This window comes from Mesocricetus auratus, unplaced genomic scaffold (assembly GCF_017639785.1).
Source record: "Mesocricetus auratus isolate SY011 unplaced genomic scaffold, BCM_Maur_2.0 Super-Scaffold_100008, whole genome shotgun sequence".
NCBI classification, from domain to species: Eukaryota; Metazoa; Chordata; class Mammalia; order Rodentia; family Cricetidae; genus Mesocricetus; species Mesocricetus auratus.
In genome coordinates, this window is record NW_024429192.1 from 79,629,907 (window position 1) to 80,765,213 (window position 1,135,307).

The following is a 1,135,307-nucleotide window of genomic DNA, read 5'->3' on the forward strand; positions in this document are numbered from 1 at the left end:
TCTACACAGTCAGTTCCTCAGAGACTGCACACAAGCTCTTCATTGCTGTGGTCCATTCAGATTCCTTCTCCTCCTTCTATATGTGTGTGTGCTATGTATGTATGTCTATGTGTGTTCATATGTGTGGAGCTTAAGTGTGTATATGGTATGTGTGTACCTATGGAGGCCCGAAATTGATGCTGGGTGTTTTTCTTATACTTTTTTTATTTTTAGAAACACTTATTTACATATCCACCCCTCTATTCCCTCTCCCTCCCATGCTTCCCACCGGCAACCCAACCCACCCACCCCCCACTCCCCAGGGATAGTGAAACGCTCCACGTGGGATCATCTAAGTCCATCACACCCTTTGGGGGAGGTCCCAGACCCTCCTTTCTGTATCTGGGCTGCAATAGTATCCCTCCATAGGGAATGGGCTCCCAAAGTTCATTTGTGACCTAGGAATAACCCACTAGTTAGGGATCCATAGACTGCCTTGGCTTCCTAGCTATTACCCACATTCAGAGGGCTTGGTTCGGTACAATGCTGGTTTCCCCGCTTAACGACTAGGATGTACGTGCTCTCATTAGGTCAGGTCAACTGTTTCTGCGGGTATCTCCAGTTTTGTCTTGGTTCATTTGCTCATCTCTCCTCCCTCTCCACAACTGGATTCCAGGAGTGTGGCTCAGTGTTTAGTTGTGGGTGCCTGTTTCTGCTTCAATCAGCTACTGAGCCAAGGCTCTAGGAATGGTAACCAAGGTGGTCATCAATCTCATTATAGGAGAAGGGCATCAAAGGCAGACTCTCCACCACTGGCTAGATTCTTAGTTGGAGTTATCCCTGTGGATTCCCTACCATTTCCTCTGTGCCAGACCTCTCTCCAAACCTGTCCTGGCTTCCTTTATCAAGGCATCTCCTTTCTTACCTTCTTCTATTCCTTCCCTGTCTCAGTCCTCCTGTTCTCCTCCTCCCTTCTCCCCTTTCCATCCCCCCGCCCCATGCTTCCAATTTGCTAAGGGGTTCTTGTCCCCCTCCTCTTCTTCAGGGGACCATGAGGTTTTTTCTTGGTATCCTCCTTGTTTTCTAGCTCTTCTGGCAGTGTGGATTATAGGCTGGTAATCCTTTTCTTTATGCCTAAAACCCACCATGATCAAGTAGGCTTCATCACAGGGATGCAGGGATGGTCCAACATATGAAAATCCATCAATGTAATCCATCATATAAACAAACTGAAAGAGAAAAAACACATGATCATCTCACTAGATGCTGAAAAAGCCTTTGACAAAATCCAACTTTTTAAAGGATCATACTTAAACATGATAAAAGTAATATACAGAAAGCCAACATCAAACTAAATGGAGAGAAACTCAACACAATTCCTCTATAATATTGTACTTGAAGTCCTAGTTACAGCAATAATACAACAAAAGAAAATCAAGGGGATACAAATTAGAAAGGAAGAAGTCAAACTTTCACTATTTGCAGATGATATGATAGTTTACATAAGTGACCCAAAAAACTTTACCAGGGAACTCCTACAGCTGATAAACACCTTCAGCAAAGTGGCAGGACACAAAATTAACTGGATGTTTTTCTTGATCACTTTCCATTTTATTTACTAAAGCAGGATCTCTAGCTGAACCCAGATCTCATTGATTGGGCTAGTCTGGGTAGTCATCCATGCCTGGGGACCGCCTGTCTCTGCCTCACGAGTGCTGGGATGGCAAGCGGCACCTGAGCCTGTATGGCTTTTACATGTTCTCCAGATCCACCATTATCTTTCAAGTCTGACTACAGATTCTTTAACGAAACTTTCATCCTCTGGAAGTGTAATTGTAGCTACATTAGCAGATGACTTATGAGAAAGTGATATGGACAGCTTTTGAAACTGGCTCATGGCACTGTCTCCAGGTTCTTGAGCTACCACAATAATGGTCTGACATCATGAGACCACAATGCTTGAAAGGTCACATGTGTATCATGATGGTGGAGGTGATGCTGGTGATAGCAGCAGCGACAGTAGAAGGGGCAGAGGTGGTGATAACGGATGGCGATGGTAGAGGTGGGGTGGTAGTGATGGTGGTGGCGGTGGACATGATGGGTAGTAGAGGTGATGGTAGAGTGATGGAGGTGATAATGGTGGTGATGGCTGTGGAAGTGACGTAATGATGGAGGTGATGATGGTACTGGACATGGCAGTGGCACTATGCTTAAAAGTCCTTATTGACCATCTTCACCAATGAAGCTCCAACGACATAACAGAAGTCTTGTTGGACCTGGCAGACCTGTTTGTCTGTGAGCCAAGTTGTACACTGCACATCTCAGTCACATGGAGGCAGAAGAATTCAGCCAAGCATAACACAAATACAAGCCCATAACACCATGATACCAAACACACTGAAGGCTGCTAAGGATGGGGTGGCTTGTTAGGAGGCAATTGTTGGGACACCCGCTTTTCTAGATGTGTAAAAAGAACTAGAGTAGTGGCCCCTGCCTTCCCTCAGTGACTTCCTCCTTACCTGCTTCCACTGTGCACATAAGCAAGGGTGAGACACTGTGGTGCCATGGCACTAGCGAGGAACTTGATGGATGAGGCCCCTTCCTTTCATTGCATCTTATCCCTGACCCCACAAGGGTCAAGACTTCCCATAGTAGATGCTCTAAGTGACAGCCTGGTCCCCGAGGAGTACCATGATGCATTATGTAGCCTGGTCCCTGAGGGGTACCATGATGCATTATGTAGTTGCTGAGTTACTACTACGATTTGAACTGCCCAATTTGACCTGACTTCCTTCTAGAAGAGATTAAATCCTTTGTAACAGAAAGATGCATGAGAAGGAGGGACGGAAGTCTGCCAGTAGAACATCCTCCTCCAGCCTTGGGCCACTGGGACAACAGCTTTTCAGTTACTGCTTAGACAGGGGAAGCACATGCAACTTTAAGATGCAAGAAATGGGGGGATAAGGATCTGGAGAGATGACTCAGTGGGTAAGAACACTGCTCTTCCAGAGGACCTGGGTTCAGATTCCAGTACCCACATGGTAGTTCACAGTTGTCTTTAACTTTAGTTCCAGGAGATCTAACACTCTTTTCTGACCTCCAATGGCACCAGGAACATATGTGGTGCACAGACATATGTTCAGAGAAAACACACATGCCCACAAAATCCATTTTTTTAAATGAGGAAACTACATTGACCTCTCTGTGTCTGTCAACTCGTAGAAAGTGTTTGAACCAATTGTGTTGTTATTATTTTAGTTTTTAAGATTTACTTAACTATGTGTATATGTGAGTGTGTGCATACATGTGTGCATGGGTAAGTGTTCCTATGCATGCGCAAGGAGGCTAGAAAAGGGTGTCCAGTGTCCCGCTCTATCACCCCCTCCCATTCCTTTTGAGGCAGATTCTCCTGAACCTGGGCCTTGTCTTTTCTCGGCTATGCTAGAAGCCAGCAAGCCCCAGTGATCTTCGTGTCTTCATCCTCCATCCTATGAAGCTGGGAAGTCAGTTTCCACACACACACACAAAAAAAGGGTTAGGGTTAGTGTTTGTGTCAGAATGGGTGCTGGAATCTGGTCTTCATAATTGTACACCAGGTTCTGTTAACCATTGAGCCATCTCTCTAGCCATATTTTAGTCCTGTGCGCGAGTGTGCCTGAGTGCATGTGTGTGTGTGTGTGTGTCTATTCAAATTTCATTCCTCAGCCCAGCTGGCCTGTACTTAACTGTGTATCTCAAGCTAACCTCAAACTACTTTGGATCCTCTTGCCTCAGTCTCCCAAGTGCTAGGATTATAGTTGTAAACTAGCTCCCCAGCTCCCCAGCTCCCCAGCTCCCCAGCTCCCCAGCTCCCTCCCTCCCTCCCTCCCTCCTTCCCTCCCTCCCTCTCTCCCTCCCTTCTCTTCTCTTCTTTCTTTCTTTCTTTCTTTCTTTCTTTCTTTCTTTCTTTCTTTCTTTCTTTCTTTCTTTCTTTCTTTCTTTCTTAGATAGGATCCTATTTTGTAGCTGAGGCCCTCAACTTCACTATGTATTCCCAGTGGCCTTGACCTCACGGTCATTATTTCTGCCTCAGCCTCTCGAGTGCTGGGATTACAGGTGTCTGCTATAACACTGACTGGTTGTTATTCATGCTATTTTTCTTTTTTTTTAATCATAAAATGTCACTTCTTTCTGGAAAAGGGCTCTTTAAATGATGCTCTTCTTGAAACACATGTGCAAATTTTACAGTTCCAATTCTGTGTACATCAGAGCAAGGACTTACCCAGCTTGCATGAAGCACTAGACCTCAACGCCATGTATACCAGGCATAGTGTGGATATCACTAACTCAGGTACTCAGGGGGCAGAGGCAGGAGGATCATAAGTTTGAGGCTAGCCTGGGCTACATATTGAGATTCTGTGTTAACCACTTTGAAATAATTGAAGGTAGTCCACCAGTGGGGTCATGAGACTAGATGTGTTTGAAGAGAATAGAAATCATAAGATGGGACTAAGGGACTTAATATTGTATAGTGTCATTTCCTAGTCATTAACTGCTAAGTCATCGCTCCAGGTCATTCAATATATATATATGTCCATGTGTAGAAACATACATGCCCTGTGTGTGTAGGAGGTTCGAAGAGAGTGTTGTGGACCCTGGAACTGGAGTTATAGGTGATTGTGAGTCATCTGACATGGTGCTGGGAACTGAACTCTAGCCCTCTGCAAGAGCAGCAAGTGTTCTTAACTGTCAATTATTTAAAATAAAAAGAATGAAAAAATGGCTTTCAAAGGTTGTGCTGCTTCATCTGAGGGAGGATAGGGTACATGCTCAACTCAAAGTAAGCACCCCACTCCTGTAAGGAATGTATGAAGCACAATTTATCTCTGGGTAGTTGGAGAGAAAGCAATCATTCAGAAGATTCTGCAGTTGCTTGGGAAGGGAGGCTCCGAGACAGTTTTGATCCATTGACAAGGACTGCCTAATCTACTCCCCGAGGTACAGTTTCCCTAAATCTATTAGACTTTTACAGTCTTCCAGGATCTGCAGCCTGGAGATGCTCCATCATCCTGTATTAACTTGACAACGTAATGGACTGATATCTTTTATTTTCACAGGAAGCACTAGCTTTGACCTTGAAACTCTTAACCAGACTTTCTCATGCTCAGTCCATCCTGGCAAAGAGGGGTTCCTCTTAAGAAAGATGCCTCAGCTGGATTTAAGTCTGTAAAAGCTTGGGGTAGAGCAATTGAATTAGAAGAGGTTTGGAGACAGGGGTTGTTTGTCTAGAACTGGCCCCCTGCCCTGCAAGAGCCAAGAAGTTGAGACATGAATTAATTACATTAGAAACATGGTTTATAAAGCTCTTTAAGTTTTTAAGTTAAGGTTTATTTATTTGTGTGTGTGTGTGTGCCCTCACATGCCATGGTGCACATGTGGAGATTAGAAGACAACTTGGGAGAGTTGGTTCTTTGCTTCTGGCATGTGCAACTCAGGTCATCAGATTTGGTGGCAAGTGCCTTTACCCACTGAGCCATCTTTACATTTCCAGAGTTCTTATAAAATGGTAGGGCACTGTGCATTACATAGATAGTCATGCTTACTCCCCATGGGATGGAGGCTGTTGTTGATTTGTAGATGATAAAGTTGAGGTTCGGAGAATAAACAGCTCATCCAAAAGTCACTCAGCTAGTATATGACACAACCTGGGTTTAGAGTCTGAGTCCCACTCTCACCACCCCACACACTGTGTCTGTCTATCTGGTGTATGTGTGCATGTGCATGTGTAGGTTCATATATAAATACATGCGAATGAAGGTCAAAGGTTAACTTTAGTATCTTCCTCAGTCACTATTCGTCTTTCTTTTTTGAGACAGGGTCTTCATTTTTAGCTGTATCTTTCATATTTGGCTAGACTGACTGATCAGCGACCCTTAGGGATCCACCTGTTTCTGCTCCTCCCCCAGTACTGTGGCTATAAGTGTGTGCCACCACACTCAGCTCTTATGTAGGTTCTGGGGACTAGAATTCATGTCTTCATGTTTGCCTGGAAGGTGCTTTACCACCACCACCCAGCCATATTCCTAGCTCCTGTCCTTGTTTTGTAGATGACAAAACTAAGGGTTGGAGAGGTTAAATAACTTAGCTAAGATCATTCAACTAAGGTATGGCAGAACCTGGACTCAGAGACAGCTTTTAACCTTGTTATATTGGCTTTCTTCCAATATGCTCAACATACACATGTACTTGAAAGAAAACTTTAAAAAAATTAAAAATGCTAAGAATTCAAATGGTGTTCCTGAGATAAGGAAGTCAGCCAGGCTGTACTTGCCCACCATTCTCTTTGTGACCCTGCTAGTCACCTCTTCCCTGGTCAGAAGCCAGCAGCTGGGTGCTTTCTTCTTGGGGCCATTCCTAGAATACTGTTTCCTTCACTAGGGGGCAAGGGCAATGTGCCAGGCTTTCTTTCCTCCCCAGCCTATACCAATGGCCTCTAGAAAATAAAGTTTAGAAGAGCCTGGAATGTTCCCTCCAGACATGCTAATGCAGAAGAGAATCCTTCAAGCAAAGCGGCTGCTGTCTTCATCATATCAGTAGCACCAATCTGAGAGTCCATTACAGTTGAGTTTGCTGAGGATGTGGAACCTCATCTGAGAGTCCAGCGGTTCCTCGCAGCCCTTTACATGCCATTCTGCCTTAATCAAAAGTAGTTTTGGGACCTTGAAAGGTTCTAGAACAGAGAGACTGGGAGGTTGACTGAAAGGGATCCATCTATGCGTCTGTGGGACACCATAGTCCTCGCTGGATGAGAACCTTCCAGAGTGGGTACTTTAAAGGTCACACAAATTCATGCTGGAAATCCTTTAGACATACTCTGTAAATAAGACCAATATACTTCCTGGTCTCCGAAGGGGAACTTTGGTAGGATTGTACTTTGTTTTGCCCTTGGAAACTTGTAAGGAGGGCATAGAATCCTTAGGGAAGGAATTCTTACAACCATCCTTCAAGTAGCTGTTTCCATTTAGGAGTCAGCCTTGGGTATCTATAGACTGTTTGATGTGTTTCCTAGAGAACATCAAAGGGGAACCTTTGCAGGGTTGAACTGGGAGCCCCAGAGACCAAGGGCCAAGGCAAAAAAGTCACCAAAGTCAGCCAATGACAGATTCAGACTGAATGGGAAGCGATGGAGGAGCCCTTAGTGGGCACTCCCAGCTTTGCCTCCTCTACAAGCCATAAAGGCCTTTAATTATTGAAGAATGATTCTTGCATCTGGCCAATGTATCAGCCTCTGGCAAGAATAAAGAGTCCACTGGCCATGAATCCTGCCTGATTACTAATAAGAATGACATAAGGTGACACCATTGCTGAGCAATGCCCTCAGCTGGGCTCCAGCCAAAGCAGACCTTCACAGGACACACCGCAGAACACACCGACATCTTGCAGCTCATGCTTTCAAGGTGGATCTAAGTTGAGGGGCATCCTCCCTAAGGTCAGATGCTCTGTTAAGCAGGACGAAGTAGAATTCTTACTCCTTCCATCCTACCACACACTCCTTCCAAATCTCTGCCTGCAGTCCATGGTATTCTGCAGGAGAGGCTCCAAGTCAGGATGCCTGGGTTCAGATGCCTTTAGAAAAGCTTATCAAAATGTGGTCTTTCATATAATATAACAAAGCTCATGTGTAAGAGGACAGGGAGTTCCCCCAATGCTATAACATGATGGAACCTCAACAATATGTCACAGAGGAAGCCCAGAACAAAAGGTCACAGGCTGTGACTCATATATGATGGTTGTCAACTCGACAGGATCTAGAATCACTGAGGAAGCAAACTTCCGAGCATTTTGTGAAAGAATTATCTATACTGGGTTAATTGTGGTAGGAATGCCCACCCTAGCTGTGAGTAGTACCATCTCTTGGGCTGGGGTCCTGAACTGAGTAAAAGGGAGAAGGTGAGCTGAACTCCGACATTCATCTCTCCCTGCTTCCTGACTGCCAATACAGAGTGACAGCTGCCTCCACTACTATGATGGGCTCTATCCCTCTCAACTATAAGCTGAAATTAATTTGCTTCTTTTTAAAATGCACTTGTTTGTTTAATGTGTATGTTCCTGTACAAGTATGTTTATGTGTATCACATACTTGCAAGCACCCTTGGAGGCCAGGAATGGGTATAGGATCCCTGAAGCTGGAATTACAACTGGTTCTGGGCCACCATGTGGGTTCTGGGGATTGAATCTGAGTTCTCTTATCCACAGAACATCTCTCCAGATCCCTAACTTTCTCCTTGTTAGGCATTTTGCTTCAACAACAAGGAAAGTAATCGACAGAAGTCCATCTGTGTGAAATGTCCCAAATCAGAAAATTCATAGAGAAATAGAAAACAGATTGGTTATAGATCAAAAAAGAGTACTTGTTTAACATGAACAAAGCTGTGGGTTTGGTACAGGGGCTTGGCAGGGACAATGGAGAGAATTGTTCAGGGAGGATCTCCTGTAGGTGTGGTGACTAGAGTTAGGGGTGATGCCTGTATGACACTGTGAATGGGCTAAATGTCATTGAATTGTCTACTTCAAAATGGTGACTTTGGGGCTACTGAGATGGATCAGCAGGTCAAAGCATCTGTCATTGAGCCTGATGATCTAAGTTAGCTCCCTAGGTCCCACATGGTAAAAGGGTAGAAAAAACTCCTTCAAGTTGTTCCCTGACCTCCACACATGAACCACAGCACACGTGGGCCTAACCACATGCATATGTACTTACAGATAGAATGAATAAACAGCTATATTTTAAATAAAAAATAAAATGGTAATTCTTAGGAGGTCTGAGGAGATAGTTCAGAGGACCTAAGTTCAATCCTCAGAACCCACGTAAAAGAGGGGGCATGGTGTTATACTTGTAGTTCAAGAACTGGGAGGTAGAGATAAGGCCATCCCTGGACTCCCTGGCTGCCCAGCATAGGCTACTTGCTGAGTTCCAGGCAAATGAAATACCTTGTCTCAAACATAAGATGAATGGCATTCCTGAGAAACAACATTCAAGGTTGGCCTCTAGCCTTCATAAGCATGTGTGCAACTTGTGCAGGAAGTCACCACCTGTGCAGAAAGCCACCACCTGTGCAGAAAGCTATCTGTCGTGCAGGAAATCATCACCTGTGCAGGAAGCCATCACCTGTGTAGGAAATTACCAGCTATGCAGAAAATCATCACCTGTGCAGGAAACCATCACCTATTCAGAAAGCTCGTCATCTCTGTCGTACAGAAGCCTCATCAGCTTCCAGGGAACCCCACCAACTCTGCATGGGCCCCAACTCCTCCATAGGAAGCCTCTCACCTACGCATGACACTCTGAGTCATGAATGAACATGTTACCCCTTCAGGAACCACTTTTCTCTGTAGACACCTTCATCACGACTTCATTTTTTCTACCATACAGTGTACAAGGGGTTGACATTTTGGGGGTGTGTGTATATATGTTCACATTTAGGTGCATGTGTATGCATGTGAAGGTCAAAGGTCAACCTTGGGTGTCTTCTGTAGCCCTTGTTTGCCTTATATTTTGAGTCAGAGTCTCACACTGAACCCTGAACTTGCCAGTTCACTTAGGCTGGCTGTCCAGAAAACCTCTCCTGTCTCCATCTGTCCAATGCCAAGATTACAAGTGCATGTCACAGCATCTGAGATTACAAATTAAGCTGGGGTAGAGAGACAGCTCAGCAGGTACTTGATGGCAAACCTGATGACCTTAGTTCAATCCAAGGAACTCAAATGCTGAAAGAGGAGAACCAACTCTTAGAAGTTGTCCTCTGACCTTTACACACGTGCACACATGCACACACATACACAAAGATAAGTCTGGAATCCCACCACTTAGGAGGTAGACGTAGGAGGATCAGAGTTCAAGGCCAGCCTTGGCTGTGTGAAGGCTATGATGATAATCTGGATTACTTTGTCTCAAAAACCAAAAGAGAAACAAATAACAGAAAACTTAGACAAGGGTCAGATAATTGTCTTAGTTGGGGTTTCTATTGCTATCATAAAGCAACAGGACCAAAAGTAATTTGGGGAAGAAAGGGTTTGTTTTGCTTATACTTCCATGTCATAGTTCATCATCATCGGTGTCAAGGGAAGACCTCAGGCTGGGTACCTAGAGGCAGAAACTGAAGCAGAGGCTTGGAGGACTTGCTGCTTATTGGCTTGCTCTTTACAACTTGTTCAGTCTGCTTTTTATGTCATCTAGGACCATAGGCCCACGGGTGACACCAACCTCAGTGGACTAGGCCCTCATACATAAATCAGTATTCAAGAAAATGCTCACAGGCCAATCTAGTGGGGACATTTTCTCAACTGGGAGTCTCTCTCCTCAAAGGACTCTAACATGTGTCAAGTTGACAAAAACTAAGCAGGCCAACTGGGTTAAGTTGACTTAACACACCTCTCCCCAAAGAGGCGCATGTATGCACACCCTCAATGTTGTAACTCAGTTTATTATTCATTTACGTAAATGAACAACATCCAGCCTTGTAGAGAGGCAAAGAACCAGACTGAATCAGATGGCATGCTCTTGGGACTATTCCTAGAGGGGCTTCCAGGGGCCAGATGACATCCAGTGTGACCATCTCGAAGTATAAACAGGATTATAGGGGAAACATCTGTGCTCTGCAAAGCTGCTCTAACTCAACACAAACAAGCCATGCACACGCCTGAATGCTTAGTGACTTTTGCAAAGACGTCTGGTGACCATCTGGGCTGGGCATTGATTAGAAGGGGCCTAGATGTCCTGGAGTCTGAGTCCTCTGGGTGTCAGGAAGACATATATACAGTTTTCTAATGTCAGTGTGACTTGGCGATCATCCTGTGGTTTTTTTTTTTCCTTTTTCTTTCTTTTTTTTCTGAAGTTACTGAGTTGGTTGTCATGACGCCTGCCTCCTGGGAGGATGTCTCAGGTTGTAGATCAACTCCACATACACACCTCTGTTTTATTCAAAGGCCTTGAAACCCATACAGGGCTCTGAACTTCAAAGTTGGCCAGGATTTGATCCTCAAAGGAGAAGAGGCTATCCCATCAAGATGTGCATAGGCCTAAGCATTTGGTTTTACATGTTTTTTTTAATAGTCCAAAAAAGTTTCATCAGGGAAGCTTAATTAGCAGCAAATGAAAGAACTCTCAGAATGTATGACTTTGAAGTTTTGCTAAGATTGAAGGCCGACTTACCTTGTTATTATTGTTGTTGTTACTCTTTATTTGAAAGCCATAGGAAGCCCCTTGGTGGGTCCCTTTCCTGAGGACACCAAAGCTGTGGAGTGTCTGGAAAGCAAAACGAAACAGTGGATTCCTGATCAGAGGCACCACGTGAGTCACACAGCTGCAAGAACATTTTTGTCCTATATCGACATTAAAGGATGACTATACAGTAGGCTCCATAATGGCTTTCTTTTTCTTCTTCATATTTACATCTCAGCAAAGAATAGCACTCGTCTTTGTTTGGAAAACTGACTTTGATGCTTAAAAAGTAATTCACTCCTCTCTGTCTCTGCATTTGTTCTTGTCCTTCGGCAACTGTGTCCTGCCTGCGACTGAGCCAATATTTGAAAGGAATGTTTGCCTCTGTTTATGCTTCCGTGATTCAGAGGGGATGTGGTGGCTAAGGGAGATGCAATTTGCAAAGAGACCTGTTCTCTGAGTGCCAAGGAAAACATGTTTTTAAACTCTTGCTGACGTTTGCTTTGGATTTTGTGTAGCTTTGTGTGTGTGTGTGTGTGTGTGTGTGTGTGTGTGTGTGTGTGTGTGTGTTCATGCATGTGCTCCTGTGCATGTGGTGGAGGGTGCATGAGCATATGTGTACAAATGCACATGGAGCCCAGTTGTCATTTCTTACATGCTACTCCTCTTGTTTTTTGTTTGTTTGTTTGTTTGTTTTATTTTTTTTTGAGACAGAGGTCTCTCTCTTAGTTGCTTTTTTTTTCCAAGACAGGCTTTCTCTGTGTCGCTTTGGAGCCTGTCTTAGGACTCGCTCTGCAGACCAGGCTGGCCTTGAGTACACAGAGATCTGCCTGCCTCTGCCTCCCAAGTTCTGGGATCTTTTACTGGCTTGGAACTTGCCATGTTAAGCTAGGCTGTCTGGCTAGTCAATCCTAGAGATTTGTCTGTCTCCCCAGTGCTAGGATTACGAGCATGCACCCCCATGCCTAGATTTTCTTCAGTGTGTTTTCTGTACCTCTAACTCAGGTCATCATGATTGAAAGGTAAGCATTTAACAAACTGATCCGTCTTCACAGCTTTGTTGTGTATCTTTAACACTTTTTTTCCTTTTTGGTGTTGTGTGGTTAGTTCCTCCCTGATGGCACTGTTGGGGGAGCTGTATGGTATTGCAGGTAACCTGAGGTTTAGGTATGCCTGGAAGTCAATAGGCTGGCAAACGGTCCCAGCTACTACAGTATTTCTGAAGAAATCCAGTCCTGAAGGAGTTTTCTGAGCTGGATAGAGCACTCTGTAAATCTAAAACACTGGCCATGCCTGTTATCCCAACTACCTAGAAGAGTCAGACAGGGAGATTAAAAGTTCGATTCCTCCGTGGGCAACCAAGTAAGTTTAACTTAAACTTGAGTTTAAGTCTCAACTTAGTGAGACTATTTCTCAAAGTCAATAGTAAAAAGAAGGCTGGGGTATAGTTCAGTGGTAGAGCACCTGCCTAGAGTACCCAAGGGAGGGGCTAGGAGCATGGCTTAAGACCTGACCCTGGGTTTCATTCCCAGAACCCAGAAAATTGGGTTGGCAGAGGCACACAAGCCTTTAATCCCAGCCACATCAGAAATGGAAGCAGGAGGATCAGGATTCATCAGGTTCATTCTCAGCCTCAGCCAGGTCTCAGTTTACTCAGGATACACTACACCCTGTCTCAAACAAAACAAAACCATTAACAACAACAACAACAACAAGAGAAAAGTTATTTCCTTTTTCTTTAGGGGTCCTGGGCGATGGCTCAGCAGGTGAAAGTGGGTGACACCAATATGACTACAGGAGTTCAATTCCCAAGACTGTCTGGATAGGAAGAGAGAACTGATTCCTGTAAGGCTGTCTGCTCGTCTTCACACAGGTGCTGGGCCCATGCATATCTGCCCTTCCACACCAGACATATGCACACAGTAAATAAATAATCGGAATGTTTAAATTTTTTAAGAAAGAAAACAGACACATATACAAACCACAAGAACCGAACCTGCCCAATCTAGGATATGGATGGTGTCTAGTATCAGACCAGACCTAGAGTGCAGAGTGTTCCATTTGATCAGAGTGGGAAACACAGCATCTGCTATAAATGATGGTGTGGGCCTGGGGACTTTATCGATGGGCTTTTTACTTTCTTGACACTCAAGTGCCTGCTGTATCCACCAAATGGTTTGAACCAGTATCTTTCCTAAGCCCTAATAGTTCCTTCTACTTTATAAATGACCAATTTGAAACATACCCGTGCTCTCAGGGGCTAACCCTTTAAATGCCTACTGAAGGCTGGCCCTCAGGGGCCTCTGCCTTCTTTGTAAATGAGCCTTATGGCAAAATCCTGAAACTTTGCTTCCCACAGAGCCTCTGCCTGCCCTGCTGTTCCATGCCAGGTTGTGACAGGGCTGCTTCAAGACCACACCAGCCGCTGTGGTATATTTTATCATCAGTCATGCCTCTCCACAGAGCCCACATCTGGATGTCATCCTTCCTGTTGTCATACCCTGCTTCCTTAAAAGAGCCACCAACAATGAAGCCACATGGTCTATTTAGAAATGGGAACTCAGGGAGATGGCTCAGTCAATAACATTAGTATCAGAGTTCAATCACCAGGACACCTGGAAAAGGACAATGTGCTACTTTCACTGGCACCTGCATACATACACATATGCATACATGCACACATGCACACATACACACACACACACACACACACACACACAGAGACAGACAGACAGAGAGAGACAGAGAGAAAGAGAGAGACAGAGAGAGAAAGAGAGAGACAGAGAGAAAGAGAGAGATAGAGAGAGACAGAGAGACAGAGAGAGAGAGAGACTGGAAACAGTCTTTCTATGAACCAGTCTCTGAAAACTTGTGTGCATGGGAGGCACACTCTGAGGAGGGCTTTGCTCTCATGAAGGCGTCCAGCTCCCTTGCAGTCAACCCCAGGGGGAAAATTTTTAAAGATTATGTGAACTGAGAGGATGAGAGGATTGCCTTTCTAAAAGCACTGGTTCTAAATCCAACCTAAATCCAACTGTGTCAGCCCACACACATGATCCAGCACTTGCGGGAAGCCGAGGCAGGGTGACTGCCTCAAATTCAAGGGCAACCCAGACTTCAGAGCAAGAGAGAGAGAGAGAGAGAGAGAGAGAGAGAGAGAGAGAGAGAGAGAAAGAGTGTGTGTGGTGTGTGTGTGTGTGTGTGTAGTGTATGTATTTGGTGTGGTGTGTGTGTCTGTATGTCTCTGTATGTATTCAGGTAGAAGACAGATGTTAACTTCAGGTAGTGTCTTAGTGTTCTATTGCTGTGACACCATGACCAAGGTAACTCTTAGGAAAGAAAGTATTTAAGTGGGACTTGCTTACAGTTTTAGAGGCTAGTTGATTATCATCATGACAAAGAGCATAGTGGCATGCAGGCAGACATGGTGTTGGAGGAATAGCTGAGAGTTCTACACCCTGATCTACAGGCAGAGAGTGTGTGAAGCATGCCCAGTCTGCTGTGGGCTTTTGAAATCTCAAAGTCCATACTTAGTGACACACTTCCAAAACGGCCACACCTCCTAGTCCTCTGACTCCTTTTCAAATGGCACCACTCCCTGATGGCTAATATATGAGCCTATGGAGGCCATTCTTATTCAAACCACCACAGGTAGCTTCTCCAGCTGCACTCTACATCATTTTCTGGAGACAGGGTTGCTCACTGAACCTGCTCACTGGATCAGCTATGCGGGCTAACCACCAAGTCCCAGAGATCCTTATCTACCTGTGTTCATCTGCCCAGCACTGGGATTACAAACATACTACCACGTGCAGCTCTGTTCTTCATGTATGCATTGTGTCCATGTGTGCATGCATGCGTGCGTGTGTGTATATTTATGTGTTTGTGAGAACAACTAAGGGCATGTGTGTGTGTGTGCATGTGCGTGTGTGTTTGCATGTTTGTGAGCACACCGTAGGGCATGTCCTTGTGTGTGTGTGTGTGTGTGTGTGTGTGTGTGTCTGAGTGCCTGTGTGTTTCTGTGTGTGTGCATGTGGTGGCCGAAAGTTAACTTCATCTGCCTTTCCTGATCACTCTCCACTTTGTTAGCTGAGGCAGGGTTTCTCATTGAGCACAGAGCTTGGGGATTCCTACTAATCTTGTGAGCCAGCATGCTTCCAGGTTCCCCTGCTTCTGCTGAGATTCCAGATGACCATCATGTCTTCCCAACTTTTCTGTGGGGACTGGAGACCCAAACTCTAATCCTCCTACTTACAGAGCAAGCACTTTTATCTACTGAGTCATTTTCTCTGCCTCCCAACATCCAACATTTTGTAGTATGTCTATGTATTAAACTGAAGTCCTCACTCTTGCACCGCAAGCCCTTTATTGATGCAGCTGCCTCCTCAAACCTTTCTGCTGTTTTTTTAGAATTTAGATGAATGTCTTTATTCTTATAAGAAACATTTGGTTCTTGCACTGGGCATAGGGCAAGGTATTGTCACATTCAAGATGGTAGATGGTATTGTTTTCTCCAGTGAGGGATTCGTTCATCCACTCACTTGACATGTATTCATCAAGGGCTTAGCACATACTCTGTACTCTTTTAAGGATGTAACACAATGGGCAAAACAACCAAAAGTCACTCACTAATAGAAATAAGCCTTTTTTCAAGCAACTGTACCATATTCCTAATTATGAAATACCATGAGGCAAAAATTCTTTAAAATGACTTTCCTGTCTCTAAAGTCTTAGCCCCTCTCAAATGAGATACTGAGAGAGAGAGAGAGAGAGAGAGAGAGAGAGAGAGAGAGAGAGAGAGAGAGAGAGAGAGAGAGAGATTTATCTGGGACTCTATAGACATATATAATATATATGTGAACTATCGTTAAACTACAAAGATGCAAACAGCCATTTTAAACGAACAATAAAGATTTATTACTAGAAAAAAATCAAGCACAGAAGAAAGATATAAAAACAAGAAATAAGGAATAGCACAAAAGTTCATAAAATACACAGTATAATGAACTACTTCACTTAAGAACAATTTTTGTACAGGATCTCACTATGCAGCCCAGGCTGATCTCAAATTTGTGATCCTCCTGCCTCAGTCTCCCAGGTACTGAGACCACAAATATGAGACGACCTTTCTGACAATAATCTTTTAAAAATTGTATTTAATAATAATAATACTTATGGGTTTGAGCAGAAACCTAAAATTAAGGAAATAATAAGGCAAAATGCATGTTCAAAAAGGAATTTTTCAATTTATTTTATGTGTATACATGTTTTACCTGCATATACACCTGTGTACTACATACATACCTAGTTATTGAAGAGGCCAAGCTCGAGTTCTAATCCCCTAAAACAAGAGTTACAGGTGGCTGTGAGCTGTCAAGTGGATGCTGGGAACCAAACACGGATCTCCGAGGAGCAACCAGCAATCTTAACAGCCTAGCCATCTCTCCAGCCCCAAGAAGGAGTTTTTTTAAAGCCATCCATTTTACTTAAACAAATAAGCCTCCAGCAAGATTAGCTTTCAAAGGGAATAGAAAATAGGAAGGGGAGGGAGTAAATAAACAGAGATACAAAGTATTCTGGTTTCATTTCTGTTACTTTGGGGAAAAAAAAAACCCTGCCAAAAAGAAAAAAAGAACAAGCTATTTTAGCTCACAATTCCAGGTTACACTCCATCACAGCAGGGAGGTCAAGATGGCAGGAGCTTGAAGCACACAGTTACCTTACATCCGCAGTCAAGAGCAGAGAGAGAATGAATGTGGGCATGCTTAGCACTCGGCCAGGGTGCAAACTTAGGGAATAATGCTGCCCACAGTCCGGCTGGATATTCTCATATCAATTAATGTATTGAGACGCTCTTCCGCAGACATGGCCATCAGCTGACCTGATCTAGACAATCCCTCATAGAGATTTTTTTCCAGGTGATTCTAGATTCTGTCAAGTTGACCATTAAAACTGACATCCCATATGTTCACTTGCATAACCATTTACACCCACCTTCTTAAACTGTAGGTAACTGAATGTTTAGCAACAGTCAAAGGGTTCTGAGCCCACAATCACCAAAATCTGCTTAAGAACTCAAACTCAGAATGAATTCAAGGTGCTTGGGCAGCACTTGTCCATGTTGCATTGTGGGACATCACTGCAGCCTTGCTTTGAGACACAGGACACAAGCACTCTGCACCCTGTGATGCACCCTGGCTCAGAGCCAAGACTGCTGCATGTGGTGAGCTGCGGTGGTTCTATTGTACATACAAAGTGTCCTGCTTTTATAGAAATATAGTGGTTTTGTTATGGAAAACAAAAACAATAGTTTCCAATCATCATTCCACAGCATGTGAGTGACAAATGAGTAAATCTAGGGTTAGGGAAATGGCTCAGCAGATATAATGCTTGCTGCACAAGTATGAGGAATGGAGTGGTGTGGGCATGGCAGCCCACCTGTAATCCCAACATTTTATTATTGTCGGTAAATGTCTAGTTAGAGACATGTATTGATTTTATATACATAATGTCTTAGTTTCCTTTCCTGTTCCTATGATAAAATACTCTGACAAAAGCAACTGAAGGAAAAGAGGTTTGTTCTTGCTCACAGTTCAGGACAGTTCCTCATGGTGAAGCAGCTGGTCACAACCCATCCACAGTCAGGAAGCAGAGAGGTGAATGCACACTGCTGCTCAGACCTCCTCCTCCACCAAACAGTTCAGGATCCCAGCCAGGGAATGGTGCCACCCACAGTGGGCAGGTCTCACCTCAGCTAGCACAATCACAATATTCCCTCAGCAGCACGCCCTAAGGCTCATCTCTTGAGTTGAGAACCTGTCAAGCTGAAATTACTGTGTACCTGTGGTAAACACGTGTCAGGTGACAAGGCATCTCAAGTGGACAGAGTTGAAGAAGCATTGGTCTGAACTACACAGTACCCATCCATTCAACAGAGCTCTACACAGTAGTTAAAATGAATGAAATGGATCTTCACAGACTCATACGAAAAATCCTCTAAATGAAATCTCTCCCCTGAAAAGCAACAGTGATTTAAACTATAAGATACATTTTATATACGGTTTAAAAGTCAGCAAAGCAACACAGGGTGTTTTTCATGGCTGCAGAAAGTACATATATGGGAAAGGTCTGAAAACTGAAATGGGAAGGAAGAACGTTAAACCTGGATTGTGCCCACACCTGGAGAGGGAGTGAAGCAGTGAGCACAAGCAGACCCCCTGAAGAGTTGGTTCCACTTGTAAGGATGGATCTCATTCTTTATGTATTTCTGTAGAGTGAGCATTTTCAGAGAGAGAGGGAGGGAGGGAGGGAGGGAGAGATTAAATCATATAAAATGCCCACTTGCGGATTGAGGGAGACAGGAATGTGCCTGCCACACAAGCATGAAAACCCAAGTTCAGATTCCCAGCATGCACATTAAATACCCAGGTGTAGTGACACACTGGGAGGGGTGTACAAAGATGAGTTAAGTTCCAGAACTTGCTGACCAGTCAGTCTAGCCAGTCGGTGAGCTCTGGATTCAGTAAGAGGCCCTGTTTCAAAAACATATGGTGCTGGGTTCTGTAGAGATGGCTCTCTGTGGGTAAGAGTGCATGCATGCTCCACAGTCACAAGGACCTTAGTTCAAATGATCAGGACCTATGGGAAAAGCTGGGTGTGGTTGCATTTGTGCTGGAAACCCCAGCGCTGAGCAGAGTGAGGAGGTGATGGTTGCCAGGACTTGCTGACCACCAGGCTCATTCCAGGTTGTGTGACACACACTGTCTCAAGATAATAAGGCAGAGTGATAGAGTAGGTACCCATCATTCTTCTTTGTCCTCCAAATGTGCCTAACACACACACACACACACACACACACACGAACACACAGTTACTGGGATTACAGGTTTGTGCCACCACACATAACCCTGTGTGGCACAGGTTATTTAACCCAGGGTTTCAAGCATGCTAGACTAGCTGAGGTACACACCCAGCTAACTTGATGTATATTTACAAACCAAATACCTCCAGAACATAGTACGAAATCCAGACAATTCATCTCAATGATGCTTCACCAAAGGACACCAGTGTTGTGATAGCCATGATGCTTGATTGAGTTCGGTCACATTTCTCTGTGATGCCTGGCATTGTTTCCTCGATTTGATGTCTGTGAGAATCATTTAGAGAAGATTTTGATGACCTGTTTGTTAGAGACAAGGCCATTCTGTAGGCCAGACTGGCCTGGAACGCAATACATCTCAGCTTATAACTCAGGCTGGGCTCAAACATGGAGTAACCCTCTCACTTCAGCCTCCTGCTAAGTTCACAGGTATGAGCCACCATTCCCTGCCAGAAAAGCAGTCTACCAACCTTCAGTGTTGTTCCCATCAGAAGAGTGAAACCTTCAGCAAAACTTCACCTCCAATCCCCACCCCGTGGTGGTGGGAGACCCAAAACAGGGCTGTTTTTCTGTGACCACAGCTGTTTAGGGAGTGGGTGTCCTGCTGACAGCTGTAGGTGAATTTGACAACACTGCCAAATTCCCTCCAGGTCTTGAATTTCCCATTCCCTCCTCTGCCTCACACTTGCTTTAAATAAAGCAACAAACCAAGTGTCAGGGGCTTCAGGAGCGGCTGGGAGGAAGATTCCCGACTCAGCTTGCAGACAGCTCACCAGGGGTGTTAAAATAATTAAAACCGAGAAGGGAGAGTAGATGTTATTTTTAGACACACGTCCAAGGTTCACCTCTTTCTGAGCTTTTCCTTCCCATCCCTCATTTAGTGGCAGAGTCTCCACTGCCCTCCATTAAACAGATAAACATCCCGCTCCAATTTTATGACATTGATAATTATTTTATAATGCCCCCAGTTGACCCCACTTTATAAAGAATTTGTGAAGCTGGACATAGTGGTACAATCCAAGCACTCTGGGAAATAGAGGCAGGAGGATTGTTATGATTTTGAGGCCAGACTGGGTTTCAGAGTTAAGTTTCAAGCCAGCCTGGGCTATAAGCTGAGAGGCTGTCTGAACAGGCAAAACGAAACCAAAAACAAACGTAAAGAATTTTGTGCTGAGATAATTTTCAATAGATTTTTTTTTAAAGACAGGGTCTCATGTAGCTCAGGCTGGCCTTGATTTGAGCTTACTATGTGGACAAGGAAGACCTCAAATCTTCTGCATCCTGTTGTGCTAACCTTCCCATGCCGACATGCCCAGTTTTATGCAGTTCTGGGGTTCAAACCCAAAACTTTGTACACGCGATAAACACTCTACCAATAGAACTACATTCCTGGCTGCAAGAGTGCTTTTTAAAGAGACATGTTAGGTTCACAGAAAAATTGAGCAAAGGACACAGAGAGCTTGTATTTGCCTCTTGCCTCTCTGTATATCTTTCCCATGTCAAGATTCCCCACCAGAGTGACACATGTTTCAACTGCTAAGCCTGCATGCACAGCCCACAGCATAGGCTGGGGTTCACCCTTACTGTGTATTTTGTCTATGGGTTTTGACAAGTGTGTGACATGCAAGGTGGTCCCCATAATGGCATCATACAGAGCAGTCTCCTTGCATTAAAAATCCTCTGTGCAGGCTGGAGGGATGGCTTAGTGGTTTAGAACACATATTATTCTTGCAAAGGATTCAGTTCCCAGCACCCAGGCCAGGCAACTCACAGGAGTCTATAATTCCAGCTCTAAGAAGAACCAAAAATTTGGGCGGCACCTGCACACACACACACACACACACACACACACACACACACACACAGATGAACACACATGCATAATTTAAAATAATATAAAATCTAAAAAGAGGTGAAACTCAGTAGGTAAAAATGCATGCTGTGCAAGTGTGAGGACCTGAGTTCAGATTCCTAGCATCCACAAAAGAGTCTCTGATGGTCTACCTGTAATCCCATCACTCAGGAGGCAGAGACTGGGAATCCCTGGTGGTGAGTGGGGCAAGCTGGCTAAATGGACCACACAAATCATCAAGCTCCAGGTTCAAATGACAGTCCTTGCCTCAGTATATCAGGTGGAGAATGAACAAGGAAGATGCTTGACATCAGTCTCTGGCTTCCACATGCACACCCACACACAAGCATGCACATGTGCGCACACGTACCTGTGTATATTCTCTGTGTGTGCACATGTACCTCTGTATACTCTCTGTGTGACTCACCATTGTTTGGTTACATCTAGTCCTTTATGTTTTCTTTTCAAAAATGTAGATGTACAGAGCAACAGAGGAAAGGCCATTCAAGGACTAAGCAGGAGAGCGATCACTGCAAGCTCAGGACTCAGCTTTAGAAGAAAGCAGAACTGCCAGCTCCTGGATCTTGAATTCTCAGAAAATCAATGCCTGTTGTTTAAGTCCTCCTCCTCCTCCCAAAATCAAGTTATATTGTATTGTTATAGTTTGGATGCTTTGGGAAGTTTTGTTTTGAAACAAGGTCTCATTATGTAGCCTTGGCTAGCCCACCTCGGCCTCTCTTGTGGGCTCATGTATCCAAGGTCTTTATCCCCAGCTGGTGGTACTGTTGGGAGAGGTTGTGGAACGGTTAGAAGGCAGAGCTTCTCTTGAGGGAGTAGGCTGTTGTAGAGCAGGACATGCCCCTGTTTTCCACATATGATGTGAGGAGTTCCAGCATTGTGGTCCTGCTGCCCCATGTTCTCTGCCATGATGGATGTCTATCCTCTCAAACCATGAACCTAAATAAATGAGTCCTTTTCTTAAATTGCTTGCATCAGATGTGCTGTCATAGTAACAAGAACGATATACAGTTATTGTTATGTGGCTTTTCCTGGGGAGACATACAGAAATGTCAATTTACCCCAGATAGAGAGGACAAGGACAGACCAAACAAAGGAGTCTATCCAAGCCCAGTTTGGTGTAGTAGTGAGTTCACTGGAGTTATTTAGGGGAGTGTGGACCAGTCACAAGCCATCTACTTCACCAGGAAATCAGCCTGGGCAAGTTACTGCAGAAACTCCAAAACAAGAAGCCATAACTCTAGTCACTGGTTTCCCTCTTAGAGAGTGGTGATTAGACTCCCAGAGAGGGGAGGGGCTGTGAGGAGCTTGTGAGTGTTGTGACCCCTCCCCCTTCACTCTTCCTCAACTCCCCAGGGAATATTAATAGCTCCAATCTGGACTAGGTGGTTCAGTCTGTAAAGTGTGTTGAGGACTTGAAAGACAACATTAAAAAAAAAGATCCAGATGTGCTACAATCACTAGTAATAGCAGCACTTGGAAGGTGCAGGCAGTAGGATCCCTGGGGTACCTAGACTACTATGAATTCTGGAAGCAGGGAAGGAGGGAGGGAAGGAGGGAGGGAGGGAGCTGGGGATATAGAGCACATGGTTCCATAAGTAAATCGCCTACTGTAAAGGCATGAAGATCTGAGTTTAGATCCCCAGCACCCACAGAAAGGTCAGATGTGACAGTATACATCTATAACCCCAGAGACGGCGGAGCAGACATGGGTAATAGGTTTTCTTTAACATGATAATAGGTTTTTTTTGCTGATGCATTAAGCCAGATCAAGCCGAATTGAAAAGGCAAAAGAACAGGTTTATTTGAGCAAAGCAACACCCAGGAGATTGGGCAGAAGAAGTCACATGGCCAAAATAAAGCAGGGAACTTATATACCCTGTAGGTGAGGGGTGATGACTTGTCCTCCACAAGCTGTGTCTGTGCCCAAGTATGGTCAAAAGCTGAGTGCTTTAGGTGGGGTCTTGAGCTACTGGCAACAAAAGGGGAGGTGCTGCCTCAACCGCCAAGAATGCAGACCTGGACTTTTTGGTGTCTTTCCTTTGTTAGAGGTTCTCTGAGAGGGTGGGATTTGGAGAGAGGGGAATAGGGCTTTCCGGATCAAGCTAGAGCGAGCTGGAGATTCCAGTCAAACAATGGGCAATCAGTCTAGCTGAAACTAGGTTTAGTGAGGGACCCTGTTCCAAAAATAAGGTGGGGAGCAATGGAGGAAGACATCTGATGCTGACTTCCGGCTTTCATGCTCAGGTGCTTGAACACATGCACACACCACACACACCCTCACAAGAAATGAAACAAGTGTTTCACAAAACAGCACTTGTCTTGTGTGGGTCACCACAGTTGTTCTGTTTGAAGATGCCAGTGGCCCAGTCAAGGCCAAGGCAACAACTATGCTACAGTTTCTAAAAGGATTGATGTCACTGTAAAAGGTAGAAGCTCCAGACACATTCTGTCTCTCAGCTGGACCAAAAGGATGTAGAATTCAGTTCCCTGATGTGTGATGTTTCCTGTGTGTTTAGTGGTGTCAGATTATATTCTATCTGTTTGTTCCCACCTGTGCAAGAGCTGCAAATTGAGCCACTGTCCCTACCCAACCACATGTACCCACTGGCTGCTGACAATTCTCTTGAGTTTGGTGACATTGATAAATTGATAGCAACCTGATCCCAGTTATAAAAATAACGGTCTGGTCTGAAGCATCTTTGCACAGGCTACACTGAAGTTCAACAGAGTTCCATTTGAAACCCAGCACCAGTCACTTCTTGGTGCTCCCATCATTTCATGTGCCATGGCAGGAGTGGTTCTTGTTGCTGGGAGGTTAATCAGTCCTGCATATTCTCTGTGGTTTTCCTGGTAAGACAGATTGTGAAAGATAACCATCTCAACTGCCAGAATCTTGCCTACACTTCAGACTCCACTGCCCCATTCTGCCAAGGTGGTTCTGGGCTTTGCACTATAAAGGGAAAGACACTAATTACCCAAGGAATACAGAAGCTAGGAAGATACTGGGGGGGGGCAGAATTAATAGTTATATCTGTGTGGGCAGAACACAGATTTGCGATGCTGACCGCCAAGAAGCAAATGTGGTAGAGTTCATTCCCTATTCTGTTTGACTCAAGCTGCTCTCAGGGGTAGCATTTAGCTATCTGGTGATTCCCCTTCAACTTATAAGGAAGAAAGAAGAGAAGCAAGGGAGGGAGGGAGGGAGGGAGGGAAGAGAAACAGCAGGGTGCTGGTGAGATGCTATCTGAATTATGGAGTGTCCATCTAGTGAAGGGGGGGAGTTGCTGTACTTGAGGACTCAGCCAAGGAGAACAGTAGAAAACAATAAATTATGTTGGCTGCTGAGAATAAGGGTTTGTTGGTGGGAAAGGCTCAGAACAGAGTGCCTGAGAAGGCAGGGAAGGGAGTGCAGTAGGGTTTTGATTTGATGCCAGCCTCTCTAAAGTTTGTAAAAGACAGCTGGTGCTATGGTCACTGCTCCAGTCTTTCCTCTGCAGCTCCCTGGGGGCACACAGTGATGGCCAGCTTACATCTTTGCCACCTGGAGTTGGGGAGGGGCTTCCTGCTCTAACTTGAGCCATTTGTATATTTCTTAAATCTCAGATCTGTGAATGTGTTCTGGCTCAAGGGATTAACACGACACCAAATGTCACCAAGAGCATAGGAAAGAAAACACACACACACACTCAGACACACACTCCAGTTCTCTCAACTCTCCCAACTACTCCGTATTCTTTGTGGAGTTTTTGCTCAGCCAAAGTCCCTGGACGTTCAATCTTGTCGAAATCACTCCTAATTAATACCTTTCCGCTTCCCACAGAAAGGAAAACAATTTACAATTAAGTCAAGCCGCCTCCGTGTAATCAATGTAACACCTTCTATGTGTGTTTTGAAATGTACTCTCACATTTCATGATTCGTTTGTTTTACAAGATGAGTAAACTGCAGACAATTATGGTGATAATATGGCCAAGGTGTTTGGTTTTTATCTCTTTGCAGTAAATCGTGGTTGTTCAAGCCTTCTCAGTAACGGTCTCCATCGCTCTCTCTCAATTTCTCCCCATCAACTGGCAATAAATGTGATTTTCTTTTTGAAAAAAAAAGGGAATGTTAGCTTATTATAATTAGATCACCTATTCAACTGGCAATATAATTAAATAATTTCTTGGTAGGCATGACTCAATTAAATTAATTACATATAGATATTCTATGGTACATGCTTCAAAAATGTAATATTAAGTATATTAAGCCAGTTTTGTGTCATTTTTTTCTCTGTATAGGCAAAGAGTGCTGTCTGGATAATTAAGCAGGCAATTTTGCTTTTGAAAGATGCTATCAAAGAATGCAAGGATTTTGGTCCAGAGTTTTTATTACAAGACAGTGCAGGGCTAAGGATGTAGTCAGGTGATAGAGTCCTTGCTAGTGTCTATGAAACCCTGGGATCCATTCCCAGATGGGTATAATCCAGAAATGGTGGCAAATGTCTGTAATCTCAGCACTCAAGAGGCAAGAGGTTCAGGGTTTCAGATCATTCTCGGTTGCATTAGGAGTTTAAGTCTATCCTGGGCTACCTAAGATCCTATCTTTAATGACACCAGCAATACAATTTTAAAAGGAGAGGAGGCTACAGAGATTGCTCCATGATTAAGAGCACAGGCTGCTCTTCCAGAGGACTTGGATTTGATTCCCAGCATTCACACAGTGGCTCAACCACTGATAACTCCAGTTCTAGGGGATGATTCAATGTCCTCTTCTGAATTCCTCAGTATTATATACTGTTCATATGTGTTGTCCTGGCTTAATTTATGTCAACTCGACGTAAGCTCAAGCCATCAGGAAGGAGAAAACCTCAACTGAGAAAATACCTCCATAAGATCAGGTTGTAGACAATCCTGTGGGGCATTTTCTTAATTAATAATTGATGTGGGAGAGCCCAGCCCATTGTGGGTGGTACCATCCCTGGGCTGGTGGTCCTGGATTCTATAAGAAAGCAGACTGAGCAAGTTATGTGGAACAAATCAGTTACCCTCCAAGGCCCCTGCATCAGCTCCTGCATCCAGGTTCCTGCCCTCACTGCTTTTGATGATGAACTCTTATATGGAACTGTGAGCAAAATAAACCCTTTCCTTCCAGAGTTGCCATTGGTCACGGTGTTTCATCAAGGCCATATAAATCATAACTAAGGAACACGCACAGAGTGCATACTGGGATTAGACAACTGAAGCACAGCTGGGATGGTTGCCCTCACAGACCTGCTTAGCATCTGGGATCTGGTCCCTTTACTATTCATTTCTTGGGAGATGTCCTCAGGTCACCTTGTTGGGAAGAGCTCTTTGGCTTATGAAAGGGAGAGACAACCCTTGGTAGGCTGTTTGTTGAGGCCTAAAAAGATTAAAATTTCAAAGGAACATCTCTGTTAGGATAATCCACCCCCCACCTCTCTAAACTCTGAACATCCTTCTACTTTCTGCCTATTGGTTCCTCCCTGGAAGTTAAAAGGGGGGGGGACGCCTAGCAGTGGGATTTAAAGGTTCTTTCCCAAATTCTCACCTCTGCACCTCTGCAGGAAAATACGGTAACAGTGAGCACTCCTCTATAGTGATGTGAGTGGACTCTTAGTAACTTAGTTTAGGGACATGTACAACCTAATTGCTATTTAGGGAAAGTAAAATGAAATGGGCTTTTCTTTTTCTTATTGTCTCCTGGATTTTAAATTCCTTGAACAAAACCAAAACCACAGCAGAAGCCATCCCCTTCCGACATGCCAAGGGCGAAATACAGGGTTTGGCTTTTTTATTTAAAAATGTGTGTGTGTGCTATTCAGGTGTGTTCATCTGTGTATGCACATCTGGAGGGCAAGGCCATTGCTGGGTGTCCTTCTCTGTTGCTCTTAACCTCAGTAATTTGAGACAAGGCCTCTCGCTGAACCTGTCTTTGGTTAGGGAGTGGCCTTTGCTTCTGTGTTACGAACCTGCAATCACAGTACTTGATTTCTGGGGACTCCAACTCAGATCCTCATGGTTGAACATTGAGTGCTTTTACATCCTGGGCTATCTCCTAGACCTTCAACGCTTGTCTTTTTTTCTAAATCCTTTCTTTCCAAAGTGGCTTTGTAGATATTAGCGCATTTGTTTGTGAGCCTGGCATCCATGGTATTTGGTGAGGTGCTAGAGGATGAGTAGGGAGTACGTCTGGTTTGATTTAATCTTTTACAATCATAAGAGGGAGTTGGGGAGATGGATGGCTCAGTTGGTGAAGTGATTGCCTTGTGAGCATGGGAACTGTTGCTCAGATCCCAGAATCCTCAAAAAAGCTGGGCAGGCATGATGTCTGAGCCCCATCCTCAGAACCCATGATTGTTTTTAAAAAGGCCTAATGTTGTGATGTGTTCTTGTAGTCTCAGCCCTGGATGTTGGAGACAAACATATCCCTGGAGCTTTCTGGCCAGTCAGTCTAGCTTACTTGATGAGTTCCAGGCCTGTGAGAGATCCTGTCTCAAAAAGCAGGTGGCAGGCGCTGGGGAGATGATTGCATTGTGCAAATATGAGGACTGGAGTTCAGATCCCCAGAATCATGTAAAAGTCAAGCAAGCATGATACCAGCTATAATCCCAGCACTTGGAATATAGAGACAGGAAGTCTCAGTGATAGGGTTAGCAGGTTACTTAGACTAAATTGGCAAAATCTTGATTCTATTGAGAGACCCTGCCTCGATAAATAAAGTGGAGAGCTATTGAGGAAGACCTCTGATGTTATACACACACACACACACACACTTACATACACATACATATGCATGCACACATACACACATACATGTACACATACATACATGCACAATGAACCCACATAACCAAGCATATATACATACATGCATATACACCAAACAAAATATGTACAAAGAGGGTAGATGATGCCTAAGGAATCACAGCCAAAATTGACTATTGACCCCTACATGCATGCACACATATCTGCACACATATGTATACCTGCACACATGGGAGTACACACAATCCTAATACGAATCCAGGTAAAGGCAGAGGTGATCATGTGGCTTCATAGTAAGCTCTCTGGCCATCCTCTCTTCTCTCCCAGTTAAGTAGAAATCTGTACTGAGCTCCAGGGATCCTGGCAAGACTTTAGATGCTATTCTTTTTGGTCAGTGTGCTTTCCATAGTAGCTCAGAAGGACCAAACAAGACGCCAGAAGGTAACTACATCCTGCTTTGGGAATATGGCCCATTTTGAAATGTGATCTTGCTCCATTCTTCGATCCTTATTACTGATGGGAGAACAGGCTTATGATTCAGAGCCAGCCCAGCTGTTCTGTGACTCATGGGAATATCATATTTAGTGTGTTTTCCCTTGTGAGACGTATTTATTTAGATGACACATACTGCTGTTTAAAAGCCAACTTTGCTTTGCTCTTAAACTCAGCCTTGTGGAAGAGAACAGAGGAGACAAAAAGGCAGAAAGTACTTGCTTGAGAGAGCCAGCTGCTTGGAGCAGTCCTTACAGAACATTCTCCCAGTGAGTTCTCAGTGGAGATCAGAACAATGGGGAGATCAACCCTAGGTGATACAGGATGGGCCAGAAGAACAAGGAAGCAGCCTTATGGAGCCAGCCTGTCCCCAGCATTTGTGGCTCACAAATATTGTCACTGGGCATGGAGGACCACTGAAGAAGCATTCAGCAGAGAAAATGCCATTATTGACCACTTGAGTTGATGTAGCATCTTGGGAGTTGATAGTGGCATTATGGCTTTTATCCTTTCTGTAGGTCATCCTCTGGAAGGTAACGGACTATTAGCCCTTGAACAAGCCAGATGGCCCACTCAGATGATAGAGGCTTACCCCTTCATACCCCTCCCCCAACTTACTTATACTCAAACTTGGTATAGTACATGAGTTTCATGGAGCTAAGGCTCAGAACATTCCTTGAATATAGCAAATTGGAAGTGGGAGGTGTGCTACAATGAAACTCAATGTGTAAGAGATAAGCACATTTTAATATAATATATATATATATATATAATCTGTCGGTCTGTCTGTTCTTGCCCTGTGTGTGTGTGTGTGTGTGAGAGAGAGAGAGAGAGAGAGAGAGAGAGAGAGAGAGAGAGAGAGAGAGAGAGAGAGAGACTCTGTGTATGTGTGTACATATGTGTGAGTGAAAGCCATATGATGACATTTGACTATGTGCTTTGGGGCAGTCCCCATCCCTCGGGTACCATCCACCTTTTTACTGAGACAGGGTCTTGGAACTTACTAAGTAAACTACGCTGGCTGGTGTGAGCCCCAGAGACCTGCCTGCCCTGCGTCCATCTCACACGTGTATCACCACAGCCAGCTTTGTTTTTTCTCACCTGGGTTCTGAAGATGGAATTTAGGTCCCCATGCTTGCAAGGCAAGTACTTCACCAGCTGAGCTGTCTCTCTAGCCTCCATTTTGATTCCAACCTTCTTCTTTGTGAACCTCTTGACTTTGCTAAGGCAGTGTGCTTTTGGGGGCAGACTCCATGGCCCCTCATGAAGTGTATCCCTTGGAGTTTGCTCACATTTGCTCTCATTGTCCCCCCTCCTGCCCACTTGCACAGTCTGAGATCTTCCTGTTTTACAGGTGATGTCCTGCATCCCAATCCCGTCTTTTCATCTGTAACTCAGTACTCTCCCAGCTCCTTCCAAAGGCAACTTCTCCGGCTCCTTAAGAGAATGTTGAGTTGCCCAGTGCTGATCATCACGAGCCTTGCTCTTTATTTCTCCCCACAGATCCCCACAGGATCTGCCACTGTTCTTTGTGCCTTTGCTCCCTGTTTGTTAGCACCTTTACCCTCTGTCAAGTCACATCTACACACCTAGAAGAATGATGTTACAATTTGAGCATAAAGCATCCCCCACAAGCTCTTATGCTAGATGGTCAGTGTCCAGTTGGTGTTATTCTGGGTACTTCTGATAACTCTGGGAGGAAGGACCTAGCTGGGATAAATAGATCATTGTAAGTGAGTCCCTGACTGCTTCTTGACTGCCATGATGTGAGCTATCCTACTCCACCATGGTCCTCTCAACACATTGAACCTCTGAAATCCTGAGCCTAAATCAGTCCTTTCTTTTTTTAAGTTCTGTCATGTATATTGTCAAAGTGACACAAAAGTAACTGATAAGCAGGACATGTGCTTGATTGATAGGTTGTGGATTATGAATAGCAACAAGGAGAATGGAAAATGGGGACAATGGTCGTCTCTGCAGAAATGGCTTCAGATAAGACCTATCTTTCACATGTCACTCTTCACAGTCTCTTTTCTACCTGTTCATAGCCCAGGGTCCTGGTGCCTACTGCCCAGTTTCCTATGCAAATCATGTGGATTTTTTTATTAGCTTTCAGAATAACAGGTTTCCTCATGCATTTTTCATATATGCTTATTTAGTTTCAGTTTACCCATACACTTCTGACCCCACAGTTCTTCACAGATCTTCATGAGCTTTTCTATCCCTACTATACCTTACCACCCCTAATATTCTCACCGCCTCCACTCTCACAGGTATTCTATTGTCTTCTCCACCATCCTTCCCTTATAGCCTTTTCCCCCACCTCATGGGCTAGTTTCCTGACCTCTACCTATACTTTCTTATGCCTAAGTATACACACATTTAACAATTAGAAACTTGGGTCTACCTAGGATGAATCAGGGAAGTTTGTGTTCATGTTTGTTCCTCCCTGGACAGTAAGAGGGATTGGTACAGTTTTCTGTACCAATGTGATGGTGGTGGTTATGTGTCTGCTGATAATGATGCTGATAGTGATAATAAAGAGGGTGATGATATTATGGCAATGTTGATAATGGTGATGGTGATGATGGTATTGATGATAAATTGGCACAGTTTTCTTCAGGTGCAGTGATGGTGGTGGTTATGTGTCTGCTGATAATGATGCTGATAGCGATAATAAAGAGTGTGATGATATTATGGCAATGTTGATAATGGTGATGGTGATGGTGGTGATGGTGATGATGGTATTGATGATAATGGTTGTGATGACAACAACAGTAATGATGATGATGTTGATGATGGTGATAGATGAAGATGATGGTGATAGTGGTAGTGATGATGATGGTAGCATGATGATGACAGTGATGGGTAATGATGATGATGATGACATTGGCGATGAGACGATAATAATGATGGTTTTGATGGTGAAGATGGAGGTGGTGGGGAAGATGATAATAATAGTAGTGATGACAGCACAGTCAACATCGAAAGGCATACTCCCCAGTGGTTTGTTAGGTATTAATTCATTTAGTCTTCAGAATACCCTTATGGACCAAATATTATTTTTTAAATTACCAGGACATCCCTATGGTGCTGAGGACCTGGAATGGAATCCAGAGGCAATTGCCCTACCTCTGAACTACATCCCCAGCCCTCCATTCGCATTTGTTTTTCCAAACAAACTTGCTATGTATCCAGGCTAGCCTCAAACTCACAATCCTCCCCTGTCTACCTCCAAGTGGCAGGATGACAGCATGCACCTGTCATCCCTTAACATCATGCAGAGTGCCAAATGTTCTTATGATCCATTTATCAGATGAGGAAACTGAGGCACAGAACCTCTAGGTAACTTACTAAAGATAATGTTGCACAACTAGTAAAGGCAGAAATAAAGCCAGACTATGCTGTTCCAAGAGCCACCATGCTCAACCTCAGCACTAACCATGCGGGTGCTTGGTGGAACCCGGAGGAAAATCAACCTGTATCAGTAGGGACTATCACCATTAATTATGTTACATGATCCCTACTAGAAATGATGGTGAACTGGAAGGTAAGGAAAGAGAGACTCCCACTAGGCCATATATTTTCTAAAAAAGAATCTTGCTCTGGATAGAAGGCTAAATCCACAAGATCTTTCCATGCAAGTATCATAGCTTGAACTCAGTCCCCAGAAACTACATAAAAATGCTGGGCAAGTGGCAAGGCTTGTTAGCCCCAGGCCAGGGAGGCAGAATCAGGCGATTCTCTGGGTCTCATCAACCAACCAGCTTAGGCTCTCTAGTGGTTTGAAAGAGAATTACTCCCATGGGCTCTTATGTTTGAATGCTTGGTCCGCAGTCAGTGGAACTGTTTGGGAAGAATTAGGAAATATGGCTTTGTTGGAGGAGGTGTGACTTGTTGGAGGAGGTGTGATATGTCACTGGGAGGTTTCGAAAGTTCATGCAGTTTCCAGGTCTCCTGTCTCTGTCTCTGTCTCTCTGTCTCTGTCTCTGTCTCTGTCTCTCTCTCTCTCTCTCTCTCACACACACACACACACACAGAGTTTTAAAAAGTTATCTTGGGGGGCTGGTGGAGGGACAAGGGAGGAAGGTTGGGAGAGGGAGCTGAGATTGACATGTGAAGCTTCATGTTTCTAATTTAAATCAAAACATTACAAAAAAAGTTATCTTATACTGCCAGGCATAGTGGTACATGCCTTTAATCCAAGCACCTAGGTGGCAGAGGCAAGCAGATCTTTATGAGTTTGAGACAAGCCTGGTCTACATAGCAAGTTTCAGATCAACCAAGATAAGGTTTTTAAAAGTATTATGAAAAAAAATGTTATTGGCAAGACTATCTGAGAATTCAAGTGAAGGTGCCTTAAGCCTTATTTCTAAATATCTTCAAATCCCAGACACAGCGATCACACAGGCTCTGGTCTCAATCCTAAGGCTTCATAAAATTCTGCTGGGAAACTCACTGTCCCAGATGTACGTAGATAAAACTGGCCACCACCCACCCCACCAGGTACTTTTTTAAAAATCAGTTTTAATCCTCACGACTACCTTTGGAGGGATGTGTCATTATCTTCATTTTATGGTGGAGGAAATTGAGGCTCAGACAAGCTTTGCAGCCAAACCAAGTTCACATCATCTAAGCTGGTGGCAGAGCTGGGATTAGAGCCAGCACAGCGTGACTCAGAAACCCCTCTCTTCCCCAGATCTGTTGCCTGCTTTGTGCACATTGCCTGTGAAAGTGAGAGCCATTGGTTTGTCTGTGTTGGCAGCTCTGACTCATCCACCCTCTCAGATCCAGAGGGCTCTGGAGCAGCTCTCAGGTGTGCTCTCCTCGGGCAGCACCTGGGTGACTGTTCTTGTCCCCACTCCCTGTTCATTACCCCGCCCCTCTGGTTATTTTTAAATCCACCAGCCTTCTCTATTTCGACTGCTACCAGCTTGAAGCAGATGGAGGTCTGGAGCTGACTCACCTGCACTACAGCTCCCCAGGTACCACTGAGGCACTCTGACAGCCGGGGTCACAGCTGTAGAACGGCATCCTCTCTAGCACAGCGGCCTTTTGCATGGACAGGTCCTAGACTCCTGTCACCCAACTATCCCCACTTCATCTGCAAGGTCTCACTGGCCTCTCAAGTGTATGCCATCTGCTCCCAGTGATTTATCTGTGCCCCCTTCCTTCCCATCTGGCTTACAACATGCTGGGGTGGACCATGGTTTGATCTAGTACCTGTCTACTATAGAAGCTATTCACATAACTCTAGAGACTGGGGTCTAGTCTATCCATTAACCGTTTTCATTTCATCATTTTCCCATAGGGACTTTCTATGGGTCGTGCTGTCCTTTCCAAAGATGGAACGGCCACCAGACTGCTGGGCTGTGCTCTGCTAGTGGGGTGCTGACCTTATGCTGTGATCAGAAAAGTTTTGCTTTGTATTGAGAGAGGATCTGTATTAGAAGCTGATAAACCTGACCTGAGGCCCTGGCTCCACCACTCACTGCTTAGGATACTTGTATCTCTCTTCCCCTGCTCCATCAGTATGAGATGCTTGGGATTGCCAACCAGGTTACGCTGTTCCCTTGGCCCCAGAGAGTGGCTCAGGGTAGGCCAAAGAGTCCTCTCCTCAAAGTTCTCCTAAGGGATCCCGTGGCAAAAGCCCTTGCTACTCCTACTGACAATCCCAATTTCTAATGTCTCCCTTTCCCTTCTCCAACATAGAAATTGTGCTGGCTACTTTTATGTCAACTTGACACAAGCTAGAAGTGATCTCAACTGAGAGAATGTCTCACAAGAATGGCCGGTAGGCAAGCCTGGGTACATTTCCATGATTGATGATTGACTGACAGGGAGGGTCTAGCTCACTGTAGGTGGTGCTACTCCTGTCCTGGTGGCCCAGGTGTTGAAATAAAGCAGGCTGAGCATACTAGGAGGAGCAAGCCAGTAAGTGAAACTCCTCCATGGCTTCCACTCCAGTCCATGCCTCCAGGCTCTTGCCCTGAGTTCTTGTCCTGGCATATTGGATGATGGACATGAAAACAGCAAGATAAAATAAACTCTAGCCTCCCTGTGTTGCTTTTGGTGACAGTGTTTTATCATAGCATTAGAACCCCTAACTAAAAAAGAAGCTATGTTTGAAACTAGTAAATTATGGTAATGGTGACTAAGTCAGGTATGATGGCACATGCTTGTAATCCCGTGACTGGGAACAGATGGATCCCTGGAGCTTGCTGACCAGATAGCCTAGCTGTATTAGCAAATTCCAGGCCAATGAAATGCCCTGTCTCAGAAAAACAAGGTGAACAGCACTCTTAAGTAAAGACATCATGTCATTCACACACACACACACACACACACACACACACACACCTACACATACAAATGATGCTACTTAAATCCAGACTTGATGGTACATCCTCCTTGTACTTGGGAGAATGAGATGAGAGAATCATGAGTTCAATGTCAGCATAGGCTACACAGCAAGACCCTGTTCCTAATGAAGAATGATGCCAATAAGCATGGAGAGTGAAAAGCAAAGCAGAGAGAGTTCTTGGGATATATTTCAGTTGGTAGTGTGCTTGCCTTGATTACACAAAGCGTTATGTTCAATTCCCAGCACCACATAAACTGGGAGCACATAATTATAATCCTAGCATTTAGAAAGTGGAGGCAAGAAGATCAGAAGTTTAAAGCTATTCTCAGCTACATAATGGATTTGAGGCCAGCATAGGATACATGAAATCCTATCTCAAAAATAAGGGCATGCTAGGGCTGCAGAGATGGCTCAATGATTAAGAACACTTGCTGCTCTTGCAGAGGACCTGAGTTCAGTTCCAAGTACTTGCATGGCAGCTCACAACAGTCTGTAACTCTAGTTTTAGGGGACTTGCTTCTGTCTTCTGACCTCTGAGGGCACTGCACACATGTAGAAAGCATATACATGTGCATGCAAAACACTCTTATACATAAAGTACAAATTTTAAAAGTTTCAGAATATAGAGACATGGAGAAAAAGAGACAGAGATTAAGCTGAACAGTCGTCATCCCTCAGTGACACTCCTGTGTTCTACATACTTGCCTTTCCAGTTCCTAGAGTCAACGGTCATTTCTCTCAGTTTTGCTTCAGTTGGTGTGACTCAGGGTCCTGCTGATGGTCAGCATAGTCCAGGATCAATCTAGCCCCCAGAGGAGCTTCCTGCTGAGTTCCTGGAAGTCTTTCCCACTTTGATATCGTTGAAAGGTCTTTTCTCATGTGACTGGTTTGAGAGTCTCTTGCAAGCTACATGAAAAAGCCTTGGCAGCTCAATTGCATCTGACAGTGTTACACAGGAGTCTCTATTTCTGTCTGGATAAAATGTTTTGTTTTTTCCTCTTAGTGATCCACACTCTACAATTATGATCCTACTGTGTGTCTCCTTAAGTCAGCTGACAGCTATCTTTTGAAATGGAAGTCTGTTGAGGCAATCAATAGTCCTACTTGGTGCCAATATTCAGTGTTGGCACTAGGAGTATGCCATGAATAAGATGAGGCTCCCAGCTTTGTTTTCATTTCTGGCAGGACACAGATGAGTGAGCAAATGAGCAAGCACTTAGCACAACTTCAGGAGGCAGTCAGTCTCAGGCGACCCAACAAATAGTACATGGGAGGTTGGGTACTCCTGAAGACCCAGTGGTCATAGCTGACCCCCAAGACCTTTCCGTAAAGATGACCTTCTAGTAACCCCATGAACATTGTTTCTCTCTTCAGCTGGAATGCTGCAGGCATAGCAGGCATTTGTCATTATAGTTGGAGGGGGAGTCTGAGTGTGTGTGGAAATTAAACGTCAGTTTCAAAGGGTCGTTGTTTAGGATCTGTCCACCTCACCTTTTCAAGATTTATTTGTGGGTTTTTTTTGTTTATTTTATGTATTTTGAGTGTTTACTTGATGTATGTGACTATACCATGCGTATGCCTGGTACATAAGGAGGTCAGAAGCCAGCATCAACTCTCCTGGAACTGGAGTTACAGGTGGTCGTGAACCACCATGTGGGAAGCGAGACCAGGTCCTCTGCAATAGCAGTAAGTATTCCATCACTGAGTGTGTCCTCAGTTCCTCACTTGGGGGTTCTTGGCAGGTGTCCTATCAGTGTTGATTCTTGCAGGTGGGGGATTAGTGTCAAACCTATTGTCAATAAAGTAATACTCATGTAAGAAACACATACACATGTAATGACACATAAGAGGGCTGGAGATGTAGCTTAGTGGTAAAGCATTTACCTATCATGTGTGGGGTTCCAGATTTATTCTTTAGTACTGCAAACACACACACACACACACACACACACACACGAGGGGAGTTAGTAAAACACATTGTTGGTTTTTTTATATTAGCCTAAAACTCTAGATTTAAAAATCCTTAATAATATATAATAATCTTAATAATATAGAAAACATATCAGAATGCCCTTAATTTATTAGAGGCATGATGAAGTAATTAAGAGTAAAGTGATGAATGGTGAACTGGGCAAGAGGAAGAAAGAAAGGAAGGCAGGACTGAGGGGTACATGGGGGAGAACAGGGCAAGCCATCTCCTCTGTTAGGTTTAATGTGTTAGCACTAGGAAAAAGCATATATATTCTACTCACACTAATCTTTCAACTTTCTAGAAATTTGAAAACATACTTTTGTTTAAAAAGCCATTAGCTTTCAAAGTCACTTGGCTCCTACTTCCTGTTCCTTATGTGATTTAGCCTATTGCAAGAGCAACTGGCCATCTGGATATACTTAAAGAAATTATGAGCTAGGAGCCTAGCAGTGGACACTCCACCTCATGCAATAGAGATGGGTTGCTATACTCATTGCTCACACTGCCATGCTAGGCTGAGATGGCAGATGTGTTAACACCATAAAGGGCTAGGCAGTGTTCGCAAATTATTTCCATCAGTACCAAGACTGATGTGTCCACTTTGACAATGCCAGTTGTGATGACTAATATTGACTGTGAACTTGACAGGATCTAGAATAGCCTAGGAGACAAGCTCCTGGGCACTTCTGTGAAGAAGTTTCTAGGTTAGGTTAATTTAAATGCGATGACACACCAATTTCATGAGCTATATAAAAAGGAGAAAGCGAGCTGAGCCCCAGCATCCATCTCTCTCTCCTTCCTGACTGTGGATGTCATGTGACCAGCTGCCTCATGCTCCTGCTGCCATGCCTTCCCTGTCATGATGAGCTGTATTCAGCACTGTGAGCCTGTAGAAACCTTTCTACCTTAAGTTACTTTTGTAAGTATTTTTGCCACAGCAATGAGCAAAGTAGCCAACATTCCAACAAAAAAAAAGCCAATACTAATACTCCAACCAAAGTCTGCCATCTCAACGTAGCTTGGCAGTGTGAGCAATGAACACAACCTAGCTCGGCAGTGAGTGATGACTGTAGCAACAAGTTTTTATGGCATGAGCAGTGTCCACTGCTGCCTCCTAGTTCATTCTTTCTTTAAGTATATCCAGATGCCCAACTGCGCTTGACGTCCTTTCTTTCGCTCAGGCTTTCTGCATACACCTGTCTCTCTTCTCTTGTGCAACCTCTCCTCACATGCCTTGTTATCCAGTCTCTCAGGCTGGTTCACATAACATAGCTGATGCTAAATTGTTCACTCTGGTCGCCTGACACCTCCCTGGACAGGTCAAGTTCTGGCTATTCCAATCTCTTGTTTAAGTTTACAAGAACAAAATGGTTCTCAACCTTCCTAATGCTTCAACCCTTTAATACAATTCCTCATGATGTGGTGATCCCCATCCATAAAATACTTTGTTGCTACTTCATCACTGTAATTTTGCTGCTTTTATGAGTCATGATGTAAAAATCTGTGTTTTCTGATGGTCTTAAGGAACCCCATGAAAGGGTTGTTGTACCTCAAAGGGGTCACAATCCACAGGTTGAGAATCACAGCTCCAGACACTTGTACCCCTCTCTTCAGCTACTGGACAATTGAAGTGATGGATCCCTGGAACTCTCATGCTGGGAGAAGAACAGGCTGAAACCTGGAACAGGACAGAGGAGGGATTTATCTCCCAGGAAGACACTTCACACTCTTCTGACAACTTATCAGATCAACCTTGGCAGAGACTAGAAGCCAAGACAATGATGGATCAATGATGGCCAGGACCACACCCTGACCAGGACTGTTTACTGTGCATACTTCTTGCCCTCTATTTAAACCTAAGCCTCTTATCAAGATCTCAGAGATGGACTTGGGGATTGCTGGACCATTTTATTTGTCCCTGTTTCCAACGTTGACACATTGAATATATCTCTTTACATTATTACTTTTCTCTTTAATTGGTCTATTGACTACAGGTGACTGACCTATCTTGTCCAGGTTTCTGTGGCCTAGGCTTTGACACTAGAAGTTCTGATAACATACTGGATTCCTCTCATTTTCTTTTAAATTTGAAAATCTGTACTAAGTGAGGACTGGTTTTGAACTCTTTAATCACAGCATTTGAGAAGCTAAAACAAGAAGATGGCAAGGGTAGCCTGGGCTACTTAGTGAGTTCCAGATTGTGTCTCAAAAAAAAATTACTGTAGGGTTAGAGAGATGGCTCACTGGTTAAGAGAACCTGTTGTTCTTGCAGAAGGCCTGAGTTTGTTTGTCCCCAGTACCCACATGGTGACTTACAATCATCCCAACTCAGGTTCCAGGGGATCCAGTGCCTTCTTCTGATCTCTGCAAGTACCAACCATGAATGTGGTAAGTATACATACATGCATGAAAAACACTCATACGCATAAAGTAAATAAATTTTAAAAATCTTTTAATTAAAAAACTCTACACTCAATCATTTAAAAACTGTGATAACTGGTTGATTTTTGTGTGTATGTTTGTGCGTGTGCATGTATGTTTGTTTATGTGTGTGGAGGCCAGAAGTCAAGCTCGGGTGTAGTCTGTCACCATCTATTCTGTTTTGAGACAGAGTATCTCATTGGCTTGGGGCTCTCCAATTAGGCTAGGATGTCCAGGGACCCACCTGTCTCTATCTCTCCAGTGCAAATTTACAGTCCATTGTCTGACTTTTTTCCATGGGCACCAAGGGTTGAATTCAGGTCCCTCATGCTTGCAAGGCAAGCTCTTTACTTACTGAGCTATCTCCCTAGCCCATAAATGATAGATCTTTTAAAACTCTTACATGTAAGCTATATTGAGCTGAGACATGATTTGTGTTGGAATTCATTATTTCTGGTGTGTATACTCCCCTAAGTTGTAAGCTCTCTGAAGACAGGGATTTACTCTTTCTCTTTTTCTCTGACCCCTTAGCTGTATCTGACTCACAGTAGACCTACAATAAGTGTTCACTGAATAAAAGAAACATATCTGATGTTATAACCCTAGCCTCTTGTTAATTGGACCATCATTCAGAAGGAGCAAGCCATTTCCCAGGAGATATCAGATGGTTAACAATTCATAAAGACTTCCTTGGCCTCCTAAGCCTTCAATGTCATTGTTATGCACAGAAGTGTCTGCAGGACCTATCCTTGCTCAAAGCAGCAAGAGGAAGGGGGAAAATTCAATGACACCTTCATTCCTTGAGCTACTCTTGGTTAAGCCCTGTTCCTTTTACTAATCAACTGCTTTTTGAGAAAGTGTCTCACACAGTTCAGGTTGGCCTTGAACCCGGCCGCTGACCCCTGTAGCTGAAGATGGTCTTGAGCTACACATCCTTGTGCATCCGCCTCTATGGAACCAAACTCTCAGCCTCTTGGGGAAAGGATGGCCCATGTATAGTGACCATCCAGCAAAGCAGAGAAAGAAATAATATAGCAAAAAAAAAAGGTGAAAACATGACCCAGGGGCTCATTCCTGAAATGATCCAGAAAGTTCTTGGGTTGAGAAATTTGCAAGAGCAGCAATATTAGTGGAGTAATCACAAAATGTTTGGATCAAGATGTTCATTCATCCTCCAGATATACTGTATGTTCCATAGACAAGGAAACCAAGGCTTACTTAAAGATAGAGATGGAGTGTGGATTCCACAGCCAGGTGATTGCTGAACCCTGTCTGAAGCTTCTTCCCTATTGGGTACTCTGGTGCTCTTGAGGCAGGATAGCAAAGGACAATGGAGGAGGTTCTGCAGATTAACACATGAAAGGCCTCAGCAATGGAAAGACTGGCAGCCCTTAGTCTACCGAAACTACACTAAGCCAAGGGAGCATGCTCAGAAAAGTCCATGTTATCAGAACTTGTTACAGGTTCATAAAAGGTCACTGTACACCTCCTTCAACCCCTACTCCTTGTTTGAGCTCTTTGACCAAGCCACAGGTAAGTGACACAGCACATCTCTGGGCTCTCCTGCATGTCTTCCTAGTAAACTACCACCTCCTTCCCTGTAACTATCCTTGTATCTCCATACAATTCATTGCAAAGAACCATGAACCATTAGTGTTTGCCTTTCAGGTTCAGGTCTGCACTAGTGACAGTTGGGAGAGTTGGTGTGAGATACTGGCTCTCAGTATAGATGGCCATTAGATTCTTTCCATTTCCTCTCCAATTCTGACTCAACTGGCCAAGGGTAACTCTTCTTAAAGCTCCTGGGAGGATACCAACAATGACTACAGTGTGATAATCCTGTCCTCTCATTCTTTAGTTATAATGTTTTGACACCAGAAAGCATTGTTGATCCTGGAGGCTCTGTATTCCCATCCCCAAACTTGTTGAACTCCTAGAGAGATGTTCTGTGGCTATTTCCGTCAGAGTCCTCACAGGGACCTTCCTTGAGTAAGGGATTGTGGAATATTCCTCCACAGTTAAGGGAAGTCCCTTCATGAAGGCCTGGAGAAGTCATTGCACCAAGATATGAAAGTGGATCGTAGACTGTGTTGTTGGAGATGCCAAAGAGTGAGTGGAACCACCTCAAGAGACAGAAGTGTTCCACAGACAGCAAAGCTGGGAGGGTGGAGTCATCAAAGCCCTGTGATATCAGATACAGAGCTACAGGATTTGGAGTTTGCCTTGCTGCGTTTTGGTGTTGCTTTGGATCAGAATTTTCTCACTACACTCCCTTTCCTCCCTTTTGGGAGGGTAATATCTATGCTGGGCCATTGCATGTTGAAAGTAAATAATTTGCTGTTCGATTATATAGAAGCTACCATTAAGAGATTGTCTCGACTCTCAAAGGAGACTTTGTACTTTTAAGTGTTGTTGAGATAGTCATACACTTGGGGACTTTTGAAGTTGGACTGAATGCCTTTTGCATCATGAGGTTTGAATGAGAATGACTGCCATAGGATCACATGTTTGAATGCTTGGTCACAGGTTGGTAGAACTGTTCGGGAAGGTTTAGAAGGTATGTCACTAGAGGTAATCTTGAGTTTCAAAAGCCCATGCCATCCCAGTTAGTGCTCTCTCTCTCTCTCTCTCTCTCTCTCTCTCTCTCTCTCTCTCTCTCTCTCTCTCTCTCTCTCTCTCTCTCTGCCTGTTTCACTGTCCCCTGCTTGTGGAATAGATGTAAGTTCTTAGGTATAAGGCCTGCCTGCCTGTTGCCATGCTCCCTGCCTTAAAGACCGGGAATGTTAACCCTCTGGAGCTTCGAGCCTCCAAATTAAATACTTTCATTTATAAGTTGCCTTGGTCACGGTGCTTCGTCATGGCAATAGAAAAGTCACTAAGACAATACATTTCCATAGAACATTTTATACGGTGCAAGTGCTTTGCTAGAAGAGAGTTTATGGTATCCCAGAGAAGGTGGAATGAGGTAAGATCTCCTAAGCAGATTGAGAGCACAGGGTTGGGGAGGGGAAAGGGAGCCAGGACAAAGAGAGGGAGATAAGAGGAAGAGGAGGACATGGGGGAGCAGGAAAGTTGGGTTGGGGGAAGAATAGAGGAGAGCAGGATGAGCGATACCATAATAGAGGGAGCCATTCTAGGTTTGAGGGGAGATCTGGCATTGAGAACTCCAGAGATCTACAAGGATGACACCAACTGGCAAACTAAGCAGTAGTGGAGAGACTGCTTTAAATGCCCCTCCCTAATAATGACTTTCATGACTATCTTGCATACCATCCTAGAACATCCATCCAGTGACAGACAGAAGCAGAGGCAGACACCCACAGCTAAACACTGAACTGAACTCCTGGAACCCAGTGACAGAGAGGGAGGAGTGATGAGCAAATGTGTCAAGCTTGGACTGGTGAATCCCAGAGAAACAGCTGACCTGAACAAGGGGGGAGATCTTGGACCCCAGCCTGATGGCTGAGAGGCCAGCATGGGACTGATCCAGACTTCCTGAATATGGGTGTCAGTGAGGAGACTCAGGCAATCTATGGGGTTGTTTTGGGTAGTAGATCAGTATTTATCCCTGGCACACAAATGGACTTTGGGGATCCATCCCACAATGAGGGATGCTTTCTCAATTTGGACACTTTGGGGAGGGCCTGGGCCCTCCCCGGAACGAAATGACAGACTCTAGAGATCCCCCATGGAGGCCTTATCCTTCCTGGGGAATGGAGTGGGGATTGGGGGGGAGGGGCAGGGGAGCTGGGAGGAGGGAGTGGGCGTGGAGGGGAGGGAGAGGGAGCTGGGACTGACATGGGAAGCAAGCTTGTTTCTAATTTAAATATATAATAAAAATGTGTTAAAAAAAAAGAGAGACAGAAAAAATAACAAGTTTTTCTTAGGTCTCTTTGGTCATCTTTATACTGTTGAAGACATTGTGTGCCTTTAAGATATGCCATTTAAGAGTAAAGGACATTGGTGAAAATTAGCCTAGTAGGGACATTGTCTAGCCAGCAAAGACCCTGAGAACAGACAAGTAGATGTCGATTCTGTTCTAGGCAAGATGGTGACGCAGAATAAATAGCATAATCATTGGCCTCCAAGAGAAAGCATCATTATTTGGGAAGGAGAAAGTCAGGCCTAGTGAGAGCTCTTAGAGAGAGTAAACCAGCTCCTGGTCAAAAGGAAACACATGGAAATAATATGCTAGATGTTCAAAGATCTGCACCAAAATCTGCCTTTAGCCCTTTGGTTAGCATAGCAGGAGGAGGGCAGTGTGGGCTGAAGAAACGGGTAAGAAAATGAGGCTGAAACAGGGAGGAAAAAGGCTATTCTGCTGGGGCTGCAGGGAGCAGAGAGGAACACTGGAAATGGTCCCCACTGACACGTTTGCAGACAATCTGAAGTAAAGAGTGCACGGTGAAGTCTGTGTTGCAGAGCATGACCTTGGACCTTCCTGGGTGGTAGAAGGTCAGGCCAATGGAGATGGACGTCAGAGGTCTCAAGGGCTGAGTGACTGGGCAAGAAACTGGAAAATGAGCTGCTTCAGGCAAACCCTGACAATGCTTCGGGGGGGGATCAGCAGTGAACCAAGGACAGACTGAAGAAGAACGATGTGTTACAGTCAGAACACGTCAGCCCAGAAGGGCCATCAAATGACATAGCTCATTATCCCTCTGATTTCTGAAATGTCTTGTCTTCCACAGCCTTCTCAGTATCCTGTATCTTTTCCCCTGTATTTTCCTGGTCCTCATTTGTAACTTAGTTTGAATATTATCTTGCTCTCCACTGTGATCACCACTGTCTCATGAATTGCCTGTGTTGTTTAACTCCCGATTCAAAGGCCTCCTTCTTCAACCATGCTCCCACCTGTAGCTGCTCAGCATTAATCATGTAAGTTCTCTGCTCAGACCTCCATGGAGATCATGCCAGCTTGATCTGTTTGATGCTTGCACAGTGCACTGTGGGCTTCTTGAATGCAGTAGATGTTAAAGCTAGGGAGATGGCTTAGTGGGAAAGAGCAGTTAGAATATCAAGCCTGATGTGGATACATGTGCCTATAATCCCAGGATTGTGGGAGATGGAGAAAGGAGAATAGAGGCAGGGCAGCTCGCTGTTTGTCAGCCTATCTCCAGGTTCAGAGAGACCCTGTCTCAAGGAAATAAAGCAGAGAGTTACAGAACAGGAGACCCAAAATCTTCTTCTAGCCTCTGCATGGGCACAAGTGTGTGCACCTGCACACAGTGCACATCACACATACGCACTCATGCATGCACACATGCGCACACACATTCACACATGCACACACAAGAACAACCCCAGGCTCTGGTCTACATACCCTTTGTTCTGCCAGCCACACTAGACAAGGATCTTGCGCTTTGCAGTCAGTCTCTGAACACATGGCTACAGTGACAGTCAGGCTCATCTATTGCTGGCCAACCATGCCAGCTGTCCTAGATATCACATTTACCAGCTTTAGCCACGGACCACATTGTGGGTTCCTTAGAGCACAGAGGCAGGAAGAGAGAAGCCATGACGCTTTCTCCATATGCATTTCTATTAAACTCTGTCCTCCAGCTTGGGCCTCACACCAGGAGTCACAGATTTATGGAAATGGTTCAGGCTTGGAAATACAAATAGTTTCAAAAATGACTCAGGCAACTTCATGGGTGAGAGACCCATAATGGCTTATTCTGGCAAACCGGGATGTTCTGTTGTATGTTTCTTGCTTTTCTGTCTGACATCAGGATAAATAACTATGTTGGGAGGTTTTTCAAACCCCTTCCAGCTTTCAATTGTGCTTCACTGTGTTCCCACCAAATGTTCTGAGCCACCCAGGCCAGAGGCAGCCTTTGATGTGGTCACTGAGAGGAGGAGGAAAGGGAAAGTGTGGGGAAATGAGGGGCGGGAAGAAGCAACAGTACTGAAAATAGCATTGCCAAGAGCTCAACCTAATCGGAGGGGAATGGGTGCCAGCACCACCCCCACACTAAAGCATAGCCCTGAATATGATTTACTTCTTACACATTATAAAGTGAAATGTTGTCTTCTTGAAATTCTTAGAAGCTAAGAAATTTTATTATTTCATATTATTTGAAAGAGGATCTCACTACATAGCCTATGCTGGGGACTTGATCTTCCTGCCCCAGCCTCCTGGATTCTGGAATTGCAGGTGCACAACACCACATTCAGTTTCAGAAGTTTAAAGGAAAGAAAAAATCCTGTGCAGGAATAACCACCATTAATATTTTGGTGCTTCTTTTCTTCTCCATCCAAGTAGTACAATGCATGCATCTATCCATCCATAATACACTCATTCATTCATGAATGCTTTCATCCATTCTCATTATACAGCCTCCCATACATGCATTTACCTACCCATCCTCCTACTGATTCATCTGTCCATCTATCTATCCATCCATCGATCCACCCACCAGTCTGTCCAACCATTCATCTATTCACACATTCTCCCAACTATCGAAGTTCCTATCCAACTACTCATCATATCAGTCATTCTACCCACAACCCATCTTTTTACTTGTTCATCCATCCATCCATCCATCCTGCCATTCACCTGTCCATTCAGTGTATTCATCCATCCACCCACCTTCCCACCCACTCTCTCACTCACCCATCCATATGCATGTTTTACAAATAGAAGAGAAAATAACATAATCAGTTTTCCCACCTTATTATTGGATTTCCTTTGAAAAATATGAATTTGATTATTTCATATTATATATTATCATTATTGGATATTTTGGCTGCCTCTTATTTTTCCTTTCTTACTACAGTATAGAGACTCACACTTTTAGTACACATGAAGACTCTTCTTTTTAATTATTTAACTATGGATTTAGTGAGTATAATTTTGGGCCAAAGAATATGAACTACTTTAAGACTTGCTCACACACACACACACACACACACACACACACACACACACACCTAACCACTTTCTGTAGTCCTTATGTGACCCTTCAGTCACATACCTCATTTAGCTAGTGACTTTTCAGAGCAATGAGATAAATCAAATGAATATGACACGGAAGAACAAATGGTTAAAACGTGTACCTCAAACTCTAAATTTCTCTTCAAGGACACTAAGCCTCATAAGTGGAGGTGGAGGTGGGGTGTGGGAGATTGGAGGAGGGAGTGGGGGTGTCATGAGAAGTTAGAAAACTAACTGCATGTAAACTTGCCATAATTGAAAAATCCATATAAATGTCCCTACAGAAACCAAATGCCAAGGGTGCAGGTATATGAGAATGCTAAGATGGATGGATAGGTGGGAAGATGGATGGGGGGGATGAGTGAATGTATTGGTAGATTGATGGGAGGATGAATGGGTAGATGGATGGATTCATAGCACAGATAATGTAAGCAAAACTGGCAAGCCCTATGCTATTAATGGCTAAAAGTACCTATTACCACACTGTTTCTAGGTCCACTCAAGTGGGTTAAACAACAGACAATGATTTTTCTTACAGTAACATGTCGCGTCTGCTGCGCGGCCTGTGTCCGAGAACGTGCGGAGGGTGTCGGGGATTGACAACACAGAGACTTGTTCAAGGATGTAAAGAAAACTTTAAGCAGGCTCCAAAAAGGTTCAAGAAAACTTCCTAAGAAAGGCTCCCACCAGAGAAGCTTCTGCTCTCTCTTCTCCTCTGGCTGTATTGTTTTTAGCAAACATGTCTTTAGATTGTCTTACAGCTGCCAACTCCCAGGCAGAAGGGGAAGTGGGTCTCTGCTCAAGGTCTGGTGTTCCCACAGTAACAGAGGGCAGAAGTCCAAGTTCGGCCTGAAGGTGTGGGCAGGGCTGGCTTCCTGAGGCATCTCTTCTTTAGCTTGCAGACACTTCTCCCTGTGACTTTGTAGGTTCCGCTTGCATATGGGCAAACCAATGGCTTCTTCATGTAAAGACACCAGTCATAGGAGATTAGGATCCCTCCTCATGACTTTATTTTAACTTAATCACCTCTTTAAAGGCCCTGTCTCCAAGCATATTATCTGAATTATTGAGGAATGGGCTTCAACATACAATATCAAGGGGACTTAATGAACCTATCACCCTTACCTGGGGGGAACACTTGACTCCCTGTAACAGTTGGGTTATCACCAGCCTCCAATGCAGATCTTCAGACCTAGCCAAGTCTTCCACCAAGAACTTTTGAGAACTTTCAAGGAGTATCTACAGCAGATGGTATTTTCCAAAGCTGGCTGCATCTTAGTAAGCTTTTCTGTGACATGGCTTTGCCTTCCTCCATAAGCAAGGGCAGGTTCTAAGCAAGGCATGGTGGACCACACTTGGCAGGCTGATGAAGGAGGACTGCTGTGAGTTCGAGGCCAGTTCAGGCTACACATTCACTCCTTATGCTACAGAGTGAGACCCTGTCTGCAAAAAACAGGAGCTGGGGAGACAGCTCCATAAGTAAATTCATGAAAACCTGAATTTAATTCCCAGGTCCAATTGCACATGCTTGCAATCCCAGCACTGGGAGATGGCAATAAGCAGTTCCCTGGATAATTATTGGTCAGTCAGCCTAGCTGAATGGGCAAACTCAGGAAAAAGTGAGAGACACTGTCTCAAAAAGCAAGGTAGGCAGTACTTCTGAGGAATAGCAGCTGAGGTTGGCCTCTGGCCTCTGCATGCTCTCATGTGTACATTCACACACATGTACTAATATGCACACAAAACTAGGCACCCTTCCTCTTGCATATGAGCTGGCCTCACTGTCTGGACTGTAGCCACCAGAGTGCAATGGGTTATCGCTGCATGAGCTCCAGAGCAAGGTCATGCTGCTACCACATGGTATGTCAGCTATTCCCTCGTGGAATCCAGCCATAATGTCATGAGACCTTTCCTCCCTCTCCCATGAATAGAAACAGTTCAAGGGGAAAAGGATTCATTTTGGCTCATGGTTTTGCAGTTATCTATCTATCATGGTAGGGAGGTATGATGGCTGTGGTGGTTCTGTCTGTGCACCTTGTAGTACCTGCTTTTTGCATCATGACTGACCAGAGAAGAGGTCTTACGTAGGACACAGAAGAGGATGTCATCTCCCCAGCAACCACAAAGGGTCCTTTCCCCACTTATCTCAGAACTTCCCCAAATGGAGCCACCTGCTATGGGGCAAGTGTTCAAACACATGAGCATGTGGGGGTGTTATAGAATATTATTATAAGATGTGCTACATTCGTTATTGCTATGGAACATTTGTTTAATGATGCAAAGATGTATTGCATTCATTTATGTTGCTTTTGTTTAATTCTATGAAGCTGTGCTACTTTGCATGTCTAAAACACCCGATTGGTCTAATAAAGAGCTGAACAACCAATAGCCAGGCAGGAAAAAGGATAGGTGGGGCTGGTAGGCAGATAAAATGAATAGGAGGAGCAACCTGGGAAGAGAAGATTGAGGAGTGAGAAAAAGAAGAGGACATCAGGGACCAGCCATACAGCTACAGAGAAAGCCCTGGAGTAAGAAGGAAGGAAAGGTATACAAAAATAGAGAAAGATAAAAGTCCAGAGGCAAAATACAGATGACATAACATAAGTTAAGAAAAGTTGGCTAGAAATAAGTCAAGTTTAGACCAGACATTCATAAAAAAGAACAAGACTTCTTGTGATTTATCTGGAAGCTGAGTGGCACTCCGCCAAAAGGAGTAAAAAAATAACCAACAACATAGGAGGGGCTTCACTCTCAAAATGTACAAAAGCACAAGGCACAGGGAGCAGCCTCATATAAGCAGCTGGTTGACAGTCCCTGAGGAGTCTGCTAGTAACCAAACTGAAGTACCAGGCACATGTGTGAGGAAGTTGCAAGCAATTCCAGTTCCCAGACAGTTCCCCTTGTCACCCTGATATGCCCTTAGGACTGAGTATCATGATCATTTGACACCACACCCCAGGGTGACAAAAACTGAAGCCTGTAGAAGGACTTCAGCATATTCAAAATTGGCAAATAGTAGACTGGATTAAAAGTCAGTTTAGGAATGGAGAGATGGCTCAGCGCTTTAATCATGAGTGCAAGGATCTGAGTTTGCATGATAGTACATGTCTGTAATCCCAGGGCTCTGTGGTTAGACCAAGGTAGACAGGAGAATACTCAGATATACATGGACCAGCTGGACTAGCATATGAAGCAAAAAACAATAAGAGACCCTCTCTGTCTTAGTTACGTTTTTTGTTTGTTTTTTTTGTTGTTGTTGTTGTTGTTGTTGTTGTTTTTTCGAGACAGAGTTTCTCTGTATTGTTTTGGAGGCTGTACTGGAACTTACTCTGTAGGCCAGGCTGGCTTCGAACTCAGAGATTCGCCTGCCTCTGCCTCCTGAGTGCTGGGATTAAAGGCGTGCGCCACCAACGCCGGGCTTTAGTTAGGGTTTTTATTGCTGTGAAAAGATGCCACAACAACGACAACTTTGATAAGGAAAGCATTTGATTGAGGAAGCTTGCTTACAGTTTCAGAGGTTCAGTCCATTATCGTCATGGCAAGGAGCATAATGACTTGCAGGCAGATGTGTTGTGGAGGAATAGCTGAGAGTCCTATATCTTATAGGCAACAGGAAGTTGACTGAGACACGGGGCAGTATCCTGAGCACAGAAAACCTCAAAGCCCACCCCACAGTGACACACTTCCTCCAATAAAGTCATACTCACTCCAAACTCCTAATAGTGCCATTCCCTATGAGATTATGGGGACCAGTTACATTTCAACTACCTCGTGGACTCAACCTGGGTGGTTGTCCTATGACCTCTGAATCCACATGCTTTCATTCACACCCACCCAACCCCCAAATACCATGCACTCACACAGACAAAGACTTAAAAATATCTTCACTTACTTTGAAGCTGAGTTAAAACTAAAACGTAAATCTAATTAATCTTAATCAGTAAACCCTGGAGACATATATCAGGGTAAAAGCTGAAAGGTCAGAGAAACAGGGTAGTAACCACCAGAGACATCTTACCTCTATGAATTCTCAGACCAAAAGGCCGAGATCCTGTCTCTCCCAGATCCTGTCTCTGCCCCACCTGCCTTATCACTTCCTCTCTCTGCCCAACTTTATCACTTCCTGTCTCCTGTCTGTACAGACCTCCATACCTCTATGGTTAACTAGGAGCAAGCTTCACCCTCTGATCTCCAGGCAGGATTTGTGAGAACACACACACACAAAATCTGACACACATGAAACAGTCCTCTCAGGCTGAAGATGGAGTTCAGTGTGCAGAGTGCTGAAAAGCTGGAAACCTTGGGTTTCACACTGTAAGGATGTGAGTGTGGCAGTGCATGCCTTTAATACTATCCGTCACTTGGAAGGGAAAGGAAAAAGGGTCACAGGTTCAAGGGCACTCTTAGACACATGGCAAGAGGATAAGATCAGCTAAGGATACATGAGATTCTAACATAAACAACTGTGCTCTCACAATTATTGTTACTATTTAAAATATGTGTATGTGTCTCTGTATGTAGATGTGCACATGAGTGCAGCAGGTGTCTGCATTGAGCAGAAGAGGGAGTTGTAGCCCCTGAGCTGGAGTTGGGCACTAGGGAACCACCTGACATAGGTACCAGGAACTAAATTTAGGTCCTCTTCAAGAGAAGTATGTGCTTCTAACTGGTAAGCAATCTCTCCCATTTCTCACAGTTTGTCATGAGTAATCGTTTTAGTAATCTTTTTACTATTAACCCTGTCAGTGCATGTTTAGTGTCTATGGTACTGCATATGACATTTTGGGTACCAGGGGAGCATGGTATCACTTGAATGAAGCACCAGAGTCCAGAATGAAGACTGATGAGCGGATGCTGCAGAAAGGTCAGTATGAACAAGAACTCTCTACCAACAAACATTTACCTCCAGTAGAACGACCTTGAGTGATGGCACAGAGGAGCTCATTGTCTTGAATTTCATAAGTATTGGAGTCAGTCACAGGTATTATTTCCTTCCCTGGGAGGGAGCCCATCACTTCTGGACTTGTCCCAAAAGAACACAAAACATCTCTCATTCATGTACATTAAAAATGTCCTCTGTCAAACAATGTGCTCCTTCAGATCTCTTTACTATGTTTTCATAATGTATCTTTATTACCTTTGTCAGGCTTCTCCACCCCCCCCCCCAATCCCAGCAGAAGGCAGTACTGAGAGACACAGGCTTAAATTCATGCTCTAATCCTTCAGGGTGGGTGGTTATAGGTGATTGATTTAGAATATCAAAGGGCCTGGGGTGTGGTTCAGTGGTAGAGAACCTGCCTAGAATCCCCCAGTGAGGGGCTTAGGGAGGGGTGGCTCAGTGATAGAATACTTGCTTAGCATATGTGAAGTCTCTAGGTTGGATTTCCCTGCTATAGGAAAACAAATGCTTGGATTCCCAGAGTAATGAAAAAGCAAGTCGTCTCTTACACAGGAAATGTAGGGAGAGTTAAATTGATCATAATCAGAGGAAAATACATCTATTGAATCTGTTGCTCAGTGTTGCTCGTCTCTCCATAGTATCTCAAAACTTCTACATCCTGTTCTACTGTCAAGGCTGCCAAGTCCCTTTTCCTTGAATTCAATGGTATAGGAGAGAGAGAGAGAGAGAGGGAGAGAGGAGAGAGGGAGAGAGGGAAAGAGGGAGGGAGAGGGAGGGAGAGGGAGAAAGGGAGAGAGAGAGGGAGAGAGAGAGAGAGAGAGAGAGAGAGAGAGAGAGAGAGAGAGAGAGAGAGAGAGAGAGAGAGAGAGAGAGAGAGAGAGAGAGTCCAAGGCCAAGGTCAATGTTCAGTGTCTTATCACTTGACACCTTATTTTTTAAGACAGAGTGTCTCGATGGAACTGAAGCTCATTGACTTGGCTAGCCTGGTTGGTCAGCACTCCAAGGCTGGTTCTTTTTTATGGGGGTTGTTGTTTGGCATCTATTTGAACTCAGTTCTCTTCATGCTTCAATGGCAGGTGTTTTACTAATTGAGCCATCTCCCCAGGCTATCCACTGATACTTTTGCAATGTATCTGTACTCTTACCACTGTCCCTCTAGCTAAGTCAAACTTCCACAACACAGGCCATTCCCAGATGTTCAAGGCTAGAACCCTTCCTCTCAGTGCTCCTTTCTGTAGGACACTCACCTTGCGATCCTGTCTTCATGTCTCTTATGATGTCAGCCCTACCCCCTGATCATGTCTCCACCACCTGGGGGGGTTGGTGATGTCTCCTACTTGTTGGGGAAGTCCTGTTATTTGCCTGTGCATTTGTCAATAAAGTACTGTCTGGCCAATAGAAAACCTAGATAGGAGGGACTAGGAGTCGAGGAGGATTCTGGGAAGGGGAAACACAAGAGAGTCAACATGTGACGCCATGGGGGTAGGACGCCGGGAACTATTCTCCGGTAAGAAACATACTTAGATTAACAATTATGGGGTAATTACTTAAGGCAGAGCTAGCCAGTAAGAGACAAACAAGGCCAACAGCTTCATAATTAATATAGCCTCCTGTGTGTTTATTTGGGACTCATGCGGATCTAGAACCAGGCTGGCGCGGCAGAGCCCAGGCGACTGGCAGGGGATAAACCAAAGCGGCTAGCAAAAGAAAAAGCTTCTCTTAACACCTACTGATAATTGCCCTTCCAGGTACTGTGAGGACATCCTTGTCACTGTACCTAGAGGCCACTTTCCAGACTTAATTCTGGACACTGTTGTTTTGGCTGCACCAGACACTGAGCTTATCTTCCTGTTTCCTTCTCAGAAGCTGCATGCACTGTCATGCACGTGTCTAGTGATCCTATCTTGTGCAGATCTCCCATGGAAACACAAAGCTAAAAGACTCAGGGCTGAGGGAATAGCTCGGTTGGTAGAGTGCTTGCCATGCAAACGTGAGAATGTGAGCTTGGTCTCCAGCTTCCATATAAAAAACCAGGTGTGCTGGCTTATGCCTGGAATCCCTGCTGAGGAGACAAGAGACAAGGGCATCCCCGGAAATCACTGGCCAGCCAGTTTAGTGTAGTTGTTGAGTTCCATGTTCAGTGAGAGATTTTGTTTTGAAAATTAAGCAGGAGAGTGACTGAGGGAGATACCTGATGACCATGTGTATACATGGTCTCTGAGTACACACATGTATGCATATACCTGCATCTGCACATCCATCTTACACACGTGGACACAGGCAACATTTTAAAAGCTTAACAGGTTAAAAAAAATCAAATCTTCTGCTGTCTTCTGAATCCCTGTCCCTTCTCACCTGTCCCTGCCTTTCACAAGTGAAAGAGCCAGCCTCTGACTGAGATGACGGGGTGCTTTTAAGGTGAGAGACAGCGCATTATTCTGGACAATGGCCTCTCTTAGCTATGGATACTATTTCTTCAACATCTCCGGAAGATGCCCTGTCTTTTTCATCTCAGCTGCTAGTGTTCATTCCTAATTAACAGTGACAATGGTCTCCTGGCTTCCAGTCTGGTCCAACCCCAAGCCAGTCCATGGCCTGAGTGATTTTTCTAAAAATAATTCTGATTACGTCATTTAAAAACTTTAGGAGTGGAGGCATATGTAGCTCAAGGGTAAAATGCTTGCCTGGCAGTCTTGAAGCCCCAGGTTCTATCTCTAGTTCAGCCTGAAGGTCACTCTTTCTGGTTCTTCAGCTTCCTCACTGTAAGATTCAAACTCTGGGCTTTTGCATGTAATGCTGCTCCCACTGGGAGCCCCTTTTTGTAGTGATTCAGAAAAGCAAAGCAGCTGGCCACTGGCTTCTTACCTCTACCTCAGGCTGAATGGGCTGATCCTGTCTCCACGAGCTCTCACCAATCTTCAGACTGTAACCTCTCCTCAACACGGCCGGAGAATGAATGCCTGATACTGAATCCAGATACTGACTTATATACATCTCATGAGTCCTGGGATTAAAGGTGTGAGCTATAATTCTCTTTTAGACTGATTCAATCTTGTGTAGATCTGGATGGCCTTGGACTCGCAGAGATCTGTCTACCTCTTAATTCTGAGTCCTAGGATTAAAGCTGTGTACCTCTCAGCTTCTGGCTGCTGGGATTAAAGGTGTGTATTACTCCTGCCTGATCTCTACAGCTTGAAGCTGACTTTGCTTTTCTGGCTCCTCAGTCAAGCTTTAATAAATTATAAATTTTATATCACTATACCTTTGTTCTCTTTTTTACTTTAATTATTATTATTATTATTATTATTATTATTTTGAACTTTTGGGTATGTGTGATGTCTTAGTTAGGGTTGCTGTGAAGAAACACCATGTCCAAAAGCAAGGCAGGAAGGAAAGGGTCTGTCGGACTTCCACTTCCATTGCCTAGTCCATCACAGAAGGAAGTCAGGACGGGACTTCACTCAAGGCAGGCACCTGGATGTGGAGCTGGTGCAGAGGCCTTGGAGATGTTGCTGCTTACTGGCTTGCTCATCATGGCTTGCTCAGCTTGCTTTCTGATAGAACCAGGACCACCAGTCCACGGATGGCGTCACCCACAATAGGCTGGGTCCTCTTCCATCAAACACTAGTAAAGAAAATGTTCAGCAGATTTCCCACAGCCCGATCTTATAGAAGTACTTTCTCAACTAAGGCTCCTTCCTCTCTGATGACTCTAGCTTTTGATAAGTTTAGATAAAATTAGGTAGCACAACTGACTCCTTGTCAACTTGACACAAAAACACATCACAACTTTTCCTTTCTTGTTTATCCCCAAATCACACATTAATGTCAGCATTGCCGTATAAACATTATAAAGTCTTTAAAAATTAAAACACTTAAAAATTCAGTCTCTTTAAAATGTCTAGTCTCTTAAAATTCAAAGTCTCTTAAAATCTATTGTCTTTCAAACGTGAGCTGCCATAAAATCAAAAAATAAGTTAAATACTTTCTTACTTCAAGAAGGAAGAACCAGGCCACAGTCACAACCAAAGCAAAGCAAAATAACACTCCAACCATATAAGCAACTCAAAGTCCAATACCTGGGATTCACTTAGGATTGTCTGGGCAACTCCAAGCATCCTGGGTCACTTTTCTGGTTCTGTCCTCTGCAACATACACCGTTTGTCTCCGAGGCTCTGGCTGGCTCCACTACACTACTGCTGATGTGGTGGTCAACCGATGGTGCTGGCATCTCTGAGATGCCGGGGCTTCTGTTGCAGCTGGACCACACTTTCACCAATACTTATCCTGGGCTCTCCTCATGGTACCAAACCTCAGCTTCTCTGCATCACTCCTTCAGTCCTGGGGCTTCCACTGCTACTCCGGCTGCATCTTCACTAATGGCCTCTCACAGTGCCAAGCCTCAGCTGCTCTCCACGACCCTTTCATACCTTCAAAACCAGCACCACCTAGGTGACTCTTACACTAATAAGTTTAACTGCCAGCACTGGGTACAACCTTGACTGGACCACAGTTTCTCTCTCCTGACCCAGAGGAAATGCCTCCCAGAAGATTTCACCTCAGTGATGATGGTCTCTTCTTAATTGCTACTAATTTCTCAGCTCCAGCTGACTGGCATCAGTTGTCCCAATAAAGCAAAGGTTTCACTTCAATGGCGCTGGACTCTTGTTAAGTGTGGCTGACTCTTCAGCCCCAGCTGGCCAGAACCATAGAATCTTAATTCAAAGTAGCAGATATGCAATGGCCCAAACAGTCATTAAGTGACCCTCAAACTTCCCCCCCTGGAACTTCACAAGCCAGGCCTCCATCTGCATTTCTCTCAACACCCTTTTCTTCTAAGCTCCCACACAACAACCCACCAAGTTTTGAACTCTCAATGTCTTTTCTTACCCAAAGTTTGAAGTCCTTCCCCAGTCCTCCCCAAAATAACATGGTCAGGCCTGTCACAACAATACCCTACAGTCCTGCTGCCAATGTCTGCCTTAGTTAAGGTCACTATTGCTGTGATGAAACACCATGGCCAAATGCAAGTTGGGGAGGAAAGGGTGTATTTGGCTTACACTTGCACATTATAGCCTATCTATCACTGAAGGAAGTCAGGACAGGAATTCAAGCAGGGCAGGAGCTGATGCGGAGACCTTGGAGGAGTACTGCTTGCTGGCTTGCTTCTCCTGGCCTGCTCAGACTGCTTTCTTATAGAACCCAGGACCACCAGCACAAGCATGGCACCACCCACTATGGACTGAACCTTCCCATCAATCACTAATTAAGAAGATGTCTTAACAGGCTTTCCTTTAGCAGGATGTTATAGAGGCATTTTCTTCATAGAGATTCCTCTCTGATGACTCTAGCTGTGTCAAGCTGACATAAAACTAAACAGCACGCCAGGCATTGGTGGCGCACGCCTTTAATCCCAGCACTCGGGAGGCAGAGGCAGGTGGATCTCTGCGAGTTCGAGGCCAGCCTGGTCTACAAAGTGAGTTCCAGGACAGCCTCCAAAGCCACAGAGAAACCCTGTCTCGAAAAACCAAAAAAAAAAAACAAAAACAAAAACAAAACCCCAAAAAATAACTAGACAGCACATGTGTGCATACATATTCCTCTGTGTGCAGTGTCTGTATACATGTATGCTGATGTATGTGTATGTGTGGAGACCAGAGGTTAATCTTGGATCTTGGGTTTTTGGTCTTTCAATCATAGCATCTCTTCATTGCCTGGAGTTCACTGATTAAATTAGACTGACCAACCAGTGAGAACCAAGAATTTGCCTGTTGCCATCTCTCCAGTGCCAGGATTACAGATGCACACCTCCATCCACCAACTTTATGTGTCTTCATGCTGTCAAGTAAAGCACTTTACCAGTTATGCTATCTCAGCAGTTTTTCTTTCCCTTCTTTGAGAAAATGATCTCACTTCTTATCCCAGGCTAGCCGTCAACTCGGTATGTAGCTCAGGCTGCAAATTTGAGGGAATCCTTCTTCCTTAGCCTCCCAAGTGCTGGGATTACAGGCACGAGTCACCATGGCTGACTATTTCAGGTTTTTTTTTCACACTGAAGGTTTCAGCGTAGATATTGCTTCCCTGGAAACCCTTGTCTGGCTGGATTCCTCGAGGCTGTAACATGCCTCTTAGAACAACTCAGCATGCTTTTATTTACCATGCAATTACATCTTTTGTCCCTTGTGTGAACTGGGGTTAGTGCCAATCAGATGACTAACAAAAAACTGTCTGGTGGCACACGCCTTTTATTCCAGAACTCGGGAGGAAGAGGCAGGCGGATCTCTGTGAGTTTGAGGTCGGTTTGGTCTACAGAGCCAGTTCAAGGCCAGCCAGAGCTATATGATGAGATCCTGTCTCAAATCAATTGATCAATCAATCGACCAATCAACATGTCAACCAATCAGACAACAAAAAACATTTTTTGAGTGTGACAATGGAAGGAATAACTTTCCACTTACAGTGGTCACTACTGTTGTTAAAATGTCTAGGTTTATCCTAGAGTGGGACTACCTGGAGGCCTTGTCAAACTACAGGCTGTGTGCTCTGGGCCCCAGTTCAGGGTTCAGTAGTTTGGGCTGATAAGATTGGTGAAGGAAGCTGGCCATTAAGGAGCTATGCTTCTGAGACTTGGCATGGTGGTACAAGCCTGTCATCCCAGCATTTGGGGGGGTGGAGGCAGAAGGATCGAGAGCACAAGGGCAACTTCAACTACATGGGGAGTGTAAGACCTGGGTTGCATGAAACCCTGTCTCATAACAAATGAGTAAGAAGATCTGCATCCTCTTGTGTTAGGATGTCTTGGCACTGAGGGACATTTTTAAAGGGGGCTGATAGATATTTGGGGGTTCATGTATTTCCAGTACTTCTCCTTCTCAGGGAATCTCTCATAGAAAACTTTCATGAGGTTTCAGTTTAGAAAATGTTGGAAGCCAATGTGAGATGCGCTCTCACCCTGAACTCTTGGGGGAGGGTCTAGGCCCTGCCCTGGATGAAATGACAGACTATGGACACCCCCATGGAGGGCCTCACCCTCCCTGGGGAAATGAGGGGATGTTGAGGGGGTTGTGGGGAGGGCATGGGAGGAGGGGTGGGAAACGGAGAGGGACCTGGAACTGACTTGTGAAGCAACCTTGTTTCTAATCTAAATTTAAATTTAAAAATAAATTAAAAAAAAAAAAGAAAATGTTGGAAGCAAGCTGGGTGGGCTCTAAGGGAACCAAAGCACACACCCCACTGGGACTCAAAGGCAGCACCTGGAGCTGCTCCTCATTCATTAATAGGTTGCCTGGCAACTGAACAAAGGTGAGGCTGAGCTGGGATTAGCAATTGGCAGGCATCTGAGAGAGAGCCACCAAGGGAAGCCTACTCATCAGGAGAGGACTGCAGGGGCCAGGTGGGAGGAACCCTGGGATGTGACTGGGGCTTTGTTTTGCACATGGTGGGAGAGGCACAATGTGGAGGTGAAGACACATCCGGGTCCTAACTTGCCTTCTAATAGGATCGGGGATTATTTTTCTCAGAAGAACCATTGAGAACCCATTAGGGACATTTCTTAATATAGGTGAGAAATGACTTATTGGGCTCTTCACCAGCTGCCTCTTACAAACAGGCTTTATCAATTCATTGTGCAGTCATACACTCACACTTGAAAAACATTAAAAGTATAGAAAGAAAATTTCATGTGTCCTGGAGGAAACCTGATTGTGAGCTTGGTATTTATTCTTTCAGACAAAATTAGCAAGGTTGGGATTAGCCTACATTTTTTTTTTTAGAATGTTGTAAATAAAAGCCTCTGTCTATAGTGCATGTCACTTCATTGGCACTCTTAACCCTATTTAAAAAATAATTTATTTTTAACTGTTACTGCTTTACTTTTGAATTGTTTGATTATTTCATCCATACACATATACAACAAATTTTGGCATTTTCACCCTTCCTCACCTCCTTCCTCCACTGGAAACCTTCTTCCCAACCATTTCCTCTCCTACTTACATGGCTTCTTTCTGTATGTGGTGCTTTACTTGCTCCAATGTGTTTGGGAAGTTGTTTGGTAGAGCAAGGAGGACTCTTCAGTGGCTACACTATTGAAGAATGTAATACTCCTCCCACAGCAAGGCTAATTGCCAATAGTTCCTCTGGAAGGGGTGGGTCCACACATGCCCCTCCCCTTTTCTTGATGAAATGTTGGTGGCTCCTGCAAGTCTTCTGCAGATAACCACGGCTGCAGTGAGCTCAGAGTGAATGACTATGTTATCACCAGAGGACAGCTTCTTGTTCATCTTCCCATCATTGAACATTACATTCTCTCTGTCTCTTCTAGAATGTTTCTTGAGGCCTGGTGTGTGTGTGTGTGTGTGTGTGTGTGTGTGTGTGTGTGTGTGTGTGTGTGTGTGTGTGATAGCTGACTTAATTGGGGCCATAGACTCTATTCTTTAATACTTTTTAACTATCCCTTAACAGTCATTGAGATGTATTATGTGAATGTTAATATCGAATGTTTGGGGCTATTATTATCAATGTCACAATGAAAGGCCTTATATGTAGGTGAGGTGTAATGACAGGGGAATTCATTTTTAAAATTTAGCCACTGGGGTCTGGGGAGATGGCTCAGCATGGAAAGGGCTTGTTGTGTAAGATGGAGGACTGGAGTTCGGATCTCCAGCACTCATGAAACTGCTGGGTGGGAGTAGTGGCCTGCCTGTGATACCAATACTCAGGAGGTAGAGACAAGATGTACCCAGAACAAGCTGCTCTCTCTCTCTCTCTCTCTCTCTCTCTCTCTCTCTCTCTCTCTCTCTCTCTCTCTCTCTCTCTCTCTCTCTCTCTAGAGGAGAGAGAGAGAGAGAGAGATCGCAGAGAGACCAACAGGCACATGATATTTGGGGATAGGGGAGCAGAGGAGGATTAACAAAAAAAAAAAAGTATGAATCTATCAGAACAAAACCCTGTCTTTTTATATGCCAATTTAAAACAAAAGTAACAAAAGAAACAAAAGTAAGTTTCGCTATAAAGTCTAGGCTTCTCTCTAAAATGGACCTTTAATTTTTTATTTTACCAAAAACATATGAATGCCTGTTTTCATAGTGGCTCAGTCATTTGTCACTCCAAAGTCTTGGAATATTTGAGTTTTCATATTTTGGATCCATATTTTGTGGGTCTCTTGAAATGTTATTTTCACTTTTAATAAAGATTTTTATTTTCATTTCTAAGTATATGTATATGTGTGTGTATTTGTACAGGTAAGTGAAGTGCCCATAGAGAGCAGAGGGTATTGAGTGCCCGTAGCTGGAGCTATAGGCAGTTGTGGGCAACCTCAATTCAGGTCTTCAGCAAGAGCAGTGTTCTCAACCACTGAGCCGTCTCTACAGTCCCTCAGCTTCCTATAGCATCTGCTTATTTATTTTCCTCATTGAGGAAAAATATTTTGATAGACAGTAATCCTTCATCCAGTCCCCGTCTCACCATGATGATGCTTTAGGGTTTTAATTCATATACAGTCGTATCTATTGGTGGTTTAGGAAGTCGTGTATTTAAAAAAAAGTCCTAGCTCAAAAAAACTTTCTGTTCATGCCATGCCCTATAAGAGTTGGATAGAGCTGGTTGTGGTGGCACACACCTTTAATCCCAGCACTCAGAAGGCAGAGACAGGCGGGTCTCTGTGAGTTTGAGGCCAACCTGCTCTATAAAACAAATTCCAGGACAGTCAGGGCTGTTACACAGAGAAGCCCTATCTCAAAAAACCAAAGGGACAGGGGGTGAGGGAGAGGATGGAATAAAAGGAAAGAAGGGAACAATAGACAGTCCTGTTTATTGTCATATTTAATTCCTGAAGGCTGACTGGGTGTGTGGCTCTGTGGTAGAGCCCCTGCCTAGAATCCCCCAGTGAGGCTGGGGTGTGGCTAAGTGGTAGAGCACCTGCCTAGAATCCCCCAGTGAGGGGCTGGGGTGTGGCTCAGTGGTAGAGCACCTGCACAGAATAGTGAGGGTGTGGGGTGGCTCAGTGATAAATGTTGCCTAACATGCACAAGGTCCTGACTTCATTCTCAGGACCATTTTAAGAATAACAAAATCCCTAACTTCCAAAGAGATATGAAAGACATAATTAGTGACTTACAACAGAAATAGAAAACACTTGGAAATCTTGTTCAAGTTCATATTTGGATCCAGTAGCCCAAAGGTGGGGCTGAAGAATGTTTTCCATCTGTCCCCAAGTGAAGCTGATGGCCCAAGGGCTGTACCTATAATAGCCAGGCTTTAGATAGTAAGAAGGGTTAGCCAAGTGTGGCAGTATACAGCTGTAGTTTCAGCAAGCTAAAGCAGGAGAAACATTACAAGTTTGAGGCCAGGCTCTGCTACACAGATCACCCTGTCCTACAAAATGATACCTTGCCAATCAATCAATCAGTCAGTCAGTCAATCAATCAATCAATCATCAGTCAGTCAGACAAACCTAACAAGGGGAAAATGTTGATAGTCTTAGTGACCACTCTAACTTGGGGTGGGGTGGGGATTCTTCTCTATGAAGTAGAGATTGCTATTACCTTTTTTTTCCCCAGTGCTAGGGTTTGAACATAGGATCTGTATGCATGCTAGACACATGTTCTACTGTTGAGCTATATACTTGATCTTTTATTCTTTTTTATTTTGAGAAGGGTCACTAAGCTCTCAGAATAACCTTGAACTTGCCACCTTTGTGCCTCAGGCACTATAGCTGCTGGGGTAACTGGCTTGTGTCACCAGGTCTATCTTACAGTTCACTTTTGCAAAAAAAAAAATGAGTTATGGTTCTTGGTGTCACAGAATATGTAGCTAAAAGGTTTTAAAGGAGAATGTATACAAATAAAACATTCACTTCTTGAGGGCTGTTGACTGGGTAAAATTAAAGTGAAAGGTTAATTGGTGTTTGGGGAGAAATGTCACAGGCCTGCTTGACTAGTTGCTTCTCCCCAGTACTATAAACAGGTCCTTTTGTATTACTATTTAACGTTTTTTAAAAGAGATCTTATTTCACTGTGTGAGTTCATGTGTGATCTAGATGATGAGCCTGTAACCAGGCTGGCAGTCAACAAACACCAGCCATCTTGCCTCTAGTTACTACAACACTGGGGTTTTAGGCTCTCATGGCCAAACCTGGCTTTTTACTTTGGGGTAGGGGAATTCATGTCCTCATGCTTATGTAACATACCCTCTTCCCCACCCGGCTCTCTAGACTCTACTGTGGACTTCTGAGATAGCGTCTCTCCAGGCTCATTTTGAACCGGCGATCCTCTTGCCCAACCTCCCAAGTTTGGGGTTTATAGACATGGAACACCATGCCTGATTCTTTCAGTATTATTAAGTATTATTGTTTTGTTTTTGAGAAAGACTAGCTATTGTCCAAGCACATTCCTCCAGATAGTGACTAATGGGTCCTGTAAAAGGCACATAGGCTGGCGGGGGCGTCTGGTGCGGCGAGGAGGACTCAGGAGACCCAGATTCTAGCTCTGGTTTAAGCACGGTTGGTTTGCATATATTAAACCTTTCTGGCTTCATTTCTCCTCCTGCAGGATGGAGATCGTAATAGATCCTTACTTTCCAGGATGATACTGAAATAAAACATTTCCCCGAGGGGTCCCCAGACCTCTATAGCAGGGGCATCTTCCATCTTGATCTCCTATAGACCGACCACACCCTGACTCGGATTTTGCCTTTTGCAAGTAAATTTGCATAAAGGTTCCTGCTAACTGCAAGCTAAATCACAGCAAAAACGAAGCTGTGGACATTTCTGGAGTATGCAAAAGTCAAGAAGCTGCTGGAGTACCATCGGTATCCATACTAGAAGAGTACAATAGGCATTTGGAAAAGCTGAGCTGCAGGGCAGACCCCGGCCTGGCAGAGCAAGGGTGTTTGATAATAAGCCTTGGCACATGGGAACAGGAAATGGAGATGAGCATTTATTGAGTGAGGATTAGGTCATTTTCTTGCAACAGACTCCTGAGATGGGAATTATTTCCAACTTTTTTTTCCAACAACTCATCAGCAATTTGCCCAAATTTCACAACTTGGAAGAGCAGAGCCAAACCTGCTCCATGGGCACATACCCCGCCTCCCACCTCTGTCTCGGAGAAAAGCAGAGTTGCTTAAAGGTGAAGAGGGCAAGATTTTTACCCTTGACCTTGGGCAGGTCATGTGGCCTCTGTATCAGCGACAACAGTTTGGTGGGTGAGAAGGAGCTGCTGGCCAACCCTGAGCTGGAGCACAGTAGACCTTGCTAGTTTATCCATCCTCCTGGCTTTTACATAATCCTGGAAGTTTGTAAAAGCCTACACAGTTGGCAACAGAAATTGCAAATACCGCCCCCCCCCACTCCCAGTCAGCATCCACGTGTTCTCAAGGTCTAGGGCTGAGGGGACACTTCTTTTCTCTGGCAACCTTTTAGGAGTGAGCCCAGGCACCCGGAGAACAGGGTACATTTTGACTTTATTTTTATTCTTTTGCTTTTTTGTAGCTTTTGTAGGAAAGTGCAAAAAGCAAGACTGGGTTCTCAGATACAGTTCCTAACTCACTATCTCCATCTGCCACCACCCCTGGGCCTCAGTTTCCTTAACTGTTAACTTAATAGATAAGGGCCCATGTCTAGAGTCATGTTCAACACAGGCTCTCCAAACAGGAACCCTTGCCCGGGGCTGTCGTTGGCAGGGTCAATCAACACAGCAGTGCTTGTAAATTGACCCAGTGCTCTTTCTAGGGCTGCTGTGCTGATTGTCCCTGCACACTCCCTGTCTCCTTGGCCTTCAAGTCACTCATGACCTCACTCAAACTGGACTGTTACCTCCCGGCTCCCCTCCCAAAAAAATCCCAGCCTCTGGGCTCCAGCGTGCTGAGTTCACCCCATAAACTCGGCTAATGGTTACCATATGCTGCTGAGGGTCCGCGCCCAACTCCACCCCTCCATCCCTCCACCCCTTCAGGCTCCCCAGACCCTAGGATGTCTTCCTCGAGCAGGCCCTTTCTCCAGATCTTCCCATGGCACAGCGGGAAGCGCCCTATGCTGTGGTCCTGCTAGCCCCGCATGACCTTGGACGCCTCTCCAAAGCCATGTCCACTCCTCAGAACAGGCTGAGTGTTTGCGCCTCACGGGGCCTCCGGTTGCTGGTTGCTCGGAATTGCAAACTTGATCGCGCGCCTTTCTCCTTTGCAATGACAGCAACTTGGCTCATCACCCCAGTACCAGAGTCCCCGGTGTGGAAGCAGGGAGGCTCCCGGGACTCATGGAGGGGCGTGCCCACCGGCCCTCCGCTCGGGGATCCCTCTGGGCCTGCGACGTCGGGGGCTGCCACACCTGTCATCCCACCGGCAGGACTCGAGGCGCAGCCCCGGGGGTCCCCAGGTGAGGGAATAGGCACCGCCCCGCCTGAGCACATCCCGCAGACAAGCCCGCCAGGGAAGCGCGTGCCGAGACGGCGCGCCGGCTGCAGTCCCCGCTGCAGGTCCCTAGGGGGCGCAGCGGGCGCGGGAAGTCGCTCTGGGCTCCCGCACGAAATTGCAAGCGGGCGGGCGCGGCGAGTTTGAAAACAAGCGAGCACCGTGGGGGCGGGTCCCAGGCGCGAGAGCCTCCGGGCTCGGCCAATCAGAGGCCGGCGGCGGGCGCGGGCGGCGCGTGCGGCCGGGCTGTGAATGGGGCGCGGCGGTCGCGGCGGCCGAGGCGAGAGCCGGCGCGCGGGCGGGCGCACTTTCTCCTCAGCGCCGGGCGGGGGCGGCGGCGGCGGCAGAGGCGGCGGCAGAGGCGTTCGGCTCAGCTCCCCTCAGAGAGCGCTGCGGGCCCGGCGCTGCGCGGCTGCGAAGAGCGAGGGCGACGTGCCGGGCATTTCCCCGCTCGCTGACAACTTCTCCTCGGCCCGGCTCGCTGTTCATCGGAGCCCGGACGCCGCCCCTCCGCGCCCGCCGCTGCCTCAGCGGGGCTGCGCGCTCCCGCCCGCCTTGTCCGTCCCGCGGCGCCCGGGGGTGGCGGCTCCGCGGCATGGCCCGCGCCCGGCCCTCGGTGGCGGGCGGCGGTGGCGCGGCGTCCCCTGAGCGTGCGGGGCCCGGGCGGCCACGGAGGAGCCGGACCGGCCAGCGCTGCGACCCCGAGCGCCCCGGGCTGCGAGCGGCGCCCCAGACCCCCGGACCGGGCACGGGCCGGCGGGCGGCAAAGTTGAGGCCGAGCCGCGGGCGGTGGGCGCTGCTGTTGCTCCAGCTGCACTTGCTGCGGGCGCTGGCGCAAGGTAGGTGCGGGCCTGGCCGGGGTGACATCCCCGAGGTGGACTTTGTGGGCGCCGCCCGGGATGGGCTTTAGGGGTGCGCAATCCCTGGGTGGACTCTTGGAGCGCGCGCCGCCCGGGGTGACACCCCAGGGGTGAACTTTGTGGGTGCCACCTGGTCTGTATTAGGAATGGGTATTTCTGAGGTGACTTTGTAAGTGGACACCTATGGGCTGGACTTCAAGGGTGCACAATCTTGGGGTGACGCCCTGGGGTGTGCTTTGTGGGTACCACTTGGGATAGGCTATGTTGTGAGTAGACATCTCTGGACTGAGTTTCTGGACTGCACAATCTTAGGGTCACACCTTTGGGGTGTGCTAAAATCTGAGTGGACATCCCTGAGGTGACTTTGCAGGTGGGCACCTCTGGGGTGAGGTTTAGGGGTGCACAATCTTGGGTGACACCCCTGGGAGGACTTTGTGGGCTCCACCTGGTCTGTATTAGGAATGAGTATCTCTGAGGTGACTTTGCAAGTGGACATCTATGGGCTGGGCTTCAGAGCTGCACAATCTTGGGGTGATACCCTGTAGCGTACTTTGTGGATGTCATCTGGGATGGGCTATGTTATGAGTGGATACCTTTGAACTGAGTTTTAAGGCTGTACAATCTTGGGGTGACACCTTTGGGGTGAACTATATTATGGGTGGACATACCTGAGGTGACTTTGCAGGTGACTGCCTCAGGTCTGAGATTTAGTTTTAAGGCTGTACAATCTTGGGGTGACACCTTTGGGGTGAACTATATTATGGGTGGACATACCTGAGGTGACTTTGCAGGTGACTGCCTCAGGTCTGAGATTTAGGGTTGCACAGTCTTGGGGTGACACCCCCGGAGTGGAGTATGGCTGCACACCTCTCGGCTGGGCTGTGCACACACCCCTGGGATAGACCCTTGGAGTGGACGCCACCTGGCATGGGCTGTATTAGAAATGGGCATCCCCGGGGTGGACTTTAGATATGGATGCCTCTGGGCTAGGCCGTGGGGGTGTGAAATACTAGAGTGCACACCGCTGGATGGATTGTTTGCTTGCTCACCCCCCCCCCCCCCGGATTATAGGAGTACGCATCTCTGGTGTACTTTAAGAGTTGACACTCCCGGGTGGGGGTGGATCCTGTGGGGTGCGTTCAGCCTGGAGTAGGCTATGGATATATATCTTTGGGGTGTACTTTGGGGATGGACACTAATGGAGTATACGAACCTGACAAGGGCTTTGGGGGTGTTGGCACTTTGGATGGATTCTATAGATGGGCGCTGCTTGAGTGGACAGTTTTGGGGGTGAACTCTGGGGGTGTGCACCGCCTGGGGTGGATCCTCCAGGGTAGACTTTGTGAGTACGGCCTGGAGTAATCACGAAGTTGTGGGTGCCCCTCGGTGCAGCGCTGGGAACTTTGCGAGCCCTTAGGGCCTCCCACCGTCTGAATCACCGATCAGGTCACTAAGTCTGGAGGCAGCTAAAGGGTTAATACAGCGTGCCTCTAATCTGCGCAGCAATTCGGGAGTGCTCTGACACTGAGTAGCTGGAGAATGCGCCCTGTGTGTTGTGTGTTGCATTTTCTTTCTCTTTCTTCTTTTTTAAATCGGAGCCCTGGAAGAACCTTTAAAGTTGAGCCCTAGCCACCGAGGCTTCAAAGAACGCCCAGCGCGTCCTATTGCACTGATTATACATGAGCTGATTCGTATCTGAGTCTGCACCGCAGAGTCTTGTTAACGATGAGTGACATCCGCGGTGGACTTCAAACATCAAGTACCAGTCACCACCAGCCGCCCTTCCCCCTATCCCCCAGGCCTGACCCCCCCCCCGTCCTTGTATTTGGTGGAGCAAAACTTTGAGAGCCCACAGCTTTGCCTCCGGGCTTTGGTTCTCTTCCTGGGTTGGCTTCTGTTTGGAACGTGTAGGTGGTCTCTAAAATAAGGAAAGGGGATCTGTGGATTCCAGGTGACCTTTTGCAAACAGAGAAGGAATCTCTCCTGAAAGAGCTTTCCCTCCTAAATCTGGATTTCCCCCTGCTTAAACCCGAAGCCTACATGTGCCTGCCAGCTTCCTCTTGCCCGGGGAGGCTGCTGGTCTGAAAACATAAAACCCAGACATAATTGTGTTAACATGACTTTTGATGGAGTCTTTAAAACGGATTTGTGAACCTGGTTTGCTTTTGGTAGTTTAGAAAAATTAACTTCATTGCTTGTATCCTGGAAACTTACCCAAATAAGGCACTGAGTATTTGGAGATGGAAGGAAATAGGACTATTATAGTTAAAATACAAATATCTGTGTTCTGTGTTAATAAATGCCCATGAGTTATGGGTGGTAAAAGTGATTTAAATGTAACACTTAAAAGTCTGACTTCAAAATTACAATGAGATAGTTTAACAGGATCATAATAACTTAATATTCTTATTTGAGCTTAACTGATGTTATCTGAGTGGCATCAAATCACTGTATTTCTGGTTACTTTAACCCCTCCACACCTAACATACTCATTTCACTGTGTGTGTATGTATGTGTGTGTGTGTGTATATATATATATGTGTGCCACTTTTTACCTACGGATGCTATCCAGAAGAAAAAAAGTTTACTGATCGTGTACGATTTGTGGTTTGTCAGAGAAACCAGGTTCAAGTGAAGAAATCAAGATCACTTCGGATAACCTTCAGAGATGGAGTTCAGTTTCTCTTCTCAAAAATGAAAGTGACTTTCACTTGGCAGTCACCTATACGTTTACATTTGAAGATTGCCACACCACTTTGAACGGTGGGAAAGATTTGCTAGAGTCCTTATTTCGAGGTGTATCAGTTTATCAGCTGCACCTCGAAGGCCATGTAAAGCCTTGCCCTTTCACAGTTGCAATGTTAGTGAAAATCATTAATTTTATAAATACATGTACTAAGGCAACAGCCATACTTTTCAAAGAAAGGAATCTTTTATTACTTCTTGCCAATAAAAACACATGCACCAGTTTCACATTTATATGGTGCAAGAAAGTATGCAGACCTTTTAGTGTAAAATTTCAAATAGGTTGTCACAAATTTTAAAGTCATCGACAGGTTTCTGTTCTTTGTGCTATGTGAAATGTGTAATATATCCATCATTTTTTATATCATATTGAAAATTCATATTACAGAAGAGATGTCACCATTTGACAAAGCCTCATGTATCTTGAAAATGAAAATTCCGGTGCTGCTGTCGAGATTTCTGATGAGATGATGAGTTGGTCATATGCACAGGAATGCATTCTCTAGAATCTTATCAGATAAAATGTAACATTTTGCATGGAACAGTTACCACTAAGTTGAAACTGTCATAATGCCATATTGATACTGTGTATCTATCTAAGGCCATTCCTAATTTCTCTGTAGCCTTTACCTCTTAGGATACTTTCTATGGGTGGTCATGATTTCTACCAGACAAAGAGAGCATCATGTTTATATATCTAAAGTTACAAGCAGGGAATATATTTCTGACTGTGACATGAAGCACCAGGTTTGGATCTTACAAATGTAGCTTCAGTATGTACTGCAGTTTCTTTTCTGTACATGGAAATGGAAATTATTATGCTTTGCTTATTGGTGTGTGTTTAATTGTTCATGACTCCTCTGGATTCCTAAATGCCATGTTGTTAGTTCTGGAAGACAGGTGGCAATACGTGCTTTCTTTATGCTGTGCACCAAGAATGAGTGGTTCAGAAAGAGGGCTTCTGAGGCAAGGGATGCATCATAGGGATAGGGGTGTCTTGGGCTGGAGAATTCTGTTTCTCTGGACCTGGAGAGGTGGCTCTGTTGATAAAATGTTTGCTGGGCAAACATGAAGAACTGAGTGCAGATCCATAGCACTCACTTAAAAGTCCCAATGACCCTAGCACAGAGGGAGGGATAGGACAGAGTCAGGCAGATCCCTTGAAGCTTCTTGATCCATCAGGTTAGTAAAATTGCTAAGCTCTGACTCCAGTGAGAGACCCTGTCTCAAAAAATAAAATGTTTCCAATCTTGTGGATCTGTTCTTCTAAAACACTGGTGCCTATTAGAATTGGGTGGACATTTGCAGGTTTGCAGGACCAGCTTATTTCTGGTGAGCCACCAAGTGCTTTCCAGGTGACTCTCACATGCACTCTCATTAAAGAATCTGTGGATACCTTGCTTTGTTGTCTCAGTCAGTTACCAGCTGACTTTCTGGAAACTTCTCTAAGCCATTGTTTCACAGGTTGGCTCACTAGAATCCTTTGGGAGCTTTGAAGCAGAATTGGACTTCTCGGCTTGACCTCAGCATTAGGATATCAAGACTCCCCAGTTGGTTCTGATGATTAGTCAGGTTTGGGAACCATTGTTCTGTGAGACTCTATTCCCCCTTTAATCTTGTCCTAAGCCTTCAGATCCTAGTGGCTTTTGTGGGCCTGGTATCTGTGTTTAGTCAAACCCTGCATAGATCCTGAGCTCATTTTCTAATCAGCTCTTTTAGTTTGCCTTGTATTCCTTGCTAATGAAACTGTTCAGCACCTGACTTGTGCTACTCCTAGGATCGCATTAGAATCATTAATGACATTTATTTATATGACAGGGTTTCCTGTGACCCAGTCCTCACACACAAACTCACTGTGTAGCTAAGGATGACCTTGAACTTCCTCTGGATTCTATGTCCTGAGTTCTTGGATTCTGTCACTTGTACCACCATACCCACTTTATTGCTAGTGAAATTTAAAGAATACAGTTGTCTAGACTTCACCCTAGACTTGCTAGGTCTCAGAAGAATATATTTTAAATGTTTACTGTATGGCTCAATGGTTACGAGCACATATATGGCTGCTCAGGACCAACCATCTGTACCAGTTCCAGGGGATCTGATATCCTCTTCAGGCCTCAGAGGGCATTGCACACATGTGGTGCACAGGTATATGTTCAGGAAAGACACCCATACACATTTTAAGACAGGAGTTCTACATGTGAGATTATCATATTCTATTTTGTTCCTATCCTTGTTGCTGATCCCATAATCTCACTGAATTTGCTGGCACTCTTAGCTCTGTTTTCCTGTGGTCTGAGCCACTTTCCTCATGCCATTTCCCAGCTGTGGGTAAAGTCTGCTAATTATCCTTTCTGCCACTTGTTTGATGGAGAAATAACAAAGCAGTGTTAATTGAGGTCATTACAAGCATAGCCTCCCTTTGAGTTCCTATTGTTTTCCATTAATCCAGATGCTCTCTGTGTCCCCTCTTCCTCTTACCCTCTGAACCAATTCCTTAATTCTGTAGTTTTAATTTGGAGTGGAGTGTGGGCTCCAGACCACCTTGCTTCACTAGAGTCTTGTACTTAGTGTTCAGACACTGAATTGAATCTTCCCAGACCACTGCACATTTAGCAGAGGCCACTAGTCACTTGATTGGGTAAACCATTGTCCCTTTCTATGAGGACTTCATGTAATCACTTAAATGGTCCCTTATGAACCAAGCACCAAGGTTGAGTTTATTCTTCACACACCTCTCCTTCCCCCTTTTAAAAACATTTGTGTGTGAGTGTGCATGCACCAGTGGGGAGGACAGAGGGCAACTTGTGATTGGTTCTCTCCTTCCACCACGAGGATGCCAGGGATAGACCTCAGGTTGTCAGGTTGCTGACAAATTCCTTGCCCAAACTCTTGAGAGAAGGTAGTGCTTTGTTCTTTTATCTGTGAGGAATCTAGATGTCAAGAGGTGTTAATTGATTTGTTGGGCTCCAGGAGGAGTACTGGTAGAGCCTTAAAGAAAAGTCTGATTCAGGATCTGTTAACATAGCTTGGGGCTCGCTGTAGCCTGTGCCTTTGGAAGGAGAGAAGAAAATAGGAAGTACTCTGATCCATAATGCAGAAAGATGGTGGGTGAAACTCTAAGTAGTAATCTATGGATTGACCGGACTGTGACTTTCAGTTTACCTCACAGTCATGAACATGAGCCAATAGAAATCACATTAGAGAATTCTGAGGATAGAGAAGAGAAGTGTGTATACCACCTTCTATGTATCCAAACCCTGTCCCCTAATAGAATAGTTGTTGCCACTTTGGTATACTTTCCCCCACTCATTTTCCTTTTTACACTATAACTTAAACTCCAGTTAAGTGGGTAGTGTGCTGCCACTCCAGGGTGGACTCTTGGGAGTAAACATGCTGTTATTTGGAGACCATTTGAAAAATTACTTTTTCTACTTTAATGTACATTGAATTTAAGACTTACACAGGTGGAGCATGTTAGACACCAGTAGATCTTTTAGTTACTGCTTTGTTGTGCCATGTGCATTCTCTAACAACAAACAGTTAAATGTAGCCACATGCTGGGCCTGTACCCAGCTGGGATGTTCTGTGTTCCAAAGACAAAGGGGATACTGCAAATAAGGCTGGTATCTAAGTGATACAAGCTTTGCAGTTAACTAAATTTTATGATTCCATTCTAAGAGTCCTTGTGTCTTTGTTGCCACATGGGATTGCAGTTTCAGGTTGTATGGTACTTTTTTGCCTCCTTCTGACCTTGTTTAGGGGTTCTCAGAGGTCAGGTTAGTGATATTCACTCACTAAAATTATATCATGGAATGGGCACAGGGTAAGGAGGGGCAGTGAGATTTTTGTGTAGGCTCTGGCTTAGGATTTTCTAAACAAAAGTGATATTGAGAGAGAGAACACTGTGAGTCCCATGCTTGACTGTTAAGTGGATCTGAGGATGGTTTTGAAAATAGTTAGAAAAGTGTGCTATAGACAGACAGTGAATTATTTAAATACTTCTAGTACACAGAAATGCATATAAGCATTCTAAGTTCATATAGTTTCCTTTATTGTAATTAATTTGACCAGCATTTTCTATAAGACATTAGAAATTCTGCCTAAATTTTGCATCTGTTTTAATAAGAATGTATAAATATTTGTAGTCTTTTTTTCCTTTTTTGAATTTAAATTAGAAACAAGCTTGCTTCACATGTTGACCCCAGCTCCCTCTGCCTCCCCTCCATATTTGTAGTCTTAATCCTTGGGGAGGCACTTCCTTCCATTCATGGTAACAATATAAATCACTGTGATAAGCTTTTCAGTGGATCCCTGAAGTTCAGAAGTCTGTTCTTCAATAGATACCTTCCTGCTGGTTACAGGTTTTACACTTGAGACCTTCTGGAGAAATTATTAGTTTTACAGCTTTATGATGTTAACACTGTTTTCCTCTCCCAACTCTGTAGACATCAAACAACAATAAAACAAACAAACAAACAACTTGGGAGCATTGCTTAATGTGTATATATTTGTAATCTAGTAGGTACAAGGTTTGGCCCATGACAAACAGCTCCAAAGCCAGAGACTGTGGCATCAGCTTGTCCCCATTTCCTGTGAGCATTATGGGAATGAGAACAATTTCTCTGAGGCTTTCCTAGAAGCATGGCTGTGGCAGGTGGAAAAAGTGTTGGGCTAAGTGTCTGTAGCCCTGGCTTTTATCTCAATCTGAAACCACCTAGAGTCTGCTAACCTCTCCAGATTCCATTTTCCCACCTGTAAAAGGTGGTGGTGGTGGGAGCTTAGACTAGTGAGTAGATGTTCTGAATCGTTCTGCTCTAATTCTCTCTTCTTCCATGTTGATAGCCTTTCTCCGTGTCTCCAGACTCTGAGTGTGCCTGCTGTCTGGGGTTCTGTAACTCCATATGTCTTAGCGCCTAGGAACTGCTTCCTTTCATTTCACTATTGTCAGGGTATATATATAGTGTTGAAGACAACTGGTGCAATGTTATATTTCTCCTTAGGTGCTGCTGTCTAACATGTGATAGATTTACTACAGCCTGAAAATGGTTCATGCTCAAAATTTTAGGTTCTGTAAAACAAATTAGTGCCGTAATTTATCAGTGTAAGCCTGAAGTTTGGAGAAATAAATATTCTTAAAATAGGAGACATTTATTTATCTAAATGGCTGGAAGAAGAAAGAACATGACTAATCTAAATCTGGTGGCAATTAATGTAGTGAGAAATTTAAACAGAGATGGAATAATGAAGGTCATGAGGATGTTTAGATTTACTGAACACTGACCATCAGTAATTCAAAAATTATCTAAAATTAGCTCTAAAATAATTTTTCACTTTTAACAGGATTAGCTGCCATTCTGTTGACATAGTGTATAGAGAAGTTAATAGCTATCAATTAAATAATTCAAGTTCTGTACAACTAACTTGTCAGTCAAGTAAATTTATTAATTTATCTGTAGAAATTAGTTTATTGAACATTTGGTAAGACTATGGTTTCTTCATTATTTAAAAAAATAGTTGTGTTTGTATGTATGTGTATATATGTGTGAATGCCATGTGTGTGTAGGTGCCCTTGGAGGCTAGAAAAAGGCACTGGATTTCTTGAAATTGGAGGTAGAGGGTTATGTGTATCCTAACATGGGTACTAGGAACCAAATTCTGTTCCCCTGGAAGAGTAGCAAGCATCTCTAACCTCTGAGCTATTTCTCTGAATGCTACTGATTTTACTGTTTTTATTTAAAATTTATTATTATTGTGTATATGTGTGTGCTTGTGTGTATCAACACACACCTGTGAGAATGTGTGGTGGCATGTTTATGCCTAGCACGCCTGTTGGAGGGAAGTCAGAAAACTAATCTCAGGAGTAAGTTCTCTCTTACTATGGTTTCCAGGGATTAGTCTCAGGTTGTCAGCCTTATACATTACATGGTTTTACCTGCTGAGCTACCTCACCAGCTAGATTTCACTGTGCTTAAAAACAATTATTATTTTTAAATGGACAAGGCTGCTTACAGAGGATGTGGGGCTTTTACATGATGGGCTATAGAAAACTCTGGAACTAATTGTGATAAGGCAAAATTGTCCACAGGTACAATGTTTTGTTGCCTTTTCTCTCTTTTGGAACTTTATATATACTCTATGCCTTATTCTTTACCATGAGAAGTTTGGAAGCTTAATTTACAAAGATTAATGGCCTTTATAAAAGAAAAACAAAAATAGTAGTAACCACCAGAGAATGACTCTGGGAGGAATATGGCTATTTGGGGAACTTCAGCATATAGTTACTTTTGGGAGTAGATGGTGGTGGTCATTTAGCCACTGAACCTGGAAATACTTTTCAGGTTTGGGATAGGAAGGGGTTTTGCATGACACAGGTATAACTGATCATACTTAGGTGAGAATGACCTCTAGAGTTATTTTGTGTGTGTTGGTGGCTTCCTTGTGAAAAAGGCCTGTTTTCAAACTGAAGGGCAGTTCTAGCTTGACTCTCTCCAGGTGGTAGGTATGATGCAGGAGAGATTGAGATTATTCCTGACTACGCTATTCTATAAGGTGCATGGCAGCATTGAATTTACACATGAACCACCAGATGGCAACAGAAAAGGTGTTTGTATAGGATGCAGTTGTTTCTACAGCTTTGTTTATCGATTTCTCTGGTACACCATCTCTCAGTATACTTTTATATGCATTTTTGGACTGAAAAACACCAGGAATTGATAGTACCTGGCAATGTAAGATCACAATCAGGAAGTTGAATGGTGTTGCCTTGTCACTAGAAAAATATTTTATTTATTTTACATGAGCACATGTATTAACCATTCCCTAAGGAAATGAGCTTCCAGGGATGCAACTTGATCATTTCTATCATTGTGTAGTCCATGCTTCTGCTCTGTATTGTTATTCAGATTTCCTATAGCTCTCAGTGTAAGCAGAAATAATTTGCAGAACATTAAATAAACAAACAAACATAGCTCTTACCCCAAAGCATTTTCTGTAACACCTTTGAAAGGAGGCCATGAGCTTATAAACATTGAACATATTTATGTATTTGCTGGATGATGGTTCTTTTGCTTTAAGTAGGATATGTTTTGTTTTGTTTTTGCCTCACACTTATTCTCTCCCCCTCCCCCATTTAACTGTCATCTTGGCTCTTTTATAGTCTTTTTCTTAGGTATGTCTGTCTCCTGTGTACAGACTGGAAACTCAGCCCAAATTTCTTCAGGACAAAAATGAAAAAAGATTTTATTGCAAATATCCAAGGGAGTCACAATGTACCTAGCAAGATGCCACTTTGACAGACTTGGGCATGTTCAGGACTTATCTTTTCTTCAGGAATGAGGACCCAGGAATAATGCTAGGATGCATGAGGCCCTGGATTTGAGTCACAGTAACACACAGATATATCTGCCCACCCAGTCCAGTCCTTCTTTGCGTTTCTAGTTTCAGATCCTCAAACATGGATTGGCTGAAAGTTTTGGTCCTGATCCCAGGTTTTGTGAAATAATCAGTGGTTTTTTTTTTCCTTTTTGTATGTATCTGTGATAGGATCTTGCCATGTATCCAAAACTGGCCTAGGACTTGCAGTCCATCTGCTTTAACCTCCTGAGTTGGGGTTATTCACAAGCACTACTGTGCCAGGATCAGGTTTACATTTTGAATTATGATCTCAAGGAGATAAAGCATCCTATCTATTGCAAAAGTGAGATTGAATGGAAGAAACTAGAGTAAAGCCTGTAGAAGATTGAGAAGCAGCAACTGTAGAGGTGGGGGAAGCAGCAGATTGGGCCTGGAGTATTGAAGATATGGGTAGTTTAGTATTTAGGGGGCACAAAGTAGAGCTGGGAAGTACATTGTACTATGAATGAGGAAGGTCACAGGCCACATTCAGGCCTCTTTCTAGGAAGATCAGTTGATGAGTATGGTTGTCCCTGAGCCTGGACCTTTGTTTGGACAGCATGATAATGATCCAGGTTTTGAACCTGTTAGGTTCTCTGAAGCTTCCAGACAGCTGTTCAGAAGCTGAGCTCAGAATTAGAAGAGTGGCCTAAACTTTTGGTATAGCTATTTGTGGAGACACTAGCATATTGCTTAGGAGGATGGCCTTGGCAGAAACAAAAACTGACTCAGTTACTTGGGTGGGCTATTTAGTCGTGTGTGTGTGTGTGTGTGTGTGTGTGTTAGGGTTTCAATTTCTGTGACAAAACACCATGACCAAAGGCACCCAAGGATATCAGCCCAGGGGTGGCACCATCCACAATGGGCTGGACCCTCCCACATCAATCACTAATTAAGAAAATGTCCTATAGGCTGCCTACAGTCTGATCTTACAGAAACATTTTCTTACTTGAGGTTTCCTCCTCCCAGATGACTCTAGTTTGTGTCAAGTTGAAATAAAACTAGCCAGCACAATGTGTTTACTTGTGGAGGCCAGATGTCAATGGTGACCATGTTCTTCAATTACTTTCCATCTTAATTTTTTTGAAATGGTCACTCACTGAACCAACTGGAACTTACCAATTTGACTCGTTTTGTTGCCTGGAGGGATTATTTATTAATTTTACCTATTTCATACAGCTGTTGTAACAATAGGTGTTAAGGTGTTAAGACCTTACCCAGTACATAGCATTCAGCCAGTAAGTGTTAGGCATTGTTATTGCTATTTGTGCTTCAGTAGATAGGAATCACACTTTATTCACTCCCTGGCCCCATAGTATTGGGGATTAATGAGTTACTGTAGTACAGAGTGGCACTGTGAACAATTGAAATGACTAAAGAGCCATTATACTAATAGTAGTCTTGCTGTGGTTTACCAGATGAATTGCAAGGGGAAAGCGTGTGGTGATGGGAACTGATGTGATAATATAAAAATAATAAACAGTTGATAGGGTAGCGGTACTATCATAGAACATTCTGAATGGTGTTATGGTACAGATGTGACTGATAAGGACACCGAGAGATGGCTCCTGGCTTTGCTGAATTGTTGGGAAAAGGTGATCTTTTCTAGGACAGTATTGTCAGGTTCTAACAGCACAAAGCAGACCACAGAATGAATGTGCCAGGACCAAGTGGAGTTGAGAGTGTGAAAAATATCCAAGAAAAAATGTGAGGTGTTTGGAATGCATAGTAATGAGATGATCCTAAAGCACCTTTTGAATACATACTTTTTCTAATTTTGAAATACGTTCATCCTGTCCCTCATGAGCTGCAGCACTTGGGAGAGTGGCCCCTACACCTTGCCTGAGCAACACAATGGAGCTGGCCCTGAAGGTATAGGTGTGGGAGAACTGACCCAGAGGACATGAAAGCCTGAGAACTGGCCTTGCTCATTGCTGCAAAGGGTGAACTAGCCAGAACAATACTGGTGAGCTCACCCTGGTGGCAAGGAGAGGGGAGAGCTGGTAGGCTGGCCAACCCTGCAACTGCCCAAGCCCCAAACCAGGGTAATGTGTTGGCCCACCCCATCTGTGTGTGTGTGTATGTGTGTGTGTGTGTGTGTGTTGGTTCTGTGGACCCAGGGCCACAATGGGATGTCAGAAATAGTCCCAGTGAGAGTCCAGTGCCGATGGTGCAGCAAAAACTAGAGGCCTTGAACCAGACTGATGATTTTTTTTTTTTTTGCTATGAGCACCTACATGTAAAAATGTATGGATAAAGAGGTTTACTGTGTGACTCACTGTGCTACACTGCAACTTCTATGATGAGATTTCCCCCTTTTCCCTTTCCTCTTTTTTCTCTTAAATTTTATTTTATTTTTTATTTTGGGTGGGGTGAGATAGGTGGGGAGGCATGATGTGAAAGACACAAAGAATAAAGAAAAAGAAAATAAAAATAAAAGAAATATATTCTTGAGGCTGGGAATAAAATATGAGTTGTCATGACTAAATGAGAAGTATTATCATAATTTTGTAGCATTACTTTAGCTTTATATTTCATACATACCAACACCTGCAGAAAGATTGCTACCAGAGCTGACACAGAGAGCTCAAATCCTGCTGTAAATACAGAGAAGTGTGGGTAAAATACAACAAAAACAATCAAACGCAATCTTGACTTGAGATTTCCAGGTGCTGGAAGTGAGAAGAAAGCTTTGTACTAGGACTGTACCTGGGAAGGGGGCAGGGCTTGAGGTCTGAAGCCTCAAACCTGGGACAGCACCCAAGGGCTTGGGGTGGTGGAAGTGATGGAGTGTTTCCTAAAAGAGCAAAACACTTGGCCTGAGGTTTATATAATCTTGGAAAGTGGAGTTGAGGTCCTGGCATTATATCTTGAAGGGTTATGCTGTCTGTTAAGAAACTGGAAAAACCTGCCTTTTAGTTTGGGAAAGTATACAGAAACTTTCTGTCTTCTGGGGGTTGTGACAATTAGGAGGAAAAAGATATCTCAAAACCTGAAACTCACAGTTGGGGTGTGCATGTGTCAAATTTAGCATTTTTTTACAATGCAATTAATTCTTACACCAAGAAATTAGCACAAAATATGGTTCAAAACTATAGATAATAGTCAGATCCCAAAGTGAGAAACAGTCTTGTAGAGCAAATGAAAATCCAGACTCTTGCAGAAGGAAGCTCATGCTAAAGATGAGCTTGCAGTATAGGCATATCCCTGCCACATACTGAAAAGGGTCACTGTGAAGGAGAGCTAACAGATGTTACAAATAGAAGATGGCATTTCAGGAGGTAGGGATGGTAGGGCCCATGAAAGAGATGATTTTTTTAAAGCTTATTAGAGATAAAAACAGACCATGATGAAAGAACAGATTAGAAAGTGAACAACAGATTTGGGAAAGAACCAAGTAGGACTTGCAAAAATGAAAATTATGGCCATTAAATTTTAAAAAGTAACCTCAATGAATAGGTTATGCAGCCAAGTAGATATAATTGAAGAGAAAACTATTGATTTTTTAAAAAAGAGATTTGAGGAAATTAGTTGCAATATAGTAGTGAGAGATAGAGAGACAGAAAACGAGTGGTAAAGATTCCTGAACTTTAGAACAAGAAAGTCTGCTATCACCTCCCATGAGCTTCCAAAAAGGAAAATAGGAGATACTACTAGAAGTCATAATGGGCAGGATTTAAAAAATTATTATTGTAATTTTTGTTGCTTATGATGTATGTGGGTGGGTATATACATACCATGGCACTTGTGTAAAGGTTAGAGAACAACTTTTCTCTTTCTACCTGAAAGGTTCAGGCATTACGCTGGCCTGCCCTGTTTGTTACCTGGCAAGATGCACTCAGGCAGCACTTTGGCCAGCCTAGAGTTCTGTGAGAACCACACAGGTGCAAAGGACCCCTTTAAAGGACTGACCCCTGCCCACTTACGCCCTCTTTTACTCTCGTCTTCCTCTCCATCTCTTTTCTCTTACTCTCATCTCTCTCTCTCTTTTACTCTTTTTACTTTCTCTGTCCTACTCTCATCCTCTCTCTCTCATTGTATCTCTCTCTGTCAGCTCTGCACGGGTTGGTTACCTCTCACCCCCCTTTCTTTCCCTATCCACCAATAAAACTCCACGTGGGATCGTTGAATCACGCTCTGTGTCTTGTTACTGGATAAACCTAGACATTTTTAACAACACTACTATTTTGTGGGTTCTGGGATTGAACCCAGGTCATCAGGCTTGCACACAAGTGCGTTTTCTTGCTGAGCTACTTTACCAGGGCCCTAGGAAAATTTCATGAGTTCTTAGATTCCAGAAGCACACTGGGCCCCAAGAAAGATAAAAACAACACTGTAGATGAAACACTAGAAAAGAAGACAGAGCAATCTAAGGTAAACAGATGCCTAAAATGGCAGGTATTTATCATGGAAGATGATGAAATATCTTCCAAATGTTGAGGAATAAAAACAACTGATCTAGAGATCTATATCCATATAAATAATATCAAGTGAAAGAGTGAAATAAAGACAAAGTAGATAAAGTTTTGCTAGAGAAACTACTAAATGTTGTATTTCATGAAGAAAGAACTTGAAACCAGGACTATGAGATCCAAGTAGCTAAGCAATGTATCCACACCAACCTAAATTTACTCAGTCACCTTATCATTTACAAGAGTGAGTACCTTTGTTAATGAGTACCAATGTTAATGAGTACCACTGTTAATGGGCAGCCACATCCAAATCCATGAATTCTACCAACCACAACCACAGTTGGAAAGTTGGCAGATTTACCCAACACTCATGCATACTCCTCCTCCTTATTTCTTAAACAATATAATATTAAGAACTTGTTACATTGCATCTATACTGTATTAGGTCTCATAAGTAATGTAATTAAAAAGTCTTTTAAAAGAAACACAAACTGTATTCAGTATATTATTTTTTCTAAGGGCCTGGAATATCTGTAGATTTTGATATGTGGTGGTGAGTGGGGATAATCCTAGCAGTAGGGGGATGCTGCAAAAGACTGCTGTCTTTCTATCTAGTCCATCACATTTCTACTTCCAAGTGATGCTCCGAATCCTAAGGTTCTACTAGTTTCCCTGTGAAAGTCTTAACCTCCCTGGTTCCATGCACCACACAAGCCTTCCAGTCAACCACATATATGCCCAATAAACCATCAGCTCCATGAAATTACATCATACCTTCATCATCTCATGTTATCTTTCTTACAGTATAATGAACATATGAATTAACTACTACTCACAGTTACTAAATTGCAGTTTAGTTTAAGCAAATTATGTGTAATTGCCAGCTCTTGTGGTACACGCCTGTAATACTAGCTACTGGAGACTCAGGCAAGAGAATCCCAAGTTAGAGGCCTGCCTGTGCTACAGAGCAAGTTCAAGCCAGTCTGGAAAACTTAGACCATATCTAAAAATTAAAAGTAAAGAAAAGCCCTAGGGTATAACTTTTAAAAAAGAAAAAAACTATACAAAGTGAACTGGGGCACTTCTATTTCTACTGTAGTGAGCTTAAGAGTTGTGAGCATCTGCTCAAAACATTGTTTAAGGGTCAGCTGTATCATTTACTGTATATACATGTTTTAAAAGGATGCAGTATAGAATGAACAAAATTGAGCTAATTACCATATACATTTTTCATACTTTTTCATGGTAAAAATACAATCTGATATCCAATTTAAAAGTGTAAAATACATTGTTTTTTATAATTACTACAATGTAACAGTGTTGCAAGCTATAGCTACCACATTGCATGCAGCACAGTTGCTAGCTGTAGCCACCAGTTGTAAAATTGGTCTCTTTAATGTATTGCTCCTTTTAGATGAAATTGTGTATCTTTTGACCAACATATCTATGGCTCCACCTGCCCATTCAACTCCACTACCCCTCACACTCAGCCATTTTATGCTGTAGGAGTAGAAATGCTAATATAGTCATCCTTCAGTATCCATAGGGATTGGTGCCCAGACACACATGTGAACTTGCATACATACACATGTGCATACACATACACATCAGAAATATAAACTGAAGCTTTGAGGCTAAATTATAGCTTCAAAATTGCTATAAAGGAGCTAAGCAAGCTAAGCATAGTGGCATAAGTCTGTAACCTCAACACCTGAGCGACTAAGGGAGGAGAGTATAGATTTCAAGGCCAGCTTGAATTAATAGTGAGACCCTCTCTCAAAAAAAAATCTAGAACTTGCTATAAAGTATCTATGCATTGTTTCACAATCTTGATTCAGAGTCAGAAATGCATACTATCGGTGGTGTCCAACACATTATACTAGATTTCAACAAAGTTGATGGTCTCCCTTGGTTGCCATCCCCATTCACCATCCAGGGTCTCCTGCTGAATGTAGAGCTAGTACAGCAGCCAGCTTACCCACGGGATCTGTCTCTGTCCCCTGAGTGCTGGGACTGTAGGTGGACTGCCAGTCCACTTGGCTGTTAGGTTGTTGTTGGGGGACCCAAACTACAGTCTTTACACACACACATACACAGTAGGTGCTTTATCTATTGAGCCTTCTCATCGCTTCACTCTCTTGACTTTATTTTTAATTATAACTACTTTGCTTTGTTTGTTGCTACTACTTGGGTTTATAGGTGAATTACACCAGAGATACTATTGGCAGCTCCCACCCCCTTTAAAGCAAAATTCCACATGGCTTCTGGATTATGTCCTGGATTGTCACATACCAGTTAGAGAAGGCATATGGGGAGTGCTAGTCTATTCTGACTCCTTTCCCTCCTGATGGGGAGAAACTGGTTTTGCTGGAATCCTCTGTTCCTCTGTGGATTAGTCCACAGCAGGTCACCCTGACCAGGATAATGAGCTTTTATGTTTTTCTAGCTTCTTTCACAGTGGCTTTTGGAGCACATAAGAGGACTACTGTTCTATGTTGATATTAAAAAAGACAGAACATATAGAAATGGTTCTAATTGGTGAGAAGACAATTCAAACACTTGAGAAATGAGATTATGGGATACTTTATACAATATAGCACACAATGATACAATGTAATATGCTTTATTTAATATTCTTAATGCACTGGGCATTGTCCCTTTTCTGTATCGTGTGTGTGTGTGTGTGTGTGTGTGTGTGTGTGTATCATATGTCTGTAACCTCAACACCTGAGCGACTAAGGGAGGAGAGTCTAGATTTCAAGGCCAGCTTGAATTAATAGTGAGACCCTCTCTCTTATTTACATATTTTATGGATACATGCTTGTGCATATGTGTCTGCCAGAGACAAGCCATGAGGACCCTGAATTCCATATGATTATCATATTCTTGTTATTGTTATCATTTTTGAGACAGGATCTCCCACTGACCTGGAGCTTGCCTAGCTAGACACAGGGATGGTATGGAGGTCAGAGGACAACCTCAGTGTTGGTCCTTACCTTCTACCTTGTTTGAAACAGGCTCTCTTATGTTCATCAGTATGTGTGCCAAGATAATATCTGATGAAGAGCCAGCTTTCTCTAGACCCCTGCTCTAAGTTGTGTACTGTGCTGGCCCCAGTGAATAACCTGAGTTTTCTCCTATCTCTTGGAAAGTAGAGTCAGGTGGCTTATGTCCTACTACTCTGTTCTGTGTTTTCTGTATTAAGTTTATATCACTTTAAAAATAAGAATATTACATATAATAGAAAAAACGTGAAGGTTAGGAAAATAATGAGAATGTTATATTAGTGAAAAGTGGCTAAGAAGTTACTAGTTTATAAAACGATGGACTATGATTGAATCAATGGGTCAGCTTGCTTATGGTGTTTGCTTTTGCATTGGTAATTTTATGCGTTTTAAACAGAATCATTTAAAACTTTTAAATTGCAAAAACAATTAGAATTATTTACCATAATGTAAATATGTAGGTTTTGGGAAGAATATGGTTTACTAACAGAGAGTGGATGAATGTGAAACTTGGATTTTGGTATTTCAAAATTCTCACTATTTGATAGACTTTAACTAATGGATTTTGGCTTTATTTTGTTCATCTGCTTGAAAAAGGCTCAATCTTTCCAGATTCTTGTAAGAACAACACCAACAACAAAAACTCCTTTGAAAGATGGATTGATAAACACATTTGTACCATTGATTTCTGGTTAGGCCTGTGTAATCTTTCTGATTCTGGTGTCAAAGACTCCCAATAACAACACCGATATTGAACCCATTTAGTAATTCAAGTTTTTACATCAATGTGCACAAAAATTTGAAATATCATTGTGCATGAAAAAGGAGTGAACTTAAATTTGAATGTGTACATATAGTACTTAAAAGTTGAAGTGTAATAAATATAATGCAAATTAGAGCTTTAGGTGTGAATGCTGTACTAGGTGACAGTTTGATGGCCTTGGGTTTATTAAAACATCTCTTTTTATTTACTTATTTATTTGAGAACTGTGCTGCTAAGAGTGGAGATGCCACAGCCATTTCTGTCTTGGTATTTCTTAGCTTGTTCTTATGGAACCCTGCAGATTCCTCAAGCCTGGTGCTCCCCCCCTCCCCTTGCCTATTTGTTTTCTAGTGTTTTTCTCTTTATGTTTAGATGTGCCAGATTTGCTCTTTTTTGAGCAAATGATGTTCAAACCTTTTAAAGTGGGAGATACTTCCTGAGCATGGCAACAACTTTGAATAATATAAATGTGAAATTGTAATAAAACTTTTTGGGCCAGCATAGAACCCACAAACATATATTTTACACTTATTTACCTATTTTATGTGAGGGTGAGTTGTGTGTCATGTGTATGGGTAGTCAAAGGACAACTTGTGGAAGTCAGTTCTCTCCTTCTACCATGTGGATTCTGGGGGATTAAATTTAGCTTGGTAAGCCTGCTGTGCCTGTGTTTGCCTGCTGTATCTTGTTGGCCCTATTTGATTCTTAATGCTGATTTTATCCATTAATTCTTACAAATGAAATTAGTCATCATGTTTTTGATTTTTGCCATTGCCTTTCTCCTTCCTGGACTAACTTATAAAATAACACTTTACATGTATGTGTGAATGTGGTGTATGTGCATGTGACTATGTAAGTGGGCCAAGGGCAGAAGGGAACGTTTGTGTCCACTCTGCATTCTTAGCTTTATTTTCTGAATCCATGAGCTTAAATGCCCTTTGGCTTTATATGGTAAATGCTATATTGATGGGAAATGAACACTATTTTCTCTTTGTCTATCTCTAGCAAATTTTCTAGTTTCTCCTTTGTTCGCAAGAACTGTGTTTTCCCCATGTATGGCAATATATTTATTTCATGTTCAACAAATGAACAGTGTTACTTAGGCACATTCACAGATGAAACAACTTGATTGATGCTTGAAGGATGCTTGATTAAGATAGACATGCCTTGGGGCTGATGAGGTGACTCATGATTGCCGAACTCCAATTCTAGGCATTCTGACTTCCTCTACTGGTTCCCACATGTATCTGCATGCATGTGGACATACACATATATACCCATGTATGCCCATACATAAATAATAAATATTTTTTAAAAATAGGTATGCCTTTGTTCTTTATCCCCTCTTTCTTCAATACTAGAGATGGAACCTAGGGCTTCTCACATGCTAGATAAGTGCTCTTCCACTGAGCTACTTCCTCAGTTTAATTTCCACCTTGGTTGCTCTTAAGTCTTATTTGCTTTGGAACATAAGGAGCTGGGATTATCTTTTAATCATACAACTTGAAATTAAAAAAATATTAATATATACATGAGTGATTGCTCATATGGCACAGTGCTTGTGTAGAGGTCAGAGGATAACTTTGTGGAGTTGGTTCTCTTTTTCCACCTTATATGGTTCTGGGAATTGTACTCAGGTTGTCAGGCTGACACATCTTGTGCCATCTTGTTGACACAAACTTTTTTTTCCACATTTTTAAAAAATTTAAATTAGAAACGAGCTTGTTTTACATGTCAATTCCAGTTCCCTCACCCTCCCCTCCTCCCCTGCTCCCCACTGGCCCCCTTCCCCATCTCCTTTCTGCTCCCCAGGGAGGGTGAGGCCTTCCATGGGGGATCTTCAAAGTCTGTCATATCATTTGGCACAGGACCTAGGCCCTCCCCATGTGTCTAGGTAGACAGCATCCCTCTATGTGGAATGGGCTCCCAAAGTCCATTCTTATACTAGGGATAAACACTGATCCACTGCCAGAAGCCCCATAGATTGCCCAGACCTCCTAACTGACAGTCAGGGGATCTGGGTTGGTTCTATGCTGGTTTCCCAGCTATCAGTCTGGGGTTCAAGAGCTCCCCCTTGTTCAGGTCAGCTGTTTCTGTGAGTTTCTCCAGCCTGGTCTTGACGCCTTTGTTCATCATTCCTCCATCTCTGCAACTGGATTCCAGGAGTTCAGATCAGTGTTTAGCTGTGGGTGTCTGCTTTTGCTTCCATCAGCTACTGGATGAAGGCTCTAGGATGACATATAAGGTAGTCATCAATCTTGTTTATGGGGAAGGGTGTTTAAGGTAGCCTCTCCACTATTGCTTAGATTGTTAGTTGGGGTCATCCTTGCAGATCTCTGGACATTTCCCTAGTGCCAGATTTCTCTTTAAAGCTATAATGACTCCCTCTATTATGGTATCTCTTTTCTTGCTCTCCTCTATCTTTCCCCAACTCAATCTTCCTGCTCCATCATGTCCTCCTCTCACCTCCTTCTCCCCTTCTCTTTCTCCTAACTTTCCTCTCCCCACCCCATGGTCCAAATTAGCTAAGGAGATCTTGTCCCTTTCCCCCTCTCCATGGGTGGTCTATCTGAGGTGCCCCTGACAGTAGGGCCAGTAGTGCCTCTGGTGCATGAACTAGCTTGTTGGAGCCCATTGCCTATGGTGGGATGCCTTGATCAGACTTAATGCTGGGGAAAGGGACTTGGTCCTTCCTCAACTTAATGGGCCAGTCTTTGTTGATTCCCCATGGGGGCCTTTACCCTTTGGGCATGGGGGTAAGCTGAGGGGTGGTAAGGAGGGACTGGAGGAGGGGTAGGAGGGAGAACTGTGATTGGAATGCAAAATGAAATTAAAATAAATAAATAAAAAATAAATTTGGGTTCTGGGGCAATAACTCAGTCAATAAAGTGTTTACAGTGCAAAGGACCTGAGTCCAACACTTAGAAACTGTGCTTTTTGTTTGTTTTTTTGTTTTTCTTTTTTCTTAAAGCCGAACATAGTGATACAAGCTTAGAATACCAGTGCTGGGGAGGCAGAGATAGGTGAGCCCTAGATTTTGCTGGCTAGCAAACCTAGCTAAATTGATGAGTTTCAGGATAGTGAAGAGAACCTGCTTTCCTTAAAGCAAAAACAAGTAGAGCTTGGTGGTGATAGCACATGCCTTTAATCCCAGCACTCAGGAGGCAGAGGCAGGTGGCTCTCTGTGAGTCTGAGGTCAGCCTGGTCTACAGAGTGAGTTCCAGGACAGCCAGAGCTACTCACAGAGAAACCCTGTCTCAAAAAACAAACAAACAAACAAACACCCCAACAAACAACAACAACCCTCCAATACCAAACAAACAAATTCTCTTGAGGATTGACCCTGAGGCTGACCTCTGGTCTCCACATGTACATGCACACATACAAACACTTTTAAGCCATTTGATGAAGTGTATTGTCATTGTAACTATCATTGACCCTACCCCTTATGACCTTGGGTGAGTACTCTAACTTGTCTGGTTTTTAGGAGGTCATTTATAAAATGAAGTTAATCTCTCCTGAGGTTTTTGTAAGGATTAGAAGAGATAATGCATGTAAAGCACTTAGCATGGTGTCCTGCTTAATAAATCACAATGATTATTGTGCTCATTCATTTATCAGATCAAATGAGTCCCTAATGTGTTTCTCCTTCCTCCACTAAAATTAAGTGCACAGCAGGCGTGTTAGTTGCCTGTCACCTGTTTTGTCACCCTCTCATATACCTTGCCTGTTCCATTGTTTGTGTTAATATTCTCCCTCTTTCCCAACACGTGTTATACATTTCCTTTTCTTGTTAAAGGCCTCACTGACCTATCATATCCCCCTCGCTGTCTTATTAATCAAGGCATTGTTTGTGGCTTAGTATGGAAACTCAGCAGACCAGGGATGTTTTTGTTGCTGGTCCTCCAGAGTCAGTTAATATTGCAGCCACATTTACTCAAGTCACCAGACAGGATGATCCTTCTTGTGATTGTGATTCAGCAGGGACAGAACTGAAGTCAGGAGCAGACAGCTGGCAGAGAGTTATGAATGTAAGCTGAGATGTTACAGAAGTTCCTTACCACTGTGGGCCTGTCTCAGGCCTAAGAAGTCCATTTCCTGGGGAACAGTTATGAGGGGGAGGGTATGTGGGTGAGAATGGGAAGTACAGCCACCTCACTGTTAAATTAACAGAAGCATGGTGGCTCTGGTAGTGGGATGGTGTTCTGGGTGTGGTGTGAGTATGTGTGTGTGAAAAATAGAATAATAGTGTAATTGGAATGGCTGCTCTGATGTTCTTTTGCAGGTGTCTAGCTGTAGGAAACACCTACCCTTTCTCCAGGCCACTTGATGGGGCCTTGCAGAGCTGGCATGTTTATTGGGGTCAGGATGGTACATTCAGAACTGTGTGGAGATTGTGAGGGGCTGAATGCCTGGAAGAGTGGCAGTGTGACCCATCCATACCCTCTGCTGCTGTGATGTGGCCAGGCTGGTGTGTAAAGCACAGCAGTGCTCCTGGTGAGTCAAAGGCTCTCTGGCTTCTTGTCTGATGGGCTCACATCTTGTGAATACATGCATGTACTGTTTGAGGGCTAATTGTCCCTGTTTCTTGTTGTATGATGCTCTGATGAGGATGGATACATCACCCTCTCCAGGTTATCTAGCAGTGGCCAGCCTTCATGTTCCTGCTCAGATTCCCTTTTCTGAAGCTGCAGTCAATGAAGGAAGTAGAATGTGATGTTTGAAACATACCTGGAATATTCTGTTTGAGGATCTCATGGCTGTTGTTAAGTGCTTCAATATTAAGGATTTGCTTTCTTCTTCCATTGGCCTAATAGAACCTATCCCCCCCCCTTTGCCTTTGTTTTTTCTGAAAATTTGAGTACTTAAAAAATGATAGCTAGACTATATTCTAGCACTTTCTGAGAGGAAATGAATTGATCTCCTAATAGGATAGCCTGGAACTGGTGGTGATGGTGTGGTGTGGCAATCATTTTTCAGCCCTTTGAAAGCACCTATTCTGGTTACCTTCCTCCCCCTTTCTGTTTTGATGAGTGGGTCTCAGGCCTGCTTTATGCATGCATCCCTGTCTTTCATCCCTTCACTTGGTTGCATGTGTCAGCAATCTGGAGATTCAATTACAGTTTTCAGATCCCTTCTTTATAGCTACAGCTTCCTTTAATTCTTATCTATACTCTCTCTCTCTCTCTCTCTCTCTCTCTCTCTCTCTCTCTCTCTCTCTCTCTTCTCTCTCTCTTTCTCTCTCTCTCTCTGTCCCTGCCTTCCTCCCCGCCCCCATGTTTGTGTGTGTGTTTTGACACAGGGTCTCACTCACTATATAGTCATGGCTAATCTGGAGCTTGCTATGTAGATCACCCTTTGCCTCTGAATGCTGGGATTAAAGGAGTGTGCCACCATATTGTGGCTTCACCCTGTCCCTTCTTGAGTTCTTATTTTGTACATACCTTGAACTCTGTGGAGAGAACTTCTATAAGCAAAATGAAAGTGTGTTTTTATATTATATAGAAGAGGTCATGTGCCTGTAAATTACTGTTTAGTATTCCAATTTGTGCATTTCTGAGTCAAAGTTCATTCTTTTAAAAACTACCTTATTAAATATTGATTTTTCCCCTTGGTTCATCCACAAAAACCCTATAGATAGATGAGGCATTTTGACTAGCCTTTGTTCTTCACAAATAAGTCATTAGAAGTCAAACCAAATCCAACTGTGTTGGGAGTTCATGGTCTTTCTAGGTTAGAGTCAGGCATCTTACATATTCTAAGCATCTGCCCTGTTTAAGTATTAATTATGGTTATCCTAGACTAAGTCCTGTTTGAAGTATGGAATTTGTTCACTACTCATATTGTTAAAAAAAGGGAATAAAACCTGTCATGTATCTTTGCTACTTATATAATGAGAGCAAATTTAACTATAGAGTTAAGCTTGCCCACAATTTAAAAAATACTGCCTTTCGTTCTTAGGAATTAGAAGAATTAGTATACTGTCAGGCAGGGTATAGCTTTCAGAAAAGTCAGCTGAGAGCAAGTAATCTTAACTTAAACCTTGTGAAACTTGAACATTACCTGTAGACTCTGACCAGCACGGTTAACAGAGCTCTTGAAGTGTCTGTTGTGTGTCTTACAAAAGTTGACTTCTTTGATAATGTGGGGATATGTTGTAGTCCTCAAATCTTAAGACAGTTTCAGAGCTCATCAACTAAAGGCTCTTGGCATGAAAATTAAGTATTAACTATGCATGAAAGAAAGTATTTTTGAAACTAAAAATCTTAAAAAGAAAAGAAAACAAAAACCAAAAAGGCCCTCCCAAATTCTTGACACAGATGATAGCTACTGTGGTACTTTCTGAATGTGTAGAAGCCTCAAAAAATCAAAGTGAAAATGATTTACAAAATCCTCTTTGATTTTTCTGGGTCATTTAATTTGAGTTGATTTCTTCAGAACATACCAAATTTCTTAGAGTGCAGCACTGATGACACATCCTGGGTGGCTGCTCAGAATGGAGCTGTGCACTGGCTCTGGAGACTGAACCCAAGACATGATTCAGAACTGCATAGCTGATACTAGTCAGTTTAATGATTCATGTGAAGCTGCCTTTTCCTTTTCCCAAACAGTTCAAGCTACATCTTACCGTATCTGAAGTGACTTTGCAAGGAAACATTCTTCATGTTGCAACAAGAGAAAAAAAATGCAACTTAAACCAGAGATTCAGAAGTTGGGGGATGGCTCAGTTGATAAAGTGATTTCTACATAAGTGTAAGGATCCCAGTTCCATTCCCCAGTACCCACAAAAAATCTGGGCAAGGCAGCACATGTTTGTAATCCCAGTGTTAGAGAAGCAAGTGGATCATCAGGGCTTGCTAGCTCTCCAGTCTATCCAGTCTAGCTCAAATAGGCTCAGTGAGAAACCCTACCTTGAAAATAAACTGGGGAGTGATTGAGAAACACATTCAATGTGGTCCTCTGGCCTTCACATGCTCATGTATCTACTCACACAGACACACACAGAGAGACAGAGAGACAGACATGTTGAAGTTTGACTCATATATAAATTTAACCATTTTGAAACGAACAGTTTGATAGCATTAGATACTCTCTGAATATTATGCAGCACCACTTCTATTCACCTCCAAAACCTTTATGCCCATTAAACAGTCCTTCCTTATTCTATCTTCTCCGGCCCTTAGCAACCACCAATTGGCATTGTTTGTATGGGTTTACCTATTCTGAATATTTCATGTAAATGAAGCAATTCCATGTAAGGCCTTTTTGTTAGCTCGTTTCAGTGGGCATCATGTTTCAGAGGTTTGTACATGTTGTGCATCTCAGTACTTCATTTCTGTTTATGGCTTAGTATTCCATTGTGTGGATGTACTACCACCTGTTTATTGGTCTGTTGATTGACTTTGGCATTGTCTCTACCCTTTGGTCTTTATGAATAATGTTAAGAACGTGCATACTGATGCATTTTCTGCAATATTTGTTTCTTCTTTTTTGATATATTCCTGGGATTGGAATTTGGAGTTATAATTCTATTTTAAGTTTAAAAAATATTTTCTGGGAGCTGGAGAGATGGAATAGCAATTATGAGTATTTGTTGCTCTTATAGCGGACTTGGGTTCAGTTCCCAGTACCCACATAGTGGTTCACAATCATTCTTAACTTCAGCTCTAGGGAATCTGATGTCCTCTTCATGCCAATGAAGGCAATGGTGTAAGTAGTGTACAGAAATACATGCAAGCAAAAACACCCATACACAGAAAATATAAATAAATGCATATTAAGAACAATCTTTTCTGATTATGATATATGGGCTTGTGTTTGTGTGCTCATGTTCATATGTGTGAGTATATGCATACTTGTCGAAGTATGAGTATGGAACTCAGGACAAACTTGGGCACATGGCATTACCTTTCACCTTGTTTGAGACAGGGTCTCTGTTGTCTGCAGCTGCATAAACCAGATGTTGTGGTGTGTGAGCTTCCAGGGGTTCTTGATTCTGCCTCTCATATTGATGTAGGATGCTACTGCTTCCAGCTTCCTGTGGGTTCTGGAGATTTGAACCCAGGTCCTCACACTTGTAGGACAAGTATTTTATGCACCGAGTCATCTCCCCAGACCTGTGTTTAACTTTTTTAGTAGTTGCCAAACTGTTTTCCATAGTGACTTGGCTAATATTAGATTATTACTAGCAATGGACAAGAATTATAGTTTCTCCATGTCCTTAGCAAAATGTGTTTTCCCTTTTACATTATTCATCCTAGTAGATATGAAGTGGCATCTTACTGTGATTTTGATGCATTTCCACAGTGATTAATGATGTGAAGCATTTTTATATGATTTTTGGCCATTTGGAAAAATGTCTATTCAAGTTATTTGCCTATTTTAAAATTGTGTTGTTTTTGTTGAGTTGTAGGAGTCCTTTATATAATGTGGGTACTAAACTATTATGTAAATATTTTCTCCTATTCTGTTACCAATTTCTTTCTTTTTCTTTCTGTATTCGTTTGCATGAACGGATATATTTTTTCTTCTAGTCTTACATAGAAGGTAGCATTTTATTTTACACACGATGTTTCTGTAATATTTTTTCCCCAAAGGTAACAGTGCAGTATGGAAATTCCATATTAGCACATGGGGATTCATATTCTCATCTTCCTCTGTCTCAATCTCTCTCTCACTGTGTGAATGCCCTTACATGTGGTGCCTCTAGTCTCCTTGTGTTGTAGAGTTTTCATTGAGTAGTCTCACATGTAGGTAGTTTATTGCTTGTGCCAGTGCTGCTCTGTGATGGGTTTATGGAACTGCAATGAGTTTGTGAAAGTACATCAAAGGCCTGGAGTCTTTTAAACATTACATCTCTGAAGACACTGTTAGTTTTTTCTTTACTACTCTTACTGAATTATATAATGTCTTTATTCATGCAGAGATTGGTCATACACAGCACAAATTGCCTCTGATCCTGGCACTCAAGTTTTAAAAACTCTATAGTATGCAATGCTAAATACAGGGGCATGTGCTTCACCCAATAGGTTTATCTCCAGATACTGTATTATCTTTAGATAAAAAAGAACCTTCAACAAATGGTGCTGGCATAACTGGATACTGGCATTTAGAAGACTGCAGATAGATCCATGTTTATCGCCTTGTACAAAACTTAAGGCCAAATGGATCAAAGACCTCAACATAAACCCAGCCACACTGAAACTCTTAGAAAAGAAAGTGGGAGATACCCTTGAACGAATTGGTACAGGAGACCGCTTTATGAACATAACACTAGTAGCACAGACACTGAGATTGACAATTAATATATGGGACCTCCTGAAACTGAGAAGCTTCTGTAAGGCAAAGAACACAGTCAACAAGATAAAACGGCAGCCTACAGAATGGGAAAAGATCTTTACCATCCCCACATTTGACAGAGGGCTAATTTCCCAAATATACAAAGAACTCAAGAAGCTAGTCACCAAAACACCAAACAATCCAATTAAAAAGTGGGACACAACTAAATAGTGAATTCTCAATAGAGGAATCTAAAATGGCTGAAAGACTCTTAAGAAAGTGCTCAACATTCTTAGCTATCAGGAAAATGCAAATCAAACAGCTCTGAAATACCATCTTGCTCCTGTCAGAATGGCTAAAATAAAAAGCACCAATGGCAGTCTATTCTGGAAGGATGTGGAGAAAGGGGAACACTCCTCCATTGATGGTAGGAATTCAAACTTGTACAGCCACTTTGGACATCAGTATGGCATTTCCTCAGGAAAATGGGAATCAGTCTACCAAAAGATCCAGCAATTCCACTCTCTTAGGCATATACCCAAAAGATGCACATTCATACAACAAGCACATGTGTTTAACTATGTTCATAGCAACATTATTTGTAATAGCCAGAACTTGGAAGCAACCTAGATGCCTCAACTGAAGAATGGGTAAAGAAAATGTGGTACATTTACATAACGGAATACTATTCCTCCGGGAAAAAACAATGGAATCTTGAAATGGACAGCACTAGAAGAAACCATCCTGAGTGAGGTAACCCAGTCACAAAAAGACAAGCATGGTATGTAATCACTCATATATGAATTTTAGACATATAGCTAAAGATTACCAGCCTATAATCTGTACCTCCAGAGAAGCTAGGAAACAAGGAGGACCCTAAGAGAAACATACATGGTCCCCCAAGAAGGGAAAAGGGACAAGATCTCCTCAGCTAATTGGGAGCATGGGGGGAGGGGAGAGGGAGTTAGGAGAAAGAGAAGGGGAGAAGAGGAGGGGAGGAGGAGGACATGAGGGAGCAGGAAGATTGTGTCAGGGGAGAATAGAGGAGAGCAAGAAAAGAGATACCATAGTAGAAGGAGCCATTATAGGTTTAAAGAGAAATCTGGCACTAGGGAAATGTCCAGAGATCTGCAAGGATGACCCCAACTAACAATCTAAGCAATAGTGGAGAGGCTACCTTAAACACCCTTCCCCATAAGCGAGATTGATGACTACCTTATATGTCATCCTAGAGCCTTCATCCAGTAGCTGATGGAAGCAAAAGCAGACACCCACAGCTAAACACTGATCTGAACTCCTGGAATCCAGTTGCAGAGATGGAGGAATGATGAACAAAGGCGTCAAGACCAGGCTGGAGAAACTCACAGAAACAGCTGACCTGAACAAGGGGGAGCTCATGGACCCCAGACTGATAGCTGGGAAACTAGCATGGTACTGATCTAGAACCCCTAAATGTGGGTGTCAGTTAGGAGGCCTGGGCAATCTATGGGGCCTCTGGTAGTGGATCAGTATTTATCCCTAGTACATGAATGGACTTTGGGAGCCTGTTCCACATAGAGGGATACTGTCTGCCTAGACACACGGTGGAGGGCCTAGGTCCTGCTCCAAATGATGTGACAGACTTTGAAGATCTCCCATGGAAGGCCTCACCCTCCCTGGGGAGCAGTAAGGTTATGGGATAGAGGGACAGTGGGGGCCAGGGGAGGAGGAGAGGGAGAGGGAACTGGGATTGACATGTAAAACAAGCTTGTTTCTAATTTAAATTAAAAAAAAATCACACAAGAAAAAACCTTGTCACTGAGGTGGACTACCACTGTAGGTTTTATTGCTCACAGGAGAACTGAGAAAGATCTTAAGCACACTAGGAAAAGTGGCCCTTTCCTGTCACAGCCTTTTGTGACTTGCTGTCATCTCTTTCTCATACCCTGCTTCTGTCTCTAGTGGCAGCAGTTACAAAGAGCAATCTACAGCATTGTGAAAATTCACAAACTCTCCTGTTCTGCTCTCGATCATAGGTTGTCTTTCTCAGAGTCTGTCCTTTACTGAAAGTTCAATCACTAACATCTGAGTTTAAGTGACTTCATGTTTTGTTTTGTACTTATTTCTCCTCTTCCCTTTACAGTCTTAAGTCTAAATATTTCCTGCATTTCTTCTTTAGCCTTTCCTTCATGTCATCTCATCTTATCTTTGTCAGCTGTCATTCCTTAACACATGCATCAAGGGCATCTTTTTGTTTCAGGTTTGAGTCTGATCATTGCTCTGTACCTTAGACTCAGTACCTCCTCACAATCTTCCTGTCTTTGACCATAGTGCTCCAGGATTGTCATATGCTGATCTAGTTTCCTGCTTTGTGCGGCCCTCCCAGGTTTCACTGGGTACTCCCAGAATACTAGCTTTCTAGTAGTTCTATTCTTTCCCTTCCTTTGTCCTAGTCAACCATGTTGGCTTTAATATTTTTTGAAGGACCTTTAACTCCAAATACTGCCACTTCATCACCCTCCCTCCTCATTCCACATCCAGCCAACACAAATTCCACCTCACTGCTTAGTTACTGTTTAGACACCATGTCCTCCTGACAGTCTTTGCTAGTTTCTCTGCTGTCTACACCAAGTGTTACGTGGCTCCCACAGTACTGTGCTTTTTCCTGCTTTTGTACCTTCCTCAAATGCAGGCTGTGAATTTAGGAGACAGGATCATGGTGTTCATTGTCATAGTCTCTGTATCTGGTACAGTCCCTGTGAGTGTTTGTTGAATGTGTACACAAGTGTGCTATGTAATTCTTTTTATTTTTATCATCGTTTCTAATGATGCTTCTTAAATGTTTAGAGTTTGTTGTAAAAGATGGAAAGAAGCTATGTTATGTGGTTGACATTGTTCAGTTGTTGAGATAGATTGTAAAAGACTTTCAAGTTCTGGGAAGAAACCCATTTCCATGCTCATTCCTTTGACTGGTTATGTTCCATTCTTTGGTTGTAAGACTGAGATTGCCATTTTACTTTTTGGCCTTTAATAGGGATTGCCATGTTTCTCAAAGTCACATCTAGCTCCTCCATCTTCTCCCTAGCATTGCAGGGTCAGGTCCTTCTTACACTGAGTATTTTTGACTTCTGTCTCAGGATGGGGAAATCCACTTCCTGAAAGGTCTAGAGTGGAACCAACTGGATACACTCCTTGTTGCCAGGCCCTTCTCACTTCTTAGCAACAGGTTCTAATTTGAAATCGGGAAGTTTGGAATTTGCCTATCGCAGCACTTGTAGTCTAGTGGTGTGTTGTTGGAGCAGTGGAAGGTTGTGCCAGCTCCAGCTAACCATCTCCTTCCTTGCTGGGAAATATTATTCACTATTCTCTTTGCTGTAACAAATACCCAACCGAAGCCACTTGAGACAAAGAGGCTTTATTTTGGCTGTTGGTTTAAGAGGGGAGACAGTCCATCATGACTGGGAAGACAGTGGCAAGAGCAGATCTAGATGTGGCAGCTGGAGCATAAAGCAGCTGTATCTGCATTGCATTCTACTGACAGAAAGGAGAAAGGTGAAAGATAGTGCTCAACTTTCTTTTTCCCTTTTCCTTTTTCATTTAATCTGGAAACCCAGCCAGGGATGGTATTCTGCTGTCAGGGTGGGCCTCCCCTCCACACTAAACCATCTCTGTACATATCCTCCCAAAAGTGTGTCTCCTAGGTCTTAGGGGATTCTTTATTCTTTTCTTTTTGGCTTTTCAAGACAGGGTTTCTCTGTCTAACAGTCTTGACTGTCCTGGAACTTGCTCTGTACACCAGACTGGCCTCGAACTCACAGAGATCTGCCTGCCTCTGCCTCCTGAGGGCTGGGATTAAAGGCATGCACCACCACTGCCCAGCTTTCTAGGTGATTCTTAATCTAAGTTGAGAGTGGAGATTAACTACCACATGGGATTTATATAACTTCTTTGGAATTAATTAACCTTCCTAGTGTCATATACTCTACTGTATATGATAAGAATCATGTCATGTGATATATCTCACGTGATGTCATGAACTTCTAGGTCCCATCACAAAATCTATAGTACATGGCTTCTGTTTTGTTTTCCTCCCACTTTTCAGTGTTAGGTTAAGATTACCTTTTTTGTCATATGTCTTGTCCTCTCTGCACTTGAAGTCATTGAGTAGATTGTTTGGGTTTAAGAATTATTTTAAAAGTAAGATTTTATTAAAATATAAGAAAAAGAACACAAATAATATCTCTTGGTAAATTTTGCAGTGATAGATGCATAGCCAGTAACCAAATAAAAACTCTAGACCACATACCAGCACCTTAGAAGTCTGTCTACCACACAGCTCTGGGAAAACAGTGTTTTACCCACTTATTAATTTGAATTTTCAGCCCATTTAATCCCTTTTTCAGTACTTTTAAAATCTTTTATTTGAGAAGTAGCCCCAAAAAGCTAATCCTTAGGCTGTTTTGGATCAGGGGATCAGAATAGATAGGAGATAGCTCAGAAGCTTGTGTGCTGCTGAGAAGAGGCCTCTTGATCTAAGGTGGCGTGGGGCTAGATGCCGCCTCAGTGATACGAAATAAACTCCCCCTGGATGAGTGTAACTTTTAGTTATAAATCAGGCTTTGCACTCAAAGAGATAGTAGACTCTTCCCTTTCCTGCTAAAATAGAAACTGAAAAACCCTTTTAGAAAAGTCATCCTAATGAGGTCTATTTGAGGTGGCTGCTGGCTTTTATATTTTATTTTTATGATCAGCATTTCTAGTTTTTCTCCAATAACTTTATTAAGGCTGTACCTCAGAAAAAAGAAAGGCAAGATTCAGAATTGATGTGTTTAAAAGTTCTTATGGTTAAACATCTGTTTTCTCAGGTTTAATCTTCTGTTTTCATGGAGGGGAACAATGTCCTATTTGAACTTTCTTCTTCTTTTTAACTAGAGGGCAAGCTTTAGGGAACTTCATTCAGTATCAGGACCCAGGATGTTCACATGTCTCTGGAAGTGCCTCTATCATCACTATTATCAAATGTCCTGGACTTTGCATAGGGACAACCCCTTAATGTTCTCTCCTATCACTTGCTGTGGCACTGTCACTCTCCACAGGAGAAATGTGGGGTTTTACAGCCATGGTCTGTATCTTATATGTTGGGCACACCAAGATTTATGATCTGAGCATTAGTGGCCTAATTCTAATTGTACATGTAATATCACTCCTAAGCTTTTACACATAATACCCCAAAGTGTACATATAGCATCTGTTTAAAAAATCACCTACCATTTTTAATTGTGTATATGTATGTGTCTGTGTGTAGGTATGTGCGTGCCGTTTATAGAGTTCAGAGATGCAAGACCTCCTGAAGGTGGAGTTACAGGTGGTTGTGAGATGCCCAATATGGATGCTGGGAATCAAAATGGGTCCTTTCTTTCCCAGAGCAATACAAGCTCTTAACCACTGAGCTATCACTTCAATCCCGTATGTAGCTTCTTAACCTATTTTTCCATATGCCTTTAATCTCATATATTGTTTGTATTTATAATTGACACAAATTTTACTTAGTATCTTCAATATATTAAAATAATACCAACTTACGAAGAAAAATGTGTGTAATTTTAAAAAGTTTAGGCATTGTACTTAAAATTCTTCTTTTTCTTATAATAAGCTTTTGAAGCTCTTGTACAATCCCAGTTTCCATGTACCAAAATGATGATTTTAATTATAGACAATAGAATATTAAAAATAATTTCCATTATAGAACTGTCTAAAAGATTAAAAGAGCATATCAACAAAATAAACCACCTTCTTGTATAAAATTATTAACTTTGCCAAATATGATAGCTTTGTGCATCTGTCTAAAATGTAGAAGAGTTGATAAATAGTGCCATGGATTTGTTAAAAAGTATGTAAATTGTCTTTAGGCCTTTGAATTTCTGGCATTTAACTCAAATGATTTTTTTTCTTGTGTAGGAAAATGTTCTGGGTTGTTATTACAATAAAAGTCATGGGGCTTTAGGAAACATGACTAGGCTGTGTGAAACCATTGTGCTCCTGATAAAAGCCTGAGGAAGTTCAGTGTACTTGTTTGTGTCAATGATGCACTATCAAGGTGGGGGGAGAAACTACAAGTAAAAGAGCAGAATTACATGTAGATACATGAAGATATTAAACTAACTTGAATCAGAGAGTTAATATTTTGTTCCTCAGTGACTTACGTTTTATAATGTTTGTTCACTGTAAATGGAAGAGAATACAAAAATATCTAAAAGAAAAACAACAAAGTATATTTGAAGATAGCAATTGATACATTTTGGTAAATATGTCTAGAAATCACTCTATTCCTTTGTGTATTCTCTCTCTCTCTCTCTCTCTCTCTCTCTCTCTCTCTCTCTCTCTCTAGATAGCACATTCAGTAAAGTGCTGGCTGTAAAAGATTAAAAACCTGAGTTTAGATCCCCAGTACCCAGACAGGGCATGGTGGGTATGCAGAATTCCTAATACTGGAGAGGTGGAGATATGGGGATGTTGCTGGAGTTTCTTTCCAGTCTGGTCCTGCAGTCAATTAGTCTCAAATAAACACACAAATACTTACATTAATTTATAAACTGTTGGCCAATGGTTAGGGCTTCTGACTGGCCAACTCTCTCACTATTAATCTATGTATTTCTATATGGCCTTATCTTACCAGAAAACGCCTGGTATGTCCCATCTTCCTTGTCTCTACATGGCATCTCTTCCTGGTGACCTGTCTCCACCTCCTCTCCTCAAAATTCCTTGCCTATACTTCCTGTCTGGCTATTGGCCAATTAGTGTTTTATTCATCATCCAATAAGGGAAACATATGTATAGAAGGACTTCCATATCATGAGGATCCTTGGGACTTGATGGACTTCAAGTTTAGTGAGAGACCCTGTCTTCCAAATTGTGAAGTGGAGAGTGATTGAGGAAGATACCCAGTACTCTGGCCTCTAAATACTCAAGTACACTTGTGACGATTTACATGACAGATAATACACACACACACACACACACACACACACACACACACACACACACACACACACACACCATACCACACATTATCTTACTAATGAAGTTGAATGACATTTTGTGCTGTTTGTAATTGCTCTCTCAACAATATCAGCTTTCAGTTCCGTAGTTAGGCATCGTTTTGAATGTGTGAATACTCTTGTATTGTTTGTACTCTTGTTTGTTACTAGGTATTGAAGTTGCTATAGTTCTCTGTTGTAAATCATGATTGATGAATATGGTTAAATACACCCATCTTCTTCTGTCTGACTGATACTCACCTTAGTTACATTAAATACCTTGCAGTAGGATTGCTTGGTCATAGTGTGTGCTCATGTTGTTCTTTATCATAGTTGTCCTTCAGAAAAATAGGGTTAACCTATATTTACACTAAATCTGCTGTGTGGAGCCAAGAAAATCCCAAGTGAATATACTGAAATACCAAGGACCCATGGTTTTAGATCCACGGGACTGGCAAAGCCTTCCTCTGGTCCAAGTTTGAATGCTGGCAGTGTGTGCAAACACCAGCAACTACAGTTTCCTCCTCTGGGAAGTTTATGATCTGAGACTGCTCTTCTACAGAGACCCTTCTACCAGAGCCTACTGGACACCTCCCCTTGAGCTGCACATAACACACTAAGGTTCCAGGATGTTGCATGGTAGGTGTGCTCCATCAGAGTGAGCACAGACTACTTGATTCTAACTTCTCTCTCTCCCTCCATCCCTCCTTCCCTCCCTCTTCCTGTGTATGTGTGTGTGTGTGTGTGTGTGTGTGTGTGTGTGTGTGTGTGTGTGTGTCCTTCCTTCATTCCCTTTTCACCCCAGTCAGGTCAAATTCTGACCTCTCAGGTTGTGGTGGTCCTTATTTCTGTATATTCTTGCCAAGGCTGCTTTGGCAGATTTTAAAACACATTGAAAGTCATAAATCTACAAAAGAGTTGGAATCTTTTATTCCTTAATATTTTTTTTACAGTTTCCAGTTTTTAATCACGAAAAATGTAAACATAAATAAATGTCCTAGTTTCATTTCTGTTATAAAATCTTGACACAAAACAACTTAGGGGAGAAATAAGTTTATTTCAGTTTACAGGTTATAGCCCATCATTGTGAGGAAGTCAAGGCAGAGACCTCAAATAGCTAGTCCCAGTAAAGAGCAGAGAGAAATGCATGTTTATTGGCTTTTTTCTCAGCTGTTTCTCTCATATAGTTCAGGAACCCCTACCTAGAGAATGGTGTCATCCACAGTAGGCTGGGTCTTCCCACATCAACTAACTTATTAAGAATCCCCCACAGACATGCTCACAGGCCAAACCCATGTAGACAATCCCTCACTGTGCCTCTTTTCCCAGGTGATTCTAGGTTGTATTAAGTTGACAGTTAAAGCTAACCATCACAGCTAGCAATGGAAATGTGTGTACCCAGCTTCAGTAATTTTCAAGTCACTGTTGATCTTTTCTTTGTCCCCTCCCTCCCTCCCTGCCTCCCTCCCTCCCTTCCCTCCTTCCCTTTCTCCCTCCCTTCCTTCCTTCATCTTAATCCCACCTAGTTCCCTTTCTCCCATTTTGTGAGGCAATTTTTAGGCATGCTCTCATTTAATCCATTATATCTTGGTTTTATTTACATCCACTTGTTTATTGCTGAGAGTGAGTAGCTTTTAATGTACTACTGGGCACAAATGGTTATATATTTTAATTTAATAGTGAGTTAATTGATTTTCTTTCTCTGGGTTTATACCAATTGCATTTGTGTGGCTTAGCACTAGAGTTTAATAGGTGTAAGCTATTAGATGAGAAGATAATGTTCCTTTCTAGGAAAGTAACCGGGCTTTGTGTTGTTCAGATAAGGCAGCTGCACTTGGTCTTGGTGTGACATTTTAAGACAGTGACAAATGAGCACATGCAGAAGACTGACCAACAGAAGGAGTGGGAGGGTGGTTAAGGGAGGTGGGTGGGAACTTTGCTTAGAGAATACAGAATCGAGTGAAGTGCTGATGAATGGGATGATGACGAGTGATAGTTCCATGAGGATGCAGGATGGCAGGGGAGAACCAGGAAGAATCTGCTAGTTAAATACTGTTAACTTTGATTTCCTCTGAGTCATCTCTATTTGCCTTACACCAGTGTTGCTTATATGTGACCGAGCTAAGCAAGTGATTAGTTTGTGATGGGAGTGGGTCTTTTGACTCTCCAAGAAACCTGTGTCAGGCTTGGCAAGTTTTGACCCCATACCCATTTTGCCAAAAGAGGTTTTAACCTTTGAGATAGAAAATGGCTTTTGACTAATAAAAAATGGTTTTCAACCCAGAAAAATAATTTCAGCAAAAAGATAACCTCTGTAGGCCCACAATCCAGTGACTGTAGTTAAAAAAAATAGTAATCATAGAAGGTCATGATAGCAAGTTTTTATCACTCCTTTGGAGGCAGAACTTGACCTGAGTAGATAGACCTTTATTTATACCACTTGTTGCTAATGTTCATATATTTCTTTGCAGAAATAGTAATGTGTTTGATTTGGGTATGCTTTCCATACCCCAGATTATGTAATGCTGTAATTACTCTTCTAAAACCCAGAGTCATCTGAGTTCTGAACACTTCTGGCCCCAAAGGGTATTTGTACCTATAACTGTTGTTTTTTTTCATGTGAGTAGTACACGGTGTATTTTGATGCCTGATCGCTATGCACATGTAAAATGAGAATGATAATCCTCTTGCAATCCCCTTAGAGACTGTGAAAATGAGATTATTATGTAAAGCATATTCAGAATAGGACTGCCTAAAAATAACACGTTACTTGCATGATTTTCTTACTCTGTACATGTTTATTTTTATTCTGTACATGTTTTAAGTTTATTTCTAAGAGTCATTGTAAATGTCTGGGTGTGGTAGCTAATACCTGTAATTCTGACATTTGGGAGGCTGGGTTGTGAGTACTGTTGTAAGTTCAAAGCCAGACTATGCTGCAGCGTGAGATTTTGTCTTAAAAATAATAATTGGGAAATACATTGAGATGTTTGTTTCAACTATTATAACTTGTACAAAGAGACATCTTCCTGAAACAAAATGACAAATGATATTTCAAAAATATTTTTATTTTATCCAATCTGATTGGTGTATTATAGTGTTATTTTGAGTTATGGAATGAAATATTGCATCATAAAACAGTATTAGGCCTATTTTAAGGTCTACATTTATGAGCTCTTAGAATATGCTTTTAGCCATATATTGAAGTTGCTTGTAAATGATGACAGTGATTTCATTTTAGATCATGATAATAGTGTGTTGACAGGGTTTAGATTGCTTTTGTTTGTAGAGCAAGAGCCAGACTTCATAGAAAGGAATCCAGGATAGTTTTAAAAAATATGTAGCAGTGGAAACTTCCCAGATTAAAAAACTCAACAGCGGGATGTATTATGTAAAAGTACTCTTTAATCTTCTAACCACAGGAAACTAGTATTAATATTTGTCTCAGAAACTTTTTTATATGTCAGTATGCTTTGTAAAGAACATACAGATGGATTCAATTGCTGTGTTGTCCATGTATCTTTTTATTTACACATCTTCTCTTTTGAGTGACTGTGTAGTATTCCATGTGTGTTATAACTTTTGCACCCTGTTTTTCAACTCATTGGCCTTTAGGTTGTTCCCTTTTAGCTACTAGAAATGGTCATTTATAAAGTTGAATTTTCTTATAGGAAAATTCAAAATGTAGATTTACAGATTAGAAACTATATACATATATATATATCTTTAGTATGTCAGTAATGCTGTTATCCAGATGATAGCTCTCATTGATGTATGTTTTTTACTGTGTTTATGAATAGCATTCATCCTTTCCTTTCCTTCTGCTAGGCATTATCTAAGTAGTATAATTTTAATATAATCAATACTACTTTCTTCATTTAAATTAATTCATATTTTATCGATAACAGTAATTTTAAATCTGAAATGGTAGTTCTTGTGTATCATCCTTCATTTCCTCTCTCTCTCCTTCCGTGCCCAACTCTTGTGCATTTGTGTGTGTGTGTGTGTGTGTGTGTGTGTGTGTGTGTGTGTTTATATGTCATAGTTCACTAGTGGATATTACGAAACAACCTTAAGGATTTGGTTTTTTCTTTCTGTGATGTGAATTCTAGGGATTGAACTCAGGATGTTTGGCTTGTCAACAAGTGCCTTTATTTGATGAGGGAAAATAGTTCATTATTTAATATATATTTTCTCACTCTCTCTCTCTGTCTTTTTCTTTCTTTATTTTTTTTAAAGACAGGGTTTCTCTGTGTAACAGCCCTCATTATCTTGGAACTTGCTTTGTATACCAGGATGGCCTCAAATTCACAGAGATCTGCCTGCATTTGCCTTCCAAGTGCTAGGTAAAGGTGTGTGTCACCCTGCCCAGATTACTTTTTTCTTTTTTAAAAATAGCTTTTCATACCATACAATAGCATACCATAAAATTCATTGGATCACTAGTTTTTAGTACATTTGGAAATGTGCAGCCACAAGTAGACCTAGAACATTTTCAGCTCCTATCAATGGAACCTTGCACTGCCTAGTTGTTGTTACCTCACACCCATCTGGTTCAGGTAATAACTAGTCTACTTTTTATTTTTATAGGGACATCAGTTATGAACATGTCACATGAATGAATCATACAGCTTGTCCTTTCTGCCTCACTTTGTTCAATTAGCCTGTTTTCCAGAATCCTCTATCCTGCAGCATGTGTCAGTACTCTAGTCCTTTTACTACTTTACTTCATAGTAGTCTATTGTGTGGGTAATATCACGTCTTATTTATTTATTCATACTTGATCAAGCATTTGGATAGTTTTTATTTCTGTTTTAATGTATATCTGTATGCATGCGTGTACATGTGCAGCTGCACATGTGCATGGGTGTGTGGAAGCCAGAGGTCAAGCTTGGAGACACTGTACACCTCCTTTAATACGTGGCATTTTATTATCTCAGAGTTCGATAATTAGGTCAGGGTGGCTGGCCAGTGAGCCCAGGAATTCTCTTTATCTGCCTCCGCTATGGGGATTATAGGCATGCATCACCACACCTGTTTGTTTGTTTGTTTGTTTGTTTTTGTGAACTCTGGAGATAAAACTCAGGTCCTTGTGTTGCAAGGCAAGTGCTTTGCTGAGTGAGCTATCTCCCTAGACTTGTTTTTTACTTCTAGATGGATGGAAGTAACACTGCCATGTGGAAGTTTTTGATCTTCACTTCTCTTGGGTCTATAATTTTGAGTTGATTTCTAGGTTATGTGATGATGATTCTGTTCAAGCACTTAAAGAACTACCAGACTCTGATGGCCTGCATTATTATAGATCCCCACCAACAGTGAGAGGCTTTCAATGTCTCAATAGCCTTCTCAACACCTTTATTGTCCTTCAGAAATTTTTATAGTCACCCTATTCAGTGTGAATGGCATCTTTTGGTTTTGACTTGCATTTCCTCAGTGACTAAATGGTATACCGTCTTTCTGCATACTTATTAGCCAGATATATAGTTTCTTCTGAGAACTATGTATTCAGATCCTTTGCCCAATTTTAATTAGTTTTTTATCTTTCTCTCACTGATTTATAATAGTTCTTTATGCATTTTTGATGTGCTTTAGATTTATAATTTTCAAAAAAATTTTTGGAATTCTATGATTTGTTGGCATGTGTGTGTGTATGTGTGTGTGTGTGTATGTAGAACAGAGGGTGATGTCAGGTATTGCCCTTAATTAACCTCCTCATTATTTATTCATTTATTTATTTATTTTTGGTTTTTCAAGGCAGGGTTTCTCTGTGACTTTGGAGTCTGTCCTAGAACTAGCTCTTGTAGACCAGGCTGGTCTCAAACTCCCAGAGATCTGCCTGCTTCTGATTCCTTAGGACTGGGATTAAAGGCATGCACCACCACCGCCTGGCTCTTCATTATTTTTTTAAGAGTGAATTGGAGCTCACTGATTTGATTAGACTGGTTCACTTATAGCAAGGTCCAGAGAGCCACTATCTTTCCATATCCAACAGTGGGATGACAGTTGTGCAGTCATGCATAGCTTTTTAACTTGGATTCTGGGGATTGAACTCAGGTTCTTATAACTGGTGTAGATAGCACTTTGCCAACTGTGCCATTTACCCAGAATGGGTAGTCTTGGTGGTGCTATTTGAAGCACCAGGGTTTTAAATTTTGACAGTGTTTACTTTGATTTTATGTTTGTTTGTTTTGTGCTTCTGGTTCATATTTAAACATACTTTCAAAGGATAAATGTGCTTACTGAAACAGTCTCCATGAGTGAGTGAAGTCAATAGGTTTACGTCTCATCCACCCATCCCTTTGAAACAATGATCTCTGATGTAGTTTGTTAACACTGTGCTGACTAGTTGCCTTGTAGATATTTTACTTGGAAGTACATTTAAAAGGTATTTTGATATAAAAATGTAGCTTTTTATCAAAGTGTTACCTTGTAAAGAAAATTTCCATATTTATGGTAAGACATTTATTTTGCTTATTTTATACATACTAAAAATCAATTTATCTACCATTGCAACTTTTGGATATAGCTTTCTCATGCTGTTTTGATTGGCTTTAAAGCTCTTTTTGCTAAGAAGGTAATGAAAAAATTGTTATAGCTTGAAAAATACTTTATTCAAACTGTCTTAAAAGTTAGTGTTTATAACTGTAAAAGGGTGTGTGTACACGTGCATGCGTGCGTGTGTTTATGTATTTGTGGGTATAGACATATGAGGAACTCTGAGGAGGATGTCTTTTTTTTATTACTCTTGCCTTATTCCCTTAAGGTAGGTCTCTTCTCATTGAACCAAAAGTCACTATTTTGACAAGGCTGCTTGGTCAGTGAGCTCCCAAGATCCATCTGTTCATAGCCCATATTACTGGGGTTACAGATACTTGTGACTATGCCTAGCTTTTCCATGGATGCTGGGGATTTGGACTGGGAACATCATGCTTGCAGAGCAAGTGGTCTTATTGAGTCATCTCATCAACCTCAGTGACTGTGGTTTGTGAATGGCACTAACTGATAAGGAAGATTTTTGAAGATTTGTCTGACTTATTTTTGATCACTTACAGAAAATTAAAAATAATTTCTATTGAATTATAGTTTAGCACCCCACCTCTTTTCTGGGTAGTTAATGTCCAGGCCAAGGTTCCCTGACAGGTGTGACTAAAGTTGTACAAATAGATCCCAGCAGGGTTCCATCCTTTACTGTCAGGGCTGGAAATTGTTCTCACATTATTCTCGTTCTTCTAGCAGTATAGCTTATGTGGGCAGTTCTTATTTTGTAGGTGAACAGGATGTAGTGCAATAGGGTTCAAGAACTTGTAAATTGCTCCCTTCTAATTTCTAATAAAGGGAAGTCAGAATAATTATAAAGAAATGATAATGCACTCTGTTATCTGCTTGGAAAAACACAATTTTTATTCCCATTCATAGTGAATGTAAATGACCCATCATTTATTTTAAAATTATTTTATTTCCAAGCCCTAGAAAGACTCTGAATTTCCTAATTTAATTAAAATTGGTAGAAGCTGGAGCAGTTTCTAGGAATGTCATAATGTGCTGTAGGGGACAGTGATGCTTTTAAAGGTTCTGACATTCAGCCAGGAAGGTGCTGGTATTTCCTAGTAACTTTTCTTCCCTGCAGGAATAGATACACAAAGTATTATTTCTGGTAAATCTGTCAAGCTTTTAATTTGATTTGCATTGCATTATTGAAGGTGTCTAAATAATATTAACACATTAAGTTGAACAGTTATTCAGTGCTGTGCTGACATTACCACTGATTGGAGCTGATGGTGCAGCTTGGGGAATGGGCTTCACTGTCCAGAAAAGGTCTCTTGCCTACAGTGGAACCTAACCTTTTTGTAAGGGCTGTGCTGATAAGGAAATAGCTTGCAACTTCAGGTAGTGTATTTGACTTTGGCATTCTCACAGGTATGCTGTCTGTGAATGAATTCAGATCTCTTGCCTGAGAAATTGGAAGCCAGGTTGCTTCCTGTGGTTTTTTTGTTGCCTTGGGGACCTGATCCCTAATGAAGGCTGCAATGCATAGAGCTGACATAGCAAGTTCTTAACAAAAATACTGTGATGCTCTCAGACTTGTGTACATCTGTAGTGTTTCACACATTCTAGGAAATTCATTGGCATCTGGAGCACATATAGTTGTGACATATGCATTGAATATCCTGTTTTCTGAGATGTTCTCAATTCCTAACTGTAGGCTACTGTTTAATGAGGGCAAGAGAATTTCAGTACTATAGTTTGGGAAGGCCCTTTCTCCCCTTGTCCTCCCTTTCTTTAGTTGGTCTCCTCCATGTCCAGTCTTTCATTGTCTCTGGTTTCTTGTTTGTTGGCAGTGTCCTTCCTTCCTTCCTTCCTTCCTTCCTTCCTTCCTTCCTTCCTTCCTTCCTTCCTTCCTTCCTTCCTTCCTTCCTTCCTTCCCTCCCTCCCTCCCTCTTTTCCTCTCTCCTTCCCTGTCTCTCTCCCTTCCTTTCTTCCATCTGTACTTGCACTAGACTCCAAAGGTTATCTGGAACTTGCACTACGTTGACTCTGTGTTTTGAATAATTCTGTCATGCACACTCCTGTTCCAGCATGAGCTTCTTACCTTCTGTACTTGGATAAATTGTGGGTTTTTGAAGGCGTCTCTTGGACCCACCGATGTGAACTACTGGCTAGTCAGTGTTCATCCCAGTCAGGAGGCTGACTGCTTCTAACATTGTTGCTGTTGCTGTTGGTGCCTGGTCCGAGAAACACTACTTCATCTCCTGTACCTAAAAGCATGGGTAGGCTTCACATTACTCTTCTCCCCACTTAGTTCAGTTTTGTTCTTTGGTAGAGCACACAGATTTACATTATATGTGGTTCATATCTATAATGGCATGCACCAGTCCAGACTTGAATACAAGAGACCTAGGAAGTGTGTTTAGCTGCCCAGCCCATCAGTTCACTAGGACAAGGCTGGTGTAGAAGATATGAGTCTGTTCTTAACTTGTAATGAGAAGCCTTTTTCTTTGTTAGCCGCTTTGGTTTATCTCCCGCCAGTTGCCTGGGCTCTGCCGCTTTGTAGTCCCCAAATAAACACACAAGACGCTATATTAATTATGAAGCTGTTGGCCTTTGCTTGTTTCTTACTGGCTTGCTCTGCTTTAAGTAATTACCCCATAATTGTTAATCTAAGTATGTCTCTTACCGGAGAATAGTTCCGGGCTCCTACCCCATGGCGTTACATCTCGAACCCTCTTGTGTTTCTCCTTCCCAGAATCCTCCTGGACTCCTAGCCCCACCTATCTAGATTCCTATTGGCCAGCAGTAATTTATTGACATATACACAGGACTTCCCCAACATCTCCTCTTTTCTGTCTAAACAAAAAGAAAGGTCTTAACTTTAACATAGTCAAATTGTATATGACAGAACAGTTATCAAGTAAGAACACAGTTACAACATTTTGTCTATTAACATTTAGCAAGATCTAAAGAAAATATCATCCATCCCATCCTTGTGAGTCCAAAGTCCTATATGTAGCTTATCTTTTATCATAACTAAGGAAAACTATAATTATAACTATCTATCTTCAATTCCATCAAAGACCACGGAAGGATAATATATAAACACTAGGATTGACAAAGGTATCTTACTGCCTGGACAGTCACCTGAAGTTCCTCTGTAACGTTGGGGCATCCATCTTCAGCCCATAGGCCACAATGTATCCAGAAGATTTCTCAGTCAAGTAGGAAATTTCAAAACTGTCCATCTGCATCAGCAGTCTGTTAGTCATTTTTCTGTGTCCTGCAGAAAGTCCCGTAGACTCTTCTATGAAGCAGGAACCCTGTAAGACTGAGTTCAGCATTCACTTTCCTGTGGGTCCTGCATGTCCAGATTATACAACAACAGTCAAACCGTCTAGGCAACAGCAGTTTCTTGCCCAAATGGCTAATCTTGCCATGTTGAAAGCAAACTCCATAACGAGTTTCTTCGATGCCCATTTTCCTCTCAGACATAATTGGTGCTGCCAGGAGCAGACATTTCTCATTGTCAAGAAAAACCCTAAACCATTTTAAATGCCATTTTCTGAAGGTCTTTGAGAGGTTTGAAGACTGTTTATGTATCTCAAATATATTTCTGTATATCTAGAAAACATAACTTACCTAACTATAAATTCTATTATAAGTAACTATCTATAGTCTGTATTCAATTATGCTTTACATTTTAAAAGATCAGTATAAGCACAATACTTAATCAAGAGGAGAAATATACATATCACAAAATTGACCTTGAATTTGTATCAATAAATGAAAAACAATACCCATACCATAATTCCCCTTTTTACCATTAAAAAAGATTGGCTGTGATCATTAACCAATTATAAACAATCCCATTTAAATGAAAACAAAGATTTATCAACAAGATGGGGATTGGGACGTTGCTCATTCCAAACTGCTTCCTGCTGGAAGGGGGCGCTGTTCATACCATGGGGATCATGACAAAACTCAGAAACCTGTATAAATCCTTATTTTCAGGGTCTGTAAAGCTCCATCATCTTAGCTGTTTCAATTGTTGGAACACCTGGTCCACTGCTTCCGGAGGTCTTGGTTCGTCAAACCACAGAAGCCTGGAAGGAATCCTCAGCTTTTCATTTTCTGTGGAAACATAAGTAAAATCTCCTTTTCCAAGTAACATATCCTTATACTTAAATTTTGAAGTCAAGGCATTTTCAAAAGATATAAGTTGAATTAATTCAGAAGCATTTATAATCAAGTGTACTTTAGCATTTGTTCCTTCCTTAGCAATGAAAAAACTGAAAAACATAATAGCGTACAGTATCCAGACTCTCTGTGTATTTTCCATCTTTACGTGGCTTATTTATTTATATATTATTACTTTATTTATTTTAATTTATTTTTCTCTGAGACAGGGTTTCTCTTTGGAAATCTGCTTGCCTCTGCCTCTGGAGCAATTCCTACCGGCGTGCGTGCGCCACCACAGCCGGCTTCTTTATTTTCTCTCTCAATCTTACGTATATTTTAAACACACTGTAAACCTTTAGAGATTTTCTTCATCCAAGTCTGACTTTACTGTAAATCTTTATGTTTTTCTGGCCACGTGTCTTATCTGTAAAACCGCGGCTGTTTTAAACTGCCGTTTCAAGATGGCGGGCGTAAGCGTGATTCCAGCTTACTGCCTCAGTCCATGCTGACATCCAGCAAAAGCTGCCACTTCCAGCTGTACGTACACACCTTTCAATCGTTAGTAGAGTCTCTTAAAACAACCTTGCTGGGGTTTTTTTTTTTTTTATGCCGAGTCAGGAAGACTCCAGTAAGCGGGCCACGTGAATCTCGGCTTGTTGCTAGCAAAACAGAGCACACCTGAGAAAATTGCTGCTACCAAAATCTGTGCTTCTCTCTGTTCTTCTGTTTCTAAAATTCCTTTAAAGCTTTTATTGTTTTGCGTGGAAATTCAATCCCACTCCTAACACCATTAACTGTTTCAGCTCATTCTTCAGAAATGTCCTGAAGGTCTTTTGCTTGTCCTTTAAAGTGGCAATTCCCATTAAAATTCCCTTTTGCTCTTAGTAATTAGCTGGGAACTTAAGAGAAAAAGAAGCTCTTGTGTGTGAGTGTTAGCTAACTATTATTTCACCAGCCCTCTGTTCTTTTTTTTTTTTTTTTTTTTTTTTTTTGGTTTTTACAAGACAGGGTTTCTCTGTATTGTTTTGGAGGCTGTCGGTCCAGCCTGGCCTTGAACTCACAGAGATCCGCCTGCCTCTGCCTCCAGAGTGCTGGGATTAAAGGCGTGTGCCACCACCGCCTGGCCCCTCTGTTCTTTTCTAATACCATACATTTCAGTAACACCCATGTATGGAGAGTAGGAAAGAGATGGGAGTCAGCAAAGTCCTCAGAGAGACTGATGCACTCCATAGACAGGATTCAGTATGTGCTGCAGGAGGAAGCTTCTCTGATGGCTGAGTAAGGCACTGATCTGTGAGTATAACAAAAATGTCATTAGGAGTTAACTTACTGTTTTTTTTTTTAAGAATGGTAGTATTTGATTTTACTCTAGGTCCCTGAGCTAGCTTGATTCTGGTTATTGGTCACTCAAGCAGTGTAGGGTATGGGTTCTATCTCATGGAGTGGGCCTTAAGTCAGATATTGGTTGTTTACTCCCACAAGCTTTGTGCCACCATTGCTCTACCACATTTTGCAAGTAGGACACCATTGTAGATCAAAGGGTTTGTGGCTGGGTTGGTATTATGTTCCTATTTTGGTAGCATGCACAGCCCCTTCCTGTACCAAAGACGTAGAGGTGAAGGCTTGTTCCATGTTCAATGAGTTGTTTAGGTGTTGTCTTCAGCAGTGGGGCCTACTTTCAGTTAGTGAAGAACAACCTATAGTCCTGACAATGGCCTGGGTTGTTTAGGGGATTCTCATGATATCTCTGGTCAATAACTCAATTAGATATAACCCAATAATCCCAGTACTGGAAGCTTCATTTGATGAGAAGAGATGGCTAGAGGGGGTTGTCTCCCCAATCACTTGGCAGTTTTATTTAGATCACCTTCATATATGTATATATTTTAGGAAGCTTCTGCTGTATTAGGTTTCCATACTGCCCCTTAGATGGCCCTTAATTGTAGCTATCTCTGCCTGCATTCCTTCCTACATCCCCCTCTCCTTTCTCTCCTCACTTGATCTTCCCATTTCAGCCCCATCCCATGTACCCACAATTATCTATTCTATTTCCTAGGAAGATCTATCTGTTTCCCCAGTCCTTTACTCTATACTTTACTTCTGTGGATCTATGGATTGTAGCTTGGTTATCATCAACTGAATTGCTACTATCCCATATAAGCGATTACATATCATGTTTGAGTCTTGGTTACCTCACTCAGGATGATTTTTTTAGTTCCATTTATTTACTTGTAAATTTCTTGATTTCATTTTTTCATGGCTGACTAATATTCCACTGTATGACTGTACCACATTTTCTTTATCCATCCTTCTGTTGAGGGATGTATAGATGGTTTCCAATTTCTGATTATAAATAGAGTATCAGTGAACATGGTTGAGCAAGTGACTGTGGCAGTATGAAGTGTCCTCTTTGTATATGTCCAAGAGTGGTACATGGAACTGTCACACTGGTTTCCATAGTTGATGTACAAGTTTTCATTCCCATCTGCAGTGAAAGAGTGTTCCTCTTACTCTGCAGTCTCACCAGCATGAGTTTTCAGTTGTTCTTTTGATCTTAGCCATTATGATGGTGTAAGAAGAAATCTCAAAGTAGTTTTGATTTGCATTTCCCTGATGACTAAGAATATTGAACATGTTTTTGGCCATTTGAGTTTCCTCTTTTGAGAGTTCTTTGTTTAGGTCTGTACCCCATTTTTTAAATGGGATATTTGTTTTCTTGATACCTAGTTTTAAAATATATTTTGGATATTTTATATATTTGAAGATATATATATATATATATATATATATAGGATATATAGCCCTCTATTGGATGGATGTGTAGTTTGTAAAAATGTTTTTGTATTCCATAGGCTGCAGCTTTGCTCAAGTAATGGTGTATTTTGCTATGCAGAAGATTTTCAGTTTCATAAGGTCTCATTTATTAATTGGTGACTTTAGTGCCTATGTTCTGTTCAGAAAGTCTTTTACTGTGCCAGTGAGTTCAAGGTTATTCCTCACTTCCCTCTTCTATTAGGTCCAGTGTACGTGGTTTTATTTTGAGGTCTTTGATCGTTAGGAGTTGCATTTTGTGCATGGTGATAAGTATGGATCTATTTGGATTCTTCTATATGCAACAATCCAGTCTAACCAGCACCATTTGACCATTTGTTATTTGTTGTCTTTTTCCCACAGTGTGTATTTATGGTTTCTTTATTTAAAAAATCAGGTGTCAATAGCTGTGTGGATTTATGTCTGGTTCTTCCAATTTGATTCTATTGATTTATCTCTCCCTCTCTCCTTCTCTCTCTCCCTCTCTCTCTCCCTGGCCCCCCTCTCTCCCTGGCCCCCCTCTCTCCCTCTCCGTCTCTCTCTCCCTCTCCCCCTCCCTCCCTCCCTCCCTCCCTCCCTCCCTCCCTCCCTCCCTCCCTCCCTCCCTCCCTCCCTCTCTCTCTCTCTCTCTCTCTCTCTCTCTCTCTCTCTCTCTCTCTCTCTCTCTGTGCCAACCATGCTCTTTGCCACTATTGCTCAGTATTACAATTTAAAATCAGGGTTGGTGATACCTCCAATAGTTATTTCATTATTCAGGATTATTTTAGCTTCCTGGGTTTTTCATATGAAGTTGAAAATTACCATTTCAAAATATATGAAGGATGTGTTGGAATTTCTATTAGGGTTGCATTGAATTTGTAGATTGCTTTTGGTAGTATGGCCATTTATAACTTTTTTTTTTTACTATGTTAATCCTGCTGATCTTGGAGCATGGGAGATCTTTCCATCTTTTGTTATCTTCTTTAATTTCTTTCTTCAATGTCTTAAAGTTTTTATCATACAGATCTTTCACATTCTTAGTTAAAATTGCCTCAAAATATTTTATATTATTTGAGGCTATTGTGAAATGTATTGTTTCCTTGATTTCTTTCTTAGTCTATTTGTCTTTTGTACATAGAAGGGCTACTGATTTATTTTTTGAGTTACTCTTATAGTCAACTACTCTGTTGAAAGTGTTTGTCAGCCCTTGAAGTTTCCAGTGGAATTTTTAGGGTCACTTACATAAACTGTCATAACATTTACAAATAAGAATACTTTGTTTTCTTCCTTTCCAGTTTATATCCCCTTGATATTCCTTAGATGTGTTATTGCTCTAGCTGAGACTACTATATTGATTGAATAGATACAAAGAAGTGGAGAGCCTTGTCTTGTTTCTGATTTTAGTGGAATCGCTTTGAGTTTCTCTCCATTTTAGTTGATGTTGGCAATAGGCTTGCCGTAAATTGTCTTTATTATGTTGAGGTATGTCCTTTGTATTCCTATCTCTCCAGGACTTTTTATCATGAAGGGGTATTGGATTTTGTCAAAGGCCCTTTCTTCATCTAATGAGATGATCCTGTGTTTTTTGTCTTTCAGTTTGTTTCTATGGTAGATTATATTTATTGATATATGTATGTTGAATTCTCCCTGCAACTTTGGGATGAGGCCTATTAGAACATGGTGGATGATCATTTCAATTTATTCTTGATTTGCAAGTATTTTATTGAGACTTTTCTTCATCTATGCTCATAAGAGAAATTGGCCTATAATTCTTTCTTTGTTGCATCTTTATGTGGCTTGGATATTAGGGTAACTGTAGCCTAATAAAATAAACTGGGAAATATTCCTTCTTTTTCTATTTTGTGGAATAATTTTGTGGAATATTTGCATGAACTCTTCTTTGAAAGTCAGGTAGAGTTCTATTGAGTATGTAGTATCCTTTTCAATTTCTTCTGATTAGTTTCTTTTGAAGTCTATTTTGTCAGATATTAAAATAGCTACACCATTTGTTTCTTATGTCTATTTGCTTGGACTTTCTGCTTGTATCATTTTATCCCGAGGTAATGTCTATCCTAAATGTTGAGGTGTATTTCTTGGATGCAGCAGAAGGGTGGATTCTGGTTTCATATTCATTCTGTTAGTCTGTGATTTTTTATTGAATAATTAAATCCATTGATATTGAGAGATATTAATGAACAGTGTGTGTAGATTCCTATTATTTTGTTGTTATTGTGGTGGTGGTGGTGGTGGTGGTGGTGGTGTGTGTGTCCCTCTTTTAACTTTCTGATCTGTGATTATTTATTCCTTGTGTTTTCTTAGGTGTGGTTAACCTCTTTTGTTTGGAGTTTTTATTCTATTGCCTTCTGTATGCTGGATTCGTAGATAGATATTGCTTAAATTTTGTTTTATCATGGAATATCTTATTTTCTCCATCAATTGTTATTTAGAATTTTGCTGGGTATAATAATCTGGGTTGTTATCTGTGGTCTCTTAGAATATAGAACATCATACAGGTCTTTCTGTTTTTTAGAATCTCCTTTGAGAAGCTGAGTATTATTTTAACAGATTTGCCTTAATATATTACTTGGTCTTTTTCCCTTGCAAATTTTAATATTCTTTGTTTTTATGTTTAGTGTTTTCATTATTATATGCCAAGGGGAATTTCTTTTCTGGTCCAATCTATTTGGTGCTCTGTATGCTTTCTGTATCTTTGCTAGGAATCACCTTCTTTAGGTTTATGAAATTTTCTTCTTTGATTTTGTTGAAAATATTTTCTGTCCTGTTGACATGATTTTCTTCAACTTCCTGGTTTTCTATTATTTTTAGATTTGATTTTAGTTTTTGGTCTTTTCATAATGTCTCACCAGATTTCCTGGATGTTTTGTATCTGGTGCTTTTTAAAAAAAAATTAACAGTTTCTTTGACCAAGGTATCTATTTATCTATTTCTTCCATCGTGTCTTTGATGCCTGAGATTCTTCCTTCCTTCCATTACTTGTATTCTATTGGTAGTGCTTGCCTCTGAGGTTCCTGTTCAAGTTCCTAAATTTTTTTATTACCAGATTTTCTTCAGTTTGGGATTTCTCTATTTTTTTTCTACTTTCAGGTCTAAAGCTGTTTGATTCATTTCTCTCCATTGTTTGTGCTTTCATAGATTTCTTTAAGGAATTTATTCATTTCCTCTTTAAGTACCTATAACACATTCATAAAGACTGTCTGAAGGTCTTTTTCTTGTCAGCTATTCCACAATACTAAGGGCCTGCTGTGGTAGGGTTGCTTGGCTCTAATGGAGACATATTGTTCTGACTATTATTGATTATATTTTTACACTGACATTTAAGCATCTGGGATTGAGAAGATTGTAACTCTAGTTGCTAATATCTGGTCTTGTCTTTGTTTGGTGGGTGTTCACAGAAGTGTAAAAAACAGTATGTTTTGACAGGATCTGCTTTGTCTCCTGGGAATGGAGGCAAAGAGTGAAGAAAGGCCACAGCAAGTAGTCTGCTATAGCAGACTCGGGAGAATTGGACTTGGAGAAATGGGGAAGAGAGGTGAGGATCTACAGTCAGTCTGCTTGCTTCCCTGACTAGAGTGGCCTGAGGGTTCCCAGGGAGTGCCTTCTGGAATTGGGGGGATGTAATACAATAAGGAGTGTGATAGAGAAATTTGGAGGAGAAGATCTATGTGATCTACTGGAGATGGGGTCAAATGGGGAAGAGAAGCCACAGCAGGCGTTCAGCATGAGGCTGGGAAATTGGATTTGGAGGAGAGGAGGAATGGATGAAGATCTGCGCTTAGCCTATCTGCTTCCTTGACTTGAATGCCCATTCAATTATTTTCAATCCAGACTCCACAGACTCGACCACTGGATCAGGGAGTTGCTGTCCTGAGGATTTGAAAATCTAGTGAATTCTTGTAAATTTCTTTATTGCCAACCACATGTTCAATATGGGATGCTAAATAAAGTTCTCTTCAGTTCCCTCAGCTACTAGCAGGCACAGACAAAAACTCCAAGACTTTTTTCTACACCAAAAGCAGGGTTAGGTGGCCTAACAGAAGATAACTTTAGTCAGTACTTGCTCTACTGTCGTCAGACACCAAGGGGCCTGCCTTTTCTACCCTCTGAGACATTGCAAACAGGCATCATGCTCTAGTTTCCCTACCCATGGACTCCAAAAAGTAAAAGAAAAAAAACCCTAAGGTATGTGGCTAATTGGATTAGAAGACACTATAATAACAGTGGTATAACAAGCTATTACAAATTCCCTTAAAAATAAGAGATTCAGAAGCATCATTTAAAAAATAGAATTATTTGTATTTAAAAAGAACCAAAGGAAATTAGAGAACTGAAAATAACCATACTTTTTTGTGCAACTCAGTAGCAGAGTCAAGAAAGATAACTCGAAGAACAACCTGACAAAAACTTAAAAAGTGATTCTAAAAACAAAAGAACAGAGGCAAGCACAGTTTCTTGGTAGCAGCATTTTCTTGGGTGGACTGTATTTGCTAGAGACAAACAGAGGCTCATGGCTTCTTTAGGGGAGGCTTCCTGACTCAGCATTAGTGGCAAAAAGCACAGGACTCTTTTAAGAGACTCTGATACCAAATAAGTGGTGTTAATGAGTATTTGGCAGCATGCTTCTTCATGGTAGCATGAATCTAGAGTTGAGGAAATAAGCATGAAGCTAGAAATGAAGCTAGACTCTCAGAAAGCCAAGGAATAGAATGGGGGCAGCCGCTGCTTTAATTTTAGCAATGCTGTTTAACAGATAAAAGACTTGTGGCCAGAAAAAGATAGAGATATACAGTAAAGACAGATTTAGATGAAGAAAAACCTCTAAAGGGTTTACAGTATGTTTAAAAATATATGTAGGCTTGGGAGAGAAAAGAAAAAGGATAGAGAAAGTCCTTACCCCCCCCCAAAAAAAGAAATAGTGTAGCTGAGTGTAGTAGCACACACCTTTAATCCCAGCACTAGGGAGGCAGAGGCAAGCAGATCTCTGTGATTTCAAGGGCAGCCAAAGTTACAAAGACAAACCCTGTCTCAAAAAATAAAAAACAAAAGCAAAAGAAATAGAGTAATTGAAAAAAGCCACATAAAGACAGAAAATACACAGAGTTTGGATACTGTATTATATTGTGTTGTCTTTGGATTGTTTGGTTGCTGAAGGAAGAGCAGCAGTTGCTAAAAGACATTTGATTATAAATGCTGCTAGATTAATCCAATTTATATAGTTTGAAAATGCCTTGAGTTCAAAATGTAAAACTTTGGAAAAGAGATTCTGCTTTTGTTTCCACAGAAGATGAAAAGCTGTGTATTCCTTCGAGACTAATATGGTTTGATCAAGCAAGACCCTTTGAAGTATTGGTCAGGTGATCCAACATCCAGAACAGCTGAAACGATGCAGCCTCAGACTAATACAGCCAGGATTTGATCAGGTGTCTGGGTTTTCTACAGATCCCCATGATATTGACAGTCCTCCCACCAAACAGCAGGAAACAGTTTGGAGAGAATGATGCCCAAATTCCCAAATATTGTTTATAAATGTTTGTTTTCATTTAAATGGGTTTGGTTAAAATGGGTAATGATTACAGCAAATTTCTTTTTAAAATAAAAAGGGAATATGATATAGAAATGTATACTTTACATTGGTTTGGATTTTGCTTTATTGATACAAATACTAGGTCAATTTCTCATAGGTATATTTATCCTCTTGTTTACATATTGTTTTTATACAGGTCATTTAAAATGTAATGTATAATTAAATACAGATTATGGATAGTCACCTATAATAGTCAAAACCTATGTTAGATTTTCTAGATATACAGAGATACATTTCAAATGGATAGATATTCTTCAAACCTTTCAAAGACCTACAGAATATGGCATTTAAAATGATTTGTTAGGGTTTTTCATGACAGTGAGACACAGCTGCTGCTGGCAACACCAATTACTTCAGAGAGGAAGATCGACTTGGAAGAAATTTGTTATGGAGTTTGTCTTCAACATGGCAGAAATAGCCATTTGGGCAAGAAACTTCACTTGCTTGGATTGTTTGACTGTATGCTGTATAAGCTGGACATTCAAGACCCACAGGAAAGTGACTGCTGAACTTGCCAAAACAAGATGGAAACAGTCCTGCAGAGTTCCTGCTTCGTGGAAGAGTCTGCCAGAAATTCAGCAGGACACAGAGAAAAATGACTGACAAACTGCCAATACAGTTGGATAGTTTAAAATTTCCCTCTTCACTGAGAAGTCTTCCAGATACACTATGGCTTATGGGATAAAGATGGATGCCTCAAGATTACAGAGGACCTTTGGGTGTCTCTACAGGCAGGGAGACGTCTCTGTCAATACTAGAGTTTATGTATTATCCTTTTGAGGTCTTTGATGGAGTTGAAGACAGATAGTTATGATTATGGTTTTCCTTAGCTATGACAAAAGATAAATTACATGTAAAACTTTAGACTCACAAGGATGGGATAGATGACAGAATATTTTCCTTAAAATTTGCCAAATGTTAATGAACTAAATATTGTTAACTATAATTCTTACTTGATAACTGTTTTGTTACATATAATTTTACTATGTTAAAGTTAAAAAATCTTCTTGTTTAGAGAGAAAAGAGGAGATGATGGGGGATGTCCTTCTGTATATATGTTTCTCTTATTGGTTGATAAATAAAACACTGCTTGTCCAGTAGAGGCAGGAAGATAGGCAAGACTAGGAGACAAGGAGAATGATGAGGGAGGGGAGAGAGAGGCCAGGTAGAGATGCCATGTAGAGACCTGGAAGATAGGACATGCCAAGCGTTCTCTGGTAAGATAAGGCCATGTGGAAATACATAGATTAGTAGTTAGGGTTACTAATTAAGAGAGAGCTAGCAAGTAATAAGTCCTAGCTATCAGCCAATAGCTTTATAATTAATATAGTATCCGTGTGTTTATTTGGGAATGAGATGGCTCTGTGACCAAGCAGGAAAGAAACTCAAGGTACAGCTATTAATCACAGGTTCTATTTGCAACCAAGATATCCTTCAGGATTGAAGAGGAAAATGAAACCTTGTATGGATGAAAACTGAGAATTTATTGCTGACAAACATACTATTAAAGGTTAAGTAAAGGAAATTCTCCAAAGCATTGGAGATAACAGAGGCTTTGACCTTCAGAAAGTAACACTGAGTGGAAAAAAATAGGTGCAAAAGTGGAATATGCTCATGATCTTTTAGCTCTTGTTTAATGATATCCTCTGTGCAGAAGAAATAATTGTACTAAAAATTGGTTAGAAGTATTTAAATGAACTATGTTTCTTTCTGTCCTTCATTTGTGGTGATGTAATGATACTAGTAGCATATGATAAATTACAATGTAAAATAATCAATAATACTGTACAAATTAGGATGGGATTATAAAAGGCTTTCATAACTTATAGAAACTTAAGAATGGAGAAAAATAATTAAATGGGGACATTTAGGGCCACCATATAAAATATTTTACCCCAGACTGAATGGTTAAACTTAGGATTTTTTCACTTTTATAATAATGATACCATTCTGATACAGTCATCCTGTTTTTCATTTTAGTACAGTATTTGCTAAGTTACATTATTTACCACTTGCCTGTAAAATAGGCTTTGTGTTAAGTGATTCTGTCTAATTCTGAGCTGATATAAGTGTCTTGAGCATGTTTATACTGACGTGTGTTTAGTGCATTTTTGGCCTACAATATTCTCAACTTATGATCTTTTGGGGGAGTTGGGATGTAATCATCACAAATTAATGTACACATCAGACTTCTTTAAATGTAGATACTTGGGATATACCATTTAAAGGAAAGAGATTAGTGAAATGAGTAAAAACCCCCTGAAACCATACTGTTAATAGGAAACACACTTCAACACAATGGCATAGGTTGAAAGCAAAGGCTGGAAAGATTCTTTCTTTTTTATTTTTATATATTTTATTTAGAAACAATCTTATTTTACATATCAATCCCCTCTGTTCCACCTCCCCATCCTCCCATGTCCCCTACTGATGCCCCCAACCCACCCCACCACATTACCCAAGGATAGTGAGGCCTTCCATAGAGGATTATCAAAGTCTGTCACATCATTTGGGGGAGGGCATAGGCCTCCTTTGTGTATCTGGGATGAAATAGTATCCTTCCATAGGGAATGTGCCCCCAAAGTCCATTTGTGCACTAGGGATAAATACTAGTTCCATCATGAGAGGTCCAATAGGAAGAATGACAAAGATACAAAGTAAGAAGACATTTCACATTGAGGAAGAATGAAATAGAGGACACCACTACAGATCATACAGTTAAAACAATAAAATGAAAGATGTTTTTGGAAAAAGAAAAACTTTTTTCTCATAATTCAACAACTTAATGATAGGTAATGTATAGTTTTAATTGTTTTAATTTTTTCAGTCAAAATCTAAAACCTACCAATCTCAACCAAGATGAAACAAACCTGAGACTATTGCCATAAGTGGATACCATCAAAGAAACTGAATTCTTAGTTGAAAAGCTTCCAACAAAGATTTCTGAACCTAGATATTTTTATTGGAAGACCTACCAACACTCAAGAAGAATTAACACCAATGTTGTTTAGCCTGTCTTCAAAGCAGGCGTTCTCAGTGTTCATCTTAGGAGTTCCCTTGTACCCTGAGTTCAAATCAAACACATCAGCAAAACTTTATAACCCATATTTCTCATGAACTTAGAGATCACGCTCTTCAAAAATTACTAGTGAATTAAATCCAACAATGTATCTAATATAATCAAATGAGGTTTATTTCATGAATTCAATGGTTGATTGAACATTTTAAGTCATCTAAATCTCTCATATGATCTCCCAGTTGATTCCCTCAAAGACATTTAATAAAATCCACTCCCATTAATGATTAAGAAATTATAAAACTAGAAATAAAAGGAGATTTTTTCTCAGCTATATAAAGAGGATCTTCTCCAGACTATCTCTGGCATGCTTTATGTTGAAAAATCAGCTGTTTTTTCTCAGATTGGAAACAAGGCCTGGATGAGTACTCTTACTTCTCCTGTCTGAAGTAGTAATTGAAGTTCTAGCCTATGTGCCACTGCAAGAAAAAGAACTGAAAGACAAGCAGACGAGAAAGAAAACTATCCTTTCTCCCCAACATGGGTTGATTCTTTTTTTTTTGTATAAAACCCCCAAGGAATGCAGAAAAACTTCATTATCAAAGTTATTTTATGTAATGAGTGTTTTACCTAGACCCTTTAGAAGAGCAGCCAGTGTTCTTAACCACTGAGTCATCTCCCCAGTTCCCAGAACTTCTTTAGTAAACAATATAACTAGGATAAATAACATCAAAAGTCACATTTCTGTATTTTGACAGGTAATATAAGATGACTGAAATTAACACATTTCCATCACAGTCATTCCAGAGGACCTAAAACACATGGCTATTAAATTCAACATATGTAGAATTTTTATATTAGAAATTTAAAAATGGTGATGCAAGAAATCAGAGTACTCAGATGTTGACTTATACTATTCACATATAATACAACATTTACCATAGTAAATGTGTTAACTCTTCTCACATTATGCAACTTCTTTTTACAATATTTTATTTTATTGTGTGTGTGTATGTATGTGTGTGTGTGTGTGTGTTTGTGTGTGTGTGTGTGTGTGTGTGTGAGATATGTTTGAGGGTGTCCCTAGAGGCTAGAAAAAGACATTGGGACTCCTGGAGCTTGAGTTGCACATGGTTGTGATCTCCTGACATGGGTTCTGGGAACTGAACTCAGGTCCTTTCCAAGAACAAGTGCTCCTAATGCTGAGCCATCTATGTCTTTTAGCTTCAAATTTATGCATTTCTACAAAATCTTAGCAAAATTGTCTTGAAGACATAGGCTGAGTTATTCTATTCTATTTATTATTTATTTGTGTGTGTGTGTGTGTGTGTGTGTGTGTGTGTGTGTGTAGGCGTAAGTTGCAGAATGGTTAAAGCAGTATTATGAAAGAATACAGTTGATTGGATGACTGTACCGATATTAATGGCTTTCCTGTAGTTACAGCAATTATAGTGTTGTGGTATTGACAAAGAGAATAGACTTGTAGATAAAAGCAACAAAATAATCAAGAAAGATACCAACACTGTACTATTGAGATGGATCAGTGAGTAAGGGTTATCCTGTCAAGCTGGATGACCTAAGTTTGATTCCCAAAGCTGACATGGTGTAAGGAGAGAACAGGTTCCTGTCAGTTGTACTTTGACCTCCACATACAGACTGTGGTGCACACAAATATTTAAAAAATGTTATCCCATAAAAGCCTATGTATCCTGTAAGTTGAAGAATTTTAATTCATGAAAGATCACAAAAAGAAAAGTCAAGGTACAGGGTGGTAGAAAATGTTTGCAGTAAATATGTCTGTATACTAGCCAAAAAAACAGTATCTAAAATGTATAAACTTTCAAAATGTGACAGTATAAACTAGTCCAGTTAGAAAATGAGCAAAAGACATCTGCAGACACAGACACTGAAGGGGATATATATAAGATGGTAAATAAAACCAGGAAAAGACAGGCAACATCATTAGCCAATAGGTCGATGATAAAACTGTCCGGAGTAATTACTGTTATGGATCAAAATAAAAACCAATGACAGCATTGAATGACTGAGAACTGAAAGAAAGCATCACCCACACATGGCTGTGTGATGGAAGTGGTACAGCTACTCTGTGGAACTGACAACCTAGCAGATGCAGGCCTACGTGTTTATCCCAGAGAAATGAAAGCAGCCTGGACATAAATGTTCCTAGAAACATTTTTATCTCCACTCTGAAACCAACCCAGAAATCCTTGAGTGAGTGAATGATTACCCAAACAGCAGTGCATCTGTATCGTGATTGTTTCTCACTGAAAAAAGGAACAAAAGGTGAAGGAATACAGAATGACAAAAAGCCATTTATAAAGGTTACACATTGCATGATGTGATTTATATAATTGTAAATGACAACATATTGTGATCAGAAAATTGATATGTGGTTCCTAGTAGTTCAGTAGCTGATGAAGGTAGGAAGATCTTGAGTGGCTAATGAGCCCACCATGTGCATCTGTGTGGTGGTGAACATGTTCTACTACATCTGGACTATGTCGGTGTCAATAAGCTGGTATGGTATTGCATTGTAGATACTGGTGGTGATGTGTTGTGACAAACTTGCTAAAAGATGAATGGAACCTCCGAAGCATTTGTTACAACTGCATGTGGACTTAGAATTATTTTGTATTAAAAATAATTGAAAAATATGAATGGTGCTGGGGATCAAACTCAAAGCAAAGAGTGGCTGCCTAGCATACAGGATTACATCCCAGCACTGACTAACCTGGATGTGATGGTGCACCCTTGTTAATCCCAACACTTGGAAGGTAGAGACTGGAGGAGCAGAAGTTCAAGGTCATTCTCAGTTATATAGTGAGTTGGAGGCCAGCCTTAGCTACATGAAACACTGTCTCAAAACAAAAAAAAGAATGAACTTTTATTAAGAGACAAGATTGAGATTGAAGACAACTTTTCAAAATACAGCTGAGTATAAGTTACACTTCAGTTGTTGTTAAAGATTAAAATAAAGAGATAGCATTTGAATACAGAAAAGAAGCAGGATTACTTAGTATATCAGAGCAACTGAACATTATGGTTTATAGCCCTAAACGTGAGTACAAGGCAATGTTATTAGTAAAAAGCAACATTTATGAAGGTAATATACCAGTGAACAAGGTATGTCGATATCAGAACACTTGGTTTTGAAACACACAAAAACATCCTTAAACCTAGAAATGCAGGTAAGTTTTAATTAAAAGTTTAGTTAGATTAAGCAAAGCAATAAAAGGAATGTTTCCTACTGAAGTTTATGGTACACAATGAAAAACACATGCAGGGAAAAAGCTATAGAATTAAATGCCTTTCCTATTAACAAAAGACAACAAAACAAAACAAACAAACATACAAAAAACCAAATCCCCTTTATAACCAATTTTTAAAATGCTCTGAAAATTATAAAATGTACCTAGCACTGTAATTTATGTGTTAACTGTTTTGAAGTGTACGGTTCCATAGTGTTAAGTGCATTCTTGTTACTATGCTAATAATCTCTAGAACTCCTTTCATTCTTACGCAATGGAGGCTTTGTCCAAAGCATGACCTCCAACTGTTTCTACATTTTTGTTGTATGATACCTGAGAAAACTCTGATTTAAGTATTGGCAGTTACTAGCCTTAAAGTAGTTTTCTTGCAATTTCTAGATGGGCTTTAGTCATACTGATACAGGAGCTTAAAAGAGAATTGTGGAAAGTTTTTATTTCCATGCTGAATAAAAATGTGACAGCTGCTCTTGTTATTATCATAAATAGAAAAGAAAGATCGACAAATTTGCAACAAACATTAAAACTACATTATGGTCTCAGAATAGATGGATATTGTGTCCTCATTTGCTGTTGCTGGACATAATGGCATGATAGAAGCACGTTTCAGTCAGATGGGCCTGTTGCTGCCTGGGGTATAATTTTATTTGGCACATGCGTGTTGCAGAATTGTGCGTGGTAATATAGTTCTGTGAGAGAGAACATAAATTCTCGGCTATCCCAGATACAGAAACTGATGAGTGCTGAACCTTTGTGTCTAATGACATGATAATCATGGGCCATTCCCTTGTATGGTAATGCTAGATTTGCTTTATTGCAGGGCCTGCACATGCACAGATGAGCATAACTACATAAGGTGGTGCTCTGGGGGACTTCTACATGGAAAAGTTTGAAATTGTACTTCTCTCACAGTGATTCTTGTGCTTTATTACAGAGTTAAAAATATATCTATTTTTAAAAGTTGGACGCCTTCAAGTGTTGCTGCAGAAGCTGCGGGCTCTTTGGAACGTGCTTTGATCACTACTACATGGTAGTGCATGGAAAGAATGCCATTAGGAGCTGTTTTTTTTTTTTTTTTGAGTTAGAGGATTTTTATTTCCAGATGATTTATTGGTTGTATGGTGTGGATGTTTTGCAGATATAATGGTCTGTGTTCTGTAAGATCTGACTTATTTCACAGTAATTATCCCACTGCTTAAATATGTTAACTTCAAAAGCACATATTGCAAAAAGATACTGGAACACAACATATGTTAAATGAGATTACAAAGAGATGGAGCCAACCTCCTAATTTAATATAAACATACCATGTAAATAGCCTGAAGTAGCTATGATTTCTGAAGAAGTCACACTCTTCTGAGACATGGTTATATAAAAAAAATCCTGATTCAATGTTGTGAAATACTTTAAAATCCTTTGCTTACATATTTATACCACGAGGTTCTTTAAAACAGCAAAATAAAGCAACTGTCATTCAATAATGTGTGTTCTCATGATTTTAGAAAACTGCTTTTGGAAATAGGAGTTTGGTAAGCTGTCTTACTATTGACTGACATGTTCGTAGAAACCCAAATTGTAGGCCTGAACCATGGCAGTCTTCAGAAATCCTTCACTTGTGTGCACCTGTGGCCATGGCTTTCCCATTTCAGTGTTTCCTACTCATAGTATGTGTTTTGGGCCATGGAATTGGAGAGTTTCTCATGTTGCTTACTGCTGGCATTCTTCAGGGTCTGTTGGGATGATATTGACCCTGTCATACATCTTGAACTGCTATGACAGCAATGACTGTCTTATTCTGTTAACACTTCAGTCATCACACTCTCTTGTTTCTTTTTCTTTTTCTTTTTTTTTTTTTTTTTCAAGACAGGGTTTCTCTTTGGAGCCTGTCCTGGAACTAGTTCTTGTAGACCAGGCTGATCTCAAATGCACAGAGAACTCTGTTGTTTCTTAACTATTATTTTCTCTTAGCTTTTTAAAGTGTAAGAACCATGACACTTCTTTTTGTTCAGTCCCATTGATAGATGGTTCTGTTATTTCTATGTTCAAAAAGTTTCATGGTCTGATTTTTTAATATTTAGAGTTGCAAACATTCTAGATGGTAACTTAAATAATTTGTACCCTTTTGTTTAAAAAATTTTAAGGAGATCTTGTTGTTTTCCGAATGGAGATCAGACTGTTGAGCATTCTGGATAAGTTGGCTGTGTGCTCTGTAGCCAGTAAGATAGGATTAGAAGCAAAACTAAATAAAGAACACATAAATAACTTACATACACTCATAACCCCTAAGGAAATAGAAACAGTTATCAATGGTCTCCCAACCAAAAATAGCCCAGGCCCAAATGGATTCAGTGCAGAATTCTACCAGATGTTCAAAGAAGATCTAATACCAATACTCCTCAAATTATTCCACATAATAGAAACAGAAGGAACATTGCAAAACTTTATTTATGAGGCTACAATTACACTGATACCCAAACCACACAAAGACACAACTAAGAAAGAGAACTACAGACAAATTCCCTCATGAACATAGATGCAAAAATACTCAATAAAGTACTGGCAAACTGAATTCAAGAACACAAAAAAAATCATCCACCATGACTAAGTAGGATTCATCCCAGAGATGCAGGGAATGGTTCAACATATGAAAATCTGTCAATGTATTCGACCATATAAACAAATTGAAAGAGAAAAACCACATAATCATCTCACTGGATGCTGAAAAAGCCTTTGACAAAATTCAACACCCCTTCATGATAAAGGTCTTGGAGAGACTAGGAATACAAGGAACATACTTAAACATAATAAAGGCAATATTCAGTAACCCAACAGTCAACATCAAACAAAATGGAGAAAAAAAAGCTCAAAGCAATCCCACTGAAATCAGGAACAACAAGACAAGGCTGTTTACTCTTTCCATATCTATTCAACATAGTACTTGAAGTTCTAGCTAGAGAAATAAGACAACAAAAGGAGATCAAAGGGATACAAATTGGAAAAGAAGTCAAACTATCACTATTTGCTGATGATATGATAGTATACACAAGTGGCCCCAAAAATTCTACCAGAGAACTCCTACAACTGACAGTCACCTTCAGTAATGTAGCAGGATACAAGATAAAAAAAAATCAGTAGCCCTCCTATATACAGATGACTAATGGGCTGAGAAGGAAATCAGAAAAACATCACCCTTTACAATAGTCACGAATAACATAAAATATCTTGGGATAACTTTAATAAACAAAAGATCTGTATATCAAAAACTTTAAATCCTTAAAGAAAAAAATTATAGAAGATATCAGGAAATGGGAAGATCTCCCATGCTCTTGGATAAGTAGGATCAACACAGTAAAAATTGCAATCTTGCCAAAAGCAATCTACAGATTCAATGCAATACCCATGGAAAATCCAGTACAATTTTTCACAGACCTCAAAAGAAACATACTCAACTTCATATGGAAAAAAAAGCCCAGGATAGCCAAAACAATCCTGTACAATAAAGGATCATCTGGGGACATCACCATCCCTGTCTTCAAGCTTTGTTATAGAGCTATAGTAATGAAAACAGCTTGGTATTGGCATAAAAACAGACAGGTAGACCAATGGAATCAAATCAAATACCCACATATTAACCCACACACTTATGAACACCTAACTTTTGTTAAAGAAGTTAAAAGTGTAAAATGGAAAAATAAAACATATTCAACAAATGGTGTTGGTATACCTGGCTGTCAACATGTGGAAGAATGCAAATAGATTCATATCTATTGCTATGTCCAAAACTTAAGTTCAAATGGATCAGAGACCTCAATATAAATCCATCCACAATGAACCTCATAGAAGAGAAAGTGGGAAATACATTTGAACACTTAGGCACAGGAGACCACTTCCTAAATAGAGCACTAGTAGCCCAGACTCTAAGAGCAACAATTAATAAATGGGACCTCCTGAAACTGAGAAGCTTCTGTATAGTAAAGACCACGGTCAGCAAGACAGGAAGACTCCCTACAGAATGGGAAAAATTTTTCACCAACCCCCACTTTTGACAGAGGGCTGATCTCCAAAATATACAAACAACTGAAGAAACTAGAAATCAAACTGCCAAATAATTCAATTAAAAAATGGGGTATGGACCTAAATAGAGAATTCTCAACAGAACAATCTCAAATTGCAGAAAGACACTTAAAGAAATGCTCAACATCCATAGTTACCAGGGAAATGTACTCTGGGTATTTCAGAATACCCTGAGATTTTGAAAACCACTCTGACATTTCATCTTACACCGATCAGAATGGCTAAGATTAAAATCACCAGTGACAGCTTATGCTAGAGAGGATATAGAGAAAGGTGAACACTTCTCCATTTCTGGTGGGAGTGCAAACTTGTACAGCCACTGTCGAAATCAGTATGGTGATTTCTTAGTAAATTAGGGATCAACCTTCCTCAAGACCCTGCAAATACCACTTTTGTGCATATACCCAAAGGAGACACATTTACACCACTGGGACATTTGCTCAACTATGTTCATAGCAACATTATTTTTAATAACCAAATCTTGGAAACAGCCTAGATGCCCCTCAATTGAAGAGTGGATAAAGAAAATGTGGTATATTTACACAATGGAGTACTACTCAGTGGTAAGAAACATCCTAAAATTCACAGGCAAGTGGACAGAACTAGAAAACAAAAACAAAAACAATCTAAGTGAGGTAACCCAAAACCAGAAAGGCAAATATAGTATGTACTCATTCATAAGTGGATACCAGACATAAAGCAAAATATACCCAGTCTACAATCCATAACTCCAGAGAAGCTTGAGCCCTCTACTAGAAACAGATGGAAGCAGGTGCAGAAGTCCACAACTAACCAATGGGCCAAACTCCTGGAGTACAATCAAAGTGAGGGAGGAGCGATAATATGAACAAAGAGTCAATACCATGATGGGGAAAACCACAGAGTCAGCTGACCTTAGCTAATGAGAGATCACTGACTCAGGTCTGACAAATGGGGAACCTGCATAAGACCAAACTAAACTCCCTTAATATAGGTGACAATGGTGTGACTGGAACAATATATGAGGCCATTGGCAGTGGGTCTAAGATGTAACACTAATGTGATGCTGTAACAATAAAAGACACACTTACTGAAAGTAAAACTAAGTATTTATTGTAGAAATTACTCACAAGACCAAGCAAGTAACCCAGATGAGCCCAGTAATCCCCCCCCTCCCCTCCGCTGCTGAACCGGAAGCCGAAATCCAGGAAAAGAGAGCAAGACTTCCTTTGTGCAGTCTTTTATGCCTTCCCCCATAACGCCCCCTAGCCATGCCCAAAAGTGGGCCTGGCTAGTGACGTAGTTCACTGCCTACGTATGTATATGTCTTTACGAAAGTGGGTGTGGTTAGCGGTGTGGTAAACTCTTTTATTACGTCATCTGTATGCGCCTCTAGTAAGTCACATGGTTAATGGCGGCATACAGGCTTCCTCCTACACTAATGCACAAACTGACTTAGTGGAGCCCATTCTATATGGATAGATATAATTTGTCCGGCCTAGACACAGGGGTGTGGGGGTGGAGAGGTGCCTTGGTCCTAACTAAATGATGGGACATACTTAGTAGGCTCCCTAGGGGAAGCCCTACCCTCTCCTTGGAGCAGATGGGAGGAGGGGGAAGAGGAAGGAGCTGGAGGAGAGGAGGGAGGGAGGGAGAACTGGGATTGGAATGTAAAACATAATAAAAAAAGATAGGATTAGAGAGAGGTGAGGTGGGGTGAGTACATCATCTTCTCTTGGAGATTTTGCCACTGTCGATGAGACACTACTTGGTTAGCCTTCCTATGAGGCTTTCATCTCCCATAACATATACCTATGGGTATCAAAGATATTCGATGCTATATGGAAAACAATATATTTATTTACCAGAGAGAGAGAGAGAGAGAGAGAGAGAGAGAGAGAGAGAGAGAGAGAGAGAGAGAGAGAGAGAGAGAGAGTCACACAAACCAGGCGTTAGAAGCATGGCTGACTTCCAGGAGAAAAAGGGGAGTTCCTTTTCCTTTCACTTCCTTTTGTATCTACCTGTGTCAGTTTACATGTCCCCGCCCTCATGGGCGGATAGCTTTGTGGGGTTCACTCCTACATATGGCCTCGGAGTTTTAATTTTTGGGGTTTTGGTTTTTCAAGACAGGGTTTCTCTGTGGCTTTGGAGGCTGTCCTAGAACTTTGCTCAGAAGATCAGGCTGTACTTGAACTCACAGAGAGCCACCTGCCTCTGCCTCCTGAGTGCTGAGATTAAAGGTGTGTACCACCACAGCCCTGTTTATGGGCTTGGTTTTATGGAATTACTTGAAGTTCTCCACATATACTATATTCTCTGATACCTCAGTAGTGACAATAATCAAAAGACATTTATTACACACTTATGTCAGAAGTAATACATATATTATCTTGTTTGATTCCCACAGCAAGAACACAATGACTTACTGAGCACACATGAACATGAGGCACCACTGCTGTCACTAAATACAAATAAGAAACTTGGGACATGGAACGGTTTATTTAAATTTAAGATAGAGTCTCATATTGCTTAGATGGACCTTAAACTTGCTATGTGGCTGAGGGTGACTTTTTTTTTTTTTTTTTTTTTTTTTTACGAGACAGGGTTTCTCTGTATTGTTTTGGAGGCTGTTGATCCAGCCCGGCCTCGAACTCACAGAGATCCGCCTGCCTCTGCCTCCCAAGTGCTGGGATTAAAGACGTGCACCACCACCACCCAGCTGAGGGTGACTTTTAATAGGATTGTCATCATCCTTGTCTTCCTGTCTCCACTTCCCAAATGCTTGTGTGATAGAGGTGCACCACCATACCTGGCTCGTGGCTAGGTTGTCTGTTAAGGATACTGTTCTTATAAAATTAGTAGATTTTCTGCTTTCATAGAGATGGAGCAGAACATTGTCATCTTTTGAAGACAAAATACTGCTTTTTCTTTTTCTTCCTCCCTACTCCGCTGAGGATTAGCTCAGAATACCAGGGCACTACTCAGAAATAAAGTTCTTAATTTACCTAAATGGTACCCAAAAGGTGAAAAAGCACATCCTTTCTTTGTGGCAACGATATTCACATTATACCTAAGGCTTTCTGCAGATGAAGCAGATGCTGTCCCACTGATCCTCAGTCCTGAGAAAATCACTGAGGTAGGTATTTGGGTTATGTAAAAGTATGACCAGACCTTAGTCTAAAATGGTGAGCCAGATTTAGGCATATACAAACCTATTGATTGCTTTCATTCTCCACTGGTATTAGTTCTGAACTGTTCAATTAAGATGAAGGTCAAGATGTCAGAAGTGTGGATTTCTGGTAGATAAACCTTAAGAGTGTGGTGAGGATTCTACCTCCTGTGAGCAGGTGAAATGTGGAATCTGAGCAGTTAAGTGTCTTTTAGTAGGATAGAAGATAAAAAGCACACCTAAGAGTAAGGGACCTTAGAACATGTAATGACAATGAAACCATAACCAGTGTGGCTGGTTATATTTTTACTAGAAATGATGTATGTTAAAAATACCAGAGGAGGACAGCAAAAGGAAACACAGAATTGGAAGAGGAAAGCCAGTAAGGCCACATTTGAAAAGAAATAGAGGTGCAGGGAGAATGCTTCCCCTCCTTTTTAACTAAAGAAATCTAGAGGGCTAGGTGTGTGACTCATTGATAGAACACTTGAAAAGAGTGGTTTGGGCCATGGCTCAGTAGTAGGACACTTGTCTAGAATTCCCCAGTGAGGGGCTGGAGTTGTGGCTCAGTGATAGAGCACCTGCCTACAATCCCGCAGTGAGAGATTTGGGTCGTGGCTCAGTAGTAGAACACTTGCCTAGCATGTACAAGGCCTTAAATTGGGTCCCAGATCCCCAAACAACCCCCCAAAATCAATATTTTCATTTTATATGCCAGAGTCTACAGTTAGTCTTGCTGCTGCCTAAAGAAGTTGTGGCTGACTCCTTTCTGTCTAGTCGTGCTTTTCTTATGCTTTCATTACTATCTCCTGCATCTGGATGTTAGTCTGTTAATCTGTACTTGTCCTCCCAGACCCTGCTTAGATGCCACTTCAAGAATTCCTTTCCAGTGGCATAAACCAGAAATGATTTTTTTCATGTTCATATAGCATTTGTGTACTACTGACTGTACTTGACACAAATCTCCTGAACTGTAATGAGCAGTGGTTTACAGATTAAAGAGCTTAATTAACTTTGAGTTAGTAGTGTTTATATGGTCTTGAGTATCTGAGATAGGTAATGCTATTTCCATTGCTGGAGACCTATGGATGTGGATGTGCGTCCACTGAGATGGTCAAGGTGGGAAGTACTGTTAGACAGGCTTGTAGGAAGTCAGAACTGCTATGTGATGAGGCTGCCAGAGAGCCTGACATTCCAGTACCTGTTGGAGGTGAGGGAATGCTACGCAGGGCACGCTATGTGTTCTTGCTATTACAAATAATGCTGCTATAAACATAGTGGAGCAGATGCCCTTGTTGTATGAATTTGCCTCCTTTGGATATATGCCTAAGAGTGGAATTGCTGGGTCTTGTGGTAGATTGATTCCCATTTTCCTAAGGAATCTCCATACTGTTTTCCAAAGTGGCTGTACGAGTTGGCACTCCCACCAGCAGTGGAGGAGTGTTCCCCTCTCTCCACATCCTCTCCAGCATAAATTGTCTTCGGTGTTTTTGATTTTAGCCATTCTGACAGGAGTAAGATGGTATCTCAAAGTTGTTTTGGTTTGCATTTCCCTGATGGCTAAGGATGTTGAGCACTTTCTTAAGTGTCTCTTGGTCATTTTAGCCTCCTCTATTGAGAATTCTCTGTTTAGATCTGTACCCTACCTTTTAATTGGATCCTTTGGTGTTTTGGAGACTTGCTTCTTGAGTTCTTTGTAAATTTTGGAGATTAGTCTTCTGTCAGATGTGGGGTTAGTGAATATCTTTTCCCATTCTGTGGACTGCCTTTTTGTCTTGTTGACTGTGTCCTTTGCCTTACAGAAGCTTTTTAGTTTCATGAGGTCCCATTTGTTAATTGTCGATCTCAGTGTCTGTGCCACTGGAGTTATGTTCAGGAAGTGATCTCCTGTACCAACTCGTTGAAGAGTATCTCCCAGTTTCTCTTCTAAAAGTTTCAGTGTGGCTGGATTTATGTTGAGATCTTTGATCCATTTGGACTTAAGTTTTGTACAAGGCGATAAACATGGATCTATCTGCAGTCTTCTGCATACCAGTACCCAGTTATGTCAGCACCCTTTGTTGAAGATGCTTTCTTTTTTCCATTGTAGTTTTAGCTTCTTTGTCAGGTATGGTGATGTCTCCTGAAGTTCCTTTATTGTATAGGGTTGTTTTGGCTATCCTGGGCCTTTTGCTTTTCCATATAAAGTTGATTAATGTTCTTTCCAGGTCTGTGAAGAATTGTGCCGGAATTTTGATAGGGATTGCATTGAATCTGTTGACTGCTTTTGGCAAGATTGACATTTTTATTATGTTGATTCTACCAATCCAAGAGCATGGGAGATCTTTCCATTTTCTGGTATCCTCTTTGATTTCTTTCTTTAAGACTCAAAGTTCTTGATATACAGGTCTTTCACTTCCTTGGTTAACATTATCCCCAGATATTTGATGCTGTTTATGGCTATTGTAAAGGGTGAGGTTTCTCTGATTTCTTTCTCAGCCACTTCATCGTCTGTATATAATATATAATAGAGCCACTGATTTTTTTGAGTTTACCTTGTATCCTGCCACTTTGCTGAAGGTGTTTATCAACTCTAGGAGTTCCCTTGTGGAGTTTTTTGGGTCACTTATGTAAACTATCATATCATCTGCAAATAGTGAAAGTTTTTCTTTCTTTTTCCTCCTTTTCCCCTGTGCCCTCAGAGAAGTTATGTACTTCTGAACCTCTTGGGTACTGTTTTAGTAAATTAAGAGTTTAGTTCAGTGAATGATAACCTAGTGGCCTGAAAGAGTTAATACACGTTTCTTAAGTACTTTATTAATTCCTAGGGAATAATTTATGTGTTAGAGTGTGGCTTGGTATCTAGCCTATTACAAATACGATAGGGTATTTTTCTCTTACTTGGTTTCTTTTGGAATGGTAGCCCCTGAAAATAAGTGGATGTTGAGCATAAATAAAAGAACCCTCTTTTATAAATATTTAAATTTGTAATATATACACAAGAGGAGTAGTATTAGTATAGAGAATAGGTACAGCAAGATTTCAGTACATCCTTGCGTTCTGTAATCTTGGTCGGTCAACATCTATGCTTTCCTCAACTCCAATGTTATCATGTCATTACATCAGAGAGAGAGAGCAAATCTAATTATGTTCTCAGATATTTTGTCTGTGCCTGTCTGTGTGATGCGTGAAGATCGGAGGTCAATGTTTGTGTTGTGCCTTAGGATCCATCTACTTTGTGTTTGGAGACAGCATCTCTCATTGACTTGGAGCTCCCTGGATGGCCAAGAATACGACTATCTCTGTCTTCCCAGACCTGGGATTTCAAGTGTTTGATACCACCCTCTCTTATTTTTTGTTTTTGTTTTTGTTTCTTTGTAAATGTGTGTTGTGGGAATTGAATTTACGTTCTCTTGCTTACAAAGCAAGTACTTTCTGACTGAGCCATCTCCTCAGCCCCCTCTGTTTTTGATGCAGTGTTAAGGTATACTGCCTAGGTTCACTTTCTCAGTCTTTCTTTTAGGTTGCTATATGATCTTAGGCAATTTAATTAACCTCTCTAATCTAGCTTCTTTATGTATAGACTAGAATGATACTGGTGTGTCACTCAAAATTGTTATAAAGTTAAGTGCTCAATAAAGATGAACTATTATCTTTTATTATTTATTGTTAGGACCTTTTAGATAGATCAAATGAAATCAATGATAGAAAGTGCCAAGGAGAGAGTCTGGAATATGGCAGCAGACGTTACATAGAAGAGCATTTGCTAATATTGTTAATTACGTATGTCTCCTTTGAGATAATGTGAAAAGCTACTCCTAATGTGAAGTGCTATGAAACTCTGCCTTCCTGTTTGGGCTCTGTCCTAGCTGTATAGTAAATGGCCAGCTTTTGTACCTGTCACAGAGTAATGGCTGGCCTGCTCTTTCTCCTCTTTGCCCCTAGGCAGTAGTTTCTCAAAGTGAACTTGAGTTTTGTCATTTTCCTTATGTCTCTCTGTATCTCTGTCTCTTTTACAGTTTGGGTGCTACTTTTCTCAGTCCTTCATTGTCCTCCTCTGCCCTGGGTTATAATAGAAAAAATCCTGTGTGTAGGTACATAACTTTGACTTTATGAGGGCTGTGGTTTGGTGATAAGAGCCAGATCTTGTCCTCATTAGGTTGCAGCTTATTATAGCCTATAGAGAAGGTTGTCATTGGAGTTACTATCTGAAGAGGAGGTTGGTTCCTCAGGCAGGAAATTGGAACAGGCTGGGAGAGGCTGATGGGAAGAACTGGATTTACAGTAGGATGAAATCCAGCTTGGCTCTTAGGATTGAGCATGACTGAGTATGGCTGGATGACATACCCAGGACCAGTTGTCTTGGCACATGGTAAGGTCTTAGTTTGTGGAAGCTGAAGAGTAGGAATGGATTGGTACAGGCCATGAGTCTGGGAGGTTATTTTTGCCACAATATGTATTTATTGAGACATCATCCTGGGCTGCATTATTCAGGACATACTGCTTGAGGCTGTTTGGCTCCTGATAAAGTAAGCAGTTGGAAAAGAGAGTTCGGAAGTTTTGTATTTCTCACTTTTAGGCTAGTTCTTTAATGTAGATAGTTATAGAAGTGCATGCTGTTGACAATGAGATACTCAAAGCTACTTTTAGTCAGTCAGTATATAATGGATCAAAGGAAAGACACCTACCAAAGCCAATCATAACAGGATGAATATGCCACAAATGAAAAAGGGTGCCATTTAACAATGAACTTGGAAAAAATAAGACTGGAACAAAAAGTTTGTCATTGCCTACACAGTCATTAACTGCTGGGAGAGCATGCTCTGGCAGGCATGTGCTCACAGCAGATAGGTACACAGTGTGCTGTGAACCCCTGAGACCAGGAATTCACACTCTGCTTGCCATTCCGAATTGATGGAGTGTTTGCCTGATTATTGCTTTGTTTTCAGTGTAGTTTGTCTAACAGGACAGATACATTGACCAGCAGAGTTCTGTATTCAGTCTTCTTGGCAGTTATTTCTTTTTTTCTAAGTTACCAATCATTCTGATAATGTTTATATAATTGATTGCCTTAAACTTTCCTGGGCCCAAGTCATTTTTTCCTGACTCTAATAAACTGTAGGACTGTGAGGAGGTCTTTGAGTCACAAGACAGAATCTTATCCAGTCTTACCTTATCTAGCTTGTGAGGCCATTGGTAACCTTTTGCTAGGGATAACTAGGCTTTGACTCCTAAATTCATTGAACAGTTCATACTAAGCCCATTGCTTTATAATGCTAAAGTGTAGATATTTGTTCATTTCTCAGGATATTATTGGCTTTGTAAAAATTTTAAAATTAGCAATATTATTGTAATTATCAGATTCTTTAGCAGTAAAGATTAAACATACTACTGCTGAACAATTTGACTTCAACTGTTTCTTTTGATTATTAAAATGCTATTTTTATTTATATGTATAGCCATTTTGCCTGCATGTATGTCTGCACTACTTATACATCCGGTGCCTGTGGAGGCTAGAAGAGGTTGTTGGATTACCTAGAATTAGAATTACAGGTGTTTGTGAGCTACCATGTGGGTGCTAGGGATTAAACCTGAGTCCTCTGCAAGAACAGTCAGTGCTCTTAACCACTGAGTCATCTCTCTACCCTATCCCTTCAGCTGGTTTATATTTGGGGCTAAATGTTAAAGGAACAGTCTATTAGTTGTCTAGTTCTTTTGACCAAATATCCAACAAGACACACCCTCAGGGTGTATTTTGGCTAAGTTTAAGGATACAGTCTCTCCTGGATGGAAGGCATAGCAGTAGGAGCCTGGAGCAGCTGGTTACTTTGCATGAACATTCAGAAGACAAATAGATGAATGGATGCTCAACTCCCTCTCTCATTTTTATTCCACCTGGACCCTCAGCCAACGGAATGGTGTCACTACCTTCAAAGTGGGTTTTCTTTACTCAGTTAAGCCTTTCTGGAAACACCTTTATAGATATACCCTTTGGTTTGTTTCTATTGTGAATCTATATCTCCTCAAGTTGACAGTCAAGATTACAGGGATTATGATAGGATAAATTCTGTTAGTGACACCTTGTTGCCACAGGATCAGTAATACTGAGTACATAGTTGTTCAATGAAGCCAGCATATATTAGATATAAAATATTTTGGTTACTGCCTAAACAGCTATTGTCCAGAGAGGCTGCTGCCACTATTTTCATTGTGTAGCTTTATGTTTCCATGATTGGTTATCCTTAAAGACTTTATAGCAGCAGTATTGAAATTTCATGAAGATTTTATGTCTTCTGTTTTGCTATCAGCCAAAAACATAGGAATTTATTAACTAGGAAGGTTATATTTGTTCACATAAAAATTAATAAAAATTGATAAGTCATTTTGTTTCCATTATAATTTATTTTCATTACTCAAAACAAACATGAAGGAGAAGAGAAAAATGACTTAACAGCATTGCCTACCTGGAAGAGAAGAGATACAGGAAGCAGGAATAATAGACAATATGGTAGTTAGAAATTGGCATGCCAGTAATTACAATAAATGTAAATAGACTAGATCATTCAGTTAATAGACAAATGTGGTCAGATTGGATAAAATCAACAAAACCCCAAACCACTTAGTTTATAAGAAACATATGCCAAACAGAAGGTTATAGGAAGCAGTGAACTGGAAAATTGTATTTCAGACTCATGCTAATCAAAAGGAAGTTGGTATAGTTGTATTGATATTGGATAAAATAATATCAAAGTGGCAACCATTGGAGATGAAGATAACTGCATAGTGTAAATGTCTTGGTTCAGCAAATACAGAGGCTTTGACATCTAGGAGCTCAGGATCAAAGTCCAAAAAGTAAAAATATGCAGAAATAGAAAGGGAATGGCTAAATCTGCAACCTTAATAGGACATTTGCACACCTTTCTGAATAATTGATGAATTGGCAGGTGGAAACTCAGAAGAGTAGAGACGATTTGAAGAACATGATTGATGGAATTGACCTCGTATACATAGACCATTGGTTCCTGTGTACTCTGCTAGTGTACACACAGGTTCACTATTTATCATGTATAGGATTGTAAAGCAAGTTCCATTAAATTTCAAGTAATGGAAATGTTGTAATTTCCCTAATCAGCAAGGAATTGTTCCAGAAATAAGAGGTGGTATGGTATCTAAGTCTAGAAATGGAACACTATATTTGTGGGATATCACAACTTTTTGTGATGTCCTTCCAGAATTGTGGCCCCAGCTGAGCCTGGATTTTGAGTCCTTGACTTCACATTTATGGGAATTTGGGGCTCAGAAAAGTTGAGGAACATTGTTTCCTGGTCCATATTTGAACAGTAGCAAAGGAACCTCTAGTTGGCCTCACAGATATATTGCTTGTTGTACCACTCAGTCCCATTTTCATTTTTGAGGAGACGCAACACCACACACACACACACACACACACACACACACACAGAGAGAGAGAGAGAGAGAGAGAGAGACTCATATTGGCTCTTTGTAGAATTATTATAATGATGATGGTGATTGCTTTTTACTTTTTTAAAGTGCCAAAAAGCATGTAAACCTTGATGGCTGCTTATAACAGACTGAACTGATTGCATTTTGAAAGAGTGGGAATCGGAATCAGAATGGGCACTAAGTGTGAAGAGGTAACCTGGCATGTGGATTTAGGGATGAATTATGCACATGGTTGCGTGCAGAGGTTCTGTCCTGAGGGCACGCAGGGATTATTTGAGTGGTAACAGCATGTGCATGTTCTCAGTGATCATATCCTGTTGTCTCATTAGTTTTTTTCTCTTTGAAGCTTTTCACATTACCCAATTCAGTCTCTTTTCCTAAGGCAGTTCTCTGTGCTTTGTTTTCCCTTCTTATTTTAATCCTTTTTGAGTAAAGGGTGATGTAAGTAATGGCATGGAAAAGGGCAAGAACCATTAAGCCCATTATATCCTTCTCCACTATCCTTTCATTAGAGTGCTTGACTTCATTCTGGTTAGCTACTTCCACACTTACATGAGTATGTTTCATCTTGGGTTTTTTTTTTAAAAAATTGATGCATTTAGAATAAAAGTAGGTGTAACCTCCTTTCACATTTGTATTTATAACATGCGCTGAATGTAGAACTCACATGTTTCCTGATTTAAGTATCCATAATTTCTGAAAAGTATAAGGCACAAATGAAATGTTAAATCTATGTCCCTGTTTGAGTTAGTAACACACCTTCTCTGTTTCCACTCTTTATAAAATTGAAAAAGTTACCATGTATCTCTTTCTTAAGTGAGGAATCCTGGAAATGGAGTCCAGGGTCTTGCACATGTTGGGCGTCACAGAGACATAGCCTCAGCCATGTACAGCCCTTATTAGCAGTACCCTCAGTGGAGTTTCTGAATTGGTTAGAGTTGGTTTTCAGGTTCCCCATGGAACATCTAGATCTTTCACAAGCAATGATGCTTCTTCTCTGCCATGACTAGAAACTACTAATGACCTTGAGACAAAGACAGTGTTTTTCATACTGATCATTGCTGGATGAAAGACTGTTCATCCTGGATTCCACGTGGCGATCATTTGGAGACAAGCCTTGCCTCTTTGAGCATGACCTGGCTCAGTCTCCACACAAGTACTCCTCAGCACTCTCAGTATCACCTTGTGAGTTTATGAAACTTGTCTGAGTAACAGCTGTCCTGATAATACTGGATTTTAATCAGTGTTTTAGATTACTGTCTAGTTAGTAGAGATGCAAGGCTGTGGGCCAATCAGAAAATAATGTGTCTTCCTTTTATGCCTCACATTTGCGTCTGGGAAGCTGAAGCTGAAGGATAAGTTGGTACCTGTCATCACTCCAGAAATTGGTTTTCTGGGTAAATATTGGTTTGGGGAACATAATCAAAGTTCTATTTAACTATCTTAACATTTTTAGTTGGAAATTCTATTTGTGTTAGTACTTCAACAGCTTCTTGGAGGAATCAAGTCAAATCACTGCTATACAATTTTCCGTGTATGTCATAACTACATTTACTAGATCACCTAAAGTTGATTGTGTTTCACTGACAATTCATATTGACTTCATAGGTCTAGAGTAGACAATTTAAATATCTCTGCTAGCTAAGGCATTAACCTTTACCCTTATTAAAATTGTCTCCCGAAGGGTGAGGGCAAAATATTATTGACTAGGCCATGCTTAAATATTCCAAAGGGAAAGTAGCCTGAAACAAAGTTAAATAAAGAAACTATTAGAGGTAAACTCAGCTGATCATGTTAAAGAGGCTTTGCTGCTGTTTGACACTAGATGCTTAAAATAATCCCTCAGACAAACTTAATGCCTGTGAATGTGGCTTACATTCTCAAATCTGCTGGGAAACTCTAATTATATGATTATAGCTAAACTGAGGTTTATTTTCCCATGTTCTTTCATTAAATTGGAGTGGGATATATGTGGCCATATTGAATCCTTTTTCAGCCATGTTATTTGTTAATTCAGTTGGAAAATGTTATTAAAACTCTCAAGAAGGCTTTTTAAAAATAAAGTAACTGAAAATTTCAGATTCTATGTAAAGATTGTCTTTTCTGAAACTAGAGCAAGCGTTCTTTGTTAAAATATAAGAAATAGTAATTAAAATAGGTAAATACACACACATATATGTATATATATCCTCTATCTTTCTAGACATGTTATGTGTCCATTCATCAGCTCTTCATATCTTCTTCACTCTTTTCTATTTCCTTCTTCATGTGTTCCTTTCACAGGAGAAATAAGTAGCCATCAGATGCACTTCCTGCCCACCAGCCCATAGATTTATCTCTGCATTTATACTCTTAAGAGTCATTTCTGACCCTGTTTCAGAAATAACTACTAAATGTATCTATAATTCCCAAATTAATTATCAGTTAAATGTGTTGTGATATCATCTGTCTTTTCTCATTAATGTGTAGGAATAGCAATGTAGAACTCCAGGATACATCTAAAGAGTGGGTTGATCTTATCCTTACCTTGTCCTTTCTGTTCTCAAGGTTAAGACAACACAGCTGTTAGATTTGTATAGCATTCCATTTTGTTCTCACTCTCCCAACTCAACATGAGCAATATGGTATAAATATGGTACTCATTCACTCTAGTTTCTAACAACAGTTTTCACCAAGGTCTTACATTGTATGAATTTCTATGGCATAGCTTTTCAGAGTCTTGGCAGTGGTTTTTACTAAATGTAAATGCTTATAATTTTTAAAAGTGAGATAATGTTTGCCCCTCTTCAGGTTTGCTGCTCCTTTAAAATGTGTCAGTCTTTTTACTTTTTGGTGAAATGTAACAGAAAATGCATGAAGCAGATGTACAGTTCATCCAACTGTAAAATAAACACCTGAGCAATCACCACCCAGACAGGAAGCAGGACATCACCAGCTCCCAGCAGCCCATGTGTTTATCAGTTCTTTAAAGATTAAGGTTGGTGTTCCATGAGCTTATCCACCAGCTCCTACAGTGCAATTTGCATGGTAAGCTATTGTTTTGTGAAGCAGCTATGATTCTCTCCTTTAATATCTTCATTATCTCCACATTTTAGTTTTCTCTTTCCAGTATTTAGTTTTTGTGTACATGCTGAATAGTATTTCTTTGAAGCAGGCTAGGAACTCTGTGTTCAATCTGTGATTGCTTGTTACAATGTAATGTAAATAGAACTTCTGATTTTTTTTAAAGACTATTTGCTTGCTTCCTGACAACTAATTTCAGAGACTCCTACTCTCTTCTACACACATGCTGTATCTATCTCTCAGTGTTTTAAACTTTTCATTTGAAAATCTCTTCTCAGAAGGAGAATAACTATCAGATCACAGCCACCTATTTAAGCTTCTTCTCCATTTCTCATAGGATTCCTGTATCTCTGTCCTCAGGAACGTACACTCTTAGAGGCTCTGGGTACCTTGCCTTCCCAGAAACAAACAAACTAATAAATAAACAAACAAAAACACAGACACTCCCCACAAAACAAGACAAAACAGGTAAATACAAAAACCAAACAAAAAACCCACCACGTTTGTGAGTTGGTGATAAAGATCTTGGATTATCTAGTTTGGGCTGTAGTACTGAAGATGAAGACAGTCAACCTTGGATGAGCAAAGTTTTTGGTTTAAGAGTTAGTGGTTCTCTGTGCCCAGTGCATCTGTGGTGCCAGCATCTTAACATTGAGAAGCTAACCTGTGAATCTTGTGTTTCATTTGCTATTAGTGATTCTCCATTGTGTTTCCCTCTTGCACACTTAGTTTTGCACAGCAGATGTATTCATTATGTTTGCTTTTTAAAGTCTGTGTTTAGTAATGCAGAGACTCTAGAATAATACAAGGAAGTACTTCTGAACAGATGCAGAAGCTGTTCTTGTACTGGCATGGTGATCTTTGACAGTTTGTTTCAGTAGCAATGTATATTAATGAGGGTAGAATATTTGGAATGATTGGCTAATCTAATCATTAAATGTTCTTTTGAGCTTGCCGCATCAGTTAAGGTATGACTCATAAAAACGTTTTTTTCTATAAAAGCAATGTCAGAATTAAGTGCTCACTGGAATCTCTATGCAGTTAGGATTGAGGGTTGAGGCAGCTCTGAACATTGCTATTGATTTTGAAAATTAATCTAATTGGCAGCCATACTCTAGAAGACTTGATTTCTAAGCCCTTTGTATGTACTTGCACTACCATAAACAATAACGCTTTTTGCTTGGTGCCAGAATGTGGTCTTTAAGATTTACTAAGATCATTAAACATCTTAACTACTAATTTTTCTCTTTTTGGAAAATGTGGGTCAAAAATGGCATGCCCACTTCTAGATTGTAGTTTAGAATATTAAATGCAGTGTTTTTTTGTTGTTTTTATTTTTGTTTGTCTGTGGAATATCTAAATTAGAGACTTTAGTTTATAGATTGTTTCTCAGAACTACAGAATCTAGCATTACCCTCAAAGATACCCTCCTCCATTTCTGCTGATCACAGAAACTCAAAGCAAACCATTGGAGGGGCAGTGTTATTAAGGGCAAGGCTTGTGATCGGTGAGAGAGTGTCAAGAGATGACTGCCTTTTTTGGGTGGGATTGCTGGTTGTGTGTGGGATGCCATTTGGCAGCTCTCCTGGTTCAGCAGAGTGTAACTCATAAAGGAGTAGAGCCAGGGACTCCAGACTTCCACTCTCCAGGAATCTAGGTTCCCGAAGTAAAAGTACTCCACTCCAGGCTATATACCTATAGGATGGATGTGTACTCCACAAAGATTTGAGAAGTCCTGCCAGTACCTCAGGTGAACTAGAAGTTAGGGAGCTACACCGGCTGGCTACTGTCATAAGAATCATAAAGGCTATATTTGTAACTTTTAAATTATTTACTTTTGCTTCTGATGAGGTTTGACCCCTGGCCAGCAATGTACTCAAATAAAACATTTTGGATACCTTCTCTAAAGTGTCTCTTCTAATAACAGGTTGTTGCACTGATCCTGCAGTGCTGATGTCCTGTCAGGACGCTGGGGCTTCTGTTGGAACACTATGAGAATACGAGTGCTGAAGCAGCAATTCCAGGGCAAGCTTCTCTAGTAAGAATCTCACTTTGAAGAGTTCAGCAATTTCAAGCCATTGTCTCTAGGTTTTGTGGGGTTCTTGTGGTGTGCTGTTCTTCATTACATCCTAGAGCTTCTGCAGAGAGGAGTGATCTAATTAGGGAAGTCCTAGGAGGAAGTTCTCTCAAGCTGTGGCCCTTAGAGATTGGAGTACTCTGGAAGAATGAGTTTTGAGGCATATGCCTCACCACCATCCTTATCAGAAGACTCTTTCTTTCACATTTTCCCCACTTATTTAGGGATAGAATGTGAACTCCACGAGGCCAGAATTCAAATTAGCTTTGTACTTTGTTATATTGTTGGCTAGCCACAATCAAGTATGTGACAGAACAACTTCAATACACAATCTGCTAGATAAGTGAGTGAACCTATTAAGTTACCTACAATTCAGTTGCTGGTGGGTTGAGGCTCATCAGACAGGTGTATAGAAAATATACCAAAGCAGGTTGACTTACCTAGTGGATGGCTCTGTGCTAGCTGTCTCAGAGGCCAGGCCAGTGATAGCAGGGAATTAAGTGTGTCTGAGGAGAGGGGGTTAGAAAGTATCTGTCTATAAACAAATAGAGACATTTGCCTTTCAACACTTTTTATGGAGTTGGCCTCTTATGCTTAATACTATATGGTCAATACTATGTTTCAGCAATAACTCAGTTGATGAAGACAGTTGCTATAGCATATAAGTCCCTCTTTCCCAAGTGTTGTGTTTTAAATACTTTGTGGTAGCATATGGTTAGCTAATAGTGTTTGATTGACAGATTTTGTAACCCTGGGCCACTATTGCCATCTTGGCCCTTACCTTAGGGTCCCTTGTCTTCATAAGAAGATGAGAACCTTGTTATAAATTGAAGCTCAACTTGGGGGAAAGGTGGAAGTTTAAGTTAGGGATTTCCATGTTGGATATGGTGCTTCCCATGTGTATGTAAGATATTTGACATGTACCAAGTAGTGAAGTTTTGAGCACATTGGATTGTGAGTCCTCCAATTACTATTTATTTATTCCATGTATGCTGAGGTTTCAAAGTGGTGAGTCACAAGACTGTTATTTTTTACTTTTGGGTTGGATATTAAAGTGGCAAACTGCTACGCCTTAAAATGATAATTCTAAGCATGTATGGAAATTTTAGAGACAATGCATGATGTGTTATCTCTGTTACATCATTTTAAAAATCCTTTATTAGTTCTTTCTTCATTTCATACATGGTTTGATCATATTCACCCCCCTTCCCCAGCTCTTCCCGATCCACATCCCTTCCTTAATTATACAACCTTGTGTCCTATTACTATTATTTTTCCTCAATATATGTTTTTATTTAAATTAGAAATATGAATGCTTCACATTTCAATCCCAGCCCCCTCTCCCACACCTCCTCCCTTGTCCCTCCACCAGCCACCCTCCAGTCCCCCACCCAATCCCCATATCATTCCTCAGGGAGGGTGAGGCCCTCCTTGGGGGGACCTCCAGAGTCTGTCACTTCATCCAGGGCAGGACCTAGGCCCTTCCCCATGTGAACAGGCTGAGAGAGAGCATCCCTCTATTTGGAATGGGCTCCCAAAGTTCATTCTTACGCCATGGTAAACACTGATCTACTACCCAAGGCCCCAGAGATTTCTGATGCCTCCTCACTAACACTACATTCATGGAGTTAGGATCAGTCCCCTGTTGGCCTCTTAGACTTCAGTCTAGGGTTCAAGATCTTCCCCTTGTCAGGTCAGCTGTCTTTGTGGGTTTCACCAGCACAGTCTTGACCCCTTACTCATCACTCCTCCATCTCTGTCAGTGGGTTCTAGGAGTTCAGTTCAGTGTTTAGCTGTGGATATCTGTCTCTGCTTCCATCAGTCATTGGATGAAGGCTATAAGATGGCATATAATGTAGTCATCAACCTTATCTACAGTGAGGGGCTATTAATGTAGTCTCTCCACTATTGCTTAGTTTGCCGGTTGGTGTTATCCTTGTAGGTCTCTGGAGATCTTACTAGTGTCAGCTCTCTCCTCAAGCCTATGACTCCATCTATTATGGTATCTCTCATTCTGCTCTCCTCTATTCTTACCTCCACTCAACCTTCCTGCTCCCCCATGCCTTCTACGTCCCCTTATCCCCCTCTCTTTTTCCTGGTTCCCTCTCCCCTCCCCCTATGTTCCCAATCTACTCAGGAGATCTTGGCCCATTATACTTCTATGGGGTATCCTACATCTCTCTTGGTAACCTCCCTGTTTCTCAGACTTACTGGCACTGGGATTGTAGGCTGATACTCCCCTGATCTATTTCTAAAATGCATATATGAGTGAGTACATACCATGTTTGTCTTTTTGTGACCCGGTTACCTCACTCAGGATGGTTTCTTCTAGTGCCATTCATTTGCCTGCAAATTTCAAGATTCCATTATTTTTTTCCACCGAGTAGTACTCCATTGTGTAAATGTACCACATTTTTTCTATCCACTCTTCTGTTGTGGAACATCTAGGTTGCTTCCAGGATCTAGCTATTACATATAATGCTGCTGTGAACATAATGGAACAGACATCCTTGCTGTGTGACTGGGCATCTTTTGGGTATATGCCTAAGAGTGGAATTGCTGGGGTTTGTAGTAGACTGAGTCCTATTTTCCTGAGGACTCTTCATACTGATTTCCAAAGTGGCTGTTCAAGTTTGCTCTCCCACCAGCAATGGACAAGTCCCCTTTCTCCACATCCTCTCCAGCATTAACTGTCATTGTTGTTCTTGATTTTAGCCATTCTGACAGGAGTAAGATGATATCTCAGAGTTGTTTTGATTTGCATTTCCCTAATGTCTGAAGATGTTGAGCACTTTCTTAAGTGTCTCTCAGCCATTTTATATTCCTCTATTGAGAATTCTCTATTTAGTTCAGTCCCCCACTTTTTAATTGGATCCTTTGGTGTTTTGGAGACTTGTTTCTTGAGTTCTTTGTAAAATTTGGAGATCAGCCCTCTGTCAGATGTGGGGTTAGTGAACATCTTTTCCCATTCTGTGGGTTGCGGGTTGCCTTTTTGTCTTGCTGACTGTGTCCTTTGCCTCAAAGAAACTTCTCAGTTTCAGGAGGGCACATTTATTAATTGTCCATCTCAGTGTTTGTGTTACTGGTGTTAACATTCAGGAAGCAGTCTCCTGTAACTCCTGTAACTTTATGGTACCTCCCACTTTCTCTTCTAACAGGTTCACCGTGGCTGGATTTATGTTGAGATCTTTGATCCATTTAGACTTAAGTTTTGTGCATGGTGATAGACATGGATCTATCTGTAGTCTTCTACATGTCAATATCCAGTTATGCCAGCACCATTTGTTGAAGATGCTGTCTTTTTTCCATTGTATAATTTTAGCTTCTTTGTCAAAAATTGGGTGTTCATAGGTGTGTGGATTAATCTCAGGATTTTCAGTTTGATTCGATTGGTCTACCTGTCTATTTTTGTGCCAATACTAAGCTGTTTTCAGGAGTATAGCTCTATAATAGAGCTTGAAGTCAGGGATGGTGATGCCTCCAGATGTTGCTTTGTTGAGCAGGGTTGTCTTGGCTATCCTGGGTTTTTTCCATATAGAATTGAGAATTGTTCTTTCAAGGTCTGTGAAGAATTTTTCTGGGATTTTGATGGGGATTGCATTGAGTCTGTAGATTGCTTTTGGCAGGATTACCATATTTACTACATTGATCCTACCTATCCAAGAGCATGGGAGATCTTTCCATTTTCTGGTGTCTTCTTTAATTTCTTTCTTTGAAGACTCAAAGTTCTTGCAATACAGGTCTTTCACTTGTTTGGTTAGTGTTATGCCAAAGTATTTTTTGTTGTTTGTGGCAATTGTAAAGGGTGATGTTTCTCTGATTTCTTTCTCGGCCCTTTTTATCATCTATATATAGTAGGGCTACTGATTTTCTTGAGTTGATATTGTATCCTGTCACTTTGCTGAAGGTGTTTATCAGCTGTAAGAGTTCCCTGGTAGAGTTTTCTGGGTGACTTATGTAAATATCATATCATCTGCAAACAGTGAAAGTTTTACCTCTTCCTTTTTGTATCCCCTTGATCTCCTTTTGTTGTCTTATTGCTCTAGCTAGAACTTTGAGTACAGTATTGAAGAGGTATGGGGAGAGGGGACAGCTTTGCCTTGTTCCTGCTTTTAGAGGAATTGCCTTGAGTTTCTCTCCATTCAGTTTGATGTTGGCTGTTGGTTTGCTGTATATAGCTTTTATGATGTTTAAATATGTTCCTGTTATCCCAGATCTCTCCAAGACCTTTATCATGAAAGGGTGTTGGATTTTGTCAAAGGCTTTTTCAGCATCTAGTGAGATGATCATGTGATTTTTGTTTCTCAGCTTGTTCATGTGGTGGATTACATTGATGGATTTTCATATGTTGAACCATCCCTGTATCCCTGGAATGAAGCCTACTTGATCATGGTGGATGAGTTTTCTGATGTGTTCTTGGATCCGATTTGCCAGTATTTTATTGTGTATTTTTTGCATCAATGTTCACGAGGGATAGGTCTGACGTTCTCTTTTTTAGTTGAGTCTTTGTGTGGCTTGGGTAAAGGGAGACATAACAATGAACAGTGCGGAAATCCAGAGAATCATCAGGTCATATTTTGAAAAGCTGTACTCCACAAAATTTGAAAATTTAAAGGAAATGGACAATTTTCTGGATAGATATCACTTACCAAAATCAAATCAAGATCAGATCAGCAATTTAAATAGTCCTATAACACCTAAGGAAATAGAAGCAGTCATCAGAAGTCTCCCAACCAAAAAAAGCCCAGGACCAGATGGCTTCAGCGCAGAATTTTACCAGAAATTCAAAGAACAGGTTATGCCAATTCTCTTCAAAGTATTCCATGCAATACAAGCAGAAAGATCTTTGTCAAACTCTTTTTATGAGGCTTCAATAACATTGATACTAATACTATTATTTTAAAAAACATATCAAGACAAATTTGTGCTGCCCAAATATTCTTAGATGTGTGGTCTTCCTCTGGGGCATGGCCAACTTGTAGAAAACTGTCTCTTCCTCTCCCTGCAGCTAGCAATAGCCAGTAGCTCCACAGATAGGGAAGTGGTTTACTGCCCGACTCTCATCTCCATGTGATTTCATCTGGCTTGAGCTTTCGTAGGTTTTGTGCAATCTGTTTCAGCCATTATGAGTTCATATGTTCTGCTGCCCTACTATGTCCAGAAGACACTGTCTCCTTGTGGCCTTACACTGCCTCTTGTTCTTTTACTCCTTTTCTGCAATGATCCCTGAGCCTTGAAAGGAGAGGTGCAATATATGTGTATCACTTAGGACTGAGCATTCTGCAGTTTCTTATTCTCTGTACCTTGGGTAGTTCTGGGTCTCTGTTAATTACAATCTACTGCAAATAGAAGCCTCTCTGATGAGGGGTTGAGAGATACAAGGATGAGTCATTAGGAGCTGGTTTAATACTATGTCCATTTAGCAGAGTAATTGTAGTTGTTCCCCAATAGGCTGTAGGACCTGTTTAGCCATAGCATAGGTTCTAGCCATAGCATGGGTTTTTTTTTCTTGTGGCCCAGAACTTAAATACAATCAGAAAGTATTGGTTATTTTCATGTTGTATGTGCCACTCTTGCATCAATGAACATGTCTTTTCAGGCCATTCATTATTGTAGCTTCTAGGGTTCACTGGTGAGTAAGATGGATATTTACTTTTCTCCTCTGGTAGCATGCATTTACTTTATAGCATTGTGAAACTAGCTAGTACAGACTTACTTCCAGGTGAACAACAGCTTGATTTTATCATGTTTTATTACTCTACTATGTAATCCTCAGCAATAGGGTTTTGCTGTCAAGTTCTCTGAACCTGTGAGTCAGGACCCTTTGTGGGGATGTTGAATGAACCTTTCATAGGGATCACCTAAGACAAGCAGGAAATACAGATATTTACATTGCAAATCATAACAGTAGAAAAATTACATTCATGAAATCACTGTTCTAGAGGGTAAACAAGAGCAATGCAATAGCCTGTAGTTTTTGACAATTTGTTGGAACTTACTGGCCAGCATCCTCCAAAGAAGTAACCCATTCCTGGAACTAGGCTTTTTATTTCTTAGCCTATGATGTCTAGTAGGGACTTTGTTGCATAGAGGGGGAGGGAGGTAAGGAGGGAGGGAGGGAGGGAGAAAGAGAGAGACAGAAAGATACAGAGAGTCACAGACAGAGAGGGATATTTTAGGAAGCTTCTACAGTAGTAGGCTTCCATGTAACTTTTCAGAAAGATCCTTATTGATATTTAAAGTCATTTAATTAAAAACTTTAACTTAAGATGATACTAAGTTTTTAAAACATTTGTGTTAAGAGTGTTTTTTATTTCCTTTCTCCCATAATACTTCTGTGTTACTTTCCACTGTCTTGTCCCACCTATTAGCAGCTTCTCTGTGTTTTATTTCACCTTCTTACTCTTGCCTCACTTATTGCCCTGTGTCTCTTCCTTCCTTCCGTGTCCAGCTCCTATGCCTTACTTACTCATCTCCTGCCTTTTATTCTTCCCATTTAATTTCACAGCTGGACTCTTTACTTGGTTTATTTTTAATATTTCTGAATCTCTGCAGCTTCAGATCCAGGGGGAGTGAGGAGGTGCTCCTGATGCTACCCTCTGGATGCACTGCTAGACATTCTCCTGTGATCCTGAAAAGTAGTTAGGATGTCTCTCTAAGTTTATTTGAAAGGAAGGAAGAAAAAGTCATTATTAGTTCATGCCACTGTGGTTGGGTAAATGTCTAATAACAATCGCTTAAAGATAACTGGTGATTTTTCTTAGAGTGGTTATCCAGAATCTTATACTGGTGTTAGAGGGGGACTACTGATGGTAGGCAGTGCCTTTTTCAGGGTGGTTTTTAAAACCCCTATAGTGATGAGGTAAGAAGTCATCTGTCTGCATAACCAGGTGATTTTACAGCCCTCTTCCTAGTATTGTAGATCCATACTTTGGAGCAGGTTAATTCTTCAGTGGCAATCCTCATTTTCTCTACATTGAGTTATGTTTTGGTACCAGGCTTTATTGCAAAACTTGGACCTAAAGGATTTAAAGTTTATTATTGCGATTTTAGAGCAGTATGGAAAGGAAAGAAAATAATTTTCCTGAGTGAAGGGACCTTGTTCTTATAATAGCATTTTGATCTGAGGACTGTGCTGTGATAAATAACTCAGCCTGTAGAATCTGGATGAAATTAACCCTGGGAGAACCCTGTATCTCCCTGAGGCACGAGGTGGCTGATTATGATGGTGTGTAATCTGTTTTCACATAGGTTGGTACACAGATGTGTGTGTGTGAGCAGGGTTTAAATGCAGCTTGTTTTCAGGTTTTCTTTTCTACCTATTTGAAGTCTCCTTTAGTAGGAATTTTTTTCCCTATAATCTGCTTGAATCTTCTCATTTTATCATGTTGCACTGTTAGATGTTTGAGCAGGAGTTTGATGATTGTGTTTGAATGTAAACATGGTGCAGTGGAAAATTCATACAAGAAATTCCTTGATTTTTCTTGGATTTACCATTTCTAAAAGGATGCCATTTACAAATATTTTTCCTGTTTTTACAAAGTCTTTCTAAAACACAGTGGCTTAAATTTTTCAGATTATAGCTTAACTACTTATTTCTCTAAAGCTTATGAAAGAGTACATAGTTTTAAATTTATTGGTCTATAGAAATTTAAAGGTACTATATAAACTAATGCTATAATGAAAAGTAGTATTGAAACTTAAAATGAGGGCAAATGTTATTTGCACAATTTTTTTCTTTCTAGAGGATATTTCCTTGTACCATCTAAAAGTTACCTTTTTGATATTATTTTTCTTTGATATTTTTATGTTTTAGTTTTTTCATGCTTGACTTATTGGACTTGTGAGGAAATTGTGGATAATTTTAGGTTGATAGTTTGTATTTCTCTTGATTCATTTAAAGTCTTATTTTGTGTTCTACTAATTAATGAAAATCCATGACCAAATATGTATTGTGCTTAATCTTAAATTAGTGTCAGGTTTTGACTAATTTTTTATTTATTTAATTTTATTTAGAAGCAATTGTAGGTTCATGAAGAGTTGTAAGAGATAAAGCAGAATGGTCCTTTGTACCTCTTTGCATGGAAACATCTGTCTACAATAACATCTATCTGTACATGGACCTTGACAGAGCTAAAGTATGGAACACTGTACCAATCACCATAATCCTGCAAACTTTATAGCCACACCTATTCCTTCCTATTGCCCTTTCATGGTCCTTGGAAACCACTGGTGTGTTCATTTCTAGAAGCTTTTCCACTTTAGAAGTTGTATAGATAGACTATGTACTTGGGAAGCTTTAGAGATTATCTTTTAAAAAATTCTCAGGATAATTCTTTTGTGATTTGTCTAGATTGTTGTAAATATCTGTATTTCATTCCTTTTTGCTGTTGAGGGCCTTCACACAGTGCAGTGGTTCTTAATCTCCCTAATGCTGAGACCCTTTGATACAGTTCTTCATGCTGTGGTGACCTATAACCATAAAATTATTTTGTGGCTACTTCATAACTGCACTTTTGCTACTGTTAAGAATCGTAATGTAAATATCTGATATACAGGATATTGGATATGGGAATCCAGAGGGGTCTTGACTGACCGGGTGAGAACCGATGACTTAGAGTCTGATGGACCATCCACCAGGTAGAGCATCTAGATTGATTGTTTTGGATCTTACATATAACACTGCTATGAATACTTGTACTTGAAAACCATGTCCCTTTTGTAGGGGGAGAGGGAATGATAAATGACCAAGTGTGTGATTGCTGCTGGGTTATATGTTAATTACATACCTGATTTTTAAGAAACATCTAATTTTTCCTTTTCTATATGATGGACGCACAGGTCACATATCTTCAAGATGTTCACAGCTTCCTGGACCCAAGTGCTTCATGGCATGCATGATGCTCATTCTCCTTTCTTCTTGCCAAGGCCACATGCCTGCCATTTAGTCACTCAAGTCTTGGCAGTGGAAAAATCTATGAAAAATGAGCCCTTTGTGTTCAGACCAGCATTTGTCATGGAAAGACACTGGGTCATGATGGTCCAGAGTTAAGTTTTTCCTGTAGATGGTCTTCCATTGTTACCATTATGCATATAAATTAATGGACATAAATCTTGGAGTGATTCTGTGAAAGAAGGAATCCTTGCAACCATGTCCTTCCTGCCCAGTGTTCAGAACATGAAAGTTCCACTCTGCCTTTGGATTTTAGTCTGCAAATGGCTCAAAGAAAATAAGGTCAGAGGGCTTCTCATTGATGAACAGTATATTTAAGAACACAGCAGGGGTGACTAGTTATGACTTCATACTCCTCTAATACCAGCACTTGAGAAGTAGAGGCAGGAGGGTCAGGGGTTCAAAAGCAGCTTGGCTATGTAATGAGACCCTTTCTCACAGCCCCATCTCTCATAACAACAGCAACAGCATCAGCAGCAACAACAACAACAACCACCTTACTGCCATCTCCCCATGTAAACTAAACCAAACAAAATTCCTCCACACCTCAAACACCACAGTGGAGTTCATCATGACTGACAGCAAGTTTTCTGGGCGGCAGCATCTATAAAGCCTTTCTTTTGTATTCCTAGTAGGGTCTTTTGGAGAGAAACATTTTTATTTTGAAAAAGTCTAGCTTACTAGCATTTTCCATGTGGATCATGTTCTTGCTGTCAAATACAAGAATTCTGCCTATTCCTGAATCCTAAAGATTTTATACCACAGATATTTTAAGTGTATAGTTTTGTATTTCGTGATGTAGTTCATTTCCAGTTAATTGTGTCTAAAGTTTTTTTTCCACCCATCTGATAAATGTGTAATTGTTTCTGCATCATTTGTTGAAAACACTATTTGTACTTCATTGAATTACTTTGATACTGTGCCAAAAAAGTCATTCAGTGTGTTTGTGAGTCTACTTTGGGGTTTTCTATTGTGTTCTGTTGAGCTGCTTAGGTCCTCCTAGCCTGTGTCTCAGTCTTTGTTTTTATAGCTATGTTATTGTTCATGAAATCTAGTTATTTCTTTTTCAAAAAGCACTTTAACTATTAGTTTCTTTTCCTGTTGGTGTAAAATTTGGCACACTCTTGTCCCCCTTCCATGTATTTTTATAGGGTTTTGACAAGTATTGCATCATATTTGTCGGTTTGTTTTGGGAGAGTTGATGTTTACTGTTTACAGTGTCTTCCAACCTGTGAACATGCATGCAGTCCTTGATTCCTCTCATCAAAGTATTTTATTTTTAGATTGCTAGTCTTGTACACACTAGCTTCATCTTTCACTGTTAACCTTCTTTAGAATGAGTGTGTGATATTTTTTTCAATCTCTGGTGTCCAAGTGCTCACTGTGTTTATTTTATATCCTATGAACTTACTGTTAGAAGCTACAACAATTAAAGTGCAACTCTCAAGCCAGTGCCTGTGAAAAGTGAGGCAAACTAGAGAAACCCAGTTTGTTAAGGATTGGTGGTAGTGGGAACACTTGCCTAGTTTATTCAATTCCAGTTTGGAGACATCAGTGGGCATCTTGTGTGTCGCACCTGCTGTGCAGCCTACATCCGAGAATGTAGCGAGGTGGTCGGGATAGATGACACAGAGACCGGTAGGTTGGTTTAAGAAAACTTTATGCTTCCCAAGTTGGCTTAGGAGAGAGAACTCCCCAAGAAAAAACGCTTCCCTTTTTAAGGACTTCTGCCATCCATCTACATACAATTCTCCAACAGCTCTCCAAGACTTCTCACCCTCCTGGGCAGGTGGTTTAGTCTCTGACCCCAGAATCTGGGAGACACAGCAGGGAGCAGGAAGAGGCATCTAGCCATAGGGGGTGTCAAAGTCATGGTATCTCAGTGAGCAAGCCCTTATCTGAGCCCTATCAAGAGCTTTATAGCACTGAATTGTTTTCAGTAAACATTATCTCACAGCTGCCTGCTCCCAGGCTGAAGGGGAAGTGGGTTTCTGCTCAAGGTCTGGTGTCCCCACACTTGTGCTTTTTCACCACCTGTATGATTCCCCCAAGGAGCTCTTGTTTCCTGGGAGGCAGACAGGTAGGGGAAGCCAGGAGCAGGGAGCAGTGCAACAGGAGACACTGCTTCTAGAGTTTTGCTTGCCAGAGATGGGAAGTGCAGCTCTCTTAGTGCACTTAGAGATCTCTGTGAAAGAGCTGCAACAGAGGCTTTCCTTCTTCACCTTCTTCATTTTATGTTTTTATCTCTCCTTATTTTGTTCTTTTGGCTTGAAATAACAGATTTTTTTATAACTTTAACTGGGATTGAGATTTTCTTTAGCCTAAATATTTAGAAAGTTCAAAAATTGAATAAGCCGGGCGTTGGTGGCACACGCCTTTAATCCCAGCACTTGGAAGGCAGAAGCAGGCAGATCTCTGTGAGTTCGAGGTCAGCCTGGTCTACAGATCGAGGTCCAGGACAGTCTCCAAAACAATACAGAGAAACCCTGTCTCGAAAAACCAAAAAAAAAAAAAAAAAAAAAAAAAGCAGGATTTCTTTTTTTTTTTACTTTGGAGGAAGTAGTCTCAACATATACTACCATGGATGTATAGAACAGAGCACGGATTTTAAAGTCTCTCCAAGTAGTGCTTTGTGGAGATACTTATTAGTTTTATATGAACATTGATTTATTTCCATTTCCTTATGCTGAATATTAAAAAGATATATCTTTGTGTGTGTGTGTGTGTGTGTGTGTGTGTGTGTGTGTGTGTGTGTGTGTGTAACATATATGTAGGTGCCTGCAGATGCCAGAAGAGGGCATTGGATCCCCTGGAGATGGAGATGTAGGTATTGTAACTACCCACCCAACATGAGTATTTATATCCAAACTCAGGTCGTTTGAAAGAGTAGATGCTCTCTTGAACATCTCTCAGCCTCCACTAAATATTTGGTTTAATACTCGCTCTGTCTCTGTGTGTCTCGCTGTATGCTCCCCCCACACACACTGTGGTGTGTGTGAGGTACCACATTAAAAAAAGAAGTTATATTTTGAGAACATTTTCAGGTATTTCACGTTTTCGCAATGTGGTCCCATAAGTAATTATTATTTTTTTTTTTTGTTGTAACATTTGTTGTTTCTTCTGCACAGTTTGTTCCCCACCTTGTTTTTTTTCATTTCACAATATATCCTGGTGATTAACTCCATAATAGTAATAGAGATCTTCCTCACTGCTCTTCACAGCTGTGCAAGTGCTGGGTAATTTTGCATGTGTAATTTTGTTAGCTATTGAAAGCTTGTCCTTTGTGGGAATTTACCTTATATTGTCATCAGCAGCATTTGCAGCTTTCTGCTTCTTCTCAGCCTTGTCAAGAGAGTGAGTTTCTGCCAGCTAGGTGAGAAGGGCTGTCTCTGTAGTTTTCATTTACATTTCTCTTGAGAGATCAGATCTTTGAAAATGCTTAAGGGCTTTTGCCTGTTTGTGTATCTTTCTTATTTTTCTTTTGCTACTTACTGTCTTAATTTTTAAAGAGAAAAGAAAGATTATCTCTTGGGGAGGTAAACTGTGAATATTGTTTCCCAGTTTGTCTTTTTTTTTCTGAATGTTGTTGATGACTCAACCCTTCCCATGCACATTTTTATGAATATCATTTTTTGTGGCTATACTTTTAAAAAAGTAATTTCATGAGACCTGGACTTAAAGGTTGATAACTCACATAGGTGGGGAGAAGGCTGGGATTGTTTTTCATGTGTGCATTGACTGGCTACTTACCTTTAGGGGCTTGTTTACAAACCACCTGTCTTGGGGGTGCTGCATCCTTCCAGGTCCTCTCTTGACTTTTTTTTCTCATTGTGTATTGGGAAACTGCAAGATGCCACACCTGATATTTCATTGTATGCCTTTCATCTGCAAATCAAGTGCCTAGTGGTAATAATTCTTCTTGTAGAATTGCATGCATGCCTATTTTTTCCTGTTTATATTTGTAATTACCATTGTATTTATCTTCAGAGCTCTTGTCTAGACCAGGGATTTGTAAACATACTCTGTAAAGGGCCTTATGAAATTATTTTAGGCTTTTCAGGCTGCACCACATTTCTCCATCACAGTTACTTATATCTATTATTGTAGTGTAAAGGCTCCAATAAAACTTTATTTGCAAACCAGTGGAAAACACAATAAAGGAGAAGAAATGCATGCATTTGGTCCATGGGCATGGGTCCTGACCTATTAACCTGGGATTGAAAGTTGGATGATTTTACTCTCTTTTTTGCCAGCTTAGCTGCCTGCTTCTTCACTACTGGTTTACGATAAATCCTACTTGCATGAACTATGATCAGATGATAGAGTCCTGTAACTGCAGTGAATGCAGCACATTGTTGGTACTGATGATGATTATTTACTGATTATTTTGTTATAAACTGTTGTACCAAAATTACAACACAAAATGAGCATTAAAAATGTTTCTCTTAGAAAATTAGAATAAGTGAAAAATCCTTACATCTCTATTGACTGCTGTTCCTGCTAACACTATCTTTAAAGATGAACATTGCAGTGCAGAGTGAGCCCTGGAAAGTGATGTCGGCCCGTCATCTGCTCACTGCAGAAGTCATAATTCAGAGGGAAACAGGAAAGAGTCCTGTCACATTTTTATGAGTATTTTATTGTTCTCCAACTAAAATTAAACCTAGTAACAATGTCATCTGTGAGTAAAACAATCTGTAACAGATGAAATAAGAAGGACTGAGCTAAATATTGTTGAGTCATTTCTCAGACATGATTATGTTTGCTTCCTAAGGGAAGGAAGGGTCTCAGTTCCTTACCTCAGAATCCCGAAGCTTCTGTGCAGCACTATTTACATCAAAGATGCTTTTCTTCCTGAGAGACTGCTATTGATGTGGATATTTAAAAATCACCTATTATCCAGCTCACTTTTTGAGAAACATTTTCTTCCAGATCTTATCAAAGGGTTGCAAATTCAACATCTCTTACTTCTGTATTTTCATGCTCCTGAGGCACAGCAGTCTGTTTGGGGTAGGGAAGACTGAGTAGAAAGGATGAATTGGAAATCATAGCTAGCATTGAAAACTTTAGGCCTTAGTTTGGTAGGACTGAACTCGTGAACAGTGAGGACAGTGACAGGAGATGCACTGGAAAGTTCCCAGCACTCTGTCTGGTGCATGCCACTGGGCTTTTGGTGTACCTATTTGTCATTTTCAAAGGGGTATGAGAGTGTGGGTGAGTGGGTGCACTCAAGCATGTGTGTGCACATGTATATACATATATGCACCCATACAGAGATTAGAGAAAGAGATAGATTGCTCTATCACTTTCTACCTTGTTTTCTCACATATGGTCTCTCACTGAATCTTGACCCAACTAGACTGGTGGCCACCAAGCCCCAGAAGTTGTCCTGTTTCTGCCCCTTGTAATGCTGAGTGACAGGTGTGCAGAGCCATGCCTGTTGTTTTACATGTGTGCTGGGGATTATAACTCAGGTCCCTATGCTTGCAAAGAAGAACTCTTAGAGTTCTTACCCACTGAGCCATCTCCCCAGCCCACTTTTGTTATTTGTAATTTTAGTAGTGAGTTATAAGTGCCCCACTCTACTGCAACTTCCTGGGCTATTAGGAGGACCAAGCAGATACTAATGCAGAGTTTTGAGCATTGCTAGGTATATGGTAAACACTGAGTGAAGGATGTTCTACATAGCATTGGATTGCTACTGCAGACCATAAACATGGCTACTATTTTTTCTTCACAAAAGAGTCAAGAAGCCCTTGTAATCTTGTGAGCCACATATGTTGTGTCAAATTGGAATACCTCTTTGCACTGTTCTGTTTCCTGATGCTTCCTTTACAATATAAATACTACTGTAAATAAAGCTTCTGTTGTATCCAAATTATGCTCATTGTTTCTGTATTGTCTGTGGCTCTTGTGTTCTGTAATGACAGCTGAGTAGGTGTGACAGGTTTGATGGCCTGCAGAACATACTTTAGTGTCTGGCTTCTTAGGTGAACTTCAAAAAACTTAGATACAGGTTTTCTCATCCAGAGTAAATGGAAATATGACATGTTCAATTATAGAACAAGTTTTGAAAATTGTTTAGTCCTTTCTACCTCACACTGAAACAAATAATGTGACTCAAGAGTGTATACCACAAAATAAGACATTTCCCTGTGTTTTTATTTATACGGCTACTAAAGATTTGCTTGTGAAGAAGTATTGTAAATCAACCTGTGTGAATTGGTTTTCCTTTTATAATGAAATTTCCTTTGATAATGAAAACTAAATCTGCAATTGGAGAGATTACCATGCAAGCATGAAGACCTGCATTTGGATCCTCAACACCCATTTAAAAAGCCAGATTCATTGTAATCCCAGATCTTGGGAGGAGGAGATAGGTGGACCCATGAAGCTTGCTGGCCATCACTCTAGTCAAACTGAGAAACTCCGTGTTCAATGAGGGACACTGTCTTAAATAATAAGATGGGGAAAGATAGAGGAAAACACACAATGTGGACCTCTGGTCTCCATGCTCACATGCATAAGTGTGCATACAGACACACACACACTCAAACACAACTCAAACAAACCTAAAAGCTCAATATACAAAGTTTGTGGTTAATTTCTTTTGATTTATTAATAATAAAGTTTTGGGGGCTGGAGAAGTGGGCTCTTAGAGAGGACTTGAATTTGGTTCCCTCCACCCACACCACCTCCATCTGTAACTCTAGTTCCAGGAGATCTGATGTCTTCTTCTGGACTCTGGGCACTGCATTCAGGTGCATGCATTTACACAGAAGCTTACACATAATTAAGAATAAAATATTTTAAAAACCTATATTTCTGGGATGAACTTTGTTTTAGTATATGTGCTCCTTCAATAAACGCAATGTTTTGTTTTCTTTGGAATGTGAACACTTTAGAGCAGTGCTGAGTTGTATCAACTTTTGGCACCAATTCACAGCATTAACAATTCAGGCTCTGGGAGTCAGTGATGTCATTTGTCCAAAGGGACAGTTTGTTATCACCAAAGGAACAGGACTTTACAATCTTTAAAAAGAATGTACCATTACTATTATCTTGCTTGGATTCAGGATGTAATAAACAGTGTGAACATAGGCCTAAGATAAAGTTTGAATGCAAGCCTGATTTTAAGTGGAGATAATGTGTAGACTTGAGTGTGGTTTTGGTACTGAGATGGTTGAATCTCAGAAGCAGATTGGCCTCAGGAGTACTTGGTTTCAGTACATTCTCCTTACCAGCAGGGGAATAGCAGACAAGTGGTGTTTTTCAGACAGTAGAGCAGATGGCTCTTTCTCATCAGTGCAGGGTGTGCCAACCACCAGAGACCAATACACAAATGTTAACCCCTCAGGGAAGAAGGAAACAATTGCCACCAGTTGTTCTTTGCAAGTCTGACTTCAGAATGTTGGGAGAAGTGTTTTTGTTTTAAAAAGTATATACCGAGTATACCACAATGAAGCCTGTAGAGAGTTCTTACTAAAATGGTGATGTATTTACTTTATTAAGGAATACAACTCTTATGGCTGACATTTCTGGCTCATATGATGGCAGATGACATGGGCTTGATATCCAGCTTCCAGATTCTTGTTTAAATATCAGTGAGGATGACAGACTTTGGGGGAGGTGTGTTACTATAAAGCAAAAGTTCTGTGCAGTATGGTTTGTGGAATGTGTTGAGAATAGCCTGAGACCACTTAGCTCATGTTCTGTTCTTGGAATTAGAACATTAGAATGCCCCCTTACTGGGTAAAGCTGCATGAAGGCTTTACTCACAGGGATTTCTGGGAGACAGAGTGTCATGCTGGGCTGCAAATTTTGGCACTCACAGAATCGAACTAGTGTTCATCTCAAGATCATCTCTCTGTCTCTGTTCACTTTGGTTTAAAAATGGTGACTTCCACTGGGCAGCCCACCCTGCATTCTAGAGCACAAGTCCTGAAAGGAAGAGCTTCTACGGCTGTGCTTGAAGCTGTGGGCTCGCCTCAGCAGTAATTAACCAAGCAACTGAGACTTTTTTTAAGCAGATGGTGGCAGTGAGAGCTATGTACACTGTTATCCTGTGTAGTGTATGATGAATTGTGATGCCAGGGTTAACCGGAAGGACCAGACTTTCAGCAGAAAGTTCTATCTTCAGCCTCATGAGACAGATGTGCTACCTGTTACCAGTGGGGTCAGAGTGGAACATACCTTGTATCTGAGTCTAAAGTTCAGAGGGAAAGGCTGCCAGTGACTAATGGACACAGAAGGAATTAAGGGACTGCTATCATTTCTAGCAGGAACTCAGATCTACACAGAAGAAGCCTTGAATGTAGCTTATGAGCTTATGAAGTGTGTAGAGTATGAGGGGAGAGATAAAGACATTACCCTTCTGAAATGATTACATGTGAAAAGCAACAGTAGAGTTCGTCTAGTAAATTTGGTTCAGTAGATTAAAAAATGGATAAAGCAATGATTTTGAGAAAAATCAAAATAACAACAGCACATCAAGTCCTAGGAAGGAGCAGCTGAGATAAAAGTTGAAGTATCAAAGAAGCTGGCTGAAGTAAAAGTATGAGAAGCGAAAATTTCAATATTGCCTAAGACACCTGGAGGAAGACTTGATTTCTAAAATGGAAGAGTAATGTGGATGATGTACATGAACACATGCAGAATGTTCAGAAGAGCTATGCAATGTGGATAGTGGAGATGGTGGACAGAGGACAGGTCTTTAACCTGGCAGGAAGCTGAACCATAGTCAGGGAAATCATGATTAACAGCTGTGCTAGAGAAGCGGATGGGTAAATAGCAAAGGGACCCCGGAGAACCTTCCAAAATTAATGAAAAAGGCTCCTACATAGACCTGCTTGGCAAAATATTTGAATTTTAAGGATAAAGAAATACCAGGAGATAGAGCAGGTTACCTGTAGAGGAACACACATTAGGTTTGTCTTGGGCATTTTGTCTATTAAATACCAGAAGTGTAAGGCTGTGGCCCAGTGACTGTATGTGTTTATGTGTTGTATTGATCCTATTCATGCATGTTCCATGTTCCATCCATCCCTTAGAAGATTGTATAAGTACATATTTGTCATAGCACAGAGAACTCTGATTCTAACTTATTTCCCTGCTCTTTAGAATGTGTGTGTATGTGTGTGATGTTGTACATGTGTATGTGAATGTGGATAAGTGAGTGTGTGGAGACCAGAGGACTACATTGGGTTTGGTACTTACATTCCATGTTGTTTGAAGCAGGGTCTCTCTTTTCATGGCTACATATGTAAGGCTAGCTGGCCTGAGAGCTTCTGGGGTATTCTCCTGTCTCCCATCTCACCACAGGATTACAAACCTGGCTTTACATTCTGGGGCTCTGAACTCAGGTCCTCACATTTGTATAGCAAGTGCTTTACCTATTAAGCCACCTCCCAAGTCCTAGTCTCTGATTGTGAAGGTAGAGGCTGGCATGCAGTCTGATAGCCTACTGACCCCCTGGGAAACTAGGATATGTTTATGTTTTATGTTCACTGATTGGTGACTAGCAGCCCAACAAGTTTAGCTCAGTGGTTCAGGAAGTTGAGTTATTGAAGGGAAAAGGTAGCTTAAGTTATAATTAGATAATTAAAAACCCACCAATCTAACAAAAAACAAAAGCAATCTGACCATATGTCCTTTATAAAAGACACATTCAAAATGAAATTACTAACAGGCTTAAATGAAAGAAATTGATAAACACAAGCAAAGAGAATGTAATGGCTCTATTGTAAGATAAACTATTAAAATAGGACACAAATTATAAAGATGAAAGATGTAAGCTGCAATTATGATATAACATGAATTTTTATGGGTAAGTTACATCACAGTGCACATTCATTATTGGGAATGAAAGAAGAAGAGGAATGAGACATTTGCATATTTTGAATACATTAAGTTAGACAATAACATAATAATAGAGGTTGAAAGTCTTCTGATAATTTAAGAGTGTCCTGCTGGAGTGGGTATATATTGAGAGCAGTATCTGCCAATAGACAATATTTACTTTTAGAGCCTTGGGGGATACTTTCCCTCCAAACAATATGATTTAAACCATAGATAGTCTAAAAATTGAATACACTGACAATAATATAAATTATTACAAAATGGGTTACAAAGGACAAGACTTCTAGTTTGGAAATTCCTAGTACAGATGAATCCCATGAGATGTTATCAGAGCCACTCATTAGAAGGAGCTAATATAGTTAGATTCTAATAGTTCTTAACAAAAGGAACAACAGCCAAACAAACAAAAAACAAGCATTGTAGTCCAGACATTAGAAGAAAAATTATCTCTCTATTTCTTTTTTTTTTTTTTTTGGTTTTTATGAGACAGGGTTTCTCTGTATTGTTTTGGAGGCTATCGGTCCAGCCCGGCCTCGAACTCACAGAGATCCACCTGCCTCTGCCTCCCGAGTGCTGGGATTAAAGGCGTGCGCCACCACTGCCCGGCAAAAATGTGTAGCCCAGGCTGGCCTCGAACTCGTGATCCTCCTGCCTCTGCATCCTTCAGCAAATCCTACCAGCGTGTTCCACCACAACCGGCTCTCTATTTCTAATATAGAGATAAGAGATGATTAGTTTGGGATTTCACTTCTTATGTCATTATGAAGATGGTTCTCTTCCTGGTATCTCTTAGCTCTTGCTTTTTTCTTGTAGTGTTTCTTATTTTGTCAGATATCTGCCTCATCCTCAACTCAAGGAAGCAGGGCAGTGAATGGGTGGGTAGTTGGGGTAGAGTGTGATCTTGAGGATTTGAGAGTCAATTAATGAGAAAGGAATTGTCCTGGCATCATTCATTGTCAAAACTAGGCAGTGGGTAAGAAATAGTCTTTTTAACAAATAGTATCAGGAGGCTTGAACATCTACATGCAAAAACATGAGTCTGGAGCTCTATCTTATATCAGGTATGAAGATCAACTCCAGGTATATCATAGACTTAGAACTTAGAGCTGAAATGATATAACTAGAAGAAAGTCTAGAGTTAGGCAAATACTATCTCAGATATAATATGAAAAAAATCAGTGACAACAGGAACACTTGATAAATTGAACCTAACATTGTGCTTTGAGCAGTCTGCATACCTCTACACTGTTTTGCAGTGAGGACAACAGCTAATCTAAGGACTGAAGGATTCAAACCAGGGCAAGGCACCGAGTTAATGAGATCTCTATGCCTGGAACTAAAGAACCTAGAAATGGCTTTATCTCTGGGTTTGTCCCCAAGAAATGCAGTATCTTTACTGTGACATCTGGAGTCTGTGTCACTCTCTCTCAAAGCATCATGAATGATACACAGTGTCATATGAAGCTATCTCAGAAGACAGTGCATGATTCAGGATGGCATGCTATTGTAGGTGGCTTGCAGACTTGAAAACATGTGAAGGAGATAAATTTTGTTTCAAAATCTACTATGTTCCATGCTTTAATATTAATTATTTTGTTAGTTCCTAACTTAAATATATTTTAATAACAAAACACAGGATAAAAGAAGACACAAGACCTTTAATGTCAAAACTTAAATTTTAGATACTAGAATCTAGTGATTGATTTATGAAAGTATTACCAAATAGGATTTATTATATTCCCTCAGTGTTAAGAATGATTGCTTGGCATTAAGGAATTTCATAAAATTTAAATTATGAACAAGCCAATGGAGGGAAACCTGTAAGGTCTCAATAGATGGTAGAGAGTTACTTCATCAAATTTAATATCCTTTCTTTAAAAGAATGAAAAAAACCTCTCCATAATAATAAGGATTGAAGAGTATTTTCCATCTTAATATAGTCGATGATATATTTTAAATTAATCAAAGCTTTTTAAAACAATGAAACTGTAGAGACATTTAAAATTCCCAAGTAAGGTTGTTAACAGTGTCATTACAAGTTTTTTGGAAAGTGTGATACATTATTATTTGATGGAAAATAAGTGATAAATGGAATTGGTAAAGAAGAAAAATTAGTGTGTGGGATATGATTGAAAAACAAAAGCAGACAAACTGTAGAAGCAATTAAAGTCCTTGCTTACAAACTACATGCACAAAATTCTGTAGCTTGTACACATACTAAAACAGCCAGTCTTAATAAAATGAAAACCCCTTTCATAATTGTAAACCCCCAAATAGAAACAAATTTTGTAAGAAGCATTCATGGTTTATGTGAAGAAATCTGGTGCTCAGCTGTGGATGAATCATCTGTATTACCCTTCCCTATCCAAAACTCAGAGAGACCATCATGGTAGAATGGGTGGAAATAATGTGAGAGATGGTGGATAAGGAGAAGAGCTTTGAAATGCCAACTTCTGGACTTGACATTGTACACATTGATTGATTCATAGAAACTGTGGTTACCTGCATAATATAAAGCTAGTCAAAATTCTGGTGTGAGGGTGAAGCTATTGGTAGTGAATGGTTATTGAGGGAGAGAGAATCATTTTCTTTTAGGAACATGGCTGCTAGTAGGTTGTCCATACCCCACTGAATAGCAGCATACTCATGTGCCTGTGAGCATCACTAACTGGAATTGGGGTGGGAAATCAATAAAAAATAACATCTGGAGGTCATGAACTTGGGAGGGAGATGGGATAGAGCTTCTAGGTGTAGTTGGAGGAAGGAAATGTGGATGATGAAATAAAAATTGAGAATATGAATGAGTGAATGAATTTGTGAAGTAGTTATATGAGATATGATTGGAAAAAAGTAGACAAACTGTAGAAGTAGCTAAGGCACTTGATTACAGATTACATATACAAATATTGAAGCTCTCATAAAGACCACAACAATCATTTTAAACCAATAACAGAAAACCCCAAATAAAAACAGATTTTATAAGGCGTGTGCATGGTTGTTAGGGTGGGCCTACATGTGCCATGACTCAATACCTTGGCCAACTCCAACTCTTCCTGCAGATTTTAGAATAAGTAACTTCTTTACAGAGACCTTTCTGACCATTCAAAAATGGTCCTTACTCCTTTTGCAGTATATACCATTTCAGACCTTGTGATTTTCTTTCATAGTAGTTGCATATAATTATGCACTTTCAAAAGTTAACTTTATTGTTGTGTATGAGTATGAGCCTATGTATGACAAGATCTGTTCATGTGCGGAGGTCAGAATAACTTTGTGGAGTTGATTTTCTTGGGTCTTTATGTAGGTACTAGACATGGAACACAGGCATATAGGCTTGGACTGCAAGTACTTTTATCTACTCAGTCATCTCATTGACTTGTAACTTTATGTTTTGTTTAGTTTTTATTATCCTGTCACCCTCAATTAAAGGACATGGAAAATTATACATACATGCATACAGACATATGTACCCAAGTGTAGAGAGCTGCGAAGTGCTGCCCCCTTAAGATGGCGCTGGCTCCCGCCTTCTGCTAGCCGACAGCAAGTGCTCTCTGTGATAAACAACTCCTTAAGAGCCCCACCTGTATTTGGTTAAGGCTGGATATCAGGCTTGCTTCCGTGTACGTGGACCTATCTGCATGTTCCACGTGGCATACTGGGGTTGGCCGCCCAAGGGCTTTTAAGCTGTGGGCTGGCACTCCCCCGGGGTCAGTAGATTGTTCAACGTTCCTGAATAAACTGCTTAAAGAAGAGTCCTAGCATTGCATCTTCCTTGCTGGTCCAGGCGGTCGCGACAAGTGGTGGCCTGAATGGGGACCCTTTCCAGTCAACTCAGAACTTTCTGCAGTCAGGGCAGCAAGCTGGTAAGTTCCCAAGGTAAAGTGGGGTAAAAAAAAAAAAAGGGACCGTGACAAGAGTGGGGTAAAAAAGAGACCGCGACAAGAGCAGGTTGGTTTGCTCTTCTCTGTGGTTAAAGAGAGAGCAGGACAAACGGTTCTCGGAGTAGCAAGCTTAAAAGAAACATTGTTAGTTTGGCTAGCAGCTAACCGAAAGTAAAAGCTTAAAAGAAACTTTGTTAGTTTGGCTATGGGCGCTTCTCAGTTGCACCCAATTTTTTTGGCTCTGAATGAGCTGCTTCGTTCTAAGAACTTGGGGGGAACAGGAAGGTTGACTGGGGAGGGGGTAGGATAGGGGGAAGAGGGAATCATAGGTTAGAAGACAGATCAGGCACCATTGTGACCTTTAGTGATCTAAAGGGATGATACCAATTGGCAAGCTAAGGAATAGTGGCGAGACCACCTCGAATGCCCATTCCTGATAATGCACTTGATGTCTATAACCATCCTGGAGCCTTCATCCAGTGACTGATGGAAGCAGAGGCAAACACCCACAGTGAAACACTGAACAGAAGAACCCAAGGAACACAGCGACAGAGAGAGAGGAGCGATGAGCAAATTGGCAAAGAATGGGCTGGCAAAACCAGCAGAGACAGCTGATCTGAACAGGGGAGAGCTCTTGGACCCCAGACTGACAGCTGGGAGGCCAGTATGGGACTGATCCAGACCCCCTGAATGTGAGAGTCAGTGAGGAGGCCTGGGCTACCTATGGGGTCCTGAGCAGTGGATCAGTGTTTATCCCTCGAATACTAACAGACATCGTGTGTCCATAACACAAAGAGGGTTGCTCTCTCTACCTGGACTCTTAGGGAAGTGCCTGGACCCTACCCTGAGTGAAGTGACAGACTCTAGGTATCCCCTGTGTGGAAGGAATTGGCAATAGGGTGGGAGGATGGGGGGGTATGGTGGGGAAGTGCAGGAGGAGGGGAGGGAGAGGGAACTGTGATTGACATGTAAAACAAGCTATTTAAAATTAATAAAAAAATTAAAGAAAAGTACTTTAAAGAGATTTTTGGCCGGGAGTCTTAGTATCCCTTCGTGGGAGAAGTTAGGGAGAGATCTTGATTTTGCATGGGACCGAGGAACGATCCAGGCTTTGGTATATTTTCCAGCTTAAATTACATGAAAACGCCAGAGATTTAGATACTGGGGGGGGGCTTTTTCACTATAAAAACCCTGTACCGTTTGTCAAAATGAGTTTTCCAGGTTTAATGTAAGGGTCACTCAGGTGTTTCTTCACTTGACTTATTGCTGGGCAGGCTCAGATGGGTTGGCTCAAACCATGCAGCCAGGTGTAGCTAATTTGTGCATCAATGACTTCAGTCTCTAAAAACTAGCCTGGCTGCTTGCGCCTACTTTTCTCTGTACCCAGAAGCCTCCACTGTTGTTCAAGGGTGTCTTCCATTAAAGGTAACTGAACAAGCAGAAGCACAGGCCAGCTGAGAGAAAAAGAAATGGTACAGTGGTAAATAGAGAAGCCAGCTGTGGTGGCGCACGCTGGTAGGATTTGCTGCAGAGGCAGAGGCAGGCAGATTTCCAAAGAGAAGCCCTGTCTCAGAGAAAAATAAAGTAAAACAAATAGAGTAATAATAATATATAAATAAATAAGCCATGCAACGATGGAAAATACACAGAAAGTCTGGATACTGCATGCTATTGTGTTTTTCAGTGTTTTGATTGCTAAGGAACGAACAACTGCTAAAGTATCCTTGATTATAAATGTTGCTGAATTCAACATATCTTTTTGAAAATGCCTTGACTTCAGCATTTAAGTATAAGGATATGTTACTTTGGGAAAGAGTTTTTGTTTATGTTTTCACAGAAAATAAAAAGCTGAGGATCCCTTCCAGGCTTCTGTGGTTTGATGAACCAAGACCCCCGGAAGCAGTGGGCCAGGTGTTCCAACAATTGAACTTGAATTTGAAGATACTTTAAAGGAGTTGAGGCTGGCAGTGGTCCATGTGAATTCCACTAGAGTGGACCTTTGCTTTGCATTGGGATTATCATCCTGGCTGACTTCTGCAATGAACTGTCTTAAGGAGTGGGCAGTTATAGGAGCATTAACAGGTCTCTTGGTGTTGGTCTCCCTGGTTTGCTTGTGGTTTCTATGTAAGATTAGAGTCACACAAAGACGCAATGCAGCCATGATCATTCAGGCCTTTACCGCTATTAAAGCTGGACAGTCCCCCCAGGCTTGGTTGGCTACCTTAATAGCCGATTAAATGTGCTCAGGATGCAAGGCAAAGCACTGCACTCTATGACAGCTAACAGTGGCCTGGAGAAGAGCATGTCTGATTGCATGTGTGTACCCAAAAAACATCCCGCCTCTGAAAAAAAGGTATCAGACGGGTCTGATGCTCGTTGGGTGGATGACACAAAATGAGAAATCAGTACAATGTCCCCATGTATGTCAGATCAGACCTCTACTCTTGCCTGTTGCGTTTAAAACAAAAAAGGGGGAACTGTAGAGAGTTTCGAATTGCCGCACCCTTAAGATGGTGCTGGCTTCCGCCTTCTGCTAGCCCGACAGCAAGTGCTTTCTGTGATAAACAACTCCTGTAATAAACAACTCCTTAAGAGCCCCACCTGAATTTGGTTAAGGCTGGATATCAGGCTTGCTTCCGTGTACGTGGACCTATCTGCATGTTCCACGTGGCATACTGGGGTTGGCCGCCCAAGGGCTTTTAAACTGTGGGCTGGCACTCCCTGGGGTCAGAAGATTGTTCAAGGTTCCTGAATAAACTGCTTAAAGAAGAGTCCTAGCATTGCGTCTTCCTTGCTGGTCGATGTCACGACACCCAAGTGTGTATGTGCGTGTGTGTGTGTGTGTGTGTGTGTGTGTGTGTGTGTGTGTTTAGTCTAGTGGTCAGCTTTGGGTTTCACTCCCAGGAATGCTGTCCACCCACTTTGAAATGGTCTCTTGTTGGCCTGGAACTTGCCAGATAGGCTGACTGGCCAGTGGATCCCAGAGATACTTATATTTCTACGTCCCCAGCTCTGGGATTACACATTGTGGCACTAAGCCCAAAGATGGTTAGAGGATGCTGTGGATTGAACTCGGGTCCTTCTACTTACAAGACAAACACTTTGGAAAGTTATCTTCCCAGTCGGGGACTGTATCTCTTAATTCATTATATGTTTAACCACTGTGATTGTATATGCCACATAGTAGACATTCAACAAAATAATTCTTATTGGATCTTTAAATTATACATCATTAAGTATTTTGCATAGCTAATGTAGCATGCTGCACCAGCATTTTCCATATATAGCACCTATTGCAACCTGTCAGAGAAGTCAGTAGTCAATCATAGGTGACTAATTGTTAATTGGAAGTTCATTTGCATGAATACTTGAAGTTTTTATAAAATTGAAAACTCTAGAATATTAATGAAGCAAGACACTTTATATACAACAAACTGTTGATAAAGGTATAATTATGAAATAACCTCAATATTTTCTCAGGAGAAGGATGAAAATCAAAACCCTAGTTATAAACCCAAGTATATTTGAGAGGTTAGTATGTGTTAAATATATTCCATGTGTAGATAGAGGAAAGATGGGGTGGTACCCAGTCTCTAGGATGATTACCACTGGATCTTGCCTTCTGTGTTCTCATTCTCATATATATATATATACATATATATATATATGATTCTTACATTGACTACGATAACTACTATGATGCAATGAAAATGATGGTGTGTTCCAAGATTAGTTTATAAAACATAGTATGATTTTGGTCTGTGTTCCCTTGGATTATTTGCTCTGGAAGTCCCTGTGCAGAGGAAATAAAATTGATCAGTAGTCACTGTCTACTTTGCTGGCTGTGAAAGTCACACAATGTTGGAAGTGTACTCTCCAGTCCCAGTGAAGCCTTCAGATTACTTCAGGTGAGGAGAGATCTTACCTGGCATGGGAGGCAGTCAAACTAGAACCACAGAACTAAGCTAGGTTTGAATTCCCAACACACAGATGCAGTAGAGAGTGTTTACTGCACTTTTAAGCTACCAAACTTTCAAATAACTTATTTTATATCATTAAATATCCGATCAAATTGATTGACTAACACAGCTAGCAGGTATTCAGGCATAAAACATTGGTTACATTCTTCTTTACATCAAGAAAATTCCCTGGACAAGGGTACAACCCAGTGGATAAGAGCTGTCAAGCCCAGCAACTTGAGTTTGATCCTTGAGCCCACTCGGTAGAAGCAAACCAACTCCCATAAGTTGTCTTTTGTCCTTCATGCAGGGCGATCTCTCTCTCTCTCTCTCTCTCTCTCTCTCTCTCTCTCTCTCTCTTTGTGTCTCATACATAATAAATATTTAAATAAATGAAAATTCCAAATGAATGAGAGATTTGAATGTAAATCTAGAAGCATTTATTTGAAAAAATATGTTGTAGAATATTATTTTAAGATGTGTTACATTTGTTTAATGATGTAAAGATGTGTTGCATTCTCTTATGTTTCATTTAACTCTGTGAAGCTATGTTGCTTTTCCTGTCTAAAACACTTGATTGATCTAATAAAGAACTGAACAGCCAATAGCAAGGCAGGAGAAATGATAGATGGGGATGGCAGGCAGAGAGGATAGAAGGAGAGAAAGGAGATGAAGGAATGAGAAAAGGAGGAGAGGAGGACACTGGGAACACCCAGTCACACAGTTGTCACAGAAAGTAGGCACTTTACTGGTTGAGCCACTGCCTCCGCTCATTTTTTAAATACTTTTATGGTAGAAAGTTAGTCTTCTTAATTAAGACTACAATATTGGAATAATAATGGAAATTTCACAAATGTATAGGTACTTACTAGTCTAGCTTATCTAAACTCTGATTTTCATCAACGTTTCATTATTCACTCAGTCTTATCAGTACTGCTTATTGATTCCAAACTTCTATTATATACTATGAGAATGTGAGGGTGTCTTTTGGGTCACACAAGTATTGTTCATTCCCATGGGTCTATGAATTTTTGACTTGACTGCTTTCTGTCCTCTAGGCAGTTACAAGATATGTGATTTCCTCAACATTTGTAGTCTTCTTTATGAGGTTAATCTGTATTTAAAAAATGCAGTATCTTAGACTGTTCATGTAGCTCACTTGGTAGTGTTCTTATCTGGTGAGCATGAAACTCTGGCTTCTGTTAGCAGCTCTGCATAAATTAGGCATCTGTAATCACAACATCCGTGATCTCAGCATCAGAAGCCTGAAGCAGGAGTTTGAGATCATCCTTGACTACATAGTTACTTGAGGCCACCCTTGACTACATCAGGCCCTATCTCAACACAAGGCATTATCGCTTAACTAAATTATTTAAGAGCCTTTGTGATTAATAACAACGAAAAAAATTATACTTTATCTGTTAGATTTAGAGAAGCTTAAGAGTCTCCTGCATTTGCCAGGTTACAAGATGTGTGCAGCAAGGCAGGTTTGTGTGTTTCCTGGGGGGCAACAGAGCCTGTCTTCCAGGACTGATACTGTGTTTGAGCTGCTGCACCTGTAGAGTCTCACGTGAAGGTTTGGACTTAGCACAATGGAGAGGCACATGTTACCATGAGATCCAGCATTCTCCCACTTGTGTGCGTTTCCTCTTATCCCTTCCTCAGTTCCCTTCTCTGCTGTCTCTATTGTCCTAACTGGGAATTTCTCTTGGATTCTCCACATGCGTTCTACTATCCTCCTTATCCTCAAAAGTGCTTGGTTGTTTTTTCTTCCAAATATTTACTTTCTACACAATTTTCTTAACTTTCATGCTGTCAATTCTTTATGTTCTCCTCTCCCAATCCTGCTTTGAAAAATAATAGTTTGGCAATTACTTTAACTTCAAGAAATACTTTGTCCCAGTTGTTCCTAGATTTCTGTTATAGAAAAGTTGTTATAGTTCTTGTCATCTCTCTGAGGATGCTAATTTGATTTTTTAAAATAAAAGCCTAACTTTTTTCTTTTTAGATTCAGAATTCTATTTCTTCCAGGGCTGGTTATGTGTGTTCTTATTCTTTGTCTCCTATTTCAGACCTTCTCTAAGACATGATGATTCTGGGTTGACTTCACTTTTATGAATGGATGCCTGGCTTCATTAGTACTGGTAGCTGTCACATGTTTCTGACTCAGCTATGTGCATTTCCCTGAAGTGGGAGGGTTTAGGGCAGGCTCTGTGTAGAGCCTTGAGACATTGGATTTGGCAAGTCCCCGTAGGGTGCAGAGTGGGTGGGGAGTCAGCAGGCCAGCTGGGCTTCCTCCAAATTGCTAATGCAAGAAAGACCTGGCTCTGTTATAGGGGCAGCAGTCTCATTCATGGCAGAGATGCTCTTTGTCCCTACTGCTCCCAGCACTTGTGATTTACTTTCTCTGTACTCTCTGAAACTGGGATGTGCCCAATCACCCTGGTAAACCACCCACTTTGCACTCTGACTGTTCTGCCCAAGCCAGGGACTTGTGTGGGAGCTTATTACTAGCCCAGATATTCTAACTTAGATTCCAAGCCCATGGGGTGTTGAGCTGGTCATGCCTGTGCGGTTTTTCCAATCTGTGCTTCACTGAGTGCCTTTGGAACATCTCTGTGCCAGTGTTTGGGGCCTCATTGTATGTTGCTCCATCTAAAATGCCCTCAGTAGTTTTTGGCCTTTGTGTGTCTTCTGTAGACATTCTAGAAAACATACAGTCTCCCTCTGACCCTTTTCTCTGTATTCTGGAATTCCTTATTTTCACAGGGAAACAAATGTCTGCCCTCAGCTTATATGAAAGCATGGGTAGGAGGGAGTCATGCCTGTGCTTGGTTGCCCGCTCTTTCTGTGGTGGCTACATTACCTTCATTTCTCTGGGTCTGGTCACTGTTGCAGTAGTCTCCTGCTCACTGCATTCACTGTTTTCTTGGGCAGAGACTGTGTGCATGTGCATGAGGAGTCACTGAAGTCAGGTGGTTTCCAGTGTAGGTCCTCAGCTCCCAACAGCATCCCTTTATCCTTCCAGTCCTTCAGATTGGCATCTTTCCTTCACAGCATCCCTTCACCATAAAAGTTTGGTCCTGCTTGTGTTTCTGCTCCTGTTTCCAAGGATCCACCACCATGTGCATTTCCTTAGGTATGTAAGGTTTTCTTGTCACTTGGTGGCAAATGCAGGAGTTCAACTTCAAGTGACTAGGCAGCAGAGTCTTCACTAACTGTACTACTGGAAGAGGGGTCTGCTGCCTGCCCCCTTCAGAACTTGCTGTCAGTAAGCTGCGCTGGGCTTGGCTTCCTACCCTTTCCCAAGTGGCTGTGTGACAGTAGGAGGTAGGGATGACTCCTCCAGCCACTGGCTAATTACTTGGCCAGTCTTCTTCCAGATCCTCCTAGCCTGTGCTGCACTGATAATGGGATTATTCTTAGCTGCTGCTGGGGAGACTTTGCAGCTGACACAGGCTCCTTCTATTTCTTCAGATTTACCACCATGATTCCTTTTAGTCGCAGTTTTCCAGAAATCCACTCAGCTATTCCATAAGTGCTTATTGTGAGTGGTGATGTGCTGGACATTGAGAAATACAGTTCAAAAAAGAAAAAGAGACTACCTGTGATGGGGAAGGGACAAGAACCCCAATCACATGTTCCATAAAACATGAAAAAAGTCACCCAGAAAGTGGTTGTCGGAGGTGTCTGTCTGCAGCAAGTGATAGTTGACCCAATTAGAAAGGTTGAGAAAGAACGACATAATGATGAAGATTAGGGATGTGAAGAGACTTACAGTTGGGTGGAGCAGGACATGCTTGCTGCTATTTATTGGTCCTTGTAGGTATTTACTATTACCATGGATTTGTTTTCATTTTGAATTTCTCCAACACAAAGGAACTTGAGAAGGAGGAAAAGTTATGAGCCATCTTGGACCAGGATACCTCAACAAAGAGTGACTTGAAGAAACAATTTATAGCACAGGGAACATACAAAAAAGCATGAAAGTTGACCTGTCATGTGACTGGGGATGGGATTCAATGGGAAAGTGCCTAGTGCAGTGGTTTTTGAACTTCTTTAATTCAGTTCCTAATATTGGGGTGACCCCCAACCATAAAATTATTTTAGTTGCTACTTAATAACTAATTTTGCCACTGTTATGAATTGTAATGTAAATATATGTGTTTTCTGATGGTCTTGGCCTGTGAGAGGGCCATTTAACCCTCCCACCCAAAGGAGTCACTACCCACAGGTTGAGAACAGCTGGCCTAGCATGCATGAATCCCCGTGTTCCATCAGTGCACATCCATAATCCCAGCACTTGGGATATAGTGACAGCAGGGTAAAACAAGTCAAGGCTGTGGAGCAGGAAGTTGGTGGGAAGGAGCATCTGTAGATGTAGTCATTTGGGAAAGTTTGAGCTGAGGGGAGTGGAGGGCAAGGAGTGCATGTGTGGGCAGGGAATCTTGATTTAGTCCGTTTAGTGGTACTGACCATTATCTTAGGTAGAAATTAATTTTAAAAAGTTTAGTTGGCAGTTTTGAATACTGCCTATAGCTAAGGCCTGTTCAAAGGGAAGCTAAGGCAATAGTTGTTCTTATATCTAACACAAGGAATTTTTAATGAGCATTATTATGATGGCTCTCCTGATCATATCAAATACTGTCTTGCTTAATGCAGCAAGAGCCTACACAAAGGCATTCTTACCACATCTTCAAAATGATAAAACCTAGACTCAGGTCAGGCGGACTACGTGGCCCGAATCACAACACTAGCTAGTGCCGACACCAAGATTCACCCTGCATTTCTGACTCCAGAGTGGCAGTGTGTTGATTCAGCTATAGGAAACTGGGTTTTATAGGTAGAAAATCATGAAAGACTGACAGTTTTATTTGGTTCACCCTAAAGTATCTCCTCTGCTAGATCACTAACAATGTCAGTGGTGTCTGATCTGCTTACTCTGCTCACCCCTGGTTGTCATTCCTGTGCTCTACAGTACCATTTAGAAATACCTGCAGTCTTAATTATACTGGTTTTAAAAACCATCCTGCTTATCTGAGTACTTGAGTATCATAGCTTATTATACCTTAAAAGAGTGTGTTTTGGCTTATAACATTACTTTCTCCCAACTATGCTGACAAAATTATATTTTGGGAAAACTGCTAGGTATACTGGTTAAAGCATATAGAAGAATGCACATATTGCAAATCTCACATCTCATAATATGATTTTAAAAAATTCTGCATTGCATCTGATTCATTGAGAATAGTCTCCCAAGAGAGTTCTGTGGGCTGTTTTAACTCAGCACTTTTCCTTCTTATTGTGTTTGTTGACCTCTGCTCAGCTTTCTCTTAGTTATGTAGCTTGTATCTTGGTAAAAGGAAAGAATGCCTTCTTCCTGAGTGTAAGTACCTGAGGCATGAGCCAGTATTAATGTGTAGAAGGATAAGCAGTGTATATGATGTAAGAGGCAACAGTGAAACCTATTATTTTGTGTACTAACTGAAAATAGTAAAGAAAATGAAATCACCCCAAATAACTTTGCTAATGAAATATCATTAAGTTATTGCATTATTTTTTACTTTTGTAAAACCTCATTAAATGTGTGTTTAATGAAAGTAAAATCTGGGCTGGAGAGTGAAATGGCCCAACTATTAAAGGCTATGTCCACAACCAAAATGAAGATCTGTAGAGTGGTATTTGGAAACTTGTACAGTTTTGGGGGTGGGGTAGGGTGGTGTTGGGATCGGGTCTCTTTGGCTTCAGTATATCCAGTCACCATATGTGCATACTTGACATGCTTAGTATCTGATTAAAAAAAAAAGACAAATCTGTTAGTACTTTATCATGTTGAGGACCTGATCCTAAACACTGTGGTCTTGTTGTTTTCATGTAACTTTTAGTTCAGGTACAATAATTCTTTTAAAAGGCATGGGCAATTAATTATGTGACCGCAAAAAATAATTTCACCTCAGTTAATTGCACAAATTACTGTAGCCCTAAAAGGTTAATGACTGTCAAACATCTTTGATGCATAGAGCCCATTAAATGCCACTGTCATCTGAATAATGTAAATGAGTAGACCCGTCCTTCCTAGACAAATGAGTTTCATTCGAAGGACAACAGTAAACAGTGCCTTGCTGTGTTTTAGAGAAACATGTTCAGGCTCTTCTACAGAGAACATGACTAATTCAGGTTGAGGAGCCATAATAGAGTATCCCATTTCAAAATGTAAGCCATCAAAACCTCTTAGGTTTCTAAAGGTAAATGGAAATTTAAGGTTACTTGTTATTCTCACTTCATAGGGCTACTGAGTCGTTGAGGTTTATGGCTAAATTAAAATTCCTATGCAGACTTTGCTTAGGCCTTAAAGAATTAGGTACAGCCAATGAGCAGAGAAATTCTTTATATTAACCCAAGAGCTAAGGAGAGTGCTGGGAACTTCTGCTGAAATGGAACTTTTTTTACAGCTGTTGAGAGAATGCAATCTTTAATAGTAACTTTTAAGTTTGTTAAATGCTAAAGCTTCTATTTATTTTGTATTTCTTAAAATTTGTCTTTTACTATCACTCTTTGTGTTTGATTTTTCATCTAAGTACGTGTGTGTGTGTGTGTGTGTGTAATGCATCTGTAGGTAAGAGTGTGCATGTATTAGTGTGTGTGTAGACCTGAGGACTACCTTGAATGTCATTCCTTAAGCCCCCCACTTGGCTTTTGAGGCAGAGTGTCTCTTTGCCATTGGGCTCCCCATTGGCCAGGGTCTCTCAAGATCAATGTCTGGCCTGCCAGAGAGCCCTAGGGATTCACCTTCTACGTGAGCCTGGCTTTTTAAAACATGGCTTTTGGAGATTGGAGTCAGGTCTTTAGGCTCCTACAGCAAGACTTACCCAGCTGTGCTGTCTTCCCAGTCCCTGGACCTATTTTTAATTACAGCAACAATGTATCCTGAAGGATTTCAAAATCCCTAATTCCTTTAAGAGAGCCTTTGCCAAAAAGGATTCTTCGGTTCAAGAACATTTGGCAAGATTGCTTGCCATATCCTTTTCTTAGAAGACTCATAATGCACACTTATGCATTAAAGAATTTATGAAATTTGTGGACTAATAAATAAATTTATCACCATCAAAAACATGTTTTACAAGTTTATCTGATGACAGAAGTGTCCACTTTTGTTTTGTGCAACGGGGTCATGAACATATTAAGGATGTCAGTGACTTCATGTGCTGTGGAACTGTTTTTGTATATCCCCCTATATTACTGGATCTTGTTCTCCAACATTCCAATGTGGCAGCTATGTTTATTTGCTACAGATGTTTCTGCATATGCTTATAAACACAGCTGTGTCGATATGTGCACACATTGTGAGCTTACATTAACACAGGCAGACTTACAACATGGATGTTTGCATTTTAATTTTTACTTTGATACCTACAAAATATGGCAGACAGTAGAATCAGAAAATACTTATAAAATCAGTATATGAGAAAGATGATACCATCATGCATGCCTTCCCAATTGCTTCCTTCAAGATGCAAGCTACCTGCTGTACTTGATGACCACCCCATAGTCCTAGCATCTTCTATATGCTTGCATGTCCACTACAACTGGGTTGCATCTTCAGCAAGAGCCTGGGTTGGGCTCTCAAAGAGTGCCAAGCCTCAGCTGCTCTCCCATTACCCCTTCATGTCTTCAAAACCAGTACCAAATGGGAAGACTCTGACACATTATCAAATTAGGCTGCCACAGCATCTGTGTGCTGACCCTGAGAAAAATCTTTTAGAAGATTGCATTTGAATGATGTTGGACTCTTCTTCTTCTTCTTCTTCTTCTTCTTCTTCTTCTTCTTCTTCTTCTTCTTCTTCTTCTTCTTCTTCTTCTTCTTCTTTTTTTTTTTTTTTTTTTGGCTTTTCGAGACAGGGTTTCTCTGTGGCTTTGGAGGCTGTCCTGGAACTAGCTCTTGTAGACCAGGCTGGCCTCGAACTTGTTGGACTCTTCTTAATCACAGCTGCATTCTCATCCCCAGCAAAGCAGTTGTCCCCCTAAAATAAGGAGCAAAAGTCTCACTTTAGTGTTGATGGTACCATAGCTCCAGCTAACCTGTTGGTCAGCACACAGAAGCTGTGGTCCAGGAGTCTAAGACTGCATCTCATACTGGCTACCATCAAGGACACCAGTAGATAAAGAATGGAGTTGATATGAACTTAGGAGACAACTGACACATATGAGACAAGCTGTTTGTGTTTTGGATGGCAGAGTCAGAGGAATGGAGCTACCCAAGCCCACTAGAGCCCAGAAAATCATGAGTTCCATACTCAACTATTGACAGTTTTGTAGATTTAGTTTGCTTTGTATGTGATTGTAATCATGCCCTGCTTTTTCCCTTTTGGAATAAGAAATATTTAACATGTCTTTTAATTTTATGAGAGTCTACAGTTGAGTGGCTGGATTTTTTTGAAAGACTTTGTACTTTTAAAGAGATATTGAAGTTTTAAAGAGAACTTGGACTTTTAAGTGGCGGCAATTTTAAACATTGGCACTATTAAAGTTATGTATGTTTTATGCTGTGGTATTAATATCAACATGAGATTGTTGCAACAAATGAGAAAGGAAAGAATATGGTTTAATAGTGATAACTTTATGAGCTTAATTGACAAAGGGTAAATTAAGTTGGTTACCTTTTTTTGTCCATTTCATACAAGTTAGAGTTATCTGAGAAGAGGAAATGTCCCCCAGATTGCCCCATACGCAAGTTTGTTGGAGCATTTTTTGAATCCACGATTGATATGGGAAGGGGCGCTCTCTGTGGTAGCTATGAAAGCAGGCTGAGAAGGCTATGGAAAGAAGACAGTAATAGCATTTCTTCATGACTCCTGTTTCAGTTCCAGTTTCTTCCTTGAGTTCCCACACTGGCTTCTCTAAATGGTCAGTTATGATCTAGGAGTTATAAGATGAAATAAGTTCTTTTATATCCAAGTTGTTTTTGATCATTGTTTTATTACAGCAATAGAAATCTAACTAGGACATACTCTAAACTACAAACAGTAAAAATATATTTTTATTATTATTGAATAGTCATGAGTGGATGGCCTCTGTTGTCTAAACCCTTCCAGCCCTTCCTAAACGAACTCCTGAAGGGAAGTTTTATGCTCTAGCCTGAGACCCTTTGCAAAGAGTGACCACTCTGGCTAGAATGTCCTTCTGTATATAGCAACTTACTTGCTCCTGGTTGTTCTCATAGCCCATACACTTTACACGTAAAAGCAGTTTCTTTGTGTCCCTCTAGCTATTTATAGTGCTGTGCTTTTTCTTTACAATTCTTATGGCTACCAGAATTTCAGAGGGGGGATGTGTGGGGATGAGATTATACTCTGTGGAAATTACTAAGGTTTCAGTAGTAATATTGAAATTTAACAAATTTTGTAAGAAATTTTCATTTTTTGTATCCATTATTTTAAAACTAATACCAGATACATAGGTTACTCAGTAATGCTGGTTCTAGAATATCAACAACATAATTTTTATCAGAAATGATTTTCTATGCCATCCTAGAACCTTCATCCAGTGACTGATGGAAGCAGAGGCAAACACCCACAGCTAACCACTGACTGAACCTCTGGAATCCAGTGACAGAGAGAGGGGGGGTGATGAGCAAATGAGCAATGAATGGGCTGGCGAAACCAGCAGAGACAGCTGATCTGAACAAGGGGGAGCTCTTGGACCCCAGACTGACAGCTGGGAGGCCAGCATGGGACGGATCCAGAACCCCTGAGTGTGAGAGTCAGTGAGGAGGCCTGGGCAACCTATGGGGCCCTGGGCAGTAGATCAGTATTTATCCCTGGCATACAAATGGACTTCTGTGTCCCTAACACAAAGAGGGATGCTCTCTCAGCCTGGACTCTTGGGGGAGGGCCTGGACCCTTCCCTGAGCAAAATGATAGACTCTGGATATCTCCTGTGTGGAAGGAAGTGGGGATAGGGTGGGAAGCTGGAGGGGGGGGATGGTGGGAGGGTGCGGGAGGAGAGGAAGGAGAGGGAACTGGGATTGACATGTGAAACAAGCTATTTAAAATTAAAGTAATAAACAAAGAATACATGTGATTTATTTTTCCTCTCTATGTGAAATGCTTTGTATCTCATAGGAGGAAAGCTTATGTTTTTAAGAAAATTATATTTTTGGAAGGTAGAATAAGCTTTGGCTTTATTAGCTTGCATACTTTATTAACAGTCTGAGACCATACCAGAGCTAAATAGAGGTGTGTAGAGTTTTCTGATTTTTCTTAGGTTGTTTCTAATGTTTAGTTGTTTTTCATGTTCTGTGCTCAGATGTATTCCTCTTCTTCTGGAAGTTGACTGAATTTCTAGAAACATTTCCCTTCTGTAGCTGTACCCAGTCTACTTGTGGATCTCCTGTTGGTCCAGTTGTGGCTGTTCTGCTAGTCACAAATGATGCATCATGTTTATGTATTTTAGCGCACTAGGCGTTAAGTTCCCCTTGACAGTGTAGTTCACAAACAGACAAAAATGTCCTAACTGGGATAGGCTGTGGTGTTTAAAGAAGTCTTTTGGGAACACTGCATCATGAATCCGACAGTCTGACTTGACACTGCCTTCCTCAGTTAGTTGGGACTAACTGCTCTTCAGTGCAGTTTGCATTGGGTACTATCTCCTCTGGGCTGACACATTATTTTGAGAGGTGACCCCTCTAGGCACATGCCTTCCTTCCCGTGTTAAATTAACCCCAAGTCAAAGTCTGTGGAACTAGGCTTTGATTTCAGGCTGCTCATATGTTCAATCTGAGTACCTTTGTTCGGGTGCATGGGAGTGGGTGGCATTGCATTATGGGTTGCAGACAGAGGCTTTTCCTAGCTCTCCTTTTACCTTCTTCAGGCTCTGACCCCTTGGTTCTACTCATTCCATCTTCCCTGAACCTACCTTCATGGTGATTATTTCTTTTCTGAAGCTCTGTGTCCTTTTTGGCAGCTGGTACAGGACTCTCCAGATGGCTTTCTAGTTGGATTTAATAGAATATAGCATCCCCAGGATCACAGCCATGTAAGCCAACCTTTGGAGCAGGAGGTGTTGAATCCTACAACGAGGCCTCCATGTTTTCAAGATCAATGTCCATTTCCATCTTATTTTCATGCTTGCTGAAGTATATCATTGCTGGAGAGGTATAGAGGTTGGTGGTGATGATTATACATGTGCTTGGGAGTTTACTTTTATGGAACTGAAAATGGCTCACGTGGTAATTTTTGTTTGTTTGTTTTTCTAGACAGGGTTTCTCTGTATTGTTTTGGAAGCTGTCCTGGAACTTACTCTGTAGACCAGACCAAGCTGGCCTCTAACTCACAGAGATCTGCCTGCCTCTGCCTCCTGAGTACTGGGATTAAAGGCATTGTGCTACCAACGCCTGGCTCAAGTAATTTTAATGTTTGTCACAATTAAAAAGCTGAGAACTATATTGCTTAATAAAATGCTTGATGAAGTTTATGAAGTCTACACCAGAATTGTTCTGACCATTTTACATAGTGGAGCTCACTTTAATCCTTCCAAAAACTTTATGAAGCTGCTAGTATTGCAGTAATCTATTTACACATGAAGAAACTGTGTTACACAGAACATATATATTTTTTCAGCATCACCTGGACACTATATGGGACACCTACTGTAATAATTAATCTTGATTGTCAAAAAAAATTTAAAAGTACTGTATTTTTAAAGCTTTTCTACGTGTGTGTGCGTGTGCGTGCATGTGTGTGTGTGTGTGTGTGTGTGTTTGTGTATGTGTAGGTCAAGTATGTGTATGTGCTTGAGGAAGCCATAAAAGGGTGTAACTGGAATTACAGGTAGCTGTGACCTGCTCTGTGTGGGTGCTGGGAACTGAATGAACTCATGTCCTCTGCAAGAGCAGCGAGTACTTTCAACTACTGAGCTATCTTGCAGCACCAAACAAGAAATGACACTTTGAATGAAAGCTGTAGGGCAAGAAAGTAGATACTACCTGAAATAATTATGATAATTACTTCATGGCAAAGAAGTATGTGGTTGTGGAAGAGTGGGTTGTGGTCCACAACAGTATCCAGCTTTAATCCCTGGTACCTCTGTGTGTGTGCTGTCTTCATTGGGAAGAGGGGCTTCTGATCATCTCTAGGGGATCTCGAGATATGAATGTCATCCAGGAACACCTGAGTGGACTTGAAATCCTATACATGAGTCTTTAAAAGAGAAGGCAAGATGTGGATGAGAAGGACCATTGGGGAAAGCAGGCAGAGAAAGTTCTGCAGGCTGCCCCAGCTTTGAAGATGGTGTCAGTGAGGGGCCTGGAGCCAAGGGATACAGGGAGAGCCAGTCCAGCAGCATCAGGATGCAGCCTTCTGACACTAATGCTTTAGACCTCTGGCCTCCAGTACTGGAAGAAAATGGATTTCTCTTATGTTAAGACTTACTCTCCTAGTCATTTGTTATAGCAGTAATAGGAAATGACTATGGACTTTGGTCCCTGGAAGTGAGATGCTTCTGCAACAGGTATCTAAAAGTTGTGTAGAAATAGTCAGGAGATAAAACCAAGAGTGATTTCAAGGTTGAGATTGAAGTACCAGGTTGCCTGAAGCAGATTGCTGATAGAACATGGATACTAAAGGATCTACTATAGGCTCAGAAGGAAAGGGGGCATTTGTCACTGGAAGGTGGGGAAACACAGATTCATTAGGTAGAGATGGAAAGCTTACCCGAGTTCCCTGTACCTTGTAGGGAAAGTAGAACTTGTCATCATGCACTTGCATATTTAACTGAGAAGATTTCCAAGTATGGTATGTGTGCCATATGCACTCTTCTCACTGCTTTGGGTGAAATAGAGAAGAAATTTTATTATGTCCATAGTCTAGAACTTCAGGTTGATGTACCCAAATGTTGTGCCATTTTGGCCAGTTTTCCCTGAATAGCTAGCTGGTAGAGAATTATGTTTCCTCAAAGGGTCAGATGATATCCCATATATGATAATTGGGGATTCCTCTTCAACCTTTTAAATATTTACCACCAACAGTAACTTTACTGACAAACACAGTTGTCTCAGTCATCCAAGCTATATATAAGAATTGTGGGGCCAGGTGTAGCAATGCACACCTTTCATTCTGGCACTCAGGAGGCAGAGGCTGGCAGATCACTGTAAGTTGGAGGCCAGCCTGCTCTGCATAGTGAGTAATAGGCCAGCCAAAGCTCCAAGTGAGAGCCTGTCTCAACAAAATAAAACACCATAACAACAAAAATAGTTTTTAAAATAATTGTGTTTTCTCTTATTTTCTGAACTTTATTTGGAAGTATCTCCTCTGTGTCTTCCTCAAAGGCTATGGCTGTCCAAGGCTTGTGAATATAACAGGACTTGGATGTAGGGTCTTTGAAGATAGACTCAAGTTGAGATGAAGTCATGTAGGATTAGAATGGGCTCCAATCAATGACTGCAGTCCTTATAGATGAGGCAGGTTATGCCTCACGAACACATAATGAACACAGCTTGTGAAAATGGTGTAGAATGGAGTGAATGTGCCAAAAGAATTCCAGGGGTTGTCTGCATCCACCAGAGAGATGGAACAGGTACCCCCTGTTGAGTTTTCAGGAGAAAGCCAGTCCATTGATGCTTTGATCTTGGCCTTCTCTCTTCCAGATCTATGAGAGAATAGCCTTTGCCAAAAGCCACCTGTAATATGGCATTTTACAGCAACCATGTGGTACTAATACATCTCTTAACAAGCAAAAATTAAATAAAGCACTCTAATGGTTATAAATCCAAAGGAAAGACCTCTTTTCTATAAAGCCTAGGTCAGCTTTGGCTATTTTTCAGAACTGGAGTTCTGGAAGTTTCACTCAGGAACCATACATAGCTCTTTAAGTAATTCTTCAACCTTTTGTACCAGGTCAGGTTTAGAATGGAGTTAAAAGGCCTTCAATATTGAATCAGACTTTATATCACACTGAGAAGGGACAAGGAAGAACTAGAAGGAAGGTTGTATAAAGTGGCCCATGTCGCCTGCAGTTTTCTGCCTTTGTGTAATGCTTGCCCTGGGCTGGCAGGGAAATAATAGGTAGATGCTGTGCAAGCTAACTCTTCAGGATGTCTGCCTGTCGTTCATTTCCTCTGACCTGTTAGTCACACATGGCCCCTGCTGCCTTGTCGGGGCTGAGGACAACACTGTAAGTGTAAGCCACTCTTTACAGAAATTCTAGAAGCAAAGATGCCTCCTGTAGAATAGACATCTCCCTGAAAATTTTATTCTTAATTGTAGCAGTAAGTGAAATGATTTTTTTACCATTTGTTTTTCTGTAGTAGAATAAAATACTTCTTTCTATAAAGAAACAATTAATGGAGAATATGTTATAAATCAAAAGGACAAATCTTGTTAGAAATAGAAAAAATGCCTTTGTGTATGTATGTGGTATGCACAAATGTGTGTATGTATGCATGTTTGTCTAGATGTAAAATGTGTGTGTGTTTGTGTACACGTATGTGATGTCATGTGTCTTCCTTGGTTACTCACCACCATCAGATTTTGTAGTTGTAGGGACTTAGTGGGGATTTTTTTTCTTGTTACCTGGAAAATCTCAAAGCCCAGCATTCACAAAACCTTCTTACCTATGATTTCTTTACTGTGTACTCCTAACTGGTAAGTAGTATTTCCAATGTAATTCTTGTTCCCTTCTGATGCCTAAAGAAATTCAGAGCAGACCTTTAATATCATCTAATTTCCTGTCTGTATTCAGAGTTCTGCAGTTGTTTCAGAAGGTGGTTTTTAAAGGTTGGTTTGTTTTAATGCAGATGCAAACTATATCCCTGCATTACATCTGATGCTATATGTTTATGTAGTAATAGTCTTTCTACATAGAGGCCTCCCCTCTCTTTTACTTCATGTAGGGAATTGTGAGGGTATGTGCAAGCCTGTACATTCTGGTTTCTGTGAAGCTTCACTTGTGGTTTTAGTACGCACTGCTAATTTTCCATAACTTTCCTATAGAGGCATTGGACTGTATTTCTTATCTGTACCTATTTCTTATGCTTTTCTTAGCTGGAATTCTTTACAGATCATGTTCCCGGGAGCTTAAATACATTGTCCTGTAAGGGCAGGATGAATGCTTAATTTTTTTCCTTAACCAATTTTCAGTGTAATGAACTGGTGCCTGCTTGGTTATCTACAGCTGCATTACAAATGATCCCAAGACACAGGGGCAGGAAGCAGCATCTGCTTTATTATCTGCCATGATTTGATAGGTCAGGAATTTTAGAGGGCGTAACTGGGCAGTTTGCTTATGTGGCAGAATTTAGCAGTGGATGAACTAGTCTGGAAGGTCAAGACAACTTCCTTCTTGTGATACCTGGGTGAGAATATTTAGAAAGGGACATGAGGAAGGACCATCTCATCAGAGAGCCCATCCATGCCCACTCCAGCGCATGCTCACAGTGAAATCCCCTGAGAACATATTCCTTAAGCCACTAAACTTTCTGGGTTGTAGCACTGACCTCTTAGAATATCACTTCTGTTGTATTCTTTTGGTCACAGAAGTCACTAAGGCTGGCTTGATTTAAGGTGAGAAGCAAGAGAGAATTGTCACATCTATTATTTAAGTTGGACTTGTCACCTTTTGCTCGACTGCATGAGCATATTTAGAAAAAACACGACTTACTTTTATGGTATTATGCAAACAAAGTTGGCATGAAATTGTTATTTTAAATATTAGGTACATGCTTTAGTGGTGCTCATTTCAGTTCTGACTGGTCCTCACCAGTGTCTGAGTGCTCTGAACAGAAACTAACCATGTGCGCAGCAATTCCTCACTCCTTCTCCCAGATGCTAGTGGCAATGAGCTCACTTTGTGTCTTTATGCATTCTACTGTTCTAGAAACTTCAAGTAAATGGCCCTCTGAAACTTATTTCATTTTGTGTGTGATATATTTTATGTCATATTTTATGGTTAGCACGCATTTGTAGCATGTACCATAAGCTCATTCTTTTGGGGGGCGGTTGTTGATATATTTGTTTCTTGACACAGGTTCTTTTAAATACTCTGGGCAGGCCTTGAATTCTCTGTGATCCTCCTGCCTCAGCCTCTTGGGTGGTGGGGTTATTGGCATGTGCCACCATGCTTGTGTCTGCTTCCTTTTTTAACTGAATAAAATTAAAATGTGTGTACACACCACCCTCACGTCAGTGACCACTGGTTTACAAGCACACCTTTGAATCTCGGTTTACAATTTATTAGAGCTTGAACAAAACTGTGCAGTCACACAGTCATAGTGTCCAGCTTTATGAAGACTACTAGCACATTTTCAGCAGTGGGTTTACCATTGTTGCTGCTAAGCATGTGTGCAGGTGCCAATTCTTAAACATCCTTGCCAACATTTGTTTTCATTTTCACTTACAATAGCCATGTTAGTGGGTGTGGAGTGGCATTTCTACAGATATAGATGCTCCCTGAAGTACTGTTAAGAGTCAAGAAGTAGAACAACTGGATTGTTCATCATAAGACAGCATATACATAAACCAAACATGTGGCGGTAAAAATGAATGGGCTTGATTTCCATCTAGCCTCTTGGTTTAAGTCTGCAACCAAAAGTTATATGGGAAGGATATAAATCCACAGAACAGCTCACACATCACTGTGGTAGCACTGATGCATAGATTGTTCTATTACTTTAAAAAAAACAACCTGATATACAAAATTGAAATTTCATTTAAATTGCGGTTCAGAGCTTATAGTTACATAGCTGTGAGAAGCCATTATCGTATATGCTGGGAACATCAATGATATTCGTGCTGTCTCTATTCAGTACAGCAAAACTCTTAGAAACAAACAGAATGGCCAGCAAAAAGGGAATAGATGAATAAACAGCGCATTTGTGCAGTGGAATGTGAGGCAGTAAGCATGAAGTGATATAGATCCTTATTTAGTTTTTTAAAAAGTAACTTAATAGACGTGTGTTTTACATACTGTAAATTTCACCTATTTTAAGCACACAGTAGAGTTGTATAACTGTAACTATACATGTTTTAAAACACTTAAATTTACCCCTATCCACAGGTAACTGTTTCCTTCTTCCCCTACCCCCAAATACCTACTCCTCTGTTCTTTCCATAGATTCACCTTTTAGGGGTATTTTAAGAAATGGTAGCATATGGCATGCAGTCTCTTGTATCTAGCCCATTTCATCACAAATATGGTTTTTAACTTTTTTCTGCACCCATATAATATGTCAGTAATCTGTATCATTTTATTACTGAAGAGTCTTTTGCTGTGCTGATAAAAACAAAATTCTCTCCATTCATCAGTTGATGCATATTTTTCCAAGTTTTAGGTAGTATGGATTGGGTTGCTTTCAATGTATGTATGTGTGGAAAAAATGTTTAATTCTCCTGGAATAGATAGACTTGCTGTGTCACACGGTAGTTTCGCATCCAAGCATTTGAGAAACTGGCATACTGTATCCCAAACTGGAGCTGTGCTTTCCCTTCCTCTAGCAGTGTGTGGAGGGTACTTTGCATCCTTTCAAGGCTGTGTTACTGTCTTCCTTGTGTGTTATGTTTGTTCTAGTGAGCATGAAATAACAGCTCATTGCAGTTTTAGTTTGTGTTTTCCTAGTAGCTAATGGTATTGAACATCTTTTCCAGCAACCGTTGCCCATTCTCATCCCTGCTTTGGTAAAAAGTCTGCATATATTGGTTCAGTCTCTGCCTTGTCACTTTTTCTGCATATAAGTTACTTATCTGATATGTGCCATGTAAGCATGCTCAGTCTGTTCTTCTACTTTCCTTCCTGGTGTCTTAAAATGAAAAGTTTGTGAGTCTTTATAAGGTTTATTTATGAGTATTTTTTCTTCTGTAGGCTGTGCCTTTACTATTATGGTTAAGAAACAATTAGCCTTAGTTGGGCATTGCTGGCACATGTCTTTATTCCCGGCAGAGGCAGAGGCAGAGGCAGAGGCAGAGGCAGAGGCAGAGAGGCAGAGAGGCAGAGAGGCAGAGAGGCAGAGAGGCAGAGAGGCAGAGAGGCAGAGAGGCAGAGAGGCAGAGAGGCAGAGAGGCAGAGAGGCAGAGAGGCAGAGGCAGAGGCAGATCTCTGTGAGTTCAAGCCCAGCCTGGTCTACAGAGCGAGTTGCAGGAAAGTCTCCAAAACAATACAGAGAAACCCTGTCTCAAAAAAAAAATAATTAGCTTTGATTAGATGGTGAGGTTTCTAAGTTACATCAGTGCATATTGTTTGGAGGAAGAAGTCTCAGATCATCTTCTTGATATAGAAGTCCTAGTTTTATCTGTTAAGTGGTCTTTCCTCTGTTCAATTGCCTTCGCATCTTTTCTTTGAAATAACAATTCTAGCTTAAATGTATGGCTTTTCTCTGGATTCTCATTCTTCAATGCCTTCTCTTTTAGTCAGCTCTACCCTTCCTTGATCAATGGAGCTTATAGAAATTTGAATCTGAAAGTCTTCCAAATAGGTTTGATTATTCTAAATGTTCTACATATCCATATATAATTGAGGACCAGCTTGTCACTTTCTTGAAAGGGTTTCCTGGAATTTTGTAGGAATGGTTTTAATCTATAGATCTATACTGTGTATTCTTTTCTGCCAGCTGCCTGGGTCCCACTGCTTTGTCAGACCCCAAATAACACACAAGACACCATATTAATTATGAAGTTGTTGGCTGTTTGCTATGGTTTCTTAATAGCTATCTCTGACTTAATTATTAACCCATGTTTACTAATATATATATATTTAATGTCTTATTTTACTGAGGACACAGCTTCAAGTGTCCTCTCTTCCTGGGATCACATGGCAACTCCCTACACTTGACTACATTTCCCAGAATCCTCCTCGACTCTTTGTCCCACCTATTTGCTTCCCTATTGGCCAAAAGTGCTTTATTTATCAACCAATAAGACAACATAAATACACAGAAGGACTTCCCCATCATAGATCAATTTGGGGAGAATAAGCACCTTAATATCATTGAGTGTTATGATCCATGATAAATATTGGATACCTCATAATTTTTCAAAGTCTTTTACTTCTTTCAACAAACTTTTATAATTTTGAGGGTGGAAATTTTTCAGTTCTTGTGTTAAATTTATTTGTAAATACTTCACTGTATTGCTGTTGTGAATGGAATTGTGCTATAATTTTATTCATAGATCATTTATTGTCCTGCAGAAAAATGTAGATGATTAAACGTTTTATTACATTTATTTACTTGTGTTGTTAATTTGTATATGTGCTCATCCCATACAGGAATCAGTGCTTTCCACCCTGTGGGTCCTGGGAATTGAACGCAGGTCATCAGGCTTGGCAAAAATCACATTTATCCTTTGAACCATCTGGCAAGTCCCTACATTTGATATTTTAAAATGATTTACTTATGGGATGCACCGAGATGTCAGAACTGTGTTCTGTTTTCTTTTTTCTCTTTCTTAGACTAGGAAGTCTCAATTGATGTATCTTTGAGTTTTCTGGTTCTTTCTTCTGTTACTTTGTCTCTGTGTTGTGCCTAGTGTGAGCATTTCCTTGATTGTTGAATTTTTCATCTTCAGAGTTTCTGTTTGCTTTCTTTTAAAAATGTCTATCTTCTTTTAAAAAATTCCCTTGTGAGATAGTGTTCTTACATTTTAATTTTTAGACACAGGTGGAACATATTTGTGATAGTTGACTTAAAGTCTTAGTCTTACATCCCTTCCTCAGGGACAACTTCCATCCTCCTCTTTTTCCGGTGTATAGACAATGCTTTGTGTCTTTTCATGTCTCATCATTGTTTGCTGAACACTGGAAATTTTTTTTTTTCGAGACAGGGTTTCTCTATGGCTTTGGAGGCTGTCCTGGAACTCGGTTGGTAGTCCAGGCTGGTCTCAAACTTACAGAGATCCACCTGCCTCTGCCTCCCAAGTACTGGGATTAAAGGTGTGCGCCACCAACGCCCGGCTGAACACTGGAAATTTTAAATGACTCACTATATACACTTGGGGACTCCACATCTTCCTAGGGTGTCTTCTGCTACTGTGGTGGCCGTGTGTGGTTTGACTTTCCTGTACTCAACCTATGATCTTGTCTGTCTGTGTTGTGTGTGGTTACTGAAGTTTCTTCTTAGTCTGTTTATTAGCAAATTAATGATCAGATAATGACTTTGGAAATTCATTTTATCCGTAAATCTCCCAGGCATCTGGGGGCTTTATGTCTGTGTTGGACATTCCACTGTCAGCTATATTATGGATCTGCTTTAGTCTTTACTCTCTGGTTGTATGGGGCCTCAAGGTCATCAACAAGTGAGAGATTAGGGGACTCCCAGATATTCTCTGGTCTCTCACATAACCCCACAGTTGTGCATGGAGTTTTAATGACCCTTGTAGACATTTTATTTCATGAACCCTCCTTTTAAGTTTTTGACCTGATTCTTTTTTTGCCCAGCTGCTACGGCAAGCTTAATAGCTATGATGTTGATCAATTGTAGCTGATTGTTTTTGACAAAAGCCCTAGAGATAGGGCTTTTCTCCTGAGTAAGCACTCATGGACATTAAATAATGCTAATGCTTTGTGAATTGGGCTTTCCTACGGAGCTGGAGGGTCAAAGAGCTGCAGCGCTAGAGTTGGCCCTTTCTGCAGAGTTCTGAACCTGGTGTGTTTTCCCTGGGGCTCCAGGATGGCATATTTTGTGCATACTATCAATGAGAGACTGCTAGTTTTGAAGGCTACCACAGAGTTTCAGAGAATGGATGCCCTAGATCAAGTTAAAATGCCGTAAACTGACCTTCCAACAGAGTGTCAGCGTTTTTTTTTTTCCCTTGAATAATGCCGTAGGTTGTTGTATATCTTTGGTTAATTTCTAGAACTCTGAAATTTTTGGGTTTGAAGGTTGTAGAAGCATTTTCATTATTTCTGTGAATGAAAGTGTTTCAGAAGCCATCACCATTCCAGAAGTTTCAGTCCCACACAAAAGAATTTTAATAACAAGAAGACAAAGCATGTGATTCCCATGTGTTTTTAAAGCTAGATTGGTAACCATAATGTACTGCAATAAGCTATTTAAAACCTACAATTGACTTCCAGACTTCTTCACTGGACCTTTTTGAGCCATGGTCAGTTGTGAAAAAATGAGATCATGCAAAGAAAATCCGCAGACATTGGGGGAACTGTTGTGATACATCTTGGAATGGTGGTTCCTAGGTTCTTACTACAGCATTGAAAATATAGCACAAACAGGCAGTTCATTTTTGTTTGTTTCTTTCATATTGACATGGGAAGGGAGGAATCTGATGCACAAGAGAATTTTTAAAGGAGTTTTAATCTCAGCTTTCAAGGTCATGTTTATGGCCAGAGAAATGCTTAGGAAGCATGCCTCAGGCTTCCATGGGCCTACTTAATTGGCCCAGCTACAGTGTCTGAACAGGACAGAGATCAGGAGGACAGGAATGATGGTAGCTAGTGCCACTGTGGGTGAGTAATCATTTGAACACTGTCCAGTCTAGACCCCTGCTGCTACCTGGAGTCTAACAGCCCTCCATCCTACTTTGTACCCTGAAGAGTATACACAGAGTGTTTACAGTCCAGCAATAGCACTGATCATTCTCCCCTCTGCCAGACCCATTTTTGATGTTACTAGCCTCTTATACAGACACCCAAGAGTTTGCTTTATGATAATCATATGACTAAGGATTTGAGAGATTCATATACATTTGTACAAGTGTATAACTATTAAAATGTGCCATTAATCAGCAGCCTTCATGTTCAAGTCTGCATACCTCAAAGCTCCAGGTATGTAGACTTGAACATGATACAGATGCAAAATCAGAATGGAAAGGTTTCTGAAATATAGAAAGTTAAATGAAGTTTTCTTGCTTCAAAGGACAGTGTGTTGTAGTAAAAGACTCGATGTGGTACCTAAAAATGGGAACACTGCCATAGGAAAAGAGTTACTTGAAAATATTTTTGAGAGAGAGAGAGAGAGAGAGAGAGAGAGAGAGACAGAGAGAGAGAGAAAGAGAGAGAGAACACCTGTAGCATCAAACTGTAGTTCTAAATGTTCCTGAATTTAACTGATAGAGAACAGGAGGTTATGGTTTGTTGGGGGAAATAGCAAGGACACTCACAGTCCAGGTGATTTTGTCAACCAGAATCTGATCACTTCTTACTCTACCATGAGCAGTGAAGGTACTTTTTGAACCTTAGCTTTACAGTCTGATCTATGGGGCTGATACTGCCTATGTGTAGTGATTTAATACCTACTAATATTAGAATGTGCAACTTACCCCTTATTTTTTCAGAAACTTAAATTGTAAAGTGGGTAAAAATGTGCTGGGTGGTGGTGGCACTTTGCCTTTAATTCTAGCACTCAGGAGGCAGAGGCAGGCAGATCTCTGTGAGTTCAAGACCAGCCTGGTCTACAAGAACTAGTTCCAGGACAGCTTCCAAAGCCACAGAGAAACCCTGTCTCTAAAAACCAAATAAATAAATAAATAAATAAATAAGGTAAAAATGTGGGCAACTGTCATTTGTACATGTGTATAACTATTAAAATGTGCCATTAATCAGCAGCCTTCATAGGAGGCCAGTGCATGACACTGCCCTAGTTGATATTCATGTTCTTATGTATTTGTGGAGCCATCTCCCTGCACTTGCCAACCAGAAGGAAAGAACACTTGGTGTAGGTGTCCCCTGAGCTGGTCATTGCAGGAAGCAGAATGAGAGCACACAATTGCACTTCCCTCATGGAGGTCAGTTTGGTTTGTGGCATGTGTCTTCCATGTGAATCATGTGCAAGAAAGCAGCACTGTTAAAAGAAAATAACATACAGAAAATACACTCATAAAGAACAGAAAAAGAGCAAGCTCAGCATGACAGTGCGGCACAGTAGCATGTGTGGAAGATATGTCTAAAATGTGCTTCTTAAGAAAGGCTTTAACGAGGACTAAGGCACTGAGTGATGGTGATGTTCAGCAATTCAGAGAACAATGGAGGATATGATTTAGCATTTTTATTGTGTTTTCCTAAGAAAATCACTTGGAAGCACAATATTCATTTTTGAAGAGGCAAAGACTTAAGTTTTAGAAAAGAAATTTCTCCTAAATACTATTATAAAGTTTGAGTATTTCTATTATGATTTTATGACCTCCCATCTGTGGTAGATGCTTTATTGAGATTATTGGGATGTTACCATCAAGCTGTGACAATGATGCTTTAAAGGTCACACACAAAACACAATTAAATTTTCCAAGTGGAATAGGAATATGCATTGTGAAAGGCAAATACTTTGAAGTAGTTCTTTTTTTTCCCACATGGGCCATTTCATGATGACATTTTGAGGTACTTAAATAAATCACAATGTTGTTTTTCTTCTTGATTGCAATTTTCCTTTATCTATTTGTGTAACTTAAAAATAGAAACTGGCATTCTTAGGTTTCAACATTATTGAGCCTATTAGTTAATATAAACTTTATCCTAAACTCAACAATAGAATTTATTGTAACTGTGGAAACTTATTATGATTCTTTTGCTCTTATACAAATGTGAAGGTTTCAGATCAATAAAGACTTAGCTATTCATACATTGGTTTATTACAAGTTAGATACTCCAATATTTTTATAGATTTTTTATCAGCATATTCAATAGAAAAACTCTATGGCTCCTTTCTTTTCAAATTTTGTTTTTCTGTTTTCTTTGGCCTTATTTTTTTCTGTCACTCATTAGAGTAATGAGTGTTTGTTTTGCAATTACTAAAACAAATGAGACAGGAAAGTTACCTCAACACTTTGTGTCTCAGTGTCTTCATCTGAAACATGGGAATAATCAGGGGATTGTGTTATATGTGCAAATTTATGGAAATATTAAGAACAACATATGATGTAGCATGTTGGAAACTGGGCCTTATAAGATAGGTCAGATAATAGTGTGCTTGCCTTACAAGAATGAAGACCTGAATTCTATCCCAGCACCCATGTGAAAAGTTGCGTGTAGCAGTGTGTGTTTATAATCCTAGTGCTGGGGACAAGGAAACGGGAGGATTTCTTGGGCTTGTTAGCCAGCTAGCCTACCTAACTGGTAAGCTTAGGTAAGTGAGAGAGACTCTGCTTCAAAAACAAAATGTGGCTATATCCTGAGGAATGACATCAGGGTTGGTATCTGCCTTGCATAAACACAGATACACACGTACCCTGCCCCCCCAAAACCCTTTGGGAAGTAGTTCTGGAGAATGATCATTTGTTTTTATCCATCTCACTTTATTTGGATATGTGATCGTGTGGCAGTGTTTTCTGATTTGTGGTGTTGACTTATAAATGCCACTGAGTAATTAAAAAGGAATTATTTAGCAGCTTAATGACTTAGATGCCATGTGGAAGATAAAAAGATGATAACTAAACATCTGAATCAAGAGTGAAGACACAGATCCAATAAAAAAAGACTTGGTGGGTTTTTGTTGTTGTTGGAGTGTGTGGAGGCCAGAGGCTGAGCTCAGGTGACTGTTTCTATTGCTCTCTATTCTAAAAAAGTATCTGTCTGTCTGTCTGTCTGTCTATCTATCTATCTATCTATCTATCTATCTATGAATTCACTGATAGGCTCGACTGCCCAGCAAGTGAGCTCCAGGGATTCTCCTGTTCTGGGATGATGCTGGCTCTTTACATGGTTGCTAGAGATCTCTGTTCAGGGGCTCATGCTTGTGCAGCAAGCACTCTACCCACTGAGCCCTCTCCCCAGGACACTCAACAGTTTGTTTTTCAAATTGTTCTACAACTGTTAAGATACAGTGTTCTTATTTTCTGAATTCATTCAGGATACCCACTTGTGTATACCCTGTGAAGTGTCTGTTTGCACATACATGGTCTTTGTGTCTGTCTTGGTACTAGAATAGTATATTTCCAGGTTGTATTTAAGAGATGTGAGCTGTGTCTTACTTATTTACATATAGAATTTCTAACTTCAGACAGATTTTTTCCAGCATATAGCTTTATCATTATTATTGTATGGTCACTGATTTGTAGTGAATTGCATTTTTTTCTCCATGGCTTATTATTTTCTTTTACTATAGTCAATAAACAAGGAATTAATTGGTCCCCAGGTAATTCAGAATTGAAAGCATTGTTATTAATGTAGTCTGTTGACATTGTTTATTTACTAAACAACTTAGTCTGCCCACACACAGGCTTCACTTTTTTTTCTTTTCTTTTCTTTCTTTTTTTTTGTGTAAGAAGAGTCAGTACAAAAGGCATTCATTGTAAAGTGTTTAAAATTATGAAGTGCTTCCAAACTGGTTTTGAAAGCTTCTCTGGGCTGAAAGCCAGTTGATTGTTGTCAGTGTTCTTACGTGACCGAGGTCAAGTGCTCAGAGCCTGAGCAACTTCATTGGTTAATGGTCCAGCCCTGTGCAGTGGTACAATATGGGATCCTTTAAAATGCTGCTGTGATTGGAATTTTAACAGATGTGTTTGGATTGAACAAGAATGTAAAAGCTATTTTGGAGTATGTTCAAAAGCACAAGATTCAAACATTGCAACTTGTTAGTTTTGTGCCCTGTAATATATGTAATAAGACTTGGGTTTGTATTAAGTTAATGAAACTATTCAAATGAGACTTGGAGGAAGGAATTGTCTGTATTGAGAAAGATTCAGAGGAAAAAAGTACATAGTTGTTTTTTTTCAAGAACTGAACTAGCTTCCAGGGATCATGGACTCTAATGAGGGCCTTCTCTCAGCAGCTTTTGTGACTGTGGGAAGCCTCAGCTTTCTTTTTAAAGACAATTTATCCAACCCTGTCCAACTTCCTTATTCCTAAAATTGATTTTAGTACCTCAGTACATTAGGGAAATAAGCATAGCATATTAATTCAAAAGATTGCTATTAATAGGAACTGAGGTGGGAGGAGCAGAGTAAAATAGTGGCTAAAACTTGGGCCCATAGTACCACAGCCTTGGCATTACACAAAGCACAGACTTTATACAGTGAACAAGAAGGAAGCGTGGCACTTGGGGGTTGGCCACTGTCTGCACTAGGTGGACTGTGTCTGAAATTTTCAATTTATATAGTATCACAGGTGTGTGTGTGAGCTCTATGGCCTCCATCGTCTGCCTCTTCCTTTATAGCCTACCTTCCTTTACAGTCTACCACCCTTTACAGCCTTTGAGGTCATGGCATGCTGGTACCCCTTCAGGTAGATGTTGAGTCAGAGTGACTTGCACAGGTGTGGTAGGCTTGCTTCAGCAGTATTGCATGCTTGGAGCAGAGGCTGAGGAAACATGGACAGCAGCTCTGGGGGCAGGGGTGGGACTTGACACTAGTTTAATCTCATTACTACTTCCTTAGTAGAGTTGTGTTTCTGTTGCATTTCATTTTCTAAAAAAACTCTAGAACAAGCTAGTCGAGTGGCTAATCCAAATGATTTTTGCTCTCATTTCAAAACTGATGCATTGAAATGTGAACTAAGTCAATTACTGTCAAAGCTAGTTTCCCTGGATGTGGAATTTGGATGTGTATGTTACATCAGACTCTTTGATGTAAAGATTATCAATCTGTATCTGTATAACACTTGCCAGACACTCCAGAGCCTTAGATATAGTGTTGTCTTTTCAATCTAGAATATCCTCCTAAGTCCCCTGTATTGAAGACTTGTGGCTATGGGTCGTGGGAACCTTAGAGGTTGGTGGGAAAAGGTAGCACATAAAAGTTAGGCCATTGAGAACATCCCCTTAAAGGTGATATTTGGATCTTAGCAGTTCCCATCTTTGCTTGTTAGCTTGCATGAAGTGAGCTGCTTGTTCTACCATGTACCTATACTTCAATGTACTGCTTCAGTAAGAGGACAGAACCAGCTGGACCAACCAACCCACCTGACTGAAACCTTCAAAACTATGGGCCAAAGGAGACTCTCACATGTTCATTGCACCACAGAAAGTAGCAAATACATGAGACACATGTTCTCTGAAGAGACCTTGCTGGATTCTGCTTCCTTTTTGCTTTATTGTCAAGTATAGACACTCTGGACTTAGGAATGTTTATATCTCTTCTTTTTTCCCCCACTGGAGCAAGTGCATTCATCAAGCTGAGTTTTGTTTTTCTTTTTTTTTTTTTTTAACTCTAGGCTGTATTGGGTCTCAAGGAAATCTACTTGATAGTGTTGTCATCCAGACCAGGGCACTAAATGGGGATAAGCCAATGTTCTAGTATTTGTATGTTTGAGAAGAAAGGATAGGTAGGGGGAATGTTAACCTCTGATTATTCATTGATGAATGATTGAGAAACAACACAACACATAGACTGACATTACACGAGGAGATTTATATGTGTATATGTATATAAATATAAGTACCCAATGAATCTATACAGCTAATTGATGAATCTAGAAGTTTTTGATGCTGAGAGACAAACAGGAACGGGACATTTATAGGAACTATATATTTATACAAAGCAGAACCTATCCCATTCTAGTTTGTTCTTCTGTGTGGGTAAGATTGTGTGAACTTCAGAGGGGATGGCTACAGAGAGATGGTTGCCAAAGGGATCCGTGGTTCTGGAGACAAGGACAGAGGTCATCCTTTCATGCTGAATTGTGCTTACTGCCTGTACTGTGCAGGAACAGAGGCAAAAGCCAGTACAGACATGGAATACTGGTGTGAGTAATGATGTGTGGGGTCGGAGAGGTCCTCAGATGCGTTCTTGTTTGCCTCTTAGTTCACAAGCTACTTCCCAGTCCCCATTCCCCTGGATTTCTGGGCTTCGTGTGAACAGTTCCAGAGACCACAGAGGAATTTTCTTTTCATTTATTTGTTTGTTGCTTTTTAGTAGTACTGGGCATGGGAACTTAGGGTTCTGTGCTTTCTAGTCAAGCATCCTACACCTGTGATATATTTGCCAGCATTCGTTTTACTTTTTCTTTTGAGACATGGCCTCTTTAAGTCACTCAGGCTAGACTTGAACTCTCTGTAGTGAAGGTTGGTCTTGAACTTGCCATCTTCCCTGAGTATTTGGGAAGACAGGCCAGCACCACCAGGTCTGGTTCATCAGGAATTTTGTAACAACAGCGTTTTCCGACAGTCATCACCCTTCATGAATTTTTAGTGGCAGATGGATAACAAAGCTTGTAGGAGCCCTCCTGCTGAATGTGAGGCATTATGAAATTTTCCTTCTTGATTGATGTATGTTCTGATCAGTACCTTACTGAGGTATCTGCAGTTAAGCTATTTGAGCCAATGGACAAATAAATGAAGGAAAAATATGCATGTGTTTGCTCATACTCAGAAATTAGTTGGTTCGGGTGCCATCATTTAATAACATAGGCATTGTTTTTTAGGTAATGAACCTTTCCTAAAGGTTGGTGAGATACCTAGAAATTCATTATAATCTCCCAGGGTGATTATAGTAAGTTAAAAATTAAGTTATTTCATTTAGTAGTTATGATATAACCTGGACCCATATGGGCTCACAGTGACTGAACTGACAACCAGGGAGCCTGCATGGGACTGACCTAGATACTCTGCATGTATGTTACAGTTGTATAGCTTGGTCTTCTGGGAACAGTGGGAACAGGGGTGATCTCTGACTCTTTTACTGGCCTTTGGAACCCTACTCCCTATACTGGGATGCCTTGCCCAGCCTTAACACGTGAGAAGTGCATAGTCTTACTGCAACTTGATACTTAGGGGAGACCTGCCCTTTCCTTAAGAGAAACAGAAGAGAAATGGATTGGGGGTGGGAACAGAGTAAGGGTGGGAGGAGGAACTGGAAGGAGAGGAGGGAGGGGAAACAGCAGCTGGGATATAATATATACACATATAGTTGACTATTATGTCAGGCACTGTTGTAGGCATTGACTCCACAGAGACCAATGAGAAGATTTTCTTCTCAGTGGTTTCCCAGTGTAAAGACAGAGAGAACCTTGAAAACAAACCCTCCAGCTTTGTACTGTGTGTTTCATGGATCAGACCTTAGGCTAGACCCTGGCAGAAGCGGCAGATAGACCCTCTCCTCAGCATACCAAGTGTCAAGAGAATCACTTGGGCAGGGATGGACACACATATCTAGAACCTAGAAAGAATTGAGTAAGGCTAGTGTTGTGTGACAACCTGTGGAATGCCATTGTATACATTTTAATTTTGCTTCAACCCAATCCACTTTATGACTCCAATGTTACTTTTTATTTATGTAATATTATTGCAAAATGATCCTGTTTTTAATTATGAAGATTGCTGTATTGATTTTTAAAAATTTGTACTGTGATGGATACTTTAAAAAAAGATTTATTTTTCATTTATATCACTGTGTGCCTGTATGTATGCATGTGTACCATTTGCATAACTTGTTCCTACATAGATCAGAGTAGGTCTCCTAGAACTGGAGTTAGAGATGTTTGTGAGCAGACATGTGAGTGCTGAGAATTGAGCCCAGATCTTCTGCAAGTGAAGTATGTGATCTTAACTACTGGGCTATCTCTCCAGCCCAATTGCTATTTCTAAAGAAAATTGTGACCAAAAGTATGACATTTTTCTTGTTCTTCAATAAGGCTATAGATAATTGCTCTTAGTTTCTTGTATTTGCATAAACTTACTGGTTTGACCTGGTCTTCAATTAACTGTTATTTTTTATATGCTTTGTTTTTGAACTGTTTTTCTTAAAATACATTTTAAGTCAAGGTTTTAAAACTTTGCAGGCTGTTGTGTACTTGACCATATTCAGTCATGTTCAATAATAATACATCATAAAGTAGCCATGTTATTTATTTACCAAAGGCTTGCGATATTTATTTAGCAGTTTGCAGTTTTAGGATAATTGTGCAATGCAGTTCCCCTTGCATTTCAAAGATCTACCTAGTTAATTAGCTTAAGTGGTTCTGTCAGGTCTATTGACAGTTGGCGGACTCTAGTGCTGGCCTGTCAGGGGGGCTAATATAAAACCCTTAAGAGTGGCCTTGCTGTAGTTAGCTTCCCCCTCTCCTTGAGATATGAGTTGGCTTTTTTTCTCATGGCATTTCAGACAAAGCCAGATACTGTACACTGACCCCTTTGCTTCTGATTACCACCATCCTTCCTGCTCACATGAATGATGGTGTTTTCCACCCTGTTCTTCACTGACATTGCACAAATCTTCCTACTGTGATTGCCCTGCACCCCCCAAGTGTCATGATAGTATGTTTTAAAATGCATTTATTTTTTGTTTTGGACGCTTTCGAGGCCACTTGAATATGGGGTTATATGAACTAGCTTTGGAATATTGGCATCCTGTTTCCATCAACAGTTTGTTTGACTGTAAAGTCCATTCTTCAAGCAGGACAGGGGTAGAAAGAGTGGACATGGAGGAAGAAGAAGTAATACAAGGAATGAGAAACCCTGTGCTGGAGCTGGGCTAGAGAAGGAGCAGGGGGAGGAAGGGTGCTGGGTATCTGAACTCAGGGCAAACCCTTTACTCACTGAGTCATTTATCTAGCCTTGGCATTAGGGGTTTTTTGTCATTTCTTCCTGTTAATAAAGCATCATGTAGAAATCAAAATGGAACAGTAGATTAGACAGGCTGATGTTTGAAAGTGCCCCATGAATGTCCTCAGAACATCTACTGATGATGTTCTGAGTTCTCAGCACCACCAGGATCTGCTCTAAGTCCATGCCTCAGCCACCTCATCTGCAGAGGAAAATAAAAATTGGACTCTTGATGAGAATTAAAAAAATACATAGACACAAACTGCTTGGCCTTATCTGGCATATAATAAGTGATATTTAAAGGTTCTCATCATTGTTATTGGCATTTCATCTCATCCAGCCTCCCTTTGGAAAGGGCAGTGTGTATGTTCTGTGGAAGTGGGAGCTGTGGCTCCTGGAACCTACCTGCTCTCTGAGTTGGAGTTATAGCTTGAACCCATATCAAACCATGTTCTTTTTAAATTAAATTTTGATTTTTTTAAAAATTAGTATACAAAGCAACATGTTTCCTTATGGCATGTTTATACAGTTTTTCTTAGCTGATTGTCTGTTCCTCTCCTCCATCTCCCAGTTTATGTCCTTCTACTCACATATCACGCATGTTTTATTAGCCTCCCTACCCGCTTCCCTGAAGCCCCTTCTCTTCCTCACACGGATCCCCTCCTAGCTTCTTGACCTCTGTACCTACTCACTCCCACAGATATAAAGCTTGAAAGCTAGGATCTGTGTGGGAGAAGCTGCAGTGTTTGCCTGTCTGAGCCTGACTCACTTCACTTGCCCCCTCCCATGCTGGAGAAAATGGTTTGTTTGGCAGAAACCCCATAGTACAGAGTAGAGTCTCATGTAAAGGCTGCTGAGAAACTGAGCGGACAATGGCCCTTTGGAAACATGTAAGGGCAACTTTTCAATGTCAGTTTGTAAGAGGTCTTACAGAAAGATGACGACAGGCAAGTGTTGGCATTTGAGCTACATAGAAGAACAACGGGGAGGAAAGGGAAGACCAACATGGGGCAAAGTGGAGTTGGAGAGAACTAGAGGACAAGAGGAAGAATTCTGTCCTTCCTGCATTTAGAAGCAAAAGAGCCTTCAAATGTACCCAGTGATCCACACTGCCGGGAGTTGCATAGGGGTCAGAGAGAAGGAGTCCTCAGAAAAGCGGCGTGTTCTTCTTGGTTGTAGCAGATACAATTTGTTTACTGTTGATGCTAAAAACAGTTAGCTTTGAGTCACACTATAAGACCCAGAGACATAGGAAGGGCTCATTGATACAGATGAACCAGGAGCTAAGTTTGGAGCTTAGATTTGTTTCTTTGAGTTTTCCTCTCACCTTTCTAGCTCTTATGTTTTACTAATAGAGTATTCTAGTAGCAAGTAACGTGTGACATTTGTCAGCTTAATTAGAGATCCAGTTACAAAACTCAGCTATCTCTTGTAACTGTGCTTCTCAGTACATCTGAAAAGAAACAGATAAGCTGCCTTACAAGGGGAGCCATGCTGTCGGGAACCCATTACTGCCACCTTTTAATGCAGTGATTTCTTTTATTCCTTCTGAATCCTCTCATTTGTCCCTCCTGAATTCTTTGTGTCTACTCTCTCTAGACTAAGGTTTCCAATGGGTTTGAGCAAAATTTGAGAGCAAAAGGCTACAAACTATGGAGATTAATATTGCTTAATGTCTGGACTTGATGGGGGTTGGGACAGCATTCACTAGGTGTAAGTTGATTTCCTACAATGGTGTCCAGCACATAGTAGGTACCTAATGAACACATTTTAAATAAGAAGAATAGAACAACCCTCCATAGAGCTTGGCTTTGCTATGGTTTAGAAAAAAAATTATCTGATACAGTATAATGATTAGTGTATGTACTTATGTATTAATATTAACAACACATTATACAATTCTAACTATTGAGTTTTGCTGTATGTTTGGCTTTTCTACAGTTTTGGTTGAGCACATTCCTGCACAGGTGATAGTCCCTGTGGTGATAGACACATGATAGGCCCAAGCTAGGATCCTGGACAGGGCAGGTGAGTAGACCCCTGGACCTACAGGCCAGCATGAGTGAGTTCCTTAGGGTCCCCTTCTCTAATATTTACCAGGTGTTTTTCACTGAGCAGTGCCAGGTGGCATACAATGGGTACCCATTCCTAGAAACTCACCTTAGAATGTCCCTTTGGGTAGAATTGTGTTTTACTTTATTAAAGGGCAGAGAAGCAATTGGAATTGGGATAGTTTCCAGTGAGCCCCAAGTGACAAGCTTTCTGTTTCTGCAATATTAATGTTAGCAGCTGTGGTTTGAGAACCCACTATTCACTAGGGGTTTGGGGATGTAGAGATGAGAAAAGCATTCAATCCTGGGGAAGCATGGCATCTAAACTAGTAGATGGAGTCCTTAGTAGATGGATGGCAATATGATGTGGCCACTGTAGAATGTGATGAGTGGCACACAGCAGGTCCTTACAGGTACCCCAAGGAAAAAGAAATCATTTCCAATGGGGATCGGCTGGTACAGAAAAACCCACAAAGGAAAGGAGGCTTGATTTGCATGATGTTGGAAATGTAGGATTTTATTAGAAGAAAAAGAAAGATGACATGTCTAGCAGAGAGTGGGAGAGAGACAGAGATGGGGAAGCAAATTTATAATTTGGTCCAAAAGAGTCAAAGTAAAGAGAAATGGAAATAAGTTTGAAAATACATTATTTAGACAGTTATTATACACATCTACTGCAAAATTCAGAAAGTTTAAAGGCATCTACAGAGAAAAGTCCCAGCTACTCTGTTCCATCCCCAGAGCTGATGGCATTTGGTTCCATATGAAATCATAGCTGATGTTTCTCATCTCCCCTTGGCTTTCCTTAAATGGTGCCAAACTGTAACACCCTCCTGTGTCTAGCCCGTTTTTTCACGTCCAGATTTCCTCAGAAAAGTCTTTAAATTGTATACAACCAGCATACATAGTTTCTTTTTTAAAGACTGTACAGTTATTTTCCACATTGCTATGACAAAGTACTTGACAAAACCAGCTTAAGGAATAAAGGGTTTGTGTTGGTTCACATGTAAAGGGGTTACAGTCAGTAACAGTGGGACCATGAGACAGCAGGTTATATAGAATCTGCGCCTTGTTCTCTTGCAGGACCCTAGCCCATGGAATGACCATCCTCCACACAGACACAGAAAGTGTATGAATACTTTCCTCATTAACCCAGTCTAGAAACTCCCTCACAGATTGGACTAGAGCTGCATCCTCAAAGTATGACTAGTTCCTGTCAAGCTGAAAATATAAGCAGGAGCATTTTACAGAGTTCCACAATACAGCTGTGCCATCATTTAGCCAGCCTCTTACAGACAGTCTTTGCAGTGTTTTACTGTCACACAAAGTATTCTAGAGAAGAGCCTTTTACATGTGTCACACACGTGTAGATAAAGTTATGTGGCAGTTCTCCGGACAGCCGCATAAAAGGTATGTGTAGTCAGGATTTGGAAGGTTGGAGTCAGTGGCCTTCTGTAGAGGTTATAAATGTGTAGAAGCCTTTTAATTCCAAGTCAGCTTCTCCTCTGTGCTGCCTGATGTAAACTGCCAATTATGAATTTATTTAGGTTAATCAGTAATCTATGCCTGGAAGATTTAAGGAATGTGACCTTTCTAATGCATATTATTTTTAATCACTATGTTTTCCACCTAATGCCCAACTGAGACTGAGCAACCCAATAACGTATTTATTATCAACTTACCATTTGGCTCAAGGGGAACAGCCAAACAATATATTCCTGCTGTCTGGAAACTTGTATTTTAGTAAATAAACAAGTGTGATAATTCCAGAGGTTGTTAAATATTGTGAAGAACAAGCTATTGCAGTTTCAAGGGTCAGGCTATTTTAAAATGGTAGACCGTCATGGAAAGTATCTCTCAAAGTGACATTTCAGCTAAACCCGGGTGTTGCAGAAAAGTGAAAATCTTGGGTGAAGGTCACAAGAATAAAATTGCAAAGAGCTAGATCTGAGAGTAAGCCTGTAGGCTTAAGAGGGTGGGGTAGCAGGCAGAGAACACGTGGCAGGTGCAGCCTGGAGCTGGGGCTGGGCAGGAGATGCATAGGTAAGCTCTTGGCATGCAAAAGACTTGGAAAATAATAAACAGGGAAGTGGTGCTGGCTGAGACTGGTTAAAAAGCTAAATGGGATTGCTGATGAAATATGGGTTTGGAGAGGCCAGGGATAAGATGGAGAGACCAGCTAGGGAGGGAGGGGAAGAGAGAGAGGGAGACTTCACCAATGACTTAGAAGTGAAAGACAGAAAGGAAATGAGAGGATTTTCACAACCTTGGTTTGAGAATGCTGGATATAGAGGCAGGAAGAGACAAGTGAAGTGATGGCAGAAGTAATTGTGAAGAGTCCATTGAGCTCTGTGAGAGAACAGTCTTATGATGACAGAATGGACTGTTGTGGCTTGACTTGGAGAGTGGGAGAGTGCTGGGATTTGGAGATGTGACATCTCAGACCTCATCTCCTCTGTGGATCTCAGAGTCCTGAGGTGGGGAGAACATCCAGCAACAGTGCAAAATGTCCCCAAATCTGGAGAACACTAGTCTCTTTTTTGTTATTTTTTATTTTCTTCCTTGTGTCTGTGTACCTTTACAATTAAAAAATTAGCAAAACTGGAAAATTCATGGGACTGAGAAAGCAATGGCTGCATACTTTTTTGTGATATAATTTACATCCTCTGAATTTTTCCATTTTAAAAATCATAAATTAGTTATTTTACAAGTATACTCCCTAGGTTGTGTGATCATCACTGATGTCTAATTCCACAACATCTTCAGTATGTTACAAAACCCATACCAAATAATAGCCACTCTAGTCCCAAGCCCCTGTTCTGGACACGTTCATACATGGGCTCACATGTGCTCTCTCATGTGATTGGCTTCTCTTGCTTACCATAATGTTCTCAAGCTTCATCTATGTGGTCTCGTGTATCCTCATTTTATTCTTATCTAAAAACTGTAACCTTTGTTGTTTCCAAGCTGTGGTCCTTAGCATTTTGAGTCTCCTGGGGAGACATTATCAAGTTCCTTGACTCTGGATCTGGGAGTAGGATCAGTGAGAACTGAGTTTACCCTTTTGAGTCTCTGTAGAAAGTGCTTTGTTTCCTTTATGTAATCTGTTCATTACAATCACTTGACTTGAGAAAGGATACAGGAGGTTGGAATGGGCTAAAGAAAAATTCTTATTTGCCACAAAAACAATTAAAATGCTTTAATTGATTATAAATGGGCATATCTAGAAACTGTAACATGTATTTGTCAAGGAAAGTTAATATTCGTAAGATCAGTGTGTGTGTGTGTGTGTGTGTGTGTGTGTATGCAGCAGTCAAACCTAGATACATATCATCTCATTTGGAGTAGAATAAAAATCAAGTAGTGATAATTTAAAACGTGACTTGCAGAATGATGTCATTTATATGAGAAGTGATAGTATTCAAATATGAATATAGATACAAATATGTACACACACAAAAGCATACAAAGAGCTTGAAGGACACCCACCAATCTGTGATACTAGCTTTGTGCTGAACTCTAAAATCTGGGCATTTCCAGTATACCTGTGCAAATGATTTCCATCACATGGCCACACATTTTGTTTGGAGTGGAGACTGTTTGATCTCCATGACCTAGCACATGCATATGAAAATAGAGTTTTGAAAGTCTAACCGAATGCCTTCTAGTCTGTTCAGATTATTTTGGGAAGAAGAGAGAGGACAAGGCTATTAAATAAGTAAGCCCCCCCTTTTTTCTGCTCATTGTCTCTGATCCATTCCTTCATATTCAGTTAGTGTTGTCATAATGTGAGGAGTGCAATTACAAGAGCAGTTTCATGTGACATGGCATGCTATCAGAGCAGATGGCGTGTGTGGGGAAGCAGGGTGAAAGACAGCGCTGCTACTAAAGGCATTGCTGTCACTTTTAAAGTACAGAGTATTTTATGATTTCTCAGTAGATTTTATCTTCATTGTCAAGGTAATGATTATGGATCATATAAATCTTTATGGTGTTGTTGAATCAAGTGTCAAATTACACAGTTTATTTAGGTAGTTGTAGAAAGAAAGACATCTGATGAGATAAGAAAGTGGTTGGAATGAGATTTCTGCTGTCCAGGATGGTGTTGGTCTCACTGGTCACATGGCAGAAGAAAATGCTATTTTCAATTTGGCCTCCCCTCCTTGCTCTTTATTAACTCCCGCACAGGGCAACAGCAGGCAAATTGTAAAGTTCAGAACTTGACATTAATGTGAGTGAAGTCACTGTTTCCACCTTCCTCTTTATCTGTGTGTCTCACAGAACAGAACAAGTGCCTGCTCTCCTTTTTAATTGTCTGCTGCCTCCAGGCAGTCAGAACTGGAGTTGTGGTTCTGGCAGGCCCAGGCTGGCCTGTGGTTCCCAACCCAGTCAGCATCTCAGACCACACATGTTTGCTGTGTGAACCTGCTGCCTCCAGGTCAGGAGGAGGAACCTGGGAAACCCTGTTTGGAAACCAAGTCTGAGCAGGAGTCTGCACAAACTCTGGGTTATCCAGTCTTACTCAGCCTCCAAAAGTTCTTATTGAATCTTCATCTGTCTGTCAGTTACCTGTAGTTTGTTAGGAATAAGAATAACAGTAGATGTGAGTCACGTGTCTGCAGATGGGGCCCCCTTTAAACTGTAGAGCAAACAGAGAGGGTACAGTTCATCCCCCCATCCAGCCTCACTCCAGCCCTTGAACTTCCTTTGCCCCTGTCATTCAGCAAACTTTGGGTACAGAAACTCATTTGATTGCTCTCTCTCTGTGCCATTGTTCTGTTTTCCCTGACTCAGTCATTCCTTTCCCCTCTGTGGTCAAGTTCTGCTGACTCTTGAATGCCACTTCCCCTTGCCCCAAGGCTCTTCAGAATGCTTTCCTCTGAGAAGGTAGATAGGTCTGGGAATGCAAGCTCACACTACCTGCCCCTTCCCTTTATAATGCTGATCACAATTGTAGTCAAATATTTACCTGTCCTGTGATTTATTTATCTGTTGCTTTCCTCATTTCCACTACAGTCTTCATTTGTGATCGCAATGTGTAGTATGGTGCCTGGCACACAGTCTGCACCTAATGGAGATTTGTTCAGTGAGTTAACTAGCAGGGCCCAATTGCTCTGTGGTACTGATATGGAGTGGGGAAGCTTCCAAGCGATAGGTGGATTTGACAAGAGAAGTCACCAGATATAGTAGAAGAAATATTTCCAGCAGGATGTTGAGGACCAAAGCAAGGTTATAAACCATGTTATAATTAAAGCAATAGTATATTGCTTACTATAAAACACCAGAACATTTGCAAATGATTTTCCTACTGGTAGCAACTTTTCTTGAGTTTTACAACTTCAGTAGACTTTATTAGAATCTGCTAGGCTATAACTATAGGATGAAAAAGGGAATCCCAAGCACAGCACGATGACTTCTTATACCAGTACAAATAATCATAGGCGGGTGGGTTAGAGCATTGTCCTCCAAATAAACAAAGAGTAACTGAATGTTACAGCTCTCCAGTGCTCATCACTAATCCAAATGTACATTCATTCTCTTAAAAAGACAAGTGGCATCAAAATTTTCTTTCTTTTGTCTTTGTGCTTAGCAAGACTTGAAATGAGCCTTAGAAGACCAAGTCTGTATATAAGTATGGAATGATACAGCTATTGCTACAAAGTGGAAGTTATCTTTTAGGTCGTATATATTGTGTGTGTGTGGCAGGGGGTGTTGAGGGCAGACCCACAGGTAAGGGACACGGCTATGAATGGTCCAGGATATTTTGCTTAATGAACTCACAATTGGAATTACACACTCTGAACAAATTAATTGTTCTAAGCATTTCATGTGTGTCAATTCATTTAATCCTAAGATAAAACCTGAGAGGGTGTTTTCTGCCTTCACCCCTTTTACTACAATGGGAACATGTTACTGTGAGTGTCTGGGTCCACTCATCTGCTTTCAGGATGTTGGTCCTCACCTTTGAGGTTGTACTCTACATCTATCTGTGAACATTGGACAGAACCAGCACTTAGGGCTAAACATCACTTCCTCCTCTGCTTCTCTTCTACCATTCAGGGTCTCCTCCCTGACCCCAGATTACCTGTTCTCTAGTCGTAAACTCCAGCATGTATTCTCAGGGACATCAGCTCAGTGGCCTCTGCCTAGTTGGCTGTCTCTTCAGAGGACATTTTGGAAAATGTCTGGCTCTCTGGATACCAGCTTCTCTTTTGCTGGGTTCTTGTATAGTTGGAATTTCATTGAGGGTCTTTTGATCCCTTCCCAGCACTGATCAGACAGGAAAGCCTGTTCCAACCTCTGGCCACATTTGTGATTCTGGAACATGATCTTCTCTGCAGTTGATAACTGCCTACCTGTGTATGCATTAAGTATTGAAGTTCCCAGTGTTCACAGAATGCTCTGTGCTATTAAAAAAGAATTAACAGCTTTCTCTAAAGAACAAAACTAAGCCCAGTGTGGCCTTGTATTAATCCCTGCCTAGAAGTTCCACAATCAAAAGGGCAAAATGTGGGAAAGCAAAGATAAATAAGTAAAATTGGAAAATATGCAAAGCCGTTAGAGATGTCCCAGTGACTCAGAAGTAGGTAATAATGAGAAATGCATCCAACCCCTGTGATTGTGAACTGTGCCACCAGAGCTTTGGGCATTTGAAGTATCTCTCTGGCATTTGAACTTCCTGTCAGTGGCAGACTGAAGAGGCTGTACAGTTACATGCAAAGAAAAGGATGCCCTGAAGTGAAAACAAAATGAAATGCTATTTAACACTGAATTTGGTGTCTTTCAAATTCGAAAGCGTTAGTCTATTATAGCAAAATTAAGAGCATTGTCAGGTTAGCCTTAACATTTCCCAATTAGTTGTTTGACTTGGTGAATCTAAAAGTATTGTTAAACCTAAAAGATTAGGAGAAATAGCACTTGGCACAGTTTGGTGGGTTGCAGTCAGCAAGGATGCCTCTAAAGCTCAGATGGCTCCAGACTCCTCTGTTCATCTTGTTGCATTTCCTTTCTCATTAACGTTTTCATCCAGAGCAATAATTATTTTGCTGTGTGTAGAAGAGATGCCTATGCAGTTAGGTGCTAATGAACTCTCCTGAACACACTGCATCGTCCTCTGCTTCTGGGACTCATTAACAGCCTGGCTAGCCCTGGAGGGAAGGGTGATGGGAAGAGTGTACTTTACTTTGGGGTTGACTGTGTTTCCTGTGGAGGATGGCAGGATTCTCAGTAGTAAGGATTCTAGCAAGTTATTGTAGAGAATACGGATGTGATGTCACTGTTCTTTTTAACAAAAGGAATTTCTTAGAAGAATTTACCACATCTCAAGAACAGATCTTTTCAAAGCACAGTACTTGGATTGTTTTATTGTTTTGTTGCTTAAGTAGCTTTCTGAAGGTGAAACAGGCAAAGCATTTTATCAATGACTTTTTGGAGGTAACAATATGCTTCTTTATTTACTACTCATAGTTGTTTTTGTTCAGTTTACCGTCTGTCACTGAACAATTGTGATGTGTACAATGATCAAACTTTTTGTAGTTCTGAGTTTGGAACCTAGAACCTTGTATATTTTGGACAAGTATCCTTCCACCAAGCTAGGTAAATTCTGTTGTTCCCCCACCCAAACCTTTGAAAACTGCGCGCGCGCGCACGCGCGCGCACACACACACACACACACACACACACACTCATTATACACAGACACACATATATGAACACTTACACAAGTAGCTATTTTCAGATAGAAAACATTTAAACTTAAATAATTTAATACTTTTAAGGTTTCAGGTTAGTTTAAATATATAAAGTTTAATTTGTTCGCCATATGTAATATGATTATGCTGGGAAATGAAATCTACAGAAAACAGACAGTTCCATTACAGGCAAGTCTGCCACTACAGTGAGAGAGCTTCGCAATGGCACTTGATGGGAGGCTTGTTCTTGCACACTTGATGATGAGTATTACACTCACAGATGTAATATTTTTCCCTAGTTTCAAGGTGACACATAAGTTTTGATAAGTTCTTGAGAACTTACTTTCATACACTGGCATGGTTCTGGGACGGCTCTGTCTCTCCTGCTTTCTGAACACTGGGGCACATTTGGAAAGAACTGAATTTCTGCAGATGAGCTGTCACTTTGTCAGCTTAGGCTTCCTGAGAGGTGGATGCTCTCCAGTAGAGCCCACTTGTTTCCCTTTCATCTCTGTGAGGAAATGACATATCTTGGCTTTCAGTTTGGATCTGAAGTGGGTTTTCAGGAATGATGTTTAAGCTTGGAGTTTCCAAAGACTGATTCTGGTATAAAAAGGAATGGATTTATATGGGAAGGAATCCTTAGAGGTTGAATAACAGTTGTTGATGGAGAAACTGAGTCGCAGAGGCCCTGGTACTCAAAACCCAAGGAGCAAGTTAGAAGCCATAAGGCTTGATCTCCACTGACAACAGAAGGAACATCGTGAGATGTCTGAGTTTCAAAATAGAGAAAATTTTGTGAGCTTCAGATTAAAATACGCCACTTTAAAGTGAATAATAAGAAAACAGATGTAATAAATCTATGCCTAACTAAACTATGTTCACTCCTGTGATTTGGAAGTCAGTACTTTCAGGTGCACTATTATCTGTGAATCTTTTTAGAAAACACCTACGACAGTGACAAAACTGAGAATGTGACCCCCACAATATGATATAAGTGAACTAATTTGATTGTATGTGAATGAGTGGAACTTCAGTTGAAGCTATATAAAGGTTAGTAGGCTGTGAAGTCAGCTGGAATCACTGACACAGAAAGTACCAGAGAACATGGTAAAATATCCTCAGTATCGTGGGATTTTCCCTTAAAACATCAAATTGTTTCTCTCCGAAGTTCTGAGTTTATATGCATCCCTAATTATTACCTCCTCTGGCAACATAATAGCTGGAGAGGGGATGAAAGGCAGAAGCATCTAGGATGTGGGGAGGTAATACTGCAGATGCAGAGACCTGAACATTCTAGAGAAGAGTAGCTGCAACAGTTGATCCAGTTATTAAAAGGAAGCATAGAAAGAGGTTGTACCTGTTGGGTGCTCCATATTTAAAAACAATTTAATCACACAGAAACTCATGCATACACACACACACACACACACACACACACACACACACACACACACACTTGTACCAGGCTTTTTCTTTTAGGATACCAATCAGCTCCTAAGGCATGGCATGGAGACTTACTATTACTGGTTATGAATACTTGGCCTTAGATTATGCTCGTCCCATTAGCTCTTATGACATAACCTGTTTCTCTTCATCTATATTTGCCTTGGGACTTTTTGCCCTTCTTTCCTTTTGTATATCTTACTTTCACTGCTTCTCATACCTGTCTCCTCTGGCAGCTGCCTGGCTTCTGGCTGCAGGTGTGTCCCTCTCTTTCTCCCTCATTCTTTCCTCTCATTCTTCCCTCTTAAGTCTAATTTCTCCCCCTAATTATTATGTCTGCCTTCCATCCCCACCTATACTCTTCCTGCCTAGCTATTGGCAGTTCAGCTTTTTATTAGATCAATCAATTGCTTCAGGCAGGCAAGATGCAACAGCAACACACCTTTGCATCATTAACAATGGCAACATAAACAAATGTAACACACCTTCACATAGTTAAAGCAACAGTCTACAACATAAACAAATGTGGCACATCATTGCCTAGTTAAAATAATATGATATATATATGTATATATCCCTTTTGTCTAAATAAAAGAAAGGTTTTAACTTTAACATAGAAAGACTATATACAATAAAAACTGTTATCAGATAAGAATTGTATTTAAATAGCAAATCCATTTATATTTGGCATTCATCTTCAGCCTAGAATATCTGGTAGACTCTTGTATGAAGCAAGAATTCTGAATGACTATCTGACCTTGTTTTGGTAAAGTTTGACAGTCCCTTTCCTTTGAATCCTGCATGTCCAGTTTGGATGGCATACTGTCAGTAGTCAAGGCAAGGATAATTTCTTGTTCAAATGGCGATCTTTGCTACAATGAAAGCAAACTTCACATGGAAGTTCTTTAATGTCCATCATTCTTTTATGAAGTAGTTTGGTGCAGCCAGAAGCAGACATGTCTCACTGTCATGAAAAGGCCTATGTTAACAAAATATTTTAAATGCCATATTCTGTAGGTCTTTGAGGTGTTTGAATACCACCTATCTATCTAAAATATATGTCTGTATGATTTTGAAAACATAGCTAACATGACTACAAGTTTGGTTGTTATAGATGACTAACTACTAACTTATATTTCCTATCCTAAATGGTTTATAATAATAGCATTCAAGGACTAGAACTTTACCTTACATTTCAAAATGAACTTCATAGGTACATAGGTACAATGCCTGAAACCAGAGTAGAAACATACATGTAGTCTAACAAAAATAACTTCAAATATATTTTTATCAATACACCAAAGTCAATATCAATGTAAAATATTTGAGGTTAACAGTTGTCCTTTTATTCTATATTACCTCTAAATGATGACAAAGATACATAACCCACCAAATGACCCCCCCAAAAATCCCCCAGCCACCCCAACTATTGGGAATGTGGGCTTGAATGTTTGACCTTAGCTTAATCTCCTTTCTTCTTAGCTCTTATAACTTAACCTGTTCTCTTCACTTACACCATGCTTTATTTCTTTCTGTATATCTTAGTTTCTTGATGTCTCCATGGCTGGCTGGCATCTGCCTGTCTTCTGGCCCCAGGCATGTCCCTCTCTTTCTTCCTCATTTTCTTCTCCTTTTCTCTAGAGCTTAGATTTCTCTGCCTACCTATTCTAGCTGCCTGTGGGTCCCATCTATCCCTCTGCTGCCTAGCCATTGGCCATTCAGCTTTTGATTAGACCAACCAGGTGCCTTAGTCAGACAAGGTGAAAAAATGCAGCATATCTTTACATAGTTAAACAAATGCAACATAAATGTGACACATCTTTACATCATTAGCAAAGGCAACAACATAAACAAATATAATACATCTCCAAATATTTAAAGTAATATTCCAAAGCATAAACAAATATAACACATCTTTGCCTAGTTAAAAAAATATTCCATAACATTTCCTCCTTTTGTTTAACTAAAAGAAAGGTTTTAACTTTAACATAGTAAAACTATGTACAATAAGAATATCTATCGAGCATAAATGAAAACAACAAACCTTTACATAATTAAATAAATGCAGCATAAACAAATGTAACACATCTTAACATCATTAACAAAGTCAGCAAAAACAAATGTAACACAGCTTTGCCTAGTTAAAATAATATTCCACCTCTTTCTGTCTCTTTCTCTCTTACACACACACAGACACACACACGCACACACACACACCCCATGGATCATACTTGGAGGTCAGAGGACTAATTGCAGGAGTTAGTTCTCTCCTTCCTGGAGAGTGAACTCAGGTCATTGGACTTATAGCAGTGCCTTTAACTTGTAAGATGCCTTGCCAGCCTGATGCTAGTATTTTTGCTATCTTATTCTGCTTAGCACACATTCAAGCTTATTGAATCCCTGAAAAGAGTATAACAAGCATTTATTCCAGCTACAGATATATTAGTTTGAAAGTGGCTTAAAATATTTCCCCTTAACTTTTAAACTTAAAAGTCAAGGGAGCATCACATCAAGTGGAGGTGCAGGCAGATGATTGTAGATTGGCATGGGAAGGGAACAAATGCCAGGTGAGAGCTGTCCCTTTCCCAGAAGAAAGTGTAAGCACAGATGTGTCTAAGAATTTATGCTTTTTCATTATGGCCGATGTAGCTGGCTTGGTTTATGTTAGACAGCAAAGAAGACTACCTTTTTTATTTTTTATTGAACCAGACCAATATATGTCTTAGGAGGAGGAAAATGTGTAGTTAATATCTAAGATTCTTATGAAAAGAAAAGTGAGAGTTTGAGCTGAGTAGGCCTGATGTCACCTTCAACAGAGAGAATTTCTTACGATAAGCAGGTTTCTGCGATTCTTTGTGACAATGACAACATAATAAATTCAGGATGAATAGGTAATCAATAAAAAACGCTGAATTTGTGTTTTAATCATAGAATCAATTACTTTTTATACTTTTCCATTTTTATTTGCCATAAAGAGAATTCTAAATGTAAAGGAGGTGTATTCTTGCTCTTGGAATTCTTAGCTGAGCTAGTTTTGTTTTGTATAGTTGAATGAGTAGGAAACTTCCTATTGAGAAACCAGAGTTAGGTTGGAGAGATTGCTCAGTGGTTAGAGCACTGAGTGCTGCCAGAGGACCCCAGTTCAATTTCCAGCACGCACACAGCAGCTCACAACCATCTATAAATCTAGTTTCAGGGAATCTGATACTCTCTTCTAACCTCTGAGGGCACCAGGCACAAAATTAGTACATAGATATACATGCAGGCAAAAATACCCAAACACATGAAATTAAAATAAAATTTTAAAAGAAGGCAGAGACAAGAAAGAAAGAGATAAGACTAAGGCCAGATCACAAAGATACTGTATCAGTTTGTCTGCCACAAAAGTTCCAGTTCGACCTTGTGAAAATTATTGACTGTTGTATTCTCTAAATAGTAAAGCCCCTCTTTTCCACACATTCAAACAACAAGCAAATGGTTATTGGTATATAACTTATATAACTACCAATTTGCTTTGATGGACCCTGTCTTGTAACTCATTCAGTTCAGAATTGTAAAAAAATCACTGAGCCTAGATATTAAGATAACCAAAGTTGTTCGCTGTAGATATGTTTGTCTTGGAATATAATCTTCCTAAAAAGCCCTAGATGGTACCTTCAGTAGCATTTTAGAATTCCTGTATTTTGATAAGTTTTCTTTAAAAATATTTAAACATCATTATGGCATCTGAAACTTAAGGGACTTACTATTTCATTCTCAACAAAACAAAAATCACCTGAAACATTTAGGAACACTACAGTGTTTTTTTCCCCAATTTCTCTGAAGTAGCAAGAGTTGTGTAAAGCCATTTTTAGCCAAGTCAATTTTTGACTAATTAATATAGTTATTGCATGCCCTCTATGGTAAGACATTTAAACTTTGAGTTGAGTGATCTATGGCTTTGTATTTTTCTTTCTTTAATATCATAGTTTTATTTTTTTAACACATGGTAGAAAAGTTGTAAGAACTAATAACTTAAAACATGCCTTCTTAAAATTTTTTTATTTTGTTTTGTGCCTAAACTGTTGTCACCATCTGAGTGCCATCCGTGAGATGGATCTGCTATCCTCCTGTGGGATTGATTTATGTCCTCACACAGGCAGATTTACAGCCTTTATCTGTTGAACACTTTATGAATGACTGGTATAAATCAAGGATTGAATGAATATTTTTCCCTTTGAGCATAAATCTATGATTGGGAGTCTGATTTCCAAATAACTTTTTTGGTAGCCTATTTAAATTGCAATGATATACCAATTTATCTGTATGTTGGTGTTCTGATTAGCTAAAAATATACCCTAATACTATAGTTGCTTTTATGCTAAGTAGTTCTAGAGTTCATCTACATCCTTCCCAGACCCATGAAAATAATTTAATAAGGTAGAAAACAAACTTACATGGCACAAATCCTATTGACAGAAGTGAGCATTACCCTTTAGGTGAGGAAAGGAAAATGAAAGAGTTGTCATATTTATCTCAAAGTTCCTGGTGAGAAACATGCCTTCAATTACAGGGGAAAAATACATAGAAAATTCCAGCCATTTCTAGGACGTTTGAAGACTAGAAACTTTTACCACCTGTTCTGGGAAAGTGTATGTGAAGAAACAGCTGTGATTTGTAGATGCACATCTGTCAGAAGGTGCTGCCCTTCCCAAAAGGGGACTGATGCCAAAGACAGGAGAACAGTCGCCTATGTGAAGATGAGAGCTAGAATCAGGTATGTGTGCTGGTACAGTTCAGACAACCAAAATGTTAAACATGTTTGGGGAAAATCAGCTTTTATATTTAGCATGTGCTAACCTTGCTTCTTGTTATTTTCCCTACGCATTTTAAGCTAACAATTATTTACATGTCGATTAATTGTAGAGGGATGAATGAAATGTACAAGAGGATGTGTATAGGTTATATGCAAACTGCTACTTACAATCTCACTTATTAGAAATGCCATTTTTTTTGGCAGGTATAGATGAAGAAGGGGTAATTAGATGTATAGCTTTAGTTTTGACCTCTCAGGTAAATGACCCTTTGTTTTTCTTCCTGTGGTTCCCTATGGTTGGAAGAAAGGGTTGGCGAGGCAGCCAGTGGTCCTCATTATTTTCAGCATAGATTTAATGGTAATAGGACACATGAGTTATGCTGGTCCTGCTATCCATATGCAGTGGGTCTGGGAAGGAAAACAGCATCTGTGGGAAGAGATTGGCATGGGGAACAGTCACCGGACACTGGACCAAGGAGAGAAGGGGGGGGTTATTGCTGTGATTAGAGTGGACTTTAGGTGGCTCTAGACTTGGGCAGCCTATGTTGTGTCCAGCCGTGCTATATTTTGCTGGGCCTTGGAGCCTTTTCTCTAAATATTGAAGTGCCAGAGAACCTGCTTCCTAAGACATTTACAGATTTGGGATTCAGTCCGTTAATAATGAATGTGTGAAGCTTTTGACACAATACCTGATGTGTTCCATTCAACAAATGTCAGCAACGTGTCGCTTCAGTCTGTCAACTACAGCCACTCTCATAACCCTTTGGCAGCTAGTCACTGCCTTTGCCCAGTTGTACTTCTGATTTATTTAACACGACATAACCTAAGTTGTCCTCAAACTTGAGATCTCCTTGCTGTAACCTCCTGAGCTCTGGGATTACAGGTGTGTGCTGTCATAGCTGGCTTTTTCCAAAGATGCTTTCTCTTCTTCATCCAGGGTCGCAGTTATAAACTTTAATTTTCTGAGTGAATTAATTCAGTTTCTTCATAGAGTCGGAGTCTATTGAAATCCACTCGGTACAATATGATCAGTTTATTTTCTAAACTGTAGACCCTCTCTACCACTCTTCCTAAATCCTCTCAGGGGCTATTTGCCATCTTTAAGGAACTTATAATTAGCCCTCATTGTTAAAGGTCTGAAAGTTCTTTAGACTCCAGCCCTTGTCAGCCAGCCCTCACTCACCTCCCAGTGGATATTGTGGACATCCACCATTCCAGGACTTACTACTTCCTCCCCACGCACATGCAGAGTCCTCATTCTGCTCAGTACTGTCGGGCTGTCATACTGTGGCGTAAGCAGCACCCCATGGAACAATCTTAGTAGGAAAAATTACAGTATTTCTAGGTCCTTTAAAAGTTCTTGTTATAACATTAAAACTTGGTGAGTTATGCATAAATAGGGAAATGAAACAGTGGTAAAGACTCATGTTGATTTAGCATGCCATAATGCACAGCATAAGAAATATTGAAAATTAGAGCTGCAGATGTGGCACAGTTGGTTAGAGTGCTTGCCTAGCATGCATGAATTAAAATAGTCAATGTGAGTAATTTGAACAGTGTCTGCCTGTTGTCATGCAGCAGGTGACATTGGACAAGCAGTTTTTCCATGTCCTGGTGAATTTCCACACTGGGGATCATGCTTTCAGTGTTATATGGAATCATTTAAAGCTCTCTCCTTCTTTCCCCCATCCCCTCATCCCTTATACTTCCTCGGGGATACATTCATCCTCTTTGTTCATTTATGTTCTGTTGTTCTTTGCTGAGTCCCCGGGGCTGCACATGTATTGTTTCTCCAAGGCTGGAGGTGCCTGTTCCCACATTGAGCTGTTTCCTCTTTAAGCTTGATTTAAAATTTACCTCAACTGTCAGCAGGGTTTTGTTACTGTACTTCCATCTTTCTTGACAGTTGCATCTTTGGATAGTCTGTTTTGTGAAGTGTCCAGTAGATTCATTTCTAGGAAATATGGAAAAAATGAAACAATACTATTTTCCATCTATAAGTGAGCTAAGATGCAAACAACCAATCATTGACAGGGTTTGACAGGATACTATTTTTTTTAAAGCAAGGTCTTATGTAGCCCGAGTTGGCCTAGAACTGATCTAGCTATTTATCTAAAGATGACCCTGATTTCTTCATCACCTGGGACCACTTTACCAAGAACTGGGATTACAGATACGAATCACCAGGTACAACTTCACTTTTTTCCTTACATGGCGATTTGTGTTTAAAAGAGCTAGTGTGAAGTTGTCTTTTGTGAAACTGCTCCTGGCTGATTTGCTGTGGTAACTGACATTTGAACCTTGCTCTGAGGTGAGCAATGTTAACTGACTTGTCTGTGGTGGCTGAAGCTTATGCATATTGATACTTGGCAAAAATGTGGGTTCCCTGTATGTCACAACCATTTCACAGATGAAGACATAGAATCTTGGAAGGGTTACTTCACTCAAATACCTAAAGAGTGACAGAAATCTATTAATGTAACTGTCTGCGTTCAATATTATAAAGAACCAAAATTTCTCTTTATGCCTTTGTCAAAGAAAATACTGACAGAGTCCATGGTAAAATAGATTGCCTGGAAAAAAGTGTCTGGATTTCTAATTAAATCTGTGACCAATAGCAACTCTTCTTGGCTCTGTAGTTCATCTCACAACATGAGATAGCCATGGCTGGTATAAAAAGTGAATTATTGTTCAAATTTGCCAATAAACCCCTCTGACCAAAAGGCTGATTTTTGGAATGAATCATAAATCGTTAGCCCAGTGTTGGAAAGGACCACTTTAGAACAAATAAATAAAAAGTCTCTAAGAATGGATGACACATCCCGATTGCTGGTCAAGTGAGGGAAACTGGCCTGTGGCAACGTCTGGAATGCTGCAGAATTACAAGTGGGCTGGCCTTCACCCATAGTTTCTACTCTGGCCAGCTGGTAGCAAGGTCCATAGTGAAGCAATTAAATTTATGGGACTATGAGTTGAGATCCAGTCCAACTTCTAAAATATTGAGGAGACAGACTCATTTGGTTTAGGATGCAGGATAGCTGATAGACTAAACCAGTTAATACTCAGGCCCAGAATAACAATGGCTGAAAAAAATAAGAAAAAATACTTGTGAAAGTTTTTAGTACCTCCAAAAGTCCAGACCTTATGTGTGGCTCTTATTAATAATATAATTCTCATAAAAATCCTGTTAGTAGGATCAAGATTATTATTTTAGAGATTTAAAAACCATGTTAAGTAACTTTTCTGATGTCATAGAGCTAGTAAGTAATAAAGCTTCCTCCACCCTCCACCAGCCAGGCTCTCTTTTTAAAAAATATGTCACATAACTCTTAAGTAAAGGACACTAGACCAAAACATTATTAAAATAAAGCTATCTGTGGAATGTGTCTTTCCTCATTGATTAGGTTCTGCCCACTATGTGTCCTTAGGATGGACCTTCTTTGTTGAAATATATATGAAAATTCACTTTTGTTCCCATGCCATATATATATTTTATATGTATAGCTATACAGCTTTGCATAACTGTTTCTCTATATATCTTTCTATACTTAAAGTGGCTATAAACTTGGGGCTAGAGTGATGGCTCCATGTCTAATAGCATTTATGTCTTACAGAGGCACTGAGTTTGGTCCCTAACATCCACTGGGCTACTGACAACCACCTGTGACTCCAGTTCCAGGGGATTCTATGCCCTTTTCTGTCTCCATGGGCACCAGGAATGCATGTGGAACACACACTTATATATGCATGGGGGAAATTTTGTATGCCTAAAAAATAAAAGAAAATATTTAAAAAAACAAGTGCCTATAATCATTATATAAAAACAAAGATAGACTGCCTTAGTTGTAAAACAGGATTCCTATGAGATTAAAGATGACCCTACTTAGCCATTATTGCTCATGAGTAATCCTAGATAGGAATGCCTGTTAGAACAGTCTGTCTCACCATGGGCAAGTGATTTTAGGAAGAGGAGCCTGCGGGAGAGACATGTAGTCTCCTAAGGGTGCAACAATTACCTCATTTCCCAAGTACCTTCATCCCACCCCTAATAAGGGTCACAGCCAGCTTTTTCCTTGGTCAGACACCTCAATTTCCCATAGGAGAGAGAGTGCCCCTCGCTGTGTATGTTAATAAACATAATGCCATCTGTTGAAGGTCAGACTCCTGTCTTTTTTTTCTACCTTCTGTCTCTTTATGTGGCCTCAGAAATCTAACAAGCAAACAATTCATTTCAAGGTTCAGAAACATCTCCTGGTTGCTACTCTGGGATCTCCATTGCCTCAAGCAAGCTTTTCCTTGTTCACTAGCTTCTCTAAACCCCTGAGCACAGTGACCTAGATGATGGCTAACTTGTGAGTGTATGTGCCTTTACTTTTAATTACCAGAAGTAGATTCTAAAAAGAATCTCTCAGATCTGATTCCAAAATCTTCAAGGAAAGAGAGACTGTGGCTCAGGTGCAGTTAGGGGCCCGGTGTCTTTGGCTTTCTATTATTATTTATCATATTCATTGTATTTGCTACTCTTTTACCAAGAAAATGTACATTCTTGGAGTCAAATGAAACTTTCCTATCCAAAGTGTTGCTGATAATGTTTTCAAAGAGCACAGTATAAAGAGGGCCAGGAACCAATTTGCTGTGAAAAATATGGAATGTCCCCCTCTTAAGCCATGTTATCCATTTACATAACCAGAATTCTAAAAGCCTGCTTACCCTTTGGGTAGTTAATATGAAATCATATGTATTGACATAGATTATGTGGAGTATACCTTTTAGTCAAATTCTATGCTGCTTCATTGAAGTAAGGAAAGTTACCTAAGGTGAATACCAAATCAGCCTCTTAGTATTAAGCTTGTAAAGGCAGCCACAAGTGGTGAATGGAAAAATCAAACTTTTATGGTAATCTTCATTCTAATCCATTCTCAGTTAAGCCAGAGAAGCAGCATGACCCAGTGGACTAATGGGAGCATGGAGGAATTTGGACCTCTAAGATATAATCTATTCTGCAACCTACTAGCTTTGTAACCTTGAGGAAGGACATTGTCTCCCTCTGCTTCTTCATATGCCAAATGGATCTATTCTGTAGAAATGAAGGGGACAATAGATATTATAGAGATTGGAAGTATGCAGTTAGAAAAAGAATCTCCAAGAACAGTTTCTCCTCAATGATTAAACTGTGATTCAAAGACATTCATTTTTAGGAGATGATTCATTTGGTAATGTTTTTCTCCAAACCTCACATTAAAATAAAGACTCCCATGGCCACATAGTTGCAATCTCAATTCTGAGGAGGCAGAAGTAAGGGGTATCCCTGGGATTGACTACCTTACAGCTTACTTGATGGGTTCCAGGCCAGTGAGAGATCATCTAAAAAAAATGGTGGCCAGCACCTGAGGAATGACAATGGGTTGTTTTATGTCCTGCCACATCTACATCCAAAGACATATACATCCAAAGACAGCTAGTAGATGGAATATCTTTTTAGAGCGATTCTTTGATTTTAATAAGTCTGTGAAAGATTGTTAGGTCTTCATTAAAGAAAGAGGTACTCCAACCTCTAGGCATTAAAGTGAACATTTTTCCAGGAAAGGAGCAGCATTAGTTCCAATTCTATTAGATCTTTTTGTTGTCCACACCAGAATCATCATGTTGTCTTCACATTATGACACTGGGGCTGAGTTGGCATGTGCTTGCCCGTGTCATCCTGCCCCAGTCAAGAGTGACTGCAAGGGGTTTTACTTCAACTGCCGCTGCTGAATTCTGATGTCATGGTGTTGAAGTATTGACTTGTATCATGGCAATCTTATGCTTGCTTTTGAGTCAGTTCTCTGGGGGCGGAGGGCAAAATATCCTTGTAGCTGACATGTAAGCAAATTGTTGAACTTATATAAGAGTTTTAGTTATTTAAAAGCATATTATTGTGGGGACAGACTATATTTTGTGTCAGGTTTTACATAGGAAAGCTGTTTAAGCACAGAATAGTTAGGGACAGATACTATCTGATTTTTAAACGTCCTGGTATATTCTAGCCTGAACCTATATAAAAGGTGGTGGGTTCGGTTGTGAAGTACACTGTTGCTCACATTGGAAATGCTTTTGAAATTGCCCCCTTTTTATAATAATAGTTCGCTTATAACCTACAAATGAATGTGCTTTTTTCTCCACCTAAACGAGACTCTCTTAGACAAGTATGAACTATTTGTAAAGATGAATACTGCCAGTTGGTGACTGAGCCATATCCCTGTGCAGATCCATAGCCTGTTATTACTAACTTGTGAATATTCATTTCTGGAAAAGATTGACTAGAATTCTTAAGGGTTCTTTTATATTGGTGTTGAGGTTTCTATCGGATTCAAGCTAGTTTTTCTTTCAATTTACAGAAAGGCTTTCCCAGACGAGAATTCGTCTTGATTTAAAATGTCTCCCCAAAGATTCTGGGCAGCTTAACTCAGGCTGACACTACTTGCTTTCCAGTGTGACTTTACAGGTTTTAGAAGTTCAAGTGGTAAGCATATAGGTGGCATCCCCTAGTGAGGGACTGTGGTGTGGCTCAGTGGTAGAGCACCTGCCTAAAATTCCCCAGTGAGGGGTTGGAGATGTGGCTCAGTAGTAGAGCACCTGCCTAGAATCCCTCAGTTAGGGGATAGGGGTGTGGCTCAGTAGAAGAGCACCTGCCTAGAATGTCCCAGTTAGGGGATAGGAATGTGGCTCAGTGGTAGAGCACCTGCCTAGCAGCTCCCAGTGAAGGGCTGTGGATGTCGCTGAGTTCTAGAACATTTGCCTAACACATGAAGCCCTGGGTTCTATCTCATACACAGGAATGAATGAGATGGGTGTAGGTTGATGTTAGTTGAATGTTTTAGTGTTTCAATATTTGGAGAAACTGTACATTGGATTAGATTTCTATTGTAAGAAAAAGTTATTAGACTTTTGTATTGTTAGTAAAGTCTCCTCTCTAGATTTTTATGTCAGCTTCCCTCATTTCTCTCTTTTCTCCTTCCTCTATTTCCTCTCCCATTGCTTAAGTTTATATGAAATTTCCCAGCACAACGCCAGAGCAAATCACAATATTAGAGATTGCTTGGCCAAGAAACTATTAATCTTTGTCTGTCAGGCATTAAGGACTAACATCAAATATAAACACATGAGAAATCCTTTCACCATTCTAAGTTCAACTGAATCAGAAACATTTTAAGAGCCCTCCTCTTGCTTAGCAGGCAAAAGGATACTATTGTGAATTTGGTAAACACATTTTTAAAGTGTCTCCAAGTACTACTGTCTTGACATTGCTGTAAATTACTTGCTCGACACAGTTGACTGCAAGAATCTGTGTTGTAGACAAAATCTGATGTTAAAGTCTTCTGTAAATACAAAGTCTTATTTAACCTTTGTTAAATAGGCTGTTTTGCATACAGCTGCTACAATGCATTACTGAAGTGTTAAGAATTGTTAATCGTAAGCACCAGGCAATATCAAGTAGTGTTTCATTTACAAAGCCAATTGAAGGAAGTTCAATAGTAGAATAATAAGCGGAAAGAGGAGGAAACTATAGATAGCCTTCTATCTCAGAACCTGTTCTTGTAGCAATTTTGGCCCATTTTGTGATGGTCTTTGTTCCCTCTTCTTTGAAGACTTACTGAGGAGTATGCCTGCCGCACTCTTCTCTCCACCAGGTCAGAGTGCCTGCTGGCAGGGAGACACTCAGGCCCCATGTTCAAGCCCATTAATGGAGATGAGCAAGTCAACAAGCTGTTTCTTTCATCTGGCACCTGCAAGAGAATTTCTCCTTTGTTGATTCTGATTTGGTATTTAAGTTGGAATTTTTACTCCAGTTCTCGGTGTTCACTGCTTACGAATAGGTGTCCTCACCGGGTGGTGGTGCCGCACGCCTTTAATCCCAGCACTCGGGAGGCAGAGGCAGGCGGATCTCTATGAGTTCGAGGCCAGGCTGGACTGACAGCCTCCAAAACAATACAGAGAAACCTTGTCTCGTAAAAAAAAAAAAAAGAAAAAGAAAAAAAAAGAATAGGTGTCCTGGCTACTACACACCCGCACTTACTGTGAGGAACTTAACTTAGTCTTGATCTTGTGTATGAAGTCACCCCTGACTCAAAAGATGTTTTATGTAGCTCACATAAGATTATTTTGCCAATGAAATGGTCCAGCTGGGAGTCTAGCCCAGGGCAATTTCACTTAGCAGGATGTTGTCCCAAGGCAAATACCTTACCTATAGGGTTGATGCAGGTCTGTGGGTTGGTCTCAGTTTTTTATTGTTGCTCTGTTAAAATACCTGAGAAAAGTAACTTAAAATAATGGAAGTCTTATTTTGGCTCACAATCTTAGATTGGCTTGTGTGCGGCTGTGGGTCTCTGATGATGGAGTGTGTCATGCCAGCATATGGTGAAACAAAGTTGCTCACCTCATGGTGGATTGAAAACAGAGAAGCAGAGACAATGCTAGGGCCAAGATATATCCCATCAAAGACATGTCCCCAGTGGCTCCTTCCTTCAATTAGACCCTATTGCCTAATGATTCCATCAAATAATGAATCCATTAGTGCAGTGGTTCTCAACCTTCCTAACTTTATGACTCTTTAATACAGTTCCTCATGTTGTGATGACCCCAACCATAAGATTATTTTTGTTGCTACTTCATAGCTGTAATTTCAATGCTGTTATGTATCATAATATAAATATCTGTCTTATAATGGTCTTAGGCAACTCCTCTGAGAGGGTATTTAACTCCCAAGTGTTGTTACCAACATGTTGAGAACCACTGCATGAGTGGTTTACTTCATTGTTCATGTCAGATCTTTGACCTGTTCACCTCCTGTCCATTTGGGGATACTTCATATCCATGCTTTTGGAGTCCTGAATTGTGATCCTACTATGTAGTGTCCAAGGCAACAGAAAAGATAAGAACTGAGTCTCCTATGATTGTCTATTGACCCCTGAAACTGGTTGGAAGTAGGAAATTTCATGATGATATTTATTTTACCTTCTTTGTTTTGCCAATAATTTTTTTTTGTGAGAGACAGATGATGGACTAAAATTTGAAATCAATTTTTAGAGATTTTTCTTAAAACTTTCAAATCTCCATTTTGATCCTATTTATAGGACAGGAAGTTACATTCCAAAAGGTGAAGCACCCAAATGGACAATTCTTATTCTGATCAGTTCATAACTTACACTCAGCTTCAAATGAATTATAGATTTCTAGCTTATTCAGTCAGTCCTGTGATTCTTTGTTATTATTGAGCTTTTTCTTTTTCTCATTATTAAGGAATACAGTGATTGGGAGAAATCAAAACATCGCTAAGCATAAAACAGATGTTAGAAATTTATCCTAATGTCTGTCTCCAAAACAGAGATTTTCATACCTCTTATGAGGCTGTCTTTACAGACAAACTCTTCATACTTCATCAGAGGTCTAGACCCAGACTCTCTGCCTACCTTGCAAGGGCGCTTTCTGGCTTGTTCTCTGAATGTGCTTGCTTTCTGGCACTTCATCATTTCCCAGGGGATTTGTAATTATTACCCCCAAAGGTACATTGCCACCCCCAACTTCTCCCCTATAATCACTTGCTAACCACAAGATGGTATAAAGAAATCAACAAAGGGTTTTCTCTCCCTTAAAAATGTATTTCAAAGGTGAGACTGTTGCCCTAAACTGCATGTGAGCCTTGGAAATTAGATCTTAATTATGTGTAAGGTTATAAATGAACTTGCATGGTAAGTTACTTTAAAGAGTTTAGATCTATAATTATTCAAAATAATTATGTCATTTTACCTTTACTATAATATGGTTCTTAATTGTAACATTAATGAGCACTGAGGACATTTCCAGGATTCACTCGTGCAAAAATGACGTGGTGAATTGAAGGTGACATTTGATGAATTTAGTAGAAGTTTAGATCCAATTTGCATGTCTGTGGTATTTTTTATGGTCAACTTTAGGATTTCTTGGTAAATTAAAGGATTTAGGGAGATGATTATGAAATAATTGATTAAAAGGTATGTGATATTGGTTTTCATTGAACATAAGCTTGTGTGGGTTCAATTTAAAACCTAATTCAATACATTTTAGATTTTATATTTCCCCAAACCTTTTTTGGTATATTAATTTTGTCATGCTTGTCATTCTAATCTAATGATGATTTAATGTTTGCAAACCTGAATAAATTTGTTTGCAAGGAGTTCTGCTGTGTTTTTAATCAATGAAGATTGAAATTTGGCAACTGAGATGATAAAAAATGGAAAAACTTAAATAGAAAATGACAAAAAGATTCTACTTTAGAAAATACTTTTATTAATGTTCTTGGCCATGGACCACATAATTTTTTCTCTCTCCTTTATCTTGTGTAATATTTTGAAGGTGACTGGACTTCAGAAGAAGTAATTACCGCTTAATCATGAAGAGTATTTAAATGAGGGCAGAGTGTTGTCCTCATCTTCTTCCTCCATCCCTCACACCCTTGGTCTGGAATTGTGTTAGTGGAATGTGAAGCTGCTTTTTAAAATTTGCCTGCATCCCCAGGATCCTACATAGACAACAGGAAATATTTAAAGAGATGCATCTACACCTCATTGTGACTTAACTGCTGTTGAGAACGATGTAAAACTGAGACTATCTAATGGATTAGCACAGTGCAACCATAGAAGGACCCTACTCAATCCTAAGCCCTCCAAGATCTATTCTTTCCAAATGACTACAGGACTCTGGAAGCAGTTGAATCCAGCCCTTAAAAATCACAACAGGACATTTTATTGTAGCCCATTGCATTCATTGTTCAGTGCTTTGTAGGGGTAAAGGGAGATATTCTAATACAAAATAACAACACTCCAAACTTAAAAACCCTGAGTGACAGATAAGAAAGGATTCTTCATAAGAAGAAAGTCTTAGTTATTCTAAGATTTGAAGAATGTAAAGCCAAAGTTAAATTTGTTTATATATTATATATATAATATATGCATATATTATATATAACATGTTTTAGATCATATAAGGGACACATTTTTAAAAACTAATATGATGAGCATTTATTAAACCTGTAATTGCCCATTAGATACCAGCAGTCAAAATTAGATATGATTAAGGAGAACAAAAATTTATTCAAAGAGCTTCATAAAAGCTTAGCTGAATAGTAGTTGTGTCTTTTGTAGTACTGGAACTTATTAGTGAGGAGCTGACATCTCCAAAAGAGATGACATGATGATGACGAGAGTGCTCCCTTCTATATAAGGCTTGACAATTTCTTTTTCCTTCTCTCATTTGATCCTCTCAGTCCAGAGACATTGTTAGGCTAAGTGGAATGGTTCTACATTTTACAGATGAAGAAGTGGACCAGAGATAATTAAGTTATCCAAGGGCACGTAATTAATATTTGCAACTACCCTTCACCCTGGGTCTTTCAAACCAACTACCACCCACACCTCATGGTGCTTTTAATGTGTTTCTTTAAAAATTATAATCCGTTCTTTTCATTCTTTTGCTTTTATGCCACACAGTTGAGGCTAAAAGTTTGCTACTTAGACCTATATTATTTCATATACCCAAATGAATATGATTTTTTTGCATGAAAACATTTAACTAGACCATCACTTTGTGTGTGTCAGCTGAGTTTATCACCTTCATGTAGAGACAGAGACAATAATTATGGCATGTATGAAAAGTGTTTTCTCTCCAACAGCAGAATATTATGGAATCTAAGACTTATCCATAATAAAAAGTTCATAAATGCTTATTTTATGTTGTTAGCTGAGCTTTCATCTGTTGTCTTCCCCGTCTGTGCAATATGGACAGTTGTAGGGCAATGTCTGGCTCATAATGTGTCTACTGTGGGGCATGTAGTTCACATTATATTGCTTCAGATGGCATGGAGGAGTTGTCCTAGAGCCTGGACTGTGGAACAAATGAGTATGAGCTCTGACTGCAGCCTGTCTCTTTGCTGATGTGATTTCTCCTACCCTCATTGCCATTCCTCATCTATGATTCTTTTCTTCCTTTCCTTGACTTGCAGTCTTTCCCTCCTTGGAGTCTTCTGCCACTTCAGCAGTCCACGTATCCCATCCTAAAAGGATCATTCCTCACAATTCCTCAGTGTCCAAGACCCACTGCCACATCAGTTATGGAGAGTCTTGGTGTCATTCACACACATCTGGAAAGCTACTGAATGTAATTCTACAGTTTGAGGGTGTGGTCAGCCTTAATTAAGACTGATCCAGTTGATAGCATTCAGCTTTGCTGAGACACATACAGTAAGCTCAGAATCAATCCCAAGGAGGCTTCAGGAATACTGTGTGAGTCAGCATTGCAAGAATGTCCCAAATGGGCTCAGTTATTCCTCTCTGTCATGGGTAAAGAGAAGCAGCTGTTTTTCTTCCTTCCTATTTTGCTTCTTAAGATGCAGCACACTTTGGGGACCCGTGGTACTGTAGCTTACTTTTTTTTTTTTTGCACAGGAAGAACACTGGAACATCCATGGCTTGGTTATGATTCAAAGCTGTCAGCTCTGTGGCAGGAAGATCATCCAAATGTTCTTGAAGTTATAATTACATTACGTACATAGTGGGTCACAATGGGGCAATCAGATTAATTCCCAAGATATCGTAAACTGGACTTATTTCTGAAAAGTTATAGCCCTGCTGGAGTACAATTGACATAAAATAATTGGAAGATATTTGATCTATCATGATATGTTTTGAACATATGAAATCATAACTAGAACCACAACAGTGGAAATGTGTAGACTTCCACTCAGTTTCATGGAGTCAGACCTATAATCCCTCCACTCTGACAAATATTTGTATTCCAATTGTCAAGCAAACACCAAGATAAACTTTTTATTTTGCCAGTCAGTTTTCGTTTCCATGCTCTGGAATTTTAGGCAGCAAAGAGGCACTGAGTTCATGATCTTTTGTGGTTATTATTGTTTGTTCATCCTAATTACTCTGAAATTCATCTGTATAGCAAGCATTAGTAGTTTTGAATTGCCTGGTTAGTATTCCACTGTGTAGGTAAAACACCATGCTGTTGTCTGTTCTACTGATAATGCTGGCATTTCCAGTTTTGAACTGTGATAAAGCCAGTATGTGTATTGTTGTATAAGTATGTATGGTGTGTATCTTTCCTTCCTTCCTTCCTTCCTTCCTTCCTTCCTTCCTTCCTCTGTCCCTCCCTCCCTCCCTCCCTCTCTTTCACATGTGAATGCGCCTGTACATGTATGAAGGTCAGAGGACAACCCATGGGAGCTAGTTCTTTGCTCCTGAGGATTAAATCCAGGTCACCAAGTAGACAAACAAGGACCTTAACCTACTGAACCACTTCACCAGCACTATTTATTTTTCTTACTGCATAAAATATGGCAATTGGGTGCCCATGCAATAAGCACCCTTTTAATAAGCAGTTTCCAATGTGATTGTATAATGATATAAAGTAGTTCTAGTTTTTCTACATCCATGACAACACTTGACATGGTCAGTCTTCTTCATTTTAGCAATTGTCAGGAATGCATAGAAGTAGCTTTTCATGTGCTGTTTGCAGCGTCTCCATGACTGATACTCACAATCCCATTTGGTCAATTACACAGCACAAGCAGAATAGTGCTGAGTTATCGCCAGTTAACCACAATTCTTAAAAACAGATCACAACATACGTTGTCCTTGAGAGTGGGTCTATTTTGCCCTCTGATGATCTTCTCTTAGATGGGGTACTGTAGCCCAAATAATAAAAACCCAGAGACAGATATTGGGGTTAAAGCTGAAGATCAGAGAAGGAAAGCAGCCAAGCCACTAGAGAGTTCTCACTGAAGGGGTGATCCCCCGAACCTCAGACAGCTCCTGACTACACTGCTCATCAGATTCAACTGAGACTGCAGTGTACTTCTTGTCTCCTCCCCGCCTTGTATTTCTCTCTAGTGCTGGGATTAAAGGCCTGGGATCACAAGTGCTGAGATCACCTTTGTGTGAGCTCTGTTACTCTTTTAGACTGGATCAGTTTCATATATCTCAGGGTGGCCTTGAAGTAATAGAGATCTGTCTGCTTCTGTCTCCTGGGTGCTGGAATTAAAGGTGTGTACCAACACTGCCTGACTTCTGGCTAGTTAGTGTAGCTAGCTTTGCACCCTGATCTTCAGGCAAGCTTTATTTGTTAGATCATAAACAAAATATCATCACAGAATTCTGTACCTTTTGAACTATGGTGGTGGTAGATAGAGGTTGTGAAGTCAAACTTCCTAGGTTCTGATAACCATGCAGCTGTGAGCTTTGCAAATTTCTCTGAATCTGTTTCTCTTTTTTTTAAACAGTCTAGAACATAGTAACATTAACACAGAAAGGTTCTAGGTGAGGACTTACCTGAGTTTAGTGCTCTTGGTACAGTTTGTGTTCTTAGCATAATCTGTTTTTCAGTTGTATGTTCTCTTTGCCACTGGTGACTCTGAGGGCAGTGATGTGACCCTACTCTGCCTTTCTTGTATTATTTTGTTCTGCTCAGCCTGTCTTACCTTCCTGTCTCTTCTTACTCTTTTGATATCCCCCCACATATAGACTTCTCTTTCACATCCAAACTGATTTCTGTCTCATATCCTGCCCTCAGACATCATCAGTGCTTACTGGGTGATGAAGGGAATCATGCTTTCTTAAAAACTACACAAACAACCCATCTGCATTCAAACTACTTTTTAAAAGGCCAAATGACTTTATTATCCAAAGTAAAGTTTTGGGGTTATGTCTTTATCATGTAATTAAGAAAGTTCAAAACATTTGTCCTACATAGTACCATTGAGAGTATTTAATAAACACTGACAAAAAATTTTAGCCATGTGGTAGGTCGTATTCTGCTGATTAACAATTTATTTTATTTAGCTGTGGAGTGAACTGTCAGTGTGAAAGCTAGCAGTGCTTATTTCTGATAATTTTAGAATAGGAATAAGACAAAAATACTCAACAGAGATAATGGCAGCTTGAATACCCTTTATGCCAAATATATTAAAATTTGAAATAGTGGAAGGCTAGAATCCAAATTCAGGAGTAATTAACCAAAATAGTTGACAGATGTCAGCCATGCTAATAAAATTTGTATACCCTGAATATTTCCTAGCTTGTAATTAACTGCACAGATGATGTGATCTGATTTTGTCACTAACTGCTTATTAATGAAGGAGATGATGACTAGTTACGAATCCATGGTGCTAGCTGAATATCAAGTTTAAACATTTTCCATCCAGTTGGCACAGTTAGAAGTCTCAAGCCTTGATTCTGGCTTGATCTATGCTTATTCTCTTGATCTGTGATTGTCAAGGGGAAACAGCTCCAAATGACCTTGAGATTAGTTCTTTTTATTTGATGGTCAGTTAGCATGATAGCTTTTATTTTTGGATTCAACACTGTAAATAGATTGTTGTCAGGCTAGTGGTGTCACCACTGGAAGTTCCATAATAAAGTACAAACAAGTAATTTCAAGTTCAATTAAAGCTGAGGAGAATGCAATCTTTCAATGACTTGAGGACTTGAATGCTGACTACTATTAATAGAAATGAGCATTCAGTAACCAAACAGTATTGTCATCAGCTTCAGTGCTACCTACTTTCATATCAGGGATTACCTAGAGCCTAAGCTTTAGTGCTGCCCAATTCAGGTGCCTGTTGAACTTCTAAGCACAAGCAAGCGGTTGAATCTGGTGTGTTTGGCTTCAAAGCTTGCACTCACAAGTGACCAAGAGCCCTCATTCTTGATTCTATTCATTTCTTCTAACAACCAAGAGCTTACTATAGGATAGATGATAAACTAAGTGCTGGACTATAGTGCTGTGGTGAGGCAAAGTGTTCAGCACCCCTGTGCAGCTCACACTCCTACAGTGAAGGTAAAAACAGAATAGTCACGGCCAGCGTGATTGTTCTGAGGGTTCTGCAAGCTACTTACCTTGTATTGCCATGGTTGTTGGAGGTCGGCATAGGCTTCTTTGAGGATGCCTGGTGTGAATTCTGATCTTATGCTGACCAGGTGAAAAGGGAGTAGGGAGTATGCAAGCAGAGGACACCCCTTGTGTAGTGCCCACATGGTGAGTCTGGACTCTTAGAAAAAGCTCTCAGCTGAACCAGAAGAGGAGGGGTGTCAGGTTTCATAGCGCTCTGAGGAGGTAGCTGAGAATCAGAGCCTGCAGTGTCTCAAGTTAGGGCCTCATTCAAAGAACAAGATGGGAAACTATGGCAGAGGTTAAGGAGAACAGGCAATGTGATTCTATTATGTGAACTCTGTAGCTCCCATTGAGAAATGTACTACAATGTGCTAGACAAGTTGTGAGCTCAAGCAGTTAGGAAGAGAGTTGAGTTGTCTTGCCAATAATCATGGAAGTCTGACAAAAAGCAAAAAAAAAAAAAAAAAAAAAAAAAAAAAAAAACCTATCCCAGACACTGATGTGCAGCTCCTGCCAGCACCAGCTCTCTCACACACTGCCTTCTCTCTCACACACAGTGCTCTTCTCTTTTTCCCCTCCCCCCACCAAAGGACAGATTACATGCTCAGACAGCAGGACTGCTTCCTTCTTGGAGTGCTCTCCCCAGCAGAGTGACAGTGCTTCTTTACCTGCTAGACAGCTTTCTGTTTCACTTGGGCATCTCCAAACTTACCTATCTTCAGAGACATTTTGGTCGCCTTTCTCGAACGGTCCTGTGGTGATTAGCTCTCTGCACTGTGATCTCCTTTCTCCATAGTTCCCTCCTGTCCCTCTTACTTTTGTATTTCTCTGGAGAGGAAGGCTTAATCAATATTTGTGGAGCAGGCAGATTAACTGACACAGGATAGAAGACAGTGGTTCTAAAGAGAGAACCTTAAAAGAAAAGAACTGTAGTTTATCAAAATTCTTCTTATTTCTATTTACTACTGCTTCTATTTATTTATTTAGAGACAAATTCTCACTATTTATTCTAGGCTTTCCTCAAAATACTTGGTGATCTTCCTGTCTCAGCCTCTTTGGTGCTGGAACCAGAGCCTCAAGACTCCACACCCAGATGCAAGATTATTTATTGTCAGAATGACCACTGTGGCAGCTAATCTTGACTATCAACTTGACAGAATTTAGAAGACAAACCAATGAGGTTGTCTGAGTACATTTCCAGAGAAGTTTAACTGAACAGAGAAGATCCATCCTGAATGTGGGCAATAAAATCTTTTTATTGGACTAAGTCAGAAGGAGAAAGCCCGTTGAGGCACAGGATTCATCTCTCTCTGCTTCCTTACTGCAGATGCAATGTGATCTGCTCTATCCTGCTCCTGCCATGGTGTCTTTCCTGCTGTGATGGACTGCACATGAGCCAAAATAAAGTTTACTCTCTTAAGGTACTTCGGCTCTCTCCCCCCTGCCATTTTTTGTCATAGCAACAGGAAAAGTAGCTATCATGACCGCTCAGGTCAGGATACACTCTGCTGCTATTCACTAGTCATCTTCTGTTCTGCCGCCCTCCCCAGCTATGTGTTTCTCTCCTCTGCAGTCATTGGGTTGCTGTCCTGTGCTGATCTGTCCCTCATAGACCAGGATCTAACTTGGTTTGAAGGAGGTTCCTGATTTTTAGCAGTACGCCCTTTTGTGCCCAGTGACTTTACCTGCTGCAGAAGGGTAGCTGGGAGAGCCTGTGCCTGCACATTGGAATATCCTCAGGGCATAGATGCACATCACAGAACAAGACACAGGAAGTCAGAACAGTATCCAGTAACTCATATGGAGAGTGAGGAGTAGAGCAAGAAGAACATGAGGTATATTTAATATGGATCAAATAAGATAGTGAAACTGTGGTTCTTCCTTGTCAAGTACTTTGAAATAAGAGTTTAAAAATATAACACTGATATTAATAGAATTAGTATGCATATTTGTGAATGTTTGGAGATAGTGGGTGCTTCACTGTGTATTTTGAAATGTTTACTTCCTGAAAAGATACGCTGTTACATTCTTATAGCTTATGAAAGAATTTATATGAATAGTCTACAAGCTTGTTTGAACTAAAATTATTGACTTTCTGAGGGATTCAGATCTCTGCTAACAATTGATACGATTAAGGTCTGCTTATCAAAGTGCACCAACACAATATAGTACTAACAGGAATGAGCATACATGCATTCAGAACAGCAGAAAAAATTACTGACTCGAGCATGGTTAGGATAAAGCAGCTAAGCTTTGGGAGGATATTGTGCTTCCTCTCCTCTGAGAAGTTGGAATGACAACCTGTTTGCTCTGGCTTAGATATTCTCTTGAGTGACATTGAAGAACATGCCTCTGAATTCTTTCAAGTATTTCTAGGCTACCAGGAAGGCACAGATTTTTTGAGTTTTAGGACAAGTGCCTTTACCCATTGAACAGTCCTACCTGCCATGTTAGTTTTCTTGAGTCAGGGATTTATTGTGACAGTGGCAGTTTACGTGGTTGTAGAGCCAGTAAGAACCAGGAGGCGGGCTTTGCCAGTTCTGGGGTGTGGTCCTTGTGGTCTTACTTAGAAGCATGTACTCTTCTCTGTTTATGATATAATTGCCTTCCCACATACATCAGACAGTGTTGCAGTCCTACCTGTCATGTTAGTTTTCTTGAGTCAGGGATTCATTATGTAGCCTAGGATGGCATGGAACAACTCATTCTTCTTGCCTCTACTCCAAAGTACTGTGTACCACCATTCCTGTTTTGTTGAAAATTACCTCATCTTGCTCATCTTGGTATTGACATCTATTAATGTATTTACTCACTTGAGACCCCCCCATTTTTGATTTAACAAATGATTTTTCAAAGCCCTGGACATTTTAAATATTATAAGACTAGATGTTATTTAAGCCTCATTGTAACAAAGGTTTCTGTTCCATTTGGTCTTGCAGCTCCTTAGTCACAAATAAACACACAGAGGCTTATATTAATTATAAACTGTTTGGCCAGTGACTCAGTCTTCTTATTTGGCTAACTCTCTCTTAACTATTAATCCATTTATATTCATCTACGTATCTATACTTTGTCTTGGTTTACCAGTGGTGCCTGATCCTCTTGCTCCCTTGGCAGCTACATGGATGGTGTCTCTCCCGTGGCTCCTCTCTGCTTTCCTCTTTCCAGCATTCTCCTAGTCTGGTATCCCTGCCTATACCTACTGCCTGGCTACTGGCCAATCAGCATTTATTCATCAACCAATAAGAGGTTGAGGACATCTCCCATTGTTGGTAGGTCTTCTTAGAAACTCTCTCCCCTGACACACACTTGGACACACATATATACCCATACGTAAATATTGAAAGTGGGGCACAGTTGTGATACTGCCAGGTTTAGGATGAGGGTAGTTCATGGCTCCCATTCCACCTTTGTTGAGACCCAGAGGCTCCTCACTGCCATCTTCTTGTCTGTGAGAGGAAGGCCACCTTGTCACTGCTCCCCACAAAGTGTTTGTTGTCAGAGAAAGTGGGGAGACATCACTGTTGTGGGATGCTGGTGAAGTTCTCATCTAAGGCTTTACTGGTGAGGAGGGAGAAAGGGGCCTCATGCCTATCATGAGGCAGTAACAATAATGACAATGACACAGTGTGGTGAGAGAGGGCTGTGTTATAACTGTGTGGTAGTGGAGTCAGGCTCGTCTGCTTTCTCTTGTCAGTCCAGGGACAAAAGGCCACAGTGATCCAGGCGAGAAAGGGAGGGAGTGTAGGCTGCCATCTTGCTTTGTTAATAGGATGGTCAAGGAAAAATGCTGGTTTGTACTTTGTCTTCAGGTTTCATGTCTTTGTAGCTTGCCCTTTTTCTTTTTGGTGCTTTGGATGGAAAGAGAAATCTTTTTTTCTCCTAGGAGTTTTTGGTCTGCTCTTGATCCCTTGTGGATGCTATCTTCTTCAGCACTGTCTTAATTATTTTCCTGTTGCCATGACAAACACCATGACCAAGCCCAATTATAGAAGAAAGCCATTTAATTTGGGTCTCAGTGTCCCAGATGGTTAAGGTCCATGACCATATTTCAGGGAACCTGGCAGTACACACGCTGGCATGGCACTAGAGTAGTAACTGAAAGCTTACATTTGTCCCAGAAGCCAGAGGCAGTGGCAGCAGCAGGGGGAGTGGGAGTTTATGAGAATTAAATTAAACTGGGTCTCTTACAATGGGTGCACTAGGTAACAGGCAATGGCATGGACTTTCAATACCTTAAAACCAAAGCCCACTGGCAGTGTCACACCTTCACCAACAAGGCCACACCTCCTAATCCTCCCCAAATATTTCTACCAACTGGGGACCAAGCATTCATATGTATGAGCCTATGGGGGACCAGTCTTGTCCAAATCACCACAAGCACCTAATGTGGGATAAGGCCAAAAGAAAATACAGGAACTGTGCCCTTGTGTAGTTTTTACTAGCCCCCAGGACTTCTCCCTCCTTTATGGTTACTCTTTTGTCTTCTGTACAGTGTCAAGGTGTTTTAGGTGCAAACACTACGAGGAAGAGGAGGAGATCCATCTATACTGCTTTGCCATGAAGCCAAAATTTGGTAGCTTTAAATATGTTTGAGAGTAGTGTTCAGCCAGTTTAGAGTCTACAGGTTTTTATGTCTTTAGTGTGTTTTGTTTTTTGAGATTTTATAGTTTAGATATAAACCTTAAATTTTATTAATTGATAGTGCTATAACTTGTTGATCTGGGCTTGGCTAGATGTCTCCTTTCTCTGGTCTCTATGAAACTGTAGTGTTAGGTTGTGCTCTGTGTTCTGTGGGTGAGAAATAAAAAGCTCCAGGAAGCATGTTAATTAAGCCCAGTCACAAAATTATGAAATATTAGAGTTGAGCAGAGGCAGACACCCATAGCTAAACACTGAACTGAACTCCTGGAACCCAGTTGCAAAGAGGGAGGAGTAACGAGCAAAGGGGTCAAGACCGGGCTGGTGAAACCCACAGAAACAGCTGACCTGATCAAGGGGGAGCTCATGGACCCCAGATTGATGGCCGAGAGGCCAGCATGGGACTTATCCAGACTACCTAAATATGGGAGTCAGTGAGGCCTCGGGTAGTAGTTCAGTATTTATCCTGGGTGTACAAATGGAATTTGGGAGCCCATTCCACATGGAGGAATGCTCTCTAAGCCTGGACATATGGGTGAGGTCCTGTGCTGGATGATATGAGGAGCAGAGGGAGAATGAGGTGGGAGGAGGTGAGAGAAAGGGAGCTGGAATTGACATGTGAAGCAGACTTGTTTCTAATTTAAATAAAAATAGAGTTAGGTTATGAACAGAGAGCTGCATTATTTTAAAATATCTAAACTTTGTTTCTCACAGTTAAAGGTTGTTGAATAAAACCTTAGAATTGACATATGTTCCACCAGCCCCTCCCCCAGTTTCCTTAGGTTTTATTATTTTTTATTTGGCTAATGATGAAAATGCCATCTTAAAAGATAGTCTGCATACGAGCCCCTGAACTGACTCCTGGAAGCTTTATCCTGTTAGCTATTGGGATCAGTGCAACTCCATCGAGCCTCTATGTTTAATTTTCTCGGGTAGATTTTGCACAGTGCGTGATAACATAGTGTTTGTAGAACAAGCTAATGATGACTTTAAACAATAGTTGTTTTCACACAAGATTAAACTCCATTATGATTCAACCCCTAAGAAATAAATACCATCAAATCATGGTGCCCAGGAAAGCTTAGTTACTATCCCAGGGTATTTTACTTAAGTTCCAGGTGTTTGTGGATGTTGAGCTGGACAGTTGTGTGGGTTTGTCTGGGAGATTGTTGCCTTGTTGTGTGTTTATTCTCCTCAGCATCTTTTTCAGACTGAGCAGTTTCTTGGTCCATCTCTTTAGGTACCACATAATCGATAGGACAACATTGAAGGAAAAGGCTGAAGAAAGGACATCTGAGCTCCATGAGGGGAGATTGAATAGAGCAATCTGGAATATCAATGAGCTGGATGGGCAATGGTTTTAGGTTCATAGTTTTCTGCAAAGGATGGTAATAGAGCCCTGAACTTGAAATCTCATTAAAATCTCCAAGTACAGACAGAATAAACCTCATTTAGAAAAGCTGTATTCCAACAGGGTTATAATTCAGTGTTCTTCGTATCTGTTCTCACATATTAAATACTGTATATTAACCTACATTAAGGGAGGTAATATTTTTTGTCTTTAATATATTCTTTATTATAAAAGCCAAGTAACCCAATTGTAACAATGGAAAGAAGTATCTAAGAAGCAGATCTTTTCTCTAGCACTCTGTGCTCTATCCTTCCTATCTGCAGTATTAACATTGTAGAGTATACCTTTCCACATCCTGCCCTGTGCTCATACACTTATATGCAAGTTCTCCCATATACATCATACATCTACAGGACTTCAGTAATGATCACATGCCTCATAGATGGGGCTTTATACACACTCATATGCGAGTAGCTTCCCTCCGTCTCCTTCTTCCAGTACAGTAGCTATAGATCAGTCATTCAAAGTTAACTAGAGTACCTCCTATGGTATAGATGTGCTAATTTACCCGCTTATTCCCTATTGATGAACATTGGGATGGCTCCTGTGGGGTTTTCCTTTTTGTTACCCTTACAGTGAGGTGGACAATGTCTTTATTTGCATATCTCTGTTCTTAATGAGTAATGGTTTTATTTCAAGAAGGCAGATTTTTGGTAATGACATGAATAGGTGAAAAGATATGTGTACTTAATTTTGCATACATATTTATTGATTTCTTGCCTATGTTTGCTGAAGTTTGAGTTCTTGAAAGTATTGTATTGTAAGATCTTCCCTACATCTTCAACAGCACCACCCACCTCTCTTCTTACCTAATGGGCTGGGTGAAAATGGGAACTCATTGTTGATTTAGGCTGTGTTCTTTGAGTGGTATGAAGCTGAGTATTTTTCATGTTTGTTGACTGATTCAATTTTGTCTTCTGTGAATTTCTCTCTTATACAACTTGCTCAGTTTTCTGTTGAATTGTGTTTTACTTATCAGTTTTTAAGAATACTATAAATTTTGCAGGTAAGTATGTGATGGTCATGTCATTTAATTTTTTGTGGGTACATATGTGTAATATATACCTGTGTGTATGTGCATGTGTGTACTGCATGTGTGTCCATGTGTGTGAGAGAGAATGTTGTATGTGAATGTATGTGAGTGTGTGTGTGTGTGCGTGTGTGTGCGTGTGTGTGTGCGTGTGTGTGTGTGTGTGTGTGTGTGTGTGTGTGTGTAGACCAGAGGTCAACATAGGTGTTTATTTTCTATTACTCTGTAGTTTGATTTTCGAGATAGTCACTCAGTGAGCCCAGGGCTCCAGGAATCTATCTGTATCCCCAGCACCCTGTCCTCCCTCTCTGAGTGCGAGGGTTGTAGACTCATACCTGACTTTCCATGAGTTCTAGGGTTTGAACTCTAGACTTCATGTTTTCACAGCAGGGGCTTGTCAGCTGAGCCATCTCCCCAGCCCAAATTCTGTTCATCCTTTTCCCCAGTGAGTGACTGCAATTGCTGCTCTAGAATATGTATATAAGTCATCGAATTTCCCGTCTCTGCCATAATTCCTTTCCAGTCCTCCTTAGTTCTATAAAATATTGCCCCAAATTCTCCTGCCCTTTTATTTTTATGTGAGAATTTTTAATTTACCCGAAAGAGTCTTTGGTATGTGGTGAGATATTGAAGGCAAGCTTTGCTTTTCTAGCTATCTAGCCATTTATTATGCTAATGCCATTTAGTAAACAGACATCCTTTCCGCTCAGAATTTAAATGCCACGAGTATTTTTTAAAAATATTTAAATGATTACATTTCTTCCCAAGCTTAACCCATTTTCAGTAAGGTAATGACTTTTTAAAAGCAGGATTTAGTAAATTGAAAAGGTTATTTCTCTTTGCTCAAAATGTCAAATGCTACCTGATACTCTTTATTGTTGCTGACTAAAATTGCAAGCGCAGGGAGGATTATTGCTGTGAACAAATCCACAAATCAGGATGTAGCCTCAAAATTTTAAGAGTGGGTTACAAAAAGGGGTAAACTTGGATATTCATCCCATTTTTCTTCAAAAGTCATGGTATGCAAACACTGTGAGGAAAGGCATCAACAAGAATGCAAGTCTGTTTTCAGATCAGCAAGAAATTAGGGTTCATCGAAGTTTTTCTCCTTTCATGACACGTGTGATACAGGGGTAGCTCTCTGGATAGGGCTGGATGAGTGCTTGGAATGGCAAAGGCTCACACCCACGCCTGTGGAGAGCTATGGAGGCAAGCCGCCTACTTTGCACTTTTATTTTGGGTTCACCTTTTATGTATTCCCTGCACAGAGAGAGCAGATCCAGATGCAGCCAACTCTCATTCACTGGGAAAATAAGTCTCTGGGCTGGTGCTAAAAACTTTATGCTCCCCAGATCTTCCTGTTGAGGAATGTCAATTGGATTTATCTGCCATCATACAAGTGATGAAGTAGCTTCAGTATGTCTGTCTCTTCAGAAGGGTGCTAGAGGAATTGTATCCATTACAGATTTGAGGGGATCTATCCACAGCACTGTCATAATGACAGATCATTGTCATAGTTAGACATAGATTGTAGAGTACAAAGGATTCTTTGCTGAATGGCTTGAATGTCAAGCAGTAGGGTCATGGACAAATATATGATGCTACACATATAAGGATGGGATAATATGTAGTCACCAAATAGTATTTTTGATGAGCCTTTATTGTCGGTAAGTGTTCTCCCAATTCTATTGCACAATACAATAGTGTCTATAGTGGCTGTCCAACCTCGAAACTCAAAAGGCATCAGGAAGCAGGGACTACTCCAGTGGTTCCTTTGCTCATTCATTTGTTTTGTCAACATTTACCATGTGTCAGCTCTGTGAGACTCCAGGGAGCTAAAACCCACAACAGTCTTTACCCTTTTAATCGACCAGGTAGAAGACAGTGAGATAATGCTGAGTATTTAACGAGTGTCTGCTCAGGACATTGTGAGAATAAAGACTGATTGTCACAGAGGATTCATAGGACCTCCTGGAGTATGGTGACATTGGGGACAATCTAAAAAATAAACTAAAATAAAAAAATAAAGTATTTACCCAGGAATCAAGGTGAGGAGAATTCTCAGAGGAAGGGAAACTTCCAGATAAGGGTGGATAGTGACCGCACATGCTAAAATTAGCTACGTGAGCCTTGTGAAGTCTGATCTCTTGTTCTGGAAGACATGGCCCTTTGTATGAGCACATTTCCCAGTGTGAGGGATGAAGTGGGGAGTTTAGTAGAATCAAGACTCATATAGAACAGGAGATGCACTTGTTCTGAAGGGGCTTTCAGGCAGCACTGATCTCAGCTCTGCTCCAAAAATGGTGCTGTATATCCATAGTAGCATGATATCTGGGTGAGACATGCTGTGGATGCATGAATGGGGCCCTTTGGGAAGTAGCAGTGCTCAGCTTGGAGTGTAAAAAGAGGAAGGGTGTCTACAGTGACACCTAGATTTCTTGCTTGGAACAAGTGGGCTTGTGGGGATTTGATCCATGAAAACAAAGGAAGAGGTGAGTTTGGGAATGGAAAGATACTGCACTCTGTTTGATACTTTTATTTGAAGTGGGAAACTGGATGGGTGTTACCTGAGGATATGAGAGAGTTGGAGTACTGATGTTGTCAATAAATATTGGGGCTAGTTTTTAACTATGGGAAAATAGGAACTCTCTACATAACAACAGCTCATGGGAGAAGACAGGGACTGAAGGACTGATGGCTAAGAGATAAAGCTTCCAGGAAGGTGGCTGAGAAGGGACAGCCCAAAGGCAGGCACAAAGCAGGAGAAGCCTGGTTTTGTGCAAGGCAGAGGGGAAGAGGGCTCCACAGCAGCACTTCCTTGGAGGTATCTGTTGGACTTGATGTCAAAAAGGCTATTGGTGATGCAGGCAGGGACACTGTCACAAAGTGTCTGTCACTAAGAGATGGTGACTCCTGGGGACTGAAGGGAATGAGGGGACATGGAGTCAGCATGCTGTGTATTCTGTTCCTGTGGGTAGGCTTGCCAAGTAGATAGTGAAGTCGCTACAAAGCCATAACACAAAATGGAGAGGTGACTGTGTTTAAGATGAGCAGGATCTGCGCAGTGTCCTTCATGTGGGAAACTGTGGAGGTATAGGAGACAAGGAAGGCTACAGAGGGAACAGGAGCTCTAAGAAACAAACAGACTCTTTCCTCTGAGTCAAGAGAAGAAGAGGGAAGTCAGGATGTGAAGGCAGCTGGGTTTGGGTCAGGGAAAGGACTGGGTGACTGTATTTTTCTTAAAATTAACAGATACTTTCTGAGGAAGGCCCAACTCAAGTCAGGGACTCTAAGAACAAGAAGGGGTGATGTCTGCAAATGATCACTGTCCAGGGTCCCACCAATAAGTCAAAAGCCAACTCAGAACTAAGTAGGTTACATTTCACTCCCATTATGCATCACTGTGTGAGATGTTTATGGCGAGCATCTGTTTAACAGGGAGCGGAGTGACTTACAGAAGCCTAAGCTATAGTAAATATTTGATTAACAATACATGTATGAAATTAAACAGCTCTGCCCGCCTCCGTGGGTTCTGCTCTGCCAAAACCATTTGGTTTTTCTCAAAATGTTCACATTGCTCTTCCTCTCAACTAACTATAAACACTTAAAAGCCAATTGTATATGACCAGTGAAGCCAGCAGATTCAGGGAGAAGCTTAGGGGAGTGAATACAGGTGCTGCTTTGGGCTGGAGCCAAAAGCAAAAGCACAGGCTACAGAAGGGAGTGTTAGCTGAGCTCTGATCAGAGCTCCAGCATATTGATATTTCTTTTCGAGAGAAAGTAATTTGTTGACAACTCATTAAAGTGAATAAACTTGTATTTTAAAACAAAGAACAGAAGATGGAGCCTTCAATGAATTAAGTCATGTAAAGTTTCAAGGGTTATTTAAGCTGACTTTGGTGATTAAAATAAATTATAGCTGCCTTGTCGCCTAGCAGCTCAGCATATTTGGGGCATTTGTTATGCCATTTTTCTTTACAGAACAGTTAGAATTTCATCTAGTCTCCTCAGAGTAAAGGGTTGCCTTATTAAGGGCCTGGAGGATGCTAACTGTCCCAAATTCTTAGATGCAGGTTCTATTTATTGCCTCGGTTGAGAGTCTGGTTGCTTGCTGTCACTCTGGAAGCAGTGAATGATAGTAGATACTGACAGGTGGTGAGTACTGTCTCTTTGCATTAGTCACAGAGACTTATTAATTTGCGTAGGAATCACGAGGGAATTCTACCGTTATCATCTCCAGAATAAAGGTTCACCCTGCGATTGTTACATCTGAAGTGCAATAAAGTAATGAAAATGCATTAATAAGGAATTGAGTCCCTCACGACTAAAATGTCACATTGAGAAAACTACTAGCTTTGAAATTCTTTTCTTATGGCAGTTGTAGCAACTGATACAGGAGAGTTGGATGGGCCCACAATATATCTTATTTGACAAGTACCTTGGTAGTTCTGATAAACAACAGTGTAGATGTTAGAGTAGGGCTCTCCTTTTTCACTTGAAAAATTTTTATTGATGCATATGCGTGTGTAATTGTGTGTGTATGTGTACATGCACATGGGTTCCTGAGGAGATCAGAAGAGGGTTTCAGGTCTCCTAGAGTTGGGTTACAGATGAGTGTGAATCGCCTGGCATGGGAACTGGGAATTGAACTTAGGTCCTCTGAAAGAGCAAAAACATTCTTAACCTCTGAGCAATTCTTCTAGGCCCTCATTGAAATTTTGGACCTGTAGTCAGTGTGGAATGACATCAAACATCTCAGGTATAAGCCAGGCTATTCTTGAATCCACGAGCCTGGGGCTCAACATCGTCAGTGCTGGAGTCCCAGACATGTGCTGCCACTCCCAGCCGGTCAGTACCTTTAAAGGAACAGGAAGGCAGTAAGTCCAAGCTCCTAGAGCAGTGATTTGGGTGCATGTAGTTAGCTGCTTATTTGGATTAGTTTGAGCCTGTAAATTAATCGCATTCATTATTTGATGTTACTCCAATTTATATCTGGGGTGTAGAGAGGATAAAAGCCAGGGTACCTTAAGGACTTTTACAGATTACATGGATTTTCTGTTTGTGTTGAGAACCATGGTGTTTCATAGTACTACTGGCTTTTCATGAGATCTTGCTTTCTAGTTGTCCATCGGCAGCTGCAGGGTTGCTTGGTTGCTGACTTACTGGGGTCTCTTACTCTGCAAAATTTTGAGGTGCCATTAAGTAGAAAAATATAAATATAATGTATATGAAAGAAAGCCAGGTCTTCAAGTAAAAGTGTGATCCAGTTTCTGAAAATGACCCCGTTTTCTAGAGTGTCACCTCTCTCATTCATTTTAATGTTATCATGGTTTTCCTTATAACTTGTCCATTTACAGTTGTACTATTGTCAATTACCATATTTATTGTTTCTGTATTTACCTGTTCTGCTCATTCTGTGTGTGTAGGTGCTGGTTTTCTGTCCTACACCACAATATCAAATAGTTCCATTACCCAAGGGTCTCTGTGCTATCCCTGCACAACCACCCTTTCCCCAGCTTCCCATCCTTTGCAGTAACAGATTTGTTTTCTGCTTCTACAGTTTCATCATTTCAAAAATGTAACTGTATGTCACCTTTAGGGATTTGCTATTTCAGTTGGCATTGCCTTAGAAATCACAGGTGTTGTGTCCGTCTGTATTTATTTGTTTTTACTGTTGAGGAAAGCTCATGACATGGAGGTACCAAGGCTTGGTTAGCTATCTGCCCTTTGGAGGACACCCCAGTCTTTCTAGCACTGCTGTTACCAGTAAAGCTGTCTGAACATTTATATACAGTTGTTTTTTTGTGGGGACAGAACCTTTCATTTCTTTGAGATAAATGTCCAAGAGTGTAATTCCTGGATTGTGCAATAATTTCATGGTCATCTTTATAAGAAACTGCCAAAATGTTCTAGTATCATTTTAATGTTCATTATAGCAAATACATGATGGCTTACATGATGACTGCAGTCTATCTGCATCCTTGACAGTATGTAGTGTTGCCATTTTGGTCTAGACAGGGTTTCTATTGCTACGAAGAGACACCATGACCATGGATAAGGAAAACATTTAATTGGGAGTGGAGATTAATAAATGATGGCAATCATGGTGGCATTCAGGCAGATGTGGTGCTGGAGGAGTAGCTAAGGGTTCTGCATTTTACAGGCAACAGGAAGTTGACTGAGACACTAGGCAGTATCCTGAGCATAGGAAACCTCAAAACCTGCCTTCACTTCTCCATCAAGGCCATACCCACTTCAACAAAGCCACACCTCCTAATACTGCCACTCCTTATGAGATTATGGGAGTCAATTACATCCAAACTACCACGGACATCCAGCTATGTAGGGGATATTTAGCAATGTTTCAGTCTGCAGGTCTCCGGTGTGGTATCAAGTGTCTGTCCACATCATTTTTTCATAGACTTTTGGTAATTCTGTATATAGGATAGATACTGGTTCTTTTTTTATTTTACTTTGATCATATATGCACATTTGTGTCTATGTGTGTGTATATACAGGTTAGTACAGGGCATACATAATCTGGAAGAGGGTGCTGGAGCTCCTGGAGTTAGAGTTACAGGCCTTCGTGAACCACCTAACATAGGTGCTGGGAAATAAACTCATGTCTTCTGTAAATTATTGCAGGCTCTCAACCACTGAGTATCTTCTTTGAGGGTTGTAAGATGAAGTTGTCTTTCAATCTTCTAAAAGTAAATAACATAAACCTGGATGAGATCCAGTGAATCAACTTTTCCTCTATGGATTTCCTTTTAATGTTAGATATAAAAACTCTTACATTTTTGAGACAGAATCTCATGTAGCACCAATTGACCTGAGTTCCTGATCTTCCTGCCTCCACTTCCTCAACACCAGGATTACAGATCTGGGCACTCAAACCCAGTTTCATTCCAAGGACAAGATACTAGTTCCTGTGCATGTCATTCCCTCCTTCTCATAAAAATCCTACATTCAGCTTTACACTTAAGCTCTTGATCCACTGGGGTTCATTTTTGAATGGGATGAAAGATTTGGATCAATTTCTTTATTGTTTTTATTTGACCAATGTATGTCTGATTGTGGCAGCACTCTGTTGGAAGCCATTTGTCATCAACTTTCTTTTTCATCTTGGTAAGGTTGCAGGGAGCATATTCATGTGTTCATACTGTAGGATGTCTGTCCTTCATCGATCTGTTTCTCCCTGCATCACAAAGGGCAGAATGATGGACAAAGCTGTGAGGCAGGCCCACTGTCTTCTTTCCTGTCAGTAGACGTAGATACTCTTCATCTATAGATTTCTTTGCCTTCTTAATATAAATTTTTAACTAGTCTTGTCTGTACCTCCAAAAATCATGCTGGAATTTGTGTGTGAATTTTAGAAAAATCAAAGGATCAGTTTGGAGAATTGACATTTTCTAAGTAAAAGTTTGCTCACTACCAATTCTTTTGGTTCTCCTTGTCTCAGTATATTTTTATCTGTTCATTCCTCAAGGGTAATAATTTCTTTGATAGTGAACTCATGGCTGATATTATTTTTCCTTTTCGATCTTAAAAAATGTGTTGAAATCTTGTGGCTTTCATGGTTTCTGTTAAGAATTCTGCTATTACTTGAATTGCTATTCCTCTCAGCATAATATGCTGTTTCACTGAATTCAAGAATTTTTTTCTTTTTCTTTCATTTTTATTCTTGGAGTGGATTTCTTAGTGTTCACTTAACTTCTTGACAGTATAATTCAATGCATTTTGCTGAATTTACAAATTATTTAGCTATTATTTCTTCAAATATTCCTTTGGCCTCTTCAACTTTTGTGCTTTTATTTTGCAAGAGAATATGTAATGTTGTTTATGTGTTCTTTGACCATTGCTTTAAAGTCTTTGTCAGAGTTCACTCCAACAAGTACCTTGGTGTCAGTTAAAGGCTTTTCCCCCTCACATCTATTTTTCTGGATTTTGATATGTCTGTGTTTTTATTAATCCTAGACATTTTGACAGTCTTGCTAAGAGGCTCCTGGTCCTACTGTACCCTTGTGTCTTAGATGACAATTACCCTGTCTAGTTTAGTGCTAGGCCTATTTGCTCAGTGCTTCCTCGGGTTGCTTAATTTTCAGGCCATTGGGCAGTTTGTTCTCTTGTGTTCATCTGTCCAGACCCCTCTCCCATCTGGTTACTGCATAGTCAGAGGTCCTGGAAAGGGCACTGCCTTGGCTGCTCTCCTCAGGAGGTGACTTGAGTTCTGCTGTGACTGTGCTCCTCTGGTTGGTGTGATCAAAGTTCTTTTCTGTCCATGGGAGGAATGTCCTGGACTCAGCTGCTCAGGCTTTTACTTTGCAGTTAGGAGATTCTGGGCCTTGTTTGTTTTCTTTCCTACCTCAACCCTGGTTCTGGTGTTTGTTATTTTACATTATTGAGGCAGTGTCTCATCCTGTAGCTCTGGCTGGCCTGGAACTCTCTAGGTAGACCATGCTGGCCTCAAATTCCCAGAGATCTACCTGCCTCTGGCTCCCAAGTTCTGGGATTAAAGATGTGTCACCATACCAGGCCAATCCTGGCATTCTTGCCTTCTTTCCTTCCCTGCACCTTTTAGGGTTCTGTTTTTGTTTTGGTTTGCTTGGTGGGGTTAGGACCACTGATTCTTATCTCTTTCTGTGCTACATGCTCTCTTCTCAACTTTCTTCTCCCAGTTTAAATCACAGAGTGGCTCTTACATATTTTGGAAGATTATTGTTCACAGATTGTCACAGCTTTGGAGCCACTGGCTGAAAGGATAGTTCTCTTCTCAGCCGGTGTGTTCTGCTTCATTCCTGATGTGAGCTGATCACTAAGCTCTGTATAATTTAGCTTAATAAAAACAAACATGTTTGCTAACTTATTACTGTGTTTCTTCTCCTCCTTATATTCCTCCTCTTCCTCTTTCCCCTTCTTCCCTGACCTCATCCATTGCACACTGGGCATCTTCCTCCAGGAACTGTGCTCTGTCTGTCCTGTCCCCAGGCCTTCTGTTCAGCATTCATTTTAGAAATCGATGACACCACAACTCCTCCTGTCTTCCTCTGGGGCTCCTACAGTGTCCCTCTGGTTCATAGATTCTGTGTCTCTCTCCTTCCTTCCTTCCTTCCTTCCTTCCTTCCTTCCTTCCTTCCTTCCTTCCTTCCTTCCTTCCTTCCTTCCTGTGTTGCTTCTTGTCTGTTGAACTTGTACAACTTGTGTCTTTTGGGACTTTCCACTGAATTTGGTGCAGGTGGAAGCTGTTGAGACGTTCTGGGTCTTTGGAAACTGTCTTCATCTTCTTTTCATGGTTGTCTAGGTTTATGATTCTTGATTGAAAGTCTCTTTCAGTATTTTCGATGTGGCCTGTTGCCTTCCAAGCCTCCAGCGGTTCTCTTAAGATGCAAAATGACATTATTATTCTTGTGTCATCTATACCTTTTCCATGTATGAATACTTTTAGCCACTTCTCTTTATCTTTGAGGTTTTGAAATCTTAGGGGTTGATAACCTTGCTGCGGTGTTGGGCTGGGTCTTGCTTAGGCTCTTTGATCTCAAAGAAACATGTTTTTTTTTTCTAGTGAAATGTATACTATTACTTATTTTCCCTTTTGTCTGTCTCCTGGTTTTTGAAACTCTAATAGAAACTGAGCTTCAAAGGTAGAAGGACTGTTGCTGTTTCAGTTCACTGTTTATTCCCAGAGCCTACAACAGTAGTCCTGAAGGGGAGGAGCACCATACAGCAAGTGCATGGTTGCACGGATGAAAAGCCAAAGGAAGTGCTCCTGCTTGGAAGTTGAATCTCCTGCTTTTATCTACAAAATTGCCTTTAAATTCTTTTCTTGTTTGCCCTGTGAGACACCTTCTGCAGACCCTGCACCTTTCCAGCTGCATTCTCTTCTAATCGATTATTTCTGAGATTCCCCCCCCATCCCTTTTGTAAAGAATACTTTAGAGTTGTCAAAAATAGAAAACTGTCAGTAGACAGTGCAGCCAATCTCAGCTTTTCCATGTGCTACAAAGCTGAAATCAAATTTCTTTTTTCTCATATATATATATATGAGAAATATATAATTTCTCAAATATATATACATATACATATATTATATGTTTGAAGCAGCATCATTGCTAATGTGACCATCCTTCTTCTGGTGTGTATCACACTTGTCCCAACTTAGTGGGTGTTTAAGGGATTCTTCCACAGCAGGGATCTTGGTTCATGGTCTGCTTTGCCTATACGGTCTCCATACATCATGTTAGTCACATTATACTCTTTATATTTGATAATAAAAGTTCTTGAAATTTGTTCTTCAAAACTGTCAAGATCATTGCTGGTCTCTTAGAATTTCCATGTAGGTCTGTAGAATCTGTGTCTCCAATCAGATGGAACACACATACAGGTTGGGATTGACTTGACCCCATAGATAATATTTCACATCTGCATTGTATGGTCTTGTAATATGTGGCTTTGGTATGTTTTTATGTCGTAGCTTTTGCATTTTTACTCAACAAATTGTATGGAAATTTGGCCTATTTATTCACTGAAAAACTTTGTTCATATAATAGGAATTCAATATTGTAGTAAAATGTTATACCTTTTTTGCATAAGATACTTATTTTGCTTTTTGCATGGTTGTTATTTTTTAAAAAATGATTTTGGTTCTGAACAGTTGAACTCCTCCTCAAATCTCTCTCCTGTGTGTATGTTTAAATTTAATGTTGATTGGTAGTCTATGTGGGCTAGATCCCCAGTGCCATAGAAATCCAGGTTCTTCCTGTATCTAGTTGCTGCTTGCTACAAGGAAGAAACAACAACAACAACAACAAACTGCTTGCCAAATGTACTTGTTCTCTCTTGAAAAACTAGGCAGGGAAATTTCTTCCCAGGCTCTGCCCCTCTGTTGCTTTCACCACGTGTGTCCTTCAGGGCTGTCACTAACCTAATCTGTCAGATCTTTTAGGGTGCTCTAGAGCTGTCATGATGTATAATTTGGTCCTGAGGCTTTGGCAGGCTCTTGGCTACTGTTACTTGAACTTATTAGTGTTGAGCAGAGATGGTGGGGGAGTCACGGTGGATGGAGGGAAGAGCAGAGGTGGGGGCATTGTCTAGGCAGAGAAGGTATCTATACCTCTATTGAGGGTTCTCACTGTATAATTTATTAATTTTCTAAAACATCACTGCTTCTTGGCTAACAAAGAGCATGATTTTTTGCTCTTGTCTAACATTTGAAATTTAAATGAGTTTAGCTATTTCTTTTGAAGCGTGTGTTTTGTTGTTTGTTTCGATACAATGATAGTTAAGATGGTAAATGACATTACTGTTACTGTAAACTCCTGCATCCTTAACTTGCTTCAGGCATAATAAACACTTAATTCTCTTTGATGAAAAATGCTTCCTAACATTTCCTCAGTCAAACAGAATGAGGACAATGACAATAGCATATGGGTCCCTAGCTTGTTTGGTGGCAGGTATATTTTACAATGAGTAAGTTATGCTTTCCAGAAGAATATTTGGAAAAAATGAATGAATGATCATTTTATTATAGGGTTTAATTAGTGAAGTGTTCATTTTTAGGAGCTCAGAATCTGGGTTAATATTATAACGTCTACTGGATAGTACCAAAAAATTGGGGTTAAAATATCCTTTCTTATAATAATTAAAGTTTTATGAATTGTATTTATCTACTTTTTCATGGGGTTCAGAGAGAAATTTGGAAATGTGCTTTGAGAGGAAGCTTAATGGTTATATAATTGTAGAATAGTATGTCATAGAAATTGATGTATAACAAAATCTCATTCATACAGCTTCTAAATTTAGTGAGTTGAGTTTTTCCAGTTCTCTCCTTTAGTCCTATCCTTACTTTGTTATTTTAACTGAACAAATGTAACAGTTTTAAAGGAAATAGAGAAATCTGTGCCTCTGGCTTTGTTTAGTCATTTCAAATGAATTAACTAAAAGGAATGTATTCAAGAGCTAAAATTAGCTCATTTATTATAAACTGGAGAATGGATATGAGAATACACTTTATGAACTACTTGAGGTTATCCAGTTAGCTCATTGCCCTGTTCCTTGTCATTCCGGCCTTGCCATTTTGTATTTTAAAGTTCTGTTTAAGACTAGATTTTTGACTAAAGAGTACCTTTTGAAATCCATGTTTCTTTTGCATTTTAAATATTTAATGAACATTATAACTCTCATGCATTGGTTGGTGTGTTCTATAAACTTTGGAGGGCATTACAGCAATTTCTGGTTGGAAGTGTGCAAACCGTGTCTCCCAGCATCTGTCCCAAGGATTCTTGACCCTTGCATTTACTAACTTGTCTTCACTATTGCCCAGTATTGAAGCTTGTTTTCTAGTCCTTGTGACAGTTCTGTGAGCAACATGACCTTCTTTCCATGATTTCCTTGTTGGTGTGATACAGCTGAGGTCCTCAAGTCAGGTTTGTTATTTAACACTGCCACTAGCAGTGGTGTGACAAACCTATCAAGTCTCAGGTAACTTCCTCATACCTGTGGAGTTCTGTGATTTTTATTAACCAAAAAATTCTTGTACAGCAGTGAGTGTTGGGGAAAGATGTGAAAAAGTAATCAGACAATCTGGGGGATAGAGGAACAACTAGGGGACAGAAGAGCAACTTCTCTGATGTGGTTTTAGGGTGTCTCAGTTTAAAATCAAGATTAGACCTCCTGGCACCCAGTGGTTGTCTTCCTTCACCACTTTGTTTCTGGGTTTTCCTTTTTGTCTCACGATTGCCCTTTTCTCTTCCCATGTCCATTCTTTTTATCTGATAATCTTTCTTTATACATGAAAGAAACTATATACATGAGCCAAAACTATATCTGACTTAAGCTTTCCAAAATTTGACTTTCCCAAACTTACATGTATTTTCAGCATTTCACCTGGTTTTGTTAAATAGTTAAGATCTATGTCTCCACTTGGATCTTGAATTCCATCTTCTGTTTTCCTGAAGAATGGGTGGTATCACTATTGAATATTCAATCTGTTTTCTTCACTATGACAATTCCATCATCTCTAGGACTCTCTCAGTGTCGGAAGAGCCATACCCTGCTTAGGGCCCTCTCTGTTGTCATTGTTCTTCTTTCTTCCCCTACCATCTAGAACCTTCAGAAGGTGTGGTCTCCATTCTTTTTCCCCAACTTGTATCTTTCTAACCTGGTTTTTGCTTTCTTTGTTCTCACAATTGCTCTTCAGGAGGTGATCAGTGACCCTTGTAAAAGCAGGCCCAGGACTTCCCAGGTTTGATCTCTCATAGCAAGTCTCTTAGTTTTGCTTCCTAACTGGCCTGTGCTCTCAGTCTGTCTGTATGTGTCTGTGCCTGTCTCCTTGCTCTCTTTCCTGAGACTGAAGTCCATTATCACCTTTCATTAAATATCAGGCTTGTTCAAAGTTAGCCCTTTTGCGGGTTCTATTCTTATTCCGTACCCAATTCCTGGGCTAGTCCTATAAATTATTTGAATTGTCTTGGTTGTATATCGATGTCTCAAGAAGTTCGTGTGAAGCCCATCCTGTCCATCAACTATGAACTTGACAATCCTTTTTATGTATTTTGAAGGCATCACAAATGCCAAGTGTTCTAGACCACAGTGATCTGTCCAGTCGTGTACACAATAAACATGGGAGGTCTTTTGGGTTTCTTGTTCACAGGAACCCAATTTATCACATTCCTGCTCCCAGATGTCTGTGGTCATCTATCTGTTCTCTCTGCCCCTCCTGCTGTCAGCCCATCCCATGCCACCACTATCCTTTTCCTTGACAACTGTAGTAGTTTAGTTATCTGACTGATCTGTTCTAGTTGTTGTTCTTTGACAATGTAATCTTTGAAAGACAAAAACACCCTTATAAGTTTGCCCTTGCTGTCAGTTACAGTCCTTAATGTAGATTACAAGGCGTGAATTTTCTTCCTTGGTTCCTTGGCTTGGGTCACTGGCAAGCAGCTGCCTTCTGCTCTCTCTGTCTCTGTCTCTGTGTCTCTGTCTGTCTCTGTCTGTCTATCTGTCTGTCTGTGTCTGTCTGTCTGTCTGTCTCTCTCTCTCTCTCTTTCCCTGTCCCAGCAGTGTGGATGGTACTTGCTCCTTGACATCTGTGCAGTGTTCCTTTCTCGTCTTCCATCAGCCTCATCACCTGTTGTGCTGCCTTTCTGATCTCAGGACAAGCATCATTTCCCATTACCATGGAGATGGCCTAAGACTTACCATACACATTTCTTGTTATTCACAGTCCCTTACGGTATGTGTAACTTCATTTTTAATTCTGTGATTTAATTCAAATGTTTTTCTAGGGAACAGCAATAACAGGGTTCTGTTTTGGTTTTCCCCACCGTTTTATTACCTTGATTCTACACAATGCTTTGTAATATAGTTGGAGGGCCAGTGTGATGATTCCACAGGTAAAGATGCTTGCAACTGAGCCTGACAACATGCTAATCCTAACCCTAACAATAAATCTTAACCCTAACCCTAAATCCACCCCTACCTCCTAACCCTAACCATAACCATAACTCCTAACTCTGAGTTCTATCCCCGGGACCCACATGTTGAAAGGAGAACTGATTCTAACATATTTTCCTCTTATCTGGACATTCATGATATTGTACATGCATACACACACACACACACACACACACAATTAACTAAATGCAATGATTTTTGAGACAGGGTCTTACTAAGTAGCCTTGACTGGTCTAGAACTCACTATGTAGACCAGGCTAGCCTAGAACTCACAAAGACCCTTCCACCTTTGCCTCCTGAGTGCTAGGTTTAAAGGTATATGCCACTATCATACCCAGTCTTAAATTTCAAGTAGTATCGTATAGTTTTTGACTCAGATATTTATGAATGAATAAATGAATGAATGAATGAATGAATGAAGCAAGCCTATTAGTTTGGGGGCTTAATGCTGGCAGTTACTTGCTTTTTATGTGACTTTGAGCAAGCTGTTGTAGAGGTTAAATCATTTGTTCTTCATCTCTGAAAATAAAGATGACAATTGTATGTAATATAATAAAATGAGTGGTAAGTGCAGAGTCTAGTGCCAGTCCATGAGTGGCAATAAATTATATAATTGTGATTATTGTTACCTGAGTATCTGCAATTTCTTTCTAAATTGAATTTTTATGTCTATTTAAGATACTTTCTATCTCTAAGGAGAAAAAATGCAGACAGTGCTTACTTGTAAGGTTCTTTTCTTATCCTATTTAGAAATACCCCACATCACACACATGCATAAACACATCACATTGTTTCTGTCTGTCTGTCTGTCTGTCTGTCTGTCTGTCTGTCTGTCTGTCTGCCTGCCTGCCTGCCTGCCTGCCTACCTGCCTGTGCTTTCTGTGTACATGTTTTTTTGTCTTTACATCTGGTGTCTTCTAACATGTTCCTTCCTTGATAGGACTTAGGAGGAAGATCAACTTTCACATCATCTTTGGCACTTGAACTGGCTACTTTGGCAACCTTGGAGGTATCCAGGCCCCAGCATCCTTTTGCCCTATTCTACCTAGGCTTTTGTGAACTCAGGGCATTTCACCAAATGCGGCAGGGCATGGAGATGTGAAGATATAAGTTCCCTGACTGTGAACTTCCCTTTCTGTCGTAGCATTAGTTTATTTTAACTAGAACTTAACACTTGTAAAGTGGCTCAAATTATGTTGTATACTTATTTCTGAGTACCGGTACTCTGATGTGCCTCACCTTGAGTGATGGTACTGAATGCTTGTTTAGAGCATGGTTGGTCGTTCTGGGACAAGGGGACTTGTGTTTTTCTCCTGTTATTACAAAACCTTACAATTAAAACTTGAAATGTCTTTTGTTGGCAGTTCTTGTATGTTTTTCTTTTTAGAGAAATGCCATCTTTAATTAACTAAGGTAATTCATTCGTTTTTAATTTTATTTTTTATGATCTGAGATCTCATGTAGCCTAAGCCTAAGTTAGAAATTGCTATGTATCTCAGAACTTGCCACATGGCCCAGGATGTCCTTTTGTCTCCTAAGTGCTGTGATTACAGGTGTATACCACCAGGCCTCAGTGTCTTATAGAAGTATATGGAACACCATAGAGCGTTCAGCTGCCAAATATTCAGTTTGCATCAGAAGACACAGAAGCTAGTGGTTTGCTTAGGTCATACTGGTAGCCACCATTCCTTTCTGGAAAGCCTTTTTTCAGCCAGTATTTTTATAAATAAATTATTATATTAAATAAAGGGTCATATTTGATTTATAATAATATTGTTAACATTCAGCGTGTGTATGTATGTGTGAGGATGTGTATATTTATATACCATATAAATTTCTTTGGCTGGAATATTTCAGTTTTATGACATATTTAGTTCTCAGTTCAATTCTCTTTATTGTATTTTTTCTAAGTAAGTCATGACTTTAACTCTATTAGATGTTAAATTAAGCCTTACTGAGAAAAATATACATTTATATAGTGGTTTTCCCTTTGGTAGTTGACACTGAAGTAGGGTTTCCATTGAACTCAAAACGTAATATAATTTGTATAGTCAAGGCTAGCATTATGTTAATTCTAGGGAGAGCTGGGGAAGGCTTTTGAAAGGGAGAGTGCAGACTCCCATGGATGTTGAAAGTTAGAGAGGGTGTGTGGTGTGAAGCTAACTCTGTTAAGACTACTGTAATGCCCCAGGGACAGGAGCAATTGCTCCTCTTTGTAAGTGGTTCAGAGGCTATCCTCTAGTGAACACTTTGCTTTTCCATAGTACAGCCTCTGACGGAAACAGAGGCACTCATAGCCTTTTGATATTTGTGACAATGTATTGTGTTTTCTATAGGCTACCATGATTTTCCCAACATTCATGTGGCACATATGGGTTTGCACTATCCAAAAGACAAACAAGTAAAGGGAATATAGTGAGTGACCTCCATATAATTCGAGATTTCATTGGGAAATGAAGCTGAGGAGAGATATCTCTGGCAGTGGCCTGGGGCCATGAGTTTTCCTTGTCATTTCAAACCCAGGAGGTGCTTCTGCTTCATATGGGTTTGCAGGCCCTCCAATGTGCATTTGGGTTATTGGCAGGACTCAATGGCTTTAGGGAGGGTGGGAAAGGCTCCAGGGGAAGGGATTTCTCATCTGCTTATCAGCATATCTGGGCATGGCTGAGATGATCTGCAAGGACTGCCTTATGAGTTAGGTCAGAGAAGTACTTTTGCTAACATATTTTAGGGTGTGCCTAGTAGGGTGTATTTCAGTACTGGTCAATGCTTAGTCAACCAACATGCTGCAGGAACATGCTACAGGGGATTTAGTTAACCATGACTGAGATGTAGTCAAAGATCACACTTGGCCCTGATCCTTCCCGAGCAAAATAAGCACTTGTAAATCTCCATCAGTCCATTCTCTGCTTAAGGACACTTGGAACTCATCGACTGCTCCTCAAGACTGTGGCTTTCCTCGCATGAATGACTCTGTAGAGGGTGATATTGCATTACAGTGCATACCTTGACTTCTGTCCACTGCCAGCAGAGACTCAGACCATTTAAACTATGGGAAGTCTAACTAATGTTCACTTCCTGGCTTGGGGAAACCTGAGAAACAGAGGCAAATTCTGAGCTTTGTGAGCTGGTTCTGGAAGGTACCTTCTGCATTTATGGAAGTAAGGTGTTCCATTGTGACACCCAAATACTACTTCTTGAAGTGTGCAGCTCTGCATGCATGCCACAGTTCCTCCCTGCTCCTAGCAAAGTGACTGCCCTCCTGCTGTGACAGTGCACATATCTGTGTCTTCCCTTGGGTGGCTGACTGTAGTTGGCCATAGTCTTGCCTGCAGGCTCTTCTGCCTTCACTTTTCTGGCAGGTCTCTCATCCTCTACTCTCATCTCAGCATGCTTGTCTGTTTCCAAGCCACGTTGCATACCCATAATTCCTGGGAAATTACTTGTCATTCTTGCTTATCACCTAAAATAATAACATGTTTTTTTTCTATTGTAGCATCTGCTAATAATGGCAGAACTATTTAAAAGATTATGATAATCTGTCAAGAGGATTATCTTCCACCCCTTTCCAAAGCACAGTTGAATTTGAACAACATAAAGGGCATTTTTTTTTTTTACCTAAGGGTTTTGACGAAGGTTTTACTATGTGTTTAAATTCATGCTGAGTGACTGGAGGCATTGAGATTTTGAAGTTGGAAATGTTTACAAACTGTCCAGAGTAAACATGCGCCACCTGATTTTTTTTTAAAGAACTGTTTCCTTGGTTCCTTTGAAATCCACCATCATGTGTACCTGTACATGTCATGTGTATATATAATAAACTATAAAATGTATAGGTAATAAGTAAATAGGGCTTTTAAGGAAAGACTTAAGTATTAATAAAATGCTTATGCTCACTGGGTAGAATTTAGGATGCTTTTTATACTTTTGTACTTTGCTGTCTGCTTCATGTCTTATTCTAAAGAGGAGTTAAAGTATTTTGTAATGGAGAAATTCCTTAAATATGATAGTAGTTTTAAATAGCATGTTGAAATTTGTGTTTTGAACAGCACCCCAGAGCTTATTAATTACTTCCATTCTTCTTAGAAAAGCACAGTTTTTCCATTCATACAATTAAGAGCTGGGCTCATTGGCCTTTGAAAGGTGCTGCCCTCTAGGCATTTAAAATGTAATCCCAAAGTACAATAACAATGTGAAACACATCAAAAATAATAACACATCGGAATCCTAGCAAAAAAAAATGCCAGTCTGAATTGGGGAAATGAACTATATATTTGTTTATAGGAATAAGTTTGTTTTTAGGTAATTCCTTTAAAATTTTTATTTTATGTTATGTTTTTAAGATAATTTTTTAATCTGAGGAAATCAGTATCTGTTACTATAATCTAGGGGATGTTGTATTCCCTACTTTGTAAACATTAACTTTCTTATTTAGCAACTTTGCTTAAGATATCATGATTAGTTCATGTATTTTCATTTGTCATTTTTTTCCAGCACTACAAATTGAGGTAAAGTTAAGGGTGAATTTAGTTTCATGGTAAAATGTTTGCTAGTATATGGAATTTAATTATAACACATTCTGCAAAGGGAATGTAGGTTTGGGGCCTTTGCATTAGGCTTTATTTATTAGCTGGTATCCTGGGACAGTGATTAGAGAAATCTGAATGTAGATCAGACATTTATAGAGATTTTTTATTATACATTTTTTATACTTCAGGCTTTTATAATATTTTTAGCAGCTCTATACTTTGGGGATTTATGATATCATACATTAAAAAATGAGTAGATGGGTCAGTCTTCTTGAGTGTATAAAAATAAATCACAGGGGATCCTTGAGTTCTTTTTAAAAGTTTAGACATGTTCAACAGTCTTTTGTTCTTCATGGGATATTCTTGCCTACCTGAAACATATTTTCTTTTCTTGTTAATTATGTGATTCCTTTTAATTATTTATTGTTGTTATGTGTTCATGGAGTGTGTGTGTGTGTGTAGGTCACAGGACAGCTTCATATAGTTGCTTCTCTTCTTTAGGTTGGTTCTGGGGATTGAACTCAGGTCATAAGGATCTTCTGGCAAGAGTTTTTATCCACTATGCCATCTTACCAGCCCTAGTTGTGGGTTTTGAAATGAAATAATCCACAATAAGTAATACAATTTTGGCTATTAACTATTTGTGTATTTGGGTTTTTCTCTATGGAACTATGACACGGAATTCTGTCTTTAACAACATGTTGATTTAAATTTGGAACTTTGCAGTAGTTCAGTGTTTCAGAAATTTTCTTAGTAGAAATACGGGTTTGTAGTTTTTTTATTAAAAATGTGTGTGTGTGTGCACATGTGTTTTTCGGTGGGGCCACAGGTTCACTTTTGGTATCTTCCTTCTCCACTGGATTGTTTTAAGGCAGAGAGGCTCCCTGAACCTAGTGCTTATGGTGTCAGCCAGACTGTCAGTGCAGCTAGCTCTGACTACCATTCTTGGCCTTTTTAACATATGCTCTGATCAACCGGCCAGTGGCACAATGAATATTGCGTCTGACTACGGATCAAAAGATAAAAATATGTTCTGCCACCCAAACTCAGGTCCTCAGGCTTTCAGGCCAGGTGCTTTATATAAAGAACCATCTCCCCATCTCAAGCCCCATAGTCTAGATGCCTAGCATTGGATAGGATACATTTCTTCAGTATGCGTCTGGATCTCATCTACCTAATTGTGACTTAGTTTCCAGTTAGAGACTATTTCTAGGTTAGTTTTTCAAATGCTTTTTAAAACACATTGTTGTGGGTGAGAGGGGAGAGATTTAAGAGCATTGACTGCACTTCCAGAGGACTCAAAGCACAGGCATGGTGGCTAGCAACCATTTGTAAATCCAGCTCCAGGGGATCTGACACTGTCCCTGGCCTCCCCAGACAATGCATGCACAGTGGTGCAGGGGCTGAACACACAGGCAAAACATCCCCACACACTTAAAACTGTACCTGTTTGTTTGGTTTTTGTTGTGTATGCCTTGTGTGTCCACTGACTGCTCTTCAAACTCCATATTCTTCACCCAGCGCTTCATTTTCGGCTTCTCTAAGCAGTGTTATTTAAGTCAGTTTTTTCCCTCTTAGCCATCAAGAGGAAACACATCTCTGCCTGAACGGGGCTCTTTGATCTTCAGAGAGCTTTATCTAAGGAGAGATTAAACAGTCTCTTGGGCATTTTCCCAGAGAAGTGGAAATTGCTTCCAGAGATTTCAGATCAGGTGAGGTTGCTTCTCTGAATTAAGACAGGGAAATAACTGAGTTGATCAGGGCTTTCCTCCTAAGTGAGAAACTCCAGATTTGCCAACACTGGTGGTCATAGGCAGCTCTCTCATTTGGATCTACCCTGCTTTTTTTTTTTTTTTTTGGTTTTTACGAGACAGGGTTTCTCTGTATTGTTTTGGAGGCTGTCGGTCCAGCCTGGCCTTGAACTCACAGAGATCCGCCTCCCTCTGCCTCCCGAGTGCTGGGATTAAAGGCGTGTGCCACCACCGCCCAGTGGATCTACCCTGCTTCATGTGAGCAGCGAGCTCAGGAAAGAGCCCCAGGGTTTTTCTTCTCTGGATGGATTTTCAGGTGGTCTCTTCTGAATCAGAACTTATAAAAACATGGAGAGAGCAGCAAATTCAGCTTGCACTCTAGAGTCATGGTATGGGCCAGAGCAAGCATTACAGGCACTAGACTGTGGGACTCTGAGTGTTCACTATGGGCCCTGTGTCACTGTGCAGCTATTTTGAATATCCCTGGAGGTTCTCCGTTTGGGTAAAGAAATATAGACTATGATCAAACTAAATTTCTGTTATCCTGTTAATTTTAAACTTTTAAGTCACAGCTAATGACCTGTGAATTTATGGATTCATGTGTTCATGTAAGTCTGTGAGGGATGGGGGAGATGGTTCAGTCAGTAAATACTTGGCATGGAAACATAAGGACCTGGGTTTGATCACCAGCACCTACATAAAAACTGGGCACTAATGCCAGTGCTTGGGTAGTGAAGACAGGAACCCTGGGGTTCGATAGCTGCCTAGCTTGTCTAGATGAATCAGCAGTCTCTAAGCACAGTGAATGAGCCCATCTCAAAATACAAGGAGAGAGCTCTTGAGAAAGAAACATGACTAAAGGCACCCATGTTAAGCACCAATTGAAGGCAGGGTTTAAATGAGTTCACCAGACCCATGATAAAAGATAAATATGTGTTTTTATTGGGGAACAACTTACACAGATATGTGTAAATAACCACTGTGGCCTTCCTGCTCCAGAAGATGCAGTCTCTGCCCTTCTGATTCTCTTTGCAACCCAAGAGAGAACAGGCTTGCAGCTCCTCTCTCTTAAAGGAGTCATATCTATACCTGAAACCACACCCAAAAGGGTGTGACCACTAATACAAGTTCACTGGCAAGACGACATACCACTACACCAGACATCTATCCCCAGCCTCCACATTCATACACATACATGTGCATGTGTACATGCACACATACACATACACACCCCACTTGCTAAGGTTTTCCTGTTGTCAGGTAGAGATCCTTGGGGTCAGAAATTTTTTATAGGGTACATTGTAAACTGCCCTGAATTAGGGATGTGAATGGAGAGGGAGCGAGTATGGATGTTCCAGGAAGGGTTATAGTCTGACTTCTAAAGGGATAGTTGAAAGGACAGAGAATATAAGGAACTAATGGGAGAATCAAGTGTCTTAATTCCTTTTTAGAAATTCCAGGCACTTTTTGTTGAAATTTGGAGAAAATTACTTAGCCGGTGTTCTTCCAGTTTGAGCATCTTGGAAGAAAATATCATATAAATGCAAATTTCTGCTATTACCATTTCGTCTTGTATATTTTACTTAAGACACTAAGACACAGAGAATATAGCAACTGTTTAATGTACAAGGCATCGCCTATGAAATATTTCTTTATCACATAAATACTTTGCTGTTTTTCTTTCTTCTTCCTTATTAGTCTGAGTTGACCAAGATAAACCCCGGCAACACCTGGAAACTGCCTCATCAGTTTGAGGACTCTTGGGGTATGGGCTTGAGTAGCTACTGGTTGATACAATTTTATGTCCTTCATTTCATTAATTAGTTTAGGAAAACTATTTGGATTTTATATAAATGCTTGCTAATTATTTGAGTCATGAGAACACTGAATGAGGTCCCAGTGTCCTATTAATTCCTTCAGGTCTGGAAATTTTCCTATAATTGGTTTGGCTAGAGGATTGAGCTAGATTAGAGACTAATGAGGAGATAAGTACGTAATGTTAATGTGGCAGAAAACTGGTTGTCAGTAAATGGTATTAGAAATCAAGATTCTTTTTTTATTTCACTGTTTCCTTCTATAAAATCATTATCTTCTGATATTGTAAATTGGATTATTTTGCATCATTATTTTTAATATGTGTTAATCCTCAAACTATAGGTAGTTAAAACCTTGGCAATTACGGAGTCATTAATACAAAGTGAGGCGTATGAGCAGTCAATTTAGATTCTTCAAATAATTCACATGAAGTGGAGTTTTGCATGTTTACATTCTGTTTTCATCTTGGCTAAGATGTTGGAATTTAGGAATAAGAACTGTTATCCATTGGAGATCCCCAGCTCAGTGCAACTTGCCATCAAGTAGAGGACTGATAGATGGCATTGTGGAGAGATGAGCATTGTGTTGCTTTTTTTCTTTGATTTGACTTTGATAATTGCCTCAGCTTTCAAATTAGTGTAAAGCATTCCATGGGGGTGCACTTCTTTTGTTGTTGTTGAGGCAAGATCACACAATGTAACTGTGGCTGGCCTGGAACTTGCCATGTAGATCAGGCTAAAGATGAGCTCTACCATGCTGGGAAGAGTTAAGACTGACTTTTCTCATAGAATTCAAGGAACAATGTGATGTTTCAGTAGCAAAAATGAAAATCTTTTGTGTTCAACTCTGAGTAAAGATTACTTTCCTTTTTATGTAACCAAATTTAAAATTATAACTTCATTCGCTTTTACCTGAAGTATATGTGATAGTCTTGCATAGTTTCCTCAGTTTTATTTTTTCTTCTCTAATCTTTGTATACATCTCTGTCCTTTAACACTGAGGAAGAGGTGTTGTATTGCGTTTTCTTACCCATATCTGTTTCCACAGTGGGCTCTGTGCTAGCAGATGCACAGCCAGCTCCTAGTCCTCTTTGTCTGTCAGTGGATTACATATATGACTTTACTTCCCTTGCTTTGTAGCTATCTCCTGTTAGATGGGGAAGACTTGCAAAAACAGTTGCCACAAATCACATATTCGAAGCAAAATTTTATTGATCATATGGTATAAACTTAGCCTATTGCTAAGGAACTGTAAAAGGAAATAGGGAAATACTTTTTCAAAAAATTACAGTCTAATTGGAGAGACATGACTAGCAAGTTAGGAAAAAACAAACAAAACAAAACAAAGAAAGCATGTAGAGTATTTTTCAGAAAAGAACACATGTATAGGATGTGTAGGATTGGTATTACGGCTCCCCTGTTGCAAGACCCTGAAAGAAGCAGGATAGCATCTGTCTATCCGTCTATCTGTCTATTTATCTATTTATCTATCTATCCATTTATCTATCTATATATCTAACTAACTAACTATATATTTTAAAACTGGCCTTGCCCTCCTGCTTGTCCTGCCTCCATCTCCTGAGTGCTGGGATTACATGCTTGTGTGTCAGTTCCTTATTAAAGTTTATAGCAAACTATAAAGCCTTCAAATTTAAGTTGCTCCTTTGCATTAGAAGGCACTGAGGCCAGGGGCTTACCCAAGCTACACTGCTAGTAATTTGCTGTCATTAGAATGCAGGGGAACAGCCAGATTTATTCAAGCTTTGGCCACACTGGGAAGTAAAACTAGCAAATCTTGCTAGTGGAATTAGGATGTACACCGGATGTTCCCCCTGCCTTGGTCATCTTCACCCTTTCCCTATTCCTCCTCCTACCTTCAGAATTATTATTCCCTTGGTTTGTGTATCTAGTGTCACAAAAGCCTGAAAGGAAGCAGAGGACTGGCTGGTATGAGAAAACAGCTGCCAATGAGTGAGGAATTTGCTAGAGTAAATGAAGCAGGACCTTGCAGCTATAGTTCTTAACCTAAGCCTTTCACCACGCACACTTGTGTCTTAAAATTAGGTGTCACCAAAGCCCTTTCCTAAACCAGGAATCACCTAGCACATGCAGAGAGCAAGAAGGCAAACTGTGTCTTAATGCCTACTGTGATTATGTCTTACACCTTTTAGAATGTGTTACATTTCCTTGGCCTTTAAGCCTTGAAGGTCTGTGTGGAATACCTCACTAATGATTTTGTAGAGTTTCTATTGAATTTTTGGTAATGCAGCTACTTTTGCTAATTTGTTAGTTCACCACCTGATTTAGGTTTACATGCTTATCATTCTCTAAAGTTTAAATTTGCTGCTTAGGTGTGTGGTGTTTGTGGTGTGTGTGTTAATTTAAATGTTCAGATTCATAATTTTTTCACCTCCAGTTTTGCTTCATAGTGATTTTGATGTATGGTATTTTTCATTGTTATTTGTGTACATTTTGACTTTTAAATTCTGATTTCTCCTTTTACCATTGGAGAATTTAGAATGTATTTTTTAGTGATAAATATACCTTAGTTTTAAAAAAGCCACTGATTTCTTACTCAGTTGCACTGTTTTTAGATGACTCAAACTATTGTTCTGATCATTTGGAACCTGTGAAAAATTTTTATGGCCCACTGTGTGATCATGTCTCATACAGGAATAACAATATTTGTTTTCCATGTATTGGATGCATGATTTTAAACACACTTTAAATCAGCTTGTTAATGATAATGCCCGAATTAAGCATCCTTAATGATTGTTTTTTTTTTTCTGGTTATTCAGCAGTTGTTAAAATATTCCAATGTGTGATGTCTCTACAATTTTGAAAATTCTTTCAGTATTTCCCTTATGTATGTTGAACTTAGTGGTGTGGTAGCAAATTAGTGTTCCCTTTCCTTCTATAAAGACACTTACATTCTAAACCACTAATCTGTCAAGGCCTCGGTTTACAAGGTAGAGATGAACAGAGGCACCAAATGAATCATGTTATCTTAAAATAAGGATCCAATCCTGAAATATCTTCCTGGGCCCAATGTAGTCCCAAAGGTTCTTAAATATGAAAGAAATAGGCCGGAAACACCATCAGCTCTTGGTGGCCTTGAAGGTGTGAGGAGCCATACGTGGAGGACTGACTGCAGGTCCTGGTTAGGCGATTTATAAGTCAAGAGAGTGGGTTCTTCTCAAACCCTGAAGCTGAAGCACAGCACAGGGACGCATACAATGTTTTATTCTATTTCTGTTCCTTTTGTAGTTCTTTTAAAAGTTAAATATCAGACTTACAGTCCAAAGACTTCTCCTTAACAATTTAAGAGCCTCTGAGGGGTTTTGGCTCAACTCAATCTCTTTCATTCTTGCACTTCTTAAAAATTTTTAGTTCTTTATTGTTTTGATTTATAATTCTCCTTTTTAGCAGCAGCATTGTTGTTTGGAATTAACCATGTGTTGACTGTTTTGTTCTGGACCAGGTTCTTATGACTATCTGGACCTCTTGATTGGGTTCATTTTCTCTGCCACTTAAATAATTAAAATATATAGGGAATATCTCAAGTAAAATTCCTAGCAGTGGGGGAATTCTAGCACACAGCAAACATGACAGACAGAATCAGCTTGTAAAGAGAGGCCTTTTCATGAGGTAAGCAAACACATGCAACAAGCACTGAACTCCCCAAGTCCCAGTCATGGCCCCTCCCTGAATAGCTTTTTTTTTTTTTTTGTCTTTGAAGTTTGGTCAGTTTGAAGACAGACAGGGTGACTGATTAGCCCCCAGCTGTTAGGTAAACAAGTCTTGGTCAGGCCTTGAACTTGTTGAGTTCAGGGTCTCTACTGCTGGAGAAAAATCCCACAAAGACTTTGTTTTAAGCTGCCAGGCAAACTTTTGTCTCAGTTCAGGAGTATGAGGAAGATGCAGGCTAGCTTGGAAATTCACCATCTTTATTACATTGTCATGGCTCCTGTCCCTGTCTGTCTGTCTTCCTTTTAGGTAACCTGTCAACTCCTAATTGTTCATTCTCATTATACTTCTAGATTCATTCTCTTTGTTCCTGACATCCTTTTCATGGTTTTTGTCAGTCTGAACAATGCCCTTATTTTGCCATTGCATTTGGAGGAATTTTTACTAGCTTTGAAATTCTAGGTCAGCTGTTGTTTTTTGTCAATATTTTCTTCCTACATCATAAAGTACTCTGCTGTCTTTTGGCTTTCAGTATTTTTGGTAAGAATTTCCGTGCAAACTGAATGTCTGTTCTTGTCATTGTCTGTCTGTCTGTCTATCTTTGATATTCATGATCATGTACCTGGGGTTCATTGTGATTAATTGTTGATTTATGTCTGCCTTGATTTCTTTCTTTCTTTTTTTTTTTTGTAAAGCATTTAGTCCAACTTGGATCTTAAAAAACCATTTATTTATTTATTTATTTATTTATTTATTTATTTATTTATTTATGTGTGCTGTATAAATGTTTGACTGTGTACCAGAAAAGGGCATTGTATCTCATTATAAATGGTTATGGGCCACCATGTGGTCGCTACTAATTTAACTTAGGACTTCTGGAAAGGCAGTCAATGCTCTTAACCTTTGAGCCGTCTATCCAGCCCCTACCTTCATTTCTTAAAAACTTGTAACAGACATTTCTTCCCTCTATGTTTTTATTTTTTTGTTTTGTCTTGTTGTTTTTGCAGGTGAGTTCCTGTCTCTTAACTGTTTTTTAACTTTAAACAATATCACCTGATAATTTGTCTTTTGCTGTATTTTGCATTTTTTTAACTCCCAACTTCACAGATTCTTATGTCAACTCTATTTGCCAATATTTATCAATTAGTATGTACATCTGTCCATCACTTTGGTATAGAGTGGGGTGAGGATTAAATGACTTTCAAAACTAAGCTAGTAATTGAACAGCATCTTGTCTTTGGTTGTCCTTGATCCCAATTGAATCAAACTACCCATAAAAGCCCCATTTTAAGGTACTTCCAGGCATTCAAATAAGACCAGAAGAATAAGATGAAACTAAGCAGTTCTCACCAGTTGTCATAATAGCATGGTAGCCTGCATTAGGAAGGTGTTTTTGCAAAAATAAAATAAAAGAAATAAAAGCAGTGTGATTCCCTCCTTGGCCCACAATGCAACTGTTTTTTGTTACTTTTCATTCCACTGTGACCAAATACCTGTCAGAAATAGCATAAGGGAGCTAAGGCTTCACTTAGTTCAGTTTCACAGTTGTTTTAGGCTGTCATATTGGGGAACTCATCTGTGGTGCTGGTAGGGTGGAGGGCAGTGACTTGTCCTCATTATGGCTGAGCAGGAAACAATCTGAAGGTTGGAAAGAGAAGTGGTAAAACATTGAAGGCCTGCCTCTGGTGACCCACTTTCTCCAGCTAAACCTTACCTCTGTATCCTTCAAAGTAGTGCCCGAAGCTGCGTTATTACAGAGAAAAGCCAAGAGCTTAAGTTGTTAATCAGTGGGGGGTGTTAGAGCTTCAGACCATATCTGTTACCAAGCAAAATAAAGGCCCACTATCTCTGCCTTCATTTCATATCTCTTACACTTACTTTAGGTCAAATTCCCCTTTACTTCTGTAGATAAGTATGCAAGGACTATACCCCTGAAAACTGGTCATAATCTAACCTCCCATCCCCTTTCTAGGCTGAAGGCACAAAGCTAAGAGCAGAAGACTTTACAGCTGTAGTGTCCAATTCAGACCTCATCTGAAATTCTCCAGTTCTTGTCTTGAACCCGCAATTACCATTTGCCACCTCACAAACCATTCAGGAGCAGTCATCCTCTGGAAGCCAGTTGTCCTCTTAAGTGTTACACAGGCTTACACGGGCATCACCCTCCAGAAGACTGCAAGATAATGACCAGCCAGACCCTAGCTTGGTGAAGACTGTTTAAGTATTCCTCTTTCTTGCCTTCATTCTCTGTCTTTTTCAACCTGGAGCCCATGTCAGTGTCCCAGTGATGGGTTGAGACAGCCTGATCCCTGTCCCCAAAGCATGGCCATGTTGGTCAGTTCTCTGGCTTTTTGGCATTCTTCATTTTTTTGAAAGACAAATATCAAAGTATGCATGAGGCAGTCTCGTGAGGGGTGGTCAGATATAAAAGTAATTTAGCAGAATGTCAGCATGCCAAAGGTTAATAATCAGCCTGGTTGTTGGTATCCATTTAGGTATGTGTTCTACTGCTTTTGTACATCTTGCCATGTTTGCAACTTTTGGAATAGCGTGTGTTATTCCTTCCATATGCTAGGTGGATAAATAACTGTCAAGAGTTCTTTCTGGCTCTCCTCTTGTTCTTATGAGTAGAATTTCACTGGAACTCCATGACAGTCACTTGCTTAGGTCTTGTTCATGGCTGTCTCTGGTCTGCCTTTGGTAGAGAGGCACAGTTTCAGCGAAGGCCACTTGGCTTCTTCAGCCTAAAGAACACACTGTGCTGCCTGGCATCTTCTAGATAGTTTGTACATTTCTCTGCATTATTGTTTACATTGGCATGTCTTTTTCAAGGCATTTTCTATGTACTCTTAAATCTACTGCTCCCTACAAGTAATCATTTATCTATTGTTCTGCTATTGTCACTGGACTATAAGCTTCAAAATAGACTTTCTGATTTTTATCAAAGCACATTGCGTACATGGTAGGAGTTCCACACACGTTTGTTGAATGATGAATGAGTTACCAATATGTGAAAGTCTGACTTTCTCACATCCTTCTTGGCAGCTAATATTAAACTTATTAAATAACTATTATCCAAAAAGTGAATGAAACGATTCACTTGTATTGTTTCATTTGCATTTCTCTTGTTACTACTCACGAGGTTCTGCATTTGTTGTTCTCTGCTGATTATATCTATTTTATCTCTATGAGTAGCCTGTTTCCTCTTTGGCTGCTATGTTAGTCATGGTCCCCTAGAGGATGCAGAGCACTATAATGAATATGTAGTATTGAGGGGTTTTGTTGCATTGGCTTACATGATAGTCTATCTACATGCTGAAGAGGTTGAGAGCCCAGTAGCCCCAGCCTGGTGCTGAAGGCCTAGGGAATGCTTGGAGAGTCACTTGTCTTCAGTGCATGTGAAGAAAATGGGGCTTTGATGTCAAAAAAGGATGTTAGTGTCAACTACAGTGGGATAAATGCATTCAGCCAGTAAGAAGTACAGTGAGCAGACAAGCTGACCTTTTCTCTCAGACCTTGGCACAGTAGGGCCAACATCAGAAGGTGTTGACCACTTAGCTATCCTTCTGGGTGGGTCTGCTAGTTGAATCTGGATCAAGTTGAGGTGACCATCAGGATTAGTCATCATAGCTGTCCACAGGAATGCTTTAAATGCTGTAATGAAACCAGTCTCCATAAAAAAAAAAACTGTATTCGTTCTTCCTCATTGCCATTACCTGATGGCAACAGTGAGTTTTCTGTTATCTTCCTGGTGGGAAGCAGTATTATGGGAGGACTGACCAAAGGGGTCCACCAGCCCCAGGGCTCAGGAGGATGTTCAGAGCCACTTGCCTTCCTGATTCCAGCCTTTGCTCCCCGAGTTAATTTCTTATTCTCTTGCCTGATCAGAAATAGACTTAAATAGCTCTTTCCCTCAAAACATTTCCTGTAACATTTTTAATTGTCAACAGGTCAGCAGTTTGTGTATGTAACCTGTCATAATCTATAAGATAAAACATGCCTTCTTATGCAGGAGCATTACAGTATTCTATTGCTGTGGCTTTATGATATGTCCCTTCTCTCCACTATAGTGTGGCTCATCTTCTTTTATAGATATTTTGATAATTTTTATGTTTTGATTAATCCATTATTATATGTTGTTAATAAATTTTGCTTTTTGATGTGATGTCAGACTTCACAATTTGTCTCCACAAAAGGACAGCTGATTTTAATTATCTTTGTTTCCTGTAGCCATCAGGATCCTAGAAGAACATGCATCCTGCAATTAAATGAGAATAATGTGGGAGTACTTTAATAAGGAGACCTTCACAAAGGTGTGGCTTTGGAACAGCCACTGGAACAGATCCTAACTGCTGCTTTCACCCTTAGGCTTTAGTGTTGAGGACCATCTGACAGAAGCTGTGTGTGACCTTTCCAAGAGATGTGCTCTCTCCCTCTCTCTGTCTCTTTTTTCCCCTTGGAATCAGTAACAGACAGTGTCATCCTGGCACCAGTTGGAAGTTACACCCTGAGCACTAATACAGTCTTATGTAATCAGGGTGAGGACTTTTAATGTAAGAGTATTCTAATTTCATAGTTTCAAGCAGTCTCTGGTTGCATGCTTGGTTTAATACCCATCCCTGTGCCAGAAGTGTCATTTTGATCAGGACGGTGACCCCTGATCTCTCTGATGATGTTGAGTCTGGGTTCTGGTTCTGGCCCCCATTTCCATTCCAGAGATTAGAGCCCTGCTGTGCCCATCCTGTGTCATGTCACCACATCAGCTGCACTGACAATGTTGATTGACTCAGTCATTGAATAAGCAGCTCCTAAGAAGATGGCAATTACAGGAAGAGCTGCCCGAAGGAAGAAGACTAAGTGGATATATGGGAGGAGACCTTTCCAGAAAGAAGCAGCAGTAACATTAATTGCTTGAGACATGAGAGGTGAGGTCAGGGACACCAGATTGTGTGGGGCCCTTCCAGAGCATTAGCTGATGTGATGGCAAACCACAAGGGATTCTGAGTCACTGCAGAAATGACATGATTCTACTTATATCTTAACAAAGTGACTCTGGTTGCTGTGTTGAGAACATTGTGATGGGATGAAGAATAGAAATGGGGAGATCAATTAGGAGGCAATTTAGATGATAAATTTATAAACAAAAGACAACGAGATAATTGGATCAGGCGATCACAAGGGAGATAGCTGCAACTATGGGATTTGGGGATGCCTTTTAAGGATTGTGTTAGGGAGATTTATGGAGAGATGAAGGCAAGGGAGACAGAAAGAGCATGCACACACATGTACACACATTGCCTGTAATTGAATGGGAGTCTGGAGAGATGACTTAGCAGTTAAGAGCAGATGGTGCTCTTGCAGAGGACCTCTGTTCACAACTTCCTGTAACTCAGGCTCCAGGAGAACTGATGCTTCTAGCCACTGTGGTGTGTGCACACACAGAGAAAGAAAGGATACAAATAGAGTCCAAGGCAAAGCTGTGGTTTTACCTTGGACCTTCATTTCCATATGCTGAGGTGGAGTAACTGAGGATGGCAGATATGATGGTGCTTACTGGGAGCTTGGCTTTCCCCTTGTCTTTTTGGGACATCTGTAGTGGGATGGAAGAGACTGTTATGTGTATATTTTTGGAGGTTGCCATGTAGAGGTCCAAATTAGAAGACAAAGTGTGGATTCTGTAGTCTCATAGGAGACTTAAGCCCATACCCATGGATGAAATCACTAAGGGAGTGAACAAAGATGAGAAAAAAGGAATCTTTTGAATGAACTCTGGGTGATGAGTGGAATAAGAGGAGTTCCAGAGCTGCAAGTGGGAGGCAGAGGTGGGGTATCCTGAAACAAAGGGACAATAGAGGGCAGTTGTATGGAGTTCTGATGATGAGCATTTGATGGGCCTATGTCAGAGCCCCAGGCCCTGCCATTGGTGCCCTGTGATGCTTCCTTGATGAATCACAGCTGCTGAAAACCTAAGTGGAGATGATCCAAAGGGGAGTGGAAAGAATGGTTAAAGCTGGGAGAAGAGGAACCCTGAGAAATCCAGCAGGAGAACACTTGTAGGCCAAAGGGGAGAGTGACAGACAGGGAAAGGTTAATGGGTACAGAGAGGGAAGGATGGCAGAGTAATGCTGACCTAGGTTCCACTTGGAGGCTTTGGACTTTGAGGAGTGTGGCAGACAGGCTTCCTGCTTCAGGAGGAGGTAGGACAGAGTGTGAGGGTCCTGAGGTCACAGTGGGGTAGTGAGGAAGGGGAACACTTGCCCAGGACTCTTCTGAACCTGTTTATTTTCTCAGGGAAACAGGAGCAAGGCCATCAGCTGAAAATGAGGAAGCTATGTGCAATTTGAGGAAAGGAGTATGGAGTAGTCTTCAGGACAGCAGAGGGACCAAGGTTTGACTGGTGGGCAGCAAAAAGGACATGTGTGAGCATGAATGTAGAATGCAGACCTGTCTCTGGGGTCTGTTTTCCAGACAGCAGTTTCCTGGGGTCAGAAATTGTAACCCCACTACACATGTGTACACACACACACACACACACACACACACACACACACACACACACAGAGAGGAGAGGAATTACCAGAATTATCCCTGTAAGTTCCACATACAGTAACACGAGGGTGTTATGTGTGTATGTATGCTTATGTACATCCTCATATTTTCCTGGGTGGAATTTCATTTCAAGAAGTTTTGCCTTTGCTCCATCACTCCACTCAGGAATGCTGGATGAAACGGTTGCTTTCATTTCTCTTTTTCGCCATCATGATTGTTTCCTGCGGTCCCATTTGTTTTTGTCAAGTTTTCCTTCATGCCATCAATCTGCCTCATTTGTGCACCAGTTCTGTTTCTTGTTCTTTTTTTCATACTGCACAGAGCTGCGTACGGTCTTTATTCAGTTGGTTCTTATTCTGGATACATATGCAAACCGCTAGAGTATGCGTTTTTGAACCCACTATATGTCTTCAGGATACAACTTTCTGTTGTGCTGAAGACATTTGTCATTCGGGCAGCCAGAAAATCTTTTTTCCCCGGGACTTTCTCGTTTACCTTTTGTAATGTTCAGACCATAGGTTGTCATGGAACTTGCAGTAAATCCATGTTAAGTCTCAGAGTTCTGTAATGATATAAATTCATTTACAGGTGTGCTTCTCTGGTTGCTGGTCTGCCTGCTGCGTTGCTGGTGCCTGTTAGTGACTCACATCTACATATGATCATGGTTCCCTTGCATAATGCATTGTTACACATTTGGTTAGAATGTCAATGTAGCCAATCCATACATAATGCACATACTATTGTGAATAACAGGAATGCTTAAGGGGCCCCAGTAACAATGACAGTCTAATGTGGGAGGCAGAAGGTGAGCCACTAAGTGAAGCACATGCAAGAGCTAACCGCTGTGAAGAGATGGAACTGTGTGAAGGCGGCTTGGAAGGTCTAGGGTGGAGTCAGGTAAGGTCTCTGCATGTCCCTGATGGACACAATGGGGTGAGGGGCAGCTTAAGAAAGGCGGCAGGAGTCTAGATGCTCTGAGTCAGGAGTGACATGGAGAGGCTGAGGACAGTAACAAGGCAAGGACTCCTGGGGTGGAGTGGGAGGAGCTGAGATCAGGAAGTGGGAATGAGGGTTATACAAGAGCCTTATTGATCATGGATGATCATGGACAAGTAGGGGTTTTATGTTGGATACATGGAAGATTGTGGGGGGAAGGTAGCACTATGAGCTTGTTGGCATTTAGAATATTTTTTAAAAATCATTTTGGACACTATCTGAGAGTAGACAGTGAGGTCATGAGATAGAATTTAGCAGATTCATTAAACAGTCTATGAGCACTAAAGATGGCCTGAGCTGCTGGGACCTCCCTGGACTGGTGAGGAGGAGTGGAACTCCCGTTAGAGCAGACAGGACTTGAGGATAGATTGAATCTGAAATTCGAGAGAGCAGAGCAACCCAAAGGCCTGTGATCTGAGCAGTGGCATGATGTGTGGTGTGACTTACCAAGAATCGCATAGAATTGGAGGTGCTTTTTTTAAAGGGTTCTTCCTTGTTTCCCTACCTTATCTTTCTTTGAGGGCCATTACAGTGGCAGGGGCTGAGGTGGGGCCAATCAACTGGGGCTGAGTGCTAAGGAGGCAGCCAGCATAATTGGTAAAGTTATATACGGGGATCTGAGCAAAGTCAATATATTGAGAATAAAAGGAACTAGGTCTATCAGGCTAAATATAAAAAGAGAAGATTAAGAAGTAACATGGGGTATTCAACTGGAAGGTTCATGATTTTGAAGTGTGTGTGTGTGTGTGTGTGTGTGTGATATAAACACGCATTTTCAAAACAAAGAAAAAGAAAAAGAAAAATGAAGGCCTGTGATCTGATGATCAGTTATCAGCGATGAACACACCAGGTGCCCAGATCCTGGCTGGCAAATTCCATCTGCTACAAAAAGGGAAACCAGTGCTCCTTGAAGGAGTTGCTGGTGGGTGGCGTATTAGCAGAACTGCCTCTCAGCACGACTCCGGTTGTACAGCACGTGGCCCTGCGTGCTAAGAATGATTAAGCTGGGGATAGTTCAGTGACAGTTGAGATTGAGATTTGTCAGTGTCTCTAGAGTGTGATCAGGGAGGGAGATGACCATGTTGAGACAGAGGAAAAGCTCATCAGAAATGATGACAGCACAGACCAAGGTCAGCATGATGGATGGTTCCTCTGTGTACACATGGGATAGTGACTGAAGATGGGATGGTGTGTAAAAGATAGCGCCGATCAATGCTGAATCTTCGTCAGCTTGAGACACAGGTAACCACGAAAGCTTCAGCAAGAAGCTTTTGGGTAGAAGGGCTGATAAACAGGAGAATGACATGCCCCTCCACCCCCAAGTCACCAAATCACTGTCTTATTCCCTGGAAGCTGTGAATACATTAACTTATACCAGGAAGAGACTTTGTATATTTGATTAAATTGTGGGTGGGAGATTTTTCTGTAATTCTTTGGGATGGGAGGCTATATACAAAAATATAATTATAAAATGGAAACTGGTTTTTTAAACTTTATTATACTTTATTTACTTATTGTGTGACCACACCACTGTGCTTGTGTGAGATCAGAGAACAGCTTGCAGGCACAGGAGTTGGTTCTCTCCTTCTAGCACCTGGGTCCCAGGAACCAAACCCAAGATGTCTGGCACTGCTGTGGTTGCCTTTACCCTCTGAGCAATCTCATTGGTCCAGGAGACTGGCTTTGAAGATCAATCAGCTTTCTGTTGTGGCAACAAAATGCTGAAGTTGTAGACATGATAAAAGAAGTTGTTTAGTTCATAGTTTGAGTGATGACAATTTAAACTGTATGATGTGAGCTTTGGTGAGGGCCTCTCTGGCTATGTCATATCATGATGCCCTGATGGTTAGGGTACATTGAAAGGTCACATGATGAAATAGGAAGCTAGAAAGTACTGGGAGCCAGCCTTCCTTTTTATAACAATTCTCTCTGGATAGCTAGTAAGGTCCCAGATATGCATATTATTGTCTTCTAAAGGCGGCTCCTCTGATGACCTAAGTAAACCCCACCTCTTACATCTCTATGCCAGAGACCTAACTCCCAACACATGGACCTGTGTAGGATGTACTCAAACCGTATCAAAACCAAACCAAGTGAAGAAAGGGGCATTTGTGAGTGGCAAAGACAAAAAAGACAAAAAAAAAAAAAAAAAAAAAAAAAAAGAATGCCTCACTTGGATCCTCCCAAAGACATAAAGCTAAACTGTGACCTTTATTTTAGCTCAGAGAATACCACTCATGCATCAGGCCTTCATAACAGTGGAATAATAAATTTGTGATGTTTTGAGTTACTGGTTTTATGGTAATTTGTTATAGCTGCAATAAGAAACTAATACAAATTATTTAAGGCCATTTCTTCAAGTTTTCCGAATGTTTTAAATGAGGAGAAGGGTGTGTAACTAGCTATAAGTAATGAACTTCATACCACTGATATACAAGGTCTAACAAAAACATCAGTTGTCATTTATAACAACACTTGGGCTGGCCTGACTTCACTGAAAGGGGTGTGGATTTGTGTGGGAGCATTCCCACTGGACTACACCTGGTCTGGCTTCAGAGTGCTAGCACCTAGCCATGATCCATCTTTTGTTTAGCAGATACCTTTTGTTTTCTCTTGTTGCTGTATAAGGGAATCTTGTCTGAGAGTTTCCCAAGAATACAAAGTCGTGCAAGACTTGATTGGGGGGCAAACCAGACAACTGTGGAACCTCCTGAATTGAGAGTTTGCACTTGGCATTGTCCTTTTGGAAGTTTCCTCTGGTTATTTTGAGGAGATGGAAATCAACCTGCAAAGGTGCAAATTGGAGAATAAAAGAAGTCTTGGGCAAAGGGAAAGTGATTCAGTTCTTAGAGACAGAGCCACCCTGCAGCCAAGAAAGTTTAAAGTCATTCCTAAGGTGCCTCTCTCTGTGTCTTCTTTCCATGGACCAAAGTGAAGCCAACACCAGCACCAAGTCCCCATTACATCAACTCAAAATAGCAATAGTTTATATGTATACACTTAAAAACAAGCTGCATAGTCTTAGAAATTACTTTTTTCAATCTATCATGAGGCAAAAATTAGGTATTCATTATACGAGAATATTTTCTATGGATCTTTCGCAGATACTTACTACCTGTTTTTTGTTAGCCATTATTGCCAATTTAACATAGCCTGGAGTGACCCCTGAAAAGAGAACTTCAGTTGAGGAGTTGCTTAGGTAAGATTGGCCTCAGGCTATGTCTGTGAGAGATCATCTTGATTGATTGATGTAGGAGAACCCAGACTACTCTCTGCAGTGCCTTGCCTAGGCCTGTGACCCTGGGCTGTATGAGAAAGCTAGCTGAGTGTGAGCCATTGAGTGAGTAGCAAGCAGCATTCCTCCATGGAGTTTGCTTTGAGTTCTCTAAGTTCCTGCCTGATTCAGTGATGGATTGTGATCCTGCCGTGTAAACTTAATCCTCCCCAAGTTGCTTTGGGTCAGAATATTTTATCACAACAGAAGGAAACTAGAACACCACCTCTCTGCTTAAACATTTTCCACTGTCTTATTGGCTTATTGCAAACCTCTAAGCTTTCAATATTACTAAAAGAAAATTGACATTATTAGTTTATAGAAGCTATTTACTGACCACCAATGGGGATAAGTTTTAACAACAACAAAAAAGTTAGAAAGGATAAAAAGAATCAAATTATAAAGAAAAATTATGTGAATAGTGTTAGGGTGAAAACTTCACCCCAGCACCTGGCATCCATATACTCAAAGAGTTTGGAATGTTCTAGTGGAAGTTACACCCAAGCCCCTCTCTCCTTCCCCCTCCAAACCCTGCTGCATCTCAGAAAGTCCTCCAAATGATGACCTCTCCCCCAGAGATGCTCAAGCCCACTCCCATAGGGTATTTAAACTGCTCCCCAGAAAATAGAGACTCGTTTTCCAGCCTCTCTTTCCCATTTCCTCTCTGAGGGGCTGGAAGGACATCTGGGAGTTGTATCCATTAAACCTGAGCTTTTTCTAATTAGGTTTGAATTGGTCTGATTTGGATTGATTGCTGCATCAGCAGGGAGGCTTATCGGGGTGCAGAAACTTTTCAAATACAGTCAACAATAGAAAAAACTATTTCTGTTATTTGTGATATTAACAGAGATGTTTTCTAAAGCTGGGCATATAAACTAAACCATGTATTTCAAAATTATCAGTATCAAGTTACAGTATGTAAGTGAATAGGGAGGAAAAATGTCACTTGGATGGCTAAATTCACTCATGGAGTATCAGCACTCATTTCCCTTATGAGGAGCTCTGAGGGAACTTTTGGAACTATGTCTCTGAACTGATGTGTATATTGACATGTTCTTTTCAAAACTGATAGTTCACCTTACTGTGTCTCTGTATAAAAACAGAAAAGACTACCAACAGAAGGCCAGACCTCAGTATTCTTAGATTATGTTTTGTAATAAAAGGTCCCTATTGTATAGTTGATCATCTCTGATGAATTCTCATGGATCTGAAATAATACAAGTGATGTTTATAATAGTGTTTTTGAGCATTTTACCAAATAACTACTTCCTGTTGCAGCAAATGCGTCATTCATTTGGTCTGAGCTTTCACTGATATGAACTGTACACTGGGTATCAGGTCTATTCCCCATTGTCAGAGTGATGCACATTAACTTGCATCAGTCTACATTTGTAGTTGAATCCTTTCAAACCCCTGGATCTGATCTTAACCATGCCTTAGATAAGTGCTTACTAGGAAACCTCTTTACTCTCAGCTTTGAGTTGAAAATTATATATTGACTCTTTAAGGATAGTGAGAAATGTGGTGGGACTTTAAGCATGTATGTGTTTGGGTACATGTGTGTGTGCAGATGCATGTCAACTATGGGTGTCAGTCCTCAGGAAGAGCTGTCCATCTTGATAGTTTGAGACAAAGTCCTTCACAAAAGGCTTAGAATTTGACTTTTACTGTTTGGCCAACAAGCCCAGGGATCCACAGCACAGGGCTTATACACACAGGCCAACATACCCAAGCCTTTCCATCAAGTATGGCCATTGAACTCAGGTCCTCATCCTTCCATAGCAAAGACTTCACTGACTGGTTAGACCAATCCCAGGAATTTAGTTTTATAGCAGACATTTAGCATGTTTAATTGAGCATGAATTCACTGTTTCCTAAAATATAAACAAACAGAAAAAACCCTGAATTTAGGACATTATTTACCAGTTAATGTCTCCTTTGACTTTTTCACAGAGACCCATATTTTCAAAGCCATATTCCAAGTCTAGCTAGAAAGTAGTTTCAGGCATTAGAACAAACTGTGTGTAAAGGCATTGTATTTGTGTCCTTAAGTGTGTCTCAGATAGTGATTTTAATGCTTCATTGTTTGGTTTCACCCATGCTATATTCTCTCTCATTGCTATGGAAATGCAATTACTTCTGTTGTTTATTTTTGGTTACTCCCACTTACATAGTAGCAATATATAATAAGTCACCAAGACAAATATATTCTTGTCAAAGAACATTTTAGGATGTTCTTGAGGTATATAACTGAACATTGTAAATCATTGGGAATTAATATTTGAAATATGCAGGCTAGACATTCTTGTTAGAGATTTATTAACTTTTGTTTGATGTATGTGTGAGTCAGTGCCTGTATGCAGATATGTGCACCATGTGCATGCCTGGTGCGTGTAGAGGCCAGAGGGCATTGGCTCTTCTGGAACTCAAGTTACAGGCAGTTGTTATGAGCTACCACATAGGTGTTAGGTATTGAGCCGTGGTCCTCCGCAAGAGCACTGAGCCATCTGTCCTAAGGTTGGACATTCTTGATCTGAAGATATTTGGATTAGGGATGCTCTGCCCGGAAAGTCCGTGCAAATGTTTCAAAACACAAATTTAAAACAGGAAGAGAAGAGCAAGCATCTGGTCCTGGGTGTTTTGCATGAGAATGCTGACCTGCCTGTGCAGCTCACAGTAAAAAGTTTGCAGCTCTCCTAAATAAGATCTCTAGAAATTAAGCAGACCTTTGTCTTACACCTGATTCATTTATTTGTACTAATGCAGCACATCCAGTAACACCCCATTTATCTGGTCATTTTCCAGAATCAATGGAATTTTCCAGGTAACTGATCATAAATTAATTTTCCAGGTAACTGGATCACACATTCAAGGACTGAACTCTTTTCAGTGTAGCCATTTTGGTGGAAACTTTGAGTGAATATGTACTTTTTCCCCCTCTTACTTTCTTGTGGTTTTGTAACAGGAGACTACCTAGTGTAGTTTGGCTTCTTTTCTGGTGCTTCAGGGTGACAGTTTTTAACCTGGGTGTTGTGTTCCTTTTCTTATCGGGAAGTTTTTCCCTCCTCCTCGGGTAGACTGGCAGTTGTTTCCATATCCAGCAGCTCTTCTTTCTCTAGGAAAAAATTTTACATCTTCATCTCATGGCTTCTTGGGAATTGTGAGTGAAGCTAAAACCAGAGCCCAACACAGGTACCAAAGAGGGAGCAAGATTACACTTCCAAGGAGAGCTGGAGGAAGGAAGTGTAATCTTGCTTCCTCTTTGGTACCTGTGTTGGGCATTCACATGACCACTGATTGTTTCTGACCTGAAACTGTATTCTGTAAGGTGATTATCACAACATCACTGACTCCTGGGATGTCCCAGTCTCTTCACCTGTTCCTCACAGTTTAACTACCTGCACTCTAAGAAATCTGGGAACCAGCCAAGCTTACATCACCAGTGGTAAGTCTCTTGACTCCAAGCTTGCTGTTTTTTGTTGTTGTTGTTGTTTCCTGTTTGTTTCCCCATAGCTGTTATGTTAACATTGCTAGCAGTCATGATGAGTAAAACCGGCCGTGGGTAGTTTGTGTTTGCAGTGCAGTGGTTGAACCTAGGCTCTCGTGTGTGCGAGGTGAGGTCTGTTGAGCGGAATGCCCCGTCAGGTGCTTGATCTTAATGGAGTCTTCTGAAGTTTGTGTTCAGGTTTTATTTCCCCTTGTTGTTATTTCTTTGGTGACTTATGTGTCTCTGCCTTTTGTCCCCTTTACAGTATTTGCCAGTTTTCCTCCTGGTTCCATTGCGATGACCCTCCTGTTTTCTTTTCCATCACCTATTCTTTGGATACCCATTCCTCCACCATCTCATGGTACTTATTTATCTGAGTTGTTTAGGATTTTTCCTTTTACTTTCTTCCTTGCCCATTTCTGCTTTCTGGAATTATTTCTTTATATTGTGATAAGGAAATATCACAGAGACCTTCCTCTTTGACAACTTTTAAGTGCCGTTGAGTGTAGCTGCCATCAAAGCAGTAGGTGTCCAGGACACACTAACCTTGCACAGATGAGCCTCGTGTCCCTACCTCACCCTGCCCCTGTCTGTTCTAGTCATCCCTCTTCTGGGAGCTGGACCCTGGTTGATTCTGCTCTCAGCAGAATCCTGCAGTGCGTGTCCTCTGTGCATGGGTTATTCGCACATGATACTAGATTTCCTCCTTTTTAAGAGCCTGGCTATCATCACATCACATGTACACCACATTATTTGTCTCCTCTGACAGTGGTTGCTCAGGTGCTCCTGTTGTGGTGGGTACAGTGGTGCACATGACTGTGGTGATGTCTCTTTCATACTCTGATTCAGTTCCTTCAGGTCATAGCCAGATATAGGATGGCTGGGCCACATAGTCATCTAACTGTTGTTTTTGAAGAATTGCCCTCAACTTTCTGTAATGGCTGCACATTTTTCCCACCGAGGTGAGCAGAGGGATTTTTCCCCACAGATGCCAGCTCTTGGTATCTTTAGCTTTGTTGTTGCTAGCCATCGTGACGAGCTTATGGTAGTATCTTACCTCTCCTTTGGTCTATATGTCTCCCTTGCTGTATAGGATTTGGCCTGAGCCCTTAATGCTGCATACCCTAGATTGTCTGAGAGTCGCATGTTATAGCTTTGTGAATTCATTGTGGATATCAACAATATGCTTTTTTAAAAAAAAAAAAAAAGGCGGACCCAGAGCCAGATATGGCTTAGTGGATTCAGGCATTGTCTGTCAAAGCTGATGATCTGAGTTTGATCCCAGAGACCCAGTTAGTGAAGGAGAGAAGAAAGTCTAACTTGTCCTCTGATTTGTACCTTGGTGTGTGTGTGTGTACACATTCATACACACACACACACACACACACACACACACACATACAGGAATGCATGGATGCATGCATACACATAAATAACTGTATACATGTAGATTTAAAAAAGATAGCTTTAAAAAGATGAGCATCTTGCTTCGGGGTCTCCTTCCGATGTCTGCACAAGAGATGTCTCTCTTTTTGTGTCAGCCTAGCAAAACTAAAAAGCTGTTTGTTTGAAGCAAGACTTTCCTGCTAAGATTATGAGTCCTTGTGTGGAACTGATGCTGAGGCTTTGACATTTCTGAGAGCTCATTAATTGCTTTGGTGTTAAATATGGGCGTTGTCTCTACAGTGGTGTGGGTGTTTTGAAAAGAAACTGGGCAGAACTCTGATTCCTTTTGAACAGCAAGGATTCTGTTTTAAGGACCATAGCCATTTTTTCATCTAGACTACCATAATTTAGGGGCTAAAATTGGTTTATAGTAAAAGAAAAAGAGCATACTTTCCTTCTGGTAAGTGTGAGTTACTTTCTGGTGGAGAACTCCTAAGAGATTCTTCATTACTGGTCCTTAATTAGGATGGATAATGGGTCATGCTCTTCCTCCCTATACACTTACTTGTAGGAAAACCACTTCATAGAAAAATAATTGAAACGTTTTAGCCAGTGTGACAGTGTCAACAGGCAGCACACAGAGAGACCTGATTGCTTAGAAAGAGCAGTTCAGGGAGCACTAATGATCATGGAACCAGTGAGCTGAGCGTCTTGTGTGGTAAGAAGAAATGCAGTGTAGATGAATAAAGTGCACCACTTTATTCCAGAACTATGGAGGCTCACAAAAGAAAGTGTGTACATTAATTTCCATTAGAATGGTTATGTTAAGTATGGGTAGTTCTTTATTACACCAGGACAATGGGAAACTGTGGTAGATATAAATAGTCCCTTTGATTTGTTGGCTCAATTTTTAAAGTAACTTGTGTGTTATTCTAATTGGTTCCTTTAATGTTAAATGTTACATTAATAAAATTTATGTCTTGCACACTTAATTGTAGCATTTAACAACCTTGTACCTTATGGTAGGTATATGTAGATGGAGGGCAGATTTAGATCATCATTCAGACAGTTCTACTCCTGGCTAGCTGTGTGGCCTCAGGCAGGTATTTATCATCTCTAATGTAAAGTTTTTACAGCTCTAAGAGCCAAAGTGACCCCTTACATTTTCTCCACTTACAATATTTACTTATTATAGAGCAAAATATGTCTGTTTAGGTCTTTATTTCAAATTAATTAGCAATATAATACTTAATATATGTATGTATTAACTTATAGTTAAAATACACATATACACCTCACCTGGTTAGAAATTTGGACACTATCATGGAAAATGAAAGTTTGCTTCTATTCTCACTCAGAGCAGACTCAAGAAAACGAAAGTCTCCATCTTCAGATCTAGCAGCTGCCCCAAACATACGTGTGAACCTGTGTGTACACATCAACCATCAGCCCAGGAGCGTTCCACAGTGCACAGTTTTCCTTCCATCTCAGACTTAAAGTCATGTGATATACCCTGACCATGCTTACTTCTAATCAATGTCTAGTAGCTGTAACTTATAAATTAATTAGGAATTCAGATTTTAATTCTTTATCTTTTAAATTAACTTTAATGTTTTCATCTCTATGTTCAAATTAACAGAGTAATTTAGAACAAAATCCATGTGTAGAAAACTATCCAGAAGTCAATAAAGCAAAACACTAGTAGTGTTTGTGTCAGGTGGTGAATTTGAGGTTTTTTTTTACTTCTTCACATAGTTCATATTTTAACAATTGACATTTCATTGGCAAAAAAATCGAATTTAATAGAAAGTACTGTTCTGTTTTGAAGGAACTATCAATCAGTTCTTACTTAATTGAATTATAAAATCATATTCTTTATTGACTATTAAATTACACCTCATTAAAATATTTTATTGTTATTTTTCTCAGTCTCTTTATTTTTTAATTGAAGTATAATTTACATATAATAAAACACACAGATTTTAACTATATCCCTTAATGAGTTTTCACCCACTGCCTTCACGACAGAATGCTCTAGCCATCTTACTGTAAAACATCAAGTCCCCTATGGAATCAGTCCTCTGGCAATCACTAGTCTGCTGCCACCCTGGATTCATGACTTCCATTGGGAGTGTCTGTAAATGAAGCCACACCTCCTGTAAGCTTGTAGGCCTGTGCTGCTGTCTCTGTGTCTTCACTGTTCATTTTGCCATACCCATCTCATGTCTTTGTCTTAATGTTTAAACAGCTTGTTCTGAGTCACAGAGTAGGATGAGATGATGCCTGAGTCTTGGTTCTGTGTACTTCCTAACTCTGGTTCTGAGTTCTAGTGTGCTGTGTTCTGTCTCCTGGTTGATAGAAATGGGAAAGAGATAGATGTGAGGGTGAGGCTCATTGGATTTTCTGCTACAGGAGTTGCATCTTGTTCCTTCTGTGAGTGCTCCCCACTGCAGCACCATGTAAAGTGGGGGCAAATTTGTTGCCTCCTCCCTAAATCAACCTCACATTTTTCTTGCTCAGATATTGGTAAGTAACCATAGTCAATCAGTCTCCACAGCTTGCTGCCTCTGTGCTCTAGAGGTACCAGGTTCTTGGGAATGTTTTACTATAGGTTTATCTGGTCTGTTTCTTCAGGGATGGCATTATTGTTACCAGCAGCCAGGCATCTGGTTGGGTTGAACATGCCTCGATCCACATTATCACTGTTGTTTTGTGTGACATCCTGGGCGTGACTGATCTGGAGCCTCGCTCTGTGGAGTTGGTCTGTGGAGCCTATGCAGAGGGACAGGGCAGCCTCTGAGGGACCATCATCCTCACAGCTGTGAGTGAGCCTCCTTCCTAGTCCCAGTCTTTGATTTGGGCAGACGGGTGAACATCTTAAGTCACCTCGGCTCTTTATTTCCCACCCTGCCAGCTCTGGAGTGTCATGCTTCCTGGGGTCAGCTGTGACTGGCACCTTTGGTGCTGCTCACCACTATAGTGAGTCACAGCTGCGGTGTCACAATCTTCTCCACATCCTTTACTCTTAAAAGGAAACCTAGGACAGGGGCTAGAATTCAGGAAGAATTCAGGAAGCTCTGGGTTAGTGCCCAGTTACATGAACCTGACATTTTAGTGTATTCCTGTAATCCTTTCACTGGGGGCATGAAGTGTATGCAGACAAGAGAACTAAGAAATTGGGGTGTCATCCCCACTTGGGGATGAGTTTGTTCTATCCTGGGCTACAAGAGGCCATGCCTCAATAAAAAGTAGTTTTAAAATCAAGTTAAACAGACTGCCTTAATAAGTGGCTTTATGTTAATTTTAAGGAAGTTTTAGAAATACCTTTGCATATTCCATAAGTAAAAGTCACTTTGACCCCAAGCCCCTTCCTATTGCCCTGATATCTGGTACATTACCTTTCTTAAACCCAGTAAAGTAGATCTGCTATGACCTGGAAGGGATGATCAGTTGCTCTGGGCTATGAAGGACATAGGGGGTCCTGCTAACGAATTCACACTTAGACTATATGTTGAACTGATAGTTTAGGCATAGGAGACACAAAAGGTATTTTCTTGGACACTGTTTTCTGGATTATCTTTCCGAGTCTTGGTCCTCTCTTTAATTAGTATCACCTGCCCTCAGCTCCCTGCCTGTCACTGACTAGTCTGGCTTTACTCTGTACATGAAGACAAGAAAAAAACCCTAAGGGGAGTTTACTAGTATCATTCCAGGACAGCTGGCAGCACCCTCTTACTTGTGTTTATTAAAAATCAAGAAATAACTGGGAATACTTTATTCATTTGGTATGTATGTTTTAACAGTATTTCAAAGATGGGATATATATGTGTGTATACCCACACACATACACAGATGGTTTTAAATAACTATTTGTAGAAAGAGAGTATAATTTGGTTGGTAGAGTGCTTAACTGGTATCCACAAAATCTTGTGTTCCATCTCAGTATAACATGAACCACACTTGGTGGCATATACCTATAACCCTAGCACTTAGGAAATGGAGGCAGGATGATCTGTAGTTCAAGGTTCTCCTTGGCTACTCAGAGAATTTGCAGTTTGACTGAAATACGTGAAGCCCCATCTTAGAAACAGATGAAAAACAATAATCATTTTAACTGTTTATATGGAATTTCAGTGGAAAACTGAAAGAGGGGCTATGAAATTTTGCTTTTTTTTCTCTCTGGATAGGGTGAAAGAAGAGTGAATTTTAGGCTGAAGGCATCAGTGGTGTTTGTAACAGCTCTGGAGCATCCTCCAGGGAGGGGATTCCTTCTATAAGTCTCTGGTCAGAAATCAGTGGAGAATGATGGACTTGCCTGACTTCAGAGCAGGGCTGTATCCCGTCTCCCTAAGATCCCAGGGATAATTCACAGTCTGCAATCGGTGCTCGTGAGTGGATATAGAACGAATGGCTGAACAAGGCAGTCATCACCATGGCGATCATGCACACGGAGGTGTGGTGTGGGAGCCAGTGAGATTAGCGAGAGCTACTGCATACATTTCATGACTCACCAACTCAACACACACAATGGTGAATGGCAGGGGCCCCTTCCAGAATGATGAATGTCACTGAAATTTGGCCTCAGCATGAAGGCTGATTGTGGCAGAGTGGAAGACACATGTTTTGTCTCCTGGGGCCTTTGCTGCTCCACTGTAGTCACATGCCACAAGCCTCCTTCCCTTTAAGATTTAAGCAGGATATTGGAGAGTTACATGAAATATCCAATTTTAAAATTCCAATTTATGATGACTTGCAACACAAAGAAAATGTACATGCAAATATATTTGGTCAGTAGACTGACCCACACAATGGCTTCTTTAGAGACAAAACAAGAAGAGGTCCTGGACACAGGGAATCTTTGTTTATTGGACAGGTAAAAGAAAAAAAAGTCTTCCTTTAAGATGGGACAGAAAAGTTTAAGAGCTCGGAAAGGAGCTGCAGATCTGAGTCTCACAAGGCTTTCAGGAACTCTGGGCAGCAATGATGGATATCTGCTGTGATGTATGCTGTGTGGAGGACAGGAAACTCAAGCGTGAGGTGAATCTCACGGATGCAGGAGCAGTGCTCATCACATTGTATACCTGACTCCCAGCTGCCATTGGGCAGGGTCCCACACTGTCATTTATGCATCTTTAAGACCAAACATATTTCTTTGAAACTTGTTATTTTAAAGTTCTGGCAGAAGATGGACCTAGTTCATATATAATTGTTATTATTTTTTGAGATAGACTCATGTAGCCCAGGTTAACCTTGAACTCACTATGTAGCCTAGAATGATACTGAATTTCTGATCTTCCTGCCTCAGCCTCTTAAGTGCTGGGACCACTAGCATGTACCATCTTACCTGATGTATGTGGCACTTGGGATGGAACCCAGGGCTTGCTACCTGCTAAGCAAGCTCACTACCAACTGCACTACAAAACCTGCCCAACATTATTTTTTTTCTTGAAAACCATCATGCTTGAACCTATAATTAAATTATTTAAAGGGGTACTGGAAAGTTTGCAAAGGATTTATAGGAAACTGAGAAATCACTATTTTTAGAGCTTCTACATGACAGAACAGACTTTGTCTCGTCTGTTGTCAGGCAGAAGCTATGACAGCGGATCCCATTCCAGGAGATTTTGTTTTACTGGAGGGAAGCCCAGCTACAATCCCAGTGCTAATTCCTGTCATGCTAACTATCAAAGAGCAGATTTCCAGAGTCTCTCAAACATTTGACAAAATTGTTTCCATTTAACTTGATTTTATTTGTTAGGTAAGGTAAAAGAATGAACAAAGTGTATCCTTGGTGGTAACTAAGTACATCCAATGGAATAAATCATGAGATTTGTGGAGTATGTTTTGTTTTTATGGTCTTTATTGAAAATTGGTACTCAATTACAAATGACTATAACTCTGTTTTGCAGAGTTAGAAGTTGCCTAGTAGAACAGACACAAGCTGCTTCCTGTGCTCCATCCCTACACTTCCATCTGCTCAAAGCAATGCAGATGATTTGTTTCCACTGCTATGCTAAAGTGGGGGGTCTCTGAGCCATTGAAAGTTCTGTGTACTTCATACCATTTCTCAAGTGTTTGCCTCTGCCTGAGATGGTATCTCCATCCCCACCCTTTCTCCCTCTAGTCTCTTTGTCATTCTTCCCTTAACACTTTGTATATGCCATGGATATAATACTTTCCAATATTTTCTATGTGATATATATATGTATATATATACACACACACATTTTCATGTCTTTCATACCACATGTGTGTGCAGGTTATAGAAGGCAGAGGTCAAAGTAAAGCATCTCCCTTGGGCCCTCTCCACTGTATTTTTTGAGACAGCATCTCTCCTTGAACCAGAACTCACCAATTTTACTATGTTGGTAGGTTATGGAGCTCCAGAGTTCCTTCTCTAGTTCCTCGCCCAGTTCTGAGGTTACAGATGCACACTGCTAAACCCAAATTTTATGTGTGTGCTTGGAATCCAAACTCAGTCCTCAAGCTTGTACAATCACTTAATTAACATCTCCCATTGTATTTTTGATGTTAACTTTTCTCTTTCACAAAACTGAACTTCCCAGAGTCTATGCCATTAGTCTGCATTTAGGAATGTATCTAACATATAAGAGCTTTTCAACAACTGGATATTAAATTTGGTTAGATCTATCTACTAAGATGGGCATCACCCCCATTTATGACTTAGACAAATAAAGTATTCAACTGAGGTGTTATTAAAAGTTAATTAAGCTTAATGGTATAATAAAATAAAGGTCTTTACATGTTATCATTACATAACTCAAACAAAGAAGTATGATAGTGCCTTTGATAAAAGACTAGATACACAGTGTAACCTTTGTACACTAATTAATTAAAAAATTTTAACACTATCTTATTGTATTTAAAGATATCTTGCAATGATTTAAAATTGAGCTAGCTCAGCAGTTAAACACTTGCTACTCTTGCAGAGGAAGGACCGAGGTTGGGTTCCCAGCACACAACCTGGCAGCTTTCATAACTCCAACTCCAGGAGCTCTAACCCTCTCTTCTGGCCTCCACAAACACCTACACACAGGTGGCACACACACATACACACACACGCACACATGCACACACACACACACACAAATAAAATTTTAAATCCTTAAAATATTGAAAATAAGATAAATGCATTTTAACATTGGATAAGAAGCCAAACATAAGCCCAAGTTTTAAGCAATTCCACTCAGATTCACAGAAAGTTACTCACTGTGCCAAAGCCTTTCATTGCAGAGTTAGGTGTACCACGGGGAAAGCACAGGTCTCAGAACTAAGGACTGTGACAGCTTAAAGTATTACAACTTAGAACACGGTCATTCTCCCCAGCAGTGATGTTGTAAAGGTCACATAGCAAGTCTGAAAGGACCTTCTCAGTGACTGCTTGGCAGAGAGTTTGACTGTGGCCCTTTGCTGCTGCAGGCTGTTCCTACTGGCACTATCTCTTGTCTCCACTCCACACAGAGCCCTCATCCCTCAGAGAGACATTCTGAATAGGAGACTCTCATGCTCAACTGGTTTCCTTGCTGGCATATGGTAGACTTGAGGTGCTTACATATTTGTATTTTCATTAATTAAAAGTACTTAACAAGGGACTGGGACGATGGCTCCATGAATAATGCACTTGCCACACAAGAGTGAGGACCCGGGTTTAGGAAAGGTAAGCAGGAGTGCCACCTTTCATCCCTGTAGGGAGACAGAGACAGTAGATCCCCAGGGCAAGGTGAGTAGCTAGACTAGCCAGGATTGTTGAAGTCCAAGTTCAGTGAGAGACTCTCCTTCAATGAATAAAACAGAGTGGTGGAGAAGGGAACTCCGCGATGTCAACTTCAGGCCTCTTCAGGCACACACATATGCCCATCTGCTCCCAGATTCATGTAAACATGAATATCCACACATGTGTATACCACACACACAAAATATTTAATAGTATTAAAATAAAAGAGACCTGAATTTATGGAAAAACCTTAAAGTAACTATTGTCTGTACCATAAATCCCTAAGAAGGTATGAGGTAGTTTGTTTGTGTTTTTTTCCCTGGAGTTACTAGAAAGTCCTTCAGAGACAACATGAGTTCTGAAAGGGGCCTCTTCTCAAGCTAAGTAGAGAAATGACAGGAAAACATCAAAGTCAGACTTTTGAGAAGGCCAGTACAAACTGATTTATTCCAACATCAGAAGCTTCCCAGAAAGGAGACCAGGAAAATGGTATGGAGAGCGTGCTCAGGACCTTGCTGAAGGCCTCTTGTTTTCCTTCAGTCACTCCCAGTTTGAAAGTTACCTTCACTTGGAGATCGCCACCCCTAATGCCCTCACCAGGTCTGGAGAAACTGAGGAGTGATTCCTCTGTGTGTTCCCAAGTTGCTATCCAGGTGTCACCAAGCCCACTGAGGTTATGCCAGAGTATTGTAAGGTTAGAAAAGGATGAAATAATGTTCCTGCCTATAGCAAGCAAAACTGAGGTGCCACCATAGGAGAAGGTCCCCATTCTCCTGGCCACATCCCATTCCAGGTATGAACTGCTATTCTGTGAGGGCATCGTTACTCCTTTGCATTGAGAAGAAAGAAAATGTGCCAGGCTTGGCCTCCAGCAGCAACCACTTCTGCCATGGATGTGGGGGGGGCAACTTGCTGTCTTTTCACTTACATGCAGTCAATGACATCATTCTAGAAGCCACTTCTTGTAGTGAGTAGTGAAGGCAGCAGCATTTGTCAGAGGCAGGTCAAGGAAGGTAAAGAGTGTGTTTTCTTTCTTCTGGCCTTCAGTATACTGTTTGACAGCAGGGCCCTGGGTTTTTCTGGGGCATAATTGTGGCTATAGATAGGAGTTAGCTGAATTTCACTTCCAGTGTGTTCTGTATTCGAGGATGATCTGAACACATTAGCTTCCTAATTCCTTTAATAGTCTCACTTGCTGGACACCTTATAATAAACGCACAGCATTCTGTTTTTATCATGAAGACACACTTTGCTTGTGAAAGATGATCTTTCCTTACTTATAGATTATTATTAGTAGCCATCTATGCTACTCGTTCAGCTCATTTAATTCATTCCCCAACCATAACAATTGGATAGTTTTCATATTTGAATTATTTTCCTCATAAATTGTATTATCCTTGGCCAAAGGCTTTTTTCTTTGGTAAATGCTTTTGACTATCTGGCCTTTATAGCATCAATTTCATCTTTAAATGCCTGTGGAGACATGCTTGACTGCGTATAAATTTTCCAGGATAGTTCTGTAAGAATCCTTCACTTTCCAAAGATAGTATGTATCCATCCTGGTTCCCAACAGTTTATAACTGCCAAAATAATTTAAAAGGCATTTTCCCCCTATGTAACTTAGTTTAGCAAAGAAACATTTTGTCTGAGAAAGTGGAGAGGGAAGTGGGTGTCCAGGTACTGAAGGATTCCAGCACCCTTAAAGGCAGCATAGAGTGGGCTCCAGCACCCCTCTTAGCAGTGTGGGATGGACAGAGAGTGTTGCATTAAGAATCTTGTCATATAGCTTGGTCCTGATTGTGCTTCAAAGGGGTGTGGCCTGTGGCCGGGTGTTTCTTGGTGGGAGTTGAGATGTTGGTCTGCTGATGTTGCCTGGGAAGCTACTCCTGTACTCCTGGATGATGCATTTTAGCCTCTAGAAGTTCAACACAAATACTAACATCTCCTCTGGCTTCCTGTTCTTCTGAGTGTCTTGTCAGATTCTGCAACGCAGCCTGAAGAATTCAGAGAATCTATCTGACACTGGAGTGTTCATCAGAATAAACCTCAGTGACAAAAAAACATTCTCACGCATAAGGTTCAAACGTGCTGTGGGATGGATAGAGAATTTCTGCTCTTGGAAGCTGCTCAAGGCTGAGGGTGATGGAGCAGTCTGCCCCTTAGATGCTGATGCTGTCAGGTAGCTGTCTGGTATATGCATATGTGTCTACTTAGCTTTTAAGCCTGGATTGCATTGGCTACTACAGGTGTCTCCTACCAGAGTAAGGAGCAGGGACATATGGTCTTGGCTGGGATCATCTAGGAGAATAAGTTTATATGGATTACTGCAGGGTTGCCACCATGCATCTTAGAGAGCATCTTCTAACCAAGGCTAACCATGGAAGAGGTTCCACAAGATAGTGAGCAGGCTGTTGTTTGACACATTTCAACATTGTGCAGAATAAGAGGGATAGCTGTTGTGAGAACATTAAGGGATGGGAGGAGGGCAGGAAGGCAGATACTTAAATGATGACCCAGAGGTGGGCAAAGTGCTTGTTATGCAAGCATGAGGCACTTGAGTTTGGATCTCAAGCACCCACATAAAAGCAAGGCATGACAGTGTGTGTGTCTGTAACCCAGATGCTAAAGACACAGACAGGCAGGACCCAGGGACGTGTTGGCCAGTCAGCCTAGCCTAAATGGTGAGCTCCAGGTTCAGTGAATAACTACCTTAAACAATAATATGGAGAGAGAACCAGAGAGAGGGAGAGAGGGAGAGAGAGAGAGAGAGAGAGAGAGAGAGAGAGAGAGAGAGAGAGAGAGAGAGAGGGAGGGAGGGAGGGAGGGAGGGAGGGAGGGAGGGAGGGAGGGAAAGAGAGAGAAAGAGAGACGACATCAGCCTCTGGCTCCTACACAAGTACAAGCATGATATACACATATACATACATATACACATCCATTAATAGGAAGTATAGAAGTGTCCTAGCATTGATTAGAAAAACAGTTTGCCAATAAAACATTTCACCTATTGTTGTATGACCTGTTAATGACCAGTGTCAGCCTAAGATGATAGTGAAAATTTATGGAAAGGAAAATGATGATGTGAGATCAGTTGCAGCATGGTGTGGACATTAGTGTCCTGCATAGTTGCCCATTTCCAAAAGGTCACCTTAAATTTACTTATGTGTCTTTTTCCCACCCATGTGAATTTCTTCAGGAGAGAGGTCATTGCTGTGTACCATGTACCCTTCATGGAGTTTGTAGCCATAATGGTACTGGTGAATTATGGATGGATACCAGCTGACAGCCCTCTCCCCTAGTGCCCATGTGCCTGTGGTTCTGTTTGCAGGGCTCAGCACTTTACAAAGCAGAGGCTGGTCACTGGGGATCAGTGTTGGTAGCTGCTGCTGAAGTAGATGGCATTTCTGAGATTCCTTATGGCTGCTTTGCTAATGTCAGTGGGGCCAGCTAGAAGGATCATAAAGCAGCAGCAAGGTTAGAAATGGGCAAAGGGAATTTGTATCTGGTCCGTAGCTTTCTGAACAAATTATACCCACTGCATGCATAGAATGAAGACTACCTGAATGACTCCATTGAAGAATGTAATAACCCATTCATTTGCTTTCTTATTTAAAAATATTTTATGTGAATGGCTGTTTTGCCTGCATGTATGTCTGTGAACCACACATGTGCCATGTGCCTGTAGAGGCCAAAAGAGGATGCTGGATACCCTGGAACTGGAGTGACAAAAGATTGCTAGCCATTGTGTGGGTGTTGGGAATTGAACTTGGGTCCTCTGGAAGAGCAGTCAGTGCTCTTACTCTCTAAGCCATCTCTCTAGATCCCTCATCCATATGCTTATCTACACATCTTTATCACCATGATGTTTCTGAACATAAACAAATGGTTTAATTGCATGTACATATTTGTGTTTGTATATGTGTGTAGGTGTGCATTGGGGGCAGTGATCATTCTTGGGTGTTTTCTTCAATCACTCTCCATCCTAGTTTTTACACAGAGCCTCTGACTCTGAAGCTTAGGCAATTTGACCAGCAAGCCTTGGGGATGTCCCCATTGCTGCTCTCCAGTACTTGGTTTCAGATGTCCATTGCCATGTCTAGCTTTTATGTAGGTCCTGGGGAATCCAACTTAGTTGTTATTCATGTTTGCATGACAAAACCTTTACTGAGTGAGCCATGTCCCCAGCTATTATTCAAATGGTAGTCCTTGTGGTATGGGTCTCACACTTGAGGTGTGGCAGTGTTACTTGTAGAGGTTCTGGTTCAGTAGATCGAGGCCTGGATCTGAGTATTTGAACTCCTAGCCAGTTTTCTGTGCTAGACTTTGCTGCTGATGTGTGGTACCACACTTTGACAAGCAAGGGCATGGAAGAAAGGACATAGAAACTGCAAGCAATGCTGGCCATAGATCTCCAGGAAACTGCTCCATCACTTGCAGGATCCAGCTGCTCAACCTCACAAATCCTCTTGTTTCTGTAAGACCATAGTTGAGCCTCACTAAAGAGATAGAATGGAATACTGGTGCCATCTCTAAGATATGTTTTGTCTGGATGCCGCTTACAATATTGTGGTGATTGCAAACTGTGGACACTTGTTTTACATGACACTGTACAAGAAGCTAGGAAATCAGACAGAAAGCAGACACCCACTGGCCTGGGAAGAAGCTATAAAGGAAGAGTCTACAGTGGAAGGGATGGATGGATTGCTTAGGGTGGGCTGTTCTTCAAGGCAGAGATGTCTCCTGCACAAGGGGCATCCTGGAATCTAGACTTCAATAATGTTAGGGCATTTTGAGAAATGCTTATCTCTTCTGAGTTTCCAGGTTGCCGACCTCCTACAGGTTTATTAAGTGAAGAGCATAAAATTATTCATTTTGTCAGCATCTTAAATTCATGCTCTCAACAAATAGATAGTATCATGATATGAATGTCAGAAACACACACGAAGTCCTCTCCCTACACTGCTGAGGTTTAAGCAGTTGGGGGAAGGGGAAGAAAATCCGAGACTTTGCAGTGTAGCTCATGGACAACTGACCAGCGTTAGCCAGTCAGGGATGAGGCTTTCTCTATTCTTAGCATCTCAGACAGTTTTATCATGATTTGCTCCTAATGTTTTTAAATTGTGCTTAATATCAGGTTTAGAAATTAATATTAGGTACAAAATAACAATATTTTTGTCAACTTAAAGTATTTTAGGGATCATGTCAGGGATCATGCTTTGAACCTCACACATGCCTAGCAAACATTCCCCAACAAGCTACATCCCAGACTTTAATGCCTTCATAACCAGCTATTTAACATTAGATTAAAGATTATAGTTTAATAATCATAATTATTATAATTGACTTGGATAAAAATATGGATTCATTGTTAGGCCAGGGCAATTATGTGGTAAATATTTTGTTTTTTTTTTTTTTTGGCACAGGGTCTCCTGTGTGTTACTGGTAGACCAGACCAGCCTCAAACTCAAGGAAATCCTCCTGCTTCTGCCTGCTGGGTACTGGGATAAAAGGCTTGCACCATCACACCTTGCAAAAAATATTTTGATAATAAATTGAGATATTTAAAAATGTTGTGGGGGAGCCGGGCAGTGGTGGCACACGCCTTTAATCCCAGCACTCGGGAGGCAGAGGCAGGTGGATCTCTGTGAGTTCGAGGCCAGGCTGGACCGACAGCCTCCAAAACAATACAGAGAAACCCTGTCTCGTAAAACAAAAAAAAATGTTGTGGGGGCAAAGATGATGACATACAGGTGATATTTGGAGCTCTGGACTGTGAAGTGAAATCACATATGCAGTCTGTTATTATGACTAAAGTGACCCAGATTTATTGCAATTAAATAGCATTTTTAAATCTATTATTTTAAACAGTAGACACCATATGGATTCTGGTTAGATTCTTGACATACAGAAAGTGATGCTCTGCAAGGCTTTGTCCTAAGGGTGGTGCTATTGGGGAGAAGTGAGTTCTGTTGGGGAGTGGTGGGTTCTTGCTGCCTGTCCAAGCCAAGGATCTTCCTGTATTTGTCTCTGCAGTTTTGGGATTGCAAGTCATCCTCTGCCAGTACTCCCACTTTTTGTGGCTTTTGTGGGTCAAGTTCAGGTCCTAGGGCTTGTGTAACACATAATTTACTAATTGAGCCATCTCCTCAGCCCCAGACAAACCAAAGTACTGATAAAAAAATAAATCCATGAATATGCTCCCAAATTCTTGAAAAACTGTAGTATGAGACCATTATAAATGATGTCCTGTGCACTGTAAATTCACCAATGCTAAGCCCTGTGCCTTAGCACTTAAATGGATCAGTTGAACAGATCAAGGATGTATGTGTCTGTAGAAGTCTGACATATGATAAAGTTGGTACATGTCTTCTGACTGTACATTTGGAAGTAGTCCCATACAATGGTTAACTCCATGTAGCTTATTCAAAAATATTCTAACAATATTCTAGTGATAGAGGTAAAATTAGCCCAGGTCTGTCTTATCCAGAGTTAATGTGCTGCAGTTTAAATGTTCTTAGATGATTCCCTAAAAGGAGAGAAGAGAAACTTGCTAAAGTATGGTTGTTTTCTTTTCTTTTATTGTCACTATAAGCAATCATTTAATGAACATAGTTCTACACTGATAAGAAAATTCATGACTTCCTTTTGTTATTGTAGTAGGAACAAGAGGCTAAGTCTGAGGTCATTCCTGTTTTTAAAGACTTTTGAAATGAGCTTCCAAACTGCTCTCCAGAAAGGCCAGGCCACTTTAATGGTTCCATTCTTCTGCTACATTTCATTCCTCACTGTTTTTCCCTTCCGAATAAAGTATCATTTGCCATAGTGAAATTCTACCTGGCCCATCTGCCTTGTATATTGGTAATTTTCTAATGATGGTTAGATGCCAGCTAATGACAGATGTATGTTCTGAGAAATACATTGCTGGGTGATGTCATTATTATGGGAACATCCTAGTCTTCTTATACAAACTTAGATAATGAAAATCTGTCCCAGACATGGTCTCTAGATGATGTCAGATGGTAGACCTAATAGGTAATTGGCTGCTCTGGAGTGTTGGGGTCACTGGCTTGTGATAAATATTTAAAATTTTATTTTATTATTCTCTACCATATGTGTTTGTGGAGAGAGATGTGTGTATGTGTAAATGAAGGTACATATGTGTTAAATATTCCTGTCTCCACCTGACATATCATAACAGGAACACTAAAATCAGACCCATGCTACTGCATCCAGATTTTGTGTGAGTTCCTGGGACTCGAACTCAGGTCCCCATCCTTATGCAGCAAGAGGCCCACTAAGCCTGGGCCTCTTGTGGTAAACTGTCTTTAAAAATAGAGCATATGCTAAAGTAAATGATAAAAACATGGGGTAGTGAATACAAAACCCAGTCATAACCATTTATTACCATTATCAAGTGTGACAACCTTCTCATTGTTGTATGGGCTGTGCTTTTATATGCCTGCCATGACCACAGGTGAGCCCATGAGGGTTGAGCTCAGTTCTGATGTGCTCACAGCTCACACCTTGCTGTGTGACACCTCACACCAAGTGATAAGAATATTTGGACTCCATTATGGAATGGAAACACAATGTTTGCTCTTAACCAGGATACCTTTGCATGACTTGGCACAGCTGAGGTCTGAATCTAACAGTCTGTGTTTTTATTAGCCATGTGCGTGTTGATATTATCTAATGACCCCATGGAGAAAGCTATTCTTCTTTACCCCAAATATCATCTTGTATAGTGTTAATCAGAGGTACGTGCTAAAACAGAGCATGTGGAGCAATGATTGGCTTTACTTTTGGAGTGTCTATTTGTCACCTTTGCGGGAGTGAGCTTCCTCCCCCACCCCTTGTCTCTAAGTAAGTGTATTCGCCACAGAGCTTGCTCTTTATGACTTCTGTCACTCCCTTATCTACTTGTGGAAGGACAGTGTTTTTCTGAAGTGTAAGAATCACATACTATGGAGGCTGGCTCCTGCCTCTAACTGTCTTTCATGCATGTGTGTCTCTGATAGAATCTGAAATTTACCGGACTCATTCTGAAGGCTGTGAAATGTGCACCTTCTGAGTTCTTACCTTCTGTGAGGGTATATTCTTTTGTGGAAGGCACAGCAGGGTTGAATCAGTATTATTATTTTTCTTCCACATCGTGAACAATAGAAACTAATATTGAAATGGTAATATTTATCAATAATTATATATATACATGTATATCCTTTCAAGCAGCGATTTAAAGGAATTTAAGATAATAATAAAGTGTGCTAAATATCCCTTGTGCTAAGGAAAATACCAGAACATTCCCTTCAGGACAGGAGTTTTATGCCTTTCTATATTCAGTGTGAAATAGGGTTGAGATGTGTTGTGAATCACAGAGGCCACCAGGCTGAATTTACTGTGTTTACATGCTATGCTCAGAGGTCCCTACGCTCCATGCTTTGGTTTTGTTTTTATTGTTTAGTTTAGAGTTGAATTATAATACTCTAAATAAATAAAAATTATCACAGGGATAGTTTAAGTCGGCCCTGGACAGTAGTCCCATTGCCGACTTTTCTAAAAATGGCTTTCTTAATGCACAGAAAAGCTCTTTTCTTGGACATTTTGCTCTTACTATAGACAAGCTAACTCATAATCAGGCATCTGAATCATGACTTGGCTTTCTATGCCAAATTTAGCCAAAAAGGCTGGGAGAGGGGCTAACCCTATTTTTTTTTTTGCATGTAACACTAAAGTAAAACAATGAAACTTTATTTATAGTCTCCTTAAATATGCAGTAAAATGTATTTCATCTGTAACTTCTGTAACTTTAGCACAGGTGATAATGATGATGATACAGTTGGTTTGGATGTGTAGCTGAGTTATAACTACACATTTGTATGCATGCGTACATAGGGGTCTATATGTGTGTCCTAATGCTGTAGCTCAAGTGTACATTTATACATGCAAACCATATATACATACACGAGAAAGCACAAATTACAAAGGATTGTAATCTACAAAGCACTGATATCTATTGTTTGCTGTTTTTTGAAATGCAAATAGACAATTATTATAGTAGTAAATTGTAAATCTACAAAACTATTTTTTTACACCACTATGGCCACATACCTTTCATCTCATGCACAATCTCACATAGCTGTAAACCTGTGCTTCTCAGTTCTGGACCCCACAGAAACACCATGTTGGGGTGCCACTGCATTCTCCCCTCCAAAGATTGAAAGTTGTTGAGCCTCTGGAGCAGGGTTCAGCACCCCCCTTCTGATAATATTTTCATTGCCAGATTGTAAGAAGTTTCACTGTGCCTTCTGGAGCTCTTTTAATGTCCCTATGAACATACAGTATTCCAGTGCAATCATTGTAGCTTTTATATTACAGTTATTTGCATTTTATTCCATTTTCTAAATGTGGTGTTCTGATGAATTAATGTACTTAAAATCAATATACTTTGGCGGGGATAAGAATTATGGGTATTGCACAAGTTGTCAGGGGTTCAATCAGAGCAGTTTTGGCAGCTGCTTGGCTAGAGCCTATTTGTCAAGTCCCGCTCACCCTTGGCTTCTCCCAGGTGATGGCTGTCACTCACTGCTTCTGTTGGGATTGTTCAGCGGAGTAATTCCTCACCTGTCTTGGCTCTCACGCATCCTTAATACTTGGTGGATATGGAGGGAAAAATGAACTTTTAGAACAGGAAGAACAAGTGAGGGCGTCTCTGTGCACTTGGCAGATGCCGTCATACGTTTGTGGGTAGTCATTAAAAACTGGAAATGCTTTGTGTGATGCCAATAGTTATTACTATGACAAGTAATGTTTTAAGAAAGAAAATGTTTTTAAAGAACTCTTGTCATATCCCATATTTCCTCCTATTTTTATGTCTTGATATTTCAAGAAAATGTTTTACTCTATTGAAGACAAAAGATTTATAGGTGTGAGGTTTTTTTTTTTTTAGTATTTCTCTAGAGTCTTGATAATTGTATTAGCTTAAATCTTCTATCATTCTTGATTGTCAAAAGAACATTCACATACAATGCCTTAACCGGGTTGAGGGAACTTAACTATCTTTTCACAATTGTATGAACAGTGTAAAATAAAGAATAGTCTAGTTAATGACCCCACACGTACTTTTTAAAGTTATTCAAACTAAGTTTTAGAAAATGTAAAATGTTTCTTTGTGTTCTTTCATAGTTTGTGTATAGTAACTATTGCTTGCCTGTAGTAGGTCTTTTGGGACTTACAACACAGCCAAAAGCTTTTTTAAGATATGAGAGTGCATCTGTGTTTATAATGCAATATTTATTAATATGGGTCCTATTACGTTAATATATCTGTACCTGATGGGTATGTGAATTATTTAAAGTGAGCATCTGGGTACTATTTTTATGGTATTTGAAATAAAATGAATTTTTAATGTTCCTATGTAATATGATGCTCCAAGATGATCCTGGTTTTCAACTCCAAATGGGAAATAAGCAGCAATGTTTGTCCTAGGTCAGGGAAACCTAAACTTGGGCACAACCTTTAAATTAGGCTAATTATATATGCATTCTCAGACCATGGTGTTAATGATTTTTGAGTCAGTTTGACCTTGCTTGCATGCTTCTCCAGGTGCCTCCACCCTGCAATTAAAGCTGTTCAAAAATAAAACTGCAACATCCATTTGGTTGACCTCAACTTTACCCCTCAATTTAGAAGCTATTTATACAACAGACAACTTTTCAAAATTTTTTAATTGAAAATTTTTCTTAAAGGAATTATTTAGATATACCAACTCAGAGTTACAAATTATCAAGCTTTTAAAGATTCTTTTAGGATGGTTCAGAAAGACAATTTATTTCAATTTTATCATTGCTTTGATCATATTCATCCCCCCACAGCCTCTCTTTCCTTTACTTCATTTATTCATCCTGCTAGTCTCTTTCCTTTCTCTGCTCTCCACTCTGCTTTTAATCTTATAATGTCTCTCTCTCTCTCTCTCTCTCTCTCTCTCTCTCTCTCTCTCTCTCTCTCTCTCTCTCTCTGTGTGTGTGTGTGTGTGTGTGTGTGTTATGATATCTACATATAATCTGGGAACCACAAATGAGAAAACCTGATATTTGCCTTTCCATTCATTGTTTTGTCAGGCAACATCATAATTTTTTGGTGTAAGACTGCTGATGGATATTATAGCACGTCAAAATGAAGTACAAATATTATGGCCTAAGTGGTCCATGTTTTACTGAGGTGGAACACCTAAGTGAAAGATGGCATCTTATATGTCCTGATGGTTGGAGGCAGTGGAAGTCCAGGCAGTTGAAAGATGTTTGAGTATGCCTGCTCTCTTAGTTACGCTAGTCTCTAGTGGCTATCAGACTTCCATCCACTTCATATGTATGCCATTGTCTGAACAAAAGGCAGAATTTGCTAATGCAGTGGCTTATTTTATACAATTTTCCCTTTGAAATTAATTTTTTCCTTTACTGGTCCACATTGGACAAGTTCCCTCCTCTTGATTTGATCCTGAGATGGACTGACCATGGAGCAGGATCTCACTTTATTCATGACTGTGAATCACATTGAACCATTTATCTCAGCTGTCATGCAATTTGCTAATTAGGTCATTTCTCAGTGTAAGGGAAATGAAAAGGCTTTGTAATAATCATTACCTTCTCAGAACAAAGCAACAGTAGTCAAATGCTCTTTCCTCATTTTTTATTTGGATGTTTCATAAACCCAGAATTGGAAGTTTGGTTTGTATTGTGGCAGTTGCCACATTCCTCACTTTACCTGGAGATTGTAGGGCAGATATTGAAGTAGGTTCTTTAAGGTGTGATGTTATATGGTTCTAGTTTACTCATTAAGAGGTATGTATGTGAGTATGCACTTATACATTCACACTCTAGGTCAACAGTCCACATCAGATGACCTCCTTTGTCACTCTCCAACCTATATTTTTAAGGCAGGGAGTTCACCAGTTTCTGATAGACTGACCGGCCTGTGATACATTTTATGTGGGTGCTAGACCTGTAAATGTGGGTGCTTACACTTGCCCAACAAGCACTGTACCCACTGATCAGAGGCTCTAGTTCCTCAATTTTTTAAAATCATCAAACTAAAAGCATTTGGAAAACAGAAAATATAAAATAGGAAAATTTGAAAGTATCTCATAAGAGGTACACCCATATAATCATGCATTTATTTGATAAGTTTCCTTTCTGACCTTTTCACAAGTTTAGTTATTGTTTCATGTTATATGACAGAAGCAGGTTTCCTGAGTAGATCGTTGGAGAAAGAGTGAAGTTTCACAGGACTTTACCTGTGTTGTGTAATGTTCATAGAAGTCTAGGAGATAGTGATGTTCTACTGATGAGTGTTAGATTTTGTTTGTTGTCAAGAAGAAGAAGGGGAGGAAGAAGAGGAGAACGATAAAAACCATGAACCATGAAGATGATAATGAAGACCTAGACGAAGAAGAAAAAGAAGTAGCAGTAGCTGTTCTCCAGGCTAGAGAAGATTGCATAGACCTGATTCTCTGTCCTCCTCCCTTCCAGGTGAAAAATAATACAAGAAAGAAGTAGGGCTTTTCAAAGTAGTAGGAAAAAAATGGAAATGCAATGGGACATCAGAAAAAGAAGGCCAGTAACATTGTGGGTCATCTCATGTTGCTTCACCCAACAAAGGCATTTCCTGACCTCCAAACTATCAATAAGGCAACCTAGTGAACGTATCCTGCCCTGGAGCAAATGGGAGCTACCTAACCAACGGAACTTAACTGAAATTTCTGTAACACCCCACCTAAATTAGAGTAGGTCGCCTTCTCAAGAATTCATGAGACACTTGCTAAGATGGAGCAGGCTTCGGGCTATAAACATTTAAGACAATTATATCCATGAAATGGGATCTCTGACCACAATGGAATTACAGCCATAATGGAGTTTGACTAGGAATCTCTAATAGGACAGTAGGAGAAACTACATGCAGAATTATACAAAGATCAAAGACATGAACTTAGGGGAAACAAAAAATGCACAGAAATGAGTATAAACAAGAATGTACCTATAAAAGAAGTAGGATACAGGTAAATCAGTATTGAGGGTAGATTTTGTAACACCAAGTCTTCATATTAAAAGTGAAGATAGGTCTCAGTAGCAGTCCCCCCAACTTAAAAATTATGAAAGGGCTGGGGATATAGCTGAACTGGTAGAGTCCTCCTTGCTGTGCCTAAAGCCAGACATGGCTGCACATGCTTGTAATGATAACACACCAAAGTGGGACTGGGATGATCAGGAGTTCAAGGTCATTCTGGTTATGTCTCAAAAAAGTTATTAAAGAAATTATAGAGGGGAGGAGCTGTAGAATGTAGCTTAGTGGTAGAGCTCTTGACTAGTGTACAGGATTCCATTCTCATGACTGTCCCCTCTACCCTAAAATATAAACACACACACACACACACACACACACACACAGAGACAGACAGAGAGAGAGAGAGACAGAGAGAGAGGGAGGGAGGGAGGGAGAGAGAGAGAGAGAGAGAGAGAGAGAGAGAGAGAGAGAGTTGAGGTGCAAAATAAGCCCAAAGCAAACTATAAAGAATAAAAAGTAGAAGTCATTACAATGGAAGACAGGAAAACAATAGAGAAAAATTAGTGAAGCAAAAATCTGGTTCTTTGAAAATATAATCAGTTAACAAACCTCAAGCAAAATTGGGAAGAAAAAAGGAAGACATATACTACTAATGTCAAGAATGTAATGAGACAATACTACAGACCCTGAAGCCATTGAGAGAGTAATATAGAAGAAATTCAGCCACATAAATCTGCAAAATAAGTAATAAAATCAACTCATCAAAATTAAATACACAGTGAGTACAAGCCTAGCTGGGGAATCTGAGTAAGAAAATGGATTGTGCCTAGGTCAAATGCTTGTCACCATTGAAGTATAGTTATGCGGAATTATATTGCTGAGAGTAACTGAGTAAAGGATACCCTAGATCTCATGTCATTTCTTACAGCTGTAAAAATTTCAATTACAAAGGGAAACTTGTAAGGTATTCCTTTAGGGGCTGAGTCTGTGTCCTCATTCATGCATCTGAGCTTTCATGCTGATCTGAGGATTGCATTGTTAGTGGTTTTATGTGATCATATATAAATAATCACAGTACATATAAATTAAAATGTGCACTTCTATATGAACAGCTAGCTCTCTTTCTCTATTGTCATATTACACATCCTTTCGTTCAATCAACTATGGATTGAAAATAGGCAGGGAAAAGAAATCTGTATTGAACATAAGCCAACTTTTTGTCTCCTTATTTTTCTTTAACCCTTATAGTTTAGCAACTTTTTACATTAAATTTGCATTGTGGTTTGTGTTGCAGTTAATAAAAAATGATTTAAAATAAGGTTAGTGTATGCTAATTATATGCAAATTCTATTTTCTATGGGGGATGTGCCTGTCTCTGGATTGGAATCCAAGTAGGGATAGACTCTTAGACAATGTCCCATCAATCCCTCTGTCTCTCTGTCTCTGTCTCTGTCTCTCTTTCCCACTCGCCCTCCTTTCCTCCTTACATTGAAATTGAAATTATATAAATATGTGCATAAAGAAAAATATATACCATAAAAAGAAAGGTATTTTTCATTTTTTATTGCCAAAGATCAATATCAAAGGTAGTTTTCCCCCATATTTTCAAGGGGAAAGGTTCTTACTTCTTTCATATGGGAAAGTTCCATTCAATATTGATACTTGAAGTCACTGAAGTGTCATAAGATAGACATGTCCTGTTAGGTGGGACTGTGCTAACATGGGTAATATGGTCACCATAACAGACATTGTGCATTTTCTAGAAATGGGAATTTCATATGCCATCTCTTTCCATATAACCACAGGAATTGGTTGGGCAAAATGGAGATTTCTTTGTGAGGATGTTGAAGTTGGCCAGAGGATTAAAGGGATTCCTAAATTGCCACTGCTCAGAACTAAGATGTGCTCTCTTTATTTCTGTCTCTCATATTTTATTCTCCCAGAGTTTTTGGCTTTTGCTGTACATACTTGCCTGCAGTAGGATCACTAGTGATCTCCAGGGTCTTAATAGGCCTCAGTATGAAGGAAAGGGAGGTTAGGGTTATTAATGCTGTGATGAAACACCATGACCAAAAACAAGTTGGGGAGGAAAGGGTTTGTTAGGCTTACTCTTCCACAGTGTAATCTCTCATTGAAGGAATTCAGGACAGGAACTCTAGCAGGGAAGGAACATCGAAGCAGGAGCTGATACAGAGTGCCATGGAGGGGTGCTGTTTATTTGCTTGCTTCTGTGACTTGCTCATCCTGTTTTGCTCTAGAATATAGGACCACCACCACAATGGGTTAGGCCCTCCCTCATCAATCACTAATTAAAAAATGCCCTATCCCTAGATCTTATAGAGGCATTTTCTCAATTGAGGCTCCCTCCTTTCAGATAACTCTAGTTTGTATCATGGCAACATAAAACTAGCCAGCATGGCGACCCTCTCTTCTCCAGGTCATGGGCAAAGTACTGTGACTGCGCCCAAAAGAGCACAGTGAACCCAGGACAGAGAGTGCTGCTGGATAGAGTAGGGAAAGGAGTGGGGCATTTATGTGCTACACATGGTCAAAAACTCTTCTGGTCTGTCTGTAGTTAAATCATAAAGACATTTGTGATTTTTAAGGTATACTTGTGATATCTTTTGATTTCAGTAGACTTTCCCCCTTCATAATGATGATTCACTTTCTTAGAAATTGTCAAAAATTATTCAAGCTGGCCTAGATGGGTCATGCCTATAATCCCAGCACCCACGAGATAGAGACAGGAGATGCTGGGAGTTTGAGACCAGTCTTGGCTACTTTGTAAGTTCAAAACCAGCGTTGGCTACAGATTGTAATTATCGCAGACAAACAAACAAAACGCCCCAGACAAACAATATTTGAAAAGAAACATTTAAATAAGCAGTAACTTTTGTGTGCTATAAATATGTATCTTACTAAATAAAAATATACTCTACTCCAAAGTCACTCATTTGTTCCCTACCTGATTCAAGGTAACAACATTACTAAGATTGTTTAAAAGAAGCCTTTGATAATGGGCATCAGAAGATATAGCCAAATGTTTTTAAATGTCCAGTTGTTTACAGAATATATTTTTACAAGCTAAAGCATGAAGGTAGAAGGAAAATCAAAGGCAAGAATGCTCCTGTTGAAAGCACTTTCCTCAGAGCTGTTTGTAACTCAGATGGCGAGCATAACTATGACAAATATTTGTATTATTGTAAAAGCAATGAGTATATCTGGAAACACAATCTCAGTGTAGACGAGTGACCCTCACAAGGATTGTAGAATTGAGTAGCTTGCCGAAATGCTGGCTGGCTTTATAGCTCACCGCCACAGGACTTCCCTGTGAACAAAGCCACAGTCTCTGTGAAATAGTCACTCTGAGTGTTGTCCACTCTGTTACCCATCATGGATTCTGTGAAGATCCACAGGGAGCAGGCTTAGTTCCATCTCCAGGAAAAAAGACCTTTATTGTCAAAGAATTTCATGTTTTTTCTTCCCTTTTTGTCATATAATGGAAAAAAAGGTGTGTTTTAAGTTTTGATTTAGTTCAGGACACTTAGGCGTTCATTCTAAGCCCAGATGTACTCATTCATCCAAACTCTTGCGTATCCCATCCTTTAGTGTCCTGCAATTTCCTGAAGTTCTTCAGCGTCTGGTCTGCTCAGCTCACTGCAAATCTACTTAGAATTCCTAAACAGTTTCTACCCATAAACATTTGAACTTCACAGTATGAATGAAGACGACACTGTTTTTTTTTTCTTTTGAAATAAACACCCAAATAAAACCAAGTGTAAGTGAACTAAGTATCAGCACCCAGCAGGAGATTTCACAGGGGCCAACAGGGGCCAGGGGTATGTTTCATTAACCCCTCTCTCCCCGGCTCCTGGGACACCTTTCCACACTCAATAAATGTTTCGAGGTGATTGATGTAGAACGAACTTAAAAAGTCCCGGGCTCTCAGAACCTGGAAGACCTGGGGATGACTGATATCGGCAGAAAAGAGAAATGGGCAGCCCCGGGAGACTAGGGAGGACTTGCACAGTAGCCTGCCACTGCGTGGCTTTGAAGTCTGCTGTTTTATCTTCAAAAACTCATTCAGGGGCTGAATTCGCCTTCATACTAAGAATGTTTGTTTTATCACAAAATTATTTTAAATGGTATTCATCATAACATAATATGCTTTTTCAGAATGTGCGAAAGGCCTCCAGCTAGCAGATCCCTAGGGGGCCTTGTTTTGCTTTTGAGAAACACAAGTGTCCAACTAATTACTTTCTGTGGAAGCACCATCTATATGTGGCTGACATCCAAGTGCACACTACCCCCCTTGCCATCTCTCTTCCTCTCCTTCCCTGTCTCTCCTCCCCTCCCTCTTCTTGGCTTCCTCCTTCTTCTATTTCTTTTTCCTTCTTGTTTTGTCCTTTACTCTTTTCCATTCATGGAGATTGGAGAAGGACCTGTGTACTCTGGGCATGCACCCTTCTACTTAGCTACATCACCACCCATTGTGCTTGAATCCAGCCTTAAAAAATGTTTTTAAAAAGTAACTCTACCCTTATCCCATCATGCTTAAATCTGCCTTTAAAAATAGTTTTTAAAAAGTAGCTCTACCCTTATCCTTTATCTGGGGTGTGTCGGGGAGAGTGGTTCCTGAGTCTTCCTTGGCCTCCTTTTTCTTGTCATACTTTGTATCCAGTGTATTTGCAAAGACTCTTAGTTGTGTCTGGAGGGAGGGGTGCCCTGAATTCTGTCACTTCTTACCCACTGCTACTACAACTTAACTGGTTGTATGCATTGGACTTTTAAATGATGTTCTTACATCCAGCCTGGTCCCTGGAAGCATACCGTCTCCATCTCTGCCTGAGTTTTCATTTGGCGGTGCCCCATACGCTGCCCTCCTTTTCTGCCCTGCATTAACCCCTTGCTGCTGATCCTGTCTTCCTGAGCTGTTGTGCTTTCAGTGACTTCTCCATTCACCTGAGCCAAACTCACAGACACCAGCCCCTGCCCCGATGCAACTGTCTTTCCTAGTTTCTTCTGCATACCTATAATGTTTTATGTGTTGAAAATGGCTCTCTGCCCCCAGCCATCGAGGTATCTGTAAGTGTGGTGAGGGGGGTACTAGAAACCTTCTTAGCACACAACATACACATCCGTGGATCTTTCTTTATCTCTGTCACCATTGTTTTATTAGTATCATCTCTTTTCTATTCCCCACACTCTTCTGGGAGCCACCCTTGCCCTTGCCCTCATCTTCATGTCTACTTCTAGGTTTTAGGATAGTTTACCAACTCTGTGTCAGACATGTCACTCCCCTGAGTGTCTGTCTGTCATCTTGCTTAGGATGAAGCCTTGTAGAGACAAGATGCTTTCTACTCCAGAGTCACTTACTCCTCCATAGTGCAGCTGTGTTAGCCTGTTAGCATGGTGAGCATGACTGTTAGTGGAATGGGTGCAGGGCTAATTTTGTGGAGATTACTGTTAGCTAGGATATTTGGCACTTAGTTTTCTAAGTGGTAGCTATTGTTGTGTATTAAAAAGTGCTCAATCAATCATTTCTGAACCAAGGCTGGTTCCCCACATTTGACTTTTCACATTTTCAGTGGTTTGACTTACTTCCTCCCATTGTGGGTTACACTTGACCCTGACATTTGCTCCCAGAAGCTTCAGGAGATACTATCAGATTCCATACTACAAAAGGCCTGTGTTCCCTTCCACAATATATTGTCTCTAACAAGCAAGCCGGGTAAGTCTTTCCGGTTATGGATTATTTATAGGGTTGTAAATTATGAATATTTTATATTCCTTTCAAAGTTTTCTTTTTAAGTTCACATTTCCTTCATTGTCTTGTTAAAAATAAAGTGAGCTAGATTAACAAACACAGTCCTGAGGAAAGTATGGTTTGTCCACAATGAACAGCTCAGGTCTGTGTTGTCACCAGCTTGAATGTCTGTGCATGTGCTACAGCGAGGACAGATTACAACACCATGTCGCACTGAGCTGTTTGGGAATCAATGTAGTGCCTTTGTGAGAAGTCATTCCAAATGGAGTCAAGCTCTACCTCCAGCCATTCAGAACGTACTTTATACTTGCCAAAGTAACCTGCTAACCCACGATGACACCATGGCTTTACAAAGGCAGAGTTTCTCCCCACCCTTTTCTGCTCATCACAGGAAATGCTTAACCATAAAATCTTTAAATGTAAAACTTGGTGTCAAAATCCAGACCCAGCCAAGACAATGACTAGCTAACCTACATTAGCTTTGGGCAGAGTGCAAAAGCTAGGAGATGTGCATGCCAAGAAGTAAGGATAAAGCCATCAGAAGCCACTGGGACACTGCAGGCAGCAGGAGGTGCTGTGGGCAGAGAAGATGACACCGGCAACCTGAGAGTCTGGGGAAAAGCTTTCTGAGAGCGGGTTTTAAATGTGCTAAGATGTACACAGCATAAAAATGTTCGTGTTTGCCATTTTTCAATCTGTGGTTCAGTGGCAATAAGGGTTTCACATCTAGTCACAACTTTGTCTCACTACATTCTTGAAGCTTGTTTCTAGGAGAACTATCATTCAAGCTGGGGTGCATTGGTCTCCCCAGCTGTACAAACCTTATAAATCTCCCCTCATAAGACCATGTGGAAGGATGGGGATGTGTCTCAGTTGATGGTGTGCTTGCCTGGTGAGCATGAAGTTTTGGGTTCCAAAACCCAACACCACGTTAACAAGTCGTGTTGATATACCCCTGTAACCAAGCCACTGGATGGTAGAGGCTAAGTGTGAGGTGTTTAAGGTTAGCCTCAGCAGCAACAACAAAGATTGTGTGGGTATGGAAACATGCTGGGGGAAAACACTCTGGTGTGACAGGGATAAGCAAGGAGCTACAGGAGAGGTGGGACTACTGTGAAAGATGTCTGTGATCAAAGGAAAGAGAGAACACATGCAAAGGACCTCAGAACCAAAACACTAGACTGTTGCAGCATCATTCCAGGCAAGGGAGGTCACTGGGATTTGAGCAGAAGGCAAATTAACATACAGAAGATGGACCTGCTGGGCAGCCCTGGGAATATCAAGTAAACTGAAAGTCTTCTAAACCCACAGAAGAAACATGGTGAATGAATAAGAAATGGAAACAACTAGGTAGAAAATGAATGGAAAATACAAAAAAATAATGTCTGGAAAATCCTAATACTGCAATAATAGCAATATATAATTGCAGAGTTATTTATTTTAAGGAATCATTCTCAGTATGAAAAATAAGATGCAAAGTAAGTTATAAAAAGAAGTTGAAAAATGAAAGGTTGAAGATAAAAATGAAAGGTTGAAGATAAAAGATAGAACATATGCCTATATGATGCATATGTTTAACCCCAGCATCCAGGAGGCAGAAGCAGGTGGATCTCAGTGAGTTTAAGGCTAGCATAGTCAACTCAGGATGTTCCAGGATATCTGGGGCAACATAACAATGCCTTGTCTCAAAACAAAAGAAAAATATTTTAAAATGTGAACTAATAATCAGTAGAGACATCAATAAATAACATGGACAAAAATATATTATATATTCATAAAGGAATATCAAGGCAAGAGGGTGTGGCTAATAGAAACGTAAGTACCAGGCGACTGGTGCACACCCAGGACTCTGAAGCTAAGTCAGAGGAGTGGTAGCCTCCAGGGTGGTCTGGGCGTCTTTAAGAGACCTTGTCTCAAAACCAAAGAAGAAAATGGAAAGTATCTATAATGTAGCCAGCAAACACAGCAGCAAGGATCACAGAACTTCATGGATAGTGTCAACTCTGTCTAAAGATTTCCTAATACTTTACTCTAAAATTACAAGCTTGCACTCCAGGTAAGCAGAGGCGAGAAGATGAACAGCATGATTAATAAGCTTTAACTATTCTAAAATTTTCAAAAATCACATATTTAGCAGACAAAATATTTATGTTTGGAGCTCTTATTGGATGATAATCAAAATTCTATGCATGCCAGAGAGTGAGGCTCAATAATTTCCCAAAGATAAAAATGATACCAACTGGAGGATTCGTTCAGTGCAGCACAACATGAAAATTACTAACAAAATGACAGTCCCACCAACTCTTACAGTTGCAAATTAAATAATGCTCAATAACCCTTTGGGTAAAGATAAAAATGAAATTATAGTATTTCCAGAATGAAAAATATGTGTCTGGTAATGACGCAATTGGTGCTTAAAGGGGGGAGGTTGTGTTCTGTGTACACTTGTCAGTAAACAAATGCTTAAAAGGTGAAACAAAATTTTCATAAGAATAACAAGGCCCCCCAAGAAGAAATAAAAAGGAAATAAATAATAAAGGTTAACATAGAAGCAATGGTAGCAGAAAAGCATTAACATTAAACAGTATGGTAGGTAGTGGAGGCCAGACCTTGCTCCCTGAAAGCTGAATACAATTGACTAAAAAGAGAAGACAGGCTAAAATGAAATATGGTGCAGAGGAAATAGTCCATAGACCCGTGGTTCTCAACCTTCCTAATGCTGTGACCCTTTAATACAATCCCTCACATTGTGGTGACCCCCAATCATAAAATGATTTCATTGCTACTTCATAATTGAAATTTTGCTACTGTTATGAATTGTAATATAAATTTCTGTGTTTTCCAGTGCTATTAGATGATCCCTGTGAAAGGGTCATTCACCACCCAGAGGTATCCTGACCCCCATTCTCAACATTCCAAATGATTAAGGACTGCTAGGAGAAACGTATGCTGATCAATATGGGTAGAAAGTGACATGAAACAAATAAACTCATTAAAAATAGATAATGCTGAGACTATCATAAGAAGAAGTAACGTGATTAGATCTAGGTCTGGAATAGAAATGGAAATAGAAGCAAAAGATCTCCCAGAGCAGCTTGAATAGGTGAGTCTAGTAAACTGTTAAGAAAGACTCAATTCTTACCAATTGCCAGCTCTTCCATGTAGAAAATAGGATGGTGTTCTGCTTGTTCAATAAAGCTACCAAAACCTTGATCAGGATATCTACTGCTGTAATTAATACTTCACACTCAAAGAGTGACAGGAACCTGGCTATCTCAAGCAGGCTCAAGGCAAAATTCAGCACTTATTTGGGATTCACAAGAACCACATAGCTGACAAATTGGAACAGAGAACTTTCTGAGCGTTTGCATGCCTAGAAACCTATGAAAACTTAGTCTTGATGGGGGAGTTTTAGGTACACTTCTAATATTGGTGACCAGCAAGTATACTAGTACCAGCTCCCATGGGCTATTGTGGACAATGAATGTAGATCTTACAACATAAGGGTGTAACATTGTGGCTCAGCTATCTAAAGATGGGAGGTTTAGAGGAGTGGGTTTGGGTGGAAGATGAGTGTTAAGATCAAACATGTAGTTATTATAGTCTAGAGCACAGGACGTTGCTACTGCTGTTATATTCATTAACAAATATTTTTACACCTCTCCCCACAAGTAGAATAACAAGATGCTGGAGTCTAAGTTTCAGCCTCACAAAAAACGAGTGTATCTCTAGGCTTACTTTCCTAGGGAAGGAAAAATGGCCTTCACTCTATCTCCATCTTCTGCTCCCTGGAAAGGGAGTTATTTTGATAGATCCTACGTGTATCTGTAACCTTGGCTACAAAGGAACCTGGAAAATGTAGTTTCTTCTTATTTAGAAATAATCAAATGGAAGAAGACATTAATGGAGTCTGAGGGAATCATCTGAAGTGTCTACTATCCATTGTTCTTTATCTCTACTGCTGCATTCTGTAGCATCTACTTATTTAAACCAATGTTCTACAGGAAGAAGTAACAGGCCTAAGTGTTGAAGGTAATGGTAATTATAAGTGTTTGTAGATGATATGGTTATAATAACCAACATAGTTGACTAGAACTAACAAGTGTGATGGTATTTGCTTCATTCTCAATTCACAAGAATCAATATCAGGCTGAGGATGTAGCTTATTGTTGCAGCGATTGCTTAGCAGGTTCAGTTCTCAGTTCCATCCAAAAGCCAAAATGTAAATTTAAAATTGGGGACTAGAGAGAAGGCCCAGAAGGTAAGATGGCTGGCTTTTCTTCCAGAGGACCATAGTCTGGTTCCCAGCACCTATGTTTGGTTGCTTATAGCCTCTTATAGCTCCAGGGGATCTATCTGATGTCCTCTTCTGGTCTCCATGGGTACCCACCCAAAGCACACACACAGACACATAAAATTAAAATGTTAAGAATAATATTATTTCTAATTTTTTAAAATGTAATAAAACATAAAATGCCACTCAGTGGCAATGAAAACTATATTGCATTGGTGAACTACAATGAAGAAATCTTAGACACTAAAATTCTGATCAAAGATGAAATTAATGAGTGGAGACCTGTTATTCCCTTGGAAATAGCATTTAAAAGTCATGGTTTCCTTCTAAATCAATCTTTAAAATTCAGACTCAACTTTTAACTTTTTTTTAAGAACTCAATAAACTTATGAATAGCATAAATTCATGGGGAAATGATTAATTTGATGTCATAACCACAGATGTCCAATACACAATGCCTCAGTAACGGATGGGAAGATTACCAAATGGGAGATGGCTGACCAGTCTGTGTTCAAAGCTCCATGAGACAGGCTAGAGAGATGGCTCAGTAGTTAATAGCACTGTTGCTCCTGCAGAGGACCCAAGTTCAGTTCCTAGAACTCAACCATCTGTAAGTCCAGTTTCATGGGATACAGTACCCTCTTCTGACCTCCACAGGTACCAGACATGTATGTGGTCCACACATACATGCAAAATGAGACACTTACACTCATAAGATAAATCTTTTTTTAGCATATCAATGTCCATTAATTTTTTTATTTTATTTTATTTTTTTTGGTTTTCACGAAACAGGGTCTCTCTGTATTGTTTCGGAGGCTATCGGTCCAGCCCGTCCTCGAACTCACAGCGATCCGCCTGCCTCTGCCTCCCGAGTGCTGGGATTAAAGGCGTGCGCCACCACTGCCTGGCTCAATGTCCATTTATTTTTCTGTGTACTTTTTTATCGGTAAATGTCTATAATTTTTTTGCAGATCTATACTTTTTTTAAAATTTTAAATAGCTTGTTTTACATGTCAATCCCAGTTCCCTCTCCCTCCCCTCCTCCTGCACCCCCACACCATCCCCTCCATCCTCCCACCCTATTGCCAATTCCTTCTGCATAGGGGATATCTAGAGTCTATCATTTCATTCAGGGTAGGGTCCAGGCACTTCCCTAAGAGTCCAGGCAGAGAGAGCAACCCTCTTTGTGTTATGGACACACGATGTCTGTTAGTATTCGAGGGATAAACATTGATCCACTGCTCAGGACCCCATAGGTAGCCCAGGCCTCCTCATTGACTCTCACATTCAGGGGGTCTGGATCGGTCCCATGCTGGCCTCCCAGCTGTTGGTCTAGGGTCCAAGAGCTCTCCCCTGTTCGGATCAGCTGTCTCAGCTGGTTTTGCCAGCCCATTCTTTGCCAATTTGCTCTTCACTCCTCTCTCTCTGTCGCTGGGTTCCTTGGGTTCTGTTCAGTATTTAACTGTGGGTGTTTGCCTCTGCTTCCATCAGTCACTGGATGAAGGCTCCAGCATGGTTATAGACATCAAGTTCCCTATCAGGAATAGGCATTTAAGGTGGTCTCTACACCATTGTGACCTCTAGTGATCTAAACGGATGACACCAATTGACAAAATAAATCTTTAAAAATAAAATACCATGATGCAAATGAAAACTATGAAGAAGACTACAATACACAAAGAAAAATGAGAAAGGTATGAGCATGTCATTCAAAGAGTGAACACATGGGCCAAGCAGCAGAGGAGGAGCTGTCAAACTTACCAAAGAAGGAGCTAGAGCAGCAATTTCCTAAACTAGCAACAGAAAACAGAAAACTAGCCAATGCTATGGTGGTCTGTAAATACAGGAATTCTCTTGCAATCATAGTGGAAAGTAGACTCTGACTGCACTGGAAACCAGTCTAGACTGTCTTTGTCAGATGATTCTAGCACTGGTCCAACTTTTATCCCTCTGGTCATGTGTCCCAAGGACATCTCAATAACCGGAGAAGTGATACATACAAAATAATAAGTGACACAGCAGAAAAATAATTCCTATACATATGATGTTCATGTGGCATTCTAGGATGATAGATAGAATGTAGCATCTGCCTGTAGTTGCGTGAAGCATCATGGGAGTCTACAAAACAAAACTGCCAGGCAAAGTAGCAGATGGATAACACTACTACAGTGTTGTTCTTAACTGAGCTAAAAATGCATGCATGTCTAAGATAGCTTAATTTGTTTGAATATAATCTCAATAGATCTTGGCATTTAAGCAGAATAGTTTTGGTGGTACTAAACAAAAAAAAGTTAAATAAAATCCATGTTCCATGGTAGTGAATATCTCAGATGAGAGAAAAGTTGTCTTTAAAGGGAATCTCACTGTGCTCACTCTTCATCATTGAGGCAGGCTCTCATGCTTCCTTTGTATCTTTCCACATGCTATGATGGCCGACTTCTGTGTATTTCTTTTCTTTATGTTTGAGTCTAATTCAAGGAGATGAATGTGCATGACTGCCATTTTGCTGGTCATGTCACCTCTTCATGGTTCTCTCAGCATAGGGTTTCTTAAGAGATTTGCTGTTTGCACCAATGTCACAAACAACAACATGTGGATCCATTTATCCAGTGTTAATCTTTAGTAGGCAGTCACTCTTGAAAACTCTGCACCCTGCCTCACTTCCAAGCAGCCTTCCAGGGGGAAAGAATGTCCTTCTCAGAGCTCCCATTATCCAGTGCACAAGATGAGTGTGATTCACACCCACACCCACACCCACCCACACACACACACTTTTCCTTAGGTTGTAGAGTCTTCTGGTCAGGGCCTATAGGTTTTTGGTTCCTAAAATATTTTCCATGTAAGCCCCTCATCTTGCCTGGCATCTTCCATGGTCTAATTTCATAAGTATTTCTGCTGTCATGGTGAACAACAATAGTTCTCTGGTAAATGACACCATTAGAATTTATGATCTACATTTGTTGACATAAAGGGTGGCCTTTGGCTGGCTAACTGATGGGAATTTTCCCACACCGGTGTCATCTTTAGTACTATCTGTAATGGATAATGTTGGTCACTAGATCCCTTCAAACACCCTACAAATTCCAGCAAGGTTTGCTTCTACATTTGTGCATATTTCTATTTTATGTTGTTAATAAATAGAAAATACTTTTCCCAAAGGAATTATCATCCAGTTGATTTAGTGTCTTTTTCCACTGTACAAATAAACATTTATTTTGAGTTTATGATATTATTGGATATTTACTGTGGCATATGTTTTATTTCTAGCACCATATTACTACCGGTGGTTCTCTGGGTGTTAATATCCTTATCTGAAAAATTAATGAGCCTATATTTTAGACATATACTCACTTAAAATTTATAATTTGCTTAGTTTTAAAATGCATTTAGATTTAGTAGAAAAGTTGGGATATAAAAAACAAACAGGTGAGAAGTAAGAAAACAGTAGAAATCAAAAACTGTTAAAATTAGAAGCAACAGTGGGCTGGTAGAGAAATGCACAGTGTTCTCCATACTGCCTGTTTTTAATGGTAGGCTGTGTAAGCAGCTGACAGAAAGGGAACCCAAGTCACCACATAACCGGTATTGAGGATCATCAGATAAAGCCACATCTGGTAAACACAACCGTGTTTGGGTCAAAAGGGTATTTTTCTAGAGAATTGTGTTAAAGAGAGCTCTACAACTTCATGAACAATGGCCTTCTCATTGTAGCCAGCTGAGGGTGTTTAGGATACTTTTTACCCATGCAAATGAGTTTATCTGATGGGCTAGAAGTTTCCATAATTTCAATTTATGGTTTTCTGTGCCCAGTGGTGCTTGCTGATGCTGAGTGCCCATGGTTCCTCTCTGCGAAGGTCAGGGTAGCAGCACCAGCCAGCAGCTCTTCCTCTGCCATCATGGTGAGGCCTGGGTAGCCATGTCCTCTTTTCCTCGTTGACTTTTGCTTTATTTACACTTATTGAAGGAAACTTTCCTCTTCAACAGCATCAAGTAAAACCAGCTTGCTTTGGAGGAAGTCTTTGGCTTTAGACTTGCAAAAGGCTATTCCTAGTGACAAGCAGTTGGTACTTGGCTGTTTCGGTGGTCAGCGTGTCTACCTGGTGCAGCTCCTGGGTGATACAAGCTCACTACTACTTCTTGAAGATAGTGACTCTGTCTCCATGTTTCTCCCCCTCCCATTCCCTCTCTGCCTCCTTGGGACCATTGTTTTCTGTCACCACCTTCTCTTCCTTACAGTCCCATCAGGGGTAGCAGCTCCCTCATTTGAGAGAATAGCAAGAGAAACCACTGCTTCCCACCAGCATCCCTGACTGTCTGGTTCCTCAGGAGACAGGCTCCCTCAGTTTCTCAGCATCACATAATGGATAGTACAGTTTTTCCCAGACACTCTCCCCTCTTGGCAGATGACATGGTTTCCCACGGAATGCATCACTCTCCCCAGATCATGTCTAATTCTGTCTTGTCTGTAGAGACTTCTTGTTTCCTAACTATAGGTTAATCTATAACAATGTGATCATTAACTTGTGTCACAGTCACAGATGGCTGTGGCCCGGCCGTGTCCCACAGCATCACAGAGTGAGGCATAGAGAGCTTGTGCAATTTGCTGCGCTGATGGCTCCCTGAAGGCACTTCAAGCTTTGCTCCACAAAGTACTTCGTTTTAACACAAATTAATGTTCTTTATTTTGCTCAGTGATTTTTGTCAATATATAAGTGCTCAGAATTCATTACAGTCACAGTCACTTGCTTACTTTCGACGTGTGTGCCTTTAATCTGGGATGATTTATGTGTTTACTGTCTGCAGCAGGGATTTTTCTGCCAGAATATGTGCTAAGTTATTTGTAGGTACAATACTCACATTTGTTTCATCTTTTCATGGGGTGTTAATACTTTGAGTTTTCCTCAACTATATTAATTTGATAAAACTGAGATCTTCCTATTGAGATTCTTAATTTTAAAAAGTCTAGATTGGTTTCCCGTGTTAATTAATTTGCAGTTGGCTTATCAAAGTTGATGATCTACTTAAATGTGATATTGTAGTATAAAAACATGGATATGTAAATTATCTTGAATATTTTCATGATGTTGTTTATTGTATAATAGCTTTGTGGCTAAGGAAGCAAATTTTTGAATTGTGTGTGTATTGGACAGGCTGTATGATGGTCAGATGACAGCTTGCTGGAATCAGTTTTCTCCTTCTACTATGTAGATCTCAGGGCTTGAACTCAGGTCAACAAGTGCTAGGCCATCTCACTGGCCCTTAATTTTTTTTGTTATATTAAGTAGTTCATAGCACTACTTCTAAGAATTATCAGCTGATGTAAATATTGCTTTAAATAATAAACAGAATTGTGAGATGCTCACTGAATACAGGATTCTGTTTTAAATATTTATTTATTTTGTGTGAATGTGAATTTTCTTGCATGTGCCACATGCATGCCTGGTGTCCTTGGAGGTCAGAAGAATGTGTGAGGCCCCCTGGAACTGGGGTTGTAGATGGTAGTGAGCCACCATGTGGGTGCTGGGAACCAAACCCGGGAGCCCTGGAAAAGAAGCAAGTGCTCTTAACTGCTTAGTCATGTCTCTAGCCCCTTACAACACAGCATTCTTGGTTGTCAAATGATATCAAATTTTAACTTGAGCGATATCCATCAGAATGGGTCATAAGGCTTTTCTGAGTACTGAGTTAAAACTGCTATTTTGAAAGCTGTTTGGTGATTTTCCTAGCCTTCGAAAACTCATCAGTTATTGTCTTTTCTTGTCCTGTTATTTGTGTGTGGTGTATGTATTTGTCTCTCTTATTTCTCTCTCTCTCTTTCTCTTTCTCTTTCTCTCTCTCTCTTTCTCTCTCTCTCTTTCTCTCTCTCTCTCTCTCTCTCTCTCTCTCTCTCTCTCTCTCTCTCTCTCTGTGTGTGTGTGTAGACCAGTGTGTCTGATATTTTCCCCAATTATTATTTTTTTAGACAGGGCTTCTCACTGAAAGTAGAGCTCACGAATGGGATAGACTGGCCAGTCACTGAGCCCCAGTGATCCCTCTGTCTCTAACTTACCAGCACTGGAATTATAGCATACTGCTTCCCGACTTGGCCTCTTCTTTTCCATGGGTGCCTCTGGGAATCAAAGGCAGGTCCTCCTATATGCATTGCAAGCACTTTATCAAAAGAGCCATCTGTCCTGCCCTCAACCTGTTCTGTGCTCTTATATACCTGCAAATTCTGTGACGACTGCTTGCTACTAAATGCAGACGAGCATTAGGGTGAATCAGCTCTCTATTGCCATCAGAGATAAGAGCACTGTAAATAAAACCTCCTATCATCAAGGAAGGAGTGGCTTGTGCCAGTAACAGTGTGAGACACTCACTGTATTCAAAGTGCCAGAATGATTGGACTGAAAAGTCAGATCCTGATTTAAAGTGATATATATGTAAAGTTATATATATGTATATATACATATACATACATACATATATATATATATATCTTTCCCAGACATTTAACTAGTTTAGTGACATTTCAAATATTTGACACACCTTCCATCCTGGTCTACAAAGTGAGCTCTAGGACAGCCAGAGCTTTTATACAGAGAAACCCTGTCTTGAAAAACAAACAAAAAATGTGTAAAGTAAGATATTTTAAATGAATGACAATCATAGTGCCTCCTCCTCAAACAAAAAGGTCTCAGTAGAGGGGAGGTAGAGGTGGCATCTGTTTGAGATTAGACTATTTTAGCCCTGCCCTCTGGGCAAAAGAATGGAGATTGTCTTTATGGAGACCTGGGCTTGGTTTAGATAGCTCGTTGGACTAGAGAAATTTCTCTATGTCCCGTTGGATGCACAGACTGTAAGATGGCAGAAGTCTCAGAAAGAGCATAGGTTAAATGAGCTACATGTCACTGTCCCCAACAATTTTCACATGCTGTGGGATCTCTGTAAGTGGTGTCCTGCACTGCTATTGCGTTATTTTGCTCTGATGAGTTTACTCAGTGAAGACAGGAGGTCCTGTTTATTGATGCCTGTAATATGACAGGCATGGAACTATAGACAGGGGTTAATGTGAACTATAGTCCAGTCATTGCTCTCAGAGAACTTTTACTTACACTGGGGGCTTTAGACAAGGGTGTCCACTAAAGAAGTGAGTGCTGAAAACTACAGGCTGTCATGGAAATGTGTTTCCCTTAAGCAGGGGGTCAGGAAAGAATTTATTCTCAGAGGGTATGTGAGCTGAAGGTTAGGTAAGAGCTGTGTTAGAAAGCAGGTCAGAAGAGAGGGGCATTGTTCCTGGTAGTGGGAGCCTCTTCTGTGACCAGCCACAAGGGACATCTGGAGAACTTGAATACATTGCCCAAGCAGATAACAGTAGAGCCTGGCATGGCAGTCCCTGATCTTGCTGTGAAGGAGTGTGCCATGTCCCAATAACACTATCATCTGATGAAATACTTGGAACAGTTTCCCTGATCTCAGAGAGAGCAGTGGTTTGAGATGTTAGAGGAGCTGGGGAGCCTGGGACAATGCTGCAGACAGAACTGGAAGTCTGCAAGGAACTGAGTAGCTGTGAGCTGGGCAGGCAGAAGGATGCAAATGCCCCTACCCCCACTCTCATGAACGTGGATGCTAGGGCAGAAGGAATGGAGCTAGAAGACAGTCCTTCCCTGTCAGATCAGTCTTATGGTGACATGCTCTGTTTATCAGAACTACCATGAAGGCAGGTGTTAGGGATCCAATGTCACTGAGCCAGGACAAGAGAAGCAACTGTCCATATGAGAACAATAGCCTCTGAGGGCACTGCATGGAACCCCTGAGTCATGGCGAGCCTTTTCAGCCACACCTGGCACCTGCTCAGTGACCACTTCCTCCAGGCAGGACTTGGAATACTGAGCATAATCATCAAATGATCTCTTCCTGGAGAGTGAATGAACTATCCTGATTAGCTCAGGGCCAGAGCTCAGCCAGGGCTACCGTGGCCAAGTAGCATGGCTATGATTTCCACTTTCTCTTCTATGGCATGCAAGGAACCAACCAGCACCCCCACTGTCCTTCCATTTTTCCCCCAACCTATCCTTCCAGTGCTCATTAACAAAAGAAATTTATAAAGAAAGAAATTGAATACAATTAGGCAAAACCTAAACACCAAATTTATCATCTCTTCCTGTGGATCCATCAATTCTACCTGTATTTATTGAATATTTACAAAAGTCAAGGCTGGGTTTTCAGAATTCTTCCTGGAGCTGCCATTTTCTTGTTGGTTTGAGAGTTTTGACAATGTAGATAGGCTTGGCTTCTGGGGCTCAGAGTTAGCTCTCCATCCATAGTGGATTGAAGGCACCCCAGCTTTGATCGTGGTCTGTGAATTGCTACTTCTGAGGGAGGCCAAGACCTTGGTTTGCATTAAGTGTGTTCATCAACCAGCTTGCTGCGGAGAGGAAGCATTCCAGACTGGTCCTCTTGGTGCTGATGTGTATGATGCAATTCTCAACCAGTACTTCCTCCCTTGTTCATGCATCCAACCCAGGCATGTGAAAAAATAGACACCACATAGTCCTGCTTGGCTCATGAAAACCAGGAGGAAGTATTTCACTTATAGGCTCAAAACAGGGCTGGGGAGATGGCTTAAGCTGGTCAAGAATGGGGAGCTGAGATTGATCCCTAGGACCCATATAAAAATCATGTATGATAGAGAGGAAACAGAGATGGGTGGATCTCTGGGCCTTACTGGCCAGCCAGCCCAGCCCAGGTGAGTCCCAGGTCAGTGAGAAACCTACTCTCAAGAAACATGGTGGAGGGAGCCCAGTTAAGACACTGAAGTTGACCTCTGCCATCCTTGATGCACACATACACATGCTCCTGTATTTACACAAACATAAGCATGTGTACACACACATGCAGATAGATAAAAGAAAATGAATAACAGTTCCATGGATCACTAACTCCCCAGGCTTGTTCTCTGAGCCTGTGCTGTCATGAGGGAGCCACTTTTCTACAAAGCACAGGACAGTTACTTTTTGAGTGGCTCTTGCCAGTTTTGTCAGGTTGTTTGAATAGCTGCCTTCCATTTGTGACAAGCCCTTGGAGTTCCTCCTTTGCTTTGCAGTGGGTAGATTCTTAACTCTGGATTGACACATCTGTCTTAGCCCAGGCTACCATGACAGAACACTGTAGACTAGGTGGCTTAAACTGTAGACATTGATTTCCTATAGTTCCCTGATCAAGGCTGGCAGAGTCTGGTTCTGCCTCTTCTTGTCATGAAACTCCTAGTCTTGTCCCCAATACTCTCATGTTTTTTCTACTTCAAGGATGCATGAGAAAGGGAAGAATTCTCAAGTGATCCGGAGTCTCTTAAAAGATTCCTCAATTCATTCCCCACATACAGGCACATCATACCCTAATTATTATGTAAGGCCTATCTTTAAGTGCTACCACATTGGGGGTAAGATCTTCAACAAATGAATGGGGGGGCGTGTGCTAGTGCTCAACATCGGACCTCATTTATTTAACTTTAAATGACATACCTGGTACATTTTCTGGAGGAGTATGGGTATACACACACACACACACACACACACACACAAACACACACACGTGCATACACCACACTATAGTGATTTGAGCTGGAATTTGATTTTTTTCAAGATCAAGGAAAATAAATCTAGAGAGAGAAACAATAAAATGTTATTAAGAACTTCTCTTAGTAAAGAGAATAAGCCTAGGAAGAGAAAGTTTCAGGGATAACATTCAAACTTTTCCAGTTTTCTTTCTTCTCTTAAAGTTATGGGAAGGAATTAAAAACAGACTTCCCAGTCTATCGTGTGTCACTGAAACTCCAAACACAATAGTGTTTGTTTTGCCCCAAACCAAGAGGCTGCACATCTATTATTTATGTTTTATTAGCAGTACAGGTCCAGAGCAAGGCGTGTGAATAGCCAAGAGAAACAGGAGATGGGCCCTTTCATCTAGGCTCATTTCTTGCCATGTGACCTGGGCCAGCCATGATCCTGAGTGTCTGATCACTCTCAACATGTTTGTTATATGCACCCTGTTCAGAAAGCAAGGGAACAGAAGAGCAGAAAACCAAAGCAAATTATAAATCAGGGTTAACGTTTGAAACAGATTTGAAATTGCAATTAGAGAGAGGTGCATCATCCCACCTCCTGACCACATATCCCGTCCAGGCTGATGTGCTTGGGTCTCCTGCAGGTCCCTATAAATAATGCAGAGTGGTGATGCCTGCTCTTCGGACACTCTTTTGTGTCCTCAGCCCACCACGTGTGTGTGGTGGTAGGGAGAGGGGGGCACCATTGTTATGGAATTCTAATAGTTGCCTCACCCAGGTGGAATCTCCTGGAATGACATTGTATGCCTCCATGTGATGCTGACCCAGCAACGGGCAGCTGCAAACAGGGAGTGGTTGGAACAATATTGTTGTTCCCTAGGGATTATTCCCTAGGGACTCTCAGTGCAAGAACACTGTTTTGACAGGTCCTGGCTTACAGTTACACAACAGTGATGACAGATGGAGGTGTCTTTGTTTGTGTGTATGGGCTGTGGGCATGCATATGTGGAGGTCAGAGGTTTGACATTGGCTGTCCTTGTCTTATTGTTTGAGACAGGTTTCTCACTGGACCTGAAGCTCATTGAATGGCTAGGCTAGCTAGCTAGCAAGCTCCAGGTATCCTCCTGTCTCTGCCACCCCAGACCTGAGGTGATAAGTAGTTGCCACTATACCTTGATTTTCACATGAGTCTTAGGGATGTGAACTCATTTCTCTGTGTTTGCACTGCAGGTACTTCACTGGCTGAGCCATCTCCCCAGCCCATGGTGTCAAGTTCCTTAATGTGCCAGTTTTCCAAGGAACTGATCCAATTCTTAGATATGGCACTCTTTGCTGTTCCAGACAGCAACTTCCTTGCACTAAAAATAAATGTTTTGTGTGCACTGCAGTAGAACTAACAGGATCTGTATACATGAAAAGCAAAGCATGGGCAATAGTATCACTTTTCTCCAACACATGAAACATCGCTTGTACCCATGGGGGTTATGCACCTGTGGTTTGCATGTGTTAAAATATGTGCACAAACAAAATGGGGTGTTGGGTTGGGAAGATAACTTAGTTTGTAAGGCCGACAAAGGTCCTGTGAGAGAGCCTAAAGAAAGGCGGGAGGGAGGGAGGAAATGAAGGAAGGAGAGAAGGAAGGAAGGAAGGAAGGAAGGAAGGAAGGAAGGAAGGAAGGAAGGAAGGAAGGTTGCCTAGGGTACAATACCTCAGATTGTCCTGTCTTCCACATATGTACACACACATTTTGATGCATATCACACACACACACACACACTCTCACACACACACACAGGGGGAGGAGGATGGAGGGAGGGAGAGAGACAGAGAGAGAGGGAGAGAGAGAGAGAGAGAGAGAGAGAGAGAGAGAGAGAGAGAGAGAGAGAGATTGAGAGAAACACACAGCTATTTCTTTTCTCCTAACTAGAACTTGTACATTATGTTGCTGATGCTGCTTTGATTTAGAGGGAAGGTGGTTACTTATAAATTACACAGAGTCTTCGTAAAGCAGAAGTCAACTGCTATTTACTGGGAAGGCCTAAACCTGCCCTTGGGGAATATGTTTAATTTCCAAGGAACTTGCTGGGCTACTGAAGAAGCAGTAGCTTCCAGCATGCACCCCTTTGCTTTCCAGTGTTGCTAACAGCGTGTCACCATTGTCCCTCCATGCCCCTGCACCCACCTCCTGACATGACCCCTGTGTCCTGCTGCCTCCCCAGACAGGACACCACATCAGGCTGTGGAGCCTTTCCTCTGCCTCTGAGCCACTCCAGAGAAAACTGACACTCCTCCTATGGTTTCTAGACCTACAACCCCACCTTTTCATCCCCTTTTCTTGCACTGCACTACAAATTATCACACAGCCCTAAATAACAACAGTAGTTCACCACAGTGCTCCAAGGTCATTGCTACCGCTGACACCATACACAGCCCAAGCAACAAAGCCCGCAGGTCAAGGAATCTAACCCCAGGTCTAGGTCTAGGCCTGGTATGGTGGCTATTGGGGTTGCCAAAGGGTCTGGGCTAACAGGCAGGCGGTTTGAGGGCTGCCCACAAGCTGCTTTGGACTTTGTGGATTCTCTGTGGCATGAGCTGTATCCATACCTGTGTCATGACTCTGTTGCACCTACTCCCATCAAGTGTGTAACCTGTGTGGTGAATCATTGAAAGAGTTTCCTTTTCCTGTTGACTTGCCCTATAGACCATGGACCACCTTTTTTCTAAAGCTACATGTGTACATCAGACTTGATGCTGACAGCTGTCTATAACCTTAGTTGAAAGGGGGATTTTTCAAGAAGTTTTCCACTTGACAAGTAATGAAACTGGCTCATATTTCATCTCACATCTCATCTTGTCCCCCAGCTATGTCAAAAGCTACAGGGTTTCTCTGTATTGTCTTGGAGGCTATCCTGGAACTCGCTCTGTAGACCAGGCTGGCCTTGAACTCACAGAGATCTGTCTGCCTCTGTCTCCTGAGTGCTGGAATTAAAGGCATGCACCACCAATGCCCAGCTGTCAAAAGCTTCTTAAAGGCAGGAACTATGCCTTCATTTTCTGTATTCCCAGACCAAACACCCTGTGTCCACCCACCAAAGTGGCACTAGGTGACTCTACTATTTGATTCACTTGACAGGAAGTCTGAAGCTGTGAGACAAATGATCAAAGAGCTAAGAGCTAAGGGTATAAAATGTCCTTTAGACTCAACTTAGAAGGCAGAAAAAGGTAGTGGTGACCCGTCACTGTGTGTGTGTGTAGGACTGAGGTCCACATCAGTGTCTTCCTCTGTTGCTCTCCACCTTAGTTTTGAGACAGGGCCTCTGAGTGAACCAGGAGCTTGTCATTTTGGTTAGTCCAGTTGTCCAGTGAGCTCCCTGGTGCTTACCTGTCTCTGCTGGCTGGAGTTACAGGTATGTTCTGCTATGCTGGGCTTTTATGTAGCAAATATGTCATCTGCTCTTCCCATTCTTGTCTCCTATAATTAGGGCTTTATGAAAGTACCACCATTCTTCAACAAAGAATCCCAGCTTCACTCTACCTTTGAAATAAAGAAGGCCAGGCCTCTGTTTTCCCCAGCACACACAGCACAGCACAGCTCAGTCTCATTGTTTCCTAAGCACTAATTGAGGCAAGTTTATTATCAAGGGCTTCAGCACTGCCTAGTGGAAAGCCACACATATGGGGAGGACCATAGTGGGTGCAAGTTGCACAGATGGTGCTCACACACCTTGGAGTCTGGAAGTTCAAAACAGATTGCATTCCGAAGGTCGTCCCTTCAGATACTCCAGCCTTCTCTTACCAGAAGTGCAAGTGGGGGAGTGCAACCTTACGTTTGAAAGAATTCAAAACTGAAGACTCTGGGCAAATGGGTACCAACATTCGTGAAGCCTCCACTTGTGCCTTTCGTTCAGGCCCTGGCTGTAGCCCTGAAAACTATATATCAGTACGACCTTGTTTACAGCTCCTGGACTAATGAGAACTATCAATTATGCCCAAGAGTATGTAAATTTGGCAGTTCTTGCTCTAAAATAACATTCTCCATCTTTCTGGGAGCAGACTGCCTCCTTAGTAAATACATTTTCAGTTTATTATGTTGCCATTTAGAAATCTCCTTCTCCCTGTGCCAAATTGCTCTAAAAGGTGACTGATTCATAGAGTGTCTCACTTACCTTGAAGTCATATTCTGATTAGAATAGCCTCGGAGCATAAGGAAAGTCAGTGTTCTGCCTCTGGAGCCGTGGGAGGAGGCAGAACAGTGCATGTTCATGCCTTTCAGGGGTTACTTCTGCCCAGTTACAAGAGCTCATTTTGTGTGATTCTCTGAGCACTTGTTACAGGCAAAGCCATTGGGATCTCCTTGAGATGCAGGTTGGAATACCACTATCATCAAAATCATCCATTGGGATCTCCTTGTGATGTAGTTTGGAGTACCACCATCATCTCAGGTATTTGAGCCTCTACATTTCAGAAGCAGAAATAAAACAAGAGTGAAATAAGAGACAGGGGTCCTGAGGGACCCCCTGGGAAGACTGCCCCTGCCTTCAGGGTCAGATGGTATCTGCCGCAGCAGAACTTACTTAGCCACAGAGAAATTGGAGGGCCTTTCTTTCCAGTGCTGGGGGCAGCCTTTTATTTTATTTTATTTTTTTCCGAGACAGGGTTTCTCTGTGGCTTTGGAGGCTGTCCTGGAACTAGCTCTTGTAGACCCGGGCTGCCTCTGCCTCCCAAGTGCTGGGAGTCAGGGCTCAGTGGGACAGTAAAGAGTTTAGTTTGGTTGGTTTGAAGGTCAAGGTCCAAGAGAGCCTGTGAAAACAAGGCTGGAGTCTTGCTGTAGGGTCAGTCCTAATCCCCTTTCCCTCAGCATTCATGGAGGGAACTGTTAAGAGAGCCAGAGTCCTCCAGGTAGGGATCTAGGCCAGGGACATACCCAACCCTATGACCCCTAAAGATCAAACACAGTCTGGCTATGGCCAGGTTGCCTGGGTTACACATTTTTCACAAGCCCTATCCCCCTTCCCAGACAGATAGTAGCCTCTGTTCTGGAAGCTTAAGCCTTGCCCTTTCCCTCAGTCAGGATATATAGGTTACACATTAACTAAACCTACTTCCTCATAGTGCAGGACACCACCCAGTCTCTTCCTGCCCCCATTCTCTTGAAAACTTTAAAAGTAGACTTTTTCCTAGAAGCTGGGGTGTGTGTGAAATTCTCCTTCAGAAGCCCTGCCTTACTGCCTGCTGCGGTGTTAATAAACCTCTTGCCTAAGGGAAGATCCAACTTAGCCACTCTCTCTCAAGCCCCTTTTCTCTCTCTCCCCGACAGAAACCCAATGCCAATCGAGGTTGGTGAGAGGGAAGTTTCTGATTATATATCAAGGGTGATAAATCAATCTGAATAATTTTTCCAAAGTATGTTTTTGCAAACCCAGTTTGTTATATCATAAGCAAAACAAAGCTCCGGGCATAAGTCTGGGGCATGCAAGTCTTTGGAAGTCTTCAAGCCTTCGTTATGATGTGTGAATTTTTGGAGGAGTGACATGCTATTTCATGCTCAAATGAAGGTCTTGGCTTGGGCATGGCCTTGGTTGACCTCTAGAGTGTCTAGTGGCTTCTTCCTCCTGGCACCACTTGGAAGACACTCTCTCAATTAATGTAAAACATTAAAGCATACCCTTTCATGGCCCCTCTCTAGTTCTGTTCAGATCAGGCTGTCCTCCATTCCTTGGCTTAGATAAGATGTTGCATCCACATGGTTCCTGAGCTGTCATTAAGTGCTGAATGCTACAACTCAAAGACCTCAGGGCTGGGTTCCTCAGAGGCGAGCCTTGTTCCCTGAGTAATGGAGGTTGCTGGGCTCTTCAGTTTTACATCCTTTTCCTTCACAGACTGCTCTCAGCTATGCTGTCATCCATCTGAGGACTTTTTCAACAAGCCAGGGGACTTGTCTGTCAAGAGAGTTGTCTGTCTTTGGGTTTCTGCCTTGTCAAAGTCAGAGAGACCCATTTGTGATTTTACATCTCTCCTGGTTTCACATACCTATTTCTTTACCTCATACTGATCGCTCTTCTCTTGTGAAGCTCACACTTCCCCAGTGAAAAGTCAGCATTTAACCCTTGCCTCAGGCTCTGCTTTCTAGAGATCCTGAACAGATCATGGTGTCATAGAACACTTGAGGTCTACTGTTGCCCAGGAATCTGGACAGATGAATCAGGCATTAAGAAAGAGCACTTTGTAATAATCCAGGCAAGAACTAGGGAGAACAAGGGCAGGAATTGTGCAGTAGAGTTGATCAGTGAACTAAAGCATGGGATAAAGGAGTAAGTGAGGGTTTGGGGGTTGGGGTGGTCTCCTAGATGACAGGTGTATTCCTCCAGGAGGCGGTTATAGACAAACACACAAAATTCTGGAGAGAGCCAATGCCTTTGCTAGTAGAAGAGCTGGGGGAAGCAGGAACTGAGCAACTGAGTCCAGAGCACATAGCTACTGGGTAGTCCGGGGAGGCCTTGGATCTGTTAAAGGCATGGTAGCTGGAAATAGTGACAGGGGAATGATAGGTCTGGGGTAGGACTAGAGGGTGTAGGCTCCAAAGTCACTGAGAACAACTGTCCTTCAGGATAAGAGTAATGAAGAATATGGGTGTCAGTGAGGAGGCCTAGGTAATCTATTGAGCCTTGGGCAGCAGATCAGTACCCATCCCGAGTATACACACGGACTTTGGACTCCCATCCAACAATGTGAGGGTGCACTCTCACCCTAAACTCTTGGGGAAGGGTCTAGGCCCTGCCCTATATGAAATAACAGACTATGGACACCCCCATGGAGGGCCTCACCCTCCCTGGGGAAATGAGGGGGTAATGGTGGGGTTGGGGGGAGGGCACGGGAGGAGGAGAGGGAAAGGGAAAGGGACCTGGAACTGACTTGTGAAGCAACCTTGTTTCTTATCTAAATTTAAACTGAAAAAGAAAAAAAAAGTAATGTTCTTTGGTCTTACTAACCCAGTAACTATTGAATAACTAAAATTTCAAAAAAAAAAAAAAAGAGTAATGAGCAGCACAGAGAATAAGGTGGGGTTATAGAGCTAGGTGTCCAGTTTCACCATACAAAGCAGTGTTCACCTTCTTAAAGGCTCCAAGGGAGGAAGGGGTTCCCAGGACTGAGTAGCCCATACTGCTGGCCCATAGTCAGATTGTCTGTGACTTCCTGGGGCAGAAGTGGGGAGGTGGAGGGGAGGGGAGGGGAAGAAAGTGGGGGAGAGGGACAAAGAGAGGGATGTGGAGAGGAAGGGCCTTAGCAGAGGTTGCTTATCAGCTTCCCTGCAGCAGGCAGGAGGGTAGACAGACTACATGGGGTATGGCCAGGACTGTGAGGTCACAGCTCTAACCAAGAGTGGGCACACCGATCTGAGTAATTAAAGGAGCTGAAATTAGACAGGTCTCAGTTAAGAAGGGTAAATGAAATGGAACAGAGGGAAAAATTCTCAAAGCAGAACAGATTTATGCCTCTAAAGGTGCATGTGATTCTTGTCAGTGGGGACATTAGTCTGCTTCTCTCTTAGATTTGGGATTAGAAGGCAGGTTCACATGTAGGGGCCTCTGAGATGTCTTTGTAGCTGAAGGAGACAAAGAGTATGCAGTTCTTTGATTTAGCAGAAACACTAATGAGCTTTTGGATATGCAAATGTGGACTCTAAAGACAACTGGGTGGAAGGGAGTTAAATTGTTGCACTAAAAAAAAGTAAGGAGAATTGGCTTTGGGGGTGGGGCTGGCCATGGAGAGAACCTGAGGGTGTTTGGATTGACCAGGGGCGTGTGGGCTGAGGAATTTCAGTGGGCCTCATTTATAGAGGTGCCACACTGAAGATGCCTGGAAGGAATGGTTTGAATGCGAGTGCAAGAAAGTTTAAATCACACAAGGTGGACCAGAGTTTGCTGAGTCAGCATGGGTATCAGAAGACCCTGCTGCAAGCTGAGAGTTGGAGTAGGCACAAGTATGCCCAACTGTTGTGAGGAGCAGGATGTGTCCTGGGAATGAACACAGTTGGATATTTGAGACCGCCCATGGTAGGTGGGGGAGAACCATAGAAGCAATTTCATCAGTGTTCAAGGACAAAGTACCACCGTTTTAACAATATGAATGGTAGACCTAAGACACACACACTTGAGTCAGTTGCTTCTACCTCAGCAGAGAGATGGCGTGGTTGCAGAAGTCCTGAGTGAGAGGTGTAACAAGGGATCTAGGCTGGGGATGTAGTTCAGCTGGCAGAGTGCTGGCTAGCATCTGTGAGTTCTGGGTTCAGTCTACCACATAATGTGAGTGTGATGGCCTAGGCCTGTAATCCCAGCACTGGAGAGGTATAGGCATATACATGATCTGCATAGCAAGTTCAAGGTCACCCAGGAATACAAGAGACTCTGAACCAAATAATAAGCAAGCAAGGCAATAAATAAATTGAAGCTCCTGAGCAATTTTGTTTTTTAAGGCAATGAGGCACAAACAGGGTTAACTGTCATCACAGTGTGGTCTTTGGCATGGTGACAGGCTCTCAGAGGAGGGGAGTGGAAAGGTCAGTAGGAGCCATGTAAAGAGTCAGGGTGGGTACAGTAGTGTAGTGGGTACAGGCAAGGACCTGTCGTCACAAACAGATTCTTGGTTAGATCTGAAAGTCTTGCTGAATGGGCTGGCAATGAGTCCAGATGGCAATAGGGAAATCCTAACATAAATCTGCTAAGTTGACCTAGAAGAATAAGGACTTTGAAGATAGCAGCCAGGATGAGTCCAAAGTCAGAGAAGACAGTATTGGATGAAGATGGTGAGGATGAAGCCAGGAGTAATTCGTAGAGTTTGGAGAAGGATTGCTTCTGTCAACTCAGTATTTCAGAGTGAGAACAAGAATGAGCAAGTGTGTGTGTGTGTGTGTGTGTGTGTGTGTGTGTGTGTGTGTCAGAAAGAGAGGAGAAAGGGGCTAATTAGAAGACATTAAAGAGGCTGAGGGATCTACTTCATATGAACTACTGACCCAGGGAAGCTTCTGGTACTCTAAAACCTGAGTTCCATCTCCAGAAATGCTGTACATGGGAAGAGTCTGATGTCCCAGCTCCAGCAGTGAGGCCTGGGGTATGACTCCAACTCTCCCCAGGTTCTCTGCTCTGTAGGCCCAAAAGAGATGGACTGGTGTGTGTCTAGCATGGGAAGGACCCTGTACTCCTGGCATTCCACCATGCAGTTGCTCATCTCTTCCAGAAGCATCCTAATGCCTGCCCTGGAATAACGAGTGGTCAGATTCCCAGGCACCTCATGCCCCAGCAAGTTCATACATCAGATTCACCATCACACCACCCACTGGGTGTGTTAGTTACTTATGGCTGGGACCAGACAGCTGACAAGACGATTATTAAAGGAAGAACGGTTTGCTTTGGCTGGATATATCGGGAGTTACATTCCATTATAGCAAGGAAGTGATAGCAACATGAACAGGAGGCAACTGGCTTCTCACATGGCCTCTGCAGTCCAGCAGGAGAGCTTGAAGAGGAAGTGGGCCCAGTCTATACAACCTGAAGACCTGACCCCAGTGACAACACTTCCTCCATTGGAGCTCTACTTCCTAATCTTTCTATAACTTTCCCAAATAGTGTCACCCTCTGGGGAGCAAATGTCAACATGCATGTACCAAATTTGGGGTAGGAGGATGTCACATTCACATTACATACAGGGTTTTCTTGCCTAGCTACCTAGTTCTCGGTGAATAAAGCCCATCACCATACCTGAAGAAGCAATGTCTTCAGAGCTAAGCCTTCTCCTGTCTGTTCTCTGTAGCTGACACAAAGCCTTCCATGTACTAAGTGTTCAATAAAAATGTGTTGGCTGCTTCATTGATCCAATAAACTTATGTCTATGCCAATACAGAATTGCTCTTGGAAAGCTGTGGATAAATCAATTCTTCGTAAATTGAATCTTACTCTAGACTCAGTCAGGATGTTCAATATTTCAAGAAAAATAGCTGAATCTTTTGTGAATCCAAGTTCTTTACCCTGCTGCTCTCGTTTTACCCACAAGCAAGCTCCATCTAGGAGGAATGGAGTGACTTGGCACAATCTGATTTGCTAGTCAAATATAAAGTTTCTTCAAGCAAAGTACATAGTTGCTGTTCAGCACCAAGTGATGGTCTAAGCAGCCAGTTATGATTCTGTGGTGTGTGTGTGTGTGTGTGTGTGTGTGTGTGTGTGTGTGTGTGTGTGTGTGTGTCTGCACAGGGTCAATGTCAGGTGTCAATCCCTAGGAGCTGTCCAACATATTTTTGAGACAGGGTCTCTCACTGACACCTGGATCTTAGCAACTGGTCTAGACTGGCCAGCAGATCAGGGATCCTCCTGTGTCTGCCTCACCAGCACTGAGATTATATACACACACCGTATGCCCAGCTATTGCAATTGTTTCTAGAGGAGGAACATAGGTCCTCATATGTTGTGAGATATTTGTATGCCATGTGAATTTGCTTTGATTGGTGTAATATAGCTAAACAGGAGGTGTGAGAGATAGGAAGAGGAGGAGCATGAGAGAAATGCCAGGAGACATGGAAAAGGCAGAATGAACAGTATATGGCAAGAGGGAGATTAATAGTAATGGGTTCATTTAAGTTATAAGAATTAGTTAGGAATAAGCCCAAGCTTAGGTGGAGCTATCATAATTAAAATTAAGTCTCCATGTCATTATTTGGGAACTGGCTGGAGGGACAGAGACACTCATACTTACATGGCAAGAACCTTTCTGACCTCCCCAGACTAGGCATAACATTTATAATATTAGATGATAACACTATGCTGCCTGAAATACTTGCCTGTACTTTGTTTAAGTTAAGACATTATTTGAACAGTTTGCTAATGGCTACTGCCTGTACTGAACTGTTTTGTAACCTATGACCAGTAAGAATCGAAAACGAAAGAACAGAGAACACTTCTGGCCAAGAAAATTCACTTCTCAAAAAACCCAGCTCTAAGCATTTCTCTTTTCTTGTGATTTGTGTGCCCATGATGAATGTTCTGGAAGAGTGCCAGGTCACAGGGTCCTGCAGGGTGTGTTCTTAGATTGAGGTGATGAAAATCTTTTCAGTCAGTGGCTTAGTGTGAAGTGTGAGAGAGATGCGGGGAAAGATTTAGTGAAACCTTTGGACACTTTCCTGATTGAATTATTCATTTTAAATTGATCGGGTTTTATCAACATCTGTATTGGGTTGATTTAGTTTCTGCTTGCTGTGTTCTAGAATGAAGTAATTTATTAGATGCAGAGGTCTTGGGAAAAAAAAGAATAAAGCTACTTTGGATCACGATTTCATATGATCCAAATAAAAGAAATGAAAGAATTGAGACCTGCTTTTATTCTGTCCTCCCTTCTCTCCCTAGTCAGTCTCTGGGTTCAGCTTGTCACAAATGGGATTAAATGTTGCAAAGAAACTGTAGTGGGTCAGATCTAAGCCAGTTTACAATATTAAATCACTTCATTCCCTCAGCCTGAAGGGCTGAAATTTTTATCCCCACTTTACAGATAGGAGAACTGAGGCTCAACAGCATAAAGCAGCTTGAACATAGTTATAATGGATGGTTGGGTGTCAGGGTGTGGACTCTACTCCCTCGACAGCAACCCTCCACAGTGCCCACATGTTCCTGCAGCTCAGCACACCCCTACCTCTTCCAATGCACCAGCACCCTTCTGCCTTCAGTGTGCCGGCCTGATGCCCAGCAGCCTCCCATCCCCCATGCCTTTATGCACACCAGCAGCGTTTTGTTTCCCTCTGATTCCCTGCACACCAGCTCTTCTCCATCACCCATAATTGCCTGTCCACCAGCCCCTCTCCACCCTCCATAACTCCTGCCCACCAGCCTCCCCCCATGCCCCTCCACCCCCTAATTCCCTGTTTACCAGCACCCTACCATGCCCCACGTGCCCTCATTTTATTTTTACATATATTCTATTAGCTGTTATTGCTGTTGTTTTCAAAGTCACAATTTACATAATAACCCCTTGAATAAACATACTCTTTGACCACTCAGGACAGCAATGATTGGAATCTTCAGATTATCTGTGTTCTCTTTTTTCTTATGCAGTACAGTCTCTCCGCTCAGCCAGAACTGTTTGCTTCCCTGTGTATTTCTGTACCACTTGCCCATGGCTGTGGCCGCGATGGGAAAATTTGTCTTCACAGGAACTCAGTGGCAGTGCTGGGCGATAGAGGATAAATGTCAGCTCTGTAGCAGGTAGCTTCAGGCCTGGCTCCCAGACCTCGGGGTTCCTGTTCAGTTTCCTTGCCTGCTACTTGATTCTCCATTGTAATGCTGAGTAGTGATTTGAAGTAAAGAAGATAAATTTTAACTTTTACCTTCCTGCCTGTTCCATTTTCTGCTTATCTGTTATGGACGTGTGAGTGTCTAATGCTGTAGGCATTACAGGAGGCAGATGATGGAGGAGCTGCAAAATCCCACTGTGCGGAACAAAGCACTAGTATTTTTAAATGCTCTAACGAAGTTAATGAAATAGACGATACCAAAATGGAATTGACAACTTACGACATTCTATTTAGCATTGAGAAAATTAATGTTAATATGTTTGAATTACTAAATCATGGTAATTTCTTGCTTTATGCATCAGAGATCGGTTAATTACAATCAGGGAGATTTGGGGAAGATTGCTAGTTTGCAGCATCTTCTGCATTTTTAAAGGTAGATTTCTGTGTTTTAACATTTGGCTTCAGAGTTGTCGTAGCAGCCCCCAGGAAGACAGTGTTCAACTTCCTGACTGACCTCTGTCCTCCAAGTTCTTGTGTTTGAGTTGGCAGGTGCTGTGAGGATTGCCTCTGCCCATCACAGCATCTGAATACCGAGGGCCAGAACCTAAGTTTTTGAAAGCTCCAGGTGGACCCTTTTAAACTGCTCTGAGCCTGTAGGGCATGGCTAGTTCTGCTTCGTTCAGAACTTTCATCTGACGGACAGAGCCACGATCACTGGCTGCCTAGGGAGCCCTGGCTGTTAGGAACATCTTCCTGGATGTCCTTCATGTTGCCTGCCCAGAGGCCTGGCATTGGGCACCTTGTGAAAGTCATAAGATTGAAGAAATATTTTGCCCTGACTAATCATGCTGAGTCTCAGAAAAGCCTCAGTAATCTTGAAACAATTCCTCAAGAGACAATTATAAAAGGAGTCATTTCGGGATGTCTGTGTGGGGGCAGGCTTTGATGGACTTTACAGTGAGGCCAGTGGGTCCTGATAACTAGGAAAATAAGTCCCCAGGAGCTGGACCCTGTCCATTATCACGCTCATTTACATGTGGAAACAATTCACATGCCTTTTTTCTTTACACATCAAAACGTGAAACTTTAAAAACTACTTGCAATATTTGGAGCTTGGAGATAGTTCATTCGGTGTTTGCTAGGCAAGGGTGAGGACTTGAGTTCAGATTCCCTAACAACCCCCACACCCTCGCCAAATAAAAGCCAAGAATGGCAGTGTGTTCCTGTAATCCTAGCTCTGGAGAGTCAGAGACAGGAGGATTCCTGGTTTGACTGGTCCTCCAGATTCAGTGAGAGACATTCTTAAAAATTAAGAAAAAAAAAAAAGAAAGAGAAATTCAGGAAGATACTGGAAGTCAACCCCTGGTATCTGTATGTACTTCATACACATGTACATACCACCAATGTACATAAATGTTAAAACACTACACACACACACACACATACACACACACATACACATACACACACACACACACACACACACACACACACACACACACACACACACTACATTCACAAAATTTGTCCAAAGGAAGGCAATCCTTCAGTGGCTATCAGATTTTAAGATCAGACTCAGCAGGCCCAGGGTGATTTGCAGAGTCATTAAAGGCCTACTGTAAATAAATTTCTACCGATCCTGATGTTCTGATAGAGACAACACATGGGACTATTGATGGTTTCATACAGAAACTACTGAATATGATTTTACTATTTGTGGAAATCAAGAGTTGTGCAACAGGGAAGGCCTGTGTATCACTGTCTGCTCTATTTTTGGACATAATGGAGAAAGTATTTCAACCTGATTACTGCCTGTGGAGTGAGGAATTTCTTTGTCTTTGTCTGGCCACCTGCTGCTACTTTATTTCCTTAGCACTCCTCAAGTCATTATAAGAATCACCCAACAGTTTGAAATCAAAGTGATGCCTCACTATAGACTGTCAGCTTTCTCTTGTAAAAGATTATGCACCATCTTAAAATATAATTGCAAAGCCCCCACACCTTGTAGTCAAATATCTCAGGATGACAAAATCCTTGCAGAGTGGGAAGGAACATCAGAGGTTCCGGCCTTGCAAATTTGGTATGCTGCCTTTTACGTTAGGTTGGAATAATAGTCCAGATAATTACAACTCCACTCCTTGCCCTTTTCTCTCTCCGCCTCCCGGACATTCTCACCACATTTTAATGATGCTGTTTGTGTGTCGCTGCTGTGATGAATTCTGCCAGGGAAGATTATTTATTTATTTTTTCCCCTGAGCTGAATTTTATCCTCTGTTTGCTTATCTTGGTCTGTTTCCTTTCTCAGCTTCTCCCAGACATCCCCTTCCTTGCCATTGTATAATGCACAGCAGGCTGGTGAAGCGTGGAGACTCTTGCTGTGAGAATCCTGTGTGGGTAAATGCCACAGCTTCTTGCAAAGAACCTGGCCAGATCTTAGCAACTCCAGAAATGGCTCACAAGACCCCAACTTAACATTTTGTCTCATTCTCAGATGGAATGTGTTTACGATACAATTTTGAAGCAGCCAAAGTGGTTTTAAATGCCTTATCTTTTAATGCCTCCAAAGTCAAGGTGAAATCTAGCCAGCGGGTTTCCCAGAGTCCATGTCCTCCTGCCCTCCCCAAGACTGCAGGACATTGACAACTGAGACAATTATGAACATGTGACTAGAAAGCAAGTTGCAACTAACTAGAACTAGTAAAATTGCAGACTAGAGTCTTGCCTCTGCCTTTGTTGGCAAGTGTTAGAGCAAGTGTTTTGTGATAGCAGACTCCAGTGTGATACTCTTCTCAGGAGTCTTATTCATTTTATCATTAACTTACTGGTAGAAAGAAATTACTGAGTGCTGGAGAAGTGGCTCAGTGGTTGAGAATGCGAGCTGTTCTTACAGAAGACCTGAATTTGGTTTCCAGCACCTACAACAGACTGCCCAGGACCACCTGTAATTCCATTTCTAGGGTTTCTACCATCCTCCTCTGGCCTCTGTAGGCATCAACATGTATATGGTGTGCCTATAGACAAGCAGGCAAACATACATGCACCAAATGGAATTTAATCTTAAAATAGTGGGGTTTTTTTTCTTTTTACCATTTATTTTTATTTTATGTGCATTAGTGTTTTGCCTGTATGGGTGTCTGTGGGGGTGTCAGATCCTCTGGAACTGGAGTTACAGATAGTTGGGAGCTGCCATGTAAGTGCTGGGAATTGAACTCGGGTCCTCTGGAAGGTTAAGCCAGTGCTCTTAACCACTAATCCATCTCTCTAGCCCCCTTTTTTTGTTTTTTTGTGTTTGTTTGTTTTTAACTGAAAACAAGAAACCACAGTGACTGGGAAGATAGCTCCTAGTTTGTGGAGTGCTTGCCTAGCAGAGTTCCATCTCTAGCACTACATAAACTGGATATGGTGGGATATAACTGTAATCCCAGTGCTGGTGGCATGGAAGCAAGAGATCCAAATTCTTCCTCATTCAAGGTCATTCTCAGCTACAAGGTAACTCAAGAAGCCAGCCCGGGCTACATGAGATTCTGTCTCAAAAAACAAAAACAAAAAAACAAAGCAAAAGACTCCTGGTGATAAGTAATCTTTGACAGGACTTTGGAGAGATTATTTTCCTTCACTTTTCTGCATGTGCCTTTCCCTATGGAGTGCAGGTGGGGGCATTGTCCCTTTGTCCCTGATTCAGGAATCAGTTGCAATTCAGTTGAGCATGACCTAATTTTGCTTTACTCAGAGACCCTGGTATCTGGGAATGTACTCGGTTCTTTTTCATACAATTCCTTCTTTTAACGATTGTTATATTGAAGGAAAGTTTGAAGGCTCTTGGGTCATTATCTTCTCTTGTTCTCGGATTGCACTGAACCAGTTATGGTTTTGATGCTGAAGAAACATGACCCCCATGCTTGGGGAAGGTCCTGATGATGGAGAAGGGAGGCCTTGATACTGGGGGAGCCCTGCTGACTGGCCACTGCCCATGCCCAGACAGAGCCTGTGTCTGCAGCGCAGGCAGCAACAGGGTAACAGTGTCCCTGATGTCAGTCCTGGATTTGCCTCTTCCTGACTCTGTCCTCTTCATGCAGATTCCAGAACCCTGATATGTTTCAGTTTCCTCATCTATACAAGAATTGAAATATAAGGACTTATGTCTGCTACAAATACTATTATTTTCTAAATATGATATTTTAACAGATATATGGAGATATAATTTATAGCTATAAAGCCTACCTGTGTAAAGTTCATAATTCAAGCTTTTAATATTATTTGCAGAGTTATGATATATGCTACAATTACCATGACCTAATTTTTTATGTTCCCCAAAGAAACATTATAACTATAGCTGTCACTTGTCATACCCTCATTCCCTTCTACTACTCCTTGTTTTGCTGCCCACCCCCAGTAGCCACGAATTTACTTTGTCCATATGGATTTGCTTAATTAAGAACCTTCATATTAATGCAGTTATCGAGTATGTGGCCCTTTGCCATTTGTTTCTTTTACTGATCATAATGTTGTCACAATACTTCTCTATCACAGTGGTGGGTGCTGAACCCAATGCCTTGCATGTGCTTGGCAAGTGCACATTGCTTCTCATCAGCAGACCTTACATTCAGTACAAACAGCTGACTTTGTCTATCCATTCATTAGCTGAAGTGCATTTGGGTTGTTTCCACTTTTGCTGTGAATAATGTATTAATGAATCTTTGTGCATGAGCTATTGTGTGGACAGACCTTTCTCTACAATGTGGGGTGAAATTCCTGGGTCATGGGGTAACTTGTGATACTTAACATTTTAAACAACTGCCCTGTCCTGTTTACATTTTGCATTCTCATGATGTAAGAGAATTCTAGCTCTTTCACAGGCTTCCCAACACCTGTCTTTTAGCTATAGACATTTTTGTGGGTTGTTTGAGGTGAGGTATCTCACTAATTATGATTTTGATTTGCATTAGCTAGTGACATGAAACATTTCTTGTGCTTATTAGCCTAAGTATACTATTTACAAAAAAACTGCATATTTTTCAGACATCGCATAGTTTTAGGAAATGCCTGTCACTGGGATTGTAAAGTTTGCAGCCATAAGAAGTAGGTGGCTTGCCAGGCCTAGTTAAGGCTGTATACCCACATCTCATTATAAGCAAGAAAATGTCAGTTATAGGCAATTCCAAGTCACTTGATGTCTAGTGTTCAGCCAACCCCCTAGAGACTAATATGTGGAGAAGGCTGTTTTGTTTGATTTGAACTACTTGATTTATGTTTCAATTTTTTTAAATAAAATATAATGTCTGATGGCAGGGGACACATCTTGCCACTATCATGAGTCCCAGTTTGTTCTCAGAATCCTGAAGAGCATAGTTATAGTTGAATACAAATAATTTTCTCCCCTGGAGCCCAGAAGCCAAGGTGTCAGCATAGCTGTGCTGGGGAAAACGTCTCCTTCCCTTGATAGGGAGATATCCTTCTGTATATATGTTTCTCTTAGTGGTTGATGAATAAAGCACTGTTTGGCCAATGAGGCAGAAAGACAGGCAGAACAAGGAGACAAGGAGAATTCTGGGAAAGGTAGACAGAGGAAGACCATGAAACAGTCACCATGTGGAGACCAGGAGGAGAGCACATACCAGACGTCCTCCAATAAGATCAGCCCATGTGGAAATACATAGACTAGTAGTTATGGGTTAATAATTAAGACACAGCTAGCCAATAAGAAGCCCTAGTCATCGACCAATAGTTTAGTAATTTAAAAAAATAATAATTTTCTCCTACTTTTTTTTTTACTTATTTTCATTTGTCCAAATGCTGTGTTGTGTGTTACAGCTTGTCAGATAACATTTGTCTTTCTGTCTTGGTGACTTTGTGTCGTATAGCTTGTAGGAGATTCAGTATAATCACCCTTCTACCATGTGGAATGTTTCTAACCATGTCAGATGTTTCTTGAGTGAATTGTCCAGCTAATGTGATGACTGCTTTGGACTACTATCCTGAGAATGGTCACTGGTGTCAAGCTTGTGTATGTTATTTTCTGGTTTGGGAACCAAAGTGTGAACTGTTTGTCAGTCATAATAGTTCCTACTTCTGCAAGGATAATCATAGTCACTTTCACTTTTCATGGTGTTAGAATTAATTAGATTAAAGGAATTTAACCTAACTTCATGTTTTCTTTCTGTGTGACCTTCAACAAGTTGCCTAACTGTATACATACATACATACATCATACATACATACATATAAATGGTTTTTTAAGACAATGTTTCTCTCTGTAGCCTTGGCTGTCCTGGAACTTGCTCTATAGACCAGGCTGGCCTCAAACTCAGAGATCCATCTTCCTTTGCTTCCTAAGTGCTGGGGTTAAAGATATGCACCACCACTAATCCTGGCTTTGATTTTTTAAAAGGAAGAAATATCACCTATGTAATAAGACTTCTGTGGTAACACCTTAGATATTCATTAAAATTATTTCCTCCTAGGTCTGTAGTAAGTAAACACTCTGTGATTGTCAAGTTGTAGAACTCATACCACCAAAAGAACTTAGGGAAGGAAGTTCAGGGACAATTGTATTAGAGTTTGAAAGGAAAACGAGTGAACAGGCAAGATGACAATCTCCACAGCTGCCTGTAAGAGAGAGATAGGGAGAAAGAAGAGAGATCCACGATGGAGGCTGGAAAGTAGTCACTGAGCAGATGAATGAGGTACAGGAGCTTCAGAGAAAGCCTGAAGGCCCAGGGTGTCAGGGAAAGCTTCTCAGCAGTACCCCAGAAACAAAGAGAAGGAAACAGAAAAGTTATCCTTTTGAGTGAACACTTGGAAAAGCAAGTAGACTGAGCAGTGAAGATCTATAAGCAACTGCCCCAAGGGTAGGGCTGCTAGGGTTCTTACATGTATGATCTCCTTAAAGAGGGGGGTTCTCCTTGTCATCTTCAGGGAAATCAGCCTTCCTGAGCAGTAGGCCAGGTGACTGACAGCCCAGTCAACTAACTCTTACAGGAGAAGACAGTTGTATGTGATGTTCTAACCTTTGGAGCAGATCAGAATGCCCTGTCTCCCCCAGAGCCAGAGGTGGACTCTTGTCAGTGGGAAATAGGTATTTTTTCTATAACCAGATAAAAATCCTTGAAAGATATGTGATCAGAAAATCTTCTCCTGGGACTGGGGAGATGGTTCAGAAGTTAAAAGCACTTTCAGCTCTTGCAGACGGCCCAAGTTCAGTTCCCATCAACCACTTTAGGCAGCTCATAACTGCCTATAACTCTAGCTTCAGGGGATCCAGCACACTCCTCTGGACTTCAAGGATATCTGCACTTATGTGTACAAACCCACATACAGATACACATGTATAAAAGTAAAATAATTTTTTAAAACATTATTGCTTCTATATATTTTTATTTTGCTCCTTATCAATGCACTTACAGTTTTATTTTGAGGCAACTATAGATTTATTTGCAATTGCTAGAAACCATACAGGACTATTAAAGGACTCTTGTCCTTTAATGCTTTTTAATTAAGATTTTCCCAATACTATAAAATTGTAGTTTGACATCTCAACTAGGCCACTTGCATCTACGTTGCCAGCTGAAGAACATTCTTTTGGGTCACCCACTTATTTTTGTACCTCTCCTACTGGCTATAATTTTCTGGTGACCACTAATACCTACTATGATCTTGTCATTTTAAGAAAGTTATATAAAATGTGCCATAGTTTGTGTCACCCTTTTCTCACTCTGCAAACAGGCCTGCAGGTTGCTGGTTCTAGTTTGTTCTATTTTATTACCAGTGGTAAAGGTTCCTTGCTGTGGGTGTGCTGCGGTGTGTACAGCCTCCCACCTTTGGAAGGGTACCTGGCTTCAAGCCAGCTTTAACTGTGGGGACTAAAACTGTTATAAACACCAAGTGCAGGTTTTCATGAGAATGTATGTCTTTGTTTCTCTGGAACAAATGACCAAGAGTGCAGTTGCAGGACTGTGCTGCAGTTACCTGTATAGTTTCGTAAGAAACCACCAGCCTGTGTCATGAGTGTATCGCTTGATTTATCCACGAGCAGCATGTGATTGACCTCGTGCTTATGTTTTTAGGAGCATGGGTGATGCACTGATAATGCTTTGGCCATTCCAGAAAGTCTGCAGTTGAGAACTTGTGGTAGTTTTTTAAAATGGTGTGTGTGTGTGTGTGTGTGTGTGTGTGTGTGTGTGTGTGTGTGTGTGTTTACTACATGGATGAAGGTACCTGTAGAGTCCAAAAGAGAGCATTAGAGCCTCTGGAGCTGAAGTTAGAAGAAATTGTGAGCTGCTCAATATGAATGCTGGGAACCAAACTCGGATTCTCTGTAAGAACAGTCATAACTGCTGAGCTGTCTCTCAAGCCCTCATCATGTGGTAGTTTTAATTCGTATTTCTCTAATGGCTAATGCTGCTGAAAACTTTTCATGTGATTATTTCCCACTTGCAGATCCCTTGCACTGGAATCTTTGAGAGCCTGTCTTTTCATTTCCTGTTTGGTTATACTGTGCTGTTGAGTTTTGAGGATTCTTTATACACTAGGTTCTAATCTTTTTCCAAGTTTATACTGTGTACATGTCCCCTTCCCATCTATGCCTGATAGTCTTTTTTTTTCATCTTCTGTATAGGGTCTTTAGCAGATCAACTGTTATCAAAGTTGATAAGATTCCATCTCTTTTTTTAATGCAACATGCTTTTTTATTTATTATCTTTAATTTTTAAATTATATACATGCTTGTGTGTGTGTGTATGTGCACATGCTGGTGCCCACAGAGTCCATAAGAGGGTGTTAGATCTCCTGAAACTGCAGCTACAGGTGGTTGTGAGCCACTTTTTGTGGGTGCTGGGTACTGAACTCAAGTCCTCTGCAAGAGCAGCAAGTGCTTCTAACCACTGAGCCAATTCTCCCCACCTGTAGTATTGTGTTCCTGCTACTCCTAAGACCCTATGTCTGGCCCTACATCCCAGATCTTTCTTCCCATGCTTTGTATTTTTCTAAAAGTTTTGTAGTTTTGCATTCATGCCCATGATCCATTTTGAGTTGATATTGCATGCCGTATGAAGATTAGATGGACTTTTATTCTTTTGCCTTCTGGGTTTCTAAGTTGGCTCTAATGGCTTTCATTTTAGAGGCTGTCCTTCCTCTGCTAAGTTTGCTTTTCACCCTTGTCAGAAGTCACTTGGCTGTCTGTCTTGTGTCTGGCCTTTCCTATGGCCCCCAATCTATTTCTCTGACCCCTCTGCCAGTACCAGGCCAGCTTTATTACTGTGGCTGTAGAATAAGTCTTCACATCACGAGGAGCAATTTTCTCCCATTTTATTCCTTTTCAAAATTGTCTTAGATAGTCTAGTTCCTTTGCCTTTCCATATAAATTTTAGAATAACCTTGTGCATATCAATGGAAGTTCTTGCTGATGTTTTAACAGGACTTTGTTCACTTTTATGATGTAGTTGTACAGATTTGACAACTTTACTGTGTCTATTCCTTCAGTCTCTGAGCATGAATGTCTTCCTGAGTATTTAGATTTATTTTAAATTTTTATTTTATTTTTCTAACACAGGGTTTCTCTATTACTGCCCTGGCTGTCACGGAACTCACTCTGTTGACCAGGCTGGTCTCAAACACAGAGATTGGCCTGCCTCTGCCACCTGAGAGTTAAATTTCTTTTTTAAAATCATTTATTTCATTTTGCATTGGTGTGTGCAAACAGATGTGTGCATGCTCACACTCGTGCAGGTGCTTATGTAGGCCAGAAGAGGATGTCAACCCCCTTCCTGCAATTAGAGTTACAGGTGGTTGTGAGTTGTTCTATATGGGTGCTAGGAAACAAATTCAGTTCCTCTGTGAGAGCAGAAAGTGCTCTTAACAGCTGAGCCATCTTTTCAGCCCCTTCTTCCACTTCATTGATTTTGGAAATCAGCATTTTATAATTTCCAGCAGGTTATAGTTTTAAAACTAAATAGTCCCTAATTGGGGGTACTATTTGTGGTTTCACATCTCTCTTGTCTTCAGTGTGTTCATTGTTTACATTGGTGCCCTTGACTGCTGATCTGTGTGTGGCAGGCACCTCAGATTCCTGGGCTAGTTCATCTGGCTGCATGCATTAGCTTCTTTAGATTTCCCGTATAGAACACTGAGTCATCTACCGACAGGGGCACTTTTATTTCCTCCTTCTGAAACATGTCTTTTATTCACGTTTTTCTTCTGTCTTCCAGTGGACAGGCCTTTCTGTAGTACAAGGATCAGGGCTGACATTCTTGAATGACTAACAAGTTCAAGGAAAGACATTCAGGTTTGAACATTGATTAGATATAGGGTTTTATAGTGTTCTCCATGACAATAAGAACGTTCCCTATTGTTCCCAGTTGGTGAAGGTTCTTTGTCTTTTTAAAATTATGAAGGTTCAGTTGTGTCAGTTTCTTTCTGCATCATTTGTTAGATAAATGATGCCTTTATCTCATTCATACAGTAGACTATGATAATTTTTATATTAAACCAGCCTTGCATACCAGAAACATCCCCATGTTTGGTACATTACTGGATTTTATTAGCATTTTATAATTTCAAGTAGGTCATGGTTTTAAAATTAAGTATTTAAAAATAACCCTATTTTAAAAATTAAAATTAATCCTACTGTATTTAAAATATTTTTATTAATTCTTTGAGATTTTAGTATATGTTCTGATCATTTTAACACAGTATGGAATGCTTCATTTATTTGTGTCTCATTTTTGTGAAGGGGCCAGGCTAATCACTGATTTATTGTAATTTTAGTATGTGTACTGCCAAAGCAAGCACAAAATAATTTCAGAAGTTTTATTTATTTTCATATATATGTGAATATATACAAATACATAAATATTTTTTCAATCACTTTGGTGTGAGTTTCAGTGTGCCACAGTTTGTGTAGAGGTCAGGAGACAAAGGTAAAAGTAGTTCTCTTCTTCCACCCCATGGATCCTAGGGGTCCTACTCAGCTCTTCCAGCTTGGTGACAAGTGCCTTTACCTACTGAGCCAGCTCTGACTTGCTAGTGTTTTGGTTGAGGGTTTTGGTATCTAAGTTCATAAGTGCTATGTATCTACAGATAATTTCTAGAGTGCCTTTGTCAGGATTTTAGAGCCACTGGTACAATGTTCTATAATGGCCTAGGAAACCTGCCTTCCTGTCCTCTTCCTGGACAAGATCCCACAGTTCGATGTTAACTCTTTTGCTAGTAGAAACCTCTGGGGAACCCAAAGTGTTATCTATAGATGCTCTACTCAGAAACCTTCAAGGAAGGACTTCATTTCTTTGCCTATTACAGGATTCTCCTGGCTGGTCCATTTTGCATGAATTTTATGTTTACTGTTTGTTGTCCAGGAATTATTTCCTGTCATTGAAGATATCACCTTTATGAGCTTTAAGTTTTCTGTGGGATCCTGGTGGCCACCAGGTCTTTAGTGACACTGGCTTCCTCCCTTGATGATCCTCTTGCCTTGTTTCAGCTTTTGATCTTGCTTGTTGGTTCAGCTCCTATCTCCCCAGTCCTCTGATGAGCCAATGTTTTGGATCTGTTGAATTTTGGTTTGGGTTTATTTTGATTTTTGAGGTAGAAAGTTAGGTTGTTGATTTGGTTTTCCCCCCATTTTTGTAATGTAAGTTCTTGTTTTGTGCTATTGATTCTTCTGTCTATGCCACCTTACCTGCTTCACAGTATTTTCTGACATGCTGTGTTTTCATTGAAATCAATATTTTTTTATTTTCTGACAGATTTTTTTTTACTCATTTTCCCCCTCAAAGCATATATCGTTTGGTTTCTTGGTGTTTGATGATTTTCCTGTGGTCCTTTTCATATTTATTACTAGTTTGAATTAATTAGAATTGGTATAACTATGAGTTCAGATCGTTTCAATTTTTGGAGGTTTTACTTTTACTTTTCTTTTTCTTAAGAGGATATGATATGTTTTGATAAATTGTCTACAGACACCTGAAAATGTGAAGAAAAAGGAGGAAAATATATTTATGTAGTAATTTTTTTATTCTTTCTGTCTGTGTCGGCCTTGGAAGGTCTAGTTAAGTAAGCCAAAAAAAGTGGTTTTAGGCATTGTGTCTTCAGGAATAAAACAAATCATTCATAAGATTGTTTTGTCTTTCAAGTACCGAATGTTTTGTTAAAATGAGATTTTTTGAGGAAAACAAAGCTGTCCTCATGCTTGGGTGAGCAATTCTGAGCTCCACCTCATCCACACAAGGCCTTCTCACATTTGCCTGTCTCACTGCTCACTTCCTGTCCTACCTACCTGGGAAAAAGTGAGTCAGTCACTGTAACACTGCATTTGGAGCGCTGATGCATTGAGGCTGTAGCGAGATTGGATAAGATGTTTGTTGATCTTATTTAGGAATGTCATCTACTGATTTATTTCCTTTTCTCTTGCAGACTCACTAGGAATGATTATGCGAATTGAGCTTAGCTTACTGAGTGATATAAAACATAACAATATTTCAAATTAAAGTATTTCAGAACTTTTGTAAATCTGAGGTTTTTTTGGTTTGGGCTAAAACAAAACAAAACAAAAAATCAGACTCAAGGATAGGACATTTTGAATTGCTTAACTATTTATTATTATTTAATTGAGGTAGGATCTCAGCCCAAACTGGTCTCAACTTTTCATTCCTCCTGTATCTTAGCCTCTCAGCATGCTGGGATTGCAGACTTCTAACAACGTGTTTAAATTGTTTTTAATGTTACTTAATTTATGTCCTCCGTGTCTTTGCAAAACTTTTTTTAAATCAAAGATTTTTCTATATACAGCTAATGATTTGAGATTGTGCCATTCCAGGTGTTAACTGGTTTTTTTGTAAAAGGATCTGAGTGGGTTTTGGTCCTCTGGACATGGCATAGAGTAAGCAGTGCATGAATCTGACTGGGCGTTGACCCTTTGTACATGGCATACAGTGGGCATTGGCTCCCAGTGTCCGCTGTAAACTCCAGAGTCCCAGTGGCCACTTGTTCTTGGCTTTGTAGCCTGTCTCCTCCCCCAGCCACTTGCTTCACTCACCCATGTAGTTTCCTACAATATCTAGACTCACACCTCCCCGGGATTCAGCCATCTTTTAAGATTGCCACCCCTTCCCCTAAATCTCTTTTCCTCTCTTGTCATAGTTTCTCTTTAGAGTACTATTGTATTACATGCAAGTATTTACCTTATCCTCCCATATATGTTCACAATAATTCCATATGCTGTGTAATTATACATCAACATAATATGATTTATGGGGGAAATTCTATTGGGCAAGTCATTGAAAACCTATGAAACTTGAGCTGGGGAGGGCTTACTTCATAAAGTGCTTGCCATACAAGTTTTAAAAACGGAGTTTTACTCTTGCAACTCATGTGGTAGAGCCAGGCCCATGCTTGTAGTCCCACCAGAGGGGAGGCAGAGAAAGTTGTGATTCCCTGGGGTTTGCTGCCCAGCCAGCCGAGCCTGCTTTCTTTGTGAGTCCCAGACCAGTGAGAGATTCTATCTTAAAAATAAAGGTGGACAGTACATGAGAAAGGACATCTGAGGTTGACATCTGCTCTACACACACACATGCACGCACACACACACACACATGCACGCACCCACGTGTGCATGCACATATGTGAGCACACAACAAAACAACAAAACAGAAACTCTGTGGAAGTTTCCAGTCAAGACACTGATTTAAAAAAAGTATTAATCCAAGTAAGTTTCTTATTGGGTTTCTGTTTTGATATGAAGAAGAAAACCTTCTGGCTTCTCCATCTATCCCCTATCCCAGCACCTTTCCATAGTGTGATGCAGTAGTAGGTAAACGAGCTACCACCGCACCTATCAGCACACAGATTTATTATTCTTACTTTCAAGATAGGCAGCAGGTGCTGCTGCTGCTGTTGCTAGTTGTGTTCCTAATTCTAGGTCTCCCTCTTTAATAAATGATAAAACTTGTTCGTGCAAATGTTGTAGCATTAATATTCCGGGGGGGAAATGATGCATAAATCAGTGTGACTTTCGGCTTCATACCCATTATCAGCTCCCTATTAATCAACTACATATGAAGTAATTTGTACAAAAAAGATATAGGCTTTCACCAAACAGACTGTCCTATATGTTTCCTTTACTTGTTTACTGTTTATCTCCAGCACTAGAAGACAAGTTCACGAAGGTGTGAATTTTTATTCTAATCTGTTTTTAAGTTTACATCTGTATTCCCGTCCCATAGGAGTCCTAGTGGGTCTTTAATAAATATTTGTTGAGTGAAAGAATAAATAATCAAATCAATATTTCAGCTTCTCTGGAATTCTGAGGTAATTGAAAATAGGAACACCTGTTTTTCTTTAAATGGAACAACTTCTCTGGCTTAATAGTTATTGACATAAAAGACTGTAGTCTGATTTATGTGTGCTATTTAGAAAGCCAGAAGCAAATGTGTTCTGGATAAGGTTCAAGATCCAGCATTCCAAGAGAAGACACAGTTTTATTCAATGGAATCCTGCTCTAATAGACACGAGCAGGTAGATCTTCTTCCATGTTAGTCAAATGCTTTGTGAACATTAACTGACTTAATCCCAGGATAAAGTGCAGCTCCCCGAGTGTGTTCCTGTTACCTGCATGGATCAGAGACCCCAGTACAAACCAGCACCAGGGACAGGTGGTTAGTAACAGAAATGGAGATAGTATGTTAACACAGAGAAGGGCCGGGCGGTGGTGGCGCACACCTTTAATCCCAGCACTTGGGAGGCAGAGGCAGGTGGATCTCTGTGAGTTCAAGGCTAGGCTGGACCGACAGCCTCCAAAATAATACAGAGAAACCCTGTCTCGTAAAACAAAAAAACAAAACAAAGAAAAAAAAAAAAAAACAGAGGATGCTCCTAAGGATGGTTGTGGGCTAGGAAAGGCATGAGCTCAGAAGCACTGCCTTCTGGCGCTTATATATGGCAGGCTTTTTTTTTAATGCCCTGTTTATTGATGTAGCCTGTATTGGAGGGGGTTCCTAGTCTTCTCTGCCTCTCTCCATGTCCCTTTTCTCCTGCCAATGTCCAAGGGAGGACTGGTGAACCTGAGAACCTTTGCCAGGGAAACTTAAGGAAGCTAAACGTCTTCCCTGGTAATACACAGAGACCTTGTTGCTTTCTTCCCTGCATGGAGACTTCGTCAATGAGACAAAAATAATCATGAGAAAATGTCTGGCAGTTGAACAGGTAGCTGAAGACATCCAGCAGAGCCAGATTCCAGTTGGCATATGTTTCTTCCTTTTCAAGCATGATTTTTAAAAAATCTCTCTCTTAAGGGTATCCTTGATGGAGTAGTAAAAATCATTAATTGCATTAGATTTTGACTCTGATAGACGTCTTTTTAATATCCTTTGTTCAATTGTGAATTACATATAAAGTCCTTCTGCTGCATGCAAATATATGATGGTGGCTTTGAGGCAGAGTCCTTGTGAGTTATCTGAGCTGGCAGCCAATCTAGCTTGCTCTTTTCTTGGCACTCCATTTTCACTTGAAGTTGCACCTGACAGACAGATCGTGTTAATTCAGACTTCTGTGTTTGACGCTTTTTTTTTAAAAGCCCATTTCATTGGGAATAGGGAGGCCTCTGACAGTACTGGTGGCTCATGATAAAAACTGAGCTCATAAGTAAAAACAATGAGAGTTTCTGAAGTCTTGCCTGTGCCATGATGAACCTGACATTTCCCATTATTTAAAGACTTGATAAGGTGGGAGCTGATTTAACATGTGATATTTCTTACACTGTCTAATGACATGTGTTAACATTTAGAAGACTGAAAAACACAGCAAACCAACAATGTTAACAGTGTAGGAAATTAGATGACAAGATGGACAAAAGGATTCTAATGTAATGGAGTCTAGACACTCTCTTGGTGGAGGTTCATTGTACAGGTGTCCAGAAACTGTCCCATGTTCATTGGGTTTCAGTATCAACATGTGTGCCCTTTCCCAACTACAGATCTTCAGTCTGCATTGTACTCACATCTCTCAAATGCAGCAATGTGTTATAAAGCCTAACTTCAAAGGATATGTGAGTATCCAATGCCTCTTATTGAGATGTCCTAAAAATACCTGAGTGGATGCTGCCTTTCACATTCTTTGTCTGGGAGTAAGATATTTTCCATAAACATACCTATAGTGTTACCTTTTAACAAGAGCAATGCCACTTTTTTTAATGAATGGATAAGTGCCCTGAATGTTCTCTCATATTCTCAAATAATAAATATGCAAGTAAATAATTCACTCAAGTGAGACTTTAAGGTCACTCCATGATTTTTCTATGGAAATCACAATGGGATCTAGAAGCCACAAGTTTCATTGCCCTTCACTATGTGGTTTTTGTATTTTGTGGACTGGAGAGCATTATTCTGTGTAGGAGAATCAGTGGATCACTCAGGAGTCCGGAGCTAGGGAATAGAAGAGCTGAGCTCGAATTCAGCATTGCCAAACCTTGACTGTCAGCAGACGTGATGTGGGAACACTTCTTGCCCTCTTGCTTAAGTCTTTGCTCTTTCTGTAGATCTAAAATGCTGGGAAGTTTCTTTCCTTTGTCTCTATCCTGGTCTGAGGAAATCTCTACCAGTTAGCTACCTTTTGAGCCCCAGAGTTCATGTCATTAGATACACATCATTCACTCACTGGCCAACGTCTAAGCGGAGAAGGTAAATCATAGCTGTTTTGTTTTTTTGGATCTTTTGGCTTTATATTTAATCAGAGTTAGACCTTTAGTGTTATGTGAAAGACTCATTGAAAGAAATGTGATATAATATTTAAGACGAATGCTGGACATTTGTGATAACTTTCTTCTTGCTTATTATTTGTTTTTTGGTTGTGCTTTCTCACTACAAACTGTAGAAATGACAATTTAGCATACTTCTACTTTGAGATATAAAATACTGCAAAGCTGGAAGCTTATTTCAGTTCAGAGGAATGGGGAATTGCTTCTGCCCCACTGTCTGTTCTTGTTATTAATTTATATGCTGAAATAGATTAGCACAGTGCAGCATGAACACGGTACATAAATACCCCGTTTATGTTCCCCCCATCAGCTTCAGCTGTGGATTAATCTTACCGAAAGCTTGAGTGGTTTCTTAGGGGGAAATATTGGAAGGGTTAGGTTCACCCCATGAGTTCCCTAAATATGCCATTAATTCACATTGATTTCAAAGAACGCAGATAATCAGCTTGACTTCCCCACCAGCTGGATGCCTCGGCAAGCTATTTGTAGTTCTGTGTGCTGGAAATCGCAGGGTGCCTCCTATGTTCCCCATTTTCACATTCAGATCCAAGTATCCAGAGATGCTGTGGTCCAACCACAAGGAAACCCCACAATTTGTTAAGCAAACTTCTGAGCACCAAGCTTCATGGAGACTTAATAGAAAGAACTAGGGACAGTCAGCTCGAGGTTTTGTGTGTGTGCAGGTCTATGTGCATGCACATGTGTGCATATGTGGAGGTTGGAGCACAGCCTCAGCTACCCTTCTTCAGGAGGCACCCACCTTGTGTTTTGAGACAGGGTCCCTCATTATCCTGGAGCTCACAGTTGCTCTCGACTGGCTGAACAGCAAGCCCCGATGTTGGAGTAAAATTAGCATACATGGGATAGGGATGACGAAGGTTAATTTTGTTGGGGAGAAATCACTTACATCGCTCCCAGCATCCAATCTCAGCTCTCCTCTGAGACCTGACCAGCACCCCAAGAGAGAGCAAGCCTGTCTTCCCCTCAGGCCTAAATCCCACATGACCTACACACCTGTGACCATGCCCAAACAGGTGTGGTCAGTGCGACAGGTACCCAGTAAGATCTCTCCCTGCACCCCGAAGATTCCCACCTCCAACTTATTGGTGCAGGAATACATGTGTGTAACGTCATGCCAGGCTCTTCTTCATGGGTTCTGGGCATCCACACAGGAATCCTCATATTTGCCCCGTAGTCAACTTACTGACTATGCTACTGCCCAAACCTAAACTTCCTTTTGAGAAAAGTAGGTGTCTCAGCCTCCTTGTTTTAGCTGGTCCTGGTTTCTGTTGGGGGTTGTTTTATGTAAGAAGAACCAATAATATTACTGTCAATAAAGCAAGTTGACTTTCCTGTAGTGTCTCCTTCGCCAAGATTCAGAAGCACCTCATCGTTAGTGCAGTGTCTGAGCATGCCAGCTCTGGAGCCAGACTGGCTGGGGCTACATCCTCACTCCGTCTTTACCAGCTGTGGGAAGTTACCTTTTTATATGGCTTTTCGGATGTGGGACTTCATATGGAATTCAGGTCCTTGTGCTGTCTCCTGAGGAGCTTTCCCCTCAGCCTGCAATACAACTCTGACCTTCAGCATGTCCCTTCTGATTATGTTCCCTCTGAAAGTAGAGGAGGGGTAGAGTAATGGGGACAAGGACAGATTGTCTAGTCTGCCTGCTATTTGGTCTTACACTGTGCTCTGAATCCTTGGTGCCCGAGTCCCAGACCATAGCCCAAACCAAACTTGGCAATCACTGCCATCTCTACTAGGCTACTCCTTGTGCTCTAGGATGTCCTCTGGGTCTCTCCAGAGGTGCCATGAGGTCCCTATAAGACTTTATATATCACAGATGGACCAGACACAGCAACCAGCAAGTCAGCTCTGAGGTCTGTTTCTTAGTTGGAATCTAGAAGCCCTTGTAAAAATTCTTATGTGTTGGGAGCTGAGGAGATAGATGAGTCAGGTAAGCCATCGCCATGTAAGCAAGAAGGCCTGTGCTTGGATACCCAGGACCCACATAGAAGGTCAGGTGCAGGGTCATGTCCCTGTAATCCCAGCACTGAGTGGGCAGAAAGATGTGAGGATCCTTGGAGCTAATGCTGGCCAGTCAGACAAGTAGAATCTGATCTCCTGGTCCACTGTGAGACACTGCCCCAAAAGTTAAGATGGAAAACAATTGAGAAATACTCCCAGTGTAGACCTCTACCCTGTACATGAACACACACACACACACACACACACACACACACACACACACACACACACACACGCTGGGGTTGGGGCAGCCTAACCTAACACTCTAGACACAAAATTCTTTATCACTAAGGATGATACAGAGAAAAGTTCTTTAAAAAGCCTTCAAGAGCTGTTGAAAGCCTCTGTATAGCTAAGTAAGTAGCTAGAAATGCCAAAAACCCATCATCAGGGAGTCTGCTGAGCCACAGTCCTCTGAGACTGAGCCTGCTGGTTCCCCCGGAGTCTGTACCCATCTAGGTCCTGGCCTTCCTGGGATGTTAAGACCTTGGCATGGGAGAGAACCTCAGCAGTGTTCCCTGCTGAGCTCAGCACCAACTTTATACCCCAGCTGTCTCTCTTGGGATGCTCTTGGCTTGTTTGCAAGCCTTATTTCTGGACTGTGAGCTCATTGGCTTGGAGCCAGCTACATCCCCAGCTCCTAGCAGCCAGGAGACTCAGTCAAACTTGGGAATGAGAGTGTTTGTAACCTTGTAACTGGAACAATAGCGAGCATTCAGGGCTTTGGTCTCTGTTTCTGTGCAGAGCAGGGATGGCCTATGGGGCCTTTTCATGGTGACTAGAAACGCAACAGGTGCTGACAGAGGGGTGCACAGTGAGCTAGCCATTGAAAATGCTTGTCAGACAGCAACTTGAAAAGTATACCCTATTCTTCTGCTTTGTACTCATCAGAATACACTGCTTTAGAGTTTTATTTGGTGCCTTTGCTTGTCTTTTGAGACACAATCTTGCCATATAGTCCTAGTTAGTCTTAGTGATGGGTTGCAGATGTATGACACCATGCCCAGCTTTGATGGTTTCCTTCCTTCCTTCCTCCCTCTCTCCTTCCCTCCCTCTTTCTTTTTTTCTCTCTTTCTTTCTTTTTATTTTTTTGGTTTTGGGGGATAGGGTTTCTACGTGTATCTCTGGCTGTCCTGGAACTCATACTGTAGAAGAGACAGGCCTCAAATTCATAGACATCCACCTGACTCTGTCTCCATGAGTACTGGAATTAAAGGTGTGTGCCACTGTCTGACTGGATGGTTTCTTTTGATGATGTTTGTGTTTGTGTGTTCATAGTAGCTACCTTTATCTGCCTCAGAACTTCTGATTCTCACTTTTTTTCAAGTGGGAGTGGGAATTAATAAACTGACATAGGCAGAATGTATGATCTTCCAGCTCTGTCTATTCCCCCCAAAATATTTATAAGTATTTATGATTATCTAAGATGTGGAGCCTGGATATTATGTAGGACCAGTTCTATTTCTGCAGTTTCTTTGTTTTGTTTACTATTTAGGTTAATTATATGTATATAATACATCTGTTCCTGCTCACCCCATTACCTCTCTTGTCCCACTCAGCTGCCACATCTTTATGGTGTGATAATTACCTAGTTTGATCATTGTACAACGTGGATTCTTCTCTTCTCTTACCTTTCTGGGCTACCTCCACCCACAAAAGCATGTACATGATGATCACAGAAAGTGCATTTGAGTTTCCTCGTCCTCAGGCATATGGACTATGTTCCTCAAACATCAGGGTCCACTTACAGCAATCACACTGTGTCCTTGCATATCTGTGGATTTAACCAGAGTACAAAATGACTTAGTAATGCTTTTAGATTTTACCTCAGGAGCATGTTTTAAATGCATAATTGTTTTCTTTAAAAATATGAATATTACTATTGTGAGGAAAGCATGTTATTTGGTGGGATTAAACTCTTGGCCTCCCTGCGTGGGTAACACACTGCATAGTAGAACTGGGAATGGCTGCTTTGACCAGAACAGAATATTCTGCCCACGTTCTCCAGCCCACTTCATAGGTGAACCGTTATGCCTCACACTTTTGTTTCTTCCTGGAGTTTGAAAAAAAAAGCGAAATTTTCTGTGAGTGGCAAATTCATTAGCTTGGGGCATGAAAATGTTGAGACTTGATATAAAGGAACTTTTAAAGGAAGATTAGCGGTTTAGATGGAATGGTTGGTTGCCCTGGGGAATTTGCCGTGGCAGAGTGGAGTTTACTAATGAAAGGTCCTGCTCAGTATGATTGCCCATTCATGCCATGATCAGGGTCCTTCCTACTGGACCCCCACTGATTGATGGAGCTGATTTCAGGGGCTTCATAAACTTCATCCCACTGTACCAGAACATGTGGGGTTTGTCTGCCTGTGACTTCCTTTGTTTGTGGTATGGTTGCTTTCTTTGCTAAGTGGAAGTTGACTGTCACTCTTCATTAATTATCTCTTTAAAACGGAAAAGTGGAGCCAGGGAATGGCTTAGTGTGTAACGTGCTTGCCATACAAGCATAAGGACTGGAACACATCCACAGCATCTGTGTAAAAGCTGGGGATGATGGTGCATTTGTAACTCCATTGCTGAAGAAAGTGAAGACAGGAGAGTTCCTGGAGTTCCCTGGTCAGCCAGTCTAGCCTAAACAGCAACATTCTCCTCCCCCCACCCCAATAAGATGGAGGGTTCATGAAATAGCTCAGCTGGTAAAAAGCACATGGTGTGCAAGCCTGATGACCTGTGTTTGCTCCCCAGGCACCACATAAAACTGCAAAGAGAGAACTGACTCCCCAAAGTTGTTCTCTTAACTGCTATGACACATGCACACCCACACACCATCTACATACACAGTGATGATAGCTAAAAGCAAATAATAAGGAAGGTCCAGTCTTAGCTGGATTCTCAGCAGCAGTTACGTGACTAGCTGGACGCTTGATGTTACTAGTTCCCAGGGGTTGCTTCCTATCCGTTCTGCCCTTAGAGGTTTCTGATAGCTTCTACATTTTCTGTAGTGGAGTACATAATTAAAACACCCAGGAAGATGCCCTGTCTGTGTGCACAAGACAAGGCTCAGCCTTGGCTTCTTGTACCTGTCTCCTCGCCATGGCAACTGCTTCTGCTCTGTCATATGGTCACAGTCCCTTTCCAGATGAGAAGATTATCTTTTCGTTGGACAGGTAAAGTTAAATCCATTTACATTTATCTAAAAATCTTAAAAGTCCATTTGGGGAAGTGACTTGGACGTCATAAAATTATGATGTTGATTTGAGAGAACATTAAGTCTGGTCCTTTCTTTTGAATGGACCTTAAATCTGTGTTATCCAGACAAATGAGACTCTCTGTTTCATAAATGATTTACGCTCTATTTAAAAGTATGTGAAAACGGAAATTTCATGGTTTTCCATGGTTATTCATCCTAGAGACGGGAACTTAGTGAGCTTATTGTCAGAATACAGAAGTACTCATCTACTCAGAATATTTTCTTGGGGGAGAGGCAGGGTATAGTGGTTGTATTTGGGATGTTTCCATCCTCCTAAAGAGCAGTGAATGGCTTTTCCCCAGGTCAGAGTCTCATGAATACCTCTTAGGTAATTAACTCGTTTTCTTTTCCTGGTATATCTTCTCAGGCATTTTTCTTCCCATGTAAACTACAAAAAGGTCATGTGTTTTTGTGGGGATCTGTGCACCCACCCCTGCATAGAGATCCAGGTATTCTCTTAGCTTCTCCTGAGGAGATGAACAAATGTCTGTTCACCATAGATAGAGCACCACTGATACATCAAACTTCTTTTTTTCCACAGTGAATTGATGGGCTTTCAGAGCATGGAAGACCTCAAAACAACCATATCCCCACAATACCCCACCTCGTCATAGAGGATAACCTCATGGCAGCTGCATCTGGGTGTTAACATGCTCCATTTTAACATTCTCCAGCATCTCCTAAGATCACTTGCATGCGAGGGGAGCAGGAGGGAAGGATAGAGACAATTCCAGATGAGATTCTTAACACTCCTCTACCTTCTACTTGTGACCATCAGTAGCTCAATTAGTATTACCATAGACCCAACTACCTAGGTCCTTTCAAATTAGTTGCTGTGGCTACAAGGCCACAGGGTTCTAAGACAGTGTTGAGGTAAACAAGTCATATATACTCTTTTTCTCTCCAAACTGTCCATGCTGTCTTTAAATTTCAAGTTCAACTGTGTGCTTTTCTGTGGGAAAGATAACTGGTCTTTGAGGGGTAAGTAATTCTACATGCTGGTTATGCTAAAACACCTATAGTGATAATTTTAATTTAGACGCTTAAAACTCCAGGACCTTAACAATGTGTGCTTGTCCTTTCTTCTTGTAATGAATGGCCAGCCTCTGGGCTAACAACCATTCTATGGCCATTTAGATCACAAGATATTTGCTTGCCTAGTATATAAAGCTATTCCTTAAGAAGGATTTTCCTACTTGATCGCAGTACCCAGCATAGCAATTTGTTCATAGTAGAGGTGTGTGTAGTTACCTGTGAATTCTATGACGAATCAAGCTGTGGTGTCATTTAAATTCCAAGCCATTGTATAATATGTTAAATTGATGATGCTCTGTCAGGTGTAGTCACAAATTCACATTCTTGAACTTGTATATTAAAGCTTTATTCTTTCAAAAAGTTGTATTTTTTATGAGGCATGCGTGTAGGACACTGGAACCCTATGAATTGGCATTTCTTTTTCTATTGTTAAAAAGAGAGCAAATGGCAGGCCATTAATAAAGCCTGCGGCTCGGTGAACCCCAAGGCATCAGAGTTATATCTATTGCAATTCGGCTTTATTGCACTGTTTGGGTCATAGAAGTGGATAATTTGGGCTGAAGTACATAGCAGAAAGGGAAATTGGACACACAGCTGACAATCAGAACCAGAGGATGCACTCAAAAAGCAGCTCGGAGCAAAAGCAGGTGGACCTCTCCCAACAGGGCCTGGATTAGTGACTCCTCCTGACATTTGAGTGACATATTTCATTACAGCACCTTACAGTTGGCTGTTTATATTCCTGCATGAGATCTAGATCAGCTCTAAGAAGGGAAAGTGACAATGCCTTACTCAGTCTTCATATTCTCAATGCTGCTGCATGCTTTATCCCATGGGATCAATGCACATTTGTTTGTTTATTGTAGTGCCAAGGATTGAGGTTGGGACTGGTCCTTGTGAGGAAAGCACCCTACCACTGAGCCACACCCCAGCTCCTCACTGGGGGATTCTAGGCAGGTGCTCTACTCCTGAACCATATCCCCAGCCCCTCACTAGGGGATTCTAGGAAGGTGCTCAATCCCAGAGCCATACCCCCAGCCCTTCATTTGGGAATTCTAGACAGGTGCTCTACCAATGAGCCACACCCTAGTCCCTTACTTTAAGATTCTATGCAGGTGTTCCACTAATGAACCATGCCCCCAGTCCCTCACTGGAAGATTCTAGGCAGATGTTCTACCACTGAACTATACCCCAGCTCCTCACTGGGGTGATTTTAGGCAAATGTTCTACTAATCATCCATACCCTACCCCATCACTATAGGATTTGCCCCTCACTGGGGAATTTTAGGCAAGCGCTCTTCTACTGAGCCATGCCCCCAGTTATAGTCTACAGACAGACTATTTCTGTGCTAAAAACACCATGAACAAAAGCAACCACAAGAAGAAATGGTTTATTTTATTTGGTTTACTGACTCTGATCCATAGTCCATCTTCAGAGGAAGGCAGGGCAGTAACTCAAGGCATAAACCCTAGGTAGTAGTGGCACTTCATTGGTCCCAGCACACAGTAGGTGAAGACACAGAGTCTTTATGGAAATCAGGGTGTTAGACTAGTAGAGCCACTGAACTCTGGGTTCACAGAAGAGACAGTGTCAGTGAATAAGGTGGCTAGCCACTAAAGAAGACATCTGACAAACATCTAACTGATACACCTTCACACATGTATGACCTCACATATTGGAACACAAGTGCATATGCATGTGTGAATGTAGTCCCATACACACAAAAGTAACAAAATAAATAAAAACAGTGAAATCGGTGTCTTACATGAGCAGGAATGTCCTGGTGTATCCATATAATAGGCTGGTATTAATTCTAAAGAGGAAAGACTTGTATGAGCATGCCTGATAATTTCATGGACCCGTTGGCATTCTGAAGTATCTCCTAGGTTGCTGCTTTTTCCTACTGTATCAGGGATTATTTGCTACTTAATTGGGCTGTATAGACTTCAACTCTACTGTTGGACATTAGAAATGTTCATGGAATTTATTATTATTTATGTTGATTTATCGATTGAATTGGGTTATTTTATTTTGGATTCATTAAGCTTTCTCCATTCTTACTGTTAATTTTTAATATCTCAGATGATGTTGCACCATATTTTAAAACGGAGCCGGGCCTGCCACAGATCCACCTGGAAGGGAACCGCCTTGTCCTTACCTGCCTGGCTGAAGGGAGCTGGCCTTTGGAATTCAAGTGGATCCACAACGACAGTGAGCTCACCACCTACAGCAGCGAATATAAGTAATTGATGGCTTGAAATAAAATTGTGAGGTTATGTGTTGAAATCTTTGCCTTGTCATACATGATGACTAAAGATTGGCAGTGCCGAATCAAGTCCCAGGGCATTGAGGGTCAAAGGATAGTTTGTGTGTGATTACAACATGGCTTGCTATTCTGAAAGGTGTTTTTACTTAGGTGTCGATCATTTTACTTGTGACAGTAGGTCCATTTAGTTAAACAAACAGGGACAGTAATCCACACAGTACTTTAATGTGATAAATTTTCCATTTTGGTGGCAACCCCACCTACAAGTGTTGTTTGTATCTGACTAGTCCAGGCATTTTCTGTAGGTGTGTAAATCAGGAGATTTTAGAAGTCATGCTGTTAGAATCCTTTCTATCTTCCTTTTCCACTTTTGCTGGGAAAAGGACATTGGTGGTCGAGTGGGTATGAGCAGAGCCCCCTTACTCATCAAGAAACCCAGGGAATATGGAGAGCCTCCTGTGCACTGGCCACCTTTCCAGACACAGGGGTGTGAGGAACTTCATTGGCTCCAGAGCCTTGTGTCCGGTGGGTAGAGCTAGAGACCGAGCAGGCTTAAGCCCTAACTCTGCCTTTCAGCCTCAGGTCTTTGTATTTGAAAAAGAAAGTTAAAATTTCTTAAATTATTAAAGTTAATGTATGAGTGGAACTCATATACATTTTCATATGTACATGTCATTGTACATTGTTGTAACTGTCCTCTTTCCCCAATGCTCTCCTGTCTATCCAGTTCCCTTTGTGCCCACAGGGAGTTCTGTCTTGTGCTTTTATGGAATCTTCCTCCCCTCCAATGATTCCCTTCCTAGTTCCATGATCTATATGAAGGTATACCACACACACACACACACACACACACACACACACACACACACACACACAGGTTTAACCTTTAAACCTACATTTTTACATATGAGAGAAAATATGTACTTCTTTTTCTTAGCCTGGCTTATTTTGCTTAACTCAATGATTCTTCATTTCCATCCATTTTGTGCAAATATCAACATTTCATGTTTCTTTATGTTTGAAAACATTCCATTGAATATATGTGTCATGTTCATGTTATCCATTCATCTGTTGGCAAACATCTTGACTGGTTCAGTTGCATAGCTCTTGTGAGTAGTGCAGTGACAATCACGAATGTGTAGACATCTCTGAGGTGCATTGACTTAGCAGCTTTCCAGTACGACTAAGTGAGCAGTCTGCCTTGGGTCCTGCACTTGACCTAACTTTAGCTTTTTGAGAACCTTTGAGATTGATGTTTCCACAGTGTTGCATAATTTTACATTTCCCTGAGCAGCATCAGAAAGATTCCTCTTTCTCTACAGACTCACCAGAATTTGCTACTGGGTTGTGTTTCTTCTTTGCTCTTTCTTGGTGATGGCCGTTCTGACAGGGATGAGTTGGAATCTCGTTGAAGGTTTTATTTACATTTCCCAAAAGGCTCAGGATGATGAACACATTTTCAAACATTTATTGGTGATTTGTATTTCTTCTTTTGAGAACTGTCTAGTCAGTTCACTATCACACTTATTGATTGGGTGTTTTTAATGTTTAAAGTTTGTAGTATTTTATATACCTTAATATTAATCCCCTGTTTACTATGCGGTTGGCAAAGAGTTTTTACCTGTTCTGTAGGTTGCTTCTTCACGCTGGTGAGTGTTTCCTTTACTGGGTAGAAACATCTTAATTGCATATAATCCCTCACGCCAGCTCCTGAAATGATTTACTGTGCTATTGAGTTCTGTTTTGATAGTCCTTGCTGGTGCCTGTACCTCAAAGTGTTCTCTCTATAATTTCACTAGCAATTTCAGACTTTTGGTCTTGTATAAAAGTCTTTGATCCATTTTGAATTGATTTTTGTGTGTGTACTGAGTGAGAGATAGGGATCTACTTTCATTCTACAAGTTTTTCTAGCACGAGGCTGTTGTTTTTCTAATGTATGATTTTTTTCCATCTCTGTCAAAAAATAGGTGGCTGGGAGGATTTAAGCATGGCTTCTGTATTCTATCAATCTGTGTGTCTGTCTTATATAAGAGCCATTATGTCTTTGTCACTGTGGCTCTTCAGTATGATTTGAGGTCAGGTAGTGGGAACTTAAGTCATTTGTGATTCAGTATACATTTTAGAGTCTTTTCCCCCTCCCAGGTCAATGAAGAAATATTTGGAATTTCAATGGGTATTGTGCTGACTGCAACTGGCTTTTTGTTACATAGTCATCTTTACAATATTAGTTCTTCCCATCCATGAGGTCTTTCCAATGTCTAATGTCTTCAATTTCTCTCTTCAGTGTTTTAAATTGCAGTTGCAGAGATCTTTCACCTCCTCGCTTAGATTTATTGATAGATTTTTTAAAAATCTTATTATAAATAGTTTTTGTGTTTTTTGTTGGTGGTGGTTTTTGTTTGGTTTAGGGTTTTTTGTTTTGTTTTGTTTTTGCTGTGCCTGATTTCTTTCTTGGTAACTCTGGTATTGATGTACAAAAACACTACTGATTTTTGTATATCATTTTCATCCTGCTACTGTGCTGCAAGTGTATGTATTTCTGGGAGTTTTCTTATGATAGTCTTTCAGGTCTTTTCAGGTCTTAGGATGTAGAATAAAATCATCTGCAAGTAGGAATAATTCAGTTTTTTTGTTTTTATGAGACAGTTTTGGTTTGTTTTTTTTTTATTTCCTATTTGTGTCCATGTTTTGCTTTCCCTGGGCTCACTGCTTTAGCTAAGCTTGAAGCATTATACCAGATAAGTGGGGACAGTGAGCATCCTTGTCCCATCCCTGACTTTGGAAGAAATTCTTTGTTTTATCCCATTTAATATTAGCTGTAGGTTTGTCATATGTACCCTTTATTGTAGTGACATATTTTCCTTCCATTTCTCATTTCTTCAGGCTTTTTATCTCAAGCAGATGTTGAACTTTGTCAAATGCCTTTTCCACAGCTATGGTGATGATCATATACTTTGCCCTTAGGTCTGCTCATTCGCATACATTGGAGTGGAACCTACAAAGTAGTGGTGTGTGGTATTAATTAATGTGTTCTTGAATTTAGTATGCAAGAATTCTATTAATAACTTTTGCATCTGTGTTCATTTGGTGTGTGTGCATGTAGTGTGTGTGTGTGTGTGTGTGTGTGTGTGTGTGTGTGTGTGTAAGTATGTGTGTGGTTTGATTTTAGGGCAATGCTTCCTAGACATTTATCAGTTCCTTTTAGAATTTCCAGGGCTTTGAATTTGGGATATAAGTTTTCAAGTATTTCCTAATGATCCTCTCAGTTTCATTGGCATCTGGAGTAGCCTTCTCCATTTCTTCTGAAGTTTTAGTATTTGAGGTCTTCTGTTTTGTTAGTTTGGCTAGGGATTTGTTATCCTTGGTTGTGCTTTTGAAGAATCAGTACTGATTGGTTCCATGTATTAACCTTTTAGTTACCATCTCAGTTGTTTCTGCCATTCTTTGCTTTTGTGCTTGACTTACTCCTGATCTTTGAAGACCTTGAGGTACATCATTAGGTTATTTATTTGGTATTATCCTGCTTTTAAAATATGAGCACTCATCGCTAAAGGTTTCTTCTTAAAACTGCCTTAGTGGTGTCCGACAGTTCTGGTAAGCTGTACTTTCATTTTTAGATGATTGTTGGGTCTAATTTTCTTGCTGATTTTATCAGTGACCTTCTGGTCATTCAAGGGTTTATTGCTCAGTCTTCATCTATTTGTGTAGTTTCCATGGTTTCTCTTGCTGTACTGATTTCCGCCTTTATTTTATTATGATCTGACAAGATTAAAATTTTCAGTTGTTTTTGTATTTGTTAAATCTTAATTTGAGCTGGGAAGGCCCACAGAAGGTTTCATGACTGCTGAGAAGGATATATATTCTGTTTCTGTTAAACAGAGTATTCTGTATACTTCCATTAAGTCCTTTGACCTATGATACAGTTTAACTATGGGGTTTCTTTGCTGATCTTTGTTTGGATGACCTATCTAAAAATGAGAATAGTTTATTGAAACCACCAACTGCTATTGTATGAGGATATCTCTGACCTTTTCTGTCCATTAGTGTTTGTTTTATGAAATTGGGAGCTCTGTGGTTTGGTGCGAATATACTTACGGATTTGTATCTTCTTTATGAGTTGTTCCCTCTATTAATATGTAGTGGCCTTCTTTATGTGTATGCACATGTAAATGTGACTGGAAATGTAATTGTGTGTATGGTATATGTGTTTGCACACATGAATATAGGTATGTGTGCCTATGTGTATCATGTAGAGGTCACAGGGAGATATCAAGTCTCCTGCTTTATCACTCTCTACTGTATACCTTTAAAAGAGGGTTCCTCAGTAAACCTGTAGCTAGGCTGGCAGCCAGAAAACCTCAGCAAGCCTCCTGTGTCCATTTCCCCAAGAGTACTACAGCTGTAGGTAGATTTGTGCAGCTACACTTAGCTGTTTCATGGGTGCTTGGAATTCATACTTTGGTCTTCGTGTTTGCATAGCAAGCATTTCTCAGCACTGAACCTTCTCTCTAGCTTTGGTTTGTAGTCATCTTTATCAGATACTAGAATAGCCATGTCATCTTGCTTTTGTCTGCTGTGATTTTGATAGATGGCCTTTGTCCTTGATTTTTAGTATGTATGCATCTTACCAATAGTTGTGTTTCTTGGTAACAATTTAATCTAATTTAAATTTTTCACTCTAATTTTTATTCTTTGTGTATACATTTTTTTCATGTGTATCTGTATATTCTATGTATGCCTGGTACTGGTGGAAACCAGAAAAGGCATCAGACCCTGGAACTGGAGTTACAGACATTTGTGAGCCACCATGTGGGTATTGGCAATCCAACCTAAGAGCTCCCGAGGCTTGGTCTCTGTAGTCATCATTTCCTAAGGACTGTCATGCCGGATGCTCTGCTTCTGAGCATAATGAGGCTAGTGGTGCCAACATAATTCAAGAGGCCCAAATGTCATTAAAAATATGCTGCTTTCATGAATTAAGAGGGAGTCAGCTACATGGAGCATTAGCTCAACACATGGCCAGCTCACCCCCCCATCTACCTTAGACTGTAATATATGACCCACGACCCATGTTCAGCTTGCCTTGATTGTCTGTCTGTCTGAATATTTCTTGTTCTTGCCCTCCTGCCCTCACTCTGTGTGTGTGTGTGTTATCAAAGCTCCACTTCCACACATGTGGTTGTAAGCTTTCCTATAACCCTTGCTTTTTGGTCTTGGTAGCCAATTCAGAAGCTGGCTGCTTTGGTCTGCACACCAAGCCAAGGAAACAGCTGCCTGGTTCCACCTCACAAGCTCTTATCCCCACTGTGCATCTGACTCCTCTCTTCGTTATCAACCTGCACTTGTTTACTTGTTTCTGCCTTTTAACATGTCTGACTTTTAGCCTTGTCTAATATGGTCCTATCCCTAGTTATCTACTTTGTGGGGAACTGTTTATCACAGCCATCCAGAGCACACTGGATTCGAACAGTTCTAAATTGGAATCCCAGCTCCTAGTCCTGCATGATGTTGTTACCTTGGGCAGGTTAGCTGTGTGCCCTGCTGTAAAGGCCTGGAAGAGCTGGCTGTGTTAATTATTTTCTGAGTTGCTGGAATGAAATGCTCAACCAAGGCAGCTTAAGAAAGGAGGGTTTGGGCTCATAGCTTGAGGGCACAGCCCTTCTTAGAGGTAAAATCATGAGGTTCTCAATGAGGAAGCAGAGCAAACTGGGCTCTGGTGCTCAGCTCACCTCCCCCTTTGTATTCAGCCTGGGGCCTCAGCCCCTGGAATGGTGCTGTCCGCAGTCAGTATGGCTCTTCCCACCCTGAACCCAGCTAGACCCTCCTCACAGACATACTTAGATGTTTGTCTCCTGGATGATCTCAGGACCTGTCAAGTTGATAATCACTATGAACCATCACAGGACTGACCACACCTCAAGTGTTGTCAGCATTGAGAGACTGCTGTGTGAAACATCCTATTTTTTTTGACACACATTTAATCTTCTAGTGGTTACCAGCAATATTCCTCAGTGTTATTGTGTGATATGGGGCTTGGCTCTTTAGTGTAAAAGCAAAATAAATAAATAAATACCATACAAACAAACAACAAAAAAACCCAGACAGGGAATATAGAAATGAGAGGAGCTGTGTGTGCGTGGCCAGCTTGTACACAAATGCCTTGAGCTCTAGTAACTTCAGATTCTCATCTTGCTATCTAAGTGACATTGGAGAAGTTCATCATTTTGATCTAGTCTTCTCATCTGTTAAGTGATACAATAAACCTCATGCCAGTGGATGCTCATAAAAATCAAACGACATATTCTGTGTGCCCCAAGAAGGAAGCAGTAGGACCCCAAATATTGTTCTCTGTGGGGAGAGAAGATCAGGCTAGGAGGCCTTCACAGCTGGGCGCCTGCTGTGGCTACCTAGAAAGAAATTTCTTTTCCTGATCTTCAGTAGTTTTCCGAAATGGAGCTGCCCAAGGCCAGGCCTTTTGTTTAGGCACCATGTCTTTCTGTATCCTGCTCAGTGATCTCTTTCTCTCCTCACAGAAGAAAGATGCATGTCTCCCTTAAGAGTCTTTCTGCTGGTCCTCACCTAGGGGAAGGAAAAGGAATAAAGGAATAAATGACATTGCACCTGAGTGAGATGGACATTACATCATCATGGGCATCCTGTTTGAAACAATTGTATAGCAGCAAGTGTGTGTGTGTGTGTGTGTGTGTGTGTGATTTTATGTATGATAGTTCATGCATATGGACAACCTCAACTGCCTTCCCCAGACACTTACCCACTTTCCACCCTGTTTCTTTCTCCCCTTGTGCCCAGGTCTTTCACTGGCATCTAGAGTTCACCACCTAGGCAAGGCAGGATGATAGCAAATCCTAGAGGCATGCCTGTCTCCCCCTTCCCAGTGCTCAGTGCTCACAAGTGTGCACCATCACATCTGGATTTTTGGCATGAGTTTTGGGAATCAAGCTCAGTTTCTTGTACTTGCAAGCCAAGCACCATGCCCACCGAGACATTTCTCCAGCCCAAAATTTTACTCTTAAAGCCCACATGTACCTTATACAAGCAGCTTCTTAAACTTAGTGTTAACCTAAATACGTGAAAAGGTATATCATTTAGATTTTATTTTGTTCTTCATTGTTCTTCCTGGCAACAAAATTTACCTATTCACTTGAAATATGTGGTGGTAATCCACAAGAAGACAAAATAGTACTGTTTGTATTGAAGCAAGACCTAGGTAGGGACTCATTATATATGGACCATTAAGGCAGTTGTCTCACTCTCGCTTTGCTGGGAGCACAATGAGGAGACATGCGTTCTTCTGGAGCAGGAATGGCTTACGGTAGAAGTGATGAATTACATTCTGTTCACTGAGGTCTTCAGACTCTGAGATGAGTTATCAAGAATCCTTTGTATTTTGTCATCAATTTGTCCAGTTGTAAAATCTGCTTAAAAATAGCATATTTTTTCCAAATTACTCTTTTCATCTACTTCCTCCTCTGAACACCTTCAGCTATCATGTGTTAACCTTCATGAGACCTTTGTAAGTCTCAAATTGTAAAACAAGGATGAAAATGATTGCTGCCCTGCCTGAGAGTGAGCACCGATTTTTGCCTCCCTTGGTGTCAGGAAAATGCTAACAGTGTAAGGAGACAATAATGTAATTTCACCTTTTCTAGCATTGACTAAGAATAGTATTTTCTCTGCAGCTTGTATTACAGGATGCCTGTGGATCTTGGTGAATTTTAAATGTTCAGTTTCACATTGATACTTATGCCACCTTTTAGGCACAGGTGAGAACATAGTCATATCAATAGCAGTTGAGTAATTAAGCTAAGTTTGCACAGGTGTCTGAGGTGGATTTGCATACAATTTTTACAGGAAACATCTGTAAATTTCAGTCTACACTGAGGAAAACGCTGTGATATTTATATTCCCAGTGTGTGTCTGTATGCAAACCTATGTGTGAAGAGTTCCTTAATGCTAGTGCAGTATGCCTATTATAACAGTCGGAATAATTGGATAGTCTAAGAATTTCATCATTTTCTGAGGACACCCGTTTCTGTAGTTCAATTTTGTGGCAAAATAACAATAGAAACTTGATAGATGCTTTTTATTTTTTATTTCCAGTAAAAAATAGGAATGGCTAAGGGAAAAGCTATTTTCTCCTGTTTTATAAAAGGATGAGGAAATTTCACAGTATCAATAAAAATTATTAAATTCCTGGGGATAACTTTTATAAGAGATGAGTAAAACCCACACAAAGAAAAGTGCAATGAATGGTTCCGTGAGAAACTTAAGTGAGTCTTCTAGACAGGACAGCCAAGCGCTGTGAATGTCTCCCCCTTCCCAACTACTGTATGAATCTAACCTAGTCAATAGGTCTTTTACTAAAACTATTATCAGTACAACGTTTGCTGATAGTGCTGATGATCCCACTCAGGGTCTTTACAAGGGAAGACCTCTACCATCAAGCTATGTCCCTAATCCAAGATATCTTAATAAAAAATGCCAGTGATGTTAAGTTCATTGGAGAAGGTCAGAATGAGGACAGCCTTGGCATCAAACAGTGGCCAGTGTCAGACAGTGGCAAACACCAAACTAGCTTTGAGAAAGAGTCTGCACTCCTAGACCCCTTAGTAGCCTCATGCCTTACAAGCATGTTTGAGCTGCTTATTTCTCATCTCATTAGTCACATTTACATGGCATCATAGTCAAGTCACTCTGGCCAGGTAGTCACTGAGTACCTTACATGAAGAGGGAGCTCTCTAGTGATACCAAAACACCCACATTTTACCCCCACTAGGCTGTCTGTCATCATGGGGATTCTTCCTTCAGAATTTATAGCTAAGTTTCTCCCAGGCCTCTTTCCCATCAGCTAAGTCATTCACTGATGTTCAGGTATCTCTCTGTGTTCATTCCTAAGCCATTGTTTCCATAGACGTCTCTTTTTTTTTCTCTTCCTTTTTTTTTTTATTTAAGTCAGAAACAATGTTGTTTCACATGTCAAGCCCAGCTCCCTCTCCTTCCTCTCCCCATCCCTCCCCACCAGGTCCCCCAGTCCCCAACCCAATCTCCACTCCGATCCCCAGGGAGGATGAGGCCCTCCATGGTGGATCTCCAGAGTCTGTCATGTCATCCAGGGTATGGTCTAGGCCTCTTCAAGAGTCCAGGCTGAGAGAGCATCCCTCATTGTGGGATGGGCACTCAAAGTCTATTTGTACGCCAGGGGCTGGAGAGATGGCTCAGCCGTTAAAGGCTAGTCTCACAACCAAAAATGTAAGACGTCTCTTTTTAAAAGCTAAGAGTCACCTTGGTTACTTCTCCTGTTGCTGTGATTGAAACATCCAACAAAAGCAATTGAAGGAAGAACCTGTTTTCATCCTGGAAGAGAAGGCATGATGCCAGGAGTAGGAAGCAGCTGATCACATTTCATATGCAGTCAAAAAGACAGATGCTGGTCCTCAGCTTGTTTTCTCCTTCTTAGTCCTGCACCTCAGTTCATGGAGTGATGCTGCCCACATTCAGGGCAGGTCTTCTTTTCTCAATGAACCAAATCAAGAAAATCTTCAGTGACACGCCCACAAGCTAATCTAACCTAGGCAATCCCTCTCACAGTCGTGCCCAGGAGCTCTTTTCCCAGGTGGCTCTAGCTCTTATCTAGATGACAATGGGAATAAACTACCACAGGGCTAATTATACTGCTTGTAAGGGTGTCCCTTTGCAGTATTCCTGAAAGGCTATAGTCCTTTTGCAGTATTCTTGGAAGGCTATAGTGTGCACTTCTGTTTCCACTATGTTAGTGACCCATGCATTACACAGGCCTAGTTGTTTAGCTGTTCCATCAGTGTGCATGGCTTAAAAGTCATTGAGAAAGTAGCCTTGCTGCTTAGAATTATGTGGATCTGATAATTCTCTTGTAAGAGTTATTTCCATGGGCATTTTCCTAATACCCCCATCCCAGCTCTCGTTTATCACCCCACACGGCAGGAATTGCTTTTCAGTATCTGGAGTTACACACTAAAGAAAGCACAGCTTTGTGCTAGAAACTCGTGATAGGCCTTTGACTTTCTTCTTTATCATAAAACTATGAATTATATCATTAAAAATATAATCTTCCATTTCTAAGGCATCAAATTATTCTTTTGTTTGTGAAGATGGGGATAATAAATGTGGGAATTTAAGAGTGGATTGTCATCTCCCTCCATGAAAAAAATGACCCACGTTGAGCTCCCAGGCTTGTACAGCGTAAGTTGACTTAGACCTTTAGCATTAATAAGGTGTAGCCAGTCTTCGTGTGGATCCCACAAAGCTGTGTGCTGTTCGTATTGGTCTCTGGCTTCATTTTGTCTGTCTTGTCTTTGCTGTGTAGTCAGAGCTGATAGGGTTGTTCCTGGTGAATTTCCTAAACAGAACTGGCATGTGGTTTCCTAAAGTCTTTATTGGAGATGATTTGGAAGTAGATAATTAATCTCTCTTGAGTCTTCTGTCTTAGGATCATTGTAGAATCTAAGTGAAAAAACCTTAGCAGGAGGAAAACCCAATATATGATTCATTGTTGACAAGTACTTCCAAATGAAACGCCAGAAGCTTTTAACTGTATGTTCCTAATTCACTAGTGTTGTTATAATGCTTATAGTTTAGGGCCCTTTTCCACTATGCCTTGGTGTGGATATTTTTAACTGTGTAGAGAGTAACATATGTCTTCATACTTCAGTCTTGGTGTAATGGTCCCCATTTTTTTATGTCTACAGAGAATCTCACATCATAAAGAATTAATTAATCACAAATGGAATAAAAGATTTTTATCCATAAAAAAATCAATGCCATTTTTCCCAAAGGTTTTCTGACATTCAATTCTTACTGCCTTGAGAGTGTTTAATCCTAATAATGCCAGATCTGACAGACCGATTCCTGTCACATTCTTGAGCTTCATGAAATGGAGATTTTCACCTTTCTGCCCCTGATTAGATGAAGAAGGAAAGAATGAACAGTTTTCAAAACATTGCTTACATTGGTAAAAAACAAAAACAAACAAACAGAGCCCTGGAGAGACTTAGGCATATAACAGTGACTCTTGAACTTTGGATTGGCTTTGTCAGTGGTAGGATAAAGTCTAAACACAGTCATCCATGGTAGCTGTCAGTGAGAAGCGTCTGGGAACTTGGCATCCCATTGGTCTCTGGAAGCTTTGTATGTCCATATTTGAACCCTAACACAACTACTACCTGTTTGCCGAGTGTGACCCAGACCCACAGGCACCTGTTAAGTTTCCCTCGTCATTTAAAATAATTTAAATAAACAATACACACACACACACACACACACACACGTGTATATGGTAATTTTTACAAATGCAGGGTTCCTGATGGGTAACTCCATCTTTCCTATACTGTATACTTTAACTTCGTACTGATGATTTAACTCTTCTAAGGACATAACCTTCAACTTGCCCCAACATGTATGACCTGTCAGTCAGGCACACCTTCAGAATTGTATATCTATTTTCTTATCAAATTCCAGTGTGGATTTTTTTCATCATTATTTTGCTTGAGGAAACAGTCAGTGAGAGACTCATTCCATTTTGGATTATTGTTTTTTAAAATTTAATACAGGGGATTTATAAAAAAAATAAAATTGAAAACGTAATTATCATCTAACCTTCCCAAGATGGGGTGATTTCATGAACCTACATGTGGCTTTTAGTGTGTATTTCCCTAACCCCCCTTTTAACTGTAAAAAAAAAATGAGCTTTTGTCAAAGACATAAAATCTTATTATAAAATCTGATTACTTATTCATGCAAAATAGGTATCATACTTGCATAAAATTATACTTGTAGCTAGTGGATTTTCTTGTCTGGTGCTGTGGATTGAATCTGTGCCTTATGGATACTAGGGAAGCCTCCTACCACTTATGGATTCCCCCATCCCCACTGAGTTTATTTTCTTATTCTTTTCTTTTTTAAGGTGTACTAGGACATCATTGTTGCTGGTCAAACACTAAACCATTAAGTTGCATTCCCAGCCCCAAATTTTCATCATCATCATCTTATTAGCAGTAGTACTTTACTGATTGGTAGGTAGGTAGGTTGGTTGGTTGGTTGGTTGGTTGGTTGGGTGGTTGGTTGGTTGACTGGTTGACAGAGTTCCTAGCCCAGGCTAACTAGGATCCTCTATGCAGACAAGGATTACACAAACTCCTGATCTTCCTGCTTATAATGCATAGGGATTATAGGTGTGTGGCCTGCTAGGTAAGCCCTCGACGACCTGAGCTACATCCCCACCCAAGACACATACATTGGACCTTAATCTGTGTGGTTTTGTGGCCCTGATGAGTATTTTTAGTCCTAGTATCTTTTTGTTGGGAATGGCTACCAGGCAGTAACTTCTAAAAGTAAGTTATATTTTATCATACATTTCTAGAAATTGAATAGGTCCAAGGTCCAAGACACATACATTGGACCTTAATCTGTGTGGTTTTGTGGCCCTGATGAGTATTTTTAGTCCTAGTATCTTTTTGTTGGGAATGGCTACCAGGCAGTAACTTCTAAAAGTAAGTTATATTTTATCATACATTTCTAGAAATTGAATAGTTCTTTTCTAGAAAAAATTCCATATTATCAGCCAAATTTGTCTTAGGTTTTGTTTTTTGTTTGTTTGTTTGCTTTTTACATTAATGACTGGTCATAGGCAATTCAGCAGGAAGCCATGGTCATTGTTATTTGGTCTTGTTTTAATCTTCCTCGCAGTTATTTTGATTGTATTTGGAGTAGATTTTAAACTGAAGTAAATCTCAGAAAGAAACTGTTGATACTGTCTTTCATGAGTCGAGTTTTTGCACAGATAGTGAAATGACTTTTGAATTGTGGGAACAGGGAAGGTTAGACATAGTAGTGTGAAATAATACCTCCCCTCCCCCAAGTACCACAGCCATCCCAGAAGCCAGTCTGCTGAGGGACTGACACTAAACGCCATGATCTGAGCTGCTGCCCCAGTTACTGCTAAGACCCTTTTGCCCCATTTGTGCTGGTGCCACTGTTTCCTTTCTACCCCTGTATTTCATTCACCCCTGCATGGCCCACCACAGCCATCCACATCCCACTACTACCTACCGCTGTGGATTCACCACTGCTGTGTCACTAACTCTACAAGGTCTCTACCAGTGTCATGTCCACCAATGTGTCCTGCCATTGCTGCACTCATCACTCCCAGGTCCTGTCACCACTGTATTCCATCACCACAGTGCTGTATCTCCATATCCTATTTTCACCATCTTACCTCAACTGTCATGTCCAGTCACCATTATGTCCAACCACTGCCATGTTTCTTTCCTCACCTTTCGGGTCTCAGGCCAGTTCTTATGCAGCACCAGGCCCCAGCAGCTATGCTGACTTGGCTGTGTGATGTCTCTCTGCTCTGGAGTGAACCTAAGAATAGCCAGTGTGATCTTTTGTTCTTTGAGACATGCTCCTATAGTAGTGTCCAAAATAGTGGAGTAGGTTCAGATCTATTCCAGTGTCAGTTCCTGCCCTGCTGGGTGTGAATGGATCTTAAGAAGCTTCCTATAGAAAGCCTTGAGTGGTCCTGATGCATGTTCCAAGTAGCATTCATGGCTGAGATGCTATCTCCAGCAGACATGGCCCTGCCATCCCTGGCATTGATGGGATCTGCTCTTCCACTTTCCTGGAGCACTACGCTGGTCTAGCGGGACCCCACCTTGGTGTGGTGTGTACACGTGAACCTTGGCTCAGTGTTGACTGGAGCAGGAGCAAACATTGTTTGTGCTTGAAACAGCATATGGTACCACGATTTTTATCATACCTTCTTACAATGAGCCAGGAAACTTTCTCTGCTTAAAAATGTGTGTTTATAAACAGTCGGCTTACAATGAATACTCCCATCTGTTAGGTGAACATAATCTGTGCAGGAATTCCGGTAAGAGGTGGAGGACTTCACAACGTTCTTTGTAGATTTTCCCCTGGTGCGACATTATCCTCGGAGGCAGCACACAGCAGCATATGCCTAATATTCGCATTCTTATCCACTTCTTCCTGTTGTTTGGAAGCCGTGCTATTTTTGTGCATTAGCATATAAGATTATTGTAGAAATTCATAAGAATTTTACATCTATACAAGATACTTAAAAGGCGAAAAAAGAGTAGAATGGGTAACAGTTATATAAACATGGTTATGTGGCTGTGATCAAATTGTCCTTGCATCTCTCCAGAGCTGTGCTCCAATGACCTGTCCCCATGCTCCTTCTGTTGATTTTGCTTTAACCTGATCTCAGCACACCTCGTTTCTGTAATTACAGTACACAACAATCAAAGCCTGAAGCCTTCCAGTCTGATTTGTAATTTAAATACACGACATTGACTCTTTGTGCTCGTTTTGGTATGTTCTGATTGTCTTCACTAATTAATTTTGTTTGGGATGAACTGTTCCTCATAATAGAACAGAATTTTTAAGATTAATGCTCAGCAATGGATTTTTTCCTTATCATAAAAGATTTTATGAGTCCTGCCATAGGACCACCAAAAGGTTATCAGAGGGAGACTCACTTTGATTAATATTTGCTTACTGCTGAATTACCTGTATTGTCCAAGTGTTTTATTCACTTAAAATTATCCCTCTGGGTTCTCTTTTCCAGGGTGACTAATTGGACATACTCGAATAAAAACAGATGAGCGATTAGTTGAATATCAATGCTTCCAGGTCTACTTGGTACAGAGCAAATAGAACACACTAACACTTTGTCTTTTGCCTGAGTTGTTTTAAGCTTCTCTGATTGTACTTTGTAAAAAGACATGTCTTCAAAAGATTAGATAGCCACAGCCAGAACAAACACTGCTGTGCTTTTCAGATATTAGGGAGTTTGTGTACAAGCAACCTTTCATGACCCACCCCCGTCCCAGTGTGAAAGGGATTCAGGCCTCAAGTCCTTACTCCTTTTTTTCATCATTGAGGATGATACTTTTGTTGTTGTTGTTATCCATACAATGAAAACATTGTAATGTCTTATCACTTAAACCTTTTAATCAGGGCCATGGACATGAGAAGTGAACACCCTACCACTGAGCTATAACCCCAACAATATATCTTTTTATTTTATTTTATTTGGTTTGGTTTTATGTATGCATATGTACAAGTGTGAGTACACTCAGAGGCCAGGGTCTGATGTCCTACTCCATCACTTTCTTCCCCTCCTTATTGCCTTGAGACAGGATCTGTCACTGACTGTAGGTCTAAGTCTATGCCAGAAAGCCATAGCATTCATCCTGTCTCAGCCCTCTCTTAACACTGGGACTATTGGCTCTGGGGATGTGAACTCAGGTTCTAATGCTTGCACAGTATGCTCAACACTGGTGTTATAGGTATGTACAACCATAAACAGCCTTGTTGATGGCTCTGGGAGTGTAAGCTCAATTCCTCAAGCTTGCATAGCATGTCCAACACTGGTGTCATAGGTGTGTGCAACCATGCACAGCCTTGTCAGTGACTCTAGGAATGTGAACTCCAGTCCTCCTGTTTGCAATGTTAATCCATCTCCTCAACCATTGTGCTTTATTTTAATAAGATATAGTAGACATACAGTGCATTGTCTATGTATAGTGCACACAAGTCAGTGAGTTTAGAGCGAAGCATATACCCTGACACCGTTGTCACAACTTTTGATCATCTGCAAACATTTTCCCCCATCCTGTCTTTTCAACAGATTTTATATAAGAACATGAAGGGCTGGCAAGATGGCTCAGGGGGTAAAGGTTCTTGCCACACAAGGTTTTTGACCTGAATTTGATCGTTGAAGCCTGTGTAAAGGTAAAAGGAGGGAACACAGTGTTGTCCTTTGACCTACACATGTGCACTGTGTGTTGCATATCCCCAACACATCATGCACACCCACACTGATAATAAACAGAATTTACAACATTTTAAAAGAACACCTGGATAGTCTCTTGGTCAACCTTAAATACACAATACCATATTGCTAGCTGTGTCCTCTATGCCTCACAGCACATTGCTAGGATTTTTTTCATGTTATCTAAGTAAAAATTGGTTTCCTTTGGTGCTGCCTCATCCCCCACTTGCTCTCCTCTATTGTCACCATTGCTTGCTATGTTTCTCCTCCTTTGACTGACTTGTCTGAGTGAGCATAATGTCTGCCAGGTTCATCTGTGTTCTTGGTGGGAACCTGGCTTTCTTGGTTTAAGTCTATATAGTATTCTCTTCTGTACATATAACATGTTCCATCTGTTCCTGTGCTGACAAATTCCTGGGTTCTTTCCAGAGCTCGGGTGTTATGGAGCTTCGGCGAACATGGGTTTCAGATGTCTTCATGTGCTTGATTTCAGTTCCCTTTCAGAGAAGCAAGGTTATGTCTATAGTAGTTTCATTTTAGCTTGTCAAAGAATGCTCACTCTGTAGTATTGTCTCATTTTACATGCCCAGCAGCACTGGACAAAGATGTTTACTTCTCTCCATCCTTAGCATGGTTCTTAAGTTCTTAGGACCTGGGAGGTGCCGTCTTAGCGTGGTTGGGGTTTGCATTTTCCTGATGGTGAATGCGCTGAGTACCTTCTCACAAACCCCTTGGCTATTTACCTTTCTTCAGCTGAGTATCTCTGCCCACTTTGTTTTAGGGAGCTTCGTACATATTTTGAATATTAACCTTTTATCAGTCAGTTTGCACAAGCTTTTTCTTGGTTTGTTTATGAACATGGTCTACAATCCAGCTAAGTACCATCTCAGGTCTGGCTTCAGAAGCTCTTGAATTCTATCCGGTGATCATTTATTATATCCCTTCTTGCTTCAAACATAGGTTTAAAACATCCCAACTTATAAAACTAATGTTATACTTAAAGCAAGGCTGTTATATAAACAGTGTCTTTTTCTCACTGTCCTTTGAAGTACCGATGAGGCTTTTAGGGAGGTGTGGGGTGCGAGAGATTGTTCTAGCCCTAGAGATGGAAACTAGAATCAGTCATTATTATACAAGGTAAATTATTATATCTGAGACTTTTTCTGTCATCTGAAAAAACAAAGTTATTGTCAGTGTCAGGCATGTGGAAAAGAAAAAACTTGAGGAGCATGTATTATATTAAGAGACATCCACACTGGGGTGGAGCCAGGACTGGTGTGGGCCCAAGCCCACCTTGCCTATGGACAGCCACAGCTCATCCTGAAGGTGGCAGTGGTCTTCCACACAGAATGACATGAACTTTGTGAGAAGGAGTCTGCAGTTCCAAAAATTATTTCTGGAAATTCTGAGGTTGGCAGCATGGAAATAAGTGATTTTCTTAAATTGAAAACCCTGCTTTAATTGCAGTGACCACTCGTTATTAACATTTCTCAGATACCTGACAGGAAGCAGCCTAAGTGAAAGAATGTTCTGTTGTGGCCCACAGTTCAGGGGGATACAGTCCAGCATGATGGAGAAGGCATGGCACCAGGAGCTTAAGGCAGCTGGTCATGTTGCCTAGGCAGTCCCAAAGCAGAATAAACGGGAATTAGGGCCTGCTCTAAAACCTCCCCAGTGACCCACTTTCTCCAATGAATCTGTATCTTCTAAAGGTCACTAATCCTTCCAAACCAGCATGACCAACTGGAGACCGAGTGTTCAGACAAGTGAGCCTATGGGGACATTATGTATTCACACACCAACAGCATGATAATACCTAATTCGTGCGTGACAATGAGCTGACCCAGGAGACAGAATGAAGTCCTGACTCCGTGTAGCAGTTTGTAGCTCACTGGGCTTAGGATGCTGGAGAAGTGAACTCACAGTGGTCTCCACTGGGAAGGGCTTGGGTACCTCTTGAGTATCAGAGAAATGGATCACTTGAGCATCACATGGAAGGGTTGCCCTTGCTCTTCTAGGCTTGATCACTGACACTTGTTTTTGGCATTTTACAGGTATATCATCCCCTCCTTACAGAAGTTGGATGCCGGGTTTTACCGCTGTGTGGTGCGGAACAGGATGGGAGCTCTCTTGCAGAGAAAGTCAGAAGTTCAAGTGGCATGTATGTATGCAGTGCTCATGATGCCTTAAGCAATGGTCTTAAGCGATGAACAGAGTTGCAGCAGCTGTGGGGAGAAACTATCTGCTTCGGCAATTGATACTTGTCTTGGTTCCTCTAAAACAGCATGCTACTAACTGGGGATGTAATTCAGTTGGTAGAATGTTCACCTATCTGGGATAATGCCCTGTGTTCCAACCATAGCACCAAAGTGGGAGGTAGAGGCAGGAGGATCAGAAGTCTACGATGACCCTTGACTACAGAGTGAGTTCAGTGCCAGGTGGAACAAGATGAGATACTGACCATGAATGAAAGAATGAATAAACAAAATAGAATTGTTGTTAAAGTTGGTATAGGGATGGCTAAATATCTCAATGGGTAATGTACTTGCCTTGAAGCCTGATGAGCTCTTGAATTCCTTCCCCAGGACCCACACGGTGAAAGAAAAGAGAGAATGAACTCCTTCAAGTTGTCCTCTGACTTTCACATGATCACACACGTCCTATGGCAGGAGCATACTCATCTAAACATAAGCATAAACACTCACATAGACATATAAATAAATATAATTTAAAAAGTCTAAAAGCAAACATAGATGCCCAGGTGAGATATTGCATTTTCCAGCTGAAAAAGATTAGGACTTCCCAAACCTGTGGGAGTAGGAGAGGTTACAAAGATTGTCTGTATAAACCTCTGCCCTTGACTTGTTGTTGTTGGGATTACACATATCTTTAGAATAAAATGTTGAACCCAGCTAAGATCAGATTTCATTGCTTCTTCCCCATGATCAGCTAAGAAGCCATTTTGCTGCTCAGCAGATGCAGATAGTCAAGTCCCAGCCATTATTAATGTAGCCATCTAGTCTTTATTCAGCAGAGTCATTACGGAGAATGAAACTTTTAAAAGAAGGCACCATCAAAAGGTAGACACCTTGACTGTCACAAAGTCTTTGGTGACAGGAGACCTGGCCTATGCAAATAACCCTTCCTTACAATAGGAAGTCTTCAAAGACTAGGATCTGTCTAGTGGACTGATTCAGTGTAGCTTGAGAACACCACCAAAACATCATCTTGTTTAAAAGTAAGCAAAAGAAAATTCTGAATTTTACATTATGGGGTGCTCCGGGCTAGAGGCCACACCATAGTGCTTCTCTTCTGTTTTGGTGGTTTCAAGATGGCTGTTTCTAATGTTGGCCCCAGTTATGATCTGTAGCTTTATGTTAGCACATAAAATAACATGGACCTATTTCACTTTCCTATCATAATCATAATGCCTGAGGGAGGTCCCCGTATTATACATGTTTGGGTATTGTTTAAGCCGCTAGGAAGACATCAATCTTGCTGGTTTGTGAAGATGAAATCACCACCAAATCTGTCTACAGAATAATTCAGAACTTTTATTCAATTGAAAACACAATAAATAGAGTGTGGATCAATACTCAAACCGTATCTGAGTAAGTTAAGAGCCTGGAATTTATTATAAAGTACTCAGTTTGATTAGTGACGTTTGGAGTTTGCGTAGTCGTCCATGTCTTTGTCCCCACCCTTCCTTCCCTTTCAAATACGCAAGGGCATTTTCCTGCAGTGTTGAATAGCTCTTCCTTCTGTGCCTGCAAAGCTGTCCTGGAACATATAAAATTGCTTTTAATGGTAAAGCTATAGCTTTTCTTTCATGAAAAAATATTTAAATGAGACATATTTAATAACATATAGTGGCCAGGCATGGTTGGTGCACACCTTAATCCCAGAACTCAGGAGGCAGATCTCTGTGAGTTCAAGGGCAGCCTGGTTTATGTAGTGATTCCCAGGCCAGACAGGATTACATAATAAGACTCTGCCTCAAAAAAAAAAAAAAACAAATCAAGTATAGATGGTGGCTAGGGGAATGACTGAATGAGTAAAGTGCTTGCTACACAACTGTAAGGAACTGAATTTGGATTCCAGCATGCACATACAATGCCAGAACCAGCCAGAGCTCTGGGAGATAGATACAGCAGCATCCCCGAGGCTTGCTGGCCAGCACATCTAGACAGTTTTCAACCTCCAGGTTCAGTGAGAGACAATGTCCCAAGAACCAGATGGAGTTTGAGCAAGACAGATACTTGATCATCCTCTGGCCTCCATATTTATGCATACCTCCATATTTACACACACACACACACACACACACACACATTACTATACATACACACACACAAAGTGTGGAAATATCTGTGTGTATATACATTGACTGTATCTGATCACAATATAAAGATTATTTTAAAAGTTCAAAATAATGACTTAGAAAGCCTTATGTATCTATAGTTTAATGGTTGTGACCTCATTTTTTGGTTGGTTTAACCAATAGAACAAAGACTGACTGCCCCAAACTATGTCATCAGTTTGGGGGTACATAAAAGGATTCTCTGTGAACTCTCCAATGGTTGGTACGCATTGGTTCCCAAAGATGTGTGAGGGAGACAGTCACCCTAGAGATGAAGAGGTAAATGAGGACACCCAGGTGGGGGAAGGTGACTGGAAACACTGCAGCACTGTAAAAACTGCTTCATGGGGCATGGGATGCATTCTAGCAGTTTCTTTTATTGTTACTGTCAACTGCGAGCCACCATCCCATTATTGCATTGTGGCAAAGGCCGGTGGCCTTGCTGATGAGGGCCCCGGTGGCTTTTTCAGAGGCACATGGCTCTGCCCATGCTTCTCCCACAGCCCCATCTGCACTTGTCAGCACCGCCACTCAGTCTCGCTTGTCACCTTGTTAAGTGTGGTGGCGGCACCAACTTCACTGCAAAATATAGTTATTTCCCTCTCTGACCCCTACTCCCCCACAAAAAATAGCTGGATCTGGAACTTAAAAGTCCAATTTTTCTGTGCAGATATGGGGAATTTCATGGATACAGACCAGAGGAAAACAGTTTCTCAAGGACATGCAGCACTTCTAAACTTAGTGCCCATCATCAGCTGCCCCAGGCCTCAAGTGACGTGGTTTAGAGAAGGACACAAGATTATTCCAAGCAGCAGAATGTAAGTTGTTCTGAACATGGACGTAATTCATTACACGTCACTGTACCATGCGCTTCATAAGTGAAATGATGACTAAGTGACCAGCGACTGGAAAGTCTCATTTAGTGTGGAAGCGTCCCCAGGCCTTAATGAACAGCTGTTTTATGGCCAGCTTGGCTATTTTTAAGCAGCTTAAGCGAGTGGCCTTGTGTTGTTACTTTCCATGTGTTGTACTCACTGCTGTCACCCCTGAATTGTGTGTAAGCCTGGTGTTTACTTAAACAGCCATAGGGTTCTGCTACATCCCCTTGAGCCTCATACTTGATGCTCCTTTTGTGACGATAAAGTGCTAATTACTGCTTATTTCTCTTTATCTTTTCATTTTTCCAAGGCAGTTTTATTTCCTTTCATCCAATTAGTGACTCGCCCGTCTATTGCTAATCATACTATGAGCAGTTAAGCCCTATTTCAAGGTCTTCCTGCATGCTCCACATTCAAGATATGTGTTGAAGGCAGGTTTTCTCCATTTGGAGCTTCAAGTAATTAAAAAGAACATTAGATCTGTATTTCCTTTATCTGAGGGGGTATATGTGGAGATCAGAGGATAGCCTTGCGGCGGGGGTGGGGGGATTCTCTCCTTCCCTCTTGTTTGCCGCCATGTACACCAGACTAGCCCATGAGCTGTCTCCATCCCCCATCTCAGGAAGAAGTACTTGGATTATAGGCACATGCTTCTGTTCTCAGCTTCACATTGGTCCTGGGGATCTGAACTCAGGCCCTCACGTTTGTGAGGCAATCACTTTATTCACCAGCTGTCTCCCTGGTGCTCGATAAGTATTACTTAAGTGAGCAGCTTGCAATCATATTGAAAGATGATATTGTAAAGGCAAAAGCTTCAAGGATAAAAGTTTCCAAAAAGAATCATGGGATGCTATATGCTTGGGGTAAAAGTCAAGTATTTATGCTGCCAAGTGGTTGTTCACAGATTTTTAAAAAATGCATGAGGGGGAAAGTTCTTGGTTCAGTTATTGGAAAGGATGTATCTGAGACATCTGCTGAGTTGGTTTCAGATGAAACTGTAGAAGTTAATTATGGGCTAGACACCCACTTCCCTACCTAGCAGAGCACCATGGACCTGCCTCTCCAAGCCCAATGGACCCGCTATCTCTCCTTGACCTATGAACCCTGCATGGGCCTGCTTACCAAATGTTCTATTTTGGTAGCCAGAAACAGGAGAAAATAGAAATACATGTAACAGGATATTTCAGAAATCTTGTTAAAAATACCCATTACTTTAAATGGCATGGCTGCTATGCCTTTTTCTGTATTTGAAGTTCCTTGGATATTCACCTTGGTATTGATTCCAATCATAACAGAGGCCTCTTGGGATTGGGTGAAACAAAAAGGAAGGATCGATATCTCATTGCTATGGTAGACTGTTTTGTGGAGCAGAAGGCTGCTAAAATGTAGTCGGGCATAAATGTTCTGGAGCGTGGGAGGGTGGGTGGAGGTAGGATAAATCCCGGGGTAGTGAGAGCACTGGGATTTGGGAGGTAGGCTGCATCAGGCTTCTTCTCAGACATGGAATTTATCATATTAAGGGCTAGGAATTTGTGGTGTTGAGATCATTTTAATTCACTTGGTATACGCACGTTGGTTCATGCATCAACTATGTGAGCCAGCTGTGCTACCTTCATTCAGAGTATGAAAGGGTGTCTGTCCATTGAAACATCTCTTAGTTCTTACGAGATAATTCTTAATTTCATGGGCTTTTTTCTTTAACTTGCAGATTCATGCTAAAGACTATTGAATTCCTAATGAGCTAACAAAATGACGGTGTGATTAGAGTCCGAACGCAGTGTCCCATCAAATAAAATGGTCTGCTTGCACGCATAAAGCTATTGATAAACCTCCAACCTTGTCAGTGTGGTGCATACCTTGTCTTAAAGAGAGGAGATGAGGCTGATTATGAATATTTACATTCTACAAGGTCCTTTAGTTTTGTATTTTCCACCTCATCATCACTCCACATTTCCTAAGTGCCTGCTGTGTGAGATGTCATAAATCAGCACATGTGGGCTGTTCTCCAACAGTTTATACACTGTTCTGAGATATATTGCTTCTAAGAAACTTCTAATTCACACCCAGGTGACTGCACACAGATCTCAGAGGGCAGCAGACCAGCAGACCTTCTCCATGCCACCAAGGCTGCTTCTGAGATCTAGAACATTCAACCCAAGTGCATCACACACCAAGCACAGGTCAAGCACCCACACCTGCTCCCAGCCTGTGTATGTGAGGTCCCTTCCTAGGGACCTTTTCTGTTGGGGAGGATCCTAGCCTCCCCCTCTCTTTATAACATTATCTTCTAACCTTTGAATATTGACCTTTGGACTTACAATCAAGTGACTTTTTTCTTTTAAAAAGAAACAGTAGCTCTGATGTTTCTAAACTTGAAAAATTAAGTAGCCTATTAATAATCCTAGCAGCTATTATTTATTGAGTACCTACTTGAAGCATATCTTCTGTAATCCTCAGAATTGCCTTCTGGGGCACTTATAATTAGCTCCACTTACAGCTATCAGAACTGAAGTTTAGAGGTACTAACCAACCCCAGGGCACACAGCTGGCAGGCTGCAGGAGTAGGACTGAAGCCTGGGTTCTGACTCCAGAGCCCATGTTTACCTCCCTGTCAAGCCGATCCTCCTGTTTGCTTTAGCTGGTGAACTTGCCTCATGCTTTTGATCATGTCTCATGGCTTCAGGTGTTTTTTCTCATTTATTTAGAAGCCCAGCTTTCGGTCTAAAATAACACGGGCTTATATGGGTTTGGGTAGAGATGGTGAGAAGTGTCAAATATAAATAAAGTTCAAAATTAGAGTTTTGAGGGTTCCCTTTTGGATTGGAAGTGGGATATATAAGAGATGGAGAGAGGCATGGGCAGATCTTAATATCTGGGGCCTAATCAGCTGGCCCGAAGTGGACAGAAAAATTTAGGAGAAGCAGGTTTGCATGTGTGCTTTTGTATTTGTGCTTCTCTCTCTCTCTCTCTCTCTCTCTCTCTCTCTCTCTCTCTCTCTCTCTCTCTCTCTCTGTCTGTCTCTCTCTCTCTCAGTCTGTGTGTGTGTGTGTGTGTGTGTGTGTGTGTGTTCTGAGATGGTAGTGGTGTCTTCAATTCTTTTTTGACAAGTTATATCAGATTCAAGGTCAGTAGAGAGGTCTCTGTTGAACTTGGCCTATCAATCTCCTTGCCTATTTGCAAACCTATGAAATACATGGAGTATGGGCCAAGACCCAGAGAGTTGAAATGTATCAGCCAATGCTCTTTCCTGCCACAGACATTGACTTTGGTTTAAAAAATTGTTTTTTGCCTAGAGAAATTTTATTTTGATAAACACAGAATTGCAGAGGAAAGCATTCTGCAGTAACCAAGGCCTGAGCCCAAGGCCCAGGTAGCATGGGGCAAAACAGTGGCTTAATGGCCTTCCAAAGACATCTACGCCTTCGCTGCTAGAGCCTGTGGCTGCTGCGTGTGCTAATGCTGGAAGTTCCTTTCGTTACCTTCTCTTGTGGCTTTAACCATGAGATTCCCACTCCATAATCTATGGCCTGTGCCTTCCAGAGAACCATGGTCTCATTTCCCCCAGTTTCTTCTCCTAGAGAAAGGCTACCCATCTCATTTGTTACACAGGAGATGGAGATAGCCAACAGGGTTCATAGTTACCACCTTGTGGTGGTCCACTTTAGAGTGTGGGGCTCTTCACAGCATCCTCTTAAGACTGATGGCTTTAGTCAGAACTGTGGTAGAAGAGGAGACATTAGATTAGCAGCCCAGTTAGTCTATCTGTGTTAATTCTTCCTGCCTGTAGGTCCTTTCTATTTGGGGTGTTTCCTAATCACATCTGGGCTTTTCTCAGGGTGACGTCCGCCGAGAGCATACTTCTTTCATAGCTGTATGGCCTCCATATATAAGGCAGAGGTACAGTCTTGGAGGGCTGAATGGATGGGTGGTTGTCAAGACATGTCAGGTGGCATCTGCCCTTCCCCAGCAGAAGGGAAATGAAGGAAAGCAACACACTGCACAGAAAATGACTGTTGACACAGAAAAACATCTTGGAAAGGCAAATGATGTTTTGAAAGCACTGAGGGTAAGTTATACTGAGAAATTTGAATAGATGATTATGGGTTTTATGTATCTGAAAAGATAAAAAAAATTGCATGTTTATTCTTCTGATTTACTGGATCCAAACAGTTAATTTGCTGTCTTCACATGTCAGGGTTGAAGGCAGCTTTGTCTTATTAATGTAGTCTAAGTTGAAAACAGAAAGTTATCCTTGCTTAGATCTATTTTCGTTCTTTTCTTTTATTTCTCAAGCTTTGAAATGTGAATGTGGATGCCATGCAGCATTTCTCTTACCCCCAGGAGGTAATTCATGCCGGCAGTTATCAGATTAGGACGCAAAAGCTTGGTGTGTACAGTGCCATTCTTTTGCTTAATTGCAGGTTTCTTGTGCTCAGATTGCATCCTGTCGTCTACCTGACAGGAATGTGTGAATACAAGCACGCTTGCACATGTTTTCCTGGAAATGTGAAGTTTATAGATTGAATATTTCAAAGCTCCAGTCGGCTTTGCGATAGATGGCTCGCCAGTAACGATCTGGACTGTGAAGTATGGGCAATAAACAACATCCCAGGTGACTTACAAACAGCCTGGCTCATAATTGTCCATGCTTAAATACTCAAGCATCCATTAACTTATTACCATTTCATTTCCACTGCTCCAAGAAAGATCTGTTGAAATTAGCACTTGTGTTGGGAGCCACAACTCAATGCTTGCGTGAAGTAGAGCTGGTTGTAATAATATTTTTATAGTTAACCGAGCTTTCAAGATAATGTGCTTTAAAATTTTTATATTATATTTTATGAGCATTTTGTGACTGTTTATAGTACATATCTATACGTGTGCAGTAAGCCTCAATGTGAGTAAAACTGGCTAGAATATGGGGGTTCCAGCCCAGCTTCCAGTTTTGATCAAGTTACTTTTTTCCCCTTTACACTATTGTTTCTTGTTTAAAATATTAGCAAAGTGCAGGCACGTGTTTGAAACTTGATTTTCTGTGCAGCGCTAATAGGAAGGCTGGTGTCCATGGCCAGGTCCACTGTCTCCTCTGCCTCTGCACCTTCCTCCGTCTCTCTCCTTCCTTCCCTCTCTCTCCCCACTACCCCTGCTCTTCCTCCCCCTTGAGACCATAGATACTTATTGAGTACCTGTCTAATGCCTAGCACCAGTGTGGTTGCTAAGCACCAAGAAAACAAGGCATCTAAAGTGCTACCATTGATGGGGCCTTGTTCATGTGTGGGAACATGTAGGAATGGATGCTAAGAGGATGTGACCAAGGAGGGACAACAGAGTACCGATTTTCAGGGTAGGTTTCCTTGGAATTGAGTCTTAATGTTTGGAGAGCTTCCCTCAGTTGAAAATGTGCTTTCTTTGCAAGCATGAGAACCTGGGTTCATTCCCAGAATGCACATTAGAAAACTAAAAAGAGGCATGGTGACATGTTCTTGTCATCCTTGTGCTGGGGAGGGAGAGACAGGAAAGTCCTTGGAGCTCACTAGCTGGCCAGCCTAGCCTACTTAGAGAGCTCCAGGCCAATGAGAAACCCTGTCTCAAAGAGCAAGGTGGCCAGATTTTGAGTACCATCACCAAAGACCACACTTTGGTCCCCACATACATGCATGACACTCATCCATCTGCATGTGCACACATACACAAAAAAATAAATGTCAGCCACTTTTAGTTATAATGTGTATACCATAAAGTACACAGGTTTCCAGTCTATCAGTGGGTGAATTTTGCAACTGGGCCAACAGATATAATCTCCCCCCTCACAGTGGAGAGAGCATAACATGCTTTTTCCTCCAGCTCCTCTCCCCAACTAATTTAATTACCATAGATTGGTGATTGTTTCTTATTCTAGACTTTCATATAAATGGGATCATTGAATATGAAGTCCTTTGTGTCTGGCTTCATTCATTCAACCTAATTTCTATGATAGTCTCAATATGACATTTAATAATAATAATAATTAGCAATTTTGGAGTTGCCAGGCGGTGTTTTAAGTGTTTTATTTATAATGACTCATTTAATCTTCACAGCAGCCAGTGAGTGGGGACTGCGATTATTCTGGATTTACTGGTGAGAAGAAAGGCAGACAGAGGCCAATAACCAGGCAGTGCTGGCACTGTGGGATTGCAGAGTCACCCCTGTGTGCTGTTCTGGCTTCTCAGGGTGATGTCTGCAGCTGAGGAGCACCAGTCATGCTCAGACCCAAAGGATATATGTTCTAGGCAGAGGCCACATGCAGGGAGTAGTTTGATAATGTTTGCTGAAGTGTCTGTGCTGTGCTAAGGTCGGTGGTAAAAAAGGAACAGGCGAAAGTAGAGAGCTGACCCCCATGCAGACCAGAATCTGGAACTAAGTAATAATTATATTCTATATACAGTAGGAAGTCCTTGAAACAGGAGCCCTCCTAGTTCAGAAAAATCAATATAACATGAAATTTAGTATTTTAACCATTTATTTATTCATGTGCCTGTATATGGTGTTTTGTGTATGTGTTGTGTGTGTGTGTGTGTGTGTGTGTGTGTGTGTGTATGAGTGATGTATGTGCACATGAGTGAGGCTACATGGGCAGCAGCCAGATGAGAATGTCACGTGTCCTGCTCTATCAATCTCCACCTTATTCCCTTGAGCCAGGGTCTCCCACTGAACATGGAGCTAGACTGATTGTTAGCAAGGCCTCAGCAATCCTCCTGTCTCTACATTACCAGCACTGAGGTTACAGTTGTTCCCTTGGCCTTGCTAAGAACCTGAACCCAGATCTTCATTCATATGTGGAAGTGCTCTTAAACACGGAGCCATCTCCCCAACCTGTTATAGCTATTTTCACTGCAGCTCAGTGGCATCAAGAATGTTCACACTGTTAGCCAGCCACCACCCTCATCCACCTCTAGACTCTTTGCTTTATAAACACTGGTGTCTTGTGTTTGTTAAACATCGGCAGCTCTCTCTCCCCAACACTGCCATCCAACCTCTCATCTCTACAAATGTGGAGTATTTTGTGATGACTTCGGATCACAAGCAGTTATAAGAACTAATAGAGGGTGACCCACGTTGCTCTTCAACCAGTTTCCACAAATGCTCATCTCTTACAAAGTAAGTGTGGCATCACAGCCAGGACACTGGCACAGGCCCAGTACATTCCTGGGTACATAGGTTCTCTGCTCTTTTTCTGTTATCCCCACTATATGTTTTGCTTTGTCCATCCTGATAGACGTCTAGTGATATCTTATTGGTGTTTTTTTCTTCATCGAGTTTTTAATTTTCATCTCCCTCAGTGTTGAATGATGTTGAACATGTCTTCAAGATGCTATTTTTAAAAATTGGGTTCCAAACTCCTCGCAGTGCAAAATGTTTTCATTTGTTTTAAAAGTCAACTGAAGGGATGAAAAAACAGAGTCTATGCAGCTAAACTGAGAGAGATTGTTCTGGTAGATCTGAGGCAAACACTCAGATTAAACACAGAGATACAACTATAGATACTATGTAAGGGAGATTATATAAGATATGGAGAGCAGAGTACTCAGTTGGCACCTAGGAAATTCCAGAAGGAACAGAGAGTATGGGGGTAGTGTTGGGAGAGATCACTACTATAATAGCTCCTAAAATGAATCTCCAGAAACAAGAAGTCAAGCTTCAAGAGGGACAGATACAAGTTCAAGCCTAGGCACATAGTGGTTTAGCTGTAGAACTTCAAGGCAAAGGCCTTAAAAGCAGCCATATTCTGAATTGAGCCACTATTAGAAGCAAACTGACAGTAGTAAGAGAGGAGACAATGTCAAATGCCTCTGGGGATCCGAGTGACTTCATGATGCAATAGCATCCTACCTAAATGTTACAGCCAGACAAGCTAGCCTTCAAAGACGAAGAGGGATGGAAGACCAAGGTCACCACTGCATCATAGAGTCCCACAGCAGCCAAGTAGCCTTCAAAGGGGAGGGAGAAATGGGAGGTCTTTAAGATATGACCTAGGACTGAGTTTGAGGGTGGATACTGAATCTTGAAGGAGATATACCATCGGCAATGTCAGTCGTCACTTCAGTATTTTCTATAAGTTAGAAAAGGTTAATAATTTTAAAGTATTTATGTAAAAAATACAGTAGACGTAGAAAGTTGAGATGGCTTTGGGGTTCCTTTACTGCGATTGTCTCAGAGAGCAACTAGTGTCCACAGTGGGTACACCAGGCAAGGGACTTGGTTATTTTGTTTTGATGCAGTGGGATATATGTGTGCTATGATGTATGTGGGAGCATGTGTACTGTACATGTGTGCTCACAAGGCCAGAGTGGGATGCTGTCCTGCTCTGTCACCCTCTGCTTTATTCTTCTGAGACAAGGTCTCACTGAGCCTGGGGCTTCTTTTTCTTTTTACTTTTTTCCTTTTTTAGGCTGGAGATCCTCCTGTCTCCAACCTCAATAGTACTGGGCTTGTGTGCGTCACACCTGGGTTTTTGCATAGTTGCTGGGAGTTAGAACTCAGGCCCTCATGCTTGTGCTCTCGCTCACTCAGCTGTCTCCCCAGGCCAGGGGTTTTTCTTTAAGGTGAGGAACCCCAGAGGCCCTCTGCATACCAGTAAAAGTCATCAACTGGCAAAGGGATGGTATGAAGAGTATAACTGGAAAGCAAAGCCCTCATAGAGATGTAGGTTGTATTGCTCTCACCCAGCCTGCCTCCAGAGGTCTGTCTGTGCTTTAGAACCCTGCTGTGTGGTGAGAGGTGGCTGGGGCCCAGAAGATTCCTATTCTCTTACAGACTGCCAGGCAGTGTCACAGAGGGTTACCTTAAACACCAGTGGAACAGATTGTGGGCTCTACAATGTGAGGTCCTCCTCATCCCAAATAGGTCCTCCATAGGGAATTATGGAGGGTGCTGGGTCGCCTTGTGGTGAGGCCCTGAAAGACTGATGTGCTAGGTCACATTCAGGGAACCATCACTGTGCAAACCAATCAGCATGGGGAGGGACACTCTTCAATGACTTGGTTCCATTTGAGTTGGCAATGTAGTGTTTAACTTTAATGGCAAGAGTTTAATATTCTATGTAGTGATTTTTCATTTGAAATAAAATGCCACTTCATTTTACCGGAGCAGATCTAGTGACAATAATGCATTTCTTTACAAATATTAGCCTATTATACATCTTAAGTCAGTTGCACATAATTGCATTTCACCAACTCCACATAATACTTTAATTAAAACTAGGATAATTAAAATACAGTTTTAATGAGCAATAAATTCTACAGTTGCCAAGCCTGGAATGTATTAGTTGAATCGCACCTTTCTCTCTTTGAGCTCTTAAATTTGTGTCTGCATTATGTTTTGACATGCCGACAATCATAAGCAAGAGGCCTTTTTAAATGCATATAATAGTATGTCTTAGGAAATAATGCTTCCTTATGGCTGCCTTATCTTGTATATACTCCTTACATATCATTAGTTATTTATGCTAACTCTAATCCCTTGAGGCAAGGAAAAGGTTCCCTTTGTCTTTGAAGACTCAACAACTTAGCACAATGATTGGTCATACTAACCAGTGAGCATTCATTTCACCAATAAGTATTTTTTTGAGTGAATAAATAGTAGCAGGTGGTTCCTTCTAGGGAGATGGATTGTTTGGTGGCTAATGTTCATTGTCACCCTGACAGAATCTAGAGGCTCTTTAGAGATGGGTCTCTGGGCAAGCCTGTGGGGGATTATCTTATTGTGTTAATTGATTTGGAAAGGAATATCTTAAAAGGGAGAGCATGTTCCTTGGGTAGAGCATCCTGGCCTGTATAAAGTGGGGGAAGTGAACTCAGCATTTATTTTCTCTCTCTGTTTCTTGACTGTGGATGTGATGTGACCAGCTTCCCCAACTCTTGCCACTGTGCCTTCTACACCATGATAGATTATAACCTGAACAGTGAGCCAAAAAAACCCTCTTTCTCTTAGGCTTTTGTTGGGATATTTTTCACAGTGAGAAGAAAGGAAGGCAGACTGGAACACAGAGACCTCAGGTTTCAGTCTCAGCCCTGACACTTACTGGCTGTATGACACTGGGCAAATCAATTAACTCTTCTCAATAAAGAGGAGATAATGGTAAATCTTAAACAGATGGCCATGTTATTCTACCAGCCTCTTGGGATTAGGGCTGGGAAGATGGCAGAGAATGTAATGGAAGGTGTGCAATCCTGGTCTAGGCTGCAAAGTGAACTTGATGTAGTGGAGATGCTATTGCAATGCTTACTTCTGGTAATAGCACAGTGTGTCTTAGTTGTTGTTCTATTGCTGTGAAGAGACACCGTGACCAAGGCAACTCTTATGAGAGAAAGCATTTAATTGGGGGATTGCGTACCGCTTTAGATGAGTAGTCCATGATTATCAAGGCAGGAAGCAAACAGGCATGGCGCTGAAGCAGTAGCTGAGAGCTTTCCGTCCTAAGGCAGTGGGCAGAGAGAGAAAGTGGACCTGGCATGGACTTTTAAAACCTCAAAGCCCACCCAGTGACATATCTCCAAACAGACCACACTTACTCCAGCAAGGCCACACCTCCTAATTCTTTCCAGTTCTGAGGACCAAACATTCAAACATATAAACCTATAGGGGGCATTTTCATGGAAGCCACCATACATACATTCACGTTAGCGTCTAGTCAGCTCCTCACCATCTTTTTGGAAATTTTCATTTGTAGATCATTTCTGCTTGACAAATTTTCAACCCTAGGTTCATAGTACCTGTAATGCAGGCTACAGGGAGCTCTGTCCCCTTCCCTTCCCTTTCCCTTCTATCCCAGATGCAATGTTCCCGGGAAGCCTAATCCAGTCTCAATATGGCTGGGTAATTATAGAGGCATGGTGACGGTGGCGTCCATGTGCACTTCATTCTGCACATGATTTCCATCTGAATCTCACTTGGAATATCAGTGCCACATTTTCTGCCCCTGGCTCTTCATTCCTTCCTTCGTTCATTTACAAAATATCTAATCGTGCTTATATCATCAGTGAAAAGTGAATGCTTGAAATGCCAGGTTCGCTAAGTGGTACATGTGCCTCAACCCTAGCTGAGGGGGAATGGCCAGAGGAAGAAGTGGGAAAGGATTTGTAATGCTTTCCCAGCTGAACCCAGATCAAAGTTGGTCCTTCACCATAGCTTCTGGCTACAGTCGCTATGCATATCCAAGAGAGCCAAGTTAGACACTTGGTCTGCACTTAAACTTTGATGATGCTTCACCATACAAAGAAGGGTCTTTGGACAGAAATTTTGGGTACCCACACTGAGTTTTCCCAGCTGTGTTCAGAGGTCAAGAAGAACCATAAGATGTGTCTCCCATACCAGAGCATTTGTCCCTTCTGGGTCCAGGCTTCCTTGGATGGCAGAGAAAAAGGCAGCAAGGCATGTGAAAGGGGACACACCTGGGTTAGCTGGATAAGCTACTCCTGTTGATATCATGTATATAGAATGGGTGCCCACTGGGGAGAGTTCTTAGAAGTGAGGTACATCACTGTCTAGAAGGGGAAGACAAGGAAGGTGCTGAGGAGCAGGAAAGAGGCAGTAGTACCCTAGATTAGAGCAGGAAGGGCAACCATAAGAATAGGCAATCCTGCGTCATCACTTCCTTAGTGCTCTGACAACTGTGTTGCATATATAGATGAGATTCCACCAATCTAGTGAAAGCCTGACATGAACTCAGTTGGCCATCTGTTGGCCCGGGCTATGATGAGGGGTGAAGAGAACTGGCTCTCCTTGGGAGGAGTGCCTGGGAACTGGGATGAGTTATATGCAGCCCATGCAAATAATGTGGAGACACAGACATTCTTATCTCCCTGCGGGGCTGCTCTCCATCTTCCTGGCAGGCTAGTAAAGAAAGCAGACCCAGGCTTATCACACCAATTTTGCAGATGACAGCATGTGGAAGAGAGGAGCTAAGTGATTTAAAGTCAAATAATACGTGAATGAAAGCACTGAGGATGAACTTCAACCTGTGCGTGACACTTCTCTGATCATTATTTTGTGACTACTTCTGGCAAAATTGATCTCAGCTTGACCATCAGGGTGGTGAGGTAGCAAAAGGGCCCTGTACTCATCTCAGCTTTTGCGTTCATGGTACCACATGCAGCCAGGTCTCTCTGAAATTCTGAGAGGCTCTTGCCAACCTAGTAGGGCTTTGGTTTCTGCATGTGATAATCAGAAACCATGGCAGATGGAAGGTTTTTGTGAAATTACAAAGTGTCATATCCACACAATCTCTGATCCTTTTGTCCTGAAGTCTCATTCTTTGCTATAGTCAGAGCCGACCAAAGCCTAGTTAGATGTAATTGCTGCAGAATCTGCTTCCAAGTGACAGTACTTGATGTCAAGGTCATCATTCCATAGGCCAGCTCAGTAGTAGGTTCGGTGCATGGAAAGATCAAGAGAAAGATTCTAGTGCCTCTAGGATGTTTTCTCAAGTGTTGATGCAGCAACGTCTCTCCTTTATGTGGGAAAGCATGATGAAGTTCAAGATTTCTGTTGAAAGGCCCAGGCTAAGACCAGACATCCCCAGCTATGATATGTGGTTGCCATCCCATTGCAACTCAACTCATGCAATCTTTAGTTGTTTTGTTTCCTCTGAGTGTGTATATGTGTACACACCTGTGTGCACTTGTCACAGTGAGCATATAGGGGTCAAAGGACAGTTTCAGGTGTCAGGTCTCTCCTTCTACCTTGTTTGAGGCAAGGTCTCTCTTACTCTTACTCACTATTCTTGCATACCAGGCTAACTGGCCCTTGAACCATTAGGGATCCTCCTGCCTCTTGCTGAAAGAGCTCTGGAATCACAGACATGCATCTACCTTTTACATGCATTCCAGAATTCCAAACTCAGGTCCTCACCCTTACACAACAAGTACTTTGCCCACTGAACCATCCCCTCAGCCCTGTATTTTTTCAAATAACAGCCTCATTAAGATAGAACTGCCTACAATAAAATTCTTCTAGCCCAGTGATCCAAGCCAATGTCTAGTTTGTCTACAGGTCTGGGCAACTCTCACCACAATCAGAACATTCTGTCACTACAAAGAAAGCCCAGACCCATTTGTCATCATCCCCATTCTTCTTTTTTCCCTGGTCTGGCCACCACTTATTTTCTTTCTCTCTCTGTGGATTTGTTTATTCCAGACATCTAATACAAAAGGAATCATACCCTCTGTAGCCTTTGACTCCACGCATGGCCTGAACGTAACAGTTACTCCTCTCCTCTTGCCCTTTCTTCATCATCACCAGGTATTTCACATGGTGGTTTTTTTCTTAATGTTCTTTCCCCTTGTCTCTAAGTTCTATAAGGTAAAGGGAAAGTATTCTTTCTTCAGGAAAACGTTTGCCAGATGCCTCTTTTATGTCAGCCGCTCTGGTTAGTTCAGGCATGATGTCCAGCTGGTTTCTGTGCTGAGTTCCTCCAAGCCTGCTGATGGTAAATTGGCAAAACTTCCGTGATGAGAAGACAAAACATTTGTGCCAAAGCTCAAAGAAGAATCAGTTGGCAACATAAAGAGATAGGCTGAGCAGCCATGGTGATAGGTCTGTCTGTAGAGCACTGGTCTTGCAAGCATGAGTTTGATCTCAAGAGGGGAAAAGTTAGGCATGCTGGCTAGGTGGGGGGAGGGGGTAGGAAGAGTCTGGAGGGAACTGGGGTGGCTTCCATGCTCTGGGGTGAATGTCCCAAAGGGAGATCATTAGTGGCAGGTCACAAGTTGATGGCAATAGGTTTGGATTGACTCAAAGTGTGGTGGTAGGTTTTCAAACACATTGTTTGACCCCGTTTATGCAAACCTGGTTGGCATGTGAAGAGCAGACAGAAAGGGAAAAGAAGCTAAGAGCCCTAAGGAAGCTCTTTAATGTGTCTGGTGAGGGTGTCATGGCTAGTTAAGGCAGCACAGAAGAACTGGATAAGGAAGGCCACACAAAAGCTGCAGTTCATAGCAGAGTTGCAGGTCTTAAACATGGGTAGGGCAGATAGTACAGTGAGGATACTTGGTGTTGGTTTCAGCTCTTGGGGGCAAGTGTACTAAAATGACAGCAGCAGAACTACTAAGAACATTTTAAGTCTGAACTCCTCTTGAACAGTCTGGGTAGAAAGATCAACTATGAGTTTGTGTGTACAGAAGCCAGGAACTTACAGGCAAGATGGGGGTGGAGATTTGGAGCTGAGAACTGGCCATGGGAGGTGGCATATAGTTGTTTTTGGTCTTGCCTTTGAGGCTGTGTTTGAGATTTCACAATGTGGCTGAAGATGATCTTGAACTCCTGATCATCCTGCTTTCAACTCCTGAGTGTCCAAATTACAGGCATGAACTGCCATCCTGGGTTTTTGGGTGAAACCCAGGGCTTCCTACATGTTAGACACCTCCTCTACCCACTGAGAGACATCCCTGTTTATGCCATAGAGCCTCAAAAGTGGTATCTAAAAATGTGTGAGTGCATGAGCTCTTCCAGGGAGATGGATTCTAGAAAAAGAGTAATGAGTACTGCGAATTGCTTATCCCTACCTAGAGCTAGTGGAAGGAATAAGCGCCCACACAAGTCCAGAACGGGATGGTAGAAAGATAAGAAGTGCCACTGGCGCCTGCTGCCACAGAGTCACTAAGGGTACTCCCCACTGAATTCAGCAAGATGCAGATTCCTGCATAGACTAAATCAGGAAGAGACTGAGGTTAGGTGAAGCATGGGCAAGTATGAGGGGCAGCAGGAAGGGAGGAAGAAGTATGGTGGGACCTGTCTGTACAGCTCCCATCATCCTGGAGTGAGACCACAAGTCCTGGTCTTAGCCCTGCGTCCCTGTGGGGAAAGGGTCCAGCTTTGCCCTTCACTTTAGCCGTAAATTAGAAGGCCCCAGGGAAAATGTGCTCAAGACAGATTAGAAAGTTGAACATCAGACAAACCCAGCAGTGGGAGTTTGCGCATCCCCCGGGATGAGTTTCCTTCCTGTTTTAGTGCTTGGTCTTTATCAGAGCTGATGGGCTCGCACTGTTCTTACCTTGGGAAGTTATAAATGAGGAGCCATCCCCAGAACTTATTTATCTCTGAGAGCATGAATCTTTCCTTCTTCAGTCTCGACTTGCCCATTCATTATTACGCAAGGTAAATTATTACATCTGAGAGATGAATTATGTCCATTGGTGATGTGCACCATTTATTTTTCTTACAGGTAGGGGCTGTATTTTAATGTGTAAAGCAATTTTGAGAATTACCTATGCTGAGTAGTTTACAGTACTTAGAAGTCATCTGTATGGACTCAGTTTGTGTTCATGAGCAGTCTAATTCCTGTTTTCATTGTAGAACATAAATGGGAACCCATTATTTAATAATATAATGGTCTATGTTACCGTCCAGCCTTGTTCTCAGAGTTCAGTGTCACATCTGAAAACTCATATCATTGAAGGACTTTGAAACACTAATTCATTGCAAATAATTTAATTTGATTTTAAAATGGATGTATGTGAAGAAATTGTGATTGGATGAGGATGTATGCAAAGTTAAATAAGAGCACAGTTTAAGAATTTTATCAGAGGAAAGGAATTTGGGATAGGACTTGTGTTAATTAAAGTGAGGGTAGAGTAGGCCCTGGCATCCTGCCGTTGGCTTGTCTCTGATCCTTGGCTACGAGGAAAGGTCTAGTTACTTAGTGCTTGGTCTTCATCTCACACTCTGGATGAATTTTAATAAACGGCACACGCCCTGGGTATGGCTTAGTTATGTCTTTGATTTAATGATGAAATAATGAATGGTGGCAAGCCTAGAATTTTTTTAAAAGCATCTACTAACTGAAACTAAGACATTCTAAATTCTTGATGGGAAATTCCACTTGGTTTAGTAATTTCTCCTGCATTATTTTTGTTAACATCTCTGAGAATAGACAATGGGTTCTTTTAGCTTTCTTTCTGCTGCTGTGATAAAATACTGTCTTATGCAACTTAACTGGTGGGGAGAGGTGTATTTGAGTTTACAGTCCAAGGTGATCGTCTGTCGTTTGTAGGAAGTCATAGGCATGAGCTTGAGTCATTGCATTCGTGGTAAAGAAGCAGAGTCCGATGGCTGAGCAAGCTAGTGCTCAGCTCACTTTTGCCATCTTTACAGTCCAGGATCACTTTGCTTAAGGAATGGTCCCACCAACAGTGGGCAGGTCTTCCTGCTTCAAACTGAGATAGAGTTCTCCAGAGACGGGCCCAGATGACCATCACCCAGATGGTTCTAGAGTCTGCAAAGGTGAAAATTAACCCTGATAGCTGTTCTTGTTTGTCAACTTGACTACACCTGAAATTAACTAAAACCCAGTAGCTGGGAGGGATTTTTTCTCTTAATTAAATCCTTGGAAATAAGAAGATACACCTTTAATCCATATCTTTTGAGGTGGGAAGATACACCTTTAATCTGAGCCAAAACTTTTGTGGGCAGCCTACATGAAGGACATGGAAGAAGGAGGATTTCTTTCTTTGCCTGCTTACTCTTCCTCTTGCTAGAAGGTCTGTTTCTTCACTGGCATTAAAGCCTCCTTCTTTAGGATTCTGGTACATACTGAATACCAGCTAAGACATCAGCCTTGTGAACTGAACAACTACTGGATTCTTGGATTGTGCATTCTTAAGCAGCCATTGTCGGATTAGCTAGATCACAGTTTATAAGTAATTGTAATAAGGCTTCTTTATATGTATGTATATAATATATGTATTATGTATACACATATATAAAGAGGATACATAGATATATGTTTATGTTCATTCTATAAGTTCTGTTCCTCTATAGAACCCTGACTAATACAAACACTAAAAGTTATACTAGAAATTTTTGAAAATAAGTGCACAATAGAAGCTAAGAATGTGAGTTGGAGGTCAGGGTCTTTGGTGATATGTAGAATATATGTGTTTATTTTTATAAGCAAGGTCTGCTATTCAATGCAGATGCTCAGATCTCAGAGCTGGTATACCATAGTCATGAAGTTTGGGTAAGCCACTGGTATTTCCGTGTTGTTCTCTCCTCATTTGTGAAGCTGTTGGGGAGGCCTGCCTGCTTGTCTGGGGATTGGGGGATTACATGTGGAAGCATATGTACATCTGTAGGGCCCAGACTGTGCCCAGCCATAGATAACCCATCATCACTGCTTCTCTTTTTTCACTTCCCATGATTTCAATTATGTACAGAAAATTGTGGTTCAGAAATGTTAACTAGGAGGGTCTAGAAATAAGCAATCCCAGGTTTCAAATAGCATTCCATTCTGTGTAGAGTGGTGAAATCTTATTCATTGCACCAAGGACATGAATTTTACTTTGTCTGATGCCTCTGTGCTTCAGCACTTGCTCTCAAGTCACTCCATAGCCATCCTTGTTAGCACTTTGACTGATGTGGTACCACAGGCTGTGCTACTTCATATCCTTTTTACATAGTAATGGCCCTGAAGCTGAGAAAAGTGACACAAAAGAGGCATGAGGACATAAGGCAGGCAACCCAGCTAATTAACACAGCACTGAGTGACAACAGGGAAACATCAGACATTCACTGCAGATCTTGAGGTACCTTTCCTGTGATAGAGGGGACTGCAGTATTGCTCACTTTGGTGTTTCAAACAAGGAAATACACAATGGTTACTTTCTTCTCTAGGTGTTAGTCCAAAGATAAAAGGCAAACTTGCATTTTTGTATATTGGATTACTTGAGTACCATCTGGAGGCATGGAAATTATATCCTTAATCCTTTCTGTGAACACAAGTCCAAATCTTTAATGGCAGTAGTAGGTAGGATGGGGCTCAGGAGGCAGTGGGTGAGATCAGTGCCATGCCTTCTGAGCTGTGTAGGCTTCAAGTGTGCCATATGCACATGGAGCACAAGCTGTCGCCCAGGACCTCATCTCTACCTGCTGAAAGTATATAGCAGCACTGTAGAATTCAGAGTGAGAGGATGTCCCCATCTCTCTTCTCTGACTTACATGCTAGCCCCAAAAGTAGTAATCCTAGCCCTGTAGCCATCTTTCCCAGGGTCCATTTGTGTATTTCCAGTCCTATTTAGTTAGTTAGTTTGTTGTTAGTGCATGTGTTCATATGTCTTCATGGAATTTTCCACCTTCCTTTTTGAGTCAAATTAATTTCATTGGCCTTTAGATCGCTGACTCAGCCAGGCTGGCCGACAAAAGCCCTGTTGCCCCCTCTCCATTGCTGGGATCCAAGCATCACCACACCCAGATTTTTATGTGGTTTCTGAGGACTCAAACTCAGGTCCTCATGCTTGCATGGCAAGCATTCTATTGACGAAATTGTCCCCCAGCCTCAGTGCACTATTTTAGCAGACAGAGAATATACTTGAGCATCAGATGGTTTTTCCTGTAATCCCACGGAAAGAATTCTTACAAGGACTATAGTAGAGAGGGCACCTTGTTCCCCAACTATAAGGAAAGAGGGCACTTTGTTCCTGGACTATAGCAGAGAGGGCACTTTGTTCCCAGGCTCCAGGACAGGAAAAGGGCAAGGGCAGGCTCAACAGAAAGGACAGATGTCAGCCTTGTGTCCTCCAAATGTCCCTCAGGTGTGGAGGATTTATAACTGTAAGATGAGGTAATGGAACGTCTGTGTGGATGGATGTGTGTCAGACAACCAGTACACATATTTCATTTTGGCTTTGACAAATACCTTACTGGTATTTTGATTTTGTTTCTGTATTGCAGTAAAAGTCTGTGGTCCTTGCTCCTGTATCAAGTGATAAAATCATGACTCTAACTTTCAGAGTGAGATCTATAGTGATATGAAAATAACTTGCTCAGAGGGTGGACCTGCCCTGTCTTCACCCTCGGGGGTGCCGAGGAGATGAAGCTTATTCACAACCCACCTCATCCGCCATATAGAGCATTAAGTTAAACAAATATGGAAGGAAGCAGGGCTCCTCTTTGTGACATACCTTCCCTGTATGGGGCTTGTGGTTCACTTTCTATACAGCCACCCCGTTGGAGGCATATGCTGGGCTTAAGGATGTGTGTCCTATCACACTGCAAACAGTAAGAGAGGCACTGCTTTGACCCCTGCAATTAGGAGAGTGCGTGTAACACGTAATCAGCTCATTGCAGTTTGTCTCGGACTGTTCTTGCTTTGGCTCTGAAAGTCCTTTCAACCTCTAGGGAAACAAAGAAAGTTAGCCACCTTACATTTTCATAGCTCCTGTGGGCATAAAAGCTGCCCTATTGTATTTGTACCATTTTCTTGCTAGGGCCAAAAATATGAAGAACAGACAGATAAACCCAAGGTTTGCTAACTCCCCACAAACGCTGAACAGAGAAGAAATGCTTCATGAATTGAATGGGCTTGCTTTCACTTTTCTTGGCTGTGTCTCACTATTGCGACCCCCAGAATATGACTGGTTCTGGAGTGTGTTTAGCTTTTAAACCAGTAAACATAGCCTTAAACTCTTCCCTGACCCCAGCATCTCCGTTTGGCTTCTCTCACCCCTTTTACACACATTTCTCACTTACACCTACTCTGTCCTCTGAGTGCAGTTCAATGCCTGCTGAAACATGCCTAGTACCTGTTGCAACTAGCTAGGGAGTGTTTTCCCACTTACTACAGGGAGACATTTTTCTTTCTTCTGAGTAGAATAGTTGGCAAAGTCACAACACATGCCTCAAGGAAGGTATAAAATTCAGGGATGTGGGAAGGGTGCCAAGAAGTGACATTTCTGGAGGAGGCAGCCCCTCATTTCAGCAATTGCACAACCATCATTCCAACAGGAAGCACCGGGCTATGACTCCCTCAGCCAGGACAGCTCTATTTCCAGTGAGCTTGGTCCTGAATGGCAGGGGTATGATGGAACTTAGAAGTCTGCATGGCTTCTATTCCCTGGCATGTTGCATGCAGCTCCTGGATACAACATAAACTGCAAGAAACGTAAAGCCTTGCTTCCATGTCTTCTTGTTCAGGAGATGTTGCTGAATTTAAGAGATAGCCCATCAATCTCAGAGAGTAAGGCTGAGATAGCCCATTGTTCTCAGAGAGAGTTGTTGGCCCTGTGAATGGCAGAGTGGGGGCAGTTTTCATGACTTTGATTGGATTCTGTTGACTAACTCAGGTATCCTTGATTCTATGTGAAAGTAGAAAAATGAATGCTGTCAGTCCCTAAGCTGTCTGTCACCTGTCAGCCTGACCTATCCAGACACTCGGACAAACCCTGATTGTACTCTTTAGCATAGGGGAGAATTCATGTGAAAGCACCTATCACAGGACTGGGTTACTGTCTCAGTGGTCAGGTGCTTGCTGAGCAATATGGGAACATGGGATCAGACCCCCAGCACTCATGTAAAACCCGGACATGGTGGCACGTGTGTCAACCCCAACAGTTGTTGGGGTGCAGCAATAAAACGACCCCAGAGCTTGCTGCCCAGCTGATATAACCAAAATTGTAAGTTCTGGTTCACTGAAAGATCCTGCCTCAAAAAATAAGATGGACAACAATAGAAGAAAGTGGAGGGAGAGATCACAAGTACCTACAGCTGAGGGGGCGTGGTCATGGGTATGTGGGAAGAGTCAGGGGATAAGAGATGGTAGAGGAGGGGGCGCAGGCTCTCTTGGATTCCGGTCGTGGTCATAGATCAGAGAGTGCTGATCCCAGGTCTCGGCTTTTCATGTAAGTGATTGCTCTCTCTAAATAAATATCATAGACCCCCTTTCCCCAGTGTTCATTGTGTGGATCTGTTCCATCTTCAGGAAAGCATTTGACCTCTATCACTAACGTCCACACATGCATATACAAGCAACCACATGACATCCTCATATGTGCATGTAATATACACACAATAACACACACACACCAACAACAACAAAAAAAAAGAAACTGTGGATCAATTACAATGCCCCTTTCTGCCCTAGCCCCGTGGTTCCTTTGGTGCAGCAGAATGAGCTCTTGGTGTTTGAGTGCCAGGTCTCGCTTTAACTCACCTCTGTGTCTCTCATCTATGACATAAAACACTGCATGTGTTGGTACTGAAGAATGTCTGTTGGTTTGATGAATGGGGCTTTGTGTCCTGCCTGGTAAGTTAATAAATGTTTTTCTCTTGGTTTCTTTCTCTTTTCTAGTATGGGGAAGAAGAACAAGACTTTGGCACAGCACATCTAGCAGTAGTGTTCTGTGGCCGTTGTGGGACACAGAGGTCACTAGCTAAGGGATAACTCTGTCCCCAGTGCTGGCACCATGGCACTGCGCAGTCTGCCTCCCCTCCTACTCTCCTCACCCAGAGTCTGGAGACAAATAGCAGATTCATGTTTGAAATGTTCTTTTCATATTAATCTGTCCATTAAAGCACATTTGTGAGAATAAAAAGAAATCAATGAAAAAGCACACACTTCAGCACTGGCAGTGGGCAGGCAGCTGGTTTATTCCCTTCCTACTCAGATCTTGTTGGATGGGGATGATGGGCAGCTGCCTCATATTCTCTCCTGTGTGTACCCAACTCAAGCCCCAAGCGGTTTTGGCTCGTGCAGTCACATGGCACTTTGTTGAACCTGGGATTACAGTGAGTTTTTTATTTAGTTTTTCATACTAGGACTTGTGTATTGTTTGTTTGGATGCTTTTAGAGTTTGGTAAATTTTATGATACAGCTTTGTTTTCTGTTTTCTTTTTCCCATTAAGCGTTCCTAGAAGAAAAATAAATGATAAAAGAAATAAAATTCCTAATGAATTATGACATATGCAGTTTCTTCTGTATAGCTCTGTACCTTGCAGGATTATTCTGACCTAACTGTAGGTTATTCTCTTTTGAGAAATATACACCCATGAAGTTTTTTATAACCATATTATTATCAAAAGCACATCTTTATAGGGAGAAGAGTGTAGTTGCCTACTTATTCCATTATCACAACGTCATTTATTTCTTTTTTATATGAGTAATTTGTGGAGGAACATTTAGGCCTATAATGACTTTTTAAATCTAGTTTTTTGAAAAATTGGAGCTAAATGAAAAACAATAAATAAGTAGCTGACTCACAGGGAAGGACAAAAGCAGGTACCACTGAGCACGTGAGAATAACAGTGCACCCCGCTTCCACTTGGGGATTTCATATAAATCAAAGACCTTGAAGGTTTAATTTTCCAGCAGACTCTCATCTATTTCTCTGAGCATGGCTTTGTTCAGCTAAGGCACGAAGGTGTGCTGCATTGAGCCTCTAACAACCAACATATATAAAGGTGAATTGTCACTTGTGTAGTTGACTCTTATAAGCTAATTTACTTTAGCAAAACGTCTCTGTGGAATTAGGATAATATAATGCGTACTATAAAGCATGTTACTTTTCACACCAGCTCTCATCATTGAACTTTTGTTTCTCCTTCAACATCTCAAAACATCAACACATGGGTACCAAGTAAAGGACAGTTTTAGCCTGGTTGCTGAAGCTGTAGCAGGACTCCATCCTAGGGAAATGATAATCAGTAGCCTTTCCTATGGGTCCATATCCCATCCTAGAGGAATGATAAACAGTAGCCTTGCCTGTGGTCTACACCCCATCACAGGAAAATGACGATCAGTAGCCTTTTCTATGGGTCTGTATCCCATCCTAAGAGAATGATAAACCATAGTCTTGTCTAAGGCCCATACCCCAACCTAGAAAAATTATAAATAGTAGTGTCTTGCCCGTGGTCTATACCCCATTCCAGAGAAATGACAAACAGTAGCCTGACTTATGGTCTGTACCTTACCCTGGAAAGATTATAAACAATAGAAGAAAGTTTCCTTCCCAGTGTTCTTTAAGCCTGGAAGTCTATAATGGCCTCTTGTTGGGTCAGGGCACCACAGAAGTGAAAGGTGCTATAGATAAAGCAGGGAGGGATGCATGGAGTCATTGGGTTGCTGTGTGTGTCTGTTTTCAACTGAGCTAGATAATCAAAGAGACTCAGTCATTTTACATTCCTACCACTATAATGGGACCCATTTACTTCAACTCTGCTGAGCCTTGGTACTGCCTGTTTGTTTATTTTATTCTTAATAATCTGGCGTAATGACATTTCACTGTGTTCCCTTTTCTTTTGTTTTGCTTTATTGAGACATTGTCTCATGTAGCCCATGCTGGCCTTGAACTCACTTTGTAGCCAAGGATGAACCTCTGATGCTTCTTCTTTTCCCTCCCTTCCTAGCTGGAATGGTAAGGGTGCCATGACAACATTCCTGGTTTTATGCAGTGCTGGGAATAGAACCCAGGACTTCATTAATGCTACGGCAAGCACCCCACCAACTAGACCCCAGCCACTTCACTGTTGTTTTGATTAGCATTTCCCTATACATAGTGGGTTAGCAGGCTTTTATGTAATTTTGTTTTTCTCAGTTGTGACTCTTCTATAGTATATCACTAGCTTCACCATATCCTTTGCCGATTTTCTCTGTTGGATCATCTATCCTTCCCTTATGGATTTGTACAGGTTCCTTGTTGATACTGACTACAAATGTGTGGCTTGTTGTGATGCTCAGGTTCTTTTTAACTAATCTTTGTGGCTTGTCCTTTCAATTCTCATAAGAACTCCTGAAAAACCTGCCGTGAGCTGGTTTTTGAAAGCAGGGCACGCATGTTCCCGTGAAAGCTGCTGGTTGTCACCGTGGCTATTCTCCACCCAGAATCAGCTCTGCACATCCCTCCTGGGGTTGCTGTGTTGGGATTCTTAGCCTGCATCTGCTCCTATTAATAGTATGGGATAGCACTTTGCAGGAACCATTGCATTCATATCTCCTTTCTAGGTTGGCCTCTCAGCAATAGTAGAGACCCTAAGAAGCCAGGTTGCTTTTGCAAGATTACTCTGCCTATATTAATATATAGATAGCCCCTTTAATAAAAGGCTGGATTATATCCAGAAATATCTATTTTGATATTATCATAAAGTAAGACCCTTTGTCCACTTCTATGTCAATCCACCTGGGTATCTTCTATGCACCCAGTTTAATTTATTTTTCTCTCTAGGACTGGAATCCTTTGAATTCTTCCCCTCCCCCAAACCATGTGCCCACCCACCCTAACACTCCCGACAGACACCTCTACCTGCATTAGTTACATACAGTCCATCTGAAAGCACCGAGCACAGCTGAGCAAGCTTCTCCCAGTGGGCAGCTGCTTTACTTTTTTCTTTCTCCTTTTCCCCATGTTTATGTGTGTGTGGTATGTATACATGTGTATGTGTATGTTATGTTGGTACATATGTGTGTCTGGGAGGGGTTGCCCATGGTCCACAGGCTTTGCTTTTCATCTGGAAATATGACTAGTATGACTACAAGCACTTCTGCTTCTTCCTCCAGTCCTATCACTTGGGCCCCTCTCCACTCATGTACACCTCCATTCCCTGTCTGAGCACTTCACCGTTCTGTCTGCTAGTTTTTAAAGCGCCCTGCGTGGAGGCCAGAGGTTAACATCAGCTGTCTTCCTCAATCCGTCTATATAGTAAATATTGAGACAGAGTTTCTCGTTTGAACCTGGAGCTGCTGATTTAGCTCGGCTAGTTAGCAAGCTTGCCACAGAGATACCCTGTCCTGTACTTCCTGTGCACTGGAATTACAGATGCCTGCCATGCTTTCCTAGAATTTGCAAAGTTCTAGGGATCAGAATGCTTGTACCCATTTCCTCATGATCCTGGCTTTAAAAAAAAAGTGTGCAAACATGCAAGCATGTGTGTGTGTGTGTGTGTGTGTGTGTATGCATATGTGCAGGTGCATATGTACTCCAATGTGGAGGGCCAAGGTCAACCTTGAATGTTATTTCTTATTTTTATTTAAATTAGAAACAAGCTTGCTTCAGAAGTCAATCCCAGCTCCTCTCTCTTCCCTCCTCCCCTGCCCCCTACCAACCACCACAACCCCCAACCCAGTCCCTACTCCACTCTCCAGGGAGGGTGAGGCCTTTCATGGGGGATCTCCAAAGTCTCTCATATCATCCCTGGAACGGCCTAGGCTCTCCCCCATGTGTCCAGGCTGAGAGAGCATCCCTCCATGTGGAATGGGCTCCAAAAGTCCATTCATTTACTAGGGATAAATACTGATCCATTACCAGATACCCCAAAGATTGCCGAGGCCTCCTCACTGACACCAACGTTCAGGGGGTCTGGATCAGTCCCATGCTGGCCTCTCAGCCATCAGTCTGGGGTCAATGTGCTCCCCCTTGTTCAGATCAGCTGTTTCTGTGGATTTCACCCACCTGGTCTTGACCCCTTAGCTCATCTCTTCTCCCTGTCTGCAACTGGTTCCAGGAGTTCAGTTCCGTGTTTAGCTGTTGGTGTCAGCCTCTGCTTCCATCAGCCAATGGATGAAGGCTCTAGGATGACATACAGGGTAGTCGTCAATCTCATTATCGGGGAAGGGCATTTAAGGTAGCCTCTCCACTGTTAGTTAGATTGCCAGTTGGTGTCATCCTTGTAGATCTCTGGAAATCTCATTAGTGCCAAATCTCTCCTCATACCTATAATCACTTCCCATTCTGTGGGCTGTCTTTTTGTCTTGTTGACTGTATCCTTTGCCTTACAGAAACTTCTCAGTTTCAGGAAGTCCCATTTATTAATTGTCGATCTCAGTGTCTGTGCTACTGGTGTTATGTTCAGGAAGCAGTCTCCTGCACCAATTCATTCAAGAGTACCTCCCACTTTCTCTTCTAAGAGGTTCAGTGTGTTTGGATTTATGTTGAGGTCTTTGATCCATCTGGACTTAAGTTTTGTGCATAGCTATAGTCATGGACTTATCTGTAGTCTTCTACATGCCAGCATCCTGTTATGCCAACACCATTTGTTGAATATGGTTTCTTTTTTCCATTGTATAATTTTAGCTTCTTTGTCAAAAATTAAGTGTTTGTAAGTGTGTGGGTTAATATCAGGGTTTTCAACTAGATTCCATTGGTCTACCTGTCTGTTTTTGTGCCAATACCAAGCTGTTTTCAGGACTATAGCTTTATAATAGAGCTTGAAGTCAGGGATAGTGATGCCTCCGGAAGTTCCTTTATTGTATAGGATTGTTTTGGCTATCCTGGGTCTTTTTTTCCATATAAAGTTGAGAATTGTTCTTTCAAGGTCTGTGAAGAATTGTGCTGGTATTTTGATGGGGATTGCATTGAATCTGTAGATTGCTTTTGACAAGATTGCCATTTATTTTTACTACGTTGATCCTTCCTATCCAAGACCATGGGAGATGTTCCATTTTTCTGGTATCTTCTTTAATTTCTTTCTTTAAAGACTCAAAGTTATTATTATACAGGTCTTTCACTTGTTTAGTTAGCATTATCCCAAGATATTTTATGTTGTTTGTGGCTATTATAAAGGGTGATGTTTCTCTGATTTCTTTCTCTGCCCAATTATCATCTGTATGTAATAGGACTACTGATTTTTTTTAGTTAATCTTGTATCCTGAAACTTTGCTTAAGGTGTTTATCAGCTGTAGGAGTTCCTGTGTAGAGTTTTTTGGGTCATTTATGTAAACTATCATATCATCTGCAAATAGTGAAAGTTTGACTTCTTGTTTTCCAATTTGTATCCTTTTGATCTCCTTTTGTTGTTGTATTGCTCTAGCTAGATCTTCAAGTACAATATTGAAAAGATATGGAGAGAGTGGACAGCCTTGTCTTGTTTCTGATTTTAGAGGAGTCACCTTGAGTTTCTCTCCATGTAGTTTGATGTTGGCTGTTTGTTTACCGTATATTGCTTTTATTATGTTCAGGTATGTTTCTGTTATCCCTGATATCTCCAGAACCTTTATCAAGAAGGGATGTTGGATTTTGTCAAAGGTTTTTTTTCATCATCAAGTGAGATGACCATTTGGTTTTTCTTTTGCAGTATTTTTTTGGTGAATTACATTGATGGATTTTCATATATTGAACCATCCCTGCATCCCTGGGATGAAGCCTACTTGATCATGGTGGATGATTTTTGTGATGTGTTCTTGGATTCTATTTGCCAGTATTTTATTGAGTATTTTTGCATCAATGTTCATGAGGGAGATTGGTCTGTAGTTCTCTTTCTTAGTTGTGTCTTTGTGTGGCTTGACTACCAAGGTAATTGTCGCCTCATTAAAGAGTTTGGCAATGAACCTTCTGCTTCTACTGTATCAAATACTTTGAGGAGTATTGGAATTAGCTCTTCTTTGAATATCTGGTAGAATTCTTCACAGAAGTCATCTGGGCTTGGGCTTTTTTTGGTTGAGAGATTTTTGATGACTGCTTCTATTTCGTTAGGGGATATAGGTCTGCTTAAATTGCTTATCTGTTCTTGATTTAATTTTGGTAAGTGATATCTGTCCAGAAAATTGTTCATTTCCTTTACATTTTTGAATTTTGTAGAGTACAGGTTTTCAAAGTATGACCTGAAGATTTTCTTGATTTCCTCAGTGTCCATTGTTATGCCCCCCTTTTCATTACTGGTTTTGTTAATTTGCATGTTCTCTCTCTCTGACTTTTTGTTAGTTTGGATAAAGGTTTGTCTATCTTGTTGATTTTCTTGAAGAACAAACTCTTTATTACATTGTTTCTTGGTATTGTTTTCTTTGTTTCATCTTTATTGATTTTACCCCTCCCCGGTGAGTTTGCTTCTTTTTGTACTAGCTCTGTTGTGCTGTTAATTCTCTAGTGTAACCATTCTCTAGTTTCTTCATATTTAGCACTTAGTCCTATTAACTTTCCTCTTAGTACTGCTTTCAAATTGTCCCATAAGTTTGGGTATTCAGGGTTAGGGTGCCTTCATTTTCATTGAATTCTAAGAAGTCTTTAATTTCTTTATCTATTCCTTGACCCAGGAATGCTGCAAATGCCCGTTGTTCAATTTCCTTGAGTTTGCAGGGTTTCTGCAATTTGTGTTGTTGTTGAATTCTAACTTTAAAGCATGGTGGTCAGATAAGATACAGGGGATTATTCCAATTTTTTGTACCTGTTGAGGTTTGCTATGTTGCCAAGTATGTGGTCAGTTTTAGAGACCGTCCCATGTGGTGATGAGAAGAAGGTGCATCCTTTTGTGTTTGGATGAAATCTTCTATAGTTGTCTGTTAAACGCAATTGGGTCATAACTTCTGTAAGTTCTTTTGTTTCTTTGTTAAGTTTCTGTCTAGTGGTCCTGTCTAGTGGTGAGAGTGGGGTGTTGAAGTCTCTCACTGTAATTGTGTGAGGTCTTATGTGTGATTTGAGATTTAGTAATGTTTCTTTTACGAACGTGGGTGCCTTTGTGTTTGGGGCATAGATGTTCTGAATTGAGACTTCTTCCTGATGGATTTTTCCTGTGATGAATATGAAATGACCCTCTTCATCTCTTTTGACTGATTTTAGTTTGAAATCTAATTTGTTCGATATTAGGATAGCTACATCAGCTTGTTTCTTGGGTCTATTTGATTGGAAAATCTTATCCCAACCCTTTACTCTGAGGTAATATCTGTCTTTAAGGTTGAGGTATGTTTCTTGTATGCAGCAGAAGGATGGCTTCTGTCTTTGTATCCATTCTGTTAGCCTGTGTCTTTTTATAGGCAAATTAAGACCATTAATATTGATGGAGATTAATAACCATTGAGTGTTAATTCTTGTTTTTGATTTGTTGTAGGTGGTGTTATTGTTTGTGGATTTACCCCCCCTTTTTTCTTTTGGCTTTTGGTAAAATTGGATTATCTATTGCCTATGGTTTTTTGAGCATAGTTACCCTCCTTAGGTTGAAGTTTTCCTTCCAGTACTTTCTATAGGGCTGGATTAGTGGATATGTATTGTTTAAATATGGTTTTGTCATGGAATATCTTGTTTTCTCCATCTATAGTGATTGAAAGCTTTTCTGGGTATAATAGCCTGGGCTGGCAACTGTGGTCTCTTAGTGTTTATAGAATATCTATCCAGGACCTTCTGGCTTTCAGAGTTTCCATGCAGATGTCAGGTATGATTCTGATAGGTTTGCCTTTATATGTTACTTGGCCTTTTTCCTTTGCTGCTCTTGATATTCTTTCTTTATTCTGTATGTTTAGAGTTTTGACTATTATGTGGCAAGGAGACTTTTTTGTGGTCCACTCTATTTGGTGCTCTGTAGGCTTCTTGTACTTTCATTGGCGTGTCTTTCTTTATGTTGGGAAAGTTTTCTTCTATGATTTTGTTGAATATATTTTCTGCACCTTTGAGTTGGGTTTCTTCACCTTCTTCTATCTCTATTATTCTTAGATTTGGTCTTTTCATGGTGTCCCATATTTCCTGGATATTTTGTGTTAGGGATTTGTTGGACTTGAGATTTTCTTTTGTCGATTAATCTATTTCTCCTAGTGAATCTTCAACGCCTGAGATTCTCTCTTCCAACTCTTGTATTCTGTTGGTTATGCTTGCATCTCTAGTTCCTGATCATTTACTCAGCTTTTCTAATTCCAGCATTCCTTCAGACTATGTTTTTTTAATTGTCTCTATTTCAGCTTTCAAACCTTGCACTGTTTGAATTGTTTCTTACAATTTTTGGTTTGTCTTATCTTCAATTTCTTTAAAGGATTTTCTTATTTCCTCTTTTAGGCGCTCTACCACCTTCATGAAGTTGTTTTTAAGGCCGTTCTCTTCTGCTTTATCTGTGTTGGAATGTTCAGGTTTTGCTGATGTACAGTACCTAGACTCTGGTGATGTCATATTGTTTTTTTATGTCGTTGAATGTGTTCTTATATTGTTGTCTTCCCATCCCTTCTTCCAGTGGGTACAGTTGGGGTCTCTTCCTTTCCTGGTGGGTACAGATCCAAGTTTCTCTTCTGGTGGGTACAAGCAGGTCCAATACTCTGATGGTTATCAAGGTAGGTGCAGGCAGGTCTGAGGCACTCCCTTTCCAGGTGGGTGGGAGCTGGATTAGCACAGTGCTATTAGCAGACTGAAGGTTGCTTGGTGATCCAATCCTATCACTTTGCCCCCTCTCCACTCTTGTACACCTCCATTCCCTGTCTGAGCACTTCACTGTTCTATCTGCTAGTTTTTTAAAGTGTTTAATTTTAGACCATTCACATTAAACAAGCAAACAAACAACAACTGCAAAAAAATGCCTTGTGACTGGTTATCTTATCTGTCTCTTGGAAAGGTGTCATACTAGTCATATTTCCAGCTGAAAAGCAAAGCCCATGGTTCATGTATGAGCCACGGACATCCTTCCTCCAGGGAGAGTTGATGCCTAATTGGAGATGACAGGAATGCATCCGTTAGCTGGCCATTGGCTACTCAGAATCTTAATAATGAAAAGTGCTCATTTTTTAAAATTTTTTGTCCTACACATGGTCTGAAGTTACAGGACTACAGAGGAGACACCACAAGCCAATAGTGACTTATCCTTTCTGCTTCATATGAATTGCACATGCTAGGTGGCCCAGGACAGTTCTAGGTCCTGTCTGTGAGCTCTGTTCATACCTACTAATTAGTTTGAGTATCTCCTTTACTGCTGGCTTATAAAATAACAGGGTTAAACTTTGGTTAGGTTCACAAGGATCTTTCTCCTGAAGATCACAGTCTGGTTCCCCTTTGTTGGTTCTTCTGTCAATTCCTATATTTGCAGAAGTTTTCACAATTATAATTAAAATGGGCCACTTTGTAGCCAATTGCTTGGAGCTTGTTTCTTCTGCTCCTGGCTCTCTGAGGACCAGTGATTCCCTCACCACAGGTCCACATGTTGAAATTGTCTGTAGTCATTGCTCTCTGAACATTGTTAAAGGGAAGAGGAGACATTAAGCAGGAGCCTGGCCCATCGTGCCTCTGACATTAGCTATCAGGTCAACTCTCAGCCTCTATTTTCTTATCAACTACCAGGGGGAAAATTGGCCTGAAGTTCCCATGGACGCTGTATTCTCTGAGTGTGCACAGTGAAAACGGAGTTCTTATTGTGTGCTAAGAAATCATAGTTTGTCCTTACACATTCACTCTAAGAAAGACCTGGGGCCAATTTAGAATTCTCCAAAGACAGCAGCAAACTTTATCCGTCAGTGAATGAAGCCCTTTTCCCTATGAGCTCACATCAAATCTCTTCCAGCCTCTCTTCTTCCCTGTTCATGTCATAAAATACATCTGTATGATCACACTGTTACTGCTGTGTTTACAAACTACACTTAAGATAGCTAATGGAGACACAAAAGTCAGGTTAATATTACTTAAACTTATCTTGCTCCGGGCAATCGGCTAATCAAACCCTTTTACTGTTGCGATTGTTGTTATTCGAAAAAATATAATCCTGGAGGAGACTGCCTTGTGAAAAACCTAGAAACTCAGAATAGCAAATGAAATCTTTAACACCACTGGGAAATTCCAAAGCAATTTTTATAGGGCTTTTCCCTTTTGACTTCGTCACATGTCTTAGAATGTCTGTGGCACTGGGAAGAGTTTTTTTGTTGGCTTGTTTGCTGAGGAACTCCACTGAGCAGACTTTCCTGTTACATTGATGGGTGTGTGATCACTTACAGAAGAGAAAGGAAGAGTCTGCTTCTGACACATGGCTACTCCAGGGTCAGGTTTGCTCCAGGGTCAGGGTAGCTCTGTGCTTGAGGATACAGGGCATGTTGAAATCACCAAGTGATTTTCTTGGGCTGGGGAGATAGCTCAGTTGGAGAAGTGCTTGCACCCTGGCACAAAGACCTAAATTCCCATCCTCTGTGCCCACATGAAAAGCAAGGTATGATAGCACATTTTTATAATCACAGCAACAGAGAAGAAGAGGTAGGGCTTACTGATTAGTAGTCTATCCTAATAAGACCCAAGCCAGTGAGAGGCCCATCTCAAACATCTAGTTAATGATGGACAGTTCCTAAGGAACAATGCTCAATGCTAGCCTCTGACCTCCATGTGCATGAGAGCATGTTTCCTAGGCATCTCTGAGGATTGTCAAGTCCACCCTGTGATGAGTTGTAAGCTACAGATCCTGAAGGATTACAGGATGAGGACAGGAAGCCTATAAAGAGGGACTCTGTGTCTGGGGAACAGGATCATCACTGGAGCAGCTCCCACAGTAGGATTGTTCCTGTAGTGCTAGTCATCAGGTATATCCACTTTGAAGTCACTATCAGAATAGGCTGCTCTTCTGTGTGCCCCAAACGTGGGGTCTCATCCTGTGCTCTGGCTTCCTAAAAGGCAGGCCAATGTGAACATCTAAATCAATATTATCCTAAGGCGGCAGGGTAGAGACTTCAACAGGCCATAGAGAAGGAAGGTGAATGGAACCCAGATCCTCAGTAAGTCCAGGAGCAATCACATTCATAAGCAGCATGGCTGAGACAAGGGGGTGTGGGAGCAGAGGGGAGAGAGCAAGCAAGGTGTGCAGAGAGACTCTTGTAAGGACCTCCTGCTGTCTCCGTGATTCTCAAGTGGGATCTCGTGAAACAAACACTCTTCTAGGTGCCTCTTTTAGGGTTCTTCCAAAGGATCCCAAGTAATCCCCTTTTCCTGTCTTTTATTTCTCTAACTATGAAGCAGCTCTCTCTGACAGTAAATAAGTACTTAAAATGACAAGATACTTTTGTGTATGCTCATGTGTATAAACACATGCGCGTGTGTGCACAACCATCTAGAGGCTCGAAGTTAATATTGTGTGTCTTCCTCAATCACGGCCTTCTTGTTTTTCTAAGCACTTATTATTTATTTTTAATTATGTGTGAGGAATGTGGCAGATGCATGCACATCCCACATAAGTGTCCATAAAAGCCAGAGATATTGGATCCTCTAGATGTAGAGTTACAAGCAGTGGTGAGCCATCCAACATGGGTGCCAGAACTGGTCTCTGGTCCTCTACAAGACCAGTATTATTTCTTGACAGGGTCTCTCTCAACTGAACCCGAACCTTACTGGCTTGCCTAGATTGGCTGGCCAGTGCCACTTGGCCTAATGCAGGGATCCTCCTGTACCTCACCCCAAGCACTGGTGCTACAAGCTCACTCTTCCATGCTCATGTGGGTTCTTGGGAATTGAACTCGATCCTCACAATTGTACAGCACTTTACCAACTGAGTCATCCCACCCCCCCATCCCCCCACCCCCCGCCCAGATCCCTAAAGAACTTTTGCAAGGCAGTGGTTCCTAAATGTCAGCAGCATACCAGGCTTTTCAGAAAATACATTCCAAAGGGAATTGATTTTTATCTGCAATACTCTCATCCTCCGGACAGGTTATTGACTGCATTTGATAGAACAGAAGTGTAAAACCAGAATAAAGCAGCTTGGCAGCAAATCCCAAGGGGGAATCTTGAGATCATTCACCAAGTAAAAAGATCCTAGAGCTCGACAATGTCGATAGAGAAGAAAGGGGACATAAAAGCCCAAGCTTTCCAAAGAAGTCATTCCCCAGGAGTCACGTGGGTTTTGTTGACTGGCCCTTCCTTTCATTATGTGGTCTGTTCCTAGCTTTTCCCCCAGCTCCCATATAGAAAGTGAAATTTAAATAGGTGGGCTAGGGATATGCAGTTCTGTCTGTCTGCTGCATGTCACACAAGCATGTGGATCTGAGTTCAATTTCTTAGAACCTGTTTAGAAAAAATGCATAGTGATGTATGTTGGGATCCAGTGTTGGGAAAGTGGAGACACGGAAATCTCTTGGGCCCTAATGGCCAGCCAGCTCAGTCTGTTTGACACTGTCTAGTCCAGCAAGAGACTAGGTCTGAAGAACACAAAGTAAGTGTCTAGAGAATGATAACTAAAGTTGTCTTATGTTTTCTATGTCTTTATACACACACACACACACACACACACACACACACACACACTGTAGATTTAAATATATTAACACAGAAGAACTGGCCTGCTAACTTGGTTTACAGCCATTGTGGGAGGTTTTGGTGGAATATTACTCTTTGTTTTTTATCTTATGCTCTTTTGAATGTTCTGCTTTCTGGCTTAATTTGACTGTGGGCATTGTGAAGATCTTTGCAGTCCCATGCTGTTTCTATTCAAGCTGGCATTCCTGCTACCTTGTACCTTCGGTCACTAGCATCCTAACCTTATTATACAGAAGAAATATTTTACACCCCAGGGAGGAAGGTACATATATGGACCTCCTTTGAGACTTGTAAATCCAATTTATAAACACTGAGACCAGTATTGATGAAGCAATAGTAAACAGTTTCTATAATAGAAACCAAATTAAGTGCTTTTAGAGCCTTAACATCATTTGGTACAGCAACAGGAGTGGTACATTTTTGTGGGGAGCATTGTAGGTTCTGAACTGAAGGACTCTCCATGTCCATGTTGAAATTTGGACCAGAAGCTGTATTATCTAAAAACTAATGATGAAACAGAATTAGTGGGTGGCAGCAATGATAGAGGTGTCCTGTGAATGAAGGTGCATAATATGATTTTTAACGAAACTGGGATGGAGGTTATTTGATAAAAGGGAGGTAGAGTAGAGGCCTAGAGAGGGCAGCTAGGGAGTGCCCACAAGGGGAATCGGGTCCTGGAGGGAGCAAAAGAAGAACAACATGAGAAGAGAGGTTAACATCATAGTGCTTCCTGAGGTTGGACTAGAGTCCCAGAAGCAGTGATGGATCTGTATGGAATGTGTGTTGGTGATGGATCAGTGTGGAGTGTGCATTGATGAGGTGTGCATTAGTGTGGGAGCCTTCTGCCCAGCCATTCACATGACTTGAGGCATTGAGATTCAGGGGCTCTGTACTCTAGACAGGGACAAAGGCATTGATATGCTGATAAATGTTTAATGATTGGCACTTGGCAGGAAATGTCATGATCTGGAGCTCCTGCCAATTTCCATGGCATGAATACTTGCGCCACAGCAGATCTCAACTTGCCACTGTGGTATTAGTCTACTAGAAACTAAAGTCACAAGATTGGCTCTTGCAGAGCAATACATAGTGGATAAAAGGTATAATAAGGTTAATCCTGGTGACTCAGGTAAAGGACATGACAAGACTGAGAGGAAATAGCAGGCATTTGATGTGCCCTCCTGGCCCTCTGGCTAGAGAGAATGGTCTTAATGATGTATATTCCCAATAAAAACAGACTGTCTCATGCTTGGCTCACAGCCTCCACTCTGAACCTTATGCTTGAGACAGTGCCAGTTGGAGATCTGATGGAAATATGAAATTCTGACCTCTGTCCATGGCCCACTCCACCCCCATTTCATTTATCATTTAATAGCAACTTTGTCTTTCAAATTGTTCTGTCCAAAAACCTGCTGTCATTCTTGGCAACACTATTTTTCACCCATAGGCAGAAACCCTGCTGGCTCTTCCTTTAAAATGTGTTCATAATCTAACCATTTAGTTTGTCATGTTGGACTAAGGGATGGCCATCCCCAGCCAGGATTATTATATCACCCTGTGGTCTGATCACATCATTTTGCTTCTCTGTATTCCCCACCTGGCCAAGGATCCTCAGAGCACAAGTTAGGTCATATTGCTTTCACATAATAATGGTGCATTTTACTCAGAACAAAGCAAGTGTGCACAGCGGGTACACCACAAGACCTAGCTATGTTTGGGTCCCATTGCCTCTCCAGCCTCGCCTTCACTGTTTTCTTCTGATACATGAAGGATTCTTATTGCTTTGGGCCTCATAGATATGTTTCTTTGATCTTAGATAAGAAGTCTAGGAACCTCACTTAGTACATCCTTCAAGCCTTATTGAAGACACTGAGCAAACATTGTGTGGTTCCATTATAAGAGGTGTCTCAAATTGGCAACTATAGAAAGAAAGTAGAGGAAGGATTGGAGGTGCTGTTTATTGGATGCAGAGTCTCCATGTGGGGCAATGAGAGCCTTCTGGGGCTGGGGATGCTGGCCACTTGATAGAGTGCTTGCCTAACACACATGAGGCCCTGGGTTACATCGCCAGCACTGCATAAACTGTGGTGGAAAACATTTGTGGGTATAGAGCATTGACAGCATTTTTAACACTATTCAAATGCCAATAACTAAAATGTACATTTTTTGCTCTGGATAATTTCCCACAACTTCTAAAAAAAAACAGTTCAATGGAAAGAAAACACTTCAACTAGCGAGATGGCCCCAGGGATAGAACAGTAAGAGTTCTGTGTCCAAAATAAACAAAGATTAAGATTTACACCTTATATATAGTGAAAGAATGAAAGAATTGGTGGTGGGAATCAATGCAAGCAGTCTCCAGACTTCAGTGTAAGAGCATAAGGCTTAGGGAACACACAGGAGGATCTAGATTAGTGAAGTATTCTTAGATGTGGCACTGGAAACATGATGCATGAATGAAAAGAAACATCACTGATTTCATCAAAATTGGAAGGTTCTCGGGGAGAAGGATGGAGAGACAAACTGCAGACTGGGACACAATGTAATTTGTAAGCCTCCAAGGGTATGTGTCTGGAATCTATACAGAATTCTTAGAATTCAATACTTAACAACAACAACAACAAATCCAATTAGAAAATTGGCAGAGAAGTGAATAGGCATTTCACCAAAGAAGGTATGCAGATGTCAAGTAAACATATCAAAATATGTTCGGTATCATCAACCATTAGGAAAATGCTAATCAAACCACAGTGACATTCTAGCACTTGCTCCTCAGAACAGTGAAAACTGAAATACAAAAATTAGCAACAGTATTTCATACTATTGAGATGCAAAGAAATGAGATCACTCAAAGACTACTGGCCAGTGTGTAAACTGGCACAACTGAAAACTGCTTGGAACTTAATAAAACACATCAGGCTCACAAGATGTCTTGGAGGGTAAAGACACTTGCCACCAAGCCTGCTGACCTGAATTTAATCCCAGGAACCCCAAGAGTAGGACAGACTGACTTCTGCAGGTTGTACACACACACACACACACACACACACATACACACACACACACACACACCACACCATATAATGTATAATTAAAAGAAAATTAGCCACATAATTGTCATATGATCTGTCATTCTCGTTCTTGGCATTTCTCCCAGAGAAATGAAAATATGCACGCAAATGTCCATGGGACCTTTACTTATAATAGTTGAAGTTTGAAGGTTTATTTGTAGCTCTTGAAGAGTCAACAACAACCCAGCTAGGGATGAAGGTGTGGTTCTGGGGTAAAGGGCTTTAGCAGCATGCACCAAACCCCATGTTCCATCCATAGCATAGCATAAACAATCCAGCAGGACTGCTGTGGCTCCTGGTGCACATGTCTCTCATATTTGTGCTTCCTGTACTTTATTGGGTTTTACCTAGAAATGTAACCGCTGATTCATTGCAAATAAGCTTTATGCAAAAGTGCTGGCTTTTCTGATTCTATCTACTTGTTCCATGGCACTTAATGCTCTCTGGCACATTGTGCTTGTTTGCAGTGTGTACTGTATGTCTTCCATTGCTAACAGCATGAGCTTCCTTATTAGTCTGTATTCCTCCCTTCCAGAACAGAGAGTAAGACATAATAGGCACATAATAAGTATTTGTCAATCTAAAAATTTCAACTCATGGATGTTGCATACAAAAAATACCTTCTTTCAATGATGACTTCCATATATATGTGTGCAAACCTGTGTGTGTGTTGTGTATGTGTGTGTTGTGGTGTGTGTGTGTGTGTGTGTTTGTGTGAGCATGTACATGCACATGGTGTATGTGTGTTTTGGTGAACTCTTTAGAACTGGCATGTTTTGGAATTTAGATTTTTTTCATTATGTGCATATGTGTTCTGGGGATCCACCAGAGGTGTTGCCTGTAATCATTAATTCAACCCTCTTTATTGCTGAGAATTCTGTGATAGAAATGTACCTTAGATTGCTTAACTATTCATCCACAGAAGTATATCTAGGTTTGTTGTTTTGTTTTGTTTTTATTACACAGGGTTCTATATGGCCCCAGCTAGCTATGATCTCACCATGTAGCTGAGGATAACTTTGAACTTCCAATCCTCCTGCCTCTAGCCCCCTATGAATGTCCATACAGTGAAGAGTAGAGCATTAAAAGCGGATTCTAAATACCATCAAGCCAGTGGGAGCCATTCATTAGTAATTATCAAACCTCTGGCAGTCAAAGCACCATTGGGGACCACTAACACACGGCTGGAGAGATGGTTCAGTGGATAGAAGTCCTTGGAGAGCAAGCCTGGGGATCAGAGTTCAGAGCCTCAGGACCCATGGACAGATGTGGCAGTCTCCTAGAATCCTGGCACTCCAGATGGTGAGACAGGAAATACCCAGAGCAAAGTGGCCTGGTAGACTCAATGAATCAGCAAGTCCTGGGTTCAGCTGAAGACCTTCATTCATAAATAAAGTTAAGAATAATGGAGGCAGACACTTGATGTCAGTCTCTGGCCTGTATAAGCATGCATGCATACCCATATACACATGCACTTACACACATACATATACTTATGCTTATATATGCATATGTGTCTGTGCATATATGCAAAATAATCCTGTATATATACAAAGTAAATCAACCTTACATATCAATGTTTGTAGAAATTGTTAACCTTTCATTACAGTTCTGTGTGGGAATAGGCAAGGGAGATACTGCCGTACCTATTTGACAGCTGAGTTCATCAAGGCTAGAGACACAAGACCCCACCCCAGGGTTGACTCCGCATCACAGACAAAATACAAACTTCATCTTTTGATCTTGCTGGGTACTAAAAAAAAATCCACAGCTGCTCATTATTGATGAAAATAGCAATTTCCATGATTTGTAAATTAACATTTCCAGAGGGGAAAAGCTTCCCTGTAATGAAGCTGTCATAAACCACATGCAGTTGTCCTGGGATTCAGAACAGAGCTAATGACATTGGTCCCACCAACACATGCATGTGAACTGTGCTGTCCCGGGTCACCGTTCATTTGTCTGCCATGGAAGCATGCAGGGCCTCCATATGCTGGGACACTGAACCACAGCACCACTGCCCTGCCTGCCCTGCGCTCTCTTTCTGTCTTCAGAACTCTCCCCTAAAACCCCATCAGTTCCAGAGTACCTCCTGCTGTGCCGCAGCCAACTCTGCTCACAACAGAGGAGTCTCTGACATCAAACTTTGGGTTTATAAATTAAACAGGAGCAATTTTCAAGCAGGGTATCACTTAGCAAGGCATTGCCTTGAGCAAATAAATTGGATGAATGTAGCACCAACCTTGGTATGTGTGACACCCACTGCCTTTGTGTGTTGTACTTGAAAGCAAGCTGTGTGAGCATAAGTTGTTCTATCCATTGTGTTCTCAGATGCGTCCTCATTACTACAGCAAGAGCCGCCCGCTCCCAATCTGCAAAGCCTAATGCTTGTTTAATAAACAAATGGCCATTTAATCCCTTCAACTTTAAGAGTTATATGCATTTGGGCTCTTAACAAATCCATTTAGACAGCAAGAAGCAGACTGAGAGACTTTTGAGGGGAATTCATGATTTGGGTACATAGTATAAGAGTACTCATGATAGAATCACTCATGTGAGTATGAGCAGTCTTAAGATTTAGTAACCATTCAGAGTACATAGTAACCATTCAAAGATTGTATGCTGACCTCATGCCTTGTCAGAACAGAGCTGCCCTAGATGCTCCGTTTCACACATCTAATGTTTCTTGAACACGATGGAACCAAGAACATGGGGACACTCTTGGTGAGGAGAAGTGCCATCCAGGAACACTGGGACTTCAGTGAAATCTTAGTGAATCTCTGAGTTGCTGACTGGACTCTTGTGCATCCTGCATAAGGAAACCCCTCTCAGCTGAAACCACAAAGGGATGGAGGTTTGCAGAGCTCCAAGAGAAGCTTGTTTCCTGCAAGTGAAGGTGCAGGAAAGAAAAGAGCACGCATGGATTCTAGGCATGTGTGCAACATTCACAAACACAGGCGTTAGCATGGCCGGAACACTGACTTTTCCCCAGTCTTTTTTTTAATTTTAATTTTAAATAGCTTGTTTTACATGTCAATCCCAGTTCCCTTTCCCTCCCCTCCTCCCGCACCCCCCATCCCCCCCATCCTCCCACCCTATCTCCATTTCCTTCCGCATAGGCGATATCTAGAGTCTATCATTTCACTCAGGGTAGGGTCCTAATAGAGTTCCAAGAGTCAAACCACCCAAAAGTCTTCTCTAGGTCTAATGGCATCAAACTGAAAAACAACCAAAGAAGTAAAGGAAGGAAGGGAAGGAGGGGGGAAGGATGGAGGGAAGGATGCAGGGAAGGATGGAGGGAAGGAAGGAAGGAAGGAAGGAAGGAAGGAAGGAAGGAAGGAAGGAAGGAAGGAAGGAAGGAAAAGCACCCCTTTCACACACACACTATAGTAATTCTCCAAACACTTGGAAATGAAACACATTCTTAAATATAACCCTGGATAAAAAGGAAAACTAAGGACCAGACAGATAGATAACAGATTCCTGAAGGTTGTCCTCAGGAATATAGACAACCTTTAACATGACAAGCAAGGGAAACAGATAAAAGGCATGAATCACTGGTAGAAGAAGTGAGAGGGAATAACATGCAGACCCTGTGATACCCAACATGATGATAAGGCGCTTGTATGAAAATGTTTGTGTGCTCACAGCTGACAGCTTAGGTGAAGTCATCTATCCTGAAAAGAAAGTGCTCACCTTCAACCTAGGCATAATAGGAGATGTGAATAGTCCAACAACCTAGTAAGGAAACTGAATTGATGATTTATCCTGAAAATACGCCTAGGCCATTTTCTTTCTCTTTTTTCCTAGTGTTTGGCATCAAACTCAGCACTTGTGTATGCCAGGCAAGCACTCCACCACTGAATTGCATCCTACCTCTCTATGTAAATTTCACTGTCCTTGAATATGTAGAAAGCAATGTAGTTTCTCTTATGACCTTGTAAATCTGTACATTAGCTTAGAATGTCAAGAGTGCTGATTTTTTCATTTTTTTCTTTTTATAATACCCTAACATGGATCCCTCCTCCCTTTTCTAACTGGCTGAGTAAACAGAAGGGTACAATCTTACATGTTGTCTGGATCCTGGGCATGGGTCTGTGTCTACGTCTTACATCCTTTTTATTTTAAGGTTTACTGGCTTTTGATCTTGCAACATCTGTAGGTCCTTAAGCAAGCTTGGTTGTGGGGAAATTTCTATTCTAAGCTTGTAGTTTGAGTTGCTGGACTTACAGAGTTGGCGGGGGGTTGGGGAGCAGGGATGGATAGCAATCTTTGTATGTTTATAGTATTTTCTGTACTGTAGTTGTTGTCCAGGCACTTTAATTTTGAAAAAGAACCATTATATTTTATTTCTTACAACATTATCTCCCTCAAAATACAGAGGAGGAAATACTTCCCAATTTATTTATGGGGATTTTAGTCCTTTGATATCAAAGTTAGCTAACACTGGAAGAAGAATTATACCCTTTCACGGGCTTAGACACAACATCTTCCATTGAATACCAGTGAATGTATGAAAATGAAATGTACATATACATTATTAAATAGAATGTGGTCCAGGTATCAAAGGTCTGTTGAACATTTGAAAACCATGCAGGTCATATCTAACCACATTAAGGCAGAAAATATATAAAAACACGGTGAATTACTTTATTAAAAAATTGTAATTAGGGGCTAGGGAGATGGCTCAGTGGTTTAGAGCACTGACTCCTCTTCCAGAGGACCTGGGTTCAATTCCAGCATCTACATGGCAGCTCACAACTATCTGCAACTCCAGTTCCTGGGGACCTGACATCCATGGCAAAACACCAGTGCACATAAAATAAAAATAAATATATTTTAAAAACTTGTAACTAAATTCAATTGTGTAAAATCTCTAGGCAAACTAGGAGTGGACAAGAATATCCTCAATCTGATAAAACTGTCTTCAGCCAGGCAGACACAGTGGCAACTGTAACCTCAGCAGGCTGAGGCAGGAGGATCATGAGTTTGGTGCCAGCCTATACAGCAAGACCCTGCCTTAGAAAAACAGAACAACAAAAAATACACAAATGAGCAAAACCCTGTTATGCATAAATACAATACTTGAGGTAATGGATAATAATAGTGCAGCCCTGTAAGGAAAATTTTTATAAATTCCCATAAATCAAAATATGCAATTACCCTACAATTTATCATCTGGAAAAAGAAGAACTTTGTCTTCACAACTTTGAAGGAGAAGACCAGGCTGCCTGCAGCCCAGGACAGGATGACAATAAATAGAAGAATAAGGCGACATTTGCCTATAATTGATATAGGTTGGGTAGCTATTTTTCTTCCTCTTCTGTGGACTGGATGTTTGAATACTTTCACTGGATTCTAAAGCATATCAACTATCCCTTGTCTGGTGCCTGGCTCTGGCCTGTGCGAGCCAAGAAACAACTGGACTGAAGACTTTTTTGGTTGATATCCCAATTACTTTTCTACTGCTAGGATAAGACATCATGACCAAAGCAACCTATAGAAGATAGGGCTTGTTTGAGGCTTACTGTTTTAGTGGGTTAGAGTCCATGACCATCATGGTGGGGAGCATGGTTGGAGACAGGGAGACATGGCACTGGAGCTGTAGTTGAGAACCCGTATCTAGAGTCACAACCACAAGGCAGGGGAAGAGCTAAACGGTAATGGCATGGCCCTTTGAAACTGCAAATACCACCCCCAGTGATTCACCCCTCCAACAAAGCCTACACCTCCTAATACTTCCCAAACGATTCCACTAACTGGGAACCAAGTAAATATTCAAACATGAGCCTATGGAGACTGTTCTCATTCAAACCACTACAGTTAGCCATGAAAGCTCATACACAAAGTGAGTTTGATCCCCAGCACTCCATAAAATTGGACTTGGTGGTGCACACTTGCAATCCCCAGCCCTCCCAGCAGAAGTTCAAGGTCATCTTCTGTACACTCTTCAGTTGTGCTGGGAACTCTTGACCAACCTGGTATTGATAAGATCCTTTTCCAAAACAAAAGAACAACAACAAGCCAGGCGTTGGTGGCGCACGCCTTTAATCCCAGCACTCGGAGGCAGAGGCAGTTGGATCTCTGTGACTTCGAGGCCAGCCTGGTCTACAGAGCGAGTTCCAGGACAGCCTCCAAAGCCACAGAGAAACCCTGTCTCGAAAAAAAAAAACAAAAAAAAAAAACAACAACAACAACAAAAAAGAACAACAACAAAAGCAGGGCTCTTTGTGGTATCTCTTCAGGGTTTCAAGTCAGTGTTGAGGCAGCCTAAAAGAACACAAAAGGTGAAAAATTATGCTCGCACAAAAATCAGTACCCACATGCTCCCAGCAATTGAATTCCTAATAAATACCAACTGAAAACATGTAAAATGCCCATCAGCTGGCTAGCAGGCAATCAATTGCCTCTGTAACATGGGATACTGCTCTGTGATCAAAGTGATATGATAGGTGCACAGGACTGGGGTGAGTCTCTAAGGAGACATGGTGATAAACTGATTCAGTTCCAAAAGGTCATGCACTGCATAATTCCAGTCATATGTTATTATTACTATTATTGCTGTTGTTGAAATGACAAAGTCAGCAGAGGAGCAAACAGGTAACAGTGAGGTTGAGAGGTGTGGGCCACAGAAAGGATGTTTGTGACCTTGGGCAGCTCTGTACTTTGACTGTATCAGCAGCAGTGTTCTGGCATCATTATCCTCTGGTGATTCCAGGAGCTGTTACCATTGTAGGAAGCAAGCTATAGGAATCATCAACAGTCTGTGTTATTTCTTGTAGCTGTCTGTGAACCTGAAGTTAAGGGTTTGAAGAAAGGGAATGAGAAGAGAAATGGGTGACCTCTGGACATTCTAAGAAAAGGTTTTACTCTTAGAGGCTAAAACATTTCAGAAAGGAAATGCCTCTGGAATCTATTTTTGACTGTGCTGAGGGCAGCCACTATCTTCATAGCTTTGAGATAATAGATACCCAGGGCAGGCATGGCTCAGCTATTGCCCAACTCTTGACTCCTATTTGGATCCTGTGTGTACAAAATTAAATGTATTAATACTGTTTCAAAGCCATGGGAGACCTTCTGAGTGTCCCAAAGGAGTGTTAGATCTTTCCTATACCCCAAGGAGTACTGAGGTTACAGAACTATAAAGTCATTATAGGATGGTGGCTTCAGAGCCCAGGCTTGGGTGTCAGTCATGGGTTCATATGTCAATACTATCATTCATGTTTGTATGATTGTTGGGAAATTTGCTACTTTCTAGGGATTAAGTTCTTTAATGTAGTATAAGATCTGAGAAGTCATAGAGGTGTTTTAAAGAATAAATGGGACAAGGAACAAAACCATTCAGATGCTAACTTCTCTGCTTCTGTGTAAACAGGTACAGCAGTAGTGAAGCAAAGCAACCAAGATAAATTTCATCTTTGTTCCTGTAATATTGTCATTTTGTTCCAAACATCACTACCTGTTCCACTCACCCCAAATGCTGAACAACGATTACTCTGAGACCAGCAAACAGCTGCTGAAGGGCAAATTGGTCTGCATTCCTACTTTCTATCCATTTTGTGTTTCTTCAAATAAAGTTCTATTGGAACATAGCCACTCATTCATTTACATATTGCCAGTGTTTTGTTTTGTTTTCCAGTTCTGTGGGCAGAAGTGAGTAGCTGTGACAGAGACCATGTGGGCCATACACCTTCACTATTTATTGCACAAAATATTTTGTCAAACCCTCTCTAAGGATAGTATGAGCCATTTCTTCAGTGTTCCAGCTTCTCTTGCAGCTAGAATGGATCATCTGCCTGCTTCTTCTAGCAAGTTATAGCAAAAACTGCCAGAGCTGCTGTTTCCCTTTGACAGCTCAGTGTTGCCAGTTGTTTCTAGATGTTTTTGTTTTGTTTGTTTTGTTTTGTTTTGTTTAATAAAGGAGTAACTATCCTGAGTTACAAAGCAGCAAGCATAGGGGCAGCCTGAGTGGAGTTCTGCAGAACTCAGAAGGGAAAGGAGTCTTCACAGTTATATTCACACTGCTGCCCCGACTCTGAGCTTACACTTCTACTTTGTTGTTTTATGAGAATATTTCTTTAATTAAACTTTAAAATATGTTTGTTATTATTGCCTGTGATTGAATGTAGTCCAGCCATCATAGCCCTTCACTATCTGTGAAATTTTGAGCAAATTGCTTAATCTCTTTAGGTCTCATATTTCCTGTTTCTCACTTTAATAATAATGGGTGGGTTTGAATTGGATGGTAAATATGAAGCTTTTTGCTCAGTTTCTTCTGTACAATAAGCAAGTAATTGGAAGTTATTATATCTCCCTTCTGATGAGCTCATATAAAATTCTAAATCCCTCTAAGTCTGTGTCTACACAGGCATATATTTTTCCAAGCTAAGTACCTTTTGTAGAAATAATGCTTTATTTGGACATGTTTTGACAGCTAGAACATGTGTTCCAATTGCAAACAAAAATATTTCCAATCGTTGTTTTGATCTTCAGTGAGAAAATGAATGTTTTGTGTCTGAGTTGTTAAGCTACAAAACATCTTTGCTAAATTTATATATATATTGCAAATATATTCATCAGTTTCTTAGAATGTTGTCTTGGAGAAGCACCCAGTGGCTTCTTTGCTCTTAGGCAAGGCTTATTGTTTACAAGGGAGAGCAAATCAAAATATCTGAAAAATATTCAATGGCAGCTGGGAGAGACAGCCTTGTTATGGATGCAAAACTTCATGTTACTGGTAATGACTTTAATGATATTCCTGGTGCTACCTGGCTGAACTTCTACATGACACCATGAATCTAGAACTAAATAACATTATATTTATGACTCTAGTATCACATAATATTGATCTTTTTATTGTAAATAGATACATTTTTCCCTTCCAGGGTCATGAGAAAATCCTATTTTTCCCAAGAATATAATTCACTTGAGGCTTATTGTTAATGTTCAATGACAGTGACAGGGGTTTATCTTTTTATAATCATATTACTTCTATTTCAGATTTTTTTCATGTAGTAAATGAAAAAGTAAGACCCCTCGATAGCATATCCTTTTTGCTGGCATTTAGGATAAAGAGAAACCCAATAAATCACGCATCAAGCAGCTCCACCAATATTGAATTATAAGATCAGGATATAACTTTCATAGATAAATCACCAGGCAAATGTGCTTTGGCCAATCTCACTCAAAAAGTGTGACAGGGGTTCTGCTCTTGCAGATCCACACTGCTTTAACCCTGAGAAACTTGAATGCATACCCCATTCCTTCATCTGTTGTCTTCCATAGATAGCTCTGTGAAACTATCTCATGCTTTATTGCTCCCAGGGGCTTTGCAGCATGTTGTGATTTTTTTCAAGTTAATTATGTTCTCCATTATAAGATCAAAATAAAATTTCTATTACTAAGAACCATGAGACTTGTCAAAAAATTAAAGAAATGCTTTCTTGGCTGTAGAGATGGCTCAGCAGTTAAGAGTGTGTACTAACTACTCTTGCAGAGGATTTATTCAGGCTAATGACCACCTGTAATTCAAGCTCTAGAGGGATCAGACACCTCTGGCATCTGCAGATAACTTGCACCCCACACACATATACATACTTTTAACCACCCCAACGTAATTCTTTGCATCTGTATAAGACATTTAACAATACATCATCTCAAAACCCTTCAGAAGTGAAGTTGTCTGGGAGCTGGAGATGTGGCTCAGTTGGTAGAGTGCTTGTCTAGTATGTGGAGGTCGTGGATTCCAGTCCCAGCTCTGCATTAAACCAGGTATGCTGATGTATGCTTATCATTCCTAAACTTAAGAGACAGAGGCAAGAGGATCAGAAGTTCAAGGTTGTCTTCTGCTATATGGGGAGTTTGAGGTCAGCCTGGGTTGCGTGAGACCCTGTCTCGGAGAGAAAAAAAAGTAAAAATGTCCATTTCTGCCTGGATTTAGAGGCTGGCTGATATTTCCTTTGGGCTCTGTGGTCTATCAGAGAGTATCACATACCTGCTCTCTTCAGATGATTTTTTTGTCTATAAGAAAGAGTATTTGGAGGAAAGTTTCTTCAGCTTGATAGAAAAACGTTGCGTCTCTCATTGTTCAGCAGCAAGCTTACCGAAAACTGGCTCCTTTCAGACAATTACACCTATGTGCCACACCTTCAAATCATTTTACAATATGAATACATTCAAATATATATGAAAAGCAGTTAGAGATGTCTGATTTTCAGATGTGTGGGACCAAAAATGACTCAGTTTTTCTTCTTGGGTTTTAGGGGTTTCTTATAGCAGTGTAAAGATGGCACTAGGTGAGAATAAGGGAGGCTGCCATGTTTTCAGAGGAGAGGTTCCTCAAAGAGCTAATTTTGGTTAAATCATACACAGGAACCTTCAGTTTGGGCAATACATGAAGACACTGACAGTCATACACAGTGCCCTGCTTCCCCACAAGGACTTGGAACAGACTATGACTGGCTATGGGTTAAGGTCATAGTATAGGGGCTCCTTACTCTGATGAATTCACCATGACTTGGTTTTCCCTCAATTCTCCATCTTTTTTCCCTTCTCCCACTTATATAGCAAGAATTATATATGTATTATAAGCAGGGACTGTGATGGGCAGTGGTGATGTGTGTTTAAGTGGTTGGCTAGGAGTGAGGAGATGGCTTAGTGGATAAAGCACTTGCCATGCAAATTTGTGGACAGGCACCCACATAAATGCCAGGTAGACACAGCTCCCTCCTGCAATCCCAGCACTCCAGAGGCAGGGATGGGATCCTCTAGGAAAGCTGGCTAGTTAATCTAACTGTGCTTGCAAACAAACACACATGCATGCACACCGTGTGTGTGTGTGTGTGTGTGTGTGCATGTGTGTGTGTGTGCGTGTGTGTGTGTGTGTCTGTTTCAAATTTCTGCTCTCTCAAGACTAAGTATCTTAGATAAACAAGAGAGAAGAGGAGGAGCAGGAGAAGGAGAGTAGAAAAGGGAGGAGAAACATAAGAAGTAGAAGGGGTCAGTAGTTCTTGAAATCTTAGGGCTCCTTTCCTGATGTATTGACCAAGACCTTGCATCCCTGTTGCTCTCTTCATTTTCCCCCACTTATTCATTCACTCATCCATATTTATTACATTTATTTACTGTGCCAGGCACTCAAGCGATAACTGAGAGCAGGATGGACATGGTTCTTACTCTCATTTAACTTATAATTGAATTGCGAACAGACATCAAATGAATAATTACATAAATAACTTTATTATATTCTCATTCCAGTTCAGATACTCAAAGCAATATTGTAGTTTGATATTTTCTTCTTAAAAAACAACTTCCTGATTCTAAAACTCTATGATAGGTAATTTAGGAAATATAAGAATAAGTCAAGAAAAAGTGACCTAAGATGTTCCATAGCCATAATTGTTGTCAGCAATCTTCTTGGATATATTTCTTCTCTTGGTGTCCAATGTATACCCATGTGCATTTTATGTGTTATATATACTCATGATATTGATTGTACTGTAAATGTACTGTTTCCTTTAAATGATTTGTATGTGTATGGTATATGTATGTGTGCATGAGCCTGTGTGGTGTATGTATGTATGCATGAGCCTGTGTGGTGTATGTATGTGTGTATGAGCCTGTGAGAATAATGTATGTGTGCATGTGCCTGTGGAGTAATGTATGTGTGCATGAGCCTGTGTAGTGTATGTATGTATGTATATATGTATGTATGTATGTGTGTATGAGTCTGTGTGATGCATGTACGTGTCCATGAGCCTATGTGGTGTGTGTATGTGTGCATTACCCTGTATGGTGTATGTATGTGTACAAGAGATTGTGTGGTGCATGTATGTGTGGATTAGCCTGTGGAGACCACAGGTCAACATTGGATGTCATCATCTATTGCTTTTCATACCATTTTTTAAAACAAGGCCCTCTCATTGGCCCCAGAACTTGATAGTTTCAGCGAGGCTAGCCAGACTGCCCCAACATCTTTCTTCTCTACCTCTCCATGCAGTAGGGTTACAGACCTGAGCCACAACAGGATCTGACTCAAGTCCTCATGCTTGTACACCAAGCCATCTCACCAGCCATGAAACGATTAAGAAACAGTTTAAATTGCCCGCATTGTTAGCATTCTTGAACTTATATTTTAGGCTGTGTGTGATGGTGCCTGAGCATTTGGGAGGTAGAAGCAAGAAGATCAGGAGTTCATTGACTTTCTCAGGTACACAACAAGTTCAGCGTCAGCCTAAGCTACATGATATTCTGTTCCCAGAAAAATAAAAATAACTAGTAAGTAGATATATCAATATGTATTTTATTTGCTGGAAATTTTAAGTATTCAGCATAAACTCACCTGTCTCTTTGGCTACATTTTAGGTTTGTCCTCCAACTTTTGTGTTATTTTATGCCAGTATTGATGGAAATATGGAGTTTTGTACCCCAGATAATCCAAAGTTGCAATTGCTGGGCCAAGGAGTATAAATGGTCTAATGTGTCATGCATGACACATTATAAAAATATACTCTTTATCTATGATATAATGTGGTATGAAGCATTCTTCAATGTGCTAAAGTTCTATCCGTTTACACATGGACTCCTGGTGTGTTTAAGTGCTTACTAAATATTTTCGGTGCTATTAGATCTTTCTATATTTTCAATATATACTAGATGGATAGACAAAAGACAGGCACTTAAATTTAATATTTCCATTTGTATGCCACCCAGCTGTATTTTGTGTGCAGCTATGATTTGGCAACTTTCTATTATGAACATGTTTTGGTTAAGAATAATACAAGAAATTATAGATGTCCTATTGCATAATACATTAATATGATGGAACACATTATTTATGTAATATATTAATGGAGCCGTATATTACTTCCTAAGTTTCCTAGCAGTGCTTTTTGTGAGCACAATACTTTCTTTTTAATTGCTGCTTTACCTGTGTTCAGTGTGTGAGCGTGAATAAAAATATCCCATCTCCATCATCTCTGTTTATGAACCTGCTCTCCCCCAATTCCCTTTGTTTTGCATAAAAAGTCAGTATCAGGACAAATATTTGTCACCTTAAAATGCATTGCTGCAAACCCATCTGCTTTCTTAATTTGTTTGGTTCCCTTGCCCTTTCTCTAATTCTTCATATCAGTTTCAGAATTGCATTGGTTAATGTAAAACACTGCTTGGGTTTCTCCTTGAGTGTCTTAAGGATACAAGTTAAGCTATTGCATCTGTGCGACACCTTTGCCTCTGGAAATATTGTCTGCTCCTGGAACAGTCCTCATGTCTACAGTGATGCCTGGAGAAGCGGGTGATTCTGTTACTCCTGGGTAACACTTTTCTTAATATAGCATGGAGCCTCATAACTCTTTGTACTTAAACATAGTTTCTTCTCAATTTATTTCAATTTTTAATCTTTTTTACATGGTGTGTGTGTGTGTGTGTGTGTGTTGTTTGTCCCTGAATACACCAGGCTGGCCAGCCTTCAAGTTAATAGGACTTTTCTGCCTCTGATTCCTTTCTTCCCACACTGGTGCTGGTGCTATGATTTGGCAATTTTTATTATGATATGTTTTGATTTAGAATAACACAAGAAATTATAGGTGTCCTATTGCATACTACATTAATAAGATTGAACACATTAATTTATGTAATATAATAATGGAGCTGTGGATTACAAATATGCACTACCACGTCGAGCCTTATAGGGTCCTGGGGGTTGAACCCAGGTCCTCACACTTGCACAGCAAGTGCTTTACTAACTGAACCGTCTCCCCAGCCCTTTCTTCTGTCTCTGTGATGGTTCCCTTTGTCTCTTGAAGACTGGCCTCTATTAATTTGAGTCTTGGATCTTCTTGTTTCTGTCCCTATATATATAGCGTGTACCCACCCAGTGTCTACATGTCACAGACTCCAGCTGAATTGCCAACACCTGGGTACTGTGGCTATCTCATGTTCTCTGGCCTGCCATATTGTACATTCCCTGTATTCTAGTTTCATCTTGTTGCCTACAGTAGGTTAGAGCACTGAACAGTCAAGATACCTTCCCTGATTCCACCTCTGGACATGTACATAGGGGACCTTGATCTAGATAATCCTCATGAAGGCTCTCATGCCTGGTGATTCTAGGCTGAGACAGGGTGACAGCTGTAACTAAAAGGCACATTTTGTCACTTGTCTCTGTTCTCAGTCTTCCTGTTTTCCGCCGCTCAGCTTCCATCCTGTCCCCTCACTCAATTGTCCCCCTTGAGTGTGAGTGCCTCGTTCTTGAGACCTTTGTAGTATTTGATTAGAATCTTTCTTGTGTGCATTTTTCATGATTTACCTGTTTTGATTTACATATCTGGCCATGAAATGATGGCAAAAGAAAAGAGCAAATAGTAAGGGCTAAGACCCATGACAATGGAGAGTCAACTACATCATTCTTGGCCATGTGTTCATACTCTGTTTAAGCTCTGCCCACCTCTTAAGACTGAAATCAGTTTGTACACTGAACCAACCATGTAAGTCTAAGAGAAGAGATTTTGACCAGGTAGTATTCGTCATCTTATTCTGGAAGCCTAGATGGCCTTGGCCTGGTCTGTGAGCTTTATTGAAACATGACATTGTCCTTTCAGTAACAGCTCCCAATGAGACTAGCCAGTGAGTGTCCTGTCTTGGCAGCAAACAGCTGGAAGTTTGCACAGAAGCAGGGATTCTAGGAAGTCCTGTTTGAACTTACACCAGCCCTGGGCATCTCAGCTGTCTCTGGCCCGTGCACTGGTCAGGAGAGTGTGCTGTGTTGATGGGAATAGGTGCAAAGGGGGAGTGTACCGTGTATGGATGTTCTGAATCAATTTTGGGAAACAGTGCTCGGATCCTGATGCATCCACTTTACCTGGGTCCTGGAGAGCCTCACTCCTGTCTTCTTGTCTGAGTGACAACCACTTTACCAACTGAGCCTTTACTCCACCTCTCTGTCTTTGTAATAATAGGACTTGATTTGTTTCTATGATTTTCTGAGTTTTACATAATACATATTCATTGTACTATATTAGATGAATATAAAAGAATGTGAGCAAGCAGAGGAAAAATATCCATAATCCCATTTTATGTATGTATTCAGAAGTACATATCACACTTCTGCTTTCTCTTATGCTATTTTCCCTTATTGAGATCCTGCCTGACAAACTTCCCTTTAAATCTTTTAGAAATTAAGATTGCATTGTTTTCAGTTATCAAAAAACTTTGTAAAAATAGTATCAATGGCTATGTAAATGGTTGTATTAGAGGTGCTGTGTTTGATTTGAATAGCCTTCCAAAATCAGATTGACAGAGCCTGCAGCATCATAATGTTGAATATTTCCTCTAAGTATGTTCAGTTAAAGAGAGGTTCCTGTTGCATATATATTTCTCTCAAAACATGCACATATAATTCTGGGTGGAAGAAACAATCAAAAGTACACAGAGAAGGCAAACCTGAGCCAGAAGCCTGGTGAGGCTGGGAGGGGAAAAAAACCTCCTAAGGTTTCCTCTTAGACTGACTACCCCAATTTTCACCGCTATGAATATTTCCATGACTAGCATTGTCTTATCTTTCACAGCTTTTGGAACTGTCTCTTGTTCTGTTCTTCTCCCGCTTCTTCTTCCTCCTCTTTAATTAGTTTATTTATTTTTTAGTCAAGGTGTGTCATGTTTCCCAGGCGGTCCTCAAACTCTACGTGGCTGAGTGAACCTTGAGCTTTGACATTAGCCTACTGCCCTCACCTCCTGATTTCTGAGATTTCAGGCGTGTGCTAACAACATTTGGATTGTGCAGGACTGAGGATTGAACCCGAGACTGTATGCTTGCTAGGTGAGCACTGTGCCAACTGAGCCCCCGACGCCTCCTCTCACCTTCTTCAGCGTCATGCTGTTCCCGTTCTCCCTTGGCCATTTCCTCTCAGCTTCTTCCTCTGGTTCTGCCACTTCCCTCATCCCCTTACATCATGTGCTTGCCTCTGTTTTCTTTTCTCCATACACTTTCTCCCTGGGGGACTCTTCTTACTCTCATCTTTCACTCCTCTGGATGATGGTCTACCGATTGATGTTTCCTTCATTTTCTCTTTCTTCTCTTGAGACACTCAGTTGGCCTATAGCCATCATCACAGTTCATGTTCAAACATGTGCTCCTCTGTGTGACCCCAGCTACCACATCCCTCACCTTGGAGCCCTTATATCTCCCTCTTTCCTACATCTTTTCCTCATGAATGTATTTGCTCCTGTGGCCTGGCTCCTTGGAGGTGTGCAGGAGATTACACAGTGACCGAATGGGTCCCTGACTGGTGTTCCTGTTCGTAAGTATCATGGATCTTACAGAACCTTCATTGTTCCCTCCTGTATGCAGCAGTGCTGTCCTGAAGGGTGTCCCCAGGCTCTTCCATTTCTTCCTTTGTGTCATTATCTATATTAAGGCTATTCTACAAGTGGCACTAATTATATCTTATGCAATTATCTAACTTTCTAATTCTGTGTTGGTGCTAGCATCTAAAACAACATTACAAAAATTAATCAAATCCTGTATTAAATTATTTTTGAGTTTATTGATTCTCTAATTATTATACTAAATACTGTATTAAATTTAAGGACCACAGCAGAATTGTGAGAAAGCGATTCTGTATAAAGGAAGAACATTCCTTGTTACTGGCCCCACAGGGCGTTCAACAGCTAGTAGCTCAGAGACCTCTTCTATTTACCATGGTAATTCCTGAGAGAAAAGATAAATAACGTGGATCTGTGACAAATGAATCCTGTGGGTAGAGTTGTAGTGCTGACTGGAGATTGTGCTTCAAAACCACTTTGAAGATCTTGAACAGCGGTGTGAACTCACTTCCCAGGCTCTGAAGTATCAGCATTAGAACGGAAAGAAATACTTTATTTATAGACCCTCCTTTTTTATCAGCCTTGAGCTTCTCATATAATACAAATGGATAGACTGAGAAAAGTAGACATCAACTATTCCTTGCTAGGTCTCTGCCTCCTCGTTTGGGAACCGGCAGTGATGATTCTTTGTGTAGTGCCTTTAAAACTGCTCCTTTGTTGACTGTGAGAAAACTCAAGTAGGGGCTGGGAATGTAGGGCGGAGCACTGACTTGCCTAGCACCCATGAAACCCTCGATTCGCTTCTACCCTCGGCAACACCACTCCCAGAATCCCAGCACTTGGAATATGGAGGCAGGAGGGTCAAGATTCCCAGGTCATCCTTAACTACACGGAGGGTTCACATCCATCTGCAAACACACATGAGTCCCAAACACACATGGGGTTTGGCTGGTACTTTGTTCACCACTGTGTCTGCCATGGCTTGCAGACATCTTTAGGAGGCAGAGACTGTCCAAGAGCTTCTCTTAGCCTGTTCTTGTCATGCATGTTCCATGTCCAGAGAGTGGGTTGAGTATGTGTACCTCAGGGAACCCCTCCTCTATGCTACTTCTCCCAGAAGATGGGAGGACTTTGGCTAGCTAGTCTCAGGCCATGAGATGTTACTGTACTCTGCCCTCCTCTAGTTACATCATCACATGTCATTCCCATTGCCTGTGCAGGTCTCCAACTATCTGCATCTCTTCAGTCTGTCTCTTTGCATTGAGCAGGGAGGACAGAGATACTTGTTTTCACTCTTCAAATTTGTGTCGGGTTCACACCTTGTTCGTTTCCTCCCCCTTCACTCCTGAAGTGGACTCCTGCTGTCTGAGCTGTAGTTTCTCCAGCAAATCCAATGTGGTAAGGACCCTTGAACCTCAATTTTCAGATCACTATTCCATGGAAGAGAAAGACTAGTTACTGATAGAGGCTCCTGGACTCCAGAACGAAGACAGGAAAGTACTTTTTCTTCCCTACTCCATGAAGTACTGCTACAGAGTGAGAAGACCACATACAGGAAACTTGAGACCCTGTCATGAGGAGAGAAGACGTACTCGTTAGAGGCCTGGCTCTGTATGTGTCACATAATGGGACACTTTCTTGCCTTGTGCATCTTGCCTTGGGTGCTAAGAAGCATGGGGCATGGGAATAAAAGCACACACACACTCTGACACACACACACACAGATCTCCAGACTCAGTTTCACTGGGGAGTTGTACGATACCTAAAAAAAAAAAAAACAAAAACAGTTCTATCTTGTCAGTATAATATAGTAGGAGGTAGAAGTACTGACAATACTTATCAATCAATTTTACAAAATCACAATTACTTTGATACCAGTACACACCACATATTTCAGATCAACATCCCTCATAAATGCAAATAAATGATCCATACTCAATGATTAGCAGATGAAATTTAGGAATGTATTAATAACAGCAATTGCATGGTGCTTATTCCAGCTTTGTGAGACCTGTCTGGTATTAGCACAAGCAGAGCCTTATGAAACACCAACAACCTGATGAAGAAATCTTGAGATTATGGAATAATGCAAAAAACATTGTCAGAACTCAACACCCATTCCTGACACTCCCAAAAAGACAGAGATGTTGGACACCCTTGCATTGGTAACACATTCAAGCAGCACTCTTTTGCAAAGACATCTACGTCTACAATATGGAGTGCAGTCTCCTGAGTTTGGGAACCCTGCAAGAGTGTTTGCTCTCATCATTCTTCAGCTTCATGATTCAAGAAAAGAAAAGAAAAGAAAAGAAAAGAAAAGGCATAGAATTTTTAAAAGGGAGCTATAAGATGTTTCAGAAGGTAAAAGTGGTTACTGCCACCAAGCATGATGACCAGAGATCAGTCCCTGTACTCCACCTGTGAAAGGAGAAAGATGACTCCCAAAAAGTATCCTTGGACCTCCATACTTGCATCAGAGCACACGTATGTCCCATCTCTTGTAATAATTATTATTTCAGAAGGAAGAAAATACCTTCCTGTTGGCCATGGGCATCATGTTCTGTCTGTCTAGAAAGCCACAAAGAATTTATTTAAAAATAAGAGGATAAAAAAGCAAGTCACTAGACATACAAATTAATAATATAAAAACCACAGTTATAGGAAATAGCAATGAAGGCCTACAATCTTATTTACAGTCCACTGAAAAAAATTAAGTACCAATTGTAGCAAAGCACAGACGTGGTGATGCTGATCTTTACACAATACCAATGAGAGCAAGTGGAGTCCTCCAGGAGCCAGAATCGAGGAGTGTGTGTGTGTGTGTGTGTGTGTGTGTGTGTGTGTGTGTGTGTGTGTAAAATAAAATACATATATAGATATTTTTTATTTTGACAGTCTCATGCTTGCATACAATACATTGAAATAATATTTACCCTCCACTGTCCTCTCTTATACCCTTCTACTCTTGGTAAATATTATTCTAAAATGTGTGTGCATGAGTCAAGTAGCTAGGCCAAGTGAGATGACTTGTGAAAGAAGGGTAAAATGTTCAGTATCTCCTGTTAATCCACATGTTTCCAGTGTAGTTAAGGCGATAAGACTATGGCATGGTCTAGCAAGGACAAAAACATAGATCAATGGAACAGAATAGAGAAACAGACCCACACAAATACAACCAACTGTATATGTAAGTATAAGTGTAATTTGATAGCAGCCACCATAACAAATAGTGCAGCTATTGACAAACTATAACAACAACAAACATAATCATTAATTTTGGTCTGAGAGCATGGCTCAGTTGGTGAAGCCCTTATCTCATAATCATGAGGATCTGAGTTCACATCCTCAGAACCCAAGTAAAAAGCCCGGCATGGTGGTGGCATGTTCCTGTAACTACAGTGGTAACTCAATGGGACATACTGATGAACATTACTGGAAGCTTGTGATTCAGATTGCCTGACATACTTGGCATAATTCAGGCCAGTGAAAGACACTGTCTTAAACAAAAGGGAGAAGGCACTGACCACCCACACCTGGGGTGTCCCCTGACCTCCACATGTGTGCTATCCATGTGTACATTCACATGATCTCCACAAGCATGTGCACCCACACATACAAGAAGAATTAACTTTGATCTAAGCTCTGGTCCTTACCCCAAAGCTCACTCAAAGTGTGTTACATTAAGTGTGAAAGTTGAAATGACTACGTTCTGATGTGTGGGTGACAAATACACACTAAAATTGTCTGTAGCAGTGGACATTACTGGGAGGTATTACCAATGGTCTGTGAAAAGCAACTAACGGCAAAAGGGCTGGGGATGCCCAGGACTTGTTTTTGTCATTTTTTTAATCATTTGATACATTATCAGTTGATATATTATTTGCATCTAGAAGTAAGCAAAGCATTTTACTGAGACTTCTCAAACAGTTCTTGTTAAATCTGTGTCTATGAACCACATGCACATGAGTGTACGAAAGCTGTGGGTCTACTTCAGCTGTCTTCCTCTGTTGCTGCCCATCTCATTTTCTGAGACAGGAGCTCACCGATTAGATTTCACTGGCTGATCAGTGAGTACCCTGGGATCCACCTGTCTCCCAGCACTGGGATCAGATGGATGGCGCCACTATGCTGGGCCTTTACGTTTGTGGACTGGGTAGACCTTGTGTCCTCATACTTGTACAGCAAGCACGTCACCCACTGAACCATTTTCCCAGTGCCTGGTTCTTACTGAACTTTTGATATTGCTTTCACCACCTTTTATGTTTTAAATCCCTTCAGGACAGTTAGAAAATTGATTCTTTTCTTGTTTTCCAACAACAGACCCTGTGGCCCATACTGCCAGGGACATGTGGCAATTAATTGTTCTGTCATCTCACTGTTTTTATTCCTGGGTTTTTTATTAAGATGGGTCATGTAACTTTCTTGTATCTCCCTCAAAACATCTAGGTACACGATGCTATAATACTGAACAGACTTAGCAATTGCCAAGATACCTGCTTATAAAGTGGTCCCATTCTTTGTGTGTGGTACATGTGCATGTCTGCAGCCTGGAGATCATCTTCGGGTGTCATTCCTTGAGCACTGTACACTTCTTTCTTTCTTTCTTTTTTTTTTTTTTTTTTTTTTTTTTTTTTTGGACAGGCTCTTTCACTGGCCTTGAAATTCCCCAAGTAGGCTAGACTGGTTGGCTCATGAGCCCCAGGAATCTGCCTGTCTCTGCCTCCCTGGCACTGGGATTACAAGACTATGCTTAGTTTTTAATGTAGGTTCTAGGGATTAAACTCAGGTCTTCATGTTTGCACAGAAATGAAATGGGCCATTTCCCAGCCCTGTTTTCCATTTTCTTAGTTAGGATCTCACTATTCAGTCCAAACTGGCCTCAGGGTAGTATAGCAAACATCATGCCTCAGCTATGATTATAGGTGTGTGCCACGTGTAACTACCCTGTTTTATTGCTTAACAAGACTGGAAAAAGGTGCCTGCTGGGGAATATTATTGTAAGGTGTTTGGCTTTTGTTTATGCTGCATTTGTTTAACTCTGTGGAGCTGTGGTTCTTTGCCTGTCTAAAACACCTGATAGTCTAATAAAGCACTGAATGGCCAATAGTGAGGCAGGAGCAAGGATGGGCGGGGCTGGCAGGCAGAGAGCATAAATAGAAGGAGAATAGAGGAAGAAAGGAGGAATGCGAGAACAAGGAGAACAGGACATCAGGGGCCGGCCACCCAGCCAGCCATAGGGTAAGAGTGAAAGTAAGCTATGGCGAAATAAGAAAGATAAAAGTCCGGAGGGAATAGGTAGACCAGATAATTTAGAATAAGAAAAGCTGGCTAGAAACAAGCCAAGCTAAAGCTTGGCATTCATAACAAAGAATAAGCCTCTGTGTGTGGTTTATTTGGGAACTGGATGTAGGACCCCTCCAAAAGCCAAAAGAGTAAAAAACATCAGTTGTCCAAACCAGATTCCTTTTTATTAAAATCCCAGCGTTGGAATCGTGGAGCACACAGCTGGTTTCTTGCTGGAACTGTGAAGGACAGAGATGTGGTTGAAGACCTTTCTAATTCTGACAGGATAGCAAGCCTTTTGGGACAAGCTTTCTCTACAGTTTTCAGTGCTTCGTACAGTGCTTTCTCTTAGTTAAACAGTGTTTTTGTGTGTTTACTGTTTTCTCTCCTGTACCGAGCAGAGTGAAATGATGGGACTCTTGTAAATTAGACTTGCAGTTAACTCCACACAGCTGTGTTATTGCTTGAACTAGAGGGCGCCCAGCTGACTGAGAGCATGGAGGGGGAAGGGATGATCCTAGCATTGAATTTGCACGCCAGGATTTCCTGGGCATGTTTGCTTTGGCCATTCCATCAGGTCCAACTCTGTTTGCAAATTTCCCATTATCCTTAGAGAACCATGTCACTTATGAGTGCCTGGCTGTATCTTTACTGCTGCATCTTCACATCAGCACAGGGCAGTGTCTCACTAGGAGGAGTGTGTTTGAGAGCTATTTTATGTTAATACCAATGTCTAAAAGTAGATTTTATTTTCAGGACACTCGGGGTTTTTGTTTGGCTGGTTTGGTGTGGTGTGTGTGTGTGTGTGTGTGTGTGTATGAATTTAGGAGGTGTGACTTGATAGCAGAGTATGCTATTATGTCAGAAGGTAAAATGGCTTTGTTTCCAAATTTTGATTTTATGTCACTTTTAAAACTTGATAAGCCTTCTTTTTGATCATAGGAAACATTAATATTTGACTTATGTAAACATTATGAAAGTATTTCTAAATGTGTGCCCTCTCCCTTCCTCTGTTTTTGAGACATTTCCTCTTGAATCTTAGGCTGTCCTCAAGTCTCCCTGTGTAGTCTAGGATGACCTCAGTCTCCCTATATCTCCAGGATGCCCTCAGTCTCCCTGTGTAGTCCAGGATGACCTCAGCCTCCCTTTGTCTCTGAGCTGGCTTCAGACTCTCCGTGTCTCCAGGCTGGCCTCAGACTCTCTGTGTCTCCAGGCTGGCCTCCTCAGACTCTCTGTGTCTCCAGGCTGGCCTCAGACTCTCTGTGTCTCCAGGCTGGCCTCAGACTCTCTGTGTCTCCAGGCTGGCCTCAGACTCTCTGTGTCTCCAGGCTGGCCTCAGACTTGCAGTTTTCCTGCCTCAGCCTCCTAGCTACTCCTGGCTCCTTATTTTCTTTAGAGTGAGAATGAGCTCCATTAATTTTGGAGACTGTGCCATTCATCATTTTTTTCTATTAAGGATTCATTTATTCTGTCATTAAATATTTATTTAGTACTGGGCTTTCACTTCAGGGGTACATCAGAGTTGACAAATAAGGTCTCTGACCTCATAAAGTTTATATGGGAGAGACAAGCAGTTAACAAGCTAACAAACGAAGAAACTAGTAAGATGAAAGATAGCCCCTGAAGGCCATGAGGGAATGGTGGGTCATGTGGTACGGGTGTTGAGAGGTTCCTTAGATGGTCGTTTAAGGGATGTTCCATATGCCTATTGCTAGAGTGTAAAACAGAGCCAGCCATGCTGTGTCAGAGCATCCCAGGCCTTGGTGATGACAAGCCCACACAAAAAGCTAAGTTTTATTGGAAAGTGTGAAGGTAGATCAGCCAGGGAGAAGGTATGGGAGGGGCAGATGGCCTATGAGGCAGAACCTAGATGCTAACATGCCTAGGGCCACTAAATCATCTCCATTTCACCCTGAGTACGGTGGCTCAAAGGCTGAGAGGTGGAGTAGAGGAGGCAGAGGATCTCCAAGGGAGATCTCTCTAGTGGCACAGTTTCTTCTGTGTCGCTGAAGTTCTTGAGAGCCGGGCTATTGAGAGTTCTTCGAAAATGAGTGTGGAAGGATTAATACAGAATCCTGAGCAAATCATGTGTGTGGTAACATCTCGGCAATGCTGTAATCCACTGCCCTTAGAAAGATGAATTGGGCAGCACTCTGCCTCCCCGAGGGGCACAGCAGTGGGCATAAACACAGACATGTGCAATGGAGCACTTACACTGTTAGGAATGTAAAGATGAGCATGGCAGTCCCAGGTGAAAAGGGAAGGGTCCATGCTGGGGAATGCATCAGAAAAAGAGACTAAGAGAAACAGAGACTGGGGAGATGGCTCAGTAGGTTAAAGTGCTTTACCACACAAGCCCAAAGACCTGAGTTTGACATCCAGAACCTACATTAAAAACACAGGTGTGACGGTGCATGTTTGTAATCTCTGTGCTGGCAGAGACAAGTGGGGGGTCCCTGGGGCTCTCTTTCCTGGCTCTAACAGACAAGCCTCAGATTCCAGTGAGAGCCTGTCTCAAGAAAAGAACAATGTGGATGGTATCTCAGGATGACCCCTGAGGTAGACCTCTGACCTCTACATGTATGTATGTATGTATGTATGTATGTATGTATGTATATACACATGCTAACATACACCCCAAGTTACCCTGTGATTTGGCCTAGGTGATCCAGAGTCATTCCTGGGGCCTTTCAGTGATACAATTCTGTCAGTTTCTCAAGTTAGAGCATCATCACTCTTCCACATATCCCCATGGAGGGGCAGGATCCAGAAATGCCGATTATTGGGTTGGTTAGGAGCCTGGCACCAAAGATAGTAACAATGGAGAGGATGCCCCTGTGTTTGGTTGAGATGTGCCAAGGAGCAGGTGACTCACAGGAGGAGCCAAGAAAGCTGGTGGGTGTCAGGGAACCCTCAGCAAGTTTGGGAGCCACGAACATGAACAAGATAATCCCAGTCTTGCAGCAGATGTGGCTTGTGAGCCGGTAGAGGCTGCTGGGAACATTGTCTTTCCCTATCAAGATTGTACACCTAAGCCTGGTGGGACCTGGCCTCAGGGTTGTTTTATCTTCCCAGCCCTGGACAATTCTGGTCCTCAAGCAACAAAGGAAGCATTTCTCAAGATTCAGGCCAGGAGATGTGAAAATAGTGAGGGAAAGGTCACTGCTACACACCTTTGCTTTGCCCCTCCACCCCAGGAAATTCCGTATTCACTCTTTTCAAGCCTTAGAGATATCCCATTTCTTTCCTTCAGCACTGGCTTTCCTGTCTGTTACCATTGAATGAGAGCTCATCTAAATTCCAGGATCTGTAACAGAAAGTGGGAAGAGAACCTTTTCAAGCCTGTGCCAGCTCTGGGAAAATAAAATCTCATCAGTCATCAGATTTCTTTAAACAGCTTCCAGTCACCATATTTGATCATTAATCATGAAATCGGGACTAGATTTCCTCCTGAGAATACTCTAGCTTTCAAAGAAAGACCATTCAACGGCTTGTTTTTTAATCGCTGTGCATTTGTGCTTGTATTTGGGTATATCGTCACAGCCCACACTTGTGAGCAAGGCTTGCAGCTAGTAAGCTCTGCGATGGAGGAGGAACTGAGACTCAGAGTGAGCAGGACAGGCTTCCCACTCCAGATGAATGCCACCTTCATTCATGACTTGATTTGAAAGGGAGCGCCCCTGAGCTCCTTAGGCCCTAATTCAAAGGGTTTTTTCATCTCAGCCCACAAACACATTTGAGGTACCAGATTAGAAAGACTGAGAGACAGGTGTGCTGACAGAGGTTAGAAGGAGCCAAGTGCCAGACAGCAGGGGAAGGGGCAGAAGAATGCAGTGTGGAGTTAACAGTGCAGGTGTCAGTGAGCCTGGCATGTCTGGCCCTTAGACTCAAAGGCTTAGAAACATAGGGAGTACAGATAGTGCAGAGTCAGGATGGGTGGGCTGGCTTGACATGTTGCTTAAAAATGTTTGGACCTCAGTTTCCTCATTGTAAACTATAAATGATAATTAGTTTTAGAATTAGATGAAGGATTTGTGAATATACCTTTAGAATAGAGTATTTTTAAAACACACAATGGAGGACTAGAGAGCTGACACCATGGTTAAGGAACACAGACTGCTCTTGAAGAGGACTCAAGTTCAATTCACAATTCACAACTGGCTCCATTTCCAGCTTCAGGGGATCTGATGCCCTCTTCTGGCTGATGAGGGCACTACACTCACAGGCTTGGACACATATGTGCATAATTATAAATAAAAATAAAATCCTTTAAAAAATAAACTACAATGGGAAAGCTAGGTTTTATGCTCCTCTTTTTAACTTTTAAAATTTTGTTTTAAATTTAACTAGTTGATTGAGTTGTGAACACTCATTCAACTTCTCTGAGCTCCTAAATTGATGCCAACTTCTCCTAAATTGATGCCAGTAACTTTATCCATTTATCTCTTTTCATACTAGTGAGCAAATGCTCCAAGAGTATGTTTTATTCTGTAATGTCTTCTAGAAGTGATCATCCCTACAGTATAAGGATAAGGCTAAATATCGTTTCACATACTTTACTTACACATTACAGGAAATTAGTTTTGTCTTTTTTTTTTCCTACAGAGCAATTTTAAAACAAGTCTTAAAGCTTGAAGCATTGTGTATCAAGTATCTGGAAACTGTGCTTTCCTGGGATATATTGCACAACTGTATGAGAATGAGTTGTTTTTCATGGAAGTCTTTAACATGGAGAGGTTCTAATTATGTGCAAATTATAATGAAATTAGTAAGTGACACCAATTTTTAGAATTTAAAATGGGCTTTGCTAGAATGCAGTGTGGGCTTAGACTGATTGTAATTCTAATCTTTTAGGTTGTGATTCAATATTATGTAACATTAAAACTCAATTAAATAAAAAATAAACCAAGAATCAAGTGGTGAGAACACTCATCTCCCGGTTGGCTCAACCTCTCAAATGATGACTAAAATATGTTAAATGCAAAGTCTGTAATTGTCCTTATTGTTAGTTCTATTCCAAAAATAATTGCACATCTAATTAGCATCAGTTAATGAGAGAGATTAAACCACCCTATTCACAAATATGCTAGATTGTCATAAATTGTCCAAATATAATTACAAATGTAAGGTTTTATTTTACTTTCTACAGATAAAATACAGATAATAAATGAATTCATGTATGTATCCACTTAGCAGAAATTTTATTATATCCAAACCTATTTGGATTGGGCATGGGGGTTTCTTGCCTATATTCTCAGCAGTTGGGAGATGGTGGCAGGAGGATCATGAGTTCAAGGGCATCTTGGACTGCCTTAAGATAGTTTCAAGATCTCCCTCCAAAAAGCAAAGCTTTATACTACATCTTTGGATCCACCTTGAGTGGAAGGAAGAGACGAAGGTGAATAGATGGTACCAGTCCTGGTGAAGCACAAAGCGTGAGGCCCCCTAGCACCTGAAGGCCCAGAACATCTGTCTCAGTACAAAGCTAGTGACCCAGGCAGCCTGAAAAAATGTCTTCTGTCCCCATCAGCCATATCTCGAACAGAGTGAACTTCTAAGGCATCCTGTAGAAATGGGGAGATCAGGAGCTCTATCTGTAGTCATCACAGCTTAAGCCTACACAGGTGGGTCCCATGCAGGACAATCTACTTGAGAAAGCACAAGATACTAAGGCTTCAACTGAGATGGTTTTACGATAGCTGTCAAAAATGAGCCTCAACTGAAAATACTAAACTCTCTGGTCAGATGAACAGCTAGAAGGCCATAGAGATGGCTCAGTTAGCAAAGTCTAAATTTGATCCCTGGAACTTAATAGTTTGTTGTTGTTGTTGTTGTTGTTTTAATCCCAGTGTGGTGGCACATGCTCCAAATCCCAGCACTGGGGAAATAAAGACAGGCCGATGGTTGGGGCTTGCTGGCTGGCCAGCCCAGCATACTCAGCAAGCTCAGACCAATGGAAGACCCTGACTCCAATAAAAGTGGACAGTGCTTAAGGAATAGCAACAGTGAAGTCAGTCTCTGACTTCCACATACATGCCACACACATATACACAAACATGCAAACACTGTGCATATACCCCAAAAAGGGATAGAAAATATCAATGATGAGGAAGAAATTTCAAAAGGAGAAGAATTGATGAACTGAAAGTAGTTATGACAGAATGAAGGAAGCTGGGTGAGCTCAGCAATAGAGCAGAGACAGCACAAATTCAATCAGCCAGTAGGAGGATGAACTTTGGGGGACAGAGGGTGTTGGAGATAGAATGAAGGGCTCTCACACATAGGGTAAGTACTCTACCACTGAGCTACACCCCAGCCCAAATAAAAGACTTAACAAAAAAGAGCTTCATGAGCCTATGAGAATCATCAAAGATCTATATTTCATACTGTTGATGGTTTATGTGGCAAAAGAAAGAAGGTAAGGCTGAAAGGGTAGTCAATGGCTGAACCTTCCCAAATAGGGGGAAGCCACCAAGCTACATGTTTAAGAAGCTCTTTAGATTACAAATTAAGCCCTGGACATCCTTATACAAATTAAGCCCTGGAAACCAATTCAAAGGCATAGGATAACTGAACACTTGCAAATCTGGGGAACTTTTTAAATTCTTTGAACACCTAACAGAAGTTTTCTGTGATGAGAGGTTCTTGGATCGCATGTGGCTCCATTGCCTGCCCTTCAGTAAAGCTGGAAGGAGGCCTTCCAAAAAGAGGGGAAAACTAGGAGCTGTAGAAATGAAGACCGGATGAATGGAATGAGAGGAAGAGAAGTCCTTTCAGGGCTGCAGTGTAGCTCACCTGGTTGAGTGCTTGCTTAGCATGCAGGTTGTACCCAAAGCTACATATATTGTTGGGGGTTCAGGCTGCGATCCCAGCACTCAGAAGGTAGAAGCCAGAGGATAGGAGTTCAGGAGTTCAAGGTCATCCTTGACTAAGGAGAGAGTTTGAGGCCAGATTGGGATGTATGAAATCCTGAAGAGGCAGAGGCAGAAATGGACTTTTTCCCTGTGGGTCCCTTAAATGATGTTTGAAGTCTGAAACACACACACACACACACACACACACACACACACAGAGAGAGAGAGAGAGAGAGAGAGAGAGAGAGAGAGTTTAATACCATCTGAATTGGGCTAAATATATGAAGAGGAAATACCTAATATAATTACATTTAAATTACTTAAGGAATTAAATGCTTAGGGAAATACTTCAGACAGTTCAATTTTAGGAGTGAGAAAGAGAGCAGTATTTAATTTGAGGTTATGCTGGAAGGATGACACAGCGACTGTGGTGAGCTAGACATACAGATTTGGAGTATCAGAGTAGCAGTTGAGAAAAACCACACGAAGCATCCCACTGATAAATCAAGATGGACTCCTAAATGGTTCATCAAAGTCATAGGAAGGCAGGAAGGCAGAAAGATCCTGGAGTAAACCGCCTCTCAGTAGACCTTCCAGTGAAAACTGAAGCCTGGCAGAGTGAACTTGAAAGAACTATAGAACTTGGGCTGGGTTTGTAGTGTTTTTGGTAGAGCGCTTGCCTAGTGTACAGGGAGCCTGGGTTCCATCATAGCACTGCATGTTGACACCCGTGATCCCAAAGTCAGGAGCTCAGGATATCCCCATCTCTACTACACGTTTGTCCTTATACGCATCTGTCTCCAAAGCAAGCAAGCAACAAAAAGTTTGCCACCCTGAGGACCTGAGGTTAATCCCTAGCACCCACATAAAAGCCAGTTGTAGCTGGGCGGTGGTGGCACACGCCTTTAATCCAAGCACTCAGGAGGCAAAGGTAGGCGGATCTCTGTGAGTTCGAGGCCAGGCTGGACTGACAGCCTCCAAAACAATACAGAGAAACCCTGTCTCGTAAAAAAAAAAAAAAAAAAAAAAAAAAAAGGCCGGCTGTGGCTGCATGCACCTGTAATATGGAGCTGGGGAGATGAGACAGATCTCTGGGACTCAGGGGCCAGCCAGTCTAACTGAATTAGAGAGCTCCAGGTTCAGTGAGGTTCTCTGTCTCAAAAATAAGGTAGAGGGTGAGAGAGGAAGTCACTCAGTGTTAACCTCTAGCCTGCACACACTAGCACACACATAAGCACATGTACCTATATACTAATGAACACATAGGATGTATGGGTATACACACACAAACACACACTCACACACACACACACACATACACATGTAGAGAGAGAAAGAGACGAGAGAAGAAAGAGACCCTGCTATGGAAGTTCAAACAAAACTTGTAGAGGTTGAAAGTAAAAGTGTCAAAAGTTATGCCAAGCAATGATTTTAAGAAGGAAGTATTAATCTAAGGAAACATATACTTCAGAGCACAGACAGGTACAGGACGGTGGGGTTGAAAATAAGCATTGTGTACTGAAACAACATCTCCACCAAGATGGTACAGAAATCTGGGGTCCTCACAGTATGTGGGTACTCATTAACCTGGGGCTACAGATGCCACTGTACCTTCAACAATTGACAGCGAGGATATTGAAGGATGCCACAGCACTGATTGACAGGATCTGTGAATACGAATTTTCTATTTATAATCTGTATGTGTGGAGTGTGTGTGTGTGTGTGTGTGTGTGTGTGTGTGTGTGTGTGTGTGCTCATTTGTATGAATGTGGGTGTGTGAGCTGAGGTCAGAAGACATCCTCATCTTCCACCATGTTTGAGGCAGAAGCTCTTCTTCTCATAGCTTATTCCTTTGAACTTCCAGGGATTTTCTTGCCTCCACTTTCCGTGTAGCTATAGGAGTAGTGGCATTACAGACAAGCAGGCTACCATATTCAGCTTTTTTTGAATTCTAGAGATCTGAATGCAGGTCTTCACATTTGTGTAACAAGTGCTCTTACCCGCTGATCCATCTGCCCTGCCCACAGGACATACATTTTTCTTTCTTTCTTTCTTTCTTTTTTATTTATTTTATTTTTATGTGCATTGGTGTTTTGCCATGAGTGTCAGGTCCCTTGAAGCTGGAGTTGCAGACAGTTCGAGATGTCATGTCTATGCTGGGAAATGAACTTGGGTCCTCTGGAAGAGCAACCAGTGCTCTTAACTGATGAGCCATCTCTCCAGCCCCAACACACATTTTCTCAAATTATCCTTGAAACCATCTTTCTAGAAAGATCCATCTCCTGAGACATAAAATGCCAATGATTTTTAAAATTTTGTGTTTTAATGAAGTTTACTTGAGAATTTCTTGTGAAATATACAATGATATATAATCATATACACCTTCCATTTCCCATTAAAACTGTAAAGGAATTGGTGTCAACAGAGTCTTCTCTGTGTAATAGACCCAAACACATTAATGACAGGTAAGGAAAGGTCTGTAAACATACTGATGTCCAATAACTTCTGAATCATCCATGGATCAAAGAATAGGTCTTTAAGGAAAGAAACAGATGCACCTGGGGCTGGGTTGGCTCTCTCTGCAAAGTGCTTACCACACCAGCATGAGGACCCAGGCTCCATCTCCAGAACTCACATAAGAAGCCAGGCATGGTGGGGCATGCTTGTAATCCCAGCAAGGGGGAGTCAGAGACAGGATCCCTGTGGCTCACTGGAGAAAAGAAATATACATTTAAATGAAAATGCAAACACCAATATTTGCACCATGCAGCTAAGGAGATACTGGAAGGAAATTATAATGCTCATTGTTTATATTAGAACATTTCAAGTTATTAAAAGGAGGACTTTTTAAAGAAGACAAAAAATACTGATACTAAGGATGGAACCAGGCCTATAAAGACAGCAGTGTATTGCATGTAGTTTATGCTTATCTGTGTTAAGATAACTACTAAATGTTAAAATTCAAAAATATGAATTAGATAATTTGAATTACCTGCTATGCACTAAATAAGTTTAATCTGTAGTTAACTTATCTCTCCCTAGTATCCTAACCAGTATTACCTCATTGGCAACATTACCTACCAAACATTGAAAGAAGCTACAAATTTATACAGTTAGGATAGTTGGGAGCTCTTCCCAGTTCATGGATTTGAGGCCAGTATCATTCTGACACCAAAAATATCAAAGAAAGCACACAGAAAATATATACTAGTGCATCTTACAAATATAGACTCAAAAACCCTCACCACAACACTGACACACCAGAACCACCAAAGTATAAAGAAAATTACACACCAAAACCAAGTGGGTTTTATTCTATGTATTCAAGGCTGGTTTAATATTTGAAAACCAATCCATGTAATCCATTGTACTGATGAGCTAGAGGAAAAAAAATCCCATGAACATGTTTGTTCACACAGAGAAAGCTTTTGGTGAAATCCAGAGCACACATTCTTGATTAAAAAGAAACACACCAGGAACCTAGTTACAAGGAGTGACTCCCCCGATCCCATGAGGAAATGTACAAATATGTACATATGATATGTGTCCTTGCAGTGCTTTCCCTGTGAAGTTGGAAATGAGGAAAATATGCCTACTTTTCCATGTTTAGCCTAGAATATAACCATAAAAGATATTGTGGGACAAAGGAAAGAAGAGGGCAGTGAGGTGATCCATCAGGTGAAGGCACTTTTGCTCAAGCCCAGTGACCTCAGTGGGTACTCTGACACACACACAAAGGTAGGAGAGAAGTGACTCTGAGGCTGTCATCTGGACCTCCATACATGCATCATGGCATGCATGCCTGTACATGCACGTGCACACACACGCACACACCACACACACTATCATTATCATCATCATCATTATCATCATCAAATAACTTTTAAAAATAGAAGACACGCAGACTCCTCCATAGGGTGAAAAACACCGTTCCCATTTGCAGGAGACGACACTATCCACTAGGACAACCCAGAGCCATTTACAAAAAGTCCTATGCTAGAAAGCAGTGTCAGCAAGAATCCAGAATACAAAACTCAACTGCCTTTGCACATAATAACAGTAAACATTTAGAAGCCTAATTAAAAACATTGTGCCACACACACACTTGTGCCAAAGAAAATGGAATGCAAGTTATGAAGCTAACAGTACACAGGAGCCATGGGTCTGATCATCACAGAGTACTAGGGCCTGAAAGAAATCAGAGAAGACCTAAAAACTAGGAGATCCTTACTTTGTCATGGATTAGAGAACACAACATAGTAAGGATGTCATTTCTTCCCAAATTGACCCAGAGATTTGAAGTGATTCCTTCCAGTCTCTGCAAGGCTTCTGAGGACTTAACAGTTTCATCCTGAGCACGGCATGCTCTAGCAAGGGCTCCAGAGCACCTTTTAAGATGTTGGAAAAGAACAGTAAATGGAAGAAAGAAGTCACTTCTGCCCAGCGTAGTGACAGTGAGGAACTGGTGTAGGTAGGTCAGTGGGATAAAGTTGGGAAACTGGACCATTAGCAGACACCTGAGTTAGTCAATGTATAAAGAGTTTTGAAAAGGTCTTCTTGGCTCACACTTCTGAGGCCTTCAGCCAATTGGTCCTGTTGATTTTGACTCAGATGGTATACCGTGGGGGAAATGCATGGAAAAAATCTCACCTCATTCCAGGAAGCCAAAGAGAGACAAAGATGGCTCATTCACCCTCAAGGGTACTCCTGCCTTAAAAGCTCCCACAAGATCCCAGAAGTGCCAATGAATGCATCAAGATTTGAGAAAAGGAGACTTTTAGGGAACATTCGAGATCCAACTTATAGCTTTTTAGCTTAGACCCTCAGGAAGACACGCCAGAAAGATATGCAGGTGATTCTGTGAAAAGAGGGTGACCTTAGTATTTGTGGTAGCTGGAGCAATTAGACATCCAAGATGCTTCCTAAATAAGGGGACACAGCTGTCCTTGACTTGGCCTCTACATTTTAAAGTAATAAACAGGAATATGGCAGATTTACAGGTAAATGTAAAATGTGAAACAATACTTCCTACTTTAGAAAAAATTAGAGATTGCCTTTGATGGATTATTAAGTTTGATGATATCAAAACAATATGTTCCAGAAAAGAAAATTTAAATGACAAACTGTAGATAAGGTGCTTGCCAGGAATGCATAAGGACCTAACACAGCAGACATGATGGTGTGCGCTTACAATCCCAGAATTGGGTCAGCAGAGGCAGGAGGCTCTCTCCACACACTGGACAGCCAGCCTAGTCTACTGGGCAATTCCAGACCAATGGCAGACTGGTCTCAAAAAAAAAAAAGGCCTGAAGAATGACACTCTAGGTGGTCCACTGGGCTCCACACACATGCTCACTCACATGCATGTGCAGCTGTACACATGTGCACCCCATAACACAAAACACACATACAAATCACAAGTTTTTTTTAATGGCAGTACACTGAGCTAAGTTGCAAACACAAGACATTATTTGCAAACTACTGAGGGATTAGAATCCATCTAGGACATTCTGAGATACAGAACACATCAGAATCGTTCAGGACTCTATGTTTAAAAAGTGAACGACTGTGTGGAAGACAGGCAGCCACACGCCCAGAAGCACGATGAGGATGCTTAGCATCCACAGCCACAGGGGAATGCCAACAGCCACCACGAGAGCTCAGCACATGCCTTCATAGTAGACAACTTGAAAATCATTGCTAATGACAGATCTGTGGTGGGAGTGCACAGCCACAGTTCGTGGGACTGTCAACTAAAGCTAAAACTGTAACCTGATGCAATCACTTTGGAGAATAAGTTAGAATTTTCTTATGAAAGTATGAACACATTTCTGTGTGACCATGCATTTGCTCGTAAGCTTAGCCTAGACATAGGAAAATTGTATTTACACAAAACCTGTGCACAGAAGTTTATAGCAGCTTTGTTTATGACAGTCCAACTAGACATATTGCAAATATCCCAAATTTAATGAACGAACATGTTTTGTTTTGTTTTGTTTTTTTAAAGGCATTGCCTCCATGCAAGCAATTATTGAGTGGTGATAGAAAGTGAAAGACTTCAGATTTACCCAACAACCTGCATAGGCTTTGTTTAGTTACTTTTCTTTTGCTATGCTAATGTACGCCTCCCAAAAAAGCAAGTTAGGGAAGAAAGGGATTGTTTTGACTCTACTCATAGGTTCATGTTTCTTTAATATTCCTGCGATGCCCTGGCTATGGTGACTTACAAGAAGTAAACCATTCCAGCTGGGGTGTGGATATGGCTCGGAGGCAGCTAGAGATTTGAGGTGCTGGACCCTGATGTGATGTAGCTGTGGAGGAAAAAGAGTAAAAAAGTCTTCAGCATGGAAAGGAAGCTGACACAACTCTCTTTGATGGGTCGCATTGAACTGAAAGACCCTCACAGCCATGACAGCGTCCATCCTGAGGTGGGAGGGAGAGCATTAGACTGAAGCAGTTCCGAATATGGAGAATTAAAACAGGATGGGACATTACAGGCAAAGAAGAGAGGCTTCCCTGTAGAGCCTGGAGAGGAACCTCATTAAGAGTGGAATAAGAAACAGATTCAGGGGAAGGAGAGGGGGGAGAGGAGAGAAGAGGAGAAAGGGGAGGAGATAGAGAGAAGGAAAGGAAGGGCAGAGAAAGAGGAGAGGGGAGAAAGGGAGGGAAATGGAGGGGGAGGAAGAGAAGGAGAGGAGGGACAGGGAGAAAGGAAAGGGAGAGGAAAGGGAGGAAAGAGAGAGGGGAGTATGGGGGAGGGAAGAGGGAAGGGAAGGAGGGGAGTGGAAAGGGGGAGAGGAAAGAAGAGAAGAGGGAAGGGAGAGGGAAGGGAAGGAGAGAGGAGAGGAAAGGGCAGGGGAGGAGAAGGAAGAGGAGTGGAGAGGAGAGGAGGGGAAGGGAGGGGAGGGGAGGGGAGGGGAGAGGAAGGGAGGGGAGGAGCATGCCCTCTGAAGGGTAACAGGGTCAAGCCACAGAACAGAGGGAAGATCTGGCTGTTTATAACCTTTAGGGGAGGTGAGGAGTTTCAGGTCACCTGATTTAGTTCAGCAGAGAGTGAGAGAGTGTCTAACAAAGAGCATGGAGTCTCCAGACACCCTACACTGAGAGCTGTGAAGTCCTAGCACAGACTGCTTCTTAATTCTGTCCCAGAGGGAGACTCGGGCACATGGCCTGATTAAAGCTGTGGGCTCTGGCCTAAAGGTACAGACCCCTGTTCTAACAGTGCTACCCAGAGCCTGTCTGTGTGGGAGAAGCCCAGGAAGTGCACTTATGTAAGCACATGTGAACACAACAGTGCAGAGGAACCCGAAGGAGCTCTGCGGGCCCCACTAGCACATTGCCATTGTGAAAGCTATAGGCTCGGGGGCAACATTTTGGGGGATTTCTTAGGAGCTGATAATGATTTCTAAATCAATTTTTGGTTGTTTTTGTTTTGTTTATTTTTCAAGACAGGCTCTCACTGTGTAGCCCTGGATGTCCTGGAACTCACTCTGTAGACTTCAAACTCACAGAGATCCTCCCTGCCTCTACCTCCTGAATGCTGGGGTTAAAGGCATGTGCCACTACATCTGGCATAAATGTGTTTTTTAAAAGACATTTTAAATAATTTGGATTTGTAAACACCAAATAAGGCTGTCAGGAAGTCCGTTTCTGAGTTTGAGAAGGAGGTTTCCGTAGAGACTTGGAAACCTCCAGTGCACCTTGTTGATGGCCCTCACCCTTGTATCCAGGCTTCTGCTGCCCTGGGCATCTGGTGTTTCCACAGTGGGATGAGACAAGGAGATGAGAGAGTGTGTTCTCCCCAGGAGCCAGGAGGAATGGTGCTCCATCAGTGATAGGAGGTAGAGGAACAAAGAAAGGAGCTCAGAGTGGGGAGCCAGGACGGCACTGCTCCCCTCTGCTAGGACCCGGGCCTGGTGAAATGGAGCCGGCAGGGGTGATCTGCAGTTCTTTAAACTCCCTCGTGTGTCAGGGGTATCAAGTCCCACAGTCACAAGCAGCAGTTTTGCTAAAATGATGTCCACATGGGATGTTCTGCCTCCTGCACTGTGAAGGAAGTGGAGGCTGAGGCCGCCCAGCCTTTGCAAAGCCAGGAAGAGCTGAGTGAGAAGCAGTCAAACCTGTTCTCTCTCCAGGCCTTCCTCTAAGAGTGATGCTCCCTGAGGGGCCTCCAGGGTAGAGTGTCATGGGAATTTTAATCACTGCAGGGAGAGCATCCTACCCCTCCCCCAGCACATTCTATCAATCCTTCCTTGACCATGTTTGTGCCACTTCAGAACAGAAGTGCCTCGGGGGTACATTGTTTGCACACTTTATGGTATACCCTGCCAGGCTTCTGTGTATAAAACATTGCCCTCTGGGCCTCAGGCATGTGCAGGACGAACTCAAGTCTCCACCGTGTGATTTTGGCTCTGTGAGCTGAGGCTGGGTCATGGTAGGTCAACAGACTAAGTGCTCTACCACTGAGCCACACCCCAGCCCCTCACTGGGGGATTCTAGGCAGGTGCTCTACCACTGAGTCACACCTGGCCCCTCACTGGAGGCCTTTTTAAATTCTTATTTTAAGGCAGGGTCTCACAAATGTCCAGTGACTGTCTTTGACCTCACTCAATAGCCCAGGTTTGTCTTTTTATTTTTCATTTTTTTGGTCCTTCCCCCAGACTAGAGCTGAGTGGATTTATATCTAGTGTGGCTCCACGAATCCCTCCTGGCCCTTCCCCCTCCCCAAGCTTTTCCCCAGGTGGAGATGAGAACAGCTTCAGTTTTAAGTATTTGTAAACTCCTTTCACCTTGAAATTGTGCTTCAGATTTGAAACTCCCCATTACTCCTTGGAAGAAGAAATGAAGTAACATGTAATATTCAATTTCACACTTGGGAAACAGAAACAATAATGTTAAGTAACTTTCACAATGCCAGACAGCATATCTCTGGTAGGAAGGGATTTGTGACTTTATAATTCTATTCTCGGACCACTCTCAAGTGTGTTCTAAAATAAAAAGCGTCTGCACACAGACGTAGCATTGTCCCTGTTGAATCATAAGTCAGGAGTTCAAAATGAGACAGTAAATAAGTTAGGCCAAATAAGAATCTTGTTTATGTACCAAGGTACAGACGTAAATCTACATGATTATCATAAAACTCAGACAGCATCTCTCTGAAATAATAGAACAATTTTATATCTTAAATATAAGTCTTTGAAAATAAGGTGTTTGTTGATGAAAGAGAACTTCAAGGGGCAGCTGTGATGTCTTAACAACTTGATAAATAGGGAAGTTATAGAGAGGTCATTTCTTCAGCTTTATTCACACATTAGTAGCAACATTACAAAAATCAACGAGAAAATTCCATCCATTTGACCCCATAGTAGTATTGTGAACTTTGCACTGTAAAATTCAGGGTTTAAAACGCGTTCTTCCCTCTTGTTGAAATTGTAAGAAATGTGAGGAGATAATTCATGCATTTGGAAAGTAAGGCATGGTGTTAAGTGGTTTTCCTGTTGCATTATCAGCGTATTATGTCTGAGCAGAATGTATGTGCTGTGTGAGGACAGGTGGGGGTACACTTATGAAGGAATTTATGTCTTCAAGGGAGCTTAACAAAGCTGTCAGGCTAGGCAGTAACAGTTTTACACACCAATAAAGGCACACATGCAGTTTTTGGACGCAGAACAGCCCAGACCTTTGCTCCTGATGACTCCCTTGTTTTTTCCACAAGGTGATGCTGATGGGATCAGGCTCCTTCCTTTCTGGTCTTGCCCCATCCCTCAGCTCCCTGCATCCAGCCCACTGGGAGCTACCTTGGTCTCCAAAGCCCAGCCAGGTTGTAGCAGACAAGATTTGATTTAAAAACTTGTCTTTTAGAAACACCTGCCTGCAATTGGGAAATAAACATACCATCCTTGGTAGAGGACCTCCTTCTCAGGATAAGTGTGGTTTTAGAAACAGAACATGGGTTTATTTCATGGACAGGGAAAGCAACTGTAGAGGCCAGAGGTTATTTTTTGCATCACTCTCCCCGACACTATATTTCAAGGCTTCTCACAGTGCCTACAGCTCACTGATTTGACTGACCACGTGGCCAGTGAATGCCAGACCCTCCTGCATTCACCTCGGAAGTGGAATTATAGGCACATGCCTTAATGTCTGGCTCTTTTTTTTTCTCAGTGTGTGTTCTGAGGACTGAATTCAGGTCTTCGTGTTTTTGCAACAGCACTTTCCAGACTGGACCATCAAGGAGGCTTCTTAGACTGCAGTGGCCATATGCTGTTTGCTTAGAATCAGGACAGTTGTAAGATATCCATCTTAGAATCCATCTCAAGTGACAGAAGGATTAATTTGTCTTATTAGAGTTCAGTTCATGAAGAAAACTTGTTGGGGCTTCTGAAAAACACTGGACAGTCTGCCATGTTCACGCTAGAGAAAGGAGAGTACAAGAACACAAGAAGAGTGTCTTTTGGGTCACTCCAGCTATTCTTACCTGAGAACTGAAGCATAGCAGCCTGGAGCCTGGGCAGGAAGGGATTCAAGTGTGGCTGGAGGATGCAGGTTTGGGGTGGGGTGCTTCTTAAATAGTCCTCTGGCCTTTGAAAGTCAACCACTTAGGTTTTGACAAATCTCGTATTTTAAAAGAAAATCTAATGGACTGTGGAATTCTCAATCATAAGTAGGACATGTATATCACACCTCTGTCCCCAAGACTCAGGGAATATGTTGAAAGAAGGAACTGAAAGTCTGTAAGAACCAGAGGTCAGGAAGGATGAGGGCAAAACAGTGTCTTCTGGAGATGAGAGTACAACTGCATTCCCGAACTCATAGCAGCTGTGGTTACAGGCACAAGATGATCTGCAGGAGACTGAGCCAGTCAACATTCCAAGGTGCACCGGGGGAGGGGGAGGGGACATGTGAGCCACCACTCTTAGCTGAGAAGCTATGGACAGTTTATGGCTTCTAGAGGAGGAAGAGTCCATTTTCTTCAGGAGTGTGATCTCTGCTAGGTTGACCATGGCTGGACTTACACTCACGAATATATGGACACCACTGATTAGACTCAGTGGATTATTTTAATTAAAAAATGAGCTAGAGAGATGACTCAGTGGTTAAGAGCACTATGCATACGTCAACTTTACAGTTTCCAGCAGAAGCCAGGACCACTGAGGAGAGAAAACTGCCTCTCCCAATGGGAGACTTATCTTGTTGTCTGTTCTATGTAGAGGTGTGGTCATACTTGTGATGGTTTTGGGTGGGGTGCTTGTTAAATAGTCTTCTGGCATGGTCATGAGTGGCATCTGCTTTGAAACCACAGACTACTGTAATAAAGTTTCTCAAATGACTACAGTCGGAATCCAATGGTATTGAGCAGGCAATTGATTCTGGGCTAAAACATGCTTACATCACAAAATAATGATTGGTTTGTGGGAAATAAGCTTGCATTCAGGAGCTGCTACCTTGGGGCCAGAGAGACTTCTTTAGAGAGGAAAATAAATTGCTGGTTTACTAAGTACATTTGAAGCAGTATTCTCCTTGTGTTTGCTTCACACCAGATCCCCACATCCCAGGGAAATGGTCGAAGCGGGCATCCCCATTTTAAAACTTTCAATTGAAATAATCTAGCCATTTTAGAATGCTTCGGGCTATTGCTGGGACTCAGTTCCTCATTGCCATAGTCCATATAAAACACAGTGGTCACCAGATGGGCAGAGACTGTCTCTTCTCTTTAATGATGCTATTTGGAGGTGGGCTCACTAAAGATCATCAATAGAACAGTATGAAAAACAAGACCAGTGCTTCTGCAGGGACAGCATGTGCAAACAATGGAAGCAGAAGTAGTAACAAGTGTATTTGATTCTGTGGGGGGGGGGCTGGCGTGTGTGTGTGTGTGTGTGTGTGTGTGTGTGTGTGCCTGTATGCATGTGTGTGCACCTGTTTGTGGGTGTACACGCAAATGTATTCCAATGCAAGTGAAAGACAGAAGACAGCCTCAGTGTTATTGCCCAGGTGCTGTTCACCTCCCCCGCTCTGAGTGTTTCTTTTTATTATGTGTATGTTTGGGGGGTGTAGAAGGGAGCATGGGTGCTCACAGAGCCAGCTGAATCCCCTGGAACTGGAGTTACAGATAGTTACAGTCACCTAAAGTGGGTACTGAGAGCTGAACTCAAGTCCTCTGCAAGAGCAGTGTGCACTTTTAGCTGCCAAGCAGCTGTCTAGCCTGCCTAGATGTTCCTAGTAGTCTTACACTAGATTTTTGATGCTTAACTCATCCCCTTGTCCTTTTTCTTTAAGGAAATAAATAAATTCTTTGTATTTTGTTAGAATTCTCTGACATTCTTGTTTTCATTTAGTTTGATCCATTTTAAAGCAATTGTTTCTGATTTTATTCTTGTTGAATCGTTTACAGGGGTGTGAATCAATAATAATAATCATAATAAATAATAATAATAACTTGGCTTTTAATGCTTCAAACGCCTTAAACTATAAATGTGAGAAGCATCCTGGGGGTTTTCCTGTACAATCAGGATCTAGGCAAAGTCTCTGCTAACCTCAGCAGTACCCTCAGGCCTTCTTTGTAAAGAGGTGAGCTCCACCAACTCATTGTCTCTGCCCAGCTCCTCAGCGTTAACCTCCTCCACTTGGTAGTCGGGGAGGGGGTGTAAATCTCACCAAACAGTTTTTGCTCAACTACTTTACTTGATCTATTGGAAAGAAACACCATTTATTACATGCTAATCAAACCGTAATTGCCTGTCTCCCTGATAAATTGACCATGAATGAGGTAGGTCTCTCTGACTGACGTTCTCTTGTGAGCGTCAGCCTCTGCAGTCATGACATGCCTGCTCTATAAGAAAGCCGCATGCTGTTAGGGAGACAGCACTGGTTCCCTCGAGCAGAGGGATTGATTTTTAAACTTTTCACTTGCATCGTAAGTAGGTGCTGGGGAAAGTCTCGTTCCTTGTTTATGTAGGAGATAGAGAAGCAAGTTACTTTGAGTTTTGCCTTATTGATTTAATCAGAGTTCTGTTTGTTCGTGTCTGCTAATCTAATGTGTAATCAGAATCTCTAAATAGGAAGTGGTTTTGTTCCATCTCTGCATTCTAGAAAGAATGAGATTGGATTCGTCATCACCTTTTACCATCAGGTTGTCACTCTTGTCTTCGATTATTTTCTGGCCCTCCATGAGCCTGGCTCTGCCCTACCATCCTTCCCTTTATGCCAGAGACAGCAACTAAAAGTGACTCCTTAAAGGGCTGTGAAGAGGGCTCCATGGGTAAGATCACTTTGCTGCACAAATGTGAGGACCTGAGTTTGAATCCCTACTACCAACATTTAAAAAAAAATGCATGTGTCCGAATGCTCCTGTAATGGCAGCAATACAGAGGGGATTCTGAAGGATTGCTGGGGCCTGCTGGATAGAAGCCTAACTCCAGCTTCAGTGAGAGACCTTCTGTATAGAGAGTAAGGCAAAGACTGATGGAGCAGAACACCCAGCACACCTCCTCCGGCCTCTACAACCAAGTGCACAACACACACACACACACACCCCTATGGGTGTATGTACCTGACCACATGCACCATGATCCACCAAGAGTAAAAGGTGCTAACCAAAGCCCATCCTCCACTCAGTCATTCCCTGCTCTAGGATCTACTGCTGTACTGTAAAATGTGTAGGAGTCATGTCTCCTTAGGCTCCTTCCATCTATGGCCATCTCCTGAACTTGCCTTGATTTTCTAAACCTGGGAGTTCCAACGGATGTTGACTGGGTATCTTGTAGAGTGCCCTGATGCTTTGCTTGTGGTTAGAGTGTGGATCTGAGGAAGAAGACTACATGACAAAAGGGCATTCTTGTTGTTTCATAGAAAGGACACAGGCCATCAACATGTTGTCACTGTGGACCTTGATCCCTGACTGAAGTAGTGGCTGTTGGGTTTCTCCACAGTTTCTGCCCAAATTTTGACATACAAAAGCTAGCTCAGGACTCATCTGCTCTTAGATATCTACTCTAGATAGTTCTCTAACCACTTAGGGGAATGTTAGACCACAAATATGGCATTTACAATAGATTCTTGGGGCTGGGGAGATGGCTGCTTTGGTGAAGGACCTGTATGTGCAACGGCTCACTTAGTAGTCAATTAATACAACACCTGGGGAGAGAATCTAAATGAAGGATTGTCTACATTGCCTTGTCCTGTGGGCAAGTCTATGAGGGATTGTCCTAATTAATTGATGTGGTAAGACACAGCCCACTATGGGTGGCACCATCCTGTAGGAAGGGTTCTCTGAACTCTCTAAAAGTGGTGAAATGAACTGAGTACAAAGAAGTGAGTGATGGTGTATGCTTTCATTCCCTTCTGCTCTTGACCACTAATGTGATATGCTAGTTGTTTTAAATTCCATCTGCATTGACTTCCCTACCATCACCAACTATAACCTTGAACTTCCAACTTCAAAAAAATTCCTTTATGTTAGGGTTGGCTTTGAGGGTAGGGGGCTAATCACAGCTACAAAAGTGAAACTAGGGCATGATGCAAACATGAAGGCCCAAGTTCCATCCCTAGAACCCATGTAAACAGAAGTCAGACATAGCAGCATGCACATGTAATCCCAGCACTGGGTGTAGGGAATGGCAGAGTCCCTGGGCTTCCTGTGCAGCCAGCTTTGTCTATTTAATGAGTTCCAGGCTAGGGAAAGACTGTTTCAAAAGAATAAGGTGGACAGCTCCCAATATGGAGGTTGCTGTCTGTCCTTCATGTGCGTGCTTGCACTCCTGTCAAGGAACAGACACGTTCCTCTCAACAAGCACTTTAGGAAAAAAATTGGGAACACTTAGCAGTTCTTAGCTGAGTGACCCCAGTAGGATTTGTGACTACTACAATTACAGCCTGTTCTTTATGCCTGAGGACATCTCAGAAGCCCTCTAAGAATGTCTCTGTGGACCGGGACTAAAGGAACACCAGGCAGTGTGCACCAGTGAACCCCAGGGGCTGTTTTTGAGAATGCAACAAACTTCCTTTGAGACATGCCACTCTGTTAGGGCTTCAGCCTACCTTGGCTAATCAGCAGGACACGTGGCACCCAGCTCCGTGTATCCTAAATGCTGCTCTACCAGAATCCCTCTCCCAGCACTCCGAACTTTTAATTATTCTTGACCTGTGTTGTTTACTTCTGTTGTATCTGGAAAAATTTTCTCCTCAATTAACTTTAAATCAGAGTGCACATCTTCTCCATTCCCTGCTCCCTCCAAGCCTCATCGAGGAGCTGAGCTCCCGTGTTCTCCTTTCTGAGCCATGTCACATCGTATTATCATTAGCTGTGCATGCCTGTGAGTTCGCCTGTGGCAGAGGACTGGAGATTCTTCATCCTTGGCTCCAGCCAAGAGGAGGCCCAAAGCTGGCATTGGGAAGAAAAGCAGCACCATATGTCCTACGGCTTACAGAGGAAATGCTGTGGAAAATGAAATCACCACGACCTTCCTATGTGATGATTGTATTCATGAATGAATTTGCTGCATCAAAACCATTCTCTAGAAAAGCTCCTTGTTTTTTTTTTTTTTTTAAAGAAAGCAGACTGGGATGTGGCTTGGGCTATAGCATTCTTTCCTCAGATGCCCAAAGCTCTGGGTTCCATCCCTGGCACAGCATAACCTAGTGTGGTGGTGCCCACCTGTTTCAGGAGGTAGAGGCAGGAGGATCAGCAATTCATGGTCATCTTGGGCTGCATATGGAGTTTGAGGTCAGCCTGTGATAGTCGAGACTTTGTCTCATTTTTAAGGGGGTGGAGGTAACTAAGAGAGAATATAAGATGTGCTATTCAGTGACTTGCCCTCTCCTTTGACACCAGGTTCAGGGGTTTGGGACTGGAGCAGCTCTGTTCTTACAGGGGCGGTGTGTATCCTCTTTATCACAGCATTTGAATTTTGGGAGCATTAATAAAAGTTTGAGTGTAAAGGTTAGTGAAATTAAGTGACTTTTATCTTTTTGTTTGGTTTTTAGTTTCTCTGCGTAGCCCTCTGGCAGTCCTGGGACTTGCTCTGTAGAGTAGGCTGACCTCAAATTCAGAGATCCTCCTGCCTCTGCCTCCTGGGTGCTGGGATTAAACCACCACCACTTGTATCTTAAGAAAGCACTGACTATGGGTAGAGGAGATGGCTTAATTGGTCAAGTGCTTGCCTTCTGAGCATAAGGATCTGAGTTCAATCCAGCATGCATGTGAAAAGCCAGGTGTGGTGGTGCACACTAGAAATCCCAGGACTGGGAAATGAAGACAGATGGATCCATAGGGCTTGCTGGTCTAGCATACTTGGTGAGCTCCAGGCCAGTGAGAGAGCCTGTCAAAAAAAAATAAACTAGGTGGGCTGAAGATGGAGAAAGACAGTCAAGATTGACTGTGTGTGTGTGTGTGTGTGTGTGTGTGTTTCACTCACATGTACCTGCACACAAAGACAGACACAAATACAGTTGCTTAGTTTCATACTTAGCCCAGATGGACACAGACCTTAGGAGATACAGTACTGTGGAGTGGCTGTGTGGTGGGGTGCCCATGTACTGTATTCAGAGTTGGATAAATGATGCACCTTGTCAACAACACTTTCCAGTGGCTAGTCTTTTAGTTGCATGTGGGGCTGTCACTGGCATCATGTAAACTGAAGCCAGGGATGCTATTAATTCCTCCACCCCACAGTCATCTGGCCAGAGTCGAGAGCAACACGGCTGATGACTGGGGGCATCTTCCCCTAGACCCTAAGATATGCTATGTATCTAACCTGATGGCTCTGAGTTTTGCTGTGGTCCTTGGTTGGCTTAAGAGTGCATCTGATTTGTGGAACCGTGCTTTGAGCCCATCAGTTTCAGTGTGAAGACCGGAATGTTCAAGGAGCCCACTTCCTCGCTGAGCTTATATGCAACAAATGAAAGTTTGCACAATGGAGCAACACACACATACAGACACACACATGGTGCACACACAGAGCACACATGTGCACACAGCACATACACACAAACACACAGACACACACATACACACAGTAATTTAAGATAGTTTAAAGCTTAAATACTTTAAGATAGTTTAAAGTGTGTTTAAAAGAGTCCAAGTTTTGTTGGTCACATTTAAACAGCTGTGGTTCATGTTTGTGTGCGCATGTGACCTGTTCATTGCTTATTCAGGCTGCAGTAGTGCTGAATGCATGCAGCTTGATTGACTCTAGAGGGAAATCTGAGTCTAGAGAATTCCACAGACTGAGGAACTATTGTTAAGGGAACCCTTTTGAGACAGACACTGGTTTCAGTGGGATGACCCCCAGAGTTTTGGGTATCTTAACAGTTGGTCCCCAGTTGGTAGCATTTGAGGGAAGTCTTAGGGCACCTTGCTAAAGGAAGTATGTCACTGGGACAGGCTTTGAGGTGCCAGTTTTCTCTGCTTCCTTTTTATGGTTTAAGATGTGAGCTCTCTGCTGCTCCTACCACCATGTCTGCAAGCTGTCAAGATGTCCTACCATAATGGATTCGTATCCCACCAGAACAGTAGGCCCAAGTAAACTCTTGGTTGTGGTGCTTTATCACAGCAATGCAATCCTAACTGAGACAGACAGTATGAGGAACACTCACTAGAAAAAGGGTCTCCAGATAAGGGGTGGGAGGGTTTTCTGGAGACTCCCCCAGTGACTGCAACACTGACAGAACTCTACCATGGGTTTCTTGCTGAGTCACCTGTAACTCAAATCCAATAGCTAAGGTGTGGAGCTGTTTTCTCCAGTCCTTAGGCAAGCAGTAGTCTTGGAGCAAGGCCAGTGAAGAGAACTGACTGTTGCCACATCTCTGAGCCTTGTGAGAGCAGACTGCAGGATGATGGGAGGGGAGGATGGGAGGGTGATAGAGATGTACAGGACAAGGCCCTCAGAGGAAGGGAGAGGACCATGCCAGTGGGAAGAACCCAGTAGAAAATTAAGTATCCTGGCAGTGGGACCTGGAGGGAGAGGTGACAAATGGCCCTTTGCTCTGGGAAGTGAGCCAGTGATGGCTTGGCATCCCGGTCTTAGCTCAGTTTTCCTTACAGGCAAAATGAAGGGCCTCATTCCTTCCAGGAAACTCCCTAGAGCAAACAGACGAAGAGGCAGCCAACTGGAAGAGCCTCAGATAGAATGAAGGAGACAGTGGAGAGAGAGGCCATGGCCCAGGCCTTCTGGCAGCTGTTCCTCCAAACTCTGGCTCCCACTGGAGACCGTTGCCTGGCTCTGCCATCGGTCTTTTTGAGATCACACATCTGGCTTAATATTGCAAATGAATTAACTCCCTCTCCCTCTTCCTCTCTCTCAGTGTGTGTGTGTGTGTGTGTGTGTGTGTGTGTGTGTGTGTGTGTGTGTGTGTGTGTGTGTGTGTGTGTTATACATGTATCTGCTTTACTGGGACAGCACAGTATGCAGTTATGTGTTTAACCTATGACACCCAGCTTGTACATGGGTCCTGGAGATCTTAACTCAGATTCTTATGATTGTGCAGCAGCTGCTCTTACCTACCAAACCATGTCTATCCCCAGTCCTGAGACCACTCGATAGTTTTCTTTCTCAGCTTTTATCCTTTACTTCTGTACTGGTTGAGTGGTATATCAGTTGCCCGTTTCTCTGTAACAAACCACTCCACTTTGGTGACCTTAAAGACTAGCTCTGGTTTTTGTCACATGTCTATGGATTGATTGGTGGAGTATTGATTGGCCAAAGATGGGAGGGTGAGCAGGACTGGCTGCTCAGGGATGGCTTTGATGGGATATCCTCATTTCTCTTACCTGTCTCCAATGTCATTCTGCAGGTCCCCAGGGGACATGTTTTCCCAGCACTGTGTCCAAGAAAGAAAGCCCAGTTGTAGTAGTGGTTTGTAAAGTCAGGTTTGTAGCAGAACCAAGTCACACGACCAAGGCCAGAGCTCATGTGGGGGGAAGCTTGTGGCTACCTAGAGACATCAGAGCCTCTGATGCCTTTGCTTTGACATAGTTGCTGAAACTCAGGAAGGGGGTTTACAGCCTCTGAGTTCCAGAAAGGTAACCCTCATTCATGTTCCTGGTGTCCCTTCAGAGCTGAGCCCCTCCTTCTGTGTTTTGGTCCTGTGGTTGAGATCCACCACAGCAGGCATCCAGATGTGATATTTTAAGGGCTCGAGGTCCCTGTCTCTAGTCATTCTTCCGTCTCACCCCTGAGATGATGGTAAGTACCACAGGAACACAGGCAGCATCCTAACACAGCATGGTCACATAAACAGAACTGAAGAAGCAGGCAGACCCAGGGAGAGGAGGGAGGGAGTTCCCGTGGAGAGACATTGCCTGCTGACTTCATGTTGGACATGGAACAGTGAAGGAAGGACTGTCTGTCTGCAGTGACTGCTCAGCTGGCTTCTCCGGTTCTGGGGTAAGCTACTTGTGTGTTTTTATCAGCAGAGTGTGGGAAAACCCCTGGCTTTTAACCTGCCCTGAACACAGGAGTGTAAAGGTGTTTGCCACACGTAAAAATAACAAGAGTGTACCTGTTTCCTTTGCTGGGCCACAGCGGTGAGATTTGGAGATTAGAGTAAGGTGAAGTATCCCAAAACTCCAAGGATGGGTGCAGGGAGGTTTCCCTCAGACTGACTGCATGGTCCCTCTCCGCTTCATACAGCTCTTGTTCATAGAGTCCCCATTGGTACTCACACAATCCTATTTCCATTCCCGTATTCCCCTGTGTTCAGTGGTAATAATTACACTTTTGTTTCCTTACTAACAACACATTTCTCTGCTTTCTCCTTGGGACTCACTCAAAGAGCCCAGGAGGCACATACTAATTAATACTCGTGCATTGTCTCCTCATCGGTTTAATTGAAGCCCTAAAATGTCCAGGAGCACACTCCATGAGGATGTATGAGTTGATGTTCGAGGGGACACAAACGCTCCGGTTCAGGACCTCCAGCTGCAGCAGAGCATGGAGAGACAGCCCTGTGCTTTCACGTACAGTGCGTGGAGTATCTTTAAAAAATAATAATTGTGTGTGTGTGTGTGTGTGAGTATGTGTGTGTGTTCTTGCTTCTTTTCTGTTGCTGGGATCAAACACTCTGACCAAAAGCAACCCAGGGAAGGGTGTAGAAAGAGCTTCTTTAGCATTCCCTTTAGCGCTGAGTGAGAGGCAGAGTTTACCTCTCTGGCTAGCTAGCTACAAGTTTGCGCCTGGACCCCTGGGATTACTTACGGCCATGGAGCCATCCAGCATTATGTGGGTGGTAACTATCTGAACTCTGGACCTCACGATTGCACTGTGATGGCTTCAGCCTCTGAGCCACCTCCCCAGCTCCCAGAGTGTCAATGTGCTGTTTCACTCGTCTGTAGATGGCCTTCCTCCCTTAGGTGGAAAAAGACTTTATCCTGGCTGTAAGTTACAATGGAGCCTGGAGACATAACCCAGTTTCTAGCAACAGATCCTGAGAATCTCAAGCTTGTGCTGTGGTCTGTCACTTGTCTAAGCCAATTACCTCATGGGGATTAAATGGACACTAAGCAGTTGAGTGAGAACTGTAGAGGTGTTTGATGACTTCCTGTGGCCTGTAACATCTTTGAAGCATGGTGTCTTATGCAGGTCATATGAACCAAATACAGACTGTGTTGTTTTGTGTGAAGGTCTTTCTTTTTTAAAATAATTAATTTATTTTATTAATTAATTTATTTTTATTTTATGTGCATTGGTGTTTTGCTATATATGCTGGGAATTGAACCCAGGGCCCTCTGGAAGAGCAGTCAACACTATTAACCACTGACACATCTCTCTAGCCTGAGGATCTTTCTTTAGGATGGCATGAGAGCTATACCAGGAAGACTCCTGAGGACATACAGCTGGCTGTCCTAAGGGGTTTCATTGAGACTGTCCTACGTGCTCCTCTGCATGACTGACTGATTTGTAGAATGCACAGATAACAGATAGAAGGCAGACACATGTGCAGGCCTGTTCTGTCTGTGTTGAGCAGAGCAGTCCTGCCTTCTCTCCAGAGCTCCTTGCTCTGTGGATGGAGATGCTCTGCAGGTACTCAGTGTTTCTGGGACTGCCCACTTGAGTCCTTGTCTTCAGCCCTGTGTGTGCCAACAGCTTCCTCTGCCTAGCTTGGCTTCTTCAATTAGCATTTGCTACTGGGGTAGGAGGTATGGCTCTCATGCTTGCCTAGAGGTATTCAGACATTGATTCTTTTGGCTTTGAAAACATATTTGTGATCACTAATTTAAAGGTTTTGTCAAGGAAGTCTAATATTGCTAGAGACCGTGTCTATTAACTGCTGTTCATTCCAGTCCAGGGCACACTTTACACATTTTTGCATATCTCATTTAGACTTGATGAAAACCGAACATTTAATAATGGGGTGTAGCAGATTTGGAAGTCAGATACCCTGTGCTCCTGAGAATATGTCTTTACATTGCTTCTGTTTGCTAAGCAGCTTCCTGAGTTAATCATTTGTGTGTATGCATGCGTGGGTGTATATGGACCATGGACAAGGCCAACCTACAGGAGACTATGCTCTCCTACCATATAGGTTCAGGGGATGGAGCTTGGGTCATCAGCTTTGGTGGCAAGCACCTTTGCCTACTAAGCCATCTTGCTAGCCTATTCTGCCTTTCTTCACTTGGTGAAACTCTACTTAGTTAAGTTGGTGGTCTCCTGAGGCCTGGACAGAGAAGTCCAAGAAATCCTCAAGAGTGTTGGATAAGAGTTCTCACGTGTGGCAGTGTGTGTTGGAAACTGTCAGGCAACCTCCACTTCTGTGCGTATTGTAGAAGAGGTGTGTGTGTACGTGTGTATGTGCACGTGTGTAGGCTAGCTGGTTAGTGTGGTTGTCTTCCTCTATCCTTCTGGGATGGAATCTCCTACTGAACTTGCAGCTCACTAGTGTCCAGTCTCTCTGTGTGAGTGTTGGGGATCCAATTCAGGTCCTCACAGTTGCACAGCAAACGCATTAGTAATGGAGCCACCTCCCCAGCCCTAGCCCTCCCCTCTTGGGTCTACCAGAGGGGAAACATTAGGACTGTTTTAAGTCCTATGTATGTTCACACATTTCTCTCCCTCCCTCCCTCCCTCCCTCCTTCCCTCCCTCCCTCCCTCTCTCTCTCTCTCTCTGTCTGTGTGTGTGTGTGTGTGTGTGTGTGTGTGTGTGTGCGCGTGTGTGCTGTTCTAAATATTCCAGGTATGTCAGAGGTTTTACACACTGTCTCGTCTCCACATGCCATTAGTCATCTTCCCTTTCAGACTTCATGGGCAGACATGTGTTAGCCCTTACTGGTATGGCTCTGGAGCAGCTACAGTGTTGAACAATTGCCACTGATTGTTTGCAACTAGCTCCCTAAGGCTGGGCTTTTTGTACTAAGTAAGCTCTGTTTGGGTCAAATAAAGGCAAGCCCTGAGGGTGGAGCTTTCTCAAGAAGCCTCTTGACAGGTTAGAGAGGAGCAATTCCTTCCTGGCCCCACCAGTGACTCTGGGACTGTTGGTTTTCACAGCTTCTGTGGTTGTGAGAATGTTGGTTTTTATAGGTCATGTTGTACCAAGAAAGGGGCTATGGCATAAGGCGAGTCAAGCTGATTGTGATCTGCTGTTTCTCGGTAGAATTCATGTTTGTCTTGAATAAATAGTGAGTGCTCAGATTGTTGTAAGCTTTTGATTAATTTCCAGTTTTGAAGATGTTGGTTTTTCTGGAGTTCTAATTGGTTGCCTGGTGCACTCATTCTTAGCAGGCTTGGCTCTACATTTTCCAGCCACCCTTTGAGGAGCCAGTGTAATCAGGTGTGGACATGGAAAATAGTATAGGGTGGTACTCAGGAATCTGCTCTGTGTTGGATATTCTTGTGCCTCCCTCTGGAGCCTGGTAGATGGAAGGGTGTGTGTGCGGGGAGAACTTGGCTTCCACACGACTCTGAAAATGCCACCCGAACACCTACCCATTATGAGTGGATGTGCTATGTCCCTCTTAATGATTGGAGACAAGCTAGGGCCACTTTCATATTGCATATTATTAAGATACATCGGTGCCCCAGGTCATAGAAAGAAATCATTGGCACTCATGTGTTACCACCAGACTAGCTCAAGCACATACACTATTAATGGTTGGCCTGTTCTGAGTTAACCCCTCCCAGCCCAGGTGCCCTGGGGGAGTACTAAGATGACAAGAGCAGGCTCTAACTAGACTCATGCAGTGCCTGAGTCCAGACATGCAGAGTGAAGCAAGAGGGCCAGGGCTGAAAGGAGGCACACAGACACCACAAGTCTGCGAAACCCGCTGACCTCCTGAGGAGATGAACAGCTCTGAGATGATTGACTGCCTGTCCCTCCCCCACAGGACGCATCACTGGAGATGAGAGGTAGCAGATATTTAGACAGATATTTAGGATGCTGATCCACTGTCCTCTCAGACGGCTGGCTCTCTGAACAAAGTGCAGTTCTAAAGGTTTAGTTCTGCTTTCGCAAGTGACAGGTAGCAAGCAGCCCCAAGCTCCAGTTGCATAAGTGCTAAGAGGAAAGTTAAGGACTGGCTGGGGTTCTCTCTGTCACCCATCCAGGATGGAATGGCTGGAGTGTTTGAGGCCCCAGCCTGAGGCTTTGGTGTAGCCAGCCCTTTTGGAAACCTTCAGCTGCCTCCCCTCTTAGAGCTGAGTCCCAGCGCTGCTATTATGTGCAGCTTTGTCAGCCCAGTTCTGGGGTTGTCCTCTGCCTTCATTCTGCTCCCCATAGTCACAGTGTGGGAACCAGCACCCTGCTGGCACTGCCATATGTCTGTGAAGCTTATTTTAGCTATCCTAATCAAGAAATGATTAAAACAATTGGTTTATTTAAATGGCTCTCTATTTTATCTGTGTTATTCTTGAATATTGGATTCATATTAAATAAGTTTGCCCTAATTAACTTGAATATTGCAGATCTGTGCTTTTTGAACTCAACATACAGATTTATGTAAATTACACAAAGCTTTCAAGCTAGGAGACTGGTCTTTCATTTTCAATCCCTTTAGCCCATCTCCACACCTCACTGTGCACCAAAAGGGGCTGTGAAGGACAGGGATGGGCGCCCTCCTGGGCTCCACTCTGATGACCCCTCATCTGAAATGCTGGACACATTTTGGATTTCAAAATGGTCTGGATTGTGCAATGTCTGCATAGATTTTTGTGAAGTGAACATCCCTACTCTGAACATCTAAAACCCAAAATGCTTTCAAATATGAAACATTTCAAATGTCATTTTGGTGCTTGAAAAGTTTAAGGTTTTTTTTCCTTTTTAAGATTTTATTTTTTATATGCATTGATTATTTGTCTGCATGTATGTCTGTGTGAGGGTGCCAGAGCCCCTGGAATTGGAGTTATAGACATTTGTGAACTGCCATGTGGGTGCTGGGAATTGAACCTGGGTTCTCTGGAAGAGCAGACAGTGCTCTTACCCACTAAGTCATTACTTTAGCCACAACTTTCAAATTTCTAAGCATTTTGGATTCAGGATTTTCAGATCAGGATACTTGATCAGTATTTTGCAAACCAAAGAAAAAGTAGTGACTGGCTTCTGCAAACACACACACACACACACACACACATACACACACACACACACACACAAGAGAGACAGAATCAACCTTCAGCTCTCTTAGTTATACTATTGACAATGTGCTGGTGTGTGTGTGTGTGTGTGTGTGTGTGTGTGTGTGTGTGTGCATACATGCATGTGTGTAAGAGCATTCTTGTGGCTGCAACAGATGTGGAAGCCAGAGGACAACTTCAAGTTGTTATTGTTCAGCTGCTGTTTATCTTTTTATTTCAGAGGCAAGGTTCTCTGATTGACCAATTAGGCAAGGCTAGCTGGTCAAAAAGACCAGGGGTCAGCCTGAGTCCACCTCCCCAGTGCTGACAGTGTGAGTCAGTAAATCTGGCTTATTTATAAAGATGCTGGGGTATCAGACTGAGGTCATTATGTTGGCAAAGCAAGCACTTTTCAACTAGGCATCTCTGCAGTTTTCCTTTTTAAAGTTTTTATTTTTTAATTATGTGCATGTGTCTATGTGGGGGATCAGTGCACATATGAGTGCAGGTGCTGGTGGAGTCCAGAACCGAATGCTGCATCTCCTGGAGCTGAAATTATGGGTAGTTGTGAGCTGCCTGTGTGGGATGCTGAGAGCTACATCAGGTTCCATTTAAACATCACAAACTCTTAAGTGCTGAACCTGCTGCTGGAGTTTTCTTGACTGCGACCCGTCCATGGTTCTGAAATGCATGTATTTGTGCATGATGCATTTTTTGTAGATTTCAAAATGAATGCTTAAAATTCGAAAGCTAAACACTAATTTGGGGACAGTTTTTCTTTGGTTGCTTTTTTGTTTTATTTTGTAGCTCACTCTGACCTTGAACTCTTTTTTTGACACTTTTTTATTATATATTTAAATTAGAAACAAGCTTACTTTCCATGTCAATTCCAGCTCCCTCTCTCTCCTCTCCACTCCCACTCCCCCACAACAGCCCCCCAGCCCCCCATCCAGTCCCCACTCCATTTCCCAGAAATGGTAAGGCCCTCCATGGGGGATCTCTAGAGTCTGTCATTTCGGCCCTCCCCCAAGAGTCCAGGTTGAGAGAGCATCTCTCATTGTGGGATGGGCACCCAAAGTTCATTTGTGTGCCAGGGATAAATACTGATCTACTACCCAAAGCCCCATAGATTGCCTAGGTCTCCTCACTGACACCCACATTCAGGGGGTCTGAATAAGTCCCATGCTGGCCTCTCAGCGGTCAGTCTGGACTCCAAGATCTCCCCCTTGATCAGGTCAGCTGTTTCTCTGGGTTTCACCAGCCCAGTCTTGACCCCTTCGCTCATCATTCCTCCCTCTCTGTCACTGGGTTCCAGGAGTGCAGTTCAGTGTTTAGCTGTGGGTGTCTGCCTCTGCTTCCATCTGTCACTGGATGGAGGTTTTAGGATGGTATATAAGACAGTCATCAAAATCGTTATCAGGGAGGGGCATAGGGGACAGTTTTAATACTGTTTATGTCTATTTGACTTACTCAGTTGTCTGTCCCTTTTGGTGTCCTTTTGTTCCCACTCTCCCCCTTTCTTCCTTCCTTGGAGTCCTGTGTGTCCTTGCCAGTGTCTGTGACATAAAACCAGGTAGATGGGAATGTCCTGCTCCGGAAATGGACAGATTTCAGTTGAAAACAGCTAAGAGAAAGCAGGTGCAGGGTGAGTTCCCTGTCTGTACTCGGCTGCTGAAAACACACCCTGGTTCCCTGGAGAAGGCTTTCTCCTGACCTCATGTCCCCGAAAGAGAACCCAGAGAAGGCCACCTTCCTGAGAAGAGGTGCTGGCACCCATCCCGATGGCCCTGGCTGTCACTCTCCCCTCCCTGTGCTGCAGCCTTGCTTGTTTCCTACCTGGAGACAGCACAAAGTCCCTTCCTGTGCTCTGGCATGTCTCTTTAAAGTTTTCATTCCTTTTCTTAATGGTTGAGAAAGCTCTATCGAAACAGCTCTCTATAGAGTTTACTGATCCTCCTGTGAAACTTCATGTAAAACTATTTTATTTTCTTCATGTGTGCTAGGAATGATACCAGGGCCTTGCCTATGCCAGGCAGATGCTCTACCACTACTCTTCTCTGTAGGATTCTAGGCAAGTGTTCTACCAGTTAGCCCCACCCAGCCCCTCACTGGGGAATTCTAGGCAGGTGCTCAACCACTGAGTCACACCACAGCCCCTCACTGGAGGATTCTAGGCAGCTGTTCTACCACTGAGTCAGGCTCCCAGGCCCTCATTGGAGGATTCTAGGCAGGTGTTCTACCACTGAGTTGCATTCCAAACTCCATACAAGACTCTTAGCATTAAATACAATTGTTCACTTTTCTCTAAACCTTCTGTTGCAGACACAGTCAGAGAGCCTGAGTGGGTGGAGGAAGAGTTTCCTTCCCAACAAGGCTAGTGTGTTTCTGGCTAAACTCTGGAAGGACTGGTTATGGAAAATAGATCCTCAGTGAAAGACACCAGAAGGAAATCTGTGGCAAAGAAAGAGAAACAAAACACTTGATGAGGGGCAAGCATTATGACTGAATCTCTGCAGGCTTGCTCATCCCCAGCCTTGGCAGACTGTATTCACACTTGAGGTGACACAGTTCCCCACTGGTCACTAAGCATAGGCTCCCCACACATGATGTGCATTACAAAAGCAGATATGCAAGAATGCAAGCGTGTGCTCCGCAGGAGAGAAGCAGAGTGTGCTAGGGGAAAGTGTCATCATGAGAAGGCAATAGGGGACCTGTGCAGGGGACAGTTTCCAGGAGTCCCTCCCTCAGGGTTATGCCCTGAGGGGACAGCAGATGATTTGGAGGTTTGCTCCCCATGCCTTTCTCAGTCTGCTTTTCTGTAGAACCCAGGGGTGGCACCACCTGCAATGGGATGGGCCCTTCCTCCACATCAGTCACTAATTAAGAAAATGCCCTATAGACTTGCCCACAGTCTGACCTTACGGAGGCATTTTCTTAACTGAGTCTCCCTCCTCTCTGATGACTTTGGTTTGTGGAAAGTTGACATAAAACTATCCAGCACAGTCACATACAGAGGTAGGTAATAAATGATTCTTAAGGGATCAGGATACCCCCCAAAATAACTTATAACTACATTATTCTAACTTCTCCACCATCATTGAGGTTCTAATCAACCTGTGGTCGAACAGTGTGTGTTTTCTTTTCAGGAATTTGTGTCCATGTCTGTCCCTGTTGTATGCATAAGAAACTATTATCAAGAGGTAGGCTGAATGACATGGGGTGGGAGAATCCTACCCAGATGCTGTTGCAGGGAGGTACAGCAGCTGGAGCAGCCAGGAAGCAGCCATGCCTGTGCTATGAGTGGACACTGACAGTGATCAGCTGGGAGCCATTCCCTCCAGACTTAGAACACATACATAAAAACCTTTTACTGGAACATTTTGTCACTTGCGTCCAGAGCCACCCTACTGTAACCAGAACACCAGGGTACATGGGGCCTGTCACCACAAATGTCACATGGCTGAGACAGGAATTGAATCATCTAGCTGAGTTTTGTTCAGTGAGCCAGCAGCCTGGGAAAACAGAGATCTGACAACCCAAATCAGCAGCCTCCCCCTCCCACCTATGCCATCATACTTCTCAAAAGGACCAGCAGCCACTCAGAGTCTCAGTGACCCAGGGTCAGCTTTGCCTCTGTTGCTGGTGCCTCCTGCATTCCTTCATTATCCTCTCTGCATGCATAGCAGAGTCACGCCAAGGCCTGTGTTCCTCTATCCAGGTTAACCCAGAATTATCAAATGCTTAGCACTGTATGTGTATGTGGTATTTATAAGACAGGGAGGTTATGAGTTCTAAGCCAGCCTGGGATATATAGTGATGCCCTTCCTAGGAAGAAAGGGGCAGAGGGAAAGAGGGAGGAGAAGAAGAGGACAAAGAAAGGGGGAGAAAGTAGAGGGAGAGGGAAGGCATAGGAACGGAAGGGAGGAGAGGGAGGGGAGGGCAGCTGAGGGAGGGTAGAGAAAGGGAGGAAAGGGAGCCAATGACAGCATTATAATAGCACATGTCAGGGAAGTATACCTCTGGCTATGGTGTCTGCTAGTGGTATTCTTGTTCTAGAGCTGAACATTCATAAGTTATCTATCCTAATTTAGGCAGCATGGTTCCATGCATTGCTGAATGTTATTTTTTTACTTTGAAATATTGTCTTATCCAGCTCACCAATTCTTTCAGCTTGACTCGGGGAGACCCTGCTTTATCCTCAAGTGTCTCAGCTCAATTTCCCAATCATTTAGGGGAATCCATAAATTATTATTTCTTAAGTCAACACTAGACAGTTAGATGTGATGTCCTATGGCAGCACTAATGTCATATCCATGTCAGATAGGTAAAGAGACCACTTTGGGTGTCGTTAGCAACTTTGGACCATGGACATTGCAAAAACAGTGCACAGAAGCTGTGGAACTCTTACCTTGCTTCTTGCTTCTTCTGGGTGGTGGCATCTCATTTACCTGTATGGCAATATGGAGAATAAGAAGCCAATGTTCATACATGGCAGTTGCCTAAGCTATGAACTGTTCAGTTTTCACTGGCTTAAACAAGCCTTTGGGTGTGTGTGTGTGCGCGTGTGCAGATTTATCAACACTTCTGTCAAAATCAGTGACTGATTTTGTCATTGCCGAGGAGCTCCCTGTGAGACACTCCACCTGTAGTGCCACTGCTGTTTAACATTGTTTGGGATTTCTGGCCCATATAATTAGCTGTGATAAATAGCAGTGAGATCGTTGGAAAGGAGAAAGGGGAAAAATACGAGCTGGGGAGATGGCTCAGTGGGTAAAGGGCTCCTGCTGCACAAACATGACGACCTGTGCATACGAAGTTAGGTATGCCCACAGGCACCTGTAACACCAGCACTATGGCGAGTGGAAACCGGAGGACTCGCTGCCAGCTTAGCTCTGGGTTCAGTGAGGTACGCTTTCTCAAGAGAATGGAGAGTGACAGAGAAGGACACTTGATGTTCTCCGCTGGTCTCCATGTACACATGGCATTTGCATCACACACATATCCATAAACATACATCACATGTGCACAACACACATACCTCAGAAACAGGAGAGAAATACATGTTGTGGTTTACAAATGATTCATCTCTCCAAGAGGGTCTAACGCTGGTTGATAAACTGCCGATTTGAGGTGTTTTGTGTTGTGGTGATTAGAAACGCAAACCCTGGAGCCTGCTTAGGGTTTAGATCCCAGATGTACCATGTACTAGCTGTCAGTCACTTGACAAATCACTTAACCTCCCTTGTAAAGGTTTGCCTGCCTGCAAAGCTGGGATAGTTATCGTGACTACCTCATTGAGTTCTGAGGATTAAAGAACATAATATGTTCCACTCGGTATACAGTGAGTAAGGCCATTAAAAATAGCTATTCTTATAAAGGAAAGTGGATATTGTCAGTTTCATATAGTTTGACCTTAATGGAACAGAGTATTTTCTCCTATTTATGTTATTACCAAAATAAGAAAAGTCAGTAGAATGACTTGTAGAAAGATAAGAATTAACAAATCAGAAGACAAGCTGGGTGTAGTGGTACACACCTTTAATCCCAGCACCAGGGAGGCTTTTATTAATATATATGCAGCAGGCAGTTAGTAGATTTGATGGCTGGTTACAGTCAGAAGGAGAAGAAACAAAGCCCTAACCAAAACCACCAACATTCCAGGTATTTGTGGTAAGACCAAAGCAGCTTGGGGTATTATTTCCCCACTGTGGGGCATATTGTTTGCTTATTTGTTTAGTGTCTGTTTTAGTTAAGCTTTTTTCTTCGCCGGGAGGCAGATGGGGGAGAGAGAGGAGTGTGGCAAATGGAGGCATGCAAAGGAGCAGGGCCGTGTGACCATTCGTGCCCCAGACAAGAGAAGGCAAGAGAAGGCCTGGTAGACACAGGAGAGCATGACCATCTTCCGGAGAAAGCTTCAAACTAGCTTCTAAGATACTCTCGTGGGTTGGGTGTTTCGACTATAAGAAATGTTCGGTCTGTAGAAAGGAAGCAGAGAGTAATTGCCCTTCAGAAAGAGCTCTATTTGGAGAGCTGACATCAGGGCTGAAGATGGAACTTTCAGTTGTGGGAAAACAAAAGCATTTTCTCGTTCTTATAGGTTTTGGGGAATAGAGGGAGTAAGTTCCGCATCCATAACCTAACCTATGTGCTAGAAGTCACAAGGTACCAGTGAGAGCCTATCTGTAACTCTAGGTGATTATGGTGGTTTGAATGAGAATGGCCTCCATAGGCTCATTTATTTGAATCCTGGTCCCCAGTTTGTAGAACTGTTTGGGAAGGGTTAGGAGATGTTACTTTGTTAGAAGAGATGTGTCACTAGGAGTGGGCTTTGAGGTTTCAAAAGCCCCTGACAGATCCAATCTCCTTTCTCCTTCTCCCTCTTTCTCTCCCTCCCCCATCTCTTTTTCTCAGCTACTGCTCCATCCATGCCTGCCTGCCTGTTATCATAGTCCTCCACCATGATTTTCATGAACTAATCTTCTAAAACTGTAAGCAATCCCCCAAGCAAATGCCTTCTCTTATAAGTGCCTCAGTCAAATGTTTCATCTCAGCAATAGAAAAGTAACTAAGACAGCGGTCTTGTGTCTAGGTAGTAGGGAGCAAGCAGAGTTGCTACTGCACAGACACAGAGAGAACTTCTGAGAGCTGCAAGGTCATACATAGAGACTGCAGGAGGGGATGGCCCGATTTGGGGGAGAGAGCATGACATTCTTAGGAACAGCCACGTCACACACACATGCACAAAATAAAATAGGAAAAATATTTTCACTGAACTCATGAAAATTGTGATTGAAGTCTTGTAGGAAGGTATGATGATAACACTATGTCAAACAGAATCTTAACAGAGAAGTTGAAAGAACAAAAGGGGGTCGAACAGAAATTCTAGACCTTAAAATACAATAATTGGAACAAAAGAAAAACAAAAGACCAAACCAATTCAAATCGATTTAAATAAACAAACTTAAAATTCTACAAGCAGAGATCACACAAGCTGAGGCAAGAAAGTGTAAAAAAGGAAGGATGAAGTGAGCCCCAGGGGAATGTGGGACACCATTAAATATGGCAGCATATGCCCGATGGGAGACCCAGAAGGAGAGCAGAGAGAGAAGCACAAAAATTATCCAGACTTAACAACCGAAAACCTCCAGAGCAATGGAGCAGCGGTGGCCCTCCTATGCCGGAACTGTGAGCTCAGAGGAAGGTAGATGCAGACAGACCACAAACAGGAAAACCCTCATCAAAATGCTGGTCTTCAAAGATAAGGAGAGAATCCTGAAGGCAGCTAGAGACAGATGGCTCCAAGAGAGCCATTGCCCAAAGAAGACCAGAAGGAAGGGGGTCTAGGTCTGGTCTTGTTGCCTTTCATAAGAGAAGGTAAAACTAAAGGCTTGCCCAGGTAAAAGCACCCTGGGAGAATGTGTTTCTAGTGGATGAGCCTCCTGAGAAAAGCACAGGAAATGCTTCAGGCTGAAAGTGGATGGTTCCAGAAGGTGAACTGAAACAACAAGAAAAAAACAAAGAGTGTCCTTACAGTGCTGTCAGAGGTTTATGTCACCAGGCAAAACCCCAACCCCGAAGCAGTAGGAGTGACTATGAAGACAGCATCGTTGTTATCACAGAAGCCCATACCTGTGTCCATGGGGACAGAGAGGGCTCAGTGAAAGGCTAAGTTCAGGAAATGCTGAATTGTCAGTTTGACCTGACCTGAGGCAGAGATGGCCCTATCCAGCTCCTGGCATCCTTCCCATATCAGGGGAAGAAAAAAAACACAAACAAAAAAACAGCCATGAAGTTCTCATCCCATCACCAAGTAAAGCAGTCTCCAGTGTAATAATAGTGCAGTAATGGTGTGTAGCAATTTGAGAGACCCACCATGGTCTTTGAAGGGTGAGTCTTGGGTGTCCACGCAAAGCCCAGCTCTCATTTCAAAGGGGACATGGGATAGTTTATTCAGATCCCAAACATGAGTGACAATGACCCAGAAACAAGGTTTAAAGTTGCTGGGAATATTGTGTTCTGACAGACTAACATTTTGATAAGATTTATATAGTCGCAGAACTATTAGATATTTTGGTGGGAACATCAGGTAGGCAGGTTACAGCAACTTGAAAGGAGTCTGTTGTAGGCCTCAGGGCTTGTCTGATGACTTCCTAACCTTTGGGTTGTTGGAAGCTGTTTGTGCATTCCAAAGGATTTACATAATAGTCACAGGAATGGGTGTTAGGTCACATGGGTGAGCAATGAATAGACATTTAGGAAGCCAAAGAGCCCAGGATACCTTGTCCATGGATCTGTAACATCCAACCTTCTACTCTTACAGTTTTAATCAGTCAATCAGCTTTGTAGAATCTTTAACAAGTATGAATCTTACTGGAAGCATCAGTTCATTTGAGAAACCTAAAGACAGTAGAAAACAGAGGGAAAATAATCCCTGGAGTCTAGTCACTTTCTACCCAGGGCCATATCCCAACTCTGGCTTGCCGTTTTAAGAGTTTACTCTGGGAAGTGATAGGACACGGAGTGGGCTTTGTTTCATTAGTTTGTGTTTACTTGCCTCTTTTTATTTAGTGGATTTCACTGCAGGTGTGCCTGTTTGGGACACTTTGCTGGGTGATGAAAACAGGGAAGCAAACATCAATTCAATCCTGGAAAACGAGAGTTACCACTAGTGTTCAGAGAAGAGGCACTGAGTATCTGGGTGACTGAACCTGTGGAAATTCCCCTGAAGAAGTAATTAATGAAGGTCTAAACCAGAGTGAGAGCTGAGAGGTGGGGGCAAGAGCTGAAGGAAGGAGAGGAATGTTGAAAGCAGTGATACCTGGAGGGAAGAAGGGCAGGGATGTGGAAAGCAGGCCAGGGGACTGACTTCGGGGTACGGGAATCCAGGTGTAAGGAGGATAGCTGTAGCAGAGGCAAGAGGATGGAACTACACAGAGGTGACTGTGATCTTTGGGTCTCACAGTGTGCAGTGCTCTGGGCTGTCACAGACAGGTTTGTGTTGCTCCAGGGTAATACAAAGGGATCATAATGCCTTTTAGGAATTTGAAAGTTTTTTTTTAACCAGAAAACTGAAAAATAGTGTTTTCAAAGATTTAGTGATACAAAAGTAAAAGAGGTAATTTGAATATTTGCATATTATTATATTATACATCACAATGACTATATATAATTAAGTCCTAGCATCCTGGTTATGATTACATATCGCACATCACTAATAGTAACTGATGTAGTTTTAATGTCTCTGATGATACCTTAATAATGCAGTATTCAATTATAAAAGTGGGGCCGCAGAGATGGTTCAGTTAGTAAAGTGCTTTCCCATACAGACATGAGGATCTGTTTGATCCTACAGACTCATGTTAAAAGCCCAGTGTGGTAGCAGATGCCTGTACTTCCCAGCACTGGGAAGGCAGAGGCGGAAGGATGCCTGGAGCTTGCTGGCCTAGCCATCAAGCCAAAGTAGTGATCTCCAGAGTCAATGAGAGATTTGGTCTCCAAAAGTGGAGAATGATGCCTGAGCATTAGACTCCAACCTCTTGCTCCATGTGCACATGCTCAAAACCACACAAAAATTATAACAGCATAGTATGCCTGGTGTGGTGGCACATGCCTTTAATCTCATCATTCAGGAGACAGAGACAGGAAATCTCTGTGAGTCTAAGGCTATCCCACTCTACACAAGGAGTTCTAGGGCAGCTGGAACTGACAGTGAGATCATGTTTCAAAAAGAAAACCAACACAAAACCTCTTGTATAATTTAATCTCAGTGTCAATAAAGAAAGTAACATGCTTATGCAGTCAGACACTGAGGGGGACCAGCCCAAATTGTTGCCAGATAGACCTCATTGTGGTGGCATGAAGGATCTTTTTCATAGTGTCCTTCATTTTCTAAGTTCTCTGAAAAGTAATGGGATTTACTGTTTACTAGAAAATAAATATAGTATCTGATCAAAGTGACTTCAGTTTATTTTAGACAGTTTGGATTAATAATCCTTGGGTAAAAAGCGCCGAGGAAATGGCGCTGAAAGCAGCTGCTAGGTGGCTGGAGCTCTGGTCTACCACTGGCAGTTGTTCTCGGAGGTCTCCTCAGCGAGCCTTTCCCACTGAGGACTCTTAAGCTACACGGCATTGTTGGTATCTATTATTCAATCATATAGATTCGGGAGAGAAATTGAAACCAGCTAGCCTTGGGCGATTGCTTTAGCGATTCTAATACATGCTCTGTTTCTCCCTGCTCCATGTACTGAACTGTAAAATTCTGGTTTTGTAACCAAGGGAAAATCATAGGGTAAATTAAATCTCATCCCTGTTTTATTTGACTAGGAGTGAAAAAAAAACAAAATTTAAAATTCAAAAGTGCTTGGTGCCATCACATAATTATTATACATAAAGCTGGGCAGCAGCCACTGGGCTTTTATTTTCACTCTTATCCTGTTGTTTAAGATGTGGGTTGTCATGTCCAGATGACAATTTCTTTGTGTATGAATTTAAACAGAATGCATGAAAGAAGCTTAAGACATCCCATCATCTGTAACAAGAAGAGAAATGAGCATTCTGAGGTGCAGACAAAAGTGGAGAAGAGGGTGTTCAGCTTCCTCACACCGGAGGCATGAGGCCTCATGCTCTCCTTTCTGTTGAGAGGCTCCGGGCTCAGTAGTTGAAGTTCCTCTTTGGCTGACTGGTTGTATTGGAATTCCCAAGTTCTGAACTCAGGGACCTATTGGTAGCTGTGGACCATCAAGGCCAGAGTCAATATGAATGTAAACTGAGTCAGTGCCATAAAGAATATACAGAGGGCTGGGGAGATAACACAGACGGTAAAGTGCTTCCCACACAAGCATGAGGGTTTGTATTTGATGCCCAGCACCCACATAAAAGGCCAGGGATGGTGGCATACATGTGTAATCCCAGTGCTGGGGAGGCAGAGACAGGTGTATTACTATGATGAGGGATGTCCTTCTGTGAATATATGTTTCTCTTATTGGTTGATGACTAAAGCTGTTTTGGCCAATGGACAGGCAGGATGTAGCCAGGCAGGAAATATAGGTGGGGCTACCAGACAAGGAGAATTCTGGGAAGAGAAATGTAGAGAGTGAGTCACCAGTGAGACACCATGTAGCTACTGGGAAGATAGGATGCCTGAGCATTCTCCGGTAAGACAAGACCACGTGGAGATACATGCATTAATAGAAATGGGTTAACAATTAAGAGAGAGCTAGCCAATAAGAAACCTGAGCTATCAACCAAACAGTTTATAATTAATATTAGCCTCTGTGTGTTTATTTGGGACTGAATGCTGCAGGACCAGGTGGGACAGAAACTTCTGTCCATATCACTAGGCATTGCTGGCCAGCCAGCCTGTCCTTCTGAGTGAGCCACAAGTTGTAGTGAAAGTGAGCCACAAGTTGTAAATCCAGGTTTGGCTGAGTTTACTTGTTACCCCAGCACTGACTTGGGGGGTGGTGCAAAGCATGAGGATTGCTGAGGCTTGATGTCTGCCTGTTTAGTCAAAACACCTTAAGCTCCAGACTCTATTAGAAAGCCTGTCTGAAGGAATGAGACAAAGAGTGATAGAGGAGAATGCCAGACATCCTCTATCCACAGGCACACTGACGGTCACATGCACTGCACACACATGCTCCCTGTGCACGCGCGTGCACACACACACAGACACACACACACACACACACACACACACAAAGTGTTTCAGGGTCTGATAAACAACACTCAAGGATGACCTCTGGCTCTATGTATCTACATACAAGTGTGTATAGGCACACAAACATACACACACTCAAATAAATTTATAAAGAAAGAAGAAGAAGAGAGAGAAGATGATGATGATGACACAGGAATGAAACAAAGCTGGATCTTCTCAACTGTGTAAACCAGTAGCCATGGTGGGACCTGAGTGCTTGTCAGCACTGGGCACTTTTTACCCATTCTAATACAGCATGACCAAAAGCTTTCAACACTAGAGTAAGACACTGGGTTAAGGACCAAGAAGTGATTTATTTGCTATCATAAATTGACCTAATTTGTTGAACAAAAATGACAAAAATTATCTCCACTCTGGATACATAGTCATTTTTATTGCTTCTGTTGAAAGCTGCTTTGTGGCATTGTTTGTTACTGCAAAGAAGGTCCTCACATTTAGTAGTGTCTTACACAATGCTCTAAAGGGGGTGTCTAATTCAAGCAGAACCCCCACCAGCTGGACTGAAAGATGGTGAGGGAGGTGTTAATTGCATTGGAGGGGTGTGAGGAATAGGTATGCCATTTAGTTTTGATGCACTCTGTCAAGTGTGAAGTCAACACTATGAAATAATCTGAACATAAAATTTGTATGTATGATTCTAAGGGTATTATTCACTTGTTAAAATGCCCTGAGAGAGACCTAATTCTTAATAAAGTATGAGCAAGCAAAGATTTATAACCAAGAAATAGGGTGGGGACCCAAGGATGCAAAATTATTATGAGGGGTTGGGAAAAGGGGATTACAATAGACTGAGTGCTGAAGGCAGGGGAGTGGGGATTCTGGATGAACTTAGAGGGTTTTTTGTTTGTTTGTTTGTTTGTTTTCTTGCTCTGGGTAAAACTGGACTTTATAGGGCAGTACACAGATAGTCAGGAGAAGGTTCAAAAGTATGAGCAATGTGTGGTCAGGCAGAGAGCCTGCCAGTAAATACCAATGAGCAAAACAAAACAAACCCCAAACTCAGTAGTCACATAGGCTCAAAGACTCACTGGTGTGCGCTTGGACATGTGTGCACGTGTGTGTGCCAGCAGTGGCGTTGGAGTGCAGAGGACTTCAGATGTCATTGTTCTTTGAGACAGGTTCTCTCATTGGCCTGGAACTCAATGAGTGGGCTTGGCAGGGTGGACAGTGAGCAGCAGGAATCTTCCTGTCTCCACCATTCCAGTGCTGAGATTACAAACAAGACACCACTGCCATTCATTCATTCATTCATTCATTCATTCATTCATTCATTATGCCTGTGGGTGTTTGGTTTGCATATATGTCTGGGTACCTTGTGCTTGCCTGGTGCCCACAGAAGCCTGCCTGAAGAAAGTATACAACCCTGTGAGCCCCAATGTGAGTGCTGGCAACTGAACCTAGGTCCTCTGCAAGAACAGAGCAGTAAGCATTCTTAACCTCTAAGCTCTCTCATCAGCTCACATATAACATTTAAAAGTGAGTTCTGCGTCTCAAACATGTCCTTGTGCTTGCTCACCATGCACTTGGCTAATGCACCTTCCAACCTCTCTTTCTTTCTTCCTTTTTTTCCCCTTAAAGACAGCATCTTATGTAGCCCAGGATGGCCACCAACTTGCTAAGTAGCTAATGTCAGTGTTACAGCTCTGGAGGTAAAGGTACCCTGGCTTGTTGGGAAGTTAGGCTTACTTGAAGAGCTGGGCTGTGGTGGGAGATGGTCTCCCCACAGGATATAGCAATCCTGCTGAGAGAGAGAGAGAGAGAGAGAGAGAGAGAGAGAGAGAGAGAGAGAGAGAGGAGAGAGGAGAGACACAGACACAGACAGAGACAGAGACACAGAGAAAGAGAGAGGGAGGGGTTACAACTGAGCTCTGCTCCATTCGTCCACCCCCTTCCCCCACTTAAAGGAGGCTTTCCAGCAGAGTTAATCTGTTTCTTCTCAGCTCAGGCCCAAGATGTTACTTCTTCCACTCTGCTAAGCGAAACCTCTGCAGAAACAGAAACGTAGCAATCTCCTCCAGCTCCTGTGAGCCCCTGTAAGGGACCATCTCAGCAAAGGTTCTGCTTTGTGCCTGTGAAAGATCTTCGCCCAAAACCCTTTTGAGAGAGAGTTTTATTTGGGAGGGAGGAGTTCAGGAGAGTGGCAGCCTTTGCCAGGGTGGAAAGGACAACCAATAACTGAACAGGCTCAGGGGCAGAGTGTTCCAGGGAGAAGATTCTCTGCTCAGGGATTGGTTAGTTTTCCTGCTCTGGGATTTAGTTGGTCATAGGCAAGGTTGGCTCTGGTTTCAGTTTCTTTCACTGGTCCCTTTTAGCTTTTTGACTCTAGTTTCAGGGCAAGGGCGCATTTCTATCTCTGGCTCTGGTTCTAGGACCAAAGTGTATCTCTTTGGCTCTGGTTTCAGGGTCAAGGTGTGTTTCTTAGGTTCTGAATTCAGGGCTAAAGTGTTTCTTTCACTGGCTCTGGGTTCAGGGCTAGGGTGGGTTTCTTGAGCTGGCCCTTTTACTCTACAGCTAAGAATGACTGAACTATCCTCCCACATACACCTCCCAAGTGCTGGGATTACAGATGTGCATTGCACGTGTGCATTGGTTTATGCAAGTGATGCCGACAGCACCTGGGGCCTGGTGCATCCTAGGCTAGCATCCTGCTGACTGAGCCCCAAACACAGCCCAGGATAAAAGACTTTTATCTTTGCTATCTCTGTACTCCTTTGGCCTTTTGCACCTTTTTAGCTATTGTGAGCCTGTGCTGAAAGTAGTCAGTGTCAAGACCAGTCTCATCTCCCTGGGTCTGTAAAACCAACCTCCCTCCCTCCCTCCCTCCCTCCCTCCCTCCCTCCCTCCCTCCCTCGTTCCCTCCCTCTCTTCTTCCCTCCCTTCATTTTGCCTTTCTCCCCTACTTTCTTCCTTGTGTATCCATCTCCTGCCCTCTCCTGGCTGCCTTAGAGGAGACCCAGGCATACCTCACTGCTTTGGGTCCAAGCTCTGTCTCTTAGTGGCTCCAAGCCTAGCAGCTCCTGCTTCAGACATTCAGGTCCATCATGAAATTTCAGCCAGTGATTTTCATGAGTGTTTCAGTCTTCTAAAGGGCCCATCCTTATCAAGGTGTCTGCTAAGTGTCTGGAGGAATAACACGGACTTGTCATTGTTTCCTGTCCCATACACTGTGAGTCAGCAACCCATGTAGGATCCCACACTGTAACCCCAATGTATCAGAGAACTCTGGGTCAGGAGGGAGGTGTGAAGACAGTGAAGAGGGTGGATAAAGACCTGAAAGCCAGAGCTGCTTAGCCAGCCTGAAGGTTCAGGCTGGACTATTAACAGAGGCCTGACTGCATTCCATCAGTGATGATCCAGACAGCCACAGACTTCCTCTTGAAAGGTGCATTTTCTCCAAAGAAATCATTTAGCATTCCAATAGCAGCAGTGTTGAGTGCTGAGATCAAGCATGGCTGACAGGAAGTAGACCTCCCAGACCAGGACATTTACTGCCTGTCACCCAAGGGTGGGCATTACAGAGCCAACCCCTCCTCCTGAAGTAGTGGTGAATGGGATCACTCCCTTAGAAAGCCTGGGAAATTATTTCTCCCTCCCATTTCTTTGTCTGACTCTGCTATGAAATTTGTGTGGTCATGTGTACTTTTTTAAGATTTTTTTTTTGTAGACAGGGTTTCTCTGTGTAACAGCTCTGCCTGTCCTAGAACTTGCTTTGTAGACCAGCCTGGCCTGGAACTCACAGATATCCGCCTGCCTCTGCCTCCCAAGTACTGGGAGTAAAGGTGTGCACCACCGTCCAGCAAAATGTCTAGCCTAGGCTGGCCTTGACTCATGATCCTCTTGCTTCTACCTCTTTCAGCAAATCCTACCAGCGTGTGCCACCATAACCGGTTCACATGTATTTATTTAAAGACCATCACAAGACCAAGGAGATAGGTCAGTACAATAGTGAAGAGCTTGCTGTGGAAGCAAGAGGAACTAAATTAGGATTCCCCAACACCCACTTAAAGAGTTGGGTATGGAGATTGCACCTGTGACTCCAACATTGGGGAGGTTCAGATAAGGGGATTTCTGGAGCTCACTGGCCAGCCAGCCCAGCTGAATCAGGGAGCACCAGGTTAAATGAGAGACCTGGTCTCAAAAAGTAAGGTGGACAGTGATTGAGAGACAATATCTAACAGACCTCTGGCTTACACACACACACACACACACACACACACACACACACACACACACACACACCAGAGAGGAAGACACTCGTGAGGACAGTTTTGTGAGGAATATTTCAAATGAGCAGAAGATGAAACTCCCACTCCCTCCTCCAGTGGAGAAAGTATTTTCTCTGCCTTCTGTGATTGACATTTCAAAACAGCCTTTTGGGGGAAAGTCTCAGTTGCCGCCTATGTGGGTGGACTGATGTTGCGATGTTGGTTTTCATCTTGTCCGGTCTGAAATTGATTCCTTTAACCGCCTTCCATGAGCTTTTATTCACTGCTATTAAGGATCTCAGTCTATGGAATGAATTTATTAAATCAATTATTTTTATCTTAATGCATGTTTAGGACTTCAAAGACCCCTTTCTTTTGATTACACCCACTCCCCCTGTTTAAAGAGTTCCTTGAACATCACAGTTTGGGCAGCTCCACTTTGATACATAATTATTATTCTGCAAGCCATCCCAATACTTTTAATATTATCTGACCTTAAGATTTTAATAGAAGCACATGGGAACAAGATGGGAAATATGAGCCTTGGGAAAACTTGTTACTGAGCTCTGGGAAGTTTCCAGTTCTTTGTCAAAGAATGACTCCGTGTTTATAAGACTGAAAGCATAGACAGATGTGATAGCGCATGGCTGTAGTTTAGCACTTGGGAGTGCTAAGACAGAAGGATATTGCATTTGAGGCCAGCCTGGGCTACGTAGCCAGCTACAATCTAGTCTGGGTTGCATAGTTGTGTCACAAAACACAACACAAAATAAAGCAGAGAAAGTAAAAGAAACTTAAGTCTACAGGAATTGCTTTCGAAGTAGCACATGATGCATGCTGTAATCTTAGCCTTATGAATCTGAGACAGGAGGATTACATTGAGTTCAAAGCCAGCTTTAGATACACAACAAGAACCTGCCTCAAAAACTTTGCAAAAATCTATCATTTATATGAATAGCCTTTTTGAGATTTTTGAGAATTTCTTATTCTTAAATAGATGTTTGTTACCTGGGACTATACAATACTGTTTTTTTTCTTTATCTTCTAATCCCCTGATTTTTAAAAAAATCTATTTCAGTCTTTGCGTTTTTGTTGTTCTAAATCCTGACACCCACCATCCAAGCTGAAGACCTCATTCTTAAGTAACAGTGTGTGAAAAACATGAATCTGTTGCCTCCATTGGTGAGCCTGTCCTTCTCACTTCTGCAAATCCCTCACAATATTATCACAAAGCTGTAACAAGCATAGAGAACCTTGCTTTCTTTGTTACCTCAGTCTCAAATCCCATCTCTTCTAAATGCTCTCTCTTCACCCTAAGAGTGAGCAATTAAGATAGTGTTGATATTACTAGTTGCCCAATCAAATACAAGGGGGGGACTCAAAGCCCAGGAAATCTTTTAACTTCACTTCTGTCAAAAAGAAATCTGAGGTGGTGATAATGAACTCAGAGAAAGGGGGTGCTAGGGAAGTGGATCCCTGGTTAAGAGCATGTGCTGTACAAGAAGGACCTGAGTTCAAATCCCCATTCCTCATTAAAAAAAAAAAAAAGACAGAAGTGTGCCTATAGCCACGTGTACCTATAACAAGAGTATGTCACCAAGGGTAGAGACAGGACCATGAAGCTTGCTGGTTGCTACCTCCAGGTTCAGTGAAGAGACTGTCTCAGAAGAGTAAGGTAGAGAGTGAGAGTGGGACACCAACATCTTCCTCTGGTCTCTGCATGCATGTGCACAGGTGTGTACATGCTCAAGTGCATGTGTGTGTGTTTGTGCACGTGCATGCACACGCACATACACGCACACACACACACACACACACTTAGACAATGGAGGAGAGGCAGGTCTTTCAGAAATAGTCATGAAGAAGCTACTGGTAATATTGTCAATTAAAATGCTATATATATATATACATATGTATATATATAAATTTTAATGCTGCTCAAATTTGTGTCAACAGAAACAGATCTCAATTAAGTCATTCTGTGAACTCAGTTTCTGAATTCTCATGGAAACTGCAGATGATTAAATCACTCTTCCCAGTAACAAAACATCATCATCAGGAAAAAGGGAAAGACGGCACAGCGAGAAATGTGAGGTCCTACTCATTTGTACCAGGAAACATCTGAGATGAACCTGGCCTGGTTGTGGTTACCCTAAGACAAGATGGCTCTTGCCTCAAGAGGCTTCGAATGCTGAGGGTGGATGGCCTTCAGCTAGGCCCAGCCTCTAGGCTGCTCTGTGGCCCTGTATGTCACAGAGAAGATTGTGTAATTGTTCTGTTTGTTTTGGAAGTAGTCTCAGGTAGCCCAGATTGGCATCTAACTCACTATGTCCAAGGGTGATCTTGAACTGACTTTTCCCCTTTTCCATTGTGTATGCGCACATTTGCATCTGTATGGGAACATTTGTGTGGGGGTGTCTGTGTGTGTACACTCCTGCATGTGGTAGCCAAAGATTGATGTCAAGAAGCATCCCCTATAGCTCTTCTAGCTTACTCAGGGAGACAAGTTCTCTCAATCAAACTCAGAGCTCATGGATATGACTAGTCTTGCTGGCCAGCTTGCTCTGAGGATCACTGTCTCTACCTTTGGAGACTGGAATTCTAGCTTCCCTGAATTAAAGTTACCCTGCCTACTCAGCATTTATATGGGTTTTTGGGATTCAGACTCCAGTGTTCCTGCTTATGAAGCAAGCACTTGAACCACTCACTGATCCATCTCCCCCAGACCTTGAACTTAGGACCCTCTTGCCTCCAATGGGAGGATTATGGATATGAACCACCATGCCCAGTTTATTTGGACCTGGGGACTAAACCCAGGGCTTTACTTTGTTCACTAGAAAAGCCCTCTACCAAGGAAGGCATACCCCAACCCTAGAGAAGTTGTGAATATCTAACCATAGTGGAGTCACTCATCAGTGAGATGTATGCTTACACACTAGGTTGAGAAGTGGCTTTTTGTACAGTGGTTATGCAGAGCACATAGAACTAAGAGCTTTGGTGGTTTCCATCCTTATTTCTTCTTTTTAATATAATTTGATATAACTTGAAACTATGTCTGTGAGGTCTGAGGAGACGGCAGTTGTAAAGCACTTGCCTTCCAAGTATGAGGAACTGAGTCAGATTCCCCAGAGCACACATAAAATGCCAGTGTTGATGAGATGGGAGTTGGAAATGGGTAATTTCTGAAAGTTCACTGATCATCTAGCCTAGCCCACTTGGTGAAGTTCTAGGCTAGTGAGAGATGCTGTCTCAAACAAAGTGTAGAAGGTACTTGAGAAATATCTCAAGATGCCCTCTTATCTCCCCATGCATGTTTGTGACCATGCATACACGCGTGCGCACACACATAACATACAGACACATTTTCACAAAATATGTCTGTGTGGGGTTAAGGAGATGGCTCAGCGGTTAAGGCATTTGCCCCAAAAGTGTGAGGACCAGAATTCAGATGCCCAGGCAGTCGTGTAAATGCCAGATGGTTGCAGCAGCCCACCTGTAATTGCAGCCTCAGAAGATAGACCTTGGAGGACTCAGAGGACAAGGGATCCTCAGACCAAACTGTCTAGCCAAGACTAGCCACATTGGTGAGCTCTGGGTTTGATTGAGAGACCCTGAATCAGGGAATAGGGTAGAAAATCGATCCAGGATGATTCTATCACCTCGGACATCCACATCTATATGATAACACACACACAAACATGCATACATGCATGCACACCACACACCCATAAAAGTACTAACCAGTATGTCTGCGAGAATTTATCACTTCCCATAAAATAAATTGAAAGGAAGCAAAATTAGAAAAAAGGGGGGGGGGTTATTTATTGGACAAAGAACTCTTTGTGAGAGGAACAAAGGGACATTGCTGGGCCCTCCCCCAGGCTGCCCCTCAGGCCTTCTGCCCAGACCATGAAAGCAAATGACCAGACCATATGGAAATTGGTTGTGAAAGATGTTTTGGATTAAGCTGTTCCCTCCAGGAGTCTTTGATGTTACAGTGGCTAATGAAGTTGGCTCCTGGAGAGGTTTTTATTCCACGGAACTGCAATTCTTTTCTCTGAGAAATTTATATTACGTTTAATACAATTGTCTTGGTTCGTACCCTAGGGATTTATTTGAGTTATAATTGAATATTGCATTTTTAAGAAGGTTTCTTAATTTATTGCTTCCTTTGGCAAATTTTGCTTGCTGTTCTGTCAGAATAATTTAATTTTACATTGGCTAATTTAGTCTGTATTAATATTTCCTCTGAAATTCAGACAGCCAGGCAAGCTGCTACAGGTGGCCAGAGAGCAAGCTTAGAGGGAACACTCAGATGTGAGAGGCTGGTGTGTGAGCCCTGTCCAAAGTGGCTATGGCTAACACTGCATCCTTTCAAGAGGAGTTACCATTTAATCAAAAGCTAGCTTCCCTCCTGCTGGGTCCCTGCCCACCCCCACCCACACACTCACCTCCTATGTTCCCCAACTCCCAAACTCCTCCTACCAAAACTCTGCCAGGGTTGCTACTTAGTAATGGGAAAGTCCCTCACCAGAGTAGCAGCTGTAGGGAACAGTCACTTGGCTAGGTAGTGTCAGCAGGGAGAGGACAGAGCACAGCTCCACATGGTCACCCCCAGTAGCGGAGACAGCCCTCTAATCTTTTAGGGACCTGACTCTCAGGGCTGGTGTGAAGACATCTTAGTATCTTAGGAGAAAGAGATGTGCATCTGTGTGTGTGTGTCTGTGTGTGTGTGTGTGTGTGTGTGTGTGTGTGTGTGTGTAAAGAGTAGTTGCAGAAAGCAAGACATGCCGTGTGTGTACAGGCTTCTCAAGGAAGACTTGAAGGGGAAATAAAACATACCCAAGTTTGGGTACAGGTTCCTCTAGGGAGAGTCTCAATAACTGTTGTAAATTATACACACACACACACACACACACACACACACACACACACACACACAATGTGTATATAAACCATTTTGGCAGTTTCAAGTTACTGTAGCTCAAAGACTAGATAAACTTTTGTCCCTTTCTCTCTTCTGATGAGATTATAGAATGGCTCTGGGAATGGTTTGTGTGGGACTAAAATCTGATGAGGTAAGCAAAGCGCCTCCAGGGCTGCACAGGACTGAGTTAGACAAGCCCTTTAATGTATGTTTATAGCTAGGAAGGGAAAGGGGCCCTAAGCAGTTACTTGTGCTGGAATTCTTGCTTATCAGCGGTCAAATGGCTGCAACCAGAGTCTCCCTTCTTGTAGCCCTACAGCATTCCACCCCTGCCTCGGTGGTACTGTTTCACTTGTACTACTTGGGGGACAGGAAGGCTCAAGGGCTGATGATTTTGAGGAGCAGTTGAGGAGCCTGCCCAGCCTCTTTCCTTGTTCCATGGTCACACCGAGGTTCTTTCTGACAAGGTTCATTTGAACAGTTTTATCTAATGCCTGAGATGACCTTGTATGCAAAGTGGGCTTGCTTTCCTGGATCGCATGAAGGCCAGAGGAGAACAAACGGGCTGCTGTCCCTTGCTCTTAACATATGGGCAAAGGAGTGGGCACTTGCTACTGCAAGCAGAAGGCTCTGCTGGGCTCTGACAGAGCCTGCTTTGCTGGCTGAGGAAGTGGGGGCAGCCCGCTGGCTGGATGGCTCTGCCATTGCCTTGGGAGGGGGAGGGGCCATAAGGAGAGAAGTAGTTTATTATGGGGGCAATGGCTTCAGAGACTGGGTGTGTCCACCTGGGTTTATCATGCGGGACAGCATGCTGCTGCCATGCACAGTCTAGTCACCATCTATATTCTCAGCCTTTCACTTCTTACCAAACGTCTAGTAGAGTATGAACTGAGTGAAGCTGAGTGGAAATTTAATTTAAAATTAGAAATAATTTCAAGGAAAGTGTTTAAAATGTGTGTTTTCACTTTGTACATAGTAGAAGTCACTTCTCAGGGAGACACAGACTCTCTATAGTAATCCCTTCTACATTCAAGACATGAAGCACAACCAGACATCATGGTTCATGAGGTTGAGTACATAAGCTAACACAGGAGAATGTCAAGCTTCAGGCCAGTCTCAGCTACTTAGGGAGACCTTATCTTAAGACACCAAGGGCTAGAGATGCAAATCAGCAATAGAGATCCTGCCTAGAATCTCCCAGTGAGAGACTGGGGGTGTCACTCAGTGGAGCATCTACCTAGAACTCCCCAGTGAGGGGAATGGGGTATGGCTCAGTGGTAGAGCATCTGCCTAGAATTCCCCAGTGAGGAGCCAGGGGCAGAGTTTGCTCAAGGCCCTGGTTTGAGAGATGTCTCAAACCTCCCCTCATACATCTTTGCATGGTTAGCATCTCCCTACCCTTGCACAAGCTGCACTGACCCCTTTCTGCCCCAATGGTTTCTCTTTTCCCAACTTGTCAAGTACACAGCATGTGGAGCTTCCAGACTGATCCCTTTTATGTGGCAAGCTGCATACAACATTTACACTATTGTATGTGTGCCTTACAGAGAAAGGTACCAACTGAGCCTTCACACCAACTGTGTCCTTTACAGAGAAAACTTCACATTTTGTTTGAGGTTCACCAGTTTTGCCCAAATGTCTTTTCCCCATATCAAGTGCAGCATCTTACACTGTCATTGGGCATTGCATCTTCTTGTCATCTCCGATCTGTAGCAGTTTCTCAGCCCCTCCTTGTTTACCTTATTACTGTACTTAGGAGGAGCACTGGTGTTTAGTAGGCCTCTTCTCTGTTTTTATTTGTCATTTTCCTCATAGTTGTCTAGGGTAATGGAGTACAGAGAAGGATCCTAAACACCCTCTTTGTGGCATGGCATCCACATGGCCCGTTCCTAACGGCATGAACTTGGTCACTTGGCAACAGTGCTACCAACCATTTCTCCATTAGAAAGCTGTGCTTGTTTTCAGTACCCTTCCTCTGAAAGGTGGCCACACACCAGCTAATACATGTGTGTGCTACTTCCGGACAACAACTGGGTGTGGAAAATTCAAAGCAATCCCAAGCACCAGTTCCCATAGTTTGCACAGATCTAAGACCATGGGCTCAGGATTGCCCCTCTTCTGTCTCTATTTTACCAGATCGTGGTAAAGGATACCACTCGGGAAGAGGACTCTCAGAAACAATGTCTGGGAGGGATGGGTGGAGCTTTCCTGTTGTGTCCATCCCCCATACGCTCATGTGTTATACACTCCTTCCACAGCTCCTGGCTCTGTTTTGAAGAACTATGGAGCCAGAAGGAGGTGGAGCCTGGCTGAGGGGAGTCGATCACAAGGGTCAGAGCTTGAAAGTTAGAATCCAGCCCTGGCTCTGGCAGGTTCTCTGGACAAAGTTCAGGGCATCTACCTGTCTTTGCCTCCCCAGTGCTGGGATTTACAAGCACGTGCCAGTACCCTCAGCTTTTTCTCCATGAATTCTGGAGATTGACTTCAAGGTTTTTTTTGCTTGCAAGACAAGTACTTTCTAGCCCCTTTATTTATTTATTCCATAATTCATTTATATTGCTATGGATACCTCTGCTTTTTATCTTTGGGCAGTACTGTGACTGAATTGAGGGCCTTGTACATCCCAAACAAACATTCTACCCTAAACTGTGTCCCCAGCCCTATATATGGTCTTCTTTTAGGTTATAACCTAGTTTGCATGCATAGCTTGTATTGCTCCAGGGTTTGAACTTACACAGGCTAGCTATCTCCAGCTGACAAATGTTGTCTTTTTTTTCTTGGCATCTGCTCTCTGGAATTTCTCTAACAGTACACACATTCCAGGCTCATTAAATGTATCATATCCAGATCCAAGCCAGCCACTTCTTTAAGATCATGCTTCTGACCTGGGAGTTTTCTTGACTTAGTAAATCCCCTGCCAGGTACACTGGCTAATTCTGTCAACTTGGCATGACCTAGAATTACCAGGAAGAGAGACTTAATGAGAAATTGTCTAGATCCGTTTAGTGTGTACACACGTCTGTGCATGACTATCTCGATTATTAATTGATGTAAGAAGATCCAGCCTACTGTGAGTAGCATCATTCCCTGGGCATTGGATCCTGAACACTATGAGAGGGAAAAGCCAGCTTAAAAAGGAAGAACTAAGGGTGTATTTATTCCTTCTGTGTTCTCAACTGTGGATGCAAGGTAGCTGTGTGAGCACTTGCCTTCACTTCCCCTAAACAGTGAACTGTAACTTGGAACTGCCAGGTCAATGAACTTTTTCCTCCACTATATTGCTTTTTGTTAGACTGTGTATCACAGCAACAGTCATCATGCAGGCATGGGAATCTGAGTTCAATCCCCAGTACTCTCATAATAAGCCATGAATGGTGCTGTACACTTGTAATCCCAGGGTTGAACTTGCAGAAACAGGAGAGAGAAGGATCCTTGCAGCTTGCTGATCAGTCATGTTTTCCAAATTGGTGAGTCCCAGGCCCTCCTCTTCTAATAAGGCTATGCCTCCTAATGCTGCCCCATAGTTCTAACAACTGGGGAGCATGCATTCAAACATGGGGGATTATTCTCATTCAAAACATCACACAAGCAAAAAGCGAACTATGCTCTTTTAGTTAAAAATAGGGTAAAAGATGAGATCTGGGTGCCAAGTAGAGGTCTACTGCTGGAGTGTCAGTGGACAGAATTACCCAGATACCATTTTTTAGAGATTTATTTTTAATTATATTTATATATATGTTTGTGTGTATGCCCACATGTGTGTGCAATACTCACGGAGTCCAGAAGAGGGTGTCAGATCCTCTGAAGCTGGCATTAGAGGTGGTTGTGAATCACCCAATGTGGTTTCTGGAAACAAGAGGACTGTGCTATCTCTCTAGCTGCTACCATGTGTCTTCTGAGGCAGGCTTGCATGCAGCCTGTTTATTCTGCATGTGCTGTCCTTGTGCATTTTAAAACAGTTGGTAATTGATGGAAATACTCCCACTCGAATCAGCAGCACAGAGTTCAGCCTGTTTCCCTCCACTTTTTATTTGTATTTTCTTCTTCTGGCAGTGAGAAGTCTTACTCCCATTATGCACAATATATTCACTTGTTTTACCATAGCATACTTATGAACTGCTTTTGGAAGTGCTAACTCAGACCCTTGTGAGAAGCTCATATGCCAGCTGGGATATAGTATTTATGTATAGCTAATTTATTTAGCTTTAAAATAATGTGGCAAACCATGTTATGAGCAAGTTAGTCAGGTCAGCCCTTTTCCTCAGTCCAGCCAGGTTCCCTCAGACATCTGTGTTTCCCCTGGTCCTCATTCATCACCATTGTTCCATCCTGGATCCCCCAGTGCTTTGGTTGGTTTTGTGTGTTCCTATTTGCACACAGTACAGTGATCTCTTTCTGGTATGCAGTTCCGTGGGATTCAAAAAGGCACAGTGCCATGCCTCCCTCCTTGTGGTGTGTTATGGACAGTCCTGTCACCTAGAAAGTTCCCTCACAGGACCCTTCATAGTCAGCATTCTCTTCCTCATGCCGCAGCTACTGACTTGTTCTGACCTGGTTTTTGCTTATATTAATGGGATCATATAAGACGCTGCCCTTGGGATCTTCCACTTAGCAGCATGCATAAATGTGACACGAGTTGGGTTGCAGCTCAGTTGGTAGGGTATCTACCTAACATTCCTGGGTTCAAACCCAAGCACTGTCATAAACTAGGAGTGGTGGTGTGTGCTTGTAATCCTAGCACCCAGGAAGTTGTGGAAGGAGTGTCAGAAGTTCAAGGTCACTCTTGGCTACACAATGAGGTCAAGGCCACTGAAAACATGAGGTCCTATGTCCATAACAGTCTCTCTCTCTCTCTCTTTCTCTCTCTCTCTCTCTCTCTCTCTCTCTCTCTCTCTCTCTCTCTCTCTCTCTCTCTCTCTCTCTCTCTGTTTTACACACACACACACACACACACACACACACACACACACACGACATTCTTGCCATTTTCAGACTCAGCAGTCCTGGGGGGTGCTATGTTTCAGTGATTTGTAGATGTTTGCCCATGTCTTGATCTCAATTCTTCTGTCGAACAATGTTTAAATTCTGTGATAGTGATGAACAACGCTGCTAGAAATGTTTCTTTTCACTTAGGTAGATACCTAGGTGTTAAGATGCCATAAGTATGTTCAATTTTGTGTGTGCACATGTATGGGTATTCATATAAATGTGTATGTGTATGTACATGTGTACATATGCGTATGGAAGGCAGAGAACAGCAATTCAGACCTTGAATTCAGAAGCTATCAATCTTCGGTTTTGATGCAGGATCTCTCATTGTACTGAATCTTATTCATTAGTTCAAGTTTCCTGGCCCTGGGATCCATCTGTTTCCACATCTGCAGTGCTAGTATTAAACATGTGCACCACCATGCCTGCTTAAACCTGACTTTTTGACATGGGTGCTGACCCAGATCCTTCTGCTTGCCTGGATAGTACTTTATTCCCCACCCCAGGCCATCTCCCCAGTCTAATACATTTAATTTTTATGGAAGCATTAAACATTTCTTGTCAGTCTATAACACAGAATGAATAGAGTTGTTCCCTTGCTAGAATTTTGATTGCTGAGTTACATGTAACATTTTAAATTGACTGATTTTTGTCCCTCTATTCTTTTAAATAATCTAGTAGTTTTTCCTTTGATCAAAGCTCATTTTCATCTTGTCCTGTACTGTGTTTAGTTGTTTGATGGCATCTCATTTGAACAAACAAATTCCTGTGACATTTCATCTCTTCTTGCCTTGAAAAAAGATAAGTTGATCACTGTACAGGGGTTCTGGGGGAATGAAAAAAGAGACAGGAGAGGCAAAGAGAGAACGCTGATGAGATGCTGAAGAAGAGAGCAGAGGACGTGGGAGAGACCCCCAAGTCTGACAACACAGGCTTGAGTAGGGACAGCAGATGCAGCACGGTGGTGGCCAAAGCATGGAAATGGAAACAGTAAGAATAGGAAATCATGTGGGACCAGATGGGATGGTGAGAAAATTGATAACAAAAATTGTAAGAACACATAGCGACAAGGACAGTACTTGCTTTTATGTTTGCTTAGATTTTGAATAGCAGATTGTTTGGGTTTTCACTCAGGACTCAGTGGTGAAAATCCAGCCCTGGGCAAACAACAGATACTGTTTCTGTAGGGCGACAGACAGACCTTCAGTTGCCATTTGAAACCCTGTCCCTGTGGTGAACTGAAGTCAGGAACCTCTGCAGTGCCTGTGACTCTGAGCATTCCTTTGTGGGTCTAGGTGATTTCAAACACAATTTAGCCAGAAATTATATGAAAAAGTTGAATGTAGTTTTACATTAAATGGCTGGGAAGATGGCCTAGGGTGGGGGATAAAGCCCTATCTAGCAAGTGATTTTCTTCTGGTTCCAAAGGGGTATATACTTCTGCCATTAAAATCTAAATGTTCCCAAAATAACCCCTTCAGTGTATCTTGATGGATTTCAATGGAGGGATACTGCCTCCTTTGGGAGATGCTGGATGCTTGTGGTTTGTGGGGGGTTTTGTGTGTGTGTGTGTGTGTGTGTGTGTGTGTGTGTGTGTGTCCATATTTGCATACATAGAGGTAAGAGATCAACCTTGGCCATTGTTTCTCAGCATGCCATCAGGCTCTCTACCTGACATGGGCAGTAGACCCTAGTGCCCTACCTGTGTCTGCCTCCTCAGTGCTCAGATTCTGAGGATTTGCCAGCACATCTGGCCTTTTTTATGTGCATTCTGGGGATATGAACTCAGGTCCTCATGTTTTTGTGACAAGCACTTTTCTGACAGAACATCTCGCAGAATCTCTGTGTGGGTGTCTTGTGAGACCCCAGTAACAATAGTCATTGAAAGGTCAGGAGCCAGTTTAAAACTCACGTCCTTTCCCATAGTCCCCAATACAAGGAGGGGCTCATCATGCCTTCTCATGCCCGAGTTCCCCTGGTGTTTCTGCAGATAACAAACTAAAGCAACAGATGCTCTACTCATCAACACCTGAGTCTAACACTACCTTTTTCTTCTTATATATAAACAAATAATATTTTTTGCTGCAGAGTCTTAGCATAAAATTCACACAAATACAATTGCTGAATAAATTGAGGGAAAATTGCTCTTTGTTTTCTTGGGAACTTATCAGGAGCTGCCCTCCATGTCTGCAAAGCCCCAGTGACTGGTAATCTGCCAGTGGGGTACACCTGTGCCCATCTTCATTTGCAACTAAGGCAGGCAGATATGTAGCAGAGGGGATCCAGGCTCACTGCAACAGACTCAGAAGCAAGTACCCCCCTTTTTTTGAAACAGGGTTTCTCTGTGCAAGCCTTTCTCAAACATCAGAACATGACTTGAGTCTAGACCACCAATCTTTATCAAGACAGTGTTTAAAATGTTATTATCAGTGTATCCTAGCACCCACATCTTGTCACAGTTTCATGTAACTCCAGATCCAGGGGGTCCAATACCCTCTTCTGACCTCCTTAAACACCCTCACACATGTGGTAGACAAACATGCATGCATAAATTAAAATGAATAAATTAACAATAAAATGTTACTGTCATCTTCTATCTTCCTATCATCCACTATCATGTGCTTAATAGCCATATGGATTATGCTATGAAATGATGTGTTTAAAATTAACTAGGACTGCCTGCAGCTTTTTGGCCTTACTATGATTCTGTGCTCAGAGTTTAGATGTTGTTTCTTTCTTCTTAAGTGGCAGAGATGGGACCTGTCACTTGGCATGTGATAGGATTCCAGAAATGAGATCTTATTTTCTGGGATTCTGCCAATGCCATCTCCACATCAACATAGGACATTTTTTCAAAGCTGCATTTAAAAATGTACCTCAGAACTGGAGATGGCCCAGCAGGTAGAGCTGAGGACCATAGTTCAAATCCCTAGCACCCACATAAATGCTGGATGGGAGTTGTGGTCCCTCTGTAACCCAGGGCACCTCAGAGACCAGGAGCCTCAGAACAAGCTGGCTAGCTAGAGTTGATAGGCAGAGAACCCTAAATTCCAGTGAGAGACCCAGCTTCAATGTATAAGGTGGAGGGAGATTGAGGGAAACACCCAGTGTTAACCTGTAACCTCCATAAGCATGTATACTCATGTACTCATAAACCATATGTGTCTCCATGCATGCAAACACACATATTCATGTGCAGACACACCGTGCTTACACACATACACATGGAAAAATAGGCCGCATTATTTCTGAGAACACCATGTATTCTTTTCATTCATTTTGATAGTTCTTCAGTCACCTTGGAACTTTTATCTCAGTAAAGATAAGGATTAGTATTTCCTTTTGCCCTACTCATGCATGAATAAGCCCATTCTGTTGTTGTGGAGTTTAACCCTACCATTTCTAGTTGTTTAATATTTCAACCCTTCAAATAAAAAACATACAGTAAACAAATTGTAAGTGTGCAAATCACTAGTTTTCAACATCTTGCTGTGAACATTCTAAGACACAAGGAAGACCGAAGTAACTGCTAACAAAGATATCTTTACACCTGCCTCCTCTATCCCATATCACACTGTATCTGCTTCAGCATCCATACGCACAGCCGCACCCCTTCCTCTCTCCCCAGCTTACCCTGTCCTTGTGCACACCTCAGAGTCAGTCGCTTACATCAGCACACTTCACCCCTAAATACATCACACCCATGTCACGAGAAGTCAATTACTCTTTTCTTGACATGACAGTCATTCACAGTGAAATTCATCAACGCTAGGGAGACATTTGATGAACTTTTCCACATGTGCACATCTTTGCCCCTCCAAAGGCATGAAGTATCAGTACCGCCCCAGGCAGATTCCCTTTTGTTTATTTGTCCTTTACCCCAGGACGAATTCACAGTTCTGAGAGTTTTCAAGAAAGGAACTTCAACCCTGTCCTGAGGTTTGTGTGTATAAATGCTTTTGTATGTAGAGGCCAGAGGTTATCATGGGGGTTCTTCATCAGTTACTCTCTATCTTGCTTTTTAATAAGGTCTCTCACTGGATTTGGCTAAGCTGGGTCGGGAGGTCCCAGGGATGCTCCTGCCTCAGCCTCCTCTCCAATACAGTTGTAAGAACATACTGTTGCATCCAGCTTTTTAAATGGATGCTGGAAAACCAAACTCAAGTCCTCACACTTGTGTGGACAGAACTTTACCCACTGAGCCATCTCTCCAAACCCAGAATCTAATTTGATGATGATTTGAATATTATTTTCCCTTTCATGTCAGGGGCCCATATGAGTGGTACATTCCAGAAGATGCAGCATCTTGGTTAGAGAGCTCACTGTTGATCCTTTGGTCTGCTTTTAGGGAACAGCAGGTCACAAAGGAAAAAATTAGGAGTTCAAAGATGATCTAAGACCTTGTACCAAGTCCTGCTGAACACAATGCCCCCTTTTTATACAGCAAATATTTATCCGTGGCTGCTTTACTCTCCTGTAATGCAATTCATGGACTAAAATAGCCAGCCTACACATAAATTCTTTAAAAATCAGCACAATGCCCTAGCTATGATACAAAGATGAAATAAAAGGGTAATTCATAATGAATATGTATTTTAATTATATAAATTGAATGCAGAAACAGATATGAAAATCCAGCTGTCCTCTATTAAGCCGAACATTAAAGAAAAATTTAAATGTAAAATAGTTCCTTTCTTTAAATCTTTTAAAAATATAATTATTTTAAAAGCATACTGATAAGTAAATTCTATCATTGTGATTTTTTTGTTTTGTTTTATTGCTGTTGTTTTATACAGACTCGTGTATCCCTGGTTGAACTTACTAGGTAATTGAGGTTGATCTTGAACTTCTGATCCTCATGTCTCCCACCTCTGGAGAGTGGGGATTATAGGTATGCACTACCATGCCTGGTGTATATGGTGCTTGGATTGAAACTCAGGGCTTTATTCATGCCATGCCAGAGCTCTGTCCACTGAGCCACATCTCTAAGCCCTTGTCATTTTAAATGACTTATTTTATTCTAAAATGTGTGTGTGTGCACATGAATATAGCTGCCTTTGGAAGCCACAGGTATTGGACCCCCTAGAAGTGGAGATATAGGCAGTTGAGAGTGGACCAGTGTGGGTGCTAGGAACCAAACCCAGGTCCTCTGCATGGGCAGCAAGTCCCCTTTACCTCAGGGCCTCTTCTCCACCCTATTCATGTTATACCTTTTAATCAATAAATAATATTCCATCATTTGAAAATGCCCGGAGTCAATGAACTTTTTAGTGTATACACTAGAGCTGGCTATGATGGCTGCTCACCGTCTTGTCACTGCTTGCCAAAGGTGACTGTCTTTCTGACTTGGAAGCGTCTCTTATATACACGGTCATGAAGACCACGTTCTCTGTGTCTGGCTTCTTTTCCTCAGTATTGTGCTTAGGGGATTTGTGTGTGCCTCCCAGCACTCTTCTTTCTGTTCTAGCTCACACTCAGTGCTGGCGTCTGCCCGTACCTCTGCTTGCTCTTTCATCTCCCCTACTTGCACGGAGAATGGCTTTTAATCTTCTCTTATTTCCACATCCAGGCATATTTATTATAAGATGGTTCGAGTCTGTGACAACTTCATTATGCTTCCAGTGTAGTCAGCTAGGAATTTACATATGGAAGTGCAGAGTCATTACAAATCGCTTTCTTTTATTTCTCCTTTATATCCTGTTAAGAGTATTGCATTGATTTTTCAAAATCATAGTAAAGGCTGGTTATTTTACCTGTGAGCTTCATTTTCGGAGCATATGAGGAACTTTATTGGGTATTAGTGGGCAAAGGTGGGGGCATTTAATGGGAGTGAGAGCCTTCTCTGCATGCCCAGGAATCAGACCCTGGTAGCCCTAACATCGCTGCATACAGAATTCTACCTGCTTCATTAGGATGTGCTTCCAGTAAGTGTGTCTTTTACCTTTAAAAATGGTGTTTTCCCAACAGACAACAGTCCTGTCTGCTTGGCCAGAACTTTCAATAACAGGTAGACTTTACAGTAGAGGGTTTGTTGCCAGACTTAGGGTCAGAATCTATGCCTCGGCAGCCCTTCTATGCCAGCCTTATCTACCTGCCCTCAGGAAGCCAATTAAAGAGCCAAAGGATAGTGAAAAGAGGAACCAGGAGATTTATTCTGTGTGTCCATACTGGGAAGAGGATCAAGGAAACAGTGGTGACCCCAAGTCCATAGTACAGGCCTGGCATAAGGTTCAGATTTATTAGAGGACCATAACTATGTGAAAGTAAGCTGTCCCAGTCAAGGTGTGGTCCTGCCTATCACTGACCCATCCTTGCCTCAGCCTCCCTGCAAGGTGCACTGATGATGTGTAAGTCTCTTTCCATGGGCAGGTTCATCCTCTGACTGACACTAGATTTCAACCTTCTTCATGGGGGAAATTCCAGTTTCAAGTTATTGTTTCAATAATCTGATAGTCAGGGGAGAGGCACAAGTGTCCTTTCAGAACATCTTAGTGCCTTCCAGGAAAGCTGGCTACAGATCAGCATCTTGACTAATGTACAAAGTCCAATCTTGATGTATAGAGTATATCACTCTCACTACATACAGTCATATATATATCTTCCCTGTGTTTCATTTGTGTTAGTCAATATTAAGTAAACAAACTGGTTGTTCATTTTTTTCTCAAAGCACTTTTGAAATTCTTACCTCAAAAGGTTCTTTGGTTCCAAGAAAATGATTCCATTCTCATTAATTGAAAACTGCATTATCTTGTCGTACATCTCAGAAATAAGAATGGCAGTTTAGGCGAGCTCTCTGAAACTAGAGTGATTTTTTTCAGACTGTCTTGCTATATACCCTTGCCAGAGTGGGAGTCTCTTATAGGCTGCAGAGAAAGGTGAGGTTCCTTATCATGTGGATGGCAAGTATCCCATAGTAGGTGCTTTGCAATGTGACTCTCTGGCGTCTGCATACCAGGGGATGGGAAATAGACTTGCATTTCAGGGAAGGAGTGTATGACATTGAAGCTATAAGGAAATGTGGAGAAGGAGCCCATTTAGTTCATGTATATCCATCATAAAAGGTGAGCACCAACTAGCCTTTGATAGCATGGAGTCCGTTAGTCTGGACCCTATATGCAGAATCAGCTATGAGGATGGGGAGGGACTCAGCTATAGACGGATGGTACATGAGCAGCCTCTGGTCCGAGATCTAATGTTTGTCATAAGGACAAATGAAGTGGGGAGTAGGGATGTTGGGGCACTGGACATCTTCCTGTAGCTTCTGCCTATTTCCTGTGAACACACACACACACACACACACAAGCACACATATGCACATGCACACATACAGGGATATAGATGGGTAATTTCTTATTATGTAAATCAGGCTCATATCTCTCTGTGATACAGTACAAGGTGGTTCTGTCTGCCTTCCACAAAGGAGAAGCATTGGCTTCAGTACCTTGAGTGACCTTAGTAGGGCAGCCCATGTGTATGCAGGAGAGAAAGGAATTGGAGAGCTGCTTGTCCTCCATCTTGGAAACTGAATCAAAATGGGTAGAACAGGCACCCAGGGAGGTCTGTTTTTAAAGACAGGAAAGAGCAGTAGAACCTGTGTGCTTGAGAGGTGACCAATGGAGCCCACTGTGAGAGAAGGTAGGCGCCTTGGGTAGCACTTGGATACTCTGTGACTAGCCTGTGTGTGTTGGTTTAGGACCTGAGTGGAAAAGGGCTATTTCTCCAGGAAAGAGAGTAAGAGCAGTCTAATATAAAGTATTTAAAAAAATAAGCCAACTGACTCCATGTGGGATGGCATTTGTACCGTACAGTCTGTCACTCTCCTTCTCTTCCTCTTCCTGCCCCGCCCCTTTTCCTCTGTCACTTGTGGCTATAATTTTGTCTCAACCTCAGGAGGTGGGAGGTGGGACTCCAGACATGAACCATCACACCTTGCCATTTCTCATTTTGATCTCCCATTCTTTGAACTGGCAGTTGCTTATTTGATTTAACACAAAGCAAAACTCCTAGCAGCTAATAGTTATGTAGCTGCTCAGGTCTCAATACTTTACATGCACCATGGTCCCAGAAGCCCCCAGAGTCCTCCTTGCTTTCTAACCAAGAAGCCCAAGCAAGGAGATGTTAGGTACACATGTGTAGAAGGAAGAAGTAGACCTAGCATCCCGATTCCCAAGTCTGTGCTTCCTCATCCGTTAACCCTGATATGTTGTCCCAACAAACAAACAAACAACAGCAACAGACCATTAGAATCTTCTAGAAGGAAACAAGCATCCCAGGGCCAGAGATCTTTGCTTTGTTTTGCTTTAGTGGGAGATAGAACCCAGAGCCTTGCATGTGATGGGCAGGTATCCTGTGACTAAGCTGCATCCGCAGCACACACAGGACATCCCTGTACAGTGACACACCACAAAGGCAAGAAGAGACCGGTCCTTGAATGTTTGCTTTGAGCCAGGCATTTTCACCACCTCCCCCTTCTCACACCTCTAATGCCCATTCGTGTTATTACTAGAGTTATTAGGGTCAGAGCCTGGGTTCCAGCAGCCCTCATAGGCCACTGGCTTTTAGTAAGCCAACTAAACACACAAATAATGGGGGGAAAAGGAGATTTATTCAATGTGTCTACACTGAGAGAAACAGTAGAGAATCCCAGTGGTACCTAAACCCCCTCTGGTCCATCTTCCAGAGGTCGGCATGGGATTTAGTCTTAAGCAGGGGGTTAGAGTGATGGCCCTACCCTTTGTTGTGTGGACTCCAGTCTCTCCTGAAAGGTGCTCTGACAGGGTGTCAGATTGTGTGAGATCTCTTCCTGGGAGGTAGCGCCCCCTATGGTCGCATCCAGCTTTAGCCTTTTTCTTCTCCCAGCATGAAATTCCTGGGGTGGGTGTGGCATTCCTAGGAGGCATTATTACAGTAGTCTCAGTCCAAGAGGGGGCATGAGTGAGCATTGTTTCAGAATATTGTCTTGTTAGTCAGAATGGTTACCAGATCATCCTGGTGGAAGCTAAAAGTGCCCAGATTTCCCTGAGGCCATGTAGCAAGTAAGGCTGTAAGCAGAGTGTGACCACAGGCTCTCAATTCCAGTCTGAATCTCATTTTGTTTTGTTTTATTTTATGTGTATGGGTGTTTTGCTTACATGTATGCCTGGCACCACATGCATAGAGTACCTTCAGAGGCCAACAGGGGGAGTCAAATCCCCTGGAACTGGAATTGGAATTACAGACAGCTGTGAGATGTTGTATGAATGTTGGGAATTGAAACTGGGTCCTCCACCCACAGCTAAACACTGAACTGAACTCCTGGAATCCAGTGACAGAAAGGGAGAAATGATGAGCAAAGGGGTTAGGACTGGACTGGTTTAACCCACAGAAACAGGTGACCTGAACAAGAGGGAGCTCTTGGACCCCAGATTGATGGCTGTGTGGAAAGCATGGGACTGACCCAGACCCACTGAATGTGGGTGTCAGTTAAGAGGCATAGGTAATCTATGGGGCCTTGGGTATTTATCCCTGGTGTACAAACGGACTTTGAGTGCTCATTCCACAATGAGGGATGCTCTCTTAGCCTGAACTCTTGTGGGAGAGCCTAGGCCCTGCCCTGGATGAAATGACAGACTCTGGAGATCCCCTATGGAGGGCCTCACTCTCCCTGGGGATCTGAGTAGAGATTGAGTGGGGGACTGGAGAGCCTGGTGGGGAAGAGGGGAGAGAAAGGGAGCTGGGATTGACATATGAAACAAGCTTGTTCCTAACTTAAATAAATAAATAAAAATTAAAAAAAAAAAGAAACTGGGTCCTCTGAAAGAATAGTCTGTACTCCAAACCACTGAGCCATCTCTCCAGCCTCTGACTATGATTATTCTTGAACATTTATTGTTTGGGTGTTAGTTTAACAATCAGCTTTTGGCCAGGCGGGGGTGGCGCACGCCTTTAATCCCAGCACTCGGGAGGCAGAGGCAGGCCGATCTCTGTGAGTTCGAGGCCAGGCTGGACCAATAGCCTCTGAAACAATACAGAGAAACCCTGTCTCATAAAAAACAAACAAACAAAAAAATCAGCTTTTGAATTTGTTGACACAAAAACACAAGTTTCTCCTCACAAGGAGTGAGAGATCACTTATTCTGCAGCCAAATATGAGTGACCATGGATGGGCCAGGAACACTGATTTAGGCTACCCCAAATTCCAGGTTCCAACATGGAAGCAATCTCATAAAGTTTTTATGGTAACAGAACAAAGATAGTTATAAATCAAGACACCTTTTAAACACATTGGTGGAAGCAGAGATGAGAGTTGTTGCAAAGCAGAAAACCTCAGCCCTCAGTCTTAGGGCTGTCTGATGACATTGTTAACTTTTGGGCTTATGGAAGCTAGTGGTCTGGTAAGTTAGTACACCCTCCAAAAGATCTTTATTTGCTAGTCACAGTGTATTGAATCCTACATAGACATGAGCCTAGAACGGCTATCTAGGGGACTAACCATAGTCCAAGGTAAATTGTAATTAGTCTCTGGACCTGCAGCATTCCAGCCTCCCCATGTCACCAAAATTGCAGTCAGTCAACCCACCTTTGCACACACTGCTCCTTCCCAGGGGTTCACATCCACAAATGGTATGCACTGTTCTCCTTTAAATAGCCATGAATGGAGGAGCAAAAAGCTCTTCTCTGCTACCCAAGTTTCAACAGAAAGCTATTGCTTTGTGGAATATATGAGAGCATGTGTTAGAAGGGAAAATCAGTGTTCCCTTTTGTGGGATCTTCATCTCATTAATAAAAGAAGTTAAAAACAGACTCAGAAGCCAGGGCCATCTTGTTAGAGTTTGAGAGAAAAATAAAAGGGCAAGCAGGCTGATGATCCTGGCAGGGGAGGAGGGAGAATGAGAAGAAGAAAAAGCCATGCCTTATAATGTTATATGAAAAAGACCCAGAAAGAAGTAAAGGGGAACTTTTTTTGGTTAGAACTCAAAAAAGCAGCCAGGCTTAACAGGGGTGATCTGTAAGTGGCTGTCAGGAGAGGGGCCTCTGAGATGTGTAAGTACATTATCTCATTAGGGGGATAATTATTCCTCCCAACTCCTTAGCATGTCTTCAGGTGAATCAGCCTTCTTCAGGGGTGGTCTCCTGCCCAGCTGACTGACAGATCCAGCTGGGTTGATTCTTAAGGGAATTGTGCTTAATGTTCTGATCTTTGGAGCAGACCAGAATGTAAGCCCCTCTCCCCCGCCCTAGGCTGGAGGAAGAACTTAGTTCCATTCTTATGGTCAGAAGGAAATAACTTTCCCTTAATAGGCCTCAATAAAGCCCTTATGCCTCTACCTTTTTACATGGTGCTTTAAATCCTAAAGAAGACAAACGCTAATGCTTCCCTTTAGAATGTTACCAGGGAAACGAGAGGTAGTGTCCAAAGTGGATCCATACTCAATGACTTCCAAAGTAGCTTCTATCTGTCTAACTCTCAAACACATGGACTTCGCCTCTGTAAGGCAGAAAGCCCAAGTCCCTACACTCAGGGACGCTACTGTAAAGCACACCCCCAGCAGACTTTGCATGCTGATGAAATATCTCAATATCCCCCAATAAATGCCATCCCTTACCTGAGAGTTTGCAGTAGATGATGATTAGCACAGCAACTGCCAAGCAGCCAAGATGCAGAGAGTAAGAGACTGCAGAATTCCCATCCCTGAAAGGAATGTATACACTATACCATCCCTCTTTACGGTTCAGGGATCATTGCAGAAGAGGGGGTGAAAAGAATGTAAGGGACAGAGACAGAGCATGACCACAAGGAAACTGTGTCTTCTGGACATAGCAGGGCAGCTGCACATATGAACTCACAGAGGCTGAGACAGTATACACAAAACCTGTGAAAAGTCAAGTCACACCAATCCCAGCCTGGAGAGAGCAGTTGGGTATACCATCCCACCCCAAACCCTTGCTAATGTGATTGCTAATAATATTAGCAATTATTAGCTTTTGGGAAAGGGAGAGACAGTTTTCTTTAAGTATATCCCTTGGCGAGTTGACCACTAACCAGTGGAAAACTGCATATCCGAGAATATTCAGACAGCACTAATCAATTTTGAAGAATCTGTAAAAATAACAAAACCAGAAAAGGATACCAAGGTGGACGGGTAGGAAAGGGGAGGTGAATATGATCAGAATATGTTGTATGAAACCCTCTAATAACTATTAAAAAGAGAATATTGCATTATCATACTGGAATTAAATCTTAAGGAAATTAGATCAGTGTGCATAACCTCACAGGGTTCTCAATAGCTAGAGAAGTTCCTGCTCCTACCCCACAGGGCTGCTGGACTTCTAGACAGCATGTAATCTGAAAGTTTGAGTAGATCTCATGGGTGTACAACTGGGGAAATGCCAGTGTCCTAACAATCCTGAGGTAAACTGAACACACATTCCCACTGCTCTGTAGCCCTTCATGATGGTACATGTATGCTTATGATCACCACTGAGCAACTTCTTAGGAATATGTTGCCAGTGCTTTGTACTTCTTCAGACTGTCCCGCCCCCTAGCTCAACCCTGTTGATGGTGCCTATGTCATTTGGAGTCTCCTTTCCACTCAGAATGTTTTTTTTATTTTGGTGGTGGATGTACCTATGGATGCTTTTTTCCATTGCTGGTGATGACTGAAATCACTAGGTCTGGCTTGGTTTATTCTGTTGGGTGGGTATGGTAGGATGGTCCACCACTGTCTTCCAGTTCTGGGGTCTTTAACCCATGTGCCCCTTATTCACTCTAAGCATTTGTTTCTGCCCATCTCTGTCTACTTACCCTTGTTACTCTTAGCTGTGTTCATTCATGTGTTTGTGGTCAGTGGATCTGCCTGTTAGCTTGTGCTCTCTGCCGTGTTTGGGGACATGGCAGTATCAAGGACGGCTTCACCCTGGAGAACTAGGCTTTCTTATGTGGACCTCTAGGCTTTCCACACACCAGCCTACAATAGTCCACCTGGCCCTTGTGGTGCTCCAGGAGGATGTGGAAGTGAACACAGTCTCTGATCTGAACTCTCTTTGAAATTGAAAGACACTATTAAGCTACATGTTGTCAGCCAAAGCAAGTCTCAGGACTAGCCTAGAGTCACAGAAAGAAACTGACAGTCCTACTGTGTGCGTACATATGCACAGGGAGACCAGAAGTTAACGTCAAGTGTCATTGCTCAGACACCATCTATATGCTTCAAACATTTTTTAATTTCTTATTCTTAGGGTGTGGGCATCTCACACAGCACACCCTGCTTTATGTGGATACTGGTACTTGAACTCGTGTCTCCAGGCTTGTGTGGCAAGCACCTTTACTTGCTGAGCCATCTCCCAGCTCCACCTCTCTTTTGTGAGACAGACTGAGGCAGGGTTTCTCACTGACCTACATCTCTCCAAGTAGCTAGACTGGCTGGCCAGTTAGTCATAGAGATATTCCTATCTCCTCCTCCCCAATGCTGGAAATACATGCAGGTGCTGCAACACCCAGCTATGTGTTCCGGGCATTGAACTCAGGTCCTCATGCTTGCAAGGCAAATACTGTGCCAGCCCAGCCATAAACCCAGCCTAGCGCCTACCTCTTCATGGAAGGTTCTTCAAAGTCATTGTAGAGAGTGTGGGCACAGGGAAGGGTAGAGTCCTGGGGCTACTTTCCTAATACATTTACCTCCTCTATGTCACCCATATGTATGACAGGTTGGTCTCTTGGGGTCTTGGATGCTTTAACCTGTCTGGGGGTTGATTACAGAAACTGCCATTTATGGATTTCTCTTTGTTTCATGGGATGGACTTGGGTTTTTAACTCATTCACCATAGAAAACAGTATGCTTTATCGCCTCAGAAATTGATCTCTGCTAGATTATTCTCCATTTGTCTGTGTGTCTAAGTTCTCTGAAAAGATGTACAGTATCATTTTAAAAATATGTTAAAATACATATAGCATAAAATTTATCATCTTAACTACTTTTTCCATTTTTTACATTGTGTTTATGATGTGTGGGTGTGTACACTCATGATTTTGCGTGTATAGTGTGTGCACTATGTATGTGTGCTTGTGAGAGGAAGCTCACAAGTTTCTTGGCAAAGCTAGCAGCCAGCAAAGCCCCTGTGATCCTCCTGCCTTCACCCTCCACAGCATTAAGGTTCAAGTGTGTACATAGCCATTCCTGGCTTATTATGTGGGTGCTGAGAACTCAAACTCAAGTTCTCACGTTTGCACGGTAAGCAGCCTTGCCATGCTTTGCAGCTGTCCTGACCACTATTGCATGTGTAGCTCGGTGCCGCTGAGTAGAGCCCTTGTCATCTGTATATCCACTAAAGCATAGTGCCCACCCCAGTTCGAGCTTCTCCAGGCCCTTGGTCAACACCTGCTACTCTCAGTTTGTTTGTGTCATTGTTACTACTCTCAGAACCTCATATAAATGACGCTGACTGTCTTCCTAAGCCCATCATCTTTCACTGAGCACGATGTCTTCAGAAGTCATCCATCTGGCATCATGTCCTTCCTGCTTGTGAATGGCTGGGGGAGTGGCTCCTCTTGTATTGCTGTTTATTTTCTGTACGTGACACACCTTTGTAGCTCCATGCATGGCTTTTTTTTTTAACATGGGTTTCCAGCTTTGAACCCAGGTCCTCATGCTTGCAAAGCAGGTACTTTCCCAACTGAGAGATCTCCCCAGTCTGTGTTTTAATGTTTTTTTAACCTCCTTTCCTATATTACTGTCTTTTGTATTTAGCTGTGTTTTATGGTAAAATATGTAAACTTTCTCATTTCCTTCTGTTTACATGCTACAATTGTTTTCTTTATAGTTACCATGGGAATTAGTTAATATCCTAAGGTTATACTTTCTAATTTGGATTTATAGCAGTTTAAATACCAACAACATACAATAACACTGATGCTGTGTACCTCTATCCACAGTCTTCTCAGTTACAAAAATCACATCTTTATACAGTGTGTCTCCAAGAACATAAACTAATGATTTTAAATAATGTATTAGCCTCTAAAATGTTCTAGAAGACAAAATATGGAGTTTATAAAACCAAGTTAGCATTTAGATTAATAAGTACTGTAAAGAATGTATTAGTGGACCAGTGAGATGGCTCAACTGGTAAATGCACTTGCTGCCAAGTCTTAAAACCTGGGGACCTGAGTTTGATACCCAGAACTCATACGGGGGAGAGAAACAACTTAAAATTGTCCTCGGATTCCCACACAGATGATATTGCACATGTGCACAGACACGTACCACACAATTCATCAGTCAGTCAATAAACAAATAACAAACATATTTGCTGTGTCCCTTGTTGACCTGGAACTCACTCTGTAGACCAGGCTGGACTTGAACTCATAGAGATCTGCCTCCCTCTGCCTCCAGAATGCTGGGATTAAAGATATGCACAACAACACTGGGATATACCAGCTGTTTGTTTGTTTGGTTTTTTTAAATCTCCTTGGGAATAGATGTTTTAATGTGCTTGTCACACACTGTGCATATGTGGGTTCTTAGTTGCAGGTTTTCTGTTTTGTTTTATGCTCTTTGAATCATCACCCCCATTGTTTTCTCCTCTTCAAATCCCTGTTTACATTGATTGATTTAATCTTTGACATTTTCAGACATGTATACACTGTATTTTGGATTTGGTCATATTCCTCCTCACTCCTTCCAGATTCCTTCAAACTCCCAGGCAGCACCTCTCCCCCCATTTCATGTCATTCCCTGCTGACCCCAGCCTATTTGTAAATTTCTAAGGAGAAATCTGCCAATAAGTTCATTGAGGATCCCTGAGTGTGATATGCTTCTTCTGACTTCTGCTGGCATGATTCTTGGCCACCGGGTTTGCACACTTTATTTGTCCCAGGGCAAATACACGTTTCCTGTCTCACCATGTCCCATGGGTCTCTTACACTACCTTCACTTTTCCTTATTTTCCTTCCTTTTATGAAATTCAATAGTCTCCTTTACATTCTTTGTTTGTTGACTTTATTCTGCCTGGTTAATTCCTTTTTTATCTTTTGAGTTGTTTTAGTGTGTTTTATATCTTGACTATCCAACTCCAGAATTTCCTTTTTTGTTTTCTGTTTAAGATTATCTGTCTCTTGATATTTCCAATTTGTTCAGAGATTCTTTTATCCACTCCTTCCTTTGGTGGTGGTAGTGGTGTGTGTGTGTGTGTGTGTGTGTGTGTGTGTGTGTGTGTTCGCGTGTGTGTGTGCGTACATGCATGCATCGTGATGTCACAGGATAGTTGTTCTCTCTGTCTTCCTTGTGGGCTTCAGGGTTGGAACCCAGTTTTTCAGCCTTGGTAACAGGTGCCTTGACCCTCTGAACCATCTCTCCTGTCCTTTTTTGGTCTTTAAACATCTTCACAGCAATACTTAAAAGTCTTTGCCTAGTAAGTCTCCTATTAGGTATTTTGCAGGGATGGTTTTTGTTGTTTGTGTATTTGTGTGGTTTGCATGCACACTTACACACATGTGTAGGGGTACCTGTGTGCATACATCAAGGCCCAAGGAGGATGCCAGGCATCCTGCTCACTCTCCACTTTATTCCCTTGAGTCTTTCCCTGAAGCTGAAGCTAGGCTGGCATCTAGCAAGTCCCAGCAATCCTCCTGTCTCCACCATCCCCACAATTACACTCACTCACTCACACACACACACACACACACACACACACACACACTGACACTCACACACACACTCGTACACACGCTCACACACAATGCTAGGGTTATAAGCACATGTATGGCTATATGTGTTGTTGCTGTTGTGGGTTCTGTGGACTGACACCCTTGTGCTTACACAGAGCCCCCTCCCTAGCTCCCTCACCCCTTTCATGGACCAGATATCCTCCTTTCTTCACTTGCCTGTGAGCTGTTGTTAAGGTGGACATTTGAAAGTTTATTGAATGAAGTCTGATAAACTCCAAACAAACTTCTCCCCTTCAGCCAGGCTTGGCTTTTCATTTTGTTTTGCCCTTGTGAATTGCCTCTTTACCACAAATCAGCCTGAGGATGAACGTCATCTTGGATACTATGGAAGCCTGCCTCTTCCTATATGAATATATATATTGCGACTTCCCTGGTTTTTAACGTATGATTCCCAATGTGAAGAAAATGAAAATGAAAGGCAAAACAGAGTGTTGAGGCTTTAACTCTCCTTGCAGCCACTCAGCTGGAGAGCAAGAGTGCAGCAGTCAAGGTCACAGGCCTGCTGACCTGCACGTCCGCTAGCAGCAGCAGTTGTCAGTACCCAGCACACAGACCTTAGCTTTGAGGGATGGTGTTCTCTCTGTGTACCCTGGCTACTGCAGATACCGGTGCACAGACACCTGCTGTGGGACATAGACTGAATGGCACTCCTGTAGTCAGAACTGGAAATGACAAGGATTGTCTTTGCTTTCCTACCTAATCCTTCTGGAGGAAGTTGCCAGCCTTCAGTAGCTCGCATACAGTGCATGTCACCTAGTGTGGTCATTGGCTTGAGTTGTTTCCCATGTCCCATAATGCTTTTCTCAATGAAGACCAGGCTCTTTCCAACCTGGTACTTTCCATCCCAAAGCAGATGTATTTGTCCTGGTGGTCCAGCATGGTAGATTCTGCCTCTGCCTTGCACAATTACAAAACCACTTTCATATGGGCCAGGTAGATGGTTAGATAAAGCACCAGCCACACAGACAAGATGATCACAGTTCAAAATACAGGACCCATGTAAAATGTTGTGCATGATGGCGGGTGCCTATAATCCCTAAGCTGGAGAGGAGGAGACAGGCTGGTCAACTGATCTAACCAAATCAGATTATTTGATTAATATATTTGATTCTCCTCTTGTCACTAAGCAAGTGGGTCTTCTGCCAGTCCCTGTTTGTTGTCCTATTCACATGTGACATTTCTCACTTTAGGAAGGCCATGGTGACAGCAGGGACAGAGACACAGCTCCATATTATCACCCAGTGTAGCCTGAGCCTTAGTCATCTAAGGCTCTTAACTCAGGTGAAACTAGACCCTTGGCTTCCACACTTAGGAAGAGATTGTCGTTATGAGCCAGTGTGGAGCAGAGTTGGAATTTATCGAGAGTAGAAAGAAAGACTCCAGGCACAGAGTAAGACATACCTGAGATGTGGGTGTGGGTTTCCCAAAGAATACCCCTTTGTTCAGCATCTTCATGTTGTCTGTGTATAGATTTTGAAAGCTTCTAGGATTTCATTGCTTAGCAGGCTTCTTAAAGGACCCTCTTCTCCTTCCCCACTGTCCTCATCTCAATCAATGGCTCCTACAGTGACTCCAGAGATGCCTGGATAGAATTGTAAACCAATAGAGTAACCTAGTGTAGGGCATGGCTACCTCTATAATGGGGGTTTCCTGAGTCTTAGAAAACTTTGGGTTAAAGGCTTTAATGAAATGTTACTGATTGTGTTGAAAATCTTGCCTCTCAGCTGGTGGTCAACTTCAACCAGACTCTGGGGTAAAGCAGTGCCTTCCCCTTTTCATACCCAGAATATTCCCTGCCTTTTTATCCTGTCTTAGTAATATTCTTCTTTCATTATCACCTGTTTGAACATCAGGCTCTTGGCTCACAAATATGAATGACTTATCTATAGAATGTACTCTGTATATGTTTGTTGAATGGATACATGAGTGAGACAGCAAATTCAGCATTGTTCTGGAGGAGTATCAGGAGAAGTTGAGAGTCGATTTGTTTGGGTGTCCAAAGGAAAATAGATGCTGGGGATTCTGGGGATACTGTGGGGACATTTGTTTTTTATATGCCCAATGCTCACATTCTTTATTCCAATTACACATAGAAATGATACCCCATCAGCTTTGGGTCTGGATATTCTAAACCCTCTGTCCTGTCATTAAATAAATTGTGAAGGGCTCTAATCCTTATTTGACTTTTCCAGCTCAAATAAACTTTCCAGGTCAGGTCCCATTGTTATGTGACAGTCTTCTGATATCTGCTTTCTTGGCCTCTCTCACAGGTCTATAGTGATATTTAAATAGAACCAGTAGTTAAACAGGACAGGTCATTATGTGACTGGCATCTTTAAGTGTCAGGTAGTTGCTGCATGCAATAGGTATTAATAGGTGTCACTGCCTACAGCACAAGAAGAAATAGACACCCAACCCTTTGTAAAGGAAATCCCTTCCTGAGCAAAGAGGACTCCAGAAATGATACAGCAAGCTAAGGTGCCAGGCAGCCATTTGCAAACCCCACCATGCAGGGAAATGACTCCAAGTCTCCATGGTAACGTGTGAAGCCCTGTATCATGGACAGCTGTGGGTGCCACCAAGGATCGGGTTTCCTTTCCAGCTGCTTCCTCAACCTTAATCATGGTAGTGGTTTTCTCTAAAACCTGTTCCGTAGCACATGCGGTCTGGATTTGCTCCTTACTCCATTGATACTAACATAAGACATGGTAAAGGTGTCCCTGGTAAAGGTTCTTTTTGGGCCTGGGGGTGTGGCTCCGTTGGTAGAGTGCTTGCCTACTATGTGGAAAGCCCTGGTTTCCATCCTCGTATGCCATAAACCAGAAGCGGTGGTGCATGCCTAGAACCCAAACTCTCAAGAGGTAGAGGTAGGAAGGCCAAGAGTTCAACATCATCCATAGCCACAGAGAAAGTTTGAGGCCAGTCTAGAATAAATGAGACCTTGTATTTAAAATAATTAATTTAGCAAAGAAGGTATCATTGCACTTTGTCATAACACAGTTGCTTGAAATGAAGGTCCTAAACACAGAAAGGAATGGAATGTAAGTTTGAACTTCAAATGACTTTTCTCTCACCCTTTGCTCCTATACCTCCATGCACTAATTTGCCCCACAAGAATGTAGCTTAATAGATATTCCTAAGCCTTTTTACAAACAGTCTGGTGTTTGCATAAAGCTTTATGACTGTCAAAGTGTTTACTCACCTAATCCAGTTTGATCCCCATCTTGTGAAATCGTTGGGGCAGGTGATAGGGATGTCATTTTACAGTTGAACAAGTATCATATGTTAAGCCTTGACTGAGCCACAGCCAGAGTTAAGGGACTGGCCCCAGAAGAGTTCGTGACTTCTATGTTATCCACGTCTTCTCATATTAATGGTGTTATATTAGCTGCAAGCTTGTAGTGGGCATTCAAAGATTAAAACAAATATGTGTGTATGTATGTCTATGTGCTTGTGTCTACACACCTGTGGAGGCTAGAAGTAGATGTCAGGTTTCTCTGTTAGTGGCTTCCCCACCTTAGTTTTTGAGGTAGGGTCTCTCACACAGCCTGGAAATCACCTATATAATTCACCTAGACTGGCTCCTCACTGAGCCCCAGACATCTTCTTGTCTTTGCCCCACGAATGCATGCCATTAGCGCTCCTCCCCCTTTTAAACATGGGTCCTGGGGCATCAAACTCAGGTCCTCATGCTTTTACACAATCACTTTATCCACTGAGTCATCTCCCCGGCCCCATCCCACAAAGAGTTTTGACTGCCCACTAGCCTTCAGCTTCCCATGCCATGCCACGGTAGAAATACATATGATTGTGCAGTAGTTATGACCAGTGAAAGGACCTCACTGATGACTGTCTTTTAAAATACTGCTAAAACATACAGCAGTTATGAAAGGTGCCCTGGTCTATTGTTCCTCCCTTAATTTTAAGCAGGCATCAGATTCTTGCTGAGAGGTGATTAGCAGGGCATAATGGACATTGCTACCTGGAAGCTGACATTTCCTAACATGCTTTTTGAAACAGAAGTAACTTTAAGTCATTATTATTATTGTTGTTATTATCATCATCTTGTCATTCTCTCACGCCAAGTAAACCTTTTTCCCCCTCCTGGAACTCATTTTCCTCACCATCATGACCACCATCTTACTAGCAGTAGGCATAAGGACCGCTCCCCTACCCATGAGCAATTGTTTCTCCAGGGAAGGTTAATCTAAAACTGGGTTTTGTCATTAACATCAGTCTGTATTTTAATAGAATTTTCTTAAAGAGCAACATCAGCATGAGAAATCAGGGTGATGTGTTTTAGGAAAGGTCTCCTGGCTTCAACTTTGAAAGAAAAGCTTTTGTGTCTGGTTTGCAGATTGCTTTTCCCCCTTTTTGTAGGATAAATAAACTTGGAGTAGTTTTGTTTCATCTAATGGTTATCGCTACACAGCGGAGCAGCCGGCATGCGTGTATCTACACTTAAGCACTGACCTGAGTGTGTATTTTGTATTTCATTATCTTCAACCACTCCATGTATGTTTCCAGCAGGTCGAAATATATTTAGATCAAACACAACTCTACCACAATCCATAAACTAAAACATATTTAATCTTAGCAGAATAGACTTGGCAGAACGACTGCCTTTAAACATAAGCTTAAACAAAATGATGAGTCCATAATTATTTAATGTAAACTGAAGGAGGCCAAAGGGCCCTGTGGGGTCGATTATTTCCAAGTGCTTCAATGATTACACATTACGGACCGCCCTTCCTGTAAAACCCTATTCAGGTGGGAAGCTCTCTGCAGCACAGTAAAACACCTAAATGGTTCCAGACTAAAGAATCTGTTAGTTTTGTAGGTTTAACATCCTTGACACTTAATAGGATTTGGGATTCCGTTGCTGCAGCAGCCTTTATTGGATGACACTTTAATTGAATGCCTCAGAGTAAAATGAAATTAACAAAGACGGTATTAAATTATGGATGTTCCTTTTTTACCGTTTGGCTAAGAATTCTGCAGAGTTCCTTCCCTAATTATATTATTTTAAATTGATTGATATGAAAGAATAAACACTATCTTTAGGACTAGGAGGTACAGCATCTGTTCCAAGAAGCTCCGGGTAGAATGGGGATGGAGTCCGAGCTGGCCAGGAAGCAATTTCATTAGGGCCAGAGTGGCTTAAAAGTGGCCTATAATAAATCCTGCTCTTCAGTGGGTGAGGGCCAAGCAGCTCTGCCTTCCACAGTGCAGCTGTGGTCACCAGAGTGACAAGCGACTTGAAAACAGGTGAGAAGCACAGCAATAGTGGACTTGGTTCATGAGGTCATGATATTATTCATGTCACAATGAAACTGGCACCCATGTAGCTTATTTCTTGCATGTATGTGGTGTTAAGCATGTAGTATTGAGTGTGGTGTTTAGTCTGTGGTATTGGGTGTGTGGTGTTGGGTATGGGTTGGGTGTGATGTGATGTGTGGTGTTTGGTGTGTGGTGTTGAGTATGGTATTGAGTGTGTGGTGTTGGATGTGTGGTATTGAGCCTGTTAACATATATGAGTGCAAATGTGTGTGTCTATAGAGGCCCAAAGTTGACACCTTACTTAGGGTCTACATGTTGGAGTAGACCCTAAGTAAGGAACTGTGCAGGTATCTTACTAGATCACTCACCAATCCATTTACCAGGCAGGGTTTCTCATGGAAGCCAGAGTCCACAGCTGCTAATGTAGCTAGAGAGCAGGCTCTGGGGCTCTCTTGTTTCTGCCTCCTGAGGACTGGGTGTACAGTGCCTGCCCAACTTCTACATGGGTGGTGAGGGTCTGAACTCCAGTCCTTAGATTAACACAAAAGCACTTCATCAGCCAAGCCATCTCCCCAGTACTAAACTGTGACCTATGTGTTTTAAAATCAAGGACAAAGCTGTGAGTATAGCTGTGTGCTGGAGTATGTGCCTACATTGTGTAAAACCCTGGATTCAATCCCCCAGAATGGGAATCGGGTGGGGAATCATAAAACAGATGTAGGCACATGCCTGTAATGCCAGCACCCAGGGGTGGAGGCAGGAGGACCAGGAGTTCAAAGTCATCCCTTACTAGATAGTGAATTCAAGACCAGCCTGGGATACAGGAGGCCCTGTCTCTAAATAAATAAGTAAAATCAAGGTCAAAGTTAGTCAAATCAAAACTGATTATATTTACACAACTGTGAGTGAAAAGCAGGTCTTTAAAAAATACTTGATGTTGTTCCTCTTTTCCTCTAATGTCATTTAAAACACTGGGATTAAAAAATCTTGACAATGGAAGCATATAACTAAAAAGAAGCAGAAGGCAACCCACTTAGGAGTTGTAGAAACAGAAAATGTAGGCAATGCAAAACAAACAAAACCCCACTATTTTCTTATCAGACTGTTGGAGTAGACCCTAAGTAAGGAACCGTGCAGGCCTGAACACCTTCACAGCGCCCATCACAGGCCAGTTTCCCTCGCCTCCCCATGCAAAGCACCGAGGATAGTCCTGCAGTTTGGTGTTCAGGTCTTAAATCGTGGTCCCACAATGGCCATGAATGTGAAACACACAGGAAGAGAGGAGGTCATGGCCAATACATCCATAAGCCTCTCTGTGCAAGAGAAGGCTGGTGACAATTCAGGAAGCACCGTCCTGTGTCTTCTCATTAATAGTTGTTACGATGGCACCTCATTGGTAGAATGAAGTATAGCTTAGCCTCTTGCCATCATAACAAAATTGTTATGCACAAGTCACCCCCCACCCTTCACCCCTACTCCCTCTGACAAAATGAGTGTTTTTGTGATCACTGGGAGACAGGAGGAGGTGAGAGCTTGGCCACTTCTGGGAGCTTCTATTTGTTCTTCTAATACAAAACCAAAGCAAGTGTGAGCCTTGGGCCCTGCTGCTGGGATGCTGCACTGGCTTCCCAAGTCCCTCCTCCCACACGATGCTGTCACTCACAGTTTTGCTACTGAACTCCACACAGTATGTTTAAACACCCAACAACATAGACAAACGCAGAATAAACACTGTCCTCCCCTTTTACTCAAACCAAATTGATGGACAGGCCTCCCCTCCCATCTTCTTGGTGGCTGGCATAAACACTGTTTTGGTTTTCAGGTTGCAAATGGGAAATGTGATTTTTCTTGACAATGTGTTCATTATCATTAAATCCTTTCATTCCAGGACAGACTTCCTACTGAAATCAGTAAAATAAAAAAGCTCACGAGGAAAACTTTTCCCCATGAAAGCGTTGACCTAAATCTTTTCTTTTCCCCAGTTCCTTTTAATTTTCTGGCATTGTTTGAGTGATAATGATAATTGACAAAATTCTCTTTTTTTCCTAAACAAAACCATCGAAATTCTGATTAACTCAGGAAAGCACAGAGAAAATGCTTGTTTCCCTTCAGAAAGCCAAAGATGACAGAGTACAGAAATAGAAAGAAACTGATCATTTGGGGGAGGGAGGCTCTTGGGGAGGAGCCGAGCAGAGAAGAAATGAAAGCCTCCAGAAGCTGATGGCCACACTGACACCGACACTTGTTAAGGCATTTGGTACAAAAATCTTTTAAGTTCCCTCAAGTTCTGTATGTCAGGGATCCCCAGAGGAGTCCCTTTTCACAAACACCAAGAATCGTGTCTGCAGTTGCTGACAGTCCTTTGTTTTCCTAGCCCTCTGGAGCAGAGCTGCCCTTTCTTATCTCATATTGGCCAGGTCACTGTCACACAGTTAGCTCAGATGCTCTCTGGGAACCCTCTGAAGTCAGTCCACATGGCAGAAGTGTGCTACAGCGACTCTCTACTGCCCCATCTGCATCTGGGGGCTCTGAAGTACTGCATGAAATCATTCTCAAATGTGAGCCCTTGGCTCATGAGACCCTTCTGCCTCAGGGCCGCCTGATTGGTATCAGTGTCACATAGGAGGCACAAAAGCCAGGCTCAGCAAGTCCTCTGAGAGGAATGGAATTGGATTGGAGAGTTAGAAGCCACTGGAAGCACGTGGAGATGGTGGACTCTGATGGAGCTGCAAAGCTGCCACACTAAGAAGTGACATCCCAAGGCTGTGAGCCCAGGACGCTTCTGCTAAGGTCAGAGCCAGTTGGCAGGAGTACTCAGCATCAGCACCATGACATTCACTCCTGAGTGGCCTCTCTGCTGCTGCAGGCACCAGACAGCCCTTCCACACGTGTGCCTGTGCCCCCAGGAGAAATGGCAGAAAAGAGATCCCCTTCCCATTCAGCTGCAGATGCTTGAGCGGTCCATGTGTACAACTCAAATGGGAGATGTGCTCTGGGCATTCTAGCTTCTTCGGTGTCCAGCGATTTACTGCATAGGGGCTAGGAGAAACTGAGCAGGTCGTGCTATGATATTTGCTCCCCGCCACACACACAGACAGTTTACCTGATATGCGAAGCTTAGGAAGCAAACGAAACATACAAGGCTCAGGGAACTCTTAAAATTTACGAGGTTCCCGAGGACCAGCCCCCAGATTAAACAAACAGCAGCAGTTGCTGGGGAGGGGCACCCCTCCGAGTAGCCGAAATATCTGTAAGTTGTCCAGGGAGCTCCAGGGATGCAGTCTTTGTAAGTCGTCACCCATGATGGGGTGGGCTTCTGGGTAATGCAGTTCCCTTCAAGTCAAGCCTTCTGTGCTCCTGCAAATAACCGCTCGCCCATGGTCTTGTAAGTAACTCAGATAAACTCACTGGTTCACTGAGCTGGACATGGGCAGAAAAGCACTATTGCCATCTCCCACTGCTGTGCACTGCTCTCCAGAGGTGCCTCAGAAAATATCATGTGACAGGGCGTCTCCAATGCCTGACTGCCAGGTGATGGGGCTAGAGAGTGTTCCATGTAGCTGCCAGCAGCCTGATGGATTCTCTTAATCTTAGAGGCCTCCACTAGTGTAAAGCTAGATTCTTGACTTCGCCTCAGAGAAGGATTTTATGATGAGGCAGAGTTTGAATTTATTGATAATATTTGAATATAAACTTGATATATAAGAATTAAGAGAAAAAGAGGCACCTGAGAAGGCCTTCTGGAAGAAAAGTGGCAATTATGTGTCTTTACAGCATCTCTATATACTGTTTTGGGGGCTTCTGAAATAACAGGCCCAAGGGTTGCCAGGGAGCCTAACTGAGATGGTAGAGTGGCACCCAAGCATTGGATAGAATCGTGGCTGATAAGGTGTTAAGACGCTAGTGCCAGCGCTTCAAGGGAAGTTAAGATGTTTTTGCTGTAAACCAAGAGTCAGACCTTATGCTTGCCTGCTTCATTGTCTCCCGGTCAACAACCTTTGCAGCAAACACCACTGTATGAGTTGGAATCCATGATCCTCGGCAGCTAAAAGGCTTCAAAAACACTCTGGAGTGGGCGCTTTCTGAAGTGTAAGGGGAGAGCAGTAGCAGGCTGGAGTGATGGATCATCCAACCTGATTGAACACGGAACATTAACTTTACACTCTCATCTCCTCTTCCTCCCCAAAATGCCAGGAAAATGACAGCCACAGAATAAGACAGCATAAGCTGCAAGGACAAGGGATCCAGCACAGGGGGACAGAATGAGCTGCTGACAACTTGCAGACCAGTTTACCGAGTACCCAGGAGATGCTCTGCAGTGGGGCTAGCTAGCGATACCAACACTAGGAGCAGCAGGGTGGCAGAGGGTGTGGTAAGGTATAATGAGTGTAGTTAGTGCTGAGACCATCAAATTGTTTCCTTCCTTCCTTCCTTTCTTCCTTCCTTTCCTCTTTCCTTCCTTCCTTTCCTGTCTGTCTTCTGCCTGTCTCTGTATCTGTCTCTGTCTGTCTGTATCTCTCTCTCTCTCTCCCTCCCTCCCCCCTCTCTGTGTATGTGTGTGTGTTCATTTATAGTTACCATAGCACACATGAGGAGGTCAGAGGACAACTCCAGGTGGTGTCCTTGCCCTTCCATCTTGTTTTGAGGCAGGGTTTCATTGCTGCTGCATATAATATGCTGTCCCACAAGCGTCTAAAGATCCTCTTGTTTCCGTTCCCAGCCCCCATCTTGCCCCCGTAGCACTCAGATTACAGACACATGGTTCAGTGACTGGCATTCGTTATGTGGTTTCTGGGGATCCAAACTCAGTCTGAATGCTTGAATGGCCTCTTCGCACATGACTCTAGCCTGTGTCAAGTTGACAGTTAATGCTAACTAGAAAATGCAGGAAGCATTACAACCATTGAACTATCTCCGCAGCCCACTGTCAGTGCATACCCACTCCCCTACATGCCATCAACCAGGTATTCATGTCACCTTCTAGAAGCTGAGTTATCCCTGTATATTCGGTGGGTCAAGAGAGGAAACTTTAAGATATTTTTGGTTGTCAGAAAGACTGACGTGCTAGGTGTCTCAGTAGAGGGAGTCAACATGTGGTGTTGATTTCACAGTGGTTAAGACTAAAAGAGCAGAAGGAACTTAAGCCAGTGGCTACAGGAAGCATCTGCCTTCTCTTGACTATAGGTAGAGACCTTGGGGAGACAGCCCTCAGAGACAGGCATGGGCATCTGAAGAGGTGGAGTCATTTGGCAGCTGCAGAAGGTTGGGGAGGGGGCAGTACCTGTGCTGAGATGCACAGTGGGAAGGGCTATGAGAAGCTGCTCCTGGAGCAGGGTGCCTGCTGGGACATGCTGCCACTGCCCACAGTGGGCCAAGGAGAAGCCCTTCCCACTTGTTCCCCCAGTCTCTAGTGACAATCTTAACAAGTACTTGATGCCAAAGCATTAACCAAGTGTGAAGTATGTGTAGGTGATGGATAGCCACACAGAGGCTATCGCCTGATCAAGAGGTTAAAAAGTATGGAAGTGATGGTCATTGCAAAACAGACCATGGTGAGAAAGGAGCAGAGCACAGGACTTCTGAGATGTTTTAAAGTACATGGAAATTATCTTGTCGGTAGTCAAAAGAGCTTTGACTCTGGAGCTCCTGTGCTTGGCAAAAAACACATACAGCTCTACCATTACTGTGTGACCTTCAACAAGTTACCTGGCCTCTCTATGCCTGTTTCCTCATCTGCAAAATGGGTCTTATATGTGTGGCTCCTAGGGTGTGTGAAGATTGTTTAGGGTTTATAAGGGACTTACAATAGTGTCTGCTTGTAATAAACAGATGCTGGCTAGGCAAAATGCCTTGGTTCATGACATATTCCTTTCAGGGCTGAGCTAATGGACAAAACCTAGTTAGGTGAGTCAGAGCAGTGTGTGAGGTTAACCCACCAAGTGGGACTTAACAGTAAGCACAGACTGTTTTGAATGTTGTAGCTGTCAGGATTGAGATTTTACAAGGGCACTGAGGTCCTGAGAACCAGGTGTCATGGTGTGAGCATGAGGAAAGACAGATGTCTCAGCAGCTGCTATTCTGGGTCCCCCCAGGCCTCATCAGCTCAACACAGCACGGGTGCTCCAGCAGGAAGAGATTGTTCATGTAATTCCTTCCTGCTGGTCTTCATTCCTTCAACCCTCATCCGGGCTGAGTGACTGTGCTGACCACTCCCTGTATCGGTTACTTTTCTTGTAGTGACCAGATAGCTGACACATACAACTCAAAGATAAGGTGCTTAGTATGGCTCACGGTTCCAGTCTATCACAGAGGGAAGTCACAGCAGCAGGAGCTGCGGCAGCTGCTTGCATGGGTGTCTGCAGTTGGGAAACTGAGGGATGGAGGCAGGCGCTTGACTTTTTCTCTCTTTTATACAGTACAGGACCACTGCTCAGGGAAGGGCATCACTCATTGGGAGAATCTTCCCACCTCAGTTAACTAAATCTAGTTAGATAATCCCTCTCAACCATGCTCAGAGGCTTATCACTTCAGATTCTGGGTACTGACAAGATAACAGTCAATATTAACCATCATTCTCCTGTTATGGAAGGCAGCATCTCACACCAGGGCCCTTCCAGCTGTGGGAGTCTCCAGCTCCCTGATATGAAATGGGTAAGTTAACTTGACCTGAGTTCAAGGTGGGCCCTGGGTGCACATGCCGCCTGCAGAGATGGAGCCAAGCTCCTCGGTTCTGCATTGCTTTGAAACTTGCATGAGCCATAAAATGGGCTGCGCGGACCTTAGGGGCTCCAGACTGACCTGGGCACCCACAGTTTTGCCACATAACATCTTGACCTGCTGCTGCCTCTGAGTATTGGCATGTCTCCACAGATATGACCCTGAGTGGCTTTTGCTCTTTTCTTATTATCTTTCTTTTTTGTCACTTTAGATAATATTAAGATATTAAATGTGTATGTTCCTTACAAAGGTGTGCATTATTGAGGATAGAGGTCATACACAGTTGACCTTTACTGTACCTTTGCCCACGTGGTCTCAGTAGAGAACTAGCTCACAGGGCTGAACCATGAATGACACTGGCCTTCAAGCTCTGCTCTCCTCTCCACAACCTGAATGGATTATGCTTCACCAGATGTCTGTTTGTTTCTTTCTTCTCTGCTTCTTGTATACCCATCCATCTACCCATCCATTCACCCAACCACTCGTGTATTCATTCATCCATCCACAAATTCACTCATCTATCCATCCACTAATCCATAAATCCATCTATCCATCCACCTATCTATCCATGCATCCATCCACCCATTCACTCATCCATCCATCCATCCATCCATCCACCAATAAATCCATCTGTCTACCCATCCATCCATCCACCCACCCACTCATTCATCCATGCACCCATCATCAATTCCATCTGCCCACTATCTATTCATTCATCTAATCACCCATCTACTGATATACCCATCTGTCCATCCATGCATCCATCTATCTGTTAGTATCATCCATCTGTCCTCTTCATATAGCCACCCACTCAGTCATACTTCTATCTGCCCACCTACCCATTTCAATCCACTCACTTGTCTGTCCATCATCTCACCCACCTTCCATCCATCTGCCTAACCCACCTACTCATCCACCTATCTGTCCAACCACCTACCCACAGCCCATCCTCCCACTCACTAGTTTCCTGTCTTGTTGGTCCTCTCTGCACATCTCACTCTACATCTTGTTTATTCAGTGGCAGGAGCACTTACTGGCCCCTGCTGACCTTTACTCATTGAAACCCTCCCAGTATACATTCTTGCCTAACATTTTAACTTGGAGAACTTAATGAATGCATCTAGTTCTGCTTTGGAACAATTAAATACTAAAGTTGCAGTTGCCAAAGCCATTCATTAAAAGAGAAGGAAAAGATCCATATCACAACAGTAGTAAGAATTATGTAGGAGGGAAAAGAACTCTAGATTCCTAGAAGAAATAGGACTACAAAAATTAGGACCAAAAAAGGGGGACTCACTGTTATGAATATCTACATTTTAAAAAGCTGTGTTTTCATGTGAGAGTTACAATTTAAATATTTTGGCCTGCTTCTATAAAAGACTAACATGTTTCTAAATTTAAGTCCAACTTCTAAAATTGACAGATCTTTAAGGGATTAATTTGCTTAGCTTTGTGTCTTGTTGTGTTCCTGTAAAAGATGCAGTCACTAATAGTGTAATTGGCTACATAGGATTGTGCATGGGCAGCCCGCTGTATTGGGAGATCTTTACCCTCCTGAAGAAAAGTCTGTTCAGCAATTGGAGTATGTACTATTGACTATCTCAGAACACACTGATGCTTGCCTTCTCCTGAAGGCATCCATACACCACAGACTGAGTCTTGGTTTCTTCTGTGCAGAGGTTCTAATCAACCCCTGAGCTCTGCTCTTCTTGGGTTTTGACTCCTTGTTGTCCTATACCCAGTTGGGAGCTGAGCCATCTTGTTCTCTCTTTAGGTTTGTGGACTACAGTTTGTATCTTTTATGGCCTCTCACTCTTCTGCCATGTATTAAGCCATTGGAATCCAGGGCTAAAGTATAAATGCCGGGTCCTACTTCTGAATATGGAATTCTTTAATGTCTGTGCAAAATTCCAGGGCCATGTGGAGGGGTTAGAAAAGACAACATGATGGGAATAGCATGCCCTCCCTCTTGCCCTCCCTCCCTTCTCTCCTTTCATTCTCCCCCTCCCTTCTTCTGTTAGCACTATTGCTTGCTCTTTTTTTTTTTGTTTGTTTTGTTTTTCAAGACAGGGTTTCTCTGTATTGTTTTGGAGGCTGTCCTGGAACTTGCTCTATAGACCAGGCTGGCCTCAAAATCCCAGAGACCCTCCTACCTCTGCCTCCCAAGTGCTGGAATTAAAGGCGTGCACCACGAACACCTGACTTGCGCTATTGCTTTTTTTTTTTAGTACCTTTTATTTATCTTTGACAATTACATGCATATGTACAGTTTTATCTTAATGGCACCCCCACACACATACACTGTTAGAACAGACTGTATCAGATGCTCTGCTTGAAGCTGTACATCTGTCGACCTCCTCAGTGCTCCCAGCAACCCTTCGAGATATCCTTTCCCTTTCCCTAAATGTGTGTTGGGCCCTGGGTGAGGTCAAGTAGCATGTTCAAAGCTGGTACACAACTGACTGACTCCAGCATCTTTCACCATATCAACCCATGGCAGCACTGGAGGAAGTGTGTAAATGGGGCTCCTCTGTCCTACATCAGACATGGGGATAGGGCAGCATCTGTGGCTGTGACTTTTTCTTCCCTCAAATATGTCAGGTATCTCTCAGCACTTCCTTTTATACCAATAGTGGACTCACGCCTGACTCAAGACTTGTAGGTGATTTTCTGGCTTTATTCAGAAAGAGGTATGTAAGGGCCAGATACAAATAAAATGAGCACAGAGCCCCTTCAGAAGCAGGAGTTGAGAGGGGCCTGGTGGCATTAAAGAAGACAAGGGCAGGGGACTGAGGAGATGGCTCCGTGGATGGTGTGCTCTTACAGCCACGAGGACCTGAGTTCTGTCCTTAGAACACATGTAAAAGCCAGGTGCCAAGGTACACACTTTTAACACAAGTGCTGGAGAAGCAGAGACCCAGAGATCCCTGGAACTGGCCAGCCAGCTTGGCCTACTTGGCTAAGACAGTGAGAGACTGTCTCAAACAAAGATGATGAGTCTTGAAGCACAGTATCAAAGACTGCCCCCTGCCCTCTACACCCATGTACACACGTGTACACACCAGGAGAGTGTGCCTGTGAATAGCACTCACACATTAGACTCAGGGCTGACACATGACCTAAAGCATGCACATTCTGAAGCCTTGGTCTGAAAAGCAGCTGGCGTTCTCCACATGCTTTGTAGCAACACCTGATGCTGCAGCCCTTTAATACAGTTCCTCATATTGTGGTGCCCCCCAACCACAAAATGATTTCATTGCTACTTCATCACTGCAATTTTGCTACGCTTATGAATCATAATGCAAATATCTGATATACAGGATATCTGATTTGTGACCCCAAGGGGGTCACGATCTATAGGTTGAGAACCACTGCCTTAGTGTCTCAGGGATGGGCATCCACCCATTTGTATTCTTCCTGGAGTCAACTAGTAAAATCTGTGAGACTGACTGATTACACTCAGAATAACATCAGCGAGGGCAATAAATCTAAACCCGAACTCTCATAAAACGGGTTTCTGGGAAGGTCATGATTCATGATCAGGTACACACCAGACATCACTACAGCCGAGAAGTGAAATTCATAACCTTTGGCTTCCAAACTCTCCTGGTGCATTGGGTTTTCTCCAGTCCTTCTCACATCATTGACACTCCTGATCTGCTTGTACTCAAAGCCTTAGAGGTAGACGTATGGTGCATTGAAGGGGAAGAATGCGTGACTTGGAACTGACCCAATCAGTAAAATATTTGATTGCAAACTTGAGGACCTGGAAAAACAAAGCCAGATGTGGTGGCATGAGCTTGTACTTCCAGCACTGGGGAGTGAAAATGGGATTCCTGGTACTTACTAGCCAGCCAGGATAGTATACTTGGTGGGTTCCAGACCACTGAGAGACCCTGTGGCAAAAACAAGGTGAATGGTTCCTGAGAAATGACAGTTGAGTTTCAGTCTGGCTTCTGCATGCACACGCATGTTCATGCACCTGCACACACACACACACACACACACACACACACTCGTGCACACACATATGAATACAGACACACCAGAAAAAGAAGAAAACATGTTTAAGGGAGAAAACAGGATTATGTGAATGAAAGGGAGAATCAGGTTTGTGCACACCAACATTGAGAAGACAAAACCATGGAGGCTGGGTTTAGACCCCACCCTCCAGATGACAGGAGCATGGAAGATGGTAACTGGGTATGAGCAGGTGTCCATGGCTGTGAGGAAGACTCCCTCAAGGTGAAAGTGATGTGTGGGGCTAAAGTTGGAGGGTCTGGAGCTCCATTCCCAGCTGCCAGCTGTCTTCTGCTGCACCAGAGCTCCTCAGACAAGGTCAGAGTTTGTACTCCCTGACCCCTTCTCTTCTGTTACCCACTACACTCCATCCAGGGCTGCTCCCCAGGTCCCACCTTTAGTGAGTGCCCAAATGTACCCAACCCACTGCAGGAATGCTGTGGTCCAGCCATTTCATAAACTTTTGTGTACTTCTGCATGTAATGACAAATACTTTGGTTTTCCTCCTCCAGACTATGAGGAATGTGGAGTACTGCTCAAGCCATTCGCCTTTAATTTTTGCATGAATTTTTCCTGTTTTGTACACTTTTGCTGAGTTTTCTGTCGGTTCCTTGCCTTCCTAAAATAAGTTGGAGTTGCAATTTTAACAGCTCCATCTCTCCTTCTGGGTTATTTATTGGCTTTTAGATTTAGAAGAAATGAGCTTCCACTTAGTGATTAGATACACTGTTGCCTAGGTTTCATTTTTGTCGGGTTCAATTTTTAGTTTAACATCTTTAACATATATTCCTACATATTATAATTGTAAACATTTAGAAATGTGATGGTGTATGCTTGTATTTTTAATTTTTAATACTTACTTTTTTGTATGTATGCATATGTTGTATGGGAGGGGCACCCTTACTGAAAGATAGGAGATGGGAGAAACTATGGAAGCTCCTGGGCCAGCTAGCCTGGAGTACCAGTGGCAAACAACGAGAGAGACCCTGCCTCACCCAAGACAGAGGTCATCTTCTCACCTCAAGGGAGGTTGAGGCAGTAGAATTGTTTTGAGTTCAAAGACAACTTGAGCTACAAAGTGAGTTATAGGTCAGCGCAGGCAACAAATAGTATCTCCCATTCTGTGAATGCTATGATTTATGGTCTATAATTTCCATAATTTCTTCCACTGGAAATTTATTTTGTGTGTAGCATGATGTAAGGACCTAACTTTTCTTTTAACATCTTATCAATATCTCTTCGATGTTCTTTGAGTAGTCCATCTCAACTCTGACTTAAAGTTCCTCCCTTATTATGTAACAATCCACTGGGGACTATGATCTACCTGGAAGGCCTGTGTTCTGTGCAGACACCTGGGGACTGTGGTCTATCTGGAAGGCCTGTGTTCTGTGCAGACACCTGGGGACTGTGGTCTATCTGGAAGACCTGTGTTCTGTGCAGACACCTGGGGACTGTGGTCTATCTGGAAGGCCTGTGTTCTGTGCAGGTGATGGATTTGTTTCATGACTTTAGTGCAAATCATTTGAAAGCTTCTTGATGTTGAAAGAATTAGAAACTTAACAAGAAGTTCAAAAGAATTCTGGTTTTCCATTCACCCCAGCTGTGCTGCTGTTAGGTCCTGCACAATGACTCTCTTACCAAAGGCTGAGTATCCATGGGCACAGCCATGGCTCAGTCGCCCAAGTAAGAGTATTCACGACACAGCCATGGCTCACTCACAAAAGTAAGAGTGTCCATGAGCACAACCATGACTCACTCACCAAAGGATGTGTATCGGAACAACATAGAGACTTTGGTCTAACTTCAGCTGTAATCTGGTGTTACACTCAGTGCCACATCTTATTAAACTCCCTTAATCTGAAACAATTATTTGATATTTGGCTATTCATGATCTTGATGCTCTTGAACATTATTGAACAGTTGTGTGTGTGCTCATATTCACATGTGCATGTGTAATTCTTCATGTATGAGGGATGCATACATATATGTGCACATGCATGTGGAGGCCAGAGGTCAGCAAAGGGTGTCTTCCATCACTCGCCACATATTTAAAAACAGGTTTCATTTTGATTTTGGGTTATAGGTATACATGAGTGCAGTAGCCAGGAAGGCCAGAAGAGGGAGTCTGATCTTCTGGAGTTAGAGCCATGAGCTTCCCGGTATGGGTACTGGGAATCAGCCTCTGGTTGTTAGCAAGAGCAGTTATTTGCCTTAGCTCTGAGCCATCTCTCTGACCCCTACCTTATTTTTGAGGCAGGCTCTCTCTTCACATGGAACTTGCTGATTCAGCTAGCTTGGCTGTCCACTGAACTCCAGAATTTACCCCAAATATCTCTGAAGTATGTTTTAAGTTTCCAATGCTAATTTTGTTCTGCTTATTCTGCCCATAGTAACTGTTGTGGGTTTGCAGGTCATTTCTCAATTTTCCCCATTCATCTGCACTTGCTAATTATAATTTTCCTGTTAGGGAGATTGGTTCTTTTCCTTCAGTCATTTATCATTCCATTTATACCTATAAAGATGTGCATTTTATCTCATGAGGAAAGGTTTTCCTGTGCTTTTTTATTTCTCTTTTCACAACAATGTATTATTCTTTTCAAAATAGTTATGTTCCATTTCCAGAAGTTCAAGTGGTGTACAATTTAGACTCTTGCTAAATCTTGCATCTTAGAACAAAAGGAGTATATTTTGTGTATGTGTACATGTGTGTGTGTATTGTGTGTGTGCAAGCACATGTGAGTGTGTGTGTGCTATACTCCTGTGGGTGCTCATGCATATTCCTGCAGTGGCCAGAGCAGGCTGTCAGTTAGATACTTTGCTCTATCACTCTCTGCTTTACTGCCTTGACAGAGGGTCTCTGACTGAATCAGAAGCTCTCCATTTCTGCTAGGCTGTCTAGCCAGTGAGCTCTGGGATCCATCTCTCTTTACTTCTCAATTCTAGGTGGATAATACTTGCAACAAAGGTCAGTTTTTTATGTGGGTGATAGAGATTTGAACTCAGGTCCTTGTGCTTGCAGATCAAATATTTTTTTTACCCAGTGAGCCATCTCCCAACCCCAAGAAATATCTTGTGTCATGCAGTCATTCTCTTTCATATGTGGCACCCCTGAGCCTCTCCCAGTTGCCCTCCATAGACCCCTCTGGCCTCTAAGTCTTCTAGGAGTGTGACTGTGTCAGAAATCATTCATTCTTCAATTGGCATGTGTGGGCCTGCCACCTCTCTTTACTCGTGCCTGAGTTTACAAGCTCTTCGAAAGCTGTAAACAAGATTATGTGCTTGGGGATACACTTTAAAATTTACTGACTAAATTACTGTGACATAAATACTTGGGAGGGGTGCGGTTTTGTTTTGTTTTGTTTTGTTTTTTTCTGATTCGGGCTGCATCTTTCTTTCTTCTCCTTCCACACCACGCCTCAGCTTCTTGTCTTCATTGGATGGAACAGTACGCCCCACCCCAGCCCGTGGAGCCACATGGGTCCCTGCTGTTTCAATAACCCCTCAAGTATGTACAATCAGAACAAGGCGTTTTGTTTAGACAATGGTAAGAACATGTGTTGGCTCCCACGCCAGCTTCTCTGCCTGCTGGCTTCTGTGTAGGCATTCTTCTTTCGATTCTAGAATGCTGTATTTGGAAGATTCCAGCCTTCTGTGTCAAATGTGGTGACGGGACATGACAATTCTGTTTTCTTCATTTTTAAAATAAATTCCTTCCCCTGCCAATTTTTTAGCCAACGTGGTGTTTGAGTAATAGCATATGTGTGTGTGTGTCCTCATTCCTGATGTCCAATAATGAGAATTACTTGCTGTGTTCCTGCACTCTCGGCTACTTTAGTAGCTGCTTTTTATTTTACTCTAAGTAAAGTACTGTTTTCTCTACTGTCATAAACCAAAGAACTCAGTTTGCACGTTGGGGTTTTCATGAGTTGCCCTGCACACTCGCTTTATCCTTTAATCAAAGGAGGCTGCAGAGACAGTTCAGTCAGTAAGTGCTTGTCCTGTGGGCGTCACAATCTGATTTCAACCCCCCCAGGACCCACAGTTAAACAAAGAAAAAGCAGGGTATAGTGGCAGGCACTTGTAATCCCAGTACTGGGAAGAGGAGGCAGAGACAGACAGATCACTTATGTGGTGAGCCCAGGCCAGCCCAGCTTATGTGGTGATCTCCAGGCCAGTAGAAACCCTGTCTAAGGAAAAATAAGATGGGCAGCACCCAATGAATGGTGGTAGGCATTGTCTTCTGGTCTCCATATACACCCACACCCACAAGGACATACAGAGAGACAGGGAGAAAAAGACAGAGACAGATGGTCAGACACAGACATACACATATACACATAGTGGGAAGGGTCTTTTGTTCCCTCTGGGCATCTTACCTTGACGTGCAGAGACAAGGTGTATGGGTATCCAGATGCATAGCTGCAGGTGTGTGGGCGTCCAGGTGCACAGATGTGCAGGTGCAGGCAGCCCATTTTGTTCCTGACCCAGCAGAGCTATTCTTGTCCAAATTCTTGTCTTCTGGTTGACCTCACTTCTACTCTCTCATCATGAGGATGTTCTTGTCCCACCCTTCTTAACAGAAATGTCCCAACCTCAGATGTCTGCACAGTGAAATGTAGCTTTTAGCAGAATGTTCCTACTTCTTAACACATTGCAAAGTACAGTTAAAATAGCCAGGGCCAGAGGACAGTTTGAGTGGAGAGCCATAGATACAGGTGCTGAGGCAAGACTTTGTCACTGTTCTCTCTCTCTCTCTCTCTCTCTCTCTCTCTCTCTCTCTCTCTCTCTCTCTCTCTCTCTCTCCCTCCCTCCCTCCCTCCCTCCCTCCCTCCCACCCTCCCTCCCACCCTCCTACCTCCTTCTACCTTCCCTCTCTTTAAAATGGATTTATTTATTTTTATATCACATATATAAGTGTTTTGTTGCATGTATGTCTGTGAACCACCCTTATACCTGGTGCCATCAAGGGCCAGAAAAAGGAATTGGGTCTCCTGGAACTGGAGTTATAAATGGTGATGAGTCCACTATGGATGCTCAGAATTGAACCTGGGTCATCTGAAACAGCAGCACATGCTCTTAACTGCTGAGTCATCTCTAAACCCTCTTTTTTATTTCATTTTATTTTTTTAGACATGGTCTCACGTAGTCCACACTGGTCTGGAACTTGCTTTACAGCTGAGGATGACATGGAAATCCCGATCCTCCTGCCCCTTAGTGCCAGTAGCACAGATGTGTACTGCTACCACACCCAGCCCTGGTAGCCTTTAAGACAACTGTGAATTACCACCACTCTCCCTTAGAGCATAGTGCACATCATTTATTCTCTTTACGTGCCCATGCAAGGTTATAATTAAAAGCATAAATTCCTGTTTCATGACCCTTGGCATCAGCGAATTGCTTAATCTTTGTTTGTAATTCTCTAACAGCCTCGGCCATGAATTTGGAGTTCCTCTGGCTATGTGTGTCTAATGTCTTTATTTCCAGTGCAGATTTCCAGTGCTTGTTCTCTCCCCACCTCAACTCTAAAGCGCTGGGCTCTTTGACCATGAGTGGGGTTCCACCAGACATGTGGGGAGGGGAGAACACACTTGGATGCCCCCTTGCAGGTCCTTATCAACAAGAGCCCCAAGCAATAACTGACATGTCCCAGCTCATACCTGCTCTGTGTCTCTGGTTCTCTCTTCCCTTTCTCCTGACATTCCATGACATCCTAGAGCTGTCCCAACTCCGCAGAGATCCTCTCACCTCAGTCTTCATGGCGACCATCCTGCTTGCTTATGCATCCTTGATCCCAGCAATTGTCAGCAGTCAGCTGGTATGGAGGAGGAAAAGTGGCTGTTGCCTTCAGTTTCTGCCTTGTTTTGACTGCATACTTGGGAGTGGTCCTTCTTTTCATTCCTCTGTCAGTATGGTTCCTTCTTGGGTCTTCTCTGCCTTGTATTTTGAAACAATCATATGTCCACAGAAAGTGGGAAAACTTGTTCAGAGAGGTTTTGTGATCCATAGCCAATATTTATGTTTTCTGTGACAGTTGAAGTTGACCTGGAAACAGTGCACATAGTAGTGTCATTTTCCTACATGTGTAGATTGGTGCACTCACTGTCACAATCAGCTGCAGAGCTGTCCTGTCAACAAAGTCAAAGCCTAATACAGCCCCTTATAATGCAGTCTGATTACATTCTAATTTGGCCATTTTAAGGGTGCTCTCTAAGTGGAATCATGTAGCTCCTACGCTTTTGACAATGACCTTTTCTCCTCTCCCTAATGCTCTCCCTAGTCAAGCTGTGGTCCAGGAAGCTTTCTCCTTCATATTGCTGTATTCCCCAGCTTGACTTTTTAAAGAACACGTAGACTTTCTGCAAATTTTCATTATTGTGAATACAGCTGCCATGAGCACTTATGTGTAGACACTTGTGGACATATGCATTTCTGTCTCTCTGGGATAATGGGGAAATGGGCATTGCTGGATCAAATGATAACCACACATTTAGCTTCCTCAAATACTACCAGGCCATTTTTCAGAGTGGCCGTGCCATTCTCACTCCCACCAGCAATCCAAGAGAAAGCCAATTTCTGCGTTATGTGTTTTGTCTTCTCTGTTTTAATGCATGAGCTGTAATGTCTCCTCTAGGCCTAATGGCAAATGATACTAAACATCCCCTGCCTCTTCGCACACTGTAAAGGGATGCTCACTCTTGGACTGAGCATCCTCTACATCCTTGTACTCTCTCTGGTGGGATGCTCACTCTTGACCCAAGTATCCCCTGAATCCTTGTACTTTCTTTGAAGGGATGCTTACTCTTGGACTGAGCATCCTCTGCATCCTTGTACTGTCTCTGGAGGGATGCTCACTCCTTAACTGAACATCTCCTTCATTCTTGTACTCTCTCTCAGTGGATGCTTCTTCTTCTACTTTGCCAGATTTCTGAGTGGATGATTTGGAGGCTTCAGAATTTTTTGTTAATTATATTTATTTATTGATATGTCTGAGTGGTCACATCACATTGTGCATATGGGGGTCAGAGAACAACTTGTGGGGTAGTTTCTCTCCTTGCACTATGCCAAGTCTGGGGATCAGGTGCCTTCATCTGTTGAGTCATCCAGTCAGCTCTGGAGGCTCCTTTGACTTGTGAAGATTCCCTGCATTCTAGAAATGTATCCTTTTGAGGGGAGATTTGTGCTTCGCAAACATCTTCTCTCATTTGTAATTGTCTTTTCTTCTTAGAATTTTTCATAGAAAGTGGAATGATTTTGATAAAGTCCATTTTATTGGATCTCATCAAGCCCAAGTTCCAAAAGATTTCTTCTATATTTTACTCTACCACTGCTGAAGTTCTGCACTCTGCATACGAAGTCCATGGCCCTTCATGAGCTACTTTTCATGTGAAGCAAATGCGTGTGAGAATGGAGTTAGTTTTCTTTTGCCCATTCTATGTAAATTTTCCACCTTGCTATTTGTTGAATACTTTCCTTCAGTGATTTGTTCTTGAACTTCTGTTAAATAACATTGGTCACCTTTTTATGGATGTGTCTCTGGGCTTTCAATGCAGTTCTCTTGCATATGCATCTTCCTATCTATTAAGACCACCCTTTTTGATTACTGTAGCTATATGGCTAAGTCTTAATATTTGGTAAATTAATTCCTTCTATTCTATTCCTTATTTTTCTTCAAAGTTGTTTTATTTTTGCTTTTCCACATCAGTTTTAGAATATTCTTTCCTATTTCTACAAACAATTCTTGAGAAAATTTGACAGAAATTACTTTACACCTGTAGACTTGTTTATAGAAAATCTGTTTTTATTCCATTGAGTATTCCATTCCAAGAACTTGGTATACATGTTCACTACTTTCCTTGTTACTATGACAAAATACTCTACAAGAATCAGCTTAAGGAAGAAGGAGTTTTTTGTTTGTTTGGTTGTTTTTCTGTTTTTGTTTGTTTATTTGTTTGGTAGGGTTGGGGCTGTGGGGGTGTTTATTTGCTTACCTCACAGTTTGAGAGTGCAGTCTATCACAGCAGGGACAGAATGGTGGCAGGAGCCTGAGGCGGCTGGTCACATGGCAACACAGTCAGGAAGCAGAGAGAGATGGACGCTGGTGCTCAGCTTGCTTTCTCCTTCTTACTCAGGCCAGAACCCCAGACCAGGGAGTGATGCTGCACACGTTCAAGGTGGGAATCCTTATTCAAACCTTCCAAGACACTCCCAGAGGCTTGTATCCTAGGTGATCCCAGAGTCTGAGGATCAGTGCTTGTCATCACAGCATCTTCTCTCCGTTTAGGTCTTTATGTTCTTTTATTTGTTTGTTTGTTGTTTTTAGAGACAGAGTTTCTCTGTGTAACAGCCCTGACTGTTTTATGTTCTTTCTACTCTGCTTTTCAGTGTTTTCAGCTTATGAGCCTTGTTTGTGCTCACTCAGTGTTCAGCTAACTATTGCTGTTGTGTTATTGTAGTTGCTGAGATGATTGTCATCTTGGTTTTCATATTCCTGGTGCTGTTATGTAGGAAGAGAATTGAGAGTGTGGGAGGTTGACCAGAACTCCATCTTGGTCAGAGGACATGTTATAGCTTGAAATGGTTTGTGCCCCAATGACTCTTGGTTTGTACACTTGACCTCTATCTTACAACATTGATTGGAAAGCTGTAGATTCTAGAAATTGTGGCCTGGCTGGAAAATTAGGCCCACTAGAGGCAGATCTCTGGAGGTTATTGACAAGACATTTTGGTTTTGGTATGACGTCTGTGCTTCCTGGCAAACCACTATGTGAACAAGCCTCTGCCACACATTCTTGCCACCATGACTTTACCATGCCTTGCCCTTTATAAACCCAAATCTGTCTGAAACTGTGAACCAAAATAAAACTTACCTCCCTTGAGTTATCCCATCACTATTTCATCATAGCCACTAGTCACAAGCCACAAGATTTTAGTTAAAAGTACCTTCAAAATTCATCTGTAGGGCAGGGACAATGACTCAGTTGATAGAGTGCTTGCCTTGTAACAGGAGGACCTCAGTTAGATTCCCTCAGCCCCACATTAGGAAAGAAGATAACAATTCAACTGTTCATCATGGTGACTATAGTTAAGAGCAATAGATTGTACACTTGCAAATTGCCAAGAGAGTCGATTTTTAGTGTTCTTACTTCAGGGTCATTGTATTTGGTAATGCACACATTAACCAGACTGATTAGTCACAGTGTACACACATGTCATGTTATACAGTGCAGTGTGAATACATGACAAGACATCAGGCTGTATACTATAAATAGAGGCAACTTTTACTCAGTGTTTAACAGTGAATTTTGGTCTGGGGATATGGTTCATTCAGTAAAATACTTCCCCAAAGTCCACATAAGAAGACAGGTGTGGCAGCATGTGCTTGTGACCCTAGTACTGGGGGGGACAGAAACAGGCAGATAGATCCCAGGGGTTCACTGGCCAGAAAGCCTGGCCTCATCCACCGCTACCAGGTCCCAGTGAAAGACCCTGTCTTTGAAAATCAATGCAGATGTCTCCTGAGGAATGGCACCTGAGGTTGAACTCCAGCCCACACACATTATACACACACACATATACCTAAGCACACATAAATAAGTACATACCTACACACACACACACACACACACACACACACACACACACACACACAATGAATTTGTACTTTTCAAGTTAGTGATAACTAAAATTATTATTTTTTCTTTTCCCAGAAATCCTTGATAAACTTACCGGTTCTTTGGATTCTGGTTACAACCACTGTTGTTTGCCGATGATCTTCTATGTAGACCATATTGTCTTCAGGGAGAGGTGGTTTTGATTCTTCCCCAACCTGCAAGCCTTCACAGTGATGCTCACTGTCCTTTTTGGGGGGAGTAAGAGCCTTTTAATGGCAGCCCCTCAGTACACTTGATGTGACATAAACAAGGTATAACTTGTTCCAACCTCATTTTATACATTTTTTCTGCCCAAACTCCACACATAAATATTTCTCCAGAAACTATTATGAAGACTGCTAAGTCCCATGATACTCTATTATGTACAAATATATTACCCAGTAAGTGCTCTCCATAATTTTTAAAATTTAACTACTGTGTCAGGTATAATTTCCCTCCAGTAGATTAGGCCTCAAATCCAATTGGTCAGCCATCAGTTACCCCAACAACGGTCATGCTACTACCGCACCAGTGGGACATCTTGCCCAGCAGTTCAACGTTGTAGCATAGCATATAGTGCCTTATGACTTTTCTCCTCCAGCAGCCCACATAGCTGCTCCCAGCGCTGGGAGAGCAAGCCAGCAGGGAGGAAGCCTCCAGCTCTGAGAGTCACTGAGAGAATGAACACTTGCAGTCTTTTATTCTGTTGATTTTAGCCATTTTGGTTCAGGGTGACTAGTTAAGTAGCGCTGTGGGAAACCTAAAATGAGTGCTTGGGAATGTGACCTGGTACCAAGAGCAAACATATCACAAGGGACACAAGGGCCCTTCTCCAGGAAGACATTAAAGGCAGGGATAGTTTCATTCTTGTGTTGTCTTGAAAATGAACTTCATGGTTATCAACAACAACAAGAACAGAGACAATTTGGGAGCAGTCTCTATCTTTTACCTATTTTCCAGTTTTTATTAGAATGTTGGGTGCCTTAAGAGTAATTTAGTTATCAGGGCTAGAAAGACAGCTTTGTCAGCAAAGTGCTTGCCTTGTAAGCATGAAGACCTGAGTTCAACAAATGGACTTTGGGAGTCCACTCCACATAGAGGGATACTCTCTCAGCCTAGACACACTCGGGAGGGTCTAGGCCCTTTTCCAAATGATATGACAGATTTTGAAGATTCACCTATGGAAGACCTCACTCTCCCTGGGAAGCAGAAAGGGTATGGTATAGGGGACTGGTGGGGGGGCAGGGAAGGAGGGGAGGGAGAGGGAACTGGAATTGACATGTAAAACAATCTTGTTTCTAATTTTACTTTTATTTTATTTTTATTTTTGGTTTTTCGAGACAGGGTTTCTCTGTATTGTTTTGGAGGCTGTCCTGGAACTTGCTCTGTAGACCAGGATGGCCTCAAACTCACAAGGATCCTCCTGCCTCTGCCTCCCAAGTGCTGGAATTAAAGTCGTACCCTAATTTAAATTTTTAAAAAAGGGAAAAAAGACCTGAGTTCAGTCCCCAGAGTCAATGTGAAAGTCCAGGCATGAACAAGGGGGAACTCTTGGACCCCAGACTGATGGCTGGAAGGCCAGCATGGGACTGATCCAGACCCCCTGAATGTGGGTGTCAGTGAGGAGGCCTAGCCAATCTGTGGAGCCTTGGGTAATATTTATCCCTGGCACACAAATGGACTTTGGGTGCCCATCCCACAATGAAGGATGCTCTCTCAGCCTGGACTCTTTGGGGAGAGCCTAGTCCCTGCCCTGTATGAAATGACAGACTCTGGAGATCCCCCAGGGAGGGCCTCACCCTTCCTGGGTATTGGAGTGGGGATTGGGAGGAGGGCTAGGGGGCCTAGTGGGGGAGGGCAGGGGAGGAGGGGAGGGTGAGGGAACAGGGATTGATATGTGAAGCAAGCTTGTTTCTAATTTAAATTACAAAATATGAAAAATTATCCAACAATAATTAAGCAAATAAAGAAATAAAGTCCAGGCATTGTGGCACATGTTTGCAGTCTCAGTTCTGTGGAGGCAGAGACAGGTGGATCGATTGGACTTATGGGTCAGTCATCTCAACCTAGCCAGCTAGCCCCAAGCCCCAGCAAGAGGTCCTCAAAACCAAAGAGGTTCCCAGAAAACAAAGCTGATGGATCCTGAGGAACAACAAGGAAGATACACATGCACACACATGCAAGCATGCATACCTACACACACATGAACACACACAGCAAAGAGAAGAGTAACCTTACCTAAGCATGCCTTCCTCACAGGCTCATTGCTGCCATTAGTAACATGTTCAGCAGACTCTCTCAGAATGGCCTTCTCTACATTATTTGTATATGTACTTAGGCACATCACCAGGCACCACATAAATATGAAGTGACCTGCTTATCGTCTCATTTTAGATGCATCCTAAATGTTCAGAACACAGGGGTTTCATAAACAATTTCCTGGAAACGTTGAAGTCGGTAACCCTTAGGAAAAACTGTTCTCTTCCTATCTCCAAAGAAAAATGGTTCCATTAATCTTTAGTGACTGTATCTTGGGCTCTCAGTCCTGCCTCCTGTTAGCTTGACAGATGCTGGTGGCCCCCTTCTAGGTAACTTATCTTCCACAGCAAGAGCACGAAGATTTGACTTTGGGGTTCATTGGGTGAGGAAAGGAAATTCTTACCCCTATTCTCCATATTCAGATGTATAAGAATCCCCTGTGGAACCCTGGTGACTGGTGGCACTTTCATCCTGCTGGCCTGTGGCAGTGTCTGGGACCTCCTCAAACCTCTGGGCCCAGCCCTGACCACTGCATACCACAGCCAGTGTTGCCCACTGCATACCACAGCCAGTGTTGCCCACTGCATACCACAGCCAGTGTTGCCCACTGCATACCACAGCCAGTGTTGCCCACTGCATACCACAGCCAGTGTTGCCCACTGCATACCACAGCCAGTGTTGCCCACTGCATACCACAGCCAGTGTTGCCCACTGCATACCCGCAGCCAGTGTTGCCCACTACATAACCGCAGCCAGTGTTGCCCACTGCATACCATAGCCAGTGTTGCCCATTACATACCACAGGCAGTGTTTCCCACTGCATACCGCAGCCAGTGTTGCCCACTGCATACCACAGCCAGTGTTGTTCACTGCATACCTCAGCCAGTGTTGCCCACTGCATACCACAGCCAGTTTTTATCATCATTACTCTATGTTAGATACCAGCTCTGCCCTTGGGAGCCAGATGTTCAGCTTGGAGAAAGGGAAGGGAGATTGAGATGCCACCTTGCTGGACAAAGCTCCCACAGTACATTGCTCTGCCTGTGGCCTGCCAGACACTGCCTAGGAGAATGACTTGAATTCAGGGAGGATATATTTAGGGAAGTGGGGGCAAGTGCTGGATTACAGTCTTTTTCACTGTCTTTGGAGAAGTGTACCCACCTGTAAGCTTTTGTTTCCTGTCTGAGAGGGGGGGATAATGCCACTAGCTTCCCAGTTTGAGATTAGCTATTGTACAAACCACTCTGTTGATGTTATCATGTGTAATTCTCAGCCCACCATGTTAATATTATTCATTCCTTGTTAATTCTCACACCAGCACTAAATGTTCTCCCCATTCCCCAGAGCAGGACCTGAGTCAAGGACGTGACTCAGAGTGGCAATGCCGTGTGGCTAAGGAGTGTCAGAAAAGGAGGTGCCCTGTGGCTATCTCCGAACCCAAGCTCTTGATGTCAGCTCTGGCCACTGTGATGAGATCTGAATGGCTGGGCTGCCGTGTGGGCAAGAGGGCATGAGACAGAGTGCTAGGAGGTTTGCCAGGCCTTAGGGAGCTCAAAAGGCCTATTCTCATCATTGACCAGAGGCAGCCAGAACAGAGGTCGGGCTACAAAGGGAGTGCAAAGGGAACAAGCAGGGACTCCTTGGGAGGAACTGCAGTGGCCATGGTATGTGGGATGAAGCAGGAGAGCGATTGAGCCTCCAAACAAGCAGACTCAGTTGGAGTAGTTGGCAGGGACCTCTCAGCACGCTGAGGAGGATGCCAGGGGTTTGCTTCCCAAATATGGATAATGGTTCAGGTCCATTTTCAGCCAGATTTTTGGAGAAATTCCCAGCACAGGTGTAAATGATTCAGAGCTTGTCAGTCCCAGCCAGGCCTGCCAAAGAGAAGGCTGTGTCACACTTAACCAAGGACTGGCAAACCTTCCTGAAAGTTCAATTTAGGAGCCAGGATTTCCTTTTGTAGTAAGTATATGCATATATGTGTATGTGTGTATATGTATATGTGTGTGGTATGTGTGTGTGTGAGTGTGTGTTTTGTATGCAGGTACATGTGGAGGCCAGAAGATAACTTTTATTGTCATTCCTCAGGAGGCATCTATCAGACTGGGTCTGTTACTGGCCTGGAGCTCATCAAACAAACTGGGTGGGTAAGCCAGAGAGCCTCCTTAGGATCCACTAGTCTTTGCCTCCCCAGTTGTGGAATTACAAATGTTTAACGCTTTTAAAAATGGGTTCTGGAGGGCTGCAGAGATGGCTCAGAGATTAAGATCATTGGCTGCTCTTCCAGAGGTCCTGAGTTCAATTCTCAGCAACCACATGGTGGCTCACAACCATCTGTAATAAGATCTGGTGCCCTCTTCTGGCACACAGGCATACATCAGGTAGAACACTGCATACATAATAAATAAATAAATCTTTTTTAAAAATGGGTTCTGGGGCATTGAACTCAGGTCTTCATTTTTGCAGGCAAGCACTTTACTCCCTACACCAGGGCACAGGAAAATTAAGAACTTTCAGCCTTGCTTCTTTTATGTGCTGGTGGGTGTTTCACCACTGACCTGCAAGTCTTTCCTAGGCTACATCCACAGCCACAGAGAGCAATGGCACCAGCAGGTAGGGTGACAGTAGGAGACCCAAGAGGGACTCAACCTACACATGCCATGTCCATCATGGTAACTTCCAGAAAGAAAACTTGGTTTTCTTCTAGATTTCTTTCTTTCTTTATTTGTGGTGCTGGGAGTTGAACATAGGGTCCCACACACGCTAAGCAAGCACTCTGCCTCCTGACTATATTCCCAGCCCTCTTCCAGGCATATCTCAACATTCACAGTTGGTGGAGTTTTGTGGGGGCTATGCCTGTCTTGCAGCTTAAGGGGCCCTTCTTCTTAGAGAGGGCCCGCCATCACCAAGACCGGCTGTCACACACTTAAGACACACGTCAGGCTCTGCTGTCACAGGTGCTCCCATCTCTGCAGGCACAGCTTTGTCACTTAGTCATCAAAAGGCTTTAACAAAAGAGCAAAACTCTTGGCAATAATTATGCTCCTTCAAAGAGGAGCTGATGCCGAAACAGACGTGAGAGGTGGAGAACATGCACAAAAGCAATTTGCTCAAGTATTCCTCTGTGGTTATTTGCTTTTAGAGATGAGCAGGCTCTTTGAGAGAGGCAGCTCCCAACGCTTGATTCTGCCATCAAAGCTTGATCCTGCATAGTTTCAGCCCCTTGGACATGGGACAAGTGCTCCCCCATATCCCTTTCTTTACATAGGGAAGTGGGCACCTTGTTCTGAAGAAAGGAAGACATGAAGAGAAATTGGCAGTGGTAAATCCCCCCCCCACCTTCCTGTCTTGCTGAGAGTACTCCCCATCTAAATTAAAGAGCCTTTCTCTTTGGGTCCCTTCTGCTGCTTGGACCAACACATGCCAAAAACAAGGTGGAAGGGTTTATTTTGGCTCATGGTTTCAGAGAGTTCAGTTCACACTTGCTTAGGCAAAGCATGGTGCCTGGAGAATGTGGTGGTGGTTATTCACCTGGTGATGGCCAAGAAACAGAGAAATGGGAACAAGGAACTAGGATGAGATATGATCTCAAAGAAATACCCCCAGGGCCCCACTTCCTCCAAGCAAGCCTCACCTGCCATAGTTCCACAACTTCCAGATAATCTATTCTTTTCCCCTTTGCCTTAGCTTGCTTTCTCTTCCTCTAATACAACACCATGATGCATAAGCAACTTGGAGAAGAAAGAGTTTATTTGACTCATCCCCATAACACATCCCACTAGCAGTCCATTATGAAGGGAAGTCAGGGTAGGAATTCAGGCAGGAACCCGAAGGAGGAACTGAAGCAGAGGCCATGGAGAGGCACTGCTTACTGGCTTGCCCTCCATGGCTTCCTCCACCTGCTTTCTTAGATAACCCAGGACCACCTGTCCAGGGATGGCACCACCCACAGTGTGCTGTGTCCTCACACATCAATTATCAATGAAGAAAATGCCACATAGTGACTTTCACTATGCCTTGCTTCAATGTGTAAGTCCCAGTTAAATAGCTGAGGACATCTATCATTTTCTCATTTGCCATTCATATTTATCATCCCTGAAAAAAACACAACCCAATTCAACCAACAACCACAATAATAGCTTGGGGTAGCCTCTTTCACCTCCATACTTCATTTTGAACGTCATAGAGACTCTTTAAATATCAGTAGTGTCGCATCTGTTTTACAGATGGGAAAACAAGTGATGAGCTTGAGGGAATGGAATCAGGGACAGGACAAATCTCATCCCCTCCCACTGCTACCCAGGAGGCCCTGTGTGATGCCTAGGCTGTCTCTGTGCTAATACAGAATTCTGTGATCACTTCTCCTTGTGCCTGTTTATGTTGTAGCTTCCTGTTAACTGTAAGCTAATGTTCTAATAATAGAATGAGGTGTCTTCTCTAAAGCCAGGCATACCCCATTCTATTTCCAGTCTCCAGGCACTCAGGGAACTGTGCTGGCAGGTGAGCACACCTGAGTTCACATCTCCTTTCCACATTGATCAGAGACAGTGTGTCTCTGGATGGGTGTCCATCTCTACTGCTCTTCTAATAGCCCAGCGGCTCCCTGAAGTTTCTTTGCCTTTATGGGCCACACTGACTGGGGCATTCACTCTGCACCTATGCCTGTGGGGAAAAGTTGTGGAGCTCCCAGGCTGTCTCTGGAGACTTCTGTCTAGACTGAGTGTTTCTTTCTCAGTTCCTTGTTAAAAGAATTGAAGAAGCACAGTTAGCAAAGAAGGGATTTTATTCTGAAGCAAAGTGAATGTGCTGCACAGGAGCAGAAATCTCTGAGCAAGCACGAGCTCAAGAGCCTCTGGTGACTATCTAGAATTTCCTTTTGTGGGTCCAGGAAGACGAAGAGTTAGTTTCCAGGGGCGGAGTTAGGGTGGTTTTCTGTTTTGATTGATAGATTTGGGTTGCATAAGCCTTTGTCCTTGGTATGTATTCTTTCCCATGATACATCTGATTTTAATCATGTACATGCCTGATCATGCATAGACATGAAATGGCAAACACAGGGTTTTCCCTACAAGGCCACTCGAAGAACACAGTTTGCCTTACTACACATATACACAAAACCAGTCAGGATGGAAGGGCCCACTGCCTCTACTTATAGAATACATTCTAGCATATGCATGGCTTCAGAAGAAGGTATACTAAGGGTTTTGTGTGTAGCTTGATGCAGGTGGCGGTCCAAGTTTTCTAAGTGCTTTGTTGGGAAAAGATATATGTGTGGCAGAAGTCAAATAGGGTTCTGATAGTGGGGCTAAGCTGCTCCTCTATTTGTCTGCCTCCAGACCAAGCCCAAATTGGTTGTGTTACCTACCCTAGAGGACAAGTGGGCCAGCAGACATGAGGATGACACTTCCTCCTGGGTTAGAAAGCTGTCTGTCTTTCCAAGATGGTACCTATCCAAATTTTACATTTGCTTCTGCTAAGATGGTAGCTGTGGACAGAGCTGCATGCATTGTGGTGTGTTGTCTGCAAGTGAGGCTTGCCTATCCCATATATTCTATGAAACACACTTTGCATCATTAGACCTCATCACCCAAGGGAATATCTCTTTGAATGCAGTAACTGTAGCTCCCAGTTGCCTTCCCTCTCTCCCTCCTCCAACACTCCTCTCTCTCTCTCTCTCTCTCTCTCTCTCTCTGTGTGTGTGTGTGTGTGTGTGTGTGTGTGTGTGTGTGTGTGAACGTGTGCATGTGCATGTGCAGGTATTCCTGCATATGTGTGTACTTGCCTTCAGAGACCAGAGGTTGATGCTGTTTATCTTTCTTAATTGCTTTCCACCTCATTTTTTGAGATAGCATTTTTTCCTAGCCCTGGAGTTTGCTGATTCACATAGACTTACTGACCAGAAAGCCCCAGGGATCCTCCTGCCTCTGCCTCTTCAGTGCTGGGATTACAGACCTACTCTGCTGCACCGAGCATTTGTACATGGATTTTTGGGGATCAAACTTGGGTCCTTGTGTTTGCAAAGCAAACACTTTACTAACTGAGCCATCTCCCCAGGCCTCTGCAGTGTGCCTTCTCTGGGAAGTGTTGTACACTGTTTATAAATAGCCATTGGACAGTTAAATGATTCCTCTCCTTGCCTGTCTTCTAGGCACCAAAGTATATTTGCCAGTTGCTACAAGAACAGTCAGAGCAAGTAGGTGAACATGAATGCCTGGGTATTTCTTTCATGTAGTATTGTTGGTGGATATATACTATTTTTCAGACTCTGCTTGAAAAGTAGGGGCCATTGTGGATAAGACAAAATGTGTATATGAATTAATTCCAGTATGAAGGATTGTAGGGAATAACCAATTTAGAAATTCTGCCCCACAATTTACCTCCCCTGGCATCTATAACTAAAGAGTTGACAGTCAAAACGGAATTGGAGAGTAGTGAATTCATATAAATGTAATTGTATCCTTTCTGTATTCCTGCTATTACAAAATGAGCTGTGTCTGCCATAGAAAAGGACTCCTACATGGATACATGGCAACATTTTGTAAGGTGCAGGCCACTTACTGGGGAAATGTAGTTGAGCTTCCTGTTATGATTGGTAGTTTCCCGTGTCATAACAAATCAAGTGGTGTTCCTTGCCACTAGTGTCCTCCCTTACTAGGAACAGTATGTCCTTCACAACAAACCACAGCTCTCAGACTCACTGATGCCTTTCTTTGCATTGCTAATATTGCTGTGTGTAATGCTGGGGCTGGGAGCCCAGGCTTTGTCCATGCTAAGCACATGCTCTACTCTTGAGTCACACCCCAGCCCTTCACTGGGGGATTCTAGGCAGGTGCTCTACCACTGAGCCACACCCCTGCCCTTCATTGGGGCATTCTAGGCAGGTGCTCCATCACTGAGCCACACTTCAGTCCATATACTTGCTTTTTATATGTATTGCACTTCCTGAGCCTGGCAAGATGGCCCAGTGCTTAAAAGCACTTACTGATTATACAGAGGACCTAGGTTTGATTCCCAGCACCCACATGGCAGCTAACAACTATTTCTAACTCCAGTTCCAGGGCATCCTTTGGCCTCTTCTGGCTTCCATGGGCACCAGGTATACATATGGTGCACATACATATGTGCGCACAAATAATCAAACACCTAATAATAAGCAAATCATAATAAAAATAAGTATATATCTTTATTATGTTCTCCCTCAACTCAGAATCAGTGTTTGACAGCAAGTGTTTACCTCTTAACTAAGTAAATTTGTCACTCTGGTGCTCACTCAGGGCCCAGCCCCTCACAAGTTACTCTAGTACCACAGCCGCTTACACAGAATCCAGGGCCTCACAAGTCCCAAAACTATTTGGAAGCAATTGTAGTTCTTGTAATTACACAACCAAGACAAGTTCATCAGTCCAAAGCTGGCAGCTTTGAACTTGCTATTACATGGTGGCACTCGGGATCCAAATCACACTCAAAATACTGAGCCTTGCAACCAGCCCATTAAATAGTCATTTAGTTATAATGTAGCCTATTTCAAACATTTTTTAAAGAATTTAAGAATAACTCCCCTCCACACACACATTTTCCTACACTGTTTCTTGAATGCACTTGAGGGTCAATTGAAACTAATCAATGCTACTTTAGCATTTATATGTGACATTGTGCTTTGACAGTCCATGGCCAAAGTGCTTGTTTTACTGGACACTACCATATTTACATCATAACATACAAGGCGGTGCTTACCCTAGCATCCTAGCTTCTGTTGAAAATGTCTAAGACCAGAATACTACACTAGAGAGACAACTCACTAAGTGGAGTGTTTGTCATGCAAGCCTAGGGACCTGAGTTCAGTCCCCAGAACAGACATAAAAAAGATGGGTGCAGTGGTGCTCAGTGGGGTTGCTACCTCTGGAGAGGTTAAAACCAGGCAGATCCCAAGTTCTGGGAAAACCAGAAACCCAATCTCAAAAAAAAAAGAAGGTTTACAGAGCTTGAGAAATGACACCAAAGACTAAACTCTGGCTTCTGCACACATGCAAGCATACTCATGTGTGCGCACGTGCGCGTGCGCGCGCGCGCGCACACACACACACACCACGTGACTCTATTGTAGATTCTGAAAACCACTTTGGCACATGTCCAGAACGCCTGAAGTTGGCCCACCACACCAGCTCCTCCAGGGAGGGTGGTTAGAGTGTGTATCCTGTCACCTTTCAGAGTGTACATCGTGCAAATGAAAACATAAGCTCTGGGTTGGGTTTACTCTCCCTTCCACTCATACCCAGGCCTGGGAATACAAATGGTTGCTCACCAAATAGTAAATCACAGTATTAAATACCCTTCCTTTTCCTTCCTGGTCTTTGGGCACCTACAAGGTGCCCAGTGGGCTCTTTTCCCCAACCACAAATCCAGAGTCTTGGGAATGACTACATCAACATCATATCCCTGCAAGCAGATGGTATGTTGTGACACTGGGATGGTGACTTACCTTGGACCCTGACAAGTGCAGCAAGAAGTTCAACCAGAGGTTCCCACATGTGGTGGCTCTCCCTGACATCTGATTATCCATGTCCAGTGCCATTTTCTTCTACATTTTTGTTGCTGTTGTGTTTTGTTGAGACAGAGTCTCATGTAGTCAGGCTAACCTCAAATCACTATGTGGCCAAGGCTGACCTTGAACTTCTGACCATCCTGTCTGTCTCTGGAGTGCTAGGATTACAGGGGTGGCTCACTAACCCTAGGTTATATGAACCCAGGTCTGTGTGTGCTAAGCAGGCCTTCTGCTGACTGAGCCTCATCTTCAACCCCTTGAGCCAACAAATTTTGATCACTGCTCCTGGTCAGAGACCCCAGGCACCTGGTCTGACCCCTGGTCAGTGTTCATCCATTCCTCAAGTTTCATCTTTTCTCAAGCAAAGAGTTATTCTGTCTGACTCTTCCCCAACAGGCTAGAGTCAAGTGAAGAATGAACAGAGGCACTTAGGAAGTACCCATTAGAAATTGACATCTTTTACAGACCAGTTCAGGACAACAGATTGGTCCCTGGCTTCTGAAAACACTTCCTGCAGCTCAAGTTCACTCCCAAATGACCCTCTGACTTGCTCTCTATGAACCCAACATTGTAGTTTCCTTAGTACAAGCTCTATTTTCTAGCACTCAAGTGAGGGTTTTTCCCCTTGCTTCTTTTATTACTGACTCACTGAATTAGAAGTAAAAATTCTAAAGTTTCATTTTTAAAGTGTGGAATGAAGGTGGTGGAAGACTAAAGACATAATTTTATTTTTCTAAAAAGAATACATGCATTTATTGCAGTAAAGTTAGGGGAAAGTCTCTCTGGCTGAGCACTATAATTTCCCTGCAAAGTCAATGCAAGTTTTAAATGAGTTCTTTGGAATTATGCTATAATAAAGCTGAGCCATTCCTATTACAGGCAAAATATTAAACTCTGCTCCCGTAATCACTGAGCATGCCTCTGTACTTCGTCTCAACGCCATTCTTCTGATAACCAAAGTGATATGCATGTTTGTTGTAGGGAGACTGGAAACTATTCAAAAATACAGGATTCAAAAGAAAATGACTCACACTCTTACCACTCACAGACCAACCACATTTCCATTTTACGTCCACGCACATAAAAAGACATTCCTAGGATTTTGCCATATGCACAGAAGACAAGCTGTTTAAAAATCCTGAATGGCAGCCCATTCCACATAGAGGGACACTCTCTCAGCCTAGACACATGGGGGAGGGCCTAGGCCCTGCTCCAAAGGATATTACAGACTTTGAAGATCCCCCATGGAAGACCTCATTCTCCCTGGGGAGCAGAAAGGGGATGGGATAGGGGGTTGGTGGGGGGCAGGGAGAGAGAAGGAACTGGGATTGACATGTAAAACAAGCTTGTTTCTAATTTAAATAAAATACATTCTGGGAAAAAAATCCTGAATGGGTGTGACTATTGAGCCCGTATCTGCACTCTGTTCACTTCTAGTCACAGGACCAGCCTGATCTGGGCAGTTCATCAGCCATGACTCCTTTTTCAGACGATGCTGGATTGCGTCAAGGTGACAGTTAAAGCTAACCAGAGCAGGTGGATTAGGTCTCAGGATGAATGATTCAATGGGCTGTGGAGATGACTCAGTCTGTAAAGTGCTTGTCATGGGCCCCAAAACCCACATAAAAAACAAAAAACAAAAACAGCCCAGCATGGTGCATTCTTGTAATCCTAGCACTGATAAGGTAGAGACAGCAGGATCCCTGGGATTCACTGGCCAGCCAGCTTAGCCTGGTCAGTTAGTTACAAAACAATAGGAGAACCCATCTCACTAAAACAAGGTAAGTGGTGCCAAAGGAACAACACTCAAGCCTCATGCATGTGTATATGTGTATATACATCCATGTGCATCTACAATTACACGTGTACCTGCATGCATACATATACATACACACCAACCTCAGAAACTTCTATTTTTTTCTGTCCTGCCCCCCAAAATTATCAGCTTCATGCTACCTGTGTTCCCAATAGCCATAAAAAATGCCACTATAAGTACTGAGACCATCAGCCTGGGCACTGGGAAATGCAGTTGCCTATGGAAGCCTCACTGCAAGACCGAACCAGCAGCTGCTCACTGTGGCCCACTGTCTCTAAAAACTGTCTTATTAAAGTCTCACAGCACATGCGGCCAGGCTTATGGCTCAGTTAATAATTTCAAGCACAAAGACCAGAGTCCAGTATGCAGAACCCATATTGAAAGCTAAGCAAGACAGTGCACATCTGTAATTGCAGCACTGTGGGGCACAGACAGACAAATCCTTGGGATTTTGTGACCAGCTAGTCTAGCTTAACTGGTGAGTGACAGGTTCAGTGAGAAATTCTGTCTCCAAAAATAAGATGGGTGGCATCTGAGGAAGACACACAACATCATCAACCTCTGACCTCCATATGCATGTGTACAGATGTGTGTGTATGTATGTACACCTCTACACTTATGACCACACACACACACACACACACACACACAGCATCACATACACACGGGTGTGTGCACACACTCACACACCTATTAAGGCAGACATTAGGACATAGCATCAGCATAGATGTTTGTAGATATTGTACTTTTATTTCACAAGTTAGTTCCTTTCATATAAATACTCTACATGGAAATAATCCATAGAGGAAGAAAGAATATCCTTCTGGGGAATCGCTTCTTTTTTTCAAATGCATTTTTGTGATTGTCTTTTTAAACAATATGTAAGTTTTCTTTTTTAATGTTAGTCTTGAACATGTGTAGAAATCAAAAAGCTAAAAGAAAGGAGCTTTAAAATAAAAACCTTAATAGATTTAAAACTTACTGTTTTTATTTTTATGTACTTTCTAATTTTCTGTAGTCTTGAAAAACTGTAGTAAATAATATAGAGAATTAATGAGCATTTTAAAATGACTAATTCTGAGAAATAATAGGCATACTTAAGGTTAGTATGCTAAAAATCAGATGTGAAAGCAAAAGTTATACATTCAATTTTTAAATTATACTATTAAATGTATAACTTCATGTGTAGTAAATATTCATATTTAATTTTAGGTGCCAGTGTAACATATACTCAAATAAAATGGAACAATTTCTATGCTTCTATAAAAGAACCTATAAAGTAGTCATAAATAATTATAGTAAAACTCTTTTTGAAATATTTTTATGGGACGAAAAATTGAAAACTTCCTAATAGGGAAATTTTCTTAAATGAGACATGAAATAAGTTAGCCATAGAGACCTAAAATGTAATACGCCTGGTGGGAGCCTAGTGGGTAATCATTCCTTAAGATAATTTTATACAAGGTAGAAAAACCAGGAGGTTTTCTGGAAAAAGCTCTCCAAAAGGTAACAGGAGGGAAAGATGATTATTACTTTTGATTCCTCAGGAGAGACAACTGACTGCCTTTCCTGGCTCTGGAAGGGCTCTGCAGGTCAGAAAATGAACATGCAGGTCCCTTCCCTGTGGAACACTCAGCCTGTGGGGCTTGGAAATGAGAGAGGGTGGACTGGACCTGACTTGTAAGCCAGAGAGCATGTTACTCACATTTATTCTGTGTGTGTGTGTGTGTGTGCGTGTGTGTGTGCGTGTGTGTGTGTGCATCCGTGCTCATGTGTGTAAATGTATGTGTGCATGCATGTGTGTTAGTGTGTGTGCTTGTGAGTGTAGATGTGTGTGCATGCATATATGTGTGTTACTTTGCACAATAGTGTGTGAAAGTGCATGCATGAGTGCATATATACATGTGTGTATGTAGACACAGTCATGTGTGTTAGTGTGTATTAGCATGTGTATAGATGCATATGTGCATGTATGCATGTGTGTTAGTGTGTGTATTAGTGTGTGTGTAGATGAATGTGTGTGCATGCATGTGTGTGTATTAGTGTGTGTGTACATGCATAGTGCGTTCATCATTGTGTGTAGACATATGCATGGATATGTGTGTATGTTAGTCTGTGTATTTGTGTGTGTGCACATATGTGTGTAGACACATATGTGAGTGCATATGTGTGTGCCTGAGTGACTGCATGTGTGCATGTAGAAGCCAGAGATCAATATTGGGAGTGCTTGTTTTTTGAGACAGGGTCTCTCTCTAGGACCTGGACTTACTAATTTATTTAGGCTGGCTGGGCCGTGAGCACTAGAGATCTACTTGTGTCCTTCCCAGCACTGGAATTACAAGCAAGCATCACCACACCTAGCTTTTTACATGGATGCTGATGACCTATCTCACGTCCTCATGCTTGTACTTAACACACTGGGCTATCTCCCCAGCTCCACATTGCATTAAAAGTTTTTAAACAATTTCCACCTCCCCATTGGCCCTTCAAACTAGCCAGAGGGCTACAGGCTAACAAGGGGAAGGATGCAGGGCTTCCTGTAAGAAGTGGCCTGGGTTTGTGGATGTTACAACTTCATTAGCTTCTGATGAATATCACAGCAAGAAATCTATGTCATTTGTGGTATCTAGTGTTTGTCAACTTGACAGAATTTAGAGTCACTTAGGAAAAGGACCTGTGGGTGTGCTTATCAGGGGTTATCTTGACTGAGATGGGAAAACCCACCTTCTGTGGGTGGCAGGGTTTCTTGGCTGGGATCCCAGACTGTTTAGGTGGGGAAAGGGCACTAAATACCAGTGTGCATTCACCTCTCTCTCTGCTGCCTGATTATGGATGAGCAGCTCCTTCAGCCTCCTGTTGCCTTGGCTTCCCTGCATGATGGACCTGACCTTTGTACTGTGAGACAAAATAAGCCCTTTCTCCCTTAAGTTGCTTTTATCAAAACATTTTCCACAGCAATGAGAAAAGAAACTAAGACAGATGTGAGCTAGATGTATGCATCTGTATGGAGAAAGCCTTGTCTCACCTCTAACACAAGCAGCTATGTGACCTTAGCAGGCAGGCAGTGCTCCAAGAAAGGGTGTGTGGATCAAATGTACCTTGGGGTTCTTTCCCGCTAAAACTGGGATGCCTGGGGAGGACTTAGTCATTAACTCAAGCACCTCTACTCTTCAGGGCAACATGGTTTTAAATACAGCCCAACACAAAGTCATAAGCTTAGTTAAAATAGTTTTAAACTTTTTTTGAAAGTCAGTTACACAGTTATCAAGTGTAAATTTTGTAGATGATAACATTGTCAAAGTGTTCAAAGTTTAATTGTTTTTCTATACAACTAGATGTCAGAGCACAGGAAGGAGTGTGCACTCCATGGCTAGTAATGATGGGACAGTTTAAATGGAAGCAGTCAGCACTATGTCCAGTGTCATCTCTCCTTCTGCCCATCAGACATAGGAAGCTCCCCAAGGTCACTTGCCACAGATCAATTGGTGGTCCAGCCCTCTGCTAGCCTAGAACAAGAGGCTGCTCCTCTAGATCTCCCAAGAGGCACTAACTTGAATTCTCAGGATCCTCTCTGTGAGTCCCTAGAGGTACTTATCATTTTCCTTACAGTCAAGAGTTAGTTCAGATGTAGAGCTCCTGAGATGATAAAGTGCTGTCTCACCAAGAAGGCACAGCCACCAGCCAGCCTGCTGTTGATTTTGTCTATTATTTCTTCTATTATTTTATTTTAGTGGGTTCTGGGGTATATAGTGTGGAGATGTGTGCACATTCCTATGAAGGCCAGAGGTTAACTTCAGCTATTATTCCTCAGGCTCTGCCCCTTCTCATATTTTGAGACAAGATCTCTCACTGGCCTGACTCACCAAGTAGGATAGGCTGGTTCTTATTTACATTTGTATTTCTGTGTCAGAACACTATGTCAAAAGCAACCTATAAAAAAGAGTTTAACTGCAGGCTTGCTTATAGTTGTAGACATTGAGCCCATGACCATCATGGTGAGGTGGGGGCTGGTGGTTGAGGGCTGGCATGAAGCTGGAGCAGTAGCTGAGAGCTCACATGTTGAGACAGAAACCACTGGCAGAGAGAAAGAGGGGGTTGAGCAATTGGGAATGCTGTGGACTTTTGAAACCTCAAAACCCACCCCCAGTGACAAACCTTCTCCAAGGCCATACCTCCTAATCCTTCTCGAATAGTTCCACCAACTGGGACTCAGCATTCAAACATATGAGCCTATGAAGGTTGTTCTCATTCAAACCACCACAGCAGACTGCCTAGGCAACCCCAAGGGTCTGCTCATCTCTGCCACCTCAATGCGGGGATTACAAGCATGACATCACAGCCAGCTTTTCACACGGCTTCTGGGGGTTGAACTCAGGTCCTCATGTATTCAACACAAGTACTTTAGTGGTTTAGTTATCTCCCCAGGCCATGTTTGGGTCTTTATTACTATATTGTTTGCCTGATAAGTTAATTCTTTGTTACATTGCCATAAGTGGCTTTGACACTGTGTCTTGTCTCTGAAACAGAGCCATCACATTGGAGAATCAGCTGGTGATCCTTGCCACAAAAGCAAGTGATGCTGGGGCATACTACGTGCAGGCTGTGAACGAGAGGAATGGAGAGAACAAAACAAGTCCGTTCATCCATCTGAGCATAGCACGTGAGTTTTGAAAACACAACTGATGGTCCCAAAAGAGTCTTGCTGTAATTAATAACCACTGTGTGGTGGAACACTGTGCAATGCATCTTCTTTCTCTGGTGTGGTTTACGGCTTAATATTGATCTGTTGTTGATAGTTCACAGGGCTGCAGAGTGATTGATTCCTCTGAATGATTTGCAGATTTGCAGACAATAGGAATTTTATATTTTTAACCCAAGATCTTACTTGTTTTGTGGACTTAAAAAACAGCTTCTTTTTGTCCATTGCCAATATCATTGTTTTAACAACTTCTTCAGATTGTACCTATGAGTTTTATTTGAGACTAAGATGTAGATTATATGGCCTAAGTATGGCATCCTTGAGAAAAAGAAAATATACATATACAGCTGTGTTTAAATTAGCAATATCTGGGGCCAGCAAGATGGCTCAGTGGGCAAAGGATCTTGAAGCCTGATGGCTTAAACTCCTAAGATCAATCCCCAGGCCTGTGTGGTAGAAGGAGAGTTCTGATATCCAGAAGTCTCACATACACACACACACACACACACACACAGAGAGAGAGAGAGAGAGAGAGAGAGAGAGAGAGAGAGAGAGAGAGAGAGAGAGAGAGAGAGAGAGAGAGAGAGAGGCAAGAATCCACCTTTTCACTTGGTTCCTAGAATTTGGGACTAAGATCCTCCTGATTGTGCAAAAGGTTTCCTTACCCACTGAGCCATCATTCTCCCCTCTTCCTCCTCACTTTTAAGGCAGGTCCTCTTGCTCACTGATTCAACTAGACTTGGGTGGTAGATGCTGACCCCTGGGGATTTGCCTGTTACCACCTTCCCCACACTGTGCACTGTAGGTCCTGCTTCTATGCCCAGTCTTTATATGTAGGTTCTGAGAGACAGAATAAGGGCCCTGTGCTTGCCCAGAAAGCACTTTACGGACTAAGCCATTCTCCCAGCCCCTAAGAACCTCCTTAATTTTGAGGAGCTGAGTTCTCCTTCCCAGATTGTATACCACACAGACTGAGCCATTGAATGCCCTTGGTTAGATGGAGCATCACGTCTCCCATGTGTGACATTCTGCTATTGAAAGAACCGCCTTTGTCAAGAGTTACCGGAGAAGTGAACATGACTGACCAAGATGTTCTCAGCAGCAGTAACAAGGGACAGAGATTGTACTACCAAGGAGCTCATGATTATTGTTAGTGATTGCCAAGTTTTATAACTAGAGGTATTTATTCTGTTCAGCAAATCTGATTTAGCACTCAATTGTGATATAAATAAGATAATGATGGTCAAAGAGAGTGGCATTCTGGTTCAGAACCAAGGAAATAAACCTTAGCCTGTTAGAAGAAGTGAGGGAATGATTCCCCAAGAAACTCTAGTTCACACAGTTCTTCTATCCCAGAGCTACAAAATGGTTAGCACGCTGGCATCCGATGGGCTATTCTGACCTGAGATAGAGAATAGAACCATTACAGTGTATTTTCAGAGTCCCTACTGACTGCAATACTGTGGCAGTAGATAATTGGATTATGTAAAACTTTTGCAATAATTCCAGGTCTACCCCAACCAAAAGGTATCTAAGAAGCCACTCATAAATATTATAATTAACCAACTCACATCTCATTCCCTTGTAAAGTATTATCTTTTCATTGGCATCAGGTAAAACACTTAAAGTTGAGCTATAATGAGATTGGTACTGAAGACTTATGTTGTGTTAGGGAAAACCCTGCATTCTGTTCCTTTATGCAGTCTTCATTTTTTATCACAACCAGATATGGTGTGGGAAGGGAGGAGGTGGAAGAACCAGTCGTATTTTAATTCTTAGGCGAACCTTCCCCTGACACATCAGACTTAGCTAAATGTTAAATGGAACCAATTATGCATTTTCCCAGTAGAAGTTCTATTTGGAAAACCTCTAAAGATCAGAAGTCTTGATAAATCTACAAACCTCTCAAGGATGTGTGCTTAAACGTGGCTACTGGTGTGTCACATGGTACCATGTAGGTGGTAGCTATATCTTGCAATGGGCATGTAGAATCCCAAGAGACCTTGAAGCATGGTAGACTCATTACCCTTCCCCCAGATTTCTCATGGAATAAGGCATTCTCAAGAGCCATTTACATTATTTTTGAATTTGGGGGGGTCATAGCCTGTGCTCCAAGCCACATTCAGCCCCCTATCCTCAATATGCCAACTAAAGGAATCAAATTAATTGTGGAAAACAGAAAAAGGTTATTTGTCAAGTGTGGCCACCCCATCTCCCCAAGCCCACCTTTGGGGGTCCTGAAATAAGACTGAAGGTTGATTTAATAGAGGGACCAAGGATATGCACATCTAAGCAGTCCTGGCCAAGAAGTGCCCCTCCCCACTGTTAACCCTTCACTGTCTGGGCTTCAGTCTCATACTGTTAGGTGTTCCAACAAGAACTGTAAAATATCTTTCTGGAGACCAGCTCCTCCCTGGTCAAGCCTTTCTGTCTCTCTAGGATGTCTTCATCCCTGCCAGGCCCCTTACAGCAGCACAGTGAAGGTGTGCTGTGTCTACAGCCTCAGATGTCTGTTTTGTATTTTTCTGAGGTAGGCTTTGTAAGAACAGAGCAGGAGAAGGTTGACAATTAAAAGAAAATGAAACAAAAAACAGCCAGTGTTCCAGAAGAACCAAAAGGTACTTCAACCAATTAGCATTTAGTGAATATCGATGCCTTCCTCCCCCTTTTTGTCTAGAGAATGAAGTAAGGAACCTTGGTGTTAGTGGGTGTGAAAAGCTTGCTCCAGTGCTGGGAATTAAATTCTGCATGGACCATAATACAGTTAGTTTAAAAATGAGTTATCACTGGTCCCATCTCTCCTTGGCTATAATGTAGGAAGAGAGGGAGGGACAGGGCTAACCTTGTCTCTGAATCTAAATAGACAGTGTGCTGTCTTCTGCTAACAAGAGAAGTTTCCAGACCGTGTGTGTGTGTGTGTGTGTGTGTGTGTGTGTGTGTGTGTGTGTGTGTGTGTGTGTGATATTCATGGGTATATGTGGAGACCATACAGAAATTAGTGATTGGCTGGGATTGCTGGCCAGCAAGTTCTATGAATCTGCTTGTCTACCTGTCCAGCACTATACCCATGCCTGGCTTTTTGTGTGGGTTCTGAGAGATCGGAACCAAGTTCTTCATGCTTGGAAGGCAAGTATTTTACCAGTTGAACCTTCTCCCAAAGCTCAGTGGCTGAATATTTTGGCTGCACTTGAAGTTTATGGAAAGCAGAAGATAACTGTGCAGGGATAAAAATAAACTTTTAAAATGCATGGCGTGTTAGAGCTGAAACATGGTCGCCAAATGGGGCTGCATGCTGTGCCATGCCTATTTAGTGGACAGCATATTAAGTATCAACATTTCTCTCCTTCTGTGTGATTGGGAAGATAGTTTGGTATGGGCCGTGTAGGTATTCCAGTCTGGAAGAAAAGAATCTGGTCCCTCTATCCAGGCTCCCAGAGCAACCCTACCGCCTTGCTGGGGCAGGCTTGCTTTGGCATTCTAAGTTGACCTAAGCCACCAGATGTTAAGGACATAGGTGGCACCAGGAAGCATTCCACATGAATCTTTCATACCTAGCTCCTGCAGTTCAGGTGCACACCCAAAAAAAGAAGAAGCTGAACTTGCCTGGAAGTAGACATTTCTAGTCTGAGGTCAGACCCAGGCAAGCTTTATAAACCTGTCAGCCTGCTTTGCCCTTTCGTTTTGAAAAGTTTACATCGAGTTAACTTCTGCGTATCAACTCTCCCACAGTGAATTAATATGTGAATGGGAGTTTCTTCTTTTAAAAAAAGCCTACAGTTAGGAGATAGGATGGGTTCTGTGCAGTGATTAATCAATCATTGTTTAAAAGCCGTCGTGCGTACTTTAGACACATCATCACTTCTGACCCAATATTCAAAATGTCCAGTGTAATGAGATTCTCTGTGAGGGCTGAAGCTTAGATTAAAACAGAAATGACGGCCTCTCTCCTTCCTGCTTTCTTCACCTCTTTCATTTTAATGTCTGCTCTTCAAACAACATTTCCAGATAGGCTATCATTTTAGCTGATCCTCCTTCAGGCTGACAAACCTGGCTTTTAATTCTGAAGTCCACTTAACATTCTTTTGTCCTCTATCATGCTAATTTAACTGCAGCCCTCATAGATGGTTAGTAGTTGAAAGTGGGTTCCCGAGAATAATGTCTTTGCACAGTCATCCGAGAGGACTGCCCTGTAAAACACGGCCTTTTGTGTGTCCGGATGAAATCCTATCTTATTTTCCCCATGCTTTTAATATTAAAAGGATGAAAGGGAGCAGGTGTAAGCCTTTGAATGGACTCTGGCATGGGTTGGCTTCCTAAAGCAATATGAAGCATTTGAAAATAGTCTCTCCAAACGGACATGGAGACGTTGGGGCTTCCATCCTGGCTGAGCTGTTTAGAATCCAGCCACAGCTCTGTAGGAAGCATGGTGCTATGCTGCCAGAATTCTCAGAAACATGAGTAGGAGATGTTCCGTGTCCTGAGGTCAGGTGTTTAACCACATAGCTAGGTACTGCACTTGCTCTGTTCAGCAAATGCTGACCTACCCTCTGGCAGGTGCTGGTAAATAGAACCAAGACCCACCCTAGTAGTGGTCAGAACCAAGTCTAAGATTTGGTCTCTAGAGTCCTTCTGGAGAAAGAAGCCATTGTGTGGCCAAAGGGATGACTCAGCAGTTGATATACTTACTGCTCTCACAGAGGACCTGAATTGTATTCAGGCACCCATGTCTGACAGCCTGTTAACCCCATTTCCAATGGATTCAGTGCCCTCTGTGGCCTCTACATGCCACCTGCACTCACATGAGTATACCCACATGCAGACACACAAGCACATACATATTTGAAAAGAAAATAAAGTCAAGGAGGAGGAGTGGGAGAAGAAGAAGAGAAAGAAGAGGAGGAGAGGGAGACGGGGAAGAAGAAGAAGAAGAAGAAGAAGAAGAAGAAGAAGAAGAAGAAGAAGAAGAAGAAGAAGAAGAAGAAGAAGAAGAAGAAGAAGAAGAAGAAGAAGAAGAAGAAGAAGAAGAAGAAGAAGAAGAAGAAGAAGAAGAAGAAGAAGAAGAAGAAGAAGAAGAAGAAGAAGAAGAAGAAGAAGAAGAAGAAGAAGAAGAAGAAGACCTCTGAGTGCTGAGGATGTAGCTCAGTTGGGACACTGCTTACCCAGCATGCACCAGTGCATGTACCAGTCCAGTACCATATATACTGAGCCTGGCAGTAAAGTGCCTGTGATTCCAGTACTCAGGAGGTAGAGGCACAAGGACCAGATGCTCAAGATCATCCTCAGCTGCATAGTGAGCTCAAGGTCTCTCCAGGCTATGTGAGACCATCCTAAAAGTGAAAGCCCTGAGAATCGGTCCTAGTATAGGAGTACTTACTTAATCATTAGCTACAGCATTGACTGGTATGAAGGAAACAACGTGTCTCAGGTATCTTGCTGATCCTGGAAGCTTTGTTCTGTACCACACTGTTCTCTTGGCATCTTCCTCACTGCAACTTCATTCAATCTTAATGCCTCATTGATGAGCACAGTGAACACTTTGTAAATGGAAGCCTTTACCTTACCTGGTCTTGATAATTGTTTAATTGCTTATGGCATGTGGTTATTCCCTGTGAACGTGGCCTCCAAGTTCAGTGTGACCTTGTGGTCTCATTCATCTGTGCTAGCATCCCAAGTAACCCAAAGCTGTGGTTTCTCTCCAGGAATACTTTTATATCCACTATCCATGCTGTGAGAATTCATTCAGTTAAAACAAAACACACAAGTCCACAAATCTCATTCTTCCCAGGAAAGGTGAAACTGTAGCCTATTGCAAAGTCCCAGAAGCACACAGACCTATGAGGACATCCTGTCAGCTTGCTTGTCACATGGTCCCTTGGGATAGCTTGCATACAGAGTTCGACTTCAGGTCACACAACTAAAGGATGCAGTCAGCATGAGCACTACTGTTAGAACACAGTGTTCTGCTTATGTTTTCAGCTAAAATGGAAATTAAAATATTTTTTCTGAGCCACACATGGCAGAGGAGGATGGGTGGTGAGTGGATGGATAGGCAGAAGGCTGGATAATGAGTAGGTGGGTGGATACATGGATGCATGGGTGGATAGATGCATGGATAGATGGGTGGATGAGTGGACAGTTGGATGGATGTGCATATGGATAGATGGATGGATTGAAAGTGGGTGGGTGGGTGAGTGGGTAGTTGAATGGTTGCAGAGTTGGTAAATGAATAGGTGGATGGGTGGGTGGATGGACTAATAAAGTTAAAATTAAGTTAAAAGAGGGTAAGTGATGATACTCACCGATGCTTCAACATCAACAAAAAGACCTTGAGTGCTAAGGCTATAGCTGTGTAGTAGAACACTTGCCTAGCATATATGATGCCCTAAATTCAAATCCTGACCCTACCCCCACTACCATCACCACCCCAAAAAGAGAAGGCAAAAGTCAACTTGAAGTTTCACCAACAATACTTTAGGGCTTGGGAACGTGGCTCAGTTGGTAAAGTGCTTGTCGGGCAAGCTTGAGGACATGATTTCAGGTCCCCAACATCCACATAAAAAGCTGAGCATGGTAGCATGTGTGCATAATCCCAGCACTAGGGAGGTGCAGACAGAAAGATAACTGTTGTTCTCTGACCTGTCAATCCAGCTGAATTGGCGAGCTCCAGACCAATGAGAGACTCTGCTCAAAAACAAAACAAAACAAAACAAAAAACAATAACAACAAAAAAACAAGCTAGACATGCCTCCTGATGAGTAACACCTGAAGTTGACCTCTGACTTCCACAAGTACCAACACATACAAACATGTACACACACACACACTAACAGCAAGAACAATACATGCTCTTTACTGCCAAGACAATTCCCTAGCCCCTGTGATACACTTTTTGATTGAATTTAGGAATAAGCCTATCAGTAGCTCAGGATGAGAGAAGAAATTTGTTTTTTGCTTTTTTTCTTTCCAAAACCATATGGTCCCTAGGTAAAATTTAAATTCACACACATACTGCTTCAATGGCTGTTACAAACAATCAATAAAATACTTTAAGTCAGTAATTATAACAAATTATGATAAAAGTATGGAAAGAAAAGGATAGAAGTATCAGCTCTAGAAAGTAACCGGGGAATGATGTAAAATCCCTATGCAGAATGGGAACTGGACTGTGTACTTTTACGTGGCCAGTGCATGTGTGACATCTTTAAACATGGCCCATCAAATATTTAGATTCCATTGAATACATGGAAAAGAGTGCTGAAAGAGTTTGATTTTATTAAAATATGCCAGCATACTAAACTATATTAAAATTTATATTTGCATTCTTTTATATTTTAATGACAGGAAATTTTTTATGTCAACCTAAAACATGGAAACAGGATGATTTCAGGTGATCAAGAAGCCAAGTATTGTTCTGGGGTTGTCTGCAGATTTGGTGATGATTTATAATAAGCACACTATTAAATGGTTCTCCAGGGACTGGGTAAAATGAAGGGCAAGGCTTCCTGTGAGCACCAGATAGATGTACATTCCCCTGCCTCATTAGCTCCTCTGGAGTCCATAGCCAACTCCATTTCACAGGCTAGAAGACCAAGACTTTGAGGGTAGAGCTTGGGATCTAGTTCCCAAGCTCACTCACACAATCATAAGGTTGCTGGCCCATCACAAGGTCACTGATAGTCTCAGTCAGTGTTCTATTGCTGTGAAGAGACCCCATGACCATGGTAACTATTATGAAGGAAAGCATTTAGTTGGGACTTGCATTTTCAGAGGTTCAGTCAGTTATCATCATGGCAGAGAACATGGAAGCATGCAGGCAGACAGGGTTCTAGAGAGGTAGCTGAAGTTCTACATCTGGATTGGCAAGAGGGAGAGACACTGTGCCTGGCCTGAGCATCTGAAAACCCCAAAATCACCCTCAGTGACACACTTCCTTCACCAAGGCCACACCTACTCCAACAAGACCACAGTCCTAACCCCTGTCAAGTAGCCCCTCTCCCTAATTACCAAACATTCAGATATATGAGCCCATGGGGACCATTCCCACTCAAACCACCACACTACCACACTGACCAATCACAGCACCATTTACAAAGGCATAAGATCACTGACCTAGTCTCATGATCGATGACCCAATCACAAAACTGTTAACACAGTCACAAAGTTACTGACCTAGTCAAGAGAATGGTCAATGGGAAACTGAGGACTCATGATATCGTCTATATGACTTCTCCCCACAACCTAGTGGCCCCTATAGAGGAGACTGTTTATGCCAAGGGTCATGAGACAAAAGTGCGGAGGGGCACCTCCTGCTTAACATTCTACTGGGAATTCTCAGAGAGCCCTGGTCCATCTGAACACCTGAGAGGCTGAGATTTTTTTTTAAAGGAGGAGGCCTTCTGTCTCGGTGGCAACACCCTCCCACTGAACACTGGGTCTATGTGACAACAGTATGCTAGCTATGCATACTCAGCTGTGAGGCCAATCTAATGCCCAGAAATACCATAGCCAAGTAAGTACATTTGAGTGGACAGCAAACCTAGGCTAGGCTTAGGGGTAAAGTGTATGGGAAACTGGAAATGAGGTTCTCTCTCTCTGTCTCTGTCTCTCTCTGTCTCTCTCTCTCTGTGTGTGTGTGTGTGTGTCTGTGTGTTTGTGTATACGTGTGTTCCTGTACTTGTATGCACGTTCATGAGGAGACCAGAAGTTGATGTGGTTGTCTTCCTTGATCCCTCTCCACCCTTTGTAACCCAGGGTCTTCAATTAAACCTGAAGCTCATCAATTCTACTAGCTTGTTATAGGTTAATTTTATTCGGGAGAAGTCACGTACATAAGAAACCAATGACCCGAAAGTTGATCCACACCCAGGCTGCTCTCCGTGACCGGACCAGAACCAAGAGAGAGCTAGCTGGGGTCTGGGATTCCAGACCTAGGCTTCCCCCATCACATTCACACCTGTGACCATGCCTAAATGGGCATGTCAGTGCAACAGGTGCTGGTGGGGTGGATATCTCACTACAGATTGTCTGGCCAACAAGCCCCAGGGGTCATTTCACCTCTACTTCCCTAACATTGGGATTCCAGGCATGCTTTGCCATGTTTGCGTTTTATGTGGGCCAAATCCAAGTCTTTGTCCTTTTGAGGCAAGCCAGTGCCATGGTTATTATTGGAAGTGGTGCCTTTGATACTGAAAGAATATAAAGGAAAATGTGTTCTATCCCATAGATTTCTAATAAGGATGCTCATGGCACTCATAGTTCCCAGCAAGGACATGTAGCTCATGTACCTTTCCCAGTGAGTGAGCGCTCAGGAGAATTTGCTCACCAAGCTGACCTGCCCAGTTGGAATCAGTAAATAGACCATAAGTATTCATTTACTTCTGCCAATTAAGAGCTGAGTATTTAAGGGCACAGATTACCATCTGGTACTGATTTGCCTAATCAGATTTCTCACAAACTCCTCCACAAAGCTCAGCTTTAATAACTCCAGCAAACTTCTTCCCTCTACCCTCTTGTTAAATGCGCCAATTTAAGTGATCATACACAGATATGTCAGCGTGGGAGTTCACTAATGGTGCCAGTTTGAGGGCTGGAACTTGAAGCTGCCCTAATAGTATTTACCCTTGACTTCGGGGTCTGATTTTTTTTTACAACTTGTCTGAAGTTAGCTGGCAGGGGCCTTAAGTTAATTCCATTGTAGACTTGACATACAAAGGAATAGTATTTCAAAATTTATACTACATGAAAGGACTCAGGATCGTAGTTCACCCACACTGCTCCACTCCTGTCCATGGCATGCGGTAGACCCTGTCGCTTCATCACCTTCATTACCTGGAAGAAAAGGCAGGGGACTTAGGGGGACTGGGGAGATGCTCAGTGTTTAAGAGCATATACTACCCCTTTAGAGAACCTGACTGTGGTTCCCAGCAGCTAGGTCCGGTGGCTCCCAGCTCTGGGGGATCTAATGCAGCCTTTCAGCCTCCGAGGACATCTCCCTAATTGTGCTGCACATAGAGTTGTGTATGTTCATACACATATGCATAAATAAAAAGCAATACATCTTTTAAAAGAAGTGAACATTTTAGGGGGATATGAAGAAGAACTTTGGGAAGTTGAATTTTCTTACAGTCATTCTGTCGGCTCTAGCATGGCCTCATCACATACCTTGTCTCGGGAATCCCTAAGTGAAATCAGTCATGGTGGTTGCCCAGGAAGAGATCACAGAGCAAGCAGCCAGTCATAAATGGGATTTTCCTGGAAAAACTATATTTACTCATTAGTCAAATACAAACAGTAATCCTGGTTAGTCCCCTGGTGAGGGAATTTTAGTAATTTCTTTTCTGTTCTACTCAGTCATCCTCAGTATTTTTCCTCTTATGAATGAGTTCAGTGTTCCAAGACTACTAATTAAGAAGCACCTGTTGGTGTTTTTTGTATTTAGGAGTTTTGAGGCTTTCTACACCCAAATTGATTTGTTGTCCTAAATTGTATTTTAACACCTCATCTTTCAGAAAATCAGGAACATGTGATTTTCTGAAGGACGCATGGAGTGGAACCAATTGCTTTAGTAACAGCGTGGTGTTTGTATTGAGGGCATGTGTGTTACTACTCTTATTGATGACATAAAATAACCATAAAAGCACCTTATGCGTGGCAGGCTCTATTTTGATTGATAACTTAAGGGTACAGAAGGGACGGAGTGGTGACAAGATCGTGAGGCGCAGGTCACATGGCATCCGCAGTCAAGAAGCAAAGAGGGATGAATGCTGGGACTCAGCTTGCCTCCTCCTTTTTATGTAGTCCAGGATCCTTGCCCAGAATGGAGCCAGCCATATCTAGGGTGGATCTCTCCACATCAATGAACACAATCTAGATAACCTCTCATAGACCCTAGATATGCTCAGAGGTGTGTCTCCTGGGTGACTCCAGAGCAAGTTGACAGTATTCTTGCCAGGGGGGATAGGAAGAGAGAGTGAGAAAGGGTTTCTCTATGTAGCCCTGGCTGTCCCAGAACTCACTCTGTAGATCAGGCTGGCCACAAACTCATAGATCATCCTGCCTCTGCCTCCTGAGTGCTGGGATTAAAGATATGAGCATCACCACACCCTGCTGGACACTTAGTAGTATTAACCATTATTCTAATGTCTCCCCCATTAACTCTAGCTTCTAACACACAAATAAGGACAGGAAATTTGATTTATCCCAAAGTTTAATAAAAGCACACTATGGTAGTAGTAAAAATATCCATTTATTGAATGTCTACTGTATATGCACTATGCAAATATTATGCCATATTAGAAACATTGAACCCTGCCACCCCCCCCGTATATCTCCATTGCAGGTGGGACAAGTAACAATGTCAGTATCGTCCTCATTTTACAGGTGAGGAAGCAAATCAAATGAATAATAGCTTGTGTGGACCTGCACAGTTCACGTGGTAGTGTAGATTTGAACCCATGCCTGTCTTTCTCCAAAGACACTTTGGTATTTTACTCATTTGCAATGCAGAATTGCGTTTGACTTTAGAAATCATGATGGAATTTCTGGGTTGGCTCCTGCTTTAGTACATGCTGCCTAACAGTGGTCACCTCTTCATGGCCGTCAGTTTCCACCTTTACTGCTCAGCCATAATGTTTTATGACTGATCACTGTAAATGACTCTCTTTGGGCCCTTATAGTTGGCAATTACTGCAGGTAATTAAAGCCGCAGATCTCTACAGTGTGGCTGAGAACACTAAATCAAACTTCAGAAAAATCAGGCAAAGAGTCTATTACAGAGAATAGCGCTTTCCCAATATTCTTAAGTCTGTTACCAAAGCCAAACCAGCACCAAACTCTCACTTTCCCAAGAACACTCTATGTGTGAGATGGAGTGAAGTGGAATTTATGTTAAGTGGACAGAAGTGGGATTTATGTTAAAAATAATAAGGGCCAGAAGTTTACGGGCAGATGTAGCCTGTGTGTTCTAATTAGCAAATCTTCTTCTAGTGTCCCTGTCATCTTTGCTACTTCAGGTCATTATGCTGCCCGGGTGTTCTCACCTTTTACCATCTTCAGGAATAAACTCTTACCACTAATCAGTTCCCAGCTCCTCCAGCTTCTTGTGGCTTTGTGTTTAGCAGAGGTGGTCAGAGGAAGGAGAATTAGAGCCATGACCCAGCGGTCCATGCACTCTGCTCTTTGTCTAGACAGGTCTGATTGGGGGAACCTGGGGTGTTGGTTCAAGAAACTATTAGTTTATGTAGTTTTATAGAACATAAAAATGTGAGCTGGGTTTTGTCGTAGTTATAAATCTCGGTGACCATCCAGGGGCCCTGCTCTGTAGTGGTATGATGATTCTCCAGCAGGCAGGGTGACAACGAGAAACCAGAAGTGCCAGACTCTAGCAGAACCCTGGAAAGAGAACTGGGGAGATGGCTAGGGAGGAAAGCTCTTGCCATGCAAGTGTAAGGACCAGAGTTCAGATCCCCAAGACCTGTGTAAAGCTGGATGTGGCAGCTTGCATCTGTCGTCCCAGAATGCCTACATCAAAACACAAAGGAGAGACAGGAAAAGCCCCACAAGCTAGCCTTGTTCACAGTAGTGAATAAGAGACTCTGTGTCAAAGAAGGTGAGAGATGAGGGCAAACACTTGAGGTTGTCCTCTGTTCTCTACATGCATGAGCCTGTATCAGTCCAACACAGGAATCTGTACAGACACCATACCACACATATACACACACATTGCATACACACACACACACACACACACACACACACACACACACTATTTTTTAACCACAAAAAATATATTTAAGGGCACCTACTGGTGTTACAGAGAACCTGAATTTTGTCTCAGCAACCTTTTCAGGCAGCTTACAACCACCTGCACCTCTGCCTCCAAGAGAGCCAATGCCCTTCTCTGGCCTTTGTGGGTACACACTCATATGGTACACATACACACAAAGAAATCTTTAAGAAGAAAATCTATGAAAGAATACATAGCACTCTGCTCTGCTTCCTAGCATGGTCTTGTGGAAAGTTGAGGAGGAGAGGGGCCGGTCGGCCACCACTTATAATGACAGTGGAAAGACTCCCACCCAGTATGACATATATAAATACTGAATTGGAATGATACATTCCTGATCTAGGTATGGTGGAACAAGTCTGTAATCCCAGCTCTTGAGCAGCAGAAACAGGAGTGCCAGGAGGAGTTCAAGGTCAGCCTCAGCTGCATGACAAGTTGAAGGCCTGCCTGGGTTACAAGAGATCCTGTCACAAAACACACACACACAGGCACAAACACACAGGCAAACACACAAACACACAGAAAGATATACACACACAGAGACATATACACAGACATACATGCACAGAGACATACACAGACACATACAAACACATACACACAGACACCCACATAAATGCAGACACAGAAACCCAACACACAGACACACCCAAGATGGGAGTGGAGTAGGAAGAGGAGAGATAAACAGAGAAGATATATTCCTTACCCTGCCCGGGTGGTCTTCATTGCGTGGAATCCAGGAGGAGTCTTTTGTTAGAGGATCACAACCTTCTCCAGGGCTAGTTGTCACCACCAGCACCATGACCACTGATGTCATCATCACTGCTGTGCTTTCCGTGACCATCTTTGTTACCATTGCTACTGTTATCATAGGGTACCCATTTCTTCTAGATTTATTTCCCTGTCTCCCTGATGGGATGCCCTTGGGTTTCTTTTTTTTCACTCAGAGGTAGGCGATTAATTCCATTTGGGAAACACTTCCGTACAAATGGCCTCCAGAATTCAAGACCCTCCTTGCCTCTTCATCTTCATTAGACAGGGCACACTAGCCTATGCATAAGTTAACCTTTGCTTATGAGTTCATTCCAGACCATCTAAGTATTTTTCCTCCAGTACTCAAGAAAACTTAACTTCTAGATTGAAAAAAATGGCCTTGGGAAAAATTATGCAAAAATGGTCCCATCATCAAAAAGTAGCAAGTGAATAGGCGATATTTTGACCTTTTATTTCCTTGTTGGCTCTAGGTATCATGGCATTAAGTGTATTCACGATTTTAAAGGGGAGGGGTAGTTCTTATTTGAACCCTACCCTGTCACTGAGATTAGTTGGACCACAGGTACATCTAAAGGGGTGGAGAAGGGCTGATGTCCATTGCTCTGATTGGTTAGTGCACCTGTCATTTAACCAGTGTTAAATATTTCTCATACGACTCATCTAAAACAGTGCTCAAGGACCCATAGAACAGCAGATATGTCATCATAACTACCACCATCATGTGTATGTACATTTGTGTAGAGATGTACATGTAAGTACAGGTCATGTAGAGGTCAGGGAACAACCTTGGATGTTGGTCCTTGGAACTTTTGCTTGAATAAAGTCTCTTATTGTCCTGGAATCTCACCACACAGGTCAGGCTAGCTGATCTAGAAGCTTCCAATGAACCTCCTGAGTTGGCCTCCCATTTAGAAGGTACCTGCTACTGCACCTGGCTGTTTATGTAGATGCTGAGAAGACAAACTTGGGCTCTCACGCTTGCAATATGAGCCACCTTCACGATCCCTGACTCCATGCCTGAGGTCCTCAGTGAAGCAGCCTTAGAAGCATTTTGGCTTTCAAAGGTTTTTTTTTGTCTTGTTCTGTCCCCAAGATGATTCCTCCTTTGGCCTCTTTAAAAAATTCAGTTCATTTCATATTTCATTCAGAAAATACACAGCGAATGTACCCAGCATTGCAGGAAATGGCATAATGAAGACATGTGGCCCTTGCCTGTCTCAGCCCCCTTTGCAGGGAGAAGCAGACTCAGAAGGAAGAGAGGATCCACTCTGCAGCACACCAGAGGTAATGGAGTGATGCCGAGAACATGGCAGGAGCACAGGCCAGGGAGCTATTAATGCTGCTTTCGAGGTTGGAAAAGCTTTGTTAGCGGAACTCTAAAAAAAACTTTTTCTCTCATGGAGCCACACCGCCCGGGAGACAGTTAAGAACGGGAGGCCTGGGGAGTGGTGCTCCTTGTGACTAGGGGCCTTGCCATTTCTTGTTTCAACACAGCATCCTCAGTGAGACCTCACATTCATAAGCCTCTCTCCAAAGTCCTGACTTGCTGTGTGACTGCTGTCTGCATCAACATGTATGTGTCTCAAGGGCAGGGGATTTTGTCTCTTTCCCCAAGGACCTTGAAGAAGGGGTGACAGATAGCTATTCTAGATGTTATTTGTTCCCCAAAAGTCTAGTCAGTGTGGGAGTTTTGCAGTGTGTGTGTGTGTGTGTGTGTATGTCTGTATCTGTGTATGTGTTCATTCTTTCTCTGTGTCTATCTGTATGTGTATGTGTCTCTCCATGTCTTTCTCTGTATGTGTGTGTCTGTATGCATGTGCTTGTGTGTCTGTGTATCTCTTTGTATGTGCATGTGCATGCATGTCTATATGTGTGTATGTGTGTATGTGTGTCTCAGTATGTGAGTGTGTGTGTTCCACTGATTCAGCTAGACTAACTGGCCAGTGAGCTCCAGAGATCCATACACCTGTCTCTGTCCCCTAGTATTGAAGTCATGGGCACACATTGCCACACAGGTTTTTTATGTTGATGCTGGGAACTAGAACCCAGATCCTCATGTGTTCACAAGTAACACCTTTCTGTCCCAGCCATCACACCACTTTCTTTCTGACTCTCTCCTGGCTTCTGGACTGAGGTTCCTGCCCCAGAAGCCATGTTGTCTTTCCCTTGGCTTCTTTTCTTTTGTGTTTTGTTCTTTTGGGTGTCCTTACTTGGCATGTGAGGAGACACCCTTGTTTAGTCTTGATTTGCTTACCTTTTTGCTGTTTTTTGCCCCCTTGAAGATCTTAAATATCACCTTTGGTCAGATTTCCTCTCCAGACCCCAATGCTAGTCTTGTCAAGTGGGGAGGTGGATGAAACATACTCAGGGTTAGGCCCATTCTGCCTCTAAAATCCTGGGACCTGGCTGTTTGCAAGGGAGTCTGTTTCCATCCCAATGCCCCTTGCAGGCTCAAGCGTGGACCTTCTCTAGCCCATGTTCACAGTTGCCTTGCCTCCACCTTGTGAGGGAGCACTAGTCCTGAAGTCCCTGCCTTTTTGTGCATTGCTGTTGGATCTACAGCTCTTTACTAGACAGCAAAGGCAGTGCCTAAGCCACCAGGCATCAATGCTGAGAAAGAAGACACCTTCTGTGCCTGGAGACACAGTTCTTAGCTGTCAGCAAAGTTGGAGGGTGACCTGGTCAAACCTTCAGTCAATATTTAAAATTGAGCTGGAGACATGGCTTAGTCAGTCAAAAGATTGCCTGGCATTCATGATGCCTTGGGGTTCCATCCGCAGCTCTGCATAAATAAGGTGTGGAAGTGTACACCTGTAAACCCTGAACTCTGGAGGTGAAGGCAGGGGGTCAGAAGTTCATGGTCATCCTCAGCTAAGGGGAAGTTTGAAGCCAGCCTAGGTTCCATGAGATCCTGTGTCAAAAACAAACAAACAGAAACTGTAGTTTTCTGGTGAACTACTGTGACTTAGAGCAACCCCAAATGAAGTTGAAGAATTGAGATTGTCACTGTAAAACTTCCATTCCCCCCTGGCTTATCTCTGAAAGACATTTTCTCAGTGAATGCATTTATTAAAATGAAAAATAGAAATAAAATTGATGCCGAATGTCTTTTCATTTTTGCTAGAAGTAATATTCATCCATGAATACAGGAACTAATTAAAAAAAAGAACGCTCCATTCATCTCATTAAAAGATGTGCACTGCAGTTTGCCTTTCATATTCCATAATGATTTGTAAAAATTTGTCATGGCATTTGTGAGTCTGATTAATTACTAATAATCACTACAATGGGTAACTAATCCATAAATTTTTAATAGTTGGAACTTTAGGCTCCCAGGAAATTTTTACAAATTATTGGAAAACGCTTTGTATAAGAGAGATGTAATTCAATGATAAAAAGACTTTCAAGTATAATATATATTAGAGTGAATGAGATTCTGTACATGGCTTAAAGGGGAAAGGGGATGGCATGAAATTCTCAAATGTAACCAAGGAGAGATTTTTATATATATGGGGGATGGGTTGCACATGCAGTGTAGAAGAGAATGCTGGATCCCTGGGGCTGGAGTTACAGACAGTTGGGAACTGCCAGACATGGGTGTGCAGAAGCAAACTCAGGTCCTCTTCAAGAACAATGTGCTCTTAACCACTGAGCTCATTTTGCAGTCCCACAAGGAGACTAAGTTTCTAAGTGGGTGATTCTAGAGCTCATCTTTCATTGGTTTCTAGGTCTCTAAATATATATGGAAGAGTGAGCTAAAATATTATTTATGGTGGCTAGAGAGATGGCTTTGGAGTTGAGAGTACATTCTGCTCTTTCAGAGGACCTGGGTTCAAGTCCCAGCACCCATTTCAGGCAGTTCATAACTGCCTGTAATTCCAGCCCCAGTGGCTCTGATGTCTCTGCCCTCTCCCGGTACCCACCCTCATCACACAAATGCCCATAATTTAAAAATAAAATTTTGTTTACAATACACAGAGAATTACATTTAAACATTTAAGTATGAACTTAAAATATGTGAAAGTAAGTATCTTCAAAATTCTTTTATGATGTATAGGAGTCAAAATATATTCTGTGGAAGTTTTCGATAGTGTCTCACCATGTAGCAGCCTGGGTTAACAGAGAGATGGGGTTGTAGGTGGATGCCACTATGCTTGGCCTTTGTTTGGAAATGAGAGTTGAAACAGGTGGTCAGGGATGCTGTCACAGAAGGACCCCAGTTGCCCCTTGCTAGCTGGGTGGGAACTGGAAGACCGAAGGAGCAACACTTGAGAAGTGCTGGACCAATTGAAGAGCATCACCCAGAAAACATTTAAGATAACAATAGAACGTGTGTCTAAAAGTACAGAACACCATTTCTCAACTCCAGATGCCCATAGGAGTCACCTGGCCTCCAGACCAAACTTGGGCAGTGTGCAGAGCACTTGTTGAGCACAGATGTCCCCAGCAGCCAGCCCAGACCTAACGACCAGCTCTCTGGAAGTGGGCTTTGGAAGTCCTTGTAACCAAACCTCATGAGTGGTTTTGGTGTCCATCTACATTTGAGAAGGCTGTATTTGAGAGAGCCATGACAACTCCATCTTGGTAAGCATCCCAGGTCAATCTAGACCAGGGGTTCTCAACCTTACTAACACTGTAACCCTTTAATACAGTTCCTCATGTTGTGGTGACCCCAACCATAAGATTATTTTCACTGCTACCTCATACTGTAATTTTGCTACTGTTATGAATAATAACGTAAATATCTGTGTTTTTCGATGGTCTTAGGCAACCCCATGTGAAAGGGTCATTCAGTCACCAAAGGGATCACAACCCACAGATTGAGAACCTCCGATCTAAAGTGATTAGTATGAATTTAATGCTGAGAGGCCCAGCTTAATGGAAACTAATGGTGAAACCTGTACCCCAAGCTCTGCAGAGACTCCTGAATGTGTGGAAGGTTTCATTACGGCTTGAGTCAGAAGTACCTGCCTTCATCCTCATGCCACATCCTATACAGCCCTGGATGCTGTTCAGCCTTCGTGTTTAGAACTGACTGTCTCATGGTGTGTGATCTAGAGCCATAGAGCCAAGTTCAGACTTCCCAGCTCCCCCTCCCTCCCTCCCTGCCTCCCTCCCTCCCTCCCTCCCTCCCTCCCTCCCTCCCTCCCTCCCTCCCTCCCTCTCTCTCTCTCTCTCTCTCTCTCTCTCTGTGTATGTAGGTATGCATGCATGTGTGTACATGTGCCATGGCCACATGTGGAAAATAGAGAACGTTTTTTGTTTCCTTTCACCATGTGAGTCCCAAGGATCAAACTTAGGTTATCAGGTTTGACTGCAAGTACCTTTATCAACTGAGTTACCTAGCTGACCCGCACCTGATTTTTGAGATCTCAGTGGAACCAGGAGCATGCCAACCAGGCTAGGATGGCTAGCCAGCCAGCCCAAAGTATCTACCTGTCTCTGCCTTCCCAGTGCTGGGATTGCAAATATGGGCCCCAGGGATAGAACTCAGGCCCTTGTGCTTGCTGACTGACCTGTCTCTCCATCCCCCAGCCATATCTTTTGATGGAGCTGCAAATCTGATGGTACGGGGTACTGAGCTCTAGAGTTTCAAGACAAGACAATGTCTGACTGTTCAGTGTTGGAAAGGACTATCATCCACTCTGATGGGTCTCTGAACCCCAATAATACTGGGAGCCAAATGATTGGGAGCCAGAACCAGGTGTCCTCAGGCCCTGTGGTGCAAGTGCAGCCCATGTAGGGTAGAAATGGTATAGTTGGGCTCAGGCCCAGACAGATACAGAAACAGGATTTACAGACAGAGTACCCCAGATATCACACATTGTTAGTTAACAAAGACCCCTGTCTCCTGCCTCATAGCTGTAGCTCGGTGGGAAGGCCTCCCTATGACTATAGCAAAGATACAGCTGTCATCTCAAAGGGGACAAGAGATAGTTTCCTCTTCAGCCAAATATAAGTGACCATGACCAAACACAGTTTTAGGGTCACCCCAAATGCCATGTTCCAATATGAGTTTGGTGAAGTTTTCACAGCAACAGAAATAAATAAATGGGAAGCTATAAATCAAGACACTTTTCAAATACACTGATGAAAGCATCTTGTAGGCAGACAGACAGATCTCAGCTATAGGCCTTGAGTGCTCTCTGATGATAGCCTTGGGTGGTGGAAACCAGGGTTTTGCTAAGTTAATGCACTCCAAAGGGGTTTACCCATTAGTTACAGTGTTTTAGATCAGACACAGAGGAAAGGAATGACTATGAAGGGGGTAAAAGATAGCCCAAGATAAATTGTGATTTGCCTCCAGATCAGCAACATTCCAACCTCTCCACAATCGTTGATTCTAAACAGTCAGTCAGCCCTGCAGAAGTCCCAGTGAAGAAGACACAGACCTTTCTTGCCACTTTTTGACCAAGTAACAGATAACTGAAAACCTTGAGGCTGATTCCCTAGTTGGGTCCTTGAGATACACTGAGGACAGCTGAAAATGCTGTCCCACCCTGGAAGGGTCCTACAGTAAGAAGGGAAAACACACACACACATAGCAATAAGGAGGGGGAACACACACACACACACACACACACACACACACACACACACACACACACACACTACTGTAACTGGCCTGACAGAAATGAAGAGTCAGAGTATGTCTCACTCTGACTGCTCTGACTGTCAGACTATTAAAACAATGGATCCAAAGCAAGGAACAATCTCCCAGGAATCCTATTCTGAGAGAAGGAAAAAGGCACCAGCAAATGGGAGCAGTTGATTCCAGAAAGGGATTTCCAACTGTTAGGCCACCTTCCATGACGAATTTGAAGCCTGGACAGTGAGTTAAGTGGTGGCTGGGGCCATACCTTGGCCATCTACATCTTTCTAAGTGAACCCTACCCTCATTTCAGGACCCCTAAGATGGCCTTGCTGGGTCTGACCCTAGATTTCTTTGTCCCTCTTCCCATTGTGGCCATATTGAATACATCACTTTTCTCTGTTTCCACTATTAATTTGTCTCTTTAATTGACTTATTGAGAATGGATTTCCCTACCCTGACTTGTTGGGGCATAGGCTGTGGCCCTCAAGTTTGATAGCAGTACTGTTACTGTCTCTCTTGTGGCCCCCTAGTAGGTTTCTGCCTTTGTGCCTTGGGCAGGCTGAGCCACATTACTGGGCCCATGCCTTGTAGGTAATGCCACTTTGGTAGATGCACAGGGTTCCGTGTCCCACCTGGAAACACTGTATCAGTATGCATGATTGGCACTGGGGACCATAATGAGTTGCCTACTGATGCCCCTAGAGAGAGAAGGGATTTGTCTGAAACCCAACTGACCCTCTGGCATTCCCCTTGGTGCTTCTACCCAAAAGTGATGGTCATTGGCTTGTTAGCAGTGACTCAGGGTAGATCAACTGAACACTTGAATGAGTAACATCTGGGTTGAGCCATAAGAGCAGCAACCTCCACCAGCTGGGCCAAGGTGAAGGAAGTGCATGTCTTGAGCTCACTTCTGATCCCCTGGGAATCCTGAACCCATAGATCAAGGAGAAGATGATGTCACTATGGGCAGCCAGAACTGCACTCTGATGCTTGTGTGATTCCAATACAAAGCACACCTGCCTGTTTAGGGAAGGAGTCTCAGAAGGGCATGTGTCAACCAGGGGGAAAAAAGAAGGTGGCCTCCGGGCTCATTCCTATTTGGTGGGAATGTATCCAGTAAACACTGAAAAGTCTCTTGTCATTGGACTGATGAAAAAACTGCTCTCACAAATAGCCCCTGTATATCCGCATTAGTCAGGGTTCTCTAAGGGAAAAGAACTGATAGAATGAACATATATTCAAAGGGGATTTATTAGATTGGCTCACAGAGTAGTCCAATAATGGCCGTCTACATCCAGGTTAGCTGAAACCCCAGAAGCTGCTAGTCCATGAGTACGGATATCTGCCTCAGCAGTCCCAATCTGATGCTGAAGGTCTGGGGGATTCCTGGGGGGCCCTGGTCTCCAGCCCATGTCAGAAGGTTGAAGAAGTTGGGGTCAGAGGTCAGTGAAGGATAAGGACGAGTTCAGGAGCACAAGGGAAAACAGGTGCATCCTTGGCCCTAGCCTTACCCCTTTGTATTTGGGTCACCCATTCTGGGGAGGGTCTTCTCCCACAGTTAATCCTTCCTGGAAATGTCCTCACAGACCCTCCCACAGGCATGTCTCTTAGTTGATTCAAAATCCAATTGTATTGTTGATAGTTACTCATGGGTGTGTCTTAGAGTGTTTACAGTAGCAACCAGAGTTCAGGGGACTGTCCACCCTCTCCTGTGCTCTTGATTTCCCAAACCCTGGCTCTCCTGGGCCTTTGGAGCTAGATGTTGGGTTGTCTTCTATTTATTTATTTTTATTTTTAGTAATTTATTTGGAGGTGGGGTCAAATACCGAGACTCAAATTTGAAGTGAGAGAATAGCCTGAAGGAGTTGGTTCTTTCTTTCCACAGTGTGGAACCTGGTTGTCAAATTCAGGTCACCAGGCTTGTCTGTAGTCACCCTTACCCACTGAGCCATCTTGCCATCCCCTGACTGTCTTAGCTCAGAGCCTGATATTCCAAAGGAGAAACAAGAGCTGCTTTCTTGAACTTTTTTCGTTGTTGTTGTTAACTTCTATTTATGCCAGAGTTCTGCATGGTCCAGACTCATGCTGCTTTGTCTTCTAGGCCAAGTTGAATTTCGGGTTTCATATTGTCTTATTTTCTAACTACGGACGAGTATGATTTATTAGCTTTTGTCTCCAGCTGTTACAGAATGGAGCCCTTTATTGTGGAGGAGAAATTGTTAAAAGTCCCATCACCTGCAGAATAGAACTTGGCTCTTTCTTTCCCCAAATTAACTAAAATCAACCTGTTTTCAGTGGGCAGTATTCTTTTATTAGTTTTAATTCATTTTTCTGCACATCTGATTTTTTATTCATAAAGCTTTTGATGAAAATTAATTAGTTTCTTTTACAGCTGAGACAATATTGTTGTGGGCACCCAGGCATTGTTGGACAGAAAAGACCCATTGCAAAGGCCACCCCAGGACTCCCAGCTCTGAATTGTTTCTCAGAGCACTGGCAGACCATAAGGCCCTGGGAACGTGGGCACTCTGTGACTGCTGGGGCCAGCCTCAGTTTCCCCATCTGTGCAGTAAGGAGTTTGAATCAATTAAACTTTAAACTTTCTTAGATGAGACCATCAAAAGGAGACAGATGTGTAATGATCTGACATGTAGATAAGATAGATTCATACTAAATTGATTCATATTATACTGCTCAAACATCTTCCTCTCCCAACACAAACTGTCAATCTCCAAGTAACTGTCTAGAGAAAAGGAGAAGTGGAGAAAAGAGAAGAGGGTGAGGAGACATGCTCCCCAAATCTAATCACTAAGACTTAGAAGAACTTCCATATGCTCAACTGGAAGAGCCTGGACACTCACTCATCTGAAGAGGCTTGGAAACCTTCTTCTAGAGGGTCTGGGCACCATCACCTGGAAGAGCATAGACACACTTTTGGAGGGGCCTGGGCACCCTCATCTGGAAGGACCTGGACACACTCACTCATCTAGAGGGACCTGAAAACCCTTATTTAGAGGGCCTGGGCACCATCATCTTGAGGGGCCTGGACCCAGGAGGAGTCTGGGCACTGTCACCTGGAAGGCTTAGGCACCCTCTCTAGAGTGTTCTACACATGCTCACCTTGCTTCTGGGTCCCATCAAGTTTGAGACTGATGCCTTTGCTGATGTTCCCCAGATAGGCAGCTTCCTACAACTTAACTAACCTCTTTTTTGCAACTGGGAACTGTAAAATCAAATTTTACTAACAGAAAAAACAAAACAAACAAAAGAAAACAAAAACAAAACAACAACCCCCCCCCCAAAAAACCCCACTTCCATAACTATAATTTCAATACGGAAGAGTTCAGGGAGAAAAACATATCACATTTTTAAAAGGTGATGGTTTCATGCTCTCAAGCTTTCGTTCCATTTCATTGCTGTTTGCCTTAGGCCTTGAAGACAAAAGTCAACCCATTTATTTACCTACCATGCAGCTGTGGTCGGATTAAGCAGGAGCCTTCATTTTTATGAGACAAGCAGTTCTGTTTTGCAAAAAATCCATAATGAGTCGAACCAACTGAATTAATCAAATTATCATTTACTTACAGCATGCTACTTTATTAGGTGCAGCATGCACTTCAGGCGAGCACCTGTCACCACACAGGAGCTAGAGGAGGGAGATTCTGATGGTGTGGGCTTAGCTGCCCGTGAAAGAGGCACCAGGGGTGCAGCCGGAGGGTGAGGTGACTCCCCAAAGGAACGAAGGGAAGGATCATAGGCTCCAAGGGACAAATGACCGGAAGTCTGCTTGTGTGAAGTTAGCTGGGAAAACAGGACGTTAAGAATATAATGAAAATATAAAGACTGAGAAGGTGATATGCCACAGCCAGAGAAGTAGTTGCTGTAGAAGCATGAGGACCCAAGTTGAGTCTTCAACACCCACATCAGGGCCAGTGTCTATAACCTTAGTACTTAAGTATCAGGGAGCAAAGACAGAATGACCCCTGGAACTCACTGGCCAGCCAACCTGTTTGAGCTGATAAACTCAGGGCTCAGTAAGAGAGACCTGTTACCAAAACTAAGTTGGAGAACAATCAAGGAAGTTTACACAGGACCGACTATGTATATACACCACACACACACACACACACACACACACACACACACACACACACACACACATACACACACACCAGGGGTTTTGTTTTGGTTTGAGACAGGACCCTACTCCCCTACCACTCTCCCCCCCAGTCAGGCCTTGAACTGCTATGTAGCTGGATCTGGCCCTGAACTCACCCCACTCCTGCCTCAGCCTCCTGAGTTCTGAGCCACCACACCCAGCAGGTTTTACCAGGGATGCCCTGAGGCAGTGGGCCTCCCTTCCTGATTTGCATCTCTCTCTCTGATCGTTCTTTTTTTTGTTTTACCTTTTTCTTTTAAACAAATACAGATGCTGCTATATAAGAAGAAATAAAATAAAAATAAATTTTGAGTGAATAGAGAAAAATCGCTGTACACTAGAAAGTGGCAGAGTTTTCATTATAAACAGGCAGAAATTGTTTGTTTATTTTTCCTTTCTGGACTAAATTCAGCAGACATGTTTTATTTGAACTGCTCCCCGATGTATGGGTTTGCAGAAATCCAATTTAATAATTTTAAACCCTACTCCCAATTACTTTGGGGAGTGGGCAGGTCTGTATTTCTTGATAATGCACGTGAATGAAGTAAATGAGAGAACCCTGCATACAGCAGGAGGAACAGGCCTGGGAATTTTATTAACTCTAAGTTTAGGCTGCTGAGAAATGATACTCTTTTAATTTCATGAACTGAATGAGGAAAAATCTCACCAGGAGATGTACACCTCACTCATACATGTGCACACAGAAGGAAACCCCACCGGTATGCCCCTGTGAATGGGAAGCTAATATACCACTTAAAGGGAACGTGGTAAAGATTTCCCATAAATTATATTTATTGCATGAGAATAAATAGAGGATAAGGCATGAATTCTAAGTGTGCTCGGGGAATCGCACCCTCTTATTTTTTAAAGAGAGGAGGACATTTGCTTAAGGAATTTGATTATCTACTGATAGGTCATTTCTGACACTAATAGGGAGCGTTCATCTTCCGTCATGGCTGATGTTTTAATGCTAACCACTCTCTTGGGTCGCCCACAGCTGCTCTCTCTCGGTTTCTGGCTCTGTGCAGATAAGCAACCATTCAGCGCACTGAATAGCCTCAGATCTGGATGGACTCGCTGGCCAGTCCTGTTCACCTTCCTGCTGTCCTGGTGCAGGGGCAGGGCTAGGATCTTCCCCACACTTCCCTATGGAATCACCCTCACTGCTCAGAACTCCTCTTTCCCTTTCTCTGCCATGTTTGTTATAATAATGATAGTCAACTGTGTTTAGAATCGCCTAGGAGACAAGCCTCTGAACAACTCTAAGGGAGTTTTGAGATGGGTTAATGGAGGTAGGAAGAGGTTGATGAGATGACTCAACAGATAAACAAGTTCAATGATCTGAGTTCAATCCCAGCACCCACACAGTGGAAGGAGAGAATGAACTCCCACAATTTGTCCTTTGACCACACACACACACACACACACACACACACACACACACACACACACACACACACAGGAAAAATAGAGGGGGAAGACCCATCCTATCTATGAGTACCACAACTCCTAGGCTGGCATCCCAGAAAAACAAGCTGAGTGCCAGCATTCATCCCTGCTTCCTTGTTGTAGACAAAATACAAGCAGCTGTCCCATACTTCTGCTGCTATGTGTTCCCCACCATGATGGACTGTGTGCCCCCAGACTCTGAGCCAAAGCAAACCCCTCCTACTTTAAGTTGTTTTTGTTGGGTATTTTGTCACAGCAAGGAGAAAGTGACAAGTGCATCTGTGTTTCTTTAAGGGTACCTCTGCAAGTGGTGTCATACCTGTTTCTTATCAGGAGACTGCTCTGATTCTCCTCCCCTCAACCCTCTCCCACCATGAAGGGCAGCCTCTGTCCACTTGACCCCATCCATGGTCCCTGGGTTGACAGAACTGGCTACCTCTTACTTTGTCCCCGGAGAATGCCACTGAGGGTTAAAGCCACTGACTCTTCCTAGATGTGGAGTCTGTATTGTTTTGGTCTCCTTGGCTTTGTGACAGGGTGGCTCCTAACTCAGACAGCTGTGGCTCACCCTGTCCTTTCTGCCCGCCCCCATGCAGTGTGTCATGTGTGCCTCACTGATCACCTCTGTCACTTGTCCTCCACCTGACTCTATAGTCTTGGGATTTAGATAAAGAACTCATACTCTCTGCTTCCCGAGTCCCCACTACCTAAATTGGCCCATGAGCATCTCAAATTCAACACCTACAAAAAAGAAGTGGCTATTTCTTGCCCACATGGATTCCTCTCTATTCAAAATCATAAGGTCCTCTGTGAAGTTGCACCTGTTCCATTCAGTTTTCAAATTCTATTTCTAAATCATAGCATCGGCATTTAGTGTGTATTAGGGACAGTGCTTGCTGTGCTGCGGTAGCGATATTATGGAAGAGAGTGCATCCCACAGCCACAAACCCAGTAAGTGGCAAAAGAGAACATATATCGTGTGTGCACCTGCCAAGTGCCTGCCTGCCTCCTCGGGCTCCCTCCTGTCCCCCTAACTTCTCACCACCACCCTCTCACCCCTCTGGACTGACATTCTTCAGGTGCTTTTGCTACTGGACCTCCTCAAAGAATATCTGGAATCTACACACTCTCAAATAGTTAAAATATGGGGATTTTTACACATGAATAATGTGAGAAATATTGTGTGTGCTCATGAGGGTAACAGAGCATGTGTGTGTGTGCACATGCTGTGGAGGCCAGGGGACCTTTCACTGGCCTGTAGGTCACCTACTAGGCTGGACTAGCTGCACTTGGAAAGACTGGAGAATCCATCTCTTTGGCCCCAGTGCTGGGATTCCAAACTTGTGCTATCGGGCCTGGCTCTTTTAACCTGGGTGGTGGGGACCGAACTCAAGTCCTCATGCTTGCAAAGCAGCATTTTACTGACTGAGCCATCACCCCAGCCTAGTTCTGAAGAATTTTTATTAACTATTGACATTTACTGATATCATTCTTCTGAATGGATCAGTGAAAATATCTAAACACCATCATGATCTGAAATTATCAAATACTTCAGAAGGATGGAAAACATTCTGCTTGACCACTGGAGATGGAACTGGTACCTGATCCCCCACCAAACTCCCAGAATTTTACTTTTTAGTGTTATTTTAGTATGTGAATGATGTCACTAACCACCCTATATGTATGCTGCCTGACCACATATATGTATTTACCCATACACACACACACACACACACACACACAAAACACCATTTATTTATTTCCAATGACCATAAATTAGGTGGAAAATTAATTCTGTATTGACATATTATAGCTGTGATTTCTAGGACACAGTTGGTCAGAACACCCTAAGTGTATTATTGTCTAACACCAGGCAGGACAAAGGCAACTTAAAGAAGAAATATTTCATTTGAAGCATATAATTCAGAAGGTTATAGTCTATGACCATCACTGTGGGGAGCATGGCAGTAAGTAGGCAGGAAGGGCACTGAGGCAGTAGCTGAGAGCTCACATCTTTAGACACAGCCACAAGGCAGAGAGAGTTAACTGACAATGGCACAGCCTTTTGAAACCTCAGAGTCCACTCCCAGTAACACACATCCTCTAACACAGCTCCTAATCCTTCCCAAACAGTTTAGCCAATCAGGAACCAAGTATTCAAATACATGAGCCTGTGGGGGGCAATTCTCTCTCAACACTTACCCAAATCCAAACCATTTGGATTGGAAGCATGTACCCCATGAACTGGAGTCCTGAGCATTGGTTTGAGGATGTCCTTGTGAGAGGGACTGCATAGCCTTTTATTTCTTACCCAGTGGAGTTTACTGAGGGATCCTTTCTCCAGAGCTCTCCAAGCAGGTTTCCTGCCCTCCTATGTCTCATCACTCTGGGTTACTCCTGTTCAACATATGGGTGAAGGGCAGACCTTCTATTCTTAGAACATCACTAGGTGGAGACAGGGAGGTGAGAGCCTTGAGATGGAGGTGTTTGGAAAGGCTTCCCCAGTGGAGCAGATGCCATTGCCTGAAGACCATGCCCCGGACTGGCCACTTTCAGGACAACAGTAAAGTCCTCTTTCTCCTGCGTGCCATTCCTTCCTTGAATCCGACTCAATTCACCAGGCTTGGTGGCAAGCGCCCTTCCCCACTGAATATATAACAGTGTCTTACCTGGTACATAAGATCTTGCACACCTGTCACTGGCAAGTGTTTTCCACCGCAAAGCTCCTGCTGACTACTAAGCTGTGCTCCGAACCAGCCCTGAACTGCTGTGTCCCCATCCACTTCTCGTCTGCCAGCTCTTTGCCAGGACCCCACACTTGTCTCCTCCCCACACATCTGCTCCTCCTGCACATACTGTACCCTATGATGGACCAGTGCACAATGTCGTGTGCTTGCTTTGCCTGAGGATCTTCGTGTTGCTGCCAGGCAATACCTGCTGCTGCTGCTGCTGCTGGTGGTGTGTGTGTGCGTGCTGCGTGCGTGCGTGCGTGTGTGTGTGTGTGTGTGTGTGTGTGTGGTGTATATGTGTGTGTGTATGTGTGTGTGTGTGTGTGTGTGTGTGGTGTATGTGTGTGTGTGTGTGTGTGTGTGGTGTATGTAGGCCAGAAGTCAATGTCAGGTGTCTTCCTCTATCATTCTCCCCTTGCTTATCTTATTTGAGACAGGGTCTCTCACTGAACCTGGGGCTTACCCTTCTGGCTAGACTGGTTGGCCAGCAAGCTCCATGGAGTTTCCATTCCTCAAGCACTGCTGACTGACAGAGGCCCAGGCCCAGCATTGACAGGAGTGCTGGGGATTCAAACACAGGCAAACTTTACCCGCTGAGCTGTGTCCCCAGCTCCATAAGCTGCTTTTTGACCTTAGATCCCTGACTGAGACCCAGTGGAATGGAATGTTTACAATTTCAAATGCCAAGAAATGAAACGTCTTAGATATTTGTGTGGAAATTGATTTATTAGTCTTTAGATAATTTTTGAGGAAATTTTGTTGAAAAAATTCATTGGTTCAGAAGGTAATTTTTGGACTTCAGGGCACATCACAGGAAAATATTATGAGTTTGGAAGATGTTTTGAACCTCACACTGACTGGGGAATTTCAATTTGGAGCAGGATGCAGAATTCATTTTGATGGATGGCTGTGAGGGTCTGCACATTTGGGGAACGAATTGGAAAGCAGCTGATGGCTGGCCGCTGCCTGTGCAGCAGCCCTTAGGACTAAAGCAAGCCCATTCTTTTTCCTTTGCTAGCCTTTTCTTTCCAAGCTAGCCTGTCTCCTCTCCTCCCCACTCCTTCATCTCACCTTCTTTTCTGCCTATATATATAATGTCTGAAAAATCATCAGTTAATCTATTTTCTACAAGCTGTGCCCAATCTCACACAGTGATTCTATGAGAACGAAAGCTTTAAGTCTGGATGGCACTATGATAACATGTTAGCATTGTTAGAAATGGATCTTAGAGGTTTGGGATAACAGCATGTATTCCCCATGTGAGAGTGGTCAGTAATTCACAGCTGGTGCAGCAGGGCAGGGTGGGGCAGGCAGAGCCTGGGTTGAGCTTCTGGGATGTTATCTACAGACCAGATGTGACCTGAGTTCCCTCCTGCATTTCTGCTCTCTGTTTCCACCTCTCATTAAAAGTGTGTCTAAAGCAGTAGTTCTCAATCTGTGGGTCAAGACCCCTTTCACAGGGGTTGCCTAAGACCATCAGAAAACACAGACATTTGCATTACCATGCATAACAGTAGCAAAATTGGAGTCATGAAGTAGCAATGAAGACACTTTTTATGGCTGGGTCATCACAGCATGAGGAACTGTGTTAAAGGGCCTCAGCATTAGGAAGGCTGAGAACCAGTGAACCAAAGTGAAGATACAGCCCTGGCAGCTGTGCATCTCTTTGGGTCCAGCCTCCTATTTACTCTGTCAAATGAGGATAGTGATGTCACCTCTTCATCTCACACAAGAAAAGTGTGTGATGGCACCTGGCAGTGTCACTCAGATTAGTCATTCATTGTTTGTGAAGACAAAACCACATTTCCACATAATCTGTGTGCTCAGGAGGCTAAAGCAGGAGGATCCAAACTTCAAGGCCAACCGGGGCTCCACAGAGAGATCCTATCTCAAAAAAAACAAAAAACAAAAAAACTAAAAACTAAATGATCCAAACAACCCTAAACAAACAAATCTTTAAAACTTGTCCTTCTAATAATTGTGTGAGTTTTTGGCCAGACTTGACCAACCTGCATGTGCAGGATCAATAATTTAAAGATAGAGAATACATGTGGGCATTTTTGCTTGCTAGGGTGAAAATTATCGTTTTATTAAAATTCATTTAAAGCTTGTTAGAAGCAGACAAAGATACTATCTATGCCTGAATAATGAGCTTAGAAACACAGTGTCTTTCTTGAAGACATGCTATCCTTTCTGTAAATTGAATTATTTGGCGATATTAACATGTTAATGAAGGAATTATCCCATTTTCCTATTTCAGAAGGAACTGATATTCAATTTCTGCTTTGTGTTAAGCATGTGATAAGTATTTAACGTAGTTGAAAATCTCGGTGAAAACTAATTTATGTTGAATATTTCTGTAAAGACAGAGCTGTGATGTGTTTACTGCCTTGCCTTTCCAGTCTGCGCATCTGTATTTCTCCAATACAGCTCTGGGAGTGTAGCAATTGAGGTGGGTAGCATCTTCCACATGAAGACTTCCCATCCTGCCAAGTGTTGACACAGATGCTGCTTTTGGGAAGAGCCTTGCTCAATGGTAAGAGTTGCTGGCACCAGGCAGCTCAGTTCCTGTGATTCATGGGGAAGCCTGTCAGTGATTCTATACAACCCACCAGTAAACCTGCCTCGTCGGTGGAAATGAGGTTGAACCCAGGACAAATGGCCTTTGGAAGGGAACTGGACGCCCAAGCTAAATGGCTAAATAGCTCCAGACACCCCTCAAGGAAGAAAAATAAGATTTAAAGTGTTGTTATTAGAGAATACGATCTATAAATACAGTAGTATATTCTCATACCCATGACAGATTTTGACAAATAAGAAAAAAATGTTTTGCTGATAGGAAAAAAATGTGTTTGGAGTGTGTTTTACACTATTGAATGCCGCTGGTGCATTGAGAGATCGCAAGCAGACTTGGTGGAGAGTTAATGGGGGTGAACTGAGAAAAAAAGGAAGGGCCGCCTGGGATCCGGAGACTGTTTTCCACAGGACATCTTCAGTGATGCCCACACCAGAGGCCAGATGTCTCTGCGGGCTCCCAGCCTTTCCTGAGGAGGAAGGACCAGACATCAGGGTGTGGGCCATTCTTGTCTTTGCTTGGTATTATTGAATATACTGAGGCAAATAGTCCATGGAAGGATGAGAAGCTAATGACCCAAGAGAGAGTGAAGAACTGTCATTCACAACAAATGGACAGACATGAATGAGGACACTGTGATAAGTGAAATAAACCAGTTACACCTGTGTGTCTGGTGGCAATTGCCTGTATTCCTATCATGCAGGAGGTGGAGGCGGGAGGGGCAGAAATTCAAGATCGTCAGTTACATATCAGGTCCAAGGCAAGCCTGGCATATTGCTTTCTTATCTGATTGCTCTGATGATGAAATATGATGACAAAAGTAACTATTGGAAGAAAGATTTCTTTGGACTCACAGTTCTAGGGTACAAACCTCATGGTAGTAGCAGCTTCAGGGAGCTGCTGACATGTCATCCACAATGAAGATGCGGAGTGATATATGCTAGTATTCAGTTCAATTTTCCATTTTCATTCAGTCCAGAACTCCAGCCCCTGGGATGGTGTCCTCCACAGTTAAGCCACGTCTTTCTATTTCGATAACCTCATCTAAATAATCCATCACAGGGTGCCCAGACATTTTTCTCCTAGGTGATTCTAGGTCCTGTTAGGTTGACAAGTATCATGGAATATCACACCCATGTTATAAGAGACCCTGCCTTGAAATAAAATAGAAATAGCCAAGGGGCTGACAGTGTGGGACAGTGGGTAATGGCACTTGCCACCAAGGTTTACAGCCCAGGTTTGATCTGTGGGCCTGTCATGGTGGAAGGAGAGAAAAAAAATTCTGCAAGTTGTCTTCCTATCTCCACAAGTACATTATTACACACCACACCACACACACACACACACACACACACACACACACACAAATAAATGGAATCTTAAAACTCAGCAAACAAAAACAAAAAGGTTGGCTTCAAAGTAGAAGAGAGGAGTAGAATACTGTTCACTAGAGGCCGAACAGGAGGCAAAGGTGGAAAGAGAGGTAACACTTAACCAAAACAGATAGCTAAGGTGAATGCATTCCAGTGTTTTAAAGCACACTGAGGTAACTAAGGCTCACACTAACCTGTGAGGTGTGTGTGTGTGTGTGTGTGTGTGTGTGTGTGTGTGTGTGTGATTTCTTATCACTGTGTGCATGGGGGGTTCCTGTGGACATGCATACCTGTGAAGGTCAGAGGATCAAGCTGAGGTTGCAGGCTTTCACAACTAGTGCCGAGTCATCCCACGAGACCCTACATACAATATATTTTATGAAGACTTAGAAGGAAGGAGCTGGGAGGCTGTAAACACACAGTGTTGATGAGGACACGGAAATGCTAATTACCCTGATGTCATCAGTAACTTTGTGTACTGGAATTGCAACTCCCCCTCCCCATACCCTTGTAATAATTATTATGTGTTAATTAAAAAGAGAATGAGAATGATGGTCCAGTGTGGCATGTGGTAGCATGTCTTTGAAGGAAACTCATTCTTGGATATTCAGAGCTATCATCAACTGTCATCAGTGGACCCCATAGAAGTTTCAGGGGTCTTATTAAAATTGGGAGAGATAATATTTGGAGTAGAAAATTCTTTTTTTAAAAAAAAAGTATAGATCTGAGCCCCTACCCCCAAACTGCCAAGTTTCACTCTCATTATCTCCTACCAATTCCTGAAGATCTGATTATTGTAAGGGTACAAATGACCGTGTTCCAGAGTGCCAGTGAGAAGATCTCTCATTGAGAACAGGATGCAACTTCAGAAAAAATGTCATTCATGAAATCTTAGTCCAACAACTAGCTCGAGCACCTGAATATATTAGAAAATAATAAAGGCATAATGTACTATTTTTGATAGTATCTTCTTAAAATGTTGAAGGAATACTTTTTCTTTCTTTTGTGGTGTGTGTGTGTGTGTGTGTGTGTGTGTGTGTGTGTGTGTGTGTAGGGGGACCCAGGGTTGTCTCAGAACACACCCTGACACCAAGTGTGCACAAAGGAAACTTATTACTGCAGAGGAATGAGTAGTTCATGGAGGAGGCACTGCCTCTTGATTGGACAAAGGCAGACAGCAGGCAGCAGGTGTTTTTTTTCTGGGAGTGGTTGTAGTTGGTTGTAATTTTACTCTTTGTTCTTTGGGGGACTGACACCCAGCTCCCAAATAAATGCACAGAGACTTATTCTTATGAATGCACAGCCTTAGCTTGGCTTGTTTCTAGCCAGCTTTTCTTAAATTATCCCATCTACCTTTTGCCTCTGGGCTTTTACCTTTCTTTATTCTGTATCCCTTTCCTTCTTACTCCATGGCTGGCTGTGTTCATGGGTGGCTGGCCCCTGGTGTCTTCCTCTCCTTCTCCTTTTCCTGATCCTCCCTTTTTTGTCTCTTTTCTATTTATTCTCTGTGCCTGGTAGTCCTGCTTATCTTTCTCCTGCCTAGCTTTTGTCCATTCAGCTCTTTATTAGGCCAATCAGATATTTAAGGCAGGCAAAGTAGCACAGCTTCACAGAGCTAAACAAATGCAACATGAAAAAATACAACATATCTTTGTATCATTAAAAAATATTTCACAGCATAAATGAATGTAACATATCTTAAAATAATATTCCAGAATGAGTAGTTTTCAATGAGAAGGGGGAAGTCTGTGCTAGGGTGAATGGGTAAGTACTAATTGGACAGATTTGCCAGTATAGTCAAATAATGAATTTTGGTTGCTGGACCTTGGTGTTTAGTTTCAGGAATGAGTCAGTAGCCAAAATAAGAGAAGAGATCTTGGGGGATAACTTTAGGAATGTAATCTACTATTTAGGAAGGGAAAGGGAAGGGGAAAGGGCAAAACCTGTCTTCAATGCATGGCCTGCTAAAGAGTCCTTCATTCCCATCTTTTTTGTTTTATTATCGGGTGTCTGGGTGTTGGGGTTGTGGGTGTAATTCCTTCTGGCTGCTTACTGCTGATATTGGGGTATCTTTATTGGGATCCAGGAAGCTAGAATGTTGGTCAAGGTCAAGAAGAACAGGCTGTGTTAGTTGCTGTCCAGGTACTGTGAGACCATCTGGTGCTGGGAAGTGAAGACAGCTTTGGAAGGAAGTGTAGATAGCATTGGAGTAGTTTGTGAGGCTGGACCATCTGTGGATCACTGCTTTGGATCTGTCTAAGTTGCAGATGCAGAGAGATTATCTGGGGCTGTTGAGTCGCTGGAGCAGTCTGTGGTTGATTTGAAATCTGCTGGGACAGATAGATTAGGGGTAGAAGGTAAAGTTAAAGAGTTAGGGGAAAAGTTTTTTATCATGGGTATTTAAATCTGTAAGGTGCATGGTTCTATAGTTGGGGGAGGGGAGTCCCAAGACTGGGTAAATGGGAGAGAGGACCAAGGAAAGGAGAGAAATCCCACCCTCAGGAAGTCAGATGGGGAATTTAGGCTGTTGGTTGATGGAAATACTTATCTGGAGTCCATTTGACCTATGAGATGTGGATTTAAGTCAATTTCCTGAAGCTTGAAAGAATTTTTTAAGTTTATTAAAGATAAAAGTTTTATCATTGTTTGAATCTATATTGAAATTTATATTATGAAAAGGCAATAGATTTATGTTTTTGAATTGTAGTGAAAGTTTTGTAACCCAAACAATAGCATAGAGAGAGGGAAATAATCTGAAATAACTTTTTACATACCTTAAATCACTTTCTCAGACCCTCAGAACTGACTTAAGCTCTTATATCCTCAGACTTTAGGACATTTTCTTAGACCTTTATAACTTGCACTTGCAGACTTTTATAACTTAGTTTTTACACCCTCAGACCTTCATAGCGTGTACATAACCTGTCTGCAATGCTTGAGCCTGCAAGAGAGCCCTTCAGTGTGTGTGTGTGCTCTGGTTTGTTTCTCTGTTGCTGTAATAAAATACTGACCCAAAAGCAACCTGATGAAAGAAAGTGTTTATCCGCTGAAAAAGGAACCAAAGCGGAACTGAAAGCAGGGGAGACAGAAACTGAAGCAGAGGCCATAGAGGGAACACTGCTCACTGGCTTGCTCTCCATGCCTCGCTGCTTCCTTATACAACCTGCTTCCTTATACACCTGCCCAGGGGTGGTACCATGCACAGTGGGCCAGACTCACACACATCAATGATCGATCAAGAAAGTCCCAAAGACATGCCTACAAGTCAATTTAATGAAGTTGAGGTTCCTATCTACAGAAAGTTGAGGTTCCTATCTACAGAAAGCTCTAGTTTGTGTCAAGTTGACAAAAAAGCCAGCACAGTGTGTGTGTGTGTGTGTGTGTTTCTGTGTCTGTTTGTCTATCTGTCCTCATCTTCAATCTTGTTTTGTTTTGTTTTTTGCAATAGACCCTCTCGTTGTTTGCTGCTGTATATACTGGGCCAGCTGACTGGCTAGTTGGCCCATGAGCTTCTGAGCATTCTCTTGTCTCCATCTCCCATAGGAGTGCTGGGAATACAGATGTGCCCTGCTGTGCCCAGATTTATATGGATTTGGGAGATTCTGACTCAGGTTTTTTGTTCTTGCACACCACTGAGCCAGTTCCCCAGCCAGATGGAATATTTTAAAAGATTTTACAAAGTAAAGAACTTGAAAATACTCCTCTGCCTCAAATAATAGAAATGATAAAAAAGATTTAATGGAAAGATAGGTAGCTACAGGCATGGATATATAGCAGAGAAAAGAGAAACATGGGTGGATTGATGGATAGTGACAAATTCTGAACAAAAAAGGAGGGATTTGCAAGTGTGGATATCCCTGATCATGGGAGTTCCTGGGAGCAGCAGGGCTGTGATGCACATGCAGGGGTTAACAGAGCTCTTACACCACCATCTACAGTTTTCTCCATGCATCTCCATCCCTGGCAATCGTGACCACGGGTGTGTCCATGGGAATCTCAACATCAGAGACTTATCACTTAGGTGAATTAGGAGAGAGGGTCACTCAAACCTGGAAGATCATCCCCAAATCTTTTATGAGATCTGCAGACGACCAGAGTTTGGTTCCCAGCACTCACATTGGGTAGTTCACAACTGTCAGTGACCATAGCTCCAATGGATCTAGCAACCTCTTCAGGCATTCATGGGGACTGCACTCAGGTGTGCTTTAGAAACATAAGCATACACATAATAAAAATAAATCTTTTAGAAAGACAGTTAACATTGTGACCAGTGTTACAATCCTCCTCAGTGCAGTCAGAAGATACTCTCCCACAGAATCTGAAGTATACGGATGGTTGAGCTTCGGCCAGGGTGATTCACACAGACAGCACTGGGGAAGCTGAGGCAGGAGAATCTGGAGGTTGAGTGAGCACAATCCCAGTCACCGCCAGACAACTGGAGCATGTCAGAACCGTGAAAAAGAGACACCACTCACAAAGTGTTGTTTGTCAAGGAAGCACTGACTGGAGAAAGCAGAAAAAAAAGCTATAGAGAAGATGCATGGATGCTTTTAGAAGACATGAAGAAACATACTGCCACCACTAAAAATGGGTAATTTAGAAGTTACATGTTGCCTGTTGAAATAAAAATTCAACAGGCTGGAGAAAAACATGAGTATTACTGGAGAACAAGCTTGGAAATTCTCCTGCAATGTATCACAGGTACATCAGGAGATGTAGTGCATATCTAATACATCAGTGATACTGAAGGTAGAACCAGTACTGCTGACACTTGTCTACTGGAAAGCTTTTTACCAATAAGAGACTATACAAAGGAATTCTAGATGGTTTTCCATAAGTGAAGAAAGAGAAATTGTGGGCTCGGATGCGTGGTTCAGTTGGTAGAGAGCTTGCCTGACATTTACAAAGTTCTCAGTCCCATCCCCAGTATCACATGGTGGTACATGCCTGCAACCTCAAAGCTTGGGAGTTGGTGGCAGAGACATGGGGAGCTTATGGATGGTCATCCTCTGATAAATGCTGAATTTGAGGCTAGCCTGCTCTAGAAACTCTGTTTCAAAAACAAACACAAACAACAAAAAATAACAAACAGATCACAATCCTCAAAACAAAAGAACAGCAACAAAAAAGTAAATTAAACAGGTCATTGGATGCTAATGAAATGGAAACAAAGTTTAAAGTTTATTTAAAGGGTCTTGTGGATAAGGGAGTGTTGACAACAGTTCTGAGGATAAGCTTAGAATGTAGAATTCTATGTTCCCTGTCAAGGACCAACAAGAAGTAACGACAGCAAAGACTTCTCAGGCATCGAAAATCTGAGGAACTTGCCAACTACACTTGTGAATTAATGAATAAATGATGGGTTCCAGCAGTCGGGGAACTACAGAGCAGTGCGGTGTAATGAACAGGAAACTCTAAACTTCAATGCATCATCCAGAGTGTTTACTGTTGACAGTGCCAGTAACAGTAAAGATCCATGAGCATCAACAGGCAGAGATACTGCAGGGTACGGGAAGAGAGTGGGAGAGTGGGGAGGAGTGAAGTCTCAGTAAATGCCAAAAAAGGTAGGACAAGTTCCAAATGGCGGGGTTTCAGGGTAGGGGGTGAAGTAAATCTTATCCAAGGAAAAGCAGGTAAGAAAGTTGAAAATAAATAGGGCTGGAAAGATGTCTCAGCCGTGCGTACTGCTCTTGCAGAGGACCCAAATTCTGTTCTCAGCACCCACAGTCTGGTACATCTCAACCACCTGTAACTCTGATCCAGAAGTTCCAGTGTCCTCTTCTGGCTCCCAGAGGCACCAGGCACACATGTGGTGCACATAAACGCATAAAACTTTTAAAAATAAATCTGAAAACAATAATCCAGGGAACTGGCAAAATAAGAACATAAACTATCTGGCCTGTTTGCTTCTCTATTGTTCTGATAAGTGACCAAATGTGATTTGAAGGAGGAAAGGGTTTATTTAGTCTTAGATCTCCACATCATAGTCCATCCTTGAGGGAAGCTAGGGCAGGAAACAGAGGCTAAGGAAGAGCATTACTTAGGCATTTGCTCCCCATGGCATGCTCCGCCTGCTTTCTTATACAACTGCTGAGTGGTCACATTATCAAAACTGCATGTTAAATATTTATATTTATCCCAGTAGATCTGTGTTGCTGTCAAACTTGGTAGGGGAAACTTTTTTTTTTCAGAAGGTAGTGGTTAATGCAGAGACTCAAAACTTGACAAGATGCCTAGCATATGTGACTCTGGATGCTCAGCTGTGATAGGTCATGTATATTAATCTCCCATCCTCCAAGGTTCAGGGAACTTCAAGGAGGAGGTGGTAGGAAGAAAGAGCTAGCAGATGGGGCGAAGGCTGTGAGTGCTGACTTCAGGCCCTGGCAAGGCTTTTGCATTTATCAATGAGGCTGTATCCTTCATTAACTCACACCAGCTGTGATTACCTGCCTAAGATCAAGCAGTCAAAATTCCAGCACAGAGTGGGGACAGGTTCCCAAGGCCCTACCCCTATTTGTGCAGCTATTGGAAGTCGATGACTGCTGAGGGAGGGAGAGCCAGTCTCTTTGGGGTACCAGCAGCTGGTAGGTTGCTTATGCCTCCATTGAATGACCGCACACTAGTACACATATGGGCAGCACTAACTGAACTCAAGAGGTTATTAAAAACAAAAATAAATAAAAGAGGGTATAAAGTGGGAGGGAGGTGGTATCAGGTTACTAGAGGAATCCAGAGGATGGATATCATTGTATGAATGCATGGAATGTTCAGAGAATGAAAATATTACAAAAATTAAAATAAAAAAATCCTAACAAAATTGAGAAAAGAAACAGACTGGAAGACAATATTCTCAGGCCCATTGACATAGATAGGCCCCAATTCTAGAGCTAACAAAATTCAAAAGAAGACAAATTTTAAATCTTGGCATCAGATTTGACAAGATACAGAACAGAAAATAAACACACATTGCCAGTATCCTTATAGAATCCTGACTGGGTTCATAATTAATCGACAGATATCTAAATTTAGGGTTGGAGCGACGGTTTGGCAGTTAAGAACCCTGGCTATTCTTGCAGAGCACATGGCTTCTATTCCCAGCACCCACATATTGGCTTGCAACCATCTGTAACTCCAGTTCCATGGGAGTCAATATCCTCTTCTGGCCTCGAGGGCATCAAGCTTGCAAGTGGTACACAGATATACATGCAGGTATATATTAATTTAAAAATATCTAAATTCAAACAAAGTATAGATTTTTCACTCACCAGTTTGTTAAAACTTGTGATCAGAACAGAGATTGGGTGGGGAACTGGGGGACCTGGTAGGGAGGGTGGGGGAGGAGGGAAGGGAGAGGGAGCTGGGATTGACATGTAAAACAAGATTATTTCTAACCTAAATAAAAAAATAAACAAAAAATGTTTGTCACACCAGTATGAAGGATAAACAAATAGTAGGATTTTGAAAACACTGCCAATTGATGCGTTAATATGGCCATCATTGTCGTGCCAGATAGGTTATGCAGGACAGGTCCTGTAAGATGCTTTGGTGCTGTCTCTTCCAGAGAGAAAACTCACACCACATCCTGTCCACTGCTATGAGAAATGGCCCCTCACAGTCATCAGGTGTCAGATATGCTTAAGGATATGTTACTAGTGTCAACCAAACACAGTCACTGGGCTCCTGAGAAGACTGATTAAGATTAAACGCCCTATTGCATATCTAAAGAGCCATCTTATTCATGAAGGTCAGAGATGTGCTGTGCACAAGGATGAGACAAGGAAACAGATCCAATTTCAATTCCCACTAGTTGCTGCGTCTCCAGCTCACAGAGCCTGCACAAGCGCCTTTAAACAGACTTTGCTTGCTGTTTCATTTGGTGTCTTTGTAAAACTAGATCTTCTCCATCTACTTGATTGTTATGGTACCCACAGGAGGGCTGTAATCAAGGTACAGGCATCTGGGGTTTGGGGAACTGCCATGTGCTTCAGACTGAAGAGTTTTAGCTGACCCCCTGCTGTTTGGGTGCCACCAAAAAGAAATGGAATGAGTAATTTGAACACAAATGGGAGACAGCAAGGCTCATTTCCATACTGGGGAGAACCTGAATGTCTTCATGGGAGGGGTGTCTGCTAACTCTGTGCTCATTCAAACCCTTATTTGGGACGAACAGCTCTTTCTAGGCTGCCTTGCATGAGCCTGGAGTAATTTGGGTAGATTGATTTGTGAAACATTCCGAATCAATTAAGGCTTTAATCAGCAAAGTAGCAAACTTCACATGGCTTGTGGACTAATTTTACCGTCTCCCATCAATGTGAACCTAAGATGAAATAAGACAATTAAGAGGATGCAATTATCTGTCCTGATTACTGGATTGGAGGTGTTTGTGTTGATACGTCCCAACATGAAGGTGGGCACCTTCCGAACGAAACAATCCCAGCAACTGTGGTGTACAGGAGTCCTGGTGTGACTGCGGGCTCTGTCTCCTGCAGGAGACTCTGCCTATCAGGCAGGGACTCCTGGGTCCATTGTGTAGCCAGACTTTGGAAAGTGGGTTGGAAAATGGGTCCTGCCAATAGCAGCGGAGTTCCCACATACACACAAACATCTCATTTGAATCACCATGTCTATGGCTCTGTCTACTTACACAGTGATTGGAAAATTGGTTCCCTTTATCTAGATCAGCTCCCAGCAGTCACTGCATATTAGAACCACGTGGGGAGCTTTGGAAGGCTCCAGAAACCACCCAGATCAATGCCAGCAAGCACCTGGCAAGGAAGCCAGGCAGAGGGCTTTCCAAAGCTTCCTGGGGGATTCCATCTGTAGCCAGCTTGAGAGCCACAATTTAGATGGCACTTTGGGGCCAGTGCCATCTCAGCCTGTTGCTACAGAATGCTGACAGAAGCGTCTTGGAGTAGACACCTGCTGATCATTTGTTCTTTCTAGAAAAAGCCTTCCCTGATGTGGTGGACTGTATCCCCCAGAACTGTAGCTCGTAGAAACCCTCTTCCCACCAGGCACTGGTGGCTCACGCCTTTGATCCCAGCACACTCTGGAGGCATAGGAAGGAGGATCTCTGTGAGTTTGAGGACAGCCTGGTCTACAGAGCAAGTTCCAGGACAGCCAGAGCTACACAGAGGAACCCTGACTTGAGGAAAAACAAAAAGGAAAAAAGAAGCCCCCTGCCCTTAATTTCTCCTTTCATTGCAGGAAAGAGAAATAAGGAATACAGGTTTTGTTCTTGTGGACTCCTAGCCATCTGGGTGATCTGCCTCTTGAGGACAGTGTACTATGAACACTGGTGATCACTGGTGCACAGAAGCCCTTATTTTTCAATCCTTTGGGTCTCTAAGGATGGAATTGCTGGGGCACACGGCAGGAAATGGTTGGACTTTTGGGGGCCTCTCTGGCTGTTTCCTTCTGCTACTCTCCCAGTTAATTGTTCTACCCAAGGTGCTCACAGATATGGATAGGTTCGTTTCTCTGCCTCTTTGCCAACACTTAATTCTTATTTCGATGCTTTCATAATTAACAGGCTAATGCATGTAAAGTGGTTTCCTTTTTAATGCAACTCTGCCTGGAACCAGCCCACCTCTAATATTTTAATAGTCAGAAAGAGACTGTTTTATGTAAATTTGGGCCTGGGCCTCCAATAGCTCTGTACACGAATATGCAGTAAGCCTTGAGTCCTCCAAACGTCTGTGGCCTTCACAGCCTTCCCCCTTTATGGGATCCACTCTATCAGTTGCTTCACCTTTTTAGGTAGTGTGTGTGTGTGTGTGTGTGTGTGTGTGTGTGTGTGTGTGTGTGTGTGTTATGCACATGTGTTTCTGTTTCAGTGTTCATGCACATATGAGCTCAGAGACCAGAGGAAGATGTCAAGTGTCTATAGATCAACTCCCTGCTATAAGATGCTAGAGTATACCACTCTTTAAGGCAGTGGTTCTCAACCTATAGGCCACAACCCCTTTAGAGTCTAATGAACCTTTCACTAGGGTCACCTAAGACCACCAGAAAACACAGATATTTACATTATAATACATAACCATAGCAACATTACAGTTATGAAGTAGTAACAAAATAATTTTAGGGTTGGGGGTCACCACAACATGAGGAACTGCATTAAAGGGTTGCAGCATTAGGAAGGTTGAGAAACACTGTTCTAAGGAGTCTGACATACTGAGGCACAGCAATTAGACCAAAGGACAAAACATTCCAAATGTATTTTTACTTCGTTTTTATTTTTTAGACTCCAAAGTAATACAGAGAAACCCTGTCTTGGAAAAAATAAAAAAGACTGACTTTCACAGTTCATACGGACTGGAGAAGGTTGGGGGTGGGCATGGGGGGGAATCACTGATAAAGAACAATACATTGATATTTTTATTGAAAGCACCTTCCCCCTCCCCCATTTTTTTCTCTTTTGTAGTATCAGGAATTGAATCTGATGTCTTTCACATGATGGACAAGCATTTTGTCTCTAAGTCATTCCTTCAGTCCCTCACTGGAGGATTCTAGGCAGGTGCTCTACCATTGAGCCACACCCCAGCCCCTCACTGGGGGATTCTAGGCAGATACTACAGTCAACCACTGATGATGTAGCTGCTTTGATTAAAACTCACCTTAAAATTTAAACTATAACTGTCTACCTTTACTGTATTCTCCATTTCTTGAGAGAGTGTATGGGTCTTTAAGGATCTCGAGTCTTCTTTGGGACTTAGCTGTGCATCTGTTTCTCTGTACAATAATACCTTCTTTCATTTCCTTCTCCTCCTCCTCTTTCTTGTCTCCCCAGTCCCACCCTTCCCCACTTCTCTCCATCCTAGAGGGGATAATACCATTTCCCGTCAAACCACTACTTATCCTTTATAACCTTCTGGAGCCGATCAGAGAGCTCGCGCTGCATAAAGTCTCTCATAGAACCCTATATCATAACTCGGGAGTAATTCCTGTGTGAAAGCTTAGCAGAATGTTAATCCTGGTATATTTAGCTTCCGGGGTAAAGGACTGCCTCTGAGAGGTGAGTTAAGTTCAGAAAAATTCTGCGATCCACTAAGACAGAGGTCAGCCCCTAAGTCACCAGGAAATATAATCAAGAGCCTAAGGACACTCTGGGGAGATTTCCATTCACTGCTCACTAATAGACAACAGATATACCTGTCAGCAGCCATCGATTCTGAGAAGTGCACAAGTGTGTCTGCCCCAGTGGCTGCGGAACCGGAGCGGGAGGGGGGATGTTTCTCTGCAGGAAGTCCCATGGTTATTAAATACCATCCCGCAGCCCCTTGATATAATGAGATTAAAATGTTCTGCAGAGAACATGAGTTTATTAGAACAGAAATGGGAGAAGAAAGTCGCCTTACCAACATCGGCTTTACAGGCTGGGTGACATCTGGCTAATAAGTTTGCTATTTTTGTTGAAAACATAATTTGCATCACTATTAGATAAAATAAAACAGATGAGCATCTCCACAGCCCAGTGGCATGAGCTCTGCTACTGTGGTCAATCCCGGCTCTTTCATTTGCAATTTATTCCACAAGAATTCACTATTGGTTTTGCAATTTTTATTATTTATTCATTTGTAGTGCTTGTGACTAAACCGAGGGCAGCTCCACTCCTCTTTAAAAAATCCAGAGACAGGGTCTCACTAAGTTGCTCAGGCTGGCCTGTAACTTGCTACATAGTCCAAGCAGGCCTTGAACTTACAATCCTTCTGCTTCAGCTCCCTGATCAGCTGGGATGACATGGAGACACATTCTAGCTTCCTTTCTGATTTCAGATGTGAACCTCACTATAAACTGACACTTGTTTATCATATTTGTAAGCTATAGGCACACTGCTTACTGTGACGCTCACACGACAGCTTTGTGGGCTGCCCTTTGTATCATTTCCTAGGTACTGGGGAGATGGCTCAGTGGGTAAAGTTCTTGCCACACAAATCATTAGGACTTGAGTTTGGATTCCCCAGGACCCATGTGATGATTTCTAATAGATTTCTGATCTCAGCACTGTGGAGGCAGAGACAGGAGGATGCCTGCGACTTGTTGCCCAGCCTGCCTTGTTAAATCAGTGAGCTCTAGATCACCAGCAAGAGGCCCAGGCTCAAAAAACAAGTGTAGGGAGCAACTGAGGAAGGACACTGAGGTTCACCTATGACCCCCGACCGACACACACATACATACACAGAGAGAGAGAGAGAGAGAGAGAGAGAGAGACAGACAGACAGACAGACAGACAGAGAGAGAGACAGAGAGACAGAGAGACAGAGAGACAGAGATACAGAGAAAGGTGGTTTCCTAGGGAATCTTCATAGCCTTTGCATGAGAAGCAACGTCATTGCTTCTTTTTGTAACCTGATATTCTGAGCAGAATAAATGATGTGTGCAGCATCATTACTCCCCATGTGAGAAAATGCAAATCACCTCTTTACATCACTAGACAGAGGTAATATGGAAGGAAGATAGGAAGTTGATTGACATTTCCCATTCAGGAAAACAAGCTAATTTTGAGGATACTATAGAGGGATTCTACTTGCCTCCAGGGCATTGTAAACTGAAATTATCTGTTGGTTTGCTTTTTTTTTCTTCTCTCTTTCCTTCTTGTTCTTTCTTTTCAAAGTAGAAACCAATTCAGCATTCCTTTTGACATCTGTAAGGCTGCAATCAAGAGAGCAATCCCAGAAGGACACGAGGTGTCCTTTTAGATGCTGCTTTTAGCATCATAGTCTTCCCCAGATGCTACCATGTCATCGTGGTAGATGTCTCCATCTAGCTCTGATCATGGCCCCTCTCCCTCCAGCATATCTTGTCCTGGTGTACCACACCCCAGGTCCCTTGGATGCCACAAGGAAGCTATAGTTTTCCATGCATGTCAGAAAATGACCCCAGTGGTATTTTGGTTTGAGGCAAAAATCTCACCTATCTAGGCTGGCCTTGAACTCATGATTTATCTCTGAGGGGCCTTTAACACCTAAATCTCCCAGTTCTACCTCTTGAAAGCTTGGTTACAGGTGTGTATCACCAGCCCCAATCTACATAGAGCTGGAGTGGACGCCAACCAAGGCCTGGTGCACTCTAGGCAAGCACTCTACCAGCCAAGCAACGTTTCCAGCAGCCTTGCTGTTGTCTAAGTTTTAGAAAGATTTTTAGAGTACCTGGAGTAGGACCTTGGCTCTCTTAGGGGCAGTCAGTCACTTGTGTGTGGAATGCCTCACTGCCCAGCAAAAGGTGGAGGGCAAAAGCGTACGTTTAAATTAAAAACCAACATAACACATTGCCTGCAACCTTTAACAAATAATACATCAGTTCCTTTTGTTCCCATAGGGTAGTGAATGGAAATGCCGATTAAATTGTTTTATTTGAAAGAAATGTCATCTGATATTTATTGTTGCCTGAGTATTACAAATTTAAAAAAACCACTTCATGGATTTATTTTGAATCATCCGTCTAATGCAAGGAGAAGGGCTCTGGTAAATGGATCCTGTCATCGTGTCATTAAAAGTAGAGCTGGGGCTGGGCATGTGGTTCAATTGGTACGTTGCCTGCCTGGCATTCGTGAAGCCCTGGGGTCCATCCCCAACATAGCATAAATCGGATGTGATGATGCATGCCTGTAATCCCGGCACTTGGGAGGTCAAGGCAAGAGAAGCCATCTTTAGCTACGGCCAGCCAAGGACCTGCCTGGGTTACATACCCTAATCTCAGAGAGAGAGAGAGAAGAAATTAGAACAATACAAGACATTTGAAGATGCTTTATCCTTTAACACAAAGCCTTGGTCAGCACTCAAGGAAGTTTATGTAGAGTCATATAATAGTTCTCTTTTAAGACTCTGTAATGAAACTATAATCTAGAGGCCGTGGTTTCCATGGGGTTTTGATGTATTAAACTTAACTCTCTGGTCCTATAAATGTATTCTAATATATCAAGTAATTGCCACTTCTCATTATTTTTACAGCTCTTTGCCTCTTCTGTGCTGAGGTAGCTGACCTTGTGTGCTGGTGGCCAGGGAACAATGATGGCTATCGGGGATAATAGAGGCACTCGGTAACCAGACAGCTGTTACACTGCGTGCAGGACTGGGAGGAAGGGCATGCTATTTAAGGAAGGCCTCTTATCACTGTGTCCCATTGTCCATAGTGGTTCATTATTCTGAAGACACAGTCTGTGGACTCATCCCTCAGTCTCCAAAGTGACTCAATTCTCCTTCCTTCCTTCCTTCGTTCCTTCCTTTCTTTACTCCCTCCCTCCCTCCCTTCCTCCCTCCCTCCTTTCCTCTCTCCCTTCCTTCCTTCCCTCCTTCCTCCCTCCCTCCCTTCCTTCCTTCCTTCCCTCCTTCCTCCCTCCCTCCCTCCATTCCTCCCTTCCTTCCTCCCCCCTTCCCTCCCTTTGTACAAAGGCCAGAGGTAAACACCAGGTATCATCTTCAGTTGCTTCTCATCTTAGTTGTCAAGACAGGGTTTCCCACCAATTCAGGTAGGCTGACTGTCTGGAATAAAATAAAAACCACAGACTGACTGATTTGTGAGCCCAGGAGTCACCTGCTATCACTTCTTCAGTGGTGACAAGCCTGTGGGCTGCTGTTGCTGGCTTTGTTATCTGGGTACTGGGGGACTAAGCTTACGTCTTTATGGTTTCACAGCAAATGGATTGGCTGAGTCATCTCCCTCAAAGTTTGTTACAAATAATTCTAGATGTGTAGAAGAGTCACAAGGTTCAGAGTCACTGGAAACCCTGTAATATTAGCATCGTGTCTAATCACAGCACACTGATCAGAAGTAAGAAGTTAGCATGGGCAGCTCTGCACCAAGATACATGGAAGCTGGTTGCCGATAGTCCCTTTTCACCCCACACAGTATGTCATGGTCACTCATTATCTCTTTGTGTCTCATGAGCTGTGTACTTCACAAGGGTCACATTCAGGTGTTCTGTACAGCTTATTTGATTGACATGGTTCTAAGTCCACAGATTACATTGGAAAGCACCTGATTCTCAGCAGTGAGCATGTGCAGTCTCTCCACTCGCCTAGGATGTCTTCAACCTCTTCCCTCTGTAGTTTAGAATTTTATGTTTTCTCTCTCTCTCTCTCTCTCTCTCTCTCTCTCTCTCTCTCTCTCTCTCTCTCTCTGTGTGTGTGTGTGTGTGTGTGTGTGTGTGTGTGTGTGTGTTTGTGGGGTAGGGGGAATATGTGGATTTCAGAGATCGACACTACCTTGGTTTTTTGACAGGTTCTCTCACTGAACCAGGAGCCCACTGTTTCAGTTCATCCTGCTGGCCAGTGAGCACTTTGAAGTCACCTGTTTCCATCTCTCCATCATTGGACTTACAGGTTGCAACATGGTACCCTGTCTTTATATGCATTGTGAGATCCAAGCTTATGTCTTCATGCTTGCACAGCATATATTTTTTTGGCTGAGCCATCTTCCCAGGCCCAATGTTTTAGAATTTTTTAAACAGATATTGTGCACTATTTTGTTAGTTTTCTTTAGCTTAATTGTTCCTTTTCCATCCTTTCGTCTTCCCCAGCCTTCTCCCTCTATATATCCTTTCTCTATCTGCCTGTATCTATCATGTCTCATCTCTCTCTAGCTCACTTTTTCTCTCTGACATCTTAAATGCTAGTCCATTGTTGACAAATAAGAATACAGTTGATTCCCATGTCCTGACCGCATACTCTGTCCTCCAACTAATCCCTTTTGGTTGTTCTAGACGGTTTTTATATAATTCTTAGAGATGTCTGCATAGCAAACAATTTCACTTGTGAATAAAGACAGTTTGATTTCTTTCTTGTATACCTCATTTCAATTCTGTGCTTTATTGCACTAGACTAAGACAGAGTTTCTGGTTTTCTGGTTGACCTTGCATTCTACTCTGCCCAGGAGACCAGGTTACCTGGCATATGAACTTCCAGTGACCCTCCCATCTCTGTCTCCCATCTAATAATACTGGATTACAGGTGCATACTGCCACGCCTTGATTTTTAGTGATTCTGGGGAATCTAAACTCAGGTCCCCATGCTTTGGAGGCAAATACTGACTGATCCATCTCCACAGCCCTGGTTTATGTTGTTGTTTCTTCCCTATTCCTCCTACACAGCCAAGGAAGGAGGATGGGGTCTCTGGGCAGAGACTCAGCAAGGGCTGCAGTTACCTGTTCTGCACCGTCGTTTGGGGTTATAGACACACACTCTATGTTCACTTGTGTGTGGGGGGGGGTTCAAGACAGGGTTTCTCTTCTTTGGAGGCTGTCCTGGAACTCACTCTGTAGACCAGGCTAACCTCCAACTCACAGCCATCCTCATTCCTCTGCCTGCAGAGTGCTGAGCTTGAAGGCCTGTGCCACCACTGCCTGGCCTGTGCCCATTTTTATGTGCGTTCTGCAGAACTGAACCCAGGTCCTCAGACTTGGGAAGCAAACATTTTACTCACCATGCCATCCTGCAGCCTCAAGAAACAAATTTTCCATATCTGATGCTCAACTCAGGCTTATTTATTTTGAGGGGAATTTGGGAAGCACATGTTCAAAGGACAACTTGCAAGAGTCTTCTTCCACCATGTGGGGCCCAAGGAGTCAACTCAGATCCCCAGGCTTGCAGCAAGCACTGAGCCATGTCACCAGCCCTGAGATTTCATTTTGCGGATCCAGTACTCTGGATGTGGAAGAAATTGTCACTCCACAATAGGGACCAAACCAAGAAGAATCCAATATTAAAATCCACATATCATCTGGGCAGTGGTGGCGCATGCCTTTAATCCCAGCACTCGGGAGGCAGAGGCAGGCGGATCTCTGTGAGTTCGAGGCTGGGCTGGACCGACAGCCTCGAAAACAATACAGAGAAACCCTGTCTCATAAAAACAAAACAAAAAAAAAAGTCCACATATCAGCACTCCTCCAATTTAAATGAATAGATATTTTTTAAAGGAAATGGATTCAAGACATCATTTTACTCTGACTGATATATATATATATATATATATATATATATATATATATATGATAACAGAGGCCATTGAGAGCACCTCACAGCCCAACATGTTTAGACTTTCCTGAGAGATGGCTCAGTGGATTAAGAGTATGTGCCACACAACTATAAGGGCCTGAATTCGAATCCCCATGACTCATGTAAAACGCTGGCATAGTGGGTACCCCTGTAAACCTGGCACTGTGTGGAACAGAAATAGGAGAATTTCTGGGGCTTGTTAGGTTCAGTGAGGTTCCTAGAGCACATCTCTGAGTGGTCTATGAGGATGCTTCCAGAAGCAATCAGATTAAGAGGCCTCAGACACAATCAGTGCTTCTACCCGGCGATAGATTCGGCATTTGACCGGACGGCTGGGAATGGGACCTGGTTGGAGGAAGTGGATCTCTGGAGATGTGTCTAAGGATGGTGGATCTTGTCCCTCTTATTCCTTTCTATTTCCTGGAAGTGGATCTCTGGGGATGTGTCTAAGGATGGTGGATCTTGTCCCTCTTATTCCTTTCTATTTCCTGGAAGTGGATCTCTGGAGATGTGTCTAAGGATGGTGGATCTTGTCCCTCTTATTCCTTTCTATTTCCTGGAAGTGGATCTCTGGGGATGTGTCTAAGGATGGTGGATCTTGTCCCTCTTATTCCTTTCTATTTCCTGGAAGTGGATCTCTGGGGATGTGTCTAAGGATGGTGGATCTTGTCCCTCTTATTCCTTTCTATTTCCTGGTTGCCAGGAGGTAAGAAATTGCACTGCAATCATGCTCCACTACAGCCATGACTTCTACCACGCTGTGTGTCTCTCCACAGCCAGAACTAGAACCTGCCCACCATACAGTAGAACCTCAGAGGCCATGAGCCAAAGTACATCTGTCCTCCCTTGCTCATGGTGGATAGTCTGTCACAGCTGCACAGTCTAATGACATGGTTTAAATAATGAGATAAATTAATTATCATGTTCACATGGAGAAGGGCTGGGCTTTACTCCCATTAAAGAATATATGTCCAGAGTCCCACACTTTGGATCTTCTGAATTATGTAATTTTTTTAAAATTATTTTTTATGTTATGTATGTGAGTGCTTTGCCTGTATGTACCCTGTATAAATGCAGTGCCCAAAGATGCCAGCAGAGGGCACTGAGCCTCCTGAAACAGGAGTTATGGATGATTCTAAGTCACTGGGAACTGAAAGCAGGTCCTCTGGAACAATACTGAGTGTTCTTAACATCTCTCCAGGCACACAATTAGACATTTCTAAATTCTCTGATAGATAGGAGAATTTCTCCCTCCAGGCAAATAGCATGTTTCAAAATTCTGTATATTGAAAACGTTTAAATCTGCTTTCTAACAGCACACAAAAGCTTTTAGGTATACACCAAGTGCTTTCATTGTGGGTGTGAAGATGTGTGCAGGGCCGCAGTCGAACCCTAGAGCCTGTGGTACACAGTTCCCTATCCACAGACAGGCAGAGTAAGAGAGATGGAAGACTTCCCTCCACAGCTTTTCCTCTCTCCCACCTTCCTATATTGAAGCAGCCACCTTTTTTATTCCTATAGGAAATGCTGGTATTTTCCTCCTAGCATCAGGGCTACCCTGTGACATTTAAATTTTGTTCTGTGAAAGTACAGCATGCATACCAAGAAGTCTGAAAATCTCAGTGGAGGGACTTATCTTCAGTAAAGGCCTATGTTGTAACCTCCTGGATCAAAATCAAAAACAATCATTCAGATTTCCCATCATAGATGATGGCACCCAAAAGCCAGAATTGTCCTGGATTTATCTTGGGCCATATGTGTGTGTGTGTGTGTGTGTGTGTGTGTGTGTGTTTCATATACGTTTCACATATATTTCATATATATTATGTGATATATATATATATATGAAGTAATTCCTCTCTGATAAGACCTGCCTAGAAAGTCTCCCTCTTCTGTTGCTATTTTTGGAGGGCAGTTGACTTTTAATGATACTTAGAATGATTTGACTTCAGATTTTTGCAGTCTTACCATAGTACAAAAGCATATGGCATGCAATAGAAATTGCACTTGGAATCTGGAATCTGGAATCTGGATCTTTTCCCAGATTCATTGCTGTGACTAAATACCTGGCTCAAGCATCTTAAGGACAGAGGGTTTATTTGGCTCACAGTCCAAGGGTACACAGTTCATCATGGTGGGAAAAACATCACAGCAGGAGCATGAAGCAGCTGGTCACACAGCATCCGCAGTCAGGAAGCAGAGAGAGATAAGTGCAGGGGCTCAGCTCGCTTTCTCCTAGCACCCAGCCTAGGGAATGTTGCTACCCACATTCAGCATGACTCTTCCCACCTCAATTAACATAAACTAAAAAATTTCCTCACAGACATTCCCTGAAGCTTGTCTCTTAGGTGATGCTAAGTCCTGTCAAGTGGGGGATGATCTAAACTAGGACAGCAATGCGTGACACCATCCTCTCATGATGCAGTGCAGTTAGTAGTTTGTCATGACTCCCAGTCAGACACAGGACCCAGAAGTAAACAGCTGGTGCTTCATATCCATAGTACTGTAAACTGTGACCACTGACCAGCTAATGAGTATTCAATCGGGGGTCCACTGCCAATATTTACAGTATTCACTGGCTTTACACGGGTGCTGTGGCCCCATTCTAAGCCAAGGAGTGTCTGAACGTAGTCACATGCATGGTTTTTAAACTACCTACAACAGCGAAAAATAATTCAGCCTTCTTATCATCTGACGATGAAGCTAAACCAAGCACTGTGAGGGCAAAATGGGGCAACTTGTGAAAATGTATGACGGAGAGCTCATTACTGTGGGCCAAAACCATAGTTCCCATAAGTCAGTTTGAACACTTGGCACAGGTCACGAGACACAAACTCTGCAGTTTTCAGCTGCTGGAAGAGGTGAGACTGGATGTGTGTGAGGGAGCTGCCGGGAACCTAAAGCCTCTGTGGTGGTAATTTACTGTCAACATGTAACAGCTGATCGCGGCTATCAGCACACTTAGGAAGAAGAAACCTCAACTGAGGTGCTACCTCATTCAGATTGGCCTGTGAGCATGCCCGTGGTCATTTTCTTGATTGCCAATTGATACAGGAGGCCCCAGCCCACTGCGGGTGGTACCGTCCTTAGGCAGGTAGGCAAAGAAAGGGTAAGAAAGGTAGCTGAATGTGAGCCAGGGAGAGAACAAACCAGCCAGCAACAGCCCACCTTGGTTTCTGCTTCAAGTTCCTGCCCTGACTTCCCTCAAGGATGAACTCTAGCCTGTAAGATGAAATAAACCCTTTCTCAGAGGTTTGTTTGTTTGTTTGTTTGTTGCCTTGGTGTTTATTATAGCAACAGAAGTCAAACCAGAACAGCTACTTAGCCAACCAGGACACCACATACACACTGCCTCAGGATTGTGTGTGTATGTGCATGTGTGTACATGGTCATGTATTCATGAGGAGGTCAGAGGTCATCACTGGGTGTCTTTCACCTGATTTGTGTGTGTGTGTGTGTGTGTGTGTGTGCATGCACATGCACTCGAGCATGCCTGTGGTGCCTCTGCATGACTATGTGGGTGCATGTGTCCATAGGCACACATGTAGAGATGGTAGAAGGACATCAAGTGTCTCCCTCTGTTGGTCTCCAGGTACCTTCAGACAACTTATCACCAAACTTGAAGCTCGCCATTTCAGCTAGGCTGTCCGGTGACCTGGGATCCATCTTTCTCTACACCCCACCAAAGGCTGGAGTTACAGGCATGTGCAGCCATGTCCAACTTTTTACATAGGTGCTGGGGATTTGAACTCGGCCCTCGTGCTTGTGCAGCAGTCATTTCACTGACTGCACCATCCTTCTGACTTTCACCTCAGCACTGGAAACGGGGGCCACAGCTTCTGACCCCTGGACCAGGTCCAGGGTGCTCCTGAATCTTTTAGAGACAGCTCCTGCTCTGCGATGGTGGCCTGCAGCCAGCAGCTCTCCCACTCCCCACACTCAGCCCCACTTAGCCATTCTTTTAGTGTCTGTGGTGGACAACGGGTTTAATCTTGTTGTTCAGTCAATAGCTTTTTGCATTATCTTTCTTTCTGTGGTTAATGTACCATTTTCCCTCTTTTCTTCCCCTGTACAAACACTGCCATGCCTGAAGTGCTTTCTCTGCTTGCAGAGAAGTTATAGCCTGGACTGTAGCAGAACAGCACTCTGATTAAAGTGATTAAAACTATATACAGCATGCATAATTAACCTCTGCACGGCTGTCACCATGAGCTGATGCGCTGAGCTGATACCGTATCTGTCTGTGGCAGCCAGCGTATGCTACATGGTCATTTTTTTCCTGCAGAATTTTAATCACTTGAGATAAAGAGCAAGAGAGAGAGAGAGAGAGAGAGAGAGAGAGAGAGAGAGAGAGAGAGAGAGAGAGAGAGAGAGAGAGAGAGAGATCAAGGCTGTATTAATCCTCTCAATGGCTTTATAATTTCCCTTCTTTTCTGCTGCTGGTAATCAAGAAAAGTAATGCTGACTTAATCCTGAGGCCAAGGTCACCATCTCTGTCCTCTCTAATGGAAAGGGTGTCACCATGAGAGTTGATAGGAACCAAATGCCCCAGACATCTCAGGACAGACAGTGAACCACAATCTCAGACAGAAATGATCTAAAGCATTTACCACAGTGCAGACTAATTCCCAACAACTGTTGGGGTCTACAGACCAGTGCTACACAGACATCTGTGATGGCAAACTCAGGGATGAGCTGTAATGGCCAGTCAAAGATCAGCAGGGTGACCCTCTGATTAGCAGTTGGACGACACCGCCAGAGGGGCAGTGCTGTAGCTGCAGGCGCGCGGCCCCTACATGAACTCTGACACCTCTTTGGAGAGCTGCCAAAATCGGAATACAAGTGCAATGATGTGAGGATGTGTGGTGACATTTCATGACAATGCCCCTGTTGCAGCTTCTCCCTCCCCCCTTGTTTGTTTTGGTTTTAAGACCATGCAGACAGGTGGAAAAGTAAGCAGGCTTTCAGTTCCAAACCCCTGCACAATCAGGAGGAACGTATGGCTCCTGTCACCCTCCCTCTCCTACTGGGTTTCCCCAGCAAAACACGTTCTGGGGTCAAAGTGACAATGCTAATATGGCCTCTGCAAAAGGACACAGAGCAAGCTGGCAAGCTTGCCTAGCGTTCATGAAGCCCGGGTTTCCCTCCCAGCGCTGAACAAAACTGCGTGTGGTGCTGCACACCTGAAATCCTGGCAAGCTCGAAGTCATCCTCAGCTATGCAGTAAGTTCAAGGTCAGCCTTCAACTATGGGAGACCATCTCAAGAAATAAATACATGAGGTCTTAGAATGACTGGACATAACTGGCTACTCACCCTAGAGGACAAAAGGAGGAAGAATCTCCATTGAGGTGCATGGGACATCAGAGTGACTCCCTGAGGCGCAAACATGTGACAGGAGCCCTCTTCCCGTGCGCGTCTCATGTGTAATTCCTCAAACAAATGCTAAACTTCTCTCTTCCAAAGCACAGCTTCCTGGTGGGCCCGTGAAGCATAGGGCTTTGCAGTGGAAGTGTGCCTGAGCCCAGAGTGGGTGGCCCCAGAGTGGGTGGCATGTACGGCCACATGAGATCCCCCTCCACTGCTGGGATGCTGTTGGCAGGGTGACGTCCGGTCGGCTTGAAGGTCAATACCAGGCTAACCAGGGGGTCCCCAGAGAACCTCTCGCTTCTTTTCCTTGCAGTCTATCCTCACACTCTGATCCCTTCTCTTCAGAATTCATGCTTGGATTCAGCAAACACAACCCGTTTGGATTCCAGTCATTTTGAATTATGATGACCTGACCTGGCCTGGGATGAAATTTACCCTCGTACCATTCATGGAAAAGGTGCATGCAGGCAGTCTAGACTGTAAATACCAGGTGGGGGCTGCTCTGCCTTTGCGCATGAACAAGTCTATTTGAAGGACTTGTGTACTACTCATGCCACGATTTACAAATGAGCCTTCTTTTTTTCTTTCTTTCTTGTTAAATGAAAACAGACTTGGCAAGGCCCCCTCTGAAAATCACTTTGTAGCTATTTGTTTGAGCAGTTAAAATGAGTGAAATTGAATTAAAAAGAAGAAAGGACTCTGTAATTTCAGCTTTCTCTGCTTCCGCAGTCACTAGGCTGCATTGATAGAGAAAGCAGTTTAATCATGCACACTGAAGCAATTGTTCTGGCTTCTCTCCCCTGCACTGTGTTTGCAGGAACAAGCATTTCCCCGCGGATCATCCAAAGGACCACATAGTTATGGCCCCCATGAGAAAACAAGACACAGGGATAGCCACTTTGGGTGGGTGGCATGAGGTCTGGAGCCAGGAGACCTTTCCAGTGTATGCCTTGAGCTGCAGAGATCTCTGGGCAGGTACCTGAAGACTTCAAGGGCCAAAGCAGAGATTCCCAGAGGCCACAGTCATACATGTTTCAACAAGCCCTCCCTGGGATGTTCACCTCCTTTCATATTGGGGGTCCTCCTATAGGGATTCATGTGTGTATCATTGTATGTGTGTATGTGCGTGAACAAGCATGCATGCATATATCTTTGATTGCATATATGTTTGCATGAACATCTATGTGCATGCATGTATATGGATGTGCACAAATGGGCTTGAATAGTGCATTTGCAAAGAGAGCTTGTTGCCATGTGGGGCTACTTCATTGCTAAGTGAGTTCCAAAAATGCGTACTCCTAAGGCTAAAAAGGAAACTACTGCACAAGGGGGATGATGTTATATGTGACTCAAATGATAGTGGAGCCTGCATTATAAATGCTTTTGCCCTCCATCTTAAGGAGTGGCCTGTGTTGGAAACAACCAGACTTGCTCTGCCATCTATTCTCTATATACCTGTTATCTCCTTTCTGATGCCTGGTGAGTGAAACCTAACCCCCACCTCCCATTCCTGCTGCCCACTTCTGGACCTCATCAATTGTACTGCAATTGACTAAATACTTAAACTGTTCTGCCACCAGCCTTTTCCTCGACACTAAACCTCCACACAGCATTAAGAATCCTGCCTTTTAGAAATGGATATGTAGTTTGGTGTCAGAATAGTTGCCTAGAAATCCTCTAATGAGGGGTTGGGGTGTGGCTCAGCAGTAGAGCTCCTGCCTAGAATCCCCCAGTGAGGGGCTGGAGTGTGACTCAGTGGTAGAGCACCTGCCTAGAATCCCCCAGTAAGGAGCTGGAGTGTGGCTCAGTGGTAGAGCACCAGCACAGTAGCGCCCTTCCCAAGCACAATCCTGCTTTTAAAACATGGTGACTAAGGCACCACTAAAAAACCTATAGCCCTTGTTTTTCTCTACTGAAAGGTATAACCTGAAGTCCCAGCTCATGACAAGCTATTCAAAAGTCCAGAAGCCTGTGAATGACTTCTTCATCCTGAGCTTTTGTGGACTGTGCATATTTGTGTCCTTGAGGCTTGGAGTTCATCTGAGGGCCTCTTCCCTCTGACTTTGTGAGTAACACTTGAAAGGCATTCCTGGCATTTGTACAGGATCCACTAAAATCCTTCCTTGCTCATCGTTCGGTTGTTTGTTGAGTGTCTGTGTGCTAGGCCCTTGGCATTTGCCTCTTTTGAACTTCACAACAGCCTTAAGCCACAAGAGACATTAACTCTATATCTTAGAAGCTGAGCTGTAGTCTCAGAGAGACAAACCCCTTGTCTGTTTGGAGCCCTTTCTGAGAACCACTCTACTGTATAGGGTGTGTGCTGGTCTTTAGGATATGCACTCAAAGCAAGGATAAGCAGGTGCCTGGGTGTGGGTAAAGTGGGGACGGTTCCTGCAGTTTGGAGGGATCGGCACTGAACAAGCAAGAGCATCAGAGTAGGTGAGCTTCTTCCTATGGAGTGGCTTCTGGAAGTTGGAAAGTTGATGGAAATGTGACCTCTTCTTGACCTCTCATGTGCCCTCCTTGCTTAAAGAACTGTGTGTATGTGTGTGTGTTCATGTATGCGTACATGCATGCGTGAGTGTGTGTGTCACTCTGCCTGTGGAGGTCAGAGGACACAGAGCAAGCTGGCAAAGCTTGCCTAGCATTCATGAAGCCCAGGTTTTCCATCCCAGTGCTGAACAAATGTCAGTTCCTTACCTGTTACCTGGTTTGACACAGGATCTCTTGTTGTTTGCCTCTGTACAAGCTACCTGTCCCACGAGCTTCTAGAGGGGTGTGCCTCTGCTTCCATCTTGCTCTAGGAGCGTGGCATTACAGACCTGTGCTGCAGTGTCCAGCATTACTTGGGTTCTAGGGGTTCAAACTCAGGTCCTCACATTTGTACTGCAGAAACCTCACAGCTCTACCCACTGAGTCATCTCTTCCTCCCATATGTCCTTTCTTCTCCTGGTTACTCTTCCAGGCTGCTGTGATGGGATGATCAGGCATCTTTGTACTGAAGTCATGAGCACTCAGGGCTGCTGCATTTTTATTGGAATGTGGTGTGTAGCAGCATCCGGGTGCCCACTCAGGGCTGTGACATCCTATAATGGCTGGTTTAGAAGGAGCTCTGTAAAGGAACTGGCAATTTCCAAGTGCTGCCTGTTTTGGGAGTCACCCATGCAAACTGACTTAAGCCCAGTGACACAGCTCAAGTCCCCTGTGACTCATTCCTCCCACTCTGTAGAGAAGTTAGGACAGACCCTCTGCACTCTGCATGTTTGTGACTGGTCATTAAAGGCACACTTCACGCATACTCTTAGGAACACCAGCATATTACTAGCTCAGCCTGCCCCTGGGCCTCTGCTGTTCTGGACTCTGCCCTCGTCTCTCTCTACAGGCTGGTGACCCTTGTGTGCCTTGCTTTCCCTGCCTGGTGAACAGCTTGTATCTTCCGTCAGATCTTCCAGCAAATGTAGTAGAATTGCTTAATTATTTAGGCAATCTCTGCCCTGCTTTACTCCCCACGGCTCCACAGTGTCAGTCTGCGTTAGTGGAACACTTCACAGAAAGCTCTCTGTGCCTGTTTCCTCCCTGGCCCCCATGAATAGCACTGTGCAGACAGATGCTTACACTTCGTAAGTGTTTTCTGGAGACGAACAGAAAGAAGTATGCACATTGCTCTTAACTCTGAACTTGTCCACTTAGCTTCTATGTTAGTTGTCCCAAAGCACACTGGTGCAATGGGTTATTTAGGAAGTACAGCTAGGACAAGAGGGACATGTGTCCCAGGCCATGGGAGTGCTGTGGAGAAAGACATCTGGGCCCTTCTCGAGCCATGGAGCTAGTGTGGGACACACACAAGGTTAGCCATCCTTGTATGTGTGTGGGGGACAGGGTGTTCTAATTCTCTAGTGTACATCTGGTCAGTGTTGATGACTGCAGAGCCCACCCCAGTCACCAGGGAGAGCTGTGAAGCAAGGAGAGGCCACAGGAAGTAGCCTGCCAGCAGTGCGCAGTCTGTTCTGGAGAGGACAGAGCAACCCCCACAGCAGCTGCCGTTAGGACTTTGTGTGGTTTTCATTCCTCACATGATGAAATGGAACCCTCATGGGCTGAATTACTGTCTCCTGGTAGCGTGTTACATCACTGGTGTCCTGAGGTCTACGAACATCTTGATTCCCAGCCAATCAGCTTGCATGGTTGCCCAGTGAGCGTGGGGTCTGATGATATCTGGATTGCTGTTTTTCTTCTCAACTTTGACTCCAAAGTTAGTCCACAAAGAAGCAGCCCACTCTGAAGGCAAGCCAGGAAGTGTCTCTGAAATGTGAGGTTTTGCTACTCACAGATTGAGAGAGGTTTGCTACTCACAGATTGAGAGAGGTTTGCTACTCACAGATTGAGAGAGGTGGGTCATGCTGAGGGGAGATGGGGGATGGAGCACTGCATGCTGAATGTAGAGAGGAGGGGCATGTAGAGTGATGATGGAGAGCCAGGGGTGCTGAATGATGGATAGGTGGGGGCATGCTGAGTAACGGAGAGAGAGGTGGAGGTGCTAAGTGATGGACAAATGGGGCATGCTGGGAGATGGAGAGTCAGGTGGGGCCCACTGAGTAATGGAGAGGTGAAGGTGCTGAGTGATGGACCAATTAGGTATGCTCCCGGTACACACAGCTTCATAGACTCAATGGTTTGATGGAAACCAGACCCAATAGGATGATCCTGTGGCTTTCAGCTTTGACTTCACCCATGTTGTAAACAGAGATCTTAGAGCTAGTAGCTGGGCTCCAGTGTCTCCTATTGGCTGTCCTCGGCTGTCCATCCCCACACACCAATTAGAGACAAGTATTGGTGGGAAACAGAGGTCGGGGACTAGTGTGGTCCAGGAAAGAAGAGTAGAAATGGCGGTCCAGTGACTGCCCCACACTAAGTCCATCATCAAGGTTCTGGTATGAGCTTTAGGTAATAGAAGAATAATTGGAGCAGTGGGGCAGAGGTGAAGAGAACACAGCAGCCCTGGTCAAAGCGGGGTCCATAAATTATTGCCTCTGTTATGGCTCTAGGAGCTGGTTTAGAGAAGTCGTCCTCATGAGGGGGCAAGCTGGTCCTCAGGTCATTGCTCCTACTCCAGGTACAGTCTGACCATCGAGGACAATTGTCCTTATTTAGTGCCAGTTGATGGAGGTTTCTTTGTTCTGTCTTACAAGGTTTTACTTTTTCCAAGTATCAAAAGTGATTCAAAGAGGAAAGTGTTATGTTAGGGGGAGAGAGAAGGAAGAAGAGAGAGGAGGAGGAGGAGGAGGGAGGCAGTGATTTGAATGACCCTTTGGGCAACACATTTATTAATGCCCCAGTAGGCAGAACAGCAGGGGTCTGAAGGAGTTTCAGCCCGACCCAGCAAGAAGGGTCTACTTGTAAAGTTTCTGAGGCAAGAGAAGATCTTTTACTAGGAAGAAGTAGACTTAGTTCATCTATGACCTATGCTAAGTGACAGGTACAGGAGCAGGGCATACATTATGCTCTGTGACAAGGGTCATTGTTGTTCTGGGTGATGGAATAGGACTTGGTAAATGTGTAACCCGTGTAATGTGACAGTAATCAGGCTGCCCTGTTTGTGCAGTCCTATCTGCTAAGGGCCTGCTTACCTGAGGGTTCGTGGTCTCTATCAGAAGGGTTAAGGATTCATCTCTGTCTCATTGTCCCCACCCCCACCACCAAAAAAGAGGCAGACACAAAATGAAGGCAGAGGTGTCAGACTTTCGTCCTACTGCTTGTTGGCCAGACCCAAGTGAGGTGCCCATGCTGTCTGATGTTGATTTTTAATGAGTATGTATGTGCTGGTCTGCATCTGTGTGGGTGTGTATGCATGGAAGTGCAGTGCTCTCAGAGCCAGAAGAGGATGTTGACTCTCCTAGATGGTTGTGAGCCACTGGACATGAGTGCAGGGAACTGAACTCAGCTCCTCTCCAAGAGCAGCAAGCGCTCTCAACCACTGAGCCATGTCTTCAGCCTGAATCCACATTCTTTTAGCAAAAGCAGTTTCTGGGTTCCTGTGTGGGGAACTGTAGAAGTTCTGAAAATGATACATTCCTGCTTGGCCTTTTCACTAACTCAGCCCAGAGATGTTAGCACCATCGCAATTTCCATTTCGGTAGCCAGATCCATGCCCCAGCTCATTACAAAGAAGCTTAAGAAGTGCAGGCTCCCCTGTGCCTGTCAAGGGTGGAGCAGGACCGCTGAATGTTAGCAACGCCAGAAATGCCTTCCCAGGAGGACACCATAATAATTAAGCAATCATGATCAAGGCTGCCTAGGGCTTTCCTGGGGTTTTCTAAAAGGCTGGAGGAATCTTGCTTCAGGGCTGTAAATGTCAGTTGCTCATTAATGCCTCAGAAATGCCCAGAGCCAAGACTGCTATTTCTAATAACTAGCATTTCTTTGGCTATTTAACAAAACAACAACAACAAAAGATTTCTTGTCATGTACCTCTGGACCTGGCGATTCTTTAGGCAGAGGGGTTCTCTCCATTTCATGCCTCACATTAGTTATAACACCTTCCTCCCCCAAGTCATATTTGAGGATAAATCGCATCGGCATGGAATATCATCATGGGGTAGGAGCCAGCAGTTGTTCTCACAGCTGTTTCAAAGCCTAAGCAACTGAAATGGCATTTGAATGCTTATTTGAATAATCCTTTTCTCCTCAGCAACTGAGGTAGGATCTGCCCACCCCAGGCCTGCAAATTTTTATTTATAATTCCATTCTCTGTTGGCATTGTCTCACAGACAGAGTCTTGCCCTTTCATGGTCTTTTCTACATTGGCATCAAAGATGCTATCCAAAGGAATCAAGCAAAGGAGACCCTTAGACTTAGGGAAGCCTTGGCTCTGCTTTGTTTAAACAAGCAAGACTGGGTTTCTTCTAATACAGTGAGTGAAAGATTCCATGCCTCCTGCCTGGCTTGCCTGGATGCCATCTGATGCTCATGGAAATTCAACAAACTCAGCTCTTAGACCTGATCAGGCTGTTTATGTTGCAAATAATCCTTAGTTCCGAGCAAGAATGAGTCACCACACCTTAAATTGGTGCCATTTTCTGGATCTTGCTCTATCCCATTGTATTGCTTCAGGCATGGGGCAGAACTGGAAAAGGTTAGTGTGTGTGTGTGTGTGTGTGTGTGTGTATTCTGGGTTTGAACTCAGGTCCTTGGGATCACACAGCAAGCACTTTACTGAGTTAGTCATCCCCCAGGCTCAGTCCCGGAAAAGGCATTTATGGAGGACCAATCAGGATACAATCTATATTCCACCAACAAACAGTGATTCTATTTGCTTGGTTATTTGGAGTGGATTTGCAAAATATTTAAGGACCCCAGGAGAATGTGTATTTAAAAAAAACTCAACAGTGACTTAAAGAACTCAACGCGATCTGAAACACGCAGTTTTTCCAGTATGTTATCACAAAACAACAGCAATCTCACCACAATAGAAACAACACTGACCAATTGTGTATGAAGAGGGTTGTAGGGCTTTAGTGCAGATCTGAGGAGACGTAAGTATTTGTGGAGAAGATCTTATTTCTACACTGTGTAGAAGTACAGGGGATCCTGGGAGGAAGAACGGACCTGCCCTGAGGGAGTTACTGCTACAAAACAGACAGGGGTTTTATGTCTTTGGACTGGCTCTCTTCCTATTTTGCATGAGACCTACACCCGCTGTAGGGTTTTGTTTGCCCTTTTTACCTAAAAATGAATACATGAACATTTCTGGAAGTCTTAAGAATGTTATAAGGAGCTGTGAAATTTCATTTTCTATAAAAAGATCTGGGAACAGCATACTGTTCTGGCTGCTAATATTTTAATGTTGGTTTGACTTCAAGAGGCCACCTGGCATCATCACCTCTGGTCCTTCAGACCCCTGGGACATTGAAGCCTAGAAAATCCTCTAGCAGCTCCTGGATGCCTTAAGTCTGATAAGGATGCAGACTGAAAATGATATATAATGCCTCCAAGATTCAAATAGCAGGGCCCTTGACAAGAGAATAGTATTTCACTGAATTCAAAGTGTGTGTGTGTCCAATGCTTCTTTTAGAAAATATTTTGTCTGTGTATGCATACATATATATGCATACATACATATATATGTGTGTATTATATAGGTAGGTATGTAGGTATGATAGGCAGAGGCTAACCTTGGATGTCATTTTTCAGGTGCCATCTACCTTATTTTGGTTTGGGGTTTTTGTTGTTGTTATTTTTGTCACTACCTCAAAACAAAACAGAGAGCCTGGGGCTCACTAAGCTAGCCAGCCAGGGAGTCCCAGAGATTCTCTTGTCTACACACACACACACACACACACACACACACACACACACACACACACACAGCACTAGGATTCTGAGCCACATGTCCAAAGTTCTGAGGAATAGAACTCATGTCCTCATGCTTCTGTGGCAAGTGCTTTACCAATGGAGCTATCCTCAAAGCTATGTCCTAAGGCATTGGCATTAGTGAAGCTTCAGACCCCAAGGGAGGTCTTGGCCACCTACTTTGGTCTCTGACAGCAAGGGTCAGATATCCAGTGGGGCTTTGCTCCCACACTGAGTATATCAAAGGTGACAACAGACAGACTGAGAGTGTTGGCTCATCTGGGGTGGCTGTAGCTGCATTGGAATCTGCCTTGGCAGTGTCCAAAGCTAGCAGGCCTTACCACCAGGAGCAGCCTGGCCACATGACTTTCCAAGATGGTGCCCTTCTGTTGGTCTGTCTCCCAAGGCTGGCCAGCCAATCTCCTGTTGACTATGTGAACTTCTGAGGACCTTCCAAGAGACTGCAACCCACTGTCCTGACCTTAGCATATTGAGTCTGAATCAGGTTTAGAGTTTTACAGATGACTGGTAGCTACCCTGCTCTTTCCACTTGTGGACCGTTCTAGTTAGTTTTATGAATGTGTGCTACCCAATATGGCTGCCACTGTCATTCTGAGCATGTTAAACATGACTTGGATTGGTGCATATGTGCTGCTTGAGTGAAATGATTCAGACTGCAGAGATTTGGAGTCAACAGAAATGTAGCCATCTCCACCTTAAGCTTTTATATTGATCACATGTCAAAGTGATATTTAGATGTATTGGGTGAGATAAAATATTAAACATACTCTTACCTTTAACAGAGTTTTGTTTTTTAGTGTTTGGGAGATAACTTGTTTGGTAGAGTGTTTACTATGCAAAAAGGATGACCCGAGTTCCAATCCCCAGAACCTGTGTGCAAAAGCCAGGTGTTAGTGGTGGTGGCTTGTAATGTCAGAGCTTAGAAGGTAGATACACAAAGATCCCTGGGGCTCGTAGGCCAGGCAGCCTAGCCTACTTGGTGAGTTCCAGGCCAGGGAAAGACACTGTTTAAAAAATTAAAAAAAAAAAGAGATGGAAAGCTCAGGAGGAATGCCACCCAAGGCTTACTTGTGTGTGTGTGTGTGTGTGTGTGTGTGTGCGCGCACACACACACACACAGACCATATGAACACATACACACGCAAAGTTTCAATGACCACCCCAAGCCCCACACATCTACTTGTATGAGTCGCATGCTCTTGCTATTGAACAAAGCTGCTGCGCCCACGAGGGAAAACCTGACTCTGTGGGTAGAACTGGGCCTGCGGTTATGTTTGAATTTTATGTCAACTTCAACTGTGGTGATAAATATTCTGCAGTTTCAGGAGCTTCCAGCAGCCCCCATTTGCTTCTTGCTGTGGGTCTGTCAGCAGCTGTGTCTTTGCTGGGCTTAGCCTGACTAATCTAATCTGATCCAAGGTATGTGTTTCTCATTTGGGGGCCACAGGCCCTGGTGAAGCAGACACTATCTGTGAACATTCTCACAGAAACATGGGGAAGGAACAATAGGTTGCAAAAAACCCTGCTTTGGAGTCTTGGGGGAGACAATCAGTAAAGTGGTTGCTTTGCAAGATTGAGGACCTCAGTTCACTTTCCAGAACCTGTGACTCACTAGTAATCCTGGCATTGGTGAGATGGGAGGCAGAAGTGGAGATGTGGGATCCTGCGGCTCAATGGGCAGCTAATTTAGAGTTGGTGAAGTTCCAGGCCAAACAACAACTGGAAGGCGCCTGAAGAACAACACTGGAGACTGTCCTCTCTGATGCACACATACATGTGCACATATGTGCATGCCTCACAACACATGTGTACACACACATACTCAAACACAGAGAGAGACAGAGAGAGAGAGAGAGAGAGAGAGAGAGAGAGAGAGAGAGAGAGAGAGGAGAAAGAGAAGGTGGAACACAACAGTCCATATCAGTCTTGATAACCAGGTGGGCAAAATCTATTGATGATTCCTAGGCAGGGAGTAGGGAATGTTCTCAGATCAGGCTTCTCTCTACTCCTGGTAGGATCATTGTCTGTGTGTCTCTGGATTTGCCCATTGGAAGCCACAGTCTTGTGATCTTCCTTTCCTGGAAGAAGGTACTAGAAGACATCCTCATTGGTAGCTGAGATGTTGCCATTAGCTTCCTGCTCTAGAAGACATGCGCATCATGCATGGCTTTGCAGTCCATTCTTGTGCAAGCCATACATGTTGCTCATCAATTCATCTTTTGCAAAGCTATCACGCCTGTTTTTAATCTGCTTAACTCTTATCAGGCCCTTGAATATGTAGCACGCCTCCATTATTTGAGGTTATCATACTTCTAAGAGATCAAATACTTAGTCCCCTTCTTCAGACCACTTTGTATAACTGAACAACTTCTTTGGAGGCCATGTTAACATGATAGTTTGTCAGAATGGATGATGTGTGTATCTCTGACTTGATGTTCATGGTTAGACTATGCCTTCATGGCTATCCTTACCCTGATTAAAAAAAAAAAAAAGCTCCATTTCCAAATCCTTCAATCCTTGGCAGTTTTGGACTATCTATGTTCCCTTTTCAATTTTCAATTGTGTTTACAAGTCACTGGGGAGGGACTGGGATGTGGTTTTGATAGCCAAACTGGTCCAAATCCCCAACATTATGTAAGCCAGGAATGGTTGTACACACCTGTAATCCCAGCACTAGGGAGGAGGAGGCAGGGAGAACAGAAATTCAAGGTCATCCTCAGCCACACAGCAAGTACTAGGACAGCCTAGGCTGTGTAAGGCTATGGGTCGAAACAATATGGAAAGAAAGTAGCTGGGATGTAGAGATCTGGGGGGATTTATAGCCTCATTTCTCTCCTGTATCATTCTACCAGTGGTACCCCCATCACATCAATTCACACGGGAAACATTGTGCTTGGCAGACAAGGTTCTTAGTCATGTTTCCTACCTTCAGAGTTATCTTTGGTGATGGCTTTCTACCAGTACTGAGAGCACCGTATTCTTCCAACCTCCCACAAGGAGCTTCTATCCCCTAAACCCCAAACCACTAGCATACGTCTCAGGGTTTTGTAATGATAGCATCAGCTTCTAAGTTCTGATTTCTGTACAGCTGCCACCACAGTGACTAGCAACCCCCGGCTCCCTGTGGTCTCTAACTGCAGACATTTACTTTTACCATGGAGTGCCAGGACTCAGCTGTGGCCCTGCTGAGCCTGGATCTACTCTCTGTATCTCCTCGTGCCTATACTAAAGCTCACACATGCAGCCATCATCTGGGCCCTTCTCCTGGGAGCCACAGGAGGAAGTCTCAAATACCTCATGCATACTCAGCAGGGAAATGGCTTTATGCCACTTTATCGTAGAAGTCACATTGTATGACCTAAGTCACCAGTGAGCACACACCCCTGTAAATCTCAGTCAGGGTAGAGAGAAAGAAAGGGACTGTGTAAGGACTGTGGTCCCCATGTGTGCATACGCTGTAGAGGTTAGAGGTCAACCTTTGGGAGCTATCCACTTTATTTCTTAAGGCAGGATCTCCCACTGGAACCTGGAGCTCACCAATTAGGCTAGGCCAGTTGGCCAATGAGCTCCAAGGGTCTTGCTGTCTTCACCTCCCCGGTTCTGGGATTACAAGCTCTCATTGCCACACTTCAATTTCTACATATATTCTAGAGGTAGAACTCACATCACCACACCTGCACAGCAATCACTTTACCCACTGAGCCCTCTGAACAACCCCAAGTAATGAAAGTTCTTGTAGATGTAGACTCCATAATGAATGATCCTCCCTCCCCAGAACAGATGTGTTGGGATTTTGCAGAGGTAGGGTGCGTTCATAAACTACAGGACAGGCACTAAGCCTGAACTTAGGCAGGCATCAAGCTATGTGTTAGGGTCCAAACATACAAACTCTGATCTGAGTTCTGGCCTCAGCCCAGCACCCATTCCCTGGGAACCTTCAGCAACTACATCCCTCTGTGGATATCAAGTTCCCCTTCAATATGAGCTAAGAGGTACATTCAATGATACTGCTGGTTCCCAGCTTGCCAGCTTCCCACAGCCAGAGATGTGCTACACTACACTCCTAGGAGCCTGGGATGCAACAGGAAGGGTTTGGCTGGTTTGCATCCTGTCCCACCACTTGCCAGGTGTGGAATGCAGAGTCTGTCTCCTTAGGTGGCATGAGCACAGTGGTGCCTAAGTCGGGACTGTCACTAGGATTGCTACTTTGTGCTGCTCGGGGTAGAGCATTGTTCTTTAATGTTAAATCCAACCTGATGCCCTTACCGGTTAATTTGGATCCCAGTTCTGCCTCACTGAGGGGCAGCCTTGCCTGGAGGTTGAGAGCTGACCCTCATTAGAGAGTGAGCCACTGCCTTTGCACCCCGTATGCCCAGCTTTGTATGAAGTGCCACAGATCCTGAACCCTGGCAGTCCTGACAAGCCAGGTTCAGCCACCTAGCCTCAGTACTCCACTTAATACGACATTTAATAGAAAAAAAGATTTATTCGATATGGACACATTACCAAGAGGAGTAAGGAGGTTCAGTGACTCCTTTCCCCCTAACCATTTTGGGGTCTTGGACCCCAAATGCACCTCCTTTTTCCCATGAGGCTTAGGTCTAAACAGAAGACAGTGGGTATGTATAGAGTCCTGGCCGAGCGGCATGGTCATATGAGCCCATCGTGGTCATTGTCTGGTCTCCAGTGTCTCCTCAAGGTGACCTAACAAGGTGTCCAACTGTGAGAAATCTTTTCCTGGCAGACAAGCTCCCCCTCTGGTGGGCACCAGAACTCCAGCCTTCGCTTCACAGGGATGAGAATCCTGGAGACGTTCCCATTTGTAAGGCACAGATATCGCTTTAGAACAGTGGTTTGCAGCCTTCCTAACGCTGCTGCAACCCTTTAATACAATTCCTCATGGTATGGTGACCCCCCAGCCATAAAGTTATCTTCATCACTACTTCAGAACTGTAGTTTTGTCGCTGTTGTGAATCAGAATGTAAATATGCTGTGCAGGAAGTTTAATTCGGTACCCCAGGGGGGTTGTCACCCACGGATTGAGAACCACTACTTTAGCTGCTCTACACACCTGCTGGAAAGGTACAATAGTACTCTTCTCAGTCACGTAGGTGACCTGGTCCCCACAACACTGGTGCCTTCGTCACTGCACATGGGATTTTCCTAGTGTCTGTGCCTGGGTTCCATACTTGTGCAGCCCTGGTCTTGCCTCAAACCATCACACCTCCCCCCAGCATGCTGCAGATATGAGGTGAAGTCCAGAGTCCATGGAGCAGCTCAGCGAAGCGGCGCTCAGAGCCCAGCTAACCCCACATCCTCCTCTTGTCCTGCTCCTTGCCCTGTCCTCTGCACACAGCAGTGACCTCTGTAACCCCAGCTACCTGAAGACCCTCCCCTCGCCTGACCTACCCTCCTGCCACTTGAAACTCTCCATTCTAATGGCCATTCCCCTGGACCAACTTTCCTGATCTTACAATTTTAATTCTGGCACCAATACTCACACTTAACTCTACTTCCTGGTGCCTTTTAATGGTGGTATTCCATTTAAAAGATCCAGACTTACCGAGGGGTTCCTTGAAAGAGTTAATTACTCAAGTGGGGAAAGAAACATTTGGAAAGTCAATCCCTGGCCTTTGTGATCGAAGAGTTAAGGGAAGAATCTTGATTTCTTATAAACTTTTCTTCCCTCCCTTATCCTCTCCATCCCTGCATACCTGCTTGCCAATTAGTTTCTTCCTTCCTTCCTTCTTTCCTTTTTTTTTTTTTTTTTTTTTTTTTTTGACAGGGTCTGACTCTAGTTCTGGCTGACCCGGAACTCATTTATAGCCCAAACTGGCCTCAAACTCCCAGCAGGTCTTCTGTCAGTATGAAATAGAGCTGGAGTTATTAAAGGGTTATTTGTGTTTAGTGTACATACCCAAGGAGGGGGTTTTGCACATGTGTGGGCACACAGGTGTCTGTTGACATCAAGGGTCTTCCTTGATAGCAACCTACTTCACTTATTGAGATGGCATCTTTCACTGAACCCAGAGCTCACCAGTGTCAGGTATAGCTGGCCAGTTTGCCCTGGGACCTTTGACTCTGCCTTCTGAGAAAACTGCAGGTGGGGGTCCTATTCCTGCTGGCTTTCATGTGGGTTTGGGGCATCCAAACTCCTGCCCTAACACTTGTGTAGCAAGCTTTTAATCCACTGAGCTATCTCCCTAGCCCCCAAGACATTTTAATGTAGGCTTAAGTTCAAGGATTATGGGGCAGAGAGGTGCTTGGGAAGAAAGATGGGAGTGGGTTTCTGAAAGAAAAGCTTCCCTTCCTTGTCCTTAGAGTAGCCATATGTTGTAGGATTTGGGTGGAGTTTGATGAATGTAACAAAAGTTATATTCAAAGGGTTGCTAAGGAACTTAAAGGATGTCACAGTAGGGATCCCAGTTGATAAGGAAAAAAAAAGCTCAGAGGCTGCAGGACTGTGGGTTTTGGTCACTGTAAACAAAGTTAACATAACAGTCTTGTTTGTGATTCCCAGAAAATGCCCGAGAGAAATGAGACCTCACCCAAGGTAGCATGTACCCAAGTCTTAGCGTGGTTTATTGCTATTTTAACATAAAAAGTCTGTGTGATAGAAATATTGTCTCTGTGTCACAAGGGCAGCTTTCACAGCAAAAGTTGTTAATTGTATTAGGATTCTTGATTCTGAGCTGGCAGGAGGCTCCAGGGTGAGCAGCTCCTCTTCTCGTTCCTATGAACTCCACATCTTCCTGTTCTGCCTCTCCAGGGGCGGATGCTGCAAAGATGCTTAAGATCTGAGAATAAACTGCTACAAACGGGACATTTTGTGAGCTTTCCATTGCCGTGCAGCAGGGGCACCTTAAGCACTTTATGCTGCCTGCTTCCCCTCCTCTTCATCACCGCCGTTGGACCCGTTTTTTAAAAATATATATCATAAATAATCTTCTGAACATTTTAATATACTGCTGATAGTATTAAAAGTCAAAGCTTTCATAAAACATAATTTACTTCTGCCTGTAACTTAAATCAGGGCCACTCTTAAACCGAAGGCTCCCACTGAATCTAACAGCTTCCCCTTCAGCCTGCCTGGCCTGAGGGCTAGAACCCTGAGTAGGGTAAGACCTAAGCATGCAGGGTGTACCCCACCCACCCCCAAATCTCCAAAGCCATTACTGAGGTGGGCAGCAGTGCCTAGGATGAGGGGGGATGGGGCTTCTTTACAGAGCCCTTTCATCCGGTGGGGATGTAGTTGGTAGGATGCTTGTTTAATATGCAAGAAGTCTTAGGTTCCATCCCCAATACTATGCAAACATGCCTGTCATCCCAGCACTTGGGAGTTGGAGACAAGAGGTCACACAATTGAGGCCTCCCTTGGCTTCATAGTGAGTCTGAGGTCAGCCTGGACCCCATCTCAAACAGCCTGTGTGAGGTGGCTGCAAAAACTTCTCAGAGGGACCCAGTCCCCAAAGCTTCTGAACCTCAGTTTGCAGCCTCATGATGTTCCAGGGCCTCCCTTCACTGCTTATAGAGAGGCAGGCCATCAAGTCTATAGAAAACAAATGGGCTTCACTAGCCATGAGCTGTGCTTGGAAGAAAGGCAAGGCATTACCTTCATTTCCTTCAATTACCAGCATGCCTCTAACATACATTTTGTTCTTTCATTCCTCCAAGAATTTCATGGCTTTTTCTTATAGGGTAAAGTCTCTGATATTGGGTAGGAAGAACAGCACAGAATATCCAGCAGATGGGAGCCATTGTAGTTGGAAATAGATCATGACACATAGCAGGGAGCTACCTTGATGCTCAGATTGAATTGTGTAATAACAGACATTATTTGTGCATTTAATTATCACCTGTGATAATACTACTCTCTCCCTTCCAACTATGTGAATGTGTGTGTGTATTTGTGTGTACAGTGTGTGTGTGTGTGTGTGTGTGTATGTGTGTGTGTGTATTCATGTGAGGGCCAGAGATCAACATTAGGCATCTTTCTCAATATTGCTCCCCATTATTTTATTTTAATTTAAAGATTAATTTTTACTTTTTATTTATGTCTATGTGTAGGTATGTGCATATCAGTTCAAATGCTGTTGAAGTCTGGAAGAAGCCATCAAATCCCACAGAAATGGAGTTATAGGTGGTTAAGAGCTGCCTGATGTGGGTTCTAGGACCTGACCTGGGGCCCTACGCAAGAGCAACAAGCTCTCTTAACTGCTGAATCATCTCTCCAGCCCCTCACTATATTTTTTTGAGACAGCTCTCTCACTGAATCTGAAGTCCACCAATTCAACAGGACTGACTATCTGGCCAGAGAGAGATAGCCTCTTCCTGTCTCTCCCTCCACAGTACTGGGATTAAAGGTGCCCACCAGCTCACCTAGCTCAGCACATGAACTAAGTCTTTGTACTTACACAGAAAACACTTTACCCACTGACTCATCTCTCCAGCAGCCTTGTGTGGCAGTTTATGGTTTGGTTGATCCTAGAATCCGTTCCAGTGAAAAGCCACCGCCCACATGGCCAACTCCCGATCAATCAGATTGCAGTGGAAAACTGAGGCTTTTCTCAAGCACTTTGTGTTTAGGCTTATGAGAGGAAAGATGTGGATTTGAGAGATGTCTGTTTGCGCACGCACGTACACACATGTTAAAACAAACGAGTACCATGTTGCCCTTCTCCCTTCCTGGAATACAGACATAAAGCTAAAGACAATATAGTCACCTTGTGGTTATGAGGCAGGAGGATGATGACAAAGGTCCACACATTTAAGACCCAGAGACACTGCACTGTGTCTTTGCATTCTTCTATCCTCACTGCCCTGTTTTTCACACTGGATTACTTACTATGCATTTGTGAGTGTGCATGTGTGTGCCCTTGCATGCCATGGCACCTGTGTGGGAGTCAGGGTTGCAGGAGCAAATCAGTTCTCTCCCTACTGAGTGGGGATCCCCAGGATCAAACTCAGGTTGTCAAACTGGCAAACACCTTTTCCCCCACTGAGCCATCTTGCCAGCTCTCTTTCTATTTTTTCTTTTGTTTTGTTTTTTAAGTTGTACAAAGTGGATGCCCAGGTCATTGCTTTCAGACCTGGCATCTTTTCTAATGGAAGCACTTGGTGCCATAGTATCATATTCCTAAAGCATGTTTTAGTGCAGCCTTCAGTGTTTGCTCTGTTAGATTTTCACTTGTTCTTAACAAATATTTTTAACTTCCTGTGTGCTCTCTCCTTTGACTCCTGGGTTATTGGTAAATATGTTGCTAAATCCTGACTGTTCGGGGTTTCCCACTGTCTCCCTATTATCGATTTCCAATGCAGTTCTGTTGTAGTTGGAGGTCATGCTTTGCATGGTTTTAATTCTTTGAAATTCATCCAGATTTGTTTTATGGCCCACAATATCTTGGCAAATGTTCTGTATGCACTTAAAAAGAATTAGTGTTTTGCTGTTCTTGATCAAGTGCTCTGTAAATACAAGTTAGGTCAAACTGGTTCAGAGTATGGATTACCTATCTAGCCTATGTTCCTCTCTCTCTCTCTCTCTCTCTCTCTCTCTCTCTCTCTCTCTCTCTCCCTCCCTCCCTCCCTTCCTCCCTCCCTCTCTTTTATGCACAAAGCCTTGGGTTGGATCCCCAACACCTCATAAACCTGACATGGTGATGCACACCTGTAATCCCAGCTTTTGGGGCCCCAGGGAAGGCAGGAGGATCAGAAGTCCAAGTCTGCTGCATAGTTTGAATTTGAGGCCAACCTGGGCTACATGATACCCTGTCTCAAAAACAAACAGAAAGGGAAAAGCCAATGCCCTTCTGCTTTTTCATTCGCTCAGTGTTTCTGAGGCTTTCCCCCAGGTGCCCACTCAGCCTTCCTTCTGGCACCATCGACTCCCTGCCTCAGGTACTCTCTTAGCCCTGCAGGGCTGGTCAGCAAGTGATTAATTCTGCTTGGGACCCTGTGTGTGAGGTTGGGGCCATGCAAATTTGCTGATTCCCTCCCTGCTGCCTGCTGCTCCTCTTGACCTGGAGACCAGAGGGGACCCCAGCAAAGCTCTGAAGCTTTCCTTGCCCAGTTGTCTCCTCCCTGGGGTCTCATGCCATACAGAAGTGTTGCCTCTTGGACTTCCCTACATCTGCACTCTGAGTCATCCACTCTTAATCTCTGGGATCTGCTGAGGTTCCTGACCTTGTGTGGAAACAAACAAAGCAGCTCTCCTGGTGGCCTTATGCTTCCCATCCTAGGCTGTCTGTGGTCCAGGTTTGAAGGTCATCCCAACCTATGTTCTGTCAGGCTTTCAAGTTGTTCAAAGTGGAGAATAAATCTGGTTCCAACTCCGATCATGACTGAAACAATGAGTCTTCTCCATCTATTTTTGAGAAACTTAAAAACTGGGTATAGTGCATGCATCCTTAATCCCAGAGCTGGGGACAAGGCAGAGATGGATGGATTCTTGTGGCTCACTTAATTTGCTTTTGTCAAGCAAAAGTGACTGAAGCATAGTTTAAGGAGGGAAAGTTATGTTTTGGCTCAGAGTTTGAAGGTACAGTCCATCATGGTGGGAAGGTGTGGAGGCAGGAGCTTGTGGCAGCTCTCACACTGCAGTCAGGAATCAGAAGGAGATGCGGGTGGGCACTTGGCTTGCTTTATCCTTTTTGTTTATTCCAGGAGCCCAACCTATCATATGAGGCCACTCATTCAGGTGTTCCAACCTCAGTTAGCCTAATCTAGGTAATTCCTTCCATACTTGACCTGAGACTGGTCTCCAAGGTGATTTTAGATCCTATCAAGTTGCCAGTGTTAACCATCAGAAACAATCGAGTGATGGCTGCAACCTAAGTACAGAGCAAATGCAGACACAGGGTTCCAGCCATGCAGGAAGCAAAGATGATTTTATGTAGAGTAGAATCCAGGAAATTTTTCATGAAGGGCTGAGCATGGCACCCAGCCTCCAGCTCTGGGTACACTTGCCACATGACCCAGAGAGATAGGGATCAAGAGAGCAGGGGATGGCCAGGCAGAGGTGACGAACGCCTTTAATCCCAGCACTCGGGAGGCAGAGGTAGGAGGATCTCCATGAGTTTGAGGCCAGCCTGGTCTACAAGAGCTAGTTCCAGGATAGCCTCCAAAGCCACAGAGAAATCCTGTCTCGAACCCTGAGAGAGAGAGAGAGAGAGAGAGAGAGAGAGAGAGAGAGAGAGAGAGAGAGAGAGAGAGAGAGAGCGCACAGGGGACGTAGAGTCTCCGTCCTTTATATAGCCATTTTTATAAAAATTTATTGTATTTGTAATCATGTGTACATGTCTGTGTCGGGGAAGGTGGGCTGTGAACATGAGTGCAGTGCCTGTGGAGGCTGGAGAGGGTGTCAGCTCTCCTGGAGCTATGGTTAAAAGTGGTTGTGACTGGGTTACCTCACTCAGGATGGTTTCTTCCAGTGCTATCCATTTACCTGCGAATTTCAAGATTCCATTTTTTTTCTGCTGAGTAATACTCCATTGTGTAAATGTACCACATTTTCTCTATCCACTCTCCAGTTGAGGGGTATCTAGGTTGCTTCCAGGTTCTGGCTATTACAAATAATGCTGCTATGAACATAGTGGAGCAGATGCCCTTGTTGTATGAATTTGCCTCATTTGGATATATGCCTAAGAGTGGAATTGCTGGGTCTTGTGGTAGATTAATTCCCATTTTCCTGAGGAATCTCCATACTGATTTCCAAAGAGGCTGTACGAGTTGGCACTCCCACCAGCAGTGGACGGGAGAGCTCTTGGACCCCAGACCGACAGCGGAGAGGCCAGCATGGGACTGATCTGGACCCCCCAAATGTGAGTGTCAGCGAGAAGGCCTGGGCAACCTATGGGACCCTGAGCAGTGGATCAGTGTCTATCCCTGGAATACAAACAGTCATCGTGTGCCCATAGCACAAAGAGGGATGCTCTCTCAGCCTGGACTCTTAGGGGAGTGCCTGGACCCTACCCAGAGTGAAATGACAGACTCTAGATATCCCCTATGTGGAAGGAATTGGCAATAGGGTGGGAGGGTGGGGAGGAAGGAGAGTGCGGGAGGAGGGGAGGGAGAGGGAACTGGGATTGACATGTAAAACAAGCTATTTAAAATTAAAATAAAAAATGATTTAAAAAGGTGGTTGTGAGCCACCTGACATGGGTTCTGGGAAGAGAGCTCAGTCCTCTGTAAGGGCAGCAAGTGCTCTTGGTGGCTTAGCCTTTTCCTGTGTCACTCAGATCTCTTCTCCCACATCCCCCTTCCAACTGCTCTTTTTATTTCAAACTAACATACAGATCATTAAAAGTGGGGCAGTGAAAAATTACCAATTTTTCATGCACTTTGACCATTTTTGGTTGGTTTCAGACATGGTGTATTGCAAATATTTTTGTCCAATTTTAGCATTTGTCTTGTGCTTTTTATGTCTTTTGTTCTTGAGGACATAATTGCTCCCAAACAAAAGAGCAGTGTCCCAGTAACTCTGACTAATGACAAGGCATCTGAATTAGTGAAAAGTTTGAATGGCTAATTTAGAATTTCTGTTATGTGATTTGAGAGGCATTCCGTCACCCCCGTGGTTGTCAAAGTAAGTCTCAGTAATTAGAGCCCTCTGGAACTGTGTTTTAATAAGTAGGTAGTGATTTGTTTGATGAATAAATGCAAAGAAGTTTATCCTCTATCAGGTCAGCTGTGTCTCTGACATCTTGAATGGTTTCGAGAAGGATTTTATCTTCTAACAAGTATAGGGTCTTTTTTTTTTAGATATCCATTTTTACTTTCGTGTGTGTGTGTGTGTGTGTGTGTGTGTGTGTGTGTGTGTGTCACATGTGTGCAAGTACATGGAGTCCAGAAGAGAGCATTAAATCCATGGAACTGGGGTTATAGGTGCTTGCTTGTGAGTCACCTAATGGGTGTTTGGATTCATGTCTCCTGGAAGAGCATCAAGAGGGTTTTGCTGTTGTTGCTTTGTTTATCTTTTTAAATGATTTGCTTATTTTTATTATTTTTAATTTTTATGTGAATTGGTGTTTTTCCTACATGTATGACTGTATGAGAATGTTGAATCCTCTGGAGTAGAGCTACAAACTGATGTCTGCCATGTGGGTACTCGGAACTGAACCTAAATTCTCTGGAAGAACAGCCAGTGCTCTTAATTGCTGAACCATTTAGTCCCAACAGCTGAATTTTTTATTTTGTTTTTACATAGGTGCTTAAATAGTACATGCTAAATTAATAGTTTCCATATATTCCTAATTTTATTATCATATTAGTATAAAGGTGTCAGTCACTTTTTATTGCTATGACAAAGGAGCTGAGAAAGACAGTTTAATCGAGGAAGGGGTGGTTTGAACTTGTGGTTTCAGAGATTTCAGCCCACTGCCAACACTAGCCCCATTGAAAACGATGCAGGAAAGGCTTTATGGTAGTTGCTTTTCTCAGTGTATTGACCAAATACTTGACAGGAAACGAGAGTGGAAGGATTTATTTAGGCTTTTTATTTGAGGGGACACAGTCAATCATGGTGACAGAAACACAGGCAGATGGCAAGTTCCATTGCATCTGCAGTCAGAAAGCAGACAGCAGACCAGAATAGGGGAGGGCTATCAAAACTACACCGCCCCACAGTCACCCATTTCCTCTAGTGAGGCTCCACTTCCTACAGGTTCCAGAACCTTTCAAAGAAGCACCACTGAGCCGGGCGTTGGTGGTGCATGCCTTTAATCCCAGCACTCAGGAGGCAGAGGCAGGCAGATCTCTGTGAGTTCCAGGCCAGGCCGGTCTACAGAGTGAGTTCTAGGACAGCCTCCAAAATGGGGAAACCCTGTCTCGAAAAACAAACAAACAAACAAAAGCACCACCGGCTTAGGAACAAGTGTGTCACAAGCCAGTGAGGAAGATGTCACATTCAGACCCTGACAGGTATGAATGGAGGATGGCATTTACCACAGGGTGTCAGGGAAACACAGAGTTTGAGAGAGGAAGGGTCTGGGGACAAGATATACTCTTCAAAGACACCCCACCCCAGTGATCCCTTCCTCTAATAGTCCCCACCTCCTAATTGTTCATTCAGCTATGAAAGGGTCCACAGATTAAAGTATCCTGTCCCCAACCCCAATGCTCCAGTGACCACTCCATTGGGCCACCACCTATGGGCCACACCTTCAACACATAGGCCTTTGGGACACACTTCACATCCAAGTCACAGGTCTAGGAATCCTTGTTTATATTTTAATCTTAGCAAACTTGACAAAAAACTTGCTAGTTTTACTGGTGACCCTAAGTGAAGCCATACATAGAATTGCCTTTGGAAAAAGGAGGTCCATCCTACTGGGTCTGGTGTTCAGGACCCTGCTCTGGTCTTAAGTGACTTGTTATTTTAGAGTTGCAAATATTTATTTATTTTTATTTACATTTTTACATGCTGTTTAGTGTATGTGTGTGTGTGTGTGTGTGCATGTATGCATGTGTGTACAAACCACAGTGCACTGGTGGACAACTTGTGAGAGGCAGGTTCCACTTCCATCATGGGGTTCTTGAGTATCAAACTCAGATCTTCAGGACTGGCAGCAAATGCTTTTGCTGACTGAACTATCTCTCTGGTTCCTTATTTTTATTTTAATTGTGTGTGTAGATATGTGTCTCTGTTTTTGCACATGAATGCAGCACATTCAAGACAGTATTGAATCCCCTGGAGCTGGAATTACAGGTAGTTATGAACAGTCCTACACAGGTGCCGGGAACAGAGCTCAGGTCCCCTGCAAGAGCAGCAGGCATGCTTAACCATTGAGACGTCTCTCCAGGGGGCCTTGTTTTCTTATGTGTGCAGTCCTCTCTCCACGGGGGGAAGGGTTCATCTCAGAGGCTTAAGCTGGGCTGTGCATACACCAGCCCATGGGCAGCTCAGCTGAATTCATCTGCAGGTTGAATCTTCGTGGACTCAGCTCTGCTGCCAGCCGGTCCTGTCGAACTTCCTTTTGAAATGCTGGCGCTCCCCAAGCCCTTTGCTCTGGAATACTGAGTGAGCATCCGCCCTCTCCTACTTTGTGGGGCCTGTATCTGCTCCACCCTGTACAGACTCTCATCCATTCCCAGTACTGCACTCACAAGCATGAACTCACACACAGATACACATAAACACACATAGCTAAAAATAAAAGGAGGGGGCCTGTGAGATGGCTTAGCCAGTAAAAGCACTTGCCACAGAGTCTATCAGATGCCCCCAGGGTGTCCCTATGGGTGCCACTTTGAGGCCCCACCCACCTGCGCGACATCCACGAGTATACCCACAGGCCACCATTCACCCAGGCACTGGAGAAGCTGTGCATCTTTCTGTGACCCTATCTGCCCCAGAGCTCAATGATAGGAGCTCACAGTAAGCCACAGTTCACCCTTGCTCCGCCCCTCCCTCGATTTCCAGCTGGCCACATCAGTGTTCAAGTATTTGAGTGGATTCTGTTTGGAAATGTCGGGCTGTAAAGCATCTCAGGTGGGCTTAGAAAGCAGTAGCTTAAAGTCTGCTACAGATATTTAAAGTGATACAGTTTTACAGACTTGACCCCTAACCCCAACACATACACACCACCATCCCTTTCTCTCTACTGGGAAACTATTAACCATCCCTGGGCCATGCTCCTTGTGATCCATATTTTATATTCCATTCCACATCTTTATCCTTATTATTCTGTGGAACAAGGTATCACTAGAGTATTCTTAAACTTAAATGAATACATAGTTAGTGTGTGTGTGTGTGTGTGTGTGTGTGTGTGTGTGTGTGTGTGTGTGTGTATGTGTGTAGGGTGGGGTGCACCTCAGGGTCTGTGCACATGTATAGGGGTGTGTGTAGAGGTCAAGAACAACCTTGAGTGTTGTTCCTCAGGCTCTATCCACCATGTTTTTGAGACACATTCTCTCACTAGCCTGAGCTCACTGATTTCATTAAAGTGTCTGACCGGCTGACCCCTGGGCATGCACCTGTCCTCATCACCACAGGACCAGGACCACAGTGCATGCCACCACAGCTGGCTGCTTTACACCGGTTCTGAGGACAGTTAGTACTTAGCCAACTGAACCACCTCCTCAGCCCAAATATTTCCATTTTTAAAGTGATTAGCATCAAATATTTTATTCACAAAATTGACTTAGCAGAGTCTACCATTAGCCAATAGGTCCTGAGCGTTAATGGGCACTCTGCTTCAGATCCCATCCACTTCTCTTCCATTCGTCATGTTTTGTCTACTGTGTTGATTCTGCCCTGTTGCTCAGCCCAGGTTGGTTGTCATAACAATAATACAGCATTATTTTTCACAGCTAGTGTTGGCTGGATGGCTGGCTTCTCCAGCCCGCCCCCCATCCCTACCTCCTCCATGATAAATGCTCCCCACAGAAAAACTCCTTCAAAAGCCTCTTCTTGATGGAGGGCTGAAGACTTCTTTATTTCATCACACTCCTTTTTTTCTCCTACTTTTAATTTAAAAAATTCAGCCCATAGAAATGTAATGTGAATAAAAAAGACATCTCATATCCTTTGCCTAGATACTCGATGTATGAGCATTTCTCCACTCCTGATTCCTCCCTCCCTTCTCCTTTCTCTCTCTCATACACATGCACACATATACACACATGCACCCACACCTGCACACATACACAGTCATATACACATGTACATGCATACATATACATATATGTAGACATATGCATGTATACAGATTTACATATGTATACACAGATCCACACATACAAATTTGCATACATATATATGCACACACTACATATTTGCACATGTGAATACAACATTTGCATAAGTACATCCATACACATCTGCACACATATTCATCCATATGCATTCACACATGCATACACATCCACACACATACCTATATGCATATATATATACATCCACAATACATATGCACATACATGAACTAAACATATTTATACATGAATATTGATACACACAAACATTCACATACATTCACATATGTATACACACATACATATTCACATATATGTATATAACATTCATATCCACATCCACATAAATGCATACATGTACATACACATGCATGCAAATTCACACACATGGCACACATACATTTTCACACATATATACAGTCACACATGGATGCATACACATTTACACACATGTACATGAGTAGACCAATATACACAGACATGCATGTTTTAAAGGCTGGAGCATCTGAGAAGTTTTTATCAGTAGTCCTTCTGATACCGTGGCATCTACAGTGCAGTGTAGTACTAGTACCACAGCATCTACCATGCAATGGAGTACCAGTACCACAGTATCCACAACATCCACACACAGTACAGTACAATGCAGCACAGTACAACAGTATCCATGGTACAATGCAGTATCAGTACCACAGTGTTCTACAGCAATGATAGTTGTATTTTTATGCATCTGAACAAAACACTGAATTTTGTTCATCAAATTATTGTCACTTGCTTAAAGATTTAGTCTTTCATTGTTGGATGGGCACCCAAAGTCCATTTGTATACCCGGGATATATACTGATCTACTACCCAAGGCCCAGTAGATTGATTACCTAGGCTTCCTCACTGACACCCATGTTCAGGGGGTCTTGATCAGTCCCATGCTGGATTCCCAGCCATCAGTCTGGGATTCAAGAGTTAACCCTTGTCAAGTCAGCTGTTTCTGGGGGTTAAACCAGCCCATCTAGTGCCATCCATTTGCTTGCAAATTTCAGGATTCAATTTTTTTCTGCTGAATAGTACTCCATTGTGTAAGTGTACCACATTTTCTCTATCCACTCTTCGGTTGAGGGGCATCTAGGTTGCTTCCAAGTTCTGGCTATTACAAATAATGCTGCTATGAACATAGTGGAACAGATGTCCTTGTTGTATGAATGTGAATCTTTTGGCTATATGCCTAAGAGTAGAGTTGCTGAGTCTTGTGGTAGGCTTATTCCCATTTTTCAGAGGAATCTCCATACTGATTTCCAAAGTGGCTGTACGAGTTGGCACTCCCAACAGCAGTGGAGGAGTGTCCCCCTTTTACCACATCCTCTCCAGCATAAATTGTCATTGGTGTTTTTTATTTTAGCCATTCTGACAGGAATAAGATGGTATCTCAGAGTTGTTTTGATTTGCATTTCCCAGATGGCTAAAGATGTTGAGCACTTTCTCAAGTGCCTCTCAGCCATTTTAGACTCCTCTATTGAGAATTCTCTATTTAGTTCTGTAGCCCACTTTTTAATTGGATCCTTTGGTGTTTTGGAGACTTGCTTCTTGAGTTCTTTGTAAATTTTGGAGATCAGCCCTCTGTCAGATGTGGGGTTAGTGAATATCTTTTCCCATTCTGTGGGCTGCCTTTTTGTCTTGCTGACTGTGTCCTTTGCCTTACAGAAGCTTCTCAGTTTCAGGAGGTCCCATTTATTAATTGTTGACCTCACAGTCTGTGCTACTGGTATTATGTTCAGGAAGCTGTCTCCTGTACCAATTCGTTCAAGGGTACCACCTACTTTCAACAATGAGAGATGCACTCTCACCTTGGACTCTTCGGGGGAGGGTCTAGGCCCTGTCCTGGATGAAATGACAGACTATGGACAACCCCATGGAGGGCCTCACCCTCCCTGGGGAAATGAAGGGATATTGGAGGGGTTGGTGGGAGGGCATGGGAGGAGGGGAGGGAAAAGGAGAGGGACCTGGAATTGACATGTGAAGCAACCTTGTTTCTAATTTAAATTTAAAAATAAAAATATTTAGTCTTGGTTTTATTAGTGTGTGTGTGTGTGTGTGTGTGTGTGTGTGTGTGTGTGTGTGTGTGTGTTAGACATGTATGTGCAGGGACCTGTGGAGGTAAGAAGAGGGTATTGGATCCTCTGGAACTGGAGTTAACAGGTAGTTTTCAGCTACCTAACATGAGTGCATGCTGGGAACTGAACTCAGATCCCCTGGAAGAGCAGCCAGAGTGCTTAGCTGCCAAGCTATCTCTCCAGTCCCCAGTCTATTGCTTATGATTTCAACCTCACTCACACTTCCAGTATGTCTCTTAGGTGATCCCAAATCTACTCAAGCTGACTGTGAAGATGAAACATCTCAGATGCATTCAGTTCTCACATCTCTCCACCCCCTTACCTTTAAATGAAAGATTCCTTGGCCTCTTCTTCTCATTGGCATTGATGCCTTTGGATCCCAGGCCAGGTGTCTTTAGAGCAGTCTTGAGTGTATCTGGTAGTTTCCTCCTCCCTAAATCCGGGATAACCACGTTGGGGATGCTGACACCTTCTCAGCAGCAGAACCACTTGCTTTCTGGTTCTCCTGTTACAAATGTGCTGAGAGTGATGGTTGAGGTAAAAGGCACCAAACAAATTTTTCCACATGTAAATGCAATAATTTCCTTTGCAATTTTTAAAAATCTGGTGACAACATTTTGAAGTTTCAATTTCTTTTTCTTATTCATTTTATCTATTATTTATGCATACACAGACACCAATAAGTAAATGATGTGTTTATGTGCATGTTTGCTTGTGTATGTGTTCATGTGTGCAAACACATATACACATGTATGTATAGGTGTGTGTGTGTGTGTGTGTGTATTGTTTTTGAGACAGGGTCTCTCACTTAACCTGGTGCTCACTGATTCAGCTAGGTTGACTGTTCTGCCAGCCCAGTGATCCTCCTGCTTCTGCCTTCCCTGTGCCAAGGTCACAGGTACATGCCACCTCACCTGGTTTTTTACATGGGTGAGGAGTCTGAACTCTGGTCCTCATGCTTCTGCGTTTATCACTGGTGTGCATAACCACACCCTTTTTGATGGCTCTCTCTATGTGTGTGAGTATGTATTTCTAAACAGTGTTTACTTGATGGTTATGTCCTAGTGATTTTTCTTTTGGCTTCTACCATCATATGCTTATTTACTTAGCATCATTCTGTGAAAAACTGCTTTCCCTCCACCATACCTCCATCTTCTTTATTTTTTTTGGGGGGGGGGGGACATGGGGCTTAAATATTCTTTTAATGAATTCAATGTGGTACAACTTAACCCTCTATAATTCATTTTTGATGCTCAGCTTGTTTCATATCTGGCTGTTGCAAGTCCTTCAAAGTATCATCTGTATTTTTTTTTCTTTTAAATCCGTGTGTACTTGTGTGTGTGTGTGTGTGTGTGTGTGTGTCTTCGGTGGGGCAGGGCCCTCAGCTGTCTGTCCCCACCTTCCGCCACCACATTTGACACAGGGTCACTCTGCTGTTCACACCTGAGCACACCAGGCACTGATCTAAGAGCTCCCGGAACTTGTCCTGTCCCTACCTCCCACCTCGTCATCTGCGCACCGCATTGGCTTTCACATGGGTCTGAGTGCAACCTCTCCTGTATCTTTCCACTGCGTTCTGATCCGTCCGTAGTCCTTCTCTGTATCGCTTCAGTGTTTCCCTGGCCCCAGCTCTGGAGTCAGACACTGTCCTGCAGCACCAGCTCCTCTGAGCCGGGCATGGAGTCTGAACCAGGAGCTAGACATGCTCACTGCTTCTGTTACCAAGGCTAAATACTCTGTCCACTGAAGGAGCTAGAAGAAATGTACACCAGCATGATGGACACATCTCTGTGTGTCAAATGGAGTAGGGAATTAAATGCATCCCTAATCCCAACTCAATCCACACATACTTCCTTCCCCGCTCAACATACCATGAGCTCCCTCCTCATACCGTTAAGACTACTGCTTTCCCATAATAACAGCTAATACTGCAGACACTACAAACTCACAAGGGACATTTGGTCTTCCTTTGTCTGTGCTTAGAAGACATTCCATTGAGGAGAGCAGTCAGATATGGGTCCCAGCTTTCCAATGTGCGCTTTCTTCTCTTGGTGTTAGGTCGTCCATTAGCTGTACACTTGGGCTTTTTTGGTTCTGTGTGAAAGATTTTCCTTTCACTACTGATTCAATAATGTAATTCTAGCTCTGCAATATTAGCATACTGCATGAAAAGAGGACTCATTCAGAAGCCCCTCCCTGTCCCCACTGTGTGCCCTGCCATCAGCGGTGTTCATACAGTCATTTCCGTAAGTTCCTGGTACATTCTCATTCTCTCCTTCTTTTCTCCCCCATCCTCTTCCTCTACTACCACTTTCCCTCTTCCTTCTCCTCTTGTATTTCTGTGTGTCTTTGTCTCTGATAAAATAAGGTCTGTTATCTAGACTACATAAAAGAATTTTTAGGAGTTAGGGAGATAGTTCAGTGGCAGGCTTGCCTTGCAAGCCTGAGGACAAGAGTTTGGGCCCCACCAGATCCCATATAAAGCCAGATGTGGTGGTGAGTATGCTCCTACTGCTCCTACTGCTCCTACTGCTCCTACTGCTCCTACTGCATGATGGGAAGCAGAGAGAGGGGGAATCCTAGAAGCTCACGGGCAGAAAAATCAAAAGGCCCCATCTCAAACAAGCATAAGGCAAGAGCCAGCACACAAGATTGTCCTCTGACCCACACATGTGCCCACACACATACATGTGAACACATACATGAAACATTTTTTTTAAAAATGGATTGTTACAATGCAGCAATAAAAACACAAAAGACCTAATTTTTAAATGGACAAATATTTTAATATACATTTCTCCAAAGAAAGTGAATAAATGGCAGATACATCTGCCCTGTCAACTTGACACAGCCTAGAGTCAACTGAGAGGAAAGCCTCAGTTGAGCCATTCCCTATATCAGAGTAGCCTGTAGGCTCTCTATGGAAGACTGTCTTGATTGTTAATTGATGTAGCAGGGCTCAGCCCACTATGGGAAGCACCATCCCCTAGGCAGGTGGTCTTGGGCTGGATAAGGATGCTAGCTAAGCATAAGCCTGTAAGTGTGGCTTCTGCTTCAAGTTCCTGCTAGAGTTTCTGCCTTGACTACCCCCAGTGAAAGACTGTAACCCAAAAGCTGAAATAAACTCTTCCCTCCCAATAAGTTGCTTTTGGGCAGAGTATTTTATTACAGCAACAAAGAGGAAACTAGAACAACACCCACGAGGAAATGTTTAATATATTTAGTCTTCAGGGAGATGCAAATCAAAACAGTGATAAGGTACATCTTCACACTCCCCAGGAATAACTTAAAATGGAAACTAAGAAGTATTGGTAGGAAGGGGAGATATCGGAGCCACCACACACTGCCGTGAACTTGTGATGGGGTATAGCAACTATGGAGGGAACTTAGCAGGTTCTTCAAGGAGCCAAAAATAAGGATACCATCTGGCCCAGCAGTTCAACTTCTCAGGTATGGAAGAGAACCAGAACATGCATTCACACAGCTGCCATTAGAATATTGTTAGGATCATTGTTCATGGTAGCAAAGGGGACAAATGAAAACCAAATAGCAAATGAATTATACATAGAGTTGTGTGTCTGTATGACAGAATCATATACAGACATGAAAAGGAAGAGAATACTGCTGTGTGGTAGAGCACAGATGAATGCAGGAAACATTTCACTAAGTAAAAGGAGGCCGGACTGGGGAGATGGCTCAGTGGTTAAATAACTGCTGCACAAGGGTGAGGAGCTGAGTGTGGGTCCCAGCATCTGCACAAAGCTAAGCAATCCCAGCATTCCAATGGCGGGTGGAGATGGGAGAACCCCTGTAAGCTCAAGGTCCAGCTATTCCGGTGTGCACAGCAATGAACAACAGAAAGGGCTGGCCTCCATCCAGCTGGAAGGTGAGGACAGACAGCAGGGTTCCTCTGACCTCCACTCTTATGCCACAGTGCTGAGGCATCCACATGTGCACACGTGTGAACATATATACCAATAGATATGTACATTTTTTCTTAACATGTACTAACTAGCACCTTGTTTTTCTCTAGTGTCTGGAAATGAGTCCACATAGATCATAGAGATGGCTGCATTTTTCTGCTGCTGCTGCTGCTACATGTCTATATGTAGCTACTGAATCTGTTTTGGGGCTGGAGAGAGATAGCTTGGCCAGTAGGTACTTGCCACACAAGCAAGAGGACCCGAGTTCGATCCCCCAACACCCATGCCAAAAGTCAGGCAGGGCAGCATGTATCTGCAAGTCAGTGCCAGTGAGATGGATGGGAGAGACAGGAGGAACCCTGTTGCCGACAACTGGTCAAGCTGAAATCCCTGAGTCCAGATTCAGTGAGAGATCCTGTCTCTAAAAGTAAGAAATTGAGGAAAATACCCAAGGTTGGCCTCTCTGGCCTTCAAATGCACATGTGTAGGAAAGTGTGTTCCATATTTTAAAGGTCATGTCACATGTTTCTGGACTAATCCTCTGGATGTGCGGATGTACACAGTTCCTAGGTTTCCCTTCGCTCCACCATTTGACACTGTTATCCTATTTTCTTCTGGCTATGGAATCTATCAGTTCAATTATTCCTTTGCAGGCAATCTCTCTCAAGCATTATGTCTGATTCCCCCTCATCTTGGTTGTCTGTGGTTCACCTGGCAGTCTATTTTCTCCTGGATATGAACCATGGTTTCTCTTCCAGAAGCACCTAGGCTTCTATAATTCAGAACTCACAACCATTCTTTTCCTGACTGTTGCTTTTATTTTATTTGTTTTAGTTTAGTCTGTTTCTGAAAGTCCCATTTCAGTACATTTAGTCCTTGTTTGTTCTGTGTGTATATGCATGTTCACTTGTGTGCAGGGGCACATGTATGCACACATACGTGTAGAAGTCAGGGCAGCTTTGGCTATTGTTGCTCAGGCACTGTGTGCCTTAGTTGGTGGGACAGGGGCTCTCACTGAACCTGGATCTCATAAATTAAGGTAGGGTAACTGGCCAGCAAGTTCCGGGCATCCTCCTGTCTCCACTTCATCAGTGTTGACCTCACAAGCTTGCACACCACACTGCACTTTTTTATGTGGGTTCATGGGATTGAACTCAAGCCCTGATGCTTGTGAAACAAACTCTTTACCCACTAAGCCATCTCCTCTCCTCCAGGATCTTATTTTTCCTAGTTTTCTCTTAGCTGCAGCCTCTTGGTGTCTATCTATTTATCCCTTAATGTTTCATCCTGGGAAATATCTTTGATCTTCCTCCCATTTGATTATTTTCCCTTTAGCTTTTTGCCTTATCTGATGCCAATCCTCACCTTTAGATTTTAATTCCATTGACTATGTTTTCCATTTCTATTTTCTCCTTCTTGAACCCACCTTTTCTTTCTCATATGTTATGTTCTTACAATTTGAACTTCCTGCTTTTATGTTTAATTAAGTAAGACGTGCTTGCTTTATAGTCTTTTCTAAATAATCTATTGACACTTAGAAACAAATTGTGTGTTTAATGTACTGATCTTCCCAGTGGAGCTGTGTGTGTGTGCATTGCTTATAGAAATAACTATGCTTGTATCTGTGCAGTGTATGCATGCAGTTGTGTATATGCATAGGTACACATATGTGTATATGTATGCAAACATGCATAAGCACATGTATATATGCACATCTGGGTGGGTGTTTATGTGCATGTGCATTTGTGTGTTCTCATCTTTACCCTAGTTTTATTCATGGGAACATTCATGTTCCAAGGTTGTGTTGCTGTCACTGTGGAATGACTTTCCATCTGCTCCTGTTGTCCACTGCTTTCTTGGTCTGGAACTGGTTTCAACTTGCTTTTCACATTAAGAGTCCTGCAAGACACAGGTGGCATGTCTCTGTCTTTTTCTAGAAAATACATTTCAGCGTCCCCTAATTAATTGTCCTTTTTCCTTGTCTGGGGCTTGGTTCTCCATTTTAAATTTCTTTCTTGGATTTCACCCAGGGTCTTGTAGCATGGACAGAGTATATACTGGTTACTTTTCTTATTGCTGTGACAAAGTATTTGACATAAACAATGGAAGGAAGGAAGGCTTCAAGTTCGGCAGTGCAGTCCCATCGTGGCGGCAGGAGTGTAAGGCGTCTGGTCACATGGCATCCACAGTCAAGAAGCAGAGAGAGGTGAGCAGTGGTGCTCAGCTTTCTTCCTTTTGTTCAGGGTGGCTCTTCCTACCTCAGTCAACTCAGTCTACTCTCTCATAGACCTGCCCAGGCTCTGTTTCCATGGTGACTAAATCCCCTCCTGTTCATGGGGTAATCATCACAGGTGTGTGATTACTTTATTCTGTTGTGTGTATGTAAGCCAGACATCTATGGGTTCTTTCTTTGTTCACATATGTGTGTGTGTGTACATATCTGTGCTTGCATATTCATTTGTATGTGTTATATACTATATATAAAACATTAAATTTGTCATTTTAAAAGCAAACAGTGGAACATTCCTGTAATCCCAGTACCTAAGAGACTGAGGCAAGAGGATTATGCAAATTTAGAGGCCAGTCTGGGCTATATTAGGGAACCCTTGCCTTTAAAAAGAATCAGATTGCATCAGGCATTTCCTTGGTGTTAATTACATGCAAGGTAGTGGCCACACCCATCCCCTTCAGTACCTTGCTCCTCAGCCCTTGTCACTATCTGCTGCTCAGCTTTCCTTTATTTGATAAACATTATTGACTGACATGCTGGATTCTGTCCCCATAAGGGAAGAGGAGCCACACAGGAGAAGGGACTGCAGAGCGGCGTGGCAATGACCTGACAGCCGAAGGCACAGACTGTTCATAGACCTGTTTCTAAAGCTGGCCAGCTCCTACTGTGTATCTAATATGCCTCGTACACTGAACTGCAGAGAATAGATATTTCCTCAAGTGCCAGCAAGCAAAGGGGAACTCATTGCAGGTCCATAGGGCTGTAAGGACTCAGGGTTCAGGCGAGGTCCAGACCCAGGAGAGGATCTTATAGGTGGAGTTGCTACCCTGAGTCCAAGTGGAGACTATGCTGACAGATCCTTTTAAATGCTGCTGGCCAGCTGCTTATCCACAGGGCAGTCAGCTCAGTGCTGCACATATAAGCTCCCCTTAAAGGATGACATTCTGATGCTTGGTCCCATTGGTAATGCATCAGGAATCGCTCCCTTTAAATACTCCAGCAATGGACCATCTCAAACTCTTACACAGAGCTTCTATATTCAGTGTGTGTGTGTGTGTGTGTGCATCTGTGTAAACCGGCGTGCATTCAAGTGTGGGCATGCATGTAGAAGGCCTAGGTCAAACTCGAACATTGATCCCCAAGTGCAACCAACTTTATTTTTTGAGGCAGGTTCTCTCACTGGGACCTGGAGGTTGAAGAATAGACACAGGAAAGAAAGACCCCTGTGGAGGAGCCACAATGGACAGACATAGTCTGAGCTCTCTCCTTCCCTTGTGTTCAGTCTGTTGATGCAGAACTTGGTGGAGTCCAGCATGCTCCATGAGTTATGCATTTTGCTGGACAGCCCAGCTGGCTGTGCCTCCCCATCCCCCATTTGTCTGGATGCTTGTTTGTTCTTGGGATAGTCTTTAAAAAGAAACAGGTGATGGGTGTATCAGAGCATGCCTGTAATACCAGCCGTTAGGACACTGTGGCAGGAAGATTGCCATAGTTCCAGGATTGCTCTGAACTACAGTCAGTTTTAGGCTAGTCTTAGCTACAGTGTTGCGCCTTGTCTCAAAAAAAATGAGGACTCCAGTCAGAATAGTAGTTGCTGTGTAAACATGAGAACCAAAATTGGATGCCTAGCACCCATGTAACAGCTGGAATGGGAGTGTGAATCTGTGACACTACCACCTCAAGGGGAAGGGAAGCAGATTGGGCCTCATTGGCTAGTCATTATAGCTGAAAATCAGTGCACCCCGAGTACAGTGAGAGGCTCTGTGTGAAAAGCAATAGCAAAAGACACCTGACTTACTATTCTAGCTTCCTCACGTGCACAGGAAATTTCTACATAAAAGTAACGAGAAAGAAACAGATATGGCAGCACCCTCCGTGTCTGGGTCCATCCACTTTAGTCTCAAGCAGACTCTTGGGTGGTGGCAGAGTTTGGATGATCTTGTCCCTCAAAGGCTTGAAAAGGCTCGTGTGTTGAAGGCATGCTTCCTAGCTGCTGGTGCTCAGGGTGGTGATTGGCTCATGAGAGTTCTAGCATAATCAGTTGATGGATCCATAGATTGATGACATTATTTGGAGGGAGGTGATGGATCTTAGAGGTAGGCCTGATGGGGGAACTTAGGTCCCTCGAGGCTTGCCTCTGAAGTATGTACCATGTCCCCACTTCCTTCCTCTCTGTCCCTGCTTCCTGGATGCTGGGAGAGGAATGTCTCTGCTCTTTTCCTTACTTCCACCATGATGATCTGGACCCTGGACCAAAACCTCTGTAATCTTGAGCAAAAATAAATTCTTCCTCTGTTAATGTTTCCTCTGATATTTTTGTCCTGTGACAGTAGACTAACATAAGCAGAACTACCCCAGACTAATCCTGCCTTGTCCCCAGGACAGGTATCCTTCTGCCCCACAGGTCATGCCATGCTTCTGATGAACAGCACCAGGCAGGCCTGTACCCATCCTACATCCTCCTTCATGATGCCATTGTGACTTCTGCCGAGGCTGAAGTGGTCAGCTAGCAGCTCAGGAAACTTGTGTCTATGTGAATCTGGACTGTGGCCTTACATGTCCTTATGAACAGATGTGGCCTCTGCAAGGTGGGGTTGTTTCCAAGGCTAATCAAGATTATTCTCTTAGGATGTTTTAAACCTCACTACTTCCCAGGAAACTCCGTGACTAAGGAACCCTCTCTCCCTTCCATGGTCTACAACTTTGTCAGTCCATCCACTGGGCTTACTTTAGTGAAGCCCCTCTTCACACCTAAAACAGCCCCTTTCAGATAAGAGTTAAACACAAGAGCACAGTAGCAAACAGCCCTGAACACACATCAGGAGCACCAAGAATTATTAGTCCTCCACCCCACCCCAGGAGTAAGCAGTAGGGGCCACGGCCAAGGTTCATTTAAAATGCACAAAAATAGTACAAATATTGGCGTATGAAAGACAGTCTGAAAGGATTGTTAACTTTTTGGTGATACTAATGTGGAATTGAGTTTCTTTGCAGGAACAAAAACAAAACGAGCAAACCAACAACAAAACAGTGCGAGCGGCTTTCTGCAAGATGCTGCATCAGCAGATGGCTGCATTCTTTTCTCTGGAATGTGCCACTCTCTGCGCTCTGTTCCTGGGCCAGCAGAGCTTTAGTAGAGAGGATCTGTGCATTCAAAGAGAGAGAGAGAAAACAAAAGCCTAGGACTCTGCACTGTCTGTAAAGGCTCTCCACGTCGGGGGAATCTGCATGTGTAGGGAAAAATAGCTGCCCATGGCAGAATGCTGCAAAGAGGGCCCCAGCGTTATTGTCCAGAGTCTGTTAGAATCTGTTTCCTGGGCGTTCTGAGATGCGCTCACACTCGCCAGGTCACCAGGCACTGAGCGAGCGGCTCACGACACAGGTGTGTTAGGTTAAACACTGCCGCCAAGCTCTCCGGAAGCATTCACAGCCCACAAGGAAGGCTGCCTTGGGCCCAGGCCTGTTTCTCTTTATTTTCTTATTTTTATTTTAAAACTTTTAAAATGTTTTTTTTAATATTTATTTGTTTGTATGTGTGCAAATGTGCTACAATGTGCCTGTTGAGGTCAGAGGACAACTTGCAGGAGCTGATTCTATCCTTCCACTTTGGTAGACCCAGGAATAAAGATCATTAACCCAGGTTGTCATTCTTGGTAGCAATCACCACTGAGCCATAACAGTGGCAGCCCTTATTTTTAATTTCTTGTGTGTCTGTATGTGGGTGTGTATTCAAACGTATGTGTCCTTGGGGTGGAGGCTGTGGATGCATGTGTGTATCCTTGTATGTGAATGATGCAGGATAGTCTTGGGTGTTGTTCCTCTGGTGACATCCACATTGTTCCTTTAAGAAACCATCTCAAATTGTCCTGGAACTCAAGTAGGCTAACTTGCTGGCCAGTCAGCCCCAAGGATTCAATATGTCTCCACCTTCCCAGGACTACGATTACAGGCACATGTCACCATGCCCCACTTGGTATTAGAGTGAATTCTATAGATGAAGCTGGGATCCTCGCACTAGTGTGGCAAGCTCTTCATGGGCTGGGTCCTCTCCCCAGTCCCCACACCTGTTTCTTACACAGATGCTTCATGAATGTGCAGGGTGGGAGGTGTGGAGCTGGACACCCCATTCCCCCTGCCCAGCAAGTCATCTTCAGTTTCCAGAATGCCACCAAGTCACAGAAGGCCTCTTGTTTGGTCTTTCTGCCTGAAGAAGACTCCTTTCTCTCTCTCTCTCTCTCTCTCTCTCTCTCTCTCTCTCTCTCTCTCTCTCTCTCTTATTCTTATCTCCATCATAATCAATTATCCAGAAAAAGTGATTATTCGGGCCGTTAAATTCCCAATCAGTCTATATAATGGACACACTATTGTACCCCATAAATACGGCACACTCTGAGAGGCATCAGGCTTCTTCCCAGGGCATGGGGGCTTCTCTCAGGTTCACACTCACCTTGTACTGCCATGCTATTGGCCCCCTCTTTCCACTGTCCTCAATAGGTGTGATGCAAGGTCTTTCCAGATGGTGACCCCTACGTGTGGTATGTGTGCAATATGCCTTTGTGTGTGTGTGTGTGTGTGTGTGTGTGTGTGTGGTATGTGTATATAGTATGTGTGTTATTACTGCACCTTTCACTTCCTGCTTTATTTTCTTTCTCTGATTGGCTGCATGTGAAATCACTTAAATATGCATAGTATTCTACTTCTTGAGATTGAAGGAGGAAGGCATGGGCCAAAATTCCTTTGTTGAAACCTCAGGAAACGACTGAGGAGATGCCCCACTGAGTATCAGCACTTGCTGCTCTTTTAGAGTTCAATTCCCAGCACCCACATTGGTTTGCTCACAACTGCCTGTAACTCCAGCTGATGGGGGAATCTGATGCCCTCTTCTGGCCTCCTCAGGCATCTGCTCTAACATGTATGCATCTGCATAGACACAGGCACACTAACACACAATTTAAAATGAATTTTAAAATCTTCTAGAGAGATGATTCATTGGGTAAAGTGTGAGAATGAGGATCTGAGTTCCACTTCCAGAACCCACCTGAAAAAGCTGGGTGAGGTCAGCATGGTAGCACACACCTTTAGTCTGCCTTCCCCAGGAGACTGAGGCAGGCGGATCTCTATGAGTTCGAGGACAGCCTACTCTACTTAGGAAGCTGTAGGTCAGCCAGGACTATACAGTGAGATCTTCAAAACAAGCAAACAAACTAAAAACAGCAACAACAAAAAGCTTTGGATTATCTCTGTAATCCCAGTGCGGGAGAGGCAGAGACAAGAGGATCCAGGGTTCAGTGACTAGCCATTCTAGCCAAATTGGCAAGTGCCAAGTTCAGCAAGAGTCTCTGTACCAACACTAAAGTGGAGCAGGAAGATGGTCCAGTGGGTAAAGGACCTGCCTCAAAAGCTTGAGAAGCTGAGTTTGGATTCCCAGAACCACATAAAGCTGTCACATGCAGAAGACAAAGTTTGTCACCTCAGTACTCCTAAAATGAGATGGGAAGTAAACAACTCCCTGAAGCCATGAAGCCAGCTGACCTGGCTACACAGAGGCAAACAACAAGAGACTCTACCAAATAAGGTGGCACCCAAGGTTGTCCCTGACCTACACACACACTCCCTTCCGTGTGTGGCACAAATGCCCATATTGACACACATGAACACATGGGCATGCACACACACAAAAGTTAAAAACATAAGATGGAAAGCAGTTGAGGAAGGCAAGTGATGTTGACCTTCCCATGCACACTCATGTATACACAGGCACACAAAACATCTATACACACAGGTGAAAATTCAGGAGGAGGATGAAGGAATGTGCATACACATGTACTTATAGGAATCGGCACTGAAGTCCCGGGGATGTGGCAGAAATGAGGAAACACTCAGTGAGCAGCTGCTGTGCTCCTGGAACTTGGGAATGGCTGCGTGCTACCACTGCAGAGTCTAATTGTCATAGATATTTTTACAAAGGATGCCAGAGTGATGAAGGCAGGAAGTTCAGAGCCTCATTCTTGCCCAATTCTTAGCTCAAAATGATTTTTTGCTTCAGGACAGAGCATTGGGTATCTGTGACAGCCACGGTGACAAGAAGCTGTGAATCTGCTCCAGCAGGACTCTAAGGGAACCAGCCCAGCCCACTGGGTAATTAAAAGCTAAATGAAATGTTGAGAAACGTCCATACAATTTGATAGGGTAACTTACTTGTTTTTTTTTTTTTGAAAATTTAAATGAGATCTCTGCAATCATTTGAACTCTGAAAGAGAATTCTTTTGAAAGGGGTTTTGTGTGGCGGAGTGACTGGTGAGACTGAACTGGGCTCGTGTGGGTGTTGATAACATGGGCACAGCTGTCAGGCTCACATCATACGCCGTTCTTCAGCGGAGCTAGCAAGGCACATTTCTCTTAGAAATCTTAACAACTGCTGATTATGGATGTTTAGAGATTCTGTGCCTGAGAGCTAAGGACCAGCCCTGAGGATCCTAAAGACCCCTGGGCACAGTCCAGACAACAGTTTCCATAGGACTGACTGGGAGGGGCCCAAAGAAGGGATGGGCCAGAGGATGCATTGTCCGAACTCCCATTCTTCTCTCCAGTTGCTCAGCAGAGTGAAATGTTTGTGGCCCTGGGGAGAAGAGTCCCGGGATGCCAGAGAGGGGAGGTGTGTCTTTTGGTGGAATGCGCTGGAGATCAGGTATCCTGACCAAGAGTGATGGTTAATTTTGGATTGTCAGCTTGACAGGATCTAGCATCATCTAAGTGACAGACAAAGCTCTGGGCATCTTGTGAGGGATTATTTAGATTAGGTTAATTAAATTGGGAAGGCCCACTTCAACTGTGGACAGCACCATTCTTGGGCTGAGGTCTATGCCTGTACAAAAAGCAAGCTGAGCATCCGATTTATCCCAGTCTGGCCACCTGCTCACACTCCTGTAGAACTGACTGGCCCATCATGGACTGTATCCTGGAACTGAACCAAAATAAGCCCGCCCTTCTCTGAGTTGCAAGATAAGTAACTAATGCACCTTCTGAGCCAACTTCTAGTTGTTATGGAAATTCACAGAGCCCTCAAGAGCTTGCCACTGAGACACACCCACACTCAGCAGCTCCCCCACACTGCCTACCTCGTGACCAGAGTACAACCATCAAAAGCCTGGCCTGGCAGGGTCACACTGTGGAGAACACTCATTTTGTAGATAATTGACTTTATTTTTTCTCTTTACTTTGCAGCCTACTGTTTGTTCATTCCTTGATTCTTTACCACTTCCACTGCAAAGGAAGCAAGATTAAACTCTCAGAAGTCTATCATATTGCTTCTTAGTGTTCTGTAGAAAGTGGGATTATTTCTCTGCTGGTTGCACTTGTCTTAGCAGAAAATGGAAAATTGACTGCTCATGTGAGACAGCAAATCAGTCACTTTAAGCAGCTCATAGTAAGGGTTAACATGGTCTCAAATAATTACTTTGTGACTAGCTAGGAATTATTCATATTTGCCTGTATTATACTCCTTGCCTCTGTGTGTACATATGGATTCTATTTCTAGGAAATACATTCAACAGCAGTTTCTTTGCTGAATAATCATATATTAGAGAGAACTGACAGCATTTTCTCCACATCCTACATTTAGTATATATACTAACTTTCATATTACCTTCTGTCTGATAGAAGGGGACATTAGGAATGGATGGGTGGATGGGTGAAACTATGGATGGATGGATGGATGACATTGATGGATAGATGGACAGATGGACACATGATATGTAGGTAGATACATACATAATACATATCATTCATATATACACACATACACACATACATAGATACATGGATGAATAGATGGACATGGAAGATAGATAGATAGATAGATAGATAGATAGATAGATAGATAGATAATTGGCATATAGACAAGTGATAGAGTGATAGGTAGGTAGTAGATAACTAGACAGATAGACAGATAGATGGCTTATATACACAGATACATGGATGCATGGAAAATTGATTGATAATCTATAGACAGATATATGAAGGACATATCATTTTAGTTTCCACATTCAATTCCTGAATTAGACAGAGCTGCAGATTGACTATGTAAAGTAACTTACTGTGGCTCGTTGTGCCCAGGACCCTGGCAGCATTTCACTATTTTAAAAACTATCCCAGTTCCCAAAGCTTGCAAACTCTGACAAATCTTCTCAGAAGACTCCAACACCACCCTTATCAAACTAACCATAATGTAACTGATTGTTTTTAATCACATGGTTCCTGAAGTATTATAAAAATATGGAGATAATGTCCATTTAGTGGGCACGTGTTTTCACATTTCTTTTGGGTCTGACCTGGCAATAAGTGAAAATCTGTCACTTGTAGCTGTCTTAGATTTTGACTTATCATCTTGTAGGCAAGTGGCTCTGTTTCCAAGTCAGTATACAACTTGTTAGCATTACTTACTTCCCTGACTTCTGGGAGTTGCACATGGCATGATGGTGACACACTACATTCATCCAGCCTAAGTTTGGCTTCCAGGGCAAATGGAAAGTAGCTTTGTGGTCAGGACAGGAAGATGCCTAAGACAGAGTTCCCAAGGCTGTGACCAAAAGTGTTCTGGGAGCTCCTAGGACAACACACCCCCATGCTTAGGGCAGAGGCATAGGGGAGTCTGCATCTAGAATGACCAAAGCATGGATAGAGTTCGTAATAGGGAAGTTGGGAGAGGGGTCAGGAAATCGTGGTTTAATCAAGGCCAGGTGCACCATACTCGTTCATCAGAGCAACTTGTACATTGCCGGTTGTCAAAAACTCATCACTCCTTTTCTTTAGAGAGCTCTTAATGATGAAGTAGGGCATCCTAGGCAAGATTCTGCTTTCTAACAAACACCTATGAAATTCCTGCTGGGGTCAGAGAGATGGGTCAGTTAGTAACATGCTATTTCACAAGCATGAGGACCTGAGTTCAGATTCCTAGCATCCACCAGGAATCGGGCATGGCAACATGCATCTATATCCCTGTGCCGGAGACAAGTCCCTGAATCTCATTGACCAGCCAGCCTAGCCAATCAAATAACTCTAGGTAAGAGGCTGTCTTAGTTACTATTTTATTGCTGTGAAGAGATGTCATGACCAAGGCAACTTATAAAAGAAAGCATTTAATTGGGGGATTGTTTATAGTCTTGGAGGGTGAATCCATGACCACCACGGCAGGAAGTGTGGCAAGAGACAAGTAGGCATGACACTGGAGCAGTAGCTGAGAGCTTACATGTGACCCACATAATGGAGGCAGAGAGTGAGAGTTAACTGGGCCTGACTTGGGCTTTTGAAACCTCAAAGTCTGTCCCCAGTGACACACCTCCTCTAACAACAATGCCTCCTAATCCTCCCCCAAACAGTTCCACCAACTAGGAACCAAGCATTCAAGGTTATGAGCCTATAGGGACAATTCTCAAACCACCACAGAGACTCTGTCTCAACATACAAGGTAGAGAATGATTGAGGAAAATACCCATCATTGACCTCAGTCCAACACAAGCACATGGGCACACACATGAGCAAATACTCATGTGAACATGTACACAGCCCACATGGACATATACATCACGCACTCACACGCATGCACACACACACACAAACAAACACACAAACACACACTACTTTGCTGCTTATATACACATGCATACATGTGAATAGAACTCCATCATTGACCTCTGTCCTTCACAAGCACATAGGCACACACATGAGCAAGTACTTACGTGAACGTGCACACAGCCCACATGAACATACACATCACATGCACATGCATGCACACTTCTTTGCTGCTTGTACACATGTGTACATGTATTCTAGAGCTCTGCCTGTGTGCACATGCGGAAGATGCACATTTACATGCCCCTGTGGGAAGAAGAGAAGAGCAAGGACAGCTTCTGTTGGAATTTCAGTTTTCCATTGCAGCCCCAGAAACTCAATAGTGGGCCTGTGTGGAACTCACAGTTAGTAGAAGTTCTGTATAGGCAGAGATGACACAAAAGCTTTTCCTCTCCCTTCCTGACCCAAACTCAAAAGATGCAGGCACATGGCCATGTCAGTCATGTGTCTTTATCATCTCCCCAGTGTCTCAGGACCCACAGTTACCATTCCAGTCTGTAGGATGTGACTCTGGGCAAAGAATTCTCTTGGAGCTTTCCTGCCTTTTTTCAGACCAGCTCTCATGTAGCCAAGGCTTAACTTGAACTCATTACGTTATGGAGGGTAACCTTGAACTCCTGTTCTTCTTGCCTCCACTTCCTACTTGCTGGTATTATCTCAGGACTAAACTATGCCCAGAGACAGTCTCCCCTTTTCAGTAGCCAGTTTCTCCTCATAGAACTCTACACACTCATTTTCTCACACCTCTGCCCCTATGCACACATCCATACCACTCAAGGGAGTGTGTTCCCCCCTTTGAAGATAGATCTGTTAGCATAGACTTACTCTTCTGTTATTATTTCAACACTCAATGCAATCATCATTAGCCCATTAACTTGAAACTACCCTATCATTGCTAATGTAATGACTATTAACTAAGTATGAATAATGCATGCTATCACTAATATAATTACTATTATTAACTATATTCTATCTCACGTAATTCATTGGTGTGCTTCATCTCCCTCTGTTTCCATTCACCTTCTTCCCACACTGTGCCACAAGTGAAATGACTAGTTCTTTGCTTACTAGAAGAGCCAGGCCTCTGTGTGTGCTATAAGGAATGATGTCAGTGACCAATGAGCAATTATGTCTTCTGCCAGGGGAAGGCCTGAGTGAGTGGCCAGCTTTGTGGTCCATGTGGCCACAGTTGTTCCAGTGTAGCACTCTTAAAATCAGTTTCCCAGGGGCTGAGGAGATGGTTCAGGTGCTGAAGTAAGTGCTTACTGACCAAGTGCAAGGACCCAAGTTCAGTTCCCCAGTGCCCATGTGAAGGTCAGGTAGCAGCATATGTCCACAGCTAGCCCCAGCACTGGAAAGGTAGAGACAGGTGTATATCCAGAGCTCATTGGCCAGTCAGACAGGCTATGCTGATGAGCTCAGTTTCAATGAGAGACCATGTCTCAAACACCAAGATGGAGAATGCAAGAGGCAGACCCCTGACATTGAGCTCCAACCTTCAGAATCCCATGCATGTGCACTTCCACATATACATGCACAAACACGGATCAAATTCTCACCTTTGCTCATGCATCAGGGACAGCCGTCTCCCTCCCACAAAATATAACAGATGGCAGACAGGGTGAGGGAGCCCAGTGGAGTTGTGCTCTTGTTCTTTCTCGGAAAGGCTGGGGATAAAATGTTGATGATATCCAAGTGGATCCATTTACTTCTTGCCGCTGTGACAAACACCTGTTTGGGCTCCTGGCTTGAGTGTAGCATCTGTTGCATCAAGGAAGGCACAGCAGCAGAAGTGTGAGGCAGCTGGTCAAAGGGCATCCGCAGTCAGAGAGAGAGAGGGATGCTGGTGCTCAGCTCACTTTCTCCATCATCCAGCCTAGGGGATGATGCTGCCCACATTCAGGGTGGCTCTTCCCATCTCAGTTACCCTAATCTAAAATCTTCCTCACAAATGCCCAGAGTTCTGCTCTCTAGTGATCCCTGAGCCTGTCAAGTTGGCAGTCAGCATCATACCAATGACACAAATGTTGCCATGTATTTTATGTCCTATAGAACCTTTTTGTGATGGGCCATCAGTGGTGAGCAGTCTCAAAGATATTGATTATTGGGTTGATGCCATGTTCCCATAGGGTCATTAACAGATACTTTGTCTAAGGGACTTACAGTCTTCTTAGGGTCTGTAGAGTGGAACCTGCTTTGTGTCAGAGATTATGTCAAATGCTGGGTTGCACACACAGTTCACACCTCAGATATATCCTTGGTCTCAGAGCGTCACAGTCCTATGAAGGAAAGACTTCCCAAAACAGACCAGAAGAGCAACCTGTCTACTGACCAGGGCTCCCCTGTCTGTGCTTCCCCAGCACTGAGATGTCAATCATGTGTCACTATGCCCAGCATTTTCATATGCTTCCCAGGGATGGAGGAATTCAAGGTCTCATGATTGCCAGGCAAGCACTTTACTGACAAAGCCATCTCCTCACCCTCTGCACACTGCGTTTTAGGTGCCCAAGTGGAAAAAATCCAGAAGGCAGGTGTCAAGCAAATGGCCAGCTAGAGCTGAAGATGGAGCTGGGGAATTGGCACCTCACAATGGTTCTCAGTAGCCAGGGGTGAGATGGCTCAAGAAGAGAGCTATCCCCTGAGGGAGTGTCTGAAGGACAGACACATCATGGATAGCTGCAGAGGAGGAGAATAAATAAATAGCAGAAAGCAATAGAGGACAAGTGCCGAGCAGGACGTGTCAAGGACAAAAGCAGACACTCCGAAGTCATTTTGTGGAGAGAGACTGCTTGTATTTGAGTGCTAAAAGGCTTTTGATAATACATAACTTGAGGGCTCTCTCAGCACTACTCCGAGGCACTGTGGGCACAAAAATGAATGAATGTTGCTGCTGGCCTTCAATGAGCACCAAGAGACAAACAGGTAAATTGTAAACAGCGCAAATCATTGTGGGAAGAGAGTTTGTTAGCTTTTGTATGCATGTATGTGTGTGCACTTGTTCCTATGCACACAGGTACATAGGTGTGGGAGACCATGTGCTCATAGATGTGCATCTGTATAAATCAAGGAAATATCTTCGGGTGTCATTCCTTGGGTGCCATCCACCTTATTTTCGGAGATATAGTTTCTCACTGGAAATGTCTATCCATCAAGCTCCTGAGATTACCTGCCTCTATCTCCCCAACACTGGGATTATAAGCACACACCACCACACCCGGCTTTTGTGCATGGGTTCTGAGGATAAATGTGGGGTGTCATGCTTATGTCATGTAGCAAATGCTTTAGCGACAGAGCCATCTCCCCAACATCCAGAGTACATTTCTGTTCTTAGTACAAAAGAATTAAATTAAATGTTAGTTGTAGAGAAACCAGAAAATACATATGATATACATAGCATCATTCTGCAACAGAGACACATAGTGGGTGACATCTTCATACATGATTTATACAAGTAAAACAAAATATTTTAAGGAAAATCAGTAAAAATCATATAAATTGATTGTAAAATGTTTCAGATACTTCATTGATTACATCCTATCAACCATACTGAAAATTTCTGTCTTAGCCTGCTTGTTGTTACTGTAATTAATACCCAAGGCTGGACACTTGCAAAAACATGAGGATTAATTAGCCCACAGTTTCAGAAAATGGAAGATCCTTGAGTTGTGCTAGCTCATGGCAGTGCCAGATGGTGTCAGTGTGAGAAAGGGACTATGTGACCACTTAGGAAACTGAGCCAGGGGAGAGGCCTGCAGTGACCTTTGTCTAGACCCCACCTCTTAAAGGCCTTGAGGTTCAAGGTCTTGACACACAGAGCTTTATAGGAGACATGGGCAAGCTGCAGCAGTGTCTGTTTAAATGGCTTCTCCATATCTTCACAAAGTGAATTTAGAACCATTCATGCACAGAGTCTCTGTCACTGGACATTTCAAGTGTTCCTGTTTTCACTATTACTCAAAAATAGCAAGGGTCCCCAGAGCTACATCTGCATGAGTGTGTGTGTGTGTGTGTGTGTGTGTGAGTGTGTGTGAGAGAGAGATGCTACATACAGTATATGTGAAAACTATATGTTATATGTTATATAAGACATCTATAACTTTAACAGTTCCCAGAAAAGAGTCCATTATGCTATAGGGTATTGTGGTAAGGTTTTGAGTAAAAGTCACAGCCTTGATAGTTGCATTATCAAATGAATGGAAGGGGATTTATATAAGCAAGGGGCTGTAGGGAATTGGTGTGCACCAGGAACATGAGGCCTTAGGATCTTGAAGAAACTGGAAATAGTAACCCCTGGAGCCTGGTATGGTGACATGCCTGTCACTGCAGCCCTGAGGAGGCTGAAGCAAGAGGACTGTGGAGTTGGAGTCTAGGGTAGGAAGGGGAAGGAAAGGGAGAGGAAAGAAAGGAAAGAAGAGGGGGAGATGGGGAGGGGAATGGAGAAGGAGGAGGAGGAAGAAAGAAGGGAAGTCCCCAAATCCAAAGCACCTTTTGCTCTAGCTGAAGCCCTGGTGACTTCCCTTGACTTCTATCTGCCTCTCTGCTCCCTTTCTCTCTCCCATCGTATTTTTCTCATATCTGTTGCCTCTAGACTCGGTTTTATCACAAGACCATGAAGCTCAGGCACTGAGTTCTGCCTCTGCCTTAGAGTAGAGACTCTGGAACCCCTGGGATGACCACAACAAGCAGCTTCCTGATAGCACAGAGTGCCTAGGTACCCTTCGGCAGCCACAGACCTGGATTTCAGACAGTGAGATGCTACAGCCTGCTCTGGACAGCTACCCAGAGCTGCCAACAGCAAACCCAGTGCAGGTTTATTGCTCTGCTTGTAACTCTCTGTGGGGAGCACTCACACCACAAACATCACAAAGGGTGGCAATGTCTGGTGTCTTCCTTAATCACCTCCCTCATCAGTCTGGAGCTCACCATTTCCGCTAGGCCTGGCTGATCAGCAAGCCCCCAAGACCGGCTTTCCTCTACCTCCTGGGCTCTGGGATTCAGATATAAACCATCGTGTGTGACTTTTGTGGGGGTGCTGGGCATGGACCTCCAGTCCTCATGCTTCCAAAACAAGACTACCCACTGAGCCAGCTCCCCAGCTCCTCTATTCTACTGTCTACGATAGAGCATTCCCATTTTAATATGTTTTCCTTGAGTTGGTCTTTATTGTACTTCTGTATTTGTGAAGCATGAACATTTTGCTTAGCTACGAATATCTGCTCTCCCTTGGTGTTCGGTACAATGTTGTTTTGTTTTGTGTTCAATTTCAGACAGGGTCTTTCTATGTAGTCCAGCCTAGCTTTGAACTCCAAATCCCCCTGCCTCATAGTACTTAGTGCTCAGATGATGGGCAGACATCACTACACCCAGCAGCAAGCTTTTTCTTTTTTCTAAGATGGTTGGGATGGTTAATACTGAACATTGACTATCAACTTTATAGGACCTGGAGTTACCTAGGAGACCAACATTGGGCTAACTGAGGTGGAAAGACTTGACTCAAGTATGGGTGGCACCATTCCCTAGGATGGAGTCCCAGACATGAATGAGAAGGAGAAAGTGAACTGAGCACCAGCATCCATCTCTCTCTGCTTCCTGACTGTGGATGCCATGTGACCAGCTGCCTCATGCTCCTGCTGTCATGATGGACTGTACCCTCTATCTCTGAGCTAAAATAAGCCCTCCTCTCCTCAAAGAGCATCTGTCTGGTATTTGTCACAGCAACAGGAACACCAGCCGCCACAACCATCTTCCACATTAGCTCAGGGAGTTCCTACATGGCTCATTTCATCTGCTTGTTTAGCGGGCTTCCCCTTCCAGAACTGTTCTTGCCTAACACTGCATCTCTTGGATCTGGCTTCTGTTTTGTTTTTCGTTTCCTCCCCAGAACTCACTTCATTTGTTTTCTCCCAGTTCTGGGGAAAACTCTCCAATGACTCCCTGGCCAAATCAACGGATTTGATTCCACTCTGTTCTGTTCATTGGGGTTTCTGTTGCGTTGTTAATTTTGACAATTGTATTTCCATCTGAAAATAGTCTCTCCTGATCTTGTATTATCCCACACAATGTCCCTGACCCATTCATGTTTTCTGATTCACCTGAATCAACTTGATTCAAAAACTCCTTGAAGTATTCTATTTATAATAGGAATTATTTCTCTGTGATTCCATCACTTTCTCTTGGACTTTTATTTAGTTATGGACCTTACCTGTATTTCACTTTTATTTAATGAATTAGTTTATTACTTTATTATTGTTATTGATATTCAGAATCTTGTTATGTAGCCTAGGTAGGGCGAAATTTCAGACCCTCCTGCCTCAGGCCCCTGTGTGCACCATCACTCCTGGCTCAGCTACCTCACTTTTATATTGCTACACTGTATTAAGGATCCCTACAGACAGAACCAAACAGGAGTCATATATAAAAAAGGGGATTTATTGGGTTGGCTTAAACAATAGAGTCTAGTCCAGCAGTGTTCCTCACATACCCGAGAAGCTGAGAGCCTAGCAGCTACTCATGCACATTAGCAGTTCCAGTAGGATACTGAAGGCCTAGAAGCTTCCCTATGGATCAATGGTGTTGTGTTTACATTAAAACCCCAAAGAGGCTGAAGTCTGGAACCAGACAATAAAGGCCGAAGCCCTAGATGTGCTCCCTTAGAAAGAAAAGAGGGGTTGCACACCAGCATGCTTCCTCCTCCAGATACCTGCCATCTGGGCTACTAGGCTGCTGGTGGGTACCACCCACATTTAGGAAGGGTCTCCTCCCTCCCCCAGTCATTATCTCCCGTGTCAGTTCTCTCTGGAAACACAACACAAACCCACAGAAGTATGCTTCATCAATCCCAGACATCTCTTAACCCAATCCATTTAACAACCAAGACCAACTGTCAAACAGGGCCAATGTACTTGATGTAGTTGGTGAAAGTAGTTTTACTAGAGGGATAAAGAAATGTTTTGCACCTTTGGTTTTAACAATCTAGAAGTTGCCAGAGCTCTTGCAGCATTCACTGAGTAGGGGGTGTATGGAGAGGCCATTCCAGGTGGATGTCCTCAGATCAGAAACACAACATAGGGTGTCCTGTTCCTCATGAGCCTCCCCAAATAAAGACAAGTCCATGTTTGGTCCATCCATGCTGCCTCTGTCACTTTCACAGACATGCCAGGGTTTACCTGCTACTCTGGCCAGTGGTACAGATCACCTTTCCCTTAACCCCCATACTTGGGTGCTACCAGTTTTGGCCCTGGCTCTCCAAGGAGCCTTCTTTGGCAGGTGGGAATTCATTTCTACAGGCAAGGATTCTCACTGCTCATCTCTCCTGCCTGAGCCCGCTGTGATGTCAAGGATCTTGACTTTCAGTAGGAATGCAAATTATTTCTCTATTTTTCTATGTTTTGGGTATTTCTTTAGGGATTTAGGTTAAAACTCCTAGAAGCAAACATTTAATGTGTGTGTGTGTGTGTGTGTGTGTGTGTGTGTGTGTGTGTGTGTGCATTTACTGTGTGTTTGGGGGGGCGTTGTACCTGTGCATGTGAAAGTCAGAAGTTGACATTGGTAGTTTTCCTCCGTTTCTCTCTTCCTTATATTTTGGAGATAGGGTCTCACAGGCAAGCTGGCAAGAAAGCCCCATGAACACCTGTCTCCACCCACCCACACCTCAGCACTGAGATTATATTGTACTGCCATATCCCTGGGTGCTGCAGGTCTGAACTCAAGTCCTCATGTTGGCCAGATGCATACTTTACCCACAGAGCAGCCCCAGAGAGGTTTGTGCTCAGGGTAGCACCTTAGCCTGTGGATGGGGAGTGGAGGTGGTGATGAGTAATGCTGGGCTAAGAGATGGACTAGAATGCTATGCTCTTTATGCCCCTTGGGGATCAGCTAAGTGTAAGGAGAAGGAAGGGACAGAACTCAGACACTGGGTTTCTGGGCCCGTCACTGAGGTGGCCTCACAGAAAAGATCGCTGTTGCTTGTTCCCAGCAGGATGATGGTACTGGGCATGTGAATGGATGGAGTGGCTGTCCTTCAAAATGATGTAGCCAAGGACATTGAGATAAACAGATGGCCATGATGGGGTGAGGTCCCTGGGGGGATCTCTGGCTGTGTGTGAGGGAGCTCACTGCCAGATGACAAATGGGCGAAGGCCTGGTGCACAACGTCCTCCCTTCAGCTCCCTTCCATTGGAATTTGTTTCTGAGGGAGATGGAGTCTGGACCCTGGCCACATACAAGCATAGCAGCTGCCTAGCACACGTGGTGTTCTATGGCTGCACTCCTGTGGGGACCTCTGAAGTGAGGTAACTAAATCAAAACCAAGGGTTAAGGGGAGATGGCTCAGGTGCTTCCTGCAAGGAGACCAAGGAGACACTGCCCTCTTTCTCGGGCTCCTGGCACCTGCAACATGCTGATTACTCTGTAGCTTTTCCGGGAGCCATCCCTCAGAGTTTTGGCATGTTAATTTTCAAGTTTAGGAAGTGGCAGTAAGATAATAATGAATTTCTTCACCCATTACCCTCCTCCTGTCTGCTGTAATTCTCCCCACTTAAAATGTTTGTTTTCCCAGCTCTTGAATGTGTGACAGAAGTGCGGGGCCAGCCCACATGGTAAATAACCCACTTGTCGGGCACTTCAAGTCTAGGATTCTCACTCTTCATTATGGTCACTGTAATTTTCCCCGGATGGTAATGCAAGGACATCAGCTGGCATCTCTCAAGTGCCACAACCTGCTAGATCCAGCCTCCTGAGCTGACCCTTGAAAACGGACAGTGTCAGCTTGCTGTGAGTTTTTCCCTGGGCTGGTGGAGGCTTAGCTTCCATCTGCTAGTTCTGAGCAGAGAAGAAAGTTGAGCCCAGCAGCTTCTCAAGGAACAGATAGAAGGGGCAGAGGACACTGGACCGGCTTTCTCATAGGTGAAGTGAGCTCCTGGCTCCCTGAACACTGAGACCAGGAGAGCACCACACCCTTCCCCAAGACTTAAATGGCTCAAGAACTTTCAACCCTCTACCAACGTAACTGCTCTTGGGACAGGATCAGGTGGGTCTAGTAACTCTCTAGCCAGTTCGTCTAGCTTTACTTGAAGAGTTCCAGACCCTGGAGAGCCCTTGTCTCACAAGTAAAAGAAAGACAGACCCAAACTGTGATCTCCACAGCCACATGCATGGATATGCGTGTACATATGTATATATGACTTTGTGTATGTGTGTATGTGTGCATGTGCATGAGTATTGTGCACATGTCAATGTAAGGCCCTCCTTATACTACTTCATTCCCAACATGTGCCCAAAAGGCTGGCCTAGGCCTGTAAGGACCTCTGAGTGATCTTCTCTCCTATTATAAAATTCAGAGCTGTCCCAGAGAAAAGATTGTGAAGCTTCCTAGTACAGGCAGGGTCTGCAGCTGTCCTCTTCCCATGGAGTCTTGTCTCACATATTTATTCAAATTGAAGTTTCTGGGGTCAGCCTTGCCCACTGTTACCCCATAGGAAAGACCTTAAGGAATTGTGTCTTTATCCTTCCTTTGAGCTGGGCATGGTGTCACCCTTGTATTCCTAGCATCACGGAGACCAAGGAAGGAGACCTTGGATTTGAAGCCAGCTTGGTTACATAGTGAATTCAAGGTCAGCCTATATTGCATATGGAGAACTTGTCCCAGGGAACTAAAAATCCAAACTCAAATCATAGAGGGTCACAATACTTTGGATTTCTCTCTTTTTCTCTCTCTCTCCCTCTCCCTCTATCTTCTCCCCTCTCTTTCCCTGTCTCTTTGTGAGTATGTGTGTGTATGTGTGTTTGCACATGTACATGTTCATGTTCAGTTACATGCCCAGCACAGTGCACATGTGGAGGTCAGTGTACACTCTCCAGTGTTAGTCCTTGCTTCCCCTTGTTTGCCATAGGATCTCTTTGTTGTCCACCAATATGTACTTCAGGCTAGCTGGCCTGCAAGCCTCCGGGATCCTCCTGTCTTCCCTTCCCATTCTTCCTTAGGAGCACTGGGATTACCAAGGCACGCTCCTGCATCCAGCTTTATGTGGCTCTGAGGGTCTGAGCTGAGGTCCTCACACTGGCACAGCAAGCACTTTTACCACAGAAACCATTTCCATAAACTTGACAGTGTCAGGACATGGAAGGACAGAGACAGGCATGGCAGTGGGAGAGGGGGATTAGCCTGTAATGACTCACATCCCTGTGCATGGATGGAAGACCCCTTTCTAACCACCCATCAGCATTATAGACCGCTCCTTAAGAGGCACTGATGGGGTCTAGAGACTGCAATGCCACAGTGGAGCCATTGTGTACACAGTGTCTATGATGAGCCACCGGGTACATGGTGCTTCCAACTCATCAAGACGCTGAGCAAGGATGCTTCCATCCATGAGGGTCGTTTGTGAACACCGAACCCGAGGCTGTAAGCCTCGGAGCCTAGCATTGTGATTGACATATAACAGGTGTTTCCCACACGCTCAGTGTTGGCCCATCAGAGGTTAATCAACCCGATCTCAATGGTCTCTCCCTCATTTTTTCTAGGGTGTTTGAGGACAACATCGATAAATTGTTTCTAATTTCAGGCTCATTCTTTAAAGCACGGACTGTGATATGCAGGTCAGTGCATCCTAAGGAATGGGAATGTATGGGATTTGAGAAAAGTGAGGGCAGGGAACAAGGCTTGGAAGTAATGTGCTTTTAACGCAAAACGTGAGCCAGCTCTCTTTTCTCCATCTCTCTTTCACAGTTGGCATTCGGGCAGCTCAGAAATCGCCCGTGAGATCTTACTAAAGGAAGCCGGATGGCACATGAGGAAAGGGCCCATGCCTTCACTGCTTCAGAACCCTTTAACAGAGCAGTGATGCGATTTACTCAAAGCCAGGGAGAGGGCTCAGTGGGTAGAGTGCTCGCCACAAGGAGAGTTGGATGCACTGGCACGTACCTGAAATCCCAGAGCTCCTATAGCAAGACAGGAAGTAGAGAAAGGAGAATTCATGACAGCTCACAGGAAAGCTAGCTTGGAGTGCACAGTGGTGAACAACAAGGTGGAAGATGAGGACCAATGCCCAAGGTTTCCTTCTGACCTTCCTACATGCACCACAGCATGTATGCCCACACAGAGACTCACACATCTAACACACACACACACACACACACACACACACACGAGTAAGTAAATGAAATAGATGTTTCATTCATCAAGGGCTAGTTTCCTTAGTCACTCTCCTATTCTTAGTTAAGTATTTTGGGAGTGTTTGGCTTAAATGAGCATCTATGTGTAATGGATGCAGTGTTATACATACCTGAAATGTGGGGTATGTGTTTGGGTGTAGGTGTATGCTTTCATGTGTGTGTGTAGGGGGGTGTCACAGGACAGCTCAGGTGTCATTACTCAGGCACTTTCTCCCTTTTATTTGAGACAGTGTCTCTCACTGACCTGGAATCACTAAGTCTGCTAGCCTAGCTGCTCAGGGAACTCCAGGGATCCTCCTGTCTCCACCTCCCATCTAGCCACAAGTGGGATTTCAAGCATGAACCACCACACCCAGTTTGCAGATCAGACTCAGGCTCCCAGGACTGCACAGCAAGCCCCTTGCCTGTGCTTGACCCTCACCAAATAAGCTTACCCTGATGTAAGCCCCATGTAAGGATGCTGGGAATCAACAGAAGCTTACCATGCCAGAGCTGGTGACAAGCAGAGCCAGGAGCCCCCGGACTCAAAGCCTGTGCTCTCTCTAGGCCCAGTGATGAAGGAGCCCCATCCTTTCAAACACTGTGCACTTTGCAATAGCTGGAGACACAGCCCACCTGGTGTTCACTGTCTGCAGAATCTTACAGCTTGTCTTCTTTCTGTGTCTGGACACACCTAGGTCACTTTGAGAACAACTCGGTGGTGAAAAACAACACCCTCTAATTTCACAAATAAATTGGGTTTTGAAGGCCATTTCTCTGCAGGAATCTAGCTCATTTTATGTCTTTAGATAGTGGAAATTGCGGCCATGACTGAGGCTCTTGCCTAAGTTAACAAATGATTGTTCCTCGCTGCAGAGCTACGGGCCTGACCTTTATAAATGAACACATTCTTTGTTTTTCCTTGATTGCTGACGGCGGCTGCCATGGGTTCCGAGCCAAGGAATATTTAGGGAGAAAAGCCGGGCTGGTGTTGTAGCAGAGGGGAGAAACGTTTGGAAATTGATAAATTATCTCTCCATTTGCACCTTCAGAAACAGGTTAATTGTTTGGGTGACTGGCTCTGTCTTGATTAGGATGCATTCCTAACAATTAATGATAGAACCTCAAAAAGGTATAGGAGAATTAATAGAATTCTCAGGCAATGTAAATTATAGTCATTATCTGCTATATCCAGAACTATCAGGGGTGCTGGACTAGTTGATTAAAGTACAAGTGGATTTTTTGGTCTGAATTCTCTGGGTAATTGAACAAAACTTCGCTTTGTTTTTCTAGCATTAAATTCCCCTTGGTGAGCTAATAATATTATTTAGTTTAAATGCTTCAATCCCATGACTTAATTAAAACCCTTTCACAAGTTAATTTCATTAATATATGCACATTTTATCCACATCTGCAAATATTATTTGATTAAGATGGTGAAACTTTTCTTAGTTAAAAGTAAGAAACTGCTGAAGTGAAGCAAAACACGATGGAGACGGAGAAACATGAAGTTGCAGGGCAGATTTTCTGAGCTTTCATTTTCCTTAGCAGTAGACACAAGTTATATCACCTTTGAAAATGCCAGTGCCAGCGAGATCAGCAGTGGCTAGGCTACAATGGAAATGGCAGTCACTAATGCTGAACACGCCTTCCTGTGTACTTAGGCGGCAGCCAGGATGTCTCACACTGCCCCTTACCTTTGCCTCCACAGTAGAAGAAGGCAGAACATAGGCTGGGGAGATGTCTCAAGCAGTAGCATGCTTGCCTTGCAAGCATGAAGAGCTGAGTTCAAATCCCAAGCATGGATGTGAAATAGTGTGTGTCTCTGTAACCCCAGCAATGGAGGCAGGTGTACACAGAGAGGTTCTGATCAGCCATCCTGACCAATAGTGGTGAGCTTCCTATCTCAACGTAGTAGTTTGGAGAATGAGCTGGACTAAAGTTCTGGGAAGGGGGTGATGTGAGAGAGAGGGAGAGAAAGAGAATGGATGAATGGATGAATGAATAATGAATGAATGATAACAAGAGGCTACCCCTGGGATTCTACAAGGCCAAATGGCTGAACTTGGAGATACGGAGAGTTCGAATGTTGCAGACCAGAGCCAAATTATCTTGGGCTGTTTTTAGACCCTTAGCAAGTCATTCGTTGCCCACACCTGTGCCTGACCTAATATCCTGGAGCCATCAAAAATGTTACAACATATCCTTAGCAAGCTGCTAGTTTTCACAGACCTAAAAGCTAAGAATGCTGTCAACTACTGTCCAAAGCCTATATAGCAGAACATCCCCCACTTTGCTGTAACCACCTGCCTGTGGCCTCTCCAGTATACTTGCTAAACACTTGATTTATGACTTTCTTGGTTCTGTAACTAATAAGATCCCACATAACCACTTCCATGGTGGAGCATGGCATTTGAGGAAATCTGAACCTGGGTTCCCAGATCATGGTCACATTTGGCTCCAGAATAAACTCTCCTCCTCTCTTACACAACTAAGGTAGAAAGTGTGCGTCCACAAGAAAGACACTGGATGCCATGTCTCCAAACATGTGGTCATGGGCATGAACACCCACACATTACATGCTTACATTTCAAAGTGTGCCCCATGTTCAATATTCCCTGTTCAGTGTCACGTGGGGACATTACTCTCCTTCCTGATGTTAACATTTTAAAAATTATTGGTATTGGTGTGATACCCATACGTTTACTCTTGCTCCTGTCAAAGCTACTGTCTGGGTACAGTGACTGTGCTGGGTACCAAAGGCAAGGCAGCCTGGCTCAGTTCCTCTGCACCGTCTCTTGCAGACCATCTACAGTGTGTCTATGGGCTGTCCCATGCATTAAGGAACCAAGTCATGTTTCTAAATAAATACATGATACTCACTTCTTGGCAGTGTGGGAAGAGGTTTGGTAGAAATGCTGCCGTGATAATTTGCCCTGATTACCTTGAGACTGTTTATAAATTCTCCATAAGCCTACCATTCACACCACCCCACAAGAAGCTGAGCACCCACCTGACTTTAAAACCACACGCGACTCTTGGGAGTCTAACTGCACCTGGAACCCCTATGCTTGAGTTGGTAATTTTCAAGGTCCAGATTTGCTGAGCAATCACTGGCTTTCCACGTTTTCACTAAGAACACACTGACCAACTTCTTAATGTGTTTGAGCAATTACATAAACTGGGCAGGACTTTATTTTTTATTCGCCTGCCTCCCAGTCTATGTGAAGAGATGGCTCATGGGCTGGCAAGATGGTTCAGTGGGGAAAGGAATTGTGGTACACGCATGAGGAACTGAGTTTGGATCCCCAGCATCCAAGTAAACTCCAAGCATAGTGGTGTGTGCTGTTAACACCACCGCTGGGAGGATCCTGGGGTTTGCTGGCCAGGAAGCCTAGGTTACACTGTGAGCTCCAGGTTCAGAGGGAGACTCTGCTTCAAATAATAAGGTGGAAAGTGGTCGGGGAAGAGATGTCTGACCCACACATATGCATAAACAGGCAAGTGTGCCCACATGCAACAGAGGGGATGGGGGGAGAGAGGGAGGCAGGGAGGGAGGAAGGAGATTGATAGGAGAAAGATGGAAGGCACCTGGATATGTTTCTATCTGTCATGTTGTCTCCTCTCAACAATGTTTATAGTCGTGTGTTATGTGTCTTAGGACACCTCTTAACCGTTTTTATATACTTAATTCTGTGTCTGTCACCAACCTCAGATTTATAGCTGGTGAAGATTTCAGACCAAAATATAAATGAGATTGTGTTGACATTTTATATATATGTATATCCTACCTTCCTTCACTGTAGACTGGGTAGAGAACTGTTTGGTCTAAATAGATAACCTTGGGTCATATCAGAAAATGTCTTGTTCTCACTGAGTGCTCTGTGCTTGTGCTCTGGGACTGACTTTATTCATTTAAAGGAAGCCAGGGCAGACAGGCAAAGAAATATTTTTCTTCTCTTAAGATATCCTGATTTGTTTGTTCCTCTGTTGTGACACCCAAGGGTAATTCTGAAATAGCCACTTTACACAAAAAAGAGGAGACAAAAAAGCAGAAGGGGACGATCCTGCTCCGTTATGAGTTCCCATTCTTCAGTTCTCAAAACACCCCTGTTCCCTGACTCCTGCTGTAGTCCTGTTTTCTCTGCTTCAAGGACAATGACCCATCTAATTCCCAGAGATCGATGGGGACGGGCACAGGAATGAGAGGACAGGCAGAAACAAACGAGGCCCCTTGCCACTGTGCCACATATGTGCTGACCCGTCCTGTTCTCCTCAGGATGATAGGCATCTGAGGCTGATCCCACAGGTTGTCCATGGCTTTCAGCTGTTGTCTGCCGTATTGTAATATAGGACCTTCAGCCTTACTGTGCCCCCCTAGAGTCAAGGACGGCAGGATCTCCACTCCATCCAAATGCAAACATGCCTGGTCCCCAGGGTCAGAAGACAGAACCCTCTTTTCTGGAAGGGACACAGCTGGAGGACTTGGTTGAGCATCCTAGTTGTCCTCCTACTGTCCATTGTTTGAAAACAGTATTCAGAAATGCTTTGTGTTGGGTAGGATAGAATCCCTTTGAGATTTCCTGACTCTGCCCTCCCCACATAAGAAATAGATAAGAACTTCATTTTCCAGCCCAGCCAGTGGGCACAGGCCTGCAATCCCAGCTCCTCAGAGGCTGAAACAGGAGAGCTGCATGTTCAGAGCCTGCCTGGACTATAGAGTAAGTTCAAGTCCAGCCTGGGCAATTTATGCAAGGCTCTAGGTTCAGCATCCTAGGACAATAATAGAAAAACAAGATAAAAGAAGAAGGGACTGATGGGTCTGGGGAAATGGCTCAGTGGATAAAGTGCTTATTGTGCAGGCGTAAGGACCCGAGTTCAATCCCATGCCCCAAGTAAAAGCTGAGCACCATCAGCACATGCCTGTAACCCCAGTCTATGTTGGAAGTGATGTGGTCAGGGGTAGGCAGCCCTCCAGGGACGTATCCAGTCAATCTAGCCGAAATGGTGATGTTTGGACGTTGTTCCAAAAGTAAATAAAGTGGCAAGCAACAGAGGAACACTGACATTGATCTCTGGCCCCCACACGTGTACACACATACAAGAAAGTACATTCGTGGACACTCACATACAATTAGCAAATAGAGAACTAAATAAAAATCTAAAACTAAGAAGAAATTGATTCTCTCAAAACAGTGCCAAGGAAATGGCTGTCAGCTTGTTTGAGTGGACATCTGTGTTTAAGACGGGGATACACAAGAAAGGAAAACTTGCGATTGATAAAAACACTTCTTCAGTTCTGAGCATTACTGCCTGTCAGCGTCTCAGTTTTATGAATCACTAAATATGTAAATGAGAGGTTTTATTTGGCTATAACTTTCTAACTTGTGGGGCTCTGGTTGGCTCATGAGATGCCTTTTTCCATCATGAGTTGAAACCTCAGGGATCTCACCCCCCCCCCAATCCTGACCCGTTGACCTGTCAGGATTTTTTGCGTGGCTTGGGGGGTAGGGAGTAGTATGAAATAGAAAACTATTTTCTTTTATTCTTTTCCAGCAGAATCTTTAAAACCAAACCATCCCAGGCATAATGGCAGGCTCTGTGGCTTCCTAAGCAGGTTTCTTTATAACCAGACTATGAATTTCCCTCCAGCTTCAATTGCTGTAATTTCTGGCTGGTGAGCTGAACAGTGGGTCTGCAGCAAGGGAAAATAACTTCAGTTTCATCTCGCTTTCTAAAGATCTTTCATGTTTTTTAAGGAGAGGGTGTAATTGCAGTGTTGAGGCTAGTCTCTGAACAGGCTGTGACCCTCTCCCTCTTATTTATCTCCTCCGTTCTTTCTCCTTTCTCTCATGTACTCAAAACATTTGTTAAGATAAAGCTCTGTTTTCACCAGGGACTCGGGACAGATTCTCTTTGTTCTTGGTTTGTGTATTAAAGAGACTTTCCTAGTCACAGATGCTGTGTAGTCTGAACTGCGGCAAGAGTCGAGGCTGGCAGATAGTCAAAAACACATCCAGGGAATAGGACGAAACCACCAGCCCAACACACAAACAAAAGCCTTGACTTGAAGCCTTGGTATACTGGTTTGTTTTGTGTCAGCTAGACTTCTTAGAGAGGAAGGACCCTCAGCTGGGATCGCCACAAGATCCAACTGTAAGGTATTTTCTCAATTAGTGATCAGTGGGGAAGGGTAGAGCCCATTGTAGGTGGTGCCATCCCTGGGTGGTCCTGGATTCTATAAGAAAGCAGGCTGAGCAAGCCATGAGGAGCAAGACAGTAAGCAGCACCCCTCTATGGCCTCTGCATCAGTTTCTGCCTCCATGTTCCTGCCCTGCTTGAATTCCTGTTCTGACTTCCTTTGGTGATAAACAGCAATGTTTGAGTGTAAACTGGTAAACCTTTTCCTCACCAACTTGCTTTCTGGTCATGGTGTTCCATTGCAGCACCAGAACCCCTATCTAAGACACTTGTGTACTAGGGTCAGTCTTTTTGGGAAATGTAAACTTGGATTCAATTTAGCAAGCATTTATTAGGCTTAGGTGCTTGCTGTTTTCCAGATTCCAGAAGCATGCACAGGTTTTTAGAGAGCTGTGCTTTCAAGTTAACAAGGATGAGGACAGGAGTGTGGATGGGTCCAAATGTATCCATCTGTAAGAGAAAGACAAGTTCTTGTCTTATCTTCCCCTAGAAGTAGAGTATGGGAGCCCACCAAATATGTGAGTATCATTGCCATCCCACTGTGTGGGGGCAAAGGAGAGACTTTGATATGTGCATTAGTGAGCCAGTTGTTGCACCCAGTAGACCTCAAAAAAATCCCTCAGGAGCCATGCTGTGTCCTTACCTGAGGGGAGAAAGTGTGAGTACTTGCCCTCCTCCCATGTTGTGCTGATGGAGAATAACTTCCTGTGGGGGCACCGTGACCTGTCTAGATGACTCTCCATAGTCTCTCACACTCCCCATTCACCCATAGACCTGGGGCTTTCTCAAGAACCTGTCAGTGTGTATCTAAAGTCATTCACTGAGAGGGTATAGTGGGCTATGCTTCAGCAGCATTTTCCACAGAGTCATGTCACAACCAATACAAAATGATTCAGAACAAACAGATCAAAGGCCTACGTGTAATGCCCAAGACTCCAAAGAAAGCATAGGACAGGGATAGCTCCATGACATTGGACTGACCATGATTCCTTGGGCATGATTCCAAGCCACAGGCATCAAAAGAAAATGGCAAAGTTTCAATCTTTAATTCATCAAAGGACACTATCAAGGGAGTGAGAATTTGGGTAGGGAAATGTGACCCAGTCGGCAAAGTGCTTGCAAGTATGCAGGTTCCATCCCCAGTGCCACATAAACAAAGCATGGGGGTGCACATGTGTTTTCTCCACAATTGGGAAGTAAAGACGGGGAGGATACTCTAAGTACTAGGCCAGCTTGGGCTACACAGTGAGTTTGAGACACCCATGGCAAGACTCTGCCTCAGACAGAAAGACAGGGAGAGAGCACACAAAAGGGATTAGTAGGATGGATGGATGGATGGATGGATGGATGGATGGATGGATGGATGGTAGATGGATGGATGGATGATAGATGAAATGATGGATGGATGATGGGTGGGTGGCAAGGTGGGTGGATGGATGGATGGATGGATTGTTGGGTAAATGGATGGGTAGGGAATTCCTGTAACTCAAAAGCAACAATAGCAACAAATACAAGCCACCAGATGTTTAAACTGACAAGAGTTGATTACACAGTTTCTCTAGAAAAGATGTACATATAGCCAAGGAGCACACAAAGGGATGCCTACTGCAGGGTCTTAGCCCAACCACAGAAGGCTGAGCTGGGTTCAAGGAAGGGTAGGTGCACCAGTTCCCCAACCTCCCAGGATCCCATTAACAGTCAGACGCAGCAGGGAGTCTAGCCAATCAGGAATTCACAGCAAGCATCTTTTAAAGCAAAAAAAAAAAAAATGCAGAGCGGTGGTGAGCAAGGGAAGACAGCCAGCCAGTGGTTTGTAAGGCCAGCCTATCATGCACCTAGTTGACCTATGGTTTACCTAGTGAACAGGAGCCATTCATGCAGTGACCTTATCTGGTTTGATCTTGGCAACCAATCACCCTTTTTTGTAAACATCTCAGGACTCACCCTCCTAGCTTCCCCTCGGTGCCATCTTTAACTGACTTGTGTGCTTTTCACGTGCCATTGCCAGTCACTGGGAAAATGCAATGGAAAACCACAGAGAGCCATCATTCAAACTCATCAGAGTGGCTATAGTTAAATCCAGGAAAGAAACAAATGTTGGCAAAAACGTGGCAGAATTAGAGCCCTTTTGCCGAAGGGGATACAGACTGAGACATTGCTGTAGAAAAGTTGATGATTGCTTCTCAAAATAGAAACTGTGGAATGGCCATGTGACTCTAAAACTCTACATCTGGATTTGAACCCCAAATAACAGGAAACAGATAATTGAACAAATATTTGTATTGCATGTTCAAGGCAGCATTATTCTCAGTGGCCAGAAGCACTAGAAATCAAAGTTCTCACTGACATATGACTGGATAAACAAAATGTGATATGTACCCATTGTGGGTAATCTTGATTGCCAACTCCCATTGACAATTCAAATTGCCATGAAAACAAGACTCTTGGCATGTCTTTGGGGAGTTCCTACAGTAGATTAACTGAGGTGGCATATCCCACCTTAGCTGTGGGCTGTGGGCATCACCATTCTCAGAGCTGGGGGCTGCTACTAAGCTGTAGAGACAATGAAAGCAGCTGCCATTTCTTCATCACTGTGGTAGACTATATTCTGCAATAACGAACCAAAACAAGCCCTCTTTCATTAAGCCATTTTTGTCAAGTATTTTGTCACAGCAACAAGATATATGATGGAATACTCAGCCTTAAAAGGGAAGTAAATCCTGACACAGTGCAACATGGGTAAACTTGGATGCCAGTCTTAGCACAGTCAGATTCATGTAGGCAAAGGTAGAAGGGTGGGCACCAAGGGCTGAAAAGACATTACTATTGAATGGGGCAGAGCTTCAGTTTGGCGTGGTAAATGCTGTGGTAGATTCAGACATTGGAGAAACCACTTCGCACCCAGCAGGACTGTAGTCCCAGTCACAAACATGACTATGGGGCTGGGGAGAGAAGGCAGCACTTGGTGAAGCTTTGGTCTCACAGTGTGAGCCTAAGCTGGCAGCTGGGGCTTCTCTTTCACACTGTCTTTACCAGGCATTCCCTCAGATATCCCGCTCTGCTCTCCTTGGACTCAGAAAGCTTAGTCGATCCCTACAACCTGAACCTTCACCAGAGCCAGACAGCCATAAATTCCTACACCAGCTTTCCCATCCCCAAATTGCTTCACCCTCTCTGCACTTTGTATCAGAGTTAAATTTGGATAGTCTTTCAATGCCAGCTTACTAAATGCAATAGTATTCATCTTCCTCCTTCTTTCCTTCCTTCCTTCCTTCATTTCCTTCCCTTTCCTTTCCTTTCCTACATGAGTGCTTCATGTAGCCCAGGTTGGCTTGAAACTCACCAAGTAGCTGAAGATGACCTTGAACTCCTGATCTTTCTGTCTTCACCTTCCAAGAGCTGGCGTTACAGGCTTGTGCCAGGGTGCCTGGTTTTTGCAGTGCTGGGGATGGAACCCAGGACCTGCTGCACACTGGCAATCACTCGTGAAGCTGAGCCACATCCCCAGGCCTGGTGCCCATTGGAGGGTACTCAGCATGCTTGCCACTTCCACCACCATCTGAATGCCTGCGTCTTCCTGTTGGACTTTGTAACCAGCTTTTTGACAAGGAGTTCCTGCAGCAGGGGCTAGGAATGGGAAAGAGTGAGTGAGCATTGAAGCACCACAGGCCCCTGCCAACATGGCCTGCAGGCTACCATTGTCCTTGCTGATAGCCTCAGATGGGCATCGGCTCCATGCCCAGATATATGCACTCTTGGCAAAATTATCGAAAGGCCTTGCTTAATGGAGCTCAGAGTGACCTGTTATATACCTAGTTAGTTCTCAGGGACTTAGAACACTGTGTGAAAGTGACCTCAGCTCAGGAAGGTACCCTGTCACTCAATCTGCACAACCCCATGTGGTCCTCTGCACACAGTCCCTCTGCCACTAGACAGTAGATTGCTCATTTATGTGTCTGCATAAGAAACAGGTTTTCCACTCTCGTCCCTGGAATCCAACATCTGACTCACTCTCACGTCCAACTGTGAAATTCCAAACTCATGCTCCTGCTTTATGGTTTATCAATGTGTGCTCTCTTGGAATGAAAAATAATAAACACCCCAACCAGAGAGGCGCCTTTCATCACCTTCATTTTTCTCCGTCCAGTAAAAAGCCAATGAGAATACACTTTCTGCTGCAGTCCATTCATTTCTAAATGTACGAGCTCACAACTATGTCATGAGCAAGAAGGAAAGTAGTGGCTGGATTATTTGTCAAGCTGTCCTGTTTTTGTTTTTATCTTCTTCTGTCAATTGATGAGTTCAGAAATATGCTGAAATAAAAATGGAAGAACATGTAAAGACAAAATTGTAAGTGGGATTCCCCTATGTGTTTCCTGTCTCTCTTTTTTTTTCTTTCCCTCCTACTGGAAGACAGTAAGCAAGGAGAAAGGAGCCAACCAACAGAGCTGGCTCGGATCTGGGGAACAGCTGGAGCTTTGGGAATCGGGTCTGTCCCTGAGGCACCTTTCCCATCCCAGCATGCCTCAGTGCATTATCATAAAACCTTTGAGAATCACCACTGGGCATGACTGGTGAAAGACAAAAAACAGATTTTAACCAAATTTCCTCACACAACACTTTAGTAACCTGGAAACATTCAAGCCGGATCCATTATTCCAGAGCTAGGTGGGTGTCACTTGACTAGGGAAAATAGGGGCCAGGGAACCAGTTGAGTTGGTATCATGCTTGCTGTACAAACATGAGGACCTGAGTTCAATCCCAGAGCCCATGTGAAAAGCTGTCACGGTGGTAAGGGCCTGTGATCACAGCACTAGAGGATAGATAGCATCAGGACAATGGAGATAGGAACATTCCTGGGGCTCAGTAGTCGGCAAGCCTAGCCTAACCCTGGGTTAGCGAGACACCCTGCCTCAAAAAACAGATGGAAGGCATCTAAGGAGAAATAAATACTTGAGGTTGACCCATGACCTCTATGCACATATGAGCAGCATGTACCTGTGCATGTGCACACACATGCACACAAACACAGCCACACCTATACAAACTCAAGAGTGGGAAGAGTCTGTTCTTCTCTGAGCATGGTTTTCCTGTCAGGGAAGAAGTCAGCTGTTGACTGCAGTTTTCACAATGAAGCACGTCTTTAAATGGCCCTGTTTTGCTTCAAGAAATTTGCCTCTTGGAGGCTAGGGAATGTCCTGGGGCTTCCTGCTGCCTGCATTTTTCACTGATGCACCCTCAAAAACTAATTTCTGTGTGCTACTAGAGAAATATGTGTGTGTCTGAGTCTTTTAAAAATATGAGCCCTGGGGGCTTAGGAGTTACAGTTAGAGTTATGGAGTCTGGGCTTCTGGTGGCAGTGAGCAGTCACCTGTTGTTCTGAGATGTGTCGCTGTCAGGGAAGCACTTAATCGCCCCTCCAGGCTACCTCATGCTGCAAGGAAAACATGAAAGTTGCAAGTGACTCCAGAGACCTCTGGTGCATGGAAAACCCTCCAGATTTTCATCAAGCTCAATGTCACTGAACCATTTTAACTCCTCCCCCAGAAGATACCGAAGCCTCCCACTTTACTCCAGGGAAGGTCAAGAACAGAAGGCTGGCCTACAGTTACCCTTTTCATTGACAGTTACAGAGACTGTGATCCAGTACTGAACTGGGAGTGTGGATCAGTTGATAGAGCGCTTTCCTAGGCCATCCTTGGCTACATGGTGAGTTCAAGTCTAGCCTGGGACATATGAAACCTTGTCTCAAACAAACAGAAAGGGGGAGCTCAGGAGATGACTTGGTGGGTCAAGTGCTTGACTCACAAGGGTGAGGACTTAAATTTGGATCCGTAGAGTCCACATAAAGCCAGAGGCAGTCACCACGCCTGTAATTCCAATAGTCCTGTATTGAGATGGAAATCAGAGGCAGGAGGCTAGAGGGGTAGGTTGTTTGCCATAAGAGGCAGCAAGCAAAAGACCCAGTGTCTGACAAGGAGAAGACAGAGACCCATTCCCAAGGTTTCACTCTGACCTCCACACACACGCGCACACACACACACACACACACACACACACACACACACACACACACACACACAAATGCACACGTGGCTCGCATTCATTCCTTAGTAAAGTATAGCCTCTTCAGTCCTCACCCATCAAGAAATAAATGTACTTTTCAAGATGGACCAGTTTCAAGTTTTCATATGTCTATCTATCTGTTTGTTTGTTTTGAGACAGGATCTTTTCATGTATCCTAGACTAGCCTTTAATGCTCAATACCCCTGCCTCTGCCTCTCAGTATTGGGATTATGTATGTGAGTGAACTTGTGTCTGGTTCCGTGTTCATTTTTTTAATCTTAAAATGCCTTCCCTTCCCTGTCAGTGGATGAATACCTATCCAGGTTCCTGCTCAAGTATTCCCTAGTTCCTTTGGAAGGATGGGTCTCAATGCCATATCCATCCACCATGTCCTGCCACAACCCTTTTCCATGTCCCTCAACTCCTTAAAAACATGCTTGTGCTTCCTTTGTCTTCCCCCATAAGACCAAGATGTATATGCGTGCATGCCTGGGTGCATGTGTGTGTGTATTTATGCTGTGTGCCTGTGTATCAATGTGCCTATGGAAGCCAGAGGACAATTACAGATATTATTGTCTCTCAAGCACTGGCCACATACTTTTTTGTCTTGTGGTTTTTTGAGACAGGGTTTTTCTGTATATCCCTGACTGTCTTGGAACTCACTCGAACTCAGAAATTCACCTGCTTCTGCCTCCTGAGTGTTGGAATTAAAGGGGTGAACCACCACCTGCCTAGTCCACCTACTTTTTGAGACAGTCTCTCTCTATCCCAGAGCTCTCCAATTGGGCTTGGCTGGTGAAAAGTGAGCCTCAGTGATCCTCCTGTATCCCTTCCAGCACTGAGACTGCAGGTACACACTACCACATCTGGCTTTTTAATGTGGATTCTAGGGATGGAACTCAGGTCCTCATGCTTGGAAAGGCAAGCACCTTGCTGAGTTGTCTTCCAGCCTGAACAGGAAGATTTGGAGATTTCAAAGGACCTGTTAGACTCCCTGACGTGTTAGCTCTGCAATTTGTTAACAAGGTTTAACAAAGATGAGAACTCTATAGACTTAGGTTCCAAGAAGTCGAACCTGGAGGTTCATTTGAGCTCTAGAGTGACTGTAATGCTTTAGTCCTACAGATGACAAATCCTCCTCTCATGTAACAGGTCCAGTTAGACATAAGAAGAATACATGTTGCATGTTACATGAAAGTTCTGTGTTGAGTTTTGTATCTAGGACAAACGACTCTGCATCACTTGGGTGAGGACAAAATGGACCTCATTATTGCTGGCCTGGCAAGAAGACAACTTGGTATAATTCAGGGGTGCCCCACAACCTCCCCTCCAGGAGCTGGATTCCTGAGCTTCCTGAGACAAGTCTGCAGGGACACCCAGCACTGAGTGGTGACCTCAGGCAGGGAGCTTACCAGAAGAATCCTCCAAAGACCAACCAGGTCTGAAACAGGAGCCCAGTCAGTCTCCAGGAGGTGACAGATTCCTTAAAATGCGGTGGGTAAGAGAAGAGGATATGTGAATGGCTGTCACAAGAGGCTGACTCTGTGGTTGACAGGCATCTCACATGTAAAGCAACAGAACCCCAGTCCTGACTTGGCTTGGACCTATCCCCTCCCCCACGCCTTTCTATTAAGAAATGACAGTTTTATGTATCCATGGCCAATCCAACAGCAAATGCTAAGACCCTGCCTTTGAAAACATCCAACTCTAGATGTCCCTAGCTTTCTGGCCAGATGTCCCTGTGTTGCCCTGGTTCTGTAGCCACCTGCCTGGCCTCACTGGGGCTCCTTTGCCATTGGAGTTGATTCCCTCCTAATTGCCAGGGTTGGAGTCTTAAAGAAGCTCATATCCTATCACTCTATCCTAAAGCTTGCGGTGGCTTCAGCTCCTCATTTGGAATAAAGCTCACTGTCCTCACAGCACCTACAAGGCCAGGACTGAGCCCAGTCCTACAGCTCTCTGACACCCCCTTCCAGGGCTCCAACCTCACCAGTCACTGTGCCTCTGTCACACCCAGCAGTGCCCAGCAGGGAGGTCTTTTGTCTGCTGGTTTCCCTGTCTGGCAGGCTCCTAGCCTGTCATTGACTTGAATAGTTCCTTTCATCCTCCAGGGTCTAAGTTTTAGACTCCTGTGTTCCTGAGGCCTATACCTCTAGACAAGTCACTTGGCTGTACACTGGTTCTGTGGCCTGCAGCCCTGAGTCTGATTGCAGAGAAATGTGGTAGTTTTCATTTGTCCCACTGTGTCTGCAGTAACCAGAAGCTTGGCAGTTAGGAGTGCCTTGAAATGTGTATTTGCCTATTTGGACACTTGCTGTATGTGTGCATGTGTGAGTGTGAATATGTATGTGTATGTTCACACACAAACAGGAGTATGTCTATGTATGTGCACATGCACAAGTGTACACATGTGTAGAGGCCAGAAAGACCCTTAGCTGTTGTTCTGAAGGTGCACTCCTTGTTTGTTTGAGGCAGAGTCTCTCACTGGCCTAGAATTCATCAAGTATGAATGACTTCTGACCAGTTAACCCAAGGCATCTGTCTTCTGGGCCCTGGCGCTTCCATTACAAGTGCCCACCCTACACTCTTTTTTTAATGTGTTCTGGGGATCAAACTTAAGTCCTCTGGCTTGCAAGGCAAGTACTTTACCAACCGAGTCATCTCCCCAACCCCTGCTATTCTTTAAACATCCTCTCTAATTAAATGTAACCTAGGCAACCTCTCCTCATTTAGCATCTTCAAGTGCAAAAGAGGTTCATGTGGGGGATGATGGCTGGGATTGGGGTCATTGCCCTGCTGCGAGGGTTTATTCCTGAGCACACAGCAGCTTCATGTAAAGGGTTTGCCTCTATTCTGCTGAAACTGTCCAGTCTGTGGGTGCTGGGTTCTGTGACCTTCTGCAGAGCCTGACTTGATGCAGTGTCTTCACCCCCAGACACCCAGACCAGCTTAGGCAGGGTCAATCAAGAACTCATATTGTGACATCATCCATTAAGGACCTGATTAGGAGAGGAGTGTTCTGCTCCTTATCCTTCTGGTTAACTGAGACAAGTTTTCACTGGGAAACAGCTCTACCTAGAAGACAGCGTGGGGCTGAGGAGATGGCCAGTGTGTACATGTTTGCCTTGAAAACATGAGGACCTAGATCTGACTCACAAAACCCATGTTTTAAAAAAAAAACAGACAGGTAGTGTACACTTTCCCAGTACAGAGGAGGGGAACAGGTGGGTCCCGGGGCAAGAAAGTGGGTCCAGCAAGATGGTTCAGTGGTAAGGTGCTTGCCTCCAAGCCTAAGGACCTAAATTCAGCCTCGGGACCCACACAGTGGAAGGAGAGAACTGACTCTGGTAGGTAGTATCCTGACTCCACACACAGCATTGCACACATGTGAATGCACTCCCACACAAACAAATGTTGGGGGAGGCGTGGTCCAACACTCAAGAAACAACACCAAAGTTTATTACATCTGGGAAGTGAGCGTGCATGCGTACACACACACACACACACACACACACACACACACAAGATGACAGCACTGAAGTTATCTCTTACACCTTTTTCTAGCATTTGAAGCCATGCAGCCTTTGTACCTCACTTTTCCCACCTCTACAGGGGGTGATGCTGTCTCCCGGGCTGCCATTGAACATGCTGACATTTGTAAACCATTCAGGGAAATATTCAGCTCCATGGAGGGAACTCGGTGAGACAGTTTCTTTTCTCTCCCCTGCTTGTTTCACTCTCCTGGGAAATATCCTTCATACATTGATATGTGGGTTTTAGAGAAAGGGTTGTTGTGTAGAATATTGAAGGTAGTGGTATAGCAGTGGCAACTTGCTACAGAGTATTTAATGGTTTTTAAAGTCATCTTGCTGGCCCCCGGTTGCCAATTACATATAATAAATTAATACATCATTGAGGATTCGTTGGACATGTCTTACATTTCAGATACTTTCAGACTCACAGAAATAAAGAAGTTTAACTGAGATCTGGAATCTTGGCTACTTTGGAAAGTAGAAGCAAGAAGCTGATGAACTATGGCGAGAAGGGTAGAATACAAGGCCAGAATGGGCAACTTAGTAAGACCTTGTCTCGAAATAAAAAGGGAAAAGGGAGTTGAGGATACAACTCAATGGTAGAACAGTTGACTGGAATTTCCCAATGAGGGACTGGGAGTGTGTGGCTCAGCTGTAGAACCTTTGCCTAGCATGCACTAGGCCTAGGTTCAGCACCCCCTCAGTACCACAAAGAGAGAGACAGAGAGACAGAGAGAGTTAGAGAGAAATGCTTCTGCTTTGTAAAGGTTACTTTAACTCTCTATACATACTCCTAGAGAAACAGAGACAGACTGTATTTTAAAGTTACATAGGGTGTGTGTGTGTGTGTGTGTGTGTGTGTGTGTGTGTGTGTGTGTGATGCATGCTCACACAACCCAATTTCACAGCATACTGGGAACCAAGTTTGGCTCTTCGCTGTTGTATTGTGGAATGGAAAACTCTCTCCCTTTAGCTCACCTCCACTCTCCCCAGTTGTTCCTTCTATCCTCCGTGGATGTCCACCCTTGAAGCTCATGACCTTACACTCTGTCCCATGGTCATAGCTGCATCTTTCTAGTCTGACTACAGATTACTGATTGTGAAATTATTAGTGAAAATTGAGATATACATATGGTATTCGTATTGCTTTTGAGATGACCCACTTCATGACTGTAAGTATTCAGTGATTGAGCTTCTATTTTATACAGATGTTTGGTTTTCCCAGAGTTTATAATCGCCTTAATTTTCAAAAGGAGTGTGCAAATATGTGTATGTATTAACTATATATAATATTTAAGTTTATTTATGCATATGTCTTTTAGTATACATAAATACACTAAACATCACACACACACACACACACACACACACACACAGTTCACAATGCATTCCTGGCAACCAGGGCATAAACTTGAGTGCTAGTCTGAGGAACAGCACACCTGTAAATTTCAGAAGAACTAAAGCACTGTCTGAGAGGATATGTGATATGTGAAGTGGTATGAGCTCAAGGCTCATCTGTCACACAAAACGTTATCATTAATGTTTAAAGTTGCTGAATCAAGATTAACAATAGATGCATAGCATTAAATTCCTGAAGAGATTGCCCTTGGTCAAGGTGGAGAGAGTTGTTCCATTTTAGTTTAAGTGTGTTGAATCTGTGTATATCCTTTAATTAAAAAGCTAAAGTAGATCTGGGGATGTAGCTCAGTTGGTAGCATGCTTGCCTGGCATTCTGAGGCCCTGGCCTCTGCTCCCAGTACCACATTAAATCAGGTGTGGTAGCACATGCCTGTAGTCCATGAGCTGGAGAGACGGAGGTAAAGGATAGAAGCTTGAAGCCATCTGTTCTAGTTGGCTTTCCGTTGCTCTGATAAACTCCATGTCCCAAAGCAACTTGGTGAAGAAAGGGTTTCTTTAGCTAATATGTCCCAATTATAGTCCATCACTGAGAGAAGTCAGGGGCAGAGGCAAGAGCCATGAAGGAAAGCTGCTTACTGACTTGCTTCCTAGGCTCAATGTCAGCTCCTTTCCTTATACAGTCCAGGCACCTGCCGAGGGATAGTACCACCCACAGTGGGCTTGGTCTTCCTATATCAAGTATAAATCAAGAAAATGCCCTGTAGACATATTCATGGGCCAGTCTGATGGAGTTAATCACAACTGAGGTTTTTTCTTCCAAGATGGGTCAAGTTGACAACCAAGATTAGCCAGCACATTATCTCAGAGTTCAAAACCAGCCTGGGCTACATGAGACAAATCATGTCTCAGGATGGAAGGATGTCTCTGCTCCACCTGTCACCCAGTAGCATCAAGTCTCACCTGCTGCTTAGAGATATTTCTGTAGGTGGGGGTGGGAATTTGCCAATGTCTATACCTCCTGCCAAAGTCCCAATGACAAACCAAAGCTCACACTGCGAGCTTAGGTACAGAACATGGGAGAGCGGTGATGAGAAGGAGCTCAGGTGACCATAAAGCAGCCACACTGGAAGGCAAGTGCCCAGTGTGAATAAAGGCTTCACTGAGGCTGCATAGCTGGAACTCCCTTCCCCAGTCATCCCAAGCCTGTATTCCTGCCCCACCCCCAGACCTACAGCTATATACATTTCATACAACTGTCTGAGAAGGGTACCTAGATCCTCAGGTCAGGGTCCCATGGCCTTCTTCACTTGCTCCTTGTAGGAGAGAATTGATCGCCAACAAGGCCAGCTGGGACCATTTGCATGCAGGCACACCTGGGATTAGGAAGGAGGGTAAGAGTGTTCAGTCTCTCTGGTTGGCCCAGGCAAGAGAGGTTCCAAATGGGACCATCTTCCCCAGGTGGTGACCACCACTGAGTGTGGGCTCCTTCTCTGCTGTGGTGGCTGCGCGGTGACTAATGACAAACGAGCTCACTGCTCAGTGACCTCTCACTCCCGCTGCTGCTCTCCTTCAGTCCTCATAACCACTTGCAAATATTAGCTCCCTGTGTCATTTCTCCTCATCAGCGACTTTCACAGGTGACAAGCCGGGCACTCCTCAGATGGGCGTTTAGTACACACTCCAGCCCTCTTGACAAGCTGACATCTGGCAAGCCATCCCTGGAGTTTCTACAGGAGGGTGTCAACAGGGGGATTCCCAGGGGCCTTGAGGGGCCTACAGTTTGGGGAAAGGCCAGGGCTGTTGCCAGCTCCCCAGGAACCTAGAGGTCTGTGAAAATAGATCCCCATCATGAACTCAACATATAGGTTTGAGAAAATGTATTTGCTGGCCCTGCCTGCACCAAGTACTTTGTTATCATTATTTGTATCTATGTGTGTGTGTTATGTGCTAATGTGTTTATTCACAGGTGTGGGGGGATGTGTGTGCATGCACATATGTTTGGGCATGTGGAAATCAGAAGTATCTTCCTTAATCATCCTACACCTGATTTTTGAAACAGGGGATCTCTCACTGAACCAGAGCTCACCAATTTGGTCAGACAAGATGGCCAGCAAACCCCAGTGATCTTCCTGCCTCTCTCTGCCTCCCCAGTGCTAGGACTATAGAGACACACCCGGCTTCTTACATAGGTACTGGGGTCCCAAACTCAGATACTCACGCTTGTATAGCAATCACTTTACTGACTGAGCCAACTCCCCAACCCCTTATTTATTAATTAATTGGTTAATTAATTAATTTTGTTTTGGAGATAAGGTCTTACTATGTAGCCCAGGCTAGCCTTGAACTTGAGATACTACTGCTGCAGTGTGTGTGTGTGTATGTGCAAGTGCATATGTATGTGCATGCATGTGGAATCCAGAGGACAACTTTGGGGTGTCATTCCTCAGGCAGGTTCTCTCATCCTGGAACCTGCCATGGTCATGGTTGACCATGCTGACTGACTTACCAAAGAAGCACAAGGATCTGACTGTCTCTGTCTCCTTGGAATTAGAAACATGTGCTACCATACCTGGCTTTTCTGTGTGAATCTGGGGATCAAAATCAGGTGCTCATGCTTGCAGGGCAAGCACCTTACTAACAGAGCCAACACCCCAGTCCCTCCCTCCCCTCCTCTTTTTATAATTCATATACATCTCTTATATAAAACCACTTCCTCCTTAAGCAAGGAGCATCAGACACAGCACTGTGGAAAACTTGTCCTGGTCAGAGGGTTCTCTTTGCTCTGACCATCCCTCTCCATGACTGTGAGCCCACCACGGATCAGAAGATTTTCTGAACCAAAATTCTGAATAGCTACAACTGTCCAGGTGCTAACTGCTCAATTTGAGGAACCAAAGAGGACATTTTGCTTTTCATCCACTTAAATATGTTTTTATTCCCATCCTGCTACATCCACACCCTGTATTGGAATCCCTGTTCTATAAATGTTTGGTCTGGATTTCCCCTAAATAAACAGTTACTAAAGTTGCTGCGGGTTGTTTAATTTTGATGCTAACTGTATTTTAGGGAAAAGCAGCAAAAAATCACATAGCTTTTCCCTTCCTGTCTCCAGAAGTGTGAACTTAAATTATTTATAGTTTGATACTCACAAAATAGAAAATGGACTCCGGGTATTTATGTAGCAGAAAAGCAAAGGGGAGTGTGACTGCAGAAAGAACAGGAACTCTTGTATAGCTAATGAAGCCACCTAGGGAGTCACAGGGCTAATTCTGTGACCTCTGTGCCTAGCAGAGTTCCCAACCTTGACATATGTGTCCAGTTTATCTAACTAGAAAACCGAGAGCATGTTAGTTATCTTTCTCCGTGCTGTGACAAGATATCTGACAAGGACAACTTATGGGACGAAGGGTGGATTCTGATTCACAGTTTGAGGGTGAAAGTTCATCATTGTGGAGGAGGCGTGACAGCAGGAGCATCCTCAGACAGGAAGCAGGCTGCACACTGGTGCTCAGCTTACTTCCTCCTTTGTATTCAGCCCTGGATCTCAACCCACACATTGTGGCAATCACATTCAGGGTGGGACATCCCACCTCAACTAGCCTAACCTAGACAGGCCTAGAGGCTTGTTTCCATGGTGATTATAAATCTCATCAGGTTGACAATTAAGATTAATAGCCACAGTGGGTATGCCAAGTGATCTGAATAAGCGAATGCTTAGATCAATGAGAAAAAAAAATAAAAGAAAGCATTTTGGGAAATACCAACCCCTGGAAAGCTTGCTGCTGTACATTGTACCTAGTGGTAACAGGTGGCCAGCAGACAAGACTGACTATGCCTAGACTCCATCACATACAGTGTGACAGAGGCGCGGGGTGATACGAAAATATCAAACTCCCGGCTCTCTAGAGGAGTCCTAGTAAGTGATAAGGTTCTGAGTTTCCTCTTGGTGGGGTTTTGCATGGGCCTTCTTCCATACTTCCCTGATCACCCGTCCTCCCTACTGTGAGTTCCATGGATGTTTTGTTTTCTCTGCCACAGGAGATTCTGGCACCCATGAAGCCATGGCCCCCATCATCGTGGTTGCCCCAGGCAACAGAAGTGTGGTAGCAGGGTCCAGTGAGACTACCTTGGAGTGCATAGCCAATGCCAGGTACATGTGGGAACATGGGTGAGGCATCCTTCACCTGAAAATGTAGATCCTGAAATACTTCAAAATCTGGAACTTCCAATGTGGGAAGCCACATTGGAAAGATCCAACCTGATCTCATGTGTCTGATGTAGTCAAAACACAGATGCACCAAAAACATGGCAAGGGATTCCCTTTGGGCTAAGTGATTAAATTCAGATGAAACACAAATGAATTTCCTCCTTATACTTGGGTCCCATCCTCATGCCATCTCACTATGAATATACAATACTCCAGGGGGTTGCAGAGTCCAAAATACAGAGTACTTCTGATAGCTGGGCATTTCAAATAAAGGACACAGACCCTGGACCAGAGGTTGGGGAGATGGCTCTGTCAGTAAAGTGCTTGCTGCACTAACATGAAGACCCAAGTTCAGTACCCCAGAATCCATGTAAAAGCTGGACATAGTGTCTCTCTCCTATAATCCTAACCCTGGAGGGACAGAGACAGGAGCATCCCTGGGGTTTGCTGGCCAGCCAACCCAGTCTATAAGGCAAGCTGCAGGTTAGCAAAAAATAAGGTGGTGCATGATAGAGAAAGACACCCCAGTTGACCTACCTCTAGCCTCTCCATGCACACACATGTCCACTCACACACTGAAAGAACCTAGATTTGCATATCCTCCTGTCAAGAGACAGTGATGTAGGGAACAACACATGAGCTCCACACTTCAGATTGCAGCAGGGGCTACATGTCACATGTGTGGGAATACAGGGAACCTCATGCTGTGTGCTTCCTCACACTGCCTCTACAGTGGACAGAGCTTTTCAGTTTCCTTCTTGGTGTTGGGGAAGACTCAGCAGCAAGCTGCTGGAGGAAAGATGGACCAGGCCCCTGAGCAGCCAATGAAAGCTAGTTCCTTTCTCCCATGTAGTCCCAAGGCATGGCCTTCCTACTTCCTGGTCACTCCAGACTGGAGTTTATGTGATCACACCTCCCATGTAGCTGTGGGTCCCCTAGTAGTATTTATTTTAAGCATTTTTTTTTCCTGGGCAAATGGAATCATTAGCACATATGGTCCATTGCTGCTGCAATTAGCTATCCTTGCTCAATAGCCCTTGAGCGTAATATCTCGTTGAGGAGAGCCGTGAGGGAATGGGGCTGTACCTGGATCAATTTTTAAATGTCCATTGTTCAACCTGCCATGGTTCCTGGTAGAATTAGCTTTGTCAAGCCTGTGCTGACTGCCTGAAATTATTATTATTGCCATCTACACGATTCACCACCACTGTCCCCAATGCCCTTGCATTCTTTCGCAGACCCGTGGAGGAGCTGAGTGTGCACTGGAAGAGGAACGGAGTTCGAATCACAAGTGGACTGCACAGCTTTGGGAGGCGCCTTACCATCAGCAACCCAACATCGGCAGACACAGGGCTGTATATGTGCGAGGCGACACTCCGAGGGAGCGCATTTGAGCCAGCCAGGGCAAAAGCCTTCCTTTCCATCATAGGTAATGCTCAGGCCAGCAGTGGTGCTGGCTGCAGCCTCAGGTAGCTCTCCATACCCACAGCTCCAGGCAGACTAGAAAGTTGCTATACATCCCACTGACTTGATGTAGCTATGCATGTGTGCCACTTCTGCAGACACATGTGCAAGCCAGAGGTGGACACCAGGTGTCTCTCCTCCACTACCCTTTGATTTATTTTTTGAAATAGGGTCTGTTCCTAGGACCTCGAGCTTGCCAATTTGACTAGCTGGTCAGCCAGCTCCCAGGATTCACCTGTCTCCAGCCCCAGCGCTAGGATTATAGATGCTCTTCTGCCCCACCTGGCTTTTGATGTGAGTGCTGCAGGTCTCACACCGCTAATCCTCACCGACTTTACTTTTAGTTACATGTATGTGTTTGTTTGTTCGTTGTACATGTATGTTTGGAGAGGGGATACTCACAGGATGCACGTGGAGGTCGGGGTACAATTTGTAAGAGTTCTCTCCTTCCACCCTGTGTCCTGGGGTTCACACTCAGGTGGTCAGGCTTGACTGAGCATACCTTTTACAGCCAAGCCATCTTGCTGGGCCCTACCGACCTTACTCTTAATGCACTAAAGGGCAGTATGGTTGAGTTTATCTTCCATGTTAATCCCATTCGTTTTGTTTTCAAAAACCAAAGTGGAAGTGTCCCTCATACCTTCCAAGCACAGCCACACTCCTTACTTTTCTCCCCACTATGACAGAACACCCAACAGAAACAACACAGGACAGGACAGACTTAACTTTGGTTTACAGTGTCAAGGCATACAGTCCACTGTGGCAGGGAAGGCATGGTGGACAGTCTGGTTCTGTCTATGGCAGTGGGACCTTGAAGTTAGTTTCCAGCTAGATTATAACCCTTGAAGGTCTGTCCCCTATAACCAAGCTCCACCTAAAGTTCAAAAATGTCCCAGAATAGCACCACCAGATGGGGATCAAAAACTGAAACATGGGAGCCCACATGGGACATTTCACGGTCAAACGATAATCACCTCCCTCCATAAAGTTTGAGGGTGGACAGGGCAAAGTCTTCATCGCAGGCATTGCCTGCAGCTCCTGGTCTTTCTCTTGCCCCAAATTTCTCCCTAAGTCTTCCTGGCCATTGTGATCTGTACTCGGAAGTCAGACTATGCGGCCTTGACTCAGAAGGAAATGGCTGCTAGCTCTAGTTAAACTAGGAGGTAAGAACAGAAGTAATTTTTTAAAAACAGGCCAAAGGTGGAATTAATTGCACCTAAGTCACCTCTTTCTAAATACTGGGAGATGACAGTCATAGACGCATAACTGGCTGTGGCTGACGGATTTGTTTAAGCTTATCACTAGATTATGACATGGGCACATTACACTGGGAGACCAGTACCTGCGTTGTATTTATTTACCTAGTTTCCTCACCAGTTTGTTCTGAAAACGACTGAAGCTGCTGTCCTGGTGACCCATACTCCCCAGTGGAAGCTGCTTCACTCCATCTCCTATCTGAAATGAAAGGAGTTGAAAATGGAGAAAAAAAACTCCCAGAACAATTGCTCCTTCAATAATACATTTTGAGACTTGCCATTTTGCAAAATAAGAAAAGAAAAAGCGGATATGTTCCTGTGGAATTAGCAAGCATCAAGGAGCGTTGCTTAGAAGCCGTTGCCCTGAGCATCTTTGTGTTTGTTAGGAGGCTTTGTGCTTTCAGAATGACTCTGCTAAATACATCCCGTCATCCCCTCCAGAAGAGGTCATGAAGGTGATCAAAGAATCTGAGCCACAGACCAGAGTCACCAATCACTGCTGCTCCCACCCGAGGGCCTGAGCTCTCCTCTGGCTGCCAGTGTTAGATACGGATGTGAAAATCACAGCCCGTTCTCAGCAGAGACTTCCATCGGGGTTGATCTATGGCCGTCTGAGCATAGCGCATTATAGATTGAACCAAAATTAAAATTTGTGATGTGTAAATCTCTAGCAGACAGGACTATATTGTGTTAAAAACATTTTAAGGTAATTTAAACAAGAGAGGAAATTTATCTCCCTGTAAACTCAAATGTTTGTCTCCATCACCATTCCTTTCTCAAGTATTTAAATCTATCATCCTAACTTTGATCTCAGATTCATATCAGAATTGGTTTTTATGCTCAGCATTCATCATCACTCATGGTATGACTTTTAAAGGTACAGGAACACACTTCTGTTCTTTTGTGTTTCTGTGTGTGCATGAGTGTGCACATGCTCATGTATGTGTTGACACTGAATGTGTTGACATCTTCCTCAATGCTCCCGACCTTATTTTTGAGATTAAAAAAAAATAGCTGTGTGTGTGCATGTGGTGTGTAAAGCTGCCTGCATAGGTTGGAAGAAAGTGTCAGATCCCCTGGACCTGTAGTCAAAGGCAAGTGTGAGCCTCCTGATGTGGGAGCTTGGGACTGAACTCTGGTCCTCTGCTAGAGCAGTGCTTACTCTTAACTTCTGAGCCATCAGCCCATCTGCCTTGTGTTTTAAGGCAAAGTCTCTCCCTGAATTCTTACCAATTTATCTTGACTGGATGTTCATCAAGCTTCAGGGATCCTCCTGTCTCCTCCCACTCCATTTGTCATTGCTAGAGTGACAGAGGCATGCCACCGTGCCCTGTCATTTTACATGGGTGCTTAGGATACAAGCCCAGGTCCCTGTGCTTATGCAACAACTGCTTTACGCAGAGCCACCTCTCAGCCCCATTGCTTCCTGTCTTGATAAGGTTGACTTAAAGCCCCTTCGGTTTAGAAGCTGTGACAGTGGAATTTTGTGGTTGAGTCATACTGGACAAAACCCTGAAGAAAGTATCTCTGTTGATTCAGTGGACTCAGAGATTGTCACCAAACCTGGCCACCCCATCAGGGAGGGATCCTGAGGAAGCGTGACCAGTCTCCCTGACTGTCACCAGTAGAGCTGGGCAGAGAGCTATTGATATGAGCATGCAGATGAATGAAAGCAGAAAGCCTTCCAATTACGTGTACTTCACACTGATAAGATGAGACAGACGGTGGCAGCTGTTTACTCTGCCTGTCAGCTTCTGGCTGGATTGCTCAATTCCCGTAGTGCAAACAGGAACCCAAGCTCTGATCACTGGAAGGCCCCTGGCACCCACCCTGCAGAACTCGGAGTCCGGTCCCCCTGCCTCCTCACTTCTCAGTTGTCCTACTGTTCCTATGTCTGGCCCTTCTCCTCCTGACCTCTGCTGTGATGACTCCCACCTGATGAGATACCATGCCACTGCTCTGACACTTAGAGGCTGCTGTGTAACATGGTGCATGACTTGGTGGCATCTTCCGGGAACAGGAGACGACTTTGCCTACCATAGTGGGTGGATAGTGCTAGTGATACCATCAAGGAGAATCCCCATGCCCGAATCCATTGATGGACTGTGGGCTCTGCTGTACTGCGTGCCGCAGTGCTATCCTAGGTTTGAGATAGACCATAGCCTGCTTTGGTGGAGGCAAATGCTAGACCTGGCTGTGTCCTCTCAGACTCTGAGAAACTGTGATTGTCGTCGTGTGTTCACTCTTCAGCTTCTGGCAACTTACCTATCTTTGAGACTAGGTATCCCTTGAGAACCTCCCAGAAGTCACTGCAAGAGTCTCAGCCATGCTCTGTAGCAATTGTCACATGATAGCAAGGTATGTGGCAGGGAGGTGTAAGCATAGGGTTTAGGGTTTGCTCTGACTGCACTGGTAACTGGCTTTATTGAGGGTCACTGGTGGTGTTGACCTTGGTTCCATTTCTTGACATGGAGAGATGGTGGCTAAGGCTGCTGACCCACACAATGGAGAGGCAATGAAGCAAGCTCACTGCAGAAATGCTGCAAGGATGGCTTTACATGCTGTCACCGTGGCTCTGTCATAGCATATGCTGCATTGTGCTGCTAGCAGGCGTACACAGTAATGAATGTACACATCACACTCTTTCCACACTAAGAGTCGATGCTCTTGACATCCATGGAAGCATCTGTGCTTTCTTCAGGATAAGAGAAAAGTTAGTGACTGTGACAGTTAGCTTTAACTGTCAATGTGGCACAATCGAGGATCCCCTGGGAAGAGTCTCAGTGAGGGTTGGCCTGTGGGCTTGTTGGTGAAGGATTATCTTAATCAAATTAATTGATGTAGGAAGCTCATCCTGAAAGCAGACAGCACCATTCCTTGATTTTGAGCCCTGGACTGTGGAGAAAGCAAGCTAAGTACTAAGCGTGCATGCAATCATAGTTTCTGGTTTTGTCTGTAGATGAGATGCAGCTAGCTGTTTTAAGTCTCTACCACCTGTTCTTCCTGCTATGTTGAATTGCAACCTGGAACTGTGAGCTAAAATGAGCCCTGTTGTGATAAAAATAACTGACAACTGCAACTTAAAACAGGTGTTTCTTTTGCTCATGGTTGGAGGGACCATCATGGTGGGGAAAGCATGGTGGCAGGAGCCTGAGGCAGCTGGTGACAGGGCAACACAGTCAGGAAGCAGAGAGAGATGGATGCTGGTGCTCAGCTCACTTTCTCCTTTTTATCTAGCCTACCCCAGGGAATGGTGCCTCTCACAGTGGGGGAAGGGGGAGGGCCTTCCCTCTTCAGTTAAACCTTTATGGAAACACCCTCATAGACACTTCCAGAGGTGTGTTCCCATGATGATTCTGAATCCAATCAAGTTGACAAAGAAGATTGACCATCTCAGTGACCATTACAGAGAACTCTGTGTATTTCTTGCAAAGCTATGTCAACTCCCAATACATAGATCACTTAGAAATCCAGACACTCTATTTTAAAACAAAGCCACTCGAAGTGTCACAGATGAGCAGCCATTCTGCAGCTGACACTGAGTACCTAATAGGTGTTTATATCTCTGTATAAAGCTGTCTAGTTCCAGCTGGGTGGTGGTGGCGCACGCCTTTAATCCCAGCACTCAGGAGGCAGAGGCAGGCAGATCTTTGTGCGTTCGAGGCCAGGCTGGACCGATAGCCTCCGAAACAATACAGAGAAACCCTGTCTCGTAAAAACCAAAAAAAAAAAAGCTGTCTAGTTCCTCTCCCTTCTTCCCTCTCCGAATTCCTCCTTCATCCCCCATCCATCCTTCCCTTCCCCATCACCCCTTCCTACCATCTGTTTTTTCCTTTCTCCCTTCCTTCCTCCCCCTGCTACCCTTCTCCTTACCCTTCTTTCTCCTCCATCCCTCCATTCCTTCCATCTCCAAATCTCCACCATGCCCCTTGCCTCTCCTCATTCCTCATGGAGAAAGCTCTCCTAAGGGCTCACACCATTAGATCTGGCTACTCGTCTAACCCTGCTCCCCACTCTTTCCATTTTAAGACTGATGACCTTTATTCCACTGCAGAGCTCATCATGTACTGGTTCCAGGGGATCTGGTGTAGGCATCCTTGGGGACCATTCTGCCCACTACAGTGGACAAGGTACCCTATGTGGACAGTGACTGAAGCCAAAGTCACAGAATAGCACCAGAGATGGGCCTCTTAGAGGAAAAGGAAGCCAGTGTGGGAAATGTACTGATCATAACAAGCTTGGCACTCAGACTCAACCAGGTACCAAGTCAGAGGAATGTACAACATGCCCTGGGTATGCTTTGACCACCTCCACTGAAACTGGCTCTGTAAGCCAGAACTCATGTGTCAAGCCCCGGTCAAGCTGAGCAGAGGAAGTCAATCAATACCCCAGTTTGGAGCTGCCCACAGAGAACCCTAACTTTGGTTCTGATTACTATAGCTGGACCCTCTGTAGGACATTCAGCCCATGCTGGCTTTGTCTTGGCTCTGGGTTCACCCAGGGAATGAGACTCTTCTGATGTCTTTACTTATTTCTAAAGATGGAAGTGTCCACTTCAATCCCTGGTTTTGTTGGCTGCAGCTGTGATCAATAGTTAACCGTCCAGTACAGACCTATGCCAACTGGGCACTCACTCTCCAAGAGTCTCCCATTTGCCAAGACACATGCTCGCCCAGTTGCCCTTGGAAGATCAAGTGGTAAAAAAGACATGTGCCTTAGACAACTGTCCTCAGAGTTCTCCCTGTGGCTCAGCTGGAAGTCCTCACAGCTAAAGGCCTAGTAATTGCCCCAGCTTATCCCCCTCAGACTGTGTGGGCACAAGCAGTTATGGGGTAGGGAATGACCATTGTGAGCCCCCGTAGAATTGGGTTGGTGTGAAGGACCCACACCGAGAGATTGTGGCTTATGTGTGACAGGGAAGAAGCTCTGTGAAGAAGCCTATGTCACTGTGACAGCTCTAACGCCCAGCCTGTCGCCTCACCTACTTAGCAGGCTTCCAGGAACAGGGTGCAATAGGCTGCTCTGAAGGGTCACAAAGTTTCCCGGTGCCTTTGGCCACCCTTCCTCACATTGCTGAGAGGCTGTAAAGTAGGAAAGTGGAGCATCTGCCTGGCTGTGAGGTGTGCACCTTACTTACCTGGCTTCTGCTTGAGGTGAGGTGGCATCCGCACAAGCATGTCCATCCCCAGGGACACGGTGTGAACTCTTTGACTCCATCCTCAGCCGGGGGCCAGTGTACACTTCTAGGAAGCTGAGAATGTAAGTGGCACCTGGGTTTCTGGGCAAATTTTCTGTTGCCATGATAAGACACCATGACCAAGGCAACTTATTTAAAAAAGAGTTTATTGGGGGACTTACAACTTCAGAGGGTGAGGTCACTGACTAATGACCATCATGGCAAGGAACATGGTAGCAGACAGGCAAGTGTGACACTGGAGGAGTAGCTGAGAGCCTACTTACATCCTAATCCAAAAACACGAGGCAGAGAAAGCTAATTGGAGGGGCAATGGGAGGCTTTGGAAACCTCAAAGTCAGCCCTCAGTGACACACCTTCTCTAACAAGACCACACCTCCTAGTCCTTCCCAAACAGTTCCATCAAGTGGAGATCAAGCATTCACATACATGAGCTCATAGGGAAGGAGCATTCTCATTCAAACCACCACACTGGGGAAGGCACTATGGCCCTGGAAGTCCTGGGCACCCATGGGACTGGTATATGCTCCTGCGTGTCTCCTATTGGATACATATTACGGGAATTACACAGCATAAGGACAGCCACTTCCAATGACATGAAGCATAACTGTTCACATAATATTTTGAAACGAAAGTCTGACAAAAGTAAGGAGTTTGCCCTGGGCTGGACAAGGGGTTAGGGATGGAGAGCATCTTAAGAATGAAGGACCATTCTGTGTCCCAATGCAGTGTGGACTCATGACCCTAAACACATGTGCATACATATGAAAGCAAAAACATGAAGTGGCAGTGAGGATAAAATCTGTTGATCACATGAGTGACAGCCTGGAGGTGATTTGACTTAGTTTAGGAAGGCATTACCATGGGGTGATTGTTGAACTAGACCTAGGAGGACACGATAAGAATCCCTATACCCTAGGGCAGATTCCAGGACAAGGTCCAGCTTTGTGAACCAGTGAGTTTACAAGTCTACTTGGGTTACTTACAGGGCATGGGTGAGGGGTCACTTACAGGAGCAGCATTGACCCCAAAGTAGCCACCTCACCAAAAAGCATTCTAGCATGGATGACAACTCTCCCACAGTCATACAGATGGAGTCCCCACTTTGATTAACTTCCCACGTTCTCTGTACTCTAGCACCTCCCACAACCAGGAGACCATGTTCAGCTGGGGTGAATTACATACAGATGGCTGAGAGGTGCTGAAGGGAGTAGCTGATGTCTCAGCTAAGGGTCTAATGACCTACCTGCCTCCTCACTCTACTAGGGAATGTCAATAGGCATGTGGGAAGTCAGGAATGCTTTGCTGAAGACAATTGTAGTTATTAACCCTATGAGTACAGGCAGGAAACACAGGGTAAACTGAGGAAAAGATACATGAGCTTTTTCTGTATTGTGTCTTGCAACTGCCTGGGACTTAGCAGTTAGCGAAAAATAGAATGTTTGACTGGTGAAATGGAAACTGTAATTAATCATGAGCAAATGTTGATATTTAACTTAATTTTCCCCCTTTTGCCCTCACATCGCTTTAATCAGACCATGATGGTAGCTATTGACTTTAGCATTCACTGATGAATATGGGCCATGACCTGTGCTTAAGGTCCTTGACAGGCTGTACCGCTGTGGAGTTAGAACATAAATAGTGCTGCTGGCGTTATTATTGATTAGAGAGACACGGTTGAGTGGGGAATATATGTGTGTGCAAAGACCAGCTGGAAAGCAAAGGCTTTAAATATTAACAGTGCGTCTCCAGGCCTGGTCTATACACACAAGACCCCTTATTGGAAGATTCTGCTTCCACCTAGTGCATCCACAGCCAACCCCACGGTGCAGACGAGTAGTTGGGGCAGATGCTTTGCTCAAGAGGTCGAGTAATTGCAGAGTTGATACCCACTTTCTGCCCATTCAGAAACCTTCAGGGTTTTTTTTTCCTTTGACCTGGTATGTTTTCATCTCTGCACCCCCTTTAGGTCCTACCCTACTTTTTAAAAGATGTAGTCAATACAGGAAGCACACCAAGCCTATTATCCACATTTAACACTATTACAATGAAAAGAAGATGTCTCCAGAAATTAATTATCGCGCAGAAAGTGAACACAAGAGCCTTTGTCACCATGATAATGAAGTACCATCCCCGCCTTAATGCTCCTGAGCCCGGCCATGCCTCTGCTGAATTCTTCTGAATAAACTGCGAAAAATATTGCCATTTACTCTCCAAGGAAACTCATTGTCTAATACAACCACTATTTCCTGTTGCCCACGCAAAGGGAGAGTCTACAGAATAGAAATGCTGGGAGTTTCCCTCCCTGCTAATGATGAATGAGTCTCTGTATCCCCCACCCCTCTCGACCCTCCACCCCCACCTCCTGCCCCCTGCCCCTGCCCCCACTCCCCGCCTCATCACCACTATTATTTCGCATTCCATTGATGTATTAAATTTACGTTTTGGAGGAGAACTGCTAAGACTTTTAAAAAAATAAGTTAATAGGCTGCACTGTTCCTTGATATAGGCCTGGCCCCTTGTTATAGGGCTATTCAACATGCTTCACAGTTGGTGTTTAGTTTAGATATGAAAACAAACTAGCCTATAAAGTACTGTGCTGTAAATACACCTTTATGAAGCTCCTGGGATGCCCTTTCTAAAATGTGAATTAAGATATTCCATGATTTCAAGCCCATAAACTGAGAAGTAGCTATCACCCTGAGTGATAATTTGCTTTCTGAAACCTTAGAATATAAATGACCTTTGCCTGCTGTCCCCAAATTTGAGTTTGTGAGAGTGATGATGATGTATTTAGAAAAAAGTGTAAGAGCTCAGATTGGGGACCAGGGAGATGATGCTGTCAATAAAGTACTTGCCACACACATGAGGACCTGAGTTCAGCCCCCAGCACTCAAATAAAAGTCAGGCATGGCAATGCACACCTGTAATCTTAGTGCTAGGATGGAGGAGGGTGAGACAGGAGGATCCCAGTCTATCCAAGTGGATGAGCTTCAGACTGAGCGAAGACCCTGTCTCACAAAATAAAGTGAGGAGCAATTGAAGAAGACACCTGACACTGACCTCTGGTCTGCATGGGCGCGTGAACACACACACACACACACACACACACACACACACGAGACAGAGACCCTTGTGTCCTTGAAATCCTTTTTGTTTTCTTTACTTTCTCACTACCATGATTAAACATTCTGACGAAAGCAACTAAAGGGAGAAAGGGGTGATTTTGTCTCACAGTTCTGGAAGGATGTGGTCCATCGTGATGGGGAAGACATGATGACCAGCATGGAAGGCATGGTGGCTGGAGCAGAAGGCTGCCTGTGCACATTGCATCCACACTCTGGAAGCAGAGAGTAAACAGAAAGTGGGGTCTGTCGACAGTCTCAAGGCCCATCCCCAGTGGCTCACTTCCTCCAGTAGGGTTCCACAACCTTCCTCCACAGCGCCTCCATCTGGGATTCAAGAGTTCAAACACGTATGCCTATGGGGGAACATTTCACGTTCTGACTACAGCACACCTTTACTTAGGGCCTGTTTTCTTTTCCTGTTTAAAGAGCCGCCATATTTCACTGCTGAGCCAGAGAGTCGGATTTTAGGGGAAGTGGAAGAAAGTGTGGACATTCCATGTCGAGCCATGGGTGAGTATGGGAAGCACCAGATGGGGATCTGTGGTAAAAGACATGAGTGTCTGGGAAGGCCTTTAAATCTGTTCAGGGGGACAGTGAGCATGAAGGCTGGGGACACTGGATACTGAAACTCAGTAACTAGCCTATGGCCTTGGTGAAGGCCATTGTAAAGATCTTGCTTCCTTGACTGTAGATCAATTCAGGGCTGGCACAGTGTAAAGTCTACTTAGCCTCGAGAAGGAGGAAGAGGAGAAGGAAGGCCTTGCCCTTTGTCTGCCCCAAAGACAGAGGATTCAGCAGACCCTGTGACTCCCCTCAGTACTTGAGTTCCCCAGAGTATATGGTCATAAGACCATGGCTCTCAAGAAACACATCTCCACCCACCGAGTGACAAGGACTGGGAACCACATCTGTCATCCTAAAATTTGAGATAGGATCTCATATAACCTAGCCTGGCCTCAAACTTGCTATGTAGCCAAGGATGACCTTGAGCTCCTGATCCTCACACACCCACCTCTCCAGTGCTGGGATTATAGATGTCAGCCACCACACTTAGTTTAAGCAGTGCCAGGATGGAACTCAGGAGATTCCTACATGCTAGGCAAGCACTCTGTGGGCTAAGCTTCTGCGCCCCACCCCCATCATGATTTTTTTTTAATAGGAGCTTTTCCCACCTTTCTGTCCCTTTAGCTCTGGGGCAGCTCTCCTGTTCCACAGGTCATTGTGCCCTCCTTCATGTGGCTCATTGTACCCATTGCCCTGTCTATAACTTTACTGTGTGGTTACACAGGGAGTTACTTAATGCTGTCCTTGCTCCCCCCCCACACACACACAGGAGACACAGGTTTTGCAAGGCAATCCATTACCAAGACCTGTATTATATGAAAAGGCTCTTTTCCTGTCTGTTTAGACCTGGCATCATAAACACGGTTTTCCTCCACTCACTAAGCGCTGGGAGGGAAGTCTTGCTTTTATGAGAAACAATGACCCTCGCTTCATGAGAGTGCAGGAGACCAAGAGTAGAGAAAGTGAAGCTGTTTGTTTTATGACCTTGCAAAGTCTGGCATCAGCCTATAGAAAAGACAGGAAAAAAACGCCCTAAAATCCCCCATCCAATTGGTTCAGGGTGAAAAGCTTTTATCTAATGTATGTCCTGGGGCTGGAGACTCCCTCCTTTTCGGAGCTGTAGGCTTAGTCATGTAGCTGACTGCCTGTGTAGCTTTCCAACCCCAGGATGAACAGAGAGCACCCAGGCAAGCAGGAGATAGCAGCTAGCTAGGGAAGACAGGGGACAAGTACCTCCCGCTTGTCCGTGGCTCTCTAGTGAGCTTTAAAGGCACCTCATACAAAAAAGAAAAAAAAAGACAGACTGATTGATCTCTTACACTACCAGTTTGGTGAGTGTTACAGTTTCGTAAGAGGAATGTTATCTCTCTCTATACACTCTTGAAACCTTGCTTCAGGGAAAGCACAGCTAAGTACTATGCTCGGAGCCTCCAAGATTAAACAAGACACATACTGGAAAATTGTCAATAGGCGTCTGGCATATAGACGCTGCTCACCAAATACTGGGATCATGGGGCAGGGCAGCACAGTCCAAAACCCAGTCAATGGGCATGTACCTTGGCACATGCTCCTGCCATAGCGCTTAGCCTATGAGAGCTAATGCCTAGGACTCAAAGAGCCCCCACCGCCTGGTGTTAAACCGTGCCCACCCCATCCTTCAGTTACGAAACAGGAGGCATGTGGCTCACAACAGCCCTTGGTAAACGCAGAATTGCCTCTGACCACAAGTCCCTCCCAGGGTTTATGTCATATCTGCTCTTTGACAAAGGGCCTGCAGCCTTTCATCCTCACTCCCGGTCACCTTGTCATGGTCACTCTCTAAATATGCTGTGTTTCTGTCCTCCTCAGCTCCAGCTCTGTTCATGCAGCCCCAGAGGAGGACGGGCACAGATTTTGAGTGGAGACCCTTCTCCATACTGTGGTGACCACTATGGTGTCTTGTTCTCTTTCTCCTACCGTAGCAGCCTCTACAGTGCAGCTCAGTGGATGAGAAGCTACACAACATTTATAGTTTAGAAATGAGTGCATTGTCTACTACTGCAGGGCATACAGTTCCCATTTGACATGCCCCCCTTCCCCGTAGAAGCACTCCCACCCTTCCATGTAGTGACTATTATTTTTCAGTAAATGACAATCCTGACATTCTTCTCTGGCAGGGGAGTGCTCTCTTCTTGCATAATTTCTGCAGGGCAAACTGTTAAGCACAGACTTGTAACTGTGTGTTGGACAGGCCTTCCCACATTGCTCTGCCATCTTGTGATATACATCTCTCTCTTAACTCTGGCAATGAAACAAGCTGCATGGGAAGTGGGGGCGGGGTTCCCTGTGAGAGCTACATCATGTAATCACCATTATGAGATTTTACATGAACTGCATATGCTTTTACCTTGAAATGGATTTTAAAAAGTTGTCCTGATTTAATGAGAGGTGACAGGAAACGTAATTAAGGGAAGAACTGCCTGAGAACACATCATCTGGAAATGCTCCCAACATCAGCTCTATTCATTCAAATGGACTTTCTACACCCACGTACACAGAGACTGAGTCAGGGGTCTGAGAAAGCCTCACAGAATCGTGGCAAATGTGCCTTTTAAGACTTCAGTCCATTTAATGGTGCCAGGCCTGGAGGCACGTGCCTGTAATCCCAGCACTCAGGAGACTGAAGCAAGAAGTCAAGAGTTCAAGGCCAACCTGGGCTATGTAACAAGATTTTTGTCTCAGAACCAACCAAAAGATCATTTTTACTCATGAAAACTAAGTAACAAAAGTGCCTAAACTCTAGAGCTAAATCTTAGTGTCTCCTCAGGTTCCCACGCCCACTGTATTTCTGGAGTCTGCTATGTCATGTGTTTGGGGGCTGGTTCTCTGAGGAGCTTCTTTGCACACTTAGCTCACCCTGTCTGGGTGAGTGTGATCCTCTAGGACTCCAGGAAGGTCAGAGATACCCCCCAGGAAGCCTAGCCCTGCACCAAAGCTGCCAGCAGAGGGCCCAGATGTTCCCTACTCAGAACTGGGCTGCCCCAGGCAATGCCGTGCCATTGTTCATCAGCCCTGAGCTATGTGAACTGACTTCTGCCGTAGAGGAGGTGGGCTTCAGAAGTCCACACCCAGCGCTTGGGCTGCCAGCAGTTCCTTCCATGTGCCCCTAGGCTCTGACCCTTGAAGACCTGTGTTAATGTCCACCATGGAAGCCAGGCCTTGTTCCTCACTGGGATACCACACACAAGACAGGGAAAAGTAGGCAGGGCTCTGGAGTCTGAACCTGCCTAGTTCCCTAGTCCTTCTGGCCTGGTACCCTGCCGTTAGCTTGGGGTACAGGAACAGGGCCCCTTGCACCCCCTCTTCTTGCTAACTTTCTTCGGTGTCTGCAGGTGGACATACATTCCCTCATGTGTTCCTACCTTCTTTAAGCAGGGTTTCTCCAAGGCTTTCAAGTCGCTCCTCTAGCAATACAGACATGCTTAAAGGTCACTGGAATCCATGGGCTAATTGGATGAGGAGGTGTTTGAAGAAGCCCCCAGCTTTGTTGTTGGCTGTGGTAATGAGTGCTCACACTATCCACACAGCCCTTACCACGTGCCTGGCAGGAGTTTTACATGCAAACCTGTCAACTCTTCACAGCCTTTGATGTCATGTTCTAAACTTTCCCGGTGTTCTATTGTTGACTTGTTTCACGCCTGTGACTACGTACCTCACAGGTGCAACTGGCTCACAGTGTGGGGGTGCAGTCCATCATGGCAGGGAAGGGGGAGCAGGGCGCAGGGAGCATGATGGTCACGTGGCATCCACAGTCAGGAAGCAGAGAGAGATGGATGCTGGTGCTCAGCTCCCTTTCTCCTTTTTTCTCAGTCCTGGACCCCAGCCCATGGGATAGTGTCACCCACATTCACAGTGGTCTTCCCACTTCAGTCCACCCCATGTAGAAGCTCCCAGTGACCCTAGATAGCCTTCCAAGCAGGGACAGAATCAGAGCTATCAACTCTGGCCTAAACGCAAGGGCAATCACAGTTGAAATCTCCCTAGGTGAGTGTAAACCTGGGGGCTGTGGCCCTTGCTTATTCCTTCTTCCCCTTCAGAACACTTGGTGTGTGTTTTTGTGTAAGATGAGGGAAGTGTTCCTAATACATAGGTTATGGCATGAGAAGGTTGCCATATGCACCTCTGAAGTCATTTCACCTTTACCCTCCTCCAGAGAGTTCCTGGAGTATAATGTTGTCCTCCATTCCTATCCAGGGGTTCCTCTTCCCACCCTCCAGTGGTACAAAGATGCTGTCCCCCTGAGCAAGCTCCAGAACCCGAGGTACAGAGTACTCCCCAGCGGAAGCCTGCACATTCAGAAGCTGAGCCCAGAAGACTCTGGAATCTTCCAGTGCTTCGCCAGTAATGAAGGAGGGGAGATCCAGACCCACACCTACCTGGACGTGACCAGTGAGTAACACACATTATCATGGCCAACCTTCCGGTCAGAGCTGCCCAGTACACAGGGTAGTAGCGTTGTGTCAGCCCCTGGAATGATGAAGGGACAGAGCCCTGTGATGAGGGGTGAGTTAAGGAGAGCTATGACCTAGGCAAAGCCCTGCTCTTTGTTTAAAAAAAAATCTTCCTTTTTAGACACATAGAAAAATATTTCTGTCCCCTGCCCAGGCAGAATCAGAAAGACTAATCCAGTATGTAGCTCACTCTTAATCTTCTTTTGATCTTTTTCCTCTGTTTTAAAAAAATATTCATTCTCTACTTTAGTTTTATTGAACAATTATAGTTCTTTTGTGGGTTTCTTTTATTACCCCATTAGCAGAAACACCTTGGCACCCTGTCTTTGAAAAATAAAATAAAAGTACAGGTTCTCACTGTATCTGTGGGTTTTCTTTCTAATCTCCCACAGCCGTAACATTGTTCTTCTGAAATGAAGTAGAGTTTAGTGGTTATGGAATTGCACCTTTCAAGTTTGCCCTTTTTTAGAGGCAAAGTGCTGATATCGCGGGTGTGAGCAGCACTGGGGAGTGAGGCCGCGCGTGCATGGGACTGGTGCCTCCCTGCTGCGTGGGAAGAGACAGCTGAGTCCTTAAAATGCACTTGTGTGTTTTGGTAAACTTGGGAGGTCACTGTCCTTGACCCTTTCCAGGAGTCACATTTGCCCTCCACTGCAGAACATAGGAAACCAATCTTGTGCCAGGCGTTTGCAATAATATCGGATGTTTAAGCCAGAAACTTAGTTTGTATTCTTTGGCATTATTTAAAACCCACCTTGCAGCTATGGCCAGGATGTTATGATGCAGACTGACTAGGTAGTCTGAGTTTGTTTGTTGTTTACTTGTTCCTCTCTGAAGGGTCTAGTAATAGATGCTGTAAGGCTGTAGAGGGGATGGTCTCTGTCACAGCTACATAGCACAGAGGTGTAAACTTGCAGGAGTGAGTGGGAGCATTGTGTGAGGTATCTGCAGCAGTGTGGCTGGACTGGAACTCTGGAACACTGGCTGCATTTTATTCCAGCACACGCCTGTCTCATTCCTCTCGCTTGGGGCTGTGAGGCCCTCACACTTCCGGCCTTTCCCCAAGAACAAGAAGAAGCCACAGCGTGGGACAGGGGTTCTTAAACCTGTATGTCAGCTTTCAGAATACCCTTTGGAGGTGTGAACATGCCATCCCATAGTTGATACAGACTGTCACCCAAAGGACAGAGCCAGTTGGTTTCTGTAGATAAATGTGCTTCCTGGGCCTCTGAACTTGGCAAAGAGCATCCACTCCCCTTTAGACGCTCAGCAACAATGGGTAGTTCCTAGTGGCACAGGTAGAGGCCACTCCAGAGTGACTACTATTGTTTTGATTTAGTGCCCTTCCCTCTGATTGGTCCTGCAAGCTCTGTGTGGATTCCCAGGCAGACTTCTCAGAGACAAGCCACAACTCTCTCCCCACAGATATTGCTCCTGCCTTCACTCAGCGTCCAGTGGACACCACAGTCACAGACGGAATGACAGCTGTCCTGAAGTGTGAGGTGTCTGGGGCCCCCAAACCCGCCATCACATGGAAGAGAGGTAGGTGGCTCTGCAGGTGCATGGCTGGCGTGGAAAACACTGGAATGTTGGCTGTGATTTTTTTTTTCTTCTCACTCATTCACTCAGTGAAGACTGAATGACACTTATTTGCCTCCACCAGGGGCTAGATGCCAAGGTGCAGTGTGAATGAGACAGGCGACCCTGGGCTTCTAGATAACTTGGGGACTGAAAAACAATGGTTCAGTCAGTAAAGTGTTTGGGACACGAGCATGAAAATGTGAGTTCAGTCACCAGTGCCCATGTAAACAACTGTGCACCTCCATCCTGGCACAAGGAAAAGAGAGGTAGGAGGTTCCCTGGGGCTTGTGGCCAAACAGTCTAGCCCATTTGGTGAACCCCAGTTCCCAGCCATAAACTCTGCCTTTAAAAATGGACAGCCTCTACATATGTTCATACCGTGTACATATGAACTTGTATATATACACATGCACACCTGCACACACCAAACACCTCATAAACCAGTGTTTCTCAACCCCTTGGGGTTTGAATGACCCTTTCACAAGAGTCGCCCAAAGCCATCAGAAAATAAGATGTTTACATTGCGATTCATAACAGTAGTAAAATTACAACACAAGGAACTGTATTAAAGGGTTGCAGCATCAGGAAGGTTGAGAACCACTGCCTTACACACATACTATTAAAAAAAAAAGAAAAGTCCGTGGAAATTAGAGAGCATTAATGACTGTGTGAATATGACTCTCCTTCACACAAGGCCGCAGTGAGTGCCTTCTGCCCACTGGGGCTCCTGAAGATATTAAGCCCTAAATGTGAAGTAAGCATAAGAAGTGTCATCCGCAGGTAAGGATCCCGTACACAGATCAGAATCTGTTTAACAAGACCTCACAGTGCTGGGTAATTAGGAGCTCCTGGTGCTGGAGATCCTGCTGGTGGTGGGAAAACGCTTCAGCTATGGTACATGAACAATGTTCGCTTTGCTTGGATTATCATCTTGTCGGCTGTGCCAGCCACCCTCTCCTTCCCTGCTGGCTACTGTGCCTCTAACAGCTCTCTCTCCTCTTCTGCTCTTCAGGGAACCTCATTCTGGCCAGTGGCTCTGTCCGGATTCCTAGGTTCATGCTGCTGGAATCTGGGGGACTGAGGATAGTCCCCGTCTTCATCCAGGATGCTGGCAACTATACCTGCTATGCAGCCAATACCGAGGCCTCTGTGAACGCATCTGCCATGCTCACTGTTTGGAGTAAGGACCATTCTCCCAGAACCTGCTATTAAACCCTGCTCTCAACACCCTGTCATCTGTGTCCCGAGGATGCCAATACCCCTTAGATTTTTCTCACTTGGTTCAACAAAAATGATTATTTTTACAACTAATTTATAGAAATCTGTTGAGCAATTAAATTTTCTGTTTCTGAAAGAATAATTAGGAAACATATCCAGAGAGTCAGTGGTGCTATTTCAAGAGCCGTAACAGATCGACTTTTTAAAATACCCAGTTGGCTAGAATTGCTAAAGCAATGTTTTGATTAATTTTATAAGAAAATTTAATCAGTCATTGATATCCTTAAAAAAAGTATTTTGGGGACTAAGAAGATTGTTCAGTCACTAAAATTCTTGGTATGGAATCATGAGGACATGAGTTTGATCCCTAGTACCCACCAGGCATATACTTGTAACCCCAGTGCTACAGGGACAGACACAGGAGGATTCCTGGGGTTCACTGCCAGCCAGTCTCATCTGGTGCTCCAGGTAAAGTGAGGACTCTGCCTCGTGAAATAAAGTAGAGAGTTGTTAAGAAAGACCTCTGGCCTCTGCATGCACACATACATATGCATGTGCACACATGTTCACATGTGTGCACACACAACAGAAAGTATTTTTTCTGCACTATATAGTATCAACTATATAAATTAAAAAGGGATATTTCTTGTACAGTAGAAGCAAACAGTATAGGGATGTCTTTGCTCCTCCAGATTTTGTCATCCTCATTGTAGGTCACTGGTCCTTGATATATGAAAGAATTATTTTCTGTAACATGACTATCCAAACACCAAATGGCCCCGACCTCTAGTGCAGTGGTTCTCAACCTTCCTAATGCTGAGACCCTTCAATACAGTCCCTCATGTTGTGGTGACCACCAGCCCTAAAATGACTGTGTTGCTACTTCATAGCTGTAATTTTGCTACTGTTATGAATCATAATATAAATACCTGATGTACAAGATAGCTGACATGTGACAACTTTTTTCTTCCAATTTATTTAAATTCCTACATATTGGCAAAGTACTACAAAAGAGGTTTTGTTATGTTTGGATATTGGAGCCAGCCACATTTGATGCATGGGAAACATTAGCTTCTCATTTTCAAGCTTGTGGAAAAGGAAAAAGTGAGGTCTGTCTCCCCATAGACCACTCTCCAGAAAGTTCCATGGATCTGCTAAGGACAGTAAGTCAGCTCAGTGGCCTGTAGAGTCAGCCAGGCTTCTCAGTCGAGTTGCTTGGAAGAGTCGCATGCCCTCCCACAGACAAAGACCAGAAGACTCAGAAACCTTTCCTGACTCATAGCTGGCAAGCCACCATGCTGGGCCTCTAGTGAAACCCTGGGACTCACAGAGTGGTGTCCCCTGGCAGGTATGTGCCAGCATAGCACAGGCTGACTGTGGAGAGGCTGGCATCTGCAGTAGTAGCTGTAGGTTCTGGAATCCTCAGATGCGGGGCAGCCAATGGGCTCTGTCTCTCACCAGCTGTGTGGTCCTAGGCGATTCACAGTGGGCCTGGACATCCACGCTCGGGCTCAAGAATTAGGAGTAATGACAGTCGTCACAAGTTTGCTCTTGATTAAACCACTCTGCACAAGTAAAAACACCTTCCAAAGTCACAGGAGCTGTGTGGACACTAGAACAATTAAGACAATAGTTGTCTTAGCAAAGAATTTTGATTTTATTTATATACTATTTATTTACCTGTGTATTATTTTACAGTACCAGGGATTAAACCTAGGACTTTGACTGCTGAGCTATGTCCCCAGTCCTCTTTTTGCTTTTTCTTTAGAAATAGAATCTCAGTGTGTTTCCTAGGCTGCTCTTCAACATACTCTGTAATTTGTTGACCATGAACTCACCCCAGAGTCCAAGCTGGCCTAGAATTTGTGATCTTCCTGTCTCAGCCTCCCTAGTAACTAGAATGATAGACATTAGGCCAGAAAGACAGCTCAGACAGTCAAGTACTAACTTATAAGCATGAGGACCTGATTTTGATCCCCAGAACCCACATACAAGAGCTCAGAGCCATGGCGTATGCCTGTCATTCCATGGGCAGATACTTGGAGTTCACTGACCAGCAAGCCTACCCTACTTGGTGAGTTCCAGGCCAGTGAGAGACCCTGTCACAAAAACAAGGTGGACAGCCTCAGAGGAACCACCCCTAAGACTGACCTCACACATCCTCAAACACACGGAGACACTCCTAAAAGTCCAGACGCTAACCTGCTGCAGGGAACGCCTAAGCATTTGCACAAAATCTTTCTCTCTTCTGGAGAGTCTGGAGGCCCGGGATGACTTGGGAGTGGGTGGATTAACTGACTTTCCTGCCACATAGAAAGGCTTGTTTTCCATTCCCTGAACATCACTGAGCGCTTCCATTTACACCCGTTTTACCGAGATAAGAGGGAATTCAGAGGCTTTGATGTCAGATGACCAATTCATTATCCCCTGAGGGCAAGACAAGCACACTGGTGATTTCATCGGGCTGTGACTTGTGTTGTTTCAGATCGAACGTCCATCGTTCACCCTCCAGAGGACCGAGTAGTGATTAAGGGGACGACAGCCACCCTGTGCTGCGGAGCCACCCACGACCCTCGGACCACTCTCCGGTTGCTCCCACTGTTCTCATTCTTTAGGACTTGTTAAGATTCCTTGGGTTAATGAAGGGAAAGTTGAGATGAGAAGGGAGAGTTTGGGGGGGTCTTCAATTTTAGCAGCCAATCCCTGATGATGCCATCTCCCAGTGGCAGGCTCCATCATTAATCACAGGAATCAGTCTTCCACTCCAGCCTTATGCATTATTTACAGTGGGCTATGCTCCACTCCATGGCTTCAATACAGCTTTTTGTGATTTTCCTGCCAAGGTTAATACACTGTCTGTAAAATGCTCTTGTCGGGGACTGATACTTAATGAGACAAAAATCCAGAGGGATGGAATAGGATTTCAATGGTGTTGACATGGGAGCTCTGCAATGCTCAGGAGGGGTTTTCCATCCTGCAAGGTTGGTTTTTCTGTATAGCAGGCAGAAGAAAGGTGTGTGGGTGTTCAAGGCAGTAAAAGAAACACAGAGGAAGGAACCAGGGGGCTTAGAGATTCTCTAATGCCAAGTGGGACATCCTGTAGACTGGAAGCTGAAGATGATAATTGTGACACGGGCTAGGCATGTGGCTAAGTTTTAGAGTGCTTGCCTAGCATACATGAAGCCCTGGGTTCTATCTCCAGCACTGCATACACTGGGTTTGGGGGTGTATGCCTCTAATCCCAGAACTCCAGAAGTGGAGACAGGAGCATAAGAAATTGAAGGTTGTTCCCAGACTCATGATGATTCAAGGCAGCCTTGGTTACAGGAAACCATCTCAACACAAAGACAAAAACAAACCAGGCATGGTAGCACACACGTTTAATCCCAGCACTAGGGAAGCAGAGACAGGGATCTCTGTGAGTTGGAAGCCAGCCTGGTGTATATACCGAGTTATAATCTATCTAGGGCTACACAGTGAGACTCTATCTCAAAACCAAAACAAACAAAACAAAATCCAAAAACAGGCCACTTTAGGTAAGGGCCTGACTGCAGACAGGTGACCCTCAGCAGTGAGCTTTGTGTCAAAGAGCAGAATAGTTGTGACTTTTCAGACTCAACCCTGAAAATAAATGAATAGGTGAGATGGAGAGAAATACATCACACAGCATCCTCGTCCTGCCTTAGTTCTAAAATGCTGCATTTAGCCAAAAGGATGGAATTGGAGTTGACAGTGAGCAGAGGAGATGACTGTTGAAGCGTGCACTGAGGACTAGGTTCAGACACTTGACCCTTCAGGGCAGATGTTAGGCAAACCATTCATTTCTGCATCCCCACCTGACTCCTCAGAGCCTCCAGGACTGGAATACAAGTGCTAGTTAATTACAAGAACATCAGATGCAAAGCCCAAAGGAACACACAGGAAGCAACAAGTTAAAGGTTACCTAGGGGACCCTGGGAGGCCTACCCAGAGATCTCTTTCACACCTAGAGAATCCATCCATTGTAAAGGTGGCAGGGTGTGATTTCAAACAGTGCTCCAAGGGCTGAGAAATATCCCCTTGGATGGTTCCTTTGAAGCACTGAGTCCCCCTTTCTGGGAAGAACTGGGCCATCCCCACTTTCAAGGGCCCCAGTCTATATAGGGCAATCTATCTTTCTCTTCGAGTGAGCTTTTCGCTGTTGGCTCTTGTGTTGCAGGGTGACCTCCTGTGACTAATTCACAAAAGTTTGTACTGTGAATATGCAGGGCAGAAAGGGCCAGTACATTCTGAAAATGTGATCAAATTATTCTAATAAAGAAAAACCAGCACTTTCATCTCATCCAGCCGTCAGTAGGGGCCCTGCCCAGAGACATTTAGGGCTGGACAGGCTCATAATTGAGTCTATATTGGAAAAGAAAAATGTGCTAAAATGGCCATAAAGATTAAATGAAGAAGAAAGGTGACATCAGAGACAGCCTGACCAGAGTAGTGGGACTTTAGCAGGACAGTTACAAGAGCACTAAGCTTTTCTCAGGAGACCGCCTCTCTGGGAGTCTTAAGCAGCCATTACTGAGGCAGGAAAGCTGTGTGGGTGCAGTTCAGTAGGTAACAGCTGTGCCTCTGACCCACAGAGTCCTTGTCTCCCAGACACACTCAGACGGATATTCATTGTCATATTTGGGGATTTAGTTTGTTGCATGTGTTAGGAATAGTACATCTGTGGTGCACTTGTATACAGGTGTGTGTGTGTGTGTGTGTGTGTGTGTGTGTGTGTGTGTGTGTGTGTGTGTGTGTGTGTGTAGGCCAGATAGTACCTTGAGTGTAATTCCTTAAGTACTATCTACCTTGGATTTTGTTGTTGGGTTTTGGGTTTTTGTTTGTTTGCTTTGTTTTGTTCTGTTTTCTTTGTGTGTGTATATGTGTGTATGTATGTATGTATATATGTATGTATGTATATATGCATGTATGCATGTATGTTCCCAAGTGCATAAGCATATACATGTGCAGGTGCATGTATACCTGCCTGCACATACAAGGGGAGGCCAGAGATGGGTGCTGTTTATGAATCTCCATTTCATTTACAGAGGTGAGGTCTTTTGCTAAACCCGACTCAGCTAGTCAGCAGTCAGCTTGCTCTGGGGATCCCATCTTTTCCTCTGAGTGCATGGATTATAGGCGGGCCACTGGCCTATTTGTGGGTGCTGGAGAGCTGAATTCCAGTATTAGTGCTTCTATAGAAAGCATTTTGTCCCCTGAGCTGTTGTCCAGATCCTCCATCTTGTTTTGAAACAGGGTCTCTCACATAACCAGGAGCTCATCAGCTAGACTAAACTGGGGGTGGGTGTCAGTGATTTCCCCCCCCCCCATCAATCTACCTGTCTTTGTTTCCCTCGTGCTGAAACTACTAGTGTGTGCCATCATCCCCAGACTTTTTACGTGGATTCTGGGAATTAAACTTGGGTGTTTTTTAATGAAGGCAAGCCCTCCAGCCATCATTGTCCTGTTTTAGACACTGAGTTAACAATAGCTTTTGTGTATTGTTCAAGGTATCTGCCTGCCCCCACCAAACCAAAAGACTCACCTTTTTAAAAGGTTTGTTTTTATGTGTGTGTGTGTGTGTGTGAGAGAGAGAGAGAGAGAGAGAGAGAGAGAGAGAGAGAGAGAGAGAGAGCGAGAGAGAGAATGTATGCTACATGAGTGCAATTGCCCAAAGAGGTCAGAAGGAGGTGCCCAACCCCCACAGCTGACCTGGGTGCTGGGAACCAAACTTGGGTCATCTAGAAGGGCAGGACACACGCTTAACCACTGAGCCATTTCTCCAGCCCCAAACTCATATTTTTAAAAAGTGTAACTCAGTAATGTTTACATTTTACTCCGATTCACCAACTGTTTGCTCTTTGCTGTCAAGAAAGGGGTGGGAATCCTGCTCCTGTAGCTTTTGTGATGAACTCTCTGCTTGGCCACAGCTACGTTTGGAAAAAGGACAACATGGTCATCACACCATCCAGCAGTTCGAGAATCGTGGTGGAGAAGGACGGGTCCCTTCTCATTAGCCAAACGTGGTCAGGGGACATCGGGGACTACACCTGTGAAATTGTATCTGAGGGAGGGAACGACTCCCGAACGGCGAGGCTGGAAGTGATGTGAGTACTGAACCTCTCCCGGTCTCTGCATTTCTTGGCCCACGCCCTCCTACAGGACTGCCACGGCACACTATCAGCCTGAGGCCAGCACATCCCACCATTCAGCTGTGCATGATGGCAGGGTCGTTCCTTTTTACCTCCTTTTCTCACCCACATATGTGTGTGCACGTGTGTGCATGCATGTTTGGAGGGGTGTGTGTATGCATATGTTGCACATGGGGTGAGAGGTGAGGAGGTCAGAGGTCAGGAGCTGCACACCTTGTGGTTTGAGACAGGGTCTTCCATTTTGCCTGGAACTTTCTGGTATGGCTAGTCTGGCTGGCCAGGGAGCCCCAGAAATCTGCCTGTCGCCCCCTCCACAGGGCCGCAATGACAAGCGTGTGCCGTCACATGCAACATTGTCGTTCGGGTTCTGGGGAATCAAACTCACGCCTTCATGCTTACAAGGCAAGCACTTCAGCAACCAATCCATCTCCTCCGTCCCTTCTTTCTTCCAGTGTTTTCCTCCTCCCACTTCCTTTGCTCCCTTCTCTTCTCTTCTCCCTTTTCCCATTTATACGGCTTCAAAATCAACATGTTTCATGCTTGCACAGATGGTTTGACCATAGGTCATTGTCCCCATGGATCCTTCACTTTTCCTGCATAGACACCCTGTCGTGAAGGATGTTTGCATCACTGCCATTAAGTAGTGATGAGTTCCATGTAATTGTGCTTCAGAGTTTCTGAATGGTGGAATGTCAGGTCAGCCTATCCAGAGCCAGGCAGCCAACTAGATCTCCAAGTTAAACCAGCCCCAGACCACACCTCCATTAAGTCTTTGGCTTAAGAAAGCTAGCAAATGTTCCATTGCTTCCAACCCAGACCTCCCTATGGGTCCTGGTTGGAGCCATTAATGGCTGCTGTGTTCTCCTTCCTCGGCAACCTCTCTGCTCACAGAGCCGGAAGCTGAAAGGCAACAACCACTTTTCCAACGTGTAGTTAGTTGCTTTATAAAAATGTGCCCTCCCAGAAAACCCCTGAGCATATGAGCACAAAATACAACCAGCAAAGAAAGAATCAAAGTTTCATGGTCGCCAGAAGCCAGCACATGATGCCCATCTGTCCATCTGTCCATTTGTCCCTGCCACCGTGATGCATACTGGGCCATCAGAAGACAACTGTGAGAGGCTTTTCTCACAGCTCTACCCCACCGTGATGCAGAAAGGATTCTGAACACAGAGAGCAGCCCCTAAAAATAGCATCAGAACACTTTGCACCCAGCCAAGCCTCATTTATCTTTGAGTCCCCAGTACCTGCTGAAGGGATTAAGAGTGAAGAGAATGTCTGCAAAGAACCACGCTAGGCCTTCTGTGTATGTCCCGTGCACTCAAGAATGAACAAACATAAGATCCCTAGATCAAAGGACTTTAAAAGGTCAATGAACACGCTGGAGAGGTGGCTTAGCAGTTAAAAAAAAAAAAAACTTGCTGCTCTTGAAGAGGACTGAGTTCAGATCTCAGTGCCCCACATTGGCATCTCATGACTGCCTGTAATTGCAGCTGTGTGGCTCCAGGGGTAAAGTGCCTGCCATGCATACATGTATGCACACATCAAGATTAGATCTGCAACAATAATATTAAAAGCTTGGAAAAATCTGCACTTATAATCCCAGCACTAGAGAGGCACAGACAGGTAGACCCTTGGGACTTGATAGCCAGTCAGTTTAGCAGAACTGATTAGCATAGGTTAAGTAATAGATGATGTCTCAAATAATGAAGTAGAGAGTGATCGAGGAAGATACCTGATGTCAACATGTAGCTTCCACATGCATGCACGCACACACGCATGCACGCGCGCGAGCGCACACACAGAGAGAGAGAAAGAGAGAGAGAGAATGTATTAATAGTGTTAATGATTTATAGTACCCAGTGCAGAAAGCCTACTGTATATTCTGAAACTGAAACTGGAACAATCCCATTCTATCTGCCCTCTCCAGGGTGTCTCCAATTCTCCTTAGGTGCTGGTCTTCCCTGGGGAACAAGGTCACCACAGATAACCATGAGAACCTGGAGCCCAGGATAGACTCTGAGAAGAGCAGCCTTGAGGCCCATTTGGACCTGGAGCCCAGGGTAGACCTTGAGAGCAGCCTTGGACAGCCAGGGTTTCCTCTATCCCACCCTTCAGTGTTGAAGCCCTCAGATCACTGTGCTCTCTCTGTCCCACCCCGTCCTCAGACCCATGCTATCTCCATGGTGTGGCTTGTGTCTTCTGTCAGTGTCACCCAAGGGCTTCTATATCCTTTAGCATTCAGCCCCATGATTTCCTGCCATTCGGTCACAAGTGCCTCCTAATTATGTCCTGACCCATCCTCATTCATAACATCAACCACACTAGGAGAGACAACGCTACTATCTCAAGCCCACCCCTCCCAGAAGTCCCTTAACCATAAATGTTTGCATTCCAGGTACCTGGCATACAAGAGATGCTCAATAAATGCACAATGGCTGGTTGTTGGCTGAAGGCATGTAGGAACACATTAATGAGTATGAGTTTTAGACTGTTTTCTGACCTCCACTCTTCTTTTACCTTCAGGGTGTGTCAGGAATAAGCATACAGGCCCCCACTGTCTATCAAAAGCCCAGCTCCACTGCCCCCACTCAGCTCATGATTTTTAAAAAATCTTTTTGATGATACTGGAGAACATAGCCAGTGAATCTGCATAATTCTCCATACTATTCACATTTTTTTAAAACTACCTTTGAGAACACTTAGATCATCCAGTCTGGGTATCAAATAAATAAGTGTTAGCAGTTCATAAAGGCTCCGTCAGCAACAGCCCAATTGCATACTTCCAATATAGCATGTTCTTTTTATTCTGAGCCATTTTTATGTTCTGCTGATTTACATATCTTCCCCACTATTTACTTATTTGATTTCCTCTAAGTAAAATACATTTTTCAGCAAATGTTGCTGTACGTATAAAATAATAGGCTTTCTGCAATGGTGAAACACCTCATCGCTAAAGATAGAAATATTTGCAGATCTGTGATTCAAGCCAATTAGGGTGCCATGGGCTGCAGAACTGATTTGGAAGGCTGCTGGCCCCTGGGAATTGCTGGTGTAATAAACACGGTACTCTTCCAAGTCGGAATGAATGGGGAGAGTGATACATCTTTATATCCAAAGAGCTCTTGGAATGGGGGAGATGGTTCAGTCAATAAAATGCTTGCCAGGTGGGTATGAGGACCTACATATAGATTTCCAATGCCTTAATGAAATACTGGGGAGGTAGGGACAGTACAGTCCCAAGAGCTCACTGGTCAGCTAATCGAGCTGAATTATTAAGCTCCAGGTTCAATGAGAGACCCTATCTCCAAAAACAAAAAACAACAACAACAACAAAAAAAACAAGATGGTAAGGGACAGTGGGCTGACTCAGTGAGTAAAGGTGCCTGCCACACAAGCCTAGTGGCCCAAGTTCAATCCCCATATCTGACAGAAACGTGGGAGGAAAGAGTTCACATTGTACAAGCTGTGCTCTGGTCTCCACAGGCCCATGTGCTTGCACACATACACATAAACCACACACACACACACCTATAAAGACTGGGGACACCACGGCACCAGTGATGGCCAGGGCGATGATAACAGAAACAATTCAAGAATGTAGAGCATCAAAAGCTTCTGAGAGAAACTTCTGTTCCAGCTCTGCCACATTTCCACGATTACTCAGATAGCAGATAAATAAATAAGAAAGAAAGAAATGAATATTGCCAAAGGACTGAGATGCACTTAAGGCTGAACAGTGGTGTCCTTCAAAAGCATAAGAGAGCTGATTCCTCCATTCCCTCCACTCCAGTTAAAAGCCGCTTTGTTAAATACAGGAGTTAGGGCTGGGGAGATGGATGGGTCAGTAAAGTCCTTACCTTGCAAGCACAAGGACCAGAGTTTGATCCCTGGAACCCACATTAAAGAAAAAAGACAGGCATGGTAGTACACACTTGTAGTGGCAGTGCTGGTGAGGCAGAGACAGGAGGGTCCCTGGAGCTCACTGGTCACCCAGTCCAGACTAAATGGTGATCTCCAGATCAAATAAAGACCCCATCTCACAAGTAAAAATGTCAACAGCTCCTAAAGTACAGTATCTAAGGTTGGCGTCTGCCCTTCTACATATGTGTGTGCATGTGCTCGCGAGCGTGTGTGTGTGCGTGAGCACGCACAGACACACACACACACAGTATTTATGTATTGAGAATATTTGAAGTGTGCTTTTAAAAGATAGACCATCCAGTGGGGTGTGGCCATGCTCATTTGCTCCGTGGTTGACCATTTCAGTACTACGTGTTGCCTCCACTGAGGATGCTGGCTGGCATGAGCCCACAACACTGGTAGCAAGGCTGCTGACTACAGCAGAGCCCCCATGAGCCAGACTGACCAGGCATCCTTCCCACCTTACTGTGGGACTTCAGGCATGTTGTCTTGCTCCTCTACCTCGGGTGGTACAGCTTACAGACTGGACATGGTGGCACTGACCTCACAGGACTATGATAGAATGGAATCAGCCAGTGTTTCTCCAGTTCTGTGTTAAGCCCAGTGGAAGAGGGACTCTCAAGAATTTAAAGCTCCTCTGGTTTCCTTTCCACCTCAAAACAGAGCAGCATTGCCTCTCATGTCCCAGGTCTCTGCCTCGAAGCTGGGAGCTTCCATCCCTGAGACTATGCTACTTTAACAAGTTCCTCCTGACCATCTGACATAGAAAGGTGACTCCTGCATTGAGCTCCCAGTGCCTGCCTCAAACAAACATATAGTAGGTGTCCAATGAATGTCTAAATAAGCCTTACCCCACTTACTAAGTTAAAACAGGAGGCTATATTTTGTGTCATCCAGGACAAGCAATGTATGTAGGCTCTGACCTAACCCTCTCTCTGAAACTCCAGACATTTCGGCAACATGTCCTATACATTAGATTCAGGGATCTTTATCATTAGACATTGTCACCTTGAAGGCTAGAATTGTAGTTCAGTTTGTAGAATGCTTGCCCAGAACACATGAGACCCTGAGTTCAATCCTCAGCATGGGATAAAACCAGGTTTGGTAGTACTCACTTGTAATCCCAATACTAGGAAGATGTAAACACCAGGATTCAAAGTCCAAGGTTAGGCTGCGGCTGGAGCTCAGTTGGCAGAGTGCCTGCCAGGCATGCACAAAGCTCTGGGTTCAATTCCCAGGGCAGAATAAAACTGGATGTGGTTGGTGATAGTAAGTGTCTGTAATCCAAGCATGGGGAGGGGTGTAGGGAGGCAAGAGGATTAGAAGCTCAGAGTGTCTCAACCACACAACGAGTTCAAAGCCAGCCTAGGATACAATACGTGAGACTGTTTCAAAGAGGGTACATGGAGGAACAAATCAATGAATAAAGTGCTGTGCCTCTGCAAAAGCTGCCTGGCCATTGTGGCCTGTCTGTAGATTTAGCACCCTGAAGATAGTGATAGGGAATGCCCGGGACAGGCTGGATAGCTAGACTAGCCAAAATCGGTGTGTTCCCAGTTCAAATGAGAGATCCTGTCTCTGTGAATAAAGTGGAGTATAATCAAGGAAGACACCTGAGGTCAGCCTCAGGCCTCCACATTCACGTGCACACAATACACACATTCGCACACACATGCAAGCATGCATATACACCCATACACCATACACACACAGATCATTCTTGACCACATTGCAAATTAAAAGCCAGTCTGGGCTGCCTGAGGCCCTGTCTCAAAGACAAAAAACAAACAAGAAAAAAACCATTGTCACCTTGAGTTTTAATCCTGTCTTTGCCTCTAGTTTGCTGGTTCTATAGTGGCAGGAACTCTCTGTCCTGGGGTGACTCCGTGCCTCCCCAAGTATCTTGCCCGGTTGAACACACCAGAAAGATCAGTTTCCTAAGGCTTTATGGATTGATTAATTGTTAGATCATTTAAAGACCCAATTAGCATCACCTGACTCATCCTGTAATCAGAGACTAATTCTTAGGAGCACAAAGTACAGAGAAAATCTAATTTACTGAGCTGACTAGAAGAATCAGACCCTGAGGCAGCAAGAGAGGTTTCTTTCAATAAAACTACTTCTGACAATAAAACTACTTCTGACAAAGACATAATAAGGAGGGAATGATTTAACGCTATCCCCCAAAGTTATCAGGCCCCTCGCCTTCCCCCTCAGAGCAAAGTGGAAGAAGATGGGTTTGACCAAGTCAAGATTTGTGCCTCAAAGGGGCGAAGCTCTTTTGCTGGAGAAAGACTGACCTGGTCCTCTTTTTCAGGAACAATTCTTCTTTGACCACAATTTTACCAATTGTTCCAAACTGCTCCTCCCTCCCCCATATCGCCCTTCCTGTCTATCTTACCCTGTGCAAGATCCTGTTACTATGGTTGTTGTTAATTTTTGATAATACTGTGGGGTAAGGGACTTGGCAGCAATTTTCCATTCCATTTCCATCACAAGGTGACTCTGAACTGGCTTCCATTTCCATTGTTCCTTGTGTCTTTGGTTTTGTCAGATCCTAAAGAAACTCAGGGTATATGACTAACTGTGGTGCCTATTAGCATCCCAAAGCACATGCTGGCCTCCAGGCTCACTCAGTACCTGTGACTCCACTCAGCTCTTCTCAGCCCACCCATTACCCTAAACCTGCGAGCTCATTGGCTTTCCCTTCCCCCAGCTTCTAACACCTGTTTAATTCTGCCATGTAGGCCATGGGCTCTCTGTGCCTTCTTGACCCCTCTCTCTCTTGTCCCTCTTGGTTTCCTTTGCCCACACACTCTTCTCTTCCTCTCTCGCTCTATGGTCCCCTCTTTCCTCTCATGGCCCAGTTCAGACTATTGGCCATGTTTAGTCCACTGCTGCTTCCTCTCCCTCCTCTGCACTCTTCCAGATGCCTCTAGCTGTATCTTCCTCATATCCACAACAAAAATCTTGCCCAGTTAAAACTGTCTGACAGTCCCCCTAAAACCTCACCTCCCACCTCCTCTTAAAGTCGGTAGTAAAGTGCTTGGATGCAGTCTGTTCCTATTGAATAAGATCTTCCGGGATGGATTCAGGGTATATGAAAGCCACATTATCTATTACTGACATGTTGCTCAGAGGTTTTATGACATCTCATCCCCAAAATAACCATCAGCAAGTTGAAGAGGAGGCCTGGTGCTGGGAATGCCTCAGTAGGTAGAACACTTGTAGCACAAGCATGAGGACCTGAGTTCGGGTCCCCATCTCCTACGTAAAAAGCTACCCCTAATGGTATGTGCCTCTAACCCCTTGCACTGGGATGGCAGAGACAGGAGGGCTCACTGGTCAGCCAGTCTAACTGAATGGATGAGCCCCAGCTTTCGTGAAAGCCCTGTCTCAAGGCAGAGGGTAACAGAGAAAAGCAGCTAAGATTGACCCCTGGCCTCTATATGCACACAAACACGTGAAGAAATATCCACAATACATATAAGCATGTATACACATGCATGCATGCACGCATTCGCTCACACATGCACGCATACACACACACACACACACACACTAAATGTAAGAAAAAATGTCGCTTGTAAACTCTCAGGGTCTTACTATGTGCATATAGGACAGGCCTGGAGCAAATGCTGCCTTCCCAGCTTGGTCTATCTGCATATTCTTCTGCTGTTGGGAGCTGAGGAGCACTGGCCAACCCTGCTAGTTTTCAAGTTCATGCTTGTTGTGTCAGACCAACTTCTATTATTGGAGACATATTTGCAGTGGAATTCAGACACTAATTAATTGGAATTAGCACAGACCTTACAAGTCAAGGGCATAGACTCCAGAACAATTCCATACCTCAGGCAGAAGCTGGAAGCTATGGAACTTCCACACCACCTACCAAGCCTGACCTGCTAGGGCTTCCCCTATACCCTCTGCTGCAAAGTCTCCACACAGAGCTGTGGTTCTGATTACAGTATTTCGTAAAGGAGAAAACAAACAATCATGACCAGACCAGCGATAAGCTGGAGAGTTGGGGAGTATCCAAATCAGCATGATTGTAGTGTAACACTATTCCCGTGCTCTGCCTGGAGGCACACATGCATGCGTGTGACATATGGGGCATGGCCTGGCGGGTTCCACATCCCCCTTCTTGCTTTCACACCTTACCTCATGACACCTGCCAGGAAGCAGAGCCACACACCAGAAGTTTCCTATTTGGCTGAGTGGTTGACACATTATTGAATGTCTGTAGCCTCCATCCAGCCCACAGAAGTAGAGATTGAGCTAACATGCCAGCTTCCAATCCTATGGCTTATCTCTTGTCCTGGACCCACCCACGGCCCAGCTGAGTTACCTCTCCTATGGTACCAGAGACCCACAGGAGTGACTAAGATAGCCCCATCCCTCTGGATATCTCAAGGGTTTGGAAGTTCCATCCCAGACCAGAAAAATTATTATCAGCAGTTTTATTTGGATATTTTTACTAAAGTTTATTTTTGGTTCATGTAAAAACAAACACTGTCAACTTGACAGACTCTAAAATCACCTAGAAGGCACACTCTTGCCATGTCTGTGAGTGAGTTTCTAGATTATGTTTAGTGAGGTGGGAAGACACACCCTTACTGTGGGCAGCACCATCCTATGGACCAGATCCCTGCACTAAATAAAAAAGGATAAATGGAGCTAAGCACAGCATTCATCTCTCTCTGCTTCCTGACTGTGGTTGCCATGTGACCAGCACACTCCTGCCACCACACCTCCCCACAGTGTTGGACTGTACCCTCGACTATGAGCCAAAGTAACCCTTCCCCTCTTAAGTAGCCTTTGTCAGACATTTTATCACAGCAACAAGAAAAGTAACAAATAGTTTGTTTCCATTTTATCATAGCAATGAGAAAAGTAACAAACAGTTTGTTTCTATTTATGACCATTCTACAACTTTGGTCTTGTTTCAGACCAAACCAATAATACCTTAGGGGAAGCAAAAAAAATGGAAGAATGAACATTTCCACCCTGGCCTTGCTTGTTGTTTGTTTGAATAGTGTTTATTGGTGTCTAATGGAGGTTTGGTTATCAGATAACTCAAATGGAAATATCAGCTTCTTCTCTGATTTCAAACTTGATTCACAGTTACAGAGAACACAAGATAATATCCCATGCTCAAGATCCTGCTTTTTAGTGCTGATATATAGCACAGTTATGGTTACACGAGAAATGTTGGTTTGCTCATACGTGGCTGCATGGGTGAAAGAGCTACACCTCTTACACAGCTGAGTGCAAACAGCGTCTTCGGTTTTGACATAGAATAGATGCATTTCTTTCTGAGCCGTGGTGGGGATGCCAGGAAAGTTCTCTCACATGAGTTTTAAACCTCGGCCCACACGTACATCTTTAAAGGAAGAGTCGGGTAGAGGACTGGGAAGAGGGCTCAGTTGGTAAAGTGTTCACTGTTCAAGCATGAGGACCTGAGCTTGGATCCCATCACCCATATAAAAAACTGAGTATGGCTGGGTGTTGGTGTGCACGCCTTTAATCCCAGCACTCGGGAGGCAGAGGCAGGCAGATCTCTGTGAGTTCGAGGCCAGGTTGGTCTACAGAGTGAGTTCCAGGACAGCCTCCAAAGCCACAGAGAAACCCTGTCTTGAAAAACCAAAAATAAAAATAAAAATAAAAAAGACTCTATTTTCAATAAAAGGGGAAAATTGACTATAGCAGTGTATACCTAAACCCCAACACTGGGGGAAAAGATCCCTGGGGTTTGCTGGCCAGCTACTCCTGCCAAATCTATGAACTCTGTGTTCAACAGAAACCCTGACTCGGAAATATAATGTGGTGCATGACTAAGGAAGACACCAGCTTCCACCTGTGACCCCACATGCACATGAACACACGTGTACATGAATACACATATGCATGAACACACATGTACATGAGTACACACACAGAAAATCAAGTATAGAGTGGGGCCTTCAAGCTTCAAAATATTAAGCATGATGTTGGCATTTGTTCTGACCCATATGTTCTCTGGTAACTGATGTCCAAGAGAGACCCAGAACAAATTAGTAGGTGACACAGGTCACACCTGGCACCCTCCCCTCAGTGACACCTGGTGTGCTAGCAGGCAGCATGCAAAAGGGTCATGGGGCAGGCCCAGCTCTCAAGCCCCAGAGATTCAAGACTGAACCCAACATCAACAGTTTGGGAAGTTCAGGTAGAAACTGTTCTGTCACCAGCAGAGACTGTCTTAAATTAGTGACTTCTTTTTTGAAACTTAGGTGTTAGATCTGCACTTGCCAGTGTGTTATTTACCATCTTCACAGGCTTTTAGTTGACTTCCTCACCACATTTACTCTTGAGTGCTTCCCCTAAACCTCTAGTACCCTCCAGAAGACAGATGGACAATACAACTTCATGTTGTCAATAAATGAGATGGCCCATTTGTCTAAGAAGGCATATAGGCATTTCCCCCAAATTCCAAACCCACACACTTTCCTCTTCACAGGGCTCACTGGGTTTACGTGTCAGCCTCTAGATGCACAGACAAAGCACCAACCACAGTGTGTCTCATCAATATTGTAATGCAGGGGTGGGGGTGGTAATGTTCAGCTGGCAAAGGGCTCGCTGCACAAGCACGAGGATTTGAGTTCAAGGGCACAGTCTCCAGCACCTACATAAAAAGTTGGGTGCAAGGGAGCATACCTCAAATCCCAGCTCTGGGGAGGCAGAAACAGGAGGACCCCTAGAGTTTGCTGGTCAGCCAGCCTAGCTGAACTAGTAAGGTCCAGCCAGGTTCAGGGGGAGGTCCTGCCTCAAAAAGTAAAGTGCAGAGTAATTAAAGGAGACATTTGTCCTAGTTTCCTTTCCATTGCTTGACAGGTAGCAACTTGGGGTGGAAGGATTTATTTTAGCTCACGGTTCCAGGTTATGATCCATTATCTTGGAGACAGCGAGGGGGCAGGAACTTGAAGCAGCTAGTTGTATCGCATGCACAGTCAGCAGTGATAAACGAATGCTGTGCTTTAGTACTTAGCTATCTCTCTCTACTCATACACAGTCCAGGATCCAAACCCAGGGAACAGTGCTGCCCACAATGGACTGGGTCTGCTCATAGCAATTGAGCCAATCAAGACAGTCCCCTGTAGACATGCCCATAAGTCAACCTGGCTTAGACAGTCCCTCGTGGAGACTTTCTTTCCAGATGATTCTAGGTTATATCAAGTTAAAACCAACTATCATAAAACATCAAATGATGTTCAATTATTCCACAAGAAGTAGAGCTGGGCTTTGTTTGTTCCTTTGGGAACCACAGGGAGAGCAGCTCATTCCAGAACTGCACACACCAGCCCCCCCCCGCAGCATGGTCATAGGATGACCCATCAGTCTGATTTCACTTTCTTCTTCTTCTTTTCCCTTCACTGCCTCCAGTGAGTTGCCTCACCCACCTCAAAACCTCCTGGCCAGCTTGAGTCCTGTGCATAGCCACTCGGTGACACTGTCGTGGGTTCGGCCCTTTGATGGAAACAGCCCAGTCCTTTACTACATCGTGCAACTTTCTGAAAACAGTAAGTAGCAAAACAAACATTTGGTCCAAAACAGAAAACAGATGTGTGTGTGTGTGAGAGAGAGAGGGGGGGGTGAGTCATGAGGGTGAGCCTGTGCAAGCTCAGAGGCCAGGGGAGGACATCTGGTGTTCTGCTCCATCACTCTCTACCTTATTCCCTTGAGACAGGGTCTCTCACTGAGCCTGGAGCTAGGCTGGTGTCGAGCAAGCCCCAGTGATCCTCCTGTCTTTGCCTGCCACAGCACTAGGATTTCACACCTGGACTTTTTTACATGAGCACTGGGAATCTGAACTCAGGTCCTCAAGCTTACACAGCAAGTGTCCTTACTAACAGAGCCATCCTCCCAGCCCCAGACATCAGATTTCTTCATGTGCTCTTAATGCCATGCCCTTCCCACTGACCCACAGCAAACAGAGACACATGACCATACTTCACAGGCAGCAAAGCAAAAGCTTGGTACATTAGGGAGACGGAAGGACAACGCAGCTGGGGGAGAGGAGGCATCCTTAATGGACTCCTGAGAGGGCCTAGGCTTGAGACCAGTCCCAACAGGATAGCTGAGTCTATGAGGCTGCCTCAGGAGTCCCAGGGGACAGTGTCATCCCTGGCATACATTGGGAAAAGGGTATGGTGTCTCCTGGAACTGACTTCAGAGTGGGCAGTAGCCAGTCTTTACTTCTTGGGAGGTTTTATAACTGGAGCTCTGGGCTGCTTGCTATCTGTCACTTGCAAAAGCCCACGAGCAGAAGCAGGAACTGAACCTTTAGAACTGTACTTTGTTCAGAGAGCCAGCCGTCTGAGAAGACAGTGGATCAGCATCCTAAATATCTGTCTAAATATCTGCTACCTCTCATCTCCAGTGATGCGTCCTGTGGGGGAGGGACAGGCAGTCAATCATCTCAGAGCTGTTCATCTCCTCAGGAGGTCAGCGGGTTTCGCAGACTTGTGGTGTCTGTGTGCCTCCTTTCAGCCCTGGCCCTCTTGCTTCACTCTGCATGTCTGGACTCAGGCACTGCATGAGTCTAGTTAGAGCCTGCTCTTGTCATCTTTGTACTCCCCCGGGGCACCTGGGCTGGGAGGGGTTAACTCAGAACAGGCCAACCATTAACAGTGTATATGCTGATTCCTTCCTATGCTGTGGAGAGCACTGGTGTGTCTTTACAGTGCAGAATGTGTAGGTCTCTATCGTTTCTTCTCAGATACAGAGGTGGTGCTGAGCAGAGAGTAGTCCTGTGTCTTCCTCCCTGCTTCCAAGCCACTTCCTTAAGCAGCTTCCTCCAACGGGGCTGTCCTTCCTCCCCTCCTCCCCTAGCTCCATGCCTTTGCCTGCTTGCTCCTTCCCCAAGCCTCTGTAATATTCCAGTGTGTTTCTTCCTTAATGACACACACACCAGGGATGGGGGGATGTAGTCAGCTGTGACAGAAACAGAGGTACATCCACACACTGCTACCCACCCTCATCAACACCTGAGGAGTATTCCCTTTGATCTTTTAGGGATCTCAACTCAAAGCAGGATTCCTGACTTTGCCACAGAAACTAGTTTTGGGGTGAGTCAGTGAGAAACAAAGTCTGAATGTATTAAAAGACAATTTTAATATAGTTAATATAGAATTTTAGGCAGGAAGATTAGGAGAAAGTGGGGTGCTTGGGAAGAAAGATGGGTGTAGGCTTCTTCAAGAAGAGTCGCTCCTCCTAATGTTTACAATACTCAAGAAACACCATTTTTATGGGGCTTGACACTGCTACCCTGAAAGTGTCACTGAGGAACCTAAATAAGGTCACAGGATGGCCCTCCTCACCATGGGGTTCTAAGCAGGTATTCTACCACAGAACTATATTTCAGATCCACTTTCTGGATCCTAAGTTCATGCCTCAGCCACAAGAGCAGGCTTGCACACAGCCAAGAGAGAGGTACTTGTAGTCAGGCCTTTCCCTCTCCTTGACCTCTGACCTAACTTCCTTCCATAGAGAAGCAATACTGGGGCCAGGCTGCATGACAACAGTGTCTCTATTTAATCCCCAGCCAGAGAGGGAAGTGGCAGCATTATTTATTAAAATAACCTTTCACGAGACAAGGTTTTCCTGAGGATGTCATGGCTGCATGGCCTTTGACAAGAATATGTGTGGAGAGAATGTGACAGGAGCAGAGTTCTTGTCATCAGAAGTTGACAGATATCCACCATAAAGACAGCTCCCGGCAGGCATCCATCTCCTGGAGACAAAGGGCCATGTTTTGCTCTCCACTGTGTTCCTGTTCCTGGTGTTTAGTAGCTGCTCAGCAGATGAGATAGAATGAATCTGTGGCAGGATAGACTGCTGCATGACACTATCCCTGGAGAGATGTGAGCAAATATCCACTCACCAAGTCAAGAGCCATCAACAGACCACAGTAAAAATACCACCAAGTACAGCTTGTTGAACCAGTGAGTGTTTGGGGGTCACCCACAGGAATATGGCTGAGGGGTTACTTACAGAGCAGGGACCACTCAAATGCAGCCGCATCATCAGAACCCACCAAACATGGGTGATGACACATAAAATCTGTAACCTGCCCAGCAGTAGTAGCACTCCTCTAATCCCAGTACTTGGGAGGCAGAGGCAGGCAGATCTCTGTGAGTTCAAGGCCAGCCTGGTTTACAGAGGGAGTTCCAGGACAGGCCCCAAAGCTACAGATAAACTCTGCCTCAAAAAATCAAAACCAAACAAACAAAAAAGCTGGAACCCTGGAGCTCTTTGCACAACTTCCAAGTAGCTCAACAGGTCAGAGTCTCCTCCCCTAAGCCATCTTTAGTGCTTACATAACCTTGGGGAAGTAGGGGCCATGTGTGTCTGGTAAGTTTCAGGAACTTCCTGAGACTTCCCACTTGTTTGCTTCCTCAGTCATAAGGAGCCTCTCTTCAGCATGAGATGCTTCTGTTCAGAACAAAGTGCTATATAACATGACATTGTGGGTAGTCTTCCATCAGGGAAGACATCAAAATGGACACTGATTCAAAATATCACACAAGCCATTTCCCAACTGACGGCAAAACTTATTTTTCCAGTCAAGCACACTGTCTAAATCAGAAGCAAGCTTTTTATGAAACCATTCATCCATCCATGCTGATTGACACCTGCTCTTTACTGGGCAGTCTGTTGTATGCTGGAACACAGACATGAAAAGATCAGCGTCAACTTCAGACAACAAGGAAGTGGTCAGATACATCAGTGCTTAAGGTTCAGTTAGCAAAGAAGGTGATGCACAAGCCTGGAGACCTGAGTTTTATCCTCCAGAATATACAGTAACAATTCAAGGGTGATGGAGCACTTTGTAATCCTGGTGCTAGAGAAGTGGAGACAGCTGGATGATGAATCAGATCCCAGTGAGAAATCTCGTCTGGAAAATCAATGTGGACAACTGGGAAATGATGCCTGATATTGACCCTGGCCTCCACATACACATGTACACACATGGGACTACACACATAAACACAGTATGTATGTATGTATGTATGTATGTATGTATGTATGTATGTATGTGGGCCCATATGGCACTACCTTTTGTCTCTTGTGTGTTGAGATTCTAGGGGTCAAACACAGTATCTTGTACATGCTAGACAATCCCGTCATCACCCAGTCACCTTGCCAGCCCCTCTCTGTCACTACCCTTGATCAATGGTCACCAAGAGCACACACTAGACAATTTTGTAGGTATCTTTCAGGTGCTTCCATTTTTTAAAAAATGCCAAAGAATGGCACTGACTGGTCCTCATTACCCTGTTGATCCTCTCAGCTGGACCCAGCTTGGGTCAGCCCTTCAGCCCACCAAGTATTGAGAGGGTTGAACAATTGCCTATCCCTGACTTCAGCCACACAAGATAAGTCTGTGGCCTCAATGATAGCAGCATGTGTTACTACCAGTTGGTTGTTCGCGTGCCTTCCTATCACAGCAAATCAGAGGATTGCCCCATCATCTGGACCCATGATGAGCATTTTATTTTTATTAGGAATGAGTGCTGGTAAGAAGCAGCTGAACATGCAGGCTAATTACAGCCAGAGAGAACCGCTTAGCAGCAGGCATACCAAAATGGAGATTGCATTTGGCCCACACTCAGCACTAAGAAGTGGACAGTGCTAAATAACTCCAGCCACCCAACACGCCAGCTACTTGGGGGAGCGCTGCTGCCAGCTCCTCCTAGTAGGCTGACAGGAATGCTGTTCTCCTGAAAGCCCTTGATCCTGTAGGAACCAGGCAGATGCAGCTCCGTGGCTGAGGCATGGCCTTCCTAACGCTTGTCTTCGCCATGCTCCTACCATCACAGAAGTGCTTTCTCAGAGATTATTATAGACACCATGGCCAAGTATGGACTTAACCCTGGTTCCATGCACTTAACTGGAGTCAAAACTTTGTGTGGAGAATGTCTGGCCCCTGTAGGAATACTAGGTTCCTCTTGCTGTGAAGTTTGATGGGTCTCTTGTCACAGGTACCCCCCAATGAGTGGGCTGGGGCACAGACAGCATTGGCAGTGGCATCGCTCTGATTCAGGGTCCCCACCTAATGAGCTGAGGTAGGCAGGAGATTGGTTCCAGTAGCAAGGCTGGGGATCCAAGCAGGGAGGGCTTCTCTACAGAGCTGATGCAGGGCCTCCTGGTAGATGAATATCCCAGGCCTTTAGATAGCATTAGAATTTGGTTGCAAAGTGAAAAGCATTTTTATCACTCTCTAAAATCTTTACTGACTGTATCCAAGAATGATGTATCTATGGGGTCATGGTTAAGGGGAGCTGTCAGGAAAAGAACTTGAAAATCTTTGAAGTCGACCAAAGATGTAAATGAATACAGGTCTCACCAGGCACCTCTTGGAGTTGTCTGATTTCATGAAGGCAGCTTTTTGGGTCATCTGACAACTCTGTAAATTCTAGAAAAGATGCTACAAATCCAATGATTCTGGTCTGTAAAAATGCAAAGGAATGCAAGTAGATTTTATGTTGTATAAGATAAGGCTGTACCTGGTTGTATCTCTGTAGATATTGATCAGTTTTGCATCTGTTTGTCAATTCATTTTGGCATTACTGATGTATGTGTGATGTTTGTTTCTCTCCTGACACAGTTGGGACATCTTATTAAAATCAGTGAGCTAATTAAAACTTGATGCAGGGGCTAGGGAAACCAGCCAGTGAGCTCCAGGTTCAGGGAGAGACCCAGCCTCAAAAGTGAGGTTGAGTCCAACTGAGGAACACACCCAACATTGACCTTGTAGCCTACACACATGAACTCTCACACGCACAAACACATACACATAGTGGGCACATGTTCAGTGTTCATTCTGTGTTTGTAAAAGGGCCATGATACTCCTTTTTATAAATTTATCACTGAACTTAAATGAGCATTTATGAAATATTAAAATGCATGTTCTCAATGTAACACCACAAGTTTCCATAGCAACCCTGATGTTTAGAAGAGGCCATTTCAGTTCCTAAACTGAGTCCCTGCGTGTTTTTCATGGACTGGACTCAGACATGCCCCTGCTGAACTAGAGATGCTGTAGTCTTTTACCAGTTAGCAAGAAAAATCAAGTAAGTCTTACAATGACTGATCAGTGAACCCCATAATGGCTGACCAGTGAGTCCTATGATGACCAGCCAGGGAGCCCCAGAGGTCTACCTTCATCTCCCCAGCATTGGCATGACACGCACACATCACTACACCTGACTTTTTATGTGGATCTGGGGCCTAAACTCAAGTCCTCCTGCTTGTTTATCAAACATGTTACAGGTTAATCCATCCCTCCCCTGCTTCTCTCTTATCTTATTTTCCTGGTCTGTTCTTACCATGACTCATCTGCAGACTCACTTTTCTCTCCTGTCCCTTATGTGTTGGCAGTCCCTGAAGACTCAGATCACAGCCTCCTCATCCAGCTGCTCACCCAGTGAGCCTGCGTGTCTCCCCTATTCGCCTTTCCCACACTGACTGCCCAGTGTGTGTCACCTCCCCTGAGTCCCAATCCGGAGGACAAGTGTCTACCAGGAGGCTATGCCTGGATGTCCTCCGGCCTCAGTCAAGTTTGCCTGTGTACCCTTGTCACCTTTGCCCCAAAGCGCTTCCTCTTCTGGGCTAGAGATGTGAACTACCCTTGACTGCTGCCACATTCCCTTCCCCCAACAACCCACACCCCTTCTTTGAATCTCCACAGCCAGTGATGGAGCGTGGCTGCCATCTGTCCCATTGCTCTTTGTGTGTGCCCTCCTCAAGGCCATACCTCGTTGAGCCTCTTGGGGGTAGCTCCGGAGCTTGGCTTGACTAAGGAAAAGTATAGAAAGTGTTATCCCATTTCCACCACTAGGAGGCACTGAACCACACCACTAGTCCCAGCCAAGGGACTTCCTCCTCTGGAAACCCCTGTGAGGAAGTAGCATGGATGTATACCCGTGGAGCAAGATTGGGAGCCCACTTCATAACACAGACTTTCCCAAAGGTTACATTATTTGCAGCTGCTGGCCTGTCTTCTCACCAGCTTGCTATCTTAAGTCCATCCTCTATAGAACTCATCACTTGAAGAATAGATTCTAGGCTGATTAGCGTGAGAGACAGCACCATTCATCATCTGGTCACCACCTGCCTCTCCAGATTTGTCTCCGGCCGCTTAGTGGTTCGCTTTTTGTGCTTCGGCAGCAAGCATTGCTTGTACTTCTCCAAGCGTGTCTGAGAATTACATATTCCCCCACCCCCATTCCGGACATTCTGTGGTCTGCTTCTACTTATCAATTCTCATCAGGTGTTGCCCTGCTGTCAAGGCGCACATCCTGTCTCCCCTAGGAAGTGATCACTATTCTGTTTCCACAAAGATCGCCTAGGTTGTGCTATCCCCATCTTCTCCTCTAGGTGGCACAGCTGCAGGTCGCTTCCTCTGGGTGCTGTCCATGGTGCTGAACCACCCGCTGGACGATGGAGGTCCATAGTGTAACAGCAAAGGCAGGAAGCACCTGCTAATCCCATCCTTCAGATTTGCAAAGACATACTCCTGTGTTTTCAGCAGATTCATGGTTCCAAGACTCAAGCCTTCTGATAGCTGTGTACGTGTATTTTTTTTGATTCCCCAGCACAGCTGGACACATTTTTCCAAGTTGGTTGGCTTTTTGTACTTTTTCCACTGTGATCTATGTATTTGCTTTCTCCCATTTTTCTAACCAGAATTTGAGATTTTTTCTGTCATTTTTGACACGTCTTTTTGTTTTGTTTTTTCCATTTTTTACACTTAATTTTTATAGATCTTGTTTATTTATATTTTAGTCAGAGTTTATGTATTTCAGCCTGCTCTCAAATTTGCTGTGTAGCCAACGGTGACTTTGGAATTCTAATCCTCCTACCTCTACATCCCAAATACTGAGGTTGCAGGAATGAGTACTAGGGATTAAACCCAGGGCTCAGTGCATGCTCCTACCAACTGAGCTACAACCAACCCAGCACTGGGGGTTATTCTTGACAAAGAAGTGTTTGAGTCTTATGTAGTTTAGTCTGATGATATTTCTTTTGTTTTCTTCCAATTGCTTTTGTATTTGGATATTTTAGCTTTATCGGGCATAAAATAAACATCATAGATTTTACCTTCATTTTAAGGGGTTAATTTTCCACATATTTAACTTTTTAATTCAACTGGAATATAGGCATACTCTATAGTATGACATATAACTTTTTCTGTTTTTCATTTTACCAGCATGGTTTATTGAACAATCTACTCATTTATAATGTTAATTTTTCACATGCTAAATGTACCTGCTTTTAAAAAAGCAGACTAGATATAGTGACACAAACACCCTTGATCTCAGCACTCTAGAAGGGAGGCAGAGGCAAGAGAATCTCTGTGAATTTTGGAGGCTAGCCTGATCTACATAGCAAGTTCCAGGACAGCCAGGATTACATAGAAATACCCTGTCTGAATTTTTTTTAAATTCTGCATTTATTTGGGCCTAGTAATTAATCAGGCTTTTTTGTTTGTATTGGTTTTGGTTTTGGTTGATTTGTTTTTCTATTTGTAGTTCTTATAACATTTAATGATTTTAGCTCCAAATGTGTTTTAATATCCTCCCAGAATTTGCTATTTCTCATCATGAGAAAATAGAACTATTTTGTGAAATTTCAGAAAAGCAGCTCCATTGAAGTGCTCTTTTTTACTTTGAGACAGGGCCTCATAATGTAGTCAACAGTAGTCTCAGATTTGCGGTGATCCTCCTACCTCTGCTGCACAAGTGCTGAGATTACAGAAGTGTGTGACCATGTCCGGTTCCCATTGAGTTTTTAATTAGAGCTAAAGTTGTGGTGAGTTCTATGAGGAATGACTTCTTGGCTGTTCATCTGTTCATCCAGAGGGGCCTACACTTATGAACTTACTTGCTGTATGGCTTTCTGGCTGCTCCATCTGTCCATCCAAAGAGTCCTACACTTATACACTTACTTGCCATATGGCTTTCTGGCTGTTCCATCTGTCCATCCAGAGGGTACTACACTTAGGCATTTGCTTGCTGTGTGGCTTTCCAAACCCTGTAGGTTGGTAACACTCTGCTCTTTCCATCAAGGTTGTTCTAACACAGTGATTCTCAACCCGTGGATCACAACCCCTTTGGGGGGGGGGCGCATGTCAGATATCCTACATATCAGATATTTTCATTATGACTCCTAACAGTAACAAAATTATAGTTATGAAGCAGCAATGAAAATAATGTTATGGTTGGGGCTCACCACAGCATGAAGAACTGTATTAAAGGGTCTCAGCATTAGGAAGATTGAGAAGCACTGGCCCAAGGTGTCACTTCATTGTTGTAAATAAGTAAGTAGGTTTCCTCACTCACTTCTCAGCTTGCCATTGTTGGAGCACAGGAAGCCTATTGTCATCTGCTCACTTGCTTTTCCATTCCCTACTTCCTGTCCTCTTATTATTCTAATGATTTTCCGTTGATCCTCTTAGTTTTCAAAGTAAACAACCATATCTTCTCCAAATAATAGAATTCATTGTCTCCTCTTTGTTTTTCCTATCTTGCTGGGCCATCAGAATACTTTAAATGATAATGAGCCTGGTAGAAGTTTCTGTTGGCTTCTTTCCCCTGATCTCAGTAGAATATCTTCTAGGATTTCAGAGCTTTGTATAATATTGATTCTTTGTTATATATTGAGTCATAATTTGCATAACAGAAAACACAGAGATCTACAGATATACATCTATACCTGTAGTCCGTGCTTTGAACAGGACAGGAATCATTCAACCTTCTACAGCATCCTCCAGGACTCTGTCCAGTCACTCTTTACCCTTCAGAGTTGAGTTCTAATTCTCACCTCCACAGATGAGTTTTGCCTGATTGTGAACCTCACAGAAGTAAAAAGAGGCTAGTTGGAAAGATGAATATTTCATAGTATAACCCATCCCTCCCAGTCTTCATTTTTAGGATTTCCAAGTTTATGTAGAAGGTTTTCTTATTTCTAAGCACCTTCAGTGTTCTTTAAAGGCAGCCATATAGGAAACTAGAGTCATCCATCCCCTCCACTTTAGTTCTCGCCCCTGTCCCACCCACTGCCTTCCAGTGTGGAGCCTATCAGAGCAACTTCAGGTGGACTGAGATGATGCAGCCTCTTCCATCCATTGTTATTAGATGCAGGAAGGCACCTGGGCAGAGCCTCGGTCCATCTGGGAGGCAAAGGACACTCACAAGCTCAATTCACAACCCAGGGACACAGGGCATGGCATAAGTGAGCTCATGAACAGTTGCCAGGGAACTGTCCCTGAGAGCCAGGACCCTCAAAGGAGGGGCTGTCACTTTACCAGGAGGGGCCACACGTTCCTCTTGGAAGTGAGCCCAATGTGGAAATGTGCAGGGCATAGATGTGTATGCCATACTCACAGGAGCTCTATGATGTATAAACCTGGATGTGGGGAGTATTATGGGGGCCCTCAGGCATGCCCTGCATGTGTATTTGCAGAAGGTTCCTCAGGAAGGAGAAGCCACAGGCAATGATTAAATGGACTCCCCCTTTTTAAAGGCATTTTCTGTGTAGTAATACATATTTTAAGACCAGGGTTACACATGCTGATTGCTGCTAGAGAAATGTTAGCAGACATACAAAGAAAAACTTGCTTATCTGCCTCCACCACAACCAACTGTTGCTGCCAGCGCAGTGAATTCCCTTCCACACTGAAAGGAGAAACCTATGAGGAATACCAAGGGACCCCAGGATACCAGGTACATCCCACACAGAGCTGTTGAATAAGCATTTAGGCAGCAAAACTTGGCAGGAGTGTAGAGAACTGGGTGTGAGGCTTCAGGATGGATCTGGAGAGGGTAGTGTGGACAGTCATCTGTCCCTCAGTTGCTGATGAACTTCCGCAGATGGGAAAACCAGGAACAGCCTGGTCCTTGGGAAGCAGGACTCTTCTGAGGAGCATCAATCTAGACAGAGCATCAATGACCTTAATGAACAGCTGCATTTGAGAGGCTGTCTGTTGTCTGGCCCACCTATGATTATTTTTGTTTTGTGTGTGTGTGTGTGTGTGTGTGTGTGTGTGTGTGTGTTTGTATGTGTATGTGTATGTGTGTCTTTCTCTGATACCAAAGGCTAACTTCAAGTAGCTGAGAATGACCTTGAGCTCCTGATCCTCCTGCCTTCTGAATGTTGGGTTGACAAACCTATCTCACTACTCCCAGTTTACGTAGTGCAAGGCTTACAACCCAGGACTCTATGTTTGCCAGGCAATCACTCTACCAACTACATCCCCAGTCCACCTGAGCCTGCTGTGTGTGTGTGTGTGTGTGTGTGTGTGTGTGTGTGTGTGTGTGTGTGTGTGTATACTCAGCTATGCATATGAGTATAAAGAATAGAGATTGACATTGGGTATATTCTTCTATAGCTCTCTGCCTTGATTTTTGAAAACAGGGTCTCTTATTGAACCAGAGTTCACCATTTCAGTTAGACTAGCTAGGCAATGAGCCCTGGGACCCACTTGTCTCTACACCCCCAGGACTGAAATTACAGATATAAACCATTGTGTCCAGTTATTACAAGGTTGCTGTGAATCTGAACACAGGTCCTCATGCTTGCAAAGCAAACACTTTATCCACTGAGCCATCTCTCAGCACCCTTCAGCTTTCTGAAGCAGGGGCTTAGGTGTCAGTTTCTGGTCCAAGGCTAGCTTCCTGAGAACACTCTGTGAGGCTTGGTACTTGTCTGAGCCCTCTTCCTAGCATCACTGGAGGCCAGGACTTTTCCAACACAAAGAGAACCTGGAAGCATGGGTTCGGTCTTTCTTCTAATGCCACAGGTGTCTTTTCATGTACGGACCCCGCTGTCTCATGCACGGCACCGTGTGAGCTCATTTGCTCTGCTCTGCAAGCCGCTGCTGACTGTCATCACACAATATGTTAAACATCTTCCTCCACGCATGCTATTATGTCCTTAAAAGCTGATGGGCTTTGTGCTGTTGTGCTTGCCTCAATGGCGGAGGCTTTGTTCTCCGTGCTTCAGATCAGTTTGGTGCTGTCTTTGAAACTTATCTCACAGGGGTATTTGCTGATAGCCTTTGGAGCTGTCAGGAAGTGCATCGTACAAGGTTCATTTTCCTGTGGAATTTTGCATAATGAACCTCAAACTAATAGCATTTGCTCCCCTTTTAAAATGCAGCCCAAGAGAAAGCACCTGTCGTGGGTATTGATGGCCATTGTAGGGGACCAGAAATGGACTAGGATGGGGGTGGGTACCAGGGCTCATCTCCGGATGGTTATGTGCCCTCATAGGGAAGATCGTGACCAACATAGCCTCCATGGGGCTGTACTTGCCAGGCTTTAAACATTTTGACCTGTACACAATTACAATTTCTTCCTGTGTGCAGGTGTATTTAGAGCCAGAGGTATTCTCCCAAAGCTGTGCCCCCCCCCTTTTTTTTGAGACAGGGTCTCTCACTGGCTTGGAGTACGCCAATGAGTCTTCACTGCCTGATCATAGAGACCCAGAGATCTGCCTGTCTCTTGCTCCCCACCATGATTGCAAGCATACACTGCCTCATCTGACTTATTACACAAGTCCTGAGGACGCAAACCCACATCCTCACACTGATGCATTTCCTGTGCTTTTTAATGATGGAGAGAATAAAGACTGGGGGTGGAAAAATGGTCCTCTGGGATAGATCCAGGTTTTGCATGACTTATGAAAATCTGGAGTTCAGCTCATGTTTTAAAAAACAACAACACAGAATTCAAGGGTTTCTGCTACAGTTTTGTCCTAGTCTTGTTCCTGTTGCTCTGACAAAACACCCTGACCAAAAGCACCTGAGTGGAGGAGAGAGTTTCTTTGACTTACACTGCATCATCTCAAGGAAACCAAGGCAGGATCTCACTGCACTACATAAACAGTCAAGAGCAGAGAGAGACAAATGCACCCCTGCTGCCTGCCTGCTGCTTCTACTCCGCTAGCTTTACTTACCCAGATAGAGTCCAGGGTCCAACCCATGAGACAGTGACACCCACATTCAGGGTGTGTCTTCCCACACCAATCAGCCTAAAATATAGACTCCTTCACTGATACACCCAGAGGCTTGTCTCTTGGCTGCCTTTATAGCCTGGCAATCAATATTAACCTCTAGCCAAGAGGGACATTTGGTGGCTGCTGTTTGTGGTGGGTACAGGTCCCCTCCTGTGCTGCCGCTCTACTCCAGAAGTCCTCAGAGGCTGCACAGAGTATATTCCACATCTGGAACCACACACCCCATCCTCCATGGCTACCGCATGGAGAATGAGCAGGTCTGCTTTAGCAGGAACTCCCAGGTGCCCTCTGCTCCAGCCCGAGTGCTTAATGCATGTGGACTCAGACACTTGTATGTGTGCACACAAACACACTCATGTCTGCCCGCCCACTTCTCCTTTGTTGGTGCATTTGTGTTTGTGTGCACTTGTCTGTACACGTGTATGGAGGTCAACCACAGGTGTCCTTCCTAGACACTGTCCACCATTTTGGTTTACACCTCGTCTCTCTCTGGCCTGGAACTCACAAAGTAAGCTAGGCTAGCTGGCCAGAAAGCCCTAGGAATCCTCCTGTATATACAAGGTGGGTTAATGTGGGTTCAGGAAATTGGACTCAGGTTGTTCCTGCTTTCCAAGGAAACACTTTGTCCACAGAGCAGCTATCTCCTCACCCCCTTGATAGAGCTTCTCTTGCAAAACACCCAGAACCTCCCAGTGCAGACCCCACTCAGTACTCTGTAACTGTCCTCTCTCTTGCTTGGCCTCAAACCAACAGTTTGCCAACAAACCCACCTTTTTATTTTTTTTTCATTTAATAAGCTTGCTATTTTGCTTTATCAGAACTATCATGTGTACCCACCCTGAGTCTCCCAATTCCTAACACTTCTGCTGGTGCAGTGTGTTTCTCAGAGCTGAGGAGCCCATACTGACTCATGCCCACCCAGCCCAATGCTGACTTCAGACACCCTGTTTCCCTTTGCCGTTTGCTCCCTGTCTTAGAGCAGGAACTGCTCAGGATATTCAGTCATTGTGTCTCCTTGGGCTCATGTGGCAGGACAGTTTCTCAGATGTCCTCCTTTGAGGTGACCTTGATAGCTTTGAGGAGAGCTAATGGTCTTAAGAATGCTGCTCAGTTGGAGTTTGCCAGATGTTTGTCTAGGGTTAATCTGTGTGGTAGAACGCCCTTCTCCTCAGATCATGTCAATGGCTCTCACTGTCAGTTTGAGTTAGCACCACCATTGTTTGATAGGGTGTGTGTGTGTGTGTTTGTGTGTGTATACTTGTGTATAAGTTCATGTGTGTGAGAACCTGTTTGTGTGTGCAGAGAACAAAGGACAACCCTAGATATATTCTTCAATCCTCATTCACCTTATTTGTTTGAGACAAGGTCTCTCATTGAACCTAGAGTCCACCCTTGAGACTTGGCTGACTGGCTAGTGAACCCAAGCAACTATCTATCTCATTTTCCTTGCACTGGGGTTACAAGTGCAAGCCACTGTGCCTGACCTTGGAAAACAAAAACAAAAAGATGGGCTCTGGAGGTTGAATTTAGGCCCTCATGTTTGCCAGACAAGCATTTTACTGACTGGACTGTCTCTCTCCTTGGTGTGTCTTAAATTCTGGCAATCTTAGCTGAGCTATACCTAGCTTCAGCTCTCAGCTGCACCTGTCTTGAGTGTGCAGTCCGGTTCTAAGGAATGTAACATCTGTGCTCACATACACTGTCTGCAAGGACAACTTGGCATGGTGGGAGGAGTCTGTGATTAACCTGGCACATCTTCTGTTAGTGACAAGCTGGAGTCTTGATGGACACAGGAGAATTCTCAGTGTCTTGGCCATCTCAGTGACTTCTCCAGTTAATACAGCTGGGCAGCAAAGAGACATGATTGTGTTCATGCTCCATGAGAATAGCAGCTGGGAAGAAGCTAGCGTGCCTTCAGTCACCTCTCTTGTCAGTGAGACTAACTATCCCACCAGCTGGTGATGAACCATTATTGTTAACTCACAGTGCTTGAGTTTCGTGAGCTTCAGAGTGCAGACACATGCATCAAGGCAGAGATGCTAAAACTGGAGAACAATCTGTGTGTTCTTTAATTATGCCACAAAATATCCTGGGGCCCTGGATTATTCTCTGTTTGTGCATGGGGTATGCAAGTATCTGGGTATGTACAGGTGTGCCTGTGCCCATGCATATGCAAGGTCAATGTCTAATGTCTTCTGTCACTCTCCACCCTGGGTTTGGAAGCAAGGTCTCTCGCTGCATCTGGAGCTTACTGATTCAGCTAGGCATGCTGGTCACTGAGTTCTACAGACCTCTTGTCGCTTCCCTTTCTGGTACTGGAGTTACACCCTGCTTTTTAGGTGTGCACTGCAGATCCAAACTCAATTCCTCATGCTTGTGAGCAAATGCTCTTATCCTCTAAACCATCTCTCTGGCCCCTATTGTTTCATCTTTGAGTGTCTCTTAATCAACAAATCCCCACCATCACCCCCCTCAAGTCTCTTGCCTGGTCGGGGGCCAGCCATGTATCTATCCTGAGGGCATCCAGTGCCCTGGATTTAGGTCACAATATTTCTGAATCCATCCCCGCATCTTTTAGTACCTGGAGGCTGGATTTGAGTCACAGTCCATCTGTGCAATGTGTTACCCATGTGTGTGCATGCCTGTGTCTCAGTGTATTTGTGTATAGGTATAGGAGAATCCTTCCCTCTACAGACACATGTGGCCTAGTGCTTCACACTTGGTGATGCTGAGGTTGATCCACAGGCATGGTCGGTGACCCCCTGTGAAGTTTGAGGGAAGTCACATAAGCCCGAGAGGCTGCAGTGGGACTTTTGTGGAAGCTCTTCCAGCCTGCACACCATTATGCAAGCATTCGAAATCCACAACCATCATGATCCTTCTGGCAATTAGAGAATATTTTCTCCCCAGGAAACATTTCCTTTCTTTGGTGCCATTAATTGAGAAAATGGCAATGTTTGTATATGTGCATGTGCGTTTGCGTGTGCGTGGATGCATTCGTGGGTACGTGCGTGCATGTGTGTGTGTGTGTGTGTGTGTGTGTGTGTGTGTGTGTGTGTGTGTGTGTGTGTGTTGAAAAAAAGCTTCCAGCACATTTCCAGTGATTGAACCCTGCCAGCCTTTGAGGGCTGAGATGCAATTTGGTTAGTAGAATGCTTGCCTATCATGCATGAGGCCGTGGGTTCTATCCCTGACACCACATAAACCAGGCACTTGGGAGGAGGAGGCCAAAGTATCAGATGTTCAAGTTCATCTCTGGCTACATACTGAGTTCAAGGCCAGCTACCCACACGGACACATATACATTCCCCTCCTTTCTCCCCCCCCCCTTTCTCTTACACACACACAGGGTGGAGACCAATCAAGAAAGACATCATCTAACATGGACCTCTAGCCTAAGCAGGATTGCTCATACACATGTACACCACATGCACATGTTTATATGCCGCACAGAAGAGAACACCTATGTACACCATACACAAAATAAGAAAAAGAAAACAATCAACCTGCCAGTCATCTGAGCCCATAGAGACAGATCAACTCTTCAGAGAGGCTCTGCCTGTCAGGGTTTGGTAGTAGCTACCAGATCAGGCACAAGAGGAGCACTGGAAGGGGAGGAGTGAGGCAGTGAGAGGAGTGTCAGGCCCCATCAGATGCATCTTTGGCTCTCCAGCCCCTAGGGTAGTGTTGTGAGGACTGGCTGGGAGGAGAATCTTCTCAAAAGGTTTTGCCTGTTGACTGTCAAGTCTGGGTGTGTCATGCTATTTACATTTTTAACAGTCCCCAGCAAGTGCGCAGCTCTAGAGCTTGTGAGTTAAGTAAGTCCTTCTCAAACTTCTTTTGTGTGTGTGGGGTACAAATTATGGTGCCTGTGAGATGGGCTGGGCTCATTTTCATCAGTTTCACAGTTTAATTTCTCTACCTGCCAGATCTCTTATCTTCTGGTAGGGAGGGAAAAGAATAAATAAAGAACTCTATAGATGGCCTGGGGCTCTGAGCAGACCAGAGACACCAAGGTCCTTTGTTAAATCAAGCCAGGCAGCAGATCTTGAGCCTTAGGTTGTAGACATTTAAGTGTTGTTCATGCTCTGAAAGAACAACATGACCAAAAGCTGTATTGAGCAGAGGCTGGGAGGCTTGATACAGGGACTGCAATGTCTTAGGGTAGATATGTGTTGCTGAGGCAGGATCCCTGAGGTTGGGTAACACGTAAAGTGGGGAGGTTATGTCACAACACAGTAGAGAAGCAGAAAGCAGAGCAGGCCCATACGAGGCAGCCAAGGTGCCAGGTGCACTTACAAACCAGTCAGTTCCACAACGGAGCAAGCTCACTCCTGCAAGAGAGACATCATCCTTCTCTTTTGTTTGTTTTCTGCTGAGGATTGAACCAATGGTTTCACAAGTGTGGGAGAGCCCCCACTCTTCCCTCTTAAAGGTCTCCATGGCTCCCCAAAGCACTGCCTCCCAACAGCATGCCCTGGAAACCAGTTTCTTTTCTTTTTGCTGTGAGAAATACCCTGACAGATGCAACCCAAGGAAGAAAGCGTTTGTTCTGGATCATAGTTCAAGGGTACAGTCCATCCTGGCAGGAAAGTCAGGTGACAGACACCACAAGTGGCTAGTCGTATCACATCCACAGTTGGGAAGCAGAAAACAGTGAGCCCTTTCTCCACATATGCAGTCCAGGATCCCAGCTAGGAAATGATGCCTAGCAGGTCTTCCCACCTCACAGTGAATATAATCAAGATAACCCTGCAGGCATGCCCAGTGGCCTCTATCACAAATGATTCTAGATTCTGTCAAGTTGACAATTAATACTAGCCATCACACCAGCCTCAACATGAGGTTTGATGGAGGACACACCAGATTGAAGCCCCAGCAGGCAGCTTCCTGCCTTCAGCCTTGTTTGCCGTTCTCTGGCTCTGGTGAACCATCTTAGTCAACCGACTGGCACCCCATCCTGCCGATTCTGTCCCTTCCTGCAATGATGAGGCTCATTCTTGCTGTCCAAGCTTAGTAGCTGCTCACTTGCAGACAGGTAAATTCCAGAGGAGGAGAAGGCCGGGGTGGGCTGAGACTACACCTCCAGAGTTCCAAGAAGGAAATAGGTGGTATAGTGTGTGATCCCATGATCCCTGGTGTTTTCTGTTTGTTTGCTTGATTTCTACTTTCCTGATAGATGTGAGGTGACATCTATGTGGTCTTGGTGGTCTCTCAATTTTACAGAAGTTCCAAGGCAACTGAACAGCTCTAAATAGAAGAGCTCACAGTGAATTCTGGTCTTCCAGCTCTTCCCATTTCACACCAGCCACCTATGGAAGGAAGCTAGTTCTGTAAATGTTAGCCTAGGCAAAGGGAGGCCCTGCTCCTACCAGCCAGGCCCAGCTCCACTGTGTCAGGGACAATTCACTGACCTTCTGCATTGTCAGGGACACTTGTGACAGAGTTGGCTGAAAAACTCTGGTCTTTGTATGTTAGTGATAGAGAATCAGAGGGCTAGACTTTTCCATAGCCAACTAAGGATATACATACTGCGGGTCTCTTCTCCCCCCCCCCTCTCTCTCTCTGTATGTGTTTCTGTGTCAGTGTCCCTGCCTGTGCATGTGCTTGCTCGTGTGTGGTAGGTGTGTGCAAGGATATCCATGCCCACACATGAGGAAGCACTTTATTGCCTCAGGACAGGATCTCTCACTGAGCTGAAGCTCACCTTTTTGACCAGACTGACCAGCAAGCTCTCAGGATCTCCCTGTCTGTGCCCCCAAGGCTGGGATTTCAGGCATACACAGCCATGACCAGCTTTTTACGTGGGTACCAGGGATTCAAACTCAAGTCCTCTCACTTGCAGAGCAAGCCCTCTTCCCTACTAAGCCCAACACTGTCTTTCTAAATGAAATATAGAGGGATCCTTGTCAATGTCTAATTAACCGAATCACCAAAATTCAAAAGCCAGGAATATAACACTACCCAGCTGGTTGTGAAAGCAATATTCCCAGAAAGCTATGCTCAGAAGCAACTTTATCTACAATAATTAAAAAAGAACCATCTTTGCAGCCCATTTGGCACCCCATTCGAGGCAGCTTGACTTCTGTGTTCAGGAATCCCAGCTAAGGAATTCTGACTTGGGGATAGGCAGCCCTTTTGTTGCCTTTGGGGAGCCTGGGTTCTATTTTGTAGCAATATGAGGCCACTTCATGGTGACCTGTATGTAGTTGGAGTGGCAGGTACAATTCCCATGAACCCCCCCCCCCCCCCGTGCATGCCATGACCCCTACAGTCAGCTATCAGCTTTTTGCAGAAGCAGCTGTGATTTTTATGGGTGGTGTTTATGTGCAGCTGGTGTTTGTTGCCCAGAGCCAAAGAAGAGTCCAACTCACTGGACACCCATTTCTCTCTGACCATGTTTAGTGTGGGCAAAAGGGGCTTGCTAGCAGCACCGTCTCAGAGAGGCAAGAATAGTGAGGCCAGGAAAGCCTGCCAGGCACCTATGTGTGTAGAATGGGAGCGCATAGCAGATGCTCCAAGTTTAAACTCCTCAGAAAAGCACGCAACAGTGTCAATCCCACCAGAACGTTCCCAAGGCTTCCTTGCAGGCAATAGCCCATCCTGCTGATATAGATATCCTTCCACACCTGCAGGAAGGCAGCTTCCAAAAGATGCACCATGCTAGCTATGAATTCTGCCATGTCTTTCCCAAGCCAGAGCAGCTCGGGGGTGTGGCAGAAACAGGCTGCCACACTGCAGATGGGTTGCAAAATGCCTAGCCCATCTGTATTTATCATAGTCGTTTCCTTATTAAAATGTTAATGAATATAGTGCCTATTTATCATTCCCTGATGTGTGGAGCACCCTTTTCCTGGAGACGAATCTCCGATCTGCCTGATGGGGAGCTGACAGACTTTCCCCACTTCATTTTGAGCCCAGGAATTAGGGTTTCTCTTCCTTCTCTTGAAGCACCATATGCAGGCTGAAGGAGAGAGGAAAAGTTTACTTTGGCTAAGGGGGATGGCTCCATCCATAAAGTGTTGAAGGCCCAAATTTAATTTCCCAGAACCTATCTAGCATGCCTGGTGTGGTGGGGCAGGCTTGTAATCCCAGTGATGGGGAAGCAGAGATAGAAGGATCCCTAGTGTGTTGACTAGCCAACCTAGTTGAATCAGTGAGGGATCCTATCTCAAAGAAGAATGACCCCCCCCAAGGTTGACCTCTGGCCTCCACATGCATATACAACCTCACTTGTATATATAGTAACACATACACAAACAGAAAGGAAGGGAGGGAGGGAGGAAGGGGGGGAGGGAGGGAGGGAAGGAGGGAGGCACTCAGGCATGCACACACACACACATACACACACGTCCTTGCTGAGGACAGATGGAGGGATCTTTCTGTGCACTTGTCCTGGAATGGCCATAGTTCTACCCTAGGTTTGGGGTAAGGCTCCTGAACTTCTTGCCTGTACACTAAGTAGTTGCTAGCCACGCAGCCGAAAACCCTGGTTAGCCTGTTCATGAGGTGGGCTAGCTACTGCCTCTCCTAGCACTGTCTGGGAAAGCAAACAAGACCATGCTTGTCCTCTTGGTATGGCGAGGCATGCTCATGTGAGTCTGACTCTGCTTTGCTCTTTCTTGTAGACTCTCCATGGAAAGTGCATCTGTCAAATGTCAGCCCAGAGATGACAGGCATCACTGTGAGTGGCTTGACTCCAGCCCGAACCTATCAGTTCAGGGTGTGCGCTGTGAATCAAGTGGGCAAGGGCCAGTACAGCACAGAGACCAGCAGGTGAGTGAGCCCGACCTCCACCTAGAGCCCAGGGCGCTGTGAGGTCCAACAGTAGATACAGAGATGAACAACCAGACATAGGGGGTCTGGCAGATACATAAACAGAGTAAACACTGGCATGTACTGAGCTAGCTGTACTTCCCTTAACTGTTTGGAGGCAGCTGCCATAGATCCTTCCCATGGTGCTCTGTGCCTTCACAGGTCACTCCTGACAGCACTGACTTCTGGGGGGGGTGCGGGTACAGCATGACAGAGTGTCATGTAGTCCATGTTGACCTGGAATTCACTATGTAGCCAAGAATAATCCTACTCCCTCTACCAACAGAGTGTTGAGATTATAGATGATGCGCACACCACACCCAAATTATACGATGGAACCCAGGGCCTCATGGATATCCTAGTGTTGCTTCTGTTGCTGAGATAAAATACCCTAATAAAAGTAATGTAGGGGAGGAAGGGTTTGTTTAGATGACAGTTTCAAGTTATAGTCCATCAAAGCAGAGAAGTCTTGACAGGAACTCAGGCAGCTAGTCATGTCACATCCACAGTCAAGACCAGAGGGAAACTGACACATGCATGCTTGCTCGCTTGTGCTCAGCTAGATTTCCCCACTCTTATACAAATCAGGATCTCCTGCATAGGGAATGATACTGCCCACAGTGAGCTGGCTCTTCCCATGTCAGTCAACTTAATTAAGACAATCCCCTACATACACGCCCACAGACCAACCCAAGGAAGGCAACTCCTCACTTAGACTGTCTTCCCAGGTGTTTCCAGGTTTTGTCAAGTTGACAGTTAGAGCTAACCAGAATACTAGATGAACACTCTGAACCACACATCTGCCATTGCCTCCTGGCTGAGTTTCTAGCTTGTTGACTGCCATAACTCTTGCACACACAGCCTCAATGAGGTCAGCTACATGCTTTGGACTGGTTTTCTCCTCAGCAAGGGGCTGGGCACCTAGTTGTTGGTCCTTCCCTCTCTCTCTAATATATATTTATCTTTAGGTTGATGTTACCGGAAGAACCACCAAGTGCTCCACCGAAAAACATTGTAGCCAGTGGGAGAACCAACCAGTCCATCATGGTGCAGTGGCAACCACCACCTGAAACAGAACACAATGGGGTGCTCCGGGGCTACATCCTCAGGCAAGTACCTGGGACAAACCTTCAGGCTGTCCCATTAACTGTTAGTAGTAGCCAATAAGTACTTTGGAGGTCCAAGCCTACTGCAGCAAAGTAGAGTTCACAGATAATGGGCACCCTTGTGGAGCCCTCCTGGGTGTGGCCACCTTCAGAGGCCACATGGACTGGTATCAGTGGTTGCACTAAGGGGAAGAATGAAGAGGGGCATTATGTGAAAGATAGCAGATATACTCTTTATTGTGAAGCCTTCCTCAATGGATGTGTACATTCATAAGAACAATCACCTAACTAATACTAAATTAATGTTTTTTAAATTTTTTACGGAGACAGGGTTTCTTTGTATTGTTTTGGAAGCTGTCGGTCCAGCCCGGCCTCGAACTCACAGAGATCCGCCTGCCTCTGCCTCCCGAGTGCTGGGATTAAAGGCGTGCGCCACCACCGCCCAGCGTACTAAATTAATTTGAGGTGGTATTTAAACAACAGTTGCTATACTAGCTTGCAGGGCATGCATACCTAAGCATATCCAAGGAGGCTGGAAGAAGGTGTCAAATGCCCTAGGTCAGTGGTTCTCAACCTTCCTAATACCTCAGCTCCTTACTACAGCTCCTCATGTTGTGGGGACCCCCAACCATAAAATAATTTTCATTGCTACTTCATCACTGTAACTTGGCTACTGTTATGAATCATAATGGAAATATCTTGTTTTCTCATGGTTTTAGGCGACCCCTGTGAAAGGGTCATTTGACACCCCAAAAGGGGTCACGACCCACAGGTTGAAAACCACTGCCCTAGAACTTGAGTTACAGGTGGGCAGTTGTGAGTTACAGGTGTCCAGGTCCGCAGCAAGAGCTCTTAAATGTGGCGCCATCTCTCCAGCCTTCCCCTCCAAAGAAATGCATATACACATATGCATACACACATGTATACTCACAGCTTGGCCATGTTTACGTGTTGGGAGTGAAAGCAATGTATTTTTGATATTAGGGCGGGATGAATGTACATGTGTGCCTGCCCGATGTCACCAAAAGGTGTGCAGGTTACTAGCCCAGCCTTAGCAGGGACAGTGGGCTTCCAAGTGCATTGAGAGCGCACCTGAGAAGATCACCTCCTTTGCCCAAGCTACTGCTAATGTCAAAAACCACACCGAATGTCATCACTGCGGAGCTTTTTATTGAGACAAATTAAAAGAAAAAGGATCGAATCAAATTAAAGGCTAATCATTACTATCTTCTCATGGCTTGTACTGGTTTGTTAATTTTATCAGCTCCTTTCTTTTTTGTTTTGTTTTGTTGTTGTTGTTATTTTTTTTGTTTTTTGAGACAGGGTTTCTCTGTGTAGCTCTGGCTGTACTGGAGCTCTCTCTGTAAACCAGGCTGGCCTTGAACTCAGAGAGATCCATTTGCCTCTGCCTCCTGATTGCTGGGATTAAAGGTGTGTCCCACCACTGGCAATCTTATCAGCTTTACAGAAGCAGGAATGCTTCCATTATTCTCCAAATACACTGCCCTACCTCACCCTGGGCCTGGGTTCCTGAGTGTGAGTGCTTGATTAACAGAGGTCACCCTAGGAAGAAAGTTTGAAAGTGCTGTTTTTCTTTCTTTTTATTTTATTTTATTTTATTTTATTTTATTTTATTTATTTATTTTCAGTTGTTGCACTTTTATTTGAGATAGGTCTTGTGTAGTCCAGGCTGGCCTAGAGCTCATTGTAGCTGAGGACATTCTTAAACACCTTTATCCTCCTGCCTCCAGCTCCCAAGTGCTGGCCTTTCAGGAGGAATCCACCACCATAAACAACCCTTTCACAGGGGTCACCTAAAACCATCGGAAAACACAGAAGTTTACATTATGAGAGATGGGACTTCTGATAACTTTTAGAGACACGGTATCCACTGAGGCCTCTTCCTTTCTTCCCCTTGTTTATTATTTGCAGTTTTGTTTCGTTTCTTTATTTAGTGTATGGAGGTTCATCAGACGACTTCTTCTGTGGGTCAGTTCTGCCTTCTCACTCTGTGGGTCCCAGAGATCAAACTCAGGTTACTAGCCTTGCAGCAAGTGCCTTTACCTGGCACCATCTCTCTGGCCCTATTTCATGTATTTTTCTATGTCAAGGTCTCGTGTAGCCCAGGTTGGCCTCCAAATCACAGTGTAGCCAAGGATGGCTTTAAACTTCTGATCTCTTGTTTCCCTTACCAGTGCTGGAATGATGGGAGTGTGTCATTACCCTCAACTTGAAACTGTTGGTTCTTTAGCTCCATTTGCCTCATCTCTGAAGGACCTGTGACTGTAGTCGCTTCACTTCAGTTAACTGTGGAGTGAGATGGGATACTGAGTATACTGAGACAGCCTTAAGAGAAGATGGTTGCTGGAGAGAAGTCTCCTTTGTGTAAATCCCTGCTCTGAGTGACTCAGAGCTGCACATCACATTCCCTGCTGTTCTTAAGGTTTCCTGCAACCCACAATTCTCCTTTAACTGGAAACCCAGCCTTGTCTGCTTAACAGGGCTTAAAGGGCCAATAGGAAGCCGATGCCCATGCTCCCCGTATCTCTGCCTACAGCTGTCATCCTCCATTTACAAAAGGTCAGAGGGAGACAGTCATGCTACCCTGCAGCGGTGGCCCTGGGCTCTGTTCCAGCTGGTGGCAGTTGCCAGTGGCCTGGCCTTCCCACCCGTCCTGCTGCCTCACACTAAGGGTTCCTATGGCTCACGGCTGTGCTTTCCTTCCAACTTTAGCCATCCCTCATGTCCGCACCCGTCAACTAATGAAAATAATTAGCTTGCCCTCCCCGCAACCACCGCCTTTCTCAGCAGCAAAGGGAGTTCCCCGAGGCGGAACCTGTCAAGTAGGGGCTGTGATGCTTGTCCCACTGAACACGCTCGGGGTGCAGAGCCTAATAATAAAACTGTCTGATGTTATGAGGTCACACAGCAGACTGCGCATCTCTCTATTTTTGGGGGGATTATTGTCCTTAAGGTAATCCCCCCCAAAAATAGATGTGCTATTGGATTGGAGTGCTATTGGATTGGAGTAGGAAAGAGGGCATCTATAATGTTGACAGTTTAAGTCCAAGGAAGCCCTAAAAAAGATGAGGGCACACTACCCCAGGTCTTAAATATCAAAGTGTGTGGAAATTAAAGACCCATACCAAGATGCATTCACCTGCAAATGTTTCTGAGCAAGGTTCCAGCTTGCAGATCGCTGTTTGCAAGCAGGAACCCTCAAGGGCACAGGCTCTGTGTTGGATCCAACACACAATGCATGGGAGCAAATGGAAAATAAATCACCTTGGTGGCTCACACTGTAAGAAGTAGTTAGGATGCTCGCACAGTGATAAAATATTTATAATAATAGGCAGCATGTTTCTCTGAGAGGCACTCAGGGTTATGTCCTTTAAAAAAAAGTGCTCCTGTTTATTTCTGGATAAAAACTCATCCGTTCTGGCTGAGCCAGTCTCCAGGGTAACAGGTCCTCCCAGAAAGGAGGGAGGAGGATGCTCTGTGGAGTCCTCCCTCACCTTGACCATCTCAGACATCCAGTGTGCATCACCAGGACACCTAGAGGCCAGGCCAGAGTGAACCCGCTTGTCTGTTCTAGTCTCAAGAAGTGAATCCTACATTTCCCTGATTGAATGGCTGAGGAGACTGTGGCTGGGACAGGTTCTGTGTCCTGAGAAAGGACCTCAGTCTATGTCTCCCCCTTGTGTCCCCCCAATGCTAATTTCGTGACTTTTCTTTGGAAAGTGGGTTGGGTAGTGAAGGGCTCCCTGGAGCCAGCCCTTCCCAATGGTAGTTTTGTAGTTTTGCCCAGAAAGTTGTAAAGAAGCATCAACTTGGAGCCCAGGGAGATGGCTCAGTGGGTAAGAGGGCTGGCTCTGCAAGTGTGGATGCCAGAGTGCCAGTCCTTAACACCCACATAAAAAGCTGGGTGTGGTGGCACATGTCAGTTACCCCAGGGCTGGGGCTGGGAGTGGGGGCAAGACAGGGGATCTCTGAAGTTCATTTACCAGCCAGCTTAACCAAATGAATGAGCTCCAGGTTCAGTGAGAGACCCCTGTGAAAGAGGCAGGAAGGCTAATGTTGACCTGTGGCCTCTACATACAATTGCACACAGGTACACATGCACCCACATGGCACGTGTGAACACATGTAGATCATACACACACAAATAACAACAATGATAATTACACATTTCCTTAACTTTATCTTAAAGGGGGATGGTATTTAGACAGAGTCATGTAGGGAAATGATGACAGATAATCCCAAGGTGTAGGTGCAGCTAAGTCTACTCACAATGGAGATGCATATTCATGGTGCTCTCTGGGTTACGTATCACATAGGACACATTACAGTGAGTTTAAAGATTTCAAGATTAAGCAACACCTCAGTTTCGAGTAAAGCATTTCCTCTAGTTACTGCAATCCTAGGCAGATTGCTCGGGTTCACTGTTCTGCAAGCATTTTGACCCAAAGTCAGCACAGTTGTTTGTTCTGTTCCCTGCTTTGTTTGGTTGGTCGGCTTTGAGGCAGAAGTTAATGTAGCCCAGGCTAGCCTCAAACTCGTTACGTAGCCAAAAAGATACTTGATGTTCTGTTCTTCCTGCTGCCACCTCCCAAGTACTGGGATTACAAGCGGGAGCCACCATGCGCAGTTTTCCAAGCGCTGGGCCTAAACCGGGGCCTCCTGCTTGCAAGCAGGCCTTCTGTGCACTGAACCCTACCCTCAGCTAATTGGTTTAACAGCCTTGGTAAATAGGATATATCTCTAGGCACTTAGGGCTTTATCTGCTGATTGTTCCAGACTCTGTCAGCAGGAAACAAACTAGATCCCAGGATGAGGAATGTCTGTCTTCCCTTCTCGTGTCCTCTTCAGCTTCCCCTGACTCCTTCCATAGTCACTTGACTCTGTTGCTTCTGGGCTTGTGGTGGGACGAAGAGTGGAAAGGCCTGCAGGAGGAAAGTGATGACCTCCAGAGGTCATGAAGCAGAAAGGCTGGGGAAGGAGTCAGGCACAAAGTGTACACTTCAAAGGTTCAGTCATAGTGACCCACCTTCTCCAGCGGACACACCTGGCTCCCACCAACTCCTGAGTCAATCATGAATCTACTGATTAGATGAGACTCCTCCCACTCCAATTCACCAGGTGGGAATCCAGTTTTAAACAGAAGACTCTGTTCACCTCAAAACACAGCTCCACCTCGAATGGGTAAGATAGCTTATTTTGGAACCAACTATAAGTGACTATGGCCCAGGAACACAGATTCAGGTCACCTCAAATTCTGCGTTACAATATGATGACAGTTTTATAGTCAAAGAACAAAGGAAGCCATAGATAAAGGCACCGTCAAACTCAGATGCTAGCTAATAGCACTCTCAGTCTTTTGGTTGGTGGAAGCCAGTGGTCTCTTATGTTGATTCATTTCAGGTTTTGCCTGTTTATCACAAGTATGCTAATTCAGACATAGATGTGGTGATATCTTGCTTGCACAAATAAAGCTGGAAAGACAGTCCATGACTAAATTAAATTAGACTTTGTACCTGCAACAAAACCTCCCCACACCCTGAAGTTCTAATCCTTCAATCATCCTTGCATGGTTCAACAGAAAGTGCAAGTCTTTCCAAGAGTTTTCCTCTATGATTTTGGGAGAACACTTTCTACCAAGACCAGGCACAGAGAAAAACTAGCTTTGACTTTCATGTTTTTAATGCTGTCTGCCCTTCATCATTTCTGTTTCCTACCAAATGGGCCTCACCAAGCATAAATTATCCCTAAGACGGGAAGAATGCCCTCAAAAAGTCCTGGATTGCAAGAAGAAACTTCTGTGGCCTCTCTCTACCTCCTCATTTGCATATCTCTTAGGGAAGTCATAGCGTATAGAAACACCTGCATTTCTGGGTCATATTTGTTTATTTGTTTTTCAGCCATAGTGACCTTGCTCGTCTTGGAGTTTCTGTCCTGGGTGTGTCCCTTCCTCTGTTCTGTCAGATAGGGTAGCATCAGAAAGGAAAACCCTGGTGACTCCACCATGCTGTAAGAAGTTATCAGATTTACAGCTGCCTCTCTGAAGGTGCCTGGTCAATCATTTCCCCTCTCTGGGTATCACACAAAGCTGCATTTCGAAGAGGCAGGAACAACTTCTGGTCTATAAATTGGATGCTTTGAGAAGCCGCAGGATGACTGTGGAGTCTCTCATTTTACCCAGGGGAACTGATCCAGAAAAGCTCTGTGAATTAACTGAGCTACTTCAGTACATTAACTTCTATAAGCGGAATCATGGAAAAACATTTGCTAATCAAAATAATGCAGGAAAAGGCCTTCCACAGTACAAAAGTCATTCTCTAATTCATGCCTTTTTCTTTTTCAGAGCTGATTTCTGTAAGCCATCTTGTTAATAAGAACAACTTTAAATTTCTGCTTCAGGGCACTAAAGGACATGTTACCCCAAAACTCACAAAGGTCCCCCCAAAATCAATTGGTCATACTTAGCCATAGGTTAGGCCTTTAGAAGTTTTAACACATTATTAAAGCTACTTACTGTAGGTCTGGGCTATCTCTGGACCAAACTAGATTATTCTCAGATGGAAACAGACAGGGCACTAGGACAGAGCCCGGAGCACACAATCCACTGGTTTCCTGTTCTTTTCTCAAGATGCAGTCACAAGAGGCAGCTTTTCTCTCCATCCCTGGTAGAGATCAGGTTTGAAATCATGACTCCTACTCACTGTACACACTCAGCAGTTTATGCCCTAAGTGCAGAATTTCTACAATGTGATGATACCCATCTGTGTAATTCAGGTGTTCAGGAAGCTGAGGCAGGAAGATCATGGGTCTAAGGCAAGCCTGGGCTGCATAGTAAGACCTGTCTCATAAAGAACGGAGGAAAGAGGGAGAGAGGGACAAAGAGAGGAAGGGAGCCATCGTGCGGGTTCCACAGCCTCTGGTATCCCCCCATACCTTCCTTCCAGCAGCTGGGAGAGCCTGAGTCTTAACTGACAGAGCAGGTTTTAAGCATGACATTAGCTAGTCTCTCTTGTTTAGGGGCATTTCTGTTATACTTTCTCAAAAGAAAAACCAAGGCTGGGTGGAGTGGTGCACACTTGCAGTCCCAGCACTTGAGAGGCTGAGGCATAAGGACTACTGCAAGTCAGAGGCCAACCTGGCCTACAAGGTAAGTTCTAGGGCAGCTGGGATACAGTGACAAGGCTTTACATTGAAGCAACAGCAACAAAAACAACAGAACTTACCATGACCATGCAGAGTTGAAAGCCTATTCACTTCACCTGGAGTTTACAGTCACCATGAAACTAAAGGATAGCATGTATGAAGTCACTAACCAAGCCAAGCTGAGGTCAGGCCTAGCCCAAAGCCTACTTCATACCGGCTTACCTCCATTGTCCTCTCCAGATGACCACAAGTCCACTGTGGGTGGTGTCCCAGCCCTCACGCTTTCTCTCTGCCACAGGTACCGCCTGGCTGGCCTACCTGGGGAATACCAGCAGAGGAACATCAGCAGCCCAGAGGTGAACTACTGCCTGGTCACCGACCTCATCATCTGGACCCAGTACGAGATCCAGGTGGCTGCCTACAATGGTGCAGGCCTGGGTGTCTTCAGCAGGGCGGTGACTGAGTACACCTTACAAGGAGGTGAGCTGAGAGGGGGAGGGGAACCTCTGAGGGAAACTGGGGGTTGGGGACAGCCAGGCCTGACTGGAATGTATAACTCTCTGGAGAAATGTCAGCAAAAACACAAGGCTTGCCTCAACATGGGTAACAGCTTGCTTATTCTGGAGCCAAATATGAGTGACAAAGAATGTAAACTCAAGTTGCCCCCAAAGATATGTTCTACTGTAGAAATGAGATCTTGTTAGCTACAGAGCAAAGAAGTCATGAGTCAAGACACCTTTCAAATACCTTGGTGGAAAGCTCACAGCAAAGCCACAATGTCACTGTTGCAGGCCTCAGATGCTGTCTGATGATGTTCTCAGACTGGGTTGGTAGCTACAGGTCTTTTTTTGTATATAGCAAAAGGACTTACCATCTTAGGGATGTTAGGTAACCTGTGGAGCTGAGCCAGAAACACTGCTTTTCAGAGCTAAAGAGAGCCCAAGATGATTTGACTTTGGACCTGTAACATTCCAACTCCCCGAAATCATAGACATTCTAATCAGCGAGTCAGCCTTGTAGAAGTTTCAATGAGGTATGTGTTTTATTTCTCTGGGAACTTCCGTTTCCAAGAGCCTTATGGGGAAATCTAACCCTAAGTAAGTCAATGGAATTTTTTTCACTCTTGCTTACTCTCCAACTGCAGCATCACTGCTGAGGAGAAGCATAGTGCTTAGCAGTTTTTGTTCCTCTGGAAGCTGGGGGCAGAAGAGTTGATGTACATCATATATGGAGTCTTGGGAGGGTCTGTGTTTATCTTCAAAATTTCCAGGAAAAAAAAACAGTCCACCATTTTGGCCAAATTTAAGCAAGCTTTTATTAAAAAGATTAAATACTGACTGCTAGGAATAAGGAGTAATGGGTTGGGACCGCAGGTGGCGGGTCCCTAGTCTGGCGCTAGGACCACGAAGATCAAGGTCCTGGGGCAGGTGATGGACCACAGGCTGATGGGGAAACCGAGACTTGTACAAGTGACTCACATTGAAAGTTTTATTGAGGGGGGGTAAGAAAATAAGGTAAAGAGACACGGAGAGGACAGAAGAGAAGCAGAAGACAGGAAAAGTCCGGTCTGTCCCAGAGGAACAGAGGGGAAAGAGAGCATAAGTGGGCATGAGCATGGGTCTTTTTTTTTTAAAGGGGTCCTTTGCACCTGCATGCAGACTAGTACTCATGGAACCCTGGGCTGACCAGGGTACTGCCTGAGTGCATTCTGCCAGGTGACAGGGGCAGGCCAGCAAAATGCCTGAGTCCTCACACTGACCAAAACAGAATTTTGGTCAGGACCATCACCTAGGAATTTTCCAGGTAAGTGACACCGAGACACATATTGGTGGGGATTATATGGGCAAAACCCATAGGCCGCAGTACTTTTCCATGAGGCTTTGTTGTTAGTTTCCAAGAACTCCCAGAATTCCAGGAAGATACCTGGTCTTTGGGCAGGCGGGGCTTAAAGATTAACTTTGGGTCGAACGTCTGATCGTAAATGGAGTCTTGGGAAAGTCGTGGCTTGCAATTGTGTTTTTGATCAACGGGTCAGGACAGCTTGCCATGCTCTTAAGGTTACCTTTTGAAGCAATCAACCGTTCACAATACTGCTTTAGTTTATGCAATATGATTATTGGGAATGGAATTCACAAGTTGTGCTTTTTTTTATTATTATAGAAGTTAACGATGTAAGATCAATAAAAGTTCCACCACACCTCAAAGAAATAATCAGGAAGAATGTCAGAAAGCCGGTAGGTCCTCTCCATACATGCTAAGACAGCCCCAGGAGTTTCTGGGGAGAATAATCTTCCTCTGCATTCTAGAAGATTCCAGTTGCAGCCACAGACAGCTGGGTGACATTCACCACGTGCACATGTCATTAATGTCCTAACAAGTAATAAATAGACCCTTTCTTAATGGCCACGTTGGTCCTAGAGCAACCCAAATCCTGGCTGGGGGGTTGCAATCTCCCCTCATGAGGTCTCCAAGCCTTTTTTCTCTTGCAGCAGTTTATGAGGTTCTCAGTTCACAGGTGTGGTTTTATTTGCTTAGGCATTTTTATTGTTACCAGGGCCTTGACCTTTTTTCAAATGATAAGGTTTCTAACTGCCCACTTCTCTCCCCAAATCCTGCCTCAGACCTAATGTTCCTTGATATTACACGCTGTTATTATCAGCCCTTATTGATTGGCTGTCGGTTGTCATCCAAGAGTCCATAAATCCTCCTTTATAAATTAAAAACAGTCAGTGCTGCCTGCCCAGCAAGTAGCAGAAATATTAAAATGCTGGACAAGCCAGGCAGGGCTTGTCCATCTGCAAGGGAGTCCTGACCACCCATTTGAAGAGGCAAACAGCGGACAGCATGGACAATAAATGCTTGCTTTAATGAGCCTGTTTAATAAAACAACAGTAAACTTGGAAACACTTAAAATGACTAACATGGGAGCTAGAGAGATGGCTCAGTGGTTAGAAGCACTTACAGCACCTATGATGGGCAACTTAAAGCCGCCTGTGACTCCAGCTCCAGGGAGTCTGGTGCCTTCCTCTGGCCTCAGTGAGTACTTCACTCACATGCAAATGCACACACATAATTAAAAATAAAAATTAAAAATTATAAAATTGTGAACATGGGTATGGGCTATACCTTGTTACTATTAACTGACTCCCTCATTTTTACTGCCAGAGCACTTGAGTTCTGAGTACAGCCAGAGGAACCGAGGCCTAATTAAAAAGGTTGCTGAGGCGGGAGACTTTGGCTCTTGAGAGCCGTGATAGGTTTAAGTTGGAAATGCTGAATTGGAAGGCCTCTTAGTTAGGATTTCTACTGTTGTGATTAAAGTAACCACGACCAAAGCAACTTGGGGAGGGAAGGGTTGACTTCTGCTTACAACTGTCAGGTCCTACTCTGTCACTGAAGGAAGTCAAGTTTTATTAAATTCGGGGCAGGAATCTGGAGGCGGGAGCTGATGCAGAGACCATGGAGGATGCTGCTCGCTGAGTTACTCTTCATGGCTTGCTTAGCTTTTTTTCTTATAGCACCTGGGACCACCAGCCTAGGGATGGCACCACCCACATAAATCACTAATTAAGAAAATGTACTACAGGCAACTCTTCTGGAGTCATGCCCTCAATTGAGTGCATCTTCTCAAATGATCTAACGTGTGTCAAGTAAACATAAAACGAGGCAGCACTGAAGAGAAATCCACCGGTGGAGTCCAGGCAAGAGGGGAGGGTCTAACTAGAGACACTACATTGAAAGTCAAAAGAAGAATAATCTGGCTGGAAAGTGACAAATTTTTTCCCTGCTCTGAGGTGGGCAGTGAGAAGGGACCTGGGTGTGCATTTGGGTGGTACATTGTTCTTTCGAACCAGATCACAGACAGGCTGGGGAGGTGATTCAGTTGCTAGAGGTATGAACTGGATTTCCAGAACTCATGTACAAAAGCCAGCTATACTGGCATGTGCTTGTAACCCCAGCCCCAGAGAGGCAGAGATGAAAGGTAAAGACAGGTACTTCAGGCTGTCCTCTGACCTCCATATGTATGCCGCCACTATCACACAAACACACATATCACATGCACATACGTCTGTCATGCTCATGCACAAAGATGACAGAAAAGAAAAATCTCTCGTCATTCCAACTCCTGTTTGGAGCTGGGAGCCATCCCCGAGCAGGTGTAGTTGGAAGCATGCTCTTCCACTAGTGCAGTTGTACAATTCTGTAACTGTTACAGAGGCAGGGGGATGGCTGCTAGAGGGGCCACCCACAGTGTCTGCTCCCTTTCCAAGGTGACTTCTAATGATGGGTCATTCCTGTGGGCTACATGTTTTCTAGGTATGAACCAGCAGAGAAGACTAAGGCTCAGCATGGTGGGGGTGGGGCGGGGGGAGGGGTGGGACGGGGTGGGGGCTTGGGTTGCTTCCTACTTGCCTGAGTTGGAAAGAGCAGGGATGATGAATGCACAGCCCCTCCTGGTCATGACTTCCACTTAGCCCCACTGCAGACCCTGGAGCTTAGTGCTAGACACAGGAAGGTTGCATTTGCAGCTAGGAGGTCACTTAGTGTCCCTGGAGTGTCCTACAGCTGTTGACACCATGTGCTGAAAAGGCCTGGAGTAGGTTCTTCAAGCAGAAAGGGGGGAAATTAAAATGCTTGCATATTAAAAGAGAAAAGAATAACTCATAAAATTAATTGCCGGCTTCATTTGGGAAATCACGGGCGTGTATAGAAACATAATTCGGCAGTCAATCTGGAGACACCAAAGGAGGCCAGGAATGCTTAGCTGGGGAGGGTGGAATTTCAGCCTATCAGGGCCTGGCTCCCTCTCCCTTCAAAGAGGGTCAGGAAAGTACCCTGCACCCCCCCCCCCGTGGGGGGCACTGGGGAAAGTATTTGTAGCTTATGTGGCCCTTTGCTGAACATGGGACTCTGGTAAGCTCTCGGGGAGAAAAGTGGTGGCGGCACTCACAAGCTGCCTGCTGGCACCAGCAGCCAGGCACAACACAACAACAACACACTGTTCCCCAGATCCTTCTTGGGCATGCACGTTCTTCCCTCAAACATGTGTTTCCTTCCAGGAAGCCCCTTCGGGAAGGTAAGCAAGTCACTCCCACCCGGTGGAACCCAGTTTGGTGCTGAGCCCTGAAGTAATTGAATCCACCACTCACCTGTCACATACCCCAGGCTCTTCCGTTAATGAATTATATCGGGTTGCATGGTACACAGTGTGCTGTACCCACCTGGCTCATTTTTTTAAATTTGTTTGTTTTTTTGGCTTTTTTTTTACTTTGCTTGTATAAGTGTGTGTGTGTCATGTGCATGTGTGTGTATGCATATTGGAATGTGTGAGTCCAGGGTGTTGGAGTGCTTCGAGTGTGTTTGCGTGTGGAATTTGACTCCCAGTGTCTTCCCCATTTGCCCTCCACCTTATTTACTAAGCAGGATCTCTGGCTGAACCTGGAACTCGCCAAGTTGGGCTAGTCTTGCTAGCCAGCTTGTCCTAGGGACCACCTGAGTGCTGGGTTTACAGGAGGTCATCAAACCTGCCAGAATTTTTTTTATATGGGTCCTGGAAATCCAAATCCTGATCCTCACGCTTGCAGGAGAAACACTTTATTCACTGAGCCATCTCTACAGTCCCCTTCTCAGCATGTTCTGGTGCCCTGGGCTCACAGGGTTACCTGAGAACTTTTAACTTCCGTGACGCCTCCTGTCTTGCTTCCATCCACCACCCCTATACCTTCTCCATCAATCTCATCTAATAGATTTCACAGCAGTGCCTCCCTGACCTTCTCTGCTGGAAGCATTTTAAACAGGACATATTAGCTTACAAATTGAGCATCGCTGCTCTAATATGGTTTGAGCCAAGTGAACTTTCCAAGGGGTCAGAGGGAAGGTTGGCTGCTCTGTAGAAGTGTGGGGTCCTGGAACAGTGGCACACTGGGAGCTGCCTGTCAGATTTCCATCATGATAACCCAAAAGGTGGTGGGAAGTAACTCGCATTTCATAGCGCTTCCAGAAATCAATAATACTTTTAGTTTCCAGAGGGGGGAAACGCACGGTGCGTAGCTTCTGTGGTGGAAATGCTTGGTGTAATTAAAAGCATTTCTCTTCTGCCACTGTCTGCTTCAGCAACTTTCTAATCGTGTAGAAGCAGAGGGAAAGGACCGAGTCATCAAAAGCCAACTAAGGGTCCTACCTGAGTGACGCTGACTCGGTGTTTGTCTCCTGTCATTGGTGTTGTTCAAAACAGTTCAGCAGCCTTGAAAGACTGAAGAAGGGATGATATGTAGCTATGAGATTCTCAGTGAGTGTGTGTATGTGTGTGCGTGTGTGTGTGTGTGTGTGTGTACGTACATGTGTGCAAGCCACTTGGAGTATAAAATGTAATCCAATGGCTGGGAAGACGATTCAGTGAGTAAGTGAGGACCTGAGCTTGGATTCCTAGAAGCCACATAAGAAGCTGTGCATGGTAGCACACACCTGAAGTCCCAGCACTAAGAAGATGGATACAGCCACATCAGTGAGTTCTGGGTTTAGGGAGAGACCCTGCCTCAAAAAACTAAGATGAGGGGCTAGGAAGATAATGAAGTAGGTGAAGTGCTTGTTGCATAACCCTGGTGTCCTGAGTTCAGACTCCCGGGACCCCAGAAAAGTGAGCCACAGTAGCACAAGTGTCTCTATTCTCAGTGTGCTTGTACCAGGAGGTGAGAGGCAGAGGCAGAAGTAGCCAGTGGCATTCCATCAGCAAGGCAGAACAGATCCCATGTCAAAAAAGGTGGGAGGCAATGACTGACATCCAAGTCATCTTCTTACTTCCACACAGGTGCTATGACACCCACATACCCATACTCATACACCTCACATTCATACATGCACACTATACATATGTATGCATATATATATACATATTATATATATGTATATCCCACACATATCACATATGCCATGGCATGCACATACTCATACTCACACATACACACACTCATACATGCACATTCACCACACATTATAATATATGTATGTGTGTGCTCCACACATGTGCCATAGCACACACACTTTTACTCACACACACATTCATTATACATTGTATATACATATGTATACACACACCCATACAAATGTAACAGATTACAGTTACATCCCCAAACAAACCCATGTAGATTAGCAGACTCCCTCTATCCATTTTTAAAAACACATCCATTAAGACACAGATGTTGATTTTTCTATCAAGGGTCCAAAGATGAATTATACAATAAATCACCACTTGGAGTGTACCAATGTTTCCCCTGCTTTTATTTTTCTTATCATTTTTCTTTTCATAACAGGTATGTTTATGCTATCATGATTCATTCTAGTCTCAGAACATTACCTTGTAATGAAGGAGGAATATTTTATATTTTAAAAGAAATGGAGAAAAAAACCATTTGGTTATCCACATTTCAAGAACATTAGCAAAGCTCCTAAGTGCTCGCTTGGGCTTTGAGAGGTTTTCTAAAGTAAGGATTATAAATGAACACTCGTTTGCAAAGCCCTGTTCTGATCTCCTCTTGGGAAATTCTCACTGTGGCATTAAGTGACATTGCACAAAAGATTTGTTTCCCAACCCCAGAGATGCTCTAACCTCAGGGTCTCCTCAACAGCACAACGTTCCAGATTCTTCTAGCCTTATCCCAAATCCTAAAAGCCAAGCAGAGTAAATACAGGCTAATCTGTTGGGTAAGGGCTTAATGTGGTCTCCTGGAGTTTGGAGGAACCAGGAACAGAGAGGCTCGCCCAGTGACGTTTTCAGGGATGACACTGTACTGGTGCCACCGGCATCCCTTATCTTGGCTGTGCTTTTCTGCTCATTACCTGATTTCATTTACCATCCATTAATAGACACCGGGACCATGTGCCTCCCTGTTTTACAGAGGGAAATAAATGGAAGCTTGGAGAGAGGACTGTGGTTCCCTCAGATCATATAGCTAGAAATGCTGAGAAAGACTCGAACATAAAAGTCGCTCAGCTCGCCTCCCAGACTGGGCTTTTACCGCAGCGCTCTGCCATCGCCAAAGTGTGCTGTTCTTTTTTTACACTCTGCATATATCAAGTCTGGTGGGAGTGGCTCTCGGGTTTTCTCTGTAGCTTGTAAGTGAAATAAAAAGAAAATGAATGTCATCTCTCTCACACTCACATGACAAGTAGTGGGCACTGGAAATTTTTCATTGCAACGTACAATAAGAAATCTGTTTCGCACACACATATGCACATATACATACACATACTTGTTCTCTCTCTCTCTCTCTCTCTCTCTCTCTCTCACACACACACACACACACACACACACACACACACACCTGCACATATCCATAAAACAAAAACAGCTACTTCACCAGGCTCTTTGATTGTTTCTATCCTGTTTCATTCTGCTTCAGTCTCTTAGAAATGCTACTATGTAGGCTAGAGATGGTTCCATAGGTAAACTGCTTGCTATGCAAGAATGAGGACCTGAATTCACATCCTCTGCACCTACACATGAAGGAAGGGCAGGCATGTTAGTATATACCTATAATCCCAGCACTGGAGAGTCAGAGACAGGAGGATCCCTGGGGCTTGTGGGCAGCCCCTGAATTAGGAGCTCCAGGTTTGATGGGTGTGGGGGGGGTGCAACCTGACTCAAAAATGAGATGGAAAGTCAGGTGTGGTGGTGGCACAATCCTTAAATCCCAGCAGAGGCAAAGGCAGACAAATCTCTATGAGTTCAAAGCCACCTTGGTCTGTATAGAGAGTCCAGCCCAGCCAGGGCTACATAGTGAGGGCCCATCTAGCTAAATAAATACAGTAGAGAGTGATTGAAGAAGACACCCAGTGTGGACCTCAAATTTGAGATGCATAAATACGCACACACAAACACACACACACACACACACACACACACACACACACACACACACACACACACACACTGAGGCCAATGAGTTGATTTCCTGATCCATTAGTCATTTCTATCCTACAGTTTTAAGAATGATGAATTGAGCAATATTGACAACTGTCTGATTTGACTGCCATCCCTTTCAAAAAAATGTTCCCATGGAACTTAAGATTCATCAGGATTTGGGTGGAAACTATACCCAGCTATAAGTCAAACAAGGTTGTGGGCAGAGCCCCTGAACTTAGGCACTGAGTATGGGGAGGGTATGGGGTGTGGGTTCCAGCATCTGGACCCCACAGCTGACCTTGAAAGGAGAACAGCTAGTTCTCAGATTGTCCTTCAACTACTGGTAAGAAACCCACAGGAATGGTGAAGTCACCTTAACTTACTGTGGCTGTCACTTCATTTTATGATTTATAAATGTGTTTCCTTCTAGTCTAGGAGCTCTGGGAAGAACTGTGTCTGAGTGGTCTCTTTTGTATCTCTGTTCTTTGTTTTTTATTTGTTTTGGTTTAGTTTGGTTTGGTTTGGTTTGGTTTGGTTTTTTTCGAGACAGGGTTTGGAGGTTGTCCTGGAACTCACTCTGTAGACCAGCCTGGTCTCGAACTCACAGAGATCCGCCTACCTCTGCCTCCCGAGTGCTAGGATTAAAGACGTGCGCCACCACCACCCAGCGTATCTCTGTTCTCAAATCCAAGTGCAGCACCCAACACAAACAAGCAAGGCAAAAAGGGATGGCTGCTTAAGACTAGATGCCATTCATTTATGTTACACCGCTCCATACTGTGCCAAGGTGGCCTCCATTTCCAACCCCATGCCTGCCTTCCGACCTGGCTCCTCTCTCTGTCTCAGAATGTAAGGGCAAGGAAGTTTGAATGTGTGATTTGTGTTTGATTTTTATAGGGACCCAAAGCAAAGAGGTTTTTAATTTCTAGTAAGATCTTGGGCTTTTAAAGCATTGGAATTTTTATGGAATAGGACTTTAAAGTTACATTTTATATTATCATATTAACATGAGATCTTGGGGACAAACATGAAAGGGAAGATCATAGTTTCACGGTGAATATGTTTGTATAGCAAACAGACAGGAGTAGAATGCCCTGGTTAGGTTATATGGTCGATTCCATACAATTTAGAGTCACCTAGAAAGAGGTTCTTGTTTGAAGAATTTCCTGCATCAGATTGATCTGTGGTCATGTTTATGGGTGGTTGTTTTTCACTGATTGATGTGGGAGCAAGCTGTATAAAGAAAGTTACCTGAGGGTTGGAGATATGGCTCAGTGCTTAAAAGGGCCTAGGTTCAATTCCAAGCACCCATATGATAGTTCACAACCATCTGTAATTCCAGTCCTAGTGGCTCCAATGCCCTGTTCTGGCCTTTGAGAGCAATGCACATAGTGGTACATGGTTGTACATGCAGATGAAAGCACCCAAACACATAAAAAATTAATATGAGCACAAGCCTGTAAGCTACCTAGTAAGCAAAATTCCTCCATGAATTCTCTTTCAAATTCCTGCCTGGAGCTTCTGCTCTGACTTCCCTGATGGACTTTGAGACCTGAAAGTATAAGATGAAGTAAACCTTCCTGCCCCTAAGTCATTTTTGTTTGGAGTGTTTCATTGCAGCAGCAGAAAGCAAACTAGAAGAGAAGTTGGTACCAAGAGTGGGTATGTTCGGCATCCTTCCTTCCCAAAGCACAGCCTCTAGCATCTAGCTCATAGACTCCAGCCCACACAGGAGCCAGAGATAAGAACATTTCCTTCCATGCTCAGCTGGAAATGCCCCTGCAGGGCAGATGCCTGTTTGTCTCCCTAGAGGCTTCACCCTGTGTGACCAGGAGATACACTGCTCAGTGTTGCAGAGAGCTCAAGGTGGTGACCTGGTCCCACATGGGCCAGTAAGCAAGTGTGTGTGTGTGTGTGTGTGTGTGTGTGTGTGTGTGTGTGTGTATGTGTACAGCTCAGCCAAAGGCTGAAATGGAGAGTGGCCCACACACAGAACAGTAAGGAAGCTTGTATGTCAACTTGACACAAAGCAGAGTCATCAAGAAAACGCTTCCATAGGGCTGGCCTGAAGACAAGTCTGTGGAGAAGACGTCTTCTTGACTGAGGATTGGTATGTGAAGGGCCAACCCATCATAGGCAGTGACACCTCTGAGTAGGTGAACCTGAGGTACATAAGAAAACAAGCTGAGAAAGCCAGGGAGCAAGCCAGTAAGCAGCTCTCCTCCATGGCCTCTGTTTTAGTTTCTGGTTCTGGGTTCCTGCCCTCCTTGAGTTCTTGTCCAGACTTCCTTTGATGATGGACTGTGGTGTGAATGAAACAAACATCGGGTACTTATGGTCATGGTGTTTTAGCACAGTGGTAGAAACCCTAACCAAGATGGGAAGCTCAAGCGCGCCACTTCCTTCATATTTTATGACATGGCCTTTAGCAATTTCATATACTGACCATATTCACCCCATTGCCCTCTCTTACCCCTCCCACTCCCTCCATCCTACTTCTTCCCAGTACGCCCTCCTCCTACTTCTGTCATTGCTTTGTTTTGTGATCCACTGAGTCTATTTAGGGTCACTTGTGTGAACATGGGCAGGGGGTTATGTATTGGAGCATGTCAACTTAGCAGTGGCTCAGCCACTAAGGAGCAATGCTCAAAGTTGTACGCACACACACACACACACACACACACACACACACACACACACCTTGAACTTGCTGTCACAGTATAGAGTCAAACAGGACACACTGAGAATAGTAGTTAGAACTGTGCTGTCTTGGTTCTCCTTCTCAAAGTTGTGTGTGGGAAGTAGTTCTTACTGCTCGATCACAGGTTGTTACCTGCCGCGTCAGCCACTAGGTGTTCCATCTTCCCATCATCTCTGTACGAAGCTTACAGGTAGTTACTATTTGCTTCCTGTGGGTTATTATTTTGTATATGTGTGTACATGCAACCCAGTATGCCACACTGACAGCAGTAGGCTCCTCCCTAGGCCCTGCAATCTCCCCACCCATGGGCTTTGACCAGGCTCACAGTACCAGGTATGAGTCCCTCCTTTAGAGTGAACCCCAAGCCCAGTAAGAAAGCAGTTAACTGCCCCAGTAACAGTTGTGTCACTCTGGTACCAATGGGTGCGTCTTGTTTGGTAGATTGCTATTCTAACGTGCAGGGTCCTCTGGTGGGGTTTCCTCCCCAGTGGCCTAGGCAACACCTTTCAGCACTAAAAAAGCTAACCTGAGGGAGGAAGCTCCATTAAGAATTGAGGAAAAAATAAGCTTAGAAAGAGACACGCAGAGCTTGTAAAGCATTAGTTCCTTGTAAAGGCTATTAAAAAAATGCTCAAGAGTATTTGTGAAAGAATTGTTGCCCTCGTGATGTGCTTGAGATGTTTAATGAAGTGTGAACATTTGGGTGTATCAGAAACTGTAAGAAACAAACAACACAAGAGCTCAGCTGTAGCCCAGAATGACCTGGAATTAACGATAACAGCCATCATATAGATTGTAATAAATACATCCACCTGCTAGCGGCAGCCAGTAACTCTTGCTTTTAATGAGCTCCCGTCTCCTGTCTGAAAGGCATATGCTTTTCATTCCGCCAGGGTACTAGGAGAAACAGATGCACGTGAATCCACAGTAAGGTCAGATGGATAACTCAGTCCCTAGTATCATAAATTGAGAGCAGGAAAAACAGGACATGCCATTGTGGCAAATGCCCACACCATCTTGCTTGGGATTGCAAAACTGCCAGAAGCAGCTCCCAGCCAGCCCCTTTCTGCTGTGTAGCTGGGATGAGCTCTAACCGTGAATATCATCAGAATGAGGAGAGTCGTCTCTGGGCAGAGTGGTCCCAGAGCCACATAGAGGAGATGACAGAAGGGAACACAGAAGTGCAGTCCTCATAGAACACAGCGCCATGCAGGAGCCTGAGTTCAGAGCTTTCGTCCCCTCAATGCTGACTGTGCAGTCTGCTGCTCCCTAAAGAATAACATGTCGTGGCTGAGGCTGTGACTCAGTCAGTAGAGTGCTTGCTTAGCATGCAAAAAACTCCGAGTTCCTACCCCAGCACGGTGTAGGACAGGCATAGTGGTGCAAGCCTATGAACACAGGAGGATCAGAAATACAAGGTCATCCTTAGACACACAGTAAGTTCAAGGGTAGCCTAAGCTACATGAGATTCTGTCTCAAAGACAAACAAGCAAACAACTAAATACCAGCAGTAAGAATTATATGTACCACAGCCTCCACCAGGAGAACTGACCTTGCTCTTGAGCTTAATAACAGAAGAAATGATGACATTTTATCCTGCTAATACCTACAATTTCATGGTTTATCTGTAACAGATGAGGTAGTGTTATCTTAATAATACAACTGGGCATGTTAGGATGTAAAAATCATGTTGGACCGTGAGCCATAATTTCATCCTCTGCTGAATTCAACCAGTGCTGCTGCATTGCCTAGGGTTCCTCTGTGTTGCCAAGCTGAGTGGCAGGTCTCATAAGAGAGGAGCAGGATGCAAGGGTCTGCCTTCTTACTACAAAGACCTGAGGCACATGTCCTTCTGCCCATATATATGGTGTGTGTGTGTGTGTGTGTGTGTGTGTGTGTGTGTGTGTGTGTGTGTGTGCATGGGTGCAATGCCCCCGGAGGCCAGAGGAGGGCACTAGAAACCTGGAGCTGGCATTCCAGACAGTTGTGATCCACCTGATAGGAATGCTGGGAACTGAACTCAGGTCCTCTGTAGGTGCGTCAAGACCTTTTGTTACCCACTGAACCATCTCTCCAGTCCAAGGTTTCTGTTAATTAACCTTTTGTCCCTCCCTCCCTTTCTCCCAGGCTGTGTCATTGCTGTGAGTGACAGGTCACTTAAGTTTCTTTTAGGCCCATGGTTTGAGGAGACACAGTCCATCGTGACAGTGAAGTGGCTTTCAGTTGTGGCAGAAGGAACAGAGTCTCCTTGTTCACATCTTGGCAGAGCAGGAAACTGAGGGAATAGGAAGTAGGACTGGCCTATAAACCTCTAGCCTTCCCCTAGTGGCCACTTCTTCATGGAGACTCTTTCCCATAAAGCCTCCACAACTTCCCAAAACAGAACCAGCGGCTGGGGAGCATGTGTTTAAATGCAGGAGCATGAAAGACATTTGCACCTACCATTGATGTGGACTGATACAGATGTAAAAGGAAAAGGCTCTTAGTGACAGCCAGCACTGACTGGAGGGTGACTCGAATGAGCTTTGAATTGTCTTCATTTGTCGTCACCTGACTTACAGAACATATCAAGGGTGAGAACAAAACAGCTCACATGAGCTGCAGGGGTGTCTGGCCCAGTGTTGTCATCGAAGGTCCTGCAGGGAGCAGTTGGCACGCTGCTCAGAAACGCGGGAGTCATGTAGGTTTTCTCTGTTTAGTAGTTAGGCTGCAACCAGAGGTAGGATATAAGTAAGAACAGAGGGAGGGAGGAGGGAAAAAGAAGGGAAGGAAGGCCAAAATAAGGGTGGGGAGAAAGGAGAGGGAGGGAAGAAGGAAACAGGAAGAGAGTAAGGAAGAAACGAGGGAGGGGAAGAGAAAGTAACTGGGACAGGGACCTCAGACAGTAACCTCAAAGATGGACCAGTGACTCCTGAGGGCAGTGGTTCTCAACCTCCCTAATGCTGCGACCCTTTAACAACACAGTTCCTCATGTGGTGGTGACCCCTCCCCAACCATACAATTATTTCATTGCTACTTCATAACTGTAATTTTGCTACTGTTTTAAATTGTAATGTAAATATCTGTCATGCAGGATATCTGATATTTGGCCACTGTGAAAAGATCATTCGATGTCGGCACCCACGGGTTGAGAAACACTGCCCTAGGTACCCCTTAAATCCTGCTTTTCTGGCCAGAGTCCCCGGAATCTGCACCTCTGAGGCAGGCAGCGCCTAGCCAATGTGTTCATTCTACCTCTGGGTGACTCCAGTACATGCTGTAACTTTGAGGACCCCCTTCCAAGACCCAGAGTAGAAGAATGTCATCTCACAGAACTAGAACCACAGCCCTGACTGACATCTCAAAGGAGAATCTCTATTGCTAGAGAATCAGCTCAGGCTCAGCTAGGAAGCCATAGCCCACCACACATACCATGCCCGAGCTGTGACTACAGAGAAGTAACACTGCCAGGAGGAGACATCACTGTTTCCAAACCCCCAGTGGTGGGGTTTCCTAAGATGCAGCTCACAGCTCTGGGTCAATTCCATGCAGAAGTTGGTTGAGCTGCTTGCACCAAGGTAAAGCGTGCACGTGTCCGAAGGAGACTTCCATTTGGGGCAGTTGCTGGGCTTTATATCTTTAGCTCTTTGGGAGAAGTGACCAAGGACAGACTGGTTCCTTTCAAGTCAAGCACCAGGCTCTTTCTGTCATTCTTGTTCCCTGGCCTTGATCTTCGTCCCTGTTGAGAAGATTAAAACCATCACTTCTGACAAGGGATGGAGAACATTGAAAAAAGGGTCTGAGAAGGGACCTGGAGATGTGACTCAGTCAGTAAAGTGCCCACTGAGCAAGCAGGAGGACCTGAGTTCCATCCCCCAGAACACACATTTTTAAAAAACCACTGCGAGGACACAATATTTATAATCCCCACACTGGAGAGGTGGATCCCAGGGGCTCACTGGCCTGCCAGCCTAGCCTACTTGATGAGTTCCAGGTCCCACTGAAAGACTTTGTGTCAAAAGACAAGATGGAGGATGAATGAGGAATGACACCCACAGTGAAGAAATCCACTTGCATATAAACACATGCATCTGTACTCACATGAGCATGTACATACACAGGATACACACAGACACACATATGAGAACACACACACACACACACACACACACACACTCCAAAGAGCACACACAACAGAAACACTGCTGAAAAGTAATGACCAGTAAGGAAATGCAAAGCTCTGGGCACATGGTTGAGGATAGACTTCTGGCTTCTCCAGAAAGAAAGCAGCCTAGAGTCTCAAAAGGCAACATCAGAACTGTGTCTGTGTCATTCAGAGTGAGTGGCATCCTGTCATCTTAATTACTTTTCTGTTGTTGTGATAAAATATCATGACCAAGGCAACTTTTAGAAAGGATGGTTTGTTTGGGCTTGTTCCAGAGGGTTAGCAGTTCATCCCCATCAGGGTGAGCAGTGTGGCAGCAGGCAAGGCAGTCATGATACTGGAGCAGCAGCTGAGAGTTCACATTTCAATCCACAAACAGGAAGCTGAAAGAACTTACTAGAAATGGAGCGTGAGTCTTCTGAAACTCCTAAGCCCACTCCCAGTGACATACTTCATTCATCAAGACTGTAGTTCCTAATCCTTCCTAAGTAGCCACCAACTGGGAACCAAGTACTCAAATGGCAGAGACTCATGAGGGACACCCCATTCAAACCACTGCATTGTCCTACCAACCTGCTTCCTTTATGGCAAGGTTACTAGAGCGATAGATCCACATTTCTTCTGGACTTGAATTTTATTCATTCATTCACTCATTAATTCATCCATAAGCACCCTGTAGATAAGATGAAGTAGAGAATGAATGGCTAGTATGATGAGTTCCCATGTTGAACGGTGCCCTACGAGCCCTGTCATGATAGGTCAACTCTTGGACGATGACTCTGGCGGCAACATCTGAAGTTCATTTTTGGCCAGCAACTCAGATGAAATAGAGACAATCTGAGGATCGTGAAGGTCCAGCTGAAGTGCCTGTCATCAATCCCACCCCAGAGTCAGAAGTCAAAAATAAATTACTTTGTTAGATTCATGGTGGAAACAGGGAAATGCACTGTAGCAGGAGTAACTTGAAATGTCAGTTAGACATGATAGTGTCGCTGGGGCTGGGGAGACCTGCCTTGATCACAGTCACTATTGTGTGAACTTTGCCTGATAAGAAATGAACCACCCTAGTCTAGCTTGGGGAATCAATGAGTTGATTGTGTTTACTAACAGAACGTGGGTGAAGGGTCACTTACATGATCATGGAGAGCCCCAGAGCAGCCACATCACTCAAAAATCCACCTCACCATAGGTGACAACTTCCCTATGGCTGCATGCCTTCAGTTACCCTTGGACACTTTGTATATAGCACCTCCTGTGACCCAGGACCATATATATGCAGCTGGGGCAGAGTGTGTACAAGAGGAGGGAGTGGCCAGAATCTCAGATGGGGGGAATAGCCTTTCCACCCCACCCGCAGCAAGGGAATGCCAACAGGCCCCATCTAGAGCATCTGTTGGAAGTCACAGCTGCTGATGGAGATGCAATGGCTGTGCTCAGAGCATAGTGTTCCACAACTCCATCAACAAACACTTGGGAGCTGTAGACCTATGGGTACCTGTGGCCCTCATCATAGCCTCCCATGAAAAAGGACAAGTTTGCTGATCAGCTGATCACCATGCTGTACCACCCAGGTGGCGCAATGATGCCTTATGGAGTATGGAAGTCAGCTCCTGATGACATAGGAACAGTGCTGGGGGGAAGGGGGGCGGGACAATTCTTCAGAAGGGAGCTAGAGCGAGCAGTGAGCGTGAGAAAAAGATCTGGCTCACAGACCCAGTCTAGACATTTTGAAGGTTGGAAATAGTCTCCTGCTGTGTGTTCCTGTGAGTAATGAGTGTCCAGGGGACAGAAGGAGCCAACAGACTCTGTCAAGTAAGGATCCTTTAGGATGTACAGCAGAGAATAAATTGGGTGCAGCAATGTGCACCTATAATCCCAGCACTCAGGAGGTGGAGACAGGAGGATCAAGACAAACCTGAGCTACATATGACTTGTCTCAAAAAAAAAAAAAAAAAAGAAAGAAGGAAGGAAGGAAGGAAAGAAAGAAAGAACAAAACAAAACAAAAAACAGTGTACTGCAGAAGAGCAAAGGGGCCTATGGGTTAAGAAAGTTGTATCTAAGGAGTCACACTGGCGGTGCTGAGCGGGGCTGCTGTGAACCCCTGGATGAGAACTTGGCATGGGGTAGGAATCCCTACAATGCCTCCCTTTTCAGTCTGCAAAGCTCTTTGGACATCCACAGCAAGGTACACAGGAATAGCATTATTTGCTGCCCGAGTTTGCTTATAGTCACTCTGTGGGACAGCCCAACACCATGATGCTTAGTGAGAGTCCATATTGGAGTTTTGTTTTAAATTTAGCAATTTTTACTTAATGATCTGTCTCTGGAATGACCTCCTCCATAGGGTAATTCTTAAGGAAATTCCTGCTTCCCTTCTCTGCAGCATTTACTGTTCAGAGTCCTAAACATTTGCTTTCCCTGCTGGACTCTATCTCCAGAAAGGCAAGAACCTTGAATCTTTATATTAATGCAAAGAGAGGACTTGTCTGAATAGCAAGAGGCCACCATGCCCGGATCAGAGACATGTATAGAAACACAGCTATGAACATGCATACGCACGTGCTCAAATGCATATGTACATACATATGCACATAGTGCACAAACTGGCAATCAAAGTCGGAAGTTGAAATACGGTTTCTGGGGGAAATCCTAACTTAGCAATCGACCTAATGGGTTCTCCTATGGGAATCAGTGTGTAACCTCACCTCATTGGTTTGGGGAGAAGGCAGTCTGTTACAGAACTACTTGTCAGGACACCATAGATTGTGTGCCCCTCATCCCCTCTTTTTCCATGACTACTTGGTGTGCAGCTACTCAGCGTGTCCAGGGTCTTAGAGTGTCAGAGCTACAGTCTTCACACTGGCTTTTTCATTTACTCACCTGCAATGCCTGCTTCGAAGTTCAGAATAGCTGGAAGCAAGGCGTGCTGTGTGCTCTATGGCACTGGTGTCCCACCGTCTCTTCATCACCTCCAGGCATGTCCACAGCCCCTCCACCCTCCTCCTCCTATCCAAAGCTGCTGCTCTGCTTTTGCTTTCCCCCCATTAGCTTCCTTATCTAAGGTCCCTGGCATAGCAGAACTCCTTGTGTTTAGGTCTGTGGGTTCGGGAGGTTACACAGGGGTGTGGGCCATGTGTAGTTTAACACTGAGAACAGACCCAGGCCTGGGCAGGGATCCAATTATTTAGTGAAATGTTGCCCTCCAGTAGACCAGGCTAGCCTTGAACTCACAGAGATCCACCTACCTCCCAAGTGCCTGGTTAAAAGTATGCACTACTGTGCCCAGACCCTCCGTTTTTTGTTTTTTTGTTTTTTTTTTTTCAGCACAAACCAGAAAAGACTCTAACATTTGTCACTCCAGCAGGCTGAGTTTGCTTCAAGGACTGTCCTTTGGAGTACAGATCCTGGGAAAATGCCCTCACTGGTCTTACTTTGAGCAGCAAGAGTCTGGGAGGAGGGCTAGGCTGGAAGCCAGCCAGCTCTGCAGAATGCAGGCTGTGGCCCTCACTCTACCAGGGCCTGTGGGCTAAAGCCTGTCTTTCCTCCAGATGGGCCAGGGTGAAGTCACCTTATTGATGAAGATCTCTCCTGCCACAGGCATTCCCTCCTTTGAAAACACTGCCTGGAAGGCCTTACTGGCTGCAGCTCTTTTCTTGTCCCTCTTGAGGGAATTTTTGGTTCCATTGTCCTCAAATATGTGAGTCATTTCTAATGACAATGATTAAGAGAAAAGGAAGCCAAGGATCTGGGAACACAAGAGGCCTAGAAGAATGGGTGATATCTTAATAAAGCCCAGGGTTGACAAGAGGCGTCCATCCGGGACTGCGGATGGAGAGCCAGAGTGTGGGATCCTGTGGCTCCAGAGGCAGGCAGCTCAGAAGAGAGCATTGTTTTATTTAGTTTCTTATTTTACTAACAAAATAAGAAGGGAAGGTGCATATGTGAGGATTCTCTAGAGGAACAGAAGCAAGATAAATGTATATCATAAAAGGCATTTATTAGATACAGATACAGCAATGGCTGTCTGCACACCAGCCGACAAGCCAGTAGCTGCTCATCCCGTGAAGCTGGAGCTGTTGGCAGTCCTAACCTGTCACTGAAAGCCTGGAGAATCCCTGGAGAACATCTGGCCTCTAGTCCCTCGTGGAAGAATCCTGTGTTCTGATGTCAGCAAAGTTGGACTAGAGCATCTCTGGAGGCAGCCCCAGAGTAGATCCCCTCACCAGCAAGAGGCAGAGGCAGGCAGGCAAAAGCAGCAGTCCTTCACTCAGGTGTCTTCAGGACTGGGGGCCTCCAGAAGCCATCCACCCAGAAAAGTCTTCCCTCATCTTGTTAATTCTTCAAGACTCATCAAGAGGGTGTTTCTTAGTTCATCCCAGATACAGTCAAGCTGGCAACCAAAATTAAACTTCACAGACTGGAAGCAGATTCCTTGTTGGCTCAGCCAAGGGAAGTCATCACCAATGTTTGGTGTTCTGAGGCCTCCCTGAGGCTGAGAGAGCCCTGACTGTGGGACTAAGGACAGGGCTTCCCCACCTGACAGGGATCAAAGTGAAGGTGCAAACTCGGTCTTGAACCTTCAGGAAGTGACTCCTCTTAAGTGATGAGAAATGCATTTATCGAACATCTGTTCTTCAGCTTATTTTAGAGAGGTGAGCATGTGTCAGGGAAGCATGCCGGAACTGTGCAGGCAGTAATTGGGGCTGATGGAAGGCTGGAGCAGATTCACCCAGATTGCCATGGAGAACCATGGGGCTGAGGGAGTCTGATTCCCACAGCAGCGACAGAACACTGGAGAAAGTCGGCTGGCTCATGGTTTCAGCCAGTGATAGCTTGAGGGCGGTGTTTCTGGTTCGTGGTGAGAGGGTGTGGTGTGTGTGGTGGAGCAGAGCTGGTCACCTCCCTGTGGCAACCAGGAAGGACGGAAGAGGGTGGGGAAATAAGAAAGAGAAGGAGATGTGAAGCTCCAAGAACAGCCTCAAGGATACCTCCCTTCTAACATGCCAGCCTGGCAGAAATAAATTACATTCCTAAGGGACCCTTTAGTGTGTGAACTTTAGGGGACCCCAGAGTCCCCTGACTCTTCTTTCTCTACCCTTCCTCCTTTCCCCTACTTTGTTTTTTTCTTTTAGCACATACTGAGAGAGAGAGAGAGAGAGAGAGAGAGAGAGACTTTTCTCCATTTTTATCGAAGACTTATTGGTATGTGTGAGATAGTTTACAGTGAAATGGCACACGGTGTCATATTTTAGACTGGATTTTCAGTTCACAGTCACTACAGTGGTTGATACAGGGCCCTCACATGATCTCAGCTTCCTAGTCCTCCCCTTTGCATTCAGACCTCCAACCAATACCATCCTCAGCCGCCACTTGTCTTCTTTCCAGGGAGTTTTGCCTTCGATGAACTACCAAGTACAATAAAGAATTCAATATGGAGTCTTTTCAACTGGCTCCTTTCCAGTAGTCCAGTGCATGTGAGTTGTTGCTTGTTTGGGGCAGGGCCCCATCCATGTAGCCTTACTATGTAGCTGAGGCTAGCCTTGAACACTTGGTTCTCCTACCTCCTTAAGTACTGGGATTACTCTACAATGTATCTGGGGGATCACATGTGTGAAAGCAGATGGTTCACTTTGTCCCTGGACAGTATTTGACTGTGTGTGTTGGTTGTTCTTCCTGTTGCTGTGATAGAAATACATCGAGAAAAGCAAAAGGAAGGGTCGTTTGGGCTCATAGTTTGAGGGTGCCCTCTATCGTGGTGGGGAGGCATGGCAGCAGGAGCATGGGGCGGCTGGTCATACTACATTCACAGTCAGGAAGCAGAGAGAGATGGATGCTGGCGCTCAGCTCGCTTTCTCCTTGTTTGTCCAGTCCAGGATCTCTGGGACAGTGCTGCCTATGTTGAGGTTGGGTCTTCCCACAGCAATTAACACAGACTAGGAACTCTCTGATAGGCGTGCCCAGAGGCACCTCTTCCAGATGATGGCAGATTCTATCCACTTGATAATCAATAGTGACTGTCATCCCAGGGGTGCAGCACCATTTGTCCCTCATCCACCAGTGGACTTGGGGTTGGGAGGAGACGGAAGCTGCCATGCACACCACACACAGCCTTGTGTGGGCTTCAGCTCTGACTCATCTCACAGAAGAACCTTGGGACACCATTCCTGCATGTTGTCATTTAGTCCAGTGACACGGCAATCTAGAAGCTCCATAATGATGTGTTTGCACAGAATCCTGTGATCCACAATGAGTTAGTTTCCATAGCGGTGTGAGGTACATCTGGAAGTTCTCTTTATATTTTGATAGGAATGTGCAGTTTTTGCAGATTCGTGTACTGTTCTGAACACCAGTTGGTACCTGTGCAACTCACTTCTCGACTCCTCTCTGTGGCATTGACATTGTTAACATTGTTGACATTGTATTCAATTGTTTCCCAGAGTCACCTGTTTTAGTTGTTATAATTTTATACCATCTTTAATTATGTAGTAGTTTTTCCAGTTTTTTTCTTCAAAATTGGTTTGGCTTGGCTATTCTAGTTCCTTTGTGTTCTTCTGTGAATTGAAAATCACATTTTTAGTTTATGAGGAGTGTCTGGCTGTGCATTTGATGGGCTCATGTTATCTTGCGGACCACTTTGGAGAACAGTCCCCTTGCCTGCCTGATCTTCAAATCCATCAATACTCTCCCAGGCTGTTTATTTAGAGTTTGCACTTAAGTGGTTTTTGTAACTTTCAGATTATAAATCTAACATATGACCAAGTTTGTATCTATTTCATGTTTTCATTGCTACTTTAAATGGCACTGACTGTATGTGGGAGGAGAGGGGGGTCACATGTATGTGCACACATGTGTAGAGGCCAGAGGTCAACCTTAGATATCATTCCTCAACACACAGTCTACTTTGTGTTTTTGAGACAGGGTCTCTCCCTGGCCTGGAGCTCACTAGTTTGGCTACACTGGATAGCTAGAGATCCTCCCACCCTATTAATGTGGGTGCTGGAGACCTTAACCCAGGCTCTCCTCCTTTGAACAAGCTCTTTACCAACTGAACTGTCTCCCAGCTCCCTAAATGGAGCCCATTTTTTATTAAGTTATTCTTTCCATTCCAATCCCAGTTCCCCCTTCCTCCTCTCCTCCTGTTCTCCCCTCCCCTTCTCCTATCTGCTCCTTGGAGAGAGTAAGGCCTACTCTGGAAAGTCTACTAAGTCTGTCATCATCTCGAGGAGGCAGGACCAAGGCACCTCACCCCCACAGCCCTGGGAACCAATTTTTTAAATTTCAATTTCCAGTTACGTATTGCCTGTGTTTAGAAACAGAAATGATTCTTGAGTTTTGACCTTGAAGCCGGCAATCTTGCCAGTCTCTTTTAGTCCTAGGAGCTTTCCTGGAGTTGATGAGGATTTTCTACATAGACAGTCATTTTACCCATAGGTAGGAAACACCTCCCCTGTCAGTTGGCCTCCTCCCTTTTTCTTGTCTTCACCAGTCTGTACTTGTGGAATAGAAAAGACACATATATAGGATGCCTTCCAATCTCCCTTGTCCCCGATCTCAGGGCAGCATCTCTCAGGCGCTCATCTCAAATGAGATCGCAGACACAGGTGCATTATAGATGCCCTTTATCAAGTTTGCCAGTTCTTTTAAATTCCTTCTTGACATAGAGGTATTTTTATTATTATTATCGTGATTAGATCTTAAAATTTATCAAATGCCTATTCTAACCCTATTAAGATTGGGTTTCTTTATTCAGTTGATTTGGTACTTTGCTGTGATTGATAGTCAAATATTGGACCACTCTTTTGTTTATGAGATAAATCCTACCAGATAATGCTACATTGTAACTGTGGTATATTGCTGAATTTGTTCTTTCAGTGTTTTCTTGATTGTGTTTTGAACTTGTATTCATGAGGGATAGTTGTCTGCAGGTCTCTTTTCTTGTCTGCAATGTTACTTACTTATTTGGATGTCTGGGTAATGATTATAATTGTTTAATTATTCCTCAAATGCCCAGTGGGATTCTTCTGTGAAACAACAACACATCTTACCCTTGTTTCTGTGTGTGAGAAGCATCCTTGTTTTTCCATCTGAAGCTCCTGAAGACTCATCTTTAGTTTTCTTAGCAAGTTTTCCTAGCCCAGTTGCATGTTAGTCATTCCCTCCTTCACCACCCTCTTCCCCCCTCTCCTCCCCCGTCCTCTCCCCTTCTCTTTCCTCTACTGTGTCCACCCCCCTCTCTTGGATGGGTGTGTTTCCTTTTTGTTTGGTTGGTTTTTTTGTTTTTTTGAGACAGGGTTTCTCTGTATTGTTTTGGAGGCTGTCCAGGAACTCAATCTGTAGACCAGGTTGGCCTTGAACTCACAGAACTCTGCCTGCCTCTGCCTCCCGAGTGCTGGAATTAAAGGAGTTCGCCACCAACGCCCAGCTGGGTTGTTTCAAATAGGGTTTCTCTGTGTATCCCTGGCTGTCCTGAAACTCACTGTGTAGACCAGGCTGGCCTTGAACTCACAGAGATCCACCTGCTTCTGCCTCCTGAGTACTGGGATTAAAGGCGTGCGCCACCACTACCTGGACTCTCTTCTCTCTTTTCATCTCCTCTTCCCCTCCTGTCCTCTCCTCTTCTTTCACCTCCCCTACTCCCCCTTTCTCTTTCTCTTTCTCCCTCCTTCACTCCCTCCCCCACTCCTCTGTGTGTGTGTGTGTGTGTGTGTGTGTGTGTGTGTGTCTGTCTGTCTGTCTGTCTGTCTGTCTCAATGAGTAGTCCTTGTTTTTCCTTATATTTGAGACTATGTGGCCACTAGACCTCTTCGGGTCCCTGTGGGCTTTAGAGGAGTCACAATTCTATTGTTAGTTAGGCTTTGCTTTTCTCCATGGCTCTGATATCCCCTCCAACGGCCTTCATCCAGACACAGCTGTCCTTGGGACTGTTTTTAATCCCCAAGGTTCAGGTGGTACTGAAAGGGAAATTGGGCAGTTTCCTAGTGATATGTGGAGGGAAGGACTTGGGGAGGCCGTGGCCATGGGTGACAGCAGATGGAAAGAAACATGAACTGGAAGAGTCAACTGAGAGACGTGATGGATTCTACATTCTTCCATCCCTGCTTGAGATGAGATGATAGAGAAGGGCCATGGACATGAATTCGTTTGTCTCTCTGTCTGTCTGTTTGTTTGAGAGAGGGCTAGCTAACCCAGGCTACCTTGTAGCTGAGATGATCCTCCTGCCTCTTCCCCAGTGTTGACATTACAGGTCTGTGTCACCTCGTCTGGCTTATGTGGCACTAGAGGTGGACCCAGGGCTTCATGCATAGGAGGCAGTGTTCTACCCACTGAGCCCCGGCCCCAGCTCTGGGCTGCCATTCTTAACCATGGTCCCACCCTGTGCTTCGTGACAGGAGAGACATACATGTTTTACTGTCCCTGGAACCTAAAGATCCTTTTGGCTTGCATGCCTCACTGTGGAAACACACTCTTAAAGAGCCAGGGTGTCCTTTCTGCCATGAGAGGACTGACAGTCCATCTAGCTGGGTCACCCCTGCTTTGAAGGACACTAGCATTAGGCTCGTGGAAGCACTAGCCTTTCCCAGAAGCTTTCCTGTCTTTGTGGTCCACCACATGTAAGATCAGCCACTGTGCTGGGCATTAGTGTCCCTGTGCAAGGGGCCCATTCACCTTCTCAGCCCACACCAACTTTAACCACGCCCTGCCCCCCTTTGTAACTCCATGCTTCCCCAGCCAAGAGTGTCATTCTTCAGACCTATTTTCCCCTCAAGGCTGCCTTTCTTCTAAAAGTCACCCCTGAAAACTTCTACAATGTGTCATTCAGTTTGGTTGTTGCTGTCTTCCTGACAGAATGTACATACAAATGTATGACAAAAACAATTCAAAGGTGCTGGGAAAATGGTGCTGGAGAGACAGCTCATCAACTACAAGCACCTGCTGCCAAACCCAACCATCCCGGAGCCCACATGATAGGAGACCTGACTCCCATTAGTTATCTCTGAACTCTGCACAATCACAGAGGTACTCACATGGCTCCGCCCAAATAAATAAATGCCATTTAAAAATTTTTTAAACTATTCAAAGGGGGAAAACTTTATTTAGGTGAGCAGTTATGGTCCATGGTCAGTGGCATCATTGTTTCTGACTGGTGCGGCTGGGAACCTTGTGGGAAGGGTGTGGTGGGGCACAGCTGCTCAACTCTCAGGGATCAGGAAACAGAGTGACCACACCTGCAGCAGTAAAATCCCTTTTTGTTATATAGACTCCAGCCCTTGGGGCTGGCGCTGCCCACAACAGAGCAGCCCCCCCCCCAAGTAACCTCTGGATGGAAACACATTCACAGACGCAAGTGGGGTGGGCTTTCCCAATCTCCAAGGCGCGTCTCAGCTTCTCAGAACAACCAAGTTGGCAGCCCAGAGCCACATACATGTCTGCTCTACTCAACATTCCAGGAGCGTCCTCAGGGCAGATGCCCCATGAGGGCATCTCTGGACTCAACAGATGTTCAGTGAATGTAAGAAAGAAGCAATGCAAAGCCAGAAGTAGTTTTCCCTTAGATTTTTTTCTTTTACTCTTTAAGATTATAACATAATATAATTACATCGTTCCCCCCTTTCCCTTCCTCTCTCCATATGCTCCTCATTGCTCTCTTTCAAATGTATTCCCCCTTTTGATACCAATTGTTGTTACAGACATATATGTATATTCATAAGTATTCCTAAATACATAAATACACCCTGCTCCATGCATGTTACTGGTAGATATGTCTGTGGGGTAACTGTTTGGTACTGAATGGTCAGTTGGTGTTGCCTCCCTCCCCAGGGGAAGACTGGTTCTCCCAGTCTTAGCATTCCTTAGTTGCCTATAGTTCTTTGTGCACGGATGAACAATAACACACATAGGAGGAGTGTGATCATTTTGAGCCAGTGAACAAGCCAGTGGGCAGTGTTCCTCTGAGGCTTTTGTCTCCAGTCCCTGCCTGAGTTACTTCCCTCCATGTTGAACTGTGACCTAGAAGTAAAGTCAAATAAACCTTTTCTTCCTCTGAGTTTCTTGGGCAGCTGGGACAGTAGCTCACTCTGCAAAGTGCTTGCCTTAAAAAGCACAAAGACCTAAGTGTGACCCCAGAACTCTCTTTTTAAAAAAAACCCAGACACAGAGGCACATACTTATAATCCCAGTGTTGGGGAAACAGAAAGGTAGGTCCCTGGGGCTCACTGGCCAGCTTATTCTAATCAGCGAGTTCCAGGTCCCCTTAAGTAATTCTCTCTGGGAACCTGCATCCAAAAGCAAACAAACAAACAACAGCAACAGCAAAAAACAATAGAAGGTGCTGGAGCTATGGCTTAGTGATTGAGAGCACTTGTTCTTTTGGAGGACCCAGGTTCAGTTCCCAGCACCCACGCATCAACTCAGAACTATCCATAAGTCCAGTTCCAGTGAATCCAGTACCCACTATGACCTCCATGGACACTAGGCACACACAGCACACAGACATACATGCAGGCAAAACACCCATGCATAGAAAGACAAATAAATCATTATAAAAATGATGTGGACAGGGCCAAAGGAACAACACCTGGAGTGGACTTCTGACCTCCACAGGCATGTACACCTGCACACACATGTGCAGCTACATGCAAACACACATTCACATACATAGAGAATTCTAGTTCCCTTTCTGTCACTAAGATGATGTCACTAATATGTCACACCATGACGACACTAATGTGCCTTGGAAGAGGAAAGTGTTTATTTGGCTTTACTTTTAGGTCACAGTCCATCAGTTAGGGAAGTAATTCAGGGCAGGGACTGGAGGCAAAAACCCTGGAGAAACACTGCTCACTAGCTCACGCTCAGGTAGTTTTCTTATAATATAGAACCCAGGTTCACTTGCCTAGGAATGGTGCTGCCCACAGTGGGCTGGGCCCTCCGACGTCAATCATCAATCAGGACAATTCCCACAGACAAATCTAATCTGGGTAGTTCTACAGTTGAGTATATATCTTCCCAGGTTGAGTCAAGTGAAGAATAAAAACTAACTGGGAATGGGGAGAAGAGCTTGGAACATAACAGCAAGTGGAAGGTCCTTCTAGATGGCTGTGGTGATCTGAGGTGGCCATAGGGGTAATTGAAGAAACAATAAGGGTTTAGTGTGTTGTTCATCTCATATGTGTGGAAAAGGCCCATCTGTGGGATGAGGAAGTGGTCTGATGCAGTTTCCTGCCTCTGCCTTAAGGAAACAGCTCTCCCACAGAAAATGAGAAATGGACCAGTTCTCCTGCTTTGTTACAAGAGGATTAGCTTGGGAGACATTCACCTCCCTTCCCATCTGCTCTTGAATCCAGAGTTGTGACTAAGGTTTCTTTTTTGTCTCTTCTCCTCATGGTGCCTCCTGCCTTCCACCTCCATATGGGAACAGTGCCTACCGCACCCCCCCAGAACGTGCAGGCAGAAGCTGTGAATTCCACCACCGTGCACTTCCTGTGGAACCCGCCACCCCAGCAATTTATCAATGGTATCAACCAGGGATACAAGGTACCAGATGGCACTCGGGCAGTATTGGTCACATCATACATTGGGTTCCACCCTGCCTATGTCATTGAAAACTCAGGGCATCATCAAATTCAGAGGACGGCAACCTTGGTGGGGCCACCATTTGTCCTCAGTCTGATCAGTTATCCCAAAAATTTAAATGATATGTTAGTTAAGAGGGCACAGGAGAACAGGCTCCAGTCGGATTAATGGGCTTCAGGGAAGGCTGAGAGACGGCTCGGTCAGTGTGCCATACAAGTATAAGGACTTGTGGTCCCCTAGAACCTATGAAACTAAAAGATCCATGCTTGGTGTGCACATCTGTAATCCCAGCACTGGGGAAGTAGAGGCAGGAGATCCCTGAGGCTTGCTGACCAGCCAGCCTAGTGGAATGAGTACACTCAAAGTTTAGTGAGAGACCCTGTCTCAAAAACTAAGATGGGAAATGACTGAGGAAGACATTTGATGTCAACCTCTGACCTCCACGTGCATGGACACCATGGGCACACATATACATGCACACCAGCAAACACATGTGCACACATTCATCTCTCTCTCTCTCTCTCTCTCTCTCTCTCTCTCTCTCTCTCACACACACACACACACACACACACACACACACAAAATCATCTATGTGGGATGATTTATGTCCAGCCACTTCTTCCTAGAAGGGCAGAACACAGTCAAGAGCAGGTATTCATGAGAGAGAGGGGCTCCCATCCAGCAAAGAGACCATTTTGTTTTCTACTTTGAGAACAGTTCTGTTTAAAGAATGGAGAACGAAGAGTGTGGTCCAGGGTGCCCTACCAAACTGAACTAATGAACAGACTTGGTTGCCGGGTAAGATGGGCTCTGGTGGACATTCCAAAAGCATAGTTTCTTTCCTTTACATCAACTTCTCCTGGTTGGACTTGGGAGTCTGACTTCATTGTGCAAAAGTGGGTTCCCTAAACCCTTATTCAGGAGACTCAGGGAGCCCCTTCAGAGACAGGTGAGTCACTGGTGCTTTCAAGCTTCAAAGGGGTCGTTCCCTGGCACGTGGTTCATTTTTCTTTTTCATTTGGATTCAGCTCCCTCAAACACTTGTTTGCCTGTGATGAGGGCAGGCCCAGCTAAGAGCGTGCCTTGCATCTGCCTCTTCCTCTGAGGAATCTAAGGGCAGATGCTTTCTCGAAGGGAAATTGTACTGATCAGCACGAAACTCCATCACTCTTGACTCCCCTGCCAGGTCTGTGTGGCCAGAACACTGCGCACATCTGATGGCTGGCTCGTCAGTTTGATCTGCACAGAGGTGTTCTGTGTCCTGCTGCCCGCTGACTTTCAGGGCCAATCAGTTCTGGAGATGCCTGGTTTCAAGACCAAAACTCATACTCAAACACAGCACCACAAGATCATGAAAGTGGCTTTTCCTGGAACATGCACATATACACACACACAGACACACGCATACCCATACATGCATGTGGACTATTTCTTGTTCTGTTTTTAGGACAGTTTCATAAGGACAAGGCTGACCTCCAGCTCACTGTGTGGCTGAATATGGCCTTGAGCTCCAGCTTCCACCTCCTTAGTCCTGGGACTACAAGCATGTGCCAGCATGTTGGATTTTTGTGGTACTGAGTTAGAACCCAGGGTTTTCTGCATGCCAGCTGGGCTTTCTACCAGTTGGTCTTCATCTCTAGCCCCTGGATATGCCCTTTATTTAAAATTCTAACCTATCTCCTGAAATCCATTCCAGGAAACTAGTATAGCATAAATTATAAATCATTAATATTGTTCCTATTGAATCATTTTGGGTCAGTGTAGACTTTCTATCTGGAGAATGTGTGTGTTTATCTCCTCATACTAATTAGTTGAATTAACAAATGATGTCATCGTTTCCCCTCACTATTTAGAAAAAAATCCATGCTCAGTGGTATCCTAAGAGAAGATGGAGGTTCAAGGGAGTGTCCATTACTGTAACAAGAGTTAAGCAGCCATTTAATTCATGTATATAAATATATGCATGTAAATGTACAAAAATATATGAGACATATTTTTGAACTCAACTTTTTGAAGTGAGATTATCAGATATAATAGGATTTATAGCCAGGCCTTATTATCTCAGCTATTTGGGAGACTGAGGCAGGAGAACCACAAGTTCAAGACCAGTCTGGAAGCTTTGTAAAACTTTGTAAAGTGAACAGGGATTTAGCTCAGTAGTAGAGCCCCTGCCTGGAGTTCCCCAGTGAGAAGCTGGGGGTGTGACTCAGTAGTAGAGCACCTGCCTAGAATCCCTCAGTGAGGGGCTGGGAGTTTAAATCTGGGACAGAGTGCTTACCTAACATGTGTAAAGCTCTGGGTTTTATCCTCAAATATGAAAAACAGAAAAATGATGTGGGATTTATAAGCTTATTGAATTGTGACTATGCTTTCTTCAAAGACATACTAATTGTAAACTATAATTTTGATAGACAGTTAATTGAAGAAATGCAATTTAAAGGGCATCTTTTCTTTAACCATTTCCCTACCAGCTTCTGGCATGGCCAGCAGATGCCCCCGAGACTGTCACTGTAGTCACTATTGCTCCTGACTTCCATGGAATCCACCACGGTTACATAACAAACTTGAAGAAGTTCACGGCCTACTTTACGTCAGTCCTGTGCTTTACCACCCCAGGAGATGGGCCTCCGAGCACACCTCAGCTTGTATGGACCCACGAGGACAGTGAGTATCTCTCCTAGTATTGGAGCCTATCCTCCCAGGGCCCATTGTCAAAAGGAGGTAGTCACATCACTCCCTTTTTTCTGGGTTACAGTGGAGAAGGCACATGGAAGCTCAGTAGATCAGTGTATCCCTGAATGACAAAATGGCAGATGGCCCTTGGAATGTGGGAGCAGCTTTGTTCAAAGGCAGGGGCTCTGGGGACAGCAATAGAGGGAATAGTCCTATTGTGTTTGGTCTTGCTGAGTTGACTGTTGTTCAGATTTTTAATTCTAGGCTCATGCTTTTTTGCTGAGTGCCACCCATGCCTCCCCCACCCTTCCCCCCAACACAGTCTTTCTCTGCCACACTGGGGTCTTGCATCAGAACTACTCTCTGACCTTGACTTCAGCTTGCATTACCTGCCACAGTCAGTTCCAATGGGCCCCTGCTCTGCTCTCAGGCAACTGTTGTGACAAGAACATATTGTCTGGTGAAAATACCTGATGGAGTAACTATAGGCACACACCAAGACCATGCGCAGGAAGACTAGCTGGACATAGTGGTATGCACTTATCCCAGCGCTCGGGATGCTGAGGCAGGAGGACTGTGGCTTTGAGGCTAGACTAGGATAAGGACCAAAACATTTTCTCAAAAAACAAACAAAAATCCAAGGAGGCTCATGATAGTCATTTATAATGAAACCCTATGAAAAGCATTAGATGTCCCAAATGGGGGCAGCTGGGGAAGAAATGGAAGTCATACAACAAATATCCTGTAGTTATTAAAAACCTCAAACTTTGGATCTCAAAAAACTTGAGGGAAGACTGTTATGATATAATGTCAAGTGAAAAAAAACTCAGCAAAATTACTTGAGACCCATGTTTTATCATAATACATTTATATATTACTTTGAGACTCTCTTTCTCTGTGTGTGTGTGTGTGTGTGTGTATGCTCTCACGCGCACACACACGCATATGTGTGACTTCACCTTTTTTTTGAAACAGGTTCTCTCTTTTTTTTTATTTTCCAGTTTAAATTTAGATAAGAAACGAGGTTGCTTCACAAGTCAGTTCCAGGTCCCTCTCCCATTCCCTCCCCTCCTCCCGTGCCCTCCCCCCACCCCCCCCCGTTATCCCCTCATTCCCCCAGGGAGGGTGAGGCCCTCCATGGGGGTGTCCATAGTCTGTCATTTCATATAGGGCAGGGCCTAGACTCTTCCCCTAGAGTTCAGGGTGAGAGTGCACCTCACATTGTTCTATGGGAGTCCAAAGTCCGTGTGTATACTTGGGATGGGTACTGAGCTGCTGCCCAAGGCTCAATAGATTCCCTAGGCCTCCTCACTGACACCCAGATTCAGGGGGTATTGATCAGTCCCATGCTGGACTCCCAGGCTGATGCCTGGGTTTCAAGAGTTAACCTTTGTCTGGTCAGCTGTTTCTGGGGGTTAAACCAGCCCAGTCTTAATCCCTTTGATCATCAGTCCTCCCTCTCTGATACTGGCTTTCTTGAGTTCAGCTCAGTACTTAACCAAGGGAGTCTGCCTCTTCTTCGATCAGCCACTAAATGAAGTTTCTGTTTCCCAGACTCTCTGGCCATAGGATTGTAGGCTGGCACTCCCCAGATCTATGTCTAAAATCCATATATGAGAGAGTACATGCCATGTTTCTCTTTTTGTGACTGGGTTACCTCACTCAGGATGGTTTCTTCTAGTGTCATCCATTTGCCTGCAAATCTCATGATTCCATTATTTTTTTCTGCTGAATAGTAATGAGCCTGGAGGTACCCATTAGGATGAGCTGGCTGAGCAGGGAGCCCAGGGATCCACCTGTTTCCTCCCAGGGGCTGGGATGATAAATGTACCAAAAGGACACCCAGCTTTTTAAAAGTGGATTGTGGGGCTTGAACTCAGACCCTGGGCCTGGGGTTAAAGCTGTTGCCAAGCAAGTATAAGGACCTGAGTGAGGATCTGCAGCCCTACCTAAATACTGGGTAAATGTTGAGACTAGCTGTGATTCCATCCTCCCCAGATCAAGCCAGCTAGTAAGACTAGCCCTATGTGCTAGCTCTGGGTTTGATTGAGAGGCCTGCCTCAATGAATACGTTAGAAGAGCCTTGAGGATGACTCCTAACGTCAACTCTGGGTCTCTACATGTGCACACATACACACTCACACCTGTGCACGTGTACGATAGCTCCATACATGAAAACATGCATATAGCCACAAACCTCTGTGAAATTGGAAAACTGAAAATGAATACAATAAAACAGAAAAAGAACTCAGATCCTCAACTGAGGCATCTCCTCTGCCCCTAAACTAGCATCTTTAGTAGGCAGGGGGCCTATTTGTCCCACTTAGAAGGACATAGCACCCTCATGAAGATGGTATTGCAGGTGGGGTTGCAGCTGACCCTGGGGGTGCAGCCTGTATAGGCTCAGGCCCTGTGTCACAGACATGAGCTCTGCTAAACCTTCCCCAGAGCCCCAGTGAATTAGTAACATGCTGGGGGAGGGGCACAGTAAAGAGATAAAGAATATAAATTGAAACCTAGATATTAGCAGGGTTAGAGGACAGCACATTCGGGCAAGAATCCAGGAAGCAGAAACCCTGGGAATATAAAAGGCACAGAGAGCCTTCTCTGCTGCTACACTGATCGCAAAAGAACAAGCCACTTCACAAAACCCATCAGAATGTCTTTCTGGAAGCTCGTGCTCAGGCGGGAGGATGACATGGCCCTGACAGCCATCCTATTTTACCATCTTCCACAGAGAGAAGTGGCATTTGTCAGTGTTTCATCCCCTCTATGAAGGCTCCGCTGCTCTTACCCCCATGAGTGTGCCTTCTGAGGCTGCACCTGTTTTAAAATTCATAAGTTGTGTTAGGGGCTTTGTCGTGTTTCCAGGAGTGTGGGAGGGGGTACTGGCGGCTGCTTGTGTGGCAAGGCTGTTGGGAGCCAGAAAAGAGTCTGTGACTCTCCTCTCCTGCAAGCCAAACAAGAACCCTGAATTCACACTGGAGCCCTCAGTGATACTGTTCCCAGCAGGTTTGCAAATGAGCCCATGCAAGAAGCCTTGAGTAGAAGGGTGCTTCCTTCCTGGCTAGAGCAAGTCCTTGGCTGAGAAAGGAGAATGGGGGAGTGTGTTGTCTTCTCCAGACACCTTCCTTTCCTCTTAGGCAGGATGGTGCAGGCCTTCTGCGCCCTTGCTCCTGAGAAGTATTCAGAAACTAGACTTCTGGGTCAGGTGTAAGGTCACTGCCTTTGGCCCTCGGTTCCATTTCTGGCTTCCAAAAGGTCTATAGGTGCCATAAAAGCCAGAAGATTCTAGTGAAGTATTCTCCCAAATCCAAGCCCCTCTCTCAAGGATTCTAGAAAGATGCCCTACCACTGAGCCACATCCCAGCGCCCCACTGATTCCAGGCAGGTTTATTCTACTATGTCCCCAACCCCTTACTGGAGGATTCTAGCAAGCAATTGATTTCCAGGTCAACTAGGCAGGTTATTCTACTGGATTGGATCACGGAAAAAAGACGGAAGCTGTGACTGAATTTCCTGTGGCTGCTCTCTTCACCTCACTCAGTGTGTCTGCATGGAGCTGGCAAAGTAACTCCAGAACAGAGAGCACACCTCAGCACCCAGCCCCTAGTCCCAGCTGCGTGGCTTCTTGGTGTTCATTTCCTACAGGCTTCTGCTGACCCCGTTTTACCACTTCTTTTCTGTAGTTAAAGTTGTCCACACTGGTCTGATCAAAGAACCGCAGCCCCTAGTGTTAACAGGCATCTTTGTTTTTAATTGGTAGAACCAGGAGCTGTGGGGCACCTGAGCTTCACGGAGATTCTGGACACCTCTCTCAAGGTCAGCTGGCAGGAGCCCCTGGAGAGAAATGGCATCATTATGGGTAAGCAGCCTTCTCATCCGGAAAGGAAAACGGGAAGTGTACCCTAACAAGAAAGGGTGGCCCCCATGTCAAACCAAGCTACTAAGAGTGAACACAGGCCTCCTGGGAGTAACTGGCATGTCTTCCTGGATGTGTGGTGGCCATTACCCTGGGGCCGGGGGTAAGTAGGAGGTGTGGCTTAACTCCTTGTGCAGACAGCATCCTTAGAGCTAGGAATTTATCCTCTGCTTCAGATGCTGCAGGATTTTCTTTGGGCAACCAGAATTAGTCTCTCTCTCTCTCTCTCTCTCTCTCTCTCTCTCTCTCTCTCTCTCTCTCTCTCTCTCTCTCTCCTTTCCTTATATATTTAGCTCAGTTCTCATAACAATGTGGAATCATATTGATATTCTGTCCATGTTACAGGTAAGGAGACTGGAAAACCTGTATTCAGCAAACATACTTACTGTGTGCAGGTCAATGTCTATGCCCTCTTAATAGCACAGGACTACAATGCTGATGTCTCCACCCTCCACCTTCTGTTGTGAGCTGCAAGGCTAGGATAAGACTCTGATCTCCTGGCTCCAAATCCCAGATCTGCCCCGCCCCACCACACCTTGAGTGAGAAACCTCAGGCTATGGAAGCGCTGTAGGATGAAGAGCCTCAGGCTCAAAGGGGTCCTCAGCCCCTTGGATCTCCTTGAGTCCAGCTCAGGGTAAATTTGCATGGCTGCTCCCTCACAGTAAACCCCTCCCCAGATGGCAGGGGGCTGGAGGAACAGCTTACCTTAACATGACTCTTAAAGTTTAGCTTGTTTCTTTGTGTGGCACAGTGGATTGAAGCTAGGGGCTTCTGAATGCTAGGCAGCAAATAATTCCCTGACTCCCCAAAAGTTGTTGAAGGAAATCCATGTTCTTCCACTGGACGGTTTCTAAGAACTGTGCAGACATGCCATGCCAAGATAAGATAGGCGAGGTGACCTGGGACTTCTGACAGGCTGTGCTGTGGCCTTCCCCTGTGAGTGTCCTGGACAATAGCAGTGGCCACTCTGAAGACTCCCCAGGGCCAGGCTCCTCAGCACTACAACATGCTACTTGTCATGCTCTGTGACTACTCATATTCTCTCCCCCAACCATGCAGTGAGGACTCTGAAGGTGGAGGTCCCATGATCACACTGCTCAGAAGTAGCCTCTGATAGCTCACATGCCAGGGACCCATCTGCGGACTGCATCAGAGCCTTGCCCATCCTTCATTGTGGAGGCGGGGCTGCAGACTGAGGGGGCAGGCAGTCTCGCCTATCCAGCTGGCCTCAAGGCATGTACCGTGTTCTAGAAACTGTCCAGGACTCTTCAGAAGGCATCCTAACTCCGGAGGGCTTCCCCTGTCCCAGATCCACACCCCCACCCCTCCTGAACTCCCACACTCCTTCCAAACTGCCCACACACTTCATTCTTGTTTTATTGGTTGAGGGGAGACCAGTGGAGCTGAGCCAACATTCCATGGCTGAGAGCTAGTTTCCAGGACCTCCAATTTATGATCATCTGCTCTCGCCAGCTAATGGGGCCTAATGAACTCATTTTCATACTTTATTTAAACAAATACCTGCAGTCACAAGCGGCTGGCTAGTGTTTATGATGGAGTTTGACCCTCAGAGCTCGAATGTTTCCCAGTTGGATTCTGTCTGCCTGCTTCCACTATGGCCTCGGCTAGGTGAAGAGGCTGTCCCACTGCTAGCAGAGCTTCAGGCAGACTCTGTCCTTCCTATCAGGACCAAAGTTGTCCCCTCCTCACTGTCTGGCCCGCACTTCTCCCCACCCCTGCCCACACTGTAAAAACATGTGTTTGCAGAAGCTGGGGCAGGTGCCTGCTGCTCTGAGAGGCACTATGAGGGGAAGCGCTCACCAATTGAAACCAAATGACAGTGTCATTAGCTGATTCCCTGTGGCACCCACCTTCAGCATTACTCACCACTCCATGCCCTGCCTAATGGCAGGCAGCACCACCCCCTCACCCCCCACCCCCAACACAAATCTTTCCTAGAACAAGTCAGCAATCCCAAGAAAGTCAACATGGAGTAAAGAAAGAACATGCATGTGAACCTGATTCCTCAGTGCCCACATAAAAAGTCAGGCTCACAGAACACATTTGTATTGCCAGCACTGGGAGCATGGAGACAGGCAGGTCTCACAGAATTAGTGAATTCTGGGTTCAGTAAGACACACTGTCTCAAAACTTATGGTGGAAAGGGATTGAAAACATCAACCTCTGGCCTATGCACACACACACACACACACACACACACACACACAGGAGGGGGGGAGAGAGAGGAAAGAGGAGGAGGGTAAAGAAGAAGGAAGAGGAGGAGGAGAAAAAGGAGAAGGAGGAGGAGGAAGAGGAGGAGGAGGAGGAGGTGCTTGCAGACAAACCTGACCTGATCTTCTGAGCCTAGGTCAGGGAATGTTAGCATGCACCTTCTCCTTCTCCTTCAAAGACATCACATGTATAACTCCCACTGCTGAAAGCAGCTGCAGGAGGCACACCAGCTAAAGGTTTGGTCCTGGGCAATGTGACCTTATTGTGGGGCATCTGTCAGAGATGATGTTTTATCAGCCTGACCCTTGGTGAGCGCCCCCATTCCATGTCTCCATTTTATTTTGTGACCACAAAGAGAAGGAAGCTTCAAGCAAGGGCGGCCGTGCACCTGCCTGAGTAAATTGCCCATTGTGCTCTTGCTGTAAATTGCAGTATCTCCTAGTCTTCCCCAGTAAACCCTGATTTATGAGGGCCAGGATGCAGACAGACAGTCTGTGATTGGATGCACTACTCTCTTGGAGAGAATTTACTCCAGATCAACAGAAAATTATTTCTGAAGCTCCTGTGGTCGTTAGTCTCAGTTAGCAGGGCTGTTCCCGGCAGGTAAAAAGCAGAGCCGGAGGTGGCTGGGGCGCTAGCTCTAGGCAACTCCTCGCTCTGCTCTCTCCTACCACAAACGGAAGTTAAATGAAGCACTTGCTGGCCAGAGCTGCTGTAATCCACCACACATGTCTCCAAGGCTGTATGTACGTAAAGGACAGACATCCTTACACATCTAATGCCCAGTTCTCTGCCCTGTAGCAATACCCCATTACACTGCTCATTGGAAGTTCCCAGCCAGGGCTTTCTCTTCTGGTACCGATCTTATGGCCCCCATAGCAGGCTGGGGTGGGGGTGAGGGTTACACATCTATGCACATGTGGGCACAGATGTAAACCAGAAGTTAATCTCAGATGTTGATCCCCAAGCACTATCCACCTGGAGTTTTGAGACTTGGCTTGGTACTCACAAATTAGGCTAAGCTGGCAGGCTGTTACATCCCCAGCACTGGAATTACAAGCATGAACCACCACGCCTGACGTTTTAAATGTAGGTTCTGGGGATCAAACTCTTGCAGTCACTTTATCAACTGAGCCACCTCCCAAGCCCAAAGCAAGTGCTTCGGTTGTCCATTTGGTGTCCATTTGTGTCTGTAATGAGCTGAGCATACAGTGTGATCCATTTGGACTCAAGTAGACACCAGCAACGCTGTGCTTACCAAAGATGTTGAAATTGCTGTGTTTTGGCTCCAAGTTGACATGATGAACAAGGTGCTGTGTTTGGTAAATTTTGCTAAAGAACAGCTTTTAAGTAAACAGAATTTCCTGGCAGACAAGGTGGCAGAATTCAACAAAGCCTCCTCTTCCCGGGTCTTCGGAGTGACCCAGAGTCTCACACTATTCAGAAATTAATCAGGAAAAACCCACCAGAGCCAGGAGGACTAAGCAGGAGCACTCAGATCTTAGCACCAGTCCATAGAGACTCCGCAGTATGGGCAGTGGGTTAAGAAAGAGAGCCTCAGACCTGGCACTGGGCAAGAGGGGACCAAGAGGGGATGGGAGATGGCAGCCAGTGCCTTTGCCAGCACCATCAGGAGAGGGGAGCAGGGACTAGGGCCTGAGGCCCTGGTAGACTATACAGAGTAAGGAGGCTTGCTGCTCTGCATGCCTAGGACAGAGTCCCACTCCACCCCTGGCCAATGGAATTCAGGTACTCAGGCGACCTCAAGGTCCCCATGGCCCCAGCATCGCTCCTTGGCCCCAACATCTCCACATGGCGCCAGCATCCCCACATGGCCTCAGCATCTCCCCAGTGGCCCCAAAATCCCCCATGACCCCAGAATTCCTCTGTGACTACAGCATCCCCCCTGTGGCACCAAAATCCCCCATGACCCCAGAATCCCTCTGTGGCTACAGCATCCTTCCATGTCCCCAGCACCCCCCATAACCCCAGCATCCCTCCAGTGGTCTTCCTTGCCTTGCTGGTCCAGCTACACCTCCCACCAACATCTGAGTCTCCCTGGAGGTACCTGGTAGTTACCATGCCACTGTGTGATAACTGTGGGGACAGTGATCAGGGGGTGAATTCTGGCATTAAATTTTTTTTCAAAATATTAAAGTCCCGAGGCACCATCCTCTAAGTTTCTGTTCACCCGCAAGAGCAGTTTCTAACTTTATTTATGACTTTCATCTGAGTGAAAGGGAACTAAGATGTGTCTTAGAGCTTCCATATCCCCGAGCTTATTGACTGAGAAGGAAGGGCTGGCGTCCTCAGCAGTTTTCCTTCGCCTGAGGACCCGGGAGCTCTCTACATCACTGTCCCCCCTTTACCAGACACTTTAAGCGCCCTCTAATCCCATCAGCTCCCCCCCAAAGGGGTTGACTCAGGACTAGTTGGGTTTTTTTTCTCTAAGCCCCAAGTCATGATGGAATCTGAGGCTGAATAAATTGTGATCATGAGGCCCCACCAGACAGAGAAGAGAACCGGGAGGAAAATTAAATTTTTTTTCTAGAAAACAGCATCTTCAGTAAGGAGCAGGGCAGAGCTCAGAGGCAAAGCAAAACTGAGAAAACAGACAGGTAAAAGGAAATGTTTCCCTTTGAAAACCAGAAGAGTGGCTTGTCAACTACCAACCAGAAGACACACACACACACACACACACACACGCACACACGCACACACGCACACACCACATACACACCACATACACACACATACTACACACACACCATATACACACACACACATACTACACACACCGCATACACACACAGCACACATGTACACATCCCCCACACACACACACCACACACACACACACACACACACCACATACACACACACACTAAGAGTGTTTCCACATGTGAGATGGGACCCTAGAACAAGCTACCGATTCGGGGCTCTGGGTAATGAAAACAGCAGTTAATGAAGATGGGAACTGCACTGCAATGTCTACTGATTCAACAAGAACGAGCTAAGCACCGCACTGCAGAGTGGCAGTCGGATCTGTCACTCTCTTGTCCATGAACCCAGCTCCAGAACTCTATTCTTACAGAACTCTTCGTGGTAGGAGCTTCTGTGGGGACACAGAGGAAGAACCTGGCCTCTTTCCATTCCACTGAGTCCCAGTACTCTCCTGTTGTCCCAGACCTTCTCCTTGGGGAGGAGGGGTGACTTCCAGCCTGTCTAGTGGAGGTCTTGCCTCAGTTCTTCTCTTGTCTTTGCAGGCTACCAGATTTCCTGGGAGGTGTATGGGAAGAACGACTCTCGGCTCACACACTCCCTCAACAGCACAACCCACGAGTACAAGATCCAGGGACTGTCATCTCTCACCACCTACACCATCGATGTGGCTGCCGTGACCGCCGCAGGTGTGGGCCTGACCACGTCGTCCACCATCTCTTCAGGAGTACCCCCAGGTCAGTGATCTCGCCATGTATGTGTTGCCTGTCCTTGTCATCTCTGCCCCTCCAGTATGGAGGCATTGCCATGCAGAATCTACCAAGTGCATGGAGAGCTGAGGGCAAGGTTTAGCCTCCTCAGCTTAGCCTTTCACAATATCTCTCTCCCAGAGCAGAAGTGGCTTGAATGGTCTCCACAACCCAAGGTTTCCACCCTCCAGGGCTCACAGCCCTGACCACGTGGACAGCAGATGCCTTTGAGAAAGGGATATAAGAAATAGGTCTAAAATTAAGTGTGGGCGGGGCTGGCGCTGCAGCGCAGCACAGCTGTTGTGCACAAGGTCTTGGGTTTGATCTGCATGCAAGCAAACCAGGCATGGAGGTGCTCACTTGGAATGCAGGGGTTTCACAAGTAAAGGCAGGTATATCGTATATCTAGAGTAAGAGGCAGTCGTTGGCTACACAGGAAGTTGGTAGCCAGCCTGGGTTACATGAGACCCTGTCTCAAAAATCCAAAAGATCACACAGTTTAGAGCTTCAGCTACAGAAACACTAAGAACTGGGGTTCGTGATGAGACGAAGTGGGGCTAGGGAGATGAATCTGTAACCCAAGTTCTAATAGGTCCTAATAATTAAAAGTCCAGAGTTAGATTTTGGGACTAAAAGCTGAAAGATCAGAGAAGCAGATCAGCCAGCCACTAGAGCTCTTCTGACCTCTACGAAATCCTTAGACTGAAAAGAGACCAAGTTCCTGTCTCTTCCCACCTATATTCCTCTCTTTGGTCAGCTATCTCACTTCCTGTCTGTCTATATAGACCTCCAGACCTCTATGGTTAGCTAGTGGCTAGCTCCACCCTCTGATCTCCAGGCAACCTTTATCTGTTAGAGTATGAGCACGATATCGCCATATGGGTCAGCAGTTAAAAGCACTAGTTGCTCTTCCGTAGTACCCAGATTCAGTGTCTGGCACCCACATGGTGGCTCACAGCTGTCTTATAACTCCAGTTCCAGGGAAATCAGTGCCCATTTCTGACCTCTGAGGGCACCAGGTATACACACATGGTGCACATACATCTACATAGGCAAAGCACACATATACATAAAATAACTGAATCTGAGAAAGAAAAAAGCAGTAGAGAAGAGGAAAAGAGAGGAGGAACCGCAGGGTGTGGGTGGCCCTGTTCAGCGCGCCACTGTTGCAGAGTCTGCTCATTAGCACGGAAATGACTTGCATTCCTTCTGTCATGTCACTCAGAAACGCGCAGGGTCTTCCTCAGTGCTCAGCCACACACCCATCTCAGCTCCAGGAAACCACCCCTCACTCCTGCTCTCCCGTTTTAAGCTCTTGTTTTAGATGGGGATGTGTTTCCAGAAATCCCACAAATACATGTGAATATAGGGATGGGGGCGTCATCATGGGTCTGATGGTTCAGTCCTACAGTTAAGCTTTCTGTCTCCTACCATTTAAAAGACATTCATTGAAGGGGCTGGAGACTGACTCGTGAGGAAGAGCACTTGCTGCATAAGCAGAAGACCTACGTTTGGGTCCTGGAGCCCACGTAAAAAAGCCGGGTGCAGCTGAGGCACAAACCTGTAACCCCAACACTAACAGGGATGGGCAGGGCAGAAACAGGGTGACTGGGGCTCGATGACTGCCGGCCTAGCTCCATGTTCGGTGAGAGACTCTGTCTCAAAAGAATGAGGTGGAGAGTGATAGAGTGACGACCTCCTGTGGGTTTTGTACATTCACAGACATGTGCACTTACACACACACACATACACACATGTACACACACGTGCACACACACACACAGAGTCGTTTACCTTATTTGAAAAAAATGACAGCCTTATTGATAGAGGCCAGAAAAATTCACATGAACTCAACTCATATTTGCTCCCCACTTCCAGTTCATTTTCAGAACCTGTTTGATCTAGAGAGTGCTACATGTGTCTAGAAATAATGTAAAACAAATGAAACATGTGCACTGAAAGGAGCCTCCGGGAGCCCTCAGGAGTCCTCAGGAGTCCCCAGGAGCCCCCAGGAGCCCTCAGGAGCCCTCAGGAGTCCTCAGGAGTCCCCAGGAGCCCCCAGGAGCCCTCAGGAGCCCTCAGGAGTCTTCAGGAGTCCCCAGGAGCCCCCAGGAGCTCTCAGGAGTCCCATGTGTCCACCCTCACATGACCTCATTGTGCCACTCTAAGTCTCAACATTGAGGACAAGGAGGAGACTGAGTAGCATCTGGATCCACAGAGTGACCTCCCCTGTTACCCACCAGAGATGGTGCGCCATTGTGTGTGGGAGTCTCCACCGGCAGGGGAAGGTGTGACCAGGCCTTTCTTTCCACTTGCAGACAGTGGCCGTTGATTGTCCAAGGTAGTGGCCCTGACGCTGACTTGGGTACCAGAATTACAGGTGCTTGTCAAGCCCCTGAGAATTGGGCCCTACCCAAGGAAGTAGTCTGTGGAGGTGGGCTGAGGCTCCTGAGTCTGCCCCGGAAAAGTCCCACATGCATGGAAGACCACACTAAGGCAATATGGCATTGCTGTAAGTCTTCTTCCTGCAGAAAGACTCCTTTTAAGTAGTTTGTATCTTTTATATTGTGTGTGGGACCTTGAGCACACGTGTATGTGATGGACAGAGGCCAGCATCTGGTACCTTCCTCAGTTCCTCTTCATCTTATTTTGAGACAGGACCTCTCACTGAACCTGGAGCTCTCTGATTGGCTAGAGCATCTGCTAAGCAAGCTTCCAGGATCCTCCTGTTTCCACCTCCCCAGAACTGAGATTATAGCTGGCAATCACTACACCTAGATTTTTATGGGGGTTCTGTGGAAGGGTTTTCCAGGACAGATGTATCTCGGCACTAGGGAGTAAATGAATACCATAAAGTCAAACCATGCAACAAACCTCACATACAAGAGATTTGTTGGGGAGAACCACAGAATGACAACTACCTCTTGACCGGGAACAGAGACAGCAGTGGGCTGGGCAGATGGACAGACTTCTATAGGGTCTTTGGAGCATGCAGAGTGAGCTAGTAGAAAAGTACAGCCTGACTGGAAGTATTGTGTGGCCATTAACCCTGAGTCATGGGATGGGGATTTCCAAGTTCCAGGTTCAGGGACAGGATGACTTTCCAGTGGTCTATTACACTTCACTGAATAAGCCATTTCCTCAGTTCATACTCATTGATTTTACCCAAATATCTGGTTCCATGAAACTTACAGCACCCAGACCATAGATTTGAAATATCATTAATATGTGCATAGCAATAGCCCTAATGTGGGCATTGTCTGGCGTGTTTAAAATGGGGCCTGAACCAGGGAGAACGTGGGCAGCACGTCTGGTGTGAGTTACAAGGTTCTGTGCCCAGACATTGTCCATCCCTGATAGGGAATGAGTACACTGACCTCCGGAAGGCCTCTCTGCATTCCACATGACTATCTGCAGGCCATATGTCTCCACGAACTGCAGGCAGGACACTCAGAAAGAAGATGGAGGCCTCTGCTCTGAGTAAGCCTCTGTTGGCTGCTCTGGAGGGAGACTGTTGAGCTGCCTTTCAAGCCAGATCACAGTAGCTGGAGGGCTACACTAAAACACTAAGTAGCATCTGCGGGAAGACCTCCTGCAGCGATGAGCCCTTCTGAGGAACGGGCTTTTGTTTGCCGGACTGGAGGTTTACGTCCATTAGACACTGAAGGGCTGTTTTAAGAATCCAGAGAGCAGAGGACTAGAAAGGAGAGGCACTTGTCCTTCACTTTAAACATTCTCTGCTTCAAATTCATTAAGTCAGACTCAGAAGGACCCTTGAGATTCTAGAGACTCTGCTTGTGACAATAGCAGGCTGTTTCCGTAGGGGCGTTATTATCCCCAGGTAAGACTCGCCTTCGCATACCCCAGCCATGCAAGCTAGGGCATCGCCCCTCGGAAACCTGAAGACAGCAAGAGGGCTTCCTTTCCTTCCTCCCTCCTTCTTTCCTTTCCCCCTTCCCTCCTTCTCTCTCTCCCCTCTCTCCATCACTGAGCTCTCCCAGCCTTGTTTTTCATTCAATTTATTTATTTATTTTTTTCGAGACAAAGTTTCCTGTGTCCCAAGCTAGCCCCAAACTTCCTGTGTAGCTGAGGATAGCCGTGCACTGCTGACTCCTGTGGTTCCATGGTCCCAGAACTGGATCTGCAGAGGTACACTGCCCTGCCTGGCTTTATGCAGTAGTGGAGATCAAGGGTTTTGTGGCTGCCAAGTGGGTGCTTGGCTGAGGTGTACATCCAGCCCTTTGTCTTGTCTTTTTAAGTTAGTCTTTATCTGCATTTCTTTCTTTTCTGTCTTTAACCCATTGTCTTCCTCTTGGGAATTTCTCAATTTGAAGTCTTTGTTGAACTTGCAAGTAAGCTTGGCCTCCTAGAGAGCTGCCCAGCAGTGACTGTGTGTATACCTGGGCCTCAGCTCAGGGAAACCTCAGATGACTGGGCTCACGGATGTCGTTCCCAGAATAATTGAGTCCAGGAAAGAGTTCTGCACTGGCACCTGCTTTTGGTTGTCTTGGAAACCACATCCAAGGCCTAGATTTCCATCCCCTCCTCAGTCCTGACTTCCAGGGCATCATGGGAGTAGAGAAAGGAAGTTAGACACTCATTTCTTGGTGCCAGGGCAGGAGCCTGGAGGATGTAATCATGTTCCCTTGTCTTTCTTTGCATGACAAGCACCTATTAATTATCTGCTCTCTGTAGAGATGACTAAGACAGGAGTCTCCTAATGCCACTTCAGATGGCCTGCAGCCAGCAGGGGACCCTGTTAGAGGAAGGATCCTGCTGTGAGGCCTTGCTGGGGGAAGCTGTGCTGCTTCTCACTTTCATGGCTTGGTAAACAAGTGCCTTTTGCAGTGAAGACTCATTTTGGAGCTGTTTCCTCCCTATCAGTGCTTGGCACCCTCCCTAGGCTGCGATACAAGTTAACCCTCTTCCCGCCTCTCTCATCCTCCTCCAGACCTTCCTGGGGCTCCATCCAACCTGGTCATTTCCAACATCAGCCCTCGCTCAGCCACACTCCAGTTCCGACCTGGCTATGATGGGAAGACGGCCATCTGCAGGTGGATTGTGGAGGGGCAGGTGAGTGTCTGATGGCCCTGTTTAGTAGTTACTTTTTCTGGTACTATGACAAAATACCTGACACAGCAGCTTAAGGAGAAAGGAAGGTTTATCTTGGCTAACAGTTGCTGTACTATCCATAGAGGCAGGGATGTCCAGCTGATCACATGACAATCCACAGTCAAGAAGCAGAAATGAATGATTGCTGATGCTCAGTGCATTTTCTCCTTTTTATATAGTTCCAGGACCCCAGCCCATGGATGGGGACGTCCATATTCAGAGTGGGTCTTCCCACCTCAATTCTAAAACCCTCCCAAAGGTGTGCCTTCCTAGGTGATTCTAGGTACTATCAAGTTGCCAATGCTAACCAGCACTCCCTGGGAGCTAGGGATTCCCAACAGAACAATGATCAAAAGGACCTGCTCTTGAGGGAGTGTTGATGTTCCTTGTAGAGTGACTCCTCAGGTGCTGGAGTGACTCCAGGGTGGGCAAAAATGAGAAAACCAGGGTCCTATCAGATGACCAGAGAGTGAAAATAAAGGGGAAATTTAGGGCTGTTCCAGCGTGGTACCCAAATTAGATAGTGTGGCTTATTGGGTTTTAATTCTATATCAGTTAGCTACCAGACTGGTAGAGTTTGTCTGGCATAAAGCATTATGGGTACAGCTGCCTTTCCAGAGCAGGCTCTGTCTCAGGTGCTTTTCTGGGCCTGGAGAATCCAGTGGTAGCTTGTGCTGTGGAGGGAACCGTTCTCTCCTGGGTGGCAGGATCCCCTGCTTCAGTGTGTGTCTGGAGACAGCACAGAGCATTAGGAAATAACGGAAAAATATATCACACAGATCCAAGAATGGACCAATGAAATACTCAATGTAGTATCACAGACTATAATAAACATGGGATTGCTCTTGGCATCTAGAAGGGCTATATGTGGATAGGATCTGCTGGCATGGGATGAATACCATACATTCCACCAACTCCATATTCTGATAAAAAAGAAAAAGATAAAGATCCAAATTACTATCAGTGAGTGGTGATGTTTGGAAGTATTTCCTGTGTAGTTAGAGCCTGGTGACTCATTGCTATTCTTGCACTGGGTTGTAGGAGTCTCTTCTGGAAACTTGCTGTCAATTAGGACAGGTGCAAAAGTTTCACCAAGCCCACCTTTCTGGAAAGCTATATAGAATATCCACAGTGGCTAGAACTAACTAACTGTCCATCACTAGGGCTGAGACGGTTTACTTAAGAAAAGTAAGAGCGTATCTGTATTTTACATCTAATCAAAGAGATACCAGTAAATGAAACAAAAAATGATGGAAACAGACTTTGAAACTCTTAGAAAAAAAAGTGTGTCTGCAGAAAACTAATTGTCACAACTCAATGTTTATTGATCCTAGTTGCTCAGCTCTGTGTGGACCAAAGTATCAGGCACATCTGTTGTTCCCAGAAACATTCTTACACTCCTTGTTTCCCTCCCTCCCTTACAGCCCTGCCCATCCACTGGCAGTCACTAGTCTTCTGTCCATCACTATAGATTACATCTCTTTTTTTAGTGTCCTCTGCCCTTTTTCCCAGTGCCATGTCCTATTGACAACAACTGTAGAGGCGCTTGCACAATTCCTTCTAGTGGCACCACTTAGCACTCCAGTATCCTTCTCGTCCTTTGAATCAGAAGTTCACCACCAAAACTTGATGAAATGTGCTTTCTCTTGTGTACCCCCTCTCTTCTTCCTGCCTTCCCTCCTTCCCGCACCCTCAACATATGCTTGCTTCTCTGCACACGTGTTGGGTAGATCAAGAGCATAGAGCTATGATAAAAAGAGCAGCAGGAGGGAATGAACTGCCTGATCCCTGATCCCTTCCCATCAGTGTTTTCTGTACTCATCCTTGCACACTCTTTCACCTGAACTGTGTCTTTGAACATTCAGAACAGAAATTATTTCATTCTCTCAACCTTTACTTATTCTGTCTCTGGAACTTTGAAGGGAAGCCCTTGCCCTAATATCTCACATTGTTTAGGTACCCCAAAGCCAGGAAGACAGAAAAAGTACTTCATTTATAAATGATCAACGTAAGGCACTGCCTCCTTCTTCCAATGTTAAACAGATTTACTTTCTTTACATTTTTTATCTTCTTTTGTCTCTCTTTTCTATCATTGCAATGATTATGAAAGCATATGCTTTTATATTCAGTGTGTTCCAGGCATCTGAACCCATTGCTCTATACTAGTCATGTGTGTGCCTGTCTGTGTATCTGTGTGTCTGTGTGTGTATGCCTTGGTGCATATATAGAAATTAGATGACAGTCTCAGGTCTTGGTCCTCAACTTTATCTTGTGTGAGACAGTGTCTTTTGCCTACTGTGTACACCAGATGAGCTGGCCCCTGAGCTTCCAGGAGTCTCCTGTTTCTGCCTCTTATCTGTCCATAGTAGCACAGAGATTATGGACATGTCCAGCTTTGTATAGATACTAGGTATTCAAACTCAGGTCCTTGTGCATATGTGGTGAGCACTTTACCCACAGAGGTATCCATCTCCTTTGCCTCCATTGCTGTTCTTTGAGCCCTACATTCACCCATCTTTATCCCTTCATGATCTAGATTTCTTGGCATGAGAAGATTTGGTTTTCTGATGGTACATGATGTCCTAGGACATGGTGCCTTGCTGGTCCAAGCTCACATGAGCTGTTTCTGCATAAGCCTGGGTTTTAAGTAGTGTCAAGTAACACTTAAAGATCATAACCTGAGCATCAAAAGTTGGAGGCGCTAATTGCTACCATCTGGTTGTTGCTTCTAGACCTTTCTGGTCAGGAAAGTAAATACATTAAACATTTTTGTTAACTTTACTTATTTCATGTTCATGAGTGTTTTGCCTATACGCACATTTATGTACCACGTGTGTGCCTGGTGTTCATAGAGGTCAGAAGAGGGTGTCAGATCCACTAAAACTGGAGTTAGAGACGGTTGTGAGCCACCATTGTGTATCCTGAAAATTGAACCTGTGTTCTCTGGAAGAGCAGCCAGTGCTCTTAATCACTGAGTCATCTCTCAGTCCCAAGAAACTTGTATTTTTTTTAATACCCATAAGGTCATAGTGATATTTCCAATTCAAATCAAATACCATTATCCTTAAATTCATATCTTATACTAAAATGAAATCCCAATGCTCTTATTTCTCTACCTGAATATTATATTGAGTGCAAACCTGTGATTCCAACAGAGTAATCAACAAGACTGCTGAATGCAATGTAAATGTTTGTGCTTAGGTTTAATTCTCTCCTGCACTCATTCATGACCAAAATGCTGAGCTTAAAATAAAAGTCAACAGCATTCTTTCCTTCTATGCTTTCATCACCAATTTGTACATAACTAGACACATTCATTTCAGGTGTTGTGTTCTTTTGCCTTTCTTATTAGCAGTTAGTTTCTGTAAGAATCATTTCACCTGGGAGAAATCGCTGGAGCCTTTTAAGTTTATTTGCACTTTGTAACCATTTACATTATTGCAGAGTCAAAGCTATAGAAAAATGATGTGCTAGGAAGTCTAGGTTCTCCTACCTGCTGCTCTACCTTGTGGATAATCATGCCTACTTGAATTTTGGTCTATCCTTTGTGTGTATGTGTTCATGTGAGTTCAGGTACATATATGTGTGCAATGCACACATGTACACATTCTGATAGAAGCAGTGGTCAACCTCAGCTCTTGTTCCTCGGGTACTGTCCACCTGGTTTTTAGAGACAGGAGTCTCATATAGTCTTGGGGCTCACCAAGCAGTCTAGGCTAGGTAGCCAGCCAGCCCCAGGGGATCCTCTTGTCTCTAACTCCCAAACATTGGGATTACAAGTGAGTGCCAGCCATGCCCAGGTCTTTTTGTCTTGTTTTTAACTTGGATTCTATGGATCAAACTCAGATTGCAAGGTAGAAACTTTACTGAATGAGCTGCCTTCCCAGCCCTCTGCCCTTCTCTTTGATAGCAGAAACAAATTTCCATATTTGTATTACCATTTTTATGTGGTATGTGGCCTTTTGCACTCTCTTCCCTCCTGATAAAGAAGTTACTGAACATCTGTACATTTGTTGGTAGCTCCCTCCATCCTTCCTGCAGTTGAGCTGATCTCCCATGCTATTAGACCACTGTATGCTATTAGAGCTCTGTAGGTCACAAGTCTAGTGTTATTTATGGCTAAAGCACAGTGCCCATAGCACAGCGCCCCTTCTGGAGCCCCTGGAGAGGAGATGGGCTCTGTGATCATTAATGATCAATAAATAGAAATCAGTTCCATGTTGGGAGCTTGAGGTTTGGCATGGGAAGCTACCTGTCAGCATGGCTATTCCAGCTGCTAAAGGTCACCTTGTTGGGTGTCTCAGTGTTCCTTTCCATCTTCAAAGTCAGTCATAACAAGTGGGTCTTCTTCAGGCTTGGGCTCTCTTCATGCTTTGGTCTCATCTCAATGACCCCTGTGGCGACTTTGGACCAAATGATCTTGCTCTTTTAATATGTTTAGCCTTGTTGCCTTCAGTCTAGATGCCAATGCTACATGAGGCACCTGTGCATGGTTCCAGAAATCAACAGGGATGGAGTTTGGGGGAGGGGATTATTCTACCAAGAAGTTGATCTTATCATTTTGTCTTTCTGCTGCTATGTATCTTCAGATTAGATCCAGGCATGAGGCTTCTGGGTGTAATTGGATTTTTCTTTGGCTGCTAGCTCACAAATAACAACACAGAGACTTATTATGAAAGCTTGGCCTTAGCTTAGGCTTGTTCCAAATTAGTTATTATAACTTTAATTAACCCATATATTTTAATCTATGTTCTTCCACGAGGCTTGTTACCTCATCTGCATACTGTCCATCCTGCTTCCTTCCAGTTAGTCTGATGACTGCGCCTTTCTTCTTTCCAGAATTCTCTCTCTCTACCCAAAAGTCCTGCCTAGCTATTGGACATTCAGCCTTTTATTATACCAATAATAGCAATACATCTTCACACAGTGTACAAATATCCCACAACAGCTGGGTCAAATAGTGACTGCATGCTAATCCATTGCAGAAGCTGCCAGATGTCTCTTCTATGGGTCTACACATGGCATGCTCATCAGAACCACATACGTAGAAAGAGGTCTAGAATTAGACACCTAACTTCCAGTTAAGTCCAACTTCTGAGTCTTCTCTGGCATGCTTCTGGATAAATAGCAAGGCTATTTATTTCCAATTTGTGTGTTCTGAAGAAGTGCCACCCAATTTTCTGCTCCTATTTCTATTCCCATATGTACTTGGATATATTTATGAACTTTCCTTCCTTCCTTCCTTCCTTCCTTCTCTCCTTTCCTTTCCTCCTTTCTTCCTCCCTCTCTTCCTTATTTCCATCCATCCATCTTTCTTTATTCCTTTTTAAAAATATTTACTGCTAGGCTACCCAAGAAATTGTGCATGGTTAGCAAAGGGCTCTACCTCTGAGCCACACCATAGTCTGCCGCACCTGCTGCACAGCCTATGTTTGAGAATGTGCGGAGGGTGTCGGGGATTGACAACACCAAAGGCTCCTCAAGAAGGCTCTCTTTTATTCCTGCTCTGGCTGGTTATTATATACCCTGATACCAGAGGTGGAGGTGGGTGGGTCTGAAGAGGCGGTTAGTCTTTGGAAAAGGTCTGAAGACAGGGTGGTTCCCATGGGCACACCCTTTTCAGGAACTTATTGCCCCAGGCATTGTATTGTTTTTAGTAAACATGTTTTTAGTAAACATTGTCTTACAGCTGCCTGGTCCCAGGCTCATGGGGAAGTGGGTCTCTGGCCAAGGTCTGTTGTCCCCACAATAATCCCTGACTAACACTGTGCCTCACTGAGCTACATACCCAGCCCTTTTTACTGTTTATATTTTGAGACAGGGTTTCATTAAGCTTCTTAACTGGATTTGAATTTATCCTATAGCCTAGGCTAGCCTTGAACTCTTGATTGCTGGGGGGTTGCAGGGTTCCTGTACCATACCTGGCTTCTCTGTCTGTTTTATTTACTTTTGCAGTCTTGCTGGGAGAGCTCAGCCCCTTTATCATGCTGAACTGAGTCAGTGAGAAGAGACCATCTTTCTTTATTTCTAACTTTAAAGAAATTCTTTAAGGTTTTATTATTGATACATTTATGGAAGGTGTCTCTCTTTTTTATAGCTGGTGTTTTCTATGTTACAACAATTGTCTTCCAATCCTTGTTTGATAGGACATTTCCCCCTTATTATTATTTTTGTGTGTTTACTTATTTATTAGGGAAGATAGATGTGCACATGCCACTGCACACATGTGAAGGTCAACGGACAGCTTGTTGGAGTCAGTTCTCATTCTACCCTGTGGGTCCCAGTGTTGGAACCCAGATCATCAGTCTTGGCCCTAATGTTGTTTTACATATCTAGCCCATATTCATAAATAAGCTTAGCTTTTCCTGGCTACAGGTTGGGCGTGGTATTCAGGATCAGTGGCTGTACTTTACATCTGTCCTCATCACTCTGGGTGTTGCAGCTATTATCCTCAATAGACCAAGTCCCTGGCCCGTGGCTCCTGGGTCTGCTTCTCTGGGGCTACCAAACAGTCAGCCCATTTTCACCTACACCGTGACCACTTATGAGTCTCTGCAGTGAAGGCTGTCTTCCTAGCAATGGCATGACCTTTGCATCAAGACCTCCCAGCAGCTGTGATTGCCTCCACAATACCTGCACAGGGCTGGGACCTTCAACCTTCCAACATGGAGGAGTAGGGGATTTATGAGGCCCGCCCCTCCTATTGGATCTATAGGTAGTTAATAGCTACTGAGGAAGGGAAGGAAGGATTATTTATTTTCTGCAGTAGTATAACCACTGGGCAGAGGAAAGGGGTCAGTGGGAATGGAAGGGGGCCAGGATAAGGCAACAGAGGATGAAGATAATCAAAACATGTTATGTGTACAGATTATTATAGATGGTTAATATATGCTGATTTTTTTTGTTTCACGTTGAAAACACATTAGAAGGTCCCACCGTGCAAGAATCTAACACAGAACCCCAGCCTCACCCACTTCCCACTCCCAACCTGCCCACACCTGGGCCAACACAAAGGCCACTCCTGGTTTTTGCAAGTTGTGCCAGGATCTACTCAGAGTGACAATGTCTGATCCCAGGACATAAAACTCATTCAGATTTCCTGCTCCACTGGTCTTCAGCCATAGGATGAATTTTTGTGACTTTGACAGTTTTGAAGTTTATCAGACACTCCTGTACTTCTGGGCTTCTCAAATCAGGTTTATTTGAACTCTTCATGAATCTTCCAGAATCTTTGTTCTTAGTCAAATTACTGGGCAATTTTCTCAGTGTCCTGTTTGACATAATGTGATAATATGCTCACTATAGGAGAACCAACTTTACTCATTTGATTGACATGGTTCAGGCAGCTTTATCTCTACATAGTTACTTCCCCTGCCTTTAAAATTAAGATGCACTGGATTGGAGAGACAATTCAGGGTGAGGACTGGTGCACAAGTCTGAGGACAGAGTTCATGTCCCCAGCATCCACAGGAAAGCAGGGATGGGCGGTGGGTATGCTGGCCCATCTGTAATCCCAGCCCTCGGGAGGCAAAGGTGGGGGTCACCAGGACAAGCTGATTGGCTAGACCAACTGAATCATCAAGCTCCACCTTTGTGAGAGACTCTACTCAGTAAATAAAGTGGAGGGTGATTTTCTGCCTGGATTAATTAGCATTAAGATGGGAACAGTAGGTTTTAAAAATTATCTCCCCACCACCATCCCACTTCCCTTTTTCCTTTTCTTCTCTGTTACATGTGTTACTGAGAATAGAATCTAGGGTCATGCATAGACTAAACAAGCACTTTATTATTGAGCCATTATCCAAGACCCTCAATGAGGGAATCTATGCAGGTACTCTACCATTGAGCCACTCCCAGCCCCTCACTAGGGGATTCTAGGCAGGTGCTCTACCACTGAGCCACAACTTTAGCCCCTCACTGGGGGATTCTAGGCAGGTGATCTACCACTGAGTCACACACCAGACCCTCACTATGGGAGTCTAGTCAGGAATCTACCACTGAGCCACATTCCCAGCTCCTCACTGGAGGATTCTAGGCAGGGCAGGTGCTCCACCACAACCCCAGTCACTCACTGGAGGATTATAGGAGGTGCTCTAACACTGAACTATATTCCTGGGCCTCTTCATATTCTATTTTGGTACAGATTCTCAGTAAGTTTTCCAGCTTGGTCTTGAACTTGTGATCCTGTCTCTGCCTCCTTAATAGCTAGAATCAGAGGTCTGTAACACTAGATCTGGTGCTAGGCAAGCCATGCCCACCATATTCCCAATACTTCAATCCCACCTGGTTTTTCCAATGGAAGAAGGAGACAGTCACGGGCTCTGGCTCTGGGTTGATACTTTTTGATTTCATGGTGCATATGCCACTTTCCTTTCTTTACTGGTTATTTCTTCCTAAGACTTTCCTCCTGATTCAGTTTCCTTTTCTTTCAAATACATCTGTTAGCAACGATGTGAATGCTAACTTCTCCCATGGTGCAACTGGGTAATCTAGATATATTTTTACTTTAGTTCCATCTTCTGAATGGCAATTTAGCGTTGTAAGTGCAGGAACTGAAAATCTGAAGATAATAGCCCAGTTTCTCCTCATTCCTGTTGTTGATGCTGAAGCTCCCTTCCTACCCCATCTTACTCTGTCTGTAATCTAATATCTTAGGATCTCTTGTGTTCTTCAGCTTTACTGTACATCAGGTCTAGAAGATGGTGTGGAATATCACTTTAACTATGTAAAGATGTATTATATATGTTTTTGTTGCAGAATGTTGCTTTAACTATATAAAGGTGTGTTACATTTTTATGCTGCATTTATTTAATAATGTAAAGATGTGTTGCCTTGCCTACCTAAGGCACCTGATTGATCTAGGCAATAGAGGGATAGGCTGGGTTGGTGAACAGAGAATAAATAGGAGGGAAAAATGGGAAGGGAGAGAAAGAGAATGAGGGAGAAAAAGAGTAAGACACCCAGGGCCAGTCAGGCAGCCACCAGCCAGCCAGACACAGAGTAGGACACATAGAATGAAAGAAAGGTAAAAAGCCCCAAGGCAAAACATAGATGAAGAGAAACAGTTAAATTAAGTTATAAGAGCATAAGATAAGACTGAGCATCCATAAGTGATAATAAGTCTCCGTGTCTTGATTTGGTAGCTGGTTGGTGGTTCAAGAAAGTCTGCTACAGAAGGATCTTTGTTTATTTTTCATGTGTATGTATAGTATGCATGCGTTTGTGTGGTTGCACTAGTGTTCATGTGAGTGTGGAAGCAAGAGGTCGACATCAGATATCTTTCAATGTTGTTCTTCACTTTCTTTTTTGAGGCAGGGTCTCTCACTGGTCCCAAGCTTGCAGATCCAACTAGACTATCTAGCTAGCCTGCCCCATTTCCATCTCCTGAGTGCTGGGATTGTAGCTGGGCCCCCGTGTCCATCAGGCTTTTATGTAAGTGCTGGGATCCAAGCTCTGGTCCTCACATCTTCACAGCAAGCTCTTTACCCACCAGCATACCTCCTCAAGCCCTGGACTGCTCTTGAAGACGGGATGTATTAAACACTTTGAGTCTAAAAGTTCATTTGTTCTAGAAAATTCTTTGTCACGATCTGTTTGAATGCAGCCCCTCTGCATTGTTGTCTCCTTCTTGAACTCCTAGTGGATATAAGAAATTGCTTCTCTATCCTCCTGGTCTTTTAGCAACCACTTCCTATTTTTCTTGTCTTTATCTCTCCATGCTCCTATCTAAATAATGTCCTCAGATGCAGCTTCCAGCAAATTAATTCTCCATTGACCTGCATCTCGTTGGCCTCTTTGTCTCTTTGCAAGTTTTCCATCTCAGTGACAGATATTTACATTTTATACAGATTATTTCTTCATCTCTGCCTTTAAAAATAGATAATAGTGAGTTTTCTGTCCTTGATGTTACAACTTATTCTGAGTGTGTGTGAGTGTGAGTGTGTGTGTGTGTTCGTGCACATTTGTATGGCAGCCTGAGGTCAAATTTGAGTATCATTTTTCAGGACATTATCCATCTCAGTTTATTTGTTTGGAGACAGGATCTCTCACTGGCCTGGATTACCCTGGCTGGTTGGCCATCAGGTCCCAGGATTCTCCTGTCTCTGCCTTCCTAGTTCTGGAATTACAAGCATGCATATCACATCTGGGTTCTTACACTAGTTCTGAGGATCAAACTCTGGTCCTCAAGCTTGCAAAGGAACCATGTACCCAAGTGATTCTCTTTGTTTTACTTTTGTTTTAGGTTTTGGTGATGTTGCTGTTTTGAAACAAGTTTCTCTCTATGTGAGCCCAGGCTAGCCTTGAACTCATGACTTTCCTGCCTCATCCTCTCCAGTGTTAAGATTCATTTGTACTACCACCCAGCTGCAGTACATCCCTGTGTGCCTTTCTATGACTTCTGGCTTTGGGGTTTTGTTTTGTTTTTTGTTTGTTTGTCTGTTTGATTTTCCATATTGGTTTGTTTTTCCCCACCCTCTGCCCAATGCTTTTTAATCATCATTTGATATTCTCTTTCTCTAAACCAGTGGTTCCCAACCTTCCTAATGCTGCAACTCTTTAATACTCATGTTGTGGTGACCCCCAACCATAAAATTATCTTCATTGATATTTCATGGCTGTTAGAATCATAATGTAAATATCTGAGTTTTCCAATGATCTTTGGAAACCTCTATGAAAGGGTTATTTGATCCCCAAAGGGGTTAAAATCTCCGCTCTAGGCCCTCCAAACTGAAAGTGGGGCACTAGCTATTGTGAAGTTTTGAGAGATGCATTTCTTCCTTTCTTTCTCTTCCCTCAGCACACAAGTACAGGACTGGGGGAGTGCAGATTCCGTGTTTATGATGGGCACTGCATTAGTTCCCCTTCAGCAGCCAGAGGCCTTTTTTCTTCTTTATCTTCAATTTTGCTTGCAGAATATGAGAGGGGGCAGACTGGACCTTTTGCTTATCTCTGCTGTGCAAAGGCCCTGTGGTTCACCTCCCTGGGCCTTCTTCCACCCCGTGCTTGTAAGAGCAGCCCTCAGCCAGAGTAGCCACACTTCTGGTTTCCCCAATTGAGTGGCTGTAACAGGGTGACTGTCATATGCTGCCCAAGCTTCTCTGTGGCTCTGGTTTGTAGGGTCATTCAGCTGCTCTATTGTAGGAACTGAAATACCCGTCAGTCATGCTCCTTCCACAATACTTAAATTAACTGGGAGTCTAAAGGTGAAGTCTCAGAGTGGCCCCACTCAGGCTGAGTCCCTGAGCTATCTGAATTTGTGTTCTCAGCCACCTCACACTCATATATAAATAGAAGCTCAGTTCCCATCTCCAGGGGACAGGTTTCTACATGCACCTTCAGAATCTTTCCAGTACACTGAGGTCAAGAGAGGAAGTTAGAAGGAAGCCTCTGCAAGTCTCGTCCATGGTGTCTGAGACCCTGAGTGACTGCCAGAAGGCGGGATGTGCACGCATCTGTGCCATCTCTCCCGTATGGCTCTTTGTGCCACGTGAAAACAACAGCATTTTCCTTTAAGCATCTGGAGTGCTTTAAGCATCTGGAGGGGCGTCATGCGGGTCTCACTATAGTGCAGAAAACTGGGTCTCCTCTCACAGCCTTTTCAAAGGAGATTGGGAGTGGAATATTCTAGAAGACTCTGTTTTCATTGCCAGACCATCACAAGACCATGCTTCCTGGGAGTCTCTAAAGCATATTTGCAGCAGCAAGCTTCAGGAGACCTTCCCAGGAAAGAGTGGGAGGTGACTTCAGCTCCTCTGAAGGCAATGGGGGTGGGGCTGTCGCACAGCCCAGGCCACCTGAGTATTACTGGAGTTAGTCCTAATAAGTTAGGCTAGCACCCCTACTCAATTAAAGAGACAAGACATAATGGAGAGAGAAAGAGAGGGGTGAGGGAGATTCAGTGTGGCCATATTAGAAACAAAGAGATCCAGTGCCCCCTAATTCATCTCTGAAGTTCTAACATGGGGTTTAGATTGTAAAAGAGGGTAAGAGGTCCACAGCTAGGCAATCCCCATCAGAGGAGGCCTCATCATCAGCATGGTCAGGACTGTAGGCTTCCCAGTAATGACATGGAGACTTATTATTAATTATGAAAGCTCAGTCAATTGCTTAGGCTTGTTTCTAACTGACTCTTATAACTTAAATCACTCCATTTCTATTCATTCATTTCCTGCCTCGTGGCTTTATTACCTCATCTCTACAGTGCCCATCCTGCTTGCTCTGCATCTCCTGCTGTCTCCACCTTCCTCTTCCCAGCATCCTCTGTGCATGGAAACCCTGCCTAGCTATTGGCCATTCAGCTTTTTATTAAACCAATCAGAATGACACATCTTTACAGTGTACATAAATATTATTCTATAATAGAAATCATTGTTTTATGGGAATCCAGCATGGGACTGATCAAGACCCCCCTGAATGTGGGTGTCAGTGAGGAGGCCTAGGTAATTTATTGAGCCTTGGGCAGTAGATCAGTATTCATCCCAAGTATACACATGGACTTTGGACTCCCATCCAACAATGTGAGATGCACTCTCACCCTGAACTCTTGGGGGAGGGTCTAGGCCCTGCCCTGGATGAAATGACAGACTATTAACACCTCCATGGAGGGCCTCACCCTCCCTGGGGAAATGAGGGGATATTGGGGGGGTTGGGGGAAGGGCACGGGAGGAGGGGAGGGAAAGGGAGAGGGACCTGGAACTGACTTGTGAAGCAACCTTGTTTCTAATCTAAATTTAAACTTAAAAAATAAAAAAAAAAATAAATAAAAAATAAATAAAATTTAAAAAAGAGAAATCATTGTTTTAGTACTCAGATACACAAGGAGCATAGATGTCTCTTCAGAATCAATCTGTCTCTGTCTCTGTGTGTGCGTGTGTGTGTGTGTGTGTGCGCGCGCGCGCGCGCGCGCGCGCATGTGGTGTATGCATTTGTACGTGTCCCATGTGGACACATGCAGAGGCCAGAGGTTGGCACTGGGATGTCTTCTTCAGTCACTTAACTGTATTTTTAGAGGCAAGGTCTCACCCTGAACCTGAACTTGTCATTTAAACTAGACTGACTAGCTAGTGATCTGCAGGGACCTCCCTGTTTCCACCGCCCCAGCACTGAGGACACAGGTGCACACCACCACACCAGGCTTCTTTTCCATGGGTGCTCTGGATCCCTATGCTTGCCCAGCAAGCTCTTTATCTTCATTTTTGCTACAGGATGGTTACATGAGGGATGGGTGGAGTTCTCAGAGGAGATTCAGCCTGTGGAATGCCTCACCCCTGCAGAAGACAGGAGGGTACATTCATTCAGCAGTGAAGGTCCTAGGGTTACAATTTAGCACTCTGCCCAACCTGTCCTAGTATCCTGTCTTTACAAGGACGACCCAGAGTTGAATCATGGCCTCGGGCCATGACCTTGAGCATCCATGGAAAGCCTGGCAGGTGGAGGGTGAGGACAGGCCCCGAGGCTAACAATGAGACAGGCTTGCTGCTGTGCTCTTTTTCTGGATGGCCCACGAGCTGACAGGAGCACGGTGGAAGATGGTGTGGGTTGATCACAGTGATGCCTGCTGAGTCTGTAGAACACAGGGCATCACCTTGCCCACCACTGGCCTCTACACAAAGCAATTCTGCCTTTCAGAAGAAAAGCAATTCATTTATTACCCAAAGTACTCTTACTGGAACAAGCTTGCCAAGGGGTAGTAATAGGTCTCCATGGCAGTAGAACTTGTTTGGCTGAAGATGGCTATTCATGCTCACTCTTCTAAGCACAACATGTTGTGAGATTACCTTGCAATTGTTTAGTAGGTGACTTAAAACTAAAGCAAGTTAGTCAGCCTAAAGAGAAGGAGTCCATGGTATGAGAACAGGGGTAAGTTTAGAAAGACTTGCCAGGGACTGGAGGAAATGGCTTGGTCTATAAAGCACTTGTCTTATGAGTGTGAGGACCTGAGTTTCATTCACCTTCATCCATGTTTGTTTGTTTAAATGCTGGAGATATTTAGAGCCCTGGGGTTTGCTGGCTGCAAGCCTAGCCTACTTGGTGAATTCCAGGCCATCGAGAGACCCTATCTCAAAAACCCAAGTTGGACAGCTTGCAAGGAACAACAGCCAGGTTGACCACTGGACTTCACCTGTACATGCACCTGTACATACACACATGCAAGGCACACACATCCATTTTACACACATGAATTCACACACACACACACACACACACCAGAGACTTCCTAGGCTTCTAAAGGAGCGTGGAGGGAGGAGAAGGCCAAACTATCTGGGGCTGTGGATGGCTCAAGAAGGAAATGACACGGAGCTAAATGTCAGACTCCCTGACCTCCCTCGAGCGGCAGCCAGGAAGGAAGCCTGGAGCATCCTCCGAGGCCAGTGTGTGCGGTCCAGCCTCAACTCCACTTCCGTGCCTCCCACTTCTCAGTGCATCTTTGCATTTAAGTTTCACTTACACTCTGATCACTTTTAAAAACTGCAAAGCAAGGCATTCGTTACTGTTACTGTTTGGTTTGTGTGTGTGCATGCATGTTTACATGTTCATGTGTTCACAGATGAGTGTGTGCATATGTGCACAAGAATAGAGGCCAGAGTCAACATCAGGTGTCTTTCTCTACCACTTTCCACCTTATTTTTGGGATGGAGTCTCACACTGAATCTGGAGCTTCCTAATTAGGGTAGACTCACTGGCCAGGGAGCCTTAGGGATTCACCTGTCTCCATCTCCCCAGTGCTGGGTAGTCCCAGCACCACCATGCCCTGCTTTCTTTTATGTGTCTTCTTGGGGTTGGACTCAGGTCTTCTCACTTTCCCAGGAAGCCACCTCTCCAGCCCCACACACCGAAGTTTTTGACTTCAGTTATCCTCAGTGAATTATGGGATGAAAGATGCTTGCTGTTGGAAAAGCCTCCTGTAAGGCCCTTGTAGTGTTGATGCTCAGATAAGGGCCTTTTTAAAAAAGCAGCAGCTTTTGTGGGTATTTCTGGCTCCATAATGCTTTGCTTAATTAGTAACCTCTGGCTGCAGATGGAGCAAAACAGCTCTTCCCACGTTTTCACTGCAGTTGGCAGGGTACCTGTTGTCCTTGGCCACCCGCTCCCCACCCCTTGCTGACTTGCCTGGCTCCCTCAGCCCCTGCTGGTCGTGGCCATTCGCTGTGCTCTAATAGCCAGAATTGCTGCCCGACTCCTGCAAAGGCTGCTGGGGGCAGGGTTTTCAGTAATGAAGACACTCTCAGTAACACTTTGGGTACAGATAAAACTGTTTCCATTCTGAAAATGGAAAGCAGAGATGGGGTGGGGGAAACCCACTAAGTGCTTATTTCTGCATAATAGTAGCCATTTTCTTAAAAAGGAGCTGTTTTAGAGAGTGTTATGGGCTAATAAAATAAAGCACAAATCTGTTCCATGCTGGTCTCCTGGTAACTAAGGAACAGTGGAGATGGAGCTATAGTGTGGCCCCAGTGGTGACACGTACAGACACCCAGGTTGCCCAGAGTGTCATTAGCCATCCTTATTGAAGTGACTCGTGCCTGGGGGCACAAGGAAATGCTATGTGCCTTTCAGGTGTGCTCAGCAGGTTTCAGGGACTAGACCGGATGGTGGCTGATGGATGCAAGGCCACAGGTGGCACTTCGTTTTTCTCTGTGCTGCCACACGGAACCACGAGGACATATCACAGGTGTATGGGGTTTTCTGTTTACCTAACAAGCTATTTTATCTTAAGCCTCTAGTTGTACATACACACTAGGGGTGAATTCCAGGGAAGACTAGCCAACAGCTGAGCTGTCTGCCTCTACTGGTAGCTTCCGTTCCTATGCAGGGCATTCCCTTCTGTCTACTGCTTACACAGCAGGGTGCTGAAGGCAAGTGTGTGGCTGAGAGTCCCAGCCTGGGTATCCCTCTGCACCCTATGCTTGACTCTGGATCCACTTCCGCTTCTAGCCACACAAACTGAGCACTCTCTAGGCTCCAGGCCCAGAACTCAGAGCACCAGAGACATAACAATAACATTCCCAGCATCCGTCAAAGGGGAAAGAGACTCATGAAAGGAACAGATGCCAAGGCCTCTTGGCAAGGCTCACCATGAGCAGAGGTTACCATGCCTCCCATGTATATACAGACAGTACCTAACTAATGATGATTCCCTGTGTATGTTAGACTGTGCCAGCCTACTAGAGATCAACTCATAATATCTCAGCTCCTCTCCACTACAAAAGCAAGGCTCCACAGTGCACCATGTTGACAGCCTTTTCTAGATACTGCTCGTAGCTCTGTATTCCATCATGACTGAGTGGGTATAAATGAGCTAGTCAACACTTTTCTATAAAATAGACTTTGCATTAAATGACATTGGCAAAGTGTATGCCAGTGTAAGTGTTCTGAGGATGGTTAATGAGAGCCACATTAAGCTTGATGCTCTATAGGTCAGGTGTGTTTCAGAGCGTCCTCCAGGTCTGTTCATTTCTCTGTGGGTTGACTTTATAATGTCTAACCCATTCTAAGCCAATGGGCATTTCTGTTTGCTTGCTTATTTATTTCTCCCCCCCTCGTGTGTGAGTGTGTGTGTGTGTGTGTGTGTGTGTGAGTGTGTACATATGGGGCAGAAGTAGACTTCAGATGTCTTCTTCAGTCACTTCTCCACCACATTTTTTGAGACAGGGTCTCTCGCTGAACCTGGAGCTCACCACTGGCTACACTGGCTGGCCAGCGCACCCCGGGGATCTGCCTCCCCACCTCTGGAGTTGCTGGTGTGTGCTGTGACATCTAGCTTTGGGCATGGGTTCTGTGGATCCAGAATAAGGTCCTCATGAGTTCCCAGTAGGCACTTTATTGACAGAACCACCTCCCCTGCCCAGTATGTTGTTTGAGGGCATGTTTTTCTCTTTCAGTGTTGGTGGAAGTTAAAGGCAGGACACTGGGCAGCAGGGGTGCTTCCAGGCCTTGGGGTCCTTGAAACGAAATACCCCAAACTTGTCATTAGCCTTCTGCCCTTCTTAACTGGCCTTGCTGTCTGCTGGATGGAACCAGTTGGGCCTGCTTGCATGCGTATGGTTGTAGGGAGGGCCATAGTAGGTACTCTAGGGCTGGATGGCCCCACGAGCAAATGTTTGTCAGAGCTAGCTGGTTGTCAGGGTAAGGATCAGAGTCTGGGCAGCAGGCCATGCTAGGATCAACAAGAAACCTCCCCCAGCCTTAGTTTCTCCCTCACAAAACTTGGAGACTAGGGGCACATTTAAAGCTTTATCCTGGAGCTAGTACACAGTATACACTTAATAATGGAAGGCTGTAGAGGAAAGACTTCATTCCTTTGGAGAGACCAGGGAGAACACACAGGCCACAAGAGTGAACTCAGGTCTAGGGCAGGTGTGGTGGCTCCAGGCCCAGGTGAGGCCAGTCACTCACAGGAGCTCACAGGGAGGCCGGAGGCACAGGTTCCCATGCTAGCCTCAGTGGTCAAAGAAACACTTGCTACATTCCCATTGCATGCAGGAATCACAGTCCAGGAGAAGTCCCCACCCAACCCCCAGCTCTGGAGCTAGGACGTTACTGGAGTTGAACTGGTAGAGCCTGGGTCCTAGAAGCCCTCACAAACTAGGCTCTGCCACCCATCCACAGCATGCCGATTAAAGAAACGCCTACTAGAGAAAGGAGATATTCTCAATGTGGCCACAGTAGGGAGAGGAAAAAGGAAAGAGGTCCGGGGATCCCCAAATCCATATTTATGGTGCTGACATGGAGTTTGGGTTTAAATGGATGGCATAATTATGTGTAGCTACACAGCTGTGGCTAAGTGTGGTCCCCACACATCGCTGAACCATCATTGCCTCTGTTCTAGTCTCCCCAACAAGGGCATCTAACTAGTTGTCAGAACTGTGTAAACCTCCTTCAGGGAGACAGACTCCCCTCTGGCTGGCCCCAGGCTTCTGCCTTTTCCTTCTCCCAGAATGAGAGTTGTGGGGAAATACCAGTTCCTTGGGGTGTATTGCCTTACAGTCAAGGGAGGGGTGTGAGTATCTTTGACTGTCTTTGTTCTTACCAGGTAGTTACACAAACATTCACTGAGAGGCAAGACATACCAGTGACATGCTCAAATGGAGCTCCTTTTGGTAAAAGTTAAAGCCAGGAATGGCAAGGAGCTAGCCGAGCTGCACACCGGGCCCCCAGGCTTCACCTGGCTGGGGGCACATCTCTGCAGACAGGTTCACCTGTTCCTTGTTCGCTGCCCCAGCAGGTCACCTTGGGAAACAGACTCTCCCAGGAGTTCCCAGGGGTTCTCAAAGCTCCATGTACACATATAAATGCCCAACACTTCTTACTATGTTTGTGATCTTTGGGGAGAGAGAGAGAGAGAGAGAGAGAGAGAGAGAGAGAGAGAGAGAGAGAGAGAGAGAGAGAGGGAGGGAGGGAGGGAGGGAGGGAGGGAGGGAGGGAGAGAGAGAGAGAGAGAGAGAGAGAGAGAGAGAGAGAATGAGAGAGGACAGCCTCAGGTTTTGGTCCTTGTCTCCCATCTTGTTCAAGGCAGGATCTCTTGCTCACCACTGTTTCATTGATGTAGCAGACCTGGAAACTTCTTGGAATTTCTTGTCTCACAATCCCATCTCCTTGTTGTAGCACAGAGATTACAAGTACACAGCTGCCATGGCCAACTTTTATGTGAGTTGTGGGGATTTGAACTCACTTACACAGGAGGCAATTTACCCACAATCCACCTCACCAGCCTCCTTCTGTATTTCTGTCATGTGGTTACTGTCCTTGTCTTCTTGGGGATGTTAGCTGAGTGAGACCAGGACGCTTGCCATCCAGGTCTTGGCCATGACCTCACACTGAGACACATACATGAGGCAGGTACCAGGGAGCTCCTGCTGAGCCAGCAGATGGGTCATGTCACAAACCACCTGGGGACAGAGCAGCCTATCTGATGAAAGGAGAGCTCCTCCTTTAAGGCATCACATAACTCTTTGACTCCTTGTAAGGTGACAGACTTCACAGACCACACCCTCTCAGCCCCACTTCAAGTACTGCAGGGTATCCTGTCTGATCCCACCCAGGCCACCTCCTGACCTTCCCCACTGTGGATGGTGTCTGGGCTACCGTGGGCCCTGGAGAAGCATCTGCCAGCATTGCAGTTGTAGTAAACTGGCATCATCGTCGAATTCCTTTTTCATAATAGGAAGAGTGAGTGACATTATTTTCCAGTTGTCTGGCGCATGTACAGAGGAAAGTCGTCAGTGGCTCTAATGGGCCCTTCAGCAATAACACAGTGATCTGCATAAATCTGCAGAGGCAGCTTCGTCTTTGGCTCTGACATGGAGTCTCCCCCTACACAATTGGGCTCTATGGTGACAGGTGACAATGAAACACACTCAGATATTTCTAAATGTTTATTGTTTGTGTGATTGTCCATAATGACACCGTTGCAATGACTTCTTGCCGTGCACCTTGACCGGCATAGGAAATCTGTAAGGCGTGAAGAGTATGAACTCGGCCTTTCTGTTTATCAGTCTATCAGATCATTTCAGTTCCTATTATGGGGACTCTTGAAACCTGCTTAGTTGGTGAAGTGCCTGCTACACAAGCCTGAGGATCCCCGGTACCCTTGATAGAGCCAGCCGGGTAACGCACTCTGGTAGTCCCACTGCTGGAGAGGCAGAGGCAGGAGGATCTCAGGGACTTGCTGACCCAGTCTAGTAGAATGAGCCAGCTCCAGGTTTAGGTAGAGACACTGGCTCAGAAATTAAGGTGGAGAATGATAGAGGAGACCTCTGGCCTTCACATCTATGTGCACATGCACATATATACATCCATAAATAAGTATATGTATATGCACACACACCCCCCACACACTCTCACACACACACAAACATACACATACACCCCATACACACACCACTCATTACATACACCACACACACCAACCATAGAATATACATACACTTCCTACACATAACAAACATAAATATACTGCCCATACACACATATATACCACATACATACTCTCCACATATGCACACACACACCAGTGTCAGCATCACCATGGTCAGTGCCACCAGGGTCAGAGTCCCCCACAACTTTGAGGACCATCCTGTGCCCTGATCCTATCACACAAATTCTTTTGCTTCAGATCTGTCTAGGTGCTTCATTTTTCTGGGTGTTGGATCTTGAATTCATTTCCTTTGTTCATCCATCCCTTGCTGCCTTGCCAAAAGGAATTTATTAAGCACCAACTGTTTGATAGGTTTGATTGCTTTTACAGAACAGAGGACCAAGGTGGCTGGGCTATTTCTGGCTAAGTGCCCCCCACACACACTCCCCACTGGAACTCACAGGTTTTGTAGAAAAGGTGTATAGAGATGAGATCTAATGACCATTACCATTAAGGTTCAGCAGGGTGCACATGATGAGATTTGTTGGCAGAATCTGAGAAGGCAAATGAGTGGCTTGCTAGTTCAATCAGAGGAGGCACCTGGAGGAGGTGAGGTTATGGTTAGGACCTGAGGGAGGCACATATTACAGCAGGAAGTGGACATCCCAGGCAGGCAAGGGTGTGGGAGGAGAGGCTTGGGGATGGGAAGTACCTGGCACCTGTTGTTGGTAATGGTGGTGTGGTTTTTTTTATATTTTTTCTGACATAACATCTGTGTGTGTATGTGTGTGTGTGTGTGTGCATGTATGTGTGTGTTCATGTGTGCACACACAGATGATATCAAGTGACCATGAACACACACAAAAACACATCAGGTGCCCCCCTTCCCTTCTCTGCCTTATTCCCTTGAGATGTGTTCTGTTACTAAACTTGGAGCCCATCATTTTTCATCTGGGTTGGCAGCCAGTAAGTCTTAGCAGTCCTCCTGTTTCTGACCACTCCCCTGCCCCAATCCTCATCATGTAGGTTACAGGGGCACATATGGCCACACCAGTCTGTTTACAAGAGTGCTAGGGATCCAAACTCAGGTCTCCTCATGCTTGAACATCAAGCCTTAAACCCACTGTGTAGTTCTGGATGGCCTCAAAATCAAAGCCATTCTCCTGCCTCAACCACCCCAGTGGGTTATAGGCATGCTCTAACATGCCCAGCTTCTTGTTTGTAATTGGGAGACCAGCAGATCTTGGGCTAAGTAGCATCCAAAGGGAACTTTACTTCTCCAACATCCCATTGTCAGGAGTTGGAGGAGAAGGGCAAATGGGCCAGAGCCATCACTGTGGTTTCCAGAGGAGACAACAGGTGAGACCAGGGAAGCAGTGCAGAGAAAGCGATGATCTCTGCCTTAGTTTGAGATTTCCAATGGCAATAAAGCCATGAGCATCCAGGAACAACCATGCAACAGGTTTGGAGCCATGACCTTGGTGCAGTCCTCAAAGGACATGAGACTGCCCAGCAGTAGTGACCACAGCTCCTGGCACCCTGAGACCCCAGTGGAGAATGACACCCTCTACCCCAGTCATTTATGATTCACAGCTAGGCTTTCCTGTTGGCCAAGTAGACTCAGTGAATTTTGGGGGATAGCATTCTGGCCACATCACTTACTTTGTCCTCATAGGGGCCCTAATCATGCTTTGGTGTGACTTTATCATCCTTGCTTTATGGATAAGGCTGAGGAGTATCATGACATCTCAGGGCAGTCTGCAGGCTTCATGCTGGTATGTTTGAATGTGGAGTTCAAGCCCCTCCCCTGTTTTCTTTGTTCCCTGTAGAAAAGCAGAAGTCTTTGTCAACCTTTTCTGGATTTAGAGGCAGTACCATAAACTCTCTGGGTCTGGGGAGGCTTCCTTGTTGCCCTTGGTCTTTGACAGGATCAAACCTTGGGGAAGAGGCAAGACCAATCCAAACTCCAGCCACTCACCATCTATGACAGATGTGCAGGGCCCACCAGCACCATGCAAATAAACGCAAACCAGTCATAGGGTCAAGATGTCAGGGCTACAGAGAAGTTCAAGTCTGTCCCTAAATCTTCACTGCTGGAGCTCAGCACCAGGGGCCCCTGACTCCAAAGCCCAGGAAGTGCTCTCCCTAAGGGGAGAAAAAGGAGGAGTGGGAGACCATTTCAGAGGGGACACTATAAAGAACGGCGAATAGATTACCTCACTTGTATTGGGACATGAGACAGGTGCTGTAGACCTAGTGTATGTTTCTTCCAAATGCATATATTGAAGCCTTCCTCCAAAAGATCATATTAGGAGTGGGCCCTTTGGAACATAATTAGTACACCAGGGTGGAACCCCTTTGAATGAAGTTAACGCCCTTATTAAAAGGGTTGGGATGTGGTTCAATGATAGAGTGCCTGCCTAGAATCCTTCAGTGAGGGGTGGCTAGGGTGTGGCTCAGTGGTAGAACACCTGCCTAGAATCCCCCCAGTGAGAGACTGGGGGTGTGGCTCAGTGGTAGAGCACCTGCCTAGAATTCCCCAGTGAGGGTCTGGGGTGTGGCTCAGTGGCAGAGCACCTGCCTAGAATCCTTCAGTGAGGGGTGGCTGGGGGTGTGGCTCAGTGGTAGAACACCTGCCTAGAATCCCCCAGTGAGGAGCTGGGGGTGTGGCTCAATGGTAAAGCATCTGTCTAGACTCTCCCAGTGAGGGGTTAGGGGTATGTATCATTGGTAGAGCATCAGCCACCTGGGAGCTCAATGGCAAAGCACTTCACTGTATGAGACCCTGGCTTCCATTCCCAGAATTGCATTTAAAATATGAGTAGTACCCCAGAGAGTTCCCACTCCCTTTATGCCACATGAGGATTCAAATCAGAAGGCTCTGTCACCAGCTCATTCCAGTCCTGAGCTTGCAGCCTTTAGAATTGGGAGGTGATGAGTGTCTGTGGTATGACAGCAGCCTGAACCAGCCAGACACAGCAAAGGCTGCTAGCATAGAACCCAGGCAGCCACGGTCTGGCATTCTCTTTTAAATTCACTGAACTAGACCATCAGCACAGTCCAAGAAAGGGCAGAGAGCTGGGGGCCTCAGGGTCTTGTGACAGGATACCCAAGTCCACAAGGAAGTTCTGTCACCAAGAGATAGCAGAGGAAGACAAGACAATGCCATTTGGGAGTCCTGGAGGCAAAAACCCGAAAGAACTTGGGGAAGTCAGAAGGAGATCAAGAGAGTCAATGCCTGAGAAGTCCAAGACCACAGATTATGACCAGAAGAATTGGCAAAAAATCCAGACAGCCATTTCCCCCTTCTGCATCAGAAGATAAGAACAGGTAAGGCTGGGGAGACAGCTCAATCAGTAATGTGCTTGCTGTGCAAGCATGAGGACCTGAGTTCTATCCCCAACACTGGTGTAAAGATCAGCTGTAGTAGTGCATGCCACAGCAGGGTCCCTGGGGCTCAGCAGCCTAGTCTAATCAGTAAACTTAAGCTTCACTGAGGGACCCTGTTTCTAAAAACCAGGTGGGATGGAGTTGGACGATCTACCAGCAGTTAAGAACACTTGTTTCCCCTGCAGAGGATCCAGTCTCAGTTCCCAGCACCTATACAGCAGTTCACAAACATCTCTAACTCCAGCCCCAGGGGATCCAGTGCCCTCTTCTGGCCTCCACAGGAACCAGGCACACAAACAGGACCCACACATACATATCAAAAAAAAAAAAAAAAAAAAAAAGAAAAAGGAAAGAAAAACACACAGGGTGGGACAGCTGCCTGAGGAGGGACACCCAAGGTTGACCTCTGGCCTCATCACATGCACATATACATGTATAAGCATGCCTGTGTATGGGGGCATTCACATGCATAGTTGTGAACACAAGCACAGAGTGAGTGTGTGTATGCGGGAAGCAGGGGTAGAGAAAAAGAGGGAGAGAGAAAGAGAGGGGGGATTTAATTGTAAAACAAGAAACAGGAAACTACAACTAACTACACTATGCAGGAAGAAAAGCAGCCACTAAGGAGGAGGAAGGGCTGCGCAAACCCTGCCCTTCTCAAAGCAGGCAGCCTCCTTGCCAGCTGAGATCAATCAAGGGCTAAGGAGAATCCCCTTAACAACTCATTAGCTTGTAAGAGTGCCGGATCTGTTCAGGGAACTGGCCTTTGGGCCTCCCCAAGCCTCTAGTTCCTTCCTGGTTGGGCTGTGCTTTTGCCAGAAGTGCAAACCCCATCTGTCCCTCTGCCTCCCATGCCCTCCAGCACCCCTCATTTGGGGGAGCTTCATTTGGCTCAGACACAGGGACACTACTCCACACCGAACCACAGGGTCTGAGTATCTGCGAAGTTGCAAGTTTTCCTGCTGACAGCAGGATTTTCAACCAGGCTGGGTGTGTGGGGCTGGCAGGTTTCCACGGAGTTTTGGAATGTCTCCCCCTCTGCTGGGCTCTGAAGGAAGGGACAGCTGCTTTCTTGTCAGTCCTTCCTCCTCTCCATCTGTGTGATGCCTCTGGGGTGAAGTTAATGACCATCCTTGGAGTAGCCATTGAAGTCCTGGGGATGTGGGGTGCTGAGCAGACACCAAATTCCCTTAGCAGGGGCCTTCAAATTACTGCATAGGCCAATTGATTCCCCCAAAACTTCCTAGACGCCCGGCTGACCTGAGAGACATTTCTCATGTTCACAACCCCGGTTGTGTAGAAACTCTGCTTGACAAGAGTGGCAGGCTCTGCGACTTCTAGTTGTTAAATGAATGCACATGTCCAAATGGGTCCTGCTTCCTGGCCAGCTGGTTCCAAATGCAGACTAGACATGGTGGCAGGTAAGCCATTGGCCCTCCTGGAGGAGCTTGTCACCTCCTCAGAGGGACTGTGCACTCCTTAATGCAATAAAGGACCTGCCCTGCAGAGTGGCGTTTGAGATGTGAGCATTTCAGCTTCTATAATAAGCATTGTAGAGTGCTGTTTGTTGGCTTTCAGAGAATAAAAAGGAGAAAGCCTTTCAAAATCCCAGCTTCCCCGTGGGAGCTTCAATTTGTTTTATCTTTAGAGCTCTGACTCATTCTGTGTCCTGTGTGCTGGTAGTAGCCAGTCACTTACTTCTAGAACACTCTAGTGTGATGGCCTGGAAGTTTACTGAGCCAGAGGAGCCAGGCAAGGATTAAAGAATCCTGGTCTCTTCAGATAAAGATGTAAGCCTTCTGTTGTAGGGATGTAAGGATCTTGCCGGGTTCTGGTGGTGTGGGTAAGAATGTCTTTGGTGGTCTGTACCCAACATTTTGTGCAGGTTTTTAAAAAAATCATTCACATGATCATTAGCATGTTAAATAAGCAGGGCTGAACACCAAGTTTTACACTGGACCCTGGAGAAGTGGAGAGTGAGACCCCATACTTACATATGAGTGGCAATAATAACAGGCAGGCAGGACCAGTTTAAAGCTTGCCTTGTGACTCTGGGGAGCATGCTTTCCCATAAAGGGGCTGCGTCCTGGAGAGGCAATCCATATTACATCTATGCATCTCTGCCATGGAGTCACAGTGATAAGCAACATACAAAACAATGAGTGTGGATGTGTTCCATTAAAACTTTATCAATAAAAGCAAGAAAGGGGCCAGAGTTGTCCTGTGTGCTCAATTTTACTGAGTCGTTAGTGGAGCCTTGTTTGATAGGCTGTTTGCTGGCTGTCAAGTCTTAAGAAATCTTATTTCTTGCATGTTGATTGGCTAGATGCTGTCACGTCAGATAGTAATTTGGTAAGTGAAGTTGCTAAGCTACAGGTTACTCTTGTAACCAGCTTTCTTTCCAATGTCTTTATCTCCTTTCTGTATTCTTTATTGTATATGTGTATGTTTGTATTTATTGGTGTTTATATGAATTTGTGTATGAGGTCAGCTCTCCATCTTATATTTTGAAAGAGGGTCTCTCACTGAACCTGAAACTCACAGGTTAAACTAAGATGGCTGGACAGCAAGGATCCTCGTGTCTCCCCCTCCCTAGCACTGGGATTACAGGCTTGTGCCATTCCTAGCATGGGTTCCCAGGGATCTAATGAGGTCCTCATACTTATGTGGCGTGTGCTTTACTGACTGAGTTATCTCTCCAGCCTGGATATTCTTTCTCTTACTGATACTACGGATTTTGAGTCATTTTACCATCCTGCTGGGTCCCTCTTTGATGAACAAAATGAGTTTTGGCACACACTGTATTTGTATGAGTTACTTTTGAGGATCTTGACCTGAGCCTGTCAGAGGTGGGTGGGAGGTAGCCTGAGTGCACAGAATGGGGACATCACATGCCATCTGCCTAGACAGAGAAGGAGAGCATCTGTGGATGCTTTTAGAAGAGGGAGACAGAGAACAGGGCAGCTATCTATAGAGACTTCCAGAAGCAATAAAGCAGGGGAGGCTGCTCATGGAGGCTTCAGGAAGAGAGATGGAGAAATTAGGGACAGTTCAAGGAAGCTTTTGGAAGTTGCCTAGAGAAGGCAGGCAAAGGAGTAGACATGCTTGAACCAGATTAGAGAGCTTAAGCACATGTGGTGCCTTTAGGTAATGAATTGGGGAATATGACAGGCAGAACCAGGGAGATGGTACCCACTGGTCCTGTCATTCAACTGTCCCGTCCCCAAATCAGAGACCTGCAGAAAGGTGATCTGGCAGGAGAGAAAGATCAGGGATGTGTGGATCACACCACAGTCATATTCCCTTATCCCAGTTGCCTGGCTGGTTTGGAGCCTTGGAGTCCTATGTTGAACTCAGCAGAATGGAAGATCTGTTGGTATTGTAGACACCAGCTACGATGCAGAATATTGTGAACTGGTGTGTACTGTGCAGGTTCACACAATTGTGTGCAGATGAGTACAGGTGTGTGCAGGTGTGTACATGTGTGCAGATGCATGCAGGTATATATAAGTAAGTGTATGCCACATATGTATGGATACATACATATACAGGTGTGTGTGGGTAGAAATAGGTGCACGCATGCATACAGTAATGCTCATGTGAATACAGGTGTGTATAGGTATTTAGCTGTGTGTTCAAGTACATGCAGGTGTGTATAAGTGCATACAGGGATGCCACTGTGTAGGTGTGTGGATACATACATACATACACAAGTTCACAAAGGTATATGTGGGTACATACATGTGTGTACACATGTATATAGTCATTTTCAGATTAATTCAATATGTGCAGGTGCGTACAGCTGTGTGAAGCCATTTACATGTGTACAGATCCATACAGGTATATAGATGCCATTGTGTATACATATATGGATACATACCAAATACAAAGGTACACACTGGTATGTGCAGGTACATACATGTGCGCACAAATGCTTATAGTCTAATTCAAGTGAATACAGGTATGTGTAGATACTTGCCTGTGTGTACAGGTGCATACATGTTTGTGCCAGGGTGTACACGTGCAGGTGCAGCCAGGTGTTTGCATTAGTGTATGACATATACCTAGGTCCCCTTCCAGCTCTGCTGGGTAGAGGAGACTAGAATGGGAGGTTGGATCTCATATGACACTCCAGTTATTTTCTGCAGCAGTTTTCCTGCTTTAGTTTGGACTACCCACATCACAGGCTGTTCCCATCTGTCTCCAGGAAGCAGGATGCTCACTCTTGCTTGCTGGTTTCTCTTTGTCCTTCATCTGTTGCATCATTTCTGCAGCTTACCCAGGTCGCCATGAATTCTCAGCCACCACCACCCCCAGGCTTGGCCACCTGCCAAGTCAGTTTCCTCTGTGAACTTAATGAGCACAAGGCTACCCTGTCATTTAAGTCACTTATGGAATAGTAAATGCCCGGGTAGGACTGATCCTTGCTGAACTGGCTCTTGAGTGCACCCTCTGTTTGTATATCATGATCCCCAGGGTCACACAGCCACATGAGCTGCAGAAGTCAATGGACTACTCACAGGAGCCACAGACTGGAACACACAGTGGTGTCTCCTGTGGGTTCTGTCCGGGACAGCCCAGGGTGGCATCAACAGGGTACATGAAGCTGTGGTTGGGCTTGCTCAGGAAGAGCAAGCACCTAGGTCAGATTAGAGATCACAGAAAGTGCTAGTGTACAATTGCTAATGGAGCAAGCCATGGAGGATGAGACGAGGATGCTGGGGGACTACTGGGGACAATAATAGGTGCTCCCAATGAGACCTCACAGACCAACTTGGAAGGGACGAGTGTCTATAAAGAGTGGTGCTCCTTAGACCAGCTCTGCCCTGAGATGCTTGTGTGTGTGTGTGTGTGTGTGTGTTGGTGTATATGTGTACACATAAGTGTGCATATACATGTGTTCACCTGTATGTGTATACATCTGAATATATATGCATGTGTTCATGAGTCCACCTGTTTGTGTGTATACACATAAGTGTGCATGTACATGTGTTCACCTATATGTGTACACATCGGAGTGTGTACATGTGTTTGTGTATGAGCATGTGTTTTTGTGTATTCATATGTGTGTACACATGAGTGTGCATGTGCCTGCGTTCACCCGTGTGAGCATATATCTGCAGGTGCATGTCCATGTGTTTGTATTGTGTGTGTGTGGATGTGTTCACCTATGTGTGTATTATACATCTGAGTGTGTGTGTATGTGTGTGCGTGCATGCATTTGTGTGGAGAGAGAGAGAGAGAGAGAGAGAGAGAGAGAGAGAGAGAGAGAGAGAGAGAGAGAGACCGAGACCGAGACCGAGACCGAGACCGAGACCGAGACCGAGACCGAGACCAGAGTCAACCTCTGGTGTCATTTCATTTTTCAGGGCACTGTTCATTTTGGTTTGGGGGGAGTTGTTTTTTTGGTTTGGTTTGGTTTTTTGAGACAGCCATGGTGCTCATTGATTCAGCTTGGCTGACTGGTCAGAGAGCCCCAAGAATGGGTATGTCTCTATCTCCCAAGGTCTAGATTTACAAGCATGTCCCACCATGCCTAGCTTAAAAATGTATTATGGGTGTATGTTATGTGTCTATATGGATACTTCAGTGAAGTGCCCTTAGAGGCCAGAAGAGGGTATCAGGTCCCCTGGAGCTGGAGTTGCAGGTGGTTGTGAGCTGATGTGGGTGCTGGGAACTTGCCTCGGGACTCTGCAAGAGCAGTGTGTGCTCTTAACCTCTGAACCATCTCCACAGACCCCATGCCTGCTTCTGGGGGTCAAATGTCTAGTCCCCACACTTGTGTAGTGGGCACTTTGCTGGTTGAGCCATCTCGCCAGCTCCCAGGGTACTTTATCAGAAGGGACAAGGCCTGCATGCTCTGCTGTCAAGCAGGAACTCTGCCTTCTCTCCATATGGGCTTCCTTAGTCTGGGGCCAGTGGAGTCTCTGTGATGCATGCTTGGGGGCCAGCTCTGGACCCTAGCAAGGAAGACTTCATCACTGCACACTATGGGGTCCTGCCTGAATCTTCCTCTCTGAGCCTCTCTCACTTGTCAGGACAAGGCAGTGGGCATAGTCCTCTCCATCAACCAGAATCTGAGCCACAGGGCTGGCCCTCTTGAGGGCAAGTTCTTGACTAAGTTTTAAACTAGAACCTTCCCAGATGTCATTTGCACTGAGAATAACAGGAGCCAGGATCTCCATGGCAGGAGGAGTGTGTGTGCAGAAACCAGTAGCTCCCAGGTGTGACATACCTGGTGACTGATGTGCTCAGCCCATCATACCCTGGCAGATGCATACCAAATACCAAACAACTGTGGTCACCATGGTAAGCCCAGACCATCTCAGGATCCCTTTCCACAGGTCAGCGCCATCGGAGATGAGGAGGAGTGGGTCACCCTCTATGAGGAAGAGAATGAGCCTGATGCCCAGACGTTGGAGATTCCAAACCTCATACCCTACACACACTACAGGTGAGAACCACAGGTGGAAAGTAGCTGCAGCTGGACGTGTTTGTGGTATGAGAAACAATGTCACAGAAAATAGAATTCTCTAAGCAGAGAGCTAGGGAGATTGAGCCAGTGAGTGCTTGCTCTACAAGCATGAGGGTCTGACTTTGCATTCCTAGGAGCCCATTAAATCTACCTGGGGATGATGGCACATGCCTATAATCCCAGCACTGGGGCTTTCTAGCCAGCCAGTCTAGCTGACATACTTAGATCCGGGTTCAGTGAGAGACCCTCTCTCAAAAAATATGGTGGAGAATGATGGAGAAAGACACCCTATGACAACCTCTGGATTCCACACGTGCACTCATTTAGGTGCATCAGAACATACAAGCACACACACACACACACACACACACACACACACGCACAGGGAATTCTATAAGTAGTGATAATAGTACATACATAAAATCCTTAAACAAGATACACAGTTTGAGTATCATTCTGAGGCAGTGCATGGTTGGATGTTAGCCTGGCCATGTGTTTCCACCAAAGCACACTGTAGAAAGGACTCACTATTGCAGTCATAAAATAGCCAGGAACCACAGACTGTAGAGTCTTAACAAAGCAGATGTCCCAGGCACCTCATTCTGCACCCCCATTCCATGACCCTGGAGTTGCTCTTCTCACTAATCAAGCACTTAACATGGCATTTAACCTCTTGCTTCTAGATCTTGCCACTTACCCTGGCAGTAAATCCCCAGTCTTTACAAAGGGTGGTGTGATCATGAGCTGTTAGCAATGCGATCGGTTCCCGTAACATCAGTGCGAGAGATGAAATTTCCAGTTATCACCAGATGTTGAGTTTGATAATGTCATTGTTCTGCCAGGATGGATACATTCTGTGTAATCAGGGGAATGAGGGAGTAAGAATGAGTAACTCAAAGAGTGAAAGGTGAAATTACATCTTCATGAAGAGCATTTATTCAGTACAATACCAAAGTTATATTTTTTAAAGCTTAATGAGAGAGATGTTTTTGAGTCTATTCATTTGAACACTCATCCTAAGATTATAGCAGATGAGTCAAGATGCAATATACGCAATCCTTAGGAGAAAAACATGTAGCTTCAATGAGCTGCTAGGATTCAAGATTTGGCATGTGAAATTGCATGCAGCTGTGTAACTATCCCAAAGATCAGAAACAGTGATAAGAAAGCAGCGCCCCTGTATTAAATGCACATTAATTTAGGAGACTTTCTGAAACAAGCATTATGTGTCTTACTTAGGGTTTTATTATATGTAAATTCAGTTTAGAAAATTATAAAGAAAGAAGACACAACCAGCTGTGGTGGTACAGGCCTGTCATATCAGCTACTGAGGAGACTGAGGCAGGAGGATTGCAATCTCAAGGTCTTCCTGAGCTATACAGAGTGGGTTCAAGGTCAGGCCAGGCAATATATCAAGTCTCTGACTCAAAAGTTAAAAGAGAACTGGGAGCATGACTCAAGAGTAGAGCACCTGCCTAGAATCCCCCAGTGAGGGGCTGGGGTGTGTGACTCAGTGGTAGAGCACCTGCCTAGAATCCCCCAGTGAGGGGCTGGGGTGTGGCTCAGTGGTAGAGCACCTGCATAGAATCCCCCAGTGAGGGGCTGAGGTGTGTCTCAAAGGTAGAACACTTTGCTTAGTATACTCATGGCCCTTACTTTATAAGAAAGTAGAGATAATTCTGATTGAAGGCCTCACATGCCTCACTTACTGTGCTACATGCCAGGATAGGCACAGGCTATGGCAATGTTCTTGGCCATTCAAAACACTGGACTTTCAAAACTGTGTTTGGCAACATTGTGACATTGGACTCTGTTGAATGACCTTAATCCCCTAAGGTTACCCTGAAATTGAGTCTGCCAATGGCAACTGACCATTTAAATTTCTACCCATTGGCTCCATCAAATCTACTTCAACTCATACTGAGTCGTATGAGACCATTCTCTGGGGGGGCTTTTAAAGAAAATGGCTTCTTGTTTTCCTGTTGCTGTCATATAATACCCTGAGAAAAGCAGCATAAGGAAGGAAGGGTTTGTGCTGACCCACAATTCAAAGGTGCAGGCCATGGCAGTGGGGAAGCTGACCCAGCAGGAGGGGGAGGCAGCTGGTCACATGGCATCCACCAGCAGAAAGAAGAAGGCAGTGACTGCAGTGTGTGCTTTCTCTCTCTCTCTCTACTTACACAGTCCTCATCCCAATCAGGGCTCAGTGCCACCCACAATGAGCAGATCTTCCCACTTCAGTGAAGCTGCTCCAGATAATCCCTGCAGGCAGGCCCAGAGGCCTGACTTCCAGATGATTCTGGATTCTGTCAAGTTGACACTTAACACCACCCATCCCAGAGGCCATAGATGGCATCTGCATTCTTCACCAACATGGAGATAGGTGTCTGTGAGTGATGGCCTCTGTGGTACAGGAAGACGCTTGTGTGAGGAGCACCCAAGGACACCTTGTTCCATTCTGTTGCCTTTTGCTTGGCTATTAACACAGGTTCATGGTTTCACCTCCAGGTTTCGAATGAGGCAAGTGAACATCGTGGGTCCCAGCCCCTTCAGCCAGTCATCCCGGGTTATCCAGACCCTGCAGGCCCCACCTGATGTGGCTCCAACCAGCATCACAGTCCGAACAGCCAGTGAGACCAGCCTGCGGCTACGCTGGGTGGTGAGTTAGAGGCTATGGGCTAGCTGTGCCTTCCTGGCTTGTCCAGGAAAATCAGAGTTTTTAGCCGTACCACACTCAGGCTGTTTCCCTCATCAAAGCCAATCTAATTGTTAGACCACAAAGTATTGCATTGCACAATTAGTGTAAGATCACAGAGCAGTCCTGGATTTCTTATGAATTGGTAGCATTGCTTGCTCTCAGAGCTCATGGTGCTCTTTTGGGAATGAGCATGGAGAGTACTACGTATAGGATCTGTAAGTTCTTAAGCTTGGTCAGCACAGAACTAATACTCGATATTTGTAAGAGAGCCAGTCCAGTGTTAAATCAGAACATCTCTCCCTCAAAATTAAACCATATTAAAGGAAATTATTTCCAGCAAAAGTCACTAAAAGAATTTTGTTGAATTAACGGAAGTTTTTAGGGAAGGTAGAGCAGACAGCTGCAGGGATAGGACCAGGGAGATGTATCTCAGTATGTGAAGTGTCCATTGTGCATGCACAAAGACCTGAATTCAGACCCCTAGCACCCACGTAAAAAGTCAGACGTTAGGGTGCCCACCTGTTATCCTAGCACTGAGGAGTGGAGACTGGAGGATTTCCTAGAGCTTGCAGGCCAACTAGTCTTACCAAGTCAGTGAGCTCCAAGTCCAATGAGAGACCCTGTCTCAAAAAATATAGTGAATAGTAATAGAGAAAGATGCCCAAATCAACATCTGACCTCTAAAAACGCGTAGATATGAACATGTATACATGCATATGACCCATATGTGTGTGCATTGCATACACACCTTCTAGAAAGTTCCAGAGAAATTCACCTAAGAAAAAGCTTTCCATGGAGTTGGCTCTGTAGGATGGGTTTATTCTTGAAGACCTTCAAAGATGACAGGTATGAGGTGTCCACTCATGCTAGCTTGTCGTTCATTGCCAGCCCCTGCCTGATTCCCAGTACAATGGGAACCCTGAGTCTGTGGGCTACAGGGTGAAGTACTGGCGTTCAGACCAACCATCCTCAGCACTGGCCCAAGTTGTCAACGACCGGCTAGAGAGGGAGCTGACCATCGAGGAGCTGGAGGAGTGGACAGAGTATGAACTGCGGATGCAGGCCTTCAACGCCATTGGGGCTGGACCCTGGAGTGAGCTGGTGCGGGGTCGCACACGGGAGTCAGGTGAGAGGGAGGTAATGCAGCTACAAAGACAAGGACATCTCTTGTCTCCGTAGAGATGAGTTTGGTGGCCCAGGATTTCCACACCTCTCTGTGTCTCACCTGTGTCTGAGATGGTGCATTCCTAACCCCAGCTTAGACAGGCTTTGTCTGACTTAGTGTTTTGTTTTGTTTTTTCTTTCTGCTGTAGTAAGACAAGCTGACAGAAGCAACTTAAAAGACGAAGGTGTTACATTGTCTCACAGTTTGAGAGTATGGTGGGAAGGCATGGCAACAAGAACAGGAAGTGACTAGTCACATTGTATCCACAGCCAGGAAACAGAGAGGATGGGTGCTGGTGGTCCCCTCACTTTCTGCTTTACCTGTGCTCCAGGACCCCAAACAGAGAATGATGCTGCCTCCTAAGAGGTTCTTCCCGTCTTATTTAACCCAATCAAGTTAACCCAGTCCCTCAGACCAACCTACTCCAGACAGTCTTTCACTGGTGTGGCCAGGCTCTTGACTCTCAGGTGCTTCTAGAGCCTGTCAAGTTGACAACTTATATTAGTCATCACCTACTCACAGCTGTTCCTTTGGATTTTAACAGGTGATGGGCTTATTTTATGATTTTTAAAGTTAATGATAATGTTCATCACCAATGGTAAAAAGCAAAAAGCATAAATTTCCTTTAATATACCAGGCATCAGGCCTTGCTCTTCGTGAATGAATGTAGACAGTGTGTACAAGGGTCTGGCTACAATAAGAAGCGGACCCCTGATGTGGGGCTCCTGTTTGTTGGTGGTTATTCATTCAAGGACCCAGGCTCTGGGATACCATGGGATCAGTCACAGTGCTAGAATCACAAGTATACACCCACCATGCCATGCTTACTTTGTGCATGGAGACGAGACCTAGATCCTGGCAGAGCCACACCCAGTCTCAAGGAACAGCATACGTATGGAAACCCAGCAACCCCAAAAGAGTCACCATTGAGGTGACCAGCATGCCTCTGTGGGGACCAGGATTTAGCAGTCAGGGCTCTCTTCCAACTGTAGCTTTTATTGCATCAGCAAGAAAAGATGCAGACACACTTGGCTGCAACCATGTGGATGCTTTAAAGACTCTTTCATCTTCCTCAGCTGAGTCTTTGTGACAAGCGAAGGAACCTGGAGACGTTTTTAAAGGATAGTTTAAAACCCAGCAATAGGCAGACCAATAAAATATTTCTTTGAAGAAACAAAACTTTGGATAGAAAACTAGAAAGCTGTGGCTAAAAAGTAGTTTTTGAAGCTTTAAATTTATCAATGGACACAAAAGAAAAACAGCAAAACCTCCCATAGCAGCAAGAGCTGTGCTGGAGTACCTGCTGTGGATCTTTCCAATAGTTTGCTTGCTCATGTATGTGCATGTCTGTGTGCACAGGTGCCAGTACACAGGTGTGCATGAACATGATGCTGGCCAGAGATCATCCTCCTCAGAGACAAGGTCTCTCACTGACATGGAGTTCTCTGGTTACACTGGACTGGCTGGCCAGTGAACACTGAGGATCTTTCTGTCCTAGCATCCCCAGATCTGGGATTACAATTAAGAGCCACCACACCTGGCTTTTTTTTCCTTATGTGTATAGGTGTTTTGCCTGTATGTATGTCTTGTGTGTCTACCTAGCCCAGAAAAGGGCATCAGATCCCCTGGAACTGTAGTTATAGGCAATTGTAAACTGCTATGTTGGTGCTAGGAATTGAACCTGAGTCCTCTGGAAGAACAGCCAGTGCTCTTAACTGCTGAGTCATCTCTCCAGCCCTGCTGCTTTAAAAACAAAGCATGAGTACTGAGAATCAAACTCATGTTCTCAGTGTAAGACAAGCACTTACTTTATTGACTGAAATCATTACCTCAGCTCTTCACTAGTCTTTTTAGGATCTGGCCCTCAATGCCCATGCAGGGACAGAAGGGCCATCCTGGAATCCATGGATGCTGGGGAAGGGGGGACCCAAAGTCCTGCGTGGAGACAGTGGAAATAGGGGACCAAAAGGTACCTGCCACAGAGATGCATCTGTGTCTGCCTAGGCTATATAAGAAACAGATGACCCTATGGTCTGTGCCTATGTCAGGTATAGGTTCTGATATGTATGTGTGGTCTAGATGCTCCCAGAAGAGAAATTAATGTATAAGTTTGATTGCAGAACACCAAATCGCAAACAACAAAGTAGACAAATCAGGCTTCATCAAAATTAAAGTACAAGGGCTTTAAGTAGGAATACAAGAAATATCATATAGGAAATATCATATAGAAAATGCAAAAAACTTCAGCAGGAAGAAAATATGTCCAAGTGTTGTGTCTGACAAGGGGTTCTGAATAAATATCCAAGACCTCTTACTTCACAGTGAAAAAGGCAAACGATGCTATTAAGAACAGAGCAAATGCCTGAACAGAGAGTTCTCCAGAGATGGAGACAAATGGCTAATATGCCCATGGGAAGGGGCTCAGCATCATTAGCCAGGAAGGAAATGCAAATCCACCTCATAAGGAGACATCACTTCATACTCCTAAGAAGGTCAGAATAAAAAACACGGCATAGCAAATGTTTGCAAGAGTTTGGAGGAGTCAGAGCTTTGTGCATTGGGCAGCAGTTGACTTAAATAAAAAATTGCCACCTGATCTAACTAATCCTCACAGGCATGAACGAATGCTAATCTAATCAAGATAGTCCTTTACAAGTGTGCCCCAATTCCTCATAGGTCAAGTTGGGTCTAGATGCTGTCAAGTTGACAATCAATATTAGTCATCACAGCACCCAAGAGCACTGAACACCTGTGTCTACCAGAACATGCCTGTGAGTGTTCATAGCAAAAAGTATCATGATCCCACTTGTCCATCAACAGATGGAGGGGTAAAGGAAAAGCTTTGTATGTCCATACAGAGTGGGGTGGGGAATCAACAATAAAAGGAGTGGGATTCTTATGCCTGCAATAATGTGGCTGTTCCTTGAAAAAAAAAGAATTAGGTGAAAGAAATCAGATGCAAAATGCCACATGGTACCTGAAATGCCCAGTGCAAATGAATCTGTAGGCCCAGGGGAAAGATCCAGCTGTGTTGGCCTGAAGACAGTTTGAGAGGAGTGGAGAGTGACTGGTGGTGGGTGTGGGCTTCCACTTTGATGACAGCTCTGTATGTGCTAAAATCAATGGAAAAAGGCATTTTCTGTGCCACACAAACTATAATACACGCCCGGAGGCTCTCGGTGGTTGCCATTGCAGTATTGACAGCCCTGGAGGACTCACCTTCTGAATGGAGCTCTCAGAGCCTCCCACCATGGACGCCTCCTCCCTCATACCAGCATGCCCTCCCCAGTTGTAGCAGTTTGAACTCTTAATTTTATTCATTTCTCCCCTGTGTTTTGAGACAGATTCTCATGTAGCCCAGGCTAGCTTTAAACTCTCTATGTAGCTGAGGATGACCTTGAACTCTTGATCTTCTTGTCTGTATCTCCCTGGTACTGGGATTGCAGAAGAACTAGCACCAACCGATTTTCTGCCGTGCTAGCGCTAGAGCTAGAGCTCTGACCTGGGGCTTTCATTCATGTTGGGTAAGCATCCTACCAACTAAGCTACAGCCCCAGCCCCTGTTTTTTGTGAGTTTGACTCACTAACACTTACCATCCCCTGTAGAGAGATCCATCCTGACAGGCATTGCTCATCATTCTCATTTGGCACAGAGAAACAGAGGCTGATTTCAGGAGCTGGCCCTGCATGGTGGGGAATGTGCAATGAGTGATCTAGGGAGGAGACCAAAGCCACTGAGCTCTGTCTACACAGTCTCACTTCAGCTAATCAGAACCATCTTCCTGAGACTTAAAAAGAATGTCACCAGGGCCAGGCGGTGGTGGCACACGCCTTTAATCCCAGCACTCGGGAGGCAGAGGCAGGTGGATCTCTGTGAGTTCGAGGCCAGGCTGGACTGACAGCCTCCAAAACAATACAGAGAAACCCTGTCTCATAAAAACCAATAATAATAATAATAAATAAATAAATAGAAAAAAAGAATGTCACCAGGGCCAACAAGATGGCTCATCAGGTAAAGGCACTTGCCCCCCAAGCCTGACTACCTGAGTTCAATCCCTAGGGCCCACAGATTAGAGGGACTGATTGCTACAGGCTGCCCTCTGACCTCCACATGCATGCTATGACATGTGAAGTCCTACCCACAGGCATGTGCACATGTATGTATGTGCACACACATATACATACATTAAAAATTATAAAGAATAATCTCTCAATCCACAGAAATGCCCCCAAAAGGGCTTAGAAACAAAGTCAATTTGAACAACATTTAAATGAAGTTTAGTAATAGTTTGAAGTGATCTAATGGGTTCTGTAACACCCTGTGACATATTACAAAGATAAATGAAACCTGAAAAGTCAAGAGAGACACCACAAGTAGCAGTGGTGAACAGCAGGGAGAACTCCTGGAAGAGAAAAACAGATGGAGAAAGGGAAAATAAGCATGCGGGGCTATTTTGTTTGTGATGAAAGGGGAATTTCTAAGAACATATCAGAACTTAAGATAAATTGGAAAAGAAGTGGAATGTACCTTGGAACAGATAATGGGTACAATTCTTCGCATCTTAAAAAAAATGGTAGGCTTTGTCCCAGGGGAGTTTGAATCAGCTGAAATTTCAGTCTAGCAATATGTCATTTCCTGTTCTGTTCTTAACAGCCCTACCTGGCAGGCTCTCTCCCAGTAGGAAATAGGGAGGAGGTTCAAAGCTCAGTGCTAAGTCACCAGGTTGCCCTGACTCTTTGGGGATGCAGCTGGGCCTCCTGTGAGTGAATGCTCGCATTACCGCATCTCAGAAAATCATCAGTGGTTTGTGGGTCGGTAGTGAGAAGTAGGCACTTAGAACTGCCAAGACTGGCCTCACAGGAAACAGGTAAGGGTCCAAGAGGTGGACCAATTGGGTTGCTATGACAATGGCCTCTCTCTTTAAGGATGGGACAGTTTTCAGAACACAGCACAAATGTAGCAGGCATATAACATGTTTAGGATTTGCAATCTTATTTTAAATCAAGTCAGAAAATGGAGGCTGATAAGTGGCAAGCTTCCATGCTTGTAACAACAGCAACTCCTTCGTTCTTAGTGATTCAAGGTACCGTTTTATCACTTTTTTAAAAAATAAAATAAGCATCTTTGTAAGCCATTTTCCAGATAAGGCCATACATAGTAGCATTTGAGGTCCCCAGGGAGCCCCTGCAGGCAGAGCAGAGTGAGATGTGGTTTCTGCTGCAAGGTTTCTGGCACAGACAAGTCCTGTACTTCTGAGAACTGAGTCCATCACTGATTGTTGCACTCACTCCTTTCAGGGAAACACGAGCAAACACTACTCACCCCAGATCATGTACCAACCGCAAACCCAAGTGATGGTTCTACCCAAGTCCTGCTTGGGGAGCCAGTGAGTTTATTGGGCTCCCGTTGAGCTTGGGTCATGGGTGCATGATCTTATTTGGGGGCATGGTTACAGACACATTTGGGTCCTAGCTAGTGATCTGAGGCTGAGTGGTTAGGAGAGTGCCCTTCATGTATCTAGGAGACAAAGGACAAAATGCCACCTCTGGTGCTGGACAGGAAGCTAGTGTATCTCAGGATGGATAGCTAGAAACTTCTGCCATGATTTTCCCTCCAGAAGAATTTCCTGTGGGTGGAGAAAGAGGCAAAAGTGGACACCAGTCACTCCCAGTATCATCCCAGCAGTTATCCCGTTAGCCTGTGACTTGAATGGAACCTCCCTTCTCCCTTTTCTTTCTATAGACACTGCTGGCTATAACATTGACCCAATCCAGTTCAACAACTGTCTAGGGCCTTTATGAGTAATGGTAGTTTGACAATTTTTATTGGAGATTGGGAAGACAGCTCATCTGGTAAAGCGTTGGCTGTGGAAGTACGAGGACACAAGTTCAAGCTAGAAAAACCAGACATGGTGTCTAGCCTATAATTCTAGCACTAGGGATATGGAGGAGGATCCCTGGGCCTCACTGACAGGTCCACCTGCTAAATCAGCAAGCCCCTGGTAAAAGTGAGAGACCCTGTCTAAAAAACAAGGTGGACACTGCCCTGAGGAATGCTACCCAAAGTTGGACGCTAGCTTACACAAATACACACATGTACAAATGCAAAAACCCTCTTGCACATGTGCACAATAAACAGACATGAAAAAAAGAAACACCTCAAATGGCAGCTTGAGTAACTAGTGTGATCCCTCACAGTTCTGGAAGCATGAGCCTGGGTCCAGGTGTCCATGGGCCTGCACTTGATGGGAGACCCCTGTCCTGGGTCTTAGACAATCTCTGCCACCTCCTTGACGCATGCTTGCATCTCTGTGATCTTCCTGTAGCACTGTCCTGGCATGCCTGTAGTGTCTGCAAAACTTTCTTGCCTCGTGGGCAGAATGGCCCATCCCACACAGCACTGCAGAGACAGATGTCCATGTCCTGTCATACATGCATCAAAGATATGATAGCCTTGAAATGTACCCTCCTTCTTCAGTATGGAATCCCTGGGACAAGGTGTGACATTTAGGCCCAAGTCCAGGGGAGCCTTCTGCTCTTTCTAGGCACCCTTTTAAGCAATGCATAATCTGACCACTTGAGAACTCTCCCTGCCCCATCCCTGCCTGTGTGAACAGGCTTTGACATGTAAATGGGTCCATAAGCAAATTATTGAAGTAATGGTGATTTATCCAACACAGCGTCCAACATTTCGACATTGGGATATGCTATTGCCATCTACAAATGTGTTTGGCTACATTCATAGCTATTTGGGAACACAAGTGGCCCATGGGCCACAGATTAGATGGACTGATATAATAGAAAAAATTTGTCTGTGAAGTTCACTGCTGTTCATATTCCCATTGTATCTGATTCCTGAAACATTCATCAAGACAGTCAGTGCCATCAAAGAAAACTAAATGAGGCAAGATTGCCCAAGTATAGGAGAACTGCATTACATTCAGAGGGTCAAAAACCATAAGGATTACCTCTTAGCAGGTACAGGATTACCTCTTGCTACAGGATTACCCTGTAGCAAAACAGCCATTTAATTTAAATGGAATGGGAAGTGGGGGAATGGGAAGATTGTTTGAGGCCAGCCTGGGCTACATAGTAAGTTGCAGGCCAGATTGATAGAAAAGTCCCATCTCAAAAACAGATAAAAAATAAGGGGTGGTGGCTCAGGCAGTAAAGTGACTGAGTTAGGACCTGAGTTAGAGCCCCAAACCCTTGTTAAAAGCTAGATGTTGTACCACAGCTTTATCCCCAGAGCTGGGGAGGTGGAGACAGGATCACTGGGGCTCATCGACTCACTGGCCAGCAAGCCTAGACTAATCCATGAGCCCCGGGCCATTGTTTCAAAATAATAAAGTGGATAGTGACTAAGGAACAAAACCCAAGGTTGACCTCTGGATTCTGTGAGCACGCCGTGCACTTGGGCGCGAACGTGTGCGCACACACACACACTACAATAACTATAATGAAATACAGTTTTCCTTAGCCTTAGATCCAGGGCCAGGGCTGGAGCCCAATAGTAGAGTGCTTGCTGAGCATGTGTGAGGCCCCCAGTTCCATCCCAGCACTGAAAACGCAGGACAGACAAACAGATCCACTTTAGCTCTCTGGTTATCTGCAGAAAGGAGGGAATGGCACCCACCTCCACTGACCTTGAGGGATTAAACCCAGTTAGGAGTCTGAGACACATTATGAGGCAGGGCTCCCTCATGCTCCCTCACCCATGTACAGCAAACGTCATCCCTGGGGCCTGGCTCTCTGCTCATCACACCCATCCACCTCTTCTGTCCAACCCTCGTGAACCTTCTTCATGTTTAGTAGTCTGAGTGAGCTGGTACCCATCTGAAATTGAGGAATTCCTATTTAAAGTAAAAGCCTGCAGCTCTTTAAGTTATTACCCGAAACAGACGGAGAGCATTTTCTTGCTGGCCGGGCTCAGGTAGAATTGAGTTCTAAATACCCAGGATTTACGGAATTTGTTGCTCATATTAAAGAGATTTACATATGTGCCTTGCACCTGCAGGGTTATCTGATCCGCACAGAATGCTCAGAACCACTGCTGTTTCAAGGACAGCCTGAGTGTGTGTGTGTGTGTGTGTGTGTGTGTGTGTGTCTGTCTGTCTGTCTGTCTGTCTGTCTGTCTGTGTGTCTGTGGATGTCTCTGTAGGTGTGTCTGTGGGTGTGTCTGTGTGTTTGTCTATCTGTGTCTGTGGGTGTTTCTAGGTGTGTGTCTATGTGTAAATGCCCCTCTGTTTATAAAAGGCTAGAGACTGCTGATGCCAATCTTTGACATGTTCTTTTACAGTCCCTTCAGCTGCTCCTGAGAATGTGTCTGCAGAGGCTGTGAGCTCCACCCAGATCCTACTGACATGGGCTTCAGTCCCTGAGCAGGACCAAAATGGGCTCATCCTGGGCTACAAGGTACATATTTCTAGTGCCTCTGCTCTTCTCTGCTCTGCCTTTGGGGCTGGTGGGAAGTTGTCACAGATCTGTCACTTGGGCCAACTCCTGACTTTATCATGTGTCTTGTCTGGGAATATGAACTGGGAGACTTGCTTTCCAGGCATCAGTCAGGAAGCAAATACAAGTGTGACCCTGACCAGCAGGCCAGACCAGCAAGCCAGGCCCTGGCTCTGCCTGTTCTTGCTAAGGCACTCTGGACCCTTGGACCATGAAAGGTTGCTGCTTCTGTCACCTACTGTCAAATGAGAATGACCACAGTGGTCACGTCCCAGAGTTGCTAGGAGAAATTAGGGGCTTCTGGGAAATGGTCTATGCTGATTTGTGGAGGACTTAGTCAGGGCTACCCTCTGTTACAGTAGGACTTACCCTAGCTTCTCCAGGTCTCATTTTCTAAGCTGCTAACTAGACTTTTCAAAACTACCTATTTCTTTCTCCTCCCTCAAATGGCTGATAGGCTGTAATGAAACAGTAGAGCACCTGCCTAGAATCCCCCAGTGAGGGGCTGTGGGTGTGGCTTGATGACCAATTGTTTGTCTAGCATTCATGAGTCCCTGGAGTCAATCCCTAGTACAACAAGAAAATGTCTTCCATATATCCTCAATGGGTTTTAGGCATTCTCCTCCCTCTTGTCTTTCAGTAACTGTTTTTAATGACTTTTTTTCCCTGCTTCTTGAGGGGTTGGGCAAGAACAAATTATTATCAGACAGGATCTCACACTATAGCTCAGGCTGGCCTGAAACTCACTATGCAGTGACCTTGAACTCACAGCAATCTTCCTGCCTGGTCTTGCAAAGTGCTGGAATGAGATGCTTACCCACCATGCCCAGTTGTCATTCTCCTGACCTGTGCTCATCTGCGTTCCATCTCCATAAATATTCTAATGGCTCCATTCTGGATCCGTGCTATGTGGCACTCCCAGAGAACATGGCAATCCAGAGTATGAAACAGAGACACGACACTGGCAAGTCTCCTGCTACATGGCAGTCCTCTTGGGTTCGCTGGACAAAGCTCCACGCCACACCTCCTGGCTCCCACGGGGAAATGCTTCCTATGCTAGTTCCAAATGTCTCCCCAAACAGCCTCTCTTTTTTTTATTTTTTTATTTTTTTTTATTTTCCAGTTTAAATTTAGATAAGAAACAAGGTTGCTTCACAAGTCAGTTCCAGGTCCCTCTCCCTTTCCCTCCCCTCCTCCCATGCCCTCCCCCCAACCCCCCCCCGTTATCCCCTCATTTCTCCAGGGAGGCTGAGGCCCTCCATGGGGGTGTCCATAATCTGTCATTTCATATAGGGCAGGGCCTAGACCCTTCCCCAAGAGTTCAGGGTGAGAGTGCACCTCCCATTGTTCTATGGGAGTCCAAAGTCCGTGTGTATACTTGGGATGGGTACTGATCTGCTGCCCAAGGCTCAATAGATTACCTAGGCCTCCTCACTATAGCTGGTGAGTCACTTACCTTGGAGAACAGTTCAGAGGGGTTGAGGTTAGAAGGAGGCCTGAGGAGAGAAAGAGGAGGAGGCCCTGGAGGAGCACATCTCAGTCCATCCCTGTGACCTAGGGACAAGCCTCAGGTTCACATGAGAAAGGACAGGTCTTCTGGAGCAGGAACCTCTGCTTTTTGGAATCAAGGGACTTCATAGAGTCCCAAACTCCATTTATAGGAAGCAAGAGGCTTGTGCCAACAACCAAGCCCATGCTTCCGTGGGAGCATTTGCTATGGCTATAGTTGAGAGCTTTGGATCTTGCCAAATTGTGCCCAGGCAGCCAAATCAGGGAGCTGTAGGCAGAGCTGTGTGACTCCAGCCACACTTCTGGAGTGTAGTTGCCTTGTGGCTGCCTTCCCCCTAGATGCCAGTGAGATCCAAAACTCCCTCAATAACAGCTGCCCTTGTGGAGAAACCCCAGTTGGGTGGTCCTTGCCGGTTAGCTGTGAGCTGGTACTCTGTGTGCAGGGAGTCCCCTTCTGAGCATGCACTTAGCTGTAACCATCTGCATGTGTGTGTTGATGCTTCAGATTCTATACCGTGCCAAAGACCTGGATCCAGAGCCCAGAAGCCACGTGGTGCGAGGGAACCACACACAGTCTGCGCTGCTGGCTGGCCTGCGAAAGTTCGTGGTGTATGAGCTCCAGGTGCTGGCTTTCACTCGTATCGGGAATGGGGTCCCTAGCTTGCCCCTCATCCTGGAGCGTACCAAAGATGACAGTAAGTACTGGCTGGCCCTGCTGCCTTTTGCCGTAGTTTTCCAATCCAAACAATTTGGATTGCAGTTGTTTTTTTAATGTAAATTTTCAACCACTTCTTTTTTTCTAGTTGAGGGAAACAAAAACAAAATTGTTTTTTCAGTCACTTGGCATTTATGCGACCAATTTGAGCCCGGAGAGGGTTTTTACAGCCTGATTATGGACTATACAGAATTCTGATCCTAAATATGCTGTGGGCAAGGACTGGTAAGGGTGGACTAGGTATGAAATGTGAACCTGTCCACTTAGTAGCAGCTCTACAGATCTAGATAGAACTTCACACTGGACCCATGTATCCATTCTCATGGGGATGGTGGGTCTCACCATTTGCATTCAAACTGCTAATTGCATGTTCCTGCACAGAGAGCAGCATGTTTGACAGCACCCAGGGGTCCCCAAGCTCTGGTGCTGCCAGGTTTGAGTAACAAGCACATCTTGCTGGCTTTGTTTTTATGGAAGTCTAAATCATCAGTAAATATGTTTTTCCACTTTGCAGATGTCAAACACTTAAAGGTTAGCTCCTTCACACATTTGTTATTAAACAGGCCATAATGAATTTGTCAGGGGGGAAATACTGATCTGCCTAAACACCCACCTTGGGATCAGAAGTGTCTGACAGGACAGAAACAACAATAGGGTTGTTCAAGCATCTTCTTGGAATGGATAATGAGCCACAACTCTGCTTGCTCCTGGGCCCCTTCTTCACACAGAGTGTGGATCTGGTCTTGGCTCTGTATTACTTCTCTCATTGCTGTGACCAGATGCCGGAGAAGCAGTTTTATGGGAGGAAGTTGATTTCGGCTCACAGTTCGAGGGTACAGGCCATCATGGTGGGAAGGTGTGGTGACAGAAGGGGGAGGCATGGCAATTACAGACAGGAAGCAGAGATAGATGTGCGGAAGACTGATGCTCAGCTTGCTTTCTCCTTTTAACTCAGTGTGTATGACACAAGCCCATGGGGTGGTGTCAGCCACACTTAGTCTTCCTAACCAAGACTAGTGGTTAGCCTAATCACGAAAATCTGCCATGGCATTCCCAGACATCTGTCTCTCGGGTGATTCCAGATCCTGTCTTGTTGACAATCACAACAGTCACAACCATCACTGCTTCCATGGGATTATCCTTCAGTTTTCTCCAAGGCAAGGGGCTGGGAGTACCTGGGAAATACAGGGGAAATCAATACTGAGTCATGTTAACAATGGTTGAGTTGCACCAACCATTCATGTGTGCACGCTTCAGCTTAATCCTAAGAAAAGAAAGTGGAGACATTTAAAAATCTGTCCCTCAATGTCCACTGTCATTATTCTTTCTAAAGGACACATGTAGTCAGGCAATGACTTTTTTCTTTCATTGCTGTATTATTTATATAAACATGTCTTCTCTCTTCATTTTGACACAATCTATTGAGCCTCGGGGACAGCCCGGAAGGTCATTGCTGTGTCACGCTGGTATTATAAATTAGCCCTGACGTTTGAGCCTGTGGCCTCCTTTGGCCATTTGTTTCACCCATGTATAGGTATCATTACACATGTCCAAATTCACCCACCCAGAATGGACATTCCCCACATTCTGTTTCTGCATCGATTGTTCCTGGCCATTTCGTGGGAATCAATCCGTGATTAAGTCCAATGAGAAGCTCTCACACTGGCCACACACTAACTTGCCTATCCATTTAAGCAAATATATTTTATGAGGGCTGAGACCCTATTATTCAATCGTTCCACAAGACATAACTGCATTTTAAATTATCGGTGCACTGAACCACACAGGAGAATTATTATACGCATCTGTGAGCATCAGCTCTTAAGTTCCTAAAACAGGGCAGGCGAGGTGAGACAGGTGTAGGCCAGAAAGCATTCGTTGAAAGCATATGGTGCTTCATAAGTGGTTGGGGGCAGTGGGAACTAAGGGATACCTTGTATTGCTTACTTCTGTTGTGGCTGTAACCAAATACCTATCAACAGCAGCAGCTTAAGGGAGGACTCTGCTCATAGCTCAGGGGTACATAAGCCATCATGGGGGGTGAAGTCATAGCAGCTGGTCACGTAGCACCCACAGTCAGGAAGCAGAGAGAGATGGATGCTGTGGCTCAGCTCACCTTGTCCTTTTAATCTGGGGCTGCCCATATTCAGAATAGGTCTTCCCACTTCAGTTAATTCAGTCTGGAAACCCCACAGGCATGGCCAGAGGTGTGTCTTCCAGGTGATTGTAGATCCTGTCAGGTTGACAATGTTAACCGTCATAGTTGCCAATCACCTGCCCTGCAACTGTCAAACCCAGAAAAGGAACCTGAACTCAGATTAGTAGAATATTTACATCGAAGTCATAGGTGACCCTCAGGCTGGCATTGCCATGAGCTGTCCTCTCAAATCATGCGAACGTAGTTTCTAAGCATGGTTTTCTAAACCAGAAGGTCAAAATTCAAAATTTCAGAGTCATTAAGGAGTCACATGGAACCATCAAAGGTCCAGAAGTCCTTCATTGAAATTGTGGCCTGGGACAATGACACAGTTGGCAAAGGGCCTGGGAATAAGCATGAAGACCTGAGTTCAAGTCCCGAAAACCCACATAAAAGCCAGATATAAAATAAAAGATAAGGGGCTGGAGAGGTGACTCAGCAGTTAAGAATGCTTGCTCTTCTCCCAGTGTTCAAGTCCCAGTACCCATATTGGGCAGCTCATAACTGCCTGTAACTCCAGTTCCAGGAGATCTGATGCCATCTTCTGGCCTCTGTGGACAAACAGCTGCAACATATTATCACAGACACGTGTACACATAAATAAATAAATAGTTTTAAAAGGGTAAATCAAATTTTTAGAACATAAATTTTAAAATGAAAACGTGGGACCACCACAAGGAGGCCCACACCGATCATTAGAGCGTGGAGGCTGACCACAAACCCTATGTGACTCCTGGATCACTGTGCTTCCCTTCAGCCCCAGGTCCCCCCGTGCGGCTGGTGTTCCCTGAAGTGAGGCTCACTGCGGTTCGAATCGTGTGGCAGCCCCCGGAGGAGCCCAATGGTGTGATTCTGGGTAAGGAACACTGGAGGTGGGAGGGGAGAGGAAGGGCAGGGAAGTTTGCTGCCTCCTGTTTCTAGGAGACAATGGGGTGGGCAGACACAAATCATGTCAACTGCAGTGTCTCCCAGACACAGCATCACGGGCCTCGCTTGGTCCTGCGTGGGGCACTTTGAGGCTTTCTCCTGGAATGAAATTTACATTTTATTAACCCAGAATTCCCTCCATTTGTTTGTGGCCCATGGCAAGCCCATTCGTAATCGACCTTCTGCTACAGGCTGTGCCCAATGGGTGTTTGAGAAATGGCAGGCTATTTTTTCATAGTCAGTGCCAACCAGGCTCCTGGAAGCAACTGTCTCCCACTATGAGGCCTGCTCTGGCTCCTGGGAGAGCCCGCTGGGATGACATATGAACCTCGGCTTTTCAACTTCACATTCAGAGACACAGCTCTGCTAAGATTGGTGGAAAGCCAGCAAATTATGTCTTCAAACATGGTAGATGCCTTTATTCATTTATTCTGTCACTAGGTCACATTAAGGACTCTGTGTTCGTTACTGTTTCCTCGTGGGAGACCGGGCTGAGTAAGGCCCACGCGCTCTCAGGTCTCCCACACTGCCTATGCCTGACCCCATCCCAAGTCACCAACTCCTGCAAGCCACTCCTTCTGCATGGAGGGTGGGGTGGGTGAAATGCTGCTCCAAAGTGAGTTTGGAGGGGGAGTGACTTCCACAGCCTGGGAGCAGCGAAGAGACTGCGGGTGGCTTCTGACTGAGAGCACAGCAGATCCAGAGCTGGGCCAGGTGGGGACCACGGGCAAGGGCTCTGCTGTGTGCTGGAGAAAGGACATGAGGAAAACCAGGCATTTCAGGGGAAGGGCTCTGGAATACAGCACAGAGTACAGCTGCAGACCCAAGTCACCAGTGGCATCCACCTGGTCCCCACTCACAGGAGACTCCAAGATAGTAGGCAATTTCCAGTGAAATTATTCCTATGAAATGATGAGCAGGTGCTAGAAATCCACTGCTGTTACCTGCTTTTGGTCTTGCCAGTCTAAGACTCGGTTTAAAGAGAGAATTTCAGTTTTATTAAAAAGAGATTGAGGGGATGGAGCAATGGCTCAGCAATTAGAGCACTAGCTGCTCTTTCAGAGGACCCAGGGTTGATTCCCAGTTCCACATGAGAGCTCACAACTGTCTGTAACTCCAGTTCCAGGGGATCTGGCATTGTCTTCTGGGATCCATGGGCACCAGGCACACATGTGGTACACAGTCATACATGTAGGCAAGTCTTCTATATACATAAAACAAAAATAAATCTCAAAAAATTTTTAAGGAAATTGAAGACTGGGAGATGTTTCAGTCAGTAGCATTTGCTATGCAAGCCTAAGAACTCAAGTTGAACCCATGTTAAAAGGAATTCAGGCGTGGTAACACATGCTTGCAACCCCAGCACTGTGAAGGTGGAAACAGTTGGATCCCAAATGTCCTAGACTAGTGAGAGACCCTGTCTCGAATGGGGAATGGCACTTGTCTCAAAAAGCAAGGTGGACAATTCCTGAAGAACCACACCTAAGGCCCCTGCATGCACCCACACTCATCCCACTTACGTGCATGTGCCTGCACACACACACACACACACACACACACACACACACACACACACACACAATCTCCAGCAGCTCAGGGAAGGAGTCCCAAAAGGCATGTTTTTGTGGAGCACGTGCCTCTGTAGAATGGACCTGTGTGACACTGTGTCATCTACTCTAGGAAGCTACGGCCTGTGTGCTCCTTGGCCTTCCATTGCAGGATCCCTGAAGCCACCAGGTACAAGCACTGCTGTGAGCACAGATCTTCTGAACCTGGTGGCTGTGACGTTGCAGGCACTTGCAGTCACAGTCATGGCAGCTGTAGAAGCCCCTGTTGGAATGAGTTCCAGATGAAAAAACAAGGTAGCGAGCTCCATCTGGAGCCAGCACCATGGGCTTGGACTAGGGAAATGGCCTCAAAGCAGATGGCCAGCACAGAGACAAACCGTGCTTTAGGAGGAGCCTATGCTCAGTGTGGCAACAGGCAGCAGATCATTACGAAACAAACTGAGCTGGATACATGATTCCCTCAGAGTTGTCCCCAGACAGCCACAGGGAAACAGGCAACATTTTGGGAGACGCAGAATAATAGACTTTGGGTCTGTCACCTGGAGTCCCAGATGTCTACAGACTGTTTCCTATGAAGAAGTAAGTTCCTTGAGTCTCACATACTCCAAGGCTCTGGCTCTCATTGCCAATCCTACTGACCCTCCCCACTCCAGCCCCAGTCACTGCCAACTCTCTGGTCCACTGTCACTCTTATACATATGGGCTGGTACACAGATGGATGCCACAGCTTTGCACTACTAACCAGTGCTCCCCATGCAAACATAGGGCCAGGATCCTACCTGAGGTCCTCCTGTAAGAGTCATGGAAGGCCTCCTCCTGCCTGTTCGCTGCTATAATTGAGTGGCACAGACTTGTATTGTTTACAAAGAATAAAGGTTTGCTCTCCCTAGGTTCACAGCGCTTCTATAATCAGTAAAATGTTAGACCCTGAGAAGTAAGTGATGTGATTTTAAAACAAGCCTAGTCCCCCATGTGGACAATAAGGCTGGGTCTAATGGATTTGGAGCTTCCTGTGTCCCACAAGAAATGGATGACATTTTCAGTGTAGTATTAAAGGCAGGTGTTTAAGGGGAAAGGGTTTATACAGTTTCTGGAGATGGAAGGCTGGTGGGGAGGGCCTTGCTGGTGGGGACTCTGCAGAGGTCACATGGGCAGGGTGGGAGGACATGTACAAGAGAGAGCAAAGAAGACTTTTATAGATCCTGCAAGGTAGTTCAGTTCTGTAATCCCCAAAACTCATGTAAAAACAAAAGCCAGGCTTGGTGGCACACACTTGTAATTCTAGTTCCGTAGTGACAGAGACAAGAGGAAGGCATTGCTCACTGTCCAGCCAGCCTACCTATTCAGTGAGCTCCAAGCCACCGAGAGACCATGTCTCAAAAAAATAAAACAAAACAAAAAACCAAGTAGGCATCATGAGTATACACACACACACACACACACACACACACACACACATGTACACACACACACACACACACACAAATAAATAATATCTAAATAAATAAATAAAAGACCCACCATTCAGAATCTGGGTAATGCACTAAAACTTTAGCCCATACGTGACTTCACCCAGTCATGGTTCAAAGAAAACCCTCTTGTGATTCCACCTGCTAGTCCCTCACTGAAGAGAGTCAGCCTGCAGCACATTCCCCTGCAAGTCAGCCGCCTGCTCTCCATGTGTCTCTACCAGGCAGGCACCCTCCTCTACACTCATGGAGGATGTCTTTCCAGATGGGACTGTCAGCTCACTTCTAAATCTTTGGCATTTACTCTTCAAAATGTCCTGGAGCATGTGTTTTGCTGATCACAGAAGCACAGTGACTTGATATTTAGGCAGCAGTAACATGCCAGGTTACATCCATCAGACCTGGAACCATGAGAGCTCAAGACCACCTGAACGAATGGAAGGGTGTGAGGACAGCACCCCTCACACGTCCTTGCTGGGCGTGTCACCTGTGCCTCTAGAGAGCCACACATGGGAAGATGAGCAGGGCCACCTCTATCCCAGCCATTTCTTTTCTCTAGACATTGTACCCAAAGGAAACTCTATGGGGTTGAAGGTGTAGCTCAGTTGACAGAGTACTTGCCGTGTGAAACCTGGATAAACTGGGTGTGAGGCACACCTCTGTAATCCCAGTACTCAGGATGTCCAAGCAGGAGATTATGAAAGTAAGCTTAAAGCTATCCTCATCCTCTTAGTAAGTTCAAGGCCAGCCTGGGCTATGGGTCTCGCATATGAGACCTTTAAGGCTAGTCTGGACTCATAGGTCTCAGATATAAGACCCTGTCTGGAAAAAAATGAAAAGGAAACACACATATTTGCAAAGCTATGCATCTAAGCAGATTTGTTTATGCAGCAAAGGAGGCTGCTGTAGTCTGCAGTTTGCATGGCTCGACTCTCAGGGCTGTTGGTACTTCTCTGAGTGTCTTAGGCTCTGCATTATAGTAAGGCAGAAGGAAAAATTGATGGTTAAAACCCCAAAAGCCTCATTGCCTGAGCTCAGACCACAACCCACTGTCTACTAACTGAATACATTATAAAAAGTCATCTACTAACTGAATCCATTATAAAAAGCCACTTGGATACCAGGCCTCAGTTTCCCCATTTACTCCTCCTCAGACTGTGCAATGAAGCACTCAGCAAAAACATCCATTCAGTGCTTCATAAATGTGGGACTTCCTATCCCAACTGCTAGCCTGTTGCTCTGGCTGGAGGACCTTTGATCCTGGGGTTGGCTTGCGGGACCCTGTATTACATGGAGCCAGAGCAGGCCAGAAATTGACTTTGTGTGAACTGATGGCATGTTGTATTCCCCTGTTCTCTATCACTCTGCTTTTGGGGTGTGTGTCTGAGTTTGTGTGCCTATACACACGCACACATGCACATGCATGCATGTGTATGAGCACCTGTGCATACACAGACATTGGAGGCGGAGCCTGAGTATCCTGCTCTGTCACTCTCTGCTTTATTCCCATGAGACAGGGTCTCTTCATGAACCTTGGACTAGGCTGATGACTCACAAGCTCTAGTGACCCTCTTTTCTCTGTCTCCCACAGTGCTGGGATTATAGACAGTCACATACAGCCATACTTGGCTTTTTTACGTGTGTATTGGAGATCTGAAGTCGTGTCCTCATGCTGGCACAGCAAGTGTTCTTACCCACTGCACAATTTTCTTAACTGGAACCTTTGAATTTAATGTGAAGTCCTGGTGGGGCCATCACTGAAAATCCCAAACACAATGGGAAGAAGTGGGTGATACTAAGATATTTCAAGCCAACATTCTACAGAATAATAAAGATGATATATGAGTATATATTACAAGGGGAATTTATTAGAGACAGGCTAGGGAATCCAACAATATCCATCTACATGCTGGAGAAGCTGAGAATGGGGGTAGCTGGTCAGTCCATGAGTCTGAATTTCTCAGAAATCCCACTCTGGTGCCTGCGGCCTGGAGTCTTCCTAGAGAGCCACTGGTCCTCAGTCCGTGTTGCAAGTCTAAAGAAAGTGGATTCCAATGGCAGTGAAAGGTGGCAGCAACAGAAGCAACAAAAGATGCACTTACCAGCAAGGGGCAAAGGCAGGCAGGCAAAGTACTGCTTTTCTCGCCAGTCCCTTGTATCTGAGCTGCTGGAAAGCAGAGGATTCCCTCTCCCTTAGTTAATTCTTCCTGGAAATGCCCTCACACCTCCATTCAGAGGCATGCCTCTTAATTAACTCTAGAGCCAACCGGATTAACCACCACATACAAATGCTAAATCAGATGGCAGTGACTATAAAGCAGGCAATGTGGTCTTTGAGCATCTTTGCTTATAATAGCATCTGGCGATAGCAGATGCTGTCTGGGTGACCCATCACCTGGGTATCATTACAGCCAGTACACCAGACCACAGATGCTGTAGGAAAGACAAGCAGGTTCCTAAAGATCCAAGTTGTCGCTGGAGTGGAAAGGAAGTAATCCGTTTGCCTGGCTTACCTTGGATGCATATTCCAGCTCAGGCTGCCAGGGTGGCCATCTGAGCATGTGGCCTTTTCTGCAGCTCACACCTTCCCTCTCAGTCTATATGAAAACATGTTCTTGCATTTCCCAAAGAGATTAACAGCAGGAAACAGAACCAGGTGCCTGGAGGGAGAAAACACTTGCTTATTTGCGTGGTAAATATTTTACTATGGAGAGCTCTGAACTGTTGGAAGCCTCCTTTGGGGGTTGTATGGGATTACCAGTATAGTCACCCTCCCCAACTTGGCAGACTGATTTACACACCTTTGAATACTGTTAAGCTAGGCATCATGTGTGCGCTCTTCAGAACTGTGCAGTAGCCAGGCCTAAACATTTTAGATTCCTCTCCTTCCCCACCCATCAGAAGGCCCCCGGCCAGCAAGGACCTAACACTAACCTTGAACACCTTTTGAAAACCCTGCTGTAGCATTTCTGTGTTTCCAGCCCTCAAGAATAAAAGCTGTAACCTACAGCCACACATCATGAGCTAAACTTGGGGTTTCCTGGGACTCTTAAACTGCTTCTGGGTTCTCTGACACCGTGGGTGTGAGTGGGGGCATCATAGCCTCCAAACCATCATCAAGGTTTAACAGCACCACGTCCTGCTGATGACCTTGCTTTGGGGGCCTGAGCATCCTCAGGGAAACAAATGCCTTTGGTTGTTGACCATCAGTACAGCTCATAAAAGGTTCTCAGCTGCCTTGAATGCCAAGACAAAGCCCCAGGTAGCTGTTCCGTTCTCAGGGTCAGACATCAAGGAGTGGGGACCCCACAAGGCTTGTAGCCCACGGCTGTATCATCGCATCTGCTCCTCTTTCTGTCATTTCTCCAGCCAATTCTCTAGGCGTGCAGTGCCCCCTCCACCTTCCAGCATATTCAGAAACTGGCACAGGCCTCTCACTGCACGTTTTAATCTTCCCCTCGGATCAATGTCCCTCATGCTTGGCCTCTTTCTCTTCAACGCCCGTATTATCATAATTCACCTATAACCTTAAAAACAGAGCTTCTCTCGGGCCACATTCTCCTCCTCCTCCTCTCAAGTAAGCGTACCCATTTGCAAACACACACAGCAGCCTCCTGACCTCGGCTCGCTGAAATCCAGCCGGCTAATGCTTCTGATCCGGCAGCAACCGTAATTACATAAGAAGCCTCATCCTCGGAAATGCTCTTAGCTCTGAACACCATCCATCATTATTCTCTAAAAATGCAAGAACTATTCCACAGCTGCCTCTTTCACACCGAGGATGTTCAGGGAAAAGACTGCCGTGGTCCAGCGAATGAGTCTCTTTGGTGTGTCAGGGTGAGGAGCGGGTGTTAATTTTTATGTTCAGCACACCAGGGTGCAGGGCCTGCTAATGATGCCACATTTATTGGAGGAAAATAATAGGAAGGTACAAACAGAAGCCTGAGGCTGAGGAGTTTTCTCTCGGTAATAGCTCAGTGTGGGAAGTGAATTGGAGATAGAAAATAATAACCCAGATTTCCTGCAGTTAGGGACAAATGACATTGTGCCTTGTGGTTTCCATACATTATCTACTGAGTCTACACAGTGACTGTCCCAGGTAGATATCCTTCTCTTTCTGTTTCAAAGACTGAAGGGTCAGGGATTAAGGGTAGCTCTGCAGCGAAAACCCCCTTCCGTGAGCAAGGGGGCCCTACTGTGCTAGACAACCACAAGGATTGTTCCAGGATCCCTGGGGATCCCCTAATCTGGCCAGGGTCAAGTCTTCAGATAAATGGCATAGTGTCTACAAATAACATGTGCTCACCGCCTACATACTGAAACCATTGATAGGTGACTGCCTGTGCCTGGTCCAGTGTAGACAGTTTTTTTACGTGGTGGTCATGCTGTGTCATCTAGGGATTAATGAGTCCCCGCCTGCTCAGCACTAACATGGGACTTTTTTGAGTTTTTAAAGGAATTTTTCAATTTTTATTTGTGTGTGTATTGGAGTAGTATGTGTGTGTGTGTGTGTGTGTGTGTGAGAGAGAGAGAGAGAGAGAGAGAGAGAGAGAGAGAGAGAGAGAGAGAGAGAGAGAGAGAGAGAGAGAGACAATGCAAGTGCCATGCCATGAGAAGGCACCAGGGGACTTTTGCCCTGTTACTGCTCAAGAACATGGCCAGTCCCATCTTCATACACAGGCAGTAACACACCATGGAAGGCCATGGGGTCTAAATGGATGTAGTGAAAGACCTGGAATAGAGAGGCCTCTTTACTTAGTGTCAAATGTTATTCATTCATTCATTCATTCATGCATTCATTCTCTGTATGTGCAAGTGTGTGCACCTGTGTGTGAAAGTCAGGTGTCAACTCCAGGTGTCATCCCTATGACTCCGTCTACCTTGCTTTTAGAGACAGGGTCTCTCACTGGCCTGAGCCTTGCTGATTTGACCAACTGTCTTTATTTCCCCAGAACTGGGATTTCAGGCACACCACCACCCTTGGCTTTTTACATGGATGCTAGGATTGAACTTGGGTCTTCATGCTTGAACAGCAAGCACTTTACCCACCGAGACTTCTCTCCACCATGAATGTTTTCAGTGTTACCAGTTAGACAGGAGAGACATCAAGAGTTACATGGGATAGGGTCTTAGCCAGGGTAAGCAAAGAACCGGACTGGGTTAGAACCTAGGTCATTGGCTACCTGCTCTCTGGTCAGGGACTCTTAAGAGATACAAGGATACCACAGATGACAACCAAGAGCCACTGAGCCACACACCCAGTCCCTCACCGAGGGAGTCTATGCAGGTGCTCTACCACTGAGCTACACCTCAGCCACTCACTGGGGGATTCTAGGCAGGTGCTCTACCACTGACATTTCTGTATTTTTTATTTGGATATGCAGTCTTGCCACATTGCCTTGGCTAGCCTTGAACTCATTTTGTAGCACAGGCTGGCTTGACCTTTCAGTCATCCTGCCTCAAGCTCCTGAATAGCTGGGACTACAGACTGGTGCCAATAGAGCTAGATTAATGTTCTTTTTTTTAATTTAAGAAAGGCAGCTTAAATCTAGACATTTTCTAAAGTGATTATAATAAATACTGACTCCATGACTAAAGATATCATTCCTAGTCAGAAGATCTTAGAATTGTGGGGCTTGATGGATGGCTCAGTGATTAAGAGAGCTTATTGCTCTAGCAGAGGACCTGAGTTCAATTCCCAGCACCCATGGTGAGTGGCCCACAATTTTAACTTCAACTCCAGAAGATCGGATGCTCTGTTATGGACTTCAAGTGCACCTACACATACAGCATATACTTATACACATACACATGAATCACAGTTTAAAAACTAAGCATTAAGAAAAGCAAAAAGACTTTAAAATTGGGTCATTCCCCCAGTCTCTAAAGAAACAGACAGAGTTGTGAAATACATGCTTCCATGGCGGATCCTACTGTAAAGTTACCTGGTCTTTGCTGGGCTCAGAGTGAACATGTGGCAGGTGCAGCTAATACAGTGAGCCCTGACATGGCCCATGTGATGGCCAAGGTGGGTACCTTAGTTAGGGTTTCTATTGCTGTGAAGAGACACCACGAACATGGCAACTCTTATAAAGGAAAACATTTCATTGAGAATGGCTTACAGTTTCAGAGGTTTAGTCCATTATCATCATGGTGAGACCTGGCGGCATACGAGTCAGACATGATGCTGGGGGAGAAGTTGAGAGTCCTACATCTCGATCTAGAGACAGCAGGAGACTATGTGTCATGCCGGGCATGACTTGAGCATATGAAACCTCAAAGCCTGCCTCCACAGTGACACACTTCCTCCAACAAGGCCGCACCTCCTAATAATGCCACTCTCCCTGTGGGTCAAGCAATCACACACACAAATCTGTGGGGACCATTCCTATTCAAACCATCACAGTGAGGAAGGTTAGGTGTTGGTCCTAGCAAGAGCTGGGCCTGAGGCTTCTGTAGAGCTGAGGATGGGTCCTCGGGAAGGAAAAAATACATGCAGGTGCAACAAAGAGTCCTAGAATACCGTGGTGAGAGGGGCAGCCATGGCAACCGCATCACCTGTTATAGAGGGCAGAGACCAGGTGCTGTTACTGTTTTCTGGTCACATGTGTTGATGCGAAACAACAGACACAGCCCTCACCTCAGAGGGAGATAGTTTATTCTTGAGCAAAATATCAAAATATGAGCATGGCCCAGGAACACGGATTTGGGTTACCCCAGATTCCATGTTCCAGTGTGGTAACAGTTTGTGGGATTTTCCTAGTGACAGAGAAAAGAAAATCATAAATCGGGACAGTTTTTAAACATGTTGGTGGGAACCATGGGTACAGCAGAGCCGGGAAGTCAGTTACAGGCCTTGGATGCTGTCTGACAACAACATGCTTAGCTTTGGGTGGTTGGTGGAAGTCAAGGGTATGTTCGTACATTTCAGTGGATTTACCTAATCATCACAAGATGCTAGGCACAGAGATAGGCAGTAAATGCTATTTAGGTGTAGGAGTGAACCCCACAAAGCTATCCGCCCATGAGGGCGGGGACATGTAAACTGACACAGGTAGATATAAAAGGAAGTGAAAGGAAAAGGAACCTCCCTTTTCTCCTGGAAGCCAGCCATGCTTCTAACTCCTGGTTTGTGCGACTCTTGCATCGAATATCTCTGATATTTAGGGGCTGAGATAGCCCAGTTAATTTGGCTATAGACCTGTGACTTTCAGCTGTTGAAAAACGCTGACGTTCTAATAAGTTATCAGCCTTGGAAAATGTTTAACAAGGGGAGGCTTGTTCCTGGGAATGTCAGCTAACACATATACTTGAGAAATGGCTATAAGACAAGTCCTGTGTCTGTACTGTCCCTGTGAGGTGTAGCCTGTTGCCTGCAGCACAGGGAACCACAACAGCCTGTGAGATGTGACCTGTGGTATCCCCTTCAAGCTCAAGAGACACAGGTAGCGTATGTGGGGGTCACTTTTCACATAGCAGAGTAGGGGGTTGGCAGACCCAGGTGACAGTCCAGGCACATCTCTGCAGTTGTGGACCACTGTTTCTGCCAGGAAACCATCTCACAGAGGGGATTGTGGAATGAAGGGTCTAACAGGTGTATCCAACGTAGAACCCATGGGCTGTGTGAGCCCCAAGATAGCCATGAGTATCCCCCACAAAATCGTAAACTTAAAGCATTACAAAAAGTTTTATTCTATTATTATATATTATTATAATATAATATATATTTCAAGCTCTCATTATATATTGAATGTTACACACATTCTACCCCATGCTCTCCTCCATTCTCTTTCCCCTTCCTCCCTCCCATGGGTTCCTTTTATCACCTACATAACTTAACTTCATAGCATATATGTGCACGTATGCATGTGTATGTATGTATGTATATACACACACATATACATGATTGTATGTATTTATAGAAAACCTAAGTATCTATAGAAAACCTAAGAAACACAAATGATCTCTCATTTGTGCTTTCTCAATATGTTAATGACTTTCTAGTGTTTTTGTGACAGTCTTCAGTTACATCCTTTTTTCTGAAAACAATATAACTTCATTCTTCTTCATGACTGGAAAAAGGAATGTGTATGCGAAAGGCGTTGTGTGAGGTCAGACCATGGTTCAGCAGTTAACAGCGTTTACTGTTCTTGCAGAGGACCTGGGTTCAATTCCCAGCACCACATTTTGTACCTTACAACTGCTTATAACTCTGGTCCAAGGGGATCTGATGCCCTCTTCTGGCCTCTGAACATTACACACACATGCTGCACTGAGACACAAGTAGGAACATAAACATAAGCCAATATTTTTATTCCACTGCATAAACAGTACATTTTCCTTAGCCATTCCTATGCTGTTGGATACCTGGATTGACTCCATAGTGCAGCTGCTGTCAACAGAGCTAGCTGTTAGATGACATGCAAGTGTCTTTGTGCTGTGACAACTTGGAGACTTTAGGGTAAATACCCAGGAGTGTTTTAGTTGGGTGGTGATTTTTTCCATGAACTCTATATGACAACCTCTATCACAATGTCAAAAGGTTGAACATTCCTGGAAGCAAGCAAGAGCCAAGAGGGGCTGTCTCCTCCCTGAAAATGCAAGGGGTTCCTTTTAAAGAAAAATAGAACAGACCAGGGGCACCGTCAACAACAACCCTGGGCAAACTGTGACCTTTCCAGATGCCTTCCCCTTGTGTTTGACCCACTGGGGATCACTGCTGTCAGCACTTGCCGGAGTGAGAGTGTAGGAACCATGTCCCCTGCACATGACTGTCCAGCTAGTGTGACGTCTTCTCATTATAAGAGTCTCTGAAGGCCTGAGACTGTATCCCCTGGGGCACCCAAGCTCTACTTCCCCATGGCTGAGTGCCATAGGAGAAGAAGTGGCCTAGGAGGACTGACCAACAATCTTAGACTGCAGTCCTTAATCAGTAAATAAGAAGGGGAAGAGGCTTGGACCAGCTGCTGGAAGCCTCAGAACACAGCCCCATGGCAGGGAGAAAAGCTAGTCCATCAAAGACAGTGAGTAGCCATAATTGCTGTTCAGGGATCTGAGGTTAGCATCTCATGCATTTGGACAGGACTAGGGTTGTGTCACTTGGTCTACATGGCAATGATAACCACCCTATCAATGACCTGAGGTGGCTGGTTCTAAAGGTCAGGGTATGCTCTGTGTGAGTGTCTTCCTGGTGTCCCAGTGGATGACTGGAAGAAACTCACCCAACAGTTGGGGAAAATGATCAGGCAGCTTGGAAAACATGAAAGTCAAAGGCTAAGCCAGAAGGAACAGGAGTAACAAAAATACTACCTGAGGACATCCAGAGGATTGGCCAAGCTGTGCAGTAGGAGGAGCCATGCCTCGACAGGAGGTGAGCAGCCTCCACCCTGATTGCCTGCAGGCGGCCCCCACTCACAGGCTGCCCTGGCAGGCAGAGCTATGGAGGATCAGTGCAGCCCTTGATGCTTTTCTTTTGCCCCTGCTGAGTCTCCCTTGTTTAATGTGATCACTTGGGTTGTCATTAATTTTTTCTAGATGTCACAGCGCCCCATCCATTCTGGTTTTAATCAGAAGCCCGACCACACGTGGTTCATGAGCCCAGAAGGCAGTCTGCCCCACGGCTCACGGTTGGGTCTGGGAAATTGGCAAGGCTTCTTCAGAAGCCGGCAGGCAGGCACTGGGGTTGCTTGGTTGGTGGGATTTGATCATTAATAATGTCTGATCAACCATGACCCTTTTGTAATCAAGAAACTCAGAGAGACTTGCAGAGCCAGCCAAACCCTACCATTCTGGAGTTATGGAAATTAACGGGAGGGGTATTTAACTTTTTAACGGGGAGCCTCCAAGTTCATCCAAGTTCAGGAGGACGGGGAGGCTGGGTGGCTGGAATGGAGGGAGATGAGGATGTGGGGAGGGTCGCAGCAGGGGGAAACTAGCAAGAGGGCTGAATAATGCTAGTGTGAGCCTGCAGTAGTCCTGCACACTGCAAACACTGCTCCTGCTGAGACGTGTGAAATAACCTGCTAAGGGCAGGTTCTGGCTTCTCCTGCCGGGTTGAAGGGAAAGGCTGCACCATAGGAGGGGCGATGGAAGAGCCAGAGGCACTGGCTCATGACAGCTTCCCGTGGGAACAATGAGGGGTCCTGGGACTGGTGGCACTCTCCGAGTGTGCAAGACGAAGCTGTTTTCACATCTTGGTCCAGTGAAGGATGAGCTGTGAGACAAGTTTCACAGAGGACTGAGCTCAGACAACCTCGCTTATCATTAGGACTGTGCTCTCCCTTTCAGTATGCGCCCCGCAGCCTTTGGAAATCAGGAAGGAACAGAAGGCAGGCCGTGTTTGGGTTTCCAATCTGGGATGATTATGGGGTGTCGGGAGTGTAGGTTTTCTAGGCAAGGGAAGAAATAAATGGCTAAACCGACTCCCTGACTCTGTCCCCCACCCCCTCCCACAGGATACCAGATTGCGTACCGCCTGGCCAGCGGCAGTCCCCACACCTTCACCACCGTTGAGGTGGGTGCCACAGTGCGACAGTTCACAGCCACAGAGCTGGCCCCGGAGTCTGCATACATCTTCAGGCTGTCTGCTAAGACCAGACAGGGCTGGGGCGAGCCCCTGGAGGCCACGGTCATCACCACCGAGAAGAGAGGTAAGCTCCCAGACCCAGATGTGACTGTAGATGGCAGGGCACACAGCCCCCCCACAGCACCCAGAAACCTGGGACAGATATGGAGATATGGAGTTAAGTAGGTTGTCTTTTTTATTGTTATTTATTGTATGTGTGTGTATATGTCCAGACACTTGTGTGTGTGTGTGTGTGCACATGCAGGTACTCATGCGTATGCATGTGCATATATGTGGAGGCTAGAGGTCGGGTGTCTTGCTCTAACACCCTCCACCTTATTTTTTGAGACAGTTTGTCATTGAGCCTAGAGCTGACTGCTTGGGCTAGGCTGGCTGGCCAGCAAGCTCCAGGGAGACACCTGTCTCTGTCTCCCCAGCTCTGGGGTTAAAGACATGGACCATGGTGTCTGGCATTTTGCAGGTGCTGGGAATCAGAACTGGTACCCTCATGCATGCTCTACAGGCACTGTACTTGCTGAGTCATGTCCCAAGCTCTGAGCTAGGCATATTGTCAGAGGGTCTCCGTGGCACAGCTGTTGGCCACCTGCCCACTGTCTAGGACAGTCAGGTATTATTATCAAGGCTTGGAGGCAAGAAGTACAGCTCAGAGAGGCTAGCCCAGAGTAACTTTGTGTAGACCAGTGATTCTGTACCTTCCTGAAGCTACAACCCTTTAACACAGTTCCTCAGTTGTGGTGATGCCCAACCATAAAATTATTTTTGTTGCTACTTCATAACTGCAATTTTGCTACTGTTATGAATCACAGTGTAAAGATCTGATAAATGGGATATCTTATATTTGATCCTAAGGGTTGCAACCCACAGGTTGAGAACGCCTGCTCTAAAACCTTTCACCACAACCCAAAAGGGCCTTTCTTCAGAAGCCTTGCCTCCTGGCACAGGTGCTATGATGACACCCTTCCTGAGGAGACATTAACCAACTATGACCAAACAGGGCATAGCCAACAGACTAAAGTAAGGGCTCCACCAAGATTCATCCTGGAGAACCAGTGAATTTATTGGGTCTCACTGCTGCACAAGTGGTAGGGGTTTGCTTACAAGCTGTAGGTGACCCCCAAACAGGTACATCACTACAAAGTGATGGCTTCATGGGGTCTCTCTTTCAGTCAGCCTTCTACTACTTCCTGTATAATCTAGTGTCTATCTCCCAGGATCACTTGCAGCTAGCTAGATGGAGGGCAGGAGGGTATAATGGTTGGAATCCCAGGTAAGGGTCCTATGACTCTCCTATCCTCCATTGACGAAGGAGTGTCAATAGCTCCATCATCATTACTGTAGATTTAGCTAATACCATATTATTCTGCTCAATTAGTTACTATGGTTACCAGTCCAAGATAATCTCTACTCTAAATTCGCAATGATATTATCATGTTGTGCCCAGAAGAAAAAGCCATACAAGGAATGCTGTCCTCACAGCCAGACCCAGAGGTCTAGTGAAGTAGGCCAGGAGGACTGGGAAACACCCAAGCTCAAAGCTCTGGGCTGTGAAGCCTTGGGTAAATCCCTCTGCTTCCTTTGCTATGACTCTGACTTGGGAGGCCTATGTGGAGCAGTTAGCACAGTGTCCAGGGCAAGTGGCTTTCCTTCTCATCAGGAGCTGCACTAGTGTGATGTCAATGCTCACCAAATGTGGATGAGTTCCCAGCAGGCTCCAGCGTCCTCCAGCCTTCCCTGGACTGAGCCAGGCTTACAATGACTGCAGACTGCTCCAGCCACCTGTCTGCAGGAGCCACCAGGTTGAGCACACCTCTTCGTCCAGGGTTTTCCCAGCTTCAAGTTGCCAGTCAGCTATGTTAGCCTTTCGTTGCTATAACAAAATGTCCCAGAATAAAACAACTTAAAAGAGGAAGGTTACTTTTGACTCAGAGATTTGTATGTGTTCACAATATGATTGTGGTGGCTGAGACTGCAGAGGTAGGGAGGAGCCCTTGTTTATGGGGGTCAGTCACTCTTTAAGACAGGGTTTCTCGGTGGCCTGACACTTGCTGGTTTTGGCTAGGCTAACTGACCAATGAGCCACAGGGATCCACCTGCCTTCACCTCCCCAGATTATAAGCACCACCCCTCTGGCACTTTCTCATGGGTTCTAGGGATCCAACTCTGGTCCTCATGCTTGTAAGTGGAATCACTTTACCAGCTGAGCTCTCTCTCCATCCCATGGACCCTTCAGAGGCAAAGGATGGATGAAGAAGGTTTGCTATGGTCCTTACAGGACTTGAGTCAGATCCACATGAAAACATGTACATAAAAGCCCTTCTGTGGGTGGACCAGTGTGACGTGGTCATGCCAGCTTGCTGCCTGGGACACAGGGCCACCCCTCCCTCGCCCACTCCCCCATCCCCTTAGGTATGGAGAATTTTGACTTCCCACTAGGTTCTAGTGCAAGACTTAGGGACAGGAAGCCTGAGCCATTTCCAGTGGCAGTGTGTCCACAGAAGGCCTTAGAAACAGGCCAGGGAGCCCAGCTCTTTCTGGAGTCTGCAGAAATCGGGCTTCCAGCCAGTGTGCACATTCCCAGCCAGGACCCCTGATTGAGGCAGATCGAAGAGCCTCTCACAGTCCTGTCACTGAGGGACACACGATCGATGGCTGCTTTATCACACGCCACACATTTTAATCAGAATCAATAATCATCATGATAAACAATTAAACAATTACTTCTCCCTCTATGGAGTCCCTTGGTTGAAATCAATGTGGGACAGGAACACAGTGTCAGGCACATGGTACCCATTCAAGGCCAAGGCTGGTCCCAGGCACCCTGCATCCTACCCTGCCATTAACAGCCCATGCCCCTCCCCCGCCTGCACTTGCCTCCCACCTCCCAGGAGAACTCAGTAGATTCTTCTCCTCGTGTGTTAGACTCAGGTTAACTATAAAGAAAAAGAAATTAGGTTTTAAGGATGAGCTGAGCCCCAAATCAGACAGCATACAAAGCAGGCTTGAGTCCCTTAGAAGAGCACCGCAGGAGATGTCAGCTGTCTTTCAGACATACCTGCCCTTGCTGGTAGGGTCTAGGGCCTCTGGAGACAAGCACTTCTGGCTGGTTCTGCTATGTGAGCAAGCCCTGCTTGCCAGTCAGACCTGATCTGATGCATCCAAAGTCCGCTGTAAAACAACCTCCTCTCCCAAACCTAGAACTCACTTGCTTTTCCTTCTTTGTGTGCATGGCAGGGGAGGCACACGTGTGTGTGTGTGTGTGTGTGTGTGTGTGTGTGTGTGTGTGTGTGTATGTGTGTGTGTGTGTGTGTGTGTGCGTGTGTGTGTGTTCACATGAGTGGGACTGCATGTGTGGGTACATACAGAAACCAGAGGCCCAGCCTTGGGTGTCAGCGTCCTTCCTTAGGTACAAATCTACTCTGTTTCTTAAGACAGAGTGTCTCAGTGGGACCTGGAACTCTCCTATTAGGTGAGGCTGGCTGGCTGGCTGGTAAGTCCCAGCACTCTGCCTGTCTCCACCTCCCCAGTACCGAAGTTAAAAGCATGCACCGTTACACCCAGATTCTTAGGTGGGATCTGGGGATTAAACTCGGGTCCTAGATTTGTATGGTAATTACTCTACCTGGGAAGCTAGACCAACTCTCTAGCCTCAGGACTTTCCCACACAGCGCCTCCCATGGGCAGGCATCTGGGAGCAGCAAGGAATGATATCTCATGAATCCCTGCTTTTCTCCTCCTCTGGCTGCAGAGAGGCCCGCGCCCCCCAGAGAGCTCCTGGTACCCCAGGCAGAAGTGACAGCACGCAGCCTCCGGCTCCAGTGGGTCCCTGGCAGTGACGGAGCCTCCCCGATCCGGTACTTCACTGTGCAGGTGCGAGAGCTGCCTGGTGGAGAGTGGCAGACCTACTCCTCGTCCATCAGCCACGAGGCCACAGCTTGTGCTGTCGAAAGGTACTGTGGGATAGAGGGTGGCATTCAGTTTTCATCTTTCTGAACCTGGAGTCTTAGTCACTTGTCCCTCCTTACTGTGACAAAATGACTGTTGGAAGCAGCTTGAGGGAAGAAGGGTTTACTTTGGCTCGCACAGTCCATCTTGGCAGGAGCTTGAGGCGTGTAGTCATATTACATCCGGTCAGGAAGCTCCTCACATTCACCCTTCATTCCAGGACCCCAACCCCTGGAATGGTGCCACCCACCTCAATTTACCTAATCTCAATGGTCACCTGCAGGCATCCCCTGTGGTTTGAGTCTAGGATGGTTCTAGAGTCTGTCCGATGACAGTCAGTGTTAACCATCACTCTGGGTCACCTCACTTGACATGGTATTTAAGCAGCATGTTTCCTCATGGTCTTGTCTTATATACTCAGTATTGGAGTGCGTGAAATGCCTCTCCTCCATCTCCCTGCCCCACCCCTGCTTATACCCTTCTCCCTCACCCACATCTCCCCCTTCCTCTTCCTGTCACAGGTGTTCTGTTACCCTCACATCTGTCCACCCCTAAGTCTCCTTTTAGCCTCTCATGGACCTCTTTATAGTTTTCCTGGCCTCTGCCCATACTCGCTCCCACTCAAATACATGAGTGTAACGGTTAGGTGCTAAGATCTGATCGTGACAGAGAACATGTTGAAATGCTAATGGGAAAATAATTTTTAATTAATAGAAAGCACTGTAAAGGTCTTGGGGAGAAAGGGGGTCCTGTTAACCCAAGGACCACTACTCTGAGAGTCCCCACCATGGCCCCAGCCAGCTCACACAACAGGAGTCTGTGTGGCTGAGGAGATGTCCCACTGAGAGACAGCCCCCTGTTTCTGTTGACACTTCCCAAACCAGAAACCCAAAATCTGTAGGACCCTCTAGATGCGCTGCACCCAGGCCTGAGGACATAGGAGGCAAGAAGACTGGGGCTGAACCTGGGCTGTGCCCCCGTGTCCCCAAAGGCAGGTGCAGGGAAAGAGGCAGTGGAAGGGGGTAGGTGCTGGAGGTGCCCCTTCTAGCTGAGTTTAAATAACCCCACCCCTTTGACTCACCACCTGAGAGACCAGATAGAAAGCACAGTCATGTTCTCCATAGCCTGCTGAGTAACCATCGACCTTGTGTTTGGTAAGGAGAAACCCCTGTTCAAACAGGCAGTTTCATGTGGACCAGAAAAGTCCTATCAATTTCCCAGCCGGCGAGAACCAGAATGGAAGCAGATCTCAGACAGTGTCCTGAGAGTCTATTCTATCTGCTGCCATGGTGTCACCCCTAACAATCCCAGCAGCTAAGTTTACATTCCATCTGCTTCATGAGATCTCGTGGAGAGACAAAGCTTGACTGTGGAGAGCTCATGGCCGTGGCTGTCTGCTTGAGTTACCAAGTTACCGTGGGATGAGAGCAGCTGGCATCGTGAGCCCCTGTGTGGAGGCTGAGGCTGTGGGACTGTTAATGGGATGTTAGATATAATAATGGTAAGATGGTGATCTACCTGCTGTGGGTGGTCTAGAAAGGAAGCTGACTCTTCAGAAGGTGCTGCAGCACCTCAGGGGAAAGGGCCTCGAGGTAGAACAGCATTAGATGTAAACAGTAAGGTATTTGGATATCTCAACATGATGGGGCCTGAGGGGGAAGGAGAGGCTTTCTTTAAGCCTGAAGATGAGGTAGGTGTGTGTGTGTGTGTGTGTCCTATTTGAGATACAAGTGTGTGTGTGTGTGTCCTATTTGAGATACAACCCAGCACCTTGTGCATGATGGATAAATGCTTTGCTGCTATCTATTGTGCAGCCCCTAGCTGGGGATTCTAGAAAAGTGCTCTACCACTGAGCCACCCCAGCCCCTCACTGGAGATTCTAGGCAGGTGCTCTATCACTGAGCCACACCCCAGCCCCTCACTGGGGGATTCTAGGCAGGTGCTCTACCACTGAGCCACACCCCAGCCCCTCACTGGGGGATTCTAGGCAGGTGCTCTACCACTGAGCCATGGCCCCAGCCTCTTACTGGGGAATTCTAGAAAAGTGCTACCACTGAGTCACCCCAGCCCCTCACTGGAGATTCTAGGCAGGTGCTCTATCACTGAGCCACACCCCAGCCCCTCACTGGGGGATTCTAGGCAGGTGCTCTACCACTGAGCCACACCCCAGCCCCTCACTGGGGAATTCTAGGCAGGAGCTCTACCACTGAGCCACGCCCTAGCCCCTCACTGGGGAATTCTAGGCAGGAGCTCTACCACTGAGCCATGGCCCCAGCCTCTTACTGGGGAATTCTAGAAAAGTGCTACCACTGAGTCACCCCAGCCCCTCACTGGAGATTCTAGGCAGGTGCTCTATCACTGAGCCACACCCCAGCCCCTCACTGGGGAATTCTAGGCAGGAGCTCTACCACTGAGCCATGGCCCCAGCCTCTTACTGGGGAATTCTAGAAAAGTGCTACCACTGAGTCACCCCAGCCCCTCACTGGAGATTCTAGGCAGGTGCTCTACCACTGAGCCACACCCCAGCTCCTCACTGGGGGATTCTAGGCAGGTGCTCTACCACTGAGTCACACCCCAGCCCCTCACTGGGGGAGCCTTGGCAAGCACCGTACCACTAAGCTACATCCAACCTTCTCTTTACTTTTTGAGACAGAACCTCACAGGTGGCCCAGGCTGCTCTTCAACTTAAGTTACTCTTTAGTCCAGTGTTCTAGTTTGGTTCCTGTTTCAGGGATAAAATACTGACCAGACAGATTTGTGGAGGGAAGGATTTGCTTTAGCTTACAGGTTATAGTCTATCATCAAAGTAAGCCAGGGCTAGACCTCAAAGAAGAAATCAGGGGGCGGGGACTATGGAGGAACAGAACTTACTGGCTTTGTTTACCTGAGCTCGCTTAGCTACCTTTCTTCAGGCCCATCTGCCCAGGGAACGTACTGGCAACAGTGGACTGGACCCTCCTACATCAAGTAGCAACTAAGAAAATACCCTATAATATGTTCACATGCCAATATGATGGGGACAATTCCTCAGTTTAAGCTTCCTCTTTCTGGGTATGTTTAGGTTTGACAATAACTATTCCATGCAGACAAGTCATAAGATTTGATCCTCCTGCCTCAGCATCTTGAGTGGATCACAAATGTACACCATCCGGCCTAGCTGAATTCTTAAAAGGTAGTTTCCAATACATTTTGTGTACCCCAAAATAGGTTTCTCCACCAACACAGTAAGCCAGATCAAGCCCCAAACAGTTTCAATGCCTTATAGATACTGGGTAAAAGCAGCAATGGGTAGTGTTCAGAGTGTTTGGGATCCATGCAACTTACATCCCAATGAAAATGAGCCAGTGGGTATGCAGACCCACTTATATTTACAAGACCCAGGATTAGCCCTGAAGGAGGGACACTGAACTGCAGGCTGTGTCTTGCCCACCCCCACAGCTCTTTCCAAAGGACTTTGGCAGTAGAGGTAAAACTCACACGTGAGCATCCACAGTATAGGCACAGGTGGGGTGGTGTGAACATGGTTTGTGAGTTGGCAGAGCAGTGGGTGTGATAGAGTTTCCAAAGGTCCCTGTGCTGTGAAGTCTCCTCGTTTTCTGAATCTTGGATGCTTAGAAGTAAGAGTTGAGGTAACTTAACAGTGTTTCTCAAAATTGTGCCTTAAGCCTGTGCAGTGTCCGAGTTGGGAGGTGAGGCACACGGGACGTGCAAAGGGCCAGTGAAACTGCCCCCAGTTTGGAGGGACTGCATCTCACCAGAGAGGCAGGGAAAGAGAACGTTCCAAAAGAGCAAATAGAAAGTAGTATTTATTCATGGTCTGCTGTGTGCCAAGATCATTAGATCCTTGATGGTGATTCAGTGTTAACAAATGATCTCAAGGGCTCTGATCTCCATTTTTACAGGTGAACAAAGTGAGATCATAAGAATCAAATGACTCGCTCTGGCTGGTAATGACAGAACTAAATATGAATTCTGCTTGGCCAACTCCATGACCGAGGCTTAGACTGTCTTGGAAGAATAGAGAAATTGATAGACAGGTCTTTCTCTCCTTTATCAGGGAGTCCTTGAGATTGGCCTTGATGCAGGATGGACCGTGGTGGCATGGATACATGGGCTGGGTAGGAGGGAGTGGGGATGAGGGGTGGGCAGCTGTGGGCAGAGGCAAGATCTACAGGAGTGGGCAGGGCCAGAGGCATTTGCATATAGGATGCTAGTGAGTTAATTGAGAGCCAGGTTAGCTCCCTGGACACCCTGTGTTTTTCATGTCCAGGTAGATCCTGATCTCTGCAGTCCTCTGTTTCCCCCCTGCTTCACACTCAACCTCAGAAAGCGGTTAGTTACCCCCATAACAGTTGTGCCACTATTATACAGTGGGCACATCTTGCCTGGAAGGTCAGTATTGCAGCATGTGTATTGCAGCATGCGACATGTGCCTTCTTTCTACTTTTTCAAGAGGATTTGGAATAGCATTGCCACTATAATGTATTCATTTCTTTGGCAAAATGTTATTGAACAACTCCAGGTGCTTAGCATAGTTCTCCATGCTAGAGTGGCAAGATTCCCTCAGGCCACCCTGGCCCCTGTCTTCAGGGATGTAGAGTGACAGTGTGGCCATGATAAAGAAGATACAGGGGAGCTAAGGATGCGACTCAGTTGGCGGTGTGCTTGCCTGGCATGCACCAAGTTCTGGTTTCCATTCTTCAATACCACATAGAACCAGGTGTGGTGATACATGCCTGCAATCCCAGTTCTTGAGAGATGGAGCTGGGAGGATCAGGAATTCAAAGTCATCTTCAGGTACATAGTAAGTTCATAGCCAGACTTAGCTACGGACTCAAAAAAACGCAAGAAAGAAAAGGAACAGGGCAGTTATCATGTGATGAGCACTTAGTGTAGCTTTTTAAGATAATACCTGAGAAATAACAATGATAACAGCTGTGTATGTATGTGTGTGTGGTGTGTACATGTGTATGTAGATAGAATCACACATAGTTTTAGGTGAGGATGGCTTGTGTCCTGCTCTGTCACTCTCTATCTTATTTCATTGAGATGGGCTCTCTTACTGAGTTGGGAGCTAGTCTGACAGGTAGTAAGCTCCCCCTCCCCTCCCTGCCCCTCCCCATCCAATCCCAGAAATCATCCTGTCTCCAGCCTCTCCTTCCCCCAGCACTGGGGTTCCACACACAGCCACACCCATGTGGTATTAGGGATTTGAACTCAGGCCCTCTGCATGCTTGGACAGCAAGCACTCTTACCCACTGAGCCACCTCCCCAACCCCATTTCAGCTGTTTTAAGTGAGCGCTTACTACAATTGTCCCAAGTGCCTCATCTGATTTAATTCTCAGGATAGCTTCTTGCTGTCTATTAGCTGCCCAGATGAGGCTGTATCTGCAAAGTGGCCCATCCAAGCATGGCTGGAGCTGAGGAACTGGAAAGTATACTTCAGAGCCCACGTTTTTAGGGACCCCATGCTGCCCCCAACACTAGGAAGGAGAAGCAGGTAGCTAACTCAAATGTGGTCTGCTCAGCATGTGAGGCTGGGAAGTAACAGGGGCAAGCAGACATTTATCTTGGAGACTAGACACAGTAGCTTCTGGGAAGCCAGGAACAGGTGGACACGGTTTGTTTGAACTAAACAAAAGCTGTCCCCAGAAACCACAGCAAAGACCATTCTAGGCAGTGGGCCTTAGAGGGGGTGGGGGGAAGCTTCTCCGTTAAGCTGAGTTAAACCAACCAAGACCACATTCTCCTGGTTGCTGCTGGTGAGGCCAGGCCTGTAGGGGGTCTTGGAATTGGCAAGATCAAATTGTTCCGAGGGCTTTCGAGTCGAGCATCCCTCAGGCTTTAGAGAAATGCTATAATCCAATGTATCCAAAGGTAAAGAAGCACAAAAGTGGCCTATGAAAAACACAGCTCTCTCCTCACGGGATTGGAGAATTTGTTCTGGAGTCAAATACAAGTGACTGTAGTCCAGGAACACAGATCCAGGCTACCCCAAATGCCATGTTCCAATATGGTAACGGGTTCATGGAGTTTTTACAATAACAACAAAGGAAGTCCTAAGTCAGGGTGATTTAGAATCCACTGGTGGAAACCACATGTAGGCGGGTACATCAGAGTGGGGGATCTCTGCTATGGCTTCAGATGCTGTCTGTGGAAGCCAGAGGTCCACTTGTACCTTCTGACAGGATTTGCCTAACTATCACATGGATGTGAGGTCAGACACAGAGGTGGCTATAAATGGCTGTGTAGAGGGCTAATGGGAGCCCAAGATAGCTTGCTCCCAACTTGCAACATTCTTGAAGTTCTAATCAATCGAGCAGCCTTGCAGAATGGCTTTCCTATTCTTTCCTTTCTTCCTTCCCTGAACCCACCCCCCTTCCTGGGAACTTTAGTCCATGATGGTTTCTGAATCTGATTATGGGTTTTTCTAAAGCATAGAACCCTTCTCAGAAGCCAGTATTTCCCTACTGGCTCATGACCTACCTGTGAAGCAGTGCACTGATGATCCTACCTGGAAACTTGTCCCTAGTGCAAGCTGGACAGGGCATGCTCACCCTTGACCCAGCACCTGGAAGGGAGAAGATGGCCATGCCTAGCTGGGGTGGGGCAGAAACATTGGTGAATCCAAGGAGGTTGGGAGTGAGGGACAGCTTTGCGCTGGATATGTTTGAGCCAGAAGACAGAACTTCTCATTTCTTCCCCAGAGCCCCACCCCAGCTCTACCCCTCCATCCATCTAGGCAAGTAGTAATTTATCCTATAGCGTGTTATTAAAGAGGTATTGGATGTCCTCTGAATAACTTTCTCAGTGATGTCTCCCTCGGTGAAACCGTTTCTCCCTGAGCCTCAAGGCAGTCTAAAAGGCCATGAAAGGCCTGGTAGCTATATCTAGGGAGTGTTCCATGCCTCCTGGTGGCAGGGTGACCCAACTTCACAGTTCCTGGGGCAGGAGTGACATCTCTCTCTCTCTCTCTCTCTCCGTCCCTCCCTCCCTCCCTCCCTCTCCCTCTCCCCCCCTCTCTCTTTCTCTCTCACACACACGCGCACACACACACACATACACACACACATACACACACACCTGCTGCCATGGTTTCCTAGTCCTAACACAGACAAGACAGGGAGAGGTTGGCGGTAGTCACTGGTCACTGATTTCTATATTCCATTGCAGGCTGAGGCCTTTCACCTCCTACAAGCTACGCCTGAAGGCCACCAATGACATCGGAGACAGTGACTTCAGTGCAGAAACAGAGGCTGTGACCACACTGCAAGATGGTGAGCAAAAGCCAGCCCAGTGCAAGCACTCCCCACTGCCCTGCAGAGGCCAGAGGACACCTTCCTCCCAGAAAGAGACTCCCTCCAGTCTTGAGCACAGAGGAGAGGTCACCGGGGAGGGTGATGAGCAGCAGAAGTCCATGAGCCCCTGGTGTTCCTACACACCCCATGGTCATAGAGCAAGGTCCCCAGAGAGCTTCCACATGGAATGGAACTCCCTTTGATTGGCTTCCAAAACCCTCCTCCATTAGAAATTGAATAATTAATTGGGGTCATTAAAAATAAATGGCGGTGGGGAAGCGGGGGTCCAAGAAGTTTCAGATCCCCACCCCAGAGCGCTTCTGACCTCAGAGACACTGGGCCTGAAGATGCCTGACCCTGGGTGTGGGAGGGAGTGCAGTGAAGCCCAGGGAGTGAGATCCAGCTACCACAGCCCCAGACTGACAAGAGCAATGGGAGAAGATGGATACTGGGCAACTCCCAGCTCAGCCTCAAAGCCTGGGCACTTAGTGCAGCCGCCAGAGCTTTGAGACTCCCCGAAAGCTGTCTCTTCCATTTAACGCTCCAGTAAGATGGTTTCCAAATGGGCCAGGTCCCGGCTGCCTCGCCCTGTGGCCCCACATCATGTGTTCCAGAGCCTAGAAGTTTAACTTCTGCCACACAAAGTTTCAGGGAACCTCAGGGACAAGCCCAGGGGTGGAGGTGAGCCATTTTCAGCTTCCCAGCCATACTCAGATGTTGATGCCAAAACAAATGAACAAAAACAAAAAACCAGCTCCTACCTCAATGGGGATGGGAGATATTTTACTTGGGAATCAAATATGAGTAATCATGGTTCAGGGGAACTTGGATTCAGGTCACCCCAGATATACTGCCATGTTCCAGCATGTAAACAATCCCACACAGTTTTATACTGGCAGAACAAAGGGCATTTTAAAGGGAGAACAATTGTGAATGCTTTGGTGGGAACACCACTTAGGCAAGTTATAGTCATCTTCACTGTAGACCTCTCTTAGTGGGTGAAGGTAGGGGTCTGTGTACATTCCAAAGGACTTAAGTTACAAGGGTGTTAGACTGCATACAGAGGTAGGCAATAAGTGGCTATTTAGGGGCTAAGATGGCCCAAGACAGTTCATCTCTTGACCTCAATGTTCCAGCTCTCCAGGGTCACAGTCCTAATAGTCTGTTCATCAACTTTGAAGAATGGCTAATGTAGATGCAGCCCTCCCTACCCCCTCAAGACCTTCAGTTACCACAGAGAAGTTGGCTGCAAATCCAGCATCCCCACTATGGCTGGGTCTATTGAGTCTGGGACCCGATGAGAGGGGCTCTAAGCTTCCCCAGATCCCTGGAAAAATGGGTCCTGTACCCTCATCCTGGGAGATGACGAGACCTGGGTGCAGCTGTTGGGGCTCAGAAGCAGTGGAGCTTAGGGGAGAAGCTAAGATGTTGTGCAGGAAGCTGGGTGACCCCAGGCACCTCGTGGGAGAGTTGGGAGACCACACAGAAGCAAAACCCTTCCGTTCCCTGCTAAGGATATGTGGAGGGAGAAAGTCTACCAGTGAACTCACTTAGAAGGGAGGGCTTGCAAGCAGGAGAGATGGCTCAGTGGGTAGTGTGCTTGTTGCTTAAGCATGGGACCTGAGTTCAAATCCCCAGTATCCATGTAACCCCAGCTGGGGGCTTGGGGGCAAGGATCCCAGGGGTTAGCTAGCCAGCCAGTCTAGCCAGTAGGAAATCTTGATATTCAGCAAGATCCCCTCAAGACTGCCTTAAAACTAAGGTGGAGAACAGCAGAAAGATATCCAACTTTAAGTTCTAGCCTCCATATCCCCTCCCCCCTCCAGGACCAGCATGGGGCATAAACATGTACACGCATGCATAGAGCCTCCATACACATACACACAAAAGGTGGTGTGGAGCAAGGGGGAAAGTTGGCATCAAATGAAACTGAACCCGCCCCCACGCACGCTCATTTTTATCTTGCCTCAGACACAATGGAGAGAATATTTGCAATGGTGCACTAATTCTTAGGAGAAAGAACCAGACACCCAGCAAGCTGCTGTCCTTGTTGAGTTATCTCTGACAAACAGGGAGCACAGGATCCTGACAGGCTCTGGCAACCTCAGGGAATGGGCCATTTGGGGGGGGGGAGCTATTCAAGGAACTCTCCAGGCTCCCAGCACCTTCTCAACCCTTTGATATTCAAATGCCTCTTTTGAGGCCCCTATCTCATCATCTTCCTTGTCTGAGACTTGCAATTTCCCTTTGTGAATGGATTTGCATTGTGTTTGTGGCCCTTTGTCTCCCTCTGTGAGGTGGAGATTGACTGGCAAGACCAACCCTTCCTTAGCTGGAAGAGAGAGGGACCTTTGATGACTGATTAACATTTTCTTCTTACTATACTAGGCTTGGAACCCCAGGCCTTGCTGGTGCTCATCCCAGCCCCTCACTGGGGATTCTAGGCAGGTGCTCTACCACTGAACCACACCCCAGCCCCTCACTGGGGAATTCTAGGCACTCACTGTCACTGAGCCACTTCCGGGCTATTGGTTTTTTGACATAGAGCTTCAGTCTTGGCCCGGGCTATTCTTGAGCTTGTGATCCCTCTGTCTGTGCCTCCCAAGTCCCCAGGATCTCAGGCATGATGGTGCCTGATTCCACATTTCATTTGTTCCTTCCTTCCTTCCTTTCTTTCTTCCTTCCCTTTTTCTTTTCTTTCTTTTTTCTTTTTCTTTCTTTTTTTGGCAGCTGTGTGAGCTGAGCATCAAGGCTTTGTATGTGGGCTCAGCACTCAGAACAGCCCACTGTGTTGGGCAAGATCTTTGCTTTTTGTTTTTTGGATTCTTTCTTTTAAGATTTATTCATTTTTATGTTCATTGGTGTTTTGCCTGCATTGCATGTATGTCTATGTGAAGGTGCCAGATGCTCTGGAACTGGAGTCTCAGACAGTTGTGAGCTACCATGGGGGACCTGGGAATTGAACCTGGGTCCGCTGGAAGAGTAGCCAATACTCTTAGCCTCTGAGCCATCTCTCCAGCCCCCCACATTTTCTTATTAGACTGAAATCTATCAACTGCATAGGGTTCTTGGGCTGGATAATGGTCCACATTGACAACACTATAAAATAGTTCCTCACGATGTGACCACCAACCATGAAATTATTTCTGTTGCTACTTCATAATTGTAAGGTTGCTACTGTTATGAATTTAATGTAAATATCTGTGCTTTCTGACAATATTAAGTGACCCCTGTGAAAGGGTTGATTGACCCACAAAAGGGTTGTGACCCATAGGTTGAGAACCACTGGCCTAGAGGGTGACACCGGGGTCCACCTGTGTGGCTGAGGATAGAGGGCCAAGAGGATTCTGAGGAGAATCAGTCAGGGACAAACCTGGGATGTAAAGTCGGCAGAGTGTGGTACACAGGTGGGGTGATGGAGCATGCCCAGTCCTGTCCCCCTCCATAAACACTGAACAGGCTCCTGTTTGCACACAGGCACAGCGGAGGAGACAGAGAAGGCAGAGAGGCCTTCAGCACCTGATACATGGCAAGGGTTCTGCTTTGGTCAAAAACCAGGCTGGTCCATGACATGGGTCATACCAGCCTTGTCCATCCAGAGACCAAGGCAGAGCCATGGAAGCTTCCTGCTTCACCTGCTGCTTGGCCTACAGCAACCTCTTCTCTACAAAAAGTCATATCTGTATTTCAAACTGAGAGCACCGTGACCTCACTGTGACCACCCGGCCTGCTCATGGGGAACCACTGACACATAAGATCTCAGATAATGTTGTCTCACCCTCATTCCCAAAGATCTGGAAGTCCAGGAAGGGCCTTGGGCAGAGTGCTGTGCGTGGCCTGAGGGGACCCATGGGAGATTGTGACTCACCCATATGTCCCAGTGGGGTTAAAGGAGGACTACACCTGAGAGCCACCCTTGGTCCGTGAGGCAGATGAATGATGGGTGAGGGTGCCCGAAGGAAGGAAAGACACCCCACACTGAAGGGTGACTGAAACCTGACAGAACACTCTAACTCTGCTTCCTTCCATCTGCTGCCCTGCAGTTCCAGGAGAGCCTCCAGGGTCTGTCTCAGCCACACCGCACACCACGTCCTCGGTTCTGATCCAGTGGCAGGTAAGAGCCGGGGGGACCTCACTTATTTCTGAAGCAGGACTTCTATCCCCGGTTCAGTCAGCCAGGACAACTGTACAGAGCCTGCCCACAAGCCACACCCATGTCAAGTGTGTGACTATAACAGGGGAAACAGCCTGACTGGGTTAGACAGAGCCTCCAGCTGAGGAACCAGAGCAGGAATCTGCAGGAGAGGGCTGGCCTAGGGCTGGGGCTCCTCCAGACACAGCACAGAGGAAATGGGGGCAGGTGCAGGTCTCCAGGACTGAACCTGCCCCCAGACCAATGGGCTCACAGAGCACGGGGATGAGAAAAGGGGCAGAACTTCTGGCCAGCGAGGGAGATTCCAGGTGCCAAAACCTGGGCTAAAGAGTGGGAGATCCTAAGGGCCCGAGGGAGGGCCCGTACTGCTGGCTGTGCGCAGAGAACCACGGGAAGACCCGAGGGAGGCCCGTACTGCTGGCTGTGCGCAGAGAACCACGGGAAGACCCGAGGGAGGCCCGTACTGCTGGCTGTGCGCAGAGAACCACGGGAAGACCCGAGGGAGGCCTGTACTGCGGGCTGTGCGCAGAGAGCCACGGGAAGACCCGAGGGAGGGCCCGTACAGTGGGCTGTGCGCAGAGAGCCACGGGAAGGCCTTGTTAGCCTAAGTCTGGCCACTGTGAGCTGGGGATGGAGCGGGTGGACCAAGAGGTGTGAGACCCTTCCTAGGGTTTGACAGTGTTGTCCAGGGGAATGGAGGTGCCAGCGGGAATGCAGAGATAAAAGCACCTCGGTGACTCTGTGTTGGTCAGACTTTCAGTATGTGACAAAATAACCTGGAAGGGGAGGGGAGGTACATCCCAAAAGAGGGAATACTTACTGAAAGAGCTCAATTTCAGTGAATTACAGGTCATCCTGAAATTCATTTAAAAGATATTTACATGACCCAGGGAGTGGGAACCTGCTGGGTGGCAGGGGCTTATCCCCGAAGGTAGAGGGCCAGGGCCAGGACTCACCTCTCATAGGCACCTGTGGGTGCCTGGGCAATGGATGAGCAAGACCCTCTGGGTAGGATGGCACGAGAGCTGTGTGGCCCCCACCTTGGCTCAAGTGTCATAGACAATCCAGAGCAGAGGCCTAGGAGCGCTGGAGCCTGGGGCCTGCACTAGGAAGAAAGAGTGGGACAGGGCCAGGCAGCTGGAGGATCCACCTTACACCCAAAGTGTCTGAACCACCTGGCGAGAGTAGTGGCCAGTGACTCCTCCTGTGGAGTCACTGACTGCCCAGTGGCCAATGTTGTACCTAAGTGTTAGGTTGTATCCTGCCTTAGTTACTTTCCTCCTTCCTGAGACAAAACATCTGGTAAGAAGCAAGTTAAGGAGGTGGGGAGGGTTTGCATTGGCTCACAGTTTGAGAGTCAACCATCGTGGTGGGGAGGCACGGCAGCAGGAGCGTGAGGCAGCTGGTCACATGACGTCCACAGTCGGGAAGCAGAGAGATGGAGGCTGGGGCTCAGCTCACTTTCTCCTTGTTCAGTCTGGGACCTCAGCACATGGTACGGTACTACGCACCATTAGGGACCATCTTCCCACCTCACTTAACCTAATCTAGAAATTTCTAATAGATATGGCTAGAGATCTGTCTCCTATGTGATTTTAGATCCTGTCAAGTTGACAGTATTAATTCTCATGGTTTCTGTGATGCTGCCATGTAAGCACAAAAGTAGGTTCAACCTAATGGAATTTGACATTGTCACCTACGAGAGGGACGGAGAAGAGGCCTTTAGCAGCAAAGGTCTGTGCTGGGACTATAACATCTTCCCCTCACTGACAGAGTCACCACCCAGTGACCGGTGCCTTTCAAGGTGACAGAAAGATTTCCCAGTGTTTCCTGGTGACACTGGCAGTTCCCTGCTGTGCACTCAGCTCTCTCTGGCTTCACTGGAGTGTGGGGGACAGGACAGAACAAGAGGGGATCAGCCTGGGCCCCCATCTGGCCCAACACATCAGGGCGCCATCCATGGCAAATAACCAAGGACCTTGGCCTTGTCATGCCAGAGCCTGTGACCCCAGAGGCCCCTTGGATCCAGGTACTTCCTCAAAAAAGCAGCTGTCATGGATGCTCGATCTCTGATACCACACATCCTTATTCCCTGGGGGCCCTGCTTCAGCTCTGACTTCCATTGGGCCTGTGTTGGGAGGCCAGAAACCTTCCAAGCAGAAATCCAAAGTACTGGGTGCTGTGTCTCTCGTCCTCCACAAACATAGCAGGGGAAGGGGAGAGTGCTGGTCTTTCTGTCAACAGCTGCTGGCATGGGAATGTAGCTCCGCACTGTCCCCTGCAGCAGCCCAAGGAGGTTCCTTAATCTTTTAGGGACCTTGACTCGTGTAAATCCAGATCCTCATTTTCAGTGTGGAAAAGAATTTCAGGATGAGCCAGTGTGGAGTGGAATTAGAATCTATTGAAAGTAGAAAGAAAGGCACCAGGCCAAGAGCAAGACGCACCTGAGTGACCACAACTTCCCAGGGAAGAGCCCCGCTCCAGGGGCTTCACTGTGACTCTATTTTGGAAGCTTCTGGGTTTTCATTGCTTCGTGGGTCTCTAAGGGCCCCCCTTCCCTACTCTGCCCCCCTCTTTGATAATTGAGGCCATAGGGGCACCCCAGCAATGCCTTGGTTGGGTCATATATGAAAATAGAGTGAAAAGAGCCACTAAGGCTGTGCAAGGGGGTTTGGGCTTGTTATCTTTTACTGTCAATGGGGTTTCTGGTAAGATCTTGGGAACTGCAGGCTCCTTCTGAGAGGGAGAAGGGCCTTAGGCAAATGTATCTGAATTGATTCTCAGCTAGTGAAAGGCTTCAGGCAGACTCTGGGTGAGTAACTCCTTTCTGTCCTCATGCCCATAATTGTCCCTGCCTTTCTATACTCCTTCACTCCTGCTGTGCCAGCTCCTACTAGAAAATTAGGGTTTTATTTGTAGATGTGGCAGCTGGCCTGCTAATAATGAGGTACACATCTTTTCCATAGAGGCAGCGAGTGCTCCGGGCGGGGTGCAGCATCCCCATGAATGAAGCTGCGGTGGCCCCTGAGCTGCTGCCAGTCCCAGTCCATAACAGCACAGGTGTCAAGTCTCTTCCATGGCTGCTGGACAGCCTGTGAAGTGGCATGGAGCCGCACCAAAGGAACTTGGCATATGTGCCCATCAGCTGTGCCCTCCAGTGCCCAACAGAACAAATGGATTTCCAAAAGCCCAGAGCAAGAGGTGGCCAGCCCAGTGTATTGTAGAAATAAATGCCTGTCAACCAGCAGGCGATTGAAATACAATTAAAATTATGAGTAATTTAGGAAATCGGAGACCGGAACAAAGAAAGAAGAGCTACGTTTAAATATAGATTCTTGTTCCCCAGGATGCATCTCACCTGTAACTTTTTGTTTTTTGAACAATTTCCTGGAAAAAAATTATACAAACACAGGCTTTAATTGGAAGGCTGTGGACCCTCATCAGTGCCTTCCCCACAGCAGGCTGTTGGGTTTCAGACATCTTAGAGGACAATCAGACTTCGCCTTTAGTAGGGGCCAACTCTACCAGTGTCCTAGGATTTGAAGGTGTATCCCAGGTGGGGGTGGTGTTGCTTCCACAATGAGTTCTGTTCATCTTTCAAACTGTTCACAACATTGACAACATTGAGCCATTTGATGCACCAACCCTATACATGCCTCCTCAAGCTGCCCTGACACCTCAGGGGGGTCGTTTTGGTTATTTTGCTGCTCTCTGCGACAAAACACCTTCTGGCTCATAGTTCTAAGGTGTGATGAATCGTGGTGGGAATGGCATGACCGCAGGGCCTTGGACACCAGGTCACATTGCATGCACTGTCAGGAAACAGAGAGAAATGAATGCTGGGGCTCACCTTTGTATTGAGTCCAGGATCCCAGCCCATGGAAAAGGTCCACCCGCATTTAGAGTGGGTCTTCTCACCTTAGCACAGTCTAGAAAAGTCCCCACAAGCATGCCCAGATACTTACTGGCAAATGAAAGACCTGCTCATCTCTTGCATAAGCCAAGCGACTCTTCCTTCTGTGAGTGTAATGGCGGTCAAGACAAAGGCCATGTGAACTCAACCGTGGGCAGCCGAGAACCCAGGGTGTATTTTCCTTACTCAAAGGGCCCATGTGCTGGACTGACAGGCATACATGGGGAGGCAGTGGAGAGAGGCTTTCAGCTGTGTTGAGGGACAAATGAACACACTCGACAGGGTGGAGAGGTCTTCCCCAGAGGACAAGGTAAAGAGAAGGTCCAACCTGGGCAAAGACTCAACTGTAAAGTTGATGGCTGTCATGATGTGAATATGGTATGTCCTCCAAAAGTCTAATGGGTGGAATGCTTAGTTCTGGACATGAGTAGCCAGTTATGGGGCTTCAGGGACATAGATGGATAAGGGATCTAACTAATCTATTGATGGATCTGAACACAGGTCTTCATGCTTGTGCAGCAAGCGTTCTCACCTATGGAGCATCTCCCCCACCTGGGACAGGCATTTGAAGAGTGGTCTGCCTCTTCTTAGGGGTCTCCTCCTTCCTGTCCACTGTAAGGGGGCCATGTGTTCCCCTGCCACACACTGACCTCACCACAGGCCCAGAAACACTGAAGCCAAGTGACCCATGGGCAGAAACCTCTGAACCCATACACCAAAGCAACTCCTCCTTCCAAGCTGCTCTCATGGGTGTTCATCACAGCGGCAGAAAGTCTGACAAACACATCATGTGTTTAATGCTGTATTTGAAATGAAGGTGATCTGGGAATGCGTGTGTCCCTAAACCACTGGAACTTAGTCCCAGAGGGAACCCCTGCACCACTCTCCAACACATGGGGGTACAGGGATGTAAGCCTAGACCCCAAGAGAACTCAGCTGTCCCTCTGGATTGAGATTTGAATCCCAGGTTTGCCTCATGGTCTCATGAGACCGCAAGTGAGTGATTCGCCTCCTTGAATCCTAGGTCCCTGCTGTAGCATGGGTGAACTTGGCTCTGTAGCCCACCTCACACCTGAGCAGGGGGAGCACTGCGTAGAGGCCAGCACTGTGTGACCTACTCCAGTCCTCTCAGGCAGCTGGAAGGCAGACCGCCTTCTTAGTTACTTTTCTCACTGCTACAAAATACCTGACCAAAGCAACTTACAGACTCACAGTTCCTCATGGTAGGGAAGCCTGGCATCAGGAGCCTGAAGTAGCCTGTACCCTTTCTTCCAATCAGGGACCGAGAATGATGAATGCCTCTGCTCAACTCTCTTGCTCCACTTGTACAACCCAGGCTCCCAGTCAGGAGATGGTGCTGCCCGCAGGGGGCAGTTCTTCTCATCTCAGTTGGCCTGATCAAGATAGTCCCCCACAGACATGTCCAGAAGTCCTTGTCCCAGATGATTCTATATCTCCTCAAACTGACAGTTGAGATTAACCATCACAGAAGCTATGGTAGAGTTCTGCTCCTCCCAACACAAGTCCCTCCCTCCCTCCACTCAGTTCTGCCAATACCACAAGGCACTGTCCTTCAGGGTCTTTCCCAGGGCACCATTCTCCTCCAGTGCAGTAGGTGATAACTGTCTGATACACCATGACTGTGTCACCTGCATTTGCACAGGGACTTTTGGAAAGCCACCCTAGACTCTGAGTCTGCCAGGGGGTTTTGGATGGAGAGTGGGCAGAGGGAGGCAGAGTTGGGAAGAGCTTCCAGGTCCCTTTGAGCTTCTGCCCACATGAATGGCCAGTCCAGGGTGGAGTTATGTGTAGATGGAGTCCTCTGTTGTCTAGCTTGTTCAACTCAATTGTACAAGCATCATCCGAGGCCTGTCTCAAGTGCTATAGGGGTATGATCTGAGCACAGGGAAGGCAGATCCTTGTGCTCTGGGACAAGTCCTGGACCAAGAACTTCAGGCTTAGGGCTGGGAGGCTGAGAGGTATAAAACGGGTGTTTCCTGTCCCGACTGCCCAGTCCCAAATAACCAACTCTAAGGCTGAATATAAATCATAAATGCTCAGCTGATAGCTCAGGCTTGTTACTAACTAGCTCTTAGATTTTAACTTAACCCATATTCCTTAGTTACACTCTGCCACGTGGTAGTACCTTTATTAATATGGCATGTTCATCTTCTGCTCCCTCTGTCTCTGCCTGGTGACTCCTTGATTCTGCCCTTCTTCACCCCAGCATTCTCAGTTGGCTTTCCTGCCTAACTGTATCCTGTCCAACTATTGGCCAGTTAGCTTGTTTATTAAGCCAGTCACAGCAACACATATTCACACAGTGTAAAGGAATATTCTACAACAGGGAGAATCAAACCCAGTGCCAGACTCCTGCCAAAGAGACTTCAAGGCATAGCCTGGGAGTTGAAGCATATGAGGAGGCCACAGTGTCGGGATTTAAATCCAGAACCTGAATTCCCCATTCTTTTTGGACCCATGAGTCCTAGGAACTATTTGGAAAGACTTCAAGACTGTCCATTTGACTTCCACCATGGTACCAAATAAACACAAATGCAGTGCTCCACCAGGCTGTCCTGGAGTCTCTGCAAACTCACCAGGCCCTGGATGAGTGATGTCCCCACCTTGCAGGAGCTGCCCATGGGCAGGCCTGGACTGGCTGCAGCCTTTGGAGAATCTGCTCATGTCAGCCACTTTCTGAGAGGATTAGTGTAGAAAGAAAAAAGGTTGTTCATTCCACTCACAGTTCGACAGGTTCCAGTCCAAAATCAAGGACTTGTTGGTTGGAGCCTCTGTTGAGAAGTGCATACTGGAGCAGAATGACCACCGCATAGCCAGGAAGCAAAGAGAAACAGGAAGATCCTTGGGTCCCACAGTCCCCTTCAAGGGCACAATGCTCCCATGCCCTAACTTCTTCCCATTAGACCCTGCCTCCTAAAGGAGGGGACTCTTCTAGTTAGCATTAATAGCCTGGAGTCACATGAAGACTCTTAATTGAGGAATTGTCTTTATCAAGTTGGTCTGTGGGCTTGTCAGTGAGGACTGTCTTGATAGTTAATTGATGTAAGAGGGTCCAGCCCACTTGGGCAGCTTCGTTTCCTGGGCAAGGTGGTCTTGGGTTGTGTAAGAAAGCCAAGCATGAGCCAGAGAGCAAGGCAGCAAACCGTGGTTTCTGCTCCAAGTCCCTGCTTAAATTCCTCCCCTGACTTCCCTCAGGGATGGGCTGTGACCCGGAAGTATAAAATCCCCTGGGTTGCTTTTGATCAGAGTATTGTGTCACACCAACAGGAAGAAAACTGGGAGGGGTAGAGTCCTCCACCACACAGCCCTCCCTCCAGGACCCCTGATTCAGACCACAGCAGATGCTTGCTGGGAGGACACACAACTCAGCTCCGAGATACTCTGGGGCTTCTGATGCCACCTGACAAACGTGGCCCCAGCTTAATGCTGGTCATCATTGTCCTCTGGGTGGAGGAGCTTGGCCTCCTCTTCCCTTTCCATCCTCTGACTTGACTAGAAATGTTTCAACCTTTCACACTTCCTCTCCCAACCCTCAGATTGTACACTCAAGGTCTGGGTGTGTCTGCCAATAGCTGCACAACCACACTATGTCCCCAGCAAGGGCATATCCATTTTCCCAGCATCCTGTTCGTTTGATATTTTGAGCGAACAGAATCCAGTCCTCCCCACTTTCCCTGATATAAGTGTCCCCAGCCCGTGTGTCTTCTGTAGAGTTGGACAGGCTGTAGCCATCCTCCCTCTGGTGTGATCCCAGACTGACGGGCTGGCTTTGAAGGTGACCCTTGAGGGGAGATTGCAGGGCTGGCACTCACAGAGCCCAGCAGCAAGCTTTTGATGTACCCACTCACCCTCCCTTCTTCTAATTTGAGTCAGTCCAGATCCCAGAAACAGGAGCGCACGCCATCTCATCTGCCTAGCCCGAGCCCTGCCATCCCCACCTCCCCCCAGTGTGACTGAAGACTGTGCCAGACCTTCTGCATGGCCACGTGGGGTTATCTGAGCTGCAAGAGCAGGCTCCTGGTGTAGCAGTCAGAGTCACTGAACAGGGACAAGCATCTTCCTGGTTCTTTGTTAGGGACCTCAGAAAGGAGGGGCAAAGCTGCCCCAGGGTCTGGGAAATACTTGCTGTCCCTTGTTTGGCAAAGGGTTTTCTTATTCATGCATTGCCACAAACCACATACTTCACAGCCACAGAGATTGGTTCTGGAGGCCAGAAGTCCCAAGGCTAGGTGACAACAGGACACTGCTCCCTCTAGGAAAGGAACCATGATGGCCATTTGAGTCCCCTAGCTTATAAACATACCACTCTAATCTCCCTCTCCATATTCACTGGACATTCTTTCTAGGTATGCACAAGTCCAAATGCCCCTCCTCTTACAAGGACACCAGCTATTAGATTAAGATCCTCCCAAATCCAGTGTGATTTCCTCTCAACTAATTCTAGCTATCTGGTGGGGGTGGGAAGGGTGTGGTTTGAGGCTGCTTTTCTAGTTCCCTTACTATTTCTAGGTTCACCTCATAGAGAGAAGCTCCCTCCTCATCTGTGCCTATAGCTTGCTCTCCTGCCTCACCTCCAGTATAGCTAGACATAGGATAGGAGCTCATGTCTCCATAAAATTAATATTATTAGCATGGCATATAGGCTGGGATCTGGGTAGTCCCACAATGGCCACCTCCAAACAAAAAGGCCAAGAACCCAGTAGTTGTTCAGTCCACAAGGCTGGATGTCTCAGCAGCCCTAATCTGTTGCTGGAGTCCCTGAGGATTCCTAGAGAGCTGCTGGTCTTCAGTCTATGCTGGACTCTGGAAGAAGTAGGTTCTAACAACATCGGAGGAATGTCTCATCAGCAGGATAGATGAATTTGCCAAGTGTGAGGACAAGCAGGCAAAAAGTTTCCTTCTTCCATGTCCTTTTATGTGGGGCTGCCGCTTGAAGCTGTGGCCCAGGTCTAGGATGGGTCTTCCAACCTCAGATGATACATCAGTAAAATCCCAGCTATATGCGTTTTGATTCCAGATGAAATCAAGTTGGCCATCAAGATTAGCAGCCATCATACCGCATACAAGGTGTGAGCAGGGCTCTGAGTCTGGGCTGGCTCATCTTTTCCCTTTAATAATCTCAAACCTTTCCTGTGTGTGTGTGTGTGTGTGTGTGTGTGTGTGTGTGTGTGTGTTGCACACACAAGTGCAGGTGTCCATGCACATACACACATGGAAGCCAAAGGACAACCTCAGGTTTTCCTTACTAGATGTTTACACTGATATTTGAGACCTGGTCTCTCACAGGCCTGGAACTTACCAAGTAGGCTAGGCTAGCCCCTGGGAATCCTCCTGTCTCCTTCTCCCCAGTACAGGATCACAAGCACACACCACCCTGCCCAGCTTTTTATGTGGGTTCTGGGAATTGAACTCAAGTCCTAGTGCTTGCAAAGCAGCCACTTTGCCCATTTACACATCTCACCAGCTCTCCTCCTTTATTTTTAACAAGAGCTGTAGGCTTAAAGCCTGCATGGTGGCTCAACGGATAAAGGTGCTTACAGGCAGCCTGACAACCTGAGTTTGAGCCCTAGAACCCACATGGTAAAAGAAGATCAACTCCTGAAAATAGTTCTCTGACCTCCACATCCATACCATGGCTCATGTATGTGCATACATGCCTGCACACACATGTGTATGTGCACAAATACACACATAATAATCACCATAATAAAATACATGTAAAAATGATTTGTAAACAAAACCATAGGCTTGAGATAGCGACTCTTCATGATGGGCTAGCTACACCAGGGTGGAAGGTACTAAGGCTTCTATACAAATGGCTGAGTGTACAATGTCTTTTCAGCCTCCCCGGGATGAGAGCCTAAATGGCCTTCTGCAAGGCTATAGGATCTACTACCGTGAGCTGGAGTCAGAGACAGGCATGGGCCCTGAGACCAAGACACTCAAGAGTCCCTCTGCCTTGCGTGCTGAACTCACAGGTGAGCCTTACGTGTCCGTCTGCTCCTTGGAAGACCTGCTGGGAAATACTATAGGGAAGCCAGGTGAGGGCAAAGTGGGGGAGCAGGCATTGTAGTGTGAATCTAGTGGGGCACAGAAGGAGGCAGTGGACCTGGAAGCTGAACTGGGGGAGAAGGGGCCAACTCTCCAGGGACACACTGTGTGGAGAATGACCTGGAGCCTGGGGCCTGAGTTGAAGGCCACACCCATCTAACCTATGTGTGGGTACCTCCTGATCTCTGCTGAGACTGTACCCCACCACAGCTAGAGACAGCTTAACTGCAGAAGACCCTACCTCTCTACCCCTTCTGTCTCCCACAAGGAAATTGTCCCTAAGCAGTGTCATTGAAAATTCCCTTTTTGCCAGGCATGGTAACACATGCCTTTAATCCCAGCACACAGGAGGCAGAGGCAGGAGGATGTCTATGATGAGAGACAGACAGGGCAGAACACCAGGGCAACACTTCCTACCTAATTCACCCCCATCAGGCCAGGAGGCTGCCTAATGTTGGTTTACCCAGAACGCAAAGGGCTCCCTGCTCCATACCACCCTTTCCACCAGGGGCACCCATACCAACTGCATACAAACTTGGCACTGGTGGCTTGCAGTCTGATGGGACCAGGTGTGTGTATGCCTGGTCTCAGAACACTTGATGGGTGACTTTTTCATCCCCTTCAGGCTAGAGTCTCACAGCTTGCAAGCATCAGTCAGCAGGACAGACCTGCAACCCAGAAAGGCCTCGGGAAAAGAAAAAAGAGCATGTCTATGTCTTTACTGTTGTCCTCTATACTGCTGCCAATGCCCTTCTGTTTGCTTCCTTCTATCTGAGGGCCAGCCCACCACCGCCTGTCTCAGGCTGGTGTGTCTTGTTTGATGGGCTAGGTAGAAGTGTGGTAATTCCCGGATGCTGATGAGAAGCCTACAGTCACTGTAGCATCCCGGGAACTGTGGCAGTCAGCACAGTATCCCGTCCAGCTTGTGTGTGCCTCATGTCCACCCCACACATGGCTTACAGGCACAGTGTTCCTCTGCACTAACTGCCTTCCTTACCCCTTACAGCCCAAAGCAGCTTCAAGACCGTGAACAGCAGCTCCACATTAACGACATATGAACTAACACGTAAGTTCCCAGCACCTCAGGCCCCTGTGACTGCGAGCCGCGATGCAGGGATGCCCATCCCTCTCTAGAGTCCAAGCAAAACCAGCCTGGATTCATGGCTCTAGTTTATGGAGTTCCCCTCTTGGTGGTTGTGTCTCAGCATGCCCACATATCAGGGAAGCTTCTAGAGGCAGAGACTGGTGGGTTCCCCAATAGTGCCATCTAGCACTCCATCTGGCTGGGAGGGAAGTAAAAGTCAGACACGGCAAAAAATCTCTCCTGTGGCTCTCTGTCTCTTTCTCTCACACACAATTATAGTGAAATACAGAGGCCAAAATGTTGCCATCTTAACCATATTTTTTCAATTTATGGGTATTTTGTCTGCATGTTATGTATGTCGGTATACCATGTTTGTGTTGGTGTTCAAGGAGGCCAGAAGAGGGCATGGGATCCCCAAGAATGGGAGTTATGGATAGTTGTGAACCTCCATGCGGGGGCTGGGAATCAAACCCAGGACCTCTGGAAGAACAAACAGCAAGTGCACTTAACTGCTGCGGCAGCTGCCATCTTAACTATTTTAAAGGCAGTGGTCCGCTTGCTTTCTCCCTGAACTCAAACACTGAATGCTGACCACAGGGTCTGAGTTTGTAACTCAGTTGGTAGAGAAATGTTTGCCTACCATGGAGAAACTCTGGGTTCCATTTCCATCATGGTGTAAACCAGGCATGGTGGTACACACCTGCAATCCCAGTACTTGAGAGGTGGAGGCAGGAGGATGAAGAGTTTGTAAGTGCCTGGGTCTTCATCTGCTGCCTCTTTCCAGGAGAGAGACTGGACATAGACAGGTTGAGACATGAATGCTTTGTTACTGTTCACCTGAGCACAGGTGGGAGGAGTCATCTCTTGATTGACAGCAGCACGAGGAGGCAAGATGAAGGCATTTCCTAGTCCTTCCAAGAGCAGGCTACACCTCTCCCTGGGTTCTCCATTGCCTGACTATGGCCCACAGAGGAAATCTAACACCAAAAGCTTGTCCAGCTGTAGGCTGACCCAGTGTGTTTGACCTTGCAGATCTGAAGAAGTACCGGCGCTATGAAGTCATCATGACCGCCTATAACATCATTGGCGAGAGCCCAGCCAGTGTGCCGGTGGAGGTCTTCGTTGGTGAGGCTGGTAAGCTCAGAGCCTATCCCTCAGCTCTTAGCCAGACAAGGGCCATGGCAATCAATCAGATAGCTGCAGGAAACATAGAGACTAGCTTCATAATGAGAACACTGGAGACTCAAGAAGGATTTCTCTTGGTCCCAACTTCCGTCCATTAAGTGGGGAGGGGTAGAGCAACTTCTTCATGGAGGAAGTGAAAGAGCTGGCCTACATCACAGGCTTCCTCCTCCTGTGTCCCATCAGGTAGCCCAGCCTGCAGGATGGTGCTGGCTGCATCCCAGGCAGCTGTCTGCCCTTGCACACAAACCCAGAAACAGCTTTACTATGCTAGGAAATTACCAGTCTCATCAAATTGACACCATGTCCATTACTTTTCTTATTACTACGACAAACATCTGACAAAAAGAACTCACCAGGGTGTGTATTTATTTTCTCATGGCCGTGACATAAACAGCTAAAGAAAAGACAGGTTGGTTTGGCTCACTGTTTGAGGGTGCCATTCATCACGGTGGGGAGGCAAGATGGCAGGAGCCGGGCAGATGCTCACATTGTGTCCACAGTCAGGAAGCAGAGAGAGATGGATTTTGGTGCTCAGCTGACCTTCTCCTTCTCAGTCAATCCAGGACCATCCCATCTTTAGGGAGGTCTTCCCGAAATCTCAGTTAGTCTAATTGAGGTTTATCTCCTAAGTGATTCTCCAGTAGAGTTGACAATATTTACCATCCCAGAGAGGAAGGATTTATTGTGACTTGCTGGCTGAGGGATGTAGTTCATCATGATGGGGGAAGGCATGGTGGTAGAGGTTATTCATGGCTTTATCAGCAGGAACATGAGGCAGCCCATTACATTTGTGTCATGGAAACTGGACACTTGGCATGAACCAAAGTCAAGCTATAACCTGTATGCTTCATCATCTAGCAACCCACTTCCTCTGGATAGGTCCATGCTCCAAATGGTTCCATGGCCTCCCAAAGAGTGCCCTCATCTGAGGACCAAGAGTTTACACAAACCTGAATACATTGAACATGCACACCACCACAGCAGTCATTATTGATCGCCACAATGTCCTCCCTGCTTTGGGATGCTGACGTTGTCATTTGATTGAATGGATGGACACACTGGTATCAAGGTTTCTTGTGCCGTCTTCCCTGCTCTTGGCACACATGGGCACAGCCATCCTTTCTCAAGCTTCAGCTATGAGGTTTTCCATGGGCGACTGTTTGAGTCAGAGTTCTCTAGAGGAACAGAACCCAGAGACAGAATGTATTTCTTGAAGAGGTTCTATTAGGTTGGCTTACATGACAGGGCTGGGTAGTTCAACAGTGGCCATCTGCATGCTGAGAATCTGTTAGCTGCTCAGTCTATGAGACTGAGTGTCCTAGCAGTCCCCATCCATTGGTAGATTCCTGGAGGATCCCTGGAAAGCTGCCGTTCCTTCATGTATATTTGTAGGGTGAAGAAGCTAGACTCTGTGGTGGTGGCAGCAGCAGCATCAGAAGAAGAGATAGATGCATTTGCCAGCAAGGAGCAAAGGCAGGCAGGGGACAACAGCAGCTTTTCCCTCAGACCTCCTTCTATGTTGGCTGCAGCCAGAAGGTGCTCCCCACTCTGGGGAATGATCTACCCGGCTCTACTAATACTTCCTGCAAATGCTTTCACAGACTTCCCAGAAGCCAGTCTGAGTTGATGCCCTATTTAACCAAGTTGACAACCAAGTTCAACCATCACAAGGGCCTCTCAGAAAATGTGCCTAGGCCAGACTGTGTGGCCAGAGGAACATCTGTGTTGCCATCCCTAGTAGTTTCTGATGGGGAAAACAGGCAGGCATAGAGCATAAAGGTCACCTACCCAAGTTTAGACAGTAGACAGTTCCAGCTGGTCCAAAGACGGGCCTTCTCACTCTCCTCGCCTCCAACCAGGCCACCTGTGATTGTAAATCTCCATTGTTGTCTTGACCAGATATACAGTCTCCTGGGAGACACACCTCTGGCCATTTCTGTGAGGAATTATCTAGATTATGTTGATTTTTGTGTGAAGACCCACCTTCGGTGTGAGCAGCACTACCCCGTGGGCTGGGGACCTGGACTGAATAAAAAGGAGAAAGTGAGCTGAGCCCCCACGTCCATCTCTCTCTGCTTTCTGACTGTGGATGTCATGTGACCAGCTGCCTCATGCTGCTGCTGCCATGCCTTCCCCACCACGATGGGCTGTGCACCGTCAGACTGAGAGCCAAACATCAACCTTTCCACCCTTTAATTGCTTTTATCAGGCATCTTGTCATCTTACTAAGGGGAGAAACTTGTATACCAGTTCCGTGCCCCCTACCTCTCTCTTGGAGTTGCTAAGATTTTATCACTGCCTGAGTGTGTGCTATAGTGAATTTAGTGTCCCCAGAAGTCCCACCTGCTCCCCCACCAGCATGCCAGAGGTGTAAGTCCCAGGTCCCAACTCTCTTCCCTTTGCCCCACATCTTATCCTGGGGGGATTTCTCTGGAAGGAGGAAGCAGGGAGCCAACGAAGCATCCTCTCCAGTTAGCCACTGCCATTCTCCTCTGCTCCTCACATTCGAGCACCTGGCTGCATTGATGGAGCTCACACTCGTGTGTGTATGTGTGTGTGTGTGTGTGTGTACGTGAGTGTAAGTGCACATCTACAACAGTTCATGTGTGAAGGTCAGAGAACAACCAATGAAAATCAGTTTTCTCCTTCCTTCATGTGGCTCCCAAGAATTGAACTCGGGTCTTCAGGCTTGGCAGCAAGTGCCTTTACCTGCTGAGCCATCTCGCCTACTCGTTCTTCCATTGCCAACTACCCTCTGAGCATCACAAGCAAGTCAGACTGAAATACTCAGAGGCTGTAATGGAAACAGACCCAGCTGTGGTTTTGTGAGCAAACTTGTGGGTCTGAGTGATGACCCTGCCTTTTGTTGGCTGTGTGACCTTGAGGACATGACTCAACCACTCTGAGCCTTTGAGCATTGTGATGTGGTATGGAAATCTGTGCGCACACTCAGGTTCATATCCCAGCAAGGCTCCCAGCCCATCTGCCCATGGAATGAGTCTGTAGAATGTGCCTGGCCTGGTGTAACCCCTCTTGGTGTTTACTGAGCATATGCACAGCTCCTGTGTGAGTTACCTGAGGCATCTGGTCAGCTATGGGACGGGGCTTGGATAGAGAGTGGGTGTTCTCTCTGGATCCCTTCTTGTGTCCTGGTTACATCTGTGAACCTCGGGGAGAAGGTAGTTTGTAGATGCCTTTTTACAGAGATATGTGTCTGAGCACCAGTGGTACAAATCAGGAAGAAAAATGAGTCTGTCAAGAGCCACTGCACAGGAGGCAGAAGCCAGCTCCACCAGCTCCAAACAAGACTCAGATGGAAGAGTCCCATCCAAGATATTTGCATGAGCTCTATTCCATTATAGGGAAACACCTATTTACTTATTTGAGACAGCATCGTATAGCCCAGGCTGGCTTAGAACTCACTATGTTCTAAGGATGGATGGGCTTGACCTCCAGATCCTTTTGCCGCCACCTCCTAAGTGTGGGGCATCATAGGCATGTGCCATCAAGTCTGGGCCTTGTCATACAGAGGATGAAATCCAGGGCCTGCTCCATGCTCCATGCTTGGCAAGCACTCCATGCCATTAAGATCTATAGTGGAGTTTGACACTTGGTAGAAAGAGAGTTTCTCCAGATGCTTTGAAAGGCAGTCTCCTGTCCCGAGCCCCTGACCCCACCAACCCATCCACAGTTTCTCTCCTTGTTATGAGTCTCGGTGGCTATTGAATGCTTACACCTGGACCAGTCTGTGTTATGAGTCTTGGTGGCTTTTGAATGCTTACACCTGGACCAGCCTGTGTTGGTCTTTCCTTGGTTCTGCAGGCTCCTTTGTGTTCCTTCATCACACAAGGCTTAGCAACTCTGGTCATGTCCTTGGTTTCCAAAATTTTGCAGCCATTTTATAATTGTGACAGTCACTTTAGCAAGTGCAAAAAAAGAAAAAAAGGAGAAAGGAGGGGGGCAAAGTCTGGGATTTTGATGGAAAGTGAATTAAATGACAAACCGATTTGGGGATTCCTGTTGCTTTCCTTCCGTCCCTATTTCCACTCAGGAATTGGCTGGAGTCTCTTCACAGCCTACGGTGGGGCTGGCAGTGTTCTCTTATACAGTCCCTGCCAGCAGGTTTTCCTGCAGTTACTACAAAGAGGCAGAGGCGATATGTCTCTGCCCTGCTCATAGCTGCTCGCAGCCTGAGGCAGAGACTCTTATCCTTGTAGACACGCTGTCAGTCTTAGTCCATCAGGAAGAGCTGTCCTGAGGCCAGGGCATAGCTCAGGTAGAGCATATGCTTTGAATAGCTAAGGCTCAAGGGTTTAGCCCCAACACCACACAAAAGCAGGGGTTGGGGAGATGGCTCAGTGTGTAAAGGGCTTTGGGAGCAAGCAAGCATAGGACCCATGTTCTGTCCCCAGAACACATGCAAACAAATAAACAGGGTGTGACATTGTGGCTTGTACTCTAATCCTACTGCTGGAGAGGCAGAGGCAGGCTGATCCTTAAGGAGCAATGGCCAGCGTAGCCTAGCTTACACGGCAAACTCCAGGCCAGGGAGAGACCCTGTTTCAAAAAAACAAGGCAGACAGTGCCTGAAGAACAGCACTAAAGGTTGGCCTCTCTCTCTCTCTCTCTCTCTCTCTCTCTCTCTCTCTCTCTCTCTCTCTCTCTCTCTCTCTCTCTCACACACACACACACACACGAACTACCTGGTGTGGATGGTGAAACAGGAGGGTCCTCTGCAAGAGCAATAGATGCTCTTAACCACTAAGATGCCTCTCCCACCCCAGCACTAACCACATAAACTGGGTGTGATGGCATCGTCTTGTAATCCCAGCATTTGGGAGGTGGACACGGGAGGATCAGGAGTTGAGAGTCATTGTCAGCTACATAGTAAATTTGAGGCCAATCTGGGCTAAACAAAGCCTTTAAATGATGGGGGAAAATATCTTGCTGTCGAATGTGGGTTTTACCTTTCCTCTAATCCTACAGGTTTTTAATTACTGTTGGTTGGAAAGAGAGAAAAGGAACCACACTTCTAGCTGTTTCAGCTCCCTCTAGTGACACATTAAGCCAGTCCTGGAGCCCATTAAGTGGAATTAAAAGGATTCAGAACTGTGCTAGTTAGAATATGTGTTTATAATGAAGAGAGTGGCAGCCGCTCAGGGGTAATTAACGCAGTTGCCTTGCTTCCTGGGGCTTCACTAGCCCATCAGGTTCACGGTGCCTGGGTAACCTTTAACCCAGCACGCAGTAGTGACATCACAGGTACCACAGGTGGTCCCAGCAGCCAGCCAGTCTGCCCATGTTGTGTGCAGGGCTGCATGCATGCAGACAGCACCTGGCCTTGCATCAGGAATATGAGATGGGTATCCCATGAGAGCCCCCTGACCTCTAGGCACCTGACAGGGAACTATAGTCTGCATGATATACTGGAGGCTCTGATCTCAGAGAGAAGCAACCTGAGCACTGTCATGAGTCTAGGGCAGAGTGTTTAGGGACACCTAGAAGGGAAGGAAGGTTGAGACTGTGAAATGGGGTCACAGTGTTTCCAGAGCTCAACCTTCATGCACAGAGGAGGCATGACCCTAGAAGAAAGGAGAAGAAAGAAAAATGGCATTCCACTCCTGAGCTACACCCCAGGCCCTCACTGGAAGGTTCTAGGCCAGTGCTCTACCACTGAGCTACACCCCAGCCCCTCACTGAGGGATTCTAGTGCTCTACCACTGAGCTACACCCTAGCCCCTCACTGGAAGGTTCTAGGCCAGTGCTCTACCACTGAGCTACACCCCAGCCCCTCACTGAGGGATTCTAGTGCTCTACCACTGAGTTACACCCCAGGCCCTCACTGGAAGGTTCTAGGCCAGTGCTCTACCACTGAGCTACACCCCAGCCCCTCACTGAGGGATTCTAGTGCTCTACCACTGAGCTACACCCTAGCCCCTCACTGGAAGGTTCTAGGCCAGTGCTCTACCACTGAACCACACTCCAGCCCCTCACTGGGGTATTCTAAGAAGGTGCTCTATCACTGAGCCATACCCCCTGCTCCAATGTCTTCTCTGTAGCCTTTTCTTTTCTATCTTAGACTTGTTAGCTCCAGTGCCCTTCCAGAAATTTCCACCTCAACTATGGGGAAATAGCTTGAGTTTGGGAGTCAAACAGATCTGAGCTGAAATATAGATCATTCTAGGGCAAGGCATGAAATCCATAAGAACATGCAAGTTGCCTAATGAGAATAAGGCTTTTTTTTTTCAGCAGCCTGAGTCTCGTGAGGGAACAGGAAACTGACTTGCATGACTGTTGTTTAATATAATCATGATCTGTCATGATCTGGGTCTCACTATGATGGGAAACTCTCTGTACAGGCAAGGGGAAAAAAACAAACAAACAGACCAAAAAAAAAAAAAAACCCTCAACCTCAACTTAGGCAGAGAGCTGGTGAGTGGCTTTCAACTTTGCTTATCTTACAAATGGTGATAACAGCTGTTGAACAGGGTAGGAGTCTAAGCTCCCAGTGCTTAAAGAAAATAAAGGTCATTATGGTGGGATCAAAGACTGGGTTTGTCTGCAGGGTGGAGAGTTCAGAGCTAACTTTGGTGGCTCTTGTCTCTAATGCCAGCACTTCAGAGGCTGGAACAGGTGGATCAGGAGTTTGAGGTCAGGCTGAGGTATAAGAAAGAAAGAAAAAAAGAAGTACCTTCAATTCTAGATAACTCTGGGGAAATATTCTACCATGGAACCTACCTCTAACCTCTCAAATTCTTTTCAAATTATTATTAAATCACTGATCACAAAAAACTAAACTTGGCAACCTAGTGTTATCTGACACAATCTAGTGCCCAAGTGGGAGCCCTGTGTGACTAAGAGCAATTTTGGAGCAGCAGAAATCCTCAGTATTGCCTAGGATAGTCCTAGCAACCGTTGATACCTGATGTGGCCTAGGATAGCCTTGTCAATGGTGCTAGGGTGACCTTGACAATAGTGGTATCCAGAGTGACTTACGGTAGTCCTACAAATGGTAGATGCCTAGTGTGAGGCCTCCCTCAGAAACTACACTAGTCACCCTCTCGTTGCTGTGACAAAATGCCTGGCAGAAACAACTTAAAGAAGGAAGGTTTATTTGGCTCACAGTCTGAGGATACACAATCCATCATGGTGAGAAAGCGTGGCGGCAGGAGCAGGAGGTCACATGACATCCACAGTCAGGAAGCACTGGGACGTGGATGCTGGTACTCAGCTCACTTCCTCCTTTGTATTCAGTCCAGGACCCAGCCCGTGCGATGGTTGGTGCTTCTCATATTCAAGGAGGATCTCCCCTCCTCAATTAAGTGAATTTAGTTAATCCCTCACAGACATGCCCAGTCTTGTCTCCTAAATTATTCTTGATCCCGTCAAGTTGAGGATCCATACTAACCATTGTAGGTAATCTGCAGGTCAGATGAATGATCTCCCCACACACAGTAGATTTTTTTATGTACAAGAGCTCTCAGAACTGAGTGGATGAATATCTGTCTCCCTACAGGATTAATTCCAGGGCTCTGGGGGGCACCGTCCTTGGCTCTGTAGAGGCTCCACTGCCTTGCCAAAGATGAGTGAAGCTACCTGTAGACTAGAAGCCACCTGTAGAAGTTAGCTTTTATTGACACCTTACACAAACTAGACCTGGGATCAGGGGCCCTCAACTGAAAAATCACCTCCATCAGGTTGTCCTTCGAGCATGGCCGTGGGGGCATTTCTTGATTGCAGAGCCACCTCGGGGTAGGTGGTCCTCAGTTGCATAAGAAAGCTATTTAACATGAGCTAGTAAGCAGTGTTCCTCCATGATCTCTTCCTCAGTTCCTACCTTAGCTTCCCTCGGTGATGGACTGTAAAGTGAAATGAACCCTTTCCTCCCCAAGTTGCTTCTGGTCATTGGGTTTATCGCAACAACAGAAAGCCAACTAGACTTCCCATCCTCTTCCTTCCTTGACCCAGCACAAGCCAGAAGCAGCCATCAGCACCCAGTCTGCATGTCCTGTGTGTTTGCTATGACAAGATTCCTAAGTTCTGAGGATCTTAAGTCCAGGGCTGCAGTGTGGGGCCTATCATGGTGCAGGCTCACCCTGGGTCCATCTGAACATGGCGTCAAGGGCAACAAGCCAGCGCTATTCATTCCCCAGCAAACAAAATGAAATCTGAGCTGAGGAGAGCTATGGCACACAAATGGCTGAGTGAGTGTGTGTGTGTGTGTGCGCGCGTGCGTGTGTAGGACAGTGGAAGACTCAAATGTCAGATGTCATTGAGTTTTAGACAGAGTCTTTCACTTTTACCTTGAACTCAGAAATTCAGTTAGGCTGGCTGATGAGCCCCAAGGGGCCCTCCTGTCGCTGCCTCCCCAGCACTGGGGTTTCAAGCCTGTGACTGATTTTTGTGATTGTTGTTTTGTTTGGGGGGTTCTATGACTCTCAGCTGCAGAGCACCCCGAAAGTTCCTGGGGTTCTTTATCAATAGCTGGAGGAGATCTGTCTCCAAGGCCATGTAGCACCATGGCAAGGGTGATGTAGTGACTCTGCCAGTCAGTCTATGTGGTGCTGATAGCTACACGTAGGCATGCAGAGCCAACCTCAGCCGTGACCATGACCTTCCTGTTTTACATGTGACACAGCTTGTGGGCACCTAATCAGCAGATGCTGGAGAAAACTGCTGGTTAAATGCCTCAAGAAAACAATTTCATGCACTAAAATCATGCCAGGGGCTGGGGAGATGGCTCAGTAGGTAAAGCACCTAACTGAAAAAAAGAGGGCCTGAGTTCTGGCTCCAGCACCCACACACGAGTCGGATATTCTAAGGTGTATCTGTAACCCCAGCACTTGCAGGGGGTGGGGGTGGGGGCAAGCTAGGAGGATCCCTAGATCTAACTGCTAGGCCAGCCTAGTGAGTCAGTGAGCTCAGGATCAGTGAGAGACTGTCTTAGTTAGGGTTTCTATGGCTGCAAAGAGATGCCATGACCATGGCAACTATTATAAAGGCGAACATTTAATTGGAGTTGACTTACAGTTTCAGAGGTTTAGTCCATTTTCCCCATGGAGGGAAGCAAGGTGGCATGTAAGCAGACATGGTGGCGTAGCTGAGAGTTCTACATCCAGATCTGCAAGAAGCAGGAAGAGGCTGTGAGCCACCGGCCTGGCTTGAGCTTCTAAAACCTCAAAGCCCGCCCCCAGTGACACACTTCCCCCAACAGAGCCACACCTATACTCCAACAAGGCCACACCTCCTAGTAATGCCACTCCCTCTGAATCTATGGAGGCCATTTTCTTTCAAACCTACACAGAGACCCGGTCTCAAAAAAATAAGGTGGAGAGAAACTGACAAAGAGACCTGACCCCTGGCTTTTACACACATATGTGCAGGCACACCCATATATTCATGTACGCATGTGCGCGTGCGCGCGCACGCACATACACACACACACACACACACACACACACACACACACACACACTGGTTGACGTTTGTTTGTGTACATCTTACACCATGAATGTCAAGACCGGAAAACAATCAAAGGCTAGCGTGTCTTTCCTTCAGCTCCCGAGTTGCGCTCTTTCCTTGGGTGAGGCTTGCATTCTGGGTGGAGAACAACAGCTCTTCCTAATGGCTAAATTCTCCAGGCAGTCTGGAGGCCCTGAAGCTCTCAGAAGCAAAAAAAAAAAAAAAAAAAAAAAAAAAGACGTGTTGGATCCTAGACTATACCACGGTTCATCTATTTTCCTCCCTGCATGTGCCAGCAATATCCTGTTACCTGCAGTATCTTTGTGGCATAAAACACCAGGCTGCAGTAGAGCTGACACAGGCGTGTCTCATCTGGGAGCTTCATCCAGTGTCTTTCCACCCAGCCAAAAGGCACCGGAGACCCTGCGTGCTAGAGAATCACACAGAGTGTATGGCTCACCCAGCCACCTGCTACAGATGGACTGTCACGGCCAGAGCTGTCCTGGCTTTGCTCTCGGCCAAGTCTACAGAAAGCCAACCTTAGGGGTGCAGAGGAGGGATCTGTGCACCGGCCTACCAGAGTAACGGCCATGCTCCATTCCGCCTTTCATGATTTTAATTGTACAACAGTAATTTTGTGATCGAGTTGCCGACGGCAAACATGCAGAAGACATTAACTTTATTTATGTTTTGGATTATTAATGCGGCTGTTAAAATTCCTCCAGTTAGTTTTGATTGAATTGTTTTTTTGTGTGATTCTGTTGTTTAATGGAGCGGTAAATAAGAATTTCTGATAATGAGACCCAGCATCTGTCACAACAACCTGGTGTGGGCTATTAACATTTCCATTAGCGGCAGGGTGGGCAGCGATAATACAGAAGCACACAGTTAGAACAAAATAAATAGTCATGTCAGGCTGAGCGGGTGTTAATTACTATTTTATTCTGCATGGGTGGGGGGAGAGAGCAGAAAGCAGGGGAGAGAGCTTCGATCCAGGGGTGACCTGCTACTCATGAGGTCATCTTATCTCTCCAAAGGAGTCCCATGCCAGAAAATCTCCTTAGGCAGTGATGGCTTTGTGGTTTTCGTTGATGGCCTCTAGACAGACTCAACTCAAAAGGCAGCCAGCAGGGAGGGTCTGTGCAGATGGCTCAGTCACCAAGGGACTCGCTCTGCACACATAGCTTGAGGACCTGAATTTGGGTTCCTGGCACCTATGTAAAAGCCTCAGTGTTCCCAGAGGTGGAACAGGGAGGAGACAGGTTAATTTCCTAGATCCCATTACCTGGCTAGCCTAGTGACTCACTTAGCTCTGGGTTCAATGAGAGACCCTGCCTCAAAAAATATGGTGGAGCATGAGATCATGGAGAACATGTGGCCTCCATGTGCACATGAGTAGGCGTGTGTGCGCTCATACACACACAATAAGATGAAGAGTAATGAAGACACCACCAACATTGACTTCTGGCCTTCACCTGTGTATATATATATGTATATATATATACACATATGCATTCCTACAGATGTGCACAAACACAAACATATGCATACCATATACATGCATGTGCATGTGTACAGAGAGAGAGAGAGAGAGAGAGAGAGAGAGGTGGGCTGGGCTAGCCTCTGCCTCCCAGGAGCTAACTCAATGCAACTCTAGGGTTCAACCAGGGACCAGATGTTCTATGAGGATCACTCAGCGGGAGACAGTCCTGTCTCCCGAGAGAAAGTGCCCCATATGGGATTCAGAACCATGAGGCAACTGAGGGAGAAAGAACAAAGCAGTCCAGAGTGACTCCTACTCTTCATGCTGCCTTTCATTCCCTGCTGACTGTGAGGGACAGAGTGGGCAGCCCACTGGCCTTCTGGTCACCCCATCTTTTCCTTCATGTACCTGTGATAGGACAGAGCACCCAAGGAGTGCTCCACTGGGAGGGAGAAGGAGGAAGGGCCCCCTAGTCACAACTTGCAATCTAGTTTGTCTTGGTGTTACATACAGTCATGTTCCCAGACACCAGAATCCCTATGCATCTGGATGGCAGCTGTGTCTCTAGTTTTCCAGAAGCAGGCGTCATAATAGAGGCACCTGAGCTTGCAATGGCAAGAAAGTTGCCGTTGTGTTCTGTTTCTTCCATTGGAAGTATAGCGTTCTCACCCCCAGTCAGGGATGTCTTGCTACCTGTGGCTCCCTCACCCACAGAGCCTCTTGGGTCCCTGCCATGCCCCAGGTGCTTCTGGGACCTCCAGTTAGCCTCCGTGTCTCACTTTTATCTCCCAGTGGGTGATGTCCCAGCCCATGCCACATAGACTGCTAGATACACTCACTAACTGTATCTCCGCAGAATCAATGTTCTTTGTAACTCTGTGCAGTGTGTCTTGTGCATTTAGAAGAAGGCCTCTGGGAGAGCTTCGTAGCCTTCCTTGGCATCAAAGGACTACGAATTGCCCGGGACACAGAGCCTGGAACTAGAAAGTGAATACACCTGAGGCCTCCCAAACTTGGGTGGTGTCCAGGACAGTTTCCCGTGCTGTCTATCACGGAATCATGTCCTGTGTGAGCCCTGGAGACGTGGGTTGGTGGGTCACAGCCAGCTTATAGGAGTCATCCCAGTTATTGTTCTGTTTCTCTCCTCAGCCCCAGCGATGGCCCCACAGAATGTCCAGGTGACTGCACTCACAGCCAGCCAGCTGGAGGTCACATGGGACCCGCCACCCCCAGAGAGCCAGAATGGCAACATCCAGGGCTACAAGGCAAGTTCTCACGCACTCTGGGCCCTTTCTTCCAGCTCCCTGTGTGCCCAGGCCCTGAGGCTTTGGCTGCACACTGTCTACACTGCGGGACTGCTGCGTCCCCAGCCGCACAGGCACAGCATTGAAGTAGGCCGCATATGCCTGCAGCAGGCTTGGTGGGAGCAACCCTGGGATAAAAAACTGCTTAGATGAAAGCCAAACAGGAAGCAGCTTCCGGTGTGGCTGCTGTGCCCACTGCAAAGAACACTTGGCTCCTCCAAAGGGGCCCCGGACCACCAAGGAACCTGACCTCTTCCCATGCCCACACCACAGCCCCCGGGGCATTGCTGACAGTAACAGAAGTGGCTGTCCTCACAAAAGCAGGTTCCAAATCCCAACACTGTCCACTGCACATGGAGGGAATCTCCCATTTCCATAGGTGTGGGGTAGAGTCAGAGAACCTGTCTGTGTGTCTGTCTGTCTGTCCATCAGTCTCTATCTATATGTCTCTTTATATGTGTGCATGCTCGTGTGCATATATGTATTTGTGTGTGTGTGTGTGTCCATGCTGTTCTTCAGGCCTCAAGCACCATGAATATTTATTTTTATTTTGTGTGTGTGTGGGGGGAAGAAGACAAGGTTTCTCCTTGGCCTGAAACACATCAGTTAGATTAGGCAGGCTGGCAGGCAGGGTGGCTGTCAAGCTCTAGGGATCCTCCTGTTTCAGTCTCTCCAGCACCAGAATTACAGGCAGGGGCTACTGTGCCTGGATTTTTCTTTTTTAATGTGAGTTCCAGGATAGCACTCAGCTTCTGAGACCTGCACAACTGGGCCATGTCCTGAGCTCCAGGAGTCCCACATGGTGTGACTTCTGGGAACCTCATTTTGAGATAGGCTCACTATAAGAGCAATTGAGTCTCCATAAGCCCAGTGCTCTAAATGTGCAAAGAAAGGAAGACTGCTCACCTTGCCAACCAGCATCAGGGGAAATAACTCCTGTGGACCAGCTTCTCCCCTGCTGCCCTCCCCCTGCACTCTCCCCTGCTGCCCTCCGCCTGCACTCTCCCCTGCTGCCCTCTTCCATGCACTCTCCCCTGCTAAGGGCACCCAGGAGCTCTAAACATCACCAAAACCTCACTGGAGGAGACATCCCATCAGGAGCCTCCATTCTTCCAGAAGTAATTTCCTTGTGTGGCCTCCATGAGCCCTACTTGATCAGTTATCAGAATCTCAGAGCCATTCTGCCTTGATGAATATTGGTCCAATTAAATGTCCATTTTAAAATGATTTTGGTAGGTGTGTTATGAAAATGAATACCTCCCTGCCGGCAGGGCTCTTACGAAGATGAATGAGGTCACGAAAGTCCCCTGAGCTCGAGGCAAGGCACTATTTATGCACATCCAAAAATATGTTTTCTCATTTCCCTAATGATAAAGACATTGAACTTGGATATTGATCACAAGTTAGCATGGCCTGTCTGAGGGGAGGCTTTCCTGCAGCTCTGCCATCCAGCATGCAACTGGGGCTTGGGGAGGGGAGAGGGAGCAGTCAGCATGCTAACATGTCGGGCAGGCTCCACCACAGGTGTGACCCGTGAGGCTGAGTGTCTCCACTGCCTCCTGCAGCGTCTGTCCTGCTCTCACAGAGGGCACACTGCTCTTGTGGCCTGGCACAGGCTCATGTACACAGAGCCAAGGGGAATCTTCCAGCCAGTGTTGTCTTTAGGCGGCCCAGCTGGCACAGGCTGGGGGCAGTGGTTGCCAGACAGCTGTTTAGGGAAGTGGTTCCGCTAATCATTCAAACCTTTGTGCTTGGACCTCAGATATCCCTATAAGCATAGCAAAGCTAGATGAGAAAAAAATGGTACCTAAGGGAGGCAAGGTGCTTTCCCCCAGTCCCAACTTAGGACTCTTTCTTGGGGTGGGGGGGGTGGGGGTGGGGTGTGTGTATGTGTGTGTGTGTGTGTGTGTGAGAGAGAGAGAGAGAGAGAGAGAGAGAGAGAGAGAGAGAGAGAGAGAGAGAGAGAGAGAGAGAGAGAGAGGTCAGGCACGTGTGTGTGCACATGTATTTGGAGGTCAGCTACTGTTTCTCCGGGTCCCTCCACCTTTATAAAAATGTACTCTTAAGTTGCCTCTGGGTATGCACTCACCAGAGCAGGTGCCCATGGAAGTCAGAAGAGGGCATCAGATCTCCAGTTGTGAGTTGCCAGATATGGGTGCTGGGATCTGACCTCAGAACTTCTGGAAGGGCAGAACATACCCTTAATTGCTAAGCTGTCTCTCCAGCCCCCTTCCTTGTGTTTTGAGACAAACCGTCTACAGTCTTGCTGGCCTGTAAGCTAGCCTGAGCCCCAGGGATCTGCCTGTCTCCACCACCTCAGAACTGGGATTGGAAGCATGCACCCCCATGCATGGCTTTGTTTGTTTTAACATGGGAATGGGGATCAGACTCATATCCTCATGCTTGTGCAGCAAACACTAATTGGTGCATCATCCCCTGTCTCCTTATAATGTGTGGTGTTTTCAGCCCCAAAGTGTTTTTGCTACATTGATTGAAGACTTAGGTGTCAGATTTGAAAAAAATGTGGGGTGTGGGGGGAGACTTTGGGGCTTGGTCTATCTGTAGGCAGGAACAGGGGCAGATACTGGTGCCCCACCCAAGAAGACTATGTCACAGGTTATAGGCTTTACATAAAAAGTGTTCAGACTCATGAGCCTGTAGCAGGTAGTGCCCATCTTGACCACACCAGAGACTGTGGCCTCTGTATACTGGTCGTCTTCAGATTCCATACCAAGCAGTTTAAGTAGATGATGCCCAAAGTCAAGATAACAGGGCAGAATCCCTGACCATTGCCAGACATCCCAGCACCCTGGGCCTCCTTTACCATACTAGCCTGATCTCCATGATCCCTGTCTTCATACTAAGATCTGGTATATTCCAACCATGCCCTGTGTGTGCTCTGCCCAACAGATTTACTACTGGGAGGCAGACAGCCGCAACGAGACTGAGAAAATGAAAGTCCTCTTCCTCCCTGAGCCCGTGGTGAAGATCAAGAATCTCACCAGCCACACCAAGTACCTGATCAGCATCTCTGCCTTCAACGCTGCAGGTGACGGGCCCAAGAGTGACCCACATCAGGGACGCACACATCAAGCTGGTAGGTCGCCCTCTCTGTCCTGTCATAGCCTCAAGTGTACTGCTCAAGAGCCAGTTGGTAGAGTGCCCTCATGAAGCCCTGGGCTCCCTCCCAGCACCTCAGAATCTAAATCAGTATTGTGGTGCATGTTTTGAATCCAGGCCCCTGGGAGATGGAAGCAGGAGGATATGGAGGATTGATAGAGTCCAGTCCTCTTCAGTGACGTATTGAGTTCCAAGCCAGCATGAGATATATGAGACCCTGTCTCAGAGAGAGAGAGAGAGAGAGAGAGAGAGAGAGAGAGAGAGAGAGAGAGAGAGAGAGAGGGAGGGAGGGAGGGAGGGAGGGAGGGAGGGAGGGAGGGAGGGGGAGAGAGAGAGAGAGACAGAGAGAGAGACAGAGAGAGAGACAGAGAGAGAGAAGGGGAAGAGCATGATGCACACTTGGAATTTGGAGAGGGAGTACAGGGGTGATTTGTTAGTCCCTGTGCCTGTGCTAAGGTAGTTTGTCTAGGTGGGAGCTGTGCATTGTCTCATAAGCCTTCAAAGTCACCAGAAGTAGGAAGGACCTTGTCTGTGGCTTAACTCCCTTCCTGACCCACAGAGCTCCTTCTAGTATTTTCTCTTAGAGATGCTCCATGTACATCTTGGTCTCTAGGAACTAAGTTCCTTGGACATGGAGTCCACGACCCAAATCTGGGTTCAGGCTACCCCGCCCCCATGAGCCCCAGTCAAGATCCCTAGACCATGCCTGGAACAACTCAGCAGCTGCCCCTCAACCGCCTGCCTCCCCATTTCAGATTTTGTTTCCTTTTCCTGCTATGACAAAATACCCCAACAAAAGAGTGTAAGGGCAGAGGGAGGCCATGCTCCAAGGGATACACTCTGTCACTGCAGGGGGACACAGGAGCATGAGGTTGAAACCCTGGTCACTTTGCAGTGGGGGTCAGGAAGCAGAAGGTGAACAGGAAGTAGGGCCAGGTTACAAAGCCTCGAGGCCCGCCCCCAGTGAAGCTGTAGCTCTTTACAACCTCCCCAGACAGTGCCATCTGCAGGGATGAGATGCAAGCCCCTGAGCCTGTGGGGGGCATTTCCTATCTAAACCACCACCGCCACCGCCATGCTGTGAGAAAGGAGGGTTGGAAAGAGAAGGGGGAGGGGAGGGCGACAGACAGGTGAAATGAGGGGGAGAAGAGTTGGGGAAAGGGGACAAGAAAGGTGATTTGGAGGAGGGGAGAGTTGGGGAGAAAGGAGGAGAAGAGCAGGGCAAGGGGGCCTGAGTTGTGGAGCAGGAGGGGGTGTGAGAAAAGGAAGGGAGGGAGAACGTGCTTCCTCTTTCCCAGAGGGCCAGACCTGCATCTTCCCACAGCCTCTGAAGACGGAGCTGCCTGCATTTTGGCTGCTGCTCTCTCTGTTAGTCACCCTGGCCTTTGTCCTTTCTCCTCACAGCTCCTTTGTGGCTCAGCTGCATCATCCTCCCTGATCTCCTGGGAGGGCCCATGCCTCTTGTTGGTCCAACAAGCTGGGAGCCATTCAGTGTGTCTCCCACTCCACGACATTAGATAACACCTAGGAGCCCTGCCTGTCCCACAGAGAGAATGCGTATGCGGGTGACCGACAAAGTCACTGGTCTTCACTCTGCACCCTGTGCTCTATTTTCCCAGCCCCCGGGCCCCCCAGCTTCTTGGCATTCTCGGAAATAACCTCCACCACACTCAACGTGTCCTGGGGGGAGCCACCGGCAGCCAACGGCATCCTACAGGGCTATCGAGTGGTGTATGAGCCCTTAGCACCCGTGCAAGGTAAGGCCTGGGGGGCTGCAGTGGGCTCTACTCCAGCATACCCAGAGAGAAGCTGAGAGATGGCTCAGCCGCTGGTACTTGAAGTACAAACATGGGGGCCTGAATGAACCCTCACAGCCTGTGTAAAAACTCTAGGGGTGCCAATGCTCACCCCTCGGTGCTGGGGAGCTGGAGACAGGCCTGGGCTTGCTGACCAGCCAATTAGCCAAACTGATAGATTCCGAGTAAAGAGTAAAAGACTCTGGAGCTTGCTGGTGAATTCCATGGTCTGAATACCACGGGTGTGGTAGTTTGGATGTATTTGGCTCATAGTGAGTGGCACTATAAGGTGGTGTGGCCTTGTTGGAGGAGTCTGGATGACACATGCCTTTAATCCAGACCCTGAGACTGGAGGGCACACCTTTAATCTGGGCCACACCTTGAGGTTTTCTTTCTCAAGCTTCACTCTTGTGACAGTTAACATCCTGTTGCCTGCAAGACATAAAACACTTGGCTATTTCTCCAGCACCATGCCTGCCTGCGCGTTGCCATGCTCCCTGCCGTGATGGACCGAGCCTCTGAACTGTCAGCAAGCTACTGCAATTAAACGTTTCCTGTGTAAGAGTTGCCATGGTCATGGTGTCTCTTCACAGCAATAAAAACCTAACTAAGACAGCAAGTTAGAAAAGCAGGTTGTTGCTCCCCCAGAATGTGCTTGCAGATAAATAATTATGGGAAAGCAGATCTAGGGACCCCACCGTAACTGAGGGAAGACAGCTATAGAGATGCTGCCTAGCATGCTGCCTGGAGGGCTTGGAGGAGGCAATATGGTGGGACAGTAGGAAGTGCAGATTAAGGGTGTGGCTTCAGAGGACCAATAGGGCTCCTAGTCACACACACACACACACACACACACACACACACACACACACACACACACACACCAGGTACCTGGTTGTCATCCCTGCCTTTGGGTGTTATTTGAGTCCCATTTATGGCTGTGTCTTTTATGTACTTGTTCCTGTGTCCACTGCATGCCCAGAGACAGCTCCAGCCATGTCTGCAAGATGACCCAGGTTCAGATCTCCCCTCTCCTGGCCATATACACAGATAGATGGTAAAACTTGGAGGTAATTCAATGCCTAGGAGGAAACGATATGCCAGCAGCTAACCAGATAACCATGGCTCTCCATTAAGCTGTAAGTCACGTGGGGGCAGGAAGGTGATTCAAAAGGGAACATGCAAACATTCAGTCTTACTGCATCGAACCTCCATTGCCTTTGACAAGAAGATTTGCCGTTACTTTATGATACCCTAAGAAAGACAGAATGCTCACCATAAAGTATGGCCTCAGGCTTTTGCATCATCAATTCCAAGCCACATCCAAAATCAGAGCCGGGGAAGTGAGAGAAAGAAAAAGCCAAGGATGTCTGGGCTGATCGATGAGCTTCCTGCACAGCTGTGGGGGTGATCTGTGGATGGAGTTCTAAGAATCCAAGATGGCATGGGGTGGGAGGACAGTGACTGCTGTGGTCCTACTGGGTGGCATTCTTGCCAAAGTGAGCAACCTGTCTAGGAGCAGGTGGCTTGTACAGGACTACCTTCAAGATCCCAGGACGGAGTTTCAGCAAACACTCCCATGGGTCTTGCATGGTTGGCAGATTGAAGACTTTTCAAAGACCTTCCTATCTGTTCAGTGGGGTTCCTTCTCTCTCTCTCTCTCTCTCTCTCTCTCTCTCTCTCTCTCTCTCTCTCTCTCTCTCTCTCTCTACACACACACACACACACACACATCACAAGTGTCTTTTCAAGGACAGCAAACAACTGGAACCACTCAAATGAGTAGTGGTTGTCAGAACCGTGGCACTAATTGACCCATGCGCCCTTCACAATCAGAGCTAACTTGATATCTCATTCGTCCTCAAACAAGCAACTGACTCTGCCATGTCCTGTGGCCTGTGTTAATGGCTGCCTGGCTCTCCAGCAATCCTGTGGCGCACACCCTGGGGACACAAGTCTGCTGACTCTAGTACCTGCCCCCCAAAGATTATCATTCGTTAGTTGCATCCATGCCACAGGGAACTTGCTCTTTTGTGATTTGCTCTCTGTACTTTCCTCAGACAGCTCTGGCTTTCTGCACAGATGCCATGACCCCTTCTCCCAGCCAGCTATCCCCCTGTCTCTGGATTCTCTGTGTTGCCAGGGCTGGAGGGCACTTGTTCATCTTTCAGGACAATGTATTATGTCACATTCGATCCCTTTAGACATGCTCCCATCTGGCCTGTGTTTGCTGAGCACTCACTGCAGTGATTCTCAAGCTGTGGGTTGAGACCCCTTTGGGGGTTAAATGACCCTTTCACAGAGGTCACTTAAGACCGGAAAATACAGATATATTCATCACAATTTCTTTCAGTAGCAAAACTACAGTTATGACATAGCAATGAAAATAATTTTATGGTTAAGGGTCACCACAGCACAAGGAACTATATTAAAGGGTTGTAGCATTAGGAAGGTTAAAAACCACTGACTTACAGTGTACCTGCACAGTGCTACTTGGTAGGTGTCAAACCTGGGACAAACAGCTGCTGTGCTTATTTAACGCATCAAAGCAGATGCTGGCACCCAGGCTCTCCCTGCATTCCTTAGTCCCTTCTGGCTGGCGTATCCCACCTCCTACCCTAAACTTCTCCAGCTCAGGTACTGAGCTGGCCTTCCCTTCCCCCAGCTGGCCTTCCCAATATAATCCAGATATTCTGGTTACCTGTCTCCCCCCAACCACCATTTACCCTCTGGTCTCTTGATTTGGCTCTTCCCCGCCCCATAGTTTATGTCCACTCTGGACTCTCACAGATTTCTCTGCCTCTGGCTAGACTCTCCCTTCTATCTACAATAAACTTTCTCCTCCACCGTATTATACCTAGGAGCAGCCATGTCCTTCCTTTTTTCGTTTTTTTATTCCCTATTCGCCTGCCACCCACCATCCCCACATCCGTGCCCCCAAGCTGAACTGTAGCCTCAGTGTACATTTTGCAGAGAAACTGAGTTAGGGAGCCTGCTAAGATGGCCCAGTCAGTAAAGTACTTGACTTGCGAATATGAGGATATGAGTTCCATCCCCAGCACTCCCATAAAAAGAAGGGTATGAGCGGGCGTTGGTGGCGCACGCCTTCAATCCCAGCACTCGGGAGGCAGAGTCAGTCGGATCTCTGTGAGTTCAAGGCCAGCCTGGTCTGCAGAGCGAGTTCCAGGACAGCCTCCAAAACAATACAGAGAAACCCTGTCTCGAAAAACAAAAAAAAAAAAAAAAAAAAAAAAAAGAAGAAGAAGAAGAAGGGTATGGTGACACATATTTATAATCCCAGCACGGAGGAGGAAGAGGCAGGGGCTCTCTGGGACTCACTAGCTAGCCAGCTTAGCCTACTCAGATAGCCTCAGGTCTTGTAGGAGGTACTGTATCAAAAGTCATAATGGGCAACACCAGAAGAGGGATACCCAGCACTGACTTGTGGCCCCTGCACACACATGAATACACATGCACGCACATGATCACCTCCCCCACCACACATGTATCCATACTCACAAAGAAACTGATTTTAGAACCCATATTTTAAAATTACATTTAAGCTTTATATTGTGTGTGTGTGTGTGCGTGTATGCACATGTATGTGGGCACATGCACGCACACCCATGAGGCACAGCATGCATATGAAAATCAGAAAACAACCCGCAGTCTTCACTTCTCTTCTTCCACCATGTGACTCCCAAGGATCAAACTCGGGTCACCAAGCTCGGTGGCAAGTGCCTTTATATATGGGGCCATCTATGGGCCCCAAGAGCCCTCCATTCATGGACTGGACTTCTAGACTGGTTAGGAAGGGAGTGGCTGGAACCCAGGCAGTCCAGTGTATGTACAGAGCTCTGAAGGAGCTTAGGGAACTGAAGAGCTTGTGCTCCTGACAGCCCATCCAAAAGTGAGCATTGGAGACAGAGTGCCGGGTGATTCATTATTTCATATTCCAGACAGGCCACTGGCTGCGCAGCCAGGTGTGTTCTTGTCACTCCCCAAGTGACAGCCAGTGGAATCACTTCAGTTGTACCCATTTTCACCTCTTTTCATAAGTGACAAGATGTTCTGTTTCTGGCATTGCCTCTCTGTGTGTCTAACTACTTCCTCACAAATGTTCCTGCCATAGGCAGCCGTGTCTGTGCCATGCTGAGAACTGGGACCAGAGGACAGGATTGTGACTTTGTGACCCCTTATTGGCACCATAGGTCGATGACAGCCAGGACTCAACACAGACAATCCAAGAGCAAGTTATCCAGACACCCAGATCCTTGATTTTGCTTTTGTTCTGAGACAGCACTTACATTGCAGGCCAGGCTACATTCACACTTACTCTGTACCCTAGGCTGGCCTCAGACTCACTCTGTAGCCCTGCATTTGAACGCTGCACTGACCTAATACATCCCCACCTCCTCCTGCATGTCTGTCATGGCTGATCCCAGGCTCCGCCTCCCAGCTTGTTGGTGGCCAGAAGCACACAGCCCAACCAGCAGCACTACTGAGTTGTCTGTAAGCAGCAGCAACTGAGCCACAAAAGACCCATGAATGACCCTGCAAGAATGAGGTGACCATGGACAAGGTCTCACCACTCTAGCCTCCTGAATCAATACCCCTCAGCAGCTTACTCTGGTTGTGGCTGTGTGACTCACATGGCCAGCGGAAACTCAGCCATCATGAAGCAAGCAGAAATCAACAGATGTCTGAACACAGGACACACTGGAACCCTGCCTACACACACACACTTTTATGCACTCATGCTGCACACTTGCACACAAATACGCACCTCAACAGGCCTGCAGGGTGACCCAGCACCTCCCTTGCCTTGATTAACAGGCAGCTGAGGGTGAAACAACCCTGCCTTAGCCATTCAAGCTGAGACTTGCTGTGTGATGCAGACATAGGCCTGAGCCAGAATCAACTAAGCCAGCCCAACAGAGGCTGGCTAGAAGGAACAAGAGCCAAGTCAGATGGTGATAGTTTGGTTTTGAGCAAGAATCTTACTGTAGAGTCCAGGCTGGCCTAGAATTCACGGCATGGCCCAGACTAGCCTGGATATTTCAGTAATCCCCCTGCTTCAGGCACTAACAGGGTCTGTTTTGAATCACTAGACTGTGGAATAGGTTACAGAGAGGTGCAGAGGGGAGGGTCCTGGGTTCATCACAGAAACTCAGGTGTTCCAGGACTCTGTGTTTCCCAACAACAATAACCTGTTTGGGACCCTTGCTGCTCGCTGAGCTTCCAGTTTATCTCATTAACTCCCATGGAGACTATCAACTTCTGAACAACCAGGAAAGCTGAGCCTGGTGAAGCAAGCCTGCACTCCCAGCCACTCAAGAGGCTGAGGCAGGAGCACAAGTTCAAGGCCTGACTGGACTCCAGAGAGTTGGAGACTACCTTTGACAACTTTATGAGACACTGCCTCAAAACAAAAAGTAAAAAAGAGGGTTAGGGTGTGATTCAGTGATAAAGTACCTGCCTAGAATCCTCCAGTGAGGGAAGAGAGTGTGTCTCAGTGGTAGAGCACCTGCCTAGAATTCCCCAGTGAGGGGCTGGGGTGTGACTCAGTGGTAGAGCACCTGCCTAGATATGTAAGGTATGGGTTCATCACTAGTACTTCAACAAAGAAACTTAAATAATTAGCTGATGAAACAGAACGTACCTGGATCTAAGGCTTCTGCAATTCTTCACCTGCTGACCTAGGACCGCAAACTTCCAAGAGAACCTCTCTTGGCTGAGTGGCAGACAGGAAGTGCTTGTCTTTGCTCTTCTCTGCCTTCTGCTTCATGCATCTCTGAGAACTTTTCTTGCTGCTACCAGGAGTGGGGGAAGCAAACGTTCATCTAGACACACGATGAAACCACCAGGAGTACTACTCCCATGGGGAGCACCACCCCATTGGGAGTATCACATCACTAGAACCATCACCCTACTGGAAGCACCACTAAATTAGGATCATCACCCCACTGAGATCATCCTTACCCCCTGGGACTAATAACACATTAGAGCACCACTCCCATTAAGAGCACCCCATGACTGGGAAATTACTCCACTGGAGTACTACACTAGTGGGAGTCCAACAACATGTGAAATATTACCAAACTGGAGCACTGCTTCACTGGGAGTAACCAAACACTGGGAGGACCGTCAGTACATTATGATCACTCACCAGCATAGTACCCTGCCACTAGGAGCACCAGCCATCAGAGTATCATACTAGTGCAAGCACCATGCTACAAAAATACCACACACTGCATTTCCACACAACTGCAACACTGTAGGACTCAGCATCATGTCTCACAGACTGTGCCCCTGGAGCACTGAGCTGCGTAGAGCACTAAGCCTTTTGAGCCCCGAGCCATGTTTTAGGGAATCTGATTTTATGGCAGAGATATTTTTATGTTTCTTAAATATGTTTTAAACTGTAGTAGTTCTATGAGATTATACCCCAAGGCTTCATAGTGCAGGGCATGGTTTTAAAATTGACTAAATAAATAAAATTCTGACACACTTGAGATGGAGGGAAGGTCTGGATGGCTAGTCCTCTGGGCGGGATCAAATGCATGAAGTCACTAAATGGGTTTGCATGTGCCCCAGAGAGAACTAAGCTTTTCTAAGAACAGAAGGAACCACTGAAGGACAGTCTTACGCCTGAGAGGACCGAGCTTGTTTGCAGTGACAGCCACCCTGTGTCACCCACCATCCTTGTAACCTCTTTCTTGAGTAGCATGTGTGATGGTAGGTCCAGATCCCCAGGTGGAAATGACCACATTTTTCTACAGCAATCCCCCCCCAGCAAGGAGGGTAAAAGAGAAGTTGTTTAAATCACCCAGAAGTAATTCAGAAGACAGTAACTCAGCTGACACAAACTTATATTAAAGACAAAATCTGAGTGTAACAAATCAGCTAAGAGGCATTTTGGAGATCTGGGGTCTACAGATGCATGCTCTGATGGCTTGGAACAATGGATCAGTTTTGAATCAGATGGTACTTTGGTTCCTCTGAAAGAAGCCCATGTGGCGTTAAAGAGACACACTTCACTGCGATTACCTCATACTGAGGGCAGACTGGGAGCATCGGTGCTCAGCAGGAGGCACCATCCCCGTGTCCAGCTCTTCACAAGGCTCCAGGAACACGCATCTGCTGACCTGGAAGACATGGAAGGACTACTTCCTCGTGTCATCAGATGTGCCTGGCAGAGATGAGTGAGAGCTCGGAGAAGTCCCATAGCCAAGTGCTTACCTAACTTTAAAAAAAGCAAACAAAAAACACTCCATTGTTTTCAAACCCAGAGAAGCAAAGAACCTCATTTGCCCTCCTGGGAAATGTGTATTTATGTAATTTTCAGTAATTATTCTTTCCACCAAATGTTAAATCTCACAGTCTAATTGTATAGCAATGCTCATTATTCTTTGATTCTTTCTCTGCAATATCACTTACCTGAAATCAACCACAATTCAAAATTATTATTTGGGGAACTAAACCATTTATAAGTTTGAAAGTGTGCGTAATCCCAAGCACTTTGCCTAAATCTCCCTCCATCCTCCTGCATGTTGGCCAAGATGTGAATTGCCTTTGTTCAGAGTGTCACTGCTGTGTGTGCTACCCTCCTGTTACTCAGGACTGTCTCAGCCATCAGACTAATTGCCATTTAGCATATTCATGCTTAATGTGCTACCCTTCTGTTAGCTATCTGAGTTATAAGATAGTTTCCCAGAATATTCATCCTGTATACACTACCTTCCCATTAGTCACTCAGTAGCCACTCGGTGTATCCATGCATTGTATCTTGCTGTCTCATTAGTCACTCTGACTGTCTTGGTGATCAAATGGACTCTCACTGCTATTGCACAGCATTCAAATTTATCTCAACCTTATTTTGCTTAATAAAGCCTCAATAGTTTAAGCAAAATAATACACAAAGAGTGCCAGCAATGTAACATGGAAGGACAGTTACCTCTGGTTCTTTGGGAAAGCCATGCATGTCTATATATACCCACACACATATATCCTCAGTCTCGGGAGATTATCAAGGGTCCTGAAACATATCTATGAATTATGGGAACTCCAGCTCTTCATGGGACATTATGTGTTCATTTATATATTTCTGTGTCTTATGTGGCTCTCATTCTCTGAGCTAAGGGTTAGTACTTAGAGGCACAGATTTAAGATCATTTTCACTCCAAAGTCTGTGGGTGATGTTCCCAAAAATTGCTTGAGACTTGCAAGCCACACAGCCAGCTAAGTCAGCTGCAGACCCATCACTGGGGAAGCTCACCTTTGCACTGAAGCCAGCCTCCTCCACACCCTCCCCTCCTGCTGACTAAATCGGAAGTGTGCCGTCAACCTCTGAAGTGAGGCCGGACTCCAGCTGGAGGCAGAGTGGAAAGGGGTTGGTCTCCAGGATGCAGCCTGGGAGTCCTGCTTAGGCACCCCCCCCCCGCTGTCCTCAGTGAGGCCAGTGCCATTCCCCTTGTGACTGTCACAGGCTTGCTGGTTTCTTGGACAGAGTCACTTATCAAGGTTAAACTCTAATTACACGTATCTGGGCTGAAAATTGGCCGGGATCACCGTTTAAACGCCTCCTAATTGTAAGCAATGCTCCCTTCGTAGCTGCCGGAGCGGTCTTCTTTCTTATCGCAACAGATCAGACATGCTCAATTGCTTCTCCAAGCTCAGGCCCCTCTTCCCTGTGTTTTTGTGGCCATTCCAGGTGTGAGCAAGGTGGTGACTGTGGACGTGAAAGGGAACTGGCAACGCTGGCTGAAGGTGCGGGACCTCACCAAGGGGGTGACCTATTTCTTCCGTGTCCAGGCGCGGACCATCGCCTATGGGCCAGAGCTTCAAGCCAATGTCACTGCAGGGCCAGCCGAGGGTGAGTGGGCCTGCACTGAAGACTGCAGCTGAGCACCATAGCTCTCACCTGTTTTGTGGGTTGGTGATTCAGGGACATTCTCAGACAAATATTTTGGGTCCAGCAGCCAGAAAATGCCTTGGAAGTTTCCAAAACACGTTGTAAGCCAGGCATGGAGGGGGGAGGAGCAGGGGGTGCCCACTTGAAATGTCAGCACTCAGGAGGTGCAGGCAGGAGGCTCAGGAGTTCAAGGCCATCCTCAACTGCAGAATTGGGAATAACCAGAGCTATATGAGACCCTGTCTCTAATAAATAAATAGCAAAGCAAAATGCACATGTCATGAGCTTCTGTGGGTAGACTCATTACATACACAGAAACAAGTACTTAAATGTTAAGCATATAATTTTTTTTGTTTTCTGGAAAAAAAAACAAACAAAAGAACACCTTAAGAGAAAAACAAAATTTTAAAACGTTTTAATATATACAATCTTTACATGCAGCCCAGCGATCTTCCTTTCTCTGCCTCCTCTGTGCTGGGATTGTGGGCACACAGCCAGCCCAACTCTTATTGTTTTTAATTGTGTGAATGTGTGTGTGTGTGTGTGTGTGTGTGTGGTGTATATGTGTATATGTGCACGGGTATCTGCAAGCACAGCATATACCTGTAGATACCAGAAGTCCGTGTCGAGTGTCTTTCCCAGTCACTCTGTCACATATCTTTGGAGATAAGACTTCTCAATGAACCTTATGCCCACTAATAGATGAGACCTGGTTGCAGGTGAGCTCCAAGCATGTACCTGTGTCTACCACCCCTCATGTTCTACGACTGAAGAGGCACACAATCGCCTGTGTGCTTCATACCAAACCCCTGCTGCAATGAGGGAAGGAAACCTGGATAGAGTCAGTGGGTGACACAGGCCTGTAATCCCAGCACCTAGAAGATGGGAAGGGGACATTGTTAAGGCTAACCTTGGCTGTGTACCAAGACCCTGACTCAAAAAACAGTTGAGGGCTGGAGGATGTCTCAGTGGTCAGGGTCACTTGCTGCTCTTGCAGAGGACCCAAGTCCACTCCCAGTGCACATGAGGATAACTAATAACTGTCTATAGTTCTGGATCTGAGACAGAGGTTCTCAACCTTCCTAATGCTGCCACCCTTAATACATAGTCCTTCATGTTATGGAGATCCCCAACCATAAAACTACCGCACACACACACACACACACACCATAAATAAATAGAAATTTAAAAATCTTTAATACTTACACAGAGAAAAGTCCCCCTCCAAAATCTTTGATACAACTTTAATACAAATGAGTTCAACATTTCTGTACCCACTGAGGGTGACTAGTCCCTTCAAGGCCAATGTCTACTCACTTTACTCCTTTTATCCCACAGGGTCCCCAGGCTCTCCAAGAAATGTCCTTGTCACCAAATCTTCCTCTGAGCTGACCCTGCAGTGGACAGAGGGAAACGCTGGGAACACTCCCACTACAGGCTACGTCATTGAAGCCAGGCCATCAGGTAGGTGCAGTGGGGATGTGCACTCCTGCCCAGACACCAGAATCAGGCTATGGCCACACAGCAATATCTCAGTCACACTGAAGGCTATGGCCTGTGGGGTTTCTGGCCTCCCTTCCCTGCATTGCCCTAGCAGGACTGAGGTAGGGGGTGTGTGTGGAAGACGAGGCTCATTTCTCGTTCCTTCTTAGTGCCTAGTAACCACAGCTGTGTTCTTAACCTCTCGGGCATTCAATTTCTGGTGCCTTAGCCGCATGACACTGAGAGCAATGATAATTGTCACTCTCAGAAAAGGGTAGATGAGAGGCAAAGGACACTCGAAGACATTTCAGCTCATCAGGAAGATAGAGAAGTGTTTCAGGGACTCGTCTCGGGGGTCTAATGCTGGCAGCCTGTGGAAGGAGCCTTGCTCACTTTGGATAATTACAAACGTCCTTATTAATAGAGAAAATGACACATCAAGTGCTGTGCCTTTCAGGCTCCTGAAAATGAGGGCTGAGGTCCCTTCCTGGGCTTGGAAGATGTCTTAGTAAGAAGGTTTACTGTACAAGCATGGGAACTTGAGTTCAAATCCCCAACACTGCATCAGAAGCAAGGCATGGCTATGTGTGCATTTGTACCTGTAACCCCAGTGCTGTGGGAGGTAGAGGTGGGTGGGGCTGGCTGGATGCCAGCCTCGCTGAAGGCTCAGTGAGAGAATAAGGTGAGGGTGACAGAGCAGGGTGCCTGACATCCTTCTCTAGCCTGGTGTGGGTGCAGAGCTGCAGTCATATGTGCATACACCACACATACACACACACTCACACACACATACTCATATACCACACACACACTCACACCACACACATACACACACACTCACACACACACATACTCATACACCACACACACACACACACATACCACACACACACACACCATACACTCCTGCCTTATTTCCCTCCTCCTAACTTCTTTATATCTTGCTCACTTTTTTTTATATATTTTGTTTTCCAGTTTAAATTTAGATAAGAAACGAGGTTGCTTCACAAGTCAGTTCCAGGTCCCTCTCCCATTCCCTCCCCTCCTCCTGTGCCCTCCCCCCAACCCCCACCCCATTATCCCCTCATTCCCCCAGGGAGGGTGAGGCCCTCCATTGGGGTGCCCATAGTCTGTCATTTCATATAAGGGCAGGGTCTAGACCCTTCCCCAAGAGTTCAGGGTGCCAGTGCACCTCACATTGTTCTATGGGAGTCCAAAGTCCGTGTGTATACTTGGGATGGGTACTGAGCTGCTGCCCAAGGCTCAATAGATTCCCTAGGCCTCCTCACTGACACCCAGATTCAGGGGGTCTTGATCAGTCCCATGCTGGATTCCCAGGCTGATGCCTGGGATTCAAGAGTTAACCTTTGTCTGGTCAGCTGTTTCTGGGGGTTAAACCAGCCCAGTCTTAATCCCTTTGATCATCAGTCCTCCCTCTCCATAGTAGACAGGAAGCAGACACAGGGACAGGAAGGGGCGAGAACCAAGGGCCCACCACAGTACCCTGCTTCCTCCAGCTAGGTCTGCCTCTGAAATAGCCAAACATTCAGCACACAAGCCGGTGGGAGGCAGTTCATATACCAACCATGACACCGGATAGAGCAGGCACTGACCACACCCAACCACAGCAAAACTCTGTAACTAGCATTCTCCAAGTCGCGTTGCTTTGTTGGTTCCCACATGTGAGGCCAAGTACAGATACGTGTGTTTCTGTGCCTGGGTTATTTAACTTAACATGGTCTCTTCCAGCTCCATACAGTTTTGCTGTAAGTGACAGGAGCGGTTCTTTTTTATGACTTAGCAATACTCCGTAGTGTGTTTATAGCACACTTCCTTTTTCCATTCCTCCATTGACAGGCATCTAGACTGAGTCCCCATCATAGACAGCAAAGCTATCTCTTGGACATGCTGACCTCATTTTCCTTGGCTGTGTACCCAGCACTGAGACCGCTGGATCATCCACAGTTTTGTTTTTAGATTTTCTGAGGAGGCTCCATCCTGTTCTCCATAGTGACAGACCTAATCTACATTCCCACCTACCGTGCGTGAAAGTTCCATTTGGTTTCAATAATGAAGGGTGGCCGTTATTGAAAAATGAGTTTCTGATGGTTTCAGTTGGGTATTGCCACTGGGAGCTGGACTGGGGCGGGGGAAGGGTGTCACCAGACATGGAGAATGCTAAGCAGCTTCACCGTGACCTTCAGATGGTTACATGGCGCCCAAGGAACACCTGCGTGTGAACACAGGTGAGGCACCAGGCACGCTTCAGGAAGTGGCTTCTTTCCCAATGCCAGCTGGGCTGTAGTATTAGGAGCCATTTTGGTCTGGTATTTAAGGAGGCTCCATTGGACACCATTGGACACATCTGTCTTAGAACATGCCTAACCATTGGACACATCTGTCTTAGAGCATGCCTAACCATTAGACACATCAAAACATCCTGCGACCTGATGCTCCCACAGCAAGCTGGGAGGTAGAGGTGGGAGGGGTCCCTGAAAAGTGTGTGAGCCTGCTAGCTGCTGGTGTAGCATCAACAAACGAGATCCTGCTTGAGATGAAGTGAGAGATGGGGACCAACACCCGAGGTTATCTTCTACACACATGTGTCACATCATGCACATGCCCGTGGTGCTACCTATGCATGTTTGCATGGACACACCTATGTGCACACACATACACAAAACAAACACACTTGCAGCTTCTTCCTGGGTGGAGGGCAATGGGAAAATTTTGTTAAGATGAAATTGTCAAAGAATGAAAACACACAAAGGGAGGGAGAAAGGGAGAGAGGGAGGGGGAGGAAGGGAGGGGGAGGGAGGGGGAGAGAGGGGGAGGGAGGGAGGGACAAGAAGGAAGGGGAGAGGGAGGGGAAGGAAGGGAGGGAAGGAAGGGAGGGAGGGAGAGACAAAGGAAGGAAGGAAGGAAGGAAGGAAGGAAGGAAGGAAGGAAGGAAAGAAGGAAGGGAGGGAGGGAGGGAGAGACAAAGGAAGGAAGGAAGGAAGGGAGGGAGGGAGGAAGGAAGGAAGGAAGGAAGGAAGGAAGGAAGGAAGGAAGGAAGGAAGGAAGGAAGGAAGGGAAAGAAAGGAAAATTCTTCGGCTCCAGCTTGCTGGACTAGGGGCACTAGATAAGAAGTGAGGCACTGGCCAGCTCTAGAGACGGACTCCCAAGTCACTGAAGGTTCTGGGGCCTTCTCCACGGCCTCAAAGACAGCCAACCAGCTCTCTACAGTGACTCTATGTTCAGAGTTGACTTTCGAGGCTGTCTTGCCACTGACACTGAAAGACAATTGCCACCCATGCCCCCTTGTGAATCTTGCTAACTGACCACGGCCACACACACACACACACACACACACACACACACACACACACACACACAGAGCACGATGCCCCATCCCCTCTGCAACGCAGGCCAGTCACAGCTCACAGCGGCACACAAGCTTTTACAGATTGTCAATATTTAAACACCTTGCTGGGACCCAGGGGCCTCTGGATCTCAGCTGTCATCTATTTCAGGCCTCATTACACAAACCATTAAACACTGTATCTTCTCATTTTCTCCACTGAAGCTCCCTGGCAAGGCCTTCTCAGTGCGGAGCCCTGGTTTGTGCTAAGCCCTGCCCGCCTGGCATCTAGGGGTACCGAGACACTTAGCAGTAGGTGTCCCGTGGCCCACATGGTCTGTTCAGCCTGCTGTGTCCCTGCCCAGCCACATCCTTGCCTGCCCTCCTGAAGACAAAGCCATCAACACTGTGTCCCCCGTCTGTCCTCATCTCTGTCTTCACCCCTGAAGATTTTGCAGAAGAGCCCATGGTCACTGCACCCAGCAGTAGCATCAGGCTAAGTCACAGACTCTCTTAGTCCAGAGAGGGTGGTCCCTGAGTGTAGCCTGTGGACATGGCCATCAAGCTCCACCAGGATGGCTGACCAGCTGGTTCATTTCTCTAAATTGTAAACGAGCCTCCCCTGGAAGCCTGTCGCAAAAGGCGCCTGGAAAACAGCTATGTGGTGGGCAGACTCGGATGATTTATTTACGCAAATTATTCCAAGGCATTTTGCTGTGTAGCTCTCGGAGCCTAATTTACATATTTACACAATACACTGGAATGGCACTAAAGGCACTATAAATATACTTTCCTCTCCAAAGAGGCCATGAAATATATATTTAGGATGCACCCAAGGCAGACAGACATTGTATTGCTGTTTTCACAGATGATGTCTCAGCCTGCAGGCAAAGGACTGGGCCTCTCTACCCCCAACCCTCCTGGGTGCACCCCAAGTCCTTTCACATTCACGGTGTTTGTTGTCAGTTCTTGGCAAGGAGAGTTTAAACTGAATCAGGAAGAAACCAATAGTTCCAAGCTGGGCATGATGGTGCAGGCTTGTCTTGTCAGCATTCCAGAGGATGAGGCAGGAGGATAGTGAATTCTAGGTCAGCCCAGGCTACATAGGGAGACCCTGTTTCAAAAATAAACTCATATGGAGCTGGAGAGGTGGCTGAGTTGATACAGTGCTTGTCATGCAAGCATGAGGACCTGAGTTTAATTCCTAGAACCTGTGCTCAATAAAACCAGACATGATGATGCATGCTTGGAATCCCAGCTGTAGGGAGGCAGAGACGGGCAGATCCCTGAAGCCCTCTGGATAGTCAGTCGAATAAGCAAGCCTTGGCCTCAAAAGCCAAGGGGAACAGTATCTGTGAAATGACAGCAGAGGTTTTCCTCTGGCCTACACATGCACACGTGCACACACATACATGCATAAGAAATAAAGAAATAAAGAAATAGGTTCGTATTCTTTGAAGGTTTGAACACCCCGCGTCAGCAGATATAGCATGTGGACCTCAGCCAGGGCTATGCCTCATGCCACCCTCCCCCTGCCCCCAGTGCTTGGGTGTCCTCCTCCTTTCCTGGGTCAGTCTCCTTCCCTGGCCATCCCTGCCATGAGACGTGCACCAAGTGCTGTCTTCTACCCTGGGTAAGGACCAGACAAAAGGCATTTTTATTGGCAGTGGTATTTAGCCTGTTGTTTAAGCCTCACCTCCTAGCTGGACCGTTTATACAGAGAGAAACGGCAGTACTTAAGAAATAAATGACTGCCAGCCGTCCACTCACTCAGAGCTCCAGGCTGGCGGTCAGGCTGTTGGCTTTGTGAGTTAGTGGAACTCGAAGTCTCGGTGGTGAGTGACAGTTTCATTCAGCATGGAGACCCTGTTTAATTGGCCATGAAATCAAACTTCTGTATTGGTATGCGTCTGCCCTGATACCTGCAGCGCTTATGCCTGGGCATTGGAGGGATACATCCAGCGAAGGCCCCTTGGTCATGCTGCATTGGGCTCTGTCCTGGTTTAGAAAAGATGGGATAGCATATGGGAGCGAATGCATCCCTTACATTGGGGCTGGGGAGATGCCGGCATTGAGAGATAAAAGCTGACTCATCCCGTCCTCTAGAAGCAAGCATAGACTTTAACAACAGATGTGTTAGTACTGGAAGAGCCTTCCGTTTTTAGGGTCTCCATTCTCTTTCTTCCAGTAAACAACACAATGGAGGGGGAAAATCACAGTCTGTCTTCTCTAAGGAACACCCATGCAGAGAGCTGAACTCCGCAGTTCCACTCATCTCTGGGGGATGTTAGATCTGTGGTGACAGTGCCACTTCCTTAGGAACATTTGCGTCTGTGTCCTGGTGCTTCCCTGCTTTCTTAAGACCTTTCTCTGATAGTGTGCTAAGAAACAAGACTGATAATCCCCGGAATCAGTCAAGAGGGAGTCAATGGGAAGGATTATCCAGGGGTCGGTCACCTGAGAATCTGCCAACCATTCATCCAGGCATCAGTCATTTGAGAACCAGTCATGCAGGGATCAATTACCCAGGGTATCAGTCATCACCCAGGAGGTTAGTCATGCAGGTAATCAGTCGCCAGGAACCCAAAGTCACCCATAACTGTTATCTTGTGACTATCAGAGGACCAGGCAACTGAGAGTTAAACAGAAGGAGATCAATCAGACATGTACTAATGACCCAAGGATCATCTAAGAGACCCATTACCTAAGGGGTCTGTCACCTAGGAGAACCCCCACCCAGAGACCAGTCACCCAGCAGATGAATCAGTCACTCAAGGGACCAGTGAGTCAACCAAGTCAGTCACCCAAGGGACTAGTCACCCAGGAATTCGCCCAGGAATCCGCCATTCAAGATCATCCAGTAGAGACCTGGCCTTGTGTGTGATGTGGGATGGCTATTCTCTTTAGCCATGTCCCAGCTTTCTCATGCTGATGATGGCTGGGTTGTCTGCATGAAATGCCCAGGGAAGTGCCCAGGGTTTTCTTGTGGCAAACACTGTCATGCTGTCCTCTCTTGTTCTGATTGAGATGCAAGTCCAGGCACTGGGGATCTTCCTGATACAAGGAAAATCAGTTGCACAAATCTCATTATTGTTAATAGTTCTGTAATGTTATTTTTCTCACAAATTTGTGGAGGTATTTTCTCCATCACTGATTTATTGAGATATTTAGCAGCATAATAAAAATGAGAAAAACAACCCATAGTTGGGAAACAGTGGCCGCTCTCACAGCTGCCAAGCGTTTTGTTTTGTTGTTGTTGTTGTTGTGTCCCCTACCTCCACCCCACTGGGTATCACCATGTAAATATTGGCGTGGATAAATAGCCCAGTGAATTATAATCCAAATACAATATGCTAATTTCAGAAGGCAGAATTAAGCAAAATAAAAAATGCAATCATTTTCTTCTGTTAATTCAGAAGAAAATCGTCTTGGCATGACACCACCCTTCCCCGTTTTTTTTTTACTGTAAGTGGATTGCTGAATAAATCGCTCAGTGTTGAGATCCTATATCAATATTTTAAAATGTTTTTATAAAAAATGCACAGAGTTCCTGGAGCTATGACAGAGCTCTTAAAGTAAAATGTAGTTTTTGGGTGACGATAGAAGCGGGGGAGAAATGGTATTTGTCCCTGGCAACAGGAAAATATTAAGCAAACATGAATGCAGAGGACACTGAGCACTCAACACAAAGGTGTTCAGACCTCAGATGTGATGGAAATCCTCCAGGCTCGGGTGCTGTCATCTACCTTTAGTGGGTTTGAACAACACTCAGTTTGCAAGTCTGTATTTCTATGTTTAGACTCTTATAGTATAACATTATCTTCTTAGTGGAAAACATACCACAACACATCCAACATTTAGGGCCTTGGAGCTAAGTGTGAAGTAAAATAGGGGTAGTTTTTATCTATGGAAAGTCTGATGGAGTTGGGGCCTGAGAGAGGCCATGGGAAGCAAAGATGGCTGCCTGGAGGGGAGATAAATGGGTAGGTAGATGAGTGAGCGAATGATTGGTGGTTGATTAGGCTGATGGGCAGAGAGATGGATGGGGTGGTGGATGGATGGATAGATGAATGGATGGGGTGATGGATGGATGGATGGATGGATGGATGGATGGATGGGTGCAGAAATGGGTGTGTGAGTGAATGGGTAGATGGATGGGTGAGTTGGTAAATTGGAGCATATATGAGTGAATGGGTAGATACATAAATGGATGGGTAAGTGGTTGAGTGAATAGGTGGATGAATTGGTGGATTGGTAGGTGGGTTGACAGATGAATAGGTGAGTGAGTGCATAAATGGGTAGGTGGATGGGTGGGTGAATCAGTGCATAGGTGGGTAGGTAGATGAATGGGTGAGTTGTGGGGGATGGGTGAACATATATGGGGAGGTTGATGGGTAGGGGGTGGATAGACCAAAAGAACTAATGTTTAATGAGTTCTTTAAACGTTCAAGAGCTCTTGGGTATAAACAATGAAATAAACTGATCACACGCTCTTGAAGCTATGGGTAGAAAAACTGTCCTTTCCTGGAATGTTGGGGGTGCAGGTTGAACATGTTCTTGCTTTGCCTCTCCCGCCTGTCCTAGACTGTACACGGCCTGTGAGAACAGAGATGCCTGATCCCTGAGGGGCAGAGATGCACTCCACCACAGAGTGGACCCTGAATATCTGTAGATGAACAAGGGAACATCAGAGGAGTTGCAGTGATCTGCAGACTGGGTGTATTAAATGCCCTATCACTCCAGACTGCTCTTAAGCAAAATTCATGTAAGAAACATAAACCAGGGCTGGAAAGGTGGCTCAGTGGTTAAGGTCACTTGCTACTTTTACAGAGGACCTGAGTTCAGTTTCCTGAATCCTTTTCTGGCAGCTCACTGCCTATAACTCCAGCTCCAGAAAATCCAGTGCCCTCTTCTGGATGTCAAAGGTATCTGCACATATGGGATGTACATTCACATAAACACACATACATATAAATAATAACAAATATTTTAAAAATACATAAACCACACTGGCATCCATTCTGTGCACATAGCCTGATTATTTTAGGTAGGGGGAGGGATCGCCTATGCTATAGTTTGCTGGACTGCCACCCCTGACGGGTCTCCTGATAAGCAACAACCAAGGATGTGAATATGTAGGAGTAAATCACAATGCTCCAGCCTCTGCTGATGCCTTTAAAACCATCAGCATCACCTCGCTCATTAACCTGTGACTATCGGGCTTCGCCAGGGCGAAGTGTCAACCCTGAGCAAACACAGACTCACATGCCGGCAATCTCCTCCTGTTTACCAACAGGCTAATCCATCCGAGTGCATCTTCTGCGAAGGAGTTGTGGTGAGGTTTCATTTCCCATCACTCCTGGGTCATAAAAACAGAGAGTGTCTGCACATGTATATTCAGTGGACTTTTCTTCCCCAGATTGCCTGCTTTTTCAAGTCCTGCCTGTAAGAGGAAATTGAACTTGGGAAGGATTTCTACACTGTAGGAACAATTTAGGCTCTGCGCCCACCTTTTAGCAACAGCCTCCTTGGAGAATAAGAATAATTTATATTTTATTTGCAAACACTCATGATGCGCTGTGTGTGAAGCAGTGTGCTAAACCCTTTATAAATAAAAACTATTGAATCGACAAGGCAGGCCTACATGGTATGTACCTATGTTATCACCATTTGACAGACAAAGCACGGAGAGATTGAGTGCTCTGCCTAAGGTCACACAGCTAATGCCAGAACCAAGGCTATGTAGTTATAGACAGTTTGTTCAGCCACAGTGCTTTGGGTTTTCCATTTGTTGTTGTTGTTGTTGTTACTGTTGAAACTTGGCCTTGTGTAGCCCAGGCAAGCCTAGAACTTGCTATGAAGCCAAGAATGACTTGAACTTCTGATTGTCTGCCTCTACCATGTGAGTGCATGTGCCACCATGCCCAATTTCATTGGGTATATTTCCTTCACTCTGTTGGTTGGTACTTTGGAATCAAAGCCATTGGCCTTTTGATTCTTTTCTGCATAAGACATTTTCTGGCTTTGATCTTATTTGCATTTTCCTAAATACCAGAATTTATATAAATTTAGTATTTACCTACTATGGAAAACTGTGCATAAAAGAAAAGCCACCGTGTGTGTGTGTGTGTGTGTGTGTGTGTGTGTGTGTGTGTGTGTGTGTGTGTCCCTGTGGAAGCCAGAGATCAACCTCAGATGTCATTCCTCAGTCACTTTCCACAGGGTCTCTAGCCTGGAGCTCACCCATCAGGCCAGGCTGACTGGTCCATCAAGCACTAAGGATCATCCTGTCACTGCCTCCTCAGCCCTGAGACTGTAAGTGTGAGCCTCCACAACCCGCTGGGTATTGAACTCAGGTCTCCATATTTATGCAGCAAACCATTTACTCCTGAGCCATCTTCCCCGCCGTGATTTAACCTTATTAAGCTTTAAGAGACTTCATAGTGCTGTGTACACATCACCACCATCCACCTTGCCTCTTGGAAACCAAACTGTGTCACCACTGATTCCCACTCCCTGAAACACGCCACTCTACATCCTGTCTCCAGCATTTCATCAACCTGAGGACCTGGTCTAAACAACATTGTCCAGTACATGGCCATTATTGACTGGTTGGTTTCACTGGGCATCTTGTCCTCAGAATCCATGCATATTGTCAGAATCTCTTCATTTTGAGAGCAAAGTGATAGTCCATTGTGTGCACATGCAATGTTTTGTTTAGCCCTTCATCTGTGAATGGGTCACTTGGGTAGTTTCTACCTCCTGGCATTGTGAATATTGCTGAGAACACAGATTTGCAAGCATCTGTCCAGAATACAAAATCTTTAAAAAGCAACAACAACAGAAGCATACTGGTAGCACCAAATCATTGACTAAAATGCCAGGCTGGGGCAGAGCTCCGCGGTAGAGCACCTGCCTGGAAACCTTCAGTGAGGGGCTGGGTGAGAGGCTCAGCCACGAATCACTGCTGGGTTTGCCCTCTAGCAGTTGTGGGTGCTCACTCTGCATTTAGGGCAGGCTTGATGCTGCAGGTGCTCAAGACACTTGGCATTGGTAAGATATTTTCATTTGGGAAGTGGCCTTCAAGGCAGAAACCAGGGTCTAAATCCCAGCAGAGAACATGGAGCTCTAACAGTGTTTTCCCCAGCCATGTACCAGGCTTCCACTTCCCACATAATCCAACACTTTGCTTTGAAAGAGATGAGCCCTGAGACAGATGGATCGCAGCCACTCCCGGGGCACAGATGTCCGTTCTGTCCACAATGCATGGAGAACACCGTGCACCACCACAGCGATGGCAGCAATGAAAAAGGAAGCTGTGCCTCAGACTGTCCCCTGACCAGCTGGCTGGGTTTTGTTTCCAGTCAGAGCGGGGTTGGAACCTACGAGTGCGGGCCACGTGGTGACCAGCTAGTGTCCAGCAGAGAGCTGTCTCGAGGTCAAGAATGGGATCAAAAGAGTCAGCATGGGGTGTGTGGCACAGGCAGGGAAAGCATCGAGGCAGAAGGGAGCCAGTGTCCCTGAGATGACATCAAATGGGAAACCAAGGGCCCTAGAACCCATGAGACTATGATAGGTGAGAGATAAGAAAATGCCACTCCCAAGCGGTGAGGCGGTTCAGTCAAGCCTGGTTTGGGTGCCAGAGCTCACACGGTGGAATTTAGTCTGGCAAGTTGTCCCTTGACCTCCACATGGCATGTCCATAGCCACACAAAATAAATACATGCAACAACAAATAAAGAAATCATCATGCCTGGGATTTGCTGGTGAAGGGGACATAGCTCTCTGCCCATGATCCTCTCCAGCCTCTGAGGCTGGCATCAGACGCTCTGTCCCTGGCAACTATGAACTGGCAGGTAGGCAGGTAGGCAGGTACCTATGGCTCATCTCCAGAAGAACTGCCCTGACCTCAATTCCATCTCTGATCCCTCTTGCAGATGAAGGTTTATGGGACATGTTTGCGAAGGACATTCCCCGGAGTGCTACATCGTACACCGTGGGCCTGGACAAGCTGCGGCAAGGGGTGACCTACGAGTTCCGGGTGGTGGCTGTGAACAAGGCAGGCTTTGGGGAACCCAGCCGGCCTTCCACAGCGGTGTCAGGTAAGCCCTTCACGACACTCGAGGGGTGCTGTCCTTTCTCCAAAGACAGAAGCATAAAGTGGAAGTGCCCATCACACATGAGAGGAGAGGGAGGACTGAGAGGCTGGCCTGCCCTCCAGCTGGGTGGAGGGGCTGCTGCAGATTGCAGCGGGGAGCACGGGTAGACCCTGTGTACTATGCAGCTCCCAGAACCCTAGAACCTGAGCCACTACCGAGCACACTTTACAAACAAGGTGAGATTTCTGTGTCATATCAAACCCATTCATGATGACAGGCATTTGCAGTCTCAACTCTGCACAGGCAGAGGGGGGATTCCTGAAGCCTGATCAGTGAACTTCGAGGCTATGAGGGACCCTTATAAAAGGGATATAGGTGGTATTCCTAAGGATGACACCTGTGGTTGACTTCTGGCCTACACATGCACACGCACACACACACACAAAAGAATACAAAACACTGCTTGATCTGCAAAAGACTGGTATAAAGCAGCTTCATGCCCACGTGACCTTGAACCACACTCAGCAGACAGCAGGTGGAATGCAGCTCCCTCATTTCTTCCATGGGGCATTATCCACAAACACTTCTGAGATCCCACAGCATCCAAGCCAGCCATGGCTGCCATCTGGACCACGGTCAGCTCATAGCATCCTTCAGAAATGCTAGTCACCGTCACCCACTGGCCTCACATCAGGACCCAAGCCCTAGGATGAGAACTCCCCACAGGACAGCTGAGGCTGCTCTTCCCTGCCAATGGGAGGAACTGACCAGCACTCCTGGGTGACCAGCCTTAGAGTCATGAGACTTTCTACATGGGATATTGAATGCACAGCCAGACGCCACACTTACATCCTTTGGATTCAAAACACTGTCATCTCCCGAGGAGCCCTGTGGTGCGCCATTATCCAAAGCCAATTTCCCCTTTATTCCCAGCATGCATTCATTCTCCATCCAGTCGATGAGATACTTAGTGTGAAGGTGGAAGTGTTTTCTGCAGGTTCTGGCAGCTGGAAGCAGACTCCTGGCTCTGCCTGTAAGAGATTCATCATTCAGGACCCTCAGTGCCATTTAACCAGCTCCCCCACAGGGACACCCCTGAAAGGCAGGAGAGGGGCCCTACAGGCCCAGCACCTGTAGAGAAGACATTTCCCCATCTTCCTCTCTTCATGAACAAATAGAACAAGCAGGAAGGAGGGTTCATACCCTTTGCCAAGCCAGCTTTTACACGAAACATTTTTGAATCTATGACTCAAAAGCAGGTTTGAACATAAAGCTCATTTTTGCTAGGGACATAAAATAACACACAGCCCCAGACTTCAGGGACTCCTGGGCCAGTGGAAGAGGCCAACAGGTAGCTAAATATGCCCAGTGAGCTTCAGAGACCTCGAAGGAGCCAGTAGAGGAGGTGGGTGGGTGGGAGCGGGGGTATGGCATTTCCATCCAGGAAGATTTTTCCAGTGACAGTGTTAAAGGATGGATGTGAGGGACTAGGATAGTAGAAAATGATCAAGATGGTTGGGACCAGGTTGCCATGGTGAAATCAACAAGTGTAATGAAGCAAAGCACACAGCATCTCCTGAGGGAAGGCTGAGCCAGGGAGGGGAAGCAGGGTCACACTGTACGTCAGTGTTTCCAAGTGGGTGGGATTAGGAGAGGCATGAGGGTTATTCTCAAGGGTGAGGTCAGGAGCAGGACAGAGGGGTCTAGAGTAGTCTGTCCTGTCCTAGTTTCTCTTCCTGTTACCATGGCACAGTGCCCTGACAAAGGCAACTTAAGGGAGAAGCAGTTTGTTCTGGCTCCCAGCGCAGGGTAGAGCACATCATGGAGCAGAAACCATGGAGACAGGAGCTTGAGGCAGCTGGTCACATCACATTGACAGACAACCAAGAAGCAGAGAGCAACCAATGCACACTCAGCTCCCTTTCTTCATTCGTATAGTGCCATAGGGTTTCTATTGCTGTGAAGAGACACCATGACCACAGCAGCTTTTATGAAGGAAAACCTTTCATTGAGGCTTGATTACAGCTTCAGAGGTTTAGTCCATTATCATCATGGCAGGAAGCTTGGTGACATGCAGCCAGAAATGGTGCTGGAGAAGCAGATGAGAGTTCTGCATCTGTGTCCACAGGTAGCAGGAAGAGACAGTGAGACACTGGGCCTGGTTTGAGCATCTGAGACCTCAAAGCCCACCCCCAGTGACACACTTCCTCCAACAGATCCACATCTACTCCAACAAGGCCACACCTCCTAATAGTGCCACTCATGGCCTGGGAGGCCACTTTTATTCAAACCACCACATATAGCTTAGGACCCCATCCAGGGAATGGTGCCACCAACAGTTAAGACTAGGGAGCTTTTCTCTTTCCTGCTACTAGATTCAGGAACTGCTGTTGAGCCTCATCCTTTATGATCTTTTCCACAGCACAAGCTGAAGCCCCATTCTATGAGGAGTGGTGGTTCCTGCTGGTGATGGCACTCTCCAGCCTCCTCCTCGTCCTCCTGGTGGTCTTCGCACTGGTCCTCCACGGGCAAAGCAAGAAGTACAAGAACTGTGGCACAGGTGTGACTTCTGCCTCTGTCTCCCTGTGGTGACCTGGCATTTGGACATAAGGCCTGACAGTTTCTCTGCTGGATCTGCTTGGGTCTTCTTTAACAGTACATAAATATTAGGGAAATAAGTGTCTCAGTGGTAGAGCACCTGCCTAGAATCCCCCAGTGGTAGAGTACTCTTTTAGGATGCCAGAGTCCCTAAACTCCATCCCCAGCACTACCCAAGCAAGAGAAGAGCTCCAGGACTGGCGATACCGTTTCTGCCCTCTTATATAGCCATGTGTCTTGGCCATGGTGTTGGACTTGCTGGGTTCTCTGAATCTTCTTTCCCACTCCCCATTGCTCTTATGTGCTCACATTTTTAAGCAGGACTGGAAAGGATAAGTGTTAAACAAGAAAAGTCTCATCCCAGTCACTCTGATGTAGGGATAAACCAGGACCCACCTTGAGTATTTGGGGTAGCTCACTGAATGTGATGGAAAGTTCCTATGGCAGGGACTTTTTCATGTACTTGGTCCTGTATCACACTTTCCATCCCCTCTTCCCTCCTCCAACTCTGACCCCCTCTGAGGGTCAGTTCCCTCATGGTCAGCAGAGCTCCATGCTCAGCACTGTGTGCTGCTGGACTGGAAATCGCCATCGTTAGGGAACATGTAGGCGGGGGATGAAGCCAGCCACAGGAACACTCATGTGGTGTGACGTCTTAGACGTGGAGGTCAGGAGAAAGCCAAGTGGAAACGTGTTTCTGGGAAGCAATGCTATGGTTGTGGCTTGGGGGAGAGGAGCAGAGTGGGCTGGTGTGAGAGTCAGCCTTATGGATGCTGGGCAGACTCCACACCTGCACAGAAGTGTTACGGGAGATGAGAACACGTCACTCCACACAGTACACATGGATGTTCTTTACTGTATATCTGTGGCCTGTTACTGCACCACCCCCAGGCCCTGCCCTGCAACAGTTATTAAAGCTATGATTGAGCTAGAGAACACAACAGGGCTGGGGAGGTAACTGATTGTAAACATGTTGGCCAGAGTTAGAACGTAGAAAAAAAAGGGCTTAATGCTACATGCTACATTCCAGAGCTGGAAGGGTGGAGACCGCTGACCTGCCTAACTTGATCTGTAATCCCCATGTCCCAGTGAAAGACCCTGCCTCAAAAAAAGATGGTTGGTTCCTGGGGAATGATACCATCTTGCCCAAACACACACATAAATACAACTACTAGGCTACTTGGGCCTACCTTTGACTCTGGTTTCCACTGTTAAAATCTTCACTTTCTAGAAAGCTCTGTCCCTGCTGAAGGGCTGTTAATCTGATAATGGAGATCACAGCCATGCTGATTCCCTTGGGCAAAAGTAGTGCTCCAGGGATCCCCCCATCCCTGGCATCAGTACCATCGTGAGGGGTTAATGAGATGGAGCACCTAAATCACCTGGACATTAGCAATCCATCCCTGAAAGGAAAGGGTTTATTCTTTTTCTTCTCTGTATAAATTCACTTCTAACAAGTGTTCGTAAATCTGATTTTATTCCCCTGGGATTGACAGCGTATGAATGGCATGTCATTTTAGTGAGTTAATGCAGTTACAGAATAGCATAAAGTCTTCCTGTGTGTCTCTCTCTCTCCTCTTCCATCTGGGAAACAGTCTAGAAAAGACACATCATACCTGCAGCTTCCAATACCCAGTCTCCCTCTAGGGTATTAATTTAACATCATAATAGAAGCCTGAGGGGTGGGGCTAGTCTCCCAGAAGGTGGGAGGGGGATTTATGCCTTTTCATGTCCTTAGTTGTTTCCTAGTCTGTTAACCCCTCTCATTTTGTTCTCACCAGCCCAACATCCCTAAGCAGAGGCAAACTTAACATCAATCTACTGCACTGTGGGCTTTTAAGTCTTGGCATCCAGCCACACAGAAGGTGCAGGCTGCCCATTGCAGGGAATCCTCTCAGGGTGGACATATACCTTACCATGTCTTGGGCAACAGGGTGACACTGTCCTTGGGACAGCAGGATAGTGGGGAACATGCCACATAAAATCTTCACCTTCAAAGAATCTCTCAGCCCACATTGGAAGGCAGAAAACAGAGTCTGAGCACCAAGTAAATGAGCCAGTGCAAACTTCCTGGATGGAGGCTAGGGAGATTACTCAGTGAGCAAGAGTGCTTCTACGCAAGCATAAAGATCCGAGTTCAAATCCCTAACACCCATACAAAATCTAGGGCATGGCAGTGTCAGTGTCTGTAACCCCAGGGCTATGTGAACATTAACCTAATCTAGAAAATCCTCCACAAACACTACCAGAGGTTTATCTCTTGGGTGATTCTGAATTCCAATAAATTGTCAAGCAAGATTGACCTTCACATATGGCTGGAGAGATAACTCAGCAGGTAAAGGCACTGCTGCCAAGCTTGAAGACCTGAGTTCAATTCCCAGGACCTGACTCAACTCCTAAAAGTTGTCCTCTAACCTTCACACAGGTGCTGTCGCATGCTCACCCACAGAAACACACAAAATAAATAAATAATAGTTGTTAAAGTGTCACCCTCACAGTTACACATTTGTAGATTTAAAAGCCTACAATCTAGCAGTTAATGCAAAGACACATGCAGCTATTACCACCATCCCTTTGGGACATCTTTATCGCTTCAAGGAAACCCTATCCTTACCTATCTTACCCATATAAGCGTGTTTCTTCCTTCCAGTTTCGTTACATGATTGTGAGTTTTTTAATTTTGTGACCAGTGAAACATCTGACTTCCCTGACTTTTAATAAGGGTATGCATTCTGAGCACATTTTCATAAAATATTGGCAGGGACGCTGGCATTTTGGCATCAGGCAAGATAACACTGAAATGTTAATATCACTGTTCCTCTCCAGTGTTGCAGTGCGTGCATAGCTTTGCCCCTCAGCTCAGCTCCAACTGCCTCTCTAGCTGAGGCTCTGGGGTCACACTGACAGGAGCACAGGAGCTGGTGGTGTTGATTGGCCCGCCCCTGTGTCACTGCAGCGGACACATTACTAAAACTATGCCACTTTCCCCATCGGCTCTAGGTAAGGGCATCTCCAACATGGAAGAGTCAGTGACCCTGGATAATGGAGGATTTGCCGCTTTGGAGCTCAACAGTCGCCACCTCAATGTCAAAAGCACCTTCTCCAAAAAGAACGGAACCAGGTAGGAGGCTGTACTGAGCCACTGAAGGTCAAATGTCTGGGATGTGTCCCCAACCATCCACAGCTACCCACCAACAAATTTCATATAAAACAATGTGTCTGTAACACCTGTACTCCTACGAGATGAGAGACAGAGACAGGAGAACCCCTGAAGGGGGTGTACACAGCAGCAGACAGAGTCCCTATCTCGAACATGGTAGAAGGTGAGGGCCAACACCAGAAGTCATCCTCTGACCTCCACATATGTGCTTTAGCATGTGCACGACTGCACACACATGCACACACGCATACAGTCACAGCATTAGCACCTGTGCAGTGGCTCTTAGATTTGTGAGGTTCCCTGGCCCTGCTGAAGAACAATAGTTTTGTATGAAAGTACAAGCTTGGAAGGGTGGTAGGTGTCAACAGTGGGTTCCCAGGTATCTGACCCTCAAGCGCCGAGGCAGTTTCTGCAGAGGAAGGTCAAGTCTTCAGTCCACATCCATGTGTTCAGAGCAGAATGCCACCTTGTCACTTGGCCATCCGAGAGAGCACAGGTGTGACACTGGGTGGTCCAAAGCAGCCAGAGGGTCTCAGCTTAGCTGCTCTACAGCTCCCACAGTTCTGGAGAAGAAAGGACTCACTGGGTTTGGTTTGTTCATCCACAACAATTGGCTTCTCCGAGCGTCCTGAACATTCTCACAGGTCAGGTGCCATCATGAACCCACAGAGAGCCACAAACAAAATCAGATTGAGTCAGAAGGGAAAACTAGCCATTTGTCCTCACTTTGACAGTCCCAGGTTCACAGGTGTGAGGGAACAAAGGGCCCTGTGCTGTTTGTAGTCAATCTGTATGTTCACAGAGCCCCAAGAACAAGGAAGGCCTGGAGGTTACATGGGGTCACCCTGACTGCTCCCTCTAGCTGAAGTCTCACATACCTTTAAACCGAAGCCTAAAGCCAGCTGTGGTGGTGTAGGCCTGTCATGTCAGTACTCAGGGCCTAGGTAGGAGAATTGCCAAGTTTGAGGCCAGCCTGGGCTACATGGGTAAACTCTGTCTCAAAAGAAAGTAACAGAGACTAGGGTGATAGCCCATTGTATAAGTGCCAGTCATGCAAGCATGATCCTGAGTACAGATTCCCAACACTCATGTAAAAAGCTGGGCATCATGGCACAGATCTGTAGCCCCAGCACTGGGGAGGGTGGTTAGGGATAGGGAGATTCCTGGGGCTCCATTTACCTGCTAGTCTAACCAAATTGGTAGCATACTCTATCATAAAACTAAGTTGTAGAGTGATTAAGGAAGCCACTAACATCAAGCTCTGGCCTCCACATGCATTCACATACATGTATGCATGTACAATGTGTATACAGGCATACATAAGAAACTTTTGAGAGAGGTACAATTGGCTTAAAGCTCTCTGGTCAAGCAGCACCTGCTTTTGTGTGGGAAGGCACCATTGTAGTGCCTTGGATTAAAAAAGAAGAAGAAAGATTCATCTAAATGGTCAGATGCCAAATGAGTCTTTCCCAAAATAAGTCATTTTTGAGGTGGGGGAAATGGAGAACCTGAGCCCAGTGAGATGGCTCAGCAGGTACAGCTTCTTGCCACCAAGCCTGAAGACCTGAGTTCAATTGCTGGGACTCTCATGGTAGAAGGAGAGAACCAACTGCTGCATGTTGTCCTCAGACCTCTGCACATATGCCATGGCACATGCACATGTGAGCACACAGACATACAAATTAAAAATAATACATTTTGAAAGGAGGCCCTCAGACCTGCCTTGGGGCTTTCCTGGGAAAACTATGGCGTGACAGCCAGGATGCCATACTCAAAGGGAATAGGACTTTCCCATGCTCGTGTCACTGAGGATGACTTTCCGCATCGTAGTGGGAAGGGTCAGCTCTCTATAGCTACCACTCAGCTTTGCACACGTCTTCAGCTTGAGGGTCCTGGATGTAGGGAATGTCTCCCAGAGTGCATCTTGCCCTTCTAGCTGGCCACAGTCAAAGGCACCCCTGAACAGCTACAGGATAAAAAATATGGGCGGTGTCCTGGCTCATCTAACAATTTATCAATGCTAAGCACAGATTCTCCCTCCAGGTTATAATGTCTCCATCTCAAAGGGGAGCTGGAGAGATTGCTCAGTGGTTAAAGCACCTGCCATGAAAGCATAGGGACCTGAATTCAGAACCCATGTCAATGCCAGGCAAGAATGGTGGCCTCCCTATAATCCCAGGTCTCTAGACACGGAGTCAAGGAGTCACTGGAGCAAGCTAGCCAGACAGGCTGGCCTTATCAGTGAGCTCAAGGGGAGACCCTGCCTCATAAACAAAGTGGAGAGCTATTGAGAAAGATACTTGACATCAACCTCTGACCTCCAAATGCATGCGTGTTCATCCACACACATGCAGATATGCACACATGCACAATACACCCAAAAGAGTTGGCCATGCTTCACATTCTGTCTTCAGCTGGCCGAGACGGCCTCCATACAATGTTATGTGATTATGACCAATGGTGACAGCTCTACCCTTCTTATATAATGTAATGTGACCACAGTCATCCCTATATCCCGCTAGTTACAAACCAGACACAGGCTCTGCCTGCAGCTTATAGTCTGGATATTACAGGGAGCCATGACTGGGCTAAGGATTCTGTCAGTCATTAAGGGCTAATGCCTCAAAGCCTTCTTGCCCTTGGGCCCCAGCAGTGTGGGAGCCCAGGCTAGTGCACACTTTCCTAATCGCACTCATCCTCATCCGCAGGAGACTATCCACAAATCCCATCCTGACATGTCACACCTCTTCCCTATAGATTCGTCCTCATCCCTGGCCAGAATGTACATCCTCCCCCTGCACCTCCTGCTGGTCCCAACCTCACATGCTCCTCTTGTTGAAAGTTCCACTTGGCCAGGACAGCTTCTCCCTGGTGCCCTGAGCCTGCACAGGCCCTGAAGCCTACAGGCTGTAGAATCACAGATAACCAATGCTTGGGGGTCTATATCAGCCATAATGTGGAGTCATTGGGGGTGCTTTCCTCCTTGCTCCCACATGAGCAAAGCAGACAGGAGCCCCACCCCAGGGGACTGTCCTGTGTCCAAAGTAACTTGTGGCTTCGTCCTGTTTTAGATCCCCACCCCGACCAAGCCCCGGAGGTCTGCACTACTCCGACGAGGACATCTGCAACAAGTACAATGGCGCTGTGCTGACCGAGAGTGTGAACCTCAAGGAGAAGTCGGTGGACGGGTCGGAGTCCGAGGTCAGTGCCTCAATGCCGTGCTTGCTTCCAAGCAGTGACTTCTAATTCCTCAACATAGCTCATCTCAATTGGGTCTCACAGCCACCCTGTGGGATGGGCAGCGCTGATGGTGGAGGACCCACCGTGGATGAAGGAAGCACAAAAATCTGACTGGTTGTATGGCTTTTCCCGGGGAGAGGAGAAACTGTCTACGCACACAGATGGGCAGGCACCGACAGACCCAAGAAAGGTTCCATCCAAGTCAGACCGTGGACTGTATTCCTTCTCTCTCTCGTTGCTGTGACAAAATACCTGAGACAGCAACTCTAGTAGAGCAGGGTTTATTTGGCTCAGAGTTCTGAGGACCACTCCATTGTGGCAAGAAGGCATGGCGACATGAGCCTGAGGCAGCTGGTCACAGGGCATCCACAGTCAAGGAAGCAGAGAGAGACGGATGCTGGTGTTCAGCTCACTTTCTCCATCATCCAGCCTAGGGGATGATGCTGCCCGCATTTGGGGTGGCTCTTCCCACCCCAGTTAACCTAATCTAGAAACTCCCTCACAGATAGGTTTGTCTCCTGGAGGATTCTAGGCCCTACCAAGTTGGCACTAGATCTAAACCACCACATGAAACAGTGAGTTTATTGAGGCTCAGGTGACTCTCAGACAGCTTTGCCCCCAAGGAGCCTCCACCCCCCAGTCAACCACCAGTCTTTTAAATAATCTCAGGACACAGAGGGGCCTCATGGCTGTTGTGAGCTCTCCAGCTCCCTCCATGAGAGGATGTTAATGGGGGTTTCAACTGGGGAAGCCAGCAGCTGGGGGCAGGGCAGGTGTTAGCCACCCATGTCTCTGTGCTGCATGCTGACCAGCATGAAGGGTTCAATCAGTGGTTCCACTGGGTGTCCCCAAGGGTCCTGTTTGCAAGCCTCAAGAGGAGCAAGAGCCACAGGCCATTCGCTGTACTTGTATTCCTGGCCCATATCTCAGCACACACCTCTAAATCAATATTTAATCTACAATACACTCTCACCTTCATTCTTGACCTGATTTGGGGCCTTATTGCGCCCCAAGGCTCAATAAAACAGTTCCTTTTTGATGTGGCTTATATACGAACTCCAGTGAGTTGGCAGTGGGTGGGTGCTGGTGAGGTCCAGCTGAGCTCCGCTTTATAAGACCTGTTTACAAAGGACGCTGGGTCTATAACATAGCCTCGGGCTTTCAGAAACAAGTAGCAGTGTGATGTCTGGAGAGGTGTGTTTGCCTCTGCTGGAGGGCTGTCACTGAAGGCCTGCGGGAACAGGCCTGCCTCTTCTTGGCTGAGGTTAAGCAGTATCACCTTATGGTAACTGCTCTTTGAAGAGCAGCAGGAGAGGAGGCAGCAGGATGGTCTTGCAACAGGCTTCCTGTCTCCACTGATAGAGCGGGGCCTTGTGAGCAGGGTCTTTAGTTGCCGGCCCACTGGGCATGTCATCAGAGATGTCTATGTGACGTGTGTGTGTGAGAGTTCCCTGTGCATTGACACACAATACGCTGTGGCACTGAGCCAGGCCTCGTATCACTCACTCTGCACATGCTTGGTTCTCCAGCAGACAGAAAGTGGTGCTGGGTAGCACGCCCATCCTCAGGTCTCCAGAGCCCAGCTTTACCCCATCTCTTCCAACCCAATGCTGGGTAGTGGCTAGCCTGTCTCAGATCTATCTAAATTGAACTCAAAAATTCTCAGCTGTTTGTCTGCTCATAAAACGATTCTCCAAATGAATACTGAGACGCAGCTCACTTGGTAGAGGACTTGCCTGGCAAGCATGAAGTTCTAGGTTCTGTCCCCAGCATCAAATAAATCAGGCATGGTGATACACACCTACAATCCTGACACTTGGGAGGTGGAGACATAAAGATCAAAAGTTCAAGGTCATCCTTGACTGCATAGCAAATTTGTGGCCAGCCTGGGTTTGTGAAAACTCATCTCAAAAATAATGAATTGGTTCGTTAATTAATTTTTTAAATAGGTTCATAAGACACGCCTAGGTCTACTTCTTCTCTCAAATGCATGAGATGGCTTGAGGTTCAAATTCAACTGATTCTTTTTAAAGGATAACAAGATTTACCTAAGCACATATATACATACATACATATATACACACACATGCATAAATACACATATGTACATTCTCTCACACATGTATAAATACACACATATGTAATTACATTTCAATACACACACACACACACACACACACAGAGGCAGAAAAGGAGGGAATGAGCATGGAGAAGCCAGTGAGGAAAATTGGGAGGGCAGACACAGGAGAGGAGGGACGCTTTAGAGGGACACTGTAGAGGAATGCCAGGCGGATGGAAGGAATTCTGGAAGGCGTTTGCCTTCCTTGGCCCTGTGACTCTTCCTGGGGTCTGTTGACCCCATATAGGACACTGAGGAGAGACCAAAGCAATGACCCCACCCAATTCTTGCATAGCCAGCCAGTGAGTTCATTAGGGTTCCTTACAGGACATGGGTGAGTCAAAGGCATTGCATCACCCAAAGTCCAGCCCAGTGTGGGTGACACCTCAGGAAATCTGCACACACACACACACACACACACACACACACACACACACACACACCCAGAGAGAGCTCCCTGCATGCCTTGCAGGCAGCCTGGCAGGTAGGAGAGCCTCCTCTCTCTTCCCAGCAATTGCTTGTTTCTATGGCATTGGGAAGGGACTTTGGGGATCTTGTATGTGTCACGAGTTTCCTGAGACTTGTGAATTTTGTGTATCTCCTGAGTCTTCATGAGCCTCCCTCCAGGAGCACAGGTTTCAGTCTGGAGGTAAAAGCTACACAGCACCCACATGTAATATTCAGGCCTGATAGGTTTTGGTAGCTTTTCCAAGGTACTCACTGGTGAGCTGACCAGAGCACCTGACTCAGTTCCCTCTCCTGTACCACACCTGCCTCTGGGAACCACTGAGGCACATCTGTGTGACTGAGGAGGCTAGGGGCCTATGAGCTTGACTGCCTGCCACTATCACAAACTCTGTGCTGTGTGGAGAGCATGCTCTTGTCACTCCCCAGGGGTGCCCTATGATTCACAAGGTCTTTGGAATAACAGTTCCTTCCAGGAGGCAATAAACTATATAAACATGCAGAGCCTCTTAAGGCCTCAGGGTCCTGCGCCCTGAAGCCTCTCAACACCCTTCCACCTGAAGCCTCATGACTACCAGCTAAGAATTCCTGACCAGGACCACTGGGGCTCTCTGGCTTATGAGTGGATAAATCCTTGGAGGTTGTCTGTTTTCCAGGGTTCTTTTTCTTGCTGTGTCTGAAGTGTGTGCATTGAAGGAAATTGCAAGCAATAAACACCCTAGGACCTCAACGGAGGGACCCATCAGATCATTCTGGAAGGGCCAGTTCAGGTGAAGTTCACTTAGATAAACCTCTTACTTATGTCTGGAGTGATAAAAGGTACCATGGTGTCATGTGACACACTGACAGATAGCACCAGGCAGGCCCTGTGTCCCCATGAGCACAGATTTTTCTCCATGCCAGTATTTGTGGAAATGGCTTTTAGATGTCCTGGGTGGGAAAGGCCCTTTCCCAGTGACACTTCAGCTTCTAGGAAGGATGATACTTCCAGCAGAGATGGAGTAGGATCCCAGCCTCCTTGTCTCTTGGAGCTCTGAAAAAGACAGGGACACTGACCAATTCCTGTGTCCATCTGGTGTTGCCATTGACATAAACCCAAGGCAAAGCTCTAGATTACACTGTAACCCTAATATTTGGGTTTTTGCATTTGAATCTTCAAACTGCCTTCTAAAGAACCATTTTGGTCTATATACCAGGCTTGGGGGCTTGCGGTTTGCTTAGTTGGTATGGGGCTTGCCTAGCACATACACAAATGCACACCCCCCATGTGGTAGTATGGTGCACATGCACTCTTAGCACTCAGGAGGTAGAGGCAAGGCAGAAACGTTCAAGGACATCCTCAGCTACATAGGGAATCTGAGGCCATCCTGGGCTACATGAGATCCTGTATGGAAAAAAAGAAAACAAACATATTTGCAAATGAGTGCTGCAGCATTCAGGTGGATGCTATTGCCTAGCAACCCTATGTGTTCCTAAACGGTACTCACTGGTCTCTCTAAGAGCCTCATCCACACTTCTGTTTCAGACAACCTCTAGTTAACGGCCCAGAGCAGAAGTCAGTGCTCTGGGAAACAAGCATCAGGGCTGAGCCCTGTTGACCACTGTTCCCTCTGAAGGTCAGAGCCATACAGTCTGGAGAAAAAGCCACTTGCAGAATAGTGAGCTGGAGCCTCCAGAGGATGCTGTGCCCAGTGGGATGATGAATTAACCGGGGAAATAATCGAGTCTTTGGAAACAGTACTCAGGGAAGACAGTGAGGAGAGATTTGTAAAAGATCCACTGGGGTTGGGAAGCCAGCTCAGTCAGTAAAGCAAGACCCTGCTGAGCAAATTCAGGACTCTGAGTTTGATCCCAGAACCCTAGTAAACGCTGGTATGGTGGCAAGGGCTTATAAACCAGCACTGGGGAGGTGAGGACAAGTGGATTCCTGGAGCTCACTGGCTGGAGAGTCTAACCAAATCAACGAGCTTCAGGCTAGTGAGAGACCATCTCGAAAATAAAGCGGAGTCTGGAGAGATGGGTTAGTGGTTGAAGAGTTCACTGAGCAAGAATGGAGACCAGAGTTAAGATTTCCAGAACTCACAAAAGCCATGTATGGTGGGGGCATAATTTGAGTGTTCAGATGTGGGGCAAGACAAGAGGATCTTGGATGCAGCCTGGCTGTGGCTGAAGCCAAATCAGCAAACCCCAGGTTCAGAGAGAGACCTTGTCTCAAAAACTAAAGTAGAGAGAGACAGAGGTGGGAGAAGACATCCATCATTAACACCAGACCTACACACACACACACACACACACACACACACATGCACACACACATACATGCATGCATGCAATGCCCCCCAGAAATTTTTAATAAATAAGCCAGTTTTCAAAATTCCTCATACCTAGTTGGTTCCCTGGTAGTGCAGGATTTTTTCATCTTGCTGGTACCTCCCCAAGTCCTGAGCCTACCCCTGCTACAGCTCACCAAGCATTCATAGTCAACCTGATGCAGTACTCTGTCACCTCCTGTCCTTTCTGTGGTTCCCTGGGAAACTAGCACACCAAGACTTTACATCACAGGCAACAAGAAAGAGAGAGGGAGGGAGAGAGGGAGGAAGGGAAGGAGGGAGGGAGGGAGGGAGGGAGGGAGGGAGGGAGGGAGGGAGGGAGGGAGGGAGGGAGGGAGGGAGGGAGAAGTTTTTTCTGACCCACAGTTCAAAGATGTAGTCCATCATGGCAGTGAAGTCTTGACAGCAGGAGCAGGAGGCAGCTGGTCACAGGGCATCCATAGTCAGGAAGCAGACAGAGAAAGTGGTGCTCAGCTCACTTTCTCCTTTGTATTCAGTCCAGGACTCCTTGGAATACACTTGCCCATGTTTAGGCTATGTCTTCTGTCTCACTTAATCTAAGCCACACAATCCCCCAAAGACATGCCCAGATACTTGTTGCTATGATGATTCTAATTCTCACAGATCTGACCATCAAGATCACCTATTACAGACTCCTACCTGGTCCCCTTGTGAGCACCATCCTTAGCCACAGACCCCTCTCTGTATATCATGCCCATCTTCAGCTCATGGGTGGAGATAGGAGGTCATTTTAAGTCACTCTTCCCCCATCCTGACAAAATGCCTAACATAAGCAGCTCACTGAAGGACAGGTTTATTGTGACTCAATGAGGGTACATCCTTCATGGTGGTGCAGACATGATAGCATTCACAGACAGAGGCATTCAGCTGGGAATCTTCACATCTCCATGGACCAGGAAACAGAGAACTGTGATGAGAAGTGGAGTCAGCCTCAAACTCTCGAGTTCTTCCTCTATGATGCCCCCCCATCCATTTACCAACTGGGCTTCATATCCTATCCAAAAGGTTCTAAACCCCCAAAACAGTGCCACCAGCCAAGACCAAGCACAAGAGCCTGTGGGGACATTTTGTATTTGATCCCTAAGTAAAATTTTGAAGGCATTTTATAAATGAAATGGCATTTGGCATTTGGAATCCAAGACTGTCTGAAGACTTCATAGAGCAGATAACCACACAGAGTCCTGCCCTTGCCTGTCCCCATCAGCTTGTCTTCCAGTCCTAGTTTAGAGAGCTTTGCCTCCTAAGCCTAAGGCCCGTAGAGAACAGCTGGAGAGTATATCTTAAACACAGGAGCCCCGCTTGGAAGCTGTGGAGGCTAAAAAGTGTTTTTAGGAGGATGGGATGTCCAATGGGGAGCCAGGAGTCAACTGCAGACTCAGTAAAATCCCCTTCAGCCTGTTTCCTTTAGTGATCTTTTCCATGACAACACAAAGAGCAGAAAATAATTTTACCTAATTTAAGAAAACACAAACTAAGTGAGACATTGTTTTGGCTCACACCTTTTATCCCAGAACCTGAAGGCTGAGGTAGGAAGATGGAAATCACAAGAGGGAAGCTGGTCTGCTCTGCATAGGGGAACCTTTCTCTAACAGCTAAAGGGAGGGAGGGAGGGAGAGAGAGAGGGAGGGAGAGAGGGAGGGAGGGAGGGAGGGAGGGAGGGAGGGAGGGAGGGAGGGGGAAGCCCACTGAATAACTCTTACAGGTGTTGCTGGCTTGTTGTATAAAATGAACTGAGACCCTCAAAGGGACAATCCTCAGCATCCCCAGGAGACTGGAGCTCTCAGCTGCAGTGGAGAGTGCTTGGGGTCCCAGCACTAGGGCAGATGAAGATGCAGGCACTGGCATATTCTAGCAGCTCCCCTGCTGCAGCGTCTAAACCTCCGTGGGCAGTGTGTCCTCTCCCCAGGCATACCAAACTTTCCTCTTTGGTCCCCAGCAGCTCCCATCAAAGGCCAGGAGCACTCCCAGGCCTTCACAAGTGTGTGTTGTGAGGCAGACTAGAAAAAGGATGATGGGAAGGAAAGGGAAAGACACCCCCACTTTGGAGTCTCCCTAAAGCTTCCCACCAGCTATAATTAAGAATTGCTGCATTAAAGGTGGCAGTGGTGACCCATGTCTTTAATCCCAACACTCAGGAGACAGAGGCAGGCAAATCTCAGTGAGTTCCAGAACAGCCAGGGCTACACAGAGAGAAACTGTCACAGGAAAAAAAGAAAAAAAGAAAGAATTGCAACATGATTGGCATTTACTGTGAAGCTTGTGGACATAGTGAGAATATTCCTCCCATATAAAAGATGCCCAGCATCCCCTGAGCTAGTTTTACCCTATCAACTGAAGTCCTGTCAGGTGCCACTTGGGACCCACTGTGACCTCCCTTATTTTTCTTAGCAGCTCTTTGAGGGTAACAGCATCAAACCCCAGCAAAAAGATGTGTGTAGATACTGCAGAGATGCAGAAAAGCAATTCTTCCTGGAGAAGCCCACGCCCATGCTCTCAGGGTGTCTTACTTTCCCTACCCCCACTCCCAATGGCTTTCTCTTAATCCTAGTGCTTCTGATCAGTGTTGAAAGTGTCTTTTATGGGGCTGGAGAAATGGATAAAAATGTGTACTACTTACTGTTCCTGCTGAGGGTCAGATTTTGGTTCCCAGCACTTATATCAAGCAGCCCACAGCCACTTCTAACTCCATTTCTAGGGGTCTGCTGCCCTCTTCTGGAATCCACACAAACTGTATGGACATACACAAACACACAGAAGCAAATGTGCAAAACTAAAAACAAATCTTTTAATTTGATGTGTATGGGTGTTCTGCCTGCATATATGTCTGTATCCGTGGATACAAAGTACCCAAGGGTGTTGCTGGAGGTTCTTGTCCCTCCAGGTTCTGCCACCCTTCTCAGCCCCAAATAAACACACAAAGATGATATATTATTAATTAAAGTGTTGGCCAATAGCGTGGGCTTCTAATTGGCTAGCTCTCTCTTAATTATTAGCCTATTTCTATTAGTCTAACTATTTCCACGTGGTCTTATCTTACTGGAGAAGGGTCCAAACCTGTTACTCCTTTGGTGGCCAACATGGCTTCTTTTCTGGCGGGCTCTCTTCTGCCTGTTTTCCCAGAATTCTACTCGTCTCCTAGTCTCGCCTATCTTCCTGCCTCTATTGACCAAACAGTGTTTTATTTATCAACCAATAAGAGAAACTTATATACAGAAGGACATCCCCCATCACGAGGAGGCCAGAAGCAGGTGTCAGATTCCCTGGGAATAGAGTTGCAGACAGTTGTGAGCTGCCATGTGAGTGCTGGGAATGGATCTCCAGTCTTTTGGAAGAGTGACCAGTGCCATCTCTCCAGCCCCAAATGAAACTTGCAAATATATATATTTGGTCTGGGAAGATGGCTCACTTTGCTGTGAAAACAAGAAGACCCAAGTTCAAATTTTGAATACACACATAAAAGCTGTACATGGCAGCATGCCCAGCATCAGGAGGCAGAGACAGGTGGATCCTGGTGACTGGCTGGCCAGTCAGCCAGCCAAGATGAAATGACCAGCTTCAGATCCACTGAGAGACCCTGCCTGAAAACAATAAGGTGGATGGGAAATTAAGAGACCACATCTTTCTCTGCCTTCTACATGTGAGCAGATGGATATGTAACCCCCCAACACACACACACACACACACACCACCCAAAAATAAATAAGGTAAAAATAAACTCCAACTCTGCTTCTCACTGGCTCAGTCCTGAAGATCTTTTTTGCATTGAAGCCAAGGACCTGTTTTGCCTTTGATGAAGGGAGCTCAGTCAGTGTATTAGTTACTCAGTGTGTTTGCTGCTTTTAGTGTGTTAGTTGCTCCATGTATTAGTTCCTTTTCTGTTGCTGTGATAAAACATCAAGACCAAAGCAACTTACAGAAGGAGGACTGTATTAGGGCGTAAGTTCCAGAGGACTCAGAGTCCATCACCATCGTGGTGGGAAGGCATGACAGCAGACAGGCATGGCAGCTGGAGCATGAAGCTGAGACCCACATCTAGAACCACAAACATGAAGCGGAGAAGGATGAGGGGGGAGAAGGGGACAGAGAGACAGAGAGTGGAAATGGGGCCAGTCTTTAAACTCTCAAAGCCCACCTCCCGTGACATAGTTCCTCCAACAAGGCCACGCCTCCTAAACCTCCTCCCCAAACAGCGCCACCAACTGGGGACCAATTTTTCAAATACACGAACCTGTGTTCTCATTCAAACTACCATAGGCTGCTACAAGTGACACTGCCGCCATAAACATCTGCCCTTACAGACACTGTGGGGACTCTGTAAACCTTTTCCAGGGTAGGACACAGCATAGATCTATCCTGGGCTTCCAGGAAGGAGAAAGCAGACAACAGGTGACCCGCAGGCCACCCCCACCTTGGATGTCTAATGGGAGTCTTCCTGTTTCCAAATTACCCTCCCTCACCACTTCCCGTTCTCCCTTTCTCTCTGTGGCTCACATGGTCCCTCTGTCCCATCCTCAGGCCTCCGACTCAGACTACGAGGAAGCCCTGCCCAAGCACTCCTTCGTCAACCACTACATGAGTGACCCCACCTACTACAACTCCTGGAAGCGGCGTCCCCCTGCCGCAGCACCGCACAGATACGAGGCTGTGGCAGGGACCGAATCTGGTCCTCACCTGCACACAGTCATCACCACACAGAGTGCGGGTGGAGTCTACACACCAGCTGGCCCCGGAGCCCGGGCCCCCCTCACCGGCTTCTCGTCCTTCGTGTGACATCACGCCTCCATCAGGGTAGACGGGTGCAGAACTTCTGGAGTCTATTTTTGTTAAGACAATCAACTCCGATAACTGAGCTGAATTCTTTTGTTTCACAACAAATAATAATAATTCTGATAAGCGATCTTACCTACTGGTGAAAACTAGGTTTCACTTAGGAAGGTTTTTTTAATGGCTTTTTGTAACATCGCTGCAGGAAGCGGGTTTCTTTGTTTTCTTTTCTTTTTAAGAGAAGGTATCTCCCTGGTGCAATAGCTCGGCACCGCCGGCGGGGGCGCTCTCGACACACCCCCCAACCCTGGGCTTCGCTGGTCTCCAAACCATCGGGGGAGGCGAGGGCTGGCAAGAGGGTGGAGGAGGACAGGTAAATTGCATCCGCGGCCCACTTCTCTCTCTACCTCCTTTGGGAGAACCAGCCAGCCTGGATCACTTTCTCCATCTTATGACAACTTGAGGCTCCTTGCTCTCGCCTGTGCTTCAGACAGTTGATCTTCCCCCCCGGGTTCTGTCCAGTTCTCACCAGAGTCCACGCGATGCCACTGCGCAAGTGGCACCTAGCCGTGGAAGGCTCACTCAGCTCTGCAGTCCCTCTTTAGGGTGCTGCAACCCTGGGGCTTTTCCATTTCCCTCACTCTTCCTCTGTTCCCTCAAGCTGACAGTTACAAGAACAGGAAGTCCCGCCCCCAACTGGCTCTGGAGGCCACCCAGGCCCATCCATGGCCACCCAGGTCCTTCTGGTGACCACACAACACAGCACACAGCCCTCCCCCGCTGAGCAAAGAGAGGAGCGGAGACGCGTGTTTTTGAAGTTGCTTGTGGCAGTAGCAGGTGTGCATTGTTGAACCAGAGTATTTTTTAAACCTTTTTATCTTTTTTTAAACTATGTCACATGAAATGAATGCGTCTTTGCTGTCTCCAGGTGCCTTTTAATTCATTGTTCAGCTTTGTACGTGGGAAAGACGAGAAGCGATCGTGTCTCCAAATAAAACAATCGGCTCTGAGAAACCAGCCCGGGCCGTGAGTCACCTAGTGCACCCCACACCGGCACACCGCGGGGGACAGCCCTCCCCCTTCACCTCCTAAAGTCCAGCTTCTGATCCCTGGTGCTGCCCCCTCCACCCTGCCATCCAAGGCCAGCTTTTTAGCCTTAACAGGTTTTCTGAAAATATTTTCCTTTAATTTTCACTGTTTCAATGTTTTTTGCTAAACGCAAAGAGTACCAGCTAAGTGGCACTCAGACCCCATGAGCGTCCTGCCACCCCTAGTCCAGGCTCGGTGTCTGGATGTGACCAGCTGACACCAGCCAGGGTGTGCCCCAGAGCTGGGGTGGCTCCACATCCTGGAGAGGGTGAGAATGGTCTGTCATCCCAGGGGTCTTGGGGCTCTGAGGAGGGGACAAGCTATTTAATGTCACCAGTAGGGGACTTTACAGATCCTTTGCCTTCCCTGAGAGGCAGGGGACATGGATCTTGTCTTGACCATGCCTTGGAAGTTGCTGGTGTGGCCCCGGGACACAGGAAGTTCTGCTTGGGGTTAAAAAAAAAAATAAAGGCCTTTCAGTTTTTCCAAAACCCATAATAAAAATTCTAGGCCTCCTCTTTCTTCCTCTCTTCCTCCTCCCCCACCCTCCCCTCCTCCTTCCCCTCCCCCTCCTCTTTCCTTCTTTCTCCTTTCTTTCCTTACCCTTCCCTCCTCCTCCTCTCTTTCCTCTCTTTTTATCCCTTCCTCTTTTACTCCCTATCTCCCTCCCCCTCCCTCCCTCCTCCCTCCCCTCCTCTTCTCTCCTTCCCTCCCGCCTCCTGTTGTCCCTTCTTCTGCCTTTTCTGTCCCTCCTCCCTCCTTCTTCCCTTCCTTTTATGGGGAAATATTCTAAACCAAAAATCCTAGATGCTCTGCCCAAAGCCACTTCTGTGTAGGGACTGCCACCCTGGCAGTCCACAGGAGGGGCCCCAAAGGAGTGAAGTGCACAGAAGACCACATGTCACCAACTGAGCTTCTTGGAAGGTAGCACCCAGCAGAGGACGGGGACCAGGCTGGTTCCACATTGCGCCTTGCTGTCTTAAACCATAAGGACTTGATTGTTTTAACCAATGGGGAGCCCTTGGGATGGTCTGGTCTGAGCTGAGACTCTACAACCTCGACCCTCCCCCAAGTGACCCTTTCAATAGGATTATATATTGGATATCCCGCACATCAGATATTTATATTACAATTCATAACAGTAGCAAAACTGCAGTTGTGAAACAGCAGTGAAAATAATTGTATGGTTGGGATCACCACAGCATGAGGAACTGTATTAAAGGATCACAACATTAGGAAAATTGATAACCACTGACAGAAGGACTCTGTCAGCTGCCCTGCACCAAATGCAGAGGTTGAGGGGTTTTAGTTAGATTCCAGCCTCCCAGGGACAACGGGCATTGGCAAATGTCCTTCCTAACCTCTCTCTGTAGGAATGGGATGGACACATCGCAATGGCAAAATGGACATTGGATCCAAGTCTGGGCTCTGAGAAAGGAGTCAAACAGGCAGGGTACAGGTGTCTTCTGGCTTCTCCTGTCATGTGGAAAAAAGTCACCTCCATGGGTGGCTAATGATGAGTGACAGCCAAGTCTACCCACTGTGGCCTCAATGGCTCTGTGGAGACTGCTCTGCTCTGTGCAGCCTCCCCCCCCCCAGTGTGTCTGCTGAGCCTTGCGGGTGGCTTTACAGGGCACAGGCGTCCCGAGAGGATGTTAGCATCTGGGTGACATCTCCCAGCCTCCCACTGACCTTCCTCAATATCTCACCAATTCAAGCAGGAAAATATGTGGTGGTGTAGGGAATGTCTCCCTTCCCTGGAGCCCTGGGGAGAGGCAGAACAGCAGCCTGTGAGGATGATGTGTGTTCTGGAAAGTTCTTTGGATGTGTGATGTTTGAACTTGGTCTTGATCAGTCAGAGCATGGTGTGTTTGCATAGAGGTTCTTAGCATGGGTTTTCATTATTCCAAGATTCCTGACTCACAGCATGGCTGCTCACCTGCTGAGCCCCCAATCCACAGAATAACAGCAAGGGACCAGTCTGAGAGGCCAGGACACTGCGGGGTTCCCAGCGGGGAAGTCCAACCTCAAGGCTGTTTTAGGAGTATGGTGAAGCTTTCCCTATGAAACCTTCTGAAATGGCACAGAAAACCAGATCCCATTAAAGATTGATTAAAACAAAAAACAACCCCCCCCCAACTTGTAGGAAGGCAGAGCGGTGCTATGGGTACAATTTTTAATAATAAAAAAATATTTTGTTCCTTAAGTGCTTGTGACTCTTTAAATTTTTAATTTCTATTTATGGGCACGTGTTCCCGTGTATTCAAGTGGAAGTGTAAAGGTGCATGCGTGCGTGTGCGTGCGTGTCCCAAGGACAACCTCAAATGTTCTTCAGGTGCTGCCCATCTTGTTTTTGTGAGGGGTCTCTCACTGGCCTGGAACTCCCTGAATGGATAGGCCAGCTGGCCAGTGGGCCTGACTCTGCCTTCCCAGTCCTGGGGTCACAAGTACACACCAACATGCCCTGTTTCTTTACACAGGGTCTTGGAATCGAACCCAGGTCCTGTATTTGCAAGACAAGCATTTAATTGATGAATCCATTGTCTCAGGGAATGGGGGATGGTACACAGTTTGCCACAGCTTGCCTGTGGAGGTCAGAGGAGGTCCTTCCCTTTCCACCTTCTTGGAGACAGAGTTCCTTTGTCATGGTGTACACTCAGCGAGCTGGCCCACTCTCCTGCCTCAGTCTAACATTTTGTAGGAGCACTGGTGTTGTTAAAATGTTTAGGTTTGTCCAGTAAGGAGACACAGACTGCGACTCAACGATCCCACATGGAGTTTATTGGTGGACAGGGAGGGAAAAGGAGGGTGAGAGGTAACGAACCGGTGCAGAGTGAGAGAGAGAGAGAGAGAGAGAGAGAGAGAGAGAGAGAGAGAGAGAGAGAGAGAGAGAGAGAGAGAGTAAGATGAGAGTAAGTGTAAGAGGGAGAGTAAGAGAAAGAGCAAGAGAGCATAAACGGCAGGGGTCAGTCCTGTAAAGGGGTCCTTTGCACCTGCGTGGTTCTCACAGAACTCTGGGCTGGCCAGAGTGTTGCCTGAGTGCATCCTGCCAGGTAACAGGGCAAGCCAGCCAGCGTAATGCCTGAACCTTTCAACTGGGATTACAGATACTAGCACTGCAGTGCCCAGCTTTTTGACGGGTTCTGGAGGTCTGAACTAGGAGGTCAGGCTTGGTATGACAAACATGTCACTCACTGAGCCTCTTTTTACTGAGTTCATGAAAATGACCCTGGAATTCAGGAACAGTCTTGCATTCTAAGATTGTGAATGCTAACCTTGGAAATTAATGTGCATGTGGTCTTAACCAACACATCCTCTGTCTCTCTGTCTCTGTCTCTTTATCTCCATCTCTCTCTCTTTCCCTCTTTGTTTCTCCTGTTGAGGTGCAGTATGTCCTATGCTTATGAAAGAAACAGCTCAAGGACTAAAAGCTTCATCTAGAATCAAATGAGTGATCATGACCTGAGAACATAGGTTTAGGCCTCCCCAGGTGCATGTTCCAGCTAGGGAGCAAGTTCGTGAGCTTTTGACAGTATCTGAATGAAGGAAGTCATAAAGTAAAATACTTTTCAAATACATTAGTGGACCCATGGGTAGGTGGGTTACAGCAAAGCAGGGAAACTGCTACAGGCTGTAGCTGCTATCTGACAGCATTCTTAACCCTTCGGTTGGTGGACACTGAGGACCTGTTTGCATAGGCCAAAGGATGTACCCAGGGCAACAGATGGCTATCAAGGATGCCCCAAGATAGTTTGGCTCTAGACTTGCAACAGTCTAACTTCTTCGCATTCTGGTCAATCCACCTTTGCAGACACAGCTTGCTTCTGGGAACTGCCATATGTGACTCCCTCCCAGTCAGAAGAGAAGGGGGAGCAATCCCATAGGGAGCTCCCTGCCCAAGGTGTGGGTAGCAGCTGGAGCTTTCACCTTGAGCCACTCTGAATGGACCAGCAGTCATTTCCAGATGCACAACCCCAACCCCACCCACCATCTGTACCTCCTGAAAGACAACAAAGGTGCCTTGAAGTGGAAGACCTGATCATGAGCAATCTTGGCTGTGCTTGGGATGAACTGGGTGACCTGAATCACTCAAGCAAGCCCACATGCTGAGGCATCTAATCACTACTGGTCCAAGGTAGGATTACAGTTCTGAGGGAAGAGGGGAAATGAAACTGTCTGCCAACTCTGGGTTTATGGGCACCACTATCGGGCCACCAAAAGAGGACACAGCTATACCTCTGTGATCCACAGGCCTCAGAACACAGTTCTCATCCTTTTAACACCATCAAGGAGCAATTAATAATTCCAGATCCCAGACCATACCCAGAACAATTGACGGTGTGACATTATTTCTGGGGAACTGTGGATAAAAGTCCACTCACCACAGATAGGGGACCAGAGACAGACCAAAGAAGGACTATACTCAAGTCTAACTTGACAAAGCAACAAGTTCATCAGGGCTGCTTACAGGAACAGGAAGAAATCAAAGACACCACTAAAAGCCCACCCCACCCAGAGTGGGTACCCACTCACAAATCTGGAACCATGTAACTCTGCATGACTCGAAGGCAGCTCAACACATTGAAGAGTCTCCTCTCATCAACAGTCATTACCACTTATATAACCTTGGGAAGGGAGGAGCCTTGTGAATCTAGTATGTTTCAGGGACTTCCTGAGACTTGTGAGTTGCTTGCTTCCTGTATGGAATGCTTCAACACAAAGGAAATTACTACACAATGCATCTGAGTTAGAACCTCTGGGGATGCAACCCAAGCATTGCTTTATCTTGACAGGTCCATCAAGGGACTCCAAAACCGAACCACATGTTCAGAAAAGATAGCCAGTTTCCAGCTGCAGGAGGAGAGGTCAGAGGATGGAGATCCAGGCTTCTGACCACTCAACTTTGCCTTTTCCCCTCTAAATCACTGCCAAGAATAAGAAGTAAGAACCCTTCATTCCTGCCCCCCTCACCCTCTCCCCCAGCATCATCCACCTACATTTCAACTACTAGTCATAGCAAAATAATATTCTCATATTTTCCACTGTCTCCAAAGTTGAAACATGTCAGCTACTGTGCAAAATATAGTGAAGGAGACCTGTCTCATCCCCTCCTCAATATGAGGCCTTCCAGAGAGCAAAGCCCCAAACAGGGAATGGAGAGATGCAGGACAAGGTACCACTATCACATTACATACGCACAGTGCCTGGTGCTCTTCCAGGCACATCTCATCCAAAAAAGTTCTACCGGAACTTCAAAAAAGAACTAAGGCCAATACTTTGAGGCTTTTCAATCCCCAGCATGTTGTTCTACCTTTGTCAGAGTGGCTGCTCTTTAAATTACTAGCAGCTGGCCACTAATTCTGCTACTAAAGGCAGTTCTCACTAAATATCTATCGTTCTAATAAAACTCGAGATTCACAGGCTAGGATGAAAACCTGCAAGCTCAGAGGGTTAGAATAGCAACTGGCTAACTTTCTTTGCTGGAGTCCCCCACCCCACCCCAAGGCACTCCCTTCCACAAAGCCCCAACTAAAAAAACCCATGCTAAGCTCCTCCCTGCTACTTCCTGTCAACCAGTTGCTAACCCCATCTGTCTGAGCCCAGGTTAATTTTATTTAATTAATGCAAATACGACATATCCTTACATAGTTAACAAATGCAGCATGAACAAATGTAACATCTTGCCTAATTAAAATAATATTCCACGACATCAGCCTCACTCAGAAACACAAAGAAACACTGTCCCTTAATCTAGCCACTGTTCCTGTGGCACAGTGCCTCTGCACCTCCCCACCACCTTAATGATTAATTTGATTGTCAGCTTGACTGGACCTAGGATCATATAGGTTCACTCCAAACACATCTCCAAGGGATCATATCTTGGGTGCCTCTGGGCATGTCTGTGAGAGAACTTCTAGACTGGGTTTATTTAATGAGGTTAGAAGACACAGCCTAACTACTGTGGCCAGCACAATCCCAGAGACTGGGGTTCTCAAAAGAGATAGTGAGCTGAGCCCCAGCAGCCATTTCTATCTACTTCCTTACTGTGGATGCCCTGTGACCAGCCACTTCATAATCCAGCTGTCATGACATCACCACCATAATGGACTGTGTACTCTCAGACCGTGAGCCAAAATCAGCCAGTCCTTCCTGTATGTCTCTTCACAAGGGACTTTAAGGAATAGGCACTGGTCTCCCTAAGCAGAAGAGACACCTCTCTTGCTTTGGACTACCCCTTACCCTGCACTATGGACTTATCTTACTACTGGAGTCAATAAAGCTCTTGCTTGAAGGACAATTCAATTCAGAACCTCCTCTAGAACCAGTCTGGTCCATGAGACTCAGTGTACTGTGTCTGCTCTGTTCATTGTTCTATACATTTCCCAGCAGGCCCCTGTGAGGTGGACACAGCAAGGAGCTCATTCCATAGATAAAGCATACAGGGGGTGTTCTAGTTTGCTTTTTGTTGCTGTGATAAAGACCGTGACCAAAAGCGACTTGGGGAGGAAAGCATTTATTTCATCTTATGCTTCCAGGTCATGGTTCATCATTGAGGGAGACCAGAAGGAACTCAAGTAGAAACTGAAGCTGAGACCATGATAAAACATTGTTTTATGGCTTGCTTCCCATTGGCTCAGCTAGCTTTTTTATACAGTCCAAGATCTCCTGCCTTGGAATGGCACTAGCTACAGTGAAGAAGATTTAGCATGCCTAAATCAATTAGTATTGGGTGAAAAATGCCCCAGCCACTGGGCCTAAGACAGCCAGAAGTATAGGGAAATTCCAGGCCCAACCTCCATAGTTGGGGGCAGCAGCATAACCTATGCCTGGAGTCTCAAATTTTGTTCTGGGCTGCCTTCCAAGGAACCATGGCTTTTCTCTAGGATTCCCTGGAATCCACAGGTGATTCTCCCTGTAGCACACTAAATGTGCTCCCAGAAGCTCAGAGCCTGGCCTGCATCTCTGTAGACAATGTAGGTGCTATATGAACTTTCCAGGGGAGTTGTGAACAAGTATCTACTTGCCCCAGAGAAGACACTGATGCCATACCAAAGGAAACAACTCCACCTAAGTAACCTAAGTGAACAAATTAATTTATGGAGTTGCTTACAGGACCATGAGTAAGTGTTTGTTACAGGTTGTGGGTGACAACTCGTGAAAGTGGCATCTCTGGAGCTCCCTCCAAGACTTGCAGGTAGTTCAGAGGCCAGAGAGTCCACTCTCCCCAGAAATCCTTACTGCTTGCATAATCTTGGGGCAGGGCCTCATGGGTCTTGTAAGCTTCTTGAACTTCCTGAGAATTAGGAATTTTACTCTCAAAAGTTTTACTTACCTTCTGAGTCTTAAGGAACCTCACTTTAGGAGGTTAGGTTTCAATTCAGATACAACAGCTACACAGCACCTAATGGGTGTGTCTTTTCATCCCAGATACAAGGATGATGACAGACTTGGGCAGATGAAATAATTCTGAGTCTACCTTGGGGAGCCAGTGGGTTTATTACAGTCACCTACAGGAAGCTGCATCACCAAAAAGCCCCAGCACAGATAAACACTCACAAAACTGTATCATAGACTTCCCTGAGCAACTTGCAGGCAGCTACATCACTGAAGGATCTTGTCTCCCTCAACGATTATTTGCTGCTGATAGGATCTTGGAAATGGACCTGGTGAGTCTTTTTCTCAGGTGTTTATTGAGCCTTCTTCCTCCCTCCAAAAGGGAGTTTTGTGATTCTAGAGGAAAGAGCTATACAACCATGAGGATAGAAAAATGCTGTGCACACTCCACTTGAGGGGAAATGACTCAGTTAAGACCATATGTGATACAATACCCTGCCACTGTTATTATTGAAAAGTTAGGGAAGGGTATTTTAAAAAGCAATCATTGGTTACAGGAAAAGGAAATCTCCATTGTCTGGTCAGATGGTAATTAGTTAAGACCTGCAGGAGAAAGGAAATTGCCACTGAGGCTTCTAGCTGAATGAGGAGGAAGAGTTAAGAGGTCTCAATACAGCCTTGCTCCTCATTTCACTGGACATCACACTGAGGGTTAAGGGGAGGGCGGGGACACTTATTTTCACAGAAGCACCCATGGAACTGACTGTGAGACCCTCATCACTCTGGTCCCTACCAGAGGTAAGGGACTCCTACATCACCAAGCAGGCACAATAAGAGATGACTTTGGCTGGTTGGACATGTCAGTGGGGAATTAGGATTCCCATTTATGAGGTATTTGTCTTGTTGACAAAGACTTTTAAAGACCAATAGGAGGGAACTTAATGGGCATTTTATTAGCACTTGAGATTAAAATTACAGGACAGGCAAGTTATAAATCTTGGCATCTGCCAAGAGGAGGGAGATAGAGAAAGAAGAAGACAGTCATCCCTTTTGAGGAAGAGTCAGCAGTGGAGGTTGACAAGTAACTATAGAAAGGGGGTGTCATTTAAAGAAAACAAAAACCCTAAAGTGTCAGAGCAAAGGCACGCATGCTTAGGTATGTAAGGAAGAGAGAGAAATGGAGGTAAAGTTGGGCTTTTGGGTCAGATCTCAGAGATGCTCCATGAGCAACTGCCCCCAAGAAGTGAATTGTCTCATTATGGGGATAATTATTCCTCCCATCCCCTTAGAATGCCTTCATGTGAATCAGCCTTCCTGTGGACAAATAAATGAGAGGTGGGGTCTGAAGCTGTCTGTGAGGCAGGGGTCTACCCCTCAATGGCCTCCAAGCCTGCTTCATGCCTATCTAACTGCCTTCCGACCAGCTCTTAAGACACTTGCCAAAACAATCAAAAGGCAAGTGCTGGGTGGTCACAGCTCAGATTCACGCTTCTGCTTCAGAGATTCTATTGAGTCACAGGGCAGAAGCCCTTTCAGAATCTCTGAGAGCACAGAACCTTTTGCAGATCTACTGTTGGAAAAGCCTGTCTTCTCTAATATCATTGGCTCAGTCAACGCTTACTTCAAAATGATTTGAACACGCCTGTGTCTCTACTTCTACGAAAGGCTCAGGTTTTGCCAAAAATGTCTCTCCCTTTAATGGTTGAAGTCAATTAACAGCCAGCATGGTGGAAATTCCAAGCCGTTAATTCTGGGCTCTGTGGTCTTAAAAATGTCCTGCTTCTCTTCAGATGAGACAATATTCTGCAGTCATTAAGCAAATCATTACATTATGGGCTTGACTCGGATCCAGACTCAAATATTTTAGTAGAAAGAAAATCCTATCTGGGATTGATATCTGGGAAATGGCTCAGCAGGCAATGTGCTTGGGGTACACAAATGAGAAGCTGACTTTGACCCCCGGACCCCACGTAGACATAGCGGTGTGCACTTGTAATTCCAACTCCAGAAAGGCAGAGGTGGGAGGACCCCTGGGGATCACTGACTGGCCATCCTATCTGAGTTATCAAGCTCCAGGCTCAGTGAGAGACCCTGTCTCAAAAAATACTATGAAGAGCAATTGAGGACAACAATGGACTTCCCTCTGGTCTCCGCACACATGGGGCTGGGACTTCTACAGCCCACCCTAAGATAGCCAGTGATAAACCGAGGAGCCCTGAGACTTGTGCCATGACCCATCAAAGGCAAGGCCACCAATTCCCAGGAGCCTAGCATCAGAAGAAGCAGTTCAGGGAGCATCCGGAAGGCACACCATCACCCTAACAGGGTGATGTGAGTAGGTGTTTATGAGGGAGCCTGAAAGTCTCTCCCAGTTCAGTTGTGATGAAGAATAACCAAGTGACAACAGAGGTCACACAGAAAGTCTGTCAGCACCCGGTGTTAACAAGGCATCATGCTTCCAAGTGAACCACGCACGAAGGCAGCAAGGCAAGGCTTAAATACCAGACTCCAAGTTTCCACGTTTCGCTTGAATACCACGCTTAACACCAAGAACCAAGAAAGTCTCAAACTGAGTTACAAGAGACAACAGATATCAACACTCATGTAGGGGCTGTTAGAATCACCTGTCATAGATAGAAACCAACCATTAAAAAATGTTTCAGGGCGGCCCGGAGGGCAGCAACCCTGGCCCTCGTGTGCGGCCCTCTCTCGCACTCCTACACGTCTCTGGCTGTGCCCCAGCCCTGCCACACAGGCAGCCATGGTGGGCCGGCTGAGCCTGCAGGATGTCCCCGAGCTCGTGGACACGAAGAAGAAAGGTGACAGTGTCCTGGACAGCCTGGACTCGGGGTTGCCCCCCAAGCCCTAGTCCCAGCCACTGGGGGCGTGGCCAGCTGTTCGTCCACTGCCCCAGTCCCCAGACCACCCTGGATAAACTGGTAACATTGCTTTTGAGCATCATCCCAGCCCTAGAGGAGTCTTACCTGGAGAGACCCCTAAACCTAACAGGGGAAGAAAATCGCTGCATCTTATAATAATAGAGAAACTTGGCTTTCTTTAAATATTTTTTTCTGATTTTTTTAAGGAACATGTATATATGTGTTCTGGTTGATTGATGCAATTTCCCCAAAGTCTCAATTTGATGAAAACAAAGGGACGATGACATCGGGACAAGCTGAGGGGAACTTGTCCTCCATTTTCTGATGAAGAAAGTGGGAAAGTCTCAGAAAAAAAAGTTTTAAGAAATTTCAGTCATTCATATCTTCAGTGCTGAAAAAAATCAAAAAGGAGCTAGCTCTGGCAGCCTGTGATGCCCAGGTGTGCACAAGCTGTGGAGACGTGTGCTCTGGACCATTCTTTGTTTCCACCTCCATTTGGTTTTTCCTGCTAATCTAAACTCTTAGCATCATCAAGATCTTTTTCATGGTATGAGGGGAGAAAAACAAAAACCACAAAAGGAGATGCCTTTAAAACATGAAAAAAAGTCTCAATGCCTGGGGAGATGGCTCAGCACATAAAGTGCTTGCCTTGAGTCCTAGTTTCACTTCTGTTGCCGTGATAGAAGCCTTTGATAACAAGCAACGTAGGGAAGAAATGGATTTATTTCAGCTTAGAATTATGGGTTACTGCCCATCATCATGGGGAAGTTGAGGCAGAGGCTTCCAACAGCTAGTCATGTCACATCCGCAGCCAGGAACGGAGAGAAATGTATACACAGCCCGTGGTATACAGTGCTTGTACATGTGTGCTCCGCTCAATTTCTCCACTCTTCCACAGGTCAGGAACCTTGTAATTTGGCCAGATTTTCCCTGTCTGTGATTGCCTGCCAGGCAAGAGAAGTGAGATGGCAGCAGAATGAATTCATAGCAAGAAGAAGGGAGGGGAGAGGGAAGAAAAGAACTGAGGGAAAAGGAAAGGAACAGAAGGAAGGGGAGGGGAGGGAAAGGGAGGGGAGGGGAGGAGCAGGGCAATATAGAAAGGCCTGAAGGCATAGCCACTCAATGGTAAAGCACTTGCCTGGCACATGCAATACCCTAGGTCCAACGCCTGTCCCTGGGAGGGGGGGGGACACAGTAACACAATATGTAAAGCCACGGTCCATGATGAATGTATGTAGAAATGCAAGGCTGGTTCAATCACCAAGAATCAATCAGTCAATCCCAGGCTGGGGATGTAGCTCTGGGATAGAGAGTTTTCTTGGGAAAGGGGGGATGGTAGGGGGAGCACAAGGGGAAGGGGAAGAAGAGAAGGTTGGTGTAACTTACTCAGTGGTAAGTTACATGCACCACATTGGCCACTTCGAAAACCCTTGGTGCCTGTCTCTATTAGTTTGCTTTCTGTTGCTATGATAGAGTTTGCTTCATCTTACACTAATTCCCCCATCACTGAGGGAAGTCAGGGCAGAAACTTAAGCAGAAGCATGGAGGAAATCTCACTGCTGTGCTCCCTTGCTCTCATTCAGGTACCTTTCATATACAGCCCAGGCCCCCCTACCAAGGGATGGCACCACCTATAGTGGGCAGGAACCTCCAACATCATGTATCAATCAATAAAAGATCCTACAGACACTCCCATAGGCCAATCTGATAGAGGCAATTCCTCAACTGAGGCTCTCTCTCTCTTCAGTATGCCAAGGTGACAACCAATATTGGCCACCATTCCACATTCAGGGACATGACATTGACACTGAAAGCTAGCTACAGAGGAGAATTTACAACACTGTAATGGTCAGGACCTCAAGTGGGAGATCTTTCCTGAATAACTACTTGCTGAGCATTTCCCAGCATCCTACCAGCTTCCCGCTGCCTTGAGGTTCATCTGTTTTCCCCCTGGGAGTAGTCATTGCTCAAACTAAGATGATTGTTAAATCCCAGAAAGATTCACATCTCTTGATAATATGCACGGATGCAGGAAAGTTAGTTCAAGCTCCAAAAACTGTAAAGAGTACATAGAAACTGCCTTTACTCTTAGGCCTACTGGTGCAAGCCATTTGGAAGACTGAGGCAGGAGGATTGCAAATACAAGGCTCACTTGGGTTGTGCAGTGAATTCAAAGCCAGCCTGGATAACTTAAGGAGACATTATCTCAAAATAAGTAGTAAAAAGAGAGCTAATGGTATAGTTCAGTGGTAGAGCCCCTGCCTAGAATCCCCCAGTGAGGGGCTGGGGTTTGGCTCAATGGTAGAGCAGCTGCCTAGAACTCCCCAGTGAGGGGCTGGGGGTGTGGCTCAGTAACAGAGCACCTTCCTCGGATATGAGAGTCCCTGGTTTCCATATCCGGTACTGGAAATAAGAAGTGTCTAGGAATGATGCCATAAACATGAAGGAGCCAATGTGACCTTTGGGGAGGAACAGAGAAAAGCTGGCTCTTGGGGCCTCTGGGAATTCAGAGTGAGGAATTATGAGTGAAGGCTTCAGTTCCCATCCCCACACCCAGCACCTGTAGTCCAGGAGGCAGGAGTGTGGAGGTGGTCTATGCCTGAATGCCATCCTTGGCTGAGAGCTCGGTGACTGGAAGAGACCAAGGGACCAGAACTCAGGGAAGAGTGGTCCCCCTGAGATGATGACTCCCCTGTCGTCCTGTCCTTTGGGGCAAAGAGACAAGAGGAAACAATAGAGGTGTGCCGCAGAGATAGTTCAGTTAGTAAACAAGTGTAGGGACATAAGTTCAAATCCCCAGAAGCCATGTTTTAAAAAAAAAAGTACACATGCCTATAATTCCAACTAGATAGAGACAGGTGGATTCTGGGCTTACATCACAGCCAGCCTGGCCTGCTTGGTGAGTTCCAAGCCACTGAGAGACCCTGTCTCAAAAAGAAAAGAGGAGGAGGAGGAGGCAGTAGATGGTACCTAAGGGATGACAGGGAGGTTCTGCTGACCTCCACATGTACAAACCAATACATGCACACACAGAAAATAAATCTTAGAAAGGAGGTGAATATGCTTAAAAAACATCATATGCATGAAGGAAATTATCAAATAATTAATAAAATACATATTTATAGAGGAGTCATGGGCTGAGCTTGATGGCACATGCCTTTAATCCCAGCACCCAGAAACAGGTGGATCTCTGTGATTTCAAGATCAGCCTAGTCTACATAGTGAGTTCCAGCCAGGGCTACATAGTGAGACCTGTTTCAAAAAAGAAAGAAAAGGGAAGAGTATGAGGCTGGTGAGGGGGCGTGGCAGCACCCAGCTGGGATGCCCCACCTAGGATGCCCCACCTAGCCCATGCTGCTTGGCAGACTTTAACTCCCAGCCTGCTTCTCTTCCTTCTGGCCAGTCAACCCCATCAACCTGGGTCCTTTCTGAACACCTCCCATGGGCCTCAGATTTGATGCCAGGCCACTCAGCCACTCAGACCACATGCTCTGTTCGGCTAACAGGACAGGAACCCGCCCCAGCCTCCTGCGGACCTGGGTGGAAAGCCATCAGAGGCATCATCAGCGCCCTGGCTCTGCAGACATCTGAGAGAGGAGGACCTGGGAGTCTCTGCCTCTGGTTTTACTGAAAGGTAATGTCATCGTGCATTCCCAGAAGATGCGCTCAGCAGCCCTCAAGCACAGGGCGCTGTTTTTAGAAAGGAAATAAATCTACATATATCCAATCTCCCAAACACATCTTGTTCAATGAGGCTTAAGGAAAGGACAATTTGGCTTTGGAAAGTTAATGCTCGGAGTCCTCCCCAGCAGCCTGGGACTGAGGATGCCTTTACAGCCCTTAGGGTTTGGAATCGGGTGGGGAGCCATCGCCTCAGCGAATGTTTTCCACAAGACGGTAATTCTGCTTCAGGAGGCTGAAGAACAGCTCAGAGACTTCGGTTTCTCCAAACAACCAAAAGATGCTGCCACAGTGAATTACGGAGCAGCTGCTGTAGGTAAGCCCCTCACCTCCTGGGGCAAAGGGTTAGTCTCCAGTCTTGAGTGCTATAGGAACCTTTAGAGGTAGGCCCAAATGGGAGGAAGTGACGTCACTGGGGGCATGCTCATATAGGAAACCCTGACCATCCTCCCCTGTCTCTCTGTCTCCTTCTCTCTCTATTTCTCTCTGTGTGTCTCTCCATCTCCCTCCAACTTTCTCTGTCTGGCTACCTCTTTGTGTCTCTCCTTCCTGGCCATCATAATATGAGCAAGTGCGCTCCCCTCCCCCACCTGCTCACTAAAACAGTCACAAAGTAACAAGATCGGCTGACCGATGTGGACTTAACCCTTTGAAACTGTGAACCAAAATCAACCTTTTCCTATTTTTAAACCCATTGCTTCTGGCATTTGATTATAGTAACAGAAAACTAACACAACACTGTAGTGGGTTAACTGAATTGTCTTTTTAACTTGGCTTGGAAATATTTATTTGTAGTATTTATTAAATTGTGTGTGACTGTGTTAGGTAGGAGTGTGCATGCACCTGAGTGCCTGTGGGGGACAGAAGAGGCCCCTACAACTAGGAGCTTGAGTTGTAGGCAGAGGTGAGCTGCTCAAAAGGTTTCTTTTCACCCAGGAAACCAAACTTGGGTGGTCTGCAAAAGCAGCGCATGCTCTTCACTGCCCAGTCATCTCTCTAGCCCGTTACTTATTTTTATGTACCGTTTTGATTGCTGTGTGCACCTCATATGAAGTACACAAACTCATCTTGAGCATAGAGTTCAGTGGTGTCCATCCACCGAATAGAGATGTGCACTGTCTCTTGATGCTTGAAGGATTCCTCTCCCTGCCAGTTTCCAGTTCTCTGACTGCTTCTGTATTTTATAGATGAATACTTGTGCCTTTGTTGTCCTTGTCTCTGACAGTTACTTAACTCATACACAGCCATAGCCTATCCGTTTTCACACCGCACATCCTTTCCCACCAAAAGCAACTGTGGAGTCGAGCATGATGGTGCATACATGTTATCAAAACTTAGGAAGCAGAAATGGGGGTTCATAAGTTCTGGGCCAGCCAGGGCTATGTTGCGAGTTCCAGACTAGGCTTCACTATATAACAAGTTCCAGGAAAGCCTAGGTCACATAGTGAGACTGTCTTACAATGAAAGGGCAACTGGAGAGGTGGCTTAGCAGTTAAGAGCATGTACTCCTCCTGCAGAGGACCTGAGTTTGGCTCCCAGCACCCATGTGAGGCTCACACTGCCTATGACTCTAGTCCCAGGGAGGTCTGACACCTCTGGCCTCTGAGAGTCCCTTCAGCCACATGCACTGTGCTGTCTGTTTGACACACTGTCAAGCTGACACAAGCTATAGTCATCTGAGAGGAGGGAGCCTCAACTGAGAAAATGCCCCCATAAGATCCAGCTGCAGGCAAGCCTGCGGGGCATTTATGATTGGTGTGGGAGGGCTCAGCCATTGCCGGTGGTGTCTTCCCCGGGCTGGTGGTCCTGGATTCTATAAGAAAGCAGACTGAGCAAGCCATAGGGAGTAAGTCAGTGAGCAGCACCCCTCCATGGCCTCTGCATCAGCTCCTGCCTCCAGTTTCCTGCCCTGCTTGATTTCCTGCCCTGATTTCCTTCAGTGATAAACCACAATGTGGAAGCATGAACCCTCTCCTCCCCAACTTGCTTTTGGACATGAAGATTCATTACAGTAATAATAATCCTAAATATGCACGTACCCCCTAACTTACACATGTACACATAACTAAAAATAATTAAATCTTTTTAAAAAAATAAAGAAGGCCTGAGGGATGTAACTCCTCAGAGACAGAGAGCTTGCCTAGCATGCAGAAGGCTCTGGATTCCATCCCTAGCGTGAGAAAAGGACCAGGGAGGGAGAGCATACTTTGTGCCCACACTGACCCCTGACCATCTTCAGATAACTGTTTAGATTTATTTGCTCAGAGGAAGGCAGCGGATCTTCTGGAAGGGAGTCACAGACGGCTGATCCCACCATGCTGGGACCAGAACTGGGGCCCTGGGCTCCTTTTTAAATTAGTCAACCATTCTGTATGTAAGACCATTTTCCCTTTTCCTTTGATTTTTTTATATGTTTGATCATGTTTTCCCCTCCTCAACTCCCACCTCCCTATCCACCATCTTTAAGTACTCTCCTTCAAAAACAAAACAAAACAAAAAACCCACAAAAAATGAAAATCAAAACAAACTAAGACAATAAGACAAAAGATGCTGAAACAAAAAAGTCCTCAAAACAAACTCCGAGTTTGTTTTGTGTTGGCTAGCTTCTCCAGGCCATGAAACAAGGGAGGCAGCTCACATCACTAGAGCAACCCCTGCACATATTAGCTCAGGGTTTTAAAATAGTTCCTTTAAGTAGGGCAAACCCATCATACCCAAATCCAGCACCATCCAGGGTCTCCAAGACCTTTGGCTCACGTACCCATGTGAGCAACATATTTTTTTGAACAAGCATCCCAAATATATGTGTATTTATTTATTTATGAAGCAGTCCATGAGCTGCCGTGAGAATATATTATCTGCATAATAAAGCATAGTCTGAAATACATATTTTATTTTACAGGAGAAAATAAAACTCAAACAAAGGGACATTTGTAAGGTCCTTTTCTGTACACAGTGGATTGTTCTGGGCATCCCCAGACAGCTAGTCTGTTTATGACATAGTCTTTGGTGAATAATGATGTTCTTAAAAAACAATGTTTTATCAATAGCTTCTCTGTCTCTTTTACAATTTACAAGTCTTCAGGGGCTTTATCACCTCTGGTCTCATATTCACTCCCTCCAGCACTCAGACGATGCTTCAAAGAAACTCATGTGGGGCCAGCAAGTTGTCTCAGCAGGTAAAGGAGCTTGCTGCCAAGCCCACCTGAGCCAGATCCTCCAGGATCCACATGGTGGATGAAAGAATCGTCTCCTGAAAATTGTCCCTCAACTCTATGTGCACATTGTGACACACATACACCTTCCCAGGCACACAATAAATAAATACTTGTCATTTTTAAATGGAAGTAGCATATGTGGGTCTGGGGAGGTGCCTCTGTGACTAGAAGCACTTGCTGAGCAGGTGAAAGGACCTGAATCTAGATTCTCCAACTCCCATATAAAAAGATGGGCATAGCTGTGCATGTGACTGTAACCCCAGTACTGTGGGGAACTGAGACAGGAGGATGACTGTACCTGCTGGCTGCCGACCTAGCTCCAGGTTCAGTGAGAGATGCTATCTCAAGGGGATAAAATGGAGAGCAATAGAGTAGATGGTCATTGTCTTCCTTTGGCCACCATATGTATACATGAGTGGAGGGGGGCTCATTCTTGTGTATTGTGCATGTATGCAAGTGTGTGCATGCGCGTGCGCATGTGTGTGTGTGTGTGTGTGCACATACATGCATGCATGAATACATTTGCTGGTGCACACAATATATGTGGGGGAGGCTTAGTGTGCAGTTCTGGGGTAATGTTCCAACATTATCCTTTGTCACAGTGTGACCTTGAACATATCCTTCACGTCTGTTTCCTCCTTGTCCTAGTTCTATTGCTGTGATAAACACCATGACCAAAAGTGACATATTCAGGTGACAGTCCATCACAGAGGGAAGTCAGGGCAGGAACTCAAACAGGACAGGAACTGGAAGCTGGACACAGGAGCTGACAGCGATTATACAGCAAGGCTACTCACTGGCCTGTTCAGCTTGCTTTCTTACACAGCACAGGGACAGCACTGCCCACAGTGAGCTGTGTCCTCCCTGATTGATCATCACTTAGGACAATACCCCACAGACTCAGCTGCAGGCCAACCTACCAAGGCGTTGTCTCAATTAAGATTCCCTCTTCCAAGGTCTGTCTAGGTTTGCATCAAGTTGACAAAACACAACCAGCACACTCCTCTATAAACAGCTACAATGGTAACAATTCCCTGAAGACTCATGTGCGTGTTGAAGGAGGTAGAGCTGGGACGTCCCCAGCACAGGACACATGGGAAGCCCTTGACACATGGTGACCCCTGTTGCTCTTAGCAGTAGCCACAAGTAGTCTGCTCCTTCTCTGGAGGGTGCCATTTCAGAATTCTCACATCTTTAATGCCCCCTCTACTGTGAATTGAACACACAGTCCAAAAGCCCCACAGGTTGTATGGACTCAAGTGGGATGGTGAACATCTCTAATCCCCCAGCTCTTCAGAGTCTGAGGCAGGAGGATGGCGGGTTTATGGCCAGCCTGGGCTACATAGTCAAGCACTGTTTCAAGAAAGAAAAACAAAAAGAAAGAAAGCATTCATGTGCTGGTCTCCTCCAAGTCCATGTGTTAGCAGCATCTGAAAGTGGGGGATGATTTGGTCAGATTGGGATCCTGAGAATGGGCCCTTGTGATATTAGTAGCTGTATAAGAAGACCCTGTCTCACGTGGGACACTCTCCACCATGGTGTAACAAGATGGTCCTCATCAGATGCCACTCCTATCCTCTTGGAATTTCAGTCTCCAGAACCATGAGCTGCATAACCCTCCATTCTGTATAAATAGCACAGTCTGTATTTAGTGGAAATGGGCTGGGGAACCCCCAAAGACCTTGAGTGGTTCTACTCACAGTGCCACACCTTGTATGAGGCGTCCTAATGCCGTCCCTCCTCTTGTCCCCTCCAGTGAGGCTCTCTGGGTTTGTGTCACTGATGAGGAGCTACATTTGTGAGTTACTGCAGGACATTTGATCAGACTGTGAATCTCAAGATTGCCATATATACTGAAAAAAAAAACCTGTTTCCAGTTGTGGTGTGGCTCAGCCCTGGCACGCACCTTTAATCCAAGAGTTTTCTGCTTGAATATTGTGAACAGGATTAAATAAAGTCAACCACAATTGACAGGAAAAAAAACATAGAGAGTAAGCAGGAGTCAGGATAGAGAGACACACAGGAAGTAGAAAGGAGAGACATTCCATTTGAGAAGTTTTAATGAAAAGGTGCAAGGAAAAGATCTTTTTTTTCTGGGACATTGGCAGAGAAGGAAGAACAGCTGGGTGCTTTCTCTGCCTCTCTGAGCTAACAGGCTTTCACCCCAGCATCTGGCTCCCCAGTCTTTATTGGCAAAATCGAATGTTTGAGATTTTGTTAAAAAAACAACAGTGAGCATCACCCAGTTCCTTAGGAGGAGTGATAAGTCACTGGTGATTTCTAAACCCTGGTGAATGTCCTCCAACAGACTCAATCAAACACCACCTAGAGCCATCCCAGAATATTCATGTCATTCCAACCCACTAAAACCTTCACAGGGCCCCTGCTCAAGCCTTCACCTGACCCAAGTCCTTTCCACTTTCAAATACCATTAACAAATACATCTGGGGATTGTCTCTAACACATGAATTTTTTATCTTGAGCCAGATATAGTTCTAAGGAGTGCTTGATCTTGTGGAGCTGGCTGTCCCTGGGAAGGACCAAGTCGACACGAGGCATCTACTGGTGTAGGAGCAAACTATCCCAAGAAAGGAGAGGCTGAACCATCACTGAAAGATGGGCATATCCCTTGCCCCACCATCTTCACACAGCAGAAGAGATTGTGAACAAAGAGCCATAACCCCCAAGATATGGGGCAGTTCAGCCCAACGACCCAAGTCTCACAACATCTGTTCTAGATTTATAATTTTTGGGGCTGGAGCGATGGCTCAGCAGTTAAGGGCACTTGTGGACCGGGATTCAATTCTCAGCACCCACATGGCAGCTCACAACTGTCTGTAACTTTTAGTTCCAGGGGACCTGACACCATGGCAAAAACACCAATGCATCAATGCACATAAAATTAAAAAGATAACAATTGAGAGAGAGAGAGAGAGAGAGAGAGAGAGAGAGAGAGAGAGAGAGAGAGAGAGAGAGAGAATTGTTTTAATGGCTCTGGGACCATGGAAGTGCCTTCAGACATCCCTGAGTAATAGGGTTCTGATTTTTTTCTTAGCCTCCAGCAGAAGACACATTCAGTGTCAGTTACTAAATACCCCATAACTGTAACCTACCAATTATGCCCTCCATCTAGTAAAGATCCAGACATGTGTGAAGATCACAGAGATCAATAGGTGGCCATCTGTGTTACACTTTTCCATTCTGTGACCAAATAACAGCAACAACAACAATAATAATAAACACAGAGAAAACGGGTTCAGAGAGACGGGTTTGCTTTGGCTCGTGGCTTTAGGGGTTTCCGTGCACAGGGACTTGACTCTATGACTTCTGGGGCTATGTGTGGTGATGTGTAACATCACAGTGAGGGCAAGTGATCAGCACGACTGGGCAGGAGGCAGACAGTGCAGACAGCACAGGACCCAGCGAGGCAGTTCCCTCAAGGGTATACTGTAGTGGCATCTTGCCAGTGAACGTGTAGTAGTGGCCACACCCTTTGGTCTTGGTTTCAGGTGCAGATGTGACCCTTTTACCCCCTTCTTTTTACTTAAATTAGAAACAAGTTTGTTTTACATGTCAATCCCAGTTCCCTCTCCCTCCACTCCTCCCCTGCCCCCCACCACCCCCCTGCCCCATCCTCTTTCTGCTCCCCAGGGAGGGTGAGGCCTTTCATGGGGGATCTTCAAAGTCTGTCATATTATTTGGAGCAGGGCCTAGCCCTTCCCCTGTGTGTCTAGGCTGAGAGAGCATCCCTCTATGTGAAATGGGCTCCCAAAGTCCATTCATATACTATGGATAAACACTGATCTACTGCCAGAGGCCCCATAGATTGCCCAGACCTCCTAACTGGCACCTACATTCAGGAGGTCTGGATCAGTACCATGATGATTTCCCAGCTATCAGTCTGGGGTTCACAAGCTTCCCCTTGTTCAGGTCCTGTCCTGACTTCCTTCAGTGATGGACAGCAATGCTGAAGTGTAAGCCAAAAAATCCTTTCCTCCCCAACTTGCCTTTTGGTCATGATGTTTCATTGCAGCAATAGAATCCCTAACTAGGACACATAGATATACCATAGTCCAGGGAAACCTTTGTATAGGGCTATATATAATTCAAGAACCCTATAGCATGAACATTTCACAGTCTGAGGAGCCCACTGTATGGATGTACCACAGTTCAAGGACACTACTACTGTATAGATGTACCACAGTCTGAAGCGCCTTCTGCAAAGACTACTACACTCTGCCTCACCATTCTCCTGTTGACAGACAAACACTTGGGTTGTCTCTAATGGAGGCTAAAATCAATAGCACCACAATGCTCATTCATTTGCAAGCATCTTATGGACCAACATCTTCATTTCCTTGGGTAACTACCTAAAGGTAGAAGTGTCAGAGGATTTTTAAAAGGATCTTAGCGGTGTGGTCTCCTCACCAATCCCAGACACTTCACTGACACCTTTGTTAATAAATAAATAATCAGAATGTTTGCACAGCTGCTGGTCAAGAGCATCCAACCCTTTCTCTTCAGCCAATGAGTTTTATGACCTCTATTCACGCCCGTGCTCTCAATTTAATTAACTGCACCAAGGAATGTGACACTAGGCCCAGCTTCTAGCGGCATTGAGGAGTTTATGGCCAGATAGTAAAACCAAAGCTATAGGGAGACTGGCTTGGAGCCAGGCAAATCAGCAGCAAGAAGGGTAAAGATGTGTTGAAAATAAAATTTAATTTTCCAGCTGTGGTGATGAGCAAGCCGGATCCTGGCTTCACTGTGGGGTTCGCAGCCTAACAAATGAGGCGGGTACTGAGGATGGCGTCCGAAGCCCCAGCAAGCAGTGGACCGAGGAAGATTGAACAGTCACAAGGGCAAACTCCACAGAGGATTTGAAGTCTGTGTCCTCTTTTGCATAATTCCTCATGGTCACAATCAAGGGACTCACCTGGAACCCATTTAACTAAATAGTTTTTTCCATCAGGCCACACACAGCAGGCGTTAAAAATTCTGCATTCATCCTACAGAAAGAACGCTGCAGCACAGCCAGACCCAGCTAGAGGCCCAGCTCCTCACTGCAAGAACCTACATGGCCAGCTCCAGCCTGCCTCCTGGAGCCAGACTCTGATCTCCCGTGAGCTGTCCACCCCCAACATGGCCATCTTCTCCAGAGAGGCTCACACCCCACGCCTGAGTTCCCTTGTTCATGCTGGCCCTTCTTCCTCTCAGCCTGCCGCAGCATCACTCTCCTCAGAGGCTGTGTGGATTCCCGAACACTTGATGGAAGCCATTTTGAATCTGGTCTGCCATGATTGCCCCGGAACAATGGCGGCAGGTTTTGCAAGCATGGCTTCTATACTGGTTATTTATCTGTTGCTGCGATAGAACACCCTGACAGAAAAACAACGTGGGGAAGAAAGGGTGCGTTTGGCTTACACTTCTAGGCCATAATCCATCATCCAGGGAAGGCAGGACAGGAACTCAGGGCAGGCACTGAGGCAGAACCATGGAAGCATTCTGGGTACTAGCTTGCTGGCTGGCTTGTGCTCAGGAAGCTTTTTTACACAGCTCAGATCCATCTGCCCAGGGATGGTGCTGCCCACAGTGGACTGAGTCCTCCCAAATCAGTCATCAATCAAGACAGTTTCTTACAGTTACGGCCCCAGGCTAATCTAATGAAGGCAATTCTTAATGGAGGCTCTCTCTTGCCACATGGTGCCAGATTGTGTCAAGTTGACAACAAAATCTAGCTAAGCTAGCTTCCCAGCACACAATAAAGTAGACCAAACAGTGAGAGTCAGACATGGAGCTATATACAGGAACCTGAGGCGAGCCCCCTCTGTCACACTCAACTCAGCACAGGTCCAAATGCCAAAGAATCATGTGACCATTGTGACTTCAAAACGAGGGATGGGAAGATGCCCAGCAGATAAAGGACTTGCCGTGGAAGCATGAGGACCTGAGTTCAGACCCCATGATCACAGTGTGTAACCCCAGCTTTAGAAGTAGAGACAGAAGATCCAGGGGAACCCTGCCTAGCCAAACTACCCAAAACATGGAGTTTCATGTTTAACAAGAGAGGGACTTAGTCACAAAAATAAGATACAGAGCAATAAAGAGAAACATGTCAATCCCTGGCTTCCACACAGGCACACCACACACACACACACACACACCACACATCACATGCATTACACACACCACACACACCACATACACATTACACACACCACACATCACACACACACACACAGACACCACACAGACATACATCACACGCCACACACACAACCACATACACACTACACACACCACACACACCACCTATACATACCACACACACACCACACAGACACCACACACACATACACCACATGCCACACACACACAGAGCAATCTTCCTTAAAGTTGACAATCTCAGGTTTTTTGTCAATAGTGAATAGCTAACACACTGATATATAAAATGTAGAACTTATTAATGATCGAAAGATAACTAATGCAAACTGACAACAAAACAGTAACTTGTTGAGACTTTCAGAAAAAGCAGCCTACTAGGCATTGGGGTAATTATTATAGAACAAAACTCCTATTAATGCTCACAGAAGAATTCTAGACTATTCCACAAGAGCATGTTTAAAATTAGAATTTTCATGAAAAGTTATACCTTTGACTAAGTAGTTTCATTTTTTTCAATTCATCCTCAAGTGGCAGCTTTTTAATATATTTTTGTTTCATACATATTTTCCCTCCATTTTTAACCCACTGGGTGTGTGGCATCCACTGGGACCTTGCCATCTACCATTGGTGACTGTTAAAGAAAACCAGCTCTCCCTCTGGAGCAGGTGTCAACTGTGGATGCTTCTCAGCTAGGAGAGGAGGCTTGTGAGCCGCTCCCACATCCATTCCGAACTGGACCATTGACTGGTCAGACTTTATGCAGGTGACAGTCACAGCTGTTCTGTGTCCATGAGTACAGTGGTCCCTTTACTTCCAGAAGACAATGTTTTGCTCTGATCTTCCCTGATGTCTGCCTTTCTGCCTCCTCTCTCTCTCTCTCTCTCTCTCTCTCTCTCTCTCTCTCTCTCTCTCTCTCTCTCTCTCTCTCTCTCTCTCTCTCTCTCTCTCTCGATGTTCCCTGAGCCTTCCCGGAAGGCATGTGACATAGATGTCCCATTTGTGGCTGAGCTCTCCAAAGACACTTATTCCCTGTGCTCTGATCTCTGAGTCTCTGTGCTAACTGCTGCCCAAGGCACAAAGGAGCATTTTCGATGGGGAATCTGCAGGGACAGAGAAGGCGTTTAGAAGGCAGTTTGATACAATGTCCATTTATTTTAATAATAATAATAGCAGGTTCACCCCCAAGGGACTAAGCACTCCCAACCACAGTCCTGGCCAGATTTACAGTACCAGGTACATATTTCTTTTTGTGGAGCAGACCTTGAATCCAATCAGGAAATGGTTAGTTATCCCCCCCCAGTAACATTCAACCACAATTACACCCTGTTTTAGTTAGGGTTTCTATTGCTGTGATAAACACCATGACCAAAAGTTACTTGGGGAGGAAAGGCTTTCTTTTGGTCTACAGCTTGTAGTCCATAGTCCAGGAAGTCAGGGCAGGATCCTGAAGACAGGAACTCATGCAGAAGCCATGAGAGGACCACTGTCTACTGGCTTATTCCTCGACTTACTCGGCCTGCTTCTTTATAGCACCCAGGACCACCAGCCCAGAGGTGGCCCCACCCACAATGGGGCCCTTCTACGTCAATGACTCAAGGACCAATAGAGAATATGCCTCACAGGATTGCCTACAAATCAGTCTTATGGAGGAATTTTTCTCAATTGAGATCCCTAGCCTTTAATCCCAGCAGTGGAGAGGCAGAGGCAGGCCGATTTCTGTGAGCTCTGGCCAGTCTGGTCTACAAGGGGAGTTCCAGTTACAACCAGAGCTGTAACACAGAGAAACCCTGTCTCAAAAACAAAAACAAAACAGAAAACAAAAAAATAAATAAATAAACAAAAAAAGAAGGGCCAGACTGGCTTCAAACTCATGGCAATCCTCTTATCTTAGCCTCCCAAATGCTGGGATTGCAGACATGCACCTCATGCCCGACTTCCTGTAGCAATGAAAGGAACACATGGATTCATGTACAAGACGATAGTCCTACAAGATGATAGTCCGAGAGCCTCCTTAGTGAGTACAAAAGTAAACAGATCATGGTAAGTGCATTCTAGGACTCACAGAATGAACCTCGAGTAGGGGTCAACTTTAATTTTCTCAAAGAATCCTAGCTCAGCAATAAATAAATGTTTTGACAGATGCAGAGCTAAGGGGAAAGGGCCAGTGCTTGGCACATAGTAGGCACTCACTTAACATGAAATGTTTAAAGCTGAGATTGAGAGAAGTGAACCAGAAGATGAGCACTTCTGCCAGGAGTCTCAACCTGGAAGGATATTTTTCTCTATGATTTTGTGCATTTTTTGATTTCCTTAAAAACCAATATAGATGCCAGACAGTGGTGATGCACGCCTTTAATCCCAGCACTCAGGAAGCAGAGGCAAGTGGATCTCTGTGAGTTCCAGGACAGCCTGGTCTACAGAGTGAGTTCCAGGCCAGGCTTCAATACAATACAGAGAAACCTTGTCTTCAAAAGCCAAAACATAAAAAATAAAATAAAAACCCAAAAAACAAAAACAATATAGATTCTTCTTTTTAAAATTTTATACTTGCTTTTGTTTTGGTTTGTTTCTTTGTTTTGTATGGTTTTGGTTTTTTTTTTTTTTTTTGATTAGGGGGAGGTTGCAAGAACAGAGGGCAGAGTCAAGGAGATTAATGCATGATGTGAAATCCACAAAGAATCAGAAACAGTCAAAAAATTTATTTGGGGGTTGGTGAGATGGCTCAGCGGTTGAGACCTCTAACTACGGTTTCAGAGGACCATAGACGGCTGCCCAGCAACCACCTTGGGGGACTCACAACCATCTGTAACTCCAGTTCCAGATCTGATGCCCCCTTCTGGCCTCCAGAGGCACCTGCACACACCAGAGTCAGACTCTCTCTCTCTCTCTCTCTCTCTCTCTCTCTCTCTCTCTCTCTCTCTCTCTCTCTCTCTCTCTCACACACACACACACACACAGAATGAGTTTGTGGTGTATGTGTGTGTGTCCACATGTCATGATTCTTGGGCAGAAGAGAATCCTCTATATGGAATCAGCTCTCTTCTGTCACCTGGTGAGACCCAAGGAGCAAACTCAGGTCTTCAGGCCCACGTGCAAATGCCTCAAATGCCTCTATGGACTGAGCCAGTTCACCAGCTCAGACACATTATTCCTATAGCATAAAATAGCATGATTGCTTTAAAAAACACCATATTGACGTCATAAAAGATCTAGACGCAGATCTAGATCTTGATGCAGCTCGGTCAATAGAGTGCTTGCCCAGCATGCATTGATCCCCAGCACATAAACCGGATGTGACCTGTACATGCCAGCTGCCTGTAATCCCAGCACCTGTGAAGCAGAGACAAAAGATAGGAGTTCAAGGCCATCCTCAGCTACATAGCAAGTTTGTGGGCAGCCAATGATACAGAGACCATGTTAAAGGAAGGAGAAAGCAGGGAGGGAGGAAGGAGAGGGAGAGAGGAGAGAGGGAAGGAGGGAGGGAGGGAAGAATGGAGAGACGGAGGAAGGGGGACCAAGACATATTCAACAAGTCTGTGAAGACAAAACTATCCCATAAAATCTTATCACAAATAGGCATCCACCTGTAGACTGTGACAAAAGAGCCTGGAGTTTATTTACAGCTCATTTTCCATGTGAGATAAAAGTCAAAACTGTTATTCCACAAAAAATAAGAAATAAAAATAACATTTTAATGGGTTTTTTACTTTCTGGTTTCCAGGCAATAACCCGCATGACTTCCATCAGAGCAGGTCATCGCCACTGACTGCAAAGCAGGTGCAATGCAGGAGATGCTTTGTTCTAGAATCAGGACAGCAATTTTCAGGCAGGCCCCACGCGCTGTGCAGGGCAGGTGCTGATTCTCTGTGGCCTGCACTTTCCAGACGAGCTCCGCCCCCTCTGTCCTCTTTGGCCACCAGCATAATCACAGCAAAGGGCCACCATCAATCCTTCATAATACGAAAAATGAAAGCTTGAAACCCCAAAACTTCTTAGTGCGGCGAGCCAGGCTGAGCCTCCTCTACCTTTAAGGGGTTTGATGGGGCTGGCAGACACCTGAGGCTGGGATAATAAAGATTAGGGAAGCTCTGTGGAACCAAACAAAACACATGACTCATAACAGCCAGAGGCATTCTGGGCGGCAAGTCTTTCTGTCTGATTTTGTTGTTTGTTTGGTTGGTTTTGTTTCCCCAAAACCTGCCCCACACCCAACACCTCAGCTTTACAATTTGGTCCTTAAACTCTCATTTCAAATTCTAAGTTGTTTGGAGAAACCCAAAATAGCCTGGGCCCTGGGATTCCTCCTGTGCCCCTATGGGGGTCACATAGCACAGAGATGATGGCAGAAGCCAGCATCCACCAGCATGGTGGCCCGTGAGCTCCCTCCACCACTCCTGGCTGAGGGGGCACTAGCTGTTGGCTTGTGACTCAGTTCCAAGGTGGCATTTTCCCACCACACCAGACGTTTGTGCCCATCACTGGGCGCTGAGGTTGGAGGAGGTCCCTACCTCACTTTGCATATGTCCCACTAAAACAGTGGCCCTCAACCTTCCTAATGCTGCGACACTTCAACACAGCTCCTCGTGTTGTGGCGACCCCACACCATGAAAGTATTTTGTTGCTACCTCATAACTATAATTTTGCTACTGTTATGAATTGTAATGTAGGCTTATGATATGCAACATGTCTGATGTGACCCCTGTGGGGGATCGAGACCCACAGATTGAGTGAACACTGCTGCACTAAAAGGAGCCTGAGTGACAAACCAAAGTCACCAAACAGAACTCTATGTTTTTTGTTGTTGCTTTATTTTAAAAAGTTGTGTGTGGGGATGGATGTTAATGCTTGTGTGAAAGCATGTTCCTGTGGGGGGGGTGCAGGAGTGCCTGATGGAGCATGCGGGCCAGAGGTCAACAGTAGGTGTTTTCCTTAATTGCTCTCCACTTTTTATTTGTTTGTTTGTTTTGAGACATGGTTTCTCTCATGGAACCTGGAGCGAGCCAATTTGGCCAGGCTGGCTGGCTGGCAAGCAGGGGAATCCTCCTGTCTCTGCCTCCCCAGCGATAGGGTTACAGGTGTGCGGAGCCACGCTCAGCCTTTGGCACAGGTGCTGGAGATCTGAACTTGGGTACTTGTGTTTGTACAGCAAGCACTTCACTGACTGGGCCAGCTCTCCAACCCCCTGTAATTTGTTTTTTCAAAGATGAGATTTAATGTGGCCCAGGCTGTAACTAAGGACGACATTGACTTCCCAATCCTGCCTCCACCCATGTGCTGGGATTACAGGTGTATATCCTCACCACTCCCGCCTGGACAGAGGATGCTATGTGACTTCACGGACACCCCAGGTTGCAGCTGTTTTAAAGGACAGTCCATGGACAGGAGAAAGACACAGCTTCTGGGCTCCAAGCCTGCACAGCTCCACACAGAACTCGGGCACGTGAAACAGTACCCCAGAGCCTTGAACCGAAACAGCATCCTTCAGCAGGTGTCTGTTTCCAGGGTAACTTCAAGAGGAGGCACCTGCAGTCAGGTTAAATGTTGGAGTTGTTTGGGGTTTCCATATTCTATTGTAAATACACTTATTGGCTGTCACTCAGTCTAACACACAGATGTGCTCTTTACGGGACATCTGGCCAGAGGCAGCATGATACGTGCCAAAATACAAGCTTTCCAGTAAAGTCTTGAACCAGGACTGCAGGATCTGTGCATGCACATGAACTCTAAAGCCAAGAGGTGGCACTTTTCATGGCTGCAGCCACTGACCACCACAGCTGCTATTGTAAGCCACAGTGAGGAAGTGATAAGAGTGCCCAGGAGGCGGCCCCAGTGGTTTGTCGTGCAAGCATGAGGACCTCAGTACAATTCCCAAGTCCAAGTGACAAAGCTGGGCGTGGTGACACACAGCTCTGGGGAGGCTAGCTCTGATAGGCTAGCTGACTCACTGAGCTCCAGGCCGGTGAGAGCATCTGCATCAAAAGAGGAGTTGGATGGCTCCTGAGGAACACGTGAGGCTGACCTCTGATCTCTACACATGCACATACCTGCACGTACATGAACGTGGGCACATGTGCACATACCTGCACATGCATGTGTGTGGGCACGTGGGCACAAGAAGATGTATAAATCAACCAGGACAAGGAGCAGATTTTACTGGATTTTTTGAGACATAACTCAACACTTACAGTGTACACACTTGGTGTGTTCACACAGCTTTTCAACCATCAACAAATATGATTCTAGAACAGTCTACATTGTGGGGGGAGACCCTGCCTCTATGAGTACTTTTCCCCATCCCACTCTGAGCCAGCACTGCTCAGCTGTCTCTATAGATCTGATGGTTTTAGGCTGGATATAAATAACAGTATAGACAGATAATAAATAAGCAAACATGCCTCTAACCACTGGAGCCAAATATGAGTGGCCATGGCCCAGGAACACACATCCACAATTCCCCAAATTTCATGTTCCAGTGTGGCAGCAGTTTTTATAGTCACAGAACAAGGAAAGTCATGAATCAAGCTATTTTTCAAATACATTGATAGAAAAAAGTCAGGCAGGCAGTTAGAGCAAAAAAACCATAGGCTTCAGACGCATCTGATGATGCTCCTAGTCTTTGGTAGGATAGAGGCTGGTGATCCATTGATACGTTCCACAAGGTTTCATTGTCAGACACAGAGGGGGGCAAGGAATGAATGTATGGATGAGTCTGAGGCTAGCCCAAGGTAAGCTGTAACTAAGCTCTGGGACCTGCAAATTCCAGCCTCCCCACAATCACTGAAGTCCTCATCAGCTAACCAGCCTCATTGGAGCTATGGTGGGAGGTGCTGCTCTTCCCAGGAATATTCACCCATGACGGACTCCCACAACCCTGCTGCGGAATAATCCTTTGTACACTGTCAAGATGTGTTGCTCTCACTAGTTTAATAAGAGCTAACTGGTCAATCGCTAGGCAGGAAGAGATTAGGCGGGAGAGCCAGACTGACACAGGAGTCGCCAGCCCAATGCAGAGGAAGCAGAAAATGAACATGCTGTGCTGAAAAATGGTGCTGCCACGTGGTAGAGCGTAGATAAGAAATATGGGATAATTTAAGTTGTAAGAGCTAGTCACTAACAAGCCTAAGCTATCGGCTGTGCATTTGATTAGTATGAAGTCTCAGTGTGGTTACTGGGGAGCCAGCAGTCCTGATAAAGAAACTCCACCTACACAACACAACATGTGGCATTTTGTGACTCATTTTCTTTAGCATGAGGCCTCTGAGGTCCATCCATATTGTGACACACTTTGGTAATTCGTTTCAGTTTTTGCCAGAAAATGTTCCCCTGCACAAATGTAGCTCCTGCTGTTCACCTTTCCTCTGCTGGTGGACACTGGGTTGTTTCTGAGGAGCCCATGTGTGGGGTTTTGTGCTGGCACCAAGCCCTTGAGAGGACAACAGTAACAGTTCCATGCCAACCGGGAACTCTGGCACCAGATGGTCAGGCACCATTATGGTGAGGGAGTACAGGGTGGGGAGGTGGGGGGGGGAGTTCATGGGCTCGGGAGAGAGGTGAGTCTGAAGAGGTCAGGGTGCTGAGAAACAGCTCGGTTGGCTTGCCAACCGAGTCCAAGGTGATGTTCAGGCTTGGGCTACAACCAAGAGCCAAGTCTTGGTCGGAGTCCCTGAAGCAGCTGAGGGAATCTGAGTTGATGTCTGTAACTCTTGTCACTACTGAGGGCTGTGAAGAGGCCTGTGGTCCAGGCCACTACCTGTGGTCATGTTGGTATCCAAGAGCCACAATGCCATGGGGGCCATGCTGATCTGAGTGACTTGGGATGACATCTGGGCCATGGTGGCATCCAGGCCTGGGCTGCTGCTGAAGACCATATCTGGGTCCGTGGTCCTACCACAGCTGGGGTCTCTGTTGATGTCCAGTAGCCCATGCTGCCACCAAAGGCCACACAGATGCCCAGGGCCTAAGCCACAACCTGTGACCATGTTGGTGTCCAAAACTGTGCCACCAGTGGTGCCACGCTGATTTGAGTGGCCAGCACTGTCACCTGGGACCATGGTGTCATCCTGATACCATCGAAGGCCATGCCAATGCCAGAGGTCTGAGCTGCTACCTGGGGCCAAAGTGACATCTAGCCCGGGATTCTTCCTCAGACCATGTCTGGGTCCACAGTTCTACCACAGCTAGTGTCTACATTGATGTCCATGGCCCATGTTGCCACTAAAGGCCTCATAGATGCCAGGGATCTAGACCACAGCCTATGGCCATGTGGGTGACCAAGGGCCATGCTGCTACCAAGGCCATGCTGAACTGAATGACCTGCACTGTCACTCTGGGTCACAGTGTCATCTGGGCCAGGGCTGCTGCCAGAGGCCATGTCTGGGTCATGGCCCTACAGCAACCAGGATCTGGGTTGATGTCCTTGGCTCCTGTTACCACTGAAGGCTGTGTGGATGCCCTGGTGTAAATGGAGGTTCCAGTCCTACCTGGTCCCATAGCCGCTTTGCCCCAAATAAGCACCCGAAGACTTACATTAATTATAAACTATTTGACTGATGGTTCAGGATTCTTAATGGCTAGCTCTCTCTTAACTATTAACCCATAACTATTCATCTATGTGTTTCCATATGGCCTTATCTTACCAGAGAACACCTAGCATGTCCAATTTTCCCTGTAACTACAAGGCATTTCCTGGTGGCTTCTCTCTGCCCTCTCCCCAGAAGTCTCCTCGTCTCTCAGCCCTACCTATACTTCCTGCTTGGCTACTGGCCAATCTGTTTTATTCATCAACCAATAAGAGAAACATATATACAGAAGAACATCCCCCATCACCCTGGGTCTGGTCAGTCACCTGAGACCACATTGGTGTCCAAGGATCATGCCACTGCTGAAGCCATACTGATCTGGGGGGCCTGCACTGCCGCTTGGGGCCATGGAGACATCAGGGCCCAGGCTGCTACCTAGGGCCATGGCTGAGTCCATGGTCCTGCTTCAGCTGGGGTCTGTGTTGATGTCCATGGCCAAGGGGTCATAGAAACCATGCTTGTTGAAATCTGAGGGCCATTCTAAGCTAGCCACACCCCTCACTGGCCCTGGGATAACTGGCCCTGCCCCTTGCTGGATACTGCAGCAGAAGATATGGCCACCACACTCAGGAAAACATTGCCCCAGCACTCACCACAGGCTTGCACCTCGCCTGGGTAGCACACTAGAGCTGACCCTGTTGAAGCTGGTGCAGGTGAGAAACAGGGTGTGAGAACAGCAGGGCTGACCCTGGTCCCCCTCATCTGCCATGGAGTGACATGGTAAGGGAAAGATGCCCTCCCACACACACCCCCTGTTACCTGCAGCAGGCTAGGGAAGCAGCCCTGCCCCTCACCAGCTGCAGAACACAGGAGAGCTGGACCTGCAACCCCTAGGGCAGCACACTAGAGCTGGCCCTGTAGTCAGGGTGCAGTGATTCAGCCCTGAGAGCGGGAGAGCAGGAGAGCTGACACTGCCTCCTTGTGTGCCCCCTACAGTGATCAGGAGAGAGGGCCTTGTACCTGTCTGTACCTTGCCTGGGCAACACAGTGGAGCTGGCCCTGGTGGTGCGAGTGTGAGTGAGACTGAGGTCAGGAGAACCGGCCCCACTCCTTGCTGTAGGCTGCATTGGGTGAGCTAGCTGGGGCAGTACTGGAGAGCTCGCCCAGGGGGTGACAACGGGGGAATGCTGGCAGGCTGACCAGCCTACCTACCACCCAGGCCCAGAACCAGGGCTATGAGTGGGCCCACTCCAACACCCTTCTCATCTGTTAGAGCATGAGAAGGGGATAAACATACAGATCAAAACAGCAGGATCTCCATGACACAGGACAACAGGATGTCCAAAGAGGAGCCCCAGTAGAGAGCCCATTATCGATGGTGTAGCAGAAGCCAGAAGCCTCGAGCCAGACCAATGACTCATGGCAATGAACACTTGCAAGTGACGATGACAGGACTAAAGGGTGAACTGTGTGACTACTGGGCCACCCCACAGCTTCCAGAACAAAATGATGATGATGATGATGGTGATGGTGATGGTGATGATGGTGATGATGATGATTCCTTCTTTGTTTTTTCTTTGTTTGATTTGTTTTTTGGGGTTTTGTTTCAAATTTTGTTTTGCTTTGTGGGAGAGGTTGCAAGGGCAGATGCAGGGGAAATGGGGAAGACGGATGGATGGGGATACACGCTGTGAAATCTACAAAGAATCTATAAGTTTAAAGACAAAAGCTGGAGCCTGGGTTTGGTGGTGAATGTTTGTAATCCTAATGCTGGGAAGTAGAGTCAGGGATCCCCGGGACTTGTATGTCAACCAGCCTACTTGGCAAACTCCAGGCCAACAAAGACTCTGCCTCAGAAAAGAACCAAGCTGAGTGTTACTGGAGGAACAGCACCCAGGCTGGCCCTGAGGACTTACACACACATGCACGTGCACACACATGAACACATATTCACATGCAAAGAATCATCCAATGAGCTCCTGATTGAAGGTCTCCCCAGGACAATCAAGTCATCTGTCCCCACCCATCAGGGACCCAACAACAACCCGTGGATATCTTGGCCCTCACTGGAATTCTGAAACCCCAGCACTGTATTGGAAAATACAGACATTGGTATCCCACAAGCCAGGCAGAACGGAGACCCAGAGAGGAGACTAACTCAGTTTGTGGATCTCAGAGACACAGAACATTCCAGGCACAGTTAGTTATGGATGAAGGCTCTAGGTCCCTTGACCACACACACGCGCGAGCGCGCACACACACACACACACACACACACACACTATAATAAATAGCAAATGGAGACACAGCCCCGTTCAAAAAAAAAAGAAGAAGAAGGATTTTCACCAAATATATGAGCTGCCAATGCCAGGGAGGCTTACTCAGCCAAATGATTAGGCTGTGGTTTTATTTCTAAGTGTCTTCTTAGCATCACAGTGTCACCTAATAATAAAGTGGCATTTCTTCCCCCAAGTAGTGGAAGATCGTAATTGGCCCTGGGGAAGGCATTTGTCACCTGTTTCGGGGGAAGGGTGAGCAGCAGATGCTGTTACACTAATGGTTTCATTTTTTAAGACACTGAGCATTGTTTATGCGCCATTCTTATTTTATTGTGCTTGGATTAGTAATTGCTCACTCCCAGCAGAGAGCCAAGCTCTGAGCACATCCCATTTGCCGGCGTCCACTCTCGCCTCCTGATCAGTCTGTCTGTGCTTCCTGGAAGACAGCAGCCAGCTCTGGTGGCATCTGTTCAATCCGTCAGCTGGGATTTGTCTCATCCTCTAAGTTAATTAGGTCTCCAAATATATGATCAAATAATGAAAAATGTATTTCTCCTTCTTCTGTGATCCTTCACTTTGGACTTGCCGTGGTTTTTGGGCAGTAGTGATGAGTCTTCGTGTCCTGCTGCTGGGACGCATGGAGAGATGCAGATGGTTTCTTTTATTTTATTTTCCCTTCCTGTCTTTTTCCTTTTCTTTCTCTCTTGATTGATTGATTGGTGTATGTGTGCGTGCGTGTGTGTGTGTGTGTGTGTGTGTGTGTGTGTGTGTGTGTGTGTGTCTGTGTGGTGTGCACAAGGGTGCATGTGGCTTCCTCCATCGCCCTCCTTTGGTTTTGAAATAGAGTCTCTCACTGACCCTGGAACCCACCAATTGGGCCAGGTTGGCTGCATTGAGTTCCAGGAGTCTGTCTGTCTGTCTCTCTGCCTTCCTGGTACTAGCATTATAGATACATTGTCATGCTCGATTTTTACATGGCTGCTGAGGATTTGAACCCAGGTCCTCCTTGAAATTACACTGCAAGCATCTTACTCATGATCTTACACAATATGGGCAGGAAGATGAGGGAACATCTTTGTTGCCATGGCAACACATCAGTGAGCTGATGCCATCTGCACCTGAGTATAGATTGCATCCTTACAGCATAAGGAATGATGTATTCCTTCATCTTGTTTCTTATTTGTTTGTCTGTTTGTTATAAGACAAGGTTTTGTTGTGTAGCTCAGACTAGTCTTGCGGTGTATAGCCCAGGCTGGTCTTGAATTCATGATCTTCCTGCTTTATCCTCCTGAGTGTGGAGATGACAGGACTGTACCAGCCCTGTTCCTGTCATTTTTTTATCATTGTGTGTATGATGTGTTATGTATGGCATGTGTGAGTGTGGGTACATACATGTCATAGCACATGCGTGAAAAGGACACCCTCAGGTGTCAGTTCTTGCTCTTACCTTGTTATGGACAGTCATGTCAATCACAACCACATATGCTGGGCTGGTGGTCGCCACGTTTCTGGATTCTCCTGCCGCTACCCACCGTGAGATGATTACATGTGAGCATGCTACTGACTCCCACCTCATGTGGGTGCTGGGGGCAAACTCCGGTCCTCACAGCAAACACTTAACCCACTGAGCCATCTCCCAGCCTTTTTTTTCCTTTTTTAAAATTTTATTTCTTGAGCAGGGTCTCATGCAGCCAGTCCTGATTGGCCTCCGATTTGCTACATACTGAGAATGGTCCTCCTGCCTCCACCTCCTGGATGCTGCGATTACAGGCATGCCCCACCATGCCCAGTCTGCGCAGTGCTGAGGTGGACTTGGGGCTTCCCGCTCGCTAGACAAAGCACTGTACCAACTGAGCCACATGCCCAGCCTGCACCCCTGTCTTGTCACCTTAGAAGACACTGTGAAGTAGACGCACCCCAAAATCCTCACTACTGGAGCACCTCCAGCTCCTGGAAACACCTGCAACCGATTCTCATTATTCTAGTGACCTCACTCTACAGAGACGTACAAACACTGGATTAGCAGCTCTCCAGCCACCACCCTTAGGAAAGCCCAGTTTGTGGGCCCACAGGCATCCGGTTGCGACACTGAAACCAACCTGATGGATAGGTACCAAGTGCCATGTGCGTTTAACACGCACCGTTGACTCATTAACGTTGAACTCAGGGTTTCGATGGAGATTTACTACCACATACATTTCATTTTCCAGAAGGTATGTCATAACCTTGTCACACTTGGCCTTCCTAATCACTCTCCACCTTACTTTTTGAGACAAGGTCTCTCACTGGACCTGAACTTGTCATTTCCACTAAGCTGGCTGGTCAAAGAGCTCTAGGGATCTGCCTGTCTCCACCCACACCCCCACCCCAACCCCAGTGTTAGGTTTACTGACGTGCACTGAGGAGTATTGTGCTGGCGGTCCTGTTCCATGGGCTGACCCTGGAACAGCATAAGGCTGAAGAAACCTGGTTGAGTAAAGGCAGCAAGGCGGCAGCACGGCCCATTCATTCCTCTGTGCTCTGGACTGTACGTGTGATACTGAGTCGCTAGGTTACCTTCCAGCCTCGACGTCCCCTCAATAGTGGACTCTAAGCTGTCAGCTGCCTTTTGTCAGGATGTCATATCACAGAAATGAGTTGTTCTCTTACTGGTCTGGAACGCCACGCTGGCTACGCTGGCTGGCCAGCAAGCTCCTGGGAATCCCCCTGTCTTTTCCCATCCGATCGTCACTGGATTGCATACCCGGACACACTCAGCTTTTTGTGTGAGTTCTGAGGTGGGGAAGTCAAACTCAGGTCCTCACACTTTGGAGACAAGCAAGTTGCTGACTGAACCCAGCCCTCCAATGGGGCTTTCTGAGCTCCTTGCAGGATGGGAAGTCTTTGGAGGCACTGAGCCTGCCTTGCCAGGGGGAAGCAACAGTGTCAAAAGTCAGACAAGGATGTTGAGGCCAGCTGATTGGCTGGACCATAAGCTCCTAGCAGGGTCAGCTCTGGGATCCACAGAGCCTCCACGTTTATAGGACCATGTGAGGCAGCAATTTGTGTGTTTGACCTTCTTAGAACACGGAGCCCCTCTTTGATATATATAGACAGTTAACAGTTACTAGGGATGAGGGGGCCCCCAGACTCTCTCCCTCCTCGAGGACATATGAACTTATTAATTGCTGATCAGGGGAGGATATTCTCATAGCTGAGTGCCCACCCATGCTTCTGTAAGGGGCCCCTTACTTGGGCTTTAACCAATAAACTCATTCACCCACCAAGCCAGACTTGAGTGCCTCTTGTCCTGCCATGGGCAACCTGTCTCAGGTGAACAGAAGTTTTTTTCACCTCCCTAAGAAAAGCACATTTAACTTAGTATCATAGTGGGTTATGATCAAATATCCTTCAATGAGGGAAGGAGTGGGTTTGAGGCTGACAGAATGCTGGGTAAGGAGGACAGGATTTGAACTAAAATCAACAATACTAGCTGGCAGTGGTGGTGCACGCCTTTAATCCCAGCACTCAGGAGACTGAGGCAGGCGGATCTCTGAGAGTTTGAGGTCAGCCTGGTCTACAAAGCGAGTTCCAGGACAGGCTCCAAAGCTACACAGAGAAACCTTGTTCAGAAAAATAAAAAGGAAGTAGGCTCCAATGCCAGTGAAGAATGGACATTGAAGCAGGGTGAGGGCATGCAGGCAGAGACAAACCTTCCTTCTTCCATTGTCTTTATATAGGCTTCCAGCAGAAGGTGTGGGCCAGACTAATGGTGTGTTTTCCTGCCTCAAAATCTGGATTAAATGCCTGTGTCATCCATCCTCAAGATCCAGATCAGAGGTGTGAGTCCTCCTACCTCAAAGGTCTAGACTAGAAGTGGATTCACCCACTCCAAGCCAAGCAGAGGATCTCTCACAGGTGTGCCCTCTGTTTCTGGATTATAGTTCATTCCAGATATAGTCACGGTTGACAACCAAGAATAGCCATCACGGTGACCCAGGGATTCAGGGTCACTCATTCTGTCACTGGGGCATGTGTATTCTAGCATCCCACTGTGCCTGTCATTAAGTCTGCCCCTCATGCCTCCAACTCTCGTGTCTATGTTTGGGACTCTGCCTCTGTCTGGAAACTGCTCTGTCCCCTCTGCCATCCCCCCTGGGCAGCTGTGTGTGGACCAGTGCCTTGGACTCTAATCTAATTGTCAATGCCCACAAAAGGGCTTTGAGATACGAGCCAGGAAAGGCCAAGAAATGGACCTCACTGGTCTCCTCTGCCAAGACTAGTTGCAGAAGAGCAGGTGTGCCCCATGTCAAGAGCCAGGAGTGGCAGCAGCTCCCAGTGTGGGGATAGGAGGAGTCAGGCAAGCAAATCCCATGAGGACCCCAAGGATCAGCTGCAGCAGCTGATAGCCAGTGTGCTTGTGAGGCTTGTCAGTGGCTAAGCAGCTTCCAAACCTGGCTCTTAGAAGTTCAAGAGGTTCCAAGAGTCCCCAAGTCCCTTCTCTGTTCCAATACACCACATTCATTTTGCTGTTCACAAATAAAACTCATGGCTAGTGTTGGCCCCAAGCTTCAAGTGCTCATTCTGGATGTCTCAGTCTCCCACTCAGTGGCAGAGCACCTGCCTAGAATCTCCCAGTGAGGGGCTGGGGCTGTGACTCAGTGGTAGAGAACCTGCCTAGAATCCCCCAGTGAGGGGCTGCGGCTGTGACTCAGTGGTAGGGAACCTGCCTAGAATTCCCCAGTGAGGGGATGGGGTGTGGCTCAGTGGTAGAGCACTCACCTAGAATCCCCCAGTGAGGGGCTGGGGCTGTGACTCAGTGGTAGAGAACCTGACTAGAGTCCTCCAGGGAGGGGATGGGGTGTGGCTCATTGGTACAGTACTTGTCTAACAAATGAAGGGCCCTGCACTTGTCTACTATGATAGTAAGGGACAAGAAAATATTAGAGAACTCTCTAAGATCTCTACTGGAACAGGTAAAGGGTTTCCTGAAGGCACTAACTGAAGACAAGAGAACTGCACCAAGGGACAATAACAGCACCACGGAATGTCATTGTTATCAAACTTCACAGGGACATAGGGTAGAATCATAGAGTGGGGAGAGAAGAAATAGGAAGAGGTGAGACAGAAAAAAGAAACAACAGAAGCAATAAAGACAAAGAGCAGCATACATAGTCATCATTTGGTACTCATGGGGAATTGGATTTCCCTGTACTTACCAAACCCCACAAATACTCACATCCCTAGATAAAAAAGCATGGCCTGCATATAACCCTTGCACATCTTCCCATCAGACACTATACCATGTTATTTAGGAACATGAGAGAAACACCTGCACGTGCTCAGTTCAGAGGAGGAATTCCATCCAGTTACTGGAATTCACACATGAAATATCTACAGACATGGAGGGGGCGGGATGCTCAGAGGCTATCGCTCATTCCCCTTTCAGGGGCCATGAGGAGTCTACAGACATGGGAGGGGTGGTAGTTGGGATGCTCAGAAGGGATCACCCCTTCCTCCTTCAGGGACCAACGTTGCTCTGCAGAGATTAAGTCTCTTACAGAGAGCCAGCAAGGCAGGGGAGGTGTGTAAATACACCAATATGCAGGAAGTCATGGACGCCCAGGAAGTCACAGTTAAGGCTTAAGGAAGTTGGAAATTGGGTTCTGAACTTGGCTCTCATTATATGCTGTATCTAAAGATTCATTTAGTTTCAGTGTCTCTAAGGCTCTTCAGTGAGGTAATGTGAACTTTGTAGCAGGAAGCTAAGTATCCCTACATCTACAACACTGGGGCTATAGCACACTCAGGGAGCCCTGGGTTCCATCCCCAGAGCTACCCAAACTGGGAATAGTGGTGCCCACCTGTAATCCCAGAACTCTGAGGTAAAAGCAGAAGGATCTTAAGTTCAAGGTCATCCTGAGTCTGTCTCAAAAAAATTTCATGGAGTTGGAAAGATAGCTCAACAGTTAGGAGTACCCCTGCTCTTCCAGGGACCCAAGCTCAGTGCCCAGCGCCCATGGTAAGTGGCTCACAACTTCCTGTAACTCTAGCTCCAGGGGAAATGATGCCTTATTTTGGCCTCTGAGGGCGCCTCCACACACATGTGCATATTCCCACATATACACAAATAAATGATAAAATCACTTTTTAAAAAGCTTTGTATGACTCTGATTATAGTAACTGTAGCCAACTTCCTGACAGAAACAACTCAGAGGAGGAGTTTGTCTTGGCTCAGGGTTTCAGGGGAGTCTTTCATGGCAGGGGAAGGCACAGTGGCAGGAAGGAATGACAGCAGAAATGCATGATGGCTAAGTCTCCACATCTTGATGGGGCAGGACACAGAGAGGAAGGAGCCAGAAGTGGGACGGAACTACAACCCTCAAAGGCCCACATCTAAGTTTCTGTCAGGTGGACCCAATCCAGAATATTCTAACACCTTCCATCTCCTCAGGACCCATCTAAAGATATCTGCAATTCCCTGGGGCCCATACTAAGGTAACTTGTAGCTATAATGATACTGACATGTCCCTCATTTGTAGCCACTCCCCACTGATGGAGTTTGGGGATCACTTGAAGAAGTGATATCCAACCCAGATTCCTATCATGTATAAATCAGTGATTCAGTTTCCCATTCTCCCTTTTGGCTCTCAAGCTTCCCAATCTAGTGATGGGATATGTCATTCTGTAAATATGTTTCCTTTATTGGTTAATGAATAAAACTGTTGGCCAATAGGGAAACAAGACAGAGAACTAGGAGAGGTGGAGGATTCTGGGAAACATAGGCAGAGTGAGTCACCATGTAGGACTCGAGAGGAGTAGTAGGTCCACACCCTTTCTCCAGTAAGAGAAGACCACATGGAAATACTTAGATTATTAGAAATGGGTTAATTTAGACAGAGCTAACCAATAAGAAGCCATAGTTACAGGCCAACAATTTCATAATTAATATAGCATGTTCATTTGGGGCAGATAAGGGTGGAAGGACCAGCCAGACCAAGAAAACTCACATTACATTCTGGTCTAAACCCAGAGTAGACAGGCCCAGGGTCTCATCCCGTCCTATTTGAGAACAGGATTCACCTACAGTTTCTTAATTTAGCCAGTGGATCTAGGAGCTGGGAACGATAGCCTGGACTGTCAACTGCAAGGTTTAAAAAAATTTCTAAATGTCTTTACTGGTCTCATCACTAATTCTGCACACTGCAGTCTCTTAGAACTTTATTATGAAAATATCTTAAAGCAAAATTGAAATACTTTTATAATAAATACATGGCCAATCTGACCTTTAAAAAAGCTCTTGAGGAACAACACCCAAGGTTGACCTCTGGCCTCAACATGAATGTACACACATGTACGCACATGCACACATATAAAAACACACACATATATATGCGCACACACACCTATACACACAGACTCTCACACATGTACATACGTACACACATATACACAAGTGTATACACATGCATTGACAGATGTGCACATGCACACCTACATACATGTACACTCTTCTCTCTTCTCTGCTTTTCTCATTCATGAGTTTCACACACCCAGACGGTCCATCCTCCACTGTTCTTCAAACACCCATGGTAGTGTGTGACTTTTTCTGGGTAAATGTGAACAAACATCTCACCCCAGATATAGAGCCAATGATAGACCAGAGAAGCAATTCTACTAGTCCAAGTTTGCATGACTAATGTCACCATAGGAGTGTGGTTGATGGGGTCACAGAATTAGAGATGACTCCAAAGGAGCTGCATCTCCAAATGGCCCACACTGGCTTGTCTGATGATTTATGAAGAATGGAGCCCTGGAACCTCTGCAGGACTTGCAAGCAGGTCAGCAGACTAGGCCTTACCCAGACGGTCCTTACTACTGATACAACCTGGGAGCCGTAAAGCTTTGTAATCCTGTAACTTTCAGGACTTTCTGGGACTTGTGAGTTGTCCATTTCCTGAGTCTTAAGGAGAAAAAAAAGCTCAAGATCAGTTCAGAGAATATTTCTGTGCAACACCAGGCTTGTCCCCGCACCAGAGCTTTTGCACAGGCAATATTTCCCTTCCTTGATTACTGCATCTCTCTCTCTCTCTCTCTCTCTCTCTCTCTCTCTCTCTCTCTCTCTCTCTCTCTCTCTCTCTCTCTCACATTTTTGCTCAAAAGCCACTTTTTCGATAAGAGACCTCCATTTGGAAGAACAGCATCCTTCTCAACATTTCTGGCCTAGCTTTCTCCTACACGGTTTAACACCCAGATGTGTATTTTTTCTTCACTTCCAACCTTCTCTAATGTTGTCCCCTTATCTGTGTGCTGTGTTTATCATCTATCACATGCATCTCCCTTGGATGTAAACACGAGGCCCATGGGAATTTCCACTCCCTTCCTTCCCCGATAAATCACACAGAGAAATGCCAGGTACAGAATAGGTGCTCAGTAAACAATTTTTTAACAAACAAGTGGGAAAATATTTTACTGAAAATTGGCGATCTTTCTCATCATGTTCTACATTTGCAGTCGGTGGTCATCAGAATCCCTTGTCTGCAGCTCTGGGTTTTGAAATATGAAGATGTTTCATTTTGCTAAAACGGTTGTCATTTTTTCTGGTCTTATCTGCTGTGTGTAGAGACCTTCTGCTTGGGAGAATTCAGCTGATCGGTTACCACTGAGAGCAGCACTATTTTTCTTCCTAGTTTGGACGGAGATAACAACTGTGAAAGGCCACTCGGAACATTTGTATCCTTAGCTGCACACTCCCAAAGATAGGCAAGGTTTGTGCCACACACAGTAACAAATGACCCTGAGAGTTCAATGACTTCAAAAGCCAAGAGCTCGGGGCTGGCGAACTGCCTCTGTGAGTAAGAGCGCTTGCTGCAGAATGTGAGGCCTTGAGTTCCAGTCTCCACTATCCACACTAAAAGCAGAGGCAGGTGGGCCTGTCCCCTGTAACCCAAGCACTGGGGGGGTGAGACAATTGAGACAGGAGGATGGCTGCCACTTGTGGGCTGCTGACCTAACTCCAGGTTTAGGGAGAGATCTTGTCCCAAGGGAAAAAGCAGAGTGTGACAGAGTATTTCTGACCTTCACATATGTACACAGCACACACACACACAGAAACACCCACATATATGCACACACATACACAAACGCATGCACACAGAAAGAGAAACACACAAATATATGCACACACAAATATATACACAAACACACATATATGCACACAGAGAGAAAAACTCACATGTATGCACACATATACACAAACACACACACACAGTCCCCCAAGTGCATCCAATGACAGCTTATTCTCCATATGCATTTCTATCTGAAACCTGCCTCTGCTCAGAGGAGGAAAGCCATCAGGACTAATTTTGCATCCATTTAGAGTATCGATACACACCCCAGGTGTGTTGGAAGCCATTTAGCATTTTCATTAATATTAATTAACGGTATTGATATTTATCAAGCACCACTCTATGCCAGGTGCTGTGCTGGGTGCTGTAGATCTGACATCAACGCAAATGGACTTGGTACCTGGCTCACTGGAGCTTGGGGCCTCCAAAGAGTCAGATGCTAATGATGCAAAGATGTGTTAACAGTGATCGATGCAATGTGAGAAACCGCAATGGAGAAGGACAGGAGCCAAGTCAGACTGTGCAAGGTTAGCTTTAACCGTCAACTTGACACAATCTACAATCACTTGGGAAGATGTCTTTGAGTAGGGATTGTATACACTGGGTTGGTCTGAGAAGACATCGTTGAAGGATTGTCTTAATCAAGATCATTGACTTGGGAAGACCCAGCCCACTATAGGTGGCACCAACTCCTAGGCAGGAGGTCTGAACTGTACAAGAATGGAGAGATAGAATCGGCACAAGCAAGCAGTTGAGCATGCCTGCCTGCATGCGTTTCTCTCTGCTCTTGACTGCGGATGTGATGTGACTGGCCAGCTGTCTCAGGCCCTGCTGTGACTTCCCCTCAGTGATGGACCATAACCTGCAATTGGGAGCTAAAATTAGCCCTTTCGTCCATAAGCTGCTTGTTGTCGGGGTGTTTTATCACAATATGGAAAGGAAACTAGAAAAGACAAGAATTCAATGTAGGGGCAACACCAGAAAGGGCATGAGAGCCAGGACTAGCACATTCCACTGAGGTTGTGTGGGCATGAGAGCCAGGGCTAGTACATTCCACCGAGGTTGTGTGGAATCCTGTTCCCCAGCTGTGAGGAGTGGGGAGAATTTTTAAGAAGTGGGGCTTAGCGGGGGACATTTAGGTCTGTGGAAGTGTACCCTGAAGGGGATATTGGCATCCCAGCTCCTCCCTGCCTCCTCCCACTGGCCATGAAGGGCACAGACTTCTTTCTGCCCTGTGCTCCCAGTCCATGTGTGTGATGTGATGGCAGAAACGTATGAAAACAGGGGGCAGCATCTGTCCCTCATCAGGTGATTACTTCAGGAGAGTCGGCTACAGTCAAGGGGTGGCTGTGCCTACAGTTGGGACAGAGTCTAAAGGGCATTCTCTAGCCCTTAAGTGAGAACAAAGAATGGAGAAACAGCTGGAGGTAGCATTGCATGCCTGTGTGTAACTGAAGAAAATACCTGTCCTTGCCAGAGGTGTTAGGACCCAAGTCAAACAGTCTAGATCCAGCATGCATTTTCAATAGGCCACTTACAGAGACAATAAGGAAAAGGGAAAAAATGGAGATGTACTCAATGAAGGCACATTGACACAAATAGAAGTCTGGTGACCCACCCACCCCCAACCCTCAAGGCTGTCTTTGGGGTCCTGAGACAAGAGGTCTGTGTATCTAAGCAGTTCCCATCAAGGTGTGGTCCTGCCAATCACTAGCCCATCATGTGTCATCTTCAGGATCCCCTGCAAGGTGCTCTAACAAATCATCTGGACTGTGTGGACTCTTCCTGTGAGAAACGTTCCTTTCTTAGATCTATGGCTTCAATAGCCTAATAGTCATGAGACACAGAAACTGGTCAGGCAGTTTAGGGAAAGGTGGACCTCAAAAACAAGACAGTCTTGAAGGCAACCCTTGTCTGGGACCAGAGGCTGAAAATTCCCCTGGTTCTGTCCTGACCAGAGGCCAGTGATGTGAGAAGTGTCTAGCGTTCTGGCTCCTGTTCGGTTTCCTGTCTTTTCACACATCCTAAATGAGTTCCACTCTCTGGGAGCGTTACTGGGATCTATGACGGACACCCAGCTGAATGAACACCCCACGACTGGAACAACTGGACTGACCACTCACCCCTTCCATGCTCCTGCCTCTGTCCAGCAAAGCGTTCCTAACTCTAGATGAGGGCCGTTCCAGCTCCTTCTTCTGTTGCTGTGATATAACACCCTGGCAGAGAGCAGCTTAGGGGAGAAAGGGTTGGCTTAAGCTCTCAGTTTCCAGTTCCAGTCCCTCCGTGTGGGGAAGTCAAGGCGGGAACTTCACACAGCTTGCAACATCACATCCACAGTCGAGAACAGAGAGAAATGTGAGTATGCTTGCTTGTTTGATCATGCTCAGCTCAATTCTCTATAAAGTTCAGGATCCCCTACCTAGGGTTGGTGCCACCCAAGGTGCACTGGGTCTTCCTGCATCAATTAATTTGAATTAAGGAAAACCCACACACACAAGCCAACAGGCCAAACCCAACATACACTGTCCCTCATAAAGACTCTCTTCCAGGCGATTGATTGTATGTTGTGTCAGGTGACACTTAAAGCTAACCATCACAGGGACCCTCAGTGGGAACCCATGCTTGAGACTTACTCCAGCTGTATGGGAGCTCAGCTTGCTTCTTGTCTCTTAACCTCTCACCTGTAGTCAACTCCTTCTAAACACTCCTGTCTGTGGTCCTGAAATTCACTTTTCATGTTCACAAGGTAAAGACAAGGGTCAAACGCGGCTTTGGTGGTGGTTGCTTTTCCACCCCCCTGAGCTATTTGTTGCCCACATGCAACAATAAAGAGTCTGTCACTCTCGAGGGCCCCTACTTTCCTCAATATCAATATAGCCAAAGGGAAGGGTACAAATCTCTTTAGAAAAATCAACATTTCTCTCAGGGTGGTTACCACCCTGTGTGGGAGTTGAAAACATAAGTACAGCTATTTAAGCAATCAAATCCTAGGTAATTTTCTTGTTGTTAATTAATAGACAGTAATAAAACAATCATTGATTTTAATTAGTGCATTTATTGATGTCATTTCGTGTCAGTCAGCTATATACATGTGTCCATTTTGCGGCGGCTGCTTTGCATGTAAGGCTGCACCATGTCCCGCCACTCCCAGTCATTGCAAAGAGCACGCAGTTCAAAGTCTTCCCCTCACAACAGTGCGTTTCTTCCCTCCTGAGCCAATCCTGAGAAGTGCTCCACTTGTTGGACATGAAGTGCTCTGACTCATTGGACATGAGCATTGTTACTTTGAATAGAATGCACCAACTGTTTCCCCAAATCCCTCTTCCTAAATGCTCTTCACCTGCTGGAACAAGCCATCACCCTGCAGGGATACCAACATCCAGCATGGTCTGGTTTTATGTTTCTGCAAATGCAATGAGGAAATCGTGCTTAATTCTGTTCTAATTTGCATCTCCCTGATTACTGACCACACAATCATTTTCAGATTGAACTAAAACAGCGAGTGGTACTCAATGAGGAACAATTTTTCCCCACTCAAGGGACGATTTGGCACTGTCCTTAGACATTTTGGGTTGTCACATGGTGTCTGTTGGTTATAGAGCATGGATGCTGCCCAGAATCCCACAGTGCACCTGGCCAAGAATGTCCACAGTGCCAATGAAGAGAAACTTGGGACCCTCAAATTGCTTGACAAACACTGTCATTGTATCTAAACCATGGAGCTGAGTCACATCACTTTGAAACAGTCTCTGGGGTTATTATAAAAATGGGTCATAATGAAACATTTCTCAGCCAAACCTCATCTTTTGTACACATGCTTTGGAATAGTGCCCTCCGACACTGAATAACTTTGAGCCACACTGGCCCAGGGGACATCCTGTCATGGCAATTAGCAATATGGCTGTCTATTATGTGATCATATGGCATGATATAACCATTGCCATATTAAAGTAGAGATTACCTTGGCTCAGTAGCCATGGCAACAAAATAAGCAGAAAGATAACAGAGGCAGCCAGGTCTATGGTAATGGTAGCAAAGGAAGGGGAGGGTCAGAGCCGCTCACCTGGGAGTCCAGCATTACTTCCTCCCGCCCTCTCACAGCTGCAAGTGGTTTTGGGAGATGGCAGGTACGCAGGACATGGAATGTGGACTGAAAGGGGGACTCCATGTTGCAGCTTCCATGAGGTTTCAGTGATGCTAGGATGGGACTTTGCCGTGAGGCAGCAACTTTGCTGACTGTCAGTTACCTCTCACCCAGGCTCTGTAAGGAAGCTCAAGTTGGATTTTTGTGGCATCATTGCTTTGGTCTTTCATCATTGGCCCGTCTGGGGTGAAAGGGACATTTGTTCATGTCTCCCTAGGAAAAGTTCATACAACAATGAGTAATTGATAACTCTAGTCCATGCAGTAGCAATCTGTGAGTTATAACGATCAAGATCTCCCATTGCTCAAAATGCTTTCCTGGTCCTTCCTGGCTTTCCTCCTCCTCCCTGTGGTGAGTCAGGTTTTTTAACTGCACCTCAGACACCCCTTAACTCTCTTTAATTCTCCAGAAGATTTTCCAAAGTGCCAACTCAATTATTCAACTTTTCTGCCACGTAATGAAAATCTATTCCCCTCCAGTTCCCCCCCCCAACATTTTAAGCACAAGAATTAAACTGTTCAGGAAATAAATATTTATGAATAGTATTCCCAACCCGTGATTCTCTAAAAATTATGAAGGCAAGTACTGTACCAACCCAACTATAAAAATGAACCTTGAAAAAAATCTCATTGCAGAAAAAGAATATCTGAGATTAACGTCTATGAACAGGAACCTGAAGAGAGCCTCATCCTCCTTGGTTCCCTTTAATAGGATCCCACAAATAATCAAAAGAACAAACATTAATAAAGGAACAATAATGAGCCAAAATATTTGTTCCTCCACCCGCTTTGCTAATAATTCCCACACAGATGCCAAAACCCATCTTACAGCGACAGCCTAATAAAATGAGATGGCCTGTGAGAATTTGATACGGCTCCTGCCTTCACTCCCTTTACAGGCCCAAGGGAAGCAGCAGTAGAGAAAGTTGGAGTGGGAATGGAGGTGGGTCTTACCCGGATGTAGCTGGCTGGCACCGCCATGCCACAGCTAGCGAGTACAGTGGAGGATGGCCTGAGTCTGTCCCCAGGCTCTGGTCTCCACCCTACAGCTTGACCAAGAGTCAATGAGTCATGGTTCATGAGAAACTGAGCCAGGGGGTAGGGCTGAACAACGATGCAGTTAGTAAAGAGTTCCCATGCCATCAGGGGGACATTATTTGAATCCCCAAGTATGTTAATGTGAGCCTGTTACCCCAGTACTGGGCCTAATTCTAGGGACTCACTGGCCAGCCAATCTAACTAAACCAGCAAAAGCCAGACTCAGTGAGAGACCCTGTCTCAAAAAACAAGGTGGAGAGTGACTGATGAACACACATCAGTCTCTCTCTCTCTCTCTCTCTGTCTCTCTCTCTCTCATTCTCTCTCTCTCTCACACACACACAGAGTGAGAAAGGGAGAGAGAGAGAGAGAGAGAGAGAGAGAGAGAGAGAGAGAGAGAGAGAGAGAGAGAGAGAGAGAGAGAGATACAAGCCAGAGCGGGGTATGCTAGGGATATAGCAGCCTCCCTGTATTAAGCTGTTTTCATTGCTGTAACAAAATACCCAAGGGTAGATACTTTATAAGGAAAACAGATTTGCTGAGCTCAGCGGTTTAAGGGCTGTAAGTCTATGGTTGGTCTGCCCAATCAGTTTGTCCTCTGAAAAGGAGAAGGAAGAAAACCAGCTGTTTTCAGGAGAAGTCAAGTGAGTGCATGGTTAGGTCTCTCCAGAGACTAACCAGGATCCCAAGAGACATGCTGTCCAAGGCATTGCCTCCAATAACCCTCATCACCTGACACTAGACTTTGTTGTCCTACAGTTTCTGCCACACAGGGAGCCAAGGCCCCTGAGCCCTCAGTGACTCAGCCACATATTAACTTTATACTCTAAAGTCTTTGTCACACAAATATTTAAAGTTCCAGTTATTAAATTCTATGCAATTGGGGAAGAACTTCCAGAAATCTCTTGACTATTTCATTTTTATTGATTTCCCAAATACCTTGGAAAGGACTGAGTCAGTGGTGTGAAATGCTCCTCTACACACTTGGTAGCCTGTGTATTTCCCTTACCATTTGGTTTTGGGGTTGACTACATGTCACATTTTGGCCAATGGGTTGTTAATAGATGAATGGTGAGTTTGAACTGTCAACATGTAACCACTGAGAATCACTTGGAAAGAAAGTCTCAACTAAGGAATTATCCAGGTCAGGTTGGCCAATGGACATGTCCACACAGGACTGTCTTGACTATTGAGCCTCCTGAACTGTTAACACTAAAGAAAGCTGACTGAGAGAGCAAGCAGGTAGCATTGATGTGCTTGATTCTCTCTGCTGTTGACTATGGAGGTGATCTGATTAGCTGCTCAATTTTTCACCTTGACTTCCTCCATAATAGACCATGACCTGGAACTGTTGTGTGATGTGTCCATCTGGTTGAGTTTGCATTCTTGCACTTGGATAATTGTCATGAAAAGAATATTCCCTCAGATCCTGCTTATCTCAGAAAAATTCATAGCAAACTTGAACTGAGCCCGCCTGGAGACAAATTCAGTTGTTACAAGCCCCAGCCAACCAGCAGACATGTGAGCCTCAAGAAAATAATTGCTGTTATATGCCTGTGGGTTTGGAATGGCTTGTTATACAGTAGCTGACTAATACACACCCATAGTCTGATTAAACTGGCTAGAGAGGTCAAAGGTGGACAAATTTAATACAGGAAAGTTCCAGAATTTAAGGAGTGAAAGGTAAATGTGTATGAAAATGAGAAAACTTAAGATGGGTGCAATTTTGCGGGGAGGGGGGTCAAGACAGGTTTCTCTTTGGAGCTTGTCCTGGAACTGACTCTGTAGACCAGACTGGCTTCAAACTCACAGAGATCTGCCTGCGTCTGCCTCCCAAGTGCTGGGATTATGGTGCTATTACAAAGGTTTGCTCCAGAACTGGGGAGAACTTGAGGCAGTCTGCAGATTTCTATTGGTAAACATTTCTGAGGGATAGTGCTATAAACTGGGAATGGACAGAAACTCAGAATATCCAGAGAGGGCAAAAGTATTTTAAGCAAAGAAGAAATGAGTCATCCATATCCAGGATCTTCTGGCTGTTTTGGTGTGGCTAAATCATGGACACTAGTGGCAAGTGACAAAAGAATGGCTGTGTGTGTGTGTGTGTGTGTGTGTGTGTGTGTGTGTGTGTGTGTGTGTGTGTGTGTGTGATTCAGGCCAGAGAAGGAAGGGCTGGAGAGATGGTTCAGCAGTAGAGAACACTTGCTGCCCTTGCAGAGGACCTAAGTTTGGTTCCAGTACCCACATCAAGCAGCTCTAAGAGATCCAACTCTGCCCTCTGGCCTCTGCAAGCACCTCTCGTACACACACAAACCCATGCACAGACACATATGTACACATAATTGAAAACAGAAGATCAAAAAACCTACACAGTAACTCTCAATGTTCACAGTGAAGGATATAACACAAACTTTGAAGATGACTGGGGAGAGAGACTGAAATCATGGAAGAAAAACTCATCTGGAAAACAGAACAATAGCAAATGAAAGCACAATTTCAAATGGTTCTAGTACTGCTATAAGAGGCTTGACTTGTAGGCTATGATTGAGAGAGCCTGACCAATGGTGGAGGAGGCAGAGCATGTCATCCAGATTAACAAACGTCGAAAATAAAGAAAATGGAAGAGAAAGGAACAGCAGCCAGACCTGGTAGCTCAGACCCATCAACCCAGCTTCTCAGAAGGCTGAGGCAGGAGGATGGCAAATTCAAGACCAGAGTGAATTCAAAGGCAGTCTGGGCAAATCAGTGATCATTATCAGAAAATCAAAAGTCAAAACAGGGCTAGTGATGTACCTCAGTTGATAGAGTGCCTGCCTAGAATCCCCCAGTGAGGGGCTGGGGTGTGGCTCAGTGGTGGAGCACCTGCCTAGAATTCCCCACTGAGGGGCTGGGGTGTGACTTAGCAGTAGAACCCTTGCCTGGTACGTTCTAGGCCCTGTTCCATTCCTAGTATCTTTGGTCACCCACACACACGCTGTAGACAGAAAGGATGAGGACAGTATCTGCAAAGGATGGAAAGTGACCTTAGGTTCTGCCACTGCTCTGTTTTCTCTTTGAAACATAACTTTTTAAAACAGAAAGAACTCAATATGCCATTTTTGATATGGAGACCATAATCTGTGGGTCTTAAAGAGCTTCTGGAGACAAATGTAAGAGTCTTCATTTCTTTTTCTTCTATTTAGCTTACACTTAAAATGTATAGTTCTCTGTTCTTCTCACTCTTGGACATGGTCTATTCTGAGTCCACACTGAGCAGTGGCCAAGAATGGCAACCATTCTAAATGGCACAATCAAAACTCTCCTAACACACGTAATAAACTATTACACCCCAGTGGCCTCACTCACCCAGCAGTGACAACACAGATGGAAAAGTACCTGTCATAACCACCCACATCACACTATCCCAGAGGTGGGATCACTAGATGTATAGCTTGGGGATTTTAAATTGTTCTAATTTAAAGTCATAAGAATGTTTACACAAGGACTGGGGAGGTGGGGGGAGAGGCAGGTCCCTGAGACTCACTGTCCAGCCAGTCTGGGCAATCAGTGAGAGACCCTGTCTCAAAGAATAAGGCAGAGAGCAGCTGAGAAAAAGAAACTTATGTCAACATCTGGCCTCCATGTGCACATGCATTCAAGTCCACCAACACACGTCCCCACATTATCTACATATAACATACACACATGAGCACACATACGTTTAAATGATAATCTTACTCAAGGTTTTCTTACTGAAATGAACATGTACACCATGAGCATCCTAGCCATTTATGAGCACTGTTTACACATGTGAGGCTATGGGGTGGTGGCAATGGGTTGGGAAATACTGTTTTCATTTAAAAAAACATTGCTGCAACTGTTCTAGAGAAATATTTAATTATTAAAAATATATGGTGTGTGTGCACATGCATTGTGTGTTTGTCCACGTGAAGGTGGGCAAGCAAGCTTTCAGTAAGAAATATTGGGGAAGCTGGGCATGGGGGTGGACACCTTTATCTGTGCATTCAGGAGGCAAAGGCAGATGGATATTTGGGAGTTGAAGACCAGCCTGGTTCTATATAGTGAGTTTAAAGTCAACCAGGGCTACATAAACCTTGTCTCAAAAAAAGAAGTGGAGGAGGAAGAAGGAGAGAAGGAGTATTGGGAAAAGGAAGAGGAAGAGGAAGAAGGAGAAGGAGGAGGAGGAGGAGGAGGAGGAGGAGGAGGAGGAGGAGAAGAAGAAGAAGAAGAAGAAGAAGAAGAAGAAGAAGAAGAAGAAGAAGAAGAAGAAGAAGAAGAAGAAGAAGAAGAAGAAGAAGAAGAAGAAGAATTGGTAAGAGGAGGAGGAGGAAGAAAGAAAGGAGGAAGAGGAGGAGGAGGAAGAAAGAAAGGAGGAAGAGGAGGAGGCGGAAGAAAAAGAATAGAGGAAGTGAGAGGAACTCCCAGAAGTGGGAGAAGTTCCCTGTAGACATTGAACTTCCCTGTCTACAGGTTTGCCATAGTGCCATGGCAGACACTATACAAAAGCCAAGACCATTGCTGTGAGACTGCTTAGCTTCCTGGGTTATCATGAGAAGAGCCAGGGGAGGGCTCACATATTCTGTCTCACTGGCACCACCAGAGAGATGATCAAGCAGTGTTCATGCATTGCTCACCATGTGGGGGGATTGAAGCCCCCTCCATTCATCTCTGACCTGTGTGTTGTTAGCAGCCAACCTTGTATCTGTCAGTCACCTCACCCACATTGCTAGCCTCCATCTTTGCAGGTGGTTCACATGCTGTCAATTATACAGAGCTCTGCTCTCTCTGCCACCAAGAAGCAGCTGTAATTATTAGTCAGCTCTTTGCCTGTAGAATGGTCTGGGGTCTCTTCCATGAAATAGGGGAGGCTTGCTTAGAAGTTGTCTTTGGCCGGGCGATGGTGGCGCATGCCTTTAATCCCAGCACTCGGGAGGCAGAGGCAGGTGGATCTCTGTGAGTTCAAGGCCAGGCTGGACCGACAGCCTCCAAAACAATACAGAGAAACCCTGTCTCGTAAAACCAAAAAAAAAAAAAGTTGTCTTTGCTGGGTCTGTTTCAGTTAGCTTCATTAAAAGCAAAGGTGTGTGGGAAGACAACGGTACCTTGCACATACTCCTCCAGGGCCTCCATCACCAGCCTTGGCTGTCACACCCAGACACAAGCTTCTCACTTCTCATCCCTAGGTTCCCTGGTCCCATCCTTTTAATCCTGAAGGCATGTTGGTGTGTGGCAGCTTCTTCCCAGATTAAAACACTAAATCCTAGAGGAAGGCACAGTAATACAGGAAGTAAACAGCTCAAAATGACTTTAGGAAGTCCCCAAAACTGACCAGCTTCATTAAGGCTCTCCTTCCCCCAGAGTATATAAACAATATATGCTCTTACAATTAACAGTTGAGCACCACTTTCAGACAAGATGAGCTTCTCAGAAGAGGCTCCAACCAAGCAGGCAGGAAGAAGCAGAGACTCAATGAACTGCCTAGAAGAGACAAAGACTAGCCAACCTACCTAGGAGGCTGAGCCACCTGGAAAGGACAGCCTCCAGCCTGTTGAGCTGCCTGTAGGCTATGCAGTATAGGGTAAAAGGTCTGAGCCCACTTCTGGGTTTGAATACTTATCAAAACCCACCAATCCCTGTGTCCCAAAACCCACCAATCCCTGAGCCCAAAAACCCACCAATCCCTGAGCCCAAAAAACGTACCAGTCCCTGAGTCTGAAGACCCACCAATCCCTGGACTTGGCTTGGACTCTCACCAATCTCCATTCTGGAAAACTCCTCTCCCAAGAAGCCCTATACAAGCCTGTCTTCTATTCCATTCCCTGCTGCTTCTCACCAGAGCAGAGGCAGCCACCCTCCAGGGTTTTCCCCTCCCAATCAATCTCTTGTGTGAGGTTTATTGTGTGGTATGACTTTGTGGTATTCCTTGGCTCCTGACTGCCAGGATACATTTCCCTTCACAGTTGTAACACTTGCATTGGGGAAACCTTGCCCCTCAGAACGGTATAATACTTGCACTGGAGAAACCTCCCTCCCAGATATAACACCTCCATGGAGGAAGCCTTTCCCCTCAAAGCTGAAACACTTATGTGCAGTGTGCTCCAGGTCCCCAGCTTTCTGAGCTCACCTATCCTTGCTACAGCCGTCTTTGAGTCATTTTGACTCCTGTAATCGACCCTTCACCCATATTCCTGTTAGGAATCCCCATAAAATTCATTGGTTCACTAAGTTGGACTTTGGCGGTATCTATACTTGGTTTGTTGTCAGCCCCTTCTCTGGGGTGAATAGACATTTGCTTTTGTCTTCCCAGGAATAGTGTCATATGATGAAGACTGAGTTAGGGAAACTTAGACAGGTAGAGAAAGAAAGGACATCGGTCCTTAAAAGGTCCACTTCTTGTTCCTAGAGGGCTCTGCAAACTGCAAACAGCAGGAAGAGTCCACCCAACAGAGGATAGCAGTGTGGGACCAGTAAGAGAAAAGGAGAAGAGAGGTTTATTTGGGTTTATGGTTTAAAAGGATATAGTATGTAATGGCAAGGTGGTTCCCATCTGCTGCCATGGGAGTTTGTAGTGTGTCTTGCTACATCTCCATAGATCATGAAGTAGAAACCATCTGGAAGCTGGGCTAAGTGAAAGCCCCTAAGACCTTCCCCAACTTGACCCATTTCCTCCAGCAAGACTCTATCCTCCTACAGTTTCTCTAACTTCCCCCAAAGACAGTCACCAGATGAGGACTGAGTATTCAGATATATGAGCCTGTGGGGGACATTCATATTTAAACCATAGCACATAGCACCACCAATAAACCTTGAGGACAGATGCTGAGTGAAATAAACCAGTCACCCAAAGACAAATGATGTGTGATCCCACTTCTATGAGGTCTCTTGAATAGTCAAATCCCTCTAGAAAGAATGGTATGGCTGGAGATTGTCCTGGTTAGTTTTTCTGTCAACCTGACACAACCCAGAATCGCCTGGGGAGAGAGCCTCAATCAAGGGATTCATCTAAATCAGGTTAGTCAGTGGCCATGTCTGTATGGGAGGACCCAACCCACCGTGAGTGGCATCATTCCCTAGGCAGGGCTTCTGGACGGTACGAGAGAACAAGCAGACAAGTGAGAATCCATGTGCTCATTCTCCCTGCTCTTGACTGTGGATGTGTTGAATTAAGTTCATGCCTCGACATCCTCACAAATGTGGTCAGTAGCCTGGAATTGTAAACCAAGTGAACCTTTCTTTCCTGAGTTGCTTTGAGCCAAGACATTTTATCGAAGCAATAGAACTGTAACTATGGACTATGGAGAGGGTGTTCATTGGGACAGAGCCCTAATTTGGAGGATGGTGGTGGCAGTTCTGACACTGCCAGTTGATTAAAGTCACTCTAAATTCTCACTTAAAATGGTTATCATGGTAAGTTTAAGCTGCGGATAATTTACCACAGTGATGTAGCTCACAGTAGTTGTGAGTGAGGGGAAGAAGGATCTGGGTGTAGATTGGGTCTCATTATAATCCGCATGATTCTATTTGATTTTCAAGTTGCACGTAATGCTTTGATAAATGTTTTAAAATTTAAACACCAAGCAGAGTAAGTGATACCTTTTAGCTGGAAGGAAAGTAAATCTTTATGAGAACATACCCTTTCATCTCCTCTCTCTGTCTGTCATCTTGACAGCATAAGAAATAATGAAAAATTCTTCCCCAGAAGCAGCGGTGTCAGAGAGAGACTGAGAACGAGCGAGTGGGCAGCGCACTGGGGGATCTTTGTCTCCTGGAAAGAGAACGCTTCACCTGGCATCCTTCAAAGACTGCTCACAGACATGCCTTGTTTGCATTTACATTTCTCCAGGATGGCTTGGAAGTGGCGCCTTCTTTCTCTTCACTTTAAACATAGAAAAGCTGAAACTCAAAGAGACTAACTAGATGTGCCAGAGTAGAAAAATTCTTAACAGAGTAATCCAAGACTTCACAGAAGGCCAAATGAATGCCCTCCGCCTGCTCGTAGTCCACGGATACACACACCTTGGCTGCAAAGGAACAATTAGCAAAAAACCACATGGTCTGATTATCTGCCTACAGTCTGCATGTTATCTATCATCTATGTGTCAATCTATCATCTGTCTATATACCTATTGCTCTTTATCAATCTATCATCTATCCATTTATCTATCCACCACTTTCCTATCAATCATCTTTCTATTTTGCATTTATCTATCTACCTTTGTCTATCCTTTTCTATTTATTTGTCAGCATTTATGTATCTATGTATATACTTTCATATCTGCAATCTGTGTTTCAAGACATTATCTATCCATCCATTTATCATTGATCCATCCTTCCATAAATGCTTTAAAAAACAATCACCTATCTGTCCACCTACCTATGCATCCAATAACGATTTATCATATTTTTATCATCTATATATTAATCGAGCACTACTCTGTTCATAGATTCATGTGTTAATTATCTAGTTAGATATATTCCTATCATCTATAACTTATCTTTCAGCAATCTTTCTGTCATCTACCTTCTGTTGTATCATCTGCCTGCCTATCCTAGGTCTGTCTACAGAGAGACCAGATTTCACATCTGCCAAGGCAATGCTATCTCTTCTAGTCCTGTGTTAGATTTGTCTATTAGGAACAGAGTCCCCTGTGATTAAATCTGTAAGCTTATCAGTCATCAATGATGACTTGTTCACATATCATTTCCAACACTAACTGGCAACTTCGCTTTCCAGGAGATCTGCTGATGGGTTGACGTGGACAGTGAGAAAAAGAGGCTGAGCATGGTTCCTCTAGTGGTGGCAGGAAGAAAGTGCAGCTGTGCCAACCCATTGCCATCGATGGCCAGATGCACGCAGCCTTGCTTCCTCTACAAACACAGAACTCCCAAATTGCCGCACCCACTGCGCTGCCTGTATCCGAGAATGTGGCGAGGGTGTCGGGATTGATGACACAAAGACCAGTTGTTGCGTTAAGAAATCTTTATGCTCCCCAAAAAGGCTCAGGAGAACTTCCCAAGAAAATGGTTCCCTCCAGAAAAGCTTCTGCCATAAATACACCCACACAGGCACACACCCCTCCTCCTGGCTGGTGGTTAAATCCCTGACACCAGAATTGGCATTAGCAGCAGGGGGCAGGAAGAGGTGGCTAGCCATTGGAAAGATCAAAGTCAGGGTGTTTCAGTGAGGGGGGGCCTTATCGGGAACTTATAGCTCCGGTAAACATTTCTTAGGGCACTGGATTGTTTTCAGTAAACATGTTTTCAGTAAACATTGTCTCACAGCTGCCTGCTCCCAGGCTGATGGAGGAGTGGGTTTCCAGCCAAGATCTGTTGTTCCCACACCAAATCACTAGTGGGGTTCATCCAGAATATCAAATCCCCACAGGGGATCTTGAATCTTATGTGGGCAACAATCTGGTGAATGTCTTGTTCGAAAAACCTGATGCTCAGTGCTCCCCTACAGTGGTAGAAAAACAAACTACATGGAATAAATATGCGACAAGTAGTGAGTTTGATGTTTGTTGATGGCTTTTTTATTTTGGCAACAGACCCTTATAAATGCAATAAATGAAAAAAGATAAATGACATCTGGGTGAGGTCATTTGTGCATGTAAACCGATCACTCAGGAGCCTGAGGCAGGAGGATAACTGCAAATTAGTGACCAGCGTTGGCTACATAATGAGATTCTGTCTCAGAAACACAAAAGAAGGTGTCTTAGTCAGAGTTCTATTGCTGTAAAGAGACACCATGACCATGAAAACTCTTACAAAGGAAAACATTTCATTTACTTTAACATATCTAAAGTCAAGAGATGTTCCTATAGGAAATGCCATCATTCAAATAACAGCTGGATTTTCTTTTTCATCTAATTTCTGCCATCTGAAACTCCACCCTGTTGAAGGGGAACCATCTAAGATCATCGTGACTCACTGAAAATTCAGTTGACAGACTCAATATGGAAGATAAAAACTGTCTTCACACCATTTTAAAGAGTTTCTAGCTGGTGAAGGAGTACATGGTCAAGGTGAAAAGTCCATTCTGACCAAAGTGAAAGATCTACAGGACACACGTGCACTCAGGGCCAGTTGTGCTGGGTGTAATATAGTGTCCAATGACACTGGAATATTCTAAAATAAAGCTGTGCCTACTGCAGTTTAAACCAAGAGTGAGCTGTGAGAATAGCATATTGTTTCATTATTGTATGTGAGCATGTTTGTATAGATGTGGGTATGTGCACGTGGTATAGGAGCATGTGTTTGTGCTCACAGAGGCCAGAGAAGGAAGTTGGGTATTCTGCTCTATTGCTCTCTGCCTTATTGCTTTGAGACTGGGTCTCTCACTGACCCTGGAGCTAGGGTGGCAGCAGCAAGCCCTGGAGAGTCTCCTGTCTCTGCCCTTCACAGTGGGTGGCCATGCCCAGCCTTTCTCATAGGTACTAGGATGTAAGCATAATGTACATCATGTGTTCCTACCCATGGAGCCATCTCTCCAGTCCCCCACCAAAAAGTATTTAAAGACTAATACTTTCTCACTTAATTTCCTATCATCATGTTAGAAATGTTTGAATCTTGTAATATCTTTATTCAAATGAAGCAGTTTGCAGCCACTTTTGATGTTCTTTTATTTTTATTTTATTTTAGTCAATGAGGCATCTAAATTGTAGATACATTATTTCTTCAAATCAGTTATAAATTTTTAATTAAGGTAATCAAGGAGTTTCAAAAGACCTGCAATGCTTGACGATCCTACCACAGCACAATTATTGGGAATAAGGTCTGCAATCAAGAAGGCATTGAAATTTGTCCCCACAAAAGGCTTTCAGGAAGTAAACAACTTAAATGGCATAAGCACAAGACATGTGCGAGATTTAATTTTAAACTTCGAAGACTGTGATTGGGAATATCCAAAGTTGGGAGGGGCATCTTTTGATAGATACAGCTCTTATTCAGGATTTGATAAGTTCATGCTGAGTCCCTATAATTTCCTAGCATGTTTGATTAGTGAAACACTCCAAAGGATCTGAAATATGAAAAGCTTATTTCACAGATTTTGACTCATAAAAGTGTTTGTCGACAGAAGGTAATCAGGAAGAGAAAAGACAGAATCCATTTTTTTCTAAAAACTTAAGACTAAAGTGTTTACCTGTTGTAGCAATTTTACAGTGTTAACATTGAGTCCTGGCTGCCATTAATCACAGCTGCTCAGTTTACCAGACACCTCAATATCTGTAGAGAAGTGTTTACACAACTTAAAATATTATGATTGACAGAGAAGAATCTATTGAAAGCGTCAAGGTTTTCAAATTCAGTAAACAGTCACTTTGACAAAGATTGCAGGCAATTTGATGAAAAAAAATAACACAGAGCAGTATTTTTAAACTTCATTTTTCAGAAAAAAAAATACTAGTGGTACTGTATAAAAAATAATAATCATAGGGTCTTTGTCTAGTAGAATAGGTCCATTTTTCTAGATATTGGGGAGACTGGGGCAGTAGGATCATGAGTTCTAGGCCAAGTTGGGAAACTTGGTGAGATCCTCACAAAACAAAAAGTAAAAAAGAGTCCTGAGACTCTTGGCTCAGTGGTGTAGCACCTGCCTAGAATCCCCCAGTGAGGGGCTGGGTTGTGACTCAGTGGTAGAGCACCTGCCTAGAATCCCCCAGTGAGGAGTTAGGGGTATGGCTCGGTGACAGAGCACCCGCCTAGTCGTGTCATTCCCACCTTCAAAAAAAGATGTAGCTAATAAAACAAAATAAATATGTAAATAGCCATGAAGAACAAATATTCTCCTCACATCATTATGCATTATGCTTATGAAACAAACAAGCATAAAGGTTTTAAGGTTGTCTTACTTCAATGCCTAGTGATTTATGTTTTTAAAACATATCCAGTGACTGATGGAAGCAGAGGCAAACACCCACAGTTAAATACTGAACAGAACCCAAGGAACCCAGTGACAGAGAGAGAGGAGCGAAGAGCAAATTGGCAAAGAATGGGCTGGCAAAACCAGCAGAGACTGCTGATTCGAACAGAGGAGAGCTCTTGGACCCCAGACCGACAGCTGGGAGGCCAGCATGGGACCGATCCAGACCCCCTGAATATGAGAGTCAGTGAGGAGGCCTGGGCTACCTATGGGGTCCTGAGCAGTGGATCAGTGTTTATCCCTCGAATACTAACAGACATCGTGTGTCCATAACACAAAGAGGGTTGCTCTCTCTGCCTGAACTCTTAGGGAAGTGCCTGGACCCTACCCTGAATGAAATGATAGACTCTAGATATCCCCTATGCGGAAGGAATTGGCAATAGGGTGGGAGGATGGGGGGATGGTGGGGGGGTGCGGGAGGAGGGGAGGGAGAGGGAACTGGGATTGACATGTAAAACAAGCTATTTAAAATTAAAAGAAAGAAAGAAAGAGAGAGAGAGAGAGAGAGAGAGAGAGAGAGAGAGAGAGAGAGAGAGAGAGAGAGAGAGAGAAACATATTTGAAAGGAACTAACTTCTGGTCCATCAATATTTTTAAAAAACCAGCTTTTCAATCAATAAATAAAGCTTTAAAAGATTTTAGCATCTCTTTTCAACCTCAAAACTTTTTTGGACCCTGAACCAAAATTTAAATGACAACCACATCCACAGAAGTTGTTCCAGAAGAGGCAGCAATATTAAAAAATGCAGGATATTCTTTCGGTACCACTTCATCAGATTTTTGGATCTGAAGAATCCATTTCATGGTTGCTCTGATTGCAGTTAAGGTGGTCAATCCTCAGCTAAAATAACGAGCATTTGATGATGTTATAAATTGAAATTAAGGTCACCCAACTGCTTTGATTCTGCTTCATAGTCATCAGAACTCCTGCTTACTAACAAGAAGAATGCTAGGGAGGCAGGCAGGACACACACATAATCCCACGCTCAAGAGTCAGAAACAGGGGGGTTACTGCTACTTTGGAGCCAGCCTGAGCAACAGAGTGAGACCTTGTCTCAAGAAGGAAGGGGGGAAGAGAAAGGAAGGAAAGAAGAAGGGAGGAAGGGGGAGGTATTGGGAGCGAATGTCCATTATTAGTAGACAATTTACGTATAGCACTAACTTGAAAATCAATCATCACTAAGAATAGTCGACTGTCTCCATGCAGCCTATGGCTTAGCAGATGTTTCTCAAATACACAAAGGGCATAACACGTCCTTTTCCCAATATACAAGATGTGTGTGGTTCATGGTAACTACCACTTATTCAAAGGGATCGCCCAGTCTCAGATGGAAATCAACTTTCCCTTCTCTGTGTTCTCTGACAGAGGGGTCCACAGAGACATCAGAGGGCATGTGGTGGGAAAGTCCTTCCACAGCTGGTGATGCAGCTGGCTTCCTGGGTTGCTAGAGTCTGAGTTTCAGTTTGGAAAACAACCATGGAAGACCATGATCCTGAAATATCCAGCATGGCCAGGGAACAGAGCACTGAGATTCTCAGGTACCACAAAGAAGGGACATCAGGTACAGGGAATCTAAAGATGAGGGTCTATTCTTGCTCCTTAGTATTTACAGGGCAGGGAGCCTGCAGGGATACCCCAGGGATATCTGGGAAGTTCTCGGAGAGCTTGCTGCATGTTCCTGCACACCAAACCTAGAAGAGCCCAGCCTGAGCATCTTGGACCCAGAGGGTAAAGAGCAATTACTCACATGAGATGAAGTCAGCTAAGGGTACTACCAGGCAGTTGGCTGCTATGAGCTGCTGGGCAGAGCCAGAAACAACTGGGACAGGAAGCAGGGGCTAGGGGTGTGGCTCAGTGGTGGAGTACTTGCCAGTAGCTTGGCTGTAACCCTCCAGGGCCCACCCTCCCAGTGACCAGCACAGTCAGCTTTGCATCCTGGATCCAAAGTTTCCCCAGCCACCTGAAACAGCGCCACCATCTGGAGACCAAGTGCTCAAATACATGAGCCTGTGAGGGACATCTCACACTCAAACCTCAACAGGAGAGTGTGAGAGCCAGGCTTGTTCCAAGACAGCAATGTGATCTGATCAAAAAGTAATTAGGCAACAGTGTCCACAAAAAGATCATTTTACCCAGAAATAGCTCTACCTGACAATTCAAAAGCTACAGGTGTTCACAATAAATACTTCGGGATCTGCACCCCTAAAAGCCCTTTCCTTGTACCCCAGAGAGTACACACTGCATCATCACCCAGGCTCTGAGTGACAGTTACTATTGACATCATATTGTCATTCTGAGCGAGGCCACCATGAACGTCCTCCAAGAAAGCCTGGGAGCATATGAACTTAATGTCCTCTGAGGTCCACACCTGGGCTGGGAAGGTTCTGAGATGGCTTGAGGGGGGAGTGCTGGGGGTGGCTTTCTAAGCTGAAGGGCTCACTGTCACCTTCCTGGCAGTATATACAGGTTCTTGCTCATGTCCTCTGCTTTGCTAAACTGCTGCCAAGCTGTTGACTTAATTTGCATATCTATGATCATTAATGAGGTTGGTCATCTTTCCTTGGACTTACTGCGGGAAATTCAGGCAGGCTCAGGTGGAACTCAGCGCTGGAGTTGGAACAACGGATTTATTTCTCCCATTTCTGGAAGCTGGAGATCTGAGATGAGGGGGGGGCGTAATGTAGGGATGTTGATCTGGCCTCCAGACTCGCCCGTGGAGAGTGATTGCCTTCTGCTGAGCCCTCCAGCAGAGGAAGAGAGTAGGAAAAATGGGAGGCAAGGACAAAGAGGGATGGAGGGAGAGAAGAGAAAGGGATGGAGAGGGAAGGAAAGGGAGGAAGGGGGCGGGAGGGACAGAGGAAGGGAGGGGAAGGAAGAGAGAAGGGGAGGAGGAATGGGGAACATAGGTACCTCCCCTGTGTTTTCTTAAACAGGGTCCTGCAATGAGCCCGGAGCTCACCAATCAGAGCTAGCCAGCCTTAGCCCTGAGATCCCCTGGGTCTGCATGGTGATAGAATCACAGATACTGTACCACCTCAGGCCAGCTTGCACATGGGTGCTGGGATTCCAAACTCCCGTTCACGTGCTTATGTGGCCAGTGTTTTACCCACGGAGCCATCTCAAATGGAGGAGGAGATGGAAGGGGGGGCAGAGAGGAGGGGAAGGGTGAGGGAGAGCACACACTGATGTCTCCTCTTGTAGAGAATCAATCCTATCACAAGGATGCTAACCACCTCCCCAGGGTACCATTTTCACATAACACACTGGGGATTCCCAGCTTCAACATAGGAATGGTGCTAGGCAGCAACCGTTCAGCATCGATACCCCCCAACCCCAGGCACAAGTAGGCTTCTTGGCCCCATCTAAATTTTCCTAGTTTTCAATACAAAGGTCCAGGGGACAGTATTTGCCTTCTTTCACCAGGCACAGGCCGATCCCTGGACTCCCGCCATCCAGCCTACCCTGCTTGGTGAGTCCCAGGTTCAATGTGCCACCTTGTCTCAAAGAAAGCGGGTGGTTGCTGAGTCATGACAGCTCAGGTTGTCCTCTGGCTTCCACATGCACACACACACACACCCTCACACACAAGTATTCACACACCAGTAAAACAAAATAAAACTCTCGGTACTGAGAGTGGTTTGTGCTTCTTCCTACTTTGAATTTTTTTTACTCGTTTTTCCTCCAAATGTCCCTTTTTCTAATGGCCAGATAAAAAGCAGTCAAGCACATTTCTTTTTACTGCCCCAGAACTACTGTGGTCACAGCACCTGCCTCCCCACTTATAAAATATATGTGATTCGTTTTATTCCACCCAAGTTGAAATGTATCTATTTTTTATTGTTATCCAAAAGTCAGCAGAGAGCATCCCTGGAAGAAGAGACAGTTTAGGCTGCAAATAGGGAAGGTAAAAAATAAAATCTGATGGCTTGTTTTCAAAACAAAAGTGCCTTGAGCCAGCAGACGTCCAACTAAAGATGAACAAGAAACACTCGGTCCCCACTGGCAGCCTGATAAGTTAGTTCAAATTCAGCCAGGCTAGCCAGTCTCCCAACCCTGCCAAACCAGAGATTCAGAGCAGGAAATGACTAACAGCCAGGCTTGCCTGATGACCTTCAGATGTGACAAGGTCATGTGCCTGATTGGCTTCAAAAAAAAGTAAAGATGAATCCACGCACCATCTGTGTTAATAGACAACTATGAGAAATATGAGTCCTGAGTGGAAAGATGATGAGAAAGATTGTCCCCTCCCTATTCCTCAGTCCAGCCCATGTGAAATCAGGTGTGGGGGAGGGGAGGGAGACACAAGCCTTGTGTTAGGCTTATAAGAACCGTTGCCTACTCTCAGACGCCTGACTTGGCAAAGCTGTAATGTAAACTGCCTTCCTTTGGCTCCTCTGGGTGCCCAGGGTTTGTGATTATGAGTGGTGGGTGGTCCTTGTTCCTCACAGAGAACAGAACAAAACCAAACCAGGCTGTCCACTTGGCCACCTCCCATCAGGTGCCACTCTGCTGTCACCCAAGGGAACAAGACCATTGTGTAAAGTTTCTGGACATGGAGGCTGGGCAGAAGACTCAGCAGATAGAACTGTAAGGACCGGAGTTCAGGTCCCCAAAATCTAAAAGTCGTGTGGGCGTGGCAGCTCACCTCTAATCCCAGAACACAGGAAACAGAGACAAGGAATCCTTGGAACAAGATGGCTGGCCAGAGGAGCTGCTCAGTGTGTTCTGGGCTCATCAAGAGACCCTGTCTAGAAAATAGAGTGGAGAGCTAGATGATGACACTTGATATTATCACATATGTGTACATAGGTGCATAAGCACTTGCACACACATGTGCAACTCCACATATGTGAACACACATAGGAGAACACACATCAAGTTTCCAGACACTTGATAGCCAAGGCAAGTCATTTCATACACAGACAAGGCAATGACCCTGTCCATGTGTCTCCTGGCCCTTCTGTCCCCTTCTGTCTCCTTCCTAAATGTGTAAGGTGGTGACTAGTGTCCCTCTCCTGTATAGACATGGCATGCTTTCCTACAGGATACCCCAGGCTACTACTACAGAGCCAACCATCCGGAAGCTTGGAGAAAGGAGGTAACTAATTTATCATGCTCACTCCCACAAGGCTGGAGTTCAGACGGGGGCTCTCCAGCACAGATGGCTCTGTTCCTCCGCCATGCCTAAAACTGGAAGAACTCAACAACTGATCAGTAGGAAATTCTAGGACAGTGCATTCCAGTACAATAACATGTGGCCTGTGCAACTAAAGACCCACTTTTTAAAATTGAATTTCACCCAAGAGTGGTGGTGCATACCTTTAATCCCAGCATTCAGGAAGCACAGGCAGGTGGATCTGTGTGAGGATACAGGGAACTCTAAGACAGCCAGAGCTATACAAAGAGATCCTGTCTCTAAATAAAAAAATACTACAAATAAATAAATAAAATAGAAAGAAAATTTAATTTCAATTAGTTAAATCTAAATGGTTAAAGTGGTTCATGACCACTATTTTGAATTGTTCTGATCCAGTTAGATTACTCTATGCCTCCGGCTATTGACTTGAACTCAGCTGGGCTGGGAATTTTGTGTGTGTGTGTGTGTGTGTGTGTGTGTGTGTGTGTGTGTGTGTGAGAGAGAGAGAGAGAGAGAGAGAGAGAGACAGAGACAGAGAGAGACAGAGAGAGACAGAGACAGAGACAGAGACAGAGAGACAGAGAGACAGAGAGACAGAGACAGAGACAGAGACAGAGACAGAGAGACAGAGAGAGAGACAGAGAGAGAGAGTGGTGTAAATGTGCATGTAGAAGCCAGAAGCCAGGAACAGCCTTCGGTGTCATTTCTAATGCACCATGCAGTTGTAACAGGATCTCTCACTGGCCTGGAGTTCTCCAATTAGCCTGGGCTATCTGGCCAGTGAGGACCAGGAACCCACTTGCCTCCTTCTAGCAAGTGCATGCCACCACACCCAGCTTATTTAATGTGAATTTTGAGGGTCAAACTCAGGTTCATATGCTAGCAGACAAGCATTTTTACTGGCTGAGCTATCTCCTCAGCCATAGGTAATGGATTCTGTTAGTCACCTTTTCTTTCATTGCTGTCACAAAATACCAAAGAAAGTCGATTTATAAGAAGGAAAGACTTGCTCTGGTTCACAGTTTCAGATTCTCAGTTCACAGGCACTTGGCTCTGTTGCTTTGGTCCTGTGCCAGCTCTATACATCGTGGCAGAGGATTTATGATGGAGTAGGTTGTTCGCATCATGGTGGCCAGGAAGCAAAGAGGAAGTCAGAAATGAATGACTTGGTGTATTAGGGTTCCAATTGCTTCAACAAAACACCATGACCAAGCAGCAAGTTGGGGAGGGAAGGGTTTATTTGGCTTACACTCCCAGTCCATCATCAGAGGAAGTCTGTACAGGAACTCAAGCAGGGCTGGAACCTGGAGGCAGGAGTTGATGCAAAGACCATGGAGGGGTGTTGCTTAGAGGTTTGCTCCCCCTGGCTTGCTCAGCCTACTTTCTTTTAGACTCAAGGACCACCAGCCCAGGGATGGCACCACTCACTTGGCTGGATCCTCCCCCGTCGATCACTAAATGAGAAAATGCCTTACAGCTAGATCTCATGGAGATCCCAACTGAGGCTCTTTCCTCTCTGATGACTCTAGCTTCTGTCAAGTTGACACAAACCATCCAATACAGTTGGGATCCACACTATAATCCCCTTAAGTTTACCACCCCAGTGACCCAGAAATTTTCTGCCAGGACCCACCTTCTAGCTATGCTACTCTGGGACCATGCTGTTAACACTTAGACTTCTGATGGGCACTCTGAATTCAACCTTAGAGTCATTGTCTCAGCAGTTCCGTTTCAAGTATTTCTCATGTCACATTCCCATGACAATATGACCTGTCAATCAAACTCTCAAATAACTTTGCATGTAAAATATTGGATAATGCACGTATTAGGCTACATAAGCATCATATATTATGCACAATAGAATCAGCAGTCCAAGCACTTGGGAGGTGAAGGCAAGAGAATCAGAAGTTCAAGGCAATCCTGGACTATACACCAAGTTTAAGGCTAGTCTGGTCTACTTGATATTGTTTTTCAAAAAAATTAATATAAAAATTAGGGAGTGGTGGTGGTACATGCCTTTAATCCCAGCACTTGGGAGACAGAGACAGGCAGATCTCTGAGTTCAAGGCCAGCCTAGTCTATAGAGGGGGTTCCAGGAAAGTCAAGGCCACACAGACAAAACATGTCTCAAAAAAAAAACAACAACAACAACAAAAAGATCTTACAGGGTTGGAGAGATATCTCAGTGGTTAAAACCACTGGCTACTCTTCCAGAGGACATGGGTTCAATTCCCAGAAACCACATGGCAGCTCATACCTGTCTGTAACTCCAGTTCCAGGGCTTCTGATACCCTCACACAGATGTACATGCAGGCAAAACACCAATGAACATTAAGAAAACATAAATTATAAAGTAATTGAGAGTTGGAGAGATGGCTCAGCAGTTAAGAGCACAAATTACTCTGACAGAGACATGAGTTAGCTCCCAATACCCACACTTGAGCTGCTCACAGCCACATGTAACTCCAGCTCCAGAAATTCTGGCGCCCACTTCTGTCTTCTGTAGGCACCTGCACTCACATGCACATACCCTCACACAGGCATAAGCATACACACATAATATTAAAACAGCAAAAATAAATCTTTGAAGGAAGGTTGAGTCAAGGGAAGAACAGAGGAGAGCAGGATGAGAGATACCATAATAGAAGGAGTCATTATAGGTTTGAGGAGAGATCTGGCACTAGTGTGATTTCCAGAGACCTACAAGGATGACACCAACTGGCAAACTAAGCAAATGGGGAGAGACTACCTTAAAAGTCCTTCCCTAATAATGAGCTTGAGGACTACCTTGTATGCTAAATGCCATCCTAAATCCTTCATCCAGTGGCTGATGGAAGCAGAGGCAGACACCCACAGCTAAACAGTGAACTCAAGTCCTGGAACCCAGTTGCAGAGAGGGAGGAATGATGAGCAAAGGGGTCAAGACAAGGCTGGGGAAACTCACAGACACAGCTGACCTGAGCAAGGGTGAGCTCATGGACCCCAGACTGATGACTGAGAGGCCAGCATGGGATTTATCCAGACTCTCTAAATGTGGGTATCAGTGAGGAGGCCTTGGCAATCTATGGGGCCTGAGGAGGGGGGGGGGTAGATCAGTATTTATCCCTGGCATACAATGGACTTTGGGAGTCCATTCCACATGGAGGTATGCTCTCTCATCCTAGACACATGGGGAAGGCCTAGGCCCTACCCCAGATGAAATGACAGATTCTGGAGATCCCCCATGGAGGGCCTCACCCTCCCTGGGGAGTGAAGTGGAGACTGGGTAGGAGGTTGAAGGGGTTGGAGGGGGCAGGGTAGAAGGGGAGAGAGAGGGAGCTGGGGTTGACATGTGGAACACTTTGTTTCTAATTTAAATAAAAAGGAAAAAATAAATCTTTGAAATATATATTAATTGTTTATAATACACTAGTGGCGTTTGAATAAAGCATCATTATTTATACACTATTGCTACCTAATCATATTACATAGTTATAACTATTAATGGTGTTTTTTTGTTTTGTGTGGGGTTTTTTGTTTGTTTGTTTGCTTGCTTGATCTTTTGTGTGTGTGTGTGTGTGTGTGTGTGTGTGTGTGTGTGTGTGTGTGTGTGTGTGTTTCGACACAGGGTCTCTCTGTATTGTTTTGGAAGCTGTCCTGGAAATCTCTCTGTAGATCAGGCTGGCCTCGAACTTACAGAGATCCGCCTGCCTCTGCCTCCCAAGTGCTGGGATTAAAGGGGTGCACCACCAATGCCCAGTTTAATGGTGATTTTTTTCTTTTATGGAATTGGCTAACTCAGTTGTACAGGCTGGTAAATCCAGAATACCTGTATGTGTACATATATGTGCATGTGTGCTCACACATGGAGCTGAGAAGACAAACTCTGATGTCATCGCTCTGTTCACCTTCCACCTAGTTTTTGAGACAAATTCTCCCACTATCTTGGAGCTCATCAAGTAGATTAGATGGATCACGTCCCACACAGTGCTGGCACTACAAGCCTGCACCACCGCACCTGGATTTCTGCGTGGGGATGGGATGTGAGGATAGAACTTAGTTCTTCATGCCTAGCCCCGCCAGAATCTGCAATGTAAGCCAGTAGAGTAGGAATTCAGTCAGGACTAAGCTGTGATCTTAAGTCTTAAAGTAGAATTTCTTCTCTTTTTTTTTAAAGATTTGTTTATTTATTATGAATACAACACCCTGCCTCCATGTGTGTCTGCACTCCAGAAGAGGGCACCAGATCTCATTATGGATGGTTGTGAGTCACCATGTGGTTGCTGCGAATAGAACTCAGGACCTCTGGAAGAGCAGTCAGTGCTCTTAACCTCTGAGCCATCTCTCCAGCCCAGAATTTCTTCTCTTAACCTCTGCTTTTGTTCTCAAGCCCTAAAACTGATTGGGCAGAGTCGAGCAAAATACCAAGATTAATCTATATTACTGAATGCATGTGAGATTGATTACCCGGCTGCATTGTCTCAGTCAAGTTGACACATTATAGCTTCTACACAATGTAAGAACATTCCAAGGAGAATAGTTGATGAATTTGGGCCTGAGAGATGGTTCAGTATTAAGCACTTACCATGTAAGCATGAATACCTGCTGGTTCAGATCCTTAGTACCCATAAAAATGCCAGGTGACACGGCAGCCTATCTGAAATGCCAGCCTCTAGAAATGGAGGGAAGGCATCCCCAAGGTAAGCTGCCTAACTAGACCACTCATATCGGTGAGCTCTGGGTTTGGAGAGATCGCCTCAATGAGTAAGACAGAAGAGTGATGACAGAATGATTCCCAGAGTCAACCCCAAGGCCTATCCATGCACAACCTCACATATGCACACTCACACCCATGAGTGTCTGTATACATGCAAACATGCATACATGTAAATGCATACCACACACACAGAAAAATGAAAAAGAGAAACCATATATTGACTAAGCTTGACTCCTCAAGCATGTTCACATGTGCCCCCGCATGCGCACACACGAACACACACACACACACACACACACACACACACACACACACACACACGCACGCACGCACGCACCCACACACGCATACAGGTGCGCTCTCACTCCAAGATATTACATATCTATTCATAATGATAATATTCTAGAAGGTAATCAATTGCAGGCATCTTGTAGGAAAATTACTCTATGCCTTAGTTTCTTTTTCTGTTGTTGTGACAAAACACTCTGACAAAACAAAATGAGGGAGAAAGGGTTGCTTTGAGCTCACAGTTCCAGAGTGCTGTACATCATGGCGGACAAGAGCATGAGGCAGCTGGTCGGTTACATCCTTAGTCAGGAAGTAGAGAGAACTGGATGCTGGTGCTCAGCTCACTGTCATCCATACAGCCCGGGACCCTCTGACACTGGATCATCCACCTCAAGGAATCTAATCAAGAATTTCCCTCACAGTCATGCCCAGGACTTGACTCCTATGTGATTCTAGAAGAGTTAACCAGTTGTGCCAATCACCATACTTGGGAGAGTGACTAAGTCAGCAACTGATTAATAACAAGGGAAAAGGTCACATTGTCAAGTTAATTTCCCATTACTGTGACAAACAAAATCAATGTTATTATCCTCAGACCCAGATGTCCCTTCCTGAAGCCACTCCAGATAACCCCACCCTCAGTCATTCCAGGGCTTGTGACCTCCCAGCAGTCCCTAACCATGCCAGGCAGGATCTAGTTCCCTTCCTATGACAAGGTTCATAGAACAATCCACATCCTCCTCCTATGTACGCTGCCCCCAGCCATTGCTGCCACCTAGACTCCAATACACCCTCACCTAGGTATCTTACACTGTATTTCACAGCTAGAGTGAGCTATGCTGGTATCAAAAAGAGCTGGCAACTCCCAGGACAGCCAAGCTGAGGTAGCCCAACAGGCACTAGAAGGTGGCTGAGGCATTCAAGAGGACAAAGGGCCTTCAAAGAGTCAAGGCTGAGAAAAAGCTGCTAGCCCCAATTGCTGGGAGAGTTCTGGAGTGTAGATTCAACTGGACAGTCACCATGGGCCATCAACATAGAAGTTACCTCGAGCTTCTGGGTACTGAGCTGCTGATCCTGGTGGCCTGGGGCTCAAATTGTGGATCTGTAATCCTCGGGCACTCAGCCCAGTAGTGATCAAGAGAGGTATACCTTGCCTCTCTGAGACTTCACCTACACAGAACAAGACTGCCCAGCCCACCTAGAACAGCAGAATGAAGAGTGTGCATAGTTTGTGATCTTTAAATAAACAGTAACTAGGATTAAAGAAGTAATCCAGCTTACGGAGTACTCCCCTAGCATACACAAAGCCCTCGTTTAGTCCCCTGCATGCAGTAAACTCGGCATGATAGTGCATGCCTGTAATCCTGCACTTGGGAGGAAGAGGCAGGAGAATCAGGAGTTCGAGGTCATCCCCTATTCTTTGCTACATAACAAGCTTCAGGCCAACCTGGGGTACAGAATCCTTGTCTCAAAGGAAAAGGGAGGCGTGCCTAGGCAGGAGGCTCAGTGTTTAAAGACAAGGAACCTAAGTTTGGTTCCCAGCTCCAGCATCTGGCAGCTCACAACCACTTATAACTTCAGCCTCGATGGGCATTGGTGGCTCACGCCTTTAATCCTAGTACTTAGGAGGCAGAGGCAGGCGGATCCCTGTGAGTTCAAGGCCAGCCTGGTCTACAGAGTAAGTTCCAGGACAGCCTCCAAAACAATACAGAGAAACCCTGTCTCAGAAAAAAACAAAAACAAAAACAAAACTTCAGCCTCAGAGACTCCAACACCGTCTTCTGGCCTCTGTGAACAAGTGCACCCAGGTGTACAAATGCCACGTAATTTTTTTTAAGAAATATACATCTCATAAGTCAGGTACCCTTTCTTAACAGGTTCAATTTGTTTCTGAAAACTCTTGTAGTGAAAGAAAAAAAAGGAACCGTTAAATGAAATTTTTCCTCATTTTTTAATAGAAAAAAAAGATGTGTTATGTTCCATCCCACATGAACTACCTAACAAACAATAATATATGGATTGCACAAAGAAAACAAGGTTAGAAACTAACTCCTGTTAAAATAAATAGTTTTTTCATAGCATGAAGTGTAATAAAGTTTTGTTGTGTGTACTTGTTTTATTCCCCGCTTCCCAGTCTCCTTCACTGACTCTTCAGCCTTCTGGAGGCTGTGAGTAGTTGAACCTGCACTTCCAAATGATATCAGAACACACGACTCCACCTTCAGGGCAAACTAGAAGCAGACAGGGGGAAAAAACACTTATGAACAAAACTCTAGAGGACTGTATCCATGGAGCAGACAAAGGTCTCCAGTCTCCTTCCCTCTCAGCCAGCAGATCTGGGCAAAGCAAAACATTTTGTTCTTTGTTTTTGTTTTTTTTTTCCTTAGGAGAAAGTCTCATGGAACCCAGACTGACTCCAACGTCACTATGGGTCTGAGGAAGACCTTTAACTACTAATCAGCCGTCCTCCCAGGTGCTGGGGTTGCAAGCATGAGCCACCACACTGTGTGCTTGTGCAGTGCTGGCGACAGGAGCCTGGGCTTCCTCCAGCCTGGTGGTCGGAGAGGGGTTCATCCCACTGAAAGCCCTTAGGTAAGTCCCTCCACTCTCAAACCAAACTGGAAGACCACACTTCAGGACAGGAGTGAGTGGTGGCACAACATTTGACATCATTTGAAAATTGATTCTTTCCTGGAATCCTGGTGAGAACTCCAAGTGTCATCCAGTACAGACAAACCCTGGAGCTGCCTGGGCTGGGTAGTGAGTTCAAGTCCAGCCCAGTGAGTCTTTGTCTCAAAAAAAAAAAACCAGTGTTTGTGGAAACAAATAAGTTATCTCTAACTGATATGGTGGTGTGGCTCAGGGATGGCGGTGTGCACCTCTCGATTTCTGTCCTTTGAGCTTCCTCCAGAGGCTGCCTGTGCTTGGCGTGTGAACGGTGTAATTTAGAAGCCTGCATCGCTCTTGTTATTTGTTAGAAGGTGTGTGTGTCCACAGGACCAGGAGGCTCTGTTTGCCGCATGGCATCTTTTCACGATTCTCTTCCAGTGTCACTTATTGATCCAGAAAAGGATTCTGGCTTGTCACTGGGGAGCTGGCTTATGTGTAACACTTTAAACCAAGGAGCTGGGAATGTAAGGACAGCTGCAAGGAAATACAGCATGAGACAGAACAGAGTCTGCAGCAAGCAGCAAGAGCACCTGTGCCCAATACGCTCCTGAGGGCCCAGATGAGGGCTCGTTCTGATTGTGATATTAGATGGTCATAAACACTCAGAGCCAAAAAAAAAAAAAAAGGCCAGGTGTTGGTGGTGCACGCCTTTAATCCCAGCACTCGGAGGCAGAGGCAGACAGAGCTCTGTGAGTTCAAGGCCACCGTGGTCTACAGCGTGAGTTCCAGGACATGCTCCAAAGCAATACAGAGAAACCCTGTCTTGAAAAAACAAAAACAGAAACCTCAGGGCAGCCAGGTGGTGATGGTGCGTACCTTTAATTCCAGCACTCAGGAGGCAGAGGCAGGCAATGTCTGTGAGTTAAAGGCCAGCCTGGTCTACAGTCTACACAGTAAGTTCTAGGACAGCTAAGGACACAGCGAAACCCTGTCTTAAAAACAAACAAACAAACAAAAAACAACAGGGCAGGACCAACAATTAGATTCAGGAGTACAGTACCTGTCTAGAATTCCCCAGTGAGGAGTAGGGGGTATGGCTCAGTGATAGAGCACCTGCTTAGAATCTCCCAGTGAGGGGTTTGGGTGTGGCTCACTGGTGGAACACCTGCCTAGAACCCCCCAGTGAGGGACTAGGGTGTGGCTCAGTGGTAGAGCACCTGCCTAGAATCCCCCAGTGAGGGGTTGGGGTGCGACTCAGAAGTAAAGAGTACAGGCAGAACTATGTAGCTTTTCCTCTGCCTATGGTCAGGTTGTTAATATTCCCCTAAGTGGATATTAGTGATGGCCCTCACCTAAGGCTCCCATCATCACTTCCTCCAGTTCAGCTGTGTGTGGTCTTGGCGGGTGCTAGAGTATATGGAGGCAGGAGTGGCGTGGGGATGGAGGACTTTTAATACCACAGCTTCAAGATGAACCACCACATTGTGAGCTTGTTGGTAGTAGTCCAGTTACCCAGGAGTACCCATGCCCTCCCTCTCTGAGTTGAGCAGATATTTCTTTGCACCTCCCCAGGAAAACTCCCACGACTACCTATTCTCCATGGAAATTTGACTATATAATGAAGATTCTGCAGTGTTTTGGGGGCAAGAACATAAGCTGTTACTCTCTTCCCACAATCCTCTCTGATGTGGGAGTGGGGTGAAGTATTTGAACTTCTCTTCCTGTGTGGCTTCCTTGTCTCTGGGCTCATGTGTGTGTGTGTGTGTGTAGAGAGAGAGAGAGAGAGAGAGAGAGAGAGAGAGAGAGAGAGAGAGAGAGAGAGAGAGAGAGAGAGAGAGAGAGAGAGAGAGATGTGCGTGTGATGTGATGTATATAAAGGGCAGTGGGCTGCTGTCCTCTACCACCCTCTGCCTTATTTCCGTGAGATGGGGCCTCTCACTGAATCTGGAGATCACCATTTGATCTAGCCTGACTGGCCAATGAGCTCCCAGGATGCACCTGTCTCTGCCTCCCAAGCACCAGGGTTACAGATGCACTTCTGCTTTTGCAAGAATTCTGGGGATTTGAACTCAGGTCCTCATGCTTGCACAACAATCACTGTACACACTGAGCTATCTCCCCAGCCCCTTCCTTATCTTTCTAGTAAAGATGGTAGTGATCATGACTAAGTGCAGAACATGTGACAGAGCTCATCACAGTGCCTGACATGTGTCCTGTGACCAGCTGCTCTGTCACCATCCATCCTTTCTCTATAGTGACAGGGTACAGCTTGAGACTCACTTTCAAGCTCAATTTTCTAAGAATGACAGCTAGTATATAAATTAGGGCAGAGTTTCTTTTGCCCATTTACTCCACCCATCAGGCAATCAATATGTACCTCTAGTCACACCCTGGCTATTACATCTGCTATCGGCACCATAGGTATTGGAAAAAGGAAACCAAACCACAAGACCTTCTTCCCTTGGGGCCCCTACACAACTCCATCTCATCCACTGAGCATTCTGGCCTAAGTTCAAGGATAAGTGCTAAGGTAATGCCTCAGTGAGAAGGTACACAAACATGAAGACCCCATTTCAATCCCTAGCCTAGCACTGAGCAAAAACCTGGTGTGGTCTGAGCCTGGTGTGGCCTGAGCCTGGTGTGCCTGTAACCCCAGAGCTGGGGAGGCAGAGATGGGGCATCCCTTCAGCTCACAGACCAACCAGTCTAACAAAATCAATGAGCTCTCTGTTACAGAGAGAGAGCCTGTCTCAAAAACACACTAAGGCAGCTGGGTGTGGTGGCGCACACCTTTAATCCCAGCACTCAGGAGACAGGGCCAGTCGGATCTTTATGAGCTCAAGGCCAGCCTGATCTACACTGTAACACTGTGGAAAGAGGAGGAGGAGGGGGGAAGAGGAAAAAAGAGGAGAGGATGAATGAGGAGGAGGAGGAAAGGAAAAGAAGGGGGAGGAGGAGATGTACACACATGGGTATGCAAACCTGCATACACATGTGATTACAGCACACACACACACACACACACACACACACACACATATATATATACATGCATACATTAATTATTTGATTCAGATTCAAAGAAAGGCTGGGCAATGGTTTAAGTGTAGATTTTCAGACCAGGTAGACACTGTGTTGGTCTGAAGGTTCTAATTTCCATAAGTGACAGCTCAAGGAAATTTATGGATGGGCATCCTGTTTCCTGGGAGACACAGGAGCAGCTGTGTGTGTCCTGCAACCCAGTCAATACTCCCCAAATGCGACTGAAGACATATGGGTTTTCTCCGTGGTTCAGTCTGGTGGAGTCTCACTCCTTCAGAGACCAACCCACTCTTCTTCCCTCCGAGCTCCTCCACAAGGGTGATTTACGATGTGAAACATCTAGAAGTCATTACTACCTTCAAGACGATGACGCATGCTCTTTATAGGCATGGCTGCCCTTTACAAGGAAAATGGTCTTAGTTACAATACAGTCAAGTTGTCTCCCGGGGGTAATTGGCAAGACACCAACCACACCAAGAATGCAGGCAGCCTCTGCTCAGCGATGCGTCCTTTTTGTTATTATTATTAATTAAATTTTTTCATTTATTTTACATCCCAACTGCAGTTTCCCTCCCTCCTCTCCTCCTGTTTCCTCCCCCACACCTCCCCTCTGCCCCCCCATATGCTCCTCCTCTGTTTCTGTTCAGAAAGGTGCAGGCCTCCCATGGGTATGAACAAAACATGGCATATCAAGTTAAGATAGGACTAAGATCTTCTTTGTATTAAGGCTAGGTGAGGCAACCCAGTATTAGAGATAGGTTCCCAAAAGCCAGCTCAAGCATTAGGGACTCAAAAGGGGTCACTTTAGCCCAGGCTGGCCTTGAACTCAGTATGTAGCTGACGATGACCTTGAAGTTCTGCTCCTCCTGCCTCCATCTCCCAGGTGTTGGAATTACAGGCATGCATCACTACATGTAAAGATCCAGTGCTGGGAATGGAACCCAGGGCTTAATGCAATGTTAGGCAAGGTGGACCCGGAGTTTCAGGCCTCTATTTCTTGATAAACTGTCACACTTTCATCTAAAATACAATGAGAGGACCAGGGAGGTGGATCAGTTGATAGACTGTTTGCCTAGCGTGCACAAGTCCTAGGTGTCATCCCCAGCACCACAGACACCAGATGTGGTGCACATCTGCACTCTCAGCACTTGGAGGTGGAAGCAGGAGGATCAGAAGTTTGAAGTCATCCTCAGTGACATAGTGAGGACAGACTTGAGACACATGAGACTGTTTCAGAAGAAAACACATTAGGAGTGTGACATGTGCTCTTAGCACAAAGCTAGGAAAAACACGAGAAAAAATGTTTGAATGTGTGTGGTAATTTATTACCTTGAAGTGTAAACAAAAGAAAAAAAGAACTCTGTGTCATGAGCATTGTAAGGGGACTGTCCTCCTTTTGTGTGATCTGTTTGACAGGGATGACCATCAGTAAGGAAGACCACCACAAAAAGTGAAGAAAGAAAAAGAAGACAGATATAGCCAAGGGTTCCATTTGACTCGGAGATTGGTTACAGAGTACACAAGCCCTTTTTCCAAAGTGTTCCCTGTGGTCCTATGTCATCAAGCACAAGAACATTCCTTACTGGAGAAACCACAGAATGGCCAGTAACAGTAATTGAGCAGATTTTAAAGTTTATCCCAAAGCCATGAAGAGATCAGCTTCATGAATGAGTTTCATATGCCTCACTTAATCTCCAGCATGGAGAAATGAAGACTCTAGCCTTTGTTTCTGTGGGGTTTTTCTTGTAATATAGGTTTCTATTTGTGTGTTGGAGGGGTGCAGGAACACACATACACAGAAACCAAAAGACAACTTCCGATGTTTCTCAAGTACTATCCTCCTTTTGTTTTGACGCGGAGTCTCTCACTAGCCTGGAACTAGCCATGCAGGCTGGGCTGGGCGGCCAGTGAAACCCGGGGATGCTGTCTCCACCTCCCAGTGCTGTTATTATAAGCACATGTTCCCACACAGGTCTTTATATTTGAGCAAGAATACATTTAACCAACTAAATCAATGGTCCTCAACCTTCTAATGCTGTGACCCTTTAATAGAATTCTTCATGTTGTAGTGACCCCCAGCCATAAAATTGTTTCATTGCTACTTCATATCTGTAATTTTGCTACTGTTATGAATCATAATGTAAATATCTGATATGCAGGATATCTGACATGTGACCACTTTGGTGGGGGGGGGTCGTGACCCACAGGTTGAGAATCACTAATAAGCTTTTCCCTAGATCCCAGATTTATACTTTTGAAAAAAAGGGTCCAAGCTAACGTTTATCTTCCCTCATCTATACTAGCTACTTTTCTGATCGTTGTAGACAAATATCTGACCAAATAACTCCCAAGAGGAAGGGATGGCTTTCGCTCACAGTCTCAGAGGGTTTAGTCCTTCATGGCAGGGAAGGCATAATGGAGCAGCCCCTTGGAGTAGAAACAGGAAGCTAGTTCACATTGTGACCCCTGACCTGGAACCAAAGAACTAGACCAGAATTAGAGGTGGGTGTAACTTCAAAGATACATTCCTATTGACCTAACTACTCCAGCTACGTCCCACTTTCTGAAGGTTCCATAACCTCCCAGAACAGCACCACCAGCTTAGGATCAAGCGTTCCAACACAGGAGTCCTTAGGAGACACTGCACATCCAAAGAATAATGCCACCTGCTGGCAGATCGTTGGCCATTATCAGCTACCTGATCTGTCATGTGTTCTGAGCCAAGCTCAATTTTTCCAGAATTGTCTCAGAGGTTGAATGTCTATAATGGGATGTTTTTTAACATTTACATGGAGAGGTCGAGAGAATCAGTGGGTTTTCTCCAAAGTAGATGACCTACATCTACAAACAGTGCAGAAAACATCCTAGTTGGAGAGACAGCTGTGAGGGTCTGAGGCTGCCTGCTCAAAGCTGCCCTCACTGCTGAGCCTGGAGTTTTCCCTTCTCTGTACCTAATGCTTTCAGGGAATTAAACTGGGGTGAGGGCAGGGATGCTGAGAAGGCAGCACGGAGCCCACTTCTGGGTGGCTTGTGTGTGTATTAGGGTGAACTCCTGTTTGAGGGGTAATGCTTCCAACTGGAGAGAAATGGCCAAGGCAGGTGCGCCCGTGTGTCTGTCTGTGTGCTGGCCAGAAAACACGTTCAGGTGCTGTCCACTTTGTTTTGGACATTTGGACATTATTAGTGTGTGTGTGTGTGTGGTCTGTGACAGTGTCTAACATATGAGCACTGTACCCTCAGACACCAGAAGGCATCACATTCCCTGGAGTTGGAGTTACAGGCACTTGTGAGTCACCGGATGTGGGTGATGGGAACAGAACTCTGGTCCTCAGGAAGAGCAGTATCTGCTCTTAAACACTGAGCCGTCTCTCCAACCCCCACCCTGGTTTTTGAGATGGAGTTCTCACTGGTCTCAAGCTCACCAACTAGGCTAAGCTAACTGGGTAGCAAGCCCTAGGGGTCCCGGAACTAGAATTACAATACCATGCCACCCTGCTCTGTTTTTTTCCATTGGTTCTGGGAATCAAATTCAGGTCCTCATGCTTAGGTGACAAGCACTTTACTGACTGAGCCCTCTCCCCAGCCCTGATCTTATTCATTTTTTATTTTGCCTACTTTTCAGAGAATGTGTTGGAAAATTCTAGAAAGTTGTGTGTGATTCATAAGGAAGATGCTAAATTAAATGTTCAGCTTGGTTTCTTTTAAGGTTTAGCATCTGCTGCAATCAAGTTTGATATCACACTTGATTAGAGTTGAATCACACTTTATACAACTTGGTCTTAGAGAACTGTGCTAATTATTTCCCCCATTATTGTGACAAAATGGACAAAATGCTTGACCACAGCAAGTTAAGAGAGGAAAGATTTATTCTGACTTAAAGTTTCAGGAGATACAGTCCATCCTTCTTCTTTCATGTCACATATTTATATATCCATTTAATATACACACCTATATAACATAGCCATATAGAGATAAGATACAACATAAACATCCATGTAAAGTATGTCTATATAATGCTGTCCTAGTTGGGGCTTTGCTAACTTGACACAAGCTAGAGTCACCTGTGAAGAGGGTCCCTCACCTGAGGAAATATCTCCATCACATTAGCCAGTAGGCAAGTCTGTGGGATATTGTCTTGATTAATGAGTTATGTGAGAGGACCCAACCCAATATGGGTGGTTCCATTCCTAGGCAGGAGATCATGGAGTATGTTAAAAGGCAAGTTGAGGCAGCCATGAGGAACGAGACAATAAGCAACACTCCCTGGTGGCTTTTGCTTCAGTCCTGCCTCCTGGTTCCTGCCTTGATTTCTCTCAGTGATGGACTAGTACCTGGGAGCTGCTTTTGGTCATGGGTTTTTTTTTGTTTTTTTTGTTTTTTTTGGCTTTACGAGACAGGGTTTCTCTGTATTGTTTTTGGAGGCTGTCGGTCCAGCCTGGCCTCGAACTCACAGAGATCCGCCTGCCTCTGCCTCCCGAGTGCTGGGATTAAAGGCGTGCGCCACCACCGCCCGGCTGGTCATGGGTTTTATCATGGCAACAAAGAAGCCTAAGTAGGACACCATGTAATATGCATATCTGTGTAATATACATCCAGGTAATATACACTTATATAATATATAGGAACATATGTCTAGATTACTCATGGGAGAAAACATACTTTGTATCTCACCAATTCACCCTTTCTTCCCCCTTCCTACTCTCAGCCCCTTTCTCTCCCAAACACACATACACTTACCATGAAATATATATGTATGTATATGTTTAAATCTAGATTCCTACATGAGAGAGAGCATGCCATGCTCCTCTGAACCTGGCTTATTTCACTTAGCACAATGATCTGTGAATCTCCTGCAAACCAAATGCTTTCCTTCTTCTGGGCTGCTGCCTAAAGCGCCACTGTGTGTGTGTACTGAGTTTTCTCTACCATTCTGTTGACCGATGTCAGGGCTGCTTCTACTGCTTGTCTGTTGCAAACACTGAAGAAATAGACTCAGGCTTCCAGTTATCCCTGCGGCACACTGGCTGAGAGTCCCTCAGCTGTCTACCCAGGAGGACAGCTGGGTCACATGTGGTCCTTCTAATTTTAGCTCTTTGAAGACTGAAGCCGGTGAATTGCTGTTCGCGTGCCCCATAACAACTTCACAGAGGCGGCTGTGGGGCGCAGTCTTTTACCTTCCTCTGAACTGCGTGCCTTGTGGGAATCAGGACAGCAGCGCCTCTATGTAGCATTTTCACGCTGACACATAATCGGGGGTGAACATTGGTGTCTATCAACTGTTTTTCCGCTGAGGAAGAATTTTGGCTGATTCTAAATGAATTTTCCCACCTATGCTGAGCTCCCAGACAGAAACGTCCTTAGGGAGAATTGCCATTCAAAGTGGGAGAGAGGCTCCGTGCAGTATGAGGGCATGTTCTTTGAAGTAAGCCCTCACTCCTGAAGGCGGCTTCAGATACCTACACGCCGGCAACAAATGACTCATTTAAAAAAAAAATTCCCGGACTGCTGACTTCCAAAGGAAACCTGGGTTATCTAAGACATTTTAGAGAAAGGAGTGGAGCCAAACATTTAGATAAGCCAAAACAGTTCAAAGAACATCCGGGAATGCACCCAGGGACACTCTCCTTTGAAGGTACCATGTGACCGCATAGCGTTTGAGTTAGGAAGGAAAGCTCCGCAACAGGAAGTTGTGGCCAAAATGAGTCAGAAGTAACCTGGAGGAGTCAGTTAATGAAATGTGAGGGCCTGGGTTCAGACCACCAGCCCTCGTGTAAAAAGCTGGGTACAGCTACACGTGCCTCTAATCCCAGCACTTCGAAGACAAAGACCAGGAGATCTCTGGGGCTTGCTGACTGGCCAACCCAGCTGAATCAGTGAGCTCTGGGTTCAGAGAGAGCCCCTGTCTCAGAATACAGGTGGGAATTAATTAAAGACAGCACTTCAGGGTCGAAGCCATGGACATGTGCACACATACAAGGAAAAAACACGCAGCATACAAGCTTGACATAGACAAGCAGGAGTTCAGACTACCCACGGACCCCAGGCTGGGGCACATTTGTAACAGCCCTGAGCACAGGATGGGGGCGGTGGAGGCTTGAGGACTGCTGGTTCTGGGTCACCCTTGGGTATGGGAAGGGAAGGAGGGGGTGAGGCCAGGACAGTCCTATGAGGTGGGTGATAGCAACAGTGTGCATTGTAACTGATGAACCATCATGTCGTGTGCTTTCCGGAGACCACAATACCAATGGCAGAACAGTGAGACTGCGGGTGTGTCTCCATTCTACATTCTCAACACCACCGCAGACCTGCTTTAGGGTTAAAGTGTCACACATACAGAGGATGGCATTTATCATGTGATGTTCTCTTTGTGTCCAGAGTTTCCGACTCTTCCATTATTGACCTTGTTAATGACAAGGCTGCATGCGGTCAGTTGAGCACACAGCCTGTAACAGCCAATTCTTTACTTTTACTGACCCCAAGGTCAACAGTCATTATCATTCTAATTATTTACTTATTTCTCTACATCCTACAACCTCCCTAGAAGGGATTTTAGGTAACTGAGAGCTAGAGGCACTTATAAATTAATGGAGGTGTTAATAAATGGGTGATGTTAAATCTTTAAACATAAACCAGAAGGTCCGGGGCATGCTTGTGTGGGTTATTAATTTGATTTCCTTCTCTCTTCCCCACACTTAAACAAGGCAAATAACTCATCTACTCAAAAAGCCAGAGGTGAGCTTGTGGGCTGTGTGGACAAGCCCCTCTAAATCCCGACCAAGAGCAGAGGGAGCATTCCACAAACAATGCCTAATCACCCTCTCTGCACAGCACATTATTTGAGAAATCAAAATAATAATAATAATGATAATAACAACAATAACAATAATGAAACTCAGTCCCCACCTTCAGGGAACTGGCAGCCTCTGAAGAAGGCAATTCTAAATGAAGCTGTCATGAAAGAAATGTCACTTGAGTGTAGTAGGGTAATGGACATCTGTAACACAGCATGGGCACAGGAAGGGGTCAGAGTGGAGGCAGAAGGATGGTGGTTCCAGTCACCCTTAGATAAGATACTGAGATCCTGCCTCAAAAAAAAAGGGAGGGAGGGAGGGAGGGAAGAAGGGAGGAAGGAAGGAAAGAAGGAAGGAAGGAAGGAAGGAAGGAAGGAAGGAAGGAAGGAAGGAAGGAAGGAAAAGAGGAAGGGAAGGAGGGAGGAAGGGGATAAGGGAGCAAAGGGGAAGGCAAATAAGTACAGAGTGAGTTTCAGGAGCATGTGCCTCTTCCTGCTTTTTTCAGGCTGATTGACACTGACCTGCCTCACAACACCTGCACTGGTTTACAGCCCCCCAGAACAGCCCTCCCCTCCCATATTCAGCCTTCTCCCACCACAAACCTGAGACCCTCTTCTTAGTCTCTCTCATGGTCTTCTCTCTCCTTCATAACCCTCTTCACAATCTAGGGTACAAGGATTTGCTCATAGTTAATGAAATCTTTTGTCTTCTCAAAACTGGTCCCCTGCCCCCTGCCCCCTGGCCCCTGACCCCTGCATACGTGCATACGTGCGTGCATGCTTGTGTGTGTGTGTGTGTGTGTGTGTGTGTGTGTTGAGGGGTAGTGCCTCTCTCTGAACCCTCATCTCGTTCATTTCTCTAGGCTAATCAGTCATCAAGCCCCACAGATCCACCTGTGTCCACCTCCCCATCACTGGAATTATGGGTGCACACTACCATGCTGACTTTTTCCCCAGATGTTCTGATGATCAACCCAGCACTTTGACGGAGACATCTCCCGGACGCTCACGTCTGTTCTCGGCTCACCACTGTTTTCTTTCCCTTACACTTTGCACATGGTCTGACACACAGCGAGAGCTCGATAAACACATATGGAACAAACAGATGACTGAGTAACTGGATGGAGATGAGCCAGAAGGGGCAAGTAGTGGGTTGCATCAGCCCCTCTTCCTCTCAAGCATAGAATACCAGCTTTTTTTTTTAGTTTTATATGGAGGTGTTGGTACAATTTTTCATTGTGAATTCTAAAAGCACAAACAAAGTGGCAAATAAATAAATAGAAAGACAAGCTGGCCTTGCTTAGAGAGAGGGCTCTCTGCAGTTGTGAAGGACAAGGTTGAAAGGATGAAATAAAGTCTAGATATGGGCTCACATAAAAGCTGTAGTCATGAAATCTGTGCTATAGGCGCCCAGAGGGACTAGGGGGCCATTCAGGGCAGAGTGGAGGCCAGATCTGTACACGGATGGCCATTTGATTGACAACATTACTCTTCAATAAACGCCCCAGCAGCCACTGGATATCCACAGGGGCACATTCATCTCGACACCTGTCTCACGTAAAAAAATTTTATCTGAAGGAGCCGGGGAGATGGCATAGTTGATAAAGTGCTCGCCATACAAACATGAGGATCCACGCAAAGAGCCGGATGTCTCCCCAGTACTGGAAAGAGGGGGTCCCTGGTTTCAGTGGCCAGCCAACGTGGCCTACCTGGGAGTTCCAAAGTCAGTGAGAGACATCGTCTCAAAAAATTAAGTGGAAAGCAGTCAGGGACAATACCCAACATCAGCCATTAGCCTCCACATGCACAACACACATACCTTCATGCACACGCGCACACACAACACACATGCAACATACACACACATACCACCTTGCAGGCAAGACACATATATGCAAACATACAACATATGAAACACACACAGCATACATGTAACACACAACACATGTACCCACCCATGTGCATTACTGCAAAACAAGCACCACGCATCACACAAAATGCACTCAGGAATACCAGACACATTTTATATGAGGCAGGTTATAGATCTAAAGGTTGAGAGGTCAAACCAAAGCCAGCTTCCAGAAGAAAGGGCAAGCTGTTTTCTGGACACTGGAGTATGTAGGAAAGTGTGTAATAAGACAGAGACCACTCAGGTTAAAGAAAAGTGCTATCGTGAATTTGAAGTCTATCTGAGCTCACAATAAGACCTCGTCTCAAAAATCCTTACAAAAACAGAAGCTCTGCTTATCAGAAGATGTCATTCAAGGTGAGAGAAGGCAGCTTGCAGACATGGGTGAGGCATTTGCAGCACAGCTCTAAGGAAGAAAGGGAGCTGAGCTTGATGGTGCACGCCTTTCATCCCAGCACTCAGGAGGAAGAGGCAGGTGGATCTCTGTGAGTTCCAGGACAGCCAGGACTAAACAGAAAGACCCTGTCTCAAAATAATGGAACAGGGGAGGGGGTATCATCCAAATGAAAAGTGGGAGACAGGTTTGAACAAACACTTCACCCAATAAGATCTTTGATCCTTCCTTCACATGCTCAATAAACATAAAAGTAAGTTCAACATTGAAACAAAAAAAAAAACTAGAACACCACACAGTCATCAAAATTGTTGAAAAAAATGTGTGGTACTGGTGATCAAACCCAGGGTCTCATGCATGCTAGGCAGGTGCTCTACCACTGAACCACACCCTAGCCCCTCACTGGGGAATTCTAGGCAGGTGCTCTACCACTGAGTAAAACCCCAACCCCTTACTGGGAGATTCTAGGCAGGTGCTCTACCACTGAATCATACCACGGCCCCTTATTCGGGGGATCCTAGATTCAGAAATCAACAGAGGAAAAGTTGGAATTTATGTTATTCCCCTCTGAAACTCACTGAAATTTAATTCTTATGAGATATCAAGTGGTGAAGCCAGGTGGGCCCTTTAAAAGGTGAATCAGGCTCTGACCTCATGAATGGAACAACCCATTCACACAATTGTTGGAATAATGGGTTGAGGGATTAGTAGGCTATTTAAGGAGTGATTCTGGGTAAATAAACCTGCCTGGCTGGATTTTCGCTGTACCCCTCCTCTCATTATGTTTATGGTTTACCTTAGATCGGGACTTACACCCAAATAAACCCTTTCTCTCTGTCACTTACATAGTCTGTGACATTCTGTTAGAGCAATAGAAAATGTATACATGTTTGAAGTCTGTTACTGAAGAGTGGTGACCCTGGAAATGACTGTAGGAAGGCCATGGGCACTATTTGAGACTTTTTTGAGGCAATGTGAGCCCCAGATAAAAGTGTCCAGCAAATGGGTGGACACCTTCAGCTGGAGTTGACAGTGGATTCAGGTTGCAGCTAGCATAGAAGAGATCTTAATGATCAAAATGGACCAGCAGCGGTGGTGCACACCTTACAGACAGCACCTGAGAGGCAAAAGCAGGCAACTCTCTGTGAGTTCAAGGCCAGCCTCAACTACACTGTGAGTTCCAGAACAAACCAGAGATGCATAGTGAGACCCTGTCTCAAAAGGTATACAGAGAGAGAGAGACTTGAGTTCAATAAAATGCAGATTTTTTAAAAAGTGAGGTGTGGCCATGCATTCGTAGAATCCCAGCATACGGGAGGTAGAGACAGGCAGATCCTGGGTGCTCACCAGCCAGTCTAGCCCAATCAACAAGACCCTTTCTCAATAAACACGAGGGTTCCTGAAGAATGGCATTCAAGGTTAACCTCTTGATTTCACACATACACACACACACACACACACACACACGCACACGCACGCACGCATAAAAATGATAGGCAACACCTGAGCAAAAACACCTAAGATTGTCCTCTAACCTCAGTATGCGCACATATATGCACATACATGCACACATATGCACTCGCAAATTAATTGATGAATTGAATTTTGAATTGGAATAGACTGTGAGGTTCTAGACCTGTGGGAAACAGGGACCTGAAGGATTCTTGAAGGATCTACCCTCCCCTGAAAAGTTGCAGATCCTTTCTCTCTTCCTGGCCACCAAACAGCTAGTAGCTTGCCTCCTCCATCAAACCCTTCCTATGATGCTCTGCCTCACCCAGAAACAACGGAGCCCACCAACCTCAGATGGACACCTCTGGAACCACGAGCAGACTTGGCTCTTTCCACATTAGCCTGTTATTCTCAAGTCAAAAACAAGAACCACACAGTTAACTGCCCAGTTGTCGCTGCCCCTTCCCTACTGATTTGTTCTGCGTTCACTTTGTTCAAAATGAATTAAGACACCAAAGCTCACACACACACACACACAAAAATGGACTGGGGAATATTTTATCTGTTCCTGTCTAGAGATGAGCTGAAAGGGTCGTTTCAAGCAATTATCGCCCTGATAATTGAGCAGATGGCAAACACCAAATCCCACGTCCCCACCTGTCAGCATCTCTGTGGCTAATTCACTTTCAAGCATGGGCAATTCATTCTGACTAGATTTTATTTCACGATAGCCACTTATACTCTCCACTTTTTGAGGCATTCAAGGAACTGAATTTCTGATCAGTCTTTATCCCACAGTATTCTCCTGCAGGATCTGGGAGAATGGACACTGCTGTGTACGTTACACAGACTGCTTGTGATCTCATCACTGGGCACGGCTGATGTAGGGATGGTAGACTTCAACTTTGAGTGATGCTCCTCAGGAGCTTCCCATCTTGCTTTGTGAAACGGGGTCTCTTTCTGGCCTGAGACCCCCCAGGCAGACTAAGCTAGCTGGCTAGAGTGCCGCAGGGATCCTCCTGTCTCCATCTCTCCAGTGCTGGGGTCACAAACCTGTGTCAGCATGATAGCTCTTTACTGTATGACCTGGGGATCGAACTCAGCTCCTCCTGCTTGTATGGTGTTCTAGTTTCCATCTTGCTGCTGTGATAAAACACTGATGGGGTACTTAGGTAGGGAAAGGGTTTATTCTACCTTACACTTTCAAGTCAGTCTACCACTGAGGGAAGCCAGGGCAGAACTCCAGCAGGAACTTAAAATGGAAACCAGGGAGAAATGGTGCTTAGTGGTGGTTCATTCTTAGCTAGCTTTCTATACAGCCCAGGACTGCCTCTGTCTAAGGGATGGTACACAGTGGACTTGGCTTTCCTATATCAAGCACAAATCCTATCTAGCCAATTCCTCATTCAAGGCTTTCCATTCAGATTGCTGTGTCAGATTAATGATTACTACTAACTAGGACATGCAGCAAGCATTTTACCAACAGAGCTATCTCCTCAGACACAATTACACCATTTTCATTACTGCTCCTCACCTGCAGCTGCCTCTCTCTCTGTGCCATGCTGGTCCTCTCCCTAGCAGTACACATAGCTATAACTGTAGCAGTAGCAGTAAACACAAGATGGATCTTCAATCCATCTCTCTCCATGCTCTGATGAACTAATTCAAATAAAAAGCAAACTCAGTAGAATTCATCATTCTTAAATTTTTATCCTGACTGCCATTTCCCTTATCTTATGTCTCTGGGTGTGCATGTGGCATTTGTGCATGCCTGTATGCTCATGTGCACACACCATGCACACCCAGAGACCTGTACGCATTTGGGCATACAGATGTGCACTCAAGCATACACAAATGTGGAGGCTAGAGGGAGATGTTGAATGTCTTCCTCTATCAGGATTCTCTTTATTCCTTTGGGGAAATGGAGATCTCATAGAACTGTTTCAGCTAGGCTGGCTGACCAGTAAGCTCTGGGGATCCAACTGTATGCAACCTCCCCCTACTCTCTCACCCAGGGCTGGGGTTATAGGAGCAGGCTACCATGCTCAGCTGCTGAGGATTCAAACCCAGGTCCTCATGCTTGCTTAGCAAGGGCTTCGCTCACTGTGGAATCTTCCCAGCTCATTTTTCTAAATCTTCTCTTACCCTTTTTTGTTTTGCCCTCTTTTTAAAAAATAAAGATTTATTTTAGTGTGTGTGTGTGTGTGTGTGTGTGTGTGTGTGTGTGTGTGTAAGTGCCCAGGGAGATCAGAAGGGGACATTAAATTCTCTTGAGTTGGAATTACACCCATTTGCGAGCTGCCCACTGTGGGTGCTGGGATCTGAACTCCAGGCCTCTGTTAGAAGAGTAAGCACACTCCTAACTACTGTGCCATCTCTTTAGGCCCCAGCTGGGTCCTCCTGATTAGAATTCTAAGACAATCACCCATGCTATGCAAATCCACCTCTCCCAAGAGGCCAGTCACCCAGCATGCCAGGTGTTACTCTGTACACAGGCCATTACATCCAGGGAAGAAGTGAACAGTCCATTCACTTTGAAGAAATGAAAGCAGGAACTGTCTCGACAACAACATATAATCACTTAATTTGATGCAGATCCAGGCCTGAATATAAGCACCTCTGATTTAAAGGAGAAAGGCAATTAAAAGCAGTTGCCGGAATGTTCTTTCAAGTCAATGAAGTCATTCAATCAGTCTATAAAAATGACTTGCTTTTGAAAGCATAATTTAGTCCCCAAGTAAGAAGGGTATCAGAGACTGGCATGGGGGGTGGGGAAAAAGCAAAATGAAATAGTCAACTCTTCTGGACAATCTCCACAGCCCCATTGACTTTCTGGTTTCATTTTTTGTCTTCTAATCTACTTTTTGACACATCAGTACATTTGTTATTCGTCCTGCAAACCCAGAATTTCAACCTCTTCTAGTGCTGGACAACTCTTTGTCTATTTGCAAAGAAGAGAGAGCAGAGCAGAAAGTGCTCGGTCTCGCATTTCCAGCCTCCCTTGCAGCTAAAGTCCACACATGTAACTAACCCTCTTACGTATGCCTGCTGTTCCATGAACTTTTTCCTGGAAAGACATAAACAAATATCTACTCTCCACATATAGGACACCAACAAAAGACCAAAGCAATGATGGCACCTATGTCCATCTTGGAGAACCAATATGTTTCTTGGACATCCCCACAGAGTATGGTAACTGACAACGGTATGGGTGAGCCTAAAAACAGCTGCTTCAAGGCAAAGCCTCACCCTGCAGTGACTGAAAAGCTGTAGCATGGAGTCCCCCTTTCAGTCCATATCCCATGTCCTGCATACCTGCCATCTCCCAAGATCACTTGCAGCTGTGAGAGGGCAGGAGGAAGTAATGCTAGACTCCAAGGGGAGGCGCCTCTGACCCTCCCCTTCCTTCGCTACCACTACTTTAGACCTGGCTACCTCTGTATCTTTCAGATTATTTTGTTGCCATGGCTACTGGGCTGAGATAACCTCTATTTCAAGATGGAAATGGCTAATTCTATCATGCCATATGACCATACTGTAGACAGCCATATTGCTAATTGCCATGATAGGATGTCCCCTTGGCCAGTGTGGCTTAAAGTACTCAGTGTCAGAGGGTAATACTCCAAAGTATGTGTACAAAAGATGAGGTTTGGCTGAGAAATTTCTCATTATGACCTTTTTTATAATAACTCCAGAGATTATTTGAGAATCATGTATCTTAGCCCCATAATTTACATGCTATGACTGCATTTATCAAACATAGTTTAAGGTTCCTAGGATTCTCCTCATTGGCGCTATAGCCCTTCTCAGTCAAGTGCACTATGGGATGCTGGGCAGCATCTCTGGTCTCTAACCAACCAATGCCATGTGACAACCCAAATGTCCAGAAACAGTGCCAAATTGTCCCTCAGTGTACGTGTGCATGTAGACTCACAGTGGACAGAGGAGGAAGCAAGTGCCCTGTTCTACCACCCTCTACCTTATTCCCTTGAGACAGGATCTCTTACTGAACCCGGAGCTAGGCTGGCACCCAGCAAAGCCACATCGGTCCCCTGTTTCTGCATCCCCTTACTAGCAGGTGGAAGCATGCCTGGCTTTCATCTGCGTCCTAGGAATTTGAACTCTGGTCCTCAAGCTTGCACAGCAAGTGTTCTTGCCTACTGGGCCATACAAAGGATTTGTTGGTTTTAGTTGGACTTAATTTTACCTTAAAATTTACTTAAACGAATCACAGGTTTTTGTTTGTTTATTTATATATATATACATATATATATTTAAATTAGGAAAAATCTTATGTTTACATAGCAATCCCAGTTCCCTCTCCTTCCCATCCTCCCATGTCCCCCACCCATCCCCCCATCCAACCCTCCATCCACTCCCCAGGGAGGGTGAGGCTTTCCATGGGGGATCATCAAAGTCTGTCATATCATTCAGGGTAGGGTCTAGTCTGAGAGAGTATCCATCCATGGGGAATGGATTCCCAAAGTCCATTCATGCACTAGGGATAAATACTGGTTCCACTTCCAGAGGTCCCATAGACTGCCCAGGCCTCCTAACTGACACCCACGTGAATCACAGGTTTTAATATCAAAGCCATAACAAAATATACATTGGAATTCCATTTCTATTCCCTTCACATGTTTCCTCCTGACTCTATTAATAGAGACCATCTGTAAGTAATTTCTGGTTTATAATACCAAGGGGTGTGTGTGTGTGTGTGTGTGTGTGTGTGTGTGTGTGTGTGTGTTAGGGAAAAAGTAAGGGAGAAGAGAGGAGAGAGAAGGTCTGTGAAATTGTCATACTGTGTTAGTCAGGACAGGTACCATTGTGTTTGGCTTGTTTTTATAATGAAACACCCCAGACTGGACAATATTTAAAGAAAAAACATCTTACAGTTCTAGCCCTTGTCAGGCATCCAGAGAGAACTCTGTGCTGGTAGAATGACTCTGCAGTTGAATAGCTCAGATTCTCCTTCTTGGATGTGTGTGCACAGGTATCCATAAGAACTCAGCAAAGGGTCACATAACGTTAGCTTTCAACTCAGCAGTGAGCAAATAGATTGCTTAACACATATCATGTCAGGCAAATTGACAAGCTCTTATTTAAAATGATGAAATCAAATTGGACTTTACCACGTTGCTCTTTTTTAAAATAAAGTCCAAGGTGTCTCTACCCTCATCTGTTGCATCTTCTGTGTCCACTCATCCACCAGGGGAAGGTCGTGCTGTGAGGAGCGATGTCGGGAATGTGGAGAGGCAGATCGCTTGCTCCATCATGCTGATTGTGGTTCCTTTGGATTGTATAGAATATTATTTGGCCTTAAAAAAAAAAAAAGGTCTGGGCACACCTGCCTGTGTGAGCTTGTGCAGAGACCAGAGCGAGTCCTGGGTTGTCCTTCCACTCTATTTGTTTGAGGTGAGATCTCTCCCCAAATATGAGGCTCAATTTTTCTCTATTAAATTGGAAACCAGCTCCTGTCTCTGCCTGCCCCACATGCTAGCAGCCAAACTCTGGTTCTAGGGACTGTACAACAAGCAGTACTCAGCTGTCTCTCCATCACCCCTTAAAAATGTTAAACAAACTGAAATTGGTAGATATAACTTCACATAAAATTGGTAAAAGCCACACATAATGAAAAGAATGATGTCACACATTTTAGAATTTGGCACTTCAACCCTTCTTTCTGAGCATTCCCAAAGAAAAAAATAATATAAAATTGTGACTAAATCTTTAACCATGTTCAGTTTTCTTATTAAACTAGTGGCATTGATATTATTATCATGAAACAAGTCCATGGATAGTCTAAGATTTTTCACCATAAAGGAAATATAAATTCAATGGGACTGCAGAGACGGTTCAGCGTCTAAATGCCCTGGCTGCTTTCTCAGAGGGCCAGACTTCAGTTCCCAGCACCCACACCCATCAGGTAACTCACAATTGCCTATCACTCCATTTCCAAATGATCTGACAACCTCTTTTGTCCTCTGTGGGCACGCACATGCTCATGCCTACAGACTCACACATAATTTTGCACCTAGTTTTAAAATGAAAATCTATCTTTTTAAAAGATTATATAAACTTAAATTTTAGAATGGTGTGCAAATTGTCAGAATTTTACCCTAAATGTTTAAATGTAATTGGAATGATTGAAGCTTAAATAATAGTTTAAAAGCTACTCAGGAAGCTGGAGCAGGAGGATCACCATGAGTTCAAGGCCAGCCTAGGTCAAAGAGAATTTCCAGGTCAAATTTGGGCTACAGAACAAGGCCCTTTTTCTTTTTCAAAGAAACGCTGCCTTCTTTCCTTCCTTCAAAAGCGCTCATCTAGCCCCTAAGTTATCGAGCAGCGCGTTCTCAAATGCTCGTCCAGAAAGCATTTTTCAACTTGTCCTTTCATATTAACTTCTAACTTAATAGCAATGTGATCAGAGCTCAAGGGCCGTGTGAAACCTATTCTGTGAGATTTATCGAGGCCACTGTGTGGCCCAGCGACTATATGATTAATGTCTGTGGGTCTCCGTGTATTTTCGATGTCTCCGGCACCAAATGCAGAGTTCTGTGTGGTCCTGGGGTCACAGTGCAATGCTTGCCAGCCTCCCATATTCCTCCCCCACTTAGTGTCTGAGGGGCTTATCAATAATTGAAAAGATTGTAAGGGTGCGTTTCTCGATTTCCTCTGCAGCCCTTGATGGTTCACGCTTCATCGATTTAGGGCCATTTTCCCAGGGTTTCTGTGTTTGCAACATTGTACCTTCTTGCTAAATGGAGCTTGTTATTGTTAGGTGGAAACCAGATCTGCACCACATCCACCCCATTTCTCTCTCTCTCTCTCTCTCTCTCTCTCTCTCTCTCTCTCTCTCTCTCTCTCTCTCTCTCTCTTTCCCTTTCTCATTCTCTTTAGCTCTTTCTTTCCCTCCCCCCTCTCGCCCCTGCCCCTCCCCCTTGTCTTTCTCAGTGTGTTTATGTGTGTGCAAATGCACAGGTATGTGCATGTAGAAGCCACAGAACCACGCCCTCTATGGTTCCCCAGGTGCTGTCTACCTTGGTTTGGGTTGTGTTTTTCATAACCCACGGAGTTCAATTTGTATTGCCTGCATGTCCAGGTGTGGGACATTCACTGTTGCATAGTCTACAGGAGAGGCCATCTTAAGGAAAACTGACTGTCCCTCCCCCAGGTGCCATCGGTTGTCAACAGCTTCTCTGCTAAGGATAGGGGTTCATCATCCCTTTCCCACCCCGTGCTGGCCTGGTCTTGTGTGCGTCTCATACAGGGAACCACGGCTGCTGTTGAGTTCATGCATGAGGCAGTCATGCCACAGCCATGTCAGTCTCGTTCTTCCCAACCACTGGCTCTCACAACCTTCATGCCCACCTCTTCTGCAATGGCCCCTGAGCCTTGCAGGGCACCTTGGTTTTCAGAGACAGGGTCTTTCAGTGCCCTGGACCTCTCCCAGTCAGATAGACTGGCTGACCACTGAGCCCCAGGGATCCACTGGTCTCTGCCTTCCCTACAGTGCTTTTCCTCTAGTCTATTTTGCCCATCCCATCTTGTAGAACTTCTCTGTGTTTCCATTTTCAAACTCTTTGTGTGTTCTGCTTCATAAACAATGCACGAGAATGGAAAACAGAGGAAGGACCTTCCCCGACCCCTGGAACAGACTACAAAATCACTGTCTTCTATAAACAAGGCTTGGATTTTAGGGAGGGTCATTTCTGTCCCTGTGTGTCTCGTGTTTACCCAGGATCAGGGACACTAGACAGAGAAAAGCAGGTTTTATTTGAAGGAACCTAAGGAATCCATTTGCCAGATAAAATGTAGGAACTGCTGCCTCCCTCCCTCCTTCTGTCACCTCCCCTTTTCATTATTTTACTTTCCATAAGGACAGGCTTAGGACTGAAACTGAAGGGAGAGGGTAGAGCTGGGAGACCCAGGGAATAGCTACACCTCAGAACTAACACAGAGCCTCAACTGGTTAACATGCAGAGGCAGGGCAGGGCAGGGTATCTTAATCCTCAGGGAGCTGTGATGGTTGCTGTTGTCAACTTGTGAGAATCTGGAATCAGCTGGGAGACAGGCTTCTGGGCACAGCAATGGAGGATTATCTTTAATTCATTGCTTGATGTGAGAAGATCCACCTTAACCGGCATTGGAGCCACGGCTTGGCCAGGGGCTTCTGGACTGTGCAAATGGAGACCCAGAGCTGTGCACTAGAGTGCATCCGTCCATCTCTGCTTCCTGTGTGTAGATGAGATGTTGGCGGCCGCTTCAAGCTCCGGCACCTTGACTTCCCCACCGTTATGTAGTCCTGAAGTGGGAGCTGAAATAAGCCCTTTCTCCCTTGAGTTGCTTTATCTAGAGGATTTTTATCACAACACCAAGAAAGGAAACTAAGACAGAAGCCATGGGAGAGTTGGAGCCCTTGGAACTCTGGTCTCTGCTGCAGTTGCCAGGCCGCAGTCCCAAGGATTTTCCACAGCAGCTGAGGTGTGCAATCACTGAGGGCAATGGTCTTGTGAGTGCAGTGAGCAGGCAGGCGGTGCAGAACTTCTACAGAGAGTCAGAGTTCCTACCACCCGGAAGGTGCGAAACAACCTCTGCCCTTCCTTCTTCTATACAGGCATCCAGTAGTCATTCCTCTGTGGGCTCCGGAGGACAGGGAGACAGGGTTTGAGCACTCTGTGCTGGAAGGGGCCACATTTGGAGCCATTGTTGAATTAACTGAAACTATGTCCAGCTTTGGAAACAAACATAAATACTTGGAAAGGATAATGCTCGAGACCACGAGACCCAAATGAGTTATGTACTGCTTTAATTTCCTTGATGGTGCTTAGGATAGAATGTTGCTGCACATGCTAAACAAGCACTTTACCATGAGCCATGCCCCCAGCCCATCACTGGGGGATTCTAGGCAGGTGCTCTACCACTGAGTCACACTCCAGCCCCTCACTGGGAGATTCTAGGAAAGTGCTCTACCACTGAGCCACACCCTCCAGTCTCCTTATGTTTTTCAATTGTGACATAGCAATTTGTATTAATTACTTTTCTTGTTACTATGACAAAATACCTGGAGAGGGAGGCTTGAAGAAAGGGGTTTATCCTACTCACAATTTGAGGGTGTGGTCCATCATCAACTGGAAGGAATGGCCGCAAGGGTTTACAGTGGCCGGTCATGTCACATCACAGTCAGGAAGAAGAGAACAATGAATGATGGTGGCCATCTCATTTTGTCCCTTTTACTCAGTTCAGGACCCCTGGGTGTGGGTGGCAGCATCCCACTCCAGCTGTACCTCTTTGGAAATTTCCTCACTGACATGCCCAGGTGGGTGTCTCACGGGCAAGTCTCTAGCCAGTCAAGTTGAAATGAAGATTAACTATCACACCATCTAATTAAGATTAATTTATTTAGAGAAAACTTTCTATGTAAATCCTCTGTGATCACTTCACCTTATGCGTCAACGCTGTATGCAGGCTCACAGCTTCAGCCTAGGACAATGGTTCTCAACCTACCTAACACTGTGACACTGTGACTCTTTGATATCCTCATCCGTGGTGATCCCCAGCCATAAATTACTTTCATTGCTACTTCATAACTGAAATTTTGCTGCTGTTATGAAGCATAACGTAAATATCTGATATGCAGCCCTGTGAAAGAGTCAGTCAACCCAAAAAAAAGTCAGGACCCCCAGGTTGAAAACCACTGATCTAGATATTCTAATCCTACAAACTTGTCCTAAGACTATAAAGGTACTATTATCCATGTGAGAAAATGAAGGGATTTTACAGCATTGCTCTTTATAAGAGAGAAAAATTTAAATAGTCAAATGTCTGTCAACAGAAGATTCCCTTCATGCCACAGTATGCTTTATAGCCATTAAAATTATACACATCAGGCCGGCCGGTGGTGGCGCACGCCTTTAATCCCAGCACTCGGGAGGCAGAGGCAGGCGGATCTCTGTGAGTCCGAGGCCAGCCTGGTCTACAAAGCGAGTTCCAGGACAGTCTCCAAAACAATACAGAGAAACCCTGTCTCGAAAAACAAAAAAAAAAATTATACACATCAATAATGACGGAAAGATGTCCATGTCTGAATAAGGAGGGAAAGGCAACATGATGCTGATTTTCTTTTCAAACAAAAAAAGTTTAATTTTAGATGTACAGATGCCTTTGCCTCCATGTTGTATACCTTGGAATCAAACCCGGGTGCTATGGAAAGAGAGTCCGTACTCTTCCCTACCGGTTACCTCTCCAGACCCTTCTCTAAAAATTTATTTTCAGACAGTGTTTTCATGTGTCCTGGGATCACCTAGAGCTTGCTATGCTACGTAGCTAAGAGTGGTATTGAAGTGTGTGTGTGTGTGTGTGTGTGTGTGTATACGTGCGCACACGTGCACAAGTGTGCACATGTGTGATGTCTGCTGGTACATATGCACATGCACCTGTATGTGCAAATGTGGTAGAGGCTGAACCTCAATGTCCAGTGTTGTCTTCAGTCACTCACTAAATGTGGAACTCACTCAGTTAAACTGACAAACCCAACAATCTTCCTGCCTCCTCCTGCCCAACACTGATGTCATAAATGCATGCCATCACACTTGACCATTTATTAATAAGGGTCAAACTTGATTCCTAGTACTTTACCAACTGGGTTAACTCCACCCATTTAATTTCCTTTTATTAAAAGTGTGTACAGACCTCAGCAGTTAAGAGCACCGACTGTTCTTCCAAAGGACCCAGGTTCAATTCAGAGCACCTACATGGCAGCTCACAACCATTTGTGATTCAAGTTTCCAGGGGAATATAACACCCTCTCTGGCATCCATGGGTACCAGACATACATGCAGGTGAAACAGCCATACACATAAAATAAAATATTTTTTAACTGGGTGCAAGCGGGGCCCAGTGGTTCATACATGTAATCTCAACCCTGAAAAGCCTGAACAAGAGGAATGCCATGAGTTCCAGGCCAGCCCCAGTGCCTTTGAGGCTTTACCAATGCTACAGACAACTGACTCCACTAATTATGTGGATAACAACACACATACCTTGAAAATTCTCAGAAAATGTATTCATCAAAATGTCAACAATTGGAGTTATTGGAAATCTATTTCTCTTTATGCTTTTTTAATTTTGAGAGTTATTTTTGAAATAAGTATAAAGTACTATAAAAATTTTCCAAAATAAACTTCCAAGAACCCGATGATAAAAAACATTCTATCAGCATTTTGAGGAATAATTGATCTGTTTAGTGGTTTGTATTTTCTCAAAATTAGATATCCCCATGGAGAAGGAACTACTTTTCACTTCCTATGTTCTTCCCACAGCTCCACAGGTCACACCGCATGGAGTAAGAATTGCATAATGGATGTTGATTGGCAGGGGTATTTAGATGTTGGACTCTGAGGCAGTATTATCGAACATAGCTAAGAACTAAATTGCATGGCTGAGCTTTGGCCCTACGACCTTAATAACTGAAAACTAAAGCCGTCAAGTCATTGTGTTTTATTATAAATGATTCTGCCTCCCAAGACTCCTTCAGTTTTGAAATCTTGCCAAAGGCTTGTTTCTCATCCCATTGCTCACTTATGGGCAAGTCTTCAAATGATGTCATTATCAAATAAGTCATATGAGAGAAGCAAAACTGAACCGTGTTTTTGGAAAAGCTTTGCTTGGTCATGTGGTCTGATTTGGGAGCTGAGTTTGTATAGGAAAATATCCGAAGGTGATAAAACCTTACTTGGCATTTGGAGTATCACCACTCATTTGTATCTGATGCCTGTTGCTGCATAACAAACCATGAATCTTCATAGCAAAGAAAATTAGCATGCAGGGCTATGGAGATAGCTCAGGCAATATGGTGCTTACCATGTGTGATGGTTAGCTTTGTCAACTTGACACAACCTAGAATAATCTAGGAAGAAAGTCTCAATCAAAAAGTGTCTGTGTTGAGTTGGCCTGGTTCATGTCTGTAATGGGTTATCTCAGTTAAATGTGTAGCCTGCTATGGGCGACACCATTTCCTAGTCAGGAGATCCTGAACTGTATAAGTGAGGAGAAACTGAGTTGAGCACAAGTAAGCCAGCAAAGAGTATCCACACACTCATTTGCTGCTCCAGACTGTGGCTGTGATATGACCATCTGTCGCTGTCTCCTGGCACTGTGATCTTCCCTCAGTGATAACCTATACCCTGGAATTCTGAGCTAAAGTAAAACCTTTCTTCACTAATTTCCTTTTCAATAATGTATTTTAGTACAGTAACAGAATCAAAATTGGGACACCAAGCAAGCATGAGGACCCAAGTTTGACCCTCAGAACCCATGTAGAAAAACCAGGCATTGTGGCATCCACTTGTAACCCCAGTGCTGGCAGCCAGTCTAGTTCAATCAGTGAGCCCCAGGTTCAGTAAGAGACCTTGTATCAAAAGGTAAGGTGGCATCCTGATCTACAGAGCTAGTTCCAGGACAGGCTCCAAAGTCACAGAGAAACCCTGTCTCAAAAAAAAGAAGAAGAAGAAGAAGAAGAAGAAGAAGAAGAAGAAGAAGAAGAAGAAGAAGAAGAAGAAGAAGAAGAAGAAGAAGAAGAAGAAGAAGAAGAAGAAGAAGAAGAAGAAGAAGAAGAAGAAGAAGAAGGAAAGAAAAAAGAAGGTGGAGGGAAATTGAGAAAGCCAACTTGACATTGACCACTGGCCTCACACACACACACACACACACACACACACACACACACACACACACACACAAATGCGCCTGCAGATATGTGTGTGCACACATGAACCCATACATCTATCTAGCAGAAGAAAAGGAGAGAAAAATATCATATGCCTGCTGGGCTCATTGGGAGTCAGTGCTGCTTTGAGCGCCATGGTGTTACCGGCCTCACCTACCACGGTCTCCACTTCCAGGATATGCGCTTTGTCTTAACACATGGGCTCTCTATGGCCATCCAGGTTTCAGGATCAGAACTTATTCCCAGGAAGCCATTATTTAAAAAAATAACAAAGCAAGTAACACATTTCAAATGTCTCCCTCATGCCATGTGTACTTGTCTTTGCGTGCGTGTGTGTGTGTGTGTGTGTGTGTGTGTGTGTGTGTGTATGCCCATGTGTATGTGGAGGCCAGAGGACAACCAAGGTGCTATCCCCCAGGAGCTATCCACCTTTTTCTTTGAGGCAATGTCTCTCATTGGGTCCTAAGCGTCACCAATCAGGCTAGGCTGTCTGGCTAGCAAGGCCCAGGGATCAAGCCAACTCCACCTCCCAATTCTGACATGATAAGCATGTGCTGCCATGTCCAGCTTGCTACGCGGGTTCTGAGATCTGATTCAGACCCTCCCACATGCACAGCCAGCATTTTACCAACTGAATCATCTCTTCCATCTTCAAGAACACCTTTGTCCCCCTTTCAAGGTCTTACGGTTTTGGTCATGAAAGAGCCTGGTTTTAGCCTTGAAGAGGAAAAGAGAGAGTAGGAAAGTCTAGGTCAGGTTCATCCTGTAACCCAGTTCTGAACAAAGCATTTCCCGAACAAACACCTTATCTACATGCAGAGACAGAGACAGGTAGGATCTGATACATAGGCTCAAGCAGCAAAGGAGGTGATCACATTGTTATGACAGAAACATCCAGCCTTTCCATCCTGCTCCTATCACTCATAAGACATCTGCAGACCCAAGTGAAGAATCAGGGTTGTCAATAAAATTAGCCCTCAAGTCCATGAAATGTAACCTAGACAACTGTTACCATAACCCACACAGTAGAGATGGTGCTTCTACCAAAACATACCTGTGGCCCCAACTGTGGGACCTCCAAAGTTAGAGATCTTCCCTGCCACTGAGAGCTGGTGAAGCTGGAGAGCTTCTTTGGGTGTTTCCTAGGCAACAATCAAACATTTGAGGCACCCCAGCTCCTTCATGTGGAGGCATTATGAAAGAAGTAAAATGTCCCTCTGTGCTGTCACAAAGACTAGCACAAGGAGATATTTGTGCTAGTGAACTGTGGGATTTCTAATGAGACAACCTTCTAAGAACTTCTTCAAGACTTGTCTCCATCTTCCTCTCCCTAAAGGGAAAAAAAATCAGTGTATCTACAACTGTATCCAAAGTACCTAAGGGAACAACTCGCAATTATTTATTTTGGCTCATGATTTCTGGAGACTTGGTGTGTGGTGATTGTAAGACTGTAATGTTAGAATCTAGCTGTGGCCCAGACCTCAAAACCTGCAGCAAGCAGCCTTCTTCTCTCACAGATACCACAGGCACATCACCGACTGTCGGTGGGGCTAATACCTTTCCTAACCAACTCTCTATCCCAGCAATCCAGTGTCCCTGTGAGTCTGTATCCAAGACCTTTTGGCTGCATGACTCCATGTGCCTGGCAGAATGGCATGGTGGCCAGAGACTGTGGCTGGCACAGTTCTTAACCTTATGGCAAACAAGAAATAGGCAAAAAGGACGTGACTGGGAGCAAACTACCTCTAAGAACCCACCTCAAGCCCACTCCGACTACAAACTACTACTTCCAGTTTGACCCAACTTCCAAAAGTTTCTGGAAACTCCCCAAATGGTGTAACTATCAGGAAGCCAGTCATCATGTCAGCCTAGGGGTGTTTCATATTCAATCTATAACAGCTGTATTGGGTGCAAACTGACTGCTTTTTGAGACAATGAGCATCAATGGGACATCTGTTAGCTCAGTTCTTCTCTTGAAGACTCTTTGGAGAAGAGACACTGTCTTCCAGTTGGTGTGGGCTTAGATTGTCATTTCTCAGTCATGACACAGCCAGGACAGCATCAGATGGTGTGGCAGTTTGAATGCAATTGTCCCCCATAATCTCATAGGGAATGGCACTATTAGGAGGCATGGTTTTGTTGGAGTGGGTTTGGCCTTGTTAAAGGAAGTGTGTCACTGTGGGGGCGGGCTTTGAGGTTTCTTTTGCTCCCATTTCACTCATGTGACAGTCAGTTGACTTCCTGATGCCTGTGAGATGTAGGACTCTTCTCAGATATTCCTCCAGCACCATTTCTGCCTGCAAACTGTCGTGCTCCCAGCCATGATGATAATGGACTGAACCTCTGAAACTGTAAGCGAGCCCTCTCAATTAAATGTTTTCCATATGAATTGCCAGGGTCATACTATCTTTCACGGCAATAGAAACCTAACAAGAGAGATGGCTCAGTGGATACAGTGCTCACTGCACAAGCATGAGGGCCTAAGATCAGGTCCTCAACATCCACGAATGACAGCACACACCTCTAGCCCCAACACGGGGTCGGGACGGGAAAGATGGGTAAATCCCAGGGGTTCAGCCAGCCTGGTTAGCCAAACCATCTAACTCCAGGTTCTCTGAGAGACCCTGTCTCCACGAATGAGGTGAGAGTGATGGACGAGGACGCCTGATGTGGAGCTCTGGCCTCCACACACGCACACGCAGTCAAACACCACACACACCATGCACACAGGGAGGCATGAATGTACACATAACTAAAAATAAAATAAATCTTGAGGAAGGATGGGCATCTACAGCTCTGTATTAGCAACCTTTCTTGTTGCCATGACAAGGGTTTATTTTAGCCCAAGATTTGACAGGATAGTCTGTCATGGTGGGCAAAGCATGGCGACAGGAACCTGGGGCATCTGGTCACATGGTGTCCACAGCCAGGAATGGGGACACTTGCTGTCTTCTCCTTTCTTTTTTAATTTTCATTTTTATTTAACCTGGGAAGCCATGAGACAGTGCAGCCCACATTCATGGCAAGTCCTTAGAAACAGCCTCACAGACACACCCAGAGGTGTATGCCTCTTGGACGATTCTAAGGGACATGAAAATAAATCCCCACAACACCTCCCAGACACTGTCCACCACCTGAGGACCAAGTGTTCCAACACATGAGCGTGTGGGAGGCGCATCAGACTCAAACCCCAAATATAAAGACAAAAGGCTTGAGCGCCATCGCCACGGTTAACAACAGCTGCTGAGGGGACTCAGCCCTGTGGATCTGGCGTGTGTTCCGAATGGCTGAGTGGACGGACGCTCTCCGCCAGCACCGAAATAGAATTCTTCAGAGAGAAGACAGCTGAAAGGGCCTCGGAAATCTCTGGCAATCCATCCGCTGCAAAAAGTACACTCTTGCCCTGTTTCCTGAATTTCAGAGTGATTTTCCCCTGGCCTCCCTCTGTGAGCCTTTTGTGAGCCAGCTTGACTGGATAGCATTGCTGGGGGGGGAGGGGCAGAGGCAGCTTCGGGGTACCAGGTGTAAGGGCACAGTGAGCACCACAGTTGTGTGGGATCAGCTGAGGGAAGAGCAAGTATTTAGAGATAACAAATGAGCAGTCAATCCAAACCAAACCATCCCCACCCAGGCAAGGCCCTGCAAACTTCAAAAGGACTTTTAGACCCTCTCTTTGGTGTTTCATGTCTATCCATTTGTCTGTCGACGGAGTCTCGCTTTGTAGCCCAGGCCAGTCTCAAACTCATGATCCTCCCGCCTCTGCCTCCTGAGAGCTGGAATTACAGGTGTGCAGCACCATTTCCAGTGTGTGTGTGGCATGAGTGTGAGTGTGTAAGTGTCAGAGCAGAATGCTAGGTGCCTCCTTCAGATACACAAGTGAGCTCAAGGCCAGCCCAGGCTACACGAGATCCTGTCTCGAGACAATAACAAAAGCAACAAAAATACGCTGGATTTGTCCAAAGGCCATGGCCTAGTCTCCCTCTTTCTTAATTTTTGTTTGTTTGTTTTTTGAGACAGAGTTTCTCTGTGTAGTCCTGACTGTCCTGGAACTCAACTTGTAGGCTAGACTGCCCTCAAACTCAGAGATCCCTCTGTCTCTACCTCCAGAGTGCTGGAATTAAAGGCATGAGCCATCATACCTAACAACCCTATTTAAAAAAAAAAAAAAAAACAGAATTTGACACATCACTCAGGCAGGCCTTGGACTCCCTGCATAGCCCCAGGATGACCTCAACCTCCTCATGCCCTTCCTCCCACAGTCTCCTAAGTGCTGGGGCTAAAGTCATACACCACCAGCACTCTAAGTTATTAGTCAATTACAGTGTTGGTTCAAATGTCATCTATCACCACTTTTACCCTCTCTCTCTCTCTCTCTCTCTCTCTCTCTCTCTCTCTCTCTCTCCCTCTCTCCCTCCCTCCCTCCCTCTCTCCCTTCTCCCTCCATCCCTGCCTCCCTCCCCACCCTCCACCCCCCTTCTCCTGCTTGTCTGACTGCCAGATGAGTCAACTCTTTTTTGTTGCTTTTAGCTATTTACTTATTTTGTGTTGAGTGTTACAGTTCTCTTCTTCTACCATGTGAGTTCCAAGGATCAAACTCATGTCCTTAAGCTTGGCAGCAAGCACCTTTCCCCGTGGAGCCATCTCACCCAAGCCTGCCTCTCCTGACTGAAGCTCAGTGGATGCGGCCAAGGTAGTGGAGGCTGAGGCAGAAAGCTGGGGAGGTTTTAGATCTTGATTGTCAACTTGATTGGATGTGGCATCACCTAAAAGACTCTGCTCTGGGTGAGTCTGTCAGGGAATTCCCTGGAAGGATTAACTGAGGGGGAGTCCAGAGTGGGTGGCAGGGTCTGCAGAGAAGGCTGCTCGCTGGCCCACCTTGCCTTCTAGCTGGCGAGTGCATCCACTCCATTGCCACTGCTGCTGCGCCGCTATTCCACACCCAGCATTGGAGCCCAGCCTCTTCCGCCCTCTAACACAGACTGAAGACCAATGGCTCTCTAGGAATCATCCAGGCCTGCAGCACCAGCAGCACCTAACCTTGAGACATCCAGCCTCCCTGAGTGAACAATTCTGTTCTCTGCTTCTTCAGTGTGCACACAACCCATGGTGGACCGCCCAGCCTTTGTTGTGCAAGTCAACTAAAAATTCCTCTTCTAATAGAGTTGCTCTATCTACCTGTCAGGTCTCCTCTAGAGAACCCTGACTAACACTTCTTCAACTCAACATTCCTACACCCACAAGTACCTTCCCAGCATCAAGAGCTCCCAGGCTCCAGTCATATTTCTTTGTGACAAAAAGCAATGAGTAATGCAGTCTTGAGTCTCCTCTCTGTCCTCCAGCCTAGGCGTGGAAGGGGAGAGTATCACATGACTCCTGCAGATACCAAATTTAGAGACCCTGGATCCTGAAAGCTTCTGGGTCAAGACAGAATGTCGTGAAGGATAAGCAAAGTCTGAAGAAGGTGTATCTGCTGCCACAAGAGACATGCTCCCATTCTGGCCTCACAGCTGCCAGCTAAGCCATCTCTGGTGGTTAGCAGCCCACTAAGTGCCCTCTGTCAGGGCAAGGAGGTAGAGTGAGAACTCGACCTGTCACCTGGGAATCTTGTTTCCCTTCTCCATCTGCTTCCCCACATTTCCTTCCTAGAAGCAGCCACATGGTGTCTTCGCTGCCCAGTTGACAGAACAGTTTGGTCAGCATGACAAGAACTAACCTCTGGCTCTGAAGAGATGACCATTTGGTAATGTTTCACCCACACAAGCATAAGTATCTGAGTTTGGTCCCCAGAACCCACATAAAATTCAGGACATGGTGGCATACCCTGGAGCTCACCAATGAGGCTAAACTGGCAGGACCAGCAAGTCCAGGTATTCTTCCGCCTCTGCCTGCCCGTTACTGGGACTACAAGGGCACACCACCATGCCTGAATTCCCTGAGTTCTAGCAGCTTGCTGCTTGGTTGGTTGGTTGGTTTGTTGGTTGGTTGGTTCAGTTGATTGGTTAGTTGGTTGGTTGTTTGGCTGACTAGTGGATGACTGACTGGTTTTTTGGTAGGTTGGTTAGGTTGTTTGGTTGGTTGGTGAGGTGGGTGGGTTGGTTGGCTAATTGGGTTGGTTGTTTGGTTGGATGGATGGATGGATGGATGGATGGATGGATGGATGGATGGATGAAAGGATGGACGGTAGGTTGGTTGGTTATTTCGGCTGGTTGGTTTGGTTGTTGATTGGTTAGTACATTGTTGATAAATTGGTTGCTTGATTGATTAGTTGGTTGATTAATGTTTGTTTGTTTGTTTGGTTGGTTGGTTGGTTGGTTGGTTGGGTTGGTTGGTTGGTTGGTTAGATTGTTGGTTGGTTGATAGGCTTGCTGTTTGGTTGGTTGGTTGGTTTATTGGTTGGTAGATAGATTTGTTGGCTAACTTCTTGGTTGATTGGCTGTTTGAATGATTGGCTATTTGATTAATCTATTGGTAGGATTTTGATTGATTAGTTGATTGATTGATTGATTGGTTAGTTGGTTAGTTAACTAAATGGTTGGTTGGCTAGTTGATTAGTTGATTGGTTGTTTGGCAGGTTGGTTGAATTTTTAATTGTTTTTTTCTATTTCCCTTTGGTTTTTATTTGTTTTACTTTGTTTTGTTTTGTTTTTGGGACAGTATCTCTCTATGAGCTCCTATGTCAGTCTCTCAAGTTCTACAATTACATGTGAGGCATGTGTCACCTTAACTAATATATGGTCTTGTTTTTATCATTATTGCTGTTACAATTACTATTACTTATGGGGGAAGAGATCCGTCTCAGGTATTGTTTCTTGGGAGCAGTTCCCCTTATTTTTGGAGACAGAGTCTCTTATTAGGACCCAGGGTCACTGTTTTTAGGCTAGGTTGTCTGGTCAGCAAGTCAATGAGATGCCCTCTCTCTGCTTCCCCATCATTGGGTTTACAAGCATGCAAATAGTCCTATCTGGTTCTTTTTCAACCAGGTTGTAGGACTGGACTCGGGCCTTCATGCTTCCACAGCAGGCACTTCACTGACTTTGGCATCTCCCAGCCCCTGTGACTATCCTTCTTAATGTCTGCATAATATTCCTTGATTAACTATACCATGGTTTATTTTCTTCTCTCCTCCTTTTTACCACTTAAATTTTTTTCTAATTTATGTTACTATAAATAACAATGCAATTAACATCTCTATTTCTTCAGCTGGATTCAAACGTTTTATGAATTAACAGCAACTGAATAGGCCTTCTGTGTCATTGCTTTTTGGACAAAAATGGAATGTCCTGGTTTCCGAACAAGGAACAATCTAAATTTAGGTTTCTTGACAGAGCTGTGTGACAAGTCGAATAGCAATGACAGAGTCCCAGCAGCGCTTTAGAAAAAGTCTATTTAGCTTGTTTGCCCTCGTTGTGGGACAGCCTGAGTCTCATATTGCTTCATTTTAAAGTGACTCTCAAGACTGGAAATTTTACCCTTGAAAATACTTTTTTAAGTAATTTATTTTATTTTTTTACCTGTGTGTGTGTGTGTGTACATGCATGTGTGTGCATGTGTGTGTGTATCTGTGTGTGTGTGCGTGCGTGGGAGTAGGAGTGTATGCATGCCATGACACATGAGCATAGATCAGAGGAAAACCTCAAGGATCGGTCCTGACCTTCTACCTTGAGACCAGGTGTCTTGTTTGGCACTGTGCTCGCCAGGCTTGTGTTTGCAGGAATCTCTTGTCTCCACCTTCCATCTTGCCTCAGAAGCACTGAGACTACAGGTCTGTACTATGGTGTTGGACTTTCCACGACTTTCGAGGATTCAAGCTTGCTTGGCAAGTGCTCTACCCACTGAGCTGTCCTCCCAGCCTCAGAAATTTTCTTAGTAGCATCATTGTGGGGTTTGTTCCTTTATGCAGATTTCACTGCACATGGCCAAGCTGAGGATCACTCACGAATGTATTCTTTTTCATGTTACTTACATCCTGGTAATGCAGTCACCTCTCTCGGTCCCTGGGGCTTTGGTTCTGGGACTCTCCACAAACACCAGACTGCATGGATACGTACGTCCTTCCACAAATGGCATGGTGCTTGCGTGGAACCCACGCGCATCTTCCTGCACACTCTCAGTTATCTTTAGCTTACTTACAATGACAAACTCAAGGTCACGTCTGTGCAAATTGTTGCTAAACGGCATTGTTTAGGGAATAACAAGAACAACGAAAAAAGATGGTCGATCCACAGAGCATTTATTTTCTCTCTCTCTGTGTGTGTGTGTGTGTGTGTGTGTGTGTGTGTGTGTGTGTGTGTGTGTGTGTGTGTGTGTGTGTGTGTAGGAGATATGGAGGCCAGAAGACAGCTGTGGGGACCATCCAACTCTTTTCTTTTTTTCCTCCTTCCTTCCTTCCTTCCTTCTCCTTCTCCTTCTCCTTCTCCTTCTCCTTCTCCTTCTCCTTCTCCTTCTCCTTCTCCTTCTTCTTCTTCTTCCTGCTTCTCAAGTGCTGTGATTAAAGGCATGCCACACCACACCAGCCTTAACTTCTTTTTAAAAGTATGTTATTTTTAAAAATTACAAAATGCATGCACACGTGCATGCACACACACACACACACACACACACACACACTGACTCACACACTTGAGGTAAATCTAGTCACTAAGAGGAGACTAAGCTACCATAAGCCAGAGGCTCTCAAGAGCTGCTGGGTGATAAACATCATCTAGGTGTACCAGCATCCTCTCTGATCCAGCTCCCACTAGTGTCCCAGCCTTCCGGGTCTTCTGAGTGGAGGCCCCACACCCTAGCCCCTGAAAGTGCCCCACACAAAACTCTGTCCAAGTATCAACTGAAAAATCTCAGGCTTCTACTGCCACCTTGTGGTCACTTCTTGTCACTTGCTCAGCCTTGTCCAATGGCCTCAAAAACACAAGGTTGATGTAAAATTAGCCAGCAAGCATGTCATATGCATAGTGTCTTAGCCACCTCTTAGCATTGTGTTAGGTTATTCATGTGATAGCCTATTGACTCCAGAACTCTTCTTATCTGGCAAAAATTGAAACTTGACCCCCACGAGCTACCCACTCTCACCCCAGCTCTTGGCACCCACCAGCCTACTTTCTGTCTTAAGAAACTTGACAACTCAAAGGACCCCGTCAAAGTGAACTTACACAGTATTTGCCTTCTGATGATTGGCTTATTTCATTCAGAATGTCCCCCAGGTTCATCCATGTAAATCGGGTCACAAACCATGTCCTCACAGTTGAACAGTAAACCAGAACAGACAGCGTGATAGAGAGACAGAGGCAGATCATTGGCTGACAGCTGACAGATCATAGATACATACAAGGATTACAGACAGATGACAGATGAATAGATTACAAGTACATAGATAGATATAGATAGACAAACAGATAAATTATAGAATATAGATTATAGATAAATAGATGATAGAGGAATAAATAGATAATAGATTGACAGATGATAGAGATAGATGGTAGATGGCTAGAAAATAGATGACAACTGGATGCATAGATAGATGACAGACTGTAGATAGAGAGATGATAGATGATAGATAGATAGATAGATAGATAGATAGATAGATAGATGATACATACATACATACAGACAGACAGACAGACACATAGATACATAGATGGCTAGAGTCCACATTAGTCTATCCATTCATCTGGAAGTGACCTCTCAAGTTGCTGCCTTTGAGCTCCCGTCTCCTGCATCCACAGTGCAGGAGAGCAGTCTAGAAAGAATGAGAGCGAGCAGACAGCGCCACAGGATCTGAGCTCATTCTCCCCTTTCCCAGGGAAATGTGAACCCTGACACTTCCTTTCCCCTCTCGGCTTTCTTCCAATAAATAAAATTGTCTGAGTCCTTCTCTATCTCTAATCGGGTTAGGACGTGTCCAGTGCTCTTGATGAGCTCATGGGCTGTTCTGAGGATCAAACAAGATTACAGGGCAGAAAGCACTCGAGTCTGAAGAGTTGCATCCACGACCAGGATTATCAATAATCTCCCATTGATCTCTTAATACAGGAAAAAAATACATTCACCTCTTCCCAAGGGGTTTTCTTCATGGAGAATGCTGGGACTAGTCTCTCCTCTGCTACCTCCTTCTCTGTCAAATTTGAAACCTCTAACCTGGGAGTCTTCTGGTCCTCAGAATTGACTGACAATTAGACCTTGGTATAAATCAGAACACATGTGTCAATTCTGGATAAAGTGTAGATATTTGCTTTTTCTTGGCTCAAACAATTTCAAAATTCTTTTTATCTCACCAGCGATATACAGAAATCCGTGGCAGTTACTTTTTATTTGTATATGTTCATATATGAGTACATGTGTGTGTGCATGTGGAGATCTGATGACAACCTCAGGTGTTTTCCCTCAGGCACCTTCCACAGCGCAGGCCAGCAAGCTCCCAGGGATCCCCCTGTCTCTACATCCCATCTCTCCGTCTTGGAATTGCAAGCACACATAAGTACACCCAATTGTTTGTTTGGTATTTTGGTGTTTTTTTTTTCAGTTTTGTGTCTGGGGAGATGACTTATGGGTTAAGAGTACTGGCTGCTCTTCCAGAGGACCTGAGTTCGATTTCCAGCACCCACATGGCAGCTCACAACCATCTGTAACTCCAGTCCCAAGGAATCCGATGCCTTCTTCTAGTCTTTGCAGAAACTGCCTGTATAGACATACATACAGACAAAACACCCAATTTTAAATGTAAATCTTTAATGAATGAATGAATGCCATGCACACTACTGCTCAGCCTGTCCTCTCCATTTGTATAGACCAGGATCCTATGCCTCCCACAGTGGGTAGACCCTCCCCACATCAGTTATCATGATTAAGATACTCCATCGCAGACACTCCCAGAGGCCCACCTCCCAGGTGATTCTATAAAGTCTGCAATCAAAAACAACCATGGCAGGTACGGGTGCTGTGGCACTTCCCCCAAAGTGTCTGTTTCCTCAGAAGACTTCAGTCTTGTGAAAATGTCAGAGAACCCTGTCTCCAAAGTCAGTTACTTATGGTCAGTTACTGCAGCCTAGAATACAATATTGAATGAATGTTGTAGAAAGAGGGATTTAACTTAGAAATCAAGGGTGGGAAAGGACAGCCGACATGTGGACAAATCATATCAGTTGGCCAAAGGAGAAACACTCTGTGGTCCTCTCGGTTCTCGAGGAATCTCTGGGTTTACCACTCTTGCTTTTCTTGGCTTTGCTGTTTTGTTTCGTGGTGCTGGGTTCTGAATCCAGGGTCTCACCCAGGCTTGGGCTTTACCATGGAACCAGGGCCTTGAAGAAGCCTAACTGTTCCTTTGGAGTATTTTCCTCTTCCAATATTAGTATTGAATGTGTCTTTTATTCTGAATGATCTGACATCTCTTTGGGAGTTACCAAGTCTGGTCCAGGATGGACTTCAAGGCAAACAGCTTTGGAGCTACATAGTACAATTCACAATTTAAAAAAAAAGTTGCCCACGGTGGCTCACACCTGGAATCCCCAGCACCCAGGAGGCTGAGGGGAAAAGGACTGCAATGGTTAAAGACAGCTTGGACTGTGTAGTGAGTTCCAGGCCAGCAGGGGCCTTGGGGTGACAATTTTAAGAAATGATGGCCAAGCTGTGTCTTACAAAACCCTCTTAGGGGTCTCTTAAAGCAAATGGCCATGGGAAAAGAAAGAACTAGTAATCTTCAGAGGGCAGTGGCTGGAGCCCAGAAGAGGCTGGGGTGCGGGGTATGGAAGAAGAGGGGAGGAGGGGGAGAGAGGAAGGGGCGAAGGGAGGGGAAGAAGGGAGGGGAGAGGAAGGGAGGAGGGGAAAGCAGGAAGCCGACTTTGAAGTACCCGTGTCACACTAAGAATACTAAGAACTAATTGAACACTTGTGAGCCACACAGGAGACAGGTGGGTGGTGTTGCCTGGCAATGGGGAGATAATAATATTATGTGTAGTATTTTTGATGCACAGACTGCAGCATTTCTACGGAGTTTTCAATTTATAATCTGAAAAACACTACACATAGTCAGAGGTATAGGTGAAGCCTTGCCTGGAATTGCAAACAGATGACAGGCAGGCTTGCCCAAGGTCACCGTCCTTGAATTATGGAAAGGAGACGTGTGGATTTGATTTTTGATAAAGATTTGGAGAACTTTGACGTAGAGCCTCGGGGCTGAGGGCTGGGATCTGCAGCCTGAGTTCTCTGCCCTGTATTTGACAGTAAATTAAAGCTGAAAGAGACGGAACCACATGGCTGGGGACCTGTGCAGTTTTCTAATTTCTGAAGTAAGTGAAAAGAAGACACATGTCAACAACAAAACAGAGCAACCTTGAAACACCCTGTTAGCTCCGTCCACAGTGATTGGCCATGTCGATCAAAGACACATTGAAGCAAGTGTGGGAATGCAAGGCAGGAGGTTAGCTCCAAGAGGGACTGGCAAACAGACCTCCAAATCAGGGAATAAAAACAGGGACCCTAGAAAAGATGTGACGATAATGGTTGTAGCTGACTGCTGATCAAGATATATAGGTAGCAATAGGACAATAGAGAGAGGGTTCAGTGGGTAAAAGAGCTTGCTCTACAAGCTCAAAGACCTGAGTTCAAATCCCAGAACCTATATAAAAAGATGAGCATGGCTACACATGCCTGTAATCCTAGTACTAGATTACCCTCTGGCCTCCACATAGGCACACATGGACACATGTGTAAATACACACACACATGAAGAGATCCCTGTCTCTGCTTCCTGTTTCCTCTCCATTTTGGGGTGAGCATCATCTTCCTCCAGCTCCTCCTGCAACAATGTTCTGCCCAAGCACATGGAGCCAAAGAGCTAAGGACTGAGTGATTAGTAGTTCTGGGAGGTATCAGCTGCTATACTGAAGGCTCCGGCCAGCAGTCATATGCACAGTTATGGAAAGAAAGAAAGAAAAAGACATGAGAACATGAATTTGGGGGAGGGTAGGGGTAGGGAAGCTGTGAGGGGCGAATGTAATAGACATACATTCTATCCATGTTTGGTGCTCTGACAAAAGCAGCTGAAGCCACCAGTTTATTTTGGCTCTCTGCTTGAGGGAGATAGTCTGTCGTGGGGAAGGGACAGCTGTGAATGGCTCCACGGTGGCAGGCGTGCTCAGCAGAGTGCCTCACCTCCTCATATCTTGGTGGCATAAAAAGTAGGGAGAAGAGAGCAAGTGGGACCAAATGATAAAAGCTCAAGGCCTTCGCCACTAGAACATTACCTCCAGCAAGGCCACACCTCCTAATATTTACACAACCTTCCCATCAGCACCACCATCTGGAGGCCAGTGGTTCAAACACACAAGCCTATGGGGGATGTTTCACATTCAAACCACAGCAGTTTATTCCCATCATTTTATCTAGGAAGTTTTTCTTGAAAAAGATGTGTGGATTTTATAGGCTAGGTAAAACATGTTAAATGATGCAAATAATAAATAAATAAGTAAATAAATAAATAAGAGAAGAAATGCTCAAAAAGCAGGTCAGGGAGAGTGCCAGACTGGAAAACACTGCTTCTAGAATCCATCATTGAGGAACTGCTGCTGACAAAAATTCCTGAGTAAGACACATTTTGTAGGAAAAATCCAGATTCGCCACACAAGACAACGGATGTCAAGCTGTAAAAGTCTCAAAACTAAGGTAGGGATGTATGAATTAAAATGTAATCATGACCTCTGGCACCTTCTAGACTCTGTGTGAGAGAAAGGCCCAGAGGAGTCTCCCATCAAGCCCAGCTGCATCTCCCCTGGCCCTCCTTGGAGACAAAGGGACCCCCCCAATAGCCGAAGGAGCCGGTGTTTTCTCAACAGTGCCTCACAGCTGAAGATAACGTGGAGACAAGGAAGCCCTGAGGAGGAGGAAGGGAGGGAGATGGTTGAAAGGGAAGAGCGCGTGTTGAGGAGAACTGGAGAAGAAAGACCAGCAGGGGAGGAAGAGGAGAAGTAAGAGGATAAGGAAGAGAACGGAGAAGGAAAAGGGAAGAAGGAGCAGGAAGAGGAAGGTATGGGGAGGATGAAGAGAAGAAATGAAAGACAGGGCGGGAGGGAAGAAGGGAGGCAGGGCCACAGCACACGTGTGGAGGGCGGGGGACAACAGGCAGAACTTGGTTTTCTCCTTCTATCGTGTGGGCCCTACGGTGGAACTCAAGTCACCAGCTTGGCAGAAGATGTCACTACCCACTGAGCCATCTCACCAGCCTCTCAAGGCTCTGTGTGTGTGTGTGTGTGTGTGTGTGTGTGTGTCAGAGAGAGAGAGAGACAGAGACAGAGACAGAAACAGAGAGACAGACAGAGAGAGACAGAGACAGAGAGACAGAGACAGAGACAGACAGAGAAGAGAGAGAGAGGGTTTCTTCATGTAGCTCTGGCTGTCCTGGGACTTACTCTGTTGACCAGGCTGGCCTTGAACTCACAGAGATCCACCTGAGTGCTGGGATTAAAGGAGTGTGCCACCACTGCCCAGCCACACTCAGTTTTGTGACATTGTAGCTCAAATCCAGGACTGCATGTATGGAAGGCAAGTGCTCTACCAGCCCAAGTTGAGTCTATTAAGAAGAGCTCATAACATAGATTTTAAGTACAAGCTTTACTATAAAGAGGCATTCTAGAAGAGCTCAGATGTGGGCTTTTTAAGAAAGAACCCTGTTTGTCTTTACAAAACTCATATTCAGAGGTTGGGAGAGGACTCAACTCTTAATGTATCTGCCATGCTAGGATGAAGACCTGAGTTCAGATCCCCAGTGCCATGTAAAAAAAGCCCTGCATGGAAGGCCAAGTTTATAACCCTATCACTGGAGGAGTGGAGAAGGGGGACTTGGGGGTCTCCCTTATTGTTTGGTCTGGCCTGCCAATCTAGTCAAAAGTGTGAGCTCTGAGTTCAATGAAAGACTATCTTGGAAAATAAGGTGGGAAAATGCTGGGATAGACACTTGAAGTTGATTTCTGATCTTCATATGTGCACACAGATGTGAACAGAGATATCACACACACTCAAACACACACACACTTTCACATTCACAAAGCTGTATGTATAAATTGGTGGGTACTGACATTATGACTCAGAGTGTCTAAGGAATATAGGTGAAATCATGTGGTGATTCCTAGGGTACGAAGGACAGGGAAAGGGACCCTAGGACATAAGAGCTACCACAAGGAAGCCAAGCTGTATTTACTATAAACAAAGTTTATAGTCCTTTGGGAGAGTTTCAGAAAAGTTTGAGTTTCTATCTGGGAAAGGCATAAAGGCTACATAAGCTGAAAGCTTAAGCTTGGTTCACTGAATGTGGTGTTTACATGAGTCCACCAGACCCAGGATAAATGATAAATAGGTCTTTATTAGGGAAACACTTATACAGATAACAATAAATAACTTCCGCAGTCTTCCTACTCCAGAAGATGCAGTCTCTACCCTTCCAATGCTCTTCCCAATCCAAAAGAGTGTGAGCCAGCCCCTCCTCTACCTCATAATGGGCCACATCTGCACCTGAAACCACGCCCAAAGGGTGTGGTCACCACTACAAGTTCACTGGCAAGGCAAGATGCCACTACAATTCATGACTGACTAGTTTAGCATTTTAAGTATCTCTATAGAAAATCAATATCTTCTATATGTAGGCAGACTTCACAGCAAAGGTTGTTAACTATGTTGAAGTTCTTTTCTGTTTGTTTGTTGTGTTTTCAAAACAAGATCTCACTATGTAGTCCTTGCTATCCTAGAACTCACTATGTAGATCAGGTTGTCCTTGAACTTATAGAGAATTGCTACTTCTACTTTCCAAGTGCTTGAGGCAGTGGTATGTGAGTCCACAGAGCCCAAATAAAAGGATATCGAATATTTATTGGTGAACACTCACAAATAAGATTAAGGTGGAGTGCTTCCATGGTCTTCCATTCTGCCCTGAGGTCAATGGAAGTGGCAATCAGATCTCTGACCACCACACAAGAGAGCAAGAGAGACCACACCTCTTGTAAGAGATCGAGTCCACACACAGAAACCATGCCCTAAGACCAGTTCCCAAAAACTATTGATAGAATGAATTCCTACAACAAGTGCTAGGATTAAAGACATTCCTGGCTGAGTCAGAATTCTTTTTTGTGTGTTTTGTCTTGTTTTTCTTTGTTTTGTTTTTGAAATAGGGTTTCTCTGTGTAGCCCTAGGTGCCCTGGAACTCATTCCATAGGCCAGACTGGTCTCGAACTCAGACATCCACCTGCCGCTGTTTCCGAAGTGCTAGGACTAAAGGCATGTGCCATTACCATCCAGTTTTGTGTCAGAATTCTTGATGCTCAGTTGCCAAGAGAATTCAACAAGACTCCAAAGTGAGAGGCTCCTTGCTCATGTCCCCTTAATTCTCTTTTTATTTTCTCCTGCCTCTATTTTCTCTCTGCTCATGAAGATACTAGCCAAGATGCATTACATAAACTGAAATGGTCTTGTGTTGTATAACTTTCCTAGGGAAATATGAACAAGTATCTATTCTCACCCTGGATAAAGAATAACACACTAAAGAAATGATTCCACCCAAGTCTACCTTAGTGAGCCAGTGAGTGTACTGGGGATACACACTTTCATACATACATACATACATATATACATACATACATACATACATACATACATACATAGTCTTTGAGCAAGGAGGACTCAAAGACAGCTATATTACTACAAAAATTCATGACAACATAGGTGACAACTCCTCAAAGTTGCATCCCTGAAGCTCTCTGTATAGCTTGCAGGAAACTCAGCCAGTTGGAGAGTCTCCTTTCCCAGGTAATTGTTACTGTTTGTATAACTTCGTGAAAAGGGACTGTGGGTCTTGAAAGTTTTAGGAACTTCCTAAGCCTTGTAACTTGTGTCTACTTCCAGAGGTTTTCAGGTGCCTCCTTCAATTCCAAGAAAGCAGCTACATATCTGAGTTTTACTGACAAATTATAATGTGCTGTTTAAGCCTGGGAGCCAGGAAGATCAGTATGTTCTAGTGGGACCCTGTGTCCCAGAAGGTAAATGATTTCCAACAGAGGTAACTATTGCTGAGACCATAATATAAAAATGCATGTCATGGAAAAGAGAGGACAGAAGCTTGTTCATGCCAAAATTTCTCTGCTCTGCCCAGAATTCTTAATCAGGAACACACACTGATTGTTTCAAGGCTTCATGTGCCAATTCTCTGTTATGATGCTACCTTCCTGATCTTATCTGGTCTTCTACTTGGAAACATCACCCAAGGGGATGCTCTGCTCTGCTCCACTAGGGACTCTCATTCAGGAACTCCAGAACACTCCTTCAACAGACTTCCCCAAGCAATTTCTGCTGGATGTTTTCAAGCCTCGATTTGATCATATTGCCTTTACTGCTATCAGTGGTTTATTCTAGTCTCTCTGTGGGATGTTGTAGCTGTCTAATTTGATGTTTTGCAGTATGTCTGCCTTTCTATCTGTCTGCTCCTTGCTCTTTATTCTTTTACTTTTATTTGCTTTAATAAATTGCTTAATAAATGTATTCATTCAAAACTGAAAACATGATTGTCATAGATAATTTTCTGAACCATACAGAACACATGCTGCAGTTTACTGTGTGTTCTAGTTTCATTCTGTTGCTGTGACAACTGTCATAACCAAAAACAGCCTAGGGGAGGAAATTATATACTTGCCTCACACGTCCAGATCACAGATCATCATTGAGGGAAGTCAGGGCAGGAAATTATCCCCTCACTGGGGCATTCTAGGGAGATGCTCTACCACTGAGTCACACTCCCAGCTCCTCACTGGGGGATTCTAGGCAGGTGCTCTACCACTGAGCTACACCACAGCCCCTCACTAGGGGATTCTAAGCAGATGATCTTTTTTTAAAGATTTATTTATTATGTATACAGCTTTCTGCATGCTTGTGTGCCTGCAGGCCAGAAGAGGGCACCAGATCTCATTACAGATAATTGTGAGCCACCATGTGATTGCTAGGAATTGAACTCAGGACCTCTGGAAGAGCAACCAGTGCTCTTAACCACTGAGCCATCTCCCTAGCTCCCTCAGCAGATATTCTACCACTGAGCCACACCTCAGCCCTTCATTGGGAGATTCTAGGCAGATGCTCTACTAATGAGCCATATCCCCAGACCCTCATTGGGGGTTTCTAGGCAGGAGTTCTACCAATGAGCCATGCCCAATGTCAGTAAAATACTCAGGGCCCAAGACAGATTGTGGGAAGTATCTGTTCATCCATTCAATGCCACTCCAGACTCTCCTGAATGTGGATCTGAATTTAAATCCTCAGGATCCGTGTAAAAAGTACGTGTGGCCACACACACATCCATAAACCCAAATGCTGTTGGGGACGGAGACAGAGATCACTGGAACTTGCTAGCCACTATCCTAGCTCCAAGGTTTAGTGAGAGACCCTGTCTCAAGGGAATATGATAGAAACTAGTGGAACAGGTCACCCAGTGTCTTCCTCTGGTTTCCATACACACAAGGATACACACACACACACACACACACACACATACACACACCATTTAGACAGAAATAATAAAAAGGAATGCTGGGCCTGCTGATTTGGTGGGAGTAGGGAAATTTATTTCTATCCCAGAATTCACATTGAACTGCTGGGTGAATTAATAATAATAACAATAATAATAATTTCCACCATTGCAAAGCTTACAACCACTGAGCTGGGTATGAAATGCCCTTTATTTCATTGCCTTCTTTATTATTCCCCAATCACCAGTAAAGAAACTGAAGCTCCAAGAATTTAAGGATTCGTGACTCCCAGAAGCTCTTTTCAATTGATGATTAATTTTTCTAATGTTCAGAAACATTTTGGAATATTCAGACTCATGATGGCCTCTTTCTTCTCGACTGTTTGTCTGCCAGATCTGACATCACCCCTCCCCCTCCCCAGGGGAGTCCCAAGACATGAAAGGTTAAACAGAATATTGGATAATAGTCACACATTTCCTCTTGGGCTGCTGATAATAAATGAATAATTTTTTTAAATTAAAACTCTCGCCAAGGTCACACAACTTCTAAGTGGCGAAGCCGAGTCTCAGACCTACTCCACTCCGATCCACAGCCTGTCCTCTTGACCATGACATTTTCTAAATTAATCACATAAAGACAGTTTGCTGCAGCCAAGAACCTGAGCTCACTCCAATTAACAAGGAGAGAATTGTAGGTTCTGACTTCACTCTCTCCACCCAGATCCTGGGTCACGTTGCAATGTTGTAAGCTGATACATTTTTTAAAATAATTAGTCTCTTCTTTGTCTCCTCTTCTGTGTGTGAGAGGGTGGGTGGTATTATGCATATGTGCATGTGTGTAGGTGAATGAGCTTACCCATGTAGGTATATGTGGAGGCCAGGGGTCAACATTTGGTCTCTTTCTCAATTGCTCTTCATTATTGTTTGAGTCAGGATTTGTCATTGAACCTGGAGCTCACCATATAGGCTAGACTGGCTGCAAGGGAGCCCCACGGCCCTCCTGTCAGTGCCTTGTCTCCCCAGTGCTAGGGTTACAGGTATGCACCTCCATAACCAGCTTTTTGTGTGGGTGCTAGAGATCCGAACTCAGGTCTGAATGCTTGGACAGCAAGCACCTTACCTACTGAGCCATCTCCTTGGTGCCCATGACCGTTTAAATTAGCTGAAATTTATATAACATCTAATAAAAATTCAGGTGTACAATTTGGGACAGTTGGTATCTACAATGTAATGCAATCATCACAGTGTCTAATGCTAGAATGTACCTGGGTCACCTGACCTTCCCTTCCACTCTGTTGGTAGAGCCTCACTGAGGGAATGGCCTAGCACAACTGTTAAAGGAATTGCGTTTTACATAGGCAGAATCCAGATTTAAATATATCCATATGCATTGAAGGAGAAAGAGGACCTTAGGGAGAGAGAGCAGTCTAAACGGAGGGGCAAGGGCGGTACAAAGGGAGATAATCGAGGGAAGAAAGACAGATTTGGTTGTTAGTGCAGTGGTCTGAATGATGTCCCCAATGTCTCAGGCATTCAAATGCTTGGTCCCAGTTGGCAGTGCTGTTTGGGATGCTTAGGAAGCATGGTCTTGCTAGAGGAAGTGGGCTTTAAGAGTCAAAAGACTCACCATGTCTCGTGCACTCTCTCTACTTGGTGCTTGGAGTTTAAGATTGATCCCTCAGCTTCATGATCCTGTTGCCATGGCTCCATTCTGTCATCATGAACTCTCCTGGCCTACAAGCCCAAATAAACTCCTTCTTCTGTAAATTGCCTTGGGCGTGGTGTTTCATCACAACAATTGAAAAGCAACTAATGTAGTCAATTTGATACAATGTAGAGTCTCTAGAGGAGTCTCAATAAGGAGTTGTTTAGATTTTGGCTTGGGCTGTAGGTGTGTCGAGAGGAGGTGCCTTAATTGGGCTGTTGAGGTGGGAAGCCCATCGCCTCCATGGAAGCGGGAGCACCATTTCACATCTGGGGCCTGGAGCATATGACAGGGAGAAAGCAGTTGAGCATGCAGGCTCTCTTTCCCTCTGAGCTTGACTGGGGACGTGCTGTGACGAGTCACCTCAAGTTCCTGACAACTCAACGTCCCCACAGCTATGAACTGTACCTGGGAACTGGGAACCAAGTAAACCCTCTCTCCCTTAAATTACTTTGTTGGGGTATCTTATCACGGCTACAGAGAGGAAACAGAGACTCTCATGTTTCCTTTCAAATGCGATATGAATGATGCAGGTATAGATGCTGTGTGTGTGTGTGTGTGTGTACCTATAGATGATATGCATTACAAATTGATGATATAAATATGACACAGAAGCAGAAAGGAAACTAGGAAACTACGTCAGAGTAGGAAGGGGACCAGCCAGAGGAGAAGATGAGAATGAAGGTGAGTATGAGGACATTACAATGATATATGTATGAAAATGTTATCATGAAACCCATAATTTTTTTAAGGGTGACTTTTCTCTGGTGGTGAAGTTTTCCTATTGTGTGTTAGGTTCTGGATTCTGCTGAGGAGAGGAGACAGGAGGGGAGAATAAAAGGAAAAGTGAAGGGACTAGAAATAGGAAAGGAAGAAGAAAGGAAAAGTAAGTTAAAAAATAGAGAGAAATGGGAAGGTGGGGGAGGGGAGTGGACGAGAAGAGAGAAGAAAGGAGAAGAGAGAGGGGACAGTCTCTAGACTGTGACTCCTTTTGCATCATTGCAGCTTGGATAGAAAATGTGTTGAATGCTTGGTCTCCAGGGGGCAGTGCTGTTTTGGAAAGTGATGGAAACTTTGAAGGATCTAGTCGTAGGAAGTAGCTCACACACGCACAAGCAAGCATCATCATAGTTGCAGACGTGAGGATGCTGTGATTCCAGCATGTGGATGTTGAGGCAGAAGGATTACAAGTTTGATGCCAGTCTGACCTACATAACAAGACTGTAGAGACCCCTCAGAAAATACATAGCAAATAAAAATCATAGAATACACCCCCCAAAAGAGTCAAAAGAGTGAATTTCACTAGATGTAAAGGATAACTCATTAAAACTGACATACAATAAAATAAAAGAGAAATCATTCTTTTCAACACAGTCTCTATTCTAGTTTCACTTCTGCTGCTGTGAAGGAAAAAAAACACCCTTAGCATGGACTGAAGAGATAGTTCAGTGGTGAAGAATGCACACTGCTCCTGCAGAGACTCAAGTTCAGTTCCCAGCATCCACACTTGGCAGTTCACAACCATCTGTAACTGCAGCTCCAGGAGATCCAATGCCCTCTTCTGGCCTGCACTGTACACACACACACACACACACACACACACACACACACACACACACACACTTAAAAGTAAATCTTTAAAAAAGGAAAAAAACTTAAAGTCACCCTGACCAAAAGCAACATAGGAAAGAAAGGGGTTTCTTCAGCTAACTATTTCAGATTACGGTCCATTACCATAGGGAAGTCAAGACAGGACCTTCAAACATTCTATCCACAGTCAAGAGCAGGGAGAATAAATGCATGGATTCTTGTATGCTGCTTGCTCTCAGCTCACTGTCTCCATGCAGACAGTTCAGGATGTCCTGCCTAGGGAATGGTGTCTCCCAGAGTGAGCTAACCTTCAGTTAACAATGAAGACAATCCCCACAGACATGTCCATAGGCCAACTTGGTCTAGGCAGTTCTTCACTGAGATGCTCTTCTCAAACGATTCCAGATTATACCAAGCTGTCACAGCCCCTTTCCCTTTCAAAGCCCCCCTTTCATTTTACACCCATTTCAAATGTTGCTGGCATAACAGAGGATGGGCATAAATCTCTCTCCTGTTCATTTCCCGCTTTCTCTGTCAACCCCCTCAGTGTAGTTTTCCTTCTCTTTCCCTAACGACCTCCAGCCTCTAATTATTCTATCCTTTCTAAGACATTTGCTAATGTGGCTGCTGCACAACACTTCAATTCCCAGTTCCCTGATCACGGATTTTACAATCCTCCAGTGTGAGGAATATCTTCTATTTTGGTAATGCCTCTTTTTATTCTCTGTCTGATGTATAAAGGGGTATTTGTGCAGGCGTTTTTATGTCCCTGTGAGGTAGTTAAGAAAGGAAGAAGGAGATTTTTCCAGATGGAAAAATACCTAGACATTAACGTGGTGCAGTGTGCTGGCTGCTGGTGTGGAAAACAACCAAAATTGAGAAAGTGGTAAGTGTACTGTGTGTACCTGCATGGAATTACGGGTTCTCTAAGCACCAAATGCAATCACATGGTGTACCTACCCCCCAGGGGACAAGTTCCAGGCCAGTGCCCATCCCACCACTACCTCAGATGACTCTGAATCCGAGCCAGAAAACATGGCAACACAATGCATTCTCTCTAGAAGTACAGGCCTTCAGAGTTGTTGGATTTGTCCAACATTTCTGGCAGATATTTCCACAAAATACACCATGGCATCCATTGTGCATGTCCACAGAGCTCAAACATCCCCTCCAGGGAGAAGAAGGGGAGGCTTCTGAGACTCCAAAAGTGAACAAATGTCACATGTCTGGGAAAGCAGGAAATTCTAGGATTCACAGTGATCCCTCCCTGAGGCTCTGGAAGCACTGAACAACTGTGAGAGGAGTCTGGGACCAGCCACACTGGCAAGGGGAGACTCTCAGCCCATCCAGATGTCTGCAAGGCATGCACAGAGCCAGGGTTGCGGCTGTCACCCTGTGATGTGACTGCATTTGAGTCGTTCCTGCTCCTCAAGTCACCCCGTTAGTCACCCAATAAACTCTCTGGTTCCCCAAACTGGACTTGGGAATCATTACTTTAGTTTGCTGCCGGTTCCCTATCTGGGATGAGAAGATGTGTCTGTGTGTGTCTGTGTGTGTCTGTGTGTCTGTCTGTGAGTATGTGTGTGTGTGTGTCTGTCTGTCTATGTAGCTGTCTGTGTGTGTCTGTGTGTGTGTCTGTGTGTATGTGTCTGTGTGTCAGTGTGTGTGTGTGTCTGTGTGTCTGTGTGTCTGTCTGTGTGTGTCTGTGTGTTCATGTGTGTATCTGTGTGTGTGTCTATGTGAGTGTATGTCTGTGTGTGTGTCTGTGTATGTGTGTCTGTGTGTATGAGTGTGTGTCTATGTGAGTGTATGTCTGTGTGTGTCTGTGTATGTGTGTCTGTGTGTATGAGTGTGTGTCTGTGTGTCTGTCTGTGTGTGTATGTCTATGTGTGTGTGTGTGTGAGTGTCTGTGTGTGTCTGTTGTGTGTGTATGTCTATGTATGTGTGTCTGTGTGTGTATGTATGTGTGTCTGTGTGTGTGTATGTGTGTGTGTGTGTGTGTGTGTGTGTGTGTGTTCACAGGGCAGAGGCCAGGGGACAACTCTCCTTTCTCTCAGGTTTGGTAATTGCTTCCCTAGTAGAACAAGGTCCCCTGAACTACATAGTCACCATCTTCATTAGATCAGGGGTCTCTACATACAAGAGATCATCAGGACCCTGCCTTTTGAACAGCTCACATTCTCTCACCAGATGACCACTGGTCAGTCACCCGAGACTCCAGATGTCTCCCCGTCCGCCGGATATCTGTATGCAATTCTACCCCAATTGCACCTGTAGCCTCGGGGTCTCAGGAGGTGCTAGAGTCTGGTGGAGGCTAACTGAATGGGAGTCATCTATGTGGATAACTTGGAAAGCCATCATCCATGCTGGGTGGAGACTTCTTGGTGAGGCTGCAGTGAGGTCCCCTATGCCCCTGCCAATAGTCCCTCACCCATGATCTGTGAGTAAGGCTAATCTGTTCCCCAGAGTGAACTTCAGCGAACTGTACTTTGGGATGTCATTGGGAAGTTAGGAGGAAGGGCTGGATGTTGTTTCCAGCTCCCCAGGGTGGTAATTCTCTAGACACGTTTTGTGCTATCTTCCCCCACCTCCCCCATTAGCTCTTCTTAACATGAAACCTTGATACTTCTCTGCAGCAATGATCCCCACCCCTTGAAACTGACCCTTGCTTTGTGATCATAGTACAGCAAGGCAGAAGTGGCATTGAGTGACTTCCAAGGACTAGAGCAAAGACAGTAGGTGTCACGGGCATGTACCTTGTTTCTGGGCCCAGCTAGCATACTATGTGAAAGCCCCGTGGTTGTTCCAGAGTACCACCCAGCTTCAGCCGCTCAAACCATCAGCCTCCACCAGCCATGTGAGCCAAAAGGCCTGCCGGTAACTCGAGTCCCAGACATCACGGTGTTGTGGGGTCTCAGGCTCTGAAACAACCCAAGCAGACACAAGAGTTCACGAAAAGCAAGATTTAATTGGATTGGGCAGTACAAACTGACTGGCCAAGACAACAACACAGACACAGGAGTCTACTGTATCCCAGACTCAGGGTTTTTAAATAAAGGAATCACAACCATCTTTGCTTAAGCAGGTATCAGGGACCAATCAGGGCTTAGGGCATTTGTACAGGGTTGTTTGGCTCGTTCCTACTGGCTGCCCCCACCCCATGCATTTAGACTGATATCTAGGGTGCCCTTCTGCTCATGACAGACAGGTCGTACTATGTTTGTCCTTGAGAAACAGGATACCATATATCGGTCCTTGCAGAGCATGATATCTTGCAGGACAGGATGTCGATGTCATCCAAGGGGAGGGATAGGTCTTAAACTTTACTTGACCTTAATACAAAATGGAGATTTTTCCCAGACTGAAAATGACTTCAGTTGGGTTCCCTCTTACAATGGAGGCTCCAGGTTTCCCTGGGCACTGTGGGATGGATGCACTTTTCCCATGATCCCTCTCCCTCTCAGTTCCCAACCCACAGAGTCCTTTCAGGGTTCCACAGCTATGACCAGTTGCACAAGACTAGGCCCACTAATATTCCACCTGAGAAAAAAGGGGGCTCCAGTTGATTGAGGGAAGGACTTGTGAGAATCTGCACTTCCTGATGATTTGTGGGTAATTAACGGTTGCTGGGCAAGAGCGAGACATTTTCTTCAGTGGTGAACACTGGCAAATTACCCAGCATGCTCTGTAAACAACCCCTCATCCATGTTCCTAGACGCAACCTGAGGAAACTCCTTAGGCCATCAACCAAAGGACCTGGAGATATGGCTCAAGACATACTACTCTCACAGAAGATCTGGGTTCCAGCACCCACATCAGGTAGCTCACACCCACCTAGAACTCCAGCTCCAGGGATAGCCTTGGCCTCCTTCGAGCAACTCCTTCTGGGTTTTGCTTGTGTTCCATCTATCCGACGAGACATGCTGCAGGCTATGCCTACAAAGCCCTGGTGGAGGCTGACCGCATCCATCCATGACATCACCCCCCACAGCCATCCATGATGTCACCACCACAGCCATTCACCATTTCTCATGTGGAATCCTCCTCTCTGACCTCCCTGATTCCAGGTCAATCTCCCCACAACATTCAGAACGATCCTCCTCAAAACAAGATTCCATATCGGCTGCTCTCATCACTGCTCAGCATGAAGGAAGGAAGGAAGGAAGGAAGGAAGGAAGGAAGGAAGGAAGGAAGGAAGGAAGGAAGGAAGGAAGGAGAGGGGGGAAAGGAGGGAGGGAGGGAAGGAAGGAGAAAGGAAGAAAGGAAGAAAGGAAGAAAGGAAGAAAGAAAGAAAGAAAGAAAGAAAGAAAGAAAGAAAGAAAGAAAGAAAGAAAGAAAGAAAGAAAGAAAGAAAGGCTCCCTTTGGAGTCCAGTGGTCTGCGGACAGTGTGGTGACTGCTATTGCACAGATCCTACAGACGGCCCTCCATCCCTCTTGCCATACTTTAGCATGCACTACCATTCCCAGATAATGCAATGCTGGGATCCGAGCCCAGAGCTTTTGCAAAAGCAAGGTAAGAGACCCCAGCTACAGCCCCAGTCCTTATGAAATGGCTTTTGAAGCCTGATTACACCACACTATCGGGTTAACAGTAAAGGGGTGGGGCCTGGAGGCAGCCCCTCCAAGATCAGTGGAACTATAGACTATCACCCCAGCCATGGGGCAAGGCCAGCTGCAGTGGCCACTGAGTGCTGGCTGACTTGTTCCTTGGAATTATGGTCACAATTGCTGACAGATACAGTTGGCATGGTGCCACAGGGAATATCCTGCCCATAAGTGCTGGTCCAAGCCACCTCTATGTGGTTCTTAGTAGCCAGACAACTCAGTGAGAACATCTGCTGAAGAGGAAGCTTGTCACCCTCCTCAGGAGTAGAAAGCTCTGCCTCCTTGCCATAAACAGTAGGAGGATAGTGAGGTATACACTGGAGCTACTGTCAATTGTCAACCATTTTGCCAGCATTTACTGATAATAGATAATAAAGACGCTTATTCTTTGGTCACTGTACTTGTAATTTTATCATTTATTGAAGACATGAGAAAATTTGCATAGCAATGAAAAAAACTTAAAAAGGATTTTTAGATTTCACATGCGTATGTTGCCTGCATGTATGTCTGTATGCCATCATGTGTGCCTGATACCTGTGGAGATCCAAAGAGGGTGTTGGAATCCCTGGAACCATAGTTAGAGATGGTTGTAAGATACCATTTGGGTGCTGAGAATCAAACTCGGGTCCTCCGTATGAGCAGCAAGTGCTCTAAACCACTGAGCCATCCCTCCAGCCTCAGGACTCTTTAAAATATAATAGAAATATTGATGTGATGAGTTTAGACCTAAGAAGGGGTGAAACTGGAGCAATCAGAGGTTCCCATGGTCCCCGGTGATGTTCTCTCAGCCTTACCTTGGTGCTCCACCAACTGCCAGTAACACTTTGTGCCCAAAATCTCCCTGCAGCCTCTGAGACTTTGTATATGCTGTTCCTTTGCTGTAAATGCCCCCATCTAATTGTAGGTCTGATACATCCTTTTGGACTTGGCAAGAGCATTACTTGATCTTGGGAACAATTCCTGACCCCCATCTCCATAGCAACACTGACTTTTTCCTCATCTGTAATCCTGTTGGACTTGTCCCTCACATGGACATCCATGTATGCTACATTTTGGGCCCAAAAATGCTGAGGCCACACAGATGTGGTATCCCTGTCAGAATGGCTATCATCTTGGAAACAAATGAAGAACCAGGGAGATGTCTCTGCAGGTAGAAGAGTCCTCCACCAAGCTGGAGGCCTGAGTTCTGTCCCAGAGACCCTTACCGTGGAAGGAAAGAACTGATTTCAAGTGGTCCTCTGGCCTCCACGAGCGTACCATGGCGTGCATGTGAGAGAGAGAGAGAGAGAAAGAGAGAGAGAGAGAGAGAGAGAGAGAGAGAGAGAGAGAGAGAGTGTGTGTGTGTGTGTGTGTGTGTGTGTGTGTGTGTGTGTGTGTCGGAGCCCTTGGAACTACAGTTACAGGCTGCTGGGAGCCACCATTTGGGTGCAGGGACTCTTAACCCAGGTCCTCTGGAAGAGTGGCCAGTGCCCTTAACCTTCGAGCCATCTCTCCAGCCCCTTATTACATTTTTTTAATCTACCCCGTGTAAACTCAGGTCCTCAGACTTAGCAGTTGGTACCTTTCCTGACTGAGTCATCTCATCTGTCCATGTTTATTTTCTTAACAAGAAATTTCTCGTTCTCACAAATAACTACTCCCACATAATACAAATGAACACCTTCCTGGGGCCTGAGTAAAGCTTTTATTCCATCTATCTGTCAGATGTCTTCAGTTCAGGACTTCTGTGCAAACAACAGCCCAGAGCCAAAATGTCAAAGTTAAGCCACACCCTCAACCAGCCAGTCCCTGCAAAGGCAGCGGAGCAAGGAAGAGACAAGCATTTGGCTCTGGTCTCTGCTCCAGATATAGAAATGACGCACCTTCCCAACAGCCTCCCTTCTGGCTTGCCTTTCCACCCCTGTCATCACAAAACTCTGTTTATGGGTTTGGTAAGATGTCTTGGTCAACAAAGTGCTTGGCTCATGAGCATGAAGACCTGAATCCATGTGAAAAAAGACAGGCACACCGGTGTACACTCATGTCCCCAGAGCTGGGGAGGTGGAGGGAGACAGAAGATCCCTGGCGCTCACTAGCCAGCTAGCCTGAGGTACTTGTAAGCTCCCAGTCAGTGAGAGACCTTTCCTCAAAACGTGGTGGGTGGTGCCTAAAGTGACTCTCAAGCTTGTCCTCTGGTCTCCATGCCCACATACACGTGGAATGGTATGCACAAACACACATGCACAGAAGGAAAGAGAGCAAAAAAGAGAATGTACCGAGTTTACACACCATCTAATCCCTCCTAAGCACTTTCTCACGCGTAGCTAATATGACGCTCACCACACCCCTGCAAGGGCATCAGGCAGGCCTGAGGATCCTTAATATCCTGGTTAAGCCTTCCAAGTCGGGGCAAGACTGAACCTATTCTGGCAGGAGTGCGGGCCAGGACACCTCTCTGCCATTGCTGGAACCCCAGAGGAGGTGAGACACCCCACTTTAAGAAGCCTGGCACACGTATGTCAAGGCTGCTGGTTTCAGAATGGTAGCACCAGACAGGGAACGACCCCATCCTAAATGATGAACAGACAAATTGGCCCAATCTGACTGAATCCCCATGCGCCTTACCATCTGCAAATCCAGTACTAGGAGGAGAAAACCCAATCAGAGCAGGGCTTTCCCACCTCCAGGTGTAGTGTGTTGAACCCCAGAACCTTGTGAAAGGTGCCAAGTTGCGAGACAGGAACTTCGCAAATATTCTGCCTGTGGGGTCTCAAAACTCATGGCATCAAAAAGGGCACATATCTTCCAAAAAGGTGTGGCACATTCCAGGCACAATAATGGCATCTTTGTAACTATGAACCCAAACTGGTTCACTTAAGAGGTTCAGCTTCTTCTGTCTTTCAGGCGTTTGTGGGAGGTGTGCATGTTTCTGTGTTCGTATGGGTTGTTTTGTGTTTCATTGTTGTTGCACATGTGTACAGGTTGTCTTGGGGTTGCTGTTGATGTGAAGAAACATTGTGACCAAAAGCATGGAGGGGGCCGGGCGTTGGTGACGCACGCCTTTAATCCCAGCACTTGGGAGGCAGAGGCAGGCGGATCTCTGTGAGTTCGAGGCCAGCCTGGTCTACAAGAGCTAGTTCCAGGACAGCCTCCAAAGCCACAGAGAAACCCTGTCTCGAAAAACCAAAAAAAAAAAAGCATGGAGGGGAAAGGCTTTGTTTGGTTTACATACCCAGAGTTGCAGTCCAGTAAGGGAAGCCAAGGCAGGAACTCAAACTGGTTAGAAAGGAGCTGATGCAGAGGCCATGGAGATGCTGCTTACTGGCTTGCTCCTCATGGCTTGCTCAGCCTGCTCTCTTATAGAACCCAGGACAGCCAGTCCAGGGATAGCACCACCCACTATGGCCTGGGTCCTCCCCTATCAATCACTGATTTAAGAAAATGTCCTACAGACTTGCCTACAGCCTGACCTTATAGAGGCATTTTCTCAACCAAGACTACTTTCTCTCTGACGACTTTAGCTTGTGTCAAGCTGACATAAAACTAATAGCACATGGGTGTACGTGCCCATGGAGACCTAGGGTCAATGTCAGGAATTGTCCTCTATTGATCTCCTTCCACCTTGTCCCAGGAGACAGGGTGTCTCACTCAAACCCAGAGCTCACTCTTTTTTGTGATTTATTTTTTATTTAAATTAGAAACAAGTTTGTTTTACATGTCATCCCAGTTCCCTCTCCCTCCCTTCCTCCCCTGCCCCCCACCAACCCCCATCCCATCCCCTTTCTGCTCCCCGGGGAGGGTGAGGCCTCCCATGGGGATCTTCAAAGTCTGTCACATCATTTGGAGCAGGGCCTAGGCCCTCCCCTGTGTGTCTAGGCTGAGAGAGTATCCTTCTATGTGGAATGGGCTCCCAAAGTCCATTCATATACTAGGGATAAATACTGATCCACTGCCAGAGGCCCCATAGATTCCCCAGGCCTCCTAACTGACACCCACGTTCAGGGATCTGAATCAGTCCTATGCTGGTTTCCCAGCCATCAGTCTGGGGTCTATGATCTCCCCCTTGTTCAGGTCAGCTGTTTCTGTGGGTTTCACCAGCCTGACCTTGACCCCTTTGTTCATCACTCCTCCTCCAGAGCTCACTCTTATGGCTAGTGTCTCTAAAGAGCTTGCCTTGGGGAACCCCTGTCTTCACCATATTAGGCTGGATTATGTATGGACCACCAAACCCACCAAGCTTTCATGTGGGTCCTGGGGATCCAAACTCCAGTCCTCACACTTTTACAGTAAGTGTTCTAACCATTGACAATCTCCCAGCCCGAGGGTTTCAGCTTCTAAAGCCAATGGTGCTCAGCACCTGAAAAGAGGAATTCAAAGCTTGAATTCTGCAACTATTACATACTCACAAACTGTTTACCTTTAGGCTCCAGTTTGTTCCTCTCTAAAATATGTTTAAATGATGGAGCTAATTAGGAAGACGGTCCATGTGAAGATTATAAGACACAACTCAACATTCTGAGAAACACTCTCTATTTCGATGTCGTTGTTATTGCCTCAGCACTGGAGATTAAAAGTAGGTCCCCACACAGGCTAGGCAGGTGCTCTACCACTGAGTCACACCTCAGCCCCTCACTGGAGGATTCTAGGCAGACTTTCTACCACTGAGCCACACCCCCAGCCCCTCATTGGGTTATTCTAGGCAGGTGCTCTACCACTGAGTCACACCTCAGCCCCTCACTGGAGGATTCTAGGCAGACTTTCTACCACTGAGCCACACCCCCAGCCCCTCATTGGGTTATTCTAGGCAGGTGCTCTACCACTGAGCTATGTGCCCAACCTTTGGTTTTCTCATTCAATGACAAGAGCCATTCTTCATTCTTCATGATTAGTTGATTTAACCCCTAGATGAGAAAAAATCTATATTGCTAAGCCAGCAGTGACTGAAGTTAATCAGTTCCACTTAAAGCTAAGGCAGATATAAATGCTTGACTTAGACTCGCCCTCACAACCTTACACTGTCACCCCTGCCTTGTTCCAACTGCCACCACCAAACCACCACCTTCTCTTGGGCTTTGTGCCATTTTTGCCATTTGTTGCCTCTGGGTTGGGGACAAGAACATTCATGTGCCCTATGACTATAATGTCCCATTTCAGTGCAATGGATATGAAAATCACCAATTTTACCACCAGTGATAGTTGGTTTTAGCTCTTAACTACACAACCTAGAGTCTCTTGGGAAGAGAGTCTCAGCAAGGAATCATCTAGATCAGGTGGCCTGTGGACATGTTTGTGAGGAATTGTCTTTCTGCTGTTATTAAGGTTTTTTGTTAATTTTTAGATATCGGTATACATATGTGGTTTGTGCGCATGGTGCAGCACTCAAGGAGGCCAGAAGAGGGTATCAGATTCCCTGAAACTGGAGGCGTAGGCAGTTGTCAGCCATCTGACCTGTGTCCTGCAAACCAAATTCAGCTCCCCTGCAAGAGCAATGTGTGCTCTGAACCACTGAGCCATCCATCTCTCCAGCCCCAGATGGCTTAATCATGTGGGTAGCACCACTCCCTAGACAGGGTTCCTGAGCTGTATGAGAGTAGAGAAATGGAGCTGAGTATAAACCAGAAAGCATGCATGAATTATGTCACTCTTCTCTGAACTGGGGTGCATATATGTGACTAGATGTTTTAAATTCCTGCCTTCCTTGATTTACCTGCTGTAATGGACTGTAACCTGGAATCCTGAGCCAAAACAAACCCTGTTCTCTAAATTGCTTTTTTTTATCTGAGTATTTCATCCAAGTAACAGAAGTGAAAGTAGGGCACCGTGATCATCAACTTGAGTCAAAGGTGGGGGTCACAATCAGGCAGGCCTGCAACATTGTATCAGCTACTTCTCCTGGGCATGCCTGCAACAATGCAGCGCTTCTCTCCTTTTCGTGACAAAATACCGGATAGAGGCAATTTAGAGACAAGGGCTTATGCTGGCTTGCCATTTGAGGGCACAGTCATTTTGGTGGGGAAGTCAGGATGACAAGAGTATGAAGCAGCTGGTCACATGGCATCCACAGTCAGGAAGCTCTGGTGGATGCAGGTGCTCAGCTCGCTTGCTTTCTGCTTTTTATTCAGTCCAGGACCCAAGCCCATGGGATGGTGCCATTCAGGGTGGGTCTTCTCACCTCAGTTACCTAATCTAGAAACTCCCTCACAGACTTGCCCAGAGGTGTGTCCCCAAGGTGATCCTAGGTCCTGTCAAGTTGAGGACTGCTATTAACCATCACACGCATCAGGCAGGGAGCATAAATAAGTAGAGCTGGAAGGAGAGAACTGTCCACTATATTGGCGTCATACATTGAGTTTTCTATTGCCATTGGTGACAGTCATGGGGTTGGGAAGCAATAAGGCTTGGCTAATTTGGAAAACGTGTGGACAAGCCTGTGTATCTGGGGACAGATGACCTGACAAAAGCAAGGTGGATCCATGCAAGTGGGGACAGTTGGCTGGGGCTCCTCGCCTCCTATCCTAGCAGAACAGGAAGCGGAGCAGAGAGCTATAATCCTCAAGTCCTGCCCCTGCTATGTCCCACCTCCCACCGGTCACACTACTGTCCCAAACAGCACCACCTGCTGGGGAACAAATGTTGAAACACATGAGCCTGTATTTCAAACCACAGTAGTCAGCTTCACAGTTAAATCTATACACGCTCCTAAAAGTAGCAACCCTAATTAAACTCATTGGAACACCACACATTCTCTCTCTCTCTCTCTCTCTCTCTCTCTCTCTCTCTCTCTCTCTCTCTCTCTCTCTCTCTCTCTCTCTCTCTCTCTCTCTCCACCCCTAACCAGAGGAATTTTGTTCATAATAGACAAAGGTGGAAATGACCCAATGCTCTCTGCTAAAACTGTAACATCACCTGTGAATGCTACTTAGTCCTGAAAAGAAAAGACCATGACCCACACAGTAACTTTGATAGTTCACAGGGGAATTATACAGAATGCAGAGAAAGCCAGGCTACAGGGAGGGGTGTTTCACTCTATATTGTTCCATTTATATAACATCCTCTAAATGGCAATAGAGGATGTGAGAATGGAAAATAGATTAGAGGTCTGCAGGGTGAGGGTGGAAGCCTGGAAAGTCATAATGGGATGGCATAAAGTTGACTCTTGTGGTACTTGGTAAGTCTTTGGTTCATGGGATTTTTGTTTTGAGATAGATAGAAATAGATATAGATATAGATGTAGATATATGGTGTTGAGGTTCAATTCAGGGTCTCATACATGCTAGGCAGGAGCTCTACCACTGAACCACACCCCAGCCGCTCACTAGGGGATTCTAGACAAGTAATGTACTGCTGAGTTATGCCCCCAACTTGGTAAACTCTGATATTTTTGTCCTCCATATGTCCCAAGAACAAGACAGCAATAACTAAGAAAGGCAGTCCTTGCTGACACCCAGAAACTCTGTTCTTTATGTGCCACACATGGCTCATGACCCGGCACAGGGAAGGACAGAGCTCCTCATAGACACTACAAGGCCCAGAGCACATGGTCATCCAATACACGCACCACTGGGGGTTGGTGGAAGCCCTGCAAACCAGCACAATGCGAACACACACTGGGACAATACAAGGGAAATCTCTGATGGCACCAAGCCAGATAGCAAAATGGCCATGTAGAGACGGGACACTTGGAGGTCACACTTAACCACATCACTTCCATATTTGCAACAAAAGCGGCATTGAGACTACACACAAGGCCAATCCCAAATGACACACAGTCCACTGGCAAAGTCACCATGGGGTGAGTGTCCCGAGCAGGAATCCACTGCTATTCCCTTTTGTAGTGGTTAAGCTTCACTGTTGACTTGGTGAGACTCAGAATCACCCAGGAGGCACAGCACTGCGCTTGTCTATCCGGTGTTTCTAGGGAGGCCATCCTGAATGTAGATGGTACACTTCCCTGGGCGGGGATTCCTGAGCAGAAGGGGGAAAAGTGAAGTGAGCACCAGCATTCACCTCTCTGCTTCCTGACCACAGATCAGTTGCCTCACACTCCTGCTGCCATGACTTCTTCACCATGAAAGACAGCTCCCAAACCGGGCCAAACAAACCCTTCCTTCCTGAAGTGGCAAGTACTTTGTCATGGCCAATTAAAAAAAAAAACAACTAATACACCTTTCTTACTCGAAATGTGCCCCATTATATCTACTCTTCCACCTACAGAAATGCACCGGGAAGGCATCTTTGGGGTCACACATGCTGCGGGACTAGTGTTGTCCCTCCCCAACCATGTATACCACTATGCATCCAGGGGCGTCCACAGCAGCACTTTGAGGTTGGCAGAGCCTCACACCCTCGGATAGTTCCTTTTCCCAAAACAGTTGAGGGACACCTAACTCCTGAGAGGTTCCATCTCCCTGTCCATGTGGCAGAGCTCTGCCATGCAACAGAGCTCACGTGGAGGGGTTTTATTAGGGGAAAGGGAATAGGTAAAGGAGGGAGAGGGTGGGGAGACCAGCCTCTGGTGATAGGAGCAACAGAAGAGAAAACAGAAGCTGGGGGAAGGGGCAGAGAAGCAGAGAGAGACAGGAATAGAGAGAGAGGGTATAGTCTGAGTTTCTGTCCCACCTGGTCATACCCTTCAGTCCCAAATTAATACACAGAGGCTTGTATTAATTATAAACTGTTTGGCTGATGGTTCAGGCTTCTTACTGGCTAGCTCTCTCTTAATTATTAACCCATAACTATTAATCTATGTATTTCTACATGGCCTTATCTTATTGGAGAATGTCTGGTGTCCTTTCTTCCTGGTAGCTACATGGCGTCTTTTTTGCAACTCTCTCTCTCTGTCTCTCTCTCTCTCTCTGTCTCTCTCTCTCTGTCTCTCTCTCTGTCTCTCTCTCTCTCTGTCTCTCTCTCTGTCCTCCTCTTCCCAGCATTCTCCTAGTCTGGTAGCCCTGCCTATCCTCCCTGTCTGGCTATTGGACAATCAATGTTTTATTAAACCAATAAAAGAAATATATCCACAACATACAGAAGGACCTCCCCCATCATCTCCTCTTTTCTGTCTAAATAAAAAGGAAATGTTTTACTTTAATGTAGTAAAATTATATATAATAAAAGATTTATCAAGCAAGAACTATAGTTAACAATATTTATCCCATTTACAATTGGCAAAATTTAAAGAAATGTTCTATCATCTATCCTATCTTTATGAGTGTAACTTTTTATATGTAACTTATCTTTTATCATAACTAAGGAAAACCATAACCATAACTATCTGTCTTCAACTCTATCAAAGACCACGAAAGGATAATATATAAACTCTAGAATTGACAGAGGCATTTCAGTTCCTGGACAGCCACCCAAAGTCCCTCTGTAACGTTGGGGCATCCATTTTCAGCCCATACACCATAGTTGTGTTTGGCAGACTTCTCAGTGAAGCAAGAAATTTGAAACTGTCCTATCTGTATTAACAGTTTGTCAGTTATTTTTCTCTGTGTCCTGCAGAATGTCTAGCAGACTCTTCCTTAAGCAGAAACCCTAAGGGACTGTCCCATCTTGTTTTGGCAAGTTTAGCAGTCACTTTCCTGCATGTCCAGTTTATACATCATATAGTCAAACAGTCCAGGCAAGAGTAGTTTTTTGCCCAAATGGCTAGTCTTACCATATTAAAAGGAAACTCTATAACAAGTTTCTTAAATGCCCGTCTTCCTCTCTGACATAATTGGTATTGCCAGGAGCAATTGTGTCTCATTGTCAATCCCAAGGGGGTCCTGAGAAAATCCAGAACCCTGGCCAAATCCTGGCTGTAGTGGTCTGAAACTGCATCATCTCAGCTGTTCTGGATGTTGACTCACCTGGGCCACGGCTTCAGGGGATCTGGCTTGATCAAACCACATTAGTCTGGAAGGAATTCACAGCCTTTCATCTTATGTGGAAACAAAAGCAGAATCCCTTTTCCAAATAACATGTCCTTACACTTAAATTTTGAAGTCAAGGCATTTTCAAAATATATAGATTAAATTAATCCGGCAGCATTTATAATCAAATGTGTTTTAGCAGCTGTTACTCCTTCCTCAGCAGTCAAACAAGTTAAAGACAACACAATAATATACAGTACCCAGACTCTCTGTGTATTTTTCATCTTTACATGGCTTTTTTAAATTTTTTTGGTTTTTGAGACAGGGTTTCTCTGTGTAACTTTGACTGTCCTTGAACTCACTCTGTAACCAGACTGACCTTGAAATCATAGAGATCCGACTGCCTTTGCTTCCCAAGTGCTGGGATTAAAGGTGTGTGTCATCACCACCCAGTTACTCAATTTATTTTAAGGACTTTCTCTTTTTTTTCTCTTTTCTCTCCCAATCTTATGTATATTTTTTAACACACTGTAAACTGTGTAGAGGTTTTTCTTTTCCTCTGAATCTGTCTTTCCTGTATATCTCTATCTTTTCTGAGCACATGAGTCTTTAATCTGCTAAACAGCATGGCTAAAATTAAATCAGCAGCTAGCCCCACCCTATTCCCTGACTTTCTGAGAGTCTAGCTTCATGTCAGAGTTACTGGTGGAAGCTATGATTAGTACCACATCTGCTTGCTAGAGAGATGGGTTGCTCAGCAATTCAGAGCACACATTGCTCTTGTAGATAACCCAAGTTTGGTTCCCAGCACTCATGTTGGTCAGATCACAGCTGCCTGAAACTCCAGTGCCAGGGGATCCAACACCCTCTTCTGACTTCTGTGGACACCCCACACATATGCTCATACACACATATACACAAATGAAAAAAGTTTAAGTATTAAAGAGTTTATCCAAAACTGAGGCTAGAGAGATGACTCAGTAGGTCAGAGTCCTTATCGTGCAGGTATGAGGACCTGAGTTCAAATTGCAAGCACCCACTTACAAAGCTGTGCAAGAAATAAATGCAGCATTGGTGGTGGAGACAGGTGGGTCCCAAGACTTCCCCAGCTAGCCAGTCTATCCAAATGGTGAGTTTCCAGCTCAGGGAGAGACCCGGTTTCAAGGCATTAAAGTGGAAATGATAGGGATGTCCTCCTCTGGCTTTTGCAAGTGTGCATATGGGTGTGTAAACCTACACACAGGAGAGAGGAAGAAGAAGAAATAGGAGGAGTCAGAGAAGAAGAAAAAATCAAAACTATACTTGCAGAGTCACCTTGATCACAAGGCATTTCTCCTAGGTGCCTGTGGTTATAGTCAGTCACTGTTGTTGAAGGTAAGCCACACCCTTACCTGGAAGCTGAGCTACAGGTTAGAACAAGGACAAAGAACATACAGGCCTGGAACATTCCTTTTGGAAGTCTCTGCTTGGAGGATGTGCCAGCTCCTTGCTCTGTCCTGATTCCAATGAGATGTTGCCCTTTTGGTCACATGACCAGGAGCAATGGATATGCACTCTCCATCACAGACAGTTCCTGGCCCTGAACTGGAGACTGTGGGGTTTCCTGGTGTCCACAAACCCTGACAACTCATATTGGTCCTGACACTGACACAAGCAATGAGGTCCACCTCAGGCACAGAGCAGGAAGTGCTCCAGGCCTGCTCACCTCTGACTGGAGTGTTTGATAGATAATAAGCAACAGTAGAACCATCTGGAACCCTGGCATTTCCATCCTGTTCAAAAACAGAAGTATGGAGCTAGGGAGATGGCTCAGCACATAAAGCGCTCATCATACAAGCATGAGGACATGAGTTCAAATCCCCAGTGACCACATAAAAATCTGGACATGGTGGGGGGTGTTCCCATGAGGAGACGGAAGCAGGGATGGGAAAACTCTCTGAGGCTTGTGGGTCACCAAGCCTGACAGCATGTATTCGATTTCCCACAGGAACCGCACTATGGAAGGAGGGAACCTACTCTCACAAGTTCTCCTCTGATACCCCATTTGCACTCCAAGGACATGTGAATGCACACAAATAAATAAAGGTTTAAAATAAAAAGTAGAGGAAAAAGAAGCCCATTCCAATTCATTAAACCTTTTTGCCTTTTGAAAACCAATCATGGTGATATATAACTGTGATCTTAGCTCTGGGGATGTGGAGACAAGAACCAGAAGTTCAGAGCCATCCTCATTCACATAGCACATTTGAGGGCAGCCTGGGGTATACAGGACCCTACAGAAAAGAATGACAAAAGCTTTTTGGAGACAACGTCTTGCTATATAGCTCAACTTGGGCTCCATCAGGACCTTCCTGTCTCAACCTTCCTGGTGTGAGAGTTTTCTGTGTACACCACTCTGCTAAGCTAAAACATCATTTTAGATTTATTAATTTTAAGTGTGTGAATGCTTTGCATGCATGTATGTATGTACATCATGTGCATAGAGGTTAGACTCCCTGGAACCCAAGTCAAGATTGTTGTGAGCCACCATGTGGGCACTGGGAATCAAACCTGGGTCATCTGCAAGTTATACTTAACTGCTGAGCCATCTCTCCAGGTTGTAGGCTAAGAATTAAAAATAACGTCAGGTCCTAGTGGCACAAGCCTATCATCCTGGATTTGTAGGAGACTGAAGGAGAAGGATCTCAAGTTAAAAGCTTGCTTGAGCTACAGCATGAGTTCAAGGCCAGCCTGAACCACTAAGTGAGACAATGTCTCAAAATAAAAAGTAAGAAGAGAACTTGCTTAGACTCCCCCAGTGAGGGGTTGGGGATGTGGCTCAGTGGTAGAGCACCTGCCTAGAATTCCCTCAATGAGGGGTTGAGGGTATGGCTCAGTGGTAGAGTGCTTGCCTAGATATGTGTGAGACCCTGGGTTCCATCTCTAGTATCACAAAGAAAGAAGGAAGAGGGAAGGGGAGAGGTGGAAGAAGGAGGAAGGGATTGGAATTCCATACAGATAAGATTATGCTAAACTAGCACACCCCTCCTTTGAAAGAATTCGAGTGTCTAAGTCCCAAACAGTTCTGCCCTGCATTCCACCTAAACAATACTAACCCTCCTCCTGAGTCACACAGTGATGAATAGAATAGTCCTTGGTGTGGAAGAATGGTGGGTTCTAGAATCAGAGAAGCCTTTCATTCATGTGAAGATTGGTCAAAGCTGGTAAGGTGATGAAACTAAGAATTATGGGAGAACTGAGAACTTGCTAACTTGACTCTCAAAATGACAGCTGACAATTGCAAAGATGGCTCAGTCGGTAAAGCACTTATCTCAAAAGTGTGGGTATTGCATAAAGAGATGTGTGCCATGGCGTGTGCCTGTAATTCCAGTGACAGTGAGCTGGAAGGGGGAGACAGGCAGGTCCCCAGAAGCTCATGGGCCGGCTAGCCTGGCTTGTGTGGCAAAGTTCCAGGACAGTAAGAGACCTTGTCTCAAACAAAAGGAGACAAGAGGTTGTTCTCTGATTTTCACATGTGTGTGTCACACACATACGCACACATATACATACACACACACACACACACACACACACACACACACACACAAAGGAGGAAAAGAGAATCAGAATTGACGGTCTGCAGAAAGTGACACTGTTAGTGGATGACAATGAAGACAGAGGTTTAGACCGAATGGCAGAACACTGTGAATGCCAAACAGATTTTTGTCTGTGTTATTTTTGAGCAATAACATGTTATCTCAGCCACAGAACAGTGAGTGGATTGCCCCAGCTGGAGGGAGTAAAGACTAGGAGACCAGCGAAGGTTTTTGTAATCATTCACTAGGAACGATTACAGAGGCAGAGGGGTGTTAGTGCTTAGGCATCTGTACTGGCCTCCCTTTAGAGCTCTGACAGGGTACACACTCTGCTGCTGCCACTAAGAGCACCACCTGTGCCTAGTCAATATGTTCCCTTTTAAATGGGCCCTACCTCCCATTCCAATCTCTCTGTCTCCCTCCCTCCCTCCCTCCCTCCCTCCCTCCCTCCCTCCCTCCCTCCCTCCCTCCCTCCCTCCCTCTCTCTCTCTCTCTCTCTCTCTCTCTCTCTCTCTCTTTTCCTGCCTCTCTTTCAACTTTCCCACTGCCCCTGTCCCCAGAGGCTGGTCTCCCCCCTCCACTTTCTCCTTTGTATGATCCTTTTCCCTTAATAATAATTTAAAAACCTCCACTTGAACTCTGCTGCAAGGCATCTCTCTCTCAAGTGGCTTTTTTAAAATTACAAGGGGGAGAATACAGATTTTAAATCCTCTAAGATTCTTTGAGTTACATTTTATCCAGAAATGGAATCTGGAGGTGCAGCTTAGAGGGTAGAGTGCCTGCCTAGCGTACACAAGGCTCTGGCTCCGTCCCCAGTACTTGGTAGAATCAGGTGTGATGGTGTGTGCCCTTTCAGGAGGAGGCGGCACCCTTGGCTACATCTCAGGTTTGAAGACAGCCTGGGCCAGATGAGACCTTGTCTCAAAAATGATAAAGAAGGGGCTGGTAAAATACCTATGTAGGTAAGACACCTGCCACCAAGTTCGACAGCCTGGGTTTGATGTCCAGTGCCCACCTGGTGGAAGGAGTAAACCAATTCCTACAAACTATCCTCAGGCCTCCACAAGCCCAGCATGGCACACGCATTTGGGCATAAGCACACACATATACACACTAAATCAATTAATGTGATTTTAATTTTTTAACACATAAATAGATCCAGGAAGATGATTCGGTGGCACAAGTGTGAGGACCCAAGTTCAAATATTCAAAGCTCACATAAAAGCCAGATGTGGCAGTCCACATCTGTAACCCTTGCTCCTAAGGTGGATCAAGGTGGCAACTTGTGGGCCAGTCAGTCTAGCCTACTTCATTAGCCTGGAGGGTTACGGTCCATGGTGGCAGAGCTCACATCTCAAACAGCGAGCAGAAGCGTATACTGGGCATGGCATGAGTCTTTTGAAACCTCACAGCCTGCCCCAGAGACATACTTCCTCCACAAGGGCCACGCCTCCTAACTAACTCCTTGGTTCCTCCTCACTAACCGGGAACCAAGTATTCAAATGCCTGAGACATATGGGAATGTTTCACTCAAATCACCACACTGTGGTTTTCACTTCCCGGACCATATAAAATCAAAGTGGTGGCACACACTTGTAAATCCAAGACTCAGGAGGTGAAGTAGGCAGAAGGGTCAGGGTTCAAAGTCATCCTGAGCCACACAGTTTGAAGCACACACACACACACACACACACACACACCACCCACTTAAAACCATCTTGCAATGGTTAAGAGTATTTGCTTCTCTTTGAGTTTGGTTCCCAGCACCTACAGCAGGCAGCCCACAACCCTGTAACTCTAGCTCCAGGGCATCTAACGACCTCTTCTGACCTCCATAGGCACCTGTGTTCAGGAGCACATGCTCCACACTCATACACACAATTAAAAATAAATAAATAAATATAAAAAAACCCACCCCTTAGCCAGGGTGATGACCTGGGTCTGAAATCCCATCGCTGAAGGCACTGAGGCAGAAAGTTTTGTGAGCTGGAGGCCAGCCTGGACTACAGAGCAAGATTTTATCCCTAAAGAAAAAGAGAGAGAAACCTTTCTTGGATCTGTTCCTGGCCCTTGCAGGTACTTCTTAATGGTAACCTCGCATATCTGGGCAATGCTTAGTCACCATTTGTTTTCTGCATTGATTCTGTGTCCCCAGCACTTAACAAGCTGCCTGTCACACAGCAGGAGGTGATCAATAAGTGTTGATCCCCTGTGATCAAATGATTAAATGAGTGTTCTCCCTCTCCAGCCCACAACACCAGCATTCCACCACATCCCTCCAAGCTGTGCTCAGAGACTCTCAGGATGGCCCTTCCTCTGGGTCTCCTTCCTATCTACCCCAGAGCTGGAGGTCAGGGCTGAAGCCTAGAGGATGCAGGACTGCACCTGGAGAGGGGAGGGCTCAGAGTCGCTGCTGAGGGTCCTGCTTTGCTCCCTCCAGGACACTAGAGACTCTTCAGAGCAAGCAAAGCTGCTGCTGTCTCTGCTTACAGAGGTAGGCACTGCAGGCCTGACCAGGCTGTGGATCTGCATGGAGACAACCATTAGCCTGTAGACAGACAACCACTGGTTTATAGCCATTCTCTCTCTCTTCACTTACAGTAGCAAAAAGAAGGGAAACACCAATTCCCAAAGGAGTCAGAGGTCAAAATCCCAGGTGCCCACTCATGACTAGTTTCATGTGCTAGTAACTGGAGAGACAGCCAGGTTAAGTCAGAGGGAAGTGTGGGCAGTACCAACCCGAGCAGGTGGGCCTGGGCTGTGTAGAAGGGTAGCTGAATGTGAGCTCAAGCCAGTGAGCAAGTTCCTCCAGGATTTCTGCTCCAAGTTCCTTCCCTACTGGAATTCTACCCTGCTTTAGTTCCTGCCTTGGCTTTCCTTACTGATAGACTATAACCTTTAAGATGATATAAACCCTTTCCTCCCTAAGTTTCTTTTGGTCATGGTATTTATCACAGCAACATTAATCAAACTAGGACATTAGTCCAAGGACAAAGAAACTCAGCATATGCACCATCATCACCAGCAGCAGCAGCAGCAGCATCTACACCACCAGAATAAGCAACATCTGCATCACCATCACTATGCCGGTCAGAATAAATACCAGCATCAGCATCAGGATCAGGATAAGCACCAGCATCAGCATCAGTACAAGCATCAGCATCAATGCTGACACCAGCTTCACCTGGAAGATGTTCACTGTGTCATTCAGGCAGCACAGCAACATCAGGGAGCTTGCTCAAAATGCAGCCTCCAACTTAGCAGACTGGGTCACACCTGTGATCTGAGCATTGAGAGAGATAGAACAGATCAGAAGTTCAAGGTCATCCTCAGTTACACAGTTCTTGAGGTCATCCATAACTACATAATATCCTGGCTAAAATAAGAAAAACTGATAAAATGAGAAAGTTCAATGAGGTAAGCCTATTTACAAGTCATGTCTTCTATCCTTTTGAATGGGAAATATACACACAGAGAACACAATTCAGAAAGCACACAAAATGTCCCCACTCCCATCCCTCTGCAGGAATGCTTTCTTGGCATCTTCCCAGGAGTGCCCATGCTTACGAGGGCAGCTGTATGCATCTTACTGTTTTAACAGATGCCTCTGCAAACAGAGAAAACCTGTCCCTACATTTCTTCCCAGGTATTCTGCTCTCTAAGTCAGATTCTATCAGCTGGCTTCACTGCCTTTGTCAAATCTCCTAGGCTCTAGATTCTTGCCTGCAACTTATAGCCCAAACATACGACACCAAGATGATTCAAATAGTTATACATCCAAGCCATGGATGATAGAGCACACCTGTGATCTCAGCGTTCAGGAGGTGGAAGCCACACTGAGAGTTCAGGTCAGCTACACACAAAGCCGGCAAATGGCTCAGTAAGTGAAGTGAAGGTCATGCAAGTACAAAACCTGAGTTCGGATCCCCATTACCACCCCCTCAAAAAAAAAAAAAGAACAAAACTGGATGCAGTGGTGCAGCTGTGATCCCAGCACTGGGAAAGCAGAGTCAGAAGGACCCTTACATGAGTCTAGCTGAATCAGTGAGCTCCAGATTCAGAGAAAGAGACTCTGTCTCAAAGAATAAAGTGAAGAGTGACTGAGGAAGACACTGACATTGGCTTTCAGTCTACACACACACACACACACACACACACACACACACACACACACACAGATGCTCACACAAAGGACTACACGGATGTGGACACATGCATACACCACACACAAAATAAAGTAAAAATTTAACACACCAAGAATCTGGGAGTTCTAGGGACAGTATCCTAGATGTCCTAGGTATTCTTCTCGCCAATTACAACATGGGTCAGAGACAGGGCTTGGTGGTGCACGCCTTTAATCCCAGCACTCAGGAGGCAGAGGCAGGCCGATCTCTGTGAGTTCGAGACCAGCCTGGTCTACCGATCGAGTTCCAGGACAGGGTCCAAAACAATACAGAGAAACCCTGTCTCAAAAAACCAAAAAAAAAAAAAATGTATTTATGTATACATGTGGGGAGGGGGAGTGTGTGCATGTGCAGTGCCCCCAGAATCAAGAAGACAGAGCTAGATCTCTGGAACTGGAGTTACAGGAGACTAACAACCCAATCCCAGTGCTGGGAACCAAATCCAGGTCTACTGCAAGAGCGGGACCCAGTCTTCACAGCTGAGCCATCTCTTCAGCCCTTCTACTGATTTTCTTAAGCATCTATCTGGTGACTATGGAGGCCAGTGTAGCAGGTTTTCTTGGACCACAGCCCCCAGATCATGACACCAAGACTTACTATTAGTTATGAATGCTCAGCCTTATCTTATGCTTGTCCCACTAGCTCTTATAACTTTAAACTGTTTCTCTTCATCTATGTTTTGCCTCAGGGCTGTTTACCTTTCTTTCATTCTGTGTGTCCTACTTTCCTGCTTCCTCTGTGTCTGTCAGACTGGTTCCTGCCTGGCTATCTGGCTCCTGGTTAGCTGTCTGGCTCCCCCTTTCTCTCTGCCCACCAGCCCTGCCTATCCCTCCTTTGTCTAGCTATTGGCCATTCAGCTCTTTATTAGACCAATCAGGTGCCTTAGGCAGGCAAGGTGAAACAGCAACACATCTTTATATAGTTAAACAAATGCAGCATAAACAAAAGCAACACACCTTTACATAATTAATCAAATGTAACACATTTACATAATTAGAAAATTATTCTAAAACACAAACAAATGCAACACATCTTTACATAGTTAAACAAATACTCTATTCCACAATAGGCCAGGATTTATGGCATCAGATCCCTTGGAACTGAAATTACAGATGGTTGGGAGCCACCCTGAGAGGGAACCCTGGGTCCCCTGAAAGACCAGGAAGTTCTCTTAACTGCTGAGTCATCTCTCCAGCTCCCTCCCCACCCACAAAATTCACTATGAATTCACCCATCTTTTCACTCCTTATAGTTTTCTATTGACTGCCAGGCTTCTCTCCACTGTTCATACCATGTCAGATCAAAGGACTTCCATGTGTGCATGTGTGTACCCATGTGTGTGTGAAGTATAGAGATCATGGAACAACTTTGATTGTTGGCCCTAAAGACAATTCCTAAAGTGTCTCTCATTGGCCTGGAAGTTTGCCAAATAAGCCAGGCTAGGTAGCCCACTGGCTTTGCAGGACCCACCTGACTCTACTTTCCCATCTCGTACCATTGGGTGTAGGCAGAGGGCACTGGGCCCGGCTCTTTAAAGTTAGTGCTAGGGATTCAAACTCAGGCCCTCACATTGTGAGGCAAACTGTGAACCACTGAAGCCATGCCCACAGTCCTTCCCAATCTGTGTTGTAAGACATAATCCACTCCTGAGTGGTGTTAAAATACCGAAGATCTCTCTAGATGCTCACTTTAACTTTATCTTGTCACACAGAGTGGGGCAGACAGCAAAGTCTTCTTCTCCAAGTCCTTATGTGTGGGCGGCCATCAGCAGCCTGGCCCAGAGTTAGGGTTGATCTTCCTGTTTCAAATAGTCAGATTAAGAAAACCCCTCACAAGTGGTAGCTCACACTAGAGAGGTTGTAGAGCAAGGGGAACACTCCTCCACTGCTGGTGGGAGTGCAAACTTGGACAGCCACTTTGGAGATAAGAATGATGGTTTCTTAGAAAACTGGGAATCAATCTACCTCAAGACCCAGCAACACCACTCGTGAGCATATACCCAAAGGACGGTCCATCCCATCAGAAGGACACTTGCTCAACTCTGTTCATAGCAGCTTTATTTGTAATAGCCAGAAACTGGAAACAACCTAGATGTCCCTCATCCAACGAACGGATAAAGAAAATGTGGGACCTTTACACAATGCAGTATTCAGCTGCTAAAGACAATAACTCCATAGAATTTGCAGGCAAATGGATGGAACTTGAAAAAAATCATCCTGAGGTAACCCAGACCTAGAAAGACAAACATTGTATGTATTCACATATAAGTGGATATTTGCTGTAAAGTAAAAGATAGTAATGCTACAGTCCATGGATCCAGAGAGGATAGGTAACAAGAAGGACTTAAGGGGGACACAAGAATCTCCCTAGGAAGGGGAAATAGATTTCAAGAGTGGACTGGGGGCAGGTTGGGTTGGGAATAGAAGAGATCAAGTGGGAGGGGGTAAGTACTGAGAGAAGCAATTGAAACTGGGGAGGCATTTCCAGGGTGAGGTGGAAACCTAGTGTAATAGAGACTCCATGGAATCTATGAGCACAATGCTAGCAAAGACTCCTAGTCATGGAGGACTCGGAGCCTGAACCAGCCATCTTCTGTAACCAGGCGAGGTCTAAAGTGGAAGGACTGAGACAGCAACTCAGCCACAAAACTTTTGACCTACAGCTTGTCCTGACTGTGGAGTGTTCTGGAACAGGAGCCTAGCAGAATCATCATCAAAGAGACCAGAGAGACTTCATCCAGTAACTGATGGGAGCAAATGCAGAGTCCCACAGTCAAACATTAAGCATAGCTTGGAGAGTCCCATGGAGGAGGGGGAGGAAGGACAGGAGGAATCAGAGGGGGTTGGGGACATGATGAGAACACAGCCCACAGAATCAACTAACTGGGACTCACTGGGGATTGCAGAGATCAGGGAGTCTGTAGGGTCTGACCTGAGTCCTCTGCATATATGTTATGGCTGAGTAGCCTGGTGTTCTTGTGGGATTTCTAACAATAGGACAGGGGATGGTCACTGACTCTTTTGCCTACTTATGGGGCCCTTTTACTCCTACTGGGTTGTTTCATTCAATCTTGATGTGGTATGCCTGGTCTTATAGCAGCATATATGCTGTGTTTGATTGATGCCCCTGGGAAGCCTGCTCTTTTCTGTGGAGAGACAGGGAGAGTGAATCTGGAAGAGAGAGGAAGTGGAGAGAGAGACTAGGGAAGGGGAAGAAGGGGAAACTTTGATCAGGACTTAATATATGAGAGCAGAATAACAAAAAAGAAGAGAGAGAGAGAGAGAGAGAGAGAGAGAGAGAGAGAGAGAGAGAGAGAGAGAGAGAGAGAGAGAGAGAGAGAGAATCCCTCACAGGTGTTCCCAGCAGCTCGGGGTTTAGATTCCAGATATAGTCAAATTGACAACCAAGAACAGCCATCACAAGTCCGTCCACCCTTGTCAACTTGACACACTGTCACATCTCCTTATGTTGTGATTAATTTCCAAATGAAAACAATACCAGGGTCATAGTTCTGCCTAACATGATAGAACTGCCCCTCGTCTGCCTGCAAATGCATTGCTTTAGAATAAGTGGCAATGTCCTCTGAAGAGCACTTAATCTCCTGGTGTCTCATAACTTAGACATGATAACCACTAACACTCTCCCAGCCAATGTTACATTACCTGATAGAGAGGAAAGAAAATGTAAACATTGGCTTAATGTATGTGCACAAATGCACAAACATGTTCGTGGTGCTTTATCGTAGCAAAGGGAAGCAAATTAAGACTCATCTTGCCGGGCGTTGGTGGCGCACGCCTTTAATCCCAGCACTCGGGAGGCAGAGGCAGGTGGATCTCTGTGAGTTCGAGACCAGCCTGGTCTACAGAGCGAGTTCCAGGACAGCCTCCAAAGCCACAGAGAAACCCTGTCTCGAAAAACCAAAAAAAAAAAAAAAAAAAAAAAAAAAAAAAAGACTCATCTTGCTTGATCACTTTCTACAGTATTTACTGAGACAAGGTCTCTCGCTTGAACACAGAGCTCAGTGGTTATACTTAGCTTGTCAGCTCCAGGGATCGCTTCTCCCCAACATGGGATTCTGTTGTTTTTGTTTTGTTGTTTTGAGATGGGTTGTTACTATGTAGTCCAGGCTGGCCTTAAACTTGAGGTCCTCCCTTCTCAGCCTCCAAAGTAGCTGGTATGGCAGGCATGCACTATTACACCTGCCAGCCAGGTTATGAGTCCTAGGATCCCACAGGAGCAATTCCTGGCCGTTGCCCTGTTTCATGTAACTTGTCCCCTTGCCAACAGAGCTCTGCACCTGGCAGAGTTCCTGCCTCTCTCATTGTGAGTGAACCACAAAGATCTTGTGAGACATGTTCAGTCAAACGGGTAATTACAGGATCTCCGAGTTGCAAGCAATTATTTTGCCATGGAAGAAATTAGGCGAGTAATGTCACATGACATCAGCAGGTATGAAGATACGATATCTTAACGGAAATATCTCATTTGTAAAAACGTAGTCTTTTGCCCTGTCAATTCATAGTATGTTCAGGATTTCTAAAACTCACTTCTGGGGGGCTAGAGAGACAGCCTCCTCTGGAAAGCAAAGGTCACATTGGCTGTTGTTCCTTAAGCACTGTCCCCCTTGTGGTTTGAGACAGGGTCTCGATGGCCTGGAGCTCATCAATGAAGCTATACTAGCCAGCTGGCCAGTGAGCCACAGGAATGTGCCTGCCAGTGTCTTCCTGGGGCTGGGATCACAAGCGTGCACCATCATGCCTGGAATTTTTCTATAGGTCCTGGGGATTACACTTGGGTTCTCAGTGTTTCCATCGCAAGCACTTTACCAACTGAGCCATCTCCCCACTCCAACACCTGTAGTGAGCCCTGCTCGTTCTGGCTTATCTGAGACAATGCCTCATACACCCGAGGCTGACCTCACTATTCAAGGATGACTGTGAACTCCTGATGCCCCTGCCTCTACCTCCCAAGTGTTGAAATTACAGGCATGCTGCACCAGATCATGCAGGGCTGGGGTGTGGAACACAGGGCTTTGTGCATGCTAGACAAGCATTCTACCAACTGAGCTACAGTCACGGCCCAATTTTTATCCAGATGCTTTTTGTCATTTGTCATCATGAGGCTGCTTAGCTACCTGTGGATATGAGGTCTGTTTTGATCACTCATCACAATTGAACACTAACTCTTGGCTTGTGACAGGTTTGGCAGAGGAGGGTAGAGGGTCATCATCAGTGAAACATAACTCAATCCATAGCTTGGACCTGGCTCTCTCCCTATAAGCTTCCTCTCTATAAAATGGGTCTAAGGGATGCTGCAGAGAACCCTGGGAACCTCTTCAAAGTTCCTTGCATATGCTCTGCAAGCTGCTGTTAAGTATATTGATCCTGAGCCAGGCAGTGTTGGCACACCTTTAATTCCAGCACTAGGGAGGCAGAGGCAGGTAGAACTCTGTGAGTTCAAGGCCAGCCTGGTCTACAGAGCAAGTTCCAAGACAGTCTCCAAAAGCTACAGAGAAGCCCTGTCTTGAAAAACAAAACGAACAAACAAACAAAAAGCTAAGGTGGAGAGAGAAGGAGGCAGACATCTGTCTTCCACCTCTAGCCTCGACATGTATGCCCATCCACACTTGAGCGTGCAGACACGCACTCACACACACACACACACACACACACACACACACACTCACACAGTGGAGATGGGGGGGAGAAAGCAGTCTAACCACTAAGGTTGTCATTCTTAAAAAGTCACTGGGAGGCCTTCCTGGCATCCCTTCCAGGTCCCCATTGACAGCCAGCACCACCAGCCAACCACGGGATGGCACCATCTTGAATAACACTCACATCTAATAACCATTATATAAGACGCTCAAGAAACTCCCCAGCCATAAACTTGCGATTCAAACAGTGACTGTTGCTTTAACCAATTACATTGAGGCGATTTGTCACACAAATATATCAAGAGGCGTGTGTCTCCCTGCCTCTGCATCTCACCACCCATCCTCTTCCTCACAGGTCCCTCACTTGTCTTTTTGTCTGTCCCTCAAACTCACCACGTGATCCCAACCCTAGAGCTCTGTGTATTGGCTGTTTTCTCTCTCCATGGAAACCCCAAGGAAAAACCCCAGCCCTCCCTCCACTGTCTCCTTGTGACACATGACATAGGCGTCAGCTCAAAGGAACAGGCTCAGCAAATTCTTCACTATCTCCCAATCAAGGTTGGATCACAAGCCACTGAGATGCTCAGGGGTAGGGACAGTGATGACCTGAGTTCAATCCCTGGGGCTCACATGATGGAAGTAGAGAACTGATTTTCCCAAGTTGTCCTCTGACCTCCATACATGCACTCCAACACATATGCGCCCATACACATACAGACACACACACTCCTTGGAAGTAGAATGACAGGCAGGTACCAAGGACCAGAGAAAGGAAACGAAAGCTAATGCTTAATGGAGACACAATATCTTCTTGGGAAGAAATACACGAAATGAATGAATATGTATGTCACAGTTGCGTAGCTTGGTGTTCTTGTGGAACACCTAACAGAGGGAGGGGCTGTTTCTGATGCTTTGGGGGCCCTTTTCCTCCTCCGGGGTTGCTTCATCCAGCCTTAAAGCGGGGAGGTGCCTAGTCTTGTTTGTTTGATTTTTTTTTCCAGACAGGGTTTCTCTATAATGCTTTGGAGCCTGTCCTGAACTCGGTCTGTAGACCAGGCTGGCCTCAAACTCAGAGATCCACCTGCCTCTGCCTCCCAAGTGCTGGGATTAAAGGCGTGCGCCACCAACACCAGGCTGAGGTGCCTAGTCTTAGTGCAATTTAATATGCTATGTTTGGTTGATATCCCTGGGAGGTCTGCCCTTTTTTGAAGGGAAATGGAGGAGTGGACATGGAGGGGACAGGGGGAGAGGGACTGGGAGATAAGGAGAAAGGAGAAACTGTGGTCAGTATGTAATATATGAGAGAATAAACTACTTTTTTAAAAATCCTTAAAAAATGAATGGATAAAATTTTCATTAAAATCACCCTTCCTTCCAGCAGTCACCACTTGACATTTTTATCTTCATCAACAATGGCCCCTACCAGAGTAGAACGTCCCTGCAGGAAAGTCATTAGCTGTGTGGGTCACCTACCTCCTTGCATAATACCTAGTGTCTTGTAAGCAGGAACACTTTTATAAAATGAATACAGGGAGCTGGAGAGATGGATCAGCGGTTAAGAGCACTGTCTGTTCTTCCAGAGGTCTTGAGTTCAATTCCCAGCAACCACATGGTGGCTCACAACCACCTTGAATGAGATCTGCTGCCCTCTGCTGGCATGCAGGCAGAAGACTGTATACCCAATAAATAAATAAAATATTATAAAATAAAATTAAATGAATACAAACCAGAGGTGGTGGAGTGAGGGCTGCTGCTCCAGGCTGGTGTTGGGGAGGTAAGAGACTAATCCATTAGGGGTTGAAACTGGGTATTGTTTAAGGGTGGAGGAATTCACACCCACAAAGGTGAGAGCCCAGTGGCAGCCTCTTAGCTCACAGAAAGGGTGCACATTATTCCTCCCAGTGAGAAGGAACAAGCACCCGACCTGACATAAGATACATGTAGGAAACTTCAGAACGTCTCTCTTTTGATTCAGACAGACCGACAGACAGACAGACGGACGGACGGACAGACAGATATATTGCTTAAACTTATGATCCTTCTGCCTCCCTCCCCCAAGTGCTGGGATTTGAGGCATGCACCACCATGCCTGCTTCATGTGGTCTCGGGGTGCAATACTAAGCAAGCACTCTGCCCACGAAGCCACAGCCGGGACACCTTAGGTGTTTCTAAGAACTGTCTGTGACATGAAGTACATTCCCACTGTTCACCACCACCCATGCCGATAACTTTCCTAACTTCCCGAGAAGGTACTGTGTCCGTATTGAACACTTTCATTTTCCCCTCCTTAATCCCTGAAGCCACCTTTCTACTTCCTGTAACTGTTACTATTCCAGGGACCTCTTATAAGCAGGCTCATGCAGCCTAAGGCTGGTCTCGAACTCGTCATCCTACCTCAGCATTCCCAGCTGCTGAGATTACAAGTGTGTGTCACCTTTTGCACAACGTCCTCAAGGCTCATAGTGTTAATTTCCTCCCACTTTTGAAATAAAGCATGTAATGTGCGCGGGTTCCTCGTGTTGTACTGATCGGATTCCTCAGGGCTCAGCTGCCAGGTTCGCTGTGACCACTGGGGACTTTACGATCAAGAGAAGCAGGCAGTATTCTGTCTCGTGCGTGGTCACTATTTAACCTTCCGGGACGCACTTCCCGGAAGAGTCACCCGGCTGTGCGCAAGGACGCACTGGGCGGGGACAGCCACTCGCGCCGGGCCCCGGTGCGCATGTGCGAATGTAGCCGCACTTGCGCATGTGCGGAGGCTCCGTTCCCCTGGGTTTGAATCCAACGATCCGGGGTTTCGCTCCCACCGGGAGTTCTGTTTATAAACACACCGCGCGACCGGCGGCGAGGGGTAACCCTAAGGCAGGAAGGTCGGAGGTCAGAGGTCAGCGGGCACGGGGACCAGACGGGGAGAACGGCTTCCACTACCCACGCGGGCTGTGGGGTGGCCAACAGGGCGACCCTGCCACGGCCCCCGGACTGCCGGGCGCCACGTGGTGCGCACGTGGTCCCGCGCGGCGGCGCGCCCCTCCCCCACGGCATCCGCAGTGCCCCCTGGCGGCGCCTGCTGCCTTCTGCGCGTGCGCAGAGCGCCGCACCCGCCGCCTTCCGGTGTCCAGGCTGAGCATGCCTGCCGTTTCCTGACCCACGCGGGGAAGAGGGAGCTGTGGTCCGCGATCACGTGTGCGGCGGCTGCTGCGGGGTGGGCGGGGCCTCAGAGATAACACTGCCGGGCCAGGGATGAATGGATAGAGGCGCGTGCACTCTGCGGGTGGAATTCATGCAGAGCGTCACCTGTGTGGCCCCTGCCTGCAGGTTCCTGAAGACCCAGGCCACTCCCAGTCAGCATCCGTATTCCATCCTCAGCACACATTCAATCATAAATGAACGGTTCGAAGAGGAAGTTATTAAAATATTACAGGCGCTTTATTATAGCACTTAGTCTTCGCGATTGTGTTTATGAGATCCTACTGAAGACTCGGCTGCTGTCCAAGCGCTCAATGTAATTGTTAAATAGGTTATTGGTTCTTAGGTTGCTGCCTTTTTAAACTTTATGCACTATCCTAATATTTTAACCGTTTATTAGTTATTGCGGATGTGGAGGTCAGAAGACAGCCAGCTGGAGTCTGTGCTCTCCTACCATGTGAGTTCTGGAGACTCAACTCAGATCAGTGGACACCTTTACCAACAGCCTTCTCACCGGCCCTGTACCCTGCTCTAAAAAGATTTGAAGTTTACATTGTAGATAAAGAGTTGTCAAGGCTTGGTAACACCTGTAATCCCAGCACTTGGGAGACCGAGGCACGAGGTCTTGAGTCCAAACTAGATTGGACTGTGTAGGGAGACCTCTCTGAAATAAAGACACACCTCCAATCTCAGCACTTGGGAGGCTGAGGCAAGCAAGGAGTATCAGAAGGATAAGGTCATCTTCAGTTACCTAGCAAGAAAGGCCAGGCTGGGATATATGAGAACATGGCTCAAAATAAAATATACGCACACCCAGTTGCAACTTTGTATAGCCTATCCTGAAGTGCGGGCCTCTGACACCCTTGTACCAGAGAAGGGTCTGGTGGCTTGTCCTTGACTGAATAGCACCATATGGAATGGGTGGGAGGCCCTCACGCCCACACCTCTCCTTTTTGTTAGCTTGTTGTTCTTTTTCTTGGAGGGGGGAGTTCCTGGAACCTTTGGAGCCTGTCCTGGAACTAGCTTTGTAGACCAGATTGGTCTCGAACTCACAGCGATCTACATGCCTCTGCCTGCTGAGTGCTGGGATTAAAGGCAGGGGCCACCACTACCACCACCCCAGCTAACATCCTCTCATTCTTAAAGTAGTCATGAGACTCACTCTTGGCTGGCTGGCTCCAGATCGTAGTGTTTAAACACAGAATCTTGCTATGTAACCCAGGCTGGCCTCCAACTCATAATCCCCCTGCCTCTCTCCTGGGTACTGGTATTACAGGTACGCCGAGCTTCCCCTCCTGTTTAACTCCATCTGACTTTATCACCTCTGTCTCACTTGCATCCTGATTGGTGATCCATGTTCAATAGCAGTGCCCTCCAGGAGGCTCATGAGATTCCAGAGGTCACATGTCTGAAGGTGGCCAGTTGGAAGATTGGGGAGGCCCTTCTTCATGTCACAGTAGTAGGAAACACCTGGCGGGGAGGGGACTGATCAACTAAACTGCAAGATTTCTCAGACCGTGGAGCTTCCTGCCAATCAGCTTCTAGTGTGGTGTGCTTTCACAGTGATGAAGGTGCTTTTGAGTCATCCCTGCTCTTGTAAGCGACCCCTCACCCATGCTGCTGTTAGTCACCCCAATATAAAACTCACCAGAAGCCAGGCAAGCACGCCTTTAATCCCAGCACTCGGGAGGCAGAGGCAAGCGGATCTCTGTGAGTTTGAGAGCAGCCTGGTCTACAAAAGTGTGTGTGTGTGTGTGTGTGTGTGTGTGTGTGTGTGTGTGTGTGTGTGTGTGTGTTGCATCTCTCCAGAAAAAGTCTGTTGTAGGGAGAGACCTACCTGCAGCTTTAGCCACGCCCCCAATGGGCGTGGCAACAGTACTTGAGGGAAAGGGGATAAAGAGAGAGGGCCGCCTGGCATTCTTGGATGCTGACCACGTTTCAGAGAGCTTCCCAGCTTCCCATGTAAATTACTTCTCTCTATCTGAATAAACATCCTACTACCTTTTCCCAGCATTCTTGGTGTGACCCGTTGACCCTCCACAGTCCGTTGTATGTATAACACTATAAAGCCCCTATGTGGAGCCATCCACGAGAAATCAAATGATTCCACACTGGGTCAGCGATGGGAGAGGCACCGTAGCAGGCTGAATTCCACACTGGCCCCACTTGCTTTTCAATGAATCACTCAATCCTCAGAACTGCTTTCAGTGGGTGCTGTGTCCATGGGGACACTGTGACCAACACCAAGACGGGGAGACAGACACCACAGACATTCTTCTCTTCCCCGTCTTGTAGGCCAGAAGTCTAGAGACAAAAGAGTTGGCTCCACTGAAGCAAGTCACTCTAATGACATCAGCTTCCCTGAACCACTTCCATAGAGACCCTGTCTTCAATGCACTCATCTAGTACACTGGGAGTTGGGGCCCCAGCATGCAGAATTTGAGCCAGTCTCAGTAGCACACACCACATACTCCAGGCTGAGGCAGGAGGGTCACTTTCCAGGAGCTTGGGACCACCAGGTTTTCTAAGGAAGGGGCGACAGAGCAGGTCAAAACTCCCATACTGATAGGCATACAAATTTGGGACTGAGGTCAGTTGATAAAATGTTTACCTTACAAGCTTGAGGACCTGAGTTCAATCCCCAGAGCCCATTTTTAAAAGCCCCCTGGTGTTGTGGATCATCCTGCTTTTAATCCCAGAGCAAGGCAGACAGGAACAGGCTGGTCCCTAGGACTTCCTGGCTGGTCAACCTAGCATACTTGAAAAGTTCCAGGCAATGAGAGACACTGTCTGAAAACAAAAAATAGGTGGACAGCACCTGAGGAAGGACACTTGAGACTTGGGGTTGTCCTTTTGTCTCTATTACACATTGTACTGGCTAGTTTTATGTCAACTTAGCACAGTTAGAGTCATCAGAGTGGAGGAGGTCTCAATTAAGAAAATGCCTCAGGCCGGGCGGTGGTGGTGCACACCTTTAATCCCAGCATTCAGGAGGCAGAGGCAGGCGGATCTCTGTGAGTTCGAGGCCAGCCTGGTCTACAGAGCCAGTTTCAGGACAGGCTCCAAAACAATACAGAGAAACCCTGTCTCAAAAAAAAAAAAAAAAAGAAAGAAAGAAAGAAAAAAAAAAAGAAAATGCCTCAGGCTATAGGCAAACCTGTAGGGCATTTTCTTAGTGATTAGTGGAAGAGGGTCCAGTCCGTTGTGGGTGGTACTACTCCTGGGTTGGTGGTTCTGGGTTCTATAAGAAAGCAAGATGAACAAGCCATGAGGAGCAAGCCGGTTGTTGTGTAATATTTGTTCAACTATGCAAAGATATGTTGCATTTGTTTATGTTGCTGAATTTTTGTTTACCTGTGTAAAGATGTGTTGCATTTGTTTAATTTTGTAAAGATGTGTTGCTGTTTTACCTTGCCTGCCTAATAAAAAGCTGACAGCCAATAGCCAGAGAGGAGGTATAGGCAGGATTTCCAGGCAGGAAGAGTAAGTAGCAGGAGGAATTTAGGCTATTGAAAGAAAGAAAAAGAGATACCAGGGAGACACCAGGGGCCAGACAGACAGACACAGAGGAAGCAGGAAAGTAGGACACACAGAATGAAAGAAAGGTAAAAAGCCCCAAGGCAAAATGTAGATGAATGGAAACAGGTTAAATTAAAAGAACTAGTGGGACAAGCCTAAGCTAAGGCAAGCATTCATAATTAATAATAAGTGTCTTTATTTGTGAGCTGGTTGGTGACCCAAAGAAAATCCAACTACATTCAGTAACTTGCCTCCATGACCTCTGCATCAGCTCCAGCCTCCGGGTTCCTGCCCTGACTGCCTTAGATGAGGAACAATGGCTGTGGAAGTATGAGCCAAGTAAAGCTTTGCTCCCCAACTTGCTTTGGTCATTGTGTTTTACCACAATAGTAACCTTAATTAGGACACACATAACACATTTGTAAACCACGTGCACCCACGTACAGGAACACACACACACATACAAAAAGTGTGTAAATACTGAGATACCTAGGAGATGAGGAAAGTACACTTCTATGAGAGTGTTCCCGAGGACATGTGTGAGGAGACCCACCCTGGTCACAGACAGGATTCTCTGATAGTCTACAGGCCAACATGGAACCAAGTAAAGGAAGGAGCTGGGGTTGGTGGTACAGATCTAACATCTCAGTTACTCAGGAGGTTGATGCAGGAGGACAACAAATTCCTGGTGATAGCGGGAGTTCAAGACCTGCCCAGGTAATTTAGTGAGACTTTTTCTCAAAAGAAAAATAAAAAGGGGATAAAGTAGTTGCTCAGCAGTAGAGTACCTGCCTAGAATTCTCCAGTGAGGGGTCTGGGATGTGGCTCAGCAGTAGAGTACCTACCTAGAATCCCCCAGTGAGGGGCTAGAGATGGGGCTCAGTGGTAGAGCACCTGCCTAGAATTCCCTAGTGAGGGGCTGGGAATGGGGCTCAGTGGTAAAGCACCTGCCTAGAATCCCCCAGTGAGGGGCTGGGAATGGGGCTCAGTGGAAAGCATCTGCCTGGCATGCTGAAAGCCCTGGCTTCAATCCTCAGTACTACGAAAGGAGAAGAAAAAACAAAAAGAGACATTTAAAATGTTCCATTTGATCCTTGCTTTCATGGGGCATAACAACCTTGTAGAGGCCCCTGTTCAAGCACATTTTACACCCCTAGGGGACCCATCCCACCTGCTGATTAATGTCCCCTTCCTGTCTAACGGCATCCAATCTCATCACTTCCCAAGTCCCCACAGCTTCTGCTATGGTATCAGGCTGACCTCATACCCTGCCTGTCTAAGGTGAACAGTGGTGGAGCCCTTCATCTTACATCCCATTTACCGGCCTGCATCTTTTCTAGCACACTTCAGTCACAGAAGCCCAGGGAAGGAGCCTGCCCCCTTTACCTAAGCCTCACTTGGTGACCGGCCCCGCCCTCACGCGAGATTTCCCTCTGCGGGGTCTCACAAAAGAAATCCGGGATCCCGGTGCCCCAGCTCCAGCCCCGACCTTCCCGAGCTGCTCAGGTCGTGAGATTGGCCTGGCACAGGCAGAATGAGGACCTCGATAGCAAGCAGACAACCACCAAGGCTTTATCGCAGATTTCTGCGGAACAAAGGCCCTGCCGGCCCTGGGAGCTCATGCTGTGGCCCTATTGAAATCTCGAGGTAGTCTTCTATTAATCACTCCCCTGGTGCCTCAGAGGCCAAAAAAAGGGGGGGGTGGGGACACAAAAACCTCTTTTCTAAGCAGGAAGAACTTTGCTGAGACTCAAGCAGAAGGATTCCAGCGCTACAAGCCCTCTCTCCTGCCAACAGAATAGATGGCTGGGCCTCCCAGACTCACACAAACAAACGAGAAGCCTGGCTGGAAGGAAGCGGTGGGGGTGGGGGGTGAGACGTGACCAGCAGCCCTGGGAACTCCTGGAAAGCCTTGTGGGTGAGGGAGGGCCCTCGCCTGCATACAACCCCTCCCTTGTCCTTTTAGAAATCAAAAAGACCTGAGTGAGTGATCTTTTTTTTTTTAAGGTCCACAATGAGACCACAGGCAAAAAGAAAAAGTCCCACTTCTTAAAAAAAATGAAGAAGAGAGAAAAAAAATTCGAGAAAGATAAAATAAAGAAAAATAAATAGAAACAAAAATTGCATTCCTTTCTTCTTCAGATACAACCTTAAGTCACAGCTTGTCTTCGCCTCCCGCAGTGTTCAGTGTTAACTAATAGCTAATGTATTGTTCAGTCATCAATGTTATGTTTGGCTTCTGGAGGGTTGTGGGGAGATGAGGAGGTGAGCCTCTGTGTATGCACGAGGAGACCAGAGGCCAGCATCCATCGACTTCATCTGTTCTCCACCTCATCTGTCTTTTAGATTTTAGTCTTCATTTATGTGTATATGAGTATGTCCACTCAGCCACTGAGTACAGTGTCTGCAGAGTTCAGGAGAGGGTGTTGGGTTCCTAGATCTGGAAGGTAGGCTGTCAGCCTCCCAGTGTACGTGTTAGGACTCTGCAAGAGAAGCCAGTGCTCTTAACCGACAAGCCATCTCTCCAGCCGCCATCATTTCCCTTTCAGCCATGGAGCCAGCCTTGGCTGACTCCTTTCATTTTGCTAGGAGACTGAGACAGAAGAAGAAAGGAGAGCTGGGCTCTTGTCCTGAACATATCTCAGCTCATGCTGCTTTCTGAGACAAGTCCCTTCTCTCTGAGTATGCCTCTCATTTATAAGTGGGATTGCTTCAAACTCTGCAATACCTGGGAAATCCATTTCATGATGGTCTCATGAGTCAATGAGGTAGTGTTTGCTCAGCCTCCCACCGGCTTGCTGACCCATGACTTTCTTACAGCCTGCTGCTACTGTCCCCCACTGTGATGGACTCTTATCCTTATGGAACTTACTTGTCCCTAAGACCAATAAACCCTTCCTTCTGTAGGTGGTCTCGGTGATGCTATTTTATCACAATAGAAAAGTAACCCATTTGCTCATAGACAAATGCTGTGCTCAGCCTCAGCTAGGGAAGCCCCCTTCTGCAGTGGGCAGCAAATGTTGCAGAGACTCAGAACTGGTCCAGGCACCGAGAATCAGCAACCGTTGAGTTCTCAGCCCTAAATGGGACATCCACATCAATCTCCTCAAGACTTAGGGAGCATCTCAAAGGATGAGGAGGGGAGTGAGAGGTTGTCTTCTGGACATGACATGCCTGTTGTGTTCCTGAACTCACTTCAGCTATGATCTTCTTCGTAAGAGCAACACTAGTCTAAGACAACTAGATCAGTCAGCATTCCAGCTGGCAACAATAATTAGAGTCCGTGGGTGTCTTAGTCACTGTTCTATTGCTGTGAAGCAACACCATGACAACAGCAGCACTTGTAAAAGAAAGTGTTTAATTGGGACTTGCTTACAGTTCAGAGGTTTATTTCATTATCATCATGGCGGGGAACATGGCAGGGGTGGAGGCAGACATGGTGCTGGAGAACTAGCGGAGAGTTCTACATCTTGAACCACAGACAGGAGAAAGTGAGTCACTGAACCTGGCTTGGACTTTTGGACCATCAAAGCCCTCCCCCAATGACATACTTCCTACAACAAGACCACGCCTACTCCAAGGCCACACCTACTCCAGCAAGGCCATATCTCCTAATCTTTCTCAAGTAGTGTTCCTTCTGACTAAACATTCAAATCTATGAGCCTATCAGAACCATTCATATTCAAACCACCACAGTAGGTTACAAAAAATTAGGGAAAGGGCATGAAGGAGGGGGGATGAAGGTAGGAAGGAGCTTGTTGCAGGGGGGTGGGCGGAGAAGTAGAGGAGCTGAAACTGAGAGGATATATTCTATACATGTGTGAATTCTTTGAAACAGGGATTCACTATGTGTCTTTGTCTGCCATGGAATTCATTATGTAGCCCAGGCTGGCCTCGAACTCACAGAGATATACTGGCTCTGTCTCCCAAGTGCTGGGATTAAAGGAGTGAGCCATCATCCTTGGCATGAAAATTAACCAACCCAGGTGTGTGTACACCCTACCACATGCATCCGAAAGTCCCCTGCTGCCACTATGGAAGCTGGGGATTCATTTCTCTTTGTGCCTACTCCCCTGAGTCTCTCAGGAACATATGCTGCTTCTCACTGAGAGAAGCCAAGAGTCTTTTTTTTTTTTTTTTTTTGGTTTTTCGAGACAGGGTTTCTCTGTATTGTTTTGGAGCCTGTCCTGGAACTCACTCGGTAGACCAGGCTGGTCTCAAACTCACAGTGATCCGCCTGTCTCTGCCTCCCGAGTGCTGGGATTAAAGGCGTGCACCACCAACGCCCGGCTGAAGCCAAGAGTCTTAAGGAGAAATTACAGAAACCAGAACGGCTCTTACACGTCTTTCCTCCCCACTTCAGCTCCTTTTTCTCCATCCTTGATATCCCAGCTGTTGCTTGGTAACAAACATTTTTAATAAGGCCTTTTTCTCACTGGTCCACTTCAGTAAGACGGCATCCCAGAGCAAGCTGGCATTACATGACTTCAGTCAAAACTGTCAGGCCTTCTGCGTGGCTGCACAGGACATGGGTCTGACTGCCTACTTCCCCAAACATCACATGAAATCAATGTACCAGAAAGAATGGCAGCTTAAGGCTTTGTGTCTCCTCACCGTCGGCCTGTACACCCATCTGAATAACTCTCTCCTTCCACTGTGCCCACACACCTACTGTCCGTAGCATTCTGTACACTGCTCAGCATTCTGTGTGTTGTTCCGTTACAGAAGAGCCAATAAAGTGCTCATTGCACAAGCCCAAGGACCTGAGTTCGAGCCTAAGCACCCACACTTTTTTAAAAAAGTGGGACATGGTGGATCATACTTGCTATTTTAGCACTGGGCAGATGGAAACAGGCAGATCCCTAGGGCTTGCTGGCCAGCCAGCTTATCTTAAGTAAGTGCCAGGTCCTCTGCATTCTATCAGTCACTTTTTTTTTGTTTTGTTTTGTTTGGTTTGGTTTGGTTTTACGAGACAGGGTTTCTCTGTTTTGGAGGCTGTCGGTCCAGCCTGGCCTCGAACTCACAGAGATCCGCCTGCCTCTGCCTCCCGAGTGCTGGGATTAAAGGCGTGCGCCACCAACGCCCGCCTCTATCAGTCACTTTTACCTTGACAGGAGCAGCGTAGGAACAGAAGGGCTCGTTCTGGCTCGTGGTAAGGCATTATAATCTCCCATGGTGGAGGGACACGTGGCAGCAAGACACAGCTGGTCACATCACATCCCAAGTCAGAGAAATGAATGCTCTGCTTCCTAACGACCACAATGCCAAGCAACTCCCCTACCCCATGTTCTTGCCACCTCGATCGATATTCTGCTTAAGCGCATGCAACCAAGCAACACCATGGACAGGGTCCTTTAAACTGTGAGCCCAAAACGGTCATTCCCACCCTACAGCTGTTCCTTTAGGTATTTTGGTCACAGTGATATAAAAGACAGGTGGGTCCCTGGGACTCACTGGCCAGCCAGCCTAGCCTAAGCGAGTGCAGGGGCCCAGTGAGAAAGTCTGCCTCAAAAACAAGGTAGAGGGCTGGAGAGATGGCTCAGCGGTAAAGAGCATTGACCGCTATTCCAGAGGACCCCGGTTCAATCCCTAGCAACCACATGACAGCTCACAGCTGTCTGTAACTCCATGGTCTGATACCCTCACACGGACATACATACAGGCAAAACATCAGTGCACATTAAATAAAAATAAATAAATTACTTTTAAAAACAAACAAAGCAGACATCTCCTGTGGAAAAGTATCTAGAGTGACTCCAGCCTCCACATGCACACATGTGCACACACATACATGTATGTGCACACACACATGAAATTGTATAGACACATACTCACAATAAAATAAATGATTTTTAAAAAAAAATCTTTCATGAAAGTACAGCAACAAAGACCAAAAGTTAAACCCATGGAGTGGCAGAAGGTCAATATTAACAGCACATTATTACCAACAAGGAGCAGCCTTCCAATCCTTCAGATGGCTTCACTCAGAAAATAGATCAGCAGCAGGATGCTTGCCTGACAAGCCCAGGACCCCAGGTTCCACCCTCAGCTCTGCCAGGGAACAACAGCAGTGAAAGCAAAAAACCCTAGAAGACCCAAAAGAAAATCAAGCCAAATTCTGCAACACTTTATAAAACAGACATCCAAATGCAAAGCTATTCAAAACAATGGAAGCCAGAATGAGTTGTATTTGGGGGTGATACACAGATAGAGAGCAGGGGGAGCTTTGATGGACTATAAGCAGGTGCAGGTCAGCACGATGACCTTAAGGATTAGTTTGTCTAAAAAATGAACTTCTTGTATTGTATGACACAGGGGACCAGCTTGCAGCCAAGCCTGACTCGCTGAATTTGATCCCTGGGACTTACATGATGGAAGGAAAAAAACCCAACAAGCTGTCCTCTGACCTTCACACGCACATGCACACACACACACACACACACACACACACACACACACACACACACACACACAGTGCCAAAGAGACAAAATCAAACATCATGAGTTGAGTTGCATGGAAAGAACACGATGGAAAGAACCACAAACATTGGCAAGGCGATTTTTCCAGGGCAGAGAGTTGGGATCATGCCAGTTAGTAAGTTATAGCCTTCCCCAGATCCAGACTCATTGTTCTGTAACAGCTTTTGCACTCCTGGAGCTGAGCCTACACACATTATCTTTGTTCAGCCAATTAACTTTTTGGTCCGTCCAGTGGGTGGCGCTAGAGAAGGGCAGGAAAGCTGGCTAGGAAAGCAAGCCTTTCTGCTTCCTGCTTCCTGCCTTTGACTCTCTACCTGTTTCCTGTCCCTCAAAATTTGTCATTCTCACAAAACTTTATACCCTTGTCTCATCAGTTCCTTTCTGTAGCAGCAACTGAGTCTTGCCTGCCATTTTTCTATACTTTGGGGAAAACAATCCCCTTGTGGCCCCTCACAAACCCCTTCCCCCTAGGAAATCCAGGTTCCTTAATTCCAGTTTTCCTGCTATCCATACCTAGAGAACACTGTCTGCTTCATCCAATTGCTATGCCCAACGTACAGGCAGAAATTTGCCTTTGCGGAGCTGGGGGTGTGGCTTGGTTGGTAGGACTGGTTCTAGGCAAGAGCAGGAAGTGCTCTACGTGGCGAGCCACCTCCAGCCCTTGGAATGGTCTTCCAGCTGAACCCTTTACAACTTCGGAAGAAATCAGAGTACCGCTAACTAGGAAGAAGGCCAGGCTGCAATCTGACCTTGCAACTCCAGTCACCACCAACTACTCCATGGCATCCCTAAGATCAGCCAGCCACCATCAGAGTCCTGACCGGAGGGCAGGATTTCTCAGATGATGGCCTTCCTGAGGAAAAGCTTCCTGTATTTGTCATTTGCACAACCATCCATGTCTGGGAGGAACATCAGATAAACTCTGCAGGCAAATGGTCAGTGTGTCTGCTGGTCATATTTTCTGAGGTGCTGCCGGACTAAGTGGAGCTATTGCTTTGTCTTGTGTGACACTTTGGGGGGGAGGGTCACAATGACAGACCAAAGAAACAGTTTCACCAAAGTCTCATGGGGGAACCGATGAGTTCATGGGGCTCCTCACAGAAGCGTGGGAGACTCAAAGGAGAGGCAACTGCCTCACTGCCAAGGCCACCCCGGCACTGGTGACTCAAACGCCGAGCGCCTGGGGCTCCCTGTGCAGTTTGCAGGCCCCTCCACTGAAGAGTCTTTCTCCCTCACAATTTTTTTTATCACTTATCTGACCTCAGGGGTGATCCTTATGAATACTTTAAGTTTTTTGAGCTTCCTGAGTCATACAAGTTTCCTGCGAGTTTTCCAAGCCTTCTTGTCCCCATCCCTTTTCTCTACAAGAGAAGATTTCAGTTCAGAGGACACAGTCGCACAATGTGTTTTGCCCAAATTCTGAACCCCCCCCCCATAACCAAGAGGCCCATTCCGATGCAAAAACAAAGAGTCTTTTGTTCAATGAGCTAACCCCCATTAGCTCGAGCCCTGCATCCATTCATTGCCAAGGATGGCTGGAGGAAGGGGGAGTCTGCAACAGTCTCAGGATTGGTGCGCTTCTGAGCTTGGGCAGCCTGCCCTGTGTTGATTGGACAACTGGTTGTTATGGCCTATAAGCCCGCCCAGGGCGGTCGCTATGCTCTGCCCTGTCACTGTTGTGCACTTGTACCGTAAAAACATACCCAGAGCCATAAAGCACAGCCTGCCAGCTAACTTCCGATTGGCTCCTTGCCACGAGGAGGGTATCTGACCTCCTAGTGACTAGGGCAAGCTGTGCAAGTTCAGACAAGCACATGTTGAGTCTTTTCTGCAGCCTGTCATGGCTGCTAAAGCAGGGGGCTGGTCCCTTCAAATGTTATAGGAGGAAAATCTGGGTAGGGAAGTTTCAGAGCCAGTGAATCTGTATAACTCCTTCTTGCTTTGCCAACTGCAGCTGAGGGAAGACATTTGGTAATAGTTGCCTATCATGCACAGAATTCTGAGTTCAAGCCCTACTAATGCCCCCTCACATCAACAGTTGTTTTAGTTTCATAGCATTGACATACATGTAAAAGGAGGCGTGGGAGGTGGCTCAGTGGGTGAGAGCATGCACTGGACAAGCATGAAGACTGGAGTTGAAATGCCAAGCACCCACATAGAAAAGCCACATGTACCCGTAACTCCTGTGCTACTGAGGATGGAGCAGGGGGATCACTGGAGCTTGCAGGCTGTCAACTGTCCAAGTTTGCTTTCTAGAGTTATGATAAAACTCAGTGATCAACAATAACTTGGGAAGAGAAAGGTTTAGTCAGCTTGCAGCTTACAAATCCTTTTGGAGAGAAGTCAGAGCAATAACTAGGGGCAGAAACTGAAGCAGAGGCCTTGGAGGAACACTGCTTAATGGCTTGTACCTCATGGCAGGACCACCTGCCCAGGGGTGGCATCACTTCCCTTATCAATCATTAATCAAGAATTTGCTAGCAGGGGGTGACTGTGTGTGTTTTTGATCCCAGCACTTAGGAGGCAGAACAGGTCTCTGAGTGAGGCCAGCCTGGTCTATAAGCAAGTTCCATGAAAGCTAGAGCTGGATAGGGTGACCTTGTCTCAAAAAGAAAAGAAAAGGAGACAGAGAGACAGAGAGAGACAGGGAGCCCAGAAGCTTGCCTACAGGCCAGTCTAATGGGGCCATTTTCTCAACTGAAGGTCTCTGCTTATGCCTGTGTATACACTTGTGTATTTATACCCTCACACCCGCAAAAAGAGACATTAAATGATGTCACCTAGAGTTAATCTTTTAAGTTAAACCTTATGAGACTCTTGGCCAGCTTGTCTGCCCCCTCCCTGAAGCATTAATAGACTATATAGCAGGGGGAAAAATGTGACCCCTAGGTGCAAGACATCTTTGGCAAACCTCGCCTGCATACGCAGCTTCTCCGTACCACATGGTTGTTACAGGCTACATTTTGCAAGGAAAAGTCAAAGCAAGAGGCTGCACCTCATCTGCTTCCAATTATCCCAGCACTCTGTGTGTTTAGCAACAGCTCTGCTCTTTCTAAATGGCCAGAAGCCAGGTTAGAGGCCAGGCCATGGCAGATCCCACTTCCTTCCCAGGCGACACACTTCTTCCCAGAAGTGCATAGCTCTGTGGGCTTTCTCCTCACTCCAAAACAGAGTGATATTTCCATATGTGTGATGCTCACATCTGTAATCCCAACATTCAGGGCAGAGGAGGGAGCTGAGGCTCCAGGTTCAAGGCAAGCCTGGGCTACATGGTAGGACCCTTTCTCAAAAATACAAAAGGAAATAGTAAGATAAAAGATGTTGCTGCCCTCAGCATAGAATTGTCTCTGACTCCATCTTCTCACTGTCTCTAAAACCTTCCTTCCTGTCCCAATTCTAAAGATTTGCCATTGAATGCCTTTCCTTGGGTTCAGTTCTTTTTAGGTTCAATTTATTTCATTTATTTATTTATAGTTTTTCGAGACCGGGTTTCTCTGTGTAGCCCTGGCTGTCCTGGAACTCACTCTGTAGACCAGACTGGCCTCAAACTCACACACACACACACACACACACACACACACACACACACACACACACACACACACATACATACACACACACACACAAATCTGCCTGCCTCTGCCTCCAGAGTGCTGGGATTAAAGGCGTATGCCACCAACACCCTGCTTATTTTAACATTTTATTACATTTATTTTATGTGGTGGTGGTAGCACACATGCCAAGAGACACGGGTAGAAGTCTGAGGGAGGACACCTTGTGGGAATTTGTTTTCTCCTTTCTACCCTGTGGATCCCAAGAATCAAACTCAAGTTGTCAGGTTTGGTGACAAGGTCCTTTAACCATTCAGTCTTCTAGCTGACCTTCCCATTTTTCTGAAACTTAAGTTTTGGTTTTAGGTTAAATCATTTGAAATTAATTCTGGATAACCACATTTGTCCATTGTTGCTTTTACTGTTGTCGTTGATGTTGTTGTTTCGATACAGAAGCTCAGGATGGCCTCAATTTCACTATTGCTCAATAATGGTCTTGAACTCATGATCCTCCTGCCTAGGCCTCCAAAGTGCTGGGATCATGAGCATATGCTATCATTCCTGGAGAGTTGTTCATGAGTGAACAACAATTGTTTCAGTTTTTTTTTTAAGATTTATTTATTGTGTATATAATGTTCTGCCTGCATGTATGTCTGCAGGCCAGAAGAGGGCAGCAGATCTCATACAGATGGTTGTGAGCCACCATGTGGGTGCTGGGAATTGAACTCAGGATCTATGGAAGGGCAGCCAGTGCTCGTAACCTCTGAGCCATCTCTCCAGTCCCAGTTGTTTGGGCTTTAAATGAATAAATAACGTGTATATTGTGAACTTACTTGAATACACCGGGAATACTTAAGCTTCCTGGTCACTTGGCATGATTACATAAAAGTGAGAATCTGGGATATGCAGAAAGAGTAAATCACTTACACATGGTCATGTATGTAGGGGAACCCCAGGTGTCTGTCTCCAGAATCTATCTTGTAACCCTACACCAGCATATGGGCAGCCACATTTACACCAAAGACAGACCTTTGTGATCCTAGAGATGCAGGATGCTGAGGCAGGAGGATCAATCACAAGTTCAAGACCTGCCTAGGCCACAGGTGATTTCAAGACCAGGCTAGGTAATTTAGTGAGATCATATATGTAGACCAGTCAGTGGTGGAGCACCTGCCTAGAATCCCCAGTGAGAGGCTGGGGTATGGCTCAGTGGTAGATCATCTGCCTAGAATCCCCAGTGAGGGGCTGGGGTGTGGCTCAGTCATAGATCCCTTGTGCTGTGGGTTCCATCTCCATAATCAAAAACAACTAGTATGTTGCAGGACTTGTTCACACATAAATGGGTTTCTCTCTCTTTGTGTCTATTTCTGGAAGTAGCCTGAGCTTTTGCTCTGTTGTTTGTGTTGGAGGAACCTAGGATGTGGGCCTGAAATAGCAAGTTTTAACTGAGAGAGTCACTCAGATGGGAAAAGTTCCCAGGGACAGTGGCTTCCAGCCCCAGGGGAAAGGTCACAGACAGGGACCTATATTCTGTTCTCTTTTCCTTTTAAGATTTATTTTTAGCAGACTGGAGAGATGGATCAATGGTTAAGAACAATGCCTGTTCTCACAGAGGACACATGTTGAATCCCCAACACCCACATGGTGGCTCACAGCTCTCTGCAACTCCAATCTCAAGGTATCTGGCACCCTCTTCTGGCCTTTGCAGACACTTCACATACATAGGGCATAGACTTAAATGCAAATTAAAGCATCCATTTAAAAACGGAAAATTTCAACCGGACAGTGGTGGCGCATGTCTTTAAAGTTCCAGGACAGCTAGGGCTACACTGAGAAATCCTGTCTCAAAAAAAAAAAAAAAAAGGAAAATCTGCATAGGGTATGTAAATATTTATGTGAGTGCAGGTACCCATGGAGGCCAGAAGAGGGCATTGTATCCCCCTGGAGCTGGAGCTCTAGGCAGCTGTGAGTCACTCATGTGGATGCTAGGAAACAATCTTGGGTCTTCTGAAAAAAGCAATAAGAGCTCTCAAGCACTGAGCCATCCTTCTAGCCCAGGACCTGCTGTCTTAAAGGAGCCTCTAACATTGAGAGTTCTTGTTGAACAAGCACAAGGACAAGAGACTGGATCCCAGAACTCACATCACAAGCCAGGCCTGTAACCCCAGCACCAAAGGTGGGGCAGGCACAGGAGGAGCACTAGACCTTACTGACTTGCAGCTCAGCTGAAGATTGCAAGCTCCAGGTTCAAGAAGAGATCATGCCTCAAAGGGTTAAGGTAGAAAGCAAAGGAAGAAAACAGCGATGCTCTCCCCTTGTCTCCACATTTGAGAACAGGCAAGCACACACACCAACCCACAGGCACATACACAAGTGCGTGTACACCACACTCACACATACACACAAAAGAGCCTCTCAAAGCAGGACAGGCAAGGCTGATACAATGGTTCAGTGAGTAAAGGCAATATTGCCAAGCCTGACAACCCGAGTTCAATCCCTGATATCTACATGGTGGAAGGAGAGAAATGTCACCAGCAAGCTGTCCTCTAACTCTACATTTGCATTAGGACATTTGTGTACACACACACACACACAAATATAAATAAATATACAAAAAGGGGAAGAAAGAACAAAGGAAGGGAGATGGGGGAGGGGGAATCCCACATTTCACATAAAGACTGCAAATTCATCCTCAAGCATCCATCCAACAAAGCATTCTTAGTGCCCACTGTGAGCCAGGATCATAGTTCAGGGGCTATAGAGAGCTATAGATGGAGTCAGAATGTGTCTGCCCTCCTGGGCCTCTTAGTCTAATGAGTCTTTTTTTTTTTTTTTTTTTTTTTTGGCTTTGGAGGCTGTCCTGGAACTCGCTCTGTAGACCAGGCTGGCCTCGAACTCACAGAGATCCGCCTGCCTCTGCCTCCCGAGTGCTGGGATTAAAGGCGTGCGCCACCACTGCCCGGCAGTCTAATGATTCTTATGTATGTGTAGAGCATCGCAGTCATTTAGCTTTTGGTGGGAAATGTAGACTTTGAATCAACAGTATACTTTAAGTGAGCAAGGAACTCTGCTGTTTGGGTTTTGAAAAAGGGTTCACGCTGAAAAGATAATTCAGTGGTTAAGAGCACTTGCTGACCTTACAGGGGGCCTGACAGGGCAGCTCACAACTCTCTAAAATTTCAGCAGATCCATTGCCCTCTTCTGGCCTCTATGGGCACTGCACTCATGTGCACATACACATGCATGTGCATAGACACATGGATGCACACGAAACCCTCACACACATCTTTTTTGTTTCTTTGTTTTTGGTTTTTGAGGTAGGGTTCCTCTATGTAACAGCTCTGGCTGTCCTAGAACTTTCTCTGTAGACCAGGCTGGCCTCAGATTCACAGAGATCCACCTGTTCTATCTCCCAAGTGCTGGGATTAAAGGAATATGCTCCCTCCACCAGGCAAGAAAATAAATTTTAAATAAAAATAAAAAAGGTTTCTTTATGAAGTCAGGGCTGGCCTAAAATTTACTCTGTAACCCAGGCTGGCCTGGAACTTACTCAGTATCCCAAACTGGCCTTGACCTTTGTATCTACCTACTGTGTCCTTCCAGGTGCTGGAAACCTAGGTGTACACCACCACACCTGGGGTGGGACAGACATTTGCTTTTTAAATTGTTTTATTTTGTTACATTTTATTTATTCCCGGAGACTTTGTGACATTTCACACGTGGAGGTCAGAGAACAACTTTTGGGAGGCGGTTTTCTTCTTCCAGCATGTGTGTCCAGGGGATCAAACTCATGTCATCAGACCTCCCAGCAAGCACCTTTACTCACTGAGCAATCTTACTGGCACAAACATTTGCTCGAATTCAGTGCCCTTCCTCAGCACAGAAGTAAAAGATATGGTGGATGGAAGAAAAGGAAGATGCTGCTAGCCGGGAAGAAGGGGCACAACTTTGATCCCAGCACTCAGGAGGCAGAGGCAGGCAGATCTCTGAGCTTGAGGCCAGTCTGGTCTACAGAGCTAGAGCTAATTCCTGGATGGCCAGGGCTACACACACACACACACACACACACACACACACACACACACACCCTGTCTCAAAAAGCCAGTATTTATGTTGCAATGGAAATCCATGAATAACTTATGGGGGGCAAATACTTGGCACAAAAGTTATGGCTCCTGCTTGGGTTTGTTTTCATTGGGACAAGACCTGGCTGTGTATAAGCCCAGGCTAGTCTGGAAGGCTAGAGGATGTAACAGAGGATGGCTTTGAACACCTGATCTTCCTGCATCTGTCTCCCCAGAGAAGAGAATCCCAGACTTACACTAACAGACAGAGCTTGTCTTGTTTTTGTATTACAGACAATGAATCGGTCACAGAGGTTTTCCATTCTTGTTTTGTGCTCAGAACTGTAACAGCTGGATTTGTCCAGAGGCATTGGAGGTTATGTTTTGTGTTGATCTTATCCACAGATTAATTCTAGTGTTTTCAGTCATTATCCAATTTCCTTTTACCAAGTCTACTTTTATTTTGTTGCATGCACAGGTCTGAGTAGGTTACCACAGGCCTTTTTTTTGTGTAGCTTAGCTGAACTCAGACATTGTGACATAACACCAAAGTCAGACTGTGGGAAACTTTTAATGAACAAATGACCCAGTTTCTTAAATAAATTGAAAAGGGGGGGGGGGTGGAAAATGGCAGAGAAACAGACTCAAAGGGATTAAGAGAATGTCGGTCCTCCAAGACTGAGAATGTCACAGTTTGCAGCCACTAGGGAAAACAGTCCGGTTATTCCTTTAATGTTAAGCATATACTTTGCATGTAACCTAGCAGTCCCACCCCAAGGAGTCTGCTAGAGAGAAACGAAAACACATGTGGAACGCTCCACAGCGTGACTCAAACAAAGTCAATGTTGGAAAGTAACCCGTGTGTTTATCGGCGGTGGGTAGATGGTTTAGAAATCTGTGCAAGGCCAGTGGATCTGAGTCTGATGCCCAGAGCCCACCTAACAAGCTGGATGCGGTGGTGTGCATCTGTGATCCCAGAGGCAGAGACCGGAAGCTCCAGGACCAGATCGTCGAGAGTTGTCATTGTAGCAGCAGAGGAGAGCTGTGAAGCAGTCTTCTGCACATGACCACTGTACAGCAAACTCACAGCAGCTGTGGTTTTTTGCACAAGACCTGCACAAGATTGGAGAAGGGCTTGAGAGGTCCATTCTTCCCTCGGGGGCTATTGGCACTTAATGGTTACTGGGGCTGGATTGGAGGGTCATATTCCTATGTGGTGTAGCCATGGTAAGTTGCCTTTGCTGAAGTCACCAGCCCCCACACCCCACTCCCTAACCCCACCCCACCCCCAGTCATCCTCCCCCATCAGTCCATGCTTATGTCAGTAATCCTAACTAAACACAGTGGACCAAAATGAAATCAGAAAGTAGAAACAGAAGTAGGAGAGAGATTTGGGGAGATGAGTGTTTAGTGGAAAGCGGGGACGGGAAGAGACGCTAATGGGAGGTAAGATTAAAATGCATTGTATATGGATGAAATTGTGAAAAGCACCAATTTTTTAATCTGTGGAATATTCCCAGTAAAGTATTCTCAGCCATATAATGGATTAATTGCTAACACATGCAACGTGAATGAGCTCCCAAAACTTGTTCTTAGAAAGCAGCCAATAGGGACTGAGGAAATGGCTCACTGGGTAAAGTGCTGCCACGCAAGTACAAGGAACTGAGTTCGAACCCCAGTGCCCTTGTAAAAACCAGCCAAGCAGGCACACACCTGTAACCCCAGCATTAGGGTGGGGCTGGAGGCAGGTGAATCCCAGCAGCTCTGGTCAGCCCATCTAGCTGATTAGTGAGCTCCAGGTTCAGTGAGAGACATTGTTTCAAATAAAAAGGAGGGGCTGGTCTGTTAAAAGCACTTAACTGTTCTTAAAGAGGCAACCTGTCCTACTGTTATGTGGGTTGTGGGGTTGGAATTCAGGTCATGATGCTTGCACAGCAAAGTGCCTGTACCCACTGAGCCATCTTGATGGCCCTTTGGCATATAAGCGTGTGATTTCTGTGTCTTGCGTGTGTCCATGACAGGTGTGGGAGGCCACAGATTAGTGTCGAGTGTCTTCCTCACTCCGCCCAGTTTTTTGATACACAGTTACTCTCTGAGCCCCCATCTGACACAGATGCTGACCAGTGAACTTCAGGGATCTGCCAGCCCCTTCCTAGAGTGCTGGGTACAGACACACACCACACATACCTGGCTGTCCTGAGTGCTGGGAGTCCAACTCAGATCCTCAGGGATGCAAGGCAAGCACTTAACCGACTGAGTCATCCTAGTCCCTAACCCTTTGGTTTGTTGTTTGTTTGAGGCAAAGTCTCATGTAGCACAGGCTGGCTTCTGATTGGCGGTGTAACCAAAGGAAGCCTTGAATTCCCAACGCCCCTGCTTCCACATCTCCAGTCTTAAAATTCTGTAATCTTATTTTAACACTGTAATCCCGAACCACCTCACACGGCTCTTTTGTGTATTTTAAATGTTCCCACCACTAAAGGCTCTAAGAGATGAAGTTGAAAGTCTTAGAAACGAAGACAAAAGATGTACTGCCAGAGCTCTCCACAGGTCACCAAGGGAATCCAGTCAGAACAAGGCCATGGGCAGCCTTTGCTTTTGCCTGCTCAGCATCCCCTCCTCCTTCAGCTAACAGCAACCAGACTTTGCTTTGAGCCAGGGCCAGACCTCTGCGTGTAGCCTGGAGGGGCTTCGTGCCAAGGCGCCTGTCCACTTTCCACCTTCAGAGGGGCCTGAGCTCAGAACCTCCGCTGAGACAAGCAGCCTCTCTTCCCTAGAAACTGATGCAAGGAACAGAAACCTTGGAGCTGATTAATCCCAGAAGGGCATCCTCAGCGGACAGCTGTGAGAATTGCTGCTAAAAATCTCACAGCAGCCCTCGCTCCTGCCTCTTCCAAAGCCTGGATGTTGGCTCTTCTGTTCTGTAACTACCCAGTATTGAGCCAATGGATTCCTTTTTTTGTTTAAGCTGGCCGTGTTTGATGTCCATGGCTCAAAGCCAAAGCACCCTTCAGCCACCCACAGTTCTGTGCCGTCTTCCCTGTCTAGGACTCTCTGAGCTGGTATAAACTCAGAACATTCAGGCAATGGCAGGCAGGCTGGGAATGTGGCTTGGTTGGTAGAGCACTTGCGTACACCCCTGAGTTCAGTCCCCAGGACCTATCAATCAGGCATGCTGACAGAGGCTTGCAATCCCAGCACTTGGGGAGGTAGACACAGGAAAATCCCAAGCTCACTCTCAAGCTATACAAAACCCTGTCAAGAGAGAGAGAATACAGAATAATACAGACACAGATCAATCTAACTCCCTCTGAAAGTGGGAACACATAAAATGGGAGGAAGCGAGCAGATGCCTCTTAAACCTCACTCTGATAAAACAAACCAAGAGGTGAATAAGACAGAAGCATGGATCAACATGGAGAACTCTCATTGACTATACCAGCATTGCCCATTAGAGACAGGCTGGACTGGAGAGATGGCTCAGTGGTTAAGAGCACTGGCTGCTCTTCCAGAGGACCAGAGTTCAGTTGCTAGCACCCACATAGTGGCTAACAACCATCTGCAGCTACAGTTCCAGGGGATCTAATGCCCTCTTCTGGCTTCATCAGGCATTGTACACATGCAGTGTATAGACACACATGCAGGTAAAACATCCATACACATTAAAAGTGGGGGGGGAGGGGGGGCTTAAAAGAAATAGCATGACGAGTGAATAAAGGAGATTGTTGCCAAGATTGATGACATGAGTTCGACCCCTGGGCTCCACATGATGGAAGGAGAAAACTGATTCTCACATGTTGTCTTCTGCCCTCTATATGTGCATGCCATGTCATGTGTATGTTCACACAAAAATAAATAAATAAATTTAATTAAAAGATCAAACAGTAGGAATATGCTACATGGTGGTGCCAGATGCCTCTGCAAGCAGATTTCTGCGAGTTGAAGGACAGCCTAGTCTACAGAGCAAGTTCCAGGACAGACTTCAAAGCAACACAGAAAAATTCTGTCTCAGGGGGAAAAAAAAGACAAAACAAGAAATAGAGGTGGCATCCGAGCAAAAAGAGCAAAGGAAGCTGCAGAGCAGGACATTGAAAAGAAAAAGTGATGTGCTATTGGGGTATTGCAAAAAAGTTTTACATAAAGCAAAAAAAAAAAAAAAAGAAATAGAGGAGCTGAAGAGATGGCTCAGTGGTTAAGAGCACTGGCTGCTCTTTCAGAGGGCCCAGGTTCAATTCCCCACACCCAACCCACGTGGCAGCTCACAACCACCTATAACTCTGGTTCCAGGGGATCTGACACCCTCCCACATGCAGACAAAACATCAATGCACCTTTTACATGCAGGCAAAACATCTATGCACATAAAAATAAATAAATCTTTAAAAAATAAAGAGTAGGGTACCAATCACAGCTGGTGGATGCCACTGACATTTTCATATTTTATTTCTTTACCTTTTTTCTTAGTGTTACTTTTTGGTGTATGTGTGTGTGTGTGTGTGTGTGTGTGTGTGTGTGTGTGTGTGTGCATCTGTCTGTCGTGTTTATGCTCACCACTGCATACTGGAATCCACGAAGCCCCACAAGGGCATCAGATCTCCTGGAACTGCTGATGGCCGTATTGGGAGCCATTCTGCAGCCCAGCTCTTCCCACTGCACCACTGAGCTATGGGATTGCACAACCCAGGCAACCCAGTATACTCTGCTCCATCTCCATCTAAGCTGAGGTTGCTTTTCTTTCACTATTACCACCAGTAGCAAGCCATCTGGGAGTTGAGCGAGTACAGGGGACATCAACCACCCTGCATTGACCCCCTCCACACGTTCTCCAGAACCACTATGGTACCACAAGACATGGCAGAGTCCAGTTTCTACATGCCCCTCCCTCCGGAGATAGGATCTCACTCTTTAGCCCAAGATACCCTGAAATGTACAATGTATCTCATACTTGTGGGTGACCATTCAGCTTCAGCATCCCAAGTGCATTTTAAAATGACAGGGGCAAGCCAGTATGCTCAGTACAGAACCTGACTTCTAAGGCTATGCCATAAAAGTCCTGTGGTCCCTCTTCACTCGTTTTTAAATCTCTCTCTGAACCGACGTGTGTGTGTGTGTGTGTATGTGTGTGTTATGTACATAGGCATATGTTTGTGTATGGGCACACATGTGGCATGGCACAGTTGTGGAGGTCAGGGGACAACCTAGGGCACTGGTTCTCACCTTTCACCTTGTTTGAGACAAAGTCTTTTTGTTGTTCACTGGTGTGTACAAAAGGATGGTTGGTTTTCAAGTTTTTTGAGAGACTCCCATCTCACCTCCCATCATGCTGTATCAGCACTGGGGTTTATGGGTGCCTACCAGATCTGGCTTTATGGATATTCTGGGGATTTGAACTCAGGTCTTCACACTTGTGTGGCAAACGCTTTACCCACTGAGTTGTTTCTTGGGTTTCAGTCTTTACTCTTGCTTGTATTTCTCACTCTGGAGTCAGCAGCCGGCTGCCTTGATCTGTCATGTAGAGAGATCACATGGCCTCCTGCGTAAAACAACACAGCCTGCAGACAAAGCCTTCAGGTTCAGGCAAACTTTAGAAGTGAGGAACCCTGGCCAACATGTTAATTCAGCTCATTCCTAGACCCACCTACCAAGGCATTCCCAACTCCCTGACCCACAGGGTCAGGGAGATGAGCAATATTTATGGCTTAAGAATTTTGGAGCTAGCCAGGCGGTGATGGTGCACGCCTTTAGCCCCAGCACTTAGGAGGCAGAGGCAAGTGGATCTCTATGAGTTTGAGGCCAGACTGGCCTACTGAGTAAATTCCAGGACAGCCAGAGCTGTAACACAGAGAAACCCTGTCTTGGAAAACCAAAAAGAGAGAGAGAGAGAGAGAGAGAGAGAGAGAGAGAGAGAGAGAGAGAGAGAGAGAGAGAGAGAGAGAATTTTGGAGCTGAATGAGGTGGCACATGCTTATAATCCCAGCACTTGGCAGGAGTGGACTTAAGGACAGCCATGGCTCCATGAGATCCCTTCTTGAAGAAAGGGAAGGAAAGGGGAGAGGATGAGAAGGGAAGAAAGAAAGTATTGTTATTATTACTATTATTTTTAGACTCACTGTGTAGCTTTGGCTGGTCTGAGCTAACTATATAGATCAAGCTAACATCAAACTCACAGAGATTCACCTGTCTCCACCTCCTGAGTACTGGGGTTAAAGGCAGGCATATGCTACCATGCTTGGCAAGCTCAGTGTGGTGACCCGTACCTACTCTCCCGCCACTCAGGATGCATAGGCAGATGCATTGAGAGTTTCAGGCTAGCCTAGGTTACAGATCAAGACTCAGTCTCAAAAATAAAAGAAAAAGAAAAAGGGTTGGAGAAATGACTTCATGGTTAAGAGCAGGGAATACTCTCGCAGGGGACCCAAGTTCAGTGTCAGATGCCTCACAACAGCCTGTAACTCCAGCTTCATTGGATCCAATGCCGAGAGCACATGCATAAACACTCACTCACACAGATGCACACATACACACAGAGGGAAGGAGGGAGGGAGGAGAGAAGAGTAGGATTTTGAAGCCTTATGTGGTGTTAGAGGGGTTGAGATAGGAGGGTTGAGAATTTGAAGCTAAAAAGCAGAAAGGGAAAACAGTTTTGAAGATAACTGTCACACAAAAACATTGACCCACAGCTCTATCTTTCCCTGAGTTCCAACACATTCTGGAGAGGGCGTTTTCCCTTCATGCCTTGATTTGAACACCTACCCTGTGGTGCTGGAGTCAGACCTCTCCTCTTGAGCCAGTGTTTCAAAAGCCACTGTTGTTCTAAATGCAGGGTAACTGTAAAGAAAGCGAGTGAGCCACAACGAGGAGAGGAGGAGTGCTTCTGCTATTCTGGGTCTCACACACGGGGTGGGGGTGTGGGCACACACACTGGGGGACACAGGCACACACACTGGGGGACACATACACACACACTGGGGGACACATGCACACACACTGGGGACACATGCACACACACTGGGGGACACATACACACACACTGGGGACACATACACACACACTGGGGACACAGGCACACACACTGGGGACACATGCACACACACTGGGGACACATGCACACACACTGGGGGACACATACACACACACTGGGGGACACATGCACACACACTGGGGACACAGGCACACACACTGGGGACACATGCACACACACTGGGGACACATGCACACACACTGGGGGACACATACACACACTGGGGACACATACACACACTGGGGACACATACACACACACTGGGGACACACACACACTGGGGACACATACACACACTGGGGGACACATACACACACACTGGGGGACACATACGCACACACTGGGGACACATGCACACACACTGGGGGACACATGCACACACACTGGGGACACATGCACACACACTGGGGACACATACACACACACTGGGGGACACATACACACACTGGGAACACATACACACACACTGGGGGACACATGCACACACACTGGGGACACATGCACACACACTGGGGGACACATACACACACACTGGGGGACACATGCACACACACTGGGGGACACATACACACACACTGGGGACACATGCACACACACTGGGGACACATACACACACACTGGGGGACACATACACACACACTGGGGGACACATACACACACACTGGGGGACACATGCACACACACTGGGGACACATGCACACACACTGGGGACACATACACACACACTGGGGGACACAGGCACACACACTGGGGGACACATGCACACACACTGGGGACACATGCACACACACTGGGGACACATACACACACACTGGGGACACAGGCACACACACTGGGGGACACATGCACACACACTGGGGACACATGCACACACACTGGGGACACATACACACACACTGGGGGACACATACACACACTGGGGACACATACGCACACACTGGGGACACATACGCACACACTGGGGGACACATGCACACACACTGGGGACACATGCACACACACTGGGGACACATACACACACACTGGGGGACACATGCACACACACTGGGGACACATGCGCACACTGGGGACACATACACACACACTGGGGGACACATACACACACTGGGGACACATGCACACACACTGGGGGACACATACACACACACTGGGGACACATGCACACACTGGGGACACATGCACACACACTGGGGGACACATACACACACACTGGGGACACATACACACACACTGGGGACACACACACACTGGGGACACATACACACACTGGGGGACACATACACACACACTGGGGGACACATACGCACACACTGGGGACACATGCACACACACTGGGGGACACATGCACACACACTGGGGACACATGCACACACACTGGGGACACATACACACACACTGGGGGACACATACACACACTGGGAACACATACACACACACTGGGGGACACATGCACACACACTGGGGGACACATGCACACACACTGGGGACACATGCGCACACTGGGGACACATACACACACACTGGGGGACACATACACACACTGGGGGACACATGCACACACACTGGGGACACATGCACACACACTGGGGGACACATGCACACACACTGGGGACACATACACACACACTGGGGGACACATGCACACACACTGGGGACACATACGCACACACTGGGGGACACATACACACACTGGGGACACATACACACACACTGGGGACACACACACACTGGGGACACATACACACACTGGGGGACACATACACACACACTGGGGGACACATACGCACACACTGGGGACACATGCACACACACTGGGGGACACATGCACACACACTGGGGACACATGCACACACACTGGGGACACATACACACACACTGGGGGACACATACACACACTGGGAACACATACACACACACTGGGGGACACATGCACACACACTGGGGACACATGCACACACACTGGGGGACACATACACACACACTGGGGGACACATGCACACACACTGGGGGACACATACACACACACTGGGGACACATGCACAAACACTGGGGACACATACACACACACTGGGGGACACATACACACACACTGGGGGACACATACACACACACTGGGGGACACATGCACACACACTGGGGACACATGCACACACACTGGGGACACATACACACACACTGGGGGACACAGGCACACACACTGGGGGACACATGCACACACACTGGGGACACATGCACACACACTGGGGACACATACACACACACTGGGGACACAGGCACACACACTGGGGGACACATGCACACACACTGGGGACACATACACACACACTGGGGACACATACACACACACTGGGGGACACATACACACACTGGGGACACATACGCACACACTGGGGACACATACGCACACACTGGGGGACACATGCACACACACTGGGGACACATGCACACACACTGGGGACACATACACACACACTGGGGGACACATGCACACACACTGGGGACACATGCGCACACTGGGGACACATACACACACACTGGGGGACACATACACACACTGGGGACACATGCACACACACTGGGGGACACATACACACACACTGGGGACACATGCACACACTGGGGACACATGCACACACACTGGGGGACACATACACACACACTGGGGACACATACACACACACTGGGGACACAGGCACACACACTGGGGGACACATGCACACACACTGGGGACACATGCACACACACTGGGGACACATACGCACATACTGGGGGACACATGCACACACACTGGGGACACATGCGCACACACTGGGGACACATGCGCACACACAAACTGGGGGACACATGCACACACATTGGGGGAGGTAAATGACACACACTGGGGGACACATGTACACACGGGGGGCACATATACACATGTACTGGGGGGCAGGAACACATGCACACACTTTGGCCTCTGCCTTTTGCAGTAACACACTAATCAGTCCTTTACAGAAATGATTGCCTTCTGGTTTTTGTGTGACATGATCCTAGGGTCTCCCTGAACAGTCAGGAAACAATACTGTACAAGCCAGAAGGTTCTGAAAAGGGCATAATAACAGCAGGACATGACATCTAGCAGACAGGAAAAGGAGGGGGTCAACAAGAAGGCTGAAGCATGACCTCAGCTCCCCATGCCTTCTAGGGTGGGAGTATTGAGTGCCAGTTAAACATGGAGAGTTCAAGCTGAAGGTGCAGCTCATTGGCAGGGTGTTTGTCCAACAATCACAGGTTCTGGGTCCCATCCCTAACAACACACACACACACACACACACACACACACAGCTCATTGGCAGGGTGTTTGTCCAACAATCACAGGCTCTGGGTCCCATCCCTAACAACACACACACACACACACACACACACACACACACACACACACACGAAAAATTTAACAAGCTAGGTGTGGTGGCACATGTATGTAATTCTAGCACTTAGAAACAGAGGCAGGAGGAGGATTGTGAATGCCAGGCCATCCAGGGCTACCCTCCAAGGGCCAACAACAGAGTCTGGGAAGATGGTTCAGTGGATAAATGTTTTCCTCACAAGTATGAGGACCAGAGTTCAGGTCCCCAGAAGCCACATGTGTGAGCCCAGCACTCAGGAGGTGGCATGTCACACTGAGTGACTTTCACCAGGAAGTCTTAGACAGATCATCAGATAGGGTATTGGAAACACACCAAAGAAACCCTTCCACCCAAGTGTACCTTACAGTGAGACAATGAGTTCATTGGGGGTACCTTGCGGGAGTCTGGGTAAGGGGGTTCTCACAGAAGCATGGGTGTTCATAAGTGTGTGGGTGGTTCAGGCTGCGGGAGGCCTACCTCAGCCCATCCCTGGGCTCCCAGTGCCAGCTTCAGGGAGCTACACCACTGAAGTTGTCCTCTTCCCCGGGGAGTACTCACTGCTTATGTAACCTCTGTCAGGGAGAGGTGGGGTTGGGGAGTCTGGTACCACTCCTGGGAGTTTTGGGAGTCTCCCATTGCCCTCTACAAGGCAATGTTTCATTCTGAAGAAAACAGCTTTGCAGCACCGAGACAGGAGGTCCCTGAGCTAGACACAGACAAAAATAAGGAAGAGAACCAATCGTGGAGACACACACATGCCTTTAATCCCAGCACTCAGGAGACAGAGGCAGCAGATTTCTGGTTTGACCCCCAGCACCATGTAAAATGGATGGTGGGCATGCCCCAGCTCAGCATTTAGGGGGTGGAGGTAAAAGGATCAGAGGTTCAAGGCCATCTTCTGCAACATAACAAGTGGGGGCCTTGCCTGGGCTATACAAGACTTTGTCTCAAAAATGAAAACAGAAAGCATAGGAATAAAAGAGCAGGATAGAGAGGAAAGGAGGGAAAGGAAGGGAGGGCACGTGGAAGGAGGGAGGGAGGGAGGTTTGCTCAGTCCTGTGGGACTCGGCACAGTGACAGACTCTTCTCGATTTGCAATGACCATGTGGTCACAGGTGTCTACTGGGCCTTTGAAGTATGGCCCACACCATGGGAAAATGGAATTGTATTCCATCTTAATTACAATGTCATTTTAATCTGTGCTTTGTGGCTAGTGACATCTGAACTTGATGGAAAGCTCTTAGGCCTTCTTTGGGGTTTATCAACACAAATGCTTCCGGCTCCTTTAAAAAATATGTTATGTAAAGGTGAGATTTAAGTAAAGTTAATTGTGTGTGTGTGTGTGTGTGTGTTTTCTTCTTCCCCTCTTCCTTCCTTTCTATTTCCTCCCACCCCTTCTCTTCTTTCTTCAACACAGGATGTCATGTAGCTAAAAATGTCCTTCAACTTCTGATCCTCTTGCCTCCACCTCCCCAGCACACCACCACAACTGGTTTATGCTATTCTGGGGGAGGACCTCAGGACTTCGTGCATGCCAGGCAAGCCTCTACCCACTGAGTCACATCCCCAGGCCCAGTAAAATTCCTTTTAGTGAAAAGGTCTGTGTGTGTGTGTGTGTGTGTGTGTGTGTGTGTGTGTGTGTGTGTAGGTGGGGGAAGGGAGTAGTTCTGGGACTTGAATTTAGGACCTTGTACATGCCTGGCAAAAGTTCTACCATGGAGCTACATCTCCAGCCCAGTTCTCTTTTTGATGACTATACAAAGGCATATAATTGTAATCATGATTATTTCTCTACCCCCACCTAAGTGTCACTTTGTGGTCAGCTTATCCCTAGACCTCCAGCTGCTGCCTACCATTCCTTTATGTCCCTACTATCTTGCCACCACCAGAAGGTCACAGAACCACACAGGGTGCCCGTGAGATTCATCCATGTGGTTCTGTGAACCCATGTTTGCTATAGTATACCCCATTGCATAATACGGTGCTACATTTTGTTAATCCATTCCCCTGTTCAGATGGGGTTGGATTGCTTCCTGTTTGGGGTGATTATGAATTAATAGTAATTGCAATATTTGCCTGCAGGTTGTTGTGTCAATTTAAGCTTTTTGTCTTTCTCTCTGTCTCTGTCTCTCTGTGTGTCTCTGTCTCTCTCTCTCTGTCTCTCTCTCTCTCTGTCTGCGACTAATCCACCACTGAGCCACACCCCAGCCCCTCACTGGGGGATTCTAGGCAGGTGCTCTACCATGGACCTACACTTTTATCTTTTTTGTTTGTTTGTTTGAGATAGGGTTTCTCTGTGTAACAGTCCTTGCTGTCCTGGAACTCACTCTTTAGACCAGGTTGGCCTTGAACTCACAGATCTGTCTGCTTTTGTATCACAAGAGCTGGGTTTAAAGGCATACACCACCACCAATAGGCTATGTTTTTGAATTTATTAAGACAGATTTTTGCTAAGTTACTCAGGCTGGCCTCGAGTTTACTATCCTGCTTCAGCCTCCTATGTAACTCTAGGAGTTTGCCACCAGACCTGGCTTCAGTAAAAATTTTTGTTTGGGGTGACAAATATCTAGAAATGTGAGCGTTGGTTTTGTGTGTGTGTGTTTTATGTGTGTACAGTATATGGTCACATGTGTGAAGATATGTGTGCCTGCAAAGGAGGCCAGAGAAGGATGCCGGCTGTCCTGCTCCATCACTTTCCACCTTATTCCCTTGAGACAGGGTCCCTCACTGAACCTGGGACTAGGCTGAAAGCCATCAGTTCCCAGGGATCCTCCTACCTCTACCCTGGCAGCACTAAGGCTATGGGTGTAAACATGGCCACAGCCAACTTTTTAAATGAGAACTGGAGATTCAAACTCAGGTCTTGAAGCTTGCACAGAAAACATTCTTATTCACAACCTCCTCAGTCTTTGACTGTAGTCGTAAGAAACTGCCAAGCTGTTTTCAAAGCAGTACCGCCTCCCTATGCATTGCATCAGCAGCATGGGAGTTCCAGTCACTCCACATTCTCATCACCTACGAATGATGGCAGCTTTGTGGGCTTTGGAAAGCAATGTGGAGATATGTGTAGTAATAGCCATTGTGATTTTAATTTGCTTCCTAATGACCTTAGCATCTTTAATACTTTTGTTTAGATTTTATTTTTTATTTTACATATGTTAGCGGTTTGTCTCCATGTGTGTCTGTGAACCACGTGCATGCAGTGCCTGTAGAGGCCAGAAGAGGGCGTCAGACCCTCTGGGATTGGAGTTATAATATGGGTGCTGGAAATTAAACCCAGGTTCCCTGGAGGAACAGCCAATGTTCTTAACCATGGAGCCAGCCCTAGAATCTTTTCAGATGATTTTTTTTTGTTATTGTAGTAATTTCTTTGGAAAATTTTAGTGTGTGTGTGTGTGTGTGTGTGTGTGTATCCTGTGTGCATCCAGGTACATATGCCATAGCACACATGTGGAGCTCAGAGGACAATTTTTCAGGAGTCAGTTCTCACTTTCTACCCCGGGAAGGAAGTTTTTCTATTGTTTCTTCTGCTTCCTGGCTGGTCTGCAAGCTGCTGGGCAGCTTTCCTGTCTCTGCCTCCCATCTCACCAGGAATGCTGGGATTAAAAACACACACTCCCACACATGCTTTTCAAATGTGGACCCTAGGGGGTCAAATTCAGGTGGCCAGGCTTGCATAGCAAAGGCTTTTACCTGCTCCCTCATATGCCTGTTTGCTCCCCAAATATCTCCCTCAAAGATACGCCTGCCATATTCTTTGTTGGTTTTGTTGTTGCTGCTGAGGTTTTGTTTTTGTTTCTCTAGTTATTTTACCATCTGTTTGACCCAGCCTCAAACACCTAGGCTGGGGGTGTGGCTCTGTTGGTAGAGTGCTTGCTTAGTATAGTATGCACGAAGCCCTGGGTTCCAGCCACAGCTCCTCAAGAACTAGTGTGGCACTGCATGCTAGCAATCCCAGCACTGAGGTGGTGGAGGCAGGAGGAGCAAGTGTCCAGGGTTATTCTTGGCTACATAGTGAGTTTGAAGCCTGCTTGGGCTACATGATATCCTGTCTCAAAGAAGTATAAACAAATAAACATCATCTGCCAATACAGTATGGTTTTCTTGTGGACAGCCCTGTGGCTGGACTTAGGTCGGCTTCTTTCAGAGCCTGCTGCGAGCTCTGAAGGTTTCTCTGAAGGTAAGGTGCTGGGTTAGGGTTAGGGTTAGGGTTAGGGTTAGGGTTAGGGTTAGGGTTAGGGTTAGGGTTAGGGTTAGGGTTAGGTACTGTGGGGCTCTTTTACTGGCAGTAGGCCTTTTCTCTTTTCTTTATAGAGTGCATGCTTTGTGAGACAGCTTAAGCAGGTTCTCTAGACCCAAAGGGATCCAGAGTAGAATTCAGCTTCCCACATTTTCATTGTTCAAGGACCCTTTTTAAAACAGGCTCTTTTTCTTGTCCTCTCTATGGTAGCTGTCAATATAGTCAATGAATCACTGTTTAAGGGAAAAAGAAATCGCAGACAATTAAATAGACTTGCCAAGGTCAGAGTGAGCTGGCTCTGCAAGCCCTTGATATCATTACAATACAGTTTCTTCCTCCTCAGCAGAAGAGGATGGGGGAGGGGGGAGGAGGAGGGAGGGAAGGAGGAAAGAAAGAAAGAAAATTATCTTTTTTTTCTGCTTCAGCCCCTTCTGTGTTCAGACTCAACCCCTATAACTTGTCTTGTGTGCCAGTCACACTGGCCTTGAACTTCTGGCCATCCTCCTGGCTCTGCCTCCTGAATACTAGGATGGCTGGCATATACCATTACATCCAGTTCCTAAATCCTTATAGGACCCACCACACTCTTTAGCCTTGTCTGGTTCAGCTATTGATATAAAATATACAGAAACATGCCATATTAGTCACTTCTAAGTGTCTGGTTCTGTGGCTCTGAAATATTCACATTAGGACTAGGGAGGTGGTTTGGTGGGTAAGAGCATTTGCTGTACAAGCATGAGGTCCTGAGTTCAAATCCCCAGCACCAAATCTAGGCATGGCTGGACCACACTTGTCACCCAAGTGCTATGGGTGCTGGGACAGGAGATGGCTGGGGCTTGCTAGCCACCAAAACTGCTCCAATTTCAGTGTCTAAAGGAATAAAATAAAAAGTAATAGAGAAGGACCCCTAGTGTCCTTTAGCCTCTTCCTCTGGAGGGGGTGGTATGGGGTACATGCCTATATACACAAGCGTACCTACATCACTCCCCACCCCACCCACACACACACATACACACACACACACACACACACAAAAATTTAAATTCACATTGTGGTGCAACCATCAGGCACAGTGGTGGGTAATTCCAGCCCAGGGGTGGGGGCACACAGGCAGAAGGGTTACCACCAATTCAAGGCCAGTTGAGCTACAAGAGGAATTCCAGATTAGCCTGGACTACAAATGTAAGAGCCTGTCTAAGAAAAGCCAGATAGCCAGCAAACAACAACAAACCACTCAGCAGCCACCAACACCGTCCATCTCAACTCTCTAGCCTTCTACACAGAAGTTCTGTCCCCACCAAAACACTACTCCCCTGTTCCAAGCCCTGGCTCCCACCATTCTATTTTTAGCCTCTGTGAACTTGACCAGTCTTTGGACTTCATATAAGTGGAAAGGTAGGAGCTTGGGATGTGGCTCAGCTGGCAGAGTTCTTGTCTAGCATGCAGGAAGCCCTGGGTTCCATCCCTAACACTGTGTTAACTGAGTGTGGTGACACATACTGCAATCTTAGCACTCACAGATGGAGGCAGGAGGACCAGAAGTTTAAGGTCATCCTCAGCTATATAGTAAAATTCAGGCCAGCCTGGGCTACATGAGGCCCTATGTCAGATCTAGCTATTTCACTCAATGTTGTGTTGTCAAGATTCATCCATGATGCAGCAGGTTATCACATTTCCCTTCCTTTTTCAGGATAATATTCCCTTACACATATGTAAAATGTGTGGGAATTCTTTTTTGTTTATTTGGGTTTTTTGTTTGTTTTCTTGGTTGTTTATTAAGATAGGGTTTCTCTGTGTAGTCCTGGCTATCCTAGAATTTACTCTGTAGACCAGGCTGGCCTTGAACTCACAGAGATCTACCTGCTTCTGCCTCCCAAATACTGGGATTAAAGGTGTGTGCCACCAGTTCCTGGCTTGAATTCTTGACCTCATTCCACATTCTAACTATTGTGAGTAAAGTTGTCAGAAACACAGCTTTACTGTATGAAAATATCTCTCTCACACCTTGCTTTCAGTTTTTTTTTTTTGGTGTTTTGATTTGCCCAGAAATGGTATTCAGTGTCCTATGGTAATACTATGTTGGAGTTTTCATGAATGTGAGTGCAGGTACATTATGTATGTATGGGTGTATGTGTGTGCACATGCATGTGGAGACAGAAAGACAACCTCAGGTGTCACGCTCAGAAATGATGTCCACCTCCTATGAGACAGGGTCTCTCTAGGCTAGACTGGCCAACAAGTCCCAGGCGTCCCCTAGTCTCCACCATCCCAGTGGTGGGATTACAAGCATACGCCACACACAGTCTCCTTTCTCTCTCCGGGTTCTAGGAGTCAAACTCCAGTCTTTGTGCATTTACAGAAAGCACTTTGTGGTTGTGACAGGCTCTCACTAAGTAGCTTGGGCTGACTTTGTACTCTAGGGAGATTCCCCTACGTCTGCTTACTGAGCAATGGGATTACAGGTCGCGCGCGCACGCTCGAGTGTGTGTGTATGTGTGTGAGTGTGTGTGTGTGTGTGTGTGTGTGTGTGTCTGGACCCTTGGCTTTCCCTTAAATCTGGTTTACCTAGTCTGGAAGTTCCCTAATAAGCCTCCCACAGCCACTTTGACCACTATTTTAGTCAAACTCCATGGCATCCAGAGTGACTCCATTACTAGCATGTGGATGTGCTCTTGGGGTACAACACAGATCCTCAAGGGTTCAACACAGTCCTTACTCATCTAGTTCAGATGAACTGGGTGCTTTTTCCCTGCCACAGAGACCTTCTGTCCATCCCTCCTGGGCACAGGACTTCCAGTGTTTAGCACGTACATTCCCTGGCTGGAAGCTGTCCTCCCACACTTAGCCTCCAGCCCCAGTCAGTGTTAGTTCATTCTCTGAACTCTGCTTCAAGAATCCTCAGTTGGGGAAGAGGCTCCTCAGCCTCTCTCACTCTGCTCCCTCTTGATCCGGTTCTTTTGCCACAGTTCCTCAGAGAGTTTGCCTCTGAGCCAGGTCTGGTGGCTCAGGCATGTAATCCTACCAAGCTACTGAGAAGGCTGAGGCAGGATGATCTCGGGTTCAAGGTCTGTCTGGGTTACAGTGTGAGAATAAGGCCCGTGTGGAGAACTAGGTGAAACCTGCCTGAAAATGGAAAATACAAGAAGTGGCGACAAGCAGCAAGATGGCTGGGTGGGTAAGGGGGCTTGCCACCAAGGCTGAGGACCCAAGTTTTACTCCCTAGGCCCCATACGGTGGAAGGAGAGTTGCCCTCTGACCTGAACACACGTAACAGACAGACTGATAGATATTATATTAAAGGAATGGAGCACTTATGTTCAGTGGCAAAGCACTTGCATGCACGAAGCCCTGGACTCAACTCTAGTACTGAAAAAATATGAAATGAAAACCTGAGCAGGGCATGATAGTTTTTGAAGGTGGAGGTAGGAGGACCAGGAATTCAACTTTAGCTGTAGAGCAAGCTTGAGGTTAGCCTGGACAACAAGAAACTTGGTCTCAAACAAACAAACCCAACAGACCAAGCTAAAACAAAACGAAACCCACATCAAAACCAAAACCTCTGTTCCCTGCCTGTCAAACATTCTTATCTCTAGTGGTAGCTTTCCTTAACCTTTGAGCCATCTCTCCAGTCCCTTAGTTGTAGCCTTTCTAACAGGGGTTCTCAACCTGTGGGTCGAGACCCTCTTGAGCCTACTTATCAGATATGTTCATTACAATTCATAACAGTAGCAAAAATTACAGTTATGAAGTAGCATTGAAATAATGTTTTTGGTTGGGAGCCACCACAACATGAGGAACTGTGTTAAAGGGGCACAGCATTAGGAAGGCTGGGAACCACTGCATTATAACTGGGTGACTGCTCTCCTGTTTGAGTCCAGAATGGCACTTGGGTAGGTAGGGAAGCTTCTGATCATAAGCAAGACCAATCTCCCCCACACTCTGCCATGCACTCCACACATGCACCCTGTCAACACACACCCTGCATGGCTGTGAGCAGTACACTAGATATTATGGGTCTTATTTCATATCTGTATCTTCGTTAGTCCTGAAGTCCACTGAGGACAGAACCTACGTCTCTATTCTCATGATTATTGTTTTTAAAAATTCTTTTGTGTGTGTATGTATGAATGTTTTCGAGATCATGCTCCCGTTTGTGTATGTGTATGCACATGAGTGCACAAGTGTGTCCTTTTTTGTTGGTTTGTTTGGTTTTTCAAGACAGAGTTTCTCTGTCTAACAGAGCTGTCCTGGAACTCCTTTGTACACCAGGCTGGCCTCAGATTAAGGGAGATCCACCTGCTTCTGCCTCCCAAGTACTGGAATTAAAGGCGTGTGCCACTACAGACCGGCTCTACCGCTTGGCTTTGTTTTTGTTTTTGTTTTGAGACAGTGTTTTACTATGAATGTGGAGCTCTCTGATTGGCTAGGCAGACTGGCCAATGAACTTCAGTGATCTGTCTGCCTCCACCCTAAAGTGCTGGGATTATAGAAGCTCTCAATGGCTTTTGAAGTCGGTGCTGGGGAATGAACTCCAGCCCTGGAGAATGAATGAATTAGACATTTTACCAACTCAGCCAGCTCCTTCACAGGCGCGCTCGCTCACGTGTGTTCATGGAGGAAGACTTGGCTGAATTAGCATCCCAGTGCAGGGCCTGTAAGTTCTCAAGGGATACACATGCTGCCAAACTCACCATTTAAATGTTTTCAACTACAGTTCATCTCCCGGGTATCCAGTCTCTAGGAACCTGCAGAGCTGTTCACCTTAAAAGGGACAAGGAAAGTCAGGTGTGGTGGTGTACACCTGGGACTCCAGCAAGAATCTGGGAGCCTAAACCAGGAGGGTTGCCAGTTGGAAGCCAGTCTGAGCTACATAGCAAGAGACCCTCTATGAAAAATTAATTAATTAATTAAAAGGGGTAGGCTTGGTGGCACACACCTGTAATAGCCAGGAGGATAGAGAAGGAAAATCATGAATTTGTATCCAGCCTGGTCTAGGTAGCCAAATCAGGCCAGCTTGGGTATGAGACAGTGTCTCAAACAACAACAAAACAGGGGCCAGCAAGATGGCTCAGTAAGTAAAGGAGCTTGTCACCAAGCTCGATCTGAATCCCATTCTCAGAACTCACAGGGTAGGAGAGAGAGAATAGACTCCTGAAAGTTG

General features: G+C 44.3%; 1 protein-coding gene, 2 long non-coding RNA genes and 1 other non-coding gene across 7 annotated transcripts; 1 reads left to right on the forward strand and 3 right to left on the reverse strand.

The window, feature by feature from the left end:
• The first annotated feature begins 64,767 nt into the window (after positions 1–64,767).
• Sdk1 (sidekick cell adhesion molecule 1) lies at positions 64,768–945,660 on the forward strand. Of its 3 annotated transcripts, none has more exons than XM_040751271.1 (45): positions 64,768–65,026; positions 360,592–360,751; positions 378,680–378,786; positions 381,656–381,803; positions 556,993–557,126; positions 687,256–687,367; positions 688,663–688,853; positions 698,893–698,976; positions 703,264–703,458; positions 704,946–705,062; positions 706,114–706,281; positions 708,805–708,907; positions 712,268–712,444; positions 723,833–723,969; positions 744,100–744,247; positions 745,255–745,395; positions 752,852–753,033; positions 780,720–780,835; positions 783,346–783,538; positions 787,314–787,412; positions 792,969–793,160; positions 798,124–798,245; positions 827,877–827,986; positions 830,516–830,666; positions 831,594–831,831; positions 840,170–840,285; positions 842,339–842,528; positions 845,503–845,601; positions 859,164–859,358; positions 863,040–863,241; positions 870,411–870,514; positions 874,579–874,649; positions 884,465–884,600; positions 885,680–885,739; positions 886,790–886,891; positions 899,037–899,152; positions 902,102–902,288; positions 903,931–904,068; positions 912,821–912,982; positions 914,360–914,485; positions 925,785–925,949; positions 928,369–928,506; positions 931,545–931,665; positions 934,776–934,905; positions 944,395–945,660. In XM_040751271.1, the coding sequence occupies exons 1-45, from the start codon at positions 64,783–64,785 to the stop codon at positions 944,647–944,649; spliced, it is 6,582 nt and encodes a 2,193-aa protein (XP_040607205.1). In that variant the 5' UTR covers positions 64,768–64,782; the 3' UTR covers positions 944,650–945,660. The 3 variants fall into 3 exon arrangements, with proteins under 3 accessions (XP_040607205.1, XP_040607206.1, XP_040607207.1); XM_040751272.1 differs by lacking the exon at positions 64,768–65,026 and adding an exon at positions 167,394–167,507; XM_040751273.1 differs by lacking the exons at positions 64,768–65,026; positions 360,592–360,751; positions 378,680–378,786; ... (16 more) ...; positions 787,314–787,412; positions 792,969–793,160 and adding an exon at positions 796,501–797,321.
• Positions 346,140–346,243, reverse strand: LOC121142126. The gene has a single exon (XR_005879130.1). It is a non-coding gene; the product is annotated as a U6 spliceosomal RNA (small nuclear RNA).
• Positions 940,662–944,871, reverse strand: LOC121142029. Of its 2 annotated transcripts, XR_005879046.1 has the most exons (5): positions 944,783–944,871; positions 943,794–943,911; positions 942,497–942,607; positions 941,580–941,693; positions 940,662–940,786 (listed from the first exon to the last, which is right to left on the reverse strand). It is a non-coding gene; the product is annotated as an uncharacterized LOC121142029 (long non-coding RNA). The 2 variants fall into 2 exon arrangements; XR_005879045.1 differs by lacking the exon at positions 941,580–941,693.
• A 46,290-nt stretch (positions 945,661–991,950) lies between the features above and the next one.
• On the reverse strand, positions 991,951–993,264 carry LOC121141816. The gene is made up of 2 exons (XR_005878749.1): positions 992,979–993,264; positions 991,951–992,318 (listed from the first exon to the last, which is right to left on the reverse strand). It is a non-coding gene; the product is annotated as an uncharacterized LOC121141816 (long non-coding RNA).
• Positions 993,265–1,135,307: the final 142,043 nt, after the last annotated feature.

What these genes read in the sequence shown, in the direction of transcription:
- Sdk1 (XM_040751271.1), top strand. Translation starts at nt 64,783, where the DNA reads ATGGCCCGCGCCCGGCCCTCGGTGGCGGGCGGCGGTGGCGCGGCGTCC. An exon ending in GAGTGCATAGCCAATGCCAG is followed by an intron (nt 687,368 to 688,662) that starts GTACATGTGGGA and finishes ATTCTTTCGCAG; the next exon opens with ACCCGTGGAGGAGCTGAGTG. An exon ending in GGAGCGTACCAAAGATGACA is followed by an intron (nt 842,529 to 845,502) that starts GTAAGTACTGGC and finishes GCTTCCCTTCAG; the next exon opens with CCCCAGGTCCCCCCGTGCGG.